This window comes from Halichoeres trimaculatus, unplaced genomic scaffold (genome assembly GCF_033239565.1).
Source record: "Halichoeres trimaculatus isolate MK-OKI-2021-1 unplaced genomic scaffold, fHalTri1.1 fHalTri1_scaffold_6, whole genome shotgun sequence".
In the NCBI taxonomy this organism is placed as follows: domain Eukaryota; kingdom Metazoa; phylum Chordata; class Actinopteri; order Labriformes; family Labridae; genus Halichoeres; species Halichoeres trimaculatus.
The window spans coordinates 2708956-3696825 of record NW_027437184.1 but is presented as its reverse complement, the minus strand read 5'-3'; the positions used below and the strand labels follow the sequence as shown (position 1 = coordinate 3696825).

Sequence of the window (987870 nt, the reverse complement as noted above, 5' to 3'; positions counted from 1 at the left end):
TCTTGACATGTAGTCAATCGTACCTTCAGCCCTTTTTGGCTGCTTTTGAGGCTTTTAAAGGTTTAAAAATGTGTATTTACAGTCAACTAGTGTTGTCACCCTCATTGGCATGAATTACCATGACCTAAAGCTAATGGCCTTAAAAAAAAAAATAAAAAAATTACTGCCTTCATAATTCTTGATCGTATGTTGTGTCTTATTGTAGTTCAGCCATTTCCCGCTGGCTAGGCCTGTAGCTCTTGTTCATGCTCTACAACCAGGATGTAAACAGGCACAGATGAAGACTGATGAAATCTTTGAAGTGTAGTTATTTTAAAGTATTCTGATCATGATGACCATGTTGAATGAATTAAGCATTATTTTTTTGTCCATTTTTTAAATGTGCTTTTACTTAACGATGAGTAAACTTAATGAAAATGGCTTTCAATAATAAGACATCAACAGGAACTTGATTTTCAAGGTTTTACTGAAGCAACTGCAAGAATCTGTAATTTTGAGTCCAAGGGGGTGTCTGAACGTGGTATTATATTAAATATATATATAAAAATGGATGTATATATCAAATTTATGAGTGATTCTATAACTAGGGGAGCATTTCAGGTATACAAAAAAGTGAAAATAATCTGTGCTATTTCGCTTCATACTCTATTTGTTTGCAAAGTATATAGCTGGAATGTACTAAATTCATTTAATGGCAAGCTTTAATGGATTCTTAAATATTTAACTAATAACAAAATTTGGTGCATTGTTAAGTCAACTGGACAAAATTGTGACACTTGAAATGTGATGCTCAAACATGCAGACTTAGTTTGGAGCACCCTTTGCATGGCTCGAATGCAAGTTTTCCTTCAAAAATTTTAAATTTTTTCGCAGTTAATTAAATCACACTTGACTTTGAAATTTTCGAAACTTTTAATTATTTTAAAATTTTTGTAAACTTTTAGTTTTTTTGGCCATTTTTTAAAGTTTCAAGCAGTATCAAAATTTTTGCTTTTAGATTTTATTTTATTTTTTTAACTTTCAAATTTTTTAATTTTTTTTTTTTTTATTTTGCAAACTGTTTCTTTTTGCTTATTTTTCAAATATATTTATAAAAAACTTTTCCATTATTTGAAATTTCTAAAAAAAAAAAAGAACTTGAAGGTGAATTCTTTTATCTGAATTAATTATTTTGACAATTCTTCGAAACACCTATGTCATGTTTTCAATAATCATTTTAAAAATATAATACTGAAAATAAAAAACTCTAACATGTATTATAGTGTTAATTTTGAACAGAAAACTTGAGATTTGAGGAATCGAACAGCACAAAAACTGCAAATTCCAACACATAATTAGCATTTTTTGCAAAACAGATGATGCAACTTGTTAACTTTCTGTATTAAATCAAAGAGTAAAATTAGTCATTGCTTGAAAATTAACTTTTAGTAAAATTGATAGGTATACCCCATAGACTTGACATGTACCCCTAATTATAGAATCACTTTTGTACAGCCCCAATTAACAACAAAAAAGTTATTCAGCATTATTTTGCAATGCTCCTTTAAAAAGAGAAATCTTAATCAGTCAATAAGGCAGTGATTGGCAGAAACCTCCACTCTTCTTGCCTCCTTCCTGGAAACCCGATCACTGTCCCCTAATAACAGGCTGGCTAACACGACCTGCTCATGTGTTAGCCAGGTAAGCTGTAGTCGCATAAAGCTGATGAGTGAGGAAACAAGAGGAGGATGAGAAGGAGGGGTGGAGAGTTGAGAGAAAAGAGAGGTGGAGTACAGCTGGAGCTGAATAATGTAGGGTAACGTGATCTCTTATTGCAACTGACTGCTACAGCAAACAAAGGGGCTGGGTTTCACCTGCACCTGGCTGACTGACCTGAGGTAGACTCTGTGTTGTAGACTTAGTGCTGCATTGAGCCGTAATCTCTCAGTCAGAGGCCAGTTGCTCAAAGTGTTGATAACATTTTAAGAGAAAAAAAGAGTTTCTGGGTAAATCTGTACAAATCTTATTACAAATCCCGCTCAGACTGTCGAATGGGTTCACTTCACTGCTCAGACCTCGTTCACGGGGAACTCAGGTTTAACAGTTCAGTAAGTTTTCAATTTGCGGGTCATACTTTCACTAAAAGCCACGGCGCTCCACAGTCTCCTTTCTTTTCTCACTGCTTCCTCTCTAAACAAACCATTAATTCATTGAAAATATTTATCCGGGCTTTGAAGCTTTATCGTACAGTATCTTCACCTTCCTCTCAACTCGCCACCAACACTCATATTTCAACAGGAGACAGCCCACACCTTTAGTTTCTTCTTCCTCTTCACTTCCTTTCATGCAAAACTTCCATTTGAAGGGCGCAGAGAAAAAACAAAGGGTAAAGTGTTGTTCTCAGTTTGAGGAAAGTAAACAGTAACTAGAAAAGCAATTTCTGAAGAAATTGCGCTGTGAATGCAGAATGCTGAAGCAGCTTGCGCTGAACTGCTAATGCAGAATGCTGAACATGGATGACTGAAGATATGTCTGAAAATGGCTGAATGAAGTCTTAAATAACTCGCGCTGAAATGCTAAAGCAGAAGCTGAACATGAATGACTGAAGATGTGTCTGAAAATGGTTGAATAAAGTCAGGCAAGGCTTGCACTGAAATGCTAATGCAGAACGCTGAACATGAATGACTGAAGATGTGTCTTAAAATGGTTGAATGAAGTCTTGAAAAGCTTGTACTCAACTGCTGATGCAGAATGCTGATCATGAATGACTGAGGATATGTCTGAAAATTGTTTAAAGAAGTCCTGTAAAAGCTTGCGCTCAACTGCTAATGCAGAATGCTGAATTAGCCTGCCATGAACTCTTGGATGAAAGGAAATGAATGGTCGAATAAATGGAATGGATGAAGGAATTTAAAGTTGAAATTGTTGCGTCTATTCAAAAATTAAAGGAATGTATCAAATTTTAAAGAACATTGATGGAAATAATGACCTGACTGAGGGTAAATGTAAGTCGGCTTTCTAAAACTCTGTTAAAATGTAATCCTGTGTGTCCTGTGTATGAGTTTTTTAACCATGTAAGCCTGTAGGCTGAGGCTCATCTGAAGCCAGATGTTGCCATGGTGATCATTGTTCACCAACTGCCATCAGAGAGCTGGTGGAGTCTGTTGATTCCCAACACATTCCCTTTGAAATCAGGGTGTAAAGGTGCTTGCAATTCTGACAAAAAGAATGATGATGAAGCATGAATCAGTGTAATCTAAAATTGGATTTAAAAGTTTGACTGGCTGAACCAATTCAGGAATTAAAGGAAGGAATTTAAATTTAAAGAAAAAAATCTAGGAAAATAAGGAGCTGACTCAGGGAAATGGAAGTCAAATGCTGTTAAAGTGTGATACTTTCTGCCCTGTGTGTGTGTGTGTGTGTGTGTGTGTGTGTGTGTGTGTGTGTGTGTGTGTGTGTGTGTGTGTGTGTGTGTGTGTGTGTGTGTGTGTGTGTGTGTGTTCAATCATGTCAACCTGTCTGCTGAGGCTTATCTGAAGCCAGATTTTATATTGGTGATCAATGATAAATTAACAGACACATGGTTGTCTTTGTTCCTGGATGTTTTGATGAGTTACTATAAACAGCTGCATGAGATCAAAGGTTTCCACGGTGACCAGCTCGTCAAGGGCAGCAGGTGCAGGTGCACAACTTTGCCCTTGTTACTGTAATCTTCTGAAGATTTTGTGGCAAAGCAAGAGTCCGAATCTCCTGTCACCTTGCCAAAACCGTGAGGGCTAGAATAAAAATGAACACACCGTAAGAATCCTGAGACCCAGAGGAAGCTGTCCATCTAAATTTCATGCGTGAAGGTCAAGAAACGAACCCACGAGAGCGATAGATAGATGAGGGAAAATTTACTGATATCTGAGAAAACCCCTCAGGAATTAACATGGAGGTATATGGGGATTTTTTTGAACTTCTCATGACAGTTGGCCATTTTGTGAAAAAGTGTTCCATCCTTTTGCTTTAAAAACCACTTTGTCAGAAGCAGGACAAGCCCTCCTCCATTTTGATATATAAAATGCCTATGTGGAGCGAACATTGTGACCAAAAGAGCAGTTTACCCAGAAATTTTTCAGGTCTTGTTTCCCCCTCTCCGTGCTCTGTCGTTTGAATCTCCCACTCTGAGCCAAAACATTCCGTCCAATACACACCAATGTTAAACGGCTCGAAGAGCTGAAATGCATCATGACCTTTGAAGGGTCATTGTGAAGAAACTATGAATGCTAGGAAACATTTGAAACCCACTGAATGAAGCCAAAAGGTAGCTTAATATTTTGAAGTTTGAATGGAGTTTGTAGCTGAATGTATGACTGAATGAGAAGGGTTTGAAGCAGGCTGAAAAAATGTCCTGAAGGGAGGAAATTTTGAAAATTCCTCATTCATCTCTATGAGACCAAAAAACGCACAAATTCTGAAATATCTCGAAAAGTATTAGTGAAAAGTTTCTGAAGAGTCATAGCCCCCTTGTCCCAACTGAAACACACGTTTTGAAGTTTGAACGGTGAAAATCGGTTGAAGTTTGTCGGAGTTTTAGCGGTCCAAAAAAGCGGGCGGAAGAATGAAGAAGAAGAAGAAGAAGAATAAATTTTTTTGTCACAGAAGAACATATACTGTGAATGCATTGCTGCATTCACAGCAATTACTCAGTCTAACTGCGGTCTTTCCTGAGATTTACTCCCTTAAAGTCTCAATACTTTTTCATTCCTTTGAAATAAAGTTCCTAAACTATTTATTTAACCAGCGTTTTGAAATCAAAATACCAGATTTCAGTATTAGCCAATCATTTTAATCCACCTCTGACATAACCAAGAAGACTCTGAATTACACTGGCTGCAGTGTTAAAGGTAAGATTTAGTCTATATAACACTAAGTATAACGAGGCTGTGGCTCATGCAGCTCTGTAATTAAAGCAGTCCCCCTCAGAGATTACTACGTTGCTCTAATAAGCTGCACATGACACAGGGAGGTTGTAAATCATAGGATATTCCCGGACTGTCCTCCCTGATAGTAAAACAGCAGCTTTAACACCACAGAGCATCAGATTTAATTAAGTGCACACTGTTTTTCCACACAGCCATCCAGTAAAGCTCAAATTTATTGATATGATTCTTCAATATCAATCTTGCTTATGATTGTGGGATGCGATGCCAAGAGGCTCAGTGAGCCAAAAAAATCCATGCAGAGACACAAAACAAGTGAGCTTGGTCTGAAATTTGTGACTGGCCACTTTTCTTTTAAATTAGGACCATTTTTTACTGCTGTTGTCTCTTATGTGAGGGATTTAGCTAAAAAGTAACTTTCTCACAGTGATCCCAAAGGATGTTGGTGCACATTCTCAGAAATCTTTCCTAAAAACAACCACTTTTCAGTTTTAGGAAGTATTGGTGGAGCTTCACACGATAAATCTGGGCATGTGCAGACGTCACGCTGCAGGATGAATGACGTCAACCAAATCTGAAGACGTTCATTCTGCAACTATGTTTCTGCAGGACAGAAAGTTTCTCTCCAGGTCATGCAACTACAAGAAAATCCTGAGCATGTAGATCAGAGGTCTGCAACCTTTATTTTCAAAAGAGCGATTTTGCCTCAGCTCACCTGGATTCAAGTCATGTGGGAGCCACAAAATCTAATTTAACATCACAATAGAGACAGTAAACAGTAAAAATCTAGTGTAGAAATGCAATAGTGCCTTGGCCGAAGGCTGAGGACCTTAATTATTAAAAAGAGAAGTTTTCTGTGTTTATAATATTGTTTGTTTTCTTATTTTAAGTAAATTAGCAAATATTAAAAAAAGATAAAAACATTTGCACTGTCATTTATTTCATAAATTTGCAAAATTTGTAAAATTTAAATTAGCTGCAATTTAAAAAAAATAAATAAATAATGAAATTTTAAAAAATTACATTTTTTTTAAAAAAAAAAGGAAATTTTAAAATTTGTGCAAAATTTACAAAAAAACACCTAAAAAATTAAAATTTTAGAAAATTATTAAAAAAATAAAATACAATAAATAAACAAAAATAAAAATAAAATAAAAAATTCTAACTTTAAAAATTTACCAAATTTCAAATTAAAAATTATTCTTTTTTTCTTTAAAGAATGGACTTGTAATTATTTGGAAAAAAAATCTGATTCCAAAAAAATTTAAAGATAGCAAAAAAATCAAATAATTGCAAAATCTTATGAAAAAATGTTTGTTTTTTAATTATGAAAAATAAAAAAGCAAAAATTAAAAAAATGAAAGCTTTCCTGCAAATTGTGATGCATGTTTAGTTCAAAAAAATGTCAATGAATTATTTTATTTTCTGTCAATGTCTCTTATCCCCTCTGTGAGAAAATAAAAAATGCTTTACTTTAATTTTATATATATTTTCAAGCTAAGGAGTCCAAGAGCCACTTGAGGCTCCAGAGCCACAGGCTGCAGATTCTTGGTCTAGTTGATGACACTGTTACTGAAGTGAAGTCAGTTTAACACAGAGGTTCAGTGTTTGAACATGCAGCGAATACCTCCAGCTAAAAGAGAACATTAAAGGCATTAACAGCTTCAGGCCATGTGCGTTTATTGCTGTTGAGTTGATGATCCGGTTTTGAGAAGAGTCCTGAGAGGCCATCCCACTAAAACACAGGGGGGTAATAAATCTTTCCAAGACCAGGTAGACGAGTTTGATCGCAGACTTATTAACAGGGATGAGACAGTATTTTAACAGTGTTGTCTTTAGTATCAGCCGATACTGATGTAGTATAACAACCTTTATCCTAAATATGTTAAAATATGTTTTGACTGGATGTTAAATGCTTTCAATAGGTGAACAGCTCAACAAGACTGTCAGGGATTTTTTTTCCTTCCTCCTGCACATTTCTTGTCACTAGTAGGTGGCAAGTTTGACTGATTTTACCTGTCAAGTCAGTTAAATCTAATATTGTCTCTGTTATTTCTTATATTCTTATTGTAATATTTTTCACTGTACACTTTTGTATTTGCTGCTGCAACAATGTTAATGTATCGTTGTGGGTGGAAAAAAAGGTGCATCTTCAATTTAACATATTGGTTTCTCAGTATATAAACAGTGCTGTGTTCATGGCCAGCATGGAAAATCGCCTTCTTTTCCACTCCCTCAGTCACAAGGATGTGTTTAGGTAGTGAAAGATGGTACCGTTTACTGTAGCAGTTTTGCCCCAAACCTTAAAACTGGTTTGTTTTTCCTACATCAAACGGCTCCATAAGATCCATAGCATGTGTAGTAAACAGTCGGTAATCCCTCTGATGAGGAGACTCTGAAGCTAATCATTTTAGCCACAGAGCTGCAGGACGGTCACTGCAGCGAGCTGGTCATCCATCACTATCAGTGAAGCTTACCTCATCTTCTTCTCTTGAATAATTGGCCTTGACTACACACAACAACATGAGCTAATCAGTGCTGCTTAAATCACCCCCTCCCCTCCTCACCAGCGTGATGGGCAGCAGGATGGTGAGCAGGGCGATGTGATGCAACACCAGCAGGAACTCTCTGCGTACGAATGAGTTGATGGTCCTCAGCGAATGCTGCTTGTAGTCCTCGTGCCCTTTGACCCGGAAGCGGTGGAAGTGACTGAGGTACATGGCGAAGATGTCGTACGTCATGTAGGGCACGCCGTACCAGATGACAAAGTAGGTGGCCAACCAGTGCCTGAAGAAGAATCACAAAGAAAACAACAGTTAGTTCTCAAGCTTCTGCCTCATCTTCACACCAATGTGACTCATTTCATCCAGTCCATCAAAATATGACGAGCGTGGGAAAAAATCTGCACATTAAAAGACTGCAGAAAATTATGTAAGATTTTTTCCAATAAGTTAAGATGAAACAGTCTAAAAAAGTTTGCAACAAGCACACCAGTTCGCAACTCAGATCTTAAAACAAGAATAAGTTTTACGTAAAAGACAAAAGTATAGAAAAGTGCATATGGAATAGAAATGAATAGAATAGAATGGAATAAAAAATTATTTATCCCCAAGGGTAAATTCAGGAGTCACCTAAGCAATCAAGAAAACACAAGAAAGTGTATTGTGCAAAAATATAAAAAAAATATTAAGATATAATAAAATAAAAATAAAATATAAATTATTATAAATAATAAAAATATATAATAAAATAATAAAAATATATTTTAAAATAATAAAAAACTCAAATAAAATAAAAATTAATTAAATAAAAATATATAAATAATACATTATAAAATATTAAAATATAAATGAAAAAAAAATTGTAATAAATCATCTGTTTGCTGAATTTAACAACTCTTTTCCACAATTTCCTAAATCAAAATCATTGTTGTGTGGTGTTCCTTTTTTTCGGAGTGGCAAAAATTTAAATCCAATCATACAGTCCGACTTAAAGGGGGGGTATTCTGCTTTACCACATTTTAAAAATGGATATTAAATAATCATGCCAAATATGTTCTACATGTGAGCAGATTTTCTAACTTTTACACAGTTATATGTTGAAGAAATATCTGATTAGCACAAAATCTCAACACTAAAATTGGACCGTACAGGCTTTTAAAAGGCTGGCCAATCAGAATGAAGGGGGTTCGTGAAGCAGGGCGCCTTAAAGAGACAGCAGCTAAAAAATTGTGTTTGAAACTGCTGAAGTAAGGGTTTTCTTGAATACAAGAGTGGGAAAACTGGGAATTTTAATGGAGCTGTAAATCATGTAAAGCTCCAATGGGGGTACCAGGGGGACAATATAAAGCCTAAATACCCCCTCTTTAATATTTTGCTGTCAAACGTTAAAAGGTCAACAGGCTAAACAGTCCATCTCACACTAGACTGACAGAGTAGCACTAGATCAATAATGAGAGCTAGTAGAAGGATCAGATGAACGACTGAGTGACCTTTACTTTCAGCAGAAGTGAGCACCCACACACACACACACATTTACCCTCCTGCCTCTCCTCTCTTGCTTTACATGCAGAGGTTTAAGGCAGGCTTATGTAAGTACATCATCACAAACAGCTTGGACGGCTGCAGCGCTCTAATGAGCAGCGATTACAGTGATGGTTAATTATGTGGACAGAATGCAGTAAAGCTGCAGGGCAGAGCTGAGCCACTGACCTCTGACCCCTCACTGGAGTCCTCGGCTCTTAAGGTCAGGGGATGGAGATTTAGAGCGGGAAGGCACAACAAACAGCTCGAGGAGGATGAAGGCTGCATGAGTCGATTCTGCTGTGTTTATATTTGCAATGAAAAATACAGGTGAAACACTCCAGGCGTCCCTATTTAAATACACGAGCACACCATCCTCCACGCTTCCTCTAGGCCTTATCTTTGACTACTTAGACTACAAAGCAGGAAAACAACCAGGACCCACTGTTACTTACAGCAACTTTCAACTGCTGGGCATGTAGGACGCAGAGTGTGTAATCTTAACACGCAACTAAGTCATACAGTAAAAATTAGGATTAAGAAGAGAAAGAGATAGAGAAATTTTTATATCATGACAAACTAAAGAAAGCTTATTTCAACATTTTTCATTGCACTATTTCTTGCACCATCAGTGCTGAGGACCCAAATTTCTGAGAACAAAACACAAAAACAACCGATAAAAATTGTGTTGGAGACACTCAAAGATGCTGTGAGGAGGATCTGTTTAAATGTGACTGCAGCGCCACTTCTGGCCCGGAGTCTCACATACACTGTCATCAAGACGTGGCTTTTAACCAGGCATGTTTGTTTTGAAACAAATTTTCCGTTCCGCGCACGGCGCCTCTATTCCGCGCACGGCGATTCCTGTGTGAACTAGGCGTTAGACGTGTCGTAAAACAATCCAGTCCTGCTTGACCCGATCGGGGAGCTAAGAAGTAGAATTTCAAAATATTGGTGCTGATAATCTCATTTTGAAGTGGACTACCGTTAGGCATATGTCTAGAAGGGAGACTTTTTCAAGATCACTCCAAAACTCCTCTCAGCCCCTTTAAAAACTTAAAAAAGACTTTAAAAAAAATCCCTGTCAGTTTGTCTTCTCCATAGACGTCTGCAACTGTTGTTTACAACAGTCAAAAAGGGAAGCCCCACCCCTTCTTTATTCTGACTGGGTGATGGAATAGAAACAATACTGAGGAGTGCAGCAGTGTTTCTGTAGTTGGACTGACTGAATGTTTTTAACAGGACGCTTTGATTTTTTTAAAGCAACATAGACCGTATAAAAGCTAGCTAGCTAGTCACGGCAGGGCTATATAGGGCTATCTATAGGCTTCTGCTTACTGCAACTACAAGGCTTAACACTGGCACCAACAAAAACCAAAAGATGGTTGAACAGGAAGACGAAAGACGTTTGCAATGTATACCTTTGGAGTACAAAGTGTACGCATTCACTGTGTGTTTACAAGTCATGACTCTCATGTTTCTGCAACTCCACACTGTAAAGTTTAACCAATACACTGGAACATGAACATTGCACTTTTTAGAAGTGAAATGAAGGCTCCGTGATGGAGGAGCTTTGTGCTGTATGAGGCTAATATTTTACAAGGTGTCATGCATTTCAACTTTATTAACTTTGAAGCACATGGTGCTGGCAACGTATTAAAGGTCCCATACTATGCAAAAATCTCTTTGTTAAGTCTTTTAGTGAAATTTGTGGGTCTTTGTCTTTCCTCACAGCCCTCAAAATGTGATATTTAATGACAAAACCTGTACTTAGTAGAGCTTGTGAATGTAAAATCCTGACCTAAAACGAGCTGTTCGGATTTTGGGGATTTGCGGACGTCAGTAATTCCCTTTTTTGACCAATCGGGAGCAAGTCTGACCTGATTGGTCCCGATTGGTCCACCGGAGCAGATACCCCCGAACCCCCTCCCTGGCCACTCCCAATGCCAAAGTTGAAGAGCCATCACTGCTCTGTTTTTGGCTGTATACAGCCACATAGTTCCATGCACAATCTTCCCATCTCAGAAAAAGACAAGTCTAAGTGTCTAGAGTTCATTTATCGAGGAAATGTTCCAGCTACACTCAGTAAAACTGTGCATGTGTGTGCTAGTCACTTCACGGCCGACTGCTTTTCCAACTTTGGACAGTCCAACAGAGGGCTAGCCAATAGACTGGTCCTGAATCCAGGCGCATTACCAACCATCCTCCAACAAACCTGGGACCCTGGAAATGTGAGTATTTTAAATGCTGTGTGCTGTGGAGCAGATGGAAGAGCTTTTCCTCAGTGTCCCCCCTGTCTCTGTGTTAGCTACAGGATGCTAACTTTAGCTGCAGTTAGCCTGTTGTTTTAGCCTGTAATGTTACGGTAAACGAGCTTCTCTGTTTTCTAAACATTGTGCACTTGGAGCTCGTGGCGCCGCTCTCAGTGACGTGGAAGAGCGGGGCGGTATCAGCGTTGGCTCATTTACATATGAAGGCCACGCCCACTAAATCAGAGCGTTCTGAACAGAGGGGCTATGAGAGCCTGGAAACAATGCTGCTGTGCTTGATTTATTGGCTTTTTGGACCAAAACATGTTACTACCATTTCATGAAGACATCAATGATCCAGATTAAACTGCAGAAAAGGAGCAGAATATGGGACCTTTAAGAAGTTTCCTGCGACATTTGACTTCCCCATCATCTGAATGAAACATATGATGGTGTTTGTCTCTTCCTTCTTCCATTTAATGCAGGTAGTCTTGCTATTCCTGAGTTTTAGAGCTCAATTGTTGCCGTGATCTCAGCTCTTTGATGAAAACACAGTTAGGATGGGACGTTTGATTTCTGGTGCCAAAAGATGCAGTTTGTTTTCTCTGCGGTGCATTTTCATGCTGCAGAAAGTTCCTCCGAATGAGGCTATGAGGGCTAAATCGAGTGACAGATTGTGACAAAGTATTAGAGTATTCATGGGTCTGACTCGGGAGCATGTGTTTGATAAGCTGCAGGCCTTGTGCACGTCACAGGACAGCAGAACTGAGCAGCGTGGTGGAGGAATTAAGCCCTGTGGGTGAAGGGGAGGGTCAGCAGAGATTAGCAGCCTCTAACTGGGCCTTTCCTGGACTCGGAGGGATTAAAGGGCTAGCATTAGCGTAGCACTACAGTTTCCTAAACTGCACAGGGAGGTAGATAGTGAGCTAACGCTAGCATGGGCCCAACTCTTTGATGTGGAGGCAGGGTTTGGATGACAACTGAGTTCGAGGAAGCTCAACTCTCTTTGAGATGAATGAAGGATTGATTTTACCACAGATAAAGATAACGGTTCGGGCTGCACGCCTTATTTAGACACAAACACATGAAGAACAGGGAAAAGTCAAGCTGAAAGGTGTGTGGTCAGGATTAATTGCACAAACTAGAAACATCCTGACAAATCCAGGACAGACAGGAAGTACCACGAAATGATTGAGAGGACACTCAGCAGTTACAACCACTGTTTCATGACTGTGATCGATGACATGAAGTCTGACCTTTCGTTAATGATGTTTCCCCGGCATGATGACACAACGATGACTCCTGCCGTAGTCGCCATGATGGCGTGGATGGAGGACACCAGTCTGAGAAAGAGACACACAAACATAACAACATCATGTGAGGTGATGGAGAGGATTCACTGATGAAGATTAGTTCATCGCACTTTGTGGTGATGGAGCATCATGACTGTTGGCATCAGCGCGAACAGGAGATGGACAGGAGCCGTTTGGCGAGGCCTGACAGTGATGGGATGAGCTGTGATGGAGACAGATATTCATGTTTCCTTTCACGATGAATTACTGCAACTCTCACTGGGCTGAGGCCAACTTTGTGCAAACTGCTTCTCTGCTTATTTCAGCTGCACACACAAGATACTTTTTTTTCCCTTTGACATCAAAAATAAATGTTAAGACGTCTGGAGAATAATCAGAATAATCAGAGATATTTTTTTTTAAATAGCCAGGTTAGCAAATTGGAGGCCGACCATTTAACGGCGTTGATGACGTTTGACTTTTGGCTGATCGTCTTCATTATCAATCTGACAAAAGGTACGGTTTATTGACTTTTACAATTTTTGGGGTGCTGATTTTCAGATTTTTGTGATTTTAATTTCTCTTTTACCACCAGGTTATGCAAAAAAGCTGAATGATGATGATTATGTCTACAGACTAAATCATATTTCCTCAAAAATGCACACCACATGTGAGTCAGTTTTTAGGATTTGTTTAGGGCAGGGATCTCAAATTCGTGCCATGGAGGGCCAAGAGGCTGCAGGTTTTCTTTCCAACCAAAAACTCCACCAACTGATTTCACTGATTGCCTCACCTTCAAGCAGAAAGCAGGGACTAACCAGTGAAATCAGCTGGCAGAGTTTTTGGTTGGAAAGAAAATCTGCAGACTCTCTGCCCTCCATGGCACAAGTTTGAGACCCCTGGTTTAGGGGATATGACATCTCGACTTTTGTCCTACCCAGATGATAAACAAAAACTAAAATAAGAATGAAAATTTGAGGAAAAAAAATATTTTTGAACAAAAATAAATAAATCACCATTTAAAAGTATTAAACCCAAAAAATCCTGATTCTTCTTTTTCTTCCTTTGGCGCAAATCGCATCACCAGCTGGGAATAAAGAAACTACAATCCCAAACAAAGAAAGGGGGCTTTTCCCTCCCACATTTTGAATGATATTATTGAGCTTTTGATATAAGATAAATGTGAACCTGGTTAGCTGTTAAATAAGTAAAAGACAAACCCAGATGGTTACAGATAGAGGTTGAAATTTGTGGCGTGTTGACCCAATGGTTTGGTCTGCTTAGTCCAAAAATACTGCAACAGGGTCTTTAACTTAAGGGGTCAATTGGTGGTTTGATCTATCCTAATAAAGGACAGATATACTCAATCTAAAAGGAAACAGTGTGTAACTATAAACTTATTGTGTTTTGTTTATTAATTTATTTTATTTTATTTTTTCTTGCCATTGTTGTTTTATTTCTTTGCTTTGTTTAAGTCTAAGTCCCTCACTTTGTAGGTTAAATATATGATTCTATGTAGGATATGGGGAACTGGATTTGTTTAGTGATTCCATGTTGAAAAAAAATAATAAAAATGTTGAATATATAAAAAATATCAGATTCAGATTTTTTCTCCCACCCTTACTAAATTCTGTTTTTTTTTAATCACTGACTTTATATACATAGATGTGGCCTCTGTGATGTCATCCATTTGTTTCTGATGTAGAGTTTTGAAGCCCATCGTCAACAGCAGCCACACTGAAAATGCTGAACTTAACCTAGCTTTGTTTGAGTTTAGATGAGGTCAAAACTTGAGCCTTCGGTCTCTCTGTAGACAACAACAGGCGGACCACTCCTACACCTGTCAGTCAAATCATCCATGCCCTTATATGGGTAAAACTTGTAAGTTTAAAAACTTTGAAAACAACAAATTCTAAAAAAAAAACTTCACCACGTACAGTTCCTGTCAATAAAAATATTAGCTGCTCTGACCAAAATAATTTTTGTGAGCCAGGCTGTAAACATGTTTGCTTTTGCTGTAAATTATATTTGGGAATTTCTACAGTGAGCCTCAAGTGGACACTTGAAGAACTGCATTTCTGTCTTTCTTTTTTTCTTCCACATGGGCTTCATTTTTCAAGGCCCAAGGTTGCCACTTGGTTTTCACTCACTTGTCCTGAAAACAAAAATTGCTGTTATTTCTAAATTTAAAAATCAGTATATTTATTCACATCAGTTTTTGCTTTCTGAAATGAAAGGTCCACATTCTAATTTTTGACATAGATTTTGATATGTGTAGAAAATGCTGATAATTTTAGAGAGATCGGTTATTGAGCTCACAAACTACAAACATTCAGTGTCGATGTTGACTCTGAAAGACCAGTATTGGTTAGCCCCTGAAGCCAATGTTTGCTAAACAAACACGGTGGTAGTAACTGTTAAGCATGCTAAGCCTGTTAGCATCTGAACTGCTATACCTAAACTAAATACAGACAGAATGACGGTTAACCATCGTCTCTTGTTTTATCATCAGAGTATTTATGTTTTACGCGTCAGTTAGGGATCATTTGATAGGAGACGTCCTGACGGTCTATTAGAGTCTGTCTTTTCAGTGAGAATCAGCTTCATCTCAATACAAGGAGACCTGAAGAATAACACCCAGTTTCCTTATTGATATCAAAGTTACACACAGATTCAACCAGGTGCTGTTATAAATAGCCACACAGCAAAAAGTAGGGCCAAAAAGCTGAGCAGAGAGAGGTTAAAAATAAACATTAAACAAAGACACACAGTTGGAACAGCCCTCGCCAGAAAAATGATCCACATTAAGAAGAATAATGAAGAACTTGATAAAATAGATATTATTTTTTACATTTGTTGTGTTTTACTGTAAATGTTGATTCATCCCCTGATGAGTGAGACACCGCTTATCGTACCACTGATCCAATTTGTTTGACCTACAAGTTGTTTCAGACAAAAACTCTAAGGGGATTTAAAGCCAGACTTTAGTGTTTCTACGGAAGCAGATTTTGTTATTTATTCATCTATTGGATTAGGACTTAAGCTCTTATTCATCAAGAGAAGAGAGGGAAGAGAGACGGAGTGAAAGCAATCAACTGCAGGGACAAGTGCGTATCATCGTTTGTGTGAGTTTATTGTTTGAGAGGACTGAAAGGAAGAAGAAGAAGCGGAACAAATGTCGAAAAGTAGTTGAAAATATGAGTTCTGTCTTGAACCAGCCGCTCTGAACTCTCTAGATCGATCTAGGTCAAGTTTTTCAAAGTGTCCCTTCAGGTGAGCCACTACAGCAGACTGACCTACAAGTTCATTGCACCATCATGGGATTAGCAGTGCCTGGCCTCCTCTTTCCTCGTCTATAAACAGACCTGTGACATAGGAGAACTTGGTACATCTCTATTTTGAAATGCCAGTGTGTGAAGTGGCATAAGACCCACATAACATTCATAGGTGTTGCATTTTTAGAGAATGCTTACGAGCTATGAACTTTTGACATCTAATAAAAAGTCTCTCAGTGATTTAAGACTGTTTGAAGAACTGTGTTGACTGACTTTTCTGTCATTTTATTGAAGAAAACTTGAGAAGTATTCAGCTCACAGTGAGACCGATGTGGCTCCAGCTTCAAAAGTGGCAGTTTGTGTCGAGGTTTCTTATTATATCACCGATTTGTTTAAACCATGAATGGTAGCTTTAGCTCAGACAAGCTTCCTCCTTGGCTGTTTCCCAACTTGGCAGCGCTGCCAGTAAGCTGCTTTAAAATCAGGAAAAACATGTAATTCATTCCCCAATGTTCGCTGCAGCCCCGAGAGACAGTGGCCTCTGAAAACAGCCCTGCATTCAAACGTTTCAACTGCTTTCAGCACCTTTGGGTCGGCTGTGCATCGCCGCCCCCTCATCACCACCTACAGCCATGAAAAGAGAACATGAGTTACCTTGAGAGATTACATCTGGTGCCACAATTACTCAGCTCTTATTCATTACAGATGAGGGGATGTGTAGGTGCAGGAAAATATCCTGAATTTGGTCTCACACCAGGATCTGTATCTTATGAGAACAACACATATCAGAGTAGATGACAGCTTCCCTATTATTAGAGCAACTCCAAGAATTTAATCATATTTGCACAAATCCCTCCATAAGGCGGGACTGGAGCTCCACTTTCCCAAATAGAAAAAGGATTATGAAAGGAACCACGGGCCAAAAGTCAAGACGGAAATACAATCATCTCCTGCACAATTCTTTAACACAATACATGTCAGATGGATGATGAAGGTCAAATGGTCTTTTCACAATGCATGTTGGGAAACAAGTTGGAGATCTTTGAAATCTGGTTGGATGTTAAATGAGGATCAATAATGTAATACCTGCTGCTCCTGTAGCTGATTAAAGGTGTTGAAGGAGGAAACGTCAGCCCTAAGTGCTTTGACTGATGACTTTCTGTTGAGTGAACGAAGCTAAGTTAGCATGTGTTGACAAATGCCGAGTCTTATGTCTCTCAACTTGTTCAATTTCGCAATCTTAGCCAAGACTCTTTGATAAAAGAGACTTTTAGTCTTGATGAAATGTTTCTTGTTAAGTAGAAAAAACTAGGAAGAATATTTGAATTTGCAATAAATAAAGTGACGAAAGCCCCGTTTCCACCAAGCAGTCCGGTTTAAATCAGTATGGTTTGGAAACAGTTAAGCCTGGTCCTGTTTCCTCAACCAACCATACAGGCCCTGTGTAAGCCAGATGCCGATAGCCTCATCAGTTAATCCCTGAAATAAAACCAACGAAGAAGAAAATACGACATGGTTAACAAAGAGCAACAATGGAGCAATTTGCTTTCTTTGTGTTTTCCATGTGGCCCTTTGTTAAAAAGTGCAATCAAGTTTTGTTTCCGAGAAGGCTGTGTGCAAAGTGAGGAATCTTTTGACCAATCAATGGACAGCAGAGTTGTAGCTCCACCTTCTGGGAACAGGGAGGTTTAGGGTCCCAAAAAGTGGATCGACTCGTCTTGGTTATTTGGGGATCTGTCCCAGGATTAGTCAGTGGAAATGCCATAAAATGTGTGCCGTACCGAGACGAACCAAACTGAACTTCTTGGTGGAAACAGGGCCTAAGTAGTCAAAGGGTGAAGCCACCCATAGGGTTTGGGTAACAAATTTCAAAGATTTGTGGAATCACATCCATGTGTGCATTTTGGTTCTGCTTGCAGAAAGAGAAATGTTTGATAAAAATAAAGTTAAAGGATAAGTTCGGTTAAGTTAAGTACGTTTGTCCCTCAAAGAAAGGAGTCAGTTCTCCAGACATGAGTTTTTGGACGATTAATGCAGTTTTAGGAGCTGCGCTGTCTATGCCCCGATGGATCCCATTATACGGACGTACACTGCACGATTTTGGATCTAAATATCTCCCAAAGCACTGCTTGGATCAGGAAAGCCTTCTGGGTGAGTATTTTGTTCTACTTCATTCTATAAACAATGTAAAAACTGTATAAACCGAACTTATCCTTTAAAACCATTCTTGACTGCTTGCCTTCAGAGTCTAAATGTCCCAACAATAAGAGGAGGCTAACTTTTAATCTTGTTATATTCATTACTTTGTTGACTCCCCTAAAATCACAGAGTTGGAATCAAAGATTGTTAAGAACTGGAACTGATGAATAGTACTACTGATGAATCGATGCATCGAAATATTTCCTCGCCCAATTCAATATCGATTCAGCAAATCCTCTGAACTGATTCATCTCCTGGCAAGAGAAGGGGACTGCGTGTGTTTTTTGCGTTGTGTGGACGAGGGCCACGAGAGACCAAACAACAAAAAAATGGCAGCCAAAGCAGCAGCAGCATAAAGCTTGATCCTTCAGCTTTAAAGTCTGATATTTGGGTTGTTTTATTGCTCCAAAAGGTGAGGTGACATACCACATATGTTCACATGGGGCATAAAAATCGATAATCGAAGCATTTAAATCAATATCAAATCGAATCGTAAGGTTCTTAGCAATACCTAGCCCTAGAAAGGGCATTGATAAAATGTAAATGATATCCAACCCTGGTCACTTGTTGGCTCCTACAGAGGAGTGACGCCAAATGAAGGCAAAAAATCCCAGTATTAGAAATGCTGACTCATCTTAACTTTAGATCAGGCTAGAAACAGATGAAGGGCTGATAAGTCAACTCATATGCCCCTAGTAATGGTGATATAACAACCACAGAATTTCTCAAATGAACACATTATGAAAAACTTAACCCCTATATACAAGTTTTATTTTGCTCTGGAATAATGAATTTTAGGATAGGTGTTGATGAGGTTTCTTAGCTTTTAAATCCAGCCTTAAAGGGGCTGAACAGTCACTGTCACGAACTGTCATGTTAGCCTACAGATACGTCCTAGCACCAGGCTGCTAGTAGGGCTACACATAGCCGACTACTGATGTACGGTACAAACTTATGTTTGCTTGTTGTCACATTTTAAAAACAGTAACTGTGCTGATAAATACCTTACCTCGTCGCGTTGTATTTGGTACAAATTTGACTTGAACAAAGAAAATTTGTTTCAAAACAAACACACGCCTGGTTGAAAGTCAGGTCTTCACGACAGTGTGTGTAAGACTCTGGGCCAGAAGGTGGCACTGCAGTCCAATCAAAACAGATCCTTCTCATAGTATCTTAATGTGAGGACCCCAGGAGCTGTAATTTTTAGCATTTCCAGAATGGCTTCATTTTTAAGCTGTCATTTTTTGATCAATACGTCTGTAGTCTTAGATTGAAGTTTCTATTTTGACCTCAAACCACAGCATCAAAAAGTCCCTACAACATGCATTTGGTAGCATTTGATTGAAGCATAAAACAATCAAATATGATTGTTGTGTTCATCCAAGGGACTTGAAAAATTAACCTTCGTAATTACTGAATTAAACCAGCTGGACCTTCAGAGGTCTGTTATAATACTCCATCAATAAAAACACATCTGATCCCAAAAGGACTACACAAGATCTAATCTACTAGGTTGTGTATGGGGTGTTAATTGGACCTCATCATAATACGTTTAAAAAGGGAGCTACTGGTGACGAAAGCACACCACCTGATCAGGGTGTACAGCCATGGATCTGCTCTGGTGTTGCGACGTGTTGTCACAAAGCCAAAATTCTCCAGCCAGTAAAACTGGACCAAACCCAGATCTGAAAAACGTCACATCTTTCTGACCCAGCCTGATTACAGTGCCGGGTCAGGTCTTTGTTAACAGGGACTTAACGGGATCAAGAATTCCCCTAGTGCATAAAAAGTGCCCCTGGTCCTCTGCTTCTCAATAAGCACAAGTTTTACAAGGCTAATAAAGCCGGCCGTCTCTTTTCTAACACCTCCAGCGGCGTGTTGCAAATCCTAAAGTTCAGAAACAAAGAGTGTAATTGTGGAGTTTCCTGCATGAACCTGCTGCCACCTCACACCGATCTCCATGGGAATGCGGCCACGAAACGGGCAATAGCAAGGCAATGAAGGCCATGTGACCAGCAAGTCCTGAAACGATAGGCCTGAGCTGAAAAAGACTAACTGGCCTCTCTCTTTCCCCTGCAAACTCACACTCACTCACACATTTACCCCCACGCATCGCTGCCTTCCAGGCTGTATGGTCCCATACTCCATCACAAGACCCAGATTTTACACAGCCTACTCATTGTTTGTCCGCCAATAACCCTCCTCTCCCTCTCAGTGTGGATGAAAGGTTGAGGTTGACGGGGTGAGGAGCGTGCAGAGTGGAAAAAAGGGAAGAATGCCTCACTGCCTTGTTCGGCAATGTTGTCTTTTCTTTCCTGCTGTGTCAGGCCAGTGAACAACCTCAGCTTCCTTTTCACTACAGGCAAATCTTCCTCTGACTGTTTCGTTTTACACGCACCACTCGCTCCTTCATGTCCTGTCACACACACAGCGTCTGACAGCCACGAGAGGTGGGCTTTTCTGCTCCTTCAGTAAATGGGCTACATAATCTGTAGATCCACTGGTGCAGCAGCAGCAGAGCGGAGGGGGAAAAGTGGCTGCAGAGGCAAAAAAAAGCAAACGGGGTAAAGTGCATTTCGTGGCAAGAAGGAACTCTCGCTCCGCCCTCTGCCTCTTCTTATCACAACCACTCAATCGCACAAATGGATGCAGCTGCATCACTAACTGCACTGTTCCCTAACCACTTCGCTGGTCATGAATAAACAGTTAATCAATTAGACAGGAGGAGGAAATGTGTGGGGATGCTTCTGCTCATCGATTCTCCTCGCATAGGAACTTTGTAAATTTGTGTGGTAAAATTATAAAATTGATTTGGATTGAATTGAAAACAGGATTTTTTAAAAGACTTTTTGGCTCACTTTTGGAAATCAATTCAACAGCATTCAGCTCTTTCTCTGTGTGCCGAAAAAACAGATGTTTCCCAAACAAAGATGAAGAATATCAGCATTTAAATGTGTACTTTTTAAAACTTTATGCTCTGAAAAAATAAAACATTCAATGATGTGTAGTGAGTGTGTGCATTATGGGTAAATAAAGGAGTAAAAACCACAGTCTGTAGCCTCTGTGACATCACCCATCTGTTTATTAAACAGTGAAATGAAGCCAATCTACAGAGGCAACCATATTGGATATGACGCAGGCTTTGACTTTTCTTTCTAACAGCGTGAGCTGAGCTGTGTCTCTGATTGGACAATCAAATAATAATATCTAATACCTTCTAAACTACTGAGTTAAAAAAAAATTCACCTCCCGAAATAAGCGTTTTTTTTAAACCAGGCAGTAAATATGTTTTTTAATGCAGTAAAAGTCTGTTTTGTTTTTATTTAGTGGGGTTTCCATTTTTTCAGCAGCTAGCCACAAGTAGATTCTTGATGAATAGCAACTTTTTGCACTTCTGCATAGGCTTCATTTTTCTAAACCAGATGTTACCCCTTGAGTACAACTGATAAATATGAAATCTTCCAATTTATGTTTGTTTTTATCATGTGCTTATATGCTGAGGTGTTTGGAGTGAGGTAGAAATGACCTTTTTCCCCCTCTCTTCTCCCGATGTTGTTTTTTTTCTATCTATTGCATAAGCTGGCAAGCTCCTAGGTTCATCTCATTTCTGTGTTTCCCCATGTTTGTTTTCTTAAATGTCTTGAAAGGGATGTAACTAAAATGAAATTTCCCCTCAGGAACCAATAAAGTATTCTGGTTCTGGTTCTGATTTTCTCTGATGCATGTGTGTTAGGGCTGGACAATTAATCGGATTTTAATCGTGATTTCAATTTTTTTTTGTAAATTCCCACACTGACTGATGAAATTGCAGAAAGACAAAATTTTTCTTACTTGCCACTAGAGCCGGGCCGATTAATCAACATCGGCCAAAATGTAGCCGATTAAAAAAAATTTTTTGCTCCACGGAGATTTCTGTTCTACTTGCCACTAGACGATTCAGACCATCCTTACATATGAAACTGATCTTATATTCCTCCAGGACGGTCTGACAACCAGGCATTGTTGCTTTTTGCTCTGAGACCTAAAACTCAGGACACTTTATTGGTTGTTTAAGTTAAAACATAAAGATTTTATTGTTTCACATGTTTTGTTCAATGATTTTCAAAAAAATAAGATTGGGACATTGTCAGTTACAAAAAATAAAAATTGGTATACGCAGGTCAGGCTTTCTAAAGATCAGCTACTTGCCATCAGCGCCACAGCACTCTAGATACTCTAATAGACTTAATAAATCCACAACTCAATGTAAACTTCTGGATCTGCAGCAGGGCTGAATGATTTGGGAAAATAATCTGATTGCATTTGTTTGGACCAATATTGCAATTTAGCATGCAATTTTTTATTTTTTTAAATGTATTTATATTATATTATATTATATTATATTATATTATATTATTTTATTTATTTATTCATTTATTTATTTATTTATATATATATTATTATTTTCCCTTTTTTTTTGGGGGGGGGGGGGGGGGGGGGGGATCTTCTCCATTATTCACTTAACTCAAGCAATAAATCACCCTATAATTGGACAAACATGACAAAGGATACTGTCAACATATAAACATGCTGTTTGCCAGGCAGACATGTTGTGATGAAATGAGATGAATTGATGCATGAATTGATACGAATAGCATATTATTTAACTATTATAATTACAGTAGAAGCAACAGTTACAGGTCCTATCTTCCCTCCAGGTCTGTGTGCATGAAACTCTTTTTTTCTTTTTATTAAGTGCAGCATTTACGATTTGAAAATTGCTTCCTGTTACACTGGGATGTCAGTTTTAATTTGATTAATTGCTCAGCCCTAATCTGCAGGGCTTGTTTGCATGCCTTAGCCTGTGCTGCATGTGTGTGTCTCTGCTCTGCTCGCTGTCACAGCTCTAATAAAGCCCTGGCATAACATAACGTGCCTGATTCTTAGTTTGACAAATACTTATGATTTGTCTAGTTCCTTTGTTGTTTCATAACACTTAATGTCACTTTCAGATAAAGAGCACTTTTGTTTTAGTTTTGGCCTGTGGACTTTGATGCTTTGAAATTTTGGCAAAGTGGTACTAAAAGAGAAAATGGCCTTGTTCTTATTATGGCACTGTATCAAAGAAGGCACCAATTTAATTTTTATTTTTATTTATTATCCTTTGAATTTGAATTTGAATTATCTTCGAATATTTCTGAGCATTTCTTGAGCTATCATCCGGACTTAACATCTTATTCTCTCTGAACTTATGTCAGCAAAGAAACAGGAAGTGTTTATCTGGTGGTCACTTTAGCTAACCAGGAAGCACATGCAGAAGATCTAATGCATTCATATCCGTCTTTACATTTCTGCCGTGCTGCTGTATTAAAGCAAACAGTGACTGTGGCCTTCAGACTATCAGGCTTAGAGGCTGCACGAGGCCATGTCGAGCATTATAATCCCTTGTGAAGTCAAGTGTTGTTCTTTAAAGTAGGGTAAAGTCGTCCCTGTACTACAGGAGACTATCAGCTGATTTAAAATGTGAGCATTTTTGGTGCTAAGCTGTGGTTTCTCAGGCTCTGCCCTGCTTTCACAGTTCACTGTTATTTTGGTGAGGTATAAGCAAATCAGGAGAAAAGCCTTTTTTTCCTGCCTCCCAACAACTGCTTTTGAGTGGATTATCTTTTTCTGTGCTGACAGGGGATTATCCTCACCTCTTTTTAGCTTTGTTATGTTATTTACAAACCCGCCATTGAAAAGTTCCTCCATTACACAGCGTCCAAGTCCACTGTGTCACAGCAGAACGGACGAATTAGTTATCCAAAACAGAAACTAGAGTAACATCTTTGTTAAAGCCTGTTTTGTGTCCCTGACTGAAGTAGATCTGAAAGCATGAAAACAAAGCGTCAGAGAGAAGATGGGAGCAGATTCACATCAGTGACCACGATGTTCAGGGCTGCTACACATCAGATTAAGCTGTTTAGGTTTATACCATGGAAAGTGTCCTGAGGGGCTAAGATTCTGCATGTAACCAGCTTAATCAGTCATACAAAACAGCCATAACATCACCAGAACATCTTAAAGTAAAATGGAAAAAGCTTTCTGTGGTCCTCAAATTCTGAAGTTGACGTCATCCCACAGTTTTTACGCTTTGAAGAAGAGAATGTTTTTACTTACACAAACCAACTCCCACAACCTTTATTTTGTTTTGTTTTGTTTTGTTTTTTAAAAAGACAGTACATCTCTGGAATTGGACATAAGGGCCGTTTTCGAATTTGCATACTATACTAGCAGCGCGTACTGATTCGACCAAAATGTAGTATGCAGTATGCAAAAAATACCCGGATGACGTACTGAATCAGGAAAATTCCACAGTATGCATCAGACCAGTCTGTCTCGCCTACTGTTACCCACAATGCAACGCGCCTGGTCCCATATCAGAAGTGAAAATGGCAGAGAGCGGAGCAACAACAACCGGAGTAGCAGAGGAATATAAACGTAGGAGCCATTTCTTTTTTTATCTCTATTTTTTATCCTCATCATCTCCACCACTGAAAGTAAATATAAAATCTCTCTGGCAAAATATTTGCAGATAAGTTACTCCTGGTTTTTTTATTTTGTACATTTTCAATAAAGTTTTTTTGGGGAAAAAAAGTCAGCCGTAGCCAACTTCCGTTTTCTTCCAACTGAAAACCAGCGTAGCATACTACGAAATTAACCCAACTGAACAGTCATACTACATACTGCTTATGAAAGTAGTATGTAGTAGGCGAATTCAAAAACAGCTAAGGTGTTTTCCAACCAGAGGATCCTGGAACTTTTGGTGTCCTGTAAAATGTTCCCAGCAGCAACATGGTTCCTGTGCTACAATGTTTGCATTTTCACTACAAGAAGAAGACTGGGGTAGAATACGCAGATCAGGCCAATAGCCACGTTTACATGGACCCAAATATTCCGCTATTTGCTCAAACGAAAAGAATTTACCCTTTGTATACACCTCATTCTAAAAGAAAAGTGCCAATCAGAATGGACATTTAATCGGTTTCACAGGGGTGGGATATTTCTTTCCCCAAACCGATTGAGGTATCATGTATCCACTCAAACGGAAAGTTGTCAGGGTACGTTCTTTCAGCACATGCTCAGATATCACGTAAGACGCAACTAGAGACGTTCCTTAACTTTAAAAATGGCGGCGAGCCGTCAGCACTGGACTGCTGCGGAAAGTTTGTTTTTGATCCAAACTTTGAAAGAAATGAACATAATTTCAAGACTGGACGGACGACAAACTTGCAATACGGAGTATTGCAACACCGCGATAGACAAACGGTGGTCCTCCAGCTTTGATAAATCTTGTGATGTTTACGTTTTTCTGCGCATGCCCCATTGACTATTCTGTTTGATTACAGCAGCACATGTAGACCAGAGATTGGAATATTCCTTTCCATGTATACTATTGTTTTCGGAAAAGTCATTCGGAAAGATTCATTCGGAAAGACGGAGAACTCTTCATGTAACCGTGGCTAGTGATGGAGGAAAAAAAGGCTTATTGCAACACGCCACGCTAGTAGAGGGCAGTTAGACAAGCAAAAACCCTGCTCTAGCTGGGTATCCACCGACATGTTCAGCTGAAGGTCTCCAGTTTACAGGGTCGCTCTTCAAACTGGAACACCGGGAGCGGACAGAGACACATTCACACTATCTCAGTACCACCCCACAGATAGGGACTTGATTAAGGGTGATTTTATTGCCCCAGAACTGAATTTAGACCCTTGTTCCAACATTTGAAAAGCAAGGCTAACATTATGTTAGTAAATACACTTGTGCTACTTTGAAAACTTCAAAAGATGAAGATACAAAGTTTGTAAGATGTGCGATCATGCAGATGCAATGTTATGAGAATTCTAGGATCTGTTGTTTTGAAAGCTTTACCTATTATATGCAACACTTTTCTCTAACATTGAATTTATTTAACCTGTTTTTATTTTGTTGTATTCTCATGTGTCACCTCTACCCCCTTTGCAACTTAATCAAATGCATGTTGTCATGTGATTACATCAACATGTCTGTCTTATCTCTCCTCCAAGAAGAAAGGCTTGATTCATGATTTTTGAACAATGATTCAGATGTAACATTGCATGCGAAACACACATAACCTCTAAGCTACTTTAAAAAAAAGAAGCATGTAAAACTAATCAGCTGACCATCAGCTGATCGTGACTCTGGGTTATAGTTGGAATCAATGCATGCAGCAATTCAACATGCAAAAACTTGCACAGGGTAGTGGAGACAAGATACCCTCTTGTGAGGTATCAAAGACGAGGCCTTTGGGTATGAATTTGTCCAGGAAGCTCACTGGTTTGCAGTGAGTATGAACCAAATCAGACACAGGCATGATCCGAGCATGTGACCGCTGCGGTGCTGTTGATACACTACAATTTCTAGGTTGGTTTCAGTGGTGAACATGCAATGTGACATCCCTCACAGGCTTGTGAGAACATCCTCACTGAGATGAGCATTAGGAAATTAGTGGAGGCCTTCTTCTGGAGTCCAGTTCTGTGTTTTCCAGTGCATAGCTAACTCAGCAGTCGGCCCTGACCAGAGCTGAGCAGAGGATTAACAAGAGTGACAGCATACAAATGAGCACTGAACTGAGCAAGGCGCACAGCAGCTCATACATGCACAAACTTTAGCTGTTATAATGACTTGTAATGTTGCATGTGTAGCAACTGGAGTGGCTGCAGGTCTGATCAGATTTACAGAGATGTTGCTTCCAGTGTGAGTACACTTAAGACAGGGGTCTTCAACCTGTGGTTCCTTGTAGCTTTAAAATTTATGATTAAAATAAAAGGGGTTTTTAAATTTTTCTTGCAAAGGGTATTGATGATAACAACACAGCCATTAAGTAAAATCATATTACAACATTTTTTTTTACTAAAAATACATCACCTCTTGAAATAAAGCTTTTAATTTTTTTGTTTGTTTTTTTTTCATTTTTTTTTATAATTTTTTTTTTTTACATTTTTGCAAATCAAGAAAAAAAATCCCCATTTTTTAACATAAAGTATTTTTTTTAATTCTTTACATAAATCCCCATTTTTTGCAATTTTTAGAAAGTTTTTCAATACTTGGAAGTTAAGCAAAATTTTGAAATTTCATTATTTAGTTTAGTTTTTTTTTTTTTTGCAAAATTATAACATTTTGTCAAATTTAATTCTTTTTTTATTTTGCAAATTTTTGAATTTGTTTTTTTAATTTTCAACTTATTGAAACTTCATAAGTTAAGTTTGCGAATTTATTAAAAATAAAAAAACTAAGAAATCACAAAGCACACACAAAAGCTTCTCATTTAGATAATTATTCACCATATTAAACACTTTGTGGTCTTAATGTGAAGATAAAGTAGATTTTATGGCTCCTAAAATGACTTTCATCCAGGTGAGATGAGGAAAAGTGGCTCTTTGGAAAGTTAAGGTTGCAGACCCCTGACTTTAGGCCTCTGGTGTGGGGGGAAAGTCTCTAACTACTTACTGGAAGCTAACTATGTGAAATCATGCATGACAGCAGAACTTTTACTAGTTTTTGCACACAATTTATCTTCTACAGGAAGAGCAAAAAATGCACACAGCTAAGTATGTTGTAGTGGACCTGAAAGGGCCTATTTTGCACATAAGGTTCAATATTTCTTGATATTTTTTTACTTTTGTTAACATTCAGATTAAGATCTCGGACCTTGGACTGTCCAATCAGGTTGGGGGTAGGGAGGCGGGCACCCCTTGATAACCCTGTGGACATGTCCCTGTGCTAGAGTAATTTTACATACAATGAGTCTTTTAAAGGCCATTTAGCTTAGTACACAAACAGAGTTGAAGGTTAACATTTAGAAGCTTGTTTATCATCCCAAAATACGCTTTAATAATTCCCAGGTTTCTTGTAACAATATGTTTCTATAAGGAACTACTTTAAGGATAACTTAGCTTGTTCTGGCAGAGCAAACATGACATCTACTAAGACCAACAGCTTGTTAAAAGACTGCCTTTAAGTTGTAGCCTTTAAAATATTTGAAGCATTTGATGTATGGGACTTTATATATAATTTTGCTCATATTTTCCCGTCTGTTTCAGTATTGTACCACTATAGTTAACACGTGATGCTTTAAATTGTCTTTTATTAACATTTTTAACCAGACTTGACAAGAGCAGTGCCCCTTTAAAAGGATTCATCTTTACCGTTAAACCAAACTGAATACAGGTCAGGTAGCTCACTGAGAGTAAGGTAGCATTTTAAGCTAAAGGAAGATGTTAGGTAGGAATAACTCATCTACGGGCGCTAGTTAGCTCAGCTTTGTTAGTTGAAGTGATGAATGTAGTGAGTTTACCTCTCGCTGACCAGCACCACGTCGGCATCGCTCCAGTGTTTGAACACACACGGCAGGATCCTCCTGAAGGCGAGGAAGAGACCGGGGAAAACTACGGCGCCACAAGCTAGAACTTGCAACATCCTGCCTGTATTTTCCAGTAACCCTACCCGGAGACCTGACTCGCTCCCCTCCGTGGGTTTCTCCCGATTATACGCGACGATGAGGCATTTTAGTGAAGCCGGGGTCGGTGTTTTTTTTCACCGGGAACAGTCCACCATCCACACGCACGCACCGCTGAGGCTCAGCAGCAGCAGCACCACAGTGACGAGCTGAAACAGGGAATCGTGCGGAAGTTACCAAAGGAGACTTTCAGAATAAGAGTCCGGTATCAGAGTGAACGACAGCTCACCATGTAACGAATACTGTGGTACATGGTTGCGCTCTTACTTTGAAGGTTAAAGTTTATTTACCTCACTTTGGAAAAGCTGGACCACGTAAAAATATTGTTTGATAATTTATGTAACGGGCTTGTTTTATAACGATTTCTTGAATCAAAGAAGAAAAAAAATCTGATTTAAAAATAATTCTAAGTATCAATCTAAAATGTCTAAATTTGAAAACAGTTTTTTATTCTTTTCGTTTTGCCACAATTTTGTCTTGTTTTATTTACATTTATCATTTTGTCAATTTTCATCGTTCGTTATAGTTCATTGTTCAGTGCTGATCCTTGTACTTATTTTGTTCTTATGTAATTATGTAAATATTGATATTTTTCTATTTTTTCTACTTTTCTGTGTTTCTTTACATTTCTAATTTCGTATTCTCGTCATTCTTCTATTTTTGTCGTTATTATGTCATTTATTGCACTTGTTCTGTAACCTGCTGAGACAAAAATGAATAATAATAACAAAATAATAATAAAAAAAACCCATGGGGATCAACAAAGAATATTCTATTCTATTCTAATTTTAGTTCTTTCATTAGTTTTATCAAATTAATTGTCTACACTTTACATTATCCATGCCATTTTAACTGTTGGCTTTTCCTTTTAACTCTTTGAGATCAAAAAAGAAAAGAAATGAAAAGAAAGAAAAGAAATGAAAAGAAAATCCTTTTATTGGTCCCCATTTGGGGGAAATTGTTTCATTACTGCAATTTAAATAAAGGACGGAAAAAGTGCAAAATGTAACACTACAGTGAGAGGTAGTGATAAAAACAAACAAAAAAAATTATAATAAAGAATCAACATCTGCGTATTCATGACAAATAAAATACAATAATAAGAGTAGCAAAAATGAGTAAGAAAAAAATGTTCTTTTTTTTTTTTGTTTATTTATTTCTTTTTATCACACTATGGTGTGAGTTTTAATACATTCTTCATCTTCAAGCCATAAACACATATGCATCCATACTTTTACAACCCCAATACCATATGTAGACTGCCAATAAAACCAAAATTCAATGCTTTGCAACTCATTTATAGCATTCATCTATGCTTTAAACAGAAACCATTCAGAGTGTATGTAAATAAATAGATAAATAAGTAAAACTGAGTTTAAATATATTAGCATTTTGGGCAGTACTTTGACAAATTTAATTTGTTTTTAAGACCAAAGACCAGATGGGTCATGCTCTGTTAATCCACAGACTCGTTGTTTTTGTGATCTGAATTATTTTGATCATTTTCTTTCTTTATCTTTTTGATATTTTGACGGTTGGTCTGGTTATAAAATCCCTATGAGGGTGAAACTTAATATAACTATTCACAATTTTATTTTCAGCCTCTTGGGGGCAGAGTATCCCACTGTGAGGACTATAACTGACATTGTATCACCCTACAAAGTTTTTTTTTTTTTCCACCCTGACACAGAGCCACATTATAAGTGATCTGGAGCCAAGCTATTACTGCCCCCTTAGATATTCTTTGGGTGTCACAAACTCTGGTCTCATAGTGGTCTCATTGAGTGACTTTCTTAGCAGTTAAACTAAACATTGACCATGTTGTAAAAGTAGAACAATGGAGTCAAAGATGTCGACTGGTGCCATGGAGCTAAAGTACAGCACAGTTTCCTTTGACTGACTCTTTAAATGTGTAACTGAGGCTATCAGCAGGCGCTGCTGTCACCTGTCAGGGTTTAAGTCAATGGACCCGGCTTCACTGGCATTGTGTCTGATGATTATTTGTTAAAGTGTCTGTGATCAAGATTTCCCATGATTCAATTCTGTAGCTGTGACAGAGGACATCCTGATTGAATTAGCACACTTCACAGTGCTCTCAGTGTCAGGCTGTCTTATCTCAGGTCAACAGAAGCTGGAGTTAAATGTTTCCTACCTGCTTTCATGATTAAAAAAAAAAAATTACAAACTAGAAAAAGGGAGATGTACAAAAGGATATGACAGGTTTCCTTAACCTGTGTTGAGAAGTCATCATTATAACATTAAAAACTCTGTATAAGTCTTTTTTTGCCTGTAAAAGCCAGTAGCCAAAATGAATGTAAAACTTATGTGGAGAAACTCAGAAAAGTTTTAGTCCATCCTTCTTTTTTTCCTTTTTTTTATACCCTCTATGGTACACAAGTGATCCCAGTTGATAAAAAAAATCTTTGGGTGTTTTTTTTTTTCTTAAAATAGCTCAAATAGAAATAATCTAAAAGAATTTTCAAAAAAATATTTTTGATTGTTTTTTGTTTTTTGTTTTTTGTTTTTTTTTTTGTCTTCAGGCAACACTGTACCATAATGTTCAGTAATGAAAAAAAGAGTTATCAATCTATATTTTAACACATTTTTTTCCTAAACACATTAATAATGCTTAATGGCCTAAACAGTTTACACTGTATGCCTTAAAAAGTATAAAAACAAACAAAAAAAATCTATAAGATTTCATGTCTGGTCATTGCCTACAGGAAACACTGAACCATTGAGGAACACCCCATTGAAATGAATGGGTCAAGGAGTCTAAATATATTTTTATCCAACTTCGAAAGACTTCACTTTTGAGGCTTTCAGGAGACTTTTTATTGTGGGAGGATATGAGCCTGTGCTCTGTGAAGAAGGCTCACAAAGTTCACTCCAGTAGACCAGAGTCCAAAGTGTGAGTCTGAGCTACTAAAACTAACATCAAATTGATCTAGGTTTTCATGGTGAATCTGTAATAGTACAGTGTTGCCTTAGGGTAGCATTTGCATTTTTACACGTTTCCTTGAATTCATTAGCAAATAAAGTTAATTAAACTACTAGAAATTAAGCTTTACTTATCTATTAATATGAACGTATTTTTTTCTAGACTGAGAAAAAAAAATATTGGACAGTTTTGAGGAGAGAAATGGCTGGGTTGGTCCTTGCAAGGCCATCTGCAAAAAAGAGATTCTGTTTGACCTCCAGAAGGTCACATGAAAAATGTAAAGACTGCGATTGGTTCCTTAAGGTCTTTTCTCTTTTTTAGAAATATTTCATGGAACTGAAATGAATTGTGTGAGTATAAAAGGCCAAAAATGGGTATGCTGCCCAAAGGCAATGAGGTACCATGGAGGGTTTACACTCTAGTATGCTTTTAAATGTCATAAAAGGTCACACTTTAAATTTCAGCTTGTTATACAACCAGATAAAAACTCCTCAAAGGAGTTTTAAAGATCCAGATATTTTTGTAAATACACACCATTATGGGGCAGAATAAACTAATAGTTTTATTAAATAAACAACTAAAATTACAGCTGCTATCTGAGTATTATGTAACTTGATATCCTCGACTGTTTTTGAAGATCAAATAATTACCATGATGACTTTAAATTCTATATTTGTATATCAGCATGTAGCAATAAAATGACATTCTTATCACTGTTTAAATTTACTCAGTCAGATAATCTGATTACGTAATCTTGATGAATACAATGAAGTCATTGAATACAGTAGCTAATTCAAAGTTATCCTGTACCTTCTTTTATGGATGGTATTTCCCTCTTGAATTTTTAATTATTGATTAAACCGAGGGTTTAGGATGTTGAGATTGAACATTTTTTTATGATTAATTTTTTTTGTCTGTTTTTCAGCTTACTTTTTTCCTGTTTTTCGGAGTAATTTTTTTCTTGAAGTATCGAGAGAGGTTCTCGCGCGAAGTAGCTCGATCCTTCAGGAAAAAAAATTACACCTAAAAACAGGAAGAAAAATTACCACGAGAAACAGCAGGTTGAGGTTCTCACGGGATTTCTAAGTATCTCGATACTTCAGGAAAAAAAAACTACACCTAAAAACAGGAAAAAAGTAATCTGAAAACAGAAAAAAATTACTCATAAAAACAGAAAGAATTATAGCAGTAACAAACCATTAAAAAAAATAATCAGAAAAACAAAATTAATTTACACAAAAAATTAGTTATAAAAACAAAAATAATTATAACAAAAAACAAACCAATATAATAATAATTATAATAACAAAAAACAAACTAATAAAAAAATATTAATCAGAAAAACAAAATTAATTACCACAAAAAAAAAGGAATAAATTACTCTGAAAAACCTGTTTTTTTTTTTTCTTCAAGTGAATGCAATACGCTTCCATAGGATTCAGAGTTCAGTTTAAAGCTTATAAATTTTCCATGACTAACGTTGAAGTATAAAAGTTCACCTCTGATAAGTTTCATTTTACTTAAACAACAACCTGACCAGCCCAATCAGGCACATTGCTAAAATGTTTCCTTATTGTTTCAGAAGTGGGAGCTTAAGTTTCCATTTCTTTCAGAGCACAGTGGACATTGAACTGTACGACACGACAGAAGCATGCTAACATGAACTCAGAAACTTAAGCAGGAGTTGCATTTCCCAGTAAAATGTGAAGGATGTGGGATCGCCAGTTTTATGACAGGCAGAGGTTAGTATGACTTCCCATCAAACCATCCTTTGAAAGACCCCGTGTCAAAGATAACTGTCTGCTCGCGCTCATGGGATGAAAGGTGTGGTGAACAAACACGACTCTTTGCATCCTGTATGTTGTCAGACAATCAAATGTTGACACAGGCCATGACCCCTGAGGATCAACATTTAAAAACAGGTTTAAGGTAAAGATAGTTAACGTGTCATTTATTTGTCTACATCAGCTCTACATCAGGCCAGAGGATAACAAAGCCTTTATTGCTTCTTCCATTATCTGTTAAACAAAATGATCCAGCCATGGCAGAAGATTAATCCATGCTAATAATTTATCAGGCTGCACCTTTGACCAAAGATCATAACCATAAATGAAGTTCACAGTATGGTGTAATGACATGAAAACCTCATGCAAAGCACTTCAATCAGTATAAGGCATGTAGCTTTTAGCATTAATAGAGTATCATAGTTTTAATCCCAGGCTGTTTATAGGCTGAACCATTTTAATAAAACACAATATCTGAGGTGAAACTCAGGGATCAATCCAAGGACATTTACATTTTGTTGTCTTCTTGTCGTCTGATTTGTCAGTAGACTTACTGCTTATCTTTTATGTAAGTTGGCGGAGGCATATTTAAGATTTCACTCACATCACTTGTGTGATGGTTCAAGGTTTTGTCCAAATATACGTAGGGTCGTGTTTGCAGATTAACCGTCACAGAAAACTGGTTATGATCCCAGAGGCTTTTACCACCTGTTTTGAAGCTTAATGCTTCCACTTGGCAGCAGTTTATCATGTATTGCACACTGTTGAAACAAGGTTTCTTCCTTATTGTGGTTATTATTGTAAACAATCTTATAAACTGACCAAAAAAATGGATCAACTGAAAGTTCCACAAAGGTTGAAATGTTTGGTTAAACCAATGTTTGGCTCTTGCTGTGAAAACTGTAAAGGCTCCCAGTTCGATACGAAACACACTTACTGTTTGAATCCCACTGAGTCCATAAAGCAGTAAATGGTTTGGCTCTTCACCAGTACATTTCTGAGCAGGTCACTCCGGACTATTTAATCTGATTATGACGGATTATGACATGTGGCAGTTTTTCCAACTGCACCTGGGGGATGATCCAGATCTTTCCGTCATAATCACGTCAGTGTCACAATGTTCCTATTCTTTAATGTGATGAAGCTGCACTTTTACAACTAACTGTCTTAACAAGCTGTTGTCCCATTCTAACTATAAACTCGAAATGGGTCAGTAAATTGCTTGGCATCCGCAAAGGAGAGAGGTCTAAGAAATATACTTTTATATGTTTAAACATCTTTGATTTCACTAGACTGAAAAACTGAAGAGAGGCAAGAAACTTTAGAGGGAGAGCACAAGGAAGCACATGCAAAACCATTGGGCCAAGGACACCTCAAGATACCACATCATAGCCAGATTTGATCAATGTATCTGGATTAAGTTCACCAACTTCTTATGTCAGCTCTGTTCCCTCAATTCCAATATGAGAATGGCATCCTTAAACTATCCACTGTGGTACTTCACTGAACTCAACTTCATTTATAAATCACTCTGAAACAACCACAGCCAAACAAAGTGGTGTACAAGAACATACACTTAAACTCATAGTGAAAGTTATAATCATCCTTTTACAACCTGTATCAATGGAAAACATTTAAAACCTGTACTTGACATCACAGAGTCACCCTCATGGTCCCATATTTCTCACATTCTTATTTTGTCTATGGACACCAAAGCTGTATGTTCCCACAGCCCAGAATGGATTAGAAAGCTAATCAAAAGGGTTTCCTATGAAGCAGAGTTTACAGATGCCAAACCCTTGTTTTCATTTCCTAAAGTCAGAAAACAAGACTTTGAAAAAAATCTTGAAATGTGGTAACACAGAATTGTGGGAACAAAGAGTTGTGGGAACATAGAGCTGTGGAAATATAGAGCTGCGAGAACAGAGCTGTAGGGACATAGAGCTTTGTGAAAATATAGCTTTGGAAAAGCAGAGCTGTGGGTACATAAGACAAAGGACCGTGTGAGCAAAAAGTTGGGGGAACAAAAGGCTGTGATAAATTGTGCTGTGGGAACAAAGGGCTGTAGGAACAGAGAACTTTGGGAACATAGGGTTGTGGAAGCATAGGATTGTGAGAAGTTAAGGCTGTGGGAACATCGAGCTGTGGGAACAAAAGACTGTGGAAACATAGAGCTGTGGGAACATCGAGCTTTGGGAACATAGAGCTTTGGGGACATGGCGCTGGGGGAAAATAAGACTGTGGGAACATAGAGCTATGTAAACATTGAGCTGTGAGAACATAGAGCTTTGGGGACATGAAGCTGGGGGAAAATAAGACTGTGGGAACATAGGACAGTTGATACATACTACAGTGGGAACATAGGACTGTGGGAACATAGAGCTATGTAAACATTGAGCTGTGAGAACATAGAGCTTTGGGGACATGAAGCTGGGGGAAAATAAGACTGTGGGAACATAGGACAGTTGATACATACTACAGTGGGAACATAGGACTGTGGGAACATTGAGCTGTGGGAACATAGGACAGTTGATACATACTACAGTGGGAACATAAGGCTGTGGGAACATAGGACTGTGGGAACATAGGACAGTTGATACATACTACAGTGGGAACATAACGTTGTGGGAACATAGGACTGTGGGAACATAAAGCTGTGGTAACATAGGACTGTGGGAACATAAAGCTTTGGAAACCTAGGACTCTTAAAACACAGAACTTTGGGATCAAAGGCACACTCCTGACCTCACACAATAACAGCTTTTGCGTCCTTAAAGAGTTTGTGAATTTGTCCTGCAGGATGTTGTTATTCTGCAGGTTTCCATGTTTCCATGAAGATGAGTTGCTACTGTGCCATGGTGATGGAGTGTTTCTAGCTACAGTTTGTTGCAAAGCCCACCAAGCAAGGAAACTCACAGACACTTACATATTAACCTTGTTAAAGTCTGGTGTTCAGTGTTAACTGTTGCAGCTTGGTGAACTACAGCTAATAGAGAAGCTAACGGAAAGAAACAACTTCAGGAACACTACAAATCCTTGTAAGTCCATTGATGATCTTTGACCTTTATGTTGTGTGTTTTAATTGTCATATTATTGTGTCATAAGAAGATACAAAAAAGGCCAGTAGAAGGTTGAGGTTGGTTTGGTAGCAGCATAAAAGTTGTTAATAAGACAAAGAAACACTGTGGTCACTGCCAAATTCAGTGAGTTGGGAACTGTAAACTTTATACACAGAGGTCTGAGTACAGAAGCGTCATGCTACTTCTGCTTTTGCCTCTAAGATGAATAAGTCATAACTCATGGATCCACGACAGCTGAATGGAAACTCTGGTTGTTTGGCCAATGTTCTTGTCTTTTTCCATGTCAGTAGCTCTACGAACTCTCTGAATATCCAGAATGCTTGGGACTGGATGACTCAGACAAAAAGGGGCTTTGGGGGACAACTCTTTAGCTTTGTATCATTCTCATTTCTTCTGAAGACTCACACGGCTCATCTTTGTTGAAAACATTAAAACGAGAAGACACAGTACGTACTTCCTGATCAATGCCTACTGAATGTGTTACCTTGACCGAGCCATAAAACACAAATACAGCGCTCTGTGGTGAGCATCGACAAACCTGTAAAAATCAATAAATGCTACGTCTTCCTGGTTGAATTGTGGTGATGTATTTCAGGAGAAACACACACATACACACTTACAGGGATGGGAGGGCTGGAGATTATGGGATGGTGTGGCAGCGATAAGGGGGTCATAAAAGAACAAAACCTTCTGGTCTTACTGGGAAAGAGGAAAGTCATCACTGATAGCTTAACAGGTGAGTAACACAGAGTTTCTCCTTTCAGACTTTTGTTGCATTTGTGTAAAACGACAAAATAATTATTATTTGACAGAAATGGAAGCTGTATTTGTTTTTGTTAATTACTTTTAGGTTTTTAGTCCTTTAACACCAAACATTAACTTCACAGATAATGACTTTCTACATATGTTAATTTATACATCAGTGAGTCTGACTCTTTTTAATCACACAGTGATGAAGCTGTAAAAACAAAGGTGGTTGGAAGGAACAGAATCTGTCTTTTTATTTTTAGAGTTATCTCTACATTTAATTAGATTGACCCCAAACAAATGTCTGACTCTCTAATTATGAATCTGGTAAACTAAAGTGGTGTTCAATGAATCGAACATCAAGGTAAACTTTAAAAAGTTTATTACTGAACATGACAGCCACAATTCATTATGATTACTGTGTGCTTTACAGCTCGCTGTGCAAATGAGTTTCTGAGAGACTGAGGCTCGATGTCACGGATGAGACTCACAGATTATATGTTGAATTTGTGGCGTACGAAAGAGATGAACTTTGGTGCTTTTTTTTGATTCTAGGAGTGCAGTTTGGAAAACTGAAGAGCATCTTTTAGAGACACTGATTTATTCCCTATCAACGCCAAGCTGACATTTACCTTTAGGACGATGTACGGCAAACTTCCTGTTCTGACCCTCTGCCTTCTGGGCACAGGTAAGAAAAACATCCATACTACAAAAAAATAAAATGAAACAAAATAAAATAAAATAAAAATAAAATAAAATAAAATAAAATAACATAAAATAAAATAAATTAATTGAATTAAATATATGAATAAATAAATAAATCAAAAGATAGATAAAGAAATGAATAAAAATAAAAACAAAAATATAAAGTTAATTTTACAAATCAATTTGAATGGCTTTATTTAAGAAAAAATGTACAATGGATTTGTAGATTTTTATTTATGGTGATTCATAATTCATGATTCATATTTGCTGGTCAAAGTGTAAAAAACAAATGTTTATATTGCACCTTGTGAATCACCTAACCTTTAGTATCACTAAGAGGGAATAGAAAATTACAATAAAAACATTAAGTGTTGCTAACTGTCCCATTTGTTTTGTGGGTCATATACAAGGCATTCACATTTTTCTAATATGTTTCACACTTTGCTTAAAAAAATCCTCACAGGAGCTTTAAATAACAGATTTTCACTTATTGGTGAGTTTTTTAAAGCTTGCCTGAAATTACAGAAGGAGAATTTTTATGACCTACAAAACGAAACAAAAGAGTTTTAGTGACAAGACCAACAATTTACTCATTTCTGCAAAACGACAGGTGTCCAACTAGATGTATTTTTCACTTTCCTTTCACAGGAAATGTTCACAGTAGACACACACACACTTACACGACTAGAGGGAAAACTCGGCAGGGATTTTAGGTAGAGGTTTGAAGAAATATGGATACAGCAATATATGGCTATACTTTGGCCTGTGATAAAATATCAATATTTCAACTCTTAATTTTGATATTTTTGTTAAAATAAAAAAAAATACTTTGGTTGAGTTGGAAGTACAATACATCTTCCGCACCTCCACTGCTGTAGATGGCGCTGAAGAGCTACTCCACTGTATGTTGCCCATAAGCTTGCATGAAATACTGCGTCTGACTTTCATTATTTCAAACTCAATAAAATGTAGAAGGTATTTTCAATAAAAATAATTAACTGTGTAGAATATCACAATATTATGATATCGTGATATTAGCGTATCGTGACCCAAGTATTGTGATGCGTATGGTGAGGTTATTGCCAATAATTACTCAGAATTTTGGGAGGAGAATCATTCAAACATAGGAAATACATAATACATGATACATACAAAAAGTTTGATAAACAATGGATTTTAGTCAAGTCTGCTTCTGGTGGTCAAAAGGGATTTAAGGGAAAAATTTTAACGGTCACAAAAGTCAAAGAGTCAAAACATTTTATCAACATAAAGCCCCTTTGTGCATGTTAAAAAGTAGCATCTTTTCACAACAAAAACTTCTTTCAATAGAGAAAACCCAAACTTTGTTACAAAACATCAACGTAACAGGATAACGGAGTTGAAAGTAACAACTTCAATAAACTTAAAAAGTCAGCTCAATGTGTTCAATGGAAACATTTTCATCACCTGAGTTTTGATTACTTTCTTGTGACCAGGAAGTTTGTATTTTGAGAACTGGGTTAGGGAAGTTTAAACTTGATTATTCAGGTTTATAACCATGACCCAGAAATAAACTTTTTATATACTGGGATTAAAATGTCACTTCATAGGTCAGAGCCTAAATAAAACCATAAGGTCCACATAGCGGGCACAAGATTTAACTTTGCTGTGAGCTAAGATTTCACATGAACTTACATATCTAAAGAAGCAAACCATGACTCTGTGTTCAAACAAAGAGTTGAGAAATCATTTAGAAAAGTATGTGACCTCATTTAATGTTATCCACGTCTGTACATCTGTACAGACATGCTCAAAAGTACATAAAAACGAAAGTCTTCCTGCCAACTCGGAGATAAACTTATCTCAGAACTGAAGATAGCTGCTCACGGATGTTGCTTTTCTAAAATAATGCTTTGTATTAATGGCTGATGACAGCAGGAACAGTTGGAAAGATAAAAGCCATAAATTCAGAAAATGTTCTTTAAACAGTCGTAAAAAGTGTTGAAATGTTTTAGTGGACTCTGGTTCAAAGATCACTGGGTTTATTGCCTCCATTTATAATAAAAAAGTCCCGAAGAGGAAAAAAGTTCATCTACGAAAAGGGCTGAACTTCTTTTGGCTGAAACTTGTGACATTTACTTCCACTTCATCTTAAAGACAAATATACCCTCTGCTCTCGGTCAGCTGATGAACATTTTTTTTCCTTTTCAGAAACAAATTCAAAACCCTATCAACCGAGTTTATTAAGTTTTGCATGTAGTTTTTCTAAGTGGTGTTGCCATACATGAATAATACCTGTCTTCATGGATGATCTTGGAGCAAACAGAGATGACATCACTCTCATGAGTCTCTATCAAAACACACACAGCCTTCATTAAAGACCCCAAGATTTGGGAAATGAAGAATGATTCATGACTGAACTTTAAAATAAAATGAATGATTTTTGATTTTTGATTGCATTCCGGCATTGTGAAATTACAAATATAGTTGACATTAAAAAAAGTAATAATAATAATAATAAAAATAATGAAAACAATAATTATATATATATATATATATATATATATATATATATATAAAATAATAATGATAGTAATAAATAATAATTATAATAATAATGATAATAATAATTATCATTATTATTATTTATTTATTTATTTATCTATTTATTTATTTATTTTTGGTACTTAAGCCAATCAATATTCTGTCAATGTTCTGGCTGAAAAACTGTTAACTGTCTAAACTGTTGGGTATGATTTTAACTATAAGTCTTGAACACAACACTTTATTTTATACGTAAGATAATTAATTAATTAAATAAATAATCAAATAAATAAACAAATAATCAAATAGAACAATAAATAGATAAGTTTCAAAAGTTGAGATGCAATTCTTGTTGATGAATTGTTAATGTCTGAGTTTTGTGTCAAGCTTGATAGGTAAAAATATTAAAGAAAAAAAAAAAACAGACAGTAAAACAATCACAGAAGCACTTTTTTGTAGATTTTACCTTCACTACAGCAGATAATGTTGGAAGCAGTGTTTCATTTTAACATGCAAATCTGATTTCAGAAGCCAAATTGTCAAAATCTCATCATTTTTTTTACTTCTTTTTGTTTTTCTTTTGCTTTTACTATAAAAGTGGTGCTAATTGGTGCACAAGACCCAACAGAAGCTCCAGCAACACCAACAGTGGCTCCAACAACACCAACAGTGGCTCCAACAACACCAACAAAGGCTCCAACAACACTAACAAAGGCTCCAACAACACCAACAGAGGCTCCAACAACACCAACAGAGGCTCCAACAACACCAACAGAGGCTCCAACAAAGGCTCCAACAGAAGGTCCAACTGGAGGTTCAACAGAGGCTCCAACAGGAGGTCCAACAGGAGGTCCAACTGGAGGTCCAACAGAGGCTCCAACAGAAGCTCCAACAGGAGGTCCAACAGGGACCTCAACAGAGGCTACAACAGGAGGTCCAACAGAGCCAAAACCTGATACCACATCACCCGAACCTACTGTTGGCAGTGGGGATGGACTTTCCGATGGGGAAATCGCCGGCGCTGTCATCGGCTCACTTGCTGGAGTGGGTCTTATCGGTGAGTCTGTGACAAGCACACACAAACTCCTTTGTATGCCAGCTTCGGTTTTATGCATTTTTTCCCCCTGTGCCGTTTCTGGGCACCGCTGAGCTTCTGTATCTACCAGCAGATTGCCTGAATGTCGAATATTGTTAGCAAGTTTCAAGCAAATGCATTGAAACAAATCAGAAAAACAAATGTTAAGTGTTAAAAGTTACGGTTAAGAATTTAAAAGCTAGCAAAGAAGGATTAACTGTTTCATACATCGATTTAAAAGAAACTTCTGGCCTTTATTGGACAGCTGTGATGAACTTCCACCACAAGACAAAAACTTTGTCTCTAAAATAGCTGATTTCTGACTATGATAATGATCCAAAGAGGACTAAGGCATTGAATCTAAAAAAAAAATAAAAAGCTATTTGATGGTAGTGTAAGAAATCCTGTACAGAAAAGTAAATCAATTAAAAAAGTGAACATTAAAGAGTGTCTCTCTGTTTCAGGCGGTGGTATCTACGGCGTGCTGAAGTACAAAGGGAGGTTCTGAGAGCTGTCATATGAGTTCACATCTACTGGATTAAACCCTGACTGTACAAGAAACCCACCTGCTGATGTTTGACTGGTTCAAATCAAAATAATAACCGTTATGATAATGAAGGAAAAAATGAGAATGAGGACTTTGACTGTTTTGGAAATTTGTTTTTGTCCTGAACTGATCGAAAAACTTAAAAAGAAAAAAATATGTCTTAATGCTGTTTCTTAAACATGTGTTTTCTTAAAAATACTGTGGATATTTGAAAAATCTTCTAATTTAAAAACAAGTTTCTTTTAATGTTCTCTTCATCAAATGTCTGTGGTGTTATGGATAAAAAGATGAAAGGTGATTTATTTGAATGATGTTGTTTTTATATGTACAATTCCAAGCTATGATATACATGTGCAATACATGTGGAGCTTCACTTTTGTGACATTTTTTTAAATAAAATTGTTGTTTTAAAATCAGTTTAACCGAACTCTACAGTCAATGCCGAAAAACAAGAACACAATCAATTGGTTGTTAAGAGCTTTGAAGGTGAGGAGGAGAATCTTGTAATCAATGTGGTATATTCTATCTATCTATCTATCTATCTATCTATCTATCTATCTATCTATCTATCTATCTATCTATCTATCTATCTATCTATCTATCTATCTATCTATCTATCTATCTATCTATCTATCTAAACAGATAGATAGCTATGAGCGATGAGTGATTGAGAGGGGCACATGTAGAGAAAGGAAACCAAAACTTAAGTATCAATCTTATCACCCAAGTATTGATCAATACTGATCCCAGCACTGGCATCAATATATCAATATTTTAGTTTGATCGGCATACCAACCAGGGTATTTACTAGTATGGCAGCACTGGTGGGTGTGAGGGATGGGCAGAGACGGTTGATGTTGCAAAAGTGGAAATAGGCTGACCAAGTGATGTTGTTGATTTTAGCTTTGAAGGACGGGGTACTGTCCTTGACACCACCCAGGGTCTGTACTGTAGGGGAGGGAGGGACTGAAGAGTTGTAAATGGTTATTTAAAAGTTAGGGCTTTGCCAAAGCTTGTGGAGCCACCTAGGTGGACTTTGGTTTTGTTCCTGATGAGTTTTAGAAAGTTGTGAGTGAACAAGGATTTAACTTCAGTGAGGCAGTCATAGAGAGATGAGGGTGGCAGGATGGAGTCAGGTTTGGAGGAGAAGTAGAGCTAGGTGTCGTCAGCGTAGCAATGAGAGCAAATTTCAAATTTCCGAAAGATGTGACTGAGTGGAAAGGGGTAGATAATAAAGAGGAGAGGGCCCAGGACAGAGCCCTGGAGAACGCCAGTGATGAGTGTGGTGAGAGAGGTCTGACTTAAACCAAGTGAAACCAAGAGAAGCAAGTCTGTCACTGAGAGTGGAGTGAGAAGTTGTGTCGAAGGCCGCACTCAGGTCCAGGAGGATGGGGATTGTTAAAAGCCTGGAATCAGCTGCTAACAAAAGATCATGAGTGATTTTGACCAACGGAAACCAGACTGAAACTTGTCAAACAGATTATTGTCAGAGAGATGAGAGCTGAACTGAGCTTTGACAGCTCTTTCAAGTGTTTTAGAAAGAAATGGAAGGTTAGAAATCGGACATCAATAGTAATAATAGCTCAGGTGTTGGTTATATAACTCCTTCAGTGTTGACCTGAGTTGTTTGCTCACCTTATGAGATGACGATGTAACTATCTAACATGCCCATCAGTCACAGGGCTGAGGCTTTGAACGACTGTTTGCAGTAGAAGATAAAGAATCCATCAATCTGAATACAGATGACCCCTAACAAGAGCAGCTGCATGCCCTAACTTTAAACAGAGGTATAATCAGCCAATCAAGTGGCAGCAGTTTAATGTATATAGTGACAAGCTGCTGAAGGTCAAACTGAGCATCAGTAGAGAAGACAGTCGATCTAAGACATGAAACATGAAAGCATGGGTCTATCCTGCCTGGACCAAAATCTCTGAGGAATGTTTCCAGCACTTTGAATCTAGTGAAGATATCGGCCTCTTAAATTTATATTTCAAGGTCAAGAGGAACTGAGTTGTAATGAATCTTAATTTGCATTGAAAAGAGGAAACATAAACACTCTAATGATTAACTTGTTGTTAGCTTATCTCAAAACATAAAACAACAAGTTAATATTCAACACACACATCTCCTTTCAGGGCTTGTTGAACAATAACTTGTAAGCTAATAATCAATTTTATGAAACACGTGAATGTGCGGTTAATGACAGCTAATATAAACCAAAAGGAAGGGCTGGGTGAAATAAAACCTGTCATTAAAAAATATTTGTCAGAGATTTTGATGCAGGAAGACGGGCCACATTGATTCAATGATGTTGGGAGTTTGTTGATTCGGTTGCATTTTATGTAGCCCAGTTTTGCAAATCAAAAGTTAGAGCCAAGTTATTATTCTTTTGGTGCATTTCTGGAGTGATGAATGAAAACTGAAATTAAGACGCTATAAGAACAGCTTGTGTTGAAAAAACAAACAAACAGGAAACTGCAGGTGAGGAGTTAAAGTTCATGGAGCAGCACGGTGAGTGGTAAATGCTTGAGTGCCAGCATCACATTAACAGATCAACATTAACAGAGTCTCTTCAGGTATAATATGAAAACTGACACCAGAGATGTGACAAGGAGACAGATATGATATAAACCTCATTGTCTCCATTTCCCATGAGCACCATCACCAACTGATAAAAAGATTTGACTCATGTCAAGATGTGAAAACAATCGAAACTTGTGAGCCCAGTCTATAGCTTTGTGTACAGAAGGGATTGACTGTTAAAACTGTCAAAGTTACAATAATAATAATAATAATAATAATAATAATAATAATAATAATAATAATAATAATAATAACAATAATAATAAATTATTATTATTATTATTATTATTATTATTATTATTATTTATTTTTTTTTTTTATTATTTTTTTAGATATATTTATTCATTTATTTATTCAAAGTTAAAATAATAATAATAATACTACTACTAATAATAATAAATTATTATTATTATTATTATTATTATTATTATTATTATTATTATTATTATTATTATTATTATTATTATTATAAGAATTATAGAAATTATATAAATTTTATAACTTCATTATGTTTCATTTTAAAAAAAAAGAAAATAAAAAAACAATTCTCTCATGGTCATGGTGGTGCTGGCGCCCCCTATTGGTCCGGGTAACACCATTTTTGAAACACTGTCCTAAATGGATTTGTGTCCTCCTGTGAAAGTCTGCCTTGACCTTGGATACTGAGAAATTTTATTCAGGAATAATCAATTAATGAGACCAATCATCTTGGGATATATTTTGGATTATGAACATGCAGATATATCAAAGTGAGACGGTTTCTAGAGTCATCGGATCAAGATCAAGAAAGTTTTGAGTAAATTTGCATTTTGTGTTTGCATATGAAACTTGTACATTTGGCACGTGGAGCAAAACAAAAAAAAGGTTTTTGATTCTTTCTGTATCTGAACATTACAGGAAAATAAACTCACTGCTTTTAGTCAACCTCTACAACCCAGCGACACTTTGTCATGGACTTTATCCCTCATTAGGCCCTCACAGTTTTATAGTGCAGTCATTAGCTGCGAAGCGTCAACACAGGGAGTTCTCGATAACAACGCTGAGAACAGCTCTGCTGCCGTGCAGGCAAATTACTGCTAATACCCTGAGCGGTGTGACCAGCCCATATGGTGTTCATGGGAGCCAGAGGGACTGAGAGTGTGTGCGTGTATGTGTGTGTGAGAGCAAATGTTGGGGGATGGTTCTGCTCTATCTGTGTGATTCCACTTAGACAATAAATAAAGGGAAAAAAAATATATTTAGAAATCTGGATCTTTATCTTTTTTGAAACCACAGAATTTCTTGTTTTTTTTGAGCGATGTTGGAGCAAGCAATGGGAAAAATGTACAGTTTTTGTCTATCTAACCTGGAAACACAAAACACTTTTTCTTGTGATTATATTTCTGCAAAGATGATTGACTGATTGAAAGATAACATGTCAAATGTTGAAAGGAATTCATCTTCCAACTATACACGTTCATTTGGATCAGTCACATGACTGGGTGTAAACACGATGATCTGGAGAGGCTGAGTCTCTATGAAAACAAACCTGACTCTACAGTGGGAGTCACCACATCTAAAAACTGTCTTTGGTATAACCCATCACTTGCGTCCACAAATGTAGGTCAAGCCTGTGCCATGCATAGAGGAAATCATAAAATGATACAGAAACATCTGACCTAAACATCTGGCTCCACTCATGCTGAACAATGTATCCACAGGGTTTGGAGCTACTTCTGCTGCCGTCAGTTTATGCCATTCCCATGGAAGACCTTAAATGATACGGGAAGATGCTGCAACTACATTTTGTACTTATTACAACAGCATGGCTCTCAAGTAGAAGAGTCCTAGTGCTAAACTGTCCTGCCTGTAGTCCTGACTTAAAACACAGTTCCTGTTAAGAATCAATAAAAAATGGTTCAATCCATCAGTATCATTATCTTGTATCCTTAACGATTCCCTTATCAATTCTTTACGTTACACCAGAGCTGCTGGACCAGTGGCTGCTGGTCAGTCAAGAAGGGGGAGCTCATTTTTTTCCAGGCTACATCATAAATTTGTTTATTCAAGATCACTGACTGGCTCATTTCACTGTCAATCAAAAAGGGATTCAGCCTCAGACAGATCATCCAATCATCATGCAGAAGCCCAGTGTCCAGGCCAGCCCACTGCCTCATAGACCCCCAGAGACGCTGAGCGTCTGATGGGCGGGACAAAGCCCAGCGTTTATCCAATGACCGTCCAGTTTCCACAGTGGAACAACCCACTCTACGCTTCCCCGCTGAAGTCAGAAGACGCTCAGCGTCGGACTGTGTTAAAGCGCTGAGACGCTGCGGGGATGAATAAGAAGGAGGTGGAGCCAGTTACCTGTGATAGGAGCTGATTCTGAACTAAAGATGAAGGAGTTCTAGCTCAGATTTTGTCAATGAAATGTTCACACAGCAGAACATATCACCACTTTTTTAGGGGATATTTTAGGGGAAGATGAGCTTCCCTTGTAGTCTTAAAGCAATCACCACTGTGCTGGACCTTACATCCACTATTCACCCCAGCTATCGCTACACATGTCCTTATTTACCAAAAACGATATCAGGAAAAAAAAGCTAGCTTAATGCTGATATATATGGGAAATTGCATTGATATGCTAGCGGTTAGCATACATTGGTATAACTTCGGTTTTACAGCCAAATTTTAACTTTCATCATAGAAGCATATCACAGTCAGCCTTTTTAAACAATACTAAAAACGCTAAACGTCAAAATACTCACAGGCAAATGAAAGAAAAGCACATGACTGACTTCAGCATGACTACGACAAACTCAATGCTTTTAACATGTATATACTTATAACAAAACAGTACATCAATATCACATGACGTGTGATTTCTACTCATTTTTATTTACTTACATCCAGAGATATCCAGATCTAGAGACCAGTTTTATATTTATTTACTTACAAACTCAATAAAACGTTAAAAGCTACTTTTTGTACAGGGAAAATTCACAGAAGGAATTGATAAGAGAATCGATGAAGGATCGGATCTATAAGCAGAATTGATAAGGGAATTGGTATCAATAAAATCTCCTCAATACCAATCCCCAGTTGCAGGCTTCAAATTTAAAATGAGCTTTTGTTTGTTAGTGTTGCAGTTTCAACATCTGATATGTTGTTTTTGCACTTTTTTTTTAAGCTCAAGATGTTGATAGACAAGCCTGTGGGTGGCTTTAAGTCCTCATCATAAACTCTTAAATTGTTAATCTGACCAATTAAAATAAATATTATTATGTTCATTATTAAAAAATGAACTCCAAAGATTTATAAAAACCTGGAGTTGTGGTTAAATTTGAACACATTACACGTCCAAAAACTAGAAATAGAGAGTCCCAGCTCCAACAACACCCAGCCTGCTCTGTTAACTCATCTTTTGTCCTCACAAATTGGCTCCCTCACTAACAGATCATCTGTCTCAGCCTAGAAACCTAATCACACACACACACACACACACACACACACACACACACACACACACACACACACACACACACACACACAAACACACACACACACACACACACACACACACACACACACACACACACACACACACACACACACACACACACACACACACACACCCCTTCTTTTCCCTCAGGCTTTAACGAGCTCAGCAGGTCAAATGAGTTCAACCTGAGGAAAGGTTTAAAAGGAGCTTTTAACCATAGATAAACTTTTACACCAGAGATGTTGCTGTCGCTATTTTTTTCCAGATATTTTAAATCTCTATTCATGAAAAATATTCTCGACATAAACCATAAAATAATCCAGATTGTTTTTTCTCTAAAATCTAGAAGAGTGCAGCTCCGGATGCAGGAGTAACAGACAGGTTAATGAATATCAACTCTTGTGACAAGCCTATGCACGGCTCCCTCTAGTGGTCAGAGTGAATAACAGCATCTCCATCAGATGGTGTAGTAAAATGTGGGTCAGAGGTTTTCTGACATAATCCAATGTGACTGTAATCTGCTCGTTTGACCTGGAGGTTCACAGCAGGTGCAGCAAACTCTCCGAACTCTGCCGGATACCTCTGCAGAGGAATTTATGACGTGCAATTATAAATTAGTGAACTTACAAAATGTAGAAACATACATGATCCTCAAACGCACCAGAATTTGAAAAGTTATTTTTTTTCCCTTTTAAAACTATATTATTTTTTTCTTTTTTTAATCTTTGAGAAGAATCTTGATTTATTTTTCATAAGGTATTGTCCTCTCTTATTGCTATTGATGAAGGTCTGAAAGGATTAAAGCGAGGATGAAGAGCTTTGAACAGGTTATAGATAACTCAAATTATGACAGCTCTATCTTTATGTTCCAAAGGAAAAAAGGATGTGATTTTCGTCTTGTTATTCCTAGTGTTTAACTCTGGGTTAGGTGTCAGATCGAGTGATTAAAGGTCCCATATCCTGCTCCTTTTCTGCAGTTTAATATGTATCATTGATGTCTTCATGAAATGGTAGTAACATGTTTTGGTCCAAAAAGCCAATAAATCAAGCACAGCAGCATTGTTTCCAGGCTCTCATAGCCCCTCTGTTCAGAACGCTCTGATTTAGTGGGCGTGGCCTTCATATGTAAATGAGCCACCGCTGATACCGCCCCGCTCTTCCACGTCACTGAGAGCGGCGCCACAAGCTCCGAGTGCTCAGTGTTCAGAAAACAGCAAAGCTCGTTTACTGTAACATTACAGGCTAAAACAACAGCAGCTAAAGTTAGCATCCTGAAGCTAACACAGAGACAGGGGGGACACTGAGGAAAAGCTCTTCCATCTGCTCCACAGCACACAGCATTTAAAATACTCACATTTCCAGGGTCCCAGGTTTGTTGGAGGATGGTTGGTAATGCGCCTGGATTCAGGACCAGTCTATTGGCTAGCCCTTTGTTGGACTGTCCAAAGTTGGAAAAGCAGTCGGCCGTGAAGTGACTAGCACACACATGCACAGTTTTACTGAGTGTAGCTGGAACATTTCCCTGATAAATGAACTCTAGACACTTAGCCTGTCTTCTTCTGAGATGGGAAGCTTGAGCATGGAACTATGTGGCTGTTTACAGCCAAAAACAGAGCAGAGAAGAGATTTCTCTCCAGCAGCGGGGATTGGAGTGGGCGGGGAGGGGGTTCTGGGTATCCGCTCCTGTGGACCAATCAGGTCAGACTTGCTCCTGATTAAGGGAATCACTGACGTCGGCAAATCCCCAAAATTCAAACAGCTCGTTTTAGGTCAGGATTTCACAAGCACTACTAAGTACAGGTTTTTTCATGGGCTGGGAGGAAAGAAAAAACCCAAAAATTTTACTTAAATACTTAATAAAGTGATTTTTGCATAATATGGGACCTTTAAATCCAAGAAGCTGAGGTAAAATGGCTCTTCTGAAAGTAAAGGTTTTAGACCTCTGGCATCTGAAAATGCAACAAGTTTGGTGTCAACATCCAACAAATGCAGTCATGGCAGAAAAAAAACTTTATATGACTTAAATTGTATGAAACTTTTTTTTTCTTGCATTCAAAGAATGAAAACCTTGAGTGAAACTGATATTTACAGCTGCCTCTGCCGACCCTGAAGCTATAAAACATCATTTATCTCGGTTAGAGTTCATATTTTTTACACAAAGTTTTTGCATTTAATGACAAACTGATGATGAATGAAACTCTTTTTGCAGTATCACAGAAAGATAAACACATGAGGCAACGTTTGTTAACATTGAGTTTTATTTGTTGCTAGATTTGAACTGACTATAAGAGGCAAAGTCAGCAACATTATTGCTGGAGGAAGTATCGTTTGAGCGTTTATACACAGCTGCTTTGGTTTGTCTGGCTTTACATCAGTACAGATACATTCACTGTGCTGTCCATAAATACTGTACAAAAATAACCTGTGTGCTCTGACACCAAAGAAAGTCGCTCTGTGGGAGGATTTCCACGTCTCTCAGAGGAAACCATAAGGCCATGTTTGATGATTCAACATTTAATAAAGACAATAAATTATATATAAGCAGGTGATATTGAGCCTCCTTTACAGGAAAACATAAATATGTGGAAAGTGCAGGAGAATAAAAAGAAGTTGTGATAAAGTCTGGACGCGGCTGGAGGATAGTTTTCCATCGTTTTGTTCGTCATTCGTGGGTCGTCTCGCACAGTGATTCACAGTTCAAACTGGATTTCTAAACCATCTTCTGATGATAAAGTCTTTTTTTTCTACATCAAGAGTCCAAACGTGCTCTCACATCCTCAAACACTAAAACACCAGCGCGTTCATTGTGCTCCGGCCCACATCAGTCTGTAATGGCAGTACTTCCTCCACCAGGTGGAGCTCTCTCGCAGCAGGCAGTGTCTCAACTCCATCTCTTCAGGCTCAGATTGGTTCGGCTCCTCGCTGTCTACAGGCGGCACGTTTGGTACTTGCTGTGTGAGGAGGGGCTCAGCTCGTAGAAGAGGACGTAGGCGTTGCTGCTGCGCACCTGACTGGAGGACACGGGACTCACTCTGCGAAGAACAAACAGTTTCTAATTTAGAGATTACTCTGAATGCCTTACAGGACCGTGTACGTGAGGAACATGCTGACAGGAAGGGTTTGAAACGATCAACAGATTTATAACTAATTAAATACGAGCATGTTGGAGTCACTCCCTGAGCTGACACACCTCGGTACAGCCAGAGTCAGATCATCTGTGTTTTACAGCACAGCGTAAAGATAACAGCGAGTACTGTGATGATACACGAGCAGATACCTGGAGTCGTTGTAGCTGTACCACTCCCCCAGCACCTGGTTCTTACAGTACGCCGTGTAATGTCCTCCCAAAGCGTTCCCCGAGTGGTTGGACACAGCGTACAGGTTATACACAGGACGCTCTGCAGAGAAAGAAAACACTCATCGTCACTTCTTACTCATCAAACACTCCTGACCTTGGAAAGTGGACGAAGCATCCTCCTCCTCCTCCACCTCCTCCTCTGGTGGAAGTACTCACCGCTGGTCTCTGAGGAGAACTCCCGCAGGTCGAGCTCTTTGAGGGGGAAGTTGACATAAGTGGAGAGTTTGCTCGATCGGACGCTGGAGTCTGAGAAACGTTTCAGGTCTGAGGACAGCGGAGTCAAGGAGTACAGCAAACACTTTTTACTTCTGCTCTATAAAACTCTGCAAGGAAATCTACTCATGAGCCATATTTTTTTATTCGTAACAAAATGACACCAGAATTGTTTCGGCATGAATCAGTTTTAAGACTGTACTCTGCCTTTTCCCTCAAGCTTTGAAGATAAAACCTCCAAAAGACATTTCTTTAGATCAGTGGTTCTCAAGCTGAGACGAAAAATGCAAAGCAAAATTTCAACCTGACAAATTCATTTGATGAGATTATTGTACAGTTTGAACCTTTCAAAATAAAAGCACAAGACCCAACATTTGCTAACCATCGACTCCTTTGCAGTGGCTTCTTGTAGCTTTAAAAAAAAACATTATTTTCAATAAAGAATTTTTATTTTTCTTAAAGAGGGTATTGATGATTGAAGACACTGATACTAAATAAAACCATGCATTAATATTTGGTTGAACTAAATATGCATCACATCTTGCAGTAATGTTTTTAAACTGAGATTTTTGCAATTTTTAAAATATTTTTGAATTTTTTTTTATTTAAAATTTTTGACATTTTTTTCAAAATTAAAAAAATAATTTTTTTTTCTGAAGATTTTTTTTAATTTTCACATTTATTTCTTTTATTTCTGCAACTTTTTAAGAATTATTCAAAAACCATTTTTTGAAAAGAAAAAATCTAAATGTTTGGATTTTCAAAATTTTTGCAATTTCATTTTTTAAATGTTGCTACTTTTTGAAATTTTATTAATTAAGCAATTTTTTTGAAATTTATAACAAATTTTTTAATTTATTTTAAATATTGTTTTTTTTTTTTTTATAAAAAATACAAAACTAAGACATCAAATGTACAACTTTATAAAGACAAAACCTTCTTGTTTAGACAATTGATTACTAGATTTAGAATTGTATTCACTTTTTGTCTCAATTGTGAAGATGAAGTTGATTTTGTGGCATTCAAGTGGCTTTAATCAAGGTAAGCTGATGTAAAATAGCTCCAATCAAAGTAAAGGCTACAGACCCCTGGCATAGAGCAACAAATTGCTGTTTGTTTGGTGAACAGAGACGTGATGACAGAACAAAGAGTTAAAAGAGGCATAAAATCTAAATAATACTGAAGTTTCTGTGCTGCAACTCAAAAAATAAAATAAAATATATTTGTGTCCCTATCTGCAGGATGATATCTATCAAAAATGATCTGTCCCTGATGAAATGATCACCCTGCATTTCTACATCCAAACTGGTTTTGTGTTTTGTTTGCAGCATGTGCGCACAGGAAGGTTCAGGCTAAAAGGATACGAAGCACGAGGATCTGCGGGAACTTCTGGATGCTGAACCTTTTGGTGCATTTCCTCCTGGCTTTGCATTTGTTACACGTCTGTAAGATGAAAGAGAGAAACACAACGTCAGAGGTGAGACACTTCTGCTGTATTTACAGAGTAACCGTGGTGCATCATGGGAAGTCTCTTACCGGTCTCTCCTCTCCGTCCAACACGTCCTCTTTGGTGAAGAGTCTCATACAGTCTTTGAGGGTCACCTCGCCCGAGCTCTTCTGTGGAGACGGAGCAGGAATCAGAAAAGGAGAAACAAAGACGAGCACGGCTCAGTTTTTACAGGGTTAAAATGTTCTGACAGAAACAGACGTCTTCAGGTCTGTCTGTCTGGAAACGTCACGATAAAAATTCTGATAACGACCAATGTAGGTCAAATATATCTGACAAGTTCAGACGCTGAGCTCAGTAGAAGTTACGAGGTAAAGGTACGGCATAATGAGCAAAAATATCCGCAGGCAAAAGTTCCCTGACAGGAACGACATCTCATCAAGAAAATTTATTGTTTTAACCAAAGAAATCCAGGTCTCAGCTTTGGTTTTTAACCCTTAAAAGCCTGACCCAGTGAAAATTCAGATTTCATGAAAATATTGCAATTTCATTTTGTTTGTTATAAATATTGTGTAATATATTTGACACATTGGGTGGTTTTGGCAACCATTATAGTACATTTTTTGGTATATATCCAAGATTTCTTTCATTACATATTTAAGTTAAGTTAATGTTGCATTTACTTTCTCTTTTGAAACAAGTAGGATGTTAATTTATAGCTGGTGTATGTACCTTTAAACCTTTATTGTTGTATTTTGCTGTAGCTAGAGTGCTTATGTATGCATTTTATTTTATTTCATTCTTTCTATTTTTGTATTTTTCTACTTACTCCATCAATTGCTGCTGTCAACACAACAATTTCCCAGTTTGGGATCAATAAAGTCATTCTATTCTATTCTGTTCTATTCTATTCTATTCTATTCTGTTTTATTCTATTCTATTCCATGCTATTCTATTCTATTTTATTCTATTCTATTCCATTCTATTCTATTCTATTTTATTCTATTCTATTCCATTCTATTCTTTCGATGCAGAAAATACCCATTTCAAAAAGTGAGAAACAGTTTAGATGTTATTTTTGCAACTTCTTAAAAAATTAGAGATTATTTTCTTGAGGAAAAAAAGTGCATGGATGATTTTATGTGTACAGCTTTTTTTAAAGGGTTAAAATTTTAACTTCCTGTAGCGGTTTGATAATCTTCAAAGGGGAAAATTCATTTTTTCTAAATTAACAAGTTTTTAAGGAAACTAAACTGTAAAAAATCTTATCAAGTGTTTTTGTCCTATTTTCAGTAGAAAATGTCTCTTTAGACTTAATATGAGACACATTCACCTGGTCAAGTCCAGAAAAATGTCTTATTTCAAGTTATTTAAAGACAAAATGAGGTCTGAATTGCTTGTAGGAAGTTAAAAATATCAGCCAATGGAACAAGAGAAAAGTTACTAGTACTAAAACATTATTCTGATTTTTACCAAATTTTCTTGCATTTTTTTCTTGTTCCATTGGCAGATTTGTTTTTACTTGCCACAAGCAATTCAGACCTTATTTTGCCTCTAAATAACCTGAAACTAAGGGTGCCTGACCTGCCAATACTGATTCTTTTTTTATTTGATTTGAATCTTTATAACTGACAGCATATAAATTCAATGTTCCAATCTTATTTTATTGAAAATCATTGAACAATACCTGTGAAACAATAAAATCTTTATGTTTTAACTTAAACAACCAATAAAGTGTTCTGAGTTTTAGGTCTCAGAGCAAAAAGCAACAATGGCTGTCAGACCTTCCTGGAGGTTTATAAGATCGGTTTCATATGTAAGGATTTCCAGATTGCCGACACCCAAAATTAAGGAAATCAGTACCCATCGATTCGGTGCATGTCTACTTGAAATACAACATTTTTCTGGACTGACCAGCTGAATGTGGCTCATATTGAATATAAAAAGAGAATTTTAACTGAAAATAAGACAAAAGCACTTGATAAGATTTCAGTTTTTGCAGTGTATTTATCATGCTGATGAGATAGAGGTCTTTGAAACTCATCAGCTATGATATGTTTGGCATTAAAGGGTTAAAATCTTGGAATAAGATTTAAGTGATGTAACTGTGTGTGTGATCAGAGAATGATTCATAGGTCAGTGTGTGTGTGTGTTAGTTTCTCACCTGAGCGACAGGTATGGAGAGATCCCAGAACGGATCAAAGACTGTGGAGCGGAAGCCGCAGACGGTGCAGGTTACAGAGCTTTTCAGCTGTCCAACGAATAAATCTGAAAGAAAAACACAAGAGAGATTACTTTAAAAAGTCTCTTTTAACTTTTTCAAGCATAAATAAAAGGATAGATTTTAGTAATTTTGCTTCAAATCGAAACACTTCTTACCAACAACTTTGCTGTCCTCTCTTTCCAGGTACATATTCCACATCCGCCTCCCTTTCTCCTCATCTCTGTGAAGAAAATCACACAAAAACAAATCAAACACTGTGTGTTTTGTCCTCCCAGGAGCTTGGATTCAGAGTCCTCTTATAAAAGCTGAAATCTGAGACGTGTGTCTTTAAATAGACTCATTTCTCCCCCAAGCAGCTTAAAGACAAAGGTGTTATTGTTCAGGTCTGAAGAGTGGGGTGTCGGTGGAGTTGTTGGTGCTCTGTTTGGACACATCATATTTAAATATTTGGCAGATTAAACATGAGGAGCGTGTTTCTTTACACAGTCCGTCAGGTGTTTTTCTTGGCACTGTTTGGTGTGAGGTTATGAGTGATTTATTGGGATCAGAGGTGAGATCTGCAGACTTACGAAAGGTGGTCAAAGTCCTCGATGGAGCGTTTGGGAGGGATGGTCACTCTGTTCACTTCATTGTGGAGACCGTCCAGTAAGAAGCGCAGGAACTCCTGGGCGTCCTGCTGACTGCGGAGCAAATCAGAAACTGTTACCTAACGTTTCCCCGCGTCTGATTGGACTCAGCAGACTCAAAGGAAAGAGGCTTAGAGGAGGGTTAGCGAGGGAGAGGGGACTTACTTGCAGCCCACGAATTTGGGAGCATATCTCTGGATCTGGCTCCTGAAGTCAGAGGGGCTGATGGCCTCGTTGTTCACAGAGGTCCAAAGATTCTGGGTCAGCTTTGCAAACTCTGAAAGGAAAAAAAAACAATATTTGGTTGAATCTGAATTTGAATTGAGTTGACTGCATGACTGCACGGCAAAACCTGAAGTTTTATCAAGTGTTTTTGTCTTATTTTAAATAAAACTGTCTTGTTAAACTTGATATGAGCCACATTCAACTGGTCAGTCCAGAAAAACGTCTCATTTCAAGTTGTTCAAAGACAAAAATAAGGTTTGAATTTTTTGTAACAAGTAAAAACTCTGCCAACGAAGCAAGAAATATTGCTTGAAACACTTGATAACTAATAAGTCATGATTTTATTCTTGCATATCTAAAACTTTAGGTCTTTGTTGTATCTAAGCCGTAGTGCAGCCACCCTCCATTATCCTGGGCAGTAACTCTTAACTCTATTCTTTCCAACTCAACTCAAACTTTATTTATAGAGCACATTTAAAACAATCAAAGTGCCGTCTAGATTAAAAGCAGATCAAGTAACAACAGGTGTCCTGTTTGCTTTGTAGGTCATAAAGGTGCAGGGTGGTTTATGCAAGTCTGATTCATAAGCAGCTCAAAACTTCTGGGAAGAGTTTGACCTGCAAACGGGACAAAGGCCAAGACAAAGGCCGGCTGATGAGGCTGATCTGACCTGATTTCCTGAACTGTGTGAGGTAAGATGTAATCGTCACAAACTCCGGTTGCTTTCCAACAGAGGTGAGTATTGGCAAGAAATAGCTTTTCGATTTTGTTGTGTTTGAAATATGGATGCACCGATCCAGCCTTTCTGGTCCCAATACCAAAACCGGTACCTGGGTTTTGGGTATATTGGGTGTAAGTGTTTAAATGTTTAACAGCATTTTGGTTAAAAAACTGCTTCAGAATTTACAGAAATGACTATTTGATTGTAGACTTTTATACCCTGTAGACTAAATCATAGATTAGCCTTGGTGTCAAGTTTGGACCGATCCTTTCCCACTGATACATGATCCGGCTTTGAGGGCCTGGATTTGTTCCGATACCTGATACCAGAATCGGATCTGTGCATCCCTTTACATCGGACGTCGGAGAGACATGCAGAGCACGTCGGTATTGGGTTGGTCCGTCAAAGACCATATCTAGACGTCAGAGCAACGTGCAAAATTGGCCCAAATTTTGACTTCTAAATCTGACTTTTTTGGACCGAATCTAGATGTCAGTGAGACGTTCAAAATGGATCCAAACATTTTTTTAGATGTTCATCTGACCTCCATATGATGCCCGAAAAAGATGCAATAAAAACTTTCATTCTCCTCTTTCAGTAGACCTGATTTGGACGTCAAAAATTACTTTGAATATACGTCACTTCAACGTCACATTGCGCAGTGGAAAAGTCAGCTGCAGTGTTTCATACATACATACACTTAACTTTAAAACATAAAGTTTGTGAAGTTTGTCACTTAAACTACTGAAGACGTGGTCAGTTAGTGAAACTGATAATGTCACCTGGTGTAAACAATGTTATTCATAAAAAATCATTTTCTCTTTTTGGACTATTTTTTCCTTTCCTTTGTGCAGTTTTGAGCCCAAACTTTTTAGGGCAGGAGGTGCGCAGAGGTGAGAAAGGACTTTTCTTTCGTTGAAAAAAAAACTCTTTAGCGTGGACAGTTTTCTGGAGATTTGTGGTTTTTGTGGAAGTGGTAGTTTCAAAATCATAAAGACTCAGTTTTAAACAATATTTTTATTTTTATTTTTTTATTATTGAGACGTCTGCTGACTCGACATCAAAGAACACGTCATCGAAAGAAAGTTTTTTTTGTTTGGGGTGATTTATGGTTAGAGTATTATTTGTCCCCCTTTGATGTAATGCGGTGACGGACAAAGGCAGAGCGTTACAACATGACTGATTATTATTTTATCAGTCTAGTACTAGGGATGGGAACCTTTCACATTTGAAACTATATGGCACTAATTCCTGGTACCTGGTAATCGGTACCTGTACTCAACGGTACTTTTTTGTGTCTATGTGGTAAAAATATCAATTTGTTAAATAATATAATGTGATTTTTTTTTCAATTTAATGTATTTATTCTTCAATATATAACCTTGTAATGCTGTGTTCATGTCCAGTAGGAAAATCTCCTACTCCTCCACTCGCTCACAGCCTCAAGGATGCATTTAGGTACCTAAACATGGTACCTTTTGATTTTACGTGAATCTATACCCGGTACTTTTGACAGAATTTGGTTGGTACCTATAAAAGAACCTAATTCGGTACCCATCCCGATCTACTACACTGTAAAAATTAAACTTTAAATGATTTTAAACTAAGTGACCCAAGAATAGAGAGAAAACATTGATGTTTACAGCCTCAAAATCCACATCGTCAAGTTTAGGAATAAAATATTTTGAATATACTTTGTGATTATATTTGTTATACAGTTTATGGGAAACATACAGCGGAGTAGCTCTTTGGCGCCATCTACTGCGGCGGAGGAGCAGAAGAATTTTTTTTAATTTCAACCAAAATATCGATATTAAGAGTTGATATTGATATTTGATTGTACTTCACTGATTTTTACCTTGTTTTACTGATTTTTAATCTTATTTTGTTGGACTTTGAGTTTTCTGTGAAATGTAAAGTGCCTTAAAAATAAAATATATTATTATCATAATTTTTATAATTCTATCACAGGTCAAAGCATTGTGATATATTGCCGTATCGGTATTTTTTAACACCTTTACTTTCTAAAAGAATCAAAAGAACTAATCCAGTCATAATGATCTGAAATGTGGTTTGAAAACTGTTTCTCTCTGCAGTCTAACACCTGGACGCAACGACTCACAGCCCCTCTGCAGACCAACCAGTCTGACCTTTTTAACCCACACTCTAAGTTTAGCTGTGATAACACTGACATCACTCTGACCTTGATAAGATGACTCATACCTGAATAAGACTGGATTTGATGTCATCTACTGTCAGCTCTAAACCCAGTCACAGGGTGAAATCATCAGTAAAGGTTTATGTGTTCAGCAGCACAGGAGCAGCACATGAGGTCAGGCCAAGCTTAAAAACTATTTGTGCAAAGTAGGTGAGCAACTCTTTGTACCACACAGAAACATTGTGTAACTGGTTTTTAAAAAGTGGGGCTTCTAGCGCTGAACTGAATGTGATTTTCACCAGCATGTGCTGACACAGAAGAGAGTGATCTGTGGGAACACGCCGTCCAAACACACCCTCCAAACACAGGGTGTGTGCTGCACTAATTAGGTTAAGCTGAATTAAGGAAAGGAAAGGAAGCGGAGCACAGAGTAAATGAGCGCACAGCAGCGTTACGTAGTAAAGGGCTGATCATTGACCGACTATACGTGACCCACTCCTGAGCCATAAAGTGATCTAACAGGTCTGTAAAGTTCCTCGTAAAGCCGCGCAGAGTCTCGCCCTACCTTCCATGAGAGCAGCGTCCACCCGGCTGTTGTTGTTGAGGTCTGTGAGGTGGATGTTTCTCAGGCAGTAATCTCTCAGCTCGGGAGTGTTACTCAGACACTGGAGGATGGAGTTCATGAAACACTGGGAACAAAAACAGATTCAGGCTCATTACATCAGGAAGACTCAGCTGATGGTGATGATGGTGATGATGATGTGTTGTTTTCAGACACTCACTGTGTTGCCCAGGTTCCTCAGTCCCACCAGGCCTTGAGGACTCTTGTTCTGTTCAGACAGAGAAATGGAGACTTCAGCCGACTGTGTTTGAGGAAATTAAAATGTTAACAACAAAAGTATTTAAATGAATTAATGAGACTTTTAACAGAGAGGCAACAGATACTGTAAGAGGATTAGAAATGATTTGAAGCAAGTAAAGTTTTACAAATCTCCAGATTTTAAAAAATCGTATGTAGACTTAGTCCTCCAAGCCACTAGTTGGCGCTATACTGCTGCGGTCCGACACCAGGTCCTATTCAGACAACATGAATGCACCGTTTATTTACTGGTTTGTGTTTATTTTGGATTTTATGTCAGAGTGACTGTGCTTTCTTTGTTCAACATGATCTGTCACTGATAACTGGAATTTTATGCATCAAAAGCACAGAACAGACATCATGCCTCAGCTCACCCAGATTAAAATCATTCTGAAGCCACAATATCTACTTTATCCTCAAAATATAGACAATACAGGAATTGAAATTCTACACATAGTTAAAATCTAGTGAATAATTTTCTATACAATTTAAGATATATTTTTTTCATAAAATTGTACATGTTGCTGTCTTCGTTTTTTATTTTATTATTTTTCCAATTTTTGGCAAATTTTGACAAGAAAGACAAGAAACCATCAAAAATTCCTTTTTTTAAGAATATTTAAGGTTTGAAATTTTCAAAATTGTTTGAAATTTTTCACATTTATTTTTACGATTTTAGTTATTTTTTCTGGGGGTTTTTTTTGCAAATTTTTTGATATTTTTTGCACCTAATAAAATTTCAGAAACTTTAACTTCTTTTTTTTTTTTTTTTTTTTTTTTTTGCTTTTTTTTTAAACTATTGTAAGTATTTTAAAAAATATAAATTAAAAAATTGCAAAATTAAGAAAATGTTAATAAAAATTTAAAAATTTAAAAAATGAAATTTTGTGAATTTTCAAAACTTGCAAAAAAAATGAAAATATTTTTAAATATCTGAAATTTCCAAAGTTGCAAAAAATATTTAAAAAATGCCAAAAATAAGAAAAAAAGGAAAAAAAAATTCAAAATTTTAAAAAATTCTGAAATTTTCAAACCCTTTACATTCTTAAAAAATTGAATTTTGATGGTTTCTTGTCTTGCAACTCATTGAGAATGAATTTTAAGCCAGCACATTCTCAGTTTAATGAATCCATCCACACAGAATTAAAATCTGTATTTTCTTCCAGATTAGTCTTTTTGTAGATGTAGTTATCTTCCCAGGGCTGTAAAACTTGAGGTTAGCCACAGGTGTATGGAAAGTCTTTTTTAATTTGTTAATGTCTTTAATCATCAATACCCTCTGTAAGAAAAATAAAAAAATTTATTTCAGTAATATTTGTTCAAAGCTACAAGGAGCCACTTTGTGTTTGACCGGGTCCATGTTTGTCGCCCTCTCATGTAACCGTTCATTTCTGGCGTTCATCTCCACCTGTGTTATTTGTGGTCAGTGTTATCACCACAACTGTCCTGTTGTACCTCTATATCTTTATCCACGTTGTTTTTATCTTGTTGTTGTTGTTGTGAAAGCACACTGTGATCCTGGACTGAAGTTAATTATTAAGAGTTTATTATTCTTTGATGAAGACATTAGGACCTTTAGTTGGGGTTCGTATGGTTAAAAACTGCTTTAATGAAACATGTTCAGCTGTAATGTGAGCAGGAAATGGATAGCAGAATCTGAACCAGGTTTTAATAAAAAGTACGGACAGTTTCATGTCTTTCATCACATTCAGATGAGTATGAGGTAATGTATGGGTGTGAAGACGATACGTGCAGCACGTTTTTTAGAGTCAGGTGCTTCAGATGTTTTTGTTCTTTCCTCATCCTACTCAGTCTCCGTGTGATGAAACTTCTGCCTGACAGCAGCCCTGCTTCATTCCTCCAGCGTGCAAAAAAAAGTCTGCGTGACCGTACGACATTCACTGGATGCATACCATCTGACTGTCACATTGTTGGCAGTATCAGTGCAGCACTGTGTTCAGGATATCAGCCGCTGCTCGAGCACATGCTTTAATGAAACACCACAGTGTGTCCTGACCTGTGTGCACCGACCAGCTCCTCGGCCCACGTGACATCACAGCAGCATGTGATGCAGGCCGGGGAGAAAAGCTCCACTGAGTCTGAAAACTTCACCGTGATGAAATGTTTGTGTGAGGAGTTTCACATTAGAGCCCGAGGCGGGGATCAGAGAGTTTCTGCTGCATCCGGTGCCTCCGGCGCTGCGGCGTTAATCATCTATGAACCAGACTGATGCACATGCTGAACGCCAGCGGACATGTGCTGATAAAGGTGCTTGAGATAAATTCTGCTGATGGTGTACCAATGAGAAATTCCAGAGTAATCAAAAACATCTGCGTTTTTCTCAGTGCATGACTTTAAAACGACATTCAGACCAACTCACTCTTACGTTTGGCTTCATAAAGGGGAAAAGCCTGATTACCGAGAGTTTCTTCACATTAACAAACTTCTGGATGTAGGAAAAGTTTTACTGAAGCAGCTTCATTTGTTGTAGTATCTGTCAGTCATTACCTCAAACTTTTTCATAACTTGTTTTCAAAATATCAGGATGTCCAGAAGTCTTTTAAACCTTAATCAAAGATGTAATTTCTCTCTAGGGACTGAAAGACTTTTATTTCTGAGTTTAAAAAAAATAAGATCTGCACTGCAAAAAAATGAAATCTTAACAAGTGTTTTTGTCTTATTTGACGTAAATGGTCATGTTAGACTTGATATGAGCCACATTCAACTAGTCAACCTTGAAAAATGTCTTGTTTTAAGTTATTTAAAGACAAAAATGAGGTCTGATTTGCTCTAACAGCTTAAACAAGCAGCCAATTACACAAAAAAAATCTTAAAACTAGAATAATGTCTTAAACAGGTAACTTTTCTCTCATTTTTGTCTTTAAATAACTTGGAAAAAGTCATTTTTCTGGACTGGTCAGGTGATTGTGGCTCATATTAAGTCTAAAAAGACATTTTCTACTGAAAATAAGACAAAAACACTTGATAAGATTTCATTTTTTTCAGCATGAGCAGATACACTGCAAAAACTGGAATCAAAGCAAGTTTTGATATCTTATTTTCTAGAAAATGTGTCTTACTAGACTTCATTTGTCTTACTTCAAGGTATCAAGTGGCAAAAATCAGCTTGAATTGCTTGTAAAAAGTTAAAAAATGACAAATGTGGTAAGAAAATTTTAATGGTTTTATTTCTTACCCTTGTGGCAGATTTTCTTATCCGACAAAAGCATCATTTTGGTCTTCTTTAATCTTAAAATAAGACATTTTTCCAGTCACATCAGTGAATACAGCTCTAAGTAAGTCAAGTAAAACATTTTCACCAGAAACAAACATCAGCACTTGCTTGGAGACTGAACTATAAAAGGGGAATTCACTGCAAAAACTGAAATCTTATCAAGTGTTTTTGTCTTATTTTCAGTAGAAAATGTCGTTATAGACTTAATATGAGCCACATTTACGTAACTAGATGGGAAAATGTCTTGTTTTAAGTTATTTAAAGACAAAAATGAGGTCTGAATTGCTTGAAACAAGTAAGAAAAACGAGGACGAGAGAAAAGTTGCTTGTATTATGACATTATTCTAGTTTTAGGAAAATTCAGACCTCATTTTTGTCTTTAAATAACTTGAAACAAGATGTTTTTCTGGAGGAGGTGAATGTGGCTCATATTAAGTCTAAAAAGACATTTTCTACTGAAAATAAGACAAAAACACTTGATAAGATTTCAGTTTTTTTGCAGTGAATTCCGCATTAGTAGTTCAGTCTACTCTGCAAAAACTGAAATCAAGTTAGTGTTAATGTTTGTTTATGGCAAAAAATGTTTCACTAGAGCTGTATTCACTGACATGACTAAAAAGATGTCTTATTTTTGTGCTTTTGTTGAATAAGAAAATCTGCCAATAGGGTAAGAAATGGATCCATTAAATTTTTTCTTACCACATTTGGCTTTTTTTTTTTTTTTTTTTTACTTTTTACAGGCAATTCAAGCTGTTTTTTTGCCATTTGGTAACTTGAAGTTAGATATTTAAAGTCTAGTAAGACAAGTTTAAAAAAAAAATTGGTATTGAAACTTGCTTTGAATCCAGTTTTTGCAGTGTATATGATCACGCTGCAAAAAACTGAAATCTTATCAAGTGTTTTTGTCTTATTTTCAGCGGAAAACATCTTTCTAGACTTAATATGAGTCACATTCACCTGACCAGTCCAGAAAAATGTCTTGTTTTAAGTTTTTTGAAGAGAAAAATGAAAAGTTACCTGTTTGAGACATTATTCTATCTTTACTTAAAATAAGACAAAAACACACATTAAGATTTCTTTTTTTTTGCAGTGTTGAAGTAATGCCCAAAATCAAGGACTTCTGGAAGCTTTGTTTTGATGGGGACACATTGATTTTAATAAAATGTTATCATTTAAAAAAAAAAAAATCTTTTGTGTCAAAATTTGGAGATTTGAGTCGGAGAGACCCTGAGAAAAGCTTTATGTAAAGAAAAAGACCAGACGTTTGTTGATCTTTTGGCTTACAAACACAAACAAAACTAGTATTCCCAACCAGAAATGATGCAAATACCAGACAAACTAAATATTTGTCAGCGTTAAAATTCAGCTCCCACCCAAGAACTAAAAACGTCAATTGTTTTTTCCTGTTTTCTGTGTAAATATTTGGTTTGACGGTATTTAAAGCTGTTTTAAGTCAAATAGTGGAAATTTTCTCAATGAGAAATCAAAAATATGCGTAAAGTATGAGTATGATTTTCAGATGCTGACAATTCAGACGACCCTTAGCATCTGTGGTGATCCAGACGTTTCTCTGCAGATGGTTTAGATAAAGTAGAAACTGTCCGTCCTCATTCGACACGCTCACTCACATGCCTTGGATAAACTGGCAACAGGAATTTTCCACCTGTTGCGCTTCCAGTCTGATGTTTTCTGAGTATTTACAGGTGACACATCACCTTGTGACCCGTTCAGGGAACATGGTAACAGAGTAACATGAAGACCTAAAGAAACGTCACGCGTCAGTGCCTCTGCTGACGACCGAGAAGCTGCACATCACATACAGTACGTACCAATAACAAACCTTAAACACATTTTCTACGTCAGCTACCTGCATTTCAAGTGAGTTTATTGCAGCTTAAGTAAACAGGAACAGGTAAGCATATGCTAATCTGTAGCTTTTCTGATGAGGGCTCTCTGCAGAGAGGTTACGTGTCCTCAGGCTTTACTACGCTGTCATATTTCTTTAACAACACAGTCAACCCTCAGCCCTCTTGGCTGAAACCTGCCTCCTTTATTCTCCCTTTGTTTATGATCTTCTCTGCGGTATTTGGAGGTGACCATATGGTGCGAGTCTCAATCTGCTGCACTGCTGTGAATACTGACCAGCCGGGCTCAGCACGCGCAGCAGGCGGCCTGTGATTTAACAGACCCGTCCAAAAACCGAATCAGTGATGCGTTGAGGTGCTGTCTGCGCTCTGAGCAGGACGCTCCTCCTCACTGATTGGCACTTCTTCAGAGAAGCAGGAGAACAGAATGCACTAAATCAGCTCTGCATGCCCGGTCAGGGCTGAGCAACATGTGACGAGGGAAACAAACACTCTTGCATGCACATGGTGCTGGATACACCCCTCCTTTTGAAACAATATCAACGTCAGTCTGCTCCATCAAACTGCAGGGAGAGGAGGGTCAGGAAGAGAGGTGGAGTCTTTGGAAAACACTTAGAGACGGGGTTCCTTTAGCAAAAAACTGAATTATTAAATACATGAAAAAAACACCAATAAGCTGTTTGACACTAGCAAAAAAAATCAGGCAAATTTTTCATGGGTACAACCCGTAAATTCATGTCCCTCACAAATATGGCACCATACACAAGGGATGAAAAAATAATAGAGCAATGAAAGGAAACTCACTGAGCCGCCTTTAGGTAAAGGTTGGACAAAGAAAAATGCAGTTAAATCTTGTTTTTAAAGAGGTCTGGAAGATTTTCCTAAAAAAATAAAATGTCAACTTCTACAGGAATATTGGCCTCCATACATGTGTCAGTGTCTGTATCTGCCCTAACTCCCCTCCTCTGCACGTACGTTGATGTTCTGGTTGTTTCAGGACCTTTCTAAGCGGAGAGTAAATGTGCTTACGTCAGTCAATCACAGAGCGCCCAGAGTGCAAGTGACTTTGCCTGCTCATGATTGTGAGTGAAAGCTAATTAGCTAATCAGCTACAGTAGTGGACGTAGCATGGAAGAAGAAAAACACGAAATGAAATAAAACGCCAAACGGGTAAAGCAAAAATTGCGATGCTACAGGTGGTTGCTCACGTAGTTGCAGTCGGAGGTTGGGGGGGTGTGCTGCAGCTGGCACTGAGCCAAGGAGGAGGAGCCCAATTTGGATGTTGTGTTTACTAACAAGTAACAAAAATTCCTCAAGACCAGACCTTTAAACATCTTAAATGCAAAAATTAGTATCACTTCTTTAATAATTTTGATAGAAGATGCAATGTAATAGAAAACTGGAAGCATTTAGGCAGCATCACCCTGGTCTTTGTGTAACTGTACGGAAACTTTTTGCATAATTTCTGGACTATTTTCAACCTAAATGATTTCCAAATGGATGCAGAAAATATCTAGAAAGCTAATCAACAATTACATAACTGTTAGCTGCTGCTGTAAGCTTCAACTTTGCCAAATCTGTGTCACATTGGAGGTTAATGACACTCCTCAAGTCTCCTTCTAGCCAAGGTTTCTCAAACTGAACTTATTTTTCTCCTGCAACACTTGGAAAGCTTTTAGTAATCTCTTGAGTTATGATTTTACTTGAAGAGATCCACAAGATGTGAATTCATTACAACAGAAAGGCTACATCTGTTAGCATGCCATAACAAAATCATATCTCTGACTGTAGCATGAAAAGTATAATCACCAACAATTTAATTACACCAGGAAAGGTCAGAACAACCAGATCTTTAATATCCCGAATAAACACAAGTCTGCATACCACTCAGAGCTGAGCTCCTCTGTGGAGTCTAAAAATATCCCCCCAGTATTAACAAGGACAAAGAGTTCAAGTGTGGCCTTGGAGTGAAGCCGGATAACTCTTTCACACTGACGTAAACACATCAAACCCACACGGACACAGAAATGTGCCACGGGCTGTGGGCAGCTGTGAGTTAACACGAAATGTTCTGAGCTGATGATAAGGTGACAGTCTGGACACATTCCTTATCAGCAGCGCTCCATCCTGTTACGTAACCCACGTCACACTGGTATTGTTGCACTCATGCAGGCTGTCGCTGTGCTTCACTCTCCCCTTCACTGTGCTCACTGTATGAGCTGACAGCCAGCCTGGAGGTCAGGTTTAGACCTCTACGACGCTTTCTATGAACTTTAGGGTGGTGTCAGAGTTTAATAAGGTGTTTGAACATGCCTTTAAGATACCCAAATTCAACATTTTTGTAGAATAATCATCATCTTAAAAGAGAAGTAGGGCTTGCTTGTGCTGTTACTGTTGTAAAACTTTAGGGTTTTTTTAGGGTTTTGTTTTTGTTATGATTCACATTTAACAGAATTGGATAAGGTTCACTTTTTATTCTGGATATAGAAGGCCTAAAATGAAACTTACATAAACAGTGGCCCAACTATCCTTTTTATATGACAAAATACAAAAAAATATAAATGTTATGCACTCTCACATTGTTAAAAATGTTGAGTTTTTAATAAAGTTTGCAATAAGAGACAATGAAATTATTTTTTTATATATAATATTTAACATTTTTATCCAATGATACATTGTTTTACCATCCTGAAATATGTTTTTTTTAAATAAATATTTAATATTTAACATTTTTATCCAATGATACATTGTTTTACCGTCCTGAAATATTTTTTTATTTCATTTTTTTTTATATTTAACATTTTTTATCCAATGATATGTTATTTTGCCGTCCTGAAATGTGTTTTTTTTTATTTTACTTTTTTTACATTTGATATTAAACATTTTTATCCAATGATACATTGTTTTACCGTCCTGAAATATGTTTTTTTTTTAATTATTATTATTTTTAATATTACGAGCCTGTTCAATTACATAATAATCAACTATCACCAATTTTTATCAATTCAATTTGAAGACTTTGAATAAAAACCTTAAAAATATATTAAATTTTTTTTTTGGGCTAAGTCCCCCAAAACTAATACCTGCAGTGACACCCCTGTTAAAAACCCAGTCTGCAGGTATCTGCGTATGAACTTTAAAAAGTCTGTGAAGAGACATTTTTCTGAAAAGTTAGCAAACTCAAGGGTTTCATGGAGACAGGAAGCTTTTAGAAAGTTGACACAGAGGTGTGAAGGTGGACTCACCTTGGCCTGGTTGATTATCAGACCCATGAATGTGGACACCAGCTTGGACCGGGACAACGACGGGGGACTCTTCCGGTGCAGGTCGGGTTTATCCAGGGGAGAAGGGGCTCGCTCCTCCGGTGCTGTAACCGTGTACGAGTGTCGCAGAGTCGGCATGGTTGCTCTGTTGAATGTTGTCCGACACCAGGACGGTCGCGTCATACAATGCAGCTGGACACGGTGAAAACAGCGGGTTGTGTACCGAGGTTGAAGTCCAGACTCCGGGGGGAATCAGTAAATACACACAGCTGAAGCTCCTGGCTGGTCCTGCTGTTTCTGTGGCTGCTCGGTCTCTTCTGTCCCACACCTGTACGCAACCTTCCCGTGTTCAGGAGTAACACAGAGGTGTCGTGTGTCGGAGTTTTACTGCGTGCTGTAAACGCTCCCTCCCAACCTGAGGAGACTGGTGATGCCTTCAAGAGCTGTAGGAAAAAAACTGTGACGACTACTTTTCTCAGGCTGGATGTGAAAGCGGTGGAAGCAGTGGTGGGAAAAGTACTTTGTTCAATGTAAACAAACACATCAGTTAAAGATAGGTCCGCACTGCAGTGAACAGTAAAATAAGCCAAAAAAAAAAAAAAACTATTATTCATCTATCTATCTATCTTACATTATTTTATAGTTCAAACTGTTACATTTCAGACACAATTTCTTTCTCTAGTTTTATTTTTCATCACATGTTTTTGATGTAGGCCCTTTGTTTTTATGAACAGCATTATACACATTGAGGTGTTCATCAGGGCTCAGATTTAGGTCCCCTTCCTCTTTAATTTGGGTCTGCAAGGGTCTGCAACCAGCAGCTCTTTGACTTATTTGCAGTGGCTTCTTGTAACTTTAAAAAATAGTATTGAAATGATAATAAAAAAAAATCATACAGAGCATATTAATGATTAGAGACTAAATAAAGTCATGTAATAACATTTTGTTGGATTAAATCTTCATCCTATCTGTCAATAAAGCCTGCCACTGCTCTACTTCACCTACAACTTTCCATGCACCTGTGGCTAACCTCAAGTTTTACAGCCCTGGGAAGAAAACTAAAACTACAAAAAGGCAAATCTGGAGGAAAATGCAGATAAAGTATCAAAAACTCCCCTAAAGTTCCTTTTAATTTCCAAATATTCTTATGAGAAGTTTCCAACTTTGAAAGTTCCTGAAATATTGCAACCCTAGAGCTGATACCGCAGCACTCCGAGTGTCACCCCTGTAGCGCCTCATCTTCATATCATCATTCATATGTGGCTGTCTTGAAGTTTTAATAGTGTTACCTTTTAAAGCCAAATTTCATTTTTGAACAACAAGGTGACGCAGCTGATGAGTCAAAATCAAGATGAAATCTTTTAAAATTGGGTTAAAAAAATCCCTGAGTACCTTCAGTTTTAGCTAATGCCTATGAGCTAAGCATGCAGGTGCAGTTTATTGTGCTGGGGTCAGCAGACAATGGCATCACAAATGCAGGCAGATGATGATTGAGTAGTAACTGTACTGACTCCTCCTGATCGTGAGGCCCAGTTTTCACAGTCACTGTTCAAACTAAACTTCAAGATCAATCCAGCTTTTGCTCCTCTGCTTCACAGGAGGTTTCTGTCCTCTCTGTGCTCACTTTAAGACGTTGGTGTCACCATTTGACAGGTGTGGGGAATGTGAATCACAACAGTATAAATATCATTTAAATATTCATTTTTTGGTGCCGATGCCTGATGGTGGCTAAGCATTTTTGTACGCACCATGAAGGTTGCTTCTTGACACTGAGCTTTGACCTTTTGCTGCTTGTGCAGCTAGGCAGCATTTCTTGCAATTGTTTTGTCTCTTTTTCATAATCTTTGTACTTGGAGTGGATCATCACTTTGTATGGCTCATTTGTTGGTCATGGTCATGTTGGTCATTTGTTCATTATGTATCTTCAGAGATATTTTTACTAATTTGCCCCTGTGTTTGTCTGGAGATCCTACATATAACCATGGCTGCATTGTTTACATGTGAAATCAGCTGTTAGCAGCCTGTAACATGTCAATTCTAACTGGTGCTAGGCCTGATGTTTCCCACAAGGTGAGAAGGGGGTGAGGAAGTGGCGACATCGACCTGTCCTTCCACCCATTGTTATTGGGAACGTAAGATCTATCTGCAATAAGATGGACGAGCTAGCTGTGCTAACCCAGCAACAGAGGGAATACTAGAAGGCAGAGTAGCATCATGCTATTCACAGACATGGCTAACAGAGCTAACACCAGACACCAACGCCACATTGGAAGAGCTTCACCTGCTGTGAGCAGACAGGATCCAGGAGACAGAGACTGAACAGACTGCTGAAGAAGCTCAGTCCTGGACCCTGTGGAGGTGGAGGCTGGTTGAACTGGACAATGATGGACAAGCATCTATTTTTGCACTTTTTATACACTTTCTTACTTTTGTTTTTCTTGATTCTATTCTATTTCTATTCTATTGTACGTCTAGTATGCAACTTGGACAACATGCAAAAGTTTGCATTATTAGAGCTTTTCTTTCTTGACATTAGAATTGTAGGTTGCACAAGTCTTCTACTTAAATATCAGGTAAATTTAACTCCAAAGGTAAGTTTTTGGTTAATTCTGTAGTAACAGTGTGTTCACATAACTCAACAGTGACAGAGACTGACACCTTCACTCTTTATGGGAAAAGCACGAGTGTCAGGTTTCAGCTCTCCTCCTCTGCTGTCAGCATATAAATGTTGATAGTGGAAAAGCAGTGAAAGCACTAACAGAGAGACCATGTCTGCAAAATGACTGATATGACATAATAGATGTATGGATGTCAGCAGCAACAGCAGCAAAATGAAAAATGTCTCAATGTTTGTTCAATATTAGATAACACATCACACCAAACTGTTATCACATTCAATCAAGGAGAAACCCTTTCTGTGTGATATCCTTCAAATTACTAAAACTCTGTACCAGTGTGTGTCAAATACCAAGACATGATAGGTAACAGCTCCACAAAGGTAGAAAGAACACAATGAGTTGGCAGAAAATAAAAGCTCGTTCAGCTTTGTTTCTTCCCAAAGCTCAGCTCCAGCTCGCAGAGAGTCTCGCTGACCTTGACTGTGATCTCTGGGCTGTGGTTGACACAGAAACAGTTCTTGGCGCGATAAGAAGCTTGATTGCTGCCTTGTAAAAGTTTACAAGTCTTAACGTTTGCTCATTCATTGTGATCTTTGAGCCATTATGGAGGGGGAGGACATGAAGGAGTCCAAGGCTGTGGTTTCAGGATCACGTAACACGTCGTACTCTGCTGATCAGTCAGGTTTTGTCCTCATGGGAGCAGGGGAGTCACATTAACAGCTGAATTATAATCAACAATGAAGGTCTTATTTCTTTAATCAAAGCACACAAATGCTGTTTTAGCATCAATATTTTGTGATGCTAGGATAAAGTTCAAAGGTCATCAAATCTATCCTCTGGAGGCTCTGAACACTGATGTTAAATTTTATGGCAATCTCACCACTGACTAAATTTGGGGCATTAAATTTTAACAACATCTCCACAGAGAAATTATGATAGTGTGTCACTACCCTGATTTCATAATTATATCACAGCAGAAGCGTCATCACTGCCTTGGCGTGCAAAGACACAGTTTCTTAAAGAGCAAATAATCACAGAGACTGAGCAGGATTCATTTTCCTGCTTTAGTTCATTTCTATCACGTTTTGCTGGAGGTGTGTTATTCCAAACACCATGAAACACTTTGTGGTGCTCCTCAGGGTTTGGTTTTAGGTCCCCTAATTTTTAGTAACTGCCTGCTTCCACTTTGTAGAGTTATTGGAAGTCACATTATATTTTTCCTGTTACTTTGGAAATCAAACGCTGTCAGTCTTTGTGAGCCAAACTTCATGGATAACTAGGAATTGTGACATCATTTTTTAAAAAGTTTTTCTTAATTTGTATATTGTAAAATGGGTGCAGATAGATATGAGGATATTTGATTTTTTTGTGCATAACTGTCCTGAAAGGACTAAGCATAGTCCTCCCTGGGAAAAAAAATTAGAAAATTAAAAATTAAAAAAGAAAAAAAGATAAAAATCAAAAGAAAAGTAATTAAAAAGTTAATAATAATAATAATAATAATAATAATAATAATAATAATAATAATAATAATAATAATAATAATAATCAAAAAACAATATAAAGACCAATTCTTCCTCAACTGAAAAATGTTTGCAGGTAATAATTTTCAAATGTACTCAGAAGTTCAGGTTCAGATATTAAAAAAGCTAATCACATTTGAAAAATAAAATAAAATAAAATAAAATAAAATAAAATAAAATAAAATAAAATTGAGTTAATACAATTCAATAAAATTAAATTTAATTTAATAAAATACATTTAAATTAAATTAAATTAAATTGTTAAATTAAATTAAATTAAATTAAATTAAATTAAATTAAATTAATTGACAAGAAACAATGCTTTGGTTTGCTTTTGTTTCTTATTTGTGCTGAAAATGCACCCCTGAAAATGCTATCTGCACAGATCTCCAAGCAGTGATGACGCTTTTACTGAAATAAAATTATGAAACCAGGGCAGTGACCCATAATCATAATTTTTAGCTTGTAAAATGTGCTGTCCCAGAGGCAGTTAACGGTGAGCTGTGTGGAGAGGAGATTTCAGAAGGAGGTCTATTTGGTTTACAGGAGTTAAAGTGCAGGACTGTCACACTGAAGTCACACTCAGGCTGTTGTTAAGTTTAGGTACTAACAGCACTGGAGTTAGAAAGTGGACGAGCTTTTGGTTAAATGTTCATTGAATGTGTGAGGGACTAGTTAAAGTGAGTGGGTAGTTTTTGTGAAATAGTTACTCAACAGGGTGAGACTATCTTTGAGGGTTCCCTCCTGTGGGGAATACATTTCAGGAGGCTGTTTCTGTGTTTGGTCCTTTTTTCTATCTCTTGTCTTCTTGTCCCTGCTGGCGACCAATCAGAGATTAACCACAAATCTAAAATAGATTTTTGCTCTAACTGTAAAATATATAACAAAGAAATCATCCATGACTTCTAGTTATGCTACCATAAAGTTAAAATTCTGCTACAGTGTCAAGTGCATACGTATACTCTACATCAGTGTTTCCCAATCCTGGTCCTGGGGACCCCCTGCCCTGCATGTTTTATATGTTCCCGACTCCAACACACCTGGTTCAAATGATCAGCTCGTTATCAAGCTCTGCTCGAGCCTGATAACGAGCCATTCATTTGAATCAGGTGTGCTGGAGTGGGGTAACATCTAAAACATGCAGGGCAGGGGGTCCCCAGGACCAGGATTGGGAAACACTGCTCTACATGATCACTATGGTTGCAACAAGCAAAGTTGAGGGGCCTTAGTGGCTTTCAATGAAAAGTAGACAAACTTTTGGGGAATACATAGGATCTGTTTTAAAAAAAGATATCATGCAAAGATTTAACAGCTACCTTCCTTAAAGATGCTATCAGGAGGATCTGTTTTACCTGGACTGTGTTGCCACCTTCTGGCCCAGGGCCTCACGCACACTGTCGTAAAGATGTCATTTTTAACCAGGCATGCGTTTGTTTTGGAACAACTTTTCTTTGTCAAAGACAACTTTTTTTACCAGGGACAAGGTAAGGTATTTATCAGTACAGTTATGTAGCGCTGTTTTGTGAAACATGACAAGAAGCTAACGTAAGTTTGTACCGTATGTCAGTAGCTAGCTATATGTAGCGCTAAAAGCAGTCAGGTGCTACGACCAAGCGGCAACCTCCGGTCTAAGAATATGAGACAATGCTGAAGTGCTGAAATCTGCTGTTTCTGGAGTGTCTGCTTGAGGCTGGCTCTGGAAGTACTGGAAATCACAAACACACCAAACCAAAAATAGCTGTTTTCAGTGGTTCAAAGCAAAAATTTACCTATTTACAGCCTGGTTCAAAAAACGTCTCCTGTCTGAATTGCTAGCTTTACTATAAGCACACCTGATACGGGGACCAAACTACTTTTTTCTTACTCAGCAGTTCAGAAAATATTAGGATTGCAAGCTTGCCCAATCAGTGGCACAGCTCAGTGTTACGTGACCGACAGGCGCCCTATAGCTGTGCTTCATTTTCCGTTTCAGAAACAGACAGGTGACGTCAGGGAGACTACGTCCATGTTTTATACAGTCTATGGCTATAACGTATCTGTAGGCCAACGTGACAAGAAGCCAACAGTCAGTTCGTTTAGTAGTCCTCCTTACGTAATGCTGCCAGCCCAATAATGTGTAACGTTAGTAAATTCTGGTCATGTCCTGCCAGTCATCTACCAACCAGGGCTAACATAACCTCACTCTTCATTTTATTGATAGACTCTCAAGTTTCAACAGACCACTGCAGAATAACTGCTGACTGTGGGTTGGAGTCAACACTAGCACAAACACATTAGCCCTTTTAGCCTTTAGCTTGTGCTCTATCTCTCTCCTGTTGATCTTTCTTCTGCTCTTCTGTTCTTTTTCTGTCTGACAGCTAGGCTCCAGTGTTCACCATCCCTACAAAATCAAATCAAGATGCGTAGCAGTATTTGAAATGCAACAAAAAGCAAACCTTGTAAACTCCTAGTTTGTAGCATAGTTTAGATTATGGCAGGGGAGTAGATTATCTGTTAAGAGTCACTCACAGCCAGATACTCTGAGATGTGTCTGTTATGTCAAACATCAGACGTCCTTGTTCCACACAATGGAAATAATTCACGTGCAAATGTTCTACACGCCTAAGTACCAGTATCTGAAGGACCCAGTCTGAACACTGTGTGAGGCAATCCCTTTTTCATAGACCTTATAATTAACCACCCACATGAAAGAAGGAAGAACTTGTCCTGGTTTATTATCACTGGAGGTTCAATGGCACTTTAACAGTTCACATCTTCGTCACTGATATCAGCCCAATGACAGCATACCAGCATGATTAACATGTTCTTAATTTTAGCTACACCCAGTCTTATCCTTGTTGTTACTTTTTCATAATGAGTGTATGATGAGAGCATGAATTTCTGAATGAATTCATGACAATCTGTGTGAATGTTGTGAAAATAGTTAAATGAAAAACTAGATATTACTTGACCTATTTTGCACTTTTCTTTTCCAATACCTCTGGTTAAAAAAGGAGATCTGGCAGAGATTTGTAGTTGTTAATAGTTCTAAAGCATAAAATGATAAAATGGTTTGATTTATTGTGACACTGACCTCAATTAGGGTAATAAACGTCCTAGTCCCACACACTTAGAACAATACAGCCGTTAATCACCTCTATAAAAGCCATGTTATGTAAAAGGACAGCGTTCACACATGCATAAAATAAAACCATCTCTCTGCTGCGGCTGCTTCCATACTCAACCTTAAAATTAAAGGAATTACAACCCACAACACCAAGTTTCCATGATGAAAAAAGCCGATCCCTTCATTCAAACTCACAAACGTGCACTTCCACTTTGGGCCCACACCCCCAGGCGAGGCAGCGGCGAGGGAATACCTCAAGCCATGCTCATGTTTGAACAAACCCAGGGAATCCTGTTCTATACACTTAAAGGTTACTTAAACTTTACTGTGAGTCAGAAGTTAGACGAGAGTTGAATCATGCTTCAAGAAATACCAACAACCTGACATAATCAGGAACAGCTGCTTGGAAACTAAAATATGCTGTTATATACATCAAGAATCAATGTTTTGCAGACTATCTACTGTTTTATACCTGAACTAGCATAGACTTAAGCTGCTACAGAAATTAAAATATCAACAATATACAAGAAGTTTGAACTTATTATGACCAAAAGTGGTAAAACTGAAGTAACACAAGTTTGTAAATTAGACGTAATTAAGCACAGATATAAAAGAGCTAACTATGACCAACAGTTTTACAAACACACAAGTAAAAATGATCAAATCCACCAAAAATTACATAACCACCACAGGCATAAAACTGGCACAAGATCCTTCAGAAACAGAGGCTAAAGTGGTCGGATTACAGCCGAATACCTGGGCAGTGTTTTCACTCCCAACATGTCAACACAAGTCTAAAGGGCACGTCCGTAAAACGTGGCCTGACTGTCCTGCCTGTTACGTAATGTTACTGAACGCACTGAAACATTTGAGTTAGTCACACAGATCCTGACAGATTATCTCATGAAACTGAAATGCCACAGTTAGACCAGTTTTTCAGCTGAATTTAACTTTTCATCAGAGGATTTTTACTTCATCTGCTGAGTCAATCTGCCCTTCATAGGAAGTGCTTTCGCAATCCAATGAGGAAAGGTCATAATCTCTATTCATAGGTTGATGATAATATGCTTCTGATAAGATTAAAGGGCGATAATAGGAGAACTAGCTTGTTTCAGATACCAATGATCAGGTAATTATAGCATTTTACTTATTCCTCAGATAAGACAAGTTATTGACAAACTGGAAGTTCCTAACCAAACCCATGGGAAGGTTTGAGTTTACCACCAGCAAACAGTTAAACTGGAGTAGTTCAGTGACAACTAACCCACAAAGAAAACTAGGCAAGCTAATTACAAAGTAATCCCACGTCTTTTGTAAACCTCGTTAAATCACCTGAGCCCAGCCTGCTGTCTAACCACTTCCCTTTTCATTCATCTTTTAGCTGCTATGAGATGTCAAAGACGTTTGATGGATGACTTCAGTGAACAGGAATGCCTCCGAGGCACGGCCACACGGTGAGTTCACGTTTCGTCGTGGAAAGAATTTCACCTACGCTGATTTTGCAACTTTGGACTGTGGCGAATTTGCAGAGTGTGAAGTCAGGGTGGCTGATCACTTAGCAAAGTCATGAGATACATTTTTTTTTTCTAATTCACTTCCTGTCAGCTCATGAAACAGTGAACAGATCAGATGCTTGGAAGTAATGAAATCTGTGTTTGGTAGATTATTTCTCTTGTATCAATGCTTTATGAAAATAAACATTTCACAGTTGGAAAGCCTGTTTATTTCTCTTTTAACAGCTTGTTCTGCCATTGACTTTTGTTTGGTGTTGATAAATTTGCTCTGCAGACCAGTTTGAAGTTGCCCAATCTGGATCAATGGCATGCCAATTCTTGCAGACCTCTACTGACCACGCTTTGGCATCGGCAAAGAAGGTTTGGCTTATTTTTAAAGGGCACAACCCACATAAACGCATTCTCCTTACAAATGTGGCCTCCTTACTCCTTATGAGCTCGACCATTGCCTGAAATCCTACCGGTGGTTCCTAAATCTAGACTGGTTGCAAAAGGGGACCAGGCCTTTGCTTTGGGACTCTCTGCCAGGGGAGGTGAACTCTGGTCTTGTCCACATGCAGCCAGGTAGTTTCATAAACAAATATCCCCCCTCATTTGTGTCTAAAAATACTTTCATCCTTGCTTATCTGGGCAAATATGTCAATAAGTGCGGCTTGAAACGTGCTAAACCCATATTAGGCAGTGTTTTCAGATGTGAGACCAATGCCAGCCAATCAGAATGAACCACTTCCTTTCAGCTGTGATATTTGAAACCAATCTTCACTTTGGCCTGAGTTTTCAGAAAAAACTGTCTTTGGTGACTTTAAACGGCAGTTTTGTGTGGATGACAGGCCTGATCATACAAATATATATACGGTTTCCCAGATAAGCGGCTACGCGTGGATATGGCAGCGTCATCTTTTAAACTTCTTCTTTAACCCACCATCTCAGCTTTCCAATGCATTAAAAGTTGCATGAGGCAGAGAGAAGTCCTGTGTTCCTGTGACTTGCTGCTGTTTCCACAAAAACACCCAGAGTTCAGAGTAGTTACACACACATATGATGTTATCTTGTGTACACTTGAGCCAAACGTGAATTAAAGCAAACAAAAATCAACAAAAATTATGCCCACCCATCTTCCCTCCCTTTCACCGTGCAAGTGAAACTGCCACCCATATAACTTACGGGGTGTCCACCCAAGTGCCCACGTGACCCAAACCCGCACATAACAACATGGAAACTAGGGATGGGCAATTGGTGCCGGTACTCAACGGTACCAATTTTCTGTACTTTTTTGTGTTTATGTGGTAAAATATGGCAATTAGTTTAATAATCACATATAAAAGATTTTCAATTTAACATATTTATTCTTTAATATATAAACTTGAAATCCTGTGTTCATGTCCAGTATGGAAAATCACCTACTCTTCCACTCCCTCACAGTCACAAGGATACATTTTGGTGCCTCAACATGGTACCTTTTGATTTTACGTGAATTGGTACCCGGTACTCTAGACAGAATTCAGTCAGTACCTATAAAAGTACCTATTCAATAACCAATCCTAATAGAAACCAAACAAAATAACCAGAGAACAATCAATCAACAAAACAACGCCCGCTTTTATTGTTTTGCTTTCTATTGACCTTAAACTCCTTTTACATATTTTTATAAATTGTTTTGTTTTAATTTTGTGCTCCTAACTGTATTTTGTTTTATTGTTAAGTACGTTGTAACTTTGTTTTGAAAGGTGCTGTGCAAATATCGCTGGATTGGATTTATTATGGGAAATAAACAAACCTTGTTACAGTATTAGAATGATTGAGATTTATTGCCAAAAAGCATTGTTGGAAAAATGTCCTTTTTTTCTATTGTTCCCTCATTTAAAATGTATGGCAAAAAAAATAAAAATTAAAATAAATAAATGAATAAATAGATAAAAAGAAAAAAGAACAATACATTTTGTACCTTTACTGCTTATCCAGTGAAAGTAAGTCATTCTCTAAAATATATATTTTTAGCAACATCTCTCCCTGGTTATGCCAAAATGTATCCTTAGAAAGAAAAAGGAGATTCACTTATTTAACTTTGTCGAGGGTAATTTTGTGTAATGACGCCCCTTAATCCAAGAAAACAGCCTAATCTGTTGGTTGTGTTTCCCTGGAGAGACATAATTTGGATCCAATAATTTCGACTCAGTCTGACTTTGAGAACTTTTTTATTGAAGGTTGTGATGGTCCTGTTCTCAAAGAATAAAACACATTTTATCACATTTTTAAACATCAAAAAAGAAACTAATTATTAAAAAAAAGTCACGATATAAACCACCAAACTGACAAGGACTGTACATTTGTACACATAAAGTAGAAAACAGGCCTAACAGGGAAAAACGTCTCAGTGAGCATCTACATGGAAAGTGGGTTACTTCAGGTAAAAACACTGAACGGCTCCAGGAATGATGGATGACGTACTCGGACATTTACAACACGTAAAGTGCTGAACAGGAAGTATTAACCGAAAAGAACAAAACTGTGTTGATGAAAGTACGTCCTGTCTTAATGTTCAGGATCAAATGGAGGGAGCCAACATGAAATATTTATGGCAGGAGTGTTTCAGTTCTGTCTCTAATTAACTCAGAAATGATAGAAATGAAATATTTGAATGGCACACAGCAGCACAATGAGCAGGAAGCTAGCAAAAAATGACTTAAAGCAGAAGAGAGTTGATTCAAAAAGGGTCTTTTCTCACACATAAATACTCACTTCACTCAGAAACTCCAAAACAAACCGTTTATGAAGACATTTCCATGCATGATCTGTGGACTCACCCCAAACCAATACTGGTTTTCTCGGTTAAGCATAATAAAAATATCGACTGTTGCTCTCAAGGGTCAAATAGAGAGTAAATTTGCTCTGCTCTGGTTTATTCTGAAACAAATTCACTGCAGAGCGTTTCTCAAGGCACAAATTGATCAAGCAGACTTATTCAAAGATAATTATCCCAGGGCTTGAGCGTGAATCTTCAAAATTTTGGAGAGGATCCAGATCAGACTTGGCAGATTTGCATATCACAGAGGACTGGACTATTGCTCTCTCCAGCTGCATTCCTGCTGGACGTTATGCAACCACTCATTTAAAATTAACTACAGAGGTAGCGTTTAGCTCCTACACGGTTCATAATGAGCCCAAATGAGAGTTAAGAAATGGTTGGAATTCATAAAGATGGCTAAGGCTGATGCGTCTGCTTTTAATACAAGTATCTGTGGTGTTAAGGAGATGTAATGTAATTCAGAGAAGTTGCACTTTTGACCCAACGTGTGGTGTCAGGATATTTCTTTTCCTTTCTTTGGCGCCATCTACTGGCAGTTTCCAAAAAAGACAGAGACAACACCAATTTAAAAAATAAAAATTTCATGGTTAAAAATTCCATCTTGCAAAAAACTATAGATAACAAGGAGGTGAAGCTGAAGAATGACAGGAAACGTAGGGCTGAATCTCAGATTTACAAACCGACAGTTGCATCAAAATCTGGATTTGACAACGTGTGCATCGACAGTGAACTCTGACTAAAAGACGACCAAGCTACAGGATAATCACCGCTGAACTTTGTGCATATTCAAGTCTTTATGTGTTTTCTTTCTTTGCTCACAGGGTGTTAGGAGAAGAGAGTATAAATACGAGCCAGCAGTATGCAGATCACAGCGCTGATGCTCAGCAGAGAAATCGCAGGTGTGGATTTAGAGCCCGAGCTCACAGCTGGGAAAACAAGAAAACATTAGTTATACAGAATGCACTGTGAGCTTTTCTTATAATAGAAGAAAACAAATACTTATTGCAAAATCAGGCAGAGTCACTCACTCACTCAAACTGATTCAGCCTGTTTGAAGAACTTGACTCATAACATTTTGTTTCACTGTGCTAAAGAAAAAGTCACACCACTCTTAAGCTCACTTATTGGTTGTAAATACGTGGGTGAAGAGTGTTTTGTTCCTCATCATGTATCAGATAAAAAACATAAAAGGTTTAATTTAAGACTGGCCCAAGGCCTTTGAGATTAACTCTGCTATTTTTACATCAGCAGCTGTGACGCAGCTACCCTCAAGCCTCCATCCTCTATCGTATGATTATATCCAGGGTGTGTTACTCAATAATCAACTGTCAGGTAATGTTTTACAGCCTCCTACTGGTGTTTAAGGGAGAGACAGAGAAGCAGAAGACTTCAACATTACAATATAGTAACTTAGAGTAACCCTTTGCTCAGAGGATACCACTGATTTGCCATTACTTGTGTTTTTATGCTAGTTTCTTTAACCCTTTGATGCCTGTGTCTAGATTTTTTGTCTTGTTGTGTTTTCTTCCTAGAGCATTTTATATTTGATTTCTTTTTAGAAAGTTATAGACATGTCTGCTCCTGTGGACCACATAAACCAGGACATTCAGACAACACTTCAGTTGACACATAGTTAATGGTTATTTACTGCTTATTTGAAACAGGTATTCAAAAATAACACTGGAATAACTAAGGAAACAGATTTTTTTTACTTATACTGCAGCCAGCCACCAGGGGGAGCAGTTTTTGTGGCAACCTTGCGTCCAGTCTAGCAAGATGACGTCTATTTTTTTACAGTCTATGGTTCCGTCCATAGATTGTAAAAAAAAACTGGACATCAAAGTGAAATCGACAGAAAAACTGCTCCCCCTGGTGGGTGACTGCAGTATGAGTAAAATATCTGTCTCCCCAGTCATTCAGATGGGCTGTGGTCAAACTTTGAACAATAAATACACCTGGTAGAAATGTTCTCACATCCAATTGTTGTGGTGATCTGAAGATATTTTTTTGCTGCCTTGTACTCAAGTCCTCTCTTCTCTGAAAAGTTAAGTTAAGAATTAGTTGTTGGAGGTTGAAAACAAGGTTTTACAACACTTGCAACCTGCAGCGAACTGGGACTGAACGGCAACCCTGGACTTTGACTCGGCCTAGCCCACGGCAACGGGACACGTCCCCTGTGACCAATTTTTTAAATCACAAAGACTCTTATTAAAAAAAAAGTTTTAAAGTGCATTCAATAAGTGCAATCCACACGTTTCCATATTTCAACTATTTTTATTTATAGTTCTGCACTTTAGTTTGTGTTTTGTTACTGATGAGAGATCAGTGAGATTTTTAAATTTTAGATTTTGATACTCAGTGTTTTTTTTATTTTATTTTATAAAAACGTGGACTCCACCTGTTGACATATTTCAGTGGTTGAGCCAGAGATTTGGTCTTATTCACATTGCTGCACTTTATTTAGTGTGAGATTCATTTTTTTTTCATATTACTGTAACATATCTACAAGGCTTGAAGTTAAATCAATTGGTCAATATTCTAATGTGATTGTAATAGTTAAATAAAGACACATTATTCATATCAATTCATGCATCAGTTTATCTCATTTCATCATAACATGTAGGCCTGGCCTACAGGAAAGTATTGTTTATATGTTGGCAGTATTGTATGTCGTGTTGGTTGTACTACAGAATGATTTATTGCTTGTGTTTAGTGAATAATGTGGAAGATCGTTCAGCCCTCGTATTTTGGCTTCAAAACTGTAAAATGGTAAATGGTGGAGCCACACTGTCCTCTCTATTTACAGTCTACGGTTCCTCGGTAGAGACCATTTTAATTAAGGGAACCAATATGCACCAGAGAGTTAATGACAAATTTCTTTCAATGCTGTTAAAATGCTAATGTGTTGCCCTTTAGGCCTCCTGTACGGAAGATTCACTGTTCTGAATCCTGGGGTTAAAGGTTGGAGAGCATCAGTCTGCAGCACCCAGGATTGTCTGGTTGGTTGATGGGAGGAATTCAAAGTTATGATCAAAGATATGACCCAGTTTACTGAGGTTTTACTAATTTAAATTTAATTTTTTGGGGGTGCTTTTCTGCAAACTGTGACAAGTGTCTCCACTTTTACAAGACTCACACGCCGATCTTTCACCTCTGACTAGATAATAAGTGAGCTCTGGCAGCTCTGGTTGTGAATCAGCCAAATGTTAAGTTTTAAACTCTCTTCTTTGTGTGAGTGTGTGTTCATCCTTACTTCTGCAGCTTCTCCCATTTGAGTGCAGCATCCCAGTCACACAGCTGCAGATGGGTCCGGATGCTTTACTGGTGCAGATCTGCTCACAGCCTCCGTTATCCTCCTCACACCAGTCGGACTCTAAGAAACCATGAAATGTGAGTCACTGCTGTGCTGGAAAAACCAGAATAAAATAAGCAGAAACGTCTCTTCATCTTTAAAAATTACCCACCTCTCCTTCTGATGGGCCCCACACTCAGTATGTGCTCTTTGTGGTTGCCGTCCTCGGAGTACATCCTCCTCTTGTGCGGACAGTTCTGGATGGACGGCACAAACACATTAACACAGAATCCACGGGTTCATCACCTCTTTAACTTCAGGTAAACATTTCTCTCACCACTTTGCAGGCGTTGGTCTCTGAGTCACACAGCGAGACGTCACAGTGGAGGTGGACCTCGTCGTAATCCCCGATGAACTTGAAGACGGTGACGTGGAAGCGGCAGGTGAGCGACACGCCGTTCTCCGCCATGCCGATGGTGTTGTCCTTGATGTTCGGACACCTGGAGAGGAAGTAAAACCCATCAATGTGTCAGAATTTAAATCTATGAAGTTTGAATATTGTGTAAAGTTGTGTCAACACTCAGATCTGCTTCATCCACGGCTGGTTGTGTGTTTGATCGTGTCGGCCTACCCTCTCTCGATGATGATGTAGCGCAGTCTGTCGCTGCTGTAGCGTGACGGCGTCGCCCAGCACATGTTCACGATGAGGATGAGCTGGTTTTCATCCGCCCCCTCCACGAACACGCCCACAAACAGGATGTCTCTGGTACTCAGCACCACCTCGCCCTCCCTGTACGGGTTGCGGTACGAGCTGTTCTTGTACAGAGCCATCTTGGTGATGAAGTTCCCCTCCTGGGTCGGTAAGGTCAGGTTGATCACACTGCAGGAGAAACGAAGTCTGTGACATGTCTCCTACCTGACTTTAGTACAGCACAGGTGTGTCTGTTCTCTGTCTGACCTGAGCATGGGTTTGAGGACGGTCTCCAGGGAGATCTTCAGGTCCAGTTCGTAAGCGCAGGAAAACTCCACGTTAATGGTTTTATCTCTGGTGATGACGTTCCCGGTGTTGTTCACGCTCTCTATCCACACCGTGTTTTTGTACATGATGTGAGTGCCGTTCGACTGTCGGACAGGAAACAAAACATTGACATCAAAAAATAAGAGAGGAATGCTGGAGAGCATCAGTTTGGAGCCTTATTACAGTTATTACGGTAATTTAGATATTTGGGACACATGATAAGTTTATTCTCTTAGAAATTGTGGGGTTAATGATGTTTTCTTGTGAATAGTCAGTTGTGTTTCCATCATACAAGCATCATTTTATAAGCCTTTATATTAACAGAAATGCTATTTTTTTTCTAAACTGAATCTGTTATTAGCAGATACAGATGCACATGTATACTCTGCATGATTACTATGGCAAAGGCTGCACTGCAAAAAACTGGAATCTTATCAAATGTTTTTGTCTCATTTTAGATGAGAATTGTCTTGTTTTACTCAATATGAGCCACATTTAGCTGATTAGGTCAGAAAAGTGTCTTGTTTCAAGTATTTCAAAGACAAAAATGAGGCCTGAATTGCTTGTAACAAGTAAAAAATATCTGGAAAAATTAGCTTGACAATTTGCTTAAAACAAGAATAGTGTCTTAATACAAGTAACTTTTTTAATCATTGGCAGTTTTTTATTTTTATTTTTTTATTTTAACAAGCAATTCAGACCTCATTTTTGCCTTTAAATAACTTGATATAAGACATTTTTCTGGACCGGTCAGGTGAATGTGGCTCATATTAAGTCTGAAAAGACATTTCCTACTTAAAAATAAGACAAAAACACTTAATAAGATTTCAGTTATTTGCCATGTGAAATGAGCGAAGTTAAGGGGCTTAAGCATAGACTAAAAAAAATGGACGTCCGCTTGCTCGGCTTGAAGTGAGTTCTCCACAAAAACTGCTCACCCTGGTGGATGGCTGCAGTATAGGTTTAAAAATACGGCTTTCCAGCCATTCCAGATGGGCTGTGGTCAAACTTTAAAAAATTATTACACCTCGTAGAATTTTTTTCTCACATCCGATTGTTGTGGTGATTTGAAGATATTATTTGGCTGTCTTGTATCCAATTCCTCTTTTTTTCTGAAAAGTTTCGTTTTCATTAGTTATACGAGGTTAAAAACAAGGCTTTATGTAACGTTTAACGATGATTGACAGATGCCGTTCTACTGTATTTTTTTCGGGGATCGCAAAATATATCGGGAGGTAGAGACAGGAAGTGATTAGACTCTCGAAAGAAAAAAAAATAGTTATCATTTTTGTCATCCAGCTCCACTCAGATTCTCCCAGAATCCCTCAGTCTCTACTGCGCAGAATCTGGCTACAAACTGCTACAATGGTGGCGCCTGAGACGGTGATATTTTGGCTTCAAAACCGTACAATGATAAATGGCGGAGCCACGCTGTCCACTCTATGTACAGTCTATGGGCTTAAGTAGCTTGTCATGAAAAGTAGACAAACTTTTGAAGAGTGCCAAGGATATGTTTTAACACAGGTATCATGCAAAGAATCAACAGCAACCTTCCCTTAAATGCTGTAAGGAGGATCTGTTTTAAATGGACTGCAGCGCCGCCTCTGGCCTGGAGTCTCATACACGCTTCCATGAGACAGTGACTATTATACCAGACCTGTGTTTGTTTTGGAACAAATTTTCTCGGTTCAAGTCAACTTTTAACTGGATACAACGCGACGAGGTAAGGTATTTATAAGTAGAGTTACGTAGCACTGTTGTTTGAAATGCGACAACAAGCTAACATAAGTTTGTAACGTACGTCAGTAGCCGGCTAAATGTAGCGCTACTAGCAGCCCGGTGCTACGACGTATCTGTATGCTAACGTGACAACAAGCTAACTGTCAGTTCATACGTAGCGCCGTTCATACGTAGCGCTACTGACAGCCCGGTGCTGTGAGACGTTTCTGTAATGTGTAACGTTAGTGACTTTTTCAAGATCACTTTCAAACTCCTCACAGCCCCTCTAAATTAAAGATAGCGAGTGAAAACAAACTGACCAGGACGATGGAGCCGCAGTGGCCCTTGGTGTTGTTGATGTGGAAGGAGATGAAGTCCTCTCCTTCGATACCGGCGCAGCGCTCGTCGTTGATCCTGACGTCCTCTCGCTCGAAGCCCAGCTGGAAGAGTTTACACTTTGATATGGAGACCTCCATCTGAGCGTGTTTACAGGTCACCTCCGCCTGGATGATGTCATCATCACCTGCTGACCACAGACAGACATTCACAGCTTGACCTGATAATATGAGATCAGTGGTATTGATTACGAAAGGTGATGCTTTTGATGCTGGTGTTAAGACTTTATTTGTCCCCCCTGAGAGTTTATGACTCTTCACAGGCAAAGGCACTTTTTTTTTTTTTTTTTTTCTGAAATATCTTGAATTTTTAAGGCCAGACTTATTTAAATTCATACTCAGCTACACAAAATTTCAGGGGTACTATTTGGAAGCCTTACTGTAGAAAAATAAAGTTCAGAGAACAAAGTTTTAGAGTTGTCAACATGTTTGTGACCCTGAACGTAAGGAAAATATATATTTTTTATTGGCACAGATATCACGTTAATAGTTCTTAACAAGTGACATATTAATGGGACACTGCAACACAGAAATTTCTTTAAGTATCTGCCCAAAATATCTTCAGCCAGGGGTGTCCAAACTTTTTCAAACTTTTTCATTTAATTTGATGGAGCTGCTTTACAAGTAACTGCACTTTAACAATTTTACCTAATTGAGTATATTTTCATGTGAAGTGGTTCAAATACCAGGAACATACATGACTCAGATATATATGATAATCTATCAATGAAACGCGTTGAACAGATGTTTCCAGGACTGGGATGATATGCTATCCTCCTAATATGCTTCTTGTGATTATTCAGATTTCTGAGGTGCCAATTCGTTTCAAATTGCGATTCTTCGATATTTGCAATTCTTGTGGTTTTTAGTATATTTTTTTTTTCCTGACCATGTGCAAAAGTTAAATGATGATGATGTCTACAGACTTTATCGGGAGCCATGCTTTCCCATAAAATGCAAATCACATGAGTCAGAGAAAAACGTTTCGCCCTCTGCTGGAGAAAAGTAGCAACTTTTTCTGATCCAGTTAATGAACAAAGACTGAAATGAAGAATTTGAATTTGAAATAAAACCTTGATTTTGATATTGCCAAAAAAGAAACCCCAATTGATTGTGTGACGATTTCTTTTCTTTCAGGTGTTTCTGAAGCGCTCACCTCCCGTGCTGGTGGGTAACTCCGGGCAGCCGCACAGGTCCCCTCCGTTCTCCAGCTCACAGGTGAAGTTTGTGCAGATCTCTCCTGCACAGGGGTCGTAGATCCATTCTGCTAAAGACAGGTCCACACACAAGGTTAGCTGTCACACACAATGCTAGCTAACTTAATGTAAACATATAATGAGAAACCAAGGTAAGAGCAAACATGGACTCGGTATGAAGAGTAAATAATACGTTAAATTATAAATTATGATTAACAGAAACAGACTTTAAGTTCAACACAGAGCTATTGTATATTATCAAACTATTAACCAGTCTAATGAGTAATCTTAAAATGCAAAACCATTAGTTTTCTGATATATTCAATCAATCAATTCATGAAAAAAAAAAATTGGAAATATAAAGTTTAATGGAGAAATATGGAATAAATTTGACTAAAAAAGATAAAAATTTTAGGGGGTTTCGGTTTACTAAAACTGGACTAAAACTTTACACTGCAAAAACTGAAATCTTATCAAGTGTTTTTGTCTTATTCTATGTAAAAATTGTCTTATTATACTCAATTTGTGCCACATCCAACTGATCAGTCCAGAAAAATGACTCATTTCAAGGGTTTTAAAGAAAAAAAATGAGGTCTGAATTGCTGTAACAAGTAAGAAAATCTGCCAATTTAACTAGAAAAAATTTGCTTGAAAGTCTCAAAACGAGTAACAGATTTTTTAAACTTATTACAAGCAATTCAGACCTCATTTTTGTCTTTAAATAGAATTAAATATATTGAAATAAGACATTTTTCTGGACTGGTCAGGTGAATGTGGCTTATTTTACGTCTAAAGAGGCATTTTCTATGAAAAATAAAATAAAAACACAGGATAAAAATTCATTTTTTTGCAGTGTAACATAAGGAAATTACTAAAATGTGACTGGAACTAATTCACAGTTTTGTCCAAAACACTAAAACTAAGACTCAGACGGCTGCAAAAAACAACATCGTTTTAATATAAGAAACAGAGATTTGAAATAACCACAGTGAGGATAAACTACTGGTCTAAGTGGTGCCCCGCGGTGCCCTTACAGCAGTTCTCCTGTGTGATCCACTTGGTGGTGAGGGTCCCCAGGGAGCGGCAGGCCTCTGCGTATGCAGCCAGCGAGCCACAGACCTGAGCCTTGCGGTGGTTGTAGCAGCCGTCCAGGTAGCAGGACTGGTAGAACGGTCGAGGATCCAGCAGGCCGTGGCAGGGCTGGAAGAAACCCTTCAGCTGGGTGAGCTTCTGACAGGCGTCTTCGCCCTGTAGGGCCACCACGGCGGTGTTATCACAGGACTGAGCCAGAGCGACGTACTGGGTTTCATCACAGCTGGAAGAAAAAAAAAGGAGTTTTACATCATCTATCCAGTTCTTCTTCTTCTGCCCTGGGTTTCTTCAAACGTCGAAGAGAGCCAGTTTTACTCTAAGGACGACTGATGAGATTCCTCCTTTGCTTGTTCAGGTCTGACCCACCTGTTCTGCATACCGTTGGTTTTCCAGCTTTGTGCGAGCTCCAAGGCGCTAACGGCCGGTTTGCCCCTGGAGGTGATGTAGTCGTCACTGGGGTCTCCGTTGTAGTTCCCGCAGAGTCCGCACACCTTGTTCTGGAGCCGCTGACCCATCGTGATGCTGAGGGTGTTGAAGTGGTTATACCTGACCTGGATGTCCTGAGGCGTGTCGATGACGATGAAACCTTCAGATGTGGACAGACGGGTCATCAGGCCTGTGACGAACGGTACTGACACCGGTGTACCGTTGACCTGTACGGGCAAGAAGAGGGAAATCCCAACAGTTTGAAGTACTTGACAACAAAGATGCTTGATTAAAGTATCAGGGCCAGTTTTGAGCTGAATGACATTTACAAACACAGAGGAGGCTTTGGATTAATCTGTAAAAGCAGGAATGTAAATGATGGTATCATCTGCGTAAAAAGATTTCTTAGTAGCCAAACCTTTGAACTGAGAGGCTTTATTTAAAGGCAGACAGCCCAAAGCAGAGATCATGACAGTCTGAAGTGGAGCTCTAATTACTCTGTGTTCCTCTGAAAATGGCCTCAGCCACTTGAACTCATTACCTCTGATAGGCAGTTCAGAAAAAAAGAAAAATGTCTGTGAATGACTCGCTTAGATAAAGCCGGATAATGACTCAATGAGATCCAAAGCTGAGGGCAATCAGAAAATCATTAAGTACCTCTGTGAGTTCACTCAGACTGTAATAAAAAGGCCCAGGGACTGAAACACAGGAGCTGCACTGGGCTATTTGTGGTAATTGGTTATTTGGACGGTAAAAAGTCCTCGAAGGTTTTCTGGAGAGAAATGGAGGTTTGAACAGAAAGTGTTTGTTGAGTTTCTTGGAGGGAAACAGAAATGGTCTTATTACGATAACAGGTCTATTAGAGGAGGACTGAAGTATTTGAAAACAGACCAAACACTGATATCCTCATAGAAGTAAATTCTCAGACTCAGACTGAGAGGTCACTGATAAAAACTGCTTTTTTTTTTTTTGTGTGTACTTATAAGTTTGCAAAGACGAAGATTAATTTATACTCATGAATTGGTATTTATTTGACACAACAGATGACTGAAGGACTTAAGAGACACATAGTGCCCCATGATTCATATATTCTAGTCGTTATTATACTGAGAAGGGCACTGGCAGCCAGTAAGAGGTCCCAGTACACCAGGGGGTTTCAGTTTTATAGTTGGAGTACAGCAGACAGGAGTGTACTGGTCTAAATAAAACCCTGGTCTTACATTAACAGCCCATCTCTGCCTGCTTTGAAAAGCCAAAATGTGCTTCACAAAGAGAAACCTGCCTTGCTGTGATATGAACTGCATTTCTTGGAGTTAAAGATATTTCACTGCAAAAAACTGAAAATCGTATCAAGTCTTTTTTTGTCTTTTTTCAGTAGAAAATATCTTTGTGACTTTAATATGAGCCACGTTCACCTGACCAGTCTGGGAAAATGTTGTGTTTCAAGTTGTGTACAGACAAAAATGAGGTCGGAAATGCTTGTAAAAGAAAATTTTCTCATTCAATTGGCAGATTTTTATTTACTTGTTACAGCAATTCAGACTAGGGATGGGTACTGAATTAGATACTTTTATAGGTACCGATCGAATTCTGTCAAAAGTACCAGGTACCAGTTTGCATAAAACCAAAAGGTACCATGTTTAGGTACCTAAATGCATCCTTGTGACTGTGAGGGAGTGGAGTGGGGTGATTTCCCATACTGGACATGAACACAGCATTGCAAGGTTATATATTGAAGAATACACATGTTAAATTGAATTTTTTTTAAACTATTTTTTATTAAACAAATTGATATTGTTTACCACACAAACACAAAAAAGTACCAAAAATTGGCACCATTGAGTACCGGTACAGATTGCCAGCTACTGATTGCCAGGTACCGGGCATTGGCCCCGTATTGTTTCAAATTTGAAAGGTACCCATCCCTAATTCAGACCTCATTTTGTCTACAAGTAACTTGAAATAAAACCTTTCTCTGGACTTATCAGTCGAATGTGACTGATATTGATTATAATAAGACAATTTTTACTTAATATAAACAAAAACACTTGATAAGATTTTAGTTTTTTGCAGTCTACTACATCCTCTCTTTGCATAGGACTCTGTCCCACATAACTGGCACCCTAAATAGTGCAAGAAAATGAAATCTTATCAAGTGTTTTGTCTTGTTTTCAGCAGAAAATGTCTTTTTAGATTCAATATGAGCCACATTCACCTGGCCAATCAAGAAAAATGTCTTAATTTAGGTTATTTGAATACAAAATGAGGTCTGAATTTCTTGGAACAATTAAAAAAAAATCTTCCAATGGAACAAGAAAAAAAATTCTTGTATCAAGACATTTTTCTAGTTTGAAGCAAAGTTTTGAGCAAATTTTTTTTCACTTGTTAGAAGCAATTCAGACCTCATTTTTGTCCTTTAACTTGAAACAAGACATTTTTATGGACTGACCAGTTAAATGTGGCTCATATGGAGTATAATAAGACAACTTCTACTTAAAATAAACAAAAACACTTAATGAGATTTGAGTTTTTTTTGCAGTCAATTCAGTAATCAAAGTTTCACAACTTGTGAAAAAGTGTAATCTTGTTTAATTTTGGCCACTTTGGTGCTGAACATTTTTTGCATGTTTCATCAGTTATGTCATGTTTGCACCTTTATCTTCAGTTCAGACAACTCATGTTTGAGTTGTTTATTAAGCAGCAAATACATTAGTCTGTTTCTCCTCTTGTTTCAGGTCACTTAACTTCCTGCCTTAGTGATTGTGATCCCCATCCTTCATTTTTTCCATCTGTGCCTCTTCACTCCAGGCAAAATCTCTGTCTCCTCTTGTCCTTTTTCAGATCTCTGTTCTGTCTTCAGAAACTTTCTGCACCAGTTTGATGCATAAATTATTTTGTTCACTTTGATTTTTTAAAGATTTTCTCTGACTACTTTTTATCTTGGTGTTTTTCCAGCTCATCAGTGATATTTGTCATTCCCTAGTGTTTCGTTTTAAGGGTTCAGGCTGCAAGTTTTTTTTCTTACAAAACAGATTATTTCTGTCAATCCTGTGAGTTGTGTGCTTGGGTCTTTCCAACCAACCATTGTCAGCACTAATAGCTTAATGTTGCATATGTTTGATTAGGATTGGCTTGTGTTAAAGTTTACTTTTAGTGGTTTTATCTGAGCTTTGCTCTGTAAACTGTTGCCTGCTGGACTGATGTACAGCAATGGGAGAAAATATTAAATCTGTAGATCTTAAAGAGGAAGTTGATTTTTCTATGTCTGGGTTTTATGAAGTTTGCTACTAGAAATTAGAAAGTGTTTTACCAACACGGGCTGTTGAGAAAGTGGCACAATTTTTGTTTTTTTTTTGGTTGGGAGCTAATTTTTTTTCCCCAAAACCCTCAGGCCTGAACAGCTGATGCACTGCAGGGGGGAGGAAAGACAGTGTGTTGCTTCAGGCAGCAAACTGTCTTTCTGGTGACAAAGTTGAACCCCAGCGTGAGTCTTTCACTGATTTCAATGTTTCAGTCAGCATTTCTTGGAATACGTCTATTCTAGCAGATAGTCTAGCTTCAGAGATGGTTCCCGGGGCGGTTTCCTAACTAAGGAACCAAATGTGCAGGAATTCAATAAGGAGTGCAGATTATTTCTGCATGAAGAGAAGATTCAACAAAAGAAAAAGATGAGCTTAACTTTCAAACTGATACATCATCAGACCAGCTGACCTTGACCGTGTTGCCTGAGATGAGAATATTCTCCTCGTTGATGTAGAGATACACATGAGATATGGTGGTGAGGTTGGGCGTGCTCCATTTATCAAAGTTGGCGATGAGCTGGAAGGAGAGGTCAGGCAGTTTGTGGCAGTTTGTGGACAAGACGAAGGAGCAGGAGGCCGGGAGTCTCAGTGATGCCCCGTCAAAGGTCCTGAACACTCCACCGCCGGACGCCACGCAGTGCTGGGAGCGCCGCGCAAAGCAGCCTCTCACTCCGTACCGCAGGGTGCACTCCTCCTCTGCTTTACAGCGCCGGGGGTCGCACTGGATCAGGTTTCGCCCGATGCACTGGCAGCGTTTGGTGCAGTCGCTGTTCCAGAAGAGCTGTTTGGGCTGAAAGGAGGAGAATTGATGTTAAAACAAGGGATGAAACAGTCTCTCAGCTTTTCCTAAAATGATCGGAATAAGTTGAAACTGGTTAAAGTTTAATTTATTCAATGGAAATCTGAATAGTTTATTTAAAGTTGTACATTTGTTCCAAGGAAACGATCATCATTTTCAGTTTCCATCTCTACAGTTAACTCCTGAAAACAGCGCTTGGATGCTGGATGTGAGACTGACCTCGTAGTACTTGCCATCAGTGTAGCAGCCACAGTTCTGAGGCAGGATGCAGCTCTTCCCATTGAGCACGTAGCCCTGGTCACACTGGCAGCCCTCCACACAGTCCTGGCTGCAGTCTCTCTGTCCCCGAGCGGGGGCGCACTGCGGCGGGCAAACGGACACACAGCTGGAGTAGTGGCTGTTTGGAGGACAGCTCTGGACTGGGAGAAGGAGGAGGGAAACATGGTGGATTAACAACAATCTAAATCTGTTTAGCAGATGAATCCTTTATGTAGTACTGCTTTACAGCCAAACGTCTAATCCTGTTGGAAAGCCAGTTTATCTCCTTTTAATTGGTGCCACTTTTGTAAGAAACATTTGTCTAAAGGATGAGAAGCAGAGCTGAGTTTGTGGGTTGCATCCGTGAAAAATTTGCCAAATCTTCTCTGCCAATGCCAAACATCTCAGTCTAGAGTTTGACCCTGGTTTGGTGGATTTTATGATTACAGTCTGAAGAAAAGAGGCATATTGGCAAGGTAGGCCTGGGCGATAAAACGATAACGATATATACCGCCAAATTACTTTTCCTGGATGGAAATATGAGACATTGGTCGATAGAAGTTCAACAGAAATCATTCAATCATTCATATTTTGACAGATGTTTGATTAGCTAATCATATCGGGAAGGAGGAGATTCAAATATAATCACTTAGGGTTTGCAGAGTGATTTATCAAAGCTGAAACTGTTATTGGTCGCTGTTTTTGCATCTGTATTTAGCATGTTTGAGAAGCAGGTGCAAACTGGCACAGTGTTGCACACAAACAGCTGCAGTCGTTGTAACGTAGAGGTGATGAACTTTCATCTCCTGCGATCTTTGGAGAGCACAGGAGATGAACCTCCATTTTCATCCCACTGCCACTGAATGACCTCTGGACTGTTTCCAGGGCATTTATGATCAATGTCAGCCCAGACTCAGCACCGACCAGCTGCTTCCTGTGCACGTCGATGGCCCGGGAGTCGCGGCACTACAATGGACACAGCTCTCACTTCCTGTGCAGCAGCCTGTGACACATACATCTGATTTCTCCACCTCCATGGCTTCAAACTTCATTTTTCGTTTACGGCCACTCTTCTCTCCAAAACTCTCCAATAGTTAGCACTCACTGAATTCTAATAGTTGGTGTAAATTAACCACTTGCTTGATTGTATGTTTAAAATACAGTCATTTTGCATTTTGAAACACTTTCGAGTCCACTATGAAAACCGACTCTTGCCAGTGTGCTGGATTGGAAATCAAGTAAATGTAATGAAAAGCTCTTTAGAAACTTGTTTTCTGTAATCCTCATTCAAATTGATACCACACTGGTGCTTGTTATGTATTTGTAGCTATGATGTAGGGAGAGAACATTTTCAGTCAGACTTTGGTGAATTAGCTTTATCCACAGATCTGTGGCCTTCTGCACGGTCTTAAGTCTTGCAGTCTAAGTCACTGCACCTGTATACTTTAATTTTATTTTATGCAAAGGGACATGTGAACTGGGATGTCTGCATGCTTTTTTCTGTTTGAAATGGATTGGACAAAGGTGTAATGGTATCTTTGGCTGTTTTTCAAACCGCCTACTACACTAGTAGTACCTACTATCTTGGCTAAAAATTCAGTATGTAGTAGTCAGTATGGGAAAACTTGCAAAATCTGCAGTATGCCAAAAATCTCTGGATGTCTGCATGCAAAATACCTGTCTACCTGGTCTACTGTTTCCCACAATGCATGGCGCTAATGCCATTTGTCTATGCAGGTATTAGGTTTTGGTGAATTACCGCCATCTACTGGAATGAGTTGGCATTACAACTACAATACAACAACACAGCTAATGCTGGACGGTCCGTAAGATAGAAGTTAAGTGAATCTTGTTACTTCCTGTAATAAAATGGGCTTTAACTTCTTCAAATTCATTAGCCCATATAAACTAGGGATGTCCCGATACCGATATCGATACTAGATATCGAGCCGATACCAGCCTTTTTTCAAGGTATCGGTACACGTGAAGGCTGCAGATACCAGCAGCAGATACTCTAGGCAAAAAAAAATCTTACATCGAGCAAGTCCTCATCGCCACTAGATGCTGCTAATTGCTGCGGTTTAACACCACTCCATGTCCTGTTTAGACAGCATGAATGAACCAGGGACAAAAAATAGTTTAACTGTTATATTTTGCACTTAAGTTCACTTTAAAAATACCTAAACTCGAACAGTTGCTAGTTTTATTGTGAACTTTATTTATTTATTTTTTTTATTAATCAAAAATGATAAACTCAGAGATAGTTGTTCGTGTCTTATTTGGACTTAATGTCAAAGTGACTGTGCTGTCTTTGATCAAAATGATCTGTCATGATTAATTAAAATTTAAGAATCAAAAGTCGAGTAGTATGGGTACTCGGTATGGTGAATACTCAAAAGGGAGTACTCATACTGGTATGGTAATTCACTTTTTATACTATACGTGGATTATATAGAAGTGGTTTGTCCATCAGCTGTAAAAATAAAAATCTTCTCCTGATTTATTTTGGATAAACAATGTAACTTTAGGTGTAAGATTAAAAACCAAATTTGATAAATCTGCTTTGATATAACTGACAAAATAACTAAAATCCCAAGATCTGCCTGAAGTTTGTGCTGTACATTTATGATAAAGGCAAATTAAAATCCATCGCCTGTATTTCCCTCTTCTGGAACTGAAAATAATAGTATACAACAAAAAAGACCCAACAGAACAGTTATACTACATACTGGAAAACAGCCTTTGTTTTGGATCATGGCAGCAGCAGCAGCAGGATGATACAGAAGATAAAATTAAGTGTGTCAGAAGGGACAAAATAGATTAAGATTGTGTTTTTTCACAAATATATTTGGTTTGTGAAAAAAACATCAAGAAAAGTGACACATTTTTGTTTTAGCAAGAAATAAATTCTTACTTTTACTTTTCACTGGACCATTTTGTGAAGAAAACCTGTCAAAAAGTGTTGACACTGTTTACTAGGAGAAGTTAGACTTTATGGGGAAATAACCACAACTCTGAAAACCACTGTGCCAGTTTCAGTTGGATGCTTTTTCTTTCTGGGTCTAAACACAGTGGTGCACTCACCACACGGCGTGTCGCTCCTCCAGCCGGTAACAGGCACTCCTTGGGTCTGACAGGTGCTGGCATAAATCTGCAGCCAGTTACAGATGGTATCCTGAGCCCCCTGATCCAAACAGGTGTCCTGCAGACAGCTCTGATAAAAGAATGCTGGCGCCACCTTGCTGTGACAGCGGGCAAACACACCGGCTCGATCCACAATCAGCCCACACAGCCTCACAGCTTCAGGCTCCACAAACACGTACAGTCCGTCCCCGATGTGGAAACGCATGCCTGTGTTGACCTCACCGCCGCCGTTGTCGTCGTCTTCGTTCATGTTCGCCTCGGCCACCATGAGAGGAGTGTCGTTTAATTCACTTTTGTCTCCCAGGCCGCAGCGTGGGCAGGAGTCCCCACAGCCCACCTGGCAGAAGGTGTCCCTCTCGGCCCACACCATGCCCCAGTCGGTGGTGGTGAACAGAGGCGGGGAGAAGGGCATGCCCTGGCAGATCCCGCAGCAGGTGTTGTAGAGGTCACGGGGCAGAGTCAGCAGGAGCAGAGTGTTCCAGTCGAAGGCCACCTTCAGGCCAAAGTCTGTCTCCAGAATGAGCTGCATGCCCAGGGTGAAGATGTTGATTTTCCCTGGACCCAGCTTCAGAGGAAGGTACAGACGCTCTTTATTCACCTGAGTGAGGAGAGATTCATCAAACGTGGTTTAATCTAAACTGGATCACACACATTCCTAATGAGACATTTCTAACACCATGTCAGTTTCTATTCAAACTGCACTTTGGGGAAAAACCCGGGACAACATTAAGACTCACTGACAGAACTTCATGTGTCTCTCATATGATCTAATGAATATGAGCGACAGAGACGGAGGGAATAAAAATGTGTGTGAGGTGGGTTATGTGTCACTTCTGTTCCTCCTCAGATCTTTGAGTCGGTTTGTGAACCCGGTCCAAATGTCGCTCAGGGTCGGAGGTTTGTCTGAGCCAAATCCAGCCCGATAAAAGATGCCCATTGAAATTAGATCCACCTTAAGCCAATCAAAGAGGAATTCACCCTCTGCCTGGTTATTCTATCGGCTTGATTAGAAATAACATGTCCTCGCAAATACAACAACTGTGACCTTTGTGGGTCACAGAGGAAACCAGGAGGTATGACGTTCTTGTTATACACAGAATCCAGCTGGACTCAGCCCGCATTCTGCTCCACAAAGTCAGCCTGAGATGAAATGGCATATAAAATACATGTGTCAGATTCTTGTTTAGTTACTTTGAAGTTTGTGTGAGAAACTTTTGGTTTGTGTCGATTTTGGCGCAAAATGTTTGGCGTCAAATGTATCAGTCTTTGTTAAGATTCATGTCAGCAAAGTATGGAAGAGGACTATGGAAGAGGACTAGGGCCACTGAAAAAAGGATAAAAACATCCAAATTGTTACAATGTTTTCTTATTGAACTTAGAATTCAGACTTTTTTTTTCCTCATAATTCTGAAAAAGAGTCAAAAGTCAGACTTTTTTTGTCTAAAAAAACAGAAATAAGATAAAAAATTTAGTTTTTCTTTTAATTCTTTTTGGCCCTAGTCCTTTTCTGTAGAAAAGGCTTTACCGGTAGTTTGCAGTTAATTTCTGAACTGATACCCCACTTCCAGTTTGTGGTTTTGGTCGGACATAATGGATCTAATGTTGGTAAACAAAGCAAGAATTTCAAACCATACCAATGGTTTGCCATTTCAGAAACCTCAAACAGGTGGAGAGTCCTCATCCTTCTCTACTGTAGCGCTGAGAATACACCACACGAGTCTAGATGAAGCCACAGAGATACGTGGCTGTTTGGATAAACTACAAACAGAACTACACAAACACAGTGTGTTGTCTCAAAGATCATATCTTGGAAAAGAAATTCATCATCTGACTTCAGAGCAAAAGTAGTCAGCACCAAAATCAATCCTAGAACTGTAATAGAGTTCAACAATTGACATTAGCCTTTCAAATGTAGTCAGAAAAAGTTTTCCCTCATAAAATGCTCAAGCAAAAACTTACCTTTGAACAGTAAATGTACATATTTATTATCAACAATAAATAGCTATCTGGTAAATCAGGTCAATAGATGATGGAGTTACAATTGCAGATTGCTAATTCAAACATTGACAATGCCAACATGATGGAGACATTAGCCCCGTTTCCACCAAGCCATTCAGTTCGGTTTGGCTTGTCATGGCATGCATTTTATGGCATTTCCACTGAGTAATCCTGGGACAGATCCCCAAATAACTGAGAAGAGCCGCCCCAGTTTTTTGGACCCTTCTGTAGAGATGCCAGACTAAACCAATCCAACCCCAGAAGGTGGAGCTACAACACTGCAGACCGTTAATTGGTGAAAGACTCGTCACTTCCCTAAACTGAACTGCTTAGTGGAAACAGGGTTATAAGAAGGTCAGCCTTCTTATCAGAGACCCTTCACACCCTGGTCAAAAACTGCCCCCCTGCAACCCACCCCTACCCCCAAACTTGCCTCTGGAAAGAGACACCAGACAATCAAATTCAACACAGACTCTGCCTACCAAACCTCAAGCTGTGCTCTCCCTGCCCAGATAGACCTCCAGTAACACTCGTTAGTGCAATGGATCAATCAAAATCAGTTACACCTGCTGTGAACAACTCAGGTGTCAACAACTTAATCTGAGCACACTCTTCCCTGATAATTCACTATGCACTCACCGTAACAGTGTTTTTGTAGCTTCGGGACACTTCAATCTCAAACCCGTACACCTCCAGTACGAAACCCCTCACCCAAATGGCCTGGCCCGTGTCCCTCTCCTCGTTTCGAGCCGCCAGTTTGAACCGAGGGAAGGTTTCACTGATGACCGTGGGGTCTGTGCTATCTCTCCCACAGTCAGTGGTTGCCATCCTAAGAGTACAGGAGCTCTGCAGCTCAAACGGTACGCCAGCAAAAGGGAGGAAATGCCCATAACCAGCCACCACACACAGGGCCTCAGTGCGCGGCTGGCAGAAATACAAGCCGTCACTCTCCTGACAGTATTCCTCTGAGTGACAGGGTGCGAGCTGACAGTACACGCTGTTGTCTGAGCCGTTGCAGTAGCAGCGCTCCTGGCATTCCCAGTCCGTCCAGAAAGTCTGATTAGTCGCCAACTGGCGCCCGTGGCTCATGCAGCCACAATCACTGCGCGCCACACACAGGCCGTCACGCAACGCAAAGCCTTCCTCACACTGGCAGCCCTCCTGGCACGGCAGAGGACACGGCTCCTCTGGTTCATCCAAGTTGGAGCAGGTCAGAGGGCAGGAGCTGGTGCACTCGTCAAAGTGACTGTTCTCTGGACAGGGAAGAGCTGAGGGAGAGAAAAGGAGGTAAGAGATGGAAGAAGAAACCAAAAAAAAAACAGCAGTAACACTCATTTTAGAATAACAATCCATTAAAAAACCTCTACTCTCAAAACTGAATGGTTCTGCACTGCTAAAGCAAGCGTTTACCTCTTACTGGTTGGTAAAAATGGTCTTATTAGACCACTTGTCACTTGTTATCTGACAAAACCAGAAAAACGTCTTAGTTTAGGTTTTAAATAAACAAATATGGCATCTAAATTGGTGAAAAGAGTACAAAAATCTGGGGTAAGAAGAAGTCACTTGTTGAGTTGATGAGTCAGTTTTTTACTTAAAAAGGACTTAACAATTGCTTGCATTTCAGTTTTCCATTTTTTTCAGCTTGTTACCTGGTACAAAAGTTACAAGACTGAACATTTTCTTTAGTTATTACTGAATCAATGGATTTCCTTCTCTATGCTGAGCTCCTCTTCATGTTGTCTTCGGTAGCATTCAGGCCTGGCTATTCTGGATATTGACCCAATTTTTTTTGTGGTTAAGTGTCTCATCTCCAGTCTAAGTCGATTTGCCCTGTGGTGGAGTGAAGCACCAAGCTCGAGCATCTGGTAGAATAAAGAAACCATGCTCAGGAGTACAGTTGCAATTGCTGGTAGGTGACAGGTGATTTGCGAAAGCTACAACACAAATGCGAAAGCCACAACACAATGGAAGTTAAGAGGATAGTTATCCTAACGGAAAAGAAAAATGGGGAAAGTAAGTAAATGATTGTTTTCTTTTTTAACATAGCCTGTGTTAAATGTTACTTCTTTGATAACATTATTCATTCATTCGCTTTGGACAAAAGCGTCCGCTAAATGTAACTGTAGAACTGTAAATATAAGATGACATATTTTTCCGGTAAATAGAAAAATACAAGTACTATGAAGGATATTAAAAGGTCCCAGATATTGGGGCTCATTCTTTTGGGACCAGCGCTGCAAACTTTACTTGCGATCAGTATAAATGCTGAACTGAAAAAAGCTCCTCTTTGGATGATTCTTGAGAAGTGTATGACCAAAGAACTGTGTGATCTTCCAGAACGGTAAATTTTGAATGACGTATTTTCCCGATAAATTAAGAAATGTAAGTACTTTGAAGGATATTACAAGGTGAGACCCCCTATGGAGCTTTATTTGTCACAGATGAAGTTAAAAAAGATAAACTTTTACTTACTATAGCAACTTTTTTGTGCCCCTTGGGATAACTAACCCCTTTTAACTTCCGTGTTGGCCGTACTTCGGTTATGTTGTGGTGTTTGCATTCTATTTTTGCTCATGCATTTGTGTTGTGGCTTTTGCAAACCATCCGACACCCACCAGCCACCGTACAGGGGCATATACACAACTCAGTAAACCACTAGAGGCTCACACTTTGATGACCGACAGAGCATGTATTTGGTAAGAGTTTTGGGTAAAGCCAAAAGTTTTCAGATGTAAGTGATGAAACTGGTTTCTTGAGTTATAGCGTTTATGTCACATTCATTGCATGTGAACAATTGTTGGAGCAGAGCCATGTATGTAAGCATTGATTCCACCTATACTTTTCCTTTTGGCTAGTCAAAATGGCTCATGTGAGAAAGATTTCTGAATTAGATGATCTGATGATTAAGAGCTCCTAAGGAAGCAAAAGACAGGAGCGAAAGGAAAAACTGCTAGCCAAGAATTTCGAAGAGGACTATCTTCCTCGATTCAGACTTTACCTCTATCTACTGTATAAGGTCTTAAATAATACTTTGGATTTAATTCCAAGCAATCAAAATATCAAACCACTCCCTCAAACCTGGGATAAATCTACTCACGGCAGTTTGTGGCACTCCTCCAGGAAGCATGACCCACTTGAGCGTCCTGGCAGGCAGTGGCGTAAGCCTGCAGTGAGGAGCACAGGGCTGAGCGGTTCCCTTCCTTCACACACATGTTATAAAGGCAGTTCCTGAAGAACGGCGAAGGGTTGACCACTGCATGACACGCCAGAAATGAACTATTCCCAGGATCATTAATGTTCCCACACATCCAGGGACTCTGGTATAGACGCAAGTCAGTGCACATCCGATACAAGTCATCACAGTCACCGTTACAGGAGAGGTCATCAGCTATGGCCCTCCAGCCCTCAGTGAACTGCTCAGTAGACTCCGCGAGGCGTCCATTTGGAAGGCGAAGGTCATCGGAGGAGTTGCTATTGAAGACGCCGCAAAGACCACAAGTGACGTTGTAGAAGATAGTGGAGAGGGAGATGTTAACGAATCCCTGCCGTGTGTAGTGAACACGAAGCAGTCCCCGGGACTCCACCACTGTGGCATTGCCTGGTGCTCTGTAGATCATCATCGTCTCCATTGGATTAACATACGGCAGCGCCACTAGCTCACCGTTCACCTGGAACACAAGAGAGTGCAACAGTAGGAGGTATTCAGCAGCTCAAAGAGGATCACAATATGATTTTATACTGACCTTCACTGTCTCAAAATCTAACCCTCCCATCTGAGCTTCCATGTTTGCAACTGTGACTACCACAGGCCTTTTCCAAGTGGGGCCTTTGTTCACCAATCGCCTGCCTATCTTCACCTCCACCATTGAACCATTCGCTGGAATTGGACCACACAGCTTTAACAAATAGTACGAGCTGTCGTCTGGGAACTGCAGGAAGGTGCCATCGAAGGATGACGTCACTGAGTTTTGGGTGATGGAGCACACCCCTTCCCTTCGAGGATAGCAACCCAGCAAACCAACTTCTGCAGCGCACACCTCGCCATCCTTGCACGACTCGTTGAAGCAGGTGACTTCCCCAGCAAGCCCACAGTTGCAGCGGAGTGTACATTCACCTTCCTCACCACCGGGACCAGCCCAGAATGTGTAATTGAGTGGGTAGTAGAGGTCGTTATGCTCACAGCCACAGTCTTCACGCTGTACACAGTGGCTGCCGCTGAGGACGTAGCCTGGGTCACACTGGCAGCCCTCGGTGCAAGGGTGGGCACAGTACAAAGGAGCAGTTAGATCTGAGCAGGAAGCTGGGCAGGCACTTGTGCACACTTGGTAGGTGCTGAACTCTGGACAAGACAAAGCTAGGAAGCAGGAAAGGAGAAATAATTACATTGAAAGAAAGTTAAATGATGCAATGTGCTGACTAAATCCAACTGAATCTCACCGCAGAAGGTTCGAGATCTCCAGGGTCGTATTGTGACACCAATGGCCTGACAAGCCAAAGCATAAGCCTGGATTGCCTGGCACAGTGTTGTGATATTATCTCTGTTGTTGCACATGTCAAATACACAGCTATACACAAAGGCTGTAGGGTCCACTACAGCTCTGCAGTCCCTGAAGGGTCCATCAGTTTTGTTTATGAGTCCACAGTAGTCTGGGCGGAAGTAAAAGGCCTCTGTCTGAGGGTCACACATGCTGCAGTTCTGAGCACAACCATCTGTACATCTCCAGTCTGTATCCTCTGCCCTCCAGCTGCCCCCTAGTTCCACAACGCTCTCTGCGAGGGAGCCATCAGGAAGCACCGGATCGTCAGCTGGGTCATCGTTGTAGTTACCGCAAAGACCACAAGTATTGTTGAAGTAAGAGCTGGGGAGGGAGATGGATGCATAGTGTTGGCCATCGTAGGTCACCAAGAGCCCAAAGTCTGTTTCTAATGCCACAGCAAGCCCGGACTGGTAAACCCTGATGGCGCCAAGCTGGAGCTGAACTGGTAAGGTCTTCATCAAGCCATCCACCTGGGACGAATAAATAAAAGAACACAGGAATTATCCAAAGAGGAACAATGAATGATGGTAGAAAACAAAGCCTCCAATTCTGCGCAAGGTACTCAAAGAAGGATGTCAGAAGCAGTGTTTAAAAAATGAAGGAGTTAAATTGCCCACATTTTAAGATCATCTTCTTAAACTTCCAATTTGTACAAGCCAAAATCACCCATTTGCTTGCTTTTGTATACTGATGCCAGTGTTTGGCATTAAAGATGCTAAAGTTCTCGTGGATCTAATTTAACTTAATCTCACACCAGTGGAGCTGTTTGGGGGATCTTGTCCAAGACGTGGACATGCCAACTGAAGGGGGCAGGAATCCAAGTGTTGGTCTTGAAATCAATTAACACTTGGATTTCTGCCTCATGCAGGACCTGAAACCTTCAACACCTTTTCCCAGGAGTTCCCCAGTCCAAGGAAAAACTGCCTCTGAAACTTCACTGGGGTGGGTTAGTGGAGGGATGTACAGGATTACAACCAAAATCAAGTGTAAGTCCAACTGAGGAGCAACATAGTATGTCTTGATTCCCACCTGGACTCTTCCGAAACTGCCCTTGGGTAACATGACTCGATGGCCGTACACATCCACTGTGACATCTCTAAGCCAAGAAACAGATGTGACTCCACGGTTTTCATTTTTGGCTTCCACACTGAAGAAAGGAAGCCCCGCAACCTCCCAGCAAGGCCGAGCCAGCAGGTAGGAGCAGGTTCCCTGAAAGTGATAGAGGAAGCCATCGAAGGTGTGGTAATGTGGGTCTCCGAACACCACGCAAGTGCTGGTGCGGGTAGGCTGGCAGTAAAATGCCCCATCCTGCTGCTCACAGATTTCGAGTTGGCCACAAGGAGCTTCGCTGCACTGAACCTCGTTGTCGACGTCGAGGCAGCGGCACCTTTGGGAACACTGGTCAGACAACCAGAAGATTTCTCCTCGTCTGTAAAAACGCCCTGTTTGGGTGGACAAAAATAATGTCATATATTCCAGTCTTTTTGGGATCATTTCTAAAAAAGCACAAGGTAACTGGTGGTTAAACTTGCCATTGTAGCTGCAGCCATTTGCCGGATCTATCAGCTCAGTGTCCACACGGAAAAACCAACGTCCTGGGGTATTCACATTAGTCGTCTGCTCAATATTCACCACATCATTGGACCGGGATCCTGGCAGGTTGAAGAAGTGACCAATGTCTCCTCCATTAAAACCTGACTGAAAAGGGGAAAGGTGTGAGGGAGTGAGCTGAAGTGTTTTATCTCAACTCTACAGTTAACAAAAATAGATTTTCGAGATCTCTATGTATCGATAAGGTATTGTGAGCATACCTGAGCTGTTGTTCCACCCAATCCTGTCAAAGGATCTCCACCACTGGCTGTCCCTGTGCTCCATGTGATTTCTCCATAGTTGAACATTGAGAAGGACGAGACGCCGTCTGAGATTAGTACAGTTTGGAATGTGTTCACCTTTCACCAAACGAGAGGAATAAAAAGTTTTACAAAATGCAAAACATACATTTTCATAAAACAGAAACATCAAGGAGGATAAAATTATTGAAACTTATGGGGGTTTTTTAACTGCCAACAAGTTGCCCAACAAAAGAATTGGGGAAACTTTCAAACACTCCACTCGAAGACTCATGTGTATTATGAATTTGTTAAGACAGGTTAAATTATGGGGTAGAGCTAGCCTTTTGACGAGTGCCTCAAACAAACCCACTGAAAAAATGTAAATACCCCTTTAATGTGCTAATAAAGCTATGTACCCAGATTTCTGCCTAGACTTTGACTCAGACTTGTGGAAATTATCGAGACCTTGATGCTCCGATCCTTACCGGGGTTGTCTGGCTCCCACCATAGAAGGTGACTTGGTGCCATGTTGCGATAAAGAGCCAGGTGGCGGTGAAAGTGGGCATGTTTTTGAAGTACTTCCTTACATCCTGTGTTGCTCTTTCCAGCATTTCTGGTTCTGTGGACTCTCGATAATAAACATCACCTCTAATGCCGTTGTGCACATCTGCCCATAATGGAGCGATGAATGACCGGCTGTCACTCAAGGGGAAGGCCTCTGGAGTGAACTGGCTGACTTGTACGTTGAAGGAGATCACACCGTTGTTGTTGACCTGTGAAGGGGAATTACAACATTTGCCTTAAAAATTAAAACAATATTTACCTTATTGTGAGATAACTAGAGTCTGAGAACTTTGGTAAAGGCTTACATAGATGGAACGGTACGGAACATTGAAGAAAATGAAGGAAATGAGCAAATTTATTTCAGGAGAACTCCCATCATCCATCTTTGGTGTCTCTAGATCTCTGGTGCCAGGTCCATATGGGTACAGGATCTCCTGAGTGCTAGCTGAAAGGATTACAGTGTAAAAGAGCTCAAATATTGAACAACAAACAATGAACTTGGCACCGTCCATCTTTGAACATCTTTGACGTCATACCTCGTGTTTGTACAAAGATGCTGAAGAGGTGAAGCAGAATGACTGGACAGCCTGGCCTGACCATTCTGAAAATAGGAAGACAATAAAAGAATGACTAGATTGAGTATCTGAGTATCTGAGTGGCTGTTACCTTATCTGCCTTACATTTAGAGCTAAAGCTAATGAAATATCAGGCAGACATGAGTCATAGGGCAACTTCTCATCAGCCATCCTGTTAGAAAACGTGGAGTGGAGGGAACACCATCAAACCAACGTCACGTTACTTCTTTAAGATCAGGCTCCCAGGTCTCCCCTGAGGAGCCCTGAAAAGGCTCCATTATGCATGCCAGAACAATGTTACAGGATCACATTAGCCTTACAGTCCCATGTGAGTCAGCAACAGTGGAGTACTGGCCTCTCTGTACCTGGGTTCCCTGTAGCTGACAGAACTGGCCCGCTGTGCTCTAGCGTCTCTGTGTCTCAAGCCGCAAGGCTGCTTAGGACCTCATTACCACTTTTTTTTGGGAGCAATCCATGCCTTGTTGGCTGAAGGGCGAAGAGCGTAAACACTGGGGCACTAATGGCTTAAAGTGAGCAGGTTTCAATTGCCAAGGTCCTTGCTTGGCCCTTTGGGGCTGTTCAGTGCCTGGTTTGGCAAGCTTCCCATTGGCAAAGTTAAGGTTTCAGACAAGTTGTCAGAATTAGATTAAATGTTACCAATTAAACTGTATTAAAAGAGTCACACTTCAAAAGATTCTTATTATACATTTAGTGAATTTCACCATTAACTGCTCTTTACTGTTAGTTTTTCCCCACAGGACAAAAATGTGACTTCCAACCAAAGCTGAATCCTTTTTCATTTTTTAACAGACACATTGTTATTTTTAGTTTGGACTTGTGACACTTTCACTAATTGCTCAGTCTTGCATTAACAGACCAATAACCAGTGAACTGAAGCAGTGATGGAAACGTCCTGATAGATCCCATTAAGGCAAAACAAGAAAGTCTTGGTTAACAGGATATTTCTAAACCATTTAGAAGCCCTGAATGCAGAATATAGCTAACGAGTGTTATAATATGATGAGCTTATTGGAAAATTTGCGTTAAAGGCTGGACTGTTATGAAGTAGAACAAATCGTTTTTACTTTCCCTTATTAGATGAAATTTTAAATTAATGCCTCTCTATGAGCTAAACTATCAGTCAGGACCATCAAAACCAGAACTGATAATTTATTTATTGTAATTTTGTAAAATGACTGTTTTGCAGGAATTGGGGGTTAAAGCACCCTGCTGGGGGAAAAAAAGCAAATATCGACAATGATTGATACCTTCAAGTGTTACAATCAGAAGGATACGTTTTTATGTTAAAAAAAGCTCTTTGAATGTACAGATGTAAGCAAAGTGATAGGAAGCACTGCTTTTTCCACTGGGGGCGCCAAAAGCAACACAAACAACAGCAAGAAGAAATTCTCTCAGGAGCTTTAATTTGAAATCTTACATATTTTTCTTTCTTTTAAAAAAAATAGTTTGAGTGTATCTTTTAGTTGTGTTTATTGTGTTATACAAAAAATAAAAATCTCATTCATAGTTCAGAAACTAGATTTGGTCATGATTTGAGATGCTATCACTTGATACCGTTAGACAAAAACTTTAATTCTCCAGCGGACCGTAGGACTGTTGATATGTGAGGTATGTTAATCCAATTAAATATTCCTCTAATGTGTGAATTCCATTCAGCCTGGAGGTAAATTGTGCTCAGGTGTGCCAAGGTTAGTGAGCACTGGTGAAAGACGTCAGCTCTAATATCATCAGTCTGCCATCGAACATTGTCAACACAAAGATTAACAGTCAGTCTGGTAGCACACCATCTTATCTGAGCTCTGTCGGGTTTGTCTTTTAGCAGAGCGATTTAGATAAACCTGAGGACTTCAAGGATGAATGAGACACTTAAAGAAGTTAAGACTAAGGTCATACTGAAAGAGAGACAACCAGTCACAAGGAAATAAAACTCTAAAGCATAATTTAAGTAAGTGATTCTGACATTAGTAGAAATAAACCTGCTAACTGTCACTTTGTGTCAACCAACTTTGGGTTTGGACCAAACCCAAAAATGTATCACCATGTGGTACACAAAATGGAAAATGAATAAAGATAAGGTCAACTTTATCTCAGCAATCTTTAAAGATGGACATCAAGCCTTCAAAGATTTGTAACCTGATGGGTTATTGGTTGCTTAAACTTGTCAGAAGTTTTTTAATGAGTCCACAATTCTCAAGAATGAAGCTACAAAGTTTGGGAACACCTAAGCTGAATATTGTCAAACATGTTGGACAAAACACAAAACTGACTTGGCTTGACTATGGTTAACCTGGATTAAAAAAATTCTGACAACAAGAAAAAAAACCTTTGCCTCCAAAGATTGACTGAAACACATTTAAAATGAGGAATCTATCCATGAAATTAGAGAGGACATGATGCACCCACCTGCTTTCAGAAGACGGACATCTAGCACCTCAATCGTCTAACCTGGCAGCTTCCACGCAGCCGTGTCCCATCCAGCCGAGGAGCATCCACAGAGTGGTGAGGGTGATGGAGGTGTGAAATGACAGAGGAAGTGATACTAACTGAAGTGATGGAAAGAGACGAGGGTGAGCTGGATATCCAGAGAGAAGAGCACCTGTGGTCCAATTTAAGATCCACTCAGAAACCAGCAAACGCAGAAACAGTCCAAAAGTCTGGATGTTTAAATGACGTCCTCAGAGGAAAAAAGTGGAAACTAAAGAGCACCTTTTTAAAGATGTGGAAGTATCTTTGCCTGAAGCAGCAGGTGCAAACTTTACCTGGGATAGTGTTCAACTTAATCTGAGATCAGTGTTTGGGGAGGGGGAAGGAGGAGAGGAGGAGAGGGCAGTTGAGGGGAGGTACAGCAGAGGAATCTGGGGGAGAGAGGGGGTAAAAACAGAAGAGGGGGAGACAAGGTCAGAGATCGGGGATGATGGAGCATTGGGGAAAGGGAATAACTCCTTCTGGACATGTTTTTAGTGGAGGGGAGAAGGAATGCTGTGCACAAAGAGAGACTTTCATACAGGATGAGTGTCATGCCTTTGGGACAGGATCTGTCATTGACACCTGCAAAGTGCCAATGATGATAAAAATGTCTTTTGGGGGGAATCAGAGGGAACACTGTGACCTTTATCCTCTGGTCACGATGACTTCTGAAAACCAAAGGTCAATAAATGAGTGCTGTTTGTACCCTGATGAAAATTGGCGGTGTCTTTTCATGCCAACTAAATTGTTGGTTGGCATTTGGATTGGGCCTGGATTGCGGTAAATACCTTATCAGGGTTCACTCAGTGCAGTTAAAGCTCAGGGCACCTGAGCACACACAAAATCACCAAAGTAGTTCAGTGTTTCTCTGGGGCATTTATGGACAAAAAGCAGAAACACACACACAGACTGAAACCCTGCTTTTCAAGCTCTGTCCTAGGTAGAGTTACAGAATTAACATCAGTCACTTTGGATTCTCTGTGTACTCCCTTTATTAATTAGGAACAGCCTCATTTACAAGGTTATACAAGACACTTCATTTCCATAGATGCTGGGGAGATACGGGAGAGAAATCTCAGGTGGATCCACGCTGATAGGGTCTGGGAAGGAGAGGGCAGTCAGTTGGGTCTTTGTTGCAGCAGGACAGTGGAAGTAACTGGAGAGGCGGGGAGCAAGATGTGTGAAAGGCTACAGGACTGAGGGCAGGCCCCGGGCTCCCATTAAGCAGCACCAAGACTCTCTGCGGAGGCTTCTTTTATACCGCCCACGTCTTGTTGTGTAAATGGATGCATATTCTTAACTAACCCGTGAAAGAGAGTGTCACATAAAGACGGACAAAAAAAAGAGGACAAACCAACGGTTAGAAGATAACGCACTGAGCCAGGGACGCTTCCTTATCTGGGGTTTATGTTTTGGGAAATGTGTCGGATAGAGAAGTGGTAAAGATTCGCTGATACAACTGATATCTTGCCCCAACACCGTTGCTTATCCATTCAGCTACACCCTGAACAATTCATTAGGAACAGATAACATGATAGGAAACAAAAAAACACTTGGTCTATACCAAGGGTCTGAAACCTGCAACCTCATGTGGCTCTTTGACTCCTTTGCAGTAGCTGATTGAAGCTTTAAAAGAAATATTATCGAAATAAAGATTTTTTTATTTTTCCTGCAGAGGGTATTGATAATTAAAGACATTGACATTACGTAAAAAAATGTTGACATTTTGTTAAACTGAATATGCATTACATCAGTAGGCAACAAAGCCTGCCACCGCTCTACTTCACCTCCTACAACATCAACAGCCCACCAACTTTCCATGCACCTGTGGCTAACCTCAAGTGTTAAACACCTAAATCTACAAAAAGAAAAATCTAGGAAGAAAATACAGACTTTTATTTATACATTTTTTTTTGGTGGATGGATTTATTTGGCTGTCAGTGTGCCAGCTTAATATACGTGCTAAATATGTGGCCAGAGATTGAATAACGACAAAAAATGATGAATTGAGCAATATTTTCATGTTTTGTTATCAAATTCAAGTATTCAGTCAAAAATTATTAATTTTTGCAATTTTTTCTATTTTTCAATTTTTCTTTTTTTTTTTGCATTTTCTTTAGATTCCAAAGTATTTTTTGTAATTTTTTTGCAAATTTTTGAAATTTCAAAAAGAACAAAAAAAGTACTTTATTTTACATTTCTTTTTTTTATTTTTTGTGAATTTTTAATTTTTTTTTTCAAAATTCTTAACTCCATTTTTTACATTCTTTCAATTTTTTAAAATTTGTTTTTAAACTTTTTTTTTTTTTAATTTCAATTAGTTTGAATTTTTCCAAATTTCTATTTTTTTAATTTCAAAAACTTGTAAAACTAGCAAATTTCTGAAATTTCAGAGTTTGAAATTTGAAAGTAAAGGTTGCAGACTCCTGGTCTATACCAAGGTTTTCAGCATACAGAGTCCCCTCATTGTAAATATTACATAAGGAAAGAATTAAATGAACTCATGTGTTGTGCAAGCGATGATATCTTTGTGTAGATTCTGTAAGAAACACTATTAGTTCCTGATAAAACATTTTCAAGAACTTACTGATTTCTTTGGTCCATTGTTATCTACGTTTCCACCATAGGCCAAAGACCTGGGTAGATAATCTGAATCAGTCCAGTGATGTATGGAAAAAATAAAAAGCTAATTGCAACACATGGCCAGACTAGTAGAGGGCAGCTTGACCACAACAAAAGTTATTCAGCAAAAGTGACAACATAGAAGAAGGTGGAAGACTTTCTGGTATCACTGTGTTAGCTTGCAGAAAGATTTGGTGAATCAACACTTGAAAGGAGTCAAGAGCTGGTGGCAAAGCCAAAGCCGGTCAAAGCCTTTCAAAAAGACAGAAAAGTTTCTCAATTCATTAACCCAGAACTAAAATCCCTAGTTCCTGGATTTGAAGAGCACAAAAGGTCTCTAGTTCCTGGGAAAAGTTCAAAAGGGGGAACAGGCCCTCCTGCTCCCAATCCCAAAACTAGCAAAGATTCCCTTTAGATGGTGTTTCCAAATAATCACTCATATCTCTAGACTGCAAACGACAGTAACACATAGGAACAAAAGTTTTGACAGGAAGAACTTTATCATGAACTCCTGGATTCACTTGAAACCCTGAAATGTGGCCATCGTACCCACAGTCTGTCCTTCTCATTGGATATCAAGGTGTTGGTTTCAAGGTGGACTGTCAACAAACACAGAAGACAGACATGGATGAGGGCAAATTTTCCCCTGCAGACGAATCACCTGAGATGATTTGTAGAATTTTGTTGAGAAGAACACTGATGACAGTCTGTGAGCTTGGTCAAACTTTCACTAAATAGTTGAGAGGACTGTCCAAACAGCTGAAATGAGAAGGTTTGATGTCCATTTGATGTTGAAACAGTGACTAAACAGAGATAAGAGTATTTGCTCAGACAATTTGGGGACTGGCCACAGAGAGTTGTCCAAACCAAGAAGTGGTTGCACATCTTCTTGATTGTTTTAACAATGGAGTAAATGAGAGAATCGACCAATCGTCCCTGATGTGTATCAACATCCATATTCAAAATGTCTTCAAGAGACAGAATTTGCATCAAAGATCTGATACCATGTGGGAACACGGTCAAAGAATACTCTATCCTAAGTTCTGGAGAGTCCATGAAGCCTGACCTTTTCAAAGAAGGTCCTGGACAGGATACCCGCCTAGCTCTGTTCAGCGGTCACCTAATCTGTGGAGCGGGCCACTCTAATTCAACCTCCTGCCCAGCAGTTGGCTCTGCCCTGCCCTCCTTTCCTTCCTTTCCATTCACAACAGTGAACCCTCCTTGCAGTAACCCAAACCTCCTTAGCCCAATGACTCTTTCCCCTCAGCACACAATAGACCCCGTTCAGCCCTCCTGCCCCCAATTCCACTTCATAATGCAATGGGGCAGATCAAGGGCAGATCGTAATACCCGCTGTGTGGACAGGTCCCGCTGTAGGTGCAATGGACGCAGTTAAACTACCGCTACCCCCGGTCTGACCAGGCGTCAGCTCAACCTGAAGTGTAAGAGCCACTTTTGGATTGGAGGCAGGAAGCTATGTCACTTTAGGGTCAAGCTCTTTGGATGTAGTAACATAAGATCAAGAACAAAAAAAGTTTCTCTTGCAACTGAGTCAAAAAAGAAAATAGATGGTTAATAACTAAAATCCCAATTAATTCAGTCATTTCACCAGTTCCAAGGTTTCAAATTCTGTTCCTTGTTTTAAAATGAATAAATGTTGAACATGTAAATGTCTGCAAACCCCTAAGAGGGTGGTCCCACTGGAGAGCGCTGGGTGGTGGCGGAGGCGGTGGGTGGCATAGATATCCCACACAGGATTAGCACGATGCTGTTGGAAGAGGAGGAGGGCAAAATAGAGGGAATGCCCCAGAAACACAACACCGCCTGACACGTATGGAATGGACTCTCTGCAGGTCGACTGCCAGAAAGAGAGAAGATCTGCAGAATCCCTTCCCCTCCACCGCCAAGCGCTCAGTCAGAGGAGTTCACAGCGAGCTTGTGGACATTCAGCCTGTAACATGAGCAACGCACCATACCATCCTTTATCTTTCCATCCGGGCTGTGAAATGCTTCATAGCAGGTAACAGGTAAAACAGCCAGCTCCTTAAAAAGGCCAGGGTATGGTTTAAGTTAGCAACAATACATTAACACACACAGGTCTGCCAAAAGTCAGCAGCTGAAGGAGAACTTGTACTCAAAAGCCCTTTTCACACATTCACATCACTCCTGAAAATGTCCTGACATTACCCTGGATCTGCAAGTGAGAATGCCAATGTCTTAACGTGTTAATCCGGACTTTAAATGGGCTTTAACTTGTAAGACCTCTTGTATAAAGTGGCTGTAAAGCCCTAAAGAGCTGTTTGAAAAGAGGCCGTTATCATCAAAGGGAGGAAGGTGTGTGGACAGTGATCTTCACACTGGAGGGATTTTAGCTGACTCATGTTCTTTGAACTTGGTCCTACCGCTCGCCCAAACCAAACGATGCATTTCCAGTAGTCCATAGGGATGAGTGCTTTTCAAATTCATACAGTACCAATGCCCGGTACCTAGAAATCAGTATCAGTTCTCAAAGGTTCCAATTTTTGGTGCTTTTGTGTGTGTTTATGTGGTAATTAATATTAGTTTAATAATATGATCTCAAAATGTTTAATTTCTTAATGCATGAACCTACAATGCTGTGTTCATGTCCACCATGGAAAATCACATTTTCTTCCACTTCCCCAAGTCACAAGGATGACAGTATTTGGTTGGTACCTATTAAAGTACCTCGTTGGTACCCATTCCTAGTAGTCCATACACTGCAATAAATTGAAATCTTATCAAGTTTTTTGGTCTTATTTAAAGTAAAAGTTGACTCGTAATGCTCAATGTGAGCAATATTCAACCAATCAGTCCAGAAAATATCTTGTTTTCAAGTTGTTTAAAGACTAAAATGAGGCCTGAATTGCGTGAAACAAGTAAAAAAAAATCTGCCAATGGAACGAGAAATTTGCTTGAAACTAGAATAACATCTTAGTACAAGTTTCTCTCCGTTACATTGGCAGATTTTTTGACTTGTAATGAGTAATTTAGACCTCACTTAAGTCTTTAATTAACTTAAAACAAGACATTTTATTTGGCTAATCAATTGAATCTGACCCATATTAAGTCTAAAAAGATATTTTATACTGAAAAAAAGTCAAAAACACTTAATAAGATTTCTGGGTTTTTTTGCAGTGTAGCAACCTGTATCGGTACTTAACGGTACCAATTTTTGGACTAACTCGTGATCTTTAATCTTTTAAACTGCTGAATTATTAAATACAAAGTTCATCCCCTATAGACTGTGGTGATAGAGAAATGAGGTAATTGGACCCCAGCAATCTTTTCAACCAGGCTGTGAATACGTTTATTAGTCCCATTAAACCGGTTTTGTTAGCTGAAATCTCAAAGAACTGCGGTTGTGTGCACTTCTGTGTGGCCTTATTTCTCTTGTCTGAAGCTTGCAACAACAACAACAAAAAGTTGTAACCCTCAGATTTTGTTTGCATTATTACAATAGTGGATGAATTTTGCCATTTTTTTTTTATCCTAATGGATATTTAAAGACCCCCCTACCTGTTTCCCAACCCACACATTGGGAACCACTGTTCTAAGGCCATATTCACATTTAGCCGGGTATTTGGGAAACCACATATTTTTATATGATTAGGCCTGTCGTCCACACGAAACTGCTGTTTTACGTCGGAAACTGATGTCTTCTCAGAACTCCGGCCAGAAGATTTTGGAAAACTCTGGTTTTGTGTAGACACTGGAAAACAAAGTTTTTGGTTCTCAAATGTCACAACTAAATGACAGTGGGTTCATCTGGATTAGCCAGATTTGCTTGGTGCGTGTGGATGAAAGTATTTTTAAAAACGAATGGTGGGGGGATATTCTGTGTGTGTGCAAGGCCTTGATTAGGTTTCACACCCACAACCCAATTACAGGCAGGCAAAGGACAGGACTGGACAAAGTCAGGACCTGGTTGTCTGGAATTCATATGTGAAGTCGAGGTTTTCCTCCCTTGATAGTTGATAGTTTTGCATGTGAGCTGTATGAGGAAACACAATAAAGTGGGAAGTTTCTTCAACATGCTGAATGTGGTACACAATCACCACCTGCAAGCCAAAACACTGAAGATAGAAGATGCCAAGAGCCAACAAAGTTTGGCAGAAGTTGTTAAATTAGAACCAAAGATTGCTGAGTGATTGTTTTCCATCCGTACAAGTCCACAGAGTTTGGGGTGTGTATGGAAATGTCACACATGAGAGCAATGAATTTCTTTTAATTTATTGTTTTAAGAGAGGTAAGAGCACCATTATACTTGACAGGTGAGGAAATAGCAATATGATCTCAAGAAAAGAAGAAAAATTACAATGAAATATCGAGATACATAAAAAACTACAAACGTGATATAAATTAAACCCATACTTTAAACAGCACAAGGCAAACTGAGAGCATCACTTAGAGTTTCAATCTGTCAATAATCTTTGTATTTGGTATTACTGAAGGAAGAGGGTAAGAGAAGCTTAGATTATATCTTTAAAGTGTCAAAATTACAAATGCCCACAACAAACTTTGTTCCCTGAAATGACACATCTGTTACGCTTTTTACATCCAACACATCAAGAGAGAACATGCAAAGACCAACTCACCTACTGAAACAAAACAAGTCACACTTACCCCACAACTCCCCATGTCAGCAACTTATGTATATTTATATATATCATCAAGTGAACTCCAGACAACAACCCCCCAAAGTTTAGATCTCCAGTTATTTCACACACTCAGTGGAGAGATGCAGGTTCCAACTTTAAAAAAGTTTCAAACAGCTTTTTTCAACACAAGGTTAGTCCACATTTGACTGGTATAATGTGTCCTTTAGCTTCAGAGCTCACTTTAAAATCTCCTCCACACTCATGGCACTCTAATTCATAGGATAAAAAGTCTCATCTGGTAACTTTAAAAACTTTTCTTTTCTTCAAAAATGTACGACAAATGGTCAAATTTACACTGAATACATTCAACGCATTTTGACACATATCAGAAATATTCAAAGTCATGCAGGCTGGATCATTTCCCAGCATGCACTAATAAAAAGAGAAGAAATATTTCATGTAGAGGCTCACATCAGTCCCACCTTCCTGTTTTTTTTCTCTGCACAGGAAAAGAAAATGCTTCTGTCTGTGAAGCTACACAAACTCCTTCAAGAGGAGCCTGAAGATGTCAAGATTTACACATGAGGCAAGCAACAAACTTCAAAAATTTAGCTTTTGTTGAGATATTACCGTAAAAACATTTTTTTTTTCATGAGAAATGACAAGCTGCAGATTTGTTTGGCTGGTTTAATGCTAAGCAGAGCTGTTTAGGGAGGAGTTTTCAAGTTTTTCCACATCAGTCCGAGCCTTTGAAATCCTGGTGAACAGATTCTACATATGAATGCGAAGACTAAAGGTTATGGAAGCCCATTTCCACTTGTGAAAAAAAAACAAAACAAGACTAAAAAGTTGAATTGATGAGATAATCAAGTCATAATTATGAGATAAAAAGTCAAAATTAAAGCTGAAAGCAGCGTTGGACGGGTTTCATCCCTTTCTGACCCTCTTAGTGTTGAAACAGTTGATATTATGTATTATTTCCTCTGCTGAGTCACATGACCAGCTGCACGGAACTCCTCATCAGTGTGACATCATCAACTGCAGCAGAGAGTGGAGTGAAATTCACAAAAGTTTTACAAACAACTCCTCATAGGGGCCACAATGTTGACCTAATGGCTGTAAAAAATATGTTTTTTTTTTGTAGGGAATTTTGCCAGGAATCCATCCATGTTGTTTTTAAAGCTGTCAAACGTTTACTTTTTTATCTAAAGGCCCAAATGTGGCAGCTTGCATGGAGCTGGAAGCTCCAGTCCTATTAATTCTAATGGAGGGAGCTGAGAGGGCTTCTGTGGGGTCACCGACTTTGAGGGCTTGTTATTCAAAAAACTGAGTCTGAAATTAAAACTTCTATAAGAACTTTTATAGAGCAAGGTCTAGTCTGTCATGCGAGCAAATTTCAAGCCTTTACCATTTACGGTTTCGGAGGAGGTACATTTTGCAAAAAGGGTAAAAATGTGGCAAAATCTTATTTTGAAAGGCACATTGCTGGCTTCCTGTTGGAGATAGATCAGGGGTGTCAGTGTATGATTTTTGTGTCTCAATGAGAAAAACATTTTGACATTAGTTTAATCTCTCTATGATATTCCTACTGGCTGCTAGGGCCATTTTAGTGTGCCTAGATGGCACTAGAGAGCATATTATGGGATGTTGGGGGGTCAAATTTGGTATCATATCAAAATTTTTGCCAATAAGTAAGTATGTGCCAATTTTGGTGAGTTTTTGTTGCATGATTAGGGGGTCTCACAAGCGGTTTAGTGGCGATTGAATAAGAAGAAGAAGAAGAAGAAGAAGAAGAAAGAAACAGACCAAATACAATAGTGCCCTGGCCCTTTGGGGGAGAGCACATGAATCTCATAATTAAACTTTTTGTCTCATTTTTGTGACTTTTTGTGTCCTAATTATGACTTTATTATCTCACAATTTCAGCTTTTTTTAACCCTTATTATTACCGACGGAAATGGGCTTCCATTGAAGACACCTCTGTGGACAGTTTTGGAAAATCTTCTGGTGTTGGGGGTGTTCAGGCTCCCGTTAGACGTCTGCCGTCCACAAGACTTACGGCTAGCCCTGGCTAAATAAAGGAACATATTTACATTTTTATCTTTAGCACAATTTCAAACAATTTATGGTGATTTTTTTTATTAATTTCTTTCTCAAAAAAAAACAACAAAAAAACGCTACACTTCATTTCTTATAATTTGTTTACAGACACTGTCTCCCATTTCTGAGTGAATGCTTGTTGTCAGAAGAAAAAAAGTCTCGCTGTATAACCACTGGTCAGCTCAGAAAAAGACTGTTGCCTACATAAGATGTGTCTTCAATGGACTCAAACTACCTGTAGTAGCTTTTTGCACAATTGTTTTGCAGAAGCATCTTTGATTCAGGGAAAAGCATGATAATAAAGTCTCACATTGCTCAAGAAAGATCCAATTCTGGAGGCCCATGTTGGAGTTGCACTACAAGAGGCAGTCCGGTGCGTTTTTTAACTATTCTTTGATTTTGAAAGTAGTCAAAGTCAAAGTCAGCCATTGTTCCCCCCACCCGTCCTGTGTTTCCTGTGAAACTGCAGACACTGGAGGTGTCAGGTTTGTAAGGCGGATGTAAAGGAGAGACTGAGGTGAATGGGTGAGGGGCATGAGTCTGCTGACTGAACCCTTTCTAACCCAAATGCAGCGGAAGTGTCGGTGACACAGCGCCTGGTGTGAGGTTACCATACAGACCAGGCTTCGACGTTTCTCAGCTCGCAGGGAAAAAGAGGGGGGAGGAGTAACTCGAGCATCGACACCTCTCCTCTTCCTCGTCCCAGACCCACGCTCACCTCAGACGTGTCTCGTCTTTCTGCCAGGACATCGTGACTGAGCAGCAGCTATGTGCTCCACGTTATTCCCAACACACACAGTTTGTGTTTTTCAAGCTCGGGGTTATCTTTAGATTTCACGGCCGAGAGAGAGTGACGGGCAGAAGCAAGGCGAGACTTGTGTTGAGCTCAAGTTCCTGGAAACGAAACGCCTTAAAGAGTCCAGGTTAGAAAAACCCGGGTTAGAAAAAGTTACTTCAAAGTTAGCCAAACATTTACACCACGAAACAGTTAAATCCAACTGATGCAAATGTACAATAGACTCAGTTCAGTGTGAAAAAGCCATGTAGAGACTAGCAGGAAGTAAACCGAGCTCACCAGGCCTTGCAATAAAAAAGGAAAACAAGCTTCTGAATATCTAGCTGACATTTCAGAAATTCAATCTTACAAATAATAGCTTCTTTTAAATCACCAAATTTTAACTCTTTTTAAGAAAATCTGCGCATGGTGCAGCAGAGACACCAGCGACTCAAACAAGCAAAGGGACGTTTCATTCTCATCTACTTCCTGAACCCACGGGGATCAAACACTACTATTTAAAATGTTTTAGATTTTAAATCAATGTGCAATTTGTAATTGCTAGCGATGGCAGCTTTTTCTCATAGAGGACTAATTGCATAATATTTTTTTAACCACTGAGGTGTAAGCTGCAGTTTTGGCTAAAGCATCTATAAATCTGTGATCTTTCTGACTGCAGATTCTCTGATGTGCAAATACATTATTGTATACGTTTGTTTTATGTGGTCGACAGCAAACATCTTTACATTCAAGGCTGAAAAAGTTCCTCTTTAATCTAAAAAGGCTCAAGTCAATACTTGGTATCCAGTAGGTGTTCCCGTTTTCTCCGCCAGCAGCAGGATTCTGGTCTCAAAGATCCGACGAGCTGCTGCGGCTTTTCACTCGCGGCACCACCAGGATCTCGTCCCCGTCTCGGATCCTGTAGGAGTGCAGCGCCCGCGTGCCGCACTTCAGCTCCTCGGGTCCCACGACCGAACACATCTCCCGGTTGATGTAGAAGAGCCGGATCCCGTTGCTGGGCAGCTGAAGGAGAGCTTTGAGCTGCTTCTTCAGGTCGCCCACCGTCTGCTCCAGACGCAGGCTGACGGCCTCCACCTTGTCTCCAAAGCGGACATCCACCATGGTGCAGCGGGGGCTCAGGTCCACCTCCGCCAGAGGCGCCAGCTGACCGTACTTGGATACAAGAGTGTGGTACCTGGGAGGAAGTAGAGATCAGTTCAGATCTATGAGATAGTTTATGTTTGGTGTTGATGTATCTACACCCTGAAAGCCTGCGGCATCTGACACCACAAGAGGAATGAAGAATAGTTGCACCCCTGGTGAAAATTTGGTGCTAGGCAGGAAGAAATAAGGAACTGGTCCCCATGAGCAAAGCCCTGTTCCCACCAAGTGGTTCAGTTTGGTTTGTCGCTGCATGGCATGTACTATACCGCATTTCCACTAAGCCTGGGACAGATCCCCGAGTAATCGAGGTGAGCCGTCCCACTTTTTGGGACCCTTTCGTAGAGGTGCCAGGCAAAACATAACTAGTTGAATCTCGTTCTCTTTTACTCTCACTTTCATTTTGTCCCGTGACCAGGAGCAGCCATCCTCAGGTGTGTGTGTGAGGACAGAAAGAGCTGTGTTGATGCTGGAGATTCCGGTGATGCTGTCAGCAACTTTTTAAATTTACAAAATAAGAGACAATGCTTAGAAATGTTAATGCACACATGTCTTTTAATGTTCTAAGTTCATCCTGTAAAATCTCTTCCTGCTGTTTGATTGCTGTTTTCTCCTTCACTAAACCTCTAAATCCATTTCTGTCTTTGTGTTTTTCTTCATTTAAAGTGTTTTACTCTTAGCATGCAGTAAATTAGAAATAACTCCAAGTATTGAAAGTTCAAAGTACCCTGGACCAAAAACTGGGCAAAGCATTTACTCACAGGACATTCTTTGGCAGTTTTATAGTCAAAATAAGCAAAAAGGTCCAGGCAGGCATTTTGAGGTTCAAGTGTTAAAGGGTAAACAGGCCTTATGCACAAGTGAGCATGACGTATATCCATTTAAAAATCCGATGGCATCATCCAAAACAGTGCATTTTCGTTGTTGCTGTATGGTTAATATTAATAGTTATGTTCATGTTTTTAATTTTGGCTGATTTTTTATGCGCTTGAGGAGATTACATGTTATTGTACATAGGTATTCTTTTCAAGACGGGATGACAGCTCTTTTAGCCGTCTCCAAACCGCTGCTGTGTGCTGTAGGAGAGATATAACACGCTGAATGGACTGAAAATGAATCTCTTGTGAGGAGATTATGTACATATGTTGGTGTGTTCACTGATGAAAGTTGATAATCCGCTGGAAAAAGTTTTATCGATGTATGCTAACCACTAGCATATTAGTGGAATTCCTGATGTACGTTAGCATCAAGCTGGCGCCAAGTGCTCTTTATTGTTTTTGGTACATGAAGAGCTGTATAATATGTTGAATGGATTAAATTTGACTCTCTTGTGTGAGACTATGATACTTGGTGTGTTTACTGATGAAAGTTGCTATTTTGCTGGAAAAACAAAGCTTTATCGATGTATGCTACCTGCTAACATATATCTCGTAAGAGAGTTCTGTATCAGTGACTCTCAGGGTGATCTCTTGTAGCCTCGTTTTTACCTTATGCTTTCATAAAAGTACAAACAGATGAAGTGAGAGGTATGTACACATGATTACACTTACTTTAAAGTATGATTTACCTGAAACTCTCAACTTTCAACACAAGGCTTCTAGCTCAGGCTAGCTAGCGTTAGAAAATTACCTTCAAAGCTCCAAAGAAATGAAGACATGTACATTTTAAAGCCTCTATACAATGTGCTACATGGTTTTTTAGATACCTGGAAGATTCTCTGTATATCATTAACAGAAATTTTAGGCAACTCCAACATGTTCCCTGTGAACAGAGGTGATGTTTACTAACTATGTCAAAGTTTTATTATTAAAATATTTCTTATTCTGCACAAGAAACAAATGATACATAACAAATGTGATAAGAGTATGCACCATTAAACTGTAAGCTACTTCCAATACAGGAGAAAGTTGATATACTCAGCATTTAGGTTTGTGGAAAAAATATTGGTATTGGTATCGGCTGAATGAGAGTTGTAAAATATCAGATATCAGTAAAAAATCAAATGTGCATCCCTTATTACGACCAGGATTATTTTATTACATTTGTGCAAAGAAATATGACAAATTTACTCCTGAAATTCTACTTTTTGTTGTTATACATTGAACCTTTCAGCAGTTTTTGCATTAAAAAGTAAAAGTGTGAATTCATCCCTTCTAGTCGTGAGGTGTTTTTTGTCTTTGACTTAAGTACTGAGGGGGCTGAGATGCAACAAAAGCCCGGCCCTGGACTAAACCCAGGGACATTGTAGTTATGCAATCTCCTGTTCTTTCTGGTGGAGCAGCGGCCTGCAGCCAAAAGAAGAACGTCCGGTTTTCTCATCCGTAGAGGCGGCAGAGGCAGCGCTGTGGTCTGAACAAACAGCTAATCAGTCGATATTCAAACTTCTCAAATCGATCCGCACATTCCCAACCAGGCAGTAAATTAAAAACCAGCATGAAAACACGTGGATGGAAACGCACCGCGATCTGTGCCGAGGAGGCAGAGAAAAACAGAGCCCTCTGCCTCCTGCTCTGCCGTGAGAAAGCTCTCAGCCACCTCAGGGGAATGCGTGTTCGAGATAAGGAGCAACGATTAAATAAAATCCAGGAGAAAAGGCCTGCGCTTTCAAAGCTACTGTAACAGCTGGGCCAATCAAAGCAATTTCCCGAAAAAACTCCCCCACAAAGCCAATCCCCCCCTGGCCGAGGGGCGCTGGCCAAAAACTTGTGGGAATTCTCCTCTAAGGCCACGGTGCACAAAGTGCCATTCTGAGAGAAGTCATTTTGCTAAAAGGCGTCATTTAAGCTGGTTTTATGTGGCAAATAATGCTACGAGCATTCCAGTTAGTGGGTCCAACATTCTTTACCAGCACAGAAAGATCTGGATCTGGAGCACAAACGGACTTTAGAAATCTCCTGTTTGGTGCTTATTCCTTCCTTATTCACTCACGTCTTCATCGAAGGACGACTAGTTTTAAGATTAATAATTTTTTCAATACCGTTATTACCGCGGTAAAGCATTGTTGCACATAATTTAGTCCAAGTAGTGGTTAATCTATGTGGGAGATTTATTTCTCTGGGCGTGAGAAGACACGTTTCTAACCCTAACCCTGCCGTTCTGAAAATACACCTTTAAGTCCAGTAGCACCGAGTCAGTGATGTGATGAAGTAAACAGTTAACCTGTTTCGGACACAGGCTGTTCATCACTATAGGTAAGCTTCTATGGTCAAACCTCAAAACCTAAAATGTGATACAACCATTTTTAACAAAAGTAGTGGCATCAAAATAAACGTTTTGAATCAAACTGAAGCCGTAGTTTGCGGACTGTGAGCCGCTACATTTTTCACACGCTTTGAACCCTGCAGCTGAAGCAATAGTGCGGCTAAATTACAGATTTTATGGTCTAACGAGCTTCATACCCTCGTAGCATCAAAACTAATACTTTTCCCGATTATTATCGTTATCAATAAAATACGTGAAACAAAAATATGAGTTTTGCAGAGCTTTGACAGAGTTTAGACATAAATAACCAGACTGCTCCAGTGCGTCCGAACAGAGTGGCCACTGTTATGTTAGCAGGTGTTTCTGCCGATGAAATGTACAAGTGTTGTGCTAGTTTGCTTTAAGTTTGTTTTCACTTTTTTTGTCCAATAAACATGTAGCTATGAAATGCCTTTGATAGATTCTTGTTCAGAGGATGAAACCAGAGCGCGGACAGGTTGTTGTTTTTACTCCTTGTGGGTGACGATGGTAAATATCTTAAATATCTTAAAACAGCATTAAATGATTCAGGAATCCTACTTTGGATTGATAAAGCTGTAGACCGAGCAGCTGCCTCAAAAGTTGTTGTTTCTTTGGTCGTGGTTCAGGCTCTGAGTCCAAACTCTCGCCCTCTGTTCTTTAGTCAAAATCACTGATCTGTCAGTATCTCTGTGTCTGTTTGTTGTCCGAAAAAACATGATGGTGGCGTAAAAACACGTCATCGAAACTTTATGTCTCATGCAACAGCTGTCTGTATTACAGCAGCAGTGTTAAGAGGAATAAAAGCTCAGAAACCTTTAGTGCTTCATTAGACAACCTTACAGGCTTCAGAAAACAGACAGAACATAACTTTAGGAAAACTCCTGTAACAAAAAACGAGTCATATGAATTTTTACAAATTTATTGGCATCCAAAATGTTATTAGTCAATTGCTCACCCTTTTTAATAAACTACAAAAAGTTATTTGTGTCTGTAAATATTCTTCTTTCCCCAGACCCAGTTTGCTCACCAGTACAGTCATTTCAAGCTTGAAATGGGATAAGTTTCTCTTCCAAAAGCACAGTGTGGGCAAAAGTCTTTTTCTAGTACAGTATTACAGTACAGTACCGTGATATAATACCGTTATCGCGATATGAAGGAAAAATACTGCGAAAATACTGCGCCCACCCCTAGATCCAGTCCTCTCTGAGTCTCACTGGAAACTCTCAGATTTCTTTCCTTTCCTTGCTCCTAATCCTTCCTCTCTTTTCTTCCTTAACAAACCTGCTTCCTTGTACCAAAATCCTTAATCTTCCCTCAGATTATAACATTTATCAGCCTCTCCGTCTGATTTTTCAGCATGCGATGCGTTTATAGTTACCCAAAGCTTGGCTGGATAACATTTGTGAACCTGAGAGGCTGTGACCCTCCCTGCTGCGCTGTGATCTCTCAGGGTTGCGAGGCCACAGCTCGAAAGAGGATAGTGGTGTGTTCACTGCCCATCCAGCGTGTCGGACACCCCTAAAACACCCACACGCAGTCAAGGTGATCCCTAACCTCAGACCTATGCTGAGAACCTGGCTGCAAACCAAGACCTTGAATGCAGAGTTTAAAACAGAGAAGAAGAAAGCAGACGCAGGAGGACACTGGGTGTTTGCAGCAAAGCATGATGGGTATGGTTTAAGATATGCTCAGTGCAATCAGAAAACACACCTCGGAGCTTCTTTCTGCTCTGGGTGTGACAGTGACATAAGGATCAGATCGATGTGTCAGCGCGAGGACAGGAGAGGAGTACACATAAGGAAAAAGAAAATCATCCTGCTCGCTGCTGTATCAGTTTTCCAATCAGAGAATTCCCGGCACAAAGGACTCATTGAGCAGGCAGAGACTGGTGGCATTGTCTCCCAAAGGTTAGTTTCCCCCAGTCAGGGACTACACCTTCCTTCACAAATCCTTCTCCAACATTCTGCCCAGGTTAAGTGGAACGCAGCCGGAGAAGAGCGTGAGCAATTATTTCCCTGCTGTCAGCCACAGAGGAGGGCTTTTCCATTTTTATTATTCGTGTTCAGGTGTTAACATTTCTTCAGGCGTCATCAAAGGATGACAAACTTTTCAGGCTTAAATGAGAAATCAGTTGTTAACAAAAACTGAAATTTTGGAGTTAGTTCTCATCATCAAACCCTGGGGATGCATGATAACTTCTTTCTTAAACCAATACCGATAACTGTAAACACATGCAGACATTTAAATATTTACCTGTGATCATGACATAAATTTTATAAACTATATTCTATCCATTCATCGGCTTATGGTTCCATTGAAATGAAAATTGGGATGCACTGAGGTGAAAATTTTGGCCAATACCAGTATTAATATTGTTGTTATGGCTGATAACCGCTATTTACCGATATCAATATTGGTGAAAAAAAGAAAAACAATCTGAGATGATGTGTCGAAGTAGTTCACAGAGAAAAAGGGCGAGAAAAAACGACCATGGAGCACCCGGGATGAACACAATCAGAAAAGTCTGTTTTGTCTGTTTTTTTGGATCAAAAACAGGAAGAGAGACATAAAGGAAGAGAGTCCACTCTTCTTAGGTAGTTTTAGTGTTTACATAGTCAGAGAAAACAAGATTATTTGGGTCTTGAACAATCGTTCAAGATGCTCTGAAAATCCCGGCAGCTAATGAGTTAATATCGGCCGATACCGATATTTAAGAAGGCATGGTTTGGTTCAGTTAAGCCTGATCCAGTTTGCGTTTCCAGGCGGCGTATAAGCCAGATGCTGAAAGCCGCAGCTGTTAAATAATAGCGCGACGCTGTAGCAGCGCAACACAGTTTACCCCACTAATAAATCCAACAAAGAAGAAAAATGCGACACAGTAAACAAAGAGCATAGATGAAGACTTGCAGCATTTCGTCCTCTCTGTGATTGTCATGTAGCTCTTTGATACAAAGAACAATCAAGCTTTGTTTCAGAGAAGTCTGTGAGCCACCAGGAGAAATACAGCTGCTGTCACACGGTAAGTGATGATTCTTTCGACCAATCAACAGTCTGCAGTGTTGTAGCTCCACCATCAGAGAGCGGATCAGTTCAGTTCGGCACCCATACGAAAGGGTCCCAAAAAGTGGGACGGCTCCTCAGTTATTTGGGGCTCTGTCCAGGGATACGTCAGTAGAAATGCCACAAAATGTGCGCCGTACTGAGACAAACCAAACCGGTCTGCTTGGTGGAAACGCAGCTTTAGTCCCTTTGGCTTCTTTGCAGCTGGCTTTTCATTACTAGTGTCTGTGAGTGTCAATTAAAGTCAGTAAGAATCCAGAATTATGACCGAGTTAACACGTTTTTTCCCGACATGAGGGGTACTCTTAAATTTTCCCAGTCAAAAAGTGTTTTTTTTTTCTTTTCTTTTTTTATGCTGATGGGACTTGAACGCAGCATTCACTGCAGGCCGTTCAGGTCTCATAGTGGGAGTGGCCATGCTGTGCTGACAAAATTACAAATGATATCTGGACTAGTCATTATAGTATGGGACGCCATAACTTCCTGTGACTGCTGAGCACCCCTATCAAATCATCATCTTCTCCACTCACACTCACATCCTTATAAATATGAGAGATGTGATAAACCCAGAAGTGTCAAATTCTTGAAAAAAAGCAGTCCCTCTTCGTTAAATAAGCAGAAAAATGCTAAACCTTGAGTGTGCGTACCTCTCAGGAAGATCCTGCTCCGGACAGTCCTGGTAGTACCTGATGAAAAACCTCTCAGCGTCCTCTCTTTCTCCATCAGACACCTTCCCGCCATTCAAGACCCCGACAGACGGCAATCTGCAGACGGGCAGAAAGATTACAATCAAGGAAACTTTTGATTATCTGAAGAATAACTTGTGTTTGTTAAAGCTCTTGGACTAAGGACGTTTCTGGAGAAGTTTAGAGGCAAAACTGTCATTTCTGTTCATTTCATCTGAGTTGTAGGGACTCATAAATCAGCGCAGAGCTGAAAACATCTGATCTGCGTGTCATGATTAAACTCACTGCGCTAAGAGGAGGCAGCGTCTCTCGTGGGTGGTGTACGGCTGCAGTAAGGGAATCCCCATCGCTTTGACCTCCTCCAGCTTGGGAAAGAAATTCAGCCTCGCAATGTCCTCCCATTTACTGAGCCCTGAGAAACAGGACGTGGCAGAGATTTAGAGCCACACCGAGCATCAGTCAACGCCATAAAACAGACAACTGGACGTGGATAAATGGATCGTCAGACCTGAGTTGTTGAGGTTGATGCTGCGCAGGTTGGGGAACAGACGCTGCAGAGTTTCCTTAGAGTCATTCACAGAGTCTAAACAGTTGTTGGCCAGAACCAGCGTGCCCAGACCCGGGTACATCCTCCCAAACTTCCTGACTTCAGCCCAGTCCTGTAGCTGGTTGTCTGTGATCTGCAGCAGGCGTAAGGATGGACAGGACGACTGGGACTCGGACACCATGTTGTAGTCGTTCAGACACAGGAAGAGCTCCTCCAACCTGCAGGATGTAAAGAATCATCTCAATCAGAGACGCTTTAAAAAGGCTACAGAGAAAAACCAGCCCTCACACTCTCCGTGACTTACTCTGGAGTGTGTTTAGTGAGTGTGTGCACCGTGTCCCAGCTGACGTGTGTGTTGTTGAGAACGAGCTGCCGGACTCTGGAGAAAACGTCGGCCATGCTGGGCTCCAGCTTCACGCTGCTCAGAGGGTTCATGCTCAGGTTGAGGAAGTCCAGGTGGGGGATGCTGGAGACAATGGTGCAGACCTGGCAACCGAAAAAAAAGAAGAGGAAACATGAGATAAAATGACACTTTTTGAACATGACCTATTTACAGTAAAGAAAAATCTGTTTGTGGTAAAGAGGTATCAACCAAGCTTGGTACAACTACATTAAGGGCCGATCCCAACTGTCATTCTTAGCCTTCCTCTTGGTCCTCTGTTTTAAGGGCCAAGAGGAAGGGGTAAAAAAACATTTCATAGACACGAGACACCACTTGATCCCCAATACGTCATCTCACCTGGACGCTCGCTGGCTGTTGGAGGCAGAGCGACTGTTTCTTCACTTTCAAACCAAACACATTTTTACAAACTGATAATAAACTAATGTCAGATTAGGGTGAAAATCTCACACCAAACAGACACCACCATGATACACCGCGTCACATGTGTAATAAGGCAGCTAAGCCACGAAAAGTGAACGTTAAGTAAACATTACAGTAATCAGGAGCTATTTTACGTAGCTACCGTAACCGCAGCGTTAGCAGGGTTGCCACCTTTGAGGCAGTAAGGAACACCCTCGGCAGCAGGGGAGTTAGTTTCCTGTCTACCGATAGCAGAGTGGGGCACCAGCTGTGGTGATGTATTAGTTAAGTTTCATGTCAGTAAGTAAGAATTTTAAAGTATTTTTTCAAAACGTATTCAGTCCTCTGTCCTTTGTATTATTTTTTTTTCTCCAAAGTCATGAATGCTACAGGTTATCAATATTGTATTAAACTTTTTTCATGTTGTATTTTTGAAATACAGGGACGCGAGAAGTCATTTATACCGGGGGGGCTGTACTAGGGGATACTAACGCATGCGCATGCAAGCAAGCGAAAAATCTGGACTTTTTTCGGTTTTCTACGGGTTCTTATTGAGCCTGCAGACAGCTAAATAACCAGACATTGTGTGCCAACAAATCGGGATCAGGGGTTTATTTCAAACCAATTAAACAAAATATTATTGCACCACAGTCCAGGCTGACAGACTCTCTGGGTCTCACTCTCTTCTACCCATCTTGACCACAAAGGCACAACACGACAAGACACAACGTGACGTCTTTTACGTATACGTACGTACCTAAATGTATTTTATTCCCCAAAGTTGAATACATTATTGTTTGTTTTAATATGTGTGTGAAAAAAAAGCAGTAAAAAAAAATCTAAATATAGTTTTTCCCCTCTTCCACCTCCAGGGGGTGCTGCAGCACCCTCAGCACCCCACTTCTCACGTCCCTTTTGAAATGTCTGTATTCTTCGTGGATTGACAAGAAATATATAATCTGAGAAATATAAACACTGTGGTAGCTTAAAAATAATTTTTAAAATCTCATTCTGTTGATTCTTTTAGTAGAATTAACTTTTCCAAAGTAATCAATTTTTTTTTAGTTATTTATAAGCTTACCGTATCCATGACCGACTGACTGTCACTCACACTGTCAAGTCATTCATTTAAGCTTTCTCACTCACGTCTGTTTTTGCATCCTTTGCTTTTCAATGGGGCACGAGGTGGAGTCCCAGATGCAGCGACAGACACATACATGTTTACTTCTGATTTTCTGTGATTTTCTCTCACCCAATTAAAGATGAGCACTTATTCCACGCTTAAAATCAACCAACCAACTGACGTTTTAAGTGGGAAGATGCTATCTCATGTTGAATTTGAGTAGAATGGTGCCACGTTCAAGGCAAACTGAAAATACTGTATTGATTCAAAACGGGGCGCAATGATTAGGTGTGAAATACGGGACGCTTCTGTATTTCATGGGACGGTTGGCAACCCTAAGTGTTAGCTAGAACATTGAAACAAGCGATTGCAACAGTTCAAAACATGGCTAATGTTAGCATGAAGTAGCAAAGGATTGGATATTGGATAAAGAAAAATTTCAATATCAGGAAATTTGTTATACCCCTTGGTTTTAAGTGAGGTCTCGGCTTGTCTTTGTCTTCCCCTTGATCTTACGGAGAATTGGGACACCCCTTCATTACACGTACACACACAAAACCAAAAGCTAGGGGGTAGAATTAGGATTGTCCCTACAACTACCTCTAAGGTTTTTGCCAATCCCACTATCCAAGTCTTTTTTGCCACATTAACCTGAAGCTTCCACCAACTCTAGTTTTGATATTTCCCCAGAATTAACTAACCTCTTTTTAAATTGAAACAGCTTTTACAGTTTGTGACAGCTAACAACACACCATGGCACCTATGAAGATTTACTTTTTGAAAACTAAGACAAGGAAACTCTACCTTCTCTAAAAAAGATGTCAACCCCATGAAGCAGCTACTTTCTGAGGCTGCCTGTGATGGAGTGAACACAACCACAGCTGGTTCAGCCAGCACCAATGGAAACACAGAGTTGTTAGATTCATGAGGTCATTATTTCTCCAAAGTTCCAGAAACATGACGTAAAACTTGGCTCCACTTGTTTGACTTTTCTTCTTAGCATGAAGTGTTAAAGGAAACACACCTCGGTCCAGTCACTGAGCTGATTGTGGGACAGGTCCAGCTCCACCACATGACCACAGAAAGCTGCGATGTCTGAGCGTTCACCAGCTTTAGTGATTCCACAGTAGTTGAGTACGAGTATGCTGGGCAAGAAGAGACGATCTGCAAACAAACAGTTAATTATGACATTTTATCTCTAATTACAGAAAATACAACGACCCTGGGTTTTTATTCTCTGCATCCCCCCGTACCTTTGACAGGAGATCCAGGTGGGCTGGGCATAACCACTACTCCCTGTCCATAAGGAAAGTTCTCCGGGTTGTATTTCTCACTGAGGACCCGGATGAAGGTGCGTTCCTCCTCTTCGTCAGAGGATGACTCCATGGTTTTAGCCCTGAGACGGTAACAAGAAGAGATAAAGAGCAGAGCGTGAAAACAGCATTTAAATTCTTAAATCACACACAAACATGTCAGTAATCACAGCTGCTGAATCAGGCTCTTACATCACTTTTAACCAAAGATTAAAGTCTTTAAAAACAGGTCATAAAATACATTTTTAGCTTTTAGAGCTTAGCATTCCACCGCAGCAGCTGGGCACAGATTTTTTTTTTTTTTGTATCACTGCTTAAAAAGGAGACGCTTTATCTGTCAGGGTCTATTTTTAGCCTCAGATTTGATGCTCTTGGGAGTATTTAAAGCAACAGCTCTGACATGTCAGATCAACATGACAGCAGCTACAGAGACTGTTTTCATGGTGATGTCTCCAACGACAACACTCTGAGTCATTGATGAGTTTTTAATCGTTGTTGGAAAACAATGGAGCTCTGTGGCTGACAGGGATAAACACCAGGAAAACTTCTTAATCACTATTTCAGATTTTAAAGAGGGAATTTTTTGCCTTTATTTTCAACCTTTAAGACCAGATTTTTGCACCAACTAGTCTCAAACATGTAAATCTCCAGTTTCTTAGTCAGGTGTGTCTGTTTTATTGTCTCTTATCTCTGAAGCGTATTCAGTAACATCGTAAAAGATCTGAACACTCTCAAACAAAGGTTTGTCTACTGTGGACCTTTAGGTATCTTTAGTTCACTGAGGCCAGCTCAAACCAGATTACATGACTGCAGTCTGTTAGATATTATGCTCCACAGCTGGGGGACTGCACTGCTGGGCACATATGGAGTTGTTAAGTCCAAGGAATGTGATTCTCCAACGCAATCTTTCACTGAATTGTCCGTGTTTTTTTCTTTTTGTTTTTAATTAAAAAGGAAAGAAATGCTCAAACTGGATTGTGAGAAAGATATTGGAGAAAACACTGAAGAACAATGGTGGTTAGGGACTTTTGGGATAAATAACATCTTTCATAAATGAGCTTTATCACAAATCTCTGACCAAAACTCTGGCACTGTGTACGTTGAGAATTGTTCCTAGTTAATTTAAGATATGTGATCTGAAAAAAACACGATTCAGAATTATTCTCAGACAATAGAAAGCAACCTCACCTTCATCCTTTAAAAACTGGATCGAATTAATGATCAGGGCCCGTATGCACAATTAGTCATTAAACAGACGGGACCATTAGTCCTAACTTTTTGTTATGGAACGGCCTGTTTGGCTGCAGCATTAGCCGCATGCATGACTGCAAATAATCGACCAGGTTACTAAATACACTTTGAAAGCAACGCAGGTGAGATTATCATCATATTCTTTCATAATTTTTGATGGAAAACCCCATTAAAAAAAAAATCAAACTGCGCATGTCTACCACTCATAAACAGTGTTAACCTGGCAAGCAGTAACGATGTGACTGAGAGAAGATCGAGAAAATGTTTTTCAGCCAGAGAAATGTAGATTTTATTACCAGAATTCAAAACGGGCTGTTATCAGTGAGTCAATCATGTAAACAAAGAGAAAGAGAAAGTTTGGCGATCTTGAACAGAGTGAATGTGTGTGGTGTTTCCGAGCCCACAGCAGAAAACCTCAATTATAAAATCAGTAAAATGAAAGATGCTTTGCAAAACAAGTGTTGCAGCAATGCCCCAATACCTCAATAAACAACTTTTAAAGCAGTTTATGAACTCCAACATTTCATTACATGGATCTTCAGAGGACCCAGACATATAATAGCAAAAAGCTAATCAAACTTGTAAAACTGACAGCAGTGAGCCTCGCCGGTTTGAGACTTTGATTGTCTACCTCATCTCAACTGTTCACTGAAAAATATTGTGTCTCCTACATCTAAATTTGCTGTATGGCTACACATCATCATCTTTCCAAATGATCATCCATTGTCTTTGCATATTTCTTCCAAAACAGAAACGCATCCCTGATGTCTGCCTTTAAACAGCCAAACAGGTGCTGTTATCCTGGCGTTAGCGACTGTAATAGTTGGGTAAACCTCCATTAAATCTGGTCCGTTTTCACCGTTAATAGCTTGTCATGCATTCGGGCCACGCATAACAAGCTATGAACAAGTTATGTATCGACTAGCTGGAAACCAGGACTCATATATATATAAATATATATATACTTATTTATTATGTCAATCATTAATGTATTTATATATTTCGTTTTTTCCACAGTCTATGGTGGGTATGTAGGAAGAGGGAAGGGAAACAAATTTTCCCTTTTTCTTCACAAATTGTTGTCATCTGCAAAAAAAATGTCACTTAAAAAAAGATTTGGAAAAAAATTATATTCTTTTTAATTTAGAGGAGAAATCACTAAATTGAGATGTGTGTTGTGATATAGCCAAAAAGTATTGAGATATTAGCCCGACCCGGGATATCCAGTAAACTCTCCAAGACCACACCTGGGCTGTGCATAAGTTAAAGCTCTGTACATTCAGCAAAAACTCAACAACTCTTACAGCCGATGTCTTTACATGAATGGATTAATCAGGATGTGAAATTGTGCTTCATGATCATTTAGAGTTACTGTGTAAACTGTAAACTCCTTGATAAGCAGTTACATTCCTCTCCCTGTTTTGGAGCTTGTCTCTCCATGTCTCCCTCTGTGCACGTGCCAGATAAAAAGGTCTTAAATTATCCACCTGTAAAAATAACCCATCAGGTCCAAAAATATCCCATCACATCATAAACTAACCTTAAAATAAACAGGAGAGAAACGTGAGAGGCAGAGCAGCACTGACAGGAGCAGGTGTTCAGCTGACACCATGTGCTCTTCAAGTCAAACAGAGAGACTGAGTGTAAAACCGTATGAGTTAAGGATCACAATAAAAGTCACTCCTTATGGCTAGGCAATTATTTCTATGACAAAAAGTCTACTAGTGCCAGCTTCCTGTAAAGATAGAAGCAGTAAAATAAGTTTATTGCTGAAATTCTACCTGCATGACAGCATTCTTCATCAACCAATGAGAATGCAAGGATGATTTTGGAAAGATTTGAGCAATTCCCCAATCAAATCTTTCATAACAGAACACATAACCTTGACCTGACATGCCCCCACACTGCACTCAGGTGTCCAGGACCCTGATCAGGCCTATCAGTTACACACAGACTGGGTCTGATCAACTTAAACTCAGCCCCACCTGGGGTGATGGGTCTACAAATTGAGTGAACACTGTGTCCGGACTCTGTCTGAAGTTTCTGTCATAGACAGTTTCTTATTTCACAGAACATGATTTATAGCTCTGATGTAGCAGAGACCAAAGGAGAGGCTGTTTTCAACAACACATCAGATCACTGCTCTCCTCTCCTCTGCTGCTTCTGCTGAGAGAAAAGTGTGAGAGACGACTTTGGAAACCACAGAAAGCGTGCACGAGTAAACATAATGGTTTTTGAGTTGAAGAAAAGCAAGAGTGAAACGTGAGGGCTGACAGAGGGAAGGCAGCGTGACAGCTGTGCTCCTTGTAAAGGAAGCGGTTAAGTATCTTGGATTTAATCCAATTCAGTGTTGTAACGACAGCTTTCAAGCATTTGAAAAGCTCTGTTTGACATATGCTGCTCTGCAGTGACATGATACTCCCTTCAGAGAGCAGACCATTCATTTAAAAACTACTCACGTGGAGAGACCGCTCTGACATAATTACTGACACCTCCTAACACCTTATTCTTTGACAGGAGAGGGTGTGAGCAGACATTGGCGCTTTTAATTCAACATATTCCTGCTGTCAGAAACATTTTTTTTTGTATTAAAAAAAAAAAAACTTAACCTTTTTATCCAGCTATTTCAACATAAAAAGCTCATTTTCTCATTTGGCTTATTTTCTTTTTATTACTGAAATGCATGTCTATCAGTTTCAACACGTTAACACGCTTAAATTATCTCATTAAGTCCAGATAATGAGGCATGTTTCCCAGAGATAAGGGAATAGCTCTCTGACTTTTTTTTTAGAAAGCAGAACATGCTGGTCATTGTTACTGGACAACATCTGTGACATGCCTGTTTTAACTTTGGCAAACACAAAAAGAGTAAAGACAAGGGTCAAGCGTTTTTTCTTGTTTGTTTTGTGCTTTTGTAACTCGGGGGTGTTTGGATTACGGACAGATCTCATTAAGATTCTGTACACAAACTTTCCACCACAGGCAAAAAATACTGAGATAATCAACTCTAAGCGCATGTCTGTTTATTTTTCCAAATTAATTAATTTAAGTTCTTTACAACTCGCTACTGCCCTCCACGGTGTAGTTTGGCAACGATGGTTATCGTAATCTTGCTTTGCACACAGACGCGATTAAATACTGTTAAATTAACACAGCCGAATTAACAAGGGGCACGAATACTCATTTGAAACCGAAAATGAGAGAGTTTTTGACAGTCAATTCGGCTCACAAGCAAGATAACACAAAATTTAGTCGTTTTTTCAGCGAGGTTCGGTGACCGTAGTCCGTTCTACACACAGCTCCACTCCAAGGCCTTGTTGCACAATGACGATCCAGCGAAACAACACGTAAAACAACACTTTTGTAGCCGACATTGATGAACCTGCGACGGGGTTATTTTTATTCACCATTTTCAAACCCGTACCCAGTTTACCTCAAGCTCGGAGAAGAGCTCGAAATACAACAGTTCTGCATCAAGCAGCAAAGTGCCCTGTATGTTTACATCGGTGCTGCTACTTTAATCGAGTTAATTTCAGATCCTACAAGCGGACACTGGGTCTGGTTAATCATACTGTATTTTTTGACAGATATGGTTTATTTTAAGACCATTGCACTCACCGTCCCCAGAACCCCCCTCCGTGCTCTGTTTGTTTTTGTTTTTCTTCGGTTAGTTGTCAGTCTTAGGTCCGCCCACTGTACAGGAAGTGACGTAGTTTAAAAGTCTTGTTATTTTCCGTCTTTTTTTTTTTTTTTAATGTACAAATTTAAGAACAAGTGTACCCGTAAAAACCTGATAAGACTTTTGATATATTATTCTAAAATAAAATTATTTTAAAATAAAGTGCGATTTTACATTAAAAAGGCACTTTTGAGGCACTCAGCTACCTGCGGAATTTCTTCAACAGTGTTTCGTGCAACAGCTGAAACCTACCGTTTGAAACCACTTATTCACTAAAAATCAATTAGATCATTTGTTTTACACCGTAAAAAAGGGAAGATAACATTTTCAGAATCAAAATAGACATAATCTTGTTGACCTGAGTGGGGGATCAACAAAATTAAATAAGAAGAAAAATAAGATAAATTAGTTTTTCTTTTTCTTGTCTTTTTTATGTGCATTATGAAGTCTTGTCGATCAAAGTTAGATTAAATGTGCCCTCCTTACCATTTTTTTAAAAATACTTTTTATTTTTCATTTTTAAGAGTGTACACAGGATAAACCTGAATTATGTTGATCTGTATAGCTGAAGAGTACAATTATACTTTCCCGTAAAATACAAGTATAAGGGTACATACACAAACGAGAGTTCATCAAACAAGAAAGATTTTTGTACAAGTTATACACCAATTTAACTTCATAACTCAGGTAAATCTTCCTTACCATTTTAATTTAGGTAGATCAAAATTTATACCATCTAATTTTATTTTTTAAATTTAATGAATTATTTTATTACTTAATTTAAAAAGCAGAGTTGATTTTCTAAATAAGGGTCACACACAATATAAATGTTCAAAAGCAGTTTTAAACATATGAAATACAAGCTAACTGCCACCAGATGGCAGCCAAGTAACGTACAACAAAAAGAGAAGTTTCACAGGATCCTGTCAAGTTTTTTTCTTTCATTTTTCTTTTCCCTTTTTTTTACAATCAGAAAAAAAAATGAATGAATGAATGAAGTCCTGTTTACAAACTGTATTTATTTACAGGTACAGAAGCATCACTTGCAAAAATCGTAGATAAAGCATTCCTGTGCAGAAAAAACCCCCAGAGTATTATTTCATAGTTTGGGTTAGTTGGTATGGAGTTGGTTTTATCTGTTTTTACACTTTAGTTAAGAAGGGAACGTGTTTTTTTGGCAACATGTTATATTTATATTAAAAAAATCAAGCTAATAAACCTTGTTATGAATTTTAATATGAAGGTCAGTTAAAAATATGTGTAGAGCCTGGGCCATACTCAAGCTAGCAGACAAATTGGGTTGCATCATATGAGTAAAAAAAAAAGAAGATTGAAAAGATACTCAAACAGTGCTGATAATAAAACATAGCCAGTTTAACTGACGTGAATTGAAATTAATACCCACAAAATTACTTGCAATCCTATTCCAATCATACAGTAATAGCTGATCAGGGTCCAGTCACAGGGCCTGCCTGAAACACAACAGATGTCAGACGAGAAATGAAAACACCACTAATTTAAACCCCTACTCCTCATAAACTCTTAACAAGCAAGCACTGAACCAAAAGTTACAACCTCACCCTTTTCACTGAAACAGTACCTGCTCATCTTTTAATTTAACATAACCTGACAGAAAACCATGACTTCAGCTTCAAAATGATACTTCAGCCAATATCTGTGTCCACCCCAAACTGAACCATGATACAGTATGTCTCATGATGTTAGGATTTATAGCAGCTCTCTCTGAAAGATTCCATTACATCCAATATAGACGTGTAGTTTTCAGGTCACTGAGTGTAAAGCGCAGATTGATTTTGTGCCATGGAGCTTTTTAAAGCTGACGTTTAGACCGAGGAGGAGAAGCACAGGTGTTACTGATAGCTTTATGACGACAGCCCCAACGGACTGTTTACTTTACACAGCAGCCTTTATCAAAACCCAGTGTCCGGATAGCCCTGAATATGTGTACAAACCCACTAGATGATCATTTAAACATACTGAATTTACTCTGACACCTGCCATTAGCTAAAATCTTTAAATATTTTATTATGATTTCACAAAAACAAAACAAAGAGGAGCAGTGGTAAGGGCAGGACTGATAGAAGGAGAAGGCCTCAGGAAGTTTTAAGCCTTTCTCTCTAATCTTCTGAAAAAAAAATGGTTTGGTGATTGGAGCATCAGCGAAATGGTGACATCTAGTGGCTTCTAAAAGTATGGAAACCCTCTTAGAAACAATGTACTGCACCATCACACATGACTGACCAAATTTGAAGTTGACATAGCAAGAAGAAAAAGGTATTTCCTTTAATTTAGTTCCTCTTTAGATGAGCAGTAACTATGGATCCACCTACCAAGAGGAGATAGGAGGGAAACTGACAGAGCAGTTAGTGAGGATACCAGGGAGCTACCTTTAGGGAAGTCCTCTGACAAACTTTGTTGAGGAGGTCTCCTTAAACATATCTCCTTGTTTCTTCCTCTCTTCCTTCCCTCCCATCTCCCCATTCATCTCTTCATTTGGCTGAGAGGCAAGTCAAAGGACCAAGATGTCAGACCAACAGATGGGTATCACCAACATTTGTAAATGGTTTCTGATGTTTCCAGAATGAACTTGAAGAGAAATTTAAACTTGTGACAGATTACTTTAGGGTTAAGTTTTGGGGGTTTGAGGCTGAAGTTAATGAAGATTAACTTCAGTTATCGGTGTTGTAAAGATGACCGAATATGCTGAAAGGCCTGTGACTTCCTCAAACACACATCCTATATAGTCCACATACAATGAGACAGTCAAATCATCTAGATATCTGTTTTGTTGATCTTCAAGATGAGAAAGCCTGACAGGATGATAACTCTAGATCAGGGGTCTGCAACCTTTACTTTCACTGTAGCGATTTTGCCTCAGGTCACCTGGATTAAAGTCATTTAAGGGCCACAAAATCTACTTCATCTTCACAATTCCGTGGAGGTGGAGGCTGGCTGACTGGTCAATGGTGGACAAGCTGTCATCATCTATTTTCTTATGGACCTTTTTGCACTTTTTATACACTTTGTTACTTTTGTTTTCTTGATTGCTGCTGTGACTTCAATTTCGTTGTACTAGTTATAATGACAATAAAGTTCAATTCTATTCTATTCTATTCTATTCTATTCTATTCTATTCTATTCTATTCTATTATATTATATTCTATTCAATAACAACAATAGAGTGTAATAAGTTCCAAATGTAGTTAAAATCTAGAACATAATTATCTAGAAAATACATTTTTTTATTTATAAAATTGTACATGTGATGTCTTCAGGTTTTTATTACTTGTAATAAAATTTGCACAAATAAAAAAATTGCAAAAATTTGAAACAAAGAATGTAAAATTTTTAAAAGGAGTTTTAATATAAACAAAGAAACAAAAACAACAATAATAATATTATTGTTATTCAAAATAATAATAATAATAAAAATAATAATAATATAATAATAATTAAATAATAATAATAATAATAGTAATAATAATCTTACTTATTAATTATTATTATTATTATTATTATTATTATTATTATTATTATATTTTATAATAATAATAATAATAATAATAATAATAATAATAATAATAATAATAATAATAATAATTATAATAATAATAATAATAATAATAATAATAATAAAATTCAAAAAATAAATGAAATATAGAATTTTCAAAAATTGGTAAGGATTAACAAAAATTTTAAAAAAAAAATCCCAAAAATTACAAACCAAAAAAATAAAAATAAATAATAGATGAATGTAAATGAATGAATCCATCCATCCGAAGAAATAAAATCTATATGCTCTTTGAGATTTTTTTTTTTTTTTCTGTGGATTTAGTTTTCTTTCTACATGAGGGTTTTCATTGCTCTTCTCTTAGTGTTCTCAGTGTACATTTTCCTTTTCTAGAAGCTTCTTAATTCAAATTACAGTGGTACAACAGTGTTACATGTAAGGATGCATGACTCTGGATTAAGATGTCAGGGTAAATATACAATCAGGTGAGGGATTGAGAAGTCCAGTGTTTTCTCTTTGCGTATGTGGGAAGACTTTCAAAGCTCTAACATTTTTACACCAACTAATTCACATTTCACAGATGATAAATGCTCACATTTCAAGATTAAACTGGTCAAAATGGATGGTTTTATAAGAAGAGGAGCGTGGGAGTTTTTTTGTGCCATCCTGAAAGTGTGTTCAGCTCAGGGCCTTCAAAAATGAGCTTGGCTCTGATTTCATCACAAATAGTTTAAAGTAAAAGAGTCTAAATTAGGAAAATTATCTAAGTATAAAACCAGTTGTTTAGTCTAGGACTTTCTCTGAGCTTCAAAAGGAAATGATGTCACCAGACACCTCAAGAAGACTCTCATAACTGACCTGAAACAATCAGGCTAATCCTCATGCTGTTACTCCTGTGCCAGGATTAACATGTGAGGGTTTCTATAAATACACAAAAAGTTAACAGCACATGGATCACATGACTTCAATTAGAGGGCATGTAACGAGATTATTCAATAACATAAACATGACATAGCACATAGAAAGAGTCAGGTGAGATAAGGAGTAAAGAAAGAGCCAGAAAGACAGGGAAAGGCGAAGAGGCGTGGCTAAAGATGGTTAATCCAGAATGATCCTCTGAGTCAGTCTTAGTCCTGGGTACTTAAATCTAGCAGGACCTCACTAAGGGGACGTAAACACAGACAGGACAGAGCTGAAGAAGCTGCTGAGTAGATACTGAATAAACATTCAACTTGAAATCATCCTTTTCTTACATTTGGATTATTACCGGCACAACGGGCGCAGAGAAACATGGCGCTGCTGAGGTCTGGCTGGATTTGGAGACAGAGTGAGTACAAACAGGATCTGAATTCACTTTTAAACCTGTGAAGAGGTAAATATTTTTAGATCTGGAACATTCGCACAAATTCCTAATGAATTATTCTTTTTCATAAATGTATTGAATAAATATGCAAGCTTTAATTACTGCAATGTGAAGATTTCCAGCTTTTATATTTTATATTTCACAAGTTACTTTGATGTGCAGTTGTTAACTTCTTCAAAAAGCTCTAACTTGGTCAAAAGAAGAGATGAAGGGATGACGTCTTTAACTCTGGATACCTTTCAAATTTAATCATGAAATGATGGAAGGTGGAAAAATCATCATCTTGGTCTGATACAGCAGCTGCTTGACACTAAGCACATGTTGTGCAACATGAGCAGAAGGCCATGTGTCCACGCAGAGCAAATTTACATCATACCTCACGTCCTCGTTTAGTTTTTCAAAAAGTTTGTATCTTCAAAAACTATTATATTTCTACTTCGATTTTCTAAGAAATTTCTCTGAAGAAAATAAAAATGTTACGAAACAACCTGTCCCTCATAATCCCATTAATCATCCATGGCCATGTCTCTAAATGGCTTACCACCATCAATGGAGCTGAATCTTCCAGAAACTAAAGGAACAGTTATTATTAACCTGCTTTTAAGGACAAACCAACATGTCATGGATGGGTCTGTTTCTCTTCTCCAGCTTCTGTTCTGAAACGCTGGAAGCTGAACTGGTGTGACCTTTGGATCGACGGGAGTCTCTGCTTCTACAAATCTGAGAACAGGCGAGACCTGGAGCATCGAGTCAGTCTGAAGACATCATGTGTGGGTGTCAGTTCTGGACACGAATGTGGAGGTAAAGCAGCAAAGTTGGAGTCTTGTTGCTACGTTTCTCAGTTAAATGAAGCAAGTTTGCTCCTACAAACTTAAATATTAACAACAGTCATTCCGGAGCCACAAAGTCTATTTTATCTTCACAATAACGACAATAGAGTATTTAAAATTACAAATGTAGTTAAAATCTAGTAGGCTAAATAATTATTAACAAAAGACGTTTTTTAATGTATTTATAAAATTGTACATGTGATGTCTTCAGGTTTTTATTTATTTTTAATAAAATTTGCACAAATTAAAAAATATTGAAATGTGGAAAGTTTGCAAAAATTTGAAACAAAAAATGCAAAACAAAACAACAACAACAACAACAAAAAATAATAATTGTAACAATGAAATAAATAAATAAATGTATAAATAAATAAATAAAATGAAGCAAACTTAAATGTTAAGACTTGATCGGTAAATACATTTTATTATCAATTATTAAATTAGCAAAGTAGTTAGATACATGAATTATCAACTATGCCTGACTTATTTATCAATTTGTTCATTTATTTAGATATTTTGTATTGTTTGTTTAACAAAACTTTATTTAAAATGGAGGAGGATCTGTTTTAATTGGACTGCCTCGCCACCTTGTGGCCCGGAGTAGCACACCTTTAGCGAGGTTTGCGTTTGTTGTGGAGCAAGTTTTCTTTGTTTAAGTCAATTTTTTACCAGATACAATGTGACGAGGTGAGGTATTTATCAGTACAGTTACGTAGCGCTGTTGTTTGAAACGTGACAACAAGCAAATGTTGTAATTTCTACTGTTCGTCAGTTGCTAGCTTTAACGCTACTAGCAGCCCGATGCTACGGCGTATCTGAAGGCTAACGTGACAACAAGCTAACTGTCAGTTCGTACTGGAGTTTAGTAGCAGTCCTTATGTAGCGCTACTGACAGTCCGGTGCTGTGAGACGTGTTTGTGACGTGTAATGTTATTAAATCTTGGTTATGTCCTGCCAGTCATCTACCAATCAGAGCTAACGTAACCTCACTCTTCATTTTATTGATAGACTCCAAGTTTGAACAGACCACAGCAGAATAACTGCTGACTGTGGGTTGGAATCAACATTAGCACAGTTTAGCTCTCATGTTAGCCTTTAGCTCGCGCTCGTTCTCTCTCCTGTTTATCTTTCTCCTGCTCTTCTGTCCTTTTTCTGTCTGACAGTTAGGCTCCAGTGTCCACCATCACTATAAAATTAATCACAGAAATCGTTTCCAGCAGAGAAAAACACAAATCTCTTTTCTCTCTACTAAACTTCATCATCCAGCATTGTGTTGTCATAGAGACTGTGACGTGCCGTAAATCAATCCGGTCCTGCTCTACCTGATCATGAAGCCACAAAGTAGCATTTTGAAATAACCTATGGCGCTGATAAACTAATTTTAAAGTGTGGATTACGATCAGTTATATATCTAGAAGGGAGAGGTCTGCAGCACATGTCATAATAAATATTTCTCTTATGCCACACACTGTACAAAAGAGTGAATTTCTTTTTCTATCTCAGCAGTTCCGCAGATATTAAGATAAGGAGAAACAACATATTAACTCAGGATGTTTCACTCGTACCAAGTTACTCTAATGTTAATCATTTCTATATATGTTTTTGTGCTGTAGATGTGAATCCACCGGAGAGTCACCCCAAAGAAAACTGCATCGTAGTTCAGCTCAGAGACGGCTCCAATGTTAACCTTTGTGCAAACAGTGAGGATGAATCCATGTAAGTACTCTCCTTCCTTCTCCTCAAACCCCTCTGCTCTGCCTCTCCTAACAACCATCCACCCACTCCTCATCCTCATCCATGTTCTTTTCTTTCAGAGCGTGGAAACTGTCTCTGCTGGAGACCAAGAGAAACCCAGTGAGTGATCTGTGCTCTCTGTACGAGCTGAAACGTGACCTCTGCTCTTTCTGCTGTTCAGTGTCTCAACCTCAGAGCTTCAATCTGTGTTTTCTCCACGCAGGTTTTCACATATGACCCCTACGATGATAGCTACCAGGAAATCCCCATCAACAGATACCAAACGGTCTACATCACACCTGGAGCTGGTCCAGGTAAGAAACGCAGAAGCAAAACTGCGTCTTTGAGTTCATGAAACAGACTCAATCTGTGAGAAGTTCAGACAGATTTATGCATAGGAGGAATTTTCTGACCTGAAGCAGAAGTTAGATACTTCTATTAGAAAAAGACAGATAGGGTTTTGTTCAGGGACGATACCGATACTGGTTATCAGTTGTCAAGGAAGCTGATAACCCAAGATTTTGGGGCCGGTATTCATTTGCAGTAAAAGTGAAAAGACCGACGTCAAAATTTGGGATAATACAAACTCCAGCACTTTGTTTAGACGCCTCTAAGCTCAGCAGCATCTCTTATAAAGTCAAATAAAAACTTAAAAAATACAAAACTCCCTAAAGTTTTCTACAGTTTTCAACAAAATGTCTTTGTGTCACCAATCAGATGGTGCTGTGGGTGGGACTATGCGAGAGACAGAGTAGCGACTGTAAACAGAGGCGCGGCTGTATTGAAGCCAAAATAACACAGTCTGAAATTTAATTTCTTATTGGCTGCCAGATTAAAAAGAAATTATAATAAAATAAAAATAAAAAAATAAAAGGCAGATTCCAATATGCCTCAAAATACTAAATATCAGCCCAGCCGATAATCTGTCTATCCCTAACCTGTATGCCAGGTAAATTAGGCTGGAACCCTAATCTCAATCTTCATTAAAAAAAAAAAAAAGAAATCATTATTATTATTTATCTGATAAATTCATAAATGATAGTCTACAATGTTTGTTTCAACGAGGAGAAAGTTTCTCGGTTAAACTCTCATTTCTCACCTCAGAACTTTTGTTCTTCAGCAGAATAAACAAACTCATTACATCAATTTGCAGACTGTCACACCTCTGCAGGTGGTGTGTGCATGCATACATTAATCAAACGCAATCAACACACAAAGACATAGCATAACCCAAACAATGTGAACAACACCACCTCCCATACATGCAGGAAACTCACCTGTCACCTGCAGAGCCTGTACCTGCCTCCTCCTCCTGCTCTGTGCTGTCGATGGTTTAAAACAAACATAATTCACTGGAATCAAAGTTTTAAGATTGATTAGCATGTTTCTTCGTGCTATGATCTCGCTTTCCACCTCCACACATTAATTTTCCCAATCCACGTTCACCTCCACTCACCTGCTGAGCGTCTGCCTAATTTAGATGGGGAGCGTTCCATTTCGCTCGCTTAGCTGCACGCTGGGCGGTGTGTCAAATCTATGAATGAGTGCCTATGATGAGTACTAAGAAGAGAAGTCTGAGTCTAATAAACCATACCGTTTTCTAAAAGTGTAAGAAAAGAAGATAAAATCACTAAATAAATAAATCAAAATAAGAAAAGCAATGTTAGGAAAATTTCTGTCCATTAGAAACAGGATAGTGCACAAGGCTTTTAAATAATAAAAGAAGAATTTAACCTTAATGATGCTACAAGTATCACATATTCAAATATTCAAGCGATAAGGGACTCAATGAAATAACGACCATCAGGGGGCGACATCTCATGTTTCTGGAGTTTAGATTCCATACAAAAACAAATAGAAAACTTTATTTTCAATCATCAACAGCTTTAAAGTGTTGTCCAATAAAGTTTAATATTACATTTTTACAAAACAGTGCAATTAATTGTAACACAGGGTACAAATTTGGAAGTGCAAAATTTGTACCCTCGTTGCTTCTGGGAAACATCCCCATTTTTGGCCTTTTACAATCACACTATGCATCCCAGTTGTTATTAAATGCTTTAAGAAAAAGAAAAAAGAAAAGACCTTAAGGAACCAATAGCAGAGTTTGAATTTGTCATGTGACCCCCTGGAGGTCAGACAGAATCCCTTTTTGCAAACGTTCTTGCAAGGACCAACTCAAGCAATTCTCTCCTCGAAACTGTCCAATAACTTTTTTACCGAGCCTTTCTAAGTCTAGCAAAAATATATTCATATTAATGGAGAATTGAAGCTTAATTTCTAGTGGTTTAATTAGCTTGATTTGCTCATTAATTTAAGGAAACATGTAAAAATGCAAATGTTGCCCTGAGGCACCGTACCGTTACAGATTCACCATGAAAACATGTTGATAAACTGTCTTTGGGTTTACAGACTGTTCAAAAACAAACTGGTCATTAAGTTTTTGTTGGACTTCTCCAGTTTTCACCTTAATAAATCTGATGTAAGTTTAAGTTAAGTTCAGACTTATTCTGTAGGCTCTGGTCTACTCGAGTTAACTTTCTGAGGCTTCTTTACAGAGCTCAGGCTCATATCCTCCACACATTTTTTCCCACAATGAACAGTCTCCTGAAAGCCTCAGAAGTGAAGTCTTTTGTTAAATAGTTCATGTAAAGTTGGATAAAATATGTCAAGACTATTTGACCCATTCATTTCAATGGGGCATCCCTAAATGTTGTTTTCAGGCAACATTCAGATATGAAATCTTATTAAAAGTTTTTTTTTTTAGTTTTTACTAGGGCTGTCATTTTAACGCGTTAATTAGATTTATTAATTACACCGCAAATTAACGCATTATAAAAATTAATGCAGATTAATCTGGATCCCAATCCCACGGAGCGTTCAAAGACGCACTTATTTTCAAATGTCTGGCATTTACAAACCGTGTGTCCTACTTGGAAAAAGTGGTGTTCTCGTCAGATTTTCAAATTTCCGACGTTCCCTGAATGTATCACACTTGATGTCAGCAACATGCTTTAAACTGGGGGGAAAGCGAGAGACTGCTGTCCACATCTTGTTTATTCACACGTCCTTTTTGAAAATCTTCAGAAAATCAACCGTTTGCTCTAGCTCAATTCTGTAAAAAACAGACAATTTTACACTCTTTACTGCTTTAAATAAGCTCTGAATTATTTATATATGTCCTGTTATTAAATCTAAAGAATTCTTTGAAAATTTCCTTCCATCTTCCTGGTGTCATCTTTCAGCTTGGGGCTGCTCTGCACCAATGAGCAACAGTTTGTGTGTTCAGAGCATGTTAAACTGAAAATACTTCACTTTTCTTTGATCCAAGACTTGAAAAAAGTGTTTTGTACATAGTTCCTCACAGTTTTTAGCCTTTATCCCTGGTTCTCCTGACCTCATAGAAGTATAGAAGTTCATATTGCAGTGAAAATTGAGTCAACATCGAGTAAAAATGTGACAGAAGCAAAAACTGTCCTAAAAATCAAATCAGCTTATCTTAGATGCAGGACTGTGTAGATTTTCTAAAGATAGAACCATAAAACTTTTTTAATATGTTCCTTATGCCTCAGGGTACCTAAAAATGTGTTGTATATATTTCCACCTTATTTTTTAAAATGTTTTTTAGTGTCTTTTAATGTAATTTTTATGTCCTGGAATTCAAATTCTTTATTTTGGGACCTTAAGCAGATATGAGATTAAAATGCGATTAATTAGATTGATTAATTACAAATCCTGTAATTAATTAGATTAATTTTTTTAATCGCCTGACAGCACAAGTTTTTACAGTCTTTATGTCATGCATTATAAACTGTCAAGGCCATCAAGTATTATCCATGTGTTTTGAAAAAAAAAAGTGTGTTGAAATATAAATAAATAACTCTTTTTTTCATTATTGACCGTTGTGGCACAGTTTTGCTGTAAGGCAACAAATTCTCAAAAAGTGCCTTAAACTTTTTTTTTTTTTTTTTTTTTTTTTAATTTATTTAGATTATGTTTATTTGATCTAATTGAAGACAAAAGAACATCCTTTTTTTCTGACTGGCATCACTATGCATACCACAGAAGGTTAAACGTGGTAAAGGGAGTGGTGAGCAGGATTTAATTTTCAACCACAGATGACCTTTTCCCTCCGATGTGAAAGTCTGAACTGCCCAATCAGGGGCAGCACCTCATTCAGAGGTCACACACCCACAGAGACCCCCACACTCTGAGAGAAGGGGACAGAGCTGCACAAAACAGGGACAGTTTAAGACCCATACCTTTTCTTTTTTAGTCTCGTGTCAGACACATCAGTATTTGGTAGTTTGTTTCCTCTGCTATCATGATTCCCCACACATAGATGTTGACCATCCTGTGTTTCCTCTCAGGAACCCATCAGGTGATCGTTCAGAGGGACCCGTTCGATGGCGTGATGGAGAACCTCGCGCTGGGATTACTGGCCGGCGTAGCGGCAGGGACAGCCATGAGGTCCTTCCTGTGGATGCCCTTCTTCTTCTGCTGAGATTATCTTCATCACGAACACGATGACACCGCACACAGCCCGTCTCTCCACATGGACCGGATGTTCTGGGACGTCTGCGTGTGTAGGAAGCCTTGTCTCTAGATCTACCTCTAGATGTCAGCGCTTTGAAACTCTGTTTGCTGCTGTTGTGTTTCAGTTTCTTTGTGATATGAGACTGAAGAAGCTGAAAGTTATGCTCTGTGATTTAATTTTTGATTGTATATATAAAACACTTCCTGTAAGAATGTTTTGTCTGATGCCTGAATTTTACACTTTCTAAGCTTTGCTGAAGTGTAGTTTTTAAGCTGCGTATCTTGTACATAAGCTAAGGCAGCAAAAAATGCGTAGTTTTTCAGATTATTTTGTGCATATAAAAATAAACTATAAAGCTAGTTTCAAACATTTGCTGAGTTTTTGATTGTATTATTAAGTCTGTACAAAGATGGAGCCATGCACACAAAATTCATTGGTCGTCTATTCCAAAGTTTTCGCTCTACTTTTTAAAGTTTCTGGATCAAACTTGGGTGAATCTCTTTCACAAAGGCTTTGCAATGCAGATAAGTTTAAATAAATTGGTTGTAAGTCAACCTTGACCACGGATTATTGTTTTAATTTTTATCAAGGGAGATAAAAAAAAAGTTTAAGAACTCCGTGATTGAATCAGTTTTTCACCAAGGATCTCTTTAACCTTGAGTTATGTTTGGTTTGGTCGAAACTCAAGAGTCAACTCATATAAATACATTTTTTCACACATAAAAACCCAGACCAAAGGGATATTTCAAAGAGATAGAAACATCATTTTTAATCTTTAATGTTTTCCAAAGTGTCTGTCAGCACACTGAAAGTGAAGGTGTTGTTTTCTTCTCATAAAGCAAACACTTGAAGAGACAGAAAAAACAACATGAACCGTGTAATTAAAACATAACTAAAGAATGTTATCTTCCTCTTTCTGCGTCCACGTTCATCCACAGCAGAGCCTTGTTTACTCGATAAGAAACTAAAGAAAGCTGAAGTTAATGGAATTAACTCGAGCGTAGCCTGATCACTGATTGTTCACTGCAAAACAACGCAGTGCAATTATGATCTGGATGTAGAAAAGTAGTAGTGTCCCAAAAAGGGCTTTCTGAATTGATTCATTACAAAAAATAAAGTCTCTTCTTTCATTTCTGGTGGAAAAAGCAGATTATTTATCCACAACAGTCACAAAATTAGGTCCTTTGCACAAATGAGGAGCCGTGTTTTTCTGGGCTACAATCCTCACACTCAACCCTCAAACTTCCTGTTTATCATCAAAAAAAGAAAAATACCAAATTTGTTTTTATCATATTTTATTTTTTCTTTTCAGGGTCATTTTTTGGACTTTTGTTTCTTGGGGTGGGCGAAAAAACGATGTATTGGTATTTTTTGTTCAATTTTTTTTTTTTTTCAAATTTAAATCTTTCATTTTATTCTTTGTTTATAAGCCAGGCTGGAAAAAAAGTTGAGATGTCAGATCCTCTGAATAAATCCTAAAAACTGGCTCTCATGTAGGGATGGGTACCTTTCACATTTGAAATGACATGGTACCAATGCCTTGGACCTGGCCACTTCTGTTAATGTGGTAAAAAAAAAAAATCATTTTTTTTAATAATAAAAAATATGTTTTTTCAAATTAACATATTTATTCTCTATTATTTAACCTTGAAATGCTGTGTTTATGTCCAGTATGGAAAATCACCTACTCTTCCACTCTCTCACAGTCACAAGGATGTGTTCAGGTACCAAAACATGGTACCTTTTGGTTTTATCTGAATTGGTACCCTGTACTTTTAACAGAATTCGGTCAGTACCTTAAAAATTTCCTAATTGGGTATCCATCCCTACTCACATGTGATGTGTACTTTTTGGGGAAATATAGCTCCTGATACAGTCTGTATCCAATCATCATCATCCTCATTCAACTATTTCACTTAGTCTGGTGTTAAAAAAGCAAAGTGAAAATCAGAAATATTGTAGAATTACGATTTCAATTAAAACAGAACCCAAAAATCATAACAGAATCGAATCTGGAGACGCGCATATCGTCCCAGCCCTAATAGTCAGAGGACAGGACTGTAGGAAGAGCAGGAAACTGGTAGAGAAAGGGGGGAATGACTCACAGTGAAGGGTCACAAGACCAAACCCCCTTTACACGGGGGAAAAAACCTAACAACAGGCGGTCCTTTAGTTACGAATGAGTTCTGTTCCTTTGACGCGTTGTCACCAATAATTCTGGGTAAGTCTGATTTTTGACCCTAAATACACTCTAAATAACTATCCAAATATATGTCTTATACTTCATATTCATGGGGAAAAAGAACTAACAATCAAAATAGACATTTTAATAAAAAAAAATTAATGGATTCGTCCCCTTCATCATCTGCTTCTCCAATTCAATCAGTTCCTTGATGATAGCTCTTCTCCATGAATGATGCTAATGACTGTGTAGCACTGTGTAGCTGAGTATTCATATTCACACTGCGATAAAAACTAGTTTGCATGGTAGGAGCTTATGAACGGAGCAGCTTCGAAACCTTCTCTATTTTCTTACATACATATATTTATTGGCGATAAAAAGTCGAAACAACTTAAGTCGAGGACCTCCTGTACTGGGCCAAACTAATCTCTTTTATAACTTTCAGACTCTCTTCAACTCTAGATCCTCTTTTCATGACTTTTTCTTCCGCTGCTACTCTGAATTTCCTGGTGACATTTTTTTTCCCTCTAATTTGCATCAAAAGGCACAAAAATATGTTGGAGAAAAAGAACTGAGCATCTACTACAACAATCACATTCATTTTAAACCTAACTGAAGGAGTAAATCTCTATTTTTCCCTTTTAAAAATAGAGGTGTTAAATTGTTTTTTTAAAAACTCAGTCTGAATTCAAAGTGACAAATTAATTTTACCCCAAATTAACATGAGATGTGCAGCATTTCCTGAGGTCAACCGTGAATACATGCTTCTGTTACCATGAGCAGTTCACCATCAGTTTAACCTAAACCGAGGTGGGCGTGCCTTCATATAAAAAACTGTTTTTTAAACCAAAAACATTCTTTACTTTTGTTTTAAAGCAGTGATAAAGATCTGATTCCAGGTAAATTTTAGTGACATAATAATATTCTTAGAAATAACTTTTTGTTCTGGCAGCACCAGAGTCGTAGTCCGAGCAGGAAAAGTCTTAAATAGGAACCAACCTGTCCAGAAATAGGATAACTGTAGTAGTAGAGGCCTTAAGCTGAAACAAACCTTTTTTGGGGCGTTTTATCATAATGTAACTGGATATCATATACTTGGTATCGACTGTTACACAAGTTTAAGGAACTGGATCTGTATCAAAATAGGGAAAATTACTTGTGAATATGTTTAAATTTAGTGTTACTGCCCTCCACAGTGACTGTCAGTCTCAAGAGAGACATTCCCAGGTTCCACAGGGGTGTAAAACTCCAAAAGAAATTAAAAAATCTGATAAAAGTAAAGTAGAAAGGTGGAAAAAAAAGGTCTTATCTTTTCTTAAGGATATTAAACAGTGCATCACACACTGTTGGGTATTATCAAGATGAAACTTTTGTAACAGACTGGGTGTAAACTCAAGATGTAAATAAATCAACAAACAGAATGTCTGGCTGTCTGTCTCACTCACACACAGGCTGCTCAGGTAGAAAGTAAAGAAACTCCAATGGGTCTGTGAGGTGTTTTGGGGGAAGAGGTTTGTGATTTCATTAACCTGGTAACAAGGGTCAAACAGAGGCGCTACAAACAGCCCCAAAAAGGCTGGTTTTACTCTCGTACTAATGGTGAGAGCGAAGAAATCATAATTATTTCGATGTAATCTCTGCAAAGATAACCCAAATGTCAGTCTGCTCCCTGTGCCTGCCTAATGCCGTGGGAAATGTTAATCCTGTGGCTTCAAAGGATGTCACACACAGGACAACCATCTTCTCATCTCAAAGCAGCTCATTTAGCAAGAAATGAAATGATGCCATTTTGTTTCCCAGCTGGAGATTTGTGAATTGTCTCTGTGATCCCTAAACTACTCCTCCTTACAGGTTACTCCTCTCTTGGTGTGTCCGTTCACCTTCCCGTTTCCTCCTAACTTCCCTTCTTCTTGAAGCTTACGGATCAGGTCGTGGGGGCCCTTCCCCAGCAGAGCAGAGGGGTACCTGTAGGAGCCCCCCAGGCGGTCCCACAGGGTGAAGTACTGTCCGTAGTTGTAGTCGAAGAAGAGGTGGTGGTCGGTGTGGTGGGCGGAGCCGTTGATGACGCTCTCCAGACTGTTGGGGACGCGGTAGTCGCCATCGTGGATGGAGATGGTCCAGATGTTGACAAAGATGTAGAGGGCCAGGTAGAGCACCTTGTGGAGGGGGAAGAGGAACGGGTAGATGTGGTACGGGAGTCCCTGGAGGAAGCCGTCGACTGGGTGGAAAGCGTGGCTGGCGAAGGGGGTGGGGATCTTCCAGACGTGGTGGGGTTTGTGGAAATACTGGAGAAGATGGGAGGAGACGGTTACTTTATTCATCCATACCAGGGATGGAACGGTTTCGGTTCGGTTCATGTTTTTCTTTTCTCTTTAGTTTACTACTCAGTTTGAAGTGAGCATGTAGCTCTGATCATACACTGCAAAAAACTGAAACTTTGTCTTATTTTTAGTAGAAAATGTCTTTTTAGACTTAATATGAGCCACATTCACCTGACCAGTCCAGAAAAATGTCTTATTTCAAGTTATTTTAAGACAAAATGAGGTCTGAATTGATGTAACAAGTTAAAAAAAATCTGCCAATGGAACAAGAGAAAAGTTACTTGTATCAAGACATTATTCTAGTTTCAAGCAAAATTTCAAGCAAATTTTTGTTGTTTTACAGTAGATTTTTTTATACTTGTTAAAAGCAATTCAGACCTTTTTTATTTTAATAACTTGAATCAAGGAATTTTTCTAAACTGATCAATTGAATGTGGCTCAAATCAATACCATAACACACTTTTTACTTAAAATAAGACAAAAACACTTGATGAGATTCCAGTTTTTTGTTTGTGTTTTTTTTTCTTTATTTTCATTTCTGATCTCCTCAGTACATATGTGCCCGGTCGTAACCTGAGGCCCTCAGCCGAAGCTCTGCTCGCCTCTTTTAAAGACACATTTTTATTGATGTGCTTTTACTGGAGATTCTAGTTAAGGGTGTTTTAATCGTTGAAATGCTGCATGTATTTTATTTTATTTGAGCTTTGACTTCTTTCTTTCACAGTACATGGGCAGGATCTTAAATTCTTATCTTTTGTAGTTTTAATTTGTTTGAATTGTTTTTGTTTTTATTTATTTTTTTGATGTCTTCCTTTCCTTTATTTGGTGGTGGTTTTTAGCTTTATATGCTATCATTTATTTAGTTCCTCACATTTCTCTTTTTTGGAGAAATGCTTGATGGACAAGCTGTCAGCATCAATTTTCTTATGGACCTTTTTGCACTTTCTATACACTTTCTTTCTTTTGTTTTCTTGATTGTTGCTGTGACTTCAATTTCATTGTACTTGTTACAATGACAATAACGTTCTATTCTATTCTATTCTGTTCTATTCATTTTGTACAGAACTTTGTAACATTCCTTTTGAAAAGTGCTATGTAAATAAAGTTTATTATTGTCATTATAGTTAATTTACTCGGTTTACTACAGTTTGAAGCAAGAAGGTAGCTCCAATCATACACAGGCGCACCTTGAGGTAAAGGAGAACAGCTGGACACTTTGTGGGGAAGTGTGTGTGTTGTTTACATGTCGAGCAGAGAAGACAGAGTCAAAGGGTGTACCTGTGGCGTTGTGGCATTTTTAGATTCAGTGTGAGCTCCGATGACCACGGTAAGAAAGAGAAGGATAAAACCACGACTGAGTGTTGCCAACTTAGAGACTTTGTCACTACTTTAAATGACTTTCAGACCTTCTGGTGACTTTTTTTTAAAAGACGAAAAATTTGTGCAACTTTTCTGGAGTTTGGAGAATCTGAGGTTAAAGCGTGTTTTGATAGCCTGAATGGTCAGCGTGTGCTTTGTGAGCCCCTCCCCTATCCAAAAAGATGAATTCAGGCAAGTGTGTGTCTCATTATGGTCACTTCTGCTGGTCCCCAGCCCAGATTAAGGAGGAGGGTTGATATTTAGACATAAAAACAAGAATGGACAGAAGAAAGTTAATTTGTAATGTAAACATATTTATGATGTTGTGTTTTACCTGCTTTCTGTCTCTCCGACATTATTTCTCTCTCCTACAGAGTTCATGACTATTTCATGCTAATGGATTATTCTGCAGATTAGACAGCAGCATCATTTAGTGGCTTTTAGTGACTTCAGGGACAGCCAATAGTGGCTTTCCTTACTGAGGTGTTGGCATGTTGAAACTGTCAATGTTTCACTCAGCTTTAATGATGTTTGAATGGGAAACAGCCTCATTCTTTCAGCTTTTTTATGACTATAAATGACAGAATTGATTACAATGATTTGTTAATGGTGGATTATTAGGCTGTATGGTAATCTGGGCTGTTAAAAACAACAACAGTGTACACTGAACTGAACCGAACCGTGGTTTTTGTGAACGTGCAAGTTTTCAAAATCTTTGAATCGTTATTCAGTATTTTTCACTGAACTATGAAATCAAACCATGCTTCAGCCTTCCTGACCTTATAGATGAGCTTATGATGTAAAAAGCGGTGGATCCAGTAGATACACATGTCGGTGAAAAACAGGAAGGAGATCATACTCAGGAGGAGCCCGGGCCAACCTGAAAGCACAAAAAAAAAAACAGTCATCCTCACCTGGAACTGTGTGTGCTCGGGGCTTTTTAGCCTGAAGACAAATCCACAGAAACAAGGAGACAACAAAACAACTCAAAGCAGGTTTGTTCAGTCTGCAGCTCACCCAGAGGAGAGTCGCTGACGTTGTCGTACAGTTTGCTGTACCCTCGCACCTCGGCGAAGAACAGAGCCACAGTGGGGATGCTGATCCAGGGGAGAGAGGTCATCGCATATTTGATTTCTCTCTGGACTTGATTCTGGGTGCACAGAGAGGGAAATAAAATTTAAAATTAATAAAATAAAAAAGGCACACAATTTGGCAGCTGTCCGCAATTTTCTTCAGAACACGTTTCGATTATTTGCGATGTAAGAGTGTCTTTGTTGCTGCTACTTTATGTGTTAGCTCTATAATTTTCACTCTAGTATTACAGCAGGAGTCAGTATTTATTGCATAACCAGAGTCCATTTTACTCAGCAGGTTGTAAATGCAAAGTTCAATTGATTACTCAGAGCTTGGCAGCGCTAACGCTCACTTTATTACAACACGGATCGTAAAATACGACACAGGCTTTATACCTCTAAGAAGTGTGGGTGTTTCATGAGCTTGTGGTCAAAGATGAAGAAATAAGCGATGGCTCCCAGGCCCAGGTAGAGGACTGCAGCCCCGAGGTTTGTCAGCACCAAGAGGCTAATGATCTGCCGCAGGGCACCGTCCTCTGACCACGACGCAGGGTACACATACGGAGTGAGGACGTAGTGATCAGCAACGTCCAGCACAAGATCCATGATTGAATCTGTGAAGACAGAGAAATAGTTATAAACATCACTCAGAGCCTTGAAAAGAAGGAAAAAAAACCCACAGTACTACATTTCCCAGAGGCTGTGCTGCCAGAAGTTATTTCAAATGTCACCTGCTATTAGTGTTTATTTTACAGTTTAAAATGTACTCCTCCAGGTAACAAGGAAAATGATTTTTTATGTCATGTTAAGAATAAACTGAGGTTTTCAGGGCTGATATTGTATAAAATGTGAGCCTTAAATATGTTTACCCATGCAAACTCCAAAAAAAATAAATAAATCAGAGAAAAGGACAGATCTTGCATCACTGCTAATAGGGCTGATGAATTAATAAACCTGAAACCGACATCACAATGTAATAGAATTAGGGATGCACCGATGTAAAAATTTTGGCTGATACCGATAGCCAATTTTCATATTGCTGTTATGGCCTATAACCGATATTTACCAATATCAATATTGGTGTTGAGGCGCAATCGTGAGCAAAGACGACGGAGATCATGGAGAGGATCAAAGGATGGAGCGTCCAAGATTAACGTAATCAAAAAAGTATGTTTTGTCTGTTTTTTACAGCTAATGAGTAAATATCTGCCCACTTTTACACAAATCGGCTGATTCCGATGTTGATACCAATCTGTTGTGCATCCCGAAATAGAATGCAATTTTCAGATCACAACTACCCCAGTTTAGAAAAAAAAAAAAGTTTCATATACACAGACCTAGAGGGGATATGCTAACTTGTACTTGTCCTTCCTTAAAACCAGCAAAAGTCAATGTGCTGTTTTTTTCTGGGAAAAAGAACCCTGTGAGCTACAGAGATCCATACATACATACTAATGGAAGTCAGTAAAATTTCACTGTTTCTTTTTTAATTTAAAAGTGCAGGACAAAAATGTTCATATGTTGAAAGTATCCTTTGTTGTGTTGATTATACAATAGAATGACTTACTGCTTGTGTTTAGTGAATAATGCAGAAGATAAATCCCCCCCCCAAAAAATAAATAAATAAATAAATAAATAAATAAATAAATAAATAAATAAAATAAAATAAAATAGAAAATAAAATAAAATACATAAATAAATAAATGAATAAAATAAAAATAAAATAAAATAAAAATAAAATAAAATAAATCAATAATTAAATGAAATAAATACAAAATAAATTGCATGCTGAATCGCAATATTGGTCCAAAAATATCGCAAATAGATTATTTTCCAGATCGTTCAGCCCTACTGCTGATCTTTTCCGGCTGATGTAGTGTTACCAAAGACTCAATCGATTGGCCCGGTTGTCTACAGATACTGAGAAACAGTGTTTGGAAATAACCAGTTTTGCTGCAGATTATCTCATTTCAAATCACAGATTATGTAGAGGAAAATATATCAATGTGGGATTCTTAAAATCACTTTTTAAGCAGCTTTCTTTGACTGCTAACTACAAAACTTTAACAGCATGCTGCAATAACGTGTATATGTCAAGTAAATAAACCTAAACAGAAAAGTATAAAACTTATTAACCTAACCTACATTTTCTTCCCCCTGTTTAATAGATTAAACTCTTTGAATCCCTTTTTATGTTTTGTAATCGGATATTTATTAACTCAAAGGGGATCTGACTATTAAGTGTGCCAGGCAGTTTTATTATTGAATGCTACATTTGTCAACTATTTTACCAAGAATCCTTCCACTAAAATGTAAACACTCATATATACAATTCTGTTGCTCACTTTTAAAACTGTAAAACAACATTTATCTTATGCTAAAGCTGTGACACACCTAAAACAACTGCTGACTAGTTTTGTACTAATCACTCTTTACAATGTGAATAAACCCTGACTCCAGTGATTTGTTACGTATTTCACATCTGCTTTTACAAAGTAAATCCCAGATTAGCTGTTAAATGACTTGAATTCATCCTATTAATATTGAAAAACATGAAAAACACACACCTGATGAGTAATTATGTTCCTATAAATGAGAGGTGAACCAGATGTTATATTTATGTAACTTCCTCACCGACCGTTGGGCACTAAAAGTTCACGAAAACGTCACTTTTATTGCTGCACTAAAATTGCAGAATGCTTCCTCGTATATTCACACTTTCATATAAGTAAATAGTAATGTCACAACTTTAAAATATAGTTAAATTTCTCATATTAAACAGCACTGTACCTGTCTGCTGCCTGCTCTCTGCTCCAACAGTGAAGGGGTGTGTACAAAGATAAAGCTAAGCTAGCGACCAATCATGGCTAGCTCCCGGGTTAAATCACAGGGACGGCAACCAATGAGCGTGGAGATTCTCATCACGGCAGGTCTGTTGTGATCTCTGATTGGCTGATGGGGGTATCTGATCATGGTGGTACAGGAACAACGCTACGGACACCCATAACAGGCGGAACACAACACAACCCAGCAGCTGTTTGAATGTGAGTCCAGCCCTCTTTTAAAAAGCCGGTCAAAGTCTTGTTAATTCGCTGTTTTTGTACCACGAAGATTTTATTTAGGGTGTGTGTGCCCAGAGAGTTCAGGTTAGACATTTAAAGATATGCCTCATGGGAAAAAGAGGGAAGCAGAATCACATCCACAGAAACAATCATTATCTACTTCTCTTGCCCAGTATGAACACAGCTGGTTGGCATTTTCAGATATTTGAATTTCTTTTTATATTCTTTTGGGATTTACCAGGTTTCACCACTTTTTTTCTCGCTGGTCATTGGACAGTCTTTTTGCTTCACCAATGGCTCCAGAAAATCCCTAAGAACCATTTAGACCTGTGTGGTTGTTATTAGACCAAACATTTAAGTATCACGTGATTTTAAAAAAGAGCCAACATGCATATATTATCATAAATGTCTTCACCTTACCACTATCTCCAACTAAAAGAAACTTTTTCACATTTCACATTTTCCCCCATAAAACTGGTCAATACCTCTCGACTTCTGCAAGGGTATGTAAACTTGTGAACACAACTTTAAGCCTTTGCAGAAATTAGGGATGGGTACCTTACACATTCGAAACGATACGGTACTGATGCCCGGTAAAAAATATTAATTTGTTGAACAATAATATATATATTTTTTTACAATTTAACATATTTATTCTTCAATTTATAACCTTGAAATGCTGTGTTCATGTCCAGCATGGAAAAACGCCCACTCTTCCACTCCCTCACAGTCACAAGGATGCATTTAGGTACCTAAACATGGTACCTTTTGACTACATGAATCGATACCCGGTACTTTTGACATAAATGGATCGGTACCTAAAAAAGTACCTAATTCGGTACCCATCCCTAGCAGAAATAGACCCATATTCTTCACATGTATTTACTGTATATCATTAATTTCTGATACTTTATCAGATCATCGCCTTACCATATGATCCAGGTGATCGTAACTCATATTCTTAAAATGCAGAAGTGCAATGCAAATGTAAAAAAGTAGATTTTAACATGCCTCATTGATGCAAGTGATAGCATGTGCTGGTGGGGCGTTGTTTACATTTATTTGTTAAAAGGGGGAGAAAGGTATGTTTTTCCGACATGGACTCAACAGCTTCATTATCATGGGACAAAAAGAAAAAAAACATCAATAACTTGAAAAAAAAACAAAAAACAACAACACATAGAAACTTAAAAACACTGGAAAACAGAACTTTTTTTTTTCAGGGCCGCTCCAGCATCACTTGGACTTTATGATGGTTGCTTATAACTTTGCTTAAAAAAAAAAAAATAGAATAAAATAATAATAAAATAAAAAAATCTCTACTGTTCAGTTCAATAACGCAGTGATTAAGATATAAAAAAGTAAATAATAATAATAATAATAATAATAATAATAATAATAATAATAATAATAATAATAATGATAATAATAATAATAATAAATAAATAAATAAATATTAAAAAAAATATTTGAACGGCACTTTTCAAGCCCCGTAAGAACACCGTACAATATAAAAGTTGAAATACACAAGTCCAAAACAATAAAAAAAAAATACTTAAAAAACAATAAGTTCAGAACAGGGCCAAGTAAAAAAAAAAATGTAATAAAATAAGAAAATTAAAACATGGAAAATAAAGTATGTGTCGTGATATTCAGGCTAAACCTATAAATATTTAATTTTCAATAATTATCTTTTAAAGCCCCATTTTCCTCTCTAATTAAGAGCAGCCAGTGCTCTTTACTTTTTCCACTTGGATCTAGTTGCTCTCTTTCAAACTTTACGTGTGGATAAGCCAGAAACAAAAACTAATTGACCCTCCAGTAATTTTTTTTGTTATTGTCTGAAAAGCATCTTTCAATTATTGTACAATGTATAATTTGTTTTTTTTTTCTATCTGTATCCAGCTGGTGTTTTTCCATCTCTTTGCTCCCAAACAGAAGCCACTGCCAATTTTCTTTCTGATCAATTTTCATTCTGATGTTTATGTTGCCACCAGGGATTGAAAAACAATTTAATCCACAGTCTTTAAATCGCCACAAGGGGCCCTTGATGAATTTAAAGCCCATGTAAATGAGAGGGTTTGATCGCCTCTTCACTTTCTGGAGTTAAGATCAAGTTCAGAGTCAGGACAAAGTCAGTCCGTGCTGCTTGTTGGACTATAACTATTTTAAATACTCTAAGACCATGCTTTAAAATATAAATGTTGTACAAATGGGTTTTTAGATGAAGGGATTGATATGAAATTAAAAATCCTCTGACATGTGTTTAATCATTTTGTTGATGTATGGCAGAAATCACGTATCAGAATCACCCTCAGCTGGCCTGACATGTAGCTCTGCTGCCCTTTCAGCATCACACACTCCTCTCCTCTGCTCTGCTCTGCTCCGCTTGTGTTGCTGGAAGCAGAGCAGATGGCCAAACTTGGTGTTTATTGATACAAAGCTGTCTTCGATCATAAATACGACTTCTTCTGTTTATGCATATGCCCAGCGTTTGATAGCCATATGTGACAAGTTTGAAGAGCTTGAGTGATCGTAAATATAAAGATTTAATGGCTTATTATCATTATTCAGGGTGCTTTATGCTCCTTATTCACACACAAACACTCCAAGCAGCTACTTATCATGCAGTGTGGAGGTCTGAAGCATGAAGAGAAATCTGGGAATCACTGATTTGCCTTAGGACTGATTCAAGAAGATGATGAGGTGCTGACTGGAAAGTAGAAATGTAAATAGATGTGTGCAGTGGAATAAAGATTGGCTTCATTTTTTCCCTTCAAGTTCCAGAAGTTGATCTATTGTGAACTGCTGTTGTAGTAAAGTTAAGATCCAATCTGACAGAGTCTGATCCAGTGGGTTACTACTACAACCCAACAGGATGAAACAGGAAAGGAAATGATTTTGGACAGTACAATACAATATGATACAATACAGTGAGAAGTGATGGTCCAAGCACATCTTTTATTGAGTTAGATCAGTCTCCAAATTTACAAATGTAAAATTTGTGTGTGTAAATGCATCCACAAATTTGTGAGTCAATCCACAAATGTGTAAACAGATTTGCAAATGTGTAAAATTTTTACAAATGTGTGCACAAATCCACAAATGCAGATGCAAGGATTCACAAATGTAAAAAAATATTGTCATTTGTGAACCTCGCTACATTTGCATGTGGATTTTTGAGGCTCCCCTGACGTGCTTAAGTGCATTTTTTTTTCTTTAAGGAAAGTCTGTAGCCAATCAGATGTCTCCCTCCTTTGCAGCCAATCACAGTCCTGTAGATTCAAGGGTATGTTTTATTGTGATCAATAGCCACAGTTACATGAAGAGTTCTCCGTCTTTCCGAATGGAATCTTTCTGAATGACTTTTCCGAAAACAATAGTATACATGGAAAGGAATATTCCAATCTCTGGTCTACATGCGCCGCTATAATCAAACAGAATAGTCAATGGGGCATGCGCAGAAATACGTAAACATCACGAGATTTATCAAAGCTGGAGGACGACAGTTTGTTTATCACGGTGTTGCAATACTCCGTATTGTGAGTTTGTCGTCCGTCCAGTCTTGAAATTATGTTAATTTCTTTCAAAGTTTGGATCAAAAACAAACTTTCCTCCAGTGCTGACTGCTTACCGCCATTTTTAAAGTTGAGGAATGTCTCTAGTTGCGTCTAACGTCATATCTGAGCATGCGCTGAAAGAACGCATCCTGACAACTTTTGTCTGAGTGGATACATGATACCTCAATCGGTTTGGGGAAAGGAATATTCCACCCCTGTGAAACCGATTAACGGATTGGCACTTTTCTTTGGGAATGAGGTGTATACAAAGGTTAAATTCTTTCTGTTTGAACAAATAAATGGAATGCAAGCGGAATATTTGGGTCCATGTAAACGTGGCTACTGTTGCAGCATCAGTCTGTGCTTCTGATTGGGCGAAGTCGCAACCTTGATAACTTCTAAACTACCGAGTTAGAAAAATGTTCACCTCCTCCCAGTGTGTGCTGATAGTGATATTAGGGATTCAGACAGGAGACGTTTTTTGAACCAGGCTGTAGATATGTTTCCTAGTTATGTGTAAACAACCTTTTTGTCTTGGTGTGTATGTGGCTCCTGGTACTCGCCAGCCTCAAGCAGACACTCAAGAAACAGCAAACTTTAGCACTTCTGCTTTGGCTCATAATTTTTGACCGGAGGTCGCTGCTTTGGTAAGGACAGAGGAAAACAGCACCATCTAGAGGTAAACAAAGACAAAATAGAAATAGCTCCTACACCAAACAGTACTACATGATATGAACTGGTACAACATGATACAGTGCAGTACTTTCATATGATACAATACAGTATGATGCAATAAGACGTACTACAATGCAAAGAATATGGTGTGATATTAGGGCTGGGAGAAAAATCAATGTATCATGAAGGATTTTTTTTTTTTTTACAAATTTAAATCCTTCATCTTTGTCTAGGTTGGAAAAAAGAAGAGCTATCAGATCCCCTGAATAAATCCTAAAAATGGACTCATATGTGATGTGTATTTTTGGGGAAAAAAAGGCTCCAGATATAGTCTTTAGGCATCATCATCATTAGGGATGTCCCGATATTACATTTTCACATCCGATACGATACCAATACTGCAGCATTGAGTATTGGCCGATACCGATATTAATCCGATACGATATCAGCATTAAACATGCATACTTTTATTACTTATTTTGTAGTATGTCTGCCATGTTAGAAAAGGCTTGATTAAGTGATATTATTCAAAGAACAGTTGTCAGCAACAGTAGGTATGAGGAAAAACTGACCCATTTATTATTAACCAATGGGTAACAGAAACTGCTCATATCTGAGATTTTAGATGCATTCCGATATGATACCGATACTTGTTTTTTTGCTGATATCGGACCGATATCTGATATCGATATCAGACTGGGACACCTCTAATCATCATCATTCAACTTTTTCACGTGGTCTGGTGTCAAAAAAGTAAAATAAAAATCGCCACAATCAGGAATATCGAAGAATCACAAATTAAATTCAGCTGGTACCCCAAAAATCAAAAAAGAATCGAATCGTTCCAGCACTGCTAGAGAGCATTTTGACTGTTTGAGGTTTTTTAGTTGTGGATATTTTAAGTTCAACTTTTGTTTTTAGCACTGATATATTTCAGCAAACCACTCTGACTAATGGCGGTGAAAACACTATTTAAATAGATCCAGTTCCCATTTTACTCCATACTTTCATTCGTTTGTGGGAGCTGAGGGATCTATACTTGAGAAGAAAGTTCCTCGAGCAGTCTAACAGCCCTCTGTGATGGCGTCTCCCTCTGAGCACAGACACAAATCAGCCAATCAGGATCTCTGCAGAGAGAAAACCCTCACGCTGAGCTGCAGATAACCTGCTGCTCATCATCTCCTCGGTGAGCCTCCACACTGGATGTGTTGCTTTGGGAATGCAATTAGAAGCTGGAGAAACTTGTCACAGGTGTCTCTTTCACAGAGACACGATGAGTGTTCATGGATGTTCAACTTCTTCAACCGCCATAGAGTTCATTTCCTTTTATCACCAGGGGGATGAGACCAGAATAAGGTGTGTTTTATTCATTCAAAACACCTTAACTGCTCATAGGCTACAGTAAAGGAGTGATTCTATAACAAGGGGAACAGTTCAGGTTTACAACAAAGTGGAAAAAAATGCTTTTTTGCTTCATATTCTATTTGTTTGCAAAGTATATTCCTGGAATATACTAAATTCATCAATTGGAAAGCTCAAGCTCTAATGAAGCCCAAATTAAGAAGAAAGAATTATGGCTCAAAAATGTCACCACCTGACCTCCGTCAGCTCATATTTCTGCTCCTTTTCTTCACAGTTTGCTCTTTATAACATCTATAGTAAGAAGAGCAGAAAATGTTGGTAACACAGTTGATGAACAGTTAATGCGCCCCATGTACAGACAACCATTCTGATGAAATATTGATGAGGAGGAGCTGAAACATGACACACTTACTTCAGCTGATTTAAGTCATGTGTCTTTGGAGCAAACCATTGCTGATTTATAGGGGTTTTTTTTATGGGTAACACATTTAACACAGATTTCTCAGACACACACAAAGTGGATTATTTTATCTAAATTACTTATTCAAATAATTTTTTAAACCCCTTTTGTCATGTTTAATGATTATTTCAAACAAATACTGAAAAGTATAAACACAAACATGTATTATAGTGTTAATTTGAAAGCACAAACTTGACATTTGAGAAATCATTCAGCACAAAAACTGCTAATTCCAACACGTGATTTGCATTTTTTGCCAAATGATGAAACCTTTTAACTTTCTGTATTAAATGAAAGTGAAATTGGTCATTAATTGAAAATAATATTTCGTAAAACTGGTAAGTTTACCCTGGACTTGGAACTTAGTTTGAAGCTCTTTTTGCATGGCTCAAATTGAAGTATTCTTTCAAAATTTTTGGAATTTTTGCAATTAATTAAATTTTACTTGACTTCGAAATTTTGCAATTTTTTGAAACTTTAAAGTTTTTTTTATTTCTTATTTTTAGAATTTTTTAAAAAACCTTTTTTGGCAAATTAATTAAATTAAAAAAATATTGAAATTTTTGCTTTTAGATTTCAACATGTTTTGAAACTTTGAATTTTTGAAGTTTTATTTTTATTTTTATTTATATTAAAAAAATCATTTTTTTGAAATTTCAAAAATTATTTAAATTTTTACATTATTTAAATTTAAGGAAAAAATAAAACTTAGAAATGAATTGTTCTATTAAAATTGATTACTTGAATACTTTTTAAAACACCTATGTCATGCTTTAAATTATTATTTTTAACAAATAATACTGAAAAATATAAACACAAACTTATTCTAGTGTTAATTTCTAATTTCTAAGAGCAAACTTGACATTTGAGAAATAGGACAGCACGTGATTAGCATTTTTTGCTAAATAAATGATGGAAGCTGTAAACTTTCTGAATTAAATGAAAGTGAAATATCACCCACTGTAATGAGCGATATTGATGCTGAACAAAGTTATCCAATGTTTTCCAAGTTAGGCATGCATAAAGCAAAACTTGATTTGTTTACTGTCTTGTGGGAGAATAATTTAGGAAATGAGAAGCTGCTGAATAAAAGAAAACCGAAGACCGTAAACTCATCAGGAAAATGTTTTTTAAATATTTGATTGAAATAAAAGGAGTAAAATCTCTGAACACACACTAAACTTAAAGCTGACCATAACAGATAACTCAGGCACACTTTTTTAGCACCTACATATTGATAGCATGCACACCTGGATGCTGCTCAGCACATGCTGCACATGCTACCTGACATCCCCATTTTTCATATTGATGCACAGTCTCCACACTTACAGCGCCGCTACCTCAAGGCCAGCACACATCATAAATTCATGGTTTATTGACAAAGAAGAAAAGCTCTGTCTATGTATAAAACATAAGGTAACATACATGCAGTAAAAGCAGAATTTAGTTTTATCTAGGTCCAGAGACGGCCCAGTCAGGAATCTGTACGGTTCAGCCTCAGCTGCAGCTCTTTGCTCCTTTTGGGGTTGCATCTGCTCATAAATCAGTCTCATAAAACTTCATGAAATGAGAAATAGCTGCAATTTATGTTGTATGAATACTGCAAAACTCATTTTCCTCTATCATGAAATAGTTTTGGTGACAACAGCACAAATTTGAGGCCCATTTGAGGCCCTATCTCATGTGCAGGGGAGCTGATTATTTACAGTAATCATTCATGTTTATTGACAGAGCGAGCACAGAGTGTGCACAAAGACTGTGAGTGGACTTTTTCCACTGCAGCTCCCTCCTCTGTGGGGTTTCTGGGGGCAGCTTAGGATGGGAGCAGACAGAGACAGAGCAAACTGTGAGCTGGGATCCAGGCGAGGGTGTTGTTGGGTGTAAAGAATCCATTCTGATTAAGGTGAACGCAGCAGGTGAACCTGTGTCTGTCAGGACGGTAAGACACTGTAGAAACACGGTGAAGCAATTACAAAACAGTGACTGAACATTTTGTCTCATGACTTTCTTCTTTTTTGATCTCATAGTTGATACCTCTCTCATTGTTTTGTTTTTAATCCTGTTAAATGCTTCGAATTGATTGAAAAAGCAATTATTTTAAATGATGACATTTTCCATTTTTTCATGCCTGATCACTTTTGACAACTTTGTTTGTTGTCCAACTTAACTTAAAGATATGGCTACCTTTTAAACTACTGCTACTACTAGGGATGTCCTGATCCGATCACATGATCAGGAATCAGGGCCGATCATGCTGTTAACACACTTGATCAGAATTGGACATTGAACCTGATCGGGACATCCCTAACTACTTGTAGTATTGCTACTACTAATCATATTCAGCACTAAATGTTGAATGTTGTTGAATTATGATTGTTATTGACGTTGAATTATTAGTTGTGGATCCATCATTTTAGCTGGAATTTAAAAAAGAAAAAAAAATGCACTCCTTCTGACACTAGATGGCAGCACCTGCAGCCAGACTAACCTAAGGCACTTTGTTCCACTAACTAAATTCTTGCCTGTGTTGTTTGTCCCTTTGGACAGAAGTGATTACTTAATGAAATTGTAGAATTGTAAAAATGAAAAAGAAATTTTAACCGTCAAGTTTCTTGAGTGAAGAAACAAGAAAATAATTAATCCACTGGGGGAACTTCAGCTTGTTGCAGCATCACGGACAAACAGTGAGAAAAAAGTTGAAAAACATAGGATTATTAAATAAATAAATGAAAGATAAATAAAAAAAAATAAAGTGTCAAGAAAAGACGCATATAAAAGATCTACAAATGGAACTAAAAAAAGAAACTCAACGGAATTCATTTTAGAGTGTTACTTGAATGGCAATTTTGCTTAAAATATCTTGAAATAAGATTTATATCCAAAGATCAAATATAAAAATAATGAAAAAAAATAGAATAAAAAGAATAAATAAATAAAGTAAATAAAAAGAATAGAATAGAATAGAATAGAATAGAATAGAATAGAATAGAAAATACTTTATTTATCCATGAGTGGAGATTCAGGTGGAGTCACAGCAGCAATCAAGAAAACAAAAGTAAGAAAGTGAATAGAAAGTGCAAAAAGGTCTATAAGAAAATAGATGCAGACAGCTTGTCCATCATTGTCCAGTCAGCCAGCCTCCACCTCCACAGGGTCCAGGACTGAGTCTCTTCAGCAGTCTGTTCAGACTCTGTCTCCTGGATCCTGTCTGATGTTTGCTCTGTTAGCCATGTCTGTGAATAGCATGATGCTACTCTGCCTTCTGGTATTCCCTCTGTTGCTGGGTTAGCACGGCTAGCTCGTCCATCTTATTGGAGATAGATCTTACGTTCCCAGTAACGATGGATGGAAGGACAGGTCCATGTCGTCACTTCTTAGCTCACACCTGAGAACCAGCACGTCGTCCTCACCTTGTGGGAAACATCAGGCCTAGCACCGGTTAGCATTGACATGCTACAGGCTGCTAACAGCTGATTTCACATGTAAACAATGCAGCCATGGTTACATGTAGGATCTCCAGACAAACACAGGAGCAAAAAAAAAGTAAAAATATCACTGAAGACAAAACTAGTTTGGTGTCCATGACCAACAAATGAATCATACAAAGTAATGATGCACTCCAAATGCAAAGATGATGAAAGAGAGATGAAAAAATAACAAGAAAAGGATAAAGAAGAGAAAGCTGCCACAACAGTCAATTTATATTTGACTGTAGTACACAGGGATTATGGACAAAAACTTGATTAAGACAAAGACGCTGCAAAAATATTCATTAATTTTATTCTAGATAGCTGCCAAAGAATTTAAAATTTGTAACCTCTTCATACATTGATACCATTAAATATTTTACAAGAATATGTCGGGGACAAAAAGCCTTTACATAATTTTGAGAGCACAGCTGACTAACCAAGTTAAAATCCAATGGTTAGAGGTAAGAATTCAATACTTTTAATGCATTTCAAATGAAACATCTTTTATGCCTTTTTAACCAAATTCCCTCCTCCCGAATTCACCTCACACGTCTGATCAGAGCTTCTCTATCAATGAGGATGTGAAAACTACCTGAGCCGGGTCGTCCAGGTGAACGTAACCTGGCCCCACTTTAAGGCTCCATTAGCCCTCATTAGAGTCTCTAAACATTTTGAACCTCCCAAACGGTGTTTGTCTCCTCAAAGTCCCCCCACGCTGTTGAATCAAACACCTTAAAGAAATGAAAATGCAGATTGCCTCCTGGACACGGCCGGCTCCACCCTCTCCACTTTGATGATTAAAGTTCACTCATCACGCAGGTGGCTCCTCCGTCTCTTTGAAGCCGTCCGTTTGTAGATCCTTCCACCCTGAGAGGAGCCGCCTGATGTAATTCTTCCTCAAAGACGGGTAAAAGGAAATGCTTTTTGGAGGAGGTTCTCTCCAGCTTTTTAGGAGCAGAGAGATAGCTGCTTTGTTCACTTTGCTTTGTACTCCCTCAGTACTGAAGGCCAGCTCCTGCTCCAAACATGCCAGCTTTTATTTTCACTCCAATTTGAACTAGCCAGGTAATAAAACCTCTTTTCCTCTCCTTTTGTCGGGGAAGGTAAAGGTTTCCGCCTCTGACTTTAGTGTTTTGTGTTGCTCTTTGGATGTCTAGCAACGAAACACCTGTTGAAAGCACCTGAAAGAGCAGCTTTTCCACAATTTATCAGCTTTTTTTTCTTCTATTAGTGAAGTTTCTCTTCACATCCCAGAAGCAGTTATTAAACCAAACGCTCTGAAAAAAACAGAAAGAGGAAATCTCCTACCAGTTTTTATGTGTGTGCAGAATTTTGCTCAGAGACAACACGTTCTGGTTAAAGACTTCATGTAGACATTAAAATGACTGTTTTCCCAGCTCTTATTTTCAGCTAATTTGAGCTCCTATGTTTTCTTTGCTCCATTAAACATTCTAATTTATTTCTCTTCTTGGAAAAAAAAGAGGTGAAAGGAAAACTCCATTAAGCCCTACAGCGATGTCTTATCTCCTGAAATTGTTTATCCTCACTAAATGCCGTTTGTTACCTTCAGCATAACCTCACACTAACAAAAATCTTTCACTTACATAAAGATATTTGCATTTTTGTATATAGCGGACAAAATGTCAGGGGTTGGTCTTTGGTTTGTGGATTTTCTTGTGTCTTTCTTGTGGATGTATCTTAAGTTTCTTGGAAATCATTCTTTGAGATTCTTGTCTTGTGTTTCCCTGAGTTTTCTGTGTGACTCTGTTTTTGCCCCTGGTGGCTTCAGTTTGGCTCATGTGTAAATCTCTTTTTTTTGGTCTGGGTTTTGCATTTCTCTTGTCTTTGTATTTAGTATTCCTGTGCTTTTGGTTTAGTTTTTCCTCCTTGTTTTGTGTTTCTTTCCTGTTTGATTGCTCCTTTGTCCATTTAGGCTATGTCCACCATAGACTGTATAAAAAAATGGACGTCATCTTGCTCGGCTCAAAGTGAGGCCATAAAAACTGCTCCCCCTGGTGGCTGGCTGCAGTATAGGTCAAAAAATCCATCTCCCCAGTCATTCCAGATGGGCTGTGGTCAAACTTCAAAAAATTAATACACCTCGTAGAAATGTTTCTCACGTCCGATTGTTGTGGTGGTTTGAAGATATTATTTGGCTGCCTTTTATTTAACTCCTCTTTATTTCTGAAAAGTTTCATTTTCATTAGTTTTATTAGGTTAAAAACCAGGTTTTAAGTCACGTTTAACGATGATTGACAGCTGCTGTTCTTGTGTATTTTTTTCAGGGATTGTAAAATATGTCGAGAGGTAGAGTCAAGAAGTGATTAGACTCCTGAATTAAAAGAAATAGTGATTTTTTTGTCACCTGGCTCCACTCAGATTTTCCCAGAATCCCTCACAGTCTCTACTGCGCAGACTCTCACTTCAAAACCATACAATGGTCAATGGCAGAGCCACACTGTCCACTCTATATACAGTCTAAGATGTCCACACGAAGCCCCCATTCTTTTTTCAATTACTCTCGTCCACACGCAGCAGGCAAATCTGCAGATAAGTGCAACTCTAGGTTTGGCCGTGTTTTTCAGTGGTATAACCAGTGCCAGCCAATCAGAAGGAGCCCCTTTATTTCAGCTGTGACGTTTGAGAAATGAAAACTCCATTTGCCAGCATCCACACGAAACTATGAAACAAGAGTTTTCCAAAATCTTCACTTTGGCTGGAGTTTTCAGAAAACATTGTTTTAAGTGACGTAAAACTGCTGTTCTGCTACCTGTGTGAGTCTGTGTAACCTGCAGTCAGAGAGGATCTCATGCAGCGTCTTTGGGTCAAACCAACTCCAGGGAGGGTGGGATGCTTTTCCCGGCACAAGTAGCCGACTTGTTTCGGCTTGAAAAAATATCAGAGATGACTGGACCAGACTTAAAAATAAGGGGTTAATCTGTAGAAATTACAAGTCGGGAGTGGAGCTGAGACGAGGTTAAAAAGTGGCAGAATCCCTCCTACATCAGGAGAGTTGGCAGGTCTATCTGACCTGGCTCGCTCGCAAGGAGTAATTCAGTTACTAATTCACTTACTTTTTGGGGAAAGTGATGAGTATCTCTAATTAATTTTTTAAAGTAAGTTGTGTTGATTACCCCTATGTCTATATAGTCTGTGTGTTTCTTGAGTTCCTTGTCAGTTCATTGTTGTTGTCTCGTGTCGTGTCTTGGCCTTCATTTCCAGTGTTTCCTTTGTAAGTTTATGCTAGATTTTTTTGTCTTTTGGATCCCTTTTGTGTGTTTCTTTTTTTTTTTTTTTTTGTTTTACTTTTGAGTCGTTTTTGTTAAATCTACACTTAAGTCCCTCATCCTCTTGTGTTTCCTGGTGACTCATGACACAAAAGCCCCGCTTTCAACAAAGCAGTCCGGTACAGATCAGTACTATTTGGTACAGGGTAGCTCAGTTAAGCCTGGTCCTGTTTGTGTTTCCACAGCCAACTGTGCCTTTTTTGGTAGGTGGCGTGTAAGCCGGATGCTGATAGCTGCGTCAGTTATGCAATAGCGTGACACCATGGCAGCGCGTTACAGTGTACCCTGCTAATAAATCCAACGAAGAAGAAAAACGTAACACAGTAAACAAAGAGTAACAATGGAAGACATCCAGCAATTTGTCACACAGGAAAATGACAATGCTTTCAACCAATCATTGGACTACAGTGTTTCTAGCGCCAGCTTCTGGGGGTCTGATCAGTATGTCTGTCGCCCCAACAGAAGAGCACCAAAAAGTGGAATGGTATGGAATGGTAATTTGGGGATGTGTCCCAGGTTTTGTCAAAGGAAACCCTACAAAATAGGTGTCGTACTGAGACGAAATGAACTGAACCGCTTGGTGGAAACCGGGCTTTTGAGGCCTTTCAAAAGTCAACAGCAGAATCAGCTGATTGGCATCAGGAGAGAAGATTTGGCACATACTCAGCTCTGCTGCTCATCTCAAAAATGCATATTCCTTACAAATGTGAGTCCATTTAAAAAAGAGGAACAAACACGCTTGATAACAGAACAAGATTTGTGGCCAAAGAGCAGTTACAAAAAATAATCTACCAAAAACACAAATAACTTAATGTTTCTGCTCTGTTACACTGTGAGAAAATGTTGAGAAGAAGCTCAGATGCAATTTTCACATCAACACAAACTCTGTGTGTGATACCACTGCCCAGGTCAGCATACATAAAAAGATCTGCAGGTCCAAATGTTTCTGTCACTGCTCCTTTTCCCACTTTCACCGAGTGAAAGTTAGAGTTTCTTTTGGTTAGATCTGTAATCACTATCCAATTCCCCTGGAGGAGAAGAAGAAATTTAATTTGACAAGGAGGTAATGAACCCGTGCAGCCATTATCTTAGATAACCCATTTGAGAGACTGGTTGAGCACTGATGAAAATTCTATTAAACATAGTTGGCTGATTTCTCTATTTTGTTCAGTGGCAGAGGAGCTTTCTTTTTACTCTTGCCAATTTACTTTGAACTCTCACAGTTGCCAAGGATCATTATATCAAGGAGCTTCAAACACTCACCCTTTACTTAACGATTCAAAGGCAACAACCCCAGACCGAGGGCTAATAACCTCTGTGATGCATACACAAGGCGCCTCGGCAAGTTCTTTCACTTTCAGCTTCTTCTGGAGTCAGAGCCAGATTCTGGTCCTGGATAAAACTTTACTGCATCTTTAATCTTTCTTCTTTTAAAATTCACTTTTGTTCACAACGGTTGTGGCCTCAATTAAAAGCGGACAATCTTTTTATTCTTTGCTTCCTGAGTTTTTTGTCTTTGTGTGGTTGTTATTTTCTTATTTTCTTATTTTCTTATTTTTACACCATTAACTCATTTTCTGTGATCCATATTCAACAGCTCAGATTGGGATGGACTATTTTCTTATATTATCAAGCATTAATTACATTTCAGGCTTTATTACTTGTTTTTTTTAAAGCTGCTGTGAGGAGGATCTGTTTAAATTGGACTGCAGCGCCACCTTCTGGCCTGGAGTCTCACACACACTGTCGTAAAGATGTGACTTTTAACCAGGCGTGTGTTTGTTTTAGGACAGATTTTCTTTGTTATGTCAACTTTTTAACGTGGCAACAAGCTAACTGTCAGTTGGTAAAGTAGTTTAGTAGCTGTCCGTTTGTAGCTCTATCAGCAGCCCGGTGCTGTGAGACATGTCTGTAATGAGCAACGTTAATGAATCCTGGTTCTGTCCTGCCAGTCATCTACCAATCAGAGCTAATGTAACCTCACTCTTCATTTTATTGATAGACTCAAGTTTGAACAGACCACTGCAGAATAACTGCTGACTGTGGGTTAGAATCAACATTAGCACCAACAGATTAACTTTTTTAGCCTTTAGCTCGTGCTCTATCTCTCTCCTGTTTTTCTTTCTTCTGCTCTTCTGTCCTTTTTCTGTCTGACAGTTAGGCTCCAGTGTCCACCATCACTACAAAATTAATCACAGAAATCGTTTTCAGCAGAGAAAAACACAGATCTCTCTTCTCTCTGCTAAACTTCATCAGCTGGTGTGGTGTTGTCATAGAGACTGAGACCCTACATTTGTGCTGATAATCTCATTTAAAAGTGTGGATTAGGATCAGGCAGATATGTAGAAGGGAGAATATATTCAAGATCACTTTCAAACTCCTTACAGCCTATTTAACATGGTAAGAAATCCACAAAGCTGTGGGTTAGCATGAAAGCTTGCTGGTGTTAATATCCGACTTATGTAACCAGTGGAAGTCGCAACTTGAAAGTTAGGGATAGTAACAACAAGTGTTTTGTTTTTTTTCCTCTGGAGGATTAGAGCCACGTAAAAAAAAAAGTCAATTTATGAGATTAATCTCATCAATTTCCGAGGTATTAGCTCTATTAGCTATGTCTGTGAATAGCATGATGCTACTCTGCCTTCTGGTATTCCCTCTGTTGCTGGGTTAGCACAGCTAGCTCGTCCATCTTATTGGAGATAGATCTTACGTTCCCAAATTTAAGGTGCTCTCCTGATAGCTCTAGGCTATCAGGGAGAGCGCCCGTACAAAATCAAAAACATCAAAATGATTTTACACATGTGATCCCACATTTTTCAAATTACATTTCTGAGATCCCTTGATAGCCTATAGCTTTAGATAAAAAACATGTCTTTATTCTTATAAATTTATGACTGAATTCTTTAAATTTATGATTTTCCCCCCATACATTTCTGGGATTAATCATATAGATTAACTTTTTCCCCCCTTAAATATAGCCCTAATCCTCCACAGTGTTGAAGTATTCTGGGTTTAAAGCATTTTGCCTTTTTTTGTTTGCATCAAAAGCACCAAAAACTTCTGTACCATACAACCAAAACTTAGCAAACTAGTTTTGCGATGCAGCTTTAAAAATATAACAACATAATTTGGAGCCAAGGCGTGCACATAAAGTCATCACACCAGTTTTGAGGGCTAATACAAGCAATAAACTGAATCTGTTTGAAGTTGGATGGCTGAGAAAGGATTGAAAACATTTGAACTAAGGTGACATCCTCTTTTTTTTAAACACCATTTTTTCAAAACAAACTAAATAACTTATTAACTCATTCACCAGAATCAGTGGAAGGAAAAATGATGTGAAGTGCGATCAAATTTTCACTTTTAACCCATGCATCGTCTGTTTCATCCACAAGACCACTGCTGCTTCTCAAATATTTAATTATCACCCTTATTATTAATCATCATAATCAGTGCTTTTTGCCGTTTGTCACATTTTTATCTGTTGCAGCTCATGATACAGAATAAAATGTGAGCTTTCTCCACACATTTCACATGAGAAAAAACTAAGATTGTGATTGCCTTGCTCTATACATCCCTGATTACCTTTGATCCGACTAATTTGATGCACTTTATCCACAAAGAAAGGCGAATTGGAAGAAAGAGAAAACATACTGGTGGCATTTGTCTTTCTTGTTTCTTTCCCTCGTGACTGAAGTGGGAGGATGCGAAGACAAACAGGCGTGTGGGAGGAGGATTTAAAGAAACACATTAAATGAATGAGACGACGTATCTCTGAATGTCAGCGGCACAGCTGGGTGCTATACAAACAGGCTCATAAACGCTCTGTATATACACAGATCAGCGAGGGAAACGTCTGTGGGCAGATAATTCAATGAGGCAGCCGTGAAAATATGCAGTTACAGGTGTGAATACAAACAGCGCTTTGGAAACTAAAACTTAAAGAGCTTACAGCATCCATCAAGCAAGCACACGGATTAAATTCTACACAGCGTGATGTGCTGATGAAATCTTAGAATATCTTTATAGTTTGACGGCTGTTTGCTCTTGTTTTGGGTCTGATTGTGGAGGTGAGCTGTCAGCATCACCCGTAACTCTGAAATTTTCCAGTTGAAATCTCTGAGTTTGGCAGTGGCAGTGGTGTGATGTCACAAGTTGTACACTGCAAAAAACTGAAACTAACTCAGAGCACATTGATCTGTTATGAGTTTGACTGCCATTCTAGTGCAGTTTCATGAGTTACAGGTGGGAAAAACAAGAGTAACAGGTAGTGCTGGAATTTAGCATTATTTCTGAGATGTGTGATGTGTAAATACAAAACTCTCATCTGTCCATCATTTGAATCATAAACGCAGCAGCCTGTTAACTCCAACTCTGAGTAAAGCTGTGACTCATTGAAATAAATTATAAGTTAAACCATAACAGTGTAATGTACAAGCTGACACAGGGTTTAATAAATACAGCTCATACCAAGGATAGCTGGGCCAGCACATGAGTCATTGTGATTTAATGTTCCAGGTAACACTCACTGTTTAAAAATGATAAAGTCAGTTTCAGTTTATGTAACCAGATAATGACCTGAAAGGATCTTCACACAAAAATACTGATACATGAGATTATATCTGCGCAGATCCTCCTGAATCCAGAAACTAAAACAATCATTCAGGTTCCTGAATGTTTACACCTGTCAGTATCAGCCTAACAGACCTGATCACATGTGGACGCCCTTCCAAGTGTGAAGAGGGGAATTATTATTATTTTTTTTTCATACCAAAAGTACTTGTTGGACGAAGCGTCTATTGTTGTGATGCTTGAGCTCTATCATTTTGTGTTGAGCTACCCAAAAGAAACAGGCTGTTTAGTTTAAAAACTTGAAAATGATCCCTTTAAGGTAAATTTGGAAAAGATGAAAAATGTGTAATCATTTTGAGATTAATCCCCAGTTAACAATGAACAATCATATGATTAATCGTGACTGAATAGTTTAATCCACTGACAGCCCAAGTTTTTGGAAAACATCTTGCGCTAACACTTACTGTGATTCAGTGCAATTTTAATTAAGAGGTTTTTATTCTCAAATCTATAAAAGCCTGATGCCCTTGCTTGAGCTTTAACGGATCGAACCATGAAAGATCAGGTTTCTGAACCTTCATCTGTCTTTTGTAAAAACACAAACCATAGATGTTAAATGCAATTGGCACAACGGTACTTTAAATCAATCATCTCTTGAAAAAAAGCTTTTGATTTTTTTTACTTTTTAATTTTTTTTTTAACATTTTTTCAAATTGAGAAAAAACATCAAAATATTTTGCTTATTATTTAAAATTATTCAAATTCTATTTAAAAAAAAAAGAGCAAGTTTAGATTTTTTTTTTAATTTTTAACAAAGTTTTAATATTGTGGGTTTTTTTTTTACATTTTGCAAATTTATATTAAAAAGTAGGGAAATTTTTTCATTTTCAAAATTCTTGACATTTTTGCACATATTTTAATTCTTTTATTTATTGAAAATTGAGCAACTTTTTAAAATTTTACAGTTTTTTGAAAATTTTAACAAAATTTGAAAATTACTATTTTTCTATATTTTGCAAATTTATAAAAAATGGCAAATTTTTAAATTTCAAAATTCTTAAAATTTTTGCATGTATCTTATTTTTTTTATTTTGCAAACTTTTGAAATTTATATTAGAATTTTTTCATTTGTAGAAATATTATAATATAAAGTCGATTTTTGTGGCCCCTGAATGACTTAAATCCAGGTGAGCTGAGGTAAAACGGCTCCTATGAAAGTAAAGATTGCAGACCCTTGTTTTGGGTAATTGTTGTGAAACAAGCATTCATGCAGAAATACAACTTTTAAAGCAGCCATGATAGTGACCCAGACTCTGGTAAAAATGCTGCATGATCTTTCTTTTGTAATAAATGAACCGAAGCACATTTGTCTGCATGAGTCGAGATCACACGTGAGAACATACGGGACCAAGTTTCACTTCTTGACAGACTGCATTAACGACAAACTTCCCACAATTATACCATCACATGCAGTATTCATGACCCCCATCCAAAGCACAAATATGATGTTTATGAGGAACTTTTGGTCTCCACACATGGCTGCTCAACCTGTTTGAACCCAAGATTAGACCTTGGCTTGGGGCCTCGCAGCTTGAATGCTCAAATTATGAAATGGTAAAATCCGTAGCCATGTGTGCTCCATTTAATATTCATCAGCTCCTAGATGCATGTCAGTATTTATTTGTTCCTGGCCTCCTTGTATATTCATGACATGAATAATGCCGTGTTTGTTAATCAGATGGCACAGACCAAAAGCAAGAGAGTCTCAAAGCATCCTTCTGGAAAATCAATCATCTGCACAGCCTCCTCACCATCAACTAACTCTGCAGCTCCCCAGACGGGATCACAGCAGAGGAGGCGAGCACCATTTTCTTTTTACATATCGCTGGACTAACCACAGGCACTGATTAGCTGCTTCCCTCCCCCTGATAGATGCTTTGTGCTTAGATTTAATGAACTGCTTTGCATTAGTGAACCCTTCTCTCCTCCCTGCACATTTGCCTCTGCTTGCTCTCTCGCAGCCTGGTGAACCGAGCTCGAGCTCCCGTGTAGGGAGGAAGAAAAAAAAAATCAGTCAACACATCTATCAGTAAGCAGGCGGCCAGGCGTACTCTGAGCCAAGACAGAAATATTGACGAAATGTCTGCTAGCCATCTTATTATCTTGCCCAGAGTTGCAGTTGGCGAAATAGCACATGCTAGAGGCAGCAGTGGTGTTTCCATGTGTGTGTTCTGTGTGTAGAAAAAGCCAATGTTTATGGAGCATGCAACCCCGGCGCCCCGTTGTTGTGCCGCTGAGCTTTGAGTGCTGCGCCATCATCTGTGGCATTAGTGTTTCTGGCTGCGGCGGGAGTTTGAAGCAGATACCAAATGAGAAACACATCTGATAATGAGTCGCCACATTTCAGCTCGTGGTGCGACTTGACAGTATATTGCTGCGGCAACGCCAGCCAGACACCAGTTGCTCGCACCAGTTGCTCTGATGAGAGTGTCCAAGAAATTTAATGAAATGAGCACAATGTCAAAGTCAAAGGACAGAGGAGCGGCAGCCACGGGGCCAGGAAAAGGGGGATTGTCTGACACTGAGAGCAATAAAGGCAGTGAACCAGACTGGCACACAAGGGTGGTTTTGGAAATTTTCACATCTCCCTTCAGAAATAGAAAACCACAGATTACTCAGATATCAGAGAAACGTTACAGGCAATTTTGACAAGTCTGAAAAGTTTGAGAAGTTCCACAGCGAGCACCAACTAACTCGAAATTGGATTGAAAAACAGTGAAATAAGCTTATCGTATGACGTCAACCCGCCAGGGAGCTCTTTTCCTCTTCTTCTTCTTTTCTCTTTTTTTAATCATGTTGTTCAGTTCTGTCTTTCCAAAGTGGAAGGAGGATGGAAGTGTCTGATCAGCTCAAGTTAAAACATGGTCTATGCAAGGACATCACTTTAATACATTTATTTTCCATACAAAAACACGACTTTGGTGCATTAAGGGCTGAGTAATATTCACAAGACAGTTCAGTTTAGATATCTGCCTGATCCTAACCCACTCTTTAAAATAAGATCATCAGTGCCAGTATAGGTTGTTGGTGAGAAGAGAAATCTGGACTCTGGAGCCTAACTGTCAGACAGAAAAAGGACAGAAGAGCAGAAGAAAGATAAACAGGGGAGAGATAGAGCACGAGCTAAAGGCTAAAAGGGCTAACGTTACACATTACAGACACGTCTCACAGCACCAGACTGTCAGCTGTGCTAGATAAAGACAGCTAAACTACTGAACAAACTGACAGTGTTTATTTGTTGTCATGTTAGCCTACAGATACGTCGTAGCACCAGGCAACCGATAGCACTACATATGTAGAGCCAACATTTACTTGTTGCTATGTTTCAAACAACAGCACCGCGTAACTGTGCTGATACATACCGTCATTGTATCCAGTAAAAAGTTGACTTGAGCAATGAAAAGTTGTTCCAAAACAAACACACGCCTGGTTAAAAATCTCATCTTTAGGACAGTGTGTGTGAGACTCCGGGCCAGCAGGTGGCGCTGCAGTCCAATTATAACAGATCCTCCTCATAGCATCTTAAAAGCAGCAGGTCGGGCATTAACCTGTATAAAATATCTGGTTATTTTATCAAGCATAGCGTTAGTTCAGCTGTCATCATTGGTGCAGATCAGTTGATTGATCGGCTGACCCCCGTGTCCGCTTCCTATTGGAAAATTGTATTCAGAGCGGGCTATTTAAACAGCTCTAGCACAGCCTCTTTCCTTTTTCCTCTGCTGGCACTTTGCAACCCACCTCCACCCCAGCTTCTCCTGTCAATGTATTCATGTCGATTGCTCTGCTCTGTCCGGGTTTTTAATTTTGCTGCTGCTCTCCCTGCTTATGCTGTTCATGATGGCTCGTGATGGGCAGGGGGCTGTGCTCTTCCTGCCTCAGGCTGTCCACGCAAGCAAGTGGAAGAGCAGGGAGTCCCAGGACAGAACCATACCGCCAAATGAATCTGTGCAAGTTTATAAAGATTATTTTGACAAAGTGGTCCTGACTGACCAATATTTTCTAACTATGCATGCCTCCTCTGACCTAAAAACGATGGAGTTTTTAGTGTGTTCAACAGAATCAATCAGTCATTTTTTCACTAACGTTACACATTACTGACACGTCTCACAGCATCAGGCTGTCAGTAGAGACACATATGGACGGCTACTAAACTACTGTATGAACTGACAGTTAGCTTGTTGTCATGTTAGCCTACGGTGCTAGCAAACAACAAACAACAGTGCTACATAACTGTACTGACAAATACATCTCCACATGGCATTGTATCTGGTAAAAAGTTGACTTGAGCAAGGAAAATTTGTTCCAAAACAAACACACGCCTGGTTGAAAGTCACATCTTTACGACAGTGTGCGTGAGACACCATGCCAGCAGGTGGTGCTGCAGTCCAATTAAACCACATCCTCCTCATAGCCTCTTTAAAACAGCAGGTTGGGTATGAAACTGTATGAAAATATTTGGCTATTTTCTATATTTTCTTACTGTGCATGCCTCCTCTAACATGAAACATGATGGATTAACTGTAAAGTGTTTAACAGAATCAATCAGTCATTTTCCACTAACATAAGTTTAGTTTGGTTTAGTTTATTAGGTTATTTCGATCATATTTAAAAGTATACCAACCAAAGCAACACCTCTGAAAACCATGTTGACCGAAAAGATTTAGGCTGAAGCAAGCTCAAATGTGCCTAACCTTCTTACTGAACAACATTTATACTGGAGCAAAACTAAAAGTCAAACAACACAATCTCAAAAACTAATGAATAATTAATAATCTAAAAAAGAACTGAAAAGAAAAAAAAACAAAAAAAGAACAGCAGCAAATCTAAAAGTAGCAAATACAAAAAAAATCCTGAGGAATTTCCAATTATCCCCTTCTTTCCTTCCTTCACCGTTTCCCCTTTTCTTATTTTCTTTTTTTATTCCCCTTCTTTCTCCTCTCTCTTTTTTCTTCTTCCTTCCTTCTCTTTCCTTTCTTGACCCTATTTCTCTCTCCCTCCTTCATCCTTCCCTTTCCCTATCTCCTTTCCTTCTTCTTCTTTGCCCTTCCCACTCCCATATCTTTGCCTTTCTCCCATTTTCACAGTCCTTTTCCTTATCCCTTTTCTTCCTTTTGTTTTTCCTTTTCATTCCTTCTCCTTACCTTACCTTCACTCCACCCTCCCCTTCGTAACATCAATCCAATCTATATTTCTGACACATAAAGTGCTTTAACTGTAGCTAATATTTTTACTTTCCTTAATAAACTCAGGCAAACTGTTCCACAGTTTAACCCCACAGACACAGCATTGGGCTGTCAGATACATATGGACGGCTACTAAACTACTTTATGAACTGAGAGTTAGCTTGTTGTCACGTTAGCCTACAGATATGTCACAGGACCAGGTTGCTAGTGGTGCTAGCAAACAACAAACAACAGTGCTACATAACTGTACTGATAAATACCTTTCCACGTGGTGTTGTACTTGGTATAAAGTTGACTTAATCTAATAAAATTTGTTCCAAAACAAACACATGCCTGGTTAAAAGTCACATCTTCACGACAGTGTGCAAAGACTCCAGGCCAGAAGGTGGCACTGCAGCCCAATTAAAACAGATCCTCCTCTCGGTATCTTTTTAAGAGCCCTGTTGCCTAACCCTAACCCACTTTTTTTAAAACAATGATCCATTACTGTGGTTAAAAAATGTCTTTGTTTTTCTTCTTTTGTTCTGTGACAGTTAATATTTGGAACCAAGTGACAAACTCAGATCTTAAAATATGAAGCCCACCTAAAATTTACAAATTGCAGTTCATCGAGTGTCCACTAGAGGGTGGCTGCAGGAGCAACAATAGCCACATACACACCATAAGCAGTCTTTACATCGAAAGTAAACATTTTTTTAGCCTGGTTAGTAATTAAACTTAGAAGCTTTGGCCTTATAAGGTCATGACAAGATTAAATTTCATGCAACTTTTTGTTCTTACATTGTGTGTTTCTTCTCAAAACCTACTCACAGTGAAATTCAAACCACAGTTAACCTCTGAAAATCCCAATTATTTCACAAGAAGAGGTAGAGAACATTTTATTTGACATATTGATTCAAACAGTCTTTGTTTGGAGATAATGCTTTAAAATTTTATGTTACTTTCTTTTTACTCAATCATCTTTTTCACTTGACCCTCCATGACAAATCCTGTTGTTTTCTTCCTCTCTGCTTCATTTCTCATTTCTAAATAAATCATAAACATTACCAAAAATGTCTGCCATATTTATACCAATTGAAACTACTGGCTGAAGTTTTTCTGGAGCCAAAAGTGTTTTAAAAAAGTCACAGCAAAGTAGAACTCATTAAAGTCAGGCACAGTTTGAAGTTTCTGCCGAACTTTCCAAACTGACAGTGAGTAAACATCCCGACATGAAGACCACTTTTAGCTACAGCATGTTCTTACTCCCAAGTTGTATTTTTTCATTTTTCCTCTCAGTGAAAAGTGTTTGGCTGTCAGTGAAAGCATCAGAGCATCCTTGATGGGCAAATTGAGAGTGTCTGGACTATAACTGTGTTTCCTTTTCACGCTGACCCTGGGTTAGCAGGAAGTGCAGAAGAGATGCCCTCCAAACTTTATGTACTTCCTGAGGCCAGAGCTGAAAGGGCAGCTTTCTCTTTCAGAGCTGCTGAAATAAAATGTTCCCTTCTCTTCCTCCTTGACACCTCTCACATTACTTTCACCAAAACCACAGAGTGAGGAGCCCGAGCTGAGAGAGGTCAAATCAACACCCAAACAATAAAAACGGAGGGGTGAGTCAGGGTCCAGGACTACAGAAAAATAACTGAAAAGTGTCTTTCTTCTGCTGTTACGCTGAATATTTTTCCTGATGAATCTTTCAACAGTGTATCCCTCAAACAAACCAGATAAATGTTTGAAAAGGGTCGGCGGAGTTCAAGGGCTGTTTGGCTTACCAGCTGAATGAGAATGTTATTTAAAAGAGGAGCAACAAACTGCATGTGAAATATGTTTTCAATCCCAAGTTTTAGAAAGCAGAAAAATAGTTAAAATATCAAAGAGAGATGAATCGGTATTACACCAACACAGTGACAAGGTATGTCAAGTACTTAAGGAAATAATAAAAAAAGGTGAGTAAAGATATAAAATGGTCTCACATTGTTCAAACATGGCACCAAAACGGACACAATCTGTGCCGCATAGGAGGTTAAAACTGGCTAATCGCTGAACCATTCACTGTTTAACGCTTGAACAAAAGCTAGAAAAAAAGTCTCCCTTCTAAATATATTTGCCTGATCCTAATCCACACTTTAAAATGAGAGTATTAGTGCCAAAATTACAGGTCATTCCTAAATGCTACTTCTTAGCTTCTTGATTGGGTTGGGCAGGACCAGATTCATTTACGGTGCAACCAAGTCTCTATGACAACACCACGCCAGCTGATGAAGTTAAGTAGTGAAAAGAGAGATCTGTGTTTTTCTCTGCTGAAAACGATTTCTGTGATTAATTTTGTAGTGATGGTGGACACAGGAGCCTAACTGTCAGACAGAAAAAAGACAGAAGAATAGAAAAAGAAGAGTGATAGAACATGAGATAAAGGTTAAAACATGAGCTAAAGGCTAAAATACAGGCCAAAGCTTTAACACAATCTATCAGCTAAAGGATAAGCTAAAGGTAAAGGCCCAAGCTAAAGGCTAAAACACAAGCTCAAGGCTTAACACAGGGAAAAGGCCATAACACAAACTATGAGCTAAAACATGGTTGAAGACTAAGACGGGGCAAAATGCTTAAACATGAGCTAAAGGCTAAAATAAGAGCTAAAGACTAAATCACGAGCTTGAGGCAAAAACACAAGCTAAAGCCAAAAACAAAAGCTAAAGGCTATAAAACTAGCTATAGACTAAAACAAGAGACAAAGATTAAGGCACAAATTAGAGGCTAAAACAGCCAATAACTAACCATGAGCTAAAGGCTCAAGCCCAAGGTAAAGGCCAAAACAGAGGCTAGATGCTAGAACATGAGCTAAAGGACAAAAGATAGGTTAAAGGCTAAAAGATGAGCTACAGTTTCATTTAGCACATGCTTTTTTCCAAAGCTTAAACATGAGTTGAAGGCTAAAAATATGGGCTAAAAACTAAAACATGGGCTAAAGGCTAAAAAAAAAAAAACAAAGACTAAAACACAAACTAAAAACTAAACCAAGAGTAAAAGGCTAAATTACAAGCTAAAGGCCATATCACAGGCTATATGCCAAAACTTTAGCCAAAGGATAGAATATAGGTGAAAGGCTAAAACATGACCTTCAGTTTCATTTAGCAGACGCTTTCATTTAGCGATGTACAGCACAGGCTTAAAGCTAAAACACAGGTCAAATGCATTAACATGAGCTAAAGGCTAAAAAGAAGAGCTTAAGATTAAAACATGGGCTAAAGGGCTGAAAAGAACTTAAGGCTAAAACACAAGCTCAGAGTGAATGCACAAGCTGAAGGCCATAACACCAGCCAAAGGCTAAGACATGTGCTAAAGGTTAAGGCATAAGCTAAAGGCTTAACACAGGGAAAAGGCCATAACACAAGCTAAGAGCTAAACATGTAGATCATTTAGCAGACGCTTTTGTCCAAAGCTATATACAACACATGGGTTAAAGGCTAAAACAGGGGCCCAATGCTTAAACGTGAGCTACAGGCTAAAATAAGAGCTAAATACTAAAAGACGAGCTTAAGGCGAAAACACAACCTAAAAGCTAAAACAGAGGCTATAAAACTAGCTGTAGACTAAAACATGAGGTAAAGATTACGGCACAAGCTAAAGGCTAAAACAGCCAATATCCTACCAAGAGCTAAAGACTAAAACCCAAACAAGGCCAAAGTGCAGGCTAAATGCTTAAACATGAGCTACAGTTTTATTTAACAGACGCTTTTGTCGGAAATGATCTACAACACAAGCTAAAGGCTAAAACATGGGCCAAATTCATAAACATGAGCTAAAGGCTAAATATAAGAGTTAAAAACTAAAACATGGGCTAAAGGCCAAAAAACAACTAGAAGCTAAAACACAAAGGGAAAGTTAACGCACAAGCTAAAGAGTAAAACACAAACTAGTAACTAATAAAGGTTATGACACTAGCCATAAGCTAAAACATGAGCTAAAAACTAAACTACGAGCTATAGGTTAAAACACAAGCTAAAGGACCAAAGCACAGGCTAAATGCTAAAACATGAGCAAAAAGATAGAACATAGGGTAAATGCTAAAACATGAGCTACAGTTTCATTTAGCAGACGCTTTTGTCCAAAGCTATATACAACACAAGCTAAAGGCTAAAACACGGATTAAACTGTTTGTGCTATTCTATTCTGCAGCGGTCTGTTCAAACTTGAGACTCTATCAAACAGCGCTGTTAATAAATGCCTTTCCTCCAGTAAAAAGCGTTTCAAGCAAAAAATAAAGTTTCAGTCCGATGTACATAAAAAAACCCTAAATGAATAAAAAAAGATAAAGAGAAACTTTAAAGATAATTCAGGATTCATCCTGACAGACTAAACCAGATATCTTCTGTTGAGTTTGTGCCAAACAGCAACTCAGCGCGCCCCTCTGCTCAGTAGTTCTGTGGCTGCTTCTCAAGTTTATCAAGCACAGACATTACTCATCTGAAGCAGCAGTTAAAGCAGAACTTGATGCCATAAGTGTATTAAACCACAGGCAAAGTTTTCACATCAGTGCACCTGTCTGCCTCGGTCAGCATATGCTCCTCAGGTTTGTGCCAAGTCTCACTTTGGGTCACGACGAGGGAGCCAAAAATGCAGTGGTCAGGTTGAGAAAGACACACAAATATCTCCTTCAAAGTTTTTAAAGCCACTTTTCTCTAGTTTAATATTTTCACACCCCTGCCTCTCTAAATTACTTCATATTTCTTATGTAGATCAGTGAATCAGTGAAAATTATTCGGTAACCAACCCCTGAGACTGTCTAATTATTATTCCTGCACTTTTCAGACTGTCACCTCCCTCCACTAACTCCTCAAACTGAAGCTCAAATAGCAGGTGAAACACAGACGAGACAAAAGCACCACAGGGAAGTCGACAAAAACTACAGTAGATTTTAAAACAGCAGAGGGAGGCAGCATTAATTAGGGAGATTTGTGACCTTCCCACAACTTCCTCCTCCTTCCTTTGGACGCCAGTCACTTCAGATGTTTGATTCCTGTTGGGAAGCTGCCGAACGCGGCGGGGATACGTGAGCAATTTACAGTCTGATTGTGTCCCTGAACAATCTACAAGTGTCGTCCACTCGCTGCACGGTCCTGCCGAGAGTGGAGCTGTCAGTACATTCAACAAATGCAATAAGATGAAATGTTATTGATTCCTAATGTGGGGAAGCGCATTGTCGCTGCGGCTACGATGATATGATACAGCAGAGAAGGGGAAGAGAGGCTGCCTGGAAACATTAGCCAACTTCTAGCAACAAAAACAACAACAAGACACTACAGACGGATGACATATACAACCTGTTTGCATCAGTTTTATTTAATGGATCTTCTTCAAGCACTTCCACTTTGTCAGTGAATGTTAGCCTACTAACTCGACAGCTACATGCTAGCTAATCATGAGCAGCAGAGACTGTTAACAGCAAACTGGCATCAACAGGTTGTTTAACCATGTTGGGTACAAAGTGCTCGCTCACTCCACTGACAAAGCATCAAATTAAACCACATTGAGAGGATTAATTGATCCTTGTTGGGTCATTTATCACTTAATATTAGTTTTGGATTTCAGTTGAAGTCCTGTCCCTTGATGTTGGTGTAGTCAGTTATCTAACTCGGGCTTTGGTGACTGACAGATGCAGCTGCTGCGAGTCTGAGCGGTGATAGCGCATTTATTAAAACATTTTGGTGCTCTGCTCCATTATTTAAAGTTCTTGTAGTAAAAAAAAAAAGTAATTTATGGTGAAAAAAATGTTTTATCACTTTTATTTACGTATTCATTGAGCTGTCAACAGGGATCTTAGATTAAAGCCTAGTTGATAGCCAAAAATAAATAAATAAATAAATAAATAAATAAATAAAATGACACACAATAGTCATGAAAGAAGGCTTTTTATCTGAGTAAAAAAAAAAAAACAAATATCGCCCCTTTGTGTGGTCCATTTACACGGAAAGTTTCAGGGTCGCGTTTAGATGAGGAATTAGTGAAAGAAATTTTGTAAACAGTAGGAATGGGAGAAAAAAATCATCACATTGTTTGATGTATTTTTTGTTAAATCGTGTTAAATCGTTAAATCGTGACTTTTTTGTCAAAAAGCCTTCCTTTTTTTCTTGAAATCTAAGTCCTTCATTTTAGTCTTTGTTTATAAGCTGGGTTGAAAAAAGTTGAGACATAAGATCCCCTGAATAAACCTTAAAAACCAACACACTTAATGTGCATTATGCTTTTTTTTTTTTTTTTTTTAGAAAATATGGCTCTTGATATAGTTTGTAGACATCACCATCATTACTTTCTCACATGGCCTAGTTTGTAAAAAGCAAACTAAAAATCGCAAAAATCTGAAATAACCAAGAAACCACATTTTAAAGTGAATCAGCACCCTAAAAATCGTAAATAAATCGAATTGGGAGAAAAGCATCATCTCAGCCTCAGTAAACAGTGTAAACAACTTCCCCTTCTCTAGGTTAGAACTGTGGTAGACGTGCATTTTGGATACACCGCCCCCTGCAGTTTGGGAATGAATGCTGTCAAGAGTGTCTAAAATTATAAAAGCAACATGGATTCTCTCAAGTTGTTTTTGTGCGTCTCATTTCCATGCGTGAAGTTAGTGTGAAAAGCATAGACTGTATAAAACATTGACGTAGTCTCGCCGACGTCACCCGTCTGTTTCTGAAACGGAAAATGAAGCACATCAGCTATAGCGGCCATATTGGTAGTGGCAAAGGCTTTGCGTACTGCCATAGGGCGCCTGTCGGTCATGTGACCCTCAGCTGTGCCTCTTATTGGAGGAGCTCGTGATCTTAATATCCTCTGAACGGCTGAGTTAGAAAAAAATTCACCCCTTTGGCTTTTTTTTGGCTTGGTGTGTATGTGACTTCCTGAACTTCCAGAGCCAGCCTCAAGCAAACACTCGAGAAACAGCAGATTTTAGTACTTCCGCATTGTCTCATATTCTTAGACCGTAAGTTGCTACTTGGTGGAAAGAGTAGTACCTCCTTTAGGAGGCCACCAGTTTTGTTGATTGAAAAACAAGAAAAGCTCCCTTTGGTTTTATTTAGACTTTTGTATTTATTACAATCACAAGTTCAAATAGCCACAAGAAAATCAAAGTTAACTTCCAGATGAATTCTTAGACACAAACTCTGAATCAACATTTTTTGACAAAACCTTTGACTTGAACCGGTTGCTGTGCCCTGGGATCAGTCCCGCTCTGTAAATAAAGCAAACCTCATTAACTTATTGCCAACTTAGTGTCCGGCGTCCCTGTGTTAACTGGAGGACAGCACAGCTGACACAGACTATTTGAATACTGTACACATGGAGGCAACAGTGCAAGCGGAAAGCCATGGCTGCTGCTGACGAACAATTACCATTATCTGAAACAGACATTCTGCTGTCATAGCGCTGCAGCACTGGGACTAGTTGTAGCCTGAAGGCTGAAAAAATGAGCCTGCACCTGGAAAGTTGCCAGCTGAAAAATCCCCAGACTGCCAGAGAAGGCCTGGGAGGAGACAGTGAATGACTGGTGTTTTTCTGTGTTTGTGTAGCACACAATACAAATAAAGCTTAGGATGAATTGGACCTACTGTGAAATTTGATTGGGATGAATGGACCTTGATGTTCTTTCTCTCTGTCCCCAATCTCTTTTAATTTACTGCTGTTGTGGAGGATATGGTTCTCATCATTAATCAGCAAGACAAATGAATTCCCAGCTGCCTCGGGGTGAGAGAGCACCAGACTCAGAGAGAGGAAGAGGTGGAAGACGAGAGGAAGGGGCGGGACGTATAAATCAAGTCTGCTTTGATTAATTCACCTTGGTCTGGAGGACGTGGTTAATAAGATCCATTAAGCTGATATTCTGGATTCTGGCGTATTGTGCAAAAAAACGTCAATAACAAACATGCTGGATTGTTCAGAAGCGTTACATACGACAGGGTCAGGGAAATCTTTGCATTTGGCGACACCAATTAGCAATAGTCGAGTCAAATTACAGTCATTTTCAGAGTGGGTAATTATCTTACAAAGGGTCTGCTTCATGAGTGGGGTTTGTGAACGTGAAGTCTCGTAATGAAAAGATGACTGATTGATTCTGTTAAACACTTGACAGTCAATCCATCATTTTTGGGTCAGAGGAGGCATGCACAGTAAGAAAATAACCATTCATTTTAATACAGTTTAATACTCAACCTGCTGCTTTAAGACCTGTAATTAAAGCTACGGGAGTTTTCATGTAAATATCTTCTTTTAGTCAGCTGTAGTTACACCCTAAAGCCACAGGTAGAGCGTTAAATGCCTGTTATAAATCGGACTAACGGGCTGTTTTCGTCCGTATTACTGCATGTTTCCATAAAGCTTACGGATACAGACCAAACAGAGCAGTACCACCGAAAACCATGGGGGCAGTGTTGCTGTCACTACCCGATACAAAGCTTTAGTGAGACACGAAGAAGAAATAACAATGGCGGAACTTTTGCCTTTCATGCAAGTGGTACATTATTAAAATCTCCTCCACAGTCGCCATGTTTGTTTAGAGTTTGTTGTTGTCATAAACTTTTGACTCTGGGCTGCCCCCTCTGGTGGATGTATTGGTTAACTGCAGTGCCAGTGTAAAGGACGAAGGGAAGTATGTGAGCAGTGACGTAGCATTGTTTAAAATGAACAGATACTTTTTCAGCGGAGATCTCTCAAAAGCTGCTTCATGACAAAACAGTTATAGCACCACCTACAGGCCTGGCATGCTCACTACAGCGTTGTCAGCCCCTCGGTGTTTCCGTGTAAACGTTGATTTTATGCACTGCGTTTTAGCGTTTTCAGATGAAATGTTGTCCACTTTATGACAAACAGGAGCAAACAAGCCCCCATACTAACATTTACAACTTCTTTAGGGAAACTTTTTACTGATGTATCTGCTGCCAACTGGTCAGTGTCAGACAACGTGAGTTTAAGTTTGCTGTTAAAAAGCCTTTTCAAAAATTCCAGACAGCACACTATGATCCATCATTGTACTCTTGACAATTTAGTAGATACAGGATGAGATTTTTCAAAAGAAAACTTCAATGAAGGACATGGACAACAACAACATTAAAAAAGTGTTCGAGGTACCACCAGAAGGCGCCAAAATCAACACAACCATAAAATACAGCACAGTAGCTTTTTATTGTTGTTGATTTTGTTTGATTTGAAGGTTGTCATCAGAATCTTGCTGAATTTCTGAAGTTCCATTGCTGATTTAAATTTTCTTTTCTTTTTTTTCTTTTTTTTTTTTGATGAATAATACTTTCAGAGTTTTATGCTGGCCTTATTTAGAGAGTGCTATAGCCTTTCATGTGAGGTGGGCAACCTGCAAATACCCATACAAGCAACTTTTAAACACATTTTTTAAAATCTCATGTTAAAATTATGAAGTGGTTAAATTAAATTCCATTTTTTTTTCAAGTTTTTTTGGTTGACAATAACAATGTAAAATGTTTCTTACAGCATCTTGATTTTAGAGTGAAATAAATGGGATGAAATGCTCTTCATGATCGTGAATGTTAGATTAATTATTCCAACTTATAAAAACTCTGCTTAAGGAGTCAGTGTTTCATCCACAGGTCTGAGATGATCCCAAAAAACACTTTTTAAGATTTAACCCGACTGGGTTTTCTGTACAGTTGGAGCAGGCCTCATGTGGAGGAAAAAGGAACTGCAGGTGTGTTTGGCATCTGTGTCCTAAATGCTGCCATGATGATTTAGACAGATGAGCTGAGTCTCTTCTCAGGTCCTTTAGGCTGGGCACAGTCTGAATGACTTTTTAATCTCAGCTAGTTTCCAAATCATGCAAGCCCAAACATATAATCTACATTGTTTACATCTACACTTCATAAATCCTACACTGATCAGTTTCTGATAACTGACTTATCAAGCTTGGAAGGTTATTATTTATTTTATTTGTCTTATTTATTTATTTATTTATTTATTTGTCTTATTTATTTATTTATTTATTTTTCTATCATTGTTTTTTGAAAATATTATTATTATTATTATTATTATTATTATTATTATTATTATTAATAATAATAATAATAATAATAATAATAATAATAATAATAATAATAATAATTAATTAATTAATTAATTAATTAATTTAGAATTAAATGTGACATTTGAATGCTCAGTGGTGTCAGTATTTTCCACAATCAAACAGCAGGAAGTGGAAGATTTGAATTGCTTATAAGTGGTACTTCTGTCATCTAATGCTGTGTCAGACATTTCTCTGGTGCTCCTAAGCAGTCTTGAAACTGAAAATTTAATTCAAAAAGATTTGTATGTATATAAAAAAACAACTACAAACTTTATTTGGATTAATAATATTAAAAATTTTCAGCCCAGTCTTATACTTCCTGTTCTTATCCCTGAGATTTCAAACTAATTTCTGTGTATTTTGATGTCTTGTTTACATGTTTACAGGAAAACAAAGTTGCCAGTAAATAATTAAAATCACAAACATGTCACTCATTCTTTACATGTCTCTTTATGAACATGTTTTCATAACTTTATAGCTGAGAAAATGTCACTATGGTGCACTCCCTAACCCGGCCACTAGAAGGCACTCCAGCACCTGCCTGAGAGCTGGTGTGCGGCGTGTCACACAGGGAGAGGCACTTCAGATGAAGGTTTAACAGGCAGGAGGAGGGCTGCAACATCTGAACAAAATTTGCATTCCAAAATAAAAAAATAGACTTTGGTAGAAAACAAAATCTCTTCTTCTTTTTCCAAATCTGTTTATTTCTCTCTGTATCTGCTTAATCAGACAAAGGAGAGGAGAAAAGAGCGACTGATTGACATTCACGGGAACCTTGTATTTAAATTTTAACACAATATTTGATGAGTGCAATTCTCCCTCGGTTGTTACCAGCCCCATTAATAAAAAGGTCAATATGAGCTCAGTGAGAGGAATTTAAAACAGCTTTATCCTGATGTAGATTCAAAGAAAGAGAGAAAATAATCCCCTTATTGAAGAAGAAGAAGAAGAAGAAGAAGAAGACACATTAAATTTGATCCGCTGCACAAATCAATAGAAGATAGCAAAGGCCCTGAGTGGGCAACAGAATAAGCCCATACCAGTGAATGAGTGACAGCATTTATGATGCCATGTATAATTTATGATTGTTCAAAGGAGGCAAACAGATATTTAAACTGTACGGCATACTTTAACGACTTATTATTTAATTATTTTCCCCTAATGCAGGAATTATACGTCAAATCCATCAAACAAAACATGAACATGAAGTATGGATCCATGCGTTAGCTCCTACATGTGTTCGAACAAAAGGTCAGTAATAAATCGACACCTGGCGTCATACGTGTTTTTACATGTGTGGTGATGGATGAGAGGTCAGGAGTTGAGGTTATTGACTTCATTGTGCTTCGGTTTCTGTTCAACAGTATTGTGCTTCTTTAGAGTTAATTCCAGGAAATCTTCCCGCCGTGTGTCCATGACTGTGTTCACATGCTTTGATTTCTGTCCTGGTTATGAAAAGACTCTTTCCCACAGAGCTGTTTCCACGACTGACGAAGGTGATAGTTCATGTTCACGTGTACTCGAGGTATTCAAACTGTAGCCACATCGATGAAGGCGCCACGGTACCACGGCTCCATCTGTTTCTAACGCGCTGTATCTTCCCCTCTAAAGAGGTCGGCGTCATTCACTGTACGTAGCTTTAAGGTCTTTCTCTATCTGCTAGAAACAACTATGTTTATCCCTTTAAAGCTCCCATATTCTGCTCCTTTTCTGCAGTTTAATCTGGATCATTGATGTCTTCATGAAATGGTAGTAACATGTTTTGGTCCAAAAAGCCAATAAATCAAGCACAGCAGCATTGTTTCCAGGCTCTCATAGCCCCTCTGTTCAGAACGCTCTGATTTAGTGGGCGTGGCCTTCATATGTAAATGAGACACCGCTGATACTGCCCCGCTCTTCAGCGTCACTGAGAGCGGCGCCACGAGCTCCGAGTGCACAATGTTCAGAAAACAGAGAAGCTCGTTTACTGTAACATTCCAGGCTAAAACAACAGGCTAACCGCAGCTACAGTTAGCATCCTGTAGCTAACACAGAGACAGGGGGGACACTGAGAAAAAGCTCTTCCATCTGCTCCACAGCACACAGCATTTAAAATACTCACATTTCCAGGGTCCCAGGTTTGTTGGTGGATGGTTGGTAATGCGCCTGGATTCAGGACCAGTCTATTGGCTAGCCCTCTGTTGGACTGTCCAAAGTTGGAAAAGCAGTCGGCCGTGAAGTGACTCGCACACACATTTACAGTTTTACTGAGTGTAGCTGGAACATTTCCTGATAAATGAACTCTAGACACTTAGTCTGTCTTCTTCTGAGATGGGAAGATTGTGCATGGAGCTATGTAGCTGTTTACAGCCAAAAACAGAGCAGTGATGGCTCTTCAACTTCAGCATTCTCCTCCCCGCTGCTGGAGAGATTTCTCCCCAGATGTGTGGAGAGGAGTGGGCGGAGAGGGGGTTCGGGGGTATCTGCTCCAGTGGACCAATCAGGTCAGACTTGCTCCGATTGGTCAAAAAAGGGAATTGCTGATGTCGGCAAACCCCGGAAATTCCGAACAGCTCGTTATAGGTCAGGATTTTAAATTCACAAGCACTACTAAGTACAGGTTTTGTTATTAAATATCACATTTTGTGGGCTGAGAGGAAAGCCAAAGACCCACAAATTTCACTAAAAGACTTAATAAAGTGATTTTTGCATAATATGGGACCTTTAACGACCTCTCCTTTTAACCCTTTTATCTTACATTTTTTGAATGCAAGTGATTTTAAGTCTATTCCATTTTTATTTTCAATTCAAATAATAAAAAATTTGTCATTTATCCCTGAGGGTCAATAAAAGGCACATAGAGCAGTAAACAGTGTTAACAACTGTAGACAAAGATAAAAAAAAAAAAAAAGCAGCAGAGTTCAGCACATTAAGGGCGCGGTCACACTGGCCGTTGACATTTCATGGATTGGATCATATCCTCTGACTCCTATTTCACTAACTTCTTGTTGTTGATTTTTCTTGTGCAGTTTTTTTGCTTGTATTGATTTTGGCGTCCCTTTTTGGACAAAGTGATAAAGATAAAATCCTTTTAGTGCAGTGAAAAAATAACAAAAAAAAAAAAAAAGACAAAAACTCAGAAAACCAATGAAAGACTGGCTCTTAAACTGGTGTCCATCGTCCATTCTGACATCCTCCCACAGCAGCTATAAGTAAAAACAATACAATACTAATCATCATCTTATAGCTGATGTTCTGTTTGCTCTTGTAGGTCATTGACACATATCTCTTTTGATGACTTTATTCTGTTTCATAAAAAAACAAAAACTCCCCATAGGCGCTTTCAATAAGTCATAAAAGGAAAGATTGCAACTGGTTCTTCATGCACGTTGTGGGTAAAACACCAGTTTCCCTAGAGATGATACAATGAACCATGTGCAGAGGACAAATCATCACAGGGAGCCTTACTTTGAAGGTAGGGTCTGCAGGAGTTTTTGTTACTTGTTAGTGAACACAATATTCACACTAGGCTCCTCCTCCTTGGGTCAGTGCCAGCAGCAGCACACACCCAGCTTTCAACTGTGACTACATGAGCACACCCACTAGCCCCGCAACCACCTGTGGCATTGCGTTTTTAAATGGGAGAGACTCGAGAGCCGTGTACCAGACTTGGAATGTTAGCACAAGCTAATCACAGGTATTTGACACATACCTGATTAGCTAAAAGCTAACTCACGTTGCTCTTTGTCCCATGCTGCTCCACAAGTTCCTGGAAGTGAGTGAAAGTCGAGCCAAGCTTCACAATTATTTAGTAAAAAGCAATGTCTTCTTCCGACCGGAAACGTCCTGAAACAACTGAAACATCAACATCCAGGCAGAGGACGGGGTTGAAGCAGACACTGACACTGACACTGACACACATGTAAAGAGGCCTAGAGGAGACAATTGAGCAGGGATATTTGTGTAAAAATTGACATATTTTAAGGAAAGTCCTGGAAAGACTCGACCTTTAATTTCACAAAAAGCCAAATCTTCAAAAGTTGTCTCTATAATCTACCAAACTCGTTGCCTTGTTTTGGCCTCACACATCATCTGACTGCTCGTCTTTCTGCCTTTGTCCAACTTCTCTCAGGAATGTGTTTCCCCCCCCCCCCCCTCCTCCAAACAATTACTTTCACTGGCTTTTAAAGCTTTTTGCTGAAGTTTGGAGCTTCAACAACATAAAACATCTAAAGCACTTACTGCCTCCAAAGCACAGGACAGTCTGACAGAAGAGTCCAGGCTGCAAATCCCAAAAGTGGAGAAAAGGCCCTAGCTGAACCCAAAACGCAGCGTCTCGGGAGGCCGGATCCATCTGAACACCAACAGACGAAGGAAACGTGTCAGTAACAGAAGGAGTTTTTAAACCTGCTGTTATCAGTCAAAATTAAAGAAAACAGTCTTATCTTTTTGGAGACAATGGAGCTGCAGTGAACCAAACTGACCAATAGGAGGAGCAAGATGCTGTAGATAATGAGAAAGTGACACCATACCAATGCCAATCAGATCAGTACAGGTTGAATCATGGACAAATTTGTGTCCTTCTTGATCTACTTTCTGCACATTGACTCGTCACAGCTCTGGCATGAGGGGGGAACCGACCCTCCAGAGCAGTGGGGGGCAGCTGGACCAACACAGAGCAGATCCAGTGTAAGTTAATTCAATGGCTTGAGTAGAAACCAATATGGTCCAGAGCTGATCTGGAAATGCACCCAGTGTATTTTTGGCATAAAAATTCCTACAAATAAATCCACATGTCCAAACACTCAGAGCAGTTTTTTAAAGAATCAAGAGGAGAAATCCCTTTAACGTTGGTTATTCAGTTAAATTTTATTTACAACCACAAACAGATTCTTTCAAAACTTTCCTTGTAAATAACTTTCTATTTCCACGATGTGTTTTATCCTTACTTTTCTTCTCTTTTTAAAAAAATTTAATATTTGGATGCACTTTTTGCTATTTTCATTTGATCCATGACTTACGATTCAAATTTTTTTTTGTTTTGTTTGGGGGGTGATGGGGTGGGGTGGTGGTTGTGTTTTTAATCTGGTGCAACAAACAATTTTGATTCTATTTTATTTATTTATTTTTTTACTATAAATAAATAAATAAATAAATGAATGAAAATAAATAAATAAATAAATAAATAAGAAAATTATTTAAAAAGAAATATAAAAAAAAGTAAAAAAATATTTTCAAAGTTAAAAATAATTTTAAAATGAAAAAAAAAAAGATTATAAAAAAAAGTTCTGAAAGGTTACCTCCTGCAAAATCTTTCAAAGATGTTTTTCTATTGTCAATTTTTTAAATTTGCACCTAAATTAACTATTGAATGTGTAGGTTTCATTCCTTTTATGACTCTAAGTGTCATCCTTTTCTTTTTCTTTTCTTTACAATGACTCTAGAAGAAAAACTTGGGATTTTTTTTCTTCATACAAAATTTTGAAAAAACAAAAAAACAAAAAAACAGTAAAAACTCTGTTACAAAAAAGTAAACAGAAAAATAAAATTATTTTTTAGCATTTTCAATGAAAAAATGATCTGATTTGATTTTTATTTATCTCAAACTTGCAGATGAGAAGTAGAAAAACAAAAGAGCACAATTTGTTGCCTAAACAGCATCGATGTTACAGTCGTCCAGTCTCTAATGACAATGAGAGCAACAAGCAAGAAAAAAATGAATAACAAAATAATCATCCCTGCAATGTTAGAGAAGTGGAGGAGAAAGAAAAACGAGAGGCATTGTGGGTAAATAACTTCTATAAATCCAAAGTTCTTTGTTTTCCAAATCCTCCATAGTCGACTGGCTGTGATTGTTTTCTTGGACTGAATCTGCATCTTTTATCTTTCCTTCATGATCTAAACATTAGCTAAATAAAAAATACAAAAACAACAACAACAACTTTAAGTTCAATATGTTCATGAGTTTAAACAAAACTGAACCACGTCACCCCTGAACCACATTATTATACATCATATGTAGTTAAAATTAACACATTCATCATAAAGATTAAATAAAGCAGAAAAGGTCAAGATATTCATAAACCATAATTCATCTTCTAATGTAAAACATATGCAAACCTGCACAAACAGCCGCCTCCACTTCCAGCCTTTGTCATAAAGTACAATCGTATAAAATAAACATGAAAAAGCATCAAAATGACCCACTGAGCACAAATTGCAGTGGAAAACAAAGCAATCATAACAAATGCTGAATGGCACGGAGCAATTTTGTGCTGGAGTGAAACAAACAAACGTCTGGGTGCTGTTTTAACAGGTAAGTGGCTGCTGCTATGATTTCACAAATCACAATGACAGCAAGTCAGAGAGGAGGGGGTCGAGTTGTGTTTCAACACCAAAACAAGCGTCTTTGTGACAGAGGGCTATTGTCTGATTCCAGAGCGGCTGTTTATTTGATCCTCTCTGTGACGAAAGGGAAAATCTCAGGCCGGTGGATTCAGAATAAAAACAGGGACGAGGAGGAGCAGCGGGCCAAGAGCGGGGTTAGGAAAGTTGATAATGTGGTTCATTTTTTGATGAGTGGGGTTGGATGGAGCTCTAACAGCAGTGAGTGTATCACCAACAGGATGTCAGTCAGCTCAGCCTCTTTATTCCTTTGCTCATCATAAAATCTAGACTACAAAAGATTCAGCTTTTTACCACAGATTATAACCAATTTTATGAAACTTGGGCCACTTACATCTTCCTCCTTCTCACTTGCGACGTGGCACTCTGTTTGGTTTGTACCTGCTCCTTCAAACTAAAATGACGGTCAAACAAGAAAAAACTCATCCACACAAATTTAATATTTCATATATTGGGATATAAAACCGGTCTTCTGGCTTAAAAACATTGACAAGAACAGCTCCTGCCTACCTGGTGTCCCTCATCCAGGTCTACACTCCTTCTCGCCCTCTACGCTCTGCTTGTGAAAGACGCCTGGTGCTCCCGGCCCAGCACGGCTCCAAATCTCTAGCCAGACTCTTCTCCTCTGTTGTTCCCAAATGGTGAATGAATTAACCTAACTCTATATGATCCACAGAGTCCCTTTCTACTCTAAGAGATGTCTGAAGACTCATCTGTTCAGGGAACACTTAGACCCTTAATCTGAGCCTTCTCCTCTTTGTCCTCAGGGGGAGAATGAATTGTTGGTTATAAGACTCAGCTCTTATGATTTTTTAGCACCATTGCTGAATGTTGTTGAAGTTTGAAGTATACTGTTGCATCAATTTATGGTGGTTTGTTGGCTTGTTGATTATTGTACAGCCCCCCCCCCCCCCCCCCCCCTCAAAAAAAAAACAAAAAACAAATTTGCACTTAATGGCAGCACCTGCAGCCGAATAACTTGTAGCACTGTTGTCTCACTAACTAGGTTTTCCTTCTGTCTAAATTCTTGCCTGTGTTGTACGCCGCTTTGGACAAAAATGTCTGCTAAATGAAACTATAAACCGTAAGGCTGGGCGTTTCCCTGGAGTCTGGCGATGTTTTTCAAGTGGTAAAAACAGGATTTTGACAGATGTTTGATGTGATTTTCAAAAGTTGGGTGAGGGTCCAGTCTCACACCAAAGTTGGTGACGGCAGATGAGACGGGGATAGATTGTCCAGAGAAAGTGATGGTGGTTAGAGTGATAGTGGTTAGAGAGAAACTCTTACCTAAGTTACAGGATTTTAAATCCTCAAGATCTGTAAAAAAAATCTGGGCGTGATTTTGGACTCTGAGCTCACTTTTATTCCACACATTTAAAACATAACAAAGTTAGGTTTTTACCATCTTAAGAATATAGCCAGAGTCCGGTTTCGCCGGTTTCTCTCTCAGGCCAGCACGGAGGTACTGATGCATGCTTTTATCTCCTGTCGTTTAGACTATTGTAATGCCCTGCTCTCTGGTCTACCCAAAAAGAACATGCAGAATTTAAAATTATTACAAAACTCAGCCGCACGCGTGCTGATGAGGACCAGAGGGCGGGAGCACATTACGCCTGTTTTAAAATCACTGCATTGGCTCCCCGTGCGTTTCAGGATCGATTTTAAGGTTCTCTTATTAGTTTTTAAGTGTCTTAACGGTCTTGGGCCATCTTATCTATCTGAAATACTTTTACCCTATCAACTCTCGTGGACCCTGAGGTCCTCTGGTGCTGGCCTTTTAACAATACCACAAGTAAGAACTAAAACTCAAGGGGAGGTGCGATCTGTTACTATGGTCCCGATTGTGGAACAGCCTCCCGGAGAGCCTCAGGGGCGCAGAGAATGTTGATATTTTTAAAAAAAGGCTCAAGACCCATCTTTTTAATCAGGCTTTGAACTGACCAGTTAAACAACTCTTAATCCTTTTTATGTTTACCCCTATTTTTACACTTTTTTTTAATCATTACTCTATTTTATACTTTTGTCATTATTTCTATTTTATTTATTGATTTATTTATTACAAGTTTATCCTGTTTTATTATGTTGTTTTATTTAAGTGTTTTATTTTGATGTTTTAGTCAGGGTACAGTTTTATTTTATTTCACATGATCTATTTAATCTCTACTGTTTTATTCGCTCAGTTTTAGCTTCTATACCTTTAATCTCATTCTACTATTTTAGTCCCTTGGTTTTCCAGTGTTTCCTCCTGGGGGTCTGCCACACCGGGAGGTGATTCTGGTCCACTGATTGGGGCGCTGTCCCATGGATGGCTCCGGCCCTGGTGGCTAGTGAGCTCTACACCTTGGTGTGGAGCCTCCTGTCTGCCTTGGCTGGGGTGGTCCCTGTGGTGGCGCCCCTTTCAGCCATGACTCCTCCCGGTCTGCGCAGCCCCCAAAGGTAGCTTTTTCCTCACCTCAGATCTTGGTGCCCAGTCATGTCTCCTCATCAACAGCCTGTGTGTGTGTGTGTGTGTGTGTGTGTGTGTGTGTGTGTGTGTGTGTGTGTGTGTGTGTGTGTGTGTGTTTGTGTGTGCGGGTATGTATATCTATGTATGTGCGTGGGTGTGTATGTAACTGTGTTGCAATGGGTATGTTTGTGGGTATGGAAGGTTTGGGGTTTTAATGGTATTCCTTTGTTTCTTTTTTCTTTTGTTTGGCTTTGTTTTTTGTTTTTATCCTCTGTGAGGCACTTTGTGTTGCACAAGTGCATGAAAAATGCCATATAAATAAAATAAAGTTGAAGTTGAAGTTAAAGTTAATGGAGATAATTGGACCTGGTGAGGGGTGCCAGTGAGTATGGCTTCTGATTTGGAGCAGTTTAGTTGAAGGAAGTTATGACTCATCCACGCACTTACCTCCTATAGACTGGTGGTGATGATGATGATGATGATGACAGCAACGGATGAGTTTTGATATATAGCTTGTTAAATGTCACACAAAGCCTAATTTTTAATTTCTAATAAGTAATGAAAACAAAATAACTCAGAAAAAAAGAGGACATGAGTGAAATGCGGCCCAATAATATCTTCAAATCATCACAACAATCAGATGTGAGAAACATTTCTACCAGTTGTATTAGTTTTTGAAAGTTTAACCACAGCCCATCTGGAATGACTGGGGAGAAGGATTTTTTTTTACCTATATTGCAGTCAGCCACCAGGGGGAGCAGTTTGTGTGGCACTCTCACTTCAAGCTGAGCAAGATGATGTACATTTTTTTTTTCACAGTCTATGGTCTAGTGTCGTGCATATTTTTTTTCATCCTGGTCCCGTTTCTTGTAGAACATAAATATCGTAGCAGATTAAATCAGTGGTGTAAGGATGTGATATGTAGAGGCCAAAGGGTTGAATGCACATTCATAAAAACCTCTAATGAGTTCCTCAACGCTCTGCGACTGTAAATACATGGGGGAATAAAGACGTATTGAGTGTTTCTCGCTGCATGATGAGGACCTGGTCTGATTGCAGAGAAAGCACAAGTAGCTTAATTGTTGCTTGTTGTTACAGGTGGCCTAATTTTCTGAGTGCCCTTAAGGGTCGCCATTACCACAAGGGTTTATGGGTCTGCTCTTTCCTGCCCCTTATAATCGCACAATCAATAAATCATTTGTAATCACGCCTGCGTCACATGGGAAGGTTGTGAAGGTTGGCTTTGCAGAGCCTCTTAGGGATGTAAAAAATAAATGTTAACTCAGACTCTTTCTTTCTGGGTTTATTGGATCAGTATCTGTCTTAACACATGGTAAACAAATGATGCAGGATGCCGCATCTTTCTTTTCAGCTCGCAAGGTTAAGACACAAAGACGAGTGTGCATCACTGAGTTTTTCATTACCAAACACAAACAAACACATGCTTACACTGTGTCTGTAGCTCTGCAGCCAGTTAAAGAGAAATGACGAGGATTCCTTCAGAGGATAATGACTAATGAGTCCATAGACGCCAACCAGCTCACGCGTTAAACTCAACAGAACATTATATGACTGATAGCTCGCCTGTGGTCGGCACATTCCTAATCAATAGCAGTATCACCTTTACTTATTTAAGATGTTGGCTCATTATGTACAGCACTTGAGCTATAATGAGAGCCCGAGGTGAAAATGTAATTAAAAAGATAATATCTTCCTCCACTCAACTCATCGTCTGAATACTGAGTATTACAGGTGCGCTGGTGTATAAAGCAAAGCATTAAATATAAATGGAGAGTTCATTTTTCTCTGACAGCTAGCTCGCCGCACATCAGCTCCATCCACTGTGTTGAAATCAATACGACCATCTCCATTTATTTAAGATCTTAGTTAAAAAAGGTTTGGTTTGCTCGTCAAGTGGGGGAAGCACAGATTGATTTTCAGAGAATAAATCCTGTCAGATTAATTCAGGCTTAAAACTGCTCCTCCAGATATTCCGCCGTTTGGAGTTAATAAGGATTTCTTGTTTTTTTGCTGCATGTTTAACCTGGTTTCTGCATCCTGTAAAGATTTCATGATGTTTTTGCCAGCCAAGGTTCACTCCGTAGTTTAAAAAAGATTCAACCCCTCATGAGAATCTCAATTTTGTTGCGTAGCGAACTGATAAATCAGAGTTTCTTTTGTTGGTATAAGTTTCAGGAGAGGATATATGGCCATAACAGTATTTATTTCCCCTTACCTGTTCTTATTTGTGTCACTTACCTTTGTAAAACGCCTCCTTCAGTCCCTTAAGACGCTGCTTCTCTCAGTTAGCTCTTCTTTTCTGCTTCCACCTTTATCAGAATTCCCCTTTTACATTAAAGTGCTGTACTTAAGCTGTCAGTGAAAAAAAAAGAAATTGTATCAGTATCAAGTATTCTTTCAAAATTCCCTTTTTTATATACTACAGTGTTGGTAATTTATTTGATTTCAATGTAATTTTAAAATTTCAAAATTGTTTGACATTTTTTTAAATTCTTGGAATTTTAGCTTTTTTGAGGTTTTGCCATTTTTTTTGTTAAGTTCCAAAAAAATGAAATCTTTGCAAATTTTAAACACTTTAATCTTTTTTTTCTTCTTTTTTTGCCCATTAACTTAGCCTGGTTTCTGCATCCTGTAAATATTCCATGATGTTTTCGCCAGCCAAATGGTTCACTCTTAATTAAAAAAAAAAAATCAATACATGTTAAAAGTTTCAAGTATTCTTTCAAAATCATTTTTAATACATGTTTGCTAATCTATTTGATTTCACTGTAATTGTAAAATTTCAAAATTGTTTGACATTTTTGCACATTCTTGAAATTTGACCTTTTTTGGTTTTTGATTTTTTTTATATTTTCAAAAAAAAAAAAATTTTTAAACATTTTGGAAATTTCAATTTTTTTGAGGTTTTGGATTTTTTTTAAAGTTCAAAAAATTAAATTATTACAAATTCTTGATATTTGACTTTTTTTTAGGTTTTTGCAATTTTTGTTTATTTTCAAAAAATTGAAATTTTGGAAATTTCAATTTTTGTGAGGGTTTTGCATTTTTTTAAAGTTAAAAACAAAATAAAATTTTGCAATTTTTTAAATTTAATCTTTTATTCTTTTTTCTTTTCTTTTTTCTTTTTCTTTTTTTTTTGGTGCTTGTTTACTTAAACTAGTTTCTGCATCCTGTAAAGATTCTTTGATGTTTTTGCCAGCCAAGATTCACCCCTTAGTTTACAGGTCCCGTATTCTGCTCCTTTTCTGCAGTTTAATCTGGATCATTGATGTCTTCATGAAATGGTAGTAACATGTTTTGGTCCAAAAAGCCAATAAATCAAGCACAGCAGCATTGTTTCCAGGCTCTCATAGCCCCTCTGTTCAGAACGCTCTGGTTTAGTGGGCGTGGCCTTCATATGTAAATGAGCCACCGCTGATACCGCCCTGCTCTTCCACGTCACTGAGAGCGGCGCCACGAGCTCGGAGCGCACAATGTTTAGAAAACAGAGAAGCTCGTTTACTGTAACATTACAGGCTAAAATAACAGGCTAACCGCAGCTAAAGTTAGCATGCTGAAGCTAACACAGAGAAAGGGGGGACACTGAGGAAAAGCTCTTCCATCTGCTCCACAGCACACAGCATTTAAAATACTCACATTTCCATGGTCCCAGGTTTGTTGGTGGATGGTTGGTAATGCACCTGGATTCAGGACCAGTTTATTGGCTAGCCCTCTGTTGGACTGTCCAAAGTTGGAAAAGCAGTCGGCCGTGAAGTGACTAGCACACACATGCACAGTTTTACTGAGTGTAGCTGGAGCATTTCCCTCATAAATTAACTCTAGACACTTAGTCTGTCTTCTTCTGAGATGGGAAGCTTTTGCATGGAACTATGTGGCTGTTTACAGCCAAAAACAAAGCAGTGATGGCTCACTAACTTTGGCCTCCTCCCTGCGGGGAGAGGAGTGGGCTGGGAGAGGGGTTCTGGGGTATCTGCTCCGGTGGACCAATCAGGTCAGACCTGCTCCTGATTGGTCAAAAAATGGAATCACTGACGTTGGCAAATACCCCAAATCCAAGCAGCTCGTTTTAGGTCAGGATTTTACATTCACAAGCACTACTAAGTACAGGTTTTGTCATTAAATATCACATTTTGTGGGCTGGGAGGAAAGCCAAAGACCCACAAATTTCACTGAAAGACTTAATAAAGTGATTTTTGCAGAATATGGGACCTTTAAAGTAAAAAAAAAATGAAATTTTTGCACATTTTCAAAATTTAACCTTTTTTGGCCCAATTACTTAACCTGATATCTGCATCCTGTAAAGATTTCATGATGTTTTTGCCAGCCAATGTTCACTCCTTAGGTTAAAAAAGACTCAACCCCTTTGGAATCTCAATTCTGTTACGTAGCGATCTGATAAATCAGAGTTTCTCCTGTTGGTATACGTTTGAGGAGAGGAAATATGGCCGTAACCATGTTTATTTTCCCCTTACCTGCTCTTATTTGTGTCACTTACCTCTGTAAAATGCCTCCTCCAGTCCCTTTAGATGGCAAGATTCATCCTTAAACACATTTCTTTTTATGCTTTTCCGAGCAATCAGTTCAAGTCTGCTGCTTCTCTCCGTTAGCTCTTCTTTTCTGCTTCCACCTTTATCAGAATTCCCCTTTTACATTAAAGTGCTGTACTTAAGCTGTCAGTGATCTCCTCCCTTGCTGCCTTACAGCTCACCTGAAAGCCATGATGCAACAGGTGCAATCTGTAAATTTCATATGCACCGCCTGAGTCTGCAAGAAGAGGAAGTTATTATCATCATCCCCTGATCCCGGCTTCAGGGAGCTCACTGTCTTCTGGAGAGGAGTGATGAAGTCAGAGCCAAATATAATCTCTAAACATATTCACGATGTAATCCGCCACGAGAGCTGGCTGACAGAGGAAACAATATTTGTCAGGATTTAATTACTGAAGCTCTATTTTTTAGAGCCGGAGGTCAACAGAAGCTCAATAAACGGTAATTAATAACACAAACACTTTGATTTCACCTTTTCAACTTTTAAGCTCGGAGAAATTGGCAAATGGTATGCAACGTTTCACAAAGAAGTCTCAGGATGTCATCCTGACGAGACAAATTAATTTCTACGCTGCAAAAAAACTGAAATTTCATCAAGTGTTTGTGTCTTATTTTATGTAAAAAATGTCTTATTACACTTGATATGAGCCCTATTCAACTTATCAGCTCAGAAAAATGTCTTGTTTCAAGTTATTTTAAGGCAAAAATGAGGTCTGAATTGCTGTAACAAGAAACAAATTTGCTTAAAATTTTGCTTAAAACTTGAATAATGTTTTAAGACTAGTAACTTTTCTCTGGTTACATTGGCAGATTTTTTTTTCAACTTGTTACAAGTAATTCAAACCCCATTGCTTAATATACATGCTAAATATGTGGCAAGACATTAGCAAACAACTAAAAATGGTGAGTTAAGATAAATAATCTATAAATATTATCAGATTCAAGTTTTTTTTGCAAATGTATTAAATTTCATTTAGTTCATTTTGAGGTTTCATTTTTTGACATTTTTGCAGATTTGTAATTGTTTTGAGGTTTTTACAAATTGTTGAAATTTAAAAAATTTGAAATGTTAAATTTTTTAAAATGTAATAAACGTTTTGTTTTCTTTTTTTTTTTGCAAATTTACTAAATGTCATTTTTTTTTAATATTGTAAATTTATGATTTCTATTTTTTGTGATTTTTGAAAAATTTTGCAACTTTTGAAATTTTTGAAATGACAGTTTTTGTTATTTTTGTAAGATTTTGCAATTTTTAAAAAATTTTAGCAAAATTTTTGAAATCCGTTTTTTTGTGATTCCTGTAAAATTTTGCAACTTTTTTTTTGAATTTTTGCAATTTTTTAAATTCCAGTTGTGATTTTTGTAAAAAAAAATTTTTTTGCAACTTTTTGAATTCTTTTGCAATTTTTGCAATTTCTATTCTTTTATTTCTGTCAGCAAATGTATTTAAAATAATAATAATAAAAAAAAACTCCAACATCACATTTACAATCTTATAAATGTAAACAACTTCTCTTTTAGATAATAACTATATTTTCCCATGTAATGAAGTTTATACACTTAATAGTCTTTCTTGTGAAGATTAAGTACACTTGTGGCTCCTTAATGACTTTAATCCAGGTGAGTTGAGGCAAAATGGCTTTTATGGAAGTAAAGGTTGCAGACTCCTGGTCTGAAGTAAAAAAAAAAAAAAAGAAGTGAAACCATGTGCTTGGCATTAATAAAGTCATGTTAAAAGTAATGAATCATACCAACACTGATTATTTTTGGACATTAATATCTTTTCTTTTTTATTAAGACAAGAACTCTTCATTGTTTTGTAAAAATGTCTATTTATGAACCAATACAAAATGTGTATGGGAATGTGGAACTCCTCTTCTCCATTGATACACATTAACATTTCCCAAGAACAGCAGAGAGACAGAAAAGAATCAATCTAAAACAATGACTGGTGAAACAATCAAACTTTTTCGGGAATCAGACGAGCTTCCAAAGGCGGTGGGGTGTTGAAAGTGACAGTAGTATACAGCCACAACAAGTTTCTGATCCGGCTTCATTCCAATAAACAGTGTTCTCTTATGATCTATGTCAACACAAAGCAATACTCAACACATCTTTTACAGTGCACCAAATATTAAGAAAAATACAGAAAACATGTACAACATATATGCAAAATATCACCAATTTTCCCTCTTGGATCTAAAATGATGTGTTGCACTCGATTGGATGACGATGCATTGTACTTTCTAGCATGTTGTTGAAAGGTGGGGCCTAAACTTTGCGTTCTACCTGAGGTGCGATCACATCGGTGAGCAAAGCATGAACCAGACAAAAACGCTGTAAAAAGAACTCAACGTGGAGAGAACTACATCAGTAAAACCGTGAAAGCAAAGTCCTTTTATTAGCATCACTGGGCATCAAATGAAAATACTTCAAATAACCTAAGAAATCAAACTTCTGTTGGAACTTTTCTGTCATTTTATTTATGTTCCTTTTTATATCCAAACGTTTGAAGAGCAAAAACCATTAAAGAAACATCCCTGCAGTTCAACCCCCCCAAAAAAGTTGAATATTCACTAATAAAATACCAATGCATCAGCCTTAAGGGAGAAGACGATATTCAGTTCTGTTTCTTTATTGCAAGTACATATTTTGAAGTCTGGTTTAAATGGAAGCTGCCACGTCACTGAAGCGAAATAGTGCTCACTGTAAAATACATATCACACAATCTCAGTCTTACAGATGAAGTGACATCTGCTCTGTGATTCATAAAGCAACGATAACAAGTCAGTTAATAGTTTCATCAGACACCAGACTGAAAACATCTAAACTAATCTGAGCCCCCTCCCCCACCCCCCACCCGTCCACGTGGGCAAAACACGACAAAAACAGTGTCATCAGCATACAGTGTTAACTTAGTGGTAATTCCTTTGTGAGTACAGAATTTCAACTTAAATCAAGTTTGTTTTTTAATCACAGAAGAATAAACTGTTGGAAAGAGTTAGACACAGCTGACTGGATCTTTGTAACAGCCTCAAAACCACAACTGCTGCACATCCTGTGGAGAAGCTCAACGTATCTCCCACCCAACCCACTCGCTGTTTTTAAAAAACTGCAGAAAAAAATATTCAGCAACAGATGTGTTACGCTCCAGAAAGTTTCAGTATGGACAGACTGGATGCTGTCTTCATGCATGACTATGATATATTAAAGCTATCATATTGATAATGTGTTGCAATCTGAGGTGCACGTCGACGAATTACAACAAAATGCATGAACGTGGCAAGAAAGTCGGATAAATGTCCACACAGCAAGCAGCTTCGCTACGTCCCAAAGAATCGATTCAGTCGACCACTGGATGATGAGAAACCAAAAGACTGTGAGTAACAAACAAATGGATCCAACTAATGATGGTTGATTTTGGGGCTTGTCTTATGATTTCAGTCGTTTAAAACTCAGTCTGATTTTTTTAAGACAGTCTTTGTCTGGTCTTGGCGTTTAACACAGTTTTATTGCAGAAGTTTGCTCTTTCCTCATGTAACTTGTGTGACTCTGGCATGAACACGATCAACAACCAACAGGAAGGCTTTCGCCAGAGTCAAACAGGAAGCTTAAAAATATAGAAATGATGGGAAGGTCAAACAACGTGCATTCGAATCAGGCTGTTATTGTAGCTGTGGTCTTGCAGAAAACCTGCTAAATCTCCAGGTTTTGCAAAATCTTCAGTCAGGGTGTCAGACGTTGGTCTTTTAAAAGTTGATTTTCAGTCTTGGAGAGTATCGAAGGTGAGATTTGACTCAAAGAGAAACAAAAGAGGCTTGGAAGACCAAACTGTGTCCATTTCAGCATCTCAGTAAGCTTAGATTGTTATAAATATTTATTGTATTATGTTTTCATTTTTAGAAGGGGAAGGGGTAATTTTGTAGGTTAAACAAATTTCATTATGTTATAATTGAATTTAATAAATTTTTAATACTTCAATATATTTAGTTTTTCGAGATTTATGTTTATGAAATTTTCTTCCCTGTCCTTGTAAAGTCGTGAAAATGACCTGTTATGCCTCAAATACACCAGATACGTTGGCGTTCACTGACTCACCCGACAAGCCCCATGACTGACGGACAGCTGGAGTCACAGATTGAGGATTTCTTGCTTCCCACTCCTTTGATCAGTCTCTCTTCATTCCTGTTTGGCTGTAAAACCTCAAACCTGTTGACTCCTGGTCTGGCTCTGCTAGTTATGTCTGTTTGTTGTTGTAGTCAAGCTCATCTGGTTTTAACACGGTTTGTTTTATTTTGAAAGTCACAGGCTGTTTTAGATTGTTTCTGTGCACTACTCCCTGTCCCGTCGATCTTCTCTAATGTGAATTGACCCATCACAGCTCAGGTATCTGGCAAAAATAGCACGGCTGTGTGTTAGCTGAAGCAATGGAGCGGATTGAGTACAAGTCGTCACATTGACCTGACTGGAAACTGATCTGATCTGGATCTGGTGCAGAGACGGACTGGAGACACACCTGGTGTATTTCAGCTGTTACTTTACCAAAAGATTGAAGAGATTTTGGGCCTGGAGTTACTTCCTGTTTGCTTTCTAATTCACCAACAAACACATATTTTCTGAAAGTGGCTACAGCTACAGCTACGAAACTTTTGGCCAAATTCTAGTTTCAAAGACACAGTGACAGTAACAGCCCTTCAAATGAACTTGCTAATAAGATGTATGTCTTTCTTTATATGGTATCCAACAACAGTGGACTGAAGGATCCTCGACAACCTAACAAAGAATAATCATTATCATTATTTTTTTTAAAAGAGGAGGTTCATTAAAGGAAAAAAAAAATACAGATATTAAATGCTTATCTTGAAAAAAAAAAGGTTTTGAAAATGTGACCTATTTAATTATTTTGGAAGAGGATTAGGGCCATTTAAAAAAAGGAATTCCATATTTTAATTTTTATTTATTTATTTATTTATTTTTCTGAGAAAAAAGTCACAATTCTGAGATTAAAATCTAAATTCTGATATTTTTTCTCTCAATACTCGGACCTTAATCTCAGAATTCTCTGGAAAAAAAAGAGTCAGAATTATAACTTTTTTTTCCCTCGTATTTTAGGATTAGAGTCAGGATTCTGAACTCTAGAGAAAAAAAAGCCAGAATCCTGGAACTAACTTAAGTAAGAATTCAGACTTCAATCTCAGAATTTTGGGATCAAAGTCAGAATTCTGTTTTTTTTTTTCCTCAGAATTCTTAGATTAAAGTCTGAGTTTAGACTTTCTGAATTTAATCTCACAAAAAGTCAGAAAAAGTCAGAAATCTAAGAAAAAAAATCAGAATTCTAAAATTAACTTAAATGTATGAACATAATTTCATCCAGAATTCTGAGATTAAAGTCAGAGTTCTGACTTTTCCTCAGAAAAATAGTAAAAATAAAGGAGGTCCTGCAAGGAGGTGAGTTTTAAATCTAAGCTGCAGCTGAAGATATAAATTGAAATGTACAGAGTATATACGAACACGCATGTGTGTCTGTCCAGCTCATCCTGACACTTTGTTTGAACTTTGGATGCAAACACAGAAACCCAGACCTCCACCTTAATCCACCCACAGCTGTCACACGGAGCACGGGGCTCATTAAGCGAGCTGCTTGCTGTGTGAACACATAACAATGACAAACAATGCCACCAGTTCAACCCTCGTTGCCATGTTAAGAAGCCGGGGCATTAATGCAACCCACCACCGAGCACAACATGTGTATTAACTTGAGTTACAAACAATTAATTACTTTTGGCATTCCTCAGTGCTCCCAGCTGGCGCGGCAAAAACAGATCCTCATTCAGTTTTTGGCAGGTGATGCATAAAGCAAGACAGAGAAGCAGAGGGAATGACTTCCAGCACGTACGCACATGCAAAAAGAAAAAAAAAGGTAAGCACTCAAGCTGCTGCGGATTCAGAAGGTGTGATGGGCGCGGGAAGCCTGGCCTGGTCTCTCTTGAAGTTTCAGTTTCATTTCCCCAACATCAGCTTGATTTACACTTTGACGAAACTCACGATGAGCGTGATACCATAAAATCCACAAAGGTACTCCATTGTAGTTCTAGTAAGTTGTAAAAAATATTTCTTAGTAAGGATTAGTGTACAATACAGCAGTGATTCCGTTGGCTTGATTTACATTGGATTGTGTTTTCATGACATAACGTGACCCTCGATGGGAAACCTGGACTGCAATGACCTTTTTTTTTTAATGTTTGTGCAGCGTGTGTGTTCCAAAAATAACTTCCACTGTGTTTCATCTCGGGGTTGTTTCTTCTCCTGGTGTTATGTACAGTGAAGCAGCATTTTTTGGCTGCTGGTGGCCGCCGATAACGCCAATTTCTTAATGTTTTATTTTCCCCGCAGCCTTTTATTACTGAGGCATCTTCACCGAGAGTCTGCCATAAAGCTTTTTTTTTTTTTTTTTTTAAAACAATTTACATTTCTTTACTCTCCCATTTGTAAGACAAAATATTCTGGAGTGAGAGCAGATGGAAATCATTTGGATGTCATCACTACAACTCAATAAAAGCTGGAGGAAAAAACGCAGCTTCCATTCAGAGTACTAGAAAGAAAAAGTGGCGAATTATAATAAAATGGCAGCACAGAGAGGAAAAATAATGCTTTCCTTTGCTTTACGAAGACTAGATCTGAATTAGCTGAATTTTCCCAATGAATGTTTCCAAATTGTGTGCTGCCTGTGTGTCGTAGGAAGGGGAAGTTGGCGTGTACAGTACATCAAACCTGTTTCTCATTTATGTCCTTTGTACAATGATATGTAAAGCATTCCATGCATTTTTGGAGCTTTTTAAAATATTCAAGGAAAAATAATAAAAAGAGAAGGGGAAGTGATGGCTTGAGACGAATCACAGTATACGGGAGAGTTTTTGTTATGCAGGAGAGGACGCGAGTGTGTGCGGATACATTTAGGGGAATGAATAAAGTGGCTGTGTAATTTTTACCCTCATACAAAAGCCAACAGCACATCGATAATTACGAAGTGGGGAAGATGAAACAGGAGGGAGGAAAGGGGAAGCAAGGTTATGCAAATGAGGATCAACACAAATCCAAAGTATGGAGAGAACAAGGCACAGAATTTTCTGCAAATGGTTGAACTAAATAAAATTCGTACCAGCAGTCAGGGAGGTGTTGAATGGTGAAGCTCTCTACAGTGATTTCTGGCAACGACTGGCGCACCGTCCCACCCTCAAACCCCCGTCTCGTTTTTACCGAAAACCCCGAAACCCTCCCGAATTTTTGTCCTTTTTTGATTTTTAATATTTTTTACACACAAAACATTCCATCTACATCTGCAGACTAGACTAAACAACGGCTTAAAACCAGGCCTTTCTTTAAAACCCCGCCTCTCTTTGAGCCATCTACTACAAGTGATCCACCTCACCCCTCCATCAGCACCCCCCCTCCCTCCCCCCCAACACCCCGGCCCCAGAAACAGCTTAGTGTCCCAAAGAGGACACCGTAGTGAGGGGTCCTGTTTGATTAGATGTAGTACTCTTTCTTTTCGTCCGAGTTGGTGTGGCCTCCCTCTGCGTTGATGATGGCTGTGTCTGCGTCCGCTGCGTCATCCGCTCCTTTGGCTTCGTGTGTGAAGTAGGTACCTGAAGAAGAGGAGGAGGAGGAGGAGAGGGATGAAGGACAGTGTCAGGGACTGGATAATGGCCTGCTGCTTAGATGGTACAAAAGATTAAAATGTGCCTCTCCATCCCACAGCACCTAATTATGCAAATCCGTCTCCATGTGGCAATTTACACAACCCGAACACCGGGAAGCTGTAATATTCAGATTATACCTCATTTTCTCTCTTCCTCATTCAGGATTGGCACATGAAAATCAGGGTTTTTGAAATGATCTCGAGTGCGGGGAAGAGCACGGCTCGCACCTTCAAATTAACCTTGTCAAGTTCAGCGAAAAAGAACTAGCCAGCACTTCAAACTTAATTTACAAGATGTATTCACATCCCATCACGGCAGACGGATAACGAAGGCAGCATTCATGATCGAACAAGGTAAGGCGCTGTCAGATATAAAGAAGGTAACAGGGTTTATGAATGGGAATGTCAGGGTTTTGTCTGGGAAGAAGCCGGAGACACTTTGTCCTCATTTGTCTCATTCAGCGTTGAGCTTTTATGCAGTTTTTGCAGAGTAAGACACTCTTAAGCAGCCATGAATCTTTGTGAAACACCTGTCGTGGTAATTGAACTCAAAATGGATTATGCTGAAATCTGCCTTTCATTAACATAACTCCACTCAAATGTGCGTCTCTATCAGGGTTAAAGGTTCCTGCAGGTCTTTCCAGCCCCGTTTCCACCAAGAGGTCCAGTTTGGATCAGTAGAGTCTGATCCTGTTTGGGTTTCCACAGCCAACCATGGCCTTCTTGGTTGGCGTCCGGACGCTGATCTATGTAAAAGTGCAATTGCATAGTAGCATGATACAGGCTAAATTTACACTGCAGAAAACTGAAATCTTATCAAGTGTTTTTGTCTTATTTTAGGTAAATGTCTTATTATACTGGATATGAGCCACATTCACCTGACCAGTCCAGAAAAATGTCTGATTTTAAGTAATTTGAGGACTAAAATGAGGTCGGAATTGCTGTAACGAGTAAAAAAATCTGCCAATGGGACATGAGAAAAGTTACTTCTATTAAGACGTTATTCTAGTTTTAAGCAAATTTCTTTTGTTCGATTGGCAGATTTTTTTTTTTACTTGCTACAAGCAATTCAAGCCTAATTCTGTCTTTAAACATCTTGAAACAAGACATCTTTCTGGACTGATCAGTTGAATGTGGCTCACATAAAGTATAATAAGACATTTCTTTACTTGAAATAAGACAAAACCACTTGATAAGAATTCAATTTTTTGCAGTGTATGCTGTCAATATTCCTTTTACCATGGTATTTGGATCAAAACACATGGACAGCATCATGATGCAATGCGCGTCATTTCCGTTTCGTCTTCCCGTATCCATAGCAACAGCAGCAAGGCGCACTTCCTGTACTCAAAAGACCAAGATTGTGTCGGAAATCAATCACTCATTCCTTACTCACTACTCACTTTATAGTGAATGAGATGTAGTGGACTATAAAGTCCATTCAATCAGCTAAGTCAAAACAACATTTCAGACACTACTCACTCACACTCACTCACCAGCCACTGACAGTGACGTAATTACTCTCGCGTCGCTCATGGACGGCTGGGGATTTACAGTTATGTCTTTTCTTAAAAACTGAAAAACAGTATTTATTTTAGTGATATCTAATATTATATTTAGCTTATTTTCTGCACCAGCCAAATATAATAGAAATATTTATTAAACCTTGTTTTTTAAATAGCATATAATTGCGCAGATCGTATGCTGTGTTTAAGAATTACAAGGTCCATTGAATGCATCACCTGCAATGAACGGTTCAGCGGCTAAAGTCCGTGTTGTTTGTTTCTCTGACAGTTTTTTATGTTGTTTCATGTTATTAGTAATCAGTAATCATGTAATCAGCCATTTCTTCTGTTTGAACCGCAATGCATGATGGTATATATTGCTCATATAGTGAGCATTGCTAATACACTACTTTTCAAAATGCATTGAGTGGATTATAAAGTGAATGACCATGCTCACTCAGATTTTGGACAGCACTACAAAATGGTTTTTCTCTATATGGTGAAAAAGGAGTGATTTCGGACACAGCCCAAGATTCTTTATGATCAGAACAAAATTTAATGTTCCTTCTGATGGGGATGTCCTGATAGGCATACACATGACCAAATATTCAGGTTGCGCAACCGGATCATTGCTGATATTCTGTATATGAAAGGGTCAATGTCTGCATGTAAACGTAGCCACAGTGTACTCCGTGAATAAACCCAACAAAGAGGAAAAACACAACAGTTTCATTTTGACAGCAGTTTCATGCTGCTTGGTGACGCTATTTTCCAAACACAAGGAAATTTATCTCCACAAAGTCGATTGGTGTTTCTGGCTCCACCTTCTGGAGTGGGATTGAAGCTTTTTTAAGATTCACCCCAACAGAAGGGTACCAAAAAGTGGGTTGGTAATTTGTAGACCTGTGGGCCCAAAGGTCCCAGGCCAACAATAAACTTTTCTTGTAACTTTTATACATTCATTTTCAAATCAGTTTAAGAAAAGCATTTTAAAATTTTGTCACTTAATTTCTGTTTGTTAGCGTTAGATGCTCTGTCTTTGTAAAATGAGCCGTGTTTTTTAGCCTATTGGAAAAAAAAGCTATGAAACATTCAGCTTCATGTGGGGGGATCTGAACATTAGACTTAAGATTTTTTTTTCTTCAACCATGGTTAATGTCTTTGCTCCTACAGCTTATAATAAACTGTCACTGTGCAGCTTACTTCTGCGTTAGAGCGCCATTCTTTGGTCAGTACCATGAAGAGCAATAGCAGATAGATCTGTCTCATGCAGAAAAGAGTCATAAAAATGCAATTAAAGGTGAAAAAAGCAACCAAATTCATCATTTTTATTAATTAAATTAATGATCGACAAACTTTTAAATCTTAAAACTGAAATCCTGGCTCCAACCTCCCTGAATATCCTTAAATTCCTTATCAGAAAAATCAAACATACTGCATCATTTCACCTGATCAGTGGTCAGTTTTCTGCAGAGTTACATGCTGCGTATACATCAGCAAACTCTGCTTCTGACCAGGGAACATGTTCTCCATTAGGGGGCGATATGGAGAAAATATGTCAGGATGATTTTATGGCTTTCTTATCTTGAATTCTGAAATATTTTTTGCATCAATTTGTGGGATTAATCTTGTCTTATGTCCTTAAATTTTTATTTCTTCTTTTTTTAACTCTTACATTTCCACATCATGACGTCAGCTGTAGGAGTTGCTGAGTTTCTGTACAGAGCTTTTCCTCTATACAAGCAGCTGATGCACAGTCCAAATGTAGTTTTATGGGATGTTACTTGATGTACTTTGGTTTTTGCCAGCAAAAAAAACATCTTGAGAGTCTTGTTTTGTCCATGGGCAGCACATATAAGCATTTTCTCTTCCCATTAACACTTTAGACCTGCTCAACTTTCTAAATTTATCCAAGCGTAATGCAGTGAGTGTTTTCCATGAAAAAGAAAAGCCTGAGAAGCACTTTTATGTACATTTCCTCAATAATTGGTGCATATGTCGGTCCCCCCCTGAGTACACTCATATCATTTTAGCTCCACGTTATCTGGAGCTGTTTAATTTAAGCACTGAGATCCATTAGCTGACCAGGATAATTATTCCACTAATAGAAAAGATATTACCTGAGCAGAGGAAGCAATGAGCTCAGTATTGTCATTAAATTTAAAAAAGTATCCTTACACCTTTAAATTGCCTCGTTCACTGTATTTCCTCCCTAAAGTGTTTAATGGATCCAGTTCCATTTCCTCCTGCATAAGAAATATCAAAGTGTGAAATTTGTTATAGATTGTAATTATTTCCTGGTTATGGGGCCAGCAGGTGAGGTGTGTTAGATTATTCATCAGGACTACATGAGAAATGTAATTTTACTCACCATCAGTAACCCATGGCTTTAATAGCTACCTTTCTATTATTGCAGAGGAGGTAAAAGAGATTTGTACAAAGATAAGGAAGCTGCTGTGACCCTGCTCTGTCTTATGTCAGAGGTTTTTGTTTCGAGACTTTTGCACAGATGCTGTAACCTGGTTGTCTGATTGCATAAGTTTTCTGCTTTGGGTCAAAAAGTTGAGTCCACTGTTTGCTGCTGCTGCCTTCTCACCTTCAGAGCATTTTTACTGCAATAAAGGTGAAAAAACAAAAAACTGACTCAGATAACTTGGTGCACCTTTGTGCTCCAGCCAAACTTTCCAGACTGAGTCAATTCAGACCACTTCTTCCCGTGCACGCTGTAATGAACTATTTTAGCCAGTAGGTGTCAGTAAGTAGTGATTTATACTTGTGGTAATGTGTTGGTTTTTTTTGTAGTATGAGCCATGGATTACCTTTGTGTCTTGCAAAGTAGCGTCCCAAGACGATGAGTAAACACAGCATGGCGAAGACGACCACGGCCACCACTCCACCAATGACGGCATGGTCCACCGTTCTGGGCGCTCCCTCTCCAGCTCGAGAATCTGGAAGCAGAGGAAAGAAAACTCAGCGCATGTTGAAGAAAGACGTCATCTTACAGCGTGGGAAAGCAGTCAGTGAAGAGGACAGCCACAGGTGATGGAAATGTAGTTTACAGTCTCTCGGTTATGTGAATATTGGGTTTAAATCTTGAAACATTTAACTTTTCCTGGATGAAGCCAGAGAACACAAGCCTTTCAGTACCTTTACATCAAGCGATAACCTCCAGTCTGGGAATATGAGACAATGCTGAAGTGCTAAAATCTGCTGTTTCTCGAGTGTTCGCGTGAGGCTGGCTCCAGAAGTGGCAGAAGTCACAAACACACCAAGCCAAAAAAAATCTTTTTTCAAAGCAGAAATTAACCTATTTACAGCCTGGTTCAAAAAACATCTACAGTCCGAGTCGCTAATTTTACGATCAGCACACACTGTGCGGGGGGGGGGGGTGAATTTTTTTCTAACTCGGCCGTTCAGAGGATATTAAGACCATGACCAACAGGCGCCCTGTGGCTGTATGCAAAGCCCTTGCCACTTCCAGTATGGCCGCTATAGCTGATGTGCTTCATTTTCCGTTTCAGAAACAGACGAGTGACATCGGCGAGACTACGTCCATGTTTTATACAGTCTTTGGTTTACATCCAACTTAAGAAATCAGACTATGAGCTTGGTCAGGGCGAGATTGGAAATGTAAACAGCTAGAAACAGATGAAACTGAACGAAGCAGAGCTGGATTGATGCATGCGGAACATGTGATAGCTATTGGACAGCAGTTGGATTTGATTTGGATAGAGGAAGTAGATGACCATGATAAATAGGGTCGCTGCGCTCATAGAGTCTATGGCTCCAACACAACAAACACCATGACGTAAACATGACATCAAAACATAAAGAGCTACAGCTGCTGCCATCTCAGTCAGTGAACCCAAACTAGTTTGATACACACAGCTTCTCTTATCAAAAAGGACACAGCGCCACCTATTGAAGCGGAGTGAGACCTTCTTAGACAGAACACAGAGTCTTGTGGGATTCTCGCGGGGTGGGAATCAACTTTACCTTTAATCACTGGATTGGGATGGTACAGGATAAAAAGTTAACTGGCACAGTTGGGAATGGGAGCCAATCAGGAAGATAAAATATAATATGTGACATGTGCCGCCATTTTGTAGATTATTTCCAATAAGCTTGCACTGTAACCCAAGAGAAAAGAACTTCACTTCCCAGAAGCTTACAGGGCTCCTGGCAGCTGTCTTCCACCAGATTCAAAAAAGAACAGCAGATGGAGTAAACACTGGCGTAGGATCCGATGTGCTAAAAACTGATTTGCAACGCAAAGTAAGAAGTAAGGACTCATCTATTAAGCCGACAGAACTGGACAACTCTCCTGCTTGTTGCAGTTTATTATCAAACGAGTAAAACATAAAAGTATTGCCAATGCTTAAGGATGCCTTAAGCATGCCTAGTTTTACCACGACAAAGAAGGAAAAGACAAAGAAGACAATTTTTTTCCGTGGGAGTGGGGTGGGAAAAGAGTGAAAATTCACCCCGTGTCACTCTCTAATTGAAAGGCAGAATATATGGAGAGGCGAGAGGATGAGGTGCAGCAAAGGGCTGAGGCTGGAAATTTCACCAGGGACTACTGCAACCAGGACTTCAGGCTCTGAACACAGGGCAACCTCTTTAACCATCAAAACCATCTAGTGGACTTCATCTGAATAACTGAAAGACAGTGAATCAAACAAGTTTCCGTTAAAATTCCTCTGAGGGCCACAAACTTTATCACTTGGAGGAACCTTTTAAGATCCTGGGACAAAACGTGTCAAGAGAATAGTATTCTAAGGTATTTTTTGTTTTTTTGTCAGACCCTTGAAGTGTCTAATCCCCAGCCCCTTGTACTGACTCTGAAAACTTTACCTTTCCCTCTTTGCGTTCATTATTTGCTGTTATGTCCCATGATCTCCTGAAACTTCTTCCCCTCCTTCTTTCCTGTTTGGTTTTGTTTCTCCCTACTTAACACGCGGTAAAAAGGAGTAATCCTCCTGTGACCAGTTTAGCTCCTTTTATCTGGTTGACATTTTAATAAGCACCTCGTGAAACTGCCACAACAAAAACAGTTTAGATTGCAATCAAACACTGATTAAATTGAGCTGAAAAAAGAATTAGCATTTTCCTGCTGAACTGTGAGGAATCACTCAGGGACACATTTACTGAAGGAAACGGCGCCGTGTGTTTTACGGTTTCGGTTGTATTCATTCTGTGAGCATTCATCACCTGAGGCTGCTCGCTCATAACGCAGTCAGCTCGTGGTGCTGGGACTCCAGACGCTGTGAGAGCAGAGCGGAGCTCTTAAGCGCAGTTCAGAGGTGGGATTTCTATATGATCACTAAGCTGTGATAAGGAATGATAACAAAATATTTACTTTGGCCGACTCAAGCCCTAAAAAAACTGCTCATATCATCCGTAGAATAAAAATATTATGATCTTTATTCTGAACACATGCAGAGTGGACAAAAAGTGAAGGACACACACTTTATGGAAACATATTTGGAGTGTTTTTCACTTGATGCTCCTTTGAAATGAAAAACTTTCTGTACATTTGTTTAACACTCTTATACATGTGTGTCATTGTCTGTGTCTGCCTCAGCCCCTCCTCTGCCTGGATGTTGATGTTTTGGTTGTATCAGGAAGTTTCTGGGTTGAGAGTAGATGTGGCTACCTCAGCCAATCAAGTGACTTTGCGTGTTAATGATAGCAAGTGGAAGAAGCTAACCTGAGCAGCTACAATAGTAGACGCAGCACGCAAGAAGAAAAACAACCAAAGTGAAACAAAGCACCAAACAGATAGAGCTTTTTCCTAAATGTGGGTGAAGCTTGACTTGACTTTAACTCACTTCCAGGAACTTGGAGAACAGCTAAGAACAAAGAGAGACGTGAGTTAGCTTTCTGCTAACCAGGTATGTGTCGAATACTAGTTATTAGCTTGTGCTAACATGTCAAGCTAGGCTCTCACACATAGAAATGTGACACTACAGGTGGTTGCTGGGCTAGTAAGCGTGTTCATGTTGTCAGAGTTAGAGGCTGTGGGTGTGTGCTGCCGCTGGCACTGAGCCAAGGAGGAGGAGCCCAGTTTGGATCTTGTGTTTACTAACAAACAATGAAAATTCTTGCAGATCTGACCTTTAAATTGTGTTGCAGAAATTTTTATAAGCAACTTTTTTAGCCAATAAATCCAAAATACGATGAATTAAAGTGAAATAATACCATTAGATAGAGACTGAAAACACCAGTTGACTCAAGATGATCTTTTTATGGTGAATAAATCTGATGTCAATTGACCTATGGCTAAGTCCCGCCCTCAAACATGATTAGCCAATCCCAGTCTGTGTGGCCATCCCCATATTCTCAGCCCAAATGTCCACACAAAATACAAAGCAGAGAGTTAGTTCAGGTTCAGTTTTATGAGTTTCTTTTCAGAGATTTTAAGTTAAAAAATGGTCAAACGGTGTTCATGAGGAACATGCAACTCTTCTTTGGATAAAGTTGTGCGGTCGACTTCAACATCAACTCTGTGTGAATCAAATGAAGAAGAATGTCTCCATTGTTTCTGAGGCAGCAGATTGTGACTTTGCTGTAAAGAAATGTAAAGTCATCTTTAACACTAGAACCACCACTGCAGTCTGACGGGACACTTCTCTAATGTCAGCTAAAGTTAGCCTAGCTCTTAGCTGTGTTGTTCATCATGTCTCTTTGTTTGGTAGTTCATTGGCCTGTTTTGTTCTAGTTTTTCTTCTTTGGTGATCGTACATCATTATTATGACTGTGAGTCATATTGGTCGTTTGTAGCGTGGATGGAGAAGCGCTGTTTTGTTTGTTTCTCTCTCTGCCCTCTGTCTCTCCTCTTTCGTTCTCTTTGCCGTTCTCCTGCAGACCTGTGATTGGCTGAGGGGTGTGGGGACGCACCGGCTCCTGTTTGGAGGAGGACGTGACATGGCTAGAGTCGGAGGACGGGCCTTTCAAAGGGGGTTCCGGCAGTTCGGACGCCGGCCCTTCTGCCTCACCACCGCCATTCGTGTGAAACTGTGTTCGAACGTTGTATATGTGTATATGCTCAGTATGAGCACAGATCGGTGACTTTTGTCAAGTTTAGAATTTAAAAATTGCAGTCATGGTAAGTAAGGAAGAACCGCGTGGGGAGGGGGATAAGTTTTCTCCTGTTTTTATGTTCAGGGAGTCAGTCCCAGGGTTTGAATGTTTTTTTTACTCTAGAGTTAGGTAAGGTATTTTTATACATCATTGTGATTTTGTTTGTTTATTTGTTCATTTGCTGTTCCTCCCTGAGGTAACCCGAGTGGGAGAAAAAAACCTTTAAAAGAATTAATTTTTGGTTAAGACTGCAAACTTGATTCAGTTTCTTTTCTCTGTTTCTGTGTTGAGACGCTCTGGTGGTGAGACAGGAAAGGTCACTTGTGTTATTTCCCTGTACCCCTAGACTGGGTCCTAACATCATTGTTAACTGTTGTGCAAGGGGCTCTAGTTAAACTAACGTTAGCTTCTGGAGCTTAGCTTCATTAGCTTATCTGTAATAGTCGAGATAACAAAGGTTGTTGAACGTTGTGTTGAATGATTCAGTGTGAATCCTGTAGCTCTTAACTAATAGACACACTCTTGGTAAAGATAGTAAAAAGGAGGTTATATTTTTGTCCTGACCAATGCTGAGCCTCTGTCTTGTTGTCTGAGATGCTAATGCTAACCAGATGCTGTTCATCAGGTTTGATAATGTTGGGATCTGTAGACTGAGCCTGTAACTTCTCACCTTCTCAACAATTACATGATTCATATATCTGTGATCTTTCTGTCTCCAAACATCATCAATAGCATATGCTCACTCTCTGGCGCCTCCATGTGGACAAGTGGCAGGTCGTTTGCTGGGTACTTTGAGCAATGCAGCAAACCCTAACAGCTCTGGGTCACTCATCCATGTGTGACCTCTCCCTCTGACATCTTTACATGCCCATAGAGTCGGAAACATACAGCATGTTTCAGCAGTGGAGGAAAGAATTCAACTCCCTTTTTGGGACTGGTGGATACGCTGTCCTCTTCTTTCTGTCAAGATTATATCCTGCAACTTAAGACACAGAACGCCTTCATACCCGACATGAAGAATCAACCCATTTTACAGTTTGTGCTTTTAAAGACATTTTCTGCACATTTTCTCACTCTTGCATGTGTATAACAACCTTAAAGTCTGACGTGAATGTGTTTCTTGCTTCAGCTGCAAGCCTAGTTCTCTAAAAAATGACTGTCTTGAAAACCCATCTTTGCACACAACAAAATATTTCGAAACTACAGAGGGAGAGGGATGCTTTTCGTTTTCAGAGACTCAATCTAACAGCAGGGACAGGACAACAAGCCCCTCAAGCGCTTGTCTGTAATGCTATGTGAAAGCTATTGATCCAGTGTAGGGATCCTTGACAGCTGTAAGGTAATATCCGTTTGGGGATGGGATTGGTCCATCACAGCGGAGGAGAGGAGCACATGCTTCCTTTGATAGCCCAGAGTGTGCGATGATTCATGTGGCTAACCGAAGCATTAAGGTGCAACCTGGAAGGAGCTGCAGTAAAATGTACACATCAGTGTTTTAAGCTCTTAGCCTATTAAAATACCATTAGGCAGCACACTTAACCTCCACTTACTGCCAGCATCGTTTTAAGGACTTATTTTATAGAAAACAGGGAAGACCAGAGAGAAAATAAAGTCCAGAGTCAGTTTTAGCAATCAGGTCACGTGGAGCAGCTCCCCCGTTATCCATTAGGTGGAGGAACTCACTAAAACCTCTCAGCACGCTCCTCCAGCCCGTCTCTAAACTCAGGGGATTTGCTGAGTGAGCTCCGGGAAACAGGAAGAGCCGGCCACAATTTATTAACGAATAACAGAAACAGAGGGAGAAACATCATGGAGGGCATCAGCGATCGCCGCCCACCCTGCAGGAAGAGAAGGGAGACGAAGAGGAGGAGGAGGAGGAGGAGGAGGGGGAAGCAGAGCAGTGCCATCTGTCAAACTCAACAAAACACTACCTGATAGATCTAATAGGTTATTTTGACTTCAGATTTTCTTTTTTAGTGCTGGGCAGATTCAATTAAAGTGAGCAGGAATCCCTCTGACATCCAATTCGCTCTTGTCAGGCGGCTAAAGCTGTGCTTTAACACACTTTCCTATTACGATGTTAATGTGGACTTTAGGGGGGAGGAAGAGGATGTGTGTGTGAGGTGTGTGTAGGGTGGTCAGGGCGATGGAGGCGGATAGGACGACTGAGGAGGATCGTTATTGGTTGTGTATTTGAACATCCTCTGTTTAGATTAATTTAAGGGAGAAGGGAGGAGAGAACACCAAAGTCTGCTCCATGCACACGACTCTACATCAAGTTATCGATCATTTACGTCTGTAAACTGGTTTGATCACAAGTGTGGCCTCTAGGTGGCGCTGAAGGAAGGACTCTGATCACTAAAAACTTTCCTATTAATCAGAGCAGCACAGTGTGATTGCCACCAACACTTTAGTCTTACTTTAATGTTATACTCCCTTTCAACCTGGACAATGACTTTTTTATCTTAAGGTTTCTGTAAAGTTTCAAGAATAAATTCTGTCTTAACTGTGGATGTAAATTAAACGACTGTTCTTTATTCTTAAAGAGAAAGTGTGTTTTGTTTCTGCTGAGTTTCAGAAAAAACGGAAGTGGACTAAATTACTCTAAACTTTGCTTCTGATGTCCAAGCTCACAAATTATAAATAAATAAATTGATAAATTTATAAAAACAAATGGATAAGTAATAAAATAAATAGATAAAATAAATAGATAAATAAATAGATAAATAAATTTATAATTGATGAATAAATACATGAATAAATTGATAAAAATAAATTGATAATAATACATAAAAATTATATAAATTGATTATAAAAATAAATGAATAAATTGATGACAAAAAATGATTTTGAAAAATAAAATGGAAAAAATAAATTGATAAATAAATTGATAAATAATAGATAATAACAATAAATAGATTAATAAAAATAATTACTGAAAAGAATAAATAAATAATCAAAAAATAAATAAATGAATAAATTGAGAAAAATAAATTAAAAATAAATTAAAAATATATAAATTGATAATAAAAATAAATTAAAAATATATTAATTGATAATTAAAATAAATGAATAAATTAAAAATATATAAATTGATAATTAAAATAAATGAATAAATTGATTTTAAAAAATAACTAGAAAAAAATTAAATACATAAATAAATAAATAAATAAAACATAAATAGATAAATAAATAACTAAATTAATAAATAAATAAAGGACTTTGAGATTTTCCCTCAGCTGGGACCTATGTGGAGCAGACATGCAAAAATAAGCATACAACTCAGTCATTACATTCTAGATGCTTCCGTCAAAAACAGTCATTACCCACATTTTGTACTTTGAGTTTTCAGAACATGAAGATGTTTGGATACAGTAATGATAATTTCTGCAGAATGAAACCAGGAAATCAGGAAGGTTCTCCTGGTTCCATCTTTAGAGAAGCTGTCATTGAGCCCAGACAACTGTGAGGATGTCAGCTGCGGAGCCGTGCTGTCACTCTCTGAAAGCACTCAGTCCCAATGACACCACGGAAAGCAATTTGCATGTCATATCAGCGAGTATCACTTATGAGCAATTACTGTCACCCCGTGAAATACAGTATATTTGAATTATTATCTCACAGGGAGTCAAACTTCTAAACGCACAGGTCACTGATTGCAATCACAGAAATGCACATTCAAGAACACTTTGGTAAAAGCTTTTCTTTAAAGGAGACTTTGATTTAAAGATAAAAGCATCAAACTTCCACAACACGATGGAAGAAACTATAACCTGATATATATTATAACAGAACAACAGGAAAAACTTAGTTAACAAAAGTAATGTCTGAGTTTTTTTTCTCTAAAAGTGGATCCAAAGTCCCTTTTTGTCAGTAAATAAGTGTTTTTTAATTCTTAAACTGTATCTTGGATGATTATTCGTAGAAAAACAATTATTTTTGCAGATGATCATGTCAGTGTCAGCTTCTGTTTGCTGTCCTGCTGCTCTGGAAGCCTTCAGGCAAAACCTGGTGAGGAAGTTTGAGCTCTTCTCCAGGCCTTTTTTTCCTGCGTATGCCTAAAAACTACAAAAATCAGCTGTAGAAAAGCTTCAAATCTCAATTCCAAAACCTCAAATTCACAGATGTGATAAACTGAAAATAAATTTTACTCTTCCATGAAAGGTCTGCATAGCCTGTCAAACTCTTCCTGGAAACTGAGATCCTGCTGTGACGGCCCTTCAGCCAGAATATGATACACACATTTTCATCCACAAAAATGTCCAAATATGGAATCTGAAAAACAAGCTGGTGAAGCCAAATAAGTGAAAGTGAAGTGTTTGAAATTACAATTTTTCACTGTAAAGACGTTGGGAAAGAACCAAAACACTAACAAACAGGCTGAGGAGGGGGTTTGAGGCTGACACAGACACTGACACACATGTATAGAGGCCCATAGGAGATGACTGAGCAGGATTATTCCTGTAAAAGTTATTATTCCTTTAAAGACGAATACTGTTAGATTTTTTTCTACACGATTGCATTACTGAGCACACTTTGCTACTTTTGCTAAGTTATCAGAAATCATCTACAGTGTTCAGACATTATTGATTAAATAGAAAGGTATAGCAGAAATTAAAAAATTGAATATTATCTCTCGGCGCTGCCCTGTTGGTTGTGGCAGCTCTCTCCTCTTAGTGTCTCTTTTTCATCATCTTTGTATTTGGAGTGGGTCATTACTTTGTATGGCTCATTTTTTGGTAATATACACCAAACTGTTTTTTGTTTTCAGTGATTTTTTTTACTATTTTTGCTCCTGTGTTTGTCTGGAGATCCTACATGTAACCATGACTGCATTGTTTACATGTTAAAATCAGCTGTTAGCAGCCTGTAGCATGTCAGTGCTAACTGGGGCTAGGCCGGATGTTTCCTACAAGGTGAGGGGAAGGAGGTGAGGACGACCTGCTGGTTCTCAGGTGTGAGCTAAGAAGTGACAACATGGACCTGTCCTTCCATCCATCGTTCTTGGGAACGTAAGATCTATCTCCAATAAGATGAATTACTTTGTATGGCTCATTTGTTGGTCATGGTCACCAAACTTTTCGTTTCTCCAGTGATATTTTTACTATTTTTGTATTTGCATTGTTTACATGTGAACTCAGCTGTTAGCAGCCAGTTGCATGTCAATGCTAACTGGTGCTAGGCCGGATGTTTTCCCACAAGGTGAGGAGAAGGAGGTGAGAAGGAGGTGAGGAGCTAAGAAGTGACGACATGGACCTGTCCTTCCATTCATCGTTATTGGGAACGTAAGATCTATCTCCAATAAGATGGACAAGCTAGCTGTGCTAACCCAGCAACAGAGGGAATACCAGAAGGCAGAATAGCATCATGCTATTCACAAACATGGCTAACGGAGCTAACACCAGACAACAACGCCAAATTGGAAGACACTGGACAATGATGGACAAGCTGTCAGCATCTATTTTCTGATGGACCTTTTTGCACTTTCTTGCTTTATTTTCTTGATAAATAAAGTATTCTCTATTCTTTTCTTTTCTATTCTATTCTATTCTAACATGTACAGAATGAGGTTCAGTGTTTTCGTATCACACTCTCAGCAGTAATCTTAACCCTGACGTACAGCTCAGTCTCTCTTTGAAATGCATCTGAACTATAAATGATTAATCCTGAACGAGCTTCAAACAAGGTGTCCACAGGGGTAAACAAAGCACGCCAGCGTCAATCAGTGGTGGTCATTTTGGCAGGAAAGGGAGGGGGGGGTGGCCATCTTAAACGGGAGCATGGAGCATCTCATTTTCATAGGGCGTGTTGACAGAGGCTCGGTTTGAGACAGAGGAGATCTCCTAATTGGATCTTCTAATCTGCTAATTAAGCATTAGTGATTCCAGTGGCGAGCCTGCGCTGCCTGCAGATAGAGGGGCAATCAGGAACACAGCGGCGCGACGTGGGTGGGGTGTCATAAGAGCACATTGGCTTGTCAAGATCTACTTCCATTGCCCACAACAGTCTCGGTTAAAGAGTGAATGTAATTAAAGTCCCAATGAACCTTTTCATTGAACCTATTTAAAAATGTCAGTTAAATCTTTCGCCTCTTGGGCTGAAAACGACTCTTCTTACATACAGAGAGACGCGACGTGAGATTTATTGAGTCTTTTTTAAGACGTCAAAGCGTGTTTCGCTCCGAGGAGACGGCAGCAGCGGCATTTAAAACACTCTTTGTGAATGGGGTCAAACAAAGTTGAAATTAAATTATTAAAATCAATGTCATAAAATTTTGACCTAAGCGGTGATTTAAGAGACATTTCTGGCGCCTGATTCTCAGATATGTTGTGTTTGATTTAAAGGTCTCATTCACACAATTTTCCCAGAACCTCAGCCAGGATGAAATGTGGTGTTACAAGAGCGCTGTACTGATTCTGAAATGTTCTCGCTGAAAATTACATTGCTCTCAGGAGAGCTCGATGGACAGAGGAAGTGGTCAGCTGACGTTGCCATTAAGCTTAAATGATTGAACCGCCCACGCTGAGTGAAAGCAGCTTTGTATCAGTGTTTGTCAGAGTCTTTTCTCACACACTGAGAGTAAATCTGCACATCACGTTCGTCCTCGCCTCATTTTAAAATTTCATACCTTGTTTTGGATCCCTCCCTGAACTGGCTCCCTCTTCACCTGTATTTCTCCGGCCTTTGAATGAAATGTGAAACACTTTCAGTACGCGTTGTTTTTGTTGTGATCACCGTCTTTTGTGTCTTTGTGCTCTGGTTTTGTTTACCCTCTGCTTGTGAAGCGCGTCGGTCGGCTCACGCTGCTTTTAATGTGCTTTACAAACACACTGGGACCTGACCTGACAAAATTTGGGGTTTTATCAGAGTAAATAAGTGGAAACCTGTGTGAATTGAATCAGTCTCTGACAACATTTCGCTCTGAGTGAGACTGAGCAGAGAGGAGAGGTGGGAGTGTTTCATTATACGTTCACTCCTCTGGTTGGTGTCTTTTCTCTCTGATGGAGTTTTTCCGGTTTGATTGGAGTAACTTCAGGTTTTACGGAAGGACTTGAGTAGAAATGGAGATTAACTCTTTCAGAAGTTCAGACACTTGCTTCACTTGCAAGTCAACTTGATCCATGAAGTCACAAAGATACATGAAGGCTATCAAATGTACTTCAGGGTAGCTACACACTGGATGATGTTAAAGGTCCCATATTATGCAAAAATCACTTTATAAAGTCTTTTAGTGAAATTTGTGGGTCTTTGTCTTTCCTCCCAGCCCACAAAATGTGATATTCAATGACAAAAATCCTGACCTATAACGAGCTGTTTGGAATTCCCAGGGTTTGCCAACGTCAGCGATTCCCTTTTTTGACCAATCTGGAGCAAGTCTGACCTGATTGGTCCACCAAAGCAAATACCCCCGAACCTCCTCCCTGCCCACTCCTGTCCAAAGTTGAAGAGCCATCACTGCTCTGTTTTTGGCTGTAAACAGCCACATAGTTCCATGCACAAGCTTCCCATCTCAGAAGATGACAAGACTAAATGGCTAGAGTTCATTTATCAAGGAAATGTTCCAGCTACACTCAGTAAAACTGTGCATGTGTGTGCTAGTCACTTCACGGCCGACTGCTTTTCCAACTTTGGACAGTCCAACAGAGGGCTAGCCAATAGACTGGTCCTGAATCCAGGCGCATTACCAACCATCCTCCAACAAACCTGGGACCCTGGAAATGTGAGTATTTTAAATGCTGTGTGCTGTGGAGCAGATGGAAGAGCTTTTCCTCAGTGTCCCCCCTGTCTCTGTGTTAGCTTCAGGATGCTAACTTTAGCTGCAGTTAGCCTGTTGTTTTAGCCTGTAATGTTACGGTAAACGAGCGTCTCTGTTTTCTAAACATTGTGCACTCGGAGCTCGTGGCGCCGCTCTCAGTGACGTGGAAGAGCGGGGCGGTATCAGCGGTGGCTCATTTACATATGAAGGCCACGCCCACTAAATCAGAGCGTTCTGAACAGAGGGGCTATGAGAGCCTGGAAACAATGCTGCTGTGCTTGATTTATTGGCTTTTTGGACCAAAACATGTTACTACCATTTCATGAAGACATCAATGATCCAGATTAAACTGCAGAAAAGGAGCAGAATATGGGAACTTTAAGTATAAAGAACAATGTGAACTAAGCACTAACTACTTTGAAGAGGAGAAGGGGAAGGATTAAATAAGCTGATGCTTCTTCCTGCTTCTTTTCAAACATCTTATTTCGTTTTAATTGTTTTGGGTCTGTTTTGTTTCGTTTTCTTGGTTGGTTTTCTTATTTACTTATTTATGTAGTGTTTGAATTCAAATATTTTATTTATTTGTCACGGTTTTATAAATGCCGGTTTATAAATCAAATAATTTTTCCCTTTTTAATCACGCTTCTTTTCTTCACTTACTGTCTTTTTTCAATGTAAACTTTCACTTGTTTGGTGTGAAGGGGGAGTTTGCATATCATTTGCATATTGATGGCAACTAACGTTGCACACAGATGAGCAGTGTCATGACAGCAGCCTCATCTGATTGGTTAATCATTCTTGTTTTGTTTTTTTCACCTATGGACGCCAACTCGGCTTGGCCTCCTTGTGGACAACAGTGTGCAATATCGTATTTTCACCACGCATTCGCCACAGAACATTTAGGAAGGCGCTGTTTTACGCATCGTAAAATGCTCAATAAGTAGAGGAGAGAAATAAGGAAGAGACAGTGACGAAACACAGAAGAATTATCAAAACTGTTAAAAAAAGTCTTTTCATTAAATCACATCTGAAAAAAAGAGAGGAAGCATGACTTCCCTTGGCCTCCTGGAGAAAACGCCACTGTTTACGAGACCCTTGAGGATGAGACATGTACAGTTCACCTGGAGCTCCAAAACCAGGGGTCAGTCTGTTTTTCTGCTGTTATTCACCAAGAAGTGGGATGGATTAGAGTACGCTGTAAAAGATGTAACAACGGGTTTGTAGAGGTCCGCTGAAAGAAGCTAGCTAGTGTTAGCTTATAGGCGTTATCTAGCTAACCTGTGGCTAATTATGATCAAGAAGAGTCTATTTCTTGGATTTTGAGGCCAACGTCATCGCTGACAAGGCCTCATAAACATATGATCTCTAAATATTCAGCAGCTTTAATCTTCAGCTCAGTCACATCAGTAACTCAATCCTTCCTGTTTTAAGTAACCCAAATAAAAACTAACAGAAATTATGGAAAACTTCGAGTATCAGTATTTATTTATAGGTGAATCCAGTTTTGTTTGACACATGTGAGAAAGAAACTTCAGCGCTCTCGTTGGTCTGAGGCTTCATGGAGTTTCCATGGTGCTGGATGTTCTCGTGCCTCCTCGCTGCGATTCATTTACCGTAACTTCCTGTGTTGATCTGAGATCACGGCAGGAGATAAAGCTCTGAATTATGAAAGTTAAGGCTCGGAGCAACAGCAGACACACACATTTATGTTCTCGAGGAAGAAAATAACAATGAGAGACTCATTTTCTTTCAATCAGGAGCTGCTATTCCAGCCCGCTCCGACCGCATTACGTCGTAATTCAATTAGACAAAGCAAAGAGGATGGAGGAACTTCATTTCATTATAAATCCATTTCTTTTTCACTCTTTCTCTTTTTTCTTTACTGCTTTGACAGTTATAATTATCATTTAACTGAGGGACTGTCTGCGGGGAATAAAACGATGCTGGTATTCAGTTTTAGCTCTGGTTTAAGTGCTGGACAAATGAAGTCAGGTGAAACTAGATTGAAGGAGATCATGCGGAGGAAGCTGTTATTTATAAGTTGGAAAGATGGAGAAAGACGGATCTTCATGCATGAACTTAGCTCCAGTTTTTCGTCACAGGGGATAAAAAACAAGCGCTCGAACTCGCTGAAAACTAAGCCAACAGTTCATTTCCGTCTAAGGAACCTTGTCTTTCCTACGGAGCAATTCATCATTTATCTAATCAGGACCGGTCTTCATCCAAAACCTAATATAATTACGGGCTATAAGTGTTCTCAGGATATTAGGCTGTATCTAGGCCATGGCTGTAGCTCCATAAACACCTTCTAATAATGGCTTTTAGTGGTCTCAGGAGTGACTTATCCCAACACATTGAGGACTCTCTACGGCTCCCAGGGCCAAATGAGTTTGTTGCAGAGATGCACATCACTCCTCTTAATGGGGACACACAGTTTGAGGAAAGAAAACACACACCCAGTGGAGCTTCTCTCCATCCACCAGGCTGCCCTTTTCTTCCTCTCCTGCTTGATTATCAAATCCCACTAACACGTCGCTCCCATCACGCCGTCACCGAGCCGCCTCCAGCCTGCAACAAAAACTCCCCGGGATTTACGCTTGTGGTTGTAAAAGGTGTTCACAAGCCTGTTTTAAGTATGTGTGTGTGTGTAAGTGTGTGTGTGTGTTCTCGTCATGATAAATACTCCCTTCAAACCCAACGTCAGAGATCTGAGGAATCCCTCGCGTTGGAAAATGTAATCGCTTGACTCCAACAAAGATAAGGTCAAAACGACAGGCTGATAATTAATGATATGTTCATTATAAAGAAAATGTCACGGCACTACTTATCATCAAAAAGCAGAACATAAATAAAGTCAAAGTGCGCTTAAGTGATCCAAAGAGAGAAATCTTAACAAGGTCAAAGAGACAGAAATGGAAAGCCTTGATTAAATTGACTCCCTCAAGTCGAGTCCTGTTTCTCCTCTGCTCTTTTTATGTTGGTAATAACAACAGAGGGGACTCTGTGTGTATATGTGTGTGTGTGTGTGTGTTGTGAGATGGAAAAGTATCAGTGAAATGACATCGGGGGCTTTGTGTAGATCTGTGTACACAGCAGAGACGACCCTGGGTGAAGGAAGTGTGCCAAGGAAATGAGCGGCTAATCCAGGAAAAGAAGCTCCAGACAATGACTGCATTTACATACAGGCTGTAAACACACACACACACTAACACACACACCAACACTCCACAGCTACTGTATCTAATCATTCTTTGACTGTTGGTTGTGTCAAAGTTTTTGAGATCGCTCTTGATCATCACTTTTTAAAGTCCTGATCTCAGACTGGACAGACTCTGGATTTTAAATGAAAACCATTCAAGACACCAACTTATAAGACTCCTGTGATCAGAATAAAAACACTGCATTCTGTTGCATCTATCTACTTCAATTCATTTTGATGTTGATGTTTCTTCCAACGGTGATCTCTTTGGCCTTATGGCTAAAATACACTGGATGCGTCTGCGTCAAAAGGATCGAATAGTTTCATTGAAATCAACCTGTCAGCTCACATTGGATCTGTTCTGTTGCAGTCCGTCTGCGTGACTAGTTTGTCATGTCCCAGGTAATACACAGCCATCATATTTTTGTCGGACGCAAAGCTGTGACCCATAAATTCAGGCAGATCAAGCGGGACAGGAAGTCAAGCCTAAAAACACCCAGTGACCTTCAAAATAAAACAAACTGTGTCAAAATCTGTGTATAATTAGCTTGACTATGACAACAAACTGACATAATGTGTGAAGCCAGACCAAGAGTCAACAGGTTTGAGGTTTTACAGCCAAACATGAATGAAGAGAGACTTATCAGAGGAGAGGGAAGCATGGGAACTCCTCGATCTGTGACTCCAGCTGTCAGACTGAAAACACTGCTGGTGTGAGTCGACAAATGCAGTCAAGACGCAGACATATCTGGTGTATTTCAGGCCTAATGGTTTAAGTGAGAGGACCAGGATCAGACCAGAGATGTCAAAAAACTTGTCTGTCACTTTCACCGTCACTTTCTTCAGGTCCAAAATAGCTCATTATAATGGCAATAAAATAGATATTTATCTACTTGTTTGAAACCACACACTGCAAAAAAATGAAATCTTATCAAGTGTTTTGTCTTTTTTTAAGTAAAAATCATCTTATTATACTCAATATGAGCCACTTTCAACTTATCAATCCAGAAAAATGTCTTGTTTCAAGTTATCAGAGTACAAAAATGAGTTTTGAATCGCTTGTAACCAGTAAAAAAATCTGCCAATGGAACAAGAAAAAATTGCTTGAGAATTTCCTTGAGCCTAGAATAATGTCTTAATACAAGTAACTTTTCTCTTGTTCCATTGGCAGATTTTTTTTACTGGTTACGAGCAATTCAGACCTCATTTTCGTCCTTAAATAACTTTAAACAAGACATTTTTCTGGACTGGTCATGTGAATTTGGCTCATATTGAGTCTAAAAAGGAATTTTCTACTGAAAATAAGACAAAAACACTTGATAAGATTTCAGTTTTTGCAGTGTATAGCTTAATTAATATCTTATTCCAAGAGATAAACAAAAAAACAAGAAATACAGAAAAAAATGGACTTTAGCTCCTTGAGTCAGGATAGTGACCCCATTTAAAGAAACTTAAAGGTAGGGTCTACAGGGATGTTCATCACTTGTGAGTGATTCAGTGTAAATACTGTAGCTCCAAGCTAACAGAGACACACAGTAGAGGATAAAACTGAAATCTAATGAAGTGTTTTTGTCCTATTTTCAGTAAAAAATGTCTTTTTGGATTTAATTTGAGCCACATTCACCTGACCAGTCCAGAAAAAGGTCTTATCTTAAGTTATTTAAAGGCAGAAATGAGGTCTTAGTGTCTTGTAACAAGTTAAAAGAAAATCTGCCAATGGAAGAAGACAAAAGTTTCTTGTATTGCGACATTATTTTTGTTTTAAGCAAATTTTTGAGCAAATTTCTTTTGTTCCTTTGGCAAATGTTTTTTACTTGTTACAGCAGTTCAGACCTCATTTTTGTCTTACAATAAATTAAAACAAGACATTTTTCTGGACTGATAAGTTGAATGTGCCCTGCAAAAAACCTCAAATCTTATCAAGAGTTTTTGTCTTATTTAGGTAAAAAATGTCTTTTTAGACTAAATCTGAGCCACATTAAACTGAACAGTCCAGAAAAATGTCTCAGTTAAAGTTGTTTAAAGACTAAAATGAGGTCTGAATTGCTGTAACAAGTTAAAAAAAAAATCTGCCAATGGAACAAGAAAAATTTGCTCACAAATTTGCTTGGAACTAGAATAATGTTTCAATACACTACCTCAATTCAGACCTCATTTAAGTCTTTAAATAACTTGAAATAAAACATTTTTCTGGACTAATTAGGTGAATGTGGCTGATATCAAGTATAATAAGACACGTTTTACTTAAAATAAGACAAAAACACTTGATTAGATTTCAGCTTTTTTTTGCAGTGCACTCTTGGTAAAGATGGTAAAAAGGAGGCCATGACCAATGCTGATCCTCTGTCTTGTTGTTTGAGATGCTCATTGCAACAAGATGAGGTTTATCAAGTTTGATAACGTCGGGACATGTAAATTTAGAGCGCGGTCACACTGGCCATCCAAAACGTGCTGTGCCTAAGCACGGTTGCCCCCCGTAGCGCTGCTCCCCAGCTGGAGAGTACGGCCAGCGGTCACACTACCCCAATATGAACCAGACTTTAGCGGGTATCAGACACGCGCACAGCCCACCTTCATCATCGTGAAGCATCTGTTTACATGAAGCGGGATCTCATCAGAGTCAGCACAATGAGACACAGAGAGCACTGCTGCAACTTTAGAGACTTTTGGACTTATATTAAGTAGTTTTCGCCCGACACAGCCCTCTAACACCCCCGCTTTGTTTAAAATGACTGTCGAGAGATGCGCTCGCGGTGATTATACGTAATGGATCGCACGTACTGTTCGCGTGCTTGTGCTCGTGCATGAAGTAAACTGTGCTGAAGCCCACCTCTTCGAAGCGTGCCAAAGCACGGAAGGGAATTGTGCTGGAGCACGGCACAGTTGCGGTCACACTGGCCTTTCCAAACGTGCTTTACGGCTGAAGCGTGCTTAGGCACGGCACGATTGGCCAGTGTGACCGCGTCCTTAGTCTGTAACTGAAGCTTTTTGTGATCTTTCTGTCTCTAAAAAGACAAAAAAGTCATATCACTGAATGTTCATTGTGTGTCTGAGTGAGTAGAGGGGGCGGGGCTTAGTCACAGGTCAACTCTTTGGAATAGAACAGAATAGAATAGAAAATACTTTATTTATCCCTGAGGGGAAATTCAGGAGTCACCGCAGCATTTAAGAAAACAAAAGTAAGAAAGAGTATAGAAAGTGCAAAAAGGTCCATAAGAAATTAGATGACGACATCCCGTCCACCACTCGTCCACCACTCTCCAGCCCAGCCAGTCTCCACCTCCACAGGGTCCAGGACTGAGCCTCCCCAGCAGTCTGTTCAGTCTCTGACTCCTGGATCCTGTCTGCTCACAGCAGGCGAAGCTCCTCTGATGCCGCGGCCACACCAAACGCGAACACGCGAATTTACTCGCGCGAATGGCCTGTCACGCGCCGCGTGAACGCCCGAGTCTCGCCGCTGGACTTTTTTGACAAGCTGAGGCGCGAACACGCGAATGCGCGGTACTGCACATGCGGAGTAGAGAGCTCGTTCATTTAAAGACCGAAAGTCCAAAAGAGCAGCTGAAAAACACAGAGCTGTGGTTTCCAAAGCATGACAGGAGAGTGTGTGAAAGCTTTGGAGATCACAATCAATGCCTGCTGCCTCTCCCTGGTAATCCACCAGCCCTGCTTGGCTGTTCCCTGCGATCTCATCCCTGATCCCCCGAACCTCCGACCCCCCGTACCCCTGACCGCCCGACCCATGTTCCCGGAGGTCTCCCTGGGGATAATGAAGGGGTGGAGGAAAGAGAGGAGCACAGAGAACTTCCATCTTTTCCCTGGCTCTGCCCCTGCCCCGCACTTTCCTCCTCTCTATCAGGCTCAAAACTCCGCTGAGGAAAACACAGTCGGACTCAGTGATAGCCCGTGCAGGCAAATCCAGCTGGGAACAAATGTTTACAGAACTTACCTTCAAAACCTGTCTCCTCAGAGACTTTCAACCAAGCCTGCTCCTGTTTTTCCGGTCTCTGTAGAGTACACACGTCGTATCGTATAACTCTGGATGATGACACACCACACAGATTGTTTTCTCCTCCATCCTCCGGCGGAGTTGGAGCCGGAGCAGGTGGCAGTTGCCCCCCAACGTTGTCAAAACAATGACGTCGTGGGGGAATATTTTGAACTCGAGCGAATTCGCGTCTACCGCCCAAACGCGTGAACGCTCCAAACTCGCCGCGCCAAACGCGCGAATCGCGCCGCCCGAGGCGAATTGGCGGCTAAACGCGTCTTTGCATAGACTTTGTATGTAATCGCGCCGCAAATTCGCGTTTGGTGTGGCCGCACCATGATGTTTTGCTGGCGTCTGATGTCAGCTCTGTCAGCCACGTCCGTGAACAGCACGATGCCGCTGGGTTAGCACGGCTAGCTCGTCCATCCCCCGGAGATAGAACCCACGTTCCCAACAACGATGGATGGAAGGACAGGTCCACGTCGTCACCTCCCAGCTCACACCCGAGAACCAGCACGTCGTCCTGACCACCTCCTCCTCAGCTCGAGGGAAATCATCAAGCCCTACACTAGTTAGCATTGACATGCTACAGGCTGCTAACAGCTGAGTTCGCATGTAAACAATGCAGCCATGGTTACACGTAGGATCTCCAGACAAACACAGGAGAAAAGTAGTCAAAAATATTGCCGAAGCCACAAAAAGTTTGGTGTCCGTGACCATCAATGAACCATACAGAGTGATGATCCACTCCAAATACAAAGATTACGAAAAAGAGACGAAAAAATTACAAGAAACGGACAAAGACGAGAGAGCTGCTGCAACAGGCAGCTACTTGGGCAGCACCTAGCAACGGAATAAAATAAAAAAATCTCACTGGTTTTCCTCTCCCTAAACTTGTTTCTCTGTTTTTTAAAGAAGAACCAGGCTCTTCATTTTCAGCATCAGCTCAAGTTTTGGCGAAAACACCAACCAACATTTGGTGACTTGGTTAAGTGTTGAGTTGTGGGTGAAAGTCTCTGCCAGTCTTCCTCCTCCTCCTTCAGATCTGTCCTCCTGGTTGTCCCACGCACAGAGCTCTCTGAGAGGAGCGGCAGATGTTGACAGGGCTGTTGAGGAAATGTAGAGCCCACAATGGGGGAACTACTATTCCAGAACAAGCTATTACAAGTGATGGCAAGCCGTCAATAATTCACAGCTGTCAACAAACCTACCTCTGCAAGGACGTGGAGACAAACTCAGCTGCGCCGCGCTCTCCGCTGTGCTCTCTCTGCGTTAAGTGCTCCGCTGTAAACACTCCTGGATGCTGTGGAGCACACTGCTCGGTACATAAAGACCGGCTGCCACCAGGGAAAACTGGGATGTATGTAAACAGTGTCAGGGAGTCTCAGAAGGACGGCTGTAATTGAAATTTCATATGATGGTTTAATCACGGCTGGTTAAATAACGCTGAGGCAGTATATGTTTAGAAATGCAGCAGAAACGCCGTCCTTTAGCGAGCAGTGAGGAGCTTTGTGATGTTTGACCTTTGCTGCAGAGGTTCGACGCTGTAAACAGATAAAAAAATGCTCCAGCATGAAGAGGAAGCTCAGAATGAGTCATTTATGTAAAGATGGAGGCCAAACAGAGTATTCACTTTCTTATCACGGCCTCTCTATGCCTGCTTTGTCATGCTGTTTGGGCCGTCTTTGAGGAGCAGTGTTGTGGCACAATCTCTTTTTTGGTGCAGAAACCTGCAGTGATAATAAAATCCTATAGCAGAGCCGAGTGCATGATGTCGGCGTCTAATCCGGGCCTCACCTCAAAGGAAATTCAGACCAGCTTACATGCATGGATGGTGCCGGTGAAAAAAGGGAAAGAAAGACTCGACTACATTTCATATCCGGCTCACAGTGCAGCCAAAAGATGCATCAGCGAGTGAAACCGCAGAGAATGGATGATCTCCAGGACCGGGTTTGTGTTTTTATTTATACGCTGAGGGTATTGTATATTCATAGGGTTTTAAAAAAAAAAGAATATCCATGCAATTACAAATCCTCAGCTGTAGCTCTGGAGAAACTTTTGCTCCAGCGTTGTTGGCCAACACTTGGACCGAGGGAGAAAAATGGCACGAGAGAGTGACCAAACTCATGTGGAGCCATTTGCTGAGGGGGCTGGAGCAGCAGGATCGGAAACCGAAAAGAAGGAGCCACATTTGCTCTAGTTATTAATAATCAATTTCAATTTCCTGGATCTGATTTCCTCTTAATGTTTGCAGCTTCTCGCAGAGCACCTGATATTCTCTGGTGCTATAAAGGAGGTATTTCCCTGCAATCTGTTATTTTCTCTCCTCCACACCCAGCCAAGCTTACAAAATCTGCACCGACTGTGTCAGACGAAAAGTTACAAGACTTAGCGGCTGTCATGGCAACATCGGTCCTAAATGCAAATTATAATAAGAACATTGAAAAACAAGAGAGAGGTCGCATGCCTCGGGAGGAATAATGCCAGCTTCCAGCTCACCACCTGTTTGTCTGACAAGTTGGAGCTCAGAGAATCCAGAGAATTATGAAAATGATTATTTAGAAATGTTTCTGCTATTACGTATGTCAACCCAAGGCGGTTTGTGCTAATTGAGGCATAAAGCAGACGCAGTTTTTCACAAAACGAATGAGAAGTCGTTGCAGCTAAATTGCTGGCACTTTTTCTGATTTAAAGGAAAATTTCACCTCAAAATCATGTAAATCTTTACATTTCCAGCTGCTGTTTTTATCCATTTACTTAAATGAGATCCATTCCTAGAGGAAGTGGAAGAAACAGCCTTCAAAGGGCAATATAGTGGAGCTCCCCGCTCTCTGAAATCACAAACCCAATGAAGAGACCAAACTGGAAAAAACTGAATTCTTATCACATTTTTTTGATCTTATTTCCAGTATTACACTAGATATGAGCCACATTCGACTGGTCAGTCCAGAAAAATGTATTGTTTCGAGTTATTTAAAGACAAAATGAGGTCTGAATTGCCGTAACAAGTAAAGAAAAAAAATCTGCCAATGGAATAAGAAAAAATTGCTCAAAATTTTGCTGAAAACTAGAATAATTTCTTAAAACAAGAAACTTTTCTCTTTGTTTACAAGTAATTCAGACCTCAATTTTTCTGTAATTAGCATGAAATAAGACATTTTTCTGGACTGGTCAGGTGAATGTGGCTCATAGCCTAAAAAGCCAGAGAAATTTTACTTAAATTAAGACAAAAACACTTAATAAGACTCTACTTGCTGGACAAAACTTGCAGGAAAAAGAGTTAATCAAGAAATGTATGTGGGGCAGTTGCCTTAAAAGGCCAGAGGGTGGCGCTGTTTGTTACCCCTAAACTCCACCCGCCTGTGGAGCACTTAGCTTCCATTGTAATCTATCAGGCAAACTCCACTGCACGCGCTGCTGAAGCGCCGGCGCACACCCAGGCACGAGAAATATGCTTCAGGTCTATTCTCCAAGCGGCCACTTCCAAACCTCAAAAATTCACTGTGGATAAGAAAGCACTAGACAGGAAGTCACCGTGTGAAGTACCCAGAAGATTCCAAATAAAACACAATGCACAAACTCTCAAATGTAAATTTCCCCATTATGTTATAGATGCGTCACAACTTGAGACACGTGCATCAGGTAAACAGTCAGTCAAAGGGTCCCAGACGCAACACGACGCCACGGATGAAGAGAATCTGATCTTGGAAGTGGAGAAGTTTAACATCCTGTATGATCCCAAACATCCTTTTTATAAGGAAACAGGCAGAAAGGACAAGGTGTGGACTGACATATCAAAAGTTACGGGAGTGGATGGTGATCGTGAGATATAGCTATTCACACGAGAGCCTGTGACTCTCCGAGGACCAGCCCTCCAGCTCTCCCCCGTCTGGATTGAGCGTCGCAGCGCTGCTTCCAGTGGGGTTTGACAATCGAAGCAAGACCGCTGCTCGTCTTTTCTGTTGTGGCTCAGTGTTCCTTTGTGATTTGAAAGGAAAGTACCGTAAATGGATCTCTGCCTCGTGGTCACGTTTTTTTTAAATGTACCATTAATGAACAGTTTGTTTACATGATTTGTTTATTAAGATGCTTCTGTAGTTGCAGTCTCAGCCAAGATTGAAACCTGTGTTTCTGACTCATCCAACCCAGAGTCTCCAGCTGTAAAACATCACAAAGGCTGGGTTACTTGTAGGTGGCGCTATAACTGTCTTATACAGAAGCAGCTTTTGGTAGATCTTCACTGAAGTAGAGTTGTGCTGCTCATCTGGTGTATTGGTGAATGCTAAGAGCAGAAGTGGAGCAACAGATGCTCATTTTGTTAAAGACAGTCACAGATTGAGCAGCGAAGCTCGTAATGGTAGACCACAACGATCATAACAACGGTACTCCGGAGGCCATCTTCAACAGTTTGTGACAGGGTCACCGTGCTGGAAAAAAAATGATGAGTGGAAATAATAGAAAAATAAATGAACTGAGTAAAGAAAAAAAAGTAGGCTTAGTTCATTTTGGGTGCTGATATAAGTCCCCGTACTGATAGTAGGTGAGGGGTGCAATAAAAATAATGTTAGAAACCAAGGTGATAAAAGGGAGGATGTGGCGTGGAGGAAGTGGTGTGTGGAGGACCGGGAGGTGCCGAGGGAAACAGGGCCGAAGGAACGTGCAGAGAACTGTGGACTAACGGGGTTTAATGACAAAAAAAGGAAAAAAAACAGTAAATGATCAGTACCGGGAAACTGTTGATTTCATGCAAAAGACGTTAAGCTGCGGTGCCGACTGTGGAGGCTGTTTCCTCTGGTTGTGGACATCCCCGCGCGGAAAGGACAAAGGAGTGCGTGGCCGTGGATGTTCCTCCCGGACCTGGGTGAGGTCGTTGCTGTTGTTTCTTTTTCAAAGTTTTTTCCTGGTATACCAGTGTTTTAATTTTGATCGATCCTTTTTTTTTTATTTATTTATTTTTTTTTTTATGACGGAGATGCCCGCTGTCGTGGGCGGTAAAGAAGTGACCGGGAGAGAAGTGTTTTTGTATTTTTTTGGTTTACAATGATTTGGGGTCGTCCTATTTAGTTGTTCAAAAAAAAACGGGAGGGGTTATAGGATTTTTTTCAGAGTTTGTGTAAATAAAAAAGAGAGCTATCTTACACTATTATCGCCCAATGAGTCCCCCTTTTTTCCGATGTAATGCGAGGTTATGGGCTGAGCGTTACAAGTTTGCGTTTTAGGTCAGTTAAAACGCTGTTTCCCCTGTGAACAAGAAGCTGAAACGCAACAATGCTTTTGCGTTTCATCCTAAAACCGTTGTCGTGTAAACAGCCCTTTGTTTTTTTCTTTCTCCTTTTAAGAATCGACTGTAAACATCATCGAAGACATGGTCCATGTCATGTGAAGCACAGACAGCCTATAGCTCCATATCCACTGCGTTCCCTCCTCACTCATGGTTACAAAGCGCCATCAGGGCAGCAGGGTTGACAGTTAGTTACGTTTTCTTTTTACAGTGTTGTATTTAAAAAGAACAGGATTTGACTCTTGAAATTTCTTCGTAAATTTAGAGTAATTTCTTCCAGTATATGAGGATGTTGATTCCAGTAAACATGACCAACATCACGTATAGATTTATCTCTGCTTTTTCACTGTTGTTGTTTTCCCTGAGTTCATTTGTATACGTTATGCATGCGTCACTGAAGGCAGCTTGCTCATTGTTGGTTATAGAGGTTTAAAAAGGGGGCTGTGAGGGATAATGTGACAGCAGTTGGTGAGAGGCTGTCTGCTGGAGAAGGTGTTATCACTGCAGCAGGTAGCAGAGCTGGGCGCCAGATGGGGAGGATTGACAGTTTGGATTAATGTGAAATTGTCTCGCTGGTTTTTGTGCATCTGGTGGTCCATTGCAACTGTTTTGATAACGGAAGAAAATCAAAAAATCTAAGAAACGCACAGAAGTCTTTGCAATATTCTGAAATAAGTTTCTGTCTTAAGAAGTTTCTGGAGGACGTCTTGGGTGTTTACTGTTTTGATGTTTACGTCTCCAAGCTGTGAGAGGAAGGAAGTGTAGGGTTGAGAAGCAGAGCTGTTGACCCTGACATTTAAATCTGCCTGACAGTATATGAATATCAATGACGAGCTGAAAACCGTTGTGTTGCTAAATAACTTTGACCTCTGAGAAAAGGACTGTACAACAACTGTGACCACTTGTTGACCTGCTTAAGAGAGCTCGCTCCAGGCAGCGTCTCTGTTCAAACAGATTAAAAAAAACACACATCTGATCTCAGAGAGTCACAGGTGAGGAGGAGAATCACAACTTATTACACTTGCCTGTCTATTTCACCTGCGCCTTGTCTATTTCATCATGTGAAAGCCAGTTGGAGCCTGAGAGGTTCACTTGACTTTCAGCAGGAGGTGAGCTGAGTTATAAGAGGAGACAGACAGAGAAGGAGAGGAGGGATTTGGAGCAGGGGACCCGCGTTTGTCACCTGTCATCCTCAGTCATGAGTCGGAAAGTAATTAAAACAACATATGTGCCACATTCGAAGGAGCCAAGAAAGCTCAGCTCCAAAACACAACACGTTTCTTTGTGCTCTCCTATAAAATGCATCTTATATGAACAGCAGCTTTAACATCAAACCCTTTTCTCCCTCTTTTCACCGAGGTGAAAACTGACAAACCTGAGCCCATCATTCACCGAAACAGCAAACAAGCCAGAATCTCAATTTTGCAATGTTTCTGCGCTGACCCTGTCATTTTGACGCTCCTGCGCTCCCAAAAGAACTTATCAAATTTTGTTTCCTTTCAGAAACATCCTTCAAATATTCCACTCGGTTAACCACAGAGTGCTGGAAGAATAATGCAAAATACAGGAGCAGTAATCCTTTGTACCAGAGGCCTTCTGACTCTCTGTTCACAGGTTCACAGCATTTTAACAAGTCTTCTTTGAGAAACTTAAATATGTTTGGCGGATATGCCTGGATAATGCTGTCCAACATGTTCAAAGACACTTTCAAGAACTGAAAAGTAAAAAATAAGTTTTCTGGGACTCAGTTCTTCTCTGAAAGTCTCAAGTGCTGATCTATTTACCTTTAGTTTTAAGCTGATCTGTTCCCACCATGCTTGGATTAATAAGCTTAAACACAAAAAGTTGATTATTTCTGTATGTAACTAGTATTCTTTCACATGCTATCGAGATACTTTTCAAAAGGCAATACATGGTGTTTCTTTAGACTTAAATCAACCAATCCACCAAACAAGAGTCAATAGCCACGTTTACATGGACCCAAATATTCAGCTATTTGCTCAAACGGAAAGAATTTACCTTTGGAAAAACCTCATTCCCAAAGAAAAGTGCCAATCTGAATGGACATTTAATCTGTTTCACAGGGGTGGAATATTCCTTTCCCCAAACCGATTGAGGTATCATGTATCCACTCAGACGGAAAGTTGTCAGGGTGCGTTCTTTCAGCGCATGCTCAGATATGACATAAGACGCAACTAGGGATGCTCCTCAATTTTAAAAATGGCGGCAAGCCGTCAGCACTGGACTGCCATGGAAAGTTCGTTTTTGATCCAAACTTTAAAAGAACTGAATATAATTTCAAGCCACGATGGACGAAAAACTCGCAGTACGGAGTTACTCCATCAAGTGAAAGAAAAACTCTGATAAATCACGCGATGTTTATGTTTTTCTGCGCATGCCCTATTGACTATTCTGTTTGATTACAGCAGCACATGTAGACCAGAGATTGGAATATTCCTTTCCATGTATACTATTGTTTTTGGAAAAGTCAATCGGAAAGATTCCATTCAGAAAGACGAAAAACTCCTCATGTGACCGTGGCTAATGACAGAATCAGCGGTTTGGCATGAGCAGAGAAAATTTGGCAATTCTTTTTTATGGGCAGAACCGACAGACTCAGCTCTGCTGCTTGTTACACAAATGTTCCTTAAAAATGTGACTCCACTAAAAGGTGATATAAACAGTCTTTCCAACAATACAAGATTTACTGGTGAGAAGTATTGTTACGAAAAACAACCCACCAAAAACTAAATCCTTACTTTTTTTCCCTCTAAATTTACAATAATGTCTGAAAGTCATCCCAGATTAGCTTTGAGCCACTCATAAAAGACCTCAGGGTCTGTTTTAATTGGACTGTGTCGCCACCTTCTGGCCAAGAGTATCATATACACTGTCGTAAAGATGTGACTTTTAACTAGGGATGCACTGATCAAACGTTTCACGTCCAGATCCTGATCCTGATACCAGTGTGAAATAATAACCTGTATGCTCTACTGTGGGAAAAGACTGGAAATTTTTTAAGTAAAAGACAAAAAATGTGTACACGTGGAATTACTGAAGTTAATATTTATTTAAACTATAAGTGTTTAAATGTCAAGTCAACTTTTTACTGGATTCAACCCAACGAGGTAGGGTATTTATGACTGCAGTTACGTAGCGCTGTTGTTTGAAATGTGGTAACAAGCTAACATAAGTTTGTACTGTAATTGGAAAGAATTTCTGCAAATTTGATAAATTTTATTGTATTTTTTTTATTTTTGTATTTTTTTTAATTCCAAAAAATGACCTTTTGTATATTTTTAAATTTTTTTAATTTTTTTTACATTTTTGCAAATTTTTGGAATAAAGAAAAAAAAATTGATTTCTGTAAGTTTGTTACATTCTTAAAATTTCATAATTTTGGCAAATTTCTTAGATTTTATTTTTTTTAAAACTATAAGTGTTTAAATGTTAGACAGCAGTTTGGTCAAAACAGTGCTTCAGAATTTACAGAAATGACTACTTGATTTTAAATTTTTATACCTTGAAGACTAAATCATCGTTTAGCCTTGGTGTCAAGTTCAGACCGATCCTTTCCCACCGATTCCCTGATCCAGCTTTTGGGGGCTGTATCGGGGCCGATACCTGATACCAAAATCAGATCGGTGGATCTCTTCTTTTAACCAGGCGTGTGTTTATTTTTGAGCAAATTTTCTTTGTTCAAGTCAACTTTTTACTGGATTCAACCCAACGAGGTAAGGTATTTATCAGAACAGTTAAGTAGCGCTGTTATTTGATGTGGCAACAAGCAAATATTGTAGGTTTGGTAGGTTACGTCAGTAGCCAGCTATATGTAGCGCTACGACGAATCTGTAGGCTAACATGACAACAAGCTAACGTTAGTGAATCCTGGTCATATCCTACCAGTTAACCACCAATCAGAGCTAACGTAACCTCACTCTTCATTTTATTGATAGACTCTCAAGTTTGAACAGACCACTGCAGAATAACTGCTGACTGTGGGTTGGAGTCAACAATAGCACCAACAGATTAGCCCTTTTAGCCTTTAGCTTGTGCTCTATCTCTCTCCTGTTTATCTTTCTTCTGCTCTTCTGTCCTTTTTCTGTCTGACAGAAAATTGCCTTTGGAGAATCTTAAATCTTATCACTTGAGGGGAAAGAGCCCATTGATTCCAGCTTTATGTTCTTTCTGGAAATGATGCCTCTTTCTCGCTTTACTGATAGCTTTTATAAACTTGCAAAGTTTAAGCCCACATGGGTTCAACCAAGGCCAAGTCCTCTCGCGTTCATCAAACACAATCATGATTTTGTGCACTGCAGCCCCGCCTGTCAGGAACCTGCCGCCGTGTCCCTTTAACCTACCAATATGTTTTGAAGTCATATGTCCACAATGCCATCTGTCCCTTTGATAAGCGGTGTCCTGAGATGATCCCCACTGCTGTCTCTGAGGTCGGCAAGGACTTTCTTTAGGTCAGAGAGACAGCATTTGGAATTTGGCCAAACTTAAAGCACATCTTGCCAAATTGATTCCAACCTCAGCGCAGGACGTGTACGTTCCAAAGTCAAAACAGGGAAATACACGTCTTTTAAAAGTCTGGGGAAAATTTGTCATATTTGATAGACATCACTGCCTGCAGGTGCCTTGGCACATACTACTCTGTTAATTCAGTGACTGCCTTGTCTCTTTAATGACATCCAAATGTGACGGATTAGTCCTTGGATTAAAGGGAGAAGTCCTGGGCTTCACCTGCCACAATCCCGCTGTGAGCAAAGTGGCCATTATAGCGCCGTATTCCTCTCCACTTTTAGATCTCAGAGCGTGGCTCAATTATCCCGCTACCTTCACACACTCGCTGACAGCCGTGTTGGCAGGTGTGTCCTTTCCAGATGCTCTCACCTAGGCGGATGGGAAATTAGTCAGTGCAGCTAGCCATCAGCTAAAGCAACTGACATCTTCCACCAACATGCCCTTTCATTAAGAGTGAGGAGATGGAGACGAGATGAGAGGGGCTGGAACGCCCAAACAGAAAATATCAGCTCTTAGCCGTGGAACACAACTGCAGCTTTAAAAACAGGCCATCAGTGAAGAGTTTATTTACATCATTCAGGGAACAGGATGGGCACATGAAACAACTCATACCTGCTGTTCTTCAAGTGGGGGTGTGCTATCTATTACTGACACCATTACAGAGCATGAGAGTCTGCTACACATGCATTTAATCTAGAAGATGCGTAACAGTCCGTTATATCTAGAACAAAGGTCTTCAACCTGTGGCTCCTTGTAGCTTTAAAAAAAATGAAATAAAGAATTTGTGTTTTCTTACTGAGGGTATTGATGATTAAAGACACTGACACCCAAAAAAAATCCTGCGTTAACATTTAGTTGAACTAAATCTTCATCCCATCTGTCAATAAAGCCTGCCACCGCTCTACTTCACCTCCTACAACATCAACAGCCCACCAACTTTCCATGCACCTGTGGCTAACCTCAAGTTTTACAGCCCTGGGAAGATAACTACATCTACAAAAAGACTAACTGGAAGAAAATACCGATTTTAATTCTGTGTGGATGGATTCATTTAACTGGCAACATGCCAGCTTAATAAACACGATTGGTATGTGGCAAAGAAAACAACTAAAAATAATGAGTTTTACAAGATTATCAACATATGCTGCCATTTTCAATTATTTTTTCATAATTGTTCAACTTTTTTGCAAATTTGTTGGTTTTATTTTATTTTTGTTTTTTTTTTAATTCCAATTTTTTTTTTTTTTTTTTTTTTTACATATTTTTAAAGTTTCAAATGTTTTTGAGATTTTTGCAATTTTTTAGAGCTATAAAGAAATTCTATTTCTGAAAATTTGTTAAATTTCACAATTTTGGCAAATATGTTAGACTTTATTATATTTTTTAATTTTTGAATTTATTTGAAAATCCCAAAAATGTATTTTTTGGCATATTTTGAAAGTTACAAACATTTTTGAGATTTTTGCAGTTTTTTTTGAGTTCTAAAGAAATTCAATTTCTGCAAATTTGTTACATTTAAAAAAATTATTAATTTTTGGCAAATGTGTTTTATATTTTTTTCAGGAATTTTTTGCAAATTTTATATATTTCCCCAAAACTGAAATTTTGCAATTTTTTTGAAGTATAAAAAAAATCTAAAAGTTTCAAAAATTTTAAATTTTTTTCTTGCAAATTTTTGGAATTTAAAAAAGTTTAAATTTCTACAAATTTGTAACATTTTAGAAACTTTTAAAAGGGTTCTATCAAATTTAAGTTTGCAGACTTTTGATTTATGAGGTCTGAGTGTCTAGTTTTGTCTTGTTTAGTTTTGTCTGGAAATGCATCAGCAGGTTTATGAGGTAAAAATAGTCCATGTGGGCACAAAAAGGGTGAAAAACAACCCTGCTCTGGGGAGATGGCTATTAATGAATATTTTAAAATAAAATTTGCAGAATTTGTACCTTTGTGTGTGTATTTGCTTACCCGTTGTCATAGTAATACCAGCAATCAAGTGTCAGTATTTACCAGCATATGCAGAAAAAACAAACTAAGCACGGGGAGCAAAAACAGGCACAACTCAAGCTGCTTCCATGACACCCAGATGCTGCAATTGGCTGGAAGTTGACGACCATTCATCTTTGGTAATATCAGCTGTGTTGGGTTAATTGGGGTCCTCTGCCAATGGATATGAAGGACGACGCTCCAGGATGCTGGAGCTGACTGTTTGTATGTGCATGCTTCGTGATGCCTTCACTGACACTCAGACACATCAACGTCTGCACTGAACATGGAAGCAAGAGCAAAGCTGTTACAATATGAACACCAAAGTCTGTATGTGTGGCAGTGGACATGTACCAGGGAATTCTGGGACGCATAAAAACACAAATCTCTCCTTTAAGACTAAAATTCACTCACCAACACATCATACCAGTTCCAACGATGAATCCAACGAAAATGAAACTTAAAGATTAAAAGCACATGGCGATAGCCCTGCCCCCTCGATCCAGACTGAACAAATGAATTCCTCTTTCGAAACTTTGGCAAAATTATCTCAGCTGAACCATAATTTCTCACATTTAATTCCTGTTCGTGGTGGTATAAGGCATTTAAGAAAACTAAATCAGGACTGTGCTTTAAGAGCACATACTCAGAAATCACAACCAGCTTGGAATTTTCACTCAGTGTCTAATTTAACTCTTTTCTCTGGGCTTCATTACACAAAACGTGTCAAAGTGTTGAGAGCTTTTTTTTTTTTGTTTTGTGCCTTAGCTTTCATCAAAATAAGCCAGAAAAGATTTGCAATCAGCTCGTCTCTTCATGTCTTCATTTTCTAAGTCTGCATAGCTTCGGGCGTCTCTGCTTTTCTGCAGTTGGAGCCTTTTCTGTTCGATAGTTTTTGTTTCGAATGAGCGCCTTTAACTCTGCAGGTCTCACGAGTGAAAACGACTTTGTTCTACAAGAGCTTCTGAGAGCCAGAAGTGCAGCGGAGTTTATCCACATGCATAATAAATTCAGCCATTATGTCTGAGTTTTTCCAGTTTCTGGGTCTCTCTCTCATTTGAGCATCACAGCTAAAGCTTAATTTATAAGAACAAAATGTTTCAACACCCACTTCTCCGGTCTGCTGGCAGCTCATCCCAGAGCCTCTTCTTCTCTCTGCCGCATGTTTAATTTGTTCCCTCCTGCCCTCCACGCCTCCTCCCCTCTACCTGCTGGCCTATTTTAGTGGGAAATGGACAATCTCGGGAAGAGCCTTCAAGCTCAATAGTGTCTCAGCCTCCTCTCTCTTGTAGTCATGACAAGCGGGGCATCACCATGGTAACAGCATTTGAGGGGATATGGAGAGCCAGGCGGTCAGTGCTGATGCTTCTCTAACAGGCTCTGACTGCGTGTCACACACCGAGCCGTGGAAATATAGACACGAATGAGCGTTTCTGGACACATCAGGACTATTATTGTTATTATCTTCTTGTGCCCTGTTGGCGCCCGGATTAGAAATCAGAATTTCAGATGAAGCTTGAAGGGAGCAGCAAATTAAATGCTTGGTTTTCTGAATCAATTTGGCTCGAGAAACAACGATCAAAGTCTCTTTTATGACAGTCAGAGTCAGCGGTGGAGAAAAGTTGGGCAGAGGAGCAGCTGGGATGTTGTGTCCAGACTGAAAAACAGGCTGCACATACAAGTCATCAGGCTGGAGGGGTGAGGATGTGTCAGACACAGACTGCTCCCCCTGGTGGCTGGCTGCAGTATAGGTCAAAAAATCCATCTTCCCAGTCATTCCAGATGAGCTGTGGTTTCTTACATCTGATTGTTGTGGTTATTTGAACAGAGGATATTTTTGGGCTCCCTTTTATTCAAGTCTTTTTTTTTTTTTTTTTTTAAAGTTTCGCTTTCATTAGTTATAAGAGGTTATAAACGAGGCTTCACGGGTTGTTGACAGCTGCTGTTCTCATCCCTTTTTTCAGGGATTGTAAAATATGTTGGGAGCATAGACTGTATATAGAGTAGACAACGTGGCTCCACCATTTGCCATTGTACAGTTTTGAAGCCAAAATTCCCCCGTCACAGGCGCAGCCATTGGCAGCCAGAGTCTGTGCAGTAAAGACTGTGAAGGATTCTGGGACATTTTACCCAGAAAAAAATACGCAAGAACGGCAGCTGTCAATCATTAAACATGACGTAAAACCTCGTTTTTAACATCTTTTCACTAACTAAAACAAAAATTTCAGGAAAAAGAGGAGTTGAATACAAAGCAGCCAAATGATATCTTCAAATCACCACAATAATCGGTTGTGAGAAACATTTCTATGAGGTGTATTTATTTTTTTAAAGTTTGACCACAGCCCATCTGGAATGACTGGGGAGATGTTTTTTTTTTTTTTTAACCTATACTGCAGCCAGCCACCAGGAGGAGCAGTTTTTGTGGAGACCTCACTTCAAGCTGAGCAGGATGACGTCCATTTTTTTTAGTCTACTGTTGGGAGCATAGACTGTAAAAAAAATGGACGTCCGCTTGCTCGGCTCTAAGTGAGGTTTCCTCAAAAACTGCTCCCCCTGGTGGCTGGCTGCAGTATAGGTTTAAAAATACGGCTTTCCAGTCATTCCAGATGGGCTGTGGTCAAACTTTAAAAAATGAATACACCTCTTAGAAATGTTTCTCACGTCCGATTGTTGTGGTGATTTGAAGATATCATTTGGCTGCCTTGTATCCAAGTCCTCTTTTTTCTGAAGTTTCTTTTACATTAGTCATACAAGGTTAAAAACGAGGCTTTATGTAACGTTTAACAATGATTGACAGCTGACGTTCTCATGTATTTTTTGGGGGGATTGTAAAATATGTCGGGAGGTAGAGTCAGGAGGTGATTAGACTCTTGAAAGAAAAAAATAAATATTATTTTTGTCACCCGGCTCCACTCAGATTCTCTCTGAGTCCCTCATAGCCTCTCCTGAGCAGACTCTGGCTGCCAATGCAAGCACCTATGACGGGGGTATTTTGGCTCCAAAACCGTACAATGGTAAATAGCGAAGCCATGATGTCCACTCTATATCCAGTCAATGGTTAGACACAGATAAGACAATAAAATCCAGTCCAGGGACGATGGTTTTGGAAGATTTCACAGCTTAACTGTCATGTGTTTTTTTACTGAATGTCTTTGCTGCTGCTCTTCCCGCCTTACCCTTTTAATACATGCATATAAAAAAGTTGATGTGCTTTTTTCGCCCTCGGCTTTGGCATTCTGCATGAAAGCAGTAAGAGTGAGCCAAAACAGAAAAGTTTTGGGCAAAACATCCAACAAATGATCCAAAACTTGCCTCAAGGGCCCCTTACAGCCACTTTTACACTTTGTGGGTTCATTGGTAGGAGGAACACCTTTCATTGTTGCTGTTTTATACTTGTTTAGTGATGTGAAAATGAAAACTCAGTGTAAAATCACTTTACCGTGAAACACATGAACCTATAAAACAGAGAACTTAGTTACTCTGTAAATCCTCTGCGATGTTAAATAAAATGGCCAATGTTAAAAAAAAAAGTGCTGATGTGTAAAGTGTCACGAACTGAGCGTGCTTCAGGCTACAGAGGGAAGCACAGGGGAGCAGACAATCTCATGTGTGATAAACTCATTTTACAAAGAGATATCAGGTCAAAATGGGTTTACACCTCGGGGCTGTTAAATAAACAGGACGAGTATTTAAGGGCCTGACTCTCCGACTGTGTTTGGGATGAATTTATATTTAACTGTGGACCTCGATAACATCTGAAGTAAACGCTGTCCTGTCAACATGGCCGTCCTGTAAGATTATTGTTGGTTTTCTGGATAAGGCAGAAAGATTCATGGTTTTATTTCCTGGAGCTCTGTGCTATTATCAGAACAAAGCAGTTTCTGTGGTTTCTGTTCTTTATTTGTCATGTCTTCTCTTTACTACGTTTTTTGTTATTATATTTTTAGTGTTTAGTGTATTTTGTTTATGTAGCGATTATTTTCATTATTATTATTATTATTTGGAGATGTGTAAAATAAATTATTGATGAGTCTTTAAGGTGAAAGGGTGAGACCAGAAGTTTCGACTTCCTCTTCCTCCTTTTTGAACATGCAAATGACAAATTTGTTTGGCTCCTTGGCTGTTTTGTTGTTGTTGTTTGATTCCTTTTAATTTTGTTTAGTTATTTTTTTTTTCTGTTTTTGATATTTTTCTTGATCAATAGGAAAACAAATAGAAAGAAAGAGAAATAAGACAGCTTCTTCCAATAAAATCTGTCAACCAATTTCAAAACTAGGTTTATTAATTTTTTTTAATTTATCTTTTTATTTATTTTTTGCCTTTTTGAAAAAAAAACCTGTTTTAATTAAAAAACATGTTTTGTTTTGTTTTTAATTTAACTTTTTTTATTAAATATGTTTTGTTTTTAAATTTACAAATGTTTTGTTTTTTAAATTATATATATATTTTAATTTATTTTTTTTGTTTTTATTTACATGTTTTTTATTTACATGTTTTTTAATTTAAAAAATCTTTTTTTTTTTTTTTATTAAAAATGTTTTTTAGAATATGTTTTGCTGACATTTAAATCAGTGTTACATCATCAAGGAAGACTACGATGAAAAATATTTGTTGACGAACCTTTTCCATGGACGGAAAATAAATAAAATCTAAAGAAAAAGTTAGGCATGATGACTAAGACTCTTACGAAATATAATGGTTATTTTTGTTAACAAAATTTTTTTTTAAAAAATGACGAGATGAAAATGTTTGGAAGGAACGAAGGCCCAGAGTGGCACTGGGTTGAAATGTCTCACAGATGCTGATAACACTGTCCCTAAGCTACCTGAGCTTGTAGAAAATAGAAGAAAGAAAATATAACGCCGCCTGCAAACCACCGTCCAAGTTTATGTATCGTTATAACATAACACTTAATTATCCAAAATGAGTATCATAACATACGTTTTTACAACAGTTAGGTTGTTTTCATTGTATCTGGCTAAAATCTTTTATTTGGTCGAGAAAACTAAAAACTAAATATTGTGTGATTCAAAAGACTAAGCCTAAATCAGTTAAAATTAACGCTGCTTTAATTTAAGCTTTTATTTCTGTAAATGATATGATTCTGCAAACCTGACAACATTACAACAACACCTTGGATCTTCATGCTAACTGCAACGTCAGAGATAAACGGCAGAGTATGAGCTCTGTAAGTCCTGGAAGAATCATTGTTACTCTCTTGGTTGTGAATATTTTATTTATTTTGGTCTTGTTTACCTGTGCAAATCTATCCAAAATAGTCGTATTTTTATGCAGTTGAAAACAGTTTTTATGATGCAGAGATCCCAAGCTTATATTGAATAAAGTTTGTGAACACAAGTTAACTCATTTGTCTACTTAAGCCTGAAAATCTGGTGTCACAAAATAAATATAAAATGGAAACAAATTAAGCAAAGTGTGAAAATATGGCACATCATCTTCATCCAAATTAATGAGGCTGAATAAATGAGGTCTATTTTAGCCTCCTCCCAAAATCAGCTCGTGTTGATATAATCACGACCGGCCTCAGAGAGGTTTCAACACATTCGTGGCACCTTCAGGGAAACACCGTAATTGGTTCAGTTTTTCCCAGACTCTCTGGAAAATTTCTTATTTTTAATAAATGCAACAAAACATGTAGGGAGCTGTTACTTGAAGGGTGCTCTGTGTTCGGCTGAGGTCACATGGCCAATAGATAACTGAAAACAGGCTCACAGCTGACATTTCCAGGCCAGGCAGCCTGGCACAAAGATGTCTACTGTGCAAACATTGGCATGCTGCAGAGACAGGAAACAAGAAAAAAAAAAAAAAAGACTTAAGAGGAAAGTAAAGATACCAACCATGAGCTGCAGGTTCAGTGCTGGGCGCAGTGTCTGAGCACACAAGGAGAGGACATGGCAGTTGAGGAGGGAGGTGTGGAACAGGAGGAACAGCATGCAAATAAAGGAGAAGGAGGCAGGGAGGGGGGAGCAGGGCAAGGAGGGGAGAAAACAAATGACACTCATAAGCAAGCATTCAGAAGACCAGAACATGACAAAAGACATAAGGCTTAAGGGAAATCAAAAGGAACTAAAGGCAGTGCAGAGATAAACATAAGCTTACACACACACAAATACACTTTCCACTGCGCACACTGGACGGTCCGCTCAGAGGGGAGTGTGGCTACTGTTGGAGGAGATAGGATTGAGACTTTTGTGATGTGCAGCGGGCAGCTTTGGCGTGGAGGAAATACAGAACATCAAGAGGAAATTATTGTGCAGCGTTTCTTATATAACAGTGTTGACTTTGAAAACACTCCCTTTGACTGACGACTCAGAAACTTAAACGAGACACGATGCTGTGGCTGCTAGGTGTGGAGGAAATATTTCACAACCTTTACCTTTTGTTTAGTTTAACTTTAGAGTCACTTTACTTTTGGTTCAAGTGCAGTTTGGGCTGCATCCCAATTTTTCCACTTAGCCCCCACTGATTGGCCCAACCCGTCTGCTTGGAGTGCGCCCACAGAGTGTGGGTGATAGTGGTAGTCTAACTCTCTGAATCGTCCTCCAAATGGAGTGCTAGATCAAAATTCCCATTACGCTTGGGCAAACTGAGGCTTGAGACTTAAAACATGGTGAAGCTCTGGAGGAAAGGTGGAAAGCCCTGATTGGTGCAAAGTTTAAAAGATGGTTTCAATGTACAGACCTGATTAAAATCTTAAGACCAGTTGAAAAAATGCTAGAATATGCATTTTGCACATTTAGATCTTAATGAGGTTTCAAGTAGAGCTACAATATGCAAAAGCAAGAAGGGGGTGTGACAAAAAGACCCCAGGCTATTACAGCCAAAATCCGCTCAAAATGTTGATTTCCTGTCAGGCATTCACCAGGTCATGCCCTCCTGATGGCTAAAGCTCAGAAGCTGTCTCTTCTTGAACGTGGTCGGATCGTCGAGCTGCATAAGCAAGGCCTCTTGCAGTGTGCCATTGCTGCTGAGGTTGGAGGCAGTAAGACAGTCATTCTACAGTTTTGGAAAGATCCTGAGCAAAAAAATCACACCTGCCCTGAGCCAAAGGATCTGATTGGCTGTCTGTCAAGACACAGTGCGGTCCTCCACCCAAATAAAGGCCCTTACTGGGCCGGACTGCAGCACAATAACCATCTGACGGCATCTTCAGGAAAAGCGTTTCAAAAGCGAAAAAACTAATTCAAACATCTCGACTCCTTCAACGCCACAAAACTGCCTGTTCAGACTTTGCCCAGGGGGGTGCAAGTTGTTTAGCAGCTACACAAATTGATAAAATCTATAAAAAATTGGTTCATAAAACAAATTTCAATCCCAGGGCACTGACATTGGATATATGTAGGCAGTGAGGCAGAATTATGCATTTAGACAGAATATGATGAGCAGTTTAATGTAATCTAAGTACTTAAATATTTAAATACTGGACATTTGAAGTATTATGGAATGATATATCAGTAATGGGGAAGGGAAACGAAGAAATAAAATGTATATTTTTAATACTGAAAATAATTGGCGTATTAATCTATCTTCAAAATAATTGTCAGATGCAGCCCTGGCAAGTTGCAACATGTATGATTTGAGTTGATAGAACATCAGTTTGTTCTCTGGGGCGTTGTTCTGGGACTATTTAGCTCGTGGTGGTCCCCGAGATTTTTCTGGAGGATAAGTGGTCCCTGGTCCTAAAAATTCGAGAAACACTGGGTTAGACACTTCCAATGTTTGTTTCACACCCCAGCTATCTTAGCTTAGCAGATTAAAAACAATTTCTCAAAAAAACCCCTCTAATTCAGGATTTTCTGCTTGAAGTTTCACTGGAGAACTGAACACTCAAAGAAATGAGTGTAAATCTCCCACACAAGATTCCTATTCAACATTTTATACAAGTCCCAATATACCAAAAGCAATATGGAAAAAAAAAAAAAAAAGCAGTAGCTTGATGCTAACGTATATGGGAAATTGCATGTATATGCTATTGGTTAGCATACATTGATTTGACTTCGGCTTAAAGAGAATTTCAACTTTCATCACAGGAAAATGAAATAAAACTTACACGCAGGCTATGGCTCAATTTATTGCTATTACCACTTCCAGACACTAGGTGGCTCACTTCAGTCAATAACGTAAAACAAAAACAACTTAAGTTAGGTGACGCCATTTTTTTTTACCTATTTCAATTAAATCATGCATGGAGATACACAGATCCATTGACCAATTTCAAATTTCTAACTTCACATCCTTACGTCACTTCCTTTCTGACAGCGGAGGTCTGCAGCTGGACCCCTCTCAACAGAGGAAGACTGAAGCTAGATTGGCAGAAAATTGGTAAAGGTTTGGTAAAAGATTGGAAGGAGAGCGGTAAAAGGAAGAGATTGGCAGAGGGTTGGGAGAAGATTGGTGAACAGGCGGTTCAGGATTGGTGGATGATTGGCGGATGATTGGTGGGAGACTGGTAAGACATTGGTGAAAAGTTGGAGGCAGATTGGGAGAAGATTGGTGCTCTGATTTCCTGCTCATCCCGACCATATGTTGAAGTCGTCTTGGACAAGATATTTGCAAGTGGTCATGCCATGTGATAAGACGAAATCTGTCATGAACTTTTAAATGTTTTGAGTGGTCAGAGGAGTAAGAAGCTGATATGTAAGTGCAGTCTCTTTTCTGCCAAAGTCACTCCAAAATCAGGGGCAGGGCCTTGGATCTTGCATCCTGCCTTTAGTTGCCATTTTTCAGGGTAGTGACTCAATTTTTCAGCTTAGCCATGCCCTCTGTGGTAGCCCCCAAGAATCCAGTGTGCTGATGTCCACCCGACATGTGAGTGTTTTGGAAAAGTGGACATGATTGTGGCATTGCGTGTTTCAGAAAATTACAGAAACTGTCGGACCGAGCCACCCATTGACTCCAGCATCTGAAAGGGGCTTCACATGCTGCTTGATGGGCTCTGACAAGCACTTGGTTTGAAACCCACTTGTACTCCATCGAAAAACCTTCATGTCTCTGTAGATGTTACATTTCTGTTGCTGCAAAGAGGCGCCACGGTGCTTTTACAGAAGCCCTGGGAGATGCAAACACAACATTTATACTTTTCAGGCTAGTTTCTCTGTAAACTTTGCAAAAACATTAACACTCTATGGTATGCATAGTGATGCCAATTGATCTAAAAAAAAAAGATCAAATAAACATAATTTAATAATATAAAATAAAAAAAAAGATGAAAAATGTTTAGATTTTTAATTTTTTGGGTTGTTGCCTTGAGGTAACACTGTACCACAATGGTCAGCAATAAAAAAAAGTGTTATTTCGTAATATTTTAACACACTTTTTTCCCCCAAAAAACACATGGATAATAGTTGATGGTCTCAACAGTTTCCAAAGCATGCTACAGAAAAGTGTAAAAACTTTAAAAAATAACTATTTTTATAAGATTTCATTTCTGAATGTTGCCTACAGGCAACACTGTACCATTGACGAACCCCTACATTGAAATGAATGGGTCAAGAAGTCTGAACATATTTTATCAAACTTTACATGAACTATTTAATCAAACACTTCACTTCTGTGGCTTTCAGGAAACTTTTTACTGTGTGAAAAATTTGTGGGGGATATGAGCCTGTGCTCTGTACAGAATGATCATAAAGTTCACTCTAATGAACCACAGCCTACAGTGTGAGTCTGAACTTAACTAAAACTAACAGCAGATTTATTCAGGTGAAAACTGGAGGTGAAAGGAACGATCCAAATATCAATAATATCAATACCAACGTTGGCATTGATATCGAATGATACCTGTGTAAAAAGAACAATAATCTAGTTTATTTTTTTCTCCTGCTGACTGTGTCTGTGTAAGTGCCGCTGTGTCACAGCGCTCCCCCTTCTCCCTCCTGTGTTTTGACGTTGCACCGTCACATGGTTCAGAGAAACAAGCAAACAGGCTCTGCCCACTCTGCTCTCTATGCTTTCTTAACTCTCTATCTCAAAAAATGTATTTTGTTTTTATCTCTTGTCAAGTGATCTTTTTTCCACATTATTTAAGAAATAACAGAAGTGAAAAAAAAAAATCCGTAACTTTTGTATTGTTTGGATAAACAGTTCTACTTGAGGGAAAAAAAGTTAAGTTAACATTTTTTATAACATTTGTTTTGGTATGATAATTCTTTATATTTTATTTTATTTTTTTTAAAATGGGAGCAATAATGGGAGAAGTTTTGTTTCGTTTTTGGAAAGTAGTCTTCAACTCTGTAATTCAAAAAAGGATTTTGTAAAATCATTAATTTTATGTTAAAATATTTTTTTCCCACTTTACTTTCCTAAAAAAAAATCCACACATGACACATGGGAAATTTTGTTTTGTTACTGTCCTATTGTTTCTGAATATACATGTTTATTATGACACCAAAGTATTTTGTAGTCACCTTTAAACTTTGCCTTAACTCTTTCCAAGGTTTTAACAACATAATCAAAAAAAAAAAGAAAAAAGAAAGAAAAAAAAGAAATCACAAAACCCAAAAGGCAGCAGTTTGATGATATATCAACCTTGAATTTTAATAAGTATCAGTTACGGTTTTGGTATCTGTATCGATGATACTGGCCCTGTATTTACTTGGTAGTGTTCGATATCAAAATTCACAGTTTTGCCCACCTCTAGTGAAAACTATAGAGGTCAGAAAAAAAAAAAAACTTATTGACCATTTCGTTTTTGAGCAGTCTGTAAACCTAAAGACAGTTTACCGAAATGTTTTCATGGTGAATCTGTAATGGTCCAGTGTTGCCTCAGGGCAACATTTGCATTTTTCTATTTTTCCTTAAATTAAGTAGTAGATTAAGTACACTAAACTTCAAACATAAAGCTTTACTTCTCTATTAATATAAACATATTTTTGTAGACTGAGAGAAGCCCCGTAAAAAAAGTTATTGACCAGTTTTGAGGAGGGAATTGGCTAAGTTGGTCCAAGAGGGTCACATGATATATTCAAGCACTGCTATTGGTTACTTAAGGTCTTATCTCTTTTTTAAAAGAATTTCATGACAACTGGGATGTATTGTGTGAGTGTAAAAGGCCCAAAATAGGTATGTTCCCCAAAGGCAACGAGGTACCATAGAGGGTTAAAAAAAAAGAATAAATAAAACACAGTTTACATGATTTCTCTGACTCCTTTGTTTAACATCCCTCAGCCTTCTGCAAAAACAACCTCTGGGACCGACTGTTTTGATCAAGTAGGTTTTGTATCCGATGTAACCGAAGTAAAAAACAGAGATAAATCACAGTCAGAGCAGGTGTAGCTGTGATGTAGCACAGCATTTAGAAATGACACCGCAGACTGCTGAGCTCCAGTGTGTTGCAAGAGAAGGGGAAAAGAAGCAGAAATCACACCTTGCTGTGAATGAAATGCTGTGCGGGGGAAACATATGCCTTTTGAAAATACTTCTGAGGGAGATGCTTGCCCACTGACAAATGGGGCTTGTCTAAAAATGTATCTCTGTAAGCCTTTTTTTCAAAGCGTAGCTGCATCAAAGTGTCAACCTTTTATGAAAAGTGCTGATATCCAACCACGTTGGGCCATCTCTGGAACACAGGCAAGAGTAAAAAATAAAAACACACCAGAACAGATTATTTTTGACTGGGACAGCTCTAAAAACCCTCATGCAACTTCAGGAGGCTAAATGTAGATTAGTGAGACAAATGTTTCTTTGGCCTTCTGTCGAAGCAAAAACATGAGACAGTGGCTTAAAGCTAAGAGAAACAGATGTTTGAGGATGAGAACCAACCGTGTTCAGTCAGAGTAATTGTTCAAAAGCGGGAGGCCAATGCCAAAGCGCAGCTTTTTTCGCTGAAGGCTCAGAATACGTGGAACGATTTCACAAGGGCAGGTTTTATCAACTCCATTTTTCGAATTGATGCCTCCAAGGATCCATTTCTCTACAAGGTCCTTGAGCAGCTGAAACACGTCAGCGCAAAATAACACAGGCCAGGTATTACACTGACTGCTTCCTTGCCGATTTGGTTCTCTTTAACAGAGCCGGTTGTTCTATTCTGGGGTCTGGTTAAATCATAGCTTGTGATTATAACGCATGTTTCCAGCTTGAAGAATCTGGACACAGGTTGATTGCTGACAAAACAGAGACAGATGAACTTTTAACCTTTGCCTCAACTTTGATCAAGTCTAACCCACATCCAGCTCAGATGATCAATAAAAAACATGGAATAAAAACTTCCCAGGCAGGTTTGAGATACTTTTAAATTGGTAAAAGATTGGCAGATGATTGGTGGATTGGTAAGAGAATGGTGAAAATTTGGAGGAAGAGGGGCACAGGTTGGTGGTCCAGCTGTGCAAGTACTCAACAATCAAAGCCCTTCAGTGAGTGAACAAACCAACGCTTGGTGAATTGTCTCTAAGGGCCAAAAAAGGCAAATTATCCAGTGGTAACTTCTCTAACACTTCTAGCATTAAACCCCCAAAATTCAGAGAGATCCCTTGACTTCTCTTCAAGTTTTAATGAAAAATGCCAATAACCTTTAGAAGGACAAATTACATTTGTCATACGCTCACAGTACTTTGGGAATTTCAGGCATAAAAGGAAATTTAACCCCAAAAAACTTTCACTGGATTAACTATCTTCCTGGGACAATTTGTTTCAACTAAACCCCTAAAGTCATCCACACTCCCATCAGCCCCTGCTCTTCCAGGCTTAGTGCTAATCAGCAAACCCTAGCATTGTAATTAGAGAATGTGACATCAAAATGCTAATTTGCTTGAGTACATGTTCAAACATGGTAAACATCAAAGAGCTGCCTGTTAATTGTTAGTGGTGGCAGTGTTACTGTGAGAAGGTTAGCATGCTGCTGTTAGCATTTAGCATATATGCTAAATTATAATTATTCTTTTATTATTTTGTTTATATTTATTTTAAAATTATATATATTCACAATTAATGTCATGATTTTGTCTGTAACTATCTTTTATTGCCCTTTGCATTGCCATTTCCTTCTTTCTCTTACTGAGTTTTATGTTTTTAGCTTTTATTTCTGTCCTCATGGTCTCATTTTATGTTGTATGGTTCTTGTATTGTGTGGGTCCCTTTGCTTCCTGATATTTTTATACATCTTGTCTTTCTGCTCAAGTGCTTCTTAGAACTGTGTTTTGTTTTGTTTTTGTGTTTCTGTGCTTTGTTGTCACTTGTTAAAGCACTTTGTAAACCTTGTTTTTAAAAGGTGCTACATAGGTAAAGTTAATATTATTATTGTTATTATTTGTAGCCAAGAGGCTGCAGAGGTTTAAGCACACTCATATTTTTGTTTTGGAAGTTAGCTTAAAGTTGATTGTTATTTTTGTTTGCAGAGTGTTGTGGAAGAGTGTCACAGGTTGGTGGTCCAATTCCCTATTCTTCCTGTCTACACACTTAAAGTCAGTGAAATCCTACTGAAAATGTGCATGACTTGATAAATTTGTTATTTTAAAAAAAAAAAAAAATATTTAACCTTTATTTAACCAAGTTGGTCCCATTAAGATTAAAAAACAATTTTTCAAGGGAGACCTGTCTAAGACAGGCAGCAGCAAAAACACAAAGTTACAGACAGGAAACACAATAAGAGACGAAGCGCAGTCAACAAAAGACAAGATTATGGGCTAAAATCTTGGTCTAGGAATTAATTTTTCAAACAGCTGAGCTAAAACACTGACATCTTACAGAATCTGCCAATACAAAAGAAAAATATATTGCAGCATATTGGAAAATATCATATCATATATTAGGTAATATATTCCCATATATGAGATTTAGTATTTATATTTTCCAATAAATGGAAAGCGGCAATCATTTGTATATTTTGCAATTTATTGCAATTTATTTCTTGAATATATAACATATTGTATACGTGCCCTCAATATATTATTCCATGTATATCAAATATATCATATATTGGAAAAATAATATATTACAATGTATTACAATACATTTCAAAAAATATATTGGTACATATATTTTTCTTTTGTAAGAGTGCCTCCATGTCTTTCATTTTAGGTTTAAAAACATTTAAAGAACCAGCTCTTTGACCATTAAGTCTTTTTGAAGCTGGTTCCAAGCTGAGGGTGCAGAGCACCCAAAGGCCCTTTTCATAATTTCTGTCTAAGTGAGGACCTGAGAATGCAAAGAGTACTGTCCAGGACTTTTCTGCATGATAAAAAGTTGGGAAGCAGACCAAGAACTGCCTTAGAGATGAAGGTACACCAATTTTTGTGCTTCCGGGTCACCAAACCAGGCCATCAAACCCGAGAGTACATCAGACAATGAGTCAGAGGTTTACAGTTCCTTATGAGCCTAAAGGAGGCACGATAGACAGATCTCAATAATACAAAAGAGGTTAAAAGGTTGCAGCAATAAGACGCTTTTTTACCTCAAAAGAAAAATTTCCAAAGCCCCTTTCAATTAAACACTTTCCTTCCTGATAAAAATGACAGAGTCTGGTTTTCTGTTTTCACTAAAGTCTGTTTGCGATGTTGTTTTGATCCACTGAACATTTGATCAAATGTCGAGGCCTGATCCCAGAGCTTTCTCAATACAATGTCCGGAGATAAAACACTTGAGGGCATGAAAGCCAAGAATGCAGACTGACCGAAAAACAGGAACATATCTGATTCACGCATGACGTTCCAACAGTCCGGAAACCACATCTAGGATCTTGTCCTGCATCATAACAGGGCCTCTTTCTGTCCCATCTGCGTCACCGCCACACGATGGTAATGCACCAGTGTTCTTTGGCATCCAAACCCACAATGGCGCCTCTATCCCTGCAGGCCTCTGTCAAGTGAAAGGCAGCGTGGCCTGCTCACCCTCATTACACCGTGGGTGGCAGCCCTGCAGGACCATTCAGCACCACTGAGTGATTGCCCGTCCATTTTAGAGCAGCCTCCTCCTCCTCTTCCTCCTCCATCTCTGGCTTCACAGGTCAACTGCGACATCAGCAGTGTCCTCGCTGACATTCACAGACATGATGAGGACACGTTGGCTCCATGACTGGTGGTCATGCTTCCCATGAGCCCTTTGGTGACTCGCTGTGACGTGACATCCAGTTCGACATGAGGCGATAACTGCACGCCAATCACAATTAGACTGGCAGAAATGCATTAGGTGGAACCCTGTGGTACTGAAAATGCCAACAAGCTGCCTGGTGTCCCCGCTGGCAGATAGATTACTTTTTTCTGTTGTTGTTGGATCCACTTTCTCTGACCTGGCTTCGCTGCCTCAGCTTTAGTTTGTGATTTCCTGCATTTGCTGGATTTTTTTTCCCACCACCCACGGAGCTGTGTTGATAGAGAAACTGGTATAGCTTTCTCTTGAACAATAGACTCCTGCCTCTAAAAAGAGTTGGCTGTTTGTGAGAAACAGTCAATCACGGAGGAAACTTCTTTTTCCGAGTCCCGAGAAACTCTGAGCAGAACATAATATTCATGCTCACTTGTTTATGTTTTCCATTTTCATGTGAGACTGACACAAACTGAACTCGACCAAAATAAAAAAAAGGATCTTTAATGTAGGTCAAGCTTTGCACTTTACCATACCCCTAGCTCCATCATGACCTTTACATTTGAGTGATTTAGAGCCATGTTTTAAAGTAAAGGGTAATTTGCTGACTGGGAAGTCTTCTCTCTAAATTTTCTCTCAGTTTCTTTCAGTGGTTTTGGGGAGTACAAGCTGCTTGCATGAAGGGGAGTGTTCCTGAGGCGAATTACAGCCTCTTAGAAGTGCTGTAGGACTGATCCTACACCCTGCCCTCTTTGGAGGTACCCACATTATAACCTTGTTGACAGGTTGGTTCATGTTGCCCATGTTGCTCCATGGTTGGAGTGTGGGACCATCACAGCCAAAACACACCAGATCAGCCTCAAATCCATGATGGCATTGAATCTGGTGTTAACTCCCACCAGCTCTGCTAAGTTACGTTCCAGCCGGACCTCGGTCCTGGATCAGATCAAGCTTTTTCTGTTTGCTGTTCGCTACCAGAGCAATGGCGCATTAACTTACACAGAGCAGACTGAGGGGGGCAGAAAGTACAGCACTAAAACCACATCAAAACCTCTGGTGCCTTTCAAAATTAAATACCCTTCACCAGTGGTCACCAACTTTTTTGAGCCCAGGATCTCTAAACCCAACCAGTGTGAATGTAAGATCAACCTATTGAAGACTTGAAGAAAAATGGAAAACACATTATGTATTTCCAGTTTTAACAAGCCTAGATATAAGATGTGAAGCTGTTTTGCAAGCTGGAGGGTGGAACTCCATCATGCGTGATGAAGAGTGATTCATTTTCCTTTTATTTTCAAGATCTACCATGGAAGCTTCAAAGATCGACCAGTCGATCGCGATCGATGGGTTGGCGACCTCTGTCCTACACCGACACCAGATTGTGTTTAACTGAACTACAAAAACAAACTGATAAAATGAGAAAAGTCAGGCCCGTAGTGGACAGGTTTGAGGCTTTACAGCCCAACATGAATGAGGAGAGGCTCATCATTGGCGTGGGGGGCTTTGCCCCGGACTGAACATGTTAAGAGCTAACTGGTCTGGTCATTAGCTTCAGCATCGTCGGTACCTTGAGTTTTTAAAAATAAATGCCTGGGTTGGAGGTACATTTGTTGGGCAAAATAACTCATTACTGAGGCAAAAGTAGTGGGATGAAAGTGTAACTTGAAGGTAAGAGGTGGTTCTTCATTTGGTGGTCCATTTGCTGATCCGTGTATATCTTAAAAGTACAGTGGTATGAAAATTTGGTGAAGGTCCCATCATGCTATGGGCTGAGTGACCAGTGCTGGTATTTGGAATCTTGTTAAAGTTGAGGGTTGCATGAATTCCACTCAGTATCAGAAGATTCTTGAGAATAATGCTCAAGAGTCAGTCACAAATTTAAACTTACGCTGGGGCGGGATATTTCAACAAGACAACAACTCAAGACACTGCTCAAAATCTACTCAGGCGCTCATGCAGAAGAACTGGAGGAATGGTCCAGAATACCTTCATCCAGAACCCAGACACTAATTATAGGCTACAGGAAGAGTTTAGAGGCTTTTATTTTTGAAAACGGAGGCTCGACTAAATATTGATGTGGTTTTTCTGTTGGAGTGCCCAAATTTATGCACCTGTCTAATTTTGTTTTTACGCATTTTGCACACTTTCTGTTAATCCAATAAACCTCACTTCAATGCTGCAATAATGTTGTGTCCATCAGTTATCTAATTGATCAAAATGAAATTGCTGATCCAAACACCCAATGATTTATAGATGAAAATAATGGAAAATGTCGGGGGTGCCTAAACTTTTTCAAACCACTGAGTTTCTTGCAAAATTTTGTTTGAGTGTTCAACAATCAGAGTCTTTCAGTGAGTGAACAAACCAACGCTTGGTGAATTGTCTCTAAGGGCCAAAAAAGGACAGTTATCCAGTGGTAACTTCTCTGACACCTCCAGCGTAAAACCCAACAATAGTTAGAGAGATCCCTCAACTTCTCCTCAAGTTTTAACGAGAAATGCTTATAACCTTTAGAAGGACAAAGTATATTCTTCATACGCTCACAGAACTTTGGGATTTTTAGGCATAAAACAAATTTTAACCGCCCCAAAAAACTATCACTGGATTAACTATCTTCCTGGGACAATCTGTTTCAACTAAACCCCTGAAACCATCCACACTCCCATCAGCCCCTGCTCTTCCAAGCTTAGTGCTAATTAGCGAACACTAGCATTGTAATTAGACAATGTGACATCAAAATGCTAATTTGCTTGAGTACATGGGCAAACATGGTAAACATCAAAGAGCTGCCTGTTAATCGTTTGTGTTGGCAGTGTTACTGTGATGAGGTTAGCATGCTGATGTTAGCATTTAGCACATTTGTAGCGAAGAGGCTGCAGAGGTTTTAGCACACTCATATTTTTTGTAAGTTGGCTTAAAGTTGAAATTGTTTTTAACTTTCAGAGATGATTTTTTTTACTCTTCTTCCAGATAAAACTCAAACACTTTAACATATTTTCTACTTAAATACACATTCCTAGATGTTTTTATTAATAAATCTATGTGCACCTTTGATAATAAAGTGTTAACACATTGATTGAAAGTGTAAAAAATGATCCTTTATCTAATTCAGCAGTTATTAAACCCATCCTCACACTTCATGCAGTCACAGAGCTGTGATACAGCCTCGTCCAGGTGTAAACACCGAGCTGAATAACTGGAAATCTGCCTTTATTGTCAGCATTTCTCAGATGTTGTGTTACAGGCTGATTACTTCCCGCTCTTTTTTTATGAGTTTCATCTTCTTCTGGTCATTGTGTGCACAGTTATACCTCCACCGGAGGACAAACCTCCACATTAAGAAGATGAGTTTGGCTCCAGACTGCTGTTTTCCATGATGCCGAGTGCGTTAATGCTACAGATGCTCTGTTAGGGCTGTATGTCACATGAAGGCAGTTATTGTCCTGCTATTGACTTTAATCAGAATAGTTATAGCCAGATGCTCCTGCTTTGAAACAGACAAGCTTAGAAAAGTGGAAACAATAATGCTTTTTTCCTCACTGTGTGCAGTCGAGACGATGTGAGGTGGAGGAACATGTAAGCTCAGAATATGTTAAAGAGCAAATTTCAGGTTAAAGACAACTGTTATGAAATTGATAGGAAAATAACTTAACAGGGCAGGATTAGGAGGAATAACAGCCGTAAGAGAGCAGTGGAGTTGTGGTGTGAGAAGCGCTGTTAGCAATATGTGATATGTAGCCTAACGCTGTGTTCACATCAGCGTATTTACAGTTTGTGCTTTGGGCCGTCATGATAAAGCCCATAGAGCAACAGACAGAGGTCTATCAGAAACTATCCACTGATCCAGAGTCAGAAAACCAAGGATTAGCTGAGGTGCTCAGCTCAGGTTTCTGTCAGGTTGAATCTCTGATAAATTCTTGTTAGTGTCCGTCTCCTGGAGCCGGGCAAGGAGCTGCTGCTGCTGGTGAAGCTGCAGTTGTCTCACCTGGATCTGGTATCTGATCCTGAACTAAAAAGTTAAAGAAAGTTACATAACGTTACATTAAAAAGATACTAAAACTTAAAGTTTTATTGATTGTTTTTAAGTGCTTGAATGGTCTGGCTCCACCTTTTTTATCTAAACTGTTAAAGATCAGAGCGCTTCATCAAACTAGCTGCTCCTGGTAGTGCCTCAGACGGGGCTCTCCACCTGTGGGGACAGAGCCCTTGCGGTGCAGCACCAAAGCTGTAGAACAGCCTACCTATCCAGGTTAGAGCTGCACAGGCAACTGAGTGCTTTAAAACACTGCTAAAAAAAACATCTTTTTTCTTTGGCGTTCAGTCCCAGCTAACGGGTCATCTTGACTTTTATCTCTTATATCTTTGTATCTTTTATCCCTTATCTTTTATTCCCTATCCTCTCTTTTAAGCTTCTTTTATTGTCTTATTCTTATTTTATTTCTGTTTTTTATGCATATTCAATGTTTGGCTCATTTTTATGACTGTTCAGTAGGTTTTTAATATAAAGTGTATGAGAGATTTTTTTTGTACCCCTATACAGCACATTGGTCAACCAAGTTTGTTTTTAAACATGCTCCACAAATAAACTTTGACTTGACTTGACTTGAAAGAAAGTCCCGTCTTGTCAGCTGCACAAAAGCCAACTCCATCGAGTCTGAAAAAGCAGACTCCATGTCCTGCTAAGCTAGTATTTCTGAATCCATCCATCTTTAATGGAAGAAAATGAAGAATCCCCCACACTGGCCAACTTCCAGAGAGAAAAACTTTAATGCAAAGTTTCGGTCATAGACCTTTTTCAAGAAAATGTTTGTGCCAGTCAATAAAGCCATCTTAAATCGAAGTGGGTGTGTGGTTCTCACCAACAGCTTCTCTGCACGCAAGAGGTTTAGAAATTAAAATACAATTAGAATTCTTTGTTAGATTGATTAATCTTTCCAATTCTTGCAGGTATGTGTATTAGTTCCTCCTTTTGTGTCTTTTTCTATGATGAGATTCTTTGTGTCGTATTTCTTTCTGACTGAAGTCACTAGTTTTTATCAATGTACTCAGTCACGTCATGTTTTGAAACTGTTCCTTATAAATGTTTTGTAATTTATCAATAAATGTATTTTATTTTATTGTATTATAACTTTTAAACCTCTTACATGCAGAGAAGCGGTTAGTTGGAGCCACACAGCCACTCCTATTTAAGACGGCTTTTTTGACTGGCACAAACATTTGCTTGACAAAGGTCTATGACCGAAACTTTGCATTAAAGTTTTTTCTCTCTGGAGGTTGGCCAGTGTGCAGGATTTTTCGTTTTCTTCTATTACATTTGGACTCTTTTGTCTTCATCTGATGCACCTGCATGAGAAGTAGATGTGTGAAGATCTGTGCTGTTTCTGCATCCATCCATTCAAACACATCTTATTTTGTCTTAAAAAATAATTAAATTGAATATTACTTTGGAAGAAACACAATAAACACACCCCGAAGAGCCAGATTGCACTACCACCTATAAGTCACATTACTCACAGGACACTTTTTCCTCTAGATTTGTGCCTTTTTTGCAGAATAACTCATAAAAATTAAAGATTTACTTATTTTACTGCCATTATCAGATGATATTAAGAGTTAATTTAAAAAGAAATGTAACCTGCCATCTGCCCTTTAAACTCATTTCATCAGAGGATGTCCATGTAATCCAAGAGCCCAACAAACGTAATGGATATTAGTTCCACTCCCTCCTATTGTCTGCTGTGTTATCCTGTCTACAGCGTGGGTTAAATGAATTGCTTGTCAGCACCGTTTATAGTCTTCTATCAATTAAAAGTAATACTAGCCCGCCGCCTGATTGTTTCACTCGCCTAATAAAAGGTACAATACGCATTTATTAACTCTGTCCTTCATTGTGGGATTAAGTGGCATTGTTCTGTCTGCGTGTGCTGAATTAGGGAACGATCAGTCATATTGTGCTGATGAGGAGGGAGGAAGGGAGCGGAGGAGAGGTGATGAGAAAAATAGAAAACGTGGGAGGATGACTGCGGATCCCTGCGAAGAACAGCAGAGCGTTTGTACTTTCAGGGGTCGGCTTCTGTTGCACAAAAGACCTCCTATTGGCCCTGGCTAGCACTAAAAAGATAATAGACTGCGGCCCCCGAGGAGAGTGTGCAGCACAAAATGTTGCTTTTCAAGGAAAATCTTTTTTCCACACTGACATAGAAATGGCAGGAAGAAAAAAAGATTATGGACAGCTGAGCACACGGGGGAGAGAAGGAGGACACTAAAGAAAGAGAAGCAGAACGTTCAGTGCCTGAAAGCTGTTTGGAGGATTATAAAAACCTGATAGAATAATACCGCCTAATTGTTGGAGCTGGGATCTCGATATTTCTCGGTTTATTTAGTTGTAAAACAGAAATTTAATCACTTCCCCATGTCAGTTTCCAGCCCTGCTGAGCACTTACAGAGCCATGTGTTGGGACTGGAATAGATTTTTTTAAGTGCACTATTCTCCACCCCTAATGGGTAACTGATAAAAAAAACTCAATCCCACTTTGATAGATTCATTTGGCAGCGGGTTGCGATCTGCGCGGCACACTGCTGGCAAATGAAATCAACTGGCAGAGCGTATTATCGCCATACGAGTGTGCTGCCTTCAATCTATGTACACAGTAATAATGGAAGGCCCCTGACAGCTGAAAGCAAAGAGAGGACATCTGGCAGAAACTGTAAGTGGGTTGTTCCAACCTGAAAATATTGGCACTGCAGACGTGAGGTTTGCTTTGTCAGGTGGAGCCCACACATCTCGACACAAGTCCTGCTCACCGGGGACTGAAAAGACTCGCCAACGCCGCGCGCTGGTTTCTAGTAATCGCCGAGAATGTCAGCGATTGTGATTCTCCCTTTTATTTCTGGAAAAGCTCTTCGGAGGATGTGATTTTCTCTGGACTTTTGCTTCCATGAAATCTTTTTTATCTTACTCCGTCATGAAGTATGGAGGTGGCTGTGAAGGACTCAGAGTCTATTATGTTCCACCATGAAGGACAAGTGTTCATGAAGACTATGAGATGCGTTTTGAGAGCCGGTGAAAGGAAGCGAGTAAACTTTGGCTTGAATTGATTTGTTACTCATACAGTTTCCAAGGTCGGAATGAAAACGGTTAATTCCACAATGAGGAAAATCAATGTTTATTAAAACTTGTGAGATGAGGCTGGAGGCAAACTTGTGAAACATTTTATTTGGAGATAAAATTGAAAGTTGCTTTAGATGAAAAGGAACAGAGGCTGCCCACATTTCTTCAGATATAAGACTTTAGATTCCATAAATCAGAAAAATGCTTAATATAAAAAAAGATCAATACTGCAGAAACCAAAGTACAAGAGCAAATACTGCAAAGCTGAGTTTGACCTCTTGAGGATGACCTGATCTACTAAGATCTCAAACAAGGAGTGCAAGATTGTGTGTGCAAACTAAAAAACATCAGATGGACTCGTTGCAGGTGACATCATTCAAACTGGGCTCCTCCTCCTTGGCTCAGTGCCAGCGGCAGCACACACCCACTTCCTCCAACCATTACTATGTGAACACACTCACAAAGTTAGCAGAAAGCTAACTCCTTCATTTCACTTTGGGTGTGTCATTCTTCCTCTGTGCTGCTTCCGCTATCGTAGCTGCTCTGATTAGCTTCTTCCACTAGCTACCATCAACACACAAAGTCACTTGTGCTTGAGTCTGGCTGCAGAAATACTGAAAGTCACGTACACACCAAGGCAAAAAAAACAGACTTTTACAGCATTAAAAACATATTTACAGGCTGGTTCAAAAAACGGCTTGGGTCTAAAACGCTGATTTCACTATCAGCACACACTGTATGGTGAGGGATTTTTTTTCTGACTTGACGGTTTAGAAGTTATTAGGGTTGTTTGATTGTCCAGTCAGAGACACAGTTCAGGTCATGTGACTGGCGGGCATCCTGAAGCTGCTTGAAGAAAAACTCACAGCCAGCGTCATAGCGAATGTGGCTGTGTCTGCGGATTGGCTTCATTTCATGGTGATGTCGCGGAGACTACATCCATGTTTCATACAGTCTATGCAAGACCCATGCAAGAAAACCCTGCAGACCCAACCTTAAATTGCAGGTGCAAAAGTGATGCAGACTGCCGTATTTAAATAAGTATTTTGCGTGTGTTAAAGGCTGTCACCATGAAAAGTTTTGGAGCACCAAAGATTCTCTTTCTCCCTTGTCTGTCATTGCATCTTTGCCTCCTTCTCGCCACAATGACCGCAGCCATTTGTGCGTAATGCTATGTCTCTATGCACCTATCTTTCTAACATGTTAAACCTAGATGCAAAAACCCTGACAGCATTTTAATGTAAGCGCAAATGATTAGATCTGCATCTCTTCCTTCTGTAATCCACTGTGCATGTGCCTACGCTCAAGGGTGCTTGTTTTAAGACATTCAAATCTTGATGTTCACATCTCTCTGACCCCACTGGCAGATTCTCTTTCTTTCTTACTTACAACCAATTCAGACCTTGTTTTTGTCTTTAAATAACTTGAAACAAGACACTCTTAAGACCTGGTCAGGTGAATTTGGCTCATATAGAGGGTATGCATGTGACGTCAGAGCAAACAAAAGTTGAGTGGCAGCGTTGGCTTAAATATCATCTGAACTTCTGAACAAAAATCAAAAAAATAGGGAAGAATTGTTTAACGATTGATTGAACTAACGTGTTTGAAAAGCAGTCAGAGCGATCTTTAGACAAGCTCCTGAAAGACAAAGAAGAGAAATTGATGGATTGCTGTAATTTTCAAAAACAATCGAAAAGCTGGATTTGTGGTTCCCATTTTCCGTCAGTTAACATTAATTTATGCTGAATTAAATCATTCCATAAATTACAAAATCTCTCAATGTTAGCATTTTAATTTCATAACTCAAACATTTTTGTCTTTCAGTGATTATGAACCCTGTGCTCAATATGATTGGTAAACTAGCTCAAACTGAGGCTAACCCAGTTTTCCAAAGAAGGGGAAACTTCAGCACGAGCAGTTGTAGCTGTGTTGTATAAAGTATTTGATATTGACTTTACTTAGATACCGTTGGGAAGACTATACGTCTATCAATAATACAGTCTATGTTAAAATAACAAAAGTACAGATAATAACACATATTCACTTGGGTCAGTCTATTGTTTACCAGGGGTAGTCAACCTAGGGAACGTAAGGCTATTTATGTTGGCACGCAAAGAGTAAATAATAAAATAATAAATCTATTGTGTTTTATTCTATTTAACAAGAAATTGAGCACACAATAAATGTTCTTATGGAACAATTTAACAAATAGTGTTAAATAGTAAATCTAAATCATGACGCAACAAGCGTCCGAATGTCTTGCCAGCGTGTCACTGCCGATCTCTTTGGACATCAGCCTGCTAGCTTGCAATAGCATCCATTTAGCGGAGTTTTAAAGGCAAAACAAACCAAGTTCCTGTCATTCTTCACAATAAAGCTGGACAAGGTAGTATTGATCTATTGCTAGAGACAGCAGAAGATCAAAAGTCTGGTATGTAGGACGTCAAGTGGGCAGAGTCTTTTTGAGACCAAACACGAAAACAGTCTTAGCAAAGTTTGTGCAACAAAGCAACACATTCAAATCTTTCTGCACTGTTAAAAATCAGGCAATGGAAGGAAGTTATAGCATTATTCACTACGTAGCTTAGCATTGAAAACCTTTTAAGGAGACTTTCCTATCAACTGTTGATGATTTTATGATATAACTAAGTCTTGACTCTTTGGGCATGATTGGATTTTAAAGTGGCACGAGTCATGGATAGGTTGTCTACCCCTGCTGGTGCTTTCCTGGTGTTGAAATCAGGTAAAAATAAGTGCTGTCAGGCAATTAAAAAAAATAATCTAATTAATTACAGGATTTGTAATTAATTAATCTAATTAATCGCATTTTAATCTCATATCTGCTTATGGTCCCAAAATAAAGAATTTGAATTCCAGGACATTAAAATTACATTGAAAGACAAAAAACATGTAAAAAATAAGGTGGGAATATATACAACACATTTTTAGGTACCCTGAGGCATAAGGAACATATTAAAAACGTTTTATGGTTCTGTCTTTACAAAATCTACGCAGTCCTGCACCTAAGATAAGCTGATTTGATTTTTAGGACTGTTTTGCTTTTGTCACATTTTTACTCAATGTGGACTCAATTTTCACTGCAATATGAACTTCAATACTTCTATGAGGTTAGGAGAACCAGGGCTAAAGGCTAAAAACTGTGAGGAACTATGTACAAAACACTTAATTCAAGTCTTGGATCAAAGAAAAGTGAAGTATTCTCAGTTTAACATGCTCTGAACACACAAACTGTTGCTGATTGGTGCAGAGCAGCCCCAAGCTGAAACATGACACCAGGAAGATGGAAGGAAATTTTCAAAGAATTCTTTAGATTTGAATACAGGCCAAATATCGATCATTCAGGGCTTGTTTAAAGCAGTAAAAAGTGTAGAATTATCTGTTTTTTACAAAATTGAGCTAGAGCAAACAGTTGATTTTCTGCAGATTTTCAAAAAGGACATGTAAATAAATTAGATGTGGACAGCAGTCTCTCGCTTTCCCCCGGTTTAAAGCATGTTGCTGACGTCAAGTGTGATACATTCAGGGACCGTCGGAAATGAGAAAATCTGTTGAGAACACCACTTTTTCCAAGTGGGACAAACGGTTTGTAAATGTGAGACATTTGAAAATAAGTGCGTCTTTGAACGCCCCGCGGGTTTGGGATCCAGATTAATCCGCGTTAATTTGCGGTGTAATTAATTAATCTAATTAACGCGTTAAAATGACAGCCCTAGTAAAAATAAATGTCAGGATTTGATTTCTGGCCACATGTCGATGTTCGTGGACCCCTGGTTCTTTGGTAGTTTAAACAAATCAATGTTGAGTCCAACTCTCCTCAGTTTCATGTCATACTCTGGGGGTTTGTTTTGCCACTCAACCTGAATGAAAGTGGGCGTGTTTCTAAGGGGGAGTGATGTAAACACGCACCCACTATGAAGTCTTAAAATATTTTTTAAACTAAAAATAAGAAAAAAACACGTGTTAGATTTCAGCCCCTCTCCATCCAGCTCACAGCGTATGTGGGTTCACTTTGCACGTCAGGACTAAAGCACACAGCGCAGATTTGTGCAGCGAATAGAGGAGATGCTAACAGCTCCTTTCTGACACAATCGTGTGCAAAAGAAACTGCAGAACTTTGAGGATGTTTTTGCGCACAGGGTGAACAAATGATGCACAATCCTCAGTGCTACTAGCGGCCACGTCCCATTCCTAGTGAATTCCTCACTGAAAGTTACCTTAGGTAACTCTTGTGCATGCAGCTTTCCTTCTCGTTAAGATAAATGAGTAAGTTATTTGTCTTTCATTCAATGACAACTTACTCTGAGAGGAATCCAAAGCAAAAACACAAGATTGGGGCTTTTATTTACCTATAAAGTAAGTCTATTCTTCTCGGCGGGGGCATTAAAAATAATCAGCAGAGATCTGAGTGTCAATCAGACGGGATAGCTATAATCAGCCCGGGCCTGCGAGGGCTCCACACTCCTTGATCTGAGCAAAGGAGCCATCAATCAGCCCGCGTGGATACGTATTCTCTTTAATCCAATCAGATGGCATAATCAAGCACAATGCCTGTGATTTCTGCCAGCCTCGTGAGATTTGTTCCAATTGAGCGGTCTGTCAGAGAGGCTTTGATTGCATTTGGAGCTCAGGCTGATTTCTGAGTCGAGGCATTGAGTGATGTTTTCTGTCTGCACCCTTTGGAGATTTATACTCACAATAGCCCCCAGTTGTGCTCCTGAAAGAGCCAGATCAAATTTGCTTATTTCAAAAAAGACTCTCATTTACAAGTGCTTGTGCTGACTTATTGTTCGTCTCCACCGCCGCCCCTCCAGACACCACAATTATCGCTCAGAATCCAGTCTCCATGAATCATCTTTTACGTCCTGTTTTGAAATTTGTATTAGCTTTTTCCCCATTCAATGGACACCAGTCCATTTCAGGTGATATCACGCTGTTTGCATGTGTAACCAAAGAATTTGGAGTGTGCAGTTTGGTGGAGAAATCTTTTCCACGGCGCGTTTCTGCACATGAGACCTGCTGTGAAGCCCCGCTGTGAGAGGATTTGGGGGAACAAAGCGCTGAATGAACAGCGCCGACAGTCACCAGGTTGCTCAGAGAGGTTGTACTGACAAGCAAGCAACTGGAGCTAAGCTACGACTTATTCTTCTTTCTCTGCACTCAGTCCCAACCTCTGTACACACCCACACACACGTCTGAGGAGCAGAACTTATGGAGGCGCTGCACTTGGTGCTCTGAATGGCTGCAAGAAATCAAAATTCAAATGACGATGCATAATTTTAATTTTACCTGAAGTCTTTTTCTGTCCACCATGTTTCTTGAAGCCAAGAGTCTCTGTTTTTCTATCAAACAGTCAGAGTTGGTCCAAAGTCCTTATTAACACTGCATATCCAACACTTCTTTGGTACAGGTTGCATTTCACAGCCAACAGTGCCCCCTTGTGGTAGGCAGCATGTAAGCTGGATGCTGATAGCATCAGTTAAATTATAGCGTGATGCCATAGCAGCGTGACACAGTGTGCCTGCAAAGAAATCTTACATAGAAGGCAAGTCCGAAGACAAATTCGACACAGTCCAGCAAGCATTTTGTTGCGTTTACTTCTACTAAAACCGGGACAGTTTCCAAAATTACCAATTCCCACTTTTTGGGATGGTACGGGTCTTCTATTTGGGTGCCAGACACACCGATCTGACCCCAGCAGGTGGAGCTAGAAACAGTGAATTCCATTGATTGGTGGAAAGAATCGTCGGGTTGGTTTTTCCCATGCAGAATAAAAAGTCCATAACTAATCATAATTAATTGCTGCAACAATATAGTTCAACCTTCAGCATAATCAACCGCTAATCACTGGATGTTTTCCATACATGCTTTCTGTTCACTGTGTCCCGTTTTTCTTCTTCGTTGGATTTATTAGCAGGATACACTGTGTGGCACTGCTGTGGTGTCACGCTATTATGTAGCTAACGTGGCTATCTAGTTTACACGCCCCCTACCAAGAGGGGCACAGTCAGCTGTCGAAACACAATCAGGAATCAGGCTTTACAGGTCCAGCCCGTACCAAACTGTACTGATCTAAACCGGACCACTTGGTGAAAACGGGGTTTTGTATTGGCTACCCACATACCCAAAGGCGGGTCTTGCATTAAAATCAACTATTTGTGATTTGCTAACAAGCCTTCTTTTTGTTTCAATGTGGCACATTTATTTTTTAGTGCTCGAGGCTATTTGCACACGTAGCCAGTTACCTGGTAAACCCCATATATTTTCATATGTTTAGCCCTCTCAAGGCAGAGGTTGCAGATTTTCAGCTAATTGCTAGTTACTTAATTACTCCGCATCCACATTTTATAAGCCTCCTTTCTAAGAAGTACCACTGCAAATTTAGTTGTGCATCAGCAACAAACAGTTTCCCACTATCCCACCAATTGGCAGAGCTGTGTCACTTCCAACATGGCTGCCTCCTTGGTTTCACCAAAACAGATTTTCAAGGCATAAATTTCATGCAAGTTTCACTCCCAACCTCCATTAATTTGACACCAAAACTGCATACGATGAACAGTACACGCCATTTAGTAGATTTTATCTCCTCTGGGGTAGCCTTCTTATGATGTTGCATGTTAAGGTCTCCCTTAAAAAAAGTTAGAATTGTATATAACTACCCCAAATTGTATTTTTCCCCAAATATCTGATTTTTTTCTGTTACAAGAAGATTTTTTCGTGTGTACAAGACCTAAGATTACAACTTCGGAGGAACATCTCCTCATTGAGCCCCTAAAGAATAAAGCTGAGAAGATTCGTGCTTCCCCCCTGCTGTGCTCCTCTTCACGACCAAATAAATATACAAAAGAAGAATTATTAAAAAAGAAACACCAACTTTGGTTTCTTTGAACACTTGCTCTCTGTGAATTCATCTTTCCATCATCTCTTCAGCCATCAAATGATGAGAAAAGATTTAGATTTCTCATTCACAGCTTGATGAATCCACTCTGTGACAGTGACACTGTGGTATCAGAACATACATGTGAACATGTATGTTCCTCTGTGGCGTGATGATGGATGTGTATGGCGTGATAAGAGGAACCAAGGAGCAGGTGTAGATAGAGAGGCTGTGTGAGGGTGATACCGTACCTGGGTTTCCTTCAGCGTAGGACATGGTGGTGGGGATGATGGTGGAGGTGGTGGTGGCTGTGGTGGGTATAGGGGTAGTGGTGGGAGCATCTGAATGAGAGGACAAATACATGACAAACACAAGGAGGGAAACAAATGAGTATACGAGGCATGGAGATAAATAAAGTCACAGAGAAACGATGGTATCACGAGGGGATATACGAGCAGCAGCTTAATGCGTGTGAGAGTTAAAGCTCCGCCGTCGGCGTGTGATGAATCGGCGATGGCAGTGCATTAAATACAGTACACACAACGATGACACGAGCTGGTCTCACGCCGCCTGAGCTGATCAAAGATCTTGTTGGGATCTCTTCTCCTTTATGTCTCCTCACAGCCTACACACCGTGACATGAAACGCTGACAAAGGGAGCGTGCACGCTGTTGTTAGAAGTGATTAAACGTCTAATGAGTAACACATGCTGCTGTTGTACTTATGCTGTCATTGTTATGCAGCGAGCTTTCTTGACAAACAAACGTGTCTGTGCATTCCAAATATCTCCGAGGAGACGAGAACAAAGTTGTGAGGATAAAAAAAACATAAATTGAATTTTAAAAATAATCTGAAATGATGACACATTGGATGTTGGCGCACAAACAAACGAAGGAAATTATGGATGAAATTAAACGGACATCAAAGAGAGGTGTTGGGTACACAGAGTCCAGCCACAGACCGTTATCCCTCCCACAGCTTTCCCCTTTTTACTTCATTAGCCGGGTCCGACTCCCCGCCCTGACAATGGCCGGGGGGAGATATCAAAAGTGACATTTCCCCTGTTGAAGTAGCATGGCGGCGCTGATATGAAGCCACTGACAGCGCGGCTTGCTCAGGGACCTCCCATGCTGCTCTGATTGCCTGGAAACACTGAGAGAAAAACCTGCTGGGGTTATTACAAGGTGCTGGGAAAATAAGTAATTTGTGGCTGTTGATAAGGAGGAAGGCTGGTCCACACTTAATGAAATAAGGCGCTATAAGGAGGTGAGGAGAGGAAATGTGTATGGACAGAAGAGGCAGAGAGGGAAATGAGGAAGACAGGAGAGCGGTGATTTCAGCAGTAAGAAGGGCTCTCTCTTTGCTTTTCCATTTAGAGCTAATCAAAATTTCCTTTTCTTTACCAAGCCCAGGTTTACTCTGGGAGAAAACAAAGAGCAAACGACACACGCTGCTGACCAGACCTCCTGGGACTCGGCTTTCACCATCCTGGGTTTGCTTTTGGAGGACAGAGACGGATGTTTAATAAAACCGTTTCCAATCATCCAGCGACAAGGCGGCACACATTTTAGTTTTTCAGAGGTTCAGTAAGAAAGTAAGTAAGAAAATAAACAAACTCAGCTGCAGCTCAGTCCTTCTGACAGGTCTGTGTTGCTCACTCCAAATCAGGCTTGAAATCAGCTGTTAAGAGGAAACTGATGTAAACAGAGTTCATTAAGTTTTTGAGAGGTGTTATAAGGAGTAAAAAATACAGCAAACAACAGATCCTAACAAAAGCTGCAGAGAGGAAGTTAATACACACCTCCAAATCACAATGTCAACTTTTCTATTTCCCTCATTTTTTTCTCTTTCTTTCTTTCTTTCTTTCTTTCTTTCTTTCTTTCTTTCTTTCTTTCTTTCTTTCTTTTTTCATCTTCTTTTTTTCTATTTGTTTTATTGCTATTTTCTTTCATCTTCATTTTGTTCTCTTATTTTCTTCATCTTTATTTTTTCCTGTTTCTTTTCCTTTCTTTCTTTCTTTCTTTCTTTCTTTCTTTCTTTCTTTCTTTCTTTCTTTCTTTTTTCATCTTCTTTTTTTCTATTTGTTTTATTGCTTTTTTCTTTCATCTTCATTTTGTTCTCTTATTTTCTTCATCTTTATTTTTTTCTTTCTTTCTTTCTTTCTTTCTTTCTTTCTTTCTTTCTTTCTTTCTTTCTTTCTGTTTTTTTTGTATTTGTTTTATAACTTTTTTCCTTCATCTTTTTTGCCCATTTTCTTTCTTTCTTTCTTTCTTTCTTTCTTTCTTTCTTTCTTTCTTTCTTTCTTTCTTCCTTTCTTTCTTTCTCTCTTTCTTTCTTTCTCTCTTTCTTTCTTTCAAATTCTGTTTTTTATATTTATTTCATTACTTTTTTCTTTCATCTTCATTTTGTATTTTTCATTTCCTTTGTCTTTATTTTCTGTTTTTTATCTTTCTTATTGCCAGTCTTTCTTTCTTTCTTTCTTTCTTTCTTTCTTTCTTTCTTTCTTTCTTTCTTTCTTTCTTTCTTTCTTTCTTTCTTTCTGACTTTCTTAATATATTTATTTCATTACTTTTTTTCTTTTATCTTCATTTTTTATCTATTTTATTTCACGTTTCCTTTTCTTTATATTATTTTTTTGTTAAATATTATTTCCTCTTCTGTATTATTTCTTCATTGTATTTGTCTGTTACTTTTCTTTTTTTTCATTTGTTTTCATCACTCTCCTTTTTCCCTCAATATCTATTTTTTGTTTTTTCCTTATTCTTTACATCCTTTCTTCTTTTGGTATTTTTTTTCTTTCTTTCTCCTTTTTTCTTCTTTCACCTTTCTCCTTTTTCCCCTTTCAGGTTTCTTGTTTTCCCTTTTTTTAGAATTTCATTTTTTTTCTTTTTTTCCTCATCTTTTCTTTAATGTTGGTTTCTTGATTTGGTTTAATTTTGTTTCTTTTATTGGATTGGTTTTCCTTTTTTTCTGTTCTTTACAATTTTTTTTTCCCATATTTTTGTTTTTTAATCTTCTCCTCTCTCTCTTTAGTGTCATTCCTTTTTTTGGTCATTTTTTATTTTTCTTGTTCTTCCTTTTTTCCTCTTCCTCTTATCAATTTTCCCTTTGTTTAATTTTTACAGTTCATTTTTTCACTTTTCCTTATAAAATCACCAATCATTCTGTCTTTTCATCTCCTTATTCTTCTTCCATGGATCTCCTCCGTTTCTTTGCTGTAACCTAAGAGTTTCTCCTGTCCCGTCGAAAGGAATATCCTGAACATCCCGACTAATCTTTTTATTGTCACTTGCTGTAATCAGACTCTGTCACTGGTTTGTTGTAAATAATTCTTTGTATTTACTTTATCTTCAGTCTGTCTGTTTCATTTATTTCACAAATCTTAAATCATTGACCGTGTTTTAATAAGAGACTGAACAACATGTGCAGCTCAGACTGAGATCTGTTTTCGTTGTATTAAAGCAGCAGCTCTGTGGTTAATTTCCAGCGTTTACAGTAATAAGCTGCATTTATTGTCACTTTATTTCAGAAAGTGCTTGGCAAATTGAAAATGAAGACATTCCAGAGTTGCATTAAAGAGATAATAAAAGTCATCCTGCTGTTTGTAATGTCTTTCCCGAGGGGACAGAGGTTGTTTATCACACAGAAGTAGTCTTCCCTACGGCACCAGTTGTTCATAGCTACTGCACAAATCTCCCCACCAGTGTGTGTTTAGAAGATCATCTATTTTTTGCACCTGAGGGAAACTGTATCGAGTAATTCAAACACCAGGCAGCGAGGACCGTGTAGCCCCACAGAACTCTGCCGCAGGCAAATTTAAAAATGCAAATGAGGGCCTTCGGGTGATCTGGATCTGTATTCAAAACTTTGCCGATGTTCGATATGTTTTTAATCCATCAACAATTCTGTTCTTTAAAAGGCAACCTTGACAATTCAAAGGCGGCAGAGACCAGCGTGCAGACAAAGGCGGGGAGAAGGATCCACTGGGAAGGCGGCTGGCAGATAAAGCTGGAGCTGATGAGTTTCACACATGCTTGAGAGCCACAATACTCCAGCTCGGGGGTGTCGCCGTCTAATTGGTTTTATCCCATCATGAACCGTGAGGGTCCAGCAGATGTTTGGGATCATCAGTGTCAACAACTCATTAAAAACTTAGCACAAATAAATAAATAAAGATTAAAGGAGAGACTGGTGTGATTGTCTGGATGTACTCTACGTTTCCCCTCTTTCTGAGCTTCGCTGCTGCAGTGTATCAAAGAAGATCGGAGCTCATTGACTTTCAAATGTGACAGGCAGAATGTGCTTTTCCTCCTGCTGAGTCACTGGGCCTTGTTTACTGATGAGGCTTATGAATCGGTGTTTCTGGTCCGAACGAGCAGAGCGGGACGGCAGGAAGCGGCCAGACGCCAGACAGGAATCAGTGCTGCTGAAACAGGTGAGTTAAAGAACTCCAGGTGTGTTCAGGAGGAAGGAAACACCCCATGTTTACACCCACAACAACAAAAACCAGTGAGAGGGAGCTGCAGAGGAAACAGTTCAGAGTCGTGTTCCTGCATTTATGATTAGTGTGTGAGCTGCTCAGGGGCTCAGTGTACAGCTGTGTGTGAAGACAGATCCATCTTAATCCTTGGTGGCATAGACTCAACAAGTCCTGTAAACATTCCTCAGAGAGTTTGGTCCATATTGACATGATAGCATCACACAGTTGCTGCAGATTTGTCGGCTGAACATCCATGATGAGAATCTCCCGTTCCACCACATCCCAAAGGTGCTCTATTGGATTGAGATCTGGGGACTGTGGAGGACATTTGAGTACAGGGAACTCATTGTCATGTTGAAGAAAGCAGTCTGAGATGATTCCAGCTTTATGACATGGAGCGTTATCCTGCTGGAAGTAGCCATCAGAAGATGGGTACACTGTGCTCATAAAGGGATGGACATGGTCAGCAACAATACTCAGGTAGGCTGTGGACTTTTTTCTTTCTTTTTTTTTTATTCTTTTTTTTTTTCTTGTTTTTCCCTTTTTTTCTTTTTTCTATTTTTTTCTTTTTTCTCTTTTTTTTTCTTTTTCCTTTTTTCCATTTTTTCCTTTTTTTTCTTTCCCCCCCCTTTCTTATCCTTTTTTCATTCTTTTTTGCTTTTGTCCCCCCCTTGTTTTTCTTTCTTTTTCTTTTTTTTCTTTTTTTTCTTTTTTTTCTGTGGACTTTAAACCATGCTCAGTTGGTACTAAGGGGCCCAAAGTGAGCCAAGAAAATATCCCCCACACCATTACACCAGCAGCAGCAGCCTGAACCGTTGATACAAGGCAGGATGGATCCATGCTTTCATGTTGTTGAGGCCAAATTCTGACCCTACCATCTGAATGTGGAGCAGAAATCCAGACTCATCAGACCAGGCAACGTTTTTCCAATCTTCTATTGTCCAGTTTTGGTGTTGCTGTGTGAATTGTAGCCTCAGTTTCCTGTTCTTAGCTGACAGGAGGGTCACCCGGTGTGGTCTTCTGCTGCTGTAGCCCATCTGCCTCAAGGTTGGACGTGTTGTGTGTTCAGAGATGCTCTTCTGCAGACCTCGGTTGTAACCAGTGGTTATTTGAGTTACTGTTGCCTTTCTATCAGCTCCAACCAGTCTGTCCATTCTCCTCTGACCTCTGGCATCAACAAGGCATTTTGGCCCACAGAACTGCTGCTCACTGGATATTTTCTCGATTCAACATATTGCAACATCTATTTTGCTCCTAAGACTTTCCTCTCAATGATTCCTTCAACTTCTCCTTTACATCCTGTGTTTTCTGTATAAATTGACCTTGGCGTCCTCTCAAGCTTCCAGAGTTATCACTGCCCTCTTCAGGAGCCGCCTTTGTTCCCTGCATAATCCAAACCACTGCAGCTTTAACACTCATGCTGTGATTATGGGCTTTACATATAAACTTGACATTGACATGAAGTGACTTCTGCTGATGCCAAAAATGTAAAAGAGTATGAAACACTGTCTTATTGAATTTTTTTTACCTCTTGCTCTTGACTTCAAGCTTTTTAAGAGAAAAGATATGAAGACAAGGAAACGACGAGGCATTATCATCTAGGAAGCAACAGCACTTCCTCTTTGAGTGAAAGTAATAACCTAAATAAGTTTGGGTTGCATTGAAAAGTTGGATATTTTGTGCAGCTTTTGCAACAAGTTCTTCAGTGAAATCATAAAAAAAAACAGAAAATGTTTTGGATGTTGCTGCAGCTTAATTCCTGAGGTGGTTTTAAGGTGATTGACAGAATCTTAAGGTTCGAGAAATGTCCTTAGATTACCTTCCTAATGCCGTAATGACACACGACAGAGAAATATCTAAAATATCTCCTTTTTATAAGAGACTGACTTGATTCAAAACATAACCTCCTAAATTTGTTTTGACGGCAATTTCACTTCCACTCAAGTGCAATTTTAGCAAACTAAGGCCGCCTGCTGCATGAATCGGATGTTTCAGCACACTCTGCACCCCTGAAAGACGTGATGAACTCCACTCTCAGACTCTGTGGAGAAACTCCTACGTGCTTCAGTGGAGGAGAAGTGTAAAGTAAGTGTAAGTAAGAAAGCGTCTGAGAGCAGGAGGGTCACTAAACATGTTGCTCTTGTGCAGTAAAAGCCCGTGCTGGTTAAAGGAGCAGGGAGGAGGAGAGCTCAGTTATTGGGTGAGCGGCGCGGTCTGTAAACAACATAAAACCCCTCGGCGCCGGGTCTCGCTCGGCTGCAGAGGGGAACACCCTGACGCTCGTGTTTCCTCAGCCTGTGAAGTGAGAGCTGCAGAGAGCTGGAGCAGCAGAGACTGCATTGTTTTCTCTGTTAACATTGTTAGTGTCAGCCACTCCAGCAGTGCTCTCCATCACTTAGGGTCACGACGCTCGGCAATCAGATGTATTAGAGGAGACGCCGGCCCGGGCTGCATTTGTTCTGGCTGTCAAGCAGGGGGGAGCTTTGTCATTGAATTACGCTGCTCTAATGTACAGTTTGGGAGTTTGTGTTGATATTGTGGCTGGTTTTATAAACTCTGGAACATGCTGCGATTTGTCAGGCCGTTGCGGGGACTTTTTCGTTATTAGCGTCCACCTCCAGCTGATGAATCCTACTGAGACGGCCCGGGAGCACAGGAGTTAACTTTCAGGAGCACAATTAGCCGCTTACTTTCATGAAACTCATTAACTCACTTGAGATATCCGTGGGTTGTTTATCTGCTCTGCACCTCGGATTGTAAATGAATGCATACATAAATGAATGCAAGGAATTAGATGAAAAAATGACTCCACTTCTAAGTTTTCTTTTCAGCTTTGTGAACATTTTTCTCCTTGGTCTCCAATGCTGGTTTGAAGTCTTCTGAAGTATGCAGAGATGTTCATTTGAAAGTTATGGTCAGTTTAGTTCAGTTTAATCTAAATAAAAGGAACAGCAACACTAAGACAATGACGGTTAATGCACAAAAGCTACAACATAAAACAGTACTTGGAGTGAATACTGACATTAAGAAGACAGATAAAGTAATATACTAACTAAATTCAATCTGCTTCTAATTTGTTAAAAAAAAAAAAGACTGAAAAACGACAAGAAGTGTATCGTCTTTATGTAAATCCACCATCAGTTTGACATTTGCATCCAAGAGCCCTGATATTTTAAAGTACATCTTATCTGTCCCTCCAAATGCAAGCAGGGACCCTCCTCAGTTACTTCCTGTTTTTTGAGCGAAGGTACCAGGGTCTAAATACAGTTCTGGGATGATACTTTAAACTCTGCACAGGCTGAATATCTTCCTTGCTAACAGGATAACAGGCTAACTGTTAGCATTTGCTGCACAAAGACTCTGTGTCCCAGTTTAGCGGCTGCAGCCTACGAAGGTGATTACGTCACAGTGGTGCAGCGATGAATCTGGCGCCTCTTTCAGCTGCCGTGAAGGACAGATTCCGTGAATCCTTCTTAGCCTCACATTTCCCAAGATTCATTGCACGTGTACACAATATAAAACCAATATGTTAAGATAACCTTAACCTTGCAACTGAAAATAAATCAATAAATATTATTAACAAAGTAAACATAAATATAAGGAATTATTTTTGTTTTCTTCTGTTTTTCCTTTGAGAGAAATTTGCCTTTAAGTTTGTGAATTGTTTTGCTTGTCGTCTTTCTGTACAAAAGAATTAATGGAAAGTTAAAAAGCATGCTATCCGACTGTAATTTTTTTGTTTTTTTCTGATCATGTGTTTATTTAACATTTTGTGAGTCAATGGGGTGGATATATAATGCAACTTTTTTTTCTTTCTGCTCCTTTTCATTCATTCACTATTTTTTTTTTGTATTATACATATATTTTTATATCACCATGAATGAAATAAAGACCAACTTGAGGTCTTTATAAGAAGGAGTTCTGTTTTATCCAGTTGTGAGGGATTTCTGGCAACAACTGTGTGATTTTATTTCCAAAACATTAAAGAAGATTTTGTTTAATGGTAGAAAAATGTGTTGTTTGGGCTCTTCTTAAGAAAGAATGAAGATGAAGAAAAACACTTTTTGTATATATAAATCTTATTATGAAAAAAAATCTATGGTTTTAAATTCATATTTAAATTTATTTATTTTTAGTTTTTAATCTATATTTTTTGGATGTAAATTCTCTGGAAAAATATTTGATGATTCTTTAATTTTATTTATTTTTATTTATTTATTTATTTATTTATTTATATATTTTTAAATGTACATTCTGTTTCTAAACTCTATCAATAAATAAAAAAATTATATTGAAGTAAAATATTTTATAAAACAATAGTAAAAAAACATCCTGTTTTAAATGTACGGTTTTGGTTTATGTGAAAAGTAATGTAAGGCTGACAGGTGAGGGCGGCGCTGTGTGATGTTGAGAGTGAAGAACAGGAAATGCTCCGTGGACCAGACTATCTCAGTTCAGTTCAGCCTTTGCGGTCTACACAGGCTACCAAGGCTGGGTCCTCCTAAGCCTATGGAGACTGCAGACCCTGAATGGGGACACAGCTTGTCTTTTCCTTCTATTGCTGAAAGGCTGGCCTTCATTGTTGCCCTACTGCCCTCTACTGACCAGGAAGTGTGCTGCAATTCCTTTTTTCCCTCTCCATACTTCACAGGCCTGATTTGCATAACCCACCCACACTACAAAAAAAACAAATCTTTTCAATAGTCTTTGTCTTATTTCAAGTAAAAATTGTCTTGTAATACTTAATATTATGCGAATTCAACTGGTCAGTCCAGAAAAATGTCTTGTTTTAAGTTATTTAAAGATAAAAATGAGGTCTGAATTGCTTCTAAGAAGTGAAAAAAAATCTGCCAATGGAAGAAGAAATATTTGCCCGAAAATTTGTTTGAAACTAGAAAAATGTCTTAATACAAGTAACTTTCTCTTGTTCCACTGGCAGATTTTTTTTTACTTGTTACAGCAATTCAGACCTCATTTTTGTCTTTAAATAACTTGAAACAAGACATTTTTCTGGACCATTTCAGAGGAATGTGTCTCATATTAAGTATAAAAAGACATTTTCTACAGAAAACCAGACAAAAACACTTGATAAGATTTCATTTTTTTTTTGTAGTACAGGTCTTCTGTCCGTGGTGACAACGCAGACAAACAACGAGCCACAGTAACCCTTGAACAAATTCTCCCAACTTTCATGTTCAATTCCCATTTTTTTGTGATTTTTAGATTCTTTCTTTGACTTTTTTCTGTCTGTTACAAAGACACACTAAACATAGTGACTGTAGTTTAATGTTTTATCTGCCGAGCTTTTGCAGCTATTGACCCTTAATCCGAGTCAAATCCTGCTAACAGGTCTGACTAAGACTATGCCTGAAACAGCAGCTAAATGAGCACTAAATGAAATCAATGGAGGGATCAGTTTGATTAAAGCCTTTGAGAGGAACTTTCTCTTTGTGTCAATATTGCGCCCCCTGTGGATAAAACAATCCCTGTCTTTCCTGATTGAGTCCTGTACACGTGTCAGAAAGTCTCGCCCTGTTGTCTTGCAGCTCTCAGACACATCCCTCAGAGTGAGGATTAGCTGTGGTGAAAAGGGGAAACAGAGGGAAGGTTTTTCCTTCAGCCAGCTGTCAATCATGTGCTCTGACACCTACTCCCTTGCAGGGACATTAAATATTAAAGTATAGAAATTGCCAGTCTTGTTGCTGATGGTCTTGTTTGCTTTTGTAGGTCGTAAAAGGCATAACTTTAAATTTCTCTCCGCCTCAGTCGCTGCCAAAAGTTCCTCACAGGGGCTTTAAAGGACGTGGAGTAATATCACTGATAAGGCAGGGTGTCCTTTGGGTGAGAGGCAATCTGAGGTGGTCAAAGCAGCACTATGGAGATGTGTCAACTTAGCAAGAGTTCAGTAATGAATGTATCTGAACTTTTTAGATTTGGCGAGTTTGTTCTCTAAAAAACTAAGATTTTTTTTTTTATCACAAACCAGTTCATGTCCACGTCTACATCCAGCCTCTGCTCTAATCTCAGCTCACATGAAGGTTTGTTATTAACTTCTGCTGCGTTCACACGCTGACGCCTTAGAGAAAAGAGATGCATCACTGATGGTTTTGAAGATTCCCTTCCTGCATCGTCGGTGCTTTGAGAACATCCACGGGGGAAATCAAATCCTGGAGACAGACTCAGCAACACCTCGCTCATTCTCATGCTTTTTTATTTCTGTGTTTGTGGGAGCTCACACAAAAATAACTAATTGTAAGCATTATGAGTCATAACTCTAACTGGGTTGCATATATTATAAATAGAGCTGGGCTGAAATAAACAACACGATCAATCTGAAGACTTGAAGAGGGGAGTTACTGGGTGGCTGCAGAGTTTGTCCTACAACTTAAACGATTATTATTTGAAGACCGTTATCGTACAAGTCCTGCACAAACTGCCATCATGACATCGTTGTGATGTTGTTGTTGTTATATCTTCATAATTCAACTAAAAGGCAGGGTCTGCAGGAATTTTCTGGTTTGGAGTTAGTAAACACAGTATTCACACTAGGCTCCTCCTCCTTGGCTCAGTGCCAGCTGCAGCACACACCCACAGCCTCCGACTGAAGCTACATGAACACACTCACTAGCCCAGCAACCACCTGTAGTATTGTGTTTCTACGTGGGGGAGACTGGAGAGCTGTGCACCTGACTTGGCATGTTAGCACAAGCTACTCATGGGTATTTGACACAAATACCTGGTTAGCAGAAAGCTAACTCGTCTCTCTTCATCCTGAACTGCTCTTCAATTTCCAAAAAGCGAATGAAAGTCAAGCCAAGCTTCACCCTCATTTAGGAAAACGCTTTGTTTGTATGCCGTTTCATTTCACTCTGGTTGTGTTTTTCTTCTTCTGTGCTACGTCCGCTATCGTAGCTGCTAGGAATAGCTTCTTCCACTTGCCACCATCAACACCCAAGGTCACTTGTGCACTGGGTGCTCTGTGATTGGCTATATAACATGTCTACTCTCTGCCTGGAAACAAGAGACCCATAGGAGATGATTCAGCAGGAATTGACAGTCTAGCTGTCAGGAAAACCCTACCTTTAACCGCAGGTGCAAAAGTGATGAGGACTGCCCTATTCCACCAAGGATTTTGCGTGTGTTAAAGGCTGTCACCATGGAAAGTTTGGGAGCACCAAAGATTCTCCTTCTCCTTCTCGCCGCAATGACCACAGCCATTTATGTATAATGCTGTGCCACTTTGCACCTGTCTTTCTAACATGCTAAACGTAGACGCAAAAATACTGTCAGCAAGATGTTTCGGGTTTGAATCGCAATGTGAGCGCAAATGATAACATTTGCATCTTTTCCTTCCTCATTTCATTTTGTTTTTTAATTCTGCTCCATGCTACGTGCTATTCTCGTAGCCGCTCAGGATAGATCCTCCCTAATGCTAATCAACACGCGAAGTCACTTGTTCATTGGGCACTCTGTGTCTGGCTCTTTGACCAGAAACGTCCTGATATAACCAAAACATCAACATCCAGGCAGAAGACAGGGTTTGAGGCAGACACAGACACTGACACATATATATATAAAAGCCCATTGGAGACAACTGAGCAGGGTTATTCCTGTAAAAGTTGACTTTTTTAAATTCTTTTTTATGAAAATCCTGCAGACTCTACCTTTAAAGGGCAACTCCGGTTTTTCGTTATTCCTGCAAAATCGCTCATTTCGGCTATATTTTTTCATCCATTGCTCGTCTACCATCTTCAGGTGGGTCAGCTGACCCAGAGTTGACCTGGTAAACAAACTTTAGATGACGCCATAGCCGCGCGACACAAAGGTACAGCTGATTTCCTTTTTGCCGACATTGCTGAGCAACATGGCAGAATATTTTTCTGATGTCGAAGAGTCAGACTACGACTTCGAGTTTGACGGTTGTCCTTACCGGTTTGAGCCTGAGTACACGGACGAGGAGCTCCATGAAAGAAGGATGCAGAGGGAGGGAGACGAAGAGCTGGCTCGAGAACAACAAACAGGAGCACGTCCACGACTCAATGCAAACTGGTGGTGCGCTTGTGGACAGTGTTCGCCTATGGCAACAGAAGAGGAGTGTGTTTGCTGCTCAGAGTGGGACTTAAGAAATGAGCGATTTTGCAGAGATTATGTCCCACGCTGAAGCTCCCTTGCCGTGGCCCCAGCTAAGTGCGGCTAAAATCAGCTGGATCTAAATAACTTCTGAAGGACTCCGAGCTGCACGATGTTTGTCTGAGTGAGTATATGAGCATGCACACACCTATAAATAAGGTCCAGGTGTCAAAAAAACTGAATTGCCCTTTAAATCTTTATCAGGTGTTTTTGGGGGACTCTATATGTTAAGCATTCAGCATCCAATGATTTCCAACCTGAGGCCAATTAAGTTTTGGTGGGACTAGATAAAGATGGTGCCTCTGGATCTCACATTTTTTGGGCTGTTTACACAACAATGGTTTTAGGATGAAATGCCAAAGTTTTGTTGCATATCAGCCTCTCGTTTACACGGAAACAGCGTTTCAGCCAACTTGAAACACAAACTTTTGAAAACGGCCTCTAGAGTGGATTTTTTGTGAAACGCTGCAGTTACCACTGCCGTGTACACAGTAAGCTGGGGGTTTTAGTGGAAATACTGACATCATGTTGTCCATGTGTTGCTGATCAGATTGGGAAACCATGGGAACAGGAATAATCTTAACCTCAGGATTGACTGCATGTAAATGTAGCCACTGAAGCACTGTTTTGTACCATGTTTACCAAGCTCTCTAATCAAAGAGTAACCACACATTACTTGAAAATATCCAGAGACTGCTTTTTCAGAGTTTCATATTTCATGGACAGAGGCTTGGCTAATATCAGAATCTTGCAGTTGGTAAAAACCAAAGCTTGATCAATAAATTAATTACCCAGATGATCAATAAATTAAATATATCTAACAGGAAACCAAAGCAGAAACATAATATAACCCTCGTTAATGGTTTCTCCAATGATTAGCAGTTCACCACACAAGTGTCTGCTTCGTACTGGCAGGCAGCCATGTGTGTGTGTGTGTGTGAGTGAGTGTGTGAGTGTGTGTCTGAGCTCAGAGGTAGATGGGATCTGGAATATGTGCAGAATGAGTTTCTGACATCTCAGCCACAACATCCTATCTTCCCATTAGCCAGGCGAAGGTTTGGCATGATTTGCTGTTGAATTACAGTCGGCATTAGCGGTGTGGGGGCCACGGACACATCAAAGTGATCAAAAGACTGGCTCTGAAAGGATGGAGGCCTTCTCTGGACTTAATGGCTGCTGTTTTTTTTTTCTTCTCCTTTTTTTTTTGAGGAACAAGGCTTTTAGTTTCCCACAAGCTGCATTACCGTATTTATCTTTGTCTTTTTCCCACCACGGGGGGCTGGGTGTCAGGGTGGGTGGATAAGAGACCACGGGGCTTTGTTGTTGGTTCCAGGAAGAGAGACCAAGAGAAAGGCTGATAAAATAACCAGAGCATTTACATTTCATGCAAAGTTATCCTTAATGGATACTGAGCCTGGTTGAAATGTTATCTCAGTTCAACAACAAAAAAAACAAAACACGCTAGCTGATCTGATTATGTTTGCACATAAAGTTTTATCGGAACAAACTTGTAATCATTGATCTTACTTACAAAGTTCCTATTTACCTTTGAAAACACACACAGGAGAAACTTGTCTTCTGTTATAATGTTCAATGTTTCTTGTTTGCAAGACTAGTTTGCTAAATCAGATTGTTCAAAACTTTTTGCTTCAAAATGTTGTGACACACGGAGACATGTATCAAGGGAAAATTTTGACCACTGTTTACCTTGAAGCATTTTAAAGCAAACTACCTTCAGGAGTCTGCACATGATGGCCAAACCCAATGAAATTTCAGGTAATTATTGACATGTTTGTCTTTTAAAATGTGTACTTAAAGCAGACCTTGATGTAAGACAAGCTAATGGCAAAATTCCACCAGGTCTCTGATTGGTCCATCTCTGCTCCATATTGTGACCAGAAATGATAGGTTTCAGTTGTAGTAAATAGTCAGCAGCTACCAAAGACTGCAAAAAAAAAAAAAAAAGTTTGAAGTGAGGTCTCCACAAAACTGCTCCCCCTGGTGGCTGGCTGCAGTATAGGTCAAAAACTCTGTCTCCCCAGTCATTCCAGATGGGCTGTGGTCTAACTTTAAAAAATAATCACACCTGGTAGAAATGTTTCTTGCATTCAAGTCCTCTTTTTTCTGAAAAGTTTCTTTTTCATTAGTTAGTCAAGGTTAAAAACAGGGTTTTATGTCACGTTTAACGATAATTTAATCATGATTGGCACTACTTTTTTCAGGAACAGTAAAAAACGTCACAAGGCACAGCCACGGAGATATTAGACTCTCAAAAGCAAAATATAGTTATAATTTTTAGTGACCCAATTTTTATTCTTGCATTTAATTTATTCTGCAAATGTATAGATAGTGTTTTTTTTACATATTTTATTTTTCATCATGTTTTCTTTTTTTCTATTATAGCATTTTTTTTCTTTGTTCTTTATTTCACATCCAGTTGTTGTAAGAGCAAAATGTACCCCAATTTGAAACAAGTATTTTTTCTATTAAATTTGACTGTTCATTTAATTAATTGATTGTACTCTATTGATTTTAATGGTATTACTATTATTATTATTATTATTATTATTATTATTATTTTTTTTTTTATTATTATCATTATTATTATTATTATTATTATTATTATTATTATTGTGTAGTGTAACAAGTGCAACAATAAGACTAATTCATGCTAGTTTGCACGTATTAGATTTATTTTTGGACGGTTTAGAATTCTTTTTGCACTTTCCACAGCCTTCAATAGCATTATTTTTGGACTTTGTGCATATTTGTATACTATTATAAGTATTATTTTTTTACTATAATAATAATAATAATAATAATAATAATAATAATAATAATAATAATAATTATTATTATTATTATTATTATTATTATTATTATTATTATTATTATTATTATTATTATTATTATTATTATTATTGCTATTATTATTATTATTGTTGCTATATTATTACAATTGATTGCAAAAATAAAGTTTTTTTGTATTTATTTACTTATTTATTTTTAGGGTCTTCGCCCAAAAGGAGAGGGCACCTTCTAGTTATTCTTATTATTACTCATTTTTTTCTTAACCCTTATATGCACACAACAACTTAAATCACTTAAATTCAAACCTATGTACTGATCTGCACTTCTTTCAAATACTCCTCAGGGTTAAAGGTTTTCCTCAAGATTTGATTAAATTTTGTTTTTATTTGCTTGGCCACAAACTCCAAACACTTTACTTCCTAACCTCTGATGTATTTTGCTGTATTCCAGATCATTAACCTCCACCAAAAAAAGCATTAATAGTGCTTTTAGTCTGCAGAAATACACAACACAACCATTGGTACATTTTTTAAAAATGGGTTGAGGAAACACCCGTTTAATGTTGAAATTTATCCAGACCGTACTCATGAACAAGCAGCGCTACTGACCAAATGATAACATCCATTTCTAAATCACAGCCGCACTCAGGAGCAGTAAAAGCTGTTTCCTTTAATCTACTCAGACTCAGAGTTTGCAGATCTGTCCTGTTACAGAATGCTCGTCTGAAGAAGTCCAGACCTGAGAACGTTTTCCTTCCAGGATGTGTAAGTTAAACTGATTCTTAGAGGACCAGAGAGACTCTCTCACACACACACAGAGCCAGAAACAGGACAAGCCTCTGTTAGCATAGACTAACTGCTCCAATATAGCAGGGGGCAGTGAGCTGTTTCCTGATCATGAGCTGTACTTCTGTAGTTTTTATTGCGCTCGTCATTAGCGCAGCAACTCTCCCTGCTGTAAATAACATCCATTCAGCTGGTGTCCGTCAGGCGCTGAGAGGCCCTTTTCTCTCACTTGGTACAAAAGAAGCCTTTTCACTCCACTAATTCCCTCTGACAATGCAGCCAAATAATTTCTCTGTGGGCACTGGGTCCACCAAAAGTGATAGTGAAGTAATTTTGGCCAGGGAAAATGAGTCCATTAGAGTGTAATGCCCTGCTGAGGGAGAAAATGTTATTGGTATCACCACTATGAAAGCATGTTAAGATAATGTGTACGAGGACGAGAGAACGACTTAGAAAATGGGAAACCTACGCCAACATGAAAGCAGAGAAACAGAGAAATCTGTACAAAACGAGCAGAGTACATCTGTTGATCTCTGCTGGGTTTCACCTCCACCAGGGGGGTAGCCTCTGCAAAAACACTGAGTCAAATAAAAACTGGTCTGGGTTATCCTGACTGAAAGGAATGAACGATACGGCTCAGGTATGAGCACCTTCATTTCTACTGAGAATCTGAAAACAGAAAACTGGAGAGATTTTTTTTTAATTTGTATTGGCAGAAAATTCTGCAGGATGACCCTGAAGGTTGAAGAAAGTCCTTAAATCCGGTGCTGATGGATTCGACGAAGCTTTTGAGACTTTATTATCTCATCTTTATTTCCTTGTTGCACTTTTTTATGCAGCTTCTAGTTTTGGAGAAAGAAAACTTCATCTCACTGTGTTCATTTATGTGAATGACGGGAAGGTGATGATGTGTGTACGGGCCTGTCTGTGTGTGGATATGACACTACAGCTGTGTTTACACACTTCGTTTCTCATGCTCTCGTAGCGCCACGAGACGATGTGAAATCACAAACTGGGAAACCAGCGTAACGCCCTTTCAGGAGGCAACGGGTACAACAACATGGTGATAGCAGGACTTACAATGTCCAAGAGGTTTTTAAATGTGGGACTGTATTTCATTAAATTCAAATTTGGCAATTTAATTTCAAAAACAATGGACTTTAGGTTTGGCGATTTAGAGACTCAGGTACTTTTCGCCTTTAACGGCTGAAAAAGGGAGACTGTGTTAAACTGTCAATTAATATGGAGCCTCGTGCGGCTCTTTGATTCCTTCGCACTGGTTTCCTGTAGCTTTAGGTAGATTATATCGTTAAGATTTTTAATTTTTCCCTCAGAGGGTATTAATCGCCCACATCTCATTGGGTCCCATGTCTTTTTTCCAAACATCAGTCTTGAAAAAGAGGAGGTTCCTAGATCTTTCTAGATCTTATTTCACCATTAAGCCATCCACTGAATTTTCTTTATGGTTTCCACCCTCACAGTTCCACCTCAGGTTGGAAACACCAACCTTGGTTTCAAACCTGGCTCAGCCTCTATGAAGTTGGTTGAACTGCACAATCCAGGCTCACAAACTGTTTTCACTCAGTGAAATCTGTGTCCATTTAAAAGTTGTTTTATTATTTCATGCAGCTGTGCAGTTATATTTGTTGTATATCTCTTCTTCTTCTTCTTCTGGGTCTAAACGTTGTCTCAAGGCCTGCTCCACTCCACAGGGAAACAGCTAAATCCTTCTATTGTATTTTAATTTAACATCTTCTGCAAAATGTAGTCAGAACCGCTTTAAAACCCACCATGGGAAATGTGTTTGCAAATGCAGAATGTAAACTCCTCTTCAGGTCATTAAAATAACCGCCTGATACCCAGGGAGCTACAGAACAAGAGAAACAATGCTGAGGACGTGACCTCGGTGTCTCTTTCAGTCGAGAAAACAGCGCCGACTTTAAGGAATCTAAAGAAGCTGCTTTGGTGTGGGTGTGTTGCTACGGGCGCCAGTGAGAAGATGAAATATAATCCAGTTTGAGTAATCGTTATAATGAGTTTGCAGGCTTATCAAAGAGGCCGGAGCACTCTGACGCCAAAGGAGACGTTTTTTTCCTCCATCCAGGGCACAGAGTGCAGTCAGGTGGGCAAAGTGGACAGACTGTGGCGACATGGTATTGACTTCACCCACGGGGAAGTTGGAGGCATGAGGGGATTTAAAGTTCACTGAGGCTGTGTTGACACTGAACCTGTCCTCATTTGAAGTCTGGGTTCGTATCTTTAATGTGGTAAGGCCTCAGTGTTTGTATGCTACAGGTGTTAGCATCAGCTGTAGCTACATATGAACGATTTCAGGCGTTTAATTCATGATAAACTCTAAAAACTTGCTGTTTGTTGTTTCATGTTTTTAAATCTGATGTGTTTTAAAGATAATCAGAGGGACTGTGTTGAAAAGAAAAGCAGACAGACGTAGAGGTGGGATGGTGAAGCATCGTACCATAGACGTAGAGGATGTAGTCGTCGAAGGACTCTCCCACCGCGTTGGAGGCCACACAGCGATAGGTCCCGTTGTACGACTTGTTTAGATTCTCGATGTACAGATCGCCTCCAGTGATGACGGCGTGGGACGGCACATCGTCGTCCACCTTCACCCAGTTCACCCGCTGAGGCCTGAAACAGAGAGCACCAGTCAGCATCCAGACGGAGGAAATGTTAGAGCATGATGTAAACCTTTCAGAAACACAACTCGGAGCACTCTGTGTGACCTCTAAGGGCTTCACTCTTCATTTCACAACAAAGTGTAACATCATGGAGCACAAGCTGCTCAAACCGGCAACGTTGGAGGGCAAAACGTCAAAGTTCTCTGCTGTATTGACTGTAAAGTTTAAAACAAGATTCAAGAGTAACATTTCAGATTTGTGAAACTTCTTCTTCCCGTGCTGTCAAAACTTCCTCCATCCTAACTTCACATGGCGTTTACTGACTCCAACCAACCCTGAAATCTGACATCTCTGCTTCTGAGCTCTCATGTCTGGATATGTATCAGATAGTTGTGACTTTCTTTGTGTTTCATCAGTCCCTCCATTCAACCAGTGCAGCAGCTCTTTACCCCAAATGGGACCCAGGATCCAGTTTAAAGACGCTGTGGGGACTATTGGCTGTTACCAGTACAGTTTTACCAGGATAAAGACCGTTGCCAAGGCTTTGCTTTCCATCACAATCATTATTCTTTAACACAAGCACAGCGATGCAGAGACTAAATCTTAAACGATGAGTCAACAGAGCTGTATACAAAGCATCCAGCATCCTCCTCTCTGATGTTGTGCTACAGGTGACCTGAACGCCTCCCACCATCAGTCCCTGATCTCTTACAACTGTCTCATCTGTCTCCCACTCTACCCTGCTCCTATACAGCAGCCAGCTTCAGAGACAGCAGGTTTTAGATGGGACGGTGACGAATAAAGGCTGGCTTCAAAACCTGTTAGCTGTTTGCATTTCTGTTGGTGTCATAGTACTTTAAAAGACATTTCTACCATTTTTAACCAATTTAAGAATCTATCCCATTCAATTTCCAAATGGTTTAACTAGGGTTTGGTACCTTTCACATTTGAAATGATACGGTACCAATGCCTGGTACCTGGCAATAAGTATGGGTACTCTATGGTACCAACTTTTGGTACTTTTCAGAATCAGAATACTTTACTGATCCCCGAGGGAAAATTTCATTTCAGTCACATCCCTTCCAAGACATATAAGAAAACAAACTTAGACATGTGAAAACAAAGAGGAGTGGCATTAACCCAGGAGACACCAGCTGCCCAGTGCCCCTTTGCAAAAGGTATGTGTGTTTATGAGGTAAAATATATTAATTTGTTAAATAAAAAAAATTGTAATTTTTTTTTAATTGAACATATTTATTCTTCAATATATTATCTTGCAATGCTGTGTTCATGTCCAGTATGGGAAATCTCCTACTCTTCCACTCCTTTACAGTCACAAGGATGCATCTAGGTACCAAAATATGGTACCTTTTTGGTTTTATATGAATTGGTCCCTGGTACTTTTGACAGAATTTGGTCGGTACCAATAAAAGTATCTAATTCAGTACCCATCCCTAGGTTTAACCACAAAAACAAGTCAAGTATGACATAATTCACCTTCCTAGAAGTTGTGTAAGTGTACACATAAAATTAGTTATTTGCTTTGACATATCAGCTCACAGTAAAGTTTAAATTTTTCATTTTTGAACTCGATAGCATTGGTTTTGTTGTACTGAGCATGTCAGTATGCCGTAGACGTCAATGTTTTCTCTCTATTTTTAGGTCAGCTTGTTTAAAAACATCTTAAATTCATCATAAAGAAAAGAGAAGGCTGTTATAATTTAAAAGAATCTGAAATGTGAAAGAAAAATAAGATTCAGAACCAAGTTAAAGGAACAGTATGTTACAGTAAGAGGAATAGTCTTATGGAATAATCTGGAAAAATACACCAAATTATCAAAAATATTGCACTATTCCTTTGAAAATATTATTAAAAGTTAGATAAAATAAAGAGATAAGTGTTGGGATAAAAGTTACTTTTTGTGGAAATTAGGGGAAGTCTGCACAGAGATCTTTTATGGATATTTATTATTATATTTTTTTAAATAATTATTACTATTTTTTTTTTTTTGAGGGAGGGGGGTAAGAAAAAGAGTAATATGGTTTGTTGATCTGCAGCTCTTTAATTTTGCACTAGATGATTTGGGGCAGACATAACGAGAACCTTTCTACTGTCTGCTTCCCTTTTCATTCATATGTTTAATTTCTATTATTTTTATTTAAATGTTTTATATTTTGACAGAATTAAATAAAGACAAATCAAATCAAATTTTTTACAGTGTAGTAGACTGATAAAATCACATTCACGTTAACCTTTTTTTTTTCTTTGCACAGATTCTCATTTATTTATCTTTCACCCAGGTGCAGTTGGCAGTCATTTTGGTTTGGCTTTTAAAAACTTTTAATAAGAGGTGTCCAAACCTTCCTGAAAGAGGACCATACCAACTTCTATTTATAAAGCACTTTTAAAACAACCAAAGCTGTAAACAAAGTGCTGTGCAGGTAGGTAAATACAAAAGATAAAAATAGACAGACATAAAAGAAAACATAAAAAAAAATTAGGTTAAAAGCCAATGAATAAAATGACTTTTAATATATGTTTTAAAAGTTTTGATTCTGTGACACTGACCAAGTTTGAGTGTCTCTGACATATTTATGAACACATGAATACTCTATGTTTTATATTTCTTTTAGCAATTTTTGTAAAAACACAAACAAAACATTAGTTTCTAAGTGATTCTCAAACATCGTTGTCTCTCTGCCCTAGATGATCAGAGGTCAGGTCTGCAGAAACATCAACAAACTGCTGCTGACCAAGGAACATGTTCTCCATTAGGGGGCGATATGGAGGAAATATGTCATGATGTTTTTTATGGCAGGATCAGTATCCAGATTTGATCAGGATTGCTTTTTATATTCTGACTATTTGGACCCAGAAACAACATTTTTGGCCCCAATGTTTCCTTGTCCTGAATTCTGAACTACTTTTCTGCACCATTTCATAACTTAAATCTCATCTTTTCCTTGAACTCCCACATTTTCACATCTTGATAATTTTATTCATTTAAAGACATCAGCTTTAAGAGGGGAGTTTCTGTTGATGTACAAAGCTTAAGCTTTGGATAAGAGGCCTACACAGAGTCCAAATGTAGTTAAGTGAGATGATTTGTTTTATTGCAATAAGTCAGTTTTCAACCTTAGTCACAACAAACACAGCTCCCTTCATATTTCTTTTCGTTTTTAATGTTAATTCAGTGTTTCACGCCTTTTAACTTGTTCAGGGATGTCTAAATAATCTCAAGCTACCAAGAAAATTTTCTAAATTCAGACAAAAAACCCACAACGTGATGGCATGCATGCTTTAAACTGGGAGCTGTCTCTTTTAACATTGTACAAATCTATTAAATAGTTTATTAAATGACAACACGAGAGCTGCTCCTTCTTTAGTAAACAGTCTTTAAACAAAAAAAAAGAGAAAAGTCTCTTAATTAATTTTCTGGCAACTGTTTTCCTAAAAGAAAGCCTTATGAAAGGGAGCGGGGACATTAAAAACAACACATTAATTTGACATTCCTCCCTTTGTGTCAGGCTAAAAGCAAACAATAACTGTGCAGCAGCTTTGTCTTCAAATTGCAGCCTTTCCACGCTCACACACTCCTGAGCGCGGCTGTGTAGGTGGGCGCCTACCAAGCGTCTGCGTTTGTTCTCTTTTCTACCTTGACTGAGGTTTATAACAGGGTGACAGATTCCATTTTTATGACAATGAGCTCCGAGCTCTCCGAGCCACCAAGGGTGAAGAGAAACGAAAGAGACAAAACACCTCTATTTTGCTGCTGCAACTTCCAATGGCCACTGCCAGCTATTGTTATTTCCCCTGAGCGTGTGCTGATGGTCTCTCTTGTTGCGCTTTGTTGTGCTGTTTTAACTTGTTTCCCTCCATTTGAAAACATCTGGTGTGGTGGGAGCACGCAAATGGAAGAAGGGGGAAAAAAAAAAAAGAAGAAGAAGAAGAAGGCGAAAAATCCGGGAAAGGAAAATATGAGATAGCAGTCGGAGCTCTGTAGCAAAAACAAACAAACAAACCACAGGTGCATTTAATGGCTGTGGTGGACGACTTGCAGCAGAGAGAAAGCCGTGTCTATTACAAGTGTTCCTCGCGTGAGATGAGATGTGAATAAACAAGAAACATATAAAGAAGAGTCTTCCTCAGATGGGGTGGGAGTCATGACCCATAAAAAGTCGTTTCTATAGGTGGAAGGGAGGCAGACAGAGACAGACCACAGAGCTGAGATTGGGCTGCAAGGAGAGAGGAAGGGCAGGCGTGTGGAATACAAATGGCCGCCGGCAGCCGCGGCCCCCTGTGCTATCTGCTGGTAATGACTGCACAACTCTCAGCAGCTCTAATGAAAATGACTTCCAATTCCCGGCTCACTGTATTGATTGTGTTTTCATCTTTATAAAATGAATACGGGTAGTGAGCTTGTCTCTGTGCCAAGTATGAAAACTGCAGGGGGGGCAGTGGGGAGGGGGAGTGTGAAGTGCAGAGTTAGTGTGTGTGTGTTCCTTTACGTCAAACTTTATTAAGACACACACAGATTTAAACTTTTAGAAAAAGAACATTTTTATGTCCTGCATTGGTTTAGCTTCGCAAACCCATAACACAACCATAATCTGTGGAGCTGAGCAGAGGAATGAGCCATGAGTTTAAGATCTGTACAGCCAGTCGAGGTAAAAACACAAAGTCGAACAGAATGTGACACAAGGTCCGCAAATTTCATCACACTTAGGTAATAATTAGACACAAAAAAAAAAATTATTTAAAATTACCTCCGAAATTTCTAGGGCTGCAACTAATGATTATTTTTTATGTTGATTAATCTATTGGTTATTTTTTCGATTAATCGATTAATCACGATTATTTTGTGTTTCAATATTTAAAATGTGCAGACCTTTGAAATTCAACCTGTGTGTTGCATTTTCACTGCATTTACTCAGAGTTAGGTTCTCACCTCTGATTGGTCAGCCCTGTGTCATGTTTGTCTTTATTGGTACAATACAAATAAATAAATAAATAAATAAATAAATAAAAAATAAATATCAAAATGAATGAAGCAGGTAACAAGAAAATAAAGTTGTTGTTCGCAGTGTTGGTTGGCAAGACCGCTTGTTAGTGACTTTGGGCTTGTTTTCTAATGTTTATTTGCTTATTGGGGTTTGCTTTGCTCTCTGTATGATCCCGCCGGACTCTCTCTCAGCTCTCCATGAAAACGTGTTGTGTTAAGTTTTGTTTCTCTACATGCGCTACTTCCACTTTGCTCATGCGCACTCCGCCCTCCTCCTCCCCGCTGAGTGTTACCGCTGCAGTGTGAGCTTAAGAGTGAGAGCTCCATCAGATAAATGTCCTCTCTTTTAAAAAGTTAGGGGAGTTTTGACTCAGATCCTGGAAAATTGTCGGACAGCGAAGAAGACTCTCTAAATCACGTTATGAGACACCAAACAGCACGGGCTGTCGGGCTGTCCAAGCCGGAGATGCAGAGCCTCCGTCAGCGTGCATCGCCTACGAGGCACAGAGATTTTCCCAATTAATATTCCTCATGTATGAACTGAGTGATCTTTTCCCATAACAGTATCTATTGACATGGTGCCTCATGCAGTGAATTGAAGTTACAGATGAGCATTACCCCCTGGTATCTGATTTCACTTTGTAACAACAACAATAAAAACAATAATACGACTTGTCAACTATTAAAAATTACTTGGATTAATTTTTTGGAGTCGACAAGTCGATTATGTCAACCAATTGTTGCAGCCCTAGAAATTTCATGAGAATTTGGTGAAAATTAGCTCATAACCTTTGTCCAGATTGTGTTTTGCAGTGCGCCTGTACTCACAGTGTCTATCACCATCAGGTAAGTCTGATTTCCAACCCCACTCTGGGTGAATATTACATCTGAAGCCTTCAGTTGTATCATGTCAAACATTATCAGCCTAATCATAAAGTTTATCATTCTGCATGTGATCTCAATTATGCAGATCAACAAACTGGGTACTAAAGTCTGATGGTATATTTTTAAATCAACTGTTTCCAATCTGGGTTTTAAGTTGGCCACTGCTTTTAAACTAGACAGCCAAATTAAAACTGTTGTTAAGTTTTGTTTTTATCACTTAAGGCGGTTGGCAAAGGTCAAATCTTTTATGTCCGAACTGTCTGGTCCAAACTGCCGCTGTACAACTTTAAACTGGTACACGCAAAAGAGAGCACATCGGCCCGGTACCGGCTTCACTTCTCTGGCTGCCTGTGACTTTTAGAGTTGATTTTAAAAATTCTTATGTTTGTTTTTGAATGTTTAAATGGTCTTGCCCCGCCTTACCTCTCTGAGCTTCTTCAGCCCTACTCGCCCTCTCGGTCCCTCAGGTCAGCGGACCAGCTGCTCCAGCAGGTACCGAGGCCCAGGAAGAAGCTCAGAGGGGACGGAGTCTTATTTAATGTTGCTTCTCGATTGTGGAACAGTTATCCCCTGAACATTAAAGAGGCCCATTCACTGTACACTTTTAAAAAATCGTCTTAAAACCCTTTTTTATTCTTTGGCTTTTGACCTTGGCAAGCTTAGTTTCTTTGCCCAGTCTTATTCCCTTTTATTTTCTTTTATTCCCTTTTATCCGTTTTTATTTGCTCTTAGTTGTTTTTACTGTGTATTCTTTTATCTGTCTGTTTTTTCTTATCTGTTTTTATAATTTTATTTTGAACTACCTGTACAGCACTTTGTTTACAGCTGTGGTTGTTTTTAAAAGTGCTCTATAAATAAAGCTGGTATGGTATGGTATGGTAAAGAACTCGGTGAAATTAAATAACAAATAGCTAAGTGTCAACTGCTTATTGGAAAATTGAATCATTAACTGAACATTTCAATGGTAAATATCAGAGGAAACAATAAAGCTAACTTCTGTTTTCAAGAACTAAGCAGCTATTTATCACCTGCTTCTTTTAAATACTTCTAAAAACATTCAAATAAATTATTTGCTAATCGTCACCTTCTTACCTTGGTATTTGGAGCAAATTTCAAAGAAACTGGAAAAAACAGGTACCTACCAATTGCGACTTCCTTCCAACAATAAATTTGGACATTATTTTTCAAAGAAATAAGAAAAAACTTTGTCTAATTATTACCTAAGTTTGATGAAATTTGTGGACCTCTAAAGTAAAGTGTTACCGTGTCACCAAAAAAGAAAAACTAAGAAAATGAGTGAAGTATTACAGTGATTACGTGATCTTACAAAAACATTCACTCAGACTTCTACAAAACCAAGGTTTCAACTGTCTGAGTCACTCTGTCTCATAATTTCACTCAACTCTACTTGACTGGAGAACTTTGACAATCAAACTTTCAGGCCTTTCAGGCTCGGCAAAGACTCTGAATACCTTCATTCATGCTGTTTTTAAAACTTTCATTCATAAACTTTACAACAGATTCCAACAACAGCCAAAGGTGTTAAGACCAAAGAGGCCTCACACTGTCCGTCTTCACCCTCAGAAGGAGCCGTTCTCCTCCATCCATAGGCTCATAGTAATGTAGAAACTAACTTTTCATTAACTATTAAAAAGTCAAACAGATTCTTTTTGTTTCTGACTACTTTGCTTTGAAAAAAGTTTATTTTGGCAGCTTGATGCTGTTGGAGGGTTTTTGAATCTGTCAATGAATAATGTGATACCCGTCTCCTTCATGAAACTGGGCTGGCATTGAAATCTGCTGCAAACTCTTAAAAGTGAAAACCGGTTTCATTGGACTTCCACAGCTGAGCCTTTACACATGTTTTTAGTGCTGGGTTTAAAGTGGAAAAATAAGCTCCAGTGCTGTGCAGCTGATATCAGTAAATTATTGGTGTTTTATTTAAACTTTCTACAGTCGATACAAAAAAAAGATTTTGATTTTCACAATTGAAATTTATTCATAATATTAACAAATAAACACCATCTTTATATGCAGAATGAACCTCTGCCATAATGAGTAGTAATCAGAGACCTGTGTGACTTCAGCCAGCTCTGCCTGGCTCCATGTCCTCAGGCCAACATCACTCTCGTTTTATCAACTCCTCAGAAAGAATAGTAGCAATCACTAAATGATGCCATTGACTTCCTGCCCAGAGTGGCTCCAAATCTCTAGCCAGACTCTTCTCCTCTGTTCTCAAATGTAGGCATGAATTACCACTCTATACGATCCACAGAGTCCCTTTCTACTTTAAGCGATGTCTGAAAACTCATCTGTTCAGGGAACACTTAAAGCCTTAATCTGAGCCTTCTCCTCTTTGTCCTCAGGGGAGAATGAGCCAGAAGGTCTCAGACCCAGATCTTAATGAATATTTATCACTGATTATTCAATGTTGTTGAAGGTTGAAGTATATTGTTGCAGCGATTGATTGTGGTCAGTTATGGCTACATTATTCTACATGAGCAACAACAACAAAAACACTTTTTCTTGCACTTGCCAAATAACTCGTTGCACTCCTGTCGCACCAATTAAGGTTTTCCCTTCTATCTAAATTCTTGCTTGTGTTGTACATCCCTTTGGACAAAAGCGTCTGCTAAATGACAGCATTCCCTGAGACTGTGACACCTGTTATGTCCCAGTCTCCAAAAGTCTTCAAAATGCCAAAAGAAGTCAATTTGTCCCTAGTTGCTATATATTAAGTTGATGCTACTTTCCAGTGAAAACAGACGAGTGTGCCAAGTTGTGTCCTAAAACTGCACCAAAGTCATGACACGATGAATCACCAAGACAAGCTTCTCTATGAAGAGAACAAGGAGGGGGAGTTGAATTAAGACCCATTTATGCTCAGTATTACATACAGATCTGGATTTGGACCAAGTCTCCGTCCATGCTCTGCGTTCTTTTTGTCCATAATTCTGTACCTTTCCTGCTTACACATACGGATCAAACAGAGCAGTACCACTGGAAACTGTGGGGGCAGTGTTGCTGTTACTACCTGATACGTAGCTTTAGTAAGACACAAAGAATAAATAACAACGTCAGAACTTTTCCTGATGTATTTAAAAACCTCACCGACCACAGCCTTGTACAATGCTGCCTCTTTTTTTGTCTTTAATTGCAAGCGGTACATTAGCAAGACCTCCTCCACAGTTGCCAACAGCAACACCAATGCCAACGTAATGGACGCATGTATACGTGAGCAGTGATGGTAACACTTGAAAAGGACGGTTACAGGGAGGGATTTTTTTTTTGTATTCATTTTTTTATTTTTCAAACTTTATTTAACCAGGAAGTCTCATTGAGATAAAAAAAAAATCTCTTTTACCAGAGAGACTTGGCCAAAATTAGCAGCCGTACAGAGTCACGGTACATATAAAATGACACAACACAATTAACTAGTTTAAAACAAAACAGAGCAGCAAGTTAGAGGATCGTAGCTGGTACCCAGTGGAGCTGCTCTACAGAAAGGAACAGAGGCAAGATGGAAGTTTTCTAAATGAGTCTTCACACCAAAATTGAATGAGATACACCGTATTAGGCAGTGAAACTTAGAAGCATTGCTTACTGGGTTGACCACCTCTCTAAAAACCCTGTTTAGGTGCCAAAAGAAACCCAATCATTGGGTTAAATTAGCACTTCAGTCTGGTTGTACGGGTTAGGGTATAAGTATGCTTTCTCGAACGTTTCGTAATTTTCTGTTACTTTTTTACTATTGTAAAGATGTTAAAGGACATTCAGTGAGCTTTTTCTCTACTTCCTCCATTTCCAGGAAAAACTGTTTCACAGAGAACTTTCTTTCAGACCTCCAGCAAAGCCACACCTGCAACTCATCCACATCACTGACTGATGCAATATTCATAACTCCATCTCCATCAAATGATTATTTTGTTCTGTTCATATTTGAACTACATTGTCAACAATCTATTATGATTAATTCCGGCAGCACCGACTGTATTGATGTTTGGATAGTTCAGCAGGTCTGTTGCCGGAAGCTTTCGCTCCCGGAGTCACCCCCGAGTGCCCTATTTGCTTCATTTGCACTCCATTACATCTTGTATTACAAAGACCTGTCATCTAAACATGACAACTATTTGGTTCACAGATTAGACATGTTGGATTTTACTCTAATGAGTTCCAAACACAAGCAGCCGGGTGCTATCGCCAGACATTTCAAACAACTGATGAAGACGCTCTGATAAAGGTCACAGTGAGTTCATTTTGACACCGCAGCGTGATGACTTGAGGAGTGTTCCCTGTGCTTAGCTCGGTGTTCCAAAACAATCTTTTAACTTTAATTACTGAGTTGAGTTTCACTGTGCACATCCGGTACCTCGAGTCCGTCAATGTACTCTCTCCTTGGCACAAAATCTCCCAAGATACCTTCAGAAAATTAGCACCCATCACCCAAAAACACCCTGCCTATTCAGCTGTCTTCCTGTTGGATATTAAGACCCGCTCTGCTCACTATCATTAATGCTCCTTTCTGCTCCATCCTCCACTCTGAAAGGAGTACTAATTAAGTACCTGCTCAAAATACCACAGTTATTCCGATGTGTTTCATAATTACAGGCCAGTTTCACATCGCTCCTTTGAAAGACCTGAAGAAAGAAAAGCCGCTGTTCAATTAAGTGATTATGTATCCAGCGGAGGTCTATTAGAGTGATCCAGCCACAAGTCTTATTGTGACATCAAGACTGGCTATGTCCTAAGGACAAGTGCTCACACCCAGACCTCCTGTTTCTCCATCAGATCAACGCTTAGAGTGCAGACACTGGCCCCAAAGCAGAATCTCTGTCCCTTTTTTCAGGTGAGGAATGAGGACAGAAAGATTGAAGACACACTAAAAGCCAAGTCCCATGCATGTAGATTATGAGCATGGCTCTTAAACATAATATTGTTCCTAGGTAGATACCAGGATCATGACTTATACAGCCAAAACAAGCTGCAACATATAAACTGTGAAAAAAGAAGAGGACCGAAGATTGATCCCTGGGGGACTCCAGAGCCCTAGAAAACGGTTATGTTGTCTCTTTAACGTCTATAGCTCAAATAAAACTCTTAATCTATAGCATCCACAATGTTGATTTTAACTGACAGGATCTCGAGGGTGGAAACTGACCCCCATATCACAAGGAACTGAAATGGGTGGTCAACATTTAGTTTTTCTCTGCTGAAAACTATTTCTGTGATTAATTTTGTAGTGATGGTGGACACTGGAGCCTAGCTGTCAGACAGAAAAAGGACACGAGCTAAAGAGCACGAGCTAAAGGCTAAAAGGGCTAAACTTTTCATGCTAATGTTGATTCCAACCCACAGTCAGTAGTTATTCTGCAGTGGTCTGTTCAAACTTGAGAGTCTTTCAATAAAATGAAGAGTGAGGTTACGTTAGCTCTGATTGGTAGATGACTGGCAGGACATAACCAGGATTTACTAATGTTACACATTACAGACATGTCTCACAGCACCGGGCTGTCAGTAGCGCTACATATAGTATATAGTATATAGCGCTACTGACGTACAGTACAAACTTACATTTGCTTGTTGTCACGTTTAAAACAACGGTGCTACGTAACTGTACTGAAAATTACCTTACTTTGCCTGCATCTGGTAAAAAGTTGTTTCAAAACAAACACACGTCTGGTTAAAAGTCACATCTTCACAACAGTGTGAGGAGACTCCAGGCCAGAAGGTGGCACTGCACTCCGATTAAAACAGATCCTCCTCATAGCATCTTTAAAACTGCAACAGGTTTGTTCCTCCTTTACATTCAGTCCCTTTAAACTGGTTTAATTTATAATTCTTGGACTGTTTTGACATCGATCTGTCATGTTTTCAGTATTACCAGCCTGAAATAAATAAATAAACAAATGTAGACTTGTAGTTTGTTGCTATATAAAGACATGGAGGATATTTTTGCCTGCAGTGTCTGTGCAGTCTTACTCAGTGAAACAAGTGAAGAATACCACATACTGAACACTCAAGGGGCCTCCGATATGAAGCTGCAGAAAGTCTCAGAGCAGCTGGGTGTTACTTATTCATGTTCCTTAATACAGAAATACTGAATAAATAAACAAACGGAAAAGACAAACGGATGATGTCCTGCAGTTTTCAGGGACTAATCCAGCTCTGAGATAGTAAAGAAAAACTTCTTCCGACAAAGATTTCACAACTTGTAGATATTAATAGAACATGGTATTTCTCTAACTTTTTTTTCTGGGACTACTTTTCCTGATTCTTTTAACCAGAGTTTTAGCTGTGTTGTTTGGTTCCATTCTTTTTTGTGTAATGTACATTCACTGTTTTTTTTACGGTGGGTATTTAAAAGTAAAAGACACTAAAATTAAAACAACAAGAGCCACTGCTGTTGGTGAATATGTTTGTGAAGCTAATGCAGGTTTTTATAGTCTTATATTTGCAAATATCTCAAAGGCAGCAGCAGGTGGTTAAAGAGTTCAACGTCTAAATGCTAAAACTGTAGGTTGAATTTACTCATGTGCATAATTTATGTATCTAAACAGTATTTTCTGCATGCATTTCTTCCTATAGTATTGACTGAATGTGATTCAGCACAAAGCAAAGCTGATGAAGGATATTGGTGTTTGTGTGTTTGTTCATGGGTCTTACTGGGGTTTGCCTTTGGCCTGACACGTCAGCTCCAGGTTCTCCCCTTCCCTGGTCAGACCCTGAGGAAATTCAACCACGATCTTCACCTCTGGTTTGTCTGAAAGGAGAAAAAGAGACAAGGAATCAAAGTTGGAAGTGCATTATTCATCTTCACCTTATGTTCAATTCCTACGGAGAAGAAGAAGAAGCAGACGCAGACGTAGTGCTGGGTGCAGACATGATGCTTGGGCTAAATAAGAACAGACAAACACAGCATGACTTTTCTGGAGCAGAACATCACTCATAAAATGTGTCACATGTGTCAGTTTCAAAGTTGGCTGTGAAAGTGAGAAAAAAAATCACACTCACTTCAGAATATGTTTAAATGTGTATGTGATGATTTATTCTCTGAGGTGCAGCAGTTTGCAGAAAGAAAGACGTCAAGTTCCAGAAGACTGACAAGTAGTAACAGTAGTTAGAAAAAAAAAATCTGTGGTTTCAAAATGTTATATCTTTATAAAAACTCTGTTCTTATACAACTAATCATAATGATCAAGAAAAAAGATTTTAAAGCAAAAAAAAACAAAAAAAAAACATATAAGAGCATAGTTTTTAATGGTATGTTTGGGGCTAAAGATGTCCCAGACAGTTCAGTTGACAAGTCAAGTTTTAGCAACAACCTCCAAGCTAAGCATGAAAGGTGCAGGGAGTCAGGCAAACACTATTTTAGAATGTAGAAAATACAAAGAAGGGTGCAGGAAGTCAACAGTGCTCACTTTATAAATGTGAGGCAACTCCAAGCCAGGCAACTTTAAGGAAGACGAGGCCAAGAGATCTGCTCAGATTGTTTGTAATCCTGTACTTCAAAGAGTTTCTCAACATGCCATTAGTCTGCAGGATTTTCAAAAAAATAAAATGTCAACTTTTACAGGAATAATCCTGCTTAATCATCACTTTGGGCCTCTATACATGTGTGTCAGTGTCTGTGCCTGTCTCGATCCTCCTCCTCTGGCTGTATGTTGATGTTTTGGTAGTGTCAAGATGTTTAGGGGCAGAAAATAGGTATGGTTACCTCAGCCAATCACAGCATTCCCAGTGTAGAAGTGACTTTGTGTGTTGATAAGCGAGTGGAAGAAGCTAATCAGAGCAGCTACGATAGTGGACATAGCACAGAGAAAAAAAAACTAGTGGTGGGACTTGATTAAAAAAATTAATCGAATTAATTATGCCATTTGTAATTAATTAATCGTGATTAATCGCATTTTAATCACATCAATATTCAACATCAGACGCAACACTTTTCAAGCTAAACAGATTTTGGTAGAAGACTAAATCATTGAATATTCTCATACACAAGTTTAAACCACAAAATCCTGTTTATTTTGGTTAGATGATGTTTTTTTGTGGACACTACTCTTAAGTACATTCATCAGCCATAATGTGGTAAATAGTGCTGTCAGGAGATTAAAAAATAATCAAAATTATGTACAGGATTTGTTATTAATTGATCTAATTAATCACATTTTAATCTTATATCTGCTTAAGGTCCCCACATAAAGAATTTGAACTAAGACTAAGACAGGGGCACGGCTCTCCAGTCTCTCCCATGTAGAAACATGATGCTATAGGTTGTTGCTGAGCTCGTGAGTGTGTTCATGTAGTCATGGTCGGAGGCTGGAGGTGTGTGCTGCTGCTGGCACTGATCCAAGGAGGAGGAGCCCATTTTTAATTTGCATTACTGACAAATAACAGAAATTCCTGCAGACTGTACCTTTAAGTATGGAAATAACTTGTAAAATCCAACAAATCATTGCAACTGGAAATATTCATCATTTAAAAGCCTTTCTTAGAGAACAAATGTTTTACTAACTACTAACTGACTATGTATAGAAACCAAGTGGTATCCTAAAAGAATGTGAGACAACACAGAAGTCTTAAAATCTGGTTGAGACAAACACACCAAGCCAAAAACAAAAGCCCATCCCATTTCCGTGTTGGTCGTTTTGCTTCAAAACTCTTCAGAACTCTTCAGAAACAGATGGGTGATATCAGGGAAACAATGTCTACTCATCATCTAGTCTATGACAGAAACATATTGACAGACACTTTTGAAAAAACAAACAAAGAAAAAATGCTTAAGCAGACCAAAAGCTTGATCATTTCTAACCCTAAATATTTTACTGTGAACTTTGTTTCTCATCATTCCTTAATGCTGCCTGACATGTTTATTTACCTAAAAACTATGTATGGACATTTGCTGTTATTCAACAGATGGAAAAATATGCTTAACAGCAGTCAAAAAGGGTAATTCTATTTGCTGCCTTTGCTGTATAACAGATTTACTCCAGTGTTGAGCTCTGTGCTCCACTCATTTCAGAAATGACATTTTCTAACGAGCTATTTATTTTCCAGCGCTGCTTTCACAGATTTAATCAATTAGAACATACAGGAAGCTGATCTTCATGATGACTTAAATGCTCCCTAAGTATTAAGGCAGAAGCAGAACAGAATGTACACATTAGTTATAATGATCTTCCCCTGACATCACTGAACAAATATAGGAGAGAAAGAGCCAGGCGGAGAAAGGTCAACGCGCTGATACATAACTTTATTTTTAAAACTATGAAGCTACTCACTGAACGAACCTTGTACGGATCGTTTTCTTTCCATCTGCCTGAAATTACTCCCTCCACCTCGACCTGATCTCGATCTGCTCTTCCGTTGAATAAGTTCATTCTTCAGCAGTGTTGGGTCCACCTTGGGCTTTTTATTGATTGAATTTTAAATCAGCTGAACACCAAAACACAAACCAAAGCTTTTGGAAATGATCAGCAGCTTACACAGCCTGCACACGAGTAGCCTCGAGAACATCTGGAGACGTAACCTGATGAATACGCCACAGATGCACAGCTGAAGAGCCGAGGCCGCTGGACAGAAATGGGATTGTGTTATTTTGACAAACTAGCGGGGGGCTTTGACGGTCGCTGAAACTGTGGGGTTCATACTTTTTCCTGTTCTGTTTATCATCGCTGGTTTCATCAAAACACTCTCTCGTCTGGGTATGAGGGGCGATACTTTGCTCTGAACAGAAAGTTAATGTTTTATTCAATGTGTCATCTGTGTGACACGATGTGTTTCAATGTAGTGAAGCTGAGGCTACAACAAGAGGAAAAAAAATAACACTGAAGTCCTTCACTGGCTTACAACCTGCTTAAAAATTACCTATGGGTAAATGAAGTGTGTTTATTCACCAGAAAAAGGTCTCAAGAAATACACGAATGAAGAGTTAGCAATGAAACATCAACAAACTACAGCACATCAGGATTTAACCAACCTTGGTTTGGGTTATTAAAGCTGAACAGTCTCAGGTAAATACATAAATCATCTTCTCAGATATCATTAGAGCAGTTTTCAAAAATATTATGCCCAAAGTTTGATAAAATGTTGGGAAAACTTGTCAGACTATCATTAACCCAACGTACAGCTTGCACAAGCAGCTGAACTTGCCTTCAACAAATTTAGATATGTACAATTCTTCTTCAGGATGTTGCAGCATAGCCCAAGAAGCTCCGCCTCTAACAAAGCAAAGAGTCTGTAATGGCTTGGAGTTTTGGGTTGGAACCTAGGAGGACCCATAATGTCCCGGATCACCCCGTCGCGGACACCAAACTGGTTTTGTCTTTAGTGATATTTTTACTACTTGTCTCCTGTGTTTGTCTGGAGATCCTACATGTCACCATGGCCAAATTGTTTACATGTGAAATCAGCAGTTAGCAGCCTGTAGCATGTCAATGCTAACTGGTGCAAGGCCAGATGTTTCCCAAAAGGTGAGGAGAAGGAGGTGAGGACAACGTGCTGGTTCTCAGGTGTGAGCTAAGAAGTGACGACATGGACCTGTCCTTCCATCCATCGTTATTGGGAACGTAAGATCTATCTCTAATAAGATGGACGAGCTAGCTGTGCTAACCCAGCAACAGAGGAAATACCAGAGGGCAGAGTAGCATCATGCTATTCACAGACATGGCTAACAGAGCTAACAGCAGACACCAACGCCACATTTGAGGAGCTTCACCTGCTGTGAGCAGACAGGATCCAGGAGACAGAGACTGAACAGACTGCTGAAGAAGCTCAGTCCTGGACCCTGTGGAGGTGGAGGCTGGCTGAACTGGACAATGATGGACAAGCTGTCATCATCTATTTTCTTATGGAGCTTTTTGCACTTTCTATACACTTTCGTACTTGTGTTTCTTGGTTGCTGCTGTGACTCCTCCTGAGTTAGATTTTTTTTCTTTTATATTCTATTCTATTCTATGCTAACCTGACCAAATTGTACTGATCCAAACCGGACTGCTTGGTGGAAACAGGGCAACTGGCAAGGAGATCACAGGAGCTCCTTGGGGCAGAACGGACACTAATTTCTCGCATCCTGGACAAATGTGTCACACTTGCTTTTGAAGTTGTAAAAACTTCGGGACAGAGTGCGATTACTCCACCAAGAGATTCAGGGTTTGAGTCCTGGAGACCAGGGACGAAGCCAGGATTTTGGTGTGGGCAAAAACAATTTTGGGTGGGCCTTAAATGACAAAAGTTACTAGATAACTTTTACTACTTTTACGCCTCATCTTTCCTTTATTATAGGCTGTGAAGGCAGCAACATTAATCACAAATAATTTAAGTAAATAAATAAAAAAAACAAGTCCTACTGGCATAACATGAAGCTGAAGGTTTCAAAACTAGGTTTACTTTTTTCTTTTACAACAGGCTAAAGATAGCTACACTCAGCTAATTTTATAAAGAAGGGAATCTTATAATAACAAAATGATAGTAAAGTAACAACATTTTACATAATTCCTTTAACACTATTTTTGTTTGTTTTAGTTGATTTTTTCTCCCAAGAAAAGTTTAGGGTGGGTTTCAGAAAGTAGGGTGGGCCTGGGACAGTTGAGCCCACCCATAACGCCGGCCCTGCTGGAAACCAGAAGTAAAAGTTTTGTTAGTCCATACTTTCCCAACCTGTGTCTTTAATGTTAGCCTTAGCATTTTACAATCTGGGATGCAAGTATGCAGAAGATACACAGCCCTAATGTTTCAACTTGTGAGCAAAGATAAGATAAGAAGAGTTTAGGTGTTAAAACATTTGTGAAGCCCTCAGTATATAAGCTCTATGCACATGAACGCCTTTAGCACATCGTGTCCCAACTTGTTTACTCCAAAGTGATTTGTTGCTGAAGTTTCCCTCCGTCTCACGCTGGAGATAAATACTTCTCAAGTTCAGCCTGATATGAGGCAGAATGCTGAGTCACAATGCTGTAATTACAGTTTTCCATTTGTGATGTAAATTATTCTGTTTTATGGCCTTAATGCACAGTTTGGTGCCTGCATTTTTAATCAGGCTGCAGAACAAAGGGCTCGACTCTGAGTTACGGTTTCAAAGCCGGGGGTGGAGTTTCACACTGCTGTCCGACCTTCTCGGCAACAAACAACACGTGTCTGGCCATCCATCTGTCTAAATCACACCCTGTCAGCGTCCGGCGCTCAGTCTGGGTGATGGACAGCAGATGGGCGCAAAGCCAGGTCTTCTGCTCAGTGGGCATGCACGGGTTAGACAGCAACTCTTTGGTTTTCTCTCCACTCCAGGCGATACATGGCATCCAGCAACTTTTCCTCACAACGTCATCTGACCTTGTCATCTCGGAGCAGTGAACATGAAGGACGCCAGGCATCTGTAGGTTGTTTTGATCGCCTCGAGTAGTTATGGAGGAGCTTTGTTGTCTGTGCTTGATGGAAAAACACACACACAGCAGAGCCAGACCCAGATCCTGCCTCTTCAGTGGAAATGAAATACTGTCAAGCGTATGCAAAAGGCCCGTTATCATTATGCTAACTGAATTATTTGCTTCATTGTGCGCCTCACCTCATAAGCACTCCGCTCGGCACTATACATCTCTCAGCAGCTAGCTGACCTTAAGGGAAAAAACAATGTGGCAGCCGAGCACAACAGCTTGCTTTGCTTATGCACACAAACATTACAGGCTTATTTAATTATGCCGTCCCCTGACAATGGCCTTTCTTTGCTCTTTCCTTCTGCACAATGCACTCCATTCCACTCACAAATTGCCCACACAGAGGGCGATTGAAATGTAAATCACTTTGTCTAGCTCAGTAATAACTACTCTGAACTTGTGTGTCTCAGTCATCTCGAAAGTGCAATTCATTTCAGGGGTTCTGTTGTTTTTCACTTACTTGAAGGGGGCCAACATGCGACCAGATTTCTGAACAGATTCATGGAAAAGCTCCCAAAACTTGGTGCTAATTACAGGAGGAATGAAGCAAACTCTGCAGGACTGGTCTTCAGTTTAGTCAGACTAAAAAAACAACAACTTTTGGCTTAATAAGATTTATGAACTTTGATAAAAGCAAGTATTTTTCTCTAGCTGTGCAGTCTCCCAACCTAAAAAAAGGAACCATAAACTACCCAAAGCGGACTGGATTTAACTCATGGGAGCATGATTTCTGCCCATTAAAAGTAAAAATAAAAAAAGGTGAACTTATGAGATGAAAAGTCAAAATTATGAGATTATTTTTTCATTTTACTATTTCATTTTTCACGCAAACATTTCACACTTTTCTTTGTTCGTTTCTACCTACTGCTTTTCAATGCAAGCTTTCACACCAGCCAAATTGTGGCTTTTATTTTTTCGGAGGTTTTGCTTGCAAGGAGTATACATCCCACCAATCAAAACGCTTGTTGTTGACATGTCACATAACAAAATATTCAATATGGCGGACCGCCTGATTGTGCACCCAGTTCTTTACAAGAAAAGACATAAAAACTACAAAGACTATGATTGTAAAGATGTTTGGAGGCATTTGCTCCTGATGTTCATAGACAGGCGCGTCTAAATTTGCCTCTGAGGTTTTTTGCAGTTTCATGCATCGTCGTTGGTGTTCAAGGGGCTTTTGAGTCAAAACTGGGAAATAAAAAAATCACAACTTTTTTTCTCTGGCTTTTGACACACAGTAATCCCTGATTCTATTTGTTTTATTTATTTATTAAATTATTTGATCGCTCTTTTGCTACCTTTTGATGGTGTATGAATTATGTTTTAATTTTTTATTTATTTTTGTATTTCAACTTTAAGGGTTTCTTTTGTCTCATGTAAGCCATGTATTTTATGTTATTTTATTTTATTATAATTATTTAATTTCCCTGTACAGTAATTGAGTCAACAGCGTCTCTTTTAAAAGTGCTTGACAAATAAAGTTGGATTGGATTGGAAAATCATGAGATAAAAAGTCAAAATTATGAGTCAAACTGAGATAACGTCAGAGTAAAGCTACTGCTTTGTATTTGGCAAGGTTTTCATCCTTTCTACTGTCTCATAATTTTGACTTCTTGTCTTTTTATTATGACTTTTCATCTCATAGTTTCAAAAGATTTTAACAGATTCTCCCTAGTTTTGTCTTAAATGTTAATTGTTAATCTGGTTAATGCGTAAGGAAAAAAAACAAAAACTAAGCAGATTAATTTAGCAATGTTAGGAATTAATCCAAATAAGCCTTAAGTTTAAGCATTTTGAAAGTTAAAAAAATCATAATTTCACACCTAAAAATTTTAACAATTTAAGTTTAACGATCTTAAACTTGTGTTTTTGTTTACAAAAAACTGAGTCTTTTTCTTTTTTTTTTAATCTTTAGAAATCCTGAGTTTAACATTCAATTAGATTTTTGCTTTGCTTTAACTAAAGGAATAATTTCAGGTTGATCAGATATCTATTCATTATTGATTCCTTTACAAACTTTTAACATTTTATCACATTTCTTTATTATGTAAAGTTAGGGATGGATACCTTTCACATTTGAAATGATACTGTACAGATTCCCGGTACCTGGCAACTGGTACCGGTACCAATTTTTGGTACTTTTGTGGGTGTACATGGAAAAGAATGTATAAATTTGTTGAAAAATAAAATGTAAATTGTTTTTAAATTAATATATTCATTCTCCAATAAACAACATTGCAATGCTGTGTTCATGTCCAGCATGTAAAATCCCCTACTCCTCCACTCCCTCACAGTCACAAAGATGCATTTAGGTACCCAAACATGGTACCTTTTGATTTTTGATTAATCGGTACCCGGTACTTTTGACAGAATTCAGTCGGTACCTACAAAAGTACCTTATTTGGTACCCATCCCTATGTAAAGTAGACAAACAACAAACAGAACAAAAACACCCAGGCCCTGCACACGCGGGCATGGCATCGCCATGACAACATCTATCATCTACCAGGTTTGTTAAAAGGTAAAGACTTTTACCAGCTGCCTCTTTGGTTTTTGTAGTGTTAAGTCGTCTACACAGCTCCACTTTTTAAGTTTTAAACCTTGTTAGGGAGCAGGCTGTGCTTCCTGAAAGGTGCAAGTTTCTCACCTGCTTTTTATTTGACTAAAACTTACTGAAGAAAAAAGTAAGTTATGAAAAAGCTACTTTTCCGGGTAATCTTTCATTTCTTTCTACTTTAGTTTAGCGAGGTTTAAAGGCTATAAGACACTTAAACCTCTCATTAAACTGTAATTTGACTTGACAAATAAGGCCAGTGTCTTTGATGGTTAATAACATTCATACCGGAGAAGCTAATGTTTCTACCAGTGTTAGCTGCTCTGTCTGCATCTCCCTTATTTTCATGTTTGAAGTGCAATAAGAGCTGAAAACACACCCACACAAATCAAACGTCTCTAATGACGGTTTTTAATATTCCAGCCACATGCTAATGCTCCCAGTCAGCATGCTCCGCGTGCAGCATTTATCTTTACGGCTGAGAGATCTGCAGACCCGCCATGCCTGTTTGTTGCCCATTACAGTATGCAGAGAGCATGACAGCGGCTCGCCTCTGCATGACGCGCTGTGACACGGAGAGCTGGGTGGTCCATGTGAGCTCCCTGTTATCAGAGGCCAACAAAATGCCATGCTGCCTCTGTAGATGAGCTGATCTCCTCTCCTCGCGCTCCCAGGGAAAGGTCAAACAGCTTCAGAGGAGTTATTCTTTTTAAACAGGAGGAGAGCACGCTGCACCGAATACCTCAACCCTATCGCTTTGCATCAATAAAGAGGTTTTAAACTCCACATTACAAAAGCCTCGTACTGGAAGACGTCTGCACATTTTGTTTCCTATGCGTTTGGGAACATTATCCCATACTTGCTACACTACCAACTTCAAATCTGCAGAAATCTTTTTTGGTGTCTCATGTTGGCTTTTTTGAAGCAGTTTGCAGTAAGGAGATGGACTGAACACAGTTTCCTTTCCTTCTTGGTTTGAAAGGTGTCTAACTCAGTCTGTTTTATAATTGGACACATCAAGCTCAGGTTTTAATGATGCATCTGTGGAACAAACAAACTAAGGTCTCAGTGTTGACAGACTTGATGATGTGTGTCGATGCTTTAGTGTCTTTTTATGCTTAACTGTGAGTAAAATGCAAGATTTGACTTGATATTTTAACAATAATAATAATAAAAATAATAATAATATTCCAATAAGAAAATAACCTTGACTGTAAGTACATGATCAATCACTTTGAGTAAACCAATCAGAGCTAAGTATTTCGAAAAGCCGCCACAAAGTAAGTGAACAAGATAATAAATCTTGACAACACTACTCTTACTTTGAGGAGGTGTTTTTAGTGTAAACACATATCTGATTTCTTTCAGCAGCACATTAAAGATACTGTGTGGAGGATCTGTTTTGATTGGACTGCATCGCCACCTTCTGGCCTGGAGTCAGTTAGTTAGTTTTAATTTTCTGGTCATTGCACAATCAAATACACTTATTTACATACATATACATATATCCAAACATATCTAAATATATATATATATATATATATATATATATACATGTAGATCTGCCTACACATACATGTATTCTCACAAATATACAAACATACACATGACCGTCTGCAGATCAATGTACCTGGTAGTGCTGACCGAAAGGGTTTAGGCTGAAGTTGAAACTTATAATTGCCTAACCCCTGTAGTATTTCAACAAAAACAATTCAAGATGGCGCAAACAATAAACTGTCTATTTAAGTCTTCAGTTTTAGACACCGCCGAAACACAGCTTTATAAAACAACTTATAACAGCAATCATAAGGTGATTAAAACAATAATAATTAAGAAGTGACAACATATCAATATGATTTTATTTATTATTTATCTATTCATTTATTTGTACTAGGTCTCCATTAGGAGGCTAATTAACTTTAATCGAGTGCTCTATAATTTTCAATAATTCTTGATTTGAGGCTTTTTTTAAATGCATTAATAGTTTTGGCGCCTTTAAGTTGTCCGTCTAAGTTGTTTCATAGATCAACCCCTCGAACAGAGATACATCTACTTTTCAAGTTAGTCCCACACACACTGTCGTAAATGACATCTCGCAAGACGTGTGTTTGTTTCAGAATCAAATAGAGATGGTAACATATTGACTTTCTTCAAGTCAACTTTTTACAGGATACAGCATGCTGAGGTAAGGGACTTATCAGCACAGTTACATAGCCAAACGGTTTAAAAGGTGACATCAAGCAAACGTTGTAGTAGTCTGCTATATGTAGTGCTACTAGCAGCCTGGTACTCCAACGCATCTGTAGGCCAACGTGACATCAACTAACACGGTCAGTTTGTAAGTAGTTCAGCAGCTGTTTATATTGAGCGCTATCGGCAGCCCAGTGCTCTAAGACGTTGGTCCTCAACCCCTGGGTCGTGGACTGGTACCGGTCCGTAGGCCAATTGGACCAAGGCCGTACATAAAAAATACTCAACTTACATAATTTTGGTTTGATTTATTATCTGATTCTGCTCAATGTTTTATTTTGAAAAATGACCAGATTCTGTCTGTCAAACCCGTCTATGACTCATTCTTGATGCCAAACCCCCCAAGTTAGCAAAATGGACAGAAAAACAAACATCTTTGGAAAGTTTTGTTAGGCAGGGTAAAAGAGCCAGTGAGGAGACAGAAGAAGAGCCGATCCGTGAAAATATTGTCTGACATTAAACTGGTCCGTGCGGAAAAAAGGTTTGGGACTACTGCTCTAAGACGTGTCCGTACTGTGTAACGTGAGTGAATCCTGGTTATCTCCTGTCAGTCCAAACAGAGCTAACGTAACCTCACTTTTCATTTTATTGATAGACTCTCAAGTTTGAACAGACCACTGCGGAATAACTGCTGACTGTGGGTTGGAGTCAACATTAGCACAAACAGTTTAGCTCTTTTAGCCTTTAGCTCGTGCTCTATCTCTCTCCTGTTTATCTTTCTTCTGCTCTTCTGTCCTTTTTCTGTCTGACAGTTAGGCTCCAGTGTCCACCATCACTACAAAATTAATCACAGGAATCGTTTTTAGCAGAGAAAAACACAGATCTCTCTTCTCTCTGTTAAACTTCGTCACCCAGCGTGGTGTTGTCATAGAGACTTGGATGTGCTGCAAATCAATCCAGTCCTGCTTAACCCCAATTGAGAGGCTAAGCTATCTTTAGCATGCTTACTGTCATCCAATGCATTTGTGTTTCTCCTGCTCTTAGCGTGTCACATCTGACATTGGTTTAGTCTGTTTTTATTACCATTGATTACATTTAATCACCATGACTGTGATATTATCCTTGACTGTGGTTCATGTGTGCACGATGACCAAAGATGGTTTAGGAGCTGTATGTTTTATGATGTCAGAGCATTTTGTCTTTGCAGTACTTCTTTTTTTGCCTATCAACACCTTTCCTACTCCTCCCTGTGAGAATGAGACGTTCAAACACCAACACTTATTTCTGTTACATGTCTAAATGTGCTTACAGGCTGCTCTGGGAAAAACACAGAAGCACACAATTTCACAAAGATTGCAACTTCTGCCTTTGTTAAGACTTCAGGGTTTGAGTCTTGACCCCAAACAGAGTTATTTCCACCGGGTCAGCACAAAGTTATCCTCAGTTGCTCGAAAAACTTCACTGCAGAGAAAATAAACCTTAGCAAAGAGAGAAAGTATGAGGCGTAGCATGTCTGCGCTTTACTTCCAAGCTTAATGGTTGCTCATGAGGACATGCTGACTGTTTAACCTTTGGAAATCAAACTGCAATGCACTGCTTTGACTTCTTTTAAGACCTCCAGTTGGAGTCAGACCATGCTGGGAGTAAGAAGGAAATAAAACTGAGATATCTCCTAAAAGAAAGTCCACTGAAACAGTAACCCACTCAGTTTTTAATACTTAACTGTGATAAAAAAGAAAAATAATACTTTTTTCACTCAAAACTGCATCTGCAACCCTTTGTTTCACTTTAATACATCGTACTGTAAACGGCATTTTTATTTATTTGCACTTTGTCTTTCTCCGACTTCAAGATAATTTCCCTGATGACAACTCTGTGCAGCAATGTTTCAATGGGGAGAAAATGTGGGAAATTTATGTCATTTAATTAGTGGAGATGGAAATGCGCACTCTATTGCAGTCCAATTTCCCCCTTTTATTCATTATAACCTGTGCATGGAAATGATTCTCCTTCAATGACGCTGGCATACATGTCGCACGCCGAAGTTTTAGTCGGAAAAAAGTAGCAAATTTATGCCATTTAATTAGCAGGGATGGAACTCGCTTCTCTACCGCAGTCCAATTTTCTGAGTTCAGCTGATGAGACACTTGAAAAAAGTGGAGAAAAATGTGCAGCCTGCTGATTTTTAATTTATCACCGAGCAGAAGTACTTACACTGCACCTCCAGGTATCTCTGTGCTTGGAAGTCCTTGACTGCGGGGTGGTCCACGATGCAAACCACGGGTACTCCATCATCCTCTTTACTGACGGTGAATGTCAGCCGGCTGGTGACTGTGTACATCTTGTCGTAGGTCAGCTCAACTTTAGGCTTGCCTGTGGGAAACATCAAACACAGACAGGCTTAAAAACTGATTCACTGGAGCATTTTGGACTGCGGTTGAAATATGAATCAGGCTCAGTGCTCTCCGTGCTCTGACAGGAACAAGTTTGGACTTTCTGGTATGATCTGAAAGCTGATTAGCTCTGAAGGGAGAAACACTTTCTTCTCAAAGGTTTCTTAGCATTTGTATAAAATGTGTGTTTCTAAAGCCAGTTTTAAAACCCTAATGTGGCTTAAAAGGATTTATGATAAATAACAAGAGGTGAACGGTGAAGTGAGAAACTTTCTGTGTTAGTCAGTCGTGATATTTGCTGATGCACTTCAAAAACTGAAATCTTATCAAGTATTATCTTATTTTAGTCGAATTTTTTTACACACATCCACCTGACCAGTCCAGAAAAAAATGTTTTATTTCAAGTTGTTTCAAGACAAAATGAGGTCTGAATTGTTGTAATAATTAAAATAAAAAAAGAGTCTGCCAAAGGAACACGATAAAGTTAGTTGTATTGACACATATTTCTAGTTTAAAGCAGATTTTCAAGCAACCTTTTGTTGATCCATTGGCAATTTTTTTTTTTTTTTACTTGTTACAAACAATTCGGACCGAATTTGTTTGTCTTTATATAACTTGAAATATGACATTTTTTCTGAACCAATCAGGTAATTGTAGTCAGGGATGGGTACCTTTCACATTTGAAATTATATGGTACCGATGCCTGGTACCCGGCAATAGGAACATCCTATTTTTTTATTTTTTTTTTATTTTGATTTTGATTTGCCACAACATAAAAACAATTCATTTTTTGGTCAGACATAGACCATTTAAACACTTAAATATAAATTCGTGAAAGGCTAAGACAGAGAAAAAGGAAACAAAATAGATAAAAATATACATAGATAACTAAATTACACCCTTAGAGTACAATGGTGTGGCAGTCTCTTCAGCATGAAATCACATCTTTTTAATATTTTAAAAATATTTTAATATTTTAATATTTCTGATCTTTTTCTCTGTCTACTGAAGTAACAACAAAAGGAAAAATGTACAGTAATAAAAATGTTCACATAAGTTGATATGGCCTTTTATACTTTTTTGTCCATTTTCACTTGTAATAACTTATGATTTGAAGTTCATTACAAAGGATTGGTTTCTGAATTGTACTCAAACTCTGTTCAGTACTTGAGTATCTCTCTCAAGAAGTGTTTTCACAATGTTTTCTGCTGAAGAGTCAGTCCACGATGTTCTACCTGGAAAAAAAGCAAGGTTGACCCCTTTTTCTTTAAGGCTAAACAAAAGATTACGTATAAAAAAAACGTGGAATCTTTAGAAAGAAAACCAGTGTTTGGCATCAAGTAGGATGTCTATTCTCCATCAACCTTGCAGAATATGTGGAGTGAAGTGAGGAGGGCGTCCTTGAAAATGGTCAGAGAAGGTGAGTCAGCTAACAATTGCCTGCTGTCAGAGGCGACTGTGCGACTGTGAATCACTCATTAGGTTTTATGAAACCAGATTTATTGCACGGCCACCTTTAGCGCAGCCCTGCCAGATCTGGAGCCTGCAAAGTAACCCGGCTCTGATTAGTGTGTGCTCTGTAATATCGCACGGACAATATGTTCTCAAAAGCAATGAAGAGGATACCTCATCAGAGTCAAACAAAATGAGAAGGATAGCTGCAGACGTCGCAGCATGGCACGGCGGCAAAGAGAGATTGATTAGTTTTCTCTTTGTCCTACTTCCCAACTGTGTGTTGCACAACTGTGTTTGTGTTCCATCAATAAAACAAATACTGGGAGCAAAAAAAAAAGTTGGAGAGGCTGCCAAGAGAAATGCTGGCGCAGGAGAAAGTCTGTCTTAATGTGAAGAGTTGCATACATCAGTTCATATTTAGGCTTTAAAATATGCGCTAAGTGCACATTCTCCCCGCTCCTGTTCTGCTGCTCAGCAACAGCGGTGACAGCTGTCTCTTTGGATGCTGCGAAAGCAAAGCTGTGTGATGTGGCTGGTGTAAAAAGGAGCAGGTTTTCATGAATAAATACCACTAGAGGCTTCGGAGTCATGAAAGCACCTGAAACGGGAACCTGAGGGGGGGTCTGTACGAATCAAAATGTCTTTGCTGATGCATAAAACAGTAAGCGAAGAAAGACGACTTTATTCAACGCCTCTCCCGCTTTACGCCCATTGAAGTCTTTGTAAAGAGGGAAAATTTGAATCTACACAGGTCTCAATGGGTTTGAAACCTGCTCAAAGACAGGAAGCTGAGGAGAGGCATGAAAAGGATGTTTGATTACCACAAACGCTCCTTTGTTGGAAATGAAGTGTGGACTGTATTTATGGAAACAACACTACTCCACACATGGTCTCTGCAACTTTTAAGCAGAAAATGACGAATCCTGGATTTAGAATCTGACAGATTTAAGATTCAAAGGGTTTAATTTGTTTTCCATCCTGAAGTTTTTCTCGTTCTTTCACACCGGCCTCAGCACCAACACGTGACCAGCAGCAGCGAGCACGCCCCGTCGTATGTGCTCTGTAAAGTAAAAAGTGATGACTCCTGCTGTGCACCGTATAGAAGTGGATCCGACTGATGCCGCTCCTAGAGGAATGCAGAGGAGATGGGGCTTGTCTCTTCAGTTGGACATCCGACACTTCTTCCAAACACGCTGCGTTTCCTCTTCCATCTTTTCATGTACAGAGAGCGCGGCTCTTGAGGAACTCACTACATGTGTCATAACACGGGCTGATGGTTTCCTATTGAAGTGGGTACTCCAGAGACACAGTGCAGGATACGCCTGGAGTCAATACTCTACAAAGCAATTTAATCAAAATGTCTACCTGGTCTGACACATCCAGGCTACTGTACTTCAACTGCTTTGCTTTGTGTGTAGCGTATTGTTCCTGTGTGCTTTGGCGAGGAAACTTTGAATAATAAACTCTCCCAGCTTCTTTTGCTGGTCTTTGTCTTTCTCTTTGGATCCTTCTGCTGTTTTAAGGAGGCTTTCGAAGTTGGCAGCAGCCCTGGTCAGAGGAAAGACGCAATTTGCAATCATATTACTGAATAATTCTCAACAATCATTTAACTTTTTGGCGCCACATATCTTTTGTCTCTTAATTTCTTTTTCTGAATTTTTAAATTCAGTGTGGCTGACTTTAAATCGGTATGTCCAATATCACTGTCTTATTCGTAACCATAGGCTGTAAAAAAAAAAAAAAGGGACATCATCTTGCTCGAATCGAAGTGAGGTCGCCACTAAAACTGCTCCCCCTGGTGGCTGACTGCAGTATAGGTAAAAAAATCTGTCTCGCCAGTCATTCCAGATGGGCTGTCGTCAAACTTTAAAAAATTAATACACCTCGTAGAGATGTTTCTCTTGAAGATATAATTTGGCTTCCTTGTATCCAAGTCCTTTAAAAAAAAAAAAAAAAAAGAGTTTCGTTTTCATTTGTTTTGAGAGGTTAAAAACAAGGTTTTAAGCCATGTTTAATGATGATTGCAGCTGCTGGTCAGACAAGGTGAGAAGGCATATTTTTTCCAGCCTACATCATAAATTTGTTTATTTATTCGAACGTAGATTCTATCTTCCGTTCCTTTACAAAGAAAATGATCTCTGTGACCCTGAGTGCTTTTTCCAGGGATTTTACCAGTGTTCTCTCAACGCTCATTGTTTTTAAGAAAGGTAAACTCGCTGGGGATTGATAAAGCCTCTGGATCAGTCCAGAGCAACTCAGAAGATGCTCCGGTGGAGGGTTATACTTCACGATTGCTGACTGGCTCATTTCACTGTCAATCAAAAAGGGATTCAGCCTCAGACAGATCATCCAATCATCATGCAGAAGCCCAGCATCCAGGCCAGCCCACTGCCTCATAGACCCCCAGAGACACTGAGCGTCCAATGGGCGGGACAAAGCCCAGCGTTTATCCAATGACCATCCAGTTTCCACAGTGGAACAACCCACTCTACACTTCTGACTGTGTTAAAGCGCTGAGACGCTGCGGGGATGAATGAGAAGGAGGTGGAGCCAGTTACCTGTGATAGGAGCTGATTCTGAACAAAAGATGAAGGAATTCTAGCTCAGATTTTATCAATGAAATGTTCACACAGCAGAACATATCAACACTTTTTGGGGACATTTTAGGGGAAGCTGAGCTTCCCTTGCAGTCGTAGAGCAATCGCCACTGGTCGGGAGGTAGAGTCAAGAGGTGATAAGACTCGCAAAAGAAAAAAATATATATTATTTTTGTCACCATTCAGATTCTCCCAGAGTCCCTAACAGTCTCTACTTCGCAGACTCTGGCTGCCGATGGCTGCGTCTATGACAGGGGTATTATGGCTTCAAAACCGTACAATGGTAAATGCTGGAGCCACGCTGTCCACTCTATATACAGTCTATGTTTGTAGCTCAATGGTTGTGGCCAAATTTGACGATTTTTTTTATTTGTCAAAATCTAAATCTATTCACCTCCCACCCCCTGTCTACTGCCATTCAACAAATAAGATTTTCAGAATGGCAGGGGACATTTTTTTGTACCAGGATGTAAACATGTTAAGTTCTGTTTCTGGTACTTCTTTCAGTACATTAGGCAGTTGATTTCAACATTTGCCAACCATCACACTCTGGTTCTGATTACTTTTCCAAAAGGTGTTCCAACTCTTATGGAAACTGGTTTGTAAAGTTCCCTGAGTATTTTTATTTATTTATTCATTTTCTTCGTACATTGTGTGGAAAATATTCAGTGACATCTTGCCCTCAGATTCTGGTTTCAAACACCCCTCTGCCAACCCTTCACTTTTAGAAAAAATACTTTCTGTCTCGCAGACCAGGTAAATCTGCTGATAAGTGCAGCTCAAAGCATGCCAAACCCATATTTGGTAGCGTTTTTGTAGACATGAAACCCATGCTAGCCAATCAGAATAAACCCCTGAACCCCAGAGTGAAACCAGAGTTTTCCGAAATCTTCACTTTGGCTGGAGTTTTCAGAAAACATGTTTTTTAGTGACGTAACACTGCGGTTTGGTGTGGATGACCGGCCCAAACGTATTAAATTATAAGCACTTTCCCAGATACCCGTCTTCGTGAGGACATGGCCTAAGATTGCTGAAGTAATGGTGGCCTCAGAGGACAAAAAGGTCCATTTACACATATCAACCTCGCCGTCTAAGTGTGTGTATTCTGTACTGCTATAAGAAAATCAGAGAAGCAAGATGACTGGGGAGTTTTGTGTTGACTTTTTGATTTCACTCTGTGTTTTTATCAATGATGGCTCCACGTCAAATAAAATACTCCTTCACTTTCTGTAAAACTCCTTTTGTATAGGTTGTATCGCATTTCAGTGCTTCCATTAGACGTTAGCTCCTTCTTTAAAGCTTTTGAAGCACTTTTCATTTATGTGACTCCGTGGCTCACAACAGAAAAGTCCTCGTTGAGTGAAGTGACTCCTGTAGCGATGAATCAGCCGTACTGTACAGTAACTCTCATATAATACAACATTAAGATTTCTGACGCAACATGAAAGGGATTCAAGTTTATGAAAAGGTTTTTGAAAAGCTGAAGTGGAGCTTTATGGGTTTTGTAGTTCCTAACAAACTCAAAAAGACACTTTTCTTTCTTTCATACTTTTCTCTTTCTTTTTTAACTTCTTTTAAAGACATTCGTGTGGAGCAGAAAGCCAGGATGTTCTTCTTAAATGAAACATATGTCTCTTTTCTTTGCCCAAAATATTCCTTTATCCCATTGTGCTGCCTTCCTGCCGGGGTGGAGCAGGGTAATTGAAATCACCCTGTGGTTGTCTCATAAGGCTCCAGGCTAATGGTTGTTCTGGTCCCTGTCAGTCAGTGGAGTGCCCTACCTATCTGACTTCTCCTTTCTTTCCACTCATCTTCCTTTCCTACATCCTTAAAGAACAAAGAGGAATGACCTGCTCTGCTGAATCTCACAGCAATAACTCCTTTTTTTCCCCCGTGTTACGCTGCAGTCTGAGCTGGAGGAGCGGAGATAGCGCCGGGGCAAATGTTGATAAATCACAAAACAGCAGAGGAAGAGAATGAGATAATGGTGAGATAATGATTTACATTGGCGAGCATGACAATTGCAACCTTTAAATGATATTTAAGAGACCCTGATTATCCCTTAAGGTAATTAAGTTAAATTCTGGGGATGTTTAATTAGAAAATAAGTCTGCCAGGCAAGGAGCCACAGCCGAAGGCAATTTAAGTAATTCTGCCCTAATGTCAGGTTTCTGGCACCCTCAGCTATTCTTTTTCCCTCCATCTTTCATTTTCTTGCACTTCATTGTCTTCATATTTTCAGCATCAGCAGAGCAATACAAGGTTTAATTTTCCCAACAGTCTTCACTGTACAAACTGTGGAGTCTTTTGACTCAGTTTAATGATGAGGAAACATGCAAATGGCAGCTATAGAGCTCTGTGTGGTGCGGTACTGTTAGTGCAACAATAGAAGTGATACTTAAAATGTAAAAACAAAGATGTTTTTGTGCAGTTTTTCCATTCACCTGCAGTACTAAATGTAAAAGTAAAGCTGCTGCTTATTTTCCCAATTGCTGCCCTCTCAGGTGTGAAATTGACTGAAGTTTTAGAAATGTTTCCTTATAGATGCCACAATTTTGACCAAATCTCTCTATAATTATGCTAGTTTTGTAGTAAATTACATCAGGAGTCCATCCATATAAGTTTCAAAGCTGTACGACTTTTAATTTTTTGTCTATAGGCCCAAATAACCCAGCTTGTGTGGAGCTGGATCCTCCTCTCCCATTCATTCCATTGGGCAGAGCTGAGAGGGCTCCTTAGGGGTTCACCGACTTTGAGGGCTCGTTATTCAAAAAGGGTTTGAAAAACAGCAAATTCATGCATAGGTTTTGTAAAGAAGGGCCCAATCTGTCATCTGAGTGAATTTCAAGTCAATACCATTTATAGCCTAGGAGTAGATCATTTTTGTTTAAGGCCCCAAAATTTGGCCAAATTTTATTTTGAAGGGCAAATTGACGGCTTCCTGTTTGAGATAGGTCATGAGTGTAATTGTATGATTTGTGCATCTCAATTAGACAAACATTTTGACGTTGGTTTGATCCCTCTATGACATTCCTACTGCCATTGAGAGCTGTTTTAGTGTGCCAAGGTGGCGCTAGAGAGCACATTTTGGTATGTCGGGAGTCAATTTTTGTATTTTATTGAATTGTTGTATGATATTGAATTATATTATATAGTGAACATCTTCCATTTGCAGCACTGTGACCCTTTCAGTGCTAATGAGTATTGAGTTGTGTTGTAGCATAAATTGGATCTATGTTTGTAGAACTTCAAAGGGTTTCCAGTGTTGTTAAAGTAGGAATTTATGTGGACAAAAAATGATTTTTGGGGAAGTGAGAGGCAGAGGATTTTTAAAAATCTTCTGCTGAATAAAACAAGCATTATTCAAAAGCTGGTTTGAAGAGACTATGAAAAGGTAAAAGCATATTAACACAAGCAACGTGAAGAATAAAGAGGGCTCCCTCTGAGACCAGGATCCCGTTTTAAGGAGATGATGTTTACTCTGAAGAGGATCAGTATTTCATAATGACGAGTGGTTCCACTGCTCATTTATGCCACAGAGCGCGCTGCATCTACACCATCCGTCAGTGTGTTTACATGCACTCAAGTCACCGTGTTACAGTCAGCGGTCTGTGAATCTGGGAGATGTTTTGATGAGGGATTAGATTCATAACTGGGCGACACTTCTGCTGCAGACGTTGCATTTCTTGGCGATGGATAACACTAAATTGTGTTTGTAATGATGTTTTTGCACAAATGCAAAGAGAGAATCTCAAGACTAGGGAAAGTAATCAGAGTGATGGTTGCAATAAAGTGTAAAAAATGTAACAAAGGTAGCCGTCGTGTCCTAAATGCTTGAGGAAATGGCTAGACTGGAGTTCATTTTGTCGATACATTAAGAAAAATACTCAACAGTGTCAAATGAGTCAGAATTCACAGCTGTAGAGTCAAATTTTCACACTTTGGAATAAAAAAAGGAGAAAAAAAAACATTCTGAGATTTTGCTGAACCACATGTGTCAGTTTTCCTGATGCTAACAGCTAGTTAGGGAATCCCTGACCTTGGCCCTTCGGAGCGTGCTCAGACCCGAGCTGACCACTAAGGGTGTAATGTGGTGCAGTTCAGGGGTGATGCAGCTCAGAGCTTTGGACACAGCTCCTGATTAGGACCTTTGTTTCCCAGTCTTTAAAAAGCTGGCTGCCTGGCTCTGAGGTGGAGCCGCCTGGCAGGAGGCCTGTTCACCCCTGAGCTCCGCGCAGACTTCTAAAGCTCTTCTACCTTTGATGAAGGCATGAAAGTTGTCACAGTGCCAACAGGCTCTGGCCACCGCCGCACATCCACACTGCTTTAATGGAAACTATTCAAAGTCGCAGCACAGCTCCATTTAAAGGCAACACCACTGATGCAGGAGCTAAATACAGACAGCCAGCAGAGGAAGAAAGAAACCAGCCTGAAAATTGGGTCATTTATATGCTTTGGAAAGGCGCTCATAAGATGCAAACGCACATACAAAAGTTAGAATTAGCTGCACTTAAAAGAAGACTGTGCACACACCTGCAGACTCTCACATACAGGTGGACTTTAGAGACAATGTGAAGGGAAATAACGACCCTTCTCTCTGAGGTATTCTGACTTCATAAAAACCTCCACAGACCTTGAACTGCACAGTTATTATTAAGCTTACTATGGGCTGATACTTGTGCAACCAGAAACTGGATTTGAAATTAAATTTAATGCCTTAAAATTAAAATTATTTGCTTTGAAAACTGTAAAGAAAAACTAAAATCATTTTTTGTTAGTACATTTCAGATCCAGTTTGCAATTCAATTTCACTTCAGGGTGGCATGACTACTACATCATCTTTGCCTGTGAGGAAGAGTAATCGAGCACAGATTCATGGAGTCTGATCACGCTCAAAATTTACAAATGCACACAGATGAATTCACAAATATGATTCAATGCATGAATGTACAGTAAGTGTTTAACATCTGCATTTGTATATGAATAATTGGTTGGTAAAGGGGTGGGAATTAATAAGTTTATACTTAATTCCGCTCCTTTTCTAATATGTGATAATTAGATAATTTCTGTTTGTTTTGTTTTTTTTTCTGTCTTTGACAGAGACTTCACTTTGACCTCATGTTCGAAATAAAAATTACAAAAAAAAAATGCATGCACAAATTCATAAAGGCACATGGAAAGATTCACAAATGCGAAAAAAAAGAAAAAAAAAGAAAAGAAAAAAAAGTCACCAATTAGAATGATACAAAATGTAAATAAAAAAAAATCCATGAATAAATTAAAAAGAAAAAATCAAAGATAGAAAAAAATATCATAAACAAAAGATTCGCAAATGTATAAAACATGTCCATGAATAATAAAAAAAAATAATTCACAAAATAACATTAAAAAATCCATGGATAAAAAATAAATACAAATGTAAAAAAGATGAACAATAAAAAATGATTTACAAATGTAAAAAGAAAAAAAGAGGAAAGAAAAAAAATCCACAAATTTTAAGATACATATATTGACAAATTTACTTTTGATTCACACAGGAACTTAACAGAAATTTACAAATACATTATAAATTTGGATCTTATGTTTATAAACAAATGGTTTATTCTGCATTTGTAAAATTATTTACTGTTAGAGAACCTCGCTACATTTGCGTGTGGATTTTTGAGACTTCCCTGATATGCTTAGATCTACAAATGCATGTATTTTCAGCAGGGAAGGTTTGTAGCCAATCAGGTGTCTCCCTCTTTTTCAGCCAACCACAGACGCATAGATTTGTGGGTTTGCTTAATGTGATCACTTTAGCGCTGTAGCATCTGTGCACACTGAAATACTAACAACAGCATGTACTTCACAGTGAAACCACAACTTAAACCAGTCCATGAGCAGGATCATTTTAGACACAAATCAAATTCAGGAACCCTTTGGTAAAATAACAATGAATTAAATGGACTACAGATGCAACCTTAATGCCGTAAACAATGACATTTCATGAGCTTCTGATTATAAACACTAAGCACCAAATTGGTCTTTGTTAATGAATCAAAAAATATGTTTGTGATTTTTTTTTTATTTGTGGATTTATTTTAACATTTGTGAATCCTTCTGTGTGCATTTGTGAATAAAATAAATTCAAATAAATTCAGTTTCTCATGGCACAAATCTCAGTCAAAAGCTTAGAATATATAAAATACTGGAGAAGCATTAAAGTTGCTGTGAGTGCTGTATGTGATTTTGGACTAGGCTCACTTTTATAAATTCTGAAGACTCGAAAACAAGGGAACTGGACTGTGCAGAGTTTGGGAACAAGTTTCACCCCTCATCCAAGAAGCTTCATGAGTTCCTTCTCCTCAAACTCTACACAGTCCAGTTCCCTTGTTTTCGAGTCTCCAGAATAACCAGGACCTGCCTGTTTACACTTGGTTATTCAAAGCAAGCTTCTGTTATGTCTACATGTCATTTCTCAGTAACTGTCGCCAGGTTGGATCATCCCAGAAAACACAAATGAGGAAGAGTTATGTCTTTATGACGGTGGGTGATGGTACTCATGGGAAATGGAGTCTTTATCACAGACAAACATTACAGACTCTGGCCAAAGGTGTCACTGCAATCAACGCCAAACAGACCGTCACAGAGCCTTTAAGCTCAGAACACAAAAACACCTCAAAACCAATAAGCGGTTTATCCAGTCCAGCTCTGTGTGATGCAAGTTTGACGTCTGGGCGTCAGAAGAGTTGATTCAAGTTTATCCCACTTTAATTCATCCCACACGGACTGAAAGAATAAAGATGTGAAGTATCTGTTTGTTCTGATAATACACGTCTTGAGTGTCTCATTACGGAGAATAAACCACTTTTTACAGTCATCATTACCCCGAAGAGAAGAACTTGGTTAATGATCAAAGCTGCTGTAAGTGGAGGCAATTTTAGAACGCAGCAGATGATACACTTAAACGACACTTGTGGTTTTACAAACTGTCTCAGAATCGGCTTTATACGACAAGTATGTGTACAAATACACACACATAGAGTATGACTCAAGCTTTGAAGGCTCTATATGAAAACATCAATACGATAATCAGGGAGTTGTGCTGGGAGAATAAGTGCAATGAATGATGGATTAATGTAACGTGGTCATTTTACTGAGCGCTGACATACACAGAAATATTTGTAGAAATATATAACGATGCTGAAGCAGCACATAAACACACTTCTGCACATTAACGTGTGTTTAATGTGTGTATAGACTTTCTTTCCCGGCTCAAACTGCGGCTGTGGTCGTTATTCTCTGAACCAATCCACAGCAGACAAACAAGCAAACTCAGGTCTCTGCAGTGTATAGGTCATATTATGTTAAGGGAAAAAATGTCTTGACGGATGATTTTGATTTTCTCTGTGTGTGTGGTGTGGTGTGTGTGTGTGTGTGCAGAGCAGAACTACCTGAAAGCTCTTTATCTCCCTTCATCCATCTGATGGTGGCGGCGGGCTTACTGCTCATGGCAGTGCAGGTCATCTCAGTCTCGTTGCCCTCGCTCAGGACCTCATCCCGCGCCTCGATGATGGGGTTACCTGGAGGAACTACGACGGGACACACAAACACAAGTGTGTAAACACAGGGGAAATGCAGAACCTCTACACCTGTGGCAGAACAGGAGGAAAAACAACCCACAGAGGAAAAAACATGATGGAGAGGTGTGCATCGCATGACGCAATCTTTTTCCTTCGCATATCTTTTATCGCTTTATATATATTATATATGTATATATTTGTAGTTTTTTTCTTTCATGCTTTTTTTTTCAATTAGACCTCCTATTTTCTCTTAACCCTGAACTGTTTAACACTCATTGTGAATGTTCGCCTGTGCTAACACCCAAACCTGTTTTTCTCCATGGTGCTGTCAATCATCTGGTCTGACACTTACCCTTTCACAGCAGTGACAGTCGTTTTAAATTACACCAGATAATATTATCATTAGTGTTGATGATGGTCTCACATGTTTTTGTAGGTTATGATAACATCAGTATTAATTTAATTCTGTTACACGAGGTAATTAAAAACCTTTTCTGTAAACTTGTAGCATGTAGCATCTCATATTTTTGACTTTACGTCTCATAAGAGATTCTTTCCAATATTATATTTTTCACTTTTTATCTCAAAGCTTTGACTTTTTATCTCATAAGATTATCATAGAAACTCCATAATTTCAGATTTTCTCATTGAATAGTTTTGACTTTTTAGCATAATAATTCAATTTGAACAAAATAAATGAATAAATGAGTAAATACATAAATAAAATAATAATATAAAATTGATTAATTATTTGTTAAGTAGATAAAAAACATGTTAATTAATTAATTAATTAATATATAATTAAATAAATTAATTAAATTAAAAATAAAACTAAAATCAATTTAACTTACAAAGAAGCATTTCAGTATTGTTCTCACTAAAGGGTAGTTGAAATAAGTTTTTCTCTCAGTAAATCTATCTCATTTGGATTTCTTATGTCAATTTTTGACTTCTCTCATTAATTTGACCCATCATTTCAACATACCTATTTTTTTCCAATTTTTATCTTAAAATTTCACTAATTATCTCATAATTCTAACTTTGTATTTCACAATTCTGACTAGGTATCTCAAAGTTTTGATTTTGAATCAGATAAAGTTTTGATACAGTAACTCAAAATTTTAGATATGTATCTCTAAATTTCAACATTTATCTCATAATTTTTTTTTAATAAATGTGATTAAGTATCTAAAAATTTTGATTTTGAATCCAATAAAGTTTTAATTCAGTTACTCATAATTTGTGTCATCAATTAAACTTTAGACTAAGTATCTAAAATTTTTGTATTTTCTTTATCAGATTTTCGCAGTACCTCACAATTTTTTTTAGTATTTTTTATCTCCATATTTCATCTTAAAAGCCCATCACTTCAACTTTGTCCTTTGATTTGAATATGTATCTCATAATTCCATTTCAATACCCCATAATATTGACCTTTTTCTCCTTAAAAAACAGGTAAATAAATAAAAAATCAGTTCCTTTAGTTTTTTTTTTTTTTTTACTTTTGTAATGGCACAAACAGGCCATCCAAAACCATCTCCTGATCTTTCAAGCTGTGTGAAAACTGGACTACAAGAAGAAACCACACTATCCCTTTATCACCTCATGAAACACCTGTAATTTTACATTTTTCTCTTCTCTCATTGATTTAATTTCAAACCATCTCTCTCTAACGTACAAATAAATCACACAAACTGCTCTTGGTTGTGACTAACTGCTCCAGGTTGGTAAGAGGGACGTGTTGGTACAGTGTGAGGTTAAGATGCTCTCTCACAGCCTCTTCTGTCAAGAGCATTTCATGCAGTAGCTGAAAAAAACTGCCTCCATCTTTTCATAGCTCTTTCTGTTCATTCACTGTTAAATTTCACATGATGTAACCTGCTCAGAACATGTTTAAAAAGCTCTTTTACAGCATGTTTACAATGAGAATATGATGCCGGCATGTTTACATACAAGGGGCAGGCTGTGTTTCTGTATCTACTGCATGTTAGCTTCTTTGAACGCCTGGCACCGGCTTCATGACGAGACTTAATAAGCAGCTAAAACACACGGTTTCCTTCACCGCTGCTGCTGTCAGAGTCTCCAGCAGCTTTCATGGGGAGCTGTCAAACATGTTGCTCGTCGTGTGAATGTGAATGTCTCCACAGTCTAAATGTTGATTAGCCATCTCTACCTCCCTGCTACTAATAACACAGTCTTTCTGAGAGTGTGTGTGTGTGTGTGTGGGTGTGGGTTTTGCAGATGTACTTAGCACAGTGATGTCAGCATAGGCTTCCTGTGGGGGGTCTGTGTAGAGCTGGCAAACATATCGACCCTCGTCTGACAGCGAGACATTAGACAGGGACACCCGCAGCTCGTTGTCTGAGAAGTTCACCAGCTGAAAGCGAGCATCTTTCAGAGCTGAGGAGAGAAGGACAAAAACAGGGAGGATTATTCATCTATTTACATACACAGGTAGAAAACATCTTATTCACACATAAACACTGTTTTTTTAAAAATGTTTTTTTTCAGTTCAATCTACCGTAAGAGATTCAGCGTCTTCAATTATGTATGTGTGCCAAACAGACAAATTACACAACACCTCATATCACAACGTGGAGTTAAATCCTTCACAGCGATCGACTGTTTGAGGTCCACGACCCAGACACATCAGCAGACACAACGAGTGAAAGCATTTTCCTCAGCAATGCTGTGAAAGACCTGCAGGGCTGCCGGTTTACTTTAACTCACACTTTGAGCTAAAAAGACTTTAAAAATACATCTCTGCTCCTCTGACCCGCAAATTGCTTCACTCTGCATTCTCTCCATCCCACTAAGACGCCCTGATACAGAGATGATGGAGGACTCAATGCAAGGGGCAGGTCTGTTTGTAAGGTACGAAACTCAAGCTTATTTACTCCAACACACAAAGTTTGGTTTCACTGGGAGCACCCAAACTTGGAGTCTCCTACATGTCTCACCAGACCTTCACTTGTCTGGGTCAGTGGTTCTTAAACTTTTTCAGTGATGTACCCTCTGTGAAATAACGACCCCCTAACAAGCGCAAAGCAGTTTGGGTTTAAAAAAAAAAAAAAAAGACGTAAAACACAGCACTGTGCTATTGTTATATGATTTAAATTGTAACAAATAAAATTGTTAACCCTGAAAACCATGACCAGATTGGCACAAAAACATTGTAACTACATCAACTATAAAACTAATAAGTCAACAATAGATAAACAAACATTTCTTCACAAAAAGACATGAACTTAATTTCTCAATAAAAGATTTGCTAAAGAAAAAAATGAAAATGCCCTTTAAGACGTAATGGTTTTATGCTACTGTTGGTTAATTTCATGCTGGGTGTGTAGAACTCGTATGCATAATTTTCCAAACACTGACAGAAATTTTGCTGGTTCTGGTTTTGCCTTATTTAGCTGAAGTCCCCCTGCGTTTTCAGAGGTTGATGTTATTTCTGTTGTTATTCTGATTTCAGAGAAACTCTTTTTTTGGGTGGTGTAATGGAATTGAATAACCCACTGTATAAAACCACTTAATGAACTTAAACTTATATTGATCCAAACATTGATTGAAAAAAAATGGTGGTGGTGTTAAAGTAATTTTGCTTGGTTGCTATTTTTGTGACTACACATTTTTCAATCTTGTGTACCCCCATTTGAGAACCACTGGTCTAAGTTAAGGATGTTCTGTCAAATCTGTGATTCTTTTGAAAGTGACTGGTTTGTTCCATTGATAATGTGATTGACATCACTCATCTCTGCTTTTAATATGGAGTTTTGAAGACTATCGTTGGTGGGGTCACACAGAAAAAAATGAACTCAAAAGGCAGGCTTTGAGACTCCTCACTAAAGCTTGCTGTATGGTTGATGTGCCCCCTTGTACAATCCTTTACAACCTCCAAAACTTTCTAACTTTCATACAGAAAAATGCACGGGCAAACAGGAGCTCCTTACGTCCTTACATCCTGACCTCAAAAAATATATGGTAACCCTGTGATGAACATTTTCTGGTGTGAAATTATGGCCACACTCAGAAGAGAAGAGGAATTGGGGAAAAATGTAAACGGTGAAAACAACTTCTTCTCCTCTAGTTAAGAGCTGTAGTGGTTGGAATTTGGGATATACCACCCCCTGCAGTTTGGGAGATGAGACGCTGCAATTGTTCTCTCAGACTGATTCTACGCGTCTCATTTCTGTGTCATATTCTTGCGGTAAGCATAAACAAGTATTTTCACTGCCAAAAAAGTCTTACCCAGTGTTTTTGTCTTATTTTCAGTAAAAAATTTCTTTATATACAAAAATGTGGTCTGTTTGTAATGAGTTTAAAAAAATGCCAATGGGGTAAAAAAGTACTTGTATTAAGACATTATTCTAATCTTTCTCTTTCCCCACTGACAGATTTTTTTGTACTCATTACAAGCAATTCACGCCTCATTTTTGTCTTTCAAAAAACTTGAAATTAGACACTTTTCTGGACTGGTCAGGTGAATGTGGCTCATATTAAGCCTAAAAAGACATTTTCTACTGAAATAAGACAAAAACACTTGGTACGATTTCAGTTTTTTGCAGTGTGAAGCCTCAGTTTTGATCAGGCGAGCTGTGCCTCTGATTGGACAAACTTTACATCTAAAAATCTTCCAAACAGCAAAATGAGTAAAAATGTGTTTAAAAAAAACAAAACAAAAAAAAAAGGATGCTCAAACAGCCATTTTAGTATCCTCCTTTTCTTAAGCCAAGGGCTTCTGTTTTGTTTATTTCAAATATTTCATTATGTTTATTATTGGATTCCTTTTTACTGAGAATTTTTTTCTTTTTTAACTCAAGAAAGAAAACCTAAAAACACAGGAGGAAAAGCTAAGACCGGGATATTGTACACTTTAAAAACATGTCTGGTATTTTCTTTTTTTTTTTTCTCCGGTGCAGTTGAACCTTTGTGTCATTTTTTTATTTTATTTTGATTGGTCAGTGATGGTAGGAGTATTGTAAAAGTTGAGTTTTTAAGGCAAAACTGCTGTCAACACAGCAACATTAAAAAAAATAATAATTTAAAAACAAAAAAAAACAGCTGATATCTAAGATGTTCTTTGCAGGCCCCTAAGTTTCAATGATAGAAACTCTAAGCGGACACAAGCCCATACTCTCTAGACCAGAATCATGAATATTGGATTTTTCATATTTCATAAAATGTAGTCAGAGGTTTTTCTTCACCAACAGTCAGATTAAAGTGAAATTTATTTCAATGAATCGGCTTGGTAGCTGGGTATCTTTTCTTTGACACAGATCATTTTTCACAAAAAGACGCTGTATCATCGTCTCTGATATATCGTACATATTCTTCACAACCTTTAAAAAATGCTATGAGTGAAGTGATGAATTATTAAATCCTGTTTTTCCAGCGTTTCTAGTCCCTCACAGATATGCTATCACTGATGGAAATGGTGGAGATTTGAGTGAATTAAACTTCAGTTCAGTCCCACACAGAATCAGCAGTCAGGCTTTTTTCTTCTTCTTTTTTTTAATGTATGCTTGGTTGTTTGAAAAGTCATATTTCATCACTTCTTAAAAAAAGGTTTCATGCACCAACACGCTGCCCTGAAGTGGATCACGTTTCCACAGATGCTTCAAAGAGCTTTCCAGGGAGCTAAAAAGTCAATTGTATTCGTCAACAATCAATCACAGACTAAAGTGATGCAACGCTGAAAGGAGCAATGGGGGAAAACGGAGAAATCAAAGCACAAGACACAAAATTCACTTTGATAACTCACTCCTGTGAAGTCAGAAAGTGCTACGGACGTACAACACATGCTAACAACATGGTGGGAATTGACAGAGGCCTCAACCTTGGCTGTCCTCTGGTTAGCCTACAGCAGTACTGAGGACAAATCCATAAATCCTGCCTCCTCCTAATCTGCACCCACTTTCATCTTGCCTTACCTTGTTTGCCCACCTACCTAAGCTAGCTCTATCAGCTGTAATGTGCAATGACAACATGTGGTTAAGATGAAAGCTCACCCGTCTCCATCCCACTTTGATGTCCTGATAAATCCTGCTCTGATTGACAGCAACTTCAGGCTCTTTGCACTCTGCACTCTCTTAGTATAGATCTGTGTACTCCTCCTTTGGCTCTGCTTTTTACTCTGAGCTTGAAGCATCAAACATTGACTTTTCTGACATACAACACTCCCAAATAGACAGGAATAGACAGAAAAAGCACCAGGCTACATTAAGATTTCACAGATGATGAAGAGAGGGAAGAAGGGGCTTCTGTGAGGCGGTAATATCTGCCTTTAATGTCAAGAAACAGACTCGCAGAGAGTGATTGAAATGGGGGGAGCAGAAGGCATGAATACTTATCACCACAATTGATTTTGTGCATCATTAAACAAGAGCATCAGAGATTCTTTGAATGATATCAGAAAGCTGGGTGGAGATGACTTTTTGTCCTTACATTAGAGAGAAGGTGGTGAAAATGATCATCCTTACAACACGAACTGTAATCTCTGACAAAAACAAGACCTGGGTGCTCGCTACATGACCTCAACTGCTGCTGCCACCCTCAAACTTTGATCATTATATTTTAAAAAACATAAAAATAAGAAAGATAAAACATTAAAGCTATGGTCTACAATTTGGAAGCTTTGTACATCTTAATAACACCGTTTATAGGCCTGTTATGGTCCTATGGTCCAATCTATACAATTTAAAGACTGAAAAGAACGAAAAAAATCCAATCCAAAAGTTGACCAATCCAAACCGTGCTGGCATGGTTCGAATTGGTCCGTGAGTCCATCCAATCCCCTGTCTCCCTCGCTTCACACCGTCATGCCCATGGTCCCACCTCGTCCTTCCCCACTACCCCTCTCACGTCAGCTAGCTGCTCAGCTACCGAAGCTTCATGGAGCCAGAGAAGACCAAAACCAGGAAGCTGTTACTGTCACCCTCCACAGGGAAGGGAAGAAAACGAAAAAAGTTGAACAGGTAATGACTTTGTTTACCACAGTGGGAGATGTCAGCTGAATAACTCTGGTTAGTCTGTGCCTTTACTGGCTACTGACTGAACGCTGCTGGTCGGAACGGGTCGGCTCTATCAATAGATTCTGATGGGCGGGATCTTGGAACAAGGAGGAGAGGGGTGAGTGAGGCTGCATTTTTCAAACGTGTCTCATCAGCCAAACTGGGTTTCAGACCATAGCTTTAGGAGTGTAAAATCAGAAATAAACAGAATCAATAACATGCTATGAATGTAGATGAAGTCGTTAATTTCCCACACAGGTTTCTTTGGTCACCAAAAAAAGCCCCAAATGATGGATATCCATTAGTACAGTGATTAATTTCTTTTATCTCAGCACAATGAGGCCTTTATTGTGTCACATGAATAAGATGTATCTAATTAGCGCTGCCCATTCAAAAGCCATGTTAACCCAAATTAAAACCAGAGGTCAGACTCTAATCCAAATGATTTAATTGAATGTAATAATCCTTGATTCCAACATACCAGTGCTGCAGCACATGGGAAGTTCACGACAAAAAATTGAATCCCATAAAGTGTTTTTGTATTGTTTGAGGAAATTGTCTTTTTAGATACAAATTGAGACACATTCAGCTGATCAGTTCAGTAAAATATCTTGTTTCAAGTTATTTAAAGAAAAAAATGAGGTTTGAAATGTTGTAACAAGTAAAAAAAAATCTGCCAATGGAACAAGAAAAATTAGCCTGAAAATTTGCTTCAACTAGAATAATGTCTTACTACAAATAACTTTTCTCACCAAAGCTTGAAATGAGACATTTTTTTGGACTGTTCAGCTGAATGTGGCTCATAATAAGTTTAAAAAGACATTTACTGCTAAAAAAAAAAAAAAAAAAGACAAAAACACTTGATAAGATTTCAGTTTTGCTAGTGTTGCAAGATGACATCCAGTTTTTTATATCGGACAGACAAGATACATGTTGGAAATATCTGTTGATCCAAGCTTTGGAGGGACATACAGCCAGGGTTGCCACCTTTGAGGCAGAAAAATAAGGGACACCCTCATGATGAATTTCCCTTTGGGGATGAATAAAGGATTCTATCTATCTATCTGTCTATCTGTCTATCTATCTATCTATCTATCTATCTATCTATCTATCTATCTATCTATCTATCTATCTATCTATCTATCTATCTATCAATCATCAGGGGAGGTTAGTGGCCCGTGTACCAGTAGTGGAGTGGGGCACCAGTTGTGGTGATGTATTAATTAAAGTTTCATGTCAATAAGGGGCCGTTTACACGACAAAATGCAAATGTTTTGTTGCGTTTCAGCCTCGCGTTTACACGGAAATAGACCTAAAACACAAACTTTTAAAAAATGGCTTCCAGAGTGTCTCATATTGATTTAAAACTGGGCATTTAACAGGACAATTCTGTATTTTACGGGACAGGTGTTATCCTATATACAGCTGGGTGTCATCAGCAGAGCAATGGAAATTTCTACCCCCAGGAAGAGCATATAATCAGTAAATGGGAGGGGACCCAATGTCAACCCCTGTGGAACACCTCAAGTATAAAAGCAGTGGCAGTGGGTGCTGGGGGCCTCTCGCAGTGCATGGATGTCTTCATCACCCCATTGGTGAAAGGAGGTTGTTTTTCTTCGAGATGTTTGACTTTTATTGTCATTTTTATTACTTTTTAGTGTTTGGATTTTGTTTCACAAGATCATCTCTTTCTTTGTGTTTTTGATAGAAGCCTTTTCTTCGTCCCCCTTTCATCTGCTTAAAGCTTTCATTATCCCAGGTTTACTTTTTCCTTTTTAAGTCTCCTCACTCCCTCACCACCGATGGGGAACATGACAGGGTGATGAAACTTACACACGTGGTTGATAGAAACGTGGCAAGATTTTTTGGCCCAGCAACTGTTTAAAACTTAAAAAAATAAAAAATAAAAAAAACTTTTTTATTTAATTTAATACGTAATTATCAATGCAACGTTTTGTCCATATTTCTCAAATAAAGTCAGATAAACTATGATATCACGAGCTATAAATGTGGGAAAAAACAAGAATTAAGAATTAATTTTCTGTTTTCTTACACTTTTTTTGTTCAAAAATACCATAACACTTATATTAGCTTTAATTTCACTCCATCGTTCTTACCTATTCAGTCTAAAGTTTAAGAAATATCGAAGCAAGAGTCACCAATGAATACCCCCAACCCTGAACTATTTCTATCCTTTTGAGAAATGCTCTCACAACGTTTTCAGACCTGGGATTTTGGCTCACAATCAGACTAAATAGACATTTTCTACTGAACATAAGGCAAAAACACTTTCTAAGGTTCCAGTTTTTTGCAGTGTACTAAAGAAAACGAACAATGGTCCCAAAGTTGGAGCTGCTTCAAAGAAAGAAATGACCTCTCCAAACACCACAAAGCTCTTCTACTGAAGTTTCACAAAAAGTTTGGATAGATATTAGAATAATAAAGACAGCACTCCTATAAGGTCCAGTATTTCAGTCCTTTAAAAGCCAAAAAAGCTTCAAAATAAGCTGTAGTCTGAAGGTATAAAAGGCAGACACACGGAAGGTTAAGTGTGCAGCAAAGAAGCTGTGACAAAAGAAAGTATCATCAGCGTAACACTTGATCTTAGACTTTGGAAACAACCAACCTTGTCAGGGTCTTTTATCCAAACTGAAGTGCTCAAATTTGAATCAGCCCCATCCATTGCTTGAACTTTTCAGAGGAATTAAAATTTAAATCATGTGGGTTCTTATTTCTTTTTTTCTTAAACTGAATTTCATCTTTACACTTAGTAACTCCTGAAGATCCAGGAGGAGAAAGCAACGCTGGATTCTATCGATCACCTTCTGACGTTAAAGGGCTAAGTCAAGGTTTTTACAGTTGGTTTAGTCATTAACTTTGAATTGAAGGTTTTCTTTTCTGAAAGAGTCTTTTATATGCTCCACAGCTGGGATTTAACAATGTCTCTCAAGTGCTGCTCAAAGGAACGCGTTGGACTGAACTTCCTCTACATTCTCCAGGTCAGCAACGAGAATAAGCCAGATCAAAAACATACACGAACATAAAATAGTCTTTGGAAAACAAGTGAAACATTTCAGGTCTGTTTGAAATTAAGTGATTGCTTCATATCTGACTAATCTTGACTAATAACCCACAGATTCCCTGAGAGTTAAAGGTTGGCCAACCAGCTGGCCAGTCGAGCACGAGAACATTTGGAGTTTTTCCAGTTTATTCTCAAATTCTTTTTTTTTCAGTTTTCCTCTTGATTTGAAGCAATTCTTAATAAAATTAACATCACAATATAGATTAAAACATACAAGCAATCCACTTTTTTCTGACTCCTAGACTCACCAAAGAAATTGATCAACATGTATATAAATATAAAGAATCATCTGACAGGAATAAGCTCAGTGATTCATTAGGATCAATTACACTTTCTCCTACTGGGAAGTCTTTTTATTTACTTATCTACAAATTCTTTGCTCCTGAATTTGATTTTACCCTTTATTTAATTTTTACTATTTGTTATTTTTTTTTGGTTCTAAAGCAATTACTTTGTGGTTGAAGTTCCATCCAAAACTTAATTTTACTTGTAAACATAAGTATGCAAAACTCGTTGCTACAAATCAATGTGTGAGACCACAAAATGTAATCACTGTTTTGCAGGCTGAAGCTGTTTGATGAGGAATGACTCAGCACTTCAGAGCATTGTGTGGGTGTGTAAGTGTGTTTGTGTGTGTATTTCTACCATATTATTTTGTTGTGTATTGTGTTTCTTTTTGTATTTATTTTCTTGAATTTTTTTCACCTCTTTTTTTGTCATCTTTGTGTTTGAAGTGGATCATTATTTGTACGAATCATTTGTTGGTCATGGATACCAAACTTGTTTTGTCTTCAGTGATATTTTTACTTTTTTTACTCCTGTGTTTGTTTGGAGATCCTACATGTAACCATGGCAGCATTGTTTACATGTGAAATCAGCTGTTAGCAGCCTGTAGCATGTCAATGCTAACTGGTGCAAGGCCGGATGTTTCCCCACAAGGCAAGGAGAAGGAGGTGAGGATGATGTGCTGGTTCTCAGGTGTGTGCTAAGAAGTGACGACATGGACCTGTCCTTCCATCCATCGTTATTGGGAACGTAAGATCTATCTCCAATAAGATGGACAAGCTAGCTGTGCTAACCCAGCAACAGAGGGAATACCAGAAGGCAGAGTAGCATCATGTTATTCACAGACATGGCTAACAGAGCTAACATCAGACACCAACACCACATGTGAAGAGCTTCACCTGCTGTGAGCAGACAGGATCCAGGAGACAGAGACTGAACAGACTGCTGAAGAAGCTCAGTCCTGGACCCTGTGGAGGTGGAGGCTGGCTGACTGGACAATGATGGACAAGCATCTATTTTCGCACTTTGTATACACTCTCCTACTTTTTTTCATGATTGCTGCTGACATGATGCCCCAAATTCCCTCAAACTGGGCTTTAAAAGCTACAGATTATTTAATCTACCGCAAAAAATGATTTTCATTCACATGAAACCATCCAAAAAAGTGTATGAACACTCAAAATGGTCATAATTTCAATTACCCACCAAATATTTTCAAAAAGCTTGAAATACAACTGCCAAATTAAATGTGTTTGTAGGAAAATGACAAAAACAGGGAAAATTCAATGAAACTCAGTTATTTTAATGAGGTGAAGAAGGCACATGGGACGAGGTTTCTCCACTGAATGTCAAGCCGTCTAACTAACACCTTAAGCTCTGCACTGAGGGAACACTCATTTTATATTTGAATGAAATATTTGGTGTGTCAACAATTTGACAAAATCCTTGCCAATCAAATATAATCCATTTCACCAAAGCATTTCGCAGAGATCTCATAATCCTCTTATGTATCACTTCAAAATAAGGCATTGTGGTGGAAGCGTGAGCTGAATAAATAAAAAAAACTTTCTAATACAAACTGAAAAGAAGTGTTAGAGACACTGTAGCAAGGACACAGTTCCCACAGCTCAAGATTAACTCAACACCACTGTCGGCTCAGACGGACAAGGACAGGAGACGGACAGCGGCCTGGGTCACACAGCGGGGTTGATCACAGTGGTGTGGTATAATTCAGGAAAAAGTGTCAGTTCTGGCAAAGAAGAGGCAAACACTGCAGATATTTCCCCGTTGTTATACCAGAGCTTGAAATATCCCACTTTTCTTTGTGTCCAAAAGAGAAAATGACCTTTAGCGCCACGCTCCTGTTCACCCTGCCCTTCATCTTTTCCTCTATCATATCTGATGGCATAAGAAGGACATCACAGATGTCCAACAAAGGTTATTGATAATCCCATCTCTGAAAAAAGAGTCTGTCCAAACTTTTGAAGGCTGTAAATGATCTGATCTGTCAGCGCTAACAGCTGATGTGTGATGGCGCTCATTTAAATACAGCGATAAGACGAGACAGAGCGCGGCCAAGGAGACTCACTGATGGGAGTTAGCCGACGAAGTGGATGCCCAACTTCTCCCCATTTAAGCCTTTAGAACAGTGTTATTAGCTATTCAGATAACTGCTGATAAACATTATGCCTGCTTTAATGACTTTTATTGTTCCGTTGCTTTGGCCACCAAATGCATTTAAGTTTAGAGGACTCTGAGTCTGCATCCGATCAGTCTGAATGGGAGATAACTTGGGGGATGGAACTGGCAGAGAGTTAACTTTAAACATTAAGAGAAATGGTGGTAAACAAGATAAAAACAGAGCAGAGCACTCTGGATGTGTGGTGGATGTACAGAGAGATTATTTGTTTAGCAACAACAGCGGCGGAGTACAATGGTTTGTCAACCAATGTGGGGGGGGTTAACCACCAAAAATCAAATTTTTTATCTTAATTTCAGACATTAGGTGTCACACTCTGCTCATGACACTTCCCAGACTGTGACAGACCAGGACGTTAACATGTGTCAATAAATCAGAAACCCTTCTAAACCAAAAAGAGCACAGACTGCTGAGTCCAAGACCCGGTTCATAATAAAAGAACCAGAAAACTACGTCCAGAGAAATGCACCAGATCAGAATACGAATGGTTGTGTATTTCAGAGTTTATAGACTGGTTTATCATTTCATAATATTCAGTAACTTTACTTACTGATCATAAAATTTGTTTCTGTTCTTCATAATTTATAGCTTTACTTATCATTTTCTCTCTATATTGAGTCCATGTTTGGCCATAACCTCGACCCCCAACCAACTTTTTCATGACATAAGCAAAGTCAAAATGGATTTTCAATAACAGAAGTTAATATTGCTTATTTGTGGTCAAACTTTGTTAACTAAGGTTGGATAAAGATGGCACTCTTAATTATTCACCCACAACGTCACTGGTGTTTCAGTGTTAAGTCTGACCCTGTTAACTGGTGACACTCTGGCTGAGAGTCACCAGTTAGCGTGGTCCCTATTAACTCCAAAACACCGGTTTCTCTGTGACCGTCCAAACTTGGTAGACTCTCTATTGAGCCTCTATTGTATAGTATTGTTTCTGACAACTGACCACAGAACAACTGTACATTTTGATGCTGCTAACAGATTGGATGTAGTGTTTTAAAAAACGCTAACTCGTCCTAATGAATGGAGCTAAACACTGCATGTCAAAATGCGTGCGCAGCGTTATAAAAATCCCTCTATTTGTAGACTGACATTTTAAAAAGATGTAGTGACTCCACTTGGGATACAAATGCACTGAAGTGTTGATGAGTTGGACTAAGACTTGACAGTGTTTCCCATTAATTAATAAGACTGTGGCGGCCCGCCACAGTCTCATTTGGCCCCGCCACAGTCTCATATGGAGAAAAAAATACGATCCGTCACTCGTTCAGATCATTGCACAGCTGTAATTCCCTACCGCACGTAAACAAGCAAGAACAAGAGTGCGCGCGCACTGGTCACGCTCATACACGTCGCTCTTTACTTGATACGTTTGACGCAAACCAGATTCCAGAGACACTGGAGCGGGGCGTCTGACTCTGAGGTACGTGCATTTTTGGGCATTAGCGCTCATGCTAACTGCAGCCGTGGCCACAGTAGCTCACTGCGCTGTCTGCCTCCCTTCACTGGAAGAGGACTGGCTGCACAGCGCACGTCTCGGTTCCAGAGTTTCAGTAACGAGAGCGACCACACTGTTTTAATATCATAGCGCATTCAGAGTCAGTGCAGGCACACAGTACAATCACCTGTTACCATCCCAACGAGCTGACGCGGCTTATTATTTCATGGTCTCCTCTCCTGGGGCCTCATTTTTTACTGCGTGTAAAAGTCCTCTTAACTTTCACTTACGACGAAAAGGCAAAACGTGCATACGACCAAAATATATACACTCTTTTCAGATCTATCAAACTCTGTGTACACACGGCTGCACGCTATTCCCCCTGATAAACCACACCGCGCCGAGAACAGCGTAAATGCGGTGACGTGAACACACCTCGTTTCCCGCCTTCAGCACGCCCGAACATAACCAAATATGGTCAATGCAAATCAGTACGTGCATATTAAGTAGCCATGTGCGCTGTGGGATTTTATAGCGACATCAGCGTAAGATGGTGAACACAACATACGGAGAGAGCATGGAAGAAGCTGAATTTCTCTCAAAGCCAGATACACAGCAATATCAGGAAATATCAGTCAGAAAATGATCTTGCATTGATTTAGGCTACATTTTGTGATGAAGTGGGCCTTAGCAAATTTAGGCATCTTTATTTATTTAGACTATTTTCTGCAGTCACTGTAGAAAAAAAAATAATGAAAACACAACAGTCCTAAATCCAGATAAGGGAGCAGAGAGAAGACGAATAACGGTAGGCTACAGTCTCAGTAGCCTGATAATGGATCACAGATCATGGAAATAGTGTAAATAACCTGTTGTTGAAATGCTGTTCAGTAAATTTTTCAAAATATTGTGAGTAAATGAGTTTTTGGTTTTGTTTCTGAATCAAATTTAAAATATTTCTGATATGCCTTTGTAAGTTCTTATTTATCAGCGTACGTTCATGTCCATGGTCCCAAACTGCACTTACTGTAAGGGCGATACATTGTGCTTAAAATCGTACACACACATTAAAACCGCCAAGGGTCAGCGACCCTGCCACCACAGTCTCTTAAAATCCTGTGGGAAACACTGCTTGAGTACTAATTACATTTCAGGACCAAACTTGTAAGAACCAAACACTGTAGAGTGGATAGCACACCATTGAACGGTTTTGAAGCCAAAATTCCCCTGTCACAGGCGCCGCCATTGAAGCAGTTGTGCAGCCAGAGTCTGTGCAACTGCAGAGTCTTTCTGGAGTCTAATCACTTCTTGACTCTACCTCCCAATACACAAGAACGGCAGCTGTCAATCTTCATTTAACATGACGTAAACCTTGTTTTTAACCTCTTATAACTAATGAAAATGAAACTTTTCAGAAAAAAGAGGACTTGAATACAAGGCAGCCAAATGATATCTTCAAATCACTACAGCAATTGGACGTGAGACACATTTCTAACAGGTGTATTCATTTTTTAAAGTTTGACCACAGCCCATCTGGAATGACTGGGGAGATGGATTTTTTTTACCTATACTGCAGCCAGACACCAGGGGGAGCAGTTTTTGTGGTGACCTCACTTCAAGCCGAGCAAGATGACGTCCATCTTTTTCAAGTCTATGACAAGAAAACATCTCCCCTCTCCCTCATGTGTATACATGAACAGACAAAGCAGGCAGAGCATCAGCAAAGATCTCCATGGTTCAAAACAGAGCAGACTCTGGTGAAATCTCAGAGTTTTAAATGAGGAGCTGGGATGGAGGTGAGAGCACAGTCGTTTGTGGAGGGACAGGTTGGCTAAAGCAGGTTAAACTGAGGTCACTTTTGATATTTTGCCAGCTGGACTGCTTACCAGTGCACCCAAAGTTTCTTGGACTGTTTCTGTTGGCAAGCTGCTGGCTGGGGGTTACAGTCCAAGATTTCAGGAAGGGTAAATGTGCTTTCATTAGCCTGCAACGAGCTGCAGGAAGTGGATCAGAGATCCCAGCACAACAGAAAACTGTTGTTTCCAGCCACTATGAGGCTAAAAGATCCCTTAAAGTCAGTGCAGGTTCATTCAGTTTGGAGTCAAACGAGTGTAAACCCTGGAAAAATGGGGACTTGACTCAGACTCAACAGTTTTCTTCTTTAGACTCAGTTTGGACTGTAACACTGATGACTTGAAGACCTGATTCAGATTCAAAATTTGGTGAGTTGAACACAACACTGGTTGCACAGAGGGTTGTTGCTCGGACCAAAAACTAAAGGGACTTATCTTGTGACAGGACAAGCTTGATCACCTGAATCTTCAATAGCAAAATCTTGACCCAATCAACAAAGGTGTAACTCTGTTGTTATGAAAGAAAGCAAGAATAACAGTCCGTCAACATACACACATTTCGCTGAGTTTCCTTTTTAACACAGACCTGATGAAATCAGAGCGTACTCTAAAAAGTTTGCATCGACCCTGTTGTCCTAGAATCACATCTCAGCTCATCTTACTCGTCAGCTCTTTCAGTTTTAAACACCAAATGGACTGGGTATAAATATCACTTTCAAACCGAGCCGCACAAAGTGCTTTCCACAGCCTCTCATGCTCCCACACACAGCTCCAGCTGCCATGCAGCGCTCTGCAGCCTGCTCGCAGCAGACAATCTGAGGTTCAGCGCCTCACCCAAGGACACTTTGACATCCAGAGAGAGGAAATGGAGGATCTGGTAATCGGAATCAGTCAGAATTTGCATGACTAAAAGGTAATTCAGGGAAAAGATGGTTGGCTTCAGTGTGACGGTACGATAAATGGCCTTGGAAAGCCAAACCATAATGCTAATGATAAGCATCCTTTAAGTACTTGTGAATTTTATCACTGTTGTAGCTGTATTGGATTTTTTTTTTTCAGTTAAATCTGAGTTTTAAGTTGTTTTTTTTAAATTAAGTTTTAGTTTTGTTTTAGTTATTAATTTTTAGTATAGTTTAAGTTTTAAGTTTTTAATTTATTAATTCATTTTTTATTTATTTGTATTTTATTTTTATTTATTTTATTTATTTATTTATTTATTTTTTATTAATTGGTATTCAATTTTAATTTTTATTTATTTTTATTTATTTATTTGTTTTAATTTTTTATTTGTATGTTATTTTTTAAAACATTTATTTATCTATTTATTTATTTGTTTTTATTTTTTTATTTGTATTTTATTTTTCAAAACATTTATTTATTTGTCATTTATTTATTTTATTTTATTTTATTTTCACAGTAGTAGAAGTTTTTTGTTAATTTATTATTATTTTCTTTTTTTTGTATTTTTTTTTATTGTAGTGTATGTAGTAGCTGTATTTACTATTGTGGTAGCATCTAACAGCAAAGTCACTTCCCAATCCCTGGTATGAAACACACTCTCCTTTCTATCAGAAATTTAGAAAAAGTCACGTCTAAACTGAGAAAAACTATAAAATGCTGCATAAACACAACAATCATACTTTCAGTTGCCATCCTCTCACTGCAGGATGATAAATAGTGAAGCTGAACTATGATACAACGAACCTCGTGTTGAAAATAAACTTGAAAAGCAAAGAGAAGAGAACTGGGATGAGTTTATCCCCAAATGGCTCTTTATTCCCCTTTTCACCTCTCCTAACTGCATGATTTTAATTCATCTCACTTTTTCTCCCCCGTCTCTTGATTCATCTTCATTCTTTCTCTGTATTTCATTTCAACGCTCCCCCCACCCCACCTCCTCCCCACTCTCCTCTCCCCAGCTTCAGCAGAGGATGACTCCCATCCAGCGAGAGCAGGAGATGATGAGTGCGCCTCGCCTAAGTGGCTGCAATCAATTGTGATTAGTGGCTGCCGCTACTTTTTGAGAGGAGCACATCAAAGTTTTATTATTGGGTGTCAGAGTGGGTGAGACGGGGTGGGGCGAGGGTAATTACATTCTTACAACCAGCCTCCTCCCCACTCTAGGTGAAGTCCAGGCTGCCGATTCAACACGCTGCGAGTTCACCAGTTTAATTCAGAGTCTGGGAACATTTGGTGTTGCTTCAACTGATTTACGGGGTCGTTTCTCTCTCTGACAAGTCTGATCATTATACAAAAAAAACCCTGACATGTTCACATGCGTCCCACATTATTATAGCAATATTAGAGTAGTAATAGAGTTTTACAGTTCTTCATATGAACCATTTTTGCTCTTCAGTCTGTAAATTACATTTATTCAATATCAGATATGCTTCTGGCGGTCTCTTCCTCACTGAAACAGCTCTTCAGCATGCTGTTATTTATTTATCTATTTATTATTTACTGTATTACAAAAGGTCCTCATTATAAAGCCATGACTTAATAACCATTCAACTTACGCTATGTTACGAATTAATGCCTGTTAAAGGAAAAATCCAAATCCAAATGAGAACACATTTCATGAGAATTATATTTTCTTTCTTGCTCTTTTTAATGCTTTTAAAAAAGTGCCGCAATAGGTTTTGTGAGATTGAGTCACTGTCTCTAAACACCAGTCTACGTGAATAACTCATTGCAAAAAAAAAAAAAAAAAAAAATCCTAGCAGGGTAATGTTTTTCTTTTTAGAGAAAACAAAGTGAACTTGTATGCAGGAAAAAAACACACTCAAAAATGTAATAATTAAAAAACAAAACACAAAAAAACTGAAAGATTAATTCTAATTCTACCCACGCCAAAACTGAAAATAATTAAATATTTTTTTCCAAACTCTAACATTTTCAAAGGTATCTAAGGCTCTGTTCACACTCTAGTTTAAAGTGACCTAAATCTGATTTTTTTCTCTCCAATTTGACCCCTATCTACTTGGTTTTTGTCAGTCTGAACAGCACAAGACACATTGAATCCGACATTATGGAATTAGATTCAGATGGTGCTGAATCAGATACGTATCGGATTTCTGAAAAGCCTGATTGTGTTTAGTGTGACTTTGACGTCATTCTGGGGCAGAAGTCACAAACAGACAAGACAGGGAAGAAAGGAGATGGACTTGGGAGGGGTGGAGAAAAGAAAGTGAAACTTAAGTGTGCGTGTTGGTGTTTCTCGTTGTCGAGAGCCGAGAGAAAAACAGGCGTGGGTCATACAAGCCGCAAAGGGAGCCCAAATAAGCAGCTACACTTCAGAAAACAAACCCAAAAACTTGGAGCCACATTCATTTTTGTTAACACCACTCTGTGCGTGACGTCATTATATTCAACTGAGCATGTGGGTCACTTCAGGAGTGTGAGCTGTTCACACTGAAGTCTGCAGACAGGTCACATTTAAAAGTGTGAACCAACAAAAGATAAATCAGAATTGAGTATTAAGGTCCGCAGTGTGAACGTTGCCGAACTCAAGAGTGATGACTGTGGGTAAATTTTGGCAAAGCCCTTTTCTCCTTCATTCTGTTCTTGTTCATGATATAAATGTATGTCAACTTGTGGAGCGCAGGCGTGGCCAAGTGGGTTGTGCCACGTTTGATTGGTCTGGGACTAAGTCCAGCTTTCCTGTTTATCACTTTGCACCTTTTCCTGCTCTGTCCACCGTCTTGTCTTTTGATTAAAAAGAAAATAATTAACAAATACATGTATAAATAAAAATACCACTAATAAACAAAAAGAAACAAAAATACATAAATAAATACTTAAAAATACCACTTATAAATAAAAGATAAATAAATAACTATATAAGTAAATAAATGAATAAATAAAAAGATAAACAAATACCACTAAAACTATATATAAAGGTTGATAAAATAAACAAATAAAAAGATAAACAAATACCACTAAAAATATTAAGGTTGATAAAATAAATAAGTAAATAAATGAATAAATAAAAAGATAAATAAATACCATGGAAAAATATAAAGGTTGATAAAATAAAATCAATCAATCAATCAATAAATAAATAAAAAGATAAATAAATACCACGAAAATTTTTAAAGGTTGATAAATTAAATAAATACATAAATGAATAAATAAATGAATAAATAAATACATAAACCTGTTGGAGGTGTTGACTTTACCTGTGGATAAATTTGAAACCGACGTCTTCTCCTTTGAATTGAACCTTTTTCCCTCATTTATTTCTCAACGTTTTAACTTTTGATGCCACTGTTTGTTCAGAATTGATCCTTTTAATTATCTAATTTGCTATAAATAAATTCAATTATTATTCTTGAAGAACATGGAGTGTCTGTCTTAGACTGCCTGTCAAAGGAACCCTATACATTAATATTAGATTTTCCTGAACTTATCCTTAAAGGTAGCAATCATTGCAATGTTCACTTTGACATCAGCTTTCAATTTGTCTTAAGTGAATTATCTTGACTGACAAGACTCAGACTTTCCAACTTTCCAGCCATCAAACCTCCAGACCAATAGGTGAACTGGACTCGTACTCGGTGGCCAAGGAAGTGATTTAATCAGTGGTTACATCCTCAAATCTTCCCTAAATGCCCAACAAGGAGACCATTTCCAAACCCCAACATCACAAGTCAATGATGTAAGCGAGATCTGTTCCTCTTTCTGGTTTCAGACCCCATGTGATCCAGCTGTGAACCCCACAAAACGCGTCTCTTCCTAAAATAGCGATGCACGAGATGAAACGCTGCTCCAAAGTATTCAAAGCTGAGAGTGAATTTAATGACTGCTCCATCTCAGCTGGCCCGTTCCACTCGGGCTCCCTCCCGCTGTTTTAACTTCATGCTCAACACGCTCGACCCTTTTCAAGTGTGAAGCTGTGAACAAGTCAGCGTCTTGTTAGGGACAGGGGAACCACATGGAAATGGGTATTTTAGACTCTCATGGGTCCGAAAAATGGTCTCATGGGTGATGACATGGCAGAAAGACCAATGTGTGGCCCTCTTTGGGTGTAAGAAGCACAGAAGCCTCTGCAGTATTTTGGCTGGGTTAAAAAGTCTTCAGTCGAGAGATCGTGTTTTTCAAACGTAATTAGCTAAAAATGTCTCAGTTCTCTTCGTCCTTCTCAAATCACTTCTTAAACATGTTTCTCCTTCAAAGCGGCCTCTTTCAGCAGTTTTCACATCAACTCTTTGCCCTAAACCTCCCCGTCCTTCAGTGGATGGATCACCCACTGCTGCAGACGCCACAGCTCCTCCTCCTCCCAGAAAACACAAGGACACTGTTAGCAGGAGCTGAAATACTTCTCTGATCCTTTAAAACAAATACAATACATGTGGAGGAAGATGTTTTACTTTTGTGAGTGAACTGGGGAGTATATACTCATTTTCTCATTCACACAGTGAGGGCACTGAAAAGAAAAGGGCTGATAAGGCAATCCAGAGTGTTATTAACTAAGACTCCAACAAAGACGGGATCCATTTGACTTTTATTTCTTCAGAAAAAAGGAAGAAATGAGATCTAATTGCAGCCTTCAGAACTGGAGCAGCTGAGTTATAAGATGTTCTTGTGTCTTTGTTCAGAGACCTATTCATGCCACAAAGCTGAATGGTTGAGCACACGTAAAGTGACGGGATGAGCAGTGACGTGGGCTGTTTACGAAGAAAAAGAAATGAAGACTCTAAACAACCTATGGAGAATTATGGAAGAAGGGTTTTCTCTGTTTTTTCAAGACAATCCAGCTGCAGATGTCAACCAACTCCTCTCAGAGGCTCCACCATCAGACGGGAGTGACGTCAGGATATGAAGTTAAAATTTCAAAATAAAAGATGCCTTCAAAGTTACGTTGGGTTATGCGGCAGACACCAACTCCTACTGTGTAAAATTTCACACAGGAGCCACTTCACTGATGTGAGGTAGGTCAAACTTTATCCGGATAGAGATGACTCTTGTTACTCCATCTGATCTCATACACATGTTTTGGTCATGCCCCAAACTTCTGGCCAAAATCCTCATATCATACCAATGCAAACCTGCTAGCAATGAGGCTCATTCTCCTTAAATGGACTCATCCATCCCCTCCCTCACATGATAGATGGGTACAAGAAACTTTACACAGAATGAGACTTGAGACTCACATATTGAAGCTAAAAACCAACGAACTACTGAGTTGCTGATTTTATTGTTTTTATTATCATTATTTACATAAAATTAGGCATAAACATTTTTTTTCCTTCCTTTCTTTTTTTCCTCATCTTTTCATTTTCCCTTCTCTCCTGTGATACCATTTTCTTCTTCTTATTGCCCTTTGACAATTGACTGTATTGTCCTGTCCTTGTTTTTGTGGTGTGAATGAGCGTGAATGAATGAGCTGTTTTAGATGGGAAGTTGTTCACTTTTGTGTAAAATGTCTTTTCTTTTCCCGTATATGCCTCTGAAACAGAAAATCCGATAAAATAATTGGCCAATAAAGAAAAGAAAAAAAAAATGTTTGGTGCACATGTCCAGTTTTTCTGTGTTTCAATACCCGAGTTAAAGTGATTCCTTGTTGGTGTTACACTAAAAAAAGTAAAGGTATAAAAGTCAAGTCATCAATAATTCAACATGAATTGATGGACACGCTGTTTGGTGTAATAATCGACTATTTTCATTTCCTCAATTGTTTTAGTATTAGACTCATGTTATATAATAGTAAATAAATTGATTAAGGTCGACTTTTTTCAGTGCTGAGGTGAATGAAGAGATGGGTACCGAGAACTGGTTCCTGTTTAGAATAAAAGGTTCAATCCATTGATATCATTAGCCCCTTAATCTTGATGATTCCATGGTTTATCATTTACACTACGCCGGACCTAGCGTTGGTTATTTGCCCCAGATAAAAACTCTGATTCAGGATTTTCTTCTTTAAGTTTTACTGAAAAACTCAACACACAAAGAAATGGTCATTAACCTCTCAAGGTAGATTCCCATTCAGTACATTCAACATGTTATTATCTCCTAATGTACCAGAAACAATGACGAAAATACAGTGCTAGCTTGATGCTAACATATTGGACATTGCATTGATATACTAGCCATTAGCATCCAACAACAACAACAACAACCAAAAGTTGGAATTTCAACTTTCATCACAGAAACACTAAACAAATACTCTCTATAAACTGTGAAAAATCCAAATGGAGGCAAATCCAAACAGGAAGAGCAAAAAAAGTCACTACAGGCTTATTGCTACGACTCAAACCCTTGCTATAACTACTTTGAGACACTAGATGGCCCACTTCAGTCAGTAACACAACAAAACAATACAGCTATGTCAGGTGACATGTGATTTTTACTTCTTTTATTTAACTATGTCCAGAGATCTATTGACTAACTTCATATCCATTTAATTGTAAGTCTATTTTTTTGTTTTGTTTTTAAACTTCACATCATGACATCACTTCCCCCTGACAGTGGAGGAGTGGAGCCTCCAGGAGAGTCTGCTGAAAATGGAGGTCTGCAGCTACACCCAGCTTTTTTCCAGACCACAACACAGATTTTTTAAAATGTAAACATTCAGAAGCTATTTTTTAAATAATAATTAAATTTGACGTTGTGTTTTTGAAGCAAAACTATTTCGCAAAAAAAGAAGTCAGAACTGGAAATACAGGTCATAACTGTTGCTCATGAAAGTTGCCTCAAAGTAAATCTTGAAAACATCAGCCAACATTAGACTTTGAGTTTGAACCAAGCAGCTGTAAATTAAAAACTTCAGTCTCTGTATTCAAATACGTAACAGGTCACTGTGCAGTGAAAACATCACCATCTGTGAATCTCTTTTTAAAAAACAGTTAAAACAACAACAACCTACTGAAGCGTCCTGTGTTTGTCTTCTCCCAGCAGTGAGCTGCTGTTTCTAACTCTGGGGGTAAACACAGCGACCCAACGTTTAATATAAGCTTCCTGTTGAAACATCTGTGCAGCGTGCAGCGTTCTTTATTTAAGGCGAGATGATGGATTAAAGGTTATTAAAGCTGAAGAAAACAAAAACAAAGAAAGTGAAAGAACAATTCATCAACTTAACACGTATCAAGAGCCGTCCAACTTTGAAAGAGTTATATATTATCTACTGCTCTGGGAATTCTTTCTCAAACATCCTGGCTGCTGCTGTCTGCGACATCTATGGTTTTCTGAGCCAATTGACCCTTTGATCACACTGTTATTCGTACAGCTACTCAACAAGCCATGCTGACAATGCTTCTTCCACCAAAGTCCGCAGATGATGGTTGGGATGTGCATTGCAACGGACACAGTGACATGTGATTTTACAGACAGTGGCAGGGACACAACAACAACTGGCTGAGGACAACGATTAGCCGCAAGAGTCAAACTCACAGACTGTTGCATCGGGCATTCAGACACATCTCTCGCTATTTATGAAATCAGTGGGTCAGAAAGACACCTGACGCCTCAAATACACCAGATACGTGCACGATACGTGACTGAGGAGTTCCCGCACTTCACACACCATTAATAAGCCTCTCTTCATTCATGTTGGGCTGTAAAACCTCAAACCTGTTGACTCCTGCTGTGGCTCCGCTCATTATGTCCGTTTGCTGTCATAGTCTAGCTAAATACAAACTGATTTTGACGTGGTTTGCATTATTTTTAGCTAGTTCCCGGTCACGACTTCCTACCATTTACCATTGCCGTCAATAGGCGTTGCCATTGGCAGTCAGAGTCTGCGCAGTAGAGGCTATGAGTGAATTTGAGTGGAGCCTTGTGACAAATATTTTTTTCTTTCAAGGGTCCAATCTCTTTTAAGCTCTCACACCTGACATATTTTACAATCCTGGGAAGAAATACGGAAAAACATTAGCTGTCGTTTAACGTTAAGTGTGATGTAAAGCCTTGTTTTTAACCTCTTACAACCTCTGAACACAAGACAGCCAAATCATATCTTCAAATCACCACAACAATCGGATGTGAGAAACATTTCTATGAGGTGTATTTTTTTTTTAAAGTTTGACCACAGCCCATCTGGAATGACTGGGGAGATGGATTTTTTGACATATACTGCAGCCAGCCATTAGGGGGAGCAGTTTTTCTTGGCGACCTCACTTCGAGCCAAAACCAACGAAGCAGATCGACTTGAATGGAAACCTATCTGGTGCAGACGGACTGGAGACACATATGGTGTATGTCAGCCATGAGTCCCTAGGTACTGTCTTGGTGCTCCAGGTGTACAAACTACACTTATTTGTGTCCAGGCTCTGAGGCCATGTCCACACGTAGCTAGGTATTTAGGAAAACAAATATTTTCTTGCGTTTACGCCTGTCATCCACACGAAACTGCAGTTTTATGTCACCGAAAACAATGTTTTCTAAAAACTCCAGCCAAAGTGGAGATTTTGGAAAACTCCGGTTTCATGGTTTTCGCGTAGAGTTTTTGGTTCTTAAACGTCACAGCTGAATGACGGGGGCTTATTCTGGTTGTCTGGAAAATACTGCCCATTATGGGTTTGGCATGCCTTGAGCCGCACTCACCGGTGGATGCGTGTTGACGGAAGTATTTTTAGAAACAGGCGGGGATATTTGTTTTTGAAAATACCCTGCTACTTGTGGACATGGCCTGAGATATTCAGGGATGGCAATAGGCTAAGTACACTTTTCACTGAACCAAAACTCTGTTATGTGTTAACGTTCAGCCAAAAATACCAAGAAATTTGCATTTTCACGGATATCCATATCCATAGAGTGGGCCGTAACCTCTTAAGACCCAGCGTCCACATATGTAGACATTACATTTCTGCCTCCCAGATCCAAAATACTTCATTTTTAAAAATGTTGACCTTTAAGCCACATTTCAGGGACACTGCCCATGTCATCTCTTGGTATTTTCACAACGTAATACCAATTATAGTGACCACCCCTCCTATTTTAGTCTCTTGATCAAACTGGTCTCTCACAATCAACCACTCTGGTTTAATATTTCTGACAAGCGGAGTGTTTAAGTTTTATAAAGCAGTGCCAACTCCAAAACAACGTCAGTTTTCTCTTAATTATTCAAAAAATTACTCTAGATTAATGAAATACAGGATGTAAAACACTCATAATATACCCTCAGAAGCACTTTAATTGGTCACATCTAACAGTAAGATGACCCATTGTTATCAAGTTCCTCTTCAGACACACTTCCACGCTCCCTCCTCTCTGTCCTTCTCTCCTCTCTTTGCTCTCTACCTCATATCTCACATAATCCACCGGTGTGGATCCAGACAGAGATGGCAGATGTGATATTTTGAAAGGGGCCAATGCTGTTTGCAGGCTGCCTGGTGGAGTCCGTGTCATAATGAAGCAGTACAGCTGCAGCAAAGATGCCTGGGAGGGATCACAGGAGATCAAGGAGACCCTCGTCAAAGAAGAACACCTTGCCCTTGACAGGCAGCCTGTGGGAGTTGGCAAAACAGCAGATAAACAGAGCTCTGTTTAGCATACGCATAAGCACTGTTTTCCTGCATGTGTGCCCTTGTATAGTATGTGGAAGGTGTGTTTGTGAGGCGGTGAACATGTCAAGGGCCTGACATTCAGCTCACAGCGGGAGGCAGTCTCTGGTGGACTAAGTCAGGGAGGGCATGTACAGTATGTGTCTATGGCACGCCTTAAGTCTGTTTTCAAGAAAACACATTAAAAATGTACTGGAAGCTCTCAGCAGACGCTTCAGCTCCAGATAAACCTCAACATCTGAGAGAGATGAAGCTCATTATGGAGAACATACAGCTTGTGCGCATTAATGTAAATTCATTCAAAAGAAGAAATGTGGGGAATTACAGTCAAAGATGTGTGCTTAGCTGGGTCAAGACGAGATGTGAGAGTCAGTGGGACGGGCGATAAAATACTATGACGCCTTTTAATGATGGAGAATTGCACATTGAGCTCTGACAGACACTTCCACCACTTTATTTTCACGTTTTAATTCATACATTAGGTTTTGTTTGTGTGTTCTCGGTTGAACCAGACCCACATAAAATCACAACCGCCCATTTTTAGAGTCAAAATCAGGGACACAGAGCAAATAGCTTCACTAATTAATCACCATTAGCTCACAAAAAGCCATTGTTGCTAACAGGTTGGTAAACAGTTTCCTAATTACACATTCAGCTGACACAGAGGGGATTTATGTTTTTAGTTGTTTTTATCTCTGTTATGAATTTAAGCTCATAAAGACTGTTTTTTGTTGCTCTGTTTTTGGTCTCCACCATCTAGAGCTTAATGTACCAGTTGAATGGAGCCTGTTCACACTGGAAAAAACTAAGATCTTATCAAGTGTGTTTGTCTTATTTTGGAACAAGAGAAAAGTTACATGTTTTAAGACATTTCTCTAGTTTTAAGCAATTTTTTCTTGTTCGGTAGGCAGATTTTTTTTTAAACTTGTTATAAGAAATTCGGACCTCATTTTGTCTCTCATATGACATAAAACAAGACAATTTTCACATAAAATAAGACAAAAACGATTGATAAGATTACAATGTTTTGCAGTGTTGTTATTAATCCCTTATCTATCAGTGTGTTTTTTCTTTGTCTAAGGGTGCCTACTCTAATATCTGACCTGAAACTGCAGATAAAAACTAGCCCATTAGCCAGTTACTAGCACATTAACATAAACACTGATTAATGTGCATTAGAAATTAATCAAACTTAAAATAACACTGAAAGCTTCAATCCAATTACCATAGTTTACAGAACAATACTGTATGAAAAAAATAAAAAAATATGTCTTTCCTTTTTTTCAAGTGGGCTTGTTTGAGAAACTTGAATAAGCGAAAGGTTAAAGCTTAGCTCCTTAGTTTAGAAAACTTCAAGAGAATGACTATCTAGGTGAGGCTATTATCTGCTAATGTCAGGGTCAACTCTACCGTTTAATGTCACCAATTTCAACCTAAAACCCAACATAACACATACACTGGTGTGAGTGTGTGTTATATCTTAACATTTTTGAACATCTTGCTATTAGAAATGCACATTCATTTATTTTAAAAGTAACTTTTCCCTCTTTTGATGCCTTTTTGAGAAGATAAAGTAGGAAATAGGCTGAAAGTGGGAGTAACCATCTCCTCTGGGCCTCTATACATGTGTGTCAGTGTCTGTGTCTGCCTTAAACCCTCTCCTCTGCCTGGATGTTGATGTTTTGGTTGTGTTGGGACATTTCTTGGCGGCGAGTAAGCATGGTTACATCAGCCAATCACAGACTCTACGTATTAAATAATGAGTGAAAGAAGCTATCCTGAGCAGCTACAACAGTAGACGTAGCACGGAGGAAAAAAGATACAACCAAAGAGAAACGAAACGCCAAACAGTTTCCTAAATGAGGGTGAAGCTTGGCTCAACTCTCACTCATGTTTGGAACTTGGAGAGTGACACAAGTTAGCTTGTGCTAACCAGGTATGTGACGGATACCCGTGATTAGCTTGTGCTAACATGCTAAGTCAGGTGCACTGCCCACATAGAGACCCGATGCTACAGGTGGTTGCTGGGCTAGTGAGTGTGTTCATGTTGTCACTGTCGGAGGCTGTGGGTGTGTGCTGCAGCTGGCACTGAGCCAAGGAGGAGGAGCAAGTTTGAATGTTGTGTTTACTAAAAAGTAACGGAAACTCCTATAGGCCCTAACTTTAAGAAGCGGAGTTTACAGAGGAAGAAAGAGACTCACTGGGTCGCAGGATGGATTCCAAGTATGTTAACTTTATTTTATGTCAAAAATACTGCAGCTGTTTCCTGCAATTATGAATGTTGATTTTGCTCTTTTTATTCTTTTCGGAGGTTAGATCAGAAAAACAAAAAAAAACAAATGCTAGTGCGTCTACAAAGTAAGTTTTTCACTGCTTTATCATGGTATAACAACACAACTTATGGTCACCACTTATAGGAGAGGTCTATAAACAACATGCCTGTACCTTTAAGAATGTTGTCCCGCCCCCAACACAACAACAATCTTGGTACACATTGGATTTAGATTGTAACACTACAGCTTTAATGTTGCAGAAGCTGACAAGGGGTGAACAACTTAAATATTATAAAATGAAGCAGAACCAGGAAACACAGAGTAAAGAACCCAGTGTGTCCAGCTCCACTCAGCTAATTAGAGCAGCAAAACCATAATCGGGCAGAATCAGAACAAACAGCACAGCCCGTGAAATGTTTAGGGATATGAGCTGCTTTTTATTAAATCTGACATCCTGAGAGCTGAGTGCGTTGGGCTGATTGTATTAACCTCCCTCTGTATTAATCCGTCTGCAGACATGTGGGTCAAACTTAAAGCAGCTCCCTGCAAGAGCGAATAATGTCGGAGAATATTAATTAATGTTCCACCATGTTTCCGCCCGCCTGGCTCACATGCTTTGGTGAGACTACACAGTTTATGACATTCGTGTTAAATTATCAGCGTCTGCTCCCGACTGCAGCTTGACTAAATTTTACCAAATGTAAATGATGTGTCAGAGGTCTGTCTCATTTTTATAGCAGCTTGCAAAATGAACTGACACAAATAAATGCCTCACTCGGATTGATTTCCCCGTCAACCTATCACATCAGACTACTTCAGACTATAATTAAACACGTGCCGTATCAATCACATAAAGACCCGGCTGTGCTGAATGATTTCTCTCTCGCAGGAGAGTGTCTGCTTCCTGCTCCAGCCGACTTCCTTATCTGACAGCCATATTATTACCCCTGAAATGGTTTTATAAAAGTGTTTTTCTACATAGTAAAACTTTAAATTATATTCATAGAGGGGAGGGACATCTAAAATTTCTGGTGAACACAGAATTATCCCACTCTTCTTTAATTTGAAATTGTGTTATTTTGTCAATGTTTACAATGTTTAAAAGGTTTTCAATACAATTCTGTTTTAATGTGTTTATGTATGAAGCACTGAATATGAATCTTTGATTTGCACCGTCTGTTCTGCTGAAAAGTAAATAATTATTCCATTATTTGAACTTTTTTTTTTTAATTGGTTGTTATAATGCTTTAATATTTTCAAAATAAAATGTCAACTTTTACAGGAATAATCCTGCTTGATAGTCTCTTATGGGCCTCTATACATGCGTGTCAGTGTCTGTGCCTGCCTCGACCCCCTAAAAAAACACTAAATATAACAAAAGGGAAAAAATAGAGCTTAAGTATTGAGAAAAAAATAAATAATAAAATAAATAAAATAAATAAATAATAATAATAATAATAATAATAATATAATTAAGATATTTGTACATAACAAAATTAAAAAATGTACACCGATTTAAGTTGAAAAAATATTAAAATAAAAATAGTGAGCTGAATAAGATGTCAAAGAACTGTGCAATTTGCAAAAGTAAAATGAAACATGATTTTGCAAAGACAAACAGACTAGAAACATGGAGAAAGAAAACAAAAACAACCAAAGAGAAACGAAACACTAAACAGGCAAAGCTTTTTCCTAAACAACTGTAAAGCTTGGCTTAACTTTCACTCACTTTCACAAACGTGAGGAGCAGCACGGGTCAAAGAGCGACACAAGTTAGCCTTCTGCTAACCAGGTTTGTGTCAAATACGCGAGTTTAGCTTGTGCTAACATGCTAAGTCAGGTGTACGGCTCTTGAACAAAGTAACGTAATGCGAAAGGTGGTTGCTGGGCCAGTGAGTGTGTTTTCAGTCACAATCAGAGACAGTAGGTGTGGGCTGCTGCTGGCACTGAGCCAAGAAGGAGGAGCCTAGTTTAAATGTGTTTACTGACAAATAACCAAAACTCCTGCAGACCTTATTTTTAAGAAACACTGTGTTATTCTCATATAGAGCACACTGAGTCACCCTATGTGTAAAGTATTCAGTACAAATAAACCAGCTCTTCAGTCAGAAAGGTTAGCTAGCCCTAGAGTAAAACAGCATGATTGAAAACTGTACTCAGACACAGGTTAAAAGTGTATCCCATATCCAAAAACTATAAACAGAGATCCTAAACACAGTTATGGCTAGTTCCTCTTCCAGCTCCTCTCTGCTTACACCTCTCTCTTTAGCCAACTCAATAAAAACAAAACAAATAGTTTTATGGCGGAGTGAACTCTGACCTCTGACTCAAGCATTAGTAGTCGAAAAATAAAACAAGCCAACCATGGATAAAGACTACTTATAGAGCAGCACAAAGACAAAGTAACAAACAGAGACACAGGAAACTCATCCAGCCTGTGAAGTTGTTTGATTTTGTTTAAGAGTGCTCTTTCAAAAAGAAGCCACTTTGTTTTGAAACTTGAAATTAAGGGCTTTAATGATTGCTATCTGTAAAACATGTCATTAAACGTCTGACAGTGCCACCTTCAGTCTTCTCCAGATAAACAAGGTGTTCCTGAACACACCTCAGCAGAAACAGACTGAACACCTTTCAGTGATGTAGCTCACAGCGCTGTGCGTTACTCACGTCTCATGTCTCTGAAGTAAATGGTCTGTCTGTTCGGGTTGAGCAGCTGGATCACCGAGTCGTCGTTGTTCTTCACCCGACAGCTGATGATCGCCATCTCACCCTCCACCACCGACACATTGTCCGTCACCAGGTTCTGACTCACCACTGGAAGCGGACAGGGACGAGAAAACACGGGTTAAATCACACGGATCATAACAACAGGTCTTAGTCAAAGAGCAAGACACAGGTTGACTTTGGGAGTAGATGCAGTACAACAACAGCGCAATTACAGTAGTTATGTGAAAAGCAAGAGAGGAGTGTTTGTAAAGAAGTGACAAAGACGACCCAGAAGTCAGACAACTTCTGTGGCCACTTTAAGAGTGCAAAACCTCAATCTAACCTGCATGTTTCAAAGCTTAAAAACTAAAAGCAAGGCATAAAAAGCAAAGACAGTATGGTAAGACGTTTTTCAAAGCATTTACAACCTCCTGACGAGCTGCAAATCCAACTATCAAATACCACAAATTCAAATCCAGCGTACAACCTAAAAGCATAATTCAAAGTTCAGTTTCGATGTTTCCAAAGTTTTCTGACATTGGTTTTTCTTGAGTTAAAAAAAAAAAGTCTACTGGGGTACCTGCAGATTTTCTAACAGTAACTGCAAATGTTGCGTTGGTGAAAAGAAGTAAAGCCAGCCATTTTTTCTTCACAAATACAAAGTCGATCACCAGCAGACAGGTGGGTGCTACAACCTCTCACTTCAGTTATTCCTTTCTGCTGAAAAGTGGGATCCAAGCAGTGTGAGTGAAAAAAAAAAAAAAACGAACAAAAAACCTGTCCCACCCAGAATTTAAGATTTTCGATTGGTTCTTTTTTCTTAGTTGAGCCAGCCACAGAGACAGGAGACACACAGAAACAGTCTGTGAAGAACTTGAACAAAAAACAATGTTTTGTCAAAACTCTTGGTCTACTATGAGAAAACAGCCAACCAGAAACACTCTAGCTCCAAGCTTAATGCAGCAGGCTTACCTACGACTGACCCAATCAGGCTGGAGCTCTGCAATTAGTGACTGATTAACTCAGGTGAGTCTAATCAGCTCAGATGGAACAAACACACACACTGTCCTCTAAACCACCTACTACACTACGAGTTCCTACTAATTTGTCCAAAATTCAGTTTGTAGTACCCAATAAACTGGACAATTTTTGGCCTGAAAAGGATTTTTGGTTAAAACTACTTTATCGTAGTTATCTGGACTGCCTTCATTAAGTTTGTTATGTAAAGTTGGTTCATTTCACAAATTAAGTTGGAAGAACTTTAAATTCTAGGTCTGGGGCTTTAACTACTTTTTATAAGTATGCTTTCAGTGAAGAATGGGGTCTCCAACTCAAATCCAAAGGGGTCTTTGTGTGCCACCACCTCCCCTGTCCTCAGGAATAAAATGGATGAGAATTAAATGAATTCACCATGAAGGTAGACATTTTTATTTGTTTTGAAAATTTAGCTTTACAGATGGTCAATTGATCATTGCTTGATTAGTTAGTGATTTGTGTGTTGGTAGAGTGGCTGTGTCTTAGTGGAAGAGTTTTCAGTGATTTTTAGTTGGCTTCGGAATTAGAAAATCCAGTGCAGACAGTTGCCTTGACATTTTAAGTTTGCACAACTTTTTCATTTTTACAGTGTATGGGAAAACTTGCAAAATTCGCAATAATCCCTGGATGTCAGGAAAATTTCTCAGTATGCAACAGACCATTCTACCTGGCATACTGTTTCCCTCAATGAGCAGCGCTGATGCTGTTTGCTCATGCAGGTGGCAGGTTCTGGTGAATTACCGCCATCTACTGGAATAAGTCAGCATTACAACTATAATACAACAACACTAATAATCTATCAACCCAATCAACTTTAATTTGTAGAGCCCTTTAAAACACACAAGATGACCAAAGTGCTTTCCATAAAAATCAACAACATCAGGACACAACAATTCAAACTCAATAAAACAGAAATACAGTAAATGTCGAATAAAACAAAATGAAAGAATATGTCACCCAATTACTGCATGATAAAAGCCAGTCCGAATAAATAGGTTTTAAGCCTGGATTTAAAAAAGGTTGAAGTCAGTAGCAGAGTGTAATTCAGGGGGGTAGCTTATCCCAAAACCTGAGCCAAGCGACCGAGAAGCCTGATCACCCCAGTGTTTAGTTCTTACTCTTGGGACTTCCAGCAAGAGCTTGTTTGTGGACCGCAAGGTCCTAGTGGAGCTCTGAACCATAGACTGTATAAAACATGGATGTAGTCTCCCCGACATCACCCATCTGTTTGTGAAACGGAAAATATGGCGCATCGGGCATAGCAGCCAAGCGGCCATATTGGTAGTGGCAAGGGCTTTGCGTACAGCTATAGGGCAACTGTCGGTCACGTGACCCTGAGCTGCGCCTCTGATTGGGCAAGCACGTGATCTTTATATCCTCTGAACGGCCGAGTTAGAAAAAAAGACCTAAAATGTCAAGATCTACCCATAGTTTGTTAAGCAAATTTATAATAAAGGTTAAAAAAAATTGATCAGCTGTAAATCTGCTTTCCAAAACTAAAAAAACAGAGTATCTTACTACAAAACAGACCCAACAGAACAGTCAGACTACATATAGTAAGGATGAACTACAGTGGAGAGAAGAAAATGAAACTTCAACTTCCATCATCATTTGTCTTTATGGCATTTTCCTTTCTCAAAGTAAAACTTAACATTACTATTTTCTTTTTCTCTGTTTTGATTTTCTCTTTTTAAATCCCTTTTGTTGATTTCTACTTTGATTGTTTTGAAATGATTTTTTTAACACTCTTTCTCGTCCTCTAACACCTCGTTTGTTGTTTGTCCCACAATCAAATCTTTGTGCCAAAATAAAAGAGGAAAACAAATCCCAATCATTTCTGAGTGCTGTGAATGTTGTCGCTTTAAATCTCATTCTCCTGGGGAAAAAAAAAATAAAAAAAATCTTGTTTTCTTTTTAACCAAAATCTTAAGCACTCTCGTCCTCAGGTGCCCTTCTTTGAGTGAGTGTTTTGGTACAAATTTTAATGAGAGCAGCAGGTGGCTGACGGAAACTTCTTAACGTGTCTGAGGGGATAAACAGGACTTGGGGAACAGCTCGAGGAGCCAACAAGCTTCGCCAGTCATCAGACACTTTCTGCTGCTCTTTGACCAACTACATCTCTGTCTGCAACATGAAAAATGTCTCTTTATGGCTGTAATTTGGAAAAACTGCTGCAATAACGTATCACGGTTTGCTTTAGGGTTTCATCCACTGGTAAAGGTTGATGGTTCAGCCTTTGGTGGCGTTGCTTTGTTTTAAATGATCGCTACTGCTGTGTCATTCCCTGGTGTAATATTTCTATAGTGAGAAACAGAAGAAAACACACACACACACACACACACACACTTGCACAGACGTGCTTTAGGCTACCGTACCCTGGATGAACACAAACGGGCAGGCTGAGTGGAAAATCAAATCAACACTCGAGAAAAGCAGCTGAGTGTGTTTGAAATGTTTGTGTCGCTAACAGGAGAACAATACAGTCGGACCAGAGGAGGGAAAAACACTCACATTCTTTAGCTGAAGTGCAAATACTTGTGTCTAAAAGGACTCTGGGTAAAAGTCTGAGCACTCGCTGAACTTTCTCAGTGAGGTTTGAGTCCCGGAGACCTAACTCTGAAACATTCTCCAAAAAGAGCAGATATCTTTCCCACTCTTTCTGCCATCCTTTACTCCTCTGATTAATATTCCCCAATGCCATCTTTTCCCCTAATTTTCATTTGCTTTATTTATCTGAGACCAGCTTTTATACTTTTGTACATTTTTCTAATTTCTGTTGCCAGATAACATCAAGGAAAGAGGCTGCCAATGAAAATTAGACTTTTGGCTAACTCTGGTACTCATCTCTCTAATCTCATTTAATTTGCTTTGCCCCTTTTTTCAAATAAATCAAGGAATTAAAAGAATAAAATTCTGTTTTTACAATATAATTTCCCTTTACTATCATCTGTACTTTATATTTAATGTTACATCTGTCATAGATAACACTAATTTAGGCTAATGATCTGTTAGCTCTTAGAGTCCTCATTGACTCAGTTTAGGGAAAAATCTCCCTTTAGACTCATTATTTTCTTTACACTAGTGTCAGGCATTTAAAATCTGAAGTACAAGATGAGCACACTGCAAAAAACTGAAATCTTATCAAACGTTTTTGTCTCGTTTTAAGTAAAAATATCTAATTATACTCAATATGAGCTACATCCAACTGATCAGTCCAGAAAAATGTCTTATTTCAAGACAAAAATGAGGTCTGAATTGCTTGTAACAAGAAAAAAAGTCTTATCTTAATATAAGTAACTTTTCTATTGTTCCATTGGCAATTCAGACCTCATTTTTGTTTTTAAATAACTTGAAACAAGACATTTTCCAGGTCTGATCAGGTGAATGTGGCTCAGATTAAATCTAAAAAGACATCTTCTATTGAAAATAAGACAAAAAAACTGGACAAGATTTAATTTTTTTCCAGTGTAAATAGAAGTGTCACCGTGAAAAAAAAAATATAAGTAATCAGTTTAGAACAGATCAACAGTTTTAAAGAACCAAGTATAAATGTAACTTAGCAGATCACATCTTGAAAATGACCTACACTTTGCGTCCAGCCTTAACCTATATGTTGCATCTGGTCTAGACGAGTAAAGTTGTTTACAAGTAAGTTTCTTAAAGGGAGACGTCTCATACGTCTCCCTTCTAGATATATGCCTGATCATAATCCACACTTTAAAATAAGATTATCAGCACCCATATAGTTTATTTCGAAATGCTACTTCTTCGCTTCCCAATCTGGTAGTAGAGAGAAGATAGATCTGTGTTTTTCTCTGCTGAAAACAATTTCTGTGATTAATTTTGTAGTGATGGTGGACACTGGAGCCTAACTGTCAGACAGAAAAAGGACAGAAGAGCAGAAGAAAGAGAAACAGGAGAGAGATAGAGCACGAGCTAAAGGCTAAAAGGGCTAAAGTGTTCGTGCTAATGTACATTCCAACCCACATTCTGCAGTGGTCTGTTCAAACTTGAGAGTCTATCAATAAAATGAAGAGTGAGGTTACGTTAGCTCTGATTGGTAGATGACTGGCAGGACATGACCAGGATTCACTAATGTTACTCATTTCAGACACATCTCACAGCACCAGGCTGTCAGTAGAGCTACATATGGGCGGCTACTTAACTACTTTAGGAACTGACAGTTAGCTTGTTGTCATGTTAGCCTATGGATACGTCGTAGCAAAAACAAACACATGCCTGGTTAAAACTGACATCTTTAGGACAGTGTGTGTGAGACTCTGGGCCAGAAGGTGGCGCTGCAGTCCAATTAAAACAGAACCTCCTCATAGCATCTTTAACTGACAAAAAACCCTGTATGTTTGTTTGTTTGTCTTCAAGCCAGATGATGCAAAAACACAAAAGCAGAAATGTCAAACTCAGAATCAAGTTTGGAACACAGAGGAAGGAAACTTACTTTGAACTTGTGTGAAAGGGTAAAAACCAAATGTGAAACCCTCTTTAAAGTAGACTGAACCTCTAAGAATAATTCTGCCGGTGTAAAGTTATGAAGTACTTCTACCGTGCTGCTCTTCATCTCCGAGTCTGACAAATTAGACCATAAAACTGATGCAGTCTGATACTCTCTGCAGGTCGGCACTCTGTGGCTGCTCTGCCCAGCAGCTCGTCTCGGTCTAATCAGAAACACACTCGGCAGGGATCCACCCCAGAAATTACGACACGCTGACACAGCAGCCAATCAGAGCCACACACTCACTTTAAACAAGTGCTTATGCTCTTTACCCTAACTGCCTTCTGAGTGTTTGTCTTTCCCGTCATATCATCACTGTTTTTTTTTTTTGACCAGTGATATTTAAAAGCAATTACCCTGGCAGATGTAATGTGTAATATCTGCTGTCAGTCATTAAGAGAAGGCCAAAAACAACCATTGTTCTTGCTCTCGTCGTCAGGGTATCATGAGGAGTCAAGTGCTTGTTTTCAGCTTGAAACAACAAACCTGATCTCCACGCCCCGCTAATGTCAGATCAGGTGGTTTTCAGGACGGTGATGTGTAATTGGAGCGTGGGTTCGTTTCCAGTCCTGGCCTGAAACGCTCTCAGTGGATGGAACAGTCGGCCAGTTCACTCTCTGCTGCTTTTGATTAGTTTTAATTAGGAAAAAAGGATCACATCGCACCAGCATCCCACCTTATGAATATGTCAGTGTTTATAAACAGGTGGTTCGATATCAAGCTGCAGTCTGCTCAGAGGAATGCCTGCTTTACTTTTTATAATCTCTGAAATTGGAGGAATTAGTCAACAAACCATGAGCAGGGACAGAATTTACTGTCTCCAGAAAAGATCTTGAAATCATACTAGTATGACCCTTACAGACAGGATTGTGTCAAAAATGATCTCCTCAGTGAGACTCTTTTCAAAGGGTTAATAAATATGTTAGGTTGTGTTTCAATACCGTATTCTACCAATCATCAATATTTCAGAGATAAACTGTAAATTGTTTCTGCTTCTCCTGCACTGTAAGAAAATAACCTGTAAGATACAGCTGCTGAACAAAAACCTTTTAATGAAAGTAAAATATCCTAATTAAAATAAAGCGCAGATACATTGCATTGACAGAAATTTGCCTTAAGAGTTCTGCTGAAAAATACCATTATTGAAGAGGTTTTTCCTAAATCCCTACAATGAAACAACTTCAATATAGTGGCAATCCAAAGAGTCCTGCAGAAAAAATACTTTTTGTAATCTCCATTTCGCTGTTTTTCAAAATTGACCAACATGGCACAGCCCATCAACACATCTCTGTTGTTGACATAAAACAAAATGTAAAAATCATTTTATACATGGTGCGTGCTGTGGAGCACAGACAGCCAGTCCGTGCTGTGGAGCACAGATATGCTGCATCTCTAGGCACACTATCCCTAGGCATAGCAGTGTCTCATATCCACAGCACTTCCTCCTCACTTACAAAACGCTGTCACAACAAAAAATGATGCATGCTAGCCGCTAGCATATTGAAGGAATTCCTGATGTACGTTATCATCAAGCTAGCGCCAAGTCCTCTTTATCGTTTTTGGTAGATTCAGAGCTATATAACATGTTGTCTCTTGTGCGAGACCATTACACTTGTTTGTGTGTTCAGAGATGACAGTTGATAATTTGCTGAAAAAAATGAAGATTATCGATGTGTACTACCCGCTAGCATGAATCTTGTAAGCGAGTTATGTATCAGTGGCTCTCAGGGAGATCTCTTGTAGCCCTGTTTTTACCTTATGCTATGAAGTCAGAGGTATATACTAGGGATGTCCCCATCACCTTTTTTTTGCTCCCAATCCGATTTTTTATTTTGAGTATCAGCCGATCCCGATATTTCCCGATCCGATCTTTCAGCAATGCATTAGGAAAAAAAAAAGAAAAAAACTCCAACATGTCTTGTCTTTGAGTTTTTTTTATTTTATTTAAATGAAGGTATCATTCTAGCCAACATGGATATAGCTTTTTTTCTCCACTTAGTGCAGCATTGGATCAACAAATTAAAATAAAGCTTCTTAGTGGTGCACCACAAGATAACCTTGTATGTGTGTGACAATAAGGTTGCAATTTCTTGTTTGCAATATCATTGTACTTGTTATAATGACAAATAAAGTTATGTTGTAAAATGAATGATGATGTTCTATTATACACATTTTAATTAAAAACAAGAACTAAGGCCCCAGGCTTTTTCCGATTCCGTCTCCCCCGATCTCGATCACGTGATCATATCGGGACATCCCTAGTATATACACATGATTAAAGTGACTTCAAAGTATGATTTACCTGAAGCTCTCAACATTAAACATGAAAGTAAGGCTGTATTCAGACCAGAAAAGTCCTTTGGTCCACTTATTTGGTCCGGACCAAAAGCCGACTTTATTTTTTTCGTTTGGTGCGGTGCGTATTCAGATTGTACTTTTTGCAAGTGGACTATATTCTGTAAACACATCCACGTGTGTGACGATCAGTGCTCTCATTGGACAGCACTGACAAAGGGCGGCACACAGAGTACAGACCTGGAAATGGAGGTAAACATGTGTGTTTGTGCTCTTATTAGGTCTGCAAAATCATTTTCAGTTTCAAGAGCAGCTCCTTCAAAGCAGCTTAACAACACCGTTTACAATTTAGGAACAGTGAAGACGAATGATCGCAGCAAGGAGGCGCTATGCTCTGCGTGTCCTGACCCAAAACATGCTAGCAACAGTGTGGCTAAACAGAAGACGAAGGATCAGGTATGAACCAAAGACGGTTAGGTTACGGTGGCTTTATAGGCCCAAAAGGAGCATGTATGCTGTCGTTAGTTCGGATGGACCTTGGTTTGTATTCAGACCTGCACCAGAGAACCACGAACCGCACCAGAGTTCGTTTGGAAGCGGACTGAGACCACCTCAAAAAGTGGGTCTCGATCCGGTTGTTTGGTCCACACCAGGGTTCGTTTGTGTCTATTCACACCTGCATGAAAAGTCTGCACCAGCGTGGGAAACGAACCCTGGTCTGTTTAAAGTGGACCAAACAGTCCAGGTCTGAATACCACCTTAGTCTTCTAGCTCAGGCTAGCTACTATTAGCAAATTACCTGTAAAGCTCCAAAGTAATAAAGACACATACACTTTAAAGCCATTATACGACTTACTACATGGTGTTGTAATAGATACCTGAACGATTCTCTGTAAATCATCAACAGAAACTTTACGCAACTCGAGCAAACACCTTATTTATTTAATCTCTGCCAACATAACACCGTCTGCTTTCACTTCCTACTGCTTCTTTCAGTAACCAGAAATGCCCCTGCCACCGTGGGTTAATGCAGAAGCGATCTGTGCATAGAGCCTATAAGAGCTACCAATTTAGTTTCAGACAATTATTGTCATTTTACATCAATTTGGCTGTGATATAAGAGAGCAGAACAGATAAAACAGGATTCTCCATTAAAGATTAGAAATAAACATAATATGTCTTTATTAGCATAGTATTAAAAAAAACATCCAGAATGTTACTTTACAGATAATTTATTTTTATTTCTATTTTTTTATTTTACAGTTTTGCCTTCTATTTTTGAAAAACAGAAAAACTACTTTAAAAAATTAGGGTTCTTAACCATTCTTTTCTTCTACAGTGTGAACGCACAGCATCACACAAAGAGGATGGCTGAAGGAAAACTTATGGACAGCCTCTGTGTAATTTCCCTTGTATACTTTCCTCCTACATAGCTACAGAAATAGCATCACAAACAACATCATCATCTCACAGAGGCTAAAAGGCCCGACTCAGGGGTAGGGGAGGAGGACGGGAGGAGAGGAGTGAAGGAAAAGTACAGAAAAGCAGGAAACATCAACTGCTAATTTGCATGCCTCAGTTGTCAAGCACCTCTAAATATCGCCGCCATTTAGGAGACGAGGGGGGCGAGGTGGGAAGAGAGAAATTGCATCCTCTGATGCTGACAGATAAGGAAAGACAGCTTAACAAACGAGATTCAAATCAGCATTCCTCGGCGGCCCAAACACAGCCCTAAATAAATGAACCTCTGCGTCTTTAATATTCAAGAGCCAGCCTCATTTTTCAAACATGTGCCGAGTGGGCGGTGGGGTGGGCATCTGGTTATGATAATGCGCTAACACGCTACAAAATGCATTTCAAGGCATCCGCTGAAGGTTACAAGGCAGCTGCAAGGTGTCTGCTAAGTTGTGTTTTAGGCCGGTGGAGGCATCGTCGGACGGACTTCAAACGGCGCCTGCTTTGTCAGCGCCTTAATTGTTCCTGTTGTGCTAAATAAACAACTCTGACACGGCAGAGGACGGGACGCGGAGGAGGCGGGGGGCTTTATTTTAATTAATGGCCAACAACAACCATGTGCTGTGGCCTCCCAGGACACTGTCAGAGGTGCCTCAGAAAAAAGCACATCTGACATCTGGGTGGGCAAAGAGAGGCCCGTTTAAAGCTGCAACATGAAGCTCTTTTAATTTTTCAAAGAGGGTTTTTGACATGAAAGTCAAGAGGGTTAGGTTGGTTAGAGGCCCAATTTGATGAGGCAAAGGAAAACAACACGGGCCAAAGCTTGTAACCAGCTTGTTTCTTACTGGGCAAGCTTTCACTGTGTAACCTGTTGTCTATTAAACATGACCTATGAGTGCTTCCACAAAGAGTCCTTGTCTCAGAGGACCCCACAGCTAATTAAATACTCTCAGCAGAAGAGCTAAACTTCAGTGATGGGGAAACTGGGATGAATTACTTTAACTATTTCATTTAACATTGAAACTCTAGCGCTGTAACTGTGACTTCATAACTTCACACCCCTTTAGGATATTTACACCCCTAGAGAGACCACTAAGAAAATATGATGAGATCACAAAAATGGGACGTGGATGCTTACAGAAACATACTGCTGCCACGCCAGAAATGAAAAAAAATCTTGACAGTATCACATTATAACGCATTATCTCGAAATAATAGGATAATAGAATGTTGGTTTGATTAAATACGACTTCCTGTTTGGGTTAAGATAGGAGATTCCGCTGTTATTGAACACTGTGGATGATTTAAAGATGCATACACTAAAGTAGGGGAGTGCCACATCATACTGTCTACAATAATACCGGTATAATTTTTTTGACGACATGAATTTGTAATTTCCTGATATTTACAATAGGGATAGACCGATTATCGGCCGGGCTGATTATCGGTGCCAATATTTGGCATTTTGAGGCATATCTGCATTTTTTTTAATCTGACGGCGGATAAGAAACAAATTTGCACTGTTCCATCCACAGTCCCATCTGATTGGTTACAAGCAGAGCCATGGCTTGGGAAACAGCGAATCAGCAGTGCAGTTATTACAGTTATTGCAGTTGCACTGAAACTTTGGAAAACTTAATTTACTGTAGAAAACTTTAGCTATTTTTTTTCTGTTTTCATTTAACTTTATAAAACATGCTGCTGAGCCTGGGAGCTGTTTAATAAACTCATGCTTGAAGGCATTTGAACGCAGTTAGGTGTTGGAGTTTGTATTGTTCAAAATTCTGACACCAATATTTGTACTTTTAATGCAAATTAATATCAGCTTCAAATATCAGATACCGCCCCCCTTGACTACAAACAATCGGTATCGGCCCGGATAAATCTTTGTCTTTGTTTAATTTACAGTGCAGAGATGCAATGACATATGACGCTCCCTGCTGTGTACAATAATAGCTGAGAACAAAGGAAGCACAGTCCTCACATGAAGATTTAGAGCCTAAAAGAGGAGCTGCCGTATTGATGTGAAGGTGGTTTAACTGACCAAAGATCAGACATGCAGCAAATATGCAGGAGAACTATTACCGTGAAGGGTAGCCACACAACAAACATGTTCCACCACCTAAAGCTGAAACAGATGGACAAATACAACCAGGCTATGAAGACATGGAAGGAGGACGTGAAAGTTACGTTATTATTAGTGAATTTTTTGCCTCTACGACGGATGTGTGGTCAAGCTTAACGTCCAAACCCAATACCAGCATTATCCCTAGTTCACACATAAAGCGTGAGCACTGCGCAGCTCTGTGGATTTTGGCCGTGTGCCACTGGATACCACGTAACTTTATGTCCATGCATTCAACTTAGCGGACTTCCAGCCATGATCTTCAAATTAAACTTTTAACAGTGAATAATGTCAGAAAGCATCCTTTGGTTATATTGTTAACACTTTATGAGGGCTTAAAGACAAAGTAGGACTCCACGCTGTCATCCCCATCCCTTTGAAGGTCCAGGTTGTGTTTTCTGGGTGGACTCATGGTGCAGAGCCTACAGCAGCTTCCTTTAAGTCTTTTCACAAGAGACGACTCATCAATATGTGAGGCAAGCGCCAGAGCATCAAGTTTACCGACGGAGGGGCGGGAGGACAGTACTAACAACACACTCCCTTCAAACAAAACACTGACAAGCTTTTAGTGAGACACGTTTAGTTCCAGCCGATGGTCCTGCATGAGAACGGTGGGGGATTAAGTGCCAGAAGTGAAACAGACATAATGATGATGGGACATCGGAGACGCTCAGATACATGATTACTACTTCATGCTGCTCTTAATGCATTTCTTTCTATTGTATGAATCAATCACTTCATTTCCTTTTTTCCATCACTAATGGAAAACGTGCATTGAGAGGCTCCATAATCACCCATTTAGGAACATATGAAGACATGAACAATGCAACGTCTGACTGAAAAAGCAGGATTTCTAAAATACAGTGTATCAATACCAAGCTGTCGGCGGCACGTGTCTGGCTTCGTTTCTCATTCGGCGAAGCTTTGAAGTGAACATCTATTCAATCTCTCCAGCACTATGCTGCCTGCAGAGCGGGAATAGTTTGATAATTTGCATCACTCTAGGCCAGGAAACTCTCTACTGTAAGGCCAGGATAAAAGGAAAAAAACGAGTCGATAGGCCCGATACTCTCAGACTTCACAGTCTTCAGCTACAGCAGCTGCTGGGAAATATCTGATTATCAGAAAGTCTAATTACTGAGAGAAATTTTGGCTCTTTTCTTTAATCAACTCGGACTGCACTGCTTGCAGAGACTGATGAAAAGTATTGAAGTTTACAAGAAGTGCTTTCTTGGATCAGGGTGGGCTGATTAATGCTAAAATCCACACGGCGAGAGTACAAACCAAATTCCAAGTACTGTGCTTTTTTTTTTTTGAGTCTAAAAAGATAATCCCTCAACAGCTGGGCTGGTTCGCATATACATATATGAGCACGCTCCTGTCTGTATTCTGTGGAGGTATCCTGCATCTACTTACACATAGGAGGAGAATCCCCAATCCATTTGAGCAAATAACGTATGAATTTCAGAATGTTTAACATGAAATTTTAAATAATTTGTGTTTTTCAATTTTTTTAACATTTCAGTTTCAGAGAATGTGGAGAAACCTTTGCTGAAAAGGGATAAACTGCAAAGCAACTCTGGATAGCCCTGACGTTATGATTCAAAGAGAGTTCTGCATTAAAACCAGACGTGGCTCTGTAGTGGAAATAACCGCATAGGCTAAAAATCAATTCAAAAACTTTTTCCTGTGACCATATTTTGTCTGCGTCCACAAATACAGAGGAAACAACAAAAATTCAGAAATGCAGCAAAGGGTCAAACCTTTTCCAGATACACTGAAGTGAAGGGGTTAACTGTTTTCTGACAAATGCAAATAAGTTTCTGTTCCCCAATAAGAAAAAGTCAGAAAAAAACTTCATTGTACAAAACAAACAGGTATTCAAGCATCATATGCTGTTGTCCTTATGAGGCCTTTTCAAGGACAACCTTGAATATTTCAGCAAGACAATGCAAAACTGTCTCTTTTAGAATTAGAACAGCCTGGCTCCATGAAAGATGAGGTGATGTGCCAAAATGTAGTCCAGAAAACATTTCTGGACACAAAATGTAAGGAAGAAGAAGATTTCCAACTGCTCAGGAGCTGAAATCCTACACTAAGTTACAAAAAAAAAAATAAATAAATATATATATATATATATATATATATATATATATATATATATATATATATATATATATATATATATATATATATATGTATGTATATATATATATATATATATATGTATATATATATATATATATATATATATATATATATATATATATATATATATATATATATATATATATATATATATATGTATGTATATATATATATATATGTATGTATATATATATATATATATATATATATATATATATATATATATATATATATATATATATATATATATATATATATATATATATAAGTTGTTATTTCCAGCTAAAATCCTACACTGAGGCAAATTAAAATATAAATAAATAAGCAAATAAAATAAACATTTTTATTTTCAGCTAAAATCCTACACTGAGGCAAATAAAAAATAAAAAATAAATAAAAACATTTTCATTTCCCGCTGAAATCTACACTAAGGTAAATAAAAAACTAAATAAATAATAATAATAATAATAAAAAATATTTCCTATTGTAATCGTACACTAAGGTACATAAAAAATAAATAAATACAATAAAAAACATTTTTATTTCCAGCTGAAATCCTACACTAAGGTAAATAAAGAACTAACTAAATTAAAAAAAAACAAAAACATTTTATTTCCACAACAAACTACCTCCTCCTACATTTTGCACCTTACAGCGGAATCTAGAGGCACCTGAAATGTTTCTCCTTTGTACATTTTTATCTTTATTTCATACATTCTAAACTCTTTACAGATTTCTATATTTTTCTGTAAATTCATATTTATACGCGGTGCATGATGGCTCTATGTGGGCACCCTAAATTTTATAGTAACTTTACAGTGCAATGACAATAAATGCTAATTCCTCTAATTCTAATATTCGTATAAGTTATAAAGGACTTATCGGCTGTCTAACAATTGTTCAGCTGCTGTGTGAAGCTCTTCCTTTTGTGACACTTCCAAAAAAAGTTCAATAAAAGTCCAATGATCAGTTTAAAGGATTTATTGCACAAAAATCCCAAAATAAGCTAATATGTAATTCAGGCAAAATGTGAAAAATTAATACTGGATGGAAACTAAGCAAATAATGATGGTAGAACCAAGGTGGAAATGATGAACATGACGAAAAGTGATGGTCAACAAAAATATTTGAGCTCCCGATTCTGAGATTCTGCTCTGCCTTTGTTCTATTTCCCGCCACCATACATAATGAGTAGAAAAAAGAATAACCACACCCATGAATGGATACAGGGCAATGATGTCATCAAAGTGACATCATCTACACTGCAAAGTAAAAGAAACCGGCTTCATTTATTTTAGCTTCTTCAGTTATCTTGACCGCATAAACAGATTTAAAAAAAATATATATATATATTTTGCTGTAATAATGTTTTCTAGTCAAGAGCACAAAGTGAATAATGTGTTTGGTCATTTTATCAGGCCTTTTAAGACATTTAAAACAAACAGCCATGGTCAAATAGTGAAAATCTTTTGAGTTTCATTCAGAGCCACATCCCTGTGATATTTTCTGGTTCTCTGTTTTTCTATACCTTGTAGTGTGTTTTGGCCCGTGGCGCCGAGAGTGGGCCAGATTTCAGCCTTTGGCCATCCATGTCAAAAGTGGAAGCAGCCAATCCCAGATTAAGGTTGTCAGACAATGACACTCCACACTGCGGTGTACAGAGCTAGCCCCAGGCGCAGACTCACTAAGACTTCACTGGACAGGGAGCGGGGGGTAAAAAAAAAAAACAGCCATGTTTGATTTGCCAGGTGGAACAGCTGCATGTTTCATTTGGCTGTGGTGAGAAATGTACATGTGTGAGTTAACTCACACACGGCAGCCGAGCTACCGAGAAACAGTTTCTATGAGGGAACCAAAGCAGCTGTGTTTATTTTTAGATTTAGTTTTGAACTCTAAAAATCTTTGGGACAAAGCAGTGAAGGAAAACATGAAATATTAATGTGACATCACTCTGTCAGTGTAGCCTCGCCGCCCAATCACAGCTCTCCCTGTAGTATTATTAGTAGTAATAGCGCCAGTATTGTGGTGAATCTGCTGCGCTCTGGGAGCGCTCCTCTCCTTCCCCCTCCCCTCCCTGTTCCTCTCTCCTGCGGCTGCAGCCTGCACGGCTGCAGCAGATCTGCAATCAGGCGCCGGCTACTTAAGACGCTCTTCAGGTGTGGACCGGCGCCAGTGGATTCCGTCTTGCTTCGTGGTAGTTTGGTCTTCTTCGTGATGAGTATTCTGACCACACATTGCTGTGTATCTGTTTCTGTGAGTTTTTTGCTGATCCTGTCTTTTGCTGCTTTGTCCTAGTGCCTCCCTCGAGTTACTGCTACAGCCCTTGCCACCTTCCACAGCCACAACTCTCTGTGCCCAGCGCTCTCAGGAGAGAGCTGCTACAAACCGGACTCTCATTCTCACTTACTCCCTCTGTGCAATAAAAACTCTTAAACTGCTTCCTTGCCTCCGCCTCGCTTTTGGGTCCAGCGAGTACCTAGCTAGTTCTGCCCAGAACTGTAACAGAATCCACTGGCCTGAAGTATGGATCCAACCTCTCCAGAGGAGTTTAAGGAAGCCCTCACCCACCAAGGCATGCTGCTTGGAAGGCACGATAAGATGCTACAGGGGATTTTGGAGACACTACAAGGCCTGCATCTTCAGATCAACCAGCTCACCCCACAGGCTCCTTCCAGTGAGGTTAGAGTGCCCTCTGCTGACAGCAGTCCTGTGCAGCCTGACCCCCAACCCTCTGGCTCTGTTAGAGAGCCTCATGTTCCCTCTCCCGAGCCTTTTTCAGGTGATTTAGGAGCTTGTGCTCAGTTTTTGTTAAACTGCTCTCTAGTTTTTGATTTGCAGCCCTCCAGCTATCCCAGTGATAAAGCTAAGGTAGCATATGTAATTAATTTACTTCGCGGCCGGGCCGCTAAATGGGCCACTGCCCTTTGGCACAGTAATTCTCCTGTGCTTTCTTCTTTTTCAAGTTTTTCTTCTGAGTTAAAGAGAGTGTTTGATCACCCGGTTAGGGGGAGGGAGGCTACCAGGAGACTTCTAGCTCTAACTCAGGGTTCTCATTCTGTTGCTGACTACTCCATAGAATTCCGTATTCTAGCCTGTGAGTGTGGGTGGGACGAGTCAGCCCTGATGGGTGTTTTTGCTAAGGGTCTCTCTGATCAGTTAAAGGATGAGTTGGCTACCAGGGATGAACCAGTCTCCCTGGAGGATTTAATTTCGCTCGCTATTAGGATTGATAATAGATTGAGAGAGAGGGTTAGAGAGCGGGGTGCTAGATCCCGCAGACCAGTCCTGCTAGTTGAGCCTACAGCCCCAGAGATCCCGTCCTCTGCCCCCATGGTCAAGTCACCTAATTCCCAACCCCTGGAAGAACCCATGCAGCTGGGCAGAGCACACCTCCATCCACAAGAGCGCAGGAGGCGCATGAGCAACAACTTGTGTATCTACTGTGGCGAGGCCGGCCATTACATCGCCTCCTGCCCTTCATCGGTAAAAGGGGAGGCTCACCGCTGAGAGAGGGGATCACGGTGAGCCAGATCTCTACCCCTGCCAGTTCCATTCCTCGCATGTTGGTACCTGCTCAGGTCCTGTGGGGACAGGAGTCCTCTTCCCTTCAGGCTCTTATTGACTCTGGTGCGGATGACAGCTTCATCCACGAAGGGCTGGTTCAACAGCTTAGGCTGTCACAAATCCCCCTTTCCGAGCCAAAGAGGGTTACCGCCCTGGATGGCCGCCTCCTTGCGATGGTAACTCATCAATCCGAGCCTTTCACCCTCATCATCTCTGGGAACCATAGAGAGACTTTTCAGCCCTTCATTATCCACTCCCCCACTACTCCTCTGATCCTTGGTTACCCCTGGCTGAAACTGCATAACCCCTCTATAGACTGGTCAACCTTATCCATAACAGGCTGGAGCGCTTCCTGTCATGCAAACTGCCTGCAATCTGCCGTCCCTATTACCAGAGCTCCTCCGTCTTCCTCTCCACCTCCGGACCTGTCTGCCATTCCTCCCGAGTACCACGATCTCGCTCCAGTTTTCAGTAAGGACCGTGCCCTGTCTCTGCCACCTCACCGCCGGTATGACTGCGCCATCAACCTTCTACCTGGTTCCCCCCTTCCCTCCAGTAGACTGTACAACCTCTCTCGTCCCGAGAAACACGCCATGGAGGCGTATATCAAGGACTCGTTGGCCTCTGGATTTATCCGACCATCCTCTTCCCCTCTCGGAGCAGGATTCTTCTTTGTCAAGAAGAAGGATTCATCCCTGCGACCCTGTATTGACTTCCGGGGGCTCAACGAGATAACCATTAAGGATAAGACTCCTCTACCCCTCATCGACCCCTCGTTCGAGCCTCTGTGTGAGGCCCGGGTCTTCTCAAAACTGGATCTCCGCAACGCCTATCATCTGATTCGCATCCGGGAAGGAGATGAATGGAAGACAGCGTTTAATACACCTCTAGGACATTACGAATACCAAGTAATGCCATTTGGCCTCACCAACGCCCCTGCTGTTTTCCAAACCTTGATGAATGACGTTCTTCGTGATATGCTGAACCGCTTTGTCTTCGTCTATCTGGATGACATACTCATCTTCTCTCGCAATCTCCAGGAACACAAGCAGCATGTCCGTTCTGTCCTCCAGCGTCTCCTTGAGAACAAGCTCTTCATCAAACCCGAGAAGTGTGAGTTTCATGTTTCGTCTGTGCACTTCCTGGGCTATATCATCGCCCAGGGTAGACTTCAAGCGGACCCAGCCAAGATTCAGGCGGTTGCCGATTGGCCCCCTCCCTCCACTCGCAAGGAGTTACAGCGCTTTCTGGGATTCGCAAACTTCTACAGGAGGTTCATCCGCAATTTTAGTCTGGTGGCTAGCCCGCTCACCCGTCTAACCTCTACCTCCTCTCCCTTCCTGTGGACCCCAGAGGCTGAGGCAACCTTCCACCAGCTGAAGGCGCTGTTTACCTCCGCACCCATTCTCCGCCATCCTGACCCGTCTCTCCAGTTCATTGTGGAGGTGGATGCTTCGGACACAGGAGCAGGAGCTGTTCTCTCCCAACGGGATCCATCAACCCAAAGGATTCATCCCTGTGCCTTCTTCTCCCGACGTCTCTCTCCAGCGGAGCGCAACTACGACGTGGGTAACAGAGAGTTGCTGGCTGTGGTATGGGCTCTGCAGGAGTGGAGGCACTGGCTGGAGGGGACTGCTGTTCCCTTCATTATATGGACTGACCACAAAAACCTTGCTTACCTTCGCTCTGCCAAAAGACTAAACCCCAGACAAGCTCGGTGGTCCCTTTTTTTGAGCAGGTTTGAGTTTACCCTCTCCTACCGGCCTGGCTCCAAAAATACCAAACCTGACGCACTCTCTCGCCTTCATTCCCCCTCTTCGGATTCAGAGGACCCGGATTTTATCCTTCCTTCCTCCTGTTTCGTGGGAGCTGCTCAGTGGGAGATCGAACACGAGGTTAAAAAGGCCCTCAAGGCCCAACCGGATCCAGGGACAGGACCCAAGGATCGGCAGTTTGTTCCCGAGTCCGCCCGTGCCAAAGTCCTCCAGTGGGGACACTCCTCAAGGCTGGCCTGCCACCCCGGAGTGACCCGCACTCTCGAGTTTCTTCAGCAGCGTTTCTGGTGGCCCAACATGAGCAAGGACACACGGGAGTTTGTCCTTGCGTGCTCTGTCTGTGCCAGAGGCAAGGCTTCTCACCACCCGCCTGCTGGTTTGCTGCGCCCCCTCCCTGTGCCTAGTCGACCCTGGTCCCATATCGCCCTGGATTTCATCACTGGTCTGCCCCCCTCCGAAGGTAACACAGTTATACTCACTATTATTGACAGATTTTCCAAGATGGTTCATTACATTCCCCTGCCCAAGCTCCCTACTGCCTTAGAGACTGCCAACCTTCTGGTCCTCCACGTATTCAAGCTCCACGGTATTCCAGTTGACATTGTTTCTGACAGAGGACCTCAGTTCATCTCGCAGGTTTGGAAGGATTTTTGCTCCTCGGTGGGCGCAGCAGCCAGCCTCTCCTCGGGGTACCACCCTCAAACAAACGGCCAGACAGAGCGGGCCAACCAGAGTCTCGAGTCTGCGCTCCGGTGTGTGGCGGCCCAGCATCCTGCCTCTTGGAGCACCTGCCTGCCATGGATTGAGTACTCCCACAACTCCTTCACCAGCTCGGCCACAGGTATGTCCCCCTTCATGGTCTGTAACGGTTTCCAGCCCCCTGTGTTTCCCGAGCAGGAACAGACTGTGGCCGTGCCGTCGGTGAGGGAGCATCATCGCCGCATCAGGACCATCTGGCGGGAGGCGCGGGCGGCGCTCCTCAGAACAGCTGACCGAAATAAGCGTCTGGCTGATGCCCATCGCTCCCCCGCTCCTGTGTATCAGCCAGGCCAAGAGGTGTGGCTCTCTACCCGGGACCTCCCCCTCCTCTCGGATGCACGTAAGCTCTCGCCACGGTTCATCGGACCCTTCCCAGTGGTAAAGGTCATCAACCCCTCATGTGTCAAGTTGAAATTGCCTGCCTCCCTTCGGATTCACCCCACATTCCATGTGTCACTAATCAAGCCTGTCTCCTCCAGTGACCTTAGTCCTCCAGCCGTCCCCCCCCCTCCCCCCCGGATCATCGATGACCATCCGGCCTTCTCTGTCTCCCGGATTCTGGACGTCCGTCCCCGGGGGAGGGGATTCCAATTCCTGGTGGACTGGGAGGGCTATGGTCCGGAGGAGAGATCCTGGATTTCCCGTAAGTTGATCTTGGACAATTCTCTCATTGATGACTTTTACCGTGCCAACCCTGGGAAGCCTGGAAGGACGCCAGGAGGCGTCCGTTGAGGGGGGGGTACTGTGGTGAATCTGCTGCGCTCTGGGAGCGCTCCTCTCCTTCCCCCTCCCCTCCCTGTTCCTCTCTCCTGCGGCTGCAGCCTGCACGGCTGCAGCAGATCTGCAATCAGGCGCCGGCTACTTAAGACGCTCTTCAGGTGTGGACCGGCGCCAGTGGATTCCGTCTTGCTTCGTGGTAGTTTGGTCTTCTTCGTGATGAGTATTCTGACCACACATTGCTGTGTATCTGTTTCTGTGAGTTTTTTGCTGATCCTGTCTTTTGCTGCTTTGTCCTAGTGCCTCCCTCGAGTTACTGCTACAGCCCTTGCCACCTTCCACAGCCACAACTCTCTGTGCCCAGCGCTCTCAGGAGAGAGCTGCTACAAACCGGACTCTCATTCTCACTTACTCCCTCTGTGCAATAAAAACTCTTAAACTGCTTCCTTGCCTCCGCCTCGCTTTTGGGTCCAGCGAGTACCTAGCTAGTTCTGCCCAGAACTGTAACAAGTATTGCATTTTTTATGAGTTCTGCTGTTACACTTGCATTTATTCATAACCTGTCTCAATCAGAGAGATGATGAAACGTACAGTAATCTTACACACGGTGTATTTCCTTAATTGATCCACTTCCTTTCTGGCGTCTGCACAAACACGATTCTACAGATTGTTTCCCATTAATGTTAAAAAGAACAAAGATCATTTCCCTCTGACATTTCAAAGAACATGTGTATCTGAGTGCACGCTCGGTGAACAGCATACAATCATTTTCTCCTTTTTCCTAACCGTGTCTCCTGCTGATAACATGAAAAAAACCTTTGAATGTCAGGCTTCAGCGTGCGAGTGACGACGTTTGTGTCCCTCCAATGTCTGATTGCAGCCGCGTCGCTCTGATTGCATGTTTTCTCAAATACATGCGAGCACGGCTGATTGTATGTCTGTGTTGACCACAAGGAGTTGATTTCTGAGTAATCTTTCTCAACAGGCGTATGAGTGCACCGTGGTTACACAACAGGCCGTTCTTTACCATAATAACAAGGAGCTGACTCGCATCGTAATGTCACAGCTGTAGTACACGAGGAAGCAGCACAGCTTCAAGGTGAGTTTCCCCAAAAGTGAACTATGAAGCATAATCGGATTTTCCTGAAGGCTGGGAAGATTTAACTCAGAGACTAATCCAGCGTGGTGACAAAGGAGCAGGTTTTTACATGAATTAATGAGAAACAACAACGTCTTAGAAATAAAATGATCCTTCAGAGCACCCATAGCAGACATTTCCTTGGTGAAGTTTGTTGTACTGTGCAGTACTTTCTGCACAGACACATAACATAACCCAGCTAAATGCAGCTTTTGAACGTACATTTAGGAACAAAGCATTTTGGGACTTCCACAGAGGAGTTGAAGTTGCTCCAGTCGACTTTATGAAGAGAACTTACTTCTTGTTTGGAAAAATGGCGTCACGAACAGGCATTTAAAGTTAGTAACAACGGTGTTGTACTCCTTTGTTGGATTTATAGCGGGGTACGCTGTGTCATGCTATTATGCAGCTGACGTGGGTATTGGACGCTCTCTTTGTTGTTGATGTTTTTTCATCTTTTATTTTTCTATTTTGTTGGACACTGGCACCAAACTGGTTACGTTTGCAGTGGCCATGGTGTTCTTACTTTGTTTTGCTCCTGTGTGTCCAGAATTCCCACGTGTAACCATGGTTGCATTGTTTACACACAGGATTTAAGCTGTCAGTAGCATGTTGATGCTAACCGGTGTTGGGGCTGGTGTTCTCTGTGAGCTGAGGACTACTGATGCTGCAGTGTGAGCTAGGAAGAGATGACAACATTGGATATGGGGAATGTAGGATCTGTTTCAACTAATAAGCTAGCCATGCTAACCCAGTGTAGCTAACACCTTCTTTCTAGTTGACACTTATTAAATTATTCTATCTATACATTGAATGTTTTGCACTTTATACTTTCTTATATTGATACTGTGACTTTGAATTTCCCTTCAGGGATCAATAAAGTGAATTTTATTCTATTCTATTCTATTCTATTCTATTCTATTCTATTCTATTCTATTCTATTCATGTCAGAACAACCATGGCTCAAGCCACCTTAACCTTGATGTCACAATTTTGACTATAAATATCATTATTATGACTTTTATTTTAAAATATTGACTTTCTATCTCATAATCATGATTTATTTTATCTCATGTCAACCTTTTATCTAATATTTATGACTTTTTATCTCATAATTTCAACTTAATAAGTCATAATTTCATCTTTATATCTCAAAATTTTGATTTTAATTATCCATTATTTTGACTTTATATCCCATAATCATGACTTTTTATTTTACAATAATGACTTTTAATCTCATAACTATGACTTTTTATCTCATGTCAACCATTTATCTCATTATTATGACATTCTCTGTAATGATTTTGACTTTATATCTCATAATTTTTACCTTTTTTTCTGTCTCATAATTCTGACTTCTTTTTTTTCATAATTTTGACTTTTTATCTCATACTTTTAACTTTTTATCTCATGATTTTGACTTTTTATCTCATTATTTTGGCTTTTTCTCTCAATTTTGTGACTTTTATCATATAATTGTAGCTTTTTTTTTGGTCATTTTAATTCAAATTTTTTACTGGCGGAAATGGGTTTCCATACCTTTCTGAGCCCAAATTTGCACCAGTCTCCATGCAAGAGTGATAAATGTGAGCCAATGATAACTTTACAATGGTTAGCAAACACTCTGAGAGCAGTTAAGCATTAGTTAGTTTACGCAACCCTGAAAAACAGACAGTCTAGGTTTAGTCCCTCATTTCTAAAGTACACACGTTTCCATCCTTACTGTAAGACATTTCATGGATTCTACAAACTCTGTAGAGGAAAATAACATTTTGCGAACATAACCGCGACCTCAAAGTTTCTTGGATGTGTCAGAGCAGCTCTCAGCATCACATCACATCACATGTTCCATCTACTCGCACTGAAATGGAACAGTATACAATCAGAAAATGTCGACATATGGAGCCGGTAACGAGGAAATGTATTATCTGGCAGTTGAACTTCTGAAAGCTGCCAAAGATGCATGTTCAGTGGGAGTTGTTTAAATTTAGTTCTTCCATTAGCTTCAGACGTGTCAGCCTCAACATGTTGAGACAGATATCAGAGCACAGCTGTTAGGGGCTCAGATGTTGTGCCTAACATTAACACCATTAGTGCCATCTCTTATATAAAAACAGTCTCCTATGTGCGTTTTAACACAGGAGTGGATATAAATGACGTACATATGTGTCCCTAAATATCCACGCCAGAAAACACAATCAAGAAGGAGGCCGCTGCTGTTAGAGAGGAGAAATTACAGAAAGCACTGCGTTGTTCGGCTGGCATTGGTTAAAAAAAAAAAAAGAGGAAGAGGAAGAGGAAGAAAAGGGTGTTAATAGATCAAGCTTTCATTGTGAACAGCAGTAAACAGAAAATCAGATTTCTGTGAGTCTTTTCTTCTCCTCAGATTTGATTCTGCTGCTTTTAACACCCTGATGAACAATAACTCGGCCCGGGAAGTGAAATGAGAAATGTCCCATAATTCTTTCTTTTCATTGAGTGGAAGGAGCCGAGGGACTGACACAGAGGACGATGTGACACACATGAATGAAAGGTGCGACTGCTGATGTGACCTCCAAGGGATTATACACAACATGTCAGGTAGACTTGGATCAAAAACACAATACAGAGGTTCCCCTTCTTCCTGAAGGTGTGTTTCTTAAATCTTCCTCTGACTTATGAAAAGAGGTTCAGGTGATCCTGATGCAGACCAGCGATGGATTAGGTTGAGGATTTCTATTGATATGAGGAGCACAAAGTCAGAAAAGAACAAGATAAAATTCAATCACTGACCAAATCTAAGTCAAAGGACACTGTCATTTATGTTCTGCATCAAACCCTGACTGCTTTCACTTCTTCTCTATCCGTTCTCATCAGGTAAGAGTCGAATGGTTTGAAATTACTTCTGATCATACAACATCATTGTACTTCATAAGTAAATAAGGACTTGCAGAGCCTGTTTTTTTTTACTTTTAATTGGAGCCACATTTGTAAGGAACATGCATTTGTGAGATGAGAAGCAGAGGCAAGTTTGTAGGTAGTGTCTCTGAAAAGTTTACCAAAACTTCTCTGCGGATGCCAAACAGATCTTGCCATCCACTCTTTTTGATGTGAGGTTGATTGGATGACTGAACTTTTAAGAAACAAGACATACTGGGAATTTAACAGGTAACAAACAGGAGCCTCAGTACCACGTGGAAGAAGCATTATGACAAACGGCTTTAATCTGACATCAGATGTGACTGGACAGTTAATATAGATACAAATGTATATGCTGGTTCAGACGGTTACATTAAATAGTGATTACTGTGATTGTTTATTGCATTAAAATGTGCCTGACACTCTGGAAACCTGCTTCTGAGGCTTTGATGACATGTGCGCACATGTGCACCTGTCACCAAATTACAGCTGCGGAGGGTGCACTCCGCTTTGCGCCAAGGATAGACCAGGTTGGAGCTGGCAAGCTTTCAGTGCACTTTCTGCGCTGTTTTTGGCACGAAATTGTCACTGCGCCAACATGAATCTGTCGACACCTCCCCCTGGTGCGGCGTCAACTCCCCCTGGCGCGCCGTCACACCCATCTCTGCGCAGACGGTCTACCAAATTGTCAAATTGTTAATTTCGTGCAGCCTTTGACTTGAGGATTATGAGGAGGATCTGTTTTATTGGACTGCAGCACCACCTTCTGGCCTGGAGTCTCCACACACTGTCATAAAGATGTGACTTTTAACCAGGAGTGTGTTTGTTTTGGGGCAGATTTTCTTTGTTCAAGTCAACTTTTAAGCAGATACAACGCCCAGAGGTGAGGTACTTATCAGAACAGTCATGTAGCGCTGTTGGTTGAAACGTGAAAACAAGCAACAACAAGCTTGGCTATATGTAGCGCTACTGACAGCCCGGTGCTCGAAGACGTGTCTGTAATGTGTAACATTAGTGAATCCTGGTTATGTCCTGCCAGTCATCTACCAATCAGAGCTAACGTAACCTCACTCTTCATTTTATTGATAGACTCAAGTTTGAACAGACCACTGCAGAATAACTGCTGACTGTGGGTTGGAGTCAACATTAGCACAAACAGTTTAGCCCTTTTAGCCTTTAGCTCGTGCTCTATCTCTCCCCTGCTTATCTTTCTTCTGCTCTTCTGTCCTTTTTCTGTCTGACAGTTAGGCTCCAGTGTCCACCATCACTACAAAATTATCTAGAAGGGAGACTTTTTCAAGATCACTTTGAAACCTCACAGCCTCTTTAAGCTCAAATGAGTCCATAGTAACAACAGAATCAGCTTTTTGGCATAAACAAAGATCTCACATACATAACCAGTGTTTGAGTCTGTGTGAAACAAGCTACGCACTAAAATATCAGAGGAAAGCTTTTCTGTCGTCTTCATGAAAACAAAGTCATGTTATTATATCACAACAGACTCAAAGGTTAGTGCCGATTATTGTATCTGTAAAAGACACGCAACATTAAACAAACGCAGAAAACGTCTTAAAAAAATAAATTATACCACAAAGCCTTTAAGTCTTTTCAAATTCAAGGCCATTTCCCATGTTTAAATATTCAATCACCTCTGTAATGGCCCTATTGCTGCTGGGATTAATTTACTCCACTCAGGATTATGAATTTGAAAAAGCTGCAGCTGTTTATTTTCAGTAAATGACAAAATGCTAAACAGTCAGCGTGTATGATGCATAGTAATGTGCCACCCACCAGGGCTCCATAAAACCATTCACAGCTCAGTAAAACTCATCAACACATTAAAAGGTACGCAAAGCATCAATAATGGAACAATGCAAATTTGTGAGCAGCTCTGTAGTGACTCAACAGAAAGGAAGAAGAGAAACAGGCACAGTTTGGTATTGATCTCCTGTAGTTCAGAAACAGGTTGTTTTTCTTCTTGGACTTTGGTGGAAGCATATAGAGTAAGATCATCGTTAAAATAAGAGAAATGATCTGATTTCAGTGCCTATATAACAGACATAGCTTGTCACGTAGCCGCCGCATACGTTACAGGAACATTTCCCTGACACCATCAGCGACTTGTTTGTAGAGTCTGATCCCTGAACCAACCGCCGAGATCATCTCCCTCAAATTCTGTGTGCCATATCTTTGAGTTTCCCTCTGAACAGTCTTCGTCTACACACAGATTAGCTCAACTGCCTCCTTCAAATCCTCACCAAGAGGGATTCCAGTGTTTGAAGTGGTCAGGCCATACAAGGATCTTGACCTTTTTCCAGCTGCCTCAAGCTGTCAGTCGTCTGCTCTCACACAGCATTCGCACGGCGGCGAGCGGCTTAGTGGGAAAGTTTCCTGTTTTTAAAGATTGTGTTTGAAAAGTGGCTTCAAAAATGTCTCTTTGGTCAGTTGAGGAGCAAAGTCATAAGGTTAGATCATTTATTTCTACTTTCTTTAACACTTAATCTTATCTGTAAACCATTTGAGGCGTGATACGAGTCTTGTATCTTTTAGGTGTAGCTATTGACAGTTTGTAAAGGTGTCTTCAAATCCTTCCATTACACATAAATCCTACTTTAATAATTTACAAATGAAAAAGAATAAAAAAATGAAAACAATTAAACCAAAGCACTGTTTCCACCAAGTAGTTTAGCACGGTTTGTCTTGGTACAGCACAGGATTTCTTTCCAGACTAAAACTGGGACGGGTCTCCAAATTACCGACTCATACCGCCCCACTTTTTCGTACCCTTCACTGCAAAAACTAAAATCTTATCAAATGTTTTTGTCTTAAGTAAAAAAAAAATGCTAGAAAACTTGCTCTTCTCTTCTTCCATTGGCATATTTTTTCTTTTACTTGTTACAAGCAATTCAGACCTAATTTTTGTCTTTAAATAACTTGAAATCAGACATTTTTCTGGAGTGGTCAGATGAATGTGGCTCATATTGAGTCTAAAAAGACATTTTCTACTGAAAATAAGACAAAAACATTTGATAAGATTCCACTTTTTGCAGTGTTCTGTTGGGGTGCCAGACTTACTGATTTGACCCTAGAAGGTGGAGCTATAAACACTGCTGTCCGTTGATTAGTGGAAAGAATCATCACTTCCTGTACGACATCTGTAATAAAGAAAAACACATAACCCTGCCATGTTAAGATCTCCTGTCGACTTCCTGAAGAGAACTTTCTCTTTGATGGAAAATGGCGTCACCAAACTGCTGTCAAGACTAAACTCTTGCATTAAACTGTTGCTGATCCAGCCCGTACCAAACTGTACTGATCCATACCGGACCACTTGGAGGAACAGGGCTCAAATTATCTGGCAACATGTTCCTCTGATGGGATCATTTAGGTGCTGTGGAGTCCTCACATACCCATTTTCCTCCAAGCTGGTTCCAGGGCTGGTTCGGAGCCAGAGCCAGACTTAGCACCAGTTCTTTGGTTTTCCACAGACTAAGCACTGGTTGCTGGCTCTTAAAAATGGTGCTTGGCAAGCACCAACTCTTTGATGGGCCTGCAGAAAGAACCACGTTACGTCGGGGACTACGGGCTTACGTCAGAGGGTGGGGGCGTGATTATTAACCAACCAAAGCAGAGTAAAAACACAGAAGAGAGCAATTTTTAAAAGATGAGTTTGGGGTAAGCGAAACAACAGAAGAAGAAGATAAGTTAATAAGCTGGCACCCGTTTGTGGAAAAGCAAACAGTTCTAAACAGGTTTTCACTTGGACCAACTGTGAACCGGCTCTAGCACCAGCCCTGAAACCAGCTTGGTGGAAAAGGGGTAACAGTAGATTTTGACTCTTGGAGCTACATTACAAACACGGTCATTATATATCACAAAGAAAAGATGGTTTGGACCCTGAATAATTTGTTCCAGTGCAGAAAACAAGATGTTTCCCTGCTACTCAAAAGGCGTCACAATAAACTTGGTACAAAAAGTATGGACATTTGTGCTTGGGAGATATTACTTTGATGTAACAATGCTTCTCGGCAACAAAAAATTATAATTCTGGAAAACAGGAAGGGCATCCAGTGTGAAACTGCCATATCAACATGTAGAACTAGAGCTCTCAGGTGCTTAAAAAAATTAATGAAATTAATCACAGAATTTGTAATTAATTAATATAAATAATTGCATTTTAATCTCATATTTGCTTAAGGTCCCCAAATAAAGAATTTGAATTCTAGGACTTAACAAAATTGTAGTGGGCGACTAATCAAATAAATGCACAAAGAAGAGAAGATTTGTAAATCAACATTATTTTGAACGGGCCAAGATTAAAATGTCCGTGTTCACCGCCAGACATCTATTCAGTCGTAACCGTTTACTGTGTCTAAAGAAGTAAATTATGTTTTTCAGTAGGAGGAGGCGAGGTTTGGCGGAGCTTGTCAATCAAAATCCTGCTCCTAAACTACTGTGGGTGAGAGCAGTGTGCTCTTTGGATGAGAGCTCAGCATGGATATGAGGAGAAGATGTGAGATGACAGAGGCACAGCCAGACACTGCAAGTCAGAAAAGTTCAGGCAGCTCACGCTCCAACTAAGGATGTGTCACGGTAATTCAGAGAGAAAGAGCGGCGCCATCGTGAGGAAAGACGATGGAGATCATGGAGAGGATCAAAGGATGGAGCGCCCGGGATGAACGTGATCAAAAAAGTATGTTTTTTCTGTTTTTTTGGATCAAAAACAAGAAGAGAGACATAAAAAAAGAGAGTCCACTCTTCTTAGATAGTTTTGGTGTTTACGTAGTTATAGGAAACAACATTATTTGAGTCTTGACGAACTGGAAGCAAGAAATCCACTGATGCAAGAAGACAGAGAGGGCGGCTCTACTGGAGAGTAAAATTTCATAGAAGTCTATGAAAACTGACCATTTCTTAATTTAATTTTTTTTTATTTTTCCTAATACTTTGTTTGAGATCTTCTTTCATAAATCATGATGCAGATTGAGTGAGTCCTGAGTTTATTTAGAGCAAAATTGGAGATAAAGATCCTGGAAGCCTCAAGGTGCATATCCATCGAGTCTACTGTAGCAAACTGGTTGGAAAGAAAAGAAACCATGTCGACCACCGAGATGCCGGATCAAAAATTTGTGTGTTATATGTAGAATAATATGTAATGTATCATATATAAAATATATTGTGTTAAAGTGGTTGCAGCAGTTCCCCCTCTCGCTCCCGTAGCCCCGCCCCCTCCACGTGTACTCTAACCTCTCCCCCTGCTGCTCAGTGACACAGTCTGTGGCACATCATGTGTAAGTACAGGGTGTGAAGAGCTCCATGGGGTGTTACACGCCTGCAATGAGCATGGAAGTAGCTTTTGTGCCTCTGCTGCTGCTGCATGCTGCACAAAACGCCTTTGTCTCATTGTTTGCTTTAACGAGCGCGCAGCAAATTTTAACAATGGCAGCAAATTAAAGAGCTCTCGATGGAGGATTTTACTGTGCTGCATTTACAGTAATATACAAATAAAACAAAAGGTCCTGTCCTTGTTTATCTGCTTTTCATTAAAGTTATGTTATATCCAACCACTTTATGCTTTATGCTTGCTTTAATGACTTCTCTAACCAGATTTATCCTCTACAATTTGCAGCTATTTAAGAGCAGAAGCTGCAGGTTTAATACAAACAGTTTGTTGCTTCGTGGACAGGGTCTCATTAGGTAAGAAAGCTGAAAGCCTGGAGCCAAAACATGCATCGAACGCCTCATAATTTCAATGAAAACATGGGAAAAGTCTGCACCGTAAAGCGATTATTGATGAATAAGCCGCAAACATGCAGCTACATGGAAAGACTTCTGCACATATTTCACATGTTAGCATCACAAGCAGGGAGAGTAATTAATGCATAAGTCCAAAAATAGGTGTTAGTGACACAGGAAGTGTCTGAATCCAACAGGTTTATCAAGCAGTCAGACTGAAACGCGATTATATTCCTTTTTAATTATTCATCTCCAGCAAACTGTTTCAGTACAGGAGGGTTTTGTTTTGTTTCCTTACACAAAATCCAATTAGCGGTGTGGGACCAATCTGTCCAGGCCACAGTCAGCATATAACATTTAACAGCACTTGCTTCGGGCTTTTTTTTTTCACAGCAAGAAATAAACACAGTGTAAGGATGCACACTCGTGGAGCTGTTAATGACTCCTTTTTTAGACATGTATTAATTTTCATTGATGAGGCCTTTTTGCTAAATAGATGTCCGTTCATAATCCTGGCGGTAAAGCTCAGACTTGTTGGTTATGTGGAAAAACCATCAGAAATAAAAAGGACTCGAGCCAGCCAAGGCTTCATAGTTTGATAAAATCCACAACAAAAATGAAAAAAAATTGCATCACTGTGACACTTGATGAAAGGTCAGGCATCTTTGAAATGTGCTGAAAACCAAGGATAGAAAAGCAGAATTTCACTGAGATCTGAAGAGAAGAGTTGGTTCGGTGTATATCGTTGTTTTTGACATCTGTATTTTTACCATATACCCCAACAATCCACCATTAACAGATTATTTTTAATCAATTCTGTCTTGTAAAGTCATGAAAAACATGAAAGAATGAGGCTGTTTCCCATTTCAAACATCATTAAAGCTGAGTAAAACATTGCTAGTTTCAACATGCCAACTCCTCAGTAAGGAAAGTCTCTATTGGCTGTCCCAGAAGTCACTAAAAGCCACTGAATGACGCTTGCATAATAATCCATTTGCATGTAATTGTCATGGACTGTAGGAGACAGAAATAACATGGGAGAGACAGAAAGCAGGAAAAACACAACATCATAAATATGTTTAAACTACAAATTACAAAACACGCTTTAATATCAGATTCTCCAAACTCCAGAAAAGTTGCAAGAATTTTCGTCTTTGAAAAACTCTCCAGAGGGTCTGAAATCTAATCTAAAGAGCACCCAGACAGCACAACGACTCAACGCCACAGGTACACTTTCTGACTCTGTCCTCTCCGCTCATCATGTAAACCAGCAGCCCCCAACCCTCAGGCCGTGGACCAGTGCTGGTCCGTAGGTCGATTAGTACCAGGCCACACCTAAAAAATACTCAACTTACATTATTTCAGCTTGATTATTGTCCGATTCTGAACAATGTTTTATTTTGAAAAATGACCAGATTCTCTCTGTCATACCTGTCTATGACTCATTCTTGACGCCAAACCCCCCCAAGCTAGCAAAATGGACAAAACATAAACATCTTTGGAAAGTTTCTGTAGGCGGGGTAAGAGAGCCAGTGAGGAGACAGAAGAAGAGCCAGTCTGTGAAAATATCGTCTGACATTAAACTGGTCTGTTGTGCAAAAAAGGTTGGTGACTGCTCAAGTAAACAACACAAAAACTATCTATATCATTAGCCATTGTGCCTAACAATTCCCTTATCAATTCCTTACACTATACCAGAGCTGCCGGACCTTACCTGGACTAGGCGGCTGCAGCTATCTTAGCTTAGCAGTTAGCTAACAGTTTCCCAAGAAAACCCTGATTCTAGATTTTCAGCTTGAAGTTCTACTGAAGAACTGAACACATAGAAATGTGAATTTGTCTCACACAAGAGATTCATATACAATACATTCAACATGGTATACCAGAAACACCAGAAACAATGTAAACAAAATAGCGCTAGCTTGATGGTAATGCATATGGGAAATGGCATTGATATGCTAATGGTTAGCATACATCTGTATAACTTTGGCTTCAGAATAGAATTTCAACTTTCAACACAGAAACACATCAAAGTTACTCTTTGTAAACAAAACAGGAAACTTCAAATGTCTAAACACTCACAGGCAAATGAAAGAAGTTGGCTGGCTTCATAACAACGGCAAGGTTCCAAACAGCTTAAAGAACTGCAAGATGGCCTACTTGGATCAATATATTTATATCACAAAAAAAGAACGGCATCGCCACATGACATGCAATTTGTACTTATTTCTATATATTAACATTAAGAGATATCCAGATCTAGTGACCTTTTTCGTAGTTATTCAGTTATAAACTCAAACAAATGTTGACAGAAAACCTAGAAAGCTACTTTTTGTGCCGACAAAATTCACAGGAGGAATTGAAAAGAGAATCAATAAGGACATAGATATCAATAAAATCCTCTTAGCTCATGTCCAACAGTGATCTTTAAAATATATGAGGCCAAGTTTTCAAAGCTCTGTCTGTGATGTTACATTTTTTAACCACAGTGTTTAAGTGATGAAGATGATACTGTTGATTATGTGATATCGTTCCCGCCTGCAGCCCTCTGATGTTGTGCAGTGTTTTATAATTTCCATAAAGCCTAAGCCGACGCTGCTTTAGCTGCATTTTCAGATTCATTTACATGCTCTCCTGCTCCCCAAAAGCCACTTAACTTGGAGAGCGCCTGCCGTCTGAAATACAGAGGGCACAACTGCAGCTCAGAAAAGCTTTGCAATGAGGTCTCCTGATACAGCGGGGAAATGTCACGATCGTGTCACTTGTGACACTCCACAAAAATTAGCTTTACTTTGAGCACAACTTCATGAAGTGATTCAATTTAACATATTTGTGTCTACACTAAATGGAAAATACAATAACAAGTGCTGAGATACAGTTTCCTGCAGTTTTTACATTTGTTGAAGTGTTGGAGTGAGACTGAGCTCAGAAGTGCTGCACAACGGTAAATGTTAAAGAGGGGTATGATGCTCATTTTCAGACTTTGTATTGTTCCTCTTTAAGTTTTGTAGCTTTTCATGATTTACAGCTCAAAGACTCTTTACTTATCAGAGATTGATGTCTTTTAGCATAATGGATGGATTTGAACAAAGTCCTCTTAAAGCCCGTCCCCCCAAGGACCAACTCTGTTTCTGATTCCTGATTGGCCAGCTATCCTGAAGCCCCACCCGCTAATAACCAACCACACTACAAAGTAATTGCTGTTAAACTACCTGTGTTGTTGCCAATTGAAATATGGAAAGATGTTTTAGACCCTGGCAGGAAACTATAAGGAGATCTTCTGCTAACTTTAAAGAGAGGGTATCACACTTTTGTGAAGTCTTGATACTGTCCTCCTGAAACCCCTGAAGTCACTTTACATGATTTACAGCTAAGAAAAATCACTTTTTTTCTCACATTAGTGTTTCAGAAAACCCTTTGTTTTAGCTGCTGTCTCTTTAAGACTCTCTGCTCTGCCAGCCCACATCCCTCTGATGGCTGGCCCTCTGGAAGCCTGTTGAGGGGGGAAATATTGGCTGACCTTGGTGTTTGAGGCCTGATTCGCCAACTTGTCATGAGCCATCTGGGAGATCCTGAAGCAATGACCTCATCATTTTTGCAAATCTCATTAAGATCTCATGCTTCAGAGATTCCGAGATTTCTACCAGCTATGAATATGTAAAACTTTGACAATCTGCGCATTTAGTATGAACATACAGTATTGTTACTTTTCATCCATGTTTGAAACATGAGAAAGCAGAATATCCCCTCTTTAAGGAGATTCACCAATGGGTGATGTCATGAATTGAAGGAAGTCTTTGGGACTTTTTACCTTCAAAACAGCCTGAGGCCTTGTCCTTGGATTACAGCAACAGATGTTGGATGATGTGAAACTTTGCCCATGTCTAGGACTGATTTCCAAAATTTGAACATAATACTTGTTTTGATTGTAAAAGGGGCTGTGAGGAGTTTGAAAGGGATCTTGAAAAAGTCTCTCTTGTAGATATATGCCTGATTGTAATCCACACCTTAAAATGAGATTATCAGCGCCAATGTGGGTTATTTCCAATGCTACTTAGTAGCTTCTTCCTAGCTTCCTGATTGGGCCAGGCAGAATCTGATTGATTTACAGCACGTCTAAGTCTCTATGACAACACCACACTGGCTGATGAAGTTTAGTAGTAGAGAACAGTGATCTGTGTTTTTCTCTGCTGAAAACCATTTCTGTGATTCATTTTGTAGTGATGGTGGACACTGGAGCCTAACTGTCAGACAGAAAAAGGACAGAAGAGTAGAAGAAAGATTAACAGGAGAGAGATAGAGCACCTGCTAATGGCTAAAAGGCTAAACTGTTTGTGCTAATGTTGACTCCAACCCACAGTCAGCAGTTATTCTGCAGTGGTCTGTTCAAACTTGAGAGTCTATCAATAAAATGAAGAGTGAGGTTACGTTAGCTCTGATTGGTAGATACCTGACAGGACATAACCAGGATTCACTAACGTTACACACTACAAACATGCCGATAGCGCTACATATGGATGGCTACTAAACTACAAACAAACTGACAGTTAGTTTGTTGTCACGTTTCAAACAACAGCGCTTCCTAACTGTATTGATAAATACCTTACCTCGTAAAGTTGTATCCAGTAAAACGTTGACTTGAACAGAGAAAATTTGTTCCAAAACAAACACACGTCTGGTTAAAAGTCACATCTTTACAACAGTGTGCGTGAGACTCCAAGCCAGAAGGTGGCGCTGCAGTCCAATCAAAACAGATCCTCCTCATAGCATCTTCAACCAAAAAGTTTCAGGTATGAGTGACATCAAATAGACAGACTTTTGTGATGTCTGAGAGAAAACAACTCTTCGTTAAAAAGTTTTCTACCTGTCCATAGTGGAGTGTAGCTGGATGCTATCCCAGCTGTCTTTGGGTAAGAAACGAGGAACAAATCACTAACGCACAGAGACATCACAAATAAACCTGATGAGCATGTTTTTGGACTGTGGGTGGAAAGCAGAGCACTCAGAGAGAACCCAGGCACCCACGGGTAGAACATGCAAACTCCACACAGAGAGGCACACCTTCTTGCTGACCTTCTTGCTGTGAGAAATCAGCGCTAACCTGATTACAAAAAAACACACACACAGCTAACAAATCGCTGTTTTCATCCTTCCTACACATTAAAATTTGCCTTGCAGCCTCAAGATTTTACTGCAAACGTGCCAGACAGTTGCCTGCGTTTACACATCCAGCGTGCCCATCAGGGAGAACTTCATCAGATTTATGCCAGTTATATTTTATGCATCTCCAGTCCAGTATTTACTGCAGCTTCTTCTCCAGTTTTCACAGAAGATATCTCGCTTTGAGCTGACCTTGGACTCAGCGTGATTATTCATTAACAACAGCAGCTTCCCCCGTTGACTAGAAACAAAGTTTTCTTCGAGTAAAACGAACACAATCATCTGAAACTGTCTTCTTATGACAGGATACTCCTTGGGTTAATGCATGCATGTATGTACTGCATGGAATAATTAGTGCATCCATCAGTGTTTTGACCTTTGTTATATTAATAGGTGTAGTCTTAAGATAATTATATTGCTTTAACCTTCACTTGCTCACATCAGTCACTGTATCCCTGCAGATGATTGGCCTCATTAGGTTTCACTGTCAGCGTGTTCAACAACCTCCACTCATCTCCTACAGAGCCCCTGTGTAAACCAGGTGCATCACTTTACATACCATTTCCCACAAATTGACATCTAAAGCAGGCTCTCCAACACAAACACACACACACACATCCCACCTCTCACGCTCCTCTTTGCTCCAAGGAGACAGAGGAGACAGAGGGTTTGTGCCGGGTTCAAATAAAGAAATCGAGGAAGTAAACAGAGGAGCAGTGAGGGAGGCAGGGAATGAGGGAAGGGATGGATGGATGGCGTGCGGTTGCTGGTCGGTGCCGCTAATGATGAGGAAAATGGGGGGTCATGTGGGAGCCATGGCTGGATGGAGAAGAGGGGGAGTTGGTGTAGTATAAAGAGCACAGATCACTTGAGTGGTGGGCGGATGCTTTGTGTGTGTGTGTGTTTTCTATCTGCCCGCTTGAGCCGTGTGCGCTGACATGTGTTTATATTACACGATGGCAGGACATGCCAAGTCAAACCAGGTTATCCGCGAGTGCGACTGTGTGTACGCGCATGTAGGAGTAGAGGGGGGCGCGGCAGCCGAGTGATTAATGCGTCAGGGAGGCAGCTGTGGTCTGGGCTCACTCATTTGGAAATATCTTTCAGGGAAGAACAGAGAGAGGAGGAGGAGGAGGAGGAGGAGGAGGAGGAGATGCTTCTATATCCCCTGCCAGATAAACAAAAGCTGAGAGCCTTTACCGGGGTCGAAGGGGGCACTGAAGGAGAAAGAGAATTAGAGAGGAGAGGAGGGAGGTAGAGGGCACTGCAGCATCCTTCTGTCCTCTATTATATCAACATTCATTAGTTTCTCCTTTAAGCATCAATGTGCCTTCAATCCCTCCATACACTGTGAGCTTTTAGCTAATGAATAAAACAATAACTGGGACGTGTTTCAAAGACAGCGCCGCTAAATTAGAGCGTGGATCCTCGACTGGAGCTTCGGCCATTTTTCTGTCAACAGGGATAAAACTGTGTTAGTCACTAAAGTTTGGGGAGTTGATGGAGTTTGGGGAAAACTGACATTTGTTACGGCAGAAAACTTGTCTTCAAAAAAACTTTTAGATACCAGTGAAGAGTCAGTTCAGGACACATGAAGCATTTTGACATTAAGCCTGGTGTCTTTTCACAACCTAGCTAACCAAACAATCAATAACAAGATTGGCAATTTCTGTATTGTAATTCCTGTAACCTCTGCTTGGTGAAAGTTTCCCAGCAGAACTTTTCAATAAAGTTAGGACAGAGCAGGCTTAGCATGGTGTTACATCAACTCTTCCTGAATGTTTCACTGCAAAAAACTAAGATCTTATTAAGTGTTTTTTTCTTATCTTAAGAAATGTCTTATTAAACTTGATATAAGCCACATTCATCTCATCATTCCAGATAAATGTCTTGTTTTAAGTTATTTAAAGACAAAAATAAGATCTGAATTGCTGTAACAAGTTAAAAAAACAAAAACCAAACAAAAAAAAAACCTTGAACCTTGACAAAAGTTACTGGAAAATTTGCTTGTAACTTGAATAATGTCTTAAAGTGATACTCCGGGATGGAACAAGTTGGGTCCTATCACAAGGTTTAGGGCAGAAATTACCCCTACAGCAGTGTTTTTGAGCAGCAGAAGCCCAGAGCGCTCGCACCAAACACCCCCTCCCTGCTCCTCTGCTGGTTTCCTCTGCACTCAGGCGGGACCATATTTTACTTGACCAAAAACACAAATAAACAGACTCCCACCGAAAAACTCTGATATCAGTCTGCATTCACGCTTTATTCGGAGAATTTTCAGCGCGTTACTTTCACACAAAAACACAGCTAAATAAGGCTCTAGTTCTCATCAAGTATCTTTTCTCTTGTCTTTATATAACTTGAACACAAGACATTTTTCTGGACTGGTCAGGTGAATGTGGCTCATATTTAGCCTAAAAAGACTTTTTTTTTTTTTTTTTTTTTTTCAAAAAGACTTGATAAGATCTCACTTTTAAAAAAAAGTTCTTGACTGAATGACAGCATATGTTGCCCCAACATCTGTATATACAGCTACAAGCCTTTCCTGAAGCACACGATTCCCATACAATAAGCACCTATGCATCCCATTATGACAACAAGCTCTGGCTTTTAACTGTAAGCTGATAAAAACCTCCCTACTCTATGGTAAATGTAGTGGAGTAAGATTCCACTCGCCACCTCGTCTTATTAAATGTCTTTGTTTTGTTTCATGTGGTATTTAAGTCTCGTTTGTGTGGGTATGTGTATCCACAGGGAGATAATGTGGTGTCAGCGCCCTCTATTGGCGCCCGTGCAGACTTAGCTGGTGCAGCCCGTGTTTCCATGCCAGTCTGTATGTAGCCGTCCTCGTGGTGAGTCGCTCAGTTATTAGTTCTGTTTAATGTCTTTTATATGGTTGTTTTCATAAGTACGTGTTTCTGTGTTTAAAATGTTTAAAAAGGGACTTTAGTTTTGGTTTGGGGGGTTTCCGGTTGTTGTAACACTGTGTTTACAATCGTTAGCCTTACCATGTGCTGCAGATAGCTCTTTAAATATATATATGTATATATATATATATATATATATATATATATATATATATGTATATATATATATATATATATATATATATATATATATATATATATATATATATATATATATATATATATATATATATGTATATATATATATATATATATATATATATATATATATATATATATGAGTCTGGTGCTTATTGAGGTAGTGTGGAAGGGTACGGCACAGTCTGGATGGCCAGTGTTACAGGACCTTAAAGACTGCTCATACCAACCATTTGTAAATTATTGCTTCATTATTTTGGTTAATTTAGTTAATTTCTCAGAGAATTTCACCTGGAACATTCAACGATGTGCACTGGCGAGCTCCTTCAACTGATGAAATCCAAAATCAACGTTTTCCTTCCAAAAACATCTTGATCTATTACCATAAAAAAGTAGTTCTTTTAACCATAATGGGTTTAAAGTGCAGTTTGAATTTCTATTAACCGTCTTCCCAAATGAAAAGGTAGAATCCACTTGATTTTATCCGTCTGTTTTGGAAACTAAATGTGTGGAGTTCCTTTTCCGGCGTCACCATCTCTTGACTTTAACAAGGGAGTTATTTAAACCCTAACCTTAATCTCTCTCCAAACATAGCAGAACCTCAGCACAGTTATTTCTGGGTGAGGTAAAAAGGCTGCCAAGCGAAAACCTGAGCCTTTAGATGGATTTTTTTTTTCAATCTCTGAACGCCTCAATTGCTCCCACAGTTTTGCATTTGAAATAAAAATAAAAGATTTGCAAGTCTGACTCCATACTGAACAACTCTCACATAAAACGCTGCAAGTATCAAATAAAACTTCAAAGTGGCTCGTTGGGCTCTTGTCTTCTCTGAATAACTGAACATAATGCTAAATGTTCGACTTTCTAACTGCAGAGAAGTCACCTCTAAAAAATGAAGGAGTGCAGCCGGAGACAACTTCTGGGGCTTTGTATCTTGACTCAACCATTTGAAATGTGCAGCAAGTCGTGTGGATATTTTGTCGAGTCAGGCAGCTGCAGAACAGCGTGAGAAAGCAGAAAGGGGGGATATCTCCCCATCATCTCCTGACACACGCTGGGCGAAGCAGGTTTACTCTTCACGGGCCTCGGCAAGTGACAACTGATGATGGAGAAGTCTTTCCAGGAAAAGAGCTCGGAGAGTGCACAGCCGTCGGAGTATCCGTCAAATACACAAGTTTTACAGCGTGTGATGCTGGATTAAAAGTAAATAAGTTGTGATGAGGTTTTGATAATTAAAACAGCTAACAAAAAACCACACCAACAATCTACTGTCATGATATTAGCTTTAACTGACGTGCATAGGTGTTGATTACAATCACACTTGCTCTATCTTCCTTTAGCTCATTAGCACCTTGGACAGGATGCTAATCAGGATTAACGCTAAGTGTAAATAACATAAATCATACTGATGCCGTCACCAACCGTTGTGACAAGCTGTCGTTTAATGATGAAATACTGTATCGCCGATTGAAGTGTGACTGGTTTGATCTCGCCTGAAACAGCTAGTTATCACCTTCACTATAATTACCATGTTTATGATCGAACAGCTGGAGAAAAAGACGTTTCCAACAATTTATTCTTTGAGGATGCTTATGCTACACTTCCTTTCCAGTTTCAAAGGAAATATTTCTAATATTGTGTTGAAAATGTGAATTGAAAGCCAATTAGCAAAATTAGCATCAACTGGAGTTCAAACTTTAAAGCTGTGAGTAAGTTTGATGATGGATGTTAGATGTTTACATTCCTCTGATGTCCTCCTGGACAAAAAAATACTTTCTGCAGCTTCTCTGTCTGAAAACAACCTGAGCCTTTAGATCTTTTAAAAATCTCTGAATGCCTTCATTGCTCAAACATTTCTGCTTTTGAAAAAAAAAGATTTGCAAATCTGACTAGTGATGTGTTGTTTGTTCAAAACAAACGAATCACCTGAGTGAACAAACTGAACTGAATCACTTTCTGAAAAGATTCGTTCATTTTACAACTTCAGTTGTGCTCTCCTCTCTCCCTTCCTCTGTCACTCTGCAACCTTTACTTTCTTAAGAGCCATTGTGCCTTAGTTCACCTGGATTACAGTTGTTCCAGAGCCACAAAATCGACTTTATCTTAACAACAATAATAAAAAAAATCTATAGTGTGTAATATTCTGTATATAGTTAATTAAAATGAATGACTAAATGAAAAAGAAGGGTTTTTTTTAAATTTATGAAATTGTACATGTGATGTCTAAGTTTAATATTATAAACAAATTTGTAGAAATTTAAAAAATGTCACTTTTTAAAAAAAAATAATGTATTTTATTAAATGGAAATATTAAAAAAATATCAAAACAGATTTTTTATTGTTAATATTTTATTATATTTAATATTATATTTGATATTTTAATTTTTTTTTATTAATATTTTATGAAAAAATAAAAATAAAAAAAATGGAAATGTCAAAAATCTGTTTAATTGCAATCATGAAATATTATGAATTGAAAAAAAATTGAAACTGCAAAATTTTGCAAAAATTTCAAGGTTTTTGAAAGACTTCCTCAATATCACAACACATATTTATCACTACTTAACTTGTCATATTTTTGTTGTTTACTTATAGCTCACCACATCATGTATAGTAAGTCGGCACATTTGCAGTTAAATAAATCCATCCTCACAGAATTAAAATCTGTATTTTCTCCCAGATGAGTCTTTTTGTAGATGTAGTTATCTTCCCAGGGCTGTAAAACTTGAGGTTAGCCACAGGTGCATGGAAAGTTGGTGGGCTGTTGATGTTGTAGGAGGTGAAGTAGAGCGGTGACAGGCTTTATTGACAGATGGGATGAAGATTTAATTCAACTAAATGTCAACACATGATTTTATTTAGTGTCAGTGTCTTTAATCATCAATACCCTCTGGAAGAAAAATAAAAAACTTTTTATTTCAATATTTTTTTTTTTTTAAGCTACAAGGAGCCACTGCAAAGAAGTTCAAGATCCACATGAGGCACCAGAGCCACAGGTTGAAACAATTTTATAGCTGGCTTCAGTTTCCAAATGGCTAATACAACCAACTTAATTTCACTCAGCTTATTGTTTTAACATCCACTAAAGACGATCTCAAATAATCATGTTTTGGTCAGCACAGTCTGTGTGACTGAGGCTGAGGGCTCGCAGTCTCCCAGGTTCAGTCGGTTAGTTCAGTCACTCACTGACTGACTGACTGAGAGGGAGACAGGGGTTCCCGTTCATTTTGTCCACTCACACTTTCACTTTCAGTTGTTCACTAACAGAGGGTGCTGAACGGGAGTCTCTCTCAGTCAGACAGTCAGAGAGTCAATCTGTGTACAGAATGTAAAAACAGAGCAGGCTGGGAAAATTTAAGTTTGGAAACTGTAGCTTTCTCCCACTTATTTTTCAGCTTCTCACTCAGATTGCGAGCAGAATTAAACGTTCAGTCATGTTTAGCTTGTTTATTCTGATTTGCAGGCAGAGCTGCAGATCAATACCGAACGATTCGGTGAATGAATCGTTTGAACGAATCATTTCACAGAAGTGATTCTAATGATTCGGTTCAATGAAAATATCTGTGTTTCCCATCACTATGTCTGACTACTCATCATGATTGGTCATACTACTGAGTATGCTAGTATCAAATTAAACTTTAAAGTAGCTCATAAGACTCTTGCCTTCTCTGAATAACGTCACCTCTAAAATATGAAATGATCTGAAGATGAACATGAAAAGTGGGGACAGAGAGTGAAGGGAGACACGCAGTTAAGAGTTATGGCTAAGTGATCTAAAAAATGATGTAATAAACACAAAAAAGTATGTTTTATTTTGCTGAAAAATCTCAAGGGACGACTCTTCCTTTAAAAAATGTGAAGTGTCACCACAGAGAGTTAGGATACTGATTATTACTCTTGCTGCTAATCTTTTAACTGACAGTTTCCCTCACGACGTCACTTCACACACTCACACACAGGGTTTTTTTCTGCTCATTTATTTAATGTTTTGACTTTCACGAGTGACAAATAAACCCTCATGGACAATAACTTGTGAGTAATTGACTGTGGAGGCACAGGGTTTACCTCAAGCATGAACTTTATTTTGCTGAGGGCTCATTTGAGGTGAAGCCTGACTGTGCCTTGAGTTTTACAGCAGACAGTAGATGTCAGCACTTTCAAATGCACTAAAGCTCTGTCCTGAGGCTGACTGCAGGAAGGCACACTGACTCAGGCAGGCTGAGTCATATCTGAGGCGCAGTTGTTGGAGATTATTTTTGCATACCCTTCTCACCAGTGGAGATCAGGGGGTGTAACATTAGTGTGAGTTTGTAGCAATGTGATGAAAAAGGGAGGAAGGAATCTGTTTGTTTTAAGAAAAGGAGCCAAAGTTTGATGCTACAGATGCGTTCTGTAAATCATCCAGATCTCGAGCAGGAGAGGTTTACAAGACATACAGAAGAGCAACATGGCATCGTTTCCAGCTCTGGATTCACTCTGAGTACACAGAGCATTCTTTGGGTTTAAGGGAGCGGGCATGATGGGAGCCTTTTGTTATTAAACGAAACAGTGGGAGGAAAAACATCTACTGAACAGATCAGCTCTTGGCCTCTCCAACACAAACTGGAACAGAAAAAAAAAACAACAGTTGGTCACTTCAGGGACACGGCTGACGTTGCCAGCGCTTCCTGTGGAATCTATAGACCTCAGGATGAATTCAGATCAATACAGCCAGCTTAAAGATGCTACAGCAGCTCTGAGGAGATGCTCAAGGTAAAGTTGTTTAGCTGCATCAGTTATGTAATAGCGTGGCGCCATAGCAGCACGACACAGTGTACCCAGCTAATAAATACCAACAAAGAAGAAAAATGCGACTCAGTAAACAGAGAGCAACAATGGAAGACGTCCAGTAATTAGTCTTCTTTGTGATTGGCATGTAGCTCCTTGATACAAAGAACAATCAAGCTTTGTTTCAGAGAAGCACTGCTAAGTAGAAACAGAGCTATCCAATAAGGAAACAGATTTCAGAAATTATTAATTAACTGTAAAAAAAAGTTCCTGGTGACTATTTGATTAATTTCAAAATAGTTCCTGTTAAGTCAAACTACAAGTTTAATGAGAGGTTTAAAATGACTTCGGGCCTTTAAAACTAGTTAAAATAAAGTAGATATAAATGAGAAAGTAGCTTATTTATGTGTTTTTTATTTCTGTAAGTTTTGATTAAAAAAAACAATCATGAGCAGTTATGTGGATAAATAAATAAATGAGGACTTTAAATATTAATGATCATCTAATGCAGTTAACTAGGGGAGATAGCGAATATTTAGCGAAGGAGGTCTTCACTCCTCTGCTTGTGAAAGACGCCTGGTGCTCCCAGCCCAGCGCGGCTCCAAATCTCTAGCCAGACTCTTCTCCTCTGTTGTTCCCAAATGGTGAATGAATTACCTAACTCTATACGATCCACAGAGTCCCTTTCTACTTTAAGAGATGTCTGAAGACTCATCTGTTCAGGGGACACTTAGACCCTTAATTTGAGCCTTCTCCTCTTTGTCCTCAGGGGGAGGAGGAGTCAGTGGATCTAAGACTCAGCTCTTAGTGAATTTTCAGCACTAATTACTGAATGTTGTTGAAGGTTGAAGTATATTGTTGGTTTGTTGTTGTTTGTCATTATTCTACACTACTTAAAAAAATAAAATATTCTTGCTTGTGTCTTACGTCGCTTTGCACAAAGGCGTCTGCCAAATGAAACTGTAGAACTTTAATAAACTGATAAAAAAATCAGCATCTTTCCTCTCTGAAAAGTGCAGATTTCCTTCCAGTAGGGTTGGACTTACTTTTGTATTACACACTTGAGGCAGGTGAGGGACACACGTCTGCCCAATTGCCTTCAGAACTAAAAGAGCAGAGCTGTGTCGACGCCATAAAACTGCAGAAACCAAAGAGGCAGCTGGTAAGAATCCTGATTTAGCAGACTAATTTAGTGTTAAACTTAAAATTTCAAAGATGAAAGTAAATAGTTCCAATTATTTGTAAGAGAAAACACATTTTTAATCTGTAGTTAAACTTACTTTATTTGAATTAATAGGTTTGACAGGAATGATGATTTTTCTTCTTTAGAAATGCTTAAGCTTCATGCTCACTTTGATGATTTATATGATCTCTTTAGCCACGGTTACATGAGGAGTTTTTCGTCTTTCTGAATGAAATCTGTCTGAATGACTTTTCCAAAAACAGTAGTGTACATGAAAAGGAATATTCCAATCTCTGGTCTGCATGTGCCGCTGTAATCAAACAGAATAGTCAATGGGGCATGCGCAGAAAAACGTAAACATCACGAGATTTATCAAAGACAGAGGACAACTTTTTTTTTTTTTTTTTATCACGGTGTTGCAATACTCTGTATAGCCAGTTATTTGTCTGTCCAGTCTTGAAATTATGTTCAGTTCGTCAAAGTTTGGATCAAAAGCAAACTTTCCTCCAGTGCTGACTGCTCGCCACCATTTTTAAAATTGAGGAACGTCTCTAGTTGCGTCTATATCTGAGCATGTGCTGAAAGAACGCACCCTGACAACTTTCTGTTCGAGTGGATACATGAAACCTCAATCGGTTTGGGGAAAGGAATATTCCACCCCTGTGAAACCGATTAAATGTCCATTCAGATTGGCACTTTTCTTTCAGAATGAGGTGTATACAAAGGTTAAATTCTTTCCGTTTGAGCAAATAAACCGAATGCAAGCGGAATATTTGGGTCCATGTATATGTGGCTAGTGTTGTGTTTGGTCTGCTTACTTTAAAGTTTACCTTGAAACTGAATAAAAGACAAACCTAAGAAGAATCTGCCCTGTAATGCTTCGTAAGTAAAATCCAGTCTACTTTGGGCAGTTTATTGTTCCTTTTCAAGTTGGGATAAAAAAAATCTTGACAGTTCCTGTTAATTTTTGAGCAGCTCCCATGACTTTTTGATTCATTGTTTTGATTCATGGTTCCCAGTGACCATTTGAATGAATCACAATCAACTTTTCAGTGACTGTTTCAATAACTGCCAAAAAAATAAAAAATAAAAATCCCAGTGACTATTTTTTTTTAAGTTTTTGGAAAGTTCCCAGTGACTTTTCAACTAACAGTGGAATATTACCCTATGAATTTTCAATCAATCTGCAAAAATGTCCCGAGGGCTTGGATTGGTTGTCAAAAAGTTCCCACTAACTTTTCTCTACATTCATATATTCTTACATAAAGAAGTAAGAACTTCAGCTACAGCACAGAAAAGTTTGCTCCTCAAGCCCTCAAATTATTCCCCTTTATTAAAAAGAGAAGTTTTTATTTCTCTCAATTCAGACTTAAACCAATCAGAATATGCAAATTCTTGTTGTACAAATTGTGTGGCATAGCTAGAGGGGAGCTCAAACAGCACGCTAAAACATTTAAAAGTTTGATTTTAAAGCACCGTGAGGGGTTTTTAACTGTTTCAAACCAAGTGTCACTGCTGAACCGACGCCTCTTCGTAACCTACAGGTCAACGGTGACAAAACTGGTCATTTTTAAAATCTGAATTTCAGGGCCTGTGTTGGATATCTGCATTCAGCCTGAAGTGTCTCAGTGTGAAACTGTAAAAGTTTAGTTTGTATAAGTTTTTCTTGGATAACTTTCTGAATTTTTTTGTACACTGCTGATGGTAGAGCAGGATTTGCAACAACAGGATTTAAAGCAGCTTTGCCTGAAACATATTTCACTTTACGTCAAACACGAGCTGCACACTGTGGTTTACAAGTTTATGATGCTTTAATTAAAAGCAATGATTTAATCATCACAGAACAATCGTCACCCTCTGTAACAAACTCCATATTATTACTCCCAATCAAAGAGTGAATGTTTAATGCAGGCCTGTACTGTAAATATCCCGCTGGTGTTAAATTATCCAAAACCATGATTACACAGCCCTATAAGCCCCTTTCATTTCATTATAATCAATCAACTTCCTCTTTTATGTGATGGAAAACTGAAACCAGAACAAATGTGCACACTCCTGTTTACTTCCTGTCTCCAACATTAGCATTAGATTTGTTTCTTTAACGTTTGACATGCAGCTGTTCCTGTGGGCGGTTCACAAATGACCGACTGTGTATAACTTCAATAACTGTTTTGTCTCTTCAGGTGATGGTAAGCAGCAAAACAAAGTTTGTCTCTGAATGTCAAAGATAATTACTTTAAACAGGCAGCGTCTTTATATCTCGCCTTCAGTCTGACACGTTAATTAGAGAAACACATTTAACCCACCGTGCCATTCGCTTTGATGATTAAGAAATGTGTGTGTGGTCAAAGTTCAACCGTTTAGATTTTATGACACTCTCAGAGCAGCAGATGAGAATTATTCATCTGTAATATTTAAAGACCTTTGAGATGTAAAGACCTGAAGTCCTGATGGATACAGCTGAGGTTAATATCAAATTAAAGACAAATATCCTTTTTGTCACGAGTAAAATGTTTTGACAAACCTGGTGTCGATGACTCACCTGGATCAAGGCAGTGACCTGTTGGTGTTAAGATGTTTGAATACCAGCTACAGAAGCTTTAAGCATTTATTTCAGTCATCCATTAATTCAGTGTTTCCAAGAATCAAGCTTTTGTAATTTTAAATTCTTTGCGTACAGATGCTGTGAGGAGGACCTGTTGAAACTGCAGCGCCACCTTCTGGCCTGGAGTCTCACACACTGTCATAAAAATGTGTGTGGGTTTTATCCTTAAGCTCTTGTTTTAGCCTTTAGCATGGGTTTAAGCCTTAAGATTGTGTTTTGGCCTTTGGCTTGTGTTTTAGCATTTAGCTCATGTTTTAGGACAAATTAATGTTTTAGCATTAAGCTTGCGTTTAAGCATTTAGCTTGTATCCTTGCTTTCAGTTCGTGGTTTAGCATTTAGCTTGGGTTTTAGCCTTAAGCTAATTTTTTAGCCTTTAGCATGGGTTTAAGCCCTGGAGATTGTGTTTCGGCCTTTGGCTTGTGTTTTAGCATTTAGCTCATGCTTTAGCCATTTGTTTATGTTTTAGCATTTAACTGGTGTTTAAGCGATAAGCTTGGATCCTAGCTCTTTGTTTGTGGTTTCGCATTTAGCTTATGTTTTAGCCTTAAGCTTATCTTTTACCCTTTACCACGGATTTTAGCCCTCCAAATTGTGTTTTGGCCTTTGGTTTGTATTTTAGTATTTAGCTTGTGACTTAGCCTTTTGCTTATGTAATAGCATTTAGCTTGTGTTTTAGTCCTTAGCTTGTATACAAGCTTTTAGGTTGTGGTTTAGTACTTAGCTTGGGTTTAAGCCCTAAGATTGTGTTTTGGCCTTCAGCTTGTTTTAGCATTAAGCCCCTGTTTTAGCACGATCTAATGTTATGCATTTAGCTTATGGTTTAGCCTTAAGCTTGGATCATAGCTCTAAGTTTGTGTTTGAGCATTTAGCTAGTGTTTTAGCCTTTTGCTTATGTTATAGCAATTAGCTTGTTTTTTAGCCCTTAGCTTGTATTCTAGCTTTTAGTTTGTGGTTTAGCATTTGGCTTGGGTTTTAGCCTTGTGCTCATGTTTGAGCCTGTATCTTGGGTTTTAGCCTTAAGATTGTGTTTTGGCATTTCGCTTGTGGTTTACCCTTAAGCTTCGATCCTAGCTCTTAGTTTGTGTTTCAGCCCTTAGCTTGTATTCTAGCTGTTAGTTTGTGGTTTAGCATTTAGCTTGGGTTTTAGCCTTGCGCTCATGTTTGAGCCTCTGGCATCAACAAGGCATTTTGTTCCACAGAACTGCTGCTCACTGGATATTTCCTCTTTTTGGACCATTCTCTGTAAACCCTAGAGATGGTTGTGGGTTAAAATCCCAGTAGATCAGCAGTTTCTGAAATACTCAGACCAACAACCATGCCACGTTCAAAGTCCCTTAAATCACCTTTCTTCTCCATTCTGGTGCTCGCTTTGAACTGCAGCAGATGGTCTTCACCATGTCTACATGCCTAAATGCATTGAGTTGCTGCCATGTGATAGGCTGATTAGAAATTTGTGTTAACGAGCAGTTGGACAGGTGTGTCTGATAAAGTGGCTGGTGAGTGTATGAATCCAAATCTACAAAACCTTTGAAACACCAACACCAATCAGACCAACATGAAGAAAGAACAGAAATGTATGTTTGTTTTTTCTTCTTTGGGGCTTTTAAATCCATTTCTGGAGTCATGTATATGTAGAAAATGTACAATTGTTTCCAAATACTTGTTTTTCTTAAATCAAAGTTGATTTTTTTCAGCACTGCATCATTTTGACCTTTCTAATAGGGTAAAAATCTTTATGGTATAAATACCCTATGTGTATATTAGACATAAAATAGTGCATTACAGCAGCGTTTTATTGGAGTATATCAAATATTGAAGCGAGCAAACAGGGAGAAAACTGTAGCACTTGCCCTTTTGTGCCTTCATAATGTGCTCTTACTTTGTCTTTGTAGTTTGTTGTGAGCAGATGGAGCTGCCCACGTGAAACCTCTTCAGCTGAGCTCTCTACATCCCCTTATTACAGACAGGAGGACAGAGTTCAACCTCTCCGCCTGCTGTAAAGTGTCATTTTTAATCTATGTTTTCACAGCATGAAGTTTCCTCATTCTCTCGATTTTAATTATCCTCTCTGACAAAGTAACACAGAGTTCAGATCACAGTTTTTAGCTTTAGCCTGATACTTCACTGGCACGCTGCAGGAATTTGGATGTTGACCAGTAATAATCATTGTGATGATTTTAAATTGTTTCTCCCTTTGAATCCATGCAGTCATTACCTGAGAGCATCTGTGAGTCAACAGGAGTCAAAACAAGGTCCCTTTAATGAACGAGCTGCATCCTCGGCTCAGATAGTCGCTCTAAGCAGCTCACGTATTGACAAATGTAGATTGCAATGCATTGGACTGGGGACTATTGACATTGCAATAGCAGAGACACATCCTGTGGTGGGGAAATGTTCTCTGCGCAGTGAGAGATGACCTTGCTGAATACATATTCGGAGGAAACGCTGATAGAGCTTCAGTAGCCTGGGAAATTGAACCTGTGTTATAAAAGAAAAGCACACAGGATGACAAGCAAACAGCGTCTGCGTGTGATTGATTTAGTCATTAATCTGGGCTGTCGTGTGCGTGTGTGTGTGTATGTTTGTGCGTGTGTTTAAAGAGCCTCTATCTGTGCACACATGGATAAGACTCCTCGTGTTAACTGCGGTGTCCCTTTGCCCACCTCCATGTGCTCATGTCTTCTTTTCTATTGATCAGCACGCAGAGCAAACACGAGTCGCCCACGCAGCAGAACACAAGTCATGTCTGTGGCGGTGGCGGGTTGGCCAGGGAGGCTCTGTGGCCTTTGACAGCAAGACGGGACTTTTCAAAACATACCACATTTTAAGCTCTGGAGGAAAAGAAAAAAACTGGAATGTTAAGTTCATTACAAGCCTGAGGAGTTAAAGTTGGTACTACTACTGCTCTACTTCCACTTCTATTCTTACTCTGCTGCTGCTCTTTTGGGACTGGTTTATACCGAATCTACTCGAGAGCAGAAACCATTGGTCAATGTAGCGCTGTACCTAGACGGAAACCTCTTACATAACCTGACATGCTCAGGTTCAATCCCTCATCTGTAAACATGAAGCTTTGGTGGAAGTGATAGAAACTGCAGCCCAAAAAGCAAAACTTTCCAACAAACAGATTTACAGCCTGGTTCAAAAATCAGTTTAGATCTAGATAGATAGTAAGGTATCTATCAACAGTTTGGTTGAGGTACACTTTTAAATGTGACAACAAGCTAACTTTGTCTGTTTGTACCGTAGTTTAGCAGCCAGCTAAATTTAGCTCTACTCACAGCCTGGTGTTTGTAACATTAGTGAATCCTGGTTATGTCCTGCCAGTCATCTACCAATCAGAGCTAACGTAACCTCACTCTTCATTTTATTGATAGACTCTCAAGTTTGAACAGACCACTGCAGAATAACTGCTGACTGTGGGTTGGAATGAACATTAGCATAAACAGTTTATCCCAAATTTAAGCCTTTAGCTAGTATCCTAGTTTTTAATTTGTGGTCAGCTTGGGTCTTAGCCTTAAGCTCATGTTTTAGCCTTTAACTTGGGTTTTAGCCTTAAGATTGTGTTTTGGCCTATGGCTTGTGTTTGAGCACTTAGCTCGTGTTTAAGCCTTTTGCTATAGTTTTAGTAATTAGGTTGTGTTTCAGCCTTCAGCTTGTATCCTAGCTTTGAGTTTCTAGGTTAACATTAAGCTTGGGTTTTTAGCCTTAAGCTCATATTTTAGCCTTTTGCTGATGTTTTAGCATTTAGCTTATATTTCAGCCTTTAGCTTATGTTTAAGTCTTTAGCTTGTATCCTAGCTTATAGTTTGTGGCTAAGCATTTAGCTTGGGTTTTAGATTTAAGATTGTGTTTTGGACTTTGGCTCATGTTTTAGCATATAGCTTTGTTTTAGCATTTAGCTCATGTTTAAGCCTTTAGCTAGTATCCTAGCTTTTTGTCTATGTTTTAGCATTTAGCTTATGTTTTAGCCTTAAGATTGAGTTTTGGCCTTTGGCTTGTGATGTAGCATTAAGCTTGTGTTTCAGCAAATTTCTTATGTTTTGGCCTAAAGATTGTGTTTTAGCCTTTAGCTCATATCCCAGCTTTTAGTTTGTGGCTAAGCATTTAGCTTGGTTTTGTTTTTTTTTGTTTTTTTTTGTCTCAAGCTCATGTTTTAGCCTTTAGCTCTTGTTTTAGCCTTTGGCTTGTATCCATCTCTTACTTTGTGGTTAAGCATTTAGCTTGGGTTTTAGCCTTAAGCTCATGTTTTAGCCATAAGCTCATGTTTTAGCCTTTAGCTCATGTTCTAGCCTTTGACTTAATAATGATGCTAAACTCAAACATCTTTCACTGTCTTGTCTGTTTGTTTGTTGTCTGTACAGAGGTTGCATTGAGGTAGAACCAATGATCATGAATGAGCTCACACCAGGCATGAAAAATTAGAAAAGTTCATTTGAAAACACAAGTTTTCAAGTTAAAAAAAGGAAGACTACAGGAAATGAGGCTAAACAAGAATCAGCTTCTATTGATAACAAGCAGAATTTGCGTTTGAAGTTTTGTGTTTGGCGACATCACATCTTTGATTACATCATTATCTTTCGGTATGCAACATAAAACCCAAAGCCAAATCTTTAAAGTTAGCTTAAAAGCATTTGTCAGCCGTGCTTCATTCACTGAACATGAAATGACATTGTGTAGCACTCAGCAGTCCACTAAAACTCACCGGGGCTCACTGAGTGGGCTGATGGTGCATGAAAATGATGAGAACCTTATGCTATGGCCTCCAGAGTCCCTACATCTAAAGCCAGCTGAACACCTCCAGGCTTGGCCAGATTAATTCAGTAGGTGGTTCCATGCTCAATTTTTCCATCGACCCCCTGAGCATATTTTTAATTAGCAGCTCTTTAGTTTATTAAATTCCTGATCCATGTATTTTTATTTTGTTCCAAAGCATATCGGGGAATTGCTAATCCAGGCTTGCTTTGGGATTCTCTGGAGCGAGGTGTTAAAAAGCACCCTCTGTTACAATGTTTAAAACCAAATCCAAGTTTTTCCTTTGGAAAAAAAAAGGATTTAAATCCTGCAGGAGCTCTTCACAGGTTTGAGAAAATACTGCTGTAACAGCTTCATTTCATATTATAGTTTCATTCATTTGAAAATCTGCTGAATTTGTAAAGGAAACATTTTTCCATTTATTTTTGAAGCTTTTAAATCTCATTTCAGTCTGGCTTTGCTTTGCACTCACGCTGTTTCTTTCATTCAACATTTTCCATTTTTGCCTATAATCAGTGTACAAGTGTACACAGTCTTGTTTCTAAGTGAAAATAAATAAAATACATTAGAAGCTAATGCAACCCAGTTGAAATCTATTTGCCAAAATATGTTCCTGTAGCTTTAATCAAGGTCTAGAGCAGAGCTTTTCAACATTTCGTATAAAAATGGGCCTGGCACCATTTTTAAACACACCTTGTTACCGTGCATGCAATACTAAGCTATACTACACTGCAAAAGACTGAAATCTTATCAAATGTTTTTGTCTTATTTTCAGTAGAAAATGTCTTTTTAGGCTTAATATGAGCCACATTCACCTGACGAGTCCAGAAAAATGCCTTATTTCGAGTTACTTAAAGAGAAAAATGGGGTCTGAATTGCTGTATCAAGTTGAAAAAAAATGCCAATGGAAAAAGAGAAAAGGTACTTGTTTTAGGACATAAATCTAGTTCCGAGCAAATTTTCTAGCAAATTTTTCTTGTTCCATTGGCAGATTTTTTCTTGATTATATTAAGCAATTCAGACCTCATTTTAGTCTTAAAACAACTCGAAACAAGACATTTTTTGAACTGACCAGAATGTAAATAACACTTGATAAGATTTAACTTTTTGCAGTGCATCTTCAGAAGCTGGGGGTGAAAGCTGAGTGAACCTGTGTGCAGTTTGAGGGAGCTGCTGAGGTGCCAAATATGCATTTCTGACTGAAAGACACCATTTTTGGCTTCCATGTGTGCGTTAATGAGTGTTCAAAGACGTTATACACATACAGCATGTTTGGAGAAGAAATATATGAAAAAAGGAAAATTTGCCTGATTCTCCAAAAATGTCACTGACCCTGGTTAAAGACCTCTAGACTCAAGAGTAGGGATTCTCACTTTTTAGACCATGGACCCTTTCAGGTTAGACATTCATCCAGGGATCCCCTCAGTATCGTAGCAACAATTAGCTTCATATTCATACTTACTATACTTACTACGTACTATGTAGCATTTTAGGCTAAATTTATGCTTTCCAGGAAATTCATTTTGTAAACTTTGAGGAAACGCGATCTCCAAGGCAGTGGTGTGCACAGAGGGGGGCGAGGGGGCCCCTTGTGGCCCAGTTGCTGAAGAGCACCCTCTAGAGTGACCTTTCAGGAGCCAAAATGTGTGTGAAAGTGCCCTCCTGGTTGGTAAAACACACTTAACTGCCCTCTTGGCTGGTTAAAATATGATAAACTGCCCTCTTTGGTGGCAAATGTGCCATTTTTCTTATTTTTGCCCCTGCCCTTCGAAAAGTCTGTGCACGCCACTGCACCAAGATCATGTTTTGTTTTGAGTTTTTTTTTCATATTAGGATATATCTCATGGTGCAAAACTAAAATGGACAGTAGTATCAGATTTTCTTGTTGCAAGAGATCCCATTTTGTTGATTTGCTTTTTTTAATAATATAGCATACTTTAACAAGTGTTTCTGAAATTATTCCACGGACCCCTGGCGATGGTTCGCAGACCCCTGAGGGTCCTGGGACCCCACTTTGAGAAACACTGCTCTAGAGGACTGTAAACATGCTGTTAGAAGAGGCTAAATTAATCAATAATTATCTAACCAACTTTTCAAAATCTCAATAAACAACATTTCAACCATAGTGTAATTTAAACCCTTTCAGTTTTATGCTGCCAACCTCATGAGATGTTTTTTTTCTAACCCTGTGAACGACTGCGATCATTGGCACACAGCTCAGAAGGGTAAAAACAGCCTCATTCCAGTCTAATGTAATGGATTTAAGCAGGCACACAGGCCTGAGCTGAACCTGAACTGAGAGATGACAGCTGATTAGAGCGCCACAGTTTAAACCCAACGGCTCCAAAGTATCGACAACTTTGAAAGAGATCAGTAATAAGTTGATGTTCCTCTGCTGGGGATAAGATGTCTGCGCTGATGTTGGTTTCACATTAAATTGGGGATGGGATGATGATTGTTATTGGCAGCGCGTGTTGCTGTGAGTTTTGGTTGGCAGGCGGCTTCAGGGAGCGCCGCTGAAGAAGTCTGTGACCGAGAACAGACCTGTGAAGGACTGGGCTCCGTCCAATCAGCCCCAAGGGAGGATCTCTTCCTGCTCAATTCTAATTCATGTACATATAAATAACTGTCACCGGCTCTGCTAATTGGATTAAAAGGCTGTGTAGAGGAGAGACAGGGGAGAGGGGGAGTGGAGGTAGCTACAGGGGCAGCTGAGTTGATTTAAAGCAGGGGAGATTTCTCACAAGGGTACCAACAGACACTCATTCTGACCGTGCCAAATGTTGGACTCCATGACGTTTCTAATTTTATCACTGAAATATTACTTTAGCATGAATACCTACAATACATCCATGACTTTGTTTTGCCCTAGCTGCAGATCAGACCAGGCTTTTATGTGGAATATTTGAAAGAAATAGTTTGATATTTTTTTATTTTATGTTTTCTTTTTCTTGGTTCAATCATTTTTTTTGTTTCATGTATAACAACACTCTTAAGCACAGATAATAGTCTCTGTATTTTGTATTCATTAAAGTTTAAAAAACAGGGAAAGGAAGACAGAAAAAGAGAACGTAATTCAAAATCTCAACTTCATAACTTATTTTTTTCACTTTTCTTAAAATTCTGTTGTTTGCTGTCTGTCTGTTGGGTGTTTGAAGCACGCGTCAGGGATAGAAAATATGAGGCAATTTAGGCCTTCAACAAAAAACAAAAAATGATAAATAAATATTAATATAAATACATAAATAATTAAATGAATCAAAAGATAAAATATAAGTAAAAATCAAAAAATGAAAAATAAAAAATGATTTATATAAATAAAAACATGTAGATAAAAAACATATACAAATAATAAATGAATAGATGACTGAAAAATATATATTAATAAATGAATGAATTAATAGATAAAAAATAAGTAAAAATGAATAATTAAAAAATAAGTATTAAAAACATACATTAATAAAAAAATAAATGGCTAGATGAAAATATATATTAATACATGAATGAATCTTTAAATAAAAAAAGTAAATATATAAAAAAATGAATAAATAAAAAATTTAAAAAATAAATGAATAAATAATTAAATAAATAAATAAATACATAAATAAATAATTTATGAAATTACAATAACTAAATAAAGTTTTATTGCAATGGTGAATATTCTAATGCTGCGAAGTTGACATGGTTTAACTGTGTGATTTCTGATCAGAAATCACAAACATCCCTGTTCAGTCGACTGGACATGAAAGATTGACATTCTGTTTTCCTCCACACGAGCTTTTCTACAACATCCCTCTGAATGATTTTGGAAAAAAAAAGTTTCTGGGTGAGCAACACATTCACAAAAGTGAATGACAGGTTTCTGGAAGTGTTTCCTAAAAGTTAAGATTTAGATAACAGGAACATTTACACTTAAAAAGATGAGAAAGATGATGATATTTGTTAAAAAAAAGTAAACACACAGCAGTTAGTGATGAACTCTTTTAGCAGCAAAGGAGCTGCATGAATGCTAACAGTTGTACAAACCTGTTAATGCCATCCGTGCTTCTGCATGGTCTAATTAAAAGCTATCTAAAGGAAATGATGCCATGTTTGAGAATTAAAGCCCTCAGATCATTGATTTCTATATTATCTCTATCTGTTTAACTGCAGAGCACGCTACAGGATGCTACAGCTAACACTATTCACAACACTGAAGATGCATCAGTCAGCAGCAGCAGCAGCAGCTGCATGAGATCCAGAAGAAATGGTCTGTGGAGAATGCAGGAAAGGCAGATAGAGGCCAAGTGTGTGAGAGTGAGTGAGAGAAACCCAGATGGAGAAAGATTGCGGGTTGAGATACACAAACACTACAGATGCTGAGAGGAAGCATGTCTGAAAGGGAGTGAGAAGCTGAGAAAAGGTGAGAGGATGTGGCGAGGAGAGGCGGAGGAGCGCGGGGAGCTTACCTGGGTACTGTGCAGCTCCTGAGTTGGAGGAAGAAGAGGAGAGGAGGATAGGTGAGAAGGAAAGAAGGGAGGAGAAAAAAAAAAACAGAAAGGGAGGTTAGCATTCAAAGCCCCTTTCAGTTTAAAAGCCCCGTTTGCAGGTGCAATGAGGTTCATGCGTGTAAAGTTCAGGAGGAGGCAGGTAAAAATGCAAAGAAAAGTCATACATGCTGGTCCCCTCTGCACACAGAGAATCACTTCACAGATCAGCTGATTGAGACAGGTGAGATGTTCAAGAGAAACATCAGAATCAGGAGGCTGTAAGAAGGAAACCCCAAACCTTTGATTTACCATGCTTCTAAATGAAACGATGACAGAGTCAGCACAGATCACAAAATGTTCGTCGAGTTTTAACACAAAGCAACAAGAAGTTTCAGCACAGATCACAGAAACCATCCAAGAAACAGTCAAACCCATGACCCCCCATGTAACCACAGCTTCATTTACACCTTAAAAACATAATCTACCACATCTTCATTAGCCAGCGTTATACATGCTTCTTAAAGGGCCAGAGCAAAGGCCACTTCATCCTGTTCTAAGCATTACCAGGTTGAAAAGAGTTTTGAATATTCAAATAATTGCTTACCTAAATAAATAGATAGATAAATAAATAAATAATAGTTTATGTGACTTAATTATCATCTTTAGATGTTTCTTCATTGTTTACACCAGCCTCTGGATGTAATGTGTTGTAACAACCAGTTTGTCTATGTGGACCAACTGAAACCTGTCTGATTTTTGCAATTTATGAACAAAAAAACCTTCAGTGAGAACATGATAACATGAGAAAGCACTGTGATATTCAGAAGTGGGGGAAAACAGTAACTTGAGCAGCGTCAAAAAGTTCTGGGAAGAGTTTCTACAAAGTGCAAACTTTGCAAGGTAAAACTAGTATACTCATATTGAACACTGCAAAAACTGGAATCAAAGTAAGTGTTTTAGTAATATTTTTAAGCAAGAAAAGTCTACACCTCAAAAAATAAAATCTTATGAAGTGTTTTTGACTTTTTTATAAGTAAAAATGTCTCATTATCCTTTGTATGAGCCATACTCACTTGATAAGTCCAAAAAATGTCTTGTTTCAAGTTGTTTAAAGCCAAAAAACGAGGTCTGAATTGCTTGTAACAAGTCAAAAAGAAATCTGCCAGAGGAACAAGAGAAAATTGCTTAAAACTAGAATAATGTCTGTTATAATGTCAAATACTAGTGACTTTTCCCTCGATCCATTGGCAGATGGAGATCTGCCTCAATCAAGAAGAAGAACTCATTGCTGATACCATGAGGTGAAACAAGTTAGAAGATGGTTTCCCCACTCAAAATACAAAAAAGTAGATCCTACACTGCAAAAAAACTGGAATCTTATCAAGGGTTTATGTCTTATTTTAAGTCAAAATTGTCTTATTATACTTTATATTAGCCACATTCACCTAGTCACTCCAGAAAATGTCCTGTTTTGAATTATTTAAAGATAAAATGAGGCCTGAATTGCTTGTAACAGGTTTGAAAAATGCCAATGGCAGATTTTATTCTAACCAATTCAGACCTCATTTTTTGTCTTTGAATAACTTGAAATAAGATATTTTTCTGGACTGGTCAGGTGAATGTGGCTCATATTGAGTCTAAAAAGACATTTTCTACTGAAAATAAGATAAAAACGTACACTTGCAGTGAAAATATTCTTTATACAAGCCACATTCAACTGACAATTCCTGAAATGTTTCATATTCAAGTTTTCAAAAGAAAAAAAATGAGGTCAAAATAAATCTGCCAATGGGATAAGAAACATTTCTTCTATATGTTTCTTGAAAATAGAATAATGCCTTCATTCAAAAAACTTTGGCAGAGTTTTTGGACTTGTTTCAAACAATTCAGACTTCATTTTTGTTGTTGAATTGCTTAGGATAAGACATTTTACTGGACTGGTCAGGTGAATAAGGCTCATATTAAAACATTTTCTACTGAAAATAAGACACAAACACATCTTACATTCCAGTTTTTACAGTGTATCCATTCATTTATGGTATCCAACCCACCAGTATTGTTTGGGATTGGAGGGATTGTTGCACTTTTTGCTCAAAATGCTCATTCCTAAAGCATTACAAAGGCTACTGAGCACTAAAATCACTGATAAACACTGTTATGAGGGGGAAATGACAAAACAAGCAGCAAAAAAGACATTAGTGGACACAGGCCCTTAATCAACAGACTTGGATACTTCACATCGCCGTAATACTGATACTGAGAGAGACACACATGCACTGTGAGCTCGCTATAGAACATTAAAATGGATTTCCAAACTAATTATTAAGCAAAAACTGTCTGAAATGTGTCAACTGGGACATCTGCATAAAATCCATCATGACTGGGAACGAGCAGCGTTGGCCCACAGTAAACAGTTGGCATCCGTTTAGGCCCCCCCACCATACAAGAAGCTTTTCCAGCCAAGTGAGCATCAGGATTCCAGCTACAAGGCAGCTTTTGATTAGTAAACCTATTTCCTCTTCAACTTTTGCCAAATTTCAATCATGGTGATATTCTAATTACCATTATCCGGAGCAAGAAAGAGCGACAGGCATTGAGTGGGAGTGTGAGAGTGAAGGAGAAGAGGAGTGTGAGGGAGGCAGTCTTTGCATCAGAAGCAGGGAAAATCTGAGGAGAATGCAGCGTGAAGATCAAGAGGAACAAAGAGCACAATCTCAGCTCTTTTACATCTCGTTACATAGCTCCGTATGTGGTAAAGATGCATCTTGTTGCTGCTGAATTCCTCTCCCTAAATCCCCGGACACGTCTCTCTCTGCCAGCTCAAAGGCTTCAAACAGTCGCATAATGTGTTGTCCAACCACGTCGTAAATAGAAATTACATTCATTTCCAAGCTGCTGCATTCATTTTAAACCTGTTTAGTGTTTAATGAGCATGACAAATTCAATTTCATGCAATCTGAGTGCAATCTAAGCAAATCTCTGGCAGCTTCGGCGAAATATGAAGTTTGATGAAGTTTGACAGCCTTTAACTGCACCTGAAACTTTTAACAAAGCTTTGAATCTTCGAGAAATCAGGCAGTAGAAATGTACGTGTGGTTTTAAAGACGAGAGCGTGATCTGTAATCTGAGAGCAAATCATCCTTCATTACTATCAGGAAACACTTAAGGAGACAATGTGGGCGTGGCTGATCCGATTTGGACTGAAAACAACAACACAACGACCTTTAACTCCATGATTGAGTCGTCTGAGTCAGAAGCAGAGGAGGAAGACGAAGCCAACTGAAAAATAATCTTTGGTTTCCAAATGTCCCGCTGTCCGTCAAAGTTAGCAGCACACGCAACGCACGCCAAGATACAGATATACATTAAACCGAAGCCAAACATGAGCCGTTAAATAAAGATCTGAACACCCCCTACTGCTGCAAACACCCTCAACCAAATATCAAGTCAACTCCATCGGCCAAAAATAGTCGACTGTAATCAACTGAAAAACCTTCAACAGTCAGAAATCAGCCACTCTCCGTTGAACGCTTAGTTTTGATTGGTCAAAACCTTTTCCCCCCTTGCTGTTCTAAGTGTCAATTGTGCATGAGTGTGTAAATAGCCTGATTCAGAGAGAAAGAGGCTTCATAAAGTAAATCTTCCTCTTCCTCTTCTTCCTTAGAGGTTAACAATGCTGAAAAGCAAGAGCGATGCAAACAACCAGATCCGCCTCAATCAAGGAGAAGAAATCCAGCACATGAATAGGTTTGGTGAAATCTTATCAAGTGTTTTTGTCTTATTTCAAGTAGAAATTGTCTGTTATACTCGATACGATCAACATTCGACTGGTCAGCCTAGAAAAATGTCTTGTTCTGAGTTATTTAAAGACAAAAAACAGGTTTGGTTTGCTTTTTAAAGTAAAAAAAATAGTAATTTGATGTAAGAAAAATCTGTGGAATAATGTCTTAATACAAGTTATAAGACATTTTTCTGGACTGGTCGGGTGAATGTGGCTCATAATAAGTCTTAAAATAAATTTTCTACTGAAAATAAGACAAAAACACTTGATATGATTTCATTTTTTTGCAGTGTAGTGGTCTAGGTTCTGCACCCCATGAGGTTAGCCCTCGATCCAGACGCCTGGGTTGGAATCCAACCTGTGGCACTTTTTCCATGCTACACTCAAGCCAAAGCTCATCCTGTTTCCTGCTCTGTCCTCTCCAAATATGGGCAAAAAAATCCTGAATAATAAAAAAAGGGCATCTTTACATCTGTGTCAGTGTCTGTGTCTGCCTTAAACCCCCTCCTCTGCCTGTTTGTTGAAGTTTTGGTTGTTTCAGGATGTTTCTGAGCAGCAAATAGACGTGGCTACATCAGCCAATCACAGAGCCACAAGTGTGCAAGTGACTTTGCATGTTGATAAGCATGTGGAGGAAGCTAATCAGAGAAGCTACAATAATGGACATAGCATGGAGGACGAAAAACTCAAATTGAATGAGGTTTAAGCTTGGCTTGACTTTCACTCACTTTCGGGAACTTGTAGAGCAGCACGGGATGAAGAGTGACATGAGTTAGCTTTCTGCTAACCAGGTATGTGTCAAATACCTGTGATTAGCTTGTGCTAACATGCTAAGTCAGGTGAACCACTCTCAAGTCTCTCCCACGTAGAAACGCGATGCTACAGGTAGTTACTGGGCTATTAAGTGTGTTCACGTAGCTTTGGTTGGAGGCTGTGGGTGTGTGCTGCTGCTGGCACTGAGCCAAGAAGGAGCCGCATTTAAATGTTTTGTCCTTCAGACCCTACCTTAAATATTACCTTTAGCTCACCACAAACACTACATTTATAAATTTAGACATCCCAGTTTATCCACTAGCAAGTCAAATCATGGTTAAATATTGAAAAGATTGTTGATGGAAATCAGAATTCATTCATTAAAGAGGGGGTATCTTGCTTTTCTTGGTCAAAAAAATGTAAGTAAAAATATTCAAGTGATGAGGTAAAACGTAGGTTTAAGTTATTGTAAGATGAGAAAAGTGACTGCTTTGCACAAATAATGCAACAGGGAAATACGATTTTACTCAATTTGTCATGTCGGAGATTGGTGAATTGGTTGAATATTCATAACAGAAATACGCTCAATTTTTTTAATTTTTTCACTTGACATTTTTGCTCCTATTTAAACTTTAAGAGTCAAATTTGGGGCCGTAACACACAATTTGTCTTTTCAGATTGAGAAACACAGATCAACTTGTGATGTCACTGAGTAGCATGGCAACAGTGGAGGAGGCCTCGTGAGTTCTTGGTTAATGTCACCTGAAAAGATGACTGTTTTTAAAGATGTGCTCATATATGGGTGATCCATGTGCAAGTCATTCAGATTTTCAGCATACAGCTCTATGTTTTACTCGAGTATCTGAGCTTGAATCAAATCAGTGAAACTCAAACTAAAAATCAAGCTAATTTTGTCTCCAAACTGCTTCCTCACCCCTGCTTTCATGAAAGGTGAAAGGCTATTGTAGCTTGAGCTTCCAGAGGCTTTAGACTGGAGTGCTGACCTTAAAAGAGTAAACAGCTAAATCATTAAGTCTCTGCATCATTGGTCCCTGATTTCGCATTCAGCCCCAGCACACGGGAAGTAGAGTAACAAAGTGCTTCAGAAAGCCACACAGTCAAACCCAGACCACCCTTGAGCTCCGGTTCAGGCGGTGTGACGGGGTGATGGGCGGGTTTGCTTTTGGGAGATTACACAGCAATAGGAGAGGCTCTCCCCATGTTAAGTAAATGGAGAGCGGGTGAAGAATAACTTTGCCCCTCATGGGCTTTTTTGTGGGAGTCGGCGCTATCCAAACCCCCAACCTACAACCTCCAGAGGTGAGGTTAAATGACAAGGACTGCAGAGATGCATTAAACATGAGTCATTTGGACAGAGAGCTCGGCGCTGGACCACTCCAGAGATGATAGGGACATTAACCAGGGTTTCGCCAGAGCCTGAGCTGCATTTAATGAAGGCCTCCACCGCTGCCCAATGTCTCCCTCCCCACGTTTGACTCACAGCCAGGGAGCCGAGTAGTTCAAGATAAACACAGCTACTACTGCTTCTGGCTCCAGTCGCCTGAATTTCTGCTCCTTTTCCCCTGCACTCAATTTCTAGCTGGAAAACTTGTTAGAGGCTGGGTGTAGAGAGCGGTGGTCAAGACCAACTCAAGGAGCTCTTGTCCAGCACAGACGTGGAACTGGCAGGCCCAAAAAATGTCAGCGACAGGAGAGGAGAGAGTTAAAGCCAAAAAACTTCAGTTTATTCACAGTTCAAATCCAGACTGAGCAGGGTTAGAGTTTGTCGACTCAAAATGTCTGATTAAAATTCAATGTTCCTCCTAATTAGTGGTGGTAAACTGGATTCTTTTTACTGGACCAAGTTGTAATGAGTCACTCACCAAAGGGAATCGTGAGTTTTGAGTCATTTGAGTCACTGAGTCAATTGCCTTGTAACACCTCTTCATCACGCTCCATACACTAAAAGTTATTTATGGGCACTAAAATAAATGAATAAAAAATTATGTAAACTTTAATAATAATTCAGATTTCCTTTTGTAACAAAAGAGCGGAGCTAAATAGTGAGTTGATGTTCCGCCCTTTCATTCCATCATAAACTGCAGCAGCAAAAAGTTGTGAGACAGACTCGAAAGTTAAAGCTGATCTTCAAAATAAACAGTGAAACTTACCAAACCTTTTTTTCTTCCGTCTGAGAATTATCTTTGTGCGGAGCCCCTAAATCAGGGGTCTGCAACCTTAACTTTCATAAGAGCCATTTTGCCTCAGCTCACCTGTAATAAAGTCATTGAGGACCTACAAAATCTACTTAACTTCACAATAAAGACAAAAAAGGTGAATAAAATTCCAAACATAGTAAAAATCTAGTGTATTGTCATCCAAACAAAAAGTTTTTCATGTTTTTGGGATTGTACACGTGATGTCTTTTTTTGTATTATTCAAAAAAGTATTCAAGAAATACAAAATGTAATCTCATAATTTTATAAAATTCAAATTCATGAAATTTCAGTAAGTTGCAAATTTTTTTCAAAAAAATTCACATTTAAAAATTTTTAAAAAATGTGCCACATTTTGTAATTTGCAAAAATATGTTATTTAAAAAATTGCTTGGTTTTAAAAAATAGTTAAAATTTGCATAATTTTTCCAAAAATTGAACTTCAATAATTTGAAAAATATGTAGAACAAAAAAGGAAAAAATATATTGAAAATTAAAAAAAAAAAAAAATCTTTAAAAAAATAAATAAATAAAAAATCTCAAATCACTCTTGACAGGTGTGATCCTCTTTTAGATTTTTTTTTTTTTTTTTTTTTAGTTTAAACAGAAACCAGCCAGGACTTATTTGCATAGCATTAATCTCCCTGGGGACCTGAAAATTCAAGACCAAATTCTGCCACACACCAAAGTCCCCTGATCATACTAATCCATTTTGAATCTGCATCTCTGTAATTTGGGTGGTAGATGGTAGTTTTTGAGAAGGACACTGCAGCTTTTTCTGATCATTTTCCGCTTAAAGATGACTAAGGCAGCTTTGGACACTGTTTCAACAGCTCCTCTGTTCGACACAAGATGAAAAGAGACTGGCTTTGTACGACTGTACCACCGGTAAATGGTTACAAGGACTATCATTTATGGACATAAATAAAACAATGGAAACAACACACGCCATTGGTTTAATGTCACTCACATGATATCTGACTAACACGGTCATGAAACACAGAAGGGCACAAACAAAATTTATAGAGGATGTTTAATTGCATGTTTCTTACAGAGTGTATGCAAACAGTGCGCTGATATGAAAAGAAACAGCCTGATTTTTAAACACTGGTCCATGTTGTTGTCTCACTGAAATCTGAGCATTACCAAAATGTTTGCAGCATCCAGAAACAGGCTTCAGAAAAGAGCAGAACCCCACCAGAAAAACGAAAACTAACAAGTCCCAGGTGTTATGAGAGTGGTCTGAAAAAAAAAAAAACAGACATAACAGCTCTGCTTTCATCTGTATTCATCAGGTGAGGGAGGCCCGGACACTCTCCTCTTCACCAGAAACACAATAATAACAATAGCTTCCCTCGACACAGCAGGGCCGCACGCTTCCAAGCGCGTCATCTTCAAACGTAGCTCTTGGTTAATGGCGTGGAACACATATTCAATGTCTATCAAACACCGACGTTGCTGGGATGGATGCACATGCTGACAACCTCTCTGCTTGCTCCTGGATCACACAAACACAGGCTTACACTGCGTCCCCCTCCACACTCCTCTCAGCAACCGCGCACAGCCCCACCAAAACACAGAAGCCCTCCCTGCAGTCAGTGTAAGTATAGCAAGCAATAATGTGTTGATTAAATCTGTGATCAGCTGCCTAAGGGGCATGAAATTGGACATGATGAGTGTGGCACATTAAAAACTAATTATCAATAGCACCAATCCTATTGTCTTTCTTTTAAAGCAGTCACAGCAGTAAATCAAGTGTGGAGAATGGGACGCCGCGTGCTCTATCACACCCAGGTCTGGAGTTATACAACCATACCTGGATCCTGGCTGCTCCCAGGCTTTTTGATAACATATTAATCTATTATTTACTGCCTGTAGCACTTCCTTATTGTGTTACAAAGTCATGGAGGGATGACAAAAATGCTGCCAGCAGGGAAGCTGCTTCACCTGCGAGGCTTCACAGTTTACAAGAAATGTTTTTTTCAGTTGTGTTTTTCTCACAAGTTCTGTTGTCGGGATGTGACAGAAGAGAGTGTTTCTGAACAAATTCAGGTTCACAGCTTTTCTTTGTCTACATATGCTGAACAGAAGGGAACTGCTAATTCAACTTTCAGGTTATTTGGGTTTGTATGAGGTGTCAAAAATTCATTTAAGCTCTAAAAAGGATGTGTTACTAGGGACACTTTGCAAAATGTTTACCGTAACACTTCCCTAATGAATGTTTTTGGACATACCAGTGCAGTTTCATTCTGGATCAGGGGTCTGCAACCTTTACTTACATAGGACACATTTAGCCTCAGCTCAGCTGGATTAAAGTCATTCAGGAGCCACAAAATCTACTTTATCTTAACAACAGAGACAATAAAGTGAATACAATTGTAACATATATAATTTAGAGCAGAAAATTATCTAAACAGGAAGTTTACTTGGGTCAATGAAATTGACCATGTGAGGTGAAATTTTTAAATGAATTTTGCAAATATATTTTAGAAAAAGAAATTTTAAAAAATGAGCTTCTAAAAAAGTTGCAAAATTTCCCCAAAAATCTAAATTTCCAAAGTTAGCAAAAACTAAAAAAAAAAAAAGAAAAAAAAATGTAGTTCAAAACAATTACAAAAATTTCAGCTTTTAGAAGTTAAAAAAATGGCAAAAAGTAAATTAAAAAAAAAAAAAAAATTGTACATCAACTTTTGAGTTTTCGAAAAAATTCCAATACTTTCAAAAACTAAAAAAATAAAACATTTGTAGTTAAAAACATTTGCAAAATAAAAAAATTTGAAACAATTTTTGAGTTTTCCCAAACAAATTCCAATACTTTAAAAAAAATTAAATTTAATTTAATTTTAATTTAAAAAAGGAACAAAATTAAATTAAATTTCAAAAATAAAAAAAGACAAACAACTGCAAAAATTTATAAAATTTATAAAGTATTGAATTTTATGACCTTTTTTTATCCCCGAATTTATACTTTTTATAATAGTATGTGTTGCTTACTTTTGTCTTGCAACTTATCAACCATGTATTTCTGGCCTGTGCATTGTCAGTTAAATGAATCCATCCACACAGAATTAAAATCTGTATCTTCTTCCAGATTAGTCTTTTTGTAGATGTAGTTATCTTCCCAGGGCTGTAAAACTTGAGGTTAGCCACAGGTGCATGGAAAGTTGGTGGGCTGTTGATGTTGTAGGAGGTGAAGTAGAGCGGTGGCAGGCTTTATTGACAAATGGGATGAAGATTTAGATCAACTAAATGTTAACGCAGGATTTTATTTAGTTTTAGTGTCTTTAATCATCAATACCCTTTGTAAAAAAAAAAAAAAAAAAAAATCTTTATTTCACTATTTTTTTAAGCTACAAGGAGCCAAAGAGCTGTATTAGACAGTTAAACACGTCTTTGGCAGAAACCAAACTATTTTGACGCCTAATTGGTGATATTTCTCTACCTGTTTCGTTAAAGGATCATTTTTCCTTTGCCGGTGGCGGTTTCCCAAAGTTTCGTCACATCCTTGCCGTTTAATAAGTGTTTCAACAAAAGAAATCTGTTAAATTTGTGTTTTTCTTGAGCTGAAAGAAAAGATTCAGAGCTCTGAGCGTGAGGGTCATTTGTAGGACACTCAGCTTGTTCCCATTTCGCCGAACTGACCGACTCCTTCCAGGGTTTTTTAGCGTATTGCCTCATCTTAAGGATGCTTTCACGATGGCACCTGCTCTGGTTGCTAAGAGACTTGCGATCTAACAGCAAAGTCTCCATATTTCATCAGCAACAATGCGCCGTGGGGACAGAATCTACTCTCGTCTCGTCTCACCAGGAGGATTTCTCCTCAGTTATGCACTGAACTGTAAAGCAGCTGTCATTTGATGTAACCTAAGCGGTATAAACATTGCCTCTTTTCCGTCTCCCCTTCCTCCTGCTTCTTTCTCTCCTTGGATGTTGCTCAGCCATCCACTCTGCCTTTACCTCCGGCTGTCTCTGGGACCCAGTGATTAGAGCGCTGGGTGCTGTCCTGCTGATAAGGCTGAGCACCCCCCTCCCCCCTCCACCAACGGCTGTATCCTCTGGGTGTAGGAGGAAAAAGAGCCCAGGGTAATGTCCCCGACGGCCCTGATCCTCACCCTGTCCCAGCATTCACTGAGTCATGTGTGGCGGCTGAATGCGACGCCCCGTGCATGTATAGGCCTGCGTTTCACGGGGATAACAGCATCCTGAGAAAAAAAGTAATACAGCTCAGCCCATAAAAGTGTAACATTATGCATCGGGGGCCTTTTTTTATGAGTGAATTTCCCCATCCTGAAGTGTGTGTTTACAGTACCATCTGCTAGACGGTGTACACTTAGCAGGGAGAATGTAGGACAAATGCAGGTGCTCAAATGTGGATAAGCTTCATTTCATGAGAGCCTCTATTGTCTCAATTTCCATCCAGCTGCCATAAAAGAGGAATTTATATCGCCCAGGTTATCTGCATCTCATTTAAGCTGATGTAATTATAACACAGTTGAAAAGCTGTTTTCCTTCACTGTTTCCAGCAGCTTTAGCAACTCAAATCTACAATGTTAGTTACTGGGAATTAAGTGTGATGAATACAGTCCTTTCTTTGCATTGATGTCCTCACACAAAGGCTCGAGACCTTTGACCTTTTAACCTTAGGGTTCAATATCTTTATAGTCTAAAATACTAAATATTGTGTTTTTCTCTCCAAATATAATTCAAGTCATTTAATTATACTCAAATTTACAAAGAGATAAACATTTACAAAAAAGTGCAAATATTAAATTTCATCCCATAGAGAGCTCATCACCACACAGTGCAATACAAATTTGCAATATAAATAAGCAAAAACAGTGCAATCATATCATGCACAGGAGATGTGTGCAATAACCTCAGGTACAATTCAAGACATTGGTTCTCAAAGTGGGGTCCTAGGACCCACAGAGGTCCCCAAACCATGGCTTGGAGGTCCGTGAAATAATTCAGGATTGGTTGTAAAAGTTTGCTGTATCACTGAAAAAAATATCAACCAACTGGGATCTCTAATACTAATAAAATCAGCAGTTTTTTTTTTCCAGTACCTCTGCCCAATTTAGTTTTGTGTAATAAATGAAAACAAACAAAAAAACAAAACAACAACCTTTGAGCCAAGATTCTCTCAAAGTTTAAAAAAAAAAAATATTGAAAAGTAAAATTGTAGCCTAATTCCTTACAAAGTATTTCATGTTTTTTTAATTGTTATTTTTATAGTAAAAATATTATTTAAAATCAATGTTATCAAATCAGATGGATGCCTAAAAAGTTTGAGAACCCCCTTATCTGAGACATTTATGTTTTATTGTTTCTTACAGTGTTATCCATCGATTATTATTTTAATCTTATTAAATTAAATTTAAATTAATTTAATTTAATCTTATTTTAATTTATTAAATTAAATTAAATTAAATTAATTTAATTTAACTTGAATTAATTTAATTCTATTTTATTTCATTTAAAATCTTTAAAATCTTTTGTGCTTGTGCTTGCATTTTTGAATTTTTTTTCACACATTGTATAGCTTTTGTACAGTTAATTTGTCAACTTAATTTTGTATGACTTTAACTTTTGTTTTCTTATTTTGATTTTATATTTTTTTAGTCTTTTGTCTTTACATTTCTACATCACTATCTGAATTCATTTTTATATTTTTATACATACTTTAGATTTTTGTTGTCTCAAAGAGAAATGCACACAAATTCCAGTCTACCTATACTGCCCTGTACCTGTGCAAATGTCAATCAACTTTGATTTTATTTCATTCAGTAATAAAATTATCATCTTCATTGTCCAAAGCTCCAGTTTTGCCACATTTTGAGCAGAAATAAGTTAAATCATACACTGTTTGTAAAGAGGGACCTCGTGTGATGTGTGTGATCTGGTTGTCCCTGATGTTTAGATTTAATGAAGTTAGGAAGCTTTGACCAATCAGAATCAAACATTCAACAATGCCATGTGATGTGTATGAAGCCCAGAGATGAAGAGCTTTAATTCCACCCCACATCTTCATCCAATATAAAATGTAATACATCATTCTGAAGGAGATCTCAGAAGAAATACCCAGTGACCACCCAGAATTGCTATGCCAGAGCTATACATCCACTCAAGCACAGATAGGAGAGCCCAACCCTCCAGGTGCTCAAAGAGAAAAAAAAAGAGAGAGTGGGCCTGGCTTATCTCTGGGGTCAGGGAAGGTCCACAGCCATTAATTTTAAATGAGTGGAATGGATTTGTGGTAATGGAAACCCAATGGCTCCAGACAGCACTGGGACTTGGTGGCGTGAAGACACCAAACGGCAGTGTGATAACCTGACCGCTCAGCTGTATGAAGTGGAAGAAGTCGAGAAACTGATTTGGGTTTTCAGCCAGCAGCACACGACGGCGGCTTTAAGTGCGATACGTTAGGAATCTATTTGAGGGCAGTGGAGTGTGAAGACGTCGGTCAAAGAGCTCTGCATCTTATAGGACTCTTTAGTTTAGCCTCATACGTCAGGAAAGAAACAGCTTAATGTTTGTAAAGAAAGCGTATAGAGCGGTTTGAAAACAGACATCACTGTTTGAACGTTAAATTGGACAGTTCAGGAGTTCTGATAAGCAGAACATTACCTCGCTGATTTCTTTACAAAGCTTTTTTTCTTTTTACTGGTGTTAAACTCATCACATCCCCGTGTTTAGACAGCCTGTGACAAAACAGCTCCAAACATAGCATTGTTTTTCACGCACCATAGGAGCGGGCAGTTCATAAACACTTCTGTCACTCTCTCTTTGTGGTGGGGGAATAAAAAAAAAATGTTTTCCTCGCTCTATTATTTTGTAGTCTTACTTGCGAGAAAACAGTAATGCCTGTTTCAACTTTACTTGTAGCTTGTTCACACCCTTCAAACTGTGACGGTAAAATCACAGTGACAAATATGTTCTCTGTGTGAAATGTTTCCCATATGCCAGCAGAAGACAGGCTTCTATCTGGAGAAGATTTGAGGTGTGGTTGAGTCATTAGCATGCAGCGATAAAACGATCCTGACGGGGAGACAAGACTGAATTTCTCTTTTAGAAAAGGTTTCTGCTAATCTTCTTTAAAGGTTCCCCTTCGAAGTTAGAGGTAGGGTCTGCAGGATTTTCCTACAAAATAAAAAAAGTCAATTTTTACTTAATGATCCTGCTCAATTGTCTCCTATGGGCCTCTATACATGTGTGTCAGTGTCTGTGTCTGCCTTGAACCTCCTCCTCTGCCTGGATGTTGATGTTTTGGTTGTATCGAGATGTTTCTGGGCGGAGAGTAGACATGGTTACATCAGTCAATCATAGTGCGCCCAGTCTGCAAGTGACTTTGCAGGTTGATTAGCAAGAGGAAGAAACTATTCCATGAGGGCTACGATAGCGGACGTAGCACGGAGGAAGAAAATTACAACCAACTTGAAATGCAACGCCAAACAGATAAAGATTTTCCTCAAACGAGGGTGAAACTTGGCTCAATTTTCACCCACTTTCAGGAACAAAGCGCAAAATGAGTTAGCTTTCTGCTAACCAGGTATCTGGCTAATACCCGTGATTAGCTTGTGCTAACATGCTAAGTCAGGCCCCTCCCATATAGAAACGCGATGCTACAGGTGGTTGTTAGGCTAGTGAGTGTGTTCACGTGGCTTCGGTCGGAGTCAGTGGGTGTGTGCTGCAGCTGGCACTGAGCCAAGGAGGAGGAGCCCAGTTTGAATTTGTGTTTACTACCTTTAAATCTCAAATTTTATCATTTTATTTGTTGCTCTTTGGCACTTTGACATTCTTGAAATGTAGAGTGCATTACAAATAAGCCTTTAAAAGCCTGATATTGATGGAGACTGTTCATACTTGACGTCTATGGCAACCCATAAGGCTACAATCCACACGGGCACCAAAACTGGACCATAGAGGACTGAAAAACACTGCCTAGTCTGATGAGTCTGGATTTCTGCTCCTTCAGATGGTAGGCTTAAAATTTCTGATTACATCCTGTGGAAACGAGAACATGTGTGGCTTTTATACTTTTTAACACTCAGTGCGCCGTCCACTCCTAAACTACAGGGGGCAGTGTATCGCAAACACGTCTACCACAGTCTGAAACTCAGAGTTTGGCCGCAATTTCACACTAGGACTTGCTCATCACACATTAATCATGGTGATCTCTGTGTGATGAATCACATAGACACTAGGCCTCCAATGGCCTCCACAGCCACCAGATCTCAATCCGGTGACGCTTCTTTAGGATGTGGAGGAGCAGAAGATTCTCATCATGAATCCATTCCAGCCAAAAAAGGCGTTTTGAGTATCTTTTACTACCACTTGGTATCTTTCCCTCCCCTGATTTGAATATGAGAAGACTTCAGCTGGAGCAGAAACACGCAGCATGACAGGCAGGACGCTGCATCTGCTTTTATTTGTTGTGATTCGTGTCCATGAATGACTCAGATTTGCACTGAGGCAGAAATTGCACGCTGACCCCTTTCTGTCCTCTGGTAATGACTGCATAATGTGTTTCTTTTTTAGAGGTAGGGGTTGGTGATGCAGGAGTTTTCCAGATTAAAATACCCCTCTTTGAAAAATGAAGCTCAGCGGCTGTTACACCACGACTCCCTCCCTCCCTCCCTCCCTGCCGCCCGCCGTGCATTTTTACTTAATTGAATCAGCCAGTCCCCATATCAGATATTCCTTAACGGAATACTGAAACCTATCCACCCTTTTCCTAATACCATTAGGGGAAGCAGGAGAGCAAGATGGATGCTTTAATCCTGCTGGTTGAGAGCACACAAAAGGAGCATCTGCCCTGCAGTGAGACATTAGCCACAACATCCACTGTTCAGGCACAATATTCTCGCCCCAGCCCAAAGCTACAACAAGAAGACCTAGCATGTAAATAACAGACAGGGTAACTCATGGCGCAGCTTATTACGGAGGAAGAAATAAACTATAGTTTAATCAACACATCATGAGTTGATATTTAACACACCTTTGTGTCAGTCAGTGAGTCAACTAATTTAACACTTTATGGTTTATGCAGTAATTTTATGTTTAAATCCTTCTAAACTGTCCATGAACCAAACCATGTCTTGAAATCTGTATTCATTAAATCATTTGCAAAGTTACACAACTTTATTGTGCCACTGAGTGGGTAACAAGGAAAAATCTTATATAGATATACACATAAAACCCCTTTGAGAAATTCTCTGGCAGCATTGAACAAGTAAAAACAGAGCTGAACGAAAAGATCACATGAAAAAAAAGTAGGGGTGGGAAAAAAATCAAAAATCTATATATCAGGGGGTTTTTTATTTGACAATATTAAAATTGGGATTCTTTGTCAAAAAAAAAATCAACCTCAAATTCTTCATTTCAGTCTTTGAAAATAAACTGGATTGGAAAAAAGGTTACCACTTTTCTCCAGCAGAGGGCAAAACATTTCTCTCTGACTCACGTGATGTGCATTTTATGGGAAAATATGACTTGAGTTTAAGTCATAAAAAATGTGTCAAATAACCCTTTTGTGAAGCTAGCAAAAAGTGTCCTAGCAGAACAAATAGTTATGGATTGCTAGCTAGCTTAGAATATTTTTCTGCAGCACAGCTCTAGATTTTAAATTGTTAACACAAACTAATTTATCTTGGCACAAATAGGGGAGAGTATGGCTTCAACACTACAAGTCACTTTTCAGTGTCGTGTTAACTGTGGGAATAATTTTTACGCAAAAATAACAACAGAAGATAATGGTTACAATATTTGACTGACTGCTCCTGCAAACCACAATTGAAGTAACAAACCAAATGCTAAAAGATACACAGACCTAGGGATGGGTGCTGAATTCGGTAGTTTTATAGGTACTGACCGAATTCTGTCAAAAGTAGCAGGTACCGATTCACGTAAAATCAAAAGGTACCATGCTTAGGTACCTAAACGCGTCCTTGTGACTGTGAGGGAGTGGAAGTTGGAGTTGGGGATTTTCTGTGTTGGACATGGACACAGCATTGCAAGTTTTATATTGAGGAACGAATATGTGAAATTGAAAAAAAAATGTGTTAGTATTAAACAAATTGATTTTTTTTTTACCACATAAACACAAAAAGGTACCTAAAATTGGTGCCGTTGAGTACCTATACCAATTGCCAGGTACTGGGCATTGATATTGTATCATTTCAAATGTGAAAGGTACCTATCCCTTTACAGACCTATCCCAGTTGCTTGGTGATAATGACCAGATGGGTAAAAAACAAAAAACAAAAAACAGTTTAGTAAATGAAGATATGAAACTAAACACAACACAGGATAAAGCTAAGTTTGTTCCCCAGGCACGTAGCTTCCAGCGTCAAAGTACAAAAGGAGGGAATTCACGCTGTGCACAAAACTGAAATGACAGCTGGACGATATGGTTGGACATTTTGTTACCACGTTATGTTGGTCAAGTTTGTGATGTTATTTGGGGTTTTTAACATAGACTGTAAAGAAATGGACGTCATCTTGCTCAGCTCTACATGAGGACACCACAAAAAAGTGCTCCCCCTGTTGGCTGGCTGCAGTATAGGTCAAAAATCCTTCTCCCCAGTCATTCCAGATGGGCTGTGGTCAAACTTTGAAAAATTAATATCTTAGAAATGTGTCTCACATCCAATTGTTGTGATTATTTCAAGATATTATATCATAAAATTTTTTTAGGTTATAAAATATGTCGGAAGGGAGAGCCAACGTTAGACTCTTACATTTTTTTTTTTTTTTTCGGCACCTGGCTCCAGAGCCTCTCATAGTCTCTACTGCGCAGACTCTGGCTGCCAATGGCGGCGCCTGTGACGGGGGTATTTTGGCTTTAAAACCACAGCGAAGTCCACTCTACATACAGTCTATGTCTTTTGCACATAAATTGTTGACAAAGTGGTAACACAAACAGTGTGTTGGATTTTAACAGTATACTGTAACATGTAACACTTGGCAGCACCTTATTTCCATGATGCAGTGTTTTATGAGTCCACATGGATCCAGTACGTTTCTTCCATCTGCTCGTGATCCTGGCAGATTCGCGGGGAATGCATGTCCAGTGTGACACCATGGTGATGTAGATGAATGAGGTTAAGGCGAGCCTCCTGCTGCTGAGGCAGTCGTATTCTTCTACCTATTTTCTGCTGTGTCAAACTGCGGCTGAGCTAAGGTGAGGTCCATTATTTCTGGCCAGCTCAAGCACAAACTAATCCTCTTATTTGGGAGGTCAGCGCCAATCATTATACAGAGGGGTGCCATTACAGTGTACACTCCAGTGAGCTGATTTTCCCCTTACATAAATATATGACTCCAGGGACCGCTCCTACTCCCCTCTCTAATTTATCTCTCCTGCCTCCACTTCTTGGCTCTCATCCTCCTTTTTTTCCCTTCTCTAAACTTCCCCCTCTCTTATCCGCGACCTTCTGAAGCCCCTTTTTACTTTTTACCTTTTCATTTTTTTCCCACCCTCCCACACTTTCCCTTCTTCTTTTCCCACCCTCCTTTTCTTTTCTTTTCTTTTTTTTTCAGGGTGCCCAGAGTGGCGTATAATTGAATCTGCAGAGAATGCATGAGCAGGAACAATTAGCTCAGTCACTCAGAATGTGGATATAGCCGTACAGTAGGATAAACAGAATAATAAAAAGGGGAAGGAAAGCCGAGAGATAAGCCTGAACTGTACGGGCTCCAGAACAAAGAGGAGCAGAGCCGACAAAGTACACTACATTTTGTTCCCACCGAATCTGACAAAGATGGGATACACTTGTTAGCATAGCCGGCATTGTCGCTGCTGTCATACTGTCTAGCTTACCAAAATATATTAGCAATGACTCATTTCACTCTCTGCTTTCTTTCTGGATAAATTCACAAATTCTTCCACCACTTTGTCGAAAAGAAGGTCTCTGCTGCAGTGAGTGAGTCACCCTGGCACTGTAAGTATACAATTTAAAATAAAACAGAGGAGTTATCCCATGTTAGACTCACAGCGCACACCTGCACATGATGTTAGATATAATGTCAGATAACACCCTGAACCAGGATGAACAAACAATCTGTGAATCCACGTCACAGGTGGAGGAAAGTAACAAAGAGTTGATGTGCAGAGGATCATCATCCAATGTCAGTGGATCAATAAAGCTCTTACATCCCTACAAACTTGAATATCTGTGCGGCATTGGGTGAAATCCACCCAATAGCTCCTGTTTCACTTCTACAAGATACAGAAAATGTCTGCAACAAAAGAAAAAGCTGAGGTTTGCTCAGATCTACACTGCTGTAGATTTTACAATTAACTACCATTAACATAATTTACTGTAGCTCTATTTACAGCGTCTGCAGCACTGGAGCCTCATGCCGCTCTTGGACTCCTTGCAGTGGCCCCTTGTAGCTTTACAAACATGTTATTGAAATCAAGAGTTTTAATTTTTATTTACATCTGTCAATAAAGCCTGCCACCGCTCTAATTCACCTCCTACAACATCAACAGCCCACCAACTTTCCATGCACCTGTGGCTAAACTCAAGTTTTACAGCCCTGGGAAGATAACTACATCTACAAAAAGACTCATCTGGAAGAAAATACAGATTTTAATTCTGTGTGGATGGATTCATTTAACTGACAACATGTTGGCTTAATATTGAGCTACAAAATTTTGGAAATTTTGAAAATTATTCAAATTTTAGAACTAAAAAAAAATGCAAATTTTAGATTTTATTTAATTTGAATTTTGTGATTAAGAAAGAAATGTTTTTTTTTTTTTTAATTTTTAGAAATTTTTGAAAGTTCATTCAATAAAAAAAAAAAAAAAAAAAAAAAACTAAGACATCACCTGGAAAATGTAATTAATTCCAAAAAACGACTGGCTCAGATAATTATACACTGAATTTTGACTGCAAATTGCTCTTTATTGTGAAGATAAGTAGATTTTGTGGCTCCTGAATGCCATACATCCAGGTATGCTGAGGCAAAATAGCTCCTGTGAAAGTTAAGGTTGCAGACCCCTGCTCTAGATATTACGGTAAAACTCCGTTAAAGATGTTGTGAGGAGGAGCTGTTTTTATTGGACTGTGTCGCCACCCTCTGGCCAGGTGCCTCACACACACTGTCATAAAGATGTGGCCTTTAACCAGGTGTGTGTTTGTTTTGGGACAAATTTTCTTTGTTCAAGTCAACTTTTAACTGGATACAATGCAACGAGCTAAGGTATTTATCAGTTATCAGTTACGTAGCACTGTTGTTTGAAACATGACAACTAGCAAACGTTATATAAGTAGCTGGCTATATGTAGCACTACTAGCAGCCCGCTTCTACAGCTTATCCATAGGCTAACATGACAACAAGCTGTCAGTTTGTACAGTACAGGAGGTCCTTGACTTGCGTGGTTCTCGACTCTTGTCGTTTTGACTATGTACGTAAGAAAATAGAGACGGTTTCGAAGCTTCTACGATGGGTACTAGTTTTTGACGCAGAGTGGGTATGAATACACAGCTATGCAGTGCTACGCTCATCAGCATCGTCCACTTTGTCTCGAGTCTAGTTATAGTGTTGATTTTTCTGTGTCTGTGTGTCGTAATTTTCTCGGTATCCTTACTTTTTTCTTATCATGGACACAAAAAAGAAAACAGGATTAGTATAATACACGTTTTTGGACAGTTATTCAGAGATTTAGGGTAAAAATCTGACTTACAAAGAATTTTGGGTTACAACACTTCATAGAAACGGAACTAGTTCGTTACTCGAGGACTGCCTGTAGTTTAGTAGCCGTCCATATGTAGCGCTACTAGCAGCCCGATGCTACAACGTATCTTTAGGCTAATGTGACAACAAGCTAACTGTCAGTTCATACAGTAGTTGAGTAGCTGTCCATATATAGCTCTACTGACAGCCCAGTGCTGTGAGACGTGTCTGTAATGTGTAACGTTAGTGAATTCTGGTTATGTCCTGTCAGTCATCTACCAATCAGAGCTAACATTACCTCACTCTTCATTTTATTGATAGACTCTCAAGTTTGAACAGACCACTGCAGAATAACTGCTGACTGTGGGTTGGAGTCAACATTAGCACAAACAGTTTAGCTCTTTTAGCCTTTAACTCGTGCTCTATCTCTCTACTGTTTATCTTTCTTCTGCTCTTCTGTTAATCAGTACGCTGTGAAGTAGCATTTTGAAACAACCTCTTCTGGCGCAAATAAACTCATGTTAAAGTGTGGATTACGATCAAGGAGATATCCAGAAAGGAGACTTCTTCACTTTGATCACTTTAAGACTTCTCACAGCCCCTTTAAGGTAAGAAGAAAAACTAAATGTGACTGAGTGACTGAACTTGAGCTGTGACTGTATAACACCCCATACAATCAGGATCAGGAAAGAACATCACAACTTCCTTGGGAGACTGAATGAGCAGTAAAAACTGGTAAAAATGATCAACAAATAGTAAAAAAAAAATTATATGAAAAAAAAGATAAGCAGCAAAGCAAAAAATAAACTTGAAAAAACTAAAACAAAACAAAAAAAGAATAAGGTAAAGTTACAAAATAAAAGCTTTTCTGTAATAATCAGGCTTCGGTAGGGAAACAAAACATCTAGAGATAGAAATACGACAACAAACACGTTCTTCATTGTGAATGTTGGGAAAATTCACCAAGGTTTAACTGGAAATTGGATCAGGATTTTGGGCGCTATCATACCTGTAAAAAATATCTGCAGCTTTCCCAACGGCCGTCAACGCGCCTATCGTAAAGGTTAAAGTCTCATTATGTTACAAGAGAAAGAGTCACCAAAGTCATCAGCTGTTTAACGAGATATCGGCGTACACGTCCTGGCGCTCCTTCCAATAAAGCCTGGATTCTTGTCGAAAAGCTCCATAAGCCACAGATAATTTATTTTTATTCTCTTTACGCTTTAATTGCATGATAAAATCTCTGGCAGAAGCCGTGTCTACATCCCTCCAGTCAACATCACAGATGGGACGGCAGCCTGGGCAGGGGCCACATGGTAATAACAGCCCTTTGGTCCTTCTCAGGCTGTTAGAGGAGTGCAACAATGCATGACTCTGCTGAATTTATGAATATGTAAAACAGGAAAACAAAAAGAGACACTTTTCCAGCAGAGGAGGTGGAAAAAGTTTAGAGGAAGCTGCTCGACTTTAAAAATATCAACATATACGGTTCTTTATGAAGCTGACGTCTGCAAAGGTGGAGCATAAATACTTCATAAACACCAATTACTCCGAGACGCAGGCATGAAGAAAAGAGCGGCTTTTTCAGCCAATTATGTAGCTCCTCTCTCAAAGGGTGGAGGAAGCAGACTCCTTTCAAGCCTCCCACTGAAAGGAGAAACCTCTGTCATGTCGTGGAGCCTCAATAATGTCTCCCTCCACCTTCATGTCAGGGATGAAAGGCCCCAAATGTCCTTTGAGTGAAACCCCCCGAGGACTTTACATGCATCAATAACATTTCCATCCTTGAAGATGTTTGAGGAGGACTACACATAATCTTCTCACACACTACAGACAAATCCTGGGACTTTCATTTATCCCCATCTCAGAGGTCCTTCCTGGCTGTGCCAGAGATGGAGATAGAGGGGCAGAAAGAGGGAGAACAAAAGGAAAGCAGAAGAAGAGAAAGGCAGAGTCAAACAGCACGTGGTGGTGAGTGTCGCCTGCTTAAAATAGGACAGCCGCCTCTTGAAGGAGCCATCATTCTTCATAGGGGAAGCCTGTCTTCATTTCCACCCTCGGCAAAGCACACGGGGCTTAACACACTTACGTCTGAGGATTTGCTGCTCTTGAAGGTGGCAGAAATTCCCCAGACTGTAGGAGGAGGTGGGATGGAAAAAGGCCAAGCGGTTTCACGAGTTCAGGGGAGGCAGTACCCAGACCTCCAGAAGCAAACTTTCCCTCCTCACTCCTACAACCTGTGTCTCTCATGTCTGAGCCTATCAAACACTGAATTTCAATATTTTCGGTTACCTTTGGTTTTATTGGACATCCCGCCATCTGCCCGCCAAGAGCTGGCAGGGCGTCACAGCCAGAAAGAAAATGTACCAAAAGTCTGCAGCTGAAACCAAACTTGGGGTTTTAACAGCCACACAGCGTACATCTCAGACCACCAGGACGTCCCCGGAAGACACGGCATCAATTTTTAACGCCGTACATTTTGTAAAATAAAAAGAAAAACTGCTAAACTGGTATGAGTCAGTGGTGTAGTCCCAACAGAGAGCAGCCATGCTCGGCGATCAAAAGGGACAAAAGCAGCTCATATTTAGGAAGCCAGGGGAGGCGCCGGCGTTTTAAGAGGATAAATAAAAGATGAGGCAATCTGAGTGCATTTTGTTGCCTCAGCTTCTCTTCTCGAGGAACTAAAACAGTCCGGTTTAGAAAGACGCAGCACACTCGGATCCTAAAATAAAGTTTTCATTGATTGAAGTTTGAGATCCATGTTCCTTTAAGGAAATATCCTGAGCTCTGTTTGATGGTGAGTTTCTGCTTGACTTCAGTTTGCTTGCTCATTATCAGAGTCCTCTCCCTTTGTCCAAATTTGTCCTTTATTGGTCCAGTGATCGCTGATATGGCAGCAAACACTGAAGTTCCAAGCTTCATTTGGTCGTTTAAAGCCCTGAGAGCTGGACGGGAAATATTCCTCTTCCTCCTGAGCAGAGGATACGTCTTATTACCTCTTCTGGGTCAGACTTCAGGAAAAGCATCATGATCTGACCCGTCAAATGTTGAGCTTACGGAATAGTCACAACAAACAATGCTTATTTGGGAGGGTGGGAGGGAACAAGCAATGTATCACAGTATCTGGATGTTTTGTGTAATGATTTTAAATTGGGATTTATTTTTGGGGTTTAAATCTTTTCTTTTTTTTCAATTTATATCCTCCGTTTCAGTCTTTGTTTATAAGCTGGGTTGGAAAAAAGTTAAAATGTCTGATCCCCTCAATAAATGTAAAAACCGACTCGTATGTGTGCATTTTTTGGAGGGAAAATATGGCTCCAGTTGTAGTCTGTAGACATGGTGTTAAAAAAGCAAACTAAAAATCAGAAATATCAAAGAATCATAGTTTGAATTAAATTGGTACCCCAAAAATCGTTGAGAAATCAAATTGGGAAAAAAGCATATCGTCCCAGCCCTACTTATTACTTTGCTTTTAAAGGTTTTTGTTTTGAACACCTTTAAGAAATGTATGGATATGACCGCATACTGCATTCATTTGAAAAAAAAAAAACAAGGTAACAGGAATTTATTTTTTGCAGTATTTCCTGTTTTTGTGAGAAGCTATCTCGTAAAATCAGAAAATATTTATTTTTAACTTTTCTTGTTTTATGAGATACTGTCTTGTTAAAACAGGATTTCTCATGATGCTCTGCTGCATGACTCATTGCTGCATGATTTTCAGCCAATCAGAGGTGTGGGGGTCAATGCAGCTAAGATAGACTTTTTAATTTGATTTAGTTAACAGTTACATGTTTCATGTTTCTTCATCAAGATGACAATTAAAGATTTTCAGGAATTCATCTTCTTTTCAGATTGCTATTTTTATGAGAAAGTATCACATAAAAACAGGAAGATTAAAAATACATTTAAAGAATCCTGCTATTATGAGATGGTTATTTCCCAAAAAATAGGATTATTATTATTATTATTATTATTTTTATTGTTATTATTATTATTATTATTATTATTGTTGTTGTTGTTTTTGTTGTTGTTGTTATTGTTACTACTACTATTACTACTACTATTGCTGTTGTTGTTTTTATTTTTATTGTATTTTATTTTTTTATTTTTTTATTTTTTTTCAGGTGAATTCAATACACCACTGTACATGGAAACATGCAACAGACAAAAAAAATCTTTCTTAATTTATTATTGTTCTTCTCTTATTTTCAAATTAAGTCATTTATTATAGTATTCTTTTATAAGCTTGGCTGGAAAAAAGGTCAAATGTCATATCCTTTTAATAAATGTAAAAACTGACTCAAGTTATGTGCATTTTTATTGTATTTTGATTTTTATTTTTCAGGTAAATTCAATATGCCACTGTAGATGCAAACATGCAACAGACAAAAAAATATATTTATTTATTTATTTATAATATTATCATATTATATTATATTATATTATATTATATTATATTATATTATACTATATTATTTTTTGTTCTCGTTGTTTGTAGAAAGAACCAAAAAATGATCCAAAAAAGTCAAGACTAGATGATTAGCAACAACAACCTGCAGCTAGCATCAAATGGATCATAGAAACTGCAGGTAGCAGGGTGCTGGTGTGTCAAAAAGGGGGAAAAAATAGCATGACATTTTAAAAGAATAGCATGTTATTATTGGGTCCTAATCACTATTCTCCTGTCCAGCTGGGTTGGAGGCTGTTGAACCTGAAAGCTTGAAAAGACCTCAGGAGGAGAAAGACTTGTCGTTACTGGAGATGAATGAGGGGAAGAAGATTAAGATCAGTCTTGATCCAGCTTTTTTTTTTTTTGTTAAATATTTTCGCACATTTTTCCTAATTTTGGAAGTCACACCATCTGTGAATGAAGTTTCAGTCTTTGCATGCATTTCATCATGTTATGATTCTCCATATTCCAGGTGGATTAATTCAGTCAGAGACAGATTCAGCCCATTGATCCATAATTCATTCACCCTGAAGCTCTCCCCTTGTCCTGACTCTTCGCTGCACATTGTATCTCAAGAAAGAAAAGCTGGAGCAGCTCCAAAGTTGAATCTCTGTCAGCTTTTTGCTCCCCATGTTCAAATTAAGCTTATGACATTCAGCTACAAAGCAGCGATTACCGAGAAAAGGTTAGCTGATATTGCATTGGCTGGTGCCTCAGAAATGACACAGTGAGTCATCTGCAGCCGAGCAGCTAACGCCGACAATGGGAGATGTAGAAGAAGCGTTAGATGTGTGAGCTAATTAAACGGCTTTATCCTGAGAGAGGCTTCATGTCCTTTACAGGAGACGGGCCTGGGTGAAACATCCACTTTTACCTGACGACAGCATGAACTCGACAAACACCCACACAGACGCTCCCTCATTCACCTCCAATGAGGACAAATTTCCCAAGAAAGAGCAAAGAAACCGCACTTTCCCTGAAAACAGTGTTTTAAAACTTGGGAATAGTGGCCACTGTGATATAACCTGACCCACAGATTGACCTAAATAAGAAAACTTCAATCGTCTACACTTCAGGACCCTTTGAAGAGGAATGATATCTATATCCCTGCTTCGGGTAAGACTAATTAGATCATTGACTTTTGCCTCCTGGAAGCTCCAAGCAATAAGTTCAGAAACTTTCTAACTTTGAACCTTAACTTGAAAAGCTTGAAGCCTTTCCTGTTTCACTCTTTGCTACACTGCTCCTGAGCAACTGTCCCCTTCAGCGCAGCAACAGAACAGACATTTCATTCCTGCAACATTGACTGACATCCCCAGCATTTCCCCAAACTGGCAACCGTATGAAAATGAGGCCAGATAACAATGAGACTGTCAGAGAAAATAATAATAGGACACGGTCCTAACCAACCCTTGAACGCCATATTGCAAGGCAAATTACTGTTGAGATGACTGCGCTGCCAGATGTGGCTCTCCCTCTGCAGGATCACAGGAAAAAAGAGGAAGCATATGCTCCACGCTGAGGATAACTTAACTGGTACAGACCTCTGGTAAGCGGATTGTGAGAATTCCCCAAGCATTTCCATGCTGCTCCGTACAATATGGCACGGGTATGCTTGGACTGCAATGATGAGCCAACACACTCACATGATGGTCTGTGATAAATTAGCCGGGGATCTTTGGTGCAATAAATTGCAGCAGATCAAGGGAGCGAACAGCGAGTATGACTCCATAGGCTATGCTTCATCCTCCAAGCATACTTCCCATGATGCTCCTACGATCTGATTTGTCTTGGGCTGTTAGAAATAGCAATAATATCAGGGGTTTAACAGCTTGGTGTCAACAGTGGGGATTTGGCAGAGTGGTGCAGTGAGTTCCTGTGTGAAGACTGCTGACTGTGAAGGCTGGATTTTTCAGCTTTTTCTTTTTGCATTCGATTTCTGGATTTGTGTGTTTTCGACTTTGCATCATTTATCAACAGGAAAATTGTTTGAGCTTGTGCAGTTTGTGCTCCCGTGTTGGCAGAAGTAATTACAGGTACAGAGTTCAAATGAACAGCGTAGTGCACGCTACATTATTCCTACAAGCTAGAAGATTGGACACAAAACCTCCTTTACTGAAACTGACATCAACTTAAAGTATATTCCCTGAGTCTTGGGATGTGGACCATGTCGTGACACCTGATTTGATAACATTATGCTTCAATGAAACAGCTGGCAGAGATCTATTCCATTGTGTTTCTTCCATCTATTCATCCATTATCTATACAATTTATCCAGTAGGAGGCTGGAGCTGATCCTCGAGAGTGTTTTTCCTCAAAAAAAGACAGAGATATTGGTATTTACAAAAGTAACTCTCATTTAACAAACACTTTAGAGTCAGATATTGACTTCAAAATGTTTCAATGGGAAGAAATTTCCAGATAATTATATTATTGTAGTGTTAAGATTACTCAAAAAGAAAAACAACCCTGGTCAAAGCAAGGAAAGATAAGACAACCTGTTGGATTTTTCCTGACAAAATGTCAACTTTTACAGGAACGATCCTGCTCAATCGTCTCCTCTGGGCCTCCATGCATGTGTGTCAGTGTCTGTGTCTGCCTCGAACCCCCTCCTCTGCCTGGAGTTTTGGTTGTATCATGATGTTTCTGGGCGGACAGTAAGCATGTTTGCATCAGCCAATCACAGCGCGCCCAGTGCGCAAGTGACTTTGTGTGTCGATGATAGCGAATGGCAGGAGTGACCCAGAGCGGACGTAGCACAGAGCAAGAAAAACAACAGTAGTAAAACAAAACGCTAAACAGATAAAGCGTTTTAATAAACAAGGAAGAAGCTAGCTTCCACATTCACTTCCTTTCATGAACTATGAGAGCAGCATGGGACAAAGAGCCACAAGAGTTAGCATTTTGCTAACCAGGTATGTGTCAAATACCCGTGATTAGCTTGTGCTAACATGCTAAGTCAGGTGCACAGCTCTCAAGTCTCTCCCACTTAGAAATGGGATGCTAAAGGTGGTTGCTGGGCTAGTTAGTGTGTTCATGTAGTCACGGTCGGAGGCTGTGGGTGTGGGCTGCAGCTGGCACTGAGCCAAGGAGGAAGAGCCAAGTTTGAAAGTTGTGTTTACTTACAAATTAACCAAAATTTAAACTGTTACCATCAGTATCAGTGTATTGTAACAGGGCAACATTCATCCCAAACAGCACTGGTCCTTTTTACAAGCTTGAAGGTCCTCTATTTCCTGCTGTAGGTAATATTGACAAAGATTTTTGCTAAAATCAAAATTCAGATGTGTCGATGTGTTTTTAGAGACTGTAACAGTTAAAAAAGTAGATAGCAGAAAGCTGAAATAGAAACTTGTTTTAACGGCAAACTGATATAAGAATCCTGTGATTGAAAACCAGGGGACTGACTCCACCAGTCATTGGACTCTGCTAGTTTGGAGCACAGTACTCCAAAGCATTAAAGAAACTGAGCAATCCAGACCACAGGTGATTATTTGGATTCACCAGAAAAAGCAACCCGAGCTTCCAGCCACCAAACGAATGAATTCCTTTAGCGCTTCCTACTTGACTCAGCCCATCAACAGACATCTGTCTTTTCTTCACAAAGCTCTCACACATTGTTTCTCACTGCTTTTGTCATCCAAGATAACGATATGCACAACTAAAAACAGTGTCAGTCCAAATACACATTGTTGTTACTGATGTTCACACTGATACCAGCTTTGTTGATGAGCCTCTCTTCTGTATGTATTGTGTTTTTGTGCCAGATGCTTACAATGCGTCAATCAAGTGGTCTCAAAACAAGGTTTCCAAGCCTTGGTTTTTAACTGGGTATCGACTGGAAATGAATAAATCTGCTGGGAAATTCTGCCAGGCAACTGAACTTGTTTCACGGGGTAGACGGAGAGCCTAAAAGGCAGCTTTATGAAAAGTACTTTTCTGGCACCAGCGTGAGAAGACGACTTCATTTTGATTTTTTTCTCAAAGGTTTGATTGGTTGGTTGGTTGTTGTCAAACTGCCATCATGAACGCTTGGCCTCTTTGGCAGTGCTAAGTGCTTTGGGTGAGTCTTTTACCCACTGCCACCATTTCTAAATGTAACCCCTTGGCATACTGGAGTTACTGGTTTCCAGAAGACTTTCCAAATCACCCATGGGGGGGGTTTTCAAAGTGTGAAACAGTGAGTCCTTCAGAAAACATGAAGTCCCCAGGGCCTCTCCTATCTAAATAAAACAAATACTACTTATAATAAGTAAATTATCCACTTTGGTTTTCAACCACAAAATATTGAAGTTTCAATTTTTGAACATTCAGTCACCCACATTCTAGAGAAAATGGGTAAGAATTGGATGAATTTGGGTCAGTGCCTATTTGTGCATTTATTATAACGACAACACTAACGCCAAACATGGAAATAAACTGAGATGACAGCTCTTGAGCTCTTGGCCTTGTAGCATCCGGTCTAAGAAAAGGCCAACTTTAAATACCTGCCATTATCACTGCAAAAATACAGGAGGTCTAGCAGGGTCTGGGACCCCTTAATTGACACAAGAGACCTCCTGAAAGCCTGAACTGTGAAATTTCCAGGGTCTTTTGAGGATAACACTTTGCCAAATGTCAGTTGGATGGGTTCATATCTTCACATACATGTGTATGTCTGGGCACACACCTCATCCAAGAGGGAATCAGTTGTTCGTGGTCCTGTGGCTGTTGCCATGGTCACACATTCACAACTCTTCTCTGCTCTCTATATTGCCCCTGATACAGGGGTGGTGTCATGGGTGGGCCCAACAGTCCCAGGCCCACCCACCTCCTGACAGACCACACCTCAAACTGTTCTTTGATTTTTCTTTTTCTTTTTTAATTATCTTTATAAATATTAGTTTTAAAGAGGAAAATTATAAAATGTTTTCACTTTAAGCTTGTTTTGTTATTGTTAGATGCCCTGTCTGTATAAAATAGGCCAAGTTTGGTAATCTCAGCTTCATGTTATATCAGTAGGACTAGTGAATAATTTTGAGAAAGACTGTAGATTTTTGTCTGCATTTAACTGTGGTTGATGTTGCTGCTCTTACAGCCTATAATACATAGAAAGCTGAGGGGGTGCAGCCCATTGGTGTGTTAGAGCGCTACTCTTTTGCAGATATCATTGAGAGCCATTACTGTCTGTTGCATTAAACTTTTATGAAAAACTAAAGAGGCAAAAATCAACCAGATCTGCTTTATAACTTATATGGTACCAGTATTCCTATAAATTGATAGTTATTTACTAACTTTTGTAAATTAAGGCCCATCTAAAATTGGTTTAGCCGTGTAACACCACATTATATAATAACACCCCAATATGTAATAATATAAAAAAAATCACTTCATTATGTAATAAAGCCGAATTTTGTAATAAAATTTACAAACTTTGCCTCTTATGTTAAAAGTTCTTACATATATATATTTTTTTATTGCAATTATTAAAAAATGTGGTTTCCGGCAGTGAACAAGTAATAAATCATTAAATAAAGCAGCAAAGTTTATTTCATATTGGGTTCAAGAATTTTATTACAAAATGCAGCGTTATTACGTAATGAAGTGAAAATTGATTACATTATTACATAGTGAGGTGTTATTACATAATGTGGCGTTAAAAGCCTCCCCCCCAAAAAAAAAAACAAAAAAACAAAAATCAAATTGCTAGGGATGGGTACCTCACACATTTGAAATGATATGGTACAGATGCCCGGTACCTGGCAATCGGTACCGGTACTAGACGCTAACAATTTTCAGAACTTTTTTTTGTGTTAATGTGTTAAAAAACTTTTTTTTTTTAATATATATATATATATATATATATATATATATATATATATATATATATATATATATATATATATATATATATATTTTTTTTTTCCAATTCAACATATTTATTCTTCAATATAAAACCTTGGAAACCATGGGAAATCTCCTACTCTTCCACTCCCTCACAGTCACAAGGATGTGTTTATGTACCTTAACGTGGTACCTTTTGACTCTACACAAATCGATACCCAGTACTTCTGACATAATTGGGTCGGTACCAAAAAAAGTACTTAATTCAGTACCCATCTCTAGTCCCTGCCCTGATAAACAGACACACAAACACGTGTACGTGCACACAGAGACAACCAACTCCATATGGAGAACGAAAATGACCTGCAAACCACGGCACACTGGTCTTTGTACTTTCTGCGCTTACTGCTGAGTTCAGACATTTTTTGGGGCTTTATTTTCTTCTCACGTCTCCCCTGGAACTCATTAGCGCCCCCTAGAGGAGCTGCGTCTCCCACTTTGAAAACCACTAAGCTATAGCATTTTATTCAATGTTTCAACTTACAGGTCTCAGTAGTGTATGGAAAATCTAACAGAGACAACAACAGAAACCGTGGCCTGGCTGTCAGAGGGCACAAAGTCATGAGCTGAAGCCGATGATGGCTGCTGCTTTTCATGAGTTTGGAGGCAGACGAACGCTGTAAACAAGTGTTCGACAACATTCACAGAATCTAATCAACTTGAAGTGGTAATAATCCAAATTTAATTGACAGTACGACACGGCAGAAAAGTCCACTCACATAGGTTCGTGTGGTGAAAAGGCTGTTGACCGGCTGTTTCCCTGATAGTTCACCTTTATGTAGAATCAATGACGACTTGTTGAGCCTGTGGTGCTTACATTGAGCTGTTATTCAGTAAAGCTTTTGAAAAGCCGTTTATTATTTCTGTGAGAGTGTTTCTGGCTCCGTCTGACTGTCCAGTAATTTAGTTTTTTTTTGGTCATGCTGTTCTTATACACTCGACAGAGAGATGTTGACTGCCGGCACTTAGCGCTGAGCAGCAGCCAGAATGAGCAGCGCTGACTGTCACAGCTGCTGCCAATCGCCGCCGTCCACACGGAGCCCGCTGTACACCTGCCATTCTGGCGTATTCTGTATCCTACTCCAACTCAATTTATCACTCAGACTCATTGTAGCGCCTGTCACAGATTACCCAGCGATGAAGCAAAAAGCCTGGAGGTTGGTTATACGTTGTAAGGTGTAAGTCATGTGTGCCGCCTTAAGCACAAAGAGAGAAAAAAGGAAACATGTCTGAGCTCATTTATTGAAAAGAGCCTGAGTTTCATTAGAGAACAGATTACAATGGAAAGTCAATATCCACCAGCTTTGGATTTAAAGCCCTACTTACAAAGGCATTAAGATTCCAGGAAGTGATAAAAAGCATATGATTCTTGCTGCTTTTGTTCAAGAAGAAGAAGAAGAGTAGACGTCTGTAATTAGTCAGGACCTTGGTGGGATTTCCGGGGCCACCACAATTAGCTTGCTTAAAGTTGATCATTTGTTTTATTGGATTTTACTCGTCGTCCTCAATGAGGGAGCACGTTTATTTGTCCATCTAATAAACATTATGTACAAGTCTGCCTCAGGCTTCGCACACGTTACAAACAGATTAGCCCGAATAAAAGCAGGGGGATGACTGAAGGCGTATTTTTGGTGTGTTCTTCTGTGATAAGAAGGACAGACACACACAGGAAAGGAAACAGCACACCAAGAATACCCAAAATAACACAGTGAAGGCCCACCACATGGACAAGCCATTTTTCAAAGTACCTGCATGTGGAATATTTGTTCTCATTGACTCAGGTAATGTAATAAAGCAGGTATGCAAGGAGCGGCTGTTTATCACTGCAAAGGTCAGACGTATCTCTATCGAAGCAGCCTTTATGTGCCTGCCCAGTTTAGAGGGGAAATGTTTGAGACCAGTCCTGAAGAAATCATTTCCAAATGTCTGACTGTCGTTAACGTGTTTTTAAGCTTGTTTCTTCAATTTGAGAAAATGTATTAACCTGTCCTTAACCTGCAAGACTGTAAACACCTGTGTTTGTAAGTTGATGAGTGCCACAGCAATGGCTGGGTATTAAACTTTGGTAGCACCAAGTATCAAAACATGCCTCGTCTTTTGGTACCCAAGGTTAGGATGCGATCCCACTGGCCATCCAAACCGTGCCGTACTCAAGCACAATTAGTATTACAGATATCTCTAGTTAAAAAAAAAGAAAAGATTAATTTTATGTCTGTCTAGTCAAAATGTTTTTCAAGATATCTTGAGTTAGATACAGTGGGGAAAACTTTTTTCTCATCACATTTATTTCCAAAGCTGCAATTCAAACAGAACTTCTACCAGACATTGGTATTAACTCAAATAATCCACACATGAAAAGAAATCACACCATTCAGGTTCATAAATAATGATTAGGTGGAATTAAGTACGATAACACAGGAACAAAGTATTGAACACACCATGGAAAGGCTGTATACTTTGGCAAGGAAATGCACCATACCACCTGAAATCTGTCAGTAATTATTACTTGAACTTCCAATTAGTGCAAACCAACATGAGCTGGGCTACAGCAAATTGATGGTCCTATAAAAAAGGTCGTTTTTTCACCAAGCAGTTAAATACCACACACCTCATGATGGGTAAAGGCAAAGAGCTCTCTGAAGACATTCACAACCTAAATGTTGCTCAGCATCAGAATGGAACTGGTTACAGACTTATATCAAAGCACCTGAATATTCCAGTCAGCACCGTTGGGGCCATTATTCACAAGTGGAAGAAGCACCACCTTACCATCAACAGGCCACACACAGGAGCTCCTTGAAGATTTCTGACCAGGGAGTCAGAAAGATAGTCAGAAGAGTACTCAACCAGCCAAGGACCACCCTGAAAGTGCTCCAGAAAGACTTGGAGGCAGCAGGTACAATTGTTACAGAGAAAACAATAGGCAATGCACTCCACCGCCATGGCCTCTATGGACGCTCAGCCCGCAAGACTCCATCCCTCAAGAAAAGGCATGTTGAAGCTGGTTTAACGTTTGCTAAACAGCATCTTGACAAGCCTGTAGAATACTGGGAGAATGTTGTCTGGTCAGATGAGACCAAAACTGAACTTTTGGGCTGTCATACTACAGACCATGTTTGGAGGAGAAATGGCACTGCACATCAGCCAAAAAACACTACACCAACAGTGAAGTTTGGAGGTGGAAGCATCATGGCATGGGGTTGTTTCTCATCTCATGGTGTTGGCAAACTTCATATAATTGACGGAGCAATGAATGGAGCCATGTATGGGGAAATTCTTGATCTGAATCTGCTGCCATCCACCAGGATGATGAAGATGAGACGTGGCTGGACCTTCCAGCAGGACAACCATCCAAAGCACACGGCAAAGTTGACTCTCAAATGGTTTCAAAAAAAGAAAATCAATCTGTTAGAATGGCCTAGTCAATCACCTGACTTCAATCCAACTGAACATTTGTGGAAAGAAGTAAAGAAAAGGGTTCACCAGAGGGCACCAAAGAATATTCCAGATTTAAAGACAATCTGTGCAGAGGAATGGGCCAAAATCACACCTGAGCAGTGTGGGCCATTAGTTCAAACATACAAGAAGCTTCTGGAAGCTGTCATTGCAAACAAAGGCTTCTCCACTAAGTATTAGATGAGTCTCAGTTAGCGTGTTCAATACTTTTTTCCTGTGTTATCGTACTTAATTCACCATTATCATTATTTATGGACCTGAACGTTGTGATTTCTTTTCATGTGTAGATTATTTGAGTTAATACCAATGTCTGGGAGAAATTTAGTTTGAATTGCATCTTTGGAAAAAGTTGATGCGTTTAATACTTATTTTTCCCACTGGATATATTTTGATTTATCATTTTTTATTTTTGAATAATCTTTGCATGATTAAAAAAAAAGAGTTTAAAAAATTAAAAAATGTAGTAAAAAACATATCTCTTCAGTGAGAGTGAGGTTCTTCTTCATAGGCAAGATCTGAGACCAAAAACCCTCTGTCGAATAATTTCTGAATGAGAGTCACTGTCATGCCTGAATGAAATGAGTCGTCATCTGGTGTATTAAAACCATTTCAGTGTCATCTAATCCCCCCTTACTACATTTATTCTGGGTTTCTTCATTAGAAAAGATAAGAAAAAGAGATCATGTAACAGTAAAACCACATATGAGCACCACTGATTCACCGTCCTTTGTGATGGGAGTGAGTTAAGCAGCTAAATGAAGTCACAGTTTCCTAAAGACTTTATTTTGGTCTGGGTGGATGAATTTCTCAGAGCTCAGGAGCTCCTTTTGTTGTGGGGTGGGGTTAGGATTATACCGTCTGTTTTATCCTGCTATAAAATCTCTGTCTTTGGCAGTAAGTCCAGAGGAGCCAGTGGGAAGCATCTCTCTGTGAGTTTGTTTGTTCCCGTGTAGATATCATACAGGGAATCTGTATTCTTCCCCCTTTCCAGAAGGATCTCTGGGGCCACGAGTAAAGCCGAATAACTCAGCGGACTCAGTCCCCGAGAAAGTCCTGCAGGTTCATCGCCAACTCATCCATCATACTCGCTGTGTCAGAAACGCAGACGAGTCGGTGGATTGATCAAAATATGAGAGGACACCAGCATCAGCATCAACCCCATCGCTGACGCTACAAGCTGAGAGGAAGAGCAAATGCAATTTGACAGAACGCTGCAGAGTGATGTGAACACAGAGGTTAGGATCCTTTTTTTTGATTTTCATGCACACTGAATCAATTTAAAGTCAATAAACAAGCCGTACAACACGTGTCAGCTAGCATTAATCGCTTCATTATGTGGCGTGAATGCTATGAAAACGACAACTTCCTTCGATCAGACAACCAGGAAGGAGAGCTCTGACATGTTTGGGGAAGTTATCTGTGATTGATTAATTATATTATCATGCATGTCACACAGCACTGAATGATGAGCTCTAAATCTGAACTGCAAAGCTGGATGAAACACTTCAAAGCAGTGATGTGTGAGGCGCAAAAATGCTTATTAAACCTTTTCTCTTTTAAATCGGCGAACTGAACCAGCCGACTAACTACTGTGTTCAGATGCACAGCGTGACTAATCCATATTAATCCAACATGACAGCGGGAAACTCTCCAGAATCAATATCTCTGATTGATTGCTGTCCAACTTGGAGTGCCGGTGCTTCTGCTCTCCAAAACTGACAACCAACAAATGTAAAACCATTCATCCGAATTTCACGATGGAGCCTCGGCACAAATAATCCATTTATTCACTGTAAAAGAAGATTTTTATGTTCATTGAAGAAGCTTCAATAAGCAGCCATTACAGCCCTTTGAGAGCATGTTGGGTTTCATCAACAAGCTGAACCAGAGCTTTTTGTCGCGGTACATCATTTCCTGACTCCCCCAGATCACATGATCGCTTCCCCTGAGTTTAAATACAAACACAAACACACAAACTCCCACAGACCTTCTCCAATTTGGCCGCAACAGCTTCCTATAGGTCTCAATCTGACACCTGTCACATCTGCTTCCTGGCCCTCCCTCGAGTAGTGATAAGAAGCAGCCATTACAATAGCCATTTCACATTTTCATCCTCTATTTTTATCTCTTTCATTGTCCATCGCCCATCCATCTCTGGGGTCTGTACTCACACACACATATAAAGAAAAAATAAACAGAGAACAAAGAAAAACCCAATCCTGCTTCTGCAGCTATCAAAGCTATCAATCAGCAATGGCTGGAGGCTAAAATAGAGAGTGCTTCTGATGGATACATTTGCTTCGTCTGTGGTTCAATTTGTTTGGCAGGTTTGGACAATGCAGTGGGTTTTTTGGTGAGCAAACACGTTGTACCAATCACTTCTTTCAACTGGCAAAGCATGAAATGACAGTGAAGGCTGTCTGGGGAGTGGTGTGTTTGCAGATACGGAGGGAGGAAGTGTTGGTTTGAGGAAGTGCTGCAGAGATAATACCAGTTAGGATTTCAGGTTAGGCTAGATTCCTTTTTTCAGCACAGAAACAACATTCAGCTTCATTAATTGGTATTTGATGGGTGGGGGATGTAAATATAACCTGTAGCTCATGGTTCAGCCACGTCTTAAGTTGTGGGAAAAACCAGGATCAGTCTGGGGTCTTTAGTGTTTTTATGATTTTGATCAAAGTCTTGGGTTTAGGGCTGGTTTGGGTTTTAATCCAAATTAATCAACCTGTTTATGCCTGCATTTTCCTCCACACAAGCCTAGTTAATACTTCTGCATTGACCCTAAGCAGTGGTGGCCAACGCTCTACACACTTGTGTTGTCCAGTTACATTTTCTGCTTTTCACAGAGATTTGTTATGTTAAAGCAAAGCTCTGTGTCCATTGTACTGTAGCTAGCTTCAGGATAAAGAAGAAATGTTGGAGGAGACTTAAGTTATGACTGATGTGTGGCGTTTCTGGCAATTTTGGTGGCAGGATGCTGCATTGATGGTTGTTGTTTAGACCTCTGCACCAAAAAAGGGCTACCTAGACCTTCAGCAATGGGTACCCCATCGACACAGAAGTATAAACCGGGCTTCATCCAAGGTTGGTTCGTGTAGTTAGCAGTCTGAGCAAATCAACCCAGACTTCCCTTCCCAAGCAACACTTTCCAGCTTCTCCTTGGTGAGCCTGAGGCATTCATAGTCCACGTTACGGTCTCTCCAGTGAGTCTTTGGTCTACCTACAGGCCTCGCCTAAGTCAACGTGCCTGAAATACCTCCAAAGAGACGTCTGAAGATTTGGTATGACTACAGATATGATAAGTTCTTTGGTTGATTTGTCCAATATTGGAATATATTTGTTTGTATTGTTCAGGATGTAGACATTAGGAAGAGGCTGGTGTTGTTGGCTATGCCATTTCTGAGTTTATAGCCAAATCAAGTACTAAGTAGGAATGGTACTGAATTAGGTACTTTCATTGGTACCGACTGAATTCTATCTGTAGTACCAAGAACAGATTCAACATAAAATAAAAAGGTGCCATTTTTAGGTACCTTTTTATTATTATATCCTTTATTTAACAGATAAAAGCCTCATTGAGATTTGAAATCTCTTTTTCAAGAGGGACCTGGCATGGCAGCAGCAGACAGTTACACAATAAAACAACAAATACATTCAGACATAAGCCCATGGAAACCAAGCCATTCTGGAAACACCAATTCAGAACAAAATGAGAAGCAGTCAAGAATTGAGACAGTCACACAGTCCAAGGCTAGCTCTCTCCTGGTCCCTTAAGAAAGTCTTAAATTCACCCACAGTGACCAGTTCTGTTAGTCTAACATTCATCAAGAAAGTATTTAATGTAGAGGGGGCGGCCTATTTGAAGGCTGTCTTACCCAGTTCTGTTCTGACTTGGGGAAAAAACATTTGTTGATCTGTAGATGAAGAGTAGCAGGTGAGAGTGTCTACGGACAGACAGGGAGGGACGGTGTGCTGATGGACACCATATCCACAACCAGTAATAAAAAGTAGAGCACAGTGATACACAGAATCCAGTTTTTTCAAGTATTTTTCAGGTGCATTCATAAACAACAAATCTCCATAGTCCAACAATGTTAAGAGATTAGATAGTCTCTGACTGATGTGAAAAACAGGACTTTTTTCTGAAGAAGAATCCCATTTTAAGTTTACACAGTTTATACCTAAACACATCCTTGTGACTGTGAGGGAGTGGAAGAGTAGGTAGTTTCCATGCTGGACATGAACACAGCATTGCAAGCTTTGAAACAGAGAAATAAAAATGTGAAATTGAAAAACTTTGAGATTTTATTATCAAACAAATTAATATTTATCACCACGTCAACACACAAAAGTACCGAAAATGGGTACCATTACCGATACCGGTAGCTGATATTGTATCGTTTCATATGTGAAAGGTACCCATCCCTTGTACTAAGTAACATCTTGGATGCAAGGCTGAACTGGTCCTTTGTCTGTCGTTTGGCGAGTTTACATCTACTCAAACCTTGCATTGGCTCATGGTCCTGGGTTTAATTTTGATTCAAGTGTAAAGGGTTAGTTACTTATTTAGGCAGTACTGACTTTAATCAGAGCTCAATTTGAATCAAACTGTGGGATTTAAAGCCTAAATCTAGAGTTTAGTCCTGGATTTTGTGCAAGAATTGGACTTAATGGAGAGTTGGAATAAAGAAGTTAACACGAAAATGAAAAAAAAAAAAAAAAAAAAAAAAAAAAAACTATGAAAATGGCCAGTCAGGCTTTTCAATTCCTGCTCAAAATTCAATATCAGCCAAAATGATCATGGTTGTTTTCAGCACTACTCTTTAAGAACTTGTCAGTACTATCATCACACCAAGCTAGAGCCTGGACTGCAGCTCTGACCTATCACCTGACTTATTGACCAGGATCATGAAGAGGGTCAATGTATGATCTATTAATAACCATATACACCCTCCATACCACCAGCTGTGATGAATGCTGCACATATTTAAATGTGAGATCTCAACAGCTGCTTCATCTGGTCTGAAGGGGCTTCTTTGCAAGAGTTGCATCATCCAAAGCTTCCTCCTTGGAGAGCTACCTGCCAGCCTTCCTTCCTTTCCAACAGATGTCTCCTGAAACAGCACTGTCCTTGAAACCCAGTAACAACATCCTCTCACACAAGCCATCATGTACCAGCTGCAATGACAGCCAGATGGAGGAAACGTGACGTTCTTTCCCCCCAAACCTGTAATCGAGTCACATAATGGTCATGTATGTGCTTGAGACTGGACCCAGGGGAAATAACTTGTTTTAACGGCAGCAGGAAATCATCAGACGACCCATCAGACAATTGAGTTAAGTGGCTGGGAAAGGATCCAGACTTAAGTGACACTTTCCAGAAAGAATAGATCCAATTATGGCTCTGGAAATGCAGTCGTTTATGGTAATCACATCACTGCCATGTGTTTGTCACACAACCAAAGTCACAGACTCTGAACATTTCTGCTGAGATGACGCAGGATCAACACAGAACAATAAACCTAGACCAGGGGTCTGCAACATTTACCATCAGAGGAGACATTTTGCCTTAAAGTCATTCAGGAGCCACAAAATCTACTTCATCACAATAACTCACACAATTCACTATTAGGACAATAAAGTGTACATAGCTCTTTTTTTTTTTTTTTTTTAAAGTATAGTTATCCACACGACGCTTTTTTGAATTTCTACAATTGTTTATGTGATGTCTTAGTCCTTTTTTTTTTCAACTTCCAAGTATTTCAAAGATTTTGAAATTTGCAAAAATAATTATAATTAAAAAAAATGTTATTTTCTAAAAAATGAATCTGAAAACATTTTAAAAAGATTTTGAAATTTAAAAAAAATAGCAAAAATCTACAAAGGATTACAATTTAATAAATCTGCAAAAATGTCAATTTTTGAAATTTAGCTAATTTCTTTAGCTAATTTGTCTGAAAACATTTCAAAAGATTTTGACATTTCAGAAATTGCAAAAATGTAAAACATTTAAATTGAATGAATTTGCCAAAAAAAAAAACAATAATGATAAACTAAAATTAAAAAATGAAAAGAAAAAAAAAAAGCAAAATTTTTTATCAGTTTTTTTAAATTTAGAAATATGCCAAAAAAGGAAATTTTAAACATTGAAAAAAAAAAATCTCGAAAAAATACATGAATTTGGTAGTTTGATAAAATTGGCAAACTTATTATTTTCTGGTGTTTAGAAATGTCTTACCACATTTCACCCATGTCTATTAAGCTGGCTTGTTGGCAGTTGAATAAATGTATCCACACAGAATTCAAATCTGTGTTTTCTTCCAGATTAGTCTTTTTGTAGATGTAGTTATCTTCCCAGGGCTGTAAAACTTGAGGTTAGCCACAGGTGCATGGAAAGTTGGTGGGCTGTTGATGTTGTAGGAGGTGAAGTAGAGCGGTGGCAGGCTTTATTGACAGATGGGATGAAGACTTAGTTCAACTAAATGTTAACACAGGATTTTATTTAGTGTCAGTGTATTTAATCACCAATACCCTCTGTAAGAAAAATAAAAATTCTTCATTTCAATAATATTTTTTAAAGCTACAGGGAGCTACTGCAAAGGAGTCAAAGAGCCACATGAGGCTCCAGAGCTGCAGGTTTTAAACCCTTGTCCTAGAAGAAGAATGTAATGGTTTTCAGCAAATTCAGAAAAAATGAGTCCTGGAGGAGACTTTTATATTCCTCTTAGACTGCACTTAATGAATGGACTTCTTGATTTGCCCACAGAGAGCCGTCATTGAAGACCCAGAGAAGACAGATCAGAGATAGTGGACCTCAGTTCCCTTTGGAAGATGTAAGAGCACGGGCTGATTAGTCCAATCTCTGTGAAGCCGGAGTATCTTTCCATTCTAAATTAAATTGGCTGCTTTAATGAAGGTGCAAAGGCTAAGTGTAAAATGACAATTAAGTTCAGTGTCTGCGCCTCCGTCCAGGGTTCACAAAGAGTTCTGCACTCGCTCAGCTGAGAGACAATTAGTTTCTACTATTCAGTCCATGTGAAGCTCAAGTTCTCATTTTCAGCTGCTCTCTCTGACCTCGGAGTCCAACAGGGCGCTCCCACATCAGGTCAGAAATATCGAATTCATTAATGATGAATATGTGAAGGAGTCTTGGCTGGTATGGATACAACGCTTCAACACCTGAAGTGAAGAGCGTAAACTTCACAGTTTAGACTTAATGTTACACAGATTATGTTATAAACGGGTGTTAAATCCTGAAAAGCTGCAGGTTATGTATCTTGAAGCTGCAGTAAAAAGGCGTGTCAGTATTAACATGAAGCTTATTTGCTTTAAACACAAAGATGGAGGTATCAGCACGCCTCCAAAGGCTTGACCTTTTGTCTAAATTGCACACGGATAAAGATGTGGGCCTCCTTCTGAAACCATGAACAGAATCCTAACACCTCCTGAAAGCGTTAACAACAAGGTTGTGCTACAAGCAAAAATACTTTTATGAAAACCTGAAACAGCTGTTGGTGCAAGTACAACCGTTAATGAAATTCAAGTAGCTACAGAATACTCTAATTAAAAATAAACTGGTGTGAAGACTGTTTTATTCAAACGCCATAAGAAGCACAGTTTGCTTTGTATCAGACACATCTGCAAAGGAAAGAGTAAACATGAGAAGGAGTTTGTTGGTGGGAGAGGAAGAGAGAGGAAGATGAGAGTGAAGCCACCCCATGGCCAGAGTCAATACCCATCTTGGTAAACATAAATAGGCTTGGATCTGTTACATCCACACACAGACACTTCACAAGAAGACTATTGATCAAATCCCACCAAAGGCAAAAACAGGATAAATAACAGCAAGATAATAAACCACATTTTAGGTGGACTGTTGCATCCTGAAAGCTGGAGAAGAAGTGAGGAGAAATAGATCCAGCGCGTTAAAACAACACAGCAGGATGAGTAGATCCAGTTCATGCTCCCTTCAGGACGTCAAACCAGTCGATATTTTAATGCTGGGTTCCAGTATGGAGCTTTGTTTCCATCAGAGGAAGATGCTTTCACCCAGAAACACAAAAGCCTGACGTGAATTTACCCGTTGAAGTCATTTTTCATTTCCTATATCCTGACAATGGCTGAAGGAAGCTTCCTTAAACAGCGTCTGACGATAGATAGATAGATAGATAGATAGATAGATAGATAGATAGATAGATAGATAGATAGATAGATAGATAGATAGATAGATAATCAGCCAATCACATGGCAGCAACTCAATGCATTTATTCATGTAGACATGGTCAAGATCTGCTGTAGTTCAAAGCGAGCATCAGAATAGGGAAGAAAGGTGATTTAAGGGACTTTGAACGTGGCATGGTTGTTGGTCTAAGTATTTCAGAAACTGCTGATCTACTGGGATTTTAACCCACAACCATCTCTAGGGTTTACAGAGAATGGTCCCAAAAAGAGAAAATATCCAGTGAGCAGCAGTTCTGTGGGACAAAATGCCTTGTTGATGCCAGAGGTCAGAGGAGAATGGACAGACTGGTTGGAGCTGATAGAAAGGCAACAGTAACTCAAATAACCACTGGTTACAACCGAGGTCTGCAGAAGAGCATCTCTGAACACACAACACGTCCAACCTTGAGGCAGATGGGCTACAGCAGCAGAAGACCACACCGGGTGACCCTCCTGTCAGCTAAGAACAGGAAACTGAGGCTACAATTCACACAGCAACACCAAAACTGGACAATAGAAGATTGGAAAAACGTTGCCTGGTCTGATGAGTCTGGATTTCTGCTCCACATTCAGATGGTAGGGTCAGAATTTGGCCTCAACAACATGAAAGCATGGATCCATCCTGCCTTGTATCAACGGTTCAGGCTGCTGCTGCTGGTGTAATGGTGTGGGGGATATTTTCTTGGCTCACTTTGGGCCCCTTAGTACCAACTGAGCATGGTTTAAAGTCCACAGCCTACCTGAGTATTGTTGCTGACCATGTCCATCCCTTTATGAGCACAGTGTACCCATCTTCTGATGGCTACTTCCAGCAGGATAACGCTCCATGTCATAAAGCTGGAATCATCTCAGACTGGTTTCTTCAACATGACAATGAGTTCCCTGTACTCAAATGTCCTCCACAGTCCCCAGATCTCAATCCAATAGAGCACCTTTGGGATGTGGTGGAACGGGAGATTCTCTTCATGGATGTTCAGACGACAAATCTGCAGCAACTGTGTGATGCTATCATGTCAATATGGACCAAACTATCTGAGGAATGTTTCCAGGACCTTGTTGAATCTATGCCATTAAGGCAGTTCTGAAGGCAAAAGGGGGTCCAACCTGGTACCAGCAAGGTCTAACTAAAGTGGGCCCTGAGTGCATGTGAGTTTTATGTTTCTCTTCTTGGTGTTTCTGTGCTTTGGATTGTTGTCCATTTAGGCCATGTCCACACGTAGCCAGGTATCTGGGAAAATGTATTTATTATTTTACGTTTAAGCAAGGACATAATCATTTGCATGGATGGCCCAAACCATCTGCAACTTGTTCAAAGAAATGAGAAACTGCTTTTCTGGTGAGCACAAGAGACACAATGACGTAAAGATTGAATAAGTGGTTTTGAGAATTTCAATTCTGATCCGAGAAATGAACCAAAGCAACTGAGAAAAACTGTAAAACAAGACAAAAACAATTGATAAGATCTCAGCTTTTTTGCGGTATTCAAGTGAGATCTCTTGTGTCTTTGGTTATGTTTGAAAGACTTTTTGGATTCCTTTAAGTTTTGGTAAAATTGTTTTGTTACATCTTCAGCTGGGTCCTCCTCTTGTGTTTTTCTACTCCTTGTGGATCACTAGATAGATAGATAGATAGATAGATAGATAGATAGATAGATAGATAGATGGATAGATAGATAGATAGATAGATAGATAGATAGATAGATAGATAGATAGATAGATAGATAGATAGATAGATAGATAGATAGATAGAACTAGCATGATAGCTAGCATTAATTGAGAGATGCAGGGAAGAGGTTCAAATGTGATTTTTTTTTCACTCCTTGCGTCAGACACAACACGTTACCTTTGTAGTTCCCTCTGTAACCTCACTCCGTGCATACAGATCATTGCCTAAGGGTCTGAACTCTTAATGACACCGTGGTTAATCCTCACCAGAGCCTATTCTTCTCTTCAAGGAGCGCCCCTCAAAGCAGGCGGCGTCAGAAACGTGACAAACCCGAAGCGTGATGAAATCTGACGGTGAATTACGCCAAAATTTGGTGCAAAGTTTTGCTTTTTCCACTCATGGCTGCTCTCCAAACCTGGTGGAAAAATCTCACAACATGCAATCAAACGCAATCAAATGCAGAAACCCAGCATCGCCGTCTCACACAGGTCTGCCGTAGTGGGGTCTAATTAAAGCCAGGACCCCCCGAGGTATTCTTCCCACTTCTGCTGTGGAGGAGTGCTGAGGGGAGCAAACCCTGGGAGTGCAAAGACAAACAGACTTATTAAGCCAAACAGGCCTATGGTGCTTCTTGATAAATGACAAGAGAGAGGCTGGGGGAGAGCTTTTGATGGTGGGATGGAGGGGGGAGAAAGTTCTCCACCAGGCAGAGCACTCTGGGTTTATGAAACAGGCTTATTAATGTTCAGATGGCAAAGTCCGTATCTCCATTCAGATATGCTTCCTAATGGAGTGGGGAAAAAAGAGAAACGTACGCTCCCAGGGCAACACTCTGGAGACGAGAATTCTCCGTCTAAGCCACGGCTGGCACCAAACCAACGCTGTAATTTGAGACTAAATCACAGAAAAGGATGCAGAAGAGTGCACACAAAATGTGCTATTTATTCTGTTGTAGTTCTTTCAGTCTCTGCAAAATAAAATTATTCCTCACTGCGAAGAAATTGGCATGCCTCCACGGCGAGGATTCAGTGAACACAGAGCTCACTTCCCGCTCCATTCCCTGTTAGCCTTAATACTTTCTCTGCCGTGGCCGGTCTGACATGAACGTTAGTCTTTCAAAGTTCAATCAGTCATCCCTACTGCTTCCTGGTGACAGGCCAAAGAGAACAACATGGCCACAAATCAAAGGTGGGCTGAGAGCCCCTCTTTCACCAGCAGGCTGGGGAGATGTATTGCTCCAGGCTTTGAAATGCAAAGGAGGAGAAGGATGTGTTTACATGATGACATTGTGTTTATCCATCAAAAGCAGATTGTAGAGTGAGGCGGTGTCGGTGCACTATTTGGAGATGGCGGATGACTGAGCGCTCGTCGGAGCCCGGGTGGCACGCCAATCTAACAAGCGGGTCCCACTGGTGATGGAGGGCAACAATCGGATTTGGTACCACATCTTTCTCCAGCTCCACGGCTGCTTTTCATCATCCCTCGGCCAACAACACCAAACGCGGAGGCTTAGTCTCCTGATCACATGCATGTAAAATCACATCCAATAATTCAAAAGAAAGATGGAAAAAAAATGAGAAACATGGAATACTTTCCTCTTAGAAAATTTCACATTTTGTTGGATTATTTTTTCTGTAGTGATTTTCTGTCTCATTTCCTTCACAGCACAAATAAAATCTGTTCAAAGTAAATTTTGAAAAAAAAAAAAAAGTTAACAAGCTTGATTAGAAAACTGCCTGCAGACTCCAAAATAAGTGAACATTTTTAACCACACTTTTTAAATTCCTCACTTTTGCAGAAACAACTCAGGAAAAAAAACATCTTTTATGCAAACAAAACAACAATTTGTGCTCCAAATGATCTTAATCTGAGGGATTATGGGGGCTGAGTGATTACATCTGAGACAAAGCCTAAATGAGTAACAGCGTCGCTTTAAGATGTGCATGCATAGGCTGAGAAACACGAGGTGGGAGGAATGATAGACGAGCCTCGGCTTGTCATTTCCAAAGCTTCTTAAACCCCCCACATGACTCTATAGATTATGAAAAAGGCCGCTGAAATATCAGGGGGTTTACTCTCCGATAGCAAACATCTCCGTGCTGTGATGGATATCATACCAGGTGGTGAAAAATATGCAAATATAGGCCACATGCTCAAAGGCTGGACTCAGGGTGGCTCCTCGCTCATATTAGTCATGACTCGCTGGCAGGATGCTCAGCCTGAATACTAAAGCACGCCATGGACGGATGAACAGGCGTATGAAGAAATATGGAGCTATAAGCATGACTACATGAGTGAAACCTGGTGTGAGCTGACTGGAGATGGAGAAAGTGCAGCAGCAGCTTCAAAAACGCTCGCCGTCTTATCATTTCTTGAGTTATTACAACATTTACCCTGGAAAAAACAGAATATTATCAGGTGTTTCTGATAAGAGAATATTTACTTGTATTGAGACGTTATTCTAGTTTTAAACAAATTTTCTAGCACGTTTCTTATTCCATCAGCAGAATGTTATCAGGTGTTTTTGTCATATTTTTAGTAGAAAATGTCTTTTTAGACTTAATATGAGCCACTATCACCTGAACAGTCCAGAAAAATGTTGTTTCAAGTTACTTCATGTCCAATTGTTGTTTTAGTAATATATTTCCAACTTTTTTTCCCACAATTAGAAATTTTGACTTTAATCTTAGAATTCTGATACAGTAAAAAAAAAAGTTTAAATATTTTATGTTTTTAAATATTTTTTAAAATAATTATTTTCTAAAAAAAATTCAGGTTTCTGACTTTTTTCTCTGATTTTTTTTTAAACAAAATAACGTAAAAATTAGCCTTTTTTTTTCCAGTGGCCCTTATCATCCTCCATAGAATGGTTTATAACATGTAAAAAAAATATATACCAATTGAACAAGAAAAAAAATACTTGTTTTTAGAAGTAAATCCAGCTTTAAGGAAATTTTCGAGCAAATTTTTAGTATTCCATTGGCAAAATATTTTAACTTGTTTCAGCAAGTCTGACCTCATTTTTGTCTTTAAATATCTTGAAACAAGACATTTTTCTGGACTGACCATTTGAATGTGGCAAGTATAACAAGACAATTTCTTTATTTAAAATAAGACAAAAACACTTGATAACATTTCTGGTTTTTGCAGTGAAGAAAAAACTATAGACTGTAAAAATTAAAAATGGAAAAAAAAATAATAATAAAGCCATATTACTAAGCTTGAAGTGAGGTTGCCACAGACACTGCTCCCCCTGGTGGCTGGCTGCTTTAAAGGTCAAAAATCCATCACCCCAGTCAACCCAGATGGGTTGTGGTCAAACTTTAAAAAATTGATACATCATCTATCCTCAAGCCGCTGAAATTGCACCATCTGGAAAGAGTGAATTTGATTGTGGATGGATGATTTGTATAAATGTGAAACCATTCCAACACAAATCACGCCACTTTTCAGCGACGACATAACAGACGTATGCAGCAGAGTACATAGCACAGCCAAAGCTTTTGACCTCAACGGCATTTTTCACCCTTTAGGTTTCCTTTACCTTTATACTGAAAGTAGTTTTGAAACCAGTACTTTTACACTTCTGCTTACATAATGAGCTTGAGTTGATACTTCAACTTCTACAAATGTCTTTTTAAACCCTAGTATCTATACTTCTACTTCACAAATGAATGTGAATACTTTTTACACCTCTGTGTTCAACAATGATTGACAGCTGCCGTTCTTGTGTATTTTTTTGAGGATTGTAAAATATGTTCGGAGGGAGAGCCAAGAAGAGGTTAGACTCTTGAAAGAAAAAAATATGTTATTTTGCCTCTACTGCGCAGACTCTGGCTGCCAATGGCGGTGCCAGAGACGGGGATATTTTGGCTTTAAAACTGTACAATAGTGAATGGCGGAGCAAGCTCTTTATACTGTGCATGGGAACAACTCAGCATGAAAAACGTCACACAAGGAGTTTACTCCTTTGCTCAGTCACAAGGTTGAGGAAAGTAAATCATCTCCCTGAATGAAGCATGATTACGTCTCCAAACTGAACACACCGTCTGTACTGCTAGCTCTGAGCCCTGTGTTCACCTGTTCAAACAAGCTCCATTAGCAGCAAGAACAGATGGAGAACATTTCCAGGCTGCATTGCTTTAAATGACAAGCTATACCAGACAAAATGTTCTTGTGCTGCATGAATTTTTTACTACCTACAGAGAAATAACTGCCCTCATAGACAAGACTGCTCTGCACCTCTGCTGCTGCTGCTGCTGACCTGATAGCTTATCACGGTGGAAATTAGCTTGCTGGTGGGGAGAGCACGTTACAGGACGGAAAGGTGAAATTAACAGCAAGGACCTCGTAACTCATCGCAGTAAATATATAAAGGAACTGCAGGGAGCTGGCAGAGAGATCATGGTCTGCTTAGAGGTGCTCAGAGAATAAAGGTGGGGGAAAGAGAAGGCTTAATGTGAGAGGGTGGAACAAATAAATAAGAGGAGGAAGCTGGGAAAGCAGAAGAAGAACGAGAAGAGAAACCAGGGATCAGAGGACTGCACGTTGTTTTCAGAGATCTGGCAGAATGAGGTTTCTACATCATCTTTACGGCTTTTTAATGTCAGATTTGAGGCGTCACTTAGAGGTAGAGGAAGACAGAAATTTGTCAAGGAATGCAACTCAAGACAAATGATTTGGACCAAGATCAAATAAACCCTGCCAGAGGAATTAAGGTCGCATTCTGTCCAAAAATCTGATGAAGGAGAGAGAAGGAAGTCATTATAAAATGACCTGCCATGCTATAATTTACACTGTTGGTCTGAACAGTATTTTACCATAACGTCAGCAGTAGCTGACTGGGAAAGTTTTTTTTGGCATTAGAAAAGGATTATGGGAAGAAGAAATCAAGTAATGAAAAAAGATAAGCAGCATTATACAGACCAATCACAGTCTGGTTCCAAAAACTGCTAAAATCACTTGTTTGTCTGCAAATTTTTTTAAATGTATTTTTGTGTTATATTTGCATTTTTCAACAAAACTGTTTTTGTTTTGTATTCATTTGAATTTTTTGTAAATTTCAAAATATTAGCTAATTTTTAAATTGCTAGGTTTTGTTGTTGTTGTTGTTTTTGTTTGTTTTTTTTTGCAAATGTTTGAATTTGTGATATTTTTTTTTTGCAAAATTTTTTTATTCATGATTTTTTTATTTTTAATTTTTAAAATTTTCAAATTCCTTGTTTTTTATTTGAAAATATTTGGGGGGAATTTTTGCTAATTTGTGTTATTTATTTATTTATTTATTTTAATTGTTGATTTTTTTAATTTCTAAATTTTCAAACTTCTCGATTTTTTTCTAAATTTTAAAATCTTTTTTGAATTTTTCCATTTTTATTTTTAATTTCAAAACTCTGAGATTTTAAAAACTTAGAATGTATGCAATTTTTGACTTTTTTTTTTATATTTTTGCAAATTTTAAATAATAATTTACATATTGAAAACTAGGACAGCTTAACAAATCCAACAACCTAATAGTTAAGATAAGTATTCACCAGATATTACAGCTACTATGTGTAGAATTTTATACACTGTATAGTCTTTATTGTGAAGATAAAGTAGATTTTGTGGCTCTGCGATGACTTAAATCCAGGTGAGCTGAGGCAAAATGGCTTCTTTGAAAGTGAAGGTTGTGACTGTTTAATCATACGACAGCAACAATAAAGGCTGTATCAGCGTATTCTAGTAAACCCATGATCAAAATAGCCACCTATGAATAAACAAAAAGGAAAAAGTTAACTGTTGTTACACTAAATATAAAATAGTGAAGCTCTAACAAAGTATTTTCTCTGATATGTTTTGTATCAATGACACTGCTGAAGCACAGACTCAACAGAGAAAAGCTTAAAGGAGAGTAGCATGACATTATCACACTGCACAGCCCCAGGCGGATGAAAACGAATTATTTCCCAGCTGTTTTCTAAATCACATGACCAAACAACACACAGACTTGTCACATGATCAGTGCATAGCCTTCAGTGTAGTCATGACCTTACGCTGCCTCTCCAACAGGGGGAAAGCAGTCGGTTGTAAATAAACGTGTCCTGTCACATCCTCTCATGCAAACTTCCAATACACAAAAAAAAACACACACGGTGACACACATATTTCCACATAACTTGCTTTTACACAAAGATAACCAGCTAATACGTGATGCCACGCTTGTTAAAGAAAGTCTTACATCAAAAGAGGACCTCCCCCCTGGAGGCTCATGTGGAGGCATGTAAATACATTGACATCCTTCCAGCTGTACTGTGAGAAAAGTAGGCTAAATCCATGGTCCTGTGCCTGACGGTTTAGTCAAACATCTGTGTGTGTGTGTGTGAGGGAGTGTGTGTGTGTTTGTGCAGAGAAGAGAGACAGAGTATGTGTGAGATTAGTGCTGCCATTCACAGTTAATTCTCCAAGTGAGGCAAGTTAATTAACACAGACCATGTCCATATTTACTAACAGCAATATTTAATACACCAGAGGAACACGGCTCCTGTGTCGTCCCGCCTTGTTTCCTCACTGGAAGCCAAACAAGAACACCATACAGCGGTCTCAAACTAATGTTGAGCTTCGAGTCACACACGGAGCATTTCCACAGTTTGATTGACAGCGAGGTTTTTATTGTTTTACATTATCTGAGCCAATAATCATCTTTGGAAAAGCTGGCAGTGATGTGTACCTGCCATTTCGCTGACAACCAAAAACCGGCCCCGGCACTAATTAGTTATGAAGACAAAGACGGTATTTAACTGACTCCACTAAGAGCTAATGCGCTTTGCTGGCTTTATTCTGCTCCCCCCCCCGTCTCAATCTGACGGCGCTTTGACTTTGCCCGGAGCAGAAAGACAACACAACATATGTCAGCTCATAAATATGATTGAAACATGTGGCACAGACAAGAATCCTTATCATCCATCCTAATCCTGTGATGATAACCTCCACATGAAGCGGGGCGTTAGAGCAGATTAATGCGGAGATACAGGCTCCAGGAAACACGGCTAATTTAAAGCAACGCAGCACATTTCTGCAGCAATGGGAGGATGAGAGTAGACGTCATTAAGGATGCTCAAACAGTAGGATGCATCACAGCGTGCTTTTCTTAGGAAAGACGATAGAAAAGTTGACATGTTGTGCTATAGATGACTAGAAAGTCGATACTTTGACCATAAACTCACAACAATTTTGATTACTGAGATAGGAGAGCATCCAACATCCTTCATACAGTCTGATCTCACGGTGTCACCAGTGGGTTGGCCCACTGCTGCCACAGCACAAGGTTTAAGTCAAGACAAATTTTTCCTCATTTTGAAACCAAAGCTATTTCATACTACAATGACATGTAACTGATCAAGACACAGAAAAGGGCTGCAGTGGTTTTCTATGCAGGTTACCACCATCTACTATGTCATAAATCTACATACTATCTAGAGGGATGGGTACAGAATTAGGTACTTTTATAGCAGTGGCGGCTGCTGGTCAGTCAAGGAGGGAAAGCTAATTTTTTTCTGGCCTACATCATAAATTTGTTTATTTATTCAAATGTAAATTCTACCCTCCGTTCCTTTTCAAGAAAATGATCTGTGACCCTGTCATACCAACCAGGTGTTTTTCCAGGGATTTCACCAGTGTTCTTTCAATGGCTTTGGAAAAGCTGGCAGCCTCGGCCCATTGTGTTACGGGTGCAAGACTCAAGCTGCTTTAAACAGGAGAAGCTCCTCTCTACAGAAGATGCTCCGGTGGAGGGTTATACTGCAAGATCGCTGACTGGCTCATTTCACTGTCAATCAAAAAGGGATTCGTCTCAGACAGATCATCTAATCATCATGCAGAAGCCCAGCGTTCAGGCCAGCCCACTGCCTCATAGACCCCCAGAGACGCTGAGCGTCCGATGGGCGGGACAAAGCCCAGCGTTTATCCAATGACCGTCCAGTTTCCACAGTGGGACAACCCACTCTACACTTCCCCGCTGAAGTCAGAAGACGCCCAGCGTCCAACTGTGTTAAAGCGCTGAGACGCTGCTGGGATGAATGAGAAGGAGGTGGAGCCAGTTACCTGTGATAGGAGCTGATTCTGAACAAAAGATGAAAAATTCTAGCGCAGATTTTATCAATGAAATGTACACATAGCAGAACATATCACCACTTTATTGGGGACATTTTAGGGGAAGCTGAGCTTCCCTCGCAGTCTTAGAGCAATCACCACTGTTTTATAGTTACCGACCATATTCCATCCGAAGTACTGATTCACGTAAAATCAAATGGTACTATGCTTAGGCAACTAAACACATCCTTGTGACTGTGAGGTAGTGGAAGAGTAGGGAATTTTCCATACTGGACATGAACACAGCATAAGAAGTTTGTATATAGAAGAAAAACGTATGGTTTCATATGTGAAAGGTACCCATCCCTTACTGCAAGTCTTTGTAAACAACACTGATAACTTCAAATTTCAAAATACTAACAAGTTAATGTAGGTACGTGCTGGCTCATGGCTCCCTAACTATCTGTGATGTCACCCATCTGTTTCTGATAGAGAATTCTGAAGGACTCAATAGGTGGGCTTTGAGCCTCCCTGCTAACAGCTAGTTTGCCGGACGATACAGAATTCACTTTCTGTGAGCTCACACCATTTTACGATGTGCTGTTTGTATTTCCATAATTTGCCTTAGTGAGGGGGTTGAGTAGTTGTGTCTTAGGTGGCCATGCAAGTTTGTTGTGTTGCCTTTTTTTGTTGCTGCACACTGGCTCGTCCGTGTTGATGAGCATTTGGTTTGAAGCTGAAATATTTCGGGGGCTGTGGTGTTTTGCTTTACAATCATCTTTTTTCCTCTTAGTTTCTACCACGTTAACCTGCCCCTGACAAACTCACGAGGCTCACATGCTGCACTACGTGTGTTTACGCTAGCCTGATGCTAGCGGCCCCTCCTCCCCCTGGAGACAAAGATTCTGGTTTCTGAGTGTTGAAACTAAATCTACAGTAGTGTTGTAGAGATGATTTCCTTCTAAAGTCTCTGACACAAAAAGCTAAAGCTTGGTTTTAGGGAGTTGCTGTTTTTTTTTTTCTTGTGGTGGAAACCTGCAAAAGAGTTTCAAACAGGATAAATTCTGTTTATTGTTAATGTAAATATCCACTATATGATGATGATGATGGGGTAATTTTTTCCTGCATCATGAGAACGTCTCGCTGATGGTGCAGCACATCTCCTCCCTCCTGTCTCTATTGTTAAGAAGACTCTTGATCTAACCACTTAGCGGATGAGTGAGTCAGCACGCAGAGTGATCTCCTTGATACCCTGATGACTATCTTTAATTCTGCTGAATATCAAAGTGAGCCCAACACAGCGGGTTCCTCTTTGATATTGTGACTACATCCTCATGAAACTGACCAAACAGGACTGGACTCTGTATCTCGGAAGATTTTAAAAAGCACTCGCTAGCTCGCATTTCCTCCAAGTCTACGTGAATCCACTCAGGTTATCACCTCGGAGCAGATTCATGACTTTTCAGACGAGGGCTTTTCTCTGCAATTTGTTGTTGATATTACGATCTCCAGACCATGAACTGTTTCAATTTTGTCACTGAGCTTTGTCTCCAGCACCACTGATAAGCTAAAACCTCAAACACACAGAATACACTGTATCTCGCCGTTTCAAAGTCAGAATACCGTAAATTATGTGAGCGGAGAGATGAGGGCGCAGTGAAGCAGCACTGCATAAATTTCCACTGTCCCATCATATCCCTTTGTGAAAATATATTACATTAGGATACGGACTTAATAGACCTGATCCAATAAACCCAGTAAAATAAACCATGATGGCATCCAAAAGGATATCACACCATCAGGGGACGTGCTGCAGGAAAAAAGGCAGTGACGAGTGTGGCATTTGTCAATCGTGCACACCTATGGCGAGTGTGCCATCTGGGTAATCAGCAGTCAGCATGACCTCCACACACCCACACATCTGACCACGCTCGCACAGCTCCGATCTGCCAGCACGCCCGCCCACACACAAACATTCCTGCACCGCTATCGTGACGAGGACCTTTCTCCGGCTGAGTTTATTACCTAGCCCTTCACCCTAATATGATGCTAATATCACACCGTGTTTGTCTTTGTAGCTCCGTCATTTGATGAGAAGCCCAAAACTCATTAAGGCCTAAGCCTCGCAAATCTTCTCTTGATAGATGGATCCTCAGTTCTCGGAAATAAAAATACTTACACATTCTTCGTCGTCTCCTGCAGGACAAAAGCTCAGCTACCTCAGCTTGGTAATGAAAGAAAACAGCTGTATCTTAAAGTCGCTTTGTGCCGGTTTGCAGAGAGGATAATGAAGAATTGCAGCTTGGGGTGTGGATGAACACTCTGCGGCCTTGCTGAGAACAAGTGGTGGCAGCCCTGACTGGATAATGACACAGCATGAACAGGGCCACGGCTGGCCAACCCTCGACGTGGAATGCCATCATTTCTAACAATGGGGCACAGAAAAAGAATTTGGCATGGATAGCAGGATAAAAAGGCAACGCTTTCAGGAGCAGGAGTGCCGGCATGTTTGGGAAGCGGTGATGCGAGGTTACATCGGGTGAGTCGTTTGGATTTTTGAGACAGAGCTCTGGGTCACCAGGGGTGTGTGTGAGTGAGATTGATCAGAGTTTAAGTGCGACTATTGCAGCCAGAGAGAGATCGATGGTTTAAGTCAGTCGCAAGGGCAAGTAAGAGCAGGATTTCATTTTCAGTGTCAGAGAGTCTTAACTTGTTCCATGTATCACAGGTTGATAAACACGCCGGACCTGGCTTCTTCTCTCTGAATATATGTCCAGATAGACGGATTGTTTTTGTTTTCAGAAGAAGTACAATAAATTCAAACAATCAGTTTCAGTAATACAGGAGTCTTCAACATTTTTCAGACCTAGGAACCCCTAACTGATGGAGAGACAGAGCAGAGTCCCCCTTAAGGTGGGACTCTACAGGATATTGGGGCTGATTTTTGTCCCTATCTCTCCCTTACGATCAAAGTCAGCAAAGGCCCGATTGTCTGATGACATAGTGTGATTTTCCCAAGGTGTGGGTGTGTTAAGAGTGATTTCTTCTGGTCAGAGGTGCTTGGAAGGCCTCCGATTCAGATATCGTAGACGATGAACATTTTTAATATTTGTGATTAAGAATCCTGTAGTGTGTGGGGCTCTCCGAGAGGAGCAAAGCCAATCAAGACGTGAGCTGACTCAACTAACTGACCGAAGAAGAAGTAAGAAATCCATCTGTAATACATAAAACGACTTGACTCATACAGCCCATATCCCCGCCTTCTCTACAACCTTTTTTCATAATCCTTTTTCTTTTGTGTGTTTTTTTTTGAAAGTCTAGAGTCTGAAAACAACCATCCTTGCTTTTTTTTCCATTTGTCCGTCATGTTTGTTCACACCAAAGTCACGTTTTACTACGCAAGATTTGGAATATTGAGTGTGAAGAAGCTGAAGCTCTTCTGAAGAATCAGTTAGTGTGTGGTGTCTTAGAGAAAGAGAAATCTTGTGCGATCTGTCTTTTGTTATCATCAAGTGTGTGCTCTCTAAATGTGTGAAGTTTTTGGAGAATCCTGTAATGTGTAACTGCCTTTATATAGAAATCCTGCATCAGGTAAGTCTTGTTCCAGTAGCCCACTCATCATCAAAGCGCCCTGGCACCCTAAACACCTGATGCTGACCTGACGTGGAACATCAGAGCTGGTTTGTCTCTATAATTAGTTGACGTACTCATCCTGAGATAAGCTGTAAATTATCAAGGACCCCGCCAGAGGCCCACCTGCATTTTGCGCCCGTTGTTGACACACTTTCCAATCACAATTCTTCTGATCCTGACCAGGATTTCCAACCCTGGTCTACCGAACCAAAGTCAGTCAGTGTGTTTACATGCAGTCAGTAACCCTTTCATAATAGGAATCTTAGCAATAACCAGGTTGCACTTGGCCATGTGAACGCCAATAACCCTTTAAAAAAAACAGTTTGCTTATATTCCAGTTTTCAGAGAGGGATCCTCCTTTTCTAACCCAAATATTTGTTAATGTATACGCCTAACAGGAAATCCCCATCCAAAGGAACATTAATTTGTGTTAGGCATGCGCATGTTCTGTTTTTAAGGGTCTTTTGAGTGCAGGTGCCGTGCTGCTGCTGTTGTTGTTGCCATGGATACAGCAAGACAAAGCGGATTAGGTCATGACATTTTCCATAAGTAAAGATGTTCTCAGTACGTTCCCATTTCGATCAGGATACACTGCAAAACACTGAAAACTTATCAAGTGTTTTTGTCTTATTTTAAGTAAAAAGGGTCTTGTTATACTTGATATTAGCCACATTCACATGGTCAGTCCAGAAAAACACTGTATTTCAAGTTATTCAAAGACAAAAAGAGGTCTGAATTGCATTGGCAGATATTTGTTTAACTTGTTCCAAGCAATTAAGACCTCATTTTTCTCTTTAGACAACTTGAAACAAGACGTTTTCCTGGACTGCTTAGGTGAATCTGGCTCAGATTAAGTCTAAAAAGACATTTTCTACTGAAAATAAGACAAAAACACTAGATGAGATTTAAGTTTTTTCCAGTGAACCATGTAAACAGGAAGAACTCTGTTTGCTTGGGTCGTTCCGAATGTTCCAGAAACTAGAATATTAACCTTAATGAGATTATTGACTGCATGTAAATGTAGCCAGTGTTGTTATCCTCTGAGCTATCCAGTCAATATTGTGTGATTGGGACACTGTAACACCCAAGCTGGGTGGATGGCTCTAGCAGATACCGGGAACAACTTCTGAGATGTCTCTGACCAAAGATAACATATTTAGCCTCTGTTTATCCACTAATGTGAGTTCAAAGCCAATATCATGACGGAAAATCAAAATATTTGGAAATAATTATCCGAAAATATTTAAAAAATACATCCAATCAACCAAAAATGTCACAGACCCCCAGTTGAAAAATTAGCTTTAATACATCCCACAGCATCATGAGAGAAAAAAGTTGAAATTAAAGCTTTAAAGACAGATTCTGTTATCGGGCTCAGTCCTCCTCGTCTAACATGCAGATTGGATTAAAGTTATTATACTGAATGTAACCTTAGTGGCTCTGCATATTCTTCAACGTTGTGAAATTAACTTCATCACACACTGCTTTCCTCAGATACGCTAAAACCTGAACAAAAGAACTCATTACTTCACTGTAAATGAGTCATTGTGATGCATTAAAACATGAAATATAAAGAAGGACGGCCGAACAGAACAGCAGAGTCACCGCTTTGGGTGGCAGCCTGAAAAACCCATGTATGCAATTATAACACTCGTTCACATCCTAATGAAGAGGATTCAAGGATTCAATGTTGGACAAATGTTGGAAAAAAGGTTTGATTATTGTCGGGAAGTTGCAGAAGACACTGAGTTTTAAAAGAGCTGGTGGGAGATGAGAGACAAAGTTTGTGCTCTTATCTTGTCTGGACTTTCAGGATTTTATAGACAGGGAGGCTTCAGAGCAGTGAGGCCAAATACCATTGATTTGTAAATAAAAGAGCAACTCATTTAGGCAACCATAACGACCCAAGGTTCCTGTTAGCAGAACTGAACCAAACCGCCGTCTTTCTTCATTAGAGTCTGCTACACAGCAACGATACCCAACCGAGACATCCGATTGTTATCCTCAGAATTCCTCAACACGGCGTTCAACGCCTGTAAACAAGGAGATATCACTCCAGAAACACGTCTCTGTGCCACTTCCAACACTAAATCCTGAAAACTGAAGTTCACAGTGGCCAAGAAGTCATCAGAGCTTCCTTTGTGAGCTTTGTAAGATATGCAGGACAACAGATTGTGAGATGGCTGTGAGATAACGGAGATAACTCCTTTCTGCTGCAGGAAGACACTGATAACATTGTTTTTTGGTCATAATCCAGCCGTGTTGGCAGGTCTCATGAGGTTAGCTCTTTGTGTGCTTGATATAGCACTGCTGGAAAGGTGAGAAGTGCTCAGTGGTATCACACTTCTGTGGAAACAAAAAAAAAGGTGAAAAAAGTATAGAAAAAGTGTCAAATATCTGTGCTTCTTCTGGCACCGCCGTGATAATAATGTCTACAAGAGTTTTCCCAGAGTAGTGTGTGAGATATCTCTTTCTCCTAACGTTTGGCAGCCTGAGAAAATATGTATAATTTAGGCAAAAGATCTCAAAAATGAAAAGATTTCATAACTAGTTCAAAGCAATTTGCATTTGTTTGAGATTCAGTTTATAGAGGTTTTGCAGGACATACACACTGATACAAGGAATAACAAAGGCTCCAACTGACTTTCAAGATCTTTGAGAGTGGCTAAACAGACTCCTCTGAACATACTTTAATTTTGTTAGTCGAAAAGTTCTCATTTTGGGTGAAATACATGACAGATGAAGATTTTCAGATGTGATTTTACTGCTGAGCAATGGGATAACCCTGTTGGCAGCTTTTAAACTGTGTCACCAATCTGTTCTGCAGGATGTATCTATTATTTTGGTCATCTAAAAAGGCAGCTGTGTCGTTTTTTGCTGATGCAACCACTATATTGGCATAACTGAGTCTAGAGGTATTCCAATTGTGCAAGGAACTTCACAATACTTTACCCGGACTTATAAATTTGTGTGTTTTTGCCTCTGTAAGACGTTACAGCCACTGTCTTATAGACTGGTTTAATTATCTGTGTGCATGTGCTGAAAATACACTGAATGAACTGAAACTTGTCTTAAATGCAGAAAAGACTAAGCTCAATTTTTTTTAACCAGATCTAAAGGTTGGCACACATTACAGGATTCTCCAAAACTTCACACATTTAGAGAGCACACACTTTTTGATAACAAACAAAATAAGTGTGTCCTCGGAGTGGTGTGCACTCTGAGCTGATGGACGTAACAAAGGACTTGTGCTGGATTTAAATACCTTTTTTTTTTTTTTTTTTTTTTTTTTTTTAACTCAAGGGGAGCCTTATACACAAATGCCTCTCCTTAGAAAAGTGAATGTGTTCTACACAAAACGGCAGCCAGACCATAATTCTGTTGTCATGATGCTGGACAGAACAAGTTAGAAAAAGAAAAAGAATAAAATAAAATGAAAATAAAAATAAAAATAAAAAAAAAATAAAAAAAATAATAGAAAAATAAAACAAAATAAAATTAAAATAAAATTAAAATAAAAATGTAAAATAAAAAAAGAATAAAATACCCTAATGCCAGCCCATACAAACACCAACATTTGTTGATGCACATTTGCAGCGTTATCATGTATTTATTGCAGAGCTGCCCAGAATGAATGTTAATGACTGCCTCAGTCCCTAAACCACTTATGGAGATACTTTGGTGCTTTGGGTCTGTTGATGCAGCAAATCAAGCCAGAGAAAATGAATCCCTGAATGCAAATACTTCTACTCTGGACCTCTTGATTCAATAAATGAAGTTTGGGTAACTTCAAGTCGTACGCCCAGCTGAAGTCAGCTGACAGGCTGATTATTGAATCACTATTCCCTGCTCCACTCCACTCCTTAATGTTGGCATTCCTGATAACCAATACATCCACCAGGGGGCAGCCCAGAGTCAAATGTTTATGACAACAACAAAATCAAAAACAAACATGGCGTCTTTGGATAAGGTATTACTAATACACCTTTTGCATTAAAGACAAAAGCAGAGGCAGCGTATCAAGTTGTAACAGCAACACTGCCCCCACAGTGTCCGGTGGTACCACCCTGTTTCGCCTTTAACCATAAACTTTATAGAAACATACAGAAATACAGACAAAATGAGCACAAAGAACAGACAGACGGCTCCATCTGTTATTCAAGGGCTGCATCATACCTAGAAAAGTGGTCGTCTTGTAATTTTAGACTGGATAACACAATGCACAACGTACAGCTGGATAACTGAGGTTGGGTTTAAGAGGCTTCCATACATGGCTGCTAAAACCATAGAAATGAAAGGGCCAGTAAGAAGGAAACATGTCTGTAATAATCTGTGAGATGGTGAAAGCCTTTGGACGTATTGATCTACCTCGAGCCGCTGCCCTGCTTATCGCACTCAACAACTTCCTGTTACATCCTAATCCAAACCACACTCCCACCAACAAATATGACTCAACCATTTTCCCCGTTAGGTCTAATACTGTGGATCCTGCTGGAAGATACTCCATTAACTCTGACACTTGAAGTTTGCAAAATGTGAGAAGAGCTTTCTCAGAAAAAAGTCTCAGCTTTTTACCAAACTAAGCTCCATCTTTCATCTCTCGCCGGTGAAAAATTGAATATGGTTGCATCCCAGGGCAACAGTGGAGTCTTACAGTGGCCGCTCTGCCCTGGACTGATGTGTCCTGAACAATGAGTACAGCCTGAGTGAGAGGAATTGAATAGTCAAAAACATTATCCTTCCCTTAAAACTTTTCTATGGCCTTGACTGAAAAGGCTTTTAACTGTAGAAACTTTTGAACAGGAAGTAACAAAAGGCAAAGAGCTGGAGATGTTCTTTAAAAACTTTTTTTGTACGTCAAAATTCTCAAGTTTAGAAATGTACCCGAGTATTCATGAAAAACACCTTTTTTTCCACACTGTACGCATCAGAAGTCAATCAAATGAGGAGTTAGAGCACAGAGAAAGTGTTTGAAATGGTCAGGTGGGATCAAGGACCTGAAGAGGTGAGCGTGTGGCTACAACTAAAATTAATTTCTTCTGATGAATCATTTTACAGTCAGTAAAAGTCAGTTAGAGTGATGAAAAGACACCTCAGATCTCACAGTCCAGTTAAACTCTTTGAACTCGGTGTCTTTAGACGACCACGCTAATACCAGTTGGTTTTATGTTCCCTTCCTTTAAAGCACAGGATGAACTCCATATAGTCCGTTCTGGTTTTGACACAGTAGTCACTGATTCCTGTGATACGTCTACTCTGGACTCAAACCCTGGCGAGGCCTTTCTGCTGATGTCTCACATAGCAGTTACTCTGATTATTGATGTTCACATTTGAAGGCTTTACAGTGCTTCTGGCTGGAGGTGCTGTGTGTTGTATACAAATGCTGAAGGGCAACGAATGCAGCTGGAGAGCTGGAGGGGGTGAGGTACGAGAGGGAATTACAAGGTGACTCACGATCAGTAGCTGTGGGTGTGTTTTTCTCCAAGGAGGATCACAAAATCCAGAATGTATATATTTGGTATGAGATGCAACAGATACAGCTTCAGTTTAATGCATGAAATAATATGAAGGACATTTATAAGCACTTGCAAAGATGAATGATGGAGTTTCTTTTTTTTTTTTCATCCAGTATAGCGGTATATTCATGCACAATCTGATCTTGAAGCAGTGTACAGTAGAAAATCGGAAAGTAGTTGAAAGTAGGGATAGGTCAGGATTTTTCTTTATCAAAACCTATAGCAGTTTTCCAACCCCCACCGCATTAAATACAAAAAGAAAACCCAAAGGGAAGTCACTAAAAATATGAGTGTAGTGATGTGCTGTGAGATTCAGACTGAATATTGCAGCCTAAGAATAGCAGTAAAGTAATCGAACACTGACGCATCAAAGAAACGTCTAGACCAGGGGTGGCCAACCAGTCAGAGACCAAGAGCCACAAAAATTACCATCGCACTACAAAGAGCTCCATCACACGTGGTGTTACAAATGCGTTCTCTCTCACGCATAAATGAAAAGATATTAAAAAAGCGAGGTTTATGGTGTTTGTGTGTTTAAATTCATACTTGGAGCTGTGTCAAAGACAAATTTCTGTTTTTACTGCAGAGGAGACAAAGTTCCATCTATCTATCTATCTATCTATCTATCTATCTATCTATCTATCTATCTATCTATCTATCTATCTATCTATCTATCTATCTATCTATCTATCTATCTGTGTATTTATGAGCACATGAGCAACTGAGTGGAGCACATGTAGAGAAGAGAAACTGAAACTTAAGTATCAGCCTCATCACCCAAGTATTGATCAATAATGACCAACATTAGCATTAGTATAGCAATATTCTAGCTTATTTAATCAACACACCACTAGTCTATACATACATATATATAAAAAATAATATATATATATATATATATATATATATATATATATATATATATATATATATATCTTTTTTTTTTATTTTATCTTTTTCTATAAATGGATCTAAGAGTCACACACCGAAAGGCACCAAAGAGCCACCAGTTGGCCACCCCTGGTCTAGACGGATGTTAGTGGTGACTGCGACTAGCATCACTTTTTCCTGGTGCTGGTTAAGGTAACTGCTGCACAAAAACACAGTCAACGTGAGAGAGTATATGCTATACACCACTGAAATAGTATTTTAGATTGAAATGATAGAATTGTAGAATTAATTCACTCCATTATTTCCCGGGGAATGTTTGGTGAAGTTCAGCTCTTATGCCCCTTAATTGATGAATAAGACATCACCAACAATGCCTTCAAGAGTTGCATCCAATCCAGTCCAAATTTAATTAAAAAGCACATTTCAAAAACAACAAAATGTTGACCATGTACAGTAAAAAGTTAAAAACATCAAAACAAACAAAACACAGATGTAGGAGAAAAATAAAAACTGGAGGAGATGAAGGGATAAATGAAAACAGCTATGAGAAAGCTTGGTCAGGAGACACTGACCAGAGGATCTAAGATTAAACAAGAGGTTTCAAAAGAGCAGAAAGGTATGAAGGGGCCAGGGGGTTTAGAGACTCAAAAGTTAACAACAAATTTTTAAAATCAATCCTAAAATCCGCAGGAAGCCAGTGAAGAGAGGCTAACATGGGGGAGATGTGGTTGTATTTGCGCCCACCTGTTAAAACACGAGCTGCAGCGTTTGCACAAACGAAGATGTCAACAACAAAAGTTCAAGATTCTACCAACATGAGTGCAACTTCCACCGTTCTCTCAGCATTTTTTGGTTTTAAAAGTGACAAATACGTTATTCTTCTGCTATTCTGCTGCTTCTTCCTTGGCTCATTACCTCGTGTTTATGTCCCCTTTGTTCATGTCATCAGCACTAATTTGGGGAGTCATGAAGAAGAGTGAGCGAGCCAAATTGGCAGGGAAATCTATTTAGAGTACTTGTTTTTTTTTTTTAATTGAATATTTTTGTTTTGCTGAATCAATATTAGGTCCATATGAGTGCTGGTGTTTGGCACTGTGAGAATGGGACCTTGGCCAAATCTTTTCTTAATGCTTGTTTTAACTTACCGAAGTTTGCAAATCTTCACAGGCGTTCAAACTTACTCAAGTCAGGATGCTGCACTCTAAAAGACAACTGATGCTCTTGCAAATGGGAAAATCATGGACTTCCATGGATTCCAGGTCCCTTTGGATCAAACTTCCAGGATACGGGATGCATTTATCTGCTTGATAAGCTCATTAAAACCAATAAAATGTCAAATGGTTTCAGTTAGTTTCCTTATAATTCACAAATTGGTCGTTACTTTGATAAAAAAAAGACCTGTTTGCACGTAGCCGTCAGGTTTCAGGCCTCAGAGGACGTCCGTCTAGCAGAGCTGTCCTTTCAAAGCTTTAAGTTTCATAATTAACCACATCTCTTATCCGCCCGTTTGTCCTCTCACAATAAGTTCTGCTGTAATAGTCACCATTCACTCTGACATTCTGCCTTTCAAGCCTTGCCCACATCTTTCCAGGCACAGCTGTTCAGCTATTCAACATGTCTCCCAGTTCCAGAGTGCTTACTTAGCATTTGCGTCAGAGTAGCTTCTGTGATAAAGTGTTGGACCACATTGATTTTGTGCCAGTGGTGGGTCTATTCTGGTCTGCTTTAGTCTTCTTTGTGAAGCTCATCACTATTCCTTCTCTGCTTTTTTTATTCCTGCTTTGGGTAACACAAGGCAAAGATGTGCAGCCTCTCAGCGGTGGTGTTGGGAGGTCATCGTGCACCCAGGCCCCCGGGCTGTCTGGAGTTTCAGAGCTCTGACTTACGACTGACACAGTGGGCAGAAGATCCTTCACACTGAACAAACATTTGGATGCACTCCTAGTACATCTAGTAACAGTAAAAGAAACCCAAGACTGATGCTGTTGAAACTACTTTTGGCTACTATGTGTTGATATTTAACTTGTGTGACTGGTTCTCTCCTGCGATGTACAGAAAAAAAGGAATAGCCAAGCTTTTCTTTTCTTTTCTTTATTCAACCCTCTCTTACTCCAATGGTTGAGAAACATAAAGTTTTATTCATAATTAGGGATCAAAACTGCTTCCTGTAAAGAATCAATAAGGAATGGTTCAATCCATCAACATCCTTAGATTTTATGCTTAACAATTCCTTTATCACTTAATACACTGGAGCTACCAGACCTTACGTCGACCATTCGCCGCCGATTTCTTAGCTTAGCAGCTTGGGAACAGTTCCTTAGAAATGAACAATATTCCCTCACAAGAGCTTCTTGATCAACATGTTATACATCTCCTAAAGTTGCAAAAAGCGCTAGCTAGCTTGATGCTGGCATATATGGGGATTTACAACGATATGCTACCAGTTAGCATACATTGGTATAGCTTCATTCCTTTTCCGAACCGCTTATCCTGTTCCATTGGTTGAGAGGCGGGGTACACCCTGGACTGGTCGCCAGCCAATCACAGGGCTGACACTGACAGACGGACAACCTTTCATACACACACACACACACACACACACACACACACACTCTTAGTCAGCGAGACTACGTCCATGTTTTATACAGTCTATGGTCAAAATACTAACAAGCAAATGTTGGTACCTGAAGACTCACGGCTGACTTCAGCATAACTACGGCTCAAATCATCACTATAACCACTTCAAGCAACTAGATGGCCTACTTCAGTCAATAATATAAAACAAAACAGCACATAAACGTCACATGACGTGTAACTTTACTTATTTTTATCCTTTTTATTCATTACGTCCAGATCCAGTGGTCAGTTTCACATCTATTCACTCTATCTCTGTTGACGCAGAAAACCTGCAAGAAGAATTGATGTGAGAACTGATAAAAAATCAGACCGATGAGGGCATTGGTATCAATAAAATCTTATCAATATCCATCCCTATTCACAGTTGCACAGCTCTTAACCCTGGTTTATATGTCCAACTGCCTTTAAAGAAACCAACAAACCAATCAAAGCCAACCCTGTGCATAGGTTAACCCATGTTTACTCTCTACAACCCGCCCCCCATGTCTGGATAACACATACAGTCCTCGTTAAAAATTCATGGAACCATAACATGAGAGCTCATAACTCAAGTTTGCACAGGGTATACAGAGCATGTGCAGCTACATTGGTCTTTATCACACTATGGTTGTTGTTTTCTTTATGTATATATCTTAAAAAAGGTAAGAGCTGATGATTTGAAGCGTGACATATGTTCACGTATGCATGGCAAAGCCCCAAAGGCCACAGGAGGGAGGAGCTGGACCTGCTGCTGAGAAGAAGAAGAAGAGAGATGGATATAAATGGACAGAGATGAAAGGAAAGGAGGAGGGAGGGAGCGAGGGAGGGACCACAGGGGGGGAGGATGGATAGATGCTTGAATGACTGAATGGCTGGATGGACAGATGCGGGTTAGGGGGCTGGTGGGAGCTATGCTACATATTGGCATCGATCCACAGGAGGGCCCATCAAAGATAGAGTGACATTTATGGTCCCGCTGACTGTGCCGGCCCGTCCCCTCAGAACGCTGCACAGGGAACTGTGACATTGTCAGCTGTGCTGGGAAAACTGTCGCCGCTTTCAACTACTGCTGAGCTGCAGACACTTTCTCTATAGATCCACAGGTCGAGAGCTGAGGGGTCTTGTTAGCTGCAGAGGGTGATATACTCCTTCGGCTGGAGCCAAATGAATCGCAGCTGGAGTGAAACCTTTTATTGCCCCCCTCAGGGGAATTTGCCTTGCACATGTAATGAGCGCATGAATTAAAGGAAACATACAGCATAGATAACAAGGTGTCATCAGGTTGCATCAAGTTAAACCTTCTAATTCATTTTTAATGGCACTTGTGTTTATTTATAGGAAGAAGAATCAGCCAAACGGAGCCATGCTGTGTTTATAATCAGAGGGATTTCACTTCCAGGCTCGTTTTATATTTATGCATATTCTCTATGTTGTTGGCGCTCTGTGTCAGCTGACTGGGGGGCTCTCTGTGCTGTGACCTCTGCCAGCCAATCAGGTTGTTGCTGTCAGACTCTAAATCTGGACTTTTCTGAGCTGTTTTCAGCTGTCATCCCAGTCAATGCCCCAACGCGCCCTCAACCTCAACCTTTCCCCTCAGAGCTCCATAAAGAGGGTTTTTTAAATTCATTTAACAAACGCTGTCATGTGACATCATATGGAAATGCACCAATGACAATGAGGTGTAAATTCCTCCATATTTGTGTATGATATTGGAGCAGTTTGAGTGTTTGCGTGAGGACGACACGCCTGAATCACCAACAAGCCAAAGCAGGAAACAGCCCCAGGGACTCAAAACTCCAAGGACACACAAAACTCCCAGGGTCCCAAAGCAGGGTATCAAGAAGCCTGACTACACTATTTTCAGTGCACATTTTATTGACAGGGAAATATCACATATTGGCTTTATATGGTAAATACAGCAGGAAACAATTCATCCAGAGGGTTTACATTAGTGTAAGGCTGTATTCAGACCAGAAAAGTCCTTTGGTCCACTTGTTTGGTCCGGACCAAAAGCGGACTTTATTTTTTTCGTTTGGTGTGGTTCGTATTCAGATTGTACTTTTTGCAAGTGGACTATATTCTGTAAACACATCCATGTGTGTGACGATCAGTGTTCAGAGTACAGACCTGGAAATGGAGGTAAACATGTGTTTGTGCTCTTATTAGAGCTGCAAAATCATTTCGGTTTCAAGAGCAGCTCCTTCAAAGCAGCTTAACAACACCATTTACAATTTTGGAACAGCGGAGACGAATGCACGCAGCAAAGAGACGCTATGCCCTGTGTGTCCTGACCCACAACATGTGAGCAACAGCGTGGCTCAACAGAAGACGGAGGATCAGGTATGAAACAAAGACGGTTAGGTTACGGTGGCTCTATAGGCCCAAAAGGCGCATGTATCCTGTAGTTAGTTCAGATGGACCTAGGTTTGTTTTCAGACCTGAACCGGAGAACCACGGACCGCACCAGAGTTCGTTTGGAAGCGGACCGAGACCACCTCAAAAAGTGGGTCTGGGTCCAGTTGTTTGGTCCGCACCAGGGTTCGTTTGTGTCTATTCACACCTGCATGAAAAGTCCGCACCAGCGTGGGAAACAAACCCTGGTCCGTTTAAAGTGGACCAAACAGTCCAGGTCTGAATACGCCCTTAGTCTCTGCATCTCTTCATGTGGTACGACAACAATCCTGAAGCACATCGTTATCTTTGTTCCTCTGAAGCCTGAGGACCAGTAAAGATGACAGAAAAACTCAGCTGACTTGAGAAAAAGTTGCACCTGTTCTCCACCAATCAGAATCTCTCAGTTTTATAAGGCCCTGCCTTCAACTCTCTGAACTTTTGAAAAATTCATTGCCTGGGTAGGGAGTCCTGAAAGGGGGACAATGAAGCCTCAGGACATTTTTTTAGCAGTGGAAATAAGCCTGGAGACAGTTCCTGGGATGCCCTAAGTAATGTCGAACTAGTCAGGAACTCATCCATCAACAAATCTCAATCACTTCCTGTGGATTAGGGCCTGTATGATTTAACAGTCCGACTGCACCCACAACCTGATTCTTAAGTTGGTTGTTTAGTGATAGGGGGGCACCGATTGTAAAGTTGCACATGCTACAAATAACATTTTTTGCTGGCTATGGCTGCCTTTTGCATCAGCTCTCTCTTCTTTGTCCGTTTCTTGTATTTTTTTTGTCTCTTTTTCATAATCTTTGTATTTGGATTCAAGTGCTACTATGTACAGCTCATTTGTTGGTCAAGGACACCAAACTTTTTGTGTCTTCAGTGATATTTTTACTATTTTTTTTCTCCTGTGTTTGTCTGGAGATCCTACATGTAACCATGGCTGCACTGTTTACATGTGAAATCAGCTGTTAGCAGCCTGTAGCATGTCAATGCTAACTGGTGCAAGGCCGGATGTTCCCCACAAGGTGAGGAGAAGGAGGTGAGGGCGACGTGCTGGTTCTCAGGTGTGAGCTAAGAAGTGACGCCATGGACCTGTCCTTCCTCCCATCGTTATTGGGAACGTAAGATCTATCTCCAATAAGATGGACAAGCTAGCTGTGCTAACCCAGCAAGGGAAGGAATACCAGAAGTCAGAGTAGCATCATGTTATTCACAGACGTTTTACTTTTGTTTTCTTGACTGCTGCTGTGAATTTCCAATCCTGATGCCTTTGTTAGCTGTTGAATCACTAACGGATGAACGGTCTTTTAAGACTACTTATCATCTTGTTACATCCCACAATGCACCACATTTCTTGTTATTTTGATGTTAGGGGACGGGGAAAGCCTCAGTACGGCACTTAACTGTGAAAAAATGCAGTAAAATGTTGTGGAAACCCCGGTAACATTTTAAAAAATGAAATGCTCAAAGAGATTTCCTCTACCTGTATTGATTTCACAGCATTAAACAGTGAACCTTCCAGTTGAAGCCTGTGAAGTGTAAACAGCTGCTTTCTCTATAATGTACAGTACATGTGTGACAGCTCTCTCTTTTTGCTTTAAAGGTTATTCCTCCATCCCTCGGGCTGACACACCAACACACTCACACATTATCCACTACATACCGTCTGCGTGTGATGTGCGATCTATCACAGGCAATCATGAAATGATTGCAGGGAGAGGACGCTGGGTAACAAGCATCACTGTTCAGCATCCCTAAACAGTCCCTGCTGTCAAGGACGTTTACACACACACACACACACACACTGCAGAGGTGGACACACTCCTGCACAAAAACACACAAACAAAAATGATGCGTTTGTACTTCACCTTAGTCTGGTTTTGAAGGAGTTTAAAAATCTGCTGAGGGAGATTTATGGCGTTTGTTTTTGGATGATCTGTGTTTGTTTTTCCTCTCCGTTCCTTCTGTCCTAAATTTCAACATCTCGAAAGCAGAGATTTCAAAAGCTTACCAAACTCCTCCTGGCTCTGGAAAAGAGGCCGTCTAACGACAGGTGCTGCTTCTCAAAAGAACGAGCAGCACTCTGGGTTTTAGCAGAGACAAAAGACTTTCTTCCCAGAGTCTCATTTCTCAGAGATTATCAAAGAAAGGCCAAGCATCAATATTTAATTTGAAGCCACTGCTGCCTCCACAGCAGACGCCAAACAAACAATATTTGAGAATTATTGTCAGTAAATTTGTGATGGAGGGATTTGGTCTTATTCATAAACAATGCACTCTGCCAGCTCGAGCTGATCTTATCCAGAGGAAAGGAAATGATGGAGTGAAACGTCTTACTTATTGTGCAGTGGGAGCTAAAAACAGAGATTTCTGTTTGCAGGCTGCCGCGATCAGTCAATATAAAAATATTACTGTGGCTGCAAACACACGCTTGTCTTTTTGTGGTCCAGACTTGCTTGATTGCAGGCTTTTGGTGGTGTTTTTCTATCCACTTTCAATAGACAGATTTCTGCAAACAAATTGAGTGAGGATGGAGTGAGAGCTCTTGTCTTTGGTGAAGTCGCATCAATGTGAAATTCAGAGAACCGGATCAAGAGCTGACATGAATTTATCCGTCTGAAAGCTTCGTCGGAAGAAAAAAGGACGTATAGAATCCTTTTTTAAAAAGTGCTGTTTGACGAGCGTTCGGCTGATTGAAACAGGGTTGTTTTTGTGCAGTTAGCCGTCGTTTCAAACATGTACAGTGCTCAACATGAAACTCCTGATAACTGGGAAAACAGCTCAGGGGCGTCTGACGACAGATGGTGAGGATCACAGATTACATGTTCTTCAGTTTATGCTCAGAGCGGTGATGATTATTCTATATTACTGAACCACGCATGTTTCCTATGAGTAATCAAAGGGAAGATAAAACATTTAAGTAGTCTGATCTTTTAGCTGGAATACAACAGATGCATCTCCAGTCCGTGTCTGCTGTGTCACAGCAAACAGATCAGGAAGGTTTCCACTCAAGTCAATGGGTCAACTTACACTGGATCCGTTTCCATAGCAATATGATTGTGTGGCTAGTCCGTCATGTAGCAGGCAATACCCACCCCTGAACACGCAGCCGGTGTGAGTCGACAAAAGCTGTAAACATACAACGTAGCGGAGTCGGACCACAGACGTATCTGGTGTATTGGAGGCGTTCCTATTTCCTATGTTTCCTGAAGGCAACATCACCTGGGAGGGTTCTGAGCCTTCTTTGATAAACTGTCACTCAAAATTCCACATCCTTCTCAGTCAAGACCACGCCCCCCGACAACAGAACATGGCCAAAAGTTTGAATCTGAAAAAGAAAAAAAAAAAAAAAAAAAAACCTAAAACAAAACAAAAAAAAAATATCTGAAAGTAGAAAAACAGTTTGAAACCCCCAAAAAGATTTTAATGCAAGTTAAAAAAATAAATAAACAAAAAAAACCCTAAAACAAAACAAACAATAAAAAGATCTGTAACTAGAAAAAAAAAGTTTAACCCCCCCCAAAAAAAAACAAACAAACAAAAAACAAACAAACAAACAAAAACCTAAAACAAAACAAAAAAAGAGTTGCAAGTAGAAAAAAAGTTTGAAACTCCAAAAAAGAAGATTCAAATGCAAATAAAACAAAATCAAACGAAAAAAACAAAACCCTTAAACAAAACAAAACAAAAAAAGATTTGAAAGTAAAAAAAAAATTGAAACACCAAAAAAAAGATTTAAATGCAAATTAAACAAAAAAAAAATAACACCTCAAATTTTAATTTATATTTAACAGCAAAAACTGGAAATAAATAATTTGTTTAAAAAATGAAGAGCTCAATCAAAACTATTTTTAGGCTGAAAAAATATAGCTTATTCATTTTCTTTCCTTTTTTTTGTTTAGAGTTATATTATTTTTTTAAATTCAGGATGAAACTTTAAATTTCAAGTTTCTTTTTTTGTTTTAACTATTTTATAATTTACCAATTTACAAAACTTTTGCCCTTAATTTATCTCTATTTGGCTCAGGGCTGTATTTAAACTGATATTGTGACAGCTGATGGTTAGCAGCACATCATGGGACAGCCTCTGGATCAAGTTAATGTTGTGATTTACAGTGAAGTCCAGACTTAATCCTGCTTCTCTGTTACAAATCACATTACAGTGAACATTTTCTTTCACGAGAAAAGTCAATCTTAGCATTGACTTGCTTGCGTTTTAAACCTGTGCAGAAATTTCCAGAAGCCCCTGCACTGTTGACATTTTCTCTTTAACTCACCCTGTCACCCCACCACAGCTCACAATGTTTCAGCTCCTGCTGGCTTTGTTTACATCTTTGTTCATTTGATTAATGTCACCTTAGCTACTCAAACTTCCTATCAAACGCTGTATTTCACAGATGTGTTTTTGGTTGGAAAGCCTGGTGATGGCTCCAAGCAATGATGGTATGATGGCTAAACTACAATAAAATGTGCCTGAAGGTATGATACACAAAGAAAAGCTAACTTTAATCATTCCTTACATTTAAAGTTGTCTGCTGAGCCTGGGGGGAGCTCCTGTCTGTTGGGGGGACTTGAAACCATCCATGCTGTTGCTGTGGAGAAGCTCCTTAAAGTTTGAATTGAAAGAAACAAAACACATGCCACCCTGTCGCCACAGCATTCATACCAGCCAGCTTATTATCTTCAGAGCTGCCAATCCATGAATGGAATTGAGCTTTTTTTTCTGCTGGGACCCACGCTGGGAAGAGAAATGAGCCCACTAAACTCACTCACAATCCCTGAAGGAACCTGGGTTTACTATTTCCTCTCCTGCTTCAGCAATTCACAGAGCGAGGCAGAATAAAAAGTTTTAGAAAAATAAAAGTTGGATGCTCATTTGAAGAAACAACAACAATTGTTACTTAGCTTAAAGGGGCTGTCAGGAGTTTTTAAGAGATCTTAAAAAGTCTCCCTTCTAGATGCCTGAACGTAATCCACATCCATTAGTAAAAACTATTTCTGTGATTAATTTCGAAGTGATGGTGGACACTGGAGCCTAACTGTTGGACAGAAAAAGGACAGAAGAGCAGAAGAAAGATAAACAGGAGAGAGATAGAGCACGAACTAAAGGCTAAAAGAGCTAAACTGTTTGTGCTAATGATGACTCCAACCCACAGTCAGCAGTTATCTGCAGTGGTCTGTTCAAACTTGAGAGTCTTTCACTAACGTTACACATTACAGACATGTCTCTCGGGATTGGGCTGCCGATAGCACTACATAAAGCCAACTACTAAACTACTGTACAAACTGACAGTTAGCTTGTTTTCACCATAGACTGTAAAAAAAAACAATAATAATAATAAAAGATAAATAAACAATGGACATCATCTTGCTGTCATCAGCTGCTCCCCCTGGTGGCTGGCTGCAGTATAGGTCAAAAAATCTGTCTCTCCAGTCATTCAGATGTGCTGTAGTCAAACTTTAAAAAGTTAATACACCTGGTAGAAATATTTCTCAATTCCAATTGCTGTGGTGGCTTGAAAATATCTTTTGGCTGCCTTGCACTTAAGTCCTCTTTTATCTGAAAAGTTTCGTTTTTATTAGTTATAAGAGGAGGTCTCACATCACGTTTCACGATGATTGACAGCTGCCGTTCTCGAGTATTTTTTTTTCCAGTGTTGGAAAATATATCAGAAGGTAGAGTCTAGAAGTGATTAGACTCTCAAAAGAAAAAATATATATATTTATATATTTTTGTCACCCGGCTCCACTCAGATTTTCATGTCACGTTAGCCTAAAGATATGTCTTAACACCAGGCTGCTAGCAGCGCTACATATGTTAGCTTGTTATGACGTTTCAAACAACAGAGCTACGTAACTGTACTGATAAATACCGTAACTTGTTGCATTATATCCAGTAAAAAGTTGACTTGAACAAAGAAAATTTGTACCAAAACAAACACGCCTGTATAAAAGTCACATCTTTACGACACTGTGTTTGAGACTCCGGGCCAAAAGGTGGCGCTGCAGTCACATTAAAACAGATCCTCCTTATAGTATTTTTAAGAAACTGAGCCTTTACTGGAAATTTAAAGTCTGATGTTGTGAACTTTGATATCTAAAGATGAGAGACCTGTAAGCTAGTGTATGCCCAAAGTTTGTTCCCTTTGGTTTTTCGGAGTTATTAGATATAAGAGCAGAAACAAAAACAATCCTGTTCATCATTGAGACTTGAAAGCACCTTTAGCGAAATGCTAGCATTGTATTATCTTTACTAGGATGTCCACAGACATTGGTGCATGGAGTTGTAAAACATGTAGATCATTCTTGATTGAAACAAAAAACTGAATTAGACTTGAGTTATGTTCCTTTTTATTATTAAAATTAAATAAGTGCATCATAATTTACCAGGCTGGATATTTCCAAAGAAAAACATCAAAGAAAGTCTTTAGTTATGCTCTCCAACAATATCTTTAAAAATAGTGTGTAGATAGTGTTGTGATTCATCGTCTTGTGTTTCTTCTAAGGTTTGCTCACTTCAGAAAATAAACAAACACAGCCCATGGATTTTGAACTTTAAAGGAGGAATTCAAGACCCTTAGATTACAGAACTCTACATGCTGTGATGTTTTATTCTTAGCTTTTGAGAACTTCTCTGAAATATTCAGCTAAAACACAGAAAGAAAAATCTGTGAGTATTTCAGGTTATTTTTCTATTACTCTGCTGATCTATTGGAGATTTCTGCTCCTCTTCGTGCCATTAGTTTCATTTAATTAGCCTCTTTTAATGTAGAGCAATAGCTAACAGGGAAGGACGAAACCGACAAGCCCTCCCTGGAGTCTGTGTCTGTGCACATGCTCCTCGCCGGCCAATGGGAGTTTGAGTATCACAGGACATTAATGGTCAGTCAGGCTTGGCTCTGGAGAAGAAAGCGCTTGCCAGATTGCAATCCCTCACCTTGATGCACAAATGGCCCTGCACACCGGGCCGAAACCTGGCCCCCCTCCTCCGTACTCCGACCGCACACCGGAAATGAGTGATGAGTCTCCAGTTAAGATCTGCGGGAGGCCTGGGATTGAACAGAGCTGCATTTTGTCACGCTAACACCGGAGGGGACATTTGAAGCAGGATGACACCTCATGAATATCAAATGGCACCCTGCTTTTTAGCGTGACACACTTCACACTTCCTGGAATTAATTATCGGTGGATAATGTGGCAGCGACGTGGTCGACCAGCGCTCCAAGTTTTCAAGGTGTTCTGAAAAACTTTTTGATGGTAGTGAAGTTGGACAAAGAGGACAGGTTTTTTTTTTCACCATCCCAGAGATAACAAGCTCTTCAAACAGAGCTGCAGCACGCTGATCAAATGGGATAAGAATAGCAAACATGATCAATTAAAGCTAATGTATGGCTGCTTTGAATCACCCGTAGGTTTCTTTACTCTCGTTTCCCTCCTCGGCAAACGTGTCACTCGCTCTGGCACAAAGATGAGTTGATTAACGCCCATAATAGATAGAGTTACACTCCCAACATATTGGCCGAAAAGCATCCCTGGACTCCATCTCTCAATTCAGCTAGCCATGCCTGTGTGTTAGCCAACTTCATTAATATAACAGGCTTCAGAAGTGAGCAGGGGAGAGTCACACCCTGGCCACTTCATCACAGCGAGGAGGGAGGAAGAGGAAGAGGGGGAGGGAGAGGGATGGCTAGTGTAAGTAAGTGTGAGTGTGAGTGTGTGTGCATGTGTGTGTGTGGTCTATGTATGTTTCCAAGTCTGCTTCAAAGGCAGCCTCTTGGACAAGATCAGCGCTGTGACCCTGTTCCAAACCTATCAACAGGCTGGAGGCTGGCAGGTTTCTGGAGTGGAGTCGAGCCTTTAATTTAGGATAGACCAGAGAGGAAGAGGGAGGAAGACTGGCTCAGAAATCCTGCAGAGTAAAACAGGAATCCAGCCACGACTCAAACACACTACACACTGAAAACCTATTTACTGTGTACATCAAGTGTATGATACAGTGAAATATTAAGAAGTTGCTCAATAAAACATCAAAATATTCCACTTTGAAACTCTACAACGTGAGCGCTGTCTAAAATCTTATTAAGTGTTTTTTTTTCTTATTTTAAGTCAAAATTGTCTTGTTTTACCTGGTATGAGCCGCGTTCATCTGACAAGTCAAAAAAGTATCCTGTTTTCAAGTTATTTAAAGACAAAAATGAGGTCTGAATTGGTTGTAAAAAAAACAAACAAACAAAAAAAAATCTGCCAATGAAACAAAAAAAAGAAAATTGCTGGAAAATTTGCTTAAAACTAGAATTATGTATTAAATTAAGTGACATTTGTTGTGTTCCATTGGTTTATATGTATTTTTTTTGTTATAAGCAATTCTGCAAAAGAGGATAAGGGCCACTGAAAAAAACAGAAAAGAAAACTAAACAAAAAAAAAATTGTCAATTTTATTTTCTTTTATTACTGTGTCTCTTTCTAAGAAGAGATTCAGAATTCTGAGAAAAAGTCAGAAAAATGAGGAAAAAAATCACTATCATGAAATTAAAAAAAATAAATTAAAAAAAAAATGTTTAAAAAACAAAATATTTTAGAAAATATTTTAGAAATACCTAGTGTATCAGAATTCTGACTTTAATCTCAGAAAACTCTAAGATTAAAGTTAAAATTCTGATTTTTTTTTTTATCTTAGAATTTAAAAAAAAAGGTCCAGATTCCGACTTCCCCCCCCACATAACAAAACAAAACAAAACAAAACAAAACAAAACAAAACAAAACAAAACAAAACAAAAAAAACAAAACAAAAAACAATTATTTATTTATTTATTTATTTATTTATTTGTTTGTTTGTTTATGTATTTTTCAGTGTAAAAATTCTGATTTTTTTCTCAGATTTATGACTTTTTTTTAATTATTATTTTTTCAGAAAAATAGTTCCAAAAAAATGTATTCCTTTCTTTTTTTCCCGTTAACCTATATGTTGGACTTTTGAGACATGTGACATCTGAAATGAGACGTTTCCCTGGACTGGACAGGTGACTGTGGCTCACATAAAGTCTAAAAAGACATTTTCTACTGAAAATAAGACAAAAACACTTGATAAGATTTTGTTTTTTTCCAGTGAATCAACCTGAAAAACTGAGAGGTCAGACGTCGAGGATGGAGTGAAGTTACTTTGATGAAAGATTTGATTGTAAATCAGAGAAATCCACAGGGGCTGTGTTTGCCACATGCAGCTCTGAACCAAATATGGATGAAAATAACACTCGCTATGAGAGAGCTGCAGCTTTCTGAAATACTATAATTGGATGATGATAAATCAGGGCTTTCGCTCTACCAAAGGCTATTTTGGCTGCTTGACTTCTTCATAATAGAGTCATTTTTCAAAAGGACCACGGTACAAGGATATGTCTATTTAGGAAGGACCAGAGGCGTTAAGAATAAACAAATGTGATGGGGAAACAGGCTGCCTTGCTCTCTAACAACCTCAGCATCTGGGATCCTATCTGAATATTAAGTTTAGTCTTTTTTTATGTCTGTGTCCCAAAAGGTCACAGAATTACTTTCTAAAAGCAGCCATTAAATTGTTTCCTCAAGCTGGCGTATCACCTGAAGCACACGGAGCAGCAGAAAGCTGCAGCCCCTGTCAGGCCTGCATCTGCTGGGTTCATTTAAGAGCTAACTCAAAGTGATCGCGTCCTGCTGCTGCTGTTTCACGTTACAAGCTCTGCATTGGCAAGTTTTAATAAGGGTTTGGAAACATGTCATAATATCTGAGTGAAACCATTTACAGCACAGCACAGCTGGAGGAGTCTGACCAATAATGTTGCCCCGTTGTTGAACTAACAGCCAAACAAAGGACAGAACTCAAGAGTGGACTTTAGGTTATGGAGGTTTCTCAAAACCGACAACCTGAATGGGCTCAGTGATCTCTGAAGCAAAGGCATGACAGTGAAATTTGTCATTCTGGAAATTTCCAAAGAGAGGCAAAGTTAAGGTGGGCTTTTAGCCTCTGTGCTAACTGCTACAATGTGCCCACCTGTCCGTCAAGCCAAGCCCCTGTCAATGCCATATTATGCTACACCACTTCATATCCTTAAATAAATTATTTATAAGAATTAAAGAAATCATCTAGTACAGCAGTTGTTCCCAATTCTGGCCCAAAGTCTGGCCAATCGTGGTCTTCAGTCCCTTTCTATCCATCACGTAGCTCAAGGGTCTACAACCTGTGCCTCTGGAAATATTGGACTATAGAATTTTGGTCTGTCTTATTGAGGTTATTGATGATTGAAGTCATTGACACTAAATAATATCATGCACCAACAATTTGTTGAACTAAAAATGCATCACCTCTTGCAAAAAAGCTTTCAAATTTGTTTGAGATTTTTGCATTTTTTAATTTATTTTTTGCAATTTTCTTTAAATTTCTTTTTTTTTTTTTTTTTTTAAATTTCCAATTAAATAAATACTTTTTTAAAGATTTTGCAAATTTTGGCAAGGTATTTCAATTCCATTTTAAAAAGTGATTTTTTTGTAAATGCTTACAATTTTTTTGAAAATTTAGCGAATTTTTGAAATCACAACCTTTTTTTGGAAAATTCAACATTTTGGCAAATTTTTGAAATGTCATTTTTTTGCATTTTTTTAATTAAGTTTGCAAAATTTTAAAATTTATAATATATATATATATTTCCTTTTTTAAAGTATTTGCAAATTAATGACAAAATTAATAAATTAAAAATAATTAAAATTAAGAAATCACATTTACAATTTTATAAACACAAAAATAAACTTTTAGTTTAGATAATTATTCACTAGAATTTAAATATGTTTAGAGCTGTATACATTTCTTTGTGCTGTGAATATGAAGTACATTTTGTGGCTCCTGAACAACTTCAATTTAGGTGAGCTGAGACAAAATGGCTCTTGTGAAAGTGAAGGCGGCATACCCCTGGCCTTGCTTTTATTTTTCAATTTATCACCTTAGACACTGAAATGAATCATGTTCTTAGCTTTGTTCATTTACATTTTTTGTCAAGGTCACAAACCAAACTAAAGTATAAGTAGTAACATCTCAATAAACACTGTGCATAGGCGACTTGTATAAAGCTACAGCTTTATTTAGCACAGACTCATCAACTGTTGCAGCTGATGTCTTCAAATGAACAGATTTATCAGGATGTGAAAATGTGAATTAAAAATGCACCAGAGGACACAAGACCAGATTAAAGTCATGAAATGGTTCAGAGATGGGTAAAAATTGCTCCATAAAAATGGAGGTTTGCAGGTCAAAGCTTGGGTGTTAAAAGCACCTCCTCGGCCTCAAGAACGAGCCTCTAGTGGCCCCTTAAGGCACTGCAGTTTCCATAAATTTGGCATGGATTCAGTTCCTTTACACCAAAAGCTGCTACAATAAACAGATGCGTCTCTCTTTTTCTAAACATCAACCAAAGAAGAACATTACACATCCACTTTGGAACAAGGACTCCTTCACTACAAATGTTAACAGCTCAGAGGTAAAAGCAGGTGTTGATGAACAGGCGGCTAAAAGCCCATTCCATTCACGGACTGACAGCTGAACAGCTCGTCGTCATTGAGTCAACTCACTTTTCAACCATTAACAAATTATAGACAGCACTTTCCCCGGCACAGCCTCCAGTGAGCTGCTATACAGCCGCGGATCAGGTTAATGATTTAATGAACTGTGGGTCATTGATGAGTCAATAAGCCTTTTTACACAGCACACAGCCTTAGGCTAAGATTCACATCTCGCCCTGGGAGTAAACACTGTGGTTCACAGTCATATGACATTCGAGTGACCCCCAACATGTACTAAACCACTAAAGCAACTACCAGAGGTTAACCTTTCTAATCAACACAAAGAGGTACAACGATAAATATAAAATTATATAGCATTAAGGTTTACCCCGATAACTGGGCCAGCCCCCAACATTAAATCTGCTCTTGTCATCCAATATTCAAACTCTTTCTGCAGACTCAGCACAGGACTCATTTCTGTCTCACAAGTACTCCTGGATTCTCCAGTGCAAGGCATCCAACAGCTGGGATTACCTTTTTTTTTACATAAATCAGTTAAATATTAAAAAAGCACTTGACCTTGAATAAAAAACCTTGAAAATGAAATATAATTAAAGTTAGAGTTTGTAAGATTTTCCTAAAAAACAAAATATCAACTCTTACAGGAATAATCCTGCACAATCGTCTCATATGGGCCTCTTTACATGTGTGTCAGTGTCTGTGTCTGCCCCGATCCCGCTCCTCTGCCTGGATGTTGATGTTTTGGTCGATCAGGACCTTTCTGTGCAGAGGATAAGTGTGTAAGTTTGGCTCGACTTTCACCTAGCGATGCTGGTTAGCTTTCTGCCAAACAGGTATGTGTAAAACACCCGTGATTAGCTTGTGCTAACATGCTAAGCCAGGTGCATGGCTCTTGAGTCTCTCCCACGTAGAAACGAGATGCTACAGGTGGTTGCTGGGCTAGTGAATGTGTTAAGGTGGAGGAGCCCAGTTTGAATGCTGTGTTTACTGACAAGAAATGAAAGTCTGCTAAGTGCTATCGTCACTGAATGTGTTGGAATTTTTCCATCAAGTTCCAGTGGAGTGTATGAATGATTTTATTGACAAACTGGAATGAAATGATGGATGCCTTTAAGTAGAAAAAAAAGCCCACAGAGCTCTTAATGCAACAAGTGATTACAAAGCATCAGCAGCAATCTGGTTTTAAGACGTAGAAGTCAATACTTGTGTGTTAACAGGGGATTAGAGGAGGATGTGTAAAGTAGAAAGAGTGGCTCCTGGTGACTAATCCACAAAGGATTATTACCCAATTTTGCTCTCCCTTTAGTTCAGCAGAGAGATATTTGCAGCTTTTTGGCCACACTTTCATCAGCCTTCACAGAGTGGGGGAACTTTCAAGCATCAGACGGGAAGAGAAGTTGGCAACTTGCCGGCAAAAATGGTCACAGCCTGAAAAGTTTGATGCAAAATATATGTATCTGTGGTCCTTTTGAAACATCTAATTCAATTTCTAATGGATTAAGTCTTGAGAATGAAAGACAGATTCAAATAAGCATCCAAAAAAAAAGGGTCTTCAACCTGCGGCTCTTTGAGTCCTTTGCAGTGGCTTCTTGTAGCTTTAAAAAAAATAATTATTAAAATAGAGAACTTTTGTTTTTCTTACCGAGGGTATTGATAATGTAAGACATTGACACTAAATAAAATCATGTGTTGACATTTTGTTGGAGCATATGTGGATCAGCTCTTGCAGCAAGGCTTCCAATTTCTTAAAGTTTTTTTTTTCTTTTTGCAATTTTTTGAAAGGATTTTTTTTTTAACTTTTTTATAAAAAATCCTTTCAATTTTTTGTTTATTGTTATTATTATTATTATTTCTTAAACTTTTTTATGTAAACCACTTCTTTTTTTTCTTCTTTTTGCAATTTTTTGATTTTTTTTTTTTTTTTTACTTTTTCAATGAAAAAAAAAAATTTTGAGGATTTTGTAATTTCTGAAATTTTTACAAAATACTTTTAACTTATCTTCATTTTTTTAAATTTTGGTTTATTTTTAACATTTTAAAACTTTTTAGTGAAATTATATTTTAACCACTTTTAAAAAAGTAAAAAAAAGTTTTTTAAATTTTTTAAGTTTTTAAACATTTAGCAAATTTTTGAAATTTTTACAGTTTTTGAAATTTTGGCAAATTCTTGAAATTGCAATTTTAATTTTTTTCCAATTTTGAAATTCAACATGTTAATTTTTTTTTTAAATTTGCCACTTATTAAATTTTAATAAATCTTATGAATTAATGAAATTTATTAAATTATATTTTTTGCTTTTTAAAAAAGTATTTGCAAATTTACTTAATTAAAAAAAAAAAAAAAAAAAAATGCATGCTCAATTTTATACACGTAAAAAACTTCTTGTTTAGAAAATTATTTACTAGATTTTTATGCTGTATAAAGTTTTATACACATTTTTGTCTTAATTGTATAGATAAAGTAAATTTTGTGGCTGCTGAATGACTTACGTCCAGGTGAGCATAGGCAAAATGGCTCCTATGGAAGTAAAGGTTAGTAGAAGTAGAAGTAGAAGTGGAAGTAAAGAAAAACAAAACACTGGTCTTTTTTTTTTTTAGCAAAGACTTCTCCATGAGCAAACAAAAGCAGGGTTTTAGATTCTGATTACAAAACAAAACGCCACAAGCTCCTCCTGACGAATACTTTGTGCTATAAATAAATAAAATCCACAACGATTCTTTCCCTGAGACATAAAAAAAGTGAGATTCCCCGATGTGTGAGGAAGAGGAGGAGGAGGAGAGGAGGGACAAGAGAAGACGGGCAGTAAGAGAGGAGCTGCCTGCCACTCATCATCCAAGGGCCAGCGAGCATGGTTGAAGTCTGCGAGGCTCAGGTCACCTGATCCATGTTTTGTGTGTGTGTGTGTGTGTGTGTGTGTGTGTGTGTGTGTGTGTGTGTGTGTGTGTGTGTGTGTGTGTGTGTGTGTGTGTCACTCTCACCACTGTGGCTCATCTCTGAGCATCACTGCAGGGCCTGAGGATGTGTCACATCAACCACAGGCCACTGAGCAAGTCTGGGGAATAGGGCTTTCTAACTGTATCTGTGTGTTACTATGGGAGTTTGTGTGTGAGTCTGTGTGTGTGTGTGTGTGTGTGTGTGTGTGTGTGTGGGTCTGCAGGAGTGCATTCAGAGTTTAAACCCATCTGCACATAGCCGCCTCTATCATACAAAAAACTGTGTTATATCACACACTTCCTGGACACGGTGATTGTTCATGACTTGTATGTCTGTGTGTGCGTGTGTGTGTGTGTTTGCAGCTTAGTGTTTAGTGTGAAACATAACATGTGGTGTTGTGTGTGTGTGTGTGTAGGGGGGAACTAAAAGTGACAGACAACCACTAATCAACTCCCCCGCAGTGACAGCATCTCCATCCCTCTGCTGCAGACATCCAGCATCCTCTCCTTCCTCCTTCCTCCTTCCTCTCATGTCATCGTTTGTCTATCTTTGGGTTTCGTCAGCCGGGGTTTTAAACACAGATATTAAGAAGAAGTTCAGAGTTATATCATTTGTGGTTAGATAATATCGCAGTCATCTGTCAGATATGACAAATTGAGCATGTGGTATCCCTACCCGTCATGTAGTTATCCTGATAACAGCATTTCTAAGAGCTCGCCTCCACATTGAACCGTTCCAAAGCAGACATGGAAAAGTGATCTAGAGTCGCATGTTTTTTTTTTTGTTTGTTTTTTTTTTACATTTTTGTCATTGGTTGGAAGCCAGACAATGGAAGTTACAGTTTCAGGAAAGCTGACTCAACAACGTTTACTCAACCAAGTGAGATGGAATTAGCTTCCTGGCTAATAGCTACAACATTCCCATCTGTCAGTCAAGGCAACCGTGCCCCTAATTATGCTTAATTGTGCAAAACTTACAACCTTACCATCTTCAAAATGACTGATATAAAAATCACCGCCCTTAAAGTGTGTGTGTGTGTAGTATAGTAGTATATAGTAGTATAGTACCAAGTACCGATTCAAGTAAAATCAAACGGTACCATGTTACGGTATCTAAACACATCCTTGTGACTGTGAGAGAGTGGAAGAGTTGGCGGTTTTTCATGCTGAACACGGCATTGCAAGATTATATATCAAGAAATTAATTCAATAAAATTAAATGAATGGACTTGATGAATTAAATTGCAAAACTCTGAGATTTTATTTTGAAACAAATTATCTATTTGCCCAAAAACACACACAAAAGTACCAAAAACTGGTACTATTCAGTAAGGATACCGATTGTCAAGTACCTGGCAAACATGTAAACATGTTTGTTCCTGCTCTAAAGGTTGTGGTTGTAACATGGGTGTTAATGGGGTTTGGTTGGCTCATGGTGTCAGCCTCAAGTGGACACTCAAGGAACTGTAGATATTTTGCAATTCAGACACTGAGCACTGGAAATGCTGAACTGGTTCGTATTAGGGGTGCACTGATCACAATTTTCCGGCCGATCACCGATCTTTAAAAAGCCTGACCTGTTCCAATCTTATTTTTATTGAAAATCAGCAAACAGCACCTGTGAAACAATAAAATCTTCATGTTTTAACTTAAACAACCAATAAAGTGTTCTGAGTTTTAGGTCTCGGAGCAAAAAGCAACAATGGCTGGCTGTCAGAGCTTCAGGGAGGTATATAAGATCAGTTTCATATGTAAGGATTGGCCGATTGCTGACCCCCCAAAATTAAGGAAATCAGCACTGACCAATCTGTGCATGTCAAGTTCCTAAAGCGTTGGACCAAAGACACTGAAAAAGCCGTAAAAAGTTGTAATAATGGCTGAAAAGACAAAAATTGAACAAAGAAATGAAAATACCTTTAGAGATGGTCACATCGTCTCAAGCATTGTCCAATGTTGGAAACTTAGCAACTTTGTTGCTGTATTTAGAGACAACTAGTGACATTTCTAGCCTCTTATGTGGAGTTTGTAGTCTGATGTGAAATCATGTTTTGATCTCCAGCACCAGCTGAGTCTGAACCAAGGAGCAACATCTGGTTTAGAAAAATGACGCCTATGCAGAAAAGCTCAAAGTTGCTGTTCATCGAGGATCCGCTTGAGGCTGGCAGCAGAAAGACCAGAAGTCATGTACACACTAAGCCATAAAAAATGACTTTTACGGCATTAAAATGACTGTTTACTGCCTGGTTAAAAAAACAGCTTGGGTCTAAAATGTTTTTTTCCGCTATCAGCACAAATTGTTTTTTTTTTTTCTAACCCGCGGGTTTACAAATTATTAGGATTGTTTGATTGTCAAATGACAAAAGCCGCTGGAACACTTATTAAATTAATAAAACTGCCTGGCTGATAAACCACTGTTACTATTTGTGGTTCCAAAGCAAACGTTGCTTCTTGCACCATTAATATTTGATAGTTGTTATTTTCTGTGTGTTTATTGTAGGCTACAGTCTCTTCCAAAACTGTTCTCTAGCCTTTTGTACATAACACGAGGCTGGCGGTGTCATTTCTCTGATTGTTTATTCATTTTTTCTGAAATGATTGATTGCCAGACTTTGCTCATTTTCCAAAGACAGGCCATCTAATACGAAAAAAAACGACAAGAAATGAAAAAAAAACCCACAATGCTTCTTTTAAATCCATAAAACAAACAAACAAATAAATAAATAAATAAATAAAAAAGAAGAGTTTTGGGTAGGCCTGGTAAGAAGTTGGTGGGCCTGGGACCCCTGGACCCACCCATAATGCTGCCCCTGTAGTCTATGCCCATGATGTAATTCCTCTTTCCTGCAGCGTCCGTAACAACTACAAGCAAAAAGCCTATCATGCAAATCAGGTGATGATGTCATTTAACCACTTCTGGGACAGCCAATAGCAACTTTCCTTACTGAGGAGTTGGAAACACTGGCTGTTTCAAATAAAAAGAAAACAACCTCGTTTCATACGAGTCAAAACATGTCAGTATTTTTTCCAAACATGCTGTTCAACTCTGCCAGACTAACAAAATACTCAGTTTCAATCACAGCGAACGGAGCCTGAAGCTCATAATTGCTCCTAGCAGAATACATTTTCAATTATTTATTCAGTTCTGCAGCAGATCCAATCTAATCCTGGCTAATCTTTGCTTAAGCCATGTCAGCAGCGTGTCCAATGTGGAGAGATCTGTGTGTGTATGCGTGGCATGTAAATGTGAATGTGGAGTCAATCAGTGCTGTGCCGACAGGTATCCTGTGCCCACACTCACACACACTCACACACACACAATGGTGGATGCATACGTGTCTGCCATGCACACCCCTCCAAAAAAAACCCAGGCCAATAAATAATAAATGAGCGTCCGTGCCGGGGCGACGTGGCAGCGTCAGAGAGGTAGAAAAATGGAGCGGCCTTGTTAATACACCTCCACCCAGCTAACCAGCCTGCTCAGGGGACTGATAATGGCTGCCTGTGCCAATGGCTAATGCTGCTGCATGATGATGAACCCCGCTGCTGCAATCACATCCCAAACCATGAGAGAGAAAAATGGCTTTATAAGTATCTGTTATGTGTAGATAGGTGGAATAACAAAAAGGATGGGCAGGAAGGTGTCGCTCACAACCACGGCTGGATTTTTATTCCCTTCTTTTTAATTTACGAGAGCCTGTGTGCAGACTGGGGACCCAAAGCCATCTTATGTAATGAGAGCAATTTGTACTAAATGTTTATTGGATCCGTAAGTAGTATCCTGCACTAATTTCCCATTGAATAGTCTGAGCGAAAACCACACTGGCAGAGGACGAGGAATACGAATGAAGGTACTCACTCAAACCCTTTTCAACACAATACAACACAATAACACAAAGCAGAGGTGGCCTGTAATTAATGCTTTAATAAGCTCATGTTCAACCTTCAATAAAGGAGAGTGTATGGAGTTCAACCATTCACAGGTTGGGAAATATTACATAGAATGAAATCAGCAGACATTTTTTTTTCTGTTGCTCAGAAATGTGCACTTAAAAAAATTTATGAATGACAATCGTAATCTTCATTCAAGGCTGCAAAAAAGCTTTGTATGGAAGCCCATTTCCACCAGTTTATAAAAAAAAAAATCAAAAAGGCAAAATTATGATAAAAATAAAGTCATAATTAAGAAAAAATATCAAAATCAAGAGATTAAAAAAGTCAAAATTAGTATAAAAAATATCTGAGTTGAAAGGTTGAAATTATGAGATTAAAAAAAGGCAAACTTGTGACATTAAAAGTACAAATTTTAAAATAAAAAGTCAAAATTATGAGATGAAATGTCAAAATAATGAGATAAAATATTAAAACTAAGAGATAAAAAGTCATAGTTATGAGACAAAATTTGAACTTAAAAGGTCAAAAGTCATAAATATGAAATAAAAAGTCAAAATAATGAGTAAAAAAAAAAACACAATTATGCATAGAAATTTCTTTTATGAGATTAAAAGAAATAGTCATAATAATGAGAGGAAAGTTTAAAAATATGAGATAAAAAAGTCATATTTTTGAGATAATAGACAGAAACCATTCTTAAGACAAGCTTTACTCTTAAATTTGTACTCAACACTTAAACTGTTAACGTCATTATTTCTAATCTCAATTTATGACTTATCTTATAATTTTGACTTTTTATCTCATCATTTTGAATTTAATTTTTAAATTTTATTTATTTATTTATTTATTTGTGGAAACGGGCTTCCATAGCTCTGCAATAGAAACTAAATATATAAATAAAACAAACAAAAAAAATCATCAGAAACTACTTCATTATATAACCAGTCAGAATATTGTGAAGCAAAGCAAAACAAAAGGGCCAACCAAAGTCAAAGTGTTGGTAAAAACAGAGGTTGCACTAATAAGTGCTCTAATAAGACAAGAGTTGATGATCTGCATCAGCCTCTATGCTCTTCATTAGCAGACGTGCAGCAAATACTCAGACACTCGAGCAAAAGCCAGAAACAGAAGCAACAGCAGTGAAATGTTGGTTGAATCAGACAAGTGGAGTCAGTTAAACTCCAGGTACAGCACTTTGTTTCACTAACCTGCACTTCAGAGAGTTTTTATTCACCTTTTGTAAAGTTAGCATGTGTGTTTCATTGTTGGGCTTGCATGACGTATTGTATCTGTCTTTATTTGTCTCTATTTACAATCGTGAACTCTGTTATGACCTGCAAGGGACTTCAGATGGAATCTTTGTTTATAGATTTTTTTTTTCATTTCAATCTCTGTTTGAACTATGCATCTGTTTTTGAACTTATATCACTTGGAAACTTGTTTTGATGGAGATTTCTTTAGAATCCAGGCTTGAAAGGAAAACAAAAACCAGTTGGTGTAGGCCCCAGTTAGATCCTTTGGTGCGACACCCAAATCCTTATGTTCACACTCGTTCAAGTTTTGTTTATAATAAACATTCACTAATACAACACAAGGGTGCTCATTACAGGATGCCTTTCCATCCATGGGTGTAAAGATGGTGGCTCTGAGTTCTGATCCATGAGCAGCTGATTCATGATTTCATCTGAGAACCATCAGATCATGTGAGGACAGACGTTGCAGTGGAAACCCAACCACTGCGCGACACGAAGCATCAAATCAACCGCCCTTTCATCCAGAGGGCGACTAGGCTTGGTTGAAGTTATTTTTACCCCCCGCTTTGGAAACCTTCTGAAAAGTTGTGGTTCTCAGAAGATGCGTCTCTGATGAGAGGACAAACTTCTTCAATGACCAAAATCAAGAGCAAACCAAGCGCCTTTTGGATTAACTTTGAGTCACTGACCTTCACAGACTTGGCGTGCAGATAAAAGCAGTGTATGTAAGGACACATCATGCTCACATCATCAAACAGTAAAGCTCTTTATTTTGAAGACTTCATTGTTCCATGCATGACAAAGCTGGGGACACAAGTGCTGTTTCAGGTTTCTCTGACTCTGCAGCGAGCGTTTTCATGTCTCCAGTCCAAATGTAATCATCCCAATGCTTCACTGTAAACACCAGATCTCTCTGACTGTCACACGACACCAAAGCTGAAGTGACACAGTCTTCCAAATCAAAATCTCTTCTACTCTAAACCCGACATCCCCAAAGAGCAGAGCAAGCTGTCAGAGCCATCTCCACCAGTGAAAACAGATATCTGCACGAGTTCAAAGATTGTAATAAGCAGCCTTTCAAATGCAGAAACAACTCTGTAAAGCTGGTGGAAAAAAAAAAAGAAATAAAAAAAGCGAAGTGGAGCCCAGTGACGCGCATCATTTGGCAAGATGACAGCTCCTTAGTGAAGGGAATTGGCAGCGCTGTTTTAACGGGTTCCCCGCCGAACGTTATTGCCTCTGCTTCATCTCTGTCGTTGTTGTTCTCCGTCGCTTTGAGCCAAGTAATTGTCAAAGCTGAGCACCTTTCAGCCCCTGTAGAGAAGGTTACACTGCCTTGTCAGTAAACAGCAGCACACTTTGAATATCTAATGTCCCCTTTTCTCAATATAAAGGGAACGCCACTGATAGCGGGTGGCAGCAATAACTAAAACCAATACAGGCGCAAATGTAGAAGAAATTGCTCATTTCAGATTCAACAGTGGGGAACAGAAGCACTCCGCACTTAACTCCCCACATTTTGACAGGTTTTTCAGATTTTAATTTAGCAGGATTCCGCGGGGTGTTGGGGAATTTCGGTCGACCCAAACCGCCGAGTCTTGCCAAGCAAAAAAACTAAGGTTAGGTTTGCAGCAGAGAGAATAAAAACACTGCAAGAGGCAAAACGTGATATTTTGGGTGTTGTGATCTCATCTAAGACTAGTGCTCCACGGTGCAGAGCTCAAATGAGGTCAGCTCATCGTCTGCGAGCAGCTTCTGTGGAGGAAACATGAAAGCAATTCATCTTCATAGGAAACATAATTGATAGTAAAAAAAAAAATAGTAAAAAGCAATTTTAAAATAAAAAAATAATAAAAAAAATGAATAAATAGAATGAATTGCAATGTTTACAACTTGCTTATTTTTCAAAAAAAGGAATTTAAATAACTTGCAGAAATTTAAAATCATTCTGAAAATTGAAAAAAAAAATAATTAAATATTAAAAAAAACAATGATTTTTTTTTTTTGTTGTTAAAAAATAAATAAAAAATTGAAATACAAAAAAATCTCAATTCAAAAAAAAAAAAAAAAAATTGGCCCAAAACTGCAAAAATCTCAAAAAATTATAAGCTTTACTGCAAGGTTTCTGGTTTATTTAGTTCAACAAAATTTACAGCATGATTTTAATCAGTGTCAGTCTCAAATCATCAATACCCTCTGTTTTATTTTGGGTGTTGTGATCTCATCTAAGACTAGTGCTCCACAGTGCAGAGCTCAAATGAGGTCAGCTCATCGTCAGCAAGCAGCTTCTGTGGAGGAAACATGAAAGCAATTCATCTTCATAGGAAACATAATTGATGGTAAAAAAAATAGTAAAACGGAATTTTAAAATAAATAAATAAATAATAAAAAAAATGAATAAAAAGAATGAATTGTAATGTTACCAACTTGCTTATTAAAAAAAAGAAGGAATTTAAATAATTTGCAGAAATTTAAAATCATTTTGAAAATGTAAAAATATAAAATAATTATTAAAAAAAAATTAAATTGGTTTTTAGTTAAAAATTAAATTTAAAAAAAATACAAAAAAATCCCTGAAAATCACAAAAATTTGCGAAAAATTTGCCCAAAACTACAAAAATCTCCAAAAATTGTAGGCTTTACTTCAAGGTTTCTGGTTTATTTAGTTCAACAAAATTTACAGCATGATTTTAATCAGTGTCAGTCTCAAATCATCAATACCCTCTGTTATATTTTGGGTGTTGTGATCTCATCTAAGACTAGTGCTCCACAGTGCAGAGCTCAAATGAGGTCAGCTCATCGTCAGCAAGCAGCTTCTGTGGAGGAAACATGAAAGCAATTCATCTTCATAGGAAACATAATTGATAGTGATGCATGGTGTTTCTGAGCGTAGGGCAGAGACGCGCTTCATATTTCATACTTTGTCGGTTGTTTGTGGCTGAAAGGATGCTCACACAGATTCTGAATGTGTAACACCTTCAGTAAATAGGCCTCAGAGCGATGTGTTAACACACCGGACGATTACAGGATTGTGCGACTGACGTTGAATGAAACACGTGTACTGTACAACAAAAGCAGGTAGAGCTGATGCTGCGCGGCGGCCAGCGCTGGCCTCCCTGGTTCCAACACTCACATTCTCCTGCTCCCATTTTGTGGCTCATTGGTCGGCATATTGCAGCTCTGCAAAATCAAGATCACGACAACGACAACGACGACTAATCCAGCTGGTGGAAGCAGGACCACGGAAATGGCCTCATTCAATGCAAGAGCAGCTACGCCTACCTGCAGATGTATATTCAGCTCTTTCTGCTCCATAGATCAACGTGACTAATATAATGTACACAGCTAAAAATGACAACCAAACACCCTGCCAGGAATATGGAAGTGGATATAAACATGTCACACACACTCAGTGCTGACACAGACAGAAAAAAGACGCTTGTTTCTTTTTTTATTTTTTTTTTTCTAGTGCACATTAAAAACATTGTGACAAATGCCAGCAATTAACCAGTGGAGATATCGAGCATGACGTGCTCCGCCGGGGCTCTGACCAACCGACAAAAAATCAAATAAACAGCTGAAGTGCTTGACCTTCTGCTGTCATTTTTGGAAAGCTAAGCAGAATAAGCATCCAGCCGGTCTGCTGCTGGAGGAGGAGGAGGAGGAGGAGGAGGAGGGTCACTGTCGAGTCAGATTTCATATTCATGCACAGCTCTCAAGAAAGATCCCAGATAGTGAGTCAAAGACGGACCTGTTCCTATCGTATGCTAATGTTCCTGCACTGTAGTTCTGGATTCTGGGAAGAGAAACTTATTTGTTTTTAATTTTCATTTTTATTTATTTATTTTTTTCAAGATGTAAATACAAGAAGCTGCAACCTTTACTTTCATAAGAGCCATTTTTCCTCAGCTCAACTGAGTTAAAGTCATTCAGGAGCCACAAAATCTACTTCATCATCACATTAAAGAAATGATTTAAATCCTATACATAGTTAAATTCTATTGGATAATTATTTAAATTAAACATTTTTTTTGTGTTTTTAAACTTGAACATTTGATGTCTTAGTTTTTTTTAAATTTTTAATAAATTTGCAAATATGTTTTTTTTAATGAAATTGGTAATGCCATAAATTTGATAAATTTGTTAAAAATAGTTAAATAAGTTACATTTTTTTTCCAAATTGAAATAAAAAAAAACAACTAAATTTTCAAATAAAGTAAAAATCAAAAGTGTGCAAAAAATTCCAAGAGTATTGACATATTAGAACTTTTGCCAGAATTTCATAGATTTGCAAAAATTAAACAAAAAAATAGTAAAAAGCAATTTTAAAATAATTAAAAAATATAAAATTGAATAAATAGACTGAATTGTAATGTTTCAAAAATTTGCTTATTTTTCAAAAAAAGAATTTAAATTAATTGCAGAAATTACAAAAGAATTTTGAAAACGCAAAAATATCAAATATTCAAAAAAAAAGTTTTTAAAAAAATGGAATTGTATTCTTAATTTAAAAAAAGAAAGAAAAAAAAAAAGAAAAAAACAAACTTGAAATTCAAAACATTCTTAAAAAATTTGCCCCAAACTGCAAAAATTCCCCCCAAAAATTGTAGCTTTACTTCAAGATATCATGTTTATTTAGTTCAACAAAATTGACAGCATGATTTTAATTCGTTCAAATTCATCAATACCCTCTGTAAGAAAAATTAAAAAATCATATTTCTTTTTTTTTTTTTTTATAAGCTACAAGGACCCACTGCAAAGGAGTCAAAGAGCCGCATGAGGCTCCAGAGCCACAGGTTGAACACCCTTGTTTTTGCTTATCAGCAGATGCTTTCTAAGCAGCTGTACTTTAAAGCCAGTTATTCAAATCAGCTGCTCTTTGGTGCAATAAAAAAGTAAGTGAAGACCCCAGCCTCGTTTGATTTATCCTGGTATCACAGCCCTCCATGGGTCATTTATCAGCTAAATGGCTTTTTGAATCCATACTCTAAAGTTCATTACAGCGATTAAAGATTTATTCAGTCATAGTTATAGATAATTCATCTGAAGCCTATTAAAATGCCTTTTTGTCGCTGCGCCATGTGGTGGTGTTTTAAAAGGGAATGGCAGATGCAAACTGAGCGTCAGATACGGCCTGCTTGGCCATTTTTCAATCTCCTCCGACGGACAAAGGTTCAAAACCACAGCAGGGGCTCCCCAATTTGACACATGGCTCTCAGTGAAGATGAAAGGCTCTGCTTTTTTGAACTTTTCAGCCCCGAACTTTGAGTGTCTCAAGTGTTTCAGCCCGTATCAAGAGGGGCCCTTCATCAGCAGTGCTTTTATTGTCAGAAGAAAGCAAATGAAGGCGCGTGACTGAGATACAAAAAGCACATCACAGTGGTCACTTGGTTTTATGTTCGGCCTGAAAAACACGCAACGAGCTGACAGCGTTTGTTTAACGAAACCACCGTGTGTGTGCCAGTGAAGGCAACACGAGCGCTGTGATGTAAACATCAGCTCGAGGCATGAACGAAAGCAGTGATTAAGCTGTTAGCATAACTCTGTGACAAGTCATCTCTCCTGATGACAAAAGAAACATGAGCCATGTCACTAAACACATGACTCCGTCGACAGCTTAATCACAGGCGTGTTACAGAGCCTACAGGAGTTTTCAGAGCTGGAGCTGACAGAAATCACTTCACAGTGTTGTAAAACAAGCGACGCAAAGAAAAGACATGTGTGTCTGTGTTTTTTACATTTATTTTATGAATGAAAGGTGGAGTAAAAGTCAAAGTTATGCAGAGGAGAAAGTAGAAACAGGACGTAAGGAGGAGATGTTTGAGCTTCTGCTCTGTTGTGTTGTGTTTTTCAGTTTCCAGCTGCTTTGCTTGAGGATTGAAGAATTCCTGATGTGTAAAAGCTGAAATATTTAGAGGTATCCAGGTTTCTGATCGCATCAAACTCAAGTCTGAAACACTCCCTGGCTCATCTCTCCCAATGCTGAAGCACATGGGCCTTTAAAGCTTTAAAGTTTGTCATATGTTGGATTCAGCCTCTGAGGAATGGAGTCAGGCCATGTCCACACGTAGCCAGATTTCTAGGAAACAACTTGTGTTTTATACGTTTAGGCCAGTCATCCACACCAAACTGCAGTTTAAAGTCACCAAAAACAACATTTTCTGAAAAATCCAGCCAAAGTGAAGAGTTCAGAAAACTTTGGTTTCATGGTTTCATTTAGACGCTAGGAAACAGAGTTTTTTGGTTGTCAAACGTCACTGAAAAACACTGCCAAACATGGGTTAGCATGCTTTAAGCCAAACTTAGCATAATTTTAAAACAAATTTGTAGGGTTATTCATGAATTTATTTCTTAAACTTGGCAACATTATTACAAGGAGTTTAGTTTCTTGTCAGGTCAGTCGTGGATCATGTCAGATGTTGGTCCGTGTCTAGTGTCTTTTGGATTCTGGATTTCTTTAGTTTGCCAAGCCTTAGAACTTTTGAGTACTGGTTATTAAACTTCTTTCATTGAAATCTGCACCTGGGTCTTCCACCTTTTATTTTTCCTGCAATCCATGGCAGATTTCACAATAATTTAAACATATGAATCTTGTATTTTAGTCTATCAGATCTGTTTTGCTCAAGGCAAGGCCAAACAATGGTTTAAAAACCATCAGATAAAGTGTAAAAACATTGGTAGAGGCACAAACTTGTTCAAAGTAAAACCTATTTGATATTCATGATTATATCTATAAAAAAATTAGCTATTTTCTTTTATTATTGCAGAAACTATGTCTACATTTTTCAGAACTGACATTACTGCAGCTGTCACATTAAAAGCTCAAACTTCAGCTGTTTCAGTGAATGAATAACCGCAGAAAAAAAAATTAAAACTTGAGGTTGTTAGCAATTAAAAAATCAATGTGAGGCATGCTATCCACACAGTTTCACCTTGGTTTAAATTAAGTCTCATTTTTTTCTCTTTAGGCAAATCATTTAAGCTGCCATAGCAAAATGGAAAATTAAAAAAAAAAAAAAAAAACACTGAGCTTTCCACCAGTAAACATCACCTAAAATAGTCCAAGAAAGCTTATTTGACTTCATCAACATTATCATCACCATCATCATGATCAGTGATTGAACCTCCTGAGACCCAAGCTTCTGTCTAGAGTACATTTTTTATTTCTTCTTGCTATTTGGGATAAGTAAGACCAAATAAGTATATCTAAACTTGGTCTTTGTACAGGGAGATGGATTATTTGTGTTATAAGTTTGTCAGTATTTTTGTCAAATTCGCTGTTGTTCCCAAGTGGCAGCCTCTGGTCTAAAAATATGAGTCAATGCTAAAGTGCTAAAATCTGCTGTTTTCTCCAGTGTCCCCTTGAGGCTGGCTCCAGAAGTACAGGAAGTCACAAACACACCAAACTGCGTCGGTGGCGCAGTTGGAGAATGGTCGGCGATCGGAAGGTTGCAGGTTCAAGCCCAGCTCTGGGCGACACATGGCGATGTGTCCTTGGGCAAGACACTTAACCCCTAGTTGCTCCCACTGCTGCGTCAGTGGTGTGTGAATGGGTATGAAAGGGTGTGATTGTGTTAGATATACTGATGGATAGCTGTCATAGTAAAGATTGGATCCATCAGTGTGTGAATGTGAGAGCGAATGGGTGTGGATGGGTAAGTGTGACCTGTGGTGTACAGCAGCTTTGAGTGGTCCATGACTAGAAAAGCGCTATATAAGCTCAAGTCCATTCACCATTCACCATTCAAAAAAAAAAGGAATTTTGACAGCAGAAATTGACCTATTTACAGCCTGGTTCAAAAAATGTCTCCTGTCTGAATCGCTAATTATACAATCAACACACGCTGTACAGGGGGTGATGTTTGTCTATCTCAGCAGTTCAGAAGGTATTAAGATTGCGAGCCCAATCAGAGGCATAGCTCAGCTCATGTGACTGATGTGCGCCCTATAGCTGTGCTCAGAGCCCCCATCACTTCCGATATGGCTGATGTAGCCGATCTGCTTCAAAAGTCTTTCAGGAACAGACAGGTGACATCAGGGAGACTATGTCCATTAGTAAAACAGTTTCGTTTTTTCCCCACTGTGATGGGTATAATATTATGTTATCACCAAAAGATGACATGGGCAGTGTCCCTAAATGTGGCTAACAGGTCAGAGTTTTAAAATATAAAGAATCAATGGTCTGAGAGGCAGAAATTTAACGTTCGCATATGTGGACGCTGGGTCTTAGGAGGTTAAAGTTCTTTGAGAAATCATCAAGGGTGACTCTTGTGTTCGATAATGCTGAGAGTAAACACACACTTGACAAATGAGTCCAAAAATTGTTATGGCCGCCACAGGACTGAGTAAAAACAACCAGAACAATGAAAAATATGAAGTTAAAATGATCATACAGAGCAGTTACATTCTGGGTAACAGGCGGTTCAAAATAATATTTCTAAAAGTTTCATTAGGGAGAAAAGTGCTTAAAGGGATAGTTCCGTTTTTTTGAAGTGGGGTTGTATGAGCTCTATGTGACCACTAAGGACATTAGATACAGTAGAAAGTTGACTCCTCTCCCTCAGTAAGACACAAACTTGAATCGATGGTGATGAGGAAATAGACGCTAACAGGGACAGACGGTACCAAATTCAAAGGCTATTTTCTCTGCCTACAAGAACTAAAATCAAAAAGTAATACCGCAGTTTAAGAGTATGATACATAAAATATTTTTTAAGTGCATTAAGTCTTCGGAAATATAAACATTTATCCGGACCTAACTAACTGGTCATGTGTCCTTACGTGCAGCGCTAGTGCGCTCTGTCCCCCCTCCTCCTTTCAGCTGTAGGGAATGTAAACAAGCTATGCTTCGGGCACTGGTTTTAGCCTTTTGTAAGTTTGATCAAGTATCGTAATTCTTTTGTTTGTACTCTAAGGATTGTGAGGCAGCGTAGGAAATTAAAAATGAGTGACTATGACAGCGACGATGAAGTTTCATTCACTTTGGAACCAAAAGGATACCTGTATGAACCGGAGCACACAGAAGAAGAGCTGCTACAGATGGAGAGTGAAAGGAATACAGAGGAAACATCCATAGCTTGTTTACATTCCCTACAGCTGAAAGGAGGAGGGGGGACGGAGCGCACTAGCGCTGCTCGTAAGGACACATGACCAGTTAGTTAGGTCCGGATAAATGTTTATATTCTCGAAGACTTAATGCACTTAAAAAATATTTTATGTAGCGTACTCTTAAACTGCGGTATTACTTTTTGATTTTAGTTCTTGTAGGCAGAGAAAATAGCCTTTGAATTTGGTACGGTCTCTCCCTGTTAGCATCTATTTCCTCGTCACCATCGATTAAAGTTTGTGTCTTACTGAGGGAGAGGAGACAACTTTCTACTGTATCTAATGTCCTTAGTGGTCACATAGAGCTCATACAACCCCACTTCAAAAAACTGAACTATCCCTTTAAGTTCCAGGAATTTGAAGCACTGAAGCTAAAATCGGTTTTCTCCAGGTCAGTCCTGGCAGGAACCTGGAGAAGCAGTCTCTTACTAAAGCGAGCTGAAAACGAACCAGGGTGTAGATGAAGCAGAGATGTGGTGTATGATGGTGGCTTTAATAGAAAACAGAAAGAGAAGGCCAGCCAACCTAATCAAATAAGATGCAACAATGAGTCAAAGAGCTATCATCATTAATAAATTGAAGCACTTTGTGTTGTGGTTGATGCATGTCTACAGATTACATCTCTGTTGTCCATGACGGAAAGAAAAACAGCTCCAACAACCAACAAACATGGGGAAACTGGAATCAAAACTACTGGAAAACTGTTGATTGACTCTATGGTTACTACAGTCACAATCGACGATCAGAAAAACTCTCATAAAGATATCTCCATTTCCCCACGAGTGATAAATATTACAGGGCAGGGTAGACCAGAATAAACCATTACATAATAGATTTATTTTTTCAATAGACCTGGAAAAATGTCTTTTCTCTCTGATTCAGTCGATGATTTATTCCGTAGGATGTTAAGAGCGTTACAGATTTCCCTACCAGAGGAAAAATACTCAACTCTGGTGTTAAAACCACAGTACAGCGTTTCCACTCCTCAGCTCTGATCTTTGTTTTCATCAAACCTGCAATTTGCCGACACATGCAAGTAAAAGCAACACCACAAACTCCATCCGTTCACTCCTAGACCAGATCAGCACTCAGATATGCAATTTTACACCTCCCAGCAACCGTTTTACTCCTCTAACTCCCCGCCTGCCTTTGTTTCCCCTCACCTAAACTTCACCGCGCTCTGGATCCCACACACCGTTCATTGTCTGGGGTCTAAAGCTGAGTGGAAAAATTTGCTTTGCTGCACCGGTTTTATTTTGGCTCCTCTGACTCCAGCCCTCCTTATACCAATAAAAGCATGTGTTTGGGGATGTTTCCTGTGGCTGAACCGATTACATTCCCCTTTCTAATAAACCCAGCCACAGTTGGCTTGGAGGAGGGCTGAGCTCCGTGTTTCCAGCAGTCTCCGTGTGGTTATTTGTCTCGAATGACACTACTCTATCCTGCCCGAATGAAACAAATTAAAGGAATAAACCCTCCAGAGTTCAAATAAACCTCTCCAAATGTGCCTGCTATGAAATCATCCTTAGACAAGTGTTGGATTTCTCCCATCCCGCTTTCTAAAGTCCTCTGACACGGCCAGGACTACTGGTCCTTCAGCCACCAGGGAGAATTAATAAGCCTTCATTTCCATTCTGCCCAGGCCCCATGCTGTGCTCGGTCTGCTGCAGAGGAGGGCCAGCCTTCATGGAGAGAGAACATGATGGGTAGAAAGAACGGCTGATTCTGGAGGAAGTGAGAAGATTGGCTTTGAGAGAGGAAAGTCTCTTCCATTAGAGATTTATAATCCAGCACGATCTCACTCTCATCTCCTGAAACACAACAGCTTGGTCCGTCATCATGAACTTAAACCTATGAGTTATCACAAGGTATCACTGAGCTCAAGTTAAAGGAGCTGTGAAGAGTTTCTATGTGTCTTAAAAATGTTGAAGTCTTTGTGAGAATATCACACTGGCTGATGAAGTTTAGTAGAGAGAAGAGTGATCGGTGTTTTTCTCTGCTGAAAACAATTTCTGTGATTGATTTTGTAGTGGTGGTGGACACTGGAGCCTAACTGTCAGACAGAAAAAGGACAGAAGAGCAGAAGAAAGAGAAACAGGAGAGAGATAGAGTACGAGCTAAAGTCTAAAACACAAGATAAAGGCTACAACAGAAGCTAAGAGCTTAACATGTCAAGGCTTTACCTTGTGTTTTAGTCAGTTCAAGCTACAAAGCTACATCACAAGCTAAAGGTTAAAACACCTGCTCAAGGCTAAAACCCATAGTAAAGGTCAAACCTCAAGCTAAAGGCTAAAACACGGGCTAACGGCTAAACATGGGTTAAAAGCTTTAACACAAGCTAAATGTTAAGGCACAGGCTAAAGGCTTAATCATGACCATATGGTTTAATGCAGGCGTAAAGCTAAAACACAAGCTAAATGTTAAATCACAGGCTAAAGGCTAACACAAGAGCTAAAAGCTAGAACAAAGGCCTACAGTTGAAACACAAGATAAAGCCTAAAACAAGCTACAAAGCTACAACCCAAGCTAAAGGTTAAAACACAGGCTTGAGGCTAAAACACAGAGTAAGGCCAAACCACGAGGTAAAGGCTAAACATGGGTAAGAAGCTTAAACACCAGCTTAAGGCTAAAACATGACCTTAAGGTTAAACACAGACTTAAAGCTAAAACACAAGCTAAAGGCTAATCATTACGCCAAAGGCCAACACAAGAGCTAAAGGCTAAAACAAATGCCTAAAGCCTATGTCACAAGCTAAAGGCTAAAACACAAGCTAAAGGTTAAACTGAGGTTGTAGGCTTAAACAAGAGCTAAAGGCTAAAACACAAGCTATAGGCTAAAAAAGAAGATACAAAGCTACATCACGAGCTAAGGGTTAAAACACAGGCTAAAGGCTTGAACACACGCTAAAGGCTAAAACCATGAGCTAAAGGCTAAACATGGGTTAAAAGCTTGAACACCAGCTAAAGGCTAAAACGTTAGCTTAAGGTTTAACACATGCTCAAAGCTTTAACACTAGCTAGGCTCATCATGAGGCTTAGGGCTAAAACAAGAGCTAAAGGCTAAAACAAAGGCCTGAGGTTACAGCACAAGCTAAAGGCTAAAACACAAGCTAAAGGTTAAACTGAGGTTGTAGGCTTAAACAAGAGCTAAAGGCTAAAACACAAGCTATAGGCTAAAAAAAGAAGCTACAAAGCTACATCACAAGCTAAGGGTTAAAACACAGGCTAAAGGCTTGAACACACGCTAAAGGCTAAAACCATGAGCTAAAGGCTAAACATGGGTTAAAAGCTTGAACACCAGCTAAAGTCTAAAACGTTAGCTTAAGGTTTAACACATGCTCAAAGCTTTAACACAAGCTAGGCTAATCATGAGGCTTAGGGCTAAAACAAGAGCTAAAGGCTAAAACAAAGGCCTGAGGTTACAGCACAAGCTAAAGACTAAAACATGAGCTTAAGGCTAAAAGACAAGCTAAACTGTTTGTGCTAATGTTGATTCCAACCCACAGTCAGCAGTTATTCTGCAGTGGTCTGTTCAAACTTGAGAGTCTATCAATAAAATGAAGAGTGATGAAGACTTTGATCTCCACTAATTTCCAAAACAAACACACACCTTATTAAGAGTCACGTCTTCACGACAGTGTCACTGCAGTTTAATTTAAACAAATCCTTATCACTGCTAAAAGCTGCTGTGAGGATTAAGTGTTAAAAACTGTAAACCTGGGACAGGGCTCAGGAGTCCATACTGTGACTTTTAACAACATCCAAGCAGAAACCATGTTAGCGTGTCACTCACATCGCCATATTATTTCAGTTTCAGCCTCCTATAGTCATCCACGATCACTCGGGCTGAAGGTTCGTCGTCCAGCAAGTGGCTGATGCTCCCAAAGTAGCTGAGAGCTCCACAGACCAGCAAAATGACAGACATGTGGGTGTAGTTCAGCCCCTTCAGCAGCGGAGAAAAGTTCTCCCTGATATCTGACCTTTAGTGATGGTAATGTCAGCTCGAGCCGAGGTCTAAGGCGATGTCTCTGCTCACCACACTCACAGCACGCAGGTTCCTCTGCAGCGCAACATCTCTCAGACCTTTCTCTGAGCCTTTCCAGCTTGACCAGACAGATGTATGGAGGGGATAAAAGCAAACCCTGGTGTGTGTGTGTATATATGTGTGTGTGTGCCTTGGCGAGAGAAGGAAAGGACAACAGCTCTGGGAGTATTAAGAGATAAACAGAACACGAGCAAATAATCAAGCCAATATTCTGATTAGATCTCATTTTCACAATCCAGCTTTCTAATAAAGATAAACCCCCAGATTTTAGTGCAGAGCCAGTTAACGCTGTCAGATGCCATCACTGTAATTTCAAAACACTGGCACAGAGCCGACGGCGACGTTTCTGGGTATGTACCCCAGTCTTTAATTCAGTTTTATATGTAAACTATAAACATATATAAAATCACTCCTGTCAGTGTCCTGGAAGCAGGAACTTTGAAGACCATATCCATCTTTGGACTCCCCACTTCATGTCTTGGCTTCTTGACACTTCTGCACCAATAAGGAGCAGCACAAAACGGGCTAAAGGTGAAAGAAGAGGAGACTTCAAGTGTATAATTTAATCCAACAAAAACACAAAATGCCGTGTTTAATCAGGGTCTTGTTTCAGAAAAGGTTGCATGTCTCAATTTGCACGAGTGTAAGTCCAGGATAAACCTAAGTGTTAGCATTGTTTTTGTCCATTGAGAAGTCTTGCAACTTTCAATCCTGCCTTTTAATGTTTGGTTCTCCACGTATTAGTCCTTCCTTTGTAGCTCCTTATGCTTGTTCCTGACCCACATTGATTTCTATCATCTTAAAATATTCATCATCATCATCAATTCCATTTGTGGTATCTAAAACCGGCTCATGTAAAATCAAACTGTACCATGTTTAGGTACCTAAACACATCCTTGTGACTGTGAGGGAGAGGTAAAGTAGGCGATTTTCCATGCTGGACATGAACACAGCATTGCAAGTTTATATATAGAGAAATAAATGTGTTAAATAAAAAAAAATTGGGAATTTATTATTGAATAAACCAATACTTACTACCACAAAAACACACAAAAAGTAGTACCTAACTCGGTACCCATCGCTCGCTAGGGATGGGTACCGAGTTAGGTACTTAAATAGGTACAGACCAATTTCAGCCAAAGTACCAGGTACTGATTCACGTCAAATTGAAACCATGTTAAGGTACCTAAATGCATCCTTATGACTGTGAGGGAGTGGAAGAGTAGGTGATTTTCCATGCTGGACATGAACACAACATTGCATTGCAAAGTTATGCATTGAAGAGTAAATTTGTTAAATTGAAAAAAAAATAGAGATTTTATTATTAAACAATTTTTTATTTTTTACCACATAAACACAAAAACAAAGGTACCAAAAATTGGTACCATTGGGTACCAATACTAATTGTCAGGTACTAGGCATCGGTTCCGTATCATTTCAAATGTGAAAGGTACCCATCGCTCACTGTGTCTCTCCATCTTTCCTCTCTCTCTTTGGTGCTCTAAATTGTAAGTAACAGCATCACCAGGGTTATGACTGTTAAACACAAACGGTGCTACGGTGGCTGGTAGGTATCAGCCAATTAGCAAAAGCAACAACACAATGAAAGATAAGAGGACAGTTAGCCTAGCAGACACAGTAAAGTTGTGAAAGTAAGTAAATTATTTTTTTCTTTTTTACCGTCAGCTGTGATAAATGTAGCTATAATGCTAACGCTATCAATTTATAAAGCTAAATATGAGATGATGTATTTTTCCAGTAAATAAAGAAATATAAGTAATTGGAAGGATTTCACAACACCCATACAAAGCTTTCTTTATCATAGACAAAGTTAGAAAGACAATCATCTTCTTACTTTAGCTTCTTTTCTGTGTCTGTTGGGATAACTAACCTCCTTTAACTTCTGTTCTGTTGTCACTTTTGCATTGGTATTGTGGCTTTTGCAAATCCTCTGACACCCACTGGCCACCACAATGCAGTCCATTATCGCAATTTAAGCATCAATAAATTTGGACTATCAATATAAGACAGTTTTTTAAGGATAAAAAGTTGTTAATTGATGTCATACAGTTGTTATAGAGTCTGCTTCAGAAAGGGAGTGTCATTTTTAGAAGGCTCAAATCTGACTTAAGCTAAAAGATAATTGAAGATTTAGTTGACTTTATTTGAAATGTCCTGTCTTATAACATGGACATGAAGCAATGACACTATAGATACAGGTATCTTGATCCATAACCCTGTTTTTTTCATTAAGACGGACAAAAAGGTTGTTTTCAGAATCAGCGTCTACTATTCCCTGATGTCTAAATGTGTCTCTTGCGTGTGCGTGTCAGTTGGCTATGCCTCCATCTAAGTGTGTTCAGACGTGTCCATATGTGCCCTGTTTGTGTCCCACTCTCCATCTATGCTGCGATGCCCAGCAGGCCTGATTTTCCACTCGGCCAAACCAACAGACAAGCCAGCACCTCGACATCACAGGTCGTCAGCTATCATTACGCTTCAAAAGGGCTTCAATCACTCCGCCGATGCCATGGGTGCTGCTTCTACTGACAAAATATTTCACACACACACACACACACACACACACACACACACACACACACACACACACACACACACACACACACACACACACACACACACACTCTCCTTTACACTTCACGTATGGCTGTCTCAACTGGAGGGTGTCACTGCTGCTACATCCTCTCCCGTGGACTCCACTAATGAAACCCTACATGTTCTGTCATCCTCTTTCATCCATTTTTGTCCGGGGTTTAATCCTTCTCCACTTTACCTCCGCTGCCCTACCAGTGTGAGTGTGAGAGAGGAAGCTCTGAACACTGCTGGTAATTAGTGGTCTTGATAATGGGGCAAGGCCAAGGAAGGTTGCCAATAATCTGGCCTAATTGCTCAGATGTATGCCAAAGCCTTGGTCTAGGACAGTGTGGCAGATAATGGCTTTGGCAGGTGCTGCCAGGGATATGCCCCTGGTGACGTGAGCTTTTAATGACCACTGGAGTGTGTGTGTGGTTGTGTGTGGTTGTGTGTGTGTGTACGTCTACAATATTTCTGCAGAGAACAACCAAGGCCATATAAAAAAAACTACACCCATGCATTACATTTTATTGGTTCAGGATTGCATCTGGGAGTGCTGCTTGAATCTATTTTCCTATATGTATCTTTTTTATTGAGTGGATTCTTGGAAATGTTTGCTTGACTAAATTCTGGTTGCTGTTGGCAAATGATGACATTTTCAGGCGAACAGACCAGAAGTTTGACGGTTTGAGTCGATCCTGGAGCAGAAATATTTGTCAGACTGTATAAGACATCAGCGTTTAAAGAAACAAGACAAACCGCAGACTGAAACCTACACACACGCATGGTAGAGGGACTTTAAGCTGAGCTCATGATGGTTTTAATGAATCACCAATCCTCCAAAAAATATATTTTGGGATCACTGGACATAGGACATTGGGTCTAGACCAGGGGTCAGCAACCATTACTTTCATTGGAGCAATTTTGCCTCAGCTCACCTGGTTTAAGTCATTTAGGAGCCACATAATCTACTTTATCTTCACAATAAGGACAAAAAAGTGTAAAAAAAAGTCTTTACATGGTAAAAATCTAGTGAATAATGAGCCAAACAAAAAGTCTTTTTGAATTAATCAAACGGACGTGTGCCATCTAGTTTTTATTTATTTATTTATTTATTTTTTAATTTTTTTATTTATAGCAAATTTACAAATATTTTTTAAAAAGGAATTAAACAATTAGTAGAAAATCTCAAAGAATTAAGATTTAATAAATTTGAAAAAAATGTCAATGGGCTTTGTGTTTATAAAATAGTACATGTAATGTCTTAAAATTGTTATTTTTAATAAATTTGCAAATACTTAAAAACACAAAAAAATTAGAACATTTTTTATTTAAATGCTAGAATTTGCCCAAAAAAGCTCAGAAACAAAACAAAAAAATAAAATAAAATAAAATAAAATTGTGAAAGGTCAAAAATTGCAAATATCCAATACAATTGCAAAAAAAAATAAAAATAAAAATAAAACAATTTAATTGAAAAAAAAAAATCCTAAGTTTCACATATTATAAAAAAGTTTTTTTTGTAAAAAAAATGCTTTTTTTTCCTAAGAAAAAATGAATTGTAGTTTTTTGCAAAAACAGGCCTAAATTTTTTTTAAAAATTATTTTTATAAAAATCTCATAAGTGTTTTTATTTCTAAATTTGAATGAATGTCAAAAAATTTGCAAAAAAAAAAAAAGAGTTTATTGCAAGAGTTGATACATCAACACTCTCTGTTAGAAAAACAAAAATGATCTTATTTCAATTTGATTTTTCTCTTTGAAGCGACAAGGAGCCACTGCAAAGGAGTCAAAAAGCTGCATGAGGCTCCAGAGCTGTTGGTTGCAAACCTTTGGTCTGGACAAAAAACAAAGGGATATTTGTCCTTATTTTGCTAAAAGATTAAGATTAAGATTATCCACCAGAAAATCGGCAGATTAACCAGGGCCCAAACCATGGACTGAAAAGAATGGATTTTGTGGCTCTAGCTTGTACTACTGTATCAGTTTTGCAGTTATAATAACCCTGCCACAGGCAGAAAAAGGTGCTGCTTTAAGGCAGTATTTTGGAAAACTTGATGCCTACATGAACAGGAAGCAGACTAATTATGCAGCCAGTAATTAACGTCTTAGTGTTGACGTAGTAAGAACAAAGCTTCCATGGGCCGTCAAAATCCAGAACAAGCCTAACTGGAATCTGTTTGAGTGTTTTATAAACATATTGAAGATATACCGCTCCACTGGACAGACACGCTGCAAAGAAAACCTGACTTAATTTGCAATCATGACATTATTAAAATGATGTGCTTTTTTAATGCTGGGTGTCAGTGTGATACATCACTCTGCTCTGTTTACTCTGATTCCACTGCTTTGGTCTTAATTTATCCTCTAAATCATCAAATGTTAATTTAATCAAGGAGCACCTCTGACAAGGAGCAGGTAAGCTGCTAATGTCCTGCAATTTTTCCTCATTAATATACTAATTTATGTAGCCAGATGATGTAATGTGTAATCACATGTGAGGGATTAAACAGGCAGAGCTATACAGGCAAATACATATTCTAGTTAAATATTCATTCTTTAGTTATAGAGCTTAGATATTTGCACACAGTTTCAACAGATTTCAGCATACAAATATGACAAAATATAACAATGAGTAAAACCAGTTTTCACATTAACTACAGCAAATAGCAGAAAGAGGCAGCAGCATAATTCACATGCTCCCAGGTGGTCTTCTTTCCCCCTATAAAAACGATCAATATTCAATCCATATGTTTGTTCAATAGTATGCAAGGGGAAAAACAAAAGACCAGAGGAAAACCGCAACAAAACCAGGAAATAAATATGAATTTAGCTGGTGAAGGTGAGAGTAAAGATATTGCAAGCAGACGAGCTGACCACAAGGACAAGGAGGCTATTCAAGCTAACATCATTGCCAAAGTCAAGGCAGTTCATCTGAATGTGAAAAAGAAAATTGTTGTAAAAAGTGGACAGCTAAGGACAGAAGTCGCTGAATTCAAAGGAGAAATTTGTCAAAGTTAAAAACCATTGTAACGGACTTAACAAAACACAAGAGTCGAGGAGCTGTACAGAGACTAGACCAGTGGACTGCAACCTTTGGCTCTGGAGCCTCACGTTTGCAATTTTGTTGATTTTCTGATTCTTGACATTTTTTTCAAATAAAGAAAAAAAAATCAAATTTTTTAAAGATTTTGCAATTTTTTGAATTTATCAAAAATTCCTGCAAATTTTTGCCAAATTTTAAATTCGATTAAAAAAAAAAGAAAGAAAGAAAAAGAAAAAAAAAAGCAAACTTTTGAAACTATTTTCAGTTTTTTGGAAATTTATAAATTTATACATTTTTCTTTTTTTTTTTTGCAAATTTTTAAAGTTTGAAAATTCTTGGAATTTTTGTACATTCATGTATATTTTTTCAATTTTATCTTTTTTTTTATTTCTTAAATTTCAAAGTTTTTGTAACTGATTGAAATTTCTTAAATTTTCAAAAGTTCTGAAATTTCAATTTCGGTTTTCCTTTAAAAAAAAATAAAAACTCATTAAACATTAAAAACTAAGACATCACATAAACTATTTTATAAACACAAAAAAAAATTGGTTTAGATAATTATTTACTAGATTTTTATACTGTTTTGGTCTTTACTGGGAAGTTAAAGTACATTTTGGGGCTCCTGAATGGCCCCCAAAATGTTGCCTTTTATCCAGGCTGAGTTGAGGCCAAAAGTGGCTCTTAAAGGTTGCAGACCCCTGGACTAGCTGACATGGAAGATTTAACTGCTGAAATTAAGAAGATGTTCATCCACATGTTGGAAATTCACTCAGATATTGAAGCATAACTAACTGATCCTAAGACACCTTCACCCAGAAACAACATATGTATCATCTGGGGGAGAAAACATAAAGGATGTCATCTGAGACTTTATTAAAACTACAGTAAATGGCACCATGAGGCATCACTGAGAAGCTTTAGCATCTATACAGGCAGTTAAAAAGCTGTTCGCACAGAAGTGACGGTATAAAGTCAGAAAATTTCAACAAAGAGTCTCAAACAAGCAAACTGCAACAGTAATCAAATATTCAGGTTCAGGGGTCATGCAGGGTCTACTATTCTAGAGCTACAGAAAGAAATCAACTCATCGTAGCATCACTGTAAAGGTGCAAGCAGCGTGTTGCATCTGTAACAATAACTTAAACCAGGGTAAATCTCCCATAAATAAACAATTACTGTCACAACAGTGTTCGTCTCATCGTCTCATCCCATTTACACATAATACATCAAAGTCCATTGTACTCGTCTGAAGATGGTCAGAGATTTCCGTGCAAACACACTTCAAAAAGCTCCACAAACCAACAAAACATGATCCTTTAAATATCCTAAAAAATATGTGAGGATTTGCTGCTCAGCAAGTGATTACATTCCATTTCCAGTCAGCAGCAATCAGTAATCAGCCCACATTCTGCCGTAAACACGAGACGCCGGAGAGAACACGGCTGAATAACAAGTATCCTGGAAAAAGACAAATAAAGGTTTCCTAAATACAGTAGCCGCTCAGCTCCCCGGAGGTGAGCCGAGCCAAGCCTGCACAATGAACACCAGCAACATCTGACGCCCTCAGTCACCACTGACATTTACTTTTATCTCCATATGGCTCGAACCAACAGCAACCAGCTCTGCTGAGGACAGACAGCCACGATCCTCCGCGGCATGAGGCCCTTTTCTCTGGGTACTCTGCCTTTTTCTCTTTGATCAAAATCACAACGAATCACAGCGAAAAAAAAAGGGGGCACCGCTTTCAAACCTGATGGCAGAATCATACAGCGCTGTGCGAGGGGGGAAAAGGCAATGCAGAGGGGCTCAGCGGGAGTTCACAGCTGACTGGAATAATCCACATGTTGTTGACTGACACTCACCTAGAGGAGAGAGGAGAGAAGAGAGGAGAGGACATGTTAAAGAATGCATCTGAGCTGCAGAGTTGACCTGGCAGGAATCACAAAGCAGGAATCACAGGCAGCTGATGGAGCTGATGTTTAAGGGCGTAGAAAAGCAAAGATGGCTCACTTCTGTCAGCGGTTTTATGTCGAAGAAATCGCAAGAACTATCTCTGAAACACTGTAACCGGGGAGGATGTAAGTCTTAAAAATACACTGTTTTTTATGTGTGTGATTTTTGTTGTTGTTTTTGTTATAGTAACAGTATTTTACCACAATGTCTGCAGTAACTTACTGTACGAGCAAAGGTTTGTGGGGAGAATATGGAAATGACAATGAGTCAGATGTGACAAATTAAAATAATAATAAAATAATAATAAAATGATAATTTAAAAAATAAAATAATAATAATAAAATAATGATAAAATTAAAATTAAAAATAAATTAAAATAATAATCAATTAAAATAATAATATAATTGAAATACAATTTGAAAAATAATGAATTAAAATGATAATAATAATCCATAAAAATTAATACATAAAAATCTTCTCTATTTGATGTTGGTGTCAAAATGCCGACGTAGATCGTACTCTTTGACAAGCACCACGGCCTCATAACACAAAACACATACCAGTTTTTCTCCTAGAAGCATAAACACATTTTGGTCTTCCCATCTTTCTTGAAACAGCCCTAACATAATCAGTAGGTATTATGGGAAATGTAGCTTATGGTCAGTGCACCCTTTTGACTTATCTATGATAAGACAATCAGACCGTTTAAGCTCTTGCTCCACATTTAGCCCACGAGCCTTGAGTTTGACACATGTGCTGTAGACTTAATAATTTAGTGTAACCTTGCTTCCATGAACCCATTAGCTGCCATTGACACAGACATTGGGAATACAACCATCTACTATCTATATACGTCAATTATGTTTTTAACAAGGGGAGGCGAAGTCTGGGGGAGCTTTTCTATTAATATCAGGAAGAGAGATCAGAATAGATATGGAAAGAAAAAGCAAGAGGACAGATATCATTGAGAGGGTTGAAGGATGGAGCTCCCAAGACGAGTGCTATCTAAGGGTGTATTCACACCTGGATCGTTTGGGGCAGTTGTTCCTAAACACTAGGCAGCCCCCCCAAAAGTCCTGTTTGTTTGGGCATATTTAAACACAGCAATCTCGCTCAGATGCGGGACAAAACAAGCGGGTCAAGATCACCAAAAATAGTAGTGATGGAGGCAGTAATGAGCTAGGTTGACAACTGTACAGTCAAAATAGTAGAAGAAGAATGAGTGGAAGAATCAACAAAGGCAGTTGTTGTTCATATAGTGCACACTGCTACATGAGCCAGATAAACGCTATAATGCAAACTAGCTAAACACGTTGTTGATGCTCCATGGCGGAAAGAACATGAATGAATGAATGAAGATAAGGAAACTTCCCGCCTTCCAGGTATGATTTCTGACCAATGAGAGACAAAAAACTGAATACACGTGACATTTGTTTACAACTTTGGACCGCAGGAGACTTTTGCCTTGTGACCAGTACAACTGCTACAATTGTATCATTTTTGCCCCTGAATCGGTACAACGCAAATGAGCCACATGTGTGAATACACCCCAAAAATTGTGTTTTCCCTGGTTTTTGGATCGAACACAGGAATAGTGACAAAAAGTTACAAAGTAATTGTACACAATAAAACCGTGGGTCTGAAAATGGCTGGGAGTCAATGATTCAATTTGCTTTAGAAAGACTGCAGAAAATTTCTGGTAAATAACTGTATTTCAATTTCACTGATGTCCAATACCACTTTCCCTCATACCGTTACCAGTACAAGTGCTCCCTCTGGAGTACTCACCGATACTGCTAGTACTTGTGATGCATGAAATTTCAATTAACAGTGACAGATCATTTTGAACAAAGACTGCACAGTTGCTCTGACATTAAGTCCAAAATAAAGCTCAAACAGCTCTCCGAGTTGACCATTTGTTTTAAATAAATTAACAAAATTGAAAATGAAAAACAACTCCCAACATTTAGTTAATGTTTAAGAATAAACTTAAGTTAAACTGTAAACTCTCTCTGGTTCATTCATGTTGTCTGAACACAGCGTGACCTCACTAATGCAGCGCCAACTACTGGTGAGGAGGACTTACTCGATGTAAGAAATGTTTGCCTTGAGTATTGGCTGCTGGTATTGGCAGCCTTTATGAGTACTGACACCTCGAAATAAGGCTGGTATTGACCCGATACCACATACCAATTCCAGTACTCGCCCATCCCTTTTCAATTTACAATATAACTCCTGTTTTTTATTTTTTTAACTTTTTTTATTTTGGCCCGCAATTTTTTTGCTGTTACAGGAAGACCTTTTACAATGTACCAACAAAACGTGAACTAAAGCCTTCTTCATTCAACATACGATTCACCCTTTTAGCCCCAATAACAACATGAAAATCCTTGAAGAGATTTCCTTCTCTTACTGAAGCATTATGGGTCTAATCATATCTCTTTGGAGCAGTCAGAGGATTTCAAATCGAATCATCATCATGGGACTTGTTCCTTTAAAAACACTTGAACATGAGACAAACTGATCCTCTCAAATCTGCTTGAAATCCAAACACCCCAATCGTCAGTTTTGTCCTCGAGGACGTAAAAGAATAACTTCATCAAGGACAAAAAGCTCCACAAAGAAACACTTTTTTCCTACACTCAAACAAGCACTTGAATGCATCTAATGCTTCCAACTCCGTCTCGTCCAAATGTTGACAAAAACAAACGTTGACACGCAGTATAAGGAGATGGATCATCTGTATAAAGCAAGTTTTCATCTCTGAGAGTACATCTTTACATCTTAATGAAATATGGCCTCACACACATCCATCTCTCTTTAAGCCGATGCTCTTTTCTAAAACAGCGTTTGTCTCGCGGCGCTTCTTTTCAGACTTAACGATGAGTCGTCTGCTGCATTCCTGATGAAGCCTCCACTTGTACAGAAGTGTTTGCATAACTCTAATCCAACTAATTAGATGATATTTTTGTTCCTATTACTCTTCTGAAACAGACGGAGGAGAATAAAAGTTGCCGTTCGTCACCCAGACTGCTGACTCACCTGGGGGCAGACGTGATTCACATCGTCCTACAGCCCCGCAGAGAAGCTGTGCTCAAACTAACAGCCTGTTTACTCTGTATGTGTTCTGAGTCATCCGTCTAATGTAGGTCTGACCCCAAAGACACTTGTCCATTTTAATCAATACATCCGTCTACAGCAGCTCGGCGTTTTACAGGAACACAGGCTTTTCCTCCGACCAAACTTTTCACCAGTTAAAGGTTGCTCTCCACAAAGTTGTGATCTGATTTGACAAAGTTGTTTCATGGCTCATCCAATGTGCCTGAATAAGAGGTGTGAAGTTAGAGAGCTACAACCAGGGCGCCAGTTTGAGCAGAAGCAGAAGCTACATTCCTAGTGGCGTTGCTCGAAGGATCGGCGCTTGATTCTGACAGTACTTGGTGGGTATCATCACCCGCTTTCTCGTCACGTTCTTCCTCCAATCCCCAAAATTTTATGACAACACTTCGGTTTCTGGGTTGTCTGCTCAGATGCAGGAATCCAGTGTGTCCAGTGGATCTTATCATGATTTTGAGGTTATGGTTTTAAGGTGATTTCGTGTACATTTTTTTTTATATCAACACATCTGATTTCCAAATATCCCAATAATCCACTGTTAATAGATTATTAATGAATTCCGTCATGTGTCGTCATGTAAAACCTGAAAGAATGAGGCAGTTTGTCATTTGATACACCATTAACCCCACTGGATCCCAAGCTCTTTTTGAGTGTTTCTTGCTTCTGTCGTATTTTTTAATCCTCTGTCTGTTAGGGGGAAGTTGAATATTTACTCTAAAACAATGAAAACTCAGAATAACTATGCATAAAACACTTTTTTCAAGTCTTGGATCAAAGAAAAGTGAAGTATTTTAATTTTGACAAGCTCTGAACACACAAACTGTTGCTGATTGGTGCAGAGCAGCCCCAAGCTGAAACATGACACCAGGAAGATGGAAGACAGATTTCAAATAATTCTTTAGATTTAAATATAGGACGTATATCGATCATTCAAGACTTGTTCAAACCAGTAAAGATTGCAGATTTTTTTTGTTTTTTACAGAATTGAGCTAGAGAAAATGGTTGATTTTCTGCAGATTTTCAAAGACGACATGTGAATAACTTGATGATGATGATGGCAGACTCATAACATCATCCTGTTCAACCGCCGGTTTTCGGCATGTTAGTCAAATGTGATACATTCAGGGACAGTCGGAAATTTGAGAAATATGACGAGAATCCGACTTTTTTGCAGCTTTTGAATTTGACAAATGGTTTGTAAATGCCAGGCAGGCCTGTGAGCTGGCTGAGACATTGTTAGCTTCAACTGCCAACTCCTCAGTAAGGAAAGTTGCTATTGGCTATCCCAGGAGTCGCTAAACCCGCTGCCTCCAACCATGAATACATAAACACACTCACTAGCCCAGCAACCACCTGTAGCGTCACGTTTTTAAGAGACTTGAGAGCCGTGCACCTGACTTGGCATGTTAGCACAAACTAATCACAGGTATTTGACACATACCTGGTTAGCAGCAAGCTAACTTGCATCACTCTTAATCCCATGCTGTTTCTGTAAGCAAGTGAAAGTCGAGCCAAGCTTCACCCTCGTTTAAGAAAAAGCTTTATCTGTTTGGCATTTTGTTTCACTTTGGTTGTGTCTTTCTTCCTCTGTGCTACGTCCGCTATCATAGCTGTTCTGATTAGCTTCCACTCGCTATCGTCAAGATGCAAAGTCACTAGCGCACTCGGCGCTCTGTGATTGGCTAATGTGACCACACTTACTCTCTGCCCAAAAACGTCCTGATATAACCAAAACATCAATATCACTGCCAAAAACTGAAATCTTATCAAGTGTTTTTGTCTTAATTTTAGAAGAAAATGTCTTTTTAGACTTAATTTGAGCCACATTCAGCTGAAAAGTCCAGAAAAATGTCTTTTTTCAAGTTGTTTCAAGACAACTCGGCACATTAGAGAGGCTCCTTCACTGTCCACTTCTAAAATCGTCTTAAAACCCGTTTTTATTCTTTGTCTTTTAACCCCAGCAAGACTTAGTTTCTTTGCCCGGTCTTATTCCCTTTTATTTTACTTTATTCTATTCCCTTTTATATGTTTTTATTTGCTTTTGGTTGTTTTAACTATGTTTTCTTTTATGTGTCTGTTTTTCCTTATCTGTTCTTATCATTTTAATTTGATCTATCTGTACAGCGCTTTGTTTACAGCTGTGGTTGTTTTTAAAAGTGCTCTATAAATAAAGTTGGTATGGTATGCTAAAATGAGGTCCGAATTGCTTATATGAGTAAAAATAAAGTGTCAATGGAACAAAAGAAAAGTTACTTATGTAAAAAACATTATTCTAGTTTCAAGCAAAAAATGTTTTTGATGCATTGGCAGTTTTTTTTTTACTTGTTCCAAACAATTCAGAGCTCATTTTTGTCTTTAATCAACTTAAAACAAGATATTTTTCTGGACTTATCAGTTGAATGAGACTCAAATCAAGTATAATAAGATAATTTTGACCTGAAATAAGACAAAAACACTTGATAAGATTTCAGATTTTTGCAGGGTACAGGCAGAGAAGGGGGTTAAGGGCAGACACAGACGCTGACACACATGTATAGAGATAAGAAACCATAGAGCAGGATTATTCCTGTAAGAGTTGATGCTCTGTTTTTAAGGAAAATCCTGCAGACTGAATGAAATCACTCTTTCCTTCCTCGAGCCGCACAAAGCGCCCTGATAGTGATGAACACACCATTAACATGAGTGAGTAAAACGAGGGACAGTTGTGACAGCATGAGGAGAGCTTTTCACACACCACAGCCATATTTTTCTCTCTGGCGCTGACATTAGGCAGACTGCCTCTCTCTGCTCTCCCATTTGTGAATTCCTCCTTATAATGCATCATCATGAGAGTTCACTTCGCAGAGCTGCACGCGGCGAGCAGACGAGTCAGGAGAGACAAAAAAAAAAAAAAAACAGAGAGGAGAACAAAGATCCCAAAGTCAAAGCAAAGCGGAGGAGTACAGATGTTTGCCGCTCTGACGGGGTCACATGTCAACCTCTGAAAAAGTGTGAAAATCACATCCTATCAGGAGTGTGACACTGCCAGAAAAACAGCTTTGAGATTCATTGTGGGTGACAGGCAAACAAATGCTCATGTGTGCTTACAGCTGGGAACAGGTGTGTGTCAGGCTTCAAGCTGCCTCCATTTATTTGCTCATTGGACACGGTGTGCTAATGGGAAACCTCATGGTATCATTACGCTGCTGGAATATTTCACTCCGTGGCATCCTCTCGCTGTCAAAAGCCAGAGTTGTTTTAAGCTCATTCTTCTCTAAACAATGTGAAATGTTGTACAGTTTGTGAGAGGAGTGAGGTTACAGGAGACAGGGAGTTTACATGATAAGAGGAGGATACCAAACAGGAAATAAGGGAGCAGTGTGCAGCTCTCCAAACAAGAGAAACAAAAATACAGTCAAAGAAAAAAAAGAAAAGAGGCTTAAAGGGAGCAGCAGAGCTACCTGACCCGTCCCCGCACACTTTAATATTTCCCAGCTGCTTTAATTGAATGAGAAAGACAGATCTCAGCTGCAGACTGCCTCCGTTCGCTGACAGCTCAGGGCTTTCTTGGAAACCTCCAGTGATTCATGTCCTTTACCAGGCTGCTGAATTGCCGTTGCCACTTGCCAGGTTGCTGTTGTGTCTTTATTTCCAGGGGAGTGTGGGGTTAGGAGGGAACGAGGTGGGTGGGAGGGGTGAAGACAGACAGAGCAAGAGCTGAGTTTTGAGAGGTTTCTGCAACATGGAAAAAAAAGGGGAGGGAGCCAGAATCTGATGAGCACCTTGCAGCCGACATCACGCGCTGTATTTGCATGCGCTGCTGACTTCCTGAACGTGTGCTTTCACAGAAGAGCACGAGCCAAAAATAGCTTTACTCCGTGATACGGCAAGACTCGGAGCAAAGAGTTTGCATGCCAGGGGAAAAAGAAAGGAGGGGTGAAGTAGCTGCTGCAGGATAATGGAGCTGAATATTGCATCGTTTGTCTGCTGTGTTACATAAAACTCGAACAAGGGGGAACCAAAAACTCAACACAAGAAAAGGAATAAGCTGTTTGGCATTGGCAAAGAAGATTAGGCAGATTTTTTCAGCTCATTTCATTTTCTTACTTCAAGAACAAAGGAATTATCCACCAAAACACAAATTTCCTCACTTTTTGTGGTACAGTTATATAAGATTCACAGATTGTATCAGGGTCTGTTTTGCAGACTATTTTGGCAGAAATTCAGTCTGTAGTAGTCAGTATGCAAAAGCTTGCAAAATCTGCAGTATACTAAAAATCCCTGGATGTCCCACTGATTCAGGAAATTTCTAAGTATGCAACTGACCAGTCTACCTGGCATACTGTTTCCCACAATACACCGCAAACGCCGTTTGTCAATGCAGGAGGCAGGTTTTGGTGAATTACCCCCATCTACTGGAATGTGTTGGCACTACAACTACAATACAACAACACTAATGTTAGATTGTCCGTGAGATGGATGTGAAGTGATGAGAAAGAAATATCTGTAAATCTTGTCACTTCTAGTTGTAAAAGAGGTGTTTACTTCTACAAATTCATCAAAGCCCATATAAACCAATAATTACTTCTTTTTTTTTTTGTAACCATATGTGGATTATATGGAAGTTTTTTTTTTCCACCAGCTGTAAAAATAAAAAGTCAATGCCTTCCAGTTTTTTTTTTTTTTAAATCAACGATATCTTTTGGTGTAAGATTAAAAATCAAACATGATATCTATCACAATCACCAAGAGTTTGTTTTGTACATTTTAAATTAAGGTTAAAAAAAAAAAAAAAAAAATCATAAGGTTTAGCTCCACCTCCCGAAACTTAAAACCAGAGTAGTATACTACTAAAAAGACCCAACAGAACAGTCATACTACATACTACAAGCAAAAGCGGGATGCAGTGCCTACCACATACTACATTCACAAAAAGTACATTGTAAACAACTAGAAGATTGGTGAGAAATCAGTTAGTGGATGGAAAACATCAAGAAGTGGACAGACGTCCAGAGAACAGGGGAGAAATCCAGTGTGTGTGCCAGAAACGAGTTTAAACACACATAAGTCATTGACCAGACTGTGAAATATAAAGACATGGGCTGTTTTCCAAACCGCCTACTACATACTACATCTGAATGTAGTATGTAGTAGGCTCTACATACTGCTGTTACTTGAAGTATGTAGTATGACTGATCTGTTGGGTCTGTTTCGTAGTATACTACTCTGGTTTCCAGTCTCTGAAGGTGGAGCTGCAGATGATGTTGGGATTTTTGCCTTTAATAAAAACACACAAAACAAGAAATTGGCAGATCTTAGCATTTTGTTATTTTGTTAATCATATCGAACAGAATCATCATTCTTGATTTCTAATCTTACACCAAAAGTTATATTGTTAACTGAAAATAAACCTGAAAGGGATTTTTCATTTTTGACAGCTGATGAAAAAAACACTTTTGTATAACCCAGTTATGGTTTAAAAAGTGAACAAGTGTTTTATATGCGTTATGAATTTGTAGAAGTAAACACCGCCTTTACGACTGTAAGTGACAAGATTTTCGGGTGTTTCTTCGCATCACTTAACTTCATCTCAAATGTTAGTGTTGTGTTGTAATTATAATGCTGTTTAATTCCAGTAGGTGGCGGTAATTCACCAAAACCTGCCACTGCATAGAGAAGCAGCTTTAGCGCCGTGTATTGTGGGAAACAGTATGCCAGGTAGACTGGTCTGTTGCATACTAAGAAATTTTCCTGGATCAATCGGACATCCGGGGATTTTTGACATACTGCAGATTTTGCTAATTTTTTGCATACTTGCTACCTGAGGTTGGATAAAGAAGACACATTTAACAACACAGCTGCAGACGACACTGGTGTTTCAGTGTAAAGTGTGACCTTGTTAACTGGTGACTCTCAGCTGACCATCAATGACACGTTCATCTGAGAGTCTCCAGTTAGCTCGGTCACTCTTTGCTCCAAAACACCTGTTGCTCTGTCACAGTCAGAACTGGATAGACGTTAACTCCATGGTGTAGCATCATTTTTCGCTAACTGACCACAGAACAACCAGGCACTTTAATGCTGCTTACAGTTTGAATTTAGTGTTTAAAGAAGGATAACTCCTCTAAATTTCGATGACATTGACTGTAAATTGATCGATTCAGCTGCAATCTTTTAGAGTCAGTACTCCTCCTCTCATGTGGCCCTTCACTTCTGTATTTTTTAGCATCAAAGTGACTCCTCATCACGTCATCCCTCCAGAGTAACACACCTCAGCTCCAGTGAGATACCGCTCATTTCTGTGCTCCCCTCACTCCGTTTCCAGAACTGCTGAATCTGCTCTGTTTGCATCTGCTGGCTTCCAAAAGCAGGAATTAAAGCCCCACAGTGTGATGCCCATCCCTTTTACTCCAGGGTGACATTTCTGTGAATGAAACTCGCCATCAAATGGAGCAGAAAATGACTAAAATGACCAGAGTTGGTTTTTCCTCAGTGCACACACCAGAATCGGCTCAGACCATCGCCGCTGCTGTTAAAACAAAATCAACACCGGAAAATATACCCTGGGGTAATCAGATGAAAATTGCAACCATGGGTTTCACAGAGAAACATCCAGTAGGAGAAAAGGAGTCCGAACACGGTCATAATGCTCCTCAGTTTTCCTGTTTGTAGCTTCGAGCTGTGGACTGAAGCCTGGACCTGTATATGCTGTAATTAAGGGCAGCGGCTAGTGATGCAAAAACAAGTTGTTCACTCTCAAGGTGGCATTTTCATTGTCTGGGATCCTATCTACTGTGGCTCAAAGGGGCAGACACAGGCGCTCCAGTGTAATTATGGTATACCTGCTGCAAAGTAGAGGTAAGTGCAGTGGAGACGATGACGGTGGTGTTTGCATGGTGGTTTAGGAGTTCGAGCTCAACTTGGAAAAAACAAAAAGAATAAATTAAAGTTTGTGTTTGTTTAATGAAAATGACAAAGATCCAGCTGCTTCTGGTGACATTTATCAACCATCAACCCGACATTTTGATGTTAATTTGATTTTTCTATCCCTCAGGTGTCTCTTTAAACCAGATGATCAGTGGTTTGTTTTCGGCAGTGTTATGTGCTGCGTAAACACCAGCAAACTCTGCTTCTGATCAAGGAATATGTTCTCCATTAGGGGGCGATAGAGGAAAAAGATGTTGGGATGTTTTCAGGTTTTGGATCTGATTATTATTATTATTATTTTGTGTCAGGATTGTTTTTCATATTTAGAATATTTTGATCTACAAACAAAACTCTAAATTTTTCTTCACCTGTTTTTTTTTTTTTTTTAATTGTGCGCCAAATTTTGTCTTTTTTTGCACAATTTCTTTACTTTTATCTGGATTTGTGTCCTCTAATGTACTTTTTTAAATGATTGTAAAACCCAAAAAATTAATAAGACCAGCAAACTCTGTTTCTAAACAAGGACCATGTTCTCTACTAGGGGGAGATGTAGGAAAAATATGTCAGGATTTTTTCAGGATGGGGATCTGTTTTTTTTTTTTTTCTTTGTAATCAGGATTGTTTTTCATTATCAGAATATTTTTGACCTACAAACAACACTCTCAATCTTTCTTCTCCTTTTTTGAAAAAAAAAAGTGGTCCGAGTTTTATCCTTTTTTTTTTTTTTTTTTTGCTCAATCTCATCACTTTTATCTGGATTTGTGGCCTCTAATGTACTTTTACGTTTTAGAATGACTTTAAAACCAAAACAATTGGTGGGGTGACATGGGAAAATATGTTAGGATGTTTTTTATATCTGAATATTTTGACCTACTAACAACACTCAATCTTTCTTCTCCTGTTCTTTTTTTTTCACCAGATTTTGTCCTTTTCTTTTTTTTTGCTCCATTTCATATCTTTTATCTGGATTTGTGTCCTCAAATGTACTTTTTAAAACGATTGTATAACCCAAAAATTGGTTCAAACTAGGGATGCTAGAGATATTGGTATCAATATCAGTATCAGCTGATGTTGGTCATTTTTTAGAATATCGGTATCGATATGTTTTCAGTATTGGCTGATATTTACTCATTAGCTGCTGGCATTTTCGGACCATCTTGAACGATCTTTCAAGACCCAAATGATATTGTTTTCTATGATTATAAAAAAGACCAAAACAACCTAAGAAGAGTGGACTCTCTTCCTGTTTTTGATCCAAAAAAACAGACAAATCGTACTTTTTTGACTGCGTACATCCTGGGCACTTCATCCATTGATCCTCTCCATGGTCGTCTTTTCTCAAGATTGAGCTGCTCTTTCTCTCTGCACTACCTACACACATCATCTCAGATTGTTTTTTTTTTTGTTGTTGTTGTTGTTGTTGTTTTTACCAATATCGATCCGCAAATATCGGTTAATGGCCAAAACTTTCATATCAACGCATCCCTAGTTCAAATTCTTTCACCCACCATCCTCTGGTGCTTTAAATGCACCAGAAGTGTCTGCAGCCAAGCTCTGCTTTGGTGCGTGTTGACTGCTTTTGTCAACTCATGCCGGCTACATGTTCTGTCCAACAAACCATATGACTGACAGACAGCTGGAGTCACAGACTGAGGAGTTCCTGTGCTTCCCTCTCCATTGATGAGTCTCTCTTCATTCATGTTGGGCTGTAAAACCTCAAACCTGTTGACTCCTGTTCTGGCTCTGCTCATTATGTCAGTTTGTTATCGTATTTAAGCTACATACAAAGTGAATTTGACTTGGTTTGTTTTATTTTGAAAGTCAGTAGTTTATGTGCACTACTTCCTGTCCCACTCGATCTCCCCAATGGTGAACTGACACGTCACAGACGATAGAGACTCTGGTTCCTCCTCTAAAATAAACCCCACACCTCAGACTAAGCTGGTCTCAGCCACTCATCACGTTCGTTAGCGTAAGACGCTTCATCAGGGTTCACTTCTGTGGGGTCTAATTTCTCCTTTCACTCAGGAACAAGCTTTCAGACTTCAAAAGGTCTTAAATGGAACATATCGAGCCCCCCCTCTCATCTTTGCATGTTTGCAGTCATGTGTGCATGCTAATGAAGGTATTAATTAGCTGCCTTGAGATCAGGCCTGCCGTGTCTTTAAAGGTAGCCTTAAATATGTGTTGGCAGCCTGCTTAGACCATCTCTGAGATCCCTCACAGCTTATGACGTGTTGGCAGGAGGATGAAAGGTGTCACTGTTTCACGCTTCAGGCCCACTTAGGATTAAGATGTCTTCCTCCTGTACCAGTTCAGGCTTCGGGTCTCTTCTAATTTACATCCTGTGTTCATTTGCATTCCTTCGCTGCATATCTGAAGACCTTCGGTTTGTTCAAGCTTACAGTGTGGCGTTTACTTTTTGGTCATCTGTACGTTGATATCCATGAATAACAGGATTTTTTTTCACACAGACTGCACCTTTAAAGCTCCTCTGATGAGTCTGTAGATGCTTCTGAAACACTGAGATGAATATTGATGAGCAGCACATGGTTTCTTTTTGATTTTCAGGTTATTTTCAAACTGAAATACCTCCCTTGTTTCCTCTCTTTCCATTTCTGTTTTTCATATTTTCATTACCACAGTGAGGTGATGCTAATGTTTGTCAGCGTCGCAGCTGTTGAATAAACACACACACACACACACACACACACACACACACACACACACACACACTGGGCCAGCGTAACCTCGAACATTTGAACCCAAATCCTGATTAAAAAGCATCCTTTCAACAGAAACATCCACTCTGTGATAGAAACAGCTTTCATCCAATTTCCTTCTTTTTGTTTGATTTTTTTTCCCCAGCTCTGATATCTCCCACCTGGACTCATGAATTGCTAATATGTGTCAACATGAGCCAGTAAACAGAGGAGGAAATCAACTAATGTCAGTGGTCCAAGGTAATTTGAATTGCATCTAAAAAAAAAAAAGTTGAAAAAATCTTCTTTTGTCGAATTAAAACTTTTTTTTTTTTTTCCCATTGTATCTGTTCGGTAAGTTTGGTGTGAGCTGAATGAAGTGGATGTTAAAAGGTTTCACTTTTGGAGTGTTTCCAGTATCACCAGTCCACCAAACAAAACAAGCCACGCAAACAAGACAGCGCTTAAGCCGGCAGACAAAAAGATGCTTTTCAACCAGAAGGTGCAGGAACTTTTAGGTGCCAGACAGTAGCCACGGTTACATGAGGAGTTTTTCGTCTTTCCGAATGAAATCTTTCTGAATGACTTTTCCTAAAACAATGGTATACATGGAAAGGAATATTTCAATCTCTGGTCTACATGCGCCGCTCTAATCAAACAGAATAGTCAATGGGGCATTAGTTTTTTTATCACGGTATTATACTCCGTATTGCGGGTCTGTCGTTCGTCCAGTCTTGAAATTGTGTTGAGTTCTTCAAAGTTTGGATCAAAAGCAAATTTCCCTTCACTGCTGACGGCTTGCTGCCATTTTTTAAGTTGAGGAACGTCTCTAGTTGCGTCTAACATCATATCTGAGCATGCGCTGAAAGAACGCACTCTGACAACTTTCCGTCTGAGTGGATACATGATACCTCAATCGGTTTGGGGAAAGGAATATTCCACCACTGTGAAACCTATTAAATGTCCATTCAGATTGGCACTTTTCTTTCAGAATGAGGTGTATACAAAGGTTAAATTCTTTCCGTTTGAGCAAATAAACCGAATGCAACGAAATATTTGGGTCCATGTATATGTGGCTAATGTTTCACCTGAAAAACACAGCAGTGTGCATGCCAGGCCTGTAGGTGGCAGTAGACCTGTAGAGTCATTGGTAGCTCTCTGCTTAAGTCGAGGTGGATTGGTCATCAGGCGTAAATCAGGGCTGAGCTACTTTATCAATTCTGCAATTTAAATCGATATTCTCATTTATGCAGGAAGTATTGTTTTTTCAGCTGCAAGTATCAATATATTTAGGCTGTTTTCCAAACCGCCCACTCCATCCTACTGCTTTTGCATGTAGTATGTTGGGTCTGTTTTGTAGAATACTACTCTGGTTTGAAGTTTCGGAAGGTGGAGTTACAGCTGATGATTTTTTTTTTTTTTTTTTTTTTTTTTTTACCTTTATTTAAAATGTACAAAACAAACTCTGGGTAGATTGTAACAGTTTAGTTGTTTGTTCATCATATCACAGCAGACAAGTCAGATTTGATTTTTAATCTTACACCAAAAGTTATATAATTTACTGAAAACAAATCTGAAAGGGATTTTTCATTTTTTACAGCTGATGGAAAAATGTTGTAGCTGTAATGCCGACTCATTCCAGCAGATGACACCCACATGGACCAACAGTGTTAGCACTGTGCATTGTGGGAAACAGTATGTCAAGGTGACGCTAACTGACATTTTCTATTTTTGCACCACTGTTTGTCTGGAGATGCTACATGTAACCATGGCTGCATTGTTTACACGTGAAATCAGCTGTTAGCAGCCTGTAGCATGTCAATGCTAACTGGTGCAAGGCCTGATGTTTCCTACAAGGTGAGGAGAAGGAGGTGAGGACGACGTGCTGGTTCTGAGATGTGATCTAAGAAGTGACAACAACAGCATGGTCCTTTTTGCTCTTTCTACACTTTCTTACTTTTGTTTTCTTGATTGCTGTTTTGACTCCTCCTGAATTTCCCCACAGGGATAAATTAAGTCTTTTCTTTTCTTTTGTATTCTATTGTATTCTATAAACTCAATTTAATGTTGACAAAGAAAACCTGTAAAGCAAGGATCGATAAAGTCATTGGTATTCCCTGCTGATATCAGTGGTAAGACAGAGAATGACCCCAGAGGACACGTCAATATGAGCCTCATAGGACTGCACCTGTATTTGCACATTCGCCCTAAAACAGCACATTTACTTCTACCTTGGTATATAATTTCCTTTAATAGATCCATTTCTAACATGAAGGGGAAAAAAAAGTCTCTTTGTGACTCAAATTTGCTGCTAATTTGGTTTGAGGGAACTCCTTTTCCAAATTGCTCTCCATGCTGAGCAGGCTATTGAGCCAGAATAAATTTACTGAATTCATATTGAACGAAAAAAAGAAAAAAAGGCAGAAAAAGAAAAACCTCTTTGAGTGCTCTTGTGAAGCTCTCACAGAGGGACACACTTCTGTTTTATTACTCTCTGGTTTCTGATTCTTAGATGGTTGCATGCAGCTAAAAAGCAAAAAAAAAAAAAGTTAGTCAGGGTAAACTTTTGAATAATTGCTCAGTTTTCTTCGTAGATTTTTAGGTGATATAATTATTCCCTGTTTGTTCATCTGATGCCAGCACACACTGAGAAATCAAGGTCTGAGTGAAATATGTTGATGGGTATTTGTTTGACTGACGTGAATTATGGAAACATGGTTAATGGAACATTATCAATCAATCTGCGGGTAAACTTACAGCTTTGCTCATATCTTGCATAAAGAAACATGGATAACCGGGGGTTTCCTGATCCACACGATGCAGCTGTCGCGTTGACTTCAGCCTCAGAGAGCACAAACAAACATCGACTTCTTTCCAGGTTGTTTCGAACGTAAACACACACAGTTACACTCTTTTCTACGTTCAACGTTTGTTCTGCTCCTCTCGCCTCCGGCTGAGGGTCTCCTTGGCTGACATTAAGCCAGGCTGCCGCAGCTCGTTTACATCAAGCAGGCTATGGAGCGGACCGGTTTATGGCTGGAGTAGAGCAAAGGTTTAGTGTGTGTGTGAGCAGGGGGAGGGGACAGGTACAAAAGGGGTGAAATATTTTTACCGCGCGATGAAAGCTTCTCATAAACTGCATCATTACAGATAGACTGTTAAGACGTGATGATCTAGATTCCAAGAGTTGTCCGCCGTCACAAAGGAAACAGAAAAAAGAACAAATACTCAGCTCTTAGATCTCACAATAACAACACAGAAACATGAAAAATGAAGGAAGTCTTAACTGATTGCTTTCACAAACATGTCAATCCAGAATAACACCAGAAAGAATCCATATCACCAATTTGGAAATCACTCTCAACCATCAAAACATCAAATATAGGAACAACTTTGAAGAACAGTGGCAGGCCAATTAGCAGCGCAAGCTAACAACGCAAGAAACGTGCAATCGTTGCACATCGTGCAACCTCATGGTTCAAAGATGACCATTTGTTTTCTTTCCCTCATTCAGGCCCCAATCAGTGTTTTCTAATTTTTGTTTTGTTTGCTGGAATGAAGACTGCATTTTCCATGAGCACCACCACCCGCTGCCATAACAACACGACTCAAGCCAAAGCAAATGTTCAGAGTAGAAGTAAATGAACACAGGTACTGAATTTAATTTAATTTTCTTTGTTCACGCCAACTCTTTGCAGCCCTAGTGCCATGATTAAAGTCAGGAAATGAAAATAGTCACACAAATCTTCGGCTAATTTTTCGTCATCAGAGCATAATGTTCATAGACATTTGTGTCGCTTAGCTCACAAAAAATGTGTTTTTTGTCACCCGTGCTCATGCTGACTTATTTTTTCAGGGCCACCCGGTCAGAGACTGGCCACAAAAATGACCATGGTACTACAAAGAGCGACATCACACATGTAGTCTAACGATCGCACTTCCTCTCACACAAAAACGAAATGACATAAAATGAAAGTTTATTGTGTGTTTAAGACAGTTTATACTGCAGAAAAGACAAAGTTCCATCTATCTATCTATCTATCTATCTATCTATCTATCTATCTATCTATCTATCTATCTATCTATCTATCTATCTATCTATCTATCTATCTATCTATCTATCTATCTACATAGCTATGAGCAAATGAGCGATTGAGAGGAGCACATGTAGAGAAGAGAAACTGAAACTTAAGTATCAATCTCATCACCACAGTATCGCTGAATACTGATCCCGGCGTTTGTAAGTGTGTTTAAATTCGTACTTAGAGCTGTGTCATAGACAGTTTTTATGGCAGAAGAGACAACGTTCCATCTATCTATCTATCTATCTATCTATCTATCTATCTATCTATCTATCTATCTATCTATCTATCTATCTATCCATCTATCTATCTATCTATCTACTCTCTGTCTTTGTATTGATTTTTATTTAGAAAAGAATGAATGAATATAATAAATAAAAAATGATATTAAAGTAGATAGATAGCTATAAGCGCATAAGCAATTGAGAGGAGCGCAGGTAAAGAAGAGAAACTGAAACTTAAGTATCAATCTCATCACCACAGTATTGATTATCACTCATCCCAATGTTGGCATCAATATATTAATATTTTAGGTTGAACAGCACACCAATACTCATAACAATATATATATATATATATATATATATATATATATATATAAATATATATATATATATATATATATATATATATATATATATATATATATATATATATATATATATATATCCCTGACCTAATCCTTAGATTTTGTCTGGTTGTAACACACCCGTTTTTAAAGGCTGATCCTTCAGTTGTTTGCTGTGATATAATCAAAGGCTTTTATCTCAAAGCTAATTTGCCGTGTTGATGATTATCTCCACATCAGATGTACCTTTCTGTACGCCTGATCGATAATACAGCGAGCTCCGGAGCGTCATAACCACATCCTATCGAGTGTTTGACCAGACAGCAGATTTTAGATGAGTCGTTGCAGCTCTTTGTCCTCATCTTGACTTAACAATCCCATTAACCTCCAGTAATAACATGCAATCTGTCTCTGGATCCGTTATCTCCACACCTTTCTATTTGCTATTCTCTTGTATCGAGTCTGGATCTCCAAACTGTGATGACATTGGATCACAGCTTGTACCAGATTACGTACCACACGGGGTTTGGCTAATCTGATCCCATTTTGATTGCAGTGGCTCTGCATGCATTTACATCAGCCCTTTTTTCGTCTCCAGATAAAATACCGGCGTGCAGATTGTAGGGTGATACCTGGTGGGAATTGGGTCATCATGTCCCTGAGGTAGTGGGTACACGAGTGTGAATCTACAATCAAACATTAACTAAGTGTAGAGCTAATGCTGGAGAAATGCTGAGTCATTGTTTTCTTTTCAGTCAGACGCTGCTGAAGGTGAGGTGTCACCCATGCAGGGTTATTTTCTCCTCCTTTGGTCGCCGGGATTGTGTCACCTCGAGTATTTTAGTCAGATAATGTCGCTGTGCTGCTCAAACAGGGAGCATTTCTGAAAAACCAACACCCACACACACGAACCAGCAGCACAATTTCCAACCCGCTCCCTCTTTGTTCGAAGATGTGCTGTTTTTATTTTTTCTCCTTTTCTTTTTTTACAGACAGTGTCAGCACCCTCCTTCCTTTCCCCAGCCTCTGACCTGGCTGACAGCTTTTGTGTTCAGGATCAAGTATGAGGCTGACGAGTGTGTCCGCGGGGCTAACTATGATATAGCACCGCGCTGTCAAAACATATTGAGGACCAAATTCCTGCACGCCGGCCCGCAAGGGTAATTGGCTGTCGCCTGGTAGGTGTGCTGTTTAAATGAAATGGGCCTCATTTATCAAACTGTTTTCGACCATATTTTAACACAGAGCGGTGTTAATATGCTACAAAGTCAATTACATTGAAAATTTAATGGTATCTAGGCAACCATTAAGCTGGATGAATGATGTATCAAGGGTTTTTTTTTTTAATTACATGAGAAGAATAATATATGACTAAATATTCAGATCATATCTATTTTAGATGTAATGTCACAGAAATTTATTTCTCCTGACTGTGAGCAGTATGCATGACACTGAAATAACCATGGATGATTAATATTTATTTTAAAGGTCTGAATGTTCATAATCTGGCAGGTGTGGAGGTGAGAGTGTCATGGGGAGACGTGCTCTCTGTGGAAACATCAGTTTTGAACAAAGTGGGTGCTGACCTGCTCCAGAGTGTTGAAACATGACCCGTTTGCTCTCTGTGAGGTCTAGCCCTAAGACCTAAGTTGACTCCTGGCTCCACTTGTTACATGTGTTGCTTTAAAGTTACACTCAATCTGCTTTTGATTAAATTAGATTAATTTATTTTGAAGTGTCACCGGATGCTTGTAGTCCTACTCGATCTGCTTTGTGGAAATGATGCATTGTTACCCTAGCATTTAGCAAAAACAGAATTGATTTGACTTGAAGGGCTCCAGCCTGTCAAAGCTTAGGCACATGCGAACTGAAACGTATCCTATCCAATGCTGTGATGTAGCGGAGATGTACCAAACACATATCTTGTGTATTTGGGCTGTTTAATAGCCACAAGTTACTCTGGACTTCCACCAGATCGGAATCCTTGGACCACATCAGAGCTAGAGCCACAAGATTGAGTATTACCCACAATTCCTGTCCTAATGTTGAACTTCTTCTCATTCATACTGTCTTTATTGGCGTCCAAAAACCTCAAATCTGTTGACGGTATTATGACAGAGTTTTATTCTGAGTGTTTTATCTTGAAAATCTACTCGGTCTTTTATTTTGTTTTGGTCTCTGAATTCCTGCATTGCTCTGTCTACTCTGTGCAAACTGATGGACAATGCTTTGGCCTCCAACAAAAACACTAATTTTATGTAACTGCCCCAGATGTCCCATCCTGTTTTTTTTTTCTTTTAATCTTATTGTTTTACTGTATCTTATTAATTTTAACCTGTTTTTTTTAATTGAATTTGAATTGTTTTATTTTAATTTGTTTTATTGGTAAAGCACTTTGGATTGCCTTGCTGAAATTTGTTGTATAAATAAACTTGCCTTGCCTGTCAGATTCGGAGATGGACCAGACACAGATCTGATAGAATTTAGCCATAAATAAGTAAAAAATAAACTCAATTACATTCATATTTGAGAACTTATGACTTGAGGACATGAGAAAGGCATAATTTACTCAAATAGTTCATATGAAAATATTAGATATATGATTGGAGGCCACACCGAGAAACTTTCTGAAACTTGGCAACTGTTTGCATTCTATGTTGAAAACATGGCAGCTACGAACTTGACTCTGTAACCACATTTTAATTTATTAATTTATTTTTAATATACTCATTTATTTTATCAAGTATATATATATATATATATATATATATATATATATATATATATATATATATATATATATATATATATATATATATATATATATATATATATATACACACATTCATGTGTGTGTTTAGGTATACATGTCTGTATATATTATATATATTATTTTACTAATATTATATATATATATATATATATATATATATATATATATATATATATATATATATATATATATATATATATATATATATATATATATATATATATATATATATATGTGTGTGTGTCTGGCTGAATGTTTGTTGCTGTATTTGGGGAAGAGAGGATAGGACAGGGTCGTCTCTTGTCCCCGACTGTACTACATGTTTTGTTGTTCATGTTGTTTTAATAATAATAATAATAATAATAATACATTTTATTTCAGGGCGCCTTTCATAGCACTCAAGGTCACCTTACATAGGGTATCAGTAAAAGTGTATTTAAAGTTTTCTCTGTGATAATATGTTGAAAAAGTTTAACCAACAAGAACCTAAATAAAGGGGCTACAAAGGAAATCTGTAGTGGTGTCTTATTTGTATGTATACCTGTTTTGGAGGTTTTTGTGCCTTAACACAACACAAAAAAGGCTAAAAAATATACATTTGGCTTGTACTTCCATCCCAGCATGCAGCACATCTCCTCCCATCCAAAGCATTCTGGGAAGGAAAGCATGCATTCATCCTTGTTTGCCTTCCCTGATCCATTTTGGGAGCACATTTCTCCGTATGTCTGACTGCCAGTGGTCAGCGGGGATGACACAAGCTTTCCAAACACCACATGCCCGAGCCGGTGACCCGTCCCAGCTAGCAGGTCTTCTATCCAATCTACCTGTCACTCCTGCCAATGACAAGACACGCAGAAATGGATACCGAAACACGGCTGCATATTGACAGTGGCAGCTGCAATTCACCAGCAAGGACAGGCTTATCTCCAGTGAGCAGCTTCCATTTCCTCTACGCGAGAGACAGAGAAGCAGCTCCAGACTGAGCAGGAGACAACGTGTCCAGACAGGAGTCTATACTCTGTTCTCACCTGCTCACCCTCGGCAGGAGTATTATATTGGGTGACTTAAAGTGTCTCTCCTCTGGCAGCAAGGGGCAAAGCTGTCAAAGAAAGAGGCCAGGCTAGGCAAAGATTGGATCAAACTTTGGTTTTAGAGGACCTTCCAACGTTTTATTTGCCGGTGTCATGGGAAAAGTCAGAGAAAGCAGCAAATGTAGACAGAGTTGTAAAGTAAAGTGCAACCTCACAGGCCCTACGCTCTCAAACAAGCCCTCAGAGCCAGAAAACCCTTTTTTCTACCCACTTACTTCAACGACTCCTTCAAACTAAGTGACAAAATAACTGTTGTACCTGTCTTAGAAAACGACTCGTTCACATCCAGTGCTCTTTTGGTGACAGTAGCATTGTTTGTCGGTTGGTTGAAAAACTATCACTGTTTTTGGGCTTGGGGGGCGACTGTGGTTTGGATGGAAGGATTACAATGGTGTGTGTTGATTGACAAGACATCCCAACACACCCAGTACTAGGAATTAGTCATCCCTAAAATTAAAAGTTTTCTTTGATTTTAACTCGGAAGTAATCAAGGATCAACATCCAAAACAAATGCCCTCTTTCAGTCTGATTTAAAGCTTTGTCTACACCACTGTTCACATTATTAATAAATGGGTAAATCCACCAATTCAGAGTCCAACAGGTCATGAGTTCAAACCTTAACTTAAAGAGTACAAAATGTTTTTTGACTGAAATGTATGATTGCATACACTGAAAAAAATCTACAGAACAAAATAAAATATTTGAAATCTGATGCTTCAACTTAAACAAAATGATAGTCACTGCCCATTTGCCCCATGGTTTATGATGATTATAGATCAGTTGCAATTGCTTTAAGACTGCAAGGGAAGCTCAGCTTCCCCTAAAATGTCCCTAAAAAAGTGGTGATGTGTTCTGCTTTGTGTATATTTCATTGACAAAATCTGAGCTAGAATTTCTTCATCTTTTGTTCAGAATCAGCTCCTATCACAGGTAACTGGCTCCACCTCCTTCTCATTCATCCCCCGCAGCGTCTCAGCGCTTTTACACAGTCGGACGCTGAGCGTCTTCTGACTTCAGCGGGGAAGCGTAGAGTGGGTTGTTCCACTGTGGAAACTGGACGGTCATTGGATAAACGCTAGGCTTTGGCCCACCCATCGGACGCTCAGCGTCTCTGGGGGTCTATGAAGCAGTGGGCTGGCCTGGACGCTGGGTTCTGCATGATGATTGGATGATCTGTCTGAGGCCGAATCTCTTTTTGATTGACAGTGAAATGAGCCAGTTAGCAATCTTGAAGTATAACCCTCCACAGGAGCATCTTCTCAGTTGTTCTGGACTGATCTGGAGGCTTTATCAATCCCCAGAGAGTTTACCTTTCTTAAAAACGACAAGCGTTGTGTTTAAAGATTCTCTCTCTTTACACCAATAAGCAGCTACAGCTTCAGCTGTGGCACTTCTCCCTGTCACTCACACTTACAGCCTGTCGTAGTCTCATGTAGCAGCTCCAGCTGCTAACAAGCTGACATGGAGGGTAGAATTCATGTTTAAATAAATAAACAAATTTATGATGCAGGCCGGAAAAAAAAATAGCTCCCCCTCCTCGACTGACCAGCAGCTGCAACTGTTATAGATGCTAAACCACACATCCATTAGAAGAATGTCATGTGTATGTTTACATGAATCTTGACTCAAAAACAATAATAATAGTTAAATTTCATAGTAAACAGCTTATTCTGACTGGTTCAGAAACTGGAATATTGACCTTAACTCGATTATTGGCTGCTAATATACACAATGATGTGTTTGTAGAAAGATTGCCACAGTGATGACATCAGAAGAGGGAGGGGCTTAAAGGACTCAGGTAAAGGTGACTGACTGGAAACCAGAGTTTTATCATCTGTGTTTCATGCCCAAACCAAAATGTTGGAAAAGGTAAATTCTGACCTAGAAGTGGCAGTCAGAGTGCCACAGAAACCTTAGAGAGTCCTCCATTGGGTCCTGTGAATATTTATACTGACTGTCAAGCTGATTTCAGCGGCAGCTCCCAGGATATCTTGCTCTGGACCGATGACTTAGCCATTCAGACCTGAGCGGTGACTTTGGGCTTTGTTGTATTCAGGCCACACCAGATTGGGTGGATCCGTTCCTTCAAATCTGCATAAAACTTCACCCTGGATGTATGGTGGCCTCTCTTCAGAGTGATGGATTCTGTGTGACACCGCAGCAGCGTGTCTCTGAGCAGCTTTTAATGGGTTTTTCAAAACAAAAGCAGCCCGTGACTTCCTTGGAGGTGCAGACGGAGCTGGCTCCTGACTGCGGTAAGAGCATTTGTGGGTTCAAACGCTTCAAAGACATTAATAACACAAAGAGACAAAGCTGCACTGCTGTTATCCTTTAAGCAAAGGTGCATCAAACCCCGTCCGCAGGATTGTTTGAGCTTTGCTGGGTTGTTACTGTGACAAAGGGTGAGTCCACATGACTGACCAGCCTGCCAAGCCGCGCTCCTCTCCGTCCTGACAGATAAAGACATTAGTTGCGCCTTGTCACTGTGTTGCACTGCAACAAAACAATTTGCCTTGGCTTAAGGTCTGCAGCTTTTGTCATTCCCTAACACATGGGCGGGGAAGATGGGAGTAGCTGTCTGACAGCTGTAGACTTTCAGCTAACAGTCGTGCTCCCCTTCAACAAGTTACTTTTAAGATGAAAGCCTTGCATGCTTTTATCCCACTTCCATATTTGATATACAGGCAGGGGTTGTGGCTCTGTTCTTGTCTCAAAGTGATATTGTGTCATTTGATCTCGGCAGATAGGAAGACATCTGAGGTCTGATTGGGTAGGGGAAAGGAAAAAAGCAGCAGCGACGAGCTCAGTTTGACACTGAGCTAAAATATGTGCCATCCTGCTTTGAAGAGACAATTAACATGGGAGCCAATTGCCGTTGCCTTTTCGTCTTCTCGGCCCTGTCACAACAGTGGCCTGACATCTTTTTGTAGTGTAGTGCTCAATTAGCATTACCCTGACTTGTGAAATGGTGTAAAAGATCCCGATTCTGTCGCAGTCTGTCAGACACCTTATTGGCTGCGGTTTACGTCACTAGACATAACGTAACTCGGAGGCAATGTGACACTCTGTGGCAAAACTTCTGCCAAATCGACTCTCTTTTCATCCCACGCATACAATTAACCTCACGACTTGCTGATAACTTGCTGCTAAATTGGTCAAAAGCAGAACTCATTTGGCTGAAAGTATTTGTCCCCGAAGCCAGAGGTAGCCTCTGTGACACGAGAGGAAAGTAGGGTAAAGTTTGAAACATGAAATCTAAAAAAAGGAGGACATTTTCTATTCTCCCCCCCTTAATTAGCTCGTGCCCACATATCCACCCTCACCTAAAAGTTTCTAAATCGGTGGATTGGCCTCATTAGAGGAGCAGAGCGCTGCAGTCGAGGATGTGTGATCAATAGCCCCAAACTGAGAGTAGACCCATGCTGATCACTCGCTAAATCCCACTTCTGATAGGAGTTGTTGTTCGGCACCAGTAGAGCTAACTCAGTTGATTAAATATCAGCCTCCCTCCCCTCCTTTTTTCCTCCCATCTCTGCAGGCCTGACTGATTGCCTGCGAAGGGAAGGAGGGCTTATGGAGGCAGAGAGGGAGAGATGGATGAAGGAATGAAGGGAGGGCAGGAAAGAGGAAAGATCAATTGTGGATTTAGCTGAGAGCACAACCTTGGCAAGTGCATGCAACCCACAGCAGATAATATGATTATCCTGGGAGGAAAAAAAAACAAAACAAAACAAAGAAGCCTACCTCGCTGCATTATGCAAAGGAAGATGTAAGGGGAGGCTTGTCTTCCATGCAGGCTCTAATTCAACAATATTTACTGGATGCAATGCTCTTTTTTATCTCTGCCGCCAGCTTAAGAAATATTAATAAATAAATCATAAACTAATACCACGGTCCAGGGTGTATTATATTGTGGGGATGACAAGAAGCTCACTAATGCTGTGGAATTGTGCATTATTTGTCAGTGGGAGTGAAAAATACGAGAAGCTGGCACATCAATCAAGGTTGCCATTTCAACACGGTGGTATTGAGCAGCGCGGATTAGCCACCCACTGAGGAGAATCAGCCAGGGACAAATAAATGTATGATGATTTTTTTTTCTCCCTTTCATCCCCTGTCCCTCTGTCTTTTGTCCACACTGTCAGTGTGTGCTTCAAAGTAATTACCAGCTGATGAATAGAAGATACTTGCTTCGGCTCGCTCCGCCGCGTTGTGCTTAATCTCCCGCTAAAACGTCCCTGCTTTGGTTTTCAGTCCAGAAATCAGAAAGTCAAAGAGGGAAAAATAGATATTGTTTCCAAGCTCTGAAAATGTAGGGACGTAGTTAAAACATCTGACATACAACAAAGCAGGAGGACACAGGCTGATGAGGAAAATTGATAAGCCGTGGCCTGAACAATCTGAAATAAGCACTGTCAATTGTCACTCACTGTCACGCACACATTATCAACAAAGACAGTTTAAAAAAAGATTAAATAAAATCCACCTGTTTTATAAAACCATAGAAATAAATATGGGTGCCAAATGATATCTTCAAAACACCCGGACGTGAGAAACATTTCTATGAGGTGTATTAATTTTTTGAAGTTTGACCACAGCCCATCTGGAATTACTGGGGAGACAAAGTTTTTAACCTATACTGCAGCCAGCCACCAGGGGGAGCAGTTTTCCTGGCAACCTCACTTCGGGCTAAGCAAGATGACCTTTTTTTTTTTTTTTTTACAGTTTATGGGCAACATACAATAGAGATGCTCTTCAGCGCCACGTACTGCAGTGGAGGTATGGAAGACGTATTGTACTTCCAATTCAGCTAAAATATTATTTTTTATTTTAACAAATATATTTTATCATTCTATTTTATCACAGGTCAGATATAATGCTGTGTCGATATTTTTCACATCTCCAGACACAATGTGCGTCATTTCTGCTTCTTCTTCCTGTATCCATAGCAACAGCAGCAAGGTGGACTCCCTGTACTCAAAAGACTAAGATTCCTTAAAACATAACATGAGGATATCCTGATAGGGGTATATGTGACCAAATATTCAGATTAGAAAAAGAGGATTTGGGGGCTTTTAAAAAACAGAAGATGGGAATACTTTGGTTTTTAAAAAGGGTTATTGGTATGCAACCAGGTTATTGCTATTAGAGTTGCTAGGCGCCGCCCTGTTGGCTATGGCTGCCTTTTGCAGCAGCTCTATCTTCTTTGTCCATTTCTTGTAATTTTTTCGTCTCTTTTTCGTAATCTTTGTATTTCGAGTTAATCATTACTTTGTATGGTTCATTTGTTGGTCATGGACACCAAACTTTTTGTGGCTTTAGCGATATTTTTACTACTTTTCTCCTGTGTTTGTCTGGAGATCCTACATGTAACCATGGCTGCATTCTTTACATATGAAATCAGCTGTTTGCAGCCTGTAGCATGTCGATGCTACCTGGTGCAAGGCCGGATGTTTCCCCACAAGGTGAGGAGAAGGAGGTGAGGGCGACGTGCTGGTTCTCAGGTGTGAGCCAAGAAGTGACGACATGGACCTGTCCTTTCATCCATCGTTATTGGGAACGTAAGATCTATCTCCAATAAGATGGACAAGCTAGCTGTGCTAACCCAGCAACAGAGGAAATACCAGAAGGCAGAGTAGCATCATGCTATTCACAGACATGGCTAACAGAGCTAACAGCAGACACCAACGCCACATTGGAAGAGCTTCACCTGCTGTGAGCAGACAGGATCCAGGAGACAGAGACTGAACAGACTGCTGAAGAAGCTCAGTCCTGGACCCTGTGGAGGTGGAGGCTGGCTGACTGGACAATGATGGACAAGCTGTCAGCATCTATTTTCTTATGGCGCTTTTTGCACTTTCTATACACTTTCTTACTTTGGTTTTCTTGATTGCTGCTGTGACTTCAATTTTGTTGTACTTGTTACAATGACAATAAAGTTCTGTTTTATTCGATTCTATCCTGTAAGGGTTAATGACTACATGTAAATGTCGCCATTCTGGTGTTTTGAAAATTCATCCTCATGCAGAATTGGCTGAACTCTCCTGTATCACTGTGTCACTGTTAGTCGTGTCCCAAAATGTCTGTTATGGACGCTGACGTGTTTGGATTTCCAGCTAATTCAGAGCCTGGTGTCTGATCAAACATTGTCGTTTAGCGCCTTGGGAATCAGAACACGCTGAATTTTCAGTCTCCCCAGAGGTTCTCCCTCCATTTCGGTCATTAAAAGAGCTTTCACACCCATCACCCTTAAGCCACATTTTCAATTTGGTAAATGACTAATTGCTGGATTTGCTTTGCAGAGCTTCTGGTGCTCAAAGGAGGATGACTACGCCTCCAAACTTTTCACTTGGGCGAAGACTTCTGTATAAACAAGAAGAACAAGTGTACTGCTTTTAAACCATATAGGGGGAATAAGATAGTGACATGTTAGATGGTTAATATCTTAAAGGATAAAAACATCATGAATTTATCCCTTCAGATTGGGGAAACAGAATCCAGCGGTTGCTATAACAGCTTTCCGTCTTTTCCTCATCCTCTTGCTCGTGTGCAGGAACAGCAAGCCAGATCAGGGGGGAACCCAGCCACATATGCATAATGATCAATTCAGATTCAGCTCCAACAGAATGTGAACATCTTTTGATACATTATAAAGTCATGTTAGTGCAAAAATTACCATAGTTGTCTCATTGAAAATCATGTATTCTGTTGGTCAGTGCAGCTGCTCAAAGCGATGCATGCTGCAAAATCAGCTCTGCTACTGTGAGCAACTATCACACGGTGTGACGGATTCACACCATCTCCCCGTTAAACGCATGTTACATTTATTACAGCAGAACAAATGCAGAACTAGCGCTTTCAGAATTTCATGCCGGACCACTGCCTCATGTTTAAAAATGGGCTCTTTCCGGACTCATGGGTGGCGCTAACTTTTTGGTATGAACCCATTTTCCTATGTTCATTAATTTATGAGGGAAGAAGACGAAGCAGAGCGGTGCAGTGTGCAGAAGACATCATTACTTAACCGCATGCAAAAACCATAGGGGGACGTCTCCAGTTCTCCAAGTGCAGTAAGACCTTGGGGGATTACCCAATCCACATCATTTCCTCCAGCCCTCAAACCTCATGCTTTCCTGATCACATAAAGGATTACATGGCTTTGCAAGAACACATTTAAGCATTAACACCCCACAAAGCACAAAACTCTCAAGGCCAAATTAAACATCTGCTGCTTCAACTTTGAAGTAACAAAGTCCCGGATGGAGAGTATTTAAAAAATGACAAATCCTTGATTAGTACTTCTGTGTTTTAAAGCTCAATTTCAGCAAGTTTGGCTGCACACGTGATGGGATCACCTTGGGGGCCTATGGTAATAAGACAGGAAGGTCATGCAGTATGATTAGGATGCAATGTCAAATCCCCACTGGTCCCCTGTGAGAATGCAAACACTATGAATGCACAGATGGACGCTAACAGTGTTAATCATTAAGTGAAACTCAGTGAGGCCTCAGAAACTCAGAGACGCTCCATTCGCCACAAGAAAGAGAAAGGAAGGAGTGAATACAGTGGAGAAAAATTATTTCCAAAGCTGCAACTCAAAAAAAAATTTCTACTAGACATTGGTATAAACACAAATAATTCACACATGAAAAGAAATCACAACGCTCAGGTCCATAAATAATGATTATGTGGAATGAATACGATGACACAGGAAAAAAGTATTGAACACACCATGGAAAGGCTGTATACTTTGGCAAGGAAACGCACCATACCACCTGAAATCTGTCAGTAATTATTACTTGAACTTCCAATTAGTGCAAACCAACATCAGCTGGGCTAGAGCAAATTGATGGTCCTATAAAAAAGGTAGTTTTTTCACCAAGCAGTTAAATACCACACACCTCATGATGGGTAAAGGCAAAGAGCTCTCTGAAGACATTCACAACCTGATTGTTGCTCAGCATCAGAATGGAACTGGTTACAGACTTATATCAAAGCACCTGAATATTCCAGTCAGCACCGTTGGGGCCATTATTCACAAGTGGAAGAAGCACCACCTTACCATCAACAGGCCACGCACAGGAGCTCCTTGAAGATTTCTGACCAGGGAGTCAGAAAGATAGTCAGAGGAGTACTCAACCAGCCAAGGACCACCCTGAAAGTGCTCCAGAAAGACTTGGAGGCAGCAGGTACAATTGTTACAGAGAAAACAATAGGCAATGCACTCCACTGCCATGGCATGTATGGACTCCATTCCTCAAGAAAAGTCATGTTGAAGCTGGTTTAAAGTTTGCTAAACAGCATCTTGACAAGCCTGTAGAATACTGGGAGAATGTTGTCTGGTCAGATGAGACCAAAACTGAACTTTTGGGCTGTCATACTACAGACCATGTTTGGAGGAGAAATGGCACTGCACATCAGCCAAAAAACACTACACCAACAGTGAAGTTTGGAGGTGGAAGCATCATGGCATGGGGTTGTTTCTCATCTCATGGTGTTGGCAAACTTCATCTAACTGACGGAGCAATGAATGGAGCCATGTATGGGGAAATTCTTGATCTGAATCTGCTGCCATCCACCAGGATGATGAAGATGAGATGTGGCTGGACCTTCCAGCAGGACAACCATCCAAAGCACACGGCAAAGTTGACTCTCAAATGGTTTCAAAAAAAGAAAATCAATCTGTTAGAATGGCCTAGTCAATCACCTGACTTCAATCCAACTGAACATTTGTGGAAAGAAGTAAAGAAAAGGGTTCACCAGAGGGCACCAAAGAATATTCCAGATTTAAAGACAATCTGTGCAGAGGAATGGGCCAAAATCACACCTGAGCAGTGTGGGCCATTAGTTCAAACAGACAAGAAGCTTCTGGAAGCTGTCATTGCAAACAAAGGCTTCTCCACTAAGTATTAGATGTGTCTCAGTTAGCGTGTTCAATACTTTTTTCCACTTAATTCAACATAATCATTATTTATGGACCTGAACGTTGTGATTTCTTTTCATGTGTGGATTATTTGAGTTAATACCAATGTTTGGGAGAAATTTTGTTTGAATTGCAGCTTTGGAAATAAATGTGATGAGAAAAAAGTTGAGGCATACTTATTTTCCACACTGTAAGTGAGTGGAAACAAGTCGTGCCACTCAAATCCATCTTCAGACACAACCTACACACTTGTAAACACATCCTGAGCCCCAACAGTCTATTCAAACTGTCATTTCCTGATTGTTACACTTCCTGCCAATGTTGCTGCTCACATCAAGTTGTTTTTCCCATCCACAGATTTTTATGCGAATTTGCACACAGTAAATTAAATGAAAGCTTTTACTCGGCTGAGGTGGAGGAGGTGGCATAGTAATGACAAGAAGACATTGTTAAGCGTGTTTGAAAGAGACTTTTCCAAATAAATGTCTTGTTCTTGCGGGCGTATCAATAAAGAGAAGATATGATTAATTTTGATAAAAGTGGAAGAAAATACACGCAGGTCCCCGCCTGAGTTTGCTCCGTCTTGTTCGTGTTTTATCATCTGAATTCAGATGTTTCTCTGTCTTCTCTTTTGTTATCCCTGCTTTTGAATTATGTATTTTCTACTTTCAGGCCTTGTTATTGTGAAATCCACTGCTGGCCAAAAGATGGAGTGGACAGATGTGACAAAAACATGTGCTGCACACTCTGACACATGGTGTCACACAGAGCTGCAGGCTTCGTCCTGTCCACCAACAATGGATCGAACCGGAGGGGTCACACATGAAAGGCTGCTCCCTTTTTCATCGTGTGGATCCCAGCTCTCCCACCAACGAGGATATAACCTCTAATTGGTCGTCCTCTCACGACTGTGTTCACTAGATTCCAGTGAATCCTGAGATACTGGTTGTGCTGCTGATGCCTTTGTTAACCCGTATGAAGCAAACAACAGCAGAGGCAGGAACAGGGAGTAACATACGGAGGAACATTAGACAGAGTGGACAGCAACACAGGGGATGGTCTTGTCTCTCTTCACCTGATACACAACAGACTTTAGTTAAGTCCTGCCACCTTTTCTGAGCAGAGGCCGCGTACAGGGCTGTGGTGGGTGTCACATGGTGCGTGCAGAACTACCTCCTGCACAACGTATCTAAAACGAAGGAGCTGGTGGAGGATCTTAGAAGGAAAAGGATGTTGCTGACCCCTATTTCAGCTAAGACCAAGGGTCTTCAATCTGTGGCTTTGGAGCCTAAAACTGCTCTTTGATTCCTTTGCAGTGGCTCCTTGTAGCTTTAAAACATATATTTTGAAATAAATAGTATTTGTTTGAGATTTTTGCAAAAAATGTGGCACTAAATGTCAATTTTTTGACATTTTTTTTCAAATTGAGAAAAAAATTGAATTTGTAAAGTTTTTGATAATTTCATTTCCTTATGTTTCTGCAAACTTTTATGAATTATTTAGATTAACTTTTTTTAAAAAAATGCAAATTTTTGAATTTTTTACATTTTTTGAAAATGTAGCAAATTTTTTAAATTTTAGAATTCCTAGAATTTTTGCACATTTAATTTTTTTATTATGCATATTTTTGAAGTTAAAAATATTGCAAATTTTTCCTTTTCTTCCATTTTTTCTAGTTTATTGAAAAATTGAGAAATAAGACATCACGTGTCTAACATTTCTTAAATTTTGCAAATTTTTATAGAATATTAAGATTCCTTGTTGATAAAAAAAAGCAAATGTTTGAATTTTTACATTTTTTTTAAAAAGGGAACAAAATTTCAAATTTCAAAATTCCTTAAATGTATTCACCTTTTTTAGTTTTTTTATTGTGCAAAGTTTTTGAAATTCAAAATATTGCAAATTTTTCCCTTTCTTCCATTTTTTGCTAGTTTATTAAAAAATAAAAAATAAGTCATCACATGTCTTACATTTTTTACAATTCTTAAAATTATTATAAATTATCAAGATTCCTTCTACTAAATAAATATAAACTTGAAATTTTAACACTTTTAGAAAATGTAGCAATTTTTTTAGATTTCAAAATTCAAAGAATTTTTGCACATTTCTAAGTTTTTTTATTATTTATATTTTTGAAATTTAAGATGTTGATGTCTTCCAGTATTTGCAAGTTTATGAAAAACTATAAGACATCACATTTACAATTTTATAAACAGAAAAAAAAAAAAAATTAAATAGTTATTCACAAGATTTTCACTATGTTTAGAGTTTTTTTTACACATTTTTGTCTTTTAGTGAAGATAAAGTAGATTTTGTGGCCCCTGAACGGCTTTAATCCAGGTGAGCTGAGGGAAAATTGCCCTTTGAAAAGTAAAGGTTGCAGAGCCCTGATTTAGGGGGTCGACGTAAACCACAAGTACTTGAGGTTGTACTTGGTAGATAAACTGAACAGGGGTTCAAATAAAGAGGCTGTCTACATAAAGGGTCTGAGCCGCCGCAGACTAACCAGACTCATCTAGAAAGCCAGTGACATTATCAGGGTGGAGCTGGACTCTGACTGTGGTGTCAGAGAAGAGGATGCTGTCAAAGCTGCAAAGCATCTTGGACAATCTTCAGCACCCACTCCACAGTGAACTGGTCAGACAGAGGAGCACATTCAGACTGATCCGCTATGAAGCAGCACAGAGACACAGGAGGTCATTCCTGTCTGTGACCATCGGGCTTCTTAAATTCTCCTTTTGAACAAGACACTGGATTAATCACCTGGGTTCACTCATTTAACTTATTAAACTGGTATTCATTCATTCAGGTTAAAACTGGGCATCCTGTTTCCACACTATCAATAATTTGATACCATGACCCTTTTACATCATCGTCTTTTTTTTCCAACTGCTGTTCTATGTGAAGAGCGATGGTAACACCAAATTTCCTGGGTTTGTAAAGGATTTCTGATTCTGATTCTGATACTGTACGTCTGCTCTCTGCAGCAGGAAGCACCAGACTGTGTGTGGAAGTCAGACTGGGATTATTTCCAGATTCACTACCAGTCAAACATTTTGGGGAATATCCATAAACTATTTGTCTGAATTGCACTTAAATGGAATCGCAAACTATGTGTGACACAGCTGATTATCCAACTGTCTCCAGCTGGAGAGTTTGGTGCCAGATCAGCTGGCATGGGTTTCACTACAGTCAGATTTTAACTGGCACTAAAAATATGAGAGTATTATGACCCATATTTACAGTCAGAGTAGAGCTGATAAGTGTGTGTGTGTCGGGATGTGAGGCTGGGGTCTGACTACAGAGTGGATAATGGATGGACGTAGTCTGTGATGTCACCCATCTGTTTCTGAAGCAGAGTTTTAAAGTGTGTCGTCGTGGGAAGCTAAACGGGAAATGATGACCTCAACCTAACAGTGGTCAAAGCGTTACACAAATAAGATTCAGAGCTTGGATTTCTCTAATCTCATCCTCTGTTTCTGAAAACAACTCCTGTTTCTGAGCGTGATTCACTCCCATTAATGTTATTAATACATCCAGCTCCAGATGTTCTCCACAGCAGCGGCTGTCAGAGGCTCCGTGGGGTAAAAAATATGTTTTCTTGTGTGTGTTTCTCCTGCTCCTAACACAGTAAAGATAAGGTCAGTTGGGTTAGCTGCAGAAAGAAAAATAAACAACCAAACAGAAACAACAACAGGCAGGAATTCTGTGTTTTTCCGCAGCAAACTGTAGCACACTGCAGCCGAGTCGGACCCAGTGGAACAGCCCTCCTGGGCCCGCACATAAAAGACCACAGCAGCTGTTCCACCGTTCTGCGTGTTACCAGCCCTCAGTGTTCTCCATCACCTCCCACCTCTCCCACAGTCTCCCATCTTTCTCCGTCTCTCACCTGAGGGTGTGATTAGCTGAGTCGATTAACGCGCACTAATCAGGCTAAAACACAGACTGACAGATGTAGAATGCCAAAAATGACTTTTTTTTCTGCTAACTTTTTCTTTCCCCGTGTGATTTCCTCAAATTAGTGAAGGGCGTCTTGCCACAATTCATCATCAGAGTGATTGTGTGTAAGCGTGTGTGTGTTGTTGCTACTACTTTGTGGAGAGTCGTGTCACATTCATGATGCTGCCTTTAATTCCTGCAGCTCTAACAGATGTCTGTCTGTCTGTGTCTGTGTGTGTGTGAGGAACTCATGCTCTGCTGTGATCCTGTTACCTACTCTGAGCTTTTTCTCTGTGCTTCAGCACGTTTACAGAGCAGACAGGAGTAATCGATGATACATCCCAACCCCGAGAGGGACATGAGAGAATCGGAGACACGGGATGATGCTGAATTTAGGCTGGACCGGTTAAATGATGAAGACAGTCAGTCATTATTTATCCGCTGTAAAAAGTAATATCACAAGTTGATACACATGTTCAAAATGATTGACTTTGACCTGATCCAAACAGAGATAATGAACTGATATTAGGGGCAGGTGACTTCCTGCAACAGTGGAATGATTCAGCTGGTGTCACGTTTCGCACAACAGCACTACACTGCAAAAACAGGATGTTTTACTGTATGTTTTGGTCTCATTATAAGTAAAATTGTCTTGTTAAACTGGATATGAGCCACTTTTGACTGGTCAGTCTAGAAAAAAATCTTCTTTAAAGGCATCTAAAGACAAAAATTAGGTCTGAATTGCTCCAACAAGTAAAAAAAATATAAATCTGCCAATCATATTAAGTCTAAAAAGACATTTTCTACCAAAACTAAGACAGAAACACTTGATAAGATGTAATTTTGTTTTGCTGTGTATGTAACTGTACTGATAAATAACTTACTTTGTGGTGTGTATCCAGTTAAAAGTTGACTTAAACAAAGAAAATTTGTTTCCAAACAAACACACACCTGGTTAAAAGGCACATCTTTACGACAGCCTGCATGAGGCTCCAGGCCAGAAGGTGGCGCTGCAGCCCAGTTTAAGTAGATCCTCACACACTGCAAAAAACTTTTTTTGTCTTAAGTAAAATTAATTTGAGCCATATTTAGTTGATCAGTCCAGAAAAATGTCTTGTTTCAATTTATGTAAATACAAAATGACGTCTGTATTGCTTGCAACAAGGGGAAAAAAGGAATCTGCAAATGAAAACTCTGCTTGAAACCAGAATAATTCCTTACCTCAAGTAATATTTTTTCTTAACCTCTTAGAAGCAATTCAGACCTCGTTTTTGTCTTTAAATAACTTGAAACTAGACATTTTTCTGGACTGGTCAGGTGAATGTGGTTCATATTAAGTCTAAAAAAGACATTTTCTACTGAAAATAAGACAAAAACACTTGATAAGATTTCAGTTTCTTTGCGGTGTACGTAACAGTTCTGATAATTACTTAACTTTGATGTGTTGTATCCGGTAAAAAGTTGACTTGAACAAAGACAATTTGTTCCAAGTGTTCTTAAAAGTCACATCTTTACGTGAGACTCCGGGCCAGAAGGTGGCGCTGCAGTCCAGGTAGCACTGATCCTCATACACTACAAAAAACGGAAATCTTATCGAGTGTTTTTGTCCTGTTTTAAGTAAAACTTGTCTTGTTGCACTTAATTTGAGCCACATCAAACTCATCAGTCCAGAAAAATGTCTTGTTTCAATTTATCTAATACAAGTAACCTTTCTCTTGTTCCATTAGCAGATTTTTTTTTCTTACATGTTACAAGTAATTCAGACCTCAATTTGTCCTTAAATAACGTGAAACAAGACATTTTTCTGGGACTAGTTGGATGTGGCTCATTTTAAGTCCAAAAGACTTTCTTTTTTTTTTTTTTTTTTTTACTAAAAATGAGACAAAAACACTTGATATGATTTCAGATTTCTGCAGCGTAGCATCTTTAAGCATCATCTGTAACAATCCAATAATAGTAAAGATTCTTTCAGCCTTGTTTTATCACATATATGAAATCTACACAACCTGATTGTGCCACAGAGGAGCTCAAAATGCCTTATATTTTGTTTCTGTTTTTTTATTTTAAATAGTTCATAAGAAAGTGGTGTTGAAAATTAAACATCTACTTTTTGGGTTGTTTTTAAAAAAAAACTGCCAGTGAGGAGGATTCGTATCTTCTTGATGTTGCGTGTACTCGTGTTTTGAATTAACCCAGATTCAGAAAGCTCAATGAGTCTGAATCCTGAGCATTACATCAGGGGTGAGCTGGGATCTTTAAGACAAAGTACAGGGTCAGGCCTGGGAGTCAAATCAGAGGCATCTGAGACAGATGTCCCCGTTTCCACCAAGCAGTCTGGTTTCGATCAGTACGGTTTGGTACGGGTTGGATCAGTAAAGCCTGATCCTGTTTGTGTTCGTGCCCCCTCATGGTAGGCAGTGTGTAAGCTCGATGCCAATAGCTGCATCAATTACACAACAGCGTGACACAGTGTGCCCCGTTAGTAAATCCAATGAAGAAGAAAAACATGACAGTAAACAAAGAGCAACGGTGAAGACATCCAGCAATTCGTCCTCTCTGTGATTGGCATGTGTCTCTTTGTTACAAAGAACAATCATTCGTTTCAGAGAAGTCTGTGTGCCACCAGGAGAAATACAACAGCCGCTGTCGCACAGGAAGTGACCGTTCTTTCCACCAATCAGCAGTTAGCAGCGTTGTAGCTCCGAGGTTTCTGCCCCTCTTCTAAGAGGACAGGCCTGTACAGAGCAGGAAACAAGGAGACAGAGCGTTGGGCAAAAAGCCACAGGTTGGAAATGAACCCAGACTGTCTGCTTCAAGGACTCCAGCCTCTGAATATGGAGCGTGTGAGATGAACCGCGAGGCCAAACTGGCTTATTGGTGATTTTTTAATTGGGTCAACAGACTGTGTTTCAGCAGAGAGCCACAAAATATGCAAGTGTGGTTAAAAATTATAAAACCAACACATTCACATCATCTGAGTTAAAAATCCAACGATGAGAACTTCCTGCATTCAAATGCACAGTTTTTCGTTTTTGTGATCAGCCACAGATAGACGCCCTCTGGACATTTCCACTGCTCTCATTTAAAAACCTGAAAAAAAAGGAAACCACTCTGATATTTTTTGCACAAATGACTCATCCCTGTGAAACCAGAGGCTCACAGCAGCTTCCTTCTTCCCACACTCTCTGTGTTTTAGCGTTAGTATGCAGCGCTGCTGAATAAGTAATGGCCATGCAGAGTCCCCGGGATGTACGGGATGCCCTGACTCAGATGAAAGATCAGACTACAACATCTGTGTCATCTGTTTCTTGCCTGTGCTCATTTCTCCATCTTCCCCTGCTCTTATGAAATCATTTGTTAAATATGTTTTTTTCTTTTTTTCACCGCCTGACATCCAAGAATTATTCCCTTCTTCAAAACAAGTGGGAATTGTTTTTCTCCCCAAATGCACAGTTTTGTTTTGCTTTTTTTTCTGCCTGAGTAACTGCTCCGTCTCAGGGTTTTTTTTTTTTTTTTTTTTTTTTTTACACACCCACTGAGATGCATTCATACACACACACATAAACACACTTAAAGGCAAAACAGCTAATTATATGTTCTCGAGGATTTCCAAAAATCCGGCTCCACAGGGATAGCACTCACTCCTCCACAGGATGTGCTTGACGTGGCCGCTGCCAACTTGGAGACATGATTGCTAAATGAATATCATGTTTCTTTTCATCCAGCATAAATGGATTGACAGTCATGCAGGCATCAGTGATTCACTGCCACAGTCAGCTCTGAACTAGATTATTTAACTCAGAAGGCCCTTCAAATCAAATCAACGGGCTCCTCGACTGCGATGGAAATAAACATTGAAACACACGCGTCGTTTTCTATCATCTCAACCTCCAATGGCAGAGGAAGTGTGGCCCATCAGAGCCGCTCTCTAAATGTCTGAGAAGATTTTTTTTTTTTTTCTCGAACAAACTCTGTCACCGAAAAAGGAGCAGACTGAAGCCGAGACTTATGTTTGCCTATCCTGTGTAATCCATAAAATAACCCAGAATATCAGTCAAACAAATTTGGAAAAAATAATTTTCATTGTAACCCTTTATTATTTTACTGTACCATGTTGTTTTTTTTTTTTTTAAACTCAACAAAACTAACTCCCAAAAAAGAAACACATCTGTATTCAACCCTGTATTACCAAACGTATCATATTTTGATATATGAATTTCATTGAACTTTATCTCATCAACATGATAACTAGTTTCCTCAAAGATGCTATGAGGAGGATCTGTTTTGATTGCATTTAGTAGTAGCCGGCTGCATGTAGTGCTATCGGCAGCCCGGTGCTGTGAGACGTGTCTGTAATGTGTAACGTTAGTGAATCCTGGTCATGTCCTGCCAGTCATCTACCAATCAGAGCTAACGTAACCTCACTCTTCATTTTATTGATAGACTCTCAAGTTTGAACAGACCACTGCAGAATAACTGCTGACTGTGGGTTGGAGTCAACATTAGCACAAACAGATTAGCCCTTTTAGCCTTTAGCTCGTGCTCTATGCCTCTCCTGTTTCTCTTTCTTCTGCTCTTCTGTCCTTTTTCTGTCTGACAGTTAGGCTCCAGTGTCCACCATCACTACAAAATTAATCACAGAAATCTGTCTACATCTAAATCTCTACTAAAATCCATCAGCCGATGTGGTGTTGTCATAGACACTTAGACATGCAGAGATTAAAATAACCTGTAGCCTATAATATTGGTGCTGGTAATCTCATTTTAAAGTGTGGATTATGATCAAGGAACATCTAGAAGGGAGACTTTTCAAGATCACTTTCATACTCCTCATAGTCCCTTTAAAAACCTGTGTAAAAAAAAAAAAAAAAAAATGTATTCTGCCCCCTTGAGGTTTACCATGCCACTACAGGCATCTGAAGTTGTTTTTTGCCCTTGTTTAAAATATCTGCTCTCGTGAAATCATCCACAAACATTTATTTAGGCCAGTAATTGCAAATTTTCTAAAATTTGCCGCAAGAATAACAATCATTCGAATATTTATTTAGAAATTTATTTGAAAAAGTTACTAAACAGCCCAGTTAGCGAATATGAAACATTTTTTTTTTATCATAAACAAAATGTTACAGCTATTTTTATTTTTGACTTTTTTAAATTTTAGTATTGTTATTGTTTATTTATTTTGTGAATTTAGTTAAAATGATTAATAAGAATATTAGTTTCGAAAAATTAAAAAAAAAACAAAAAACGTTGGGTTATTTTTTACTGGGTCAGGCTTTTAAGGGGCAACATTTTTTCTGACTTTACATATTTCAAAGACACCAAACCCCCCTAAAATACTTTTTTTTACGCTCTTAACTAAAAATAAATAAATAAATACAGTTGGGCAGATTTTTATTCTTGCTTGAAATAGTAAAAAAATATTTCTAATTTTTTTTTTTTTTTAAGTTTTCAATATCTAGAAATTTTAAGGTTTGGGACTCTAAAAAAAATATTTGTAGTTTCTCAATAGAAAACTTTATTTATTATTCCAATAACTGTTGTCTGGAGTTTAATCATAGGATCTATATATGTTATGCATATATTCCCCCAAAACTCAACACAAATGACATGTATGGCATTATAAGTGAGAAATACAATATATGGTATATATAAATAATACCAATCAATTTAGATGATTTATTTTTTATATAGTCTATACATGGCTTCCAAGTTTATGATCTAAAAGAACTCCCTGGTATCTAGTTTCACATACTCTTTTAATTTCAATTTCATTTGGTGTCAACAGTTAGTCCCAACATCACCAAACACCCTAAATTTTGTTTCAAAGATCTTGAAAAACATAGAAAAATACCCTTCGTGACTAAGAACAATGATTATCAAGCTTTTTAATCAGCCTCTTGAAAAAAATAACTTCTCTTTAAGGAGTTTTTGTGTCTTTGTGTCAGAAACCTCGGCCCTAACGTTGGTTCTCCTCAGTGCTATCAGAGAGGATAAAGTTCTTCAAATTATTACTTTGCAAACCCGGACTCTCAGAAACCCTCGCCTGGACTCACGGTACACTGAGCCCCTCTTGTTTCAGATATGTTGGAGTACAACCTGACATGGACCAGTGGGCAGGCCCCCTTCCTCCCATAACCTGTTCGGTAATAAAGCCGGCGTGGGCAGCCGCGGTGCAGGGATGAGGTGTTAGAAAGAGGAAAGAGGAGGAGCAGGAAAGCCAGGAGGTGGGTCAGGGACCAGCTGGGAATTGGAAGTGCGGCGGGTTCGCTGAGGTGCGAATGGAGCCTGCCGTCGTCTGAGGTTTCCATCGCACTCGACTACTCTTAGTCCAGCCGACCAAGCATGGAGGAATGTGCAGTTAGGGGCGGGGGCGGGCAGCTGCGCTCTCCCCGGCTCAGCTGGGTCTTCTTTGCAGTTATAACCCTCTCCCCGACTGCAGCCAAGCTCATCCCTTCCCTTCATCAATCAGTTTCAGGAGGATTTTATGTCTGTTGGTGATTTTATTACACACTGATGTACCTACACAGATGTATCAGAGTTCAGGAGAAATACTCCTCCTGACTGCTAAACACACCCCTCCACTCTGAGCTTTCATACATCTCAGGTGCAACAACTGGTGAAATATGGAGTGTATTCGATATATCCTCCAGTAGCATCAACGTGACGCCAGCAGAGTCAACGATGAAAAATCAGCCCTGCCTGATGAAACAGAATTTCACCAAAATAATTTTTCTTTTGAGAAACATGAAGATGCTTTTGGGATTGTTGACGAGGGTCACTATCATGACCTTGAGGAGAAGAAAAACATATTTTCTCTCTTTTTTTTTTCTTTCATCATTTTTTGTTTGTTCAAAAAAAAAAAAGATCTGAACTGTTGTCCTTGTTCAAACTGTGAGATTTGTGATCCTTTGCACCCTCACATGAGAGTGAGATTTATCTTTGGAGACCAGAAGCAGCTACTTATCTTCAAGGACACCATGCTTCATTGATGAACTCGTCTTTTACTTTGCAGAATGTGCTCCTCCAAACGGTTGTGTTGGTGATTTTGTATTTCTAAATTAATATCAGGCTTTAAAAAGCACTTAGGACCACTAACTCCTCAGACTCAGTGAAAAGCTTTCTTATTAATGCAGCTCTGAAACGTGGTTGTTCTAGATCAGGGGTCTGCAGCCTCTACCTTCAAAGGAGCCATTTTTCCTCAGCTCACCTGGATTTAAGTTTTTCAGGAACCACAAAATCTACTTTATCTTCACATTAAAGACAATAATGTGGATACAATTCCATACTAAGTTTTTTGAATTCATGAAATGGTACATGTGATGTCTTAGTTTTTTTTATTTTTAATACATTTGCACAAATTAAAAAAAAAAAGTAAACTATCAAAAAAACTTCTACAAAATGTGAAATAAAAAAAAATAGTAAAAAAATTGCAAAAGTTTCAAAAAAACTGACATTTCAAAAAATTTCAAATTTTTTAAAAGAATACTTTAATTTGAATTCATACATTTATGATATCACTTAACCCATATTTTTTGTTATTTGAGAATGGCTTTATCTTCAAGAAGAAGACAAAAAAAGTTGGTACAATTCCATACAAAGTTAAAATCTAGTAAAAAATAATCTAAATGAGAAGTTTTTTGAAATTATGAAATGGAACATATGATGTCTTAGGTTTTTTATTATTATTATTATTATTATTATTATTATTATTATTATTATTATTATTATTATTATTTTGAATAAATATACACAAATTAAAAAAAGAAACATCAAAAATATAAAAAAAGTATAAGATCAAAATGAGATATTTCAAAACTTTGCAAAATTTCAAAAATGTTAAAATAATACTTGAATTTGACAATAAAGACACTAAAGTGGATAAAATTCTATACATAGAAAAAATTTAGTGAACAATTATATAAACCAGATGATTTCTCTATTTATTCATTCATTTTTTAATTAATGAAATCTGTCATGTTTTTTTTGTAAATAAATTTGCAACAAATTAAAAAAAAAAAATTATATAAATCAAAAGTTTTCAAGTTTCAGATATTTTTTGAAATTGCAAAATCATCAAAACTTAAAAAAACAAATGAATATTGAAAAACAATTAAAAAAAAATTTATTTATTTGTTAAAAAATTGTAAGAATTTCTAAACTTTCGACTGAATATTTTAACTTGATAACATATTTTGAAAATACTGTCACCTATTTATTTATTTATTTATTTTTGCTAATGTCTTGCCATCAAGCATGTATATTAAGGCGGCACATTGGCAGTTAGAATTAAAATCTATATTTTCTTCCAGATTAGTATTTTTTGTTAGTTATCTTACCAGGGCTGTAAAACTTTATCCAGCGTCACTGGATCATCAGTGATACTCTCTGGCTCCAGAGCTGCAGGTTACAGACCCTAGGTCTATAAAGTTGAATTAGTTTTTTGGTGAAGTGAGTCTAAAACTGTCTATTTGTGACTGGTGTTCTCTTGTTTCATGCATTTTCTTGTTGAGCAGTGGTTACAGACACAACGGCTGCTTTCTGTAGCACTCCATTATCTGTGTTCATCACAGCAGCTACTAAATAAAACAGAACGCAGGATTTACAAAACCCTCACTTCCCTTCTTTTGGTAAAGCTTCATCATTTTACTCTGCACATGAGGCCTGGGCGGGAAACAAGAAGAAAAGTAGCCAGAAGGATCGAGAAGACTAAATAATGTAATCGACTTTGACAGTTTCCTGTTTGCACGAAACAAACTTTCACCTTTAAGATCAGAAGCAGCTCCTCCTGCTTCTATCCTATTTTCACCTTTTTGAGAGATCATTTAACCAGCTGTGTTTCATTCTCATCCAAACTTAAGTAAAAGCCAACAACGTCTCAGAAAAAGCCGTTTTGCTTCCAAACACTTGTGTGCCTTCAGTAACCTCTAACACTCCTCATCTGTGTTGTTTTTCAGGGAGCACCTGGCAAATTAAGCAGAGGGCACTGCTGCCAGGAACTGAATCCATATCATATTTATTTATTGTTATTCGAATGTCAGAATGTTGCAAATTGCTGCTTTGAGGAAAAAGATGCTCTGGCAGATTATTGTTGGCACGTAGCTGATAGCTGAAAGGAAAGCGAGCTAACTCTCCGCCGCTCAGTCAGACTGCTGCAGTGCTGTATCGCTGGGAGATAATAAAATATACACCAGCCGAGGCTCTGTGTGTGCCTTTGTGTGGGAGGCAGCTGGGAAGAAGTCATCATTAAGTCAGTGAAATCAACAATGAAGTCTCGCACAGAAACCCATGCTCTTCCCTCTTGTATAGTTTTTTTCAAAGTAAAGAATGCACATAAGTTTTTGACCCAGAGAGCTGCAGCGAAGTCACAGCGTGAGGAGACGATTTCCCTTCTTGGTTACAGTCGCTGTGAAGACAGGGACACAGAAACTAACTTCACCCAGAGCTGGAAAAAAAGGAAGTTCTTATTAGCTGCTACAACGATCTGTGACATGTCGACTGATCAACACCTTTAAGACCGTCAGCACATTGTTGAGGTGGCAGCTAGATGAGGCATGTTGTTTGTTATTTAGCATTGTTTGCACTTGTTAGCATCTGTAAATAAACTTAATGAGAAGAACCAGCTTTTTAAAAGCAGCATGACACCGCCTGAGGAAAGGTGATAAAGTCATTTAAGAGTGTCAACATCAGCATGTGATAAACTCCTTCTTTACCTTAGCATTGTGTTGAAACTTGGCAGGGCTTGAAATTAACTTTTTCCCCACCAGCCACTGTGGCTAGTGGCTCCCTAGGGTTACTAGCCACTCAACATTTTCACAAGCCACAACTTTGTTGTTGGATAATTATGTTTAATATGAGAAAAATGATTATATATTAGGAATGCACAATATATCGGTATCAATATCAGTATCGGCCGATATTTACTCATTAGCTGCCGGCATTTTCAGAGCATCTTAAACAATCTTTCAAGACCCAAATAATTGTGTTTCCTCTGACTATGTAAACACCAAAACTACCTAAGAAGAGTGGACTCTTTTCTTTTATGTCTCTCTTCCTGTTTTTGATCCAAAAAACAGACAAAACATACTTTTTTGGATCGCATTCATTGGATCGCATACTCCATCTTTTGATCCTCTCCATGGTCGTTTTTTGTCATGATCTCTCTGAACTACCTTGACACATCATCTCAGATGTTTTTTTTTTGTTTTAACAATATTGATATCAGTAAATATCGGTTATCAGCCATAACAGCAATACTAATATCAATTATCGGTATCGCCCACAATTTTCATATCCATGCATCCCCGTTATATGTGGTTACCTCAACTAGATTTACAAGCTTTTTTAAATGCAAATAACCCCTGTGCACACTCAAATCAAAACTACATAAATGTTTGACGCCACAGGTCAAAGGAGAAGTTTTAGAAGGTGGAAGATTAACTGGAAAGATAAAAACTGAACTGGATAAAAAAAACAGCAAGAAACACTCTGCTTAAATCTTTATTTACAACAGTAATTTTTCAGTAATAAAGTAAGTACCATACTTTTTGGACTGTAAGTCACTCTGTAGTATAATTATATATTTTTTGGAGTCGTATCAGTCAAAAAAATGTGTCATGAAGAGGAAAACAACAAATATAACTCACACTGGACTATAAGTCTTATTTAGTTAGAATGATTGGTTTTGTTGTGTGGCTCATTTGTTGGTCATTGACACCAAACTTTTTGTGGCTTCAGTGATATTTTTATTATCCCTCCTGTGTTTGTCTGGAGATCCCACATATAACCATGGCTGCATTGTTTACATGTAAATCAGCTGTTAGCAGCCTGTAACATGTCGATGCTAACTGGTGCTAGGCCGGATGTTTCCCCACAAGGTGAGGAGAAGGAGGTGGGGACAACGAGAAGTGACGACATGGACCTGTCCTTTCATCCATCGTTATTGGGAATGTAAGATCTATCTTCAATAAGATGGACGAGCTAGCTGTGCTAACCCAGCAACAGAGGGAATATCAGGAGGCAGAGTAGCATCATGCTATTCACAGACATGGCTAACAGAGCTAACACCAGACACCAACGCCACGTTGGAAGAGCTTCACCTGCTGTGAGCAGACAGGATCCAGGAGACAGAGACTGAACAGACTGCTGAAGAAGCTCAGTCCTAGACCCTGTGGAGGTGGAGGCTGGCTGACTACGTACAGCTTTGATAAGTTTTTGTATATTAGGAGCTTTAAATATTGTTTCTACAGCTCCTCGTATCTGTGAAAAGTTTCTCTTCTCTATGTGCGCCAGACATCCTCACTTTTAAAAAAATGACTTGAGTTTTGATGCTAGTTTGGAGAGCTAAAAAGACGCAAGTGAACCTTGACGTCACGTTATCAAGACTTTTGTTGTAGTGTCATATTGCAATTGGTTTAGTTTTGGTGTTAATGTCACAAAAGCTCATATGTGAATAACAGAATAAAACTTGGTTTAAGAGGTTTTACGATCATCCACATCTTTAAAAAATTAGCTGCATCTTTTACAGCTTCATGGTGCAAATTAACGACTGTTATCCTCATAGTCTGCATATTTATACGATCACCATAAGTGCTCCCTGACTGTGGAGCTGAAAGATTTATTACTAGCCATACACGAGGAGAGGTTGGGTCATAAACCCCGCCCCCTCGTGTTAACATGGGTCATACTATAAAACCAGATTCTTTTCATGCTGATTTATGTCCAAGTGCTCATTTTTTCTGACAAGTTCACTTTTAATGAGTCATGTGATGTTGGAAAGATGATTGATTTAGAGCTCTGCTGTGAGATCCTGCTGCGTGTCTTTCCTGATTTGCTGATTAGAGAAGGAGAAGTGAGATGAAGACTTAAAATAATGTTAGAGGCTCTGTCCAGTCTTCTTTTCAAGGACTCTGTGCTTCCTGATTTATGCCTGTGTTTGTCCATCTATCATATGTTACAGTTCCAGGAGTGACCATGGCTATTTGTCGAACCACGCGGGGTGCAGAGGCTAAAAACAAGGTATGGAAACGGGAAAGAGGGAGCAGATGGTACGGTGTCACGGAGTGCAGAGTGAGGCATACCTTCATCCATCACATCACACACACACACACACACACACACACACTTACAGGCACACGGAGCAATCTCACTTATTTTAAAGCAGACTTATCGAGGCCACAGAGCACAACACGCAGCACGAGTGCTTTCCAGTCAGTGTCAGAGTAGATTCTCAGCTGAGTCCAGCGTCTGCAGACAGCAGCTGCTCAGACAAACTGAAAGCATTGAGGGGACAGATCTGTAAACACGGCATCACGGGATGCTCTCAGGTTGTATTAGGACACCTCTCATGTCTTTAGTGGTGAGTGGAGTGGACAGAACCTTTAGGAGAGGGTTCAGAGTGGATGTCCTCAGGGCTGTGATGCAAACTTCATCTTTCTCTAACAGTCTGTGCTGCTGTCTCACTCATTTAGGGATGAAGTCATATGAAGGTATTTTGGGTGCAAATACAACACAAAAATACATGTTCACAAAATCGTAACTCCAGGCGCACAAATCCTTTTCTACAAGTCACATATTTCAACACTAACACGCTCACATTTTGCACTTATTGTTACAGCGCACTAGGTGCAAAACATACTTGTGCACCTGTATCGTATGAAGTGACGTGTGGTGAGAATTTAAATATGTGCAAATCTGAATTTGAACTTGAGCAACAAGTATGTGAAATAATTTACCACAAAAATAGTTGTGTCCTCTAACACATGAACACAAATTGCCACTTACAACCACTTGAATCCCCCCCACGAGTCACACATTCTCTGTTTTCTACAAGTGCAAATCAGAAATTGTATTTCTGTTTCTGCTGAGATATTTGGTGCACATCTACAAAACCATCTGTCCTGCTCTGAGATTGACAGACTTTTTGGCCAATCAGAGAGAAACGTCCAGCCAATCAGAGGTTTTTGTACAATACGAGGTCGGTTGTTGGTCCCACAGACAGTTGACCCATCGCTACCGCCCAAACCGCCCAGCCAACCTCTGATTGCACCAATCTTGCACCAAATATGTGACTTGTAGAAAAGGATTTGTGCACCTGGAATAATGATTTTGTGAATGTGTATTTTTGTACGGAAACGTATTGCATCCAATTGAAGAAAAAAAAAAACTCAGGTTGTTCAGAGTAATTTATTGTTCGGTTTGTTTTTTGTGGTAATTAATTTTGCTTTTCAGATTAATATTTTTATATTGTTTCTTTTTTGTTATAATTATTGTATTGGTTTCTTTTTGTTATAATTATTTCTATTTTTATGAGTAATTTTTTTGTGGTAATTAATTTTGTTTTTCTTATTACTATTTTTTTATTGGTTTTGTTTTTTGTTATAATTATTTCTGTCTTTATGAGTAATTTTTTTTTTCTGTTTTCAGATTACTTTTTTCCTGTGTTTCGGAGTAATTTTTTTCCTGACATATCAAGATACTTAGAAATTCCACGAAAAAAAAAAAAAAAAACAGGAGGAAAAAATTCCCACGAAAAACAGAAGGTTGAGGTTGAGGATTTCCAAGTTTCTCGATACTTCAGGTAAAAATGACTCCAAAAAACAGGAAAAAAGTAATCTGAAAACAGAAAAAAAATTACTCATAAAAACAGAAATAATTATAACAAAAAACAAACCAATAAAAAAAAAAATATTAATCAGAAAAACAAAATTCATTACCACAAAAAATAACTCATAAAAACAGAACTAATTGTTACAAAAAACAAACCAATATAATGGTCATAACAAAAACAAACCAATAAAAAATATTATTCAGAAAAACAAAATTAATTACCACAAAAAAACAAACCGAAGAATAAATTACTCAGAAAAACCTGAGTTGTTTTTGTTTTTCTTCAAGTGAAAGCAATAGGCTTCCGTATTTTTGTGTTGTATTTGTGGGAAGAAAAAAAATCGACACATACAAGAAATTATTTTACAAGTACACAACTCAGAGTGTGGGTAATCAGAGTAACTTATACACATACAAATTAAATGTACACAATTACAAATTTGATGTTACAGGAGCTCAAACATTTTGCACCTGAAATACCTCCATACAATCATGCTGGGAGCAGCGATTCTGGTAAAAATAAGCCATAAAATATCCAGACTTCTTCATCTCTTCCATGGAAGTAAACAGTGGCACACAAACACAGAGTTCTCTAAATTTGCTTTGTTCTCCAGTTGGAGCAACATGTCAGGCACTGGCAGGTTTTTGTCTGTTTTTCCTGAGTGAGAGGCGAGTGGATTCGGGACCTGGCTGGGGAGCGTGGACACAAACATCAAGGAGCAGGAGCTCCACCTGTAACCCCGTAGGCTCCAGCTCTGTGTTTGGTTTGGAGTGTGATGTAGGCCTGGCTGCCCCTCTGAATCCCCTTTCAGGGATGATGGGGATTAGCTGAAAAACTGTCTGAGAACAACTAAATAAACAATGAAGGCAACAGAGGAGGGGGAAACAACAGACAGCGTGGCCATGACATTGTTTTTTTGAACTCTACAACTCGTCTTATCAAGGTTGGAGGAGAAGTGAGAGCACTAACAGCTGACAGGGTTTTCAAAGAGGAGCTTGATGACAGCTTTCTAAAAAATCCCTGAAAGTTGTCTCTCTAAATGGAGCCATTCTTATGAGTGTGTTTTCCATTTTCTTACACAGAAATTTCCATACAATTCACTCGCCAAATATCCTGAAAGAAGACCAGGAGCCTTATAGAAAATTGGGTGCATAATGCAGCAATTCGCTTCTCATTTCTGCTCCCCACATATTGGCCGGGGCCAACGGAATGGTAATAGAGTTGATGTCTCCATCCAGCGATTCACGCTCATTTGTTATTTATTCATGAGAAAGCAAGCGGGGTGCCTGGCTTAATGCAGTTTATATCATCCACTCTCTCATGCTATTCAGATTCAGGAATAATATAATTTCAGTTGAAAAGTTTGCTCCCATCATCCTCCAAACACAACTTCATTCAAACTTGTGTTATGGAGAAAAAAAGGCAGAGCAGATTCTTTTGATCGCTCAAACAATAACCTGACAAGGCCAAGTGAGAGGGGAATTCATCTGATGCTATTCACAGGATCATTTGCTCAAAGAGCCACAGAGCTTTTTCCTTGAAGTCATATCAATATGGAGTAATCGAGCTTAATGACTTCAGCTGTTGAGCTCTTTCACTTTTTATCTGGCTTTTGATGACGAGCTGAGATGCTGTTTTGTCCAAGAAAAGAGCAGCGAAACCTTGTCTGCTCTTGTTGAGTGCCTGAGTTGAACCTGTAACTGAAGCGATTGAGATGCTGCTTCTTCCAGGAATGATAAGCAATGACTGCACGCTGATACAAAGTGATGCTGCTTAGCCGTTAGCAAATACAAAAACAAAACGCTTAAGCAGTCCGCTTCAGATCAGTACAGTTTGGTACAGGTGATGCCTGGTCCTCCACTCATGCTAGGCACTGTGTAAGCCATACATGTTAGCCAGGTCAGTTACAAAATAGCATGACGCCATAGCAGCACGACACAGTGCACCCTGCTAATAAACCCAACAAAGAAGAAAATGTGGAACAGTAAACGAAGACCAACGATGAAGGACATCTAGCAATTTCAATCAACAGCCTGCAATGTTGTAGCTCCACTTTCTGGGATTGGATTGGTTTAGTCTGGCACCCCAATGATAGGGTGTTATTCAAGGATCTGTCCCAGGATTAGTCGGTGGAAACTCCCCAAAATGCGTGCCATACTGTCACGAACCAAACTGAACCGCTTGGTGGAAACAGGGCTTTGGAGCTCAGGGGAATTTTTTTTTTTTGATCCCTGTGATAAATTAAAAGAGCATATAGCCAATGAGCTTGTAGTTCTGATTATGTTTCAATCAGATGCTCATATTGATGCACAGCGAAGTTAGAAGAAGTCGTAGTAAGTTCAACATGTTGTGCTTCAGAAATGCAAACTACTAAGGAGCCACGGAGAGCTGGTGCTAAGTAAGTAGCATTAACAAGCTAACTGTTGCCAATCCAAACTGTGACATCAGTCTGTATTGTATTACGTTTAATCAATCAAAACTTTATTTATAAAGTGCTTTTCATACATACAAAAGATGGAACGCTAAGTGCTTTACAGTGCACCAAGAGCAGAGAGGCCTCAGGGAAGGGGTGTAGTGGACACCACCAGCCACCAGGGACCAGTATGACAGGCCGCTGCAACCACAGACGACCACTACTCCCTGTGGAGAGGAAACACTGGGGGTAGCTAAAAATACTAAAGGGTTAAAAACATGTAAAGACTAAAATACAAATGAGGCAAGACTAAAAAATTGTAAAGGTATATATAAACATGAAATAAGAAACCTAGGCTAGTTAATAAATTAATTAATTAATAAAGAAATACTAACCAAAGACTCACACACTCCCACTTCAAAGATTAAAACTGTGAACTTCACTCAGACACTAGTGCTTCCAAATGGACAAACCTAGTTTGCTTGCTATGACTCCAGACCCAGAAGATGAACCCCTACAACAACAACTGAGGGCGAAAGCTAACACCACAGTCAACCTTTTGTTGCAGATATTTACCATCTGGAATGTTTTTAACCCAGCGGTTAAGGTTGTTGTTTTTTGGAGATCCTTCTTTTTGACTCCTGAAAAGAAGGATGATGACTTTCAGCCTGCCTGTCAACCAATCACATGTCTTGATTTCTCTTTTTGCTGGTTAGCTTGTTGGTAGCGCCAAAACCAATGTAGCCAAAGATCAACATGTGGCATCTTCCAGTTCAGAAACTATGGAAAAAGTTGTCCTTTTTTTTTTTTGACTTAATGCTCATAAACATTTATAAATTCATCAGACCCCACTTTAAAACACATACCCGTTGGCTCAGATAGTTTTGAATGAGTAAAATGACAAGTGTTAGACTTAAATGTGGCTCAAAGGGTTGAAGCAATCCATGTATTATTACACAACAGTACACTAGGGGAAAAAAAATCTTTTCAGGTGTTTTTGTACCAATCCAGGAAACAAGAAAAAAAAAAGAAAAAAAAAAAAGAAAAACAATAGAAAAGTGTCTTGTTATAAGTCAATATTCTACTTTTAAGCAATTTTTTTTTAGCAAGTTTAACTTGTTCCATTGGCAGATTTTCTTTTTATTACTATTACAAGCAATGCAGACCTAATTTTTATCTACAAACAACTTGAACCAAGACATTTTTTCTTTCAGGAGTGACCTGTTGAATGCGGCTCATATCAAGTATAACAAGACAAATCGTACTTAAAACAAGACATAAATACCTGATGAGATAGGGGGATGAAGAAAAGGAAAAATAGTTCCTCTCTGGGCTTTTAGAGGTATAACTGATGCTCTACAAACAGCTAAAAAAACACTGGGACTGTTTGTACATAGAATGCAGAGAAGATTTTTTATTATGATTTCTGAATAATTTACAGTTTCAGCAAAACCAGAAGTCTAGCCCCTGACCACTGATCACACCTTTCCCTCCTGCCGTATCGGAACAGTTAGGCTGGACCAGGTATTGGTGTGCCCACTCTCCCAAATCTTCTGTTTACTTAACCTTTAGGAAGTCCTCATTAGCCAGCTCACTCTGGAGACTCTATTGGGTTGTCAAGAGAGAGATAAATTAACAGTGGGGGCATTGATTTGACTCATGCCTTAAGCTGGGATCACATTGGCCGGTCAGTATGCACAATGTAATTAGTTTATCAGCAAGAGAGGAGTTTTCTTAAGTGATTAATCAGGAGGGCGCTCTGTCTCCAAAGTGAAAGCATGAGCAGCCAGGAGAGTGAAGGGGCGCCTGACTTGACTTGGGCGGGCTGTCTGTAGTCTGGAGATCAGGGGAGTAACAAACGTCAGGTCATGGAAGAAAAGACCAAAGACTTATGGGAAAAAGACTGTGCTAGATGTGGTTGATAACAATCCTGCTTTCCAAGGATGGTCAGTTACACTTTTTCTCAAAAGCATCTCATCCTGACCATGGCGTGGTCATGGTTAGGTCATGGTTGTGGTTTTACGCAATTCTCTGAGATGAGTCACAAGGGAGGCACTCTAAGCAAGTCAAACAAGGTGTCCCTCTGCCCAGCAACATGTCCCAGTTCCTCGTGTGGTATCCCAAGGCATTCCCAGGCCAGCAGAGATACATAATCCATTCACCTAGATCTGGGGCTGCTCTGGGGCCTCCAACAAAGTGGACAGACCCAAAACACCTTCAGAAGGAGGTGTTCGGGAAGTATCCTTATCCTCAAATTACTCCTTGGAAGATTTCCTTGAAAGACCCAAATGCCTAGTATTGGATCTGGCCAATTTCTCAATTTTTTTGAAGTATCAGCAATTGGGAATTCTAGCCAATCCTCTCAAGTGTCTGTTAGCTTTGCACTGACAACTCTGTGGCTTCAGTGTCAGCAGTGTGGAAATACATCAAACCACAAAGTGAAGACAGTCCAACACACATCTATGCTCTGCGATCATTTGAAGAAGCGTCCAGCTCGGCCAAAACATCTTGAAACAACACACAACGTAGTTCACTTACAGAGGAAAGGCTTTCCCACTGTTTCTGTGCTTTAACAGAACGGATAAATATCCACAGAGAGAGGACGACAGCGCCCAAAAAGCTCTGAGAAGAAGGTGAGACGCAGGTTTATGCCATCTCAGTCATCCACGGTGCGTCCTTCTGTTCAGATACTTGGTTTAACAGCCTGCTTCACTGAAGCTGTACGGCACAGTCTGTAGTAACATGCCAGGATGTGACAATGGCAGTTTGACAACAGAAGTCTGTCCGGTGTTTCTGCTGAGCCTCACAGCACAGGAGATGGATCCCGCTCCATGGATGGTTCAGGCCAGTTAAAGTTATAATCCGGTTTATAGCAAAATAAATTTTTCCATGAAAGGGGATAAACATGAGAAAGTCCCATTGGTGTTAAATATGTACGTTCAAAGTCTCTCACTGTCTTAGGAGAGATGCGTTCGGGGCAGCCTCTGATTTTAGTGTGCTGTATTACATGCATACAAGTTATCCACCATTCAGGGTTTGCTGAAAGCTGTACGAAGCGTAGAATTTTTTTATTTTCAAGTAAATTCTCCCTCAGATGTCTGTCTAACATGAGTCTGGTTCTGTCCGAGGTTTCTGCCTGTTAAAGGGACGTTTTCCTTGCCATTGTAACTTGCTAAATGCTGCAAAGTCCTGTACTCATGGTGGATTAAGATAAGATAAGACTCCTTATCTTGTCTTGATGTTGGGTTTCTGCTAATAAAGTTTCATTAACATTTACAGGTCTAGACCTGTAAATGTTTTTGTAAAGTGTCTTGAGATGACGTCTGTTATGATTTGGCGCTATACAAAAAAAGATTGATTGATGTTAAGAAATGTTTCCAGCTTTGTATGTGATACATTCAGGTACCCTCAGAAACTTTAGAATCTGACGATCACTCCTGTGTTTTCAGTTTTTGGATTGGACAAATGGCTTGTAAATGTCAGTCATTTATAAAAAAAAAAGAGTCATTTGATCCCGCCGGCGGGTTTGGGATCCAGAGGGTTTTAGCTTCAAAGCTAGCTGGACTAAGTTAAATGGACTTGATAAGTGCTGCTTCACTTTTGCACTTTTTCAGCAAAGATTATCTCCAAACCCAAAAATAGGATCACCTATTTGTGAGGATGCTCAATATTAAATAATTGGGATCGGGGGCAAAAAAATGCTAATCGGGACACCTCTAAAATGGACCTTGAAAGACTTTGGGTATAGGACCTCATGGGGAGGGTGAAGGTGCTGTTCACATCCATCGTCCTCGGACATTGTTTTTGTTTTTCCATGGCCTGGTTTCAGAAAGATACTTCAACTTCTCTAGATCTAACCAAACCCAAACAGACTGATCAGAAACTGTTTGGAATACTCATGTTAGAGACAACTAATCAAAAAAAGCTCAAACCACCAATATTTTGATTTTGTTTGCTTCAAGATACCTATTGCTTAATCTGGATTCCCAATGTGCAATGACATCTTTAAAAACAAATAGTTCTTTAAAAATGTGTCCCCAGAGTGCTTTCACTATTAGAAACGAGTGGTTTGTAATTGATTGAGCATCGTCAAGCATCACAAACACTAAGACAAGCCCCTGCAAGTGCAGCGCTAATGCTGAGACGCCTCAGGCTGAAATACCTCCTCTTGCACATTTGCCTTTGGTGATAATGGGAAGAAAAAAACAACAAACAAACTGCAGAGTGTTGCATGTCTGTGAAGGAAAATCGAAAACATGCTTCACACGTGCATCGGCTGTGAAATACTCAGTGTAGCAATAAGTGCGATTCCAGTGGAGGATGCACAACCTCGTATGTGCATAAAGGCTGATCAATTGTCATCTGCAGCTCACACATGCTGAGTCACAGCATATGGGCCAGATGTAAAAACAGAGAAGGAGTCCAAGCAAGGATCAGATGGGGAGGGAGAGGAGTGATGCATGCTGCTGGGATCTCTCACTTTGGTCCAATAATGGAATCTCATTACCAAAGTGAGAGCTGTCCAGGCAGACCTAATGAAGCCCCACACAGAGAAAGCTGGCCCCTTCACACCGAGACGGGGGAGGGAGGAAGCAGCGAGGAGCGCTAGTTGGACTGACAAAGAGGGAGCACAGGAGAGACATCAAATCTATAAGTAGGAGGAGATGTGTCAGGGCTAAATAAATATGAGGAGAAGATGGCAAAAGACGAGGGCAGAGAGGGCACTGAGGGGCGAAGAGGTGTGGTTGAAAAGAAGAATATGAGAATCAATCGGGAGATAAATCACGTAGCAACTCCCGGCGGAGAACAGAGTGCTCGAAAAGACACTCCAGAAAGCATATGGACACACACTAACATCCAGGCTTTTAGTGCTAATTGACAGACGGCTCATGCAGGTTGCCACCCACCCTCTGTAGAGGAAACTTGTGTTTTCTTGTACTTTTTTTTTTCCCCACTCTCCTAGCATGTATCATAGGTCAATCGCTGGGTGCTAATTGGCTAGCTGAGCCAACTGGCCAAACTGTTCCAGTGTCCATCCCTGGTGAGCTGTCATCCTGTCACTGCCTACACACACAGCGAGTTTTCCTGCATGGTGGGAAGGTGCATAGCAGCTGCCGGAAAACAGGAGCAACAAGCCTCCCCGGGGACACATCATGGGACAGACTACGATGGTCACGGCTTCCACTTGACATCCAAAGAATGCCCAGCAATGCAACTGTGTAAGGGTTGCTTTGGCCGTCTGTACATTTCTACTAGACATTGGTATTAACTCAAATAATCCACACATGAAAAAAAATCACAACGTTCAGGTCCATAAATAATGATTATGGTGAATTAAGTACGATAACACAGGAAAAAAAGTATTGAACACGCTAACTGAGACTCATCTAATACTTAGTGGAGAAGCCTTTGTTTGCAATGACAGCTTCCAGAAGCTTCTTGTATGTTTGAACTAATGGCCCACACTGCTCAGGTGTGATTTTGGCCCATTCCTCTGCACAGATTGTCTTTAAATCTGGAATATTCTTTGGTGCCCTCTGGTGAACCCTTTTCTTTACTTCTTTCCACAAATGTTCAGTTGGATTGAAGTCAGGTGATTGACTAGGCCATTCTAACAGATTGATTTTCTTTTTTGAAACCATTTGAGAGTCAACTTTGCCGTGTGCTTTGGATGGTTGCCCTGCTGGAAGGTCCAGCCACGTCTCATCTTCATCATCCTGGTGGATGGCAGCAGATTCAGATCAAGAATTTCCCCATACATGGCTCCATTCATTGCTCCGTCAGTTGTATGAAGTTTGCCAACACCATGAGATGAGAAACAACCCCATGCCATGATGCTTCCACCTCCAAACTTCACTGTTGGTGTAGTGTTTTTTGGCTGATGTGCAGTGCCATTTCTCCTCCAAACATGGTCTGTAGTATGACAGCCCAAAAGTTCAGTTTTGGTCTCATCTGACCAGACAACATTCTCCCAGTATTCTACAGGCTTGTCAAGATGCTGTTTAGCAAACTTTAAACCAGCTTCAACATGCCTTTTCTTGAGGAATGGAGTCTTGCGGGCTGAGCGTCCATAGAGGCCATGGTGGTGGTCGAGTGCGTTGCCTATTGTTTTCTCTGTAACAATTGTACCTGCTGCCTCCAAGTCTTTCTGGAGCACTTTCAGGGTGGTCCTTGGCTCATTGAGTACTCTTCTGACTATCTTTCTGACTCCCTGGTCAGAAATCTTCAAGGAGCTCCTGTGCGTGGCCTGTTGATGGTAAGGTGGTGCTTCTTCCACTTGTGAATAATGGCCCCAACGGTGCTGACTGGAATATTCAGGTGCTTTGATATAAGTCTGTAACCAGTTCCATTCTGATGCTGAGCAACAATCAGGTTGTGAATGTCTTCAGAGAGCTCTTTGCCTTTACCCATCATGAGGTGTGTGCTATTTAACTGCTTGGTGAAAAAACAACCTTTTTTATAGGACCATCAATTTGCTCTAGCCCAGCTGATGTTGGTTTGCACTAACTGGAAGTTCAAGTAATAATTACTGACAGATTTCAGGTGGTATGGTGCATTTCCTTGCCAAAGTATACAGCCTTTCCATGGTGTGTTCGATACTTTTTCCTGTGTTATCGTACTTAATTCACTATAATCATTATTTATGGACCTGAACGTTGTGATTTCTTTTCATGTGTGGATTATTTGAGTTAATACCAATGTCTGGTAGAAATTTTGTTTGCACTGCAGCTTTGGAAATAAATGTGATGAGAAAAAAGTTGACTGGTCAGTGAAGTTTTGATCTTAGGGATATGAAAACTCAGACCTGGAAACGTCCAATCATGTGAAAAGTAGGGATCAGAGCACCTCGCTGGTGTGTCTATCCCAGCACCCATCCACCATCACCCTTCACTTCACTCCCACAGACTGTAGCAGCAGCAAGCTGTCAATGAAAACACAAGTTGGCTGATGGTTGTGACATGTTGGCAATGGTTTTAACAGAACAATGGGATGTCATCTCTCTACTTGTAATCTCATTTCACCATGGTGTACAGTCATAGTTCCATAAACAGACAAGCAAACAACATAAATCCAATATTTGTGCCAATTTTGTCCTGCATAATCCCCAATGGGAAAAGCTCTCATCTGAAATCTCATCTAGCTTCTCCCTTTTCAATTCGTATACAGCCGCCTCTGTCAACTCAGACTCAGAAAAAAGTCGAGCACAAATAAGTCAGATCATCATGTTTGGGAGAAGAGATTGGATTGCTCAGAGTTTGAAACCAATTCCTGCCTCTGCTCTTTTAGACTTTACCTTCTTGACCTTAAAGTTACAACACAAACACATACAAACACTTTTTTTTCTTATCTATCGTATCTACTCACACAGTATCAGTGCACTAAAGAAGATTTTAAAGATCAGATTTCATCAGAAAGCCAATGTGTTTAACATGGCTAACAGCTTCAGCCATCGCAAGGAGTCAGAAAATTCCAGAAAAAAAGCTAAACACAAAGACAAAAAGACAGAGGAATCCACCAAACAACATTGTGACTGAGTGAATCAGCTGCACAGCAAACAGTGAACACCACGGTGAATGAACAAGAGAATGCTTGAAACTACAAGTGCCCCCGCAACGGTGGCCTTAAAGGACAAGAAGCTTGCTGTTATCACCCTCCATTAGTCAAGGTTTTACAATCAAAAACTGATAAATGAGATCATTTTCAGCACAACTACCATTCACTTCTTCTTTTTCTCAATCTTCAAACTGATGCACTAAGGGGAAGAAACTCCCTCGCACGAAAACAACAAAAAACACCACCAAAAAAAACATTACTAGCTTATCCATTCTGTACTACTTTACAAACATGATCTGGTCTGCAGCCTTTACTATCAAAAGAGCCATTCGGCCCCCTCTTCTACCAAATAAAAGTGGTCTGGAGCCACAAAACATGTCACAGCTTGTAAAGTTTCATACTTTGTCTTTTTTAACTGTTATAACTAAAGGAAACCCCAAACAGAAAGAGAGGGTTAGGTCGTGCGGATGTGTAGGGCCTACTTTGAATTTTTTTTAGCATTGACATATCCAGGCCTATTTTCCTTTCCTTTATTTCCTGTCCTCATTTGTGTAAAATGACTAAAACTGGGCAGCAGTAGCTCAGTCTATAAGGGAGTGGATTTGTAACTGGACGGTCACTGGTTCAAATCCCAGCATAGACTGAGATTACTGATTGCTGGAGAGGTGTGGAGAGGTCCTTAGCACTGTCAAAGCGTCCTTGAACAAGGTACCATACCCCTGACATACCATATTTGTGACTTAGGCTAATTACAGTGTGCTGTGTGATCCTCTCTATGTCGTTCTCTTTTGTCCCTCTGCTTCTCAGAAAATGCTCTGTGCTTTGTGCAAGGCCAGAGGGAGCCACCACAAAGAGGGCCACAGGATGGGATTGGTATCTCTCATATTTGAAACGATACCGTACAGATGCCTGTACATTGTGGGGTTTTTTTTGTGCAATTGTGGTAAATAATATCGATTTGTTTAATAATAAAGTTTATTTTTTTATTTTATTTTTTTTCAGAATTTAACATATTTATTCTACAGTATATAACCTTCCAATGCTGTGTTCATGTCAAGCATGAAAAATCGCCTATTTGTCCACTCCCTCATGTTACAAGTGTGCATTTGGGTACCTAAACATGGTACCTTTTGATTTTACATGAATTGGAACTCGGTACTTTTGACAGAATTCTGTCTGTAGCTATAATAAAAGTACCTTATTTGCACCCATCCCTACCCGTAGGTTGCAAACCTCTGAACATGATGGATGTAATTTGGATGTGATTCCTAATTAATTTTAAAATGCTGATGGTTATCACTTTCCATTCTTCCCAAGTCTTTTCTGCAAAGTGCCCCCTAAAATAAATAAATAAATAAATAAATAAATAAATAAATAAATAAAGATAAATAAATAAACAAATACAAGCATATATATAGAGAGATTTTTTTTTTTTTTTACATTTTTGCAATTTTTTAAAAATTCATTAAAAAATTTAATAAATTTATTTTATTTTTTTTTTGCCATTTTTAAAATTCAAAAAAAATTGAATATATTTTATTTATATATATATATATATATATATATATATATATATATACATTTTAATTTTGAAATGTTTGACGATTTCCAAAGCTTTTGAATTTTTCTTGAATTATGGGCCTCCCTTACAGAAATACTTCCATTTAATCCACACAATGCAACATAATAAATGAACACTAGCTTGTAGACTATAGCAATTACATAAAATATTTCGCACTGTACGGACCAGAACATTCACATCAGACCACCATTACAGAAAAACATGTACACATAGATTAAAACCATAATAAAACTACCAGGTTGGCTTTTTCCCACATGTACAGCAGCATTAGTTAAAGAAATACATCAATTTAAACCATTTCTGTCCCGTTTTCCTGAAAGCAAAAAGGTTCCATAAGAAAACATGGTCCAGGTAATAATATTATCAATTCTACACAGTAGGGTTATAAAAGAGCCACGCTGCACACAGTTTGGGCCCCCATACATTACTGTATCACACAGAGCACTTATGATATTGAATTTCTCTGCATGAGCTCCCCTCATTAATGTCAAGCAGCTTCACTTCAGCCTGCTACCATTCCTTACATCATCAGCGCAGGTTCATGCTTAATTGTCGGTGTCTTGTTGCATCCGTGCTGATTCTGTCAATAATTAAATTGGCTTATGATACATGGTTAATGTAGCCATGCCATTAGCTAATGCTGCGGTGGAGGGGGCTGGAGCGCCTGTAAACAATCTTGGTTGCTCTCCTCGATGAGTGATGTGCTGCCAATAACCCACCAATGGACTGAAGAATGTTTCCCATTAAGGAGAAAATAAGACTGTTTCTGCATTTCCATTTTTCTATTTTTCCATTCAAACCCTGATACAGAGCCCTGGTATTTATGGTTTTTAACATGACAGTTTGACAGTTTGAGGATGCACAGCCAAGATACGCACCGAGGAACACATGGCCTAAGGGTTAATGCTGCTCCTAGTCAATCAATGGAAAGCTTCCTATGCTATCTATGCAAATAATGTGCACAAAAAAGGAAGTTCTTCTCATTTTTAGTCTATTTGACGAGCAGTTCATCTAGGACGTCATTAAATGTGATGAAAAGCTGCATTAAAATGTGCCCAAAACTGTGTTTTGATCTCATAATTGAGATGGATGAGGTGTTATCTCTTCCACAATGGTGGAGCACGGTGTAACTCCAGAGCCATCGCTCTGAGGAGGAGGTAGTTTTCACCTGGAGTCAGCACTTTTACAAACCCTGATTGCTTGATAATAATGGCCACTTTGGCAACTGTCAATTTTCCTCGAGGGTAAATTGTTACAGGGTCCGTGCTGTGTGATCTGCTGAAGCTGTCATTTCCTGGGCTCCTATTTCAATCAGGGGCCACCTTGCTTACTTCATTACAGAGATGGGCAGACAACTCAACAGTGCTTTGACTCACTTACTCAATCCCCGGCCTGGTGTTTTCTCATTCATTTAGGAGAGCAGCTTTGATTGTGGCCCGCTCTGGGCGGGCGTGTGGTTCTTGAGCGCTGGACTCCTTTCTCAGATGTGTTTGGCAGTTCGCGAGTCTTAAAATCATCTTTCACTCGATGAATTTAAAGAAAACGACTTAAAAACTCATTGTTCCACATCATTCAGTGGATGTAAGTGTAATTCTCATAGTTCAAGGGAGAAGCAGGATTATTTCACCACAGTGTTTGATTTCTTTTACTTGGTGTATGAAAAGCAAGCCTTGGGGGCTCAATCTGAGACTAAGTGACTTGTTGAAAAGGATGTTTCTTTTTACTGTGCGTTTTCAAAGATTTATCACAGTCTTTTGAACAGTCTGGGTACAAACTTATAGCTCGGCGTCTCAAGTGTGCTGTACTATTACATTAAACGTCTCTGTGAAGTTAATGAGTCAGAGCGAAGACCAGCAATGATTTCACAAAGCTCGAGCAGAAAATGTCTCAGGTTGGCTTTGTGTCAATCGACTTCGGTTGAAACGCACCAGGGCAAGTTGGTATTTGTTCAGGAACTCTAAAGCCCCATGTCCACCAAGTGGTCCTGTTTTGGATCAGTTCAGTTTGATACCGGTGTGCTTAGTAAAGTCAGATCTTGGTTGTGTTTCCACAGCCAACCGTGCCCTACACAGTGTACGCCACCAATAAAACTAATGAAGAAGACAGTTGACTGAAAAACCAAGGAAGGTCTGCACCTTCTAGATCAGGGGTCTGCAACCTTCACTTCCACTGGAGCCATTTTGCCTCAGCTTACCTGGATTAAAGTCATTCAGAAACCATAAAATCTACTTTATCTATCCATAAAAGCAGTTTTTTGAACTGTTACTTATCATCATAACAAAAGGTTTGAGATTTAATTTTCTTTGCAAATTTTTAAGTTTTTGAATTAACTATTTTTAACAAAAATAAAAAATGATAAAAAAAAATAGCTTTTATAATATTCAAACATTTCAAAATAAATATAAAAAAATGCAAAAATAAGTTGAAATTTAAAGAATTAAAAAAATACTATACATTTGTTAGATTGGCAAAATTTTAATAAAGAAATGTGAAAATTGCTAAAATGTAAAAAAAAAATGCAGACATGTAAAAAAATGAAATTTCTAAGATTTAAAAAACAGTCAAAATTGTCAAACATTTCAAAATTTGAATATAAAAAAATGCAAAAAAAAATAGTTGTAATTTGGAAAAATACAAAAATAAAAAAAAATCTTAAATTTGCAAAATTTAAAAAAGAAATGTAAAAAATGCTAAAATGTTTAAAAAATGTAAAAAAAAAATCAAATATTTTAGGTTTAAAAACTGTTGAAATTTTCAAACATAACATTTAAAATGATAAATACAATAATAAAATCAATGCAAAACTATTTGAAATAAAAAAAAATACAAAAATTAAAAGGATTTGTTTGATTCAAGAAATAATAATTTGTTTATTTCTTTCAAAAAATAAATCAAAAAAATGCTAAAATGTAAAAAAAAAAAAAAAAAAAAAAAGTAGAAATAAAACTTGAATTTGATTACAAGTATCGATAACATTGCTCAACTCAACATTTCCAGTCATTGGCTTGTGTCTTGCCTCTTATCAAGCGTATCATGTATTCAGACAGTTGTCAGTCAAATGAATCCATATAAACAGAATCAAGACCTGTATTTTCTTCCAGATTTGTATTTTTTGTATATTTAGTTATCTTCCCAGGGCTGTAAAACTTGAGGCTAGCTCCACTTTCTAGAGTTGGATCAGTACATCTGGCACCTCAACAGAAGGGTTCCAAAAAGTGGGTCGGTAATTTGGGGACCTGTCTTGGTTTTGGTCAAAGCAAACGCCACAAAAAAAAAAGCCATACCGAGACGAACTGAACTGAACTGCTTGGTGGAAACAGGGCTCAAGTGTCTGTCAGACCAGCTCGGAAAGGAAGGAGGCCTTTAGGACAAGAGAAGTGAAACCAGGTTAGCTTTTACATCATGTTTCTTTCCTTTAAAGAGTAAAAATTTACTCACTGTATCTTCAAATATTTGTGAAAACCTGAATATCTTTTTTTAAGAGAACAGAGCCTAAAGATTCCTCACATCCTTGAAGCGCTTGAATCCACTCAGCAACCCTCTTTGGGTATTAAACAGCCGCTCCATACATCATTGTTAATTAGCGCTCCTCACATCACATGAGATTTAATACTTTCCTCAAACACTGTGCAGTGGGGTGTAATTGACTTTTATGGCACGTGCCTTTCCAGACAGCCCAACCTTGAAATTACAGTCTGAGATATGCAGCCTTGAGTAAGACGTCCACTTGGGGTTGAAGGCTATAAAACTGGAGGTACAGTTCAGAGTTTCTGAAACCTTCACTTCTGCTCCTTTCCCTGAAACGGCTACTTCCTGTGCATTTAATAAGCTGAAATGCTTACATACAAGAAAATTCAGTTAAAATCCAGCTGTTAACAATCCTCCGGTTAGAGGATTCATCTTTGTTGATAAAGTGCTAAGGAGAGGAAAGGAACTAAGGAGAGGAGGGGATAAAGTCACTGTTTAATCTGATTAAGAGCAGGAGATGCAGGACACAGGAACCAGCAGCCTCTGAATTAAAAAAAGTGGACGTCTCAGGAGTCACAGTCAGCAGGAGTCTTTTGTGTCACTCTAATAAAAAGTCACATCCGCTTTGAATAATCTCTTCTCTTAAGCTCCCTCATGTTGCTGCTTTGCACACAGACCTATGAGGCATTGGGGGCCCATCTTTTCAGAAGAGCTCCCAGGTTTCTGAGGACCCTTTTTTACAGATGGAGAGATGTTCATCATCAAGCCAAGTTGGATGTGTTATTACAGAAGTCAAAATTTGATTCATATGTAGATATTTACCTAAACTAACAGCACTTTATTAGTCTTAAAAAATGACAATAACACCAGAACAAACTCTTTCTGACACTCACCTTTCTGAGGTCTAATGACTCTGTTTACAGGAAGGAAACTCTATAGATAGATAGATAGATAGATAGATAGACGGATAGATAGATAGATAGATAGATAGATAGATAGATAGATAGATAGATAGATAGATAGATAGATAGATAGATAGATAGATAGATAGATAGATAGATAGATAGATAGATAGATAGATAGACGGATAGATAGACGGATAGATAGACAGATAGATAGACGGATAGATAGACAGATAGATAGATAGATAGATAGATAGATAGATAGATAGATAGATAGATAGATAGATAGATAGATAGATAGAAACTTAATATCAAGTGTCAAGCTGGCAGAGCTTGTCAATCAAAATCCTGCTCGATAACTACTGTGGGTGAGCGCGGTGTGCTCTTTGGATGAGAGCTCAGCATGGATATGAGGAGAAGATGTGAGATGACAGAGACATAGCGAGACGCTGCAAGTCCAAAAAGTTCAGGCAGCTCACGCTCCAACTGAGGATGTGTTGATGTATTTCAGAGAAAAGAGCGGCGCCATCGTGAGAAAAGCTGACGGAGATCATGGAGATGATCAAAAGATGGAGCACCCGAGTTGAACACGATCAAAAAAGTATGTTTTGTCTGTTCTTTTGGATCAAAAACAGAAAGAGAGACATAAAAGAAGAGGGTCCACTCTTCTTAGCTAGTTTTGGTGTTTACATAGTCAGAGAAAATATTATTTGGGTCGTGAAAGATCATTCAGGATGCTCTGAAAATGGCTGACAGCCAATGAGTTAAACAATACTTCTCCCCACTCTTGTCCACATGTTTAAATGGTTAAAACAGAGATGGACATTTTTTGTGTTTGTCTTTTCCTTCTGTCTTTTGTACTTTTTTTTCTCTCATCTTTAACAAATTTGGAAAAAAACAAACATTTCTATATAAAGATTTAAGTAGAACATGGTACAATGGGGATGGAAAGAGTCAAACAAAGGGCACTCCATGTTTAACTCTTGGTACTGAATTCTGGTGTTTTCTACCCATTTCTACTTGTCTTAACTCAAGCCTCTTCTTAGACTGCCTCTGTCTCTTGACCCTTGTAGTTATTTCCTCTTTCAACACATTTATTTATTTATTTATTAGCGTCCTCGCCCAAAGGGAGAGGATGCTATTGCTTATTTATAAATGTATCTTTTTACTTTTTATTTATCTTTTTAAAAAGGGCACAATAAACTAAGGAGAAGCCATTTATAGGAGAAATCTCAAGAATAAAGAATAAAGATGTTGTTAGCTTGAGCTAGCTGGAATCTGTCGTCATCTGGAACTTGTTGTGGACTCTCATCCCTTCTCCCCACATGTTCCGTCTTTCCTCATCTGTCAGATCGAATAAATGCAAAACCCTCCTAAAAAAAACAACTTGAAAAGATCAATTGAAGAGGGGAAGAAATGTTGATGACTCATTCTTGCACACAGAGACGTAAACTCATTTTAGATCCAGTGAAATGCTTCCTCAGATGATGCCTGAACAAGCTAGCAGCAGATGCTAACAACTGTTCTAGTTTAGACATGGCTGCATACGCCTCTTAAGTCAACAGTAAACTGACTTTTTAATTAAGAGACCACCTCAAACTGGACTTTTAAAGTCAGGTGTTGGTGTTTTTAGAAACCTCATCTTTGCACCATCATGTTTTTATGACATTAAACATCCTGGATCCTGGAAGCTGAAATCATATCTGCAGAGCTGGAGAACTACGCTTCAGTTGAAAAATAACAATGTGCAACCAGGGACCACCGGGTGCTGCATCGACAAGAAATTCTTTGTAGAAAAGAATATTGTGCAGGTGTTTTTCTGGCTCCAGATCAGTTAAATCAATACAGAGAGAAAAAGTGCATTGAAAGAGCCTCAGTGAAGTATGTGCAGACGGTTCTTAGCTGTGGATTAGAAGGGGTTGAAAACTTTGAGTGGAGTGTATCTACAAACCTGCAGAGAATAGCTTCAGAGATTCATGTTTATTTTAAAGGGATAAAAACACATTTCTGTTCTGCAGCGCTCAGATGAGCAGGATAAAACATGTTGTGTCTGAATCCTGCCTGCAAAGAGCACAAACCGTGTTTGCCCTTGTGCTCGTTGAGATTTCTGAAATTTGATTTCATCCCTGCAAAAGCTGCATTCAGCAGCTGTAATGAGAGGTTCAAACCGGCCTTAAGAGCCGGTAATGACCGGGGGCCAATTACCTGGGACTCTGAAGGCAGGAGTGTTAGAGCATCAGAAGGCTGATCTGTTGTACTGGGCTGACATTTACATAAATAAAGATTAATAAACAGACACATATGCTGGAAAATATGTGAAGTAAAGGGAGCCGTCACTAATTTCCCTGGTCAGATGGTTTGTTCCTCAGAACAGCTGTAAATGTAAGATGAAAGCTTGAACCCTGGAAGTGAAGCCTGAACCAATAAGACAAGAAGAGGAAACATGCACAGTGTAAACAAACAGACAAACAGCTACATATCCAAGACGCAAGCTAGCAGGCAGATAAGGCCTCGGCGTGTGGAAGCTTTAACGGCGTGTAAACAGCGGCGTCTCAGATGTGTGTTAATACAAGCAGAGTAAATCTGATGGGAAATGCACGGACATACAGTACGGCCTTCAGTACACGCTGCACTCGTCTCCACAGAAGGTAAACAGCGTTATCTCAGTAGAAGAAACCTGATTAGCATACTGCACTAGAGGAAAAATGCTGACCAATTTTCCACCAAGGACAATTAATAAAACCACTTAGGATGAAGTCGGATTGCGAGGCAGAGTCACGAGGGAGCGATTTAACACCTCGAGTCAACTCTTTAAATCAATATTCAGTGTAATGCTATGCTTTGATCTCGGACTGATTAATTAATGAAAGTATGGTAAGACGACACGAACAAGCACACTGCATTTCAGTCCGAGCTACAGCAAAGAACGTTCCAGACCAGAAATCACTTCTCAGTCTGTATAATTCACTAATTCTTCCTTATTTGGGGAACACTTGTAAAACGTCCCTTCAACCACTTTTCATTCTGAAAAACAGAGTGATCAGATGTATTCATAATGCTGATTTTCAGGCACTCACAAATGACTTCTCTTTTAAATCCAACGCTCTAAAATTTTGTGACTTGGTGTAGCACGAAACAGCTCGCGAGGAAGAATTAGCTGCCAAAAAACATTCAGAAAATATTTCATTATAGAGAGGAAGGTTATAATTTAACAGAAAATGCACTCATGGTGTTAAACTGAAACAGACTGACAGCAGAAAAACATTCAAGTAGGCTACAGGTCTGTTCAAAAAGTGTCATAAAGAGATGATTCTCCATTATATACATTAATGATCCATTAAGAGATAACTACACAAGGTGTTAGCTTGTTTTTACAGCACAATTTTACAATCTTATCAAGTGTTTTTGTCTTATTTTAAGTAAAAAGTGTCTTATGACAGTTTATATGAGCCACAGTCACCTGATAGGGCCAGAAAAATGTCTTGTTTCAGGTCATTTAAAGACAAAATGAGGTCTGAATTGCTTATAACAATTAAAAAGAAACCTGCTAATGGAATAAGAAAAATGTGCCCAGAAGCTTGCTCAAAACTCGAAAAATGTCTTAGTACAAGAAACTTTTCTCTTGCTTCATTGGCAGATTTTTTTTTTTTACTTGTAAAGCAATTTTGTCTTCAAATAACTTGAAATAAGACATATTCCTGGACTGCTCAGGTGAATGTGGCTCGTATTAAGTCTAAAAAGACATTTTCTACTGAAAATCAGTCAAAAACACTTGATAAGATTTCAGATTTCTGCAGCGTATGGCAGGGGTGTCAAGCTCATTTTCACTGAGGGGCCACACCAGCATAATGGTTGTCCTCAAAGGGGCAGGTGTAACTGTAAGACAGTATAAAGTATAGCTAAATGTAATAAATCTAATGTCAAATAAATGCAACTACTGCCTTCAAAAATGCACTGTGGGCAATTTATTCAGCCACATAAAGCTAGCTTTCTCTGCTGCGTTGTTTTTGGTTGAAGCTTTCTTGAACACATCCTGCTGCGATTGCAGTGTGTATTTCAAATCTTGCTTTATTTGATGTTTTTCTTGAAGGCTCACTTCATACCCAGCCATCAAAGTGTCTCAAGTCGTCTTAAGATGTGTCCTAAGACACAATAGTCAAGATGTATCGAGACGTCTTGGTAAAATCAAGACTATGTCTATAAGACAAGTCTATAGACATAGTCTTGAGGCATCTTAAGATTTCAGTGTCTTAAGATAAATGAAATATGTCTTAAGACACAAAATTCAGTGGGAGCATCCCATGTCATGTCTGTAGACATGAGTGGTGTCTTCAAACTTTTGTATTAAGACGTCTTGATCTTGGTTATTGAGACACTTTGATGGCTGGGTATGTTCAGCAAACTTAGCTCTGTGTTCAAAATGTCGATGTAGATTGTACTCTTTGACAACCGCCGTGGCCTCACAACACCAAACACATACCAGTTTTTCTCCTTCAAGCACAAACACATATCAGCCTTTCCGTCTTTTCTGAAAACTTCATATGCAACTTTTCTCTTCCTGGACATTTTGGGATCATTGTTTTTTTTTCTCAATTCTACTAGTTCGGAAAATGGCACTGATGTGAAACACTGCAACGTAATAATAGGATGCTGTCACTTCTCGGGTATCATAATCAGTAGGTACAGTAGGGAATGTTTTTTATGGTTGATGCACCCTTTCTTCTTATCTATTATAAAATAATCTGACCTCTTAAGCTCTCATAGGCCACATAAAATAGTGTGGCGGCCACATTAGGCCCATAGGCCTTAAGTTTAACACATGTGGGGTATGGTAAGTACATTTGTGAAGAAGACATGGGTATGAGTGTATTATTCTGTATGAACCAGTGGTCCCCAACCTTTTTTGCGCCATGGACAGGTTTAATGTCAGACGGACCGGCTTTTCTCTTGTCTCCTCACTGGCTCTTTAACCCTGCCTAAAGAAACTTTCCAAAGATGTTTGTTTTTTTGTCCATTTTGCTAGCTTGGAGATTTGGTGTCAAGAATGAGTCGTAGACAGGTATGACAGAGAGATTCTGGTCATTTTTCAAAATAAAACTTGGTTCAGTTGAATCAAACTGAAAAAAATTAGGTTGAGTATTTTTTATGTGCGGCTCAGCACCAATTGACTCATGAACTGGTACCGGTCCACGGCCCAGGGGTTGGGGACCACTGGTATAAATGATACGTTGTAAATTAATTGTACATATTTAAAGATGTTAATTAATCAAAGACAGTGTTATAATTTAATTCAACACAATTCAAAGGGGTAAGATTAAATAAGTCGACACTTCTTGTAACACCACATTATGTAAAAACGCCCCAATAGGTAATAATTTAATAAATTTCACTACATTATGTAATAACTGCATTTTACCACATTTTTAATCAAATTCTTAAATACAAAATGTAATAAACTTTGCCACAGTATGTAAGGAGTTCTTACTTATTACATGTGGGAACCCACATTTTGTAAAATTAAAGGTGCTACACTTCTTCCTGCTCTTTTTCACTCATGTAAACTCAAAAACTTAGAGAGATTGTCTTGTTTTGTTTTCATTTTTTTCTGGTTATCATTTACTTGTATTACTCACTGTTTCTATGTACTCACTGTCATCTACATGAATGAAATAAAGTCATTCACCGTTCATTAGCTTTGCTCAAAGACCAAAGACGCTTTGATAGAGAAAACTAATTTAGAAAGTTTTACCACCAAAAACTGTTAATTTTATAAATTAAAGGGTCAGAAAGTAAAACCACTGTCTGATTATGTCCCAACATCAAACTGTCATTGAGTTTTCTTATCGCAGGTTTCAGATTGAAGGATCCACATCGTAAACATGAGCTGTTTTTTTTCCTGTGGCCACTTTTCTTCCAGAACCAGCCTCTGCATGAAAATAAAAAATGAAAAAAAAATGACTGGTAGCAGCCACAGAGTATCCCTGTCCATTCACCGTGGAGCCTGCCAGGGTGCTCTTTAAGCTGAGTCACTCCTGCTTTTTTTTTTTTTGTTTGTTTTCGCTTGCCGTTTAATACACAAGATTACTGATATTACAGGCATGAGAAAACAATTTCATTTGGAGCGAGGACAAGACCATTGATGCACAACAGTGAGAGAAGATAACAGACTGCTGAAAGTAAAATTTCATTTTCAGATTAGAGACAAGCTGTGCGAAGGCCTCTATAAAAAGCTGTCTCGCCAGATGCCTTTTTGGGCAAATCCTTGATTTGATTAGCTTTTAAATGCTGTTTAAAAAGCCTCCACTGCACAGAACACAATTAGGTTTTTCAAACGGTGAACTAGTGATCCCCTCTACAGCTTGATATCCACAGGCTTATCTCGCCGTTTATTGCATTATAGTTGCAAAATATTACCGTAATTACATAGTAAATAGAAGCTATAATTGGAAATGGAGCCATTCTATAATGTGCAGTCTGATTCGGTCTGAGGAAACAGAGGACGGCTGCTGAAGGTGCGCCGCTCCATCAGCGGGAATGTCCCTGAAGTCAGCACACCATGCACAGCGCTAGAGAAAAGGAGGAATTAAAGGGAATATACAAATAGAAGTGAAATGAATGAATGCATTGAGTTATTCTCAAGAGAGGCAACATTAAAGCATCAAGTGTGGTTTGCTACCCAAGCTAACTTTATTAAGTTCACAACAAGAAGATCTGAAGCTCCGAGGCGTTCTCATGAGAGCAGAGGGTCTTCACATGCACCGAAAACTGCCAGGGTTGATTTTCTTTGGAAATTCAGAAAAGTGCTCAAATGCCTCTGGAGTTAAAGGAGCTGGGGCTTACTTTCAAAACTCTTTAAAGAGAGAAGTCTTACATTTTTACTTAGCAGAGTGCTTGGGATTTTCTTTTAAAGGTAGAGTTGGTCATCCCGTTGTCCAAAAAAGTCTCAAACTGCATAAAAAAGTCAACTACAGCCATTTAGCCATTGCTAGGCGCTGCCCTGTTGGCTATGGCTGCCTTTTGCAGCGGCTCTCTCTTCTAGTCCATTTCTTGTGGTTCTTTCGTCTCTTTTTCATAATCTTTGTATTTGGAGTGGGTCATAACTTTGTATGGTTCATTGTTGGTCATGGACACCAAACTTTTTGTGTCTTCAGTGATATTTTTGCTACTTTTTGCTCCTGTGTTTGTCTGGAGATCCGACATGTAACCATGGCTGCATTGTTTACATATAAAATCAGCTGTTACAAGCCTGTAGCATATCAATGCTAACTGGTGCTAGGCCTGATGTTTCCCCACAAGGTGAAGAGAAGGAGGTTAGGGTGATGTGCTGCTAAGAAGTGACGACACAGACCTGTCCTTCCATCCATCGTTGTTGGGAACGTAAGATCTATCTCCAATAAGATGGACGAGCTAGCCATGCTAACCCAGCAACAGAGGGAATACCAGAGGGCAGAGTAGCATCAAGCTATTCACAGACAGAGCATCAGACATCGCTGTGGTAGGACAGAACCAGGATTTCACTGCCCTCCACTTCCCCTCTCCTCTCCTCTGCACATGGCCTTTTCTCATTTGCTTTTACTGCACAAACAGACCTTTAAGATGACATCTGGCTTCTTTCCTTCCCAACCAAATCAGATTTTTGAGGCAACATCCACAATTCTTACATAAGTTTCCTCTTTCTTCCTTTCTTTCTGTATCCGGAGAGAGACTAAGAATCATGGTCGACCGGCCCTTTGTGATGCTCTGTGTGCAGACAGACGAAGCAAATTGGACAAAATCAGAGGACTTTCACTTTGGTTTAGCTCATGTCATCTGTTCCTGCAACAACTGCTGAAAAAACACTGATTAACTTCCCCTCAGATGGGAAAACTGTTCCAAAAACTGTAAGATCCTACTCTTAGTGATCTTCCTGTTCTCACCTGAATGCTCAGTTTCTGGGAAGCAGAGAGGAGTAGCTCTACACTCCTCCTCACCAGGGACACAAACGTTAGCTTAAACATTCATCTTTAGTTTAGCCAGGTCGTCCCCCTCCAGAACAACCTTTACTCAGCTCCTGGTTTTCACTCACTGACCAAGCGACTCTTGCAAACAGCCCCCGTTAGCACTCGTGCTAAGCGACTTGTTTGTTTCTGCTGAAAAGGTTAGCGCTTGATGCAACGCTCAGGTTGAAACATGGTCCAGTTTTCTCCTGGGACTCTTAATGAATGAAGGCAGACGAGGAGCACCATCAGTGATCCGCCTGGCTGCTCCATCCCATGATGCACCTCGCTGCCAATCAGCTGGACGGTGATGAAAGCCAGGTTAATGAGAAAGTAGGATAGCGGGTAAATGTATCAGCCCCCGCTGAAAGATTTTAGATGCACTCTGCGCCTCCCTGAGTTAGATCAGCCGCTGTGTTGTGGTTGTTAATGGTGTAAAGTGTCCATTATCAAATTTCCTGCTCAGCATTTTTGAGAGGAAGTTTTCCAGGCCTTGTGGAGCGGTCAGATAGACAAACAACGAGTGTTTGTCGACTTTCTAAAAGGTTTGTGAGGTCAGATTCCTGAGCTGGAGTTTTGGCAGTCTGTCCTGCATTGTTGGAGGTAGTATGCTCTATTTGCAGCTCATTGACCAAATGAATTGGTAGAAAACCTTGTAAACAGCGAGGACGAGTGGTCTGAAAATGGTTAGCAATGAACCAGGAATTTCAATCACCATCTGAGTTCAGTCACTTGAGAATTCATTCCTGTCGCACAAGAGCATCACACACGAGGCAACCGTCCAAAGCTTTTTCAGCGTGTCTCAGGTGTTTTTATTTTTAACCAAGGTCTAGTAAATTTCAGTTCCTGGTAAAACTTTCCCAAGAACTACTGTACATGGTTCCTGTAGCCCAGCAAAGCTAAAGGCATGCTGGACCTTTCTTTGGTTTTGTCTGATTTGGTGTTTATTTTATCATTTTGCGAGTGAAGGGGCAGAGATCATAAGAATTTTTCTCAAGATCTATTGTGTTTTTATATTATACCTATATATTTTTTTATGCTATTATAAATGGAATAAAGACAAACAAGAAAATCAGTCCAGATAAAGACAACAACAAAGAAGCTATTCAGCAAAAATGACACCACAGAAGGAAAAGACGGGCTGGTATTGTCATGTGCAGCACTGCAGTTAGCACGTTAGCATGGGGAAGATTCAGCCTGTGCTAGAGTGCATCATGCTTTACTGCACCACGGTTGGATTTGCTGAATCAAAAACTTGAAATGAGACAAAAAAGAGTGGAAAAGTTGTTACAAAAATCCTGAAACAACTTTAAACTGCAAAAGGTGGGACCATTACACCATCTGAAGCGTAAAACTGGAGGATACCAGTGTTTCAGCTTAAAAAGCAAGCCTAGTGACTAGGTCAGCATTTTTTTCCCCGATCCCAATCTCCATTACTTAATATTGCGTATCGGCTGATACCGAGTCCCGATATGATTTTTGGGTTTGGAGATAGACTTTGCTGGAGAAGTGGAAAAGTGAAGCAGTACAGTCTTTTTGTTTTGTGTGTTAAAAAACCGAATAGTAAAAAATAATCGTTAAAACTTATTAAGTCCATTAACTTCTCTTGAAGCCATGGAGTTGTTAGTGTTACACCTACAGACTGTAAGCCTCCCTGTAGAGTTACCGTAGGGTGCTGTAAAGCAGATGCTATTGCTGTAATGTGTCTGGTTGTGCATATGTGTTCTGTAATAAAGCCAAGTGTGGCTGCTGTTCTACGTCACTGTACCTTATTTTATCATTCTCTCTTCAACTCTGTGAGGTTGGGTGCACTTATAGCGCTCAGTTTTACCAACCCATTGGCGTTCGGCAGCAATTTTGGCTTTATGACTGCTAACATGAATGATCGGTTGAGAGGATTGGCTAGAATTCCTGATCACTGATACTTTAAAAAATGGCCCAATCCGATACTAGGGATCAGGATGGGGACATCCTTATTGGTGACCCATCCTTCTCCAACAGCTTTAGATCATCTTCAAATACTGATCTGATGAGGAGATTATGACACATACTTAAAACTAAACTAGGATCATTCCCCATGACTTCTTCTGTGTTTAGACGGTTGTGAACTGAATGCCCACTGACACGTTCAGCTGAAGGTCTCCACTTTACAGGGTCACTGAGACACATTCGCACTAACAGGCTCAATGAAGACCATTGTTTAGGAGATACTAAACCAAGTCCATCACAGCTGGGGGTCAGCTTAAGCCCCGTTTCCAACAAGTAGTCCGGTTTAGGTCAGGACAGTTTGGTACTGGTTGGATTGGTGAAGCCTGAACCCAACAGTGCCCCCTTATGGTAGGCGGCATGTAAGCTGCACAGTGTACCCGGCTAATAAACCCAATGAAGAAGAAAAATGTGACACAGTAAACAGAAAGTAACGATGGAAGACACCCAGCATGTTGTTTCAGAGGAGGCTGTGTGCCGCCAGGAGGAATACAGCAGCCACTGTTGCACAGGAAGTGACGATTACTTTGGCCAATCAGCAATCTGTAGTGTTGTAGCTCCACCTTCTGGGATCAGATTGGTTTAGTCTGGCACCCAAACAGAAGGGTCCTAAAAAGTAGGACGTCTTGTCTCAGTCATTTGGGGATTTGTCCCAAGATTAGTCAGTGGAAACTACAAAATGTGTGCCGTACCGAGATGAACCAAACTGAACCGCTTGGTGGAAAAGTTTAGCCTGCCGTCCCAGACCCCCACATCCCTCCAGGTAAAGCCAAGTTAAGGGGTCATTTAAACACCAGAACCACATTGAAACCCTAGTTTCTCCTGTGGAAATACACATAGTCCAAGTTTTAGATCAGAGATGTGAGTGAATGTTATCAAAAGCTTTGGTGTGTTATCTCTACTGATGAAGTATCATGTTTTTAGACTCTTTCTACTTCTGATCTGGCAACTGAGAATGGGTTCAATGGTGGAAAACAAAATGTGTTTTTTCCATCTGTGCGTTTGACTGTAAAACTATGTACTTGATTGAGGAAACATGTGCGGGGTTTGTTTAAGTCTGCAAACAGTCGAGGAAATTACAAGCAGAATCTGGCATTCGTCATGAACACAGGATTTTTTTTAAGTCTTTGGAGGATTTTTCTGAAATCACAGACTTAAAACTGGTGTGGCAACGCTCGTCAGTATCCTGAGCCTCATGTGTGATACTATAGGTTCTGTGAGAGCAATTCTTCAGAATCTGTCTCCTCCTCTTCTTAAACAGGCGTAAAAAACACAAATGCTACAATTAGTAATGCAAATTAGCAGAGCAATGAAGCACTGATGAGATGACAAAGATTATGATGATTTGATTTCTTTCTAATCCAAAGTAGTCCGACTTATCTCCTGATCTCCAGTGCTATTTCATCCGTAGCTTTAAGAGAAATGCTCTCCATGTTTGTCTCAGATACAGGCCTCTAAAAGATGGAGAAGTGACTTTATGATGGCAGCAGAGATGACGTGATCCAGAGAAAACCTGGAAGCAATTTCGTGACCATGAAACACCCTCATCTCTTGACTCAAGAAAGCAACAAGCCAGAACCGAGAGGACGTAATAAAGTGATAATAGTCCTGATTGGGACTGTGAACATTTCATGAAAACTGAAAAAAAAAAAAGATGATACATGTAAATGATACTATCATGCATTTCCAGAGGGTAGCGCTATTGCAGTAGCAGAGATTTGAGGTTATAGAAGGGTTGCAAGTTGGACCTCAATGGTGTGAGTGAAATTTGAAGCAGATTGGATTTTATGTGACAGTTACCAAGACTTCCCGGTTGATGGCGAGATTTCAGAGTTTGAGGCGGCGCCATGGACACACACTCTAACTACAGGACATGACCTAATCAGTGATGCTTTATGAAAACTTTGAGAGGGACGTCTAGGATACACTAGCTAAATTTGGAGTTAATCTGAGACAAAACATAGGACTCGATTGTTCAAATACGTAGCCTATAATTCGTGAAAAAATTATGTTTGAGTCCAAATTGTGAACTTCCTGTTCAGAATTCATGTTGGTCGTAAGAGAGTTTTTTGTAGTTGTAGAGATGATAGTTGTGGCCCCAAAATTTTAGGCCTCTAGCTCAAAGTGGCTTAAAGGGCTGTAGCTTGAAGCCCCTGCTAAAGCACTGGAGTCATAGATTTTCCCCCATGACTGAATTTTGTGGCATGTTTCGACTTTAAAAGGTCCCATATTCTACAAAAATCACTTTATTAACTGTTTAAGTGAAATTTGTGGGTCTTTGTCTTTCCTCCCAGCCCACAAGATGTGATATTTAATGACAAAACCTGTACTTAATAGTGCTTGTGAATGTAAAATCCTGATCTAAAACAAGCTGTTTGGATTTTGGGAATTTGCCGACGTCAGCGATTCCCTTTTTTGACCAATCAGGAGCAAGTCTGACCTGATTGGTCCACTGAAGCAGATACCCCTGCACCTCCTCCCCACCCACTCCCCTGCTGGAGAGAAATCTCCTCAGAAATCTTCCAATGCCAAAGTTCAAGAGCCATCACTGCTCTGTTTTTGGCTGTAAACAGCCGCATAGTTTCATACACAAGCCTCCCATCTCTGAAGAAGACAGACTAAGTGTCTAGCTTTCATTTATGAAGGAAATGTTCCAGCTACACTCAGTAAAACTGTGCATGTGTGTGCTAGTCACTTCACGGCCGACTGCTTCTCCAACTTTGGACAGTCCAACAGAGGGCTAGCCAATAGACTGGTCCTGAATCCAGGCGCATTACCAACCATCCTCCAACAAACCTGGGACCCTGGAAATGTGAGTATTTTAAATGCTGTGTGCTGTGGAGCAGATGGAAGAGCTTTTCCTTAGTGTCCCCCCTGTCTCTGTGTTAGCTTCAGGATGCTAACTTTAGCTGCGGTTAGCCTGTTGTTTTAGCCTGTAATGTTACGGTAAACGAGCTTGGCTGTTTTCTAAACATTGTGCACTCGGAGCTCGTGGCGCCGCTCTCAGTGACGTGGAAGAGCGGGGCGGTATCAGCGGTGGCTCATTAACATATGAAGGCCACGCCCACTCAATCAGAGCGTTCTGAACAGAGGGGCTATGAGAGCCTGGAAACAATGCTGCTGTGCTTGATTTATTGGCTTTTTGGACCAAAACATGTCACTACCATTTCATGAAGACATCAATGATCCATATTAAACTGCAGAAAAGGAGCAGAATATGGGACCTTTAAGCACGTTACAGGCACGTAATCTGGGGTTAAAGCAGCACAAGAAAGAAAAAGAAGAAGAACCCTGATGTTTGGGCCCTAAATATCCATATAACAAGAAGGTTTATACGCTTGGATAACACTGAGTTCAACACTACAGAGAACCCACAGCACTAGAGCAGAGAGTGTAAACCAGCAGGTCACACCTTTTATCACCCCTAGTCCGTTGGTGCTACACTCATCATGAAAGCCATTTTCAATTGGACACAAGCATTCAGGGAACATTGTTGGAAGACTCCATCTATTTCTCCATACCTCTGTCAATGGCAGGATTGTGAAGTTAGGCTCTGTGTCCCTGTGGATGGCTGGGAGCACAATTTCCACTGAAGTCTCCTTGGTAACAAAGCTGTTGAGCCTTGAGCTCTAACAGTACATTCCCATTTGCACTTTGTAAAGGTGAAGCTACAGGATTTGGCTTGACAGTGTGGAGTCACTCTTGGGACCCCGGCTATGTGAAGCAATTTTGACAGATCAGCAGTGGAGCCATGAAGGGAGAGACCGACTGGGCCTGAGAAACATCGCTCGGAGTCTGCCGAGGGTGCGGCTGTTCATCCAGTATCGATTGTTGTCCGAGCAGCTAATTAACAAGCTGCTGTAACAGAGCTGGAGCTGAAATGTAACAACATTGCATTATATATGTGACCACATATTAACTGGCTCTATTTATAATTTAAGGTGTTTGTCCTTCTTTTTTTTCCTACACATTAATTAACTAGTCTCACACACTCTTTGGTGGTGTGAACAAATAAATCATGAGCAAACCTACTCCCATGAGGAGAGGGTGATTTGTTGAAGCTATACAGCAACTGCAGGACTCAGGAGAATCTCTGCTAGTGAAGCTGGCTGATGACGTCTAAGAGAAGGAGTGTTGTGCTTTTCCACATTGGAAATTCATATATAAAGTAAGGAAGCTGGATGTTCACACCAAACGTGCAGATTTTCAAACTGATAAATATTCAATAGGGGTGCGAGAAAAAAATCCATTATACAATATATCACAATTTTTTGTTTGGCAAAATCAGTATTCTTTGTCAAAGACTCTTTTTTTCAGATTCAAATTCTTCATTTCAGTCTTTGTTTATAAACTGGATTAGAAAGAAGTTGTTGCAAAATGTTTCTCTCTGGCTCACATAATGCGCATTTAATGGGCAAATACGGCTTCTGATATAGTCTGAAGACATCATCATTTAACTTTTCCCCATGGCCTGGTGTTAAAAAAGCAAACTAAAAATCACAAAAATTGACTCGCAGTTTGAATTGAATCAGCACCCCAAAAATCGTGATAGCATCAAATCGCAAAAATAGCATATCTTCCCAGCCCTTATGTTCAATAGTTGTAGAAACCCATGAATCTGTCAGTAAACTTCTCAAAATGTCCCATTGCCACATCTAAAGCACTGGCCAATCAGAGAGAAGGGGGTTTGTGGAGCTGGAAGCCTTAAAGGGATAGTTCCGTTTTTTTGAAGTGGGGTTGTATGAGCTCTATGTGACCACTGAGGACATTAGATACAGTAGAAAGTTGTCTCCTCTCCCTCAGTAAGACACAAACTGTAATTGCTGGTGACAAGGAAATAGACGCTAACAGGGAGAGACGGTACCAAATTCAAAGGCTATTTTCTCTGCCTACAAGAACTAAAATCAAAAAGTAATACCACAGTTTAAAAGTACGCTACATAAAATATTTTTTAAGTGCATTAAGTCTTCTGAACTTTAAACATTTATCCGGGCCTAACTAACTGGTCATGTGTCCTTCCGCGCAGCGCTAGTGCACTCCGTCCCCCCTCCTCCTTTTAGCTGTAGGGAATGTAAACAAGCTATGCTTCGGGCACTGGTTACAGACATAAATGTTTTTTATTTCCGAAGACTTAATGCACTTAAAGAATATTTTATGTAGCGTACTCTTAAACTGTGGTATTACTTTTTGATTTTAGTTCTTGTAGGCAGAGAAAATAGCCTTTGAATTTGGTACCGTCTGTCCCTGTTAGCGTCTATTTCCTCGTCACCATCGATTACAGTCTGTGTCTTACTGAGGGAGAGGAGACAACTTTCTACTGTATCTAATGTCCTTAGTGGTCACATAGAGCTCATACAACCCCACTTCAAAAAAACGGAACAGTCCCATTAAAGAGACGCATCATCTGCAACCACGATGAGACACCAGAGGGACAGTAAGAAGCCTGACAGGCAACCTGGCCTTTTTCCATTAGTATCATTGTTTTGCAGAGTCAGACTGCAGATGTAACTGGAGTATTTGATACGATTCGACCTTGATGATAAAGATAAGAACGATCCTAATGTTAATTTTGAACTCAGGTTGCTCTAACAGTTTAAAATTAGTGTAATCCATCACATTAAACCGAAGTGTTGGACCTTCGACAATCTTCAGGCTGAAGCAAGACCACCAGCTCTGCCTCCAGCTGGCAGACAGCCCTCCCCACAGACCCAGAGGAGCCATGGTATGTCCTCAAAAACTGTTAATCAGGTCCGCTTTGTTTAAAAAGGGCAATGCAAAATCTGTGCTTAAACAGATGAGAAATGTAACACAAAGCATTGTAGCGTATCATGATGATGCATTTAAAGTTCTGTCAGAAAATTGAGCATTTTATCAAGGTGATCATGATGTGTCATCATGGTGTGTTCAAATGTAAAGTTAGAAAAGGAAATTTTGCTTTTGCCAAGAAACTTAAATGTATAAGATGTTTTATATTTAAGGAATTGTTGGATGTCCTAGCTCCAAACTTCTCATTTCATCTTTGCCAAAAGTTTTTTTTTTTTTTTTTTTTTTTTTTAAATATCAGAATTGAATAGGGAAAAAATCAAAATCAAACCATCACTAGCTTGACTAAAGGTGACACATAAAAACAAACAAAATTAAATAAGATATGTAAGTTCAAAGAAAAATATGTCACCTTAAGTCTGTATGCTAAAGCAACATTTAGAAGCACTTGGTGGTGACTCTTGTTTTTTTAATCTGGCAAACTACAGAAAAGTATCAATGTGGTTTTGGCACGGTTTGTTTTATTTTGAAAGTCACTGGGTGTTTTTAGGTTGTTTTTTGTGCACGACTGTCTGTCCCACTCAAGCTTTCCTGTTGTAAATTGACACGTCATGGTTCCAGCATCCATAAAAAAAAAAAAAAAAGGACGCAAGAGGATTAGCTGTGACCTGCTGGACCACCACATGGACAAACTGCAACTGAGCGGATCTAGAGCGAGTTTACACATTGACTATTTGAATGGAAACAAATCTGATCTGATTTGAGTATCTACCAAATTTAGAGTTATCAGTGGACTTTCAATTGGAGGTATCAATTTTTATACCTAAAAGAGTTTTAAGATGAGATGCGTCTGAGATTTCCTACATTTTTTACCATGTGCAATGTGAGGATCAGGTGACAACTTCTCAGCCAATAGGATCAGACAAAGCCCTCCTGGGGCCTAACGTGCTTTCTAATGCCGGTAGACAGGATCGCTGGAGGCATCGCCGGCTCAGTCCAACTAACCATGTCATTCATGTGACCTTCTTGCAGCTCCCATCCATCCCACAGAGTGTATCAGAGACACGCTGCTTCACGACCGTCTGCAGCCTCTCGCTGGCAGCTTGAGCTGCAGCAGGAGGAGACGAGGTCAGCTGACTTCTCTGTCTTTAGAAAGTCACCGAGTGTAACAGTTTGCAGGAGGAGACTTGAGGATACTTTTAATTTTGATGCATTTACAGCTTGTGTTGAGATCCACTTCTCCACATCTGGTCACATTTACATTTCACAGTGTCTGTGTTGAAACTGTGAGGGATTGAGATCTGACTGCACGACGAAAAAACAGCAAATTCAAAAGCATTTCCAGCGCTGCTTTTTGTGCCTGTGTTTGATCTCCGTTCATTTTGACCCTGATCCAATACCCACAGTGGCTGTGATTAGCATATCGCTCCCCACAGTCTGCACTTGGCTCTGTCCACATCAAAGCATCAGCTTTAAGGGGAAATGAGCAAGGTCTTTACTGCCCCATAGCACACATGACCATAATCTGCCAGCGTCTGATAAGTAGATGATAGAGATCTGTACGGGCAACATGTAGGGGGAGATAAGCCCTGCTGATTCTGCACTTTTCAATGTTCCCCCATTGAGGTCATAGATTATTAAATACCCTTTAACTGCTCCTCATTTGCTTTGAGTTCCTTTCCCGATTCAAACAATATAATCACAGCTCCGAGAAATAAAAAGGCAGGTCTGCGCTCCTCCTGAGGGATCCTGCACTTTTTTTTAATCCATGAGTGATCCGGAGGAAACGTACACAAGAACCAACATGCCCTTGCTTCAGAGATACACGTCCCAGGAGGGGACTAATTTTGTCTTTACTAATCAAGGTGTTTAGGAGGAAACGAGCGGAGGAACACGGAGAAAATAGAGCTGTCCGTGTTGGTCCCCTGGGCTGCAGGATGCAAGCAGAGCATGGAGGAAATCACAACAGGAAGTGAACAGTGGATTTGACTGAAGAAGGTTAAGGGTAAACAGGTTTTAATTTTCTGTTTCCACAAGGAGACGGCTCTGTCTTGTCGTCCATGATCCTTACAGGCCTGGTAGGGGTGGGCGGTATTACTGGTTTCATCACCGTCACCGGTATCATATGTTGCCACGAAATGAATTTTGCAATACCGTAATTACCGCTGTAAAGCATTTTTTAAAATATAATTTAGTCCAAGTAGTGGTTAATCCATGAGGAGATTTATTTCTCCTGACATGAGAGGACACTTTTCTGCCACTGCCGTTCTGAAAATACACCTTTAAGGCCAGTAGCACCGAGTCAGTGACGTGACGAAGTAAACATTTACCGCGTGCAGAAAGCGAAACAGCTGATGTGCATGACGACGGCTTTAGGTAAGTCTCTATGGTCAAACCTCAAAACCTAAAACATGATACAACCTTTTTTTTAACAAAAGTAGTGACATCAAAATAAACGTTTTGAATCAAACTGAAACCGTTGTTTGCAAGCTATGAGCCGCTACATTTTTAACACGCTTTGAACCCTGCAGCTCAAACAATAGTCCGGCTAAGTTACAGACTTTACGGTCGAACCAGCTTCAGAGCCTTGTAGCAGTAAAACCATGAAATTTCTTGATTATTTTCTTTATTAATAGAATATGTGCCAATGAAAAAATATGAGTTTTGCCGAGCTTTGAGGGAGTTTAGACATAAATAGCCAGCCTGCTCCGGTGCGTCTGGACAGAGTGTCTTCTGTCATGTCAGCAGGTGTTTCTGCCAATGAGAAAGCGGAAACAAGCGTTGAGCTACTTTGCTTTAAGTTTGTTTTCACTTTTTTTGACCAATAAACATGTAGCTATGAAATGCCTTTGGTAGACTCTTGTTCTGAGGATGAAGCCTGAGCGCTGTCCAGCGCCACATCATGTTGTTCTGTTGGGACAGGTTCTTGTTTTTATTCCTTGAGAGTGATGATGATGATAAATATCTTAAAACAGCTTTAACTCATTCAGGAATCCTACCTTCAATTGATAAAGCTGTAGACCAAGCACCTGCCTCAAAAGTTTTTGGTTTTGTTGAGGCTCTGGGTCCAAACTGCCACCTCCTTTCTTCAGTCAAAATCACTGATCTGTCAGTATCTCTGTGTTTGTCTGTTTGTTGTCCGAAAAAACATGATTGCAGCGGAAAAACACGCCAATGAAACTTTATGTGTCACGCCGCAGCAGCCTGTTTAGAGAAATAAAAGCTCAGAAATCTTAAGCGCTTTATTAGACAACCTTACAGGCTTCAGAAAACATACAGAACATAACTCTAGGAAACGGAAAACTAGTAACGTTAATTTCTACAAATTTATTGGCATCGAATATGTTATTAGTTAATTGCTCACCCACTTTAAACAAAATGAAAAAAAAGTTTTTTATTTTTTTTCTGTAAGTATTCTTTATGCCTCAGACCCAGTTTGCTCGCCAGTAGAGTCACTTTAAGCTTGAAATGGGACACTTCCAAAAGCACATTTTAGGCAATGGCCTTTTTCTAACCCAGTATCAAGACATTTTCCATCTGCTAGGTACACTTATAACACAGAACAGGGTCAGAATCATGTTTTGAAAAGACGTCCATTTTTTTCATGTTGGAAAGCCGTGCAGTATGAAGGAAAAACACTGTGATATAAATTTTAGGCCATATCCCCCACCCCTACAGCCCGGTCATTCTGCCTCAAAGAATCAGCTGTTAAATAAATCCAGTATTTTCTAAATGTTTACTCCAACTTGTATTTCACGCGCGTAAACCTGAACATGTTTTTCCTAGAAAGGCAGGGCTGCTTTCATTTTCCATTCCAAAATAAAGCAGTTAAATGCTACTTTAATAAACCCAAGCACTGTTAATTCCACACAAGCAGAAAACTGCCAAATTAAAGAAAACAAACGCCATTAACTCCTTTCAGGAAACAGCTCAATATTCCTCATGCATTATGCTTCTTATTAAGCCGTTTGCGCCTACATGGCATTTTAATACAGCTGCACCTGTTATGCAGTTCGACTCATAAATAATTGAAATGCATATGTGCGAACACATTATTGGGCTGGAGAAGATCTATAGGAGCAGAGCTGGAATCTGGGTCAGGGTTTTGACTCAGGTCCCGTTTCCCTCTTAATGAAATTCAAGCACATATGAGGTGACGTGGGCTGCGTGGGAGGAGGCGTGACATGGTAATGCCCTGATCTCGACATTAGGGAGGTATCCAGAACAGGGATCTGAAAGTCAGGGAGTGAATCCAGGGGAGAATTGGACTGAGAGACCTTTTCTAAACAGATTCTCCAGCGTTACTCCTTTGTGCGCTCATGTTGGCAGCGCTTCTGTTAATTGCGATCAAAGGCAGCTGGTGTAAGCTTGAAATACAGCTTGAACCTCGTGTAAGGTCATCTGAATCAAAGCGTATGGATTATTAATTCTCTTTTTGGTTGGGCTAAAGCTGTGGCAGGACGTTGGGGACGTACTTCTCTGTGGGCCGGTCTGTCTTCCTGAAAACTCTGCATGCTGCATCGAAACAGCTTAGACAGTGATGTAAAGCAAAGTGGATATGACTTTTCTGATGGGTAAACATTTAAAGTTTAGGGTTTTATGGTGTTTGCAAAACCAGTTACATGAGTTTATCTTAATCTGTCTTCACAATCAGTACGGTGAAACAAAATAGTGATATTTGATGTGGAAATTTACCAATTTGGTTTAAATAAAAAAACATGAACTGTCTTAAAATCAGAGTTTTTAAAGTTTCATCTCTGGACTTAAGATGAATTTTAGAATAAAAAGTCAACATTTACAGGAATAATCATCTCCTCTGGGCCTCTATACATGTGTGTCAGTGTCGGTGTCTGCCTTAATCCCCCCCTCCTCTGCCTGGATGTTGATGTATTTGGTTGTAATAGGATGTTTCTGGAGAAGAAAGTAAGCGTGATAACATCTGCTAATCACAGAGCGCCCAGTGCGCAAGTGAATTTGCATGTTGATAATAGCGAGTGGAAGAAGCTAATGATAGCGGATGTAGCATGGAGGAAGAAAAAACAACAAAAGTGAAACAAGACAAACAGATGAAGCTTTTTCCTAAACGAGGGTGTAGTTTAGCTCGACTCTCACTCACTTTTGGGAACTTGGAGAGCAGCATGGGACGGAGAGAGGTGCGAGTTAGCTTTCTGCTAACCAGGTACGCATCAGATACCTGTGATTAGCTTGTGCTAACATGCTAAGTCAGGTGTACGGCACTTAAGTCTCATTGAAACGTGATGCTACAGGTGGTTGCTGTACTTGTGAGTGAGTGTGTTCATGTAGTCCCGGTTGGAGACTCTGGGTGTGTGCTGCTGCTGGCACTGAGCCCGGGTGGAGGAGCCTAGTTTCAATGTTGTGTTTACTGACAAGTGACCAAAATTCCCGCAGACCCTATCTTTGAAACATCTCTTACTGTAAGTCAGGAAGCAAATTTGGGGCGTATTTAGACCTGGACTGTTTGGTCCACTTTAAACGGACCAGGGTTCGTTAACCACCCTGGTGCGGACTAAACAACCGGACTGAGACCCACTTTTTGAGGTGGTTTCGGTCTGCTTCCAAATGAACTCTGGTGCGGTTCGTGGTTCTCTGGTGCAGGTCTGAATACAAACCAAGGTCCATCTGAACTAACTACAGGATACATGCGCCTTTTGGGCCTATAAAGCCACCGTAACCTAACCGTCTTTGGTTCAAACCTGATCCCCCGTCTTTTGGTTTGACTCGCTGTTATTAGCATGTTGTGGGTCAGGACACGCAGAGCATAGCGCCTCCTTGCTGCGATCATTGGTCTTCCTGTTCCTAAATTGTAAACGGTGTTGTTAAGCTGCTTTGAAGGAGCTGCTCTTGAAACTGAAAATGATTTAGCAGCTCTAATAAGAGCACAAACACACGTTTACCTCCATTTCCAGGTCTATACTCTGTGTGCCGCCCTTTGTCAGTGCTGTCCAATGAGAGCACTGATCGTCACACACCTGGATGTGTTTACAGAATATTGTCCACTTGCAAAAAGTACAATCTGAATATGAACCGCACCAAACGAAAAAAATAAAGTCCACTTTTGGTCCGGACCAAACAAGTGGACCAAAGGATTTTTCTGGTCTGAATACAGCCATAGTCTCATATATTAAGAATTTTTTATTCAACAATTTAAAATTGTGATTTTTTGGTTCATTTTTTTTTCCAAATTGTAATAATTTGATTTAGTCTTTATTTTTAAACTAGGTTGAAAAAAAGTTGAGATGCCATAACCCTGTACATTTTTTGGGAGGTAGGAGGGGGATATGTTTCCTGATGTAGTCTGTAGACATTATCACCATCATCCTCATCGTCATCATTCAACTTTTTTACTTGGTCTAGTGTTAAGAAAGGAAACGAAAAATCACAAAAATCAGAACTATCGAAGAATCACAATTTAAATTGGTGTCAACTTCAAACATTTCGAGTTGATTCAGAGTTTGAAATATTATATGAAATGCATCATAACAAAAACACAGTGTGGTCTGACACAGAGTCAATGGAGTCAGCAGCTTGGTTGTGGCTTGGTCAGTGACTGCATCCTGAAAAACAATCATCAGTGATGATTACAGTGATGCATGCACGCTGTCTGCACACTTGTTGCAGATTGCACAGCTGTAATTTGGCTCTAAATAACTGACACTGCTCTGCTCAATGAACTCCCCCTGTTACAGGAACGCTTTGCTCGTATTATGATTGATTTGACGCAGGGAGAAGGAAAATATAATGGGTGATGAATATCTTGCTAACATTTCAGCATTGTCTCGTCTCACGACCGAAAACAAAACATAACCTCATCAGATTTATGTTCTTAGCTTGTCATTGTTGTCATCTTTGTCGTGGAGGAAAAGGTTGTCTAAAGGCTTCAAGATCTGTCAGAAAATCCCCTTCCTATTGACAGGAAATGCCACCAGAGAAAACAGAATCTGCAGGCCTTTTAAAAAGCCCTAGAGTAATTAAAAAATGTGTATCGGATAACACGGAGAAAGCGTGTGTGTGTAATTATCTGTGCTGTATGAGGGATCATGCTCCGTTCTTTGGGTGATCTCCCCGAGGACGGAGAAAAGCCATATTCCCACATTACTGATCAATTTCCACACAACTCCCCGGCTTAAGCAGATCACGTCTGCCACTCCATCCGGTAACATAAGTAAACACGCATGTATGAGCATACATTACCCTAAGTGGTCACTTTCATTTCCATCACATCTACAGGGGAAAAAGTCTGAAGTTTATTAACTTAGAGATTCGACTGCAGTTCTGCAGCACGTTCAACCACTCCTCAGTCCGAGGAAGTTTCTTAGACAGACAAAGGTAGCAGTGTTGTGTGATGCAAAGATGTAGTTTTTGTGTCTTTTATTTTCTTAAGGCTGGACAACTGTAACACTCTCCTTCCTGGTTTCTCGCCTCCAACTTGTGAAAAATGCAGCAGCTTGGCTTTTAACTGGTTTTAGTAGACAGCATCACATGGCTCCAGTTTTAGCCTCCTTACGCTGGCTTCCTGTCAGTTTTAGAATTGATTTTGAGATTTTATTGATTACTTTTGGTCAGACCAAAGGTGTTCAGAGCTCCTCGACTTTGGAACGACCTGCTAGAGTCAGTCACTTCCTTTAAGTCATGTTTAAAAACTCACTTTTACAGACTTGCTTTTATGTGATACCTTCTCATTGTCTCTCATCTTTTGTCCCTTTTATTTTTAACTGACTTCCATTTTACTGTCTTGTTTGCTTTTTTATTGTTTTATTTCTTCCTCTTGTTATCTTTGCTTTTAATATTGTTATGATTTTATGATTCCTTTTTTCTACTAACAGTCTTAATATCGTCTTTACTGCCTTTTTTATTTGGTCCCTATGGTCTCATTTTATATTGCATGGTTCTTGTATTGTCTGGGTTCTTATGTCATATGAAACTACAGCGTTTCTATGACTGTCTCGACTGATCCAAGCCTTTTTGTTTTTGTTTTTTTTTCTATGTGGTGAAGCTTGTGGTTCCTTTTTTGTTATCATTATTTTTTTTTTAATTTTTCAAAGTGTTTTTAAATAACAATTGGCTTTGATTTTAGAGGAATACATATGTTTATAAATAAATGAAGTAAAAAAGACATTCAAAAATAAATAAATTGATTAATTAATGATAAGCTAACAAAATAAAATGTGGGAAACATATTTTTAATAATAATAATAATAATAATAATAATAATAATAATAATAATAATAATTATTATTATTATTATTATTATTATTATTATTATTATTATTATATAAAATTGATATTTTTAAACAAATGAAGATACATAAATAGAATTAGGCTATATACTTGAAAAATGTATTTAAAAATTTATTAAAAAATAAATAAGAGACAAGTATTCCTTGTTTTTCTATTCTTAAAAAAATATATTAATTAATTCATGAAAAGCTTAAAAAAATGTGGAAAAACAAATAAAAAAATGTATAATAATAATAATAATAATAATAATAATAATAATAATAATAATAATAATAATAATACAAAATCTTAATAATTATAAAAATAAGGATATGTAAATAGATTAAGATTATATACTGAAAAAATACATTAAAACAATAAATAAAAGTAAAGTGTTCCTTATTTTAATGTCCTGTCGAAACACTTAATAAACTTTTTTTTAAATGTGCTGTACAAATTGAGTTAATATTATTGATTTTGATAATCCTGTAGAGATTTTTTCACAGGCAAGGCTTTGTTGACCATAACACAACCTGTGTCATGTATGTTGTTGTTTAGTATTTGTAAACTAAGAAAGGGTTCGTGCAGTGGGTAAGGATTAGATCAGGAAGCCCTGCATCAAATTTGGCAGAGAGGACTCCGAGCACTCAGAGTTGTCAGGCTCGTACGCCAAACTTCGAGTCTATAAGGGAATTAAAGTGGCCAGAGTGCAAAATATCCACTCTCATTGAATAAAATGCAAATGTATTCACAACGACACTCAAAAATCCAATTGAGTCTTTGTTCTGGGGTGAATTCTGCTCTGTAACACTTCAAGTGTTCACAGATGCACAGATTACACAGTTAGCACATGCATTACATGATTCCTCTCTGTGTGAAACAAAAAGGCAAAAAAAAGATGCACAATTCTCAGTCAGTTCATTGGCAGAGCTCCAATTCAGATAACTGGCAGAGCTTATGCATAAAACATCCTCTGTGCAGCAGCCTCTCTGGAACAAGGGGGCCATAAATAAATAGTTTGCACATAATATCATGGGTCAAAATTTATAGCCTACAAGTTGCAATAAAAATTATAATCTATTATTCTTTGTGTTTTCTATTTTGTGAGGAGGAAACTGTGCAAAGAAAGCCGGGAAGCCTGCAGGAGGTTCAGTATTTCACGCTGCAGCGGGAGCTGAACTACAGCACCGTGGACAGCGGCGGCACGTCAGCCTGACAAAGACGGAAAATTAGCTGCTTTTGTTTTATTGTCTTTGATACAGCTCTCAGCTTGAGAGGAAGAAATAACTATAAATTGAAATAATGAATGGTGTCGGCAGATTTACTGGGCCATCTTAAACCTCTTTCCAAAAATTAGCAGTTTCATTATGAAACAAATCAATTATCTGACAAGGGCAAACACTGGCTTGTTTTTAAAGAACGCATTTCCCATTTTGAATGACTTTTTCTTTTTACATATCTGATGTTGTGACAGCTGTTTGGTGTTTGAAATCCATTACAAGACACAACCATTATGATTGCGCTGAGACTGAGGCGGAGAACATTTGCAAAGTTTTCAATTAAAAGCAACTTTTCACTTAATTCCAGCCCCCTGCTGTACTCACTGAGTGTAAAAGCAGGAGTAAAAAAAAAAAAAAAAAGTGATGTGAAACAGGGAGAGAAAAATGCATCTGCCCAAGTTAGACGACTTAATTAAAACAATGTTGATTACTTTGTCAAATGATGGCAGTTTAAAGACTGAAACGAGCCGCTGAATAAAAGGAGACAGAGAAATCTTCGAATCCATCTGATTTCCATTACGGAGTTTGTGCTCTTCAGAAAACAAGCCATCAAAGTCATCACCAGTGTTTTTTAAAGACGCTTTAACTCTCTGATTTCATTCATCGCAGCCTGAGGTCTTGATAAATTCCTTCCAGAAGTTTCTATCTGCATTCCCTAGATAACTGTTCGTATCTCCTCTCCTGATCTATATTCCCAGTATGGAAACCAAAATGTAATGAAAGTGATGACTGAGCACTGACCCTGAACAAAAAAGTAATCACGTTCATATTAGCATTGTTATTGTCAGCAGTTTAATTGTGTGCATGACTTCCCAAAAGTGTAATGTAATCTTCCTTTAATTGGCTAAAGGAAATTAAATAATGAAATCCATGAAATCAGGACTTTATTGAAAACTTAATTTGATTAGTACGTCTGAGCTGAGAAGTGAGATCACATTGTTTGTTGACTGAAGCCTGCGACCCACAACAGACTTTTAAACTCTTAGCAAATGTTAAAAACAAGAAAAAATTCAGTCATTGCTAGCTCCTTAGCTACTGGACACATAGTGGTATGTTTTCTGGAAAGCATTAAAAAAAAAAGTTGGTCTTCTGTCAAATTCTGTGCTTCATGTTTACCATAGTTAGTCTGTTTCTTGTGCCTTTGCCTTTAGCTAGCTTGTTTCCGATTGGCTGTTGTAACCCAGGTGAAAAAACTCTGTTCATACGTATCTCCTTTTTTTGATTGTCTCAGTTGTCTCTTCGTGAATACGTACGTAGTACACCATGTTGTTATGATGGCAGGTCATTGAGGATTTGCTAAAGGCTGGCCGCAGAAAAAAATGGAAGTCACATCCAGCAATGACAACATATTTACAGCCTAGCTTGGGTCTAAAACGCTAATCTTTGGTACACACTGTCCGTGGGGGTGATTGTTTTCTAACTCTAAGGTGTAGGCCTCGTGGCCGGGGATTTTCAAAAACAAATTTCGCCCAACTTGCAAGAAAATCATTTATTTGCTACATTTTGGTCTCAGACCTTCATCAGGCAAACAGTCTACCGTCTACATGATATCAGCAACCCAGAGTTTTCCAAAATCTTCACTTTGGCCGGAGTTTTTTGAAAACATTGTTTTCAGTGACATAAAACGGTGGTTTGGTGTGGACGACAGGCCTGAACATATAAAAACATGCAGTTTCCCAGATACCCGGCTATGTGTTGGCATGTCCTCAGAAAATATTTGGATCTTTTGAATGTCCAATAAGCTGTAGCTGAGCTATAGCTGTTAGAGAAGAAGCTCATATCCAATGTGGCTGTGTCCAAGGATTGGCTTCATTTCACAGTATCATGAACAGACAGGGGACGCCATGGAGACTATGCCCATGTTTATACAGTCTATGGGTCATGGGTCTGAAAACTCCTGTATGTTGTGATTAATGTCTAACATGCAACTTTTCATTCATCAATAACATTTTTTTTATTGGTAGATTAACTGGCTAACATTAGTTACCTTCTTTCCACTATGCTAAGGGTCTTCAACTCCTTTGCTGTGGCTCCTTGTAGCTTTAAAAAAATATCATTGAAATATATATATATATATATATATATATATATATATATATATATATATATATATATATATATATATATATATATATATATATATATATATATATATTTTTTTTTTTACAGAGGGTATTGATGATTAAAGACACTGACACTAAATAAAATCCTGTGTTAACATTTAGTTGAACTAAATCTTCATCCCATCTGTCAATAAAGCCTGCCACCGCTCTACTTCACCTCCTACAACATCAACAGCCCACCAACTTTCCATGCACCTGTGGCTAACCTCAAGTTTTACAGCCCTGGGAAGATAACTACATCTACAAAAAGACTCATCTGGAAGAAAATACAGATTTTAATTCTGTGTGAATCGATTCATTTCAATGACAACATGTCGGATTAATATACATGCTTGATATGTGACACAAAAAAAAAAAATCAAACTGCTAACAAAAATGAGTTAAGTGATGTCATCTATATATGTAATCAAATTCAAGTATTGTTTTGAAAACTTTGAAATTTTTGTAAATTTATCAAATTTCATTTGTTTTTGTTTTTTTGTTTTTTTAATTTATTTATTTTACTTTTTTTTCTTGGATTTTTTTAAATATATTTTTGATTTTAAAAAAACTACAGAAACTTGATTTTTTTTCCAATTTCACATTTTTAAATAAATTTTATTTATTTATTTATTTTTCAAATTTAAAGAGAAATAAGACATCACATGCACTATTTCATAAATTTAAAAAAAAATCCTTGTTTAAACAATTGCTCCCTAGAGTTTAACTATGTTAAGAATTTTCTACACTGTAAAGTCTTTGTTGTGAAGACAAAGTGAATTTTGTGGCTCCTGAATGACTTTAATCCAGGTGAACTGAGGATAAACAGTAAAGGCTGCAGACCCCTGCACTTGCCAAAGTACAACCAGTTCTTTGTTTACACAGTGGGAATGGAGACTGACGTACTGATGTAAAGGCAGTCTGATGGACCCTTTTAAATCCCTGAAAACAAAATTATCCTGAGGAAAAAATCAGAGTGTCGTTCATTCATCTAAAGAGGGACAAAGCAAACATGCTACAGGTGTGAAAGCCTCCTTTGTGCTGTTGTTGAAAGCTGTGGTGAAAGCTTGTAAGTGCACCTTTGGTTGGGATTGTTTGCACAGAGTGTGAAGAACTTTGGTGATAGATGGCTTTTCATGGAGGGAAACATTTACTGACAGCACCCGTGATTTAGTTCTAAAGCCATAGAAATAATGAGTGCTCAGCACAAACAATGCCTGTCAGTCATCATCTCTTAATATTGTAATCACAACATCGCTTTGTTAGGACAAAAGCACTCATTACCACAGAGGAGCTGCTCGGTATAGAGAAGCAGAGTTAACCTTGAAGACACGTATACGAGCAGATTTCTAAAGAAAAGAGGTCAGCCAAGTGTGAGAGTTCTTCCTCCATCTCCAGCTCCAACCCCCCTCCATCCACCTTCCCCTCCAGCTTTTTCAGAGCATGTCAAAGACCCTGAGAGGTTAATTATTTGGTGCATGATCTGTTTATTTATTTAACTCAGACCTCATTCCCACCGCTCTTATCTATTCCTTCGCAGCATGTCAGGAAGTGGGCTGAATCCTAATAAAGCAGATTCCTTTGCGGCTCCGAGCTCCACTGTTAGAAGCGGCTTTGGGAATGAGATATCAACCCAACGCACAAGCATCACACACATCTTCTAATGTCACTGCCTCTGTGTGTGTGTGTGTGGGGGACTTCAGAGAGCTGATCCCAGATTGTTCACTCACCAGCAGGAACTCAGCTATTGGTAAATATCTAAAACGACGTCTGCGAATTGAGAAATATCTGAAAAGGCTCAAGGTTACTGCAGAGAAGTGAACGCAGATCACAAATCCTATTCTTTGCTTCCGCCACCGCACACCAACACAGCCTTTGTCAGTGACGAAGAAAGAGCCTCTATTACTCAGAACATCTTAACAGTGTTTGACTTCACACCAGCGTCGCGCTCATCACATCCTTCTGCAGCTTTACATCAAATCTTTGCATACAGAGGAAAAAAGACGGAGTCTGATAATTTTAGAATTCAAAGCTCAGCTTTGCTCCAGCAGCGCTGTTTCGACATTACCATGCAGAGTGTGTGGGTGACTTACATCCACCTAATGAGTAAAATACTACAAAACACACTCAGAACGCAGTGAGGTGTTGGGCTGCAGTAGTAAATGTTGTATCGTCTGGTGCCAGCGAAGACTTAATGGGAAAGCACAACTGATCATGAAATAACCATGCTATACGTGTCACGGCTCCTCTCATCTGTGGCCAACTCTGCTAATAAGGATCCAAGGTATTATGTTCATGTTTGATGACTTTGCTGCCCACGATTTATCTTCCATGCCAACGTTCATTAGCTCTGCAGGAAGTGGTGGGCATTTTGTTAAGTGAGCTGCAAAGCAAAAAGTGTGAAGGTCAGAGCAGTGAAAAAGTGTTTGTCCCACTGTTTGCTTTCCAGAGCAGAGGCACGAAAACTGTGAAATGAGACGATACAGCAGTTTTTTTTCCCAGCCTGTATGTGAATAAGGTAACACAGGATGGATCTGCACCAATAAACAATAGAATGATGACTTCCTGTGCAACACAGTACATCAGTTCAGGTTTTGTGGACACAGTTAGAAATGCTATACATGATTTGTAAACTAACCAAGCAGCAACCTCCGGTTTAAGAATATGAGACAATGCTGAAGTGCTGAAATCTGCTGTTTCTCGAGTGTCCACTTGAGGCTGACTCCAGAAGTACCTGACGTCACACACACACCAAGCCAGAAAAAGGAGTTTTCAAAGCAGAAATTAAGCTATTTACAGCCTGGTTCAAAAAACGTCTCCTTTCTTAATGCCTAATTTCACTATCAGCACACACTGCACAGGAGATGAATTTTCTTCTAACTGGGCAGTTTAGAGGATATTAAGATCACGAGCTCACCCAATCAGAGGCACAAGCTCAGGGCACATGACCAAGGGGTGCCCTAGCTAAGGCAAGGCAAGTTTATTTATATAGCACATTTCAGCATGGCAACTCAAAGTGCTTTACAGCCAGAACAAATTAAAAGAAAACAATTAAAATTCAATTCAAAAGCAGATTAAAATTGAAAAGATACAAAAAAACAATAAGCCCTTGCCACTTCCAATATGGCCGCTGTAGCCGATATGCTTCATTTTCCGTTTCGGAAACAGACAGGTGGCGGTGGGGAGACTACATGCATGTTTTAAACAGTCTATGAAACTAACTGAAACTGAGGCTAACCCAGTTTTCCAAACAAGGGGGAACTCCAGCACAAGCAGCTGTTGCTGTGCTGTACAAAGTATTTCGATATTGATTTCACTTAAATGCCATCACTGAGACTAAACGTCTATTAATTATACAGTCTATGTTAAATGCCAAAAGTACAAATAAATAATACGTGTATACCCTTGGGTCAATCCACTATATACTGTTGATTGACTCATATGGAGGCTTTTGTAGCTTTTGGGCCACACATTGTGTGGTTTCCTGGAGTTAAAATCAGTAATTAATAAATGTCAGAATGTGATTTCTGGCCACATGTGGATGTTCTGGTTCTTTGGTAGCCTTAACAAATCAATGTCGAGTCCAACTCTCCTTAATTTCATGTCATATTCCACATTTTTCCTGGTCTCCCCGTGTTTACCACCGCTCTCTGCAATGCTACGGGAGGGTTGTTTTGCCACTCAGTCCAACTGAAAGTGGGCGTGTCCTGGAGGGGAAGTGATGAAAACGCATACCTTCTATACATACTTTAATGATAATCTGGAAACTTCTAAACAACCTTTTATTTTTAAATTGATTTTTAGTCTGTTTTTATATCATGGCCTGGGTGAATACTTGATTCTGATTGGCTGTAGGGTGTCCATTAAAAAGTGTTGAAGAACACCTATAAAAAAATTCCAGTCAAATCACCTGATTGTTCTAAATTACAATCGCTAGTTGGTAACCGTGGCAACAGAAAGTGGTGACACTTTGTATCGCGTAACGTAACGTTAAGTTATCAACTTACGTATGTAACAGCTGCAGCCGACAGAGCTGCAGGTTGTGTGGCTAGAGCTGGTTACCTTGGCAACACATCACAATGAGATCAGTCGTGTCTTATAAAAAAATAAGATTTTTAACTGTAAAAAACAACATTGATGTATTAATAATGGCTTTTATATTTTTTTCTTTCGTAAGTGACCATGGTATAAGCAGGATAATGCTCTTTGAGGTGTCCGTCGTCAGAAATGAACAGACTGATTTGCCTCGTCAGGCATTATCTCTTACTTAGTGTTGTGAATACCAATACATAAAAAGCTTTTTATGTGTGACTGAAAAAAAAAATGTCTTCTAATATTTGTAGTGTTTACAAATGTGTCTTTGTCTGCTGTCACCACAATGCTTTCCAATGCTAAAGTCGCAATAATTTGCTCAGAATAATTTATTCTTTCTCTTCTGAAAACCTTTGTTTTTCACACATATGCCTCCTGGGGCTCAAATGCTTTTCCTGTTACAAGTTTCACTGTAAAAAAAAGTCCAATGAAGACATCAGAGAACACGTCACAGCGAGTTGGAAAGCTGTATTTTAAAGGCGTGCTCTGTTTAAGGGTCAAAGTCTGCATTTCTGTGAGTATGTTAATCTGTGCCAATCAGCTGCTGTGCTACTTGGCTGGGACTGCAGCCCTGCGTGCTCCTGAGGCCATCACACAGTCCAGACGATGCATCAGCCTTTGGTTCTCTTTTTTTCTCTATCTGCAGCTTTCACTTTCATGCAGCCCTGCTTCCCTGCTCACCTGCTGCAGACGGGAGAGACACTGACCAATGTGGACACACTCTGCCTCCAGGCTTGTCCGATCCAATGTAGGCCTGTGAGCCCGCCTTTGTTAACCTCTAAACGCCCTCCGCTGTTGTTCATCCGTGTGAGCGGCTCCGCGCCGCGTTACGAGCTGATGCATTATAAATCAATTATGTTCTGCTATGGAACCAATCTCTCTAATCTTTTTTTTCTCTCCAACATTCACTGAAATCATAATGATGCCTGAGCTCATCCATCTTGGCTCATGCCGAGTGGCACTATCAGCTCTGATATCACAGTCCTGCTGTCAGGGGGCCTGGGTGCTCATATATAAACCCACAAAAAGAATGCGTCAGTGTCCCACGCTGAGTTTTCTATTTAGACAGTAAAGAATGAGCCAAGCTCGCGAGTACTTTGAGGAGGATGGGTACCATGTGAGGTAACATAACCTGCATTTTCAACACAAAGCTACCCAGGGGACCCACGGAGCATTCTGTGAATTTTTATCACAGGGAACAAAGTCTGGAAAAAGTTGTGGGGACTTCGTGAGAACTAAGAAGTTGGTATTTTCCAGAAGTTTGGGTACTGCACGAAGCGTCACAGATGTGTTTTCACGGTCACATTGGTCAAGTTTATAAGATAAGTACAACAAAGACTCCAAGCAGGAAGCCGTTTCTGACCATATCAAACTGTAAGCTCTACAACTTATAAAGTCAATAAAATGATGAAAAAAAACAATATGATGCCAGAATTACTCTTTTTGATTGGAAAAGATGTCAATGCAATCCTCAACTCACAAATGCCATGCTAAGATGCTATGAGGGGGATCTGTTTTAATGTGACTGCAGCGCCACCTTCTGGCCCGGAGTCTCACACACACTGTCGTAAAGATGTGACTTTTAACCAGGTGTGTGTTTGTTTTGGGACATTATTTCTGTATGTATCGCTGTTGTTTGAAACATGACAAGAAGCTAATGTAGGTTTGTACTGTACATTAGTAGCCGGCTAAAGGTAGCGCTACTAGCAGCCCCGTACTACGACGTATCTGAAGGCTAATGTGACAATTCCTGTTTTTATGAGATAGTATCTCATAAAATCAGGTAATTAAATAAATGAATCCCTGTTGGTATGATATAATTCAGTCACGAAAACAAGATAATTTTTTTTTTATTATTATTTTTGCAGTGAATGCAATACGCCACTGTATCCATGACTGGTTGAGGACAGCTAATGTTCATGTTTACATGAGATAAGCTAGCTAATGATATGATGTATAAGAACTTCAAAGTCGTGTTTCTATCAACTTTGGAGATATTAGCAACAAACCAATTCTTTTAAATCCATTAACTCCCACTTATTACAAATTAAGTTACAATTGGTTGATTTGTTTAGACCAAAGTGCTGCTAAACAAGTGCAAATGATCGTCTCGCTACCAGACTCGGGTTATGAAAGTGAAGGTAAGGTCACTGATGTTGGGGTTTTGCAACAGTGACCGTGCTAACATGCTAACCTAGAAACTTTCAGACAAATGCTTTGAAGCCAAGAGCTGCTAGTGACTCAGAGGAGAAAAGCTACAAGTTAGCATGCAAAAGCTAGCTCTGTTATGAGTCAAGTGAACAGGTGTAGTTCTTTAATTCTTTATTTACTTTACATAAAATCCAAAATCAGACCTCATTTTCACCATTTACTGTCTTTGAGGCTGCTCATTGGTTGCAGAGCAGCTAAACAACCGTAGAACCATAAACATCCATACATAAACTCCAATCTTGATCACATTTGTAGTCCATGATAAGTGTGACAAAGATGCAAAAGATCATCCATAAATTCACATGCCTCTACACTTTGGGAATATATTAAATGAAACAGTTTAAATCTGGCGTTCTGCAGAAAACCCTTTAACACCTTTCTGAATAAGTTGCCCTAACACGCTGATTCCAAACCCCATAAACTCATTGCGCCCACTTCTCCTGAAGCCCAGGACACTCACCTTGACAATTCAGTGTGAAATAAAAACACAGACTGAGGCAGAGTCTGCCTCTGGATAATGGGAAAGAAACGTAAAAGCTGCTTTTCAAACAAGTAAACTCAGAAGTCAACAGGGACTTCTAGACTTAAAGCACCACAGAGTTGAACTTGACACTCTTAATGGGGGCGCAAACCACAAGAATATGTTTTATATTTGATCTACAACGTGCTTAAGTGTTAGGAGAGTTGCAGTTAACACCATCATTTACAAAGAGGCGCTTTGGGGAGCCATTAGGCTCGTCTTGTATTTGACTTTGTGAGTAGTGGGATGTTAAACAACGCATGGGAGCCGGAGCAGGTGCCAGAGTGATTATTTCACTGCCCTTTTAACCACAAGCCACGTTTCTCATGGTAAAACACACACACACACACACACACACACACACACACATGCAGAAACGCAGAGAGGCGACAGACCAAACCCACCCACATTCTGCCGATGTGATAAGATATTCTGCGTGACAGCTGTGGGTACTGAGAGGGAAAAGAGATGTCAAGGGATTGGCTAAATCCAGTCTGCTATAGGCTACAGAACACATAATAAATCCTATTGGCTTTTATAAGCATCTCGCTCCCCTTCATCTCCCACAACCTTCTCAAATCGAGGAACGGCGGAAGAATCCCAAAACCTCACGCCCGCAGCGACTTCAACTCCAATTCTGACCCGGACCCCGCAGCGCAAAGTAAAACCGCTCCGGTCCAAACGTCGTCTCTAGGGGTGAAGTTGAATCATTGCTTGTTGGAGCAGGGTAACGCTTCACGCTACCTCACAAGGTCTTTAAAGGAAAAACCCTCCCTCTGGTGTACTTACACTCGTAAAAGTAAATGTGTGATATTCAGCAAATATCTGCTCCCTGGACAGGGTCGACCTAATCAGTTTCAGTTTTTACTTTATGTTATGTCATCCCTGAATGTTCGCCGCGTTCACAGAGTTCAAATGTATCCTAAAGCAGCTGAGGGATGTGGGATTTTTCCCAACCGTGGAGTTTTGACTGTTGCTTTATTGGTGTTTATTTCATAGAGAGGATGCAGGTAATGCAGCACCGAATGCCATTACAGAGGACAGATTTTTTCACTTCAGACTCTTGTGGGATAGTCTTTATTTTACAGTAATACCAACTAGGGATGCACCAAATGTTGCAAAAATGCCGGTGGTGTGGGGATATTTTAAGGTGTCTTGTCCCAGCACGCCCACTCCATCCTTGGCCGACATCTTTGAGGATGAAAAAGTTTGCTCAAGGAGTTCATTGCTTTGGATGATTAAGCTTTCGGAGGCTTGTGGAGCACATTAAGCCTTGTTTAACTTAGCACCTGCATTCGATATTCGGTATTCAGCCAATTATTTATATTATATTCGGCTTTGGCAACAAATTTTTATCCGGGTGCATCCCTAATACCAACTAGAGGGAAAGATCAGAAGCCTGATTTTAAGATGCTATGAGGAGGATCTGTTTTAATTGGACTGCAGCGCCACCTTCTGGCCCGGAGTCTCACACACACTGTCGTATAGATGTGACTTTTGCCCAGGTGTGTGTTTGTTTTGGAACAAATTTTCTTTGTTCAAGTCAACTTTTTACCGGATACAACGCGACAAGATAAGGTATTTATCAGTACAGTTACGTAGCACTGTTGTTTGAAATGTGTCATCAAGCTAACGTTGTAGTAGCCGGCTATATGTAGTGCTATCGGTAGCCCGATGCTCTGGCATATTTTTAGGCTAACGTGACAACAAGTAAACACTTTTAGTTTGTACCGTAGTTTAGTAGCCGTCTATATTTAGTGCAGCTAACAGCCCAGTGCTGTGAGACATGTCTGTAATGTGTAACGTTAGTGATTCCTGGTTATGTTCTGCCAGTCATCTACCAATCAGAGCTAACATAACCTCACTCTTCATTTTATTGATAGACTCTCAAGTTTGAACAGACCACTACAGAATAACTGCTGACTGTGGGTTGGAATCAACATTAGCACAAACAGATTAGCCCTTTTAGCCTTTAGCTCATGCTCTATCTCTCTCCTGTTTCTCTTTCTTCTGCTCTTCTGTCCTTTTTCTGTCTGACAGTTAGGCTCCAGTGTCCACCATCACTACAAAATTAATCACAGAAATCGTTTTCAGCAGAGAAAAACAGATCTTTCTTCTCAGAGACTTAGAAGTACTGTAAATTAATGCGGTCCTGCCCGATCGATCGGAAAGCCACAAAGTTTAAGCGACAAAGCTTTCAAAATAATTGCTCATTCTAAGGAAGTCTAATTTCACTAGTGTTGGCTCTATTTATCTTTTTTCAAGCCCTTTTTCTTTGCCCCTCTGTTTCTGAACTTCTCTCAGCTGTGACACATATTAATAACTAGAAAATCACTCTGAGAGCGCAGACCTCCACCAAGCATATTGTGATTGTCACGCAACACTTTAGTCCGACTTTAATGTTATACGTCCTTTCAGCAGACTGTCTGCTACAATTTGGTGTTAGTTACATATTTCATATTCCTGATCGTAGTATCCAGAATATTGCCAGGATCTGGATCGTACTTTTACATCTGTCAGAAATTGTGGTGACCTTGTATTGTTTTGTTTGGCAAAGCAATCCGACCATTTAATGTGGAGTTACATACACAAATAGTGAAAACGGCCCTATCTCATAATGATAAAGAATCCTTTAAAGAAGTCCTAGATCCAGATGGTGATCCAGATCACCACCAAAATGTAATCACTTCTTCCTGATCACATTTTGAACATTCCCTGAAAGTTTCATCAAGATCTGTTTGTTACTTCCCGAGTTGTGTTGAGGTATTGTTCCTTTAAAGTTAGTATTTGGTTGGAAGTGCAAAAATAAGATCTATTAAAGTTAGTTTGCTCTTGTACCAAAGCTTATCTAACTGTGTGCTTGTTAATTTCACAATGCAAAGGGGGAAGGCCAGGCCAAGGACAACTAAATTCCTTTTAGTAACAGAATAAAATAGATTTCACAACCTATTTTTTATTTCATTTTATTTTTGTCACGCTCGGCCCGGTCCTGTCTTTCCTTTCCTGTATTATCTCTTTGTGCTTGCTGCTCTTTCTGCCATAAAATGACACCATCCTCCAACAGCTCATAAAAAGCTTTCTTTAATTCTGTTTTGTGAAAGAAATCATCACGAACAAGGCATTCAAGCTGGAGCACAATGCTGCTTGTCGGATTAAAAAATTCAAGACAAAATTCAAACAAATTAAAAAAAAAAAAAATGGCAAAAAAAGAAAGAAAAAAAAATCAGAGCTGAGACACTAAAACTTTTTTGTTATTAAGAGAAATTCACCATTCAGCTTTTCAAAGACGAAAGCTGCAAAACTAACTTGAATTCCCGAGGACAGCGCTTAATGTCCCTAAATCAAATCTTTTGTCGAAACAAAATTTCTGAATCAAATTAAACTGCAAAAGAATCCAACAAATGTCCAGCGTTATTTGATAAATGCCTGAGACAACACGTCTGACAAGCAATGCAAAAGCAGAATCTCTGTTTGATCTTTCTCGTTTTAAAGAGGGACATGTTTAAATATATTCCTCTATCACCCAGGTCTACAAACCATGCAAAAAGCAGAATTTGAGACATTTTGACTCCTACTGGATCAAATCTAAATCAGGATGGAGGGTGAACAGACATGAAACCACTGACTAATACAGCCCAGGACTCTCTGTTCCTGCAGGATAAACACACACACACACCATCGGTGACGCTGCCAGCTCAACGTCTGCAGGACTGATAAGTGAAGCACGTCATCTGTCAGTCTGCATCCTGGTCTAATAAGGCCACTTTCTTCTGCTACCTTGTGCTGAAAGATGAGCTCAGAGAAGCAGCAACTTGTTGTAGAAAGAAAAAAAGACCTCACTTTTTTTTTCGCTGAGGAAGCAAAAACAAAAATATATTATTCATTTCCAGTCTCTAACAACTGCTTGGGAATGTTTTCGTCTGCAATTCAAATGTTTCTCCTTTCTGTCATCTATTCTTAGTTGATATCAGCTGAATAAGAGGAAATACAGAGCAGCATCAAAGTCTGACTTGGCCTAGAAATGCAGTTTCTTAAAAGAGCGCGATCGTGTTGGGTGTGTTTGTGCAGGCTCACAGACGACGGTGTGATGCAACTGTCTCTATAAGTCGCTCCTTTTAAAGAGACTTAATCCATCAGCAATCTATCGAGTTTCCCTCGGGGGGGGGGAGCTGAATCTAAAACCCTGTTTTCCCTCTCTGATAGCTTAATACCAGAATCAGATGTACACAAGCTCCCAGGAGGATCACACTGTACCACTTCATCTGCGTCGTAAAGCCCCTTCTTTGGTAAAGTATCCACGATCAGCAGTCAGGGTTAGGGTGGAGACTTTTTCTAAACGACAGCCACTTCTCTTGATGGGCTTGTTTGATTGATAAAAAATAATTTCAGCGGGGAGACGAGAGCCAATAAATAAAACTAGCAGGGAGCTGTGGCAAGCAGGAGAGGCGAAGGCACAATTGTTTTTTAATCTGGCGGTGATGAGCGAGGTCAGCGGCGATGATTAAAGTGTAGGGGGGCCCATCATCGCCGCGCAGCTGCTTGGCGTTTTTTCTTCGCTTGCACCTCGATGAGATGAAGGGCCAGGAGCATGCAGAATGGAGTGCCACGCCGCACCTTAATCCCTGATTTACTGCCTGTGGCACCCATTGATTGAAAAGAGCAGCACATCGTGGCTGATCTGCCTAACAAGGGGACGGGTAAAGGGGGAGATTAAAGAGTGTGCGTTTGTGTGTGAAGCCTGCGAAGCGAAGCGTGCCGCCACCTACACACCCCGAGTCATCTGCGAGTTCATTGAAGTTGTGAAGCGGACAGAAGCCTGAAAAAAAGCGACAGAGAGCGAACATGGCTGCAGTTTGTGGTATGCAACATGTACCCTGCAGAGCGCCTGTTTACTCACAGAAAGCCTGCGATGCAGACATGCACGTTTCCAAAGAAGGCTCACCCACGCACATGGAAGGCACACACACACATCCAATTAGACAGGCGAGCTGGAGATAGACATGCTTTAAAAGCTCACAATCAGAGAAGACTGACTTAATTAAGACTCCTACATACTGTATCTCTGATGGCATTTCATCTCCTCAGAGCGCCCGCCGGCGAAACGGAGCGTCTGAGCTCATCGGGGACTCTGCAACAACTTGCAACACCCACAAGTCAACTTCATATTCCTGGATGGAGATGAGTGACGAGCTAAAGCTGCTGGAACGGTTCGCAAAAAACACATTTGGGTTCAGTTTGATGTTGATTGTTGTTTTATAATACCCTAATAATATACTATTTACAAATTATTTTTAATCAACTCTGTCATTTTTAGTAGGGGTGGGAGAGAAAATCGTTAAACAATATATCAGGATTTTTGGTTTGACTATATCATATCTGGACTCTTTGCCAAAAAATTGACTTTTTTATTTTTCAAATTCAAATTCTTCATTTCAGTCTTTGTTTATAAACTAAATTGGAAAAAAGTTACCACTTTTCTCCAGCAGAGGGCCAATTTTTTCTCTCTGACTCGCGTGATGTGCGTATTATGTGAACATATGGCTCCTGGTATAGTCTGCAGACATTATCATCATCATCATTTAACTTTTTTACAAAAAAGCAAACTTAAAATCGTAAATATCGATAAAATTGCAATTTAAATCAAATCGGCATCCCAAAAATCAGAATAGAATAGAATCGCAAAAATTAATGTTGGGTACCTTTCACGTTTGAAATGATACTCTACCGATGCCATTAGTACCAGTACTTAACGGTACCAATTTTCGGTACCTTTTTGTGTTTATGTGGTAAAAAATGTCAATTTGTTTTATAGTAAAGTATAACATTTTTTTTCAAATTTAACATATATGTATATGTTCTTCATTATATAACCTTGCAATGTGTATAATCGGAGCTACATACTCGCTTTAAACTAAGTGGTAAAATGACGAAAAAAGAAAAACGTGATCCCAAAGAGGCACACAAAAAACTGAATGGTTCAGATTGTTTCCACAAACCGTTCCATCCCTATTTCCTAACCCCATCCTGAAAACTGCTGAATTTAGGAATGTTTCCCTCGCATTGTTAAAAACAGGAAAAAAAAATCATAATGCCCCATGTGAGAAATTCATAATTGCCTGTTCAGACTTTCAAATGAATACAGCACCGCGGGCTACACTGCCACAAGAAAGAGGGGAAACCTGAGAGCTCAGAGAGACCCAGAGGTACGTGATGTGCCTGAGCCCACATGCTAATTGGAATCCCCAAACTGATTCCTCTGCTCGGGATCTGATTAGGAGATAAAGGATCTCTCAGTCTTCGCCTGGTGTTGCTTCGCTTACTCATTTTCTCTGGATTTCTCGACACACGAGCACACCCTCTCCAGAGACGGCAATAAAGGCACCCACAGCTTGGCTTTGGCTCCATAATTTGCTCAGAGTGCTTATTAATGAAAATGTAACCCCGCTCCCTGACATACACGACAGGACTGAAGCGGTTAATGCGACACCAGCAGAAACACTTCTTCGCACAGATGGAAGAACGAAACAAAACAACACGAGCTGCAAAATATATACCCACAAAACATATAAGCAAACTTTTGATGGGATGGAAATGTAAAAGCCAAAGCTACACCCCCATTAATTCTGTTCTGGTCTGTGTGCGACATGAAGACCTGCTGTTGTGCAAGAATAGCAACGACACAAGAAGAGCTCCGAAAATACTTATTGTCTTTTGTCTGCGGCAATGTTGTCTCAAGGGTGTGGGCTCAAAAACAACTCCAGTAAAATCTTCACACAGTTTCTAAGAGCTTTAATATCCTCAGATAAACCACCATGAATGTACAAAAAGCAGCACGGTCTTTACTGAAATATTAAAATGAGACCTTAAAATCAAGAAGAAAGCCCTGAAACTATGGTGCGCCGTGAATAAAATATGACTTCCCAGTAAAAACTTCCAGAAAATGCATCAAAGTCCCGGAAGAAAAGAGCAAACAAGAAGCCTCAAGGATAACATGGCTGTTGTGTGACATTTACGAGGATGTTTTTGGTGGAATGAAACGAGAGGATTTAGGTTTGGAGGAGCTCACTTTGGAGAGACAGCGGGGACACTAACATCAACTGTTCACATGCACTTCACACAGCGAGAGCGGAGAAACGCGAGCACTCAAGTGCTTCTCAGAGCAATAAACACATGAATGCAGCTTCGATTGAGGGATGGTTTCCATTTAGTTTGGGATATTTCTCAGCGCTGGCTTCACTTCTCGTTTTCTTGGAATAAGAAGCAAATTAGCCAAAGTACAAGACCATCTGCTCTGGTGGGAGTGAACTGGGCCCTCATGTTGAGCTCGAGAACAATCCGTCCATTCGTGTTGGCAGTCCTCAGAAACGTTTGCTGAACAACCACACAGGAGAAGAAACGCTTCAAGGTCCAGAGAACTGTATCACACTTTGATGCCCAAAAGGCTGAGAGTAAAGATACACGAGGGACATCTGAAACAGGTTTCAATCCACTGAAAACCACCTCTGAGTGATTTACCGTAATGGTCCTAATATAGGATGCCCCTGATTGTTCGTCAGACTTCTTGAAAACATCATCTACTGTGACTCAAGATGGTTACCTTTCACATTTGAAACGATACTGTACCGATTCCCGGTACCTGGCAATCGGTACTGGTACTCGTCGGTACTTTTGTGTGTTTATGTGGTAAAAAATATCAATTTGTTTGACAATAAAATGTAAATTCTTTTTAATTTATCATATTTATTCTTCAATATATAACCTTGTAATGCTGTGTTCATGTCCAGCATGAAAAACCACCTACTCTTCCACTCCCTCACAGTCACAAAGATGCGTTTAGGTTCCTAAACATGGTACCTTTTGATTTTACATGAATCGGTACCAGGTACTTTTGACAGAATTTGGTTGGTTCCTATAAAAGTACTAAACTCTGTACCCATCCCCATCTGAAAAACATAAAAATTACCCTCAAGTGTAACATGATCAAACTTCTTTCATTAATTTGAGAAAAGAAAAAAATACACATATTTGCGTCAGTAGAATGTCCAGGAACCTTGTAAAGCATTCCCAGGAACCAAAAGTTCCTGTGGCTCATTGTTGGTCTTCATTTCCATCATGTGTCAAAGAACCAGGTGGGTGATGCAAACCAAGTCAGTGGCGCTGGCGGTGGAACAAATAAATAAATAAATCAAAAAAAAAAAAAAAAAAAAAGGAGTTGCACTACACCATCAAACCAGTGGAGAGCAGTATTACAACGATGAGGGCCCAGTTTTGGATTTGTGTTGAATATTTTGTTTTCACATTTAAAAATGTTTTAAAACTTTTGCTTTTTTTTTTTTTTTTTTTTTTTTGCATTTTTCGTAAAATTTTTTGCAGCTTTTTGAAATGCCAAACTTAAAAAAATCATTTTTTGAAGGTTTTTTTTTGCAATTTTTTAAATGTTAATTTTTCTATTTTTGCCATTATTTTAAATTTCCACATTTTTTAAATAATTTCAAATTAAAAAAAGACACTAAAAATACAATTTAATGAATTAAAATATGTCTCGATTAGACAATAATTTACTAGAATTATATATTGACAGAATTTTATCCCCTTTATTGTCTTAACTGTGTAGATAAAGTTGATTTCGTGGCTCTGGAAAGACTAATCCAGGTGGGCTGAGGCCAAATGGCTCCTATGACAGTGAAGGTTGCAGACCCTTGACTCAGACAGTCAGGGTTTTGTTCTGAGTCTTCCTCTCTAGGAAATAATGGGAAGAGTTAAAGTCATGTCTGACGCCGGGCATGAGACACTTAGCTCTTTAGGTGTCAGCTCTTACAAATTAGAAGCACCACACCACAGCTCCCATTAATGAATGGGGTCAGGAGATGACCCGGAGCTGGCAGTGACCACAGGGCCCTGGATTTGATCCCCAATTATTGAATATGTTTGAGTTAGACCCTTAACATTCTGCTACACCAGGAGCGCCAAACCCACTGTGAGACAGTGCCCAGACTACGGGAAGAGAAGGGCTCTAGAAGAGCTCCAGCAGCGAGATGTGTCTTCTTATTTCTAATAATATAAAAGAAGTAGAGCAGCAATAAGCCAGCCTTTTTGAATGTGGCTGTTTGAAGGGAAATTATTTCATAAAAATTGAGCCGGAGCTTGTTTTCACCAGATGTTGCATTAATGACACGGAGGTCAAAAGAAAAAGTTTCAGCTTTCATTTTTGGGCGGTTTAATGTTTTTAAATCTTTCTTTTGTCTGCTCTGATATCTGACCTTCTTGAAAGCAGCAATTTTCTCAATTTTTATGACATGCTAAATCATTTCCAAACCATAAAGGTTTCCATTAAACAGTGGTTGTCAATCAACAGAGCATGGAGCCCCAGGGTGGGCCGAGAGCCTCTGCAGGGGGGCGTGGATGATCAAACAGACCTGATTTAAGTGGTGACAGAAACATATGACAGTGCTCTAATTCTAATCTGACACAGAGTGGTTATAATGTGAAGCCTAATGTGTCTAACTGGGCACTTTGGGAAAACTGTGCAGATAATGTGCAGACTAGAGGTCGTGCTCCGGCTTTTATGATCGGCTTCAGTGATCGACTGATGAGCTTTAAGTGGAGTCAAAGAGATCGTGGTGTGACGAGATGACTTGTTTGCTCCTTCCTGCTCCTCCTTTTAGGTCGTTGATTGGCCAGTGACGGTGTACCGTGAGGGAGGAGGCTTTTATTGATGACGTCAGTGGGTCAACCATGCCCTTATATGAGCAAAACTTTAAGCTAACTTTAACCAGTTTCATTACTGTCATCGTTGTAAAACGTTGCCACAAAATGAATTTTGCAATATTACTGTGGTAAAGCATTGTTACACATAATTTAGTCCTTTGCAGTGGCTCCTTGTAGCTCAAGTTTTACAGCCCTGGGAAGATAACTAAATCTACAATGAGATTAATCTGGAAGAAAATACAGATTTTAATTCTGTGTGGATGGATTCATTTAACTGACAACGTGCCGACTAAATATACATGTTTGATATGTAGCAAAACACTTGCAAACAACAAAAAAAAATAATAGTTGAGGTATATTATCAATATATGTTTTTAATTTCAAGTATTCTTTCAAAAAAAATAAACAATTTTTTACAAATCTTTGAAACTTCAAAATTGTTTGAAATTTTTGCAAATGTATTACATTTATTATTGTTTGTTTTTGCTGATTTATTTTCTTTAGTTTTGCAAAAAAAATTATTTTAGTTTTTGCATATTTATTTTTTGCAATTTTTTTTGCAAATTAATTAAATTTTAATTTATTTATTTTTTGCAGATTAATTTTTAGCAAATTAATTAAATTTTATTTTATTTCAGTTTTTGCAGATTCATTTCTTTTAATATTTTGCAAATTTATTTCTTTATTTTTCTTTATTTCTATTGATTTTTTTTTTTTTTGCAAATTCTTAAAATGTAATTTTAATTATGCATTTTTTTTTGCAATTTTAGCAGTTTGAATTTTTGCAAATTATTATTATTTTTTTTAAAAAGGCACTACATTTACAAGTATATATAAAAAAATAAAATACAATATTAGAATGTTACTATGTATAGACTTTTAAACACTTTATAGTTTTCATTGTGAAGATAAAGTAGATTTTGTTGCTCTGTGACTTTATCCAGGTGAGCTGAGGCTAAATGGCTTCTTTGAAAGTAAAGGTTGCAGATCCTTAGGTTGGACTATGTGGGGGATTTATTTCTTCTGACACAGTGAGTGGTTACTTTATTCCCCACAGTCGTTCTGGAAATAAACATGTATACATGTTTAAAGCCAGTGGTAAGTAAACATGTAGCCGCGTACAGAAAGTGAAACAGCGAGCCAAAACAGAGCTGAGCGAGGCCTGAGACGGGAAGTAACTAAGGTCAAACCTCGAATCCTTAAGCGTGATAAAACCAATTTTTGAACAAAAGTAGTGTCATCAAAATAAACATTTTGAAGCAAACTGAATATGGTAGCTTGTGGACTCAAACCGCTACATTTTTCACACATTTTGAACCTTGCAGCTTAAACAAGGTGCGGCTAAATTATGGATTTTTATGGTCTAACGCGCTTTATAGCCTTGTTGCATTGAAAGCTAATAAATGTCTGGATTATTGTTGTTATCAATAAAATATCTGAGTTTTGTCCAGCTTTGACAGAGTGCTGTCATGTCAGGAGATTTTTCTGCAGATGGGAAAGAGGAAACAAGTGTTGAGCTAGTTTTCTTTAATAAACATGACGCTACAAAATGCCTTTGATAGACTCCTGACCGACCTGTCGGTATCTCTGTGTATGTCAATAGCTGAACCAGGCTGAGTAAACATTTCTCTTTACTGTAAAAGTAAAACTTTGTAAACCCTCTGATCCTGCATTGGTATATTTGTTGCACTTTCAATGGCACAATAAGTCCTCCATAGTGAAGTTTATATTCTCCACATTTCCATCCTCGTCTTGTGATCTTTGAGAAATTCTCTGACTCCACTGCTGCTTCGGCTGCAGCAATGTAAAGAAAGAGAAAGGTCAGAGAGTGGCTGTTGCACTAAACTTCTGAACCTCTCTCAGATTTGGTGAAGTGGAAGATAAGTGGATATCTTGACATTTTCTATATTCCCCCCCTCGCCTCGGTATCTAAAAACAGCTCACCATAGGGTGAGAATTCCCACGGAAAAAGACACTGATACGGGCTGCTTGTTTGCGCTGCTGTCAGCTGCTTTTTTTTTCCTCTCTGTATCTAATGTTGGCTATTTTTACCAGGCTCTTATAGAGGCTGTGTACACCTTGGATGTAAGCAAAGCAAACACTCTGACACCTCGTCCATATGCTGCTCTCGTAACAGATAGTGTAATGGGATTGTCCAAGTTTTGTTTTTCTTTTCAGAAGAAACAAAATGCAGCTGAGTTCAACTTCAGGGAGCCAGTCATTTATATTCATGGGCTGTGATTCTGTCTATTTGTCAGTGGACAGTCTTTTATTCAGACAGTGATAGAGGAAAGTATGGAGCAGGTCATTTACCACTCTTAACCACAGCTCAAGGACCATCTGTTTCAAGGATTGAAATAGATTGGATTCCATTTACATCCAACGATATCTAGCAGAGAGTCCAGCTCTCTTTCACGAGGATTTCAGGTTGCTGAGCAAAGTTTTGGCAGAGAAAATAAAAAATAGGAACGATTTATCAGACCTATTCAACTGGAGGTTAGGCCTTGGATGTAAACACACAACATTTGAGTTGCACAATACAATATTAGAACAGCAATGAGGAAAGCTTAAACCTGTTTTGCAGTGGCTCCTTGTAGCTTTCAAAACTATTCCTGAAATAAATAATTCTTATTTTTCTTACAGAGGGTATTGATGATGAAAGACACTGACACTAAATTAAAATTTGTTGAAATTATTTATTTTGAAAACTTGTTAACTCTTTCAATATTTTGCTTATATTTCACAAATAATTAGCAAATAATTAGCAAATATTTCAATTTTTGAACTTTTGCATTTTTTCAAAAATTTTAAAAAATGACACATGCATTTTTTAAAACTCCAAATTATTAAAAAAATATATTAACTTTAAATTTGAAAACTCTTTGAAATTTTTGCAAACTAATTGCATTAAAAAAAACTAAGATAACACATAAGATATTTCATTAATACAAAAAATCCTTGTTTAAATACTTGCTTACCAGATTTAACTATGTTAAGAAATTTATTTACCGTCACTTTTTTTTTTGTGAAGATGAAGCTGATTTTGTGGCTCTGAAATGATATTATTATTTATTATTATTATTATTATTATTATTATTATTATTATTATTAATAATAATAATAATAATAATAATAATAATAATAATAATAATAATAATAATAATAATAATAATAATATTTAAATTTTGCAAACCTCAGAATTATTTTTTGTTAATTTTGAAAGTTTTTGAAAAAAAAAAATCAAGACTTGTGATTTTTTTATAATTTTAATGTTTTTGGATTTTTTTTTTTTTTTGTTGCTAATTTTTCATATTAGATTTTTTTTTTTAAACGTTTGCATTCTTTTTACATTTCTAAAAATTTAACACTTGCAAATTCTTTGAAATTTCAATTTTTTAAAATATATTTTTTTTTTTATTTGAAAACTGAAATTTATGCAAATTTATAAAAAAAAAAAAAATACTAAGACATCACATGTACAGTTTCATCAATTAAAAAAATATATATATTAATTTTGAAACTAGATTTTAACTATGCATAGCATTTTATACACTATATTGTCTTTTTGCTCTGGAATGACTCAAATCCATGTGAGCTGAGAAAAAATGGCTCCTATGAAAGTAAAAGTAGCAGACCCCTGGGCTTAAAGCACAAACAGTCTGCACTGTACCATTTAAACACCCGGCACTATTGTTACTCATACATAATTGATAAATGATGTAGGACTATTTAAAATAATATCATCATCACATTACAATTATGAGTCAGAGTGAATAACTAATTGAGGATCTGGATGTTAAACAGATGGATCATCTACTTTCACTGCTTGCATTAAAAGTATTTACAGCTGCCATTAAGATATAGAGCAGAGGAGTCGTGTTAAATCATACGTTGATGTTCTCCTCAGGGATTTCCAGACTAACTGCACTCACTGCTAAGTGCTAAATAAAATGATAATCAAATTGTATTTTATGGGGGGTTATCTGGCATATGGCTCCTTGGCACAAGCAGCTTGGCCCTCTAACTATATTTTCGTCATGCTCTGAAAATTGCCGACTCTGCAGTTTTTCCTGCGTTCCTGCGATGGCAGGACATTGGAAATTTCATGCTTTGTTTAGACGTAAATGAGGAGATTTACACATGCAGCGCTCGGAGTGTGTTAAGGTCATAAAAGCGCTCACATTTCCTTTTGCAGGGAAATTCCTGGAGTGATGTTTATTTTCACTAGAGAGGGAGATTAACGGGAGACGAGCTGTGGAAGATGTAAAAACTGAGGCCAAGTGCACTGCAGCACAGAATACTCCTCCCGTACTGAAAGACAACCTTAAGAAACATGGCATCCACTATAGAGCTACTTTGATCGACTGGAAGAAATACAACCCATGTCAAAGGTCACATGTAAAAGTAGAAAAGAAACTTTAGGCCTGGTACACATTACAGGACTCATCAAACCTTTACACATTTAGAGAGCACAAACTTGATAACAAAAGACAAACCACACACTAACCAATTCTTCAGCAGAGTGATTAAAGACACTGACACTAAATAAAAATGTGTCAATATTTAGTTGAACTAAATCTTCATCCCATCTGTCAATAAAGCCTGCCACCGCTCTACTTCACCTCCTACAACATCAACAGCCCACCAACTTTCCATGCACCTGTGGCTAACCTCAAGTTTTACAGCCCTGGGAAGATAACTACATCTACAAAAAGACTGATCTGGAAGAAAATACTGATTTTAATTTTGAGTGGATAGATTCATTTAACTAACAATGTGCAGACTTGAAATACATGCTTGATATGTGGCAAGACATTAGCAAACAACTAAAAGTGATTTATTAGGAGCTATTATTAATACATGTCATCAAATTCAAATGATCTAAAAAAAACTGTTAAAATTATTATTCATAAAAAAAACTATAATTTTTCAAATTTGATTTTTTTTTACTTTTAAATTTTTCAAAATTTCAAAAAAATTGACACCTCCTAATTTTCAAAATTCCGAATTGTTTAAAATACTTTTGGATTTGAAAAACTTTTTCAATTTTTTGCCAATTCACTCAAAAAAAAACAAGATATCACATGAAGAACTTTATGAAATTTTAAAATGTTTGCAATTCATTTAATTTGTTTCACATGTTTTGGAATTTAAGAAAGATTTTTTTAGAAATATTTATTTTTTTATTATCATTTTTTTTTGTAAACTCCTGAATTATTTTTGGTTTGTTATGTTATTATTATTTTTTTTTAATATCAAAACATGTTTAAAACTGGTATTATTATATTTTTTATTGAAATATTTTGCTTTTAATTTTCATTTTATCTTATTTTTTTTTTAATTTTTGCAAGATCATTTAAAATAAAAAACTGAGACATGAAATGTACAATTTCAAAAATTCATTTAAAAATCTTGTTGAAATAATTATCATCTAGATTTTAACTATGTATAGGATTTTATACTCTTAAGGTCTTCATTGTAAAAATAAGTAGATTTTGTGGCTCCTGAATGACTTAAATCCAGGTGAGCTGAGGCACAATGGCTCTTGTGAAAGTAAAGGTTGCAGACCCCTGATATAGAATGAGTCCTGAATAATGGGTTTGATGTTTCTTATGGTTAAAGTTTGCACATCCTGGTTGTAAGATCTCTAAACACTGTATCTTTGAGTATGACCTCCCTCCGTCTGTCTTGGTTTGTTTTCACTCTGTGTTTGCTTCAGCAGTTTGGAAATGTGATTTCTGCCCTACCACCATGGTGACACTGGCTGGTGTCTGTGTGTGTGTGAGACACTGTTTGTCAGTGCTTCAAACACTGCAGCTCTCTTTTTCCATCCAACAAACACTGACCACACAAAAGGAAAGCAAATAAAGGGAGCGTTTCTGAGCTGAGGAGCTGCCACATTATGTTGTTAAAATGTCAAGAAAGAGGAGACAAGGCATTTTAACGCAGGGTGAGTGATGCAACAAAGAGTTGGGGAGAGTTTAATGCAAAGCTGGGCGGATCCGTCACTGTCAACCCGCTGCAAGCTCACGTAGAACTTGTAAATATGCTCTGCTCTTTATGGAAGGTGAAAGTGATTATCCATCACTTAAAAAGAGCAGAAGTCCTCTGGTTTTTACTTTAATTGAAGTATTTCTTCAAGAGCTCTGAATTGCAGTGTCTGCTGCATGTTTAAAATAATCAATGGTTAAGTTTCTGGTAATTTATCTGTCAGGGAAACGCACGGCCTGCCACATCCACCGTCTTCCTTTACATTCCCGTGCTACTTTAAACTATGACACATCGCCGGTGGCTGGTTTAAAAGATGGGCTGTGTTTTCTATCAGCTGCAGTGGAAGTGGAAGGCTTGAAATGGAAATGTGTCCTATTCCGCAGCACAGTGATGCAGTGCACTTAGGATAATTATGTTCCATTGACAGTCTCCCCCATGGAAACATCAAATGTGACTGTGCATATTTCTATACCGAAATGACATGCAAGTCAACACTGAAGACAGCTGCTACTTAAAGCAGCGAGCCTGCAATAAGACGTGCAGCTTGTCCTTGTCATTTCGTTCCTTTGTGTCTAAAAGCAGAAGATTCTGATGTTCTTTATTTTTGTGCTCGTCAACAAATCTCATGAATAGAGCGACGTCAGCATTGAAGTGATTCTGCTAACAAGCACTGCCCATGGAGCCCAGGCTTTATGTTTGTACTGTACCGCCAACGGGAACAAGTGATGGTCAAAAATGGCAACAAAAACTGATCCGCACTGGGTTACATGCTCCACTGTGACAATAAATGCAGACACCATCAATTTATTCCCACCCAATGTGTCATGCATACCATCCCACTGCTGTAAATACGAACAAAAGCACCAATTATGCATGAATCTGAAGCAGAAAAGACGACAATTTATTCCTCGTCACATCGACTGGATCCCAGCCCCACGTTTGCCGTCTGCTCCCGTCGTTCCAGATTCTGACACTGATGCTTCGTCCTGCCCACCCTCAGTAACACCTGTGTGCCTTCCACTCCCTTTGACTAACCCCTCTCCACCCACTCCTGCACCTGTTCCCACTTCCCCGTCAGCCTTGTACTTTCTCCATCAGCCCACTGCCATTTGTTCCCCGGCAGATTGTCCGGTGTGTTTTCAGCCACTTTCCTCTGGCTGCAAGAACAAAGACATTAAACGTGGCGATAGCTGTGCTTTAACACTCCTGTTTTTTATAAAGTAACATCTGTGAGAAGGTGCATGAACTAAGCAGGAAATGCAAGATATCTGAGATTCAGAGGAAGAGGCAGAAGCACACACGATCTCACCGATCGAACTTCTTCTTTTGTTTCGTAAAAGTCAAGACGTCTACTTGAATTAGAAACCAAGATACTAAATGTGGTTAAATCTACCGGTTAATTTTTAACCACAGTTTTGTAGTGATGTACACACTCAGTGCTCTGTAGGCTGCTCAACCTCTTAGGGAAGGCTACACTGCAACAAACTGAAACCTTATCAAGTGTTTTTGTCTTATTTTAAGTAAATATCCTTTTATTAGGCTTAATATGAGCACCATTCACCTGACTAGTCCAGAAAAATGTCTTATTTCAAGTTATTTAAAAACTAAAATGAGGTCTGAATTGCTGTAACATGTTAAGAAAAAACCTTCAAATGGAACAAGACAAAAATTCTGGAAATTTTGCTTTTTTTTTAGCTTGTTAAAAGCAATTCAGATCTCATTTTTGTCTTTAAATAACTTGAAATCAGACATTTTTCTGGACTGGTCAGGTGACTGTGACTTAGGTTAAGTCTAAAAAGACATTTTCTACTGAAAATAAGACAAAAACACTTGAGCTGTTTGTGACTCTGAGTTTACAGTGACATACACCAAAAGCCGAGTGGTGAAATTATTTTCCTGGAAGGAAGCGGGAAGTTGCTGCGGTGGCTTGTGTACAGTGCACAAACAAAGTAGGCTATCTTTGGCTACTAGAAATCCCTTTTTGTCTCATTATGAGATTCTTAATGCAGAAATATGAGATACTTAACTGCTAGTTATACAGATAGTTAAGATTAAAAGATACTGAGTCAAAACTATGAGACGAAAGCTGGAAATTGTGGGGTTAAAAAGAACAAATTATTAAATATCTATTTGAAGTCACGAGATACCAACTCAAAATTGTGAGCTGAAAAAAGAGTTGGATTACGAGAATGGAAGATAAAATCAGGAGTTAAAAAGAGTATTATGAGATACTGAACCCAAATTCTATGATACAACTGAAATCTTCTTAAGTGTTTTTGTCTTATTTAAAGTAAAAATTGTCTTAATTTACCTGATATGAGCTACATTCAACTGGTCAGTCCAGAAAAATGTCTTATTTCAAGTTATTTGAAGACAAAATGAGGTCTGAGTTGCTTGTAACAAGGGAAAAAAAATCTGTCAATGGAACAAGAAAAACTAGAATAATGATTTTAAAAAAGTAACAAGTCTTGTTCCATTGGCAGATTTTTTTTTAACTTGTTACAGTAATTCAGACCTCATTTTTGTCTTTAAATAACCTGAAATCAGACATTTTTCTGGACTGACCAGGTGAATGCGGCTCATATTAAGTCTACAAAGACATTTCCCGCTGAAAATCAGACAAAAAACACTGGGTAAGATTTCAATTTTTTCCAGCGTAACAGTCTAAATTGATGAGAAACTGAGTCATTGTTACAAGATAAGAAGCCATCATTACGAGAATATAAGTTAGCAATATAAGAAACTAAGTCAAAACAATCCTTAGGGTTGGTCTCAGACCCTAATTATGAGATGAAATGTTGAAAATATAGGATTACAAAATTGAAATGATGAGAAATTGGTTTGAAATTACTTAATACATACTACAAATTATGACAAAAAGTTGGAATGATGATATAAAGTCTCAATTATGAGATACAAGTTGAGGAATGAGATACTAAGGAACTCTTTACACTTCAACCTGAAGTGTTAATTTCCATTTAAAGAAGATCATATGTTACATTAAACTTCATTCCACTGACAAGCTGCAAAGAGGAACGCTTCATCACCTTCTTCATCAGCTGAGAAACACTGTAGATATCTTTTTTCTTAATCAACACCTTGCTCACTTCATGTTTGACATCTTGTCTCTCGACTTCTGTCACCAAGTTTTTTTTTTTTTCATTTCTTCACTTATAACATTTTTTCTCAGTTATTTTCCCATCCAGTATCGAAGCAGAAACCAGCCTTGATATAGAAGCATGACGATACAAAGCTATGAGCCTGTTTCAGTTGCAAAGAGAAGAAAATACATCATCACCCAATTAAAATAATTGGTGACGTCATTTTTTTGAAGATGAGTTTTTGGCTTGAATCATCTTTTGATAATGCTGGCCATCTCTGGTAAAGTCTCTTAAAGCTTTAGCTAAAAGGATCATGCTCTTTATGCCTTATAGACCTATGTCAAGAGGGTGACTCAGGCCATCTTATGTCAAAATTTTGGATTATTTAGGATAAAATGTGTGACTTGGGCAATTTATCAAGCTTTCATGATGGCAGCTGCTTCAAAAAGAAACCGAAACTTAAGTATGATTCTTGAATCAGTTTCTACTGGTGAGGGATTAGGTTCACTATCATAAAAGGTAAGGTATAATGTTGGGTAGTTATTTAGTCCAAATTTCACAAGTTATAGTTTAACTACAAATTTAGCTGTCTCTAGCTAGCTACCTTTTCCTGGCTAGCCCACTTATTTCTGTAAACAAACCTAAATGAGTACAAGGCAATAATACCCCTTAAAGTTTTAAAATAAAAAAATTTTTTTTTTTTTTTTTGCTTTTTGGTAGAAGATGTATGAATATGGTTGGGATGACATTTGATCAATTTAGGTTGGAATTATTTACGTTTTGAGTTTGATTTATGGAACTAAAGGACAGTTAATGGTCAAGTTTTAAAAAGTTGTCAAATCTGGATGTTGACTAGGACTAGGAGATGTGAGGAAAGGGACTGTCTTCTTACATTTGTTTAATTCAACTTAGGAAGATTTTAGTTTTGAGTTTGCACTATGGGGGGAAAGGGCAGTTTAAGCTGAGTTTAAAGTTGCCTAAATCACACGAGACTGTTAGAAAAATTGGAGGAAGTCACTTTATTTTTTAATGTTACACGATTGAAACACATTGTTCTCTGCATGTCAACAATCATCCACTGTGAAGGCCTTTCTGATTAAGGTTTTTGTTTTCCTAAGACTTGAAAAAAAATGACTTGGGCCATTATTTTAATAGGGTGACGACATATTTGTGTGAAAATGTCTGACAGTATGTAAATGTAAGCACAAAGGATCAAGTCGAATACAGCAACACAGTATCTGCTCTTCGTTACTTCCTGTTTATTGCTAACTGTGATTTAGTGTCACAGAGAGAAGGTGTGTGTTAAACACCTCAGTGTCCACGCTGATATCTCCCACAGTTCCAATCAGGTCTATGGAAAGAGTGACACTAAACGTACACTTAAACTTGTAAACGTGTATTTCATACTGTATAAAACTGACAAGAACACAGCGCCCAATTACAGGGAAGTCAGGCTTTGAGAAAAAGCCACTTCTCCGAGTGTCTCATTTATTTGAGTTTTGGTAACCTGTCAGCCCAGCAGATTAGAGATTTTGGCAGTGCGGCATGTCAAAACATATCAAGCTGTAGACTCTGTAACTTGAGTTAAGTATAATGGATGTGTCAGCGCTTGCTGTAATTTGCTTCCTTTGGTGTTCATGCCAGTTTAGAAAATAACAAGAACCATCAGTCCGGATGTCATGTTCCACTTCCCCAACACGAGCGAAAGTCGAGTGAATGTCGGCTTCAAACCTTTCAGGGGCCACTTGTGCAGTTTTACAGAGGAGCAGCGTGACCTGTAGGTGGTCTGTCGACGATTTGCTGCATTGTCAGAGCAACAAAGGGAGTCAGGAAGTAGGAACTCACAGAGTCCTTTTTCTGCCGCTGTGTATGATGAACAGCAAAGGCTTTGAAGCAGCTTTGTGCACATGCATCACCTGTTTGGTATGTTGGCGCCACGCTGGGAGTTTGCGCCGGGTTAAGGCCAGGAAGACTAAGTTATAGGGAAAAGATATTCAAGAACCTGATTCTGAAATATCTCTGAATACAACCAGGTCTTTGGGCCTGAACTGATCACAGAGCAGCATGAAAAGTCTTAATCTCCTTTTAAAACCAGCAAACAATGACTCTCTCCAACCCATCGGTCCCGCCTGCACACTCAGCAGCCCAGAGTCCACTTTGCACCAGTGAATCCACAAAACAAGCCCCTCAGTGTGAACACACCTCCAGATCTGGACCCTCCTTTCATCTCGCCTCTCCTCTTTGTTAGCTGATGGCTTCCTGTGTACAGTGTTTGAGTGTGTAGTGAAGAGGAGAGGAGAAAGAGGAGGAGGGGGGGATTCACTCCATTGTGTCCGTTCTGCTGACTTTGCCAAACCCAAGAGCTTGAAGCATCTCTGTTATGAGCACACCGGCTCAATGCATCACCTTAATCACTCTTGCCTCACATTTCAGCAGCATGAAGCCTTCACCCGGGCTGACAGCAACAGGATGCACGCTCGGCCAATCCCTCCTCCATCACCACTACCAGCAGAGAGCAAAGAAAGTGCTTACCTAGGAGAAAGAGAAACAGAGAGAAGGGGGAGAGGGTAAGTCAGAAAGCATCACAATATGTTGCTATCAGCAGCCGCTTGTTTTTCCAATGAGCGTCTTTTACACTGTGTCCTAACAGGGTAATACAATCAAACATATGGGGTACACATTCCTGACATTTACTTTGTATTCACATGTATATTGTATCATATTAATTGATCTTTTTTTTAATTATTTATTTCTGATCCTATAAAAGATGATTACATCTTTAAAACGTCCCAAAGCCAGCACAAAACCTCTGAACAACTCATTCTGTCAAATCAACACTTTAAAACCAAGCAGCAACCTCTTATGTTGAAGTTCATGTTGAAGCACCAACAGCTGCAGTTTCAGGAGCGTCCACTTGGGGCAAATTGCAGGAACACCTTAGCCACATACACATCCATTCAGAAAAGCCCAAATACACTTGTTTACAGCCCGGTACTTAAAACTATATTGGTCTGAATGATTCTCTTCTCTGATCACACTGCTCTCTGATTATTGATACTGGCGTAGTAACGTGAAAAAAAAGAAAAGCTTTTTTCGAAAAAAGAAAGTTTCAGTGATTTTTCTTCATTGGTTCAGTGAACGATCTGAATGTATCTTAAAACGATAAAAGCTCAAGCTTCGCATTAATTCTTCATTAAAAGGTTGTAAACATTTTGGAAAGCTACAGTCACATGATCATTTTCATAACTAACGTTTGTTCTTAAAACCTTTGTTAGAGCCCGAAACGTAACTGTAGGAGCTGAAATATATTTAGCCTGTTACTTTAACAGGTTTTACTTTTTTGTATTGATGACCTCACTGCTTTAACAAATTGCAGGGGTGTGTGTTCTAAATTTCCAGTGTTCTTTGTTAATGTGTTGTGTAGGGATGGGTACCCAATTAGGTACTTTTGTAGGTACTGACAGAATTCTGTCAAAAGTACCGATTCATGCAAAATCAAAAGGTGCCATGTTTAGGGACCTAAACACATCCTTGTGACTGTGAGAGAGTGGAAGAGTAGGTGATTTTCCATGCTGAACATGAACACAGCATTAGGAGGTTGTATACTGAAATTGAAAATAATTTTTTTTTATTATTTAAAAAAATGATGTTTTTTTTTACCACATTAACACACAAAAGTACCGAAAATTGGTACTGTTGAGTACCGGTACCGATTGCCAGGTACCGGGAATAGGTATCGTATCGTTTCAAATTTGTGTAGTGGTAGTTTCTATGTAATTTTCTTCAGGTGCCTCAGTGGGCAGTCCGGGGTCCTTAGAAGTTTGCATACTTTTCATTCAGGCACTTATGTGGGCAGCTTTGGGTCCTGAAAGTTGTACAGCACAAGCAGAGTTTACTCCCGATGTTAAAAGTGTCTTTAAAGTTGATGCGTTGTAGAATAAAAACCAACCACTGATCAGTGTTTGATGATGTTAATGTCACTCATTCATTCATTCTTCATGTATCCTGCTGTTGCTGTAATGCTGTTACCCAAAGAACACATTAAAGGCTGAACTGTGACGTGTGTGTCTGCGTTTACTCTCTGACCTGAAATTTAGAAATTTAGAACAAAGTAGAGCAGAACCACAGACGGTGGTGCCGGCATATTTTTTGTTGACCGTCATTTTCACCTTAGTTTTATCTTATAATCATTTGTTTAGTTTCATCCAGTATTGTTTTACCTTAACTTCATGTTGGCTCATCTTGGATTTTAGATTTTTTTGGACAATTAGTACTTTCAACTAATTATTGGACCCTTTTGTATCTTCTGGACACGTCACAAAGAGGAAGAGCTTTACTCAGCAGCTGAACTTTTGAAAGACAGCCACAACAGTAACAACAACCAAAAATGTAATAATAAAAAAAAATGTAATAAAATCCAAAATGTAACAATTTTTGCCCAAAATGTAATAACTTCTGACATTTTGGGTTGGTTATTAAAGTTCAGGATTTATTACAAGTTTTAATTTTTGTTCATTACATTTTGGGTCATTGTTAAGTTTCGGCTCTACAAGCCTCATTGATAAGAGTTGGGTTTGCGAGTGTGATTCACCTCTTTGTTGGAGTAGGCAAGGAAAAAAAAACTGATACGAAGAAAATCTGCTCTGTCAAGAGCTTTAAATTTGTTTTTCATGAAGTCAGTCACCATAGGCCTTGATCCTTTCTACCGGCATTAGAAAACATAACCGGGAGTGGTATGATATGTTTGAAACAGCACAGAGTAGAGAGAAATTAAAGCAGCAGGACCAAAAAATTCAGAATCATAAAGAGTTGAGGTCATTTCCCCCTTGTTATAATAACACAAATAACATACAGAGATTATACAAAGAGGAGTGCGACATTAGGTACCATTGAGTAAACGCTATGAACACAGTAGCACCATTTCATACTCAGCTACAGATCTGAACAGCTACACTGATTCCTCTACCTGTAAAAAGCTTAAATCTTCACAGTGACACATCCACACACACACACTCCCCTCCTCTACAGCTCTGGATTTCTCTGAGGTCACTTAAGGATGTCCACCACAGTTTAAACATGTTCACAACAAATATTAACTCCGGCTGACATTAACTGAGCATCTTTTAACAACTCCAGTCCACGACTCACAGACCGTAGCTCCTGCGGATCTGCACCTGTGAACCTGATATTTGTGAAAAGCTGTGATTTCCCCGAGGCTTAGATGTTCAAAGCCAAAACATTACTTCAAAGAAAAAGTAAAAGCAACGGCTTCCAAAAAAAATGTGCTATGCCGGTGCTGGGGTGCAGCTTGCGAACTCAGAACTTTACAAGTGCAACAGAAGTATTTCAGCAATGTTATTGACAACTCAAGTGGAGATTTTGATGTTTGTGGAGCTAGTTACCGGGGTTTCGGCACATGAAAGACGCATGTTGAACATGAGTGTGTTTCCATCACAAAGCTGAGGAGCTTTGACTCACACAGACGCTACGACATGAAGGATTCTGCAACCAATAAAAGAGGATTAAACAACACCCTGTATAAAGGCAGATGGATGCAACAGATCAAGTTTATCCGCTCAAACATGTGATTCGCTCGTCTCCTGATGAAATATCCAAAACTCAAAGAAGTTCACGGCACCTCCTCTGTGTACGTCTGCCCTGATCTATGCAGACTTTCTTTACTTGCAAAGTTTTATCAACAAAATAAAATATTGAACTTAGAGACCAGAAAGAAAGATCCCGCTATATACACTACCCGATACCGAATTCTTGTAATAAATTATACATATGTGAAACTTCAGAGAGCTGTTGATTCAACCCTGTGTTTCTAAGGTTCAGGTAGGGGCTGAAGGTCAGGGTGGTGAGGCATTGGACTGCATTCCTGATGTAAAAAGAAAAGGCAAAAAAAGTTAGTTTAAAATGTTGATTTGTTGAATCACAGTTCTAAAAAGTTTTGGTAAAGGACATATTCTGGGTAATTTTTTAAAATAAATTAACAATTTAAATTGTCTGATAATGGCTTTACAGTAAGTCAATCACTGATTTTGTTATTCAGGCAAAAGGGCAAACAACTTAGAGAAAGAAGTGTCTGTTTTCAGTGTCACTGTTTTCTTGTCATTTTTCCTTTTTTTTGTCATCTTTGTATTTGGAGTGGATCATTACTTTGTACAGCTCATTTGTTGGTCGTTGACACCAAACTGGTTTTGTCTTCAGCGATATTTTTACTATTTTTGCTCCTATGTTTGTCTGGAGATCCTACATGTAACCATGGCTGCATTGTTCACATGTAAAATCAGCTGTTAGCAGCCTGTAGCATGTCGATGCTAACTGGTGCAAGGCCGGATGTCTTCTCAGATGTGAGCTAAGAAGTGACGACATGGTCCTGTCCTTCCATCCATCGTTATTGGGAACGTAAGATCTATTTCCAATAAGATGGACGAGCTAGCTGTGCTAACCCAGCAACAGAGGGAATACCAGAAGGCAGAGTAGCATCATGCTATTCACGGACATGGCTAACGGAGCTAACACTTTCTTTTTTTTTTTTTTCTTGATTGCTGCTGTGACTTCTCCTGAATTTCCCTTCAGAGCTAAATTAAGTATTTTTTAATCTATTCTCTTCTATTAACGAGACATCAAGGTTCATTATTTTTGAAATTTCTTTCAAAATATTACTTTTTAGTCATTTTATCATCAACTATGCCTAACTGTTGTCTTCAACCCGCCATACGCCCTGTAGCGTCCACACAACGCCGTTGCCAAGCAGAAGGTATCTTGGGGGTAGTACATGTCTGCGCTCAAGCTTTAAACTCATAACGTTACATTTATGAAAGGAGCTCCAGCCATCAGGAAACAATGTTCCAAACAATTTTGTTGCTTGTCCGTCCAAGTGAATATCCAACACCCATTTGGAGCATTTCCAGTCTCTGTATCCAAATAAATCAGGTTTTAATCAACAGTGAAAAAAACTCAAGGCTAATTACATCCGACTAATCCATATAAAGTTATGAGTGTGGGGAAAAAGTGGTGAAAAATGTGCCAGGGGAATATTAAAAGCCTCCGACAGACATGGGGGGAAATAAAGAGAGGCAGCTGAAATTGCCCAAGAAGGCCACTAATGCAGAAAGTGACAGAAGCAGAGTTAGGATGTTTTAGTCGGTGAGTGGATGCACGGCTCTTATTACCGGGCTTCATTTATTTAAAAAGCTCCAGACCTTTCTAGTCAATCAAGACTGATAGAAGGTAGGCAACACTGGGATAACAGCTCTCAAAGCACGGCGAGGAGGAATATCTGAGCAGGACTAAAGACCACACCGAGGCCTTCTGGGAGAAACAGCCGAGGGTTGGAAACAGGGAAGCTTCTTTCAGCTCTCCCATATGTATTTTTCCTCCTCAAAGAAAGGTACGATGCATTGCCTAAAGCGATGTTAAGTCATCGTCACTCCTGGGATGTTTTGTTGTCTTTTATTTCTTAAAGCTGAATGCTTGTCTGAAGAACCAATGGAAGACACGGACGGCTTTCTGAATGGATAAACCTGCAGACAGGACAGCTTCAGGAAAAGCTGATATTGACAGTGTTCAGAGTGCTGCTAGGATGACAAAACTCTACAGGGAGCTAATCTTTCAGGGGAGCATTTAACGATGCAGAGATGTCCTAAAGTGGCTAATTTACAAGGTGTAGATTTTTTTTTTTTTAACTTTATTTTTAATTAAAGAGTTTCATTCCTCTAAAAGTAAAAGGTCACATGCAAAGCAAATGGTACAGAACATTCAAACATTCGTATTTCTCTGTACATCAGGGTTACAGTAGTCTGGGTATGAAGACAGAATGAGAGGAATGAGAGGAATGACATAGCCGATCCTGTGTGAGAGTTTCTCTAGTTCACATGTTTGCAGTGATGGCAAAAGTACCTGGATTCCTTATTTGAATAGAAGTAAAATACCAATGTGAAAAAAAAAACAGCTTGAGTGAAAGTATAAAGCTTTGATCCAAATATCTACTCGAGTAAAAGTAAAAAGTACAGGCTCTGAATGTACTCAAAAGTACTTTTAAAAGTAAAAAGTAGTCCTATTGCATAATTAACCGACTGTAAACACAGAATAATTTATAAGGAATATACTTTAGCAATGTTATTGTTTGAACAAACACAACCTGTTGAGTGTCCTAATGTACTTGATGGACTGTTCTTGGACGCCAATACTTCCTGGAGTTTTGGTTTGCATAAGATGCAATGCAATGGAGTTGTTTTTAGCATCAACAAACTCAATTAGCTCTTTTCAATAAGGTCCTGTGACTGTGTGGGAACCTCACCGTTGTCTAAAGCTGCTCAAACATTAGTGATGAAACACGTGTGGGCAGCGCAGCAGACCTGCTCTGACACTGATGTTGTGGCGCCAAAAACAAAAAAATGTATAGGCCCAGGCTTTATATATAAAGTAACACGCCTTTTTGGGTAATTTAAGATAGTAGGTAAGGAGTAGAAAGTACTGATATTTATGTTGAAAATGTAATTGAGTACAAGTAAAAAGTCGCCATAGAAATAAATACTTCTAAAAGTATAAAGTACCTGAAAAATCTACTAAAGTACAGTATCGAAGTATTTGTACTTCATTACTTCCCATCTCTGCATGTTTGATAATGCAGTCCACAGAAAGATTGTAAAAAGATGCAGAGATAGATGGAGTAACGAGGCACAAAGAAGACAACGTTTGTGGGGGATGATACCCGAGACGGAGTTTCCAATGTCAGTCCTAAGACATTACCTGACATCAAACATTTGTCACAGAAATGAGAGTGAAAAAAGGGGACATAAAAATAAAATCACTAAATAAATAAATGAATAAGATTAAAAAAGAAACAAAAATAGAAAAAGCTCTATCCCGTTACGTTTACATAAAGTATCCATTTTGACCAGCACTTCTGGGCTTTATCACCACAAAATCTCAGAGAAAAGGTCAGCAAAAATAATAACTTAAAATAAGAAAAAATGTCAAAAGGTCAAAAAACAAAACAAAAAAAAAACAAAGCAAAAAAAAACTGCAACATATATATAAAAAAGTAAAAATAGGATCACTTCCTCTACAGGTGACTGATGTCAAATTTGTTTGCCATGTGTGGCTAACAATAGCATAGCTAGCACTGCTAGCTTTTGGTCCTGGTAGGTTGACATCTGTGTGCCTTCTGTGTTGGTTACAAATTGTTTCTAGGAGTGGTTACATACCAGTTTAACCAGTTACATCATTCATATAACATCGTCTTTATTTTCTAGATTAAAGGACTGCCAACTTGTATGGAGCTATTATTGTTGCAAAATTATTTGTTTGTGCGTAAATGTATCCACAAATGTGGAAACAGGTTTGCAAATGTGCAAAATATTATCAAATCAATCTCTGGATGAATCAATCAATCAATCAATATTTATTTGTATAGTCCCAAATCATAACAAACATTATCTCAAGACACTTTACAAAAACATTCACAGGTCTAGACTCATAAATGTTGATACAATTTTATTAGCAGGAACCCATCATCAAGACAAGATAAGGAGTCTTATGTCATCAAACCCACCATTTAGCAAGTTACTGTAGAGAGGAACAACTTGCCTTTAACGGGCAGAAACCTCAGACAGAACCAGACTCATGTTAGACAGACATCTGAGGAGACTGTGTATGCACAAATCATCGAATATATGCACAAATCATCAAATGTGCAAACTGAATTGCAAATAAATATCTAGTCGTAAAAGGCTGAGAAGTCTCAGAGGTTTTTTCCACAAGACCTACATATGTATAGAAATTATCAGTTACAACTGAGGGAGGGCCTGCTGATTGGTTGTCTTTGTCTTTAAGCCTCCTGTGCCTCTCTAGATCCAGGTCATAGAGTATTTTGGCTTTATGGCAGCAGCAATTAACCAGACCTTGAGTCACAGATTGCACAGCACAATGGCATTTCGGACCTAAAATAATTTAATTACTTAAAAATCATTCAACCAAATTGTGGTTTTAGTGCTGCTTAGTGACGGTGACAGCCGACTAAACACAAAAATATCTAAAATAAACCAGAATAATGAACCTGTAGACACCAAGGTCGGTTGAAAATAAAGACATGGAAGCATCAGGAAACAATAAAGTAAAGTTTGAAGAAGTTCAGGACTTCCTGCCTTGCCCCTGGTGCTTTTCTCCGCTCAGTTTAGTTTGCCAGTTCATAAGGGACTAAGCTGTTTTACTGGAGCTCAGTTTTTGTTGAAATATGGTAATAAGTAGCAGAACTCACAGGTTATTGACATGACAGATTTCCAAGGGATTAATAATGCAGACACCCCTGCACTGTTATCAAATCACAGGTGGAACCAAAGCAATACTTGCCCTATGCAAATCAGGCTTTAGGGAGAGCTCTGCCTGATATTGCCTTCAGGGAAGAAATGAACATGTCAGGCTGAATGCTTGTCTTTCAAGCAACAATCTCAGAAGGATTTGGATGACAGAACACCAGTCCTGATTAGACCTGACGGGAAGCTAGCCAATTAAAGATCACTTCCATCTGCCCCGTTCGCTGCCCACGCCTTATAGTCTGCTCTCTTAAAGTGGGCGCGCTACAGTCGCAAATGATTTGCAAGAGTGGAAACGTGCTAAGAAAAAAAAATGACTGGGAATTTATTTCTGAAGTGTAAGCAAGCCATTAAATACGGCCGGAATCCCTCCTGAAGCCAGCAAATGGCTGTCCAAATGTTAATTTGCTGAACAGCCTGCAGATGATGCAGAACATGGCTTTCACCTTCTCCTGCCATACATAATTCATGCTATTGACTGGTGAGGCAATGCCACTTTCATGCGCCGAGCTCACAAAGTGGTGCCACTTTCACACACCGACGCAAGCCAGTGAATCCACACCAACTGTGCTGCAACGCTTAGCACACAATTGAGGTTGGCGTGAAATGTTCAGACACGATACAGAACCACACACGTATCTGATACTGGCACAGATGCAATCACGCTGGGTTACAGAGACGAGGGAACACATGCCGACACAGAGGAACCCAAACCAAGAGGAGGACATCACGTTTTACAAGAAATAAAACGAGGAATTAGATGCAATTTTCATTTGTGAAGAGGAGGCCTCAGCGCAGAGCTGCACATAACTGAAGACTGCCTATGAGGAATTATTCATGGTCTAAAGCGCCAGTCCCACGGGGAACATTAAATATATATTTAAGTGCGCGGCTCAGTCTCAGTCTGACCCACTTTGCAGGATCCAAAGACTGCTGCCACGGAAGCGGCTTCTGGCTCCTCCTCAGCACCAAAAGGACTGCTGCCACTACAAAGCCCGCCTTTGAATAACCCAACTGCCAAAACGCGACCACCATATGAGTCATGCATTTCTCTGCTAGGACTTAGGCGAGCAGAAACAGTGAAGGGGGGTTACAAAAAAAAAAAAAGCTGCTAGCATAATGCACAAAACGATACAACAGCTCATCTAGAAGTCTACAATTGCATTTCGATGCAGATTTGGCGGATTGAACGCGTTCCCGGCTTCGACTCTGACCAGATGGCCGTCATCACAGGAGTGAATATAGCTCTGGACTGTGAGGAGGAGTGATAGGTCTTGGAAAGGATGCCTATTGTAAACATTCACAATCTTGTCTTCAGGAGCCAAGACACAAATGAATATTCAACCCAGAGGCATGAGAAAGTGACACATTTGAGATTCGTTGGAGAGCCGGGCGCCGTGTGAATGCATGACTAACAGTCGTCTATATTCATGCTAAAGCCTGAGTGAAGCGCTGTGCTGGGGAATAGCTTGAGAACAGAGCCAATAAAGGAAAATGACAGAAGACGATTGAAGAGTTGGACCAGAAAAACTGTTGTTTTTCCAACACGTTCTAATTTTAGCTCACTGCGTTGTCCGGCCTCTATAGGAAGCATGAGGAGACTGACACACTCTCCACAGTTTGCAGATTCTCAACGTGAGTTTCTGAAACACAAATATCCATCTTTGTCAGTGAAAGCAGGGGCACAAATTTGTCTCTCCTTACTTTAACAAAACATTTCGGTATCGCTATAGGTGACGGTTTTGGCTGGAGCTGCATGAGTCTTGCAAAAATATGAATCACATTTTTTTTTTTTTTTTTTTTGCTTGGAACTGAGATCACAATTCTCTGGCACAATTCTATCCAAATGTTTTTTGCACTGATGAGAACAAAAACAAAACATTAAAATGGTCATTAATCAGGATGGGTATTAATAAGATTTTATTGATACCAATGCCCTTATTGACTCGACTTATCAATCTGAGTCTTTATTGATTTCCTTATCAGTTCCTCCTGTAGATTTTCTGTAAACAAAAAGTAGCTTTACAGGTTTTCTGTGTCAACATTTTATTAAGTTTAGAGGTGACAGGGATGGGTACCTTTCAAATTGGAAACAGTACGGTATCGATGCCCGGTACCTGGCAATCGGTATCGGTACTTTACGGTACCAATTTCTGGTACTTTTTTTGTGTTCATGTGGTAAAAAAATATCAGTTTGATAAAATTCAATAATAACTAAATCTCAAATTAATTTAATTCAACAATTTTTTTCTTCAATATATATATATATATATATATATATATTTATATATATATATATATATATATATATATATATATATATATATATATATATATATATATATATATATATATATATATATATATATATTAAACTTGCAATGCGGTGTTCATGTCCAGCATTGAAAATCTCCTACTCTTCCAGTCCCTCACAGTTACAAGGATGCATTTAGGTACCTTTTGAATTTACCTGAACCGGTACCCGGTACTTTTGACAGAATTTGGCGATACCTACAAAAGTACCTAATTCAGTACCCTGTAACATCCCTATTGGTAAATAAAAATGGAATTGGCCAGATCTATATATCTCAGGATGTAAAAAAATGAAAATAAATAACTTTTCTTCTCTCTTCCTGTCTGGAAAGTTTGACCTGTTCATATTTTGACATTTGGAGTTTTCAGCATTGTTTACAAAGACTAACTTCAACATGTTTCTGTAATGTTGAAATTATTTTAACACCGTTCTGTTTTAAAACCAAAGTTTTATTGATGTATGCTAACCGCTAGCATATCAATGCAATTTTCCCTATACTTTAGCATCAAGCTATCACTAAGTTTTATGTATTGCTTTGGTACATTAGGAGAGGTTGAATGTGTCAGTGCTTCTAAAATTTAAGGTAGACTCCAGAATCAGAGTTTTCTTGGGAAACTGTTTCTGCTAAGCTAAGCTAGCTGGGGAGGAATAGGGCTGTTTGTTTACAATGAAGCCAGTGAAATTAAATTCCTAGGAATTGTCCATATTTAGAAAAAAAAATCACTTACAGGCGTGAATTGGAATCATAATCTTTTAACGGCTAATAACGCAGCCCTAGTTTTGGCCATGATGGTGTGGTGTGTTATCCTGTAACCTCTGGTTTACACAGACTAGGATCAGAGTGCATTATGGGTAAAAAGAAAACAACACAAGTGCTAAAGCTAATTCTGCTCCAGTTCCTACATGCTTATGCTGGATGGAAACTGGGGATGGACTCCCGTTTTTGCTGGAAAAAGTCAAATCAGGACACGGAAATCACCAAACACAAATATAATGGTGACATTTCAGAGTAAATCAGTTTGGCATCAGGGGTCAAACACTTCACTCAGAATACTTCTACTTTTGAGAGAAGAGCTGCATAAATGTGAGATCCACTAAACATCATAAAGTTATGAGAAATCAGAGGATAAATAGCTTAAATTTCTTTGGTGATGTCAGTGATGTGAGAAGAAGGATTTGGGAAATAAAAGCACTGCTGTAGTAAACTCTGTACACATAAAGAGGCCCACCCTACAGATGGAAAATTGCATGGAAAATGTTTATAAGTAGTTTAATCTGAAACCTTTCAAATCATTTTATAGAAGCAGAGAACATGCCAACGTGACTCTGAATAGATTGATCAATCAAACCCACAAAGTGTATATCTGAGAGATAGCCTGTTTGTCCAGGTTGCTTGTGCCTAACCTCTCATTTCTGGACAAGCCTTTCACAGGACAACAGCAAAGGGCCTGATCAGGTGGTCCAACCCTGAACCACATCCCTGAAAGACGACTTGCTAATCGAAGGGCTCGTAAAGTATCATTTTAATTATTCATTTAGCGTGTCAGAAACGTCCTCTCCAAGTCAAACTTCATTCTTTTCCAAAGCTGCCATGACACTTTGGGATTGTCCTTATCAGCGCCTGCAGTGCAGCCCCTCAGGAGAACTTTAAAATCACTCACCTGACACCTTGCCTGGTGCTCTTCATTTTCTGTATCTCTCCCTTTCCCTCCACTCTCTGCTCCTCACTCCACACTCTGAGAGCGAATCTTAAGACAAGCGGTTTGATGTTCAAAGCTAAAGGGCTTGAAAGCTTTCCACCAACCACCCAGACTCAAGACTCCCCCCGCATCAAAGGGAGAAAAAAACATAAATTGGAAGAAGAAATATTATTCACACTGGACACAAACACGGGCAGCCTCTCCCTACAGACGCAGCAAACACATTGACGAAAATACAGTATGTCTTGAAGTGTAAAGCCTCCGCTGTGGAGATGAAGACAACTTTGCCGAGGGGGAGAGATTAATCATCACACAGCCTCTTTTCACCCGATGTGCCCTCGAGAGCTTTTCTAATTTTTACTTAGTCTCTGTCACACTGAACACTCTGAATCAGGAAGGTGCACTGCAAATGGATTCTGATAGTTTTTCTCTATTTCTTTTCCTCCAAAACATGACTTTAACTCTGAGCATAGACTTGAATAAATACGGGGCAGGTTATGGAAGCTTTGCAAACAACAAAATAAATAAGGATCCACTCAATATAAACTAAAATCAACTAATGCTTCCTTTTTCTAGATCATCAAGCGGTTCATCTCTGCGAGTCAACGTGTTTAAGTGAGAAGGAATAATGAAAGCATCTCCAAACAACAACATTACCCCTGTTTATAAATCTACTGTTCACTTTCTAATTTTTTAAAAAAAACTTTTGCTCAGAATACCTTGTTTGTGATTCATAGTGACATGAAGTGTGGCCAATTCTCTTGGCTCGGCTCCTAAAGACGAGTCGGCTCTTATGACTCTTGAATGGCTCATAATTTCATATCATTTGTAGCCTCATATTTTAGCCTTTTTGTGTGTATTGATCAACCTTCGTTTTGTGCATTTGGCTAGTTCAAAAGCGGGCATTCTTTCTTTTGTGTAATATTTCAATCAAACTTTTTTACACAAAACAAAACAAAAGATGCTGAACAGATGCTGCTTCATATTTATGTGTTTTCACAAAGAAGTGTCCCCCTCTCTGCCATCACATAATGGTAAGATCTTATATCCTCACATTCATGACCGGCTCTCACTCGATGGGAGTCAGCTCTTCTGATTCACGATAAAGCATCTGCTCTGACAGACGCATCTTTAAAACACGACACATCACTAGTACCTCAACATCCAGTAAGTTTACACGCAGCTTCAGAAATCAGACTATGAATTTTAGGGATGGGTACCGAATTAGGTACTTTTATTGGTACCGAGTGAATTCTGTCAAAAGTACCGGGTACTGATTCACGTTAAACCAAAAGGTACCACGTTTAGGTACCTAAATGCATCCTTGTTACTGTGAGGGAGTGGAAGAGTAGGTGATTTTCCATACTGGACATGAACACAGCATTGCAAGGGTATATATTAAACAATAAATATGTTAAATAGAAAAGAATTAAAATTTTATTAATAAACATACTAATATTTTTACCACATCAACACACAAAAGTACCGAAAATTGGTACCGTCAAGTACCGATACTGATTGCTAGGTACCGGGAATCGGTACCGTATCGTTTCAAATGTGAAAGGTACCCATCCCTAATGAACTTAGTCAGCACGAGATCAGACTAGATGCATGTAAACAGCTTAGTCCGACCAGCGCAGACTGATTAACATTGGACGGTGGTTGAAACCGGCAGGTCGCTGTTTGCCTCGGTGTTCAGCAGGAAGAGGAAGTAGATGACCATGATAATGAATAGGGTCTCTGCGCTCATACAGTCTATAGTTTCAACACAACGAACAAACATCATGATGATGACACTGATTAACACAGAAACATAAAGAGCTACAGCTGCTTCCATCTCCATCATCGTCGTTAGAATTACTTTATCTTCAGGTGACACAGCGCCACCTATCTGATTCCCCATGCCTGTATTTATACACAGACAAGACTAGATCCCTGCTGTGTCTTTAAAATCAAGCTATGATCTCGTGCTTGAAATACACCAGCTACATCTGAAGTCCAACTCCGTTCCATTGCGCCTTGACAGCGTTTGTCAACTTTGTCACAGACCGAGGAGTTCCCACGCTTCCCACTCCATCGATAAGTCTCTCTTCATTCATGTTGGGCTGTAAAACTTCAAACCTATTGACGCCTGGTCTGGCTCTGCTCATTATGTCCATTTGTTGTTGTAGTCAAGATAAAAACAATCTGATTTTGACACAGTTTGTTTTATTTTGAAAGTCACTGGCTGTTTTTAGGTAGTTTCCAGTCAAGACTTCCTGTCCCATTCAGTCTTCCCTGTGCAGAATTTGTGCACCACGGCTCCACGTCTGTCAAAAGTAGGATGGCTGCGTATTACCTGAAACAATCTGCATGGCCGGTCCATGCAGACGGACTGCAATGGCCCAGATCCAGTGTAAGTTGACACATCAACTTGAATGGAAACCAATCGGATCCATTTGCGGTGACAGAAGGGAGAAGGTCTGCAGACGGATCTGGTGTATTTCAGCCGTTAGTCAGACTGCTACATGCATGTAAACGTATTGATTGATAGCAGTATCAGAAATAGGAATGTCCTTAAACAGATTTTTTAATTCTAATCCAATCCAATTTTTTATGTTTTTCCAATACCTTCTCTGATGAATGTTGTACTCCTTTGGGTGATTCTGTTGTAAATGATGAATCATAGTTGTTGTATCACAGTGAGCCCTGTATATACCTCTTCACTTTACAAATGTTGCAAGACGCTGTTTTACTACCACTGCTTTCCAAAGAGAAGTAGTCCCACACAGCGGACATGGTTAGAACGTGGTTTGATTTACAGCAGCCATAAAGCATGACGGTGCTGAAAACATGAAAGGAAATTCGATGCTATCCGATCTTTCAAAAATAGCCACATCAGGCACCGATACCAATCAGTGTATCAGATCGGGACATCCCTAATTAGAAAGCCAGAGTGTACCCAGCAACCTCGACATGATCCAAACTCAGAGTTAGTTAAGAAAATACTAATGACTGGGAATACTGCATGACAGTTTGGGCTCAGGGTTCACCCTCAACAATCAAAAGTCTGTCATCCTTATATAATAAAACCCTTAAAGTAATGGACAAAAAACCTATCCGTTGGCACCACTGCCACATTTTTGAAAAAATACAATCTATTGAGCTTTGAAAGCTTCATGCAGTTCCCTTTCCTTAAATTAGTTTCTAAATGTATCAATAATCTTGCCACTGAACCGTTATCCAAATTTATTCAAAGGCAGAACAGCAGAAGAGTTACAAGGAGCAAGGTGAATGGAAACTGTAGCATACAAAAATATAAGTCAACATTTAGACAGTCAGCTTTCTCTTTTAAAGGCTCTAAACTCTGGAATTCATTACCAACCGAAATCAAATTAATCACAGACTTAAAACTCTTCTCTACAAAGGTCAAGGGTTGGCTAAAAGCAAATCAGAACTGTGATGATTCTTAGTTTGCCACATTTTTTTTAATTCATTTATTTTGAATTGGTTTGTATAATTACTTGTTTTGATGTGAACGTTTACTTTATTGTTGTTTTGTAAACTTTTTTTTTTATTATTTTATGCTGTTTAAATATTGTACATTTTCTGACTTTTAAAGGCCCAACTAGGGACAAGAGTTGGAAATTTGCATTTGCTATAAACTCTCTGTGCAGCACATCAGATTCATACTTAGTGATGGAACTATGTTAAACTGCATCGTCCCTATTAAACAAATAAATTCAATTCAATTCAAAATAAACAAATATGGGCAAAAAAATTAAGTAATATGTTAAATTGTCTGTACTGGGAGCAATAAACAGACTTTCAAAAGGTATAAGATTTATTTCCAAGTTATAATGCCACCACAAAGCAGCAATCTACCAAACAAACTTAACTAGAAGGAATTAAAGTCAGGAGAACAGCGGGAAAAACGATTAAAAAGTGAGTGACTTTTGCGCTGATCAGGAGCGTTGGCAGGTCTGTTATTAAAAGTCGTTAAAATATTCCAGGACTTATCACCTCAAAGCGAAGCAACGCTTTGCCACAAACACAACAGCAGGAACCACATTAAGTGGATGCAGCTGGTGAATACAATACCGGGCATATGAAACTAAAGCAGAAGCTAGGTGTGAATTTCACAACAGCCGCCAACTGCAAATGTCACTGTCAGAACGTGTCACACGGTTCACATCAGCAAATAAAAATCAAAATATGGTCGTGTGGTGGAGTTCAAGCATCCACTGCTGTCTGTGATTCAGTCTCTGTGTCTGAGGATATCACAACCAGCACTGTCACCCTGAAGCAGTCACCAAGACTTACACTCAGGGATGTGGCCAAATAACAGCGATGGAGTGCATATAAACCAAAACAAAACACTCCTGGCTTCCACACACTGGAAATGTCTCCAGTTTAGAGGCAGAAAAGATGCAGAGTCTGTAAATAAACTTAAACCAACACTTTCTGCTCCTCATCAAACATTGTTAATGAAAGTGAGCGCTGAACAGTCTCAATAATAACTGTAAATGTCAACTTGAACAAAATATGCTCACAATACATCAAATCTGTAGTTCCCTGTGAGGCACTTTGCTGAATCCTGAAGCGTCTCCTCCCTGAATGAATCGGTGCATTCTGTCATTCGTTTAACACTAAATCATACAAACTGCTGGAGTAAATTAAACAGCTGACCGTTCAGATAATGCTTGTTTTCTGTGCACGATTACACTTCCTGGTCTCAGCACCTTCTGTCCTGATTGAACCTTTGGCTCGCAGACATATAAAGACAGAGACCAGCCGTGTTATTTCCCCCATGGTGGTCGCCAAATAATCCCTTTCACATTTTGATATTAAGTGACGCCGACAACAGAGAGGCACCGAGGCAGCACCAGTCTGTGGGCTGACAAAGCCGTCAGTAAATAACATCAGAAAACAGCCTGGAGTCCAGCACATGTCCAGTCCACTGACATTTACATGGGAATAAGCATGAAAGCCATGACAGGGACGGGGATTTTCACACTTAATCTCTCCTGGAAAGTTCAGATGTGGAGTTAAAGTCAGGGGACTAACATAATCATAGGTTCAGGTAAAATGAATTCCTTTTTATGAGGCTCTAAGATTTCATCTTACAACCTGTAAATCAGGGTTGAAGAATGAATCATCTGGATTGTGCATAGGCTTCTTATTGAAAGATAAAGCTTGGTCCGTTCAGCAGAAACTCAACAACTCTTCCAGCCGACGTCTTTGATTGAATGTATTTATCAGGATGTAAAAACGTGAGTTAAAAAAGCACAACAGAGGACACATGGCTAGATCAGACATAGTCAAAATACAGCCCGCTGGCCACAAACGGCCCTTTAAGCGTCCCTGTCTAGCCTGCATGAAGTCAATCATGCATTAGGATAAAAATTTAAAAAAAAAATGTTAGTGTGCACAGGATACAACTGTTTTGCTTTTATTTTGAAAAGCTTGGATCGTTTCCATGTGGACGCACTTGCATGCGTGAGCCCTGTGAACAGTTCTTTGCAAAGTCTCCTCAGGAATTCATCCAGATTTCACTTAGGTGGGCTTTACACGAGTATGAATTTGTAAGACTCCGGTAAAATAAAGCATCTATCCGGTGATATTGACACACAGTGACACGTATTTGTCCATGACTCCACATCTTTTTTGAGAACGGGTCTGCAAGTGGATATCTGCATATTCGTCTTCATGCCGTAGTTGGTATAAACAGATAAGTCCGGAAAAGAAGGTGACCTCATAGTACCCCTCGTCCTCCCCGCCCCCAACCCACGCTGTCACACACACACCAACAACAACAACAATGGCGGCAGCCGGGCTGATTCTGATCTTGTTCCAGCAGCTACAACTTTTATACCAACATTTGCTCACAGAACACCAACAACCCTAGCTATGGCAACAACAGCAACAAGGTCTCACTTAAAGATGAAGCATGTTTTGTGTGCATGAGCACTTGCTGAAGTGGAATCCACCTCAGAGCAGAACTGTGGTGTTACAAGTGTAGTAACCCACGAACTACTTTACTCAGCATGCAATATGGGTTGGGAGCATGTATGGGAACCCATAGGTACGTCCCGGTAGATATAGCATGCAGGTAGTCGGAGACTGAGGTTTATAGAATGTTGTCAATAAAACAAGCAACATTAAACCAACGTTCAGCCTCATCTGCTGATTATAAGCCAAGCATGACAACACAAGAACCAGGCGGGCAACCCGACAGGATTTTGCGTTGATTTTGCGTTGTCATGTAAATACACAAGCCTATGTACAATACGATGTGTAAACAGCGATACATGTTTTGATGCCGACGCCAAGACAATACGGGGCCGTCTTCGCGTGAGGAGGGCCTTAGTTTATTCAAATCCAAGACTGACAAGATTTTCCTTAATGCAGAGCAAAAATGAAGCGAAAAATGTTCAAGGTTTTGTTGTTGTTGTTGTTTTTCCATGAAGTTGTTAAAGTTTTTAAGTATTTGTGGAGACCAACATCTACAAATAAAATGAAACACTGATGCAGTTATTGTTATTGATTTATTATTTCTAGGGGAGTATTGTCTGATTTCTAGAATTTCATATTTTTACAGAGCATCCATATTCTTCTGGTGACTAGTTACAGCTAATTAAATATATAAGCATTTTATAACGGGAAAAAAGTTAATACTGAGCAGAATTTAGGGCTACAGGGAGTGGGCAATAGTATCCTGGTGTATTTGGTGTTGTTGTTTTTGTTCTTTATGTCAGCGTGTTTGTGCAACATGTTCAACTGTATGTGTGTATGGGCCATAATGGGAAATGACACTAGTCAGAAATTCTGAAATAAACAGAATATAACAGGAGCTTAATTACTGTTTACACCCGGGGCTGCCATATTTGATTGTTAACTTGGGAGTGGTGTGGATCCCCAACTTCCCAGTAGGAAATTTCAACTGTAACATTTAAATTTTCTATTGGGAACTCGTAAATTCTGACTTCCAAGTACAAATGGAACGCACCATCAGCTCACATTATTGTTGGTGAGGCCCTCTGACAATTCAGGTTTCTCATGTGGTCCCTTGTAAAAATAAGTTGCCCACCCCTAGACCAGATAAAAGCTATGGAGCACTGCAGAAAATACAACAGTTTGTGAAAATAAATAAATAAATAAATAATACTGGTGGATAATCATCTATAATCGAGAGACTACCGAATTGAGTTTGATTTAAAGTCTGATGCTACTTTAAAGCAAATGAAGCAAAATTGCAATCAGTAAAATCAAAGACCACGTTTCCTGCAGCTGAAGGATCCACTCCAGCACTCAGAGGATGTTGGGTGAACAGCTAGTGTCCATTAAACTGATGTAATGTTACCACGTCTTGGTCAACTGTTGCCTCATTCTTGGAGGATAATGGGAGAACACTTTCACTGTCACTTGTGCCGCTCAGTTTAAATGATGCTCCGCAGTAAGGAAGTGAGTGTAGAGGAAGAAGTCGGATTAAATGGCTGTTGTTGCTACATCTGCGGTCTGATAGACTGTTATATCTACACAAATGCTGTAGAAATATCCAGAGTTTCTACAAATTATGGACATAAATGTTTCACAGTCTCTTTGCAGGCTCTATTTATCCTCTGAGTTATGATTATCTAAATTATTTGTCCATTATTCAGTACCTGAGGCCTCACGGTTTTGTGTGTGAGTATGCTTTAGGGAAAACAAACCCTCAGCCAGCCAAATCTAATTCAGCTGAAATTTGTGTCTATTGAGCTGCAGTAATTGTTGAGCTTGATTTTCAACAGCTGCAAAGAGACCTCCCCATGTCTCAAGACAACACAGACGCATTCATCCAGGCGCCGTGAAGGCGTGAGTGCATGTGGGCAGGATGCCATTAGCCATATCAAAAACTCCTGCCATTTCGCTCCCTGCTCAAATCGTTTTTCATCAAACCTTCATCGATTGCTGGCGTGCTTCCTGTCACCGCAGCCCTTCGCCGTGTACGGTTTCTTTCCCTACAGCTCCACAGAAAGCGGCGAATCCCGGGCACCGTGGGGGATTTGCCTTTGGCCCGTTCTGTCTCTCCTTTCCTCTCAGTCTCGGCGTGTCCTCTGCCTGTTCCGGGCTCTTACTTGTGAGGCAGCCGTGGCAGCCGAGGTCAAGAGTGACAGGAAGTGTGGGTGTGCTAATCTCCCCTCGGTCAGCGCTGGAACTGGACCTCCATCAGCTCACACTGGTATTTGACATAATAGATGGCCGAGGTGATAATGGAAGACGAAGCCTCCCCTGACAAATGGTAGAATTTCCTCGAGTGCAGCGCTACACTTGATTGTAATGGTTTAGGGATGAAGGATGGGGAGGGAGTTGAAAACCCGAGGAGAAAAATGGTTATTGCATCTAATCCTGATGACAGCAATGACCCCCATTGTCGCGTCAGGGAATTGTCTGCCTCGCTTTGATTTGGCTCAGTGTGACACTTGAGAAAGTTATGAAACAATTCGAGGCTGGGATGCTTCTCTTTAATTCACCTTTGGGCTCTTCATGCTGGGAGGAGGTCAGGAAGCAGAAAGCGTGGCGCATGGTGGGATAATCTGGGTTTTACTGCAGGGAAACCGGAGCTTTGACACTCCCTTCTAGATCTTCCTCAAGGGCATAATTTCCACTTCAAAATCCAGCTTTGGCCCCCCTACAACACGAGCACTGTCCATCACAGCTCAGAGGAGAGAATACACCACAATAACGGTAAAAAGGTGAAGATCACTCAGGTGGACTGTTTCTTTACAATAGCAGAAAACGCTGTGAGCTAAAAAGTCTCTGTGCTTTCCCTCAGGCGACAAAAACCTGATTCTTCTGCTGGGATTGACACGTTGAGGCTAGCTGCTAACCATGAGTTCAACTTAAACATAATCCCACTCTCAGATAGGTACACGAAAACAAACCGTGACTTGTTTAGAAAATTACAGTTAGCTCGTTTGTTGTTTTGTATCATTCTTTGTGTAATATCATGAGTTTTGTGTCACTTCTTGTTTTATTCTAAAATCCAGGTGTTGGCTGTTATCATATTTAGTCTTACTTCCCTCCTTTGTTCTGTTTCCCGCCTTTTTTTCCCCTATATGCAGACACCTGTGCCTGCTCTGTTGAGTGTTCATGCTCGCTAGCCTCTGCTCTGTGTTTTTGATTATCTGTTTGTTTTTTTCCTGTTGCCCGCAAATATGAATATAAATAAAAAAAAAAAAAAATGTGTATATTTATGGGGATAAATTTCCTGTTAGATGAATCTAAAAAATGAAAAAATACAATTTTTTGTTAAAATAATAAATTCCAAACACTTTAAGGTTTGATTGATAAATTGGGTTTGGAGATGGAGAAGTATGTAGTTTTGTTTCTTGGACATTAAAATGCAAAAGGACCACAGACTAGTGGTGCTAGCTCTGCTAATGTTAGCCTCATTGGACAAACGTATTCAACACCACAGTTGTTTTGATCAAACAGACCTGGTGTCCATGCTAGCTGCTACAGTGCTGCTCCATTACTGTGTTAATAGAGCGTCTCTAATCAGAGATAAGCTTTTATTGAAAACTCTGTTGAGGCTCTATTGGTGCCTTCCATTTGTACTGAGAAGTCGGAATTTCAGATTTCCATGAGGGAACGCCCCCTCTAGGTCGGAATTTTGCACTGGAAAGTCAGAGCAAACACACCCCCCCTGAGTTCCCAGTAGGAAAATCCAACCCCAGGTATAAACAGTAATTAACTCTTGTTATATTTTGTTAATTTTAGAATTTTTGAAAAGTGTTTTCTGCAATAAATCAGCTGCTTCTTTTTATTTCATATCTATTATAATGGGGCACTGGGAGCGCTAGCAGCTCCTAGGTTCATCTGTTTCCTGTATCCCTATGTCACTGTTATATGATTTGGAATGAAATTTCCCCTCAGGAATCAATAAAATGTTCTGATTCTGTATACAGAGTATTATTCGTTGAGCTCATTGAAGTTTTGTTGTTATGGCGAGTTTTCCTGACTTAGCAACAAGAATGCTTTTAACTCAGAGATGACATCATTTCCACTCTCTGCTTCCCAGTTCCAAGTACATATAAAACGCACCAAATGCCCCATAACAACACATTAACCATACGACATCCCACTTATTAACCTGCTGCTAACTTAAAATACAAACATGTTGGAGGAAAAAGTTGTCAATTTAAAGATAATTGTATTGATGTGTATAATTTATGAATACAGTTTTTAAAAAGTAGTCTCAAGGTGTTGGCGGCAGGTAGTGTTTCTCCTTGATGGGTTCACGTCTGTCCGTTAGGAACAAGTTAACCTGACACTGTCCTCATCCAGTGTAGGGGTGAGACAAAAATTAACCTATCATAGTATTAGGATTTTTTGATTAACAATTTAAAACCATGATTTTTTTTTTCAAATCCTTCATTTTAGTCTTTGTTTTAAGCTGGGTTGGAAAAAAGTTGAGATGTCAGATCCCCTGAATAAATCTTAAAAACTGACTCACATGAGACTTGACTTTTTTGGGGAAAATATTGCTTCTGATATAGTCTGTAGATATCATCATCATCATCAACATCATCATTTAACTTTTTTCACTTGGTCTGTTGTTAAAAAATCAAACTAAAAATAAAAAATACTTCTGAAAAATGTCTTTTTAGACTTAATATGAGCCACAATCACTTGACCAGTCCAGAAAAATGTCTTGTTTCAAGTTATTTAAAGACAAAAATGAAGTCTGAATTGCTGTAACAAGTAAAAAAAAATCTGCCAATGGAACAAGAAAAATGTTACTTGTTTTAGGACATTATTATGGTTTTAAGCAATTTTTTGAGCAACTTTTTCTTGTTTCATTAGTAGACTGTTTTTACTTGTTACAAGCATTTCAGACCTCATTTTTGTCTTTAAATAAGTTGAAACAAGACATTTTTCTAGACTGGTCAGTTGAGTGTGCCCTATATTGAGTAGAACAAGACAATTTTTACTTAAAATAAGACAAAAACACTTGATAAGATAACCGTTTTTTTGCAGTTTGTCAAAGAATCACAATTTATATCGAATCAGCACCCCAAAAATCACAAAAGTATCAAATCAGGAGAAAAGCATTTTGTGCCAGCTCTAGTTACTGGTAACCAAAGGTTTCTCTCACTGGCCCTGCTGTCGTTGCTGGGATTGCTGGAAAGGAACCAGTATGAAAATGTCGTAAACCAATGTTTCAGGCATGTTGGATGCTAACGGAAACTAGCCATTTAATGTCACCTCATGGTCTGTGGTGTCATGAGGTTTTGACCAATCAGAATCCAGCATTTTAAACACCTGCAAGGTAACAATGTAAGTTTTTAATCAGTTGTTGTGAGTCTGTCCCTTAAATCTTGAATCTGTTAAAGAAGTTGTGAGTCTGAGTGGTTTCTGAGTTTTCTTCTTGTTGGCTTTTGTCTTTACACGTAATAAATCCTCTTGTTAGCTAATAGCGACCTTTCCTAGTTCCTTTCCAGTGCAGACACACATCTCGCCTCCACCACCAAATTTCACATCCACTTGCTGGAGCCTGAGTTCTCCTTCTCGTTAAATTCCTCTCCACGCTCTCTTCCTTTCCGTGCCCTGCAAGCTGCACTGAAGAAAATCAAAGTCAGGATGGTAAAAAAAAAAAAAAAATGTTGTTTTCATTTGTCTGTTCATCGACATCTGGTCAGGTGCTGGATCACTGAAACATCACTGGAGGACAATTTGAATGAGATTTCATCACCACAGTGATGAAATCCAATTGCAATAAAAATGAAACACGAAATCCGGCTTTGAAAGACTCCCGTCTCATCAGTGCGTTCACTTTTTATCTCACTTTCTCAGGTGATTTTCATTCCTCTGTCCCTTAATGGCTGAAATTACCTCATTATTTTTAATTCCAGTTCACCGTCCGTGGAGGAGACGAGTGAGGTTTTGAGCCGCACGGAGCCAAAGACTCGGTGTGATGGAAGCTGCTGTGTGTTTGAGTTGCAGAGCCTCTGCTGGCTGCTAATTGAGTAGAATCGAGAGTGAAGGAGCCTTCACTTGGAACTGCACGCTCCCCGTGGAGATACCTCCTTTGACCCATCGCTAGGAAACAATGACGTCTCGTAGGTAAACCTATTCCCAGAAGAATCAACGTGACAGCAGGAGAAAACAAACACCGTCACACGCGCGGTCCAGCGCTGAACAGTATGATATCTCCATAATTGCGGCAATTAAATGTCCTGAAATATCTTCCATTCATGTGCTTTATGAGGCTGACTAGCAAACCGTAAACATAGATCAGTTAAGAAGGAGAGAGTGGGCAAAGGCAGACACTCAAGGGACACAAAGGAAAGATAAGATTGGAGCACAGCGAGTGTTTGAGGTGGAAAAAAAGAGGATCAACAGATCAACAGATAAAGGGGAGACAGCTGTGCTGTTGACACTTTAAAGAGAATGATAGAAGTAGAGATGCAGGGTGGAGTTGGTAAACTGACAGCTGACAGCCTGAGCGTGGGCTAAATGTATCACTGCTGGAGTTATACAACCATCACTGATGTATTCTTATAGAAGGATAACACAGTACAGTTTGGTTTCATGAGCTCTCTTATGCTAACTCCACTGTAGGTCAGACAGGAGGGTGGTCACTTGTCCAAAACCGCAACACACATTTGAAACCTGGGTTTTAGATGCTTTAAAGAGGCTGTGAGGAGTCGGAAAGTGATCTTGAAAAATTCTCCCTTCTAGATATATGCCTGAGCATAATCCACACTTTAGAATGAGATTATTGGCGCCAATATGGGTTGTTTCAGATGCTACTTTGTTAAAGTTTTTATGACAAGTTTAGAAGTGAGAAGACGAATCTGTGTTTTTCTCTGCTGAAAACGATTTCTGTGATTAATTTTGTAGTGATGGTGGACACTGGAGCTTAACTGTCAGACAGAAAAAGGACAGAAGAGCAGCACCAGGCTGCTAGTAGCTCTACATATAGCTGGCTACTGGCATACAGTACAAACTCACAAAGTTTGCTTGTTGTCACGTTTCAAACTAAATTTGTTCCCAAACAAATATACAACTGGTTAAAAGTCACATCTTTACAATAGTGTGCATGAGACTCCGGGACAGAAGGTGGCGACGCAGTCCAATAAAAACAGATCCACCTCACAGCATCTTTAAGGTCATGTCTGATGAAAGCAAAATGTGATTATGATACAACACTAAAAGCAGCTGCTACTTGCTCTCAATTACTTACCAACAGTCAATATTTGAAACATTCCTTTAGTGCTGATCCAGGCAACCAGCCCAATTTCTTTTTTATTTTTTACCAGTACTCTTGGTGACTTGATTAGAAATGTTACCTCTGATTCACTTTCTTTGTTTTTGCTGCATTAGCAGTATACAGGGTATTAGGGATGGGTACCGAGTTAGGTACTTTTATAGGTACAGACAGAATTCCTTTAAAAGCACCGGATACCAATCCACGTAAAACCAAAAGGTACCATGTTTAGGTACCTAAATGCATCCTTGTGACTGTGAGGGAGTGGAAGAGAAGGCAATTTTCCATGCTGAACATGAACACAACATTGCAAGGTTATATATTGAAGAACAAATTTGTTAAATTGACATTTTTTGTATTTCATTATTAGACAAATTGATCATTTTTACCACATGAACACAAAAAAGTACCGATAATTGGTACCATTGAGTACCCGTACTGATAACCAGGTACCAGGCATTAATACCATATTAATTCAAATGTGAACGGTACCTATCCCTACAGGGTATACAGGTTTAACAGTGAATGGTAGTTTCTGTACATTCTGAAGCTTTGTTTTGCTGGTAAACATGAAAATATTTTACTGTTTAAATACATATTAACTTCAGTAATTCTATCAACTAATTTTTTGTCTTTTACCCAAAACATCACCAGTCTTATTCCACAGGAGAGCATGCAGGTTTTTATACTGGTATCTGTATCAGTGGATACCCAAAGCCCAGGTATCAGCATTGGTATCTGAGCTAGAAAAGTACAATACATTAGTACATAAGTACAGTAAATAGGGATGGGTACCTTTTACATTTGAAACTATACGGTACCGAGCCTGGAACCTGGCAATCGGTATCAGTACTCAACGGTACCAATTTTCAATACTTTTTTGTGCTAATGTGGTAATAAATATTAATTTGTTAAATAATAAAACTGATTTTTTTCAATGTAACATATTTTTATAACCTTGCTATGCTGTGTTCAAGTCCAGCATGGAAAATCTCCTACTCTTCCACTCCTCCACAGTCACAAGGATGCGTTTAGGTACCTAAACATGGTATGTGAATATGTGAATCAGTACCCAATACTTATGACAGAATTTGGTCAGTACTAATAGAATTACCTAATTTGATACCCATCCCAAACAGTAAATTTCAGAAGGTTTGAATAAGAAATTTCTTTGGTTATCGCTTTGATTTTTGGGCTTCAATGTCTTCTGTTGTTTGTTTTTCAGTGAGGACAGATCAGTGGATAGAGCAGGACAGACATCTCAGATCAGTGGTTTTTAGATTGTTTTCAGCTCAATATGAAGACTACAGTGCTTAAAAACTAAAACTGTTTCCTGAAATTTTATTTATCCTGTCAGAAATATATAATCTGGAAAGTTTTTAATCCAGCTGGATTAAGGCTGGTGATGATTTGGCAACCTCTCATGGTGATTTTAACACAATTAAAATGCATGATTCTTTGACTATTGTGCTCCCATCTTCACTTTGTAAAGGACGGCTGATGACTTCAGGTTGCCCTGTTGACCAATCATATGTCCCGATTTCTTCTTCACTGATTAGCTTAACCACAGCACCCAGGTAAAGGTTATACATGTGTTAATACACACTGCTACCACATGGACCACAAACTGGAGGAACAGACCAGAGCCCTAAGGTGAAAAAGCAGCTTCAACACGACCTCCTTTCCTCTGTTACCTCTCATGCACTTTACGTCGAGCGTATTTAGAAAAGCTTAGAATAGCTGCTGATATGCTAAAGCTAATGGCGATCTAAATAAACTGAACTAAAAGCCCTAATGAAGTCATAGCAGTTATGGTTATTATTAAGTTCTGAGGCAGTCACGATGGGGTTATGCTTTGAGTCATTTGATAAAAGTCAAACCAGAGGACTGAAAAGTGAAGTCAGAAGTCTTCTTCATCACTTGATGCTGAGTGTAAAACTTCCGTCAAAAGAAAGTGAACATTTATGCATCTTCAGTCTGAATCCAGTCCAGTAGAGTTAAAGGCTGATTTCTGTCCCATCTGCTGTAGATTTCCTCTTCACCCACAGGGTATGTTCTCTAATTCTGCTGGTTTCACTCTAACAACATCAAGACGCAAATCCCAAACTCCATAATAATCACGATCAAGATTTTAAAATCTCTTATTAGTCTCACATCCTGTTAAATGAAATAGCTCTGAGGCCCTCTGTGACAGAGACAGGTAGCAGGAACGCTCATAAAGTGACACAGAGCCCCGTGACTCAATTTGCAAGCTACACGGGTGAACACGGAAACAGACGGCTGACGTGAAGATGACTGACACAAATCACAGATGAAGCTGTCACATCTGAATTAGCTGGCGTCTGTGCAGGTCTCACAAACACGGTGAAAAAAAAAAAGGTCCCTGAGCACAGAGAGCTCCTTATTACAGATCTGCTTCTATCAGTGATTTCAAGAGTCATTTCAGATAAAACAAACTTTACAAAAGGAAACAGGAGAGAAAAGTGAGCATTTACACCATGAGCTCCTGATTTGTAATGAGCAGGAACAATCGTTAACAACTATTCAGAACAAACCACAGACTTCATAATCAAACTCTGACCTTCACTGTGACACCTGAACTTTTGGAGCAGAGCCTCTCCTCCGCCTTTCAGTTGGAATACAAACCAAATCAATCCAGGTCACTCCCATTGTTTAAAACTGTAAAAAACATCAACTTTGATACACCGTTTGTCTCTGAACAGAGAATATGTATCATCATATATCATTATAATCAGAATCAGAAAAAAGGCTGGATGAAATAATCAGGCTGGAGCCAAAACTGAGCAGAAACACAGCCGTCAGGGATGGAGATAATGAAATAATGACCCAGGATTTGAAAATGGTTTGGTTTTCTTTAACACATGTAATAATATCATGTCAGGATTTCCAGTCAAGTCAAGACAAAAACAAGTTTTAAGTTTGTTTTTGTCATTCACAGCAACCAATTAAAGGTACAGTGGGTAATTTTAAGGTCAAAGACTCTCAGGTCAATTTACGTCCAGGCAGAGTCCAGTTCAAAGCTTCAAAGCTTCAAAGCCTCAAATTTTTTTATTACAACGTACATATGTTTGATTATAAATCAGACATTGTGTGACGGTTTGATCAAATTAGAGTAAGTTGTCCATTTCCACCACAAATCATTACATTTATCCACACAAAGCTTTAATTAGAAATTCAGCTTTTCAATGTTCTTTACTTTTGTCACAACTCCAATCCAATCCAATCATATTTTGTTGGAGCCTCTGTCTGTGATTGTTGTTATTGCTTTTTTGCAGGCCGCCAACATTATTTTATCCAAATACATAATATTGGAATTGTTTATGGATGTCAAATTCCCAAGGTTTATTGTACAGAAATTGTGTTTGATCTAAAGCCCTACTATTGAGCTAATCGTGTCAACGTTTATTTATTTAATTATTTAATAATTCATTTATTTTTGGTGGTTTGTGTTTAACTTGTGTAAAGTTCAATATATACCTGAGATTTAGAAAAAACAACAACAACACTACTGAAAAAAAAAAAATATTTAGTGGTAAATGTAGTGTGGACTTGAGCATTGGACTTAATCCATAGAAATAAATAAATAAATAAACAAATAAATAAATTCAAAAACTAGCAAAAAGCAAAATCTGAGTGTATTTTCTCTTTGCCTATAATTGTTGGATTTCATTTTATTTCATTTATTTATTTGTTTATTTGTATTTATTTATTTGTTTGTATTTATTTATTTAATTGTATTTATTTCTTAAATTAATTGAGTTTATGTTATTGTATTTATTTATTTATTTGTGCTTATTTATTTATTTATTTAATTTATTGTGTTTATTTAATTATTTAATTGTATTTATTTATTTATTTATTTATTGTGTTTATTTATTTAATTGTTTTCATTTATTTATTTATTTGTGCTTATTTATTTATTTATTTAATTTATTGTGTTTATTTAATTATTTAATTGTATTTATTTATTTAATTTATTGTGTTTATTTATTTAATTGTTTTCATTTATTTATTTATTTGTGTTTATTTTATTTTTTTATTTATTTTTTATTTATTTTGGGGAAAAAAAATTAACTGGATTTTTGAATGATTTCGAAAAGCTCATTTCAGTGACTCGTTTACAAATTCAATTTAGATTAAAAAAAAAAAAATTGTACAACAGACCCATGTTAATTGCAACATGTCATGAATTGTTTGTTGTAAAAAAATAAAAATAAATAAATAAAATAAAAAATCAAGAAGAAATCGCTCAGGCACAGCCCTGTTTATCTCTCCCTCATATCTTAGTACCTCTAAAAACATGAGCCCTCTCGTAATACTTGGCCAGTGCTGAGGATTATCAGTGAGGACACATTTAATGTGGTAGAATAACAGCCCTCAGGAGCTTGTTTGAAGGTGGTTATTTATCCCATTTGATATGGCTGTAACAAACTTGTTAGGCGTCTTAATTAAAAGCTCTATTTGTTTCACAATAATGACAATTTAAGGAGCAATTTGAAGGCATAGTTAGGAAGCTAGACCGTGAGACGCTAATTTGATCCTGTGTTTCTCCTGCAAGTACCGAGTGCTTCAGCCAAAGGTGTTAAAGCAGCAAATCAGCGAGTAAGATATTTAGCTGTTTGAGCCTGAAGGTTATCTGAGGAGAGCGCCAATTAGGCCAAAAATCATTTGATAGAGGAGACGCAGAGATTACACAAGTAGCAGCTGTCAGAGCGCCCCAGAATCAGCGCTGTCCAATATGAAAGCAGCAGAATGTGACAACATGGCTGCACATGATGGACACGTGTTGACGGGGAGCATCGCCGGTGATGAGCAGGAGGAGACCCACAGTCCTCTGCTCTACGGCCAGAAAAACATCCAAATTGGCTGACCTGTCAGGCTCGGTATGCGTCCAGAAGGCTGGAAATGTGAGACAAGCGGGTTCACCCTTCTGAAAAAATAAAAAAAACTGACGCTGAGCTACTCCAGTGCATTTCCAGCAGGTAGCCAAAGTCAACTTGTAGCTGGAATCACCGCCACTGAGGCACACGAGCAAATCAAACAGCTGCTGGTTCATTTCAGAGGCAGGAATTGCTTTCACTTAAACACCCCGGCGGAAACCCAAACAGGTCAATGAGCTGTCTAAAGTGAGCATGAACAGGGACAATAAAGTGGCTGAGAGGTCTGGAGCTGATAATTTCTGACACGTCAGCCTCAGATTTATGGAGCCAAATAGGAGCCAGCGGGTTTGGTAGCAATCCCATGAATGTATAATGTAGAAAGTGTTGACATTCATAACATATATCACTACCTATGTTTCCTATTTTTCCAAACATGACTGCGATAATGTCCTTATTACTCACAGCTGCACCACCCATCCCCAAATCTGCAGGATGGAAAAAAGTCTGAGGAAAAAAGGCATCAGAAATTCAGATTCAGCCAAAAAAAAAAAAAAAAAAAAAGGAAAAAAGAAAAACATCCAGTGTTTTTTGGAAGCCTATTTCTACTAGTAAAAAAAGAAAAAAAAACAATTATAAAAAATAATAAAATAATAATACAAAAAAAATGAAGACAAAAAAAAAGTTGAAATTATGGTTTAAAAGTCATAATAGGATTAAGAGTGTAAAAAAATGTCATAATTATGAAATCAAAAGGTGAAATAATGAGAAAATAAATTAACGATAATGAGATAAAAAGTAATAATTAAAGGATAGAAAGTTGAAATAATGAGGTTACTAAGTCATAATTTCAAGATAAAAAAAAGTTGAGAGATGAGAAAAAAAAAATTCATAACAGTGAAAAAAAATTAAAAATAAAAGTAATAATTTAACAATAAAAAGTTTCAACAACAGGGGAAAAAAAATTAAAGTCATGAGCTAATTAAGTGCTTATTATGAGATAGGATATTGTAATTATCAGATAATAAAGGCCTAATTATGCGATACAACGCTGAAATAATGGGATGAAAGGTTGAAATTAAGAGAAAATAAATTCATAATTGTGAGAAAAAAAAGTTGAAATTATGAGATAATAAAGTCAAAACTATGAGATGAAAAGTCATTATAATGGGTTATGGGTTTTGAGATAATAAAGACTAAAAAATAAGATAATTAAGTCAAATTATGAGATAAGGTCATAAATATGAGAAAAAGTTAAAAATTGGACTTTAAAGCCATAACAATGACATGAAAAGTCATAATTCTGGGGGAAAAATAGTTATGTGATGATATAGTCATAGCTGTGAGATAAAAAGTCAAAATTACAGAAAAGAAAGTTGAAAATATGAGAAAATTAAGCCTTTGTAAGATTAAAAAAAAAAGGTAAAAAAAAATAAATAAAAAGGATATGAAAATCTTAAGTATGGTTTAAAAAATGAAATTATGAGACAAGACAAAGTTGTGAGATAAAAAGGCATAATTAAGTTAAAAAAAAAAAAGTCAAAATATGAGATAAAAAAAAGTTATAAATGTGAGATAAAAAGTTAAAATAATTAGATTCATGTGCTCCTGCTTGTTTTCTATTCTGTGCATCACCTCACTCACCCAGACATGTCAACAACATGCAACCCTAAACGAGAAAGATTATCAATCTATTCATTTTTATCTCATAACCATGACTTTATTATCTCATACTTTTGACTTATACCTCAAAATGTTAACATTTTTAAATGTTTTTTTTTTTTTTTTTATTGTCAGATATTGGCTTCTATATTTTTGTTTGGTTATTTAATTCTGGTAGTTTTTTATTTTTATTTTATTTTTTTCTTAGCAATCACTGTATTATTTTGTAAGAATTCTGTGATACGACTTGAACCATTTCTTTTGAGAATTATCTATTTTACACATTGACCCCAGTCTGGCTCCATTAAGGTCATGACAGGTACCGACCACAAGAGCAGCTGTGGATGCAGTGTGGGTCATATTTTAAAAAAAGAGTACATTTTATGGGTATTTAAATCTGCTGGCAGTTAACACAGTCACCTAAAATTTACGGTATACTCATGCTGAAAATGTCAGAGTCTCCTACTCGGGCATTTAAAGGGGAGGGGGGTTGTGGGTGAAAATGTGCCATTAGCCAAATGGACTTGGCGTACTGAGGGGAGTCTGCCTAATGCGTGGTGTACTTAGTATGGAGGAACTCATGCCAATTTCAGTGCTTCAGAGTGTTCCAGTCAGTTCCAGAAACGCAGCGAGAGTCCTGAAGAAGCTTCATTTATTCTCAGCAGGACAACAGAAGGGAACCAAGTTCCACCAGAGATACAAATGGTGTGTCCATGTGATGCGACAGCAAGCACTTCAAGCAAAGGTCAGATTCCCTGATTTCATTCCTCCTCCTTTAGATTTCCCCCCTGCCTTCCTCTAACACAAATCAGAAATACAGAATCATTCCTGAGTCATTACCCGAACCGAGCACGACGCAGATGGATGTTTTGTTTCTGGTGGAGGCCTAATTTGTGGGTATGAAGGCAGGGGATAAAATCCAGTCCTTTCATCTTATGCTTGTTATCTTTTTCAATATGATCAGTGTGCTAATGAATCCAACCAGAGAGCATGGTAATGGTACCTCATTTCAGTGAATGAAACATCCACCATGAAAACCTTTTTTAGGGAGAATTTGGCTGCAGGGGAATTTGGGAGAATTTGGGTTCCTTCACACTACTACACACACACACACACACACAGACAGCACACACTACACACACATACACACACCCAGACACTGACGGTTTTATGTCAGTGTGCTATTATGTTAATAATCTAGGGAGCAAAATAGTTGGGCTTGAATTTAGTTTATGGATGCATTTGTACAGATACAGTTCTGCTGGGTGCATGCTTAAAACATGATGCATTGATAGTGTTTGTCTTAAACCTTGTCCCTTTCATTTTTGACCCTTTGAGGACAAAAATATCCCCTTCCAAAACCTGTTTTAAAGCCATAACAGATTCTTTTTTCTACTTTTTTTTTTTTACTCAGATCTTTCAATCAACTTCAGACTTTATCAAAGTTGCCAATATGTCATTATTATTATTATTATTATTATTATTATTATTATTATTATTATTATTATTATTATTATTATTATTATTATAACCCTTTTTATGCCCATTTAATTACATGATCTCACCATTTTTGTTTTAAAATCATATACAAAATTAATTTTCCATATAATAAATGTTTGAAGGCTGGGTTAGTTTCAAACCAGGCATCAAAAGTAATAAAAAAAAATGTAAAAAAATAATTAAATAAAATAATACATAAATAAAAATAATAAATAAATAAATAAATGAAAAAAAATACATAAAATAAATTAATAAATAAATGAAAAAATACATAATAAATAATAACAAATAAAAAGATAAATAAATTGATAAAAAATAATTAAATAAAAAAACATCTTTTTTTAATAAAAACTGTCACATCATGAAAATGGCAATTTAAGTGTTACAGTAAAAAATACAACTAAATTTTTTAAATATTTAATCAGGATTTAAGCCGATTGAAAGATCAGAGCAGAAAAATAACAATCTGTTCTTTTTTAATTGCAGTTTTTGCTAAGGGATATTTGTGCCCTCTAATGTCTTGGAGCATAAAATTCAAGCACAAAATTTACTTGAAAGGACAAAATGCCCCTCATTATCTGTGACTGTTTATAAACAACCCTCACCCTCAAGAGCCTGGCTTTACTTACACAGAACCACAGCTCCCTGGTATTAAGAGCACTTAAACATTGTATGAACACAGCACTAAAGAGGACCTTTCAAACCCTCGCCTTACATTCAATACTTCAAATGTCCTCAACAAGCTAATGCTAATGTATACAGCGGAGGAGCATGTTTAAAAAGCTTTCATAACCAAACATTTTTCTAGAGGAGCTCTAAAACATCCTGGTTTCTTTTTTTCTTTCACCTCAAATCATCTGTGTTGAACTCATAAGCGGACACAGCTGGATATTTTACTATCAGCAATAACAACCACCATCATAATCAGCCATAAACTGCACTGATCTTTAAACCCCTGCTAAAACTCCTCAGGTCCCAATTATGCCTGGACTCTGAGAGTGACCTTCCATGTATTTAAGACTGTCCAAAGCTGAACTAAAGCACAGACTCCAACAGTGCTTTTCAGGGATACTTCAGGTAATATTACGGTTCACGGTTCGGGTTTGAGGAAGTCATTTTATACATTTTTCATCTTGAGTATAGCAAAATTGAGAATCATTTACTGCCGAGAAGGAGCCAGAGGAGATATAATAGCTGTCCAGAAGCATTGGCAGGGTATTTATAAAGTAGCAGATTGGCTGCAGGTATAGGCCAGCCGGCCCATCTGAATTGGTTGGAAAGGTCCCTGAAACCCCGGGATGCTAATCCGGAAACCCTCTGATCAAATTAAAACATGTGAGTGCATGAGGGCGACTCTGAAAATCCTTGGAAAATCACCAGAAAACCACGTCTCATTTGGTGGAAAGGCTGTGTCACTGACTGTATCTGTTACATCAATACTTCCATTGTGAAACAGTGGCAACAGTGGCATACATCTCAATTTTAAATGCCAACATATCGACCGGGCTCGGACTGTAAATAACACCCTGGCATCGATTCTCAGCAGGTTTGCCACGGCCATCATTGACCCGACATGCATAAATAATACAGTGAGGGTAGACGAGATGCACAGATAAAACCTGTTCCGCCAACAAAAGCCTCAATAAACCAAAGTTTTCCTTCAACCTGTCACAAACAAAGAATCAAAAAAGAGAGGAGCCTTCCTGATTCCAACATTTCTCCATGTATTTAGTCTTTTCTGTGAAATAATCAGCAGAATGTTATCCTCTCTCTGTTTTAAAGCTGTCATAATGACATGTATGATGCAGAATAAGAAGCAGAAAGACGACAAAGAGGAGCAGCTATGTTTAGAGGGGGAACCTGTCATCAGAATAACAGCCTGGTGACAGTTTCATGTAAACATCTCATTCAAAGCAGACTGGTTCCATCCGGCTCATACCAAAGGAAAAATCGTCCTGATCGGCAAGGTGGCTTGTTGTGAAGTATGTGAACACTTGATCTGATTTTTTTTCCCTGGTTACGGTCGGAAAGGTTGCTTCACACATCTATTTCTCAGGACAGGTGTGTTGGAGGGCAAACAGTTCAAAGGTAAACACCCACACACTGTCCAACTTGTCAATGTGATTATTTTTAGATAAATTTGGGGAAGTTCAGAGAGCAGGGAATGGGTTTTACTGAAAAAATAAAAAAAATAAAAAATAAAAATATGTGTATATTATCCCACATGATTTTTTATATGATGTCCTTTTTTGTATTAATTTATTTATTTTAATTTTATTCTATTCAATTATTTATTCATTTATTTATTCTTTTTTATTTTATTTTATTAGTAGTATTTGTTTATCTATTTATTTATTTGTTAATTAATTAATGAATGTATCTATTTCTTTATTTTTTGGGTGGTGAGTATAAATATGAGATAGATACTGTACTGTACTTGCTTTCTCTTTTGGAACATTTTAATCCACTTTAACACTGTGAAGGGATAGGCAAGCACCAATACCAGGTATCGGTATTGCGCAGATACCAGCCTTATTTCAAGGTATCAGTACTTGTGAAGGCTGCTGATACCAGCAGCAAATACTCAAGACAAAAAAAAACCCCGCATTGAGTTAGTTCTCCTCGCCTGTAGTTGGCGCTAGAGTGCTGCTGGTTGACACCGCAGCAAATTGTGTCAGCTCCTGTTCAGCCAATATGAAGGATGCTGTGAGAGTTAGCAGTTAAACTGTATTATTTTGAACTTCAGTTTATCTAAAAGTTAATGAAACTCTGACGGTTTTTAGTTTTATTTTGCACTTTTTTTTGATTATCAAAAAAAAAAAAAAATTGAACTCAGAGCGAGATTTTTGTATTTGATTTTGGACTTCATGGCAGAGTGACCATGCTGCCTTTGTTCAAAATGATCCGTCACTGTTCATTAAAACTGTACATAGCAAAAGTACTTGCGGTATTTGTACTCTGTATCATTGAGTACATAAGAGGAAGTACTCGTACCGGAAGTGGTCTGAAAAAAGTGGTATCAAACATCCCCAATACTGTGAATGATGTGCTTGTGGGTTGTACATTGGGTGTCTACTCCTTTCATCACAGGTCCTCTCTCAGTCAGGGAACTGATGTCAGTATTTTATCTTTGCTGCCTGATCAGCTAGGCTCTGATGTCATGATGACGCTGCAGGTGTGAGGTCACCTCCCCTTGAACATTACCTGGCCTTTTGAACAAACTGTTTGACTGATGGAGGTCAATAAATACTCATTTTCTTTACAGGATGGTGTGTGGGTGTTTACCTGTGGATATCTGCTCCACGTTACATGACTGGTTCACACTTTTAATATCACAACATTACTGTAACAAACCTTGATTTCCCAAATCCAACATGACTAGTATAGCATTTTGGGATCAGGAGAACTTTGCATGTTAAAAAAATGGTGATTTAATTAAACATTTGTAAATTTTGAACTACATCCAACAAAAACAGCACAGTTGCCTTGGATGAAATAATCAAAGCGATTCGAGGTCTTACCCTGGCACGAAGAAGAAAGAACCAAATGTACAAACTGCGACACACACACACCAAAGCTCTCATGTGGTTACCTTTAAAGCCAAACATGACTTGTGCCTCCTCATGTCCCTGTTTGCTTGAGTACTCTCTGACAAATGAGTGCGGTTTCCCGAGGAAAGAAAGGCAGCAGATTCAGCTCAGCTGCTGCTAAGAATCTGAGGTAAACAAATCCTCCAGTGGCTGAGATTTAAAGCAAAGCCTGTGCTTTTCTGCTCCCAGTTGCACTAACGCAGACTGTGAAATTAGCTGAAACAAATTAACGCCATGAAGGGAAACAAGGGTTGCTGAACAAAATGCCGTCTCAGTCAAAAGATGTTTGGCCGGCCTCATTCTTGGCATAAATTCCCTTCGAGGCAGAGCCTGCACAAGCCTGGTATTAGTCCCTAAAAAACCCTCAATGAGACCAAAAGAATTTTAAATCAAATGCTGTTAATGGAAAAACTAAGTCCAAATGAGAGCGGAGCAAAGAAAAGCAAAGCCTCTAAAAGATGAAACGTCTGCCCACCCACACAAATGCAAAGGCTAATGATGACATTCAATAAAACTGCCAATATCAGGCCAAAATACAGACATTACTGTGCAGTAAATTGATTGGCTTTTGATTAATAGAGAAGCAAACGTTGGGGATCTCTTTGCGTCTTCCGTCCGTCTAAGGACCAGGGGAGCATTTCCAATTTAGCAGTATTGGCAATAACCTCCAGCAATATGTATTCCTGCCCTATTGGCTGACCTTTAAGAAGCTGCTATAAATTAGCTAGCAGGTTATTCAACACACGCGTTAAAGAGAAATGCCCCCGCTCTGGCTCTGAAGCGTCCCTGCTGGGGAAACTGCCGGCACTGCCGACTCTCCTGGGTCACATTTTATTAACCGACAGTGACTTCCTCAACACCTCATCTCGCTCGTCTCGTAAATGGGATCTGAAGGATCTGGACAAGGGACAGCAGAGTCCACAAAGTCAATACAGTTAACACAGGAGGTGAAACAGATTAAAACCATGTGAAAGGGGAAAAATAAAAGACTTGAGGAATATTTTTAAAGAGTAAACTGTATTCATTAACTGCCCAAAGCTTCTGCACACCTTCTGAGAAGTAGTCCTTGACTTTCTGTTTGTAAGAAAGACAAAAACTACATCTAAAGGGAGCCAAGTGAGAAACATTTCAGCTTTTTAATTAAACTTATTTGCTTGTTTGAAGAATGATATGTAACAATGGTTGAATTTGCATGCTGTTTCATCATCCGATCCTGAGTCTCGAGCCTCTAAGAAGAGTTAGCCAGCAGTAAGTACTTCAAGGAGAATAAAAACAAAGGATTCAGACTGAAAGCTCCAATTTTGCTCTGGCGCCAATAAAACATGTTTCAGCTCTTCATAATTGTCAACCATCTCCTACAGCAGGGGTCATCAACTACATGTCCAAGAGCCAAATATCTTTTTTCAGAAGACACTGTGAAGGCAAAATTAATGTTGTCATTTGCTTGTATTGTGTAGAGGTGTGAAAATGCATTGATGAGGTAATATAAAGCGTTACTTTGACTTGACATAAAATATCAACATTTCATCTCTTAATATCAATCCTGGGTAAGTTAGAAGTAAAATACAAACTCCCAACCTCCACTGTGGTAGATGGCACCAAAGAGTTACTCCTCTGTATGTTGCCCTTAAACTGTTTAATAAATATAATCTAAAAGTCTATTCAAAATATTTTATTCCTAAACTTGATGATGTGGATTTTGATGCCGTAAACATCAATGGTTTCTCTTTATTCTTGGGTCATTAAGGTTAAAACTAGGGATAGACTGATTATCGGAGCTAATATTTGGTATTGAGGCATATTGGCATCAGCCTTTTTTTAATCCAACGGCCGATATGAAACCCATTCAAAACAGTGTTGTTTTGGCTCCGATGCTTCTCTGCACAGAGTTTCTCCGTCTACACTATGGAAGCACGAGATCAGGGGTGGCCAACCTGTGGCTCGCGAGCTGCATGTGGCTCTTTGCCTTTCGGTGTGTGGCTCTTCATTCCATTCATAAAAAATATACATAGTTATGAGTAGTGGTGTGCCGATTAATCTAAAAAAAAAAAAAAATGTATATATATATGGATGGATGCCAACGTTGGGATTGGGATCAGTTGAGATTGAAACTGAAGTTTCAGTTTCTCTTCTCTAGTACAAATTGAAACACACAACAAAGTAAATCTTGCTTTGAAAATTGAAAATGTATTGATTTTTATTTTATTTTATGTCATTTCGTTTATGTGTGAGAAGAAGTGTTGTTGTAAGACCATTTATTTTTTTAAACTTTTATTAAACTTTATGAAAAATGCTGTTAAGTGTATGAGCTGTTTAATAAACATATGCTTGAAGGTATTTGATTGCAGTTAGGTGTTGGAGTTTGTATTGTTCAAAATTTGTTTAGCCATTATTTTCACTTTGCCTGCAAATTAATATCGGCTTCAAATATCTGTTATTGGCCTCCTTGCCTACTAAAAAGCCATATCGGTCTGTCTCTAGTTAAAATCATTCAAAGTTTAAGTTTTACAGTGTAGTAGACTGATAAACTAATAATCATAGCCATGTTTTGCACAATAATTGTTTTTTTATGAGCGACATTGGTTACACCAAGTGACATTTATCAGTTTCACCAACTGACCATGGCTTTTACCTGATAATTTTTCTGCAGCATAAGTTTAATGTCACAGTAGTTTAAGTGATAAACTTGATTCACTTTATTTTTTCAAGTTAAGTGTATGGAAAACTGAATCTGACTTTCATGATTTCAAACACAATAAAATAAAGTAGTTGTTTTCAATCAAATAGTTAACTGGGTAGCATGTAACTACTGTCAATGCACCAAGCTTTATTTGTACTGTACAGTGAGCATAACCAGCTGAATCACTTTATCCTTAAGTTTCACTTTCGGTTTGTCCCCATGAGGAGGACCGTCCATCCTCAGGTGGTGTTTGGGGAAAGAGAAAGCTGTGTGGATGCTGGAGATTCTGGTGATGTTGTCAGTAACCATTTTTATTTACAAAACTAGAGACAATGTTCAGGAATGTTAATGTACATATGTTTAATAATGTTCAAACTCAAAGTTCATCCAGTAAAATCTGTTCCCGATGTTTGATTGCTGTGTTTTTTCCTTCACTGAACCCTTAATATCCATTTCTGTTCTTGTGTTTTTCTTCATTTAAAACTGTTCTACTCTCATAAAAAATGTAGTAAATTGGAAATAACTCCAGATATTGAAAGTTACAGGTGTTCCAGAGAAATGGGGCAACGCATTTACTCACAGGACATTTTTTTAACCCTTTTATGGCCAAAATAAGCAAGAAGGTCCAGGTAGGCTTTTTGAGGCATCTCATGGATCTCGCCATGACTTGTTTGTTCTTGATAAAATTGTTCTGCAGTAGAGCGGACTTTAAGAGCAGATCATATTTATTACAAAAAAATAAATGTTACGCAAGTTTTATTTCCGCATTGGTTTACCAAGGGGTCCTGAGAAGGAAGGTGGCAGATTACAGATGGAAAAAAAAGTCAAGTACAGGTCGACAATCTACAAGACTAACAATGTTTCTAACAGCCAGGGTTACGTCTCTGAACGCCTCACCATTGATTTTGATGTTTACTGAAGTTTAATCGCAGCCACAGCACATAAAGAGCAGGAAAGTTCTCCAGTATGAAAAGTTCAGTTGCTGCGTAGGTGGTGGTGGTGGAAAGTTGTGTTTCTTGAAACTGAGCTGGAAATAGAGTGTCAGCCATCTGCTTAACTTCTCAGAGTAATTTAACGCATGTTTGATGAAAGACGGAGAAGAAAGTGTTTGTTCGTTCGGTCGCTGCTTTTTGCACATCACTGTCAAAGAGTTCCAGCCAGCAGAAAGACTCCAGGAATTAATAAATCAACACTGTTGGATCTAAAGTAAACAGGCATGTTAATCCATCAGGAATCCTCCGAGACCCCCTGCTGCCTCTCACAGTACGACACACTTCCTCTGCTGTAATTAGCTCTTTTTGGAATGACATGACAGTAAACAAAAATTAAAACCAAAAGTGATGAATAGCTGAGGAAAGTTCCCATGGAGACTGGCAGTTTTTTAGGATATGTGTTAAGTGGAGCCGTATTTGAACAGATTTAACACATGTGAGCGTGTTAATGCGCTGACATACGGAAATTACATCTGCAGACAAGTGGATAATACCACAACATGAGCGAGATTGGGTTTTTCAAGTCCTATCATTTAGAAATATTCAATTTTAACGCACAATTTTACTCTTTAAGTATTTAATCCTTTAACACCTGAGCCACACAATGCCTGTCCAGACCGTTTTGCTTATTTTGGCAATAAAATCGTCCAAAAAATGTCCTGTGAGTGAATGCTTTGGCCCATTTTTCTGGAACACTTTGAACTTTCAATATATGGAGTTATTTTCATTTTTCTGCTGGTTATATAAGAGTAGAAAAGATTGAAACGAAGAAAAACACAAGAACAGAATTGATTTTAGAGGTTCAGTGAAGGTGAAATGAAAGTGAAACTTAAGAAGAAAGATATTCAGCTTGTTAAGCACATTGTACAGTTTTAATGCACATTTTTACTCTTTAAGTGTTTAACCCTTTAACATCTGCCACTCACAATGCCTGTCCAGACCGTTTTGCATATTTTGACTATGAAACTGTAAAATAAAAAAAAATTAAAAAATTGTCCAGTGATTAAATGCTATGGCCCATTTCTCTGGAATACTTGAAACTTTCAATATCTGGTGTTATTTCCATTTAACTGCTTGTTATATAAAAGTAGAAATGTTTGAAATGAAGAAAAACATGAGAACAGAAATTGATTTTAGAAGTTTAGTGGAAGTGAAATGAAAGTGAAACTTAAGGAGAAAACGATTCAGCTGGTTACTCACACTGTACAGTTATAATGCACATTTTTACTCTTTAAGTGTTAAACCCTTTCACACCTGACCCACACAATGCCTGTCCAGACCGTTTTGCTTATTTTGGCTACAAAATGGTCCAAAAAATGTCCTGTGAGAAAATGCTATGGCCCATTTCTCTGGAATACTTGGGACTTTCAATATATGGTGTTATTTCCATTTAACTGCTTGTTATATAAAAGTAGAAATATTTGAGATGAAGAAAAACACAAGATCAGAAATTGATTTTAGAGGTTTAGTAAAGGTGAAATGAAAGTGAAACTTAAGGAGAATGCTATTCAGCTAGTTACGCACATTGTACAGTTTTAATGCACACTTCTACTCTTTAAGTGTTTAACCCTTTAACACCTGACCCACACAAGCCTGTCCAGACTTTGGCCATAAAATGTTCCAAAAAATGTCCTGTGAGTAAATGCTTTGGCCCATTTTTCTGGAACACTTGGAACTTTCAATATCTGGAGTTATTTCCATTTTACTGTCGGTTATATAAAAGTAGAAAAGTTTGAAACGAAGAAAAACACAAGAACAGAAATGGATTTAAGAGGTTTAGTGAAGGTGAAATGAAAGTGAAACTTAAGGAGAAAGAGATTCAGCTGGTTATGCGCATTGTACAGTATAAATAAGGCTTGGTGCATTGTTTTACAAAGGTAAACACACAACACAAGCCTTAAATGAAACTCAGACAGTAAAAGGAAGATTGTCAATGCTCAAGTTCACTCATACTCAAAAAAAAAAGAGATTTTGTACACTGTTCTAAAAAAGTCACCACTCACCACACAATATAAGCTTAGTCGACAGATATAATTATGTAAACAAAGTAAAAACTGGACAGAGAGAAACCTCAGTGGAGGGTTTGCAGGTGAAATCTTGAAAGAAAGTTAAAAAAAAGCCTATGTTCTTAAAACTCTGCAGAACACTTTGCATCAATTCTTCTTTGAACGCACCCCACGGCATGCACACTTTCACAAACAATGATCCAGCTCCACAGTGAGCTTCTCCCTGACCTCTCCGAGTTTTTGTTAAAGGTTATTCAAAGAATTTTACACAAGGTGGAAAGGTCTGGCAAGATGCCATCAATGTGTGCATAATGTAACAATGATTTATTATGTTCAGGGACGCACTGAACTGAAATAAGCAGCATGCTCCTTTATGCTCGCTGCCCTTGAACCGGAGCTGGAGACGGTTGAAGAAAGTGAAGCTGTTTCTCTGTGAGCTCAGGCTCGCAGTGCTGGACTGGAACAGAATAAAGCATTTCTCCGAACAGGAAGAGTTGTCTCTATTTTCTTTGCACGTGTTTCTCTGCTTCAGGGGAAACACAGCCGTCACTTCAGTGACTGACAGAGACGCCTTGTCATGGTAATAACTTTGTACTTCTGACTGGATGGGAATGCATGCACAGGAAATCATTCAGGGATGCAACAGCAGAGGAGAAATGGAAAAAAATAAAGTTTGATACAACAAAAAACTACAGCACTGAATTTCCACAAACACTCAGTAGCAGCCCACTGGCCTCAGGTGAATTATCTCTTTTTTAACAGCAAAGCTGAGAAAGACAGTTACTACAACGAAAAGAGGACAAGTGACTCATGCCAAGAGAACAGATGTCTGTTTTCATTAATAATGTAAATTAAGGTTATAAGAAAAACCCAAACAACCCCCCCAAAAAAAATATTAGATACAAAGCTCTGTAGCTTTCAGGGCCACATTACAGCCGTGGACCAAAAATGAATAAAGTCAGATGTGTTCAGACACTTTAACAAATATGTGTCCCATGTGATGATCCATTTCTGGGTTCAAACACCCTCAACGTGCCAGTGTAGCATTACAATTCTTGTACTTGTAAACAAAAAAGCGTATGTGTTATTAAAAACCATGTGTAACCTGTTATCCATTTATCTGAGCAGTCACTTTAACGGTCTGAACTACAACCACAGTCGCCCCCCATGGCGAACACTTTTTGGTCAACTTAGCAGCTGAAATTGACAAACCCGCCCCTCTGACCTATAAAAACAGCTCCTGTACCAAGTGCATCACATCAGCAGAGTGGAGAATAGTATGTGCAGACTGTAGGCTCCTATATACAGTAATACAACCCTCTGCTACATCGTGGTGACAGCAGTGGACAGCAACACAATGGTCTCTAAGGTGGAACTAAATATTAGCCTGTGTCAACATCTTTTCTTTGAGTGTTTTTATTTCTCCTTGGAAAAATATGTTCTTCCCTTTTTTGTTTTTATTTATTTATTCAGTTCTTTATTATTATTATTTTTATTATTATTTCAAATTTATTATTTCTATTATTATTTTTTTTATTCATTCAATTATCGATTTATTTTCCATTCAAATTTATTATAATTATTATTATAATTATTATAATTATTATAATTATTTTTATTATTATTATTATTATTATTATTATTATTATTATTATTATTATTATTATTATTATTATTATTATTATTATTATTATTATTTGTTTCAAATTTATTATTCATTTAATTATTTATTTATAAATTTATTTATTTATTTATTTTCAAAAATATAAGCAAGCATCAGGGGGTTAAAAAGCTTCCCAGCTATAAAATGTGCAAAATTAAAATAAGTGTTAAATATATTTAAATGTTTTGCAAATCATAAAATGAAATGATAATTCAAAAAAGAACACACAAATTCAATCAATGTTGTTTTAACATACATAGATATATGCCTGAATGATACCATCAGCACCAATAAAGGTTATTTCTTAATGCTATTTTTCAGCTTCCTGATCGGGTCGGGTGGGACCAGAGGGATTCATGGCCCCTTAAGCCATAAAAAGAGGTTTAAGTGTGATCTGTGTTAAGATTTTGTCAGTGGTTGTAATCCAAAACTGATGCTGAAAACTGCTGACCCCCTGCAGTGGGAATACACTAATTAACCCAAACCCCCCAAAACAGACAAAAACAGGCTCCAAAAATGATCTTGTTTGTCTCCAACAAAAAAATGTGGAAAATGGATCAAACATTTTCTGTTTGCAGTGTTTGATATAAACTTAAACCCTACTTGTGTTTAACAAATTAAATGAATAAAGAAACCACTGAAAACTCTAAAACTTAACTCATTATACTGTACAACACATGGGTTCCTAGCATGTTTACCTACTTTGTAAGCTCTGCTCTTCATCTAATTCCTGTCAGAGTGTCATATGTTAGAGACATCTTCCACCAGATTGGTGTTGAGCTCCGGCGGTGTCTGGTTGAGCTGCTGATCGATGAGAAAGAAAGGAGCCAAAGTGCAACAGAGAGGAAACGGACCGGACATGGATCGGACAACAGCCCAGAACTTTATCACTTTGGAAATGTGAAACATGGTAGTCCTGATCCTGGAAACAGTTAGCTTGGACTGTGAGGGACTGTTCAAACCTGGCTGACCTTGGTCATCCTGTCCAGATATACAGACCTCATGGATCAATCAGCTACCTAAAACTCATCTGGTCTAATTCTGCTGGACACTGCTTTTATCCTTCCTCTGAAAACCGAGCGCTAAAAAGCCTCGCCAGCTTGCTTCAGATTCATGAGCTCCACCAGATTGTTCTACTTAAAAAGACAGATACGATTCTTCACCGAGAGCAAATCTCCCTAAAAGCTGAGTAGTAGCTCAGCTGCTCGTTTCCTCCAGCTGTGAAACACCTCGCAGAGAGTGATTAAGACAAAAAAATAGCACAAGCGCTGCAACAGTCAAGCGTAATGTCTGGCTCAGAGCAGCCATTATTGCCCCTCTGTTTTGTAGCACTCCACTCTTTATCTTAGCATGTGTGCGCCTTTAGCGCTTCAGCCATCAATCATCATTGTGCTCTGAGAGGAAGATTTATTAGAGGAGGAAGGTGGTTGGAGATCAGATTTATCTCTGGCTGAAATAATGGGTGAAAACACACCCAGATGCACCCACACATGGGTTGTACACATGATGGCTTGTGAGCATGCAGTTATTACTGAGCTGTGACTAAATGTGTCCTCAGACAGGGGGAGAAATTGGCTGCCGGGGATGATATTCATGACAGATTTACATGGGAAAAAATTGGCAAAATTGTCTTCTCATTGATATGTAGTGCAACTGACATGTCTGGTTGTGCGGCACAGTCTCACACAGCTGAGTGCGTTACACATATGCTCATGGAATAAATCCCAGAGACAGGAGACGTCTAGACAGGTAATGCAAGAAGTGCAGGGGGAACGCTACCATGAATTTAACAGACTCTCCCTGTCTCCAGGAGACAAAGCAGCACATACAGTAGCCTCAAATGAGCTCCCTGACAGACAACTATCATAGTAAAAGAGAGCAGCGCGGCGGTGAAACACGGCTCCAGGCGGCTCTTAAAAAAAAGCCGGCGATATTTCATTGTGAAACATGGAAAGCTCAATGTGTCCAACAAAGCTCTGCCTTTAAATCCTCTCTCAGAGCGAGAGATAAGCACGCCGCAGCTTTTAGAGATGACAGTGAAATGTATTATGCCTTAACAAGAGAGGGAAGAAGCTGGCCGGGGTCGACGTGCGCTTCCACCACGCTGTAACAGATTCCTGTTTTCTGCTCCGCGTAATGTAGGAACATCACATTTTCATGCCAGGTTTGGACCAAAAGGAGCTGCTGTGAGGAGCTGCAGCGAGGAGCCACACGATGCGTAAGAAGCTGGAGAAAAAGCAGCTTTATGTGCAGAATGAAAGACTACTATGAGACAGAAAAAAGAGCCATACTATAGCAGAGTGTCTTTAATTTAAAGGTAAGGTTGAACTTTACAACCCTGTGTAGGAGTGAGATGTTACAACTCGAAAGAGAGAAACTACTGAGAGACGTTAGAAGAAGTGCTGAAGGGAAACAGCTCCTGACTGTGAGTTTATCATAATCTTTCTTACTGGGAGTCTAAATAAAGCGCTGCTAATACCTTAAGGTCAACCAATAGGAGGTCTCATGAGTGGTAAACATTTCTAAGGTCTATTTCGTCTTCTCTGGTAGTTTTATTTTTTCTTTTGCTTTCAGAAAATCCAAAAAGTACCTATCCGCTCACACTTCACTTTGACATTTTAAAGCACCACTGCCAAACCTCGTCACCTTCAGCCCCTTCAAGACTTCCCTCACAAACAAAGGCGGCAGGCAGCCATCTGTTTTCTTTTCTGGGCATAAACCTCGTTCATTATCGTTATTACGTCAAGGAGAAAAATGCTTTCATGCAAAGAATTTAAAGATATTTCTCCTCCGTTTTAGAATTTACATTAGTCGGTGAGGTCTTTAACCTGATCTCAGATGTAATCCACACATCTGTTCACCAGTCCATCCCATAGTCTGTATAAAACATGGACATAGCCTCCAAGATGTCACCTGTCTGTTCCTGAAACTGTAAAATGAAGCCAATCCGTGGACGCAGACACATTTGCTATGACGCAGGCTTTGAGCTTCCTTTCAAACAGCTACAGGGCGCCCGTCAGCCACGTGAGCTGATCTGTGTCTCTGATTGGACAATCAAATGATCCTAATATCTTCTAGAAAAAATTCACTCACCATACAGTGTGTACCAATGGCGAAATCCACATTTTATTAGACCCAAGTGTTTTGAACTAGGCTGTATATGTGTTTTTTTAATGCCGTAAAAGTCTGTTTTTATGGCTGGGTGTGTACATGACTTCCGGTGTTTCTGCCAGACTCAAGCTGATTCTCGACTACAGCAACTTTTAGCACTTCAGCATAGGTTTAATTTTTACTAACCGGATGTTACCCCTTGGTCAATCTTTATTCCCTCAAAACCTCAAATCCCCATCATTGGCAGAGTGAAGCAAATCGCTGTTTTCTGATGTGATAATGTGACCAGTTTGGGTGAGGCTGGTCATTTGAATTGGGTTTATGAAAAACATTCAAACGATCATTCGGTTCTTGTTTTTTCTTTGTTTCTTTGTTTAACTGCTCAGTGCAAAGAAGGACATCAGGACAGATGTGGCGGGAAACTTGTCTGTTGTTTGCATGACGAGCGATGAAAACAGAGTTAGAGGGTGCTCCTGTGGCGTTGAATGGTTATGCTGTTTGGAATCACTTTGGATTCACGATGAGCTTTGATGATGGCAGTAAAAAAGTGGAGGATAAAACCACGACTGAGCGCTACCAACTTAGCTTCTTTGTCACTACATTTAGTGACTTTTCAGAGGTGGGAGAAAATATATCAAGTATCAAATTATCAGGATTTTTTGTTAAACAATTTTAAATTGGGATTTTTTGTTACAAAAATCTTTTCTTTTCTTTTTAATTTAAATCCTTCATTTAAGTCTTGTTTTAGTCTTAGTTGGGGTACTGATTAAAAGAACAAGATCGCGGATACAAGCGGCCGAAATGAGCTTCCTCCATAGGGTGGCCGGGCTCTCCCTTAGAGATAGGGTGAGAAGCTGATGAGGATGAGGATGCCTCCTGGACGCCTCCCCGGTGAGGTGTTCAGGGCACGTCCCACCGGGAGGAGACCCCAGGGCAGACCCAGGACACGCTGGGGAGACTACATCTCTTGGCTAGCCTGGGAACGACTCGGGATCCCCCGGGAAGAGCTGGACAAAGTAGCTAGGAGAGGGAAGTCTGGGTTTCCCTGCTTAGGCTGCTGCCCCCACGACCCGACCCCGGATAAGCGGTAGAAGATGGATGGATGGAGATGGAGTTTAGTCTTTGTTTATAAGCTGGGTTGAAAAGGTTGAGATTACAGATCCCCTGAATAAACCTTAAAAACTGACTCACATGTGACGTGCATTTTTGGGAAAATATGGCTCCTGATATGGTCTTTATCATCTTTCAACTTTTTCACTTGGTGTGGTGTTAGGGATGGGTACCGAATTAGGTACTTTTATAGGCACCGACTAAATTCTGCCAAAAGTACCAGGTACAGATTCACGAAAAATCAAAAGGTACCATGTTTAGGTACCTGAACGCATCCTTGTGACTGTGAGGGAGTAGAAGAGTGGGGGATCTTCCATACTGGACATGAACTCAGCATTACAAGGTTATATATTGGAGAATAAATATGTTAAATTGACAGAAAAAATGATTTTATTATTATTATAGAAATTGATATTTTTGACCACAAAAACACAAAAAAGCACCAAGAATTGGTACCATTGCGTACTGATACTGATTGTCAGGAATTGTTCCAAATGTGAAAGGTACCCATCTCTATCTGGTGTTAAAAAAGTGAATCAAAAATGAGAAACATCAAACATTCATAATTTGAAACTCATCAGCACCCCAAAAATCATAAAAGAACCAAACAGGGAGAAAAGCATATTGTTCCAGCTCTACCCCTCTGGAGAGTTTTATTTTATTTCTTGAGTAATTTCTGCCGGTCCAAGCTGAGATAAAAGGAGGATGGTTGATATTTAGACATTTAAAAACAAGACTTGGCTTTAAGAGTGTTTATTTGTAGTTCTAAACTTTTTTTTACGGGGTCTTTTCTACCTGCTTTCTCACATTTTTTTCCTCCAACAGCGTCCAGGACAATTACATTCAAATGGCTCATTATTCAAGTTAGACAACGGCTTCATTCAGAGACTCTGGGCGACTTTTGGGGCAGCCAATAGGGACTTTCCTTACTGAGGAGTTGGCGTGTTGACACTGGCAATGTTTCACTCAGCTTTGATGATGATGTCAAAATGGGAAACAGCCTCATTCTTTCAGGTTTTTCATGGCTACACATGACAGAATTTATGAAAAAAAAAAAGCCAAAGGTGGATTATAGATTATATGGTAGTCAGGGGTGTTAAAACATGAAAAATATGCACCAAACCAAACTGAAAACCATGATCAGATCCGTGGATGTGTGAACCGTTCCATCCCTAATCTGACCCCATGCTGTGAAATGGAAAGTGCAAATCCAGGTGTTGTTTTTTGAATAACGCCTGAACGCCACAGATGCGAACATTAAAGAGTAACGCCCTTTTCTTTTGACTTCTTTGGATTCCTGCTGCGTCGTGTGGTCGGCGCGGTTTCCCTTGGGAGCGTAGCTCATTTGCTAACTGTGGCGTCCTGTCCTCATCACAAAAGATGGAGCTGCGGGGGAACTGCTTTTACAAAACCTCACAACTCACTTCTAAAAGAAATGTTTTTGGTTGCACTTTACAAATCATAAAAGAGCACTACTTCAGTTTGTTTTGTTGTAGTTTTGTTTATAAGATTTTTTCTTATTCCCAATCAAATTACGTGAGGGAATTTATTGGGCTTGGTCTAATCTTCTTATTTTCCCATAACGTGACAGAAAACAGTCGTAACCTGATTCCACTCTTCCTACCATTTTTCACCGGTTATTAATCACCCCCACTCGACTCATGAAAAGAGAAGCCGGAGCTGACACTTCCAATGGCGGCGCACCGTTTCTGGTTTCAGCGCTCATCACTCAGCCTCGGCTACATTTTCACATCCCTCCAAAACGGGGAGCGGTCTCAGGAGGCAGTGAGGGAGAAATGGGCCTGAGACCTATTTACTGTGCTATAATCCCATCAATAATGAAGCAGGCCTGACATCTTAGTCAACACGTCCCACTCACTCTGCTTTTGGATGAGTGCTTTTTGATGTTTGAGAGTCCACCTCTGACCCTCTGCTGTTCTATGTTTTCACTCCCCGAGCTAGAAGAGCTTCACATCTTTGATCCCCTGCTTTCTGGAAGGAAATACTTCATCTGGGCAGAAATCTTGGCAGCTTTTTTATCCAGTTTATGAAATAAAAAACAGAATCTGGCACCTGTATTCATTGATTAAGATACTTTCAATCGCAAAAAAAGAAGCTTTAATCTGTGAAATCAGCAGCTGCAGTGTTTGGTAGAAAGTAGCGCCTCGAATGAAATGGAGCTGTCTTTACAGAGCAAATAAAAGCACAAAGACAGAACAGCAGGGAAGGAGAAAATCATAAAGGAACACTCATATCAAAAGAGAAGAGAAGTGTATCTGTCTGGATTAACATTAATATGTCATCGCAGCTTTTCTTCCTTTAAATTTGAATCAGATTTGTGCAGGTTTTATGTCTACAAGGATCACCTTTTCTCTCTTAACTGCCACTGTGAAGAAGCAGTCATCAAAAGGTTTAGTCAAACGCGCACACACACTCCCAGTGACTTAGTTCACCCTCCGCAGTGCCTCTTTGAAATGTGCCGCTGTGCTTCAGAACAAAGGTAATAACGTCTCTCTTCTGCTGGTATCTGGGTCGAACCAGATCAATCAGTCTTTGGGCGAAGAATCAGCATGTGCATCGCTCCTTTGTCACCGCCGTGGAGACGGTGGAGGTGGCGGCGGGGATGAGCCTGATGTAAATCAAAGGACTTTCAGTTCACCCGAGGAGACACGGCGCAGACACTATCAGGCCCGGCCATCAGTGACCCTCAATCCCTGAACAATGAGTCATTATGGGGCCCGGGGAGGCCGTAATAGACTGACTGACGGATGAACTTGTGGGGATGCACGTGTGTGTCTCTGAGTGGTGACATGCAGCACGATTTTTGACAAATGGGAGGCAGAGAGTCGTTCCCTCTGTGTGCGACGTGAAAGGTGGAACAAATGTTGCATGTTGAGCTCTAAAAATAAACTCCCGCTCATTTCTCCACCCAGCCAGAGCGTACTGTAAGAGTTGGTGAAATCCAGCGTTGATGTGACAGGTTTAACTACGACTGGTTTTATGATTGCAGCTCCTGTAGTCCACATTTTAAAGAGTCCTCAAGCAAAACACCAGCCCTGAACACACAGCTCGCAGTGTGTGAACGGGAACAGACAGACCAAAGTTTATATAGCATTTCCTGCAATCAGTATATGAACGTGTGACTGTGACATTACTGCTAGTAGCTACTGTAAAAGTGATTTAAGTAGAGTCCACTTACTACGACCATGTGTGAAAGAAATTCAGACTCTATTTTGAGGTTATGCCGTCAGCATGGATCAGGAAACGAGTCTCTGGCTTTGTTTATGTGCATTCAATATTCAGGTTTCTGGAACATTCTGAATAACAGTTTACATATGTGAGCAGACAGGGTTATTAATGTTAACATGGTATCCTGATCAAAACGGCAAAGCAAGGACAACATCTCAATGCATGGAGAACGCCGAGACGCAATGCCCATCATTTTCATCTCTTCTTCCTGTATCCATAGCAACAGCAGCAACAACAGTACTCAAAAGACCAAGGGTCGACCCTAATTGTCACTCTTACCCCCACCCCTTGTCCCCCTGTTTTAAGGGCCAATAAGAAGGGGTAAAAAATTATCTTTTAGAAATAAAACGTCACTCAATCCCTGCTACGTCATCACCTCTAGATGTTCGCTGGGTGTCGTAGACAGAGCGACTGTTTCTTCACTTCTAAACCAAACACATTTTTACAAACTGATGATAAACTGGTGTCAGATTAGGGCGACAACCTCGCAGCAAACAGACACCACCACAATGCACCGCATCACTAGGGATGGGTACCAAATATTTAGGTACCTAAACGCATCCTTGTGACTGTGAGGGAGTGGAAGAGTAGGTGATTTTCCAAGCTGGACATGAACACAACATGATAACGTTAAATATTGAAAACAAATGTGTTAAATTAAAAAAAAAAAAAAAATTGCATTTTATTCTAAACAAATTGATATGTTTTACCATATAACACAAAAAAGCACAATTAATATGTACCGTTGAGTACCGATACTGATTGTGAGATACCAGGCATGGGTACTGTATCTTTACAAATGTGAAAGGTACCCATCCCTATGCATCACATAAGTAACGAGACAGCTAAACCATGAAAAGTGAACTTTACAGTAATGCAGCTAATCTGGCTATTATTAGCTATAGCTGGAGCTGTTGCCATAGCGACGTTAGGTAGATCGTTTTCCGAGCGTTTTCAAAATGAAACCAACAGTTTGAAACATGGCTAATATCGTAAAGTAGGAAAGGATTGGATATCTGATATTAAAAAAAAAAAAAAAAAAAACTATTTGGTGGAAATTTGACAAACCCCTCTGTTTGAAGTGAGGTCTTGGTTTGGTTTTGTTTGAAGGGCTGTGTAGCTCCTCCCCTTGATCTTACAGAGAACTGGGACACAGCTTCATTACATGTGCACATGCAAAACCAAAGGCTAAAGAGTATGTTCCTTTGGATGGGGATATCCTGATAGGTGTATACATGACCACATAATCAGGTTAGAAAAGGAGGAACCCAGGGGTGATTTTTTAACTTTTTAAAAACTGGAATACAAGCATATAAGTTAAGTTGCCGGAAGTTTTGCTATTTTAGGCCTGGACCACATGAATATGGATATATTCCTAAACGCACATTTTTCTGTCCAATTGGGCCTCTCAACCACACGAACACAGCAATCTCACCCACAGAAACAGAGATTTTTTAAACCCGATAAAAAAGTGAATTAATACAAAAATATCCAATTGAGTGGATCAGTGTAGCGGTGTAAAATGGAGCTCTAAAAATGAATGTAATGTTGATGATAATGATGTTCATGACATAACAAGTCCACCTCATTGTCCATCCACACAAACAACTCTATTTTGTTTGTTTTTTTGTTATCTCCTTACTCCATTAACTGCTTCTTCTTCCTGTGTTTGACTGCGCATGCTCATAACGTTCTTCTTCTATAGTTTTCACATTTTGCTAACCTGCCACTTATTGGCCAGGCATGGCATTGCAGGCTTAAGAGGCGATCGTTTTCAGTTTTTCCTCTTCGTATGGACAGAGATATTTCTTTGGTGTGAACACAGATTATTTTTTTAAAATGGGGACAAAGGTATCTGGTCAAAAAAATGTCCATAGGTGTGGTCCATGCCTTAGTTTGCTGTTTTAGTTTGGGCTGGGGATCTCTGGTAGTCCACTTATGTTTTGTTTTTTTGTTTTTTTCTGATCTTAGGATTTGTGAGTTTTCTTAGGTTAGGGGGGAGGTGCTGGGATCAACAGTCCAAAGTGTCGCTGGCCCAGGACCTTCCCACCTTTAACTTTTTACGACCAGGATCTCCAGTCCATTTTGTTTTTTTATAATATTGATTTTCATTGTTTATTATTTTGATTCTTGATTTGATTTGATTTTTTTTTTTTATTCTTCATAAGATGTATCTTTGGTTGTGGTGTCCCTCTCTAATTTGCTACGGCCTCTGGGGTTTAAGCTTTGTTAGTTAGATGTTTATAGGAGACTGTAACAGCCACCATACGGCTTCAAGTGTATTTGCATTAAAAAATTCATTGTTTTATGCATCAGAAACAGAAAGGAGTCTCATTGACTCATGTCAGTGACACCGGAAAAACTGAATTCGTATTGATTATTTTTGTCTTATTTTCAGTAGAAAATGTCTTTTTAGACTCAATTTACCTGATCAGTCAAGAAAAATGGCTTTTTTCAAGTATTCAAAGACAAAAATTAGGTCAAATTTTTCTTGTTCCTTTGGCAATTTTTAAAAAAATCTCTTACAAGCAACTTAGACCTCATTTTTGTCTTGACACAACTTAAAACAAGACATTTTTCTGGACCTGTCAGGTGAATGTGGCTCATATCAAGTATAACAAAACGTTTTTATTTAAAATAGGACAAAAACACTTGATAAGACTTCAGTTCTTTGCAGTGTAAAGAGTGAAATTGATGTCCTCATTTTACCTCATGAGGACAATTGCAACCACCCCGATCAAAGAACCATTAGTGCACTTCTCAGCCTTCTCCGTATCATGTGAAGCAGTCCACCCCAGGTGCCCGTCAGCTAGCTTGACACGTTACAGCCAAGCTGGAGCTCAATGTTCAACCCACCGCTGGTCATTAAACCGCTGTGGCTCCACGGCACCGAGGGGGCCTGGGGTTCAGACAAATGAGCTTCCACTGCAACTTTCCTCAACTTTGGCAGCACTCTATTACACTGCGGTGAAAGTGCCCTGAGTGAGAACTTAGTCACAATCACAGCCTCACTCCACCTCAGCCATTTAGCACATAGCATACTCCTGCTATTGTGAATGTCTTGACAGGATGTCAATACAACCAGACATGTGCTAATGGCAACAGTAAAGGCTACAGACTCCCTACAATACGCAGTTTGAACAAAGTCAGGAGGCGCTGCATATGTTCCTTAGTAAGAAAATCAATAGATGAAGTGTGTGTCCTGAAACTATTGTTGAGGAAGTTGAATTAAGCTCGAGTTTCATCGTTTCCTCCCTCGGATGGAAAGTGGAGCGGCGTATGCAGATTTTTTGGAAGTGGTCTGATCATCAACAAAGTCAGCAAATGCATTAGGAGGGTGAAACTGACACGGCGACGCGTCGGGGGAAGCGAGAGCCTTCCATTAAAAAGTCAAACAGCAAAGCCCACAGGATTTATTGAGCAGAGCAGAGATAGCCTGTCACTGTGTAACAGCTATAGCTTCACCTAAACCCACTTTATAAAGACTGAACAAACACCGCTGCAAACCCCGGACACACCATTGTGTAGTTGTATTTGTTGCAGAGACTCCACTCTTTCCTTGAGCAGTCTCATTTGGTGCACATCAGATATCCTGTCCTCTTTCACTTGGGTAAACAATGGTGGGGAGATGGAGCCGGTGACTCAGTCCCTGGTAGATGGTGCAGTTCACTGCCATATGAAAGTTTAATCAAAGGAGGAGGCAGTGGTTAGTGTCTCAGGGGGAAGGCACTGAGCCACCAACCAGGAAGCTTTGGCAAGAGGTCTCATATCAAATTTGGAAGTCATTAGGATTGCTAATAACAAGCACTGGGCATCGCCAGGAGCCTTGCTTGAGAGAGCACAGCAAATGAAATGCTCCTCCTCATCAGGAGTCCCACAGGAGAGGCCAGAGAGAGGCCAGACCTTGCAGAGATTTCCATAAGTATTTTTTAATAAAATCCAGCATAATGAAAGATAAACAACCAGGAGCAGGACAGGATGATATTTAATAACCACAGACCGCCTTCCTCCCCAGGTATTCATCATCCCCGACGGACTCTTCTGTCAATACAGGCTGCAAAGTGTGTAATCTGGAGTGATAAGTCCAATCATAAAGATTAAAACCAGGGTACAACAGACCCTCTGCTTGGGGATCATGCTGACTCCTTCCAGGAGCCGCCGAGAAGCCCTGACAGGTTGTTAAAAGACGTAAGGCCAAGGTCAATCAAGAACTCGCAGCGAGTTAAGCTCCTTGGCTGTTTATCCCAGATCCCTCATTTCAGAGAGTATCCATACTGCTGCTGAGGGGGTACGAAGTGTCTGCTCCGGTTTGCTACATTTGCCATTGGTGTGCAATAAATGAGAGAACAGCGAGACAAACTGCCAGTTCAGACGCAGTAAAATAAACGTCCTATCTCTGAGTGTGGAAGGTGAACTCCTGTGTTGCCCTGTGAGGGTCCTTTGATTAAAACGTTTTGAAAGAAATCCGCTCAGACAGCGAAATTAGAAACATGACACACAGAGTCATTTAACAGCCTCCAGACCAGGGGTCTGCAACCTTTACTTTCACAGGATCCATTTTTCCTCAGCTCACCAGGACTAAAGTCATTCAGGAGCCACTAAATCTACTTAATCCCGACAATAAAGACTGTACAGTGTTTAAAATTCAATACAATAATTATTTCAACTTCTTTTTTTTATTTGTGAAATTGTACATGTCATGTCTTTTTTTGTGCTGGTTACAAGAAGTTTGCAAATATTAAAAAAAAAAACAAATAAAAAGTAAAACAGGCAAAAATCTATACAAAGTTAGCATCAAGTTAATAATTATCCAAATGATTTTTTTTTTTTTATTAATATTTTTTTTTTTAGATATGGCTACATACATGTACATGTAATGTCTTCATTATTAAAAACAAAGAATGTTAAAAGATTTGCAAAATGAAAAAATTCAATACAAAAATTTGCAAAAATTGAAAGAAATTTCACATATTTCAAAACTGAAAAAATGCAAAACTTTCAAAAAAAAACTTTAAAATGAAAAAAATGCAAAAACAATACAAAAAACTTGCAAAGTTTAAAAAGTATTTTAAATTTAAAAAATTGCAAAAATTTATAAAACTTAAACCTGCCTAAATCTCGAAACATTTGGATTTTTCGAGCAATTGCAAAAAATACAAGTAACTTTTTCATATTTGATTTCAAAAGGTTTGCAAAAAAATTGAAACACAATAATTTGCAAAAAGTTCAGGAAAATTAAAAAAAATTCAAAACTCAAAAAATGCAAACATTTCAAAAAAAATTTAAATAAAAAAAAATTGCAAAAAAATTTGAAAATTGCAAAGTATTTTAATTTTTTTAAAAAATTGCAAAAAAATATGAAACTTAAATCTGCATAAATTTCATAATGTTTAGATTTTTTTTTTAAATTGCAAAGTAAAAAAAATATTTTCTTTTGAAAAAAAAAATAAAAAAAATGTCCACAAATTCCAGAAATGTGCAAACATTTTTGAAAAGAAGACATGAATTTGGTAATATATACCGATACTGTCATGCAACTTATCTTTCTTAATGTTTGCTTATGTCTGGCCACATATCAAACATGTTTATTCATCTGGCACGTTGTCAGTTAAATGAATCCATCTACTCAGAATTAAAATCTGTAATTTCTTCCAGATTAGTCTTTTTGTAGATGTAGTTATCTTCCCAGGGCTGTAAAACTTGAGGTTAGCCACAGGTGCATGGAAAGTTGGTGGGCTGTTGATGTTGTAGGAGGTGAAGTAGAGCAGCAGCAGGCTTTATCAATATTTTCTATAAGAAAAATAAAAATTCTTTATTCCAATAATATTTTTTAAAGCAACAAGGAGCCACTGCAAAGGTGTCAAAGAGCTGCATGAGGCCCCAGACCCTCTCTCTGCCCTTTCTGTCGTTGGACTACCTTCCAAACATCATGCAATCTTCACCTTTCTGGTGCAATGAGAGAATAAGTGACTGTTTAAACTCGAGGAATAACGCAGCCTGACAAGCAAAGTGCACATTTTAGCAACTGGAGCCTGTCAGTGATTGCAGAGGAGCGGTATTAACTGTTTGCGAGTCAATGCTTCCCCTGGAAGGAGCAGGAGGCTATTTATGAAACAGCCAATTTTTCTCTCAATGCATGAATTCCTGTGGCAAAATTAGTGTCAAAACCCAAAGCTGAGCTTGAGTTGGATAAACACAGAGAATCTAAAGTGTTCGGTTAAGATGCCAAACTCTTACAGCCACTTCTTCAAAAGCTTGAAAGAGTCACATCATGAATGCAACCTGTGCGGGAATCGAGTCGAGTCAAGGTACAAAAACAGAAAACATAGAAACTAGCTCCAAGGACAAGCGTTGGAATAAAAACTCCCACTCAAAGTTGCAAAAGTTGACACCATTCAAGTCTTGAATTCGCGATAGAGTTCACTCATTGTTTGAGATATTTGATTTTGATCCTTTTTTTTTAAAGAAAGAAAGATCGGGGCATTGTTAGCAGAGAGGAGAGCGATTAAGCACCTTGTTGTACAGTGTTACCAAACGCTTAGGAGCAGAAACACACTACACAGCGTTTGAGGAGGTGACAAAAGAAATCACTGAGCAAAAGAAGTCTGATCAAAGACAACCTTACTGTATCCCACTGGGAACATTGTGTAATTTAGAGAACGTTAATCTGTGCAAAACAAGGACTTGGATAACCTTTAAAAACACGCTGCCGAAGAAGTATTTTAAGCTGCGTGTTGATCAAAATGTCATTACCACTCTGAGTTCTGTGTACCTTTCACAGGGCAGCACAGGCAATTTCCTAAAAAGGCCTCCAGCTATACACTTGTGTAATCTCCCAGTGGGACCAGATTTATGTAACACAATCAGAATTTACTGTCTGTGGTCATACATGTGCTCACAAACCAGAGAAATGTTTCTCTCACCGTCAGAGAAAAGATAAACCAGCACAATGAACCTCAGGTTATTCAAACCGACAGGGCTGGAAATTAGACCAACACTGGTAATCTGTATGCATCCACACGCCACCAATCCAGAGCCAGGTCTTGGTGGTCCAGATCTCCCCTCTCACCTGAAATGTCTCCAAGCTCCTCCTGAGGGATCCTGAGCCATTTCCAGGCCAGATGTGATAATATGTGTAATCCCCCGAGCATGGTCTGGATCTACCTCTGGGTCTCAGACCAGTTGGACGTGCCCAGAAAATCTCCTAAGGGAAGGGGCCCAGGAGGCAGCCGGCCAAATCGGACTCTGCCTGAGTGCCGTGGCAGCCTGTTGCAGCCGCTCTCTGTGTCTCGGTCATTGTTGTTGCACCTGTCGCTGCTGTTTTTAACGCCTGGCTGATATGATGACTATTTTCTGTTTGGACGATGTTGACGTAAAATCATGGTCCAATTTTGGATCCATCCTGATCAAATTCTGTTTAAAATTCAGGGTGTACGATAGGGATGGATTGATTCGTATTTTTTCTTTTTTCTTCATTTTACTCAGGGCTACTTTTTTAAAGACGACAATTCCTCCAACTTTTCTGGAGTTAGGAGAATCTGAGGTTAAAGCATGTTTTGATCTCCTCAATGGTCAGCGTGTGTGACCAGACTCACTCACTTCAGATGAAATCACCAAGTGTGTGTCTCATTATGGTCACTTCTGCCCAAAAAAAGGAGGAGGGTTGATATTTAGACATGAAAAATCAAGAATGGACATAAAAAAGTTAGTTTGTAGTTGTAAATATATTTATGATGTTGCGTTGTACCTGCTTTCTGTCTCTCCCACCGTATTTCTCTCTCCTACAGAGTTCATGACAATTACACGCTAATGGATTATTATGGAAATTAGATAGCAGCGTCATTTAGTGGCTTTTAGGGGCCGTTTACACAACGGTTTCAGGGTGAAATGCAAAAGTTTTGTTGCGTTTCAGCCTCAGGTTTACACAGAAACGATGTTTCAGCCGACCAAAAATGCAAACTTTTAAAAACGGCCTCCAGAGTGGGATTTTTCTGAAACGGTGCCGACACTGTTGCCGTGTAAACAGTAAGCCGGCGTTTTCAGGGGAAATGCTGACATCATACTCCACCGTGTTGAGCTCGTGCTGCTCAATCTGCTGAATCTGTGACTGTCTTTAACAAAATGAGCTTTTGTTGCTCCACTTCTGCTCTGAGCATTCACCAACACACCAGATGATAGACTCAACTCTACTTCAGTGGAGATCTACCAAAAGCGGCTTCTGGAAAAGACAGTTTTAGCACCAACTATAGGCCTGGCATGCTTACTACAGCATTTTCAGTCCCCCCTGATTTTTTTCACTGCGTTTCAGCGTTTTCAGATGAAACGTGGTCACATAAACATGGCCTAAGTGACTTCTGGGACAGCCAATAGAGACTTTCCTTACTGAGGACTAGCAATGTTTCACTCAGCTTTAGTGATGTTTAAATGGGAAACGGCCTCATTCCTTCAGGTTTTTCATGACTATACATGACAGGATTGATTGAAAATAATCTGTTAATGGTGGATTATTGGAGTATAAAGTAATCTGGTGTGTTAAAAACAATCGAACCAAACTGAGAACTGAAAACCGTGATAAGAACTGAACCATCCCTAGTGTGCGATGCACTTTTAAATCACCAAGATGGTAGAAACCTTGCATTTAGATCTGCACAGTATGAACTTCAGAGCAGCCAAGAGATGAAACCTTGATCACTTTAAAAAACTAAAAAACTTTTCTTCAGTTAAACAGTTTGATTCAACGTTGACGTCTCTGCTCATGCTGTATCCCATCCTCAACCTGTCTTTGGACTCCAGGATTCTTTGACTTGAGGAAGTAACCAGTGGCTACAAGGGACTGAAATCACTTAGGGAGCCAGAAGTTATTTTTAAATGACAGTTCCTGTAACGTTATTTTACTGACTCCCAATCATTGTATCATGTATGTTTTAAAAAAGAGGGCAGTGTTTGTGAGTTTGTCACATCAGGTGTCAATATGACAAGTGTATGCGTGATGACTCGCCTGTGATTACGTGGCTCAAAGTAGTCTGTGATGAGCTGGAGAAAGCCCAAACACAGCTGGTAAACCTCTTGAAGCTTCACTACAGCAGAATACTAAACGCATAACAGCGGTTATAGGGCAAGTCTGACAATATTCAGATATCAGAGAAAAACTTTATTTACTGCTTTTGCACAAATTCACACAAGCTTTTCTCTCAGCTCTCCCCTAAGTTAGCTTACCGCCCTGTTTGACTTTTAGTTGATCCTCTGAAGAAAGTTTTGTAAAATCATTATTATCAGACAATCTGGCTAGCTACATTGTTGTCGTGATTCAGCTTGTCACATTTGCATAGAGTGTGGACAGGATTTTCTTTTCATGGTAACCGTTTGTGATTGGTTTGACACCAGATCAGATCTGAGCCCTCACATGTTTTTTTAAAAATGCATTGACAATTAAATGATGAGCCTTGCTTCAATCTGATTGGTTAATAGGGGCTCTTTTCCTCTGGGGAGGTGAGGTAAGGGGAAGTGAAGCTGGCCTCTGAACCATAGACTGCAAAAAAAACTGCTCCCCCTGGTGGCTGGCTGCAGTATAGGTCAAATAATCCAGCTCCCCAGTCATTCCAGATGGGCTGTGGTCAAACTTTAAAAAATTATTACACCTGGTAGAAATGTTTCTCACGTCCAATTGTTGTGGTTATTTGAAGATATTATTTGGCTGCCATGTATCCAAGTCCTCTTTTTTCTGAAAAGTTTCGTTTTCATTAGTTATAAGAGGTTAAAAATGAGGTTTTACATCATGTTTTAACGATGATTGACAGCTGACTTTCTAGTGTATTTTCTTCAGGGATTGTAAAATATGTTGGGAGGTCAAGTCAAGAAGTGATTAGACTCTTTGAAAAAAAAAATAATTTATATATATATATATATATATATATATATATATATATATATAATTTTTGTCAACCAGTTTCACTCAGAATCTCCCAGAATCCCTCACAGTCTCTACCGTACCAATGGCTGCGCCTGTGACGGCGGAACTTTGGCTTCAAAACTGTACAACTGTACAGCTTATAAACATTTTTCCTTTTTTACTATATTTTATTGGGGAAGCCAGGCTTCCCTTAAAATAAAATGAAAAAAATATGTAAAAAAAAAAAAAAAAAAAAAAAAGAACTCCACTGGTGGTAACTCAGCCCTAAGAAGAAAACTGACCCTTTCTCATCCGGATACCATGGCTCGGTTTTAGAGGAGCCAGCTCTTACCCAGAACCTCCCACACTCACTGAAGCGCTTTCTGTATCTCGAATTTCAGAGCCACTGAATATTCTCAAGTTCTTCCCACCCCCAATAATAAGTTATAAGGACTTTGATCAGTGTAATATGGACGCTAAAGAAAGCACACCAGCCCAGAAAGTTCAGCGTACTCCTGAGCGTAGGAGTCTGAATGGAAGCTATAGATTTCTAATTTATTCAGCACATTCAATCGTGGCATTAAACCCTGAAAAGACGTACAGCTGTATGTGTAAGTGATTTAGCGCGCAGCCGGTCTGTACATCAACTCTGAGCTCCACGTCGAGAGAGTCAAAGACAAATCTGCACTTGCAAAATGAGCGTGACGGTAGCAGTGTGGGGGCGCCGGGCTTGGGGGGATGTGGTTGAGCGTAAAGTGATGGATGATGCAACTGTGAATTCACTTCATTAGTTAAATAGTCCCTGGTTTCTCGTGTGTTATTCGACTGCAGTGTAATTTGAGGGAAAAGCAAAGCGTCAGCCTCGTGCAATTAAACGAGAGGGCTGCAGACTCACTACAGCATGAATGAAAACATTAGAAATCTCCAACTTCTGTAATTATTTTCAAAGCAGGGCTCGTAAACAACGCAATTCCCCAGTTTGACGGCAGCCGTTCTGATTACTTTCAAATAATCACTCGATTTACATAAAGCGGATCATAATAGCTCGTTTGGAGCAGGAGGTATTGGAACAAAGTAAACAGGTTTAACCTTCCCCTGGAGACCTCACACTCATACTTAATGATAAGGCCCATTTAACAGGTGCACCAGGGGAGGTTTCCATTAAATTACCCATAATGCCCGGTGATTACCATATACGTTGTGTCTTACTAGCTTCTGAAAGCAACGCTAATGGAGGAGTAGAAACTGAGTCATATCTGTTTTTCCTCACTCACCGGTGTAAATATTCAATAATCTCCAGCAGGGTAAAAAAAATCCATCAAAATTCTGCAGAACTGAGTTGAAAAGAACAGAAAAATGATAATTTGAGAGACGAAATCTCAAAAAAATACCTTCACCTCGTACTCTCAGAAATTATCTTCAAAAGAACTTCCATTTGAATTTCAATGGGGACAAACAAAGAGAGTGCTACACTATTTTCAGGGACACATTTTACCATTTCCCGTATATTTCAGATTTCTGCTCCTCTTTGATGAGTTACACAGAGGTTTGGAGAGCTTTGTTCGCTCCAGAATGGATCCAAAACGACTGATCTGATGCTGTATGAGAGGATATGAGGAGGATTATGTCGTTAGACGTTTTACACATTAAAAAAAGCAGCATACATGCATTTATTAGGATCACTGTTTCACCGAGGATCCCCACAGGGACGCTGAGTGTAAGGCCACGCTACATTTGCATAGTAGTGGATGTCATGACGCTTTTTGTTTCAAAGATCAGTTCCTCAATAATTTAAGCTTAACCCAGTCATTCTGAGTGTGAAGTGGAAATGATACTGCTTTAAGTATCGGGCTTGTTAACACGCTGGGGCCTCGTTTATGCTCCACAAGGATTTAAGACATCAAGGCTGGACAACAGAGTTACACTGTATGATGATTAATTTAGCTTTAAATCCAATTTCAGGAGTTACTTTAGCGCTTTAAACTGCTAAACAACATGACTAGCTGGAAGGAACGTGGATGTTACACTCCAAAAAAATGAAATCTTATGAGATTTTTCGTCTTATTTTAAGTTAAAATTGTCTTGTTATACTCAATATGAGCCACATTCAACTGATCAGTCCAGAAAATGTCTTGTTTCAAGTTATTTAAAGACAAAAATGAGGTCTGAATTGCTGCAACAAGTAAAACAGATCTCCCAATGGGATAGAAAAATTTTGCTCAAAACTTTGCTTGAAACTAGAATAATGTCATCATGAAAATAACTTTCCTCTTTTGTTTTTAAAATAACCAGTAAAAAGACACTTCTCTGGACTGCTCAGGTGAATGTGGCTCATTTTGAGTCAAAAAATACATTTTCTACTGAAAATAAGACAAAAACACTTGATAAGATTTCAGGGTTTTTTTAGTGCAGGGACTAAAAACTCATCTTTGGACTCTGAAAAAAAAACAGAATACAAGTATTAAAACTCCTGTGAAGGATTTCTAAAACCGCTGTCAAACAGATTAAAACTCAAATTAAAGCCTCATAAATAACTTTAAAAATAATAATAATAATAATAACAAAAATAAAAATTTGACCACCAGCTGCAAGATTGACAATTTTAATTCTTCAGTTTTTGTTAAGGGTGCACAGATCACAATTTTCTGGCCGATCACTGATCTTTACCGATTTTTATTTTTTATAACTGACAGCGTATACCTTCAATGTTCTAATCTTATTTTATTAAAAATCATTGAAGAGTACCTGTGAAACAACAAAATCTTTATGTTTTGACTTAAACAACCAATAAAGTGTCCTGAGAGTTTTGGGTCTCAGAGCAAAAAGCAACAAAGGGTGGCTGTCAGACCTTCCTGGAGAAATATAAGATCAGTGTCATATGTAAGGATGGGCCGATTGCTGACACCCCAAAATTAAGTATTATTAATCGGCCGACCGATTGATCAGTGCATGTCTACTTTTTGTCATAGATGATTGCCTTGGCATTTAAAGGACAAGATCAGTAAAGAGATTCAATGCAAGTCTTAACCCAAAGGGGGCGCCAAAACCAATAAGAAAAAAAAGCTTTGTCCTGAATTTGGTAATTCTGCACTGATACTTATGTATGTATGGGAAAACACAGTGCAACCTTAAATTCTTGGCTGGCGTACTCAAAATTGTCAATGGACGCCATATCAGCTACATAGAGGAAAGATTTGGAACAGATCACAGGATGGTTAAAGATTGTGGTTCACGAGTAACAGAAGAACACCTGTGGACGGTTGTGAAATGAGGTCATCATTACCACTACGTGTGAAGCCACAGTTTGATATGAGACAACGCTACCCTGTAGATTCACTGCACTAGTCAGTGCACTTCATGTAAGTGTGCTTACAAGGGGTGGCGGGAAAAATTGATGTACGGATTACTTAAAATCGTAACTGTAAAAAAAATCTTTTTTCTTAATTTAAGTCTTTAATTTCAGTCTTTATCAGCTGGGTTAAAAAGAAGTTGAGATTTCAGATCGTCTATAGACATAATCACTCAACTTTTTGACTTGGTCTGGTGTTAACAAAAGACAACCAAAAATCAGAAATATCAAAGAATTGCAATTTAAATCAAATCAGCTCCTCAAAAATCATAAAAGACTCAAAATGGGATGAAAAATGTATCATCCCATCCCTAGAAGTTACAGAAGTACAGGATTTGAGACACAGTCAAAGCCAGTGATGAAGTGTTAAAAACTGCAGTTCATCAAGCGTCCACTTGAGGCTGGCTCTAGAAGCACCGAAAACCACACTTTTTTTCAAAAAGCCTAATTTTGCAGAACAAACAAATATGTTAAGAGCCTGGTTTTAGTCTGAACAGCTAATTTTTCAAACAGCTCACTAATCAGGGATGATTTTTTCATTTAAAAGTTAACAAAAAAAACTAGTTCTGCATTTCCAATATGGCTCCCGATCATGGTATGCTTCATAAACCTGCTTTCAAACAAATGGATGATGTCACGGACCAACATCCATCTTCTATACAGTCTAGGTAATGAACTTTTCTTCCTCTGGTAGGAAGCACATGAGGCAAAATATGGATCTGAAATGCATAACGCAGCACGTTTGGCTCATTGACTTCATGTTTGTACCAAAGCAAAACAGACAAAACTCTAAACAAGAAATACATTATATGATCTTAGATGACCATACAGTATTGATACTTTCTGAAGTGTACGCGAAAATTGATGCCAAGCATGACACCGAGCTGACAAATAAAGAAACAGCTTCTCCAGGAAATGGTTTTGTTGTTTTCTGGATGGAGGCGAGCAGCAGAGCATCAACACGCAGCAGCAGAAACCTGCAGCCTGAGGCAGATGGTGGAGGGTTGTATTTAATTTGTACAATGATGATAGTGTTACATAATACAATCTTGATGAAGCCGTTTATATGGATGCATCAATTTGACACAATTTCTGCTTTAATCCTGCTGTATTTCTGCTGTTAAATGATCATATCATCTTACTGTATGAGGCAGAGCAGCGTTTGCAGCCATGTTCCTCAGGAAGGAGCCTTAAACATGAACGATGAAAGGAGGCAACGACAGGGGACTGAAAACTTGTGTTCCTCAGTCTGACATTTAAACAGCTTAATAGAGAGCTGTGACAGAGGAGTGTGGTGTGTTTTGAGGTGTGTGAGGGTGTTTAGCGGCAGCCTGATGTCACATGCATGTGATTTAGTAAAAGCAAACACAGTTAAAGGCTGCGTGTAATGTTCCTGTGCTCCACTCAAATCAGAGAGCGTAGATTTGTCAAAATGTTTGTTTTGCAGCCTTCAGTTGATTGCAGAGACTCAATGAAGTGAAGCAGAAACTCTACGAGCAGCGTGAAGCAGCTGTGAAAAGCAAAACACTGCAAGAATCCTTCATATTCCCAACAGAACCGAACGGTCAGAGCGCTGCAAAGAAGGCTGCAGATGTGCAAATAAAAAAAGGAGATAAGAAAGCAGCTAACGACTCACAGTGTGGTTCTGTGTGAGGTGTATGGTTTAGGATGGGGGAGGAGCTCTGTAACAAACTGTCTGAGCTGTACAGTGGTTGTTCTGCAAAAACATGAAATCTTATCAAGTGTTTTTGTCTTATTTTAAGTAAAAATTGTCTTGTTATACTTAATCTGAGCCACATTCACCTGATCAGTCCAGAAAATGTCTTGTTTTAAGTTATTAAAAGACAAAACGAGGTCTGAATTGTTGTAACAAGTTAAGAAAATCTGCCATTGCCAACAAACATTTGCTCCAACATTTGCTTAAAACTAGAGCAATGCTTTAACACAAGTAACTTTTCTCTTGTTTTTTTTTTTTTTTCTACTGAAAACAAGACAAAAACACTTGATAAGATTTCAGTTTTTGCAGTGTATAAAGTAACCATTCTGGATGTTCATACCAAACATCCAGAATTTCAAAAGAGTACATAGAAATCTCTGAATATGTCTGTAAACTGCTCTGAATGCTTCATTCTAAAAACAGGAAGTGATGTTTCCTTTTCCAGTTTCATTCATTTTCGTTTAAACTCCCGCCTTTGATGGCGGGAGTGGAAGTCTTACAGGTATGAGTTTCAGTTACTTGTGAGTAGGGCTGAACGATTTTAAGAAAAGATTGAATTGTGATTTTTCCGGCAGATATTGTGATTTCAATTCGATTCACGATTTTCTTCAAATCAAGCTTTGGGATATTCACATGTAGGGCTGAACGATTTTAGGAAAAGATCTAATTTTTCTGGCAGATATTGCAATTCACGACTTTTTAATCATCAATAGTGATGATAAATTCTACTCCTAAACAGAGGCTTTGTGTTGTTGACCTGCTTACCAGCACTTTTAACATATAGATTGTCTACAAATTTGTAAAACAGAATGTGTATGATACTTCACACAACAGATCCTGAGTCAGTCAGGAGCACTGCAAAAAATTGCTGCTTTGGCGATCTCAAAATTGCATTGTCTAAAATTGCGATTTCGATCTGAAAACGATAAATTGTTCAGCCCTACTTGTGAGTAAACACAACATTCAAACTGGGCTCCTCCTCCTTGGCTCAGTGCCAGCTGCAGCACACACCTACTGCCTCTGACCATAGCTGTGTGAACACGCTCACTAGCACAGCAACCACCTGTAGCATCACATTTCTTCACGGGGGAGACTCAAGAGCAGAGCACCTGGCTTGGCATGTTAGCACAAGCTAATTACAGGTATTTCATTAATACCGGGTTAGCAGAAAGCTAACTTGCACGTGAAAGTCAAGGCAAGCTCCACCCTCCAGCCTGTTTAGAAAAAAGCTTTATCTGTTTGGCGCTTCATTTCACTTTGGTTGTTTTTCTTGCTCTGTGCTAAGTCCGCTATCGTAGCCGCTCTGATTGGCTTCTTCCACTCAGTATCAGCAACATGTAAAGTCACTAGCACACTTGGCAAGAAGTGATTGGCTGAGGTATCCACGTCTGCTCTTTGCCCAGAAACATCCTGATGAGAAAACTCAACACCTACCTTTTTAATCTGGCTTTTAGCTGATTGTATTTATTAATATTTTATGTTATATTTGAACTTATTTTAACTGTTTTATTTTGTTTTATTTCTACATTTCAGTTCAGATGTTTTAATTGGAATTGTATTCTTTGTTTAAGGCTTTTCCTGTATATTATCCTATTTTAGCTGATTTTGTTATGCACCTGATGTTTCACTCTCTTTTTTACCATATTATTTATCTAACTTTTATTTTATATTGTTATATTATTTTATTTATTTGTGTATTTACACATTCACTGATCTTACCCCTAAGTATTTTCGAGTATTTTGTATTCTTATTGATTTATTTTTGATTAATTAGTTTATTTAATTAATTGCGGGGGTCGTATATCTTTTTTTTCCTTCTTTTTCTCTTTTATCTTTTTTTTTCAATTATGCAATTTTCTGCTTTTTGTTACAGTTCTTTTTATTTCATTTTATTTTATATATTTTTTAAGCACTTTGTATTACAAAGTCCTGTCTAAAAAGTGCTATACAAATAAAGTTTGATTGATTGATTGATTGATTGATTGATTGATTGAACATCCAGGCAGAGGAGGGGGTTCAAGGCAGACACAGACACAGACACAGACACTCACATACATGTATAGAGGCCCATAGAGGACAATGGAGCAGGATTATTCCTGTAAAACTTGACAATTTATTCTATTTTTAGAAAACTCCTGTGGGCTCTACTTTTAAAAAGACAGAAGCCTGAATAAAGTTTTAAAAACAAGGCTTTTCTAAATCCCGTCAGGCTTCTATGGAGGTCCACAGGAGACTGTATAAAGCCTAAAAATGCACAATACCCCTTCTTTAACTAATACTTAACAGCTTTTGTGCCCATAGTCCTCCGTACAAGAAGCGTAATAACATACATCTTCCAAAATCTGAAATTTTCTTATGGAGTTGCACCTTTTAATGGTTTCAAATCCAATCCACACCTCTTTTAGAGTATCCTGGTTAAACCTCTGGGCTTTCAGCCTTGAAGAGCCTTAAAGAGACAGCAGCTGAATTGAAGCATTAAACAGAGGCTGAAATAAGGGTTTTCTAGAACAACAGTGAAAGAAAAATGGGGATTTATTTGAGCTGTAAATCATGTTAAGCTACTACGGCAGCACAAGAGGGACAAAATAAGAACTTTCGAAAACAACGCACAACCCTTTCTTTGAAGAGCGTGATTTTAGTGTCTTAAAAGAAGTTAACCATACCAAAGAGTGCTTCAGTTTCTGCACGCACATACGTTTCTCCTCTCCTTTAAAAAAAGGAAACAATTTTAATTTAATGCCTCCTGCTCAACCTTCACATCCAGACATCCGATCCACTTATCCGTAAAGTTAATTCTAATTCCTCCGTCCCATAGAGAGGGCTAAAAGTCCCACCTTGCCTGCTCAGAGCTCAGAGAAAATATCACAGGTGGCTCGAGCAGCAGGGGAGCCCCAAATCTCTATTATCAGCCCGAGGGGAGAGGCAGAGGAAGAAGGAGGCAGAGGAGACTGCAATATGGTGAGTTTAGTCTCACCTGGCCTCACAGTTTGACCTCTGGACCGTGTGTCAGCTCCTCCAGAAGAGCTTAAAAATAATTAAGGAGCAAAAGTCCTCTGAATGGGAAGTAGTTTCAAATAATGATGAGCATGTTAAGTGTTCATGGGTGTACGCAGCACGTTTAATGAATAATGATTCAGGACAGTCTGGTTGGACCAGCGACCATGAGATTAACAAAGGCGCTTGAAGAATAGAGGTTAACTTTTAGGGATGATAAACATTTGGTATCATTTAAAAGAAAAATACGAATCTCAGCTTGATTTGTCCGTGAACCTCTGAGATTTGAATAAAATGAAAGAAAATTTGTCTTTTAGTTAAAACCTGTAATGATGTTTCAATTTGGAGCAGCTGTGAAAGACTTCGAGGTCAAACAAGTGGTGCTGTTTGTCACACTTTCAAAAACACACCCTTCAAATTTCCACATGTAAAAACACTGTAGTATTCCCAGAATACATTTGATGGAGACAGATTTAACATGACAAAGGTATTTAAGGTAAGAGCGCAGAACGGGAGGAGAACTTTGAAGCAGCCAAACTTCAAAAACAAACCCAGCAACACAAGTGGGTCAAACTATTTAAATCCCTGATAATTACCATAAAGTCTGCAGCGGTGCCCAGTTATAGCACCTTGAAAAAAAAACACGTCTTTTGAGAGTTTTTGTTATTCAGGCCACTTTGGAAACAATCTGTGGACACAAAACTAATGTGTCATCCTCTCTAATTTTGTCCTGCGAACTTGATCGTTTAAAACTTATTTTAGCATCCAGGAAACAGAGGCAGAAAAGTCCCTGATTAATTGGTCTCTTTAAACTTCAAATTGGCAAAATGCTTCACTTTTTGTCACGCTTCTCTAGAAAAGGTGAGAGCCTACAATGAAGCAAGAATACAAAAAGCAGCCACCTCTGCGTGCATCCTTCTTTTTCTTTCTCCTCTTATTCTGAAAACCTGACACCTCAGAGAACATACTGTTCTTTTTATCACATGTTCCACCAGGTGAACCATAGGTGACACCCAGCTGGTTTCAGTCTGGCACAGGGCTTCACTGTCCTGACACCACAGAGAGCCGACAGGAAGTTAAGGCTGTGGCAGAAGGACGGCAGAGAGTGGCCAGGTAAGAGGAAAAAATCTCTACAAATGTTTCCAATAAATATAATTTAAAACTGTGATATAGACACATCATAACATTAAATCACTAATTTTCCTTCATTTTTATGTTGGAATGCTGTCATTTCAACATATAAAAATCCTGTTACTTAATTAAACTTCTTAGTCTTCAATACGTTTTTGGCACACTACTTTTTTTTTTACAAAGAAAATTACAAAATATTCAAAATGTTCAGGAGAATTGCAATAAAACCCCAAAAGATTCATAATTTAATAAATAAATAAAAACAACATTTTGAAAAAACTACCATTTTTATAAATAACAAAAAAATATATAATTTGGATATTAAATCCTAAAATAAGGCAATACTATTGTGATTTTTTTTATTATTTTAATAAAGAATTACTTTAATTTAATATGTCATTATAATTGTTTTAACAATTTCATGCTTTTTAAAAATAATGACTGAAAGGCTATTGTGGAAAAGGACTAAAAAATTTTTTTTTTTTTTTTTTTTGTTTTCGTTTTTTTTAATCTTATACATTTTATATAATATATAAAAAAGTAGATAAATAAAAAATAAATAATTAAAAAGTCTTTATTTTAAAAAATATTAAATTGTTAAAATAATATTTTTGAAATATTTAATTATATTGATTCAATATTAAAAAAAAAATCTAAATATATTTTAAAAGGATATTGCAGTATTATATATTTTAATGGCCATAATATATATTTTTTGTTTGTTATTTATCTATTTTTTTAATCTAATTTTGAACCTTTTGGGTTTTCATAAATTGCATGTGCAAGCTAAAATTTATGACCCTCTTACTTTTTAAAATATTCAACATTAAAAAACATAAATTAGCCGATTGAAATGAATGGAAAATGCTCTGTCACCATGGCAACCAGACCTTCATCTTTGTCCTGCTTGTTTACATCCAAACTCAACTAACAGAGGTTATAAATAGGACTGGTACCCCAAAGGTTAGAGGGTAATGGGGCTCAGCATTTCAACACCCAGCATTCGTTTCAAAAATGCCCCCCCCCCCCTTTATTATTTCCCTTTTTTTGAAGGTAAAACTGTCCATGAAAGTCATATATCTGTCCTCATAGCTCAGCTGTTCTCATCCTAAAATACTGTACTCACAGACCCGTCATGAGCAGGACTTCAGAAGACTAAAGTACGACATAAAAAGCTGAGCATTAAACGCAGCGTGTGAACAAAGTGTCAAGAGAAAGAAAGTGTGAAAGCATGGAGAACGAGGAAGAGGCGGACAGCACAACAGAAGGCCAGAGAGAAAACTAGAGAGGGAAAAAGAGGAGGGGGGAATGTCTCTTTTTCCCGCTGACCCGCTTCCTCCGCTCCACCGCCCTCCACGCCCCCTTCCCCTCTGGGCAGCCAGGTGGCCAGGCTGGGCACAGACGGCCCTCCTTCCCATCTCCATGCTGGCCCTGCTGGCCCGTCCAAACACGAAGCAGCAGTAGCGAGAGAACACTGGCCAGACAAGGTACAAAGGGAGGACGGACACACGGCGTTTCAAGGCCTGGCTCACATCACACCTTCCACACAGCACACGAGGAAAACAGAGGACGGCCCGGAGAGCTCAAGAAGGCTTTTTAAAGCAAGAGTCTTCCAGAGGAGGATGCAAGTGAGCATCTGTGGGGCATTTTACATAAGCCTCTGTCTTGAAGCATTTCCAGTTTCTAAAAGGATGCATATCTGTTTGAAACTCTGTAATCTGTGAGATAATTGTTTCCTGGAAGGTGGTGAAGCTCTAACCAAAGCCTTTGTACTGACAGTTCCACATATTTCAGGATCTGGTCAGTTGAAGTAAAGTAAAAACAAGCCAAAGCAAACAAGAAATGTGAAACCCAAAGAAATGCTCTTATGGTGCCGTCACTGCTGAAGGCAGAAAAGTCTAGACACCAGACAAAGAGAGTCGAAGCAGCAGAGGAACTTTTTATCAGGTCAAAACAGTCACAATATGTTGGTAATGTCTTGTACTTAAGGCATTTTAGGTCAGTAGTACTTTTTCTGCATGCTAAATCATAACATGAGTGGATGTACAGTACAGCTGTAGTAGCTTTTAGATAAACACGGAGCAACAGGTCATAATCCTCCATCGGATACTCCTAGTCTGAAAAACAACTCTACAAAATAAATTTGATTTCTATCCCAGCCGTCGTTGAGATACAGTGAATGATCCAAATGATAAAAAACAAAAACCATGCTCTCCAGCGAGGCATCATAGTCTTCCTCGCCAACTGAGATTCCTCAGGATTCTGAGTCAGAAAAAGAATTTGGTGGAAATTTTGTTTTAATCTTTGAAAAGTTGAAGAATCTTAAGACATCTCCGAGCTCCGTCCGTGCCTTTGTTCCCTTCGTTTGGCAGCTCAAAGAAGTGGTGAGCAAACTGTGCTCATTACAGGCTGTGGGGCCAAGCTGTGGAAATGATCAATCCCATCATGAGGAGAAGAACAGAGGCAACGTCTTCCCAGTTACCAGGTGAGATGCCTCACAGTGGGCTTGAAAATAGAAAGTAGACTATAGTAGAAACTCACCACACAGAGCAAACCTGGTCTACTGGATATTGCTCTACACTCGGAGAAATAACTTGTTGAGTGGAGGTTATAAAGTAATGAAAACAATTTCCACCTCATTAAGACCCAAATTTGTTGAACCAACTAAATCTAAATATGTTGTTTGAGCATAAAGTATGCATAAAGTATTGGTGTTACTATTACTTATTTGCAATGTTTGGGTCAAACTTAATTTCTAAAGGTTGTTTCAACATATTGACTAAGGAAAGACATTTGAACCGTGGATGAGGAGGATACACAGTGGATATAAGACCCTGCTGTACATTAAGCCGTAGTGAAACAGGCTGTCTGTGCACCACTGCATGGACCAGCAGTGTGGTCTTTATTACACTTCATTTCAAAATTGTCTGTCCTAGCATAGCCCATCAACACATATTGTTAAATTAACATAAAACACACTTTAAAAATAATTTGGTACATGGGCTGAGCCATATGAAGCACAGAGGGCCTGTCCGTGCCATGGAGCACAGACAGAAAGTCTGTGCCATGGAGCACAGACGGCACCATTTCCATGCACAGCAGAGTCTCATATTCACTGCGTTCCCTCCTCACTCACGGTTACAGTGACTCTGCACCACAAAAATCACTTAATTAGTTTGTACCATTAATAAAAACGTAGGTTTACAAAGTTACGTCCAGATGCATCTCTTGCAACAACAAATGGGATGTTCCCCAGCCCAGAAAGCAGTCTTGTAGTTGTAACATTTTTGCACATCATGCTAAAACAACATTATTTAATAATATTTAACTGCTAAGCATCAAGGATGGGCCTTGATAAGAATTTATTGATACCAATGTCCTTATCTATTCTTCTTTTTCAATCTTGTTCTTTATCAGTTTCTTCATCAATTCTTTGTTTATAACTGAATAAATATAAAAGTGGTCACTGGATCTGCATATCTCTGGACGTAAATATACAAAAATGAGTGAATATTGCATGTCACATGATGTTGATATACTGTTTTGTAATATATCATTGACTCAAGTAGGCCATCTAGTGTCTCAAGGTGGTTATAGCATTATACTAAGTCGTTTGGAACCTTGCCATAGATATGAAGCCAGCCATGAGCCTGTACGTAACTTTTCTTTAATTTACCTGTGAATACTTGACATTTGGAGGTCTCAGTATTGTTTGTCTGAAGCCAAAGTTAAACCAATGCATTCTAGCCGCTTGCATATCAACACATTTTCCCATATACGTTAGCATCAAGCTAGCACTACTTTGTTCATTTCATTTTTGGTAAATAGGGAGATTTATACCATGCTGAATGCATTAAATAGGATACTCCTGTAAGAGAGTAATGTACATTTCTTTGTGAGTTCAGTTCTTCAGTAAAATGTAAAGCTGAAAATCCTAAATCAGAGTTTCATGAGAAACGTTAGCTAACTGCAAAGTCATGTAAGGTCTTGCAGCTCCTGCATAGTGTAAAGAGTCGATAAGGGAATCAATAAGCACAAAGGCTAACATATCGATGGACTGAAACATTTCTTATTGATTCTCAACAGGAACCGGTTTTTGATCCCCATCCCTACTAATCATGAAATAACACAGGGGAAGCTACATGTTATATTTATGCTGATTAAACAAACACACGTGTAGCTTATTGAGTGTAGAGAGAAATTTCAATGAACTTTGGAAAGAACTTGGATGAAAAAAGCATGTATTGTGCTCTACACTTTATGAGCCAGTTAAAAGCCACAGTCTATGATTATGTAAGTGCTGCCTGTGCTCAAACATCTCCAGGAAACAACATTTTCATGTAAACAACATATCACAGCTTTATGCCAGAATTATAGGTCACCACTCTCTTGTAGCAACACTGTACAATAATCAATCTACCACCCACTGCCTGCTCATACAACCTGAGGACTGGAGCAGGAGACGTCTCAGTCAATACAGCTTATTCAGGTTGAAATCATATTTTTCAGCTCCAACAGGGTACAGTGTACCCAAGGCTAGCATCTGCACCTCCATGGCAGATGTCTCAGCCACTCCATCATCTCAGAGTCCTTGGGCCTTTTGGGGCCTGACTATCCCTGAATCAGAGTGAACACAGCAGCCCATTGAGCCAGGAAGCAGAGGAAACACTGAGAGGTCAACTGTGCACGTGAACAAAGCTCCTTTCATTTACACTGAGAGCATGCAGAGAAATATGAGGATGAATGGATGGAGGATGAATGCATGACTCTTGTTTTGCATCTTCTGTGCAACATGACGCCGCTACGATAGACGCTGTTTCCAAAACAGAGACATGATGAGCGGGCAGTGATGTGGACAGCCCTTATTGACAGGATGGAAAGGCTAGAGGGTGATGTAGCACTGCCCGCCTCGTGCACAGAGTCCCCAGCAGCAGCATTTAACCTTCGCAGGCCCTGGTTAATTTGCTGCGCCTCGCCCAGCACACAACCTCCCAATAAGAGCTGCAGTCTGGAGCCCAGAAGAAGGGCTCCTCTGCAGAGCCACTCCAGCAGAGACTCGGCAAGGCAACTCGGGCGATCTGAGAAACCGCTGTTCAAAAGCAAAAACAATTGCAGTCCCGTTGCATCAGTGGGATGTGGGGTCCACGGGAGCATTGCTGCAAAATTCGTCATCTCCAAAGCCAACAAGGTCCTCAAAAGTTAAAACCCAAACAATGCTCCACCAAGTGATTGATCTCTGCAGTGAGAAAAATGCTGTTCTCCCATTTTTTGAAAAGGGAGCCAAACTCATTATAATTCAAGAGGCAGAGAACCACTGGGTTCCCTCTTCTCCCCATTTAGTGCTCTGACTTAGCTAAAACACATTTTGCTGGATTAATCTGGTCCGCCTGGAAGGTGAAGATAAAACGTACTTCAAGCCAATATCAGCAGGAAGGACAAGGAGGGAGGGATAATCACATGGAGCCAAACTGTACCAGAGACAGAGTAATGATAATTATTTATCGTCCTCTGTCAAGGTCGGGATTCTTTTTCTGAGTTGTGAAAACTTTTGGATCTGAAAGCACTGATCAGATATTCGGCCGGCTCATCTTCCTGCGGCGCTTAATGAGTATCTGATTCAGGGAAGGTACGCCGGCTGAGAGAGACACAGAATACAGCCCACAAAGCACAAGGTCAACAGCATACTTGGTCAAAGAGCCAAATTAATAAAGGTCTAGATAAAGAACAATGATTAATTGGCTGTGTGCATCAATGCAAGGCAAGGACAAACTCACAAACTACCAATCAGCTCCCAGCAGAAGCAAAACTCAAAGAGGAAGCTCTTAGCACAAAATCCACAGCCTGATCCTCGCCACCTCGGCATCACTCGAGCCTTTTTGTCACATTTTACACCAGCAGACATTAAAATGACCCTGATCTTACTGAGCCCACTACGGCGAAGTGGAGCTGGCTGCATTTCTTCTGACAGTCGCAGGGAAGTAGAGCAACGGGGAGAAGAAGAAGAAGAAGATGGGGGAATATTTTTAACCAGCCGTGCCACCGATGAATCACCTCGGCACCTGCTATCTCCAGGGGGCGGTGTGTGACAGGCGGGGTGAAAGGTGCTTGTTTCAGGATGGACCATGAGGAAAACCTTTCGACTTACCTAGAGAGAAAGAGAAGGAGAAAGACATAAATCATGGGGTTTTCATGGAGATGCAGAGTGCTACACGAGTTCAAAACAAGGCCTGGAAAGGGAAATAATAGAGGAACAAACAGCACGTTTCAAGGCTTTTTGGCAAATACAAACCCAATGTCAACACAATTATCTGAACTTTTTAAAATGTGTTGCCTCTAAAAAGTGGTTTGGTCCAGCCAGTGTGTTCAAGTGTGTGGACTTTAGCCTCATTTTAAGACAGGAAAAACCCCAGAGACATTTTCTAATGCTGCAATATGTCACTGCTTAAGGAGAAACTGATTCTCTTCAACACACCAACATCACATCCAGAGGAAGCTTTGAATAGAAACCAAGGGCTTCCAATGACAACATCCCGACATATCAGGCTCTAAAGTCTCATCTCGTGACAAAAACAAATCTACTTACTGGACTGGGTTGAACCAACAAACAACAAATAAAGATAATTTAATCTAAGATCAAGCCTGAGTAGATAATCCAATAGATACATGAAGCCACCGCTTGTTAATAGCTGGATCTCGTTAAGCAAACAAACTGATGAGTACACACACGTTTTAAGACCTTTAGTCATCTGAGGCCAACCCTTTAATCTTTAATCAGGGACAGGGAAGTCAGGTGAACACATGGTTAAGTGACTGAGTTAGACAACTGGATGTCTGATGAAGATAGTGTTAAAATATGATAAGGAATCAAAGACATTAAAGGAACAGTTCAGCCTTTTTTGAAGTGCTATAATCCAGGTCACAAGGCGTGACAAAGTATAGAAATACACATTTAGCCAAATGATGCAAAACAATGGAGGGGGTGTGTCTCCCTCAATCAGTTTGTCAGGATGAGTGAAAGACTAAACTAGTGCTGCACAATTTTGCTAAATTTTGCGATTGTGATCGTTATGGACAACATTGGGCTTTATGAGTACAAGTTGTTGCAAAATAAGTCTATATATATGCTTTGTTTTCAAGAAACATGCAAAGATTAATGAAGTCGTGCAGCTGAATTTTTCAATTATGATACAAGAAAATAAAGGAAAAGCTTACGCTGTCATTTTTTTAGTGGACTCCAAGTTGTCAAAGTTTTGTCAAAGTTTTTTTTAAGGAAATTTCAAGAAGCTTGACTCAGGAGACTCAGACCATTCTGCGTGCTCAGTATTTATCAATTCTGACGCTGCTATGTCTATCTATAAGCAAATAGGTTAGCTTAGCTTAGGATATCAGTGTGCTACAGTGTTTCCCTTTGTTTTGTTTGTTTTCTCCCCTTTCTAAATATTTCATTTAGACGTGCACCGATCAATCAGCCAGCCGATCAATCGGTGCCGATTTCCTTAATTTTGGGGGGGTCAGCAATCGGCCCATCCTTACATATGAAACTGATCTTATATCCCTTTGAGAAGGTCTGACAGCCAGCCATTGTTGCTTTTTGCTATAAGAGCTAAAACTCAGGACACTTTATTGGTTGTTAAGTTAAAACATAAAGATTTTATTGTTTCACAGGTATTGTTCGATGATATTTAATAAAATAAGATTGGAATATTGAGGGTATATGCTGTCAGTTATAAACAATTTAAAATAAAAATCGGTATCGGCCCGAATCGGTATTGGCAGGTCAGGCTTTTTAAAGATTGGTGATCGGCCAGAAAATTGTAATTGGTTCACCCCTAGTTTTATTTTCTGGGGTTAAAGACGCTATGTGGAGGATCTGTTTTAACTGGATGGTGTCGCCACCTTCTGGCCCGGAGTCTCTCACACACACTGTTGTAAAGATGTGACTTTTTAACCAGGCATGTGTTTGTTTGGGAACAAATTTTCTTTGATCAAGTCAACTTTTCACCAGATACAACGTAACGAGGTAAGGTAATTATCAGTACAGTTACTTAGTGCAGTTGTTGCAAACGTGACAAGAAGCTAACTGTCAGTTCGCACAGTAGTTAAGTAGCTGTCCATATGTAGCGCTACTGCTGTAAGACGTGTCCGTAACGTGTAACATTAGTGAATCCTGGTTCTGTCCTGCCAGTCATCTACCAATCAGAGCTAACGTAACCTCACTCTTCATTTTATTGATAGACTCTCAAGTTTGAACAGACCACTGCAGAATAACTGCTGACTGTGGGTTGGAGACAACATTAGCACAAACATCTATCTTTCTTCTGCTCTTCTGTCCTTTTTCTGTCTGACAGTTAGGCTCCAGTGTCCACCATCACTTCTTAATTAATCACAGAAATCATTTTCAGCAGAGAAAAACACAGATGCAGTACATGCATTTTTTAATTTGCCCATAGAGCAATGATCAGGATTATGTCCTTGCTATTGGCAAGTATACAAGCTGACTTGTAAGAAAATAATACAAAGAGCTACACCCTTTATCTCCAAAACAGACCAAATAGCGACATTAAACCAGGATGAACAGACCTCAAACTATTATTGTTAGAAGAGAGTATGTTTAAGAAGACAGTACAGGATTCATAAACTTCAAAAACTCTGACCCAAGGTTTAATGAATTTAATATAACCCGGAGTAATTTGGAGAATAAATTCAGCCTGATGAGCTCTTTCCTGGAGGCCGTTCTTTAGTTCAGCAGCTCTAAGCCAAATAAATGGCTGAATAACAGGAAAACTAATACAATGTAAATGATTTATTCAACCATCACAGCAGAGTGTGATTTGAGAAAACGAACACTTGCTTTTTTTGCCTGATTTGTGGAGAAGAAAATGCTCGTCGTACTTCACTTTATAATTAAAACTGAGTCATAATAACAGGATGCAATGAGGAGTGTGATGGTTTCTTTATCACCACTGTATCCTCCGTTAATTGAAACAAGAGTTCTGACTTTTTCTAACTCTATCACAGCCAGAGAAGAAGAAGAAGAAGAAGAAGAAGAAGAAGAAGAAGAGGAGCCTAAAAAGGCTTTGAAAGAAAAACGCCTCCACCGCAGAAGAAAATGAGAGGAGCTGGAATAAGGAGGAAACACAGTTGCCACCGCTGATAGTTGTGTGATGATGCTGTTGGGGAGCCGCTCTTTCATGGCGTATTATTCATGGATCCAGCGTGAGGCCCAATGTAAATGCAACGAGAATCCGTGTTGTACCAGGCATGAGACATCCTCGCTGTTACAGGGAAAACAACAAGGAGGCTGTTTATGTATGAGTTTACGTGTCTCTATGTGTTTGTCTTTGAACGGAGCGGAATAGGAGGAGACAACAGAGGCGACGACGCAGTGAAAAACAGCACATACTAATCCCCCGCTCCTCTGTCAGAAATACTATCTCTCCAATTCAAGCGAGCGTAAAACATGGTTAATCGGTTGTGTGGCCATCTATCATGCTGGCAGGCACATGACTGGTGGGCTTGAGACTGTGTGTGTGTGTGTGTGTGTGAGAGCGAGTGGGAGGGGAAGGTTGAACCCCATCGAAGGGTTAGATTTGCCAGAAGTCAGCGTGATATGTACCAGCACACACCAGGAGATAGTTTAACTCTGCACATTTGTTCCCCTCATCTTTGAAATTCAAGCGATATCACAAGAAAACCTGATGAGAACCAAGACCTGAAACTCCAAACAGTCTGCACAGCTCATGGCCGGGAACACAAACCTGTCTGACCCATTTCAGGGTGACTCCTGGAAAAATAACCTCTTGTTTGATTCGTCGGTAACAGGCCCACAACCTGCCCCTGGCAATTCAAACTGGCTGCTTTCAACCTGAAGGAGAAGAGGATCTTTGGATTGGCTGTCAGAGCTTCTTTCACCATCACTCAGGGAGTCGAGCCCCTCAGTCATCCCTACAGCGCTCGTCCGCATGAAAGGCCGGTAACATGTTCGGACAGGTCAATCCAGAGTGTCCCCTTTAGGCTACCTGTGTCTCTGTCAAGATGGACCAGAGCAACACCGGCATTACACCAGATGCCAATCCACCATTTTCAGTGTTATACCCAACCAGAACTGGAGAAATTACAAATCTAATCTCACAATCTCTCACCCCAACAAGACAAAAAATGGAGGTAACCTTCAAAACAGCACCATTTCCTGAAAGCTTTATTTAAAATTAGCAAAAGAAATATCTATCCCTGTCCAATTTTCAATGCAGAGCCCAAAAACTAATTTCAGACACCCTCACTTTCACATCCTGTCAATGAGACTTTTTGAAGACCAGTTCTCATGTCACTAAACTTGTTGCTGAAAGCTAAACTTGTGTTTTTCATCTCACAAAGTTATTTTCCTTGATCAGCTGCAGACTTCTCTTCGTTGCTAAGCATGACTCAAGGAGCAGCAGATTATCATCATATTTGAAGATGCCACCAAAGTGGTTGTGTTTGCAGTGGTGGTTTTATTTTTTTGTTCCTGTGTGTGTCCAGAGATCCTACATGCAACTGTGGCTGCATTGTTTGCACACGAGATTTCAGCTGTTAGCAGCCTGTAGCATGTCAATGCTAACCTGTGCTAGGACCAATGTTCCCTGCGAGCTGAGGAGAAGGAGGTGAGGAAAACGTGCTGGTGCTGCAGTGTGAGCTAAGAAGAGAAGACATGGACCTGCCGTACAGCTCTCTCTTCTTTGTCTGTTTCTTGTAATTTTTTTGTCTCTTTTTCGTCATCTTTGTATTTGGAGTGGGTCATTACTTTGTATGGTTTATTTGACACCAAACTGGTTGTTTCTTCAGTGAAATTGTTACTATTTTTTCTCCTGTGTTTGTCTGGAGATCCTACATGTAACCATGGCCGCAATTCAGCTGTTAGCAGCCTGTAACATGTTAATGCTAACCTGTGCTAGGACCAATGTTCCCCACGAGCTAAGGAGGAGGGGGCTAAGAAGAGAAGAAATCGACCTCCTTCCATCCATGGTTATGGGGAATGTAAGATCCATCTCCAATAAGATGGAAGAGCTAGCCATGCTAACAAGGGATACCCCGATACAGATTTTTTGACTTTCAATTTTTTCATATGTTTTGCTGATACTGATCTGATACCGATTGAATACCAAAAAGAATAATTTTTTTGTTGTTTTTGTTGCTTTCCAAAGCGACGTGGTTTGATTTACAGCAGCCGTAAATTGTTACAGTGCTGAAAACATGTGAAAACTTGATTGGTCATGATCACGTAACGAAATCCGATGGGAACCGAACCTCAAAAAAAAGCCATATCAGGCGCTAATACTGATCAGTGTATTGGATCATGACATCCCTAATGCTAAACCGGCACCAGAGGGAATACCAAAGGAAGATTTCACCTGTTGTGAGTGTATTCTACTCTATTTCACTCTATAGTATTAAAGAAGCAGTACAAGATCCATGGTGATCACTCCCCCCGTCTCAGGACTACCCGATTGCAGTGACACCTTTTAGAAAGAGTCAGTCGTGTTTTTCTGTATTCAAGACTCTATTTCCCATGAGCACCATCATCCACTGTTGTAAGGATGTCTCTTGCATTTGTTTTGGAAGCAGAATTTTTTTTTTTAACTCTACTTTAATTGTTAAAGAAAACTTTTCACAGGATACAAAGTGACGAGGTGATGTCCTGTTTAGCTTTCTTCTGCCCTGACCTCCTTTTGCTTTTCGTCGACTCAGCTCCAGTGTCCAACATCACCACAAATAAATCCAATAAATTATTTTCTTCAGGAAAAAATACAAATCTTGCCTCTAACTGCTAAACTTTTGAACAGGCAAATGTATAAATGTGAGACTATTTCAAGACCACTTCTAAAGACCTTTAAGCAGTAACACGCCTCAGGGATTTTATGGGAACATAAAATGATTCTTTGTATTTTGTAAATTTAGCGCAATACTTTCTTTCTGTTGGTTTCAAAATGAAATCAATCCTTCTTTTTGTGTGATTTCAACACAGAGCATGCCGCTCAAAGCACATTAAGTTCCTACATGCAAATACATAATAAACACAATCTGCTGCCCTGACAGCGTGGCTTAAATTTACCAAATAGGGCAAAAGATGGAGAGAAACTCCAAACAGCCCTCCCTGCAGGGATGCAGCTGTTGGCAGGGAGCTCTCTGTCTGTCCCCACCTACCCAGAGCCGTGGTGCCCCAGTCAATTGGACGGCCAACCATTGGACAGCACTTATCCTCGACAGATGGGAGGATACCCTTGCCAAAGTTTGGGAGTGATGCCCCTGTGACCTCTTGCAGCTCCCTGAGAGAGAGCCCGTCTGCTGACTCCTGCTGCGGCCCTCTCCCAGGGTCACACAGGGTTAGTGTGCAGTGGAAACAGAACAAATCACTGGCACAGGCCTGTGTTTACTGGAGGCTTTAGTTATTGGGGCACATGTGAAGCTGAGATAATCTGAGCAGAAATATTTTGCTTGTTAAGTATTTCACTAGATTTTTTTGGACACATTTACTCTCCGTGTGCAGCTACTAAACCTGTTTCCACCACAGACAAATAGATTACAAGCATTGTGTGATATAACTCTGACAGCACACTGACATTACAGTTCAAAAAACTCATTTCTTTCATTCTGGTACTTGGTTCTAGTGCAAGTGGGATAACCTTGGCATCTCAAATATCACATTCAGCTGGTTGACTCGCTGCAGAGTGAGATAAAATCCTTTGTGTTATAATTTCTTTGTGCCTGTAGCCCTTTGTGTGATTCCTCTTGAATGCTTTTACAGCCTCTTTCCTTTGATATATAGGTTCCAAAAGCATGTTGGCAGCTCTTTACTGACCATTCAGCAAGATAATGCATGTCCCATTTCAAAATATTCTGCACCATTAAATGTGCCCAGCGCAGCAACATTTTGATATAGTAGGTAAAAACATACAGGAATCCCGAGTATCACTGTGCTGAAACAAAAAAAAAGTGACATTTACAACCGTGGCCTGTTTTAGAAACCCTGATCACAGCAAAGCCAGTCTGAAACGCTCCGTAAGCAACTCATACCTGAGATTATTATTTTATGTTATTGCAAACAATGTTTTTATTCACTGATATGCTTCATTAGCTTGCAGGTAAACAGAAGTAAATCAGTACTTTGCCTGGAATGCAAGCAATTTTAATGGAGTTACAAAGCTCGTGCATTATCCAGAGAAACGCCAGGAAGGAGCTGCCGAGCAGCAAAGTTATTTACTTATTCCGTCAGCCACTTAAAATATTGACACTCTGCTTAAAATGTGAACATCACCCGGCAATGTGCACACGCTGAAGCGAGTACAGCACAGAAATGTGTCTCCTGAAGCGCGCAGGCGTGCAGATGCTGAATGACTTTGGATTCACCACTGCAGAGCACACTTCTGTTTCCTCAGGGCCTTTTCTGAGGATATCTGATTTCCTTACATGCGCTGAGCTTACTTTGATGAGGAGGACTGATTTAAATGTAAAATCAAAGGTTTCTGTGCTGATCTGAAGCTGCAGTTAAATTTGGGTTGGTCTGCACAGGGCACAGGAGCAAATACAGTAGATTAATAATAAAGGAGAGGTGGAACAAGGGGGCGCCGTACTGTTCACACTATTTTTACTATTTCATTAACTATTCATGAGATGCTGTCCTTTTGCACCCTGAGAATGTCTGCTTTTGTCAACCTGCACAGCACTTTTTAACCACCCCAGAACTGAGCTGCACATGCTGCGAAACTGAAGAAGAATATGGTTTTCCTAATTTCACTCACAGGGGAAAGACTTCTTATTCCCCCACAGTATATAAGTATTTTCTTTAGCTTATTTATGTGTGTTTGATAGAAATCAAATCCTGGCTTCTTGATGGGGTGCACAGCTAACTGTGTGGCTAGCTCAATGCTAAGAGTATACCTGAATAAGCATATGACGAACCTCAAACAAAGAGATAAGGTTGAGGTAGACCATAAGCCCCTTGGTGGACAGCTCCCCAGCTCAGTCATGCCCATGTCTCCAGGAGTACAGGAAACGACAAAGACACCAACAAGGCAAAGAAAAGCAGTTTTCACAGCACAAATAAACATGTTTACAGTCTGATTTCTAACTTTGCAGTTAAGAAGATATGAAGAATGTGAGTTCACCCAATCAGAAGCATACCTAAGCCCATTGAAGCCTCGTAGCCCGCCCCATTTCCAATATTGTCCCTATCAGTGATGTGTTTTAAAACTCTATTTCAAGCAACTCAAGCAACTTTTCCAGCCATGTTCAGCATTTGTCTATAATGTGCGAGCTATAGGGCAGAACTCCATCGTGCGTGATGAGGAGTGACTCATTCTTCTATTATTTTAAAGATCTACCTGGGAAGCTTCAAAAATCGATCAGTCGATCGCGATCGACCGGTTGGCGACCTTTGACTTGTGAAGAAGGTTGACAGCTGCCAGGCCAAACTTGAGCTGATAAATTGGTCAAAAAAGAATCAAGAAATGATTAAAAACAAGACAGTTACTTCTAAAGAGAGATGTGTTAAACCGTAACTGGTTGAGGTTCCTGAGCTTAGGGGTTTTAAGGTGATTTTTCCCCTTTTTCAAAGTAGATCAAAACTATTTAGGTTGGACAGAGGAACCAGTAAGGAACCAGGCTTTCCTGATAGGAAGTACCACAAGTTGCTCTGAGTTGTTCATCATCTTTGGTTTTTAATTTGTTCATTGCAATAACACAAGGATTAAAGGACAAAGCATGAGGATCTGAGGGATCTGAGGGATCTGAGGACCCCCCTTTGGCTCTCAGGACTGTCCTTAGCATGCAGGGAGTGATAAGTGAAAGTGCTGTTTGCTTCATCTGTGCAACAGGCCAGGGTCCATGGTTTTCATTGGTTAAATCTTCCTCGATGTTCCCCCGATGGCATCAAACAGCTGTTAAAATGTGACAGACTTAAAAAATACGCCGGGCAACCCGCGATTCTAGTTACACTGTGTCTCATAAACCCCATGGCCGAGAATAAAACTGCTGATTAATAGCTGGTGCACATTAAAAGCACGATCAGGTTTGAGTGTGCCAACTGTGCCTCTGGTCCCTGTGTGTATGGAAATGAAATTCTGAGGAGGATAGAAACGAGGCAGAAGACGGGCTTCAGCCGTGGAGACGTCCTGTGCACAGCGTTAATAAAACAGCACGGACTGTACTGAACGGGATCTATAGGATGCTTAACTGGGGGTTTTAGTATCACTGCAATGCAAATATATAAGGTGAATGAGACATGTGAAGACTGAGCAGCTGTAAAAGCAGCCCACTGAGCTTTTTACTAGAGAAATTTCCTAGGCATGAACAGTAATATCCTCCATTAAATTTTATGGAGTCAATTACCTCCAAAAGGCTGACTTCTTGTAGTGACACAGGTCTAACTGTTACAGATACACACAAGATTTCCCTCTCCTGACAGCAGTGTGTGTGTGAAAAGAGGGCTGAGGTTTCGCTTTATTCTGAAAGAGCTGAGAAAGAAATGTCTTCAAGGCAAATTGAGTGTTGTATTGTTAAAATTTAAACAAAAACAAGGATAAAACAGAGCGATGATGACATAAATCTTTTCACTTGCTTCAAATTATTTCCAGAGGTATTTCTTTTCAGGTCTCTGAAGCGACCTCATGCTGCGCTCCTGTCTGTTTTATTCCTGTCTGCGCAGTGAAAAGCAGATGTAGCTAAAAGCAAGCCTCAAGACGCCTTCCGCTGAGATTTCTGGTGCCCGTAACTTTCCTCACAGAGGAAATCCACGCTTTGTAGCGTCTTCAACTCAGCCCACATAAGCTGGGGCCTTTCAGTATCAAAACTCATCTGGATTTTTATTTGCAGCTGCAGTTTAGGACGCCTTTAAGCAACGAACACGGCAGCCCCGAGGCATGGATCCAGGGCGGGGAAAACTCCAAGATCCACTGGCAGAGGCTGCAGTCGCCTCCTGGAGAGTGCTTCCAGGACCGCGGGGAGGGGGGAGGTCACGGAAAGGTCCCCGGATTTAACAGAAAGTGCCAGGAATGATAAAGTACGCTGCCTTAAAGAAGAAGAATTCCCGACTCTGTGTGCTTGTGCTGTATCCACAGGGAGTAAATGAAAACAAGGTTAATGCATTCGGCTCTTATTACCCACGCTGGAAGAGAGGCTGTCAGCTGTGTCCAGAGGCAGAAAGGCAAGAAATCACAACAGGGAGTGATATGCAGTACAAGATCATACTACCAAGGACCTGCTCTTTGTAATGACTTATAAAACAGGCAGGAACGACTGCCTCTGTGCAGCGTGCAGCTGGGCAGAAAGGTCTGCAACATGGTATCCCAGCGGGAACATGTATTCTGTGAATTGACTGTTACATTATGTTCTGAATTCCTGATTTGGATTGATGTATTACAGCATCATAAAGTCAGCTATTTCCATACAGACGGCTGTTGCCATGAAGAACAGAATGAAAGGTATGAAGCTGTAGTCAAAGACTCCAGAGCAGAGGTCTTAAAAACAGGATTCATGAAATTCAAAAATCAAAAGCTACTCTTGAAATTGCAAATTTTATCTGTTGTTAGAAAAAATATGACTAAACACAAGGGGTGAAGTTTGTATAAAACAATGCAAATAGATTTATCAAAATGTTTTTTCACATTTCTTTGTTGCCATAATTCCCTGAAGTGACTGAGCCACTAAATAAACCAACGGTAAAAGTCAAGGGTCTGAAACCTTGACTCCTTAGGAATAGCTCCTTGTAGCTTACAAATATTATTTTCTTAAAAATAAAATTTTTGCAAGGTTATTAATTTTTTTGTGACAATTTAGCTTTTTTTTTTTCAACTTTTAAAATTTCAATAATTTGCATTGATTCGACGAATCTTTAAGTCTCATTTTTTTTTTTGGAAATTTTGGTTATTTTATTTCATTCTATTTTTTTCAAATAATAAAAAAAAAAAAACTTGGAAAAATTCCACAAATTTTTTAAGTCTGATTTTTTTTTATTTATGTAATTTTTTTCTAATTTCAAAAAATTTTGAAAGCTTTGAAAATTTTGAAAACTACTTTTCATATTTTTGCAAATGTATTAAATTTTTGCAATTTTTTGAATTTTCAAAATTGTTTTTCAATTGTTTTTGAAATTTTAGTAATGTTTTTGAAGTTTTGTCAAATTTCAAAAAGATGAAAGAATTCCACAAAATTTTTTGAAGCTCTGTTTTTTTTTTTTATTTATGTAATATATATATTTTTTTAATTTCAAAATTAATTGAAAGTTTTGCTAATTTTGGAAAACTATTTTTTTTTTCATATTTTTGCAAGTTTATTAGAAACTAAGACATCGCATCTCCAATTTCATCAATTCAAAAAACTTCTTGTTTAGAAAATTATTTACTAGATTTTAACTATGTATATAATTTAATACACTATATAGTCTATGTTTTAGATAAAGTAGATTTGTAATTGGCTCTGGAATGACTTTAATCCAGGTTAGCTGAGGCAAAATGGCTCCTTAGAGAGTACTGGTTAAAGGGCCCCTGGTATAAGTGGTGATAAATTAATTCAGGAAAAACAACAACATGTGCACATGGATTGTCCAGTTTTCGCTGACCGGCTAAATCAAGCATCTCAGACCATTTTTGGATTGTTTTCCTTTTGGCCAATTAGTCCATTCCCATAGTGCAGGGTTGCCTTTTCTCCTGCCCCACTTTTTGGGGGTCGCCAAATAAATAAGCCGTTATAATCCTCAGAAAGATACTGGTACTTTGATTAAAAAAAGAAAGAATTCAATTTTAAGTGATATCATGAGACAAAAAAAGGAGAAAGCTGCAACAAGACCGAAAAAGACACATGATGTGAACAGGAAGAGGAACTAAGTTTGGGCGTCGAGTTCAAAGACCAGGGAATGGGAACACAGACATGAACAGGCTTGGTAGCGACAAGGCAGGAAAACTCAATGAGGCAGCCAAGATCCATTTCCTGTTCAAATTATCTGTTTTGCTTCAGCATCAGTAGAAACATTTGATTTATAATGATTTCTAACAGAGAAGTAGACTGAGTTCAAGGGGGCGTCAGATGCTACCACTGCAGCAGAAAACACGCAAACCAAGGCTTCCAGGAGACTTCTGGCAAACAAACTGGAATCTTTATTTCACAAATAAATCTATTCACTTGTTTCTGTCAAATGGACTTTTTCTCTGGCTCACGCAGTAAGCAGAACAGTAAGCAGAGCTGTTAATGTGGTGTGAAACCCCTGATCTGCTCACTGTACGTTATCTCCTCCTTGTTATCACCAACAGTTGGTCGAACCGCTGAAGAAAAAAAGTCCCAGTGACACAAACTGCTTCCAGCTCCCTGTTGGTTAGTCAACCATGGGTGATTGTTTCCAGATTACAAGAGTGCCAAGAAGCCCTCAGTGACCTCCAGTGTAATGGGATGGGTCTCTAATCTCCTGTTTTGTTCCCCAGATAGTGTTGTCTTAATAAGTGGCGTGTCTGTGTTTGGCTGTAATACCCTCTCTAATAAGACTTAAGCTGCCTTCTCTTCAGATGCCAACTTGGAGCTCCGGTTCCTCGCAGTGTGAGGTCAACGCGCTCTGCCTCCCAGCTCCCGCACACCCAGATGGGATTCCATGACCAATTGCTCCAGTGTCAGTCACGCTGACCGGTCGACACCAGGGCTTCAACAGCAGGGCAAAGCGAATTCTGCAGACCAGCAGGGGGTTCTCTGGACTCAGTATGGCAAATAATTTTGCAACAAGGGCCTGCTGGCCGCTATCTAATGTGGCCATTAGTCTTATCAGGGCCTAGAACATCAATCCGTAGAAAGACGAAGCAACAGCAGCAGAGAGATTGTGAATAAAGAGGTAGAAAAAGCTGAAGTACCACATCCAGTGAGCTGCTCTCTGACAGCACATTCAAGTATCTACTCAAGCCTGAACCAAGAAATCAAGATCAGCCCATTAGTTATTACTCTTTCTATCTTTTTTCCTTGTGTATTGCATCTTGTAATGTACAAACTCCCCTTTATATGCACATGTAAAGTAAAAAACATTCACAGAAATTGGCTCATCGTGGCTCACAGGGTGTAAAACCTGAATTACTTTAAGTTGTTGTTTTTGCGTCTGGTGACAGTATCTTAAAATCATTTACATCCCTTAGATCAACACACGACTCAAATGTTGCGTCAATTTGTGGATTATGCTCCAGTTATCAGGATTATTAGTTATCGTCGAGATCATTTCACACTTGATAACACAACAATTTCCTAGAGCTACAGTACGGCTACTCCCACCATGTACAACCATGTTACATTATATGATTACATTATCCCAAACCATGCAATGTGTTCAGGGAGAAAAGGCTTTAGCTCCAAGTTGGAGTGGATGTTAGCTCTGAGATAAATCAGGGATGTGGCTAAAGTGACAAATTTCAATGTGGATTGACTCAATGAAAGGAAGAAGCTAGTGCTACTTGCTAGCAGCTTTCCTTGCAAGAGGAAGACTTCTCAGAGGGCAAGTCTTTTTGAAATGGACCGCGATGAAAAGGAAACTGTACCAGTGGCAAAAGCAGCATGCACAAATGCTCTTTTTCTTTTCAGTGAGCTTCTTGCATTAATCAGCAAGACAACGCCAAACTACATCCTGCACATATTATAACAGTATGGCTCAGTAGTAGAAGAGTCTGGGTGCAAGACTTGCATGTCTAAAGTTACCTAATGAAAAAAATTGTAGCATCATGGATCGAAAAATAAAACTAAGGATACTAAAATGTTACATTAGGCAAGAACAGACAGCTGTGGACTGATATTCAGCATTTTGAAGCTTATCAACTTTGGCCTTTTTTTTAAATCTGGCGGCCGATAGGAAATTAAATTTCATACTGTGCTCTCCGTCTCTAGCATCGTCCCACCCACAGTACCATCTGATTGGTTTTACACTGAGTTGTTTTTGGAAAACTTTATTTACTATAAGAAACTTTAGGTAGCTATTTTTTTTTTAAGATTTTATTTAACTTTAAAAGACAGATGCTGAGCCTGGGAGCTGTTTAATAAACATAAAGGCTTTAAACAAAGTTAAGTATCTGAGTTCGTAGAATCCAAAATTTTGATGCCAGTATTTTCATTTTAACTGTAAATTTGGCCTGGAAAAAATGTATCTGTTCACCTCTGCTTCACAGACTCGACTGCTCGCCAGGAATTTAAATATATTTCCCAGCTCCCCTTGCAGGCATAAGGAGATTCGGATCTATTCAATAACTGAACAAAGTAGGTGAATTTATCTAATGTACAAATCGATATATGATCTTAGCATGTATAACTAAGTTAGCACATTAGTTCTAATATCATTTTGAAGTTTTTAGTTATTTGATGTCAAAATGACACCAGCTTTAAGACGCTTTATAAACATTGTCTGGTGTTTACTTAACATTACAATCATGGTTGAGTAAAAATAAATGGGGGGAAAAAAAACCTATTGAGACGAGATGAGATAGCACGAATAATGCAATTCTTCTTTGTTTGGATATTTAGAAAATTAGAATTTATCCTTAGTTGCTTGGTCTCAACTGTTTTGTAATTGGAGTAAGGGACCGTTTACATGACAACGGTTTTAGGGTAAAACGCGCAAGTATTGTAGCGTGTCAGCCACTCGTTTTAGCCGACCTAATTTTGAAAACGGACTCCAGAGTGGAAGAAGGTGAGTTAATCTAATATACAAATGTTTATATGATCTTAGTATGTATTCTAGTTTTACGCTAGCAAAGTAAGCACAATATTTCTAAAATAATTTTGAAGTTTTTCGTTATTTGATGGCTAAAAGTGAACAGCTTTGGATGCTCGACAAAAATTGTCTGGTGTTTACATAACATTACAACCAACCTTTAGAGATGAGATAACGAGAATTTTACTGTTCTTTCTTTTTTTACTACCCAACAGTTCTATAAAAACAGAATTGACCCTTAGTTGCTTGGCCCCAACTTGTATTTTAAGTTATAGGATGTTGCCAAAACTATGGTTTTAGGATGAAACACAAAAGTTCTTGTTCGGCCTCTTGTTACACGGAAATTGTGTCTTAGCAGACCAAAAATGCAAACTTTTAAAAATGGGCTCTAGAGTGGATTTTTTCTGAAACACTGCAGCCATCGTTAGGGTGTAAACAGTAGTGTTATTGGTGGAAACGCAGACTTCACACTCCACTTAACACAAGCATACAACAGAACAACAGTACCGTTCTCCATCTACAATCTACCAAAAGCTGCTTCCGGACAAGACAGTTATAGCACCACCTACAGGCCTGGCATGCTTACGACAGCTTTATACCAGTGATATTAGAGCAAGAAACTGATTTTACTGATGTTTTAACATTGGTTGTTGTTATATTTGCTGTCAAACAGCTTCAAGCTTCCAAAAAAAAAAAATCATCAGTTCATCAGTGAACCTCTCCAGTTAGTTTTGCCGTCGCTGCATGAAAGTAATTCCAGTAATGACGATCAGTAAAAACAAACTCCACTGAAAGCAGACTGAATGACCTCTCTACCTTTGCCAGCAATTATCACCTGGACCATTTAGCACAATCTGCACAAATCAGTGGAAGTGAATTCCTGCCCCTGAAGGCTGCTCCTCCCATAAAACGCCACGCTGTTCCTCACCCTGCACCCTCTGCACCCTCTGCACCCTCTCACCTCAGCTGCACCTTCGGGCTCAGGAACAAAGCCCATTATTGGGCCTCTGAGCGCAGATGCTGTGGCAGGTAAATGTTGTCTCTAAAGGAAACGTCCCGTGATGACAACGTTCTCAGCCGGGGTGACTATTATCCCTGATTCATCATTCTCATATACTGCGGTGGTTTGTGCATTTCTCGCCTGCAGCTTATCAGCAGCGACCATTCTCTCCCCGCCTTGTGCTTCTCCTTCTATCTTTCCACTTCCCCTGCCTCTTTCTCACTCCGTCCTGCTTCAGCAAATCCCACCGGCCAAATGCTTTACCCCAGAAGTCTAATGGAAGTGATTTGACTTCCGATTAATAGGGCTGACAGAGGCAAAATGCCGGGCCAATGCACTACTGTGCCTATTATGCTAAACACAAGCCGCATGGAAAGAAAGCCCCGTGGGGTTTGAGACTGTTTGGTAACAGCAGCTGGTGAGGTAAACACGAAACACATTTCCAAGGAGTGACACAAAAAATCTGATATCAATATTTCAATCTTTGCAGCGTGGTGGCACTTCCAATTAAAATCCTGCGTCTGGAAATAACAGAAGCCAGGATATTATTGGTTTCAGCTTTGACATCTCGTATTTCCACTATTTGTCACAGCAGTAAGTTCATTTTTGATAAATGCCATTAAATGTGATAATTGTCCTCTAGGTGGGTGCCTTCCTGTGAGACAAGGGTATAATTTAATGTTCTGGGACCAAACTGAGGGAGTTATAATCAGGCTTAAGACCCAGGCTAATTAGATTGACTTTACAACACCTGGGAAAAAGTGAACGCAGAGTATATGTCCCCTATTTGTCCCCTGGATGCTGTTTATTCTGCTCCCCGATGGGGCTGCAAAAACGATCCTGTCAGGAGTTCATAACTCTGCTTGATTTATAGACAAACTGTCTACATCTGCCCCGACATAAAGTCTGATCCCGACATTGTTCTCTTTGCACTATATAAATATTATATTGTGTTTTCAGAGAATCAGGACATGGCTGCCTAGGGGACGTTCTATAAATACAGCCTGACAGGCTACATGGCTTTTAGGGTCCGCTGTGAGTTCACTTGGCTTGCTTGGAGTAAAAGCCTCTGTGTTTCTGCAGCTCTGAGGGATGATCTATGAGCAGCAGCCTCGGTTTGATGTGATCTCCCTCAGACGACGGCTGGTTTGGCTGTGAAGTGCCGGTATGTCCAGGCTTGGTCAGAAGGAGGAGGAGGAGGATGGGGTGAAGTTCTCCAAGAGGGAGTTTGATAAGAGGCGGTTTGACTGATTTTGTTCAGTCATGACTTTGTTGCTGTAACAAGATGGCTTTTAGCCTCCTTTAAAGAAGACGATGTGAGCTGTAATACAGTGGCTCCACAAGCCAGCCAAATCAAAACTGGACCAAAGACTTTGTTTGTGGGTCATTTTAACTACAGATAGACCGATAATTGGCACCAATATTTGGCATTTTGAAGCATATTGGCATCAATCTTTTTTTTTTTTTTTTTTTTATCCAGCAGCCAAAAATAAATAAATTTCAGACTGGGTTATTTTGGCTACAATACATCATTCCTCTCTGTCTGCAGTCACTACTCTTTCTCTAGCATTGACCCACCCTCAGTACCATCTGGTTGGTGACATGCTAAGAGATTTTTTGGACTCCTTGACTTGCTGTAGAAAACTTGATATTCTTAATTTTGTGAAGCCAGTATTTTTACTTTTACTGCAAATATGAATCTTGTTATCTCAGTAACTATTCTTTCATATATATTTTTTAAAATTCTAAATATTCATTATATTTGAATTAGTTAAATTTGTTTTGTTTTTTTTTTTAATTCAAAATTGTTTGAAATAATTGCAATTTTTATTGGAATTTTTGCAGAGTATAGATTTTTTTTACAAAAAGTCTTAAATTCTTGCAAAATTTTAAGTTGCAAAAATGTTTTGACATTGTTGCAATTTTTTAAAATTATTTATTTATTTATTAATACATTTATTTATTTATGTTGCTAATTTTATTATTTTCAAAATTTCCAAAATATATTATATTTTAATACATTTTAATATGGGTAATTTTTTGACATTTCAAAATTGTTTGAAATGTTTGCAATTTTTTTTTTAATTTAATTTATGCAAGGTTTTAACATTTTTTTTAGAAACTTTTAAGTTCTTGCAAATTTTTGAAGTTGCAAAAATCTTTTGTCATTGTTGCAATTTTTTTAAATTATCAATTAATTAATTAATTTATTTATCTATTTATATGCAAACTTTGGATTTTTTTTTATTTTCAAAATTTAATATGGGTAATTTTTGACATTTCGAAATTGTTTTAAATGTTTGCAATTTTTTTTATTTAATTTTGCAAGGTTTAGACATTTTTTCCAAAAACTCTTAAATTCTTGCAAATTTTTGAAGTTGCAAAAATCTTTTGACAATGTTGCAATTTTTTTAAATTATTTATTTATTTATTTTCTTAACTATTTTTTCATTATTTTGTTGGCAATTTTGGAAATTTCCAGACTTTTAGAATTTCCTCTTTTTTTATTATTATTATTTCTGCAAATTTATTAAAAATATTAAAGTAAGATGTCACATGTTTGATCTCATTAATAAAAAAACAAATCTTGTTTGGAGAATTATTCACTAGATTGTAACCCAGTGTACAATTTTATACACTCAATTGTGAAGATAAAGTAGATTTTTTGATTGCTGAATGACTTTAAGCCAGGTGATCCGAGAAATAATGGGTCCTTTGGAAGTAAAGGTTGCAGACCTCTAATCTAGAACACAGCTTGTATAAAGTTCACACTCTGCAGACCGCCAGTTGCTCGCATTTCCTACAACAAAATAAAATCTGACATCCTCAAAAAGCAGACAACAGTTAGAACGACTGGTATCGTTCAAATGAATAATACATGCAGGCTTCCATCTTTTTAACGCGACCTTGTCATCTGAAGAGCAGAAAGTGGACAAATTTCAGAGCCCGTCTCCAACGACGCTAAAGATCAGAACGACTCTCGTGAAATTCTGATGAGCGAGTCAACCCGGCATCACGGGCCGCGGCTCCTTCTGCTCGCTCACACACTCCACATCATTTTTATTCATTGGATGAGCACGCATGCCAAATCCCTCTTAAAGTTCAAGTAACCAAAACAATCCAAATGCCATGCTTTTCTGCAGCCTTAGTCAAGCAAGGACCCTTCCATTACCCGCCATGAATGGGAGCCGTGTCGCTTTATTTTGCATCCATGCGCCACAAAAACAAGGAGGGAATTTTTTTATGCTCCATATGCCCGGTATTAGCATAATCAGAAACAAAACAGTTACTGGCACACAATCACAGCTCACTGTGTACCCCCTCAAATCATTTAATTACGAGGCCCCAGTTGAGTATATATTTAAGCCATCATTATCTGCCGAGTGCAACTGTTGTTGGGAGAATCTGCCGTGGCTCATAAAACAGAATTAAAAAGAATAGTTAAAATTCCCCTCCTTTTACTCCGGTGCGTTCGGGGGCTCGTTTTAATTTTCTGTGCAGCGCGAGCGAAGCTTCAAAGGCTGCAGGAACCACTCTCCACCGGGTGGCCTGCAGTGGGTTTGTGCAGCTCCCTGTGGACTCGGCTCCCACAGAGAATGTTAAAAACACATATACCTCCAGTATAACGTCAAAGTGCATAAGACAAGCTCAAGATTTGGATCTTCTTTCCTGGTGCACCCCTCCTCTTCCCTTCTCTCCTGATCCAAAGTGAGGCGCATTGTCTTTGAAGATCCTGAAGTTGTGTGTCGGGCTGTATACCTTATAAAACTTGGATTCTATATTTGATTGTGATATTTCAGGGCAGCCCTGAAGCTCTCACCTTCTCAGTGCATCTATCTATGGAGCCTCAAGCACAAGGAGACCTGTCTTTGATTCCTGAGAAAACACAGCTACACAAACACTCCATGATTCCTTTACACCCAGATCTTCAAAACACTATAGGTGGTGTGATGGAAATTAAATATTCAGTTAACGAGACTCAGAATCTTGTAGCATGTGTTGATTGAGCCAAATGGGATTGATTACACGTCACTCAAAGACAGATGAACAAAAGTCATTTCCATACAGCAACTGATAATGTATTCATAAAGAAAATTATACAATACGATTGTACAATTCACACTTTTTTTTCATTTTCTGCATGTTTCATAAAGCGTACAGATACGGACCAAACAGAGCAGTACCACTGGAAACTGTGGGGGCAGTGTTGCAGTTACTTCCCGGTACAAAGCTTTAGTGAGACACGAAGAAGAAATAACAATAGCGGGACTTTTGTGATGTATTAAACTGCCTCACCAACCACCGCCTTCTATAATGCTGCCTCCGTTTTTTTCTCTTTATGCAAGAGCTACATTAGCAAAACCTCCTCCACAGTCGCTACGTTTAATGTTGAGTTTGCTGTTATAAACTTCTAACTTTGGGCTGCCCCCTGGTGGCTGTATTGGTTAACAGCAATGCTAATGTAAAGGACACATGGAAGTATGTGAGCAGTGATGGCAACATTGTTTGCATTGGACAGGTACATGTTTGTACATAAAGGGACAGTAAATGGGCCTTATAACGACATTTAGAGTAATAAGTGTTCAATTCTGTTTTATTCGCTCGCTGTTGTAGAAATTTCTTTGAAATTTGAGTCAAAAACTAGAACTGAAACTCTTTGTAACTTTTAAAGTAAGGACATTTACCCCATGGAGCTCATTTAAGCTCACACTGCATCTGTCTAACCTGCAAGACTCAAAGTAGAGAAGAGAAGAGAAACCGAAACTTAACTATGGTCACAGATATGAGGAAATTTCAACCTCCAAATGTTCAAAAAAATAAATATTACATTTAAATTCTCTCCGGACATACTGTAAACACACCAAATCATTCTAAATATAAGACTACTTTACTTACTTTTCTTTTCTTCTTCATGAAATACTTTTTGACTGGTGTGACTCCTACTTCGGAGCGACTCATGATACAGAAAATACAGAACATCTTACATCTCACACAACTACATCTGGATTGTGCATAGGCAAGGTCCCATATTGTGCAGAAATGACTTTATTAAGTCTTTTAGTTAAATTTCTGGGTCTTTGTCTTTCCTCCCAGCCCACAAAATGTGATATTTAATGACCAAACCTGTACTCAGTAGTGCTTGTGAATGTAAAATCCTGACCCAAAACGAGCTGTTTAGATTTTGGGGATTTGCCGACATCAGCCATTCCCTTTTTTTGAACAATCAGGAGCAAGTCTGACCTGATTGGTCCACCAGAGCAGATACCCCCTTACAGTACAACAGAGGGCTAGCGAATAGACTGGTCCTGAATCCAGGCGCATTACCAACCATCCTCCAACAAACCTGAGAGCCTGGAAATGTGAGTCTTTTAAATGCTGTGTGCTGTGGAGCAGAGGAAGAGCTTTTCCTCAGTGTCCCCCCTGTCTCTGTGTTAGCTTCAGGATGCTAACTTTAGCTGTGGTTAGCCTGTTGTTTTAGCCTGTAACGTTACGGTAAACGAGCTTCTCTGTTTTCTAAACATTGTGCACTCGGAGCTCGTGGCGCCGCTCTCAGTGACGCTGAAGAGCGGGGCGGTATCAGCGGTGGCTCATTTACATATGAAGGCCACGCCCACTAAATCAGAGCGTTCTGAACAGAGGGGCTATGAGAGCCTGGAAACTATGCTGCTGTGCTTGATTTATTGGCTTTTTGGACCAAAACATGTTACTACCATTTCATGAAGACATCAATGATCCAGATCAAACTGCAGTAAAGGAGCAGGATATGGGACCTTTAAATGAATATAGTTATCAAGACGTGAAAATGTGCTTCATGAAAATCTTGAGTTCTGAATCAAATTAGAGGACACAAGACTAGAGAAAAGTTATGAAAGGGTGCAGGAAAATCGTTCAGAATGGAGGATCAGAAATATTTGTTTCATGGTCAAACAGTCTGAAAAACAATCCTGATCAAATCTAGATCCTGACCCTGCCATAAAACATCCTAACACATTTTTCCATAACGCCCCCTAATGGAGACGATGCAGCATGTTACACTGCAGAAAACTGATCCCCGATCAGGTGAGCCTTGATTTCATCAGTCTGTTTGACAAAACTTCAATAATCAATGAAAGAAACCAAAAACTAGTGTGGACAGCTCTTGTCTGAACCAGTCTGACATATGTTGTGTGATTTTGAGGAGCGATCGCCTAAGAGCATGCTCTGTCACCTCCACTTTCTTTGTTTGGACAATTAACCTCATAGAGGACACGAAGGTGCCGGGAGCAAAAACTTTTGGAAGGGAACGCAGGATCCCAGCAGGAAGCAAGAGGCAGCTATTTATTTCAAAATGCATCATTACTTCACGTCTATCCTGGTAGAAACCACAACAGGGTCGACTTTTCTAACAATATCCTCCAAACTGTCTACTTAGCAAACAACTTTCAGATAAATTAATTAAGTCGAAGCTGATGATGCAATGGAAGCTGTTCAAACAAGTAGACTTGACCCTAAAATACTGCTACAAATAGTAACACCATCCCCAACGTTGGGCAAAATATACCCAATGTCCAATCAGCTCTCATAATCATGATATGAGGTATTTTTTGGTTGTTGAACAGAGATTTTGTTCTTGTTTTCATGCCACAAAAGGAATTTAATCATTTCAATGAATGAATAGAAGTCTTATGTAATCATCTTTTTTAATAAAAAGCTACATCATGATTCATAATTACATCAGATGAGAGTGAAATGAAATCACAGCAGCAGCACGGGGTCAGCAATCCTTCCTCCTCCAATTAGTTTGAATGGGGAACAAGTTGTTTAGAGGCAAAATGTACATTAGAAACTGAATTGGATAAAGGTGTTCAGATGGTATCACACTTGAGCGCACATTTCAAAGCTTTAGCTGCAAAAAATCTTTAGTACGTGTCTCCCCGAAGCTGAGGGGGAATTTGGATGGCGTCCTGTTACCTGAAAGCCAGCAGTGTCGGTGCCAGCTCCAGCAGACTGAATCAGGAGCAGGGAGACTTTTATGCAAAGCACATCTTCAGAGTTAGACTCTCCAGCACACATTTGAATCATTTATTCAGATGCACGATGACTTAATAAGGACTCCTTATTCATTCCTGGTGACACTTGGTTTGATGGTTTATTTGTGGGTTTTAGGGGGAGTTTTTCGGCACGTTTTCCAGCCCCCCCCTCTGGAACACTCCTGCTGCAGCGAGCGGAGGAGTAAGGGCCGTTTTCCTGGCTTCAAACCACAGCATACCTTTCAGCCTGGTGGAGCTTATTAATTAATCACGTAACTATGTTCCATAACCTGGGGATTACAGCAAGCACGAGTCGCATAACCATCTGTGCACTTCTTGAAACCTAAGGCCTGTCAGAGCTTTGACTTGGAGGCTGGAAACATGCAGACAGAGGGAGTTGTGTTTCAAGTCTGTGCACAAAAACTGCAACAGGACATCCACTGAGAAGTCATTAAAGCTAATATGTATGTATGACTGGGAAGCTGTATGTGCTGCTTGAAGCCAAAATATCCAGCGTTGGCATGCAACAGAGAAACATATAAGACTCCTCCAACACACAGCGTAGCTACAATACCATCTGTAGTGTCTGACAGGGAGCTACAATTTGCCTCTTTTTCAGCCTTTCTCTGGTCTGCTGTGATAAAATATTAATGCCAAATACATTCACACACAGAGTAAAAATATAGTAGGTATAGGGGACGTATAAGCAGTGTGTTTTTGCCTTTAAATCATGTATATTTTACATCAGAGTGGAGCCTGTTGCACACCACTTCATCACACTTTGAGGATGTTTGAGATATTTACCGTTCTGTTAGCCTCAGCTAATTCACTGAGACTCTATGGAAGAGATAGACGAGGGGGAAATATTATTTATTATTTAAGCTATCTTTGGCAAGTTGATGAGGCCTACTATTGCATGATCCAAATCTAATACCATTTGTTGTAAATTTGCGTTTTACGATGCAACTCTAAAATTCCAGATTTCATTCTAAACTGCTTTTAAACTATTCCCATAGACTGTAAAAAAAAAAATAAAAATGGGTGTCATCTTGCTCAGCAAGAAGAAGTGAGGTCACCAAAAAAACAAACTGCTCTCCCTGGTGGCTGTCTGCAGTAAAGGTCAAAAACTCCATCTCCCCAGTCATTCCAGATAACAAAAATTGTACATATGATGTCTTCGTATTTTAGTTTTAATAAATTTACAATTTAAAAGAAAATGAAAAAAATGTTATATCATGATTTCATTTCTTACATTTTTTTTTTAATTTGGGAATATTAAAAAGTTTGCAAAGATTTACAAAAAATCATATTAAAAAAATGTGCAAAAATTTGAAGATTTACGAAGTTTCAAAGAAATGCTTAAAATATGTCAAAATGTATAAAATTTGCAAAACAAATTTTTAAAAGTTTCCAATATTTTTTAAAAATGTCAAAATGTATTACATTTGCAAAAAAAATAAAGTTTCCAAAATTTTTCAAAAAAATCAAATTAAAAAAATGTGCTACAATTTTCCAAAATTTTATCAATTTTGATTTTTTTCATGCAAATTTTTTTTTAAATATGCAAAAAAAATGAAATTGTGATTTCAAATATTTGCTTTATTTCCCCTTAAAATCCTGTATAAAAAATGATAAAAAATTAATAAGAATTGATTAAAAAAGCTACAAACCAATTGCAGAAATTTCCTAAAAAATGTTATTGCAAAAATTTGCAAAAACTTAAAAAAAAATCTAGAATTATTACCTGAATTTGAAAATATTTCAAAAATTTTAATTTCAATAATTTTGCGAAAATCAGAAAATAAAATGAAACATTTTTGCAAGAAGTGATGCATATTTAGTTCAACAAAATGTTAATGTATGATTCTTTACACTGCCACTGTCTTTAATCATAAACACCCTTTGTAAGAAAAATATTATATATATATATATATATATATATATATATATATATATATATATATATATATATATATATATATATATATATATATATATAATTTTTATTTTTTTTTTAAGCTGAAAGAAGCCACTGCAAAGGAGTCAAAGGGCCGCATGAGGCTCCAGAGCCACAGGTTGAAGACCCTTGTACATGATTAACAAAGAGAATAACAGAAGCTGTATCAATGTTGACTCCCTAAAACCTCTGTGTGGGGATGATTATCCCAATACCTCACGTTTACTCACACCCAGTAGTACTCTCTTCCCCCTTTATGTTACAAACACTGCAGAGTTTAAACTTGTTGGATTATATATAAAAAAAAGGAGAAAACGTTTCAAATTAGCTCTAAAATTTCTGCAGCTCAGTGATACTTTCAAGCTTGTCTTTTTCACATCATCAAGTGCCCTTGGGGAACCAATTAAAAATAATATGAATGATATTGCTTTTCCCCACTGCACACACAATTCCTCTTCACAGGCCATCTGGTTTTATGGATTGATCTAAGAATGCCAGGAATAAAAGAGGTTTAATGTGCTCGCCATTATTACAGGCGGACACTTTCACTCTGCTGCGGCTCCCTGCGACTGTCATCGCGTCAGCAGCAGCAACAAACCGAACCCTGCGAGTCGTTGGAGTGAGAGTAACACAGCTGAAGCACTCGCTCAGTGCAGAGGAGGAGGATTTTTGCTCAGCACTGTGCAGAAGCAAGTGTGAGTTCACAGAGGTCAGCTTGTTTTCACCCATCCTTAAACCAAGTTCCATTCCCTAGAAATAAAAATTCTATTAATCCATTAGCAATTGCATAATTCAATTAAGGAATTAAATAAAGAAAGCATTTTTAAAGCCACGAGCGTCACGGCAGCAGGAAGACGGATTAGGGTCCCATTACTCACGATTTGTTATTCAATAAATCATTAATGGTCTCTATGAATAGCCAGGCTGATGGACAAGAGCAGGAGAGAGCAGAAGGCAGTGTTGCTGATGCATCAAAATCTGCAGGAGTATAGTGCCGGGCGGGCAGACCTACTCCACAAAGCAATGCATAATGGATAGCTTTTGGGTGTTGACTTACTGCAGCTTCGTGACAGCTTTTCAGCTCAGTGAAAGACTCTCTCAATCACTCCATCCACTCTTTAATAAAGAGCTTTGGATTGGTTTTCTGTCCTCTTTTGGTGTTTGTTTTTCCTGCATTTAACAGAAAAATATCTCAGAGTAATGCTGACTCAAATGGAAATAAACTAAAGGCCAGCTACAGTGTGCGTTTTCTAACCAATGACGAAGAGATAAAAACACTGTTAGCATTTTTTCCTCTACTATAGCTACTGAAGTCTATCAAAACAACATTACAGTGATAGTAGTTAGAGCAGAATGGCCTCAAATGTCAGCATGGATTCTTGTGCAGCCAAAATGGAAATTTTGTCCCTCCTCTTTCATGATCAGCTCAAGTGGTGTGGGTGAAAAAAACATTAAGTAAACAGGGATCTTAAAGCGAAGAGCTCATTATTATCAGCTTCTTATCAATCTTCTAACGTCACTCTGTTAAAGCCAAAGTATGATGAATATTATGGGGTGACTTTAAAGACAGCCCCACGCTGGGCTGTCAAATAAGATGGGTTTCAGAAATTAAAACAATGACAAAATAAAAAAAAAAAAAAAAACTTTTACAATTATTACCACTTAAAGTCATTTATCAATTTTTATTTTTAATTTTAATTTAATTTTATGTTTTCGTTTTAATGTATTTAGTTTTTAATTAACTCTTGAGATTTAAGTATTGGTTTATAATATTTTTTTTATTAACTGAAAATGCAAAATTTCATCATTTTGTCAAATATTATCTGTCTTTTGTCTAAATCAAGTTTTTGGCTTTTTTATTTTATTTAATTTTGTCATTTTTGTTTCTTTTTTTATTTTTTTAATTTGTATGTAATTTAATTGTTTTTATTGCCGTAATCTATTATTTCACATCAATATTTTTTCTTAAAATTAGGTTTTAATTTGTTATAATTTTTGGTTTATGTATTCTTTGTATTTTTTTTTACATCTTTTTTTCATATTTTAATTTAATTAATTCATTTATTTATTTGTTTATTCCCTGTTTTTTCTTAATCTTTTTCCTAATATTTTAATTTAATTCATTTTATTTATTTACTAATTTATTTACTTATTTATTTTTTATGTTAATGTATTCAGTATTTCATTAACTCTTGAGATTTAAGTAATGGTTTATTATATTTTTTTAATTAACTGAAAATGAAAAATTTCATAATTTTGTCAAATTTTTATGTGTCTTTTGTTTAAATTAAGTTTTTGGCTTTTTTAATTAAATTTTGTCATTTTTGTTTCTTTTTATATTTTATTTTTATTTTTTTAATTGTATGTAATTTAATTAGTTTCTATTGTCGTTATGATTTATTCCACATCAATATTTTTTCTTCAAATGTTTTATTTCTTTATAATTTTTGGTTTATTTATTCCCTGTATTTTTTTTTATCTTTTTCCTAGTATTTTAATTTAATTCATTTTTATTTATTTATTTATCTTTCTATTTTTATTCTATTTTTTTCTATTTATTTTTTAAAATTTTGTTCTGTTTTTGGTTGGTTGTTTTGTTTTTCAATTCTGTTCTGGAGTAGGACATGTATCAAGTTACCAATTCTGAAAAGCACCTCATAAAAAACAGTAAAGTTCATGTAAACACACTCAGTAATATTTTTTTTCCTCTAGAGGCAGCTAAAACCTCGACATGGGACCTTTAATTTATCCTTTTTTCCATGATGGAATTAGCATGCCGTTTGTCATGGACAGCATGCCGTACTGTATGCTGATGAGACATCCTTCAAATCACACACTCAGTCACGCATGGCTCTGGGGCGGCAGTATTGAGGGAAAGGGTCAGTCAGTTGTCACTCCAAAAGGCTTACTCGTCAGAAAAAAAAGAATCTTACATAAAAGGGTCTGTGCCCTTCTCAGCGTGAGTATGCTCACCAAATTTCAGATTAGTATGCCGGCTAGACTTTGATATTTCTGTTGCACAATTGGATATTTTGCCCCGACTGTGTGCTGCAAGATTAAGCGGGTCAAAGATTAAATTTCTGGCTCTGGTCCACAGGGTTACGTAACAGGATAAAAAAAGGGATGCACCAGCAGAGAACGAATGTGTCTGAAAAGTTGGTATTATGTCAGCTGGATGCTCCTAATGTTGACCACATGGGGTGTAAATGCTGTTTTCCTTTACTTCCCGATGAGGCCTGGCAGCAGCTCCCGATGAAAAATGAATAAATCTGCTACTGCAATAACTTTCCTCTTCATCACTCCTCCTGTGAGGCTCCACAATGAGCCGCTCTGGGATTCAGGTTGTCACCATGGTGATGGTGGTATACGCCTTACAATCTTCGACAGGGAGCCCAGCGGTGACTTCCCCCCTTCTCTTCTAATATCCTTCATCTGTGTGCGCTGACCCTGACGAGACTCACCGCTGTGTCATGTGTAAATGTCTCGCTCTGTTCAGAAGCTGAGGAAATGTAACCAGTGACGAGTCTGTGAAATAAATAAATAGGTAAATGAATAAATCAAAGCGGCGAGGCCCAGAAGAGAGATTGAGGCCAGGAGAACAAATTGCGAGGTGGGCCAAAGTTGAAAAGATAGCAACATCAAGAAATTGAATACAGTGGGGAGAGTGGGCCGCAGGAACATATCTGATCACCTGTGAAATTGGGCCACGGAGTAAAAGGCGTGTGAGAAGTCCCGGTGCATTTCTCTGCTACTGCTCACTGGTCACTGGAGGAGAATCTAAGAGTACACCTCGTGTTTAGAGCACTTTGGTTTAATCACCATGCAGTTACATCTGCAGCCATGTTTTCTGCTTGGTGTGAGGGTCAGCATGAAGATTCCTGCACTGCGTGTCTCAATCTGTCCAAAAAACAGATGAATACAAACATTCATCCATGCAGTAATCCACTATCTTTACCTCTTTTCCCTTCAGGGGTCATGGAGTGGGGGGGCTGGGTCACTGAGTGTACACCCTGGATAAGGCACCAGCCAATCACAGGGTTAACATGTAAAGACAGCGACTTATTACCCACACTGCCTTGTGATTAACGGGACTAAAAGGTCAAATTCAAGTCTCTCACCTAGGAGACTGGGTCATGTGTGTCATAATTTAACCTTTTCTGCACCCAAACCAGTTGTTTCTGTGCCTTAACCCAACTCCCAATAAGTGCCCATGGCTGATACTGAGGGTGATGTTCATGTGTTTAGTATAGCTGGGTTACATTATTAAGATTTTCTCAAGACGACTACAGAAAAGGTCATTCAAGTTAAAACACTTGAATGACTGTGGGCCTGTGTCCACTGACAGCTTTCCATGCCTGGACCTTTCTCCCAACAGGAACTGTAAATGGTTGTTTGCCCATGTTTTAAGCTTAGTTGGGCAACATTATCAAGAATTACTTGGGAAGTAGAACAGATGACCTAGTGGTCTAAGTCACGCTCCCTGAGGTCCCCCTGGTAAGATAACTAAAGCTACAAAAAGACTAATCTGGAAGAAAATACAGATTTTAATTCTGTGACAATGGATTCATTTAACTGCAAACATGCCAGCTTAATATATATGCTTGATATGTGGCAATCCATTGGCAGACAACCAAAATTGATGGGTTGAGAAATATAATCAATATGTGCGATCAAATTCAGATGTTATTTCGAATTTTTTAAATTTTATATAATTTATTGAATCTCATTTTTGCAAATTTTGGGTTTTTTTTGCAATATATATTTTTTTAATTTCAAACATTTCAAAATCTATTGACACGTTGTCAAATACCTTTTTTCTAATTTTTGCTTTTTTTTAATTTTGAAATTTTGGCAAATTTTGAAGTTTCTTTTTTTTGGGGGGGGGGGAGGGGGGGACTTTTTTTAAAATTTCAATTTTTTGTAATTTTGGCAAATTTCACCATTTAAAGATAAATATATTTGCAAAAAAGATTTTTTTTTCATATTAACATTAAAAAAAATTAAATTTACATGTACAACTTTTTTTATTAAAAAAAAAAACTTCTTGTTAGATACTTGAATTTCAATTTTTGCAAATTTTTAGATTTTTTTTGCAAAGTTTTCAAATTTCAGACACCTTAATATTTATTGCAAATTTGTTAAATTCCATTTTTTCTATTTCTATTTTTTTTTAATTTTGTAATTTTTTTCTAAGTTTTTGAAATTTTAATCTTTTTTATTTTTCATATTTTTTTGTAATTTATTGGGTTTTTTTTGTTGCAAATTTCAAAATAAGAAAAAATGAATACTTGCATTTTTTTAAAACTTAAAATTTGAGAAAAAAAAAACAAAAAAAAAAAATTTAGAATCACATGTACAACTCTTATCATTAAAAAAGAAAAACTTTTGTTAGGTAATTATTCACTACATTTTCACTGTGTATGGAACTTTCTACACTTTGTCTCTCTTGTGAAGATAAAGTAGATTCTGTGGCTCCTGAATGACTATAATCCAGGTGTGCCAAGGCAAAATGGCTACTATGAAGGTAAAGGTTGCAGACCCCTGATCTAGAAAAAGTAAACCCTGAAATTTAAGGGACTCAGATGTTGATATTTTGGTAGCTGCTGTGCCTTTGATGGGAACAGGTCTCAAGTCACCTGAACAGGACAGAACTCTGGAAAACACAACCTTAACACACTTTTCCTTGAATCTCTCTTCATTCAAAGAGTTCATTAACATGGATTCACAGAAAAAAAAGGATGGCTTCAGCAGATATCTTTCTAAATATCTGCTTTGTTTTCATGTATCCACTTTGTTCTGCAACCCTGTCTTTTCATCTCTTGTCTCTTTCTGTGATGTCCAAGTTTGAGTTAATTCTATGTCCAAATAGAACAAGAAAGGCTAAATTAAAAGCGTAGCTTGGTCTTTACAAGTTTGTACTTAGTAAGTTAAGAGCTGAGATCTGGAAATGCAAGTCAGTAGAAAATGAGGCTTAAACGGTGATATTCATCTGAAATGTCCATTATGAGAGCCCATTGTCGCTGTACTCCCAGATCTGCCGTTTCACCGTGGTGAGTATAAAGGAATCATAACCTATAGTCACTTTTTTGTAGCTCAGCCATTATTTCTAAAAGCTGTAAAAGCTAAATTGCCCTTAAAAAGGAACAATGATTTTAAAAGTGCAGCTAGAGGATCTGTGCACTTCTCCTCTCAGCCACGGTGGTTGAATCTTGTGACACATAAAAATCATCAATCTGACGGTGTGTGATAACTGTGCATCTGGACCCTGCTGCATCAGCAACAGTGCTACAGCACAGGAATGTTCCTCTCCAAGAGGATTTAACACACGGGTCTTTCAATCAGCCTCATCATCGCTTAATAAAGCCAGAGCTGATAAGCTGAGAATATGCATTACCCTACTTTGGAAATGAGCCATTTCGCTTTAAGACAATGCTGGGCCCAAAAGCGCGCTTCAATTTCCGCCTTCATTAATCTAATCTGAAATTGAGAAATGATTTGATGATGGCACTCCTGCCCTGTCAGGCTGCAGCTATACCTCTCTGCGCTGCACACAAACAGGCAGCGTATTAGGCATGGGAGGAAGATGCCAGATGATAAAACGTAAGCGCTACTTGGCAGGATGCAAAGAGTATCCTTCACTTCAGGCTGGCATCAGATTGAGCCTTCAGACAAACTCACTCACATTCCCCAGCCTTTGTATGAAAATGCCTCTGCAGCAGCACTCCTTCACCCCCTCCCTCCCTTCTTCCTCCCTCCCTCCACCCCACTCTCCATCCTTCTCCCCTTTCTCCCTGCAGCCTTCCAGACAGATAAATGGGAGGGAGTCAGACTGAATGAGGTTTTCTCGAATGATCCTACTTCCACACCAGCAAACCAATTACCATGACTAAGATAAACCCCTCCAGCAGCCCCCGTCCAACCCCACCAACCTCCCCACCTCTTTCCAGGCAGAGAGAGGCAGCCATTGTTGTGGCTCTGCGTCTCCGCTGTGGCCCCTGGGGGGTAGAAAGAAAGTCAAGAGTCAGCCTGTAGTCACTTTTCTGCCTCTCTGACATGACACGAAGGCATGCATAAGCACAGACTGCAAAACAGCGCAGAATTTCCTCAATAAACTGACATTTCCATCCTGCCACTTCATTACCATTTTCCTCTCCGTATCTTAAAACTGAGAAATGTCACAACCATGCCCGTGGGCTGCAAGTCGCAGCTCTGTGTGATGAGTGGGTCTTGTTTTGGTGCCAAACTTGGGGGCAGGGACCAAAGCAGCCTTTGATTTATCCCTCTTGCCATACTGCGTCGAACTTCATGATTAATGCCTCGTACATTTTCTGTCCGCGCACAATCTTGCAAAAAGACCTCATGGTGGCTGACATGGAGTCGTTTTGTTTTTTTATTCTGTGTGTAATTTAGGAAAAACAAGAATAATCAATACTTCTCCCATAAAAGTTAATTTTTCATGACGCTTCGTGCCAAACTGTTTATGCAATGCTTTGTTACGGGAACACTTTCCTCTATTGTCGTGTTCGTTTTGCTGAATTTTTCAAAAGCACTGAACATACTGGAAGCCCGAGGGCCTCTGTGAGGGCCTGAGAGTGGAGGGTTGTTGTTGTGTTGTGTGCGTGCTGCAGGTTTCTGGTGGGTTGAGGCTGGAAGCCACGAGTAGCTGGAGGCAGGGGGGCGACTGTTACGCAAGATCCCCTCACGCCCTGTTAGAGGGATGCTCCCTGTGCTTTGGTAGCTCCCTGTCCTACGTCAAAGATCCAGATTTTATACTCAGCCTATTCATTTCTCTCTTAATTAGACAGCAGAGGATGACAATTTTTCTGAGTTTTTATATCTGACTACAATTGATGTGATGAAAAAAAAAGTCTTCTCTTTGTCTGTGATTTTGTTCTTGCTCTGGAATCAGTAAAACTACAGATTTATATTGTGCTAGTTTGGCTAACTGTCAAAGAAGGTCTTCACAGATAGCCCAGTGCAGGGTCTGTGGCTCATTGTAGCTCTTAAAAAATATTATTGAAATAAAGAATTGTTATTTTTCTTACAGAGGGTGTTGATGATTAAAGACACTGACACTAAATAAAATCATGTGTTAACATTTAGTTGAACTAAATCTTCATCCCATCTGTCAATAAAGCCTGCCACCGCTCTACTTCACCTCCTACAACATCAACAGCCCACCAACTTTCCATGCACCTGTGGCTAACCTCAAGTTTTACAGCCCTGGGAAGATAACTACATCTACAAAAAGACTAATCTGGAAGAAAATACTGATTTTAATTCTGTGTGGATGGATTCATTTAACTGACAACGTGCTGGCTTAATATGCATGCTTGATATGAAGCAAGACATTAGCAACTGAAAATGAGTTAATGGATATCATTATGTTGTCAAGTTTAAGTATTCGTTCTAAAAATTATGAAATATTTGCAACTAATCAAATTTTACTTGTTTTTGAAATTTTGCAAATTGTTCAACTTCCCTTTTTTTATGCTTTGCCAAATATTTTTCTAAACTTTGCAGAAAAGTTTTCAAATTTCAAAAAGTTAAAAATTTCAAATATTTTTTGAAATTTCAAACTTTTTCAAACTTTTAAAATTTCAAATATTTTTTAACATTTTTATCTGAAATATTTTTGAAACTTTTGCAAATTTTTACAATAACTACATTTTTGCAGATTATCAAACTCCGCTTGTTTTTACAATTTGGCAAATTTTTTGAAGTGTTTTTTTTTCCACATTTATGCATTTTTTTTAATTTAGCATTTTTTTAATTTTGCAAATTTGGAAAATCATTAGGTTTTTTAAATGTCAAACTTTTTTTAAACTTTTGCAAACTGTTGAAATTGTAAAAAAAATTGCAATTTTTTATATAAAATATTTTTTAAATCTTTGCAAATTTTGATACTGAGAAATTTTTGCAACTTATCAAATTCCACTTGGTTTTGAAATTTTGCAAATTTTTTAAATACCTTTTTTATCATTGCATTTTTTTATTTTGCATTAATTTTCAAATTTCAAAAATGTTACTATTGTATTTTTTGGAAATTTCAAAATTATTTCAAACTTTTAAAATTTCAATTTTTTTTGGAAATATTTTATCTTAAATATTTTTGAAAATTTTGCACATTTTTTAAATACAATTTTTTCTTATTTTTTAGCAAATTTCTTAAAAAATAAAAATAAAAAAAGACTGTAATCCAAGTCAGCTGAGGGAAAACTGCTCCAATTAAAATCAAGGTTGCAGACCCCTGATCTAGCGGTATAGGTTGTGCCTCCCAGGTGGCAGGGGTTTGAACCCAGGCTGTGGCTTGGTACTCCGCATCATACCTCACTCTCATCCTGTTTCCTAGTCTTTCCACTGTGGTCTGAAAAAGACCAAAAAAGAAAAACTTGGGGGAGGGTTGAAAGAAGGTTTCCATAAAACTTTCCATCACCTCAGTCTCTGTGGTTTTCTCTGTTTCTGAATCTTTACTTGGACCAAGTATTGAGCTTTTTCCTTTGTTTTAAATTGGCACATGGCAAAAGCTTTAGGCTTTGCTTTGAAAATGATGAGACATCTGTGAAGAACTGCTTTCTAGTCAGTATTAGAAGAAGGAGAGACACATTTGATTGTACTTTAACACCAGCCATAACAATCAAACACTCATCAGTAACATGATATGTGAATCCATCTCATATTTACAGCAGGAAATCTCGTATGCAACGTTGGTATTTCAGTCTGGTGATGGCAGTAAAAGGGGTCAACATCCTCAAGGGACTATAAATAGCCACAGCAGAGAAAACTGGCCTCTAACTGTCAAAATATCTTGCTCTATATCAGAATGATGGATGGCTGAACAAACCACAGACGAACCAACGTTGTCACCTCTGGGCCTGGCTGGTAGCAGGACAACAAGAACACGACGGCTCATTTGACACAGCCTACAGATATGTGGGTTAAGGTGAGCGCGTGGACGGAGCTCTGGTAGCACAGCAGAAGTGAGAGTGAGCTTCGGTAGCCAAGGTATAAATATTCCTCAGCTGCCACATGAACGAAAAAGACCTTAAGTGAAGCCTTATGGCTAAGGGCATTTCAATTTAGAAACAATTGGAGCTCACTGACAATGACTGCTTAGTGCAGTGCATCCAGTGAAAGGTGCCCGCGCCTCTTGGCAGGGTTACAGCTGCTTACAGTACTGCTCTGCCCCCGGTGCTCAAGGTTAAACTGACCTGCAGACTCCACGTGGGCTGCCGGGCACTTGGCCACACAGTGTTAGCAAAACATGAGCTCTGATAAATGAACTCATCCATCTTTGTTGAGGCCTGCCACATATAGTTTGTCCTGGACGCTGCTTCCAAACAGCAGTAATTAAGGCAGGCAGGAAGTGAGGATTCAGCCATGGTTTAAGGGAATGAGAACGATGATGATGAGGAGCAGAGGTTTGATTAAAACCATCTCTGAGGAGATGCTTCCAAGCAAGGGCGACAAATAAGTTTATAAAAGGGAAAACCAAAAGTCTCATGAGACCTCGCAGAAAAGAAGAGTCAAGAAAAGTCTGTTTCACTCTGAGGCAGGGACACAGACAGTGTTTCTGCAGAGTTTGAACAGAAATCTTTATCTTACATGGATCCTATTTCCCAAGACAGCCTCATTAATCCTGTAGGTTATGCTAGCAATTTAATCACCTGCAGAGATTTGAAAGACAGGGAGTCTAAACACGGGATTATGATGGCGTCTGGAGCAGACAACGTGAGCTGCAACCCTGTCTTTTTAACAACACATCAGCTCTGGAGTGCTTCAGATAAAGCTGAAACTTTCCAGTCTGCAATCTGTTAAAATGTGACATGAGTTCAGAAAAGTTTTCAGACTTCATTACATTTTTCTTTCTTTCTTTCACGACTCTCATGAGGCAGCTTTGAGGGAACTTAATCACATGATGACAGCCTCGATCGGAATCGGACATTACATTTCGATCAGGGATGAGATATATATTCAACTCCACACAGAAACAACACAGGACATGACATCACTTTGCTGCAGTGACACTATCGTATGAATGCCCCAAAGCTTAAAGCTGGGAGTTCGATGTATCGGAGTAGAAGTATCAGATTGGGACTTGGTATGGGCAGATACTCAAAATCACATGTCTGGTACTCAGACTTGGACTCAGGGGCAAAATACCCTAGAGGAACCCCTTCAGTGTTTGATCACTTATAAGAACACAAACTGAGTGATATCCCAATCATCACTTTTGTTTTTCCTTCTTGATCCATTTTCTTTTGGTGTTAAATATCTGCAGATACAAAGTCCCACTCCAATGTTTGGGTTTACCAAGATGATAGCTGCACAAAAGACATGGATACCGATACTTAGAGTGAATACATGTAATGTGTCTGGAAAATCTCATTCATTTATCTATTTAAGCATTTATTTATTTCGTTACTTATTTCATAACCATAATTTGACCTAATAATTTGAACAATAGCAACAGTGCTTAGCAACTCTTAAGGCTCCACATTTTCTCCCTCTGTACCTGGACGGTGTCTACCTGCAGCACCAGAGGACTCAATCAGACGTCTGTCTCACCATAGCAGCACTTGACGCTGAGCTCTCCACCTCTGCTGTTGGCCTCATCATAAATGCCTGGTAATCTTGGTTGTGATTCAACCTGAGGTGTTTAACGAGGTCCGCTGTCTTGCCACAAATCCTGACGTTTTTTCTTAAAATATCACGAACTGCGTCTTGGCTGTTTGTGGAGCAGAGTTAAAATAGCTCCACACATGACTTCTTATGCACTTTACCATTCTGTCCTGTTCAAACTGCAGACTATAGGCTGAGACTGAGTGAGTGACAGCGTGCAGCTGCATTTATGCACTACACATCTACCCAGGCGGGAGAAAAAGTAGTTCCCACAGAAGAGAGTATCATTCAGATACATTCTCAACAGTTTGATGACTTTTTGCTGTGTTCCTGTTAATAATTTACAGGATCTCGAATGACTTAAGTATCAAAAGTATCGATATTCTGTTTTTATCTTTGAGCACAGATAGCTGGTATCGGAAGAAGATATTTCAGTGTCGATCCGCACATCACCAATGTAAGCACACATTAACTATGAACTCCGTGGTCAATGGCCAGCAGTCGACACATGCTATCCTCTTTATCAAGGACACTGGAAAAATATCACACTCTATAGCCGAAATGTTTGGCAACAAGACAGCATCACTTTAAAGAGTTTTTATTATTATTTTATTCTGCTAAAGATGTTAGCGGTCCAAATGTGTGCAACTGCAGCTTGCAGGAAACACTGCTTGCAAAGCAAAAACTAAAGATGAGAGATGATGTTCCAGAGGTGAAAGGTCACCGGCTAAAAGTTGGTGGTGTTGGTGGAGTTTGACAAGTAGAGTAATTGATCATGAGGGAGTCCACTCTCCTCGTTACTCCCCCCACAGTCCCCACACGCTGCAAACTGAGAAAAAGAGAAGCATCAGCAAGATTCTTTGCCATGCAGCCGATGCTTTTTGTGTTTAGTCCCCGGCTTTCTCCTCTTTTCCTCCTTTCTTCCTCGGAGAAAGCTGCGAGACCTGCTGTGAAATAGTGTAATCCAGATGCCGTGACGATGCTTTTGTCTGTGAACCACCAGCGGCATTGCTTATTTCCAAGGGAAGAAAGTTGTACTTCCAAAGAACTCTGGAGGATTCTATATGCGGGGGAATAAGGAGGAACATAGACGGCTGCTTATGATGTCTCATGTTAATTTTCTACCTGGGGCCTCATTTTAAATTATCTAGACGGCTAAAGAGCCCCACAGTAAGCCTCTCTGGAACCTGGAATATTCATTAGCAATTGTCAACATGATTAAGTGCTCGCCTTCCTTCGCCTGCTTTCCATTTAGTTGATATCATAGTTTAGCAAGCAGGACAAACTCCGGTCCAAAAGCACAGACTTTTTAATTTGACAACAACTCCTTAAAGTTAACGACCCTGCAAGGTAGCAGTGGATTAATAACTCTCTCGCAGAGCTCAATCATGGTTATTTCTTGACTTGGCCCAACGTGAATAAAGACACGTCCGTCAAAGCTTCGGTGTTTAACTTTGAAAGGGCTGGGCCAAGGTCAGGTCAGACATTGATTAGTCAATCATGGAGTGAATAAAAGCTTTTCAAGATGGTTGGATGTTTGCACTTTGACACACGTCTTCAACTGTGACTCAATAGAGAGCAACCTTGAAGAGAGGAACATGTTTTCTTAAGATATTTGGAAACTAAAAAAACTTGCATTGATTTTTCCAAACGTGAGCTTTTGAGATAAATCTGCACCTGCCACAGCAACGTCTCAAAAAGTCATCATTTCAACGAAGGCACAGGAACGGTTACGCTCCAGAAACCAGCGCATCCCACGAGGGTTTGAGGAGTCTAATGGGAGGCATCAGGGACACAGACGAAGAATGAAAACAGTCAGCTCTTAAAACCAGCTCAGCTTCAGGGAGTGGGTGTGCTCAGCCGCTGTTAGCATAAGCTCCCTATCATGTCCTTCTGAAAGCAAACATTTCTGAATAACTGCCAACAACAGCAGCCACTGCAGGAGCCATTACGCTACATCAACACTGAATGATGTCCTGGTTTTCAGCAATTAGCGAAGGGACAGAAATAAAGACAAATATGTTTAATAACCATGGCAACAGCTACACCTGCTATCACACAAATAGTGGTTTACAGGTGGTGTGGTGAAAAAGGAGCAGGTTTTGGGAAACAGGACAGAAACTTTCTGTGAAAATAGAAAGTATCAAAGAAAAGGGATTAAACATAAACCTGAAGGTGTCAAGGTACAGTGACGTTTTTAATGGTTATGTGTTAACCGATGATTGTAACTGCAGGGCACTACCAAAAAAAAACAACGGCAGCAAACGGACAACATCTTGATGCACGGACAAAGTCATGGCATAATGTCTATAACTTCAGCTTCTTCCTGTCTCCATAGCAACAGCAGCAGCACAGCAAAAAAATAAACATTCTGACTTCCTGCACTCAAAAGACCAAGATACCTTGCAAACAGATCACAGATTAATGTTTCTTGGATGGGGATATCTCGATAGGTGTATACATGACTGAATATTCAGGTTGGAAAAGGACAGTCTCTTTTTGAAAACCGGAATATGAGCAAATTCCGTTTTTAAAAAGGTTACTGGTGTTTACATCGCCTTGCGCAACTAGGTTATTGTTAATATTCCAAATACTAAAGGGTTAATGACTGCATGTAAACGTAGCCACTGATACATTCTCTTCAGAGTATGTTTCCCATGTTGCAAGTTCATGTTTCATGCATACTTAAATGGGTGAGGTAAAACAGGAGTCCAAAATTGGTGTGCTAAATAAACGTGTCTAAACAAAACCCGAAAAAAAAAAACCCAAACAAAAGTCTGTCTCGTCGGTAGCCGCAGTGCTAGTAGTGTTAGCTCTTCTCAAAGCTATGGTCTACGATTTGAAGCTAGGTAATTATTATTAACACCGTTTTGAGGCCGTTATGGTCCGATCTACGCAATATAAAAACCAAAAAGAACTAAAAAAATCCATTTAGTACAGCAGCTGCAAAACAGCTTAATAATTGACCAATCTGAACCACGGTTTCCTTCATTTCAGATTTGTGTGTTAGTCCATCCAATCCCCTGTCTCCCCTGCTCCGCACCGTACTGCCCATGGTCCCACCTCGTCCTTCCCCACTACCCCTCTCACGTCAGCTAGCTGCTCAGCTACTGAAGTGTCACCGAGCAAGAGAAGACCGAAACCAGGAAGCTGCTACTGTTACCCTCCATAGGGAAGGGAAGAAAATGAAAAAGTTTCAAGGAAAAGCTTCAGAACTTCAGAAATTACAGGTTATGAAAAAACTCACATCTTGTACCATATAAGAAAACAGTTTTTGAACCAAGCTTAAAACCTTTTTTATTTTTGCAGTAGAGATCTTTTTTTTTTCATGAATTGATATAAATCTGGTCGGTCTTTCTACAACAAATTTCAAGTTAAAGTTTGATGAACTGCAGTTTTCAATAATCTAATTACTGAGTAATACCGAGGACTGATTAAGAAAATAAATAAAACGGAACCACGTTTTGGTACCTAAACACATCCTTGTGATAGAAGAGTAGGTGATTTACCATGTTGGACATGAACACAGCATTGCAATAAATATGTGAAATTGAAATCTTTGATATTTAACAACAACTAACAAATTAGTATTTATTACAACATTAAAGCACACAATAGTACCAAACATTGGTATGATTGAGTACCAGTACCTATTGCCAGGTACCCTATTGCTTCAGATGTGAAAGGTGCCCATCCCTACTGCAAAGGCTTCATATTTCAAAATCAGAGTTTTTTCTAATGAACTATTTCATGACAGATAAAGAGACGAGGAATATGTAAAGAGCATCAAATAGCTGGTCAAAAGCTAACCAGCCAATATGCAGGATGTACTCCAAAGTATCAAAAAAGTGTACCAACAAGCGTAAAGTATCAAAAACTACATATTGCAGCCGAGTGTGTAGAACTGTTGAATAAAAGCAGATTCACACCTGTGCTGTTTGTCTGAATATCAGCCCACCTCTGATTATCTCCACCCTGTGATGACTTCATCCCAGCCATGCAACAACATCACCTTTAGTGTCACTCAGCTGAAAAGTTTCTCATGGATGTTGAACTTCCACGCTGAGTAACTGCTGCCCAGGAGAACCTGCTCCACTGTATGTTCCTGTTGGTAATTGCTGTATCTGTTGGTTAATGACTAAGGGCAGTTTCAATGACCCGGCTGTCATAAACACACCAGCACTTCTCTACAGTGGCATCAGCAAAACACTCTAACAAACATGGTCCAAGGTGAAAGTCATCGCAGCGCAGTGACTCAGTCCCTGCCGGCACCAGTGGGCAAGTGGGTCACAAATACTCTTCACTCTATGACTCCCCCAGGCTCACTTTTTATCATCACAACTGCCACTCTTTGCTGCATTCCCTCTGCAGAGGACTCATACAAGCCAGCTTCCTACTCCGACAGCTTGTTATGAAATGTTAGGTAATCCATAATGTCCTCTGCTCCTTGTCCAGGATGCCAGTCCCGGCCCTGATAGCTGCCCGAGCTCTGCTGATGTCCCCTTTGCCGGGCTGACGTGTGGAGGAAAGAAGAACAGATTGCATTTTCTGGGGGTAGACTTCATGGAGAATGGGATTAAGTCAGTGTCTCATGATGGTTTAAATGGCTCATCTTTGCAAGTGGACAAAGACGAGAATCCAATTTTGACCTACACACAGAGATAGGAGTCTGATCTGACAGCAAGGTTTCAGATCTCTGAATCATCCAGAATTCAAGATTGTTCAGTTGTTCAGAGGTTTGATAACCCTTAGCTTCAGCATGCGGAGCAGCGTGGGTGGCGTTAATGCAATACAATAGACAGCATTACTCTTAATGTCCAAGCAAATCTTGCTAAATAAAATAAAAATGTTTGAACAACAAGTTTCATCTCTATTGAACTGAAAAATAAACCTATAAACCTTTACATGCACAAAAATATTTCCAACCCTCCTTGCTACACCTCGTGCTTTTTAAAGTTCATCACTGAATATATTAATTTCTGGCTTTTGAATGTTAAATTAGTGTATACTTTGGATTTAAAAGCACATACTTTATTTTATAATAAATATGGATGTTTCTTGTATTCAGTCAACACTTGGTATTGAAACAGCAAATAAAGGTTAGGATTAATGCAGGTTGCAAGTGTTCGACGTAAAAACAACTTATTCAATAGAAAAAAGACTTTTTTGGTCCAGTATTTTTTTTTGTTGTTGTTGTTCTAACAGAAAATCCCCCCTCCAAAATAAATAATGCACCTTTAGTTTCTTAGATAACAGACGAGTGGTTCTCAAACTTTCTTAAGTGACGTACCCCCCGTGAAATGTTTTATTTTTTTCTGTCAAGTACCCCTGAACATGCACAAAGCAGCTTTAGTTGTAAAAAAAAAAAAAAGATGTGAAACAAAGCGCTCTACAAATAGTGTCTACTGGACGTAAAATTCAGTTTGTGAACTTAGACTTATATAGGATTTAAAAATTGATTGAATAAATGGTGTTGAAGGATTTGCTTGTTTTCATTTTTTGAATATACGTTTTTGAATCTTGCGTACCCCCTGGAGTTCCCTCCCATAATCCAAGGGGTACACATAACTAGGGATGGGTGCCTTTCATATTTGAAACGATACGGTACTGATGCCTGGTACCTAGCAATTGGTACCAGTACTCAACGGTACCAATTTTTGGTACTTTTTTATGTATGAAGTAAAAAAGTTCAATTTGTTTAATAATAATAGTAATAATAATAATAATAATAATAATAATAATAATAATAATAATAATAATAACAATAATAAATATTTATAATTTAACCTATTTATTCTTCATTATATAACCTTGCAATACTGTGTTCATGTCCAACTTGGAAAACCGCCTACTCTTCCACTCCCTCATAGTCACAAGGATGCATTTAGGTACCTAAACATGGTACCTTTTGATTTTATATGAATTGGTACCCCATACTTTTGACAGAATTTGGCCGGTACCTATAAAAGTACCTTAATGGGTACCCATCCCTACACGTACCCCCATTTGAGAACCACTGTAATAGACGACCCATAATTTTTTTTAGCTATTTTCAGCACTTTAGACCTGATTTTACTTCTCCAGATTCTAAGATGTTACTCATATGGGAGCTAAGGATGGGTACCTTCCACATATGAAATAATACGGTACCCATGCCCGGTACCTGGCAATCGTTTCGGTACTCAACGGTACCAATTTTTTTGTACTTTTGTTCGTTTATGTGGTGATGAATATTAATTTGTTTAATAATAAAATATCAAAGTTTTTCAATCCAACACATTTATTTCTCAGTATATCAACTTGCAATACTGTATTCATGTCCAGCATGGAAAATCGGCTTCTTTTACTCTCCCTCGCAGTCATAAGGAAGCGTTAAGGTACCTAAACATGGTACCTTTGGATTTTTACACAAATGGATACTTGGTGCCATAGCCAGACTTCAGTTGGTACCTATAGAAGTACCTAAATGGGAACCCAGCAGTTCGCCTTTTTTATTCTATTTAGTTTTATTGGCAGTTAGGAACAAGGCTGTTCATGGATCACAGCAACCCACTCATCCGACACATGTGAACATGTTTTGGGAAAAAAATAACAGTAAAACCGGAAGTTGGAGCAGGGTTGCATACAGAGGAATAGCAGAAATTACAGACAGTCATCAGCATAAGAAATGATCGCAGCCAAACAACTTAAAAGGACTTGGACATTCATATTTAGTCAGATGATCAGCCATTTGTTAGACACTGTTAACTTGGTCTATTAGGCTTTCCAATTTAAAAGTTTTACAGAATCAGACCAATCAAAAGTTTTCTCCAACAACCACAGTTTAAAACCCAAGTCGTCATGATGTCAGCAAACTCTTAACCAGAGGATTACCTCTACTTAGAGCCTACAAATGACTTCAATCTTCCCACCTTCATTCTCAAACAGCTCTAAAAAGTCTCCTGAATAAGAGCAGTAATGGAGCAAGTATGCCTGTGTTGCAGAACCCCCCAATTTCATTGGCTAATGTACCCCATCAATCCATGTCAGGAGCAAATGCAGCGTAATACATTTTGTATTGGATGTGGTCACTCTATTAGCCCCTTCAGCTTTACATAACCCAGCCATGCTTTGATCTGCAATGATGTGTTAGGGCAGACATGCATGAGTGGCTGCTTCAGCATGAGGCCTGGACGAAATGGCTGGGAAGGAATGGTGGATGGTTAAACAGCCCGGCCTTACTGCATCCTTCTCCCGTTTTATTGTTACGACATTCTGCTGGGCTCCGTTTTTTTTATATAACACGCACTTTCTGCTGGTTTTGAATTGGGAATAGTTTACATAATCTTTAAAGACTTCATTCTTCTTACAGGGTGTCCCTGGGTTGTGTTTTCTTGGTATGAGCTGTTTTTCTCTTGTTGCATTATATATGATGAGAGTTCCTGGAAACCTATAGCCCGGAGCAAAATCACAAGATCAGAGTAAATGAAGACTTTGTTTTTAATTAAAGCTGGCATAGACTCGCAGCTCTGACGACTTCAAAACACACAAGCCTCTTTTTAAAAGGCCTATGAGCTCTCAGAGCTATTGTTCTTACAATGAGAGGTTGCCTTCAAAGTGTAAAACTGTGGATGTTTTAAATCGTCAAAATGTCCAACTTGCCTTGGCTTTACTTTAAAAAACACAATTTATTTTATTTCAGATTTTTGGCTCACTATGATAACTGGCTCTTAAGTTGTAGCCAGTGTTTGTGAGAACATGTGAAGGTTATCATGAATGATCTTAAACCTCTTTCATTTTTACAATTACAATTAAATTTATAGCAATGGGTCTTGGTTTTTGAGTATTTATTCATGTGACTATTATCTCAACTTCAAATGGTTTTCTCCTGTTGTTTCTCCTAGCCCCTGGTTATAATATAGAAAAATACTGCCAAACAGTGTTTTAAGGACTTATGTGGCAGCATTGAAGCATTAAAAACAACACAAGGTATTACTGTTGGTTTCTGGTAAAACAGATTTGGCTCTGTGAAATTCAGAATAGGAGAAACACATACAGGACGTTTCCATACAGCTTTAAAAATCGGACTATGAGCTTAGTCAGATCCAACTGTTGAAATGCATGTAAACAGCTTAGTCAGACCAAGACTGGACTAAGCATAGCTCGATTGACTGGATAGACGGATATCGCTTTGCAGTAAAAATGAAAATCTTGGCGTCAAAATCTAACATTTCATTTTGTGTAAAGCCTTTAAGCATATGTTTATTAAACAGCCCCCAGATTCAGCAGCTGTCTTATTAAGTTAAATGAAAACTTAAAAAAAAAAATAAAAAGCTCCCTTAAGTTTTCTACAGTTAGTCAACTTTTCCAAAAAATGTATCTGTGTCTCACCAACGGAGACAAAGATGTACGGCTGTATTGGAGCCAAAATAACACAGTCTTAAGATTAATAACTTATCGGCCACTGGGTTAAAAACAAACAAAAACAAAAGATCAATGCTGATATGCTATCAGATTATGGTTGGATTTGGCAGAACTTGGTACACCTCTGCATTCAGCAGGAAGAGGAAGTAGATGAGCATGATAAATAGGGTCGCTGCGCTCATAGAGTCTATGGCAAACACAACGAACGAACACCGTGGCACAGATATAAATAAAAACATAAGGAGCGACAGTTGCATCCCTTCAGATGAACTAAAACTGATTTGATTTGCCCTCAGCTTTGCTTATCAAAGAAGGACACAGCGCCACCTACTGCAGTGGAGTGAGACGATCTTGGCCAGAAGTCTGGTTCCCTTTTCTGCATTTATATTCAGACAAGACTAGATTTTTTTTAATCTAATATTTTATTTGCATTCTGTCCTTTTTTTCTGTTTTTTTTCCTATTCTTTCTTCTTTTCTTTTTCCTTTTATTTTCAATGTTTAATTTTTAATTTTATTTAATTTTATTTCTTTTATTTTTTAAATTTATTTGTTCATTTATTTATTTATTTAATTTTATTGGGGGGGGGCATGATGTGGGTTTAAAAGGAAAACTGTACAAGTCACCTCATCACTGATAGTGTATCAGGATAGACATTTCTGTTGGCTTGTATTTTGTTTTATTGTAAATAAATGTAAAAAAAAAAATAAGTTTTTCCCTCAAAAAAAAAAAAAAGAAAAAAAAGAGAAAAAAAAAAGACAAGACTAGATCCTAGACTGTGACTTTACGACCAAGCTATGACCGTAGTCGGACTGCTGTGTGCATGTAAACGCACTAATAGAGACATCTGTAGCACCAAAGAGTTCAGGGAAGAATTTCTGGATTAAACAATAAGAAATACACAAATAATGGTATTATGCACTAATTTAGCCAGAAAAAAGATGTAGATTGTGTTCATATCAAACTCATCCACAACAACTTTGCCAGTTCTGCCTTCTTATGTCTGCAAGGGGCGTAAACTTATGATGTTTTGTTTAGTTCTTAATTTTTATATACACCATCTTCTTTTGACTGTTTGTACTCTAAGTTTCAAAATGTAAACAAACAAACTTTACCCTAACCATACACATCCCATGTTGAAGTGTCAGGCGTATAACTCTTAATGCCATTAACACAAAGCCTGCCCAATGTTTGAACTAGCTGTTGTTTGCCTTCGTCTTTGCCCCTACATTTTCAGTCATTTTTGCATTTTCATTGAACTTGTTTTTCTGGCCTCAAGAACAGATAAACTGTGATTTTCCCAAAGGAAATTTTACACCAGATTGCTTCAGAACTACAGAGCAGTACAAAACAAGAGCCACAGCAGATTTTAAGTGTGCTATGGAGCAGTGTTTTGTTGTTTTATGCAAAGAAACAGAGGCTATCAAAGCTACAACAGAAGCATGTGTGCACCCGAAGTGAGAATCAAACGGTGCAGCTTTGAGATCTGACCTTTGTTAAAATACCAGATCATCCTCCGACTGTAGCCGAACAGAAACATCTGCGCAGCATTAATCATGTTATCTCTATGATTCTTGTCCCCTTCTTTCTCTGGGCGACCGGATGTCTTCCTCCGTCACTGCTGACTTGAATGCCTCCATTTCAACCGCGGTGGCCCTTTATCTCCGTCCTTTATGCGATTTTTCTGGCTCCATTACCTTTTCTCAACAAACCCATTGTTTGCCAATGTGCTAATGTCTGAATCCGACTTGTTCATCTATTGTTGCCGTGCTGTGTGGCTTAATGAATATGCCTCCCTCACAATACACCACATTATGCATATTTGGTCTTCTCAATTTAAGGATAACAGCTCTTGCCATTCACATGCAGACTTGTGATACCAGGATACTTTTCATTGGGCCTTGGTTGTCGCAGAATGTGTGCTCTTTATAACCACAATCACTACAAGGAAAACACGACCAAGAGGACACACATTCATGGCTTTGTGGATCTATGTGTTCCCAAATGCTCCTGCCATTTTCTTCTTATTCCACAAACTGAAAAACTGGTGACGCATCAAAGAAGCCAAGTCTTTGCTGATTCATAATTACAAAGCCTACATGAGTGGTTCAACTTCTCCAAAATTCAACACATCATTGAATGCCTCACATTACTTTCAGCTTTTTAAAAAGACTGAACACTTCATTGGGGAGTTTTAACAAGTCCTACAGAACCAATAAGACCTTCAATGGGAGTATTGGTACTGTTTTTTTTTCTAGTAGAACAAGAAGAGGATAAAGTCAATGAAAACCAGCATCTGTGTCCTTCAATTACATCAGTTTCAACTCTTAATACTTGATCCAAAAGTCTTAAGAATCCAACAGTGAAAAGAAAAGATGGTTCTTATAAAGCCTCTTATTTATGGCGCCCCCATGAGGCAATGGTGATTGAAGCAGCCCCTTGCTTCCATACAGTTTGTGATTTTTACCATTCATTCAACTGTAAAGCTTAAATATATTCTCTATTTTGATATGCTGTAAACAGTTTTTTGGCAAATTACTTGAAAAAGTCATTAGTCATAGTTACTTGTTACTTATTAGTCCTCCATAAATGTAATTAGTTACAAAGGAAAGTAATTCTTGCACTACTTTTTTTTTTTTTTTTTTGTAATATCTTTAGTACATGCAGATGACCTGAAATATTTCTGGACATATGTCTTTATTTTTGTACTATCTGCAAAAATTAATAAAAAGATTTTGGGGGGAAAAAAAGTACCGGGTATCAATTCATGTAAAATCAAAAGGTACCATGTTAAGGTACCTAAACGCATCCGTGTGACTGTGAGGGAGTGGAAGAGTAGGAGATTTTCCATACTGGACATGAACACAGCATCACAAGGTTATTTACTGACGAATAAATACATAAAATTGAAAAATATTACATTTCATTATTAAACAAATTGATATTTTTTGCCATATTAACACCAAAAGTACCAAAAATTGGTACCATTGAGTACAGGTACCAATTTCCAGAATTTTTTAACAGTTTTTGCTCTGGGACAAAATGTTCACATGTTCGTTTTTGCCTTTTCCATCTATGACGTTGAAGTGGTGTCTGTTTACTCCCATCCTGAAAACGCCAGTTTTAACCCTACAGACAGCTCCGGACTCGCTCATGAGTGATTCTATAATTAGGGGAACATTTCAGGTAGACAAAAAAGTTTAAAAAAAAGATTTTTTTTGTTTACTTTCCATTTGATTGCAAAAAATACACACACACAACAAAATTGGAGCATAATTTTGTCAACTGTGTTATGGACAAAAGTTGTGATTTTCTTTTAACATAAATACATATTAAACTGAATTTAGAATTACCATGGGACCTCAGCTGATTTGGGTCATGTGACTTTGGAGCAAACCATTGCTGAATGAAAGTTTTTTTTTTTTTTTATGGGTAACAAAGTTGACACAGATTTCTCGGACACACAAAATGCCATATGCATTATTAAGATAGATCTTTAAAAAACCTTTGTCATATTTTCAATGTCTTTTCAAAAAATTATACTGAAAATAATAAAAACAAGCATGTATTGTAGTGTTCATTTTGAAGAGCAAACTTGACATTTGAGAAATCAGACAGCACAAAAACTATAAATTCCAACAAATGAATTGCAGTTTTTGCTAAATAAATGATGGAACCTGTAACTTTCTGTAGTAAATGAAAGTAAACTATCAACCAAATGAGCCACTATAAAATTGGTCATTGCTTGAAATTAATACTTAGTAAAGTTTACAAGTGTAACCCATGGACATGAAATGTTCCCCTAATTACAGAATCAGTCTCAAATTAAATTTCCAGCCAGGTCAGATAGACCTGCCAACTCTCCTGGTTTAGAGGGGATTCTCCCACTTTTTAACCCTGTCTCCCACTTCACACCTGACTTGTAATTTCTCCAGATTAACCCCTTATTTCTAAATCTGCTACTGTCATCTCTGATGTATTTTCAAGTCAAAACAAGTCGGCTACTTGTGCCTTACATTCAGACCTCAAAAAGCATCCCCCCCTCTCCCTGGAGTTGGTTTGATCCAAAGACGCTGCATGAGATCCTCTCTGACTGCAGGTTACACAGACGCACAGGTATCTGTGTGATATTTGTTGCTGAAAAGTTGACTTTAGCATCAGCTCTTTGTTAAAGACGTGTCAACATGATTGTTCACATCATGACTTGTGTGTCTGACGCTTTTCCCCACATTTTATCTGCAGCTCCGCTCTGTGCCTGGCTGAGTTAGCCAGGTCGGATACAGAGTAACACGCCTTATTTCACTGTCGGTAATAGTAACGTTGTTATAACATTTGAAATCGTGATTATATAGTCACTCCCAACACTGGCTGAAAGTAACAGGCACTTTCAAACAAGCTTCCAAGAGACAGTTTTCTTACACACTCAGAAAACTCCAAAATATCACCAGACTCATCCTCAAAATTAGGTTTTAGGAAAAGCAAACAAACCTTCAAACGCTGCAGAACAGAGAGCCGACTGACATTTTACTTCTGCCAAGTGTGATCCCACTTAAAACATGAAAAAAACAAGCCTTTTTTTGTCCGTTTCTCCATGCCAACACTATCACAATCCCATTCCTCTGTCCCCACTGCCAGCTGTGCAAATTTGATTGTGTTTAATTTCACTTAATTTTGTGGTACACAGTTAGCTGGCAGTAACGGCACAAAAGTATTAAAATTTCATGAAGGGGAAGTGCTCATGGCAGTTTTATTTCTACAGTGGCAGTAAAAAAGAGCAGACTTGCATTCTGGAAGAGGCCCTCTGAGATGATCGTCTTCATTATACGCTGTGTTTAAACCAACATCACGTAAAGACGCACATTTAAAGGCATCTGAGTGTGGAGAGGATTATGTTTTGTCAAAGGAGAGAAGATTATGGTGATCATAGAGGGAATAGCACATTAAATGTAAACAATGCCACCAAGGACAGAGAGTGTTCTGCCATAAAGAGCTTTCAGGGACAGAGAGAAGACTGAGGAGCTAAAGTGCTGGTTATGGATATGCATGTTCAGCAAACAACACAGGTAAATGTGGACATTGTTACCAGTCATCTTTAGAATTACCAGTTGGTTGAACAGATGTTAATATTTTCTTTAATAAAGGCTCAAAATGTGGGTTGTAAATTGTGTCTGAGCTAAAAGGAAGCCACCAGCCGAGCACTGCTATTCTGCTGTAATCATCTACTACCTGGATGTAAACAGGAACAGATGGATTCTCAAACTGCAGAACAGTCAGGCAATATTTTGATTTAGAAATAAGAGATTTTTTTTTCTCGTTGCAGGGGAAGGATACAGGTGGAGGAAATGCCAAAGGCTGGAGATGCTAGCTCTGCTAATTCAAAAGAGATTGAAGAATCATGCGTACAGTAAAAAAACATGTTTCCATGAACAATGAAATTATTCTTTGCTGCCCACATTGAATGTCAAAAATAAGGAATTAAAAGTGGCTATTATCTAAAAATAGAAAATAGGTAAATAGAAATATACAACTCCAATTAAAGGGAGTGGAAAAAAAAGTAGAATTTTAAACTGTCATAAAGAAATGTAATACGCAGAAATGCACAGTAAGAATATAATACATGCAAAACAGCATGAGGAAGTCTCTAGTTTTCATTGTCAATAACAATAATAATAATAATAACAATAATAATACATTTTATTCAAAAGCGCCTTTCATAACACTCAAGGTCACTTTACAAGTGAATAAAAAACAGCTACACACATGATGTGCTGTTATCCTGGCCAAGAAATTCTTGTAGAAGTCATTTTTATATGTCCAATATTATGATGTAAGGATTTTCTTGAGTGATGAATGCAACTCCAAGTATTGTTCATTTGAATCTGAGCTGGTGTTTGCATTATTCTGTTTTTTTTTTTTTTGTTTTTTTTTTTTCAGACCATATTTTCTATATATCCTCTTCTTGTAAAAGTGAAAAATTAATAAAAATATATTTTTTGAAAAAATAAATATATTTTTAACACAATGAGGCTATCCTGGTTCAAAGAAATCAAATAAAGTAAATAAATGAATAAATAAATAAACACTCTAATCAGCTGTTCAGGAGCTGGATAGCTGAGGGAACAAGTTTTATTTTTTTTTAAATTTGGGGTTCCTGCATTTCACGCTCCAGACTCAGCCATCCAACTCCTTAACAACTAATGAAAGTGTAATAACCAAAGACCAATGGCAGCACAATCAAATAATCATCAACAGTGTTAAATAGAGGGCTCTGAGAATCCAGGTCTAGGAAAAGATAATAAAAAAGAATTTGGTCAGTAACTAAAAAAGGACCTAATTTGGTACCCATCCCTGTACACAATTTTGACTGTTTTGTTTTTCTTGCTTTACACTTCTCAGTAAGTAGTGTTTCACTTTTGATGTGGTGCTTTGGGACCTCTGTGAGTCCACAGGGAACAAATAATATCATGTACCATTTACACATCTTCCTGAAAGTTATTCAGACTCAAACCTGATTGAACATGAAGACGAGCTCTTTTTTTTTTTGTCTTAAAAAGCAGACTACTTTAGGTCTCAGATGCAGTAACAGTAGCTACTCCAGAACTTCCAAAACCTCCAGATAGCTGTGTCTACAAGTTGTTGGGTATTACAACTGAATTGCAAAAATGTGATGCAATTTCACCTGGAGACTCTTAACCACAAATTGATTTAAGGTATATGTACCAAAACTAATTCGGACTACATTAAAAATGTGGCTCTAGTTGTTCTTATTTATTTTTAAGAGAACAAAACAAAACATTCATAACCAGTAAAGAGGCCACCCCTAGAAATGAACAGGAAGTAGGTTAACAGATCCATCAGACGCTCGCCAATATTTGGAATCTCAAGTTATGATCACAAACGGCCCAGATTTGGGATATCTATCAGTGAGGACATGAATAAAAGATCAGCAATAAAGAAACTGCAATCCCAGCAGTTAATCACTGCATGGGGACGCGGCTGTAGCTGCAGGTCACACCACAGCTCCTCTTCGTACAGTTCTGTTGTAATCGTCTGGATGCCAGGTCATCAGAAGTCGCAGACTAATGATCAAGCTCGCTGTCGGTGGGCCTCAGCGGCTTGGCAGTCCTTGACCGTTTTCCTTCTTATGTTGATTTACCCAATAAATTGCTGCTCTCGGCCATTTTACACGCCAACATGAGGGCAATTAGAAATGTGCGGCAGGGAACCTTTGCCTCTCATTAACTTAAGCCAGAGGAAGAGAAAGGCACGAGAAGCCGCTCCCTTATCCTGACAAACTCTACTGTCCCACTCCATTACTGCACAGAAATGTCTCTTTACTATATAGGCTGCCAATCAATAAGCTATTGGTTTGGCCAAAGTGATGGTATTGCTTTAGTTGCACTCCCTGGACTTGGATGATAATGATAAATTCCGGGGGACTGGAGAGTGTCAGGGTAATTAAGTCGCTTAAAGTAAGCTCAAGTGACGATTCCCATGCTAAACAGGCACAGCAAACGACCTAAAATAACCCTCACACTAGTGGCTTTGTCCGGTAGACCCAGCGAGCGCTCTCAGGAAGTCGTCTCTGTGCATAACGTCTCCTCCCGCGGTGTTGCGGTAATGACTTGGTACAAGACCCAGCAGCATCTCCAGCAAAGCAAAAAAAAAAAAAAAAAGAGTAAGCACTGATTTCATCCGCCGCCTGGCCCGCAGACACAGGGAATATTTATTCTGACAAAGAGTGAGTGATTGAGGCACGTAGCACACTAATCTCTCAATGCAATGAAATGTCTTTCCCCATGGCAGAATATTCTCATGCAGTCTGCTAAGTTTCCCACTAATCCACGCGTATCATTTGCGCCTTTGAGAAAATGCAAAGTTTAAGATATTAAAAAGAGGAGTTGTCTTCCCTCCTTTTGAACAGAAACAAGATGCTCCTCTTCTGCAATCGTCATAAAACTGATGCAGAAACAAGCATTAAGCTGATGAAGGACACTCCTATTGAAAAATAATGAGCCAGGAGTAAATGAATGATAAATAATTCAGACGTGTAGGGGAAAAAAGGGTTGTTTAATGAATGGATGGAGCACCGGATGGAGAGAAAAAGATGAGTGTGACGTCAGGCAGCAGATGTTCATCCCGTACTGTACATGCTTGTCACTATTCATCGAGGTTCACTCGCTGTCTTCTTTGTCAAACGAAGGAAGAGTTTCATTATTAATTCAGGAGAAGTAAAAAGCAAACATGACGACTTGTTTTTTCTTTTCTTTTTTTTAAAGTCAAACTAAGAGAGGGTTGTGTCATATCGTCTGAAGCAACTCTAATGCTAATTTTATGGTGTGCTGCTTGGAAATAATTGCTGTCAAAAATGCCACAACAATTTAAGAAAAAAGAGCTTTCAGGACTACAGACACAATGCATGCTGGGTGCTCATGGATTACACACAAATTGGCACACATGAGAGCTGGATGCATTCAGTTGTTTCCATGCAAGGATACGTTAGCGCCTTTAAAAACCTCAAAATGAGCTTTTTAAAGAAATAAAATCATCATCTTGTTTTTTTTTTTCCTGAACTCTGCTAGCAGCGCCTTCTTAACATCTTTTTAAAAAATATCACTTTTCATGAGGCTGTTCCTGGATACCACTCCATGCTTAGTTTTTCCTGTGGCTAATCCTAAAGTACAGATCATGGAGCTAAAAAAAATATAAAAAATAAAAAAGACTGTACCCCTGGGGGCTAAAATGTGCAAAGAACATTTCATGGCAATCTGCTGATTAGCGTTACAAGAGTTTTGGAGCGAAGGAGCATGAATCACACTCATTAACTCAACATCTTACGCATCGGAGGGAGACTTAAATGGGTTTTTATCGCTAATTGTATGAATGAGGTCACATTTAAAAGTACAGCAGTCGGTGGAAGGGGAAGGTTATTTATAGACTTCTTCTTTAATCTGATTTTCCCCATCCTAGATTATGTTGACATTGTTTATTAAAATACTTCCTTAAATAACTCCCTCCGTAGATGTGTTTTGAGATGTTCACGTTGAACCCACCACTGCCTGATGTTTGACTCACATAACTGGCTTCAGTTTATTTCCTCCATGTCTAAAACATCTACTCATTCCATAAACATCTTCATATCCACTTAGAGACTTGAGTTATCACTTCTTTTCCATTCCCAGAATTCCTAAAGAAACTGGTCACAAGTCATTTAGTTATAAAGCTTCATCTGACTGGACCTTATCTCTCAAATCCATCACATCTTTCAACAGTTTCAGGTCAAATCTGTTGACTTGTTTCCATTTACTTGTGTTTGGAAATCCACATGTACAGTATATGTATATGGACAGTGTGTTTATCTGTATATCTATCTGTATTTAGGAGCTGGAGCTGGGTTGAAGGGTTTGGGTTAGTAGGAGAGTGGTTTGCTTGAATTTTTTGTTTCTCTTTTTGTTCTTTTTTTTGTCTGATTGTATTGTATTGTTTTACAAAACACCTGCTTTTATTAGAGGATTTTAACAATTCATTTTAATAACTTAAAAAGAAAAAAAAGAGCACAATTTTGCAGCCCTGTAATGAGACTTTTATCTTAAAATCTGTTTTAAAATCTATTTTTACTCTTTTTTTTTCTTTTAATCTCATTTTTTTTATTGTTTCTTATTTATTTCAATCTGCCTTTAATTGAATTTAATTGTTTTCTTTTAGTTCGTTCTGCCTGTAAAGCACTTTGAATCCCCTTGCTGAAATGTGCTATATACAAATAAACTTGCCTTGCCTATTGCTGCCATGAGAACATGTCCATCATCTGTCCTACAGTTGGTGTATCTACCGTTAACCAGGTCTTGCTCTGTCTTCCCCTTCATCCAACTTTCCTTCCCATCAAATTGAGGCAGATGGCACTCTACCTGTATCAAAATGGATGTAATTACAACGACATAGCCCAATGGTTTCTAAAGAGGCATATTGAGGCTGATCACTAACGGTTCCCATCTTGAAAATGCTGACTCAGCCCAACTTCTGGTCAAACTGGAACAAGAAAAAACGTTGGACCTCCTGGCAAACAGCCAAAATATGCCCTCTTGTTGATTTTTTTGAATTAATTTATTTGATGCAGTTTAACATGGTAATAAGGTATGAATCTCAGAATTTATAGGAAGTGCTGGTTTTTAACTCATGTCCCTAGTTGGGCCTTTGAGTAACTAGATCATAAAATGTACATTTACCAGCAACAAAATGGCACAAAAAAAAAAGTACAGAATCACGGCAAAATAAAAAAACAGATCAGCCTAAAAACAAAAAAAAATCTATAAACCAGTTCAAACAGGAAATTATAAACATGGCAGAATAAGAATGCTTACCGCTCTGTTTTGCTCTCAGCCAGCACTATGTGAAGGTTATATTCCAGCCTGTTCATTATGTCAGTTTGTTACTGTAGTCAAGTTAAATGTGATCTTGTTTGGACATGGTTTGTTTTATTTTGAAAGGCATTGGGCATTTGAGATGGTTTCCGTACACAACTTCCTGTTCCGCTCAACCTGTTTTTTTGTGAAATTGAAACCTAACAGCTTCGGCATCTGGCATAAAGCTGCAACCTGCCGCAAAGCTATTGTCACATAAACTATTTGATATTTTTGATGTTAATGACTATTGGAATATTCTAAAATCTTTGCTTATCCCTAGTAATTTCAGAGATATAGCCTAACGGTTTCTAAAGAGGCTTATTGAAGCCAATGACTAACAGACGCCATATTGTAAATGCTGACTCAGCCTAACTTTAACGCACCATGGTACAAGAAAAGACGTTGGACCTCCTGGCAAACAACTAAAATGTGCTCTCCTGTCAATCAATCCAGTCATGCCCCGAATCAAAAGTTCTTGATGAAAACACTGGGACCCTCTAGTGGCTGGGTAGGAACGTCACGAAACAAAAGCAGGAACTCAAGTGATTGAATCTCCATCTCTGAACCACAGTAGCTCTATGCTAACCCAAGTCAACATCTTCAGAATTACATCTGCTTGAGGTTTCTACCTGTACGGGGAAGTAGTTTTTTTCTTGGAGCAGTTTGCAGCATCTTGCTCATGGTGGATCAGTGTTGAGTCTCTATGACTCATAAATTAGATGGACTGTAAAGATCTGCTCCTTGACCTTTCTTGTGCAACAAGATTCAACATCAATGGAATGAATAAAAAGGATTAAAACTGATGCAGCAGATATTTACTCATTCCAGCTTCAGCTTCCACTTTTAACACAGCAAAACTTGTTCCCATCAAGAAACAGACACAGACTTTCTCCCACAACTTTCAAACTCCAAGTTCACACTGTTTTTTTTGTTTTGTTTCTTTATTTTAAGCAGAGTATTCCACAAATACCCTGCTGGGCCACAGCACACAGCGCACTATCAGTTTTCACAGGCTGAGGGGGACAACCCATGAGTCCTGAACTGACCCTTTAATGTGTAAAATTCAGGGAGTTTGACTTTTAACAGTGTGTAATGCAAAGCTTGTTATGGCAGCTGTTTGTTTGGCTGACTGACTGCAGAATGCACCTCTAAATGTACCGTGTACAGAAGTAGATTGTCAATAAAACATTCTCTCCTGGAGGATTGTAATCCATCACTGAGGGATCAGCAGAGGAATGTAATCCCTCCGGAGGGGAAATCTGGTCAGAGCGGCTGCGACTGCCTGGGAACTAGTTCCTTTAGTCGCCTCAGCCTGGAACAGGGTCATGTTTATGGAGCTTTAAATAGACCCACCCTGCCTGTTCCCTCACATTTCTTTTAGCAAACTATTCCCAATATGCTGCTGGGAGCTCCAAATGAAATATTAATTCTCTATTTAAGTATGCAGGCAAATTTGCCCTGGGAGTTAAATTTCCTGTCCACACAAGGCAATTTCTGTCCTGCACTGCTCGGTGTGTGCTCACAAACACGCCGTGCCAGACCACTCCACCGTGTTTAAAGTTTAACCACCAGATTAGCTGTGACTGGGCTCTTTTTGGAGGAGTTAAAGCTGATGCATCCTCTAAGACCTAAAACTGGACTCTGGAGCTTTGAAGAAAACTAAAAGGTCAGTCTAATGTTATTCAAAAGTGTGACTTAATTGATTCTTAGAGATTTCCAATTTTTGCAATTTTTAGTTGGCTTTTTTTAACACCAGGCCAAGTGAAAAAGTTGAATAATGACAATGATGTCTACAGACTATATCAGGAGCCATATTTCCTCCAAAATGCATGTCAATGAGGCAGTTCTGTAGATTTATTCAGGGGATCTGACGTCTCAACTATTTTCCAACCCAGATTATAAACAAAGACTAAAATGAAGAACTTAAATTTGTGTAAATTTGCAGTTTGTGATATCTGAATCATGTATTCAAATATCACAACTGCCCCTGACTGCTGTTAGGATTCTTCAAACAAGGGCAACCCAACTTTCATGTCATTCAGAAACTAACATATTTATTCACCAATTCGTCGTGTGACTCATCGGTCATGTGGTACCATGTTTAGGTACCTAAACACATCCTTGTGACTCTGACAGCGTGTAAGAGAAGGCAATTTTCCATGCTGAGCATGAACACAGCATTGCAAGGTTTTATATTGAAGAATAAATATGTTAAGTTAAAAAGTTTAAGATTTTTTGTTATTAGACAAATTAATATTTATTACCACATAAACACACACAAAAGTACAGAATGTTGGCAGAGTAGGCTACAGCAGCTCAGCGTTGTGAACCAAAAATTATAAGAACAATAATCAAGCACTGGTCAAAGAAAGAAAAAAGATCGAATGAGACCCCATGCTCTCATCTTGCAGCTACCCGACGGCAACAACCAGAATCAGCTGCAGGTGCACACCATTTATTAAGCACACCCACAAAAACAGTCATTCAATTAGTCGGTCCTAACTCAACTCAAACAATCAATGAACTAAACACTAACCAATTTCTCATAATTAACCCCAAAACATAAATAATCAACAATATGTAATAATTGAGGACATACACTCAACACCGAAAATTGGTACCATTGAGTATTGATACCAATGGCCAGATACCGGGTTTTGGTACCCAGGGATGGGTACCTTTCACATTTGAAACATTACAGTACTAATGCTTGGAACCAATTGCCATTGGTACTCAACAGTATTAATTTTCTGTACTTTTTGTGTTTATGTGCTAAATATCAATTTTTTAAACAATAAAATATTCACATTTTTCAATTTAACATATTTATACTTCAATACATAACCTTGCAATGTTGTGTTCAATTCCAGCATGGAAAATTGTCTTCTCTTCCACTCCATCACAGTCACAAGGATGTATTTAGGTACCGAAACATGGTACCTTTTGATTTTTCATGAATCAGTACCCGGTACTTTTGACAGAATTCGGACAGTACCTATAAAAAAAACCTATAAAGGTACCCAGCCCTAGCGGTACGGTATCATTTCAAATGTGAAAGGGGGTTGGTATCAAAAATCTATTTTAGCTTCTTCAAACTATGTGTTACATGTTCCTTTAAGAGCATTTCTGTTGCTGTCACTGTATTTTTTATGACATTTCCACCATTTTTAATCAACTAAAGAATGAGTTCCAGAAAATTGTCAAATGGTTTCACCACAAAAACATGGCAGGTATTAAACAATTCACTTTCCCAGAAGCTATCAAAGTGTACTGATGAAACAAGTTATTTCTAACGAGATATCATCTCAAAGTATATTTATAATATAGTATTTCTAAAACTAATAATGTGGGTTTTGTTGTACCAAGTAAGTCAGTACAGTCTTCTCCCTATTTTTGAGTCAGTTGGTTTAAGACATCTTAGATTTCATATTTGCAATGTAGTAGTTTTTTTTGTGCAAAATCAGAATTTCTATGAAAAACATTCAGTACACTACATGGCATTCAAATAACGCCCCCACCACCACTGAATCAGCCAACCATCAACACCCCACCAAAGCCCAATCGAGCAATTTCACCTCCTATCCACTGATCCCCACATCGGCAAGGACACTTTTATTAAAGATTATTCAGATATTTTTTCTTAATCTGTTAAATATGTGCATTATCTGCTATATTTTCCCATTAAATACCCATTTTTATTTAAATCTAGCACCCCAGTATAAAACTTATGTCTTATGTCAGTTCTTCTACTCGTCAAAATCAACTTCTGCTTCTGCTTTTTCTTGCACATGTAAGACTCTGCCTTCGTGTTTCCCTTTGAATCACTACAAACTTTTTGAGTTAAGAACTCCTCAGTCAGAAAAACAGAGATAATTTAATGTGACATTTTATATTGGGAGCTCAATACCTCTCACCTACAGCACAGTGCTTCAAAGAGCTGGCTCCTAACCCTGGAGGAATTGTTCATTATTTCTTTTAGACGTACAGCTTTCACATCCAGGATATCAGATATACTGAGACAAACGAGCCCCTCACACACACTCACACACACATTCACACACACATACAGTCTGTGGTGGTGGATGAAAAGACGGAGGACCTTCACGGACAGCTTGAACACCAACATCTGTCACTCTTGTCTCTGCAGCATCCATTATCGTCACCCTCTCAGCCGTCCTCTATACAGCCCTCACTTCAACAGGAACGTGTGTGAATGGAGCACGCCATCAGCCCACGTCCCGCTCAGGTGAAACGTCAATCACCTCATCATAATTATCCCCTCACGCCGTGAAGACACCTTTACAGCCAGACGCACGGCACCTTGACACCCCGTGAGACAGCGAGCGGCAGAGCGGCGCAGCTGAGAGCCGTCTCCAGGTTATCACCGATGAAGTTTTACACCGTTTGGAACAAATGCTGAACACCGGGGCTGGCTGCTACGTGTCACAGCTTCTATGCAAATCGATTCTGTCAGTAAGCAAGACGCAAACTCCTGGACAAGCTGCGGAGAGAAAAGTACTGAAAATACACCAAGCGGAGAGTCTTTGTCAGATGCATCCATCTTTAAAATCTCTCCGAAAATCAATGCTGACGGTTGGAAACAACTTCCTTTTGGGGAACAAAAGTGCGACTGTGCTTTTCAAAGTGTTTAAACCTACAGATGAATGAGAGAGGAATTATGTCACAGAAATATGAAAGAAAACATTATGTTGATTCAACACAGCGTCCTCCAAAAAACACATTTTTTTTATTTTTTCCAACACATTCATTCGCTTGATTCTGCTGTGACCCCTAAGGTGAGGCAGACTTTTCAAGCACCGGTGATCAAAGTGTAGCCGTGAATGTTAATCACAGAAACAAAAGGAGTTCATTTTTGCGTGTTTTCTTTCCCACTCACTCAGAGCTGGAGTAACCTTTACAAATAAAGCAGTCAGCGCCGACTCCTTTCACTTCCTCTGCGCCTCGTCCTGGTGATAACAGCGGTGATAAACCTGTCTTGTTAGGATGAAAACGTCGCAGACTCGACAGTTATGACCTGCATCTCTCTTCTTAACAAACATCTCATGTTTTAACACTGTGCATAACTAAACATCCAATGAGCCTCCACTCAACTTTAGATGCTGGGGATGAATATTTATGAGTTTGGAAAACACACAGGAGAGTTTGTTCCTTCTGAATGTTAAAGCGATTTATTTTAAGCTGTTTGATAATAGGCCACCGGCAGTTTCACCGCGAGCCGTAGATTGTGAGTGACAGTTATGCCCGTGTGCCTTAATGTAAAGATGAGTTTAAAAAGCTTTACGTGCACTGTGATGACTGACAGAGAAGTTCACTCCTTAACTGAGATTAACTATGAACAGAAAACCTTCGAAGAAATCCTGTTAAGTTCTCCTCGACTGGTTCACTTGCTTCAAGGTGAAAGATTTGCTGGTTTGAGGAATCGTGCTGATTTCCTGATCGGGAACTTTAAACTTTGTCACACACGCGTATTAACCTGCATTATGATACAACATACTAGGGGTGTGTATTGGCAAAGACCTCTGGATACAATATGCATCATGATCCTTAGGTCATGATACGTCACAATATGTCACAATATTGTGGTATAATGGGATATTCTACACAGTTAAGTAAAAAAACAGATGTTGTTTATGGAAATTAAAAGGAAAAATTGATGTCTTTGGCATACTGACTGGCTAAATACAACAAAAACTTGCATTATCAAGTTAAGAAACTAAATATTTGAAATTTACTCTGAGATGATATACAGAAGGTCCTCCACTTACATCATTTCTACTTTACAATGCCAATAATTATACGTACGTTAGAAAACAGAGGTTTTGAAGTTATGGCCCTCTTTTCGTAAGCTCCTATGACGCATACTACTTTTTGACGCATATGAATACACAGCTACGCAGCATCGTCCACTTAGTAATACATGTTTTTGGATAGTTATTTAGATTTAGGGGATATTTAGGATTAAAAAATCGACTTGCGTGGAATTTTGGGTCATGATGCCTCGTAGGATTGTAACTTGTTCGTAGCCCTAGGACCGCTTGTAAATTATATAATTTATTGGCAACATACGGTGTAGTAGCTCTTTGGCCCCATCTACTGCAATGGAAGTACGGAAATCATATTTTACATTTACCAACTCGGCTCGAATATGACTTTTTTTTATTTTCATAAAAAAATTGATATTAAGAGTTGAAATATTGATATGATATCAGAGGTCAAAGTATCACGTTACATTAATGGATCAGTTTTTTTAACACACCTCTTCTACATACCAGTAAACCAATGTAACGATCTATGTTTATACTCCCCATTGATCCATTCAAGCTTCAATTACGAGAGGAGTAATAATAATAGTAATAATCATAATTATAATAATAATAGCAAATAATGATTTTTGTATAGCACATTTTAAAAACAGAAGTTTACAAAGTGCTTTGACAGCCAGAACATAAGATCAAACACAAGCCTCAAACATAGAAAACAAGATTTGACCCAGGCAATCCAAGAATCACGCAATGAATAATATTGTATATTTCGGACTGTTATTTTCATAGACTAGAAATGAGGGATACAGTCTCAAAGGTATCAAACGCTTGTTTCTAAAGAGATTTGAAGCCCAACAATGGCAGCTGCTAGGGGGTAACGACCAAAAATCAGGGAAATGAAATTCAAAGATGCACAAAATGAATTCAAGTACAAGAAATATTAAACCGCTCAAATTGTTGTCCGTGACCGTGGGTACTCCACATACAATATTCAGTAAGTTTGGCACTGATAATCTGGGATATCTATACATTACATCAAAGCTTTTTTTTTTTTTTTTTTTTTAAAGATTCTTGTGCAGATAGATTTTTCATATATTTTTAATATTTACTGCTGTGTTTTACATGGATGTTGCTTGAAATTTTGTTGTACACTGTATAAAAAGAAATCTGATTCTTCTCCTCACACGCTCTCCTCTGCCCCTGCACTGTTTTAAACTTTCCTCATTGACTGACGCTCCCATGAGCTACAGCTAATACTTGCGCTACACTATTAGCCTCATCGTGCTGAGTGTTTTTTAACAGGTGGTTGGTTGTTTGAAGGTGTTCAGTTAAATTCTGAGAGGATCAACAGGAGATATCTGACGTCAGAGCTAACAGCTACATAAACCTTTGTCAATCATAAACCTTATTATGCCTCACTGTGCAAAATCCTCCTCATTAAAATCTTCAAAACTTGTACGCTTTAAGTTCACACCGATGAGAAAACCTGTTACGGTGAATTGAACTTTCCTTGATTTCAACGATTGCCTCTTGTGGATGTTTGAGGAACTGCAGTTTTTTGTTGTCGTTGGTTTTTTTTTTACTTTTGAAGCTAGCAGCAAGTGGATACTCATCAAACTGCATTTGCCGTGGCAACTACTGGAGTTCTTGCTCTGTAAATCATCGCCAATTTCACTCATACTCAGTTTGATTAATCATTTTTAAAACGGGGTAACTGACTCCATATATGCCCACAACAGCTAACCAGGGCGAGTGGATTATCTGTCTTAGTCTGGCAGAATTTATTCGCCATTTTTATGAGAACTATTTGAAGAAAAGTCCAGTACAGTCGTCCAAACGTTCCAGTAACTTTATCTCTGTGTAGTTCTCCCATTGTTTTTCCCTTCCTGTTATTTTCCCTGGCTGTTACAGCAAATGCAGCATTGCTCATTGCTTGACGACAAGGTAACTAAAGCCAAAGTTTCAAACTTTGTGGAGTAGTTATTTTCCATTCCAGTCTTCTCTGGTCCTGTCCTGTCTTTTAGCTCAGCAGGGGAACTATATAATTAGCCTCATAACTCTACATCCCTTTCATCCTTCCTCAGCAAATCTTGGTCAAAGTTTCATCCCGACAACTCAAAGGCAGACACAAAATGTCACATCCTCTGCATCGGAAATCTAAAAAACATAGAATAAGACATCATGGATGAGCGTTTGCTCTGAGGATATCAGTGTTTGTTGGTCGTGATGTACGAGGACAGAAATCTTCCTCCACACATCTTCAGCGGTAGAGTTTAAAAACAGAACCCTCATCACCACAGAGATGATGCATTGACGTCACCTTAGCGGGTGACGCCACCTGCCTCACCACCCCTGGGTGGCCAAACAAAACCAACAGGTGTCTGCATTGAATATAGAAAGCTGCGATACAGGAAGGGAGACAAAGAAACACAATGAAAGGCCAGAGGAACCGACAGGGAGCCGCCTGACGTGTCACACAATCAGGGGTCTGTGGGTGTACACACAAACATAGACTGTGAGGATGCATATGTATCACAACATGAAGGACACATTATCACCCACAGCACAGCCTGACAGCACGCAGCACTAACATCTGGTCCTCAGAGAAAGAGGAGTCCACTTCAACAGAGACGGTATTTTTCCTTATATCAACAGGATGTTCTTTCACACATATATGGGTCTGATTATTAATGTGCAGGGGTCTTCAACCTGTGGCTCTTCGACTCTTTTGCAGTAGCTCCTTATAGCTTCAAAAATGTTGTTGACATAAAGATTTTTTATTTTTCTCAGAGAGCGTATTGTTGATGAAAGACATTGACACAAAATAAAATTGTGTGTTAAGAAAACGTTAAACTAATTATGCATCAGCTCTGGCAGTAAAGCTTTCATTTTTTTTTAGATTTTTGCAAGTTTTTGAGATCTTTTGTCAAAATTTTTCATTATTTTATTTTTTAAAAACTTTTTTCAAATTAAAAAAAACAGTCCAAAATTTTTTAAAATTAAGCACACTTTTCAATTTTCTGCCATTTTTTCTATCCCAGTCAGATTTTTTTTTTACAATTTTTTTTTTTAATTTTCATATGTTTTTATATATTTATGAACTCATTTTTACATTTTCTATTTTGATATTTGTTAATTAATTAATTTCTTTTTTTTTACAAATTTTAAACATAATTTTTGTAGGTCAATTTTTGAAATTCTGGCAATTTTTTTAAATTTTGAAATCATAAAAAATTGTAACATACTAAAGTTTAAGACATTAATGACATTACCATTTTTTATTTTTTGGAAATATTTGTAAATTTATTAAAGATGAAAAAAATCAAGACATTACATGTACAATTTTATAAACACACAAAACAAATCATCTTTAAATAATTAATCACCAGAATTTTTTCTTTGAATAGAATTTTATACATTTTTTTGTCTTCAATGGAAAGATTAAGTATATTTTGTGGCTTTTTTTTGTCAAACTTTTGACATTACTTTTTTATATCATTTTTTAAATTGTGGCAAATTTTTGAAATTTCAATTTCTTAAAAAATTGCAACATATTGGAGTTTATGAAATTTATGACATTACTAATTTTTCCATTTTTTTTTATTTGCAAATGTATGCATAACAAAAAAACTAGGGACATCACATGTACAATCTCATAAACACAGAAAAAACCTTCTTCGGATAAATTTTCACCAGAATTTTTTCTTTGTCTAGATTTTTGTACACTTTTTTCTCTTTATTGTAAAAATAAAGTGGATTTTGTGTCCTCTTTATGACTTTAATTCAGGCGAGCTGAGACAAACTGGCTCTTATGGAAGTAAAGGCTGCAGACCCCTGTTAATGTGGATTCTCTGTGTGAAAGAACAGGAGACTTATTTCCCTTTGAAGTACTTTTATTTTCATTTCCTTCTTTCTCTTTTATTTCACAGGCTTCATTTGTAGAGAAATACGAAATTACAAGTAGGGGTAATTTTCCCTGTCATGGTCTGAGGCCCACTAATATCTCTCAAACTCATAAAGTCTGAATAATAACTGAGCCAAACGTAGCATAAAATACTTAAAATAAGCCTCTTTTAAAATGTAAAACAAAGAGTGAGAGCAGACAGAGGAAGCGTATAACACAGTCCATACTGATACGATGGCTGAAACACAGGATGATGTGAAGCAGGACAATCACGCTAGAGCTCAACATCAGTTATGGCGCTGACCTTTTCCTATAATTGCAGGAGAGAGGAGCGAGTCATTTCATTAGGCCTGCAATATCAAACAGTTTGGATATTTTACACTTAGTAGTGTGATTTGTGAATGATTGCTCCATTTCTGCGAAAGGAAAGGTCAGCGCCGAGGCCGGGCTCTTTTTTAGAAACAAAGTGCTCAGCAAAGCAAACGAAACAAGACAGCAATCAGAATGTTAATGGTGGAGTGAAGCACTGCGGCAGGCACTGAGACCGTCTGAGTGTCTGGGTAGAGCCGAGGGGGAGGGGAGGGGGTCGGACTGGGCATGAACCGGAGCAGTTGAAGAGTACGATGACGAGAGCCGACACGACTGGCCCCCGCCGTACCCTTGGCTTTGTTGTGTAGCGGAGCGATCCATAAAACTCAGAGTGTCCAAGAATCAGAGGGGAGAAAACAGCGAGGGCGAGAGGACAGTTGGCAACGTCAGGGCGATCTGTATGAGTTATTGTACACCCAGGGATGAATCCACAAAGAGCACATTACCAGCAGCACAGAAAGCACATCCTCTTTGCTTCTCTCTGGACTTTCTGATTCACAAAAGATAACCCACTTATGATACAGCAGCACAGCCATGACAACAGATGTAGGAACAATTCACTGAACTTTGTGTCACAATTATTGTTGTGTCGAGGTAAAAACGGGTCTTTGTGACAAACACCTCAGCACAGAACAGTTAAAGAGGAAAAACTCAGCTCTATATTTTTAGCTTAGTGGAACAACTGGCATGACAACAAATATGATTCAATACGACACACTTTATTGTCCCACTGGGGAAATTTCTCTTGGACTCAAGTGCTGCACAAGCTAAACTGCCACCACAGCAGACGTAATAAAGAATAAATAAAACACTGAAAAACAAACATCAATCCAAACAAACAGAAGCTACGTCTGCACAAAACAGCAAAATGAGAGGAAATGATAAGACGCTAAAAACATGGAACCATGGTAGTTAAATTGTTAGTTAATTGTTAAAATGGACATATCATGCTTGTTTCTCCTTTTCACTATGCCAGACTAGGATGCCTGTAAAGCATTTCTGCCCTCAGTACAAGTCATTTAGTTCCTTCATTGCCCCACAATAGCGTTCTAAATATCCTCAGTTTAGGCCATTCTGAAGATCACGTTGAAACGCTCCATTTGGAGAATGACCTCCAGTAACCTCGCTACGTCACAGCCCTTTGTGCTCTGATTGGTCAGTTCTATCAGAGGGGCGGAGGGGGTAGAGCCAGGGGGCGGTTTTTGCAGCATGGCAGTATTTACAAATTCCCCATATTGGATGGAGCAGACCGAGCGAGTTTGCTGTTTGCCAAAACTTCACCGTAAGGCATTGATAGCACTAATAAAATGGCAGAGTGTAGGATACGTCCTTTTGTATTGGACCCCGAGTCAGACCCGGATGGTTCTGCAGCTCAGGAGGAAGAAAATCCACCTGGACACAGATCATCTCAGGACGCTTCAGTGTGGTGAGTCGAACCGGTACTGTAACATTTATAGTTTATACGTGGAAATATAGGCAGACTTCACCAATAAACTATTTCTATAACAGGGCTCCATCCTGCTCCTTCACTTTTCTCTGTCTGTTTTATCCATCATGCTGAAAGTGTAGTCTAAAGATCGCCTCTACCGTCAGTTCCTCACTATGTTAGCACTCAGTCAAGTAGGAAGCTGTATTTATACTCGGCTCCTGGTGGGTGTATCCCTCAGTGGCGGTTGTGTGACTAACTGACATCACAGAGGAGGAGCTGCTTTATCAGATTACTCCAATAAAAAGAAAGGATCCTTGTGTCATCACGAAGGTCGAAATCTCGCGGCAAACTGGCAATGACCTATTTTCAGAGGCATCAAATCTTGTTCTAAGATATCAGAAAAAATACAATATCTCATTTTTTTAAAATTCAGCGGGTGTAAGGTCTTGTTTTCAACTTTATTTTTTTATATGCAAGTATTAAATCACGGATGAGCATGATATGTCCCCTTTAAGTAAATGAACTTTAACGTGAGCTAGACAGCAGGTGACGTCTTCGGAGCCTAAAGTGCGCCTAACATTCTTACCAAAAACACAGTGTTTGAATTTAAAGGATCTCTCCTCTTTATTTCTACTGTTCTTTTCATGGTTACCTGAGAGATTACTGGAAAAAAATGGTCAACAAAAACAGACCTGGAAACCTAGTGTCAGTATTTTAACTTTCTTCTCCATGACCTCTGTCACCAGGATGTGCACAGAGCCACTACATTGACCAAAATTTCAGTTCAGTCCCACAACACAGTGGAAATGAGGTACGGTTGATAGAGTCCCTGATTCTTATCTTGTTGGTGGTTGAGTTTAGTTTGACTCCACAGGGTTGAAGCTTGCCATCCATGGGTGAATACCAACAGTATCCAGTGGTATAAAGCTTGCCCAAAAAAACTGACCATGCAAATCCTCAATGACACCAGCTTCCTTGATCCTCTTGACTGACTGTTTATACAGCGGCTCATTGAGAGAAGTTTGATCCTCTGTCAAGTCGGGCTGGGACGACATATCTTTCTCCTTTTTAGATTCTCTTACAATTTTTGGGGTGCCAACTCTTCAATGTTTCCAATTTTTGCGATTCTTAGTTTACTTTTTCAACACCAGACCAAGTGAAAAACTTGAATGATGATAATGATGTCTTTGGACTATATCAGGAGCCATATTTTCTCAAAAATTGCATACCACATGTGAGTCTAGGGATGGGTACTGAATAAGGTACTTTCATGGGTAGCAACCAAATTCTGTCAAAGTACCGGGTAACGAATTATGTAAAATCAAAAGGTGCCATGTTAAGGTACCTAAATGCATCCTTGTGACTGTGAGGGAGAGGAGGAGTAGGAGATTTTCCATGCTGGACATAAACACTGCATTGCAAGTTTATATATTGAAAATTAAATATGTTATATTGATTTTTTTTTTTTTTACTTTATTATCAAAAAAGTTGTATTTTTTAAATAATTTTACGTAAACACATAAAAGTACAGAAAATTGGTACCGTTGAGTACCAGTACCGATTGCAAGGTACCAGGTATCGTTTCAAATGTGAAAGGTACCCATCCCTATGTGAGTCATTTTTTTAAGATTTACTCAGGGGATCTGACATCTCAACATTTTCCAACCTAGCTAGTAAAGAAAGACTAAAATGAAGGACTTAAAAAAATTAGCCGAAAACCATGATTTAGAATCTTATATTAAAAATCTTGATGCTACGAACCATTGACTTTTTCTTATTGGGTCACCACCGGACGGCGTTGCTTCATGTGACACTCAAGAGAAAAGACGTCTCATCTCTTGAAACAAACTTCCTCAGTCCATCTCTCCTGTCCTTACTCCCAATCATCTCTCCAATCATCTCTGGAGAGGGTGACTAAGACACAAGTGGAGGCACAAGAATGAAACTTCAGTTTCTATTTTTTATATTAACGCCAAATGATTTAGCAAAGCTACCGTGGTCTGAACAAGGTCACAGACTGGGTTCAGCTCTTGATTAGCAAGAACAAACATCCTATCCATCCAGATGATCAGTTGAAGAGTTGTTTACCACCCTATGACCATACACAGTTGATGTCTTACCATCATCAAAAACTACAACCATAAGATTCAAAGAACCAATCAACCATCAGACTGGAAACATGTTCCACTCTGAGAAAAACTGCTTCCACTTCTGTTATAGTCAGTGTAAATATGATGAATCACTCCATCTACGACTCCTCGGTCACAGCAGTTAAGGGTTCAGCTTTTAGTCATTCATTCTGTAACAGCACATTTGATTATTCAGTCAGGGGGTGTAGAAACGTTAGTGTGGTCTGCGTTTCGTCTTCATTACCCACTGGAGTCAGGACAGAGCGTGTTAACCACAGCGCGGACCATTCACCGTTTAAAGAGAATTACAGATTTCTTGGATGTTAAAACGTGAATGCCGATGTTCTCGTCTTTCCCAAATGCATGTTTCTGCACAGACCATCACAATACGAGCGCCAGGCGAAGCTGCTCTGCATCAGAGCATCTGTTCAGTGTAGCCTCAGGGAAGCCATTTGAAAGATGCCTACACCAGTATTTGTAGGTGTTGTGGGAGAACTAACACTGGTGTGAAAACGCTCCCACTGCGACATACCTAAAAAAAAAAAAAGACAACATACAGAACATGGTCTGCACAAGTGACTTCATCCATTTCACCGGATATTTCACTTAACCTTTAAAGTAGACTCTGAGCCGGCAGCAGCTGGAGACTATTTTTTATTTCCTTTCACTTGGATTCAGTCTGACAGAGCTCCATATGTGACTGTTTGGTGCACAATAGGATTGCGCTACTTGCCCTATCAGGGGACAGGGACAGTTTCATCCAAGATCCTTTCAGGTTATAAACTCAAATTCTACTTCTAAAAAAATATTTATTTTCTGTAATCAACTTCTTTTGTGTCAAACTGTGGTCTTTATTTGAAGGGTGAACAAAAATGTCTTGAAAACACAGAAAACTGAAGATGGTTAATTCAAACCCTGTTAATAACAAAAAAGGACCATTACATTATTCCAGACCATTACAGGCGCTAACGGCAGGATTATAGCTCCCGTTTGGCTGTTAAAAAGCAAACATTGTGCAATGCATTTCCGATTCAGACGAAACATACAAAGACAGTGGACAAACCTTTGGAAAGGTGGCAATGTGTGGCCGTACAGCAAATTTAGACTTAGGAGACACAACATTTTTTCTGCAAACAGATGAGACAAGGGAGACAATCGAAGTCTCAAACCAGCGAGGCTCGCTGCCGTCACTGCTCTTTGCTTTTATTCGTCTGGGTCCTTCCAGCATGTGTGTGGTGAAATGTTGGAGTTGATAAACTGCTGCAGCACTTGTTCCACAAAGCAGTGGTCATATAACTGGATTTTTTTATGAAGGTTTTCTGCTGTGCGCTCGGAAACACCACACTTATTTACTCTGTTTACGATCGCCAAACTTTCTCTTTCTCTTTGTCTACCTGATTGACTTGATAGCCACGTATACATGGACCCAAATATTCCGCCTGCATCCGGTTTTGTTGGCTCAAATGGAAAGAATTTAACCTTTGTATGTCCCAATCCGAATGGACATTTAATCGGTTTCACAGGGAGTGGAATTTTCCTTTCCCCAAACTGATTGAGGTATCATGTATCCACTCAAAACGAAAGTTGTCAGGGTACGTTCTTTCAGCGCATGCTCAGATGTGATGTAAGACGCAATTAGAGACGTTCCTCAATTTTAAAAATGGCGGCGAGCTGTCAGCACTGGAGGAAAGTTTGCTTTTGATCCAAACTTTGAAGAACTGAAAATAACTTCAAGACTGGACAGACACTCGCAATACGGAGTATGATACCGTGATAAAAAAATATATAAAAAACTGCTGTCCTCTGTCTTTGATAAATAAGGTGATGTTTACATTTTTCTGCGCATGCCCCATTGACTATTCTGTTTGATTACAGCGGCGCATGTAGACCAGAGATTGGAATGTTCCTTTCCATGTATACTATTGTTTCCGGAAAAGTCAATCGGAAAGATGAAAAACTCCTCATGTAACTGTGGCTACTGTTACCGCTCACCAGGTTAATTGCCGTTAATGGTGTAAATAGCTTATTAATTATTATTCAGCAATGTGCAGTTTTAATGAAGGTGTGTAGCTCCTTCTCGTACCATCTTTTGTTATCCCTCAGATGCAGAGATCGATCTATCTCCTGTGAGAAATTCACAAAGACTTACGTCACCCCCTTCTTCTGGCCAATCCCAGAAACGTTTCAACCAAAGCGTCCAACTGATTGAAGTTAAACCCATTTTCATCCTAATCTCCGCTGACTTCATTGTGACTGAAGAGAATCTCCATGTCCTTTAGCCGTTTACTCCACTTTGTTGTAAGTTAGACTCTGTGCACCATTCAGAAAATGTTTTCCAGATACCCATCGCTCAGCGTAAACTCTCTTCCTCCAGCTTCCCGAGAAGCTCCGCTGACTGATGCTCAAAATAGCCTTCAGAGTATTTCTCCCAAATGTCACCTAAACAGCTCACACAGTGACAACAATGGATTTCTAAAAGGTCTTTATCACTGTGGTTGCAGCTTTCGTGCTACATTTGGTGACAGAGTCAGATTGTTGGAACCAACTTTATTCTTACAGCCTGTCTCATAACAATGATGGACTCTAAGGCGGGTGGGTTTTAAAGCCACTGCTGCATGTTGCTGATTCATTCCAACACTTTGCTGTGTCACCACTAAGACAATGCTTGTTGTTTATGTGCAGAGATAACTGTGCTCAATGTGGAACTGGAAAAAATATCATTGTGTGTCACTCTTATTGTTTTCCCTCTGTGTCAAGACGATTGAGGGTTATAATTTGTTGTTTTCATATCTGGAGTCACAGTGTTAGCTGATCAAATGCTAAAGTTTTGAAGAGATATTGGTTTTAAAAGGTCAACCTGGGGCCTACACCGTCTACCTTTACCTTTACCTGAGAAGCAATTCAAGATTTTTTCTTGTGATAAGACATTTTGGTAATGGTGTGTTTACTGAAGCACACGATTCGAGCACTTCTTCCATTGCCGCCTGACGGCTCATTCACCCGTCACGCCGGCCATCAGCGGCGCCTGAGCGTGACAGCCCAATCTGAGCCTGATGCCTGTTGAATGTGTACAGTACAGCCATTTCTCCCTGAATGGTGGTCCACTGTAAAGCAGTGGTTTGGAAAATCCGCTGACCCCTGGAGTTTCCAGCCCCCGGCTACAGTGTCCAGGAGCCAGACTTCCCCTGTGCTCAGGGTGAAACAAAGAGCTGGGATGACGGCTGGAACTGGAGCATGCAAGGAAACAATGCACGAGTCCTGACCTCCTGGACCTCTCCCCTGCTGCTCCTCCTTTATCCCACCCAGGGTCATTTCAGCCTCGTACTTTCCCATGTGTTTCATGATGGGTACAAAAGCATAATAAAATCCATTATTCCTACTTGGGATGCAAATAATTAACTTACTGCTGGACCCAGCCATGAGACGGTGTTCTTAGGGAAGGCTTTTGTGATGTGATTGGTTGCTGACACCAATCTGATTGGCTGCACCTGCATCAACTTTAGTTAGCCTTTAGAGCACTGTGAGGTCTTATCAGATGTTTTAGGGTTGCACAATAATATCAGCAAGTTATCTGGCTTAAAATACTCAGATAAAATAATTTACTGCGGCCTGGCCTTTGCGCCATGAACTGAAGCTGCTGCTAATGTATTTTCTATTGCTTGCACCTCTATGTTACAGTGTTAGCAGCTCATAGAATTGTGCAGTGTAGAAGGATCCCACCTGTTTACTAAAGTCCTGATTAGGGACTGTAGCTGTGAATAGCTTTTGCACATTTTGTGATTTTGTTTGCACCAATTTGGCTCCTGTTTTTTTTACCTCATTGCCTCTAGGTTGTAATTAAATACTTTTGAAAAAGCTAGAAGACTTTAAGGAACCAATAGCAGTTTTTAGATTTGTCATGTGACCCTCTGGAGGTCAGGCAGAACCCCTTTTTGCAGACTTTCTGGCACGGACCAACTCGGCCAATTCTCTCCTCAAAACTGTCCAATAACTTTTTTTACTGTCTAGCAAAAAATATGTTCATATTGATAGACAAGTAGTTTAATTTACTTTAATTGCGAATCAATTCAAGGAAACATGTAAAAATACAAATGTTGCCCTGAGGTAACTCTGTACTATTACAGATTCACCATGAAGAAATTTTGGTTACTGTCTGTGGATAAACACACTGTTAAAAAACAAACTGGTTATTAAGGTTTTTTGTTTTGTACCTCTACAGTTTTCACCTGGATAAATTTGATGTTAGTTTTAGTAAAGTTCAGACTCAATCTTAAGGCTCTGGTCTACTAGAGTTAACTTTGTGAGGCTTCTTTACAGAGCACAGGCTCAGATCCTCCACACATTTTTCCCACAATGAAAAGTCTCCCAAAAGCAACAAGAGTGAAGTCTTTTGTTGAATAGTTCATGAAAAGTTGGATAAAATATGTTCAGACTCCGTGACTCATTCATTACAATGGGCTGTTCCTCAATGGTACAGTGTTGCCTGCAGGCAATATTCAGACTTGAAATCCTATAAAAGGAGTTTTTTTTGTTTTTGTTTTTGTTTTTTTTAAGTTTTTACTCTTTAATGACATGCGTTGTAAACTGTTGAGGCCATCAAGTATTATCCATGTGCTTTTGAAAAAATGTGTTGAAATATAAATAAATAACTCTTTTTTTCTTACCTACCAGTATGGGACAGAGTTGCCTCATGGCAACAACCCCCCAAAAATTTCTAGATTTTTTTTTTTTTTTTAATTTGTTTAGATTATATTATTTGATCTATTTAAGAGAAAAAAAAAACTCAAAACATTTTTCTCATTACACTATCTGTACCATAGAGGGTTAAAATTGAGTTTAAGCAGAAGTCTGTGAGGTACATGTAGCTGACTGATTTGGGCATATTTACTAGAGACAGACCGATATGGATTTTTTGCAGGCCGATAATCGACATTTGAAGCCTATATTCATTTGCAGCCAAAGTGAAAATATTGGCGTAAAAAAATTTAAATAATACAAACTCCAACACTGAACGGCATTCAAATGCCTTTAAGCATGAGTTTATTAAACATCTCCCAGGCTTAGCAGCATCTTTTATAAAGTTAAATAAAAACTTTAAAAATAAATAGCTAAAGTTTTCTACAGTAAATAAAGTTTTCAAAAACTTCTATGTAACTGCAATAAAACGGGACAGAATAGAGTTTGTGCTGCCTTTCACAAGGCGTGTAATGTAGATGAGTTAATTTTCTGTTTGGTTTTACATGACTGATTTTACATGACCATCTAGGGCTTCCATAGGATAGAAAGGGAGAAATTCTGTGCAAAAAAGCATCAGAGCCAAAACAACACAGATTTGAATGGGTTTCATATCGGCTGTCGGATTCAAAAAAAAAAAAAAAAAGGCCGATGCCGATATAATGCCAAATATCAGCCCCGATAATCGGCCAGCCAATAATTGGTCTATCCCTAATATTTACAGTCAAAGAGCAAACATTTTACATTTAATTGGGGTTTATTGCTTAGCATTTGCGCTTCTCACATGTTCCCTGTGAACAGAGGTTAGGTTTACTAACTATACCAGTTGTGAAATTGGCCAAATTTGCCCTGGTTGTGGGTATTGATATAACTGTCTCAGGGAGGGCATCATCCAAGTTTTAAGTAGGATTTAACCTTTAGTAATTTTTGGTTTGAATGTAATTGTCCTAAACAAACATACAGTTTTAAATATGAAGATTTTTTCTTATTTTGCAGGATAAATGATTAATACATAACCATTATGATAAGAGTATACATCATAATACTGTGTGCTACTTCCAATACAGGAGATTTCTGCAATCAGGTATGTGTAAAAAACATCAGCTGGATGAGTTGTGAAATATTGGATATCAGCAAAAAATCCAGTGTTGTGCATCACTAATTAAATTTGCACATACAAATCTATAATAATTACCCATTAAAGCAAATGTACATCTCATTTGTTGGTGCACACTGAAGCTTCATCTTTGGAAACGGCTATAACCAGCATTTAAACCTCTAATATGACCGGAATGGGGGCGTGAGAGTTTCCTTGGGCAAATAAAACAAAATAATTTGATTCAAGTCAACATTAAGATCTCAGTAAACCGCTCCGTATTCACTGAGACATGACTCAAAAACGACTCCATTGGCACAATCTCCACAGTACATCCAAACATATCATGGAAAAACTGAGCTCTAATCTTGATGGAGCTAAATTACGTGTTCCAAAGGGTAAATCTCGCCTGAAGGTGTGAAAATGTCAGTGATTACAAGTAATGAGATTCAACACATGTGTTGTATACAGTACACCCTGCAACCAATCATCTCTAACCACTGTGTCGAGCTATACTGGGCCCAATTATTATCTCCATGATGCAGATTCTGCTAAGAAAGCTTTAAAGTGTTTGGCGCTGGGTTTACCCACTGATAAAAATGGCAGATCTGGCTCATATTTGCTCTATGATTGTGTGCTAATGCCTAATAACATTCTCCTAATTACAGCTTATTGTTTCCAAATCATACTCTCCAAATTTAATCTGCTCCTGCACTTTTGGCAGCATCAGACCAGGCCATAAAAGCCTCAATTAGCAGCCATTTACTTGGGTTTCTGTTGACAGGGGGTATTAAACAGGTGATTTATGACTTTCAATCATACAAATGCATAATCACGTTTCCCCCGAAAACATCTTAATTGTGTTTAAAGGTGCATTAAGCTTGTGTAAAGGTTGCAAGATCTGGAGCTGGAGGTGAAAGTGCTGTTAAAAGGTTCAAACAGAATGGCCAAGGTGAGTCTCTCAAAGGTTTGCTTCAAAGGCTGCCGTAAGCATTTACTCCTGACTTAATTGATTCCTGAAATACTTTATGATGATTACACAGTAAGGGTTCTGATTTACCTCCTGTAAAGCATTAGTGAACTTAATCAACACTGCTTAAGACAAATTTACTCTTGACAATCCTCCTAATGATACAGCTAAAGGTTTATAGTGCATGTAACTACAGTAGTGGTGAATCACAGGAAATCATTAGCGCGGAGGGCAGTTTTTTTTTTTTTGAGAACTCAGGATCAACCTTACAGCGAGGCTTTGAACACGTCTCAAAGAGCTGTTGAAAGCTGGGAGGTTGGAGTGAAACATGCCCCAGATAAAGCTTCAGAAGTGAGATTTGGTCAACTACTGGAAGACATTCATTCAGCAGCTGCTTGATTAGATACACCTGTTCAACTGCTCGTTAACACAAAAGTCTAATCAGCCAATCACATGGCAGCAAGTAGACAGGGTGAATACAAGCTTCTGAGATTAAAACTGAGCAAGAAAGGTGATTTAAGAGACTTTGAACATAGATGGTTGTTGGTCTGAGCATTTCACAAACTGTGCTGCAAAAAAATTAAAATGAATGAAGTGTTTTTGTCTAATTTTAAGTAGAAATTGTCTTGTTTTATCAGATATGAGTCATGAGTCAATGATATTTGAAGACAGAATGAGGTCTGAATTGCTTTAACAAGTTACAAAAATCTGACAATGGGAGAGAAGTTACTTGTATTAAGACCTCACTGTGAGGGATTCTGGGAGAATCTGAGTGGAGCTGGGTGACAAAATTTATATATATTTTTTTCTTCTGAGAGTCTAATCACTTCTTGACTCTACCTCCCAACATATTTTACAATCATCAAAAAAAATACACAATAACGGCAGCTGTCAATCATTGTTAAAGGTGACATGAAACCTTGTTTTTAACCTCTAATAACTAATGAAAACAAAACTTTTCAGAAAAAAGAGGACTTAAATACAAGGCAGACAAATGATATCTTTAAATCACCACAACAATCAGACATAAGGAACTTTTCAACCAGGTGTATTCATTTTTTTAGAGTTTGACCACAGCCCATCTGGAATGACTGGGGAGATGGATTTTTTGACCTATACTGCAGCCAGCCACCAGGGGGGGCAGCTTTTGTTGCGACATCCTTTTTTTTTTTTACAGTCTATGTTTAAAACTAGAATAATGCCTTAATACAAGTAACTTTTTTCTTGTCTAGTTACAGCAATTAGACCTCATTTTGTCTTTAAATAACTTAAAATCAGACATTTTTCCTGGACTGTTTAGGTGAATGTGGCTCAGATTAAGTCCAAAAAGAAATTTTCTACTGAAAATAAGACAAAAACACTTGATAAGATTTCAGGTTTTTTGCAGTGTGTTGATCTACTGAGATCCTTACCCACAACTTTCTTTAGGGTTTTATAGAGAAGAGTCCCAAAAAGGGAGTGAGCAGCGTATCCCTGACCCAACAATGACTCTTTGATGCCAGAGGTCAGAGAACAGACTGACTAATTGGAGATGATGCAAAGACAGCAGTAACTCAAAGAACCACCAAAACTGGACCACAGAAGACTGAAAAACAATGCCTGGTCTGATGAGTCTGGATTTCTGATCCACATTCAGATGGTTGGCTCAGGATGTGGAGCAAACAACATGAAAGCATGGATCCATCCTGTCATGTCATGCAGCTTCAGGCTGCAGGTATCATCGTATGGGTTTCACTTGAAAACTGCAAAAGGCTGCAACAGTTTGTTGGTAGCTTATTCTGGATTTACAAGTTCCTCCCTCATTTTCTGACAAAGATATTTTGCAAGACTTGCCTGTGGTGCAAGGTACCTTAATAGTGATAGCTAATTAGGAAGGAGGCCAACTCGAGTAGGGATCACAGCACGTGCTGCTAGTGCGACGACGGTAAAAAAAGAAGCACAAAGACGGACATCAGGAAGACAAGATCAACTTGCTGAGTTTTACAAAAAAACACAAGAGTCTTTGAGTTAAAGAAGCAAGCAACATTCAGATTTACAATCTATCCCAAAGTCACATTTGACAGCAAGACGTAGGAGTTCTGGTCTTGAAGGTCTGGGCTATATGTTGATGAATTGAATCATGAAGTATATTGAATATATTGTGGATTCTTGTGCAGTCTCACAGATTAAAAACTAGTACTGTGGCTCTAGCTTGTAACAGAAATGTGTAAAAGACATCACTGTCAAGACTTTTTGCATGCCTGAAATGCTGCCAAGAAAGACCAGAGCATTCAGACATGGTGGTTATTTTTAGTCCTTTCAGTCTGGGGCGACTGCGAGCCAGCCTTTACTGACTAAAAGACTATGTTTAAGAGGAGTGTTTGTAACCCTAAATGTTATATTATCAAACAGGTATTTGCAATGACAGCTTAACCTGGTCAATTCTGTAATATAAGTGGTCACGTGAGCCTAATAAAGTCTTATTATCAGGCTGAGCAGTTCCTGATGCCATCACAGCCTCAGCTGTTGGTGGCATTTGCTGTCGAGTAAGAGCATAGTTTTACAGACACATGATTATGGAAATGTATTGAAAAAAAAGCTGTGAAATCATCAGGAAGGAGGAACGCTGGTGTTAATGCAGTTTGTAAATGGGGGGATGTTGTTACATCCTTTAAAAAAAAAAGGTGAAAATTAGAGTTGTATCTCCAGAAAGCTGTTGAACCGCAAAGACGCTCTCTGGCAGAGCGCCCAGCTTTCAAAAGCCACAGATTGGTTTATCATCGACACGAGTGAAATCAGGCTGCACCAAAAGTAGCAACCGGCTAATTTAAGGAACAGCTAACCTCAAGTGGTCTGACCCCTAAAAAAGTTTGGGAAGACTGAAAAGGAGGTAATAGGAAAACTTTTCACCGCTGCCATCTGAGTGTGACACAAACAGAGGGCACGCCATCGTGTCATATAATATAGGAGTAAAGATCGGCAAATTTTTATGTTTCTCAGCACGGTCCATCGATGCTCCAACCTCCACCTGTGGTCAGGAGCTGAAGTGACCAACAGAATGAGATACAGGAAGCTGTGATGAGCTTCCTCCAAAGGGTGACTGGGTTCAGCCTTTCAGACAGGGTGAGGAGCTGCTCCCTAACATTAGAGGAGTCAGCCGAGGTGGTTCAAACATAGACCACCTCCTGGGCACCTCCCTTTGGGGGGTATTCAGGTACGTTCATGCTTTTCTGGCTGCCTCCACATACGTGAGAGGAAATGGATGGAAGGGAAGATGGAAAGTGACTGTAAAAAGAAAGAACCTGCTGTCTTCAGGTACTCTTGTCAAAACTAAGTATAGATTTAAATGGCTTTCATTCTTTCAGGGCATTAATTATTTAGACATCAACAACAGGAAAAATGACAACAGGTGTGAGCCAAAGAGATTCTTCTTCAGGAAGTAGTCTAAAAACCTTGCTGATTCTAGTTCAAGGGTGTGAACCTGCAGCTCTTTGACTTAAGAAAATAAGGATTTCTTTTTCTTCCTTTTTTTGTTGTTGTCACAGATGGTAATGATGATTAAGGACATTGACACTAAATAAAATCATACGTTTAGTTGAACTAAGTAAATTAATGCCTGCCATTTTTTTTATTTATCTGATTTTATTTTATTTCATTTTATATTTTTATTTGATTTGATTTGATTTGATTTGATTTGATTCTATTTTATTTTTATTTATTTTATTTTAATTTATTTCATTTTTATTTATTTATTTTTTTGGGGGGGGGGGGATATGTTTTATTTAACTTCTTACAAATTGTCAAAAAAAGTTTCAAATTATTTAAAGATTCTGAAATTTTTGCAGATTTCAAAATTTCTGAATCACTGAAATTTTTGCAATTTATTTTTATACATTGTATTTATTTAAATCAAATTAATCAATTAATTCCACTTTTTTTTTTAAAAAAAAAAGGAAATTTCCCTTTTTTTTTTTTTCTTTTAGAAATTTAAGGATTTTTTTTTCTGCCAATTAATGAAATTTGAGATATTTTTTTGAATTTCAATTTCTTTGGAAAATTTTGCAACTCATTCAAATTTTATAAAGTGTACAAATATATGGAATTTATGACATTACCAATTTTTTTTTTTTTTAATATTTGCAAATTTATTGAAAATGAAAAACTAAGACAACACATGTAAACAATTTTATAAACACAAAAAAACAATTTGTTCAAATAATTACTCACTACATTTTTACTTTGTATTGAATTTTATACACATCTTTGTCTTGATTGTGAGGATAAAGTAAATTTTTGTGGCTCCGGAATGACTGTAATCTATATGAGCTGGGGCTAAATGGCTCCTATGAAAGTTAAGGTTGCAGATTACTGCTCTAGTTAAAATGTTGTCTTTACAAGTGCCTGGCCTTTACCTGAGGTACAGCTCTACTGCTGGAAACTCCATCCACCTCTTAAAGGTGGAACTATTTTCAAGTTTTTGAGCTTAAGGTATCTTAAAATCCTGAATAAAAATCAAGTAAAAGAAAAAAAAACAGACTGACATCAGGGGGTTTCAGGTCATAACAACCATGATACATGTTTCTACCAGCGCAGTCAGCCCACAGTCTGTTTTCATCCAGTCTAAGTCTCGGCACATCAGCGTGACAGCACCCAGGACTTTTTCCTACATGAAAAATTTTACACCCTCATACCTCTGGCTCTGTAGCTTTGCTGTAACATGTACCTGTAGCATAAATCCATTAGCAGGTCAGCAGTTACAGACAGGAGCAGCCAGTTCTTCTTCTTTCAGAGCTAATGACATGCTGTGGTCGGACTTTTGTGAGGATATGCATTTCCAAAATCCCCTTCTAAAAGGCACTCAGACATCTGCGTTGGAATAACTCAGGGAGGAAGAAGAGGAGGCTTATTCTTACTGAACTTGTGCTGGATTTACAGCGTCTGTTATATGAACTTGGAGGATATTTTACTCCAGCGGGGCACGGGCTTCCTTTTAAGGTTTGAAAGCGTCAGATTCGAGTAATGCTTCCCCTGCAGAAATGCTGTTAACCCCCATCATTCAGGCCTTCTCTCGCCAGGCGCAGAGCGTTTGAAGGAGTACAAACAAGCTAGATTTTGTTCCCCAATAAAACACACTCTGAGAGACGCAGAATTTCAGTAAAAAGGTCTCCCCCTCCCTCCCTTCCTCCTTTCCTCTCTCCACTTTGTATGGAAACGATTTATGGGCCCTGCTTTCAGAACTGAAGTGGTGGTGAGTTGTGCTCCTACAGGAGGCTGCTAAGATGATAATTTTCCTCGATTGTGATCCATCGCTTCAAAGCCTCTTGGCTGCTGCACATTCATTCTTCATGACAAAAAAATATGTAGGAATATATGGAGCATCATTTCCACATTGTTTGTTGCTCACCTGGAAAGACCTGCTTATTTTTAGACGACAGGAAACCCAACAAGAAGAGTTTATTCACAGCAGTTCTCAGGCCTCTTGGTCAACACTGTGGGTAAACATGTAACTCAGCCACCGTCAAATGTTTGGAGCTGTGACTCAACACCGATCTGTCTGTTATCACACAATACTTTAATTAACGGGGAAAAGATTATCAGCCAATTTTCAGAAGCTGCTGTTTCTCTGTCTGCACTATGGAAGCCCTGGATCAAGGGTCTTCAACCTGTGGCTCATGTGGCTCTTTGACTCCTTTGCAGTGGCTCATTGTAGCTTAAATAAAATATTCCTGAAATATAGATTTTTTTTTTCTTACAGAGTGTATTGATGATTAAAGACACTGACACAAAATAAAATCATGCCTTGACATTTTGTTAAACTAAATATGTAACATCTCTTGCAATAAAGCTTTCGATTTTTGTAGATTTTTGAAAATTTTTTTGGAACAATTTTGAAATTGTCTGAATTTCAAGTTTGACTTTTTTTCGAATTAAGAAAAAAATATATTTTTATAAATGTTTGCCAATTTCCATTTTTTTTAGCTTTCTGAAATTTTGTCAAAATAAATAAATTTCATTTTTTTTTTTTTTAAGAAATTACCTTTTTTTTTAATTAATTTTTTTTTGAAAACTTGGGAAATTTTGAAAATTACAATATTTAATTATTTTATTTTTTCCTATTTCTGAAATGTGGGCAAATTTCAGAAATAAAATTTTTCAAAATGTAATTTTTTTTTTGCTACATTTCAATTTTGTAAATTTTGCAAATTATGAAAACTTAAGACATTACTATTCTTTATGTTTTAAAAGAATATTTGCATTTTTTTAAATAAGATAAAATAAAACAACAAGACATCACATGTGTAATTTAATAAAGACAAAAACTTCTTGTCAAGATATTTACTCACTAGATTTTCAATGTGTATTGATTTTTATGCACTTTTTAGTCTTTATTGTGAAGATAAAGTAGATTTTTGGCTCCTGAATGACTTTGATCCAGGTGAGCTGAGGTAAAACGGCTCCTATGGAAGTAAAGGTTGCAGACCCCTGATCTTTAAGAAACATGCTTAAAAGCGTTGAGTTAATTTTTCGGAGTTTGAATTACTCATAATTTTGATGCCAATATTTTCACTTTTTTTGCAAATGAATATCAGCTCCAAATATTGGTCATCGGTCTCTTTGGCAACTAATAATTGGCATCTGCCTTGAAAAAAAACATTTTGGTCGATCCCTACTAATGGACAAAAATTGAGTTAAAATTTGTCATAAAAAGATAAAACTGTGTATATCTCTCAGATACAAATGCAGAATAGAACTTAAAAACAAAAAAAGTCATATCTGAAGTCTTTCAGAGCTTTCTAGCTTCGCTTGGTTTTCAGGTCGAGAACTATTCTTTCCATGTGGGAGTCTGCATCTCATAGTGAATATATCTGTGGCTGTAATTATGCAAACCATGTTGACGGATGTGTTCACATTTAATATTCAGCCTCCTACTTCCCACTGCACTGCACTGCACTGCACTGCAGCATGTTGCCTGCATGTAAATACCACACACACACACAAACACACACACACACAGGGCTGCATCTGTTGACCAACACACAAAAGCAATCTGTGTGAGGACATTTACATATTTTTACTTCCTATATGGTTTTACTATAATTGGAATCATCTGGCACCAACAAAAGCAGAACATTTAAAGACTGTGTGAACATATTTATTTACGGACGCTCTCAGCTGCTCCAGCATAGCATATCTGGGCTGTCTGTTCCATATAAAGTCCTCAAAAGCCTAAACTCCCCTGGGCTCCTTTCTCATTCCACTTCAATGGGCCGAGACTGGAACGAGTTGCGTAAGAGTCCAACTGGACAAATTAATCTGTTCCTGTTTTTGAAGCTGCCATCAGAGGCGTTAATCCAGATGCATGCTGGTGCTCTCTGGTTTAATATCTACCCCGACAGCCACCGTGCTGTTTCACTGCTTGTTTTATTCCCTTTAAACTCGGTCTCGCTTGTGTTGGCTCGTGCTGTTTGTCAGTCAGCCGTATGATGCGGGTTGTTCCTCAGATGTAACCTGTCTTGTCATGTTCTTTAGTTTTCCTCTCTTGCTTGTGTTTGCAACAGTGTTGTTTTGACTTTTATAGCTCTTTTTTATGTAACTGCTCCAGTTCATTGCTATCACACAAAGACTGTTCCCTCTGTTTCATGTTTCCTCCAGACTTTGGCTGAAACTTGTAAAATACTGATGTAATGTACATTAAGTGAAGCAGGTTTTTAAAGTCCAGAGTAACTCAGGATTTTATACTGTAAAGGCTGCCATAAAGCAAGGGTCTTCATCTTGTTGCTCTGGAGCCCCAACTCCTTTGCAGTGGCCCCTTGTAGCTTTAAAAACGTTATTGAGATTAAAGAAAAATTTTGTTTCTCTTCCAGAGTGTATTGATGATTTAAGACATTGGTAATAATGAAATCATGCACAATGGAATGGAATTTCAATTTTTTTTTGAATTAAAAAAAAAATTCCATTTGTTTTTTTGGGGGTGTTGTTAATTTTTGCAAATTTAAAATTTTTTACATTTCTGAAATTTTAAAATGTATTTAAAAACCACTGTTTACATATGCATTTTTTTATTTTTAGTTTTTAAATATTTAGCAATTTTTTTAATTATAGGTTTTTTTTCGCAAATTTATGATTTTTTTTTTTATTTTAAAAAAAATCTGCAACTTATTCTCATAGCATTTTTTTGGCAAATTAATGCCATTACTTGTTTTTAATCAAAAAATGCATTTTTTTTTTCTTCATTTTTTTAATATCAAGCAATGATTTAAGACATTGGCAATAAATGAAATCATGCACAAACTTTTTGTTGAACAAAGTACAAATGACCGCTTGCAATAAAGTAATCATTTAAAAAAAAAATTAGCAAAATTTTTGAACTTTTCACATTTTCTGGGAATTTCTTTTTTTTTTTTTTATTTAGAAAAAACTTCCTTTTTTGTGGGGGGGGGGTTATTTTTGCAAATTTCAAAATTTTTAAATTTCCGGAATTTTTCAATATATGAACAGCTGTAAAAAAATATTTAGTTTTTGAATATTTTGCAAATTTTTTGTTAAAATAGTTTTGTTTTGTTTTGTTTTTGCCAATTTATGATTTTTTTGGAATTTCAATTTAAAAAAAAAAAAATTGCAATTTATTTTCATAGCATTTTTTGGTAAATTTATGATATTACTTGTTTTCCATTAAAAAAATGATTTTTTTTTTAATTTCTAGTTTTTTTTAATATTAAGTAAATTTTTGAAATTACAGGTTTCTTTTGCCAATTCGTGATTTTTTTTTGGAATTTCAACATTTTTTAACTTTGCAAATTTTTCTTATAGCATATTTTTTTGGCAAATTTATGACATTACTTATTTTTCATTTAAAAAAAACATTTGCAAATCTATTAAAAATATGAAACTAAGACATCACATGAACAATATGTAAAATTATTCACAAGATTTTGACTTTGTATAGAATTTCATTCACTTTTTTGTTTTTATTGTGAAGATTCAGTAGATTTTGTGGCTCCTGAATGACTTTAATTCAGGTGAGCTGAGGAAAAATAGCTCTTTGGAAAGTAAAGGTTGAAGACCCCTGCCATAAATAGTAAATAAGTAAACCAGTTATTTACCAGAAAGCCTGTTTTTTTCCCAGTAAGTTGCCAAAAATAATTTACAGCGTAGTGTTCCACATTTTCAGCACCTGAACAGGAAAAAGTACCTAAGCCAAGCATTTTCAGACAAATCAGTCTGTCACAAACATAAAAACACAGTGAATAGGAAACAGCAAACTGAAGAACTCCTACTTTTGAGAACATTTGAGAAAAACCAACAGAAAGTTTAGAGTTGCACAGTTTAGGATCAATAAAGTACATCAATCCATCCAAACACCAATCTATCTTTCAAAAACAGCACCTTCATCTTCCAAGACAAGGACAGTACATCAAAGACCACTGTTGCCAGGAGCAACAAGCCGCGGTTCATTCAGAGTGGTCCGGTAGGTTTTTCACCTTGACCCCTGCTGCCCTCACTCCTCACTAAACGCTTTCTGTTGACAGTTGAGTGAATGAAGCCACTCTCGCTGCAGAGAAAGAAGTTCAAAGTTCACACAGGAGTGGTTGCTTCCTCTGCACTGGCGTCTGATTGGTCAGGGTTCTCCTTCAGCTACATCCAACCCGAGGAGCTGCTGTCAACACGTGTCGTCAACACAACGCCAGCACACGTTTCTGACAGGCTTTTGACGACCAAGGCTGTCAGCTCATCTCCATCTTTCACCTTTTTCACAGCGCAACTTTTCATCGGCTGCTTCAGAGCGAGGCCAGCGAGATGTTGATTCATCTGAGCCAACAAAGCCGACGGACAGAAGCTATGAAGTATTTTTAAGGCTTAAACATCTGTCTGTCAGAGTCCACTGAACACCCACACATGCATTCATGAAGACCGAGGATTCATGCAGAATAATCAAACTGAGTTCAGCTCATTCTCTGCAGTGTGTACCTACAGGAAGCTGGCCTTGAATCCAATTGTGTCAAACAAACTGGAGTTAGCTGAAACAGCTACAGTGTGTGTCTCTGAAGGCGTTCATGGAGAACCAGGAAGTGCCAAACCACACTTTGTCGTTGCTGATTTAGCTAATTTTGCAGCATCTCTGTGTTCTCATGGTTCATTACCTTTTGCATCTGCTGCTGTCTCTGACCTTCAGACGGAGATAAAAGGGAAATGCAGATGCAATTTAAATAAGGTATTACCTCGGAGAACTTCAGATAGGCTCTTCATCATTCTAACAGCAGTTATCAGAGGCTTTCAATGGAAAAGAAAGTTGTTTAATCTTCTAAAAAGTGTAGAATGAGATACATTAACAGGACGAGGTCAAACACAACAGAACAAATAAGTTTCCTCCTATAAATCATATTTTTATTCCAGTACACCTCAGTTTGGACTCAGTTTAAGGGTTCAGAGTGATGCAGGATGTCAAGCTTTGCATCTACCTCCATGAAATCAGATTATAAAGCAGATACAGGTCCCAGCTGTTAGCATTCCTCCACAGATGAGCCTTGCATGCTCATTTCTAGACCAACCCATGACGTCGATAAACCTCAGCATGTGTTTGCACACATTTTTTACACACCAAGAAGAAGCAGAGGGTGAAAAAAATGGTGCCACCTCTCCACACACATCAGTGGAAGCCTTCAGCAGGTGTACAGATAGATGTACTGATACAACTGCACTACATGAAGGCTCAGTGACTTTCGAATTAAAAGATGCTCCACATGAGGTGCAGATGGGCTCATGGTCTAGGTCACGCCCCCTGGGGGTTCCCCTCAGAGCGGGTGGCCTGGGTTCCAGTCAAAAAAAGATGCTCCACACATTTATACAGGAGGAACATCAACATAATCTGAAGTTTCTGGGATTAATGACAATTCATGAACAAACCCAACAATGCTAAGCTGAAACATTTGTTAGCTTATCGATCTGTACTGTTGTTTGCCAATATTTATTTGGAGGTGCACACACAGGTCTGCAGAGAACAAGACGTGTGAGAAAACAGAGGTAAGGGTGCGCTCATCTTTTGGTTTCCCAGATTGGCCTTATACTAACACGGCAAAAAAATAATAATAAAAAAAAAAGATTGGAGAATTTCATGCAATACACCAAACAAGAGTCAATGGCAGAGTGGGCTGATTTTTGGCTTATTTAACATGAACACAGCGTTCATAGTCAGCTCTGCTGCTCATCCCACAAATGCTGCTGACTCTAAACAAATGCACTAGAAAAACAGGAAGTCTTATCAAGCGTTTTTGTCTTATTTCAACTTATTTAAAGACAAAAAATACTTCTGAATTGCCTGCATCAAGTAAAAAAAACTGCCAAAGGAAGAAGAGAAAAGTTACCTGTATCTAGACATTTTTCAAGTTTTAAGCAATTTTTTTCTCGTTCCATTTGGCAGATTTTTTTAAACTTGTTACAGCAATTCAGACCTCATTTTTGTCTTTAGATTACTTGAAACAAGACATTTATCTGGACTGGTCAAGTGAATGTGGCTCATATTTAGTCTAAAAAGACAATTTTTACTTAAAATAAGACAAAAACACTTGATAAGATTTCAGATTTTTGAAGTGGGTGACTCCACTAAAAAGGGTTTGTTAGAGCCTATACTGTAACAGCGACCCAAGATGTAAAACAAACAAAAAAATTTAATTAACCAAAATGTAACAAGTTGTTACATATTGGGTTTTATTACCCATTTCTACTTATAACATTTCTGGATTGGTCCTTTGGTTACATTTTGGGTCATTGTTAGGGATGGGTACCTTTCACATCTGAAACGATACGGTGTGGGTACTCAACGATACTAATTTTCGATACTTTTTTTGTGTTTATGTGGTAAAAGATATAAATTTGTGTGATAATAAAATATTAAAACAATTATTAATTTAGCGTATCTATTTTTCAACATATAACCTTGTAATGTTGTGTTCATGTACAGCATGGAAAATCTACTCTTCCACTCCCTCACAGTCACAAGGATGCGTTTAGGTATCTAAACATGATGCTTTTTGATTACTTTTGACAGAATTCAGTCGGTACTTGTAAAAGTGCCTAATTCAGTCCCCATCCCTAGTTATTGTTACGTTTCAGGCTCTAACAAGGCTTTCAAACTCTTTAAGATTTACTGCCAAAAAGCATTGTTACAATAAAGTAACTCAAATTTCTTTAATTTTTGTTTCTATTGTTTCTATTGTTTCTTGTTTCCAAGTTTCCAAGCAGTGACATGATGTGAGTGACCACCCAAAGCTCAGAGGCTGTGCCCACGTCATAAGGTCACTTAAGGATATTAATAAGTTGTGTTTAGTCACTGTTTCATAAAGAAAAGAAAAGTCAGTCAACTTTAATTTCATTTAAAGACAAAAAATAAAGTCTAATTTTTATTTTTTTTTCTGGGGTGGGCGTTGGTCTTACATTGGTCTTTTTTTTGATAGGAGAGTCAAAGTTTGAGAAAATTACAATCATATCGCAAGGTTATTTTCTAGAAATGTCTCTAAATATTACCTTTCACTAATTAAAAAAAGTTAAAAGTTAAATTTAAAAAAAACATCACCATAATAATATTTGGTTGCAGAGGGAAACTTAAAATATGGAAGCTCTGTGCAGGACTGTGATTTCAAAACGTCTGACCTGACATAAGAACAGTCACTTACAGGAAATATCATAGATTAAAATAAATAATTAACGGATATCAACATGATTAAAACCCGCTGCAAACAAATAGTACATTTGAATAAGCAACCATTATGAGAAGAAGAAGGGCCACTGTAGGGCCCAGTCCAGGACCACAAAGCCAAACCAGCACCCCACCAAGTTTTTACGATGCGTCTAAATGAAGTCAGAAATTGGAAAGCAACAGCTCGTTTCACCTCTCCTCATTTTAATCTTGATGCTCATAACTGTGATATCTGTCCCTATATTCATTATAAAGCTGTTATATACTCTGGGCATGCCAAAGGAAAGTCTCTGACGCGCCTGTATCGATTTAAGCTTGCCAATACCCCCGGCCAAAGCCCATGTATTGGCAAATTAAGATGTGAATAATCTTGTATCAATGTCAGAAATCCCAGATTGCTCTTTTCACAGTGGGAGCAGAATGATGTGCATCGGTTTATGGAGCCGCAGACTCTGGTTTGCAAAGTCTGGCCGGCGTCCCAGCGAGCAGCAGCGGCCATGTAAGCACAGGGATGAAGGGGTGGGGGTGGCAGCTCGGAGAGGTTGCATGCCTGAATTAGCGCAGGTTCCCATCAGCCCCTGGGAGCGGCGGAGCAAGCGACAGAACGCTGCATACACAGTCACACACTGAGGCACGCACACACACACACACACACACACACACACACACACACAAACACTGGCACAGAATCACAGCATCTCCTAGCAGCAGGATTTTTTTAATGGACACATTTAGACGTATAGCGTGCACATACAAACAGTTAAAAAATGGAAGCGCTGCCATGGCTCTCACCCACAGCTTTTCTCCCTCTGAGCAGACTAAATGCAGAGGAACTATTATGTAACTCCAGCTGTTTTCACCGCTCTGTTAATACTCTATCAGAGGAAGTCAGCTTCATGCCTTCCACCCCGGCAGGGAGCGACAGCCCCAGGCCCAAAGCTACTGTCACCAACAGCTCTGATACAATTCAGAGACACGGCTGCTTCATGAATATTCCTGTGCTGGTGCAGGAAATGCATTTGGCCTATATATGACGTGCCTGTGCTGGGTTAATGTCAGACTGGAAAAGAAGAATAAATCCCAGCTACAAAGAGGATCGCTCCTCTTAGATCAGCTAGAGGCCGTGGATGTATGGGAACGGCTTTTGAGGAAGAAAAACAGGAGCTTCCTGGAGTGTAAGGAACTTGAGAGATGGATGGTGGATTACACTTTGATGATATGACGGTGAGGGATCATTAATAGATAAAAAACATGAAGGTGAAATGATTGATGCAGCAACCAGGCCAAGGCTCGTGACTTGACTTGGATGTATGCAGGGATGACTCAAAACCTGGACCAGGACCCGGGAGCTGACTGTTTCTGAACTCTGAAAATGGAGAGGAGGACTTGGACTTGTTTATTGATAAAGATTGTTTTTTTCTGTGCAATGCCTAACCATCAAATGAGACCAGTGCAACATGTAAGAAATGGAACCAAGTGTGATGTTCACAGAAAATCAACAAAAGATGTATTTGGTGAAAGGGTTAAATTATCAATTCATAAACTTTCCTCGGAACCAAAACAAACTTTCTAACATGCTGTTTAGACAACAGCTTTGATGACTCTGAAAGCGCATTAAAAAAGGTAATTTTTTCTGCATCTCTTTTAGTGGTTGTGACATTATTTTTCCCAACTTTCTGTCTGCTATACAGAGTGCGCTCATGTGCGTTTGTGTGTGTCTGTAAACGCATCAGGGTGGAACTCCGCCAAAAAGCAGAAGACATGCAACCATGACGACACAGAAATGACATCCCATCATGTAAATAAGAAAAAGAACATAAGGCTTTTTAGTCTGTTAAATAAAAGAACAAGGTATAGACCTGGTCTATGAAAGAGGAAACCTTAAATTACTTCCACTCTCTTGCAGGATCTCACAGAACATGTCAGACAATGACGGTGGTGACATTCAGCTGGTTCAGAGGGACGTGTCCTCCTGCGCTCTGCTCTTCTCCATCTCTAAGCGGGCTCTTTACATCCATCACAGCCTGGATCATTTCTTGTGCTCGCATTACACATTTTCCCAGAGTCTCTTTCAGATACATTAAAACAAGTCACTGCATTGTCCTTGTTGTTTCGGTGGTTAAAGTCTTTAGGGCCGAAAACTAAAAAGGCATTTTGGGCCGTTGTTGGCGGACAATTTTTGGAGGTCAAGATTTTGTTGCATTACTTACAGCAGCCTCTCCCTGCAAGAAATGAAGCCAATACAGAATTGATTAAAACTGCAGTTCCTTAAGTGTCCACTTGAGGCTTGCTCCAGAAAACAGGAAACCACACACACACCAAGCGACAACCTCCAGTCTAAGAATATGAGACAGTGCTGAAGTGCTAAAATCTGCTGTTTCTAGAGTGTTTGCTTGAGGCAGAAATTAACCTATTTACAGCCAGGTTCAAAAAGTGTCTCCTGTCTGAGTCACTAATTTTACTATTAGAACACGCTGTACGGGGGGTGATTTTTTTTTTTTAACTTGGCAGTTCAGAGGATATTAAGATTGCATGCTCGCCCAATCAGAGGCACAGCTCAGGTCACGTGTCGGACTGGCTCCCTATATTTGTACGTGAAGCCCTTGCCACTACCAATATGGCCACAATGGCCAATCTGCTTCATTTTCTGTTTCAGAAACAGACGGGTGATGTCAGGGAGACTACGACCATGTTTTATACAGTCTATGATACACACCAAGCAAATAGATAGAGCTCATTTCCTGTAGCTGTAGCTCTGTGAGGTTCACCCTCATGCGGTTGGCCCGGGCCGATATTTGGCATTTTGGGGCACATCGGCATCATCCTTTATTCAATCTGACGGCCGATATGAAATCATTCAAAACTGTGTTGTTTTGGTTCTGTTGCTTCTCTGCACAGAATTTCTCCCTGTCGACACTATGGAAGCCCTAGATGGTCATTTAAAATCAGTCACGTGAAACCAAACAGAAAATTAACTCAACTACATTAATGCCTGTAAAAGGCAGCACAAACTCAATTTTGTCCAGTTTTATTACAGTTACAAAAAAATTGTGGAAAACTTTATTTACTGTAGAAAACTTTACCTTTTTTTTTTTTTTTTTTTTTTTTTTTAGTTTTCATTTACCTTTATAAAACATGCTGCTGAGCCTGGGAGCTGTTTAATAAACCTATGCTTCAAGGCATTTGATTGCATTTAAGTGTTGGAGTTTGCATTTTTCCAATTTTTACACCAATATTTTCACTTTGACGGCAAACGAATATTGGCTTCAAATATCGTTTTTTGGCCTCCTCGCCTCCTAATAATCAGTATCGGTATCGGCCCCAAAAAATCCATATCGGTCTATCTCTACTATCCACAAGGGACCCGTGCTGAATAAGGTACTCTCACAGGTACCGACCAAATGCTGTCTGTAGTAACAAGAACTGATTCACATAAAATCAAACGGTGTAATGTTCAGGTACCTGAACACATCCTTGTGACTGTGAGGGAGAGGAAGAGTAGGCAATTTTCCATGCTGGACATGAACACAGCATTGCAAGTTTAGAAATTGAGAAATAAATATGTTAAATTAAAAAACTTTGAGATTTTATTATGAAACAAATGAGCATTTATCACCACAAAAATTCACAAAAGTACAAAAAATTGGTCCCACTGAGTATTGGGACTGATTGCCAGGTACCATATTGTTTCAAATGTTAAAGGTGCCCACCCCTTCTATCAGTTGTTCTCTCCTCTATCCAATTTAAGGTATAAAAACCACCCCATCCCCAAAAAATGAATAAATAGATAAACATTTGTGTGCATTTTTAAATTATTATTACTATTATTTTTTTATCACAATCTGATTATTTTATTTCTTTTCTACGGTGGATGTCGTTTTAAAGGGTACCCTGTCACAGCCTTATGTTGGACTTATGTTGCACTTTGAATCCAAAGCCTGCAGCTAACACAAAAAAGTTATTTTTTCCTCTTATTCCCCATCTTTGCTTACGCTATATTTAGACTTTTATGCAAATTTCGGAAGTTTCTGTGTCTAAAACTTCTGTGCAGGGTTCAGTTTCAAAACAAAGCAAAATGGCAGCAGAATCTCAGATATCCACTCAGAGCCTGAGCTGACAGTCAAACTCACTGGAAACACTGATCCTCTTCATTGTACATGCAATGAGGGAGTCGATTTTAAATGCGAAATGAGACCGGCAGTTCATCAGGATTCAGGCTCAGAAAGCAAACGCTGGAGAAAAAAGGAGTTTTGGACATGCAGACGAGATGGAAGCAAACATGCGACCAGATTCGGTTTGCATTTTAACACCACTCCAAGATCAACAGTACAAAAAAAATGAACTATATTTGCAAAGCATTGTGGGAAAAATCAATTACACAGCCTCATTATACCAACATTTTCTTGCCAACGCTGCCAAATATGTTAAAACAGCCGAGTGAGCTCCAGCCACTCAGAAGAGCAAACCAACGCAGCGATGCTACAGGAAATAAAAGAGCTGTGCGTGTTTGCTTTGTGGCTCTGCGTCATATATCCTCCAAATGACTGGAGTCTTTTAATTGACCCCATGCAGCAGAGTGGAGTGGATGATTAGCTGCCATCGATCTGAGTCCACTCACAACACCCTGTGACATTTCCTCCCTTTTTTTTTTTTCTTTTCATTTTATGTTTTGCATCGCCTCCATTCCCTGTTTTTCCTCCTGTCAGGGCCCCACAGCTGAGTGAGCAAGCAGCAGTGAGCTAATATCACCACACTAATGCAACCCTTCATCTTTCGGCTCCACCCCTGCCTTCTCGTGGCAGCCGCGCAGACTGGAAAAATTATGGATTTTCTTGCAAATGGAAATGGAGGAAAAAAACTAAGCTGGGGAGAAAAAGACGAGGAACAGAGGCCCTGGTTGACTTGAGAGGGGGAGACTGGGGGCCCCTGAAAGCTGAGGTCTTGGTTCTTTACAGATTAGAAGATCAGTCCTCCCAGCCCTTCCCCTCAGGGCCGAGCAAAAGGAGAGCTGTGGAGGAAAAAGGCTTTTACTCCGATGCAGCTCTGCCAGTGTTTCCATCCCACAGCTACGGATGCTCAATCTCCTCTCTGAAGCAGCTCCCAAAAAACAGGCTTTTCTGCTGTAATGCAGACTAAATCTCTAATTACAAATTTGGGCTTGAGTAGCAGAAGTCATAATTATGGTACCTCTTATTATGCAAATTAATTGACTGATTCCAAGGAATTAATTACCTCTTGTCCCAAGTTTGATTAGCAAATGAGAGTTTTCAGCTTTTATTTTGATTTGCTGTTTGGATTTTTTTTTTTCCACTGGTGGGAAGAATAGAAAAAGGAAACAAATGGTGCTGCAGATGCAACATGCTGGAGTAAATGGGAAATTAAATGAAATATTTTATTTGACCAAAAACTACAACAGATTAGTCTTTGTTTTAGGAAACGCACCATCTGCAGATGTCAGGGAGGAAATTGTTTAAAAATTGGCAAATTTGGAGGCAGAATGTGGAGGATTTCAAAGGTATTGATGTTTTTTTAAAGGAGACTAGTAAATAGAGATGTACGGAAAGTGGCTCTGGTATTGGGTGTCGCTGCCCCTCAAAACTGGATCAGAATTGGTGGGAAGGGGCTAATCCACGATGCCGATCCAGCCAACCGGGTGCTCCCAGGTGCTCTTAGCTTCTTGATTTGAAACGTAACCTCTGACCCACTTCCTTTGTTTTTTTTTATCATTTCCAGTCTACAGGGTATAAAGGTTTATGATTAAATTGAATTTCAGTACATTCTGAAGCTTTGTTTTGCTGTTAGATATTTGAATATTTTATAGTTTAAATTATGGATGCACTGATATGAAAATTTTGGCCGATACCGATATTAATTAGAGGTCGACCGATATGGGTTTTTTGGGGGCCGATGCCGATGCCGATGCTTTCCAAATTTGGGCAGCCGATGCCGATATACATAGCCGATTTTTCCAATTTGATATTCAGGTCGATTGTTAAATAAATATATATTTATCACATTTTTGTGAAACGCAGCAATTTCTGAGCAACTAAAAGAAATCTACTACAAGAAGTCGTGTCCAGTCCTCTGAACATTTATTCAGCTTTCAAAACCATGAAAAAATAATAATGAAATAAATAATGAAATAATGATGAAAAAGTCGGCTTTTTAAAAGAAAATACGGCCGATGGCCGATAGAGACAAATGTCCAAATATCGGCCCGATATATCAGCCGGCCGATATATCGGTCTACCTCTAATATTAATATTGTTGTTATGACCGATATCCGATATTTCCCGATATCCGATATTGGTAAAAAAAAAAAAATCTGAGATAATGTGGCGAGGTAGTTCAGAGAGAAAGAGCAGCGCAATTGTGAGAAAAGATGACCATGAAGAGAATCAAAGGACGGAGCGCCGAGATAAATGGGATCAAAAAGGTACGTTTTCTCTGTTTTTGGATCAAAAACAAAAAGAGAGACATAAAAGAAAAAAAGTCTACTCTTCTTAGGTAGTTTTGGTGTTTACAAAGTCATAGAAAACAAGATTATTTGGGGCTTGAAAAATAGCTTGAGATGCTCTGAAAATCCCGGCAGCTAATGAGTTAATATCGGCCGATACCAATGTTGATACTGATATATCATGCATCCCTAGTTTAAACAAATACTAACTTCAGTAATTCCATCAACTTGTTTTTTGCCTTTTACCCAAAACATTACCAGTCTTATCCCAAAGTAAGCCATGCAAGTTATTATATGAAATTTGTATCCAAATGGTATCGGTCAATACCAAAGCCCAGGGACCGGAAAAGTTGGATCGGACGTACCAGAAGTCACAGGCACTCCAAGTCAAAAAAAGATGTTTTCAGAGCAGAAATTAAACGATTCTTTAGGCCAAAAACTAAAAATGCATTTTAGGCCGTTGCTGGAGGACAATTTTTGTAGGTCAAGTTTTTGTTGCACACCTAACAGCAACCTCTCCCTGCAAGAAATGAAGCCCATACAGAATTGATTAAAACTGCAGTTCATTAAGTGTCCACTTGAGGCTTGCTCCAGAAACACGAAAACCACATAAACACCAAGCGGTAACCTCTGGTCTGAGAATATGAGACAACGCTGAAGTTCTAAAGTCTGCTGTTTCTCCAGTGCCCCCTTGAGGCCTGCTACAGATGTACCAGAAGTCACATACACACCAAGCCAAAAAAAGCGGCTTTCAAAGCAGAAATTAACCGATTTACAGCCTGGCTCAAAATACCTCCCCCTTCTCAATCGTTAATGTCATTATCAGCACACACTGCACAGGGGGTTAGTTTTTTTCAGCCATTTAGGGGATGTTAAGATCATGAGCTTGCCCAATCAGAGGCACAGCTCAGCTCATGGGAGACTACGTCCATTAATGGTTTATGGTGGCAATACAATAGTATCACATTGTGTCGCAATATCATAATATTGTGATATACTGCAACATCCTGCACAGTTAACTAAGGAAAAACAGATGTTTATGTGAATCACACAATATTTCTCAAAATTGAAAGGACAAATTAGTCGTACTTTATTCCCAACTTGGCCAAAATAAGAAATTGTGTTTTGTAAAAATGTCGATATTGAGAGTTAAATAATCAATATTGTATCACAGTTTCTTTAGTGTTTGGTGAAACTCTTTCCTAAATCTGACCAAACCACACCCCTGAGCACAAAGCCAGCTCCAGAACAATTTTCTTTAACCCAGTTTGGTGATGAAGCTGGTCTCTTCAGAGCACTGACTCTAAGCCAGACCCAGTCCTTCAGGCTGATCTGTAACTGTCTGCATCCAGACCGTATCACCAACAATCAGCCGCTGACCTCTCTGACTTTCTTGAGACTAAACAGGAGCAAATCCCTGCAGCCTGTTCCCAAATCTAAACCCTTTCAGGGGAGCAGAGGTTCTTAAAGTAGCAGATTAATGTCCATGAGTTTGGAATTGAACTGTTGAACAATAAGTAATGGGTGTAATTGTTCAGGGGCCCTAAAACTTTCAGCTCTGTAATGTAAACTGCAGACTTTAAAGGAGCTGCACGGTCTGAATAAAGCGTGCAGTAAATCACCGCCGAGCGGCCGAGAGTCTAAGCATGAGGAATTAACCTCCGCCTCACATCATCGCTGTGCTGTGCCTACAGTATGCATCCAATAGAGTTGTATCTCCTCAGCCTCCTTGACATTTTCAAAGTTAGCCCACCTCCAAGAAAGCGTGAAACGAGCGCTCCTAATCCCCGCCTTAGCTCTGACTCAGTGCCTCCAGTTCGTCTCCGGCAGAATTCAAAACAAAGGCCAAGCAAATGAAATGCATGGGCAGAGAGGCGTCGCACAATGCCGTCCACCTGAATGGAGTGAAATGAACGAGTCGCGACAAAGCCCGGGTGATGAGAAAGGGTCCCGTCAAAGCCCCAAGGCCTGATTTGCTGAAACTGAATTAGAAACCCCTCAAAGCTGGAGAAAGCCGGGCCCTTGACTTGAACGCGTGAAAAAAAATGAGACACATGCTTTCCATTCTTCTCAAGTCATTATCACTGGATCACAAGTGAGGCAGGAATTAACAGTTTAATTGCTTCTGTTAAATAGACAGAGACAGGCAATATAAGAACTATTGAGCTGAATTCAATGAACTGCTGTCTTCAGTGAGTGAACCAGCCGACAAGGTCAGCGTCCACACTCTCAGTAATAACACAGGTGGCACAGCCAATAGGTAAGTGTCGGCCCAAAACAATCCAATCCACATCACGCATCAGCATCCCGCCTTTGGGTTTGTTTTGCAATAAGCCTGCGGTTGTGTTTGTGGCAGGGCTAATTATGAGGGCAGCTGCTCTACTAGCGGATAAATTTCCACGTAACTGAACCCTAATTTTGTCTGTCGGGCATTTAAATTCCTTCCTTCCTATGGAAGATAACAGGAGCATACCAATAGCAATTAAATGCTGCTCAACTTTGGTGAGATTACACTCCTGAGAGAGACAGCCAATAAGAGCAGGGTTATTGGCTCGGAGGAGTGAGAAGAAAGAAAATGGGCTTGAAAACAAGAATGTTTCACCAACTGTATAAAAGACGTCGTTATAAACTTAGGGCGGTCATGTGCTACAAAACTTACAGTGTGTTTCACTTTTACCCAGCGTGCACAATAGACATACATGTGCAAAGAAGTTGTCTTCAATGGTTTGCACAGAAACTGCTAGAAGGTCACGTGATGCCAATGCCTTCATTTTGATACTGGTTCCTGAAAGATACTTTTTTCAGTACCAACTTTATAATGTCAGTTTTAACAAACAGAAAATGACGTTACACATTACCGTACAAATCTTGAGTCTTATGTTTCAGCTGTATTTTTCCACTCTGAGCAGGTTTCTTATAGAAAATAAACAACAAATAATCACCCGTGCAAAAGCATAATTGCAAACAAGTGACAGGTCAGTATGAACTGAGTGCACCATACATGTGTTCACAACTGTAAATAAACTTTGCTCTGACTTTTTTTCTTTTTCTTTTTCCATGTCAAGATAATCATCTTCCTTTATCTGGGCTCAGGATCACCGAAAATAACCAAAAGAGACGAGTGGAAGCGCGGTTCATTTGCATGCAGGCGTCTTCTCAGGCTGCAGCTTACGCCATGGATCATACGCGCTGTCTGCGTGCATGAAGTGTATGTTGCTAGTAGTAACTGTCAAAAGTACCAGGTACCAATTCAAGTAGAATCAAAAGGTACCATGTTTAGGTACTTAAATGCATCCTAAAGACTGTGAGAGTGGAGAAGTAGGCGGGACATGCACACAGCATTGCAAGATTACATACTGAAGAATAAATATGTTAAGTTAAAAATACATAAATTTAATTATTAAACAAATTCATATTTTTCCACCACATAAACCCCAAAAAAGTAAAGAAAATTGGTACCAATGAGTACAGGTATCGATTGCCAAGTACCGGTATTGGTACCGTGTAAATCAAATGTGAAAGGTAACCATCCCTAGTTGCTAAAGCTAACCTCTCTGAAGTGCAAATGATCACACATTTGCGGTCCTGCTGGCCAAACAAACTGGACTTTAGGGTTGGTTGGAGGAGCTGCTGGGATAGGGAGGAGGACTTGTCTGGATCAGGGAGGGTCTCAGCACCTCGCTCAGCGCAGCTCATTGAGAAGCAGCGTGTGCTGGAGATCGATACATGCTTTCACATCGGTCTACAAACTCCAGAAAAGTCGCTAGCTTTGTCAGAAGTTGCTTTTTTTTTCAACCAAAAAAAAAGACAAAGAGGGGTCTGAAGAGTCGCTACCTACAGCAGTGGCAGACTGGGACTGAAAAACAGCTGGGGACGTTGACTCGGCCCAGCCCACAACGACGGGACACATCGGTAGACCAGAACCCACCCCGACAGCATCAACAGACCGCAATCTTTAAATCTTCCAACAACGCTGTCTAGCCCTGTCCCCCCGTTTGAGCAGCGTGATTGACCGGCGACTCTACCACAGCCTGATCCGCCTTGTCCCCTCTCTCTCATGTTGCGGACGCGGCGGCCCATCAGCCCATCATGGAAATCCCCAGTATCCCAGTACACCAGTCTGCACTTGACATACAGCAACAGAGCTGCTAAGCTGGCAACAACCTGCACGCCACAACTCCATGTAACGCTACAGCCAATCACCAGTGGCATTTAGTGATGTCCAGATACAGATTTTTTACATCCAATCTGATCTAGTTTTTCTTTTTTTTTGCAATACCAGTCCAATACCTGTCTCTGATAAATCTTGTACTCTGTTGGGTGACTTCATTGTAAATGACGAATCATATTTGTTGTAATAAAGTGAGCCCTGTTGGTACCTCCTGGAGGAACACTCACTTTACAAATATTGTAAGACGTTGTTTAACTATCATTGCTTTCCACAGAAAAGTCGTACCACACAGCGAACATGATTGCAACCTGGTTTGATTTACAGCAGCCGTAAAGCGTGACGGTCTCGTCCCAGTCACATAACAAAATCCCAATGCTAATCCAAAGATAACCATATACCGATCTGTGTATTGGAACAGGACACCACTCATGGCATTTTTAGATCTTGGCAGACACTTGGCACTGAAGGACGAGGCATGTTTTGATACTCAGTACTACTGAAGCGTTTCAGTTGGCGCCATGAAAGAACAAAAGTTCAGTACCCAGCCATGGTCACACTTTATTCCCTCATATCCTGGACAACCACATTTCCTGTAGGAAAACCTGAACGTGACTCCACCAACATCGAAAACTATACCTACCTGTTCCCATTTCTGTTTCTGGAACAGCTGCTCAATCCTCACAGCTGCTCAATCGTCTATCTCAACTCTCACGACTGCACGCTGAGGTGTTTCACACACTAAACGTGTTAATGAAGGCTGACGAAAACACTCGTCACAAAGTGTTCAAGCTGTATTGATCAAACTGGACTCAGCTTTGACGCCTTCCGAGTGTTTTCTTACCTTCAGCTGTGAACAACAATGAAAAGCTGCCATACTGTCTATAGGAGCCTCTGTGTGGACCGTCGAGTAAAAGTGGCTGGAGCTCGAGTTTGGTTCGATGAACCATTCACAACAGCAAACAAGGCAGCAGAAAAATCCCAGGGTCACAAGTGAGATTAAAGGAGCTGCTCTGTACTACTCCTGGCAGAGCTATAAAGCTCAACCCTATACTGTATCAACTGTTTAAAGAGGGGGTATTCTGCTTTTTCTATATTTTGATGAAATGATGAGGTTGTAGCTGAACGATATAATTTGTTCATGAAATGCTGGAGAAACAGACTTTAAACACCAAGGTCTGCACATAGCTCCGCCCCTGACAGGCCCCCAGAAGTCTGGCCAATCAAAGGGAAGGGGGTTGTGGATCCGGAACCTTAAAGAGACAGCAGCTGAAATGGTTTGCTGGCATAAACTGACCTGACAGTTTTCTAAAACAACAGTGTGAGGCTGCTACAGGGGCACATAAAAAAGCACAACACCCCTCTTTAAAGGAAAAAATGTAATTGACCAATTGTGGGATCGTTTCTGGACTGTTCAGGATGCTATGAGTCAAAACTGAACTGAGAGGCTAAAAGAAGCAGTGAGTAAGACACAGGAAGTGACACAGCAGAATTACACCCCCATTGAAAAACAAGGACACTGATACAGGATGACTCAGCAAAAACACTAAATGGGCTCAATGACTTCTTGCATGAGCAACTTTTTAATAATGGAAGCAGATAATGAGCTCATCATTGTCCTTTCTGAATGTATACCCTCAAAATGCCAGGATGGAAACACACTCATCACTGCGGTATAGGCTTTTTTTTTTTTCAATCTGAGGGATTTAAGGACAAATTACGAGTCATGGAAAAGTCTGATGTTTGTTTTTCTCAGATCTCAAATCAGCCACAACAACCTGTGACCTTGTCACTTCCAGTAAGACCAGTCAAATTAAAACCAGGCAGGTGAGGTGTACTAAGTCCTGGAAGTGTGCAGCACAGCAACAAGTTTGATTTCTGAGTGCTTCAGCAAAAAGGGGCTGTGGAGAGTTTCAAAAGGGCCGTTTACACCTCAACACTTTTAGGGTGAAATGCAAAAGTTTTGTTGCGTTTCAGCCTCACGTTTACACGGAAACGGCACTTCAGCAGACCTAAAACACAAACTTTTGAAAACGGCCAAAGTAGGATTTTTCTGAAATGCTCCTGACACTGTTGCCGTGTAAACAGTAAGCAGGCATTTTCAGTGGGAACACTGACGTCACACTCCGCTTTGCGTGAGCGCGTACAACACTTCAACAGTTCTGTTGGTACGATTGTTGCTAGCAACCGTGTTGAGCTTGTGCTGCTCAATCTGCTGAATCTGTGAGTGTCTTTAACAAAATGAGCATCTGTTGCTCCACTTCTGCTCTTAGTATTCACCAACACACCAGATGATCGGCTCAACTCTACTTCAGAGGAGATCTACCAAAAGCTGCTTCTTGACAAGACAGTTATAGTGCCACCTACAGGCCTGGCATGCTTGCTGCAGCGTTTTCAGTCCTTCGGAGTTTCCGTGTAAACACAGATTTTTTCACTGTGTTTTAGCGTTTTCAGGTGAAACGTTGTAGAAATGGGGCCGAAGTCTCCCTTCTAGATATATGCCTGATCGTAATCCACACTTTAAAATGAGATTTTCAGCACCAATATAGGCTATTTCAAAATGCTACTTTGTAGCTACTCTGCTGAAAACGGTTTCTGTGATTAATTTTGTAGTGATGGTGGACACTGGAGCCTAACTGTCAGACAGAAAAAGGACAGAAGAGCAGAAGAAAGAGAAACAGGAGAGAGATAGAGCACGAGCTAAAGGCTAAAACATGAGCTAGAGGCTAAATTTGAGAGTCTATCAATAAAATGAAGAGTGAGGTTACGTTAGCTCTGATTGGTAGATGACTGGCAGGGCATAACTAGGATTCACTAATGTTAAACGGCTACTAAACTACTTACAAACTTACAGTTAGCTTGTTGTCACATTAGCCTAAGGATACGTCATAGCATTGGGCTGCTAATAGCGCAACATTTTGCCGGCTTCTGACGTATGGAAGAGATACAACGTAAGCTTGTTGTCACGTTTCAAACAAAAGTGCTACATAACAGTGTGCATGAGACTCCAGGCCAGAAGGTGGCGACACAGTCCAATTAAAACAGATCCTCCTCATAGCAGCTTTAAGAATCACATCATGTTACGCTGTTGATCTGAGATGTGATTGGTTTTACTGCCTTTACATTACGGAGATTCTCATTCTGGTTTTACATCCTCCTCTTCATGCTCTCAGAGATGAATATTTTACCTCATATCCGGCCTATCACACAACTATTTTTTGCCTATCCCTGAAGTGCAGATTGACTCTCACTTCCAGGAAGTTTCAGCCCTCTCCAGCAGGCAGGAAATGATTGAAATGGGATCAAAGTGCAGAAAAATATTGCGGTGTTGATGCGGAAGGTTGGGCTCAGAGGGGATTGGATTTGAAATGATGCACCGTCATTTGTTTTTGTTTTCAAGTGCATTAAGAGACAAAGCAGTGAATTGCAGAAGGTGCTGACGCAAGTTTTCAGAGAAATGAACTCAAAATGAACCAGAGCCAAAAAGAGACTTTCTAAACTGTTTCTTCGCTTTAATCAAAATGCCAGTGTGGATCTATTCTTCTACTTTTGATCACAGATTTTTTTGTTAATTAAAAGGCTCGACTTAAGAATCCTTGTCAAACATTTTCCAACACATTTTCCAATTTCTTTGTGTTCCACTGATTGGCAACATCATCAGTCCAAAGTCAAATAGTGCACAGCTGCCTCATCAAACCAAGATTTAAACAAATCCTCCTCACTGTTTTCAAAATGTGACAGTTTTTTCATCGTCTTGGTGAATATTCAAAATGATTCTGTGATTAAGCCAAAACTAAGACTTATCATTTGTGTAATCCTAACAAGATATTCATGCCCACTGATTTTCCACATTGAACAAAGCCAGTGGGAGGTACGCACTCACAGGGCATCACTGCGCTTTGTTCTGCTTCCCCCAAGGCGGTAATTTTCACCCAACTCTTCGCTTAATGACTGTTTTGACGAGCACATAAATGCCACCTTGGTTTGCACGATTCAGAAATCAGGCCGGGTATACCGTTATCATCAGACCTCTACTTTTAGTGGTCTGGCGCTCCTCTCCAGCTCCTGTTAGGTCCGGATCAATGCATGGTCAATCCTTTCCCTGAGAGGATGTATCGATCGGGTTCCTCGAGCTGACCAACCTCTAATCTCTTGAAACAGTGCGGTGCTCCGCCTGCTCTTTGGAGACACTGTATCCTGCCGGAGCCCAGGCCGAGCGCGGCGCCCCAAAAATACAGCGATGTCAGAGAAATCTATTAACTGCTGCTTTGATAGTCTGTAATGTGAAGCGTGTTCGATATCAAATACACGGTCTCCACGCAGCGGGGGGTTTAGGAGCCTGCTCAGGGTTCCCATGAAATAGTTTTGAACACAGAGAGCGTGGACCATCTTCTCCCGGCTTCATGCAGATTTTATTGGAAGGGTTTAGTTTGACTACAAATTGAGGCAAAACCCATCAAAGAAAGAAAGAGAGAAAGAAGTCCCCCTCCTTCCCCGTCCTCCTCCTTCCCTTTCAATCAGATTCATCCATTCCAAAACTTTTTTTGTTTTGCCAGGAAAAGAAACTCTGTGTTCTGCAAACTGCATGAATATCCAGTCGCTGAGGGAACATTTGGACCAAAGAACTAATTCTGCAAAGTTTCCAATTTTCACAACCTATTCAAAAATCATGGCCACACAGTCGCACCCATTTTCCAATCTCACAAAGACCTTTCATCTATTATATGACAAGACTGAGTTAATGTCCTCTAATAGGCTCATAAGTAGCGGCCTGACAGCAGACTCTGGATGGAGAGAGCAAGCAGCATCATGCTAATGAATGTGTACATAGCGCTCCATTTGGGCCAGGAGGAAAAAAAATGAATTAGCAAGTGCTAAGCATCACGGCTCGCGCCATGTTTACGTCTGCTGGGGTAAGTTTACCATAGTGTGAAGAAGCCACGGTGTCTTGGAAGTGATGAATATTTGATGAAGGCTAAGTGCAGCGAGGGAGCCGTAAGGTTTCGCTCGCTGCCTGTGGAAGTGTGAGCAATTGTATGTGACTGGGAGAAAAGGTCAGCTTTGTTTTTGGCATGAGTGTAGGTCACCGCTGAGGATTATCCAGACTTTCTTTTTAGCTGCAGTCACAGCAAGTATCTTTGAAGCGCCTTATTTAGTTTTTATTGGTGGGAGCCATCAGGTTGTATCAGTAAAGGTCAAGACGGGGAAAATTCAAACTATGAAACCAATAAGACATGAGAGACTTTTACTGACACAACTTGTTTGGAAATTTAGTAAAACTTTCATCCAGCAAATCTTCAAAGCACGATTAAGACTGAAACCCATTATTCATTAAGTGACAGTTACTGAAACTAAACGATATAACAGATTTCAACATGTTGCAAAGACTCTAAAGAAACCAAATCATTTCATATATTCAAAAAGTATTAAAAAAAACAGTTTATTTAAAACAAAATACAGGATTGAAAGATATTCTTAATCTGGGATTAGGATTACGATTTTTGGGGTGCAGGCAATTTGAATTGCGATTGTTCTATATTTACAATTTTTGCGAATTGTAGTTTGCTTTTTTAACACCAGACTATGTGAAACAGGTAAATGATGATGTCTACAGAGTATATCAGGAGCCATATTTTCCCATAAAATGCACATCACTTGAGTCAGAGAGAAACATTTTGCCCTCTGCTGGAGAAAAGTGGTAACTCTTTTCCAATCCAGATTATAAACAAAGACTGAAATGAAGAATTTGATCAAAGAAATCCTGATAAAAATGATTTCGATTTTTTTTCTCCCACCCCTACTAGGGATGTCCCAATCCGACACTGATTGGTATTGGCGCCCAATTTGGCTACTTTTGGAGGATTGGATAGCATCAGATTTCATTGCATGATTAGGACTGATCCAGTTTTCACGTGTTTTCAGCACTGTCACGCTTTACCGCTGCTGTAAATCAAACCAGGGTGCAAACATCTCTGCTTCTCTTTGGAAAGCAATGATAGTAAAAAAGCATCTTGCAACATTTGCAAAGAGTGTTCCTTGAGCAGTGTTGGTCATCCTACTTTAAAAAAGTAATTAGTTACAGTTACAAATTACTTCTCCCAAAAAGTAATTGCGTTAGTAATTCAGTTACCTCATTGTAAGAGTAACAAAGTAACTGTGATGTTATTTTTTCATGTTCTATATGTTTTTACATTCTATTACATTTTTAACGTCAAAGATGTTCATATCAGCTGATTAAAGAATAAAAACACTATATACAGTATTTTAGAACATTTGGTATTTATTTGAACTAAAAAGATTACAAACTGTTAAGAAAACACAAAGGTAAACTTCTGGCCATTAAGTAGTGCAAATCTCTAACTGTACATAAGGCCTACTGCACAATAAACAGAGTCAATATCCAACTCTTAAATATTCAGTGAAGTAATGAAAATTAAATACTGAAAATAAATAATATTCACACACTTCACATTCAAGTACAAAACCCAATCCCAAAAATGTAAAATTGGGTGATAAAAAAACAAAGGAAAATCTTTAAATAGTGCAATTCTCTGTATCTGTATAATACTGCACAATAAACAGAGCAATATCCAACTCTTACGTCCTGGGCTCGACGTCCCAGGCAGCTGAGTGATGTATGGCCAAAACCTGACTCTTGCGCTTCATTCAACCAAACTGTTATAACGCCCCACTTCACATTCTCAGTAACGGTAACGGCGTTGCAACAATGGGAAAAATAATTAATAAGATTACTCGTTACTGAAAAAAATAACACCGTTATACTCTAACGCCGTTATTACCAACACTGTCCTCGAGGAGGTACCAACAGGGCTCACTTTAATACTACAAATATGATTCGTCATTTACAACAAAATCTGACCAGAGTACGGGATTTATCAGAGAAAGGTATCAGTATCAGATGGGTATCAGATCAGTACCGGCAAAAAATATCATGAAGAAATCGGATTGGAAGTCAAAAAATTTGTATTGGGACATCCCTATTCTTAACCTTGCAACTGAAAAAAAAATAAATAAATAAATAAAAATAGAAATAGAAATAAAAACCAAAATATAAATAGTGATTTAACTTTAAAAATGTTATATTTTCTGTATTTTAATTTTTTTGAGGGAAATTTGCAGTTAAGTCTGTGGATGGCTTTGCTCGTCTGTCTGTAAAAAATAATTAATGGAAAGTTTAAAGGCAGATTTTTTTTTCTGATTATTTATTTAACATTTGTTTAATGGAGGGGCAGATACAATAAGACTTTTTTTACTGCTCCTTTTCATTCATTTGAGTTTTTTATTTTCTTATATTGTACATATATCTGTAGGTAAACATGGATGGAATAAAGACCAACTGAACTTAACTTAAGTATCACCACCAGTTTGTTCCTGAGACACATAGATAAAACCCATCTCAAGGCGCTGATACTGTCTCATTCTGCCAAATAGAAAACAAAAAATGAACACTATCACCCAGGACAATTTGGAAGGATGGAGAAATCTCAATGCAACAGCATGCGCTCCTTTTTTAGACTACTGTGAGCCTCAGCTCTTTCCAACACCAAGCAAAGAACTGGAACACTGACTACAAGCCAGGTCTTATCACCCAACATCAGTGGCCGATCTCTCTAATCCTCTTGGCTGAATGGGAGAGAACTTGCAGCCAGATTTAAAATATTGTGGAAAGCCCTCCCAGAAGAGTGGAGGCTGCTACAGATGCAGTAAAATGTCTGTGTTGCTGAAATTTCTAGCAAATTCAAGGCAGAGCTTGTACTTCAACCGTTAACATGATCTAGAAACTCCAGGAAACCACACAGATTTTTTTTTTTTTACACCGTTAAGAATGATTGAATTGAAATTTAAGTTTAATTATTTTACATTGAGATTGTGTTTTATTGCAATGACATACTACTCAGTTTAAGAGACCTTAACATACTCAGTCAATTGGTAACAGCGTGTAACCTTTTAGATGGCTCCTGATGTAGAGAGGAGATAAGCCAGTCTAATCCGTGTCATGCACAATCCAGGGTATGTTATCCAAAGACGCTTTAAGAATCTGAATATCCACACATTAAGACACTCAACGTTGGCCTGTGTCTCCAACTCTCCACATCAGATTCCCAAACAGACTCATCGTGCCTCTAGAGGAAAAGTGGTAAGGTCAAAAGTTCTCGTAGGGGTTTGTGAGGAACAAAAGAGGCCAGATCAGACCAAGTCTACATCTGATCTGTCTTTAAATGTTTGGACCCTAGAGCAGGGGTCTGCAACCTTTACTTTCATTACAGACATTTTGCTTCATCTTACCTGGATTGAAGCCAGTCAGGAGCCACAAAATCTACTCGATCTTAAAAGAAAAAAAAAAGTAATTAAAAAAAAAAAAAGCAATATATCGTAAAAATCTTGTGAATCATTATCCAAACTAGAAGTAAAATTGTGCACGAGATGTAATAATTCTTTATTATGAAGAAATTTGCCATTTTTTTATTTTAATATTGTAATGTCATATTTCACATGATATATAACTTTGCAAGAAAAATGACATTTCAATTAGTAGAAAAATTGTTCAAAAATTTGCAAAATGTTAAACAAAGAAACATAAAAATTCTGTAAAAAAAAAATGCAAGATTTTGAAATGTCAGAAATTTGCAAAATAAAAAAAAAATTTGAAAAATTGTCAAAAATTTTACAATGGAATTTGAATAATTTGTAGAAATTAAAAAAAACAAAGACAAAACTTCCAAAAAACTAAATTTCATTTTCTAAATTTGCAAAACTTTTAAATTTCAGAAATCTGCAAAAAATCATTTAAAAAGTTTTGAAAAATTTTCAAAAAATTTAAAAATGGAATTTCAATCATTTGCAAAAATTAAAAAAGCCAAAACTTCCCAAAAAAAACAATTTTGTTTCCTAGATTTGCAAAATTTAAAAATTTCTTAAATTAAAAACAAAAAGTTTGCAAAACATTTTAAAAAATATCTAGCATGGAATGTAAATAATTTGCAGAAATTTAAAAAAAAAGCCAAATCTCCAAAAAATTCCAATTTTGTTTGTGTTTAATTTGAAAAAATGTCCAAAACAATGCAAAAACCTTGAAAAAAATTGAAAGCTTTCTTGCAAGATGTTTCACATATATAGTTCAACAAAATGTTCACATATTTTTTTTTTTTTTATTGTCATTGTCTTTAATCATTAATACCATACTTCAGTTAGAAAAATAAAAAATTCTTCATTTCAATTATATGTTTTTATAGCTACAAGGAGCCACTGCAAAGAATTCAAAGAGCTGCATGACGCCCCAGAGCCGCAGGTTGAAGACCCTTGCCCTGGGGCATCATGGTTTTGCATTTCAAAACAAAAGGGCACCTTAAAAACCACAGGGTGTTTCCCAGGACACTGGCTAAAGCGAAGTACCGGCTGTAGCTTCAAGCATGAACTAATTTTTGCATGACTAACTGCATGAGCCGTGTTATATAACTATGAATGCTGAAAAGGTTAATGCCATTGGGTCAGCTTACCCTAAATGTACATGCAGGGTTTTTCCAATTTTAGAGGCTGTTACATTGCATTTATATAATGAAATCCTCTCTGGATGAATTCGCAGAAGAAGAAGAAGTGGAGAAGCCAGTGGAGCTGGAGCATATTGATTTTTATGTACAATGAGGGTAAATGCAGCTTTAAGCAAATAGATGTAAAGCGTTGATTCTCAGTGGGACGTGAAGCTGTTTCACATGAGTCAAAAACACTCAGTGTTTATGTAAGGGGCACCTCTGCTTGCATCAGAAAATAATATTGCACTTTTAATGAATATAAGATGAGTTTTATGAAGGACTCCAAGGACAACGAGCAGGGATGCACTGATTTTCAAACGTGCATCTTCTTTAATTCTAGGGTATCTGAAAGGAAAATGTGATCCAGAGTTCATGCACCCAGCTGTAGCTGCATTTGCAATTAACATCTGACTTGCTAAGTAACACTTTCTACATTTGAAAGGCTGCACATATTCTCCCCATGGCTTCTGTCTGTAGCATTAAAACTGTAGTACGCTTTATAAACTTTAAGTCAATATCACTACCTTACTGTTGGTAATGGCTGCAGGCTATGCAGGCACATGCACACAGAGGCAGGCAGTGAAAACAGCGTGAGGAGCCCGGGCTGACTGATGCACTATTTATTCCATGCAGGAACATGGTGATGCTACACTGATGGCAGGGCGGGTTGGGAAAATTACCAGGCTGCCTCTCCACAGGCCTGACTGATTATTCTCAAAGACTAGCCCCAGTGCACCATAATCCCCTTGTTTTTGAGAGTGGGGGAGGGGTGTTTTCATACATGCAGGAACTTTTAATAAAAGAGAACTTCGGATGAGGCCTGTGCTGGGTCAGGGGGAAACAAAATATCCATGAGGCGGCGGTTATCTATCCTCTTTTAATGCTAAAGCCTCCAACACAAAAAATACCTGATACATTTATGATTAAGTTAGCTCAGCAGATCAGTAAAAAGTTTGCGACATAAAGCATAAAAAGTTGCCATAGAGTTGTGGATATTAATTCAGCCGTCACATCCTGTTTGTTCCCACAAGTGGCAATCAGCACCCTTATTAATAAAGAGTATTTTCATCACTGATTTATGATAGTTACTCTACAAAAGGGCACTATAAATGTCATCAGAAATCCAAAGATATTCAATTTAGCAATTTTCAGATGATCAAAAGTGCTCCGCCGAGGAGACGATTATATTTGCTATTCATCTGAGCTGCTGTTGATTAAACTGTTGAGGTAAAAGGATTACGATAATTGTGACGCACGTTGACGGTGCAAATAACTAAATCTCCTTTTTTAAGCTGTGAAATCAGGTTTTGTAAAAATATTTATCACACTGTGCAGATTTTAAAAAGTCAGTGTCCTCCTCCTCGTCCTGGAGCGCTGACAGTGATCCTGTCAGGAAGACAATAACTCCACATGTGTCAGAGCTGTTCCTAAAAATACACAGTCTCAACTGTCCTGTATGACACCCCGACACTCACAGCAGGAGATTTCAGACATCACACAACCATGGCGTGGCAAACAATGGCCAGGTCAGGTTGGAGAATCACGTTACTCGCCTCTCAGAAGCTCTTTTGAGGAACAAGAGAGTTCACTTGCTGATTTCTAAAGCTGTGATATAAATCCAAACAGTGGCAGTGGCCATATTGGAAATCCAGGTTGTCTGCAGGACCATGACAGCCAGCTAACTTCATAATATGCTGACTAAGAGGTAGAGTTGGGGACTTAAGGTTTCTGATTGAGAACTTGCTACATCATGATAGCCTCTCAGTTCAACAAGCTAACTCCCAGTTTATGTGCAAATATGAACAATCCTCAGCTTCAAAACAACCAAACAGGAATTATGATGCACACTAAAGCATAAACATAAGCAACATAAGCATAAATGTAGCAAATGGTATGACTGTTCTGTTGAATCAGTTTTGTATCATGCTTTGCTAGTTTTTGTTTTGGAAAGCAGAAGTTTAGCTGATCTGCAACTGCTGATGGATTGTGCTCATAAGTAGTTTATATAGATTTTAATACTTTACACAAAAATGACCAGTGACATGTGAGATGGTTGTGCCCTCTGTAATGACCAGAGTTGACAAGAATCACAGCATTTCTGTTGCAATACTTCACTGTGAATGGACCTTGCCAGGTATGTACTGATCCTGGTATCAGGTATCGGCACCGATCCAGCCCCTTAAAGCTGGATCAGGTATTGTTGGAAAGGAGCGGTCCAAACTTGACACTAAGGCTTAACTATGATTTAGTCTACAAGGTATAAATTTCACAATCAAATAGTCATTTCTGTAAATTCTGAAGCATTTTTTAACTAAACTGCTGTTAAACATTAAACACTTACAGTTTAGACAAAAATTAACTTCAGTAATTCCATATGTACTCATTTTTGTCTTTTATTCAAAACATTACCAGTCTTATCCCACAGTACAGCATCCAGGTTATTATTGATTTTCAGGATCGGTATCGGTCGATACCGAAAGCCCAGGTATTGGTGTTGGTATTGGTATCAGTATCAAGACCAGAACAGTAAAATTGGTGCATCCCTAGCCATTAGTAGCGTTGCAGTATTGTAGCGGGCTGCAGCAGTACACCTAAAACTGGGTTCCACTCCGAGGGGGACTCTGGCTCTGGGTCTCTTGAAAAATCATTATGTTCCTTCCTTTTTTTCATGGTAACCATGGTAACAACTTTCAGGTGTGTGCCTTGCGGTATCACTTGTACATCGGATTACGACAACATTTATTTATAAAAATAATATTAACAACTTTAGACATGACGGCACCAACAAGAGTCTGCAGAATCCCAATCAAAGATGCTGGATCCACCACATCAAGTTTTATCAGGCACCTAAAAACTCACCTGGATAGGATTATATAATAAACAGCTTATCAGTACTGATGCTGTATGCTAATAGAAAGGAGTGATAATAATACAGTAAATGCTTTGAATTTGTTTCATAGATATATCTGTGCAGTATTCTTGGTAGACTGGATTGCAGCAGATGACAAAAGCACATAAAACTTATTTTTCAGAGACTTAAGACTTGACTTGGACTTGCTAAAAAGACTTGTGAACCTCTCTTGTTCCACTCCCCATGAATGGAAACAGAAGAAAAACATGACTGGCGATGTGGAAAACAGTATGTGAGATTATTTGTTTACCTGAGTCACTCAGAAATCTGTGTATTTTTGGCAAACTGCAGACTTTGCTCTTGTTTACAGCCTTGGCTCTTTGTCAGTGATAAAGCAGATGCCTAAAGCACTGAGGTCTTCATTCTCCCATAGCTTTATTTTCCAACAGAGGAGCTGCACTGTCACATACTTATAGTTGATGTACATAAAAGTAGCTTGATCTGAACATATCACATTGACCTGGGCCAAAGCATGACTTTATAAACCCTTAGCTTGAATCCAACCTGAGGCACCTCTCTAGCATTTCACCGTCTACTCTCCCCCTGTTTCCTGCTCCATCCACTGCCCTGTCCTCTCTGAATAAAAGACATAACAAGCCAGAAAAATAGCTTCAAAGAACTCTCCAGAAAGGTCATGGGTCCCAGCCAATCTTATGTACCTCAGTTTGAACTCAAAGGTATTTTGAAAAGTGTCCACAGAGACTTTAAAAAGCAAACTAAACACACAGCAGTGTACTCTAAATGACAGCCAAGTCTGTCCACACATAATAAGTGGACTTTTAAGGAGGTATCTAATGTGAGTCTACTAAAGTTGATGTCTTTAAAAGCTCAGCCTTTCCCCTGAAGGTCATCATTTACTCCCTGGTCCAAACAGCAATGATAAAACCCCCCTCTTAAATCCTCTGCTTTTTTTTTTTATTCAAGCTAAACTTCCATTAAACAAAGGCCAATTGTTCCAACTGCTCATTAATTTCAGTGAGAAACACATTGTCAGTCTCAGAGCTTGGTAAATTACTCGCTGGCACAAACTCAAAATCATATAGAAAGAGGCTGCGTCAGCTTTTGCAGAGCTTTTGGTTCTTGCCCCAGCAGCTTCAATCTGTGAGGCATCGCAGGAGACTCCATTTGACTAATGTGAACAGTGAGGGGCATCCAGCTTCAAAAACTCATCAAAAACAACCCAACAAACTTTTCCGTTCAGTAGTTGACCTGCGAAATGTGTTTATTCATGGCTTTCTGGAGTCTTTTCAAAATAAAACACTTTTGATTACCCACCAAGTTTCCATTTCGGGGCCTAATTCTGCTTTTTAAACAAACACGCTTGAATTTATAATCATCTAACCTATAGCACTTCTCCATGCGCTGATAAAATGTATCAGCCAGCTTCCATCAGTGTAAAGCTGCTCATATGAAGCCAAAGAAGGAGGTTACAGCGTATAAACAGAGGTCAGAGCCAAATAAGAGTGGTGTTTAATTGGAGCTTAGGGAGAGAGCTGTGTGTCGGATGTGAAAACAAAAAGGCTTTATTCTGCTAAAAGGGACAAAAATCAGCCTTTTAGAGAGAAAACACCAAATAAATGTGCGGTTCAAGGTGTTTTTTAGTGTTTAAATAAAGCAGCTTAAATTACAAAATACTCTTTATATTATAGAATTTAAAACCTTTCTTTTTAAAGAATGGGCCCAATGCACAGATCACTTCCTCATTGGCGTGAAGTTGCGTGGGCATTTTTGATAACTGAAAGAAACATTAGAAAGTGTTATTATGGCAAAGATTACGTATATACGGTGATTGCTGGAGTTGCCTAAAGTGTCTGTAAATGCCATCTAGTACAACACCATGTAGCAAGTCGTATAAAGGCTTTAAAATGTACGTGTCTTTATTTGTTTGGCGCTTTTAAAGTAATTTGCTAACAATAGCTAGCTTGAGCTAGAAGACTAGCTTTTGTGTTTAAAGTTGAGAGCTTCAGGTCAATCAAAGTTTAAAGCAAGTTTAATCACGTGTATCTACCTCTCACTTCATGTGTTTCTATTTTTTTGTTAAAGCATCAGGTAAAAACGGGGCTACAAGAGATTTCCATGAGAGCCAGTGATAAAGAGCTCTCTCTACGAGAGATTCCTGTTCCTTACATTCAACATGTTAAGACATCTAGATGGAGGTTTTATATTGTTTTGGTACAATAGGAGCTCAGATATACGTTTATGTACAAAGGGAAACTGCATTGGTATGCTGGCAGTTAGCATACAGCGATAAAACTTTGTTGGTTTTTTTAGCAAATTTTCAACTTTCATCCTTAAACACACAAACAAGTCTAATACTCTCGCACAAGAGATTCATTTCCAATCCATTCAACATGTTATAAAGCTCTTAATCTACCAAAACGCTATAGAGCACTTGGCACTAGCTGGATGCTAACGCACACTGGAGATTGCATTGATACACAAGAGATTCATTTTCAATCCACTCAACATGTTATATCGCTCCTACAGCACACAGCAGTGGTTTGGAGACAGCTGTAAAGAGCTGTCATCCTGTTTTTAAAAGGAGGCTTAAGCCGTGTTTCCACCGAGCAGTCCGGTTTAGTCCGGTCTGGCACAGTTTGGTACAGTAAAGCCTGATGCTGTTTGCGTTTCCACAGCAAACTGTGCCCTCTTGTGGTAGGCGGCATGTAAGCTGAATGCCGAAAGCCGCGGCTGTTAAACAATAGCGTGACACCGTAGCAGCATGACACAGTGTAACCGGATAATAAATCCAACGTAGAAGAAAAACGCGACACAGTAAACAAAGAGTTACGATGGAAGACATGCAGCATTTAGTCCTCTCTGTGATTGGCATGTAGCGCTTTGAAACAAAGTGTAATCAAGCTTTGTTTAAGAGAAGTCTGTGTGCCACCAGGAGAAATGCTGCTGTCCGGGTAAGTTACAATTCTTTCGACCAATCAACGGTCTGCAGTGTTGTAGCCCCTTTAAAATCAGCCCACAATTAAAAACATCAACATAACCATTAACATTAACCACACTGCAATGAAGAAAATGAACAGTTTTGATGTTTTGATGATGAGAGTTCAATGGTATCATACAATAGCACAGCACTCTGCGGTAACCAAAAGTTTAAACACATCCTGATTTTTAATCAGATACGCTCGCCTGTGCATAATGCCTATTACAGCCAAAGGAGAAGATGGTTTCAAAACATGGTTGTAATGTTTTTATTAAGTGTGGGTTGAATGGCTGGTGGAGCTAGCTCTGCTATCCTGACCCTCCACTCTACAAAACCAACTTGAAATTTACAGAATCTTTGGTCTGGTGTAATTTTCTTGTTAAAAGACGGAGAAACTAGCTGCTACACAAAGCGCTAAAACCAACTTAGCTTCTACATTTTTGCCTTTTTTAATCAAATATTTCAACCCAGGCATTTGATAATATTGGAAACAGGAGACTGAACAAGCCCTGAAAAATCATGCAGAGACAGATCGCCACACTCCGAATGGCACTCTGTAGAAATAAGTGGAAAAGGCAACATCCATCCGTTCTTCAGCTTTTTAAAAATGTTTTGAAAGCAAGAGGAACGTCAGATAAAAGCAACAAATGTTGACTCTCAAAGAGGTGAAGGTAAAGGAAACCTGAATGGCTCACCAGTCCTTCAAACCCTGTCATTCAGCCTGTATTTAAAGTAATGCTTCACGGCATCCACCTTTAATAAGTGAGGGTAAAGCAGGTGAAGGCTATATATCAAGAACTCAATCAGAGCGTTGTCTCTCTGATTAATCGTGGTCATTTTGATACTTAATTAAAACAACCGTGTATGCAAAGGCAGAATTCCTCGGCTCAGTGAAGTGATGCTTACTAATGAATCCACTGCCTTAAAATCAATGTCAAGCTCCCTTTTTAAAATCTACGGCACACTAAATGGGACATAAAAGGTTAAAAGATATCTTTTCAAAGCATTTGATGGGTCTATACTGGCTTTGATTTATCTGAGCTTTTCGAAAGATGAAGCTAAAAATATTTTACAGGAAAGAAAGATGCAACTTTCTATGAGTAGATGAGACGTGTTGCTGAATGCTGGGATGATATCAGGCCTTTTAAGAGAGCCCACAGCTTTAAATAATAAATGTAACCCCATACCATTAATGGGCAATATGTTGGAGTCCCTGAGAAGCTGCTCCGAGTCCAGCTCCAAGTCCAGCTCTGGATCTCAGCGGATAAAGGGCATCAAATCTTGAAAATTAAACAGCGCTGGACTCGCAGTCACAGTCTACTACCTTTGCCATTTTTCCTCTGAAATGACCCTCAGTTGTCATTTCTCCACACATTAGTGTGACAAAATAGACGGCGGACTGACACGGCCGTCACACTGAGCCTTTGCTATTTTTGCTCTGAAATGACCCACCCTTGTCATCTTTCAGCACATTAGCGTGACAAAATAGAAAGGAGATTGAAGTGGCACCATCTGTGGATGACAGGACGCAATGAATCGATTTCCACTGTCTGATGTGCTCTTTCGCAGTATTTTGCTTATTTTTATGAATGCACTGACCAGACAGAGGCTGTTTCTCCAAATTAAAAGAGAAAAGCAGAGAAACTCATCAACAATTGATTACCAATTTAACCCTGATCAACAAATCTCATCTCCGAGTAACAACTGTATTAACCTTGAGTGGATTGTAATAAGCTGCAGCTTTCTCATATCTGATGCAATGAACACCGGCAATCACATAACAATTTGCCTTACAGGTGCTTCTGTTTAAACGTGCTCCAGCTGATTAGACGTGAGTGGAAGATATCAACAAATACAAACATGGGGCAAAGCGTCAGACGTTTAATCCTTTATGAACGGTCTGAACGGTTCATGAAGAAACAAATCACTTTGTTCACAAAAAATGAAACTGACAGCTTGTTAAAAATAAAACTTGATTTGATTATTTGTAAAGAATGTAGTAGAACAATGGATTCGTCTGAATTGAAAGAAAACGGTTGTCCGAGGGCATGCTCGGGAATGATAGTCCCAATAAAGAGCCGTGAAATTATCTGAGGGGCACAAAGTTTATCAACCTGAAGTCTTTTAAAATAAAATCCAGCAGATCGTCAAACCAACTGCAGCAGTGGTTCCCAACCTATTCTGTCTTATGTATCCCTGATCTTTTTTCTCATGCCATTAATACCCCCTCACTCACGTTTGTTGATGATTCTTGAAAAGTAACACAACTGGTTATTAAATGAAAATCATTTCATTTTACCTCCTCAAATTTAACATTTATTTTTTGGTATTTTCTTCTTTTTAACTCAAATTAAACGTAAATGACATGTTGCCTTAAAATTGAATAAATAGATAAAATAATAAAAATATAAATTATTATAAAATAATTACAATATATATAACTAATGTAATATGTGCCACAAAAAAATATAATAATAATAATAATAAGTATAATAAAAATTGACCTCTGGTGAATAAGTCCCTTTTAAACAGGCATTTAAACATTGAATATCATGAACAAAAAATAAAAAAAAAATCTTCCAAGTTGGAAATAAACTATCAAATGTTTCCAGGTACCCCCTGCAATACATCAGTACCCCTGGCTGGGCATCCCTGCACTACAGTTTTGTTAATGAAAATTGTGAAGATAAATGTTTGGGAATGATTCATCTTGAAGCTAAGACATGGCGAGATAAATCAAAGCTACTGCAAGGAGTTTTTAACTGGTTATGAAATAGACTGACATTAGCAGTAAGTCACTTTAAACCTTTTAACCATTAATTTTTTTTTTTTTTTTTATCAAAAGCAAAAAAAAAAAAAAAAAAAAAAAAAGCATCAGCTACAAGGTTAACTAGAATTTCGTAGTGCTTTAATGTGTGTAACTTCTGTGAGGGGGTAGATATCAGACCAGAGGACTGACATTGGGCTTAGGAAAAAACATTAGTTTACCTTTTTTCACAGAAAATATTGGTGCCTGTTCAAGATCCAGCAGTGACTTTTTTTGGTTTTGGATCTGACTTCCAATCTTGTTTTTTGGAAACTAACGATCAAAGTATCAGTGGGTCAGCTCTTTCATATGTGTAACAGTGACCGCGTTTTCCTCTGAGTGCTGTAAAACAGTAGGAACTAGAAAAGCACTCGGAGAGCTCAGACACATATTTCATATTCCAGATCTTAGTATCCAGAATATTGCCAGGATCTGGATCGTACTTTTACATCTGTTATAAACTATGGTGACCTTGTCTTGTATTGTTTTGCAAAGCAATCCGACCATTTATAGTGGAATTATATACACATATGATGAAAACGGCCCTATCTCACAATGATAAAGAATCCTTTAAAAAAGTCCTGGATCCAGACGGTGATCTGGATCACCTCCAAAATTTAATCACTTCTTCCTGATCCCATTTTGAACATTTCCTGAAAATTTCATCTAGATCTGTTTGTTACTTTTTGAGTTCTGTTGGTCAACATAACCTCTTTGGTGGAGGTAATGCACAACATGAAATCAAAGTCATCAACCAACCATCTCTTAACTGCTTCATGGCTGAATTCAAAGAGAATCTGCTTTGGGGACTAAACTAGAATGTTTTGAGTTTCCATTGACTAAAACTGGGCTTTAACTATAAAAAACTGAAAACTAAGGCATTTAAAAAGCTGCCAAATGAACACTGACCCACTATCCTCCATGTGTGTTGCCTTTCCTGCCTTCTGCACCTCTTTCCTTATCCTCACTCTGTGCATGTTGAAGCAGTGTTTTCTGATGAAATAAAAAAATATCATCCTTCCTTCTTTTAACAGCCAAACATATCACTCACAGTGAATATTTACTGTGAAATTTTAAGATGGCTGTTACTTCAGGAGGCTGTCAGTCATCAGTCTTGTTGCTGATGGTCATGATACAACAAGTAAATTGCACATTTCTGTGTTGTAATTTGTCTGTAGGTGCTTCTTTGCAAACGTGACGCATCAATTGTAGCGTATAATCAAACGTAGGCTGGTCATTTAGTAATAAAAGGTATAGAGAGTTTAAATACTGAAGCACAACTTTGGATGTCATTCAGTCTTTAAATAACAATTTAGCTTAAGCCAACATATTTACCAGCCAGACTGCAAAGTGAGGCCAGCTTAGTGCTGTCTTTACTGTAATCAATGAGAGGTCCTGAGACTTTGGCCCCTCTAAGACTTAAAGTATATATCTGGCACATTCCTGCCTTACTTAACGGGGGCTCAAATCCAATATAGGAAGAAAAAATGACCATTCCTCTGAGATGTAAAGCTGCTTTATGGCTCTTAAGACGCAATAACAACCTTTAAAGGCTCAATTATTAGCCAATCATTTCTGAGTAGGAGGAAATATGATGTATATGTGGACTTGCACCAGCCTACGCTAGCATCGCTGCAGGGGTCAGAGTTGAGATGGAGGATGTACAGTGACAGGAACACGTTAAGTGGGATGTAGGCGTTGGTAAGCACAAGCATTGTCTCAGATTTCTATTTGACGGTCTGAGAGACTGGATCGTGAACTACTGAGGACTCTGAATGTATCCTGTCAACATTCAATCTGCCAGTGGTCAAACATGATCATAATTTAAAAAGAAGATGATAAAAAGGTGTGACGACGTCTTCTTGTTGATATAAATATGGTCCCTTCAGAAACCCTTCAGTAAAAGGAGACCCTCATACCACCATCTTCATTCTGCTTTAAGAAACTGTGGAATGAGTTTTCCCCACTGTTACCTTGTCTAGCCCATAACTCTACAGATTGCTTTACTCTGGTTCTGTCTCAGGGCACCAATGCATTTGGAAAGAGACCTTAAAACTTATTGTTAACCAAACCCCCCCCCCCCCCCTTCAAGACGCCACTAACAGGACAAGTCCTCCTCTATTGTGCAGCAGTCCCTCCAAGATGTGGCCACAGCATGCAACTGTGCTCATAAGAATTGTACATGAACCTGCTACTTTTGAGTGCGTTTTTGCGAAACAAAAAATTAATTTGTTCACAAGTAAAATCTCAAAGTTTTTCAAATTAACACATCTATTTCTCACTATATAATCTTTCATAGCTGTATTTACATAACTTAACATGGTAACTAGAGGTGCACCAATCACTATTTTGTGGTCGATAACCACTCTTTAAAAAGCATGGCCTGCCGAAACAGATTTGGGCCGATCCCGATTTTTACTTTTTATTTCTTAGAACTTACAGCATATACTGTCGATGCTCCAATCTTACTTTATTAAAAATCATTGAACAATACCTGTGAAACAATAAAATATTTTATGTTCTAACTAAAATAAACAATAAAGTGTCCTGAGTTTTAGGTCTCAGAGCAATAAGCAACATTGGCTGGCTGTCAGACCTTCCTGGAGGAATAAAAGATCAGTTTAATATGTAGGAATAGGCCAATTGCTGACCCCCCAAAAGTAAGGAAATGTGCACCAATTGATCAGTGCACATCTAATGGTACCTTTTGATTTGATTTGATTTGATTTGATTTATTTCGGTCAATTTAACAGTAGAAAATAAACACAGAAAGTAGAAAAATACAAAGGCAAAACAAACAGAAAATGATCGAGTCACGTGAATTGGCATATTACTGCAGACATTGACAGATAGATAGATAGATAGATAGATAGATAGATAGATAGATAGATAGATAGATAGATAGATAGATAGATAGATAGATAGATAGATAGATAACTCAAAAGTACCAATTTTCTGTACTTGTATGTGTGTTTTTGTGAAACTAAATATTCATTTGTTTATAAATAAAATCTTAAAAGTTTTTTAAATTAACATATTTATGTCTCACTATAAAACCTTTCATGGCTGTGTTTACATTTGCTTATATATATATATATATATATATATATATATATATATATATATATATATATATATATATATATATATATATATATATATATATATATATATATATATATAAATATATATTTCACCTCCAAGATGCCACAAAAAAGTTAATTCGTATATCTCGATATATGTAGTGTTTTTTTCCTTCACTTTCTTTCTCTCGTATCAAGTTTTTTTCTCGCTCCTACAGTGCCATAAAAATTTCATGCAATTGTCTAAATTTTCAGTTAAGGCGATGGTGTCATTTAGCGACTCCTAGGACAGCTAATAACTACTTTCTTTGTTGACGAGTTGGCAAAAACAGTATATAGAGCTCATGTCTGTTACCAAGTTCAAGTCGCCTACAACAACATTGCACAGCCATTGATTTGATCTCCATCTCATCATGTTTTCACGGTGGGTCGGGGAATCAGTGGAACAATCTGTTAATAGTAGTTTTCTTGGGTTGTCTATCTTTATTGATACAACTCTAGGAATGGACATTTTCACATGTGCACTAATGGGGATTCCTTGACTCTTGGAGCCAGTCTCAGGCTGAAACTCAAGGAACTGTGCCGCTTTGCACTTCATCATTGTCTTCATTTCTCAACAATGGAAGCAGAAACTGAATCCATCCAAAACAAGCCATGCATGCAGATGTGTGAGAATACAGTTGGTCAACTTTCCCAACATTCTTCACAACGTTGCGTCCAACTCTATCTGTGAAAAGGTGAAAAACTGTTGCTTCTCTTAAGTGGTTGCATGTTCGAAAATAACTTGACATGCAGACAAAGCTTACAGTGTTTATCTTCTCCCATCCTTCATGATTTCCTCCCTGATCAATAATTGATGGAAACATAAACACACAGCACAAAGTAAACAGTTTGCAAAGGTCAGTGGCCCCTGACATGCACAGATTAGAAATGCAGCGGCCTCTCAGAGTTTACAGGCACAGCTACACTGCAGGTATTGTATCTGCATAACTGGTGAAAAATGCTACGATAAGCCAGGATTCTGTTCAGCAATCAGCAATACGCAGGGAATTAGAGGATCCTGGCATGTCAGGCCAACGCCGCATTGCCAGACAACCAATCAATACGCAGACGGTTTGCTAGACTCGCAGCTTCTCATCCACAAAAATATTCTTATGCGGATTAACTGCTCCTTCACCCATTTTCATTTTCAGTCGAGAAGGTATTAATCTGACAGCCAAGTGAAGCCCAACAAATACTACACACTTCAAAGAAGCAGGGGCTGCCTTGGAAAGACCGGATGGGTTCAAACATACTTTCTTTTAGTCCCATTTCCAGTTTGAGACACACCTTTCCCATGGTGCTCCAACTAAACCTGAGTAAAGAGGTGTGTATGATGTTCAGACTGTGAGTTTCAGCTCGTTTAAAGCTGGTTTCAGACTGTGAGTGTGTCAGAGGAGTGTGTCAGAGGAGTGTGTCTGGGCTTGGGGAGTGGTGTGTACATTTACAAGACCCACACATTAAATACACCACTGTCCTCTTTATACTCAGTTGACACCATCAATCTGTCAGGCTCACTTCATTATCATTTAATGATTTTTCATGCAACAGTAGACGCTTTGTCTCAGTGTGACTCGAGTTCAGTTAGTGATGTCCTACATTTTCGCACTAAGTCTTCCACCTCCTACACAGAGCAAAAGTGTCTTTTAGCTGCGCAGCATTTGGTCTGCAGTTGGCAGATAATTAAAAGAAAAGTGCATGCATTACTTGGTAAGTGCTTGGCTAAAGTAAACTTAAGAAGATATAAAAATGGCCACACACACCATCGGGATCCAAGAGAACTCGTAATGGACGGAGGAAGGATGGATGGGCTGTGAGTTCAGTTTAAGAGCCGGTCCTGAGGTGGAACGTGGAGCAGCCGTGCCCTGGTGGAGGAGGCCTGGCTCCTATAAGCGAGGTCTGTCCATTAAAGTTATGTGAAAGGCTGGTGTGCGGGCACTTTGCTTTTGCTTTCTTTGGTAGACAAATTGATATCTGTACCTCCTGATGGATGTGATTTCTCGCTGAGTGCTTTTTGAGACGTGAGTAATGTGTGGTGGTTCAGCAGAAGCTTTTTGATTGTAACCAAAACCAAAACTAGAAAGACGATGACGACTAAAATCCCACCCTTAAGGTCTTCGCACACCGAGTCTGTTTTTTCAGGTGCATTTTCTGGATCACACTGAATCCGATACGTTTATTTTTCTGTTAATTGTGCGAGAAAACTGAATCATTAAGCAGTTGATCCTGAGCAGCAGCTGTCAGTATGTTTGAGGTTGGCTACAACATCAACAGCCCACCAACTTTCCAAGCACCTGTGGCTAACCTCAAATTTTACAGCCCTGGGAAGATAACTACATCTACAAAAAGACTCATCTGGAAGAAAATACAGATTTATAATTCTGTGTGGATGGATTCAAATTATTGACAATGTGCTGGTTTATTATAAATAATATGTCACAAGACATTAGCAAACAACAAAAGATGATGAGTTATGGTATATTGTCAATATATTTAATCAAATAAGTATTTTTTTCAAGACATTTTTGCAATTTTTAAAATTCCCCTTGTTTTTAAAATTAAGTAAATTTTTAAGGATTCCCCCCAAAATTAGATAATTTTTTGAATGTTTTTTTTTTTTTTTGATTTTTCAAATTTCAAAAATAAAAAAAATTTGAAGTTTGAAAAATTAAAAAAAATATATTTTAAATTTGATTTTATTACTTTTTTTTTTGAAAATTTGATGTAAGTAAAAAGACTAGATATCACATGTACAATTAAAAAAAATACTAATAAAAAAACTTGTTTAGATAATTATTCCCTGGATATATATATATATATATATATATATATATATATATATATATATATATATATATATATATATATATATATATATATATATATATATATATTTAATTTTATAGACTTAGGCAAAATGGCTTATTGAAAAATAAAAGTTGCTGACTCCTGATCCAAACGTTTTTTCAGAAATTACAGAAAATGTGTTGGAAATTTTAAAAATTAATGTTGCAAGTGTCTTTGAAAAGTCAAACTTCCCTGGAAATGAGCTTGGTGGATGTGAAAAAAAATAAATAAATAACGATAGAATTAAAACCTGTTCTGAAAAAAAAAAATGGATGAAAGTTTTGGTACAAGTGCCCAAACATGATTGACATAACACCGGATTGAATTTCTTTTCCAATGTGCGTCAATTTCAGACAAAAAAAAACAAACTTTGTGTGCAAAGACCTCACGCCCTCCACAAGATTTTATTTCCTGCATTTTTCAGTCTGTTTCTGTTATTTATGCAGTAATTTGTTTAAAATATTCAGAATCTTCGAGTGTTACAGCACAACCTCTTCAAATAAGAGCACAAGAGGACATCCAGGGTGAAACACAGACAAATTTTCTCAGATCAGAGTCTGTAAACCAGCCAGGAGGCGGTTTGTCCTACTTGCTGGAACATTGTTTTTGTGGGCCTGATTAATTGTATTCAAGAAGTTGCATAAAACAAACCTACACCTACTTCCAGCGTGTACTTCAAGAGATGCCAGAAAAGAAACAAACACTATACGTCCATTTTACCTTTGTATCTTTGTTGCAGGGTTATATAACTGTTTTATAATCTCTAATGTGACACTTGCTCTTATAAAATGTTTCTCCTTCTGTTATTCATCCGTGTGCTGGAAATGATCTGTTATAGAAGACAAGGTCAAGTGCAGCCTCACAACATAAGTCATAATAAACACCACTCACAGCCAAATCTCCCCGCAGAAATAGAAAATTTCAGAAGGCCAAACTGCAGAGAGCCTTGGCTTGCAGCGCCGAGCATCTCCAGCGTGCATACCTTCCCTCAGAAGGTACTCTGTGAGTCAGGAAAACCCTGAGTTCACATTCAGCATCTTCTTTATAGTCTTCATCACGGTGATGCTGGCTGCCAATTCTTACCGGTCTCACCGCTCCGCAGCCTCACCGGGTAACAGCCTTCGTTTCTGAAGCCAACTTGCCAATTTTTGTTGCAGCTCCGGTTTTTCACATCGGTGGGAAACAGAACCTGACAACTAGATCAGGAGGTAACCCACTCCAAGGAATATTTAACCAAAAGGCCAACAGAACTACAACGCTGATCAAGGCAGAGAGGAATGTGTTTAGAGTGGCTGACGTTCCTTTCTGGATTTGGCAGGAGTCTTTTATTACCCACTGTTACGCCTAAACGCGCTCGCTCTCTGAACATCTTCACAGGCTGCTGCCGGAGCAAGAACTCGTATGAATTTGCTCATGAAATATTAAAAGCTTCAACTTAATGGTTACAACATAACAGGAGCCAGTGAGAACAGTCTTAGCTGGCCAAGACTCACAGACAAGTGGTTCTCAAATGGGGGCACTTGAGGACACTCCAGGGGGTACGCATGATTCAAAAATGTGCGTTCAAAAAAAAAAATTACTTTGACACTATTTACTCAACCAATTTTTGAATCAAGTATAAGTTCAAGTTCATAAACTGAATATTTATCAAGCAGGTGATTCAATTCCCCTAAAAATAATCCCAGTAATACCAATACCTCATACTGGGATAATTACACAAATAAGAGCACTGAGCTTGAAGTGTAGCAGCAATACAGCTGAAAACACAAAAGGACATGTGCTGAAGCAAAACGGACAAAATCTGTGATTATTTGGAAAAACAAGCCTTACTGGGGGTGCACCGATCACAATTTACTGACCAATCACTGATCTTCAAAAAGCCTGACCTGTCGATACCAATTTTTATTTTTTATTTCCTATAACTGACAGCCTATAATGGCTGGCTGTCAGACCTTTCCAGAGGTATAAAAGATCAGTTTCATATGTAAGGATGGGCCGATTGCTGACCCCACAAAATTAGGAAAATTGACACAGATCGATCAGTGCATGCCTACTTTTTTCGTAAACAAATGTTTATCTATTAAGTTAATTTTCTGGCTGATGACAGATCACAGATCTATAAAAAGCCTGACCTGCTGATACCAACTTGGGCCGATACTGATTTTTAATTTTTGTTTTTTATAACCGACAGCATAAACCTTCAATGTTCCAATCTTATTTTATTCAAAATCCTTGAACAATTCCTTTGAAACAATAAAATCTTTATGTTTTAACTTAAACAACCAATAAAGTGTCCTGAGTTTTAGGTCTCAGAGCAGAAAGCAACAAAGGCTGGCTTCCTGGAGGTTTATAAGATCAGTTTCATATGTGAGGATTGGCCAATTGCTGACCCCCCAAAATTAAGGAAATCTGCACCGATCTATCGGTGCATGTCTACTTTTTTTGTGAAGGAATGTTTATCTATTTAGTTAATATTTAGGTTTGAGAACAGCCCTTCATTTTGACGCTAAAAGAGAAGACTATATCTAACAACTATTTCTATGTGCACCAAAACTGCAAAATTCTAAAATATTATTAAGTATTTTTGCCTTCTCATGGGTAAAATTTTCAATTATACTTGAAATGTTCTACTTTCAATTGACCAGTCCAGAAAAATTTCAGGTTTCAAGTAATTTAAAGACAAAAATTTGGTATTGATTGCTTGAAACAAGTAAAAAAATGTCCAGAAAGAAAGAAATGCTCAAAAAATGCTAAAAACTGGAATAATGTCTTAATATATGTAACTTTTCTCTTGTCCATTGGCAGATTCTTTTTTTACTTGTGTCAAGCAATTCAGACCTCATTTTGTCTTTAAACTTGAAACAAGACATTTTTCTGGACTAGTCAGGTGAATGTGGCTCAGATTGAGTCTGAAAAGAAATTTTCCACTAAAAATAAGACAAAAACACTTGATAAGATTTCAGTTTTTTTGCAATGAATCTTTCCTTTTCAACACATCTCTACATATATTTGTACTCTATAGTCATATGTAGTTATGTTTTACACCTATCCAGGGACAATTTTCAGGGTTAACAACAATTTTATTGTTAATAAACAATAGTTCATACATCAGACACTAATAGTACACAGCGTTCGTCTTTTGAGATAAAGAAATGTTAAACTTTAACTCATACTCTATTTGTTTATGACACATACTGCAGCCAGGCAGCAGGGGGAGCTCTAAAAAGAATGGCTTTACAGTTCATCAATAATATATTAATAAAGTTTTTTGTGGACTGAATGAAGTCTGAAGATATAAGGCACATATGCAGAACTTGGCTACTTCTATGGAAAACTGTTAGACTATGGAAAATGTCAGGTGGAAATCATGAGACTCCTCCTGAAAGGATTTCTTTGGCGCTCTCAGACTCGTCTCCTCACACAAAAGAGAAGCCGATTGTGACACCGAATGAAATTAAGCTGTTCTTCACAGATGTGTAATCTACGATTTCACTACAAGGGGCCGCTCCATTGTTCTCCAGCAGGTACCATTTTCCTCTGCCGCATCCAACTAGGACACAAAGAAAATGAGACGCTGCATCATTGTTGCTGCTCTTGTCTTGCATTAGCGCTGAAAATATCAGTCAAGACGGAGTGACAATGGCTGAGACAAAAGACGGAAACTGAGCACGGTTGGGAGAGGTGATCCAGTTGTATGGGAGACACTGAAACAGCCTGGAGGGCCTCATCAGGAGCAACTCCTCTGAAATGTAACACAAGCTGGAGTGTTATGTAAAACGAAGGATGGGAGAGCCCAGATCACTCAAGCCCACTGCGCTACGACGGCTGCGTTCTACCTGTATTGTATTCAGAAGGGCATTCATTTCCTCTCAGATGATTACAGCCGAACACCAGCTGTATTGTTTATTTGGTTGAAAGCACAAATGATATGCATTGATTCCTTATTCATTCATTGTTGAACTCTGCATTGTATCAATGAATGCAGGCAAAATGGGCCCAATTACAGAGAGCGATGCCTCACCGCGACTCGACGGCGGAGCAAGATGATGAAGGCCTCAAACTGAGAGGAAAGGAGCAATCAAAGGCCACTTGTTGTCTTTTGTAAATTCAGAAAGCGAAATGGAAAACAGTTCTCGCCGCGGCTGACAATGGCTCTGTTGGGACTGCAGATTAGATTAGGATACCACATACATCCAGCAGAGCTTCACTGTCCTGTGGCTACAGGAAGTGTTGGAGAGTGAATCAGACAGACTGCTACTGTAACCTTACATCACTGTGCATCATAAAAACAACTTAAAATACTTTTAATCACTGAAGTCTGGTCTTAAGAAAAAATGCTTTAACACTGGATATTTTACAAAAACACTTCTGCATCTTGTGTTTTTTTCACAAACAAGCTCTGAAGCTGTTTTCCTGAATTATGGTTCCAAGCTGCTGCAGCATGCAGCATTTATGTGACTAATAAATCTTATAGTCGAGAGCATTAAGCCCATTTATTGCATTCATTTGATTCCTAAATCAATACGCTGATAAGAACTGCTTTACATCGGTGATATGGATTTAAAAACTGTTGATTGTCAAATAAAAACTGGTAAACAAGGAGTAAGCCTTAGGTTTGCATTGACCAGAGGGAATAAACACCTACTTTCACAAAATCTTGAAGCAAATAAAGATTTTATTCTCCCTGCTGTGAGTATAAATTAAAGGCCAGGATTTGGGAATTCATGGCAATAAGGCAGTTACCTGCTGCTAAATACCAGAGAAATCAAGCCTGAATGTCATGAAATCTGGCTTTAGTTTAAAGATATACTTATTTTTCTCGCTCCACTTGAAACAACAGAAGCTATAATCTTATTTTTATTGGAGTACAGGTGTCAGACCTTCCCAGGTATTTAAGATCAGTTACATATGTAAGGATGGGCCGATTGCTGACCCCCCAAAGTTAAGGAAATCGGACCGCATTTTTGTCATTAAATACCTTGAAATAAGACATTTTTCTTACCTGCTCAGGTGAATGTGGCTCATATTAAGCCCAAAAAGGCATTTTCCCACTGAAACTAAGACAAAAACACAAGAAGCTAGGGTGCCAGTCAGAGTCACATTCAGCAAATAATAAAAATTAACATAGAAATGTAACAGACCAGTCAAACCATAAGAAACCATAGAGCAAGCAGCCCATAGCAGCACATTAAATATAATCACCAAAAACAGCTCAGACAAAACATGAGACCTCGACTCCAAACACAACTCCAATCCAGTCCAGACAGGCACTCAGAAAGTCAACTCAAAAATCCACTCCGGGGTTTACCACAAACCCCCACAAATGAACCAAAACAGGGAAAGGAAACTGAGTTAGCAGCGTCTGTGGTCAACAAGGCTAATAACAGCGCTTTCAAAACTCGAGCTGCGTTCCAGGAAACCAGTAACTTGGAAATTTCCCACGTGAAATCTCCTGAAAGCGCTCCTGGCAAATTACGATTTCGGCGATAGGGGTTAGTCTGTCAGGATCAGAGTCAGTCGGTCTTATCTCATCCAGGACCTGTATTCCTGAAAACCCTCCTACTGGCCAATTACCACCCACTGGATTTTTCCGTCACCAGACAACGGCTTCAGACACATAGCAGCAAATGGACCCGGACTTTAAAACATGATGGGACGCGAGGCAACACAATCCAGAAACCCGACTGGCAGCTCTTCCCCCCAGGTTGGTGGTTCACTTTCCGGGTCACCTTGTGGACCCTCTGCAAGATGGAGAGTGTTAACGATGCAAAACCTGAATGAACTCATTGACTAGTAGGTGGCGTTTTAATTTTTACTGCTAGTCGCTACTAGGGCTGGGATGATATGCTATTCTCGTGATTCAATTCTATGACAATTTTTGGGACCCCGATTCAATTTAAATTGAAATTTAAAATTTTTGCGATTGCTTGCTTTTTTGACACCAGACCATGTGAAAAAGTTTAATGATGATGATGTCAACAGACTATATCAGGAGCCATATTTTCCCATTAAATGCACATCATGTAATTCAGAGAAAAACATTTTGCCCTCTGCTGGAGAAAAGTTGTAACTTTTTTCCAATCCAGTTTATAAACAAAGACTGAAAGAAAGAATTTGAAACTACATTTTTTTAAATAAAAAAAATAACTAAAATAAAAAAAAAAACTTAATTAAATCAAAAAATAAATAAATAAAAATAAAAAATGAATGTTTTTTTCTAAAAAAAAATAAATATAAAATTAAAAAAAATAAAATAAGATAAAAAAGAATTAAGGAAATAAATTAAAAAATGACAAAGAATCCATTTTTTTTTCTATTGCTAAAAGAAAAAACTTGATTAATCGAAATTGTATCTTATCTACTGTGTTTTTTGTAACAAAAATGTCGATACAATCAGGCTCTGTATATGTATACAGCGGTGTATATCAGCCGTCACATTTTTAGCTCCTTTTCTTATATAACTGGATTTTCTCTTCAGTTTTGGCTTGTGATCATATACGCGCACATGTGTGTGAGTGTGTGTGTGTAATCCCAGTTGTCAGTATTTGGTCAGGATAGCTTCCATGTGTCAGAGGCTCGGGGCAGATCCACCTGCCTCAGGCTGCTCTCTGATGTTGCCCGCACTCCTCCTCCGTGTGCTTCACAATGAAAGGCCACAGTTCTTTTTTTATTGTTTCTCCATGAGAGGAAAAAGAAAAAAAAAGAAAAAATCTCTGGTTGTGTTAAAACAATTTTCTTTTAAAAAAGGTGGATGTCAGTTTCTGGAATTAGTGCTACCATTTGACAGCCCGCTGATGAAATGGGTTCAACAGTTCACTTGCAAAGAAGCTGCAGTTTGCCACTTTGAACCCAGCAATCTTACTTAATGAGATTATGTTTAAGTTTTAAAAGTACGGTCTGACAGAACTTTTGTGTGCTCCTGACACCGTCAGACAGAGAGGAGCTGAACTTGAATATATTGTTGCAGAGGAGGCTGTTTCTGAATCATTTCAGACACTGGACAACACTCGGCTGTGCTGCATGAAAACAAAAAGGAAACCAGGGCTGCACGATTCTCCTGCACGATTTTCTCCCAAAATGTTTTTGCACTGATGAACTTTACAAAAACAAAAAAGGAGCATTTAAATGGTCGTATTTATTAAGCGCAATTCCCTTATCTATTCTGCTTATTTATCTGATTCTTTATAAACTCCCTCATCAGTTCCTCCTGTGGATTTTCTGTATTCAAAAAGTAGCTTTTACAGGTTAACTGTGTCAACATTTCATTGAGTTTATAGGTAAATAAATATGAAATTGGCCGATTAACCTCGATATCTCTGGATGCAAAAAAATAAAATAAGTGAAAATCCCATGTCACGTGGCATTGATGTAGTGTTTTGTTGTGCTATCGTACGCCATCTAGTGATGGCTTTGAGTCGTAGTTATGAAGTCAGCGATGAGCCTCCAGTAACTTTTCTTCTCTCTTCTTGTCTGGAAACTTTTACCTGTTTAGATTTTGACATTTAAAGTTTTAAATATTGTTTACAAAGATTAAATATGAAATTTTCTGTGATCAAACTTGAAATTTTGCTTTAAAACCAAGTTTTATCAATGCATGCTAACTGCTAGCATATCAATGCAATTTCTGTATACGTTTGCATCAAGCTAGCACTAAGTTTTCTCTATTGCTTTGGTACATTTGGAGATGTGTAACATGTTGAATGTTACAGGGCTTCTTAGGTAAAACTTAAAGCAGAACTCCTGAATCAGTTTTTTGGGAAACTGTATCTGCTAAGCTAAGCTAGCTGGGGAGGAAAAGATGGCGTTAAGTTCAGCTGCTCCAAAGTCATTCAAGTAAAGTGAAGACAGCAGCAGCAGGACCATGCGTTGTAAAGATGCGCTGTAATTGGCTGAAGGAGAAGGCAATGGCAATGCTGCGTTTAGGGGCTGTTTGTTTACGATTGAGCCCGTTGTAGCGACTAAGCTAAGCACTTAAACCTACTGAGGGGCTGCACAGCCGTGCACTGCTTGGATGTCTTTTGTGAAAACGAAACATCCGTCGTCTTTTTCTTCTTTTGAAGGATATTTTATTACACCAAAATAAAACCGACCTGGCGTGCCTATGTTCCTCGACTTAAGTGGTTCTCGACTTACCCTGTTTTGTCTTTACGACACCAATAAATATATGAACCTAAGACAATAGAAAAGGTTTCAAAGTTACGCTGCTCTTTTCGTGAGCTCCTACATACTAGTTTTTGATGCGTATGAATACACAGCTACACAGTGCTATGCTGTCATTAGCATCGTCCGCTTTGTCTTGAGTCGCGTCATAGAGTAGATTATACGTGTTTGTGCGCCGCAATTTTCTCGGTATCCTCACCTTTTTCGCATCATGGACACAAAAAGGAAAGCAGGATCTATATAATACATGTATTTGGATAGTTTCATCAGATTTAGCAGATATTTAGGGTAAATATTCCACTTACGTGGAATTTGAGGTTACAACGCATCGTAAGAATGGAACTCATTCGTAACTCAAGGACCGCCCGTATACGTTCTCCACAACGGTCTAGCAACACCTGCTACCTGCTGAGAGGTTCCTACCTCCTACCTAAATAGCCATTAACCCACAACTCAAAGGTGACACCTAGTGGATAACTAAGTGTTCTACCCCCACACACAAAGCTCATGAAATAGCTCTTACACCCGAGAAACGAAATGCTTAAGAATCGTCCGTGTTTAAAAAATGAGATGTTATACACGTGTGAATCTGGATAACGATCTTTTGTTAATCGTGCTAACAACTCACTGTGAACCTACACGCTTTCTTGACTGCGTGGTAGCAATCATGTCCCATCTTTATCTCCTCCTATTCTAAAAACCTCGAAAAAAACAAGAATCAACATCGGACTATCCTGTTCGGCATTCGAAGACGAGAAATTTTGGCAAATTTCTCATGCTCGTTACTCACACACTCAGCTTTGCTGCTCATCTCACAAATGCATGTTTTCTGGAAAATGAGGCTCCATTTAAAAGGGAAATAAACAGGCTATCCATTTTTATTTGTTTTATTGCCAAGAAGTGTTATTATAATGAAGAAACAGTCCACCAAACACAAATAAGTCACATTCTGTGCCAAGTTTACAGACGGATAGACCAAGATGCACCATGTCCTGAGTGTCAGCTGTTAAAAAGCGGACTAAGGGGAAAAGTTTCAAACATAAAGTGTGAAGTTAGCAGCTGGAGATCACCACAGAATGTCCCATGCTGTCTGATTTTGATTAATTAAGCCCGACTCAGTACGACTGCTCCGTCGACAGAACGACAGCCGTCACTGTCACACTCCTAACTTTCACCTGTTGTGATGTAAAAAGTAAAAGCACATCTATTCACTGCGCCTGAGTGGCAGACGAAGGTGGCTTCGCTGTAACACAGGGAGACAGCAGACAAGCATCAAGCGATGAGAAAGAAACATTTTGTTCAAAAGAGGAAAAAGTCAATCCGGCTCAAAGACGACAGCTGCGCTGACTGTATTTACCAAAGGTTAAGAACATTACTGGGATTATTTCCAGTCTGAGTGAGAGCAGTGAGAGTTAGGAAGAGCTGATGCAAGAGGAAAACAAGCACAACTGGGAGTGGTGGTTGTTTTTCTCTGTTTGCATGGGTTTCTGATTTTATCTGCGCAGACAGAGGTGGCCTTTTGTGGCATTACACGGTGACTTTCAAAATAAGACAAACCCTGTCCAAATCAGTTTGTATTCAGCTCGACTACGACGACAAACGGACATAATGAGCAGAGCCAGACCAGGAGTCAACAGGTTCGAGGTTTTACAGCCCAACATGAATGAAGAGAGACTTATCCGGGGAACTCCAGCTGTGTGTCAGTCATGCTGCTCACCGAACTAAACGCAGAGCTGGTTTACGTGGATAAACGGAGTCGGACTGCAGATGGATCTGGTGTATTTGAGGGTTTATGGAAAGAATGTGCTGTGTCTATAGAGTTATGAACTTTTCCACCTCCAAGATCAACTTTTTCCCTGATAAACAAGGTTGAGATTTACAATGAAGAGCCAGAACATGGAGCTGTATTTTGAAATGACCAGATACTCTTCTGCAGCCAGACCCCTGTATATCAGCTGTTACACTGCATTAACAATGAATGAAGGTTAATGCAACTGCAGCAACGCTGCTAATTTGCGGTAGCGTTCTCACCTGCTAACACTTGTTTACAACATAGATGAGCATGGATGTAAACAACATGTAGACTCAGAGACTGCGATGTTCACCTGCTATGCGCCTTTTTCAGCACAAAATCCTCAAGTCTCAGGAGGACGAGTCCCCGCTCACTGGAAGCTCATGCTCCTAAAACCCTTTTTTTTTACATCGTAAATTGTAGACATACTTGAATGCTACTTAAGGCACTTTATATTGTTGTTATTGTCTTTATTTTAACTCTTTGCACTTTATTGCAATCCATGAAAACTGGTTGTACTGCAGAATATTTTGAATGGTGGTTGTCCACTGGAAATTTTTGTTGTATTATCATTTATCTTTTTTACATTTTATTGTATTTTATATTTAAGAAAATGTCTGTTTTTTTAAATAAACGGAGAAAAGATAAGAAAAAAAATCAGAGTATTCATGTAATCATAAGGAAAAAAAACTAAATTGGGATATAAAATTCAGTCCACGCGGCACAGCACTATCTTATACCTTGATGTTTTTATCCAAGTTTTGAAGCTGCCGATTTTTTATGCCTTATTGAGAATTAGGGATGGGCAAGTACCAGTACCAGGTATCTGCTGATACCAGCCTTTTTTCAAAGCACCAGTACTCGTAAAGGCTGCCGATACCAGCAGCCGATACTCAAAGCAAAAAAATCTTACATCCAGTAAGTCCTCCTCACCAGTAGTTGGCGCTACTTGAACTGGGATGATACATTATTCTCGCAATTCAATTCTTTTACGATTTTTGGGGCGTCGATTGGATTTAAGCTGGGGTTCTTCAATTTTTGCAATTTTTAGTTTGCTTTTTAAACACCAGACCATGTAAAAAAGTTAGATGATGATGATGACGATGTCTACACCCTAAATCAGGAGCCATATTTTCCCATTAAATGCACATCATGTAGGTCAGAGAGAAACATTTCAGCCTCCATCCAGTTTATAAACAGCTGAAAAGAAGAATTTGAATTTGGAAAAAAAAGATGTTTTGACAAATAATTCCAGTTCAAGCAAAAACCCCCAATTTTCGTTTTATTTTCTCCCACCCCTAGACGCTACATTGCTGACACCACGGCAAATGTGGTCCTGTTCAGACACAACAGTTTTATTTTGTACTAGTTTTTTTTTTTTTTAAATCACTAAAAATCTGACAATTGTTAGTTGTTGTTTTTTTAACCTTTTTATCTATTTAAAACAAATCATAAACTCAAAGATTAACTTATTTTATGTTTATGTTTTTGTGTTGGATTGATTGTGCTGTCTTTGTTAGAAGTGATTCGTCACTGTCAATTGAAATTTTTTGTATCAAAAGTACGAGTGGTATCAGTGAGTACTGGTATTGGTATCAGTCTGAAAAAAAGTGGTATCAGACATCCCGAGTTACAATCCTTGCAGGGTGAGACTGACACTCACATCACCTGCAAAACCAGCTCCACATCCTAAGACCCCATTAAATAAATACTTCTGTCCATGTTCTTCCTGGAACGATCCAGACCTTTCTATAAAAAGGGCTTCAGTCTTCAGAGGAAGAAAAAATGCAGGTAAACAAACACTTAAAATAGCTTTCATAGACTCAGTGGAGACGCATTAAAAGAGAAGAAGAATGGCCCCTAACAGAAGAATAGACGCTGACACGTCCCTGGCTATTAGTCTCTGGTTTTGGTCGCGCTCCAGAAACCGCCAGTGTCCTTCAGATTCCAGCCCCTCGGTTAGTAACACAGGCCTTTCTGTTGAGGAATCTGTAAGCCCAAGCTGAGGCATCCCTGATGACATCATCGGCATATTTCCTGTCCCTCAGACAAAGCTCACAGAGCCAGAGCGGACACGCTGCTCCTGGAGGCGCTGACCAGAAACATGAAGGGATGAACATCTCATGTGTAAATTCACCAACTTTAAATTCTGAATGTGTGCTAATGTTTGTGTACACAGTAAACGCTCGCCGTGACATAAAGAAAAAGAGTACACACAATGTTTTCTTTAATCCCTGAATAAATGCAACACAGAGCGCTGATGCTTTAGCTGCTTAGGCTCTCATTCTCTGTCATTCATGTGATTTTTGCAACTAGTGTGCATTTATTTCTGCACACACACTCGCTAGGGGCCTCGCCCGCTTAAGACTCCGACAAGTGATGTTTGGAAAATATTTGCATTCACCTCAGTAGCCTTTTGTGCATCAACATTATGTAAATGTGATCATAAATATTCAAAAATATCAGTCGAATTTGACTCATTTCGCTCGTTGCAAAGCCAGATTGTGAAAGCGTAGCGCGGCGTATAATTCCACACTGAGGCCAGTGGGCTGCTTGCAGCGTGGCAGATTGCTGCCCACGCCCACCCCCTCAACACCCCCTCCCCTCTCCCCTCCAGAGATTTGAAATCGGAGGGTGCTTGCTTGACATCCCATCAGTCGACAGCACACTAACAAGTAGGCCATAAACCTTTTTTCTCTCTTTGATTACACTAAGTGCACAGAGGCCAGATGCGACCCAGCCCAGTCATCTGTTGGCTCGCCAGCAGAGTCGCTGCAGACTGCCGGGGTCATGTGGAGGAGAAGGAGGAGGAAGAGGAGTGTGGTGGTGTAGGGAAGGAGAGGAGGAGGGGAGGAGGAGGGGGTCACTTGGGGTCTCCTCCCTTCAGGAATAAAGCCATTGTTCTTCATTACAGCCAGAGAGGCTGCTGGGGGGGTACAGGAGGAGAACAAGTCCATTTCCACACCTGTTTTCCATCACCAGGGCTCCTACCGGCTTGACTCGGAGCCAAACCACGCTGTACGAGGATCCAACTGAGCCTGAAACAGGTTTTCTTTGTAAGGGAAGCTGCCTGTGGGCGATGTTTTGTGCCAGTTCTCTTTGATAACAAAAACAGTAATTTTCAGAACGGGTCTGAAAAGAAAAGAAATAAGCCATTCAGTTAATTATTTTCTGAAAAGTCAATAAAAAGGGCATTTAGATCGTTTTGGAGCTGCAGTGAAAATCTGCAGCTATTCCAGCCCCACATAGAGTCCTTTACGGTCCTTACTGTACATGGGAAGACAAACGACCTCGTGTGGCTCGGACGGGATCGATATTTGCGATGCTACGCTCGGATCGGCAAAGGAGGTAATGGAAAATCTGAGTTTGATAAGGAAGTCTCAATTTAGGCTGAGACTCTTTACAGTAGCTTCCAAACAAGAGCACAAACTGACCGAAAACAACCCAACACGTCTCTTTAAGCTTTGTCAGAGCTCCAGACTGCCACCATTTTTTCTGGTCATCTCGTCCTGTTTGTGCGAGTGTATATTGTTTGATGCTTCCACCATCACAGGCTCTGGATAAGGTAAAGTATTTTTTATTCGTCATCTTTTCCTCGGCCTTAGTCAGTCTCCTCCACCTGCACTGTCTCCTGTTCTGAGGAGACTTTACACCAACAAGCGTTTCACTGCTTGCCTCCTCACTTTAAGATTCACACAGCTCTAAACTTTAGTTATTGAAGAGGATGCTACGTTAGAGCATGTCAGAGCTTATGTTAGGGAAATCAGGGTTAACCACAGGAGGTGCCAGAAATAACTCATAGCATATCATGATAACACGTTTGAAAAAACAAAAAACAGCAGATGCTGTGATAAACTCATCGAGTGTTACAGTTACCTGTAGGAATCTGATCCGATATTTTCATATCTTTACCAAAACTGATCCCTTTCTCTGATAAATCCCGTACTTTGTTGAATGATTCCATTGTAAATGATGAATCATTTTTGTTCTATCAAAGTGAGCTCTGTTGGTTCCCTCTTGAGGAACACTCACTTTACAAATATTGCAGACACTGTTTTACTAACATTGCTTTCCAAAGAGAAGTAGTCCCACACAGCGGACACCTGGTTTACAGCAGTCGTAAAGCATGACAGTGCCGAAAACACATGAAAACTGGATCCGTCCTAATCACAAAACGAAATCCAATGCTTTCCTATCCTTAAAAAGTGTATCAGATTGGGACATCCCTAGTTACCTTAGTTACCTGTCTCTGTGTGTCTGTGTGACCACAGTCAGAGAAGATCTCATGTAGCATCTCTGGATCAAACCAACTACAAAAAATGAGTTAAATGAAGTCCAGAACTTCATTTTACTTAAAAAATAAATAAATAAATAAGTAATCGCAGGACAAAACTTAAACTTAAGGGATAATCACGAGAAATCAAAACTCACACAGCAAAAAACTGGATTTCTTGTCAAGTGTTTTTGTCTTATTTCCAGTAGAAAATGTCTTTTTGGACTTAATACGACCCACATTTACCTGACCAGTCTAGAAACATGTCTGATTTCAAGTTATTTAAAGACTATGAGAAAATGGGGTCTGAATTGCTGTAACAAGTAAAAACAAATCTGCACGTGGAACAAGAAAAAGTTTTCTTGTATTACGACATTATTCTAGTTTTAAGCAAATTTTCTAGCAGGGATACATCCTAGTTTCTTTCATTAGCAAATATTTTATTTGACATAATATTTATGTCCTTTTCATGAAGAAATGTTTATCTGTTAAGTTTATAATTTAGGTTTAAGAACAGCCCTTTATCTTGACACCAAGGAGAGGGCACTTTATATTGACAACTATCTCTTTGCAAAAAAAACTGAAATCTTACCAAGTGTTTTGTCTTTTTATAAAAAAAATATGTAATTTTCCCTGTTATTTACAGAAAAAAATGGTATGAATTGCTTGTAACAAGTTAAAAAAGTCCAATGAATAAGAAAAAATGCTCAAAATTTGCTTAAACTAGAATTATGTCGTAATGAGTGACTTCTCTCTTGTCTCATTGACAGATTTTTTACTTGTTACAGCAACTCAGACCTCATTTTGTCTTTAAACAACTTGAAATAAGACATTTTTTTCTGGACTGTTCTGGTGAATATGGCTCGTATTGAGTGTAATAAGACAATTTTACTGAAAATAAGACATAAACACTTGATAATATTTAAGTGTTTTGCAGATCAGGAGAGCAGGAGGAGAAAGGGTTAAAAAGTGGGAGACTTCCTCCCAAATCAGGGGTGTTGGCAGCCCGTCAGCACTCCTGATTGGTCGGTCTGACATTTTCTCTATGGTTTTAGTTTATTTTAGTTAGTTTTTATTAAATTTATGCTACAATTTTAGCTAGTTATCATTTAATGTAAAGCCTCCTTCTAATTTGTATTTTGTTGTTGTTGTTTTCTTATAAAGTTATACAAAACAAATCACCTGTTTCTTCAGCCAATGCTTGTTGCAGACAAACTTCATATTTACAGTAAAATATAAAAAGTTCAGCGCAGAGCCCTGCTTGTGTATAACATATGTTAATTAAGAATGTATTTCAACAGAAAACACAGATATGAGGAGTTGTCTCACATCTATTTTGTATGTTTGGTTCACCAGTCGTTGCATCACCTCATCATGAAGGCTTCACACAGACAACAAGTGAAAAAGTGATGAATTATGCAACAGCTATAGCATCATCTGCGTCATAGTTTCAGAAGTCTGTTTGATGTTTTTGTTGATTTTTATGTTCGGCTCAAATTATCAGTCCAAATATTTTGCTCTCTGTAACTTCAAAGCACAATGCTGCTTTAAAATCTGGACTGATGCTGAGGTTGAACTCATTCAATAACTGTTTAACAGGATTAATGTTTAGCGTTAATCAATTACTGCGCTTCACCTTCTCATTTTTTGCCATTAAAACCCCATGAAGAATAACTCTCCCGTCGCACCGAGCACAGCGTCTTACATCCGTTTTTCTGAGAGAAGCCATGAATCTCCTCTGAAGAGCACGACGGGCTGCGCGGTGGCAGGGGACGAGGAGGCAGCGTGGAGATCAGATCTGAAATGAGCTGTCACATGAAGGAGTGGATGTAAACAAATCACACTCGGATTCATTGTGAATTTAAATGCAAATTTAGGGACCGCGCTCCCACTAAAGACATCACACTACAGCATGTGCTTCAAGGAACATTTGCTGTACCACTTTCCTCTGACTGAGTCCTGTCAAACACTGCCTGGGAAACCCATTTCTTTTAAATTAATCTGTCCTATAATCCCATACAGGCAGGGAAGATGGTGGAGTATCTGAGTTTAGAGATACATTAGCAACTCTCACACCCTAAAGGAACAAAGACGGTAAAATCTGCCTTAAAAGGAAAAGTGGAGGATGCACTCAGGAATAAGGATGTAAGAGTCCTTCATGACAATCACTGAAATCAATCAACAGGGAATACATCACAGCAACAGGCACGATTCATGACTTACATCAGCTCTCATACGTCAGGAGTGAAACTGAAGGCTTAAAAGAAAACCTACTTAAGGTTGTTGAAATTGGAGCAAATATCTGTTATTGCTAAGGCTGGGAATATGAGCTTTTCTCGCAGTTCGATACGTTTTTTTGGGGTGCCGATTCAATTTAAATTGCAATTCTTTGATGTTTATAATTTTTGCAATTTTTAGTTTGTTTTAACATCAGACCATGGGAAACAGTTGGATGATGACATCTACAGACTATATCAGGAGGCATTTTTTCCCATAAAATGCAAATCATGTGAGTCAGAGAGAAACATCTGCCCTCTGCTGGAGAAAAGTGGTACTTTTTTCCCAGTTTATAAACAAAGACTGAAATGAAGAATTTGAATCTGGAAAAAAAAAAAAAAAATCCTGATTCTGATATTGTCAAACAAAAAATCCTGATATATCATATTTCATTTTTTTCTAGTATACTTTAGATAGTTTGATGGTAAAGTATGAAATTTGACAGTAAAACAAAAACAGAATTACAAATTAGTTCAAAATTTGTATTTATTTTCTGATGTACTTTTTGATACAATATATTTTTACACTACTAGTACATTTGTAAAGTGCAATTAACTTGTACTTCTTGTATGGTACTGTACATGTTACTGCACTTCACACTGCAAAAAAACGGAACTCTTATCAAGTGTTTTCATCTTATAAGACAAAAAAAAAAATCTTCTTATTCTTCTTAAACTTAATATGAGCCACATTCACCTGACCAGTCCTTGTTGGGGGCCGACACTGATCAGTGTATCAGATTGGGACATCCCTAGTTAAATGTCTCTGTGCGTCTGTGTGACCACAGTCAGAGAAGATCTCATGCAGTCTCTGGATCAAACCAACTACAAAAGAGAAGTGGATGTTTTTTGAGTTTTCGAAATAAGGCATAAGTCCAGGACTTCATTTAACTTCTATAAAAAATAGTGATCACAGGACAGAACTTAAACTTAAGGGATAATCAGGAGAAATCACAAGTCGCACTGCTAAAACTAAAATCTTAGAGTGTTTTTGTCTAATTGTCAGTAGAAAATGTCTTTTTAGACTTGATATGGGCCACATTCAACTGATCAGTCCAGAAACATGTCTTGTTTTAAGTTATTTAAAGACAAAAATGAAGTCTGAATTGCTGTAACAAGTAAAACAAAATCTGCCAATAGAACAAGAAATATTTGCTCGAAAAATGTCTTAAAGCAAGAAAGTTTTCTCTTGAAATAACTTGGAATAAGACATTTTTCTGGACTGATCAGTTGAATGTGGCTCTTATCAAGTCTAAAAAGTCATTTTCTACTGAAATTCAGACAAAACACTTCATAAGATTTCAGTTTTTCCAGCGCATAATAAAGAGCAGCTCCAACTGGGACTTTGTCATATTTATTTCACTGTATGGTCTGGTTTTATATTTCTATGACTGGTCTATGTGGCACCGTGTTTCACCTCCACATATGCAAAGGCGTGTACTCAAAGTGACAACAAATTGATTCTGATTTAGAGTTTATTGATAGTTTGGGAGTGTTGACTAAAAATATGAACAGCCAGCATCAGGTGTTGGTAATCCAGGGTGAGTGAACCATGAGCCCTCGAGCAGGTGGCTGGGTCCAACTCAAACGTGTGGCGTCCGTCCTGTGCGTCACTCCCTGCTCTCACCAGTTTCCTGCTCTATCCTGGATCTTGTCCATAAAACAGGATAAGAAATCACAGTATCTGTGTGTTTTCATGATGTTATATGTGCTGTGAGTCATGCAGCACTCCTACAGTAGATCAAAGAGGAAATGTAAGACTCAGGGCGGTAACCACGGTCACAGCAGCCAGTTACGTCTCTACTTCTCTTACTGTTCATCTGTTAGCTTAACCATGAGCCACTTATATTACTCTTTATGTCCTTTTACATTCTGTATTTTAAATTAAGTTTAATCTTTAAATTGTACTAAAATTGACACCTTATGTTAAGGTTTAATACATGGGTCATTTGTACTGTTGTTAATTTACTGCTCTGTGTGCCTGTGAATTGCCCCCCGGGGACAAATAACGTCTTTTATATTGGATCGAATTGCCCTGAAAAATGATGACACTCAAAGAACATTCGCACAATATTATGTCCCCCTGCAAAACAGATTTCCACCAAATTAAAAGATAAAAAATAATTGATAGTTTAGGAAAACTTGAATGAAAAAAATATTAGTCAAATTCTATGGTGTCCAAAAAAAGGCCTCTTTTTTTACAAAAATAAAAGAATTAAAAAAAAATCCCTGAACTGGCAAAGAAACATTATTTTAATGTGGTAAAGTAGCTCACAGTTTTTTTTAAATAATTCTTTATTTTATTTTATTATTTATCTATTTATTTATTTTGTATTTAATTTTTTGTTGAACTTTTTAAAGGCTTATTTATACTTTTTTTTTTTAAAAATTTTGTTTATTTATTTTTCTGTGGAACTTTTTAAAGGCTAATTCATATTATTATTATTTATTTTTATTTTTTTTCTCTTGAACTTTTAAAAGGCTTATTCATATTATTATTATTTATTTTTTAACATTTTTTGTTCATTTAATTTTCTCTGGAACTTTTTAAAGGCTTGGTACATGGCTTGCTTTGTATATATCTTCAAACAAAAACAAGTGATAAATGTTGAATAATTCACTTTGACAACAGATTCAGCAAATTTTTCCTTAAAGACAAAATATCAAGTAAATTTTAAAAATAATAAAAACAAATTAGTAAATAAATTAAAAACAATAAATAAATAAATAAATAAATAAATAAATAAATGAAAATGAAAAAATGAAAAAATAAAATGAATAAAAATGGGATAGAAAAGCATTCAAACATAAAAGTATGTCACTGTTTAACATCTTCTCCTCTGACATGATCTGCACCACAGAAGAAGAAACCACACACTGGGGTTAAGGCTGCTTCCTCGTCACCTCCTCCCGTTTTATGGCGTGTGGTTAACGTCAAGAACCACTTTCACCCGCTATTATGAACCAGTTAGTTACAGTAATTACTGTAAGTTACCACAAAATCAATATTCCTCCTTTTTTTTAATAAGGAACTCATCGTAACTACAGTTTTACTGCAGCAGCCTGTATCTTAATTTATTGTTGTTTTCTTTTCTTCTTACTCCAACGCATGAGGAAACAACAGGATTAACCCAGCACATGTTGTACCAGTCAGAAGTAACAAGCTCCAAAGGGATCGGTCCGGTGTCAGAGGAAAGCCTTATTAACTTATAATTTCACAACATTCAGATTTTCTCAGGAAAACGTGAATCTGCACAGAAAGCAGAAACACAATCATTACAGGAGATCAAACACACGGAGAGCGTGTAAACTGAGCGCAGACAACCATCACTGTAATGTTTTACGTTATCTACACACTTAACATGTCTGAGTTTACAACGTGGTGAAGCAACAGCAACACACACATTCTTCTGACACACACACACTCACGCAGCCTCTGCCCTCACCTGCACTATCACAGCATTACATAACTCCACAAAAATGAAAGCAGAGAAGCCTCGCACCAGGACTGATGGATTGCCTAACAGAGTGTTCATGTCTCAGCAAGCTTGTGGTCAGAGTGTGCTGCGTTAGCACTCCTTTAGTAACACCTGTAAAGAGCCCTGCCCCTGCTGTTCTCACTCTATAATCTGCTCTGATCTCGTAAAAAAGACCACGTAGAAGCACAGGAGAAGAAGAAAGTGTGACTTTAAGTGACATCCTCGGTGCACGCTTTCTCCTGCACAACTGTCAGCTCCTGCAGTCGGTGCTGTACGCTGATCTGTTTTCCTTTGTTTCAAGCTGAATGACAAGAATGAGCCTGTTTCTTTCAGTAAAACTCCTGTTAAACAAGCCTTGGTGAAAATGCATGAATCTATACATTTACAATCCATTCAAGGCAGAAGTTCAGCAGCGAATCCAAGCTTTAAATGTCACCGCTACAACTGATTCACAATTTAAAAATTTGCAGAACCAAACTCCTGACTGCGCTATAAAAACACAACACATCTTGTGTTTGTACACTGTAAATTAAAAGCTTCTTCAGAGTCATTACTGTATCTCCATTTTCAGGATCCTTACAGTATCGTTTTCCTACAACTTGGGATGTCCAGATCAGATCATGTGATCGGGAATCAGGGCCAATCACGTGGTTTCTAGGGATGTCCAGGTACAAATTTTTTTACTTCCAATTCAATCTGATTTTTCCATATGTTTTGCCGATACCGTTCTCTGATAAATCCCGTACTCCGTTAGGTGACTCCCTTGTAAATGATGAATCATATTTGTCGTATTAAGGCCCATTTCTCCTCCCTACCCGTCCGTTTCAAACGATGTTACATCCTTTGTGTTGGCATTGCAGTTAACCAATACATCCACCAGGGGGGGCAGCCCAGAGTCAAAAGTTTATGACAATGGAACTCAAAAACAAGCATGTTGACTGGAGGAAGGATTAATAATGTTCCACTTGCAAAAAAGACAAAAGCAATGTCCACACGTAGCCGGGTATTTTCAAAAACGAGAAATCCCCTTTTTCTTCCTTTTAAAAAATTTCGTCCACACGCAGCAGGTAAATCGGCCAAACCCATAATGGACAGTGTTTTCCTGATGTAAAACCCATGCCAGCCAATCAGAATGAGCCCCCATCATTCAGCTGTGACGTTTGAGAACTGAAAACTCTGTTGACCGGCGTCCACACAAAACCATGAAACCAGAGTTTTCAAAATCTTCACTTTGGTCGGAGATTTCAGAAAACATCATTTTTAATGACATAAAGCTGCGTTTTTGTGTGGACGACAGACCTAAATGTAAACAAATATATGCGGTTTCCCAAATACCTGGCCACGTGTGGACCTGGCCAAAAACAGAGGCAGCGTTGTAGAAGGTGGTGGTTGATGAGGCTCCCGAAAGTTCTGCAATCATTATTTCTTCTACGTATCTCGCTAAAGCTTTGTCTTAAGTGGTCACAGCAACACTGCCCCCACGGTTTCTAGTGGTTCTGCTCTGTTTGGTCTGTATCCGTAAGCTTCATGGAAACGTGCAGAAATATGGACGAAATGAATGCAAAGCAGGAACAGAAGGCTCCATCCGTATCATCCGTATCATCCGTATCCGTACACAACATTGAGCATAAATAGGCCTGTAAAGTGAGCCTCCTCAAGGAACACTCACTTTACAGATTTTGCAAGATGCTTTTTTACTATCATTGCTTGCCAAAGAGAAGTCATCCCACACAATGGATGTTCATGTTTGCAACTTCATTTGATTTACAGCATCCGTAAAGCGTGGCAGTACTGAAAGCACATGAAACCTGGATCGTCCCCGATGACATAACGAGACCTGATGCAGTTCAATCCACCAAAAATAGCCATGGTGGGTGCCAATGCCAATCAGTGTATCAGATCAGGACATCCCTTTCTAAAATCAAGACCCTAAAATGTCTTAAATGTTGGTTTTAAATACGTTACTCAGAGGTCTTACATTTTTTTGGGCAGGACTGTTTTTTTTTTTTTTTTTTTTTTTTCCTATGTCGGCTGTAGTCTGAACTTTTATCTGCTTCATGAAGTCCACCCTCAGCTTTGGGCTCTGGTGTGAAATTCATTTACCCGGCCAAAGAAAGAAGTACCAGAGAATGACAATCTGTAACATGACGAAATTTGCCCTAAAAGTTTTTAGCAGCAAAGTTCACTGACTGTCGGTCAAGCTCGCTTAAAACCTGTCAGTTTTAATCCAAAAACAGAAAACACCTCTATTGTTTTCTTTTTTTAGGAATACAGTTTTAAGTTTTGGGGTTTTTTTGGCTTTAAACCCTCTGATAAAATGATCTGCATGCTAGCTGGCCAGTCTAGGATTATGGGTAAGTGCAAATTTATTAAGAGTTGACTGGATTGCAATTAGGGCTGGGTACCTTTCACATTTGAAACAATACGGCACCGATGCCCAGTACCTGGCAATCGGTACCGGTACTCAACGGTATCAAGTTTCGATACTTTTTTGTGTTTATGTGGTAAAAAACATCAATTTGTTTAATAATGAAATATTAAAAAAAATTCAATTTAACAAATTTATTCTTCAATATATAACCTTGCAATGCTGTGTTCAAGTCCAGCATGGAAAACCACCTACTCTTCCACTCCCTCACAGTCACAAGGATGCATTTAGGTACCTAAACATGATACCTTTTGGTTTTACATGGATCAATTCCCGGTACTTTTGACAGAATTCGGTCGGTACCTATAAAAGTACCTAATTCGGTACCCATCCCTTATTGCAATACACAATATTTTTGGTGTTTTCAACCTTAAATTTCATTCAAGCTGGCATTAAAAATTCTTAAAAAGTCTTAAATTTGACTTGCTGAAACCTGCAGATAACCATTTCTCTCCTCTTTGGAGTAATACTTCATCATATTCCTAAACTGTTACAGTAAAATGCTGTTATGGTTACCAAATATCAGTTACAGCACATGTTTATTACAGTCCGCAGAAATATTTGAGATCCCTTTACAGCGCATAAATCGAGGGTTTATCATCTCTATCTTTAAAACAAGTTTACCAAAAAGCCGCGTAGCTGTTTATGTAAAAGTACAAGCTTTCAGGGAAGTAATAAGAGCCCGTTTTCATGGCTGCGCTCCGTCAATTTCTGCTTTCAGTTTGGGTCACTTGAAATCACATATATTCTGCATGACTGACAAAATGTATCATTTATTAACTTATTTCCAAAGGATGAGCTCTATCTGGGACGAATCCACTCCAAATCGTTTGAAACAAGAGCCGAAAGCAGCGAACTGTGAATTATTCCTCATGAATCCATTTTATGTGCAGCACTTGTGATTTGGTATGAAGATAGCCGGCGTCTGTGTGCCAACACAAACTCACAGTTAGCTGGGATTAATCAGCGCTGCTCCACTGCAGTGCAACTCTCACCCATGCAGCACCAACTTGCATTTGTTTGTATTGGGAGACAAAATAAGAGCTTTCTGCTATGCTTAGCACGATGTGAGCCGACTGTATGCACAGGAGGTAAATAATTAATACGCTTTGTGCAAGCTCGCCCTGAGCTTTGTTTGGAATCAGTGGAGCCATTTCCATGAAGGTAAAAGCAGCATATACCCACTGTCCAAAGAACAACAGAGCCTTGTTTGGTTTGCTGGGCTCCACAGGACGCTTCAATCTGACTTCCCTGCATGAGAAACATGATGAGTGTGCGTCCATTTTAATGGATGGAACTGTGTAATGGATTAAGCCTGGTGGATAATCCACAATGTGACAAACGTCGACATCTGCCGCCCTGTCATTCTCACTATTAGGAGGCTCCAACTCAGCATAAAAAGGGTTTATACTCTTAAGGGGAGCCGCTTTACGCTTAATAACTTTACCTTTCTGATCATTCATGGCTGCTCAGACTTGACGTGGGATAAATAAGGGGTTCAAGGAGCACCTGTGCGCAAATTCACCACAAATCCAGAGTTTAACTGTTATATAATTATGCTGCCTATTTGCTTTCTAGTTTGTAAGAGCATGTGCGTGCTGGTGGGGGTTGTGATGCCTCGACTACTATTCCTCCACATCTCTGTATCAATGCGCAAAGATAAATAACCCACACCCAGCGTTCATTCCGGTACTTTGTGACTGAACCCAGCACAAGAAGCCCGTAGACCCCCCGACTTCATCCTGACAACACCTAACAGCACTTTACCACATCTTACAGTGTGTGAAATAAAACGTGTGTGTGCCTGTTACGCAGCCCGCCAACTCGCACACATCACGCAACATCCAAAAGCCCGAGAGTGTGAGGATTCATGTCGCAGTTTTCACCCTCTATCTGTAACATTTCCTCTCCTTGCGAGGATCTGACTCAGAAAGCGAACCTTTGATGTTTCCCGAGCACGATGCCACTGCAAAATCCACAAGCACGAAAATACAGCCCGGAAGGCAACTGGGAAAGCAGGCGATTTAATCATCCCTTGCTCAACACATATTAATCTCATGCAAACGGAGGTGGAAGGAGACATGGTGTTGACTATTTTTGAGTGACTTTTAATTCGGCATGCACTAAAAACACCACACAAGTCTGGCTTCTTCGCAGGGTGAACTTTGACAAAGGGTTCGCCCGTTTCTCTGACGGACTCCCAGGGAAAATCGCGCGGGATGGCCGATGCTGAAAGGAATCATAAAACTGGAATTCAACAGAAAAAGAAAACAGTTTCTGAAGCTATTTTCAGGCCGAATTCACCAGAATTAACTCAATTACTGATAAGCATTTGTACACCTTTATACGAGCATGCGTATGAGACTTACAGCCGTTTTCTAAAATCAACCGTTTTCTAAATGGGGTTTGGTAAAGCGTTTCTTCACGCTGCCAGAGCTGCTGCATACAGCCTACTCTACTTAAACGCACCGCTGTTTGCTGTGATTTACAGCAGCCCAGGCTCCGCTCTGCAACAACATGCCTCAAAAGTAACCAAGCTGGAGCACCAATAAACCAAACACTTCATCAAACAGGTCAGACCCATCTCCTCAAAGCTTTTTGACTGCTTAAAGGCCACCATATCTGCTTTTACAACACAAATGTCCACATTTAAGAGTTGGCAGCTGTGTAGCAGCAAAGCGATTAACAATGGTGAGCTGACCAAAGTGATGTATTCCTCTGTAGCCTCTCTGTAACGCCTGTTCGTGCACATTAAAAAGACATAAATCTCCTCCTGGGGAGTGTTTCAACTTTGCAGACAGTTCAGGGTTTTCTGACTTGAACAACATCATACATGCACAATGCTCCGCCGCGCACGTTCACAATTTGCCCCGCTCATCAAATGAACACTCCTTCATCTCACACGCATGGAAATGAGAGAAGAAAGTGTGTTTTCCCATAATGCATGAAAGGAAAAGTCCTACCTTTGTGAAGAGCCGCTTGCAGCATGAATAAAAAGAGAATAGTCGCGAGAGAGCCGCTGCCAGTGTTCGCCATGTTGGACACCTGCTTCAGTATGGCAGCGCGAGGCAGCTTCACCTATAGCTACAGCGGGACTCGGCTAATGAGATGCGAGGGAGAGAGGGAGGGTTCTGTTTACCATATTCATACACTCCTGTTTTATTCCTCCACACAAGTCTCCGACATTCACATGGAGCATTTAAAAAATCATGATGTTTGTGAATGCGTTAGTATAATGCGTTTTAACACCGCCTTACAATGCAGGAGTGTGTGTGTGTGTGTGTGTGTGTGTGTGTGTGTGTGTGTTTTGTCTTTATGACAGCAGTACAAATTTTCCCTTTTCATGCTCCAATCTGTACGAAATGGAATAAGGGGAACTGAAATTAAAATAAATACGTCATAAAACAAATGTATCAGCTATATTTAAAGATTCTAAAGAATGCTACAAGGAAAAGCATAATTCTGACTTTTTTCCTCAGAATTCTGAGGGAAAAAAACAAAAAACAGAACTCTAAGATCTAAGAGAAAACTCTGTCTTTAATCTCTGAATTCTTATTTTAATCTCTGAATCTGATTGTTATTTCAGAATTCTGTTAAAATTCAGTTCCTTTTTTTTTTCATAATCCGGAGGAAAAAATTCAGAATTCTGACTTAATTTTCATAAATTTGTGAAAAATGTCAGAATTCTATTTTTTTTCCCCAGACTTTCAGGAAAAAAAGTCTATATATATATATATATATATATATATATATATATATATATATATATATATATATATATATATATATATATATATATATATATATTTTTTTTTTTTTTTTTTTTTTTTTTTTTTTTTTCCAGAATTCTGAGGATAAAAGTCAGAGCTCTTAGATTTAAGAGAGAATTCTCGCTGTAATCTCTTAATTCTTCTTTTTAACTCTGAATTCTTACAGTAATTTCAGAATTCTGATTGAATTCAATGAAAGAAGTGAAAAATTCTATGTATTTTCTTCATAATTCGGGGGGGGGGGGGGGGGCAGAATTCTAACTTAATGTACAGAATTTGGACATTAATATCAGACATCTGAGGAAAAACGTCAAATTCTGAGATTCAAGAGAAAATTCTGTCTCTAAATTCTGATTCTGATTTTTTTTTAATTCTGATAAAATTCTAAGTAAGAAATCAGATAACTGTTTTTTTTCTTCTTTTTCATAATTCCTAGGGGGGGGAAAACAGAATTCTGACTTTAATCTAATAATTTTGTGAAAAATTTCAAAGTTCTACCTTTTTTCCTTAGGAAAATAAAGTCAAAATTATAAAAATTTTTCTTCAGAATTCTGAGAAATAGCAGAAATTTAAGATCCAAGAGAGAGCTCTGTCTTTAATCTCTGAATTCTGATTTTAATCTCAGAATACTGATAAAATTCTAAGTAACAAATCAGAATTTTTTTTTCTTTAATTCTGAGGAAAAAAAGTAAAAAAAAAATAACTTTAATCTCAGAATTTTGAGGGAAAAATTGTCCGATTTTTAATTTTTTTTCTTAGACTTTTAAGAAAAAATGTCAAAATTATCACTTTTTTCCTCTGAATTTTGAGGAAAAATATAATAGATAACAGTAGTTATAGTAGTAATGAAACATAATAGAAATAATAGTAATAAAAAAAAGTTTGTTTTTTTTTCAGTGGCCCTGATCCTACATAAATGTGTGATAAAACAAAAAGATGCACAATTATTTTTCACAATATTTAAATTGAAATCAGGTGTAGAATCAAAAATACTTTATTAATCCCCAAGGGGAAATTGCTTTTTAGTTACTGCTACTCCTAAAAAAAATATTAAAAAATAGGAAGTACAAAAAAAAAGAAATTATAAGATTCAGGGGATTAAAAATTATACAAATATAAGAGATTATGAAATTACAAGATATAAGAAATTATAAGTGTACCAGTATACAAAAAAGTGTGATGCGTGAAATGAGTATTTAAGTAATAATTTTCAACAGTGTGGTCACTGCTGCTTCTGTTTTGTACTATTTTCTTCATTATTCTGCAGCAAAACATCAAAAAGAATATGATAATATTTATCATTTTGAATGTATATGTCAGTCAACCTGGTTTAAACATATTATTTTCCTCTCTTCAGGGTGAATTAACCTGCAGTTATTCATTCACTCACCTGTCTCTTGCAGTGTTTCTGCAGCCCGAGCCAGCTATCGTTACACCGCGGCTCTGAGACCCTCACCACCCAGGTGATTTCTCACTAGTCTCAGACAAGAATGAAGCAGTGGACTGGTTTGACGGGGCAGAAAGAGGGCAGGACCTGAGCTGATCCACCAGGTGAGTGCTGGTCATGTTCACTCAGTGAAGGAAAATCAATATCAGCTGCACCTCTTCCTGTGTTCTCCCTCTGAAAGCAACACAAACAGAAACGCTGTCCTGTCCTTATATCACACAAAATATTCCTGTTGGAGACTCGAATTAAAAACCTGGCTCCAAAAGGTGTGAGGTTCTGAAAAAGCTGAGGTTAGGGGTCATTAACTCCTCTCAGTGGGAAAACGCCCTTGGTCTATCGCTGCTATCGAGAGCATTTCAAACATAATGGAGTTGTAAAAGTTGTAAAAGTTTGATGGTGACTTTGCATTTCTTTCACCAGAGATGAGAAGAGAGTAAAAGTGCTGGTGCACAAAGATCTGTCACAGTGATACTGGCTGACGAGCAGCAGATCGAGTCCCAAACAGGAAATTCAGAATGTCAACAGTCCATTTAACAGAGCCTTTAAAAAAAGTAGGAGATGAGTAACAGGTTGACAGACACAGAAAACAGGAGGATGAAACTGCAATTAGCTGGTTTGTGAATAATCATTACCTTCACTTTTTGTTCAGTGAAGTGCCTGAAACACTCTTCCTTTATCAAAGACACACATACAGCACGCTGACTCAACCTGCAGCTCGCTGAGAAATTACTCCACATACCTCCACTGAATTCGTTCTGCCACTTTTCCTTTATTTATGAGGACAAAATTGGGACTCTTAGTGCTTTAGCTGTGAAATATTTAGAAAGTAAGAGCTGCTTTTAAAAGCACGGTTAACAAGAGGATGTTTTTGGATGTTTCATATCGACGTGACCAAACATGATGTTGTTTTGACTGAGAAATCAACCATTTAAGACCCAAATGTGGCATGTCAGTGTTTAACTTTGGTTTGAGGGCGTTCATAGATAGCATAATATTTTGATTTGATTAAAAGCTCATTTGGTATTTTCTAAAATAATAAAAATAACATAATACAAGATGAAGAAATTCAATCTAAATTTCACTTACACTGTGGTTTCTTTATGTTTTCACCCACTAGTAAAACAAAATCCACATATTCCCTCTGGTTGGATATTCCTGAGGGTCCCAGTTTGTCTGTATTTAGGAAGTCACATGTTGGTTTTAATCTGACTTGCTCTAGCAAGTCGAACTTAATCAGATCGAAAGGGATGAAATATTGTAACAGGATGCAGATTTTCAAAAGTGAGAACGTGAACTTCTTCTTTTTCTGTTTCTTTCTGTTTTCTGCAACCAACTCCAAATGTTACAGAAAGGAGAAAAAGAAGGAGAACATTCAGTCTTCTGGATTTCAAGTCTTGAATACATAGTTTTACACCAAACACCAAAAACACCTAAAATGTCCAGCATTTTAAGTTCCTGAAACAACAAAGTTGGACATGAGTAAAGGCAGGACCACCTGTTACCGATAAGTACGGCTGCAAAAATCCAGAAGTTTTCAGTATTGAAAACTTTCCATGGGAATTTCCAGACATTACCAGGAATTTACATTAACTGTATTTACCTAGACTTATGCATGAACAGATGTTAGGGATGTAATGATGCAATCAATACAAATGTGTGACCATTCAAATTGTCTGAGTTAAAAAATCAGTCAGTCAACTTTTACAATACAATACAAGTAACCTGGCAAAATAACTGGATTCAAAAAGCCTAAAGTCAGTGATGGTGCACATATCAGGGGCAGCTTGTTTCAGAGTCTGCGTCCAGTGACCAAAAAGCCCGATCACCCCAGACAAGACAAATTTTCCTGGAAACTTTTAGAAAAGTTAATTTGGGTTGACAGCAACAAAACCCTGAAAATTTTCAGTACTCTTGAGAATTGGAACTCAGGAGCACCCATACAAAATTTTGAGGAAAGTTTCCCGAAAATTTACCTGAAATTCTCCATCCTGTTGACAAGTCTCGTTCTTCTTGTCTATCAAAAGTGTGATCAATAAGCATCTGTCAGTCCTAACACAAAACAGCAGCAGCTCACAAACCTGTGTTGGGTGTTACCCAGACCACGTTCACTAACGCTCAGTTTATCAGAACGGCGCTGACCCTGACTCCACCCTTCAGGTTGGATCCACAGCAGAGGCCAGAGCAGAACAGTAAAAGGGGACAGTCACAGTGGTATTCCCCAGAAGTAAGAGCATAACCTCAATCTGCTACCAGGTAGGAAACACCACACCAGGCCAGTGTGTTACAAAGAGGAAAGATAAACAGCCACACACACAGCCACACACACAGGCACACACACTGACACTCACAGCTCACAGAGTCCCACACGGGGAGCCAGACTCACACAGATAGCAGGGCGACTGAGCATGGTGGTGGAGCAACCAGGAGTGCAGGAGGCAGCGCCGACTCCCCACTGGCCCGTTTCTGCTGGGGGAGAGGAGTAGAGGAGTAGAGAGACCGCCGCTAGTGAGGCAGACTATGCACGGTGTCACCTGTATGACAATGAGAATAGATAGGCCGTGGGTTTCAATTTGGAGGTTTCCACAGTGGGTGCTTCCTTTATCGCAGGAGGGATGTTGATTCCAGAGAAGGAAAACACTCTGCTGCCTGCAGATTTTTTGATTCTCTGGACAGTGAGGTAGCCACTGTGCCGTGATCTGAGGCCAGGAGGGATTACATGATGGATGATGGGAGTGGATAAATATTGTGGTGTAAGCCCATGACGGTTTAACCAGGATCCTCTAAAGGGAGGTGTGGGTTGGATTGGAAACCATTAAAAGGTACGAACTCTATTAAACATTTTCAGATTTTAGCGCAATTTTGTTCAGAGGGCGATTGGTAGAGAATCTGTTTAGTCTGCTTAGTTAAAGAGGGGTATTGTGTTTTTTTTTTTTAGTTTCTTCTGAAAACCCATCTCTTTTCTCTGGCTTTTAACACACAGTTATCCCCGATTCAATTTATCTATTAAATAATTTATTTTATTACTTTTACTTGTGTTTTAATTATGTTTTTTTTTAAACATTTTTTTGTATTTTACATGGAGTGCTTCTTTTGTCTCATGTTAGCCACATATTTTATTTTATTTTATTTTTACTCCTATTATTTAATTTCTCTTTATAGTACTTTGCTCAACAGTGTCTGTTTTTAAAGTGCTTAACAAATTAAGTTGGATTTGATTGGATTTGATTTTTTCAAGGCTTTGTACCGTCGCTCACGTACCCCTACAAAGGCTTGATATAAAAGCTAAAAAGTAATTCCCACTCCTTCTCAAACTAGTGTTTTAAAAAACCTTATTTTTAAAACTTTATTTAGGCTGCTGTCTCTTTAAGGCTCCCTGCTTCACAAACCCCATTTTCTCTGATTGGCCAGCTCTCTGGGTCTGTCAGGGGTGGGTAACTGGATTCCTTGTTACCTTATTACTTCAGCAAATCTTGTGAACATCTCATGAAGTATATCATCTGGATCAATCTGAGCTGTTTACAGACAGATTTGGGGATTTCTACATCACCTTGAATAAAGTCATTCAGGAGCCACAAAATTTAGTTTGTCCTCACAAAATAGAAAAAAAAATGTATAAAATAATAAACAAAGTAAATATCTATTAAGTAATTCTCTTAACAGAAGTATTTTGTGTTTATAAAATTGTTCATGGGATGTCTCAGTTTTCTTTTTTTTTGTTTTTTATAAATTTGCAAATATTTACAAAAAAATAAAAATCAGTAATGTCATAAATTTGTTAGATTTATAAAAATTTAAGTAAGTGGATTTTTTTTAAAAAATTGAACAATTTCAAAAATTGGCAAAAAAAAATGTAATTTCCCAAATTTGCTAAATTAAAAAAATTAAAATAAATAAATAAAAAAATAAATAGAAAATTTGCTCACTGTTTTTTTTTTTCAAAGTGGAATTAAAATAATTTGCAAAAATTTAACAAGTTTTCAAAATCTCCAAAAAAATTGTGGTCTTTTTTTTCTTAATTTGAAAAAAAGTCAGAAAAGTTGACATTCAAAACATTTGCAAAAAGTAAAAAAAAAAAAAAAAACTTCAAAAGAAAATGCTGTCATTAATACTCTTAAGGGCCCGTTCACACACGCTGAGCTTAGAGCTCATGATCTACCACACTAATCTGGCACAGTTAGGTTAGTGCCAGGACATCACACACTCTCAGTCACGTCTGGTGAATTCATCCAGAAACATTCAACATTATGCAAGACTCCAAGCACCAACCCTTTCTGCACCACCCACTCAAACAAAATGCAGTTTTTCTTGTGGTAAGACTGAGGCCCACATGGATGAGCTCCGGCTCTGACAAGTCCAGAAGTTGTCAAGACCTGAATGTTTGATAATGAGGACTGGAAATGGTCTGAAGTGCATGTGTGCACAGGGCTGATGACATGAAGAGATGTTACTGTGTGTAGCTATGAAACTTCAGGTGCTAGTCCAAGGGTCCTCAACCTGTGGCTCTTTGACTCCTTTACAGTGGCTCCTTGTAGCTTTAAACAACTATTATTGAAATATTTTTTATTATCATTATTTTTTTCTAATAGAGGGTATTAACGATAAAAGACATTGACACTAAATGAAACTATGCATTAACATTTTTTTGAACTAAATATGCATCACATCTGTCAATAAAGCCTTCCATTTTTTAAAAAACTTTTTGCAATATTTTTTGTACTTATTTGCAAATTTTCTTTGAATTTCAATGTTTTGACATTTTTTTCTATTTAACATAAAATACATTTTTTTTTGACAATTTTGCAAACTTTTGAAATTTTTTGCACCTTTCAGTTTTTTTTCAAATTCCTGCAAATTACTTAATTCCACTTTTTAAAGATTTTTTTTATATATTTCATTTATTAATTTTCTTTTTTATTAATATCTTTTTTCATTTTTTTCACATTTTTTTATTTAAAAAAACAAACTTTTTTGAAGATTTAAAAAACTTTTGATATTTTTGCATCTTTAAATTTTTTTCAAATTCCTGCAAATTAATAATTTCCACTTTACAAAAAATCATGTTTTTTTAATTATGTATTTATTTATTTATTTATTTATTCATTTATTTATTTATTCATTTATTTATTCGTTCATTCAGATTTAACATATCTGTGGATATTCCTTTTTGCAAATTTATGAAATATCAAATATTTTTGAATTTTTGCACATTATTGAATCTATTTTGAAATAGAAGACCAAGACATCACATGTACAGTTTCAAAAACACAATGAACTTACTTTATAAATAATTATTCACTAGATTTTAACAATACATAGAATTTTAAACACTTTTTTGTCTTTATTGTGAAGATAAAGTATATTTTGTTGCTTCTGAATGACTTTAATATAGGTGAACTGAGGCCAAATGGCTCCTTTGTAAAGGTTGCAGACCCCTGTGTGAGTGTACATTATGACCCGCGGGGGGAAGCAGACAGAGGAGAGGAGTAACAACATAAACTGAGAAGAAGTCAAAGTGTTAGGGAGAAGTTGCAGGACACGCCGTGATGAGGCTCATCCCCCCTGCAGTCTCTGTAATGGAAGAGGGAGGTGAGGAAATGTTTGAAGGGAACATTTGTGAGAAGTGAGACAAATGGAAGAGGTTTCAGAAACACTCAGCAGACCAGGGAAACAATAACAGAGTGAAAGTCTCCAGTTATGTCGCCTATAAATAGAAGCAGGGCACCTTGTGCTGAGCTCTTAATTGGAAAGTGGAAAAGCAGCTGGTTTGGAGCGTTAACATATCACCCCAGTGTGATGGTGAAGTCCAACTCTGCACAGATGGTGAAAGATGAAGACCTCTGAAGGAAGATGCTCGCTTTGGACAATAAGCCTTTTCATAGTGAAGCAACCAGGTGCACACAAAGATACACACAGCACACTCCTACAGCTGTCAGCATTGTGAATTGTAGCAGTTAAAGTGAGGGGCTGCATGCTATTGTGATCAACAAAAGCTGCTCTGAGCCTGCTCCGTGTGTGCAGCAGTACGGCAGGACTGTGCACAGAAAATCTATTTTTGCTTCACTATTTTCACAAACAACTGCTCCGTCTTGTAGAGGAGTTAGTTTCACAATCTGGGGTGTAGGAGTGGAAACGTTCACGGTGGGCTCACTTGCTTCACTGCCACACCTTTTTTTTTCTTCTTCCTGTAAAGATGAATAATCAGCTTTATTAGCTTGTGGATGCAAGCTGAGACAAAGAAGCAAACAGTCTCTTTAATCTGACAGGCAGCGTGTGCTTTTGTTGGTTTATGGAAATGACACAGCACAGCGGTTGTAATAGTGGAGTTGGCTTTGGCACGGCAGTGCGACTGGGAGCTGACAGACAAAAAGACAGGCAGAGACAAGCAAGAGATGCAGTGATACAGTGAAACATGGCGGAAAGATTGGAATGTAAACCAGAAAAAGAACAATCAAACACAGGATTTAATGTTAAAATCACTTTGAGCATTTTGTCAAGATTCGAGACACTTGGAGGACGAACTGAGCACCAGCTCTGAGTGAAGGAGAGAGGTGCAGAGAGATGAGGAAACAGGCTGCAGAGGGAGGCTGTGTTAAACCCCTGGGTACACATTTATAAGCCTGTAAAACTCCGGCTTTTTCTCATTTGTTGAAACTGATTTATGTTCTCATTAGAGCTCACTTCTCCAGGAAATATGCTCAGAAATTTCTATCATTAAAGTGCCTGAACGTACAAGTCAGATAACAAGTCTACAAGTGTTTTCTTTGGGAATCATAAATTGTCTTTGAGGTTTTGAAAGTTACAGCCTTCAATTAAAAACACGAGGGGAAAGAAAGTCAGCAGCCCCTCTGATTTGAGAAATAACAGAATGTTTTATTCGGGAGATTAATGCAAGTTTTAAACTTTCCAGAGGTTTATTTATTAAAGAGGTCTGCTTGTTTTAAACAAAGCCTCTTAAATGTCAAACTCTTTAAAGTTTGTTCTGCTCAGTGTTGCAGGAATATGTGCTGTAGGATATGAAAGGTTCTGTTTTTGACGTGTCATCAGGGCCTGTGTCCACTGACAGCTGTTTATACGCTGGTCACCTCAGTTTAACAGCAAGGTGAAAACAATAAGACATTAAAAAAAAAAATAGAAAATATGTTTAAAAATCAACAGAAGCTGGATATTATAGTTATTAGGTCACTTGGAGCAGAAATCACTGAAAACCTGTTTCAGAAAAAGCTGCTGCCAACACAAAAGTCTGTTAGTGGACACAGGCCCTAACGATAGTATGATATAATATGATATAAAATGAAATAAAATAAAATAAAATAAAATAATATAATATAATATAATATAATATAATATAATATAATATAATATAATATAATATAATATAATATAATATAATATGATATAATGTAATATAATATAATATAATATAATATAATATAATATAATATAATATGATATAATATAATATAATATAATATAATATAATATAATATAATATAATATAATATAATATAAAAGAATGAAAAATTCAAACATATTTAAATAGAGTTGAACATAATAGTCACTCAGAACAAAAAAAATACCACTCACAGCAGGTGAAATCCCTCTAATGTGTCTGGTGTTAGCTCCGTTAGCCATGTCTGTGAATAGCAAGATGCTACTCTGCCTTCTGGTATTCCCTCTGTTGCTGGGATAGCACGGCTAGCTTATCCATCTTATTGGAGATAGATCTTACATTCCCCATAACCATGGATGGAAGGACAGGTCCATGTTGTCTCTTCTTAGCTCACACTGCAGAACCAGCACGTCTTCCTCGCACTTTCTCCTCTGCTCAAAGGGAACATTGGACCTAGCACAGGTTAGCATCAACATGTTACAGGCTGCTAACAGATGGAATGTTGTGTGTAAACAATGTAATATGGTTGCAGGATTTCCAGATTTCCAAAAACACCACTGCAGATACAACCAGTTTGGTGTCAGTGGCCAACAAACATAACAAAAAATGTAACGACAGGCTCCAAATACAAAGACAAAGAAGAGAGAGCTGCTGCAACAAGCTGCCACTTCATCAACAATTTATATATCCCTAAATCTAACTCAGTCCCAAAAATTGGCAAGAGGAAGTACTTTAAATAATAACACTTTGGTCTTGGCTCGTCATACTCAAGAAACATTGATTTTGATCACATTATGTAGCAGTCAAACTCCCACAAAACACTTCTGGGTTGGTGTTTTAACATCTTATATCATGCCCAAAGTCCAGCCTGAGGTCAAGTTTTTACTCAGAACCCAGCTTTCTATCTTACAGTGTTATAATCATGATACTGAAATCATTCATGTTCTAAATTATCTCCATATTTACATCACGTCAAATATATAAATAAAAGCAAAGTATATCTATAGCTCGACTGTGCATAAGCTACTTTTCTGAAGCTAAAGCTCTGTACATTCCACAGAAACTCAACAACTCCTCCACCTCACATTGACTTTAAATGAGTGGCTTCATCATACTGGATTAAAGTTGTGAAAAAGAGCATAAAATATTTCAGAAAGCAGAATCAAAACAATTTCGATCACATCTAGATCCTGATCCTGTCATAAAAACATCCTGGCATACTTTGCCCATATCGCCCCCTAATGGAGAACATGTTCTTTGGTCAGAACCAGTGTTTGGTGATAGTTACGCAGCACGTAACACTTCAGGAAACTGACCAATGATCATCTGGGACAATCTGGGACACAGATAGGTGATTGATTTTTTCTTCTCAGAAATTACTGAAGAAAGCGATTAAAAAAATAGAGCAATGAGTCAGTAAGAGTCATCTATTGGTTATTATCACAAAATCAAAAGTGACTCTCTTTGGAAAAAGTTTGGACACGCCTGTCGTGAAACTTTTGACTGATCTGTCCTCTTATTCTGACCCACACACACACACACACACACACACACACACACACACACACACACACACACACACACACACACACACACACACACACACACACACACACACACACACACCATCCTCCACCTGCACAGACTGAACACAGTTTGCTTCTCATCCTGGTGCAGCAGCTCCAACTTTGAACTGCTAAAGCTGGCATCGTGCTCAGTAACCTCCGGGGCTCACCTGCCACCTGTCTTTTTAACCGACAAGGGTCAGTCGGCTTTAGCTGTGCAGTGCAAAGCCAAGCCATGATGACATGCGCTGCAATGTGTCCTCGTGCTGGCAATACCTGGACGGTCCTTTCCTGTTTGCTGGATCCTCAGAAGCCAGAGCATCCTGTGTGTCTGTGATTGTCTGTTTTCAGCTTTCTGTGACTTTCATACCTGTACTGCTGTTAAAAAACTTCACATCTACTCTTTGGCTGACAGATTCCTCATGACCAGGGGTCTGCAACCTTTACTTTCAAAGGAGCAATTTTGCCTCAGCTCACCTGGAAATATCATTCCAGAGCCACAAAATCTACTTTTACAATATAGTCTATAATATGTAAAAAATTCTGTAGAGTCACAATGCAGTAAATAGTTATCCAAACAAGAAGTCTTTTGAATTTATGCAGTTGTACATGTGATATCTTAATCTATTATTTTAAATATATTCTCAGATTTTTTTTAAATAAATTGCAAAAAAATAGAATTTTGTAAATTTGAAAAAAAGCATAATTTTAATTTCGAAAAATGTTTAAATCTAAAAAAAAAAAAAAAAAAAAAAAATAGTGTTAAGTATAACAATGTGAAAGAGTAAAAACAATGGGAATCTAAAAAAATCGCAAAAATCACTAAACTTCCCAAAAATTAATTAATTAAATTTTGATATTTAAAAAGAATGCAAAAATTCAAACAATTTTGAAATTTCAGAGTATTGGAAATTCTCATTAAAAAAAAAATTCCAATATTGTGGACATTTTTTAAAAATGGTTGAATTACAAAAACATTGCAAGACTTAAAAATTTGCAAGAATTGAAAAAATTAGCAAAAAATAACTCACTTTTACAGGATTTAATAAAAACGGAAAAATTCAAACAATTTTAAAAGAAAACTGCTACTTGGAAAACTGCAAGAAATTAAAAAAAGAATTTTAATTCATTTGCAAAAACTTTAAAATGTTTGAACGAAAACTTGAATTTGATAACATATAATTGAAGATATTGCTTCACCCATCATTTTTTTGATGTTTTGAAATTTTTTGCCACATATTGAGCATGTATATTAATCTGGCATGTTGTCAGTTAAATGAATCCATCCACACAGAATTAAAATCAGTATTTTCTTCCAGATTAGTCTTTTTGTAGATGTAGTTATCTTCCCAGGGCTGTAAAACTTGAGGTTAGCCACAGGTGCATGGAAAGTTGGTGGGCTGTTGATGTTGTAGGAGGTGAAGTAGAGCGGTGGCAGGCTTTATTGACAGATGGGATGAAGATTTAGTTCAACTAAATGTTAACGCAGGATTTTATTTAGTGTCAGTGTCTTTAATCATCAATACCCTCTGTAAGAAAAATAGCAATTCTTAATATCCAAAATAGTTTTTTTTTAAGCTACAAGAAGCCGGGTCATCCTCGGGTCTGTGGAGCTTCATTAGCTTGCTACATAAAAAAAAAAAGAGTTTAAATGTGAACAAATGGTCATTAGTTCCTGGCTTTGTCCAAAATCACCTGAGGCCCACACCACAAAGTAAGCCACAGTTTTGAATCTTAGAGTAAAGTTTGACAATGATTTAAAATTGAATCAAGAAATAAATTCAGTTGTTGGATCCAGTTTTTATCACCTCAGGTTTTTTTATCCAAGATTAAACTGGTTTCATCTTTTAACGATTTTGAGCAAATGATTCACGCTTTTATTTCTACCTGGTTAGATGACTGTGATGCTTTTTTTTTCTAAATCATCCCAAAACTCGTCTAAAGACCAAAGATGATTGAGCCTACTCTGTGATGGCTCCAAAATTATGGAACGATGTGCCACTCGAAATAAAAACATCCCCCTCTCTAACCGACTTTTAAATCCTGTCATCAAACTTATTCTTATTCTTTGACTTTTAATTCAGCGTAAGAGTTGTGTGACCTCTGTCCTTTTATGTCTTTAATCGTCTTCACCTCTGTGTTTTTATGGCTCTTAGTTGTTTTTATGTGTTATTTTAATCTATTTTATATGTTTTATTGATGATATTATTTGATTGTTTTTAAATGTGCTCTATAAAGAAAGAGGATTGGATTGGTGTGTAGGGCCTGAGAAAGCTGGATTCTCCTGAGCTGTCATTGGTTGATCAGCTGTTTGCTTTATGTCACCTGACGGGGTAAAACCTTGTAGTGATTCATAAAGGGAAGAAGATATACTCAAATATCAACTTTAATTAAATTAAAAGGTTCAGAACTTTTCAGAAAATTTATAAAGACAGATTTTGTTTGGTGAAAAGGTAGAATAAAGCGTAGCCTCGCTTCTCCTCAACCTTTCAATGTTGTTCTCTGATCGCTCTGGATTACGCAATTCATTGACATTCTCTTCAGTTGATAGTGATTTCCTATTCAGGCCTTTGATGCGGGCCAGATTTAAACATTCTGTTTGTGCAGCGTCCATACCTTTGGTCTGTCGAGAGCTTGGCAGGATCGGAGGCTGACGAGCCAAGCGATCGTCACCTCCCCCTGAAAAGAGCCAGGGGTGTGTGAGGCTCAGGGTGTTCAAAGCCCGGCCGTCCTCCTTCATCTTCCAGGTCGATTATATCAGCGTAGGAAGTGATAGCAACGAAGGGACGAGACTATTCCTTATCATCTGTGATCTGCTGGAAAGATCCTCTTTTGTGTCAGCCAGCGCGTTGTTTTCAGAAACAACAGCTTCATTAAGTCAAAGCTCAATCAAATTATTTTCTAAATACTGTGAAGACGCAAATATACACAGGTCGCGTCTTCTCAGCGTGATAAATATTCATTCGAGGTAACTGTGAGCTGAATCCCACTGGCTCTCTCAGAGTTTTTGTGCATTTTTATCCCTCAGCTTTGTTTCATCCACGGTAATGTGTGTGTGTGTGTGTGTGTGTGTGTGTGTGTGTGTGTGTTTTTCATGGAGATTTCGCAGTATTTCAAGTAATTGCATGCTCTCACTCCTGGGGAAAAGGGTAAAAAGGGCACAGTTGCCCTAAAATTGCCAGAGAGATTTGGAGGAACATCTCTTTGGAAAATTTATTTTTCTACAAATGATTTCTGTTAACCTTTAAAGGAATGATTGTCATTTTTAAAACCACGCTTTTGACACGAGATGTGGCCTGGGACCGGATCAGAAACTGACTGAAATTTATTCTACAGATTTGAGTGCTGGAAAAATTAAACCAGATTAAAAAAGTGAACTTTCACATCTTCCTCGCAGTCTGAGTTTGTTTTTGATGAGACAAAAACAAGCTAATTGAAGATAATCTTATATTCCCAAACAAGCTCCTTTTCTATCGTATCAGTCCTGCAATCATCGCATAGATTAAGACTTAATATGCACCTCTTTCAATTTATTTATTCACTAATTAGCTCAGAAGGTGCTGCGTGGAGGCTGATAGGATTCATCACAAGCTGAGATAAAAAGGAAAGCATGAAATCATTTCAGAGCTGATTCATTTACCCTTTTATTTAGATTTCTAATCGGGACATGTCTGTTTGGTTATTTTTCTGCTTGGCTGACTTTGTTCAAAAATTCTCACTTCAACCTTTTATGTTTTCCTCCTTTTTTAACCCTGAAAACAATCAGCTGCTGTTAATCTGAAAGAGCATTTTCAAACAAACCTCCAGTGTGAAAAACAAGAACAGAAACAAACACGAGATCTGGAAGAAAACGAGCATCGCTGGAGGACTCGGTAAATTTTGGAAGCAGACTGTTGAAGCTGTCACGGACTCGACTTCGAGCCTGTTATTGTCAAAGCAAATGTCTGCGCTGTCACTTCCTGGAACTTGCTCCATACTGATCACAACCTGTGTGGCAGACAGTTGTTAGCGCTAACTAATTGGTGCGATCCAGTTTCCAGCTAATTGTGCTTTTGGTAAGATGAAATCTAAGGCTATGATGTTCCGTGTGAAACCACTAATTAAAACTTGGGTCAGTAACTTCCAGGGAGACTCATTTTGTTGTGCCTCATGGCTCCTTCTGCCGCTGATTGGAATAAAAGCAATTATTTATCCTGGGTTTAACGGTGCTGAAGTGTTTTGACAGAGATAATGTGTGGTGTTTTTCTTTTTTTTTTAGAAAACAAAAGGTGGTTTTTGCACCAGTTTGGGAAAACTGTGCAAAAGAAGTCAAAGCAACCTCAGCCACTGGTTTATTCACCCTCTTTCAAGTGTTAGTTCGGTCTATGCCAGCTTATTTAAGAAACCAAAGAGACAGCGAGGACACACTTTATTGGTTGATCCTTCTGACCCTCAGGGTTTCAAACAGGAAGTGTCAGAAAAATAACCACCAAAGCCAACACACAAACTATAGCCTTATCAGCTTCTTTGTTTTTAGTTGGATAAAGATCTAAAAAAATACAGTATCAACTGCTGGCGTTACAGAAGTTACTTAAGTTATATCTTACAGATGAAGGATTTTACCCAAGTCAACAATCTATTTAAAAAATAATGTAAAAAAAAAAAAATGATATTGGGTCCAGAGTTCAGTCTCTAGCTGCTGACCAACTTCCAGAATTCACTTATAAACCACTCACAGTTATAACCAGCATTTAACAGCAACAAAACAGCCAAAAACACAAACACTGATCTCCTATCATGTCTCGCAAAAGCAAGGCTGGAGCCATGTATTCCAGTACAAAACTCCACCTGAGCCCAAACAATAAAAAACTGAACCCAACTTCAGCCTGATCTGACCATCCTGTTACTACAGCCTGGCTTTAGCACAGATTACAAAACCAGATCTTCAAAATGACTGGAAAAAGTCAAAATTCCACATATTCGCTTGCAAGTCGGATGTAAAAAGTCGTGGCGCATGATTATCTGCCTCTTATTTGCCTTTTGTTGCATTTCACATATTAAACAACCAGTACTTTTAGTATACTTCCAGTTAGCCTATTAGCTTATTAGATATCATGAGCAGCTCACAGCCACATTTCCATAACACACAACACCAACAAGAGACTCTGCATTTTGAATGAACATTTTTTACTCACCCATTGACGACTGAAGTCCTTGTAAACTGAGGCAAACAGCTGCAACCGGCATTCGCCTTAAACTTGAACATCCAGCCATTACGCTTTCCTCGCCATTGAAAGAAAAAAAGGTCATCTGGTTCAGTAAAAGTTAAGTGTTGTCCTCCGTTTATTTATAGTTAACTGCTGTTGTTTTGATGTTTATCCCTCCATCAGCTAAAATCCTGTTTATCCAATGAATGTTCAATTAGCCATGTGCTGCTTGGGTATAAGCAGGATAATCTACCTGGTATTCACTGCTGTTATGGCAGCCTTAAACTACACACATTCTCCCAGGTCTCCCTGGCATAGTTATTTTACAGTGATAAAAGATAAATACTTTGGTTTATGTTGATTCTTTTGACCGCTCTCATTTAAATGTATGCTAGTTATGCTAGTTAAAAAGCTTTTTCCATTGCAGTGATGGCAGCTCGTCAACTTCTATTGTTCCTCAGGATTGGTAAATACAGGTCAACAATCACCCACTCCTTATACATGATCTACCTCACCAGTCATCTTCCTACTCACAACATATTGGCATAAAGATGATTTTATGACTTTATTTACATTAATCGGAACATTTTCATTTCCAACATTTCCAACTAGACTTCTACAAGGATGCTTACATTGACATTTCTTCCCATACTCACCTTTTCTTCATCTTTGAAAATATCCCTGTTTTTACTAAGCGTAATGATTTTGCCCAAGGATCAACAGACAGAGGTGAGACGTACCGGTGTCTTTTCTTTGGCTTAATTTAAAACATGTGTTGATGGTCCGGTTGTTCCCAGCACTTTTCTGATGAGAATTGATCAGCATTGTCAAGAGGTTATGACCAATCAGAAACAAGTCTTCAACTTATTTTATTACTGAAGAACTTATTCTACAATTATGAAAAGAAAGAAAGAAAGAAAGAAAGAAAAAATGAACTTAGTGTTTTAGATCAGTAACTCATCAAGGGAAATGCCAGTTGCTGAGATGAGAAATCAGTGGGGTGCAGTTGCAGGTGCAGCCAAACAAGTGTTTGATTGGCTGCACCTATGAGCATGGGCTGTGCTACAGTGCTGATTTTGACAGCAAATTCTGATTTAGTCTTTAGAATAACTGGTCCAATATTACAGGGGGCGTCATCAAAATCGTAATCATCAAATCCAGTGAACCAGAGTCAGGAGCAAGCTGGTGAATAATGCAACTTGACTGAACTTAAGTCAAGAGAAAAATGTCTTTGATATTTAACTCAGCTTCAATATTTGTATGAAAAACATTTTCCATTTGTATTGAAGAACCAGAGGGAGAGGCTGTTTTGTATTTAATTGATTCAGACAGGTAGCCATATTGGATCTGAAGGCCTCCCTTTCAAAGAGATGATGGAGCGGTGAAAGAATTTGAAACTGCAGCATGATTTCATTCTGGTCAGATTCTGTTTAAAAGGTGAAATTTTTAAGGCATTTCTGGTCGGTCTGTGTTTACTTAACAGCGTCTATCCTGATCTGGGGTCAAGGATCCAGTTGGCTCTCCTGCACCTCCCTCTGTCTGTCCTCCTCCTTACTGTCAAGTTGTTCTGCTCTGTGTGGGAGAGACCTTCGCTCCGGCCTTTTAGGTTTTTAAGTTGGTGTTAGAGTTAGAGCTGAAACATTGTTCTGTGTGAGTGGGATTCAGAAAAAAAAAAGATGGTGAGAGGAACTCTGCTTCAGTTGACTGTGGAGCTTCTTGGCAAAGCGCTTGGCTCCAACAACAGATGTCATAAGCTGCTTATCATTATTTGGAGACTGTTCTCATGAATGCCACTAATAACAACAACACAATGAGGAACTTTCAATGAAGTAACACTGGAAATTTGTGTGAGAAAAAACAGCAGAGGGGGTTTGTTTCTTGGTTTTTACTCTTCTCAGTGTCCCTAGCTGATGTCATTAGCTGAATTGTTGTGTTGCCATCAACTAGGGATGGGAATTTGAAGGAAAAGAGCTACTCCATATTTGCTCTTAACTATTCTAAAATTAGTCCAAGACAGTAATTGGAATTGGTACTTGACTGTACCAATATTCAGTACTTTTGTATGTTTATGTAGTAATTAATAAGATATTTTTAATAATAAAACTTCAAAAGTTTTGAATTTAATACATTTATTTCTCAATACATAAACGTGAATGCAAAATCTCAGCACGCCTGAAAGTAGAGGTGCATAGGAAGAGAGCGTAACCCAAAACCTGTCCACAATATCAAAAAAAGGTTCCTGCACACTGTAATGCTCTCAATCAAAGAGTTATTGGTGTAACATTTTGGATGGTGTGACCTTCCTCAGGCTTATCAGACAACATTTCTGCTCTACACCTTTTTTTTTATTTTATCTTATCTATTTATCCATCAATTTATTTATTTATTTATTTATTTATTTATTTATTTTTAAATTGAATTAATTTAGTTTAATTAAATATTTAATTTAATTTAATCAAATATTTATTTTAATTTAATTTAATTTAATTTAACATTTAATTTAATTTAATTTTATTCATTTATTTTTTTTTGCCCTACACATTTGTACATCCCCGCTGGGTGCAGCTGACCAATCCGAGGACTGAGGGGTCCATCTTTTCTGATGAGTCTCACCTGTCAGGGAGTGATAACATTCAATTGACAGGTGCATCACACAGTTTTACTTGATATAAACATTTTTGAAAATATATTTTTTTCTGAAGACAAAATGCTATAATCCTTAGCAATAAAAAAGAAAATGAAATAGAGGCAACCATGCCAATTATTTAAAAAAACAATTTTAAGATTTATTTCTTTTTTTTAGTTACACAAACAACAGTAAAAAGTAGTAAATACTCATCTTTTATTTATTTATTTATTTAAAAAATGTTTTTAAATAATTGGCATGGTTGGCAAACATTTTTATGTTTTTTTAATTAACATTTGTTGATCACGTGCTGTGTGCATGGGTTGGGCAGGATTATTGCCATGTGGTATTAATCTTTAAGTTTCATTTTTGTTGGATTCATCATCAGAACTGGTGTGATGCCTCAGTGAATGTGATTTTTTTAGTGTTTAAGGAGAGGTTTGTGTTGTACAGATGGAGGTGGATTTATTTAAGTTAATTTTGAGTTTTGCGTGTTTATGTTTCAGGTTTACAACCTGTCTGACTATTGGTCCAACTATGTTTGTTGTGTGCATGTGGCCAATAAATGTGGAAAGAAAAGAGATGAGTTGTGTCCACTGTACATTTTCTGAGTGCCCTTCCAGAGGGGGGTTTATTGAATTATAAGAAGTATAGTTTATTTTGAAAGTCACTGGGCATTTTAGGTGGTTTCTGTGCACAACTTCCTGTCCTGCTCGACCTGCTTTTATGTGAAATTGACGCGTAACAGCTCTGGCATCTGGCATAAAGCTGCGACCTTCTGTGGACAGAGGCTCCTGTTAACAGAGGGTTAAAGGAGACATAATATCATGAATTCAGGGCTGAAGTGAGTTAAGTATAGGTGGAGGAGCGCCATGAAACACTTCCCTGCTTCTTTTTTTGTCTTTTTGAAGTTCACTTGTGTGCTGCTTCCCTGCTAACTTTGCAACCGGAGATGACACACCAGCTGCCAAGCGAAGTGAAGGACTTAAAAGGAAAAATCCAGCCTCTGATAATGTTGCTGCAACATTTTAAATCTAGAAAGAAGTCGTAACACTTTGATACCGAGGGCCCGGCACTTGAGCATGACCTCTGCCTTTGATGTTTGCTTCAGTCAAACTGTAGCCCAGCTGGAAATAACCCGATGCAGCGTCACATCCCAGCATCGTCTGTGTTTGGTTTTGTAACACGGCTACAGGAGGTGAAGCAGTGACAGGATGTGGGGACTTTTACTTGTTGTGAGCATGTGCAAATAAAAACAAGATTTGATTCACTTGTCGTTATCTTTTGATGATATTCTCCTCTAAATCACATCACAAATATGTAAATAAGCTGCACAAGTTTATTTTAATGCCAGTGTCCCACCTCACATGGTCCCCCAAGGCCTCATGGAGGAACAAATGTCAGCCTAACACAGACTGTGATGCTTTGCAGAGAGGAAATAACAGAAACGGGAGGCTGACTGAGTCTGGATAGAATAATATTTGGTGAGACTCGGTCAACAAGACTTGTCATTTCTTCAGCAAGTACAGGTGGGGAAATGCTACCTGTTAGTTTGGTGTCAACAAAGGTGTGCTATCCACCATGGACAGCAGGGGCCAGGATGCTGACTGTTGCTAGGAAACGACAGCTGCTTTGTGCTTATAAGATCTCTCTCTGATTGGATGATAGGGTCCAACTCTTAAAGGTAACAGTACGGGGTTTTCTGACCCAAACATCCTTTCAGAGAGCTACTTACACTGTAAAAAAATGAAATCTTATCAAGAGTTTTTGTCTTTTTTTCAGAAGAAAATGTCTTTTTAGGCTTAATATGAGACACATTCACCTGACCAGTCCAGAAAATGTCTCCTTTTAAGCGATTTCAAGACAAAAATGAGGTCTAAATTGCTGTAACAAGTAAAAAAAAAAAAATCTGCCAGTGAAACAAGAGAAAAGTTACTTGCACTAAGACATTATTCTAGCTTTAAGCAAATTTCTCTTGCTCCATTGGGAGATCATTTTAAAATTGTTACAGCAATTCAGATCCCAGGATCACAGTGTGAGGGAAGAGGCAGACTTGGGAGTGCATTGCCCAACAAATCAACACGTCTTTCCCTTTTCTTGCGCCCACATTGTGTGTGAGGAAGAGAAAGTGCTATGCAGCAATACTAAACTAGAGCGGAAATTACAACAGTAAGAGAAGTTGTTCTCATTCAGGGTTGTCCGCTACCATTCAGGGTATGACATTTATTTCTTTGATATTAACAATTGTATGAATGTTATAGAGTTTCATCTGCTCATTTATCAGACTGTTTAGGGGGTGGATCAGTAGCTAACAACTGTCTCAAGTGGCAGAAACTGTCTTTAGCGTCTAGGGAAAGCCCAACACTGTTAGGCTTCTTAAAAGTCCTCGAAGAAAAAGGAAAGTCTTCTAAGAAAAATCTAAGAATCCAAATATTTCTAGGATTTTTCTAAGAATGACGTCACTAGGAGCTACTTTTAGCCTTAGGATGCTTTGTAAATATGAGCCCTAGGGTCTTTGTGTTCGAGGGCCACATCACCAGATCTGGATGGTAGAACTGATTCTCATCTTGATCAGCGGTTCATTTCTCCTAAGCTTTCTTTGTTTTGGAGTAAAGACACTGTATCCATACCTCTAAGCAGTGTATCATTAGAAATCCATCAGGTTTTACTGCTGTATGTTTTTCTCTGTTGCAGATACAGATCTGGGATTTTTGCCATCCCATAATTACTATTTACAGCCTTTCTGAATATTTAAGCTTATTGGAAATGAATCAAGCAGACAACCCGTGTGATCGCTGCCAAACATTTTTCCAACCACGGCGTGAAAACGATGGAGACTTTGAACCTGGTGGATACGGTCAGGGAGCACCAATTCAGCTGTGCAGAACAATCTCATTGTGCTTTGGGAAATTATAGAAAATAATGGAAATTACACTTGATTGGTGATAAATGAGCTAAACCATGAACAGGAAGTCGTTCCATGAACTACAACAACTTTTCAAAAGAGTTAAAAGTCAGAAAACTTTTATTGGAAGCAGGGGTTGGTGCTGGTTGTTGCATTTCCAGTTTTAGCATTGAGAACGTGCACCAGTGAGGTGTAAATTTAGTTTTTGTTCACGATGTGAGCAACTGCAGTGGCTCAGCATGGATCAGAGTCACGCAGAGTGAAGCCCGACCAGCTCAAGTGAGACTTTGGTCCTCAGTGTTCCTCAGAGTCTGAGTCTTCTGTGAGTCAAAGAAGAATCATGTTCGATCATCAGACCAGTGAGCGTCTGAGGCTGTGTTCATACTGCAGGCCACAACGTGCCCTGTCCGTGGCTCACAGTCCTGAAGTGACCTGCGTGTTCAGTATAACATTAATGACATCAGACACAGAGTGGTGTGTAGGAAATGAGCACGTGGCAGCCTTAAGACTCATTTGCGGTCTTGCCGGCCAATTTGTTATCAGTGTGTTACTGCCACCTACTGGACTGGAGTGTGGAACGAGAGGTTAGGTGTGGCACAGAACTGACATGTGTCTCTCCAGAAAGACGTCAGAGTCACATTAAATGTGACCTGGCTTTTCAGACCACAGCCTCAAGCCCTTTGCACACCAGATGCATATTTTTTTGTGTGAATATTTTGCACGTTATTTATTTATTTATTTTTTCTATTAAAATAATATATATATAAAACTGTAGCCTACTGTTTTTGAATGTGAGCTTTCACACCAACAACGTTCTTTAAGACAAAAGACAAAAAAACTACAAAGACAACACTTGGAGGACAATAGCCAGGGCCGGCCCTTGGCATAGGCAACCTAGGTGAAATAAAAGACGAGGAGGGATGTCTGACCAATGCCGACTTGGCCCTTTTATTGCTGGACTTGTAAGTACTTGTTGATTGTTTACCATCCGTTTACAGTATTCTTGAGAACGAACCAGTATGTAGTTCTGTTTGGACCTATTTCAAGTGTGTGATATCTCCAGCTCGTGGTCGTCTTTACTTTTATTCACTTCATCGCTTCAACAGGACGAGCGCAGGGGAGACGTCATGGTAATAAAAACCATTTGAACTTAGCGATGTTAAACATCGTCATTTAGTCAAAATTAAATAAATTACCTCGTCGCTATCCATCCTGCAAACAGCCACTGAAGACAGAAGAAGACTTTTGAGTGAAGTCCTGGCTTCTGTGATTCGCCTACAAAACAAATGCACGCGACCGGCAGATCTGTACCTTTACGGCAGTGTGCACGCGCTAGCACTCATCAAGTGGGATGTTACCATGTTGTCATAGAGAGAGATTTTTGGAATAGCACTTTTTCCCCCGGGGACTTTTGCACTAAACTTGGAAGCGTTATTTATTTTTATTTATTTTTATTATGGTTCTTAATATTCCAATGATGTGCATTTTTTGCTAATTGCACTGTTTTGAAAAGTTTTAAGATTTGCTGTATTGTTTTTATTTTCACAAAAGTTCAGTTTGTAAAGTTTTATTGCGCATTGAAGTAACAAAGAATGTATTTATTTTTATCTTTACAATTTATTCTGTATTTATTTTATTGTGTGTATGTTTGCCTGTTTGCTGTGGAGGGCGGAGGGCGGGGGGTGGCGCATTTTTGTCTTTCGCCTAGGGCGCCTGCTGAGCTAGGGCCGGCCCTGACAATAGCTGTGGAGATTGAATGTGACACCTCCAATTTTTACAATATTCACATTGCCTTTGATGTGCAAAGGCTTTTATGGTGGCCAATAGATGTCAGCTGATTTGCAAAAGCCACAACACAACAGAGTTCGGCCGGGACAGAAGTTAAGTGAACAGTTTTTCTAATGGACACAGTAAAGTTGTGAAAGTAAGTTACTGATTGTTTTCTTTTATAACTTTAGCTATGATTAATATAGTGCTAATGCTGACGTAAATAAAGAAATATAAGTTCTATGGAGGATATCACAAGGGGACGCCCCTATGAAGCTATATTTATCATAGATGAAGTTAATCATTTACTTACTTTTACAGCTTTTCTGTGTCCGTTTGGATAACTCACCTCTTTTAACTTTAAACCACATTTCATTCATTAAAACCAGATTCTGACTAATCAGCGTGTCTGGAGATTTGAATTAATAATGAAGACCATAAAAGACAGCACGGCTCTGCTGGGGAGACGCACTCATTGATTCTGATGGAGTGGGATCACTGCAGGTGTCCAATAAACCCAGAAATACCTGCCTACCTGCTAACAATGGGAATATTAACTAAGGAGACATGTTGTTCCCAATGGTTGAGCTGCTTTTGTTGCTAACATTAGCATAATGACTCATTTTCTGGGTAGATTGGACACGTCTGATATAAGAGTCTGCTCTTGTTTACATTTTAAAATCTTTGAAAGTAAATCACATGATGTGGAGCGCTCTTTCAGCATCCTGGTGGGAACTTTTGCAGAGGAGTGTCACAGTGTAAAAGCTGTTGTTAACTTTATGCAGCTTGAATCTTTCTCTAAAGTCCAAATTTAATAAAGCTGCAAACACTTGTTTCAGTCTTATTAGACGGTGAGATGAACAGCTCTGGATATTTAGGACACTTCTTGGCGCTCTGTATGGATCAGTCTCAAGTGATGCACAAAGTAAATGAGGAGGAGTGCAATCAGAAGTGCTTGCAGATTAAAGTAAGTCCCCAAAGATGGGATCAGCAGTGTACAATTCGACCCCTGAACCCATAATAATGTTCTGAAATCCCTGCTGTAATCGACTACAAGGCCCTGACAGGTTGTTGGATCGGCGCTGTCCTCCAGAAAGTCACCACGAGGGCTCTTCACTTAATGAAATCTCTGCTTTCTTATTGATTTGCCTCAGGTACTTTGCAGTTGTGTGCAAAACAGGGCTTATTTGGTTTGGAGGAAACACAACAATGCACTTTAAAAAAAAAGAAAAACTTTTAGTGCAGAGCATTGGGCTTCTTTTTCTGCTGCAGATTCTTCATGCTTCAAGCGCTGCTCTTTAAATACTGAAATAGAACAAACTAGAATAAAACTTAAAATGCCTTGAACTGAAAGATTTATCAAAAGACTTTTTTTCTGCAGCGTGGGAGAAATCCAGGACAACACAGATCACTCAAACTTTGAACTGGATGCTTCAGCTGTGGTTTAAAAAAAGCTACAGAATCCTTACATCAGAGGAACAAATGCATTGTGCTCTTTTTGTGCAAAGGATTAATTATTGTAGGGAGTAAAGTTTGCAGTGTTCTGATCTCCTTGAAATATTTATCTTGTGTTTGTTTGATTCTGCCTGGTAGCTCCCATCGTGTCCGGGCTCACAGAGCTGCAGGAGAAACGCAGTGTGAAACGCAGTGTTTGCCTAAATCAACGGACAGTGGTGCTGTTGGAGGGGAGCATTGACTTTGTTATTTTTAAGACGGTGATTCACTCAGAAACAATGTTTAGGACTTGTTTCACCCACATGTTGTGCTGAACCTGCTGCTGTTTGCTGCCAGTCAATGTTCATTTCACACATTTCTGCACTTCAGTTTGATCACAAGCAGAGCAGATTTAATCCAATCACAGGCTTTGTCTGATCAGATTTTACTGAGTTAAACTCACTCACTTCACTAGATCTATCCTTTTTCCTTTTTTAATATTCAGTGTATTGTGTAATATCCTGTGATAGCTGTGTATCAAAGACCATAAACAGTTAAGTTTGGTTGTTGTTTGGTCTTATTTGGCTCAAAGACCTTCCACCATGGAGGTCAGACCTTTGCCCTCCAACTCTATGCCCGGGGCGCTATGTCCTCACTACAAAAACTGAACTCTTATCAAGTGTTTTTGTCTTATTTTCAGTAGAAAATGTCTTTTTAGACTCAATATGAGCCACATTCACCCCAGCAGTCCAGAAAAATGACTGATTTCAAGTTATTTAAAGACAAAAATGAGGTCTGAATTGCTTGTAACAAGTTAAAAAAAATCTGCCAATGGAACAAGAGTAAAGTTACTTGCGTTAAGGCATTATGAATGTGGCTAATATTATATATAACAAGACAAAATGTACTTAAAATAAGACAAAAACACTTGATAAGTTTTCAGTTTTTTGCAATGCTCATTCTGAAAAAAAAAAAAAAAATTAGATTCTTGCAGGTACGATTCTCAGTTCCTTCTTTTGTCCCTTTTTTTCCTTTAACAAAATTTTTTAATGCCATATTTCCTTCTGACTGAAATCACTAGTTTTTCCCTTTATTTATAAACTGTGCTCTCTGGATGCTTTTAAACAGACCCTTAATGATTTGGAGGCAGATTCATCTGTCTACATATGTCTTATCTGACATAAGAAGTTTCTAATTCCTGGAGGTATTTGTCATATTTCCGTGCTGTGTTGTGTAAAATGTGTACTCTGGCCAGGCCACTCTTAGAAAAGAGATTTTTAATCTCAAGTAGTCTTTTTTCCTGGTTAAATAAAGGTTTGCTGCTGGGCACCGCCCTGTTGTGGCTGCCTGTAACAGCAGGAGTGGATCATTTCTTTGTATGGCTCATTTGTTGGTCATGGACACAGAACTGGTTTTGTCTACAGTGTTATTTTTGCTCCTGTGTTTGTCTGGAGATCCATGGCTGCATTATTGACATGTGAAATCGGCTGTTAGCAGCCTGTAGCATGTCAATGCTAACTGGTGCAAGGCCGGATGTTTCCCACAAGGTGAGGAAAAGGAGGTTTGGACGACGTGCTGGTTCTCAGGTGTGAGCTAAGAAGTGATGACATCGTCCTGTCCTTCCATCCATTGTTATTGGGAACGTAAGATCTATCTCCAATAAGATGGACGAGTTAGCTGTGCTAACCCAGCAACAGAGGGAATACCAGAGGGCAGAGTAGCATCATGCTATTCACAGACATGGCTAACAGAGCTAACAGCAGACACCAACACCACATTAGAAGAGCTTCACCTGCTGTGAGCAGACAAGATCCAGGAGACAGAGACTGAACAGACTGCTGAAGAAGCTCAGTCCTGGACCCTGTGGAGGTGGAGGCTGGCTGACTGGACAATGATGGACAAGCTGTCAGCATCTATTTTCTTATGGAGCTTTTTACACTTTCTATACACTTTCTTACTTTTGTTTTGTTGTTCTCGATTGCTGCTGTGACTCCTCCTGAATTTCCCCTCAGGGATAAATAAAGTGTTTTTTATTCTATTTAATAATAATAATTAGGACCCTATGTACTCCGTCACGACATTTTTGAGAGTGTTCCATTTAAATGTTTTGTAATCTATCGGTGAAGTCTCGTTGTCTTAATTGTATTTTAACTTTTAAACCTCTTACGTGAAAAGTGATTGGTTGGAGCCACACAGCCTCTTCTATTTAACACGGCTTTGTTTGCTGGCACAAACATTTGCTTGATCATGGTCTATGACCGTTGCATTAAAGTTTTTCTCCCAGAAAGTTGGCCAGTGTGCAGGATTTTTCTTTTTTTTTTTTTCTGATGAATTTTGCCTTTTTTTTTTCTTTATCCATCACTCCTGCCTGAGGAGTGGCTGTGCTTCAGTTTTTGGTTTACTCCTGTTTAACTTTGTTGACCATGTCTGTCTGTGATTCATCCCTCTAACATGGAGCTGGTGAGTCACCGTTGACCTCAATCATCAGGGGTTTACAGATAAACTCTCAGTTTTAACATTCACTGGTAATGAATTACTAAACCGCGCTTCAGACGGCGCTACTTTTACCAATGTTTGTGGAGGACAGTTTGTGTTAAATTAGGGTCAGTGCGGTTTGTCAGATTCGTCAGCCTGATAGCTTTTTTTGGAAGAAGAGCAACCGTAGTTTTCTGTTGCTCATACCCAAGTGCTGAAAAATAAAACACCTCAAATTAAATATTAATTAACCTGATCAACAAACTGCGTCATAAATCCATGATTCATCTCAAACCTTTCTTAACACACTCCAGAGAAACCTGTCTCTCCAACTCTACATTTAGTGACGCTAACACGGTCGACATTTCCTCCATGTTTTGTCCCTTGTGCTAACTGCAGACCTTGAACATGGCACCCCCTGACCTCCATCAGCTCATATTTCTGCTCCTTTCCTTCACAGTTTGGTCTTTATAACATCTATAGTAAGAAGAGCAGAAAATGTTGGTAACACAGTTGATGAACAGTTAATGCGCCCCATGTACAGACGATCATTCTGATGAAATATTGATGAGGAGGAGCTGAAACATGACACACTTTCTTCAAGGTTCACACCAAAAAGGATGGGACCTCAGCTGATCTGGGTCATGTGACTTTGGAGCAAACTATTGCTGACTTATAGGGTTTTTTCAGTGGGTAACACAGTTGCGTCTTAGTCCCTCCCACTGGAGATGATGGAGAGACGTGAAGAAATGAAGAGAGGAGAGAGGATGGAGGAGATTTGTTTTTAGAGCAATGGGACATCCTCTCCTTCAGAGCATCTCATGAAGCGACCTGTTTTAGTGATGACGGCATCAGCTGATAACCTCTGGATCACGTGTTTGTGTCTGCACACGTGCACTATAGTAACTCTGATAAAACATTAACAGTAACAGAGCTTGTCTCTTCCTTTAACCTGTTCAATACAACTGATTGTGAACTATGAAACTTATTAACACCCAGTTTATTGTGTCTCATAGAGATATTATTTAATAGATTTTATGTTTTAGTATTAATCCTCTGTTATATTGATTTGATGATGCTTGTGTTCAGTATTTTCTGCTTTAAACTCAAAACAAACACTTTTTAATCCCAGCTTTAAGACCCGTTTCTGAACGATGCTCAGTGACTGTTTCAGTTTGGTCTTTCCTCTCATTAAACTCCGTTGTGTGTTTGTGAAGTTTCATGTAAAGTCTGAGCCGCTGCAGCGTCCAATCAGAGAGTGATATTCCATATGGGGGCATGTCTGTCAGTGAAAAGACTTCCTCAAAGCCGGCTCTCGTGTTTCCTCAATCATAGCTCCTCCGATCAGTCTCCTCCATCCTCTCTCCTCTCTCCTCCTGGCCCAATTATCACTTTGGGACAGTTTTAAAAATGGCGACTGAGAAAGTACTTCCGGTGCCGCGGAGGAGAGAGGAGAGAGGAGGCACGAAACTATCGCTTTGAGATGCTCCCACAGATTTCTCAGACACACAGAAAGTGAATTATTTTATCTAAATCAATTACACCTTTGTCATGTTTCAATGATTATTTTGGACAAATACTGCTGAAAATAATAAACAAAAACATGTATTCTAGTGTTAATTTTGGAGAGCAAATTTGACATTTGAGAAATCGGACAGTAAAATACTGTCAAATTCTAACACATGATTTGCATTTTTTTCTGATTTAATGATGGAGCCTGTAAACTATCTGTATTAAATGAGAGGGAAATACCAATCAAATGACCCACTGTTAAATTGGTCATTGCTTGAAATTAAAACTCAATAAAACAGATAATTTTACCCCATGGACTTGAAATGTACCCCTAATTAGTTTTTTCTTTAAGCTGACGCACCCCTTGGTTTCATTATCTGATGTTATTTTTCTGGCCTATCAAACTGAAAAAGCCTTATTGTGACGATGTGTCGACTTCTCTGCTTTCAAACTCTTTCCCAACTTGGAGCTCGGCGGTACAACATTAAAAGCATTTGAGCTTTCCACCCCTGAGCATGACATCTGAAGAAAATGGGCGCCTTGTCAATATGATGAATGGTACGCTTCCTTCTGGGCAGCCTTTCTGTGTTTTCCTGAGGCCAGAAAGTGAGAAGTGTCTCCAACTGCTCTGCTCCCTGACTCTGTTCCCCCGTCGATCCTTCAGAGGTGTTAAAACCTGAGCTGGAAAACTTTGTTTGAAACTCAACGAAATGAGCCGTGCTTCAAACACTCCCACATTTAGCCAGTTCATTCAAGTTTATCATTTCATATTCTCCATCACAGAGCACCCGGAGCGAGCACAACACTCTCCTGAGAGACGCCGGTTTGATGTCCTCTTCAGTGATAGCACATGCGCAGCCTCTTTCAGCCCGTCTAATGCTGGTGGAAAGAAAATGTGACACAGACATGGCAGCCTGTCAGTTGGCAGCTGTGCTCTTGAAAAAGCTGGTTGTTGCCTTTGGAGCGGGTTCCAGTGAATGTGCCCCGTTTTTCCACATGTATCGCTGGAGCTGACTTTGTGATCAAAATGATAGTAAATGAGGTGTGCCAGGGGAGCCGGAGGAGAGCGAGGGGTGAACGTATTCGTTTCAGCGTTTCAGAGTCAGCATGAAGACTGATGGAGATGGAGATACAAAGGCTGGCAGGCCACTTTTTCCATTAGCATGCTCTCGCTGTTACATCCCCCTCTTCCCACAAAAGTACATATTGGCTGCTCAAAAAGCCACCATAGACTTTGCCAAATGACATCAAATGCTGATTTGCATATCAATACCTCTGCTACAGCCCCCTGCACTTTGGAGAGGAAGGGGCTACACTTAACGCTGGAGGCAGCAAGACTATTAGTGCTCCACGGATTACACAAGAGGAAGAACAGAGTCCTTACAGTAACTTGGTCTAAAACTTCCCTGGAGGAGGGCTGGAGTCTCAGGAAGGGACCCTGGAGTTTCAAGAGCCCTGAGTCCCTATTCCTGTTGAGAATCAAAAAGAAATGTTTCATTTTATCAATAACGTTAGGCATTTGCTTAACGATTCCCTAATTGATTCTTTACACTACACCGGTCTGCTGCAGCTATCTTGGCTTAGCAGTTAGCTAACAGTTTCCCAAGAAAATTCGGATTCAGGATTTTCAGCTTGGAGTTTTACTGAAGAACTGAACTCACAAAGATATGCACATTACTCTCTAAGAGGTTGTTCCTATTCAACACATTCAACATGGTTTAATGCTCCTTATTTACCAAAAACAATATAAACAAAATAGCGCTAGCTTGGTGCTAAGGTATATGGAAAATAGCATTAATATGCTAGCAGTTAGTACACATGGATATAACTTCAGCTTCAGAATAGATTTTCAACTTTTATCACAGAAACATATCACAGTGTTAAGTATTTCTGTTACTAGGGCAAAGCCATGTTAGCCAGCATCCAATTAGAGATGTATGACGTGATGATGTCATTGTCTCACGCTTGCCACCTTGTTTTTGTATGCTGTATAAAGCGGCGGATGTGTGTTATACTCCAGCCAACAGAGAAGACAGTTGTCGAGTGTTTCTGTCTTAACGATGCTAGTCGATAAAGTTGTTCACTGTGTTTAGCCGAAAGTAAAACGCAAGTGCTGCTGCGCAGGGGTGGTGAACATCTCCACACACAGTAACTCTTTGTAAACAATACTGAAAACTCCAAATGTCAAAATACTCACAGGTAAATGAAAGAAAAGCTACATACAGGCTCATGGCTGACTTCATATCTGTGGCAAGTTTCCAAACTACTTAGAATATTGTTATAACCATTTTGAGACACAAGATGGCCTACTTGGGTCAATAACACATAACAAAACAGTGCATCAACTTAACGTGATGAGCAGAACATATCAACACTTTTTTAGGGACATTTTAGGGGAAGCTGAGCTTCACTTGCAGTCTTAGAGAAATCGCCATTGCAAGGAGTTAAGTGTTGGCGAACTGCTCTATAAACAGTTTAATCACTTTTGCTACATGAAGCTTTTGTTTTTAAAAGAAAAAAGTCAGTTTGTTCCAAACCAAAAGTCTCCACCCTGTGGATCGTACTGATCATATAAGTCCCACTGTTATTAGACCGTGTGAGCTAAAAAAGTATCAGTGCTGAAATAAATTTCCGCAGACACCAGGTTACTCAGACCCAGAGCTTATTTTAACCCCTTTGGACAGAATGAGCGTCTGTGGTCTGACGCTGACATTTGATGCTCGTCAGACTGAGGAGAGACCGTGTCAGGTGGCCTGTGAGGTTTCTCCATCACGTTCTCAATCATGCAACAAAAGCAGCCAGACTGTCAGTATTCATTTTGTTTTGTGGCTTAATGCTTTTTTCCCCATTTATATTCAAATTATTACTCGGTAAGTCGTGTTGCATTTGCATTAATAAACCTCTAATAGTAGCTCATTTGTACTTTAGCTTCTCCTGCACATCAGGGGACTGATATTCTGCACAGTGGTGGGTTTACACACAGATATCATTGCCAAAAAATTGAAAGGGCCGAGGCCAAAAGCCTAATTATGTGGAATAACAAAAAAGGATGAGCAGCCTTAGTAAGTCTGACAGCTAATTGAGGGCTTACATGATAGAAACCGCAGCTCCTGAGCAGGTTGATAGAAACCACGAGCAGCATCTTCTTACCCTCCATTTTTCACTTTTAGCAGCTTTTACTAAAGTCTCCTTAAGATTACACACTAACGTTAAAGAAACAGTCATAAGGAGAAAGTTTATGTGTAGAAAATGAGTCTTTTCACAAACCTGCCATGACACTGTGCAGCGTCTGTCAGGTCTAATGTGTTTTTACAGGAGTTTCACGTCAGTGCAGTCAACACCATTAAGCACTAGAAGCCTGTTTTGGTGAAAACACAAGTGGCTAATTGCAGATGTTTTTAGCAACGACCCTGATGTGCCTTTATCTGCTGATGAGGTGCACGAGGCACGAATGGATCCATCTGGCTGAGAGCTGGTTCAAAGTTTCAGCTCTGGTTCACAGATTACAAAGTTGTTTTCATCACCTAACAAGGCTTTTCCACTCCAAGGTCCAGGAACTTAAAGTGTGACCAAGAAATGTGCTCTACAAAGCAACTATAAATATGTTTATTTTTGCTTTAAAATCCACATTTTTTATTTTTTTAGGTGATTTTCTTTGTTACTCCAGTGGAATCTAGTTGGACTACATCTTTTAGCGCTTCAACACGTGCTTTATATCCGTGCTTGGGCTCCTATTCTGTGCTTTGAGGTGTGCTGGATGTCCTCCTGATACTTTTAGGACAAAACTGTTGAATCTGTCTTCACTTTGACTCATTTTTGGGCTCTCAAATTTGCAACACTGGTCAAGCTTCCAAAGATACGGGCCGACAAATGTGGCCTCCCATCAACGCGGCAGATTTGGTGGATCTTTCATAGCCTCACATATCCCATGATGGTGGACTCTGGGAGGACTTCTGTTTTATTCAGTTGTGATATACTAAGGAAAAAAAAACTTCTTTGAGAATCCTGTCATTATGGTGAAATTCTGTTTTTATAAATTCTCTGGAAAAAAACCCCCAAAAACAACTGCAACAGCAAAAACTTCCTCATGGTTTATTTGCGGGGAATACAAACAATACATTCAGTGAATTCAAATTTATGAATTAATACATACAAATAATAAATAAATAATAAATAAATAAATAAATAAAAATAGAATGTGCCAGTGATTGGCTTAGGGTCACCAGTTAACAGGGTCACTCTTTACACTGAAACACCAGTGAGGTCTCACCATAAATAGGCAATATGAACTGCTGACTTTAAAAATCCAGTTTTTACTTTGTTTATTTCATGAAAACGTTTGCTTCGGGCTGAGGTTAAAGGAGTTGTTTACCATCCATTAAATTCTTACTTTGGTAAAAAAAATGTGTTTTTGGTAGTCAACACCATAGATGTAACAATGCATTGTGAGGTAGTTAAAATCTATACAAATATATGATGATTTAATTCGGTTGGGATAAAAAATAATCTGCAACGCTCTATTTAAACAGCAGAGGGCTGTTCTTTCTTAAAAAATCATTTAAAGCCCAAACTAGAAACACATGTAAACCTGAGATTGTTTATTTGAAGAGATTTTGTTTACTTGTATTATTTATTTGGTTATTTTGATGTGAGATTTGTTGAAATGTCTTTTTTTTTTTTCCAAGATAAAAAAGTATTTCACATTCACTTTTAAGAAAAGGACATACTTTGTTTTGCACAGTTTACCCAACCTCAGAGAATTAAAAAGGTAATTCTCCGTAATTTGTTAAAATTGTAAGGAACTATATCCTGTAGTTTTAATACATTTTAATTTACATATGTGTGTGTTTTAAATTTTGCATTTATTGCATGGTTTGTATTTTGCAGTTGCAGAAATGACAAAATCGTTTTCAGTCATGTTTTGTCTGCAAGCTCATTCTGTTAAAAAAAAAAAAAAAAAAATAGAGAAAAATGGATCGTCACTGCGTAATTTCTCCTCTGGGATCAATAACGTATTTCTGATTTTGATTAACCCGTTATCATAAATCATATTGAACTGTAAGTTGAGTGTATTGTTACATCTCGATTTAACACCCTCAGGCCACTTGACCCACCATTACCCTTAATCCACACGCAAAGCCTAAGCGCCGCGCACTATGCTCTACTTAGAAACCACACTGCGAGTCTGTTTTTGCAGGATTGCGCTGCAGAAATGCATCAATCCCTGCAGAGCAGATCATACCAAACAGGTCATTTCAAAATACAGCTCCATGTTCTGGCCCCAGATTGTAAATCTCATCCTTGTTTATTAAAACTACGTCACTGGCACATGACTAGAAGTCATCAGCAGGTCAGATCCAGAGGAAATGTGAGATTTTAGACGAGAAAAAGTTAATCTTGGAGGTAAAAAAAACTTTATCATTCTGTATGACACAACACGTCCTTTCTATAAGGACACCAACAGAAAGGAGAAGGACTGAACGAGCTGAAGTTTGGGGAGGACCATGTGAGTTTAACATGCTAATTAATTGTCATGAAAGTACGATGTCATGGGTGGATTCCTGCAGGAACATGTGGTTCTCCTGTGATCTTAGATATCAAAACGCTGTGGTCGCTGCCCTGCACTGTACTCAAGTTTGATAAATTACTGCCATTTTTTGAAAACACAAACTGATGTTTGCAGAAATAATTGAAGATGAGTTGAAGGTGTGAACTCAATTACAAAAAAAAGCCATTTGGTTTGAATTACTGATCTAAAGAAAGAAACTTTCAGTCAAAAGTCTGATGAAGGTGAGAGGATGTTTAACAGCTGTGCTGTTTCTCTGTTGTCGCATGTTTTTTTCTGGAGTTGTTTAGCACTTTTCCTCCTGTACCTGTTAATTACACCCAGAGGATTTCAGTTCAAAGCTGTCATAACCAGGAGTGATAGATGAAGAAGCAACATCAGGTGTTAATTTCATTTTTATTAAAGTAGTGAATCATTATTTCCTAATTTGTGATCCTGGATTTCAGCTTTTCATTTTGTTCTTTAGTTGTTTTGTCTATCTGATTGGCCTTTTATTTGTAAATCTCTTTTTGTGAAGAGACTTAAAAATGTTGAGAATCCAAGGAGTGTGTCGTATCTGTTCAAATTCGACCAAGAAATTTAAATCAGAGATGAACAGTGGAGAAAAAAAGTATTGAACATGTCAACTTTTTTCTCATCACATTTATTTCCAAAGATGCAATTCAAAAAAAAAATTTCTACCAGACATTGGTATGAACTCAGGTGTGATTTTGGCCCATTCCTCTGCACAGATTGTCTTTAAATCTGGAATATTCTTTGGTGCCCTCTGGTGAACCCTTTTCTTTACTTCTTTCCACAAATGTTCAGTTGGACTGAAGTCAGGTGATTGACTAGGCCATTCTAACAGATTGATTTTCTTTTTTTTGAAACCATTTGAGAGTCAACTTTGCTGTGTGCTTTGGATGGTTGTCCTGCTGGAAGGTCCAGCCACGTCTCATCTTCATCATCCTGGTGGATGGCAGCAGATTCAAATCAAGAATTTCCCCATACATGGCTCCATTCATTGCTCCGTCAGTTATATGAAGTTTGCCAACACCATGAGATGAGAAACAACCCCATGCCATGATGCTTCCACCTCCAAACTTCACTGTTGGTGTAGTGTTTTTTGGCTGATGTGCAGAGCCATTTCTCCTCCAAACATGGTCTGTAGTATGACAGCCCAAAAGTTCAGTTTTGGTCTCATCTGACCAGACAACATTCTCCCAGTATTCTACAGGCTTGTCAAGATGCTGTTTAGCAAACTTTAAACCAGCTTCAACATGCCTTTTCTTGAGGAATGGAGTCTTGCGGGCTGAGCGCCCATAGAGGCCATGGCGGTGGAGTGCATTGCCTATTGTTTTCTCTGTAACAATTGTACCTGCTGCCTCTAAGTCTTTCTGGAGCACTTTCAGGGTGGTCCTTGGCTCGTTGAGTCCTCTTCTGACTATCTTTCTGACTCCCTGGTCAGAAATCTTCAAGGAGCTCCTGTGCGTGGCCTGTTGATGGTAAGGTGGTGCTTCTTCCACTTGTGAATAATGGCCCCAACGGTGCTGACTGGAATATTCAGGTGCTTTGATATAAGTCTGTAACCAGTTCCATTCTGATGCTGAGCAACAATCAGGTTGTGAATGTCTTCAGAGAGCTCTTTGCCTTTACCCATCATGAGGTGTGTGGTATTTAACTGCTTGGTGAAAAAGCGACCTTTTTACGGTGCATTTCCTTGCCAAAGTATACAGCCTTTCCATGGTGTGTTCAATACTTTTTTCCTGTGTTATCGTACTTAATTCACCATAATCATTATTTATGGACCTGGACGTTGTGATTTCTTTTCATGTGTGGATTATTTGAATTAATACCAATGTCTGGTAGAAATTTTGTTTGAATTGCAGCTTTGGAAATATATGTAATGAGAAAAAAGTTGACGCGTTCAATACTTATTTTCCTCACTGTATGTGGTGTGATTTTGTCTGTGGGTCATCTCTGTCAGGTGAATCATGTGGATGAATTGAGACTCTGATGAAGTTTTCAGGATATTTAAAGACATTTTTCCCAAACCAAACTTTCCTTAAAGCGGCCAAACGCCTGCGAACGGCTCAGCTGTCAGTCATGAGGCAGACTGCGGTCAGTTTACTTATTACTGCTGCTGTGAAGAGTAATTCCTTCCCGTGGCTTTAGAGGAACTTTGTAGAGTCTTCAAAGGATTATCTCAATTTGGGCTCAGAAAGTGAAGAGGTTTAACTGCAGCACTCCTCTCCCACTCGCAGTTGTTGAAATTGTACTTATTAATCTTCACTTTAGCATTTATATTATTTCCACATGGGAGTCCTGTGCATGTGTGAGTGTGTGTGTGTGTGTGTGTGTGTGTGAGCAGCACGTGGAGACGCTTTGTGTGAGATGTATTTCCACTGTAAGCCAGATGGCTTTACATTATACGTGTTTAGATGAGTGTGTGCAGAGCTTGTTAAAGGTTTGTTTATGTGGATGCTCTCTCCTCCTCCTCCTCCTCCTCCCTCCTCCTCCTCTTGTTAGTCTCTGCAGCCCGTGGAGCTCCTGCGAGCCGCCTCCCCGGAGGCTTAGCCAGATTGAGTCGGGCGGACGGTTATCTGGGATGTGCACAGCTTTGTCATAATTGCCCCCCTCATGAGCTCAGCACTGCCGTTATTTCACACGCTAAACCCCATTAACTGTTGCATGTGTTGCCGTGCCTCCCCCTTTATTGTGAGGCTCTGAATGCTTGTGCCAATTAGCTGGGCTGGCTCGGCCTCTCCCGGTGACGCTTTAAGAGCGCGTCCTTGGAATTACAGCTCATTAGTTCATTTGTTTACTCCAGAATATTTCCTGGATTTACTGTTTTTGAAAAAAGGTTTAGTTGTTTCCTTATTTGGTTTGACCTTTTTCCAATTAGTCTGGAGGAAGGTGCGACCCTGCAACCGCATTAAAACACCAAATAGCGCTGTGCTAGCTTATTAATGAGGGAAGGTATATTATAACTGTGCAAAGCAGATGGTTTGAGCAGATCCCAGGTCTGTCATGTTTACACATCCATCTCCCAAAGAGACTCCACCAGCCCCGATCATTTGGGAGAGAGAGGAGCAGTCCATGGACATGGTTTGGTTGTGTCTGGACTGCTAGCTGGTGAACAATGACAGCCTGGGACAAAAAAAAAAAAAACAGAAAAAAAAGTTGTGAGTTTACTTTGGAGGTTTTAGCCAAACTGGAAAACTTTTCTTTAGAAAAAGTAGAGCAAAGACCTTATGAGAAAATATTCTCAAGAAACAGCAAAAATGAAAAATGGCAGTTGAACCCTACACTAATGATTCGGGGAAAAAAAATCCTTTCCATCCTAAAAATGTAGACTTTTTTAGAGACTTTTTGATGCCATTTGAATTTGAATTTAAGACCAACTTCACAATAACCACAAATGGAAAAACACCACATTAATTACGTTATTGAAAGAGTCCCAGCTGCAACCACATCAATGTTTGTTGGTTCCACTATCGTGATTGTGTGATGTTACTAGGAAAGTCACTTGCTAAATTACTTAGAAAATAATAATAATAATAAAATAAAAATAAAAATAGCATTTATTTTGAGATTTGGGACTTTTGACAATCAAACTAATGTGTTAACATTTTTTTTTAAATGATCCACAGGAACCTCGGATAAACTACACTGAGTTATTACAGATCACATTTGCTGCATTAAATAACAATTAAGACTTAACACAAAACCACTAAAATAGAATGATGTATAATTAGGGGAACATTTCAGGTTTACAAATATGTGAAAAAAATCTGTGCTTTTTTTGCTTTATATTTTATTTGTTTGAAAAGTATATACCTGGGATGTACTAAATTCGTTAAATGGCATGCTGAAGCTCTAAAAATTATTTAATATTTAAATAATAAAAAAAGATTTAGTGCATTATTTTGGGTATCCAGCTGGATCCCTTCCTCAAACTTTTATTCTGGTAGTTCCTCCTGGTGGGCATGTAAATTTGCACGTTAGGTAAATATTTAGAAATCACACCTCAAGATTTACAAATCTTGACTTCATATTTGAGATCTTTGCTTAAGACTTCGAAATCTTGACTGAATACTTAGAAACCTTGGTAAATATTTGGAAATCTTTGCTTAAGATTTATAAATCTTTGATAAATCTTTAGGGTCAAGGTTAGGGACCGTGTCCCCCGAGGTATCTTATGGGGTGTGCTTCATGAATATGTTGTCGATGGCCCGTTGTTACAGGCTGTTTGGTCTCTGCCAGGGCTGCTCTTTGTCACCCATTCTGTTTATTACTTTTATGGACAGGATTTCTAGGCGCAGTCAAGTGGCGGAGGGAGTCAGGTTCGGGGCTCTCAGGATCCCATTTCTGCTTTTTGAGGATGATGCGGTCCTGTTGGCCTCATTGAACACTGACCTCAAGCGCTCACTGGGGCAGTTTGCAGCCGAATGTGAAGACCAGCACCTCTAAGTCCGAGGCCATGGTTCTCAGTCGGGAAAGGGTGGACTGTCTACTCCAGTTTGGGAAAGAGTCTTTGCCCCAAGTGGAGAAGTTCAAGTATCTCAGGTTCTTGCTCACGAGTGAGGGGGAAATGGAGCGAGAGATCGACAGGCTGGTCAGGGCGGTGTCATCAGTGGTGTGGATGCTATACCGGTCTGTTTTGGCAAAAAGAGAGCTAAGCCAGAAGGCAAGGCTCTCAATTTACCGGTCAATCAACGTTTCGACCCTCACCTATGGCCACGAGCTGTGGGTAGTGACCGAAAGAACAAGATCCTTAGATACAAGCGGCTGAAATTAGCTTTCTCAGCAGGGGGTCTGGGCTCAGCCTTTGAGATAGGGTTCGTAGCTTGGACGCCTCCCTGGGGAGGTGTTTTCGGGCATGACCAACCAGGAGGAGACCCTGGGGCAGACCCAGGACACGCTGGAGAGATTATATCTCTTGACTGACCTGGGAACACCTTGGTATCCCCCAAAAGGAGCTGGTGGAAGTGACCGGGGACAGGAGCCATTGGTCTTCGCTGATAGCACTGCTGCGACCCGGGTAAGTGGTGGAAAATGAATGGATGAATGGATGGATGATAAATCAGCTGGGAGTCTCCAGTTAGCACGGTCACTCTTTTCTCCATAACACCTGTAGCTCTTTAACGCTCAGCAATGGATAGAAGTTAACTCCATGGTGTAGCATCGTTTCTGACATTTCCACAGAACAACCAGACATTTTGATGCTGCTCACAGCTTTAATTGAGTGTTTAAGGTAAGAAAACTTGTCTGAATGAAAATGCGTGCACATATTTTTGATGACGTTGACTATAAATTGGTCTTTACCTATTGATTTCTAATTATGGATCTAGAGGGAACAAATGTACAACAGGTGGACAGTTGATTTATAAACAAAGAGATCACAAACTTAAAGAATAAATAAAAAAGAAACAAGAGAAATAAAACCTTCCTGAGTAGATCATCTCTATGTTTTCTGGTTTGGAGATTCTCATGAACTCTTGTATCAAACACACATTTTGCTGATGGTATCCACTTTGTGGCGAACAGTTTATTGGCGTCTTTGAGAGCGAGGATGCTTTTCAGATTGTGCAGTTTCATGTGAGATTATCCAATCACTTTAAAAGCCCAACAATGGACAGGAGCTGGAAATTAGCTGCAGCCATAAAGTCTCTTTGAAACACCTCTTTTCTGTTTTAAAAGGTGAAATGCAATCCTGCTAATTGCCCTGTCACTATCAAAAAGACGATGAAAAACATTCATTTGATCCTTAAAATCTGTACCCGTCACAAAACCGCCAGCGTGATGTCATCCTCGCCCACACTTTGGGAGGAAAGCGTCCAGATTGTTTTATTTTTAAGAGGCCGAACTGCGTGAAGAGTGTAAGGGAACATGAATTTGACAAATTACACCAGGAGATGTCTCCTTAAGTGGAACGGAGCATGTTAACCTCTGCTGCCTCGACTGGAAGGCGCGGGCCGGAGCGAGTCCTCAGAGAGTACGTGTCCTCCTTTGGCATGCTGTGCAGTCCTTCGCTGACATACTGATACTTTCTTGTCATTGATCATGTGCAGGAAGCGGGGCATTGCGCCGGTTTCATCATGGTTGCTGGACCCCGCTCGCTGCACTGGCTGACCTATCTCAGGTCATTATACTGTACGGGTGGACGGGGACTTTTTAAGGCCACTGCTGAACCTCAGGAGGATGTGGGAACTTCTTGCTCGACTTTCTCTTTGTTTTTTTTTTTTTAGTTGTGCTTATTTCCAGCAGCACAATAGAGTGTGTGAGAGGAATTTTCCTTCAGCATCCAGTCTCTTAAAATCATACTCCAGCCGTGTAATCATGACAAAAAGCTGTGAAAAGATATTTAAAACTGAATCTCATGCTGGGTCCTTAACTGGAGTCCAGCCGGGTTGTGTGAATGGTTAATCCGCTTTGGGTTGGAATCACCACGCCACCTACTGTGGTTCCCCTCGCACTGAGTCACCAAAATACCAAAATCAGACCACACTGAAAATTGAAATGACTTAAAGAGGAATCATTTGCTTTGAGGTAGAGGGGGAAATTTGAGACAATCTAAATTTGGTGTCACGAAAAAGATCCACTGCAAATGTGACATGTACGGTGGCCCTAAGAGGTCACAGCGCTCAAACTTAAGAAAACAAGCAAAAAGAGAAAACACAAGCAAGTAAAAGAGGCTGTGAGGAGTTTGAGAATGATCTTGAAAAAGTTTTCCTTCTAGATTATAATCCACACTTTAAATGAGATTATCAGCACCAACATTAAAGGTGACAGGTTATTTTAAATTGCTACTTCTTAGCTTCCAGGACTGGATTGGCCGTCTAAGTCTCAAAGATAACACCACGCCGTCTGATGGAGTTTAGTAGAAAGAAGAGAGATCTGCGTTTTTCTCTGCTGAAAACGATTCCTGTGATTAATTTTGTAGTGATGATGGACACTGGAGCCTAACTGTCAGACAGAAAAAGGACAGAAGAGCAGAAGAAAGATAAACAGGAGAGTGATAGAGCACGAGCTACAGGCTAAAAGAGCTAAACTGTTTGTGCTAATGTTGATTCCAACCCACAGTCAGCAGTTATTCTGCAGTGGTCTGTTCACTAACGTTACACATTACAGACATGTCTTAGAGTGCTGGGCTGCCGATAGCGCTACAAATAGCCGTATAACTACAACATTAGCTTGATGTCATGTTCCAAACTGTAGCGCTACCTAACTGTGCTGATAATTACCTTACCCCAGCTTGTTGAATCTGGACAAAAGTTGTTTTAAACAAAGAAAATGTTTAAATCTGATCTTCATTTATTAAAAAAAAAACAAAAAACACACATGCCTCGCTTAAAGTAATTTATGACAGTGTGCAGAGATTCCAGGCCAGAAGGTGGCGGAAGAGTCCAATTGAAAAAGAGCTTTTTGTCAAGACACACTTGTCACAGCTCTATTATGGTTCTCTTTTCACCAGTTGTGTTGAAAAACAAGGTAACAAGTATGTGTTTTTGACTGAAAATCTGTGGCAATAACAGGCGTGTCTGGACGTGTGCATCACTTTTAGGTGTCCTGTGGAAACACTTCCGTTGTGTTGTTGTCTTTGCCGCACGTTTTTCTAAATGCTGCACGTGTTGTCAAAGTGATGAAGATGTTTTCTTAATTTCTTTGTGTTTTGTCTTTGAGCCTGTTTTTCCTTAAGTTACAGTGCTGTGAGCTCTCAGGGCCACCGTAGACAGGAGATATGAGTTTTGCTATGTAGTCTAAATTCTTTAACCTATCTAACACGCACTGAGTAATCTCACACAAAATTTAACTGAGAAAGTGTCTGGACTTCTAGTTAAATTTGTTAAAAAAAAAAAGTTAAAATTAAAAACTGCCAACCTTTGAAATTGCAACTGTTAAATAAACGTTTAGTTAAAAAACATCATGAAAGAGATAATGAGAGTTATTATGGGACTGGTTAGACATGTAAAGCAGGAGCGCCATGCAAAGTGACTTAGCAGCTGTTTACATGACCAGGGTTTTAGGATGAACTTGTTTGCACAGAGATGGCGTTTTAGCCGACTTGAAACTAAAACTTTTGAAAACAGCCTCCAGAGTGGATTTTCAGAAACGCTGACATCACACTCCACTTTGCATATTATACTTTCATTGTGACAACTTAAATTGCTGTGTTCAAACTGGACAACAACTTCAGGAAAAATGGAGGACTACCGTACTGCATCTTATGCACCACTTTAATCAGTGAATATGCATTCAGTACACAGAGGGCTACCAAAAGACACCTCTGTCTGTCGCCAACTACAGGCCTGGGGTGCTTACTACAGCATCCCTCAGCGTTTCCACATAAACTTTGATTCTTTTCACTGATTGTTTTGCGTTTTCGGGGGGAAACGTTGTATAAACAGCCCCTAAGTCTGTAACTGTTTCCTGAGGAGCTACTTGCTTCATTGGCTTTATTTACAGATTTTAAATAAAAATGTTTAATCTTTTCAAGGCTTTCAGATTTCTTGATTTGATATGGAAAATGTTTGTAGTTAAATTGACCAATCAGGTATTAGCAGGCTTTTGTTTACACAGGAAAAACTGTTTGGATGGAGAGCAAAAACAGGCAGAATGCTGCGATGGTTTTCCAACTTCTGTTAACAATGTAACAATGATAACAGGCAAAAAATTGTTGAAGATAAAAGCATTTAACATATGGATTTGTAATGATTGGCTCTATGTCCCTTTAAAAAATATTCTGAAAGCTATTTGTGAGCATTTCTATCATGATTTTGTCATTTTGGAAAACTCAGGACCTGTAGATTTTAAGAAACTCAAAGAAACTCAGAAAATTTATTGCTTCTTGTCTTCAGCTAATGATGGATAATCACTCACTTTTGCATTAAATTGCAAAGCTGTCACAGTATCTGAGTAAGGACAGCTAACTTTGTTGTTATTATTTTCCACTTTTTAATTGATTTAATTATCTTCTTGTTTTTCTGTCAGATAAAGACTTAAACACTGAATGATTGGCTCAAATTTAGCATCAATAAACTGAACTGTTATTGTGCAGCAAACAGGCTGGAGCAGTGACTCAGACCTTTGAACAGAGCTCTCTTTAGCACCCACCACCACAGGCTATGCAATGTGCAATCTCCATGCAAGTGGAGATGTGCTGTGGGAAGGTTGTTATTGGGGTGGACTGAAATGCAAAAACAGCGCACAGACAGGCTGGAAAATGAGACTTCAAGAGCCCGCTGATGGTTGTGAGTTCCAAGGGACTGCTCACTACAAAGCTAAACTTTTTGTCTACTGTCTGTCCAATTTTTTTCTTCCAGGCCAGAAGGGAACAAAACAGATTACAGTGCTGTAACTGTTACCCAGCACGGCAGAGAAAGTGGGGAGGAATGGGTGATGAATTCAGTTTGTTTTGCACATTCAGGAGCTGCTATTGAGGTTTCTTCTCCCTCTTTATCCCTGACTTCTTTTTTTTTTCTCTTACTACAAGACATTATCATTCCTCCCCACGATCTCTTCAGACATTTTTTAACCCAATTTCAAACAAAGTGCTTTCTGACGACACTTTGCACAAACGAATTACTGTTCCCAAAAACTTCATTTGAAGAATGATGTCGTCAGAAAAATCTGGAAAATGTCCTGGGATGGATAACAGCTCCTCCGTTGTTTAGTCTGGGGACAGGCAGGAGTTCAGTTCCCATGGGAATATATGTGGTCTCAGATTCCATATGCAGCACAAGCTGTTGGACTGTAAAAGACCAGCTTCGTAGACTCTGTGGAAAAATGCTCACAGGATCCTTCTGTGGAGACGAACTGGGCTGAACAGGCTGAGAGCAGCTTCTGTGCAGGTAAGACTCAAAAACCTGTAAAAATATAAACTCCATAATAAATATATGCTGCTAATGTGCACGAAAAGATGGTGCTCTAGGCCTGTAGGCGGCGCTAAATGGTCTTTAATCAATTTTTGGTCAGATTGCTTAGTTCAGTTTTTCAACACAGTACAAAAACTCATCCATACCACAGTAACAGTAACAGCTGAGGCCCTCCTCTGGTTTTCTCTGACTATGTAAACACCAAAATTTCCTCAGAAGAGTGGACTCTCCTCTTTAATGTCTCTCTTCCTGTTGTTGATCCAAAATACAGACAAAACATACTTTTTTTATTGCGTTCATCTCGGGCACTCCTTCGTTTGATCCTCTCCATGATCTCTGTCGTCTTTTCTCACGATGGCGCCGCTCTTTCTCTCTGAACTACCGCGACACATCCTTTTCTGACTTGCAGCGTCTCACTGTGCCTCTGTCATCTCACATCTTCTCCTCATATCCATGCTGAGCTCTCATCCAAAGAGCACACCGCTCTCATCCACGGTAGTTTACTGGCATGGGATAGATAGAAAGATAGATTGATAGATGGATAGATAGATATTGCTAGGCCCTGCCCTGTTGGTTGTGGCTGCCTTTTGCAGCAGCTCTCTCTTCTTTGTCTGTTTCTTGTAATTTTTTCATCTCTTTTTTGTCATCTTTATATTAGGAGTGGATCATTACTTTGTATGGCTCATTTGTTGGTCGTGGACACCAAACTGGTTTTGTCTTCAGTGATATTTTTACTACTTTTCTCCTGTGTTTGTCTGGAGATCCTACATGTAACCATGGCTGCAATGTTTACATGTGAAATCAGCTGTTAGCAGCCTGTAGTATGTCAATGCTAACTGGTGCAAGGCCAGATGTTTTCCCACAAGGTGAGGAGAAGAGGGTGAGGATGACATGCTGGTTCTCAGGTGTGCGCTAAGAAGTGACGACATCGACCTGTCCTTCCATCCATCATTACCAGGAATGTAAAATCTTTTCCCGATAAAATTTTGTTCCATTTTTTATTTTTTCTCTTTTTTCCAGTGTAGCTTTAGTAGCTTTAGCTTTAGTAGGCCACTGGCTGTTTGAAATGTGCTGCTTGAACAACGCTGACGTTACAGTTTTTTAGTTTTTTTTGTTGTTGTTGTTGTTGTTGTTTATTTTTTACAGTAACATGTTTCACAACTTTAAGTGTTGCCCCCTACAGGCCTGGAGCAGTTTGCAAAGCTTGCCTTTGGTGCAAAAGTGTTGTACAGATTTTGTAAACTAAACATATTTACTCGATCAGTGTGATATACAGGAGCTGTTAAAGCTCATTTACCTCATTCAGACTCCAAGAGTAAAAAAAAAAGTCGTCAGTTTTTACAAGAAACTCTTCATTTAGTTAGATTCAAATCACAAAGGGCCTGGATGGAGTGGTGTGGGGGCTTTTAGCTGTACATTTCCTGTGTTATGAAGGTATTCCTGTAAAATGTGATTATTAAATCCTATCTCTTTGTACAACCTGCAGTAAGAGGAAATTACAGTCAAATTAGCATAACTCTGTCTCTCACAGTTAAGTGGCAGAAAGAAGCAGCTCCAGTCGTTTTAGTACATCAGGCCCAAATGGAAGCATTACTGTATTTTACCGAGAGGCCGCTCTCTTCTCTGTGGCGTGAGCAGCCGCGTCCCGACAGGTGAGGAGAGAGGTGACGGTGGGAGCTTTCACCGCAGAAAGGGAAGCTCACCCTTCGTTTAAGTTTCATGTCCTCTTTCTGTTTCAACAAAAGGATTTAGGTGGAACATTTGCAAAGTGCTCGTCTAATTTTAACTCGGCACAGCGCAGATATGGGAAATTCAAAGCGCATTAAAATCACACTCAATCTCTACAGTTATTAAAAATCACAGGATGTCCTGAGGTCCCATTCAAATAGGGTATTAAATTAGAATAATAGAGGTTTGATATTAGATTTATTGAGCGACCGGACTGCCTGAAGAAAAGACAATCTCTCAATTTATGCTCACTTTGCATATCTGATCATTTTATACTTCATGGATTTGACATGTTTAATTTATATTCATCCTACTTCCAATAATGACTCTAATTTACATTCAGTGTAATTACTTTGGAAAGGCATTCAGTGAAAGGATTTTCTTTTTTACAGTTATAGGCGGCTATAATGTCTGCAGTCGTTTATAAAGGAGGGGTTGTCGCACTGCTCTACATTTTTAACTCCTCAAGTCGCCTCCTTTACATGCTCAGGTATAAATATTTAAGCAACAAGGCTCTTTCCCCAGAGAGCTGTGTGAGTTAAAGTTTTGAAGCCGTGGTGTGAGAGGTACTGTGAGGAGAAACAGGTGAGGCTGGGACAAATTAGCGACAGCACTTCTGAAAAGTTAAAGCAAGTTTAAACCACCTCTGGATCAGACGGGGAAACCTCTGGTGGACTCTGAGGCTCGATGATAAGACCGCCTCAGGATAAGATGGCCCCGCTCTGACCAACTGGGCCGGTTTTGCGTGTGTGACATGTTCTCACTTGTTTCTGTCGGTTTCAGCTGAATCAAAAACCGACTTCTTCTGGAGGACGGATCACAGTTTGTGAGAGTAGAAGTGAGTAAAAAGACGACTTAACTGTTTGTCAGCAGGTTTTTAAAACAGAAGAACTTCAGAGTACAGAGGTTTGTCAAGTGTCACAAGGAAGTTAAACACCAAAAATAGCAATTTTTACTTAAAAAACTCACTTTGAATGATGGACAGTGAGGACATGAAAGACATCAGCAAGTGGACAAATGTCTTTAGATGAGAAATCCAACTTGTGAGTGATTCTCTAATTAGGGGTACATTTCAGTTTGCAAGTACAGACCTGTTTAAAATCTTAAGACCAGTTGGAAAAGGTTTTAAGTTGAGCCACAATATGCAAAAACAAGAAGGGGGAGTGTGACCAAAAGCGCTTTGAAAAACTAATTTATTGAAAACACCAAGTAAACTGAAACATGTTGTTTATCAGCTGATCAAAAGTTTAAGACCAAAGGCTGTTAAAGCCAAAATCTGCTCAAAGTGTTGATTTTCTGTCAGGCATTCACATGGTCAGTCCCTCCTGATGGCTAAAGCTCAGAAGCTTGTGACAGGGTCACCTTGCTGAAAAAAAAAAAAATGAGCGGAAATGATAAGTAAAAATAAAAGAACTGAGTAACGAAAAATAAGGTTCGGCTTGGTTCGCTTTGGTATCGATGTAAGTCCCTGTACTCGAGGTATGAGAGGGGTGCAATAAAATTAATACTGGAAAACAAAGGTGATAAAAGGGAGGATGTGGCAGGGGGGAGAAGTTTTTTTCCTTGTATACCAGTGTTTTAATTTTGATTGATCATTTTTTGTGGACTATTTTTCCTTTATTTTGGAGATTTTTAAGAGCCCAAACCTTCAGGGCAGGAAGTGCGGGGAGGCGGAAGAGGACTTCTCTTTTGTTAAAAATAAAAAGACTCTTTATCCTGGACAGTTTTCGGGGAAAGTTTGGTTTTCGTTAGAGGGTTGTTTTGAACGGTATTTTGTGTTTTTTATTTTATTTTATTATTGAGACGTACACTGTCCCGGGCATTAAAGAACACGTCCTTGAGAGAAAGTGTTTTGTTTTTTGTTTATAATGATTTGTGGTTGTGGTATTTAGTTATTTAAAAACCGGGAGAGGTTACAGAGTTATTTTCAAAGTTTGACTCAACTAATCTGAGACTTTATAAGTACCATCATGCCCCAATAACGAGTCCTCCTTTTTTGATGTAATGCGGTGGACATAGGCTGAGCGTTACAAGCTGTCTCCCCCTGAACGTGGTCGGATCGTCAAGCTGCATAAGCAAGGCCTCTCGCAGCGTGCCGTTGCTGCTGAGGTTGGACGCAGTGAGACAGTCATTCTATATTTTCTGAAAGATCCTGAGCATTATGGGACAGAAAAGGTCAAGTGGTAGACCCAAAAAAGCTGAAATGACTGCAGCGCAATAACCATCAGACGGCAACTGATGGAAAAGGGTTTCCAAAACAACAAACAATTCAAAGACCTCGTCTCCTTCAACGCCACAAACTGCCCGTTTAGACTTTACAGGGAGCATCATGGGACAATGAAAGGTGAAAAAAAGTTTGATTCTCTGATGAGAAAAATGTAACCTTGATGGTCCAGATGGCTTCAACGTTACTGTCATGACGAGGAGATCCCACCTGAGATGTTTTCTACCTGGCACAGTGGAGGGGGGTCCATCATGGGGTCCACTGTGTTGCTAGGCGCTGCCCAAGTAGGTGCCTGTTGCAGCAGCTCTTTCTTCTTTGTCCGTTTCTTGTAATTTTTTCGTGTCTTTTGCGTCATCTTTGTATTTGGAGTGGATCATCACTTTGTATGGCTCATTTGTTGGTCATGGACACCAAACTTTTTGTGGCTTCAGTGATATTTTTACTATTTTGCTCCTACATGTATCCATGGCTGCATTGTTTACATGTGAAATTAGCTGCTAGCAGTCTGTAGCATGACTGAGGGCCCTGGTCGGTGTGGGAACAGCTGGTTTTTCAACAGGACAACGCTGCAGGTCACAATGCCGGCTTGATGAAGGACTTCTTCAGGGAGAATTACATCACTCTTTGGACCACTCCTGATTTAAATCCAATAGAGAACATTTGGGGATGGATGGAGAGGGAAGTTTATAAAAATGGCCATCAGTTTCAGACATCATTCGTGAAGCCATCTTCACCACTTGGCGCAATGTTCCCAAAAGCTTCCTGGAAACACTCGCATCAAGCATCAAACCAATTTTTGAAGTGGTTAACTAGAACGGTGGAGCTACTCATTACTGAGTCCTACTGAGAAAAACTTTTCTTCTGGTTTGAAGAGTTTTCTGGCATTTTTTGAGCAATGGTCTTAAACTTTTGATCAACTGATAAACAGCCTATTTCATGTTACTTGTTGCTTTTTAATAAATTACAGCAATTTTTTAACTGGTCTTAGGATTTCAAACAGGTCTGTATATACCTGGGGTGTACTAAATTCATTAATCAGCAAGCTTAATCTCTAATAAATTCTTAAATATTTAAGTAATAACAATTGGTGCATTATTTTGTCAACTGTGTAATGGACAAAAGTTGTGACTATTTTTCATCATAAATCCGTATTATACGGAATTTAGAGTGATTCAACAAAAAAAGGATGGGATCTCAGCTGATTTGGGTCATGTGACACCCAAAAAGTGAATTATTTTATCTAAATTAGTGATTTGAATAGTTATTAAAACACCTTTGTCATGTTTTAATGATTATTTTGAAAAAATACTGAAAATAATAAACACAAAAATGTTTTCTAGTGTTAGTTTTGAAGAGCAAATTTGACATTTGAGAAAGCAGACAGCACAAAAACTATAAATTCTAACACATGATTTGCATTTTTTGCTAAATAAATTATCCAACTGATTAACTTTCTATATTAAATGAAAGTGAATTATCAGTCCAATGACCCATTGTAGAATTGGTCAATGCTTGAAATTAATATTTACAAAAATTGACAAGTTTACCCCATGGACTAGAGATGTACCCTAGTTATAAAACCACTCTTATACACCAGGCAGAGCATGTAAGGGGAGTAATTGAAGCCTTAGACCCCAAATAGGTGGGAGGAAATCAAATATTTGTACTCAGATACTGTACTTCAGCAGATTTTGACCCAGATTTGGTCTCAGACACATGAACAGGGAGCTAACAGAGCTGATAAATTCATGTTCCTGTGGTAGCAGCCGCACAGTAAAAACTGTAGCTCAGTCACTGTAAGCAGCGGGCAGCTCTCAATCTGTATTCATGTCTCTTCTTGTTCTTGAAGACGTTCAAAAGGCCATCAGTCATGGACCAAGTGCTGCTCCGAGCTCAGAATGCGTATTCAGCCAAGTCGTGTCCAAAAGCACAGAAGTGCCCTCGCCGTGTCCGCTGTGCTGCATATGTTCTGGGAGCAGATTTTAGTGTGTGCTGTACTTTTCCAGATAATGAGGCCTGCTTGACAACAGGTGGAGAAAACCTCAAAGAAATACATCGTCAGGGTTTACCTGCTGTCAGGACATCCTGACCTCAAAGCTGCGGCACAGACTGGATTAAAAACATCGTTTCTGAGGATTCTCAAAGGTGGCGGTGTGTGGAAGCAAAGAGCCCAGAAACGCCTGCTGTTACTACAAACGCCGACTGTGCTGCTAATAGACGCAATCAGCGCCTTTCAGAGCAGATGTTTCCCAGCTGTCAATCATCCAACAATAACTGTGACATCATTACTTTGGGTCTGGGTTGGGATGCTCAGCTCGTGTTGTTAACTTCTGTTTTTTCATTCTTTGTTACAGTCCTTCCTCTAAAGGCCCATTTCACCTCCTTTTATGTATGAAAGAAGTGTTTGCCCATTTGCTCGACTTTAGAAGAAAATGATGTTTTTCAGTGGGGGAGGTGGGGTCTGGCAGAGCTTGTCAGTCAAAATCCTGCTCGTAAACCACTGTGGGTGAGAGCAGTGTGCTCTTTGGATGAGAGCACAGCATGGATATGAGGAGAAGATGTGAGATGACAGAGACACAGCAAGACGCTGCAAGTCAGAAAAGTTCGGGCAGCTCACGCTCCAACTGAGGATGTGTCGAGATAGTTCAGAGAGAAAGAGCGGCGCCATCATGAAAAACATCAGATAAAGTACATTTTGTCAGGTTTTCTATAAAACCAATAACAGGAAGTGACATAAAAGAAGAGAGTCCGCTCTTCTTAGGTAGTTTTGGTGTTTACACAGTCAGAGAAAACAAGATTATTCGGGTCTTGAAAGATCGTTTAAGATGCTCTGAGAATGGATGTTAGTGAATGAGTAAAATATTTCATGAGAGTTCTGCCTCTGTTATTTCTTTTTTGCGTCTCACTAAAGCTGTGTCCCAACTAAAGGCTGAATCTGAAGACTGGTTACGTTACAGCTGTGCATCAGCTGTCCTGTTTCAAAGGCTCATCCAAAAAGAGGCCGATGAATTCAGCCTCCTTTTCTGGTGCCACGAAGGACGGATTCGGTGAATCCTATTCTGACCTCACATACCCCAAGATTCATTGCATGTGAACGCTAAAGATGATGGACACGACTGAACCCCAGAGGGAGTCCAGTTTTATCTGGTTGTAAAGTATTTCTGAAGTATTATTTTCTAAAACATTAAAGAATATTCTGTTTAACTGTGGAAAAATGTTTGTTTGGGTCCTTTTGGGCTCTCTTTAAGTAATACGCTGAGGAAAAACAGTTCTTCTGTATAATTCTTCTCATTATGGAAATATTCTAGGTTCATAAATGTAAAATCTGTGGGAAAAAAAAATACCTTCTTTATATCATTTATTTATATATTTTGTTTTATGTCATTATTATTATTTAAATTTATTTATTTATTCATCTATTTATTTATTAATTTATTATTATCATTATTATTATTATTATTATTTTTTTTTGGGGGGGGGGGGGGGGTTACTAATCCAAAAAGCAATTAAAACTATAACAGCTTGCATTTTATACATTTATTTTTATTTTATTTATTTATTTATTTATTTTTTACATACATTACATTTACATTCTATACAAATGCTGTTTCCTAATTTTTTATATGTACATTGTGGTTCTATTCTCTGTCAATAAAGAAGTAAAATAAAATATTTTAAAAAAAAAAGTAAAAAACATCCTGTTTTAAATGTAAGATTTTGGTTTACATGTTTGAAAAGTAACAAAAGCCTGACAGGTGACAATGGCACTGCTTGACGTTGAGAGTGACAATCAGGAAATTCTCTGTAGACCAAACTGTTTCTATTCAGTTTGGCCTTTGCGGTCTATGTAAGTAAATTAAGTAAGTTAATTTTGACTAGAATAGCACCTTTCACTGACTGGAGTCACAACGTGCTTCACAGAATATAAAAATAAAAAATAAGATAAGATCATAACAACACACACACACAAAAAAAAACATTAAAAATGTAGTCACACAGCAAGGACTCCAAACACTTAAGAAAAAAAAAAACCTGTAGAGGTAGAGTCAAAGGCCTGCATAAATAAATTTGTTTTTAAAATGACAACAGAGGCAGCTAAACGAAGATTTACAGGTAAACTGTTCAACAAAGTAGGAGCTATCACTTTAATCCGAGGAAGCTAAAATTGGCTTGATGTGAGTCGTCCGGCTTGCTCTGGAGCCTTGCAGCAGCATACTGGACTAATTGAAGTTGGTAGAGAGAGGATTCACTGAGGCCGGTGAGAAGTGAATTACAATAATCCAACCGGGATGAAACAAAGGCGTGGACGATCATTTCCAGTTCAGAATGAGATACAACGAACCTGAGTTTAGAAATGTTTTGTAAATGAAAGACTGGAAGGCAGAAGAGAATGAACCAATACTATGAGAAAGCTTTGTAGCCACAGAGTCAGAGCCAATAATTAAGACCTCTGTCTTGTCAGCATGTAGCTACAGGAAGTTGTGAGCAATCCAGTCCTTAACGGCACTCAAACATTCAAGGAAGACAATCAGTTTGTCTGTGTCATCAGGCTTAAATGACACATACAGCTGTACATCATCTGCAAAAAAAAAAAAAAAGAGAAATAGATAAAATAAGAAACAAATAAAATAGGGCCCAAAACAGAACCCTGAGGAACACCACAGGAAAGATCAGCAAACTGATATGTACGAACCAACTGATACAGAGAAACTCCTGCCGGAGAGACAGGAGGAGAACCGATCCAGGGTAATCCCTGAGACACCCACCCACTGCCTATGCAGGCTACGAAGGACGGGTCCTCCAAATGGACACAGTTTAAAGCTACGTCTCAGATAGTAACAGCAGCAGTCCCCCCATGGCTTCCAGTGAACTGCTCTGTTTGGTCTATGTTTGCAGAAATACATCGGAAATGAGCACGGAGAGAAGGCTCCATCCGTATTTAACGTTGAGCATAAATAAGCCTTAACGCAGCGCTCCTGTTGACTAAGAGACTGAACAAAGACAGAGACATGTGGGTAGACAAAAACTCCCTCCACAGCACACGAGGCCAGATTTACATTATGTAAAAGCACATCGCAGAATCACCCCGTAGCTCCTCTTTGAGTTTGCGCCCACAGTCTGTGCGTAATTAGTGCTTGAATTGAGGCAGAAGCTTACTGCACAGGCTGCACCTGGGACCACCTTCCAGAACATTCTGTGAGCGTGTGAGCTCTGTAGGTAGAGTTCATTGGTGGGGTTCCTCTGAGGTACTCCTGCAAAGGAAATAAGTGTATGTATCTCATATCATACCTAAGTTAGAGGGTTTATTTTGAAGCATTCCTGAGAATGGAGTAAACTCGTGACTGCAGAGTCTGAAACACACACTTTAAAAGTGAATCTTAGTGTGAGGTGTGTACATGTTCGTGACGCCAATTTATGCTTAAATTGAAAATACTCCTAAAACGTCCCTAATGCTGTGAGTTTGCAAAGCTGTCACTTGTTGTTGTTGAATAAAAAGCAAGAAAAACCCTCTGTGATGAAAAATAATACACTTTGTTTGCATTTCTGTGTCATTAAAACTTAATTCACAGCAAAATAACAAGCGCTAAATGCAGGATTTAAGCATCACTCTGATATTGTTCAATTAATTTTGATAGTGTGGTAATTACTGCAAACAATGAGCCAATCACGATGAGAAACATTAGTCAGAAAGAGATGGACCAATTATTTTCACAACAAAGCCTCAAATCGTCTCTGACATTTCAGATCAAAAGTATTAGCAGGAAAAACTCTCAATAAAGTTGAATTAGAACTTTATTCCTCGCGTGTCAAACTTTGACGGACAAGTTCATTCCAGGTTTTCGCCCAGTGCAGATATTTCCCTTAACTTTGAGCTTTAAACTCGATCAAGAGACTCTTCACAGAATTCAACATGAAGCTCACTCAGAGCAGACGTGAGTCGCAAACTTCACTTGCAGTACCTGGTAATATATGTTTTGTAGCCTGAAGGCACAGACTGCTCATCAAAGGCTCAAGGCCTAAAGCAAAGTTGTTATTGACAGATGACAGTTTAGAAAGAGATATTAATACATATCCATACATCAAAGTCTGGGAGGAAAGTGTGTGCGATGAGATGAGGAGATAGTTTGTTTTTGAGACACTTCCTTCCTCTTTTTCTCACAGGATGTTTCCATCAGGGAGGGACAGAACCAGGACTACACCCTCAGATTAACACCTTCGTATTACAGATGGGACAAATGCTCAGCCTTCAGTGTTTTCTGAACAAAGACGGGAAAATAAAGAGCTGCATGAGTGCCCACATCCTGTGTTACAGCTGCTTTCTTTGGGAACATGGGGGATGTATATGCTAAAATACAATATCAACTGATGTGTTAAGGGCCTTAAGGTGCACTGTGCTCATTAACTCCCAATTAATTTGTGTTTAATTAAGCTACACAGAGAATCTCAGACTGTGTAAAGAGGAGACAGGTGGGGGGTTCAGCGCTGCCTGGGAATCATACAAACACTGAGGTTTGTGAAAATGTCCGACGGACATCAGCTCTATCCCTCACCTGTCCCTTAGGTGTCCCTGGATACCTGATGATGAAAGGTCAGTTTTCTGCAAGGATGCTTTCCACTAGGGGAAATACGTCAGGGTTTCAAAGTATCTGGGTTTTATTAGGATTGTTTTTCATAGTCAGACCTTATTGACCTGCAAACAATATTTTTAGTAGTGCTGTCAGGCGATTAAAAAAATTAATCAAATTAATTACAGGATTTGTAATTAATTAATCTGATTAATCGCATTTTAATCTCATATCTCCTCAAGGTCCCCATATAAGAATTAATCAAGTGAACACGAGAAGAAGAGAAGATTTGTAAATCCATATTTTTGTCAACTGGCCAATATTAAAATGTTTGTGTTGGCTGCCGTTGATGTCTATGGAGGCGGGGTCTGGAGGAGTTTGTCAATCAAAATCCTGCTTGTGAACTACTGTGGGTGAGAGCGGTGCGCTCTTTGGATGAGAGCTCAGCATGGATATGAGGAGAAGATGTGAGATAGAGAGACGCTGCAAGTCAGAAAAGTTCAGGCAGCTCACGCTCCAACTGAGGATGTGTCGCTGTAGTTCAGAGAGAAAGAGCGGCGCCATCGTGAGAAAAGATGAAGGAGATCATGGAGAGGAACAAAGGATGGACTACTGGGGAAAAAAATGTTTTGTCTGTTTTTTTTTGTTTTGTTTAAAAACAGGAAAAGAAACATAAAAAAAGAGAATCCACTCTTCTTAGGTAGTTTTGGTGTTTACAGTCAGAGAAAACAAGATTATTTGGGTCTTGAAAGATGGTTCAAGATCAATCAATCAATCAATCTTTATTTGTATAGCGCCAAATCATAACAAACGTTATCTCAAGACACTTTACAAAAACATTTACAGGTCTAGACCCGTAAATGTTAATAAAATGTTATTAGCAGAAACCCAACATCAAGACAAGATAAGGAGGCTTGTCTTATCTTAATCCACCATGAGTACAGGACATGATGCTGTCAAAAAGTTGGAAACCAATGAGTTCTCTTTTTTAAATGTAATCAATTAATCTAATCAATGCGTTAAGGTGACAGCCCTGATATTTGGCTTCAAATATTTTTGATCCTGCATTCTGTGCTTTTTTAATGCACCAATTTTTGGTCTTTTCTGCCTTATCTCATAAGGTTAAGCTTACCTTGTGTCCTCTCATGTGTTTTTTTAACTCTCAAATTTTCACATCCTGATAAATTCATTCATTTAAAGACGTCAGCTGGAAGAGTTGTGGAGTTTCTGCAGAATGTTTAGAGTTTTAGAGTTTTACAAGTAGCCTATGTACAGTCCACATGGAGTTTAGTGCAGGGATGAGACCACATAAGAAACCTGAATCATGTCGGTCTTTTTATTGAGGTACAAACAGAAAAAACTAAGAGTGCACAGCTGATCGGTCACTGATAATAAACAATGTTATGAATAAACACCAAATGCAGTTAGCAGTTACATCTACGTAGAAAAGCTGAGAGATGTGTAACTGCATACAGTAAATAAGTAGTATTAACTTTTTAACTGTTAAATATAGTGCCTTATACTTTTGATTGTCTTCAGTATTAAAAAAAACCAACACAACAAAAGAAAACTTGAACATTTTTCACTTCATTTTTTCTCTGCAGTGGCTGGAACAAGCTCAATGAAATCTGGATACATTTCTGAGGAGGCTTTGTGAAGGAGGACTGTTTGGATTTGTTGTTCACAATTCACAAATGCAAGTGTGTCCCTACGGAAACTATCCATGCTTTTCAAAATAAAGGCAGCACAGATGTGTTGCGTTTTTAATTTTTTAATCTTTTTTTAATTCTGGTTTCTGACTAGGATTAAGGCTGTGTTACGCCTTCGCACAGAAATTAGACGCAAGAGATCCACGCAAGAGAGTGCATGGGGCTTTAATGCTTTTAACACCCCATGTGGCGTCTGTTGGTTTCCATTCCCAAACTGCAGGGGGCAGTGTATCACAAAGGTACGTCTACAAAAGTACTAAACCAGAGTCAAAAAAGTTTGCCTTTTGTTTACAACATGACATATCTGTCCCAGAGATTTTTCCAGGTTATTTTCACTGATTTCTTTTCTCTGCAGAGAGTGGCCGCAACACCATGAGTTATTTACAGCTCAGTGATCTCTGTGTGAAAAGTCATAGTGGTGCCTGTATTTCTGTGCTTTTGTTTGTTTTTATGTTTGTTTCTTGCATTTTGTTCCCTTGTCTGTCTTTTTACAAATCAGTTTTAGGTTTTGTCCACTTCATTACCTTATCCTTAATCCTTACTCACTCCGTGAACAAAATGTTTAACTCCTGGGCAGTTATGAATGAAGGAATAAATATTTCAAATATTCCTGTAAAAATGGACAGTGTTTTCACCCGTGGCGTTTTCTCCCGGCGGCCAAGGGAAGCCATACTTCCTCTCTTTTTTCAGACTGTGATTTAATGAAAATACTTTTTGTAACAGTTTTGATTATTCTTCTGTGTTTTGTCACAGTCATCTCTTCCTCATTTCTCTCCTCTAGTTATTGAACATTTTACGATGCGTAAAACCGCGCCCTCCTAAATATTATGTGGGGAATGAGTGGGGAAAATACGATACTGCACACTGTTGTTCGCAAGGACGCCAAGCCGAGTTGGCGTCCCTTGATGAAAAAAAAAACAAAACAAAAATGATCAACCAATCAGATGAGGCTGCAGTCATGACACTGCTCATCTGTGATTGGCCAAGATTGTGTCAAGGGAAGCCAGCCCGTCTTTGGCCTCAAACCAATCAAATCACAGTATCCTCATCATCATCAAGCCACTGAATGAAATCAGGGAGATTCGCATGTTTGTGTAGAAATTTTATTTGCAAAATTAGCAAAATTAGCAAGTGCAGTGATGGAGGGTGGAGATTTAGAGTATTTAGTAAAAAACAATTTTACTAAAACTGCCTCTACAGCAACAACTAAGAATAAAATCTGACGGCAGGCCAACGCCTAAACTAGAGCTTTTGGGGCTTTCAATGAGGAGAAATTTGTCCGCACTGAGTGGCTAGCTTCTAGTGCTAAACTTCAGCAGTTATTTTGTTGGCCCTGTCTTCTTTTGGACAAGTATTCCTGCTCTCTGAACAATCCTTGGGTCACTGCAGGATTCACGGACCTTGCCGACCTGTCCTGGTCAATTGAGAGGCATGGCAAATCAAAAAATCATACTGACTGTGCGTCTGTGGGCGTGTCAGGATTGATGAGGCGTTGGACTTGGCAAGAAGCATTAGCTTGAAGAAGCACAATGAGCAGGTAAAGAGGAAACAGGATATTGTCATGAGACTTATTGTTGCAGTCTTGTACCTTGCTCGCCAAGAGCAGGCTTTCAGGGGACACATCGAGGCCTCTGGCAGCTCAAACAGGGGCAACTTTGCGGAGCTGGTGCATGGGTTTGCAGAGTTTGACAGTACACTTGCAGAGCACTTGGGATCATCAACAGCCTTAGCGATAGCGATATCCAAGCTGCAACATAGTCTTTTATGTACCCCACTTCCTAAAAAACATACAGATCAGAGGCTTTATCCCACTTTGCTTCCTCAAAAAAAATCCCCACGCCACGCCACTCGTTTTCCATTCTTACTGTCCCCAAAGCAAAAATCACTTTATTCACCCTTAAATTATTTTAAAGTGATTTTTTTTCATGATAAAAGATTCAAAACTGATGTGCATAAAATGTCCGTAAGAGGAAGTAAATGATTAAACTTGGAGTCAAACGCTGATGATTTAAATTAACCTCTGTGTTAATTATTCTGCTTCGTTTGGCGTCTTTCCAGACTGAAATATGAGTCCAAAAAGGAAAACCGCATCATGTGTATCTGTACGCTCTGTTCTATTAAAAGCATCACATGTGGACAGTGTGGACCGGAGCAGCTTTATTGTTACTGTGAGCCTCCCCGCGCTGCACGGCACCATGACCTCATGATTTATTACACAGACGCCAGAAAACATGAACACAGGGCCTGAAAATAGCACGGCAGAAATGAGCATTTTTCATCACCACTACATCAGGAGCTTCTTGACTGCACGGTGCACGGACAGCCGCCTGCGCACTCAGATGCACTTTAAAGTCATTTCCTTATATATGAGCCCTCTGGACGAAAAGCATGCATAAATATAATGCTTATTTTATCAAACTAATGCATATCAAACCAGTGTTATAGTCTGCTGTGCTCGTAACAATGAGGGCTGACTTGTTCATTTCGTTTTATGGACACTCAGTCGAACAGCTGAAATTAAAAGTATCTCTGCGGCAGCTATCAGCGTGTCACTCTGCAAACTACGACCAGCAGCAGTAAAAGTCTCTGAGAAACACATTTGTGAAGGTTGGCTTTTATAGACGGGCTCATCATTTAGCTTTTTGTGTGATAACAAGAGCCGGGGAGTGAGGAGAAGTACTGAGAAGAGTTTGCTGTGTTGCCTAAACAGTAAAAACAGCAAGATGAGTCATTATTACACCATTTAGCACGCCGCCAGCGCTCCAAACCCCCAAGAGAAAAACATCAAAGTCTGTTTCCTCTGAACAGAGAAGCATGCCACTGGAGTTAAATGTGCAGTTATCCTACGTGTGCACAACATCAACCTTTAATATATGATATGGGCAGAGAAATCAGCGCGAGAGTCTGAGGACGGAGCGTTTTTTTCAGCAAATGGCCCGCTAAAATGTCCTTAATGTAGGGTAATGGCTGTAAAGTGGTGAGTATAAGCTTTTGAGTGGTGCTGATAAGTGTTATCACTATTAAGAACTAATGTATTCATACCTTTGAGGGTAGCTTTGATCTTCCCTCCAAAGATAATTAAGCTTGGTTTGACTCATTAAAAAATTTCAGCAAATAATTCTATCGCACTTCGCACCACAGCTCAGTCATAACATTCTGACTTAAAGCTGGATCTGAAAAGTCACTTGTTAGGAATAAACCATAAGAAATCATGCGTGCAAAAATGCTTTTGTTGTTTGTTTGTATTTAATAATTCAATGTGTAAAGCTGGAAGGAGAAAAATGACGCTGAAGCTTGTCTCCAGGTGTCTCCCTGCTGATTTCCTGTCACCTCGTCTTCATCAGTGTCTGGCATTGACTTGTTGATGACTCAAGTTGGTGGCGAGGTAAAAAGCTATAATAATAAAGGTAGGATGTGCAGGAGTTTTGGTTGCTTGTCAGTAAACACAACATTCAAACTGGGCTCCTCCTCCTTGGCTCAGTGCCAGCAGCAGCACACACCCACTGCTTACAACCATGACTAAATGAACACAGCCACAAGCCCAGCAACCACCACTAGCATTGCGTTTCTCCCTGGGAGAGACTTGAGAGCCGTGACTTAGCATGTTAGCACAAGCTAATCACAAGTGTTTGACACGTACCTGGTTAGCAAAAAGCTAACTTGCCTCAGTCTTTGTCCCATGCTGCTCTCCAAGTTCTCGAAAGCGAGTGAAAATTGAGGCAAATGCTTTGTTCACTATCGTAGCTCCTCTGATGAGCTTCTTCCACTCGCTAATCAACATACAAAGTCACTTACATACATGGTACATGGCGATTGGCTGATGTAACCACGCTTACTCTTCACCCAGAAACATTCTGATACAACCAAAACATCAACACACAGGCAGAGGAGGGGGTTGAGGCAGACACAGACAATGACAGTGTAGGGGAAGTTACTTACCCTACTCAGCCCCTTACCTTACTCAGTTACCCTCTATGTAAAGAAACTTTTTACATTACTCGTTACTTTTATGGTGCTCAACTTTGGGCAGAACCCCATCTAATTTCCTAAATATGTACAGGCCTACATAAAGCTCTAGTATGGATCACACAACAGGCGATTCGTTTGTGCTCATTATTTTGAAAAAATCCACAGAGCACTTGACAATAAAAACAATAGTGCCATGATGACTGACTGCTCTCTGCATGCTATTGCGAGTACCAGCCTCAGTGTGGAGCCTGCAACAATTGTGCATGCGCTCAGCTGAGGCAGTGTTGCTGTCAAATCCGTCCCTGAGAAAAGTAATGTGCCCAACTGAAAAAGGAACTACGTTTTGTTTCTGTATTTTCAGTGTGGTGTTGTCACAGAGACGTAGACGTGCTGCATTGCAAAAAAAACTAAAATCTTATCAACTGTTTTTCTTTTATTTTCCGTAAAAGTTTTCTTATCACACTTGATATTAGCCACATTTAACTCGTCAGTCCAGAAAAACATCTTACTTCAAGTCATTAAAAACAGATATAAGGTCTGAACTAATTATTATAAGTGAAAAAAACTGCAGATGGAACAAGAAAATTTGCTCTTAGATTTTTTTTAAACTAGAGCAACATCTTTATACAAGTAACTTTTCTCTTGCTCCATTGACAGATTTTTTTTTTTTACTTGTTACAAGCAATTCAGACGTCATTTTTGTCTTTAAATGACTTGAAATGAGTCATTTTTTGGACTGCTCAGGTGAATGTGGCTAATATTAAGTCTAAAAAGACATTTTCTTCCGAAAATAAGACAAAAACACTTGATAAGGTTTCATTGGGAAGCGATGATGATCTTATTTTAAAATGTGGGTTATGATCAGGCATAGATCTAGAAGGGAGACTTTTTCAACTATTCGCTTTACACTAACCCAGTACATCGCACACCACACATTCATCCAATGAACCTTTTTATTAACTTGACTCAAACATGAAGTCATGTGATGCCAGGTGTAAACATCTCTGATCTCAGGCTCCAAATGATACACCAAAGACAGACTCTAAAACCCGACCACACGCCGTCTGGAACTGAACTCCATCATCATCAAAGCAAAGGTATACATCAGGTATTCAGCCTGATAACAGCAGACAGGTTGGAGAGGTTGTTGAACAGGCTGTTGATCTCGTCTCAACAACATAATAACTCCCTCAAGTGTTAGCATACATGTATTTACTTATGTTTACATTCTGCATTTCCGGCAGGGAGATATTTTGGTGTCAGCGGAGGATGAGTCACTCCTGGAGGTGTTGATACACATTTAAGAGCTCCAGCTGCTCACAAAGAAGAAGAAGGGTGCTCCATGTGTTTGTACATACAGGTAAAAGACAGGTGTGTGCTTCATGAGCCTTAGAATTTTGAGGTGATAATCACGCCAGAAAAATAAAAGTGAAAGAGATACTCACGCAGGTAGAGTAAGTGAGACTCACGCCTCTCTGCTTTGTGCTGATCATTAAGCAGCTTCTAAAAATAAACACAGAAGTGGATACACCTTGTGTGTTTTTTTGCAGGTAGGTGAGCAATTACTGTGGAGACAGTCTAAGCACATGTTTAGCTCTCAGTCTGCAGTGTTAGCAACACAGCACAGTTATTTCTTAACGCTGCACTCAAGTCTCTGCAGCTTTAAAACTCTCTGAGCTGTATTGTGTTGAAGCTGAGAGATGACAGCACAGCTCCATTTGCTACTTCAGAGGAAAGCTGCATCAGTCTTCTGTTGCTGCTTCCGCAAGGATTAGAAGTGAGGGAACAATTTCCCCAAAAGGGCTCGTGCTGTTTTCCCACAAGCGAGATAATGGATGCATGCAAAACGTCAGGAAGATTTCTTCTTCTGACGCAGACAGCCAGGCAGACAGTTAGTGAGCCTGGATCCTGGTAGGAGCGCTGCACCCTTTGGAGGCTCAACTGAAGCAGTACGTGTAACGTTTCTTTTCTTCCCCCCAGACGCTCCCTGTCATACTGCTCTGACTTCTTTTTCCCCCAAAGGAATTCAACCCCCAAAAAAGCCTCTGGCAAGAAAAGAACCAAAATTCAGGTGTTTCCAATCTGACTTTGTATCCAAAGCAGAACTTTTGAGTCGCCTCATAATTTTGCTTGAGGATAAATTACCTCAAAGCTCTGTGGCAGTTACCTTTCTGTCTCTCCATAGCGTCCTATAATCATCTGGTAGTTACACAACAGCCCGTAAAAATAAGGGAGGTCGAAGCAAAAGATTTAGGAAGGCGGTGCAGTTTTTTAGCCTGGAGGTCACGGAGCAGAGGAATAGTTTTCCCAGCCCCTGAAACCAACAGTTCAAGGTTCACTTAAAATCATGTGGAGGCAAAGGTAGCAAGAGTCTAAGGTCTTTAAAAGGGTTTAATTGCCCAAAGAGCACTTAATCCTGTCTTATCCGTTTGAGGGGTATTTCAGAGGGATGTTTACTTCATTTTATCTACAAAGGGCATCTGCTCTACACTTCATTAAAATTGATTCACAAGAAGGGCATCCAAAGAGCACATGTATACACATACATGAGGGTCTTTTTCATGTTTTTATTTTACGCAAGGCCCTTCAAGGGAACTTCGGCAGCTTTCACAAAGACAAATTTCCCTGTTTGTCTTTTAATTGGTCCAAATTCCCTCACCTCCCCTCACCACCTCTCCTTTTCAAACTCCACCCTCTCACCTGCCATAACGTATCAGTCATCTTTGACAATTAGCTCACCATCTCACATCACATTAAAGCAGTCACAAAATCAGCCTTCCTCCATCTGAAGAACATAGCCCACCTTCACCCCTCACTTTCTTTCCCTGCAGCTCAAACCCTCATCCACGCCTTCATCACATCACACATCGACCACTGTAAAAGCATCTTTTTTGGCACAACCACCAACCTCCTCAATAAACTTTTGTACATTCAAAACTCTGCCGCCCGCCTCCTCACCTGTTCCCGTGAGCACATCACCCCCATTCTTCAAGATCTCCACTGGCTTCCAGTCCGGTACTGAATCAAATTCCAAATCCTCCTTCTTACCCACAGAGCACTCCACAACCAGGCCGCCTCATACCATACAGACATGCTCCAACCTTACACCCCTTCCTGCATCCTCTGCTCCTCAGTCACAAACCTCTTGACCATCCCCTGGACTGGGCACCGAACCTGAGGGGTCAGCGCCTGCTCTGTCTCTGCACCCTCCCTGAAACTGCTGACCCCACCACCTTCAAAACGAAACTCAAAACTCACCTAGTCCACAAAGCTTTTCACTTAAACTAACAAACCTCAGTCCTTACTTTGCTTTTTCCTTGCACATTTTAACTGTTTCTACCTTGTTTTTTTTCTTTACATGTATTGTACTGTTATTTCATTATTTTGTATGTTTGTATCTGTTTTTAACTTGCTCTTCAACATCTGATCAGAGAAAAGTGTCTTCTTTGGATAAAGTTGTGCAGTACAGCACAACATCATCTCAGTGTGAATCAAATGAAGAAGGATGTCTCCATTGTTTCTGAGGCAGCAGATTGTGACTTTGCTGTAAAAAACATATAAAGTAATTTTTAACACTAGAACCACCACTGCGGTCTGACGGACACTTTGGGATTTTCTCTAATGTTAGCCAAAGTTAGCCTAGCGTTAGCCTCTAGCTGTGTTGTTCATCATGTCTCTTTGTTTGTTGGGAGTTCTTTGGCCTGTTTTGTTTTAGTTTTTGTTCTTTGGTGATCGTACATCATTGTTAGCTGTTGTCCAAAGGGCTCTAGTTAAGCTAACGTTAGCTTAAAGAGGACATATCATGCTGATCCCTGATTTAATACTTACATATAATATAACACATTTGAAAACAAGACCTTTCACCCCCTGAATTTTCAAAAAATGAGATATTGTATTTTTTCTGATATCCTAGAACGAGATTTGATGCCTCTGAAAATAGGTCATTGCCATTTGGCCACGAGATTCGACCTTCATGACGACAAGAGGATCCTTTCTTTTTATTGGAGTAATCTGATAAAGCAGCTCCTCAACTGTGATGTCAGTTAGTCACACAACCACCACTGAGGGATACACCCACCAAGAGCCGAGTATAAACGTATAAACTATACATGTTACAGTACCGATTTGACTCACCACACTGAAGTGTCCTGAGATGATCTGTGTCCAGGTGGATTTTCTTCCTCCTGAGCTGCAGAACCGTCCGGGTCTGACTCGGGGTCCAATACAAAAGGACGTATCCTACACTCTGCCATTGCCATATTAGTGCTATCAATGCCTTACGGTGAAGTTTTGGCGAACAGCAAACTCGCTCAGTCTGCTCCATTCAATATGCCGATTTTGTAAATACTGCCACGCTGCAAAAACCGCCCCCTGGCTCCACCCCCTCCACCCCTCTGATACAACTGACCAATCAGAGCACAAAGGGCTGTGACGTTGCGAGGTTACTGGAGGTCATTCTCCAAACGGAGCGTTTCAACGAGATCTTCAGAATGGCCCAAAATGAGGATATTGAGAACGCTATTGTGGGGCAATGAAGGAACTAAATGACTTGTACTGAGGGCAGAAATGCTTTACAGGCATCCTAGTCTGGCATAGTGAAAAGGATAAACAAGTATGAAATGTCCCCTGTAAATGGTGCTTGGCTTCATTAGCTTATCTGTAATAGCTGTGATAACAAAGGTTTGCTAACATTCTGCTGAATGATTCAGTGTAAATCCAGTAGCTCCAAACTAACAGAGACACTCTTGGTAAAGATGGTAAAAAGGAGATTATACTTTGTCCTGACCAATGCTGATCCTCTGTCTTGTCTGAGATGCTAATGCTAACCAACTATAAAATGATTCATAAATCCACCCATTGCGGACTCGAGAGCCTTTTGGTGACTTGTAGAGGATATGTGATCTTTCTGTCTCAAAAATTCATCAAAAGCATCCTGGGAAATGTCTCTTAACGTGTTGCCTGCCATAGCTATTGGTTCTGATTGTTCACTGTTAGTCCGAGTGAGTGGAGGGGGCGGGGCTTAGCCAAAGGTCAATTGGGCCAAGAGGGTTAGCAGAGATCTATTCCCTTTCAGAAGAGGATGATTCTTGATTTTATTTTGAAGTAATGGTGGAAAAGAAGATCCACTCTTTGATCATTTGCCTCCAAAACAAATACACCTCTTGGCAAGACTCATGTCCCTATGATGGTGGGCAATAGTGCTCATGGGAAATGGAGTCTTCTTCCTGTGAAAACTACAGATCCCTGCCAAAGATGTCTGTTTCATTAACTTAGGGAAAAAAGTTACTTACTTTCTAAGAAAGCTATTTATCCAACATTCATGATACCAACAGAAAATGTCTCACAGTTGGCTTGTGGTTTGTATTCAACTTCCTGCAACAGTTATCCTTCATAATTGAGGTGATGTGATTAGATTTTGATGTAATTTATATCTAAGTTTGAAGCATTCATTTCAACACTCCTCAAATTGAAAAAACAGGGGAGAAAAAAATAACAGATGTTCTCTAAAAGTTTGATTTCCCATCTTGTCACAACCATAAAGATATCTTCACCTAAATCAGTCGAGCACATTCAGTAACAGATATTGAGCTTCCTGTTAATTCTGTCTCTCACTCATTTGAAGTTTACACATTTTTACTCACAGGGTGAAAAAAGACTCTGTTACCGTATCAGCTGCACATTCTCACTGAATCTATTTCCACGTGTTTGTATCTGTGTTAAATCCTCTAAACTCCACTGCTCGAGGTGAAGAGGAACTGGTGTCCTTGGGCAGGAAGAACCAGATCGCCAAGAGCAAATCTATGGCTCTGCAAATGAGCCGCCAAGGACAGAGGGTGGTAAATTAGCTGAGGAGGAGGGAACAAATTTGGTTAATTGCTCCTCTGGCCCTCCTCAAACAACAGCCCGATGTAGGAAGAGATTTAATGACACAGGAAGGCCAGCCAGGAATCAGCTGGAGGGAGAAAATGGCAGCAAATCGCAGGAGCAGTTTGATGAAAGGGCTCCTCACTGGAAGCAGCAACTTCCCCATGGGGAGAGGAGGGGATCCCAGGAATGAGGCTGAGATTATTGCAGAGAAATGTTGCATTTTCTCACCGATTCAGAGCGAAGAGACGAGGGAGAAACTGCTAGGGAAATGTGAGATTGTTCTACTCAATTACTCACTTGCACAGAGAGGTCGGAACATGGACCTTTTGTTGGAAAAGGCGACAGTCTATTAGTCATGAGAAAGTTTGTGGAGGAACTAAAAGCTACTCTTTAAGATTCCTTTTGTTCCACCTGAGGAGGAAGTAGCAGAGCGGAGGAGTGTTGCATTCGACCTGACGTGAGCTTTTGTTACACTCTGCTCAGCCACACATTGTTGGTGTTAATGATCCTCCAAACTTTAAGAAAATTATGTAATACAGCCTAAATTCATATCAGCAAAATGAGATTTTTCTGCAGTCTTCAATCAGGAATTAGCTCCAATAGGTGCTGTGTTTTGGCTTCACAGTGGGAGGAGTGGAGGTGTACCATCCATATTTCTATAGTGATGACAGATGAGGTTAGACTTTGTTGATATTACACATAGACAGGTATAGAGGGATTATCAGTCTCATTAGTATAAAGATGCATTAATTAAATGTGCCGTCTTTATCTGATGTGGTGCAGTTCTCTGGACGTAGTTTCTGGTTCTTTTATTATGAACCAGGTCTCAGACTTAGCAGTCTGTGTGGTCTGGGAGGGTTTCTGATTTATTGACACATAAGCAAGGTTAAAATAGTTTTGGATTTGTCATTATAGTTTAGTTTTAGTTAGTTTTGACTAGTGCTGTCAGGTGATTAAAAAAATTAATCTAATTAATTACAGGATTTGTAATTAATTGATCTAATTAATCGCATTTTAATCTCATATCTGCTTAAGGTCCCAAAATAAAGAATTTGAATTCCAGGACATTAAAATTACATTAAAAATCATTTAAAAATAAGGTGGGAATATATACAACACATTTTAGGTACCCTGAGGCATAAGGAAGAAATGAAAAAAGTTTTATGGTTCTATCTTTACAAAATCTACACAGTCCTGCACCTAAGATAAGCTGATTTGATTTTTAGGACGATTTTTTTTTTTGCTTCTGTTCACATTTTTACTCGATGTGGACTCAATTTTCACTGCAATAAGAACTTCTATACTTCTATGAGGTCAGGAGAACCAGGGCTAAAGGCTAAAAACTGTGAGGAACTATGTACAAAACACTTTTTTCAAGTCTTGGATCAAAGAAAAGTGAAGTATTCTCAGTTTAACATGCTCTGAACACACAAACTGTTGCTGGTTGGTGCAGAGCAGCCCCAAGCTGAAACATGACACCAGGAAGATGGAAGCAAATTTTCAAAGAATTCTTTAGATTTAGATACGAGACATTTTTCGATCATTCAGGGCTTGTTTGATGCAGTAGAGAGTGTAAAATTACCTGTTTTTTACAGAATTGAGCAAACGGTTGATTTTCTGTAGATTTTCAAAAAGGACGAGTGAATAAACGAGATGTGGACGGCAGTCTCCTTAACAGTGCTCTATCTTCCCCCTGGTTCAAAGCATGTTGCTAGGTGTGATACATTCAGGGACCCGCGGAAATTTGAAAATCTGACGAGAACACCCCTTTTTCCGTGTAGGACAAACGGTTTGTAAATGCTAGACATTTGAAAATAAGTGCGTCTTTGAACGCCTCGCGGGTTTGGGATCCAGATTAATCTGCATTAATTTTTATGACGCATTAATTTGCGGTGTAATTAATTAATCTAATTAACGCGTTAAAATGACAGCCCTAGTTTTGACATTTTTTTTCCATTACAGTTTAGTTTTACTTAGTCTTGGAGCGGGCATTCTAGTTTTTATTTAGTTTCAATTTTTGCAACAAGGCTTAGTTTTAGTTTAGTTTAAGTTAGTTTTAGTTTTTTCATACCTTATTAAGCAGGTGCAAGATTCAAAAAGGTCAGAGTAAATATTTTGTCATACTGTTTATTTTCCAGTCCAACATAGAGCTCACTGCTCAGTCAATGCTGATACTGAACTGTTGGCTGCTGCCTTCAACACAAGAAAATAATATAAACTCAATATAAAAATATAAGCATCAATTATATAAAATAATGTTAACATGAATTAAATAAAAATAATAAAAACATAAATTATATTAAACAATACAATATGAGCTTTAATAATTAGAAACTTGGACTCTGTAACAATAAAGTCAGACTCACATGAAATTAAACTATTACAGATGCTCTGATTCGTTGCTCCTCTACGTTTGGTCGCAGCACAGCGCACAGCCAGTCAGTGCAGTTAACAAGCACGTCCCAGTACATCGCTGTGATGGTGCCGTACGGCGCTGACAACTGCCTATTAATATTGTCAAAAACTATAACGAAGGGAATTTGGTCTATTATTTTAGTTAGTTTCAGTTAGTTTTGTGAACACAAGATACAGTTTTAGTTTACTTATCGTTTTTGTTTTCTTTTCTAGTTTTTATTAGTTTGAGTTAACTGCAATGTATTTTAAATTTTAGTTTTCCTTTTTAGTTTCGTTTTAGTAACTATTATAACCTTGGTCATAAGCATCGAGTGACAGTTGTGTTTAAATTCCTCTCTGGGTGCATGCTGGATTTCTCTGCTAAAACCATCTGTCCACCTAATATCTGTCCACTCGCTGATCTCTTCTGTCCACTCACTGCTATTTCACAAACCTGGGAGCTGTTTATCATCAGTATTAGTGATGATCTTTACTTTAAAAATGTTTTTTGGTGGTCAGTTGATAAACCATTATACTCTGCAGTGCCTCTGCACCCAAGTTGCGCGCGCATCCTGTGTTGTTGAGAAACAAATAATCCCTCAATAGAGAATTAAATGAGGTTTGGCATCTTACTAGAAGTCCAATAAGCAGAAGTGCAATTATGTGTGTTATGTGCAGAATAATTACAGATGTGGACAGAATTAAAAGTGCCCCAACCTGTCCACATTCGAAGCACAAAAATGCGCCTTTTTAGAAATGTGTTTTATTGTATGACTGTCTTTAAATGGATGTTTTTGTTTCAATTATGTTTTTGTTTCATTTGTGTTTTTGTTATTGTGTTATTCTATATGTTTCCTTATTCCTATAGATAGATAGATAGATAGATAGATAGATAGATAGATAGATAGATAGATAGATAGATAGATAGATAGATAGATAGATAGATAGATAGATAGATAGATAAGATTTTCTTAAAGAATAACATTTTTCTAGTTTGACCTTTCAGAGATGCCGTAGGCTACTTGAAACATCACATTTTCACATTTTCTGACATATTTTCTCTACACATTTTGGGCGATGTTTTGTTGATGATTGAAGACTTGTGTATGTGTGTGCCTCTGCGTGTGTGTGTGTGCACGCAAATAATTTTTGCAAATAATACAAGAGATTAGGTGCAAGATGACTGTGCGTGACTTTTTTTTTTTTTTTTTTTCGGATTACAGATCCTTCCTCCCTTCCTTCCTCCCTTCCTTTCTTCCTTCAATGTGGTAATTTGGCGTGTGTTACTTCTTCCGCTTCTCTTTCTTTGTCATTAAAGCAATCAGGTTTAATTTCTGCCGTTTTTTAAATATGCACAACTCACCCTCTAAAAGCCTCTAAAGTGTGTGTTCAGGTTAAAGTACGCATACATTTCTCTTTACACACTACACACACACACACACACACACACACACACACACACACACACACACACACACACACACACACACACACACACACACACACACACACACACACACACACAAGCTGTCTTTGATCCCATCAACCTCCACCTTTACACCTTCTGAGTTTAACAAGGACATTTCCTTTTTGTTAATAAGGTTAAAGATAATAGAGCAGTGATAGTTCCCACCTTTGCTGCACACTTCAGTGGTTTTACTCTTTGCCCGGTGGTTCATCATGTTTTATCTTCCTCTGCTCCTCATCTTGCAAACTGTCAGAGACGCACTGACCCCTTCAGCTTATGCCAAGAGTGCGTAATCAAACCATTTCTCTGCAGGTGTGCAGCGGATGATTTTGTCTAAGGCATGCCTTCTTTTCTTTTCCAATCCTCTCAAAAATGGTTTCTCTGGAGTCAGAGGCTTGTTTAGGGTGAAGCATTTAACTTTGAACTTAATTAGAACCGTGCAAAGACGTGGACATGTGACCTCCAGACCTGTAGGGGGCAGTAAGACAATGACAAAGGCCTTGTAAGTTTAGATTTAAATACCACAATAATCATGAGGACAGCTACATTTTAACGAGGTAAACAGTTTTTAAGTTAAAGTTTGTTCCTGATTAAAAGAAATCATGTCAGACCAGAGAAAAGAGCAGGAGAGAAATAATAAAACTGTCAGATTAATGAGCGTTGTTATCAGTCAGATAATAACGTGACGGCTATGTTTTCAGATCCTCCTCTTACTTCCCTCCTCACTGTTCACACTCAGCTCTCATCTGTGAAGTCTCCTTCTCTTCCCTTTGAGGCCTCTGAGACGTCACTGCCGCTGTGCCTCCAGATCCTGAGACCTGCAGGACGCCGCGATCGTGCTTCTATCACACGGCTCTCTAATAGCTCCGCTGCCCCATTAACTCCACTTTCAAAGCATCCACTTTCCCCTGTAGTGTGTGAAACCTTGTTGATGGCATGGCAGTAGACTATTCAGCTCTCTATAATTAATGCTATGTTCTGCCATTTTAATTGAACTCTAATAATAACTCGGCTAATTGGTGGAGCACTGAGGCCAACTGACACAATGTACCAGGAGGAGCTTTGCAGGCCGTCAAAACAAAGGCGAGGACACAAATCAGGTAACAGAGTGTGTTCAGACGACTCGTAGAATTTTACCTGAAACGACACAAAACCAGATACACCAGTATCTTTACTTAGGCTGCCCTCAAACTTCACTTTACGTTTCATCTTCCTGCTGGTACTTCTAATCAGTCACCCACTAATGCAACTCTGTTTCTTCTTTTAACCATGACATGAGAAAACTTAAGTATGTACCTTGTTATGTGTTTGAATTTGGTAGTCACAGAGAGACAGAACATCAGGCATGATTGCAACTAAGGCCTTGGACACACATAGCTGGGTATTTTTCAAAAACCAATACCCCCCCTCATTTGTTTCCAATTTTTAAAAATATTTGTATTTTAATCAAATTTTCTGTGTTTTTTTTATTTATTTTTGGTTTTATTTTATAGTATATATATATATATATATATATATATATATATATATATATATATATATATATATATATATATATATATATATATATATAAATTTATTTGTATTTATTTTTATTCTATTTCATTTTATTTAATCTTACTTATATTAGAAATAAAAGAATTTTTTTTTATTAAATTATATTATATATAATTTTTTTAACCATGCCATAAAAAAAACTTTAATATGGACCTAGTTATGTGTTTGAATTTGGTAGTGTATAAAGAAAAACACTTAAAGACAAAACATCAGACATGACTGAAACTAAGGCCTTGGATACACGTAGCTGGGTATTTTTAAAAAACAATATCTCCCCTCGTTCATTTCATTTTTTTTTTAATATGTTAAGTATTTATTGTCTTATTTAATTTTATTTTATATTAAAAATATAAATGTATTTATAATTCCTTTTTATTTATTTATTTTTTATATTGAATTTGAATTACATTTTATATTTTTTTTATTATTTTATATTTTATATTTTTAACCATGCCATAAGAAAACTTAAGTATGTACCTTGTTATGTGTTTAAATTTTGTACTCTATAAAGAGAAACACCCAGAGACAGAACATCAGAAATGATTGAAACTGAGGCCTTTGACACAAGAAGCTGGATATTTTCAGAAACCAATATCCCCCATCATTTGTTTCCAAAAAAAAAGAGAAAATATTTATTTTAATCTTAATTCTTGTGTTCTGGTATTTAATTTGTTATTTTATTTTATATTAAATAGGATATTATATTTAATTTTTTACACAAATTTTTATTTTTTATTTATTTTTTCTTTTTAATTATATTTCATATATTAAATTATAATATATATTTTTATTATATTATATTACATTTCATTTTACATTATATATTATTTTATATATTCATATTTTATATTATATTTTAGATTTTTAAACTGTGGTTTGGTGTGGATAACAGGCCTTAACGTATGGAAATCGACACAATTTCTTATATATGTTAGCAGACACTTGTTTTGAAATTTAAATATTGAACTTAAGTTAATCTGCTTTCTTGGCTAATTTGTGTGACAGCTCACATTTTCAATATTGATTACTTATATTCAATAAGATTACTAAGATTTTTCATGAGACAAATCAGGCCGAGCTGTAAACGATAAGGGCAGGGCACTCAGTCACAACGGCAGTACAGGATGCAGGAATCAAGATGATGTAACACAATGAGCCACATAAAATATAATGACTGCCAAACTAACATTAATTTTAATGCTACTTTTAACAAGGTGCTGTAAAAATAACACACATTTGGCTTCTCTCATTTCGGCCTGAATTAATCAGATTAATGTGAGTAATTAATTAATGACAAAATAACATTAAAAAAGCCAACAAAAAGGAGAAAAGCAGCACATGTTTTGGCTGCTCTCATATCAGCCTGGGTAAATCAAATTAATGTTATTGTCTTAACTGTGGCCTGACAGTAAACACAGATGTTTAATGGCCTGTTGCACGGATACTCATGCTCTGTCTGGGGTTTGTAACAATGTGCATACACGAACAGGCTCTGTCTTTGCTGTCAGAAACCACAGCTGAACAAGCTAACCGTCTACATCTTGTCAACTTTCAATTAACATTCAGCGCTGTTTAAACACGTTCATGTTTGAAGTGTTGCTCTTTTGCATTCTGATCCAAACCTCTTCAATCAAATCAGTCGCTGCACGGATCCCCTGTGAAACCTGAGTGTCTCAGAAATGTGGGGAAGGAAGAGTTATATCACCTTAACTCTGAACAGCATGTGCTTTATTTAACCTGTGTCCAAAATTAGTAACCCAAAAATGTTTACTCATCTGCAGCTATTTGTGGCGGGAATTATCCTGGGTGCAGGTGTGATATTGCTTATCAACACTGATTCTCTGAACAGGCAGGTGAATCAGCCTGATAATAAGAGAAGGCAGCTTTAATCTTATCTATATCATGCAAAGCAGAGAGTGTGCATGCATCCACAGACAAATTAATGTAAGTAATGTTATCTGACCCGATACAAGTTGTTTATGCATGATCTGTAAGATAATGCGTCTGAAAGGGAGATCTCCTGGACATGTGTGCAATAACAACAAAAAACAAGCCAGTCAGATAGATTTGCAGGGTTGAAATAAAAAGAGATGGCATGCACAAAAAAAATCCAATTGCATGAAGATGAAAATCGAACTGTGAGACCTGTGGGCTAGCAGGTAAAAGCTGGATGACATCCTCCTCATTGACAGAATCTGTCTGCGGAGGTTATTCACAGACCGAGCGTCGATAAAGAGACTTTTCACAGGGAGGTCAATTCATTCATTTCGAGCCGTTTCACACCTGAGGGAATGTCATCCAGAGATTTCAGATTTTATCGTGCCGTGTCGTGCTTTGAGAGATCTGTTAATGTTCACAAACCCTAATTGAACCGTCGGGAGTCTTCATGTGAACTTTAACTCTGAAAAACACAGCAGGGTGGGAGTCAATACGTCTTCAAGGGGGTATGTTTTCGATTTTTATCTTGCGTCACGTGGAGTTCAGCTTTTAATGTTAGGATAGTGTGTCAGTGCTGGGGTGATTCTGTCCTTCTTTTTAAAGATGCTGTGAGGAGGATCTGTTTTAATTGGACTGGCTCGCCACCTCCTGGTCTGGGGTCTCACACACAGTGTCATAAATGACTTCCAGCGAGGCGTGTGTTTGTGTTGGAATTAAAGGAAGATTGGATCGAAACAAATTTTCTTTGTTCAAGTCAACTTTTTACTGGATACAACACACGGAAGTAAGGTTTTTATCAGTACAGTTACATAAAGCTACAGTTTGAAACTTGACGTTAAGCTAACGTTGTAGCAGCCAGCTATATGTAGTGCTATCAGCAGCCCAGTGCTCCAGCGTATCTGTATCTGTTTTTTATTCTATTGATCAGGCTTTGGGAGTGAGAGATTACATGTGCTGGTGTTATGTAATTAGGATAAAAAAATATATAATTGCTACAGTACAGGAAAAAAAAGTAATCATATGACTGGTATATTTGGTACAAACATGGATTACCTAGCAGGATTACATTTTTGAAATCAAACAGGATATACACCAGACGAACAGTTTCATATATCCACCACAGAAATATTTCACTAGCCCATCTGAGTAGCAGCTCTTCGGATTTTTTTTCAGAGGCGGGACCTTCAAAATATATCAGCAGCTGGTGATTGGACGACCGTTCTGATTGACACACTCACCACTGACCAATCCACATCAAGCCACAGTATGTTTTTTTTTGTCTTTTCCCAAACAAAGAAAAGTGTGATTACCTCTAATTTCGGGTAATCACATTTTCACTCACTGGGGCACTGCACTGTTGAACTTTTGGTAACGCTTTATATTAAGGTCCTGTAATAAGCATTAATAAGACCTTTGTAAGTACTTATAAGATGCTTTTCAACATTATAATTTGTTTATAAGACTATATAACTGCTTAATAAGTGTTCAATAAGGTCATTGTAATAGTTAACACAAGACAACTTCTTCAGTCTTCTGCTTTTGTCTCTCATAAACCCTACCCCAGCCCTTCCCCTAAACCTAACCATTCGGGGCCCCATGCCTAAACCTAACCTGTGGGGCCTAACCCTTACAATGACCTTATTAAACACTTATTAAGCAGTTATATAGTCTTATAAACAAATAATAAGGTGAAGAAGTATCTTATAAGTACTTACAAAGGTCTTATTAAAGCTTGTTACAGGACCTTAATATAAAGCAATACCGATCTTTTGATTTGAGAATAACAGCAGCAGCAGAAGAAGAGACTGACTGGAATATAATACAACATAATAGAATAGAATAGAATAGAATAGAATAGAATAGAATAGAATAGAATAAACAGCAGGTGAAATCTTTCCAATGTGGCGTTCAGTGTCAGCTCCATAGCCATGTCTCTGTAAATAGCATGATACTACTTTGCCCTCTGGTATTCCCCCTGGTGCTGGGTTAGCACGGCTAGCTTTTCCATCTTACTGGAGATTGATCTTACTTTTTCCATCACCATGGATACAAGGAAAGGTCAATGTCAACTCTAAGTTTACACCACAGCAGCAGTACGTCAACCTCGCCTCTTTCTCCCTGGCTTGCAGGGAACATCAAGCCTAGCACCAGTTAGCGTCATCATGCAGCAGGCTGCTAACAACTGATCTATTGTGTAAACAATGCTACTTTGGTCACACACATAGGATCTTATGTGATTTTGGTTAGGAAGATAATTTTATTTTTGTTTTGTCACATTTTTGTCCATTCAAGAATGATTTAGTTCAAAAAAATGTTTATTAACCCACCATCATCTGAGCCTCAAAATGTCTGCCTGGATTTTTATTTATTTATTTATTTATTTTTATTCATTTATTTTATTTATTTATTTATTTTTGTTTAATTATTTTTAAATTTATTTAACTATTTATGTTTTGGCTTATTTTGATTGATAGATCATCCCTGTTTGCCTTTAGCTTGTGCTCTATCTCTCTCCTGTTTCTCTTTCTTCTGCTCTTCTGTCCTTTTTCTGTCTGACAGTTAGGCTCCAGTGTCCACCATCACTACAAAATTAATCACAGAAATCATTTTCAGCAGAGAAAAACACAGATCTCCTCTCTACTAAACTTCTTCATTCTTCCTTGTCATAGAGACTTAAACTGGAACTGGACGTAAATCAGTCCAGTTCTGCTCGGCCTGATCAGGGAAGCAAAGAAGTAGCAATGTAGAATAAGATGTGGCCTGTAATACTGACGCTGATAATCTCTTGTTAAAGTATGGAAACTCCTCACAGCTTCTTTAAATATTTCATATTTATTCGCTATAATAAGAGCCGAGAGGGCAATGAGAACTCCCCTTAGTTCCTCTGAAGACAAAGAAAGACATACTCCACTTTTAAATAAACAGATACTGTTATCATCGAGGCGGGAATAAATCTGTCAGCTGCCAAAGAAGTCCTCACTTGAACAATGGCGTGCCCTAACACACGGTGATATCCTGGATGTAAAGGAACAAGGCCGTGTGCCACCACTTCTTCCTCATTACGAGCCCCTCAGGGAGGCTCCGGCGTCACTAAGAGAGATAATGTGACAGCTCAGAACAAAGCAGCAGGTAAACAAAAGGCCAAGCTTGAAAAAACACCCACTTTCTCCCAGGGGACTGTGGGTAAAAGAGGGAGAGCGTGTTTTAAAGCTACAGTGCTGCAGAGCCCGTCTTTGCTGACCATCATTAATCCGCCTCACAGATTTCGCATGCTGTGCAAGGTTGCTGTAAATCATCAGGAGCAGAGACAGCGTGGATGGTTGGTATTCATCATTCATAATGTGTGCTTATGCATATGCTCATTGGTGTATGTTTAAAAGCTCACAGAGCTCATAAAAGCATCATTTTCCCAAAGGATTAATTGCTCATAAATATGAAGGGCTTATTTGCAGAAAGAGACAAACACCATCCATTAGCTGCTTACCCCAACACCAGTTTGATTGATATTCCTCTGGGTGAAGTAAAACAAACATCAGTATTAACTGGAGAAAACAAAGTAAAATGATGAAATGAAAACTTTGCACGAGTCCATCCAAGAAATGAAATCTAAACTGGATCTTTACAGGGTTTTCTCTCTGTGAACAGACAAAGTAGAGTTAGCAAAAGATGAGATAGGAAGTCAGGAGTGAGTCATAGTTGTTTATCTTCTCAGACTCTTTGTCTAAATTGTATAACCCTAGCATTAAAGGTACTATTAAAAGCACTATCAGGAAACTCTTTAGAAAATAATCAAATATGGCTGACTAGACTTCAAAGTAGCCCCATTCACAGACAAGGGCAGAAAATTTCTTATAAATGTATAAAAAGACAAAAATGACGCCTGAGTTTCTCTGAAAAAGTAAATATAATCTGACAGTGGGGTAAGTTATTTTGTTTGTCAAGTTTATACAAGTAAAAATACTGTCTCAATTCAAGAAGCTAGCTGAGACTTTTTGAACTTGTAGCCTCTCAGGTGTCATTTTGCCTTCAGCATCTTAAAAAAAAAACATTTTTCAGGACTTATCAGATGAATGTAGCTCATAATGAGCATGTAAAAAAAAACTGTTTCCACTTCTGCAGAAACTCAAATTCAACCAAGTGTTTTTGTTGTTTTTTCAGAGATAAAATAGTCGTACCAGACTTACTATCAGCCACATTAACTTGAGAAGAGCAGAAAAATGTCTTATTTTAAGATATCAAAGGTAGGACTTGAATTGCTTGAAGTGATTAAAAAAAAGATTTAAAAAAATCTGTTAATGGGGCGAAAAAAAAAGAAGTTTATTTTCAAGAAATTTTTGTTTCAATGTCTATTTAAAAAAAAAACTGCTGTAATTATCATCTTTTAAAAACTTGAAATCAATCAACTTTCTTATATTATTCTCATATTTCCTGTTTTTAGATAGATTGTGAGTTACCCTTTTTTTAATACGCATTGTGTCGATCTCGTTTGTTAAAAAAAGTGTTTTTTTGTTTACTGTCTTGTGGAAAGTTTATTGTATTTTAATTTGTTTGTTTCTGTTTTCTGCCTTAGGACAACAGATGAAATTTCGCTATTGTGCTAATTCCGGCATATTTACAATGACGTGTATAACAAAATTGTTAATTAATGCACACTGTCCTAATCACATAGATTAATAAATTAAATTAATATTAAGTCTAATCAGACAGCCTTTGCTAGATATCAGTCTGAAACAATCTCTGTTCTCTTATGGCTGTTTTCAGTATAACTACGTAATACTAAATGTTCCAAACAACTCAAAGCATTGCTGTAACTACTTTGAGACACTAGATGGCCTTCTTCAGTCATTCACATATAACAGAAGAGAACAATAATGTCGTGGGAAATTTGTACTTATTTTCATTTATTTACGTCCAGAGATATCCACTGACCTAATTCATATTTATATACATGTTAACTCAATTAAATGTAATTGACACAGAAAACCTGAAAATCTACTTTTTGTACAGAGAAAATTCACAGGAGGAATTGATTATAGAAAGATCATAACATTTCTCTACTTTCCTATTTATTTATTTTTTTAATTTCTAATTTCATATTCTTTTCATTATTTTTATTCTAGTTTTTTATTTTCACTAAATTATTGCACTTTTTGTGAGCTGCTGTGGCAAAACAGCCACGTGGGGATCAATGAAAATATTCTATTCTATTCTATTCTATCCTAAAGAATCAGATCAATCAGTAGAATCAATAATCAATAACCATCCCTTGTTGAAAGGTCTGTCTAATTAATAATTAATTTTCCTCATTAAATCATACAGGAATTATCTTAAATGAATTATTCATTTTTGTGACAGATTTGATTAAAATATTTTAGGAAATTTCAAATTTAATCTATTTCAAATTTTTAACTTACCTATATTTTGACTGGCAGCACAAAGGAGGTGGAGTTAGAGCTTATTCTTTAGACGGGCACTAGAGGGAGCTCTTAATATTTTAGTTTCACAGTCAGTGAATACTTTAAAATAGTCTTTGAGGTTTGTGCAGTTTGAAATGTAGACATATTCATAAAATATGATTTTGTAACTTTACAAGTCAGCTCCAAGTCTGGTGAAGTCGAGTGTGAAAAGTGGAAAGTGCTGTAGAATTATTTAAGAAGGATTTCTGGATTCAGACTTTTCATTAAACACTTGATGAGAAAAAAAAACCCGAAGAAGAAAGAAAAGTTTAAGAAATGATTTGATTCTTGTGTCGTTCATCCTTTGAAATTTTAAATGTATAGGAATAAAGCCTGAGTTACATTCACGCTGTCAGATTATTTTATACAAGCCTGAATGGATCACTGGAGAAACTTTCCATCCTCAGATTTCTTCGACTGGCTCAACACAGCCTTTATAAACGATCCACAGCAACACAGAAGATAATTTCATGTGCCACCTCTGCAGAACTCATTGTTACATTAACCAAAGTGTTCATGAGGTGAGGATAATCACTTGACCGATTAAGTTAATTAGGAGAATCGTCGTGGCGGCAGCCGAGCGTCTGTGCATTTATCCATGATACGGGTTAGGCAGCAGAGAAACGGCCCCTCAGCACCAGGAACTTCTTGTTATTGTTCAAGTCGAGGCTTTAATGTTTAATTAATGCCCCTGCGTTCCAGCTCACTTAATGCCTTTACCACCAAACTGGCAAATGCTAATTCAGGAAAATATAACCCGAGGCAAAAATATGGAGGAACATACGGAAGGAAAAATGATTCATAGAGCAAACTGGGTGCTGAATCCCAGTCTAATTTAACTTTCTTTTCTTTCTGTTACTTTCTTTTACTGACTGTGAAACCATCACCATTCACTGCAAAGTCTTTTCATATCCATTTAAAGCGCTGTTTGAATTATGGCTCTTGGTTTATCTGCCGCCTGCAAATAGCTGAGCACTCCAAAAGTGAATGTCTGCCACGCCGTGCGTCAGAAAGCAAGAGCTGAGTCAGTCAGCGGCAGAAACCACCACTAATTATTACTGAACATCAATGAAGTCTGATTTGGAACAACTTCTTCGCGCAGTGTGGCGTCCACATGGAGCGTATATGATTGTTAATGTCATAAAGTGACTCCTCACATCATGAAGTGTCACTGCGTAGCCTTTCTTCATTTATAACTCTTCACTAATCCCTAACTTTCCTGAGGCGGGCTGGAAATTCAATAATCCACTAAAGCATGGGAACGAGATGTGTTTGCTACATTTTCAAATCTTGCTCAGTGTTTTGTTTGATGACTTTTCCTCCACTGAGAGAAGAAGCTGAAAAAATAAAGCAATGAGGAATAATCTGTCGTAAAACTGGGAAAAGATCAGTTTGGCTTTAGTCAGTCACATATTTCATTAATGACTCGCAAAAGGCTAAATATCAGTTCCAGCAGACATTGGTACCTGACCTACCTAACTATGCATGTCTAATGCCGCGGCCACACCAAACGCGAACACGCGAATTTACTTGCGCGAATCTCCTGTCACGCGCTGCGTGAACGCCCGAGTCTCTCCGCTGGACTTTTTTGACAAGCTGAGGGGCGAACGCGTTTGCGCGTTACTACGCATGCGGAGTAGAGAGCTCGTTCATTTAAAGACCGAAAGTCCAAAAGGGCATCTGAAAAACAATGAGCTGTGGTTTCCAAAGCATGACAGGAGAGTGTGTGAAAGCTTTGGAGATCACAAGCAATGCCTGCTGCCTCTCCCTGGTAATCCACCAGCCCTGCTTGGCTGTTCCCTGCGATCTCATCCTCGATCCCCCAAACCTCCGACACCCCGACATCCCGAAACCCCTGACCCATGTTCCCAGAGGTCTCCCTGGGGATAATGAAGGGGTGGAGGAAAGAGAGGAGCACAGAGAACTTCCATCTTTTCCCTTGCTCTGCCCCTGCCCCTGCCCCGCTCCTTCCTCCTCTCTATCAGGCTCAAAACTCCACTGAGGAAAACACAGTCGGACTCAGAGATGACCCGTGCAGGCAGATCCAGCTGGAAACGAATATTTACAGAACTTACCTTCAAAACCTGTCTCCTCAGAGACTTTCACCCAAGCCTGCTCCTGTTTTCTGGTCTCTGTAGAGTACACACGTCGTGTCGTATAACTCTGGATGATGACACACCGCACAGATTGTTTTCTCCTCCATCCTCCAGCGGAGTTGGAGCCGGAGCAGGCGGCAGTTGCCCCCCAATGTCGTCAAAACAATGACGTCGTGGGGGAATATTTTGAACTCGAGCGAATTCGCGTCTACCGCCCAAACGCGTGAACTCTCCAAACTCGCCGCGCCAAACGCGCCAAACGCGCCGCCCGAGGCGAATCGGCGGCTAAACGCATCTTTGCATTGACTTTGTATGTAAGGTGTGGCCGCACCATAAAAGTTAGTCCTGCTGTTTTTGCACCCAAAGAGAAGACATATACTTTAATTGTAATCTCGTGGTTTGAGGTTGTCCCTTTGAAATAAGATTTACCAGCCACCAACCGTTGTCACTTCAAAATCTGTTTCTCTGTCTGAATTGTAAATCCTGCTATATACCTCTGCATTGAGTGTAGCGGCTGACGCAGTCAATAAAGGTCAAAGGTATCTTTACTGTCCCCACAGGGAAATTTGTTTACAGCTGGAGGGAGACAAATGCATAAACAAGACACATAAAACATTGAATTAATCCTCCACAACATGTACATATAACGTGAAGCCCAGCAGAGATTCTGCAGCAATGTGATAAGAAACTATAAGAAGATAAAAAAGATCAAAAAGATAAAGCAGATAAAAAAGATGAAGTGCAGTGCATGGACAAGCAATTTCATTGGTTATTCAATAGACCAACAGCAGCAGGTAGGAATGAAACCCAGTACCTCTTTGACTTCACCAGGTAGTCTGTACCGTCTGCCTGAGGACAGAAGACTAAACTCTACACAGAGGGGATGATCTGGGCTCTGCAGGATAGAAGTCGCTTTTCTGACCATTTACCTGCTGTAGAGGTCGCTCAGCTCAACTTGGCACTACATTTTTCCATGTCGTCCTGCAGTACTCCTCCGAAACACATGAGGGCAGTGTGGTTTGTTTGATCGTTAGATGGCCAAGAATTTTGAGTGTAGTATGATAAATTAAACATGATACATGTCGCTGTTTATCATACAGCAACTATAACAAGGAACGATAGAGTGGAGATGTCAGAGAGATGAAACATACAGATGATTTCTAGTCATTTCAGACATGTAGATACAAAAAAACACGATCCTGCTCAGAAGACCTGATGTTGCTTCAACATGTAGTTACAATAGTACGACGCAAAGTCGCAAATATACGACTTTAGAAACTCAAAAATTTGCAAGTTCATTAAGTGGAATATTTACAACTTGATAAACTAGTAAATTTGCAAGTTAATAAAGTCGCAATATTGGCCCTAATACGCTGTCGTAGTTATGTACTTCACAGCAAGATGGACAGAATTGTAAGCCTCATAAGACTGTACCTTGGAGTTGGTCTCAGCAATAAGGAGATACTACTGGTTTTAGCCCAGAGTCATTGCATTGTTACGGGCCCTGAAAAGACGTCGTGCCATGGGGCTGTTCAGAAGAAAGCAGCACACTGGACTTGAGGAGGTGTTTGCGTTTATCCTACAAAAAGTTTAACGCAGCGGGCAGATACGGGAAGATAGAATAGAACTTTATTTGTCATCGCAACAACTACAACGAAATTGCAAACATATTGCAAACATATAGATGGTTCTGAGAGCTTTTATTTCTTTAGTGGCCCTAATATGTTGTACAATAGACTGTGCAATGTACAATGTGCAAGAAAATCAGCTTGCATGGCCATATTTGAAATGGGGTGGGCTCTAAGTGTCCACATTAACAGCTATAGGGTGCCCATCAGTCACATGACCTGAGGTGTGCCTCTGATTGGGCGAACTTCTGATGGTACTTCTGGTACTTCTAGAGCCAGCTTCAAGCGGACACTGAAGGAACGGCAGATTTTAGCACGTCAGCGTTGTCTCATAGTGGCCGCAGCCATTAAAAACAATAGTTGTGCAATCAATTACTAACTCCTGTGTGTTTAATGTGACTAAAATAGGCAGAAAAAAAATATGGAATGCCTGAAAGTTCTTTTTTTGCCAGTACCATGCCATATCTATAAATGTAAAAACCTAAGTGATTTTGGTTATCAAGAAAACCACAAAAAATGGCGAGGTACCAGCCCTTAAATTAAAATCTTATGAGCTATTTTTGTTGTTATCATTATATTTGTCCAACCAAATGTACCTTAAGTTGTACCAGGCATTAAAATGAAAAAAAAAACAAAAACAAAAAAAAAACAATTGTTTCTCCTCTTCTGAATCTAGAAATGTAAACTACAGGATCCCATATTTCCACAGCCCCCTTCTTAAATCAAATATTTAACATCAGATAACTCTTTAAAACTAAACTCTTCACAAAACTTGTGGTAAGGAACAACAGCCATGACAGAAAGCATGTTTGAGAAAACAGTTATTTCACGTGTATTTTAATTTTCTAGTTTGAGCCATGATCCATCTGTCCAATCCATCACAAAGAAATGCGGGTTTGAGGACCCGTACTATAACCCGTCACTAGGGGAGCTCTAAAAGTTGTGGCCTCACTTTGAGATAGTTGATGTACCGTCCATCTTTAATACACTTTGATTTAAGCTGAAGAAGATCTAAAAACAATATTTCTGTTTTCTTAAACTTGTTCAGTCACATCATGAGGGATTAATTTAAGCATTTGTTGGTTGTTATCCTGACAGAGGCATTAAATCAGAAAGACCGCTGCTGTCACTTTTAAGGACATGAAAAAAAAATCCCTTTGTCTTCTTATTTGTCGTCCACCCGTGCATTTTATGAGCAGTTGATTGCTGCATTAAAACTTCCAGCATCAGTGGATTGTTTAAAAAGTCAAAGCTCTGAAGCTCCAAACACGAGGTGCTGCTCATTTCTACAAACATACACAAAAAGAAAGTCTGGCTCTCATCCACTTTTCCAATTTGTTTATGATCCCATGAAATTCATCCCACTTTGTTGATTTTCTCCTCTGCTCTCACTCATGACTTTAATAAACCCCGGCCATGCTCAGAGCCTCCACTCTCTTCATTATGTTGTGTCTATTCTTGTGCATCTGATGTTTGTGTTTCCACTTTCATCTCCATCTGCAAACACTCTGTGGGTGAGCGCATTATAAATAAACTGAAGTTGAGGTTATGTTAGCACGTATGCTAATCCACGACAGCCGATGTCTCTCTTTTGTTGTGCTCGTAATGCCCTGAGGATAGAATTATGACTCAAATATTTCTCTCTACAACTTCACTTTATTTTCCCCAAAACGCTTCCTGCAACAGTCCGTGCAGTTTAAGTTCAACATATTTATAGCATCAGTCATCAGCGTGACAGTTTCTAAACTGGAAGAAAGAGCAGACACGCTGGAGTGCAACAGTCAGTTCAAAAGAGGAGCGGGAATGAAGACTTAGGAAAAATCAATTGCACTCTGGAAAAGAAAGCAATCTGTCAGAGCACATAACTACAACACGGTGATTGTAACACGTGCAGTCAGGCAGAGCATGTTTGAAGAGTGGCTTCACTCATTCTCTATCGAACCAAACCTGCCTATCAGAGGATCTCTCCATCACTGAGGTCCCACAAACACCAGCTTCTGTCTGACCCCTGAGCCCAAACATCTGCAGCGTTTTATCTCAAACTGAAATGCTTTGGAATCAATGTAACATCAGCCTGTGACGGCTGAAGCCCGCCACTGAAAGTCATCGTTATTTAATTTGATTTTTAACAGCAAAAGATGAGTGATAAACAAGCTCTGCTGGATTAATGACTGTTTTCTTTAACTGGAGCTCAGCTTTACAAAAGAAAACAGAAAAAAAACAAGGAATTAAAGAGGCTGTGAGGACTTTCTCAGTGATCTTTAAAATGTCTCCCTTCTAGATATATTCCTGATTATAATCCACACTTTAAAATGAGATTATCAGCACCAATAATACAAGTTCAGGTAATTTTGAAATGCTAATTCTTAGCTTCCCAACAAAGTTTAGTAGAGAAGAGGGAGATCTGTGTTTTTTCTCTCTGCTGATAAGGATTTCTGTGATTAATTTTGTAGTGGTGGTGGACACTGGAGCCTAACTGTTAGACAGAAAAGTGACAGAAGAGCAGAAGAAAGATAAACAAGAGAGAGATAGAGCACCAGCTAAAGCTAAAGGCTAAACGGGCTAATCTGTTTGTAATCAAAATAAGCCAAAAATAAATAATTTCATAAATTAAAAAATAATTGAACAAAATTAAAAATAAATACAAATAAAAATAATTTAAATAAATGAATCAAAAAATGATTAAGCAAAATAAATAAAATAAAAAATAATTTAAATTAATAGATAAATAAATTATTTCAATTAATAAGTTAAAAACTAAATCATTTAAATAAAAATAAATAAATAAATAAATAAATAAATAAATAAATAAATAAATAAATAAATAAATAAATAAATAAATAAACTAAATTATAATAATAAAAAAAGTAAAAAAAAAAAAATATATATATATATAAAAATCCAGGCAGGCATTTTGAGGCTCAGATGTTAGTGGGTTAATAAACATTTTTTTCAAACTAAATCATTCTTAAATGGACTAAAATGCAATAAAAACAATAATAAAATTATCTCCCTAAGCAAAATCACAAAAGTTCCTATGTGTGTTACCATGGTAGCATTGTCTACACACAAGATCAACTTTTAGCAATCTGTAGCATGATGACGCTAACTGGTGCTAGGCTTGATGTTCCCTGCAAGCTGGGGAGAAGGAGGGGAGATTGATGTGCTGGTGCTGTGGTGTGAGCTAAGAGTTGGCTAATGGAGCTAACACTGGATGCCACATTGGAAAGATTTTTTGCCTCCCCAAAATTAGTGGTAATCAGACTTTACCTTTGTCTGGGAAAAAATAAATAAATAAATGAAATAAAAAAATAAAAAATCAGCAAAAAGGAATAAAAGTTTGATTTGTGTCAAAAGAGAAGAGTTCCTTACAGAAGCTTCCAGATGCTACTGAACATGGACAGCGGAGGAGAATGTGCAGAAAAAAATATAAAAGTCTGTTCTAGCATCCTTAAAAAAAAGTGTTTAGCATCTTTTTTCCTCGTCTGATGAATTCACCAGGATGATTTCTAAGATGTAAGAAAAGCAGCCGCTTTCAAGGATACACATGGTACAAATATCCACCTTAATAATTCTGTTTATCGAGAAGCTTTCGTTGGTACAAATGCCTCTAAAGTACCATCACATGGCAAGGGGAGGCATATTTCTCCTCCCTAATGTAGGTTATAATCCAATCACAGATGATACACTGTACTCCCTGTATGTGCTCTTATTGTACCACACATGCAAAGATAATGTGAATCCATGCCAACAACGATTAGCCTGAGTGATGCCTCTCCTTTAGATTAAACTAAATGCTTAATCCATTCAGCTCCAGCTTCAGGAGTTCCCTCTCTTCCTACCGTCCTCTGCCTGAGATCGCTCAGCGTGTGATGGATGACGTTCAAACGTCTGACTGTTGGTGAATGAGCGTCCTGTCTTTTGACTCTGACTGTCTTCATTTATCTGGATCTACAGTAGTCGGGTTTAGAAGGAGGAAGCGTGGCTGTGAGGGCAGGAAACAGCTGCTTTTCCTCTCACTTCCTTCAGTTAGTGTTCTCTACACCTGGTCTGTGGCTTTTTTTCACTGTAACATGTGATGCTAACTCCCAGGGAGAATGGTTTGAAGTGACTGCGACTTAAGAAAAAAAGCTCTGGGGTAATTATAGGAGTGCTTTCAGCTCCTGACACCTTCTACAGAAAGACATAGAGGTTAGAAAAACACATACTGTGAACCTTCATGAGCCATGTGCATTAATACATGAGCTACATGTGAACACCTGCCTCATATCAGCATCAGTGAGCATCCATATGATACGTTTACTCTGGGGTAAAGCCTCCCGGTCCCACAAGAGGCTTCAAATTATCTTCTGTCACTTCATATCAGGTCTTTAGTCAGGAAACTAAATGTAAATGTTGTTGTTTGGTCCCATAAAAGAAAGGCTGCAATTAGAGATACAGCATACTACCTACAATGGAGAAAACTGAAATCTTATCAACATGTCTCTGCTGAAAACAATTCCTGGAGTTTTTGTCTTATTTTCAGTCAAAAATGTCTGTTTTGACTTAATATGAGCCACATTCACCTGACCAGTCCAGAAAAATGTCTTGTTTCAAGTTATTCAAAGACAAAAACGAGGTCAAAATTGCTGCAACAAGTTAAAAAAGTCTGTCAACGGAACAAGAGAAAAATTACTTTTTAAAGACATTATTTCAATAACTTAAACACAACATTTTTCTGGACTGACCAGTTGAATGTGGCTCATATCAAGTATGCTAAGACATGTTTTTTTAATAAGACAAAAGCACTTGATAAGATCTCTTTTTAATAAAATGTACCTTTAAGTTGCAAAACCAGAGTATGCATTGGTGAGAATTGGTGAACACTGTTAAAATGGACTTAAAAACTGTACTGAAATGCAAAATAGTGGAATTTTAAAGATGTATAAAGTTGAAATAAGAAAACAATTGAACAAACCTAAAAAATTGAACTGTCAGAGTTTAAATGTTTACGAGTGGAGATTCTCATTGAGTGGTATATGTGATGGTTGAAAGCTAAACACCTTTCAAGATCCAAACCTATTTAATATTGAACATTTCACCTGTTATCTTAAAGATGCTATGAGGAGGATCTGTTTTAAATGGACTGCATCGCCACCTTCTGGCCAGGAGTCTCACACACACTGTCATAAAGATGTGACTTTTAACCAGTTATGTAGCGCTCTTGTTTGAAACATGACAACAAGCTAATGTTGTAAGTTTGCACCAGACGTCAGTAGCCAACTATATGTAGCGCTACTAGCATCCAGGTGCTACGACATATCTGTAAGCCAGTGGCGGCTGCTGGTCAGTCAAGAAGGGGGAGGTCATTTTTTCCGGCCTACATCATAAATTTGTTTATTTTTATAAACGTAAATTCTACCCTCCGTGTCAGCTTTTTAGCAGCTGGAGCTGCTACGTGAGACTACGACAGGCTGTAAGTGTGAGTGACAGGGGGAGAAGCTCCACAGCTGGAGCTGTAGCTGCTTATTGGTGTAAAGAGAGAGAATCTTTAAACACAACACTCGTCATTTTTAAGAAAAGTAAACTCGCTGGTGATCAATAAAGCCTCCAGATCTGTCCAGAAAAAGTTCATGTAGAACTGAGAAGATGCTCTGGTGCAGGGTTAGACTTCAAGATCGCTGACTGGCTCATTTCACTGTCAATCAAAAAGGGATTCAGCTTCAGACAGATCATCCAATCATCATGCAGAAGCCCAGCGTCCAGGCCAGCCCACTGCCTCATAGACCCCCAGAGACGCTGAGCGTCCGATGGGCGGGACAAAGCCCAGCGTTTATCCAATGACCATCCAGTTTCCACAGTGGAACAACCCACTCTACACTTCCCCGCTGAAGTCAGAAGACGCTCAGCGTCCGACTGTGTTAAAGCGCTGAGACGCTGCGGGGATGAATGAGAAGGAGGTGGAGCCAGTTACCTGTGATAGGAGCTGATTCTGAACTAAAGATGAAGGAATTCTCGCTCAGATTTTATTTATAAAATTTACACGCAGCAGAACATATCACCACTTTTTAGGGGAAGCTGAGCTTCCCTTGCAGCCTTAGAGCAATCACCACTGCTGTAGGCTAATGTGACAACAAGCTAACTGTCAGTTTGTAAGTAGTTTAGTAGCCATTTTACATTAGTGAATCCTGGTCATGACATGATAGTCTTCACCAAGCAGAGCTAACGTAACCTCACTCTTCATTTTATTGATAGACTCAAGTTTGAACAGATCACTGCAGAATATCTGCTGACTGTGGGTTGGAATCAACATTAGCACAAACAGTTTAGCCCTTTTAGCCTTTAGCTCGTGCTCTATCTCTCTCCTGTTTATCTTTCTTCTGCTCTTCTGTCCTTTTTCTGTCTGACAGTTAGGCAGTATTAGCTCCATTAGCCATGTCTCTGTAAATAGCATGAGGCTACTCTACCCTCTGGGCTAGCTTGTCCATCTTATTGGAGATAGAGCTTACATTCCAAATCACCATGGATAGAAGGACAGGTCACACCACAGCCCCAGCACGTCAACCTCTCCCCAGCTTGCAGGGAACATCAAGCCTAGCAACAGTTAGCATCATCATGGTAAGAGCTGCTGACAGCTGATTATGTGTGTAAACAATGCTACAATGGTTATACACATAGGCTCTTATGTGATTTTGGAAAGGAAGATTTTTTTTTTTCTAATTTTTGTCAGATTTTAGTCCATCCATGATTTAGTTTGAACTATTTTTTTTTTCTTTCTTTTTTTTTTTTTTTTACATTTTTTACTCATGCATTGAAGTGTTCACCCACTATTGTCTGAGCTTCAAAATGCCTGCCTGGATTTTTATTCATTTATTTATTTATTTATTTTTGGCTAATTTTGCTTACAAACAGATTAGCTCTTTTAGCCTTTAGCTCGTGCTCTATCTCTCTCCTGTTTATCGTCCTTCTGCTCTTCTGTCCTTTTTCTGTCTGACAGTTAGGCTCTAGTGTCCACCATCACTACAAAATTAATCACAGAAATCGTTTTCGGCAGAGACATGTTAAGATTCAGCGTACATATTCATATTTTATCATAAAAGCAGATGTTTTGATTTCTCCTGTCCATGCATGATGAAAACATGAAGCTCATGACTCCTCTTTGTGTCTTTAAGAGTCCCTCTGTTGGCAAAGACAGCAGGAAAATGCATCAGACGATGGTGCTTCATGGAGCTAAATAATAGTGCTCCACCAGCCCTGCAGCTTCATTGTTTGAAAGACTAATGCAGTGATGATGGCTCTTACTGTACTTGACATGAACATTTAATGTACAGACGCTGCCAGAGCATTACTGGAGCTGGTGACACGTCTGAGCACGCACCCAGCCCTGCCACACCACACACTGCAGACGCAGCGCTCAGAGCGTGGTACATTACTGCCACCATTTGGACGCTGCAGAAAGTGCTGGGTCGATGTAACACTCCTGCACAGAGCACATAAAGCTCGACCAAACAGCCTGATTTACCTTTCTATTCTCCTCCTCATTAAAGTAAATGGGCTGTAACTACAAAAAAGGTGCAGAGTCTCAGTATCTTTGGTTAGACACTTCTTTTAATCTAAAATAAAACTACAACTTCCTCCTTTTCACACCGAAAAATCAAACTACAAATTGAAATTGAGACTCAGTGTAAAACCTTTATTTGCTTCAGATCTTAGTGAGCCTTCACTCCATATCCACCAATAACGAGAAGCTCTTTTCACAGCCTTATGCATGATAAACTCTCCTGATTACTGCCACTTTTCTCTCAGATCTGTTCAGCTCTCCAGGCAAATACGAAGCCAGTCCACTGTTGCCATGTGATCAAAATCACTGCTCTTCATTCATGGACGCCTTGTTCCCTGTCCTCACATGATTAAAGCATGCATATTCAACAGAGGAGACCAGCAAAGACTCAAGCCCTTTGCCACATCCTGAGCATCTCCTTATTTTTGTATTATTGTTAAAAAAAGCTAATTAAAGGTAGATAAAATAAACTTTCTATACATTCTGATCCAGGTATTGACTCCCCAGTGGTGAGATCATGACCTTTGATGCGTTTGCCAATAACGGAGACACTTGCGTGCTTCTCCAGGCATGCAGCTACACAGATCTGGCACAGTACATGCATCAATCTCACTGTCACATGACGTACTGCTGCTCTGCATCAGTGCTGTACTCACATGTCTGGCTGCACCATCACAGCACCCAACTACAGGCTCCAGTCGGGCAGTTAAGATATGATCTAATCACCCATTGGTTTCTGTTTATAGAAATAAAACTGGCAGGAAACACTAAATACAAACAATGCTAACAATACACATCTAAACCATAAGAATGTGAGTTATCTGATGGATATCAGGGTAAATATAGATGATGAGCACATTAGCTTTATCTAAAATTAACAAAATTAAATAAAATACATGAAAATATAAATCTTTTGTGAAGAAAACATTTTTTTATTTACCTTTGAAAAGGAGCAAATTTTGTAAAAAACATACATTCATGGGATGCGCAGCTGAGCTGAGTCTGTGGGTGGGTGAAATTTGCCAAATCTGCTCTGCTGATGCCAAACAGTGAAATTTCTGCATTTTTTTTTTTTAATTTTGCAATTTTTATATATATTTTTTTCTTTATTATTTACAGTTTTTCATTTCTATTTTTCAAAGTTTTTGCAAATGTATAAAGTTTCATAATTTTTTTGCACATTTTTCAATTTCAAAAACATTTTGCAATAATTTGCAATTCTGCATTTTTAAATTTTGCAATATTTTGTAATGTTTGATTTTTTTTCAACGTTGCAATATTTTTCAATTTTTGATTTTGTTTTCAATTTTGCAATATTTTGATTTTTTTTTTTTTAAATTTTGCAATATTTTGCTAATTTTGACTCTTTAAATTTTGCAATATTTTTGCATTTTCTGCATTTTTTAAATTTTGCATTTTTTGCAATTTCTGCATTTATTTAAATTTTGTTTGTTTTTTTTTTAGCATTTTTGCAAATGTATTACATTTTGAATTTGTTTTGGAATTTTTGCAAATTTAATCAAATAAAAAAAAATCTAAGACATCACATGTGCAGTTGCATAAATTTAAACAAATTCTCAATTAAATATTTATCACTAGATTTTTTACTAAGTAAAGAATTTTATACATTTTATAGTCTTTATTGTGAAGATGAAGTAGATTTTGAGGCTCGGGTATAATTTTAATCCAGGTAAACTGAGGCTAAATGGCTTTTACATAATCAAAGGTTACAGACCCTTGTTATACAATAGTGTAATTCACAAACAAATATATTAGACAAATGAGTGTAATACACAAAGATCTAAGCTGCGCTAAGGATGGATTTAACTGTTTCTTTGGGACAAACATCAAAACCTCCCAAACGTTTGATATCACATAAGAAACTGTTTTATTGGATGGAAATACTTTGACTGAACAGGTCCAAGAAAATGTTGAATTTTTAGATATAAGATATTAAACCTGAGGCCTGAACTCCTTCTAGTGAGCTGTTTCTCTGAGACATTTATATCAGGTGAATGAAAAACTAATGAGACATTTTTTTTATTATAAGTAAGACAGAAAAACTGTCTCAGAATCAAGTTTTTTCATGTCACCCTCAGTAAACTTATGTGAATCTTTTTAATCTGTGGCAGCATCAGTCCGCTAAGACTCTGCTGTGGACTCTGGCTCCTACAGATGAAGATGTATTGATAGTTCAGGGCACAGGACAGTCTGTTTCCAGCTCCTCTTTCTGTCTTTAAATGTGCTGCAGACTCCAGAAATCTCCTTCATCTTGAGTGGCAGTCCGATATTTGACTCTGGCCTGTTTTTTTGCACTTGGCTCCTGCTGCCTTATTCCTGATCAAACCTGATATTGTGGCCGGATTGGAAAAGAAGGCAGTCTTTACCTTTGCTATCTGTCAGCTTAATCCCTGAGGAACATAACTTCATTTTCTCTCAACACTGTTTTGTTAGCCACCCCTGACTCCGTCTCCTAAACTCTCTGGGTGTTTCATCGCTCGAAATCATTAAAAGTTTCTCAAATCCTTTTCTCCTTTCTTCCAAATCCTTTCCCCTTGGTGGTGGAGGCTGCAGTTTTTCAACTCACTCATCCAGCGGTGAGATTATTGCCATATTTCCTCCTCAAACAAAGACGCACCTCAGTCCCAGTCAATTGGTCTGTGGTACCTGCTGAGCCAGGAGAGGATCACACTTTGACTCAGCTCTGTTTCCGTTTTGCTCTCTTTATTCAGAAAGTTTAATTCTGAAATGTCATCAGGAGCAGACGTGACGGGACAAAGCTCCAGGGGCCGAGCAGAGAAGAGTGGAGAGGATAAAACACCTCCCACATGCTGACAGACATCAATAGAGCAAAATAAATCAGGAGAGTCAGGAAGTCCAGCTGCTGTTTACTGAAGCAAGCTGTTGGAATCAAACAGAAAACTTTCTGACAGTATTTTTTAAAATCTCCTTTTCAAATGAAGATCACTTTTTAATCAAAAACTGAATGTTTGGTTTGAAGCTGGGCTCAAGAAAAATAAACTGAAGAGTTATTTGATCAGACAAAGTTTCCAGCTGTGAAGATTTAAAGAGTGATTCTCTGGTTATTTACAAATGCACTCTTAGTCTCCTTAGTTATTTTTTTTAGTAATGGTGGACACTGGAGCTGAGCTTTTAAAAAGAAAAAGGTTAAAGAAGAAGAAAGATAAACAGGAGAGTGATAGAGCACGGGTTAAAACACGGATCAAACTGTTTATGCCAATGTTGATTACAATCCACAGTCGTGTTGACTCCTGGTCTGGCTCCGCTCATCATGTCTGTTTGTTGTTGTAGTCAAGATAAACACGATCTGTTTTAAACACAGTTTGTTTTATTTTGAAAGTAACTGAGTGTTTTAAGGTGGTTTCTGTGCACCACTTCCTGTCCTGCTCAACCTTCCCTACGCTTAATTAACACGCCACAGCTCCAGCATCCGGCAAAAACAAGATGGCTGCACATTAGATGCGACCTGCCGGACCAGCCTCACATCTGGACCACAACGCAAACCAGTGCTTTCAGCCTCATTAAATAATTGAATGGTAAAGCCACAAATACATGACAAGTATTAGATAATGCAGCTTCCTAGAAGTGACAGAAGTTACTGATGAAATAAGTTATTTGTTTTTAACTGAGTTTTATTCATTTCTCTATTTCTCTTAATAAGTTTAGATATTCTTCTTCTTGAAGGTATAAAATCTTAATCTTTTAGTTTATTTACTGCACTGCTTCTTTCAGCTTTTTCATTCTGTATCTTAAAATTTTAGGTTAACATCATTTTCTCTTTTACTGCTTTAGTGTTTTAGTATCTTATTAACTTATTTATTTCTTTGAATGTGGTCTTTTTTTTTTTTTTTTTAAGTTTAACATTTTACTTTATCTTCAGTGTTTCCTCATTAAGGTCCCCAGATAGCATTTCCATTGTTCCACATTTCCTGAGGTCATCTGCACAGATTATGGGGATTACCAGGCCACTTATGATTATTAGTATTCATTTCTTTTTATCTAATTTTTTTTATTTATTTTTGTTAAGAGTGTTGTGCATAAAACTTGCTTTATAAATAAGCTTTGATTAATTGATCTATTGCTATGAAATATCTCAAAGTACATTTGAAATGTTTCATTTCTAAACTTGATAATTTGGGTTTGATATACTGAGTGAGTCGTTATGCCGTGGACATCAGTGTTTTCTCTCTATTTCTGGCTCAGATGGTTTAAAATCATTTTCATCAGTCATCAGTTATCGGTACTGAATCAGGTACTTTTATAGGTGCAGACCAAATTCCGTCCAAATCAAACGGTACCATATCTTGGTACCTAAATGTATCCTTGTGACTGAAAGGAGGTGGAAGAGTCGTCAATTTTCCATGCTGGACATGAACACACCATTAAAAGTTTGTAAATTGAGAAATAGATATGTTAAATTGAAAATCTTTAAAGTGATACTCCGGGATGGAACAAGTTGGGTCCTATCACAAAGTTTAGGGCAGAAATTACCCCTACAGCAGTGTTTTTGTGCAGCAGAAGCCCAGAGCGCTCGCACCAAACACCCCCTCCCTGCTCCTCTGCTGGTTTCCTCTGCACTCAGACGGGGCCATATTTTACTTGACCAAAAACACAAATAAACGGACTCCCACCAACAAAAACCTGATATCGGTCTGCATTCACGCTTTATTTAGAGAATTTTCAACATTTTATTTTTTGTTAACTTCTTGTTTGTTTGTTTTTTGTTACCACTGTTGTGAATGAAAAGTGCTTTATAAATAGTCTAATTGATTGATCTATTGTTATGAAAGTTAAAGTGAAATGAAAGTATATTTAAAATATTTCATTTCTAAACTTGATAATATGAGTTTGTTGTACTGAGTGAGTCATTATGCCGTTAGACGTCAGTGTTTTCTCTCTATTTTGGGGTCAATTGGTTTAAAATCATTTACTGAAATCAAAAGGTACCATGTTTTGGTACCTAAATGCATCCTTGTGACTGTGAGCGAGTGGAAGAGAAGGCGATTTTCCATGCTGGACATGAACACAACATTACAAGTTTATATATTGAGAAATAAAAATGTTAAATTGAAAAACTTTGAGACTTTCCACATAAACACACACAAAAGTGCTAAATATTGATACTGTTGAGCATCGATACTGATTACCATTGTTTCAAATGTAAAGGGTACCCATCTCTACTTCATAGTAACATCTCTGAGCAAAACCACATTTTTTATGAGGAACATTGGTTAAACCAACTGACATTTATCAGTTTTACCAACAGGCCTTTCACCCTGGTACGAGTGCTGGTTGGACATAACCAGGATTCACAAACATTACACGTTATAAACACATCTCAGAGCACCTCACCTCACCACCTGCTCACCTTCTGGACACTAAACTAGATACAAAGTTTGATTGCTGACACCTTTAAACAACAGCTCTACAAATTAATCCATTACTTTGTTGCTTTGCATTCTGGGAAAAGTAGTCTTGGACAAAGACAAATAATGTCATAAAGAAGCTCAAAACAAAAGCACACCTCCTTTAGTGTCACATTATGTAATCGTGTGTAATAGTGCTCATGGGAAACTGAGTCTCTTTACTGCAGTAACATTAGCTGTTCAGTTGTCTGGATGGTTTCTCTGTGAAGGAGACGAAGTAAACACTATCATCAAGAATCACATCTGACCCTACTTTATAAGAAGAAAACAATCCATCCCTTTGACACTGAGTTTATTTCAGGCTCAGAGAAGTCGTGTTCATCTTTGAAGGAGATCTTTGTTTGTGTCAGAATAACCACTTCATATGAATCTCACTGAATGTTGCTGCTTCTGACCCACGAGGTCGACTTTTTTTTTATCATTCTTTGCAGGTGCTTCATTTAAACTTTCTAATTTTCATTACTTGGTCAATCAATTTGTTCCTTAAGAAGCCGTGTAATTGTTTTCCATTTGTGTTTTAATTAGTGCTTTCTAAAAATACCAGTGTATGCAGGTCCTTGGGGATCACAGCCAAAAGCAGAATTCAGTCTGGGCGATGTTAGCAGGAGCTATTTATGGAGTTCATGTTCCCAGCGGGCTAACTGTCAGTCACACACACACACATTTCCACATGGAGTTTAACATATATGCAAATTAATTTAAAGGTTTCCAGAGCTGCATATCTCATGATGTACTGATAGGAAATAATTCAGTAAATTATCTTTTTAAAAAATAAATTTGAAGTGTTTTTCAAGTGTTAGTATCGGCCATCTATCATTCATCTGTAACTTGATATGTGTGTAAGAGGAGGTAATGTTGATGTGAAAAGAGATAAAACTGTTTGTAGTGGACATGACCACAAAGTTGACCAGCGAAGGTCTGAGTCCACTAATGGCGTTTTTCACACCAGCAGCCCCCACAGGCTCGCTTTCAGAGCGCTTTCACCGGCACTTACTGTTGGCAGTTATCACCGGGGTCTAAAGGCTCTTCCATTTCCATCTGAAGTGAGCACCGAGTCTGTTTCATGCTAAACTTTTACTTTTATGTAAAAGCAACAGATTAAGATCTGGAAACTCAGCCCTGACAGACTGGTTGGTTTTGTTTGTTGAGGAAGCTTACACAGGTCTGACCCTTTTTTGTATTTGATTGATCTGTTAGAGGCATTGATGAGCACAGTGTTATCCCTGATGTTTAAATATTTATGAATGTAAGAGCAGAGACAAAAACAGCTGATGCTCTGAGAAGCTACGGGCATTTCTAGCTGGACATGTTTAAAGGTAGAGTCTGCAGCATTTTCCTGACGAATAAAATGTCAGTTTTTACAGGAATCATCCTCAGTCGTCTCCTCTGGGCCTCTTTACACATGTGTCAGTGTCTGTGTCTGCCTCGATCCCCCTCCTCTGCCTGGATGTTGATGCTTTGATTGTTCTGGGACATTTCTGAGCGGAGAGTAGACGTGGCTACCTCATCCAATCACTTTGCGCCCAGTGCCCCAGTGGCTTAGTGTGTTGATAATAGCGAGTGAAAGAAGCTATCTTGAGAAACATGAAAATGAAAAACACAACCGAATCAAAACGAAACGCCAGACAAAGCCTTTCCCCAAGGGTAAAGCTTGGCTTGACTTTCAGGAACTTGGAGAGCAGCACGGGATACATAGAAACGCGATGCTAGAAGTGGTTGCTGGTAATTGCTGGTTGCTGGTAATATTTGTTGAAGGTAGATTAGAGAGGTCTTTTGTTATTAGTGCTTATTGTGATCTAAAAGTGGTTAAAAAGAGTTTTAAAACCGTTAAGAGACATTTAAGAAAAGAGATTCAAGTAAAAAAAAAAACAGTATTTCAAGCTGTTTTTCAAAACCTACAAATTAAATATTATATATTGCAAAATCTCTAAGTAAACTTTATTTTTCTGCTTCAAAACATTGTCTGGGGTTATTTTAGTACAGTGAATCAAGAATTGCAGGTTCAAAGTTTATTTCTTTGGTTTGTATGTCAGTGATTTCGGCTGCTACAGGTAAACCAGGTAGCTACCTCTGAGCCAAACCCAACCCAACCTTCCCATTATTGTAGTAAGGTAGTATTTCATATTGTAAAGCAATAGAGCTGTGGGAAGGCTGCAGTTGCAAAAAGGTTTTGTAAAACGTAAATTTTTTTTTTTGATACTTTATTGCAGGACTTTACAGTACATTTCAGAGTTCATTTAATTCATGATTACAAGCTCATTTTTAACTTGTTTCATTTCATCCTGTTACATTTATTATTATCATCTTTTCTTTTTTTGAGAAAGAAAAAGAAACAAAACAAAACAAAGCAAAACAACAAAAAACAAACAAGAGAAAAAAAAGAAAAAAAAAAAAAAAAAAAAAAAAACATGCAACAACAAGAAAAATATACGCAGTTGCCAAAATACTACAAAAAAAAAAAAAAAAAAAAAAAAAAAGATAATAATAATAATAAATAAAAATAAGTAAATAAACAAACAAATAATTACGAGGAAAATACAGACAAAGGGGCGGGGGGGGGGGGGGGGGGGGGGGGGGGTTGCTTCCTGATGCATCTCCTTACTCATGCATGTCTGAGACCCATTTACTCCAGTTCACATTGAACTGATCTTCAAGATTTCTCATTTTATATGTAATTCTTTCCATTTCTTTAATCTCCTCAATTGTTTTTTTCCAATTATTAACAGATGGTGGATTTACATCCAACCAATTACGTGTGATTTGCTTCATCGGCAGCGATGCGCAATATGCTGTATAGATATTTATCTCCCTCCCTCTGGATTTCTAATGGGATAAGGCCCAATATGATATTGATTGGGTGTATGGGGTTTCTTAATCTGAAAGTATTTTTTATTTTCACTTGAACTACCTCCCAAAATCTTCTCAACACAGGACATGAGTAAAAAATATGTGTGTGGTTAGCTTCTGGTTCCGTACAGTTCCTCCAGCATTCTGCATTACCTGTTGGGCTATATTTTGACAATGTTTTCGGTGTTAAAAAAATCTTCATATTTACTTTCCAAGCAAACTCTTTCCAAAACTTAGATTGTGTTGTTTTAAAGATTCTTTTGCATGCTTCTTTCCAGTCATCATCTGAAATTTTTACTAATAATTCATTTTCCCATTTTTCTTTAGTATTGTCTTCTTGTATCTTGATTTCTTGCATGATTTTATAAAGTTTCGAGATTTTTATCTTTTCACTATTTCTGTTTTTACTCAAGAAATCCATTAGTGTATGTGTTATTTGATCTTGACTCCTCTGCTGTGTTAGAAGATAGCTTCTAATTTGTAAGTACTTAAAAAAGTGGTTGTTATTAATATTAAATATTTTAACTAAAGTTTCAAAAGGATCTATCTTATTATTTGTAATTATCTGTGAGTACACTTGTAATCCCTTCCTATCCCATTCTTGTAATATTTTATCTGTTTTATTGGGTAAAAAATCTGGATCACTGGCTATCTCTCGCAAATAAATAACTTTATCATTGCATTTATACTTATTCCGAATTGTTTTCCAGTTTGTAAGGGTATTGTCTATGCATCTATTATTTCCTTTGTAGTTTTGAATATCCTTTGGATTCAGATAAGGTAATGTTCCTATTGATATTAATATTGATTGTTTTTCTATTTCTTTCCATTTTGTTTGAACTGAGTTATTCATCCATTTCATTATTATGCCTATCTGAGTTGCATGGAAATACGTCATTAAATCTGGAAAATTGAGCCCTCCTTTTTCTCTAGTTTGAGTTATTGTACTGAGTTTTTTCCGTTTGCTTTTGTAATTCCAAATAAAGTTTAACAGAATTGTGTTCCATCTTTTAAAACTAGTGTGTGGAATGGGAATCGGTAAGGTTTGGAATAAAAACAAAAACTGTGGAAGGATCATCATTTTAATGCTTTCTACTCTGCTCATTAAGGATTCTGGTATTGTTTTCCATCTATTGAGGTCTTCTCTTATTTTATTTTCAAGGACTTGATAGTTGTCTGTGTACAGTGTTGTTATATCTCCGGTAAGGTATATTCCCAAATATCTAATTTTCTTTACGTTCCATTTCAGGTTATATCTTTCCTGAATGTTCGAGGCTATCTGTTCTCCGATTGTTAGTGCTTCACATTTATTCTCATTTAACTTATATCCAGAATGTTTGCTGTATTCAGAAATTATTTCCATTAGACTTGGCAAGGATTGCGTTGGTGATGTTAAATAAACAACAACATCATCTGCATATAAAGCCAATTTATGTTGTTCCTCATTTATCGTTATTCCTTTGATGTTATTACTTTTCCTTATGCTTTCTGCTAGACCTTCTATACATATGGCAAATATTACTGCTGAGAGTGGATCTCCTTGTCTTGTACCTTTAGAAATTGAAAATCTTCTAGATATTGTGCCATTTACTTTTACTCTTGACATTGGATTTCTGTACATTCCTCGCAGCCATTTATTAAATTTTTCATGAAATCCAAAGCTCCGTATAATTTCAAACATGAATGGCCATAGTACTCTGTCGAATGCCTTTTCTGCATCCAGCGTCAAGAGTAGTAGATTTGTATTGTATTTCTGTGCATAATCTATAATATTTAACGTCCTTCTTATATTATCTGACAGCAATCTACCTGATATAAAGCCACATTGGTCATCGTCTATTATATCAGGTACGATATCCTTTAATCTATTGGCTATAATAGCGGTTATTATTTTATGATCTGTATTCAATAGTGATATTGGTCTGTATGAAGAGCATTCAGTTACATCCTTACCTTCTTTATGAATTACTGTTATTATAGAGGAGTTCCAAGTGGTTGCCCAATTTTCAGTTTGTAATGCAAATTTATATGCTTGTAAGAGTAGTGGTATCAGCTGTCTTTTGAAAGTTTTGTAAAATTCATTGGTATATCCATCGTCACCTGGTGTTTTCCCCATTTTAAGGTTATTTATTTGTTGTAATATTTCATTTACTGTGATGTCTTTAATTAGCTGCTCATTTTTTGCACTTGTTACCTGTTTTAGATTCAAGCTATCTAAGTAATCTTTCATCAGGCTCAGGTCACTATCTCCTTTGTTTTTATAAAGGTTCTCATAATATTTTGCAAATTCTTCAGCTATTTTATCTTTTTCTGTTATTATTCCAGAGCCATCTACTGTCTTCAATTTCGTAATGTATGCTTTTTTACTCTGTGCCTTGAGTCGGTATGCTAGGAGTTTTAGAGACTTTGGTCCTCCATCGTAATATTTCTGTTTAGTATATGTCATTAGCTTTTCCACTTCCTCTATACGAATTTTATCCAACTCTTTATATTTCATTTTTAATTCATTTTTGACACTTATTTCATTTGTATTTTTTAGAATATCTTCCAGACTTTGTATTTGTTGTTCAAGCACTTTCTGTTGTTGTTGTCTTTGTCTTTTCTTTTGTGCACAGTATGCTATTATGTGTCCTCTTAATACAGCTTTAAGGCCTTCCCATATGATGATTGGATTAGTATCTCCGTTGTCATTTATCTCTACATATTCTTTTATGGCTTTATTGATTTTTTCGACAAAAGTCTTGTCTTGTAAAAGTGAGTTATTTAATCTCCATATCGTTTCTCCTTGCTTTATATTCAACTTTATAGTTATAGATACTGTAGCATGATCTGATAGATCCCTTGTACCAATTGTACATGTTTCAATCATCTCTACATCTTTTTTAAACATGAAGAAATAATCTAATCTATTAAAAGTTGAAAATCGTCCAGAGTAATATGTATATGTTCTTTTAGTTGGGTTTAGCATCCTCCAGGTATCTACTAGACCGAATTCAGACATTGCTCCTCTTAAGATTGATGATGTTTTATCAGCTCTATGCGGTTTATTATTTGAGGAGTCTAACCTAGAGTTTATTGTAAGGTTCATGTCTCCGCCCATCAAAGTAATTCCTTTACATTTTGTCACTAACACTTCAATTATTTCTGACATGAATTCTGGTCCTAATTCCGGTGGATAGTATACATTTAAAAACGAAACAGTAATTGACTCTATTTTTCCAATTACTAAGACAAATCTGCCCTCTTTATCAGATATATGTTGTTCTTCTTTAAATGCTATGTGTGGTTGTATAATTATAGCAACTCCCCTCTTCTGTGTTCCATATGAACTGGAGTATATTTGTCCCTTACCCAATTTGTCATGTTCTTGTTTCTTTAGGTGAGTTTCTTGTAGAAAGAGGACATCTCCTCCTGCTCTTCTCAGCTGAAGAAGAACCTTTTTCCTCTTAGTTTGATTATTCAAGCCATTAACATTTAATGAAATTACTTTCAAGTTTTTCATATCTCTGTTTAGAGGCTTTATTTTAATTTAACTTGTTTTACAAGTATTTTGTATGCATATTCAGGATTAGGAAAGCAGTGGGAGGTGAAAGGCATGGAAAGGGGAAAAATAAGGGAGAAAGAAGACGCGAAACAAGGAAAAAGAGAGAGTGAGGGTAAAAAGAAAAAAAGGAGAAGAAGAGGAAGGAATAAAAAAAGATAAAATAAATAAATAAAAAAAAAAAAAAAAAAAAAAAAAAAAAAAAAGAAGAAACAACAAAACAAAGGAAGAGAAGAGGAGATAAAAAGGGAGAATTAACTCTATGATAAACGATTAATTGAAGGCTAAATAATATCCCTTCTCCTCATGTGACTTGCAGTTCATACCCCCCCCCCCCCCTCTTTTTTTTTTTTTTTTTTTTTTTCCTTTTTTCAAGACAGATTATTTTTTCCCTCTCTGTTTTCTTTTTAAATTATTTGTTGAATTTAAATATACTCAAAGAAAAAAAGACAGAAGGGAAAATTAACAGAAAAAAAAGAGAAGAAAAAAAAAAACAGAGAATAAATTCTAGGATTAATAATGGAATGCTAGATAATATCCCTTCTCCCCTTTTGACGTGCAGTTCATACCCCCTTCATTTCCCTTTTTTTTTTATTATTTTTATTTTATTTTTATTTTTTCAAGACATAGATTATTTTTTCCCTCTCTGTTTTCTTTTTAAATTATTTGTTGAATTTAAACATATTATAAAAGAAAAAGAAAGAAAAATGAGAAAAAAAAAAAAAAAAAGAAGAAGACAAAGGGGGATATTAAGAGAAAAAAGGAAAGGAGTAAAAAGAGCAGAAAAAAAGGAGACTTAACTCTGGATTTATAATTCATGGAAGGCTAGATAATATCCCTTCTCCCCCTTTGGCTTGTAGTTCATATCCCCTTCATTGTATTTATTTATTTACTTTTTTTTTTTTAATTCATTTCTCTTCTTTTTTTTTTTTTTTCTTCTTTTTTCCTTTTTATACCAGACATAGATAATTTTCTCCCTTTCTGTTCTCTTTCTAGATTATTTGTTTAATTTAAATACATTTAAAGGGAAAAAAGACAGAAGGGGAGATTAAGAGAAAAAAAAAGAAAGAAAAACTATAGGATTAATAATTAATGGAAGGCTAGATAATATCGTTTCTCCCACTTTGACTTGCAGTTATACCCCCCCCCCCCCTTTTTTTTTTTTAACTTATTTATTTATTTATTGATTGATTTTTATTGAAGGATGAAGCCATACATTTAGATGAACGAAAACCGTTTTGTATATGATAATTACTTTTTTTTCTTCTTTCTATCGTTTTACTGAATTACCATTAGCATTATGATAGACATATATTCTTGCTTTCTTTTTATATTTCACTTGACTTAATCTTATTAAATAAAGAGAAATTAAATGGAAATAAGGGAAAAGTAAGCCCATATCTTGAAAGCTTTGAAAAAGGGGGCAGACAGATTTAAGTAAGAACTATGTCGATTTTTTTTTTTTTTTTTTAAATGATTTATTTATCTGTATCATTATTACGATTTTTTTTTCCCTTTTGCTTGTCTGGTTTATTCTTTGGGAATTTGTAAGATGTAGGCTATAGAGAAAATGATGCAAAACAATTATGTTAACACAAGTAGGGGTATAGGGGGACTATGTCACGTTGATGCCAATCAAATTTTGTTAAGTAGATCTATCTTTGCGGCCGGTAGAGACCGCCCTAAGGACCATTTTGGCCCCTCCAATAACGGTTATTGATAAATACTGCCTAATTTTAAGGTGGTACAATTGAACCTGTCAATGTTTTCAGGTTCTCTTCCTTTGTAAAACGTAAATTTGTTTAACCCTGTAACTTGCTGCTCAACTGGTGGAGCATTTCTAAAATTTTTATATCTCATGGAAAGTATGTTGAACAGAGTAAAGCCTAAATGGGTCTTCTCTACAGCTTGAATTTTTTTTTCCTGAATTTGATGGTTTTTGTTTTTAGTGCCAAAACAACAACAATAATACCAAAAAATAATTATTTATTTATTAATTTTTATCATTTATTTATTCATTTTTTTCTTGAATGGAATGCTGAAGTATGGAAGGGGATTAGGGCCACTGGAAAAATAAATCTAACAATAATAATAATAATAATGATAATAATAATAATGATAATAATAATAATAATAATAATAATAATAATAATAATAATAATAATAATAACAATAAAAACAAATTAGTCCAAATTTTATTTTTATTTTTTCTGACAAAAAAGTCAAAATACTAACTTAAATCTTAGAATTTCTGAGAGAAAAAAATATTCTGACTTTCTTCTTTAAAAAAAAGAAGTTCTTTTAGTGGCCCCAATCTGTTTCAGTATTGAAGGGTTTTGTTTTGTTTTGTTTTTTTGTTTAAGTTTTTTGGCTAAATTTAAACTCAATGTGCATTACTGAACTCTGTGCTGTTTTTTTTTAAGGGTTAAAATGAAAGGTAGTTAAAGGGGTTAGATTTTGTATTATTTATATTTAATAATATTATATATACATATATATATATATATATACAGCCACAGTTTCGTTGACCAAACTAACCCTGCTTTTTAAATATATTTTTTTCCATGTGTGAATGTTACGTTTTACACTCAGAGTGTGTGAAGCAGTGAACTGTCGCCCTGTCTTGGTGAGATGTTTCATCATAACGGGTCTTAAAGAGTCCATTTAGAGTGTCAGTCAAGTTACATCACATATACCTTAGTGAAAAAATAAGAAATGATGCAAACAAACGTGCTCCTGTGTGAAACTCATGTTCTGTTTCTGTCAGTCATCCGTTTGTCTCTACCCAACGCACATCAGAGGGTTTGACGATCAGCGCTCAGCTGTTTTTCTCCTCTTTTGTAACCTCTTGATTTCAGGTAAGCAGCAACAAAAACAGCAGCCTCCAGCTTCCTCACAAACCTCTCATTTGATGAACATGAGAGGAAAGATCATTTCAGAGAGAGCCTCATGCAGCTCCTCCGTCCACGCTGATCTGAGGCGGAGTTCAGAGCCCCTCAAAGGTCTGGAAGATGTTGTCCCTGGTAGATAGAAGTTGCTGAAGGATGCAGCTTTGAAGAAAGAAAGAATGAAGCAGACTCGTTCTAGACTTAAAAACCCTCTTGGGGATCTATCACCATTCCCTCTCAGCACACCAATGAAACCTAAACGCTGTCATTTGCATATATTTTGTGTGCAGAGCGGAGAGAAAAGCACGGAGCACATTGGGGAGCTTTTTAAATTAGGAATGTGTTTATTTCCTGGACCGGCCTGTTTAGCATTAAACGAAATCCAATCTCTGTTTAGACAGCAGCAAATTAGGCACAATTATTTTTCTTGTCTTGGGTATTGGGATTAGAGCGCACTGTTTATATCCATCCGTCTTCACTGATGCTCTGAAGTATTCCAAAAAAGAGGCTGAAATGTTAATGCGCTAAAAGATTTACTGTACGCTGCTGGGGGGATTAGAGATGTTCAGCATGGCTAGGCCTGAGAAATGACGTGTAGTTCTTGGAAAAGCCTCGCACAGACACATCCAGAGTTCATTATCTCATTGAGGTGCTTTCCTCAGGAAGCAGAGCCGTGTTTCCAGCGCCGTACTCTGCTGTTTCCTTCATTATCTGACTCCCACCTGGAAGACACAGGCTTCAGATTGCTGCGAGGAGCCCGCTGCTTTTTCTCACTCACACAAAGTCGGTTTCACTCAGTAACAAAGGTTGTTGTCGGGAGTTTCTCCACACAATCAGAGGTTGTCAGCTCAGAGTCCAGTGATGGATGTTCCCAACTGAAGTGACGAAGTTACCAATACGGTACATGAAGGTTGTAAGTGCAGGAAGTCAGAATTTGAAGTGGTTCATTCATTCATTTTCAGACACTGAATATGAAAAGTTTTGGTCACAAATGATGATGGTGATTCATAAAGACCACACCGGACAAATGCAGGTTATGAAGGAAATTAGATCTGATTCCATTAGTCTCATATAATTTACAAAAGTCAGCTGTGGCTTCCTGGTTTTGTGGATTATCTCTTGATTTAAAGGTTGGTCATTTGATCCCAATTTCTGTTGTCAAAAGTTCAAAGATTTGGGCAGAGTTTGAATTCCGATATAAAGATTTGATGAGGTGGATCTGTTTTAATGTGACTGCAGCGCCACCTTCTGGCCCGGAGTCTCAAGCACACTGTCGTAAAGATGTAACTTTTAGAATACAACTTTGTCATTAAAATAAGTACAACAAAATTGCATTTTTTTCAAAATTTTAGTTTCATTTAGCAGATGCTTTTGTCCAAAATGATGTTCAACACAAGCAAGAATTTAGACAGAGGGAAAAACGTAGTTAGTGCTGCCATTAAATGCAGTAGGAGAAGTCCCAGATTAAGGGCCAGAGTGTTGCCTGAACAGATGAGATTTCAGACTTCTCTTAAAGTAGAAAGGGACTTTGTGGATCATACAGAGTTTGGTAATTCACTCCAACATTTGGGAACAACAGAGGAGAAGAGTCTGGCTAGAGATTTGGAGCCGCGCTGGGCTGGGAGCACCAGGCGTCTTTCACAAGCAGAGTGCAGTGGACGAGAAGGCATGTAACGAGGCGTGTGTTTATTTTGGGACAAATTTTCTTTGTTCAAGTCATCTTTTAACTGAATACAACATGATGAGGCAAGGTATTTATCAGTACAGTTATGCAGCGCTGTTGTTTGAAACGTGACAACAAGCTAACGTATGTTTGAACCGCTTGCCAGTAGCCAGCTAAACGTAGCGCTTCTAGCAGCCCAGTGCTCCGACGTATCTGTAGGCTAAAGTGGCAACAAGCTAACTGTCAGTTCATAAAGTAGTTTAGGAGTCAGCAATATTTAGCGCTACTGACAGCCCGGTGCTCTAAGACATGTCTGTAATGTGTAACGTTAGTGAATCCTGGTTATGTCCTGTCAGTCATCTACCAATCAGAGCTAACGTAACCTCACTCTTCATTTTATTGATAGACTCTCAAGTTTGAACAGACCACTGCAGAATAACTGCTGACTGTGGGTTGGAGACAACATTAGCACAAAAAGTTTAGCCCTTTTAGCCTTTAGCTCGTGCTCTATCTCTCTCCTGTTTTTCTTTCTTCTGCTCTTCTCTCCTTTTTCTGTCTGACAGTTTGGCTCCAGTGTCCACCATCACTACAAAATTAATCACAGAATTTGTTTTCAGCAGAGAAAAACACTGATCTCTCTTCTCTCTACTAAACTTCATCAGTTGGCGAGGTGTTGTCATAGAGACTGGGACGTGCCATAAATCAATTCTTTCTTGACCCCATCGGGAAGCTTAGGAGTAGCACTTACGAATAACCTATATTGGCGCTGATAATCTCTTTTAAAGTGTGGATTATGATCAAGCAGATATCTAGAAGGGAGACTTTCAATCATTCATTCTTTTTCAAAAACTCTCCTCAGTGAGCAGGTGGACAAGGCTTGCATAGACGTCCACCCAAGCTGCACCTGGAGGAGATGTCTTCACTCAAATGAAAGGGCAAAACTTAACTCTGGGTCACTTTTGCTGGTCCTAAACCCGAACAAAAAAAATCACCAAAATCATTGACAGAAAAAAAAAAAAAAAAGAAATCAACAAAATAATGGTCATTCATAGTTCTAAACATATTCAAGGTAATTTTTACTCATTGTTTGGTTTCTGCCATTTTTTAGGATCTACTTTCTTCAGGGAGGAGTTGGCAACACCGTAAATGGGTCAGAAAGAGTCTGCAGATGAACAGAACTAAAATACTTTGCAACATGTGGGGAAAGATATCAGAACTAGCTCAACCAGCCTCTGGTCCTCTTTTCATACTTAAGCTTTAAAGTGATACTCTGGGATGGAACAAGTTGGGTCTTATCACAAGGTTTAGGGCAGTTTTACAACACGATGAGAACTAGAGCCTTATTTAGCGGTGTTTTTGTGTGAAAGCTGAAAATTCTCTAAATAAAGCGTGAATGCAGACCCATATCAGATTTTTTCGATGGGAGTCCGTTTATTTGTGTTTTTGGTCAAGTAAAATATGGCCCCGTCTGAGTGCAGAGGAAACCGGCAGAGGAGCAGGGAGGGGGTGTTTGGTGCGAGCGCTCTGGGCTTCTGCTGCACAAAAACACTGCTGTAGGGGTAATTTCTGCCCTAAACCTTGTGATAGGACCCAACTTGTTCCATCCCGGAGTATCACTTTAAGCCCCGTTTCCACAAAGCGGTTCAGTTTGGTGTGTCTAAGCACGGCACATATTGTTGCGTTTCTACTGACTAATCCCAGGACAGATCCCCAAATAACCAAGATGAGCTGTCCTGCTTTTTGGGACCCTTCTGTTGGGGTGCCAGACTAAACCAATCCCATCCAATCCCAGAAGGTGGAGTTACAAAACTGTAGTCTGTTGATTGGTGGAAAGAATCGTCACTTCCTGTGTGACAGCAGCTGCTGTATTTCTCCTGGTGGCACACAGTCCTCTCTGAAACAAAGCTTGATTGTTCTTTGTATCAAAGAGCAACAAGCCAATCATAAAGAAGACAAATTACTGGATGTCTTCTATCATTACTCTTTGTTTACTGTGTCAGGTTTTTCTTCTTCGTTGGACTTATTAGCAGGGGTGTTTCATTGCTATGGTCTCATGCTTTCGTGTTACTGATCTAACGCGGTTGAGGTTACTTGGTGGAAACGGGACTATACTGACACATAGACCTGGTTTACTGGTTCTTAACCAGTTCAAACAGCATTAACTTCACGCTAAATGAAAAAACGTGAGTGATGATTTCAGTAACATGAAACCAGGCTAATCATTCATGTGTGAAAGCAGCAAACGGAGGAAACAACATGAAAGTTTTCCCCACTTCAAATTGAACTTCCTCTTCAAAGAGTCGGAAGCTTTGTTTCTGCAGCGCTGAAATTCATCACTCTGCAGCGCTTGTTTACACCAACACAATCCAAAGCAGCAGGATCAGCAGCTCTGTTACACACACACACACACACACACACGCACACACACACTGATGTTTCATCCTCAGCTTCATAGAAGACCTTTCCTGTTATTATTGCAGAACCAAAGACCATAAGCACTGCTCGGGATACCTGCAGCTTGTCTCAGCTGTTTGTGGTGACATTTTCATTTCTGTTTATTCAGATACCGGGTCTTTGGAAAGTTCCTGGATCTTTTTGAAGCAGATAGACCTGAATTCACCTCAAGCAGGAAGGAAATATAAAGATTTGAGAAACAGACTGGCTTCCTGTTGGTGTCTTATTAAACGTGTGACCAGTGGAGTTGGTTTTTTGCATTTTCTGTCTCCGTCAAGTTTCAGAAATCCTTCCTTCCTTCCTGAGTTGCTGACACTCACCGTGTTTTACTTTAATTAAAGACGCTGCATTACAAACACGTGAAACTGAGCCGGCTTTCTAGGATCTCTCTGAAAAGGATTTGTCTGGATTTTTGTTTTCACAGCCTGGCAGGCTGCCTACATCACTCCCATGATGAATGCCTTCCTCTCCTCCATGATACCTCCTCCACTCTTTCATCTGTTTCTCCTCGTGTACGGGGAGAGAAGTGTTTTATGTTTGATACACTCAAAAGTTTCCAAAATGAATGTTTGTGAGGGATAGTCCTGCAGTAAGTGCATGAAGTTGATGCATAATCAGGATTAGATGCATTGTACGGAGTAGGAAATGAAACCCAGGGACACACCAAACTGATAATAGCTCATCGATCAGGTGGAAAAAAGGCCTAACTCATGCAAAAGACTGTTTTGAGCACAGCACATGAATGAATCTACTGTTACAACATGTGCAGGAGAGCAGGGACGGGAGGCAGCACCCAAATACAGACCAGCAAACATGATTTCAGAGATTTCTTCAGGAACAGAAAGACCAGCAGGCAACAGGTGTGGGCAGGCAGGCTGGCAGGTTCAGACTCAAAGGCAGAAATACCATAAGGCAAAAGAGGAACAAAGCAAGGAGGCACATGGCAACCAGGCCCAACTGGCAAACGAACAAAGGAAACGGTCCGGTTTGAAGTGGAGTTGAAGAGGGAATAGAGAACAGGTGAGCAGGTAAATAAGGAAGTATGGTGGAGAAGTCTGAGGGCATCTGGTGGACAGCCTCAGAGACGGGGAGTGGGAGGAAAGAACAGAGCGTGGGAGGGCTGAGAAGGGGCTCCGGGGAGGCGTGTACGGCTGTGGAGGAGACTGAGGCAAAACCCAACACAACTTATCACAAGTGTTCAAACTTTAGCCTGTTTTTGTGCCTTTACTGTTTGTCTGATACAAAAACTAATGCTTGTTTAACCTAAAATACTAATTTATCTAATGTTAAATTAACTGGAGCTCAATCCTGAGTTAAAGAGGGGGTATCATGCCACCCAATATCCCAAACAAGGATAAAAAGAAAGACGTTCAAACCAAAATACCACGAGATCTTAACAAGATCTTCAAGAGCCTTGCTAAAATGATGTCATCGCATTTAGTTTTTTTAATTGAATCATGTCATGTTGAAGGGGCAGGGACTCAAACACCAAGGTATGCCCCCAACTCTGTCACAGATGGGCCTCCAGTGGGCTGGCCAATCAGAGGGAAGGGGTTTGGTGGAAAGGGGAGTCTTAAAGAGATAGTAGCTGGGGATAATGCTTTCAGATGGAGGCAGAAAAAAAGGTTTTTAAAAGAAAAAACAGGGGAAAGTAGAAGAAGCAAAAATCGGTCCGAAGGCTGCTTTTCCAAGCTTTCCTTTCAAAATAGCATACGTGCCAATCAAATCTAAAAACTTTGTAACATTAAAAAAAAAATGAAAAAAAAAAAATATTTGAGATTTAAAAAAAGATTTGAAAAACAAAATAAATAATTAAAAATAAAGATATTTAACTCTCACAAATTTCTAAAAAGTTTTGAAATTTAAAACAAATTAAAAAAAATTATAATAATTTCAAATAAGTTTAAAAAAGTAAAAGAAGTTATTGTAAAAAAGTGATTGAACCCTCACAAATATCTAAAACGTTATGAAAGTTGAAAAATTAAAGAAAATTTAAAAAATTTAAATTTCAAATAAGTTTTAAAAAGTAAAAGAAATTATTATTAAAAAAAGATATTGAGCTCTCAAAAATTTGCAAAAAGTTTTGAAATGAAAAAAAAGTTAAAAAAAAAAATTAGCATAATTACAATATTGAAACAAAAAAGAGAAAACAATGAATTTTAATAAATAAAAAAAAATTGACATTTTCACAGAGTACCTGCATCTTATAAAATTATGTCACTTATCATTTTTTGTTATTTTTGCAAATGTCTCTCCACATATCAAGCATGTATTTTAAGCCAGCACATTGTCAGTTAAATGAATCCATCCACACAGAATTAAAATCAGTATTTTCTTCCAGATGAGTCTTTTTGTAGATGTAGTTATCTTCCCAGGGCTGTAAAACTTGAGGTTAGCCACAGGTGCATGGAAAGTTGGTGGGCTGTTGATGTTGTAGGAGGTGAAGTAGAGCGGTGGCAGGCTTTATTGACAGATGGGATGAAGATTTAGTTCAACTAAATGTTAACACAGGATTTTATTTAGTGTCAGTGTCTTTAATCATCAACACCCTCTGGAAGAAAAATAACAATTCTTTATTTTAATAATATTTTTTTGTAAGCTACAAGGAGCCACTGCAAAGGAGTCACAGAGCTGCAGCTTGAACACCCTTGATTCAAACAACCAGGCAGGAAAAAACTATTCAAACTTATTGAGTAGAAATTACTTTGTAATGATTTTTCTTTTCTGAAGTGCAGAGACTTTCAGATACTTTCATCGAGCAGTGACATGAGGACAGTGTGAGTATGTGTTTGTCTGAATAAACCCAGTGAATGGTGATATTTTCTGAACATCCTGTAACATCCGTGTGTGAAAGTGGAAAATGCAGCAGGGCCCTTTAAGCAATCAGAAAAGACATGCTATTTATAATTAAGTCCATTTACCATTTAGTCTGAGTGGTTTCAAGCAGAGAACAGCACATTGATGAGGCTCCATCTCCACACTGAGATGGAAAAACTGTCTGCACGTGATGTTCTCTGTTTTTTATATGTAACAGTTGGATGAGTTTTTTTTACAGTATCCTCAGCAGCGTGAAATGCGTCAGAGCAAAACACAGATAGAACAGAGAACAATGTAATAAGGCTTCTTTATGCAGGAGAGTACAATCTGAACAAAAGAGGAGTACATGAGGACAGGATGTAGAGCCACAGAGGTCAGAGGTCGTGCACTGAAACTGATGTGTATTACTCAGCTGTGATGATAATGACCTGTTGAATTAATGTAGAGAAACACTTTGTGCAGGATATGAAGCTCTGCTTTCAGATAGACAGAAAAAAAGCAGAGCCGATCCCATACATAAAGACTTTTGTGACTCTAAACAAGGACAAAACCACAAAATTTCATCTTTGTGCAACAACAAGGGGAAGAATAAATTCTCAGAAATAAAATGTACATCGAGTCCAGCCCTTAACTGGGACTGTAGTGAATCCTGGCATGTGGATCTGACCGCTGACTGATTGTCTCGACAGCACTGACCTCTGCATGAACCGCTGAGAGCAAGAGTCCAAATCCAAGGAGGCTGCATTATTGGCTGTGTCAGAGCCGGCTCTGCTGGGGTATGAACTTTTCTACAAAAAAAGATTTGCTGCATAGTTTGTCAGTAAGCTCCAAGAAGAGGGAAGATGTTACAAATCCAGTGTGTTCCCTTGAGTTCACTGGATTAGCATATTGTCCCGTGAGCTACACAGAGTGCAAGCGATCCTCCAGCACAGCGTACGATGTGGCAGCAATGAAGTATGCAAAAGAGTAGACACGAGAAGTTATGTGGGGTTTACAGTTAAGTAAATCCACAACTTAATCTTAAATATTTTACAATCTTGGTTTAAAAATTAAGGTCAAACTTCCCTTTTGTCCAACGGTCTGAAACACGTCCAATCAAAAACGAGCCATGCCAACCATCAACCTCTCCAACTCCAGACCAGCACTTGACCCTGCCTCTGGTTTGGACCCACCCTCCGGCTCAAAAACAACTCCCTTAAGAAGTAAAACCCACATATTTGTGTCAGTGCATATTCCAGGACAGAAACTGGATCAATACTTCTTGGTGGGTCGGTCAGGTCGGCTGGAAGACGTTCAGTGAGGACATGGCACTAACCAGAGCTACTAACATGAAGGACTTCACCTTTTGGTGCGTGTACAGACGATATCAGAGACAACCAGGGTCTGCAGAGCAAATGGAGAGCAGGTTTGTAGGTATTAACCTGGTGGTGGGGACCTCGCAGTGCTGCAGGCTTGTTGGAAGCAGTTGGAGTTTCAAAACACCAGCAGGGAGAAAGATAAGTTTCTAAATCGATGGTGTGATGTTAAGAGGGTGAGTTGGAGAAACTTTAAGTTGATGTTGGAAATATTTTGAAAAATAAAACAGGGGGAAATGTGCCGGATATGCTGAACATGAGCTGGACTGAGGGGAAGCGTGCACCACAAACACCCCAAGCAGTTCAGTTTAGTTCAGTTGTCTTAGTACCGCATGCATGTTGTGGCGTTCCCTGTAAAGTTAGCCTAACGTTAGCTCCTAGCTGCATTGTTCATCAGGTCTCTTTGTTTGTTGGGAGTTTTTTGGCCTGTTTTGTTCTAGTTTTTCTTCTTTGCTGATCATACATCATTGTTAGCGTTGTCCAAAGTGAAGCTAACGTTAGCTTCTGGAGCTTAGCTCTACTAGCTTTTCTGTAACAGCCGAGATAACAAAGGTTGGCAAACGTTGTGCTGAATGATTCAGTGTGTTCAGTGAATATACATCAAATGACTTCAATTTTGTTTGAATCTCTACAATTGTATGAGCATTGACTTGCATATAACACCAAAATAACCCTTAACCCGCAGCTCCTCCAGCTGCTTAACTTGCTTCTCTGCCACCTGATTGATATATCTGTCATATGAAACCTGAATATGAAGAAGCAGCAACACAATTTTAATTAATTAATAAACCAATTAATTTATTTTGCATGTCAGAAGGTTAAGAAGCAGCATGAGCAGGGGTCTGCAACCTCTACTTTCATAGGAGCCATTTTGCCTCAGCTCACCTGGATTGAAGTCATTCAGGAGCCACAAAATCTACTTTATCTTATAACAATAAAGGCAAAAAAGTAAATAGAATTCTAGTCATGAAAAAAAATTGGGAGAAATTATTTAAAGAATTTTTCTAATTTATAAAATTTATACACATGTATGATTAATAAAATTATACACATTGACTGATTTTTTTTAAAAATGTTTAATAAATGTACTAAAAAAATCAAAAAGTTGCCAAAATTGTAAAATTTAAAACTTTGTAAAATTTCACAAAATTGTTTGTGGCAAAAAAATTGCAAATTTTGTTTGGTGTTTAAAAATTGATATATATTTTTTATTTGCAAAATGAAAATAAAAATTGCAAAAAAAAAAAAAAAAAAAAAAAAACCATCAATTTAAAATTTATAATTTTTGAAAAAATATAAAAAATGAAATGAAAATGAAATTTCCTTTTTTTTGAAATTGAAAAAAAGTCATCAACTTTAAAAAATCCATAAAATTAAAATGTAAGAAATGTGCAAAAATTTCAAACAATTTTGAAATTTCAAAAGATTACAAAAATTTTAAATAAACTGAAAATCAAATATATTTTCCAAAATTTTAATTTTTTTTAACATTGCTTGAATTTGATAAGGCATGAATTTTTTTAAGTGTCAGTGTGTGTAATCATCAATGCCTTCTGTAAGAAAATTAAACATTCTTTTAATTTCAATAATATTGTTTTAAAGCTACGAGAAGCCACTGCAAAGGAGTCAAAGAGCCACAGGTTGAGGACCCTTGAGCATGAGGAAGGGTCAACTCATTGATAAATCAGACCTGTTAACACAGAACTTCAGAGCCAGAAGTTTGGTCCTGAACAGCGCTCTCTTCAGCTCAGGAGCCGCGGGATGAATTTTCTTATTAGTGAGTACAAGCATCTCTTTTCTAAGAGGTGGGATGAGATTTAAATTTTAGCACCTTAACTTCCTCTTATATGTTGTGACAATAGCTGCTGTGCCATTAATAATGAAGTCTGCACGTAACCGTACCAGGGGCTGTCATCCTTTACGTGTAAAGCCTCTGATTTCCCTTTGGTTGTGTCTCAGTGAAGCTTCACAGATCGAGGACTGGAACCAAAAGAGAAGATTTCTTGTAATAAAGCAGCGGATGTAGAGGAGACGATGATGTATAGCCCTTAAACCTCCACCTTTCTTTAGGCACCACAAACCCTCCGCTGTGAGGAAGCACTTCTCACACACATCCCATCAAAGATAATCTCCCTACGTCGCAGCGAGCTGCAAGAAAAGGAGCTCTGTGCATTAGACCTGCTCCCAGTGTGCTGGTTAACAAGTTAAGAAGATTTATTAGTGAGTAGGCACAAGAAAGAGCTGTTATTGGATGCCTGGGAATAGCAAATGCAAGCAGACATAGGGGCCGGTAATTTATCGTCCCAGCAGAGGGATTCTTCACGGCTGAGGACATAAAGTTATATTATGATCTGACAGTCAGACGCATCATGGGTGTAATTTGAATAACCTGCCGGAGAGCGTATTTTTCCAGGGGTTTGGATGGTAGCAGATGTATGCATGTGCATCCTCTATCTTTCATTTTTGTTGTTGTTGTGAGATTTTAAACGAGCTCAGGGGAGTTTGCTGTCAGCGACGTGTCCAGGGATGGATGTCGTAACCACTCGGGGCCCTTTTTAACAAAGTGTTAACCCCACACTGCGTCTCTGAGTGACTTTTATGATCATCGCTCACCACCCTGATTTTTATCGGCTCTCCAGGCCCCGGGGAACAATCCAAATTTAGCCAACGAGTTGTAGCCTTGTTGAAGCTATGAGGAGGTACAATCAAGCTGTCCAAGTCGTTAATCAAGCACACAGGCCCCAGAGCATACTTATGATGTCTGCTTTATGGAACAGTGTGTTCAGATAACTGCCCCGACACGTTCACATCAACAAGACTTCCACTTTTTCCTCCAAAAGTAAAAACCTTTCTCCAGTTAACTGGACGTGGAAGTCGTGAATCTGTCATTGTTCTCAGCGCAGAGCAAACTTCATCGTTAGAAAGCCTCGCTGTTAAACGCTCAGCAGACACATATCTGCAGCTGATTTATGACGTCGTGATGATATCTGTGGCTTTTGCAATCACCCAATAAGCTTTTAACAGGGGAGTTAAATCCTCAGCTGAGATGACGCAGACTGGGCTTTCTGTCACCATAAAGAGAGCAAAGAAAGACAAAGACTAAAGCTGGGTTTTCACCAAGTGGTTCAGTTCGATGGTTTTGTGCCGTTTCCTCAGACTAATCCAGGGACAAATCTCCAAATTACTGATACGAGCCGTCCCACTTTTTGGGACCCTTCTGTTGGTGTTATATGTTTCTCTACCATTGGATAGAAAGGCATGGGCGTGGTTTAGGTTGAGCGACAGGGACAGACATACATGCTAATGTGAGTGTGGGCATGGTGCCGGAACTCAGGGGCTAATTCAGGGGCGACAAAATAGCCACAAAATCTACTGTATCTTCACAATGAAAACTATAGCGTGTGTAAAATTATATTTAAAAAATTGGCTTCGTTTTTATTTTTCATTTTTTATTCTTATCTCTAATGAATTTGCAAAAAAGATTTATGTTGACAAATTTGCATAAATTTAAGAAAAATTGAAATATAAAGTGTACTTTTTTTGCACAATTTTAAAAAAAAATTGAATGAAAGATGTAAAAATGTAAAAGAAACAAAATGCAAAAATTTAAAAACGAATTGAAATTCCAGGAATTTGCAAAAATGTTTTTAAAAACTTTAAGTTGACAAATTTGCATAAATTAAAAAAAAATAAAAATGT

General features: G+C 38.8%; 7 protein-coding genes across 10 annotated transcripts in view; 1 reads left to right on the top strand and 6 right to left on the bottom strand.

Annotated features, from left to right (window-relative positions):
* The window catches only part of tlcd3a (TLC domain containing 3A), a 35961-nt gene extending 7377 nt beyond the window's left edge, over positions 1-28584 (bottom strand). The window contains exons 1-3 of the mRNA XM_074671458.1: positions 28278-28584; positions 12432-12518; positions 7472-7691 (exon numbers count right to left, since the gene is read on the bottom strand). Coding sequence (XP_074527559.1) covers positions 7472-7691; positions 12432-12518; positions 28278-28399 — 429 coding nt within the window. The 5' untranslated portion in view covers positions 28400-28584. The remainder of the gene's footprint in view (positions 1-7471; positions 7692-12431; positions 12519-28277) is intronic.
* Positions 28585-50165: 21581 nt separating this feature from the next.
* Positions 50166-68534, bottom strand: LOC141791196 (ubiquitin carboxyl-terminal hydrolase 2-like). The gene is made up of 12 exons (XM_074671461.1): positions 68082-68534; positions 59660-59707; positions 59443-59566; positions 55939-56050; positions 55717-55827; positions 55303-55367; positions 55088-55191; positions 53013-53093; positions 52841-52919; positions 51420-51527; positions 51183-51303; positions 50166-50937 (listed from the first exon to the last, which is right to left on the bottom strand). Exons 1-12 carry the CDS (start codon positions 68280-68282, stop codon positions 50832-50834), a joined length of 1260 nt encoding a protein of 419 aa, XP_074527562.1. The 5' UTR covers positions 68283-68534; the 3' UTR covers positions 50166-50831.
* Positions 68535-79073: 10539 nt separating this feature from the next.
* tecta (tectorin alpha) lies at positions 79074-105839 on the bottom strand. Its single transcript, XM_074672044.1, has 23 exons — positions 105776-105839; positions 105545-105684; positions 105161-105448; positions 104655-104792; positions 104376-104541; positions 103873-104285; positions 102743-103313; positions 102049-102659; positions 101403-101973; positions 98945-99573; positions 96248-96905; positions 93125-93324; positions 92516-92896; positions 88745-89031; positions 88321-88601; positions 87247-87357; positions 86016-86218; positions 83917-84080; positions 83590-83838; positions 83296-83458; positions 83131-83215; positions 82920-83039; positions 79074-80592 (listed from the first exon to the last, which is right to left on the bottom strand). The coding sequence occupies exons 1-23, from the start codon at positions 105837-105839 to the stop codon at positions 80492-80494; spliced, it is 6594 nt and encodes a 2197-aa protein (XP_074528145.1). The 3' UTR covers positions 79074-80491.
* Positions 105840-115160: 9321 nt separating this feature from the next.
* Positions 115161-135291, bottom strand: LOC141791510 (tubulin-specific chaperone cofactor E-like protein). Its single transcript, XM_074672045.1, has 8 exons — positions 135201-135291; positions 130272-130414; positions 130043-130182; positions 127398-127579; positions 127055-127311; positions 126832-126958; positions 126508-126624; positions 115161-119612 (listed from the first exon to the last, which is right to left on the bottom strand). The coding sequence occupies exons 2-8, from the start codon at positions 130402-130404 to the stop codon at positions 119267-119269; spliced, it is 1302 nt and encodes a 433-aa protein (XP_074528146.1). The 5' UTR covers positions 130405-130414; positions 135201-135291; the 3' UTR covers positions 115161-119266.
* A 4682-nt stretch (positions 135292-139973) lies between these two features.
* On the top strand, positions 139974-147607 carry plekhb1 (pleckstrin homology domain containing B1). The gene is made up of 6 exons (XM_074672848.1): positions 139974-140120; positions 140805-140957; positions 142600-142702; positions 142801-142840; positions 142944-143034; positions 147091-147607. The coding sequence occupies exons 1-6, from the start codon at positions 140084-140086 to the stop codon at positions 147222-147224; spliced, it is 558 nt and encodes a 185-aa protein (XP_074528949.1). The 5' UTR covers positions 139974-140083; the 3' UTR covers positions 147225-147607.
* A 1643-nt stretch (positions 147608-149250) lies between these two features.
* Positions 149251-157016, bottom strand: LOC141791641 (lathosterol oxidase-like). Its single transcript, XM_074672240.1, has 5 exons — positions 156983-157016; positions 154589-154806; positions 154137-154269; positions 153899-153999; positions 149251-151724 (listed from the first exon to the last, which is right to left on the bottom strand). Exons 2-5 carry the CDS (start codon positions 154796-154798, stop codon positions 151275-151277), a joined length of 894 nt encoding a protein of 297 aa, XP_074528341.1. The 5' UTR covers positions 154799-154806; positions 156983-157016; the 3' UTR covers positions 149251-151274.
* Positions 157017-210804: 53788 nt separating this feature from the next.
* Positions 210805-870675, bottom strand: cadm1a (cell adhesion molecule 1a). 4 transcript variants are annotated; one of them, XM_074671829.1, is made up of 12 exons: positions 870482-870675; positions 418811-418828; positions 362633-362779; positions 333564-333716; positions 331188-331325; positions 319521-319679; positions 306801-306897; positions 294087-294259; positions 275656-275745; positions 252221-252253; positions 215368-215496; positions 210805-210990 (listed from the first exon to the last, which is right to left on the bottom strand). In XM_074671829.1, exons 1-12 carry the CDS (start codon positions 870552-870554, stop codon positions 210872-210874), a joined length of 1329 nt encoding a protein of 442 aa, XP_074527930.1. In that variant the 5' UTR covers positions 870555-870675; the 3' UTR covers positions 210805-210871. The 4 variants fall into 4 exon arrangements, with proteins under 4 accessions (XP_074527930.1, XP_074527931.1, XP_074527932.1 ...); XM_074671830.1 differs by lacking the exon at positions 252221-252253 and having other exon boundaries at positions 210806-210990; positions 870482-870674; XM_074671831.1 differs by lacking the exon at positions 275656-275745 and having other exon boundaries at positions 210808-210990; positions 870482-870672.
* Between the last annotated feature and the right edge of the window lie 117195 nt (positions 870676-987870).

Coding starts and splice junctions, on each gene's coding strand:
- LOC141791510 (XM_074672045.1), bottom strand. CDS start 130,404: ATGGAGTCATCCTCTGACGAAGAGGAGGAACGCACCTTCATCCGGGTC. Junction 127,580..130,042: donor AGCTCAGTGACTGGACCGAG/GTGTGTTTCCTT, acceptor TTCGGTTGCCAG/GTCTGCACCATTGTCTCCAG. Junction 127,312..127,397: donor CTCACTAAACACACTCCAGA/GTAAGTCACGGA, acceptor TACATCCTGCAG/GTTGGAGGAGCTCTTCCTGT.
- plekhb1 (XM_074672848.1), top strand. CDS start 140,084: ATGGCGCTGCTGAGGTCTGGCTGGATTTGGAGACAGA. Junction 142,703..142,800: donor AACAGTGAGGATGAATCCAT/GTAAGTACTCTC, acceptor CTTTTCTTTCAG/AGCGTGGAAACTGTCTCTGC. Junction 142,841..142,943: donor TGGAGACCAAGAGAAACCCA/GTGAGTGATCTG, acceptor TTCTCCACGCAG/GTTTTCACATATGACCCCTA.
- tecta (XM_074672044.1), bottom strand. CDS start 105,839: ATGGTCAGGCCAGGCTGTCCAGTCATTCTGCTTCACCTCTTCAGCATC. Junction 104,793..105,160: donor GTGGGAGCCAGACAACCCCG/GTAAGGATCGGA, acceptor GTTTGGTGAAAG/GTGAACACATTCCAAACTGT. Junction 99,574..101,402: donor GAGGAGTGCCACAAACTGCC/GTGAGTAGATTT, acceptor TCTCTCCCTCAG/CTCTTCCCTGTCCAGAGAAC.
- LOC141791196 (XM_074671461.1), bottom strand. CDS start 68,282: ATGACGCGACCGTCCTGGTGTCGGACAACATTCAACAGAGCAACCATG. Junction 56,051..59,442: donor GGACGCTGCTCTCATGGAAG/GTAGGGCGAGAC, acceptor TTTTCCTTTCAG/AGTTTGCAAAGCTGACCCAG. Junction 51,528..52,840: donor CCCGCAGATCCTCGTGCTTC/GTATCCTTTTAG, acceptor CGCTGTCCTCAG/ACCTGAAACGTTTCTCAGAC.
- cadm1a (XM_074671829.1), bottom strand. CDS start 870,554: ATGGCGAACACTGGCAGCGGCTCTCTCGCGACTATTCTCTTTTTATTC. Junction 294,260..306,800: donor CAGGCCAAAGGCAAACCCCA/GTAAGACCCATG, acceptor TCTCTGTTTCAG/GCCTCAGCGGGTGAACTGGG. Junction 252,254..275,655: donor CTACGCTGAAGGAAACCCAG/GTACGGTATCAC, acceptor TTGTGTGCTCAG/ACACTGCGCCCAGCACTGAA.
- LOC141791641 (XM_074672240.1), bottom strand. CDS start 154,798: ATGGATCTTGTGCTGGACGTTGCTGATCACTACGTCCTCACTCCGTAT. Junction 154,000..154,136: donor CGTCAGCGACTCTCCTCTGG/GTGAGCTGCAGA, acceptor TTGTGCTTTCAG/GTTGGCCCGGGCTCCTCCTG. Junction 151,725..153,898: donor ATCATAAGCTCATCTATAAG/GTCAGGAAGGCT, acceptor CATCTTCTCCAG/TATTTCCACAAACCCCACCA.